The sequence below is a fragment of the Rhinatrema bivittatum genome, chromosome 4 (genome assembly GCF_901001135.1).
Source record: "Rhinatrema bivittatum chromosome 4, aRhiBiv1.1, whole genome shotgun sequence".
In the NCBI taxonomy this organism is placed as follows: Eukaryota; Metazoa; Chordata; class Amphibia; order Gymnophiona; family Rhinatrematidae; genus Rhinatrema; species Rhinatrema bivittatum.
Window position 1 is genome coordinate 154341359 of NC_042618.1, and position 1153433 is coordinate 155494791.

The window sequence follows — 1153433 nt, forward strand, 5'->3', positions numbered from 1 at the left end:
TGTATGTGAGTGTAACAGGGAGAGAGAACCTCTGTGTTTGCGCGTGTGTGAGGGATAAAGTGTGTGTGAGTTAGAGCCTGTGTGTATAAGAGGAAGGGAGAGAGAACCTATGTGTGAACATGTGTGCAAGAGCCTGTGCGAGAGGGAGAAAGGGACAGTGTGTGTGTGTGTATGAGAGAGAGAGAGAACCTGTGTGTGAGCATGTGTGTCTGAGAGAGAAAGAGATGGTGTGTTTGTGAGAGCATGTACATGCGAGGAGAGAGGGGTGTGTGAAAGCCTGTGTACATGTGTGTGTGTATGAGAGAGAAGGCATGTGAGTGTTTTTACGTGTGAGAGAGAAAGAGGATAAAGTTTGTGCAGCCTTTCCCTCCTCCAATTCACAATAATCTCAGGGTAGCTGGAAATCAAAAAATCCCAGATGGAGAATAGGAGATTTTTTAATCCTTATTAGTTTCAATATTGGATTTTACTTGATGTGTCTACTGTTATGAAATATTATATTGGTGTTTTGGGAAATGCATAAACATTTTTATGAAGTTTTAATTATTGGATGTTCTATTCATCACTTGTTTTTAAATAATTATTCTATTTATTAATATGGTTTTACTTTTATGATTGATGTTTTATATTTCTTAATTTTGTTGTTTGTTGGTCCCTTATTTTGTCTTTGGTATGGGTCTGTGTTTTGTTTATATGACTGAGGTGAGGGATTCCTCTAGTGTATAGTTTCTGTGTAGGAGGTCTATTGCTGTCCACCTTGTTCTGGTTTCAATAGGAAGTACATGGATCTTCTAGGGCCTGATGTAATATTTGCAGTGCTGCTCTTTTTCTGGGTAAAGGAGTTGCTGTTTGAGTCCTGGGAGTTAGTGTTGTTTTGATATAGCAGATTTGTCTCTTTGGATAAACTGTATTCTTTTCAGGATGTGATAAGCTTTTATTGAATCTATGTAATTGAAATTATTATCCAAAAATACTGTATATGAGCTTTTGAAACAATATAGGACCCATCTTTAGATGTGAAAGTCTTTGATCTGACATCTGAGGGTGGAATCTATGTAGTTTAAAAGCTTTTGTACAATATATTTAGGTGTATGTATCTTTTTTTTATTTTATAGGTATTTTTAGGTAGCTGGTTTGTTCTGTTGTCCAAACAGCTGTCTTGATGTTTTAGAGTCTAATGTAATACTTGCAGTGTTGCCTTTTCAAAGGTAGGGTTGTTACTATTTGAGTGCTGACAGTTAGTGCTGCTTTTATGTGGGAGGTTTACTATATTGTAATTGTTTATTTGTGGCTTTCTGAGGGCCAAGCCCATACCCAATATATGTTACAATAAGCCTAATGTCATGAGTTCCAAGTGTCTTTTGTGTCTTGGTGAGAGGGAGTTGAGGAAGCTAGACTGCTGGATACCTGGGTGGGGGAGAGGGGAAGGGAGAGGGAGAGGAAATTGAGGGAATGAGTCTACTGATGTCTTGGGGGGGAGGGGTGGTGTAATAAGAGTGGAGAGATGGTTGAAGAAGCAAGGCTGAATCCTGTACTATAAATGTCACTGCACACCACTGGTGGAAATGATGGCTCTTAAGGAGTGGGTGGCAATCTTAATCTGGGGTTTGGGAAAATGAAATGCCCCCTGCTGTCAACTGTTCCTTTTCACTTCAGGCCAGTTAGCATGGGGATTTCCCAGCAGCTACCATGGATGTTACACTTTTTTTGTGTTAACGGCTACATTAGGACTGAGCCCACCCTATTGAAAATTAGTTTTGGTGTGCCTTTAGTAAAATCTATCGCATAGCACATTAAATCCTGTTTTAGGAAGCACATTAATGGCCCATTTTTCAAAACTGCTTGTGGTACACCATTTGATTGCGTAAGTGAGTGCGTGGAGATTTATGCTAGCCTTTGTTATATACTGTTTGGCGGAAAGCACACCGTTCATAAAATATTGCATAAGTCTGCCCCAAAAGATCACATGTAAATTTTTAAAGCCCGGCGCACGCAAATACTGGGAGATACGTGCGTGGCGGGGCTGTGTGCGCACTGAGTGCATTTTTTAAATGGCCCGGCCACGCGCATATCTCCTGGTATGCGCAGAAGTGCCGGGGTCTGTGAAAGGGGCAGGCTAGGTGCGGGGTCGGGGGCGGACCCTGTCCCTGGGAAGTGTGCGCCGGCAGCTGGCCAGCACGCAGAACTTACTTCACCACCGAAGAGGATGTAAGTTTTAAAACAAAAAAAAATTAGAATAGTTAGGGAGGGTTTGGGGGAGGGGAGGAGAGGGGAGGGGAGGAAGAGTAGGTAGGGGAGAGGGATCTGGGAATGGCCCGATTGTGTCGCCACGGTATTTTTTTAAATCCCTCCCTTGCACATGCACAGCGATACGAGCATGTTATAAAATTGGGGCATCTTTGAAAATCTACTCTGTATATATTAGGTGTGAAATAATTGTAACAATGCGTGCATAATAACCAAGAATTAAATGCGGAGTTAGGTATTTTAGAAAATATGTGCATTCACTGATCTGAAAATACTTGAACATATTCTTGGCATCAAACTTTTGCCAGTACCTCCACTAGTTCATTCACCCACACCTTCCACCCATAAACTGCAGGCAAAAGACAAGTCCAATTCCAATTGCACGAATCAATTAGCAGATGTAAACATTTTCAGGCAAGTTTAGTAATGTATATTTGTAAACATCTTACAAAATAGCAACATCTGTGCATACTTCTGAGCCCCATCCTGCAATGCCCCTAGACTATCCCTTTTATTCCCTCTTAAAATTTACTGCAAGCGCATATGTATTCTCAAGGTTTATATAACAGCATATATGCACATATATATTACTTATGCATGCATAAGCTATTTTTACGTGTGCAACCCCCACATAACTCTTTGAAAATTCATCCATAAGAGGACAATTTTCAAAAGCTATTTATCTACCTAAGGAGGTCATTTTCTAAAGGGATCGCACGTGAAAAGGGACTTTTTGCTTGCGATACCTAGATCGGGGCGGGTTCTGGGCGGCATCCGCACTGGAAGGGGAGGAGTCGGGGTGGCACCAGGACGGACGCCGCAAAGACATCGCTGACGGCGAAAAGGTAAGGACCCTCATCGCCGTCAGTAACGCGCCCAATAGCACCACCTTTCACGGTGATGCTACTGGTTTGCGAAAGCTGGCAGCGATAGCAACTGCGGTGGTGCGATCGCTGCCGGCTTCGCCCCCCGGTACCGCGCGATTCACAGAGCCGCACAAACAATAGAAAATCTAGCCCTAAATGGCTGTTTACCTGGGAAAATAGGCTGTCTGAAATTGCCCACCCTATATATACTTAAAAGTATATGTGTTGTTCCACAACATGCATACGTTTAACCATATATTCTTGGAGACATTCCCAGGGTGGGACTAGGTGAGGGGAAGGAAGAATGTACATAGTTTTGCATTTTGAAAAAGTAGCCTGTAAAAAGTAGGGATGTGAATCGTTTTTCTGACGATTGAAAATATCATACGATATTTTCAAACTCACCAGAAATCGGGGGCTCCCCGAAACTGATAGGAAAACCCCACAAAATTGTTTGTGGGGGTTCTCTTATCATTTTGGGGGAGGGCGGGAAAAATGGCACACAAAACAACCCCTAAACCAACCCCGACTCTTTAAAACACATCCTTTAGCTTCTGCCACCCTCTCGACCCCCCCCAAAAAAAAAAAAACTTTTTTAAAGTACCTGGTGGTCTAGTGGGGGTCCCGGAAGCGATCTCCCGCTCTCGGGCCGTCGGCTGCCACTAATCAAAATGGCACCAATGGCCCTTTGCCCTTACCATGTGACAGGGTATCCGTGCCATTGGCTGGCCCCTGTCACATGGTAGGAGCACTGGATGGCCCACGCCATTTTTAAAGATGGCGCCGGCCGTCCATTACTCCTACCATGTGACAGGGGCCAGCCAATGGCACGGATACCCTGTCACATGATAAGGGCAAAGGGCCATTGGTGCCATTTTGATTAGTGGCAGCCGACGGCCCGAGAGTGGGAGATCGCTCCCGGGACCCCCTCTGGACCACCAGGTACTTTTAAAAAGTTTGGGGGGGGGGGGGGTCGTGAGGGTGGAGGAAGCTAAAGGATGTGTTTTAAAGGGTCAGGGTGGGTTTTTTGTTTATCGGCTCAGGCGCAGCCGATAAAAAAAAAAAAAAATGATCGGACTGCACGAAAAAAATTTCCCGATAGTCCCTGAACCCGGAATCAGAACCGATTCCGGTTCCGATTCACATCTCTAGTAAAAAGTACCCTCAGAAAAAAAGAGGTTCAAATCTCTGTGGGTACTTCTTCCTTTGGTAATTTTGAAAATGAAAGTAAGTGCATACCCCATGGGTAAAAAAAGCCATGAAATTTGAATCAAAATGAAAATTTATGAAAATTGCTTCTCATAATTTTATTTCTGTGCATGCCAAAACGTTTTTACCACAATTTGATTGCATAGATGCCAAGATCACAGTTTGTAGACTTACTGGGAGAAGTGAAGTCTTTCACTCCAAGTGCAGGGAAGAAAAGTTTAGATAACAGATTCCTCTTATCAATCTTCTCTATGCAATTCTTAGGGCCAAATGTTTCTTCTAGTCTAATTTTACAGTTTATAATTATTGGAGGATGTAATTACAGAAATTGCAAAAGGCTTGGTGTAAGTACTGTAGGTGTATGTTAGCTGCTCAATTTTTACTGTATCTGTTTCTTATTTATTTGTATTTATTTGTTGAATTTTCCATGCCTGACTAGATAATGCACCAAGCATGGTACAATATATTTTGTATGGATTTAATGTTATTGATTGTTTGTATTTGTAATCCTCTTTGTTCACATTTTCTTGGAAATTAAAGAAATAAAACATACACAATATTACATAGACTTCAGTTTCAATAATTTAGAATAAAATTAGATTTAAATATGAGTGCATGGATATCAAGAACTAATGAGGTCCATATTCAGCCACTGTGCAGCTTGAGAAGTTAGCTGGATAAACTTATCTGGCTAAACTATCCTATATATTCAGTGTAGTCTTGCTGCTGAATGTATCCAACTATTCTATAATTAGCCAGACTTAGCTGTATAACTCATCAAGCTAAATAAATATTGGAGTTAGCCAGATAAATTATTCAGCTCCTCCCAGTTAAGCCCCTGAATGCCCCTGACTTATTTGGCCAAATTTTAGTTGGATAAAAGATTATCTGGCTAGAATTACTTGGATAATTGCCCAAATATTAATTTAGCCAGATAACTGAATTATCCAGCTAAATGCTTCTGAATATGGACCTTATTAAGTTTATATAGGAATGAATCCTGTGTGCAAATTCAAAGTAGCACCTCTGAATGTGAAGGGAATGAATCACCAAATTGAAGGGAAGGTATGGGGGAAGGACATTTTTTAAAGCCATTTACACAGGAAAACAGAATTTTACCCATGGAAATCAGCTATTTGAAAATTGCCCTCTCTCAATGAAGCTATATAAAAGTGTGCACGTTTTCACAATACTTTTAGCCACATTTGGAAGAGGCATTCTCAGAGCCATATTTAAGTCAGGTGAGGAAAATAATACACTTAGGGATTTTCAAAAAGCGCGAATAGGCGTACTTTTGCTGGCGCGTCAGGCGCCAGCAAAAGTACGCTGGATTTTAGTAGATACGCGCGGAGCCGCGCGTATCTGCTAAAAACCTGGATCGGCGCGCGCAAGGCTATGGATTTTGTATAGCCGGCGCGTGCCGAGCCGCGTAGCCTACCCCCGTTCCCTCCAAGGCCGCTCCGAAATTGGAGCGGCCTCGGAGGGAATCCTCTAACGCCCTCCCTTCACCATCCCCTCCCTTCCTCTACCTAACCCACCCGCCCGGCCCTGTCTAAACCCCCCCCTTACCTTTGTCGGGGGATTTACGCCTCCCTCCGGGAGGCGTAAATCCCCGCGCGCGAGCGGGCCTCCTGCGCGCCGGGCCGCGACCTGGGGGCGGGTACGGAGGGCGCAGCCACACCCCCGGACCGCCCCGGGTCGTAGCCACGTCCCCGTACCCGCCCCCAAAACGCTGCCGAGACGCCCCCGAAACGCCGCGACGACCGGGCCCGCCCCCGACACGCCCCCCTCGAAGAACCCCGGGACGTACGCGAGTCCCGGGGCTCTGCGCGCGCCGGTAGGCCTATTTAAGATAGGCGCACCGGCGCGCAGGGCCCTGCTCGCGTAAATCCGGGCGGATTTACGCGAGCAGGGCTCTTAAAATCCGCCCCTTAGATTGCATTTTCAAATCTATAAGTATTATTTTCAGTGAGAAAGTACCCCACTAAAAGCAGGTACAAATGCCCATGGATACTTTATACCAGCGGCAAGTTTCAAACAAGAGTTCATGCAGTGTTGCACTTTGAAAATTAGTGCAAAGTCCGAGGGTATATAAAGTACCTGCAGACTTTGTCATAATGTGGACAATTTGAAAGCTGCCCCTAAATTAATGACTGTCCTGAAGTAATATTGTTACAAGACGTGCAGCTCTCTTTTGTTATAAGGAATCTCTAAAGCTAAAAGGGGAATGGGTCAAGGAATGTGCCTGTTTTCTAGCAGTGGGAAAAAATGGAATGGCTATCTTGTTTTAAAAAAAAACCCTCAAACCTTAAACTGATTTCTCAAACATCAGATACCGAAGGGAAGTCAGCTATTGGTGTCTCATCTCTGTTCACAGAAAAATGCATTTTGTAAGTGTGATGGGGGTCCAAGCCGTCACAAATATTTCCCTTGTAATTTGAATATTCAGCAGCTATAGGAGGAGCTTTGTATTATTTATTCCTCCCTATAAGATAACCCCACCTTTTTGGGGGTAAGGCATCTGGGGTATATATTGCCTAGGAGCTTGCCCAGAACTTCAGAGGGTTAGTGGATTGGGAAGCAGCTAGAGATTCACACAGGATCTCAGAGCAATAGAGTAGTTAGTGTTTTGATATTCCCCTCCAAGGATTTCAGATACTTTTGGGAGAGCTTTGGATCCTCCCAGGATTTATGAGAAGGAGAGAAAAGTTTTGGGTCTTTCCACAGGTTCTTAGAAGGGAGAGTGCTGAGTACTTTTTGGATGGGCCTTCTGCTCATCCACGTGAGCATTTTTGCTATTGAAAAACTTTGTATTAAAGGGTTTTTTGAACTTTGACTTGACCAGTTTGGAGGGAAGGATATGGGGGCAATAGTGAGGTGAGAATCTGGTTGCCTGAGTGATATGAAGAAGCAAGGATAAGAAGATTTTGATACTTTTTGATACAAGGACTCAAAGGCTTCACCCATTGAGATAGTGATACAGTTTTTCCAGTTTGAAGAAAAGTTAAAACTTGGACCAATTGCAGTTGGATGTTTTTGTATGTGGGGAGTGTAGCCTTGCAGTTTTTGTGCTTGGGGATTTTCTTCTATTTGCTGATTGACTTCAGGCTGGAACCCCATTCCAGTTTTCCTACATTGCAAGGGGAGCAGTTTTTCTCCATAGATAATGCTGCAAGAGAAGGTAAAATGGAGGTAACATCTAAGATGGACAATTTAACAATCATCTTCATTGCTATTATATTTTTCATTCTATTCTTTATTTTTGGCATTGCAGCTTGGATTATTTTAATTAAGTTCCAGTAAAGACTATTTTATTTGAACACCATTCTTGGACTCCTGAGAGTTTTTGCTGATTTTCCTACCCTTGTGGTTATTATTGCCTTCATTGCTCCTTCTCTGAACTGTTTGGCACCTGTTGGAGGTCCTCTACCTTTAGTGTGCACAATAAGAATAAGGAGTGGATAGACATTCCCAGCGGCGGATTCCCGATGAAGACCGGCCTGGGGATTTGCTACCCAGGCCGGCCCAGGAGATACCACGTGGTTTGCAAGCGCGGCTCTGTCATGACCGCGCTCGGCAGATCACGTGACTAGCGCGACCAGCCCACCGGGGGATGCCCGATCCCCCGATAGGCCAATCCGCCCCTGGACATTCCAGAGGCCCCAGAAGCTTATTCATCCTCCCCATCTGAACTGAACCCAAACCTGTACCACCCCAAAGTGACTGATAATGCACCCAACTTGGGGAATGGTTACATAAGCATGTAGATCCCAACAGTGGATTTTCCAGAATTCTTTCAGTTTTTCAAATTATATTTCCTCTTCAAGAGATATATCTATTATTATAGCAGGGGATGCCAGTTTATCATTAGACTTGACTGCCTATACACTTGGTTCTGAACCCAGTACTTGGGGCACACCTAGCTAGTCAGGTTTTCAGAATATCCACAATAAATATGCATGAGATAAATTTGCATGCTAAAGCACACTAAAAATAACATGCTATGCAGTATTGCCTTAACACTTGCTAAACTGGTCTAAAAAGACGTTAGTAGGGATATGGTAAAATTAGCATGCACTTGCATGTAAATTATGGAATGTCAGATACAAATTAGGCTTTATTGCGAGCAAAGGAAAGAGCATGGTACGCTCTCATCCATGAGCTAGTTAGCTTATGATAAGGCTTAAGATTGGAGTAAAATCCATACAAACATTTTATATTCAGTGTTTGCATCAATTTTCAAAGGGAAAGTAAGCAAGAACTTTTGAAACTGTTGCCAGTACAAAGTACCCATGGACACTTGCATCTGCTTTTGGGTGGGTAGAAATTAGCTAGAAAGTTTTATTTCATTTTATTTTTTAGGCACTTTAAAGCAGATTACATTCAAGCATTGTATATAAGTCCCTATTCCCAAAGGGTTTACACTCTAACTAGGTCATTTATCAATTTGCATTAGGGCCTTATCGCATGTGATAAATAGTGCAACACAAATGTGTATGCCAATTCAACACTGAATATTCCAGTGGGAGGAGTTTGGGCGAAGTTAATGGTAATGAGGGTTGGTAGCACCCAATGCAATACAGCAAAATATTTTTAGGAGAGAGAGAAAACCTCTGTATAGAGTCAGTTTCAGAAGGTTGGGTAGAGTTTAGGGGGGGAGGGTGACAGAAACGTTCTGAGGTATTCATTGTAAAATTTATATCACTAAAGATTTGTAGTCATTATAATGGACAGAAAGTATAACTAGATGAGTTGATTTGTACAATGCAAATCAACTCCTTGCAGAGCCCCCCCCCCCCCCCTTTTTTTTATTGTGAGTGCTATTTCCACTATATTTATAGCATTTTGATACATCTAGGCCTAAGATTTTAACTGAAGCAATAGAGAGTGAAGTGACTTGCCTAAGATCATAAGGAGAAGCAGCAGAACTTGAACCTTGTCTTCCCTTGATTCATGGCCCACTGCTCTAACCACTAGGCTTAGGCTATCATCTTCTATACACGTTTCCTCCCTCAACCTAAACCCGCTCCTGGGCATGCATCCTTGCAAAGTGGCTAAAAATACGTGCATGGAAGAAAACTTTTCAGACTGCCCATTAATGCAGGTAAAATGCCATCTTGCTCTTCACTGAGAAGTTAATCTGTGACAAATTAATATCATCCTGGTCATCCATTCATTTTAGTGGTGGCCATCTTAACTGAGGTTTCAGAAGTCAGAAATATGTGAAAACATGAAAAACATTCAAAAAATGCTCAGTTTTCCACTGGCCCCATGCTGGGTGCCAATGTATGTAACCCTTCTTCAGGGTAGTCATTCTTAACAGAGTGGAAGTTCTTTTTAAAAGTGGTTAAGCAGATGGTGTAGTGGACTGCTGTTAAAGCACACAAATGGAAGACTGACCAAATCCTCTGTGTGGCAGCTGATGTTAGTGTAGTCAAGACCTTGGAATAACTGCAGGCACTCCAAAAATGTGATTCCAACTGGTCTGACTTATTTACAGGAAAACATATTTACAAGTTGCTCCACAGAAACAACTGAGTGTACACAGTTCATATAAAGCTGTGTTGAAATTTTGGGCTCAAATTTACAGGTCCAACATGAAAAAATTCAGATTTCATTTTTCTCCCAGTTCCAGACCATATTCTCATATTAAAGTTAGGGACAGTAACTTTTAAACAGGTGCGAGGGTGCCCATGTACGCGTGTTCATCGGCCTGCACCCAGGGATGAGGCCATTTTAAAACATATTTTCATATATTTGACATTATAAAATAGCCTCACTGCATGCACGTGTGTGCAATTTCAAGTGGATGCACACCTATGCATGCAATGCCACTTTTACCAGTGGCAGACCAATGCCATTAGCAGTTTTCCTAGTTTGTTCCCAGTTCAGCCAAGTAAGGAATAGGACTTCCAAACCACCCCTAGTTTACTTGCCTCTTTTCCCCTGTTAGCCCCAACTCTTAAAACCCCTTTGATCTGCCTATTTATCTTTATTTGATTACTTACAAGTCTTCCATAGCAGAAGTAAAGTTATGCGGCAGGAGACCCTGGCACGGGCCTGTGTGCATATTTATGCGCAAATTTCTATGTGAAATCCAGGAACGCCTGTGCCCTGCCCAGACCACGCTCATGCCCATTTTTGGAACTTTTCATTTGTGCACACAGCAGGAAAAATGCACGTACATGGGTGGCTTTTAAAATCTACTCGGCGTGCGCCAGCCCGACTTGGCTCATATCTCCCAGTTTTAGTGCGCGCCAAGCTTTTAATATTCACCTTTAAGAATTTACATGCATTTTACTTCTCTGAAAATGTATAAGGTCACTAACTGCACCAATCCTTTCTCCTTTCAAAGATTATTCTATTCTTTGCTTGCTTTGGAGCATTAAGATCATGATTCTCAACTCAACAGAAAAAAACATTAATTATCTTCCCCTATCTTCAGATGAACTACTGAAAGAACTCTCCAGGGTTTTAAAACATGCTGATTCTCCCCAGTTTTCCCAACAAAATTGATTTTCTTGCTCAATTTCTCTGGAATGGCACCCTTCTCTCACAGAATACACCTCAGTGAAGTCCTTCTGTGCAGAGTTACATCAGAAAGGTCCTCCTTCCATACTCACAGTTCCAAACCTTAGGTACTGTTTCACTGGGATGGAAACACTCTACTGTTGAGATTCATAATCGTCCTGAGAATTACAGCTTTATCAGTAGCCGGGCATTTTTAATCTCTCCCTGGCCTCCTGTAAACATTCTTAGTTCCTGAAACATGCTGCTTCTCCACATATTCATAAACCAAGACTTTCCTCTTTCTAAAGACAAACTCAGCACTCCTTTCCTGCTCTGCCACCAACCGACAGAACCCAGGGGAGGAGCTGGGACTGAAGCTGCACGGCCAGGGGGGATTCCCAGGTCCCACCAACAGAAGAAGAGTGGAGGAGCTGGGCCCAGAGCTGGCAGCCGACAGGGGGAAAATGAGGCAGGTGGTTTGCTGGTTTGTGTGTGTGTGAAGGAGAAAATGTCTTGGTAGTAAAACTCCAAAAAGCAGCACTCTCAAACAAGAATAAATAAACAAAATAACTAGGATGGTGCCTCCTACAAATTGAAAATCAATATCATAACACAACCAAAATATAATCAAAGACAAACCTTTTTTCATAAAATAGTCTCGACTGATCCAGAGTGAGTTTTAGCAGAAATTGACTGGGCAAGAGTAATCAAGACCAACTAACATCTTATTTACACTGAATTATTAACATAAAAAAAAAGTAGCAATCAATTACGTGGAAGGGTTTCTAACTTTTGTCGATGCCATATTCACTGTTTTATTATTTTCAATCTGTTACAAACAGCAATGTTGCCGCAGCTACTCGGCCCTCATTTTCCCCTGAAGGACGCCGCCAGCCTCCCAGGCCCTTCCCCTATGTGTGCGTGAGTGGATAGGGCCGCGACTTAAAGGGCCAGCAGCGGGAATCACCTGCGGGCTCCGCCACATGACGTCATCTGTCCTGGCCTATTTAGGCCTGATTCCACAGCACCTCCTCGACTTGGCAACTAGTCTTCTCGTGCTGTATTCCTCGTGGGATCCTGCTTTATTCTGCCTTCCAGTACCTGCTCCTCTCTTCCAGTTTCCGCTCCTCCGTCCAGTACCTGCTCCAGCCTTCCTGTACCTGCACCTGCTCTCTGGAGCCCTTTCCAAATTCCTGTTCCTTCTCCCCTCGGACGGACCCCCCTGGCTTAGGACTCGGATCAGATTTCACGCTGCTTGCCTGCCGCCTGCCCAGGACTTCGGATTGGACTTCACGCTTCTTGCTTGCCGCTTCCCCAGGACTTAGGATCGATCCTCTCCCTGCCTTGCCACAGCCACTCCTTGGATCTCGCTTCTTTACTTCGTTGAAGCTTCTACACAGGGGCCTATCTAAGTCCAGCCGGCCCTGGCACCCAAGGGCTCATCCTGCTGGGAACGGGGTTGGTAGTGGTGAAGCTGCAGCTGGGCCCTGTCTTCCGCCAGCCTCGCCTCCTGACATTGGGAACCTGCGGTAGGCCTTCCTCACAGGTTGTGTCAATCCCAATTCAGGCCAGGGATCCACAATTCATGTCGAGGTCTCAACAAGCAATAGTAATTTTGGATTAAAAATTGCAGAAGGATGTTGTGTTTAACTTTGTATCATATAGAGGTCATGTCAACTTCTGTTTATTTGCAGGCCAATGCAATATTGTAACACTCAGGCTAATGCACAGGTCAACCCATGGTTGGACACACATTTTGGATGCGCGACCATAACCCCTGATACAATAAGGGGATCAGCACGCCCAAAACAACACGTAACTAATAGCACTCATCACATATAAATGCCATGTTGATGAGGCTATTAGCTAGTACCCCTGATGTAAAAAATAACTGTGCGCCCGACATACATATTTTAACCTTCAAAAATTAACGTCGGCCCCGGAGCTGACACTAAGCCTTGAGGAGCCCCAAAAGCTGAACAGAAAAGCAGAAAATACTGCTTTTCTGTGGTTCCTCTGACTTAATATTGTTGCGATATTAAGCTGGAGGAACCACAGAAAGCAGCAACATGGAAAAAAAGCATAATAAAAAAAAAGTCTTGATGGCGGTCAGGTTCAGAAAATGGATGCTCAATTTATGAGCATCCATTTTCCTAACCTGTGGCTGTTCACGGGTTAGGAAAATGGATGCTCGTAAAATTGAGTGGCCATTTGCCTGACTTGTGCACAGCCACTTTTCCTGGGTGCCCGATGCCAAGGAGGCAATAGGGATGCACGATTTCCCCTAGTGCCTCCTTTTTAATGTGGCAGCTCAATAGCAGCTGCATCACATGCCCAGGAGAGGTGGATGGGAAGGCGTTAGGTCGGCTCCCGGGTTTTCGCGCACCTATATTGCATCAGCCTGTTAGAGATTAATTAAAACTTACAACTTAACTAGGGGTGCCTAAACTTTTGATGTCAGAGTAGATTTGTGCAAATTATTTCATTGAATTAAAATTGTGCTCTTCAGAAATTAATCTTTAGTCATACATGACGCTTCTTAGAAAATCTAAAAGGATGCCCTCAAGCCCCCGCCCTCCCTCCTCCTCCCACCCTGGACCCTCATATAGCTGCCTTTGAATGTCTAGATCTTTCAAAAGTTGAAGAGACAGCAATATCTTCATTTAAAAATTTGACTATAAGAGAAAGGGCAGCCAGTAACACATTACATCAAGATTCAACAATTATCACCAAACCCACTGATAAAGGAGGCGGAATAATTATCGTGGATTATGAAAAATATACTGGGGAGGCATACTGCCCCAGTTGCTTGATGAGAGTTTTTCTAAGCCTTTCTCTGAAAATCCTACCTAAGGAAATCAACAGAGATATAACAAATCCTTCAGCAAGGCCTTTCCCCTAATATTATTCAGCAGAAGGAGTATGATTTTCTGAGGGAACACACTCCTATTACTCAAACCTTCTATTTATTCCCTAAAATACATAAATCATAGGAAGCTCCACCGGGCCAGCCAAGAGTGTACTGTATCGGTTCTCTCCTTCAACCTGTAATCAAAGTATGTTGACAAGTTTTTATAACTTTTAGTGACACAAGGTCTGTCTTAAGCCTGTGACTCTTTGCAGATTATTGCACAGTTACATAAGTATCAGGACTATAAACTGGATTTCTGGTTACAGCAGACATTATAGCATTGTATATGAATATTCCACAAACTTATCACTACTTTTTTAAAACTGTTTGAGAGCTTCCAGGATTTCTGATACTCATAGACAATTTATCTGTGAACTTCCCATGGTTGCACTCACTGACAAATATGTAATGTTTTCAGCTCAATATTATCAACAAATCAAAGTTGACAGCGATGGGGGTGACTATGGCTCCCCTCCATAGCATGTTTATATTTGATGATTTAGAAAACACTCTTATTTATACTTCATCACACTGGTTACATATTAAGTTCTAGAAATGTTACATTGTTTTTATTTATTTATATTTATGTTTTTTATTTGTAAGCTTTTATATACCGAAGTTTGGTACTGGCCTTCACTCCGGTTTACAGTTGTAACAACGTTTTACAGTATTAACAAGAACATTTGCTGTTTGCAACAATGAAAAATTGTAACAAAAACATTATAGGTTTGTACATTTACAGAGGTAACTTGCAGTATAACTATAATCAGTGGTAATGTTAAATGTAGATGACCTATGCCATCTGAGGGACTTTTAATTGGACAGACATGCATAATTCTGTTTCAGTTTTTACACAATGGATTAATACTATAGATTTAAAATTACAAGTTACTATACAGAGCAACATTCATTGTATTTCATTTTTGGGCATACTAATATGCAAAATAGATTGAGGGATTTTCACTATGACTTACAGAAAACCCACAGATAGAAATAATTTACTTTAATATCCCAGCCATCACCCACAGTGAGAGATAATATACCAACTGCACAGTTCTTTTAGTTGCCACAGCTGTGCACTACAGCTCAAGAATATAGATCTCAAGTTGTCAATATGGCGCAATGTTTTGTTCAGGGGGTTCATCCCACTCTGTATATTAAGAGAGCCTTTAACTGAGGCTCTTTATGCCAGTAGTGATAACCTTTTACAAGGATCTGAAAAAAAAAATCCCATTACAGCAGATGGTTTATGCTGTTTCCTTCTCAACAAAGACAAGATTCAATCAGTGAATTGTGTTGTGGCATTAAGAGGATATTGACTATATATGATTTGATCAAAGATTTGCAGTCTTTGCCTTGAGAAAAGAGCAAAATTTATGGGATCAGCTTTTGTTTCATCTGTGTTATTATCTACTAATCATACTGATAGCTCTCTTCCGCTGAGTCAGTTTCAATGTGGAACATATTCTATATGCTTCAATATTTTGGAGGTGCAAACCTTTTGTTGCATTTAGCGGTCTGTGGGCTGTTCCTGTGGACCAACACATGGCCCGGTCCCTTGTTGTCTTCACGGCTTGCCGCCACACACCCATATGGCAGGATGCCACCAATGGTTGATATGGGAGGCCACCGCTACTACTTCCTGGCCCCACTCCTCCTAAGATGCTCGCATCCAACCTCATCTAATTTAAAGGGCCCACGGTGGGAAAGTGCTGGAGGCGCCCTCTGATGACATCATTCCCTCAGGCCTATAAGAGGCTCCTGCTGACACTCCACTGATGCCTCGGCAACAAGTCTCCCTACTGTTCAGTAGTGCATGTTGCTCCAGTGTTTCTTGTTTTCAGTTCTTGTGGTCCTTGTCTTCATTCTTTAGTGCCAGAAGTCTTTGTCTTCATTCTTCTATTCCAGTGGTTCCTGTCTTCAGTTCTTTGGTTTATCTTTGTGCTTACCCATCTGCTCTGCTGCTTACCTTCCTACCCTGCCTATCTCTCTCGCCTTTTCTTCAGAAGGATACCTGATATTGACTTCAGCCCGACTTCCGTATACTCCTGAGTGCTGCCTGCCTCTGACCATAGCCTGACTCATGGATACTCTTGACCGCCATCTGCCACAAATCTTAGCCTGCCACCAGACACACCTCATCTACCTCATCTGACCCTCTGACCCAGATTCTTTGAAGGATCTTATCACACACCTCATCTGACCCTCTGACCCAGATTCTTCGAAGGATCTTATCACCACCAGCAGAGGTCCCCACCTAAGACCTGCCAGCTCAGGCACCCAAAGTCTCAACCTGAGGGAACCATGGTGTTATCAAACATATTTTTTTTCATGTAGGGGGGGCCAAGTTGTTTAGAGCTTAGCATGATGTAAACAGCAGTTGATTTTTCAATAGCATACTCTACAAAAGCAGAGTCTCACTCAGGAGATTGAATAGCAAGTATTTTGCAATTCACTATTCATTTTAATAGGAATGTTGTCATTACTCCTATTGTATTTTTGGCTTAGGAGTCTAAGTGGGCAGGTTCGAGCATATCGGCATCTGCTTATGAGGCTTGGTTCTCTGGCATTCATGAGTAAACCAAGAAGGGGCTCCATCGAAGGTAAATGTATTTATCTTCACTAGGAATGCTGAATTCACCTTCATATCAAAGACTTAATAAGACACAATGTACTTTTGTCTGTTGAAGTTTGTTGCTTTTACATTTTCTTGATTATATTTATATATTTTAAGATGAATTTTGATGGAAGAATGTTCTTGCAACACTGTAAAATTAATTAAATGGGGGGAAAAAAGGGGTAACAATTGTTGAGCAGGGAGCTCATGGATTAAAAACCAGAAAACAGTCAAGAAGACCCCAATGGTTTGTGCTATTTTGTCCAAAGAGAAAGCCCTTAGCAATCACATTTAAGACATGCTGACCCAGTGTAAAAGATGATGTGCTGATAACATATGAGAGACAAGTGAGAATTAAGCTAGTTTTGCGGTAAGTAGAATCTGTCAAAGCGTATTTTCAAAGATAAGTGCCATAATGTCCAATAGAGAAAACAGTACTGTCTCTTTAAAAGCACCAAAAACAAGCTGCAAAAATGGTACCTTCTAGCTTCCTGTCCTGATACTTCTTTTACATGACTGGAATATTAAAGAGTGAAAAACAGAAAATGGAATGGGCCAGCTCTCATAATTTTTCATGGGAGTTGCAGTGCAAAATACAGATTAAGACATTAAGATAGTTTCATATTTGGGGTCCTCTCTCTTTCCTGACCCTGAGGCTGAGGATTCAGTGGTGGCTTGTAATAAAATTGGTTCAAGCAGGAAGGAAATTACTACTTATAGAAACATAGAAATGACGGCAGAAGAAGACCAGATGGTCCATCCATTCTGTCCAGAAAGCTTTCACACTTATTTTCTTTATACTTATCTGTTACTCTTGTCCCTTGGAAGTAACTTTTTGGTTTTATTTCCCTTCCACCCCTACCATCGATCTATTTCCCTTCCACCCCCATCATCGATGTAGTTAGCAGTGCTGGAGCTGCATCTAACTGAAGTATCTAGCTAATTGGTTAGGGGTAGTAACTGACGTCATAGCAAGCTACTCCCACGCATGTTTATCCAGCCTGTGCAATTCAGTCCTTGTTGGTTGTTGTCCAAATATAAATCATCTTTTCATCATTGCCCCTGCCGTTGAAGCAGAGAACTATGTTGGATATGCATTGAAAGTGAAGTATCAGGCTTATTTGGTTTGGGGTAGTAACCGCCGTAACAAGCAAGCTACTCTGCTTTTTTGTGGATGCAAATCCTTTTTTTTCACATTTCCTCTTGCCATTGAAGCATAGAGCAATGTTGGAGTCGCATTAACCGTGTGTACGTTTTTTTAATAAGGATATTAATTTCCAGGTAATAGCCGTCACTCCCGGAAGCCGCCCCCATACCTCTTCACTTCATTCACATTCTCTAGACCAGTGGTTCTCAACCTTTTTTCTGTCGGGACACACCTGACAGATGGTTCTCACATGCGTGACACACTGACCCATGATCGTCACGGGGCTAGATGTAAAAGTACAGTTTGCATCCACAGGAACCCCCCTGACCCACAATAATGGATGTAAAGCAAAATTATGACATTCCCCATACAACTCACCCTACAAAAAAGATATTCTGATTCTGGTGTCATCGCAGTAACAGCAACTCAAACTCCTTCTACTTCCAGGCTCAATAGCCCTACTTATGAAAAGACAGCAGTTTACCACCAATGCATGTCCTCTTGAGAAAACACAACAAATAAGACTGATAAAACGCTTACATACTAGTAAAATATCTCATCTCAGTAACAGACATAGAACCGACCTAACATACTCCCAGGATCTGTAGTAATGCACATAAACTAATCCGCACACAGTTACACCTGTATTATGGAATACACTCAAACAGGAGCAACCCTATCTATGAAAAGGCAACACTACAAATATTAAATCAGGCCCTAAAAACCAATACACCTCTTATTAGGAAAACAGAACTAGCAAGCAGCTATAGATCCCCACACAGAAATAATTGTAAAACTATACTAATAAGCAGAATAAATGTTTCAAAACAGCTATGAACAGAATAACATCCAACAATTAAAAACTCATAAAAACTATTAAAAATTCTCCAAACACCAATAAAATATTTCAAAAAAAGCAGACACATCACATAATATTAAATAATTAAAATGGCAGTCAATCAAGAAAAATAAACTTAAAAAGCCACCTTTACTTACCCCCTCCAGCAGCTCTCCTACTCCTCTTCCATGCAGGCCGTAGCACACAGCAGAAGCAGCAGTAGAGGCTAAGCTCTATACTCATGGTCCTCTTCCTTAGTCCCATGTCTCTCACACACACACCATACCAGTCATGCCCCCATGACCAGTTTCTGTCTCTCACACACCAATCATCTCCCAAACAGTCTTTGACACACACACCAGTCACCTTCCTGAACAGTTTCTCTCATGCCATATACACACAGGCTTCCCACTCCTGTGTTCTACTTACATATATGGGCTTCTCACTCTCATAATCACTGTCTCACACACACACACACACACACACACACTCACCAGTCTCTCACTCCCATGCTTGTTCTCTCCACATGCACAGGCTTCTCATTCCCATAATCACTTTCTTTCTCTCACAGACACACACAAACACACACCAGTCACCTGATCTCTCTCATGCATACACACACACAGGCTTCCCACTCCCATGTTCTCTTTCAGATATACAGGCTTCTCACTCCCATGCTGTGTCTCACACACACACAGGTTTCTCACTCCCATGCTCACTCTTCACATGCACAGGCTTCTCATTCCCATAATCACTTTCTTTCTCTCTCTCTCTCTCTCTCACACACACACACACCAGTCACCTGATCTCTCTCATGCATACACACACACAGGCTTCCCATTTCCATGTTCTGTCTTGCATATACAGGCTTCTCCCTCCCATGCTGTGTCTCACACACACCCAGGTTTCTCACTCCCATGCTCACTCTCTTCACATGCACAGGCTTCTCATTCCCATAATCACTTTCTCTCTGTTACACACACATACACACACACACACCAGTCTCTCTCTCTCATTTCCATGCTCGCTCTCCACTGCACAGGCTTCTCATTCCCTGAATCACATTCTTTCTCTCACATTCACACACACCAGTCTCTTTCTCTCTCACACACAGTCACCTTACCAACCAGTCTCTCTCTCATGCATGCACACACACACAGGCTTCCCACTCCCATGCTCTCTCTCACATAATCAGGCTTCTCACTCCCATGCTTTTTCACACACCCCCACAACACCAGGCTTCTTACTCCCATGCTTCTCACATACCCAGATTTCTCACTTCCATGCTTTTTCTCTCACACACACACGTCAGTCACATCCCTGACTGTCTCACACTCTCACATACACATCAGTCATCTCCTTGAGCAGTCACTTTCATTGTCTCTCACATATACACACACACATCAGCTCTCTGACCAGTTTCTCTCAATCACACACATGCTCTCAAATACATTCTCTCACTTACACACTGGCTGGCTGGCTGCTTCTCTCTCTTTTCTCCCCCCCCCCCCCCCCCGAGCACAAATGGTAGTTGCAGCAGCCTCCTCCAGCCCCCGCAGGCCAAGAAAGAAGAATCCCATCGGCCGCGGGAGGCTCATGCTGCTGTCTCTTTTCCCAATTACCGGCTACTTCGATTGCTCGGGGGACGATGCTGCTGCTGCGCCGCTGCTACTTTATCATGCGGCATGGGCAGGCTCTCTCTCCTTCCCGCGCACTGCGTATCACTTCCTGTTCCGGGTCACGGGGGGCAGGTGCGGGAAGAAGTAAAGGCCAGCATAGGTGCCACTGCTTCTTCTACCATCGCTGCCGTTCCCACTGGGCTTGAACGTTCTGATAGCCCGGCGGCAATGGCAGCAGGGAAGAAAGAGCAGCGGGAGAGACTGGGAGCATGCGACACACCATCCGGTGCTTGGCGACACACTAGTGTGTCGCGACACACAACGGTTGAGAATCGCTGCTCTAGACTATATGGATCCACAGTGTTTATACCATGCCTCTTTGAAACCCTCCACAGTTTTGGACTTCACCACTTCCTCCGGAAGGGCGTTCCAGGGATCCACCACCCTCTCCATGAAGAAATACTTCCTGACATTGGTTCTGAGTCTTCCTCCCTCCTTTCCTCTAGTAAGGTCAGGTCAATCCCAACAAGTGGGTTATGCACCTCTGCCAGCACATGGAGGCGAAGCAAAAGCTGATGTCACAGCTATATAATCCCACCCCGACATCAGCCACTGGAAAAGCCAAACTTTGGACAAAACTGATTATACTTGAATATTATTAACAACAGCCAACCATTCATGTTTCTCAACCAACAGGAACACTGAGCTCACCCAAAAGAAGGAACATATCTAGCAAACTAAGTGCTAGAGAAGCCACTTACCTATTCCATGAAGCACAGGAATTATACTCTGCATAGCTCACCTGAAGAAGGCCAACCACAAATTTAAACATCGGCAGCTAAGGGCGGGTCTGGGATTGACCTGCCTTAACTAGTGGAAAGGCAATTATCAGGTAAATAGTAATTTCTCCTTCCTCAGCATTTGGGCAGGTCAGTCCCAATGAGTGGGATGTACCAAAGCTAATCTCGAAAAGGGCAAGAGGCTGTCAGTGGTCCAATCAATACCGCCCTCACAAATGGGCGTCCTCCCTAGCCCTAACATCCAAGCGTTAATGCTTGGAAAAGGTGTGCAACAATGATCATGTCGCCGATTGACAAATTTCAGCAGGTGACAACAAACAAAGTTCCACCCACAATAGCATCTGAGGCTTTCTGGTAAGCAGTCTAATCTGTTTTGGCATGGCAACCTCAACAGCCACATAGTCTGCCATATTGACCTCCTTAACCCAGTGGGCTATCGTTACTTGCATCGCCGGAACTCCCTATTTACCTCCACCATGGAGTATAAACAGGCGATCAGACTTCTAAACGGCTTTAGTCATCTCCAAGTCCCACAGTAAATGATGCTTGATGTCCAAGGAACACAAACGACAGTACTCAACTTCATCTCTGTCCCTGTCCATGGCAGCAGGGAAATGGACTGATTCAAATGAAACTCTAAATCCACTTTTGGCAATAAGGAGGGCACAGTCCAAAGCTGAACTGTACCCGGAGTCATATGGAGAAAAGGCTCACGGCCAGAAAGAGCCTGCAGCTCAGAGACCCGACATGCCAAATAGATTGCTACCAGAAAAACTGTCTTCAAGGTAAGTAGCTGCAAGGAAAGAGTATGCAGCAGTTGAAAAGTTGGACCCACCAAGAACTTGAGGACCAAGTTAAGGTCCCACAGAGGCACCGGAAGCTACAACGGGGGGCAAAGATGCTTAGCTCCCTGCAAGAACTGGGACACATCTGGATGGGAAGACAAAGGCACTCCATTGACTCTCCCCGTATAACAAGCCAGGGCTGCAACTTGAACCTTCAAAGTGTTGAGGGCCAAACCTTTAAGCAAGCCATCCTGTAAAAATTCCAAGATCAAAGGAATATCCACCTTGAGCAGTTGAGTACCAAGCTCAGAACACCATTTACATTTATTACAATTTGTGAATTGCCTAACACAAATGGCCTAGGTGATGAACAGAATAACATACATAGTAATAAGCAAATGCAAAAGCATACAGACTTAAAATGACTATTGAAAATAAAATTTGGCTCAAATCATTAAAAGTAAATAAAATTAAAGACAAATAAAAGTAACACATCACAGCATAAAATAATCAGTAACAGATAATAAAAATAGAGCATCTAAAGATAAGCTAAATTAAAAAGAAAAGTTTTAATTTGTTTTCTAAAACTCTTTACGGAATCACATTGACTAATATCAATAGAGAACAAATTCCAAAGAGTTGGTCCAGCAACTGAGGAAGCACATTCATGAGTAGTGTGTAGTCGTGTGACTCTAGGAGAGAGAATCTCCAAGAGTCCTCTTTGAGAGGAGCGCAAGGGTCTTGTTGGTTGATAAAATTTTAAAATTGCAATAGCCCAAAGACACCAGGCCTCAAAGACCCTCCAAACTCTAGGCTACAGAAGTAGAAAATTTCGAGGCCCAAAGCAGAGTGGAAATTACAGCAGGCGAATAACCCCGCTTCAAAGACCGAGCCCTTTCAATGGACAAACCATGAGAGAGAATTGAATGGGATCCTCATGTAGAATTGGTCCCTGACATAACAGATCCATCCAAGATGGTAGCCTGAGGGGACTGGCCACCAGAAGTCTCTGGAGAATGGCGTACCATGGCCTTCAAGCCCAATCCAGAGCCACCAAAAGGATGGTGTTGGTTTGACTTGCAATCTTCTGGACCAGACTGCCTATCAGAGGATAGGGCGGAAACGCAAACAGAAGGGCGCCGCATGGCCACTCCTGAACAAGAGTATCAATGCCCATTGCTTTTGGGTCCCGCCTGCGACTGAAGAAGAATGGAACCTTTGCATCGTTGTAGTTTGCCAACAGATCTAGATCAGGTAGGCTCCAGCTTGTCTGCCAACTCTCATTCTCCTGGTCCAAGTTTCTCCTGCTGATGAAATTGAGCAGAGTATTTCTGCGAGAATCTGATATTGCTTTTCCAGCAATGTGAGGGGCGGAGATGCTTAGGAGATGCTTCTCCATCCACACCATGAGCACATCTATCTCCTCTGACACCTATTGAGTCTTGGTTCCACCCTGATGATTGATGTAAGCAACTGTTGTTGCATTGTTGGACATTATCCGGACTGCCTGAGCCTCTAGCCGCTTGGTGAACCACAGGCTGAATTATTTGTACCTCCAGTCTGTTGATGTTTCATTCTCGCTGTGCTGCATTAAGAACATAAGAACATGCCATACTGGGTCAGACCAAGGGTCCATCAAGCCCAGCATCCTGTTTCCAACAGTGGCCAATCCAGGCCATAAGAACATGGCATGTACCCAAAAATTAAGTCTATTCCATGTTACCATTGCTAGTAATAGCAGTGGCTATTTTCTAAGTCAACTTAATTAATAGCAGGTAATGGATTTCTCCTCCAAGAACTTATCCAATCCTTTTTTAAACACAGCTATACTAACTGCACTAACCACATCCTCTGGCAACAAATTCCAGAGTTTGATTGTGTGTTGAGTAAAAAAGAACTTTCTCCGATTAGTTTTAAATGTGCCACGTGCTAACTTCATGGAGTGCCCCCTAGTCTTTCTATTATCCAAAAGAGTAAATAACCGATTCACATCTACCCATTCTAGACCTCTCATGATTTTAAACACCTCTATCATATCCCCCCTCAGCCATCTCTTCTCCAAGCTGAAAAGTCCTAACCTTTTTAGTCTTTCCTCATAGGGGAGCTGTTCCATTCCCCTTATCATTTTGGTAGCCCTTTTCTGTACCCTCTCCATCGCATTCCAGCACCCTTGCACCACCAACTCCTGAGGCTCACATCTGTCATTGAATACCATTCAATCTGGCATTGTCAGGGAAATTCCTTTCCTGAGATGATCTGTTTGTAACCACCATTCCAACTGGGATCTCACCTCTAACAGAAGAAGTAGCCTCACTGTGACTGCAGATTCCATCGGAAAAGTAATGCATGCTGAAGAGTGCACATATGTGCTCTTGCCCAGGGAACCACTTCTAATGCGGTAGCCATCAACTCTAGGACCTATAGATAAGACCACACGATTGGACAAACTGAGTTCCGCAGGGATTGAATTTGTAGCATCAATGTGTGCATCCGAGACTCTGACAGAAATACTTTGCCCTGACTTGTATCAAATCGAACCCCAAGATACTCTAGGGTCCAAGATGGCTGCAAATTGCTCTTGGCCAGATTCACCACCCAGCCTAGTTCTTGTAGCAAGGAAGCCATTCTGCTGGAAGTGCAAAGACTCTCTTCTTTTCTTCTTCTCTCTTTTTTTCTTTACTCGCAGGAAATCTCCAGAAAAGAAATGTATGTCCACCATTTGCTGGAGACAAGAGAATACTAGGCTATTTAACTCTAACCACTAGTGGTTAGAGCACTGGACTGTTAACCAGGAGACCAGGGTTTGAGTCCTGCTGTCGCTCCTTGTGACCTTGGGCAAGTCACTTTACCCTCCATTGCCTCAGGTACAAAAACTTAGATTGTAAGCCCTCTGGGGATAGAGAAATACAGTACCTGAATGTAAACCGGTGTGATATCTTAATTGAGATCAAATGTCAGTATATAAAAATAATACATAAATAATGTATTTATTTTATTTATTTATTTACCGATTTTTATATACCGGGGCACGTAGGTAACATCACCTTGGTTTACATTCAAACATTAATTCAGCAAAGCGCTTTACAATATAACATAATAACTGAAATAATACAATACCATGTATAACTTTGTATTAATAGAATAAGAATCAATATATGAATGTCTGTGGAAATAAACTAGGATGAATAGAAGAGGACTCAGTTCATTAATAGTAGGCTTTTTTGAATAACCAGGTTTTTAGGTTTTGTTTAAATTTTTTGTGGCAAAGTTCCTGGCGTAATTCAGAGGGCATGGAGTTCCATATTGTGGATCCAGCAATGATGAATGAACGTTTTTTCGTAGCAGAAAGATTGGTCAGATTAGGCACGGGGATCTTCAGTTTAGCTAAATGCTGGAATCTAGTTGGGCGGATTGATGTTTTGAATTGTAGATGATCGGTGAACCAGTGCATATCTCTGTTGTGAATGGCTTTATGTATAAGCGTCATGGATTTATATATTATCCTGGAAGCCACGGGTAGCCAGTGCAAAGACTGAAGTGCTGGAGTAATGTGCTCATGGCGGCTTGTGTCGGTGATGATGCGGGCAGCTGCATTTTGTAACATTTGCAAAGGTTGAATTGTAGTTTTAGGTAGACCTAGTAGCAGTGCATTGCAGTAATCAATCTTTGATAAAATAGTTGCTTGTAATACTGTGCGGAAGTCATGTTGGTATAAGAGAGGTTTAATACGCTTTAGTGTGTGTAGCTTAAAGAATCCATTTTTAACCGTATCCGCGATGAATTTTTTAAACGTGAGATTGCTGTCAATGATGATGCCAAGGCTGTGTACTTGCTGTGTCATAGTGGAGATGTCTTGTGTAAGACCAGTGTTGCTCAGTGTTGTATTTTTTGGAGGTGAAATTATGATAAGCTTAGTTTTATTGGTATTGATAGCCAATTGGTTGTCCGTGAGAATTGTTTTAATTTCTAATAAAGCTGCATTCCAAGTGTTCAGGGCATTTGTGATTGTGCTGGTAATAGGTATGAGTATCTGAACGTCATCTGCGTAGATGAAGTGTTGAAGACCCAGTTTTGAAAGTAGTCGGCATAATGGTGTAAGGTAAATATTAAATAATGTAGAGGAGAGTGAGGATCCTTGGGGGACTCCCTGAGAGAGATTTCTTGGCTTGGATTCACTTCGTCCACATTTAACACTGTAAGATCTGTTGCTCAGGCATGACTGAAACCATAGTAGTGCCGAGCCAGAAATACCTATTTCAGAGAGGCGGATAAAGGGCTCATGTCAGGGTGGGACTATATACCATGATGGCAGAGGTGCATAACCCACTTGTTGGGATTGACTTGTCCGAATGCTGAGAACATTTTCATATACACAATTCTTAAGCACGAACACTGCAGACAGGGCCAAAAACCCTGGGCACTTTGATTTCTCAGAGCTGCATTTCCCCACAATTCTGCAGATGCTCGCTTGGTTCAGCTGGTAGTGGCTACACTGATTCACTTATGACACTGCTCAAGCCTGGGCACAGCCGGCATAGGGTGGATACCACTAGCCCTTCCTGGGTACTGATACCTAATTCCTAATCTTGTTTCTGACTGGCCCTTCCAGTACTACGTTCCTCAATAGGTGCAGGGATCTTTCTTTAGCGTTCTAGCCACTGATCAGCAGAGCTTCAGGATCCCCTGCCTCTTACAATGATAGTTCCTAATTGTTTCTAAATATATAACACAACACAAAGTCAGCATACTTACAGTTCCAAGTCTGTCTTTCTTACTTTCTCCAGTTTCTCTGGTACTCTCTGAGTTCTACACTCACCTACTCTCTTCTTAAGTTCTCATTGGCTGTCTGTTCCTACTGTGGCTGTATATACATCCACCAGGGAGCTAGAAGGTGAGTTACAGGAGCTGGCAGCTTTGCTCTGTGCCTGCACCTTTCCCAGCAGCAGGGAGCAGGGGAGGAGCAGAGCAGCAGCAGTTCTGCTATGTGGAGGGGGTGAGGGGGGGGGGGGGAGGTGTACCCTCTCCTGTCCAGGTTTATAATATATTTGTTGTGAAGGCCTCTGAGAGGTGAATAAAACTTGTAGACGCATATGGCTGAATTACCATTCTTGGGTCAATTCAGGGATGGAGTGGGAGAATAAATGCCTGGTAACTCTGCTCCTGCTTGCTTCAAATATTTTTATGCAAGGGATTGTGAGTATTTTGTGTAAAATTGGTATTTTTAGGACAGTTACTATTTGGAAAAACCTAAAGTTGTGCTATTTGCCCAAGTGAAGATGAAAATTGTGGGGGTAAATATCCCCCAAACTAATACTGCACACATTGACATAGGTATAGTTTCGGAAGAGTACATGCTCCAGGCTAGTACTAAGTCGGTCCCTCACCCTGCCCCTACCAATATTACTTCCATAGCCTTTGCCTTACTCGCCCCTCCCTCAAACTATCTATGTACACTGATGGCTTTAAAGAGTTAATACTGTTTTGATGCTAGGATGTTCACAGAATGTGTTTGGTGATTATATGAATGTATACAGACTTATGGAAATGGAAAGTGCTAATCTAGGGTCACTTTATGATTTTCTGGCCCATTTTATTGCAGCTTAGATTCCCTGTATAATTTAAGTGAAGTCAAATATGTTGACTTTTTGACACTTTTTAGGATGTGACTTAGAATACATACAATGCCTGTATTCAATACTCCTGTAGGTTACAAGTTTCTAATGTATAGTTTATCATTGCCTTAGTACTGAAAAATCATTTAATTCCTTATAAAAAGTCAGAAAAATCTCAGAGATTGAGGTCCACCAGCTTCCTGAAAACATTTCTTGCTCAAATATTGAGCTATTGTTTAAGAGTAATAGACCCTTTAGGTTAGGGTGCTTGGTTATAATATGGGCATCCAGTACCTCACTCGTCCATCACCGCCCTTACATTCCAATTATTCACAGACACCATAATTTGGGTAAACAAGGCCGCAGCTTTATTAAATTGAAGGCCCGAGTCATACATACAAATTAACCCCCCCCCCCCCCCACCTTTTCATCAGCTTTCACCCCCCCCCCCTCTATCCGCCGCTCCCCCCGGCAGGATAGCCTTTCCAGCCAACCGGCTCGCTGTTCCAGCATCCCCCCCCCCCCCCGGATTAAGACTCCCGCCGCCTGCCTGCAAGGAGCCAATCCCGGGTGGACTCCCGCCGCCCACCTGCAAGGAGTCCTGCTGGATCGCTCCCGCCACCTCGAGCAAGGAGCCCTTCACCGACCTCAGCCCCCCGTTGTCAACCCCCCCTCCACCTTAGCTGAAACCCTCTTTAACCATAAACACAACTCCAAACAATTCTGACTCGGGCCAACCGCCAAACAACCCCTCCAGCTGCGACAACACCCCAACCGTAAACCCCTTACACAGCATGAGCACCAGGGCGGGTGGGAGGGAATCTCGCCGCGCTGCCTGCCCTGCGCCGCCCAGAGCCCGACTGCCTTTCCCCACGCCCTGCAGACCCCCTTCCCCCTCCCTGCGCCGTCCACCAGCCAATCCGGGCTGCCGTTGCCTAGCAACACGCCCTGCCCTGCCCTTCCTGTCTCCCCTTGTTTCCTCCACACTTCTCCCCCCCCCTCTCCTGCCCTTCCTATGAACTGCACGTGCCCCACGCTAACCCTCTCTCCACTTACTCCCCTCCCCCTCCCCCCTCCCCGAGCAGCCCGATTCCCGAGCGGGCCTGAAGCCCACATTACACTGCTCCGAGCGGACACTAGGTCCGCTCGGGCGCCATAATATGGGCATCCAGTACCTCACTCGTCCATCACCGCCCTTACATTCCAATTATTCACAGACACCATAATTTGGGTAAACAAGGCCGCAGCTTTATTAAATTGAAGGCCCGAGTCATACATACAAATTAACCCCCCCCACCTTTTCATCAGCTTTCACCCCCCCCCCCCCCTCTATCCGCCGCTCCCCCCCGGCAGGATAGCCTTTCCAGCCAACCGGCTTGCTGTTCCAGCATCCCCCCCCCCCCCCCGGATTAAGACTCCCACCGCCTGCCTGCAAGGAGCCAATCCCGGGTGGACTCCCGCCGCCCACCTGCAAGGAGTCCTGCTGGATCGCTCCCGCCACCTCGAGCAAGGAGCCCTTCACCGACCTCAGCCCCCCTTTGTCAACCCCCCCTCCACCTTAGCTGAAACCCTCTTTAACCATAAACACAACTCCAAACAATTCTGACTCGGGCCAACCGCCAAAGACACGGGCAGACCTGCCCCGTGCCCCCCAAAGATGCGGCCTCGCCTACTGAGGAATTAATTCCTCCAAAACCTCCTGAATAGTGATCAAAAAGAGGTCCATCCCCAAGAATGAGAGGTGGACCCCGTCCCTCCCGAACAACCCCGTTTGCTTCCCCCACGACCATTCATGCCGTATGTGCCGCCCCCCAAGCCGAACAAGCCTGGAACCAATCTGCTGATTGGCCTTGGACCGGCTCCGACGCCAAACTATGCGATCACATTCAGCAGGCCGAACGATAATATCCGACCAGCACAACACTGTGTTCGGTAGGAGCAGGGAGACAGTCATCAAATCCTTACGGACGATGCTGATGAACTGTTTCCCCGGCATCTTGCCCCACTCATTGCCCCCTAAATGCACCACCAGGACTCGCGGCGGAGCCCGCCTCCCACACTCCCACCGAACACAGGGAAGCAACTCATCCCACCCCATCCCCCGTCTACCCAACCAATGGACCCGAACCCCCCTGTCCGCCAAATCCAAATGTGGCCCATACGGCCGGCTGCAGGCATGCCGGTGAGCCCAGAAGGTGTATGAATGCCCGATGATCCAGACAGCCATTCCCCCGGCAGCTGCACCTGCAAAGAAACAAGCGTTAGCACCACTCACCAACGCCCCTGCCCCGGGCGAACGTAACCCTGGAACGCCCGAGACCTCCACCGGCCGATCCTCTGGATGATACCCTCCGCCAAGCCCGCCTGAGCTGCAGAGGTTGCCGCTCCAATTCGGAAGGAATGCGTGCCAAAATTCCGCACGTCGTACCCCGCGGCCACCAAGGCCCGCCGCAGCACCACTGCAAACTGGTATTTGGTCAGGGGCCGCCGATCCCTATGCACCAAAAACGCCTCTGCCCCCGCCGGCCACTCCTGACAATAGCGAGCTGCATTAGCCACCGGGCAGGATCGTAACCCTGACACTGCACGGAGAACCACGGACGTCCCCCTACCCAACTGATCGGTCTTAGATCGCGGGATCCAAATAACCACGGCACTACACGAGACCCGCACGTGCCTTGCTAAAAGCCCCGGGCAATCCACGCTCCCCGCCGACTTCGCCACCAGCTCCCCCACCCGAAAAGCCCCAAAGAAGGCAAACACGAATGCCACCCGAAACAGCCCCGTCTCGTACGGAGACGAGCATATACCCGGCAGCACGTCCCATAACCGCAGCAGCACGTCATGCGTGATGGGCAACCGCCAATCGGGCACCCGCCCCACCAACCGTGACCAGCCCGCCAAGATCTTCCGAACCACAAACCTCCCTGCCGGAAACCCCCACCCATGGGCCCGCATAAAAAAGGAGAAACCCGCAAACTGCCGTCCTACCGCAGCCCGCGAGAATCCCTCCGCCCGAGCCCATTCCATGTAGCGCACCAGCACCGCATCCGCCACCGAACCCACCGGCCAACCTAAGGACAACAGAAAGGAAGCCACTTTCCTGGCACCCCCCACGTAACCGGACCACGTGGAGGGGGCTAATGAAGCTTGCAGCAAACTCCAGGCCTCGGGACACCAAATTTCCAGAGGGAAGACGGCACCGGGGCACCGCACGGATCCGCTTCTGGGGCCAATGCACGGAACGTCTCCCACTTGAAACGAGAAAGAGAGTCCGCCACCCCATTAGCCACGCCCGGCACATGCCGCGCCCACACCGTCACGTTTCGCAGCATACATTGCAGAATCAGCTCCCGCAATAACTCCGCCACCACGAGACAACGAGCCGCCCGTTTGTTAATGACCTCCACCACCCCACGAATGTCACACCAAAAGACTACCCGCTTATCTCGCAACCTAGCCCCCCAGACGTGCAACGCCACCACGATAGGAAATAATTCCAGAAACGTGATATTTTTGGTCGTCCCTGCCGCCACCCAGTCCACCGGCCACCCCCCCCCGCACACCACGAGCCCTGAAAATACGCCCCGAAACCGGCCGAACCCGCCGCGTCCGTATACAGGTCCAAGTCGTGGTTCGACCTTGGGCTGGATTGCCAGAATGCGATCCCATTAAAATCTGCCAAAACGCATCCCAAATTTGCAAGTCCGCCCTCATCCGGACCGTTACCCTAATCCGGTGATGCCGCCGGCGCACGCCCGCCATGGAGTGCAAAAGCCTCCGCAAAAATACCCGCGCCATGGGGATCACCCTGCAGGCAAAATTCAGGCTGCCCACCAAGGACTGCATCTCCACAAGGGACAACTTCTGCCGCTGTAACGCGCCACGCACCAACTCCCGAAGGCGCTCCACCTTGTCAGCCGGAAGGCGCGATACCAACGCCACCGAATCCAGCTCAATCCCCAGAAACACTAGCCGCGTACCCGGCCCCTCCGTTTTGCCAGCCACCAGCGGAATCCCAAACTCCCCCGCCATCGCCTGGAACCCACCCAAGAGGCGCTGACAATCCCCCGACGCCACCCGACCCACAAACAGAAAATCGTCCAAGTAATGGATGATATCCCTAGAGCCGAACCGCCGGACCGCCACCCAGTGCAAAAAGGAACTAAAGGCCTCAAAATAGGCGCCCGAAATCGAACAACCCATCGGCATGCATTTATCGAAATAAAATTCCCCCTGGAAACAAAAGCCCAATAAGCGAAAGCTATCAGGATGGACTGGCAACAGCCTGAACGCCGACTCAATGTCTGCTTTCGCCATCAAGGCCCCCGGACCACAGCGCCGGACCACCCTCACCGCCGAATCGAAAGACGCATACCGGACCGAGCACAACCCCCGGGGGATGCCGTCATTAACCGACCGCCCTTCAGGGAAAGAAAGATTGTGGATCAACCGGAACTTTCCCACCTCCCGCTTAGGGATCACAGCCAGCGGGGAAATCACCAAGTCCGGAAACGGAGCCGCCGCAAACGGACCCGCAATACGCCCTAGCTCCAATTCCGCACGCAGCTTGTCCCGCACCACGGCAACCGACCGCTGGACCGACGGACAATTGCCCCCCCCCCCCCAACTGCCCCGTCCCCAGACACGGGATCCGGAAACCCCCCGTAAATCCCCCTAACAACAACCGCGCCACCCCCGCCCGGGGATACCCCCGCAACCATGGAAGCAAGGCCGCCACCCGGACCGGCGTACGCGCCAACCCCACCCCCTCACTTGCCGGGTCCTTTACCAGCCCCACCTGTCGGCGTTCCGTCTCCTGGCTTCTTAGGACAGCGCACCGCTGGATGCCCCGCCCCGCACGTGGAACAGGCGTGCCGAAATTTACAATCGGGGAACAGGCAGGTAGCCCGGTTAAAGCGCCAGCAGACGTCACTCCGGCCCACTCCTGGCTTAACTGGCCCCCCGCCCGAGGCCTCCCTCCGAAAGGGCCGCGCCGTCCCCCCACTCGCGGTCCCCCCTAACCCCGACGTCCCCGCCGACACCTTAGCCACCATCTGTGTCAGCCAAAGCCCCACGTCTTGCGTACCCCAGGACACAAATTTGTTCTCCTCCATTCTGTCCCGGAAACGCTCGTCGTAGTTCAACCACGACCACCCCTCGTACGTCTTGCTTGCCGCCAAGATCGCGTCCGCATAAGCCAACAGCGCACCGTACTGAGACGGATCCCTGTGGCCCACCACACTAGCCAAGCGCAAAAAGGCGCGCATCCAGTTGTGGATGTTCCTCGCCACCTTGGGCGTGCCCCCCGTCGCCCTCTCGCTCTTGCTCCGCTTCTTCCTACCCTTCCTTCTCCCCCGGCGCCCCTCCAGCAGCTGAAATATATCAATGAATTGCCGGCGCCGAATCCGCCTCCGGAGCGAACGCGGCACTTCCTCCCACAATTCAGTCAACGCCACCAGGGCCGGGGTACCCCGCGCCGGAACCGCCCCTCCCTTGTCCCCCTGCTTCGAGCCCCCCGCCTCCGATTCCGTGGAGGAGGACGTCTCCGACGAGGATGACGTAGAGGAATCCGAAGAAGTGCCCCTCGCACGCTTCCGCGACTTCCGAGCCCTACTCCGCTTCGCCCCCCCCACTCCCCCTCACCGGCTCTACCCCAGTCTCCCCACCCCCGTCGCCCCCCGTGCCCCCCACCTCGCTTCCCCCTTCCTTGGAAACAGGCCTCGGGAAGATCAGGAGCTCACCTGCTTGCGCCGGCGCCCCCCTCTCCCCGCTCCTCTCCGGTCTCCGCTCCGCCGAGCCCTGCCGCTGAGGCTCCGGCGCCACATTACGCCACGCCTCCCGTCTGGACGAACCCGGCTCCTCGCCGTCCAGCGCCGCTCCCTGCTCCTGCAATGCAACCACAGCAGCCGGAGAGGGTGCCACACCACTGGGCGGTCCCCGAACACCCCCGAACTCTGAGCCCTGCGCAACAGGCCCACCCCCCCTCAACCTCCCCCCCCTCCTCCCAAACCCCAAACCCCGGACCCCCAAGACCTCCACACCCCCCCGCACCCCACCCCCCCTCACCCAACCATCCCCCAACCCCCAACCCCCCACTCTCCACTATCCCAAAGCCCTTCCCCCCACCGCCCCCTGCCCCGCCCATACACCAGCTCCCTCCCCGCCCCCACACCCCTAGCCCCCCGCCCCCGCCCGCCCCCCGCCGCCCGCACGCTTCCAACTCCCGAGGAAGCCAGGGCTAGGCCCCCACGAGCCCCTCCACCCCTCCCCTTGTCTCTCCCAAGTCCCGCAAAACCATTTGCCGCCGGCCCAGAGGCTCCCACCGCACTCTCTCTGCGGCCTGCTCCGGCGCCACCACCCCGACTCCCGGCCCGCCCCCGGGTCTCACGGCGCACCGGCTCAGCCTCCCAAGACACAGCAACGCCCCCCGCCCCACGGCCCCGCCCGCGGGATCGAGATTGGGCCGCACGCACTCCCCTACCACGGGCCCCCCCCGCTCCGTACCCCTGTCCCCCAGCTCCCCCGACACCCCCCCGGACCCCAACTCGGCTCTCAAACCAGCCCCTCCGGACCCCGCCAACTCCCCAACCCCACCCCCGCCCCCAACCGAGGCGACACCCCCGCTCACCCGTGCCAAAATCGCCATGCCTCTCCTGTACACAGCCCGGCCGCTCCGATCAGCCTCCGAATCGCCGTCGTCCACCTCCGCGGCCCCCGGCACCCACGCCGCCTCCTCCGATTCCGGCCCACTCGGACAGGACCCCTCCGCTTCCCCGTCCGCCATTGCCACCGAACCGCCGCCGAATCGCCGCACCCGCACCGCAATCGCCGAGCAATCTCGCCGCGCTGCCTGCCCTGCGCCGCCCAGAGCCCGACTGCCTTTCCCCACGCCCTGCAGACCCCCTTCCCCCTCCCTGCGCCGTCCACCAGCCAATCCGGGCTGCCGTTGCCTAGCAACGTGCCCTGCCCTTCCTGTCTCCCCTTGTTTCCTCCACACTTCTCCCCCCCCCCTCTCCTGCCCTTCCTATGAACTGCACGTGCCCCACGCTAACCCTCTCTCCACTTACCCCCCTCCCCGAGCAGCCCGATTCCCGAGCGGGCCTGAAGCCCACATTACACTGCTCCGAGCGGACACTAGGTCCGCTCGGGCGCCATGAAATGAGGATATTTCTGATCCTGAAATCAGGGTTATATAATATCATATAAATATGTCCTTTTACATTAACTCTAATCCTCTTTCAATGCCTTCATAGACAAATTCTTGCTGAATAACAGTGATTTATCTTTGAAACACTACTTGCATAGTTAAAAAAGGAATCTCTCCCCCCCTCCCTCCAGATAAGTGACAATTACAGGTTGCAACAAACAAGGGAAGGCTTTTTTTTTTTTTTTACGTGTCACAGTGTGTCCTCTTTAGTCAAAGGCTGAGGAGTCTCTGCTCAGCCTCCTTCTTGTGGGAAATCTAGCAGAATGAAGACAGCCTTGAAGGTAAACGCACATGCTGGAGACCCACAGTGGGAGCCAAGGGGCGCCCTCGGTCACTCCAGTCAATTAAGTCTCCATTAGAGAAGTGGGAGGGGAGAAAGGAAAGAGAAAGAAGGGGAGGGGGGGTGTTGTCAGGGGCAAAGGCGAGAGAGGACCAGCCGGGAACTGGGAGGTGGGAAAAGGCGGGATTAAAGCGCCTCAGGGCTGCATCATTCTCAGCCTCCCGCCGCGCGCCCGCCGGGACTGAGCGTGAGCTCCGGGGAGCTCTGTAAACGTCTCGCGGCGCCGCTCTCCTAACTCTGCAGTAGCAGCAGCAGCCAGCTCCCTGTGCCTCCCCCCCCACCGCATCTCCCCGCAGCCGCCCCAGCCATTTCCACAAAGTTTGCTAAATTTTCAAGGCGCTTTTTTGCTTGGATTCTTTAATTTTTTTTTTAGGGGGAGGGGTTAGGTTGTGGCTTCGAAGTTTGTCATCATTGTTTTTTTTTGTTTTTTTTTTTTATTTCTCTCCACCCCCAATTGTTATTGTTGTTGCTCGGGCGCCGAAAGTTTTCCATGAGTGCCCCGCCGGTTATCCGTCCACCGAGCCCGGCTCCGTCGCCGGGGACCGGCGGCTCCGGCATCTCCATTCACATCCAAATTGGGCTGAGCCGGGAACCGGTACTGCTGGATGCCAGCGACTTCAGCTTGGCGCACGTCCGCGAGATGGCATGCTCCATCGTGGACCAGAAGGTAAGGACACGGGGAGCCGGCCGAGCTCGCTCAGCTCCTTTCAACCGGGGGCGCTTATTCTGTCTGGCCGGAGGGATTGAGGAAAGTGTGTCCAGTCTTACTTTTTCTGATGAGTTCTTTTCTCACTGGCAGTAATGTCCAGGAACAGGACTCCGACTCCTCCATGGCCAGTTGTAGAAGCCTAACCTGAATGGGTAGGGAGGGAAAGAAGCATCATGCAATTTCCAGTGGGCAGTTATTGTTATCTAGTGTAGAAAAAAAAAATTGGCGACCGTTATGGAAAGAAGGTTTTCTCTAGGGGCGGGGGAAGCAGTTCCTGAGCTGATAAAGAGGCCCACAGTTTGATGTAAGGGAGGCAGGTACCTGCCTTGCCCGACGGATATGGCCACTTTAAGTTAACGAACTTTTTTTGAGGAGGAGATATAGATGGCCAGTCCTATAATAGAAAACGTTGGGAGCTGTTGGACCAGGTACACATTTTTAGATTGGTTATGTGGACAGTAGTGAGGTAAGCCATAATATTTATGCCTCTTTCCCCTTAGGTTGCTTCTTTCAATGTACTGCCTGTTTTCTTCTCAAAGAAAAAAACGTGTATGTTGTCCGTAGGCATTATCCTAAATTAGGAAAAAAGTGTCTGCAGTTTCCTGTTAGATCTCTGCAAGCTTCCAAGTTCTCGCCCCCTGTTGATTGTAACTTTGACTTATTCCTGCTTTGGTTATCTTTCGTTTACGTGAATTTGTTACTCTAGTTTTTTTCCCTTTGTTAAACTGTAAACCGATCCGATATGGTAATCTACTATGAAGGTCGGTATATAAAATTGTTAAATAAATAAATAAATAAATCTCTGCTCGCCTTCCCTATTGTCCCTAAGAATAACAAAACCGAGATCCTCCCGGCGTGCTCAGGGCTCTTTGGTGTCTCTTCTGTGGCAGCTGAACATTGAACATTTTCCCAACTAAAGGAGGCTCTGCCTCTTGAGGCAAGGGCCGTATAACTGGGCAGCCGTGCTGTAGACAAGGGGAGGGGGTGGGGGGGCACGGCCCAAGGGTGTGCGGGGCTAGGTGGGGAAAGTTGTGGACAATAGGATTAGTGGGCCCAGTGCAAAACGGAGCAGGAGCCAATGAGACAAAGAAGGCGGCGTCTTGGAGCTCAGGTACTTGGAGGTAGTGCGGGGTGGGGGGAGCACATTTGCAGCCTGGAATCGAGAGCAACAGGCTGATCTCAGCACGGCTGTGCTACAACAGTTTTGCTTTTACTTTCACTTTGCCTCCAGCACGGCTGTGCTGTAAGAGGAGCAGATCAGCTAAAGGAGCAGGAACGATTTCTTTGATTACATCATTGGGTAAAGTACAAAGATTTTGTGGCTTATAGGCAAAATGTTGTGAATATTAATGGTAATTTTGTGCTGCTAAGGTCGGGAAGGTATGCTCACCCCCCTCCCCCCCCCCCTTTTGCATTGAACTGGCTCTGCATTACCAGTACTTTATTTAATGAAAAGGCTTTGAATGCATGGCTGCTTCTGCCTGGAATGTTATTTTATTTAAGGAAATGCCTTAGCACATGGCTGGTTATGTATATTTTAACTAATATATATTTAGTGAAATGCCATGGGCACATGGCCATACTTTACCCGTTACTATATATATATTTTATGAACTCATGGCTGGCTTTCAGCACAATGCTTGCTCTGCATGTTGCTGTATTTATTGAAAGGGCAGCGAGTGCAGGGCTGGTTATCATTCACTTGTAGCCTTTTAAGAAACGCCATGGAAGGGGTCTGCACATGGTGAATGCATAGGTGGTTAGAGCACATGGCTGGCAGTAGCAGGCTTGGTAGCTCAGTGGTTAGAGCACTGATCTTGTAGGCTTGCTTTACTTTAAAATCGACGTTTTCTATGTATTGCTTTACCCCTCGCTCTCTAAATTGCTAGGAAGTGGGCAGGCTTCATGTCTACCATGCTACCTCAACAACCTGTGGATGTGCTTTGTTATACCTAAGTAATCTAACAATTAAAAAGTAGCCAGCATCCCAGTTGGGAATTCTGATATGTCTATGGGACAGCGGTATGGCATTTGAGTGCTCAGCCAGGTTAACAGGATGTTTTTTATATTAATCCTAAAGGGGATATTTAGTATTCGGTTACCATGTAAAGGGACAGCTGTCCCATGTGCACGTTTATACTGAATTATAAGGGGTACAGGACCCTCAGCTTGATAGATATGACTTAGGCTGCGCTATGCAGCTCTATACAAAGTAAATTAAAATATTAATGAAAGGTCAGCTTACATCTTAGCATGGTATTGTGGTTCTTATTGTAAGGGCTTGCCAGCAGAGGTCAGCACATGGCAGCGGCCATTTTGGAGGTCAGCACATGGCAGCGGCAGTGGCCATTTTGGAGGTCAGCACATGGCAGCGGCCATTTTGGGAGGTCAGCACATGGACTTTCAGGATTTTCTTTTACTATTACTTTTCTTTTACTCCCCATGCCCCCCCCCATGTGCCGGCACTCCCGCCTCACCACGGAGTCCGGCCACCCCCATCCTATTCCCGTCCAGTTTGGGATCTAACCAATTTATATGTCTACACAGCATGTCTACCAATCAGTTTCCTATGGCTTCCGGCCCGTCCACACTTATGCCGGACCAGGCTCAGGCTCCAGCCAAGCGAGCACGGCGGAAGCCAAGAAAACTGCAAGAAAACTTCGCGGCAATGCCAGAGGTCGACAAAAAGAATAAGACACAGAGGAATAAGAAGAGAAAATTAACAAACAGACGACAACCACATAGCATCAGCCATTTGGGCTGCTATGTTCCGGAGCAGCCCCCTCCACGGGGCACCGACCCCTGCGGCACCGACCCCTGCAGCACCGACACAGGCAGCACCGCCACAAACGAGCTACAGCATGGGAACCGAAGGAGAGCTACGGCGGCTCATGGACCAAACCTTGGCAGCGGCTGCTGTCCATGGCACGGACAGGGTGAAGTCAATGCTGGCTGCGTTAACGCCTACCGACAGCCCGTCCCCCCTGCAGTATGGCTCAGTGCCCATCGGTCCACAGCAAGGTTCAGCGGGCAGCACCAACAGTTCAGCTGGCAGCGCCCATCCACCATCATGTGACCAGACAGCTGTCGGGCAACACGGGCACCCGCAAGAAGGACAGAACTGTGAGTATCCTGATCTAAACCTGGGCCAGGCTAATGCGCAGGTTCCCCCAACACAGCCCGGTTACCCACCGCTAACGAAGGGCAGCGAAGTGTGGCTGGGGCCACAAGGCGCTCCTAATGATATTTTCACTGCTATGAAAGCAATTTTTGATACCTGGCACGGGCAGGGTAATTCTAACACAAGACCACCACAAAACCCTGTTACTCAGGAAACAGGGCAGTCAGGACGACACATGGGGGAAACTTTACCTGTGCCACAAACCCCAGCCACAGCTACAGCCGTTGGAACAACGGTGTGTCAGGTAGGGACAAATGGGCATCATGCAGCCATGAACATCAATAACACTTCACAAAACACATGTACCGTTGGCTCACTAACTGCGCATGTGTCAGAAGCAATAAAAGAGAAAATATGGCGCAGTGAATATGTTGATATATTCGAGTTGCTCAGGAAAGAGGGGGAGGGTTCCGATCCCAAATGCCACGAAGCGTGCAAACTATCAGCTAGGGACAAACCCTTCATCGCTAGAACGCTAGCAAATTGGTCAGCAGGTTTCAGAATTCTGTCAACCATTATAGGCCAGAAATACCCTGAAAAGTGTTGTTATTTATTCGCTTACCAAGACGTTATTTGCGGTGCTTATCGCACTTATGGCGGTACGGCTTGGTTAGAGTATGATGAGCAGTTCAGAAGGAATATGGCTGTGAACCCCAGTTTAGACTGGGATCGCAAAGATATTGATCTCTGGCTCTCAAAAATCACACCTTACAGACCGGCGCAGGAGGTCATCCCTGGCTTCGCTGGTAATGCATTCCATCCGAATACATGGTTAATACCTCGCCAACACACTTTTCCTGGTAGATTCCCATTTCGCCAAGGTCAGCCCTTTCGTCAAGGGCAAAGGTTTGGTCAAGCCACTAGATTCAGGGGCGGGGGGGGGCTCCCATCTGTCGGCTGTTCAACTCTGGTTTTTGCAGATTCGCTGCTGCCTGCAAATTCAGGCACGCCTGTATGGGATGCGGTGCAGGCCACCCTCAGACAAAATGCACAAGGGGCGGTACCATCCCACATACAGAGCACCATTAAACTCATCAGAGCACCGACCCCCATTAACATACATAGCTTACAGGTCGGTTTAATGGGTTATCAGCCCCAGGAGGCAAGATGGCTATACGAAGGGTTTTCCCAAGGCTTCCGCATACCTTTCATGGGGCCAGAAACCGCCACAGAGGCTAAGAATCTGTTATCTGCAAGGAAAAATGAAGAGGTCATAGCACTAAAGATTAAAAAAGAAAGCGACATGGGTAGGGTGGAAGGCCCATTCAATGACAAACCGCTACCCCATTTTAGGATTTCCCCTCTTGGTGTGGTTCCCAAAAAAGAGCCAGGGGAATTCCGAATGATCCACCACTTATCCTTCCCAGAGGGGGGTTCAGTGAATGATTACTTGGACCCAGACGCATGCTTGGTTGCCTACACCTCATTCGATCAGGCATTAGACATGGTGAGGCATTGGGGACAAGGCGCATGGTTGGCAAAAGCCGACATTGAATCAGCCTTCCGCTTGCTTCCCATACATCCAAGCTGCTTCCATCTGTTAGGGTTTCAATTCCGAGGTAAATATTACTTTGATAAATGCCTTCCGATGGGCTGCTCTATATCTTGTGCCTACTTCGAGAGGTTTAGCACGTTTCTGCAATGGGCGGTAGAGCAGGACATCGGGAAAGGAAAAATCATACACTATTTGGATGATTTTTTGTTTACCGGCCATAGGGACACACAGGCCTGTGCGCAAGCCCTCGAAGCATTCACCCGGAAAGCGGACGAATTAGGTATTCCACTAGCCAAGCACAAATCAGAAGGACCGTCACAAAAATTGTCATTTCTCGGTATCGAAATTGATACTCTGCAAATGGTCACACGCCTACCACCCGCAAAGCTAGAAGCGTTACGCGCCAACATATCTATTACTGAACACTCACGCAAAATCACACTAAAACAAATGCAGTCACTCATTGGTCATCTTAACTTCGCTTGCAAGATCATGCCCATGGGTCGCCCCTTCATTAGAAGACTGTCCCAAGCCACAGCTGGTATTCACAAGAGCCATCATTTCATTAGAATCACCAAGGAGCTCAGGGAGGACCTCATAGTATGGAAAACATTCCTGGGGGAATATAATGGATGGACGGTTTGGAGGGACCCACTCATGACCAATAGGGAGTTGCAACACTACACCGACGCAGCGGGGAGTGTGGGATTTGGGGCCTATCTGGCCGGCAAATGGTGTGCGGAACGATGGCCAGTCCAGTGGGAAGCCAAGGGTGTGCTCGGAGACATCACTTTTCTTGAATTGTTCCCCATTGTTGCATCAATACACATGTGGAAATCATGTTTCCACAATAGAAGAGTGGTTTTTTGAGCAGACAACATGGCGGTTGTTCAGGCTATAAATTCGCTCACCGCTCACTCCCCCAGGGTCATTAGGCTATTGCGGGATTTAGTACTGCTCTGCCTGTGCATTAACCTGGTCTTTAAGGCTAAGTACGTACCGGGGGAGGTTAACTGCATCGCTGACGCATTGTCTCGTTGTCAGTGGTCTCGTTTCAGATTCCTGGCCCCGGAAGCAGAGCATCAGCCATATCGCATCCCTCCTTGGATTTGGGAATTAGGGTGCCCGGGATCGGCTCCATATTGAGATCGGCTCTGGCAGAGAGTACTTGGAGAGCATATTCACGCGGATGGAGCTTGTTCCAACAATTTTGCCAAACAAAAAACACAAGTTCAGGGAACAATGACAGAGAGAAATGTAGCAGAGTTCTTACTCCACCTCAAGAACTCAGGTGTATCCAGAGCACAGGCAGGGCAACACGTAGCTGCTATTGTTTTCGTCTCCAAACTATGGGGTATAGGCACCATTAGCAACTCTTTTCTCATTAAAAAGATATTAGAGGGTTGGCAGCGACAAGCACCAGTTAGAGGGGACACCAGAAAGCCTATCACACCGATGCTGCTTCAAGCACTGGTAAAAGAGCTCCCCAGCCTAGTTTGGGACAATTATGAGGTTAAGCTATGGACTGTGGCTTTTTCACTAATGTTCTTTGGGGCATTTAGAAACAGTGAGTTGATCCCGAGGGCAAAGGTTACCACCAGGGCATCGGATGGGGGTCTCCCGATAGAAAACATAAGGATGGTTAAGGAGGCAGTACAGATCTTTATTAGGCGAGCAAAGAATGACCAACGGGCAGTAGGTCGTTGTATTACGTTATACCCCGCTCATATGGGGGAGATATGCCCCGTAAGGGCCGCAAGAGAATACCTCAAAGTACGCCCGCCGGGGGGGGGGCCTTACTAAAATACAAAGATGGCAACGCGCTATCGCGTTACCAGTTCATCAGTATACTGCGCAAAGGATTGGAAAAAATAGGGGAAGACGCGGGCGATTATCACACACATTCATTCCGAATAGGTGCAGCATCCTTTGCCTGCAGCAGCGGTTTAAACGAAGATCACATTAAAGCGGTAGGGCGGTGGAAATCCGGTAAATTCAAATCATACATCCAGCCCAATAAACATACGGCCCAATGAACAGTTTCACTTGGAAATATAAACGGCATATATTTAACATCCTGTTCCCCATAACCGTTTTATTTTATCTATCATAGACTCGTCAGCTGGGAGCACGAAAGTGATATGGATCATGGGGCACTCCTACATTTATTGGGCGCACATTAGAAACAAGAAAAAGACCTCCAGCGATCAGATGGGCATACCGCGTAGCAAGGCCAGCATATTCTGGCTGGGCAACCGAGGGATGAGGTGGGTCCAACTAATGCCTTGCATCCTCCAATACGCCAGGCAATTACCACGGCCTGATATTATCATCTTTCATTTGGGAGGTAACGATTTGGTCGCAGTCAAGAACATTGACCTAATAATCTCTATCAAGAAGGACTTGACTGCAATTAAGGCTATATGGCCAGACGTGGGATTGGTGTGGTCCCATATTATCCCCCGATTGGTATGGCGGGACGCGAGGTCGCATAAAGCCATATAAAAAAAATTAAACAAAGAAGTGGGGACCTGGTTGAGGGCAATAGGGGGCTACGTCATTACACATGAGGATATTTCTCACACATGCCCAGGCATGTATAGAACAGACGGGGTGCACTTATCAGATGTGGGGGTAGATATCTTCATTCTCGCTCTGCAAACGGCCACAGCAGCTTTAGTTAATTAGTGGGGGTAGGAAACAAATAAGGTTTTACTGTTTCCTACTTTGGCAGGGGCCCTCACCGGAGCATAAGGACATGTGTCGCTGCATAGGGGGGAATTTTTTGGTGAAGGACTTTGCATAAGGGGAAAGCAGGGACATGGATACAACTAAGCATGGCGGAGACCAAGATAATGGCCGGTCTGGGGGTGGCCCAATGAAGGCCTGGCATAAGCAAGAACTGCGGCCCGCAAAGCCAGGGGTGGGAGGAGGCGGCAGAATACTGCACGGAGCGGCAGTAGCCACGGAGGCGTTCACGGAGCGGGATGCCAGTGGCGGGTGTTCCCCTTCACGGAGCGGAAAGCGGATTGGCATTCACGGAGCGGGGTGCCAATGGTTTACCACCTTCACGGAGCGGAAGGATGGAGGGCTGCCGTCTCCAAAAGCAGAGGGGTGGGGAAAAACAAGGAAGTTTACCGGTGAGGGCATTGGCTAGAGGTAATGCCAATTGTGTTTAAACTGCTGCAATATTAGTGGATATTAATATTGTAATAATGTTATAATGCTATTTTTGGCTGTGGCCGTTTCTTCCACTCAATAAAGGATATCATGGTTTACCTTACTCGGCTGTCATGTGGTCAAGGGTGGGAGGGGCGGTCATCCGTAAGCTACGGCGTGCCCAAGTTAAGAGTTCCGTTATCCCAGCCGGAGATTGAACGCATCCTTCCCTTTCCCTCAAATCTCAATTTAAAGCAGCAGAGCTGCCAAACTGACTGTTTCCTGGCGCTGTTGCTGCCTCTTTGGTCGTTTTTCTGGGTTCCTTAGGGTTTAGTTCTTAGATTCTTTTGTTTATATTTTCATTTTATTTTAGACTTGAAGATATGTAATTTTTTAAATATTTTTTATTGTTCTATATGCCCACTTTTCAGCTTTTTATATTTAGTTCAGCTGAGATTCGTAAATTGTGTCCTTAGGACCTATGTCCCAAGTCTGATTTTCAGGTGGTTCAGTAACCAAAATATGCATATTAACCCAGTTCTTAGCTCACAAGCATGCAGATAAAGCTCATGAAGATTAATTGTGGTTATTTCTTAAAGCAGACTCCTCCTAACGTTTTGTGGGCTGTGTATCAACCAAAGTTCTTGTGTACAAAGTAGTGTTCAAATTTTTGCAGTGTTATTTGAAACACTCCTCTATTTTCCTTTTCTTGAGTGTATGCGCACAGTTTACAGGGAACATTGCTCCAGACATGGTTCTGAGTTTGAAAAACCTGTATGATAGCTGCATGGGCTCTGATTGGGCACAGCAGAACAGCACCCCTGACTTAATCATTCTTACCTTCATGAACCTAAACATATAGGAGCTTTCACAAACTTTCAGCAGGAGTAAAATAACAATCAAGAGTAAAATAATGATCTAAAAAAAATTGAGATTATATTAATTTTGTTTTAGTCACTAATAGGATTTTCTAAAATACTTGTTGCTGGTGCTATTGCTTTAGGAGTTTTTAGATCATGATGGTCTTGTCTAGAAACTTTAAACCTAATACTGCAAGAATACACCTTTCCAAGCAGAGAAACTCAGTATTAGGGGCTTAGTTAGGCATCTACTTATCCAAAAATATTTGGTACATACGAATTATTTCTTCTGCTTATTTTCTTTTATTCCTTGCAGTGCAACAGTGGAAAGTGATTTCATGAATTTTTTTTTATTTGGTTGTTTCATCTGTAAGTTCTGTTCAATTTCTACACAGGATTTTTTTATATATAGTTTACTTATATGGGAATAATGCTGCATTAGTGTATATATTTTTTTTAAATATGCATATTTTAGTACTTGCATATTGGTGCATTTGTTGTTAAGGGCCTGCTTTACTAAGGCTTTTAACCCTTTCTGTGTCAGTAGGCCAAAGAGAGCCAAAATCACTAAGCTAAGTCTGAATTTGTGATGTATAGCCCTGTGCTTATGGCTGATTTTGTTTTAACTGGTTTGATACTCTGCTAGGACAGGTAATAGCATAAATAATGCATATGAATAATTTTGTGTCAGGTATTAAAAGAATAGACTGAGCTTGATTCTTTTTGAAATCCACAAATCATTTGTCATATGTTTGCATAAGCTGGATTTAACAACTGACCAGCTGTCACAACACAGCCACTCTCAGCCCTTCCAGAGACTAATAAAGTTTCCTGATGTTTCAGTGAGAAATCTGTTTGTGAATGGAAAACGAGGGATTTGAAGACATTTAGGTGTTTTAAGTTGTTAGCAGATGGGATTTTTATATAGATAGCTGCTTGCTGATGGTCAATTGAGATATTTGATATTGATTTTAGTACACTTCCTGTAGGTGTGCAGCTCTAAGAACTTTTCAATTGTTCATAGCTGATGTTCCTTGTCTCAGACAATCATGATAATTTAAGCAAATATTTTTTCCTCTGATCTGTTTTGTGTGTGAGTATATTTACTTTTTTTGCGGGGTTGGGGAGGAATCTAGATGCTAAACTTTGTCTGCTTCCTATCTCTTTCTGCACAGGGACAGGCAGGCATAGGCATGCTTGTGCAAGTGAGCACAAGCTCACGCTAACACGCAGAAGCAATACAAGCTCCCCAAAAGTGCACATTGGTCTCTCTCTGGTGCAAATATCTGGAGCTGTAGCTGTTGTCAGTATTTTTGCTCCAGTAAAATAAAGCAGGACTACCAACTGTCTGGATTTTCTCCAGACAGTACAGAATTTAAAGCCAATGACTGGAAGTCAAATGGAGTGCAAAAATGTCTAGAAATTGTCTGGATTTTAACCCTCCAGTCAAGCACAGCAACTATGTTGGCATCTGCATCTCTTCACCTAGCATGAAGGAGCTATGGTTTAACTCCATATTCAATGGTGGTGCTACACAACCACAAGAAAATTGTCTGCATATGCACATCTCCTCTTTCTGCTGCAATCTCTAATTATTTTTCAGCTGCTGGCACCTACCCTTTCACCCATATCCCACCAAGTAAAGACCCCACAGTACTGATGGCACCTTCCTTTCTGCCCATGGTGCAGCAAGCAAGGCCTCCAGCACCTCCCCTTCCACTCGCATTGCAACAGCAAGGGGTCCAGGGGGGCTGTGGGCATGCTGAAGTAGAGGCCCAGAGTGTGTGAAAGCCTGTGTTTGTATGTCTGCGAGGAAGAGAGAGCCAGTGAGTATGTGAGAGCCTATTTGTGTGAGGGGGAGAGATTGACAGGGACTGTATGAGAGTCTGTGTGTGAGGGCGAGAGAGCCTGTGTGTGTGTGAGAGAGAGAGAGAGCTAGTGTTTGAGTGTGTGAGACTTGGTGGAAGGAGGATAACCAATGGGACAGTGCTATATCAGGATACAAATTATATCGCAATGATAGGGAGGATCAACTTGGTGAGGGTGTGGCACTTTATGTCCAGGACGGTATAGAGTCCAACATGATAAAGATTTTACAAGAGACTGAATGCTCAGTAGAATCTATATTGGTAGAAATCCCATGTGTGTTGGGTAAGAGTATAGTGATAGGAGTATACTACCGTCCACTTGGACAAAATGGTCAGACAGATGATGAAATGCTAAGAGATATCAGGGAAGCTAACCAATTTGGCAGTGCAATAATAGTGGGAGATTTCAATTACCCCAATATTGGCTGGGTAAATGTAACATCAGGACTTGCTAGAGACACAAAGTTCCTGGATGTAATAAATGACTGCTTCATGGAGCAATCGGTTCAGGAACCAACAAGAGAGGGAGCTATTTTAGATGTAATTCTTAGTGGAACGCAGGATTTGGTGAGAGAGGTAATGGTGGTGGGGCCACTTGGCAACAGTGATCATAACATGATCATATTTAAACTAAACTAATAACTGGAAGGGGGACAATAAGTAAATCTGCAGCTCTAACACTAAACTTTCAAAAGGGAAACTTTGAAAAAATGAGGAAAATAGAAAAAAACTGAAAGGTGCAGCTGTAAAGGTTAAAAGTGTTCAACAGGCATGGACATTGTTTAAAAATACAATCCTAGAGGCACAGTCCATATGTATTCCACTCATTAAGAAAGGTGGAAGGAAGGCAAAACGATTACCGTCATGGTTAAAAGGTGAGGTGAAAGAGGCTATTTTAGCCAAAAAAATCCTTCAAAAATTGGAAGAAAGGTCCATCTGAAGAAAATAGGATAAAACATAAGCATTGTCAAATTAAGTGTAAAACATTGATAAGACAGGATAATTTGAAATGAAGTTGGCCATAGAGGCAAAAACTCATAAAAACTTTTAAATATATCCGAAGCAAGAAATCTGTGAGGAGAGTTGGTTGGACCATTAGATGACAGAGGGTTTAAAGGGGCTCTTAGGGAAGATAAGGCCATTGCAGAAAGACTAGATTAATTCTTTGCTTCCGTGTTTACTAATGAGGATGTTGGCGAGATACCAGTTCCGGAGATGGTTTTCAGGGGTTATGAGTTAGAAGAACTTACACCTGGGGGAATTCTGCGCAAAACAATTTAAAATTCTGCAAACTTTATATTGGTCAAAATAACACAATTTACATGACAGTCTCTAAGTAATTTCATTTCAATTTATTACAGAAAAAAGTTGTTACTTAAAGTTGCAGAGTTTTAAATATTTTGAGCAGAAATTCCCTAGAAATTCACTGTAAGAGTGTCCCTTCCACTCGCTCTCCCTACTCCCCTGGCCACTTTGCCCTCTCAGTCCCAACTCCTCCACCTGCCAGTATCTCTCCCCTCCACCTCTAGGCTCAACCCCTTCCACTCTATTGCCAGTCCCAGACTTTGACCCTTTTCTCAGTACTGCCCCTTACACAGGCACCCCCTGTCCCTCCCTCTCTCACACACATGCTCCCTTCTCTCTAATACACATACACAATCTCTCACACACATACACACTCCTTCACAATCTCCTCATATAGGCTCCCTCTCTCTGAAACCCACACTCAAGCATCCCCCCCAGCCCCCTCTCTTACCTCCCATGCTCGCTCTGTCAACCTCCCCAACTCCTCCTCTTACCAACCAAGCTGTCTCTCATCCTCCCCCACACCCCTTCGCCTCTCTCATACACACATTCTCTCTCACCGACATCCCCTTCCCCTCATATAGGCTCCCTCTCTCTGAAACCCACCCTCTCTTACCTCCCATGCTCTCTCTCTCACACCCTCCTGCTCTCTCACCCTCCCCACCCCCACTCTTACCAACCATGCTCTCTTCACTCTCCCCTCTCTCACACACACATTCTCTGTCACTGGCATGGCCCGGGCGCGCAGTTCACAGCACACGGATACATTACAGGAGGACCTTGCAAGACTGGAAGATTTGGCATCCAAATGACAGATGAAATTTAATGTGGATAAGTGCAAGGTGTTGCATATAGGGAAAAATAACCCATGCTGTAGTTACACACAGTTGGGTTTCATATTAGGAGCTACCACCCAGGAAAAAGATCTAGGCATCATAGTGGATAATACTTTAAAATTGTCGGCTCAGTGTGCTGCAGCAGTCAAAAAACAAACAGAATGTTAGGAATTATTAGGAAGGGAATGGTTAATAAAATGGAAAATGTCATAATGCCTCTGTATCGCTCCATGGTGAGATTGCACCTTGAATTCTGTGTGCAATTCTGTTCGCCGCATCTCAAAAAGGATATAGTTGCGATGGAGAAGGTACAGAGAAGAGCAACCAAAATGATAAAGGGGATGGAACAGCTCCCCTATGAGGAAAGGCTGAAGAGGTTAGGGCTGTTCAGCTTGGAGAAGAGAGGGGGAATATGATAGAGGTCTTTAAGATCAGGAGAGGTCTTGAACAAGTAGATGTGAATCAACATCAAAGTAGATGTGAATCAGCATTAAAATCACAGAACATATAGAAAGACATGGTTTAATGGAACAAAGTCAGCATGGCTTTACCCAGGGCAAGTCTTGCCTCACAAATCTGCTTCACTTTTTTGAAGGAGTTAATAAAGATGTGGATAAAGGTGAACTGGTATTTATTTATTTAGTGATTTTTTTTATTTACCGCGGCACGTTAAAAACATCACCTCGGTTTACAATAAACAATAACACAGCAATAAGCTTTACATTCAACAGGAAATACAGTGTACAAAATGGTTCAATTATTAACAAGATGTAGTATACTTGGATTTTCAGAAGGCGTTTGACAAAGTTCCTCATGAGAGGCTTCTAGGAAAAGTAAAAAGTCATGGGATAGGTGGTGATGTCCTTTAGTGGACTGCAAACTGGCTACAAGACAGGAAACAGAGAGTAGGATTAAATGGACAATTTTCTCAATGGAAGGGAGTGGACAGTGGAGTGCCTCAGGGATCTGTATTGGGGCCCTTACTTTTCAATATATTTATAAATGATCTGGAAAGAAATACGACGAGTGAGATAATCAAATTTGCAGATGACACAAAATTGTTCAGAGTAGTTAAATCACAAGCAGAATGTGATAAATTGCAGGAAGACCTTGTGAGACTGGAAAATTGGGCATCCAAATGACAGATGAAATTTAATGTGGATAAGTGCAAGGTGATGCATATAGGGAAAAATAACCCATGCTATAATTACACAATGTTGGGTTCCATATTAGGTGCTACAACCCAAGAAAGAGATCTAGGCGTCATAGTGGATAACACATTGAAATCGTCGGTTCAGTGTGCTGCGGCAGTCAAAAAAGCAAACAGAATGTTGGGAATTAGAAAGGGAATGATGAATAAAACAGAAAATGTCATAATGCCTCTGTATCGCTCCATGGTGAGACCGCACCTTGAATACTGTGTACAATTCTGGTCGCCGCATCTCAAAAAAGATATAATTGCGATGGAGAAGGTACAGAGAAGGGCTACCAAAATGATAAGGGGAATGGAACAGCTCCCCTATGAGGAAAGACTAAAGAGGTTAGGACTTTTCAGTTTGGAGAAGAGACGGCTGAGGGGGGATATGATAGAGATGTTTAAAATTATGAGAGGTCTAGAACGGGTAGATGTGAATCGGTTGTTTACTCTTTCAGATAGTAGAAAGACTAGGGGGCACTCCATGAAGTTAGCATTGGGCACATTTAAAACTAATCGGAGAAAGTTCTTTTTTTCTCAACGCACAATTAAACTCTGGAATTTGTTGCCACAGGATGTAGTTAGGGCAGTTAGTATAGCGGTGTTTAAAAAAGGATTGGATAAGTTCTTGGAGGAGAAGTCCATTATCTGCTATTAAGTTCACTTAGAGAATAGCCACTGCCATTAGCAATGGTAACATGGAATAGACTTAGTTTTTGGGTACTTGCCAGGTTCTTATGGCCTGGATTGGCCACTGTTGGAAACAGGATGCTGGGCTTGATGGACCCTTGGTCTGACCCAGTATGGCATTTTCTTATGTTCTTATGTCCCCCCCATAGCTATAAAAAGCAAGTTACTTTGGATCTGCAGAGATGATCAACTGTATGTTCGTACAATATTCAGTACAGATAGTCCATCCATTCCCAAAGTTGAGGGATAATCAATCACCTTGTCAAGAATTGAGTATCCAGCTTCGAGCACAGGGAGATAACGTATCAATATATTTGTGCCAAACATGCATGAAAAAATGTCATTTTGGGAAAGAGGACTGGTTGGGCACATTTTCTGTCTGCATTGTAGAATGCAGCTGATTGCACTAGTACCAATATGAGGGACTCTCATATTTTATCCATACTACCACCAAATTAACATTTTCCCCCAGTAGAAACACTAACATTCTCTCTCATTTCTAAAGAAGAAATATCAGACAGGGCAGCAGCAGCTGTGCAGGGGACAGGCTGATTCAGTATAAAACCAAGAAAGCGGGTTATCTTTTTCCAAAAAGTTTGGACTTGGGAACACTCCCAAAAAACTTGTGTAAAGGAACGAACCCGAGGCTGTATGACATTTCCTATATATGGCTGAATCTACTAACTCTGCTTTGTGGGCTCTCACTGGGAACATATAGAAGCTATGAAGAAATTTTAAAAGAAATCTCTTGCATTTCCTGAAAGTGTTTTTATCAGTTTAAAACATCCCAATAATTTTTCCACGCTTGGTGAAGAAGGTAGCTCCATACACCACAAATTGGCTAACTTTAATACAGGGATTACTAAAATCTGTTTTGTAAGGCTTTATGTAATTTTGAAATCAATAGAACTTCCATTTCTTTTATCAAAAAGAAAGTTTCTAATTTTGAGAGGAAAATATTGGTAAGAGAGTTCTTATTTAGTGACATGAAATGAGGTCTTATCTGTAAATAAACAGAAAAGCTTTTAAACTGTTAGAATAGCACAGTGCTGTCATCCTCTAATACATGCTGAACTTGCGTAATCCCCAATCCAGCACAAACAGATTTCTTATCTGAGTTCCTGGAATAAATTCAGGATTGCCTTGAATGGGGAGTAGGGGGGACACATCCAGAATACCTCCCAAGATTTTAGTAACTTTTCTCCTTGCACCAGAACACCACTCCGGGTACTATGATCTAGTGTCCTACTCTTTGCATGCAGTATATAATCGAGAGAGAGTGGGGCAAAATGGCTGATTCCATAGCTAAATTAACATATATATATATATATATATATATATATATATATATATATATATATATATATATATATATATATATGTAGAAGTAGAAAGCAGCTGATCCTGAAGGATTCGGAATAGATGAGCCTAGTTATAAAGTTTAAGGTCCAGAAGCGCCAGCTTGCCTCGCTCCTACTGTAATTTAACCCAGCGTAACTGTATTCTAGGCCTGGACGCTTTTCACAAGAACTTGATGAGGACAGCGCCCATAGCTTTCAGATCCTTATTTAATATTTGGATAGGAAGAGCCTGAAGAACGTAGAGCCACTGAGGAAACACCACCATCTTTGAATAAATGTATACGACCTATCATAGAGAGTTGCAGTTGTTACCGTTAGTGAAACTTAAGTTTTGAGTATTCCAAAAAGGTTAAACATGTAAGTTGTATAGATCTTTCATATTTGTTGGAATTTGTATCCCCAGATAAGTAAAGGAAGAGGCCCATACAAAAGGGAAATTTTGTCCCCATTGATTCTGCACATTTTCTGGGAACACTGTCACTTCAGACTTGCTTTTCTTTAACTTAAAGCCTGAAAAGTGCCAAAATTGCTCAAAAAGGTTCAGCCACTGATACAGAAAACTTTTGAGGATTAGAGACAAACACCAGCAAATCGTCAGCAAAGCTGGCAATTTTAAAATGCAAGAGACCCATTCTGATGCCCGAGATCCCATCCGCTCCCTGCACAACTCACAGGAGTGGTCGCAAAGTAGAAAAAGGGGCATCTGTATCTTGTTCCCCCTTCCCAAAACAAATTCACCAGATCGTTCACCATTAGCCAATATAGCCGCTTTGGGCTCTTTGTAGAGCAGTTTGGTAGCCTCAAGAAAATAGCCTTGCAAATTCTTTTTATCCAAGATAAAAAAAAAAAAAAAAAAAAAAATCATCCAGTTCCTCATGGTCAAATGCCTTCTCGGCAATAAAACTTATTAGCAAAGATTTGATTCATAAATCTAGTTACCTTTTCCATTGCTGCACATTAGTTGTTGCGTATCTACCCCTTATAAAGATCACTTGACTTTTGGAAATAAACTGTGGAAGGATAAGGGCCAATTTGTCTGCTAGTATCTTTGCTAAAAGTTTAATATCCCAGTGTAATAGTGAAATAGGACAATATGAGCCTGGGGTCTGTGCTTGGCTTGGGCCAAATTAGATGCTAAAGGGAATCGTTCTCCCCATCAGGTTCTCAAAATATGAGAGTATTGGCATTGCCACGCTATCAGACAGTATCTGGAAAAATTCTGTGCTGTACCCATCAGGTCCTGCGGTCTTACAGAATCTAGCCTTCTGGACCCCCACAAGAATCTCTTCTCTGGATAGGGGGCATTTAGTCATGTCCCCATTGTGATTTCTGACAAAGGAGCATTGGTTTTGCCGGGGGGGGGGGGGGGGGAGGTGAGGTGTCCCTCAGCCCTGCCGGCCTTCAGGCTTGACCCCTCCAAGATGCCGCTGAAGGAGCAGGATGAGGAACGCATCTCTGCTGATTCGCTTGTCGGGACTTTGGAAGGTTTGGTTCCTGCCTCTGTGTCATCGCATATACCAGATACCTCCTACCATATAGAGTACATCCTCCATTGGGTATTTGAGTGTCCTCTCCATATGGGTCAGTGTCTGTTGATGCGGTCTTGAATGCCTGATTGTAGGGGACCGACCAGCAGAAGAAACCCTGAGGTTGTAGGGTAAGCAGACGGCTATTACACTTGACTCTCTATGGGACTTACTATCTAATTTTGTTCTAGTTATGATTGCATTATCTCTCACTATTGCCCCCCCCCTTTTTTTTTTTTTTTTAGCAACTCATCATTCCACTATAAATAAAAATCCTGGGTTTAGGATGACAGATATGGAGAGCGGGAGATTTTTAAAATCCTTATTTTAATTATTGCCTGCTATTTAATGTCTGCTGTTTTGAAATATTTTATCTATGTTTAGGAAATTTTAAAATTATATATTGGGGGGGGGGGGGGGGGGTGACAAAGAAGTATCTGCTCTGGGTGCCAAATACTTTAGGTATGCCACTGCTACTGGGGTTGAGATTATTGAGAGATCCACTTTGATAGATTTTTTTTACATTTTTTTACTGAATTTGATTTGAGTAAAGTTATGTCTGCTTTCTTTACAAATATCAGTGTTACTTTTCATGGTCAAACTGTTTAGACTAAATCCTGATTTGTGTAGAATAAAGCAAGAAAAGAGAAGAGCTTTTCTTGCTTTGTGCCATGATGTTATTGCTTTGGGTGCAACTTTTTTACTATGTTATCCCTGTAAATGCTTGGTTAAATATTGCAATAATTCATATATTTTCTTTTCTCTTGACCAACTTAAAACCTTCTTAGATGCTAAGAAAGGTACTGTAACATCACCTATTTCCACTGTGGGTTAGTAATCCTGAGTTTAAGAGCTTTGAGACTTCAGGCCATTACTCTATTTTTCTTTTTTTTAAATAAATCTTCTTTTCCCTTTTCCTCCCCTCTTTACCTGCTAACGTAAACAAAATAACTTGATGTACTTACTCTAATTATGTTATTGAAATTATTACATATTAGATTTTTTTTTTTTAGCCCTCTGGAGTAGTAAAGAGAGTTTATTGCTTCCTAAATGGTGAGGATCTTTTTCTCTGTGCGCTACTGATCTTTTAAGTGTGATTTAACTGTTTTTCCAGTCTAATAAGAATGGCATCAGTATTAATCCTTCTTTGAATGGTGAATGCTATAATGTCACCCTGGATCACTGTTTTGGTAGTTTCCAGAACAAAACTGGATTAATATCCATCATGTGCCAAATATTCATTCCATTTGCTAAATAGAACGGGAACTTCCAGTTCCTCTGACTGGTTCTTCCTGTTCCCTATTGCAGAGAGATCCATACAGGTGTGTGGTCCAAAATTTCAATGGCTTCTATCCCTGCTGCCACCACCTCTTGAAAAAGCACTATTAGGAATCAATAAATAAAAGCCTAGAAAATGTGGCTTGGTCTCTCGAAAGATGGGTGTAGTCCCTCTCAAATGTGTGAAGCAGCCCCCATGCATTTACTGTTTGGAGGTGTTCATTTTAGAAGGGGATACCTTTTCTAGGATTAGATTTCTCATTAGACTGAGATATGGATTTGTCTAACCCTGTGTCATGTACACAATTAAAGTCTCCCCCAGAAGCAAACCTCAGAGTTGTAGCAAAGCTGCCTCCTCGTGAGACCAGAAAAAAGAGTGGCCGTAATTATTCGGGGAATACACACTGCTTAAAACAATTGAGCATCCATAAAGATCTGCTTCTGTGATCAAAAAGTGCCCTGCAGGGTCCTGGATAGTCTGGTTCACTGTCAGTGCACATGTTTTACATACCAAGATTGCCACACCCACTTTCTTTTTTTTTTTTAATTCTTTCTTTATTAATTTTTCAAATATTACAAATATTACTATAGTTTGCATAAGAAAATACATGGATTGGTTATGAAATATCACAAATAAGAAAATTCCTTATATCTCTCTTAAACACATATTTCCATTTCCATTATCATATCAATCAAATTGAGGGGATCATTAAGTATACCAAGATTTGGGAGAATATAAAAACTCAATACAATTTATAAGGAACAAAAACTAGTACAGATCCTATACAAAATTTATTTACTTTCAGTTGGACACTGGGAAAGAGATTGGTAATCTCATCTGTTCAACATATTCTTTAATTGGTCAGGTATGAAAAACACAAATATCCTCCTGCTTCTTAATTAGGCACTTATATAGAAAATAAAGGGTAAAGGAGTAGCCTAATGATATCACTTCTTGGCGATAAGTCAAAAAGGCTTTTCGTTTTGCCTGCATAGAAACTGCTAAATCTGGAAATATTTTTACTAATTTTTCTAGATAACAAATAGGATATTTATTAAAATAACTTTTCATTATTTGATTTATGTCATTTATAGAAAAAAAAGTTACTAATAAAGTTGCCCAATCAATCACATTAGCTGTGGAGTCTTCCAGAATATTTGAAAGATCTCCTTGAAACATCATATCAGCTCTAGAAATTGGATTTCTAGATTTGGGAAGGAAATAACAATGATTTATAATCGGAGAATCTCCTGATATAAAGCCAAGCTTTTCAGACAGAACTTTTTTAAGACTAATAATAGATACCTCCCCCACCAATCTGGGGAAGTTAAGAAATCTTAAATTGAAACGTTTGGCGTTATTCTCAAGGGATTCTGTTCTTCTTGACATTATTTCTTTATCTTTAACAACAGCTGCATTAAATTCCTGACCCTTTTTCTCCTTTATCTCAATTTTTAATTCCATCATTAGAATCCTTAATTTGCCTCTGTATTAAAAGAAAATCTTGTTGATTTTTAACATTAATCAAATCTACTTTCCCTTCCAGTTCTTTAATATTAATCATCATATCAGCCATCATTTCCCACAAAGTGTCCAAAGTTACCAGTGCAGGGCAAATCAACAATTCCATCGGCCTTTTACTAGGTGATTGATCTTTCTCCCCAACAAGGGAAACCACAGAAACAAGTTCTCCTACCTCCTTTTCTGCGATCAGGATAGTAGCTGCAACGGCTCCCTCTTTTTTCGGGCCTTTATTGCGGGATTGGATAATTCCCGCCTCCATCTCAGAATTTCTGATCTCATTTAAAGCTTGACCTGGAATGCTTTCGCTTAATCTCTGCACTGTTGGTAGCCCGATGTTAGGGCTTAAGGAAGCCTCCTCTAAAAGCTCAGGTTGTCCTCCCTGACTTCCTGGGACATCAGGATCTTCGGTTCCTACATTTTGTCGTATAGGCGAGATCATAAAACAGGTGATCTCTTGTTGTATGGGTGACGGCAATGGAAGGGAAGGAAAACCTCTTACTCTCCCTTTCCATTTGGGATGCATGCTGCTTAACTCTAGTGTCCCAATCCCAAGAGATCTCTCAGTTCTATCTCCAATAAACTAGAATATTTTAGTATACTTATGATGATTACAACGGGGTAGGTAGTTTGTGGCAGTCTTTACGTAAAAATAGTTAGTCACAGGAGGTATTGTACACGCCTTCGGGCGAAGCCTGGCAAAGTCCGCTATTGAGCGGCATGTCAGTGTCTGCTGCACGCTGCAAGCCGGCCGATGAAATAGGCTGCTTCCAGGTCCCGCCTCCTAGTCCCGCCCACCGGCGTCACAGTCCTCGGTCGCTGCCGGCACCGTCGGGGCAAGGGACTCCCCCCAGGATCAACAGCAGCAAGTAACAGCGACGACTGACTACAACTCCTTCCCTCTCCCCACGCCCGCTTTCTTGATTGACAATGAAGCAAATCACATTCCCCCCCCCCCCCCCCACCACCATCTTTTCAATTTACTGTGTTCAGCAATGGTGAGGTAAATCTCCTGTAAAAGCACAATATCATTTTTTTTTCCCTGTTCAGAGCTGCTAAAATCTTATGCCTTTTAATATGTGAATTTATCCCACAAACATTCCAGGAAAAGATTTTAAGGAAGAACTACCGATTTTTCCCTCAGATAAACTTTCATTTGGAAAAATAAGAAAATATTTGTACAGTGTAACATACAGGTAAGGGCTGCCCAACCTAGACTTCTACTCCCAGGCTGATTGATGATGCTAATAACCAAAAATAAATGCTTGAAGAAACAATAAATCAAAAACCAGTAAACTTTCTCTTCCGTTTTCACCAACCATGATTCCCTTGTACAGTTCTTGTTTAACCTCCCCACTCCAGTACCCTTTATTTCCTTATCTTATTCTCCTCCCTTATCCAGGAGAAAAAGGTCACCATTAACACTAAGGTGAATACCACTTCATACACACCCTTTTTCGTCAGCCAGTTCTCCCAGAAGAGGCTATACCTCTAAAATATACATCCAGGTCCTTGGAAGGGGGCCATAATTCCACTGGCTGTAAGGATGATTGAACCCAAACTATAAAAAGAATTACCTATGAGCCATGAGCTTTGTCAATTACAGAGTCTCTAAAAGTCCAAATATTTTAAGATAACAAAAAAAGGCAAAAAGAAAAAAAAAATAAGGTTTCTGTCTCGATGACTGTCCCAGCACTTGAATTTAATCTCCTCAAAAACCAAAAACTCAAGAAACTCAACCAGCACATTTAGGATCTTCCAGGTGTCACTAATAGCCAAATGTCCACCGCTGTATCTTTCATTTCCCAGTATGGAATCCACATAATCGGCACTTAAATAGCAAATAACATCCATAAAGTTGTCATAAAGGAAAACTCTAACCACTTCTGCCTTTGAGAGTGTCTCTCTCCAACCGCAAGCTCAACCTTGTGACTAAGGCTGCTAAGGTAGCTCACGTCTAGCCTGTTTCACTTCATGCACAAACATCCTTGCCTAACAGACTAATGAAAACCAGCGGATGTCTCCATTGTAGTTGACTCTTGAATAGAGATGTGCATTCGTTTATCATGAATTAGGCAATTTCAATGAAATTGCCTAATTCGTAGTGGTTCGGGGGACCTGAACCACGAAACGGATTTTCCATGAACTTCGGGGAAAATTTGTTTTTCGGGTTAGTGCAGGGGGGGGGGGGGGAGGGGCACATTTATTAAAAAAAAACCAAACCCACCCCAACCCTTCAATTTAACTTTCTTACAACCCCCCCCCCACATCCCGATCCCTCCCCAAGACTTACTAAAAGCCTTGGTAGTCCAGCAGGGTCCCGTGAGCGATCTCTCCCTCCCTGCCTTTGGGCTGTCGGGCCTATGAATCAAAATGGCGCCGATGGCCCTTTGCCCTTACGATGTCACAGGGGCTACCGGTGCCATTGGTCAGCCCCTGTCACATGGTAGGAGCAATGGACGGCTGGCGCCATCTTGTGCTCCTATCATGTGACAGGGGCCAACCAATGGCACTGGTAGCCCCTGTGACATAGTAAGGGCAAAGGCTATCGGCGCCATTTTGAATACTGGCAGCCGACGTCCCGAGTGCAGGAGATCACTCCTGGATCGCTGCTGGACCACCAGGGACTTTTGGCAAGTCTTGGGGGGGGGGGGGACACTTAAAATGGCACCGATAGCCTTTGCCCTTACTATGTCACAGGGGCTACCAGTGCCATTGGTCGGCCCCTGTCACATGATAGGAGCACAAGATGGCACCAGCCGTCCATTGCTCCTACCATGTGACAGGGGCTGACCAATGGCACCGGTAGCCCCTGTGACATCGTAAGGGCAAAGGGCCATTGGCGCCATTTTGATTTGTAGCAAGCCCGTCGACACGAGGGAGAGATCGCTCGTGGGACCCTGCTGGATCACCAGGGCCTTTAGTAAGTCTTGGGGAGGGATTGGGATGGTGGTGGGGGGGGGGGGGGGGTTGTAAGAAAGTTAAATTGAAGGGTTGGGGTGCTTTTTTCTTTTCCGATTCTGGGTTTTTTTTTTATTCGTTTTTCCGGGTTCGGGTCTGGTTCCAGCTTTGTTTTTGGTGAAAAACGATCTGTGGGAAAACGAGTTTTCCCACGACACGCCAGAAGAACGAAGCTCATTTCTACTCTTGAATGCGCTGGATAAATCAAAGCACAAAGAATTTGATGTACGTACAGATTGGAGCACAATGGGGAGAATTCTCTATGGAGGGCAAAGAGCTTTGGCAAATAATCCTGAAACATCAGGACTTTCTTATTTTCATAACTGAGGTTTTTACCCCTGCGCAGGGCCTGCAATATGTCTGTCTTGTGCCCAGCAATCAACATGCATGGACTTCTGCCAAGCGCTTTTGAGGCTTAAACAATGAGCGTGCACCACCTGAAAATGGCCATGATGTTCTCCTAGGCCCAATTCTCATGGCACCCACTGTTCTAAAAAGCCATGGACCCCATCCAGCATGCTTTCTGGGATGCTTATAAATCTGAGATTATTACAACAGGACCTGTTTCCAGATCCTCAATACGTTCCTCATAACTATGCAGGGTAGACTTTATCATCGATACCTCTCCAGACATTTCCTGTACCTTGTCTTAAACTGTGGAAATCCTCTGTTATCAGCAATTTTACAGGTGACTTCTTCCAGTTTTCAAAAAAACTTTATCCAATTTAGATAACAAGGCCTGAACGACAGATGCTGTTAATACAGCCATAGTTACCGCTGTGATCTGAGCCGGTTCTATGGGTGGGGAGAAAGAAGCAGTTACCATTTTAGTTTCCAGCAACTGATTTCCCCCCCCCCTTTTTTTGTTCTTGCCGCTCAAGTGCTCATAGTCGCTACAGAGTATCTCAGTTCAATGCAGATAGTGTTCAGAAGTGTCCTCCCATGAATCTGGAATGCTGTTAACCCAGATGGAGGTGGATTAAGCTAGGTATTACCCAGAGCTTCACAGGCTCACATCCTGTCATGTTCATAGCATCACATGACCCTGAACATTTTAAACCAGCCTATCCCAGCATGATTTCCTCTTAATCTGAAAATGAAAGAAACATTTAACTTTGAGAAGACACCATTTTGTTCTGTCATTTCTTTGTTAGATTTCAGATGGAGAATGACAGTGTTTTTAAATATTTATAGAGGAAGGAGATAGCAAGGAGGTTTTGTTGCCTCATAGTATTACTGTGTCAGAGGACACATTATAATCTTTGACACTTACAGGGTTACAGTATCATTTAACAGGGGTAAAAGTGCTGTAGAGTGTAATTCAAGAGAAATAGTAGGCAGTGAAGAGAGAAATGTTAAAATATCAAATCAATCCAAAATTTTAATCCTAATGCAATATTCAAAGAAAAGTGAAAAAGGAGGAAAAGATCTGATATAACTGTTAACTAAAGAGTCCCTGCTGAATAATGATATGCATCAGCAAGAAAAGCCTCCTTGTTTGCTTATATTTTAGTAGAAGTAATATATTTAATAAAGGAACTTGTATTTTCTTTCTTTTTACCCTATATGAATAAAATATTCCAGTAAAATTAATAAGTACTTATCTTTCTCAAAAAATTCCAAATCCTTATTGTGCAATACTGTCTTCAGCATATCAAAAATGAAATCTCAAATGTTGCTATCAACATATTACTAGGTAAAAAAAAGCCGTGGCCAACATGTCATTTTTATTAAGATATTGTAGGTTTGAATGCCACAGCAAATTCAGTTTCTATCCACAGATAATTGAATGCCCTGAAGCAGTCAAATGGTGAAATGTTGACCATGTCAACTTTTTTTCTTGATATTTTGAGACATTTTATCAGCATATGAGGTTTTCCCCAGTGATATGTTGATAGCAACTGTTTCAGATTTCATCCTTTAATACGCTAAAGGCAATAATTCAGCTGTAGTGGAGGTCTTTTCTTCCTTTTTTCACATGCTTTTCTCTGGGATGTTGCATTAGGACTGACTTTTTGGGTGGAGTTTATTCAATTTTTTGCAGAGTATAGTCAGAATGTATATATATCAAGTGTGTGGCATGCTTTGTTTCTAACAAGAGTGGCTGTGTCTGGTGTGATGAATGTGTGTAGCCACACTAATATAACATGAACATTGTAAAACTAAAAACCCTTAGTGATCCAACTGTTTTTTAAATTCCATCATGACACTGGCATCAAAGGGTAGATGTGGCAACAACAAGAGGAAAGGAAGGAAAGGCTTTTCCTCTGCAGGAACCTAGGACAGGAGTCCCTAAACTCTATCCTTGACAGCTACAAACCAGTTACGGTTTCAGGAGTTCCACAATGAATATGCTTGATCTATTTACATGCACTGCCTCCACTGTATGCAGATATATCTCATGCATATTCATTGTGTAAATCCTGACTACCTGACTGGGTTGCGATCCTCGAGGACCGAGTTTGGGGACCCCTGACCTAGGGCCAGCACAACTAACACTACTGATGATGATGATAGTGATAGGACCAGGAGTTTCTCGATTAAGATAAGGAAAGATTTTTTTTTTTTTTAGGATGCTACAGAAGGCACAAGAAAACTATAGAAAAGGGGAAGGCCATCTCCGAAGTTGATCCTGCCCATTCACTTTTCCCGTATCCATGGCAAGCCCCCATAGATCAGATGGGATAGTGTTTCACATCACTGTCTTTGGGTAAGGAGCAGGCAGCACTGAAGGCAATGACATGGTGCATTATAGAAATAATTGTCCTGGATGACAAATCTCTTCAGTGCTGAACATGGGATTTAAGTGGCTGCTGCACTTCTTATCCTCCAGTTACAATGTGCCCTATAACTCAACATTCATTAGGCAGGTGATCTCCCATCCTGTACACTCATTTTCATTCTTGGATGCAGGAGCAGGAGGCCAAGGTGGACAGGAATAACATCCATTTCATCAGTGATATCTGGACCAGCTAGAATGCTACACACATTTTTCTCTCCCTGACAGTACACTGCTAGCAGCTGGACAAGGCAAGGGCAGGCAACAGCATGAGTGAGGGGAGACTAGCAGAGTGTTACACGCCTGGGCCTACTCACCCCAGGAATCCAGCTGCCAGGTCAGGTTCACCTTCACTTGCGGCAGTGAGCAGCCGCCTCCGTCCCCGAGCACCTGCAGCCGCCTCTACCACTTCTGACTCCTCCACGGTTCCTCCCTGCGCGGGCCGCGGAGTGATGCTGCCGTCCTACTTCCTCTGGGCCCTGGCTTAGGCGCACGTGCACGCAACTCGCTCACTCTTAAAGGGGCCGCAGTGGGAAAGTAGTCTGCGGCCCCGGATGATGACATCACTGGGCCTCTGTATAAAAGGCAGGGCCCAGCCACTTGTTCCGTGCCTTGGCAACAAGTCTCCACAATTGTTCGTGTGCTCGTTGCTTGTTCCTGGTTTCTGCTCCTGTCCCTGTTGTAGTTCCTGGTTCTTGTTCCTTCGCCTCCTCCTTGGACTGCTTCTCTGGTATTGACCCCTGCTTCGTCTGGACTGCGCTTGGACTGCTTCTCTGGTATTGACCCCTGCTTTGTCTGGACTACGCTAGGACTGCTTCTCTGGTATTGACCCCTGCTTTGTCTGGACTACGCTTGGACTGATTCTCTGGTATTGACCCCTGCTTCATCTAGGACTATGCTTGATTTGATCTCCTGGCTCTGACCTCAGCTCTGCTTCCGGTACCTTGCCTCCCTGCCGCCTGCCCTGACTCCAGCTTGCCTTGGACTCTCCTTCAGTATTCTATGGACTTGGTCTCTCGGGTTTTGGCCTATCTTTACCTGGACGCCTGCTGCTTTACTCCGTTCCTGTTGGCGTCTGGGTCTCTGGAACCCTGCCTCGTCCAGACAGTCCTCGGCTCTCCAGTACTTCTACTGGTTCCTGGCGCACCCTTGTCTGCACCAACTGGGAGTTGTCACATGGAGGCCTGCCTAAGTCCAGTCGGCCCCGGCACCCAAGGGCTCAACCTGAGGGGAACGTGGGCTGGTATTGGCGAAGCTCCAGTTGGCCTCCGTCCCCTAGCCTGCTCCGCCTCCCAATGGTGGGGACCCATAGGGCTTGCCCTGCATGTAGCGTCAACCCCACCTCAGGGGAAGGGTCTACCATCAGTGCAACACAGAGTATATGTGTGCTGTGATGCACACTAGCAGGCCAATGCAATATCCTCACGTAAAAAATGTGCGTCCAAACTGGGCACATGTGCATGTTCAAAAAACATCTACCTCTCCTGGGCACTCGATGCAATAGGCAAATGAACTGCTCCACTAAAAGGGATGCGTAAAGGGTAATTTGTGCATTGCTAGCGCTGTGCATTGGGTGCCCAGGAGATGTGGTTGTGTGCCCACAACAGCCTGGCCAGAGCTCCTTCCCTACCCCCGGCAGGGCTGTTCCTGATTGATCCTTTTCACTGACACTTTTCAGGACAGCCTTGTGAAAGGGGTCCTTTCACTGACAAGTGACAGTGAATGGACCAATCAGTAATAAGTGAAGGAGTGAATATGTATTTATTTATTTATTTGTTTGTTTTTATATACCGAAGTTTGGTACAAGCCTTCACTCCGGTTTACAGATATAACAACTTCTTACATTAAAGATCATAACATCGATATAATATGTTGAGTGCCTGATATAATTATATTAAGTGCTTGACACTTAATATTCATTTATTCACTCCTTCACTTACTGCCAGCAGGGATTCCAGTTGGGCCAAACCTTGGGGATGCTGCTTTTTGTGGTTCTCCCTATGAGGAGCCACAGAAAGCAGGATTTTTGTTGTTGTTGTTGAGCCCTTGAGCGTGGTATGCTTTAATGCCAGCTCCCAGGCAGACTTTAAATTTGCTGCGTTAAAATGGGCGCCTTGGCCGCGTGGCAATTTTTGGCATCGCAGGGTAATAGCTAATAGCCTCATCTACATGGAATTTGCATGTGGTGAGTGCTATTAGCTATGCGCCCGTTTGGACGTGCGCTTTGGACACTCTAATCCCCATATTGCATTGGGGGTTATTTTAGCTCGTCCAAAACATGCATCCATTAGTGTACCTCTGTCCATATCTTAATGGAGAACTGGCAGCTATACCAGAAACATGACTGTTGCTGAGGTTTTTTTTTTGTTACAGATCGTGGTTGTAACATGAGAAGTGCTGTGGAAGATGGGGGGGGGGGGGGGCGGGCTCCAAGGGGATCTGATGCTTTGCACACTTACTGTAACAGACAAAAGGGTCACCCCTGGGCTTGGGGCCAAGAGATACAGCAGCTTAGGTCTGAAGAAACTGATAGAGATATGCAGGAAAAAAGGCATTATCAACAGAGCATGAATGATGGGCAGCAGAACTGTGAGAAGAAGAAGAAGCAGGGAGGATAGCTTTGCACTGTTTTATTCAGGATGTAGGCACCAGGTGGAAATCCTTCTAGCTGATACTGCAGAGATTAGTGAAGTAATGGACAGTCCTTCATGAGCATCTCTGAAAACTGATATTGGTGTGGATTTCCCCCCTGGGGCATCATGATTAATTACACATGATACAGATGGTGTGAGTCCTAAAGCCCTTCAAGGATGCCATGGAAAATTCAAGTTTAACAAGATCCACTCTGGCTGAGGTTCTGGAGGAGAAGTTAAAGGATTTCTGGCAGGAACAGGGACTGAAACCAGAAGTGTTGCTGCTTTTGGACTCCTTGCATCTGTAACTGGAACATAGGCTCAAATCCCTTACAGGTCGATCCAGTAAGGCCGCGGTAAAAAGTGAGGAAGTGTCAGGCGCACCCTTCCTCCCCGCACGCACAGTTCTCTTCACTAACTCCCCGATACTCTCCTCTAATCGCATGCAAATGCATGCCGCGGCTGTGAAGCGTTAGGGAAGGGTTATGCCCGCGCAACCCATTTTACTGTATAGGCGCTGTAACAGCGCCTATACAGTAACCTGGGTGCGCTGGTACCTGTCATTTCAAATGACATTTGAAATGACAGGCACCAGGAAGTGTAAAAAAGTGTAAAAAACAAAAAACCTGTGTGTTATATAAAAAAATAAAACAATTTTAAATACCTGTCGGAGGGCCGTGGGTCCAGGCAGCCGGCGGGCAGCCATCAGCGGCATCCGGTAGTCCCTTCTCCCTTCCTCCCTCCCTCCCCTGCCTGGATGAGCGCCAAAATCGCACGGGCGGGTCGGCAGCGGGGGGGCGGGAGCAGGATCCGGGAGCGGCGGGTAGGCAGCAGCGGGGTCCGGGGGGGCAGCGGCAGCGGGGTCCGGGGGTGGCAGCGAGATCCGGGGAGCCAGCAGCGGCAGCATGTTCGATCGGGCAGGCAGGTAGGTGGCAAAGTAAAGATGGCCGCCTGCACGGGAAAATCGTGCAATTGGCCGCTGAAGACGTGACGTCACACCCCGTGACGCCAAACGTCGTGACGTCACGTCTTCAGCGGCCAATTGCACGATTTTCCCGTGCAGGCGGCCATCTTTACTTTGCCACCTACCTGCCTGCCCGATCGAACATGCTGCCGCTGCTGGCTCCCCGGATCTCGCTGCCCCCCCCCCCCGGACCCCGCTGCCGCTGCCCCCCCGGACCCCGCTGCTGCCTACCCGCTGCTCCTGGATCCTGCTGCCACCCCCCCGCTGCCGCCCCCCCCCCCCGCTGCCGACCCGCCCGTGCGATTTTGGCGCTCATCCAGGCAGGGGAGGGAGGGAGGAAGGGAGAAGGGACTACCGGATGCCGCTGATGGCTGCCCGCCGCCCACCGGCCGCCTGGACCCACGGCCCTCCGACAGGTATTTAAAATTGTTTTATTTTTTTATATAACACACAGGTTTTTTGTTTTTTACACTTTTTACACTTACCATAGCAGGCCCGAGCCTTGCTACTTTTTCGTTTGTTTTTTTTTGCCCTGGTCCCGTCCGGTCTCCTGCAGCCCCGTCCGGTCTGGACGGGGCTGCAGGAGACCGGACGGGACCAGGGCGGGTAAGCAATGTTTTTACCCTACACTACACTACACTAACTCCTACTAGGGGGAGGCGGTAAACTAGCAGGTTAAGGCCGCGGCAGAACAGCGGGTTACGGAGGAGATAATATCAGCGCCCGTTACAGTATCGCAGGGGAATAGCTAATTCCTTCATTATACAGCTTTTTCGTTCATTTACATGCCGGGTGCGGAAAGGGTTATGCGTCTGTTTTCAGAAGCGATACGGACGCGTGAAACTGGAGACTGTATCGCCGAATTGCCTTGCGCGCCCGAATTGTGGTTGGCATCAGAGGAGATTATCCTTCCCCAGCACAAATATTAGTCTTGTGCTATCTCACAGAACCCATCAAGGACATGGCATATTGGGCTCAAAAGTCTGTGGTCTGGCCAAGGTGGCCAAGCATTTTTTTCTACCCAACAGCCAGTGTGCCTAGTGAACAGGTATTCTCAGTAGCAGAGAATGTTGTGAGTTTACATTATTCATAGCTGGCATCACTTGGCGACAAAGTTGGTCTTACATTGAAATAAAACTCCCTCTGCTGGACTTCCCCGAATTTTCATGCAAGTGGTGGGAGGAATGAGTGCACAGCTGTAGTGAACTAGTGTCCACATTTTTTGTCCCCTGTGCCTTCCTGTGACTGTGTTGTTGCCACTCTTGTTGCTGCTACCTTGACTGCTCCTTCCACTATGCCTTTCTCTTGATTTATACCGAAATGTTGTGATCTCACAACACAAACATTAAAAAGAAAAAAACTTCTCCTCCCTGCCCCATCCTGGAGCCTTATTACTGCTGCTGCCTGTTCCTTGTGCTCTTCATGTCTCCTGGTTCAGTGCCATGCTATGTTGTTGTACCACTGTTGCAGTTTGACCTGCTACTCCTACACTGTCTCTCTTGGGATATTTCGGCCCCAGAAAACAAGACAGAAAAGCCCTTTTCCTCCCACCTTGTCTTTCTCATTGTTCAGTGCTTTCCTATGTTCTGCTATTGTTACTAACCAGCCTAGTTCCTTGGGGAACTCCTGCCACTGTTGGTACTGTTTTGCCCCTCTCATACCGCATTGGAGTGCTCATGCATCTTTTGTTGGTGTCCTTTGCCCCTCTCTTGATTCCTTGGGGTGTTCATTTGCTATTTGTTTTTTGGTTGTGTTTTTTTGCCATTTTTTTAGTGCCTTGGAATCTTCATGACACTGTGCTTGTTTGCCCGTCTCTTAATTGCAGTGTTAATGCCACAGTTCATGCCCTTTTTCCTTCTTTTGATGCTTTGTGATTTTGATGGCCACTTTTCTGTCTTAGCCCTCACTCAGTGCCTGTGGTATTGATGCCACTTTTGATGTTTTACCCCTCATTTACAAATTGATTTTAAGTGTATGTTGGTCATGTGTGAGCAACACAGATTTTAATAAGGCACAAAATACATGTATATTTACCTGTGCACATGTGAGGAATAAGGGCGTAAAAAGGGTGAGGAATGGGTGTTCTAGGGTGGGGCCAACACTTATGTGCATAGCTCTGAATTTTAAAATTGAAAACCGCAGCGTCCATACGCAAGATATCCGCATAACTTTACTGCTACAGTAATCCCCGCACCTATGGGAAGATTACCTTAAATTCTGCGCTGATCACAAACATCAAGTTGCATATTTATAGAATTGGCCGCTATACAGCAGCTTGCTGCACTCCTGAAGAAGGAAAGGATTCCGAAATCCTGCAGAGTCGGACGTTCAGACAGCGAGCGGCAATGAGGACTTGAAAGGGAGCCATTCGCAGGACGTTTAATTCATAGCCCCGGCCGGGGAACACACTCGCGTACCTGAAGGGGACCTTGTCATCGAATTTACAGTACATCGCGGCACATGGCAATAACTTCAAAGTTAATTACTTGTTGCGGCACCTTGCAACTGTCTTTAAGTTAAGTATCTCACTAACTTAAATCCTTGAAGCAACCGATGACTATACAAAACTGCACACAGAAGCTTGCCCAGCTCTGACAGGTTACCCGATATATTTATCAGGAACCTAGTGCTATATGAAGGTTGCTTTAACTAACACAGTAATTGTTCTTCACAAAGTGGGAAATCAATATATATATTTGCTCCTGATGAAGAGCAAGCCTGTAGATTTTGAGTTATACAGCTTAGAGGACAAGGTGAGGGGTCCAGGACAACTGGGTGGTGTGCAGGATGACAAACCAGAGGTGTCTGATAGACTTTGTTATTAACTAGACTGGACTAATTGGGAAAACTGGGAATGAGCCTCGCGTGAGCATGTTTTAAAATTCGCTGACATATGCATGGAAAAGCCGACAAAGTCATGTGGAAGACACACGTGTGCCAGCTATGTACGAATACCCTCTTAAAATTAGGAGCATACTTATGTGTGGATGGTGCATTTTTTAAACGTACGTACACAATTAAAAATTAGATCATATCCTCACATGTGCACTGTATACATGCATGTGTGGGCACACGCATGTTCGTTTTAAAAGTAGCCTCTTGGTGTTTTGGGGTGTTGATGACACTGTGCTTGTGGCCATACTTCTCTCTGTGTAAGCCTTGGGGTTGCTGTGTGTGTTGCTTTGCTCTTCTTTCAGTGCCTTGGGCTATGTTGGTGCTGTGGGCCATTCATGCCACTTGCCAGTGTCACGGTGCCTTGGGCTATTCATGCCTCTCTTGGTGCTACCTTACCCCACCCACTCTTGGTATCTTGGAGTGCTGTTTTTTTCTGCTGCTGATGCCTGCTGCAAGTTTCATTAAATTTGGATAGGAATTCACAATTTCAGAGCCGAAACTAGAATGTGCTGCTTCTCCCATTGCCTTTAATAAAAAATAAATCACAGAATGAATGAAATAAATGATTGAACAAAACAAATCACTGAGCCAAACGAACCAAATGAATGAAATGAACCAAAAATATTTTCATGCACCTATAATCAGGGTACCAGCCACCACTCTATTTACTTATTTATATAGCGGATGCCTGATGCATTGCTCTTGGCAGCTTATAAGATAATACATACATAATAACATTTAACACCAAGCAATAAAACAAAAACAAATTGCTGAAAGACTCATTTAAGACAGAATTTCACAACTGACAGCCCTTTGCAAAACCCAGTTGAAACAAATGTGTTAACAGTCTCTTAAAGATTTTTGTGCCCCCGTATCTGCATTTCTGGAAACTTCAATTGAAGAGGAAGTAAAAACTACGACTTTAATTGTATCGCTTGCAATAGATTCAGATAGTTTGTTTTAAAAATGTTCTTTAGGCAAAGAGATGTATTTATTCTTTGGGAAAAAATTTTGTTTGTTCCCTGATGGGATGTTGCTAAAACACATGTGGAAAGAAAGCGTTTTCTTATGATGCATCCAGCTGTAACAGGCTTGGGCGCTTCCTTTTGGTTGTATTTTCCGTGCAAATGTGTTGTGAAGCATGCTGGAGTAAAATATGTGTTTTTTGATCCCATACAGTTAAACTCCTTTGTAAATAGCAAAGTAAATCCAGACCCTTCAACTGCTAGAACAAGTTCTGAGTAGTCTGTACCAACCATAGGAAAGTATATCACTGGCTCCTGACGGTCTATTCTTTTGAGTTTGATAGTGAATAATTTCCTTCAGAATTTCATTGGAATCCCTCTAAATTGTGGTCTGACAGGATATTACAGGGAATTTGTTTTATTATTATTATTCCTGTTAAATATTTTTTGAGAATTACTTATCTCTGTATATCATTTCTTGTCAAGTTTATGCTTGTTAACTAAATTTAAAAGCACATTTAAAAGATTAAAAAAAAAAAAAAAAAGAGTTTTGTGCATGTCATCAACTGAAGACTTTCAGGCAGGGAGTTCCACAGGACGGGAGCTGAAACAGAGTTTTTCAAGCTCGTGTTTCAGCTAGGTGTAACATACGGACAGCGAGAACATCCAAAAGCCCTTTCTGAAACTAACGTAACTCAGGAGATGGATTATATAGATGGGCAAATGCGATGCTCCATGGAAAAGAATCCAGGCCCATCTGTTAATGGACTAGCATTATGGTTTTATACTTGATTCGCTAAGACATGGGGAGCCAATGCAAATCAGTCAGTACAGGGGTAATATGATCCCTAATAGAACAATAATAAAAAAAAAATAAGCCAAGCAGCAGCATTCTGGAGTACCTGCACTGCCCTTTATCGCATTGACAGGAAATTCAAGATACACAACATTAGAGTACTCCAGAAAGGGGAAGAATGAACAGACCTGAAATCTAACAGGTTCAAAAGAGGTTTCAAACCCTTAACATCCAAAGTTTGAAGAAACCTCCTTTCACTATGTACTTGATTTGATGTTGAAAAGAAAGACTCCTAAATTTTTTTCATACAACACAACTGATAATAAAATATTATCAATAGGTAATGTTAAGGTGTGGTGGGAATAGATGCCGTATGTGAAAAGATAACTTCTGTCTTTATCGAATTTAAAGTTGCTTCAGATCCATTCTGTCTTTGCTGTTTGAAAAAATATTTCTAGAAAGAGAAGAAAAATAGCTGAATTGAAAGATAATCTCATAGGTTATAGTTTTTCAAATCACCCAAAAAAGGATTCAGAAACAAGCAAGAGGTTTTACTTAACCAAAATTCCTTTTTGAAGAAGAGCCAGTACAACTACATTTTTTTTTTCAATATTTTTCAAGATTAAGTTCAAGGGATTAGAAGCAGAAGAAACTTTGCAAAAGAAATGACCATCATCTAGCCTTAACAAGCTCATTTTGTCTAGTTTCAGGATATATAACTTGGAGCAAGATGCCTTTTTTATGCGTAGGAGGCAAAGAACTCAAGGTATCCCTAATTGTAAAGTGAAGTGAAAGCCAGAAGTCAGCTGGGTTTCTGGCATTGCACCAGGAATGAAATTGGGCAGATTTAGAGGGTCCTTATGATCTCCTTCTGCTATCATAAACTGTGTAAATATCAGTGGGTCACAGAGAATGTGGTGTAGCCTATGTTTGCCACTCTTTATAAATGATAAAGAATACTTGCCTAAATCTTACTTTTCAAAAATATTTAAAACAGCAGTTACAGGAATAGATGATGTGGCTGTGCATCTGTTTTCTTCTACATTATTCCTCTTGAACAGGAGCAATAAATTATAACTATAATGCTTTTCTGTAATATTTCAGGTCAAAGGGGAATATGGATAAAGCAACTTTGAAAAGGAAAGATTTCTTTTTCAGTTCCTAAATTCTTCATTTTATCCAATTCCCATAATTATAACTTTTGGCAGGATGTTTTCGTTCAGATATTATTTTTCCAAGAAATAGTGGAAAAGGATCTCAAGCTGCACCATGGCCACTTCCATTCTGGAAACTGTGTCAGAAGAATAAGAAAACCTTATATAAAGTATGGTTTCTGAAAGTAGACAAAATTATGGTTTTATTAATGTCTATCATGAAAAAGTAGTCCAAATAATGGCCTAGATTTATCAAAATGCGGTAAGTACCGCATGCGATAGCAAAAGGGGTGTGGTTTATGCATATATTCAGTTTATCACAATTTGTGCTACTTACCTATGTGAAGAGCTAAGTTAGTGCAAATTGTGATAACATTATCAGAGTTTGCAATAGGTGCCAGACCTGTTGTATTTCCTGCATACAACCACTGGGGGAGGGAGAGAGAGAGAAAGAGAGAGAGTGGCCATAATGTCATCTCCCTAGATAGGTATTTGTATCCCTATGGTAGGCCCACTTAGTAACTCGAGGTGAGGGTTAGGGGCCACTTTGACATTCCAAGTGAGACGTACGAACAGAACAGTGGTCTCTTGTGAAGATTTGATGACCTTGGGAATGAGGAAACTCACGCTAAGTTGAGAGAATGTTGCCCAAATCTCATCTTGGAGTGAGTTTCCTCACTCCGAAGGTCATCAAATCTTCACAAGAGACCACTGTTCTGTTCGTATGTCTCACTTGGAATGTCAAAGTGGCCCCTAACCCCCTACACTAATACCTAACCCTCACCTTGAGTTACTAGGTGGGCCTACCATAGGGATATAGATACCTATCTAGGGAGATGACATTATGGCCAGTCTCTCTCCCTCTCTCTCTCTCTCTCCTAAATAGGTTCTTGCAAAAGGCAATAAAACCATACCACCTTCACATGGCTTAACACCATTCAAAAAGTTATAGTTTAAATCAGCATTAAGTCTGTGCAATAGTTCTTCACAGACAGGCAAACCCAGCCCACTCCCAACTCCTCCTGTTTTCCAAATTTGCATCACACCATATAATATGGTGCTATCACATGCATTAACAGGGCTTTTCACATGCGATAAGCCCTTAACACATGCAAAAATGCCTTAGCGCATTTTGATAAATGACCCCCAATGTCTGACACAGCTTTTTCCTGCAAAGTATTGTTTTCCCCTTAAGCTTCTTGAACTGAAGCAATGATGTTATATATAAATAATACAAAGGGGATTATAGAAAAGTTTTCCATGAGAAGGGTGACTTTTCTTTGTCTGTATATCTTTTTGCTTAATTTCAGGAAATATAGCTAATGACAGGATTACTTATTGTCCAAACACTGTATTCTTATGGAAAAGGAGTGAAACCTAGGCTCATTCAAAAAATTCTGTTGTCTGAGGCCTCTCTTTATGCTGTAAAAACAGTATTTGGACAATAGGGCATCCTGCCAAGGTTTATTTTCTGAAACTAGAAGAAATGTATGGTATATGCAGGAACGTATGTCACAACTTAGTTGCACAAAGTTTCAATATCTTGAACTAGCATGAATGTATTGTACTGTAGCATGTCCCATGATAATGCTCCAATTGAAGGGAATTGTCAGTAACAAAGCTTTGTTTATGTTAAATATCCCTGAAAACAGCATTCTGCCTGGTTTTGAATAATGTAACTTAGTCTGGTTCTTTTTTTTTTTATTTTTGCATTGTTTGTCTTGCAGCCTGGTGCCCAGCAAGGGATATGCCCAGCAGTGTCAATGACATTGTGTGTATTGCTTCATGTAGTTTAAAAACAAAACTATAGGAAAAAACCCACAGAACTGTTACTTTTTATCATTTTTAGTGTGCACTATTTTCCAAAACCTAAAAAAAATGACCTCCCTCCTCTGAAAGAGACCAGAATTTGGACCCCAAATAAAACGACACAATATTTTTGGCCTGCACACCAGTAGTACTCAGTACCTGCTCTGAGTAATACATTTCTGGAAGTCTACTTCCCCTTCCCCCTCTTTTTAAGTGAGAAAATGTCTAAATATAGATGCTTTCTTAGGGAGCATATGGCATGAAACGAGCTTAACTTGATCAATTTTGATGAATCCTTCTCAAACATCTTGGGTTCTCTAGCTCTGCATTTGGTTTCTCCAGCATAAGCCATGTTTGTGCATGCGAATGAGTTTTGCAAAATGTTTTCATTGTTCTTCATCCCAGATACAGAAAAATTAAGCAAGGGGTGCCCATTGCCCAGGTAATCTTAAGGTAGTTGAATTGCTCCTTTGAGACTTCTAATAGGTTTGATAAGTTCATTAGTTGTCTGTTTCAGTCTGTCATTTTTAGGGAAGCATATTGGGTTTTCATGAGTCTCTCATGTCTCTTTTCTCTTAAGGTGTCTATCTTGCTAACCATGTTCATTTTCCCCCTCACACACCCCAAAGCAGTTACCCCATTCAATCAAGCAACCTCTCTGCAAACCTCACAGTGTTTGAACACACTACTGCAATGGAAATTGAATCCTTACTCAAAAAAGCTAGACCTTCATCCCACCCCTCTGATACCATCCCTACGAAATTCCTCCTCACCATACCTGATCTAATAGCCCCTCCTATATCGAATATTATCAATGCATCCATTGATTCTGGTTTTGTTCCAAACCCACTTAAACAAGCCATCCTTAAACCCACCCTAAAAAAACCTAAGCTTGACCCGGCTGATCTCACCAATTACTGCCCCATCTCCAATCTCCCATTTATTGCAAAAATCCTAGAGAAAACTATTAACCGCCAACTCAGTGACTACTTAGATGAACACCAGATCCTCTCTCCATCCCAATATGGCTTTCGTAATTTACATGGCACAGAAACCCTTCTGCTATCACTTTCTGATTACCTTATCAAAAGCTTAGATAAAGGGCTATCCCATCTGCTAGTGATACTAGATATTTCAGCTGCGTTTGATACTGTTAGCCATCAGATACTCCTCAAATGACTTTGCGAGATTGGAACAACTGGTCGTGCCCACAGTTGATTTAGCTCGTACCTTTGCAACAGGAATTATAAAGTCAGAATTGGCAACCACGAATCTTAAGGAAATTCCCCTTATGCAGGGAGTCCCCCAAGGCTCCTCACTTTCATCCACCCTATTTAACATTTACCTTCTACCCCTCTGCCATCTCCTCTCCAACCTTAAGTTACCACACTATCTGTACGCTGATGATGTACAAATCCTCATTCCTATTACTGATTATATACCGAAAGCCCTTGAAATCTGGAATGCCACTCTCGCCTCAATTAACAACCTCTTAAACTGTTTACAACTTGCCCTTAATACCACAAAAATGGAACTTATGGTCATTTCGCCTCCTACACCCCTACATACCATGCCCACATCATGTATAATCTTGCCACACATGCAATTCTCCCACCAAGTCCGGGATCTAGGAGTCATACTGGATGACCAAATGACACTCAAAAAAATGTATTAACGCATTACTCAAAGAATGTTTTCTCAAGATCCACACACTCAAAAAACTTAAACCGCTACTACACTTTTCTGCCTTCCGCACTGTTTTACAAGCCATGGTCTTTTCTAAAATTGACTACTGTAATGCACTTCTATTGGGCCTTCCCAAAAACTCCATCCACCCGTTACAAATCCTGCAGAATACTGCAGCTCGTATCCTCACCAACACTACCTCAAAAGAACACAATACCCCTATTCTAAAGGGATTACACTGGCTCCCCATTCACTCTCGCATACAATACAAGACACTATCACTCATCCACAAAGCCCTCCACAACCCAGAAATGAATTGGCTCACTAACTCTTTACAATTTCATACTTCTAACAGACCAACTAGAAATCCATACATAGCCACATTGCAGACCCCCTCACCAAAACTATATAAATATGCATCTACTAAAGCCCGTGCCCTCTCCCTAGCTGGCCCCATGTTATGGAATTCCATGCCTACCGAATTACGTCTTGAATTGTCCCCTAATATATTCAAACAAAAACTCAAGACATGGTTATTCACTCAAGTCTACACATGATCCCCACACACTCATCTAAAACCTTTTACTGCCCCTCCCCCCTCATAATAAATATTCTCCTTTAATGTGTCTCCTCTTTCACGCTCATCTTTTCTACCTCTGTACCCTAAATAATCCTTTATGTAATCGCTACTCGGCACTGTCTGTGCCTTTTTCCTCCACTCTTATGCTTTCTCTAAGATGCAGCACCTTTCATTGCCTTTCAGTTCCAAATTTTATATATTCTTTGTTCCTGTCCAGCCTCCTCATGTTTCCCAGTCAACGTAAGTTATAATTGTTACCTTATAAGTTTGCCTTAAGTTACATCACTGTTTCTGTTTTTAGTTGTTTTATGTATTAGTTTTCAACTATTATTATCTTGTTCAATGTATAACGCTACAGCATATGTTTTTCGTTCTCTGTACACTGACGCGATATCTCTGAGCGGCGGTATATAAAAACCAATAAATAAATTCTTTATTTTCTCCAGTCTTCTTCCTTTCCCATGTCTTTGGCCACATTATTTTTCCTTCTCTTTTATAATATTCTGCCTTATCCTTAATAACTTTGTTCCCCCTTATGTTCTAGAAATGAAACACTGATGGCTTATTTAATGCTTTTTTTTTTTAACATGGATGCAGAATATAGAAAAGTCTGTTTTGAATAAGGACTTAAATCCCTGTTGACACTAAAAGCTGTGCTAACATCAGAAGTAGAAGGAAAAGAATGATAGCCAGAGTTAAAAAAAAAAAAAAAAAAAAAAAGAAATAAAATCCCACCATGCCTGCTCTGCTCAGGCTCTGTGTACTGGAACAGAGGTGTTTGGGTGTCACCTCTCACCACATTTACTGAGAGGTCACTGACATCCACTTCAAAGGAAAAGATGAATTTCCTGGGAATTTATGGGTGGTAAATGAAATCAACAAATGCCAATTTTTACTTTTCTTAAGAATTCCTAATAAGCAAGAGCAGGCATAAAGATTTCATGTCAGTTAGTTTGGAAGGAAACTTCCATAGGCAAGTTGTGGCTCATCCCTAATTCATACAACTAAAAGCTTTATTCTGTTTAATCCGTGCTATAGATTCTTTTATGTCTCTAGTAGACCTTTTTCAGGGCACTCTGCTGTCAAGTAATGTGATAGGATGAGGGACACAAGGAAAGCAGACATGGCTTGTATCTAGTTAAATAGTATCGACTCCTAACAATTTGCTTTTCATTGTTTATAAGACAGATGCACTTTGTGTTTTCTCAGTAAGAGCATTTTTGGCAAGTTTTGGAAGAGTAAAAATGGAAGGTGGAGTGATAAGGGAAGTGTAATGCAGACAGAGCTGGGGGAATCATCAGCACAGGTAGCCTTTAATGAGCTGGTGCTGATTTTTGGCCTGGGAGCTGACAGGTAAGCTCAAGAGGTAATGAGGCTAATTGAATCACCCTCTATCAACAGCTTTAAAGCTCTGGAGGATACAGAAGAAAGCTGTTTCCCTGAGCAAAATGCAGGATCCTGGCATGGTGTGGTGTGGTTGTGCTGTATGTATCACAGAGGCGAGGGGTTTGGTTCCTGAGAGGGGGTGGAGGGTAATTGGCAGCTGTGTGGGGACAACACACGAATATATGAAAGAGATTAACTATGAAGGAGGATTCTGTTCCCACTCTGTCAGGAAAAACTATCATCATGGGCAAGGAGGAGGAAATGAGAGTATAACAAAAAAAAAAAAACAACAACTATTTTCCATAGGGAAGTAGGAAAATTAGAATTCTAGTGTGAAAGCTGGTTGCAAGCATGGGATGGAATTGCTGCCATGAAAAGATATGATTTAGAAACATAACTCCATGTGAATTGAATGTTAAATTAATTTTACCAAGCTAAAGCTAAAAAGTAATTACTGCTGTCTGGCACTGGAACCACACTTGGGCCTAATCCACTAAGGTGTTTCACCCCATTTTGTGTCTATGGGGAAGACAACTAAATAAATCTTGCCCTGAAAACCAGCATCATGTTTTTTGGTTGTTTTTTTTTTTGGACCTTTTAACCATTTATTAATATTTTCAGGTCTTGAATGTTGCTTGGCACCTCAGTTGTAAAAATCTATTAATTTGTGTAGGAGCAGTTTGCAGAACCGACATTCAGGAACTGCTGCTTCTGCATAGAACTGAGAGAAATTTGGCCACCAGGATTTTTGATTTTAGGATTTTTGAAGCTTTTTTTTTTTTTTGTCGGTAAAGAACAGGAATTACTATTTTGTTATGTATGGTATAGAAGACTGCCAAGTTTATCTTGTTCTGTTAGAAATTCTTTTATTTGTGAAATTGTTACCTGAGCAGGGGGAGTGCTTGGACCTCTCTGTATTTATTTAATCCAACAGATCAAAGCAATAAACACTTCAATTTACCTTCTTTTTGCGACTTGAAGCTGATAGTAGTAAACCTCTTTGAACAATAAGTTCAAGGGTATTGATTAGAATTTTACACATAGCACATACATATTCTGTTCATTAGATACTTTTTAACTAGCAAACACTAATTCATAGTTCCATAAATTTATTTTGGCTGTTATTAGTCCATTTGAATGCACAGAAAGAAAGGTTGACAAAAACCAATATATATATGTAAGGTGATACATTGTTATTGTTATTGACTAGCTTTGAGACCTAATTCCTTTCTCTTTAGATCAGAATTCAAATGGGAAAAAGGTGGCACTACCAGGAAATATAAAGTAGTGTGGTTGCAGTAAGTGAATCATAAAACGAACTTACTGCAACCACACTACTTTATATTTCCTGGTAATGCCATCTTTTGCTCATTTGAATTCTGACCTGAAGAAGAGGGAGTTTATTCTCGGAAGCTAGTCAAAAAATGTTCTAAGTTAGTCCAATAAAAAATTATCACCTTACATACAGTATATATAATTATATATATAATATATATTTTTTTCATTTGTTAACCTTTTATTTCTGTGCATTCATAGTTCCAGGAAGCCCTTGCAGAATGAGTCCCAGGCTGTGCTATGCAGTACTGGGGTAGAAGGAGTTCTGTCTCTGGTTTATTCAATTTACATATAGAAACATAGAACTGATGGCAGAAAAAGACCAATCGGCCCATCTAGTCTGCCCAGCAAGCTTCCACACTTATTTTCCCATACTTATCTGTTTCATCAACCACCAAGTTCAGGACCCTTGTTGGTAACTGTTTGATTCAAATTTCCTGCCGTCCCCTGACATTGATGCAGAGTAATGTTGGAGTTGCATCAAAGGTGAGCATAAGGCTTAATGGTTAAGGGTAGTAACCACCGCATCAAGCAAGTTACCCCGATGCTTGTTTACCCAGACTGCGCAGATCAATGCCTTGTTGGATGTTGTCTGAATGTATATCCTGTTTTCTACATTTCTCCCTGCCGTTGAAGCAGAGAGCAACGCTGTATATGCATTCAAAGTGATGTATCAGGCTTATTTGGTTTAGGGTAGTAACCGCCATAATAAGCAAGCTACCCCCACGTTTATTTGTTTACCCAGATTGTGAAGTTCAGTCCTTGGTTGTTGTCTGAATGTGCCCCTCTTCCAACAGGGCAAGGGGTTATATTCCCGTTACTTCTTCATCCCAAAAAGTCAGGTGGCATTCGTCCCATTTTGGACCTTTGCGCCCTAAACAAGTATCTACAAAGAGAAATTCAAGATGGTAACCTTGGGGTCTCTACTTCCTCTTCTGCAAAAGGGAGATTGGCTATGCTCTCTAGATCTCCAGGATGCATACACATACATCTCAATTATTCCATCTCATCGCAAATTCCTGTGATTCCTAGTCGGCCCTCATCACTTCCAGTACAGTGTACTACCATTCGGTCTGGTGTCTGCTCCACGGGTATTCACCAAGTGCCTCGTAGTAGTCTCAGCCTTCCTCCAAAGTCAGGGTGTCCATGTCTACTCTTATCAGCAAGTCGCATTGGCATCCTTGCATCTCACTCACCATACCCCGATGTCCTTAGGGTTTATAATCAACTATCCGAAATCCAAGATAGTTCCATCCCAAACCCTATCTTTTATAGGAGCTGGCCTAGATACTATACAGGCGAAAGCCTTCCTCTCTCAGGATCGAGCTTTCACCCTGGCCTCTCTGGCGCATCTTTTACAGACTCTAGTATCCTCAACTGCTCGTCACTTCCTCATACTGTTGGGTCATATGGTTCCGCGGTGCATGTCACTCCGATGGCCCACTTAGCCATGAGAATCATGCAGTGGACCCTAAAATCCCAGTGGGTTCAAGCTTGTCAGCCAATATCCAGCATTGTTCACGTTAACACACAGCTCCGACTATCGCTGGGCTGGTGGATACAACACTCCAGTCTGACTCAAGGCCTTCCATTTCAGGCTATAGAACCTCAAATTACCTTGACAACAGATGCCTCCAACCTAGGGTGGGGTGCTCATGTAGGCGACCTGCAGACTCAGGGATCCTGGTCTCCTAACACCAGATAAATTTCCTGGAGCTTCGGGCAATCAGATATGCCCTCAGAGTACTTCAGGATTGCCTTTCCAACAAAGCCATCCTGATTCAAACCGACAACCAGGTGGCAATGTGGTACATCAACAAGCAGGGTGGAGTGGGCTCCTTCCTCCTGTGCCAGGAAGCTGTACAGATATGGTCATGAGCCCTTGCCTACTCAATGTACCTCACAGCCACCTATTTGCCGGGCGTGGACAATGTATTGGCGGACAGGTTGAGCCGCACATTTCTTCCGCACAAGTGGTCTCTCAACCCCACAGTAGCGGTCTCAGTATTCCAATGTTGGGGTTACCCTTACATAGACCTCTTTGCGTCAGTCCACAACCGCAAAGTAGAAAACGTCTGCTTCCTCACTCGCAGCCACCACTCGCACCCGAGAGACGGTTTCGCCCTATCGTGGGCAAACTGTCTCCTCTATGCATACTTCCACTTCCACTCATATCAAAGACTCTCGTGGAGTTACGGAAGGACAAAGGCGTAATGATTCTGATAGCCCCTCACTGGCCACACCAGGTGTGGTTCCCAATCCTCCAGGATTTATCAGTATGTGACCACATTCCTCTGGGGAAGGATCCGCTTCTGATAATTCAAACAATGGATGCCTGCGTCACCTCAACCTCCAGGCCCTATCTCTGACTGCCTGGATGTTGAAAGGTTAATACTCCAACCTTTTAACCTTTCCGAGTCGGTGTCCCGAGACCTAGTAGCTTCATGAAAACTTTCCACGAGAAAGTCTTACCGCTCCAAATGGAAAAGGTTTACAGTATGGTGCACCTCTATGTCCTTAGACCCCTTCACTTGTTCCACAGTGAAGTTTCTGGACTATCTCTAGCACCTGTCAGAGGCAGGCCTGAAGACTTCCTCCATCAGGGTGCATATCAGTGCGGTAGCCGTGTTTCATAAAGGCGTAGGGGATGTTCCTATTTCGACACAACCCTTAGTAATGCGCTTTATGAGAGGCTTGCTCCACTTAAAACCTCCACTGCGCCCTCTGGCCCCTTCTTGGGATCTTAATGTAGTTTTGTGACAGCTCATGAAACCTCCGTTTGAGCCTCTCCACACCTGTGATCTCCGTTATCTCACGTGGAAAGTAGTTTTCCTTCTCACTATCACTTCCACTCGCAGAGTTAGTGAGTTGCAGGCTCTAGTTACCTACCCGCCTTACACTAAAATTCTGCATGACAGGGTAGTGCTCCGCACTTTACCTTCGGTAAAAACTTAGGGTGTGTCAGAATTTCATATTAACCAATCTATTATCCTACCTACCTTTTCTTCCCAGGCCCCATGCAAACCCAGGAGAACAGGCTCTGCATTCTTTGGACTGCAAACGTGCTCTAGCTTTCTATTTAGACCGCACGTCGGCCCACAGGAAATCCACTCAATTGTTTGTTTCTTTTGTTACCATCAAATTGGGAAATCCTGTGGGAAAGCAGACCCTCTCCTCCTGGTTGGCGGAATGCACTTCTTTTTGCTACCAGCAAGCAGGCATTCCGCTACAAGACCGTGTAAAAGCACACTTGGTCAGGGCCATGGCGACAACAGTAGCGCACCTCCATTCGGTGCCGCTTCCTGATATTTGTAAGGTTGCTACCTGGAGTTCTCTCCATACTTTCGCAGCCCATTATTGCTTAGATAAGGCTGGCACACAGGATTCCATCTTTGGCCAGTCTGTTCTACGCAATTTATTTTCTGTTTAACTTCCCAACATCCTTCCACCAACCCATTCAGGATTTCAGGATGCCCTCCTAACCAAATTTCCACCCCTGTTGTTGTGCCTGTTGCACGTCTTTGGAATCATTTGGTGCTTGCTCGGGCATCCTCAGCTCGGTACTCACCCATATGTGAGGACTACCATCCTGCTTGTCCTGTGAGAAAGCAGAGTTGCTTTCCTGTAACAGGTGTTCTCACAGGACAGCAGGCTGTTAGTCCTCACGAAACCCGCCTGCCACCCCGCGGAGTTGGGTTCGTTTACTTTTTCTTATTTTATTTTTCACATGTACTTTTTACTATAAGATGAGACTGAAGGGGGACCCCTGCTGGATGCAGGGTCAGTGCATTGCTGGGCATGCCAGGTAGGTGTCAGTCAAAATTCTAGAAACTTTGACAAAAGTGTTGCGTGATTGGGCTCCATCCTGATGATGTCACCCAACACAGTGGCCAGTGGTTGGTGTTCCACCTTCACGGAGCGGAAGGATGGAGGGCTGCTATCTCCCAATTAAAAAAAAGAAAGAAAACAAAAAAAAAAACCAAACAAAAAAACAGGGATGGGTTCATGGGCTATAGGTATTACCAATTATTAGGCTTATTCAATTACCAATTATTAGGCTTTTCAATATTTGATGATAGTTAATGTGACTTTCAAGGCATACTTCACTTTCAATGCATATCCAGCATGGCTCCCTGCTTCAACGGTAGAGAGCTATGCTGCCGCTTACCCAACTAATCAAACTTAATATTTGACTTGGAAGCAGCTCCATCACTGCTCTCTGCATTAATGGTGGGGGTGGAAGGGAAGTGGAACCTAAGGTTACTAAGAGCCAAGAGAAACAGATAAGTATGAGAAAAAAGGGGTGTGAGGCTTGCTGGGCAGACTGGATGGACCGATTGGTCTTCTTCTGCCGTCATTTCTATGTTTCTCTATGTGAGGACTAACATCCTGCTGTCCTGTGAGAACAGCTGTTACAGGTAAGCAACTCTGCTATCCCATTTATCATGCAGGCTTTAATGTGAGCTTTGTTGCTTTAAGTATAGATGGAATCGGAAGGCTTGGTAATATAGCTTTTTTTCATTTGCAACATTTTAGTTCTAATTCCTTTAAATTATATAGCTAGCACTTGTTTCTGGTTTAACACGATAGTTGATAAATAACCCATGACTGATTATTAAGAGAACAGTATATGTGGCTGGTAGGTCAGGGCATACAAAACTGGATTCTATTGTTGTCTGGTGTAAGCCCCGTCTTCTGAAAGAGAGGTGACTGGAGCTAATTAGAAGGGTTACAAGTTGTTAATTTTTTATCTTTATAAATGCTGGTGGTTTATGCAGCACTGCACATGGTGAATAGGGATAGGTCATTGCGAGTGCACCATACAAAACAAGTCATGCAGGTACATCAGGTAAGTGAATCCTTGGCTTAAAATACCGTAAAATCCAAGTGAGACAGTTCTTTTAAAACCACGTGCTAGTTGAGCTTCAGAATTTGTCTTTGCATAATCCATAGGAACTAGTATTTGGATAAGTGGATTCAGGAATATGGATGTATGCTACACAAGTACAAGAGTGAGTAAAGAAGCAAGAAAAATAGGATGCAGATTCCAGTTAAGTTGGACAAGATGTTGCAATATGACAGAAACTTTGAGAATAAAAACAGGACAAGATCGGAAACTTTTTATACAGTTGTCACATATCACTGTCTAGGCCAGTGGTTCTCAACCTTTTTTCTAGGCACATGCATTAATTTTTCACAATTCGTCATGGGTTTGGGGGACCCAAAAAACAAACTGAATTTTCCCAAAATTTTAGAAAAATTCATAGTTCATGTTAGTGCGTGCTAATGGGAGTTAGCACGTACTAATTCACATTAGTGCTCAGTAACACGAAAATTGGGACCCACGGAAAAAACCCCCCAAAACGTGGAAAAAACGAAATTTCCCGCGGGGGCCTAAAAATGAAGCCTGAAGCGATTTAAAAAAAAAAAAAATCACATCTCTACTTTTTTCTATTAGGACATACCTGAGAGATGATGCTCACATGTGTGACACACTGAACACACAACCATCATGGGACTAAATATAAGCATATACTCTGCATCCACAGAAATCTCCTGCTTCCTAAGAATGAGTTTAGAGCAGAACTAAGACATTTTTTCTGTATAACTCACTATCCAAAAAAAGATATTCTGATTCTGGTGTCATCTCAATAACAGCATCACAAACTCCCTCTACTACCAGGAGCGTTGTAAAATACAAAACCTGGAAAAAAACAAACCCCGCTCTGTACATGCTTATTAAACCTGCCATATTGCAGTAGCACTAACTCCAAGAAATGAAACAGCAATAGCCCTACCCAAGAAAAGGCAGCAGTTCACCACCAGTGCAATATCATATTGAGAAAATACAACAAATAAGACTGATACAAATCACTACTTGCTAGTAAAAGTACCTCATCTCAGACACACACGTACAGACCTACCTTCACCTAATATAGAATAAAATACCACAAATTAAAAATGTGGAAAAAAAACCTGGAATGGAAACGCCAAGAAGACCACCTGCATGCAGTGTAAAACTGGAGACTAGAAACAAAAATATATTTCCTCCTACACTAAGCAACGTTCAAAGAGATGTATATAGGCCTTAGGCCTAATCTGTATTTCCTGACTTTGCTGGCAACTTATTTCGCAACCATGTGCTTTGGCAAGCTCAGTACCGGAAGAAGCCAACACCCCAGAGACGTTACCTGATTGGACTATAAAGTAACGTTCATAATTGGATATTAGAAGAAGCTAATACACCCAGGATGCGCATCAATGTATTTCTATTGGACAATGCAAAAAGTTTATAAACTCCAGCCCGAGGGCTCCGCATTTGAGAAGCAAGCTGAATGCCAATTGCCACTGACCTGCGTCTCCAGAGAAACAACGACTTCCTCTTTTTCCTTGTTCCTCTTAACTGTATTGTCTTTGTATTGCTATCAATAAATTTGCCTTTTAGATCATAAAGCTGTCTGAAGGTGCTTTCCGAATACCCGCAGAAAAACAGAGAGAAGAAACGCATATTCTCAAAACTGACATAGTATGGCCCTTGTACCCCATCACCCCTCACTTTTCCCAAATAGTCATCCCTTCACATACTCATATCCCTGCCCAACATTTCCGACACACCCCACCCCTGCATCCTCTTCCCTGTGTTGCCTCTTTCCCATGCTCAACTCTCCCTGCCCTTCCCTACCCAACATACCTCTGACCACCTCTTTCCCACCCCTTCCTGCTCAGCAGGCCCCATACCTCTATTTCTCTCTCTCCTTCTTCCACCCCTTCCTACCCAGCAGACTCCTGACTCCCTAACTTCCCATATCTTCTTGCCCAGTACATTGCCCCCTCCTCCTGGCTCTCAGCCAGCATAAACCTTCAGTCCAATCCAGAGTCTCCCTCCCACTTTACCAGCAGTAGATGAGAACAAGAAGCATTGAGGAGAAGAAGAAGACGAGGCAACAGTAGCGGAAATCAGCAGTGGATCTATAGAGCACTCACCTCTCTTCCTCATGCTCCTGATTTCATGTCCAGGTCCTATGGTGTGAAGACAGCATCAGCAGCTTCACTGCCAGACCAGACAGAAGAAGATAAAATTAGTGTCCAGCTGGGCCCATATGAACAGGAGTTGGTGATATCTCGCTTTAATCTGGGTGAAAGAGAAGGGAATAACCTCCCACTGGGCCAGGAAGAGGAGAAGGAAGCAAGAGCATCTTCCTCTCATACCCAATAAAGGAGAAATCGGCCAACTCCTGTCCAGACTGATGAGGAAAGAGCAGCATTCTGCTGGGTCTGCGACACACCTTCTGTGATGTCACAACACACTAGTGTGTCCCGACACCTGTTGAGAACCACTGGTCTAGGCCATGCTGATAGTTTTCTGGAGCATACTGTTCAGGGTCAGCTAGTTGCAATAAAAACTTTATTCTATGCATCAGGGTTCACTTCACTTTCATAACTTTCAGTTCCTGTCCTGAGACACCAGGACCACTCCAGGAAGATGAATTGGTAATCCCCTGTAGGTCAGCCCAATTCTCCAGGGCTATGGATATCCTGCTTCTTAACCATACTCTTGCAGATGAAAAAATCCCTAACTGATGGCTGTGGATATCTCTGTATCAGAATACATTGATAGTTCCCCGCAGGTCAGCCCCAATTCCCGAGGGCTGTGTGGAGCCCACTTCCCAACTGTACTTTTGCAGATCCAAAAATCTTTAACTGATGGCTGCAGGCATCTCTGTTTTGGGGTCTAGGTAAACTTTCTCTCCCTGAAAGGCAGTGCTCATTTCCTTAAAAACATACTGATGCTCTGTTTGGCTGTAATTAGCCTCATCTGTGTCTCTCAATTAGTAACACACCTTTCTGTAGCTGCTACTTTCATCCTAATTGGTTCTCTGCCACAGATCTCCAAGCTACATTTCCCAGCAGCCCTCTACTTCCTGTTGCTTCTGGCTTAATCCCCTAGCCAGCTCTTATTCACTTTTCTTTGTGCCTTGGGGCAGTGTTCCCCTTGGAACTCCCTTTAGAGCCCCCTCTGTCTTCTGGAATCTCTAATTGTTTTGTCTCTTCAGTCTACTTCTGCCTGTGTGAAATCCTTGTTTTATCACAACAGTACATGTGATTCTTTGGGATTTCTATATTACTAATATCTAAATATTTTCTCTGGTTGAAGTACGGTCCTGCTATTTGATGGCTGTTGCATTGTTTAATTTTCCAGTTCATCAAGACTCTTGTGATCGAACATTCCTTTATAGGACAGCATATATGTTGTATTGTGTTACTTGGAAAGAAAATAGGATTTTTATTAAACTAGAAACATATTGCAGTTTCTAAAAATTGTTTTTATTATTAGCATCTATAACTTAATTCATTGTATTTCAATATGAAAATCTGATAACTTTGTATAAAATGTAAATATTGATTGTGAATCATGCTATTAATTTTACTAGCATGCTCACTCATCTTGAGTCACATTGATGTAAGAACGTATATGTCATACTGTGTCAGAATAAAGTTCCATCGAGCCCAGTGTCCTGTCCCTGACAGTGGCCAATCCACATCACATTTACCTCACAGGATCTCAAAAACAGATCCATTCCTTCTTGCTTATAGCCAGGTATAAACAGCGCCTTTCCAAAGTCTACATGGATAATAATAGTTTATGAATTTTTCTGCAAAGCACAGTAAAAATGTGGAGTAAACAGCACACACATATAGTTAAATCAAAGGGAAGAATGTGTGGCTCAAAAAATGAGACACTGTTCCGTATATAAGTCCCCAGTTTTTATTTAATTGCAGGCAACAAGAAAAACCTTTTCAAAAAGAAGTGTAATGTATAGCATTTCTTGTTGGTAAGAATGAGCTATTTCATCATACCACGTCGAATTGATTTTTGTATTGTACCGAGTTTATATCTCGGTATGTTTGTTTTGGTAAGTGCAGTTTTGAATGCTTTTTTTGAATTGATTTTTGTATTATATTTATATTTTGGCATGCTTATTTTTGTAGGTGTAGTTTTGAATGCTGTTGATAGCTTGCGATAATTACACTATCTTGGGCGATACTTGCACACATTTATGGTTGGCCTCGTGTGTGTATATGCTTAGCGGCAATATAAAGTTAATTTATTTCAGTGATGTACAATATGTTACATGGTTGTTTGAATTAAGTGTTACATCGCATGTCTCTTTTATTCTCACAGGACAAGCAGGATGGTAGTCCTCACATATGGGTGACATCATAGAATGGAGCCCAATCACGGAACACTTTTGTCAAAGTTTCTAGAACTTTGACTGGCCCCTAATGGGCATGCCCAGCATGGCACTAACCCTGCAGCCAGCAGGGGTCCCTCTTTAGTCTTCTTTTTTCCACGCAGCAGTAGCCACGCAATTAAGGAGCTCTGCAAGGATTCCTGACTGGAATTTTCCTCATGGAATTATTTAAAGTTAAATTGCCCCACAGGGGTCCCTCTGTTAACATTTTGCAGTCCGCGGTACTCCGGTAAGTTTTTACCCGTTTTCCGTCTATTACCGTAGAGTTTGGCCCTCGCGGCCTACTGGCCGTCGACCGTACCGCGGCTTGATTTTTCTATGGCCATGGCGTCTGGGTTCCGTCGGTGTCCAGACTGTACTCGCACCATGTCCATTACAGACCCACATAAAGTCTGTGTAATGTGTCTTGGACGAGAGCATGATGTCTTGACCTGCACCAAATGTGCCCTAATGACACCAAAAGGTCGCAAGGCCAGAATGGAGAAGATGGGACTTCTCTTTCGTGCTCAAACCCTGACTCCGTCCATTGCATCGATGTCATCTGAACCGTCAACCTCGCATCAGCATCGACCACCGACCAGTGACCGCCCGACATCGATCACTTCTCAGCCTTCGACACCTTCTTCTCCCCCTCAGGACTGAGGGGATCTTAAGGAGAAACATCGCCATTGGCACCGAAAGTCTCGGACCATCGAGGCATCAAAACCATCGACTTCGCCATCGTCCGAGGCACATCCCTAAAAATTGCTGCCCCTGCATGTGGGTAGATTTATACACATAGTCCCTCTAAAGGCATAGCTTTACCTGATGTGAGAAGAAGTGCTCCCAGGGGCAGGGCTGGGGAGTAGCTTACACTTGCATGTATATTTTAGAATTTGAAAAAATATGCTTTTTTTTCTCAGATTAAACTACCTGAACAAATTAGCAGGTGTAAACATGTTTGGGTATTTTTTGCTGTGATAATTTTCAAAGTGAAAGTATGCATATACCTTGAAAATTTGTGCAAAATCAGTGGATAAAAAGTACCCACAAACTTTGCATCAATATGTGCAATTAGAAAATTACCCCCTTCGAGGATAATTTTCAAAGCCATTTCTGCAAGTTAAAATAGTGCTTTACCTGTGGAAATGGGCTTTTAGAAATTTGCCTGCCCTATACGTGCATACTATTTACCCACAGTCTGGTGAAGCATTCCTGGGGAAAGGATTAGGGGAAGTTTGCACTTCTGTACTGTGATGAAGTGTGAGGGTATTCATGACAGATTTTTTTTTTTTTTAGTGAACAAAAAGGAAAACAAAAATCCTGCCTTAAATAGTGAGTGCCACTTTAAGGATACCCTTAAGTCACTACAACTACTGGTAAAAACTAATTCTCCCAGAAGGATTGCAGATGTAGGGCTTGATCATCTGACCTGAGGCAGACAGGAAAAGGGCAGGGTGCTAATACCATCAGGTATATTTTATGAGGCTAATGAACAACTGAAGAGGGAGGTGAGTTGGCCTTGGGAAGAGGCAGGAGAGGAACCAGGTGTTGGTGCAAACTGAAAAAGATCCAGAGAACGAGAAGAGAGCATAGAAATTTAAGCATGAGGGTTTATTCTGAGGTCAGTGTAGAGCAGTGTTTCTCAGTCAGTGTGCTAAAAAAACCCTCCCACCCCTGCTTGATGCTCGGATCCAGGCCAGCACCTAGGTTCTGCTCTCAGCACGTCACAGCAACAAGAGACACCAGCAAGTGGCTCTTAAACATGTAAGAGCTTCTTTCTGAGTACATGCATAATCATGCGTGCCTCTTCTTCCTAGCTACAGTATGTACCTTGGCGTATGGTAATTAATAGCCACTTGCGGGGCATGGGCCTGCTGGCATCTTTGTGCAACATACATATTGTACACAGCACCTCCTCCTCATCTACCTGTCTGAATCCTGTTTTATCCGCAGGCTGAATGAAACAGGGAGAGCATGTACTGAGCACTGGATGTGACTCACTTTGAGTATTGAGAGCAGCAGCAGTGAAGGAGCTCTGACAGTTGCATGTTGCAGCCAAGTTAACTAACTGAGCCAGCTGCCTGCATCACAGTAACTTCTTCCATTTCCTACACTTGCATATATAAAGGGAACTGGTCCATTGTGATCAGTTCTTATTTGCCTTCATCTTCTCTTTCCCTCTGTTTTAATATTTGGAAGAGAGACTGGTGGGACTTTCAGCAATTCTTTTGGACATAAGAGTCCTTTCCCTGACCACACCACCTGCTCCACTGAGGCTGGTGTGCCACATAACATTTTTGTTAATGTAGGTGTGCCTTGGGCATGAAAGGGTGGAGAAACATTGGCATACTTGATATAGAGTACATAGAGAGACTGGCATTCATACATTGACTGTTATTTACTATGTGTTTTTTGTAATAATAATTTTAAATTGTTTTCACCTTTTCTATAATCTCATACAAGTTAGCCCTGTTATTTGCCCTGTTATTTGTAACCTCTTGCTCGATGTAATTTCCAACTTTGGTTCTATGTAAACCGACGTGATATGTACCAGTACATGAACATCGGTATATAAAAGCCTTTAAATAAATAAATAAATATTAAAAAGAAGTGAACAGTTTGTTTTTTTTCATGCAACTAAATTAAGGTAACTCTATTTTTCAAACACCATGTGGGAGGTTAGTAGTCTACTGTGGGAGTAGGTACTCTAACAAGTTGCTATTTCAAAAGCCATTTGAAGAGCTGTAGAATAGTCATGAACTAACAGAACTGTTTAACATTATTGTTTTTCCTTTTCTTTGGATAAAGCACTGTTAGTGCAGAGGGTATACTTTCAGGCATTTGCTGTGAGGAAAAGAGTTTGGCTGAAGCTTTTGTTTGAACCCTGAAACCAAAGGTTGGGACACTTTTCCTTGCTACTGCCATTCCTAGTCAAGTGAGCCTGACTTCAGTGCCAGGAAAAATAGTGGAAACTATTCTCAAGATCAAAATCGTAGAGCATATAGAAAGACATGGTTTAATGGAACACAGTCAACATGGATTTACCCAAGGGAAGTCTTGCCTAACAAATCTGCTTCATTTTTTTGAAGGGGTTAATAAACATGTGGATAAAGGTGAACCGGTAGATGTAGTGTATTTGGCTTTTCAGAAGGCATTTGACAAAGTCCCTCATGAGAAGCTTCTAAGAAAACTAAAAAGTCATGGAATAGGAGGCGATATCCTTTCGTGGATTACAAACTGGTTAAAAGACAGGAAACAGAGAGTAGGATTAAATGGTCAATTTTCTCAGTGGAAAAGGGTAGTGCCCCAGGGATCTGTACTTGGACCAGTACTTTTCAATATATATATAAATGATCTGGAAAGGAATACGACGAGTGAGGTTATCAAATTTGCGGATGATACAAAATTATTCAGAGTAGTTAAATCACAAGCGGATTGTGATAAATTACAGGAGGACCCTGCAAGACTGGAAGATTGGGCATCCAAATGGCAGATGAAATTTAATGTGGACAAGTGCAAGGTGTTGCATATAGGGAAAAATAACCCTTGCTATAGTTACATGATGTTAGGTTCCATAATAGGAACTACCACCCAGGAAAAAGATCTAGGCATCATAGTGGATAATACTTTAAAATTGTCGGCTCAGTGTGCTGCAGCAGTCAAAAAAGCAAACAGAATGTTAGGAATTATTAGGAAGGGAATGGTTAATAAAACAGAAAATGTCATAATGCCTCTATATCGCTCCATGGTGAGACCGTACTTTGAATACTGTGCACAATTCTGGTCGCCGCATCTCAAAAAAGATATAGTTGCGATGGAGAAGGTACAGAGAAGGGCAACCAAAATGATAAAGGGGATGGAACAGCTCCCCTATGAGGAAAGGCTGAAGAGGTTAGAGCTGTTCAACTTGGAGAAGAGACGGCTGAGGGGGGGATATGATAGAGGTCTTCAAGATCATGAGAGGTCTTGAACGAGTAGATGTGAATTGGTTATTTACACTTTCGAATAATAGAAGGACTAGGGGGCATTCCATGAAGTTAGCAAGTAGCACATTTAAGACTAATCGGAGAAAATTTTTTTTCACTCAACGCACAATTAAGCTCTGGAATTTGTTGCCAGAGGATGTGGTTAGTGCAGTTAGTGTAGCTGGGTTCAACAAAGGTTTGGATAAGTTCTTGGAGGAGAAGTCCATTAACGGCTATTAATCAAGTTTACTTAGGGAATAGCCACTGCTATTATTTGCATCAGTAGCATGGGATCTTAGTGTTTGGGTAATTGCCAGGTTCTTGTGGCCAGGTTTGGCCTCTGTTGGAAACAGGATGCTGGGCTTGATGGACCCTTGGTCTGACCCAGCATGGCAATTTCTTATGTTCTTAAAATAAGAACTATTTCAAAACCCCTACCTGAACTCAGAGGTATTTAATAGAGATTTGCAATGCATGACTGTACATAATTTTGTGGATACTGCATAGTTAACTATGATAGTATAAGCTGTGTTGGACAGAATTTGAACATCCTGCAAGAAGCAGCCCAGGAAAGCCCCACCCTGAAAAGAACAGCTCTTGACAGTACATTTGTTGTATTTTCAAAATGTATGTGTGTGTGTATATATATATATATATAAACATTTTTTTTAAACTATCTGTATAAATTAGTTAGTGTTAATATCTGTGAGTAGCTTTTCTAGGATAAGTTTTCAAAGGCAAAGTATGTGCGTACTTATCTGCAGACTTTACACCAAAGAGAAATTGATTTCAAATTAATGTGGACAGTTACAACATTACTCTGTAAATATATACCTGTTGAGAAAATGTATTTATTACTCTTATTTTTCAAAGTAAAAAATTATTTTACAAGGTTCGATGCCAACTCCCCATTCCAAATTGCTGTGGTCCTGTTGTGAGTACTTTGTGCTGCGCAGGATTGGTACGGCCCTCTGAGGGATCCCAGAGGGTGCCTGCCGCCAGGAGGTGGAGCACACAAAGAGACAGAGGCTAACAGGAACTTCACCAGTGAGAGAGAGCCTCTTCCTCTTCTCGGGCCGCAGTGGCCCTGCTACTGGGCCTCTTCCTCTTCTCCGGCCGCTGAGATGATTTGCGGCGGCCCGCAAGTGCTGCTCCTCTTCTACACGCGCTGAAGCTTCTCCTCCTTCAGGCCCACGCGGCTCCGGCAACGTTTACTTCCGGGACCGCGCGGGCAGGAAGGAGGAGGAGCATCAGCGCGTTTAAACGCAATCTTTTTCTTCGGGTCGTGGTGACGTGAGCTCCACCATGGCCCTGCCGATCTGCCTGCTACAAGCGTGTCACTGGCGGCCGCATGAGCCTCCCTGCGCCCGGGGGCATTGGCTCCCCTCGGGATACCACTGCTCGCGGCGCCCCCTAATATTTTGGCTGGAAACTTTATAATTTAAAAAAAAAAAAAAAAATCACGTGACAGGAGTGACCGGCCCACCGGGGGAAGCCCTATCCCCCGATAGGTCAATCCGCCCCTGACTATTGCTGCTCCTAACATTGAGTGATTCATATCTGGTACCTAGTGCACACTGTCCCCTTCTCACTCAGTCTGGGCATAAGACAAAAGCTGGAAGGACAGAGATGGGAAAGAGGAGGGAGTGCTGTACAGGAATTCCCACTCAGGTGTTACCTCATCAGCTCTCTGTCTTTTTGTATTTGAGCACTGGCATGGATATATACATCTATCTCTGTTTTTTTTTTATGAAATATTTTCAAAACTTTTGTCTTTAAAGTAGCCTTGCTGCCTCAGTAGCCCCAAAACAGCACTTTTCAGTGCTATCTTTAAAAAAAAAACAAACAAACAACAAAAGAGAGACTGTATTTTGTGGCAGGAAAATATCCGTTATAGAGGGATGTGACCTCCGTTACAGTTGCCTGAGTCCAAACCACAACCAAGTTAATTGTTATAACTGTGGATGGATGTCCCCGCGAACACAAACGTCCAGGTCCTGGAAAATGGAGGAATTGTGTAAGTCTTGGTGAAGCCATAATCCATCCTTCTCTCAAAGTGCAGCCTTGTCTGCCTCACTGGAAGTAAAGTTGAACATTAGCTCCTTTAAAATATCTCCCCCATTGGTGGAACAGGCCAAATCCTCAGGATCCAGTAAACATAGCCACCATGTGTCAAAGAAAATTTCTCCCAAGAGTCATCTCTATTTTTCATATCAATCAATCCATCGTATTACCTACTTTTTTTTTCTAGGCTCCACGTACATGAGGGTGAATAAGCCCTACATACTCTGGACTGCAAAAGGCTTTAACATATTATAATAAATGAACTCAGCCACATTGGAAAACCTCCTAACTGTTCATCTCATATGATCCCCGTTGACCAGGCATAGCTAAATGTACCTTATCTAACTAGTTGGCTGAGTTCATTTATCACTGCTATACCTTAGCAGGACTGAAAATCACAAGCTCAGTGAAAGCTCATCAGGGAGGGCCATGGCTGCTTCTGTTGCACGTCTTCGAGAAGCACCTATTGAAGATATTTGTAAAATTGCAACTTGGTCTTCCATTCATACCTTTTACATTACACTGCTGTCTTGATGACATCTCAGATATTGATAGTACATTTGGACAAGTAGTTTTACAAAGTCTGCAGTAGTCCATTAACCACTGTGAGGGCCAGGTCGCTTACTAACGGCTCGATACTGTAAGGCCGCGGTAGAAACAGTGTGGCAGTGTCAGGCGCACTCTTCCTCCCCGCACGCACAGTTCTCTTGACCTAGCGCCTGATACTCTCTTCTAATTGCATGCAAATGCATGCCGCGGCTGTGAAGCGTTAGGGAAGGGTTATGCCCGCGCAACCCATTTTACTGTATAGGCGCTTAATACAGCGCCTATACAGTAACCTGGGTGCGCTGGTACCTGTCATTTCAAATGTCATTTCAAATGACATTTGAAATGACAGGCACCAGGAAGTGTAAAAAACAAAAATTTTTAAATACCTGTTGGAGGGCCGCGTGGGTCCAGGCGGGCGGCGGGATCCGGGGGGCGGGTGGTCGCGTGTTAAATCTAGGCCGCGGGCGGGTGGGCGCCTGTTCCAGGCGGCGGCGGGGGCGGGTGGACGCGCGTTAGTTTCAGACGGCCGGCGGCGGGAGCCGGGGGGCGGGTGGTCGCGTGTTAAATCTATGCCGGGTCGCACAGGCGCGCATTCATCCAGGCGGAGGAGCCGGCGACGAAAGCAGACGGCTCCTCCGCCTGGATGAATGCGCGCCTGTGCGACCCCTGCGATTCGGTGCTCAAGGCAGTCACATGCCGTGACGTCGGGCGTCCTGACGTCACGCCTTGAGCGCCGAATCGCAGGGGTCGCACAGGCGCGCATTCATTCAATGCCGGTGGGGGATGCCGGTGAATGAATTCATTCATCCAGGCGGAGGAGCCGTCTGCTTTCGTCGCCGGCTCCTCCGCCTGGATGAATGCGCGTCTGTGCGACCCGGCCTAGATTTAACACGCGACCACCCGCCCCCCGGCTCCCGCCGCCGGCCGTCTGAAACTAACGCGCGTCCACCCGCCCCCGCCGCCGCCTGGAACAGGCGCCCACCCGCCCGCGGCCTAGATTTAACAAGCGACCACCCGCCTCCCGGATCCCGCCGCCCGCCGGCCGCCTGGACCCACGCGGCCCTCCGACAGGTATTTAAAATTTTTTTTTTTTTTCTGACAGGTTTTATGTGTCCCACAGCATTACATTTTCTCGATCATCTCTGTATCGCTTTTTTTTTTTTTGTGTTTTATTGTTTTTGAGTATCTTAAGCGGTGTCGATGGATTTGTTACAGTCCTAACACCTACTAGGGGGAGGCGGTAAACTAACACGTTAAGGCTGCGGCAAAACAGCGGGTTACTAAGGAGATAATATCAGCGCCCGTTACAGTATCGGAGTGGAATAGCTAATTCCTTCATTATACAGCTAATTCATTTACACATCATATACATGCGTGCGGAAAGGGTTATGTGTCTATTTTACGAAGCGCTAAGGACGCGTGAAACTGGAGACTGTATCGCTGGATTGCCTTACTCGTCTGTATTGTGCGCTCCCAGCACGTTACAGACGGGGAATCTTTAACCGCACGTTACTGTATCGACCTGTAAGTAATTACTCCCCACATGTAATGACTAATTCAGCTTGCTTATTGACAGAAAAAGCAAGTTTGCTGATCATAAACAGTGTTTTCCATAAATAGCAGGATTAGATAGCCATTGAATACTCACCCACCTCCCTGGAAAGTAGACTACATAGCTAGATTAAATCTGTTATGGACTAGGAGACTCATGAGGCAACACTCATGTAGGGGAACTCCTGCACATTCTCAATAGCACTAAAAGCTCTACTAGCTTGGAGACATGAGTCTTTTCGATGCTGCCCTATGACATTGCCTACATGTAATGACTAATTCATCTTACTATCTACCGAAAACACTGTTTACGGTAACCAAACTTACTTTATTTATATTCATTGGTAGCTCAAAACAAATTGCACTCAGGTACAGTGTGTGTTTCCCTGTCCTCTGAGGGCTTACAATCTAAGGGACAATTTACTAAGCTGCAGTATTTTCCCCCAGTATTAAAATACCGTGAGGAAAAATTACCACAGGTTAGTTGGCCCACAGATGCTGTATGATGGCAATAGGGGCATAATTTGAAATGTAGCTGGCCAGTGCCTTTTCAACTCAGACAGTGCAGGGCCAGGAGCCTAGCGGGCACTAGGCTACCAGGAATAGTAAGATGCGACTAGGAGGTGTTAGGGGAGTCTAGAGACCTATGGAGAGGTCCTGAGGTCAGGTTAGCTAACTTTCATTAAAATAATGTGGCTTGTGATTTTTCAGGCAAGCTGTGTTATTTTATATACATGAGATTGCCTAGCAATGACCTGCTTTGTATGCATTTGCAAAGCAGCTCATTACTAGAACAGCATTATTGGGGGTAAAATAACACATGGTATTTAAAATAATGTGTGTTATCGCTGCCGTAAGGTGTTTACCATGTGGTAAGTGCTGTTTATCGCATGGTAAATGACCCTCTGTTTGTATCTGAGGCTAAAGCAGCTGAATAATGGACTTGTGAAAGGAAATGTTTACACTCTGCATATCTGCAGTAAAAGGTATTGTGAACCGCTTGAGGTCTGACTTTTGTTTGAAAGCAGCAGTATTTTATTTATTTTATAAAATTTCTATCCCACCGATAGAATACAGTCAAACAGCAATAAACAACTAAACATATCAGCAGACAGTACAAATGTAACAACATATTTTTAAAAAGTATAAACTATAAGAAATGAATGACCTAAAGTGAAAGTAAAGAGAAAAAGAGTAAACAGATGCTATTTGAAGATTCTGGCTAGCTCTGTAGTTTTGGAAAAATGAGTTGATATATTTTTTAGAAATACCTTCACTTTTGCATTGGAATGTATGATATGTATAGAGCAGGGCTTCCCAAACCTGTCCTGGGGACCCTACAGCAAGTCAGGTTATCAAGATATCCACAAAGAATATGCATGAGATAAATTTGCGTATACTGAGTCTCCATGATATGCATATTTATTTCATGCATATACATTGTGGATATCTTGAAAACTCAAATGGCTATGAGGGTCCCCAGGACAGGTTTGGGAAGCCCTGGTTGAGTGTGGTGGAAAATGTTGTAGATGTTTAAGGTGTTAAGATATATTTTCTGTAAGTTAATGTATTTTTCAGAAGAGGGCTGTACATTTTCAGTGGTTTTGATAGCAGTGGGGTACTGATGTAAATTTTCAGTGTGTAAGTAAAAGGAAAAGCAAGATTTTCCAGACAATTAACGTTAACAGATTGTCTGTTGCAGCAAAGCCTTGAATGATGTGCAAGAAAGGTGCTTATTACTTTTTAAAAAGTAGACGTCTCTTCATAATTCCATAGCATTGTGCATACCTTTCTCTGTCTTACTGTTGGGAAAGATTGTCACATGTATTATGTGCTTTGGTTTATTCAGCTATTTGGGGGATACATTGACAGAAAGTATTATAAAGTAGCATTTCTCCATAATTGAGGAAGGCTGAATATGTTAAAATGCTCAGCTTCGTTTGTATAGTGCTATCATATTTATTTGCTGTTATGCTGCAATTATTTGGAGGTAAAAGTAACTTAATTTCATTTTTAAGCTATTTCCATTGGGGCCAATGCAATAAATATGCACAGAAAGTGGACGCTGAACAGTCAGTGCCCGCTTTCTTAATGCGCCCCGAGGCACCACCCCTGGGGGTGCCATGCAATATTTAAATTAGGGGGTCGCGTTAGCAAGGAGGTGCTAGGGCCACTTGCGCACCCCTAGCACCTCCTATTTTTCTCCTCCTTGTTAACGAGAACCTGATCGTTGTTGGCCGTCTGCTGGTTAGGAAAACTGACACAAAGTTTATTGGCGTCTGTTTTCCTAAACACTGCACAGCCAGGGGGTTCAGGAAATGGACACTTGTCAGTTGAGCATCCATTTCCTGCACCCGACTGCCGGTGTTTTTTTTTTTTTAACTTTATTTACTTTAGTTTTTCCTCCTACTTAATATTGCAATGATATTAAGTACGAGGCAGTAAAGAAAAGCTTTTTTTCAGCTTTTCTGTACCGATTTAAGGAGTGCTCAGCTATTAACGCCTGCTCCAGGTAGGCTTCAATATCTGATTGCTAAATGTGCATCTTAGATGCACAATTTTTTTTTTTTTTTTTTTGCATTGGGAGTGAATACCTAATAGCCTCATACACATGCATTTTCCAACTGTGGATTATACAGTGCGCTCGGCTGAGCGCGCTGTATTGCATCGGTTCCATTGTGTGTTTGGCACAATTTATGAATCCTGTTTTCCTGGCTAACCTCTGGTTCCTGCTGTGGTCTGCCATATGGAAGTCCATGAAAAGTAGGCAATTTGGTAAGGAACCAAAGATAGCTGGAGGGAGGGGAAGAGACTTTCTAGGGCTTGCTATACTGATATGGAAGAAGCAACTTATTTAATTTTTTTGGTTACTTCATCTTCTGATAGGTGTGTTATGCATTTGTGAGCAATGTAATAAATGTATGCCATGAATACTGTTGTTGCTTTGTTAGGAGAAGTATAGTGTTGCAGCCTTTTTAGTGAGTGTTCCTGCTAGTTGTGTAAATATGATTGAACATCAGTGTTCTCAGTCTTTGTGCAAATACAAAGGTTGCCAAAAAAAAAGCCACATTTTCAATTGTTTCCGGATGCATTTAGAAATGCAGAGAGAACAATAGAGAAAGTTATCTGCAGAAAAGCTGCAGTGATTTCTGATTGCTGCTGTTCACAGTTATAGGAAAGTCAACAGAGGAAAGAATGCAAAAAACTCCATGTTCCATCAGAAAGCAGGCTGAATTAGCCATACTATCTTGGTGATGTCATTCGACATCGCACAATGCGGAGCCTTTTCTCTAAGTACACAGAGCTTTGACGCTCTGCACATGCGTGGAAGTTCCTGCATGATTGACTGATGCAGAGTTCTCTGTTCTTTTTTTCTTTCTGTGCCAAGGAATGGTTGTGCGTAGAACCTTCTCCTATTTTTCTCTTCAGCTAATTCACTTTTCACCATTCGCATTCCCCAAAACGCACTTTTCAGTGTTAGTCATGTCGACGAAGGTCCTGGCTTTTAAATATTGGCAATGTGGGCATATTATGTTTGTTACAGACTGACATAATTATTGTTTTATTTGTCTGGGCCCAGACCATGACCAGGCTGCATTCCAGGACTGTAGCTGCATGTCACCAAGGGGCTCAATGTTAGAGAGCGCAGAAGAATGCTCGGCTGCAAGAGGAGGTAGGGATCTCCTCTGGATCAGGAAATTATGCCTCCTCTCCATGACGGTCCATGCAGTCATCCCCAGCCCTGAAGATACACCATCAAGACAAACAGTGGCGTGTTGCATCCATAGGCCCATCAGAAAGGCCTACAGGGGCTTCAAAACATAAAACAAAGCATCCAAAACATCAGGAACCTCCAACTCTACCCCATCTAAGAGTAGAGCTTCTATTACCAAAAAGCCAGCGGTGCACAAAGAATCTGCAATGTTGTCTGTTGTGTCATCCATGGAAAAGGTGTCACGGGAAAAAGGTGCGTCAAAGGCTTCAGCGCATGATGTACTCTGATGCAAGGCATATACGGCGGCCCGCGATGCACAATTATGTTCCAAGCCAGCGTTGACACAGGAAAGATCCACAACTCATCTCAAGATGTGTCGATCGATGCACAGACATGGCAGGCATATAAGCCAAAGCATGCGGCTTATGTGCCTGTTAGATGCTGCTAGAAAGGCTACGGTGCATGCAACAATGCCTTATAAACCTTCAGAGCCTGAGGGTGAGAGTGACGAATGGTTTGCATCATCCAAAGCCCAGAAACATCCACCAGCTCTAGAAACACCCCTGAGCTCTGCTCATCAAAGAAAAAGAAACCTCAGGATAAAGTTTCACCTCAAACAGACGGCTTAGGAACCTATCTGTATGCTTTTTATAGTAAACCATAGTCGTCACCATCAAGTCCACAATCTGTGATCTCCTCTGGATCCTTTCAAAGTGACATGAGGGTATACGCCAACTTGTCCTTGGAGTCACTTTGCAAACAAAGAGAGTTGCATCTGCAAGAATAACTATACCAGAGGGACAAAACTCCATTGGAGGAACCCTTGGAATTCACACCACGTCATCCTATGATTTTGGATATTGAACTGGCAGCTATTCTGCCACCTAAGAGCAGTAGATGCCCAAAAGCTTCTCTGCCTCACCAAACAACTCCAGTGGACAAAAGACCTCTATCTTCAGGGTCTTGATCCACACAGGCAATGGAGCAGATTTCTTTTGTCATTAAAAATCAATTCCTTTCACTGCACCTGCAGGTACAACCACAGAAATTCCCAGTATGGGTTCCAGAACAGGAGATGGATGAGTCATAACCTGATCAAACTTCACCCAGATATGACAGTCTACCAAGCTCTTTGCTACGGCATCTTTGGGCTCCATCTATCCTGCTAGAAGAAGGCAGTCCATCTCCTTCTCCTCAGTCTGAACAACAGCAGGAACTTTCACCTTCTCGATCTCAAGCTTAGTTCCACATGACTTCCTTTGGATAGCCCGATGACCCTCCAGAGCATTCATTTCCACATAAGATCTTACTTATTCAAGATTTGTGGAGAAACTGGGGAATACCTTAACGGTGGAAGCCTGAAAGATACCTGATCCGCATTCGGAGGTATTTGGTATCCTAAAGATTCTAGACATCCCGTCAGAACCAATAGCTTTACCTTCACATGCCATCTTAAATTCAGTCTTAATGAATACATGGGAGTCCCCTTTTTCTGGCCTGCCAGTTGCTAGAAAACTGGACCTTTAAATTCCGCCTTAAAATTGTCTCTGGGATATGGAAAAGTCCATTTGCTTCATGCCTTGGTGGTGGTGGAGTCTGCAATGAGAAAAGCAAAGAAAATGAGATTCCGCTCCAACCCTTCACCAGGGAAGGATGATAAATCTTGGATGACTTTGGCCATAAAGTATTCCAAAGTTTCATGTTAACTTCTCGAAGTCAGCAGCACCTATTTTATATGGTGCAGTACTTGTATGAGAGCATAAGAACATAAGATATGCCATACTGGGTCAGACCAAGGGTCCATCAAGCCCAGTACCCTGTTTCCAACAGTGGCCAATCCAAGTCACAAGAATCTGGCAAGTACCCAAACATTAAATAAATCTCAAGCTACTACTGCTTATTACTAGAACTACCTATGGATTATCTAGGTAAACTCTTTGAACTAGTACAGAAGCTCTCTAAATCAGAATCCCAGGGGAATCACACAGAAGATAAAATCCAACTCTATGCTCCTCCTTTGACATTTCTCCCTCCACCCCCACTAACTTTATTACTCCTTCTTGTTTCCTGACAGGATCACCTCAGCTCCCTCAGACAGCACCTCACTGTCTGACTTCAGAACCATCACTCCCCCAAGAGATGGAGAAAATTCTCCAAAGAATCAGCCAGTCCATAAGCCAATCCTCCCCCCCCCCCCAAGATTCATCTGTAATCTAAAACAAGACCTAGCCCCATGGCTATCCACCATAATTAATATAATTTTATCTCAAGGCTCCCTACTAAGCTCACTTAAAAATGCAGTTATCAAACCTATCCTGAAGAAACCAGACTGTGATTCAACAACTGAAATCTTTGTTCAATCAGAAACCAGATAACACCTCAACCTCTCCATGATTTAGAGGAGGGGCTCAAGCACTTGCTGCGTTCAGTCTATGAATCTTTTGAGACTACATCCTGCACTTCTGCAGTGCCCATTGCTGCTCGTTGTATGGCATGGTTATGAGCTAGCGTGCTCAAAGAGGATGTTCATGAAAAGCTCACTGATCTACCATGACTGGTGTATAACCTCTTCAGAGACAAGCTCAGGGAGACAGTCTCCCAAATCAAAGAGCAAAATGTAGCAGTATAGTCTCTGACGTTGCTACTGAACACCAGGCCACATACAGAGGTTATTTCTCTTAATACAAAAAGAAAGAATCAGATCAATATGGGTTTCAATTCCCAATATTTCCTCATTCTAAAACACACAAGAGGTCTTTGGCCCATCTTGGACCTCAGATCTCACATCTCTCTGAAGGGAAAAATTCAAAATGACAATTTTCTCAAATCAATTTTACCCTTCATACAACCCAATGATTGGTTGTGCTCTCTTTATTTTAAAAGACACATATATGCACATTCCAATTCACCAATCTTGTTGGCAGTACCTTTGCTTCCAGATAGGATCCACTCATTACTAATACAAGGTACTCCCCTTTGAACTCTGCTCTGCCCCAAGAATCTTCACGAAGTGCTTAGAGGTGGCTGTGGCCCATCTCCATTGAGAAGGGATACAAATATTTTCCCTATCTAGATGACTGGCTCATAATTTCTCTAAACTCTGAATCCCTTCAGACAGAACTATGGCTTATACAATGTCTGAAAGCATTGTGTTTAATGATAAATTACAAGAAATCAGTATTCAGATTGACTCAGATTCTGCAGTTTATAAGAGCAAAAATAGATTCTACTCAGTCAAGAGTTTTTCTTCCAACAGATAGAGCAAAATGTCTACATTACCTTGGCTTACAACTGAGACTTCAATCCTTAACAGTATGCAAGCTTTTCTTGATCATGGACCACATGACAGCTACCAGTCACATAGTTTCCACTCTCGACTCCACATACACTGTTTACAATGGGGTCTAAAGGCTCAGTGTTCACAGATCTGACCACCTCTATCAATCAAGGTAATTCGCACAGCTTCCATGAAAAAATACATAAATTGGTATCTCAGAACAGATGTCTTAAATGAGGGCCACTTCCTCATCAGTTGATCCTCATGACTGCTGCATCGAGGGTTGGGGAGCTCATGTCTTTCAGTACCAAATGCAGGGTCAGTGGTCCCCACAAGAAGCAGCATGTCAAATCAGCTGGCTAGAACTCAGAGCCATCTGCAGCGCCCTGCTTGCTTTTGAGCACTTGCTGCAGGGCAAAGCTATTATGATACACACAGACAATCAGATGGCCATATTCTACATAAACAAGCAAGGGGGAGAAGTGGTTCAAATATGTAAATGGGCATTCAGTAGCTCAATCACCCTCCAAGCAACATACTTACCAGGCATAGTGAACATATAAGTGGACAGACTCAGCAGAGTGTTTCATCTGCATGAGTAGTCCCTCGACCAGGAGCTAGCCAACAATATCTTCTACCATTGGGGCATGCCATGGATAGATCTCTTTGTGACAGAACACAACAAAAAACTACACTAGTTTTATTTATTTATTTATTTTATTTAAAAGGTTTTGTATACCGTCATTCACACTATATCACAATGGTTTACATAAAGCAATCATAAAAGTGAATATACATCATGAGAAGTCTAAAACACATTTTACAATAGTTTTGTTCTCTTCTACCCAGTCCCAACAAAGATACACAGGACACATTCCATCTCTCGTGGTCAGTGGGTCTAGTATATATATTTCCTCCAATTCCTCTCATTGCTCGGACAGTACAGAAGTGCATTCAGGACGAGGCAGAGATGATTCTCATAGCTCCGGCATGGTCGAGACAACTATGATATGCCTATCTTGTACAATTATTAGTCCAGCCCCCGAGACATCTGGAGAATTAGTCAAATCTCTTAACTCAAGAGGAAGGAATACTCTATACCCACTTCATTCCTCACTCCACCTCACAGCATGGATGTTGAACGTGAAATCTTAGCACCTCTGAATTTGCCGTTACCGATATAGGACGAAGTCCTCTGCAAGAAAACCATCGACTCGTCACAATTACTCCTTCAAATAGAAACGCTATTCCAATTAATGTATCTCTCACTCTATCGACCCTTTCACTTATTCACTAGAGCAATTTCTCAATTACTTATAACAACTTTCCCAAATGGGAATCAAAACTTCGTTGGTCAAAGTTCATTTGAGTGCTATTGCAGCTTATCATTGCCAAGATAAGGGACTATCCATCTCGATTCATCCTCTCATTTCATACCTCATGAAGGGCCTGCTTCATTTACATCCTCCAATACAAAACACACCCATTCCTTGGGATATAAATATTGTTTTGATGGCTCTTGTGACAAGCCCGTTTGAACCACTGGATACTGCACCGTTGAAATATCTAACATGGAAAGTATTATTCCTAGTAGCTGTTACATCCACAGGATGAGTGAGTGAACTTCAGGCCTTGGTTCTGATATCACCCTATATGTAATTCCTCCATGACAAAGTGGTACTTCGACTACATCCAAAATTTCAGCCGAAAGTAGTGTCTATTTTTAATCTAAATGAAGCTATCCCACTACCAACTTTCTTTCCCAAACCACACGAACAAAAGAGAAAAAACATTGCACACCTTGGATTGCAGGCGAGCCTTAGCTTATTATAAACAACAAACACAAGGCCACAGGCATGCCCAACAACTATTTGTCTCCTGCAACCCTAAGAAACTAGGAGTAGTGGTAACAAAATGAACATTATCCAACTGGATCACAAATTTTGCTACCATTCTGCCTCTTTGCTGTTGTCCAGCACAGTCAAGGTGCATCAAGTTTGAGTCTTCAATATCACACTTACAAAATGTTCCAATTGTTGACATTTGCAAGGCCACAATGTGGTCATCTTGTACACACATTCGTATCCCACTACTGTTGTAACTTTCGGCGTCCAATAGTTCTGTGGATCATGCAGTTTTAAATACTGTAGGAGGCAAATAGAGACTGCCCATGCACATGGATGGGTTGCAAAAAAAAAAAAAAAAAGAAATGGAAAGAAAACCTTGCAAAAGAAAGAAAGATTAAACAGCATCCCTTAGCTTGGGATTCCCCAAGACAGCATAGCTAATTCAGCCTACTTATCAACAGAAAAGAGCAAGTTTGCTTATGGTAAATGGTGTTTTTCATAGATATACAGTCTCTATAGGCTTAATTATGAATTGAGACTCTATATCAGTCAATTGCATGGGAACTGCCGCACATGCGCAGAATGTTAAAGCTCTGTGTACTTAGAGAGAAGGCTCTGCATTGTGCACTGTCGGATGACATCACCCAAGACAGCGTGGCTAATTCATCCTGCTATGTATGGAGAACACAGTTTACTGTAAGCAAACTTGCTCTCTTGTTCTTTCTCAAATCTTATTTCTCAGGTGTAATAGTCAGTTAATTTGTACTATGTATTGACATGATGGAAACATAGGCACAATCTCAGGTGTGGTACTATAGACACAGATACATGTCCAGTTGACTTTCTACATTCAGTACCACTTAAGATGAATGTGAGTATTTCATGAAAGATAATCTTAACTTTGCCTAGCTGTCACAGTGTTAATCGATATTAGTACGGTATACAAGTGGAGCTAACTTTTAGAATGGTTTGATGTAAATAGGCTGTTCTTTTATTTAAAAGATGTGAACTTTGCACTCATGAATTTGTTATGGAAGTTCACAAGCTATCCCGACTTAGGGGCCAATGCAATACAGTGTGCTTAGCTCGGCGCACTGTATAACCCACAGTTGGACGGGGGTTGTATAGGCGCTAACTAATCCCCTTATGCAATAAGGGGACTAGCGCCTCTATATAGCATGTCCAACAAGGAGTGAAACTAATAGCATTCATCACATGCAAATGCATGTGAATGAGGCTATTAGCTATTCACTTCCTATGCAAAAAAAAAAAAGTGCGTCTAGGATGCACATTTTAGCAATCAGAAATTAACACCTGCCCAAAGCAGGCATTAATTGCTGAGCGCTACTAAATCTAGTACAGAAAAGCAGAAAAAGCTTTTCTGTACTGCCTCCTACGTAATATCATTGGGATATTAAGTAGGATATTAAAAAAAAAATTAAAAAAAAAAGTTTAAAAAAAAGTGCTAGCAGGGGTTAGGAAAATGGACACTGATAAATTCAGCGTCCATTTTCGGAACCTGTCTACTGGCACCAGAAGGAGTGTATAAATCAATATTAAAACGACAGGCACTTAATATTAATTTATTCACGCCTTCACTTATTGCCCATTGGTCCTTTTAACTGACATGTGACAGTAAAGGGACCAATCGGCAATAAGTGAAGGCGTGAATAAATTAATATTAAGTGCCGGACATTTAAATACTGATTTATTAATTTCTTCTGGTGTCCATAGTCCGGTTCAGAGAATGGATGCTGAATTTATCAGCGTCCATTTTCCTAATCCCTGCATGTGCGCTGGTTAGGAAAACGGGACGCTGATAAATTCAGCGTCTTGTTTCTTAACCGGTGGACAGCACGAGCCCTAATTTAAATATTGCATCATGCCCCCAAGAGAGGAGCCTGGGGGCTCATTATGAAAGCGGGCGCTGAACTGTTCAGCGCCTGCTTTCAGCGCAACGTTTTTGCATCGGCCCCTTACTGCATTATGTAGAACTGTGGTAAAGTATGGGTGGGCCACATTAGTAGCTCTTATCTGCACAAGAGCATGGAAAAGGGAGGAGAGGAGCTCACCCCACATCCTAATTTTATTTTATTTTTTTATTTTGCTTATATTGGCGACCAGGATTCTTTGACTGCCTCCTGTCTGCAAACACCAGTAGCCCATTTTACATTTTTTTTTTTTTGGCAGGCACTATTGAAGGGGCAGTCAAGGGGCAAGCTGAGCCCAATGTTTATTTTGAGATAATGACCCATCTGTTGATTCAAGCCATGGCCATGAAATCAAGCAGGAGGATGGGAGAGGGGCTGAGAATGCAGCAGCATGGTGTTTCCCTCCCTGCCCACCTCTTTTCTGCCTGCGGTATGATCAGCTGTTTGAAATGTGGTGTGGCTGAGGTAGGAGGAGGCATTGTAGGCCAAAGCCAAGGAGTCACCACAAGCCAGAAAAAAGATGTCCCCAGGTCTGGTTTTTAATTTACCCACCCCTGCAGAAAAGGCAGTTGTAGGGAACTTGAATTTCTTGCAACAGCCTGACTGACGACAGAGGTGGCAAAAAATCACTACTCATGGCTGCTGTGGTTAAAATTCATAGGTAGAGAAGTGGATATGTCTTATCTGAAAATACAGAGCATGCTGTATAGCATAATGCCCCTATGGATTTCCTCTGCTGCACCAATTAATGCATAAACAGATGCACCAGTTCGTCCCCTGCTTTCCATGAATGATAAGAAATCTTTTCTCGATTAATATTGTTGTCTTGAGGATCTCCAACATCCTCCAGCGATCTAAGGGTTATTGCCTTCACTATGAATCAAAACAGGCTGTCTCTGCCAATATGAAGACTGATGAAGGAGGATACTTGCTCTTCCCAGAAATTCTACTGACACCAAAATAATAAATGCAGCCCTATCAAATCCCTCTTTGTTGGCATGTTGACAGTGCAAAGTAGGAGGCATGGTAGTGGGTGTCTCTCTTAGAAGATCACATAATGACGTAGAGTAGTGTAGGTAGGAGCCTTGATTCACTCGCCCCCCACCTGTATTTGTATTCCCAAATGTATAGATACACTTTTTCAAATGTGTAATGTTAACATTGAAAAGGTTAGGGAGGACAAGTTGACATGTAGGGAGTGGGTTCTGGCCCTCTTTCATAGTGACTTTTTTTTTTTTTTTTTTTATTCTACTCAATCTACCTCTGTATAAGCATGCGCATTAACAAATGTTTCTTTTCTAGCATCTGCTTGAATTTCTTCCCTTGCTAGATGCTGAAGTGTAAGCATCATGGATGAACCTTTCCTGCCTCAGCCACCGAGATGTCCACCCCAATGGATACTTTTATTCACATGGAGAGAGGGGAACCAGTGACAGATTTGTCATCAAATGGCATCCAAGTAGTACTGGAGGCTGTGACATTGCTGGTGTTCTCAGCAAGTTATAAAGTTCTCTCTCTTCAGGAAGATGCTATACTCAAATCTGTCTTCCCTCATTGAGACAGAAATTTCTGAGGGGGTTAAGTGGTGGACAGCTGCAATCACAGCTTTGTTCTAAGCTCTCCTCAAGGCCCAGAAGTGTTGCGGTTCTGGCCGCGAGCACCGCGGCCAGGCCCTTACCTCCGGGCTCCCGGACCTGCTCCCGCTTCCAGAGGCCTGGCTTGCGGCCTGTTTGGCGGCGTCCCCGCTGGGGCTGCGCCGCTGTGAGGTCTCCCATGGACGCCCGGCTCCTAGGCGAGCGGCCGCCACTTGGGCACTTTTCTAGGCCGTTTCCTGCCAGTGGTGACTCCGCCCAACTCCTGACGTCAGACGCCGCGGCCTTGATAAGCCGGCCGCGGTCATCCAGGCTTTGCCTTGCAACGGGTTAGCCTCCCGGTTTCCTGTTGCGCTGTGCCCCGGAGTGACTCGCCTTGCTTTGTTACTCCGTTCCTGCTACAGTACCTGCCTGGTTCCTGCCTGCCTGCTACAGTACCTGCTTGGTTCCAGTACCCGAATCCTGCTACAGTTCCTGCCTGGTTCCTGTCTGCCTGCTACAGTACCTGCTTGGTTCCAGTACCCGAATCCTGCTACAGTACCTGCTTGGTTCCTGTCTGCCTGCTACAGTACCTGCTTGGTTCCAGTACCCGAATCCTGCTACAGTTCCTGCCTGGTTCCTGTCTGCCTGCTACAGTACCTGCTTGGTTCCAGTACCCGAATCCTGCTACAGTACCTGCTTGGTTCCTGTCTGCCTGCTACAGTACCTGCTTGGTTCCAGTACCCGAATCCTGCTACAGTACCTGCTTGGTTCCTGTCTGCCTGCTACAGTACCTGCTTGGTTCCAGTACCCGAATCCTGCTACAGTTCCTGCCTGGTTCCAGTACCCGAGTCTTGCTACAGTCCCTGCCTGGTTCCAGAACCCGAGCCCAGTTACAGTATTGCTACTGTCCTAGTCTGGTTCCAGTTACCTGTCCTGATCCACAACCCGCCTAAGTCCCGGCGGCCGGGCCCCTACGGGCTCCTCCCGGGGGGGCTTCGGCTTCCAAGGGTGAAGCCACCTAAGTCCCAGCGGTTGGGCTCCTACGGGCTCCTCCCGGGGGAGTACCAGCTTCCAGGGTGAAGAGCATCTACGTCCTGCCTGAACATCTGCCTCCCGGCCTGCTATTCATTAGAGACATTGACCACCTTTCCCAGTCTTCAGCAGGTCAGCCCAAGGGTCCACTAAACAGAGACTCCCATAACAAGAAGGGTCTCAAGTAGCTGCTGGTTGAGGGATTTCCAAAATCAGCAATCTAAGTGCTAGAGATCTTGCTTCTCATAAAAAGTTTGTGAATTTGGACATTGGTGGTGATCTCAAAGTCCCAGAGACTCCCTTTAATGCAACTTTGGATCTCTTATGGTTTTTCACTCTGGATAAAAAAAAAAAAAAAAAGACAAGTCTAGTGGTATCCATTAAAAAAAAAAAACCAGTTTTACATGCACTTAGAACTTAAATACTTTTTTTTTTTATAGTACTACTGGATGTATGCAGTGCTGTACAATAAGTACTATTTACTACTACTTAGCACTTCTATAACATTACTTGATGTATGCAGAACATAAGAGACTCTCTTCTCAGTAGAACTTATTTGGGCATTATAGGTCCCTCTCCCAAATGGCATATAATGTAGGTAGGTACCTGAACTGAATTTTATGTATTGAATTTTACATATAACTATTTATAATGAAAACCGCTTTCATTTTATATTGGAAAGGCAGTATAAGAATGAAATACAACTAAACTAATCTAAGGCAACAAGACATAATATGATTTGCACAAGGTCACAAGCAGTGTTAGTGGGAGAAGTGAGATTTGAACCTTGGTTTCCCTGGCTCCCAGCCCATTGCTGTAACCACAAGACCTCTACTTTTTAGCAGCCCAAGGTCAAATTTTGGTAAGAAAGTAGATGATTGCATGCCAAAAAGCAGATGCAGTTTCATCTGTAAATTTGGCTCTGATAAAAGACAACTGGGTTCTGAAGAGAAATATAGAAAACTTGGAAAATTCTTTGTCTGGTTCAACAACCTTAGAGCTATGTTTTAGTAACATAATAGGTGATGACATATAAAAAACAGGTGGTCCATCCAGTCTGCCCAAACTAGATTCTTCCTTTCTGGTTCTCTACTATTTTGGGAAGATGTGACTGTGTTTTATTGGACCTCTCAATCCTGTTTCTATCTTCCAGTTCTTTAACACTACTGGCTTTTACCACTTCTGTCTGTAGGTTCATTTCAGGCAGTGTTGTCATTCTTTTTCTTTTTGGGCCGATGCAATACAGTGCGCTCAGCTGAGTGTACTATATAACCCACAGTTGGACGTGGGTTGTATAGGTGCTGCTAATCCCCTTATGCAATAAGGGGATTAAAAGTTATTTATTTTGTATTCTGCTTTTTGGCACTTCAAAGTAGATTACATTCAGGTACTGGAGGTATTTCCCTATCCCTACAGGGTTTACAATCTAATTTTGTACCTGAGGCTACGGAGGATAAAGTGATTTGTGCAAGGTCAGGAGGAGTGACAGTGGGACTAACCACTAAGCTACTAACACACTATATAGTATGTCTGAACAAACATAATTTAAATATTTTAGATACAAATCCGCATGCACATGAAAATAATCATTTGCTAGCAAGTGTCTGTGAAAGAAAACATGACGGACATACCACAAAAAAAAGTGGTCTGAACAAGTTTGCCTTCAACAGTTTCCAGAAAGTTTACTTGTGGAATATTTTTTCTGGAACATAAGCTTTCCAGTAAAGTATTCCACAAAATGGGATCTAGTACTGAGAATGCTTTCTCACAAGTGTCTGATGAATGAGCAAGGTGTGGTGAAGGAACTTGGAGGAAACCACGACGACGTACTGATCAAAATGTATGAAAGGGGCTATAAATAAACAAGATGGCACAAATCAGGAGTGAATTGTTATATAATAGCTTTTGTATTTGTGTCATCCTTTTACATGTAATACTCCATTGGATAAGAAGCCAGTGGAGTCACTGCAGTATAGGTGTAATATGCTTTGTAATATTTGTGTTGGTTAAGACTTGTGCAGCCAAATTCTGTGCCATCTGGAGTGTTCTCAGAATGTTTGCTGGGGCTTCTTGGTAGACCAAATTACAATAGTCTAAAGATTTTGGCTTTTTGTCAAAATGTGACATCTCTGGGGGCTGAGTTAATATTGATATGCCCTGTCAAATACAGATTTTAAGTTTTACGGATAACCCTTTTTATTTCTTTTGAGATCTACATTTTTTTATTTAAGGATAATACAGACAGAACAGAAGCTTCTAGTGGTGCTTCCTTAGGTTTCATTTGAGTGGTTGGTAATTTGGATATTTTTTCTTTTTTCTTCTCTTTAGGGAATCCATAATTACTGTATTTCTGCTCTTGACATCCTAGCCCAGTTGTGCGCAAATATTTTTTTCTCCAAAGCTATATTAGAGGCTCCTACCTGTACCAGGGCCAGAGAAGGGGGGATTCCTTCCTTCCCCACTGAAAAAATACAGAAGTGTAGGTTAAGGTAGTTGGAGACTGGCTAGAAGTTGGGGGAGAAGGGGGGAAGGGTCTTGCCAATCGAAGAGAGAAAACGGGAAGAAAAGAGGAAAACAGATCATTGATTTGGATGTTCATAGGATGATACTTGTAAAATCAGATTCAGATGTGGCTGTTAGGCTGACATGATGTTTCCTCCATCTGAGGCAGCAACAGGGGAACAATTAGTCTTCATCCTTTTGATGCAACTGTAACATTTTTCTCTGCTTCAGCAGTGGGGGAAAAGAGGAATTGGATTCAGATGACAGCCAATGTTGGGTCCCAGTTTTTATGGTCTGGGTTACTGATACGCAGCATTAGGGGAAAAAGCACAGGATAGCATCTACAGCCAAGTCCAAAAGCAAAGCACGTTCAAGCAGCATTGTCTGAATTATCAAGAAGGCTGCTCGCCTTTTAAAAATATTGCTAGCAGTAATTTTGTTATGGGTTTCACAGTTGCTTGCTTTTCATTGTAAATATTACTATCATTAACATAAAACTTGGGGATATCTAGCATGGAGCGGCAGTTACTAACCCTATCAGAAACATGGGGGTAACCTGCACGGAGTGGGTGTTACTATCATAAGAAACTTGCTGGGCAGACTGGATGGACCATTTGGTCTTTTTCTGCTGTCGTTACTATGAGTATGCAGGCATGCCAAAGAAATTGATATCCTCAGGCTGGTAATACTAGATATGAGACTGGACCATTGGCAGGGCCTAATGAAAGGTTCTAGTGGGCTAGAAGAGACTCATGGATCATAGTTTTCCCACTTCTGTTTTACCCTGTCTCCTACTGGGCCCGATTTTATAACATGCGCGCGCTGCCGCACACATGTTATAAAATCCAGGGTCGGCACGCGCAGGGGGTGCACATTGTGCAACCTGTGCTCGCCAAGTCGAGCAGCCTGCCTCCGTTCCCTCCAAGGCCGCTCTGAAATCGGAGCGGCCTCAGAGGGAACTTTCCTTCTGCCCCCCGCCCCCAAGCCCTAACTAAAATCCCCCCTGACCTTTATTGAAGAAGTTACGCCTGCCTCCGTGCTGGCGTAACTTGCGCACGCCGGCTCTCCATTCCCCGGCTCGGTGGCTGTTCCGGAGGCCTCAGTCCCGCCCCCAGCCCTGCCCCCGAAACGCCCATTTTTTCAAGCCCCGGGAATTAATCGCGTCCCGGGGCTTGCGCGCGCCGCCAAGCCTATGCAAGATAGGCTCTGCGCGCGCAGGGGGAGGCAGGGGGAGGTTTTTGGGGGTTGCGTGCATATCTTACATGCGCAACCCTTTGAAAATCTACCCCATTAAGTTTACTTGCGGGGCTTAGCAGAGACTTTGAATCCAGGTCTCCTACTTAGCAATGGAACAAACTAATTTTTATTATCTTTGAATGGCTTGTGGCTTTACAGAGCATTGTATATTAACAGTATCCAGAGGTGGTACCTCATCCAGGGCAACCTGAATAAATTTAAACAGGCTGATTTTGCCTTGTTGCATGCATGGAGTTATAGTTCTCATTTCCCTAAGAAAAGCAGTATGGTTTCTGTGATAGTCCACTTGAATATGTAAATATAAGATTCAATAAACAAATTGTGATACCTTTTGTATTGGATGAAGTCAGCAATAATTTACTTCAATGAAAAAATATCACAAGTTGTTTGACTCTTATTTCTACTTAAGAAAAGTAGAACTACATCCCAGTGCATACACTGAGTCACATCCAGGGCTGGAAAAGCCTTTTCATATTGACCATGAGGTGGAAACCCCAGTAGTAACCCGGTAAACTCAGTAAACATACAGCAAAAGACATAGCTCATCAATGTTGATGAAAACTGAGTCAGCATATACAGCATGGAATCTGTAGACATTACCCCTCACTTGTAGGCATGAAGTTATGGGTGCAATATTTTGTTTCTTTCAATATTTTAAAATGAAGTTATGGAATTTTAAATGCCACAAACATTTTATATATTCCTGGATGATAATAATCTTAGATTTCCTATGGTACCTAGCTTTTATTGGTGAGACATCTAGTTTCAAACACAAGGGCTGATATAACAATCTGGACATAAAAAAACTATGCACTGGTTTCCAGTGCATATTTTTAGCAAAGGTTAAATTTTTTTTTTTAACTCCTGGTGCAGCAAGCTAATGATATGCTAACATATCTGGAGTTAAAAAATGCGCAAACACTTTAAAATGTGCATTTGGCACAGGCTGTATCCACATTTTAAGTCTGGAAGAGGGGGGATGCTGTTCGTGACAGCTGTAGCTGCCACTTGGCCGGATAAATACTGATTTATCTGGCTGTCTGGCAGCAGGAAACAGCTACCAGATGTACCGTATATAAGTCAGTACTTATCTATCAGGCATGGAAAAGTCTGTACTTATGCAGGTAAGTGTCAGCAGCCGCTACTTACCCGGATACGTCTGTACTTATCTGCACTTTTTAAAACTGTTTTTAAAACTTTTTTTTCTCTTTTTTTTTTTTTTTAAGAGGTTTTAAGTGCCAGCTCTGACCTGGAGTTAAATTTCCAGTGCTAAAAAATGTGCACTGGCCAGATGCAGTGTCTCTGCATCGGGGGTACTGCTAAATGCACTCATTTGCATGAGATTTTCATGCGAGGGTACTAAGCAGTACTCCTGCTCACATTTTCTGCGTTCAAAACTCTTTGCTGCATCAGGAGTAAGTTTTTTTTTTTGTGCATGGCAAATGTGCACCGAAGTGCAGGCAAAAAGATACATTCGCCCTGAATTGGCCTTGTTAGATTCTTTCATTTAGGGGTTTAACACATAATAGGTTAATGAAGAACTTATTTTTCTATGTTTCTCTGAACTGAGATTCTACTTACAAACTGATGGGCATGACAAACAGGAGGTCTTCACATTCTCCCAAAACTTCCTCAGGCATGGAAAGCTGCAGCCATAGATATTTAATCTTGAAGCAATCTTTTATGCAAGTGAAAAGTGCCAGGAGCAAACATACAGCGCCATGCAGCTCTATGCACAACAACAGGAAGGCAGGCTGGCATGATACCAGCATCCTGAACTGAAGAGACATAGACAACCGTAATAAAAACAATGCAGGAAAACCAAACCAGCTATTATACCCTATATTTGTAACAATGGACCACATCCAAGTCCGGATTCAATCCACATGGGGTTGATCTCCTCCATATACTCTCTCTGTTCCATAGCATCTTCTTTGCTATTTTCTTCTGTAGGTGACTTTGGATCAGGTTTAAGATTTGAACAAAAGTAGGGCAAGAACAATGCAGAATGCCTTTCAGAGTTAGAATATGGAATATCCTTGCCTAGGGATTTAGTTTCAGGCAACTTCTGAAGGGGAAAATAATCTGCCAAAAAATACAAACAAGATCTCCTGTACAACACACTGAAGGTTTTTTTGTCTGTTTCTTAAATTTAGCACCTTTGGCAAAACGTCTCTCAGTGCTTTTTTTTTTTAAGAATATTCTGATGACATAAGTTTTAGAAACCATGACCCGATTTACTGCATAATTCTTTGCCTGTGAAATAGGTTATTGGTGTGTATGCACAGCTTGGGCATTCCCAGGATCCCCCTTTTGCCAAGGATTTTGATACTGATTTTTCCCTGTTTATGATGCAGATCTGCTCTCTCAAGTGATTGCAGATCTTGAAATCACAACTTTTACATTTGGATCCTCGTTTACTGCTAGTCAGTACTTTTCAAAGTCAATTGAACACTTATGTGCAGGAACATCAAACAATACTTCACATAAAACTTCAAGATGCCTGCAGAGACGGCAAGTGCAGGAGAAGGGACTAGTCATTGTCTAGGACACTGCCAACCTGGTGATGTGTTTTTTTAAATCACTGGCCCAGTGAATTTCTAAAAACAAAACAAAAAAACCCAAACAAACCAACTTTATAGGTTGGACAGAATTTAAAGGGAGTGTTGTGGATGGCAGAGGTCAGCTGAGTGAGGCAGAATCAGTAGTAAAAGGTAAGATTCAGTTGGGTGCCGAAATGAAACAATTTGTGGAAGAAGTGAGCATTAAAGCTGAGAGGTGATGGAACCTGCTTAGGGTTGCCACCTGACCCATGTCAACCCTGACAGGGTAATCCAGAATGGGTTTACCCCATTGCATCTATGGACATGTAGTCCTGCCTTTTCTAGAGAAATTGAAACTACAAGTCCATAGATGCAGTGAAGCAAAACCAGAACTCAGGTGGCAATCCAAAGTCTGGCATTCACTGTTACACTCTTCTTTATCCTACATGAGCAGGTGCTCCTGTGACATGGAGCATGTTTGTCTGCCTTGGCATAACTTGCTAGGAATGCTAATTGAAAGGCTAAGCAGAAACATTGCTGTAAATCTCTGATGTTTCTTGGAAAAACAAAGATAGGGCTATAGACTGAAGAGTTAGGGGTCTGCCTGAGAGCCCAGCTGCTGAAAAGAGCTCTTTTCTTGCTGCTTTTTTAATGGGATGAAATGGATAGCTGGGGGCCAGGCAGAACACCCTCCACCCTGATGTTGACCATGCTGCTGTTCTGCAGACAGCCAGTTGTTTCTGTTCAAGAAAAAGACTTGAGTTAGCTTACCAGGAGCTGCTTTGCAGAGGGTGTAGCTTTTCCCTTCCTGTTAGAAGGTCCACCCTTCTCTTTTCCTTAAATAAATAACTCTGCTTATACCTTCTTATAAACAGAAGTTTTCCTAGTTGTAAAACTTACTTAAAATGCAGGTTTCATAGGTTGGCTCTGTGCCTCGCTGGCAAGTGCTATGTACTGCCATATGGAAGGCCTGAGTTTCGATTCCCAGGCTAGGACTGGGGATGCTACGTAGGCAACATTCACAGCCTTTTACAGTGACACCTATCAGCTGAAATCAGGGTCCATGTTGCCTGTTTTCAGAAAGAGTACTGGTGCTAGGTCTATTGCTACTCTGGCTGGGTTGATTTGGGAAGGGGATATGAAAATAGGTATAAAAACCCCAGCTAACTACGAATGAAGCCAGAAGCTCGGTGAGCAGGAGGAAAATACTGAGCCCAAAAGAAAAATGCAAGCATGCTTTCTGGGCTTTTATTTTCTCTTCTGCACCATTTAAAATGTATTTTTTTTGCTGTTTCCTCCTCCCATTTTATCTTGCATCTTTTGACTTACCTCCTAACACCCACTACTTTTATTTTTACTGTTGCTGGACTTGAGATTGGAAAGTTTTAACTTTAAAATATACTTCACATATAAATTGTTGATTTAATAATTTATTTATCACTTCTGCCTGGATTGTTTGTAAACCTTTGAAAGGGAAAAGGGGAAGAAATAAATAACACTATTACTATTTTTAACCAACTACAGCTGGGTAAACATCAGGCGAGAAAGTAACTTGCCCAGAGTCAGTGGGAGAGGAGAGTCTGCATGTCCTTCTTGGTATGCTTCCTTACTCTTATGCATGCCATCTTCCTGTTAAAAGAATTGTATCAGAAAAAGCCCAAAATGAACCATCTAGTTTGCTCAGAGCAGGAGACTTTAGAGGAATTTGTTTAGTCATTTGTAAATTTAGATACTGTTTCAAAAAGGCCAGTTATATTTCTTCCACTCAGAATTTAAAGTAAATTTATTATCATGGTTTAAGCCAGGGGGTCCTCAAACTATAGCCCATGGACTGTGTCTGGCAGTTTTGTTTGGTCCATCAAAAACTTCCCTGCCTGCAGCTAAATCGGCCTGTGGAACAAGATTTATATTTTTGTTTTAATCACGCATGGCGGTGACGGAAGTAGGAATTTCTGACAGGGTCCCTGACCCCCGCCAGTGAGTCATAGGGACTTGTGCAGAAATGAAAGGAGGAAGTACTGGCAAGGTCCCCACCCATGCCAACAGGTCTCATGCAGCAATGGAAGGAAGAAATGCTGGCAAGGCCTCCAAGCCTCGTGTGTCAATGGAAGCAGAATGTGCTGGCGGGGGTCCCCAATACCTGCCAGCAAGACAGCAAACCTTGCACAGCGGCATAAGGAGGAAATGCTGGCAGGATCCCCAACCCCTGTTAGCATAAGAGATGTCTTGTGAGGTGAGAGGGTCGCCTGTGAGTAAGGGGAGGAAAGTGGAGAGGGACAGTGAGTGGAAGAGGAGGGTGGCAAAGAAGAGGGGTGGGAGGAAAGGTTGTGAGAGGAGGGTAGAGTGAGTGTGTGAGAAGTGGAGAGCGGGTGAGGAGAGGGAATATGGGTGAGAGGAGGGAGAGGCAGTGGGGATGAAAAGAGGGTGAGAGGAAAGGCATGGAGTGGGGATGAGTAAAGTGGAGAGTGTGAAAAAGAAGTGGGGAGAAGAGAGGGAGTGTGAATCAGGAGTTGAGAGGAGGGGGATTGAATGTGAGTGGGGTGAGCAAGTGTGAGAGGCAGGCAAGGAACATGGGAAAAAGAGGAGTGGAGAGGGATGAGAGGAGGAAGGTGTGTAAGGTTTAGAGAGATGAGAGACGGGGAGAGAATATGAGTGAGAGGAGTGTTCAGGGGATGAGAGGAAGGGGAGGGTGTGAGGAGGAGGTGAGAAAGGGGAGGAGAGAAGACAACAAGATTGTGCGTGAGTGGAGTGAATATGCTACAAATGTATCTATCTGCCATTCATCCCTCTCCTCTCTTCCAGGGGAGAGTTGTAGATGGTGAAGAAGGGGGAGGCTTCCAACTTGTTAGGAATATTTTTACTGACACAATATCTGCCATACCTCTGTGGAAACCTGCCTACCTGCCTGTCTCTCTCCCCTCTTCTTCAGTATTTCAAATCACTGAAAGGGCCACACTCCAAGGGACACTCTGCCCGCCTTCGGTCCTCCTTGTAATTTGAGATGTTGCACGTGGCTCTTCATTTAAAAAGTTTAAGGATCCTTGATCTATGCCAATGGTTATTCAAGTCACTCAGCCCTGGGTACAATGATTGAGGAGATCAAAGAACTCCCTCCTTTGATGTGCTAAAATATTTTGTTTTTTCTTATGGAGATGTTACCTTGTAATTGCCTCCTAGATACTTGGTATGAAAAATTCAGAAGTGGATTTGCAAAGTTAACTCTGAGCAGTTGTGCAGTTCAGATGTTCTTTTGAAAGACAAAAAAGACTTCAGGCAATCGTCCTTGTTTATGGCTGGGTTGCCATAGCAACATGGACAAACTGAACTTCAAAAGGAAACCGAAAGACAAGAAGTTTCCTTTGTCTTTTTACTATAGGGGCCTATCAGATTGTATTTAAATTTAAATTGGTGAATGGTAAACTTTTGTCCTAGGACAAAAGACTAGTGATACATTAAGAGATATATTACTTACTCATCCCTGATAGCAAAGGGTTCTAATGAGTAGTAATGAGATTTATGAACCAGTCACAGCTATCTCTTTGACTTCTAGGGTAAAACAGAGATGGGCTTTATTTATTTGACCCAAAAATATAATTTTCACCACAAAGTCATTAAATAAATGTGCATTAATATGACCATCATAGCTTGGACTAAAGTTGCACACATTTCGTGTGATTAACAGTAAATAGGAGCATCAGTGCCTTTTAATCATTGCCATTAGTGTTCAAGACTACTTGCATAACATTTTTTTTGTTTCTTTTGTATTACAAATAAAAAAGCACTTATTTGAGAAACGATTCCACTGGTCTGGTATGTTGTAAAATGCACAAACAATTGTCTCTAATAAATCAAGGTAATTGCTTGATCATTGTGGGTTCTCTAAGCATCCCTCAACTGTATCATCTCTCGAGGACTGCAGAGAGATTCATCTAAAGCATATAGCAAATAGGGATGTGAATCGTTTATCTGACGATTGAAAATATCGGATGATATTTTCAATCTCATCAGATATCGGGGGAGGGGGTCCCCGATAGCGATATGAAACCCCATGATTAATTTCGTGGGTTCTCCTATTGTTATGGGGGGGGGGGGGGGGCGGGAAGAAAGGGCACTTACAAAAACACAGCCCGACCCTTTAAAATTAGTTCTTTAGTATTCCCCCACCATCCAACCCCTCCCCCCCCAAAATGGACAGCCGGCGCCATCTTTAAAAATGGTGCGGGCCATCTAGTGCTCCTACCATGTGACAGGGGCTGGCCAATGGCATGGATACCCCGTCAAATGCTAAGGGCAAAGGGCCATCGGCGCCATTTTGTTTACTGGCAGCTGACGGCCCGAGAGCGGGAGAACGCTCCCAGGTCCCCCACTGGACCACCAGGTACTTACAAATTTTTTTTTTGGGGGGGGGGGGGGGGTTGGAGGGGTCCAGAGGGTGGGGGGATACTAAAGAACTACTTTTAAAAGGTCGGGCTGTGTTTTTGGGTTATCAGCTCGGCGCAGCCGATTAAAAAAACCCCAAAACGATTGGACCGCGGGAAAAATAATTTCTCGATAGTCCACGAATCCGAAACTGGAATCTATTCTGGTTCCGATTCACATCTCTAATAGCAAACATGCTCAGATCGAACTGAGAACTCACATACTAATTTCTGACCAAACTTTCACTGGGGATTTAAGGGACACACTTTTTTCTCTGTTAACAGGCAGGCTTACATTAGCTATGACACATGTGTAACATCATCTGACTGCACCGAACGGACCCATCTCTCTGAGCTCAGTAAAAGGTTTAGCATGTTCAGTGAATCGCGTGTATGCTGCCTCATGAGCCCCTCAGTCTGATTGTTGTCCTTTCTCGGAAAAAGTTTTTTCTATATATTCTTTGCTGCTTCGTTGCAGTTTTTTTAAATTTCTTGCAATCTTCGCAGCCCCTCAACAGCATTTTTAAGTACTACCAAAAATAAAAAGTATTTTTTGCCTAGTCTCGATGTCCAGTTAGGGACCCAAAAAGAAGCCAATTATCAGCAGCTTCAATTCCTGTGCTGTGGGCACCGGATATCTATCACAGATGCCCATGAGGTCTGTTATAAACATTTGGGCCCCAACCATTAAATGACAAACTGCTATTAGCATAGTCTGTCTCCCAGACATGGGCCTGGAAAATGTAGGAGCTCTGAAGAGTGCTTAAAGAGAAGTATTCTCATGAGTCTAGTCATAGAAGCTGTTCATTGTCCTGGAATAGGTCTTCCTCAGTCGTGCGCTGTGCTGAGTCAAACAAGGTCTACTCATATTGCCATTCTGTGGAGAAAGCTCCCCCTCCTGTGGCATCAGGTCTTGGATACACTACAGGTGTGGGATCAAAAAAAGCACAGAAGCTTTTGGTGCCAGAAGAGGTACAGAAGTCTGTGCCTAAGTGGGGCTCGACTCTAAGGCAGAGCTCTTTGGAATGAAGAGAAAGAAACCACATGGCCCCATGTGTATGGGTCCTTCAGAAGTGCCAACATCATCGGGGGCCTACTGGCACAAGTCTCTTCATCTTTAATGGTGCAGAAAGTCCCCATGACACCACGTCAACTTTTCTTCCTGGATACCTGCACACCCAGAACCCTGTTGTGATAGTCTTGGCGAAGAGCATGTACTCTATGGCACTGTTGTTGGTTCCATCTTCAATCCCTGTGGTGTTGATGAAGATGCCAGACAAAATTTTGCCAGTGTGAATACCAGAGTCCAGGCAGTGGAGCCCATCCAGATGGGTATGGAGTGCTTCAGAGCCAAGTCTTTCATTGGAGCCAAGTATTTCAGCTCTACTCCATTAGGCAGAGGAGGAGTCTATTTGGGTTACTAAAGAGAGCACTACAGCCAGAGGACCAGCTTTGAGCTGGTGAAGAATTTCTTTGCTTTCTTAGCTCTTGAAGACAGGAAATGTGCCTTGGAGCCTCATCTATCTAAAATGGGTGAGATGTTCCCACAAGCAGGGGCTCCATCAACTCCAAAGCATAGCCCTATGTAAGTCTTGCTGACCATAGGTGTTAGCCCTCAATAGTCAGGTAAGCCTTCACCTATGGTTGGGAAGTCCCACCTAAATAGGAGGATGATCTGAGAGCTTTGGTTAGGTCAGTGTCTCTCCTGAGCATTCAACTCTGAGGAGTTGGTGGTCTTTGCCACTATCACCTTCTTCATCGGGGTCATGGATCAGATAAAGGTTCAATGGGAATTTTGTCAGACCCTTTTTTGGAACTACTACTATGCTTTTTCTCACCTGAGGACCTCGGATAGATTGGCAAAGGCATTGAACATCAATGTCAGGAAGCAGATCTGAGAAGGAAGGTTTTTGACCCCTTGTAGCCCCTGCTAGATGTGTTAGTGAGCCCTGTCCACTGATTGCTGGAGGATCTCCAGTCTAGGATGTGGCAGAATCCAACTGCTTGCCTGCTGGTAGCCAGGAAATGAAATCTGAAGTACAGGGTACAGTCAGCTCCTGGTTTTGGTGTGCTACAGCTCTTTCACTACTCTGTAGTGGTGGAGCCAGCTCTCAAGAGAGCCAAGAAAACTAGGGAGATTTCTAACACCCCTCTGGATAAGGAGACAAAGCTGCTAGACACTTTTTGGAAGAAGGTTTTTCAAAGCTCCATTTGAATTCTCATATAATGGCACATGAGCTTTACATGGTTCAATACATGCACAAATGTATTAGGAAAATGAAACTTATCGCAAATCTCCCTAGACCCTTAGCAGGCTGCAGTTCATAAGGTTGTAGAGGATGCTGAAGAGTGAGAACAACATTTGGTTTGCTCAGATTATAAAGCTTTCAACATTACGGCTAGAACTTCAGTGATTACCTTTGGAGTCTGTAGGCTGCCTTGGTGTTCACGATTGACATTCGGATATCCCTTGTATGGGAGATAATGTATTTGAGGATAAAAACAAACTCTAGTGAAGATTAAGAAGCATTGGACCATTGTTCAGCCTGTTGATGGGAAAAGGCGACCAGCTTGCTGCTATCAGGTGCAAATAATTTTTCTATAGATAAGCATCCTAGAGACACCCCTTCCAGTCTTACCAGCATCCTCGATCTGCACCTGCCATGCAGCAACAGCTTCCCACCAGACGACGGCAATAAGACAGGCATCAACCCAAAACCCTGCAGCAGCCAAAGGTGAGAACTGGGCTTCTGTTTTTTATATGCCTTAAGTCTAACTCTTCACTGCCTCTTGTTGAGGGAAGGGTCCAATCTTTTATCTCAGATGGAGAAAGATCACCAAGGAAAGTTGGCTCCTGAAAATTGTGGAATGCAGTTACCACTTGTTTTGCTCTCGCCTACTCTTTCAGTCTTCAATTCAGATCTGTCTGTCAGCCCATTTTGACTGAAGATGAAATAGCTCATTCAACAGAAAGCAATAGAGCTGGTTTCTCTACAGGAAATAGGTCAGGATTTTATTCCTATTCCTTCCTCATTCCCAAGAAAACTGGGAGACTGAGGCCTATTCTGGATTAAAAAAAAATGAATAAACTATTGATATGGGAGAAATTAAAGATGAACTCCCTTCATACGATCCTTCTGTTCATTCAGCCCATTAACTGGATATGCGCCCTGGATCTCAAGGACACTTATGTTCCTATTCCCATTCACCATTTGTACTAGAGATACCTCAGATTCTTAGTGGAGGGGGCTCATTACCAGTAAAAGATCCATCCTTTTGACTTGTCTGAAGATCCAGGGATGTTCACCAAGGGGTAGATTTTAAAAAGCATTTACTCGAGCAAAACTGGTTTTTGCTCGAGTAAATACACTTTATTCAAGTAAGTGGGCTTTTCAAAATTGCTACAATATATGCCATTGAATTGTCCATAGGATTTACTCAAGTAAGTGCACTTTACTCGAGTAAATAGCTTTTGAAAATTGCTACGATAGTATGTCACATTTACATGCGTAACTCCTTTGAAAATGACCCCCCAAGTGTTTAATGGTGGTAGTGATGTACCTATACTGGATGGGAGTCTGCATCTTCCCCTACCTAGACAATTGGTTGATGATGGGTTAATCCTAGTCAGATGTTCTGGAATGCCTGGAAAAAAGAATCCAACTTCATTAGTCTCTGGGATTCCTGATCAACTTTGCCAAATCAAGCCGTATCCCTGTCCAGAGGATTCAGTTCAGGATCAAGTAGTTCTCCCTTGCAAAATGGTCTTAGTCTTTACTGGTCCCCTTAGCACTATCATGCAGCAGAATCAGACCAGTAAGATCAGTCCTAATCATCCTAGGTCACATGGCAGCAATAGTTCATGTCATCCCATTGACTTGGTTGTATATGAGAAGCATACAGTGGGGCCTTTAAGGGTCCATATTCAGCTGCTAGGAAGCTGGTAAAGTTAGCCAGATAAACTTGGTCTGCAGTGTATGGGCAGGAGCAGAGGTCAGCCCCGTTGGGATTGTCTCATTTAGTGTGGAGCTTTTAAAGGCTCTTCAACAATGCCTTCTCACTAACTCAGTAACTAAAAGTATTCCTCTTAAATCTATAATTTTCCCTTTAATTGTCCTCCTGTTCATCTAACTTTCTTTTAACCTTTCTTTTGTTCATTATTTTAACCTAATACACCGTTGTGATCTAGTGATTCTCACCTGGAATGACAGTATATAAAATCCTAAATAAATAAATAAAATAAAGGGCCAGGCTACTTTTGGTGCCATTCGCACTGAGTGCTCTTCACCAGAAATTTCAGTTTATTCGCTGCATGTATTCATTGGAGTAGTTGAAATGGGGCCATAGGAGTGAGGTTTGCTAGCCATACAGCTCGTTGAAGGTGTGCCAGTGTGCGGCAAAGGGAGGCAGGTCAGTAATTCTGCACTGTGGAAGAAAGCAATGTTGACAATGCGGTGCAGGCAGTTGGTGCGGATGCGGCGGGAAGAGGTTTGGGCTCACGGTACACACTGTGTAAGAGGCCCTTAAACATCGACCACCTTGCCTGCAGATTGGCAGTTGGAGAGGGGGCAGAAACGTAACCTCACTGCGTGACATGCTCTGTATTGCAACCCGGGAGCTTAATTTTTCCTTCCTGGCAGAGGGAAGCTCCTTTCAGCACAAGAACTCCTTGTATTCTCTCATCTTTGCATTCTTTCCTATTCCCAGCATGTCTGACCTTGGCACAATCTGTGGGGCTGTGCTTTAATTGTTCTGATCCTTGCTGTCTGACCTTCCCCCAGTCTATTTATTAGGAAAGAACTATCTTCTGCTATTCTTGAACATTTAAGCCATTACAACAGCACATAATACTATGGCTAATGTATCTGCTAATGTACCTGTTAGGTATTAAAATTGATTGTAATCTGCTTTGAGACCATTCCAGGAAAAAAAGTGGAATATCAAATATTTGTAAATAAATAAATTATAGTTTTCTGGGCGGCATATCCTATTTTTTCCTTGGCTTTTGCTCACCTTTTATCTTTAGCATAGATTCCTTCCCTGGCCGTGGAAAATGATTTTGGGCATATATTCTTTTTTCTGTGGTTGTGATGATGGATCAGAAGGCCACCTTTTTTTTTTAACTTTTTATTTATAGTTTCAAAAAATAAATACAAGAATTACTTGTACAGAAAAGAGCATCTAGTATAAATTGAAAATAAATAATTTAAACACAACAATTACTCTATACAGTCCACGGCAATGAGAAAGACCCAAAAGAAATTTAGGGAGAAATAAATATAAAATATAAAAAGGAAAAGTCTAATCTGAGAAGCAATATGTGTCTAATTTATATATATAACAAATTAAACATTGGAAGTACTGTCCCGAGAACTTATGGAATCAATAAGATAACGAAGCTTCTCAGTAAAAAAGGAAATTAGAAATTTACATGGAAAATGAAATAAAAATCTAGCTTCTAAGGTAATAACCTCCTGCTTCATTGCCAAAAATTTCTTCCTACGTTCCTGTGTAGTCTTACAAAAGTCTAGAAATATTCGAACATTACAACCCATAAACAAGATATTAATTGAATGAAAGAATAATCGAAACAGCAGATCCTGATCCTGTGGTGAAGAAAAGCCACTAATAAAGGCCTGGATTTATCAAAATGTGATAAGTATCGCATGGGATAGCAAAAGGGGTGTGGTTTATGCTAATATACAGTTTATCGCAATTTGCACTAATTACCTATGCAAAGAGCTAAGTTAGCACAAATTGTGATAACCTTTTCAGACTTTGCAATACCTGATGTATTTCTTGCATTCAACCACTGGGGGGGGGGAAATAGAGAGAGAGAGCACACGCAAATAGTCATAATGTTGTGTCCCTAGATAGGTATTTGTATCCCTATGGGAGGCCCACCTAGTAACTCGAGGTGAGGTTTAGGTATTAGTGTAGGGGATTAGGGGCCACTTTGACATTCAACGTGAGACGTACGAACAGAACAGTGGTCTCTTGTGAAGATTTGATGACCTTCGGAGTGAGGAAACTCACCCAAAGATGAGATTTGTGCAATGTTCTCTCAACCTAGCTTGATGGACTCTCTAGCTGGGTAACATCAAGCTAGGTTGAGAGAACATTGCACAAATCTCATCTTTGGGTGAGTTTCCTCACTCCGAAGGTCATCAAATCTTCACAAGAGACCACTGTTCTGTTCGTACGTCTCACGTTGAATGTCAAAGTGGACCCTAACCCCTTACACTAATACCTAAACCTCACCTCGAGTTACTAGGTGGGCCTCCCATAAGGATACAAATACCTATCTAGAGAGAAGATATTATGACTATTTGCTCTCTCTCACACTCTCTCTCTCTCATAATACAAGCTATCATATATCATATATCATATATCATATAGCTTAATGCTAATGAAAAAGGTATAGTTAAACTCAACATTAAGTCTGTGCAGTACCACTTCACAGACTGGCTAACCAACCCCTAACTCCTCCTGTTTTTCAAATTTGCATCGCACCATACGATGTGGTGCTATCACATGCGTTAATAGGGCTTTTCGCATGCAAAAACACATTTTGATAAATGAGGGGGAAAGTGGCCCAATGAGCTTCATCCATAGCAGTGGATTTTAATAGTGCCAAAACATCCAGATCTTTCATTGCATGTTGTGATTTATCTTGATCTCTTTACAGACAGATAATAGGCTTTGCAAATTTTAGGCATAGCCTCATGTGAAATTCCAAGCACATCGTGCATTTATGAGTTAAACAGTTCAGCAGAAGAAATCATAGCCACCACAGGAAAATTTAGAATTAAAAAATTTAAACTTTTAACAGAATTCTTCAGATTTTCTATCCTGTGATGTATCACAGTCCTATCCTGAATCAGGGTGGATTGGACAGGTAGTATCTTCTCAGTAGGTTGTTTCAAATTAACAATTTGTTCAGTGTGAGCCACTAAAGATTCTTTCTGAGATTGGGTCTGGCCATTGTATATTACTAATAGCTCCAGTAAGAGTGGCTAGAGTAAGTTCAACAGAGGAAAGCACTGTCCAGATTACTCTCAAGGGTGATAGGAGAAGATCTCAGTGTACAGGGTCTAACTGCCAGCAAATCAGGCTTCACCCCTATGGTCAAAAAATCCAAGGGAGCCCCAAAAACTCAGAAATTTGAGGTAACTATGAAAATCAAAAAATCACACCACAATGTTCCTCAGTATAATATTTTTTACATTGAACTAGCTATTTGTGTAGGACCTTCATGGGAACAACCTTGAACAAACAGACAAGTTGCATGTTCTTCTGATCCAATTTTCTTATTCAATTTAATTCTATGTATTCATTTTTTGTCTTTTTCTTAAAACACAGACTCAACCCATGAAGATCCTTAAATCGGGTCACAAAGTAACATATCTCATTTCCCAACCACAACGAGAGCCGATTAAAACTTATCTTTTACTCAGAGTCCAATTTTACTCACAACCCTGACATGGCCATGTTTCGGTAGACAATCTGCTTCAGGGGGTTCCACATAAACTTTCAAAAACCGCTCTCCATTAACGCTTTTGTTGTGTGCCCCGAACTATCCAGCTTCTGTTAACGATTACTGTGCAGGACCTTTAAATATGGAGTCTATTTTTATACGTAAGCCAGCGTGTTCATGTCATCTATTAGGTCAGGTAATACCAGTTTATTATCTCATTTAGTCCATCTGGGTGGACTGATCTTAATTTAAAGATCCAAAACTGTTCTCGCTTGTTTAAAACATATTGAATGTCACCTCCTCGGGATGGCACCTGAATCGCCTCAAGAAAAGTCCACCGAAATTCTTTAAATTGATGTCCTTTATCGATACAATGATTAACCAAAGTGGCCGTCAATTTTAAAGTTTTAATACAACTCTTGTGTTCCAAAAGACGTGTCCGAATTTTCCTTTTGGTCCGGCCGACGTAGTTTAAATTGCAAGGACATTGTGAATTGCAATTTGTAAATTTATTCAAAAAACTTTATATCTCGAACTGGGATGCAGCCATATGGAGCCAAGCAATGCTTAAAGGTCTTATAGGAGCTTTATTACAGTCATTGAATGTTAAATATTTTATGTATGCTGATGATATCCAATTCTTCCTGCCATGTAATTTTAATGAAGATATCCTGAAGGATTGTAGGACATAATGATGTAGAATTGCAAGAGTGGCTGATGAGCCATTGATTGTTCCTAAACATGAAGAAGACTAAGATTTTCTGGGTAGGGAAATATTGTGGGAAAGGTTTGACAGTCCAGAGATTTAGCTGTTCCTATTCAATCTGAGGTAAACAGTTTGGGATTTTATATGGAATTACAATTATCAATGAAGCAACACATTTCTCATATTACAAAAGTTGCTTTCTATAAAGTTAAGTTAGTATGTCTGTTAAGAAGTTTATCTGCTACTTATTTTTGCTCAGTGGTACAAGCCTTGGTCCTAAGTCATCTGGACTATTGTGCTCCCGGATAGATAGATGATTGTATTGCAGTTGGCACAGAATGCAACTGCTAGAATCCTAACTGGGTTACCTAAAAGGGGACATGTTAGCCCAGATCTAAGGAAATTACATTGGCTTCCTGTTAAATGGAGAGTAAAATTCAGGTTGGTGACCATTGTATTCCAGCTTTTGAGGAATGCTTTCCCTTCTGCATTAAGAGATTCCATTGATTTTTATATCCCAGGGTGATTGTTAAGGTCAGATAATTCTTGTTCATTAGCCATCCTTCTGGTAAAAAAGTATAGATGGGTGCAAACTAGAACTAGAGCTTTCTCCTCGGTTGCTGCAAGTGAATGGAACAAACTTCCGGCTGTGCTTCGGTGGCAACAGAATTTAAAGATGTTCAGAAAGACCTTGAACACAGTTTTATTTAAAGGAGTGTTTGGGTGAGGCAGATTGACTCTATTTTGTATTTGTCCATAAGTATGTTAGTTTGACTGTTCATGTAATAATATAAAATGTTATGCTTATTTAAACTTCTAATTATTTTAATTTCATTATATTGTATTAATTTATGATTGTTTTGTTTTATTGTAATCCACATTGAACACATTTTTCAGAAGTGGTGGAATATAAGCAATTTTAAATAAAATAAATGAGAGGTTGCTATGGAAAAAGCTCTGGTTTATTTTGTTCAAGAAACACATTTCAAGAAGGCAAGGGAATTTTGCCATAGCAGCAAATATATAGCCGCCTCTTACTTTCTTCTGATGTTGTCAAGAAGGGGGAGTGAATATACTTTCAGGTAAGCATTTTTCTTTTACAATTAGTAAAATACATAAGGATCCAAGAGGACATTATATTTTTATTAAAGGAAGGGTGGCAGGTGCCCCAAAACTTGGCCTTTGCTTCTCTCTAAATGTTAACTAAATCTCTTATCTTGGTATGTCTTCACAAGCTTTTTGCTTTTTCTGAGGGGGGAGTGTTTGTTGGTGGGGGGGGGGTTGATTTAGTCCTTTCTCCTGGGTTAGATAACATTGGCCCAGTAGTGTAAGGTCCAGCTGTATGAGCGGTTATGATAAGGGTGTCCAACTCCAGTCCTCAAGAGCCACAAATAGGCCAGGTGTTTAGGATATCCACAACTAATATGCATGATGACAGATTGGCATACAGTAATGCATGTAAATCTATCTCATGCGTATTCATTGTGGATATCCTAAAAACCTGGCCTATTTGTGGCTTTTGAGGACTGGAGTTGGTCACCCCTGGGTTATGAGATGAGCATGGTTTGGTAGATTCATGGAGTTGCTTGCATCTCAGTATCTGAGAGTATTCCTTATTTTATAACCCTTATAATACATATTCGAGGATTGATTTTATATTTGTAAATAAGAGGGAATTGGGATTGCTTAGTTCTGCTGAAGTGGGTGTTATAGAGTGATCTGATCATGCCCTAGTTATATTACAATGGTTTTTTTTAGATATTGGGTCTTTTTTTCATGAGGATGGAAGCTGAATGATTGCTTGCTGAGCGATGAGAAAGAGTGCTCTTCAGTTAGGGATGCCAAAGCGGAATTCATTGATTTGATGGTGAGGTGTCTGGGACTTCCATGTGGGAGGCAGCTAAGGTGTCAGGGTTTGGTTCAAATGTCAGTCTTTTCAATAAGGTTTAAAGAAAGCAACACAATTTCAGAATATAACATGGGTTTCCTACTTATAAACTGCAGAAAACCAAACAAGATAGTCCAGTAATGTGGATTCTCCTACAGGATAGCAAAGGGGAAGATCCACTACAGCCCTGTGTAACCAGTGTGACTCAGCTCAGACCCTGTTCTCTACAAATAAATTACATTGTGCCAGCAGGGAATTCTCTACTGTCTATCACTTAAAAGCAGTTGTGCAGGCAAGGTGGGTTTACTTGCTAACCAGTGATAGCCTGCCTTGTCATAACTCGCATCAATGAATACCTAAAGACTAACAATACTAGTTGCTCTCTCCCTCTAATCTGATAGTGCTGTGTTAGAGCCCCAATCCCATTCCTCCAGGGCCAATGGTTCAAAACCCTCCATGGATCTTATATAAGGCAACTATTAGAAGGCAGCTGATAGCTCTGAATGTTGCTGGGAGGTACTCGTTTAGACTGGAAAAAAAAAACAAAGCTGAGGCTGCTAATAAGAGATATCATTCCTTGGCATTGCGAGATGTGGTTTTGAATAAAAAGAGCTATATTGGTCTATTGTTGTGCAGAAAGTTGGACAAATTCTCCTTTGAATTAAACAGATGTCGTATGATGTGGAAAATAAGACAGATAAGTTGGCTCAAAAATTGAAAGCCACAGCATGCGTTAACTTAATTAACATTTTGGCTGGTTGCAGAACAGGCTGCGATGGGCTGCATTCACCGTGAGCTTATCACATTGCCGAAGTGGCCAAAATGCCATCCTTCCATTTTTCTGGACTTCCTTAGGCATGCATGCGTGGCACAGCACCTCTTAAAGGCCCTTCAGCAACCCTGTTGATTAAACCCGAGTGCTCAACAAGCAAATGCCTCAGCAACAAGTGGTCCTGCCTTGCAGTGTGTGTTGCTTATTGTCTCTGTGCGTTACCTTGCCTTGTCTTGTCTCACTGTTACTGTGCCTTGTCTTGCCTTGCTGTTACCTTGCCTTGCCCTGCCTTGCCCTGCTTGTGTTTTCGTCCCCAATACATTGTCTTTGTCTTGTCTGTTCTCTGCTTGAGTCCTGGTTCTGACCCTTGGTAGGGCCATTGACTTCTGGACTGCTGCTTGCTCTGACCCCAGCGTGGATGTTGACCTGCCTGCCCTAACCTTCGCCTGGACCCAGATATCGTTTTCTCCTGCCTGCCCTGACCTTGCTTGAGACTTGACTGTGTGACCACTCCTTACAGGACACTTACCTAGGCCCTGTCAGGGGCCATAGGGCTTAACCTGTGGGGAATGGAGTGACACTCTTGATCCAGCCCTTGTAAGAGCGAGTTCACTAGCTGTCAGCATGGGCTTAGTAGGTTCAGCATGCCACAGCCCAAGGCTCATATCTGTGATAAGTGATCAGGACCCCTTCCAGTGAAGTTTCTTGCAGTGTTAGGAAAATATGTGATTTGTTTGGGGAATTTTATATTGCCTTGTAAATTTCTGAGTTTACTGTTGAAGAATATGAGATTTCTTCTTTTCTGAATAGCCAATCTCTTCCCATGCTGTCCTATAAGATTGCTAGGAGTCTGGAGACCTTAATTACTGTTCAGGAGGTCAAAAACATGATAGTTGCTTTGAAGAAAGGGATGAACCCAGGTGAAGATGGCTTCTTTCTTTTATTCTATAATACTTTTTTGTACTCTCTTGTTCCTAGGTTGGTGACCCTGTACAATAGGGTTTTGCAGTGGGATTCTTTTGGGGCTATCATCTTTGTTATCCTCTATCTACATTATACATAAAGCAGGTAAAGATCCTATGGAATGTAGCTCATATTGACAAATCTTGCCTTTAAAATTATAAGAGTTTGGCTAAGATTCTGGCAAGTAGGCTAGCGTGCTACCCCTGTTAGGCGATAAAGATCAAATAGGTTTTATTAAAGGACCACAAGAAATGGATAATGTTCGGAGGACTTTGGATCTAGTGTGTCATGCCAGGAGAAGGGGAGAGGCATCTTAGTTTCCCTAGATGCAGGGAAAGCATGCAATAGGGTGGAATGGCCTATTTGTATGCTTTGCTTATTAAGTTTGGTTTTAGGTGAATTTTCTTAAGTGGGTTCAGTCCCTTTATATTTATATTATTTATTTAGACATTTTATATACAGTCCTTCCAAATACAGATCACAACAATTGCTATTACTCAGCATACAGTCATTAATTGGCTACAGAAGTGGTATTCATAGACATGCGTTAATATTCATCAGGTGAAATTATCTAATTCATATTAATAATTGATCTAGTATGTAAGGTTAAGGGAATAGAAAGTTAAAAAAAAGATGATAGTTTTCACATCTTAGTCAGGGGCTGTATGGGAATCCTACATTCTCTTATTTGATTTATTCATCATGATTAGATTATAATCTTTTATTCTTCTTATCTTTGTGGTTCAGTGAATTCTGATGTTTTAAGTTATATGCGTATTTGAATAGCCATATTTTAAATCACATTTAAATCTCTTCTTATCAGCTAAAATATATAACATCTTGGGCAGAGAATTCCAGAGCTTTGGACTCGCTTAATTGTGATCTCTTAATTGTGTCAGATGTGTGCTCTGGATTGTGGGACTAGACAATAGACCTTTATTTTGAGATCTTAATGTTTGCTGTGGAATGTATGGTTGAAATGTCACTTCTAACAGACTGGTGTTATTGGAATGAATTATGTTGAATATTATCATTAATACTTTATAGTAGATTCTGGCTTGTACAGGTAATCAATGCAGTGACATAAGTGAGGGTGATTTCCTAAAATCTAATAGGATTCTGCATTTTGCTGCATTTTGTAGTAGTTGTAGTAGTTGTAATAGTTGTAGTGGTTTTAGGTGATATGCTGGAAAATCTAGTAGTAGGTGTTACTGTAGTCCAGGTTTGAGAAGATTAGAGTTTTCAGTACCATATGGAAGTCCTCAAAGGTTAATAATGGTTTCAACCAATGTAGAATATGCAGCTTGGCGTAACCTGTCTTGATTAATTTACTGATGTGCATTTTCATTGTAAGGTTCTCGTCTAGCTGTATACCTAAATCCCATACTTGATTTGAGGGATTAATTTGAAAGTCATCCAGGTTAAGCGCAGGTGGTTTAACTATCGATGAGTTTCTTCTCAGCCAGATGATTTCAGTCTTTTTAGGGTTTAAAGTGTTTAAGTTGTGAAAATTCTTGTTGTATTGCTTTCATATAATTAGATAGTATAGATGCTGTATTTTCATATGACCTGGAGAGTGGTATGTAAAACTAATTTGTCAGCATACAGGAAGAAAGTTATTCCTAGATTTGTCAGTAATTTACATAGTGGGAGCATGTAAAAATTGAAAGGTGTTGCTGCAAGGGCTGAGCCTTGAGGGACACCTGTTTCACACTGATGAGTAATAGAAGTATGGTTACCCAGTTTGACTTGGAATGTTCTGTTAGATAGAAATGAAGATAACCATTTGAGTACTGTGCTGTTGATCCCAATGTTTCACATCTGATCACATAACATGTTATGGTCCTCAGTCTCGAAGGTGGCAGTTAAGTCAATTAGCACAAGACAGTAAGATCAATTGATTTGGGGAGAGAATATTTTGATTTTCCAGGTGGTTTATGAGTTGGGATAACTCTGCATTCTCAATAACTTGCGAGAAAGGACAAGTTGGATATTGGATGATAGTTGTCCCAATCATCAGTTCTACCAGTCTTATTTTTTGGGATCAGTTTTATCACAGCTTGTTTTAACCCATTTGGAACTGTTCCCTCTGAGAGGAATAGGTTGGTTAACCCCGTGTACTTGTTTTAGGGAATAGGCTGGGTGAATGGCAAGTTTAATTTTAGTATGATTTGACTAATTTCCAGTTTTGATACTCTGTTGAACATGGACCACTTAACCATGCCATTCGTATCTTCAGGCACTTTTGTTGGAGAGCAGGTTGGGAATTGTGCTTTCAGCTTATTGATTTTATCTAAGAATGAGGTGGCATATTCATTGCAAGCGGTCTTTGTGAAGTTAGAGTTTCTCGAGATGGAAGAAGTTAGGTCTTTGATTAAATGTTTAACAACCTTGAAGAGCAGTTTAGAATTAAATATAACTCCATGAATCTGTTTGGCATAGTAATCCTTTTTTGCTTTATTGGTTAGTGTACGGTATTTGGTAAGGAAAGATTTATATTTCCCTAGGGATTCAGTGGACGGGTGTTTCCGCCACTGTTCCTATGGCCTAGATTAAGGTGAATACTATGTTTTCCTAGGTTTTCTCTCTTTTAGAGGGATTAGACAGTGATGCCCCCCTTGGCACTTCTGTTTGCTCTAGCTATAGAACCTTTTGCAGCACTGATCTATAGCATCCTGGATTTTGGGGGAGTTTATAGAGCTAACTGTATTACCCTGTTTGCGGATGATGTGATTCTTTATGTTTTGAACCCTACTCAGTCAGACTCAGTTTGTTGTACTAGGGTGTCAGTTTATAAGGTAAATTGAGCCAAGACAGAGATCCTTGAAATCTGGACCTGCCCAGAGACAACGAAACAATTGGAGGAGCTGTAATATTTTAAGTGGAGCAAAGATTTTATTAAATATCTGGGTTTTCTGAGTTCATATAAGTTGAAAAAGTTTTATGAACAGAACTATTTATTTCTGTTGAGGAAGGTGAGAACTGAATTAACTTTATGGGCTTGTAAAGACATAGGAGCAGCCCACAGCTTGGGGAATGTGCTGGAGGCCTGAGGACTCACATAAAACAACTTTTATGAATTCCAACACAAAATAAGCAGAAAGGTCTGCTTACCTTAGCAATCTTTGAAATAAGGATGCAGCAGTTAAACATGGGCAGTTTTCTCATAGTTCTTGCTTCCTTCTCCTCCCTGGGGGCCTTCCTGTACCCTCTTGGGCTTGCCTACTGATTCCTCTGCTAAGGGAAACACCTTGGTACTAGGATTCCTTTCCTGTTTGTGGCTTAAGGTGGACCAGGTCAGATACCTGGAGTTTGTCCCTTAAGGACTAGTAAGTGTTCCTCCAGTCCCTAGATTGAGGTGCATACATTTTTACTTGAGTTCAGTGTTTCTTGTTGGTTGAGTACAGCTATGGTTGATTGTTTTTAATCAAGTTTTTGCTAGTCTCAGTCTCTCCACAATGGCTTTTGAAGAGAATACTGGCAGGCTGGTGTCACTGCAGGGCTATATATACACTGTGATGTCAGCTTGCTCCGCCTCCATCTGCTGCCAAGGGAGCATAACCCCACTGGTCTTGAGTCCATCTGTCTACATTAAGGAAAACAATATTATCAGGTAAGTAGTAATTTTCCATTATTACTCACTCTCCCCATGATGTGGTTTGATTATTGGATTTTTCTTTGTTCTGTTTGAATATGTTTGAAATGTTTTTCTTTTGCTTTCTTAAATCCATATTTTCTTGATCAATGTAAAAACCTTAATAAAGAGCAAATAAAAAAAAAGATTATGAATGTGCTCCTCTCGTTTCTGTTCTCTTCGAGGTTTTGAACTGATCTCTGTCTTTGCCCTGCATTTAGAATCTATTATTGGGTGTCCCTGCTGAAGAGTGTAGTATTTTGTATGATTATTTCCCAGATAAAAATTGGATTCCTACGCAAAAAGAATTAGCTAAGGGCAAGAATTTTGCTATTGATCTCTGGGCCTCTACTTCCATGAGAGAGTGCATCAAGGTCTCTCATCCCTTCATCTCTGCAGTTCTGTCAGCATAGTATAAGATCTCTGCTTTTATGAAGTTCTCCCCTTGTCCAACTCCTCTACCTCCCCTTTGGAATAACCTGGATTTCTCCTGTCATTTTACTAGGATAAATTTTCCATTGTGGCTTGCAAGTGACCTTCAAAGGACGGGCCAGCTTTTTGATGGAAGTTCCTTTATTTCGATGGAGGGTCTTTTAGGAGAGGTTTCTCTTCTCTAGTACCCCTGGATTTCAATACTTGCAACTTAAGGAGTAGGCCCTTTGGGAGCTTTTCAAAACTTCATGTGGTAGAAGACTTATTGAATTTGAAAACTTAGTTTTGTACAGTCCTGGCAATAAAAATTTGATAACTATCATTAAAGGCTCTTAATGGATAGGCAGTTCTAGTCACTGGATACATTCACATATCGATCAGATTGATGGCAATTACCCTAGAGGTGGTGCCGTAGGCAAGGACGCATATGCGTTCTCTTCAGCACACTCTGCTGTCTCATTGGAGCCCACAGTCTCAAAACTATTTGATTTGGTTCCACCTGCTGATTGAGGTCTGCTCTCAACTACAGTGGTGGTTAAAAGTGGATCATCTAAGATAAGGGGTTTCCCTAAAATCACTGGACTGGCTAGTTCGCATGAAGGTGCATCTTCAGGAGATCTCAGCCTCATGCATTGCAGGAAAAGAGCAACTAGAGCCGATTTTCTCAGCAGACAGGGAGTCTGGACCCAGGAGAATGCGAATTGTGAAACAAGGTGTTTCAGCTAATAGTGGATCACTGGGGACTTCCGTTTCTGGAGCTGCTGGCGACTTCTTGCAATGCAAAGGTTACTAGATTCTTCAGTTGCAGAAGAGATCCAAAGTCCTTGGGCATTGATACTCTCATGCAAGAGTGGCTGAAGGGCAAGTCTCTGGACAGGGAAAGAGATGCGGAGGAATATCGCCTGTTATGGCCCTTGGATGTCAAGAGGCATATTTTGAGGTATTTAGAATTTTCTGAACCTATCAGGAAGAAGGAACAACTGTTTATTCTCCATGGTAGGAGTAAGCAGGGTGAGCTGGCGTGGCGGGCTACAATAGCCTGCTGGATTAAGGAGGTAGTCACGACTGTGTATGTGGATGCTGAGCAGCTGTTGCCTAGTCAGTTTAGGGCTCATTCCACTAGGGCTCAGACAATGTCATAGGTGGAGGTTAGATTGTCTCCCATTGACATTTGCTGAGCTGTGACGTGGTTCTCTTTACACACCTTTTCCAGGCATTACTGCTTGGATGTGCAAGCTCAGGAGGACCCAACCTTCACAAGTGTGGTTTTGACTGGACCGCGGGCAGCCTCCCTCCCTGTTTGGAAGTAGCTTTGGGACATCCCACTGGTTTTGGATTCACCTGTCTGTGTGCTAAGAAAGGAGAAATTGCTACTTACCTAATAATTTCCTTTTCCTTAGTACAGACAGGTGAATCCAACTTCCCATCCTTGGGTGCCGAACAGTTGTGTTTTGGTCCTCCTGTGTGTGTGTTCAATCCAGTCCCTAGATTAGTGTTGTTACACTCTTTGTCTGAGCTCAGTTTTTCCTGTTGGCTGAGTGCTGGAATGGTTATCTGTTAATAATCAAGTTTTGTTAGTTTGTCCACAGTTTGCTTTTGCAGAAAAACTGGCGGTCTGATGTCAGTGCAGGTGTATATGTACTGTGATATCCGCTTTGCTCCGTTTCCATCTCCTGGTAGAGGTGCATAACCCACTGGTTTTGGATTCATCTGTCTGTACTAAGGTAAAGGAAATTATCAGGTAATTTCTCCATTGTACAACAAGTTAAGAATTTAATGGTCATTATGGAATCTGATTTATCATTACAGGCTCAGGTGAAGGTTGTATTAAAAGCAGCACTCTATAAATTATGAATGTTACGACTGTCAAAACCATTGCTTAACACATTAATCATTTCATACAGTACTCCATGTCTTGATTTTGACAAGTCTGGATTACTCTAATTTACTGTGTACATTGGATTACCAGTGAATGTCTTAAGGGCATTACAACTTGTGCAAACTTCCACTCTAGAACCAAGTGCGGTGAACATATAGGGCCTGTTCTTGCCTCCCTACACTGGTTATCAATCCAGTGGCAGGTATGTATAAGATGCCTTACTGGTGCATAAACTGTTAAGTAGTAATCCGTCTGTCCCCCCCTGAATCTGTGCATTGTCAGGTATTTATATTCTATCTTGCTCACTTAGGTCAGCTCATCATGCCCGGTTGAGTGTTCCATCTTCACAATTAGCTCACCTTGTTGAGGCAAGGGAGAGAGCTTTTTTGATCATAGACCCCATAGTTTGGAATTTGCTGCCTAATCAATTCCGGTAAATAATCCGCACCTAAACATTTAAAAAGTTGTTGAAAACATTTATTTCAACAAGCCTTTGGGACTAAGATCTAGTTAGTGAGACGTTCATGTTTTTTTTTTTTTTTCAGCGAATTGAAATTTAATAACCATTTTGCAGCAGTTTTAGTATACTGTTTTCTGTTTTGCAGTTTGTCTTTTCGAATGATATAATTTAAATGATAACTTGTCTTGAATTTATCATTTTCTTTTGCTGTTTTGTATGTTTAGCTTTAATGTTTTTTTATGTATGCTTGGCAATAGTGATCATAATATGATCAAATTTGAATTAATGACTGGAAGAGGAAGAGTATGCAAATCCACAGCTCTCGTGCTAAACTTTCAAAAGGGAAACTTTGATAAAATGAGAAAAATTGTTAGAAAAAAACTGAAAGGAGCAGCTACAAAAGTAAAAAATGTGCAAGAGGCTTGGTCATTGTTAAAAAATACCATTCTAGAAGTACAGTCCAGATGTATTCCACACATTAAGAAAGGTGGAAAGAAGGCAAAACGATTACCGGCAGGGTTAAAAGGGGAGGTGAAAGATGCTATTTTAGCCAAAAGATCTTCATTCAAAAATTGGAAGAAGGATCCAACAGAAGAAAATAGGATAATGCATAAGCGTTGGCAAGTTAAATGTAAGACATTGAAAAGATAGGCTAAGAGAGAATTTGAAAAGAAGTTGGCCGTAGAGGCAAAAACTCACAGTAAAAACTTTAAAAAATATATCTGAAGCAGAAAGCCTGCGAGGGAGTCAGTCGGATCGTTAGATGATCGAGGGGTTAAAGGGGCACTTAGAGAAGATAAGGCCATCGCGGAAAGATTAAATGATTTCTTTGCTTTGGTGTTTACTGAAGAGGATGTTGGGGAGGCACCCGTACCGGAGAAGGTTTTCATGGGTAATGATTCAGATGGACTGAATCAAATCACTGTGAACCTAGAGGATGTGGTAGACCTGATTGACAAACTGAAGAGTAGTAAATCACCTGGACCGGATGGTATACACCCCAGAGTTCTGAAGGAACTAAAAAATGAAATTTCAGACCTATTAGTAAAAATTTGTAACCTATCATTAAAATCATCCATTGTACCTGAAGACTGGAGGATAGCTAATGTAACCCCAATATTTAAAAAGGGCTCCAGGGGCAGTCCGGGAAACTACAGACCGGTTAGCCTGACTTCAGTGCCAGGAAAAATAGTGGAAAGTGTTCTAAACATCAAAATCACAGAACATATAGAAAGACATGGTTTAATGGAACAAAGTCAGCATGGCTTTACACAAGGCAAGTCTTGCATCACAAATCTGCTTCACTTTTTTGAAGGAGTTAATAAACATGTGGATAAAGGTGAACCTGTAGATGTAGTGTACTTGGATTTTCAGAAGGCATTTGACAAAGTTCCTCATGAAGGAATGAAACAGCTCCCCTATGAGGAAAGACTAAAGAGGTTAGGACTTTTCAGCTTGGAGAAGAGACGGCTGAGGGGGGATATGATAGAAGTGTTTAAAATCATGAGAGGTCTAGAACAGGTAGATGTGAATCGGTTATTTACTCTTTCGGATAGGGGCACTCCATGAAGATAGCATGGGGCACATTTAAAACTAATTGGAGAAAGTTCTTTTTTACTCGGCGCACAATTAAACTCTGGAATTTGTTGCCAGAGGATGTGGTTAGTGCAGTTAGTATAGCTGTGTTTAAAAAAGGATTGGATAAGTTCTTGGAGGAGAAATCCATTATCTGCTATTAAGTTCACTTAGAGAATAGTCACTGCCATTAGCAATGGTAACATGGAATAGTCTTAGTTTTTAGGTACTTGCCAGGTTCTTATGGCCTGGATTTGCCACTGTTGGAAACAGAATGCTGGGCTTGATGGACCCTTGGTCTGACCCAGTATGGCATGTTCTTATGTTCTTATTATACCCCACGTTGTGTGAGGTAATACGTTTTCTTAAATAAAATAAACAAAACATAGTATGCTGTAGAAAATGACTGGAACTTGATGAGGTTAAGGTAATTTTCAACAGGGTAATTTTGAAGAGCATTAGAATATCCATGCAGATACAAGGTTTTCCCTTTGCTTGTTTTTTTTTTTGTTTTTTTTTTATGAGAAGGAAATCTATCCAGCATGACTGTCAGGCTTCTTATGTATTCCATTTTTATATGAATGGTTGAGGGGCAAGTACAATTGTAAGAGCGCGCAGGTGGTGTATGCCTTAATATGTCCTTGGGAGCTGGTATATATAGGGTACACTAAACCAATGGTGAGTGTTCGAATCCGAGAACATTTGAGTTGTATAAGAACTGGCAAACTACAAGCACCATTAGTAGAACATTGGCTCCATATGTCATATACAGAGAATGATTTAAGATTTGTTGTTTTGTATCAGATACTTGAAGCAAAAGTGGAGTTGGATACCTGTGAAAAAGACACGTGGGAAACGAAGGAGGAGTGTGTAGGTGATTATTTTAGTTGTAAAGATTAGTTATAATCAAAAGGATAAGAATTTGTTGTAAAGAAGAAATTTGTTAAAATATTTTATTTTGAGACAGAAAATACATCAGGTACAATATCCAAGAACTAGAAGTGGAAATAACAGCAAAGAAGTAAACTGTTGGTGAAACAGAATCAGGTGGTGGTAAAAAATCGAGCGTTTACAGAGAAGAATTCGAAAAGAATAAGGGGAGAGAGTAGTGAACCCATTGTGAAGGAAGTAAAAGAAAAGTTAGAAGTTGGCGTGAATAAGAACTAAGAAGAAGGGGAATTGACATCATAAATGGAGAATGTGTTTAGGAGAAACATATAAAGGTTTTTTGATGTAAAAATAATTGTTGGTATATTTCCTGAGGAAGCCTGATTCAGGCGAAACAGGATCCTAATTTGTTAAAGATAGGATCCTAATTTGTTGGAAATTGAATGAATGGCGTGAATGTATGTGTGTATGAAAAAATGGGGAATGTTTTTTTTTTAAATGTATTGTCTATATATTTTATATATATATATATATATATATATATATATATAAAATAATTTTTGTATTAATAAAACAAAGTATTTTGCACATAGTGAATTGTGTTTCCTTATGTGATGGTTGTAATAATTGATTAAGGAACCAAGAATTTTATCTTCTGTGATATATTACCTTTGAGAATAAAATAAAGCAGAAGATGAACTGCTGTTATGCACCTTGGAATAAAGTCTTCCTTTTGGCAATTGTTAATGGAATGGATTTGGGAAACACAATTGACTTGAAAGGGCTAGACATGAGCTCGCAAGAATTGCCAGCAAGTCTCCCCTGACACAAGAATCCACGTGCACAAACTTTTATTTTGATAGCTCAGTTCACTCCATAGCAACTGTCAAAGGGAACTGTTTTACCAGCAAGACAGCTCCTTCATGGGAGGGAAATGTTCTGGTGCATGAAAAAGCTGGTGACTGTGTTATTAATTAATACATTAATTGTGAGTAGAATCTTTTCAAATGCTAAAGTATGTGTGAATATTAGTATAACCCTTTCTCCGGTTTAAGGGCTAGGAGGGCAGGGGCATACAAGGGTCCCAGGGCCAATCTTTAACTTTGCCCCACTCCGATACAGTCTAAGGGACTCTGGACAGGGTTCTTTTCCCAAATGGGGGGTGGGGGGAGGGGTAACAGGTCTCTATCAGCTTTAAAGGATGTGAATGCCAACAAAAGACTCTGGAGGCTCAGATTGAAAGTCCAAATTAAATCTTTACTGTCAGAGCTCTTAAATGGTAGAAATGGCACTTTAACAGCAGTTCTTGTCTTAATCAGATGAAATTTACAGTTCTCTAATTTATCTGTGCAAGTGTCTCTCTGTATTGGGCAGGGAAACTCTACCCTCTGTGATTTAGACAAGCAAGGTTCCCAGTTGGGCTTGGTGTCCGTAACTGGGATGGAGAGCCCTTTCCAGATTTACTGATTGCAGAAAGAAATACAGTCTCTGCACATTCTCCCTTAAGTGTCTTTCTCCCAGGGTGAAGACCGTTGGGTGTCTTCCAAGTAGAAACTTAGGTCTTACTCACAGTTCTTTCTTCTAAGGTTGTCTCAATAGGATTTTTCTTAGGAAAAGTCCAGTAGCAGGGAACACAGCATCACTATATGGATGTGAACCTCTTCAGGCAGGAAGAGTGGCCAAAAACTTCCTTCTGGGAACTTAGAAAAAATCTTCACACAAATGTGAAAAATCCGGAATCCTCCTGCAGTGGGTCACCATTAGGAATCTTCCCTACCTCCTGATCTAACCTAGCTGGTGGAGACCCTGAATTCCTCCAGCCAGGGGAACCAGGGCTCTCACAGAAGAAAATGCCAAAAGGCAAAAACATCTAAAAATCTTCATCAAAAATAGAACCAGCACTAGGCAGGCACTGGTCCCCCTTCCCCCTAAGGTATTGGCCCAGGCTGTGTAGCTCAGTACCCAAGCAGGGGAACAATTCAGAAAAAGCACTTCTGCTTTCTCTCTAACTCTTATCTAAAATGCCACACCTAGAATTGCTGCAGGCTGCTGTTATAAGCAGCAGCAGAGGGCTGGCCAATCCAGCAACCTTCCTCTACTATCTTTCCTATCTTAGCTCACAGGCTTCAAGACTAAGGTCTTATCGTGATGATCCCAAAGGATCATCACATTTGCAAAAAACTGGACCACTGAGAAAATTGTGACTGGAAGAGAGAGGCTGAAGCATTTCAGAATAAAAGGTGAAGGAGTTGCACATGGCCCTGGAGAGGTTGAGGGGAAGGTCTGCATGGCAAGACCTTCATTGAAAGGTCTGACTGAAACACTTGAAGCAAAATGAGAAGGTTTTTCATTCTTCCAAACTGTCCTTAATGCATAGTGACATGTCTTCATTACAGTAGTTCAAACATAATATGAAGGTGCATATAGGTTCCCTACCATGTAATCACATAGTAACAAAAGGAAACCACATTATTTTATTCTTATTAATTACTTAACAATGTAGATGTATTGACTACATACACTATTATTATGCATTACATATCTTAAAAACTCAGTTACAAATGTATGTATTTTATGTTATATTTGTATCTCACTCACAGCCTCATACCACACACATCTATAACCCTTATACACATATCCACACTTACACAATGTCATAGCATCTCATTTAGGAGGAATACCCTAAACTAGGGTTCAAATCCCACTGTTATTCCTTGTGACCTTGGGCAAGTCACGTTACCCTTCCTTGCCTCAGGTACAAAATCAGATTGTAAACCCTGTGGGGATAGGGAAATACCTCTAGTATCTGAATGTAATCTGCTTTGATGTACACATTGAAGTGCCAAAAAGTGAAATATAAAAATCTAAAAAAAAAAATTAAAAATCTTATCCCACTGATTAACAATTCGTAATTCCTCATACCCCATATCTATTACCCTTAAGCACTTAGCCACATTATACTAGTACCAACTGGGGACAGATTGCAGCTTTCGCATCCCATAAGCACTGTTTGTACCTTGCTGCCTACCCCCACAGACCTCTAACTCCCCTCTCCCTCCAATTCCTATATGGACCTCCAGTTTTCCATGTATACCCTGGTGGACCTCTAATTTGTTTCCCTCCCACCTACCAACCATGGCCTGGGCCTGCAGTCCTTTCCCTCCTCTCACCCTTCCGCAGACTTCAGGGCTCCAGCTCTGCTACTATGAGAGAGTGAGTGCTTGGGCAGAGTCAGATTGAGCTGTGTGCTCACAGATCCCAGTACCTCCGGGCTTTTGTGTGGGGGAGGGGGTGGGGCCTTGAACCTGATTTCCCTGGATAAAGCACTGTTTTACCCATGGGACTGCCTTTGAAAATTGCCTTCCTAGTGATTTCCAGGCTGCAAGTTGAGAATATTCTATTCTGTGTGTGTAGGCAATCGATGGCTGTGCCTGATGATTGGAAAAATGACCATTTGTGGTAATGTGCTATGTGTTCTCACATGCCCCATTCATCCTTCAATTTATATATATATAAGAAATACTCTAGTGATGGGGTTTATGTAATAGAAATAACGAATGTCTCTTCCATAATCATTGCATAAAATCACCTATTAAATATTCTTTAAAAAAAAAACCCTCATGTCTAGTCCCTGGTTTCTCAAAACCATATATAGATTCTTGCTTTGCTCAGAAACTGGGACCTGGCTATGACTTTTAAATTTATACATAACTTCTTTATGAAATTCACTACAGACTCCTTTCCATTTTATGTCCCTGATCTTTCTAATGGGGTTTGGGGTGAGGGGGAGGAGAGACTATAATGTTTATTTTCATTTAGAAACTTGACAGCAGAAAAAGACTGTATGACGGATCCAGTCTGCCCTTCAGCCTAGAGTTCTTTAAATTAACCCTTTAAAATAGCCTTGTAACTTGGTTGTTGAAATGTGTATCATGTTGAAGTATTTATTCCCTGAGGATGTAAAGTGTTAAAGGAGAAATTAACTCTTTAAATTGGTTATTGGCTCTTGAACTATCAGAGCTTGTTTTTGGTCCTGTATTCATATCCTCTCTCTAGCTCCTCCTGGTTTTCATTAAGGGGAGTCACAGAGTGTGTGTGGACTCCAATATGCAGCTCAAATATGGGATGATAAATGCATCACTCACTACTATTGCTTTGTCATTATCTCAAAGCAGAATGTGCCCCAGTCCTCTGCATTTTCTGACAATTAAAATTTTTCTAGAATTTACTTGCAGTATGTATTATTTATTTAAAATTTTTATATACTGACATTCGTTTACACATCACATCGGTTTACAGGGAACAGTTGAAATATAAAGGGAAATTACAAATAAACAAATTTAGTAACTGTAACATAACAATTAGGACAGCTAAGTAGTTTGGAAGGTGAACAGGTGGCAGAATCAAAAGAGAGATAGAGCAACAAGGAACAAGTAACTATCATAATTGTAACTGTATGGATGTACAAGATGAATTCATTGGGGGGGGGGAGATTTGGGGGATTATTGGGAAGGAAGTGAGTTTGAGTGTCAGTGGTGGGTGTGGGAGGATTATTTATAGGCTTCCTTAAAGAGCCAGGTTTTTTTTTTTTATTTTATTATTTATTAATTTTTAATATAATTAACAAGATAACATCTTGTAAGGAAAATACAGAGAATAATCCCATATTATCATAAAAAGAAAAGAGCTAGGTTTTAAGTTGGGTTTTTTTTTTATTCTAGTGTATGGATTTTATAGGCTATATTCACAGGATGACACATTTTCCATCTTTCAGGTCGTGGATTAGTTGAAGAGGAGAAGCTGGAGTGTGTTCCTTTGCGTAGACCCGGTGGCCGAGCTTGAGCACAGAGAACCCCAGTTGCTGCTGGTGCCTTATCCTCCTTCCTTGTATTTCTTGTTTTCTCTGCTAAAATACCCTTGCTATGAGTTCTGTTTCTCAGTTTTTCTACCGTTCTTGGTACCTGCACGGGCTGCGTGACAGCATTACTCATTAGCAGTACGCATTCCTGCTTGCGCTTGGCCTTGCCTTGACCCTGTGTGCTTTTCTCTTTCATCTTCAGTTCTAGAGGCAGTCGTTTTTTTTTTTCTGAGGCTTAGCAATGGGCTGTTTGGTTCCATCAAACAAGTATGCGCATTTTCTTGGAATCAAAGGCACTGGCAAATCATTTTCTGATGCTGCTCGTGGATGCTGCCGTTATGAATGGTTATGTCAGAACCTCCTTGACAGAACACACATTGATTTTGTTTTTTTTTTGTTTCCGAAAGCTGCACTGCAACATAGCCAGTCAAACCAGCCTCGCTTGTGTAGTGCTGAATATAACACACTATACAATATTGGATGAACAAATAACCTTAGGAAATCATCCCTTGTGTTTAGGTTGTGTTTTGCTGTCCCTGCTCCTCAAAGATATCTGAACCACCCCCCCCACTGCTGGTTTTCATCATACTGCAGCTCATGGAACATCTATCTTCAACAGCAGTCATGTAGGAGCCATGAACTGAAAGGTTCTGGCAAGCAGTGATTACAAATTTTGGTAGATTCTGTCCCTAAATGCACAATTTTTTTCTGGAGATTAGGAATTTTGTTTCACTGTTAAAGGATTAACTACAGATGCATAATGTTTTTTTTTTTCATGTCACATGGACTACCCCATAGTGATAATTAGAATGTTTAATTCCCTAGACTTCTGGTTGTCTTTTATCCTAAATAGTTGTAATAATAGGATAATGGCACATTTTTAATTATTAAATTTATTGGAAACATATGTCATTGGAAACAAAGGCCCAAGAAACCACCCATGAATTTATTTTCATCATTGAAAAGCATGTAAACTGATTATGTTGCTAAAGAGCCTTTATCGCTGGTCCTTGGATCATGCTTATATCAGTTTTATAGTAAATCTTGAACTGTTCAGAATGTTCTAGCCGCTTGTCTTTGCATGGTCTGTTTTGGAAACATTTCCAGGATTTCCTGAAAGCCATTAGGATTTGCTATAAGAAGGCAGGTTTTGTGATAGAAGGGCATGTCGTCTGTTGCAAATGGGTCTTTATTTTTGCAGCCTGAAATATTTTCATTTCTAAACAATGATGCAAGTTTTCTTATGAGAGCCATTGAAAGTAGGTTACTGTTAATGAGAGCCGCTGCTCTGAACTGTTGTTTTAATTTAGACTTAAGCAAGAAAATGAGTGAATGGTGTCTCTCTGGAGAAGGTGTGACCTTGTGGTTAGAACAATTGGTTGGGAACCAGGGAACCCAAGTTTCAAATCCCACATTCCCCACTGATGTTCTTTGTGACCTTGGGCAAGTTACTTTTTCTCCCATTGCCGCAGGTACTCACAGGGACGGTGACTTTCAAAGCGGCATATAGGTGCATGTGCATCAGCGTTTGCCCAGAGATGTGGCAATTTTATAATTTGTGCACACATATGTGCATGTTATAAAATAGCCTGAGTGTGCGCACATCTACCTGTAGCTGTCTGCTTATCAGGACTATTTCCATATTTTTTAACTTATATTTAAAAAATTATAAACAGAGGAGCAGTTATTAAAAAATAAAACAAAAGAAAAAAAAACTTGATTAGGTGCCTAAGTTTTCAACTGAAAATTCACATACATTTCGGTCTCTAAAAGTTAGGCTCCTAGATTTGGCCTTTTTGAGGCCAATTTTCAAAGACTTTACACTCCTAACTTTTGAAGTTAGAATCTTACATTAGCCCTTTTGAAAATTTACTAGGGCTGAATCCTATATTTAGGATTCTGGTTTCATTAGACTCCTAAATTTAGGATCCTAAAAAGTGGATGGCTATGGGGTGGTTAGTGTGGGGAAACAAAGTTAGGAGCTTAGCACTGATTTTTAGACCTAGGCACCTAATTTTGGATTCTAACTGTAGGCAAATAAAAGGGAAGATACTAAAAAAAATAAAAATAAAGCTGAGCACCTAAATTTAGGATACTAAATTAGGTGCTTAAGTTAGGTACCTATTTTCAGCTCAACGTAGGTGCTTAGGGGCAGATTTTAAAAGCCGTACGTGCGCCGGTCCTATTTTCAAAAGGCCTGGCGGCGCGCGTAAAGCCCCGGGACACGTGTAAGTCCCGGGGCTTTTCTGAATGGGCAGGTAGGGAGCAGGATGGGGGCGGTCCAGGGGCGTGGTGGGGCAGTCTGGGGGCATGGCGGGAGGCGTGGCCGAGGACTCCTGTGCCGGGGGTTAGTGCGCTGGCAATTGGCCGGCGTAACTTGTGTGATAAAGGTATGGGGTTTTTTATTTTCGGCTGGGGGGAGGGACAGGTAGGGGAAGGCACGGGAAGGTGGGAGGGAGGAAAGGAAAGTTCCCTCCGAGGCCGCTCTGATTGCAGAGCGACCTCGGAGGGAACGGGGAAAGCCAGCTGGTCTCCCTGAGGGCTCAGTGTGCGCAAGGTGCACTAGTGTGCACCCCCTTGCGCCCGCCGACCCCGGATTTTATAACATGCGTGTGGTTGCACGCGCATGTTATTAAATCATATACATTTGTGCGCGCCAGGTAGCGTGCACAAATGATCCCTCGCAAGTAAGTTTTAAAATCTGCCCCTTACATTTTCAGCTGAAAATTCACACATTTAGGGGCCTCAAAGTAAGGATCCTAAAAGTAGGCCTGCTATTAATTTGCCTATATTTAGGCCCCTAAATTAGGTGCCTGCTTCTAAAAATCTGTGCTAAGATCCTCTTTGTTTTCCTGCCTTAACTCCGCCCCCATAGCTAGCTACTTCCTAATGAAACTAGGTGTAACATCCCTTACCTCCAGATCTTCCCAGAGTAGCTTCCTGCAGTATGCTGCATCCTAAGGCCTGGTTGAAACCACCTACATTTACTGTAGCTCTTTCGTAGACCAAAAACTGCGCTGATTGATGTCATCTCAACGATAGTATATAAAGGAGCTTAGTTCCATCACTCAGCGCCTCAGCAACAGTTCCTCCTGTCTGTCACGGTGTGTGGTTCTAGTTCCTGCTTGCCTCATCTCAGCCCTACTTGCCCAACCTCATCTAGCCCCATCCAGCCTGCCTTGCTCCCTTTGAGTTGTGCCTCATTCTAGTCCGTCTTCACCTTGCTCTGCCTTGCTCCAGTCTTCTCCTGCTATTCTTTGGACTTACTCCTTGTGCTCTGACTTTTTCCTGGACCTTGACTGTGCCTGTCTGTTGTCTGCCCCAACTGCTGCAGGTCCCTTGCCTAACTTCTGCCGGCCCTCGAAAACAAAAGCTCAACATGTGGAGGAAGGGGCTGGTATAGGTGAAGCATTGACTAGGTCCCAGCCTTACAAGTCTACCTACTGTCAATGGAGGCCTTGCTGGGTCACCAGTGGGACAGCACCAATCCCATCACAGTGCAAGAGATCAGACACCATGACACTAGGAGCCTAAACTGAGGCACTCAGAGCACTAGTACATTTTCAAAAGGGCTAATTTAGGAGCCTAACCCTGATAATTATGAGAGCTTGCTGGGCAGATTGGATGGGCTGTAAGGTCCTTTTCTGCCATCACTTTTTATGTTTCTAAGAAAATAGGCCCTAAATAGGGCTAAATTTAGAAGCCTACGTTATGTGAATTTTCAGCTGAAAACTTAGGCATGTAATCAGCTTTTTTAAATATCTGCTCCTCTGTTTGTTTATAATGTTTTAAATATAAGATAAAAAAAATGTGGAAACTGTTGGGAATCAGGAGGTGGATCCTTGGTCCGACCGGCGGAGAGGGACTGGCGTAGATCTCTGCTTGATGGCGTAGGTCGGTAGGCGATACCGCCACTGCAGGAGAGTAGCTCTTCACCCTGGAAGTCCATGACCCCTTCAGGAGAGTCCTGTGGAGGCCAGGACTGCTGGGACTTAGGTGGCTTCGCCCTGGAAGCCCACGGTCCCCCCAGGAGGAGCTCGTAGGGACTCGGATCGCTGGGACTTAGGAAAGCGGCAGGAGGCGTAGGCGAGAAGACAGACCAGGATCAGGGCAGGCGGCTGAAGGCGTAGACGAGTAGACAGATCAGGTTCAAGGCAGGCGGCGGAAGGCGTAGACGAGTAGTCAGACCAGGTTCAAGGCAGGCGGTTGAAGCAGGCGGGCAGGATCAGGCAGGCAGACGAGCAGGAACAGGCAACTTGCTACTCACAGGAGTCGACCACGTTGCAAGGCAAGGTTCCGGGTTTAGACGCCGGGGTTAAATCCCCCTCAGTGTCTGACGTCATCGCGGGGGGCTGGCAAGGCTTTCGCGCCAGAGGCCCTTTAAAAGGGTGCCCTCCGCGTGTGCGCGCCTAAGGGGTGGGGTCAGCAGTGCTCGGCGGCGTATCCCTCGTGGAGACGCCGCAATACAGGCCCAAACGGGCCCAGCGGATCCGGCGGCTCGGGTGGCGTCCTGCAGGGTAAAGAAGGTAAGGGTCCGGTCGTGAAGTGCGCGACCGGAACCGCAACAGTACCCCCCTTCTTACGCCCCCTCCGCAGGGGACCGGGTTTACCAGGGTTGTCTTGGTGAAACTGGAGCAACAAGGATTTATCCAAAATATTCCGAGCGGGCTCCCAGGTGTTGTCCTCTGGTCCACAGCCCTCCCAGGCTAGAAGGTACTCCCAGTGTCGACGATGAAAACGTACATCTAATACTTTACGCACTTGATAGGTTGCATTGTCTTGTATCATGGAAGCGACTGGATCAGGTTCAGGATGATGAAATTTGGAGAGCATTACTGGTTTCAACAAAGATACATGAAACACGTTGTGGACACGCATCGAGGAGGGTAGGCGAAGTCGGTAAGACACCAGCCCTATCCTCTCTGCTACCCGGAATGGTCCACAATATCTGGGCGCCAATCTCAGGGACAGACCAGGTAAGTGGAGATTCTTGGTGCTCAACCAGACTCTGTCCCCAGGCAAAAAGACCGGTGCTGGGTCGGCCACTTTTTGAGATCGTTTCGCTGCTTCTGAGAGCTCTTGTTGAACTGTTCTCCAGAGGTTATGTGCAAGATGGGCTGCAGATTGTGCTGCCGGCGATGGAACAGGTGTTGGTATAGGAACCGGAGGTCTGAGTTGCCGCCCAAACACAACCTGGAAAGGAGATTTCCCAGTAACAGAGTGCGAGTGATTATTATAAGAAAACTCAGCCCATGGGAGTAGCGCCGTCCAATTATCTTTTCTCTCGTTTGCAAAGCTACGAAGAAAGACTTTTAACGACCGGTTCATCCGCTCTGTTTGCCCATTGCTCTGGGAATGGAACGCAGTAGACAGGTTTAACTGTACCCCGAACTTCTTGCATAATGCTCGCCAATACCGGGCAGTGAACTGGGACCCACGGTCGGACACTATGCTTTGCGGGAGACCATGTACGCGAAAGATGTGCTGGGCAAATAGCATAGCCAATTCGGGTGCAGTCGGAAGTTTGGGCAGAGGAACCAGGTGGACCATTTTGGAAAACTGGTCCACCGTGACCCAAATGACCGTATTCCCCTCAGAGGGTGGCAGCTCCACCACAAAGTCGGTGGCTATATGGGTCCAAGGCTCGGCTGGTATCGGCAAGGGCTGTAGGAGTCCCCAGGGACGACCGTTTAAAGGCTTCTGCCTGGCACATGTGGGGCAAGAATCCACGTAGAGTTGAACATCCCGCTTTACGTTGGGCCACCAATAGTAGCAGTTAAGGAGGTCTAGAGTTCTCTCTCTGCCCGCATGTCCCCCCGTGAGGGAATCATGAGCCCAGCTTAAGACCTTTTTGCGGTCCCTGTGTGGAACGATCACCCTTTCCAGGGCAGTTACCATGGTGCTGGACAGGTTGACCTTAGCGGGGTCAATGATGTACTGTGGCACTTCTTCCTTTTCCTCCATGATGGAGTTGTGGGATAAAGCATCCGCTCTGATATTCTTTGAAGCTGGCCGATATCGGAGTGTGAAATTAAATCGATTAAAAAACAGAGACCAGCGGGCCTGCCTGGGATTCAGTCGTTGAGCTTGGCATAAGAACTCCAGGTTTTTATGATCCGTATACACTGTGGTGGAGTGGTTGGCTCCCTCCAGCCAGTGTCGCCACTCCTCAAATGCCAGTTTGATGGCCAAGAGTTCTTTGTCCCCGATACTGTAATTGCACTCAGCAGGGCTAAATTTCCTGGAGAAGTATGAACAGGGCATCGACTGACCTGCGCTAGAGTCTTGGCTCAGCATGGCTCCGACTGCTACGCTGTAGGCGTCTACCTCTACTATGAATGGACGAAGGGGGTCTGGGTGATGAAGACAAGTCTCCAGCAGGAAGGCCTCCTTGAGTTTCTCGAAGGCCTGACAAGCCTTGTCGGGCCACACTCGAGCGTCCACACCCTTTTTGGTCAGTGCCGTGAGGGGTGCTACTAAGCGTGAGTATTGAGGTATAAAGTGTCTATAGAAGTTTGCGAACCCCAGGAAGCGTTGCAGGGCCTTGAGGCCCGTGGGGCACGGTCATCCTTTAATGGCTGACACCTTCCCTGGGTCCATGTGAAACCCTGCTGTGGAGATGATGTATCCCAGAAATGGCAATGATTCTCTTTCAAATAAGCATTTCTCTAGTTTTGCATATAAATGATTGTCCCGGAGAATCTGCAACACTTGCTTCACGTGCTGACGTTGAGAGTTCAAATCCCTTGAGTAAATGAGAATGTCATTTAAATACACGATGACGGAGGAATTCAGCATTTCCCGCAATACTTCATTCATTAAGTGCTGGAAGACAGCTGGGGCATTGCATGGACCAAATGGCATTACTAAGTACTCGTAATGCCTGTCCCGGGTGTTAAAGGCAGTCTTCCATTCATCTCCGGGACGGATCCGGACCAGGTTGTATGCCCCTCTTAGGTCCAGCTTGGTAAAGACTCTGGCTCATTGAAGTTTGTCCAGGAGTTCGGGGATCAGCGGCAATGGATAGCGATCCTTCTTAGTGATGGCGTTCAGGCCCCGGTAATCGATACAAGGTCTCAGAGACCCATCATTCTTCCCTACGAAGAAAAACCCCACCCCAGCGGGGGATTTGGAGGGACAGATAAACTCCTTGGCGAGGTTCTCAGTGATATATTCCGTCATAGCTTGCGTCTCCGGGCGAGACAAGGGATACACCCTTCCCCGGTAGAAGCTCTATTGCACAGTCGAATGGACGATGTTGCGGTAAGATCTCTGCCTTTTCCTTAGAGAATACGTCTGCGAACTCCTTGTATGGAGCCGGTTGGCACAGACGGACTTGTCCCTAAGTTACTTGCCGGATCTGAGGAGCCTTGATACAGTTCCAAAGGCAATGAGAACTCTACTGAGCGATCTGCAAAGAGTCCCAATGGATTACCGGAGAGTGGTGTCGCAACCAGGGAAGTCCAAGAACCACTGGGTGCACAGCTTTTTCCAGGATCAGGAATTAGATTTTCTCTGTGTGCAGGATTCCGGTCTGCAAGGTAACGGGTGCAGTGACTGTCGAGATGCTGCCAGGACCCGGATGGAAGTCATCTGCAGCGGCAGTACATGGGGCCGCGTGGGGATCTGGAGTTGTTGTACTAGCTCTTGGAGAATAAAGTTCCCGCCCGCACCAGAGTCGATGAAGGCCAAGGTCTTGAACGAGCCTCCCGGGTACTTCAGGTTTATAGGTACTGTACATTGAGGAGCAGACGTGATACAGCCTAGAAGTAGCTCCCCGGATCCTCCTAGGCTTTGGAGCTTTCCGCCCTCTCCTTACACTGGTTCAGGAAATGGCTTCTCCCACCGCAGTATAGGCACAACCCCAGTGTTTGGCGTCATCGTTTCTCCTCAGGGGATAATGAAGTACGCCCCAATTGCATGGGTTCCTCCGTGGGGTGTTCCGGGGGGTGCAGAGGCGGCTTTGGTAGTCTGCATCAGAGGCCTAGCGAAGGCGGGAGCCAGGGGAACCATTTGACGCGACGGCCTTCCTTCCTTGGCCTCCTTGCTGGAGGCGCCGATCAATGCGCCCGGCGACATCAATTAGGGCGTTGAGGTCCTCGGGGAGGTCTCGAGCGGCTAGCTCATCTTTGATCCTTGCCGTGAGACCTTCTGGGAATATTCCGCATAAAGCGTCGTCACGCCACCCGACTTCCAGCGCCAAGGTGCGAAATTCGAGGGCGTACTCTGCCAGGGGGCGTGCACCCTGGCATAGCTGAAGCAACTCCGAGGTTGCGGAAGCCATGCGAGCAGGCTCATCGAAGGCCAACTTGAAATTCTCCACAAATAGCGGCAGATTGTAGAGCATGGAGTCATTTCGCTCCCACATGGGTAAAGCCCAATGCAACGCCCATCCGTCCAAGAGGGAGAAGATGTAGGCCACTTTAACAGAGTCCGTGGGGAACTTTGCGGGCATTAATGAGAACCGCACGAAGCACTGGTTCAGAAAACCCCAACATGCTTTCGAGTCTCCAGAAAAGCGAGACGGAGCTGGAAGCTGGGTGGGAGTGTGGATATTCACCATCAGAGGTGGTGCCGGTTCTCGGACTGGTTCCGGAACCTCGGCATCCAGCCGATTAGCCAAGCGTTCTACTGTGGCCGCCAAACACTGCTGTTGCTCCTGTATCCGCTGTGCTATCCCAGGTATAGCTTGAAGACCAGCGAGGTCCGCCGGATCCATGGCCTTGCAAACTGTTGGGAATCAGGAGGTGGATCCTTGGTCCGACCGGTGGAGAGGGACTGGCGTAGATCTCCGCTTGATGGCGTAGGTCGGTAGGCGATACCGCTGCTGCAGGAGAGTAGCTCTTCACCCTGGAAGTCCGTGACCCCTCCAGGAGAGTCCTGTGGAGGCCCGGACCACTGGGACATAGGTGACTTCACCCTGGAAGCCTGCGGTTCCCCCAGGAGGAGCCCGTAGGGACCCGGACGGCTGGGACTTAGGAGAGCGTCAGGAGGCGTAGGCGAGAAGACAGACCAGGATCAGGGCAGGTGGCTGAAGGTGTAGACGAGTAGACAGACCAGGTTCAAGGCAGGCGGTTGAAGCAGGCAGGCAGGGCGACAGGAACAGGCGGGCAGGATCAGGCAGGCAGACGAGCAGGAACAGGCAACTTGCTACTCACAGGAGTCGACCACGTTGCAAGGCAAGGTTCCGGGTTTAGACGCCGGGGTTAAATCCCCCTCTGCGTCTGACGTCATCGCGGGGGGGGGCGGCGGCAAGGCTTTCGCTCCAGAGGCCCTTTAAAAGGGTGCCCTCCGCGCATGCGCGCGAGCCTAAGGGGCAGGGTCAGCAGTGCTCGGCGGCGTCTCCCTCGTGGAGACGCCGCGATGCAGGCCCGAACGGGCCCAGCGGATCCGGCGACTCGGGTGGCATCCTGCGGGGTAAAGAAGGTAAGGGTCCGGTCGCGAGGTGCGCAACCGGAACCGCAACAGAAACATTAGTCCTGACAAGCAGACATCGTCAGGTACAAGCAAGGAGTGAGACAAAGGATGTAGCTTTGGCCCTACTTTCATCAATGGTCTTCCATCACTACTGGAGAGATCCTCTTCCTCATGACTCAAAGTAGCCTCAGAGATCAACTATGTGCTGTATGTACATGATTTGTCCATTTTATCTCATACCCCAGAAAGACTGAGAAAAATCTGAATTAACTAGAGACAGTTTCATGGACCCTACAGGTGGATCTCGAAAAGCCAGCATTTTTCAGAAAAGCCATAATATCTGTAATAAAAATTGACATTTTACCTAAATAATCAGTTCATAGAGCACAGACTAGACCAGGGGTCAGGAACCTATGGCTCGGGAGCCAAATATGGCTCTTTTGATGGCTGCATCTGGCTCGCAGACAAATCTTTAATAAAAAAGTAAAAATCTAACAAAATCCCCCACCCTCCTGACGCCCCCCCCAAGACCTGCCAAAAGTCCAGCGGGTGTCCAGGAGTGGTCCGGGAGCGATCTCCTGGACTTGGGCTGTCGGCTGCCAGTAGTCAAAATGGCGCCGACGGCCCTTTGCCCTCACTATGTCACTGGGGTCGACCAATGGCGGCGGTAGCCCCTGTGACATAGTAAGGGCAAAGGGCCGTCGGCTGCCAGTACATTTTAAAATATGTGGCGTTCATGGCTCTCTCAGCCAAAAAGGTTCCCGACCCCTGGACTAGACTCTGCATATCTTGGTCTGATATTTGATGCATTTGGGACTCTTATAGGAGTACTTTTCAAATTGCCCCACGTAGTTGCAAACTACATGGGCGCTGTTAACGTATAATTTGCATCTGTTACTTTTATGGGCAGTGGAAGGGGAATCTAAATAGTGTGCACACATTTGAAAATCATATTTATGCATGCTGATATCCTTTCTTGACCTAAATATGCCCAGAGGAAAACCCCCTTTTTTCCTGTAGCTAAAAGTCCATGAACCTCGGAAGTCACTTGTACTTTTAGGCTGCATTTGACGAGGGCAGTTTTTCATCGGGCCATTTTATCCAGATAAATGCCTTCTGAAAATGGTCTTGACTTGCCTATAAGACACTACAAAAAAAAAAAGATCTAAGGGCCTTCTGTGCAATAAGAAAAAACAAACCGCCATTTTCAACGCACCAGGTAAACTACTAAAATTATTCAATGTCGTTCAACTAATTCTTCTATGTGGAATTAAGAGCAGAGCAGTGGCTGTCAACCAGGAATACGTGTACCCAGACAGGGTACAAACAGGACTGTGGGGAGAGAGAATGAGTAGAAAGATGTGAAAGACAGGGAATGGAAGTTTGAGTAGCCAGATGAATGTTAGTATGTATATGGGGGGGGGGGAGAAAGTGGGAGAAGGAGCTGAGGTTTGGGAGGTGGGGAAGAGCTAGAGGCAGAGATGGAGAGCAGGAGTCAGGGAGGGCTGAGAGTAAGTGAAGAAAAAATGCAGGGATTTAAAGAGCTGAAGTGGAAGCGTGGGAAAGAGACGAAACGTTAGGAATGGACGAGAGCTAAAGTGTTTTTATGTGGGGAGAGAGTTCAAGAAAGAATCTGGAGAGGAACAGTTAACTAACACTTAGGGCACAGGAGTTAATCCTCCCCCTTTTTTCCCCAACGGAGGACTCTGCACCAGGGAAGAGAATTGAAAGACATTGTGGATTCAATCTGTGTATTTAAAGTATCCCCTGTGCCTTATTGAAGTCCCCTAGCACAGAGACTATAAAAGGATAGTTATTTGCTGTTTCAAATAAAACTAAAACAAGGGGACACTCCATGAAACTAAAAACCAGCTGATTTAAAACAAATTATAGAAAGTACATTTTTACTCTATGCATAATCAAGCTGTGGAATCTTTTGCCAGAGGATATGGTCAAGGGACTGACGTGACCAGGTTTAAAACAGGTTTGGACAACTTCCTGGAGAAAAAGTCGATAACACATTATTAGCCAGGTAGTCTAGAGAAAGCCATTGCTTCCCTGGGAGTGAGTGACAAGAAACTAATCTACTTTTTGAAATCAGCTGGGTACTTGTGACCCTGACCCTGACAGGCAACTGTCAGAGACAGGATGCTGGGATCAGTGGACCTTGGTTTGATCCAGAATGGCATTTATGTTCAGATGAGCATACGAGTTCTCATACTTATTCCAGCTCCCTGCCACCTCACCCGTGTCTTACCCACTATCTCTACAATGATTTAAAACATTTACTACTGAAACTTGTGAGGCTGAGTACTTATTGGACAGTACTTAACCACCATCAACATGCTGGCACTAATTTGGGGAATTGTAGCTTGCTGATACCAAGCTGGATACCTAATAGCCTGCAGTATCACCACTTCAGCACCAATTTGCCCATCATTTGAGCTACATCTGATATGATATGCCATAGACTCCAGCCAATTTCTGATGTTGCTTCTCAATTCCCTCTCCCCCCCCAACTCAGGGTCCCTGCTCCCTGGATCCTTATTGTGTGACCGTAATTCAAGTAATAGCATAGACTGTGAATCATACATTTTACGTTACATACTCAAAGAGAAATTTTTCTTACTTAAAAAGATTTGTTTCAGGGTGACATGACATCAGCATTCATTGTCCTTTGAAGAAAATGTGATCTCAGCTGTCTCCTAGGACAGGCAGGATGGTAGTCCTCACACATGGGTGAGGACTACCCATCATTGGATGGAGCCTGGCATGGAAAACATATGTCAAAGTTTCTGGAACGTGACTATGCATACTGAGCATGCCCTATACCACATGTCCACGTGGGCCCCTCTTCAGTCTCTTTTATTTATTTCCGCAGAGCTTTCGCCTCACGGTGAAGTGAGATTTATTTATTTATCTATCTATTTATTTATTTATTCAAAGGATTTTCTATACGGATATTAGTGGGGACATCATATGGGTTTAGAGCGAACTTATAGAGTGGAAATTACAATAAACAGGGATGGGGGAGGGGATACATAGCACCAGAGATAAGCGAGGAAGGAGCAATAAACGCAACGGGCGACTTGAGAACAGAAAAAAAAAACAAGAGAAGGAGCAAATATAAATATAATTATAATATAATTATAATATATCTTTTGGAAATTGCCTTGGAGCACTTTTCCACTGATAATTTTTAGGTTTTTTGCCCGTTTCTTCGGGTCTCTCTTCGGTTCCCTTTAGCCTCTGTCAGGTTTTTCGGCGATTCAGTAAGTCTATTTATTTATTTATTTAAAAACTTTTCTATGCCATCACTAAGTTATGTACCATCGCAACGGTTTACAAATAGGCACAAAAATAAGGTATGTATAGGTAGGATACCATACATTCTAACAGGTGCCAATTAAGTACGGTTACAAACCCATTAATAAAATCAATGTTTGAGTAGTGATGGTCTAGTCCAGGTGTATTATTGAGTTACTCTTTATTTTTAGTTTTACTTCTTAGTTGTAGTATCATGCACTCTTAGTATCGTTGTTGTGTTCATTCTCATCTGCGCTTCTCTGTACTTTCTCCCTACCCTCCCGTCTCTTTAGGAAAGGCTTGTTTAAAGAGCCATGTCTTTAATAAGGTTTTCTTAAAAGATTTGAGATCACTCTGTAATCTGATTTCTTTGGGCATTGTGTTCCATAGAATGGGCCCTGCCAGTGATAAGGCCCTTTCTCTTACTTGGGTTAGTTTTGCTGATTTTACTGAAGGAACTGTTAGTAGTGCTTTGTCAGCTGAGGGAAGGTTTCTTTGTGGGACATGGACTCATAGGGTTGTGTTTAGCCAGTCTGCTTCTTTATCATATATTAGTTTGTGTATGGTGCATAAGGCCTTGTATTTTATCCTGTATTCGATGGGCAACCAATGTAAGTCTGCTAAAGTTTATTTTTGCTTCCATTCCCCCCATGGTGGCAGTGCCTCTGTGCCTGCTGGCATTGGTCGCCCGCAGTCATTGCCTGTCATTTTTTTCCCTCTGTGTTCGTATTGGCATGGTTTCGTTCGGTTTCCAGCAGTGCCCCCAGTTCCTGAGGACTATGTCCATCACGGACCCAAAGATGTGTGTATCCTCTGCCTGGAGGCATCTCATGATGTCTAGGGTTGCTGCTTGTGTGATCAGATGACCCCGAAGGGGCATCGCACTCGACTTGACAAGATGGAGAAACTCTTTGGGTTGAGAAAATCCAAGCCATTGACATTGGCATTGATGGACCTTGGAGTCACACCAATGGACTCTGAGCCATCTATATCAGCAGTCCTGTCAATACTGCCGGTGGATAGGGGTGCCAGGTACTGGCCCATGTCAGACTCTTCCAGGTCGAGGATGTCTGGTTCATAGTCATTGACCTTGGCACCAGGGAAAGACTGGGCTGAGCACCGAGGAAGCATCGGCCCTGGTTACCTTCAATGCATGGGGTCAGGCTCGGGATGGTGCCGGAACATGCCGTGATGCCTCTGAAGCAACCCCGCGGCGAGGAGTGTCCATTCTCCATCGATGCTGGGGGTCTGCAACTGTCTCTACCAGTCCTGGTGTCAGTAGTCAATCCACCTCGGGAATCCAAGGAAGATCTGGCCACCCCTCCTGCCTCCCAGTCTGTTTTGTCATTGGCAAGTTTTGAGGAGGAGTTGGAGCGCAGAGTCCAGCTGGTGGTCGAGTTGGCCCTGTGGGGCATCGAGCCGGTAGCACTGTCGGTGCCAATACCCACACTTTCCCTGCTGGAACCGCTGCTGGAATGGTTGAGTGTGCTCATCTGTGTGTTACCGACCCAGTTGATGTCTGTTCCCAGGAAGCCATCAATGCCCAGTGGGGCACCGATGCTTCCCCTGACCGATCCGGTGCTCATTGCCAATTCTTCTGAAGAGGAAGCTCCATTGAGGCCGATGGGCACTGCAGCCCCTCGTCCAGCTTTGCCAGGGCTGGCTCCAATGCCACCAGTGCTGATGCCTCTGGATGAAGGCCAAGCACCTAGGGTCCCATCCCCTGTGGATTTCAGTGAGGATGAGGCCCTAAATGACCCCTGGCAGGATGATACTGCAGAATCCTCCTTCAAGGACTCGGAGGGTCTTCCCTCAGTACTGACTCCTCCAGAGGAACGAAGGAGGTCTCCACAGGAGGACCTGACCTTCACAGCTTTTGTGAGGGCAATGGCTGAGGCCATCCCTTTTCAGTTGAGGATGCAGTAGGATGCCAGGCACAAGATGCTGGAAATCCTTTACTTCGTGGAAGCTCCTAAAGAGATTGTAGCAGTTCCGGTTCACGAGATCTTTAAGGAGTTGCTGATGATGATCTGGGAGCACCCCCTCACAGTGCCTCCTGTAAGCAGGAAGGCAGATGGGGGTTTACCTTGTCCAACAGGCTACTGGATTTGAAAAGTATCAGCTGTTACACCTATCGGTAGTGGTTGGATCCGCTCTCAAGAGGGCCAAGTGCTCTTGAATCCACTCCTTGGTGCCACCAGGGAAGGATCTTAGAGTGATGGACTCTTTTGGGAGGAAGGTAGTCCAGGGGGCCATGCTCATTGTCTGCATCGCTTCCTACCAGCTCTGCTTGAGCCAATACTCGGGCAACCTCTGGAAGCAGTGCAGGAGGAGGCCGAGTGGCTACCTTAACAGCCGCAAGACACCTTCTTGTCACTAGTGTGTCAGGGCCTGGAATGAGGAAAATATGAGCTTCAGTCAACCTACATAAGAAATACCTTACTGGGTCAGACCAAAGGTTTATCAAGCCCAGTATCCTGTTTCCAACATGGCCAATCCAAGTCACAAGTACCTGGCACGTACCCAAACATTAGATAGATCACAAACTACTATTGCTTATTAATTACCGTAATAGCAGTTTATGGATTTAACCTCTAGGAACTTATGCAAACCTTTTTTAAATACAGTAACACTAACTGCTGAAACCACATCCCCTGGCAATGAATTCCAGAGTGTAACTATGAGCTGAGTGAAAACAAATGTTCTTTGATTTGTTTTGTTTTAAATGAGTAACTTGCTAACATCATGGAGTCTTCAATGTTTTCGAGACAGCAGTGAAAGTCTCTGCAGAGGGAGTTGGTGCCCGCAGAATGGCATGGCTGCAGGCCTCAGATCTCCAATCAGAGGTACAGGAAAGATCGCTGACCTGCCATGTACAGAAGAGAACCTCTTTGGAGATAAGGTGAGGGATGCAATGGCCCAGTTGTGGGATCACCATGAGACCCTCCAGCATCTCTCCACCAGCACTTCAGACTTGCCCTTCCCAACCAGGAGTTCTGCGAAGCAAGGTCAGAAGAGGTCTTTCTACCACCAGAGGAAGTAATATCCTCCGGCCCCCTTGCTCCCGTCCCCAGAGGATGAGCTCTTGTCCCGGGCAACAAGGAGCTCCCAAGCCCCAGCCGGCTTCCCAGCCAAATCCTGGGATGGGGTTTTGACTGGATTGTTGGGAGCATGAATCAGTCACCTGTACCCGAGAAGCTGGGCCCCCAGGTTGGGGGCAGACTATGGCTCTTTGCGGATTGGTGGTCCAGTATAACCTCAGACCAGTGGATTCTGTCCATCGTCCATCAAAGGTACCAATTGAACCTATTGGGTATCCTGCCAAATTGCCCTTTATATCTGTTTTGGGGGCCAATAGCATATCAGGAGGTACTGTTACAGGAACTGGGTCCAGGCTGATGCCCAGCTGTCGGGACTCGGCCTCCAAGTCACTGCATCAGGCCTGGGTCTGCGCTGAGGCCCTGGCATCCAGACCCAGCCTCTGGGCCAGGTTGCTGTGTTGGGCCTGGGTCCAGGTTGAGGCATCAGCCTTGAGTAGGCTGAAGTTGCAGCGACCTATCATGCTCTTGACCTACACAAGGCTGAGGCCTTGCCAGCTGAACCCCACCAGACTGGGTACGTGGGGACCGGGTGATCCTGCCCCAACATGTTTCCGGGTGGGTGGGAGGCCCTGAGAGGCCTCATTTCTGTTTTTGGCCTTTTTATTTTTTTTGTTTGATTTGTTTTTTTCTCGAGAATGAAATAAATCGAACAGTCCACGAACTGAAATTTCATGGGAAAAAAACCTCTCAAGCAAACTGTATATGATTTTTTCCCCTGCACATCCCTAAAGGCTGTTCCAGCTAAGGATGTAGACTACAGAGCATTCTGCTAATGGCTGAACAGCATGCCACTTTAGAGCTCAGAAAGGAGATTTTTGGTGTTTGCATGGAGTTTACACCAGTCTATATATAAAGTTCTTGCTGTAAATGACTGGATTGCAACGGTTCTGCAGAGAATAAACATTATGGTAACATTGAATTAACAGACAAAGCAATTGTAAGGCAAATTTTCTTGGCCTTGCAATTGCTTCAGGTGTTCCAGCAGAGATCCAGAGAAAGAACATAAGAACATGCCATACTGGGACAGACCAAGGGTGCATCAAGCCCAGCATCCTGTTTCCAAAGTGGCCAATCCAGGCCACAAGAACCTGGCAAGTACCCAAAAACTAAGTCTCTTCCATATTACCATTGCTAGTAATAGCAGTGGCTATTTTCTAAGTCAACCTAATTAATAGCAGGTAATGGACTTCTTCTCCAAGAACTTATCGAATCCTTTTTTAAACACAGCTATAAGCTTCAGAGGAGCTCTGAAGACTCTACAAGAATTTCTAACTGAAGTTTTTAAAGTTGAGAAGTATGATATTTAACTACGTAAAAACTATAAACAGAGAGAGAGAGTTTTCAGTTTTTAATATTATATTGTTTATACACAAAATGAAATGGAACGTATGGTAATAAATAAAATACCATATTTTATTTGAACTAACCACGTCCTCTGGCAACAAATTCCAGAGTTTAATTGTGCGTTGAGTGAAGAAGAACTTTCTCCGATTAGTTTTAAATGTGCCACATGCTATCTTCATGGAGTGCCCCCTAGTCTTTCTATTATGTGAAAGACTAAATAACCGATTCACATCTACTTGTTCTAGACCTCTCATGATTTTAAACACCTCTATCCTATCCCCCCTCAGCCGTCTCTTCTCCAACCTGAAGTCCTAACGTCTTTAGTCTTTCCTCTTAGGGGAGCTGTTCCATTCCCCTTATCATTTTGGTCGCCCTTCTCTGTACCTTCTCAATCGCAATTATATCTTTTTTGAGATGCGGCGACAAAGCCATGGGTGGTGGCATCTCACAATAGGAGAAAGATAAATATGGTATTTTATTTATTACCATACGTTCCATTTCATTGCTGTTTTTTTAATGCAAATTCATAGTTCCCAGAAAATTATTTTGTGTATAAACAATATAATGTTAAAAACTGAAAACTCTCTTTCTCTGTTTATAGTTTTTAAGTAGTTAAATATCATACTTCTCAACTTTAAAAACTTCAGTTAGAAATTCTTGTAGAGTCTTCAGAGTTCCTCTTAAATACTTCAGCATGGTTCATCTGTTGGCAGTGCCTGCATCGAAGTGGAGAATTGCAGTATAAAGTAAACAACAACAGGCTTATTCTGAGAGATTCTTCTATCTTCTTTCTTAGGTGAAATATTGCTGCAAGAATATTTGAAGGTCTTGCACATTCAGCACTGCTGCTCTAATCGGTAGTGAGAATGCCAACCCTTGACACTCCCATTAGCAAAACTCATTTACACACAATCATCTTTTTCATGATTGCTTGCAACCCCACGCATTGACATCCACAAAAAATTGGACACCTCAAACTTTATGCTCTGAAGAGTTCTTATAGTAGGACTTCTGCAGGAGTGCCATGTCAAAGCGAAATAAATACCAAGTACACCAGCTTATTGTAAAAAAAACAAAAACCAAAACAAACTATCGCATTGGGAGTTTAGCCAATGAATCCAGGATCCTAAAAGAGGGACACCATCTATTGTAGTATATTGTCATTTTTTGGGAACATGTTAAAAGCTACACTGCTAACACACACAATCTCATGTGCATGCGACCTAGTCAGGGTTTTGTACAATTGCAGCCAGAGAGGCAGAAGGTCCTGTGGTGGAAGATGCATAGCGGAAATGCAAGACTGAAAGGAAGTGAGACCACGCTAGTGAATGGCATGCTGGGAACTGGAATTCCAGTAAGTTCTGACAGGAAAGGGCAACAGCCAGCAGAAGCAAAGGATATTGATTCACAGAAACAAGTGGGTGATATCAGAGTCTTATGTAGAGATAATGGAAACTCTAAGACAGCGAGCCCACTCCGTCCCTCTTCCTCCCCCCCCCCCCCTGCAGCTGATGTAAGCCAGATCAATGCCACATAGCTGCCAGAAAGGCCAACATTTCAAAGCTGACAGAAAAGGCAGGCAGCCCGAGATGGGGAGGGGGTACAGGTCCCAGCGTGGGGACCTTAGCAGTCAGGAAGCAGAGGCTGGTTAGAGTGATACTGTAGTAAACTTAGCACTACTACTCTGACTGAGGAAGCAAGGTCTAGAGAGCCTAATGCAGTTGCAGCCCAGAAGAGAATTTTTGGTGGTGGCCTAAAATTTAGGACCAGCCTACTGTATATGTAAAATCCTGGTTTCACAAAAGGTTTGCTCTAGAGCCACAGGGAATGAACTGTACTGTAACTGAAAAGTAGTGTTGAAGGTTTTCTTGATTATGCAGCTTTTTCAGATGCTCTGGCAGAGGTCCAAGGTAGGTTGTGAGAGGTGGCCTATCAGTGCAAAATAATTCAAAAGAAACCTCGCTGATGTAAGAATGTCCCATTATAGCAAAACGCTTTCTGCTTTGCTACATGGATGAATCTACATTAATTATTGCTTCAGAAAAATAGCATGTTCTTTCAAATTGCTATATTAAATTATTACAAAAACAGAGACCAAAACTTTGTATAGTTATCCAGTGGGTATTAAGCCATATGATTATTCTCTAAAACCTATATTCTATGGATTTTCAAGTTTAATACTTAGTTTCATTGTTGAGATCAAAAGGAATCAAAGTGGTCTGTTTTTGTTCCATGTAAAATTCACAACTTGTATGATTATAGGTTCTGGAAATTTTGAAAAAAAAAAAAAAGAAAAGAGGTGAATGTTCAGCTGTATTATGTTAAAACTAGCTGATGCTTGGTGAAATTTCCAGGTGGCTCCTATTCACTCCCCTCCTTCCCAGCCCAGCCCCAGTGCAGCTGACTCCTTTCCCAAGTTTGAGCTCAGAACTCTTTCCCCTCCTCTTCTCAGCTCCACCCCAGTACACTCTCCTCCCCTCCCGTTATCTCTGTCCCAGCTGTTTGCCAATTCCCACTCCCAGCCTGAAACCAGCACTTTCATCCCTCAGCCCTCCCCCCCACCTCACCCCGGCTCCAACCTGACCTGCTCTGACAAATTTCCTTATTTCCCTTCCCCCCCCACGCAAATCCAACTTTCTGTTTTCTCTGGTTCTGCAGCCTCTCTTCCGGGTCACTGAGGCTCTATCAGGTCTTGTGGCTCTCTAGTTTCTGAAGGTCCTGCTGTCAGGCTCTGTGTCCGCTACATGCGTAGGTTCCTCAGTGTTGGGTGGCGTGCGAATGTATGCTAATGTGCACATGTGCAGTCCGCCCATCCTCGTGTTTGCTGGTCTCACAGCAGGGTATATATGCACATAACTCTAATTTATGAGTGAAGGCAGGTAATCTGGAATTTATGCACACACTTTTGTGTACGGTCTCAGCTGTACACCTAGCTCACTGAGTATATGCGCAAGTACCAAGCTATGCACAGGCTCCTCCGAGAACTGTGGAGTATGCTGATGAGCACATTTGCACCCCCATAGATTGCTGATAGACTCACACCATCAGTAAGGCTAAGTGTATGTATATGTATGTATATATAGTGTCATAAGGATAACTTTTTATTTATTTACTTACTTTTTTTTTCCCACCCTACAAGATTTCTGACATGACCCCTGATGTAAGGCTTAGTCACACCAGAGAAGGTCAAGGCAGTGTTTATATTCCAGCATTCCAAAATAAAAGTAGCTTTCATACAGCAGTAAAATATATCAACAAAAAGAGCTTTATTTCAGCAATAAAGGATAACGGTTTAAACCAGAGATGAGTTTATTAACTTAAGTAGAACTTAAGTGTAAGGCTGTCTGGCTTAAGCCACCAGCAACAATCCCTTTCTCTTTCCTGTAGGAGCAAGGAGGGCTTTTAGAATCCTGAAGCCTCTTCTTCATTAGGGAAATATTTGCACCTGGACTAAACCAGCTGGAAGTCCTGACCTGGATTCCACCAATTACAATATCTACTTCAGTGTTTTCCCAACCTTCTTATGCTCAAGGCACACCTATAGTAAAAAAACAAATGTGGCACACCAACCTCCAGGATCAGGTAATACAGGCATGCAGAGGATTTATATGGCCAAAAGAAAAGCTAGGAAATCACAGAAAGCCACACCATTCGCTCTTCAAATTTTAAAACAAAGGGAGAGAAGGGCAAAGAGGCACGTGAACCTGTCATGATGGGCCAGCTCTTTATATTTACAAGTGCAGAAGGGAGAAATTGGTGTGCTACGGGCAGCCTGCTCAGTTAGTTACTTTGGCTGCTGCTGCATGTGACTGCCAAATGCGCCTTCATTGCGGCTACTCCCAAAACTCAGAGTCAATCACATCCAGTGCTCAGTGCATGCTCTCCCTATCTCACTCAGCCTGGGGATAAGACAGAGGCTGAAAGAACTCAAAGATGGGGAAAATCAGGAGGAGCTGTGTGCAATGTATGTGCTGCACAAAGCAGGTCCCAGGTATCCATGCCAACATGCTGCCCATTAATTACCACACTACATTATGCTATAGCTCCTGTATGTTTAAGAGCCACCACTAGTGTCTCTTGTTGCTTTGAGGTGCTGAGAGAATACCCCAGGTGTTTGGCCTAGATCTGAGCATCAGATAATAGTGATTTTTGCATGGCACATGGATTGAGAAACACTGACCTACTTGTACCTTAATTGTAAATCACCTTAAGTATGGATTTGGAAAGGCAAGTAATTAACTCTAAAACTCCAAACTGAATCAAAATCCAATCCACAGACTGGAATTCCTGGCCTAAACTGAGGCATAGGTTGTGTCTGTAGGCTTGCATCAAAGACATTTCTGTCCTTTTATATTAGCACTGTTTTTGGATGGCTACTGATAATACAGCAGGTTTGTTTGTTTATTAAAATTTCTGAATCGCTTTGTGCAGAAGCTCTAAGCAATTTACATAAAAACGTGCATAATACCTACTGGAGCTTGCAACATTTTAGTTTAAGCCTGCATTCTGAACTGGTGCAAGAATATTTGGTGCCCTAGGCGAATCTCCTGTCAATCACCTCCCACCCCCAGCTTATCTATTGGTGGCAGCTCCAGCATAACAGTACCTTTTTTGGCAGTATTGGCTTCCCCCCTTTGGGTGTTGAGCTGGTGGGATTTTGCTGCCCTCAAAATCTTGGTGCTTTAAGACTGTCTGGTTTGCCTAATGGAAGTGCCAGCCCTGCCTGGATTTATAAGTTTAGTTGCAATATTTCAGTTTAATTTTATACAGAATGTTTTACACATTATCACAAAATGTGCTCTTTAAAATAATACCTAGGTATCAGGAAGAGTCAAAGGAAGGACAGGAAGGGAGACAAAATTGAGTTGATCAAGAGTTGAGGCAAAGCTTTATACAGTTTTTTTAGTCTGAATATTGCTTGATGACGTTCACTTCCTTTCAGGTCGATCCAGTAACGTGCAGTTAAAGATTGCCCGTCTGTAACGTGCTGGGAGCGCACAATACAGACGAGTAAGGCCATCCAGCCATACAGTCTCCAGTTTCATGCGTCCTTAGCGCTTCCTAAAATAAACACCTAACCCTTTCTGCACCCAGCATGTAAATGAACGAAAAAGCTGTATAATGAAGGAATTAGCTATTCCCCTCCGATACTGTAACGGGCGCTGATATTATCTCCTTAGGAACGCGCTGTTTTGCCGCGGCCTTAACCTGTTAGTTTACCGCCTCCCCCTAGTAGGAGTTAGGACTGTGTAACAAATCCATCGACACCGCTTAAGATACTCAAACACAATAAAACAATAAGCCTGGCACCTTCCTTGATGTAGTACGTCCCGGATGCCCCCCCCCCCCAGCGCGCCCGCCACTACCCCTTTCATCAGCTGCATCCACCCATTATGCCCCTCATGGGCATGTCCCGCTTCACAGAGCGCTCCCACTCAAATCCGTTCATGGGTATATACCCTTTCGCCCCCCTCACAGCGCCATGCTACCACTGCGACCCGGAGGAGGTGAGGCACAGCGGCGAAGACAGACGGGAGAGGAGAAAAAGCAGAGCCGAGCAAAGCAAAAGCGTGCAGCAAGCCGGCGAAATAGACCTGCGAGCAGAGGCAATAGCAGCGGTTCGGTAAGCCTGGCACCCTCCTTGATGTAGTACGTCCCGGATGCCCCCCCCCCACCAGCGCGCCCGCCACTACCCCTTTCATCAGCTGCATCAACTGCGACCCGGCAGTCCCGTGAGGCCTACAAAAAAAAATAATCCCCGCTCCCGCGCCCCCGCACTGGCCCGCCGACTCTACCCCCCCCCCCCCCCTCTCCTCCCAATCGGGCAGATAGGCGGCGGCGACGAAAACCAAAGCAAATTTTTTTTTTTTTCAAAAAGCGACATCACACATTGCATAAAATAATTTCTCCAGCCTTAAAGCGACTTACTTTTGGGATCTTGACAGATCCCAAAAGTAAGTCGCAAAAGTAACTTACTTTTCTGAAGCCATCAGGAACATGATCTTAGCTCCTCCGGACGAAGACGAAGATGGCCGCCTGCACGGGGAAAGCGTGCAATTGGCCGCTGAAGACGTGACCTCAAGTCTTCAGCGGCCAATTGCACGCTTTCCCCCGTGCAGGCGGCCATCTTCGTCTTGAGCTACGATCGTGATGGCTTCAGAAAAGTAAGTAACTTTTGCGACTTACTTGACAGATCCCAAAAGTAAGTCGCTTTAAGGCTGGAGAAATTATTTTATGCAATGTGTGATGTTGCTTTTTGAAAAAAAAAAATTGCTTTGGTTTTCGTCGCCGCCGCCTATCTGCCCGATCGGGAGGAGAGGGGGGGGGGGGGGGGGTAGAGTCGGCGGGCCAGTGCGGGGGCGCGGGAGCGGGGATTTTTTTTTTTTGTAGGCCTCACGGGACTGCCGGGTTGCAGTGGATGCAGCTGATGAAAGGGGTAGTGGCGGGCGCGCTGGGGAGGGGGGGGGCATCCGGGACGTACTACATCAAGGAGGGTGCCAGGCTTACCGAACCGCTGCTATTGCCTCTGCTCGCAGGTCTATTTCGCCGGCTTGCTGCACGCTTTCGCTTTGCTCGGCTGCTTTTTCTCCTCTCCCGTCTGTCTTCGCCGCTGTGCCTCACCTCCTCCCGGAGCAAGGCTGCTTTCGCACCCTGCTCCGGGAGGAGAGACACAGCGACGAAGCAACAAAGACTTTTCGTGTTTTTTTACACTTCCTGGTTCCTGTCATTCCAAATGCCATTTGAAATGACAGGTACCGTCGCACCCTGGTTACTGTATAGGCGCTGTATTAAGCGCCTATACAGTAAAATGGGTTATGCGGCCATAACCCTTCCCTACCGCTTTAAAGCCGCGGCATGCATTTGCATGCGATTAGAGGAGAGTATCGGGGAGTTAGTGAAGAGAACTGTGGGTGCGGGGAGGAAGGGTGCGCCTGACACTGCCGCACTGTTTCTACCGCGGCCTTACTGGATCGACCTGTATGTAAGTGCTAAGAGCCCCCAGGAGTTTAAAATTGTCTTATGCATACTGAGACTCATTGATGAAACATAAACAAGCATGACTGTTTTGCATTTTAATTGAATATAGTGTAACACTTTTCCTTTTTTTTTTTTTTTTTGAGTGTTATCTGCATGAGGGCCATTACCTGGCAATGGCCTGTGACTTTTAAGCTATTGGTCTGGGTTCTTAATGACTTCTGGGAAAGATTCCCCACCTTTGTCCTATCTACACACAAAACCCAATGTTTCTGGACTCAAAGTTGCCCTCCGCTCAGCAGTCAACAGCATGCATTGTTGTTTCACCAGCTACATGATTTTAGCTTTGGGGCAAACGGGATGGGGAGGTAAAGTATGCACAGGATTTCATTTTGAAATCTCAGGTGTGTTTTACTACATGTATTTTGCCCCAGCTGTGCAAAGTCCATGGGTATGTCTGTGCTCATGGTCCCTGCTTTCACTGAATTTTCAAAGGGAAATCTGTGGGGAGCAGCTGTATCCATGCTCACTGTGTTTTTTAAAAATTGTCTCCTAAATGCCCACATATTTCATTTTTCAAATAAAACAATGATCTGCAAATATTTTTAACATGATGACTTGTCCAGTGATGGTGTTGAAACTGGAGCCCAGTCAAATGCCTAGCCCTAGCTCCAGGCTTTCATCTTCTTGCCCTTCATAAATCTATGAATAAATTATAACATTTAACAACCATTGTATAAGTCTCTGCTGATGCTGCAGTGAATTTGATCTGTTTATATGCTAATTCTTATGTTTTTTTTCCACAGTTCCAGTGCAATCAATACTAGCTATCAGGTGGTCAGATATTATTTATTCAGATGATTCTATATTGACCTGGGAAACGGACATCATTAATGATTCCTACAGCAAATTAATTTTGTGGTGGAAGGATTTGTAAACATGGAATGGATCAGGTGCCTGGAGTTAGTAGTGAGAGCTCTGTGGAAGCTCAGGTTACTATGGATGCTGGAATCTTGGCAGACCTGTATGGTTTTTTTTTTAGGGAATTTTATGCTGGTTGATAGAAGATTGACAGCATTTCAATACAACCTGTTGTCCTTTCCTGTCATCATTTAGGAGGGGAGCATATGCCTTTTGATGTGTATCTTGTTTAAAATCAAAGATTAATTAAAAAAAAAAAAAAAAAAGAAGAAATATGTTACTTTAATTCTCCTGCAGATTTCCCAGATACTTTTTTCTCCCTCTATATCTCATATCTGCCACATTTTCTCTTTTGCTGCTATTGCACAACTCATTCATAAAATAGAACTTTGTTGTTTGGACCCCTTTTATCAACCTAGTGCTTTGACACTCCTAAATCTCATTACCTAGTGAAACTTCATTTGCAAAAAAAAAAAAAAAAATACTGTCATTCTTTTGATGTGCCTGACTCTCTGTATCCTTTACCTACTATCTGTCTTCAGATATTGGCCTTCTGCCATCCTTATGCTGCCTGGAGTGCCTGCTGCCTGACCTGTTTCCTTCTCGCCTCCAAACACTTGCATACCCCATGATGTTTCCAATTTTTCTGCCTGCTAAACTCTCCTACCTTGCACTCTTAAAAGTCCTCTCCCCCATGTGTCCTTTTCTGTTTTCTTTCTCCTGCTTGTCTCCATATTTGGTAGTACCAGCTTCCTTTGCCATCTAGTCATCAATTTTTCTTAACTTACTGAAATCTCTTGGAAGTTTCATCTCTATAGCTCATGATCTCAACAGATAGATTTTCTTGACTTAGCATTTTTTTCTTTCTTGGTGCATTCTCTACATGCACTGTATCATTTATTAAAACCCCTATATCTGGGGTCCCCAAACGCAGTCCTTGAGAAGCGCAACCCAGTCAGGTTTTCAGGATTGCCATGATGCATATGCAAGATATATATTTGCATGCCCCCATTGTTGCAAATATATCTCATGCATATTCATTGTGGAAATCCTGAAAACATGTCTGGGTAGCAGCCCTCATTGACTTGAGTTTTAGGACCCTTGCTCTATATAGTGCTTGGTAAATAAGAGCACAATTTCTAAAGTCTGAAAGGACACTTGCACCCATCTGTGTAGAGTTGTGGTTTAGTTTGCTTGTTTAAAATGGCATTAAAACCTTCCTCAGCTGAAATACAACCTGAGTGCTGCATAATATTTGTACAGATTACCCAATATTTGCCCTAAGGGTCAAAAACAATAAAGTGATTTCTTTTTTGATTTTCAGAACCTCCCTTTAGCCTTCCTTTCGTTGCTATTCAGGGTGAGTGTGCACTTCTGATTTGTTGTAGTCATTAGTGACATGAGTTCCTGCTGCAGTATGAGCCAGCTAAACAATCATACAGAAGGTAACTCAAGAAAATGTTTGTGTCTCAGGTTATATAGCACTATACACAGTAATTGTATATTATTGTGGACAGCTGTGCTGACATATTGGTTTATGAAACCTCCTCCAGGTGCTGATGTGGTGAGGTACTAGTGCTGTTGAGTTATTGGATAACCACTTCTTTTTAACACTATAATTGTTATGATGAAAATCCAATATAGCAGCAATAAAAAAAAACTGAATCAAATAGATGCTGGAGCTTGTTGCCATAGAGCTTCTGATTACAGGTACTTTACATATTTATTTTAATAGAGACTCTAGTTGATTGCAGTAAATAAGGTGGGGGGGGGGTGTAGGGCAAGGGGACAATGTAGCTGATACTTCAGACTTCTTTTTAAATAGGTGGTGATGGTGGTTGTTTTTACTGACTCTTCCAGTGGGCAATAAAGGAGCAGAAATTTCAGAATGATTAACATAATGAAGGGAACAGAAGAACAAATCATAGAAGAATGAGCAAAGCTATCAAACAGAATGGGGATCATTTTCAAAAGGATTTATATGCTTAAACCCCAGTTTATGCATGTAAATTGGCATTCGAAAATTATCCGGGGGAGGGGGTTGTATGGGGACAAGAATGTGAGTACTTTTCTGTACCCTTGCAGTAAGCATTCCAGGGGGCAAAAGTCAGGGGGCGGGGGAGGGAGGAGAAGCATTTATGTGCATGCTTTCTATTTGTGAAAGTACATTGTAGACTTGATATAATGCAGGTGATGGGGGTCCAACAATTTGATCTGCAATATAAATGAGCCTGCATTATATTGTTTATGTATTTTGCTGTAATAGATAAGAAAGGTGTGATAGTCTTATACTGTGCAAGTGTTTGGATGCTGGAAATAAAGACCATAGAAATAAAGGTTTTATTGCTAGAAGCAAAAAGACTAAGAATAAAATACTTGTACTGTATCATTATCAATTAACAAACTTCTTGAAATAACAAAATATGTATTTTAACATTGGAAAAAATTGACCGCATTATAAGTGATTTTTCCGTATATCGGAGCCGTGTTATATCATGTCTACAGTGTACATGCATAAATATACAGGCAGAAAGTTATATCTAGTCTCGAGCAGGCATAACTTCCTATGGGGTAGATTTTCAAAGGTTTACGCGCGTAAGATACACGCGTAACCCCCGAAAACCTACCCCTGTGCGCGCCGAGCGCAAGCCCCGGGACGCGCATATGTCTGGGGGCGGGTGCGGGGGTGTTCTTGAGTCCTCCGGCACAGTGGCCGTGCCGGAGGTTTGCGCGCAAATTACGCCTGCCTCGGGCAGGCGTAACGCGCCGAAATAAGGTAGGGGGGGATTTAGGTAGGGCTGGGGGGTGGGTTAGATAGGGGAAGGGAGGGAACGGGGAAAGCCATCGGGTCTCACCTAGGGCTCGGCACGCGCAAGGTGCACAAGTGTGCATCTCCTTGTGCGCGCCAACCCCGGATTTTATAACATGCGCGCATGTTATAAAATCGGGTGTACATTTATGCGCACCGGGTATCACACACAAATGTACCCCGCGCGTATAACTTTAAAAATCTGCTCCTATGTGTATGCACATACCATCACAACCTGGGAATTTTCAAAGCAGACTTAGGTACATAAATCCACTTTGAAAATGCAGACTGGCATCTGTTGGTGCAAAGGCTATGCAGGCTACTAAAAATTGCCCTCTGTATGCAGTGAGTTAAATACAGGAGAGGACACACATAAATATCCCTTTATGCTTGCATGTCATGCTCTGTATAGGCAGTAAAGTGCTTGGGGCTGACATATCAGAAAAGCTTGTTTGACAACCATCTTTTGTAAATACAAGAAGGCTGCGTTGGCATAAACCATGGTTCTAAGGTAATTAAGCCCATTTTTGTTGTTGTCAGACTGACCTCTCTGACTCACATGTCATTCTGACAAAGGACCCAGAGGCATTAAGAATTTTCACCATAGACATAAAATAGGGGAAAACCCTGACAGGTAGATTTTAAAAGCATTGCTCATTCAAAAATAGCCCCATACACGCATATGTGGGCTGCGCGCGAGCAACACAAATCTCAAGATGCCAGGAAGTATGCGCATACATACCTAATGCGTGAGTTAAGAATAAGGAGGCAGAAAAGGGGCAGATCGTAGGCATTACAGGCCGGGGCAAGACTTATGCGCGTAACACTGGTATTTTGCAAGGCTGACCATGGCAATGTGCGCCATGCTACCTGCTTAACTTTACTACTGGTCCTGATGAGGCGCAAGTCTGGAGATTTTGGGCCAGAGGGATACTGAACATCGGGGAGGGTGGGAGGGAGGCAGGGAGAGAGAACCTCTTTTACAGGATCATTTATCATTTCGCAACAGGAACTTAACTCTAGTGTTAAGGCCCTAACACACACAATAATGCCGTAACTTGTTACAACGAGGAGAGAGAGAGAGAGACAACGGTAGAGAACAATATGTCAGTCTACTATTTATACCATTGCAAGAGGGGGATCTTTTAACTCTGTGTGGGGTTTGGGGGTGGGGTAGGTTGGGGCATTTACATACTCAGATGGAGGTACGAACAGCAAAGTTGACATCACTGAAGATTTTCTGCTGTTTGAATCGATGAAAGTTACAAGAGGAGTTGATTTGTACATACATTTGCTTCCTAGCTTGTTGCACTCTCTACCTAGCGTGTTTGAAGCTAAGTAGAGAGTGCATTGTAGGGGGAGCAGTGTTACATTGATCTGCCTAGGGTGCAAGGGTCTGTAGACCTTATATAACTGCCCACCCCCCCCCAAAAAAAACCCCACCCTGAGTTGAAAGTGCCCCTTGTACAGTGGGAGATATATAGAGTGCCATATTGTCTGTCTAAAAGAGTCAGTCTCTCTCTCCAGTCACTTGTGAGCATATGCTTGCACACATGATATGAAACTGAGCATATTTTTGCTTGTGCTCTTTTTAAAATTTACTTGTTAGGAGGTAATTTTCAAAGGAGTAAATGTAACATACTATTATAACAATTTTCAAAATCCATTTATCCGTGTAAAGTGCACTTATGTAGGTAAATCCTATGGACAATTCAGTGGCATATATTGTAACAATTTTTAAAAGCCTACTTACTTGGCTAAAGTGTATTTAACATGTGTAAATCTGGCCACATGATGATTTTTTTTTTTTTACTTTCACATATAAATACCAGAATACATCTTGATTAGAAAATACAACAATAATAGTCATGAAAAGAAAAAAAAAACATTTAAAACAATTAAAACGGAGATCCAAAAAAATTAAGAGATCCAAAACATCACATCTCCAGAAGGAGGAAAATGAAAATAAAATACACTTGTAGAACAAGATACAGGCGATTTCACTACCTCGCATCTTTAGTATTCTTAAGAGCCCACTCTTAGTAACTTGGCACACAAAACATAGAAAGCTGAGAAGGCTCATAGAAGATAGACCTCGCATCTTGATAACTGATTAAGCATTTATAAGGACATTTCAAATAGAGGCACCAACCTGTAATAACTTTTGGCCTAAACAATAAGAATGGCCGCCTTCTCTTCTGGATTTCTTTATAAAAATCAGGAAACACCCTCATTTTAGAACTTATAAAATAGTGCATCTCTGTATCTAAAAAAAAAAAAAATTTGAACAACAACTCACAATTAGTATTGCAAAGGACGTCACTTGAGCTTCTGTTTTAATTAATGCAGATCTGTCGAAACTGATAAAGTCCAGAAAGGGTTGATCCTTTTGCTAAATCATTTTTCCAAAATGGATCAAAAATAGTGTATCCTGTAAATAGGTAGATGATGAAAAATAGTGGAGCCACAGAATTAACTCTAGGAAAATTGAAAATTGGTGTCCATTTTCCTAATTATAATTATCTTGTCCTTCAGAATGTCACTCCCGCATTTTGAGTTTTGCTCAACTCAATCTATTCGGATCCCTTGTTTAAAATCTCTTTAAAAGACCTTCTCCAAAACACAAATGGTACTTTGATGTATTCAGGGGTGTATCGCATAACAAATTATTCTTCATTTGTTAGAAAATTAAAATAATTATAATGCCCTTGCCTTTTTAAACCTAAAAGGGCAAATGTTTTGGGAATCTGCTCGGTATGGGATGTATTTAGTAGTGAAGGAAACTCCAAATTAAGTTGACCTGATGTACTGCATGTATCAAAAGTTTATGATGTGGTTTTCATGGTTTGTTTGCAATGCTTGAGAATCCTGATGGAATCAAGATCTCTTGTAATACTCCCCACTTCCCTAGAAGCATGAATGGTAGGTCATGTGTATTGCACATTGCATCCATTAGCAGGGATGGTTTGAGCTGGATTGTTAAATTGCTTGTGATTTTTTAGTACTAACCTGGGAACATTAGCTTCTCCATATATCAAAGTAAGCCTTAAATACAAAAAAATATTCTGGCATTGTGCTGCTGTAGAACTTGTTGATACCTACTTTTCATGCAAATATATATATATTAGCATTAGCCCATTGATTTGTGTGTGCAGTGGGGGGCTTGGGAGGAAAATAGAATATGTTGCCATCAATTGTATGAAAATTTGCCACTTTTTACACAATAAGGGGCCTATGCGATAAAACTTGCGCAAAATTAATTAAGTGTGGGTTTGCAAAAAGATTTTACAGGCATGTTGAAAAGCCATTTGACAAGTGATGCAAAAAGATTTAGTGTGCTTATGGTAAAAAAAAAAGAATATGTATCTATATATAAAAAAAATAGTGCGCTCATGCTATTATTGTGCATGGAAACACAAAAATGTGCTAGCTAAATAGCATGAGCTTGTTACTAAGGGCATGCTAAGCAGTATGAGTACATTAAACTGAACATGCTCAGTTCACTTTTCCTGTTCTTGCGTCCTGCTGGCTTTCAGTTGTTAGGCAACTAAGCCTGCCTCATAGGGGTTGCTGGTCAGTGCAGAAGGAAGAAATGGGTGAGCTAATGGTGGTGGTGGTGGTGTTTGTGGTGGAGTGGAAGGGCAAAGGAAAGCAAAGAATTCCAGAAGAGCAGAAAACTCACATGAATGCATGTTCTGTGTCAGGAAGGATCTTCAATGAGCGGTGTCAGATTGAGGTTGGGGACAGAAAGGAATATGCAAGATTGAGAACCTGGGAGAAATCTGGCTGCCTTGACTCAGAATGGCACTGGCATATGACCATTCTCCTTTCTAGGAAAACCCTGTAGTGCAGGCACTGCAGTGGCAGCCTCACGCGGTCTGCTACTGCATCAGAAATGATCAACTCCAAGTAAAAAAAAAAAAAAAAGAAATTGAGGCTCAGACTCAGTTTCAAGTCTTTGTACACTGGAACCGTAACTTTGAAACAGCTGCGCGGATGCACATGTATGTGCGTTTGCCAGCTCACGTCCAGAGGCACCTCCATACGCACATGTATGCGCATGGTATAAAATAGACTGAATGCGCGCACAATTATAAGCAAGTGCGCATGTCTGCGCAAATGTCGCTTCTACTGCGTAGGTGGGGGGAATTTAGTAGATGCACTGATACATTTACCAGTTTTCACAGTCAAAGGCTAGTACTTCCAAAACCCCAGGTTTAATAGCCTCTCTTCCTCCCTGTTGGCTCTGACCCTTAAACCCTTGCTGACATGCCTAGTTTTTTTTTAATTTTATGACTTGCACGCCATCCATAGCAGAAGTAAAGTTACGCGGCAGGGGACCTGGCGCGGACTTGTGCATGTAAGTATTTATGTGCCGGTTTCATTGAGAAATTCAGGAATGCCCATACCCCACCCACACTGCACTGATGCCCCACCCCCCTTTTTAAAAAAGTGTGCATAGCGGGAGATAGACATGTTCTCGGGCACTTTTTAAAAATCGCTCGGTGCGTGCTGGCCCAACTTGCGCGTGTATCTCCCAGTTTTGACTTTTAAAATTCACCTATTAGAGGCCATGAACATTGTTAATGACAAAAAAAATCCAAACAAACCTATATCCTCTAGGAGCCTGTTGCTTGGAAATACATTTTCCTTATGTAAAAAAAAGGTGGATTTATTTTTGAATTGCTCAAATGTAGGTCCATGTGTCTCCTCTGTCACCACGTCTTTCGTGTCATTCTCCCCTCTCTTTTATTCGGACAGTATTCAAGTTTGAATACTGTCAGAATAAAGGCTTTTTCTATTTACCGATCTCATTTTTTTTTGGTCGCTACACAGCCATCTTCTGGTTTGATTTTTGGATTCTCCCCTCTCCTGCATGTCTCTCTTGTTCTGCTGATGCACCTTGGAAGCTTTATTTATAATTGCGGGTGGGGGGAGGGAGGCTGGGCTTTCCCCCTGTTTAGTCACTTGCCTCTGATGGGGTTGCCCTCTATGGAAGAAGATTCCCTTTTTTTGACTAGCCAGGGGCTGAGTTTAGGCCCCCACAGAAAGTTTAAATGCCAACAGTGCTTATTGGCCAAACTAACCCCAGCATTGATAGCAGTGATCACGAGAATCATTTCCACACCAGTATGAAACAACATGAGGTGTGAGGAGTGCCTGAAAAGCCGCTGTGATATGTCACTATTTTGCTTGAGAAGACCCGTTTGTGTGGTATGGATAGGTGCATGTGTGCCAGAGTGTATGTTTTATACATACATATGTATTTGTGTGTGTATTGGGTGGCATGGGTGGATTTTTCTCTGCTTAGCTGAACTTTGTTTCTGTGTGCTGCATGGGGAGTAGGAAGAGTTGTTTTATTTAAATGTTTGTGATTTGAAATTGGTCCTGTGTTCAGGTTTTGTCCAAAGTGAAGGGCAGCATATTCTTTTATCCTGCCAGAAATGTATTTTTACAGGGTTAATTGCAGTCACCTGATCTGAAACAGATATGTTCAGTCCACAAACCTGCAAATAATCCAGTTCTTACTAATTCTGAAATTCATTTTTTAATGTACTGCAGTGCACAAGTAAAGTAGCTGATCAAAATACCATTGTCACCTGGACCTTGTTGTCTTCCTCCGCTCTGTAGCAGTTTGCCTTGCAATAAGCCTTGGCCCTTCTACACTCTTAGTTTTGTTCCTCCTTTGTTTCTAGGTCACTCACAAAATGTAATTTGATTGCTATGTGGATGTGCTTTCCAGTCTCTGTAATGTGTCTTGGAAAAATGGTGCCATGTAAAATGAAATACTGTTAATAATCTGTAGAACTAATACTTCCTGTGAAGTTTATACATGTTTACCCATAACTCATATCACTGGACTGAGATTTTTACTTTGTGTATTTTTATTTTGAGTTTAAATACAAAGGGCGAGAGCTCTGATTTTGAACAGCCAGCCTTTATTGGGCTGGATATTATTACGCATCTGCTGTTAAAGTTAAATATTAACTTCTGAAAGCACACAGAAAGGTCACTGGTAAGTGCACACGGCATAGAGTTTGAGGATATGCATAATTGGGAAGATAATGATCAGGTGGTATTGACAGCGAATAAGACTCTGCTTCTTTTGTTCTAATTATGGCCTAAGTAGCACTCCACACTGTTTTCTTCTCATCTGAGCCAAATGAGATGGCTGTCCTTCAGGAAAATTGCTTTTTCTCTTTTAAAGCTGCAGTGCCCCTGCAAAATGAATATGGAGCTGTTAATGAATAATTACACTTTTACAGAAAGCCTGGGAAATGACCTACTTTATCTTTTTTCACTCATTTGTTACAAAGAACTCCAATCATTAGATTGGTGTGAAAATTTATCAAGAAATCATGAAATAGCTACTAATAATGTGAGTGTGTGTGTGAGAGATTATCCACAGATAATTATGATGATTGAAGTAACAATGAAATATCCTAATGGACATCTTTTTTTTATACCACCTTTGCTTAGCAATTGTTAGTAGAGCTGTGGATCTTCATATCGAGCAACTGACTTTTTCATATAGACTTCTAAGGCATTTGTTATCCCACTGGTTGCTGATATCCTCAGCACAACTGTGGTATATGTGGGGTTAAGTCTGTTTCTCTTCTCAAAACAATATTAAAAACTTGGGTCATTGCTATCTCCATAATGTAGCAGTCATGCACTAATGGTAGGCTAGGTTGTGGCTTAAGAGGTGTTTTAACTTAGCCAATTAAAAACATAAAAGGCCAATGCAATAAGGTGCACACAGTTTACATCCTATTCTGTGTGCATTTTCTGCATGTAAAACAGGTGATGCAGCAAGGATTTTTACATGCAGAAAATGTGCAGGTAAAACACTGCATTAGTCTTAGTGCTCTCGGCATGGAAACGTGGAATTAGTGCAGAAAAGGCCCTTCTATTATGGTTTTCATTTAGGCCAGCTGAGCAGAGTGATACAGTGGAACATATATTACTAAGCACAGCTAGTTACTTGTTTTTTTGTATGTTGCTAAAGTCTGATGGTAAAATGTGTTGAAATTAAAGTACAAGATTATTTTAGATCTGCACCTGGAGCTTTAGTTGCAGTGAAAATTACAGTGCTTACTGTATGTGATGATGCAAAAGATCACGAGGTATTGTGTTAGTATTGCTTAAGATACCCACCATGAGGTATCTCTCTAAGATGGAGGTCTTACAAAAATGCTTCCTTAAGCATGAAATGGCAGAGAAGATCTAAGATGGAAGACAAAGGGGTGATGCTTTAACATTAGGGCATAGTTAGAAGGGGTAAAGTGACTGGGTGTAGTTTGCAGGTTGGATCTGTGATTGGACCAACTGTATGGTAACACATTTAAGGATATGATGAAAGGAAACTTGTAATCAAAGAATAAAGTGATGATTGATTGTGTATTCTTTTAATGAAAAATGAAATATATTAGGGTATGCCTTTGATTATAAAGGCAGAGCAAATTGCCATTGCATTATAGCTTTTTTTTTTTCTTTTAATAAAAACCACAATAGGGGAAGTTTTGGTTTCTTATCTGAATTTTTCATTGCCGCATTATTAATTACAACTGTTGCTCTGTAGAAATAAAACAGGGCCCTTGCCACTTGCTTTCCAGCTGCTGGGGTCTTTTTGGACTAGAAATCCTACAGAAATACTATTCAAATGAGGGCATTAGCTATTCTCTCCCAATGCAGAGAGAGAGGCTGACATAGCTTCCATTTTCTTAGTGCTGGAAATTTAAATCCTGGTTAGAGATAAATAAACATTCCAAATTTAGGAAAATATCTGAAGTTTCCCTACCTTAAGCTCTATCAGGCTGAGGGAAGGGATTGGGCTCCCAGGCTTCACTCTCCAGAGATATTGCCTCCCCTTGCACCTCCCATCCTCTCGTGCTCACGCTGCTGCTAAAACAGAGGGTCAGAAACCACATTTCCATCTTCCAGCTTGACAGCTATTCAAATGAATTTGCAAAAGGGAGGGAAAAATATCATGAGATAAATAAATGAGAATAAATTGTTTGCCTGTCATTTATCGCTGCTGCCACTTACCCGGATGAGTAGTGATTTATCTGGCAGTGGCAAGCTGCTGTGACCTAGCCGGATAAGTCCCTACTTATCTGGCTAACTAGTGGCGAACTGCTGCCAGATAGCTAGATAGATTGCTACTTATCAGTTCTGGGGGAGACCAGTATTTAGCCTGAAGATGATGAATTCTATGGCAAGTTATCTTTTTTTGTGTGTTATTTCTTAAACAGTTTGGTGAGACCCAGAAACAAAGCTTCAGTGTCCATTCCATTTACACTTTCGAATAATAGAAGGACCAGGGGGCATTCCATGAAGTTAGCAAGTAGCGCATTTAAGACTAATTGGAGAAAATTCTTTTTCACTCAACGCACAATAAAGCTCTGGAATTTGTTGCCAGAGGATGTGGTTAGTGCAATTAGTATAGCTGGGTTCAAAAAAGGTTTGGATAAGTTTTTGGAGGAGAAGTCCATTAACTGCTAATCAAGTTGACTTAGGGAATAGCCACTGCTATTAATTGCATCAGTAGCATGGGATCTTCTTAGTGTTTGGGTAATTGCCAGGTTCTTGTGGCCTGGTTTGGCCTCTGTTGGAAACAGGATGCTGGGCTTGATGGACCCTTGGTCTGACCCAGCATGGCAATTTCTTATGTTCTTATGTTCCTTGGACACATTTATAAAAAAAGATTATGAAATCCATATGTAAATGAGATCAGAGCAGAGCTAGTACTGTGACTTAAGAAGACTTAAGAACATGCCATACTGGGTCAGTCTTTCAAGCCCAGCATCCTGTTTGCAACAGTGGCCAATCCAGGCCATAAGAATCTGGCAACTACCCAAAAACTAAGTCTGTCCCATGCTACTGTTGCTAGTAATAGCAGTGGCTATTTTCTAGGTCAACTTAATTAATAGCAGGTAATGGACTTCTCCAAGAACTTATCCAATCCTTTTTTAAACACAGCTATACTAACTGCACTAACCACATCCCCTGGCAACAAATTCCAGAGTTTAATTGTGCGTTGAGTGAAAAGAACTTTCTCTGATTTAGTTTTACATGTGCCACATGCTAACTTCATGGAGTGCCCCCTAATCCTGAACTGAAAGTGGGGGGAGGCATCTCGATAGGGAGAGAAAAAAAAAGCCGAGCCCTCCCAATGACAATATGCAGCCACTCTGGAAGTAATAAGGCAATGGGTGAAAGGATTATCTGGGATGATGGTGGCAGCTGCCACTGTCACTTATCTAGAACATAAGAGCATAAGAAATGCCATACTGGGTCAGACCAAGGGTCCATCAAGCCCATTATCCTGTTTCCAACAGTGGCCAATCCAAGTCACATGTAACTGGCAAGTACCCAAACATTAGATAGATCGCAAGCTACTGTTGCATATTAATTAATGTAATAGTTTCTGGATTTAACCTCTAGGAACTTATCCAAAACCTTTTTTAACCCAGTAACGCTAACTGTTGAAACCACATCCCCTGGCAATGAATTCCAAAGTTTAACTATGTGCTGAGTGAAAAAGAATTTTCTTCGATTTGTTTAAAATGAGCTTCTTGCTAACGTCATTTATTATCTGAGAGTAAATAACCGATTTACTTTAACTTGTTCAAATCCATTCATGATTCTGTGGACTTCTATCATATCTCCTCTCAGTCGTCTCTTCTCCAAACTGAACAGCCCTAACTTCTTTATCCTTTCCTCATAGGGCAGCCATTCCATGCCCCATATCGTTTTGATCATTCTTCTCTGCACTTCTCCAGTGCAGCCATGTCCTTTTTGAGATGCGGTGACCAGAATTGCACACAGTATTCAAGGTGCGGTCTCACCATGGAGCGATAGAGAGGCATTATGACATCCTCTGTTTTATTTTCCATTCCTTTCCTAATAATTCCTAACATTTTGTTTGTTTTTTTGATTGCCACAGCACACTGGGCCGACGAGTTCAATGCATTATCCACTATGACGCCTAGATCTCTTTCCTGAGTGGTAACTCACAAGATATTTATTTATTTTTTACTTTATTTAGATTTTTTTATATTCCGCTTTTCACACTTTTTTCAGCATTTCAAAGCAGAATATTCAGGTACTGTAGGTATTTCCTAACATTGTATAACCTAACTGGGTAACTACAGCAAAGGTTATTTTTCCCTATGTGCATCATTTTTCAATTGTCCACATTAAACTTCATCTGCCTTTTAGAAGCCCAGTCTTCCAGTCTCAGAAGGTCCTCCCGCAATTCATCGCAATCCACTTGAGATTTAACTACTCTGCATAATTTTGTGTCATCTGCATATTTGATCACCTCACTTGCCGTACCCCTTTCAGATCATTTATAAATACATTAAAAAGCACCAGTCCAAGTACAGATCCCTGAGGCACTCCACTATTTACCTTTTTCCACTGTGAAAACTAACCATTTAATTCTACTCTCTGTTTCCTGTCTTTTAACCAACTTGCAATCCACAAAAGGACATTGCCAGGACACTTTAGTTTTCTTAGAAGCCTCTCATGTGGGACTTTGTCAAATGCCTTCTGGAAATCCAAATATACCACATCTACCGGTTCACCTTTGTCCACATGTTTATTTACCCCTTCAAAAAAATGAAGATTTGTGAGGCAAGTCTTCCCTTGAGTAAATCTATGTTGCTGTGTCCCATCAAACCATGTTTATCTAAATGTTTTGTGATTTTATTCTTTATAACAGTTTCCATGATTTTTCCCGGCACTGAAGTCAGGCTCACTGGTCTGTAGTTTCTCGGATCACCCCTGGATCCTTTTTTAAATATGGGTATTACATTGACCATCTTCCAATCTTCAGGTACATCGGTTGACGTTAATGATGGGTTACAAATTTTTACTAATAGTTCTGAAATTTCATTTTTTAGTTCTTTCAGAACCCTGGGTTATATACCATCAGGTCCAGGTGATTTATCACTCTTCAGTTTATCAATCAGGTCTACCACATCTACCAGGTTCACTGTGATTTGGTTCAGTTGATCAGAATCATCACCCATGAAAACCTTCTCAGGAATGGGTATCTCTCCAACAACCTATTCAGTAAATACTGAAGCAAAGAAATTGTTTAATCTTTCCGCGATGGCCTTAACTTCTCTAAATGTCCCTTTAACCACTTGATCATGCAGTGGTCCAACCGACTCCTTTGCAGGCTTTCTGCTTCAGATATATTTTTAAAAGTTTTTATTGTGAGTTTTTACCTCTATGGCCAACTTCTTTTTAAATTTTCTCTTAGCCTGTCTTATCAATGTCTTACATTTATCTTGCCAATGCTTATACTTTGTCATATTTTCTTCTGAAGTATCCTTCTTCCAATTTTTGAATGAAGATCTTTTGGCTAAAATAGCCTCTTTCACTTCACCTTTTAACCATGCCGGTAATCACTTTGCCTTTCTTGCACCTTTCTTAATGCATGGAATACATCTGGTCTGTGCTTCTAGGATGGTATTTTTTAACAATGTCCACACCTGTTGCACACTTTTTACCTTTGTAGCTGCACCTTTCAGTTTTTTTCTATTTTTCTCATTTTATCAAAGTTTTCCTTTTAAAGGTTTAGCGCTAGTGCCGTAGATTTACATACTGTCCCCCTTCCAGTTGTTAATTCAAATTTGATCATATTATAATCACTGTTGCCAATTGGCCTTACCTCCATTACCCCTCTCACCAAATCCTGTGCTCCACTGAGAATTAGATCTAAAATTGCTCCCTCTCTCATCGGTTCCTGAACCAATTGCTCCATAAAACTGTCATTTATTCCATCCAAGAACTTTATCTCTCTAGTATGCCCTGATGTTTCAGTTACCAATTATTACTGCACTACCAGTTTGGTTGGCTTCCCTAATTTCTCTTAGTGTTCACTGTCCGTCTCACCATTTTGGCCAGGTGGACGGTAGTATACTCCTATCACTATTTTCTTCCCCAACACAAAAGGGATTTCTAACCATAAAGATTCGATGGTACATTTAGTCTCATCCAGGATCTTTATCCTGTTGGACTCGATGCCATCCCAGACATAAAGCGCCACTCCACCACCAAGATGATCCTCTCTGTCATTGCGATAGTGCTATACCGGGGTACAAATTATATCTCATCGTTTATCCTCTTTCCACCATGTCTCTGATATGTCAATTAAGTCTATAATCATCATTCACTGCTATACACTCTAATTCTCCCATCTTACTTTTTAGACTTCTGGCATTAGCATACAAACATTTCAAAGTGTGTTTTTTGTTTGTATTAACTTTCTGATTTTCACTTGTCAGGGATAAATTGGAATCTTTTAACTCATGTAGGTTTTTAATTATAGGCACTTGTTATTAATGGATCCTCTCTGTTGGGATCCCCTAACTCTAATGCTTCATTAGTATCCTTTGAAGATACCTCCCTCTAAACCATGCGCTGCTGAGCAACTGTCAGCTTTCCCCTTTGTTCTATTTTAAAACATGCTTTATCTCCTTTTTAATGGTTAGTGCCAGCAGCCTAGTTCCACCCTGGTTAAGGTGGAGTCCATCCCTTCGGAAAAGACTCCCCCCACATCCCCAAAAGGTTCCCCAGTTCTTTAAAAAACTGAATGCCTCTTCCTTGCACCATTGTCTCATATATGCATTGAGACTCCGGAGCTCTGCCTGCCTCTGGGGACATGCGCGTGGAACAGGGAGCATTTCAGAGAAAGCTACCATAGAGGTTCTGGATTTCAGCTTTCTACCTAAGAGCATAAATTTGGCTTCCAGAACCTCCCTCCCACATTTTCCTATGTCATTGTTGCCCACATGTACCACGACAGCCGGCTCTTCCCCAGCACTGTCTAAAATACTATCTAGGTGATGCATGAGGTCCGCCACCTTCGCACCAGGTAGGCATGTTACCAGGCGATCCTCACGCCCACCAGCCACCCAGCTATCTACCTGGATAAGTAATGATATATCCGGCTACCTGGAAGAAGTGAGCTGCTGTCACTTAGCCAGATAAGTTGGTATTTATTCAGGTATTTGGCACAGTATGCTGCTAGATAGCTGGATAAGTATCCCCACTTTCCTGAGTTAAAATGTGTGTTTAACAAATTGAGTGCACATTTTACAATTTTTGTTCATTTTTTTAACTTCCGTTGTGGGAGTGAGAGCTTGTGTATGTGTGTGGACATGTGTGGAAGAGCATGTGAGGGCTTTTGTGTGTGGGAGAGCATGTAAGAGCTTGTATGTATGAATGTGTGGAAAACCATGTGAGTTTGGGTGTGTATGGGAGAGCATGTGAGTGAGAGTTGTATGTGTTTATGGGACAGCATGTGAGAGCTTGTTTGTGGGAGAGAATGTGAGCGTGTAGCTTGTGTGGGTGGGAGAGCATATGTGTGAGAGCTGGTGTGATTGTGGGAGAGCATGTGAGATTGAGAACTTTGTATGGAAGAGCATTTGAGTGAGAGCTTGCCTGTGTGTCTCTGTGACAGTGAGAGAGTGCATCTATGTGTAGGAGAGTATGTGGGTTTGTGAGTGTATGTGGAAGAGCATGTGAGAGCTGATATGTGGGTTTATGGGACAGCTTGTGAGAGCTTGTGTGTGTGTGGGAGAGCATGTGAGAATGCAGCTTTGTGTGAGGGAGCATGTGAGCTTTTTGTGTGTGGGAGAGCATGTGAGTGAGCTTGCATGTGTGTGGGAGAGAATATGAGTGAGAGCTTCTGTGTATGTGTGAGAGATTGTGAGTGCAAGCATGTGAGAGTGAGAGCTTGGGTGTGTATGGGAGAACATATGGAGAGAAAGCTAGAGTGTGTGGAAAAGAAGAAACAGATGAGAGACCCTGAAAAATGAATTAGGGAAAGAATGACAAAGGGAAAGTGGAAAAAAGTGGGGACCAACCGAATAGAAAAATAAGATCAGACAACAAAGGTAAATAAAAAATGTATATATTATTTTGAGATTTTAGTGATTATGATATGCGGGAAAGTGCATTTCTTTTGAGATTCATTTTCAAAAACATTTAGTCAGCTAACTCAGAAGTTAGCCAGTTAAATGAATATTTGGGCACATATCTAGGTAAATTCTAGCCACCTAATAAGTTAGAAGGCTAGAATTTAGCCGGATACGTTAGGAATGTTCTGGGGTATAACTGGGAGGAGTTGTTAGCTAGTTAAGTTAAACAGCTAGCTTCAATATTCAGATTTAATTGGGTAACTTAGCCGGCTAAGTCTGGTTGGGACAAAGAGCTGCCCTAAAGGTAGGTGGCTTTACTTAGGTGCCTAACTTTTCTATCTGGACTGTGTATGAATATGGACCTGTATATTTGTTGTATTTTGCTTTCTTTCGAGTTCCACTGATGTCTGGTTTCTTAGGCTTTTTATTTTGGTTTTGTCTGCATGTTTTTGTTTCTAATCTGTAGTCCCTTATTTGTGTATTATATAAGAGTTGGGTGTATGTTTTGCCTGTGTGTGTCTGATGTGTAGTTTCTCTGTAGAGATTTGAAGCATTCCAGGTGGTTCTGGTTGTCAAATAGGTGATGTATTAGTGTTACATGGCCTGCTGTAATATTTGTCGCTGCTGTTTGAGTCTTGAGAGTTATTGCTGTGATTGTATGGAATGGCAATGTTCAAGGTGTCTTTTTTTTTTTTCTTTCAGGGATTTGTATTACTTCACTTAGGGGTCGATTTTAAGACCTGTGCATGCGCATCCACATGCGTGTGGTTCCTGGCACGTGCACATGGGCGTGGCTATTTTATAACACGCAAGTCGGGAGTAGGGCTTCCCCAGTTCCCTATACCCCTACCTAACCTTTCTACCCTGTCCCCTCTCCTCTCTGTCCCCTAATTCCTTCCTAGCTACTTACTTTTTTTTGTTTGATTACTTCTACTCCCAAGGAGCAGTAAGTAAACTCTGCGTGTCAGCTGGCTGCCAGCATGCACTTCTCTGGGACAGCTTCGAATGGTGCTGTTCCGGCCCGCCCCGTTGGAGAGGCCCGACGCTTCAGTGCGTAACAGGTTTTACATATGTGGCTTGCCCTTTCTGAAAATGTGTGGTGCGCGCAAGACCCGGCTACGCGTGTAACCCCCCCGGTTTTACCCGTGCGGGCTTCTGAAAATTAGCCTGAAAATGTGCAGTGGAGGGAATTTCTTTTGCTGAGGTGACACTAGAATTTGAATATTTATTTATTTATTTATTTATTTTTAGATTTTTATATACCGGTGTTCCTGTATTAAAATACTGATCACATCGGTTTACAATGAAACATAACAATTACGCCAAGAGGCGGTACATATAACAAGGTTATAGAACTTGGAGAACAGGGAAAACAGATTCGAAAAATAACATTGAGAAAATTGTAAAGTCTCTTTGAGAAACCAATCATAAAATAAGGCGTAATTGTCTAAGTTAAATGTGATCTGCAGAAGGGATTGCGATGGTGAGAAAATCTTGATAGCTGGAGGTGAAAAAATAATCATAGTTCTGGAAAAGCTTGGCTAAAGAGCCAGGTTTTAATTTTCCAGAAATTAAATAAAATTTACCAGAAATTATATAAAACAATATAACAATAAAACAATATAAGGGCTCATTTCATGCTGTTGTATGGGGCAGTTTCTCTAAATCAGTTTATTTTGCAATGACCTCGACAGGAATCAACCTAATTCGTAGCCAGGTTAGGTTAGAAATGATCTGTATCTCAAATTTACGAATAATACCCTTGTTAGTACTAGCAATGTGCCAAAGAGAGCCTCCTTCTGAAGGTCATCATGTGTAATTTTCACAGGTAACATATCAGGAAGTGTTTGGAAATTGCTCTGAATCAAACTAATATGGATTCTTTTGTGCTTCTTAGAGCAGATATATGTCTGCAACATTGACCAAAAACAGAACATTTAAACCATTTCGCAATGGTTATGGACTCTTTTGTGTTTATTAAGGTTAAGTATTTGAGAGAAACAGATACCACAGTCAAAACATTTAAATGGTTTCTCACTTATTTGGATGGTTTTGTGGTACTTAAGATGGGATATTTGCGTGAAGCATCTCATTCAGAACATTTAATGGTTTCTCACCTGTATGGACGGTTTTGTGGTTTTTAAGAGTGGACAATTGAGTGAAACATTTATCACATTCAGAACATTTAAATGGTCTCTCACATGTATGGTGGGTTTTGTGGTATTTAAGACCACAGATTTGAGCAAAACATTTATCACATTCAGAACATTTAAATGGTTTCTCACCTGTATGAACTCTGATGTGGCGTTTAAGATTTGATAGTTTGGTGAAGCATTTATCACATTCAAAACATTTAAATGGTTTCTCACAAGTATGGACGGTTTTATGTCTTTTAAGAAGTAACATTTTTGAGAAACATCTATCACATTCCAAACATTTAAATGGTTTCTAACGAGTATGGACGGTTTTGTGGATTTTAAGAGTGGAGATATGAGCAAAACATTTATCACATTCAGAACATTTAAATGGTTTCTCACCAGTGTGCATATATATGTAGATTCTCACCAGTGTGCAATATATATGTAGATTTTTTTTTTTTTTTTTAAATGTTGGGTTGTAATGTGAACTGACCTAATTCTGCTCTGCATCTGTTCTTATGATTGTTATTATTGCTATTTTATTTTAGTTATGATCTCTCCCATAATGGAAAAAAGATTCATGAAAGAATACATGGATATTTGATTTATTACATGATTGATTGGATCTGATGTTTGCTTTTTGTTTGCTTTTTACATGTTATTCTTCTTGTTTATTCATAAACGGGTGGATTTTAAATGCCCTGCTCGCATAAATCCGGCCGGATTTACGCGAGCAGGGCCCTCACGCGCCGGCGCGCCTGTTTTGCATAGGCCGCCGGCATGCGCAGAGCCTCGGGCCGCGCGTAAGTCCCGGGGCTTTTTAAGAGGGCGTGTCGGGGGCGTCGCCAAATGACGTGGCATTTCGGGGCGTGACGCGGCATTTGGGGGGTGGGCCCGGGGGCGTGGTTTCGGCCCGGGAGCGTTCTGGGGGCGTGACCGCGCCCTCCGGAACAGCCCCGGGTCGGGTCTTGGCGCGCCAGCAGCCCGCTGGCACGCGCGGATTTACGTCTGCCTCCGGCAGGCATAAATCCATGGATAAAGGTAGGGGGGGGTTTAGATAGGGTCGGGGGGGTGGGTAAGGGAGGGGAAGGTGAGGGGAGGGTGAAAGAAAGTTCCCGCCAAGGCCGCTCCGAAATTGGAGGGAACGGAGGCAGGCTGTGCGGCTTGGCGCGCGCAGGCTGCCCAAAATCGGCAGCCTTGCGCGCGCCGATCCCGGATTTTATAAGATACACGCGGCTACGCGCGTATCTTATAAAATCCAGCGTACTTTTGTTTGCGCCTGGTGGGCGAACAAAAGTACGCAATCGCGCTATTTTTTAAAATCTACTCCAAACTGTAATAAATATAAAATAAATTAGTTAATAAGGAATTTTTAATATTGGTAAATGCTTGCAATAAGTGAGTTATAATGTTTTAAAGTTTCACTCGTAATGCATAGTGGGCCAAATTTTAGTACCTACGCACGGGCGTAGATTTGTGCGCACAACCCAGCGCGCACAAATCTACGCCCGATTTTATAACATGTGCATGCAGCCGTGCGCATGTTATAAAATCCGGGGTCAGCACGCGCAAGGTGCACACTTGTGCACCTTGCGCGTGCTGAGCCCTAGGGGAGCCCCGATGGCTTTCCCTGTTCCCTCCGAGGCCACTTCGAAATCGGAGTGGCCTCGGAGGGAACTTTCCTTCCGCCCTTCCCCTAACTAACCCTCCCCCCCAGTCCTACCTAAACCCCCCCATACCTTTGTTATGCAAGCTGCGCCTGCCTCTGGGCAGGTGTAGGTTGCATGCCCTGGCTAAGTGCCGGCGCGCGGTCCCCCGGCCTAGAGGCCCTACGGAGGCCTCTGGCCATGCCCCCGCCCCAGACCACCCCCTCCCCTTTTTTTAAGCCCTGGGACATATGCGCGTCGCCGGGCCTATGCAAAATAGGCTCGGCGCGCGTAACCACCCCTATGCGCGTAGGGCTTTTAAAATCTGCCCCAATGGTTGTTGCAGACCATTTTGAAATTCATTGCGAGGAGCACTTAAGACATTATTTATCAATAAGATTACAACTAGAGGTGTTTGTCTGCTTGCTACCCTTAGGCCTGCCCAAAAAATCATTTTTGGCTTCGCCACTGGTTTGAGAGAGAGAGTGCGAGCCTTTGTGTGTGTATGTCAGAGTCTGCGTGCATATGTGAGAGAGAGCCTTAAAGTTTAAGAGACAGAGCGAACCTTTGTGTGTTTAAGAGAGAGTGCAAGGTATGTGTGAAAGCTTGTATGTATATGAGAGAGAGGGAGCAAGCCTGCATGTGTGTGTGAAAGCCTGCATGCATATGAGAGAGTGAATAAGCTTGCATATGTGTGTGTATGAAGGAGAGAGAGGGAGTGTATGTGTGAACATGTGAGGAAGTGTATAAAAGAATGAACATGTGTAAGTGTTTGTGTGAGAGAGAATAAAGTTTGTGTGGCTCCATTCCCCTAACCCCCTCCCCTTACACACATGTTCACAACAATCTCAGGGTGACTGGAAATCAACAGATCTCAGGTATGGAGAGCGGGACATTTTTTAATCTTTATTAATTTTCATTTTTAGATGCTGTTTTGCAATATTGTATTGTGTTTGGGAAATAGAACAACTTTATGTGAGTTTTTAATTTCTGGATATTCTGTTCATCAGCTGTTTTGTCATTCTTGTTAGTATTTTTTTTAATATTATGAATGATGTTTTATATCTCTTGATTTTATTGCTTGATTTTTGTGAGGAATGACGTTTGTTTTTCCATTGCTACACATCATAATACAGTTGTGCTTGTTGTGGTTTCCAGTTCAATTTTTGTTGGCAAGTTTTGGGGTGCACCAAATTACTAGCCTGCTCTGGGAGCCAAAATGTCTCAGTCTGACCTTGCCTGCGGGCTGGGATTGTGAATCTGCAACAAGGAGCTTTTGGGAAGATAGGTTATATGTTGTCCTGAGGAATTAGCTGGCCAACAGTGAAGTACCTTACTGAGATGATGCTGTTGTCTCAAAGAAAGATTTGAAACTTGTGTCAAGTGAAAACTGATTGTCTGAAAGCTGCTTTACTGCAAGTGTCTATCTCGGAGTGGCGTTTTCCAGAGAATTGTCAGTGGGTTGTGCAAGGGCAAGGAGGAGACCTGGGAAACCAGGGAAGATTTTATGGTCACTGTTAACTCTTCCACTCTGTATATGTAAAAAGGCAGTACAAGATGTAGTCTGTAAAATTCACATCTCTTATTCTTTCACTAAACCTCCCTACAACAGCTACTGTACTTTGTAAATATCATTGACTTATAATTGCCATGAAGTTCTGTTTCTTCAGGATAGTTCAGACATGTGAGAATCACTGCAGTACCTTATACTCTATGGAACAATAGGGAGAAGGGAGGGAGAAATAGTCATCACTCAGAGAGCCAAGGGAATGCTGCAAAAGTTAAATCTCAAGTCAGATTAATCAGATTGCCAGGATTGGTGGGAAATGTCCTGCTATAGCTTAGTAGTAGTTTTTACAATTAAATTATTGTATTATCTGATGGTGGATGTGCCCCATGTGATCATGGGATGACATTGAAGAACCAGATGACTGATAACATCTGTTCCCCAACCATTGCTGCTGCTGCTTTCCTCTGCACCATTAGCAGATCTGTTCTTCTCTGGGCAGGCTTTCAGGTTCACACAAAATGATCTGGTCACGCTATGCACTTTGTATAAAATTCTTATCAGTGACGCATGTATTTGCTTTACAGTGTATGCTCCAGCATATATATATATATATTTTTTTTTTTTTACTTATGCTGTATTAGCAGTTTGTGATCCTCTGAGGTTGAATCACCTTTTATGAGGATCATAAAATTACTAGATTTATGTGATGCTGTGTGATGATATAATAGCATTTCAGCTTTATAAAATAGACTCCATACAAACCTTTTGTTGAACAGTTTTGCAAAATTGTACAGTTGTCTACATTACACAACTACTGTGAAACCACCTAAATCAGTGTTTAATGGGATGCATAAAAATCAACGATTTTTAAAATGTAAATCAAATTTTTTTGTTAAGATTCTATTAACAAATATAAAGCTATGTCTTAATAAAATTAAGCTACGTTAAAGATATCATAATGGAACAGGGACTATAACTTCTAATAGAGGCTGGGGAAGGGGATTTGCTGGAGATATTTTCCAGCTTACTGTTGAGGGACATTGACTGGGCTAGGCCTGCTGATTTTGATTAGTGTTCCTCTCTCTCTTTTCTAGGTATTTAGAGGGTGCCAATCACTGAAGGGCGCTGCCTGTTAGGCAGCTGCTGTTTGGCTTTCTTTAAGATGCCTCTGTAGATTAGCAAGCTGTTCTACTCTCTGGGACCCAGTGGTCTGTCATAGTGGTGCACAATCTTGGTCCTTAAGGCCTACAATCCAGTTGAGTTTTCAGGATTTCTACAGTGAATATGCATAAGACTGGATATATTGGGGGCAGTGCACAGAAATAAATCTTGTGTGTATTCATTGTGGAAATCCTGAACACCCAACTGGGTTGCAGCCTTCGAAGACTGAGTTTGTGCACCTTGTAACAGATCCCATTAAGCATCTTTCTGGTGGTGGTACTTTATTCTCATAGGGGCTGATGCAATACAGTGCTCTCAGCCGAGCGCACTGTATAGCCCGCACTCCGACGCGGGTTAAATAGGCGCTAATCCACTCCCTAATGCAATAGGGGGATTAGCGCCTATTTAATCCGTGTTGGATGTGGAGTGAATGTATTATCGCTCATCACATGTGAATGAGCCTATTACTCATTCACTCCGCATGCAAAAAAATAAATGTGCACCTCAGATGCACATTTATCGCTCAGCTATTAACGTCTGCCTGGAGCAGACGTTAATAGCTGAGTGCAGGTAAAAAAGTACAGAAAAGCAGAAAAAACTGCATTTCTGTACTTTTTTTAAGTAAAAAAAAAAAAAAAAGCTCGGCAGACCAACGCCGGTTATGAAAATCGATGCAGAGTTTACCGGCGTTGGTCTTCTTAACCGGCAGCCGCGGTGGGGTCGCTTTAGCAAGGAGGCGCTAAGGTTGCGCAAACGACCCTAGCGTCTCCTTGCTAGTGGATCCCTAATTTGGATATTGCATGGCGCCCCCCCCTTGCAGGTGCCATGTGCATGTTAGGAAAGCGGGTGCTGACTTTTCAGCACCCGCTTTCCTTGATTTATATTGCATCGGCCCCATATTGTGTCTCTAGACTCAGGATAATATCCTTGTTACTGTGTATGGAGGTAATGGGCTTGATGACCCTATTGTCTCCCTGCAAATTTGTCAACATGGAGTCAGATCTTTACATCACCTTAAAGTGAAAAATGTGTAGTAAAAAAAAAATATATATATATTTTACCTTTTTTCATTTTGTTACTTTTATTCTTTTTATTTTGTATTTGTATGATTTGTTTATTATGTTTTTTTATCAGTAATGCATTTTCATTATTATGTATGGCTTTTATGTAAACTGCTATGATATTGCTTTGAATACAGTATACAAAGATTTTAAAATAGATATCAGTGATTGAGCTGGGTCCTCTGATACCTATTTACGAAAGTGAATTGGAAATATGAAAATAAACTACTCATGATGTGTGAACCAAATTTCTGCATCATTTAGCTTTGGTAAATACAATAACCAAATCCTAATTCAGTTTTCTGAATGTGGTTGCAAATTCTCAAATAATATAACAGTAAATCACCACTTTAAAATAATTGCTTTGTGCTTTCTAAAAATGAAACCAAACATCAATCATTCTGGGTGATTCATCAAGCTGTGTTAGGGCTCTAACGTGTGTAACATTGCGTATATCGCGCAATATACACAATATTTTGCATCTCCCTGCCAAGATACCCTCCCCTATTACAATGACACTCTTTGCATGCAATTTACATGCATGAATAATGCAAATACATGCAAAGAAGTACACATCTAGTCAATTTTAGGAAAATATTTAATCGGGGCCGACCAAGAAGGTGTCAGCTGGGATAAAATATCTACACCTATTTGAAATATGTTAGATGTGCGGTGGGAGGCTCGGACCCTAATGCGGGTCCTGTGGCTCTCTCTACACATTTAAAGTGGCAAGAGAAAAAATACAAAAATAGTGGCAAAGGAGGAGATTGAGCAGGGGTCAGAACTGACCTCTGTCTGAACCTGGGGCTGCCACTCGAGGTGGCCCTAACTTCCCAAAAATGTAAAAAATGAAACACTTTAGATGTGCAGAGACAGCCCCCACCTCCTTCCCCCACATCCATCAGGAAGCTCCCTCCTTCCATTCATCAAGAAGCCCCCCCCCAATTCATTAAATTAAAGTGATGCTCCCCAAGATCAATATGAAGACCCCTCCCCTACCCCCTAGTGAACTGAATCCCCCTGTGTCCAGACTCCCTTCCCCCACCCTTTAAGACACCCAAGGACCCCAATGACCAGACCTCCTCCCCCGAAAACCTTAGTGTCACCAAAGTCCCAAGTTAAAAAAAAAAAAAATTGATCCCAGGTCTGCTCCCACCCAAAAGGAAAAAATAAAAACATTGAGTCCCTGTCCCTACCCTCTCTTCCCGCTCTGTCCCCACCTCCAACCCCACTCCCACACTTCCAGCACTTTAAATCAGATCCAGCGTCAGGGTCGTGTGCACCTTTGCACCGGGCCCAAGTAGTGCCATTTTCTAAAATGGCGCCCACCTGACCTTGCCCCAGCCATGAGACTAGGCTAAGGTCTGTGTATCAAAACCATGTGGCTGGGTGGGTGCTATTTTGGAAAATGGCATCCGGCATATCAGCACCAGTTTAGAAAAATGGCACCAACCAGGCCAGGTGCGAGGGTGCATTTGGCCCCAATGTGGGATCCAGTTTAAGGAGCAGGGGGTGTGGGAGGGGGTCGAGGCTGAGTCTCAGCAATTTTTGTATTTTTTCCTTTCGGATGGGAGGGGGATGAGGTGGGCCCAGCCCGGCCTTGGACCAGTTTTTCTTTTTATTGGGGGGGTTTGGTGTCACTAAGGGGGTGGTTGGGAGGGGGCTCTTGATGTTGGCCTCAGGGGCAGGAGATGGGAACGGGATGGATTCGAGCCTCAAGTTAATTTAATGGACTGGGGGACTTCTTGATGGACTTGGGGGAGGGGGTGCCATTTTTCTAAACTGGTGCTGATGGGCACCCTCGTCACTGCGTACCTAAAATGTTTTATTTTTTACTTTTTGGCAGGCGGCCCTGGGTTGAGATGGGTTCAGCACTGACCCCCACTCAACTCCCTGTTTGGTGGGACTTTGATTTCTTGGGCCAGCGGCCCTTTAAGGCGAGGGAAGTCCTGTGAGGCTTGCCGCATTCTTTTGTGCCACTGTGTTTGAACGTGACACAAAAGAACGCGCAATACAGTCGCAGTGCTTTTTCGAGGGAGGAGGCCCACTGTCGCGGAGCCTCCCCCCCTGTGATAGTGGGACCTACTTCTGCGATAAAACATTAGGTTTAGTGCATCCGGGAGTTAGTTATGAATGACTGGGTTCTATAAAAAAAAAAGAATGTTTTTGTACAGAAACCATGATTTAAATCTCTGCTTCCTGACTACAGCTTTAAATCATGATTTTGATTAATTTAATTAAAATTAAATCCACCTTCATATAAACTATCCCTCCCTTTTTTTTTCATAGCACCTCCTTCATCATTTTGCCATAAATATAGCAAAAATAGCACCCACGATATAAAAGGGGCTTGATTAGGGTAATTTTCCTTATACCGCATAGGTTTTTTACTGCAACAAGCCTTACATTTATCACAGCCGTATTACTGACCGGACAGGCTTTTATTGCAATTGGCATTTTGTGCTGCTGGCAAACGAGATGGAGAGAGAAAAAGAGAGCCTTTGTAAGAACATAAGAAATTGCCATGCTGGGTCAGACCAAGGGTCCATCAACCCCAGCATCCTGTTTCCAACAGAGGCCAAACCAGGCCACAAGAACCTGGCAATTACCCAAACACAAGAAGATCCCAGCTACTGATGCAATTAATAGCAGTGGCTATTACCTAAGTAAACTTGATTAATAGCAGTTAATGGACTTCTCCTCCATGTAGAGTATGGAGGCAAGGAAGACACTTGAGGCAGCTTTCATCGCAGGCAGCAAAAGGCTGGAGCACGCTTTGGCGCTCTCCTTTATTGTACATTCATACAAAGGCAGATGATGTGTCATTATATGACTGGCTACTTTCCCATAGCAACAGACGAGTCCCTACACTATTGGCTTTGGCTCAGGGGGTGTGCACGGATCATTTCATTGGCTGCTGAAATCTATACCTCCTGACTTTGTCCTGCCTCTGACTAGGGAACACCCAGCCCCTCTTTCAGGCTATCAGGATTAATTATAAGCCAGAGAAATACATGAAGTCAGGTATCCTCTCCTTGGCAGAGACTTAAGCACAAGTGATGCTTTTATTCAGGCAAATGTCAGGGAGAAGGGAAGTTAGTGTTTAACCCTGATGAAATGGCTTGCTGGCAAGCGCATATTTCCCACACCTCCATGAATTTATCCAAACCTTTTTTGAACCCAGCTACACTAACTGCACTAACCATATCCTTTGGCAACAAATTCCAGAGCTTAATTGTGCGTGGAGTGAAAAAGAATTTTCTCTGATTAGTCTTAAATGTGCTACTTGCTAACTTTATGGAGGGCCCCCTGGTCCTTCTATTATCCGAAAGTGTAAATAACAGATTCACATCTACTCGTTCAAGACCTCTCATGATCTTAAAGACCTCTATCATGTCCCCCCTCAGCCGTCTCTTCTCCAAGCTGAACAGCCCTAACTTCTTTAACCTTTCCTCATAGGGGAGCTGTTCCATTCCCTTTATCATTTTGGTTGCCCTTCTCCGTATCTCTCTGTAGAGGCTCAACAAAAAGTTAACTATTTATGCCACTGTCATGAGTGACTCCTTAATCTTCAGATCCTTAAGGATTTATGCTGGTAAACACTGGCAGCCACTGCCACTTACCTGGAATAAGTATCTATCTAACCAGCTATCTTGCAGCAGCAAGCTCCTATCACTTAGCCGGATTTGTCAATACTTTTCTGGGTTTCTGTTAGTTAACTGGATAAGTATCAGCCTGTAAAATTGACCTCTGCCCTTTTTCCTTGAAATTTTCCCAATTTAGTTGTATTTTTCAGCCTCTTATAAGATCATGTGTTCCATCTGTTCCTGGATCATGATTATTTGTCTCTTTTTGAAGCATTTACATTGTAGTCAACTGAATTTCATGTGACAATAAAATAATTCTGTTCCAGTCCTGGTTTTCTAACATGGATCTGGCACTAAAATCTTGGGTTCTGGTCCTGGCATATCCAGATAATTTTTTCAGCTTGCAAGGAGGATTTGTCATTTGTTTTTATTTTTTTAATATTTTTGAGGTTTTGTTTTCTATTTTAAATTGTGTATATCAAATTTTATGCCACCCAGAGCCTTTGGTTTAGGCGACTTATAAATAAGAATAAATACAAATACAACCCTCAAAAATGCCACTGACAATCTGTGTGGTGTGTTTTAATTGTGATAATCTCAGCCCCCTTTATTTGTTAGCTGATTAGCACTTCTTTTCTTATTTTTGCCTGCCATTTCCTTTTTTTTTCCAGCTCAGTTGGAACCGTGGTTGGGATCTGGCACCATGAGCCTCCATCCATTCACAATTACCCAGGGAAGTTTTTCCCTGTTTAATGTGCCTATCCTCTCGCTGGGGTAGATTTTATAATTTTGTGCGAGCGCTTACTTTTGTTCGCGCACCAGGCACGAACAAGAGTACGCGGGATTTCAATAGATACGCGCGTATCCATTAAAATCCGGGATCGGCGCGCGCAAGGCTGCCAATTTTGGGCAGCCTGCGCGTGCCGAGCCACGCAGCCTGCCTCCGTTCCCTCCGAGGCCGCTCCGAAATCAGAGCGGCCTCAGAGGGAACTTTCTTTCGCCCTCCCCTCACCTTCCCCTACCTAACCCACCCCCCCCTACCTTTATTGACGGATTTACACCTGCCAGCGGGCTGCTGGTGCGCCATCACCCGACCCGGTGGCTGTTCCAGAGGGCGCGGCCACGCCCCTGGAACGCCCCGGGCCGAAACCATGCCCGCGGCGCTGCCCCCGAAACGTCGCGTCACCCGCGCCACACCCCCGAAACGCCACGTCACGACCGCCACGCCCCCCGACATGCCCCCGGCACGCCTCTCCATGCAAGCCCCGGGACTTACGCGCGTCCCGGGGCTTGCGCGCGCCGCCGAGCCTATGCAAAATAGGCTCGGCGCGCGCAGGGGCGGTTTGGGGTAGGTTTTCGGGGGGTACGCGCGTATCCCTTTGAAAATGTACCCCACTGTTTTTAATCTGGTCATTACAGCAATGGTCCTGAGGCTGGGAGCTATGCATCAGAACTCCTCCTGAATCCCTGTTTCCTGGGCTTTAAATACGGCCACCAGGTGTCACATTTGACAATGACTATAACTGCAACTCCTCCCACCCTAAGAATCTGTGAATGCTCTTACACACTTCCCAAGCCCCTGCTGGCCTGGGAGGCAAAAGAACTGAGCCAGAAATTGAACTGACGACCCGCTTTCAGACCAACCTTGGCACTCCTTTTTGAGAAGGACTAGCATTGCTGCATGAATTGCAAATGCTTCCTGGCTTACCGTCCTGTGCTCAGTGGAATATTTCTTCCCAGAGCAGCAGCATTCCACACTCTGTCAGTCAGTAGAGCAAGGAGAACAATAAGTGGGAGGCGTGCAAGTCAGGATTTTCTTTAATACTCAAAACTTGCCATCCCAATTCATTTTGCATGAGTACAAGTACCATTGAGGTGCTTGAAAGCCAGGACTGTATTGATATCTTATGATGACATGGACTTTATTTGAGATAATTATGCACAACATAATGAATGATTTCCTTTTTCAGAAGGCAGCTATGGTCATCTATTTCCATGATATCAAATATTTCTATCGATTAGCATTAGAGGACCAGTGTATCTGCTTCTGCTGCCAGTCAGAAGGCAGGAAAGTAAAATATGTAAAGAATAGCTACTCCAATGTTATTTTGATTGACTGTGCTGGGTGGTATGCAGATTCTTTTGGCTCGATTCATGCGCCATTTGTGTGCCTCTATGACTGCAGATTACAAGTTTCTTACATTGTCCACTACATGTATGAACTTTTATGACTCAGATTTCCTTCTAAAAGGTTGGACTGCAATTCACAGCATGCAGTAGGATAAAACCAGGCATGCCTAGCCTTTCCCTTTAATCATGATAACTATTACTGAAGACCATTGGTTTATGTGCTAAATTAACTTGTCTACTAATGTTATAATATAGCTGATTGTGTTTTATGCAGCAGAAATGACATACTGGCTTTCAGAGGCTGACAAAATATTTGAGCATTTATTTGCTTTTGGCAAATGCTAGTGAAAAAAATGTAATGGGAATCAAGTTTCTTCCTTTTTCTTCAAAGCACAAATTACGAGCTATCCAATTTACTAAAATCACTAAATGAAGGACTTAGCAGTGATGTAGCAGGATTTAAATTTGTCACCAGAAAAAGTAGGATCAGAGCATTGTACAACTCAGGAAAAGTTCTAGTACAAAGGAGAAAGGGAAAATTATTCTGCAGTGTCATTGATGTGCATAGCTCTAGATTGAAAATATGTATATATGGGTAATTATTATCCAGACTCTGTACACAATATTTTACAATTATGCAAAATTGTATGTACTTTATATTTGTTAAACACTATAAATCACTTGGTAATTAATTCAAAATTCAATAATGTAAAAATTATTTAGATGCTGAATTTTTAATATTTGTATTAATTATTCCAGAAGTAATGGTGAGTACATAAGGCCATCCCTTCAAACTGCTTCCCCTAAGTTCACCTCTTTCTCCCACTCTTAACCAGGCCTGATTTCCCCCCCCCCCCCTCCCCACTGCTTTCTGTCTCTCTCGGAGACCTGATGCCTCCCTCCAAGTGCTCTAAGGCTACTTCCAATGGGTTTGTGTAGTAGTGAGATGTCCATCACTGACAGCCACGATATTTGTTACAGATGCCTCTGTCTTGATCATGATTCAGCTATTTGTTATAATTGCAGTCAGATGTCACCAAGATCCCAAAGGAACAGGGCCTGGAAAATGGAGGAACTTTGCAGGTCAGAGAAGAGTCAGAGCAGTTCCACTTTCCAGACTGGGTGTTGAGAACATGGACCCTTGGTCCGGCTAGAGTGTGGTGGTTTAGCCGCTGGAGGAAGGCCAGTAGCGGAGATGTAGCCAGTAGGCGGTGCTGAACCAGGAGACCGGACAGGACCTTCATCTATACCAGCCATCGTTCCCCTCAGGTTGAGCCCTTGGGTGCCGGGGCCAGCAGGACTTAGGTGAAGGTCTCCTGGCACAGAGAAGGTCAAGAAAGTCCAAGTCGAGGCAGGCAGCAATGTGGCAAAACAGGAGCAGTCCAGTGGTCGTGGCAGGCAGCAGGGGAACAAAACGGGGTACCAGGCCGGAGGTCAGGGCAGGCTGAAGACAAGCGGAACCGAGGAACAAACCAGAAATTGGGGCAGGCAGCAGACGTCGAAGAATCCAAGCAGAGGTCAAACCAGAGAAGCAAGCCAAGAAGGGAGCAGGACTGGAATTGGAACTGAAGAAGGCAGGAGCAGGATCATGAACTCAGGAGCAGAGCAGGACTGGAACTGGAACTGAAGAAGGCAGGAGCAGGATCAGGAATGCAGGAACAGCAACTAGCACTCCAACGGAGAGGGACCTGTTGCTAAAGGAAAGGAATGAAGTTCCTGGCAGGGTTTAAATACCCTGTAGCGTCTGACGTCAGTTTAGGGGCCGGGATGAAGTTTCCCGCCATGTGGGTGCCTATGGGGGGGGGGCGTTTTAGAGCAGGATGACAGTGGTGTTTCCCTTGTGAGGAAAGTGCCACGGATAGGCCCCGTTTGTGGCCCGGAACATCGCGGAGGACGCCGTGACTGAGAGAAGACAGGCAGCCGGTAAGGTAGACTCCCGCGGCCAGGATTCACAACACTGGGGCTGCCTCAGGCTTCCCTCATGTTGATTTGTGCAGGAGTTCCTCAGGCAAAGGACCCCAAAATGTGGCCCTGGGCTCTGGATCCACTGTAATTCGATATGTTCCATGTAAACCGCCTCCCCGGCGATAGTTATCTTTGTTAAATGTGAACCGGAGTGATATGTATTGTATACAGGAACTTCCGTTATATAAAAACCAAAATTAAATAAATAAATAAATAAATAATTCAGGAATCGAGCAAGATGGAAGCATTGATTGCAGGAACCTATGAGCTCCTTAGTGCACATGGGCGATTCCCCTTCTTTGCAGGGCTCATCAGCCCAGAAGAAAAAGAATTGCCATTTCTTGGTACTGGCAGTGCAATCAGTCCCACTGAAGCAGACATTGGTGCTAAAACAGACTTTGTTAATGCACCAGTCTTTGGTACCATTGGCGCTGTCTGCATCAGCCATTGGTGCTGTAAGTGCATTGAGCCTTGGCACCGTTGACACATTGGTCCTCGATGGAGTTGGTGCACTGTTCTCCGGTACTATCCATGCATTTGATACACTTGATGCATGAGCAAACATTGGGAGGATCAGAAGGAAACTTCTTACAGGTACCTTTCTCCATGTTGGTGCCCTTGTTTCCATCTTGCCTCCTTGGCCTGGAGCTGCTTCCCTTCCATTGACCTGTGAGCTTCATCTGGAGACTCTAGACCCAAGATGATCTCTTGTGCCTCTGGTCCCTGCGACTGCCAGTGCAGTTAACCCAGGAGGCAGCCCTTTCCTGAAGTCCAGTATGTATTTCTCATGAAGATGACCCTATACTGGTTTCAGAAGAGGATTCTCTTTTCTAACTCTTGGTCAAAAGACACAGCAACCCATATAACATCTGCCTGAATTGGTGAAGACTTTCTTTTCCGTGTTAGCGGCCAGTGACAAGGAGAGCACCCTTCAACTTCTCTTGTCCAGATTGTCAGATTTATTTTCCCGCAAGGGGAAGTCCCTCTCTCCCCCACACCTCGGGAACTCCCATCAGAGGTCCCAGTGGGGGGATCTAACCTTCACTAACCAACCCTCTGCAGAGGAATCAAGCCAGTCTGAGGATGGATGGGATACCAGCATCTGGAGTGTGCCTTGGGAGTATTCCTCCTCAAGATGACAGAGGACCTCACTCCGATAGCCATTGTCTTCATCGATATTTTGGACTAGTATCCCTCCATGTATGGATTCAGAGGAAGAGTCTATGGGGATCCCCTCAGACTCTTTACCTGACCTACTGAAGCATTCCTCTCATATTCTTCTTCCACTAGAAGAGCCAGTGAGTTACAAGCATTGGTTCATTACTCTCTGCCATACAGCTTTTCCAAAACAGGCTGGTGCTCTGCACTCACCTGAAGTTTCTACGAAAAGTAGTTTCAGCATTTTATTTGAATCAAGCTGTTTTGTCCATGTTCTTTCTAAGACCTCAAGTACATAAAATAGAGAAGGCCTTCTATTCACTGGATTGTAAAAGGGCCTTGGCCTATTATCTGAAGAGGACTCAACCACTTTGTCAGGCTTCTCGACTTTTCATCTCTTACAATCCCAACAGACTAGGAATAGCTGTTGCCAAGCTCATGTTGTCTAGCTAAGCTTTGTCTGGTCTCTCCAGATCCCAGACTGTCAATGCTTATCAAGTAAGAGTCATGGCTACTTCAGTTGCTCACCTAAGAGCCATCTCCATTGAAGACAGCTGCAAAGCTACAACTTGGTCATCAATTTACACCTTTGTAACCCACTACTGTTTGGACAATCTATCAGGAAGTGACAGAAGATTTGGTCAAACAGAATGTTGGGAATTTGGTCAAACAGAATGTTGGGAATGTTGGGAATTATTAGAAAGGGAATGATGAATAAAACGGAAAATGTCATAATGCCTCTGTATCGCTCCATGGTGAAACCGCACCTTGAATACTGTGTACAGTTCTGGTCGCCGCATCTCAAAAAAGATATAATTGCGATGGAGAAGGTACAGAGAAGGGCTACCAAAATGATAAGGGGAATGGAACAGCTCCCCTATGAGGAAAGACTAAAGAGGTTAGGACTTTTCAGCTTGGAGAAGAGACGGCTGAGGGGGGATATGATAGAGATGTTTAAAATTATGAGAGGTCTAGAACGGGTAGAAGTGAATCGGTTATTTACTCTTTCGGATAGTAGAAAGACTAGGGGGCACTCCATGAAGTTAGCATGGGGCACATTTAAAACTAATTGGAGAAAGTTCTTTTTTACTCAACGCACAATTAAACTCTGGAATTTGTTGCCAGAGGATGTGGTTAGTGCAGTTAGTATAGTGGTGTTTAAAAAAGGATTGCATAAGTTCTTGGAGGAGAAGTCCATTACCTGCTATTAAGTTCACTTAGAGAATAGCCACTGCCATTAGCAATGGTAACATGGAATAGATTTAGTTTTTTGGGTACTTGCCAGGTTCTTATGGCCTGGATTGGCCACTGTTGGAAACAGGATGCTGGGCTTGATGGACCCTTGGTCTGACCCAGTATGGCATTTTCTTATGTTCTTATGGTCAAGCAGTTTTGTGCAGCCTATTCACCCAGTAGTCCACTCTAGGGATGTGCAGACCAAAAGTTTATGTTCATAAGTCCATAAGTCGAAAGGGGGGGGGTCAATTTCGGTCAATATGGACATATGGAGAATTCCATAAGTTGAGTCTATGTCCATACGTGCACCGGTTCCCTAAATAAAAATTTAAACCCCTCACCCTCCTTAATCCCCCCCCAAGACTTACCAAAACTCCCTGGTGGTCCAGCGGGGAGTCAGGACGCCATTTCTGTACTCCTTTGCGAGGAGCACGTGACGTCGGCATCACGTCGGAGTGACGCGGACGTCACGTGATTCCCCGCGCGTTCGCTCCGGGACCCTCGTTGGACCCAAAAGGAGGCCCCCCCAAGCTGGCAAAAAGTTCCTTTTGGGTCCAACGAGGGTCCCGGAGCGAACGCTGATGTGACGCCGACGTCACGTACTCCTCGTAAAGGAGTACAGAAATGGCGTCCTGACTCCCCGCTGGACCACCAGGGAGTTTTGGTAAGTCTTGGGGGGGGGGGGATTAAGGAGGGTGAGGGGTTTAAATTTTTATTTAGGATCAACAATCGCGATTTTCAACGTATTCAACATAGCTATGTTGAATAAGTTGGAAATCCGATCGTTTTCGCCTCATCACTTTTTTAAGTTTAAAAAAAAAAAAGTTGCGTTTTACATATAAGTTCAAAACGAATGCACACCCCTAGTCCACTCTCCATGGGGGGTGAGTCTAGGGTTGTTTTTGCTTTAAGTGCTCCTCTGTAACCCTTAGCCTGGGATTCCATAGACAGCAGGATGAGTTAGCCAAGCATAATAGCCAACTGTCTTCCTGGAGAATCGAACACCTAGCTAAAGCTAAGTTCTACAATCGACTGAGGGGTTCATGAGGCAGCACGCACACTCAATAGTTAAAAAAATCTACTGAACTAAATAGCTAGGTCTGTTTGGAACTGTCAGATGACATCAGCCACGAGTCATTGCTAATTCATTCTTCTGTCAATGGAGAACCCCATTTATGGTAATTAGACTTGCTTTTTCTGCTCCCTATCTTGGTCTGTTTTTATGTTTGCATGTGAGTTACTTCTAGACTGAAGGTCAGTATTTTATTGAAACTTTTATTATTGCAGGTGGGAAACTGGAGGGGCTTAAAATGTTTAACATTTCATATAGAGAAATTACATTCATAATAATATAATAATAACAGCAGATAAGGAATAATTGGAGTGGAGGAGTAGCCTAGTGGTTAGAGCAGTGGGCTATGAACCAGGAGACCAGGTTTCAAGTCCCACTGTTGCTCCTTGAGACCTTGGCCAAGTCATGTTACCCTCCATTGCCTCAGGTACAAACTTAGATTGTAAGCCCTGTGGGGATAGGGAAATACCTCCAGTACCTGAATGTAATCTGCTTTGAAGCACTGAAAAAAATAATCTAAATAAAATCATCCTGGATGTCTTTAGGTAAATAAGCATATAAATTTCCATACCAACACCAGCTTCCCCCACCTCCATGCTTTTCCTATCACTGTCTTCAATATCTTAAGCATATTTAAATTCTGTTATACTGTCGGCCTCCATCACTTCTTCTGGTATGCTCTTCTGGTCGTGGTTTTTGGTTCTTACAACATTCATACTTAATCCAACACCCAGGCCCCTTCTCATGTCTTAAAACTAAATTTTGTAATCCAAACAGGCACCAAAACCAGTGAAGATGTTGTCTGAACTATCTAGCTAATTTGTTGGATTACAACCATGGCCACTTGGTGCAGATTACCCTTGGAAGCCTGAGGGAGCCATACTGCTATTCTCTGTCCATTGGTTTGTATTCTCATATTTTTGGCTCCCTAACTCATGTCATAAGAACATAAGATATGCTGTACTGGGTCAGACCAAGGGTCCATCAAACTCAGTATCCTGTATCTAACGGTGGTCAAGCCAAGTCACAAGTACCTTACAAGTATCCAAACATTAAATAGATCCCATGCTACTAATGCCAGCAACAAGTAGTGGCTATTCTCTGTTGATTGATAGCAGTTTATGGACTTCTCCTCTAGGCTTATCAAAACCTTTTTTAAACCCAGCTACACCAGCTGCTCTGTCAACAAATTCCAGAGCTTAATTGTGCATTGAGTGAAAAATAATTTTCTCTGATTTGTTACTTGCTGACTTCATGGAGTGCCCCCTATTCCTTGTATTATCCGAAAGAGTAAATAACTGTTTCACATTTAGCCATTCAAGCCTTTCATGATTTTGTAGACCTGTATCATATGCCCCTACAGTTATCTCTTCTCCAAGCTGAACAGCCCTAATCTCTTTAGCCTTTCCTAATAGGGGAAATGTTCCATGAGCTCTATCATTTTGGTCTTCCATCTCTGTATGTTCTGAATGCAACTATTTCTTTTTTGAGATGGGGCTACCGGAATTGCACACAGTATTCAAGGTGCGGTCTGACCATTGACCAATGCAGAGGTATTATGACATCCTGTGTTTTATTTGCCATTCCCTTCCCAATACTTTCTAAAATTCTGTTTGCTTTTTTGACTGCCACAGCGCACTGAGCCAATGATTTCAATTTAATATCAACTATGGCATCCAGATCTTTTTCCTGGGTGGTAACTCCTAAAATGGAACTTAACCGTGTGCTACAGCATGGGTTATTTTCCCCTGTATGAATCAGCTTGGACTTGCCCACATTATCTACCATATGGATGCCCAATCTTCCAGTCTTGCAAGGTCCTCCTGTAATTTATCACTATACACTTGTGATTTAACTACTCTGAATAATTGTGTCATCTGCAAATTTGAACACCTCACTCATCATACTTCTTCCCAGATCATTTATAAATATATTAAAAAGCATCAGCCCAAGTACATATCCCTGAGGCACTCCACTGTTTACCTTTTTTCCACTGTGAAAACAGACCATTTAATTCTGCTCTCTGTTTCCTGACTTTTAACCAGTTTGCAATGCACAAAAGGACATCTCCTCCTATCCCATGACTTTTTAGTTTTCTTAGAAGCATCTCATGTGGGGATTTGTCAAATACCTTCTGAAAATCCAAATACACCACATCTACTAGTTCACTTTTATCTACATGCTTATTCATCCCTTAAAAAAAATAGCAGATTTATGAGGCAAGACTTCCCTTGGGTAGATCCATACTGGTAGTGTCCCATTAAATCATGTCTATCTATATGTTCCCTGATTTTACTCTTTATAATAGTTTCCATGATTTTTCCTGGCACTGAAGTCAGGCTCACCGGTCTATAGTTTCCTGGATCACCTCTGGAGCCCTTTTTATATATTGGGGTTACATTGGCCACCTTCCAGTCTTCAGGTACAAAGGATGATTTTAATGATAGGTTACAAATTATTTATAATAAGTCTGAAATCTCATTTTTTAGTTCTTTCAGAACCCTGGGATTTATACCATTTGGTCCCGGTGATTTGCTACTCTTCAGTTTGTCAATCAGGCCTACTACATCTTCCAGGTTCACCGTGATTTGAGTCAGTTCATCTTAATAGTCACCCTCGAAAACAGTCGCTGAACGGTTATCTCCCCAACTTCCTCCTCAGTAAACACTGAAGCAAAGAATTAATTTAGTCTTTCCACAATGGCCTTATATACTCTAAGTGCCCATTTAACTCCATGATCATCAAATGGTCTAGCCAACTCCCTTGCAGACTTCCTGCTTCAGATACATTTAAAGATTTTATTATGAGTTTTTCCCTCAAAGGCCAACTTCTTTTCAAATTCTCTTTTAGTCTGTCTTATCAATGATTTACATTTAACTTGACAATAACTTATGTTTTATCCTATTTTCTTCACATGGATCCTTCTTCCAATTTTTCAAGGAAGATCTTTTGGCTAAAATAGCCTTTTTCACTTCAACTTTTAACCATACCAGTCATTTGTCCTTTCTTCCAACTTACTTAATGCAGGAATACATCTGGACTGCACTTCTAACTTTTTTAACAATGTCCACATTTGTTGAACACTCTTAACCTTTGCAGCTGCATCTTTCAGTTTTTTTCTAAGTATTTTTCTCATTTTATCAAAGTTTTCCTTTTGAAAGTTTAGTGTTAGAGCTGTGGATTTACTTATTGTCCCCCTTCCAGTCATTAATTCACATTTGATCATGTTATGATCACTATTGCCAAGTGGCCCCATCACTGTTACCTCTCTCACCAAATCCTGTGCTCCACTAAGAATTAGATCTAAAATAGCTTCTTCTGTTATCAGTTCCTGAACCAGTTGTTTCATAAAACTGTCATTTATTCCATCCAGGAATTTTATTTCACTAGCATGTCCTGATGTTACATTATTGGGGTAATTGAAATCTTCCATTATTACTGCACTACCAAGTTGGTTAGCTTCCCTAAATTGTCTTAGCATTTCATTTGTCTCATTATTTTACCTAAGTGGAAGGTAGTATACTCCTACACTATACTCTTCCTCAACACATATGGGATTTCTATGTCTAAAGATTCTGTGTATTTAGTCTGATGGACTCTATGCCATCCTGGATTCTATGCCATCCTGGACATAAAGCACCACTCCCCCAGTAAGTTGCTTATCCTTGTCATTATGATATAACACTGTTAACAAATTTCTGGGAACATTATGTTTCCTCCACAACCTTCGATGAAACAAGTAGAGTTTAAAAAGCTGAACACAAATATGCATTTATTATGTCTGTATCACGTACCATTTGCCAGAAAAGTGCGATATAGATTAAGCATTGTTACATGTCTGTAGCAGCATAAGCTATAATGGCAATGTTGGCACCAGAAAGCAAAACTAAAAATGTTTTGCCGCAGATTTTTGTTTGTAATCACTTTCCGACGCTTCATGGATGAGAGTCCAATAGTCACCCAGCATGGCGGGGTTCCCCTTGCCTTGATACTGTTTCTCCATTTTGACAATGACTTGATGAAACCTTTCACCATGTTCGTCACTCACAGCGCCAAGGTTGTCTGGGAAGAAGTCCAAGTGGGAATGAAGAAAATGTATCTTCAATGGCATGTTGCACTTCATCAATTTGTATGCCTGAAGCAGATTCTCAACCTGTTCGACATAGTCTGCTGCCTTATAGTTATCTAGAAAGCTACAAATGACATTCTTGAAGGCTGTCCATGCAACACTTTCTGTACCTTGCAAAAGACCATCAAAGTAGCTGTCCTTTATCACAGCTCGGATTTGTGGGCCAACGAAAACACCTTCTTTTATCTTGGCGTCACTTATGCGTGGAAACATTTGCCGCAAATAATCAAAGGCTTTACTTTGCTTGTTCATTGCTTAACGAAGTTTTTCATCAGTCCAAGTTTGATGTGCAAAGATGGAAGAAATATCTTACTTGGATCCACCAATGGGTCGTATGCAACATTCTTCTGCCCTGGAACCAACTTCTTGCGGAGAAGCCAGACTTTTCTGATGTAATGCAAATCTCTTGCTTGACTGTCCCACTTACAAAGGAAGCAACAATACTTGGTGTAACCAAGCTGCAGGCCAAATAGAATTGCAACTACCTTGAGATCACCACACAAATTCCAGTTGCCATATGCCATTCATATGAAAGAAACATATGAGAACATGCAGTTACTGCTGAACCACGTTGAGTACTCGAGGTACAAATTCCAGTTGTACCTCGAGTACTCAACGTGGTTCAGCAGTAACTGCATGTTCTCATACGTTTCTTTCATATGAATGGCATGTTCGACAGGTATTGATGGGTAGATATTGCCGATGTGCAGCAAAACAGCCTTCAAACTTAAGATTGATGAATCAATAGTCACCATTCTGTTGGGTCGTGGTCACATCTGAGAGCACAAAACAATCCATTGATGTCACAGCAAAAAGTCAGACTGTCTACTTGGTTGAAATATTTTGTCAAATCTTCATGACGGCTGTGAAATACTGAAATTTTCGTATCCGATGACAAAAGATTCCATCCTTGCAGCCTTGACCCAAGCAGCTCTGCCTGACTCGGCAATAAAGCCAAATCTTTGACCAGATCGATCAGCTCTGACTGATATATTAAATGAGGACAGCTGGATGTTGATGGCACAAAGTCAGGATCAGCTGCAGCATCCATCTGCGAAGGCTCACCTTCATCACCTACCTCCTCATTCTTGTCATCAAGTGTCCACACCTCTGGCGGTTTTGGAACAGGAAGACTGTCGTCATGCGGCACTGGTCTCATTGCCGATGCAAGGTTAGGGTACTGAATAAATTTCCTGTTCTTTGAGTATCTTGACACATTCGTCATGCAGAAGTAACAGTCAGTTATATGATCTTTCTGTTCCCTCCATATCATTGGGATGGCAAACAGCATGGATGGTCACACACCTTTCAGCCAAGCCCACAGACTACTGGCGCAAGATGCGCAACATATATGAGGACCCAATTTTGCAGCCAAAGTATAACTCGTATGCCCTCTTAATGAGTGCAGTCATACCCCTTTTCTGTGCTTTCAGAGTAAACTCACCACAGATGTAACAAAATTTGTCACGGCTATTACGCCATTAGTGCGACATTTCATAAAGTATATGAAATTAAATCCACAAGCTTTAAACTCAACAGTTGTAGCGATACAATTCGCTCATTCACACAGACTTGCATAGGAGACTACTCATTGCTGCTGCTTGTATAAGGCTGTGTAGTCATGGAAACAAGTTGGAATCTTGCAGCCGAGCTGAGGCTTGCCCAAGCAAGTTCTGGCATTTTCAGGCACAGTTTCTTGCTGTATTTTAAAAAAAACTTAGTCTCTGTTACATGTTACATTGCTTATGGCCATCAAAAATACGACATGAATTTTAAAAATCATAAAAATTACTGTCCAGCAAGAAAATATATGTATGTGAGATTGTTTTAAAATTTCACAATTATTGTAACACAAAATTGGCCGTTTCTCAAAAACCTTATGTGATGTACAAATTTCAAAGTAATATCTGTGATCAGCATCATAAAATCTAGTTGGAACACCAAAAAGCTTGAAGGAAACAAAAACTTTGTTTACCAGTGTAATTTGTACCTTGGTATGGCACTATCCCATTGGTAATCCTCCTGCCACCATGTCTCTGAGATGCTAATTGTCTATCTCATCATTCACTGCTATACACTCTAACTCTCCCATCTTACTTTTTAGACTTCTGTCTTTGGCATACAGACATTTCAAAGTGTGTTTTTTGTTTGTATTAACAGCCTGCTTTTAATTTGATAGGGATAATTTGGAATCTTTTAGCCTAGATGATTCTTAAAGGCACATGGACTTCTTTTGCTTTTATTGGAACCTCTCTGTTGGGTTGCCCTAACTCTCCTGCTTCATTAGTATCCTTCAAAGATTCCTCCCTCTGAACCTTGCGTTGCTAAACGACAGTTTGCTTTCCCCTTTGTTCTAGTTTAAAAGCTGCTCTATCTTGTTTTTAAAGGTTAGCACCAACAACCTGGTTTCACCCTGGTTGAGGTGTAGCCCGACCCTTCGGAAAAGATTCCCTCTTCCCCAAAAGTTTCTCCAGTTCCTTATAAAACTGAATCCCTTTTCCTTGCACCATTGTCTCATCCATGCATTAAGACTCCGGAGCTCTGCCTGCCTCTGGGGACCTACACGTGGCACAAGAGGCATTTAAGAGAATGTGCTGGAGGTTCTGGATTTCAGCTTTCTACCGAAGAGCCTAAATTTGACTTCCAGAACCTCCCTCCCACCTTTTCCTATGTTGTTGGTGCCCACATGTACCACGACAGCCGGCTCCTCCCCAGCACTGTCCAAAATCTTATCTAGGTGACACATGAGGTCCGCCACTTTCATACCAGTCAATTCTCATTCCCACCAGCAACTCAGCTATCTAAATTCCTAATAATTGAATCACCAACTATGGCGGTTCACCTAATCCTTCTGTCTCTGGGAGATACATCCTCAGTGTGAGAGGACAATGCATCACCTGGAGAGTAGGACCTTGATACAGGATCACTTCCTGTTGCATCAGGTTGATGCTTTCCGACCATGAGACCTTCTTTCTCCAAGGCAGCACCAGGGCTGTCAGACTGGAGTTGGGACTTCGCTACTATGTCCCTGAACATCTCATCTATAAACCTCTCTGTCTGCCTCAGCTCCTCCAGGTCTGCCACTCTAGCCTCCAGAGAATGGACTTGTTCTCTGAGAGCCAGGAACTCTTTACACCGAGTTCACACACAACCTCTCTCTGGCAGGTAAATAATCACACATATACATTTGATGCAGAAGGCTGGAAGGACCTCTCTTGCTGCTGGATTTCTGCCTTCATCTTAATTTTGTTGAGTTCTGAGCTAAGTTTTGGTTGCTAAGGGAGTAGCAATGTGTAAATAAGAGTCCCTTAAATGTATTGGTATATTCACTATTAATCTAGTAGTGACCTGCAACGGGATAATTAAACTCTTGATAAGGCCTATAAATCAAAGGATGAGATGGGGTGGGTGGAAAGGAAGGATGGAGGAAAAGACAAACATTCATGAACTCTAAGCTTTTTCCTACCTTTTGGCTAGCTTTTTATCTTTCAACTTCTTTATTAAACAAATAACTAACAAATATACAAACTCAAGCCTTTACCTACCTTTTGACTTGCCTTTTTCTCAACAAACACACATACTAAAGAATATGCCTCAATAGTTTAACTCTCCTCAAAACTTTTTAAGTTCTAACATTTCCCAAAGCAATATTTTCCTGTCTTCAGCACAAGCACGTCGATGATCCTCTCCTCTCAGTGCTCTCACTGTTACTTCCACATGCCCTTAGTGTATTCTGTCTGTTCCAACCACGCTTAAATTGTATCTTGGTTTTGGTTGCCACTCTCTCTGACAGTAAGCTATTCTAGTGGCAACCAAATCTGTTTCAGAATTGAAATAGGCTTTAGACAGACACAGAAATGTATGGTTGTAAAAAAAGATTACATATTAATGTTTGGATTGGGGATATGTATATAGTGATTACTTAAGCAATTCATAGCCCTTTGCATTTTCAGGGCTGACACATCATTCCTGCACCAGAGGAATTACACCTACAGTGCAAATTGTTATCCTTCCTAGGGCCAAATGCATTGCCAGGGAAGTCTACTTACAGGGATATATATATATTTTTTTTTATGACTTGCAATTAAGCCTTTGTTTATTTGCCATTAATGACTCACTATTAAGTTTATTACTTGCTGTGAGATCCCTGCTTGGTTGCACAATATCTTGTAATGCCAGCCAAGAAGCCAGTTTTTAGAGTCAGGAACTGACGGGAAAGGGTACGGAAGTGAAGTGACTAATTTTAGTACAAAGAGTAACTTTTTCATTCTTAGCACTTCATGGTGATTTCTGGCAAATAATTGTTTTCTCATTAGCTCTGCTGATTATCCTGCTGGTACTTATATCCTTTCAAAAATTGGGAACACCTTGCTTTCCTGTCAGAGAGCGTAAAGTTAATCGCCCTGCCTTCACTGTTCCTCTTTGTACACAAAATAATATTAATGAACCAGCCTCTCTTCATTTCAGTGACAATTTACTTTGCCTTTAGTTTGGTTAGATTTGTAATATTTTCCTTTCCCCTTGTACTATGTGTATGTGTTGGGGAAGGGGGTTCCTTGTTTTTCAGAAATATTGCTGCTGATAGTTTTAGTTGTTGGAAGAACTCTTGGCTTATGGTGCTAGTAGTGGTTTAGCATATTAAAAGCAGAGAACTTTGGTGAGTAATAAGGAGGCAGGCATGCATGCTGAGGGTTGATGAGATGGATTGGATATGCCATAGTAACTATTAGTTTTCAGCCTGCATTTTGTTCTGGTAATACATGTGAACTTTAAAGAGCATTTAAAAGCCATTCTAAGGCTGACCAGTGGGGACTGAAGAAAAAAAAATCACATCTTGTGTCTTCATACCTGCTAACTTTTTTTTACGGTCTCCACATGGTTGAGAATAGACATTGCTAATTGAAAGCAGTAATTTTTTTCTGTCCATATGGTAGCAAGATGCAGAAAGTAACAGCTCATAGCTATTGCAGAACTTATGATGCCAAAGCCTGTTTGCAAGTTTTCCCTCTGATAAATTTATGGGTAACATTAGAGACATCAACTCTCTCCCATTACATTTTGAAAGAGAAATAAGAGAGAATAGAAGTGTAACCATGGTGCTGCTTTTGAGTTCTGCTTTCACTTAACTCACAGCAGCGGGCCAATGCCAGCCAGAGCAAAGTACTTTATTTGACATGCATTTGTTAGGGGATGATTTTATGCTGTACTGGAGATCAGTCTCCTGTCCCATTGATCTGAAAGCTGAGGTATATTATTAGTGGGGATGTAGGTTGCGGTTGCAAGATATGAGTGTGTGACTAACGAGTATTTTGCTATTTTGGTTCGTATCAGGTTACAGATGGTGGTGTTTAGTTTATCCTCAAAAGACACGTTACTTATATCTCTCTCCAATGGGCAGTCTTGAAAAAGTTTTCTTGCTACTGGGCAGCTATTACTACTTCCTCTGCGTGTCATTCTTATAATTGTACTTGAATACATGTGGGTTTGAAAAACCCCAAAGACTCCATATAGAAAGTTTTCATGGCATTAGAAATAGAAAACAGTCCTACAGAGGCATCTAATATGGTGACAGAGTTAAGAGGAATCCCATTATAAATGGGAAATTGTATTCAAACAGCATCTGAGGGTCCTGACTTTACAGTCTAGTGACCTGGACAGTGCAGCAGATAATGGCATAAGCTTGCTGGGCAGACTGGGTGGATCATTTGGTCCTTTTCTGCTGTCATTTCTATGTTTCTATTTTTCTATAAAACCCCAATTGTGTAAACAAATAAAAAATCCTTCCCTCCCCCCCCCAAAATAAACAACTCAAAACATGAGGAAACATTCTCTGGCGGGTGATTTGATCATCAGAGGAGTTGATCTTGAGGCAGAATTGAAGAGAGATAAGAAGGTCAAATGCCTGTCAGGTTACTAATCACATTCTCAGCATTGCTAGAGTAAAAGGAGTGAAAGCAAAGTTAATGTTCTAGTCTGCTTCTGAACAAACAACTTGGCTACAAACCAACATCAGAGAAGTATAGTACAAGCTCAAGAAATTAGAGGAGCTTCATAGGCAACAAGTAAGCACACTGATGTTTTTGGAGGTATATTTGTGTATAGTAAGGAGAAAGACAGAGTAGGTTGCATCAAGATTTTCAATGCAAGATGAAAAAATTGGTGTAGAGAAGAGTTTTGCAAATATTGGATGCTTGGGTAGTACATGGAAGAATAAAACACTATACTGGAGACATGGTCTGCATCTGTCTGAAGAGTGGAGCCAGGATCCACTTTACACAACCCTATTCTCTCATTTTACATCTGCATATCATTATATTTGTATCACTATGCAAAAATGATAGAGGCAAGTAAAAACAAAACGAAAATCATCATAGCAAAAGGTGTGTGGTCCAAACTCAAAGTTTGCAAATTTATCACAAGTGCTTTATTTAGAGCTTACCATATAGTCACAACTTGCAAATTGCAACTATATGGGAAGCTCTAAATAAATCACTTATGATTGATTGCAAACTGTGAATTTATTTATTTATTTAGACATTTTATATAACATCGTTCCATGTAATGATCACAACGGTTTACAGTTATAACTCAACAAACAAACCAAGATTGGTTACGGAGGTGGTAATCATAGGCAGGCATTGATATCTATCAAGTTAAATTTCCTGATATACTATCTAGTACGTATGTATAATTAAAACAAAATGATAGTTTTCACATCTTAGTCAGTGGATTCTTTTGAGAATCTTGCTTTCTCTCATCTGCTTTTATTATCTTTTTCCTTCTTGTCTTAGTGATTCTGTATATTCTATTGTTTTTAAGTTAAATTATATATGTTCCTGAATAGCCATGTTTTTAATTCATGCTTAAGAACATAAGAGATTGCCATGCTGGGTCATACCAAGGGTCCATCAAGCCCAACAACCTGTTTCCAACAGAGCCCAAACCAGGCCACAAGAACCTGGCAAGTACCCAAACACTAAGAAGATCCCATGCTACTGATGCCAGTAATAACAGAGGCCATTCAAGTCAACTTGATTAATAGCAGTTAATGGACTTCTCCAAGAACTTACCCAAACCTTTTTTAAACCCAGCTTCACTAACTGCAGTAACCACATCCTCTGGCAACAAATTCCAGAGCTTAATTGTGTATTGAGTGAAAAAGCATTTTCTATGATTAGTCTTAAATGTGCTACTTGCTAACTTCATGGAGTGCCCCCTGGTCCTTCTGTTATCCGAAAGTGTAATTAACCGATTCACATCTACTCATTCAAGTCCTCTCATGATTTCAAAGACCTCTATTATATCCCCACTCAGCCGTCTCTTCTCCAAGCTGAACAGCCCTAACCTCTTCAGTCTTTCCTCATAGGGGAGCTGTTCCACCCCCTTTATCATTTTGGTCACCCTTCTTTGTATCTTCTCCATCGCAACAATATATTTTAAATCTCTTTCTATCTGGTACAATATATAAAAGCAATGAATTCCAGAGCTTTGGACCTGCTGTGGAATGCTGTCGATCTCTTATTTGCTTCAGATGTGTGCGCCGAACTGTAGGAACAATTAGTAGTCCTTTAATTTGAGATCCTAGTGTTCATTGCGGATTATAAGGTTGTAGTGTCATTCCTAATAGGCTAGTATTATTGGAATGAATGATGTATATTAGCATTAATACTTTAAAGTAAATTCTGTATTGTATTGGTAACCAGTGCAGTGACATCAGTGAGGGTGTAACGTGATCATATTTTCTGGTTCCTAATAATATTCATGCAGCAGCATTTTGTAATAGTTGTAGAGGGTTTAAGTTGCTTGCTGGAAGACCTAGTAGTAAGGAGTTACAGTAGTCAAGGTTTGAGAAGATTAGAGTTTGTAATACAGTACAGAAGTCCATGAAGGTTAATAGTGGTTTTAACCATTGTAGTATCCGCAACTTGGTGTGACCTGTCTTAATTTACTGATGTGCATTTCATTGTGAGGTTCTCATCTAGCTGTACACCTAAATCCCTTACTTGATTTGATGGATTAATTTGAAAGTTGCTCATGTCTAGGGCAGCTGATTTATCTATTGAGTTTTTGCTTAACCAAATGATTTCAGTCTTTTTGTGGTTTAAAATTAATTTAAGTTGCAAAACTTCTTGTTGCATTGCTTTCATATAAGTAGAGAGTAACAAAGCTGTATGTTCAAATGATCTGGTGAGTGGGATGTAAAATTGTATGTCATCTGCATACAAGAAGAAAGTTATTCCTAGATTCATCGGTAATTTACACAGTGGAAGCATGTAAATATTGAATAATATTGCTGCGAGGGCTACCTGTATCACATTGGATAGTATCAGATATATGGTTGCCTAGTTTGACTTGGAATGTTCTGTTAGAAAGAAATTAAATAAACCATCTGAGTACCTTGCTGCTTATCCCAGTATTTTTCATCTGATGGCATAACAGGTTATGGTCCATAGTGTTAAAGGTGGCCATTAGGTCAATTAATACAAGACAATAAGATTTATCAGTGTCAAGTCCTTGTAACACAGAGTCCATTAATGAGAGGAGTAATGTCTCAGCTGAGTGATGTTTCTTAAATCCAAATTGATCTGCAGAGAATATGTTTTTATCTTCTAGGTGACTTACTAGCTAGGTTAGCACTGCTTTCTCAAAGATTTTTGCGAGAAAAGACAAGTTGGATATTGGGCGATAGTTGTCCCAATTCTGTTCTACAATTCTTATTTTTTAAGATAGGTTTTATTACAGCTTTTTTTTAACCCGTTTGGAACAGTTCCTTCTGAGAGAGAGAGGTTAACTAATTTGTGATTGTCTGAGTGATAACCTTGCGTACTTGTTTCAATGAACTGGTCATGTGGGTGGATGGCAGGTTTAATTTTTGTAATGATTTGACTGATTTCCAGTTTCCATACTCTGTCGAACGTGGACCATTTAACCATGCTATTAGTGTCTTCAGATACTTTTGTTGGTGAGCAGTTAGGGAATTATGTTTTTAGTTTATTGATTTTGTCTAGGAATGCTTTGGCATATTCATTGCAAGCGGCCTTTTTGAAGTTGTAGTTTCTTGTGATGGAAGATGTCAGGTCTTTAATTATATTTTTTACAACCTCAAAGCGTAGTTTAGAATTAAACATAACCCAGTGAATCTGTTTAGCATAGTAATCTTTTTTTGTGTTATTGATTAGTGTATGGTATTTTGAAAGGGATGATTTACATTTTCTTAGGGATTCTGCCAATGGGCATTTCCGCTATTGTTGCTCTAATTTTCTAAGGTTCTTTTTGTTGCTTCTTGATTTGTCATTGTACCAGGGCTTATTATGTTTGGATTTATTCTTTTCTTTGTTAATAGGTTTTGTCTGGACAGGACTTAGTTTTTCAGCTATGTCATTGACAATTTTATCACATGAATTGAAAGCCGATGTGGAATTGGTTCAATTTAGTTCATAGAGTTTATTTTCTATTGCTTCTACAAATACTTCCATTTCTATCTTTTTCTTGAAGGTAAAGACAAGCTTATTTTCAATATTTTTATGTTTTTGGTTGGTGAAGGCTATTTCTGCCTTTATTAATTGGTGATCAGACCAGGGCAAAATTGTGTGTGACTTATAGCAATTACTGGTATTTGCAAATATTAGGTCTAGGATGTGACCGGCTTTGTGAGTGGCTTTCAAGACACATTTTCACCATCCCACTGTTTCTAAAAACATTTCACAGGCTAGTGTTCTTGGAGTTTTGTCTACCTGGAGGCTAAAATCTCCTACGATTAGTGCAGATTCTGGTGATAGAAACACCTTGGTAAATAATTCAATCAGTGGTGAGCTATCTTTTTGTAGAATACCTGGAGGACAGTAGACCAGTCCTATGTTTAGTTATGATGACTTTAAAATTGCTACCTCATAGGGAGGATTAATCTCTACTTTGTATGGTACAAGCTTGAGTTCTTTTTTGCTAATTATTAATAGGCCCCCACCTTTTTGTTTAGCTCTAGGGAAATGAAATATATCAGAGTTAGTGTTGTAAACTTGGTTTAGGAGTACATTATCATTGTCTTTCAGCCAGGTTTCAGAGATGCAACAGATGGTAGGCTTTAAATCTTCTAGCAGGTGATTAATCAGAGGGATTTTGTTTTTGACAGACACTAGGCATTTAGTAGGAATAGAGTAAACGTTAAGTAGGAAGAGAGAAAGTGAAAGTTTGTACCTACTGTAGGGAGGACCAATGTTGTGGTCTTTCTGTGCATACTTATATGGGCTCTCCCTAGATCTCCATATTGACCCCTTTCAAGTAAGGTTCTTGTGAAGGACAGTTCTACACTTTTGTACTGTTCACCTTTGTCATGATGATCTCTTGTAAGATACAAGCATTCAAGCTTTTCTCCATAAATGAAATGAAAATGGTCTCATTGATTGAATTGTACACATTTGTTTCAAATGAATGCACATCCTTATGAGAGAAAAAGAAATATCTGGAAGGCTATGAAAACAAATGTTCATAGTCTAGTTTATAAAATTCCACTTGCATTCCCTCTTGTCAGAGGCAGACCTAGATATTATTATGGTCACAGACATGCTTCAGACTGGAATACAAGCAAATTTGACTATAATCTGTTCAGGAAGGATCATGTAGACACAGAACAGGAGTACCACTTTCTGAAATGTGGCAGTTATCAGGAAGGGAGGAGCTGTGGGTCCTCTTACAAAAATGGACATAGCATTTTCATCTGCTCTAGATTGATCTATAGAACTTGGCATAGGGAGAAGATCAGGATAGAGATCTAATGTCAGGTTGATGACCTCTGTGCAATATTTGAGTCAACTCCAATTCAAAATAAGGAGTTTATTGGAAAGTATTTATGTAGAACAGAAATAGTAATCTGACATTTTTGCAGGTAAAATTATACAGCATAGGTGTAATGTAAATACAGTCCAAGATCCAGTCCAGGTCAGTTAATCCACTTATATTAATTTTCTATGTACTTGACACAGTTATACAAACTTCACAATACTTTTACAAGATTTCCAAAATATTCTTCTACTTACATGAACAGATACATAGTCTTGAGTTCTTGGGTCAATCGGCTCAACTCATCATGTGTTGTGTTCCCAGAAATTCATTTTGAATGCTGAAGACCAATTCTTTGCAGGCAGAATAACAGCTGTCTGAGCTTGCCTTTGTTAAAACAACTCTGTTTACAAAATACCAGATTCCGACTGGATAGACCCCAGTTTGAGGCTTGCCAGAGCTCTATTTTGTGCCCTAACATCTAACTGAATGAAAAAAATATGGCTGCAAGGAAGGGGGGAGGTGTTTCTAGTGTAAAATTATAAGCTGCTTGATATATACTGGAGCATCCCATCTGTGGAATTAGAAGTAGAGAAACCCTGGATTCGCTTCATGATGCTCTAGTCAGGCAAATGGAAACAGCAACCACAACAGAACAGGGTGACACTGGATCTGGTAATTGCAAATGGAGAAAGGGTTTCTAATGTTCAAGTAGGTGGTCACTTGTGGTCATCAGAGGGTATGGTTTAATATAAGAGCCAAGGCAGAAAGTGTCCCCAGAAAAGTCAGTCATGGACTTCAGGGGTACCAACAATTAAAACAGGGAGTACCTTAATGGAAAACTGGTAGGGTGAAACATTTTTAACAAATTTGTTAGAACATTCGTCTAAACTAAAAGGAGCTGTAGAAGGACAATAAATCCTCTAATAGAAAAGTAAATAAAAGTAAATGGAGAACAGTATGCTTTGCAAAAGATGTAGCTGTGAAAGTAAGCACAGAAGGATTCAAATTCAAAAAGTGCAAGGAATTTTGGGCAAGGTAGTGCAGGGAAGAATATCTTGAAAAGCTAAGGCAAAGCAGTAAGGGTAGTCAGGAGAGTGGAAGAAAGGAACTAAAGTCATAAAGTGAGGTAAGAAGATATCAGGTTTCTCAGTGAAAGGAGGAAGGCTAAAGGTGGGATTATGGAATGAAAAAGAATTGTGGAGGGTGATAAAAAAATAAGGTATTCACTGAAAAAGCGATTGGAGAAGGACAGCCAGTTATTGGCAGAGATGAATAGGCTGTAGTGGTGGGATAGACACCACACTGTTTAAAGAAGAAAAGGGTTTGTGTTGAACTAGCAAAAGTAAAAGTGGTTGAAAATATGGGGCCAGATGGGATACATCCTAAAATATTAAAGGTGGTCAGAGAGATTCTAGCAGATTTGTTGGAGATGAGAATAGTGCTGCAGGACTGGAGAAAGGGAGATATTAAAAGTGGTAATAGGGAAGAGACTGGAAACTACAAGCTGATTAGTCTGGCCTCTTTATTGGGGAAAATGAATGGAGACTCTGTTAAAGAAAAGAACCATTAGGATATTATGTCAAACCAATTTGATTAACACTTTGTTTCACCCAATCAAAGAAAGTAAATGAGGCATGAGCTGGATAATGGTATACTTGGATTTCAGCAATTTTTTAAATACAGTTTTGCGTATAAGACTCCTAAATAAACTGTGTAGCCTGTTCGTGGGCCCAAAGGTAGTCAACTGCATTAGAAACTCGTTGAGAAATAATACTACTGAACAATAGAAATAGTAGGTCTAGTGGTTAGAGTAGTGGGCTGGAAATCCAGGATTCAAATCCCACTTTTCCCACTGACACTTGGAAACTGTATTATCTCCCATTGCCCCAAGTATGCATAGTGGGCCAGATTTTAGTATCTACGCGCGGGCGTAGATTTTATAACATGCGCGTGCAGCATCCGGGGTCGGCACGCGCAAGGGGGTGCACACTTGTGCACTTTGCGTGCGCTGAGCCCTAGAGGAGCCCCGATGGCTTTCCCCGTTCCCTCCGAGGCTGCTCCGAAATCAGAGCGGCCTCAGAGGGAACTTTCCGTCCGCCCCCCCACCTTCCCCTCCCTTCCCCTATCTAACCCGCCCCCCAGCCCTACCTAAATCCCCCCCCCCCCCCTCTACCTTTGTTGTCTTATTTACGCCTGCCAGGCGTAACTTGCTCATGCTGGCTGGCTGCCGGTGCACGATCCCTTGGCATGGCCGCCATGCCGGAGGCCTCAGTCCCGCCCCCGGACCGGTGCCCCACCCATGCCCCCTTCCTGCCCCTTTTTCAAAGCCCCAGGACATATGCGCGTCCCGGGGCTTGCGCGTGTCACTAAGCCTATGCAAAATAGGCTCGGCATGCGTAACCCCCCTGCGCGCGTAAATCCAGCAGGATTTACGCGCGCAGGCCTTTTAAAATCTGCCCCTTAGATTGTAAGCTCTTTTGAGAAGAAATTTATCATACCTGAATACTTATCACAGTGTATGTCCAGTAGCGCTATAAATAGTAGTCCTGAGGGAATTCTGTGCTATTGCAGAGTGCGGAATTCCCACAGAATTCCCTTCCTGTGTAGCTGCACAGAATTTGGCAGGCCCTGGTGTGCCTCGAGCAGGATGGCCTCCACTCATGGAATGCCTGGCCCTGCTTCATCTTAGCCGCAAGCGGGATGGCCTCTGTTCGTGGCACGACTGGGTCTGCTTCATTTTCACTGCTGCTCAAAATATTTAAAACTCTGCATCTTTAAGTAATAACTTTTTTATGTATTACATTTTAAATTAATTACTTAAAGACTGTGATGTATATTGTGTTCTTTTGACCAATTAGTAGGCAGAATTTTGCAGAATTTTAATTTTTTGTGTGCAGAATTTAAAATTTTTTTGGAGAATTCCTTCAGGAGTAAAATAGGCCAGCACTTTGCCATTCATGCCAGCTTCTGCTAGCCGAGAAAGCATAATATGATCCATTATGTTACATTCTGATGCCTAATCTAGAAGTAACAGAATGGAAGCTAGGCCCCTATCATGGTTCCTGTGAAGATCATCTATCAGGGAGACCAAGGCTTTCTTTTTTCCGTATCCAGGTCTAAATCCAGATTAGCACAGCTGAAGCCATTTTTTCAGTCTTCAACTACATGTTGAACTGTATATAGACTGGAGGCCGTTTTTTATTAGAACCATGGCTCTTTTTAGAGAAGTTGGTAGCAGCTCTTCTGAGAAGGAAGGCTTGATCTTAAAGGTTTTCACGTGCTAGCTTCTTACTAGCTGTTGCATTCGTGCCTGTTTCTCATCCTCGCTGCACCCTCTTTACCGCTGTGGTGACTCCCTCCGGGCCTGATGGACAGCTTGCGGCTGCGGTATCCTCCGGCTGCTTCTCGGGTTCCCCAGGCTGGCCTGACACTACGGATCCGCCATGTTCCTGATGACGTAGGATGCACGCGTGCTCCAGACTTTGTACCAGCAAGGGCGCGAACCTCGGGGGTGTCCCCTTACTGACGTTATCCGTTTTCAATTTAAAAGGACTTTGCTAACTACAAACGAGTTAGCAAGGACTTGAATCTTCCCTCTGGGTATGATTCCCCAAGTTACTCTGCCTCCGTTTTACTTACTTGGAGTACCCACTCCTCAGGGGCTCCGTTCTCACTCTTCTTGATTTCAGCTTGCAGTACGGGATCTGGTACTTGCTCCTCGAGCGCCTATGTTCCCGAAGACTCAGAAAACTCGTATTGCCTGGAGGCGATTGCAGACGTGAACACAGTGAGTTCTATTTCAGATAGGAACTGGTACTCGCTCCACGAGGGCCCTTGTTCCTAATCCCTAAGACTCCTTATAGTCTAAGACGTTATTGCAGGTACTGAGGTCGTGAGTTACTATTGTAGATTGCAGATAGGAACTGGCACTCGCTCCACGAGGGCCTACGTTCCTAAATCTCTCCTAGCCTCTCTTCTATTCCAGAAGCCATCCCATACACAGTTATTGTGAGTTCTATTTCAGACTGCTTACAAGAACTAGTACTCGCCTGCAGCTCCTGTTCCTGTATACTGAAGACTCTCTGTTGCATATAGAAGACACTACAGTGATCTACATTGTGAGTGTATCATCTACCACTGGTTATGCCTAGCATACCCTGTCTACTCCCTACCTATAGTCTCTCCTTACAGCTCAGCAACTCAGAGATCGTAGTTCCAGTATCAGAAGGACTTCAGCCCTGCCGGGCACATCAGCTCACTACTGCCACCTCTGGTGGTTCTACTTCCAGTCTAATAAAGAACTATCTGTGTTTGTCTCAGTACTCCAGCCTAGCCGGTGGTCCCTCTCAGGATCTCCTCTTGAGGGCGCTGTCATCTGCCATCGGCCCAAGGATTCACCATAAATAGCTAGCCCCTCCCCTTGGGGGAGCAGCACAGAACACTAGCTAACGTGGACATCAGTCAAGGGAACAGAAAGTTGGCTATAAGCCTTCCAGAATTTTAACTAGAATTTCTTCTGTAATTAGGGTGAATGAATCCCAGGTATCTAGAGTTCTGGAAAAGTATGGAATTGTTACTCCATTGCTAGTGAAATGCTGGAGGGGTCATTTTGGAGATTCTGACAGACAGTCTTGTGGACAAAAAAGGAAGCAAAGTCATTGGTGGTCCATTTTGAGAGTGTAGATTGATTCTGTTGCAGAGGGAGGTTGAGAGAGGCTCCTTTCCATTTGAAGTAGCCTCTTTGTTGAGTTTGAGGCCTGTTCAATGCTTTAGGAGAAGTATGTTTTTTTTCTTGGCTGCTGTTATGATGTTATGATATAAAGCCATGTGTCACCTATATTTTAGTCTGTCCTCCTCAGAGGGAGAATTGTTCCATCTTAGTTCTAATTTTTGCCCTGGATGCTTTTGGGGGCTGAGTTAAGGGGTATATCATAGGAAGTGTTTGTGTGGGGCTTAGGACTTTGTTCTATGCAGCAATTTCCTTCCTAGGGTTTGCTAAATTAGTGTTCCATAGATCAGTCTAGTCTGCCACTGATGTCAGCGAAGGGTCTACATGAGTCTTTAAGAGGTTTTCAGTAGTTTTAATTTTCTTGTCTATGATCTCTTTCTAGTTTGTCTGAGAGCCTGCCTGTTTTAGGCAAATGTTGAGAAAGAACTTGATTATGAAATGATTAGTCCATGATATTGGGCATATCTCTGTGCTGCTAGCCTGATGGTCTGAGAAGTTGATACCCATGCAGAACACCAGATCTAACATGTGTCCCTTTGCATGCATTAGAGAGTTAATGACCTGCATAAATCCCAGTACTGGTACAATGTCTAGTATTGGAGACTGGGAATTCTTTATGAAGTCTTCCATGATCACTAGCATAGGGACATTCAGGAATACTTCCTTGATTAATTCAATGAGCTCTTGTACACGTCCCACAAAGAAACCTTCGCTCAACAAACAAAGCACTACTAACAGTTCCTTCAGTAAAGTCAGCAAAACTAACTCAAGTGAGAGAAAGGGCCTTATCATTAGCAGGGCCCATACTATGGAACACAATGCCCCCTGCAATCAGATTACCATCTCAAAACTTTTAAGAAAAACTTAAAAACATGGCTCTTTAAACAAGCGTTTTCTAAAGAGACTGGAGGATAGAGGAAGTACAGGGAAACACAGAAGAGAATGAACACAAACCACTACTATAAAATGCATGATATTAATTTATTCAATCTTACAACTAAAAAAAAAGTAAAACTACTAATGGAGAGTAACTTAATAGTACACCCAGACAAGACCAACATTACTCAAATACTGATTTTATTTATGAAAATTGTAACTGAACTTTTTTGGCACCTGTTAGAATGAACGATAACCTACATTTACATACCTTATTTTATGTGCCTATTTGTAAACCGTTGCGATGGTATATAACTTAGCGACGGTATAGAAAAGTTTTTAAATAAAATAAATAAATACATAAGTTGGGGTGTTGTGAGGAGCATGGTAGACCATGAGAACCTCTGTTGGGTTCTTGTCTATAGCCTGGACTAGCAGTCATTCTGAATCTGATATCTGGGGAAGAGAAATGCTATTAGTTTAACTGTGTCTTGGATTGGAATTTCTATCTCTTCACCATATCTTTCTGACCTGGGTTAGTTGGATTATGAAACCTGTTAGGTATAGTTAATTCAGTGGGACAACCCTGATTCATATAGTCAAGTCTAGGTTATCCCTGGGATGTCTGAGTATAGGGGATTTCTTGTTCACAATCTAGCATTCACCATGCTGATTGATTCAGTGTGATGACCAGTCACTGTTGGTATGGAGGTGGGTGGGCCAGTGGGGTGGAAAAATGTGTGTTGCCAGATACGTATTTGATCTCTTAATCTGTCTCACTCTCTGGGCTCAAGGGAAACCATAGTGCCCCATACCACTGGGATCCCAGCAGACTCTTGATCTATGGAGCTGTTGTTGCAGAAGAGGACCTATGGCCGACTGGGCCGAGACACATTTCAGACACTGAAGAAGATGCTAGAAGCAGGAGACTTGTAGGCAGTTTTCTTATATGATTGATGAGAGAAGATCACTAGGATTCTGGTAAGTAAGGGAATGTGTTAAGATGGCGCCCAGATCCAAATGAATGGTAAAATACATTGGGAGAGGCATAACCAGTAGAAAAAATGTGAAAATGGCTCTGATGAGACCTCACCTTGCCCAGCACGTCCCCAGCTGCTCCCATGTCTCTGCTCACCAGTTCCTCCAGCTGCTGGGCCATATGGTGGCGATGGTGCACGTTACCCCATTTGCTCAGCTATGCAAGCACCTGACACAATGGACACTGTGCTCTCAATGGTGTCAGGCTATGCAGGACCTGTGTGCTCACATTCTAGTCACGACACGGCTGAAGCAGTCCCTCCAGTGGTGGACACTCCCCTCGAACCTGGAACGGGGTTGCCCTTTTTGGACTCTCAGCCTCAGGCTATACTCACCACCGATGCTTCTCAGATGGGGAGGGGAACGCATGTTCTGGGCTTCTGCACCCAGGGTTTTTGGTCGGCTCAGGAGTCATGGCTCTTGGAGTTGCGAGTGGTCCACTATGCCCCGTGGGTGTTCCGGGAGCAGCTTGTAAACAAGTTGGTTTTGGTTCAGACCAACAATCAGGTGGCCATGTGGTTCCTGAACAAACCGGGGGGGGGGGGGGGGGGGGGGAAGGAAAGGGTCGTTCCCCCTCTGCCAGGAGGTGGTCCATGTTTGGTCATGGACCATCGAAATTAGCATCACTCTCTTAGCAGAATACTTCCCGGGGGTAGACAGCATTCTAGCCGATGCCTTGAGCCAGACGTTCCAGCCCCACAAATGCTCCCTCAGTCAGGAGGTAGCGAACCATATCTTCTGCTCCTGGGGGACCTGGGACATAGACCTTTTCGCCTCCATGAAGAACAGAAAGGTGTGCCGCTTCTGCTCCCTTGGCAAGAGGGGCAAGGGATCGATAGTGGATACCTTCTCAATCCACTGGGGCACAGGGTTGCTGTACATTTCCCCTCCCCTTCCTCTCATATCTAAGACACTCCAAAAGTTGCAGCAGGATCAGGGCTCCAAGATTCTGATTGCCCCCCTGCTGGCCCCGTCAGGTCTGGTTCCCGACCCTTCGGAACCTGACTTGGCACCCCCGATCCGATTGGGGACGACTCTGGACCTCATCACCCAGGACCAGGGTTGGCTCCACCACCCCAACTTGCAAGCCTTGGCTCTCATGGCTTTGATGTTGACCGGGTGATGGTACGGGCCTTCAGCCTGTCGGAAGGTGTATCTAGTGTCCTTCTGGAATCCAGAAAACCTTCCCCCAGAAAGTCCTATAATCTGAAGTGGAAGCAATTTTCATCCTGGTGTGCGAGGGTCGCAGTCTGGATCCCTTCTCTTGCTCCCCTCCTGCACTGTTGGCTACCTGTTGTCCCTCTTTGAGTCTGGTCTACAGACCCATCCATGAGAGTTCACCTCAGTGTCATTGGGGCATACCATCTGGGGACGGATGGTTCTTCAATTTCTTCCCATCCGCTAGGGGGCCGATTCATGAAGGGCTTGCTACTACTGAAGCCCCCTACTCACTCCCCCCAGCGGTTTCCTGGAATCTCAATGTAGTCCTTTCACAACTCCTTTTACTTGCTCTAAATGATTATTTATTTATTTTATTTATTTAAGTTCTTTTAATATACCGATGCTCAAGACTAGGTCTTATCGTACCGGTTTACAATGGAACTGGGGGGAAACCAATTAACAACTATATAGAAGATAAAGTTACATTAAACAGGGAGCATAAACATGGGCTTTGGAAGAAAGGAAAGATTTCAAACTAAAACAACTGGAGAGTACTGAAAATAGTCAGCAAAAAACAATTGATTAGCGAGACATATCAGGTTAACATAAAGTTGCTGAATTATGTACTAAGAGGATTCGATAGTGGTCAGTGCTATCTTTTAATCTTGCTCGACCTATTTGCTGCATGTGATACAGTTAATCATACTATACTCCTTGAAAGGCTGGCTGAAATTGGACTCTCAGACACCACTCCACTGGTTTTCCTTGAATCTATCCAACCAATTCTTTCAAGTAAAAATCAATAATCAATAATAATCCAAGAGGCGTGGTCATTGTTAAAAAATACCATTCTAGAAGCACAGTCCAGATGTATTCCACACATTAAGAAAGGTGGAAAGAAGGCAAAACGATTACTGGCATGGTTAAAAGGGGAGGTGAAAGAAGCTATTTTAGCCAGAAGATCTTCATTCAAAAATTGGAAGAAGGATCCAACAGAAGAAAATAGGATAAAGCATAAACATTGGCAAGTTAAATGTAAGACATTGATAAGACAGGCTAAGAGAGAATTTGAAAAGAAGTTGGCTGTAGAGGCAAAAACTCACAGTAAAAACCTTTTTAAATATATCCGAAGCAGAAAGCCTGTGAGGGAGTCAGTTGGACCGTTAGATGATCGAGGGGTTAAAGGGGCACTTAGAGAAGATAAGGCCATCGCGGAAAGATTAAATGATTTCTTTGCTTCGGTGTTTACTGAAGAGGATGTTGGGGAGGTACCCGTAATGGAGAAGGTTTTCATGGGTAATGATTCAGATGGACTGAATCAAATCACGGTGAACCTAGAAGATGTGGTAGGCCTGATTGACAAACTGAAGAGTAGTAAATCACCTGGACCGGATGGTATACACCCCAGAGTTCTGAAGGAACTAAAAAATGAAATTTCAGACCTATTAGTAAAAATTTGTAACTTATCATTAAAATCATCCATTGTACCTGAAGACTGGAGGATAGCAAATGTAACCCCAATATTTAAAAAGGGCTCCAGGGGCGATCCGGGAAACTACAGACCGGTTAGCCTGACTTCAGTGCCAGGAAAAATAGTGGAAAGTGTTCTAAACATCAAAATCACAGAACATATAGAAAGACATGGTTTAATGGAACAAAGTCAGCATGGCTTTACCCAGGGCAAGTCTTGCCTCACAAATCTGCTTCACTTTTTTGAAGGAGTTAATAAACATGTGGATAAAGGTGAACCGGTAGATATAGTATACTTGGATTTTCAGAAGGCGTTTGACAAAGTTCCTCATGAGAGGCTTCTAGGAAAAGTAAAAAGTCATGGGATAGGTGGCGATGTCCTTTCATGGAGTGCAAACTGGCTAAAAGACAGGAAACAGAGAGTAGGATTAAATGGGCAATTTTCTCAGTGGAAGGGAGTGGACAGTGGAGTGCCTCAGGGATCTGTATTGGGACCCTTACTGTTCAATATATTTATAAATGATCTGGAAAGAAATACGACGAGTGAGATAATCAAATTTGCAGATGACACAAAATTGTTCAGAGTAGTTAAATCACAAGCAGATTGTGATAAATTGCAGGAAGACCTTGTGAGACTGGAAAATTGGGCATCCAAATGGCAGATGAAATTTAATGTGGATAAGTGCAAGGTGATGCATATAGGGAAAAATAACCCATGCTATAATTACACGATGTTGGGTTCCATATTAGGTGCTACAACCCAAGAAAGAGATCTAGGTGTCATAGTGGATAACACATTGAAATCGTCGGTTCAGTGTGCTGCGGCAGTCAAAAAAGCAAACAGAATGTTGGGAATTATTAGAAAAGGAATGATGAATAAAACGGAAAATGTCATAATGCCTCTGTATCGCTCCATGGTGAGACCGCACCTTGAATACTGTGTACAATTCTGGTCGCCGCATCTCAAAAAAGATATAATTGCGATGGAGAAGGTACAGAGAAGGGCTACCAAAATGATAAGGGGAATGGAACAACTCCCCTATGAGGAAAGACTAAAGAGGTTAGGACTTTTCAGCTTGGAGAAGAGACGACTGAGGGGGGATATGATAGAGGTGTTTAAAATCATGAGAGGTCTAGAACGGGTAGATGTGAATCGGTTATTTTCTCTTTCGGATAGTAGAAAGACTAGGGGACACTCCATGAAGTTAGCATGGGGTACATTTAAAACTAATCGGAGAAAGTTCTTTTTTACTCAACGCACAATTAAACTCTGGAATTTGTTGCCAGAGAATGTGGTTCGTGCAGTTAGTATAGCTGTGTTTAAAAAAGGATTGGATAAGTTCTTGGAGGAGAAGTCCATTACCTGCTATTAAGTTCACTTAGAGAATAGCCACTGCCATTAGCAATGGTTACATGGAATAGACTTAGTTTTTGGGTACTTGCCAGGTTCTTATGGCCTGGATTGGCCACTGTTGGAAACAGGATGCTGGGCTTGATGGACCCTTGGTCTGACCCAGTATGGCATTTTCTTATGTTCTTATGTTCTTATGTTCTTATTTCAGAAAAAATTAATCTTGATACGGGCGTATCACAGGGCTCATCTCTCTCCGCAGCTTTATTTAACATATACATGCTCCCTCTTTGTCATCTACTTGCTGGCCTTGGTCTATCCCACTACATCTACATCGATGATTATTAGAGATGTGAATCGGAACCGGAATTGGTTCCGATTCATATCGTGAATTTTTTTTCGTGTGGCCCGATCGGTTTTTTTTTATCGGCTACACCCGAGCCAATAAACAAAAAACCCACCCGACCCTTTAAAACAGCTCCCTTAGCTTCCCCCACCCTCCTGACCCCCCCCCCCCAAAACATTTTGAAATTACCTGGTGGTCCAGTGGGGGTCCTGGGAGCGATCTCCCGCTCTCGGGGCGTCGGCTGCCACTAATAAAAATGGCGCCGATGGCCCTTTGCCCTTACCATGTGACAGGGTATCCGTGCCATTGGCCGGCCCCTGTCACATGGTGGGAGTAATGGACGGCCGGCACCATCTTTAAAAATGGTGCGGGCCATCCAGTGCTCCTACCATGTGACAGGGGCCGGCCAATGGCACGTATACCTGTCACATGGTAAGGGCAAAGGGCCATCGGCGCCATTTTTATTAGTGGCAGCCGACGGCCCGAGAGCAGGAGATCGCTCCAGGGACCCCCACTGGACCACCAGGTAATTTCAAAAGGTTTTGGGGGGGTCGGGAGGGTGGGGGAAGCTAAGGGAGCTGTTTTAAAGGGTCAGGGTGGGTTTAGGGGTTGTTTTTGTGTGCTGTTTTTCCCACCCTCCCCCAAAACGATAAGAGAACCCCACGAACGGTTTCGGGGAGCCCCTGATTTCTGATGACTTTGAAAATATCGTACGATATTTTCAATTGTCAGAAATACAATTCACATCCCTAATGATTATACAGATACTCATTCCAGTCAACAAATCTTTTGAAGACACTTACAAAACAGCTGCTATGTATTTATTAATCATTAAGCAACTTCTAACCCATATGAAACTTATTTTGAACGTCAATAAAACCGAAGTACTGATGTTAGATAGGAAATCTGGACTTATGATTCCTCCCCCACTTAAACTAGAAGATCAATTAACTGAAATGAACCTTGCTACATACATACATGATCAAGGTGTGATTATTGACACTGTGCTTAATTTTAAAAAACATATCTCCACTAAAATCAAAGATTGATATCACAAACTTTTAACTCTGAAACATCTAAAGCCATTTCTTAATTTCTCTGATTTTAGAACAGTATTACAACTTTTGATTTTTGCTAACATAGATTATTATACGCACTCTTACTTGGGCTTCCATCATCCACTTTACGACCATTATAGGTCCTACAGAACTCAGCAGCATGAATTCTAATAGGAACAAAGAAGCAGGACCATATAACCCCTATATTAATATCCTTACATTGGTTACCTATAAAATTTTGCATTGATTACAAAATACTATGCATCTTACATAAAATTATTCACTCGGAACAATCAGATTTGCTAAGTGCAGCCATTAGACTTCATGCCCCAGGGCGCAATTTGTGTTCTGCAAATAAAGGCTTACTGAGCATTCCATCTCTTCCATCTGCACCCTTGTGTCAAGTAAGAGAACGAGCAATTTCCTTGGCAGGTTCTAAAATATGGAATTTGCTCCCTGTTGAATTGCGACTACAAGCAAATCTAAACACATTCAGAAAGGAACTAAAAACCTGGCTTTCTTGTGTCAAGTAAGAGAACGAGCAATTTCCTTGGCAGGTTCTAAAATATGGAATTTGCTCCCTGTTGAATTGCGACTACAAGCAAATCTAAACACATTCAGAAAGGAACTAAAAACCTGGCTTTTTATGAAGGCATATCAAGACATTACATAATCAAAGCAGCTCCTTATGCATTGCACTTCCATTTTATTCTTATTCCTTTATGTGGTATCTTACTATTTATCTGACTTTATGTTTTATTATGTTCTTATAACCTTATTAACTATTGCTGAGTTAAAACAATGCATGTAACGTACATTTTTACTGTGTTTCATTTTAATGATGTATTTATTACCTCTTATGCCCTTTGTCTTTATGTAACAATTTTATTTATCTATTTTTATTTTTTATTCTCCTTACTTTACTTCTCATGGATACTCAGTTTTAATCTTTAACTATGTAAACTGTTGTGATGTTTTTTTTACCAAACGATGGTATATAAAATCAATAAACAATAAACAAACAACTCATGAAACCACCATTTGAACTGTTACATTCTTGTGATCTCAGTACCTCTCCTGGAAGGTGTCCTTCTTGGTTGCGGTCACATCGACTCACAGGGTTGGTGAACTGCAAGCTCTAGTGTTGTACCCGCCTTATATGAAGTTTTGTCACGACAAGGTGGTCCTACGGACACACCCGAAGTTCCTTCCCAAGGTGGTTTCTGAGTTCCATCTCAACCAGTCCATTGTGTTGCCTTCTTTTTTTTCCCGAGGCCCCATGCTCATCAGGGTGAATGTTCTCTACACACTGGATTGCAAGAGGGCACTTGCCTTTTACTTGGAATGGACAGCGCCCCACCACGACTCCACTCAGCTTTTCGTATCCTTCGACAAGAAGAGACTGGGAGTCACTATCTCCAAACAGACTCTATCCCACTGGATAGTGGATTGCATCGCTTTCTGTTATGCTCAGGCAGGTTTACAGCTTGAAGGCCATGTCAAAGCTCACTCTGTCCGGGCCATGTCGGTCTCTGTGGCTCACTTGCGTGCAGTTCCCATCCACGAGATCTGCAGAGTGGCGATCTGGAGTTCCCTTCACACTTTCTCCTCACATTATTGCCTGGACAAGGATGAACGGCAGGACAGTCGTTATGGACAGTCCGTCCTCCGTAACCTTTTCCAGCCATGAAAATCCAACTCTCCCTCCGTGGGCCCTATTCATTAGGGATGTGAATCGTTTTTTGACGATTTAAAATATCGTCCGATATATTTTAAATCGTCAAAAAATCGTTAGGGCCACGATACAATTCCAATTCCCCCGATTTATCATTAAAAAATCGTAAATCGGGGGAAGGGGGAGGGCAGGAAAACCGGCACACTAAAACCCCCTAAAACCCACCCCCGACCCTTTAAATTGAACCCCCCCCCAATGCTTTAAATTACCTGGGGATCCGGCGGTGGTCCAGAACGGCGGCGGTCCGGAACGGCCCCCTCAATAGAATCGTGTTGTCTTCAGCCGGCGCCATTTTTCAAAATGGCCGCCGCAAAATGGCGGCGGCCATAGACAAAAACGATTCGACGGAGGAGGTCGTTCCGGACCCCCGCTGGACTTTTGGCAAGTCTTGTGGGGGTCAGGAGGCCCCCCCAAGCTGGCCAAAAGTTTCCTGGGAGTTCAGCGGGGTTCCGGGAGCGATTTCTCGCCGCGAATCGTTTTCGTACGGAAAATGGCGCTGGCAGGAGATCGACTGCAGGAGGTCGTTCAGCGGGGGTTCCGGACCGCCGCTGAACGACCTTCTGCAGTCGATCTCCTGCCGGCGCCATTTTCCGTAAGAAAACGATTCGCGGCGAGAAATCGCTCCCGGAACCCCGCTGAACTCCCAGGAAACTTTTGGCCAGCTTGGGGGGGCCTCCTGACCCCCACAAGACTTGCCAAAAGTCCAGCGGGGGCCCGGAACGACCTCCTCCGTCGAATCGTTTTTGTCTATGGCCGCCGCCATTTTGCGGCGGCCATTTTGAAAAATGGCGCCGGCTGAAGACAACACGATTCTATTGAGGGGGCCGTTCCGGACCGCCGCCGTTCTGGACCACCGCCGGATCCCCAGGTAATTTAAAGCATTTGGGGGGGGGTTCGGGAGGGTGGGGGATTTAATTTAAAGGGTCGGGGTGGGTTTTAGGGGGGTTTAGTGTGCCGGCTCACGATTTTAACGATTTTTCACGATAGTTTACACACCCAAATGGCAACAATACGATTCCCTCCCCCTCCCAGCTGAAATCGATCGTTAAGACGATCGAGGACACGATTCACATCTCTACTATTCATGGGTGCAGGCCTACTCCTGTAGTTGCTGTAGCTCCAGTTGTTGTGCACGTTGGTACTTGTTCCCTGCTGCACATGTTCGGAGAGGCCTGGAGCTACTTAATCACCTATGTGAGAGGACTACCATCCTTCTTGTCCTTGGAGAAAGCAGAGTTGCTTACCTGTAACAGGTGTTCTCCAAGGAAAGCAGGATGATGTCACCCATGTTTGAGGACTAACATTTAATGGAGCCTGGCATGGAAAACTTTTGTCAAAGTTTCTAGAAACTTTGACAGGCACACTGAGCATGCCCAGTATGCTACTAACCACGCATCCACATGGAGTCCCTCTTCAGTCTTATAATATAGAGTTTGCGAAATAATGAAGTAAAAAACCGTGATAGAAACCAACTTAGAGGGGTGGTGGGCGGGTTTCGTGAGGACTCCCATCCTGCTTATCCTTGGAGAAAGCAGAGTTGCTTACCTGTAACAGGTATTCTTCAAAGACAGCAGGATGTTAGTCCGCTTGAAACCTGCCCACCACCCCTCTGAGTTGGGTTTTTCTTGTAGTTTTACTTTTATTTTTTTGCAAACGCTATATTATAAGACTGAAGAGGGACCCTGCGTGGACGCGTGGTTAGTGGCATTCTCAGTGTGCCTGTCCAAGTTTCTAGAAACTTTGACAAAAGTTTTCTGTGCTGGGCTCCATCCGATGATGTCACTTATGTGTGAGGACTAACATCCTGCTGTCCTGTTACAGGTAAGCAACTCTGCTATCTTGTAGCATTCAATTTTAAACAAGGGAGTATTAAATTTACGAACAGGTTTGTAACCTGGGGTTTTATTTTGATTCCAGGTTAGACTATACTTATCAATTGAAATCTGTACTGTCGAAAGGGTATTTTAAATTAAAATTGTTGCAGCATATTTGTCCATTTTTAGTATCCTGTTGATTTTTGTACATTAGTGCAGGTTGCTCCCTATATGCTAGGTTTCCTAAAACAAAATTACTTGCCTTTCAGCTCTTGCAAAACTCTGCCGCATGCTTAATTGTAAAGACCCCTATTAAAAAGCATATAACCCCTATACCAAAGCAATTGCACTGGTTGCCAATTATGTATGCAATAGCTTAAATTCAAAGTTCTGACATTAGTCTACAAAGCATTACAAAAGGATGCCCTAGGTATCTTTCAGAACTTTTTCATTGTTATACTCTCTCAAGAGCTTTGCTATCTTCTGATTCTCATCTTCTTGAAGTCCCTGATTTTAGAGTTGCGCATTTACAGACAACTCGTAGGCACACATTGTCTGGTTGGTACTTCATTTTGGAATCTGCTTCCTGAAGAATTAAGGCATATGCAGGATTTTAAGGCTTTTAGAAAAAAGATAAAAAGTGTTCTGTTCTGTGAGGCTTTTCCATCATAAGTTAATGGCCACTGTTTAATAATGATGAATTTATTAATATTATTTATTTTGTTTTAATTTGTTGTAATTCACCTAGTATGATTGTGTCACTATAGGGAAAACATAACTAATTTTTAAATAAATAGATAAAATAATTGTATTGAAAATGTTTGGCGGTTTTTATTATGATTAATACATTTTCAAAAGTACAAAAATTAACCAGTTAAAAATGCTGTCAAATAAATCAAAACTGTTGCGTACACAGATTCTGTCTCCACAAATCAACACCCAGCCCCCAGTTTCTCCCACTACGCTATGTCAATACAAAGTTGTGGTCCCTCTTTCCTACTGCAGTGGGGGATCCACGCTATGGGTAGAACAATGAAGCCACTCTTTGTTGCTCTCCCCTGGATTGCAACATCATAAGATTGGGCTAATTCCACCAGTATGCACCTACTTGCAGCCTCTCTCGGGACAGCCCTGCAACTACACCTGCCCCTCAGCAACAAATCAATGAGTACTTTGGAGTAGGGGGAGGTGTGGCTCTGCTCTAGAGACTCCAAGATCAGAGGAGAGAGCAAAGGCAGAACTATGAAAAGACATTATAAAACCTGACCAGGTTCTGCCTGTCTTATTTACTTAGAAAAGCACTGCAGGCACAAAGTTGTCCTGGCCCCCTCCAGGATAGAAGAAAGGGGCAGAGGCACCTTGTTCACAAGCACATGGTATGGGCAGAAGGTGGTGCAGTGTCTAGAGCGAAGACTGCTCATCCTGCCATTGAACGCTGCAGTCTCTGTCTCAGGCTGGGTGCTCCAGTAGCAGTCCTAGTCCCTTAGGTTGTGGAATTTCATGGCAGCTTCTCCCTTTTTCTCTCGGGCTACTACTATGTGAGATAGAGATCATGGCAGTTTCAGATTCAAGAACCTTTATTGGCACGATAATTTGTACATGTGTTGTTAATGTAACCCCCACGTCAGAGTTTTGGCTAAATTGTGTAGAGGACACATTAAGTCCCAGGGCTGTTCCCGTGTAAAGTCACAAGTCCATTCAGGCCAAGGTGTGGATCCTCTGAAAGGGGTGGGGAGTGGAGGCTATATCTCCAGGGTCCAAGTTGCAAGGATAGAAAACTGTTTGCTGGGTGTACTTTTTGATGCTTATGTGTGAATGCAGAAATTGACAGGCAGGAAACTGGCTGGAATTTCCAAATTAAAAGCCAATGTAATCAATTTGCAGCCACAAACATATATCCAGATACATCTATGTCCCAGACTGCTCTGTCTATGAATGTGTCCCTCAGCACTGGATTGTGAGATGATGTTACCGGGTTTGGAATAAGTGTCCAGATGGGGGGGAGGGGGGGGGGGTAGATATCCTAGATATAGAATTTCCCTCTTCAACAGTACCAGAGGTTCCTGGGATGTACTTCCAAATCTCCAAAGTCCAGTCCTTGTCCTTTCTCTCCAGGTGAAGACTCCAGTAGGGGATCTGCAAATGTCACAAAATTTCTTAGTCTTGATCTCCTTTCAACATAAGCAAAATTTTGTGTCTCAGACTGAGAGATCCATGCAGTAAAGAAAAGGTCAGTTCCTCTCCTTTCCCCAACTGCTGGGCAGAAGAGTGGCAACAAAACATCTTCCCTAACCAAAAGGGAAAATTTCTCAAAAAATACCAAACAGGTTGAGTTAAAACTGGAGACAGGGGACAACCAAAGGTAGAAGCTGTTTGTCCTCCAGGATCTAATATAAAACAAAAGCCACATCACTTTCTCTGTACTTGTTACAGGAGCTGGCCACAGAGATCTGCGACCAGCTTCCTGCACCTACCGGCGTCGCCATCCCTCCTTCACCGGACCCGGGAGCCTCGCGGCGGCAGGAAACCACCACTGGCACACCCCGCCCTGCTGCCTTGCCACAGGACCTCCCTCGCTGATGCCGCATCGCAGCATGGACACAGCCAGCTGATCCCTGGCCTCCTACGTGCGTGTGCCACGTGACTCTATTTAAAGGGATCACTGTGGGAGGTGCTGGGGCCCCTCCTTCCAGGCCTCAGACTATTTAAGGCACGGCCTGCTCCTCAGGCCTCGCCTTGGCTCCTGCATCCTGACTTGGAAGCCTGTTCCTACACTTGGTCCTGCTTTTGGATCCTGCCAAGACCCTTGCCTGCCTGACTATGAGATTCGCTGCCTGCCAAGACCCTTGCCTGCTCGACTACAAGATTCGCCACATGCCAAGACCCTTGCTGGTACCTGGCTGGTACCCTGTCTGTTCATCCTGCGCCAGCCCCTGGACACACGTCTACAGTATCCTCCAGCTCGACCCCTGAGACCCCACTTGAGGGGAATGAGGGCTGGTATTGGTGAAGCCCCAGCGGAGTCTCAGGCCTTCCCCAGCCTTGCCTGCCAATGGTGGGAACCCGTGGGGCTCCTCCCCACTGGTGGTACCAACTCTCCCTCGGCCCAGGGATCCACGTCCGTAACAGTACTCACCTACACGTATGCGGTCAAGAGCTCACCAATTCAGTAAGCCTTGGAAGAGGTGCTGTTAAGAATGGTACTCCACAAATTTGAAAAGACCTGGCAAGTTTATCAACTATGGAAAACTTCACAAACATCATCTACCCTCACACTATAGATAGCACTAAAAGGTCTTTAGCTTCCTCCAACTAGAGAAATTGGAACTTAATATGATCCTCAGCTTCAATGACTACTCCTATGACTATTGTGAATGATTTGATACATGTGATATACGAGAGGCAACGGGGGGGGGGGGGGGGTTGTTAAGGACATAAAAATGTTATTTGGTTGCACAACAAGAGTGTGAATCCAACACTGCCTACTGTTTTTGTTGATATGTGAATAAGCTTTTATTATTATTTAGACAGCTATCATTGTATTTCGATATTATGTTACATTTCTTTTGGTATGCTACTCTGTTTATCATGTTTGATTCACTGTTTACTTAATAAAAATCTTTAATTACAAAAAAAAAGAATGGTACTCCACGCTCCAATCTCCTAACTGAGAGCTTAGGCTAGGGTCATCTGGTGAAGAATCCAAGGGGGTCTCCCCATTAATAATAATATTTTATAGTGTCATAAATATTCAAGATAAGTCTCCGCCTAAAAATGCTTATAATCTACAGGGTGAATTTTCAATGCATTGCGCACATAAAATAAGGCATCTACGCACATAAGTAACCTCAACTTGTGTATTCCTATTTTATAAAAGTTGAAAATATGTGCATATGTTCACTTTCCCATGCACATATATGTGTGTAAAAAAGAGGCAAACTAGGTGTGTTCTGGGGCAGGGCCTACAGTTATGTGGGGAAGTTGCTATTTTAAAAGACATGTTACATGAACTTTTTCCAACTTGGTTGTGTATTTTTACATCTGCTGATTATCTGGTGTAAGTGATATTAAACCTGTTTGTGTACTATTGACAAGGTGGGAAATCTGGGTGGACTGGGGCAGAGTTCAGGCTGAAAAAGCAGGAGGATATAAATGATCTGGAGAAGGACTGGGCTGGTGGATTATTTGATAAACTGGTTAATTTCTCTGACATGCGCATGTTTTAAATTTGCATGACTTAGGTATTATAGCATGGTAAGCTAACTTAGCACTTTGTGTAGGTATTATCACATGGTGCAGTAAACTTAGTGCACCCTGCGATGAGAGAGAGAGAGAGACTATCTACAAGGCCCTCATAGTAGTTAAGTATAGAGATGTGGTTCGTTTTTCGCCCGAAATAGGAAATTACCTGAAATTTCCTACTTCGTTTTTGTTTCTGAGGCCCCGAAACCCGAAAATAATTTTCCCCGAATTTCGGGGAAATTTCGTTTTTCGGGTTTGCCTGGGGAGAGGGGCACAAATTTTTTTTTTTAAATTAAAAACCACCCCAAACATTTACATTAACTATTATACAACACCCCCCCCCCCGATCCCGATCCCTCCCCAAGACTTACGAAGTACATCCCTGGTGGTCCAGCGGGGTCCCGGGTTCCATTTGCCCTCCGTGCCCGTGCTACTGCAAGCCGTGCTCTTTAAAATGGTGCCGCATAGCCTCTGAACTACCATGTCACAGGGGCTACCGGCGCCATTGGTCAGCCCCTGTCACATGGCCATCGGCGCCATCTTGTGCTCCTGTCATGTGACTGGAGCTGACCAATGGCGCCGAAAGCCTCTGTGACATAGTATGGGCAAAGGCTATCGGCGCCATTTTGATTACTGGCAGCCGGCAACGAAATCGCTCCCGGACCCCCGCTGGACCCCCAGGGATTATTGGCAAGCCTTGGGGGGGGGTCAGGAGGGGGCTCTTGACCTCCCCAAGGCTTGCCAATAATCCCTGGGGGTCCAGCGGGGGTCCGAAAGCGATTTCGTTGTCGGCTGCCAGTAATCAAAATGGCACCGATAGCCTTTGCCCATACTATGTCACAGAGGCTTTCGGCACCATTGGTCAGCTCCAGTCACATGACAGGAGCACAAGATGGTGCCGATGGCCATGTGACAGGGGCTGACCAATGGCGCCGGTAGCCCCTGTGACATGGTAGTTCAGAGGCTATGCGGCACCATTTTAAAGAGCACGGCTTGCAGTAGCACGGGCACGGAGGGCAAATGGAACCCGGGACCCCGCTGGACCACCAGGGATGTACTTCGTAAGTCTTGGGGAGGGATCGGGATGGGGGGGGGGGTAGTGTATGTATGTAAAAAAATGATTTTAAATGCTTGGGGTGGGTTTTTTTTAAGCTTCCTTTGCCGTTTCGTTTTTTGGCCCGGTTTCGGGTTTCCTCGTTTCGTTTTTAAAAAAAACGAAACGAGGAAACCCGAAATTTACCATGAAGTATCTGAGTCAAAAAACGACCCGGCAGAAAAAAAAGAAACACATCTCTAGTTAAGTATTTATAATTCTAAAAGAGGTCCACCTGATAGGTTGCGTGGTGGTTTAGGGGCCAATTTCGCATGTAGAGTGATACATACGCATAGCACAGTACACCTTGGTGAAGATTTGGTGTCATTTGGAGTGAGGAAAGTCTCACAAAGTTGAAATTTCTATTATGTTCTCTCACCCTAGTTTGATGGACTCTATAAAGGGTACCAACAAGCTAGGATGAGAGAACATGGTACAAAATTTCAACTTTTTGAGACTTTCCTCACGCCAAATGATGCCAAATCTTCACCAAGGTCTACTGTGCTGTTTGTACGTATCACTCTACATGTGAAACTGGCCCCTAAACTACCACTAACATCTCACCTTGACCTATCAGATGGCCCTCCTATAGAGAGATAAATAGGTGCACACAGTGAGGCCCTCCCAGGAGATGCTCTCTCTCTATCTCTCCCCCCCCCCATTGATGTATGGTTTCAGTGCATTGTATGCATTTGCACGTATGTTGGAATCAGACACATGTTATTAAATGTATTGTATGAGCATATTATAAAATACTATAGCAAATATGCGTGAGACCACATACACATATATGGTGCTGTGAGTAGATGTTTGAAAGCTATCCTTACTGTGAGTACCTGAGACAATGAGAGCTAATATGATTTGCCAAAGTAATATATATGAGGTAATTTTCAAAGGCATCTCCATTGGTAAAACTGTCCTTTTCCTTATAGAAATGGCTTGTTATAAATGTGAGTAAAAAAAGTTTGCTTACCGTAAACGGTGTTTCCGTAGATAGCAAGATGAATTAGCTATGCTGTCACGGGAACTGTCCATCAGGCCCAGGAGGCGGAGCTTTTGAGTAGAATACAGAGCTTTGCTCTGTGCGGCTGCGCGTGCCTTCCCGCGCAGAAAAACAGTCTCTCAGTCTGTGATTTAGTAGTGTATACATGTAAGTCGTTGACTATCCAGGGAGGTGGGTGGGTCAGCATGGCTAATTCATCCTGCTATCTATGGAAACACCGTTTACGGTAAGCAAACTTGCTTTTTCCTGTTGATAGGGCTGAATTAGCCATGCTGACATGGGAGTCCTAAGCTCCTGATCACGCAAACCGGTATTTAGTAAGATATTATACGTGATATAAGTTTGTGGATAGTCAAATAAAGTTTCAGGTGGACATAGTTTGCAGAATAACTCATCCGAGTTTAGCATCGTCAGTTGTCTGTTGATCCAGACAGTAGTGAGATGTGAACATATGTACAGATGACCAGGTGGCTGCCTTGCAAATGTCTATGGCTACCATATGGGCCAGGGAGGCCGATACTGCCCTCACTTGATGTGCATTAGGTTGCGAAGGCAAGGTTAAGTTATGCTTTGTGTAACAGAATTGAATGCATTGGGTTATCCAGCTAGATATGGTCCGTTTTGCTACCGGTAGACCGGGAGCGTTCGGGTTGAAAGAGACAAATAATTGAGAGGCTCTTGACTCGGAATACATTCTTCGTTTATAATATGCTAGTGCTCTTTTGCAGTCCAATGTGTGCAGTAATCTTTCTCTATCATTTCGGTGAGGCTTGGGAAAGAAAGGGGGTAATTTGATAGATTGGTTCAAGTGGAACTGGCTGACCACTTTTGGAAGGAAAGAAGGATGTGTGCGAAGTACCACCTTGTTATGATGGAATTGCATATATGGGCTGTAGTGTACCAGAGCCTGCAGTTCACTGACTCTGTGTGCGGATGTTAAGGCAATGAGAAATACTACTTTCCACGTAAGATATTTAATGTGTGCCTCCTCCATTGGTTCAAAGGGGGCTACCATTAGTCATTCCAGTACGATATTAATATTCCATGGTACCGGCAGCTTGGAAATTGGAGGCCAGAGGTGAGTTAGGCCCTTTAGAAAATGGGAGATACAGAGTTGGACAGAGATGGATTGTCCTCTATACGGCCAGTGATAGGCCGCTATTGCACTGAGATGCACTCTGATCGAAGAAGTCGCCAGTCCTGTAGTGTATAATGAGTGAAGATAGTCCAACAGTATTTCTGGTGAACAGTCTAATGGAGGTATTCCCTTTGCAGAACACCAGGATGAATATCTCTTCCATTTGAAGCTATACTTCTTTCGTGTTGATTTTCTTGAGGCGAGAAGTATAGTTTGCGTGAAGACGGAAATTCTCTGTTCCATCAAGAGGAGCCGCTCAATCTCCATGCTGTCAAGTGCAGCGATTTGTGCATGGAATGGAGCAATGTTCCTTGTTCCTGCGTCAAGAGATCCCTGCGATCTGGTAGCGCTATTGCCTGCGTTATTGATAGGTGCAGGAGGTGGGTATACCACAGTTGGCATGGCCACACTGGCGCTATCAGAATTAACTGTGCTGCGTCACTTATGCACTTTTGCAATGTTCTTGTAATTAGGGGTATTGGAGGAAACGCATACATCAGAGGTTCTGTCCTTGGAAGGAGGAATGCATCTTGAGACGTTCGAGTTCTGGTCCAGACTGAACAAAAGCGAGGGATCGCATTGAGTTCTGTCACGAAGAGGTCGATCGTTGGTTGTCCCCATTGTTCGAACAGCGTTTCTGCTACTTGCTGATTGAGTGACCATTCGTGAGGGTAGAATATATGACTCAGTCGGCTTGAATGTTGATGGCTCCCAGTAGATACGTCGCTTGAAGGTGGATGGAGTGACGTGACCCATGTTCCAGAATCTGTAAAGTTTCCTTGCAGAGGGACCATGAACTGGACCCTCCTTGTTGATGGATTTATTTATTTAACATTTTTATATACTGAAATTCATGTAGCAAAGTTACATATCAATTCGGTTTACATTATAACATTAAACAGGCATGACCGAATGCAATTACATCGGACAGGTGGATAAACTTGGATCAAGTAAACTGGGGATTAAAGAATACAATAAAGAATGAGCTTCTTGGAAGGACCTGGCTAAAAATAAAAATAAAGGAGTCACGGTACAAGGTGCACATATTTGGAAAGCTTGAGCGGAAAATTATTGTTATGGATAGAAAGCTTGTTCAAATAGCCAAGTTTTGAGTCTCTTTTTAAAGGCGATAGGGCAAGGTTCTTTCCAGAGATATGGTGGTAGAGAGTTCCATAGCGCGGGGCCTGCTGTGGATAGAGTACGTTTATTTAAAGAGGTTTTGATGGTTGGGGCGAGGAGAGTATCCCTATAGGCTGTTCTCAGCGGTCTGGAGGGTATATGTGGCTGAAGAGGGATATTGAGTTCCAGTGGAATGAGCTTGTGTATAGATTTGTGTATGATTGTTAGTACTTTGTAAGAGATTCTAAACTTGATTGGGAGCCAGTGTAGGATTTTCAAAATGGGGGTAATATGATTTCTTTTGTTAGACTTAGTCAGAATCCTGGCTGCAGCGTTTTGAAGCATTTGTAATGGTTTTATGGTGTTGGTTGGAAGGCCGAGTAGGAGGGAGTTACAATAGTCAATTTTTGAAAAGATGATTGCTTGGAGAACTGCCCGGTAGTCTTGGAAATGGAGGAGCGGTCTGAGTCGTTTCAGGACTTGCAATTTATAGAAGCCGTCCTTAGTGGTATTATTAAATGAATCTCTTAAGGTTTAGTTGATTGTCCATGACGACTCCGAGGTTTCTAACTTGCGAGGAGAAGGATAGTTGACCAGTAGGGGGTATGTTAGCTGTTGCATAGTTACATTCCTGTGTGACGAGGAGTAGTTCAGTTTTGTTGGAATTAAGGATCAAGTTAAGGCACATGATTAGGTTGTTGATGGCTTGGAGGCAGATGTTCCAGAATTCTAGTGTTTTTTGTAGTGATTCCGTAACCGGGATGAATATTTGCACGTCGTCTGCGTAGATATAGTGGGTTAATTTTAGTTTGGAGAGAAGCTGGCAAAGCGGTAATAGATAAATGTTGAAGAGGGTGGAGGATAGGTAAGAGCCTTGAGGGACTCCCAAAGATGAGCGAACTGGGTGTGATTCATCATTGTTGATTCTGACCTTATAAAATCTGTTATGTAGAAAAGATTTGAACCAGCTGAGAGCAGTGCCTTTGATGCCTATGTCAGATAGCCAATCCAGGAGTGCTGCATGGTTTTCCGTGTCAAATGCAGCCGATAGGTCGAGGAGAATGAGTAGGCCGGGTTGTTTTTTATCTAGATTCAACAAAATTGTGTCCAATAGAGAGATTAGGAGAGTTTCTGTATTTCGGGCTTTTCGGAAGCCGAACTGAGAGGGGGCTAATATTTTGTTATCGTCTAAGTACTCCGAGAGTTGCTTATTAACTATTTTTTCTAAGATTTTGGAAATGAAGGGGTGTTTAGCGATCGGGCGAAAGTTGGCGGGGTCATCTGGAGACAGGTTGGGTTTTTTCAGGAGTGGTTTTAGGATTGCGAGTTTCAAAGGGTCAGGAACTGAACCTTGCATTAGTGAGCATTTAATTATGTCGGCAATTGGTTTGGTGACTGTTTTTGAGATGGCGATGAGTAAGTTGGCGGGTATCGTATCTGTGGGGTGCGAGGCAGGTTTGAGCTTCTTTAGGATTATTTCAATTTCTAAGGATGACGTTGGTTCGAAAGTTTCAAGACTAGTGTTCTGTTGATAATGAGAGTAGTGGGCTGGAGGCGGGAGAAGAGCGTTATTGGCATTTAAAGGTCTGATCAGTTCGGTGATTTTTTTCTTGAAAAATGTGGCTAACTCTGAGGCTTTGCTGGCCGCTTGATCGTCTGGGATGGTTGTGGGGGTAGGTTTGGTGAGAGATGATACGAGAGAGAATAAAGCTTTAGGGTCGAAGATGAAGTGGTGTATTTTCTGTGATAAAAAGTCCCTCTTTGTTTGGAGGATGGATATCCAGTAGCGGTGCATGAGAGATTTGTAAGCTTCCAGGTTTGATGGGGAGGGATTTTTTCGCCATGTATGTTCGAATCTCCTGAGTTCTTGTTTCAGGGTTTTTAGCTGAGGGGTGTACCAGGGTTTCCTGTTGTTCGCATTAGAGTGGAGAGCTTTGGTGGTTAAAGGGCATGTTAGGTCTGCTACGTCCTTTGTTATTTTGGTTTCCATTATATGATGTTCAGTACTAAGTGTTAATTGGTTACATCATATTAAGCAGTTTATCAATATTATCAGAGCCAAAATAGTGCCGCCTTAAGTCAGAATGGTTCCTCCTTAAGCAGGGGCCAGGGTGCAGAGTCAAAAGTTCCATGTTCCATAGTCTGGCACCACTGTTGGGAGTTGCCAACTTCTGCCCAATGAGATAAGACTTAAGGACCTAAATATGTTACTAGATGAGGAGATTGGAGTCTGTGGCAATGTAACAGGAAGTAAAGTTAGGCAGACTAGATGGGCCTTGCAGTCTGTGGTAACTCGAATATAGTGGCTTGGGCATAGCCAGAGTTAAAAGGAGGCAGACTCTGTCCCTTAAGTGCACTTTATTTACAGTCGAAAATAGAAACAAATAGGGTGGCATAACTTTTCAAGTCTCAAAACATTTAGCGCAGTTCACCTTTAAACATAGGTTCTGGTGTATAATATCTTTCTCTGCTTACCAGGGCCTGTCTAACCCTTCTAGGCCCTGAGGTTTTATACTCTGGTGATGGGCTCCTCCCTGCACCCAGAATTCCCTGCAGGTCTTAACCTTAAAGAGTACTGAGTGAGATTGCTGTGCCTGGCCCATTAAGGTAGTCTGAGGGAGTTTTCTGTACACTCCCTCACACAGTCCTTATTTGCCTTCAGATTCTGTGTTACATATACCAAAAAGTCAAATCAATTTCTCTACAGGTCGATCCAGTAAAGTGTGCTCCGTCGGAGCGCACTGTCACCCTGCTCTGGACGCGTGTTTTCCCTTACCCCTTATTCAGTAAGGGGAGGAAAACACGCGGCCCACCCGCGGCACCTAATAGCGCCCTCAACATGCAAATGCATGTTGATGGCCCTATTAGGTATTCCCGAGCGATCCTGTAAGTAAAATGTGCAGCCAAGCCGCACATTTTACTCTAAGAAATTAGCGCCGCCCAAAGGTCGGCGCTAATTTCTTCCGGCGCCAGGGAAGTGCACAGAAAAGCAGTAAAAACTGCTTTTCTGTGCACCCTCCGACTTAATATCATAGCGATATTAAGTCGGAGGTCCCCAAAAGTATAAAAAAGTAAAAACAAAAAAAAAAAAATTTTGAATTCGGCCCGCGGCTGTCGGGCCGAAAACCGGACGCTCAATTTTGCCGGCGTCCGGTTTCCGAGCCCGTGGCTGTCAGCGGGCTCGAGAACCGACGCCGGCAAAATTGAGCGTCGGCTGTCAAACCCGCTGACAGCCGCCGCTCCAGGCCAAAAGGAGGCGCTAGGGACGCGCTAGTGTCCCTAGCGCCTCCTTTTCCTCGTTTGCACCGCGTCGCCTAATTTAAATACTGGATCGCGCGCACCGGGAGAGCGGGCGTTAGTCCGCTCTCCCACGGACTTTACTGGATCGGGCTGCTAGTTTGGTTGTACAAGCCATAGCACATCTAATGGTTCTAGGCATAGGTAACACAACTCTGCAGCTTCTTCAGGATCTGTTAGTCTCTTGAAACCTGCAGTATATTTTTCAGTATTGAAGGTCTGTTCTGTGATTCCATTTGATTCTTTTTTTTTTTTTTTTTTTTAGTTCTTATATATTGATTGACAAAGAACTATGGACAAAAATCCAGTCCAAGTACTTAAAACCTGCCAAGGATAATAAAATGTTTTGGATTTTTCCAGTTTAATAATTACTGTGGCATTCACTGATTTGTAATCTCATTTGGCACCATATGTTCACCACAGATATAGCGCAGAAATAACTAAAACATTTTTGTACATTTAAAACACACACTGTATTAAACATTTTAAAGTCTAAACCTGCCAAATATTTTGATGACAACTCCCACAAAGCCTTAGAACATGTACACAAGTTATTTTTTGTATACATATACAGTATGTTCTCTCAGGTTTTAAGTTTTAAAGATGTCACAAGAGGACACATTAAGTCTTGTGAGAAAAGACATCATGATGTCGTACATAAAAGATTTGATTTAGTGAGAGGCTCAGTAGCCTTCGTTTGCTTTCGTGCAAGAGACTGGGCAGGAATCCCAGTCCTTTGTTAAAGGGAAAATACTGTAAAAGGGAAAATACTGTAAATTCTATCTGATATCTGAAGCTTGTTTTAAATGTTTGGTTTTGGTTTAAATATTTTTGCTTCAGTGTTGGTCAGTTTTTGTTTTTTTTATTGGAAAGTGCCTGCCTGGTGTGACTCATAGCCATTAGCATACTAGAGAGAGGCACCATTCAGGTGTCTGTGGCTCATTCCAAGCTACCCTTCATCCATCCACATGATTTCCAGATTTTCGTATATAGATTGTTTTAGGGGCACATATTTAACTTTTCGCAGATTTACCCAATTAGGTAACATAGTCCCTATGTGCAATTAAATTCCATTTATTAAACTACCTTCTAGACTTTAAAGCTTATCCCTTTCTTCTCCACTATATTTCTTCTTCCTTTTACTAATCCTCTTCAATCTTTTAGCTCATTAGCTCTAACAGGCCGATACAGTAAAGCACTGTTGATGAGGCTATTAGTCATTTGCCCCAGATACTGAAAAATAAAATGTGCACCTGATCCACATATTTTACACTCAGAAATTAACGCCTGCCCAAGAGCAGGGATTCATTTCTGAGTAGCTTGAAAAAGTGTACAGAAAAGCAGAAAAATACTGCTTTTCAGTATATCCTTCAACTTAATATCGTGGCAATATTAAGTCAGAGAAAACAAAAAGTTAAAAATTTAAAAAGTGTGCCAGCAGGTCAGGTTAGAAAAATCAATGCTCGTAAAATTGAGCATCCGTTTTTCCAAACCCGCTGACAGCCACCTCTCCTGGGCTTCCGCTGCTAAGGAAGCGCTAGGGGAGCGTTATCGTCCCTAGAGCCTCCTTTTTAGCTCGACCCCTCATTTAAATATGGTATCGCATGCCCAGGGGAGGTGGCTGGGTGCGCTTTAGGAAAGCAACCTGAAAGTCTCTTATTTTTAGTTGTCTCTTGTCTGTCTATCTTGACTAGATTAAAAATTCCAAGGAGTTAGGGACTGCCCATTGTGTGTCTATACAGCACTGCATACATCTGATATGCATTATGCAAATGGTTATTAATAATAATAATAATTTCAGTCAGCTGTTTGACATGGTAACACACAGGAAGTGTCATGGACCATGAAAAGCCCAATGACTTCCTGGGGTTCCTGCACAGGGGGAAAGTCTTTTCAAGGCCCTTAGGGTTTTCTTCCATTCTGGGCTCTTCTGTTCACTAGTCCAGTCTCACAAAAAACATACTGTACGTAAAAATTGTTGTTCAAAAATAATCTTTCCTGATCATGATGGTAGGAGAAACAGAATCCAAGATGGTACACTGCAGAAAAGTACAAAAAAGCACCAAAACAAACTCAGTCTTTTACTTTCTTATATACGTTCCCAAACATGTAAGCTCTTTATGGAAGAAAGGCACCCTTCCTTCCTCGGCCCTCCCAGTCTTTTTTATTTATTTATTTATTTATTTATTTAGAAACTTTTATATACCGGCATTAGTGGGTACATCATACCGGTTCACATAATAACTTAAAGCTTGGAAAATACATTTCAACAAGGAGAAAGTAACTGGGCGGGGGGTAAAATAAATAGGCAGTAGGAAGGATAGATAAAACAAGGGTGGCAGATCTTCTCTTCTGTTCTCAATCACCACGCAGGGAGCTCTTTGTCAGTCAGGTACTACTTTAGATCTTCCTCAGGCAAGCAACCTCTCTCTGATGCCCCCAATGAATAATCCTCTCATTTCTCTGCTTATGAATTGACCCCTTCTTTGGTGGACCTTCAGACTCTAACTCCTGGATACACTTCTCTTCTCTGGAAACCCTGGACTTCACTCTTCCTGACCTTCCAAATTTTACCCTCTATCCAGGCACCCCTTTGTTCAAAACATAAGAACATAAGAAATCGCCATGCTGGGTCAGACCAAGGGTCCATCAAGCCCAGCATCCTGTTTCCAACAGAGGCCAAACCAGGCCACAAGAACCTGGCAATTACCCAAACACTAAGAAGATCCCACGCTACTGATGCAATTAATAGCAGAGGCCATTCCCTAAGTAAACCTGATTAATAACAGTTAATGGACTTCTCCTCTAAGAATTTATCCAAACCTTTTTTGAACCCAGCTACACTAACTGCACTAATCACATCCTCTGGCAACAAATTCCAGAACTTTATTGTGCGTTGAGTGAAAAACAATTTTCTCCAATTTGTTTTGAATGTGCTACTTGCTAACTCAAGGAGTGTCCGTTAGTCTTTGTATTGTTTGAAAGCGTAAATAACTGATTCACATTTACCCGTTCTATTCCACTCATGATTTTATAGAACACTTTTCATATCCCAATTGCTCCAACCTGAACAGCCCTAACCTCTTTAGCCTTTCCTCATAGGGGTTCCATCTCTGTTATCATATTGGTCGCCCTTCTCCATAACTTTTCCAATCTTTCCTATATCTTTTTTGAGATGTGGTGATTAGAACTGCACACAGTTACCATTAAGTGATACAGAGGCATTATGACATTTTCCATTTTATTCTCCATTCCCTTCCTAATAATTCCCAACATCATTGTTTCTGGCCTATCCACGTGGAGGGACAGGCCTACCAAGTGTCCTCCGCAAGACAGAGAGGCACTTCTTCAGCTCTGTGCTAAAGTTGATTTTCCAGTTCTCCTGTCACATGGGCTCAGGAGTTTTGTTAACAGACCCCTTGCAGTGGGGAGTGGTACAGTTCACTAACAACCAGGCTTGAATTGGCACCTGTGTCCACCGTGATGCCCCCAAAGTGACCCCATGGAGAGGAGGCATCGACCTCTATTGACTCCGGGAGTCCTAGGCATTCTCCACCGATATCGGTGCCAGACACCGAGCTTCCTCGTGGCTCCAGGAAGCTCCAGTGATGCCTCTTGCTACTCCTCCTCTTCCATCCCTCCTAACTTTGGCAGACTTTCAGGAGGAGCTGGACCACAGATTGCAACAGGCGATGATCTGGGCCCTTTAGGGCATCAAACTGCTGAATCCACCAGTGCTTTCCACACTCTCAGAGTCTGCCCCTGTGATGCTAGCACTGCTCCTGGAGTGCCTTGATGTCCTCTTGGCCATCTTGCCCACGCAGCAACTACTGGTGCCTGAGGGTCTCTCGATACCCCAGCTGCTGCTGGTCCTCCTCCTTCCGGAGTCATTCTCACCATCAACCCAGCCATCTTCAGAGTGGATAGTACAGTTTGGAGTTGGCTCAAGTGTGTCCTCCAGTCTTTGCTGTATACCACTGTCGAACAGGTATGTGGCGGCATAGCCCTGATATAGATGGAGCATATGGTCAACCAAGCACTGGAACATTGTGGGGGGCACCATTAAGGCCAAATGGGAGGACCGTAAACTGGAAGACTCTGCTGGTTTCGAGAAGGCCATCTTTTCCTTCGCTGTTGGCATGAGGAGTACTTGCCAATATCCTTTGGTGACATCCAGGGTTGAGATGAACTGAGCCAATCTGAAGCGCTCAATCAACTCATCCACCCTAGGCATTGAGTATGCATCCAGTTTAGAGACTCTGACTTTTTTTTAAACATCTTTACAAAATCTTATGCTCCCATGCAGTTTCAGTACCAGGACTATGGATGAAAACTAGTGGCTATTAGATTTTTGTATGTCTCCAAGCTGGAGCATTTCCTTCACTTCTGTTTTAATAATGTAGTGCCTGGCTTCTAGAATCTGGTATGGTCATTGATGTACAGTCCCTTAGGTGGTGTAATGATATCATGTTGGACCAAGTGGGTATTTCCCAGTGGTGAACTGGAGAAGATTTCCCTATTTTGCTTGAACAGATGCTTTAAGTCTACTAACTGGGAAGTTGACAGCTCCTCCCCAAATGGCACCTAGGTCTGGTCTGCCTTAGATCCAAGCTCAGGACCGAATTCCCCTTTTACCACTCCACATTCCTGTGGAACCCATTTCTTTAGCAGGTTGACATGGTAAATCTGAGTTTTCTTACTTTTATCCAGCTGAGCTATATTATAATTGATTTTTTCCCAAGACCTTGTATAGTCCTTGCCAACGGGGGAGCATCTTACTTTTTGAAGAACGCAAGATAACGAGAACCCAGTCTCCAGGATGGAGATTCTCTGAACTGGGGGATAATTATATGCGCGGGTCTGAGTCTTCTCTAAGCATAAGGGGGCTGCATGCCTCACTTTCTTCAGGTGCTCTTGTATCTAACAGTACCTAATCCAGCATTTTGTTTGCAAAACCCAGACAAGCATTAAGTCCACATAAACATTTCATAGTTTAGAGGTAGGCCTTCTAAGCCTCTCCACACACTTATCGGGATTTAGTATTATTATCGTATGGTCCCCCTCTTCTTTTCCATTTCCCAGTTATATTCCCTTGTTTCATTGTAACTTTATACCTCCTCTAATTACGATCTTATGTTAAGTGTTATTGCTGTTATTATTGTTAAAATCTTAGTTCTCTGTAAACCGAGTTGATTTGATTCATATCAAGAAAGTCGGTATAAAAAAGCTCTAAATAAATAATAAATAAATAAATCTAAATGACATAGACCATAAGATTCTGTCTGGGATTTACTTCATCCTCCCATTTCTCTCGAGCCATGTCTTATATGCCCCTTGATCTTCTACTATATAATAACTCGAAAGGCGAAAAGCCCATCGAGCTCTGGGGCACTTCACAGATTACAAATAGCACATAGGGTAGTAGCAAGTTCCAATTTTTACCATCTTCATCTACAAACGTTTTCAACATTTGCTTAAGTGTCTGATTGAAGTGCTCCATGAGGTCATCAGACTGAGGATGGTACACCGTTGCACATAAAGTTTTCACCTTAATCAGCCTTCAGAGTTGCTTCATTACTTTGGAAATGAACAGAGTTCTTGATCTGTCAATCTCTATAGGGAGCCCCAGCCAAGAGAAAGCTTCCATTAGGGCAGTTGCCACCGTCAGGGTTTTCATATTTCTCAGGGATAGTGCCTTAGGGTATCAGGAGGCATAATCTAGGATCAAGAGAGTATACTTATTACCTCGAGTAGTTCTTTCTAACGGCCCAACAAGGTCCATGGCCACCCTCTCACAAGGGATTTCGATTATGAGAATGAGTTACCGCCCTAACACCGGCAGGCTTAGTGAGTTGGCAGGTAGGGCAGAACCAATGGATCTGTTTATATAATCCTGGCCAATAAAATTGGGCCAATATTTTCTCTTTAGTTTTCTCCTCTATAAAATGACCCCCTATTAAGTGACTGTGCGTTAGTTGCATAACTTTTTGGTGGTAGGTCTTGGGGACTAGGAGTTGCTCTATCAGCTCCCCACCACAGTCCCCTTGATGACTCGGTAAAGCAAGACTCTTTTCATTATGAAGTATGGGGGAGCAGGTGGGTTCGCTGCAGCCTCAAATACTGGCTTACAGTCCAGCCTCTGTAGGTGTTCCTGTGCCCACTTAAAGGACTCGTCCTCCCTCTGGGCATGTTTGATGCCCTCTGACTTACTCTCCCTTTCCCAGTTAAAGAGAACAAGAATAAGATCCGAGCTGGGGGGTAGTACTTCCTCTGACTTGGAGGTAGCCTCTCCCTCTGTCTCTTGATTAGCTGCAAAACTATACTTAATCCTGTCTCCGTTGTCGCCAGGATTTTGGTGTTTTTGAGACTTTATGGGGAAGAGTTTGAGGAATGATACCTCCTCATTATTGGTGCTTGGTGTCCCCATTTTGAGCAGGGGCCAGAGTTTGTTAAAGTTTGGACAGTCTCGCCCAGTTAGGATGGGGTAGAGGAACCATGGAAGAACCCCCACTTCAATTTTGTCTTGGCTGATGGGTGTCTCTAACTGCACTTGGCAATTTGGATATTGTCTTTCGTTGCTATGTATGCAGCTCAACATCACCACATTATCATAGTTGATTTGAACCCATTTCACCAATTCATATCAAATGAAGGTCTTCATGCTCCCTGAATCAACAAAGGCCTTTGTTCGAATGCCATCTTTTTCTACTGAAATTATGAAGGAGTCAGCCTCTTGCATGGGAATGTCTGCAAAATGACAACAATGCGGTGTCACAGCATTGATGTCTATAGCTGCTTCTTCACGTTGGGTATAGTCCTGAGCGAGCAAAGCATAGGGGCCTCCTCAAGTTGGACACTGAACTTACGAGCCACATTCGGTTCAGTTCTTCTGGCAGCCGGAGCCTCTGATTCTTAGGGCCTCGTCAGCATCTAAACCCATCCCATAACTTCTTCAGGGAGCATGGTGTCTGTGGTATAGAGTGAGTTTGGTAGTAGACCTTGGCCACTTCTAAGGCCTTCTCTAATGTTAGCTTCAGTTGTTGGTAAACCCACTGCCACATGGCTTTCTGAGGCTCTTGGAATTGCTCCAAGAGAATTGTCTTGTTGACCTCTTCAACAGTCTTCCCCTCTGGGCAGAGCCACTTCCAGGCGACATCACAAACCCTATGGTTTCTTGCATTCTCCTTCGGTTGCAGGAACCCATACCGGAAGCGTTGTTGATAGTTCTCTGGTGTGTGCACAGTTCTCTGAAGAATGGCAGTCTTCACTTCCTGGTATGTGGTGGTGCTATCGATGTTCACGGTCTGGAAAGCAGCTTGACAATCTCCAATTAGTAAATTACCTAGATAGGCTATTCAATTGTTCTCCGGCCAGCTGGTCAGTCTAGCAGTTCGCTTGAAATTCTTTAAGAATTGGTTGGGGTCCTCTTCTTGAGACATTTTTAATAAGCCTGTAGCCAAGGAGGTGGTTAGACACTGACATTTGTACTGCCTATGTCACTTGAGTCAGTGGTGTGTTCTGCTGAGCCACATGCTCCCGCAGTGCTGCTGCTAGTTGATCTGGACCTGCAAAGCATTTTGCAGCTATTGCTGCCCGCTAGCCAGAACCTGTATGATTTGATCCATATTTGCCTGCATTCTGGGGGAAGGGGAGTGCTAGGTAGGCGACTCTCTGGGGAAAGGAGAGAGGGAAGAAGAAATAAAATAAAATCCTGTTGGTCTGTCTGAGTGGTTTGCCTCACTTCCAGACCCCGCTTAGCCTGTTTGTAGTGCAGTTTGGTGAGAAACTAGGGAGGCCACAGGAAACTGAAAAATAACTGGGGTTTTTTTTTTTCTTCTACTGTAGTTAAGGGTCAGTGCCTGTGATTCCCTTTTAGGCCACGAAATCCACTGCTGCCATCACGTGTAGCATTTTGGGCCAGCCATGGCATCTGCAACAACCAAGGAATACAGCAGTACTTGGCTTTTCTGGTCAGTAACAAAGGCTTATTTACAGGAGTTTAAAGAAACAGCAAAACAACACAGTAGCTCACCTGGCTTTAAACATCCAAAGCAGTTATACATACTCCATAAGTGCATACCATGGGCTCGAAGAACCTTTCTGGGATGTTCCTAACCCTTCTGGGGCCTGATCCTTTATACTGTTATGAAAGGATCCTCCCATGACCCAGAATTCTTTGTGTGTCTGTGCCGTAATGTGGACCAGTGCAGATGGCTCCAGCCTGTATTTTAAAGTGGTTTGATGGAGCCTTTTGTATACTCCCTCAAAGGTGCTTTAACTTAACTCCTGCCTTGACCCAGGCACTAAAAATCCCACTTAAAAAAACCTGCACTAACCGATTACCCTGCTAACATGGCTCCTTGCATAGTCTGTGAATGGATAATTGCCTCCTTTACATGACAGTTGCATGCACTCATGCAAAACCTGCTGTGTGTTTTCAGCGCGGGGTTGTGTGTGCATTTTTCCCACGCTGAACATGTTATTACATACGTGCATAAGGTTAGCGTGGGAAGACAAGTCAATACATGCTCAAAAACATGTGGTAGGTTGGGTGCAGCTTATTACACTGGCTCCATATAATATTTATTGATTCTGAAAATTCCAATGTTTGGGTCTGTCCTAAGACCTTCACCCAGGTCTAACTTACCTGAATTGGAGCTTCATCCTGAGACATCTTACTGGAACATAAACACAGCACAGGGGGTGAGGCATTAAAGGATTATAAATGTGTGCTGAAATTATTTCAATAGAAATGATCTAAAGATAACATTTTGATATATTTTAATTACCACTCAGTACAGAGAAGATTCACATTTTCTTTTTTAAACAGGTAATAATGGATGTGAAACACTGACGAATTATGAAATCATGACATGTAGAATTCCAGGGTGTGCACCCTCAATGTACATTTTTTGCTAAAAAGTAAATTATAACGCAGGATACTGGCCAGTACTAAATTAGAAAAGAAAAATTATGAAATGTGAAAAACACAATTCTTTGCAAGATCTGAGAGTTGTCCTGCTTTTCATGCAGTAAGCTCATAAGTTAATTTGCATTTCCATGGCTAGAGTCTCTTGCCTTCTCTTGAAGGAGTTATCCCAAATACTGTTGGGACCATTGAGTGAGTGGGTGCTGGTATACAGTCAGGTCTTGTGGCTTGAGCAAGGAAACAAAGAATGCTACATTGTATACATAAACTGCATACCACTGTATTTTTCCTAATGTTGGTGGGGAACAGTTGCTTCTGTTGACTACTATTACATTGTTTATATGCATTCCAAAAGAATGCTTGAGAGTGTAGGACTATTGTCTTCAACCATTTATAACATGATCATAGAAATCTTTTAACTGTATTTGTGCTGAGTCAAGATTCATTAATGCAGTGCCCCTGTTTGTAACTTAACTTTGCTGCACTGTTCTTTAGATGATGTATTTTATCCTATAACACCACATGCAATATGCTGTATTTCAGCAGGTGCCCAAAAAGTAAACAATAGACATGTTTTATCCATCTGTCTGCTGTTTGTTGGCATTTCTAAAATATAAAGGCAGAAATTTATCAAACTACAGAGCAAAAAAACCCCACTCTCTTCCTTCTTACCTTTACATTTTTGGAGCATAAAATTCTGTGGAGGTAAAGCTCTTACAAAGTGGGATTCAGAGTATTGTGGTATTTGGTGGTGGTTATGGCATAGTTATGAATTGGGTCCCTAATAGAAAAAATCAGAGAAAAGTGCTCCTTTTTATACCTTGGTATGTAAGTTGCAAAATCTGATTGCTCAATTGAGATCACATTGTTGTAAAGGAAAATTTGCTATTGGTGTATAGGTCAGATATCTGCCATCTAATTATATTACATGTACATATAAATAAATAATGAAATTCCATTCCATTTCTATTAAACCAGGTTCTTCCTGCTCTTATGCCAAATATTTCCTGAGGTAGGTTCTGTCCAGGCTAATACTGGTGATTAGTTCAGGGCTGGGATAGTGGTTAAAGTTCAGTGAGAGGAGATAGCATGTTCCCGTTAATGGAGTGACACGTTTCCTGTTTCAGGAACCAGACACGATTTAACAGTTCAGTTTTTTCCTGTCGAATCCCTTTAGATCTCTTAATATAAATAAGTGTCAAACGAGTCAGTGTTGTAAAAGTTACTTATACAGTGAAAGTACCTATTTCCAGTTGCTTGTTACTGTCAAATATTTAACTAGATGCAGCTGCAAAGCAAAATAGTTTGTCATAGTTTAGATTACAAGTTTTTAAGTTACTTTTAAGTGAGGTTGTTAAAGCAAACATATTTCTCCCCCCCCCCCAAAAAAAAATTAAATTTAAATATATACCTCTCAATCACCCTAGCCCTCAAAAAATGTTTTTCAGATTTCTTTTCTCGCAATGTGTGGCAAAGTTCTTGAGAGTCCCTGAAAGGTTTATGGCAAATCTCAAAACAATCTAGCACTGTTTTGTTTTTTTTGTTTTGTTTTTTTTACGAAGGATAGCTTGTTTGCTTACTTGCCTTCCCAGGGTTATTTATTTCTAATATTGCGTCCCACATTGGCAGCCATAAGTGGCTCAACTGAACAATTTTCATTTTTTTGTAAACAGCAGGCACATCACTTTTGTGGAATCAAGTCTACCACATTGACATGCCTTTCAGTTCTGGACACTAGAACTAAAATACAGCACTCTACACATGCAAGACTTTTTTTTTGATAAAATGTTTCTTTTTCCCCATAGTTTAGAGCTTTCGTTTTGTGTTTCCAACCCCTAGCAGAGAGCTATAGTGAGAGCCCATAGCTCTGTGGGAGGCTCAGTGGGGTGTTGGAGCAATGAAGTGTGAACTCTGAGCTTTGTGAAAAATTTGGCTGGATGGTGGAGCCCTGCAGCTGGTGCATACAGCTGTGTGGGAAGTTCAGTGGGATATTGAATTGCTGTAAAGGAGAGAATGCACATTTCCTTGGTATGTGCCAAACCCTGAAATATGAAGAAAATCACTTTATGCATTTTTATTTTCTACTTTGACAATTGCACAGCTATTTCTGTGCAGGGCATTTAAACTTGGCCTACTTTTGAGGCTGTAGCACTTTTGTGTCTCTGAAGTCATCACCTGTGAACCAATGTGTACCTCCTTCATTTTGAGCTCCTAGCATGAATAGCTAACATTCAACTATAAATTCACCATGGAATCCTGACCATCAGTACCTCCCATTGACAAGTTACAGTATGTTATCATCACTAGAACTGCCAGAATGACGCCCTCTTATCTCCAGAGTTGGGTTGCCTGCTGTTCCATTACAGTTCAGTGTAAAATTGTTGGATGTATCGCAATTGACTGTCAAAAAGTTCCAGTCTATGTAGATATATCAGAGCAGAGGTACAGGTGGAATGTCGTCACCCCTTTAGCGCAGCTAAAGGACCTAATCTTTGTCACTTTATGAACCATTCTTGCACTTATATCATGTTACTTTCTTCTGATCTTAAAATATAAATTCTAGTTCCATTTCACTCTATATTGTTTTGCAACTCTTTTTTTTTTTTTTTTTAAATTCTTTATTTTCAAATTTTTTGAAATTACACCCAAGAATAACCTTGTACAGCAAAATTGATGTTTGTCATTTTCCATACACTATAACAAGAAAAAACAATAATTGAGTAATCCTCATCCCATAATTTTACAGACCACCACTTGGTTGTTAAATTAATTATAAATTTTATTTTTGCCTTAAATATGCGCTCATAGTTCCGCCTCTACATATTCTTATAATTTATGATGTTTGTTTTGCAACTCTTCAATGCACATAATATGGGTCCCAAGGAGGCAAACGTTTCACTCAAAACATGGATTGTACCTGAAGGATCGCTTCAGCAGCCCATAATTTCAATCAGAGTGATGAATAGGAGCATGAGGATTCTTCTGACTTTGGGGCCGATGCAATAAATGTGCATAGAAAGAGGGTGCTGAACAGTCAGCGCCCAATTTCTTAACGCACCCCAGGCGCCTCCAAGGAGGGCGCCATGCAATATTTAAATTAGGGGGTCACGTTAGAAAGGAGGCCTCCTTGCTAATGCGACCCCGATTGGTTTACCTAACTCGGCCGTCTGCCGGTTAGGAGAACTGATGCCGGGGGTTCAGGAAACGGACGCTTGTCAGTTGAGCGTCTGTTTCTTGCACCCAACTGTCAAGTTTTTTTTTTTAACTTGTTTAATTTAATTACAGTTTCTTTAATTCTTTAAAACAAGTACAGAAAAGCATTTTTTTTCTGCTTTTCTGTACTTGTTTTAAATGCGCTCAGCTATTTACGCCTGCTCCAGGCAGGCGTTAATAGCTGATCGCTAAATGTGCGTCCGAGATGCACATTCTTTTTTTTGCATCGGAGTGAATGCCTAATAGCCTCATTCACATGCATTTGCACATGATGAGCGCTATTACATTCATTTACCTTGGCACATGTATTATAGTTAATTTCTTATAAACTGTTCTAAATTATATTGTAAAAACTGTTCTAAGTTACATTGTAAAACAACCATTCCTAAGCCATGTTTTCCATATGTTAACCACCATCTTTACATTAGCACATGTATTATAGTTAGTATCTTGTTAACTGTTCTACTGTAAAAATAAGCAGCCCATGTCTTATTTACTGTTCAGTTGTTATATGAACCGATGTGATAACTTGATCGAATGTCGGTATACAAAAACAAACAAACAAATAAATTCTGCGTTGGACGCGCATTGAATAGGCGCTAATCCCTTTAGGGGCAGATTTTAAAAGCCCTACGCTGTAAATCCAGCTGGATTTACGCACGCAGGGGGGTTACATGCGCCGAGCCTATTTTGCATAGGCCTGGCAACGCGCGCATGTCAAAGGGCTTGAAAAAAGGGGTGGGGCGTGGGCGGTCCAGGGTGGGGGCATGGCCAGAGGCCTCCATTGGGCTTCTAGGCTGGGGGATCGCACGTTGGCACTCAGCCAGCACACACAACCTACGCCTGCCCACAGGCAGGCGCAACTTGAAAAATAAAGGTCAGGGGTTTTTTTTTAGGTAGGGCTGGGGGTCGGGTTAGGTAGGGGAAGGGAGGGGAAGGTGGGGGAGCGGAAGGAAAGTTCCTTTCGAGGTCGCTCTGATTTCAGAACGGCTTTGGAGGGAACAGGGAAAGCCATCGGGGCTCCCCTAGGGCTCGGCGCGCGCAAGGTGCACAAGTGTGCACCCCCTTGTGTGCACCGACCCCGGATTTTATAACATGCATGCAGCTGTGCGGCATATTATAAAATCGGGCGTAGATTTGTGCACACAGGGTTCCGCGTACAAATCTACCCCTGCGCGTAGGTATTAAAATCCGGCCCTTAATGCATTAGGGGATTGATTAGCGCCTATTCAACCCGTGTCCGACTACGGGTTATACAGTGCGCTTGGCTGAGCACACTGTATTGCATCAGCCCGTTTGCATTTAGGTATGGTTTTTATGACTCTGCAGAGCACACAATCTGAGGTAGATAATGTGCATTGTGCAACAACTGCAGGAGAGCAGTGAACACCCAACCTGAGTAATTGAAAAGCATTTTTGCTGGGGCTGAAGATGATTCTTAGTGTAACCTATCATTGTTTTATTTTGGACTTTTTCAGTTTGGTAGCCTATGGGAAAAATTCTTAACCTTCCATTTAGCTGCATTGTGAGGAAATATTCCCCAGATATGTGCTCCATGAGATCATTGTTTCTTCTCACTCGAGATACAGCACAGCAGTCTATAATGATTAGAAAGCCTCCTGTCAAATTTGTAATGATAATAGTTTATAGAGTGTTTTTCTCACATATTTTAAACTTTGTTCTTCCTACAGTCACCAACTTTATCATACTTGCAAACTCCATTTATTTTGTTCGGATCATGCAGGCTACACTCACCTTCAGAATCTTTTTCCTATTGCATTTAGACTGCCGCAGAGCTCTCCCCATCAGATTCCTCTCTCTGTTTTTTTCAAATCCTTCAAACTGCCCTTTTAATTTCACTGGGCAACAAATTTTCACAAAAGTCATGTTACGGAAATGAAATTAGTCAATTCTTATAAATTGCTAAACACGAATGTGACTGTGAAAATGCAAAATTGGCTCTAGTTTTTTTGTAATATGCAATAATATAATTACGTCTTGAACTGTATGCCAATAGTAGGAGACCTACGGTTAATACCGTTTGAAAAATGAAGTCATAGACTACGTCTTAGATTTCTTTGCTTGTCTCTTGTACAACTGTTCGGGAGCATCTCTGCGGAGGACTGCATCTCTCCACACCATGGGGACTGCAAATGGCATTGATGGTCTTGTGCCATTCAACCACTGTGAAAGCTGTGTTGCACATGTAGCACAGCATATATGTGGTGCCCAAGGCTTGTCTTGGTCGCCAATCTTGCATCCGAAATAAAGATGATATGCCTTCTTCACTTGAGAAGTTATACTTTTCTTCTGCTTCGCAAATGTCACTTCCCCACAAATATAACAGAAATTGTCCACGGTATTAACACACTTTCGAGGCATTAGTATTCTGTAATTAATTTACCTAAATGGATAAAATAGAAACAGTTTTATGCAACAGTAGTTTAAACTGTATCCACGAAGTCTGGAATATTTCAAATGCTCACCCTTTCTGACTGGGCTTCATCTAGTACACTGCTGACGTCAGCTTACTTAGCAGCAGCATGGCAGTAGAACTGCATTGCATCAGAAAATGATGTAATAAACTCTGGATGATGTGTGCATGATGGTATTATGCAATATGATGCAATATTACATCATTCTAGGCTTATTTAGGATGTTGTTACAGTCCTACTGGATAAATTTACACGACTAAACATGGAAAGTGAACTATATTAAATATCTTCAAAACGAGAGCCAATAAAAACTTTTCATGGTCATATTCGTGTTCAGCACATCAAGATACTACAGAGTAGGACCTTTTTAGGTCAGTAACACTTTTATTGTTGCCCAGTGTTTTCAGACACTATGATCGTACGCATGCTTCTTTCCCTGTTTTGGCTTCCTATAAAATTTCAATGCTTATTTGAAATTTTTACCCTTAACATTCATGTGTGGATGGGCTTGCCTCCCCCACCCTCATCCATCTTGCAGCATCCACTCTACAAACTGCAGATTGCTCATATTTCTACATATGCCCATTCTAGACCCCCTTATGAAATGTTTCACTCAATTCCCTACTTATGGAAAAACCTCCTCCATGATATCCAAGAGACCATGCAGCTAACATTTAAAACAAATATAAAAACTTTTTATAATCTGACTTTCATGTACATTTTTCTGCTCTGTAACAAAATATATAAGGAACACGTATCTTGTCCAAGTAGCAAAATCAAACAACCAAAATTGGATAGAGCATTAGCAAGGTGTAAACAGCGAAAAATTATGACAAACCAATGATATCAAGAAACATTGTTTGTATGGGTGTCAGCAAGCTGGTAAAACAGTGTAAGACTTCTCTGATAGGAGATGTCTTCGCTGTTTACACCTTGCTAATGCTCTGTCCAATTTTGGTTGTTTGATTTTCATTTTTCTGCTCTTAACATCTTTTTTTATTCCACTCATAATGTGTGAATTATTGTAAAATGCCCTGGATTAGGGTGCTATATAAACCTTGACTATATAAGTAAATACAAATCTTACTAATTTTAATGTCAGAAAAATACATGCAACAGCCTCTGGGTTGTATGGTCTAACAACATGTTTCTGGTACACACATTGCTTGACAGCTTTCAATGGAGGAAACACTTGTGAAGGACAATTGTGAGATTGGGCAGAGGATGGAAATGTGACTTATTTAAGTAGTGCACATAATCAGTGGTAGAGGTCTATGGAATTTGAGCCCCAGGGCTTCTGGTTTATGGCTCAAAATTGTATTCACCAGGAATATGCTAGCTCTTCCTTCATGTACTAGAGAAATATAAGAAAGACGCAACTAGTGTGGTTTTGGCCAACTCCAGTTCTCAAGAGTCACAAACGGGTATGGATTTCAGGATATACATAATGGGGCAGATTTTAAAACCTGCGCACGGGCGCAGATTTGTTCACGCAAACCGGCGCGAACAAATCTACGCCCGATTTTATAACATGCGCGTGCAGCCTTGCACATGTTATAAAATCCAGGGTCGGCGCACTCAAGGGCGTGCACAATTGTGCAACTTGCGCGTGCCGAGCCACGCAGGCTGCCTCCGTTCCCTCCGAGGCCACTCCGAAATCGGAGCGGCCTCGGAGGGAACTTTCCTTCCGCCCCCCCCCCGCACCTTCCCCTACCTAACCCGCCCCCCAGCCCTACCTGGAACCGCATGGAAACATGCGCGTAACATGGGCGTAGATTTGTTGCAAGCCCTTGGACATGCGCGCGTCGCCAGCCCTATGTAAAATAGGCTTGGTGCATGTAACCCCCCTGCGTGCGTAAATCCAGCTGGATTTACAGAGTAGGGCTTTTAAAATCTGCCCCTAAAGGGATTAGCGCCTATTCAATGCGCGTCCAATGCAGAATTTATTTATTTGTTGAAGAAGTTACGCGCGCTGGCCAACGGCTGGGCCGCGATCCCGGGCACAGCGGCAAATGGCCGCTGTGCCTGGAGGCTCAGGCCACGCCCTGCCCCACGCCCTCCCCGCCCCGGACTGCCCACTCCCCGCCCCTTTTTGCAAGCCCTGGAACATATGCGCGTCGCGGGGCTTGCATGCGCTGCTGAGCCTATGCAAGATAGGCTCGGCGTGCGCAGGGGCAGCTTTTCGGGGGTTACGCGCATATCCCTTTGAAAATCTGCCCCTATATGCATGAGATTAGTTTTGCATGCACTGCCTTCATTACATGCAAATCTATCTCATGCATATTCATTCAGGATATTCTGAAAATCAGGTTTGTTTATGGCTCTTGAGGACCGGAGTTGGCCATCCCTGCTTTTGAAGTGGGGAGCTACACTGTATATTTGTGTGTTGTTTGACGTTTTTGCTACTACTGTATTCTGTAATGAGTTGTGGTATTGCGATACTTCTGCCGACTATGTTGTCAAGTAGGAATTTATTAGGTCTGCATTATAAGATGGAGCTTCCCAGAAAGAAGGGTGTACAACTGACTGCCAGAATTCTTGTACTATTAATTTGGAGTTATATAGCTCCTTTCATCTAAACAGGATCACAGTATACTTCACAGTTCATATTTGTGAAACATATACATACCTACTTCTGGGGGAGATAGCCAAAAACTCCCAAAGAGAACCATGAGAGGAAACAATGCTGCTATTATGATTATTCAGCTATAATTGGATAATCTGAGGCAGAAGGAGATAAAGTAACCTGCATGGAGACATGTACAGAAAATCAGTGGGAAAGAAGACTTGAATACATGTTTCAAGATTTCTGCTGACTCTTAGTTCAAAGTTTTGCCCACTAGACTAGACCAAAGGTAATCAACTTTTGTCCTTGATTTCTACAAACAGGTCTGGCTTTCAGGATATCCACAATTTTTATTTTGTGTTAAAAGTATTTATTAATCACTTTCCGGATCTAATCTTCTAAAGCGATTTACAACAAAATAAAACAATCAAATAAATAATCACATAAAATACAACAATCATAAAATAAAATACAATCACCAACTACTGAATGCCATTGCCATGAGCCAAATTTTAGTTCCATATGGAACTTCAGAATTTGAGAAAAGAGAGAAAATTCCATACTGACTTAATATAGTCACTGATCACTGAAAGCCACTATAATGAGTCAGGTTTTTAAGTTCTTATGGAACTTCAAAATATTCTTTTCTTCCTTCAGATTCAAAGGGATGGAATTCCATAGGTAGGGATCCCTGCTGAAAAAGACCTGTTTTATAATCGCTTCTGGTGAAAAGCCTTGACATTTGGTAGCTCATGGAAGTGCTTTTTTGATGAGCACAATTTCCTACCTGTCTCGTACCATTTTAATTTTGTCACGAATATGTATGAGATACTTATACACACTACCCCTATTGTATGACAGTATGGAGGGAAATTTTCAAAGGGACTATTGTGGATAAAGTAATGCTTCACCTGCAGAAATGGCCCTTTAGAAAACTACATAACTAAGATGCATGCAAAATTACATGCATACACATTGTGGGGTAGATTTTCAAAGGGGTACGTGCGTATCCCCCGAAAACCTACCCCAAACCCCCCCCCCCCCCCGCGCGCGCTGGGCCTTATTTGCATAGGCTCGGCGGCGCGTACAAGCCCCGGGATGTGCGTAAGTCCCGGGGCTTGCATGGAGGGGCGTGTCGGGGGGCCTGCCGCGAGTGATGTGGCATTTCGGGGGCAGGCCCGGGGGGCGTGGCACCGGCCCAGGGGCGTGGTTGAGGCCTCTGGACCAGCCCCCGGGTCGGGTGATGGCGCGCGCAGATTTACGCCTGCTTTCCGCAGGCGTAAATCTGCCAACAAAGATAGAGGGGGGGGGGGTTTAGATAGGGCCGGGGGGGTGGGTGGGTTAGGGAGGGGAAGGTGAGGGGAGGCGGAAGGAAAGTTCCCTCCGAGGCTGCTCCGATTTTGGAGCGGCATCGGAGAGAACAGGCAGCTCACGCTGGGCTCGGCGCACGCAGGTTGCACAAATGTGCACCCCCTTGCGCGCGTCGACCCCGGATTTTATAAGATACACGTGGCTACGCGTGTATCTTATAAAATCCAGCGTACGTTTGTTCGCGCCTGGTGCACAAACAAAAGTATGCGTGCGCGGAAATTTATAAAATCTACCCCTGTATGCACTTATTTTTATGCATATAGGTGAGAAGCATTCCAGGAGGTGGATTCTGGGAGGGGTTGGGATTTACATGCATACTTTTTGGTTTAAAAACACATGCATGTATATTATCTCAACAAAACTGCACACCAAATAGCGGGTGTAACTGTGTGTGTAGTTCTGCCAGGATAATTTTCAAAGTGGACTTGTGAGCACAGTTTGTTTTGAAAACTGGAGTAACTTTTATGTGCATATTTGCTGGCTAATTTGTACATGATGTTACAAAAGTACCCATATATTGTGCACATTCATAGTGGGTATCCTTGAAAACCATATCTGTTTTTGGTACTTGAGAATCAGCATTGCCTACCATTCAACTAGAGCTTGCCTCCTTTTGAATTTGAAAAACAATCTGTGTCATAGCTTGGCAAGTTTGTGCCATTTATCTACCCATAATTTACCAGACTTCTAGAGCTTTGCTTATATTTAAGCAGAGGCATGAGGGAATGTAATTGTGCATGTTTATTATTTTATTGCTGCAACTGCAGAAATGTTTTACTACCTCACCATCTGCTCCCCTCCTTTCCTTCTTGCTTTGTAATCCTTTTTACTGAACTTGCATGCAGGACCTCCCAAGTAGAAATCAGGAGGCATTTGATGTAGTGAAAATGGTATAAAGCATTATTGGTTCAGTTCAACCAAGGTCAGGGCTTAGAAGAATTTCTGACAGAAAGATGTTAATTGAATTTGGTGAATAAAAATAATTGCATCCAGTGTTAAAAAGCACAAGAATTGCCAACTGTCCATATTGCCCAGAATCCTTTGTATTAGTGGAATGGAAGATGCAAATAAAGTATGGCTCTCCTGTGCAGCTCTCAATATCCTTTTCTTAGACTGTTGAATCTATTACCTAGCTTTTTGCATAAGAAATTAATGTCATGAATATCAGATTTTATATCCCCCCTTCCCCCCCAAATATTCATCTTCCAGAGGCCAAAAAGAATTTGGGTGAATTGAGCCATATGTATTTTCATCTCTGTTGATGCACGACTCTGTGTCCATGTAAACTTTGGCATATTGTAACTTTGTGCTACTATTTCCCTTCAAGGAAAACAGAATCTGGAATTCTAAAAATAATGTATTTATTATAGGAATTCAAGCTAGAAGGGCACTTATGCTAAATATACAGTTGCTGTTTCTGAGCGTTGTACTATGTGTAGGACAAATGTTTTAATTCTCCATCTTAAGCATCAGGAATTGAAATATGGTCTATAGCTTTTACAGTAAGTTTTTAAAAAATTGTCCATTTCTTTTCCTGTTTGTATCCTGGAATTAACATATGTACATGTTGAAGGAGGTGCAAAATGTTGGTAATATAGTAGACATATGATAAGGTGAAGTTCAGTATTTTACACTAGACTAACAATATTATATCGGTGATCTTTGAGGTTCATACCAAGTAAGCTGATATGCTAAATATTGCAACTTCCTCCTCCTCAGGCATTTAAAAACTAAACATAACACTAATAGAAAGTTATTAGCTGTTCTGTCAATCTTGGAGGCACATTTGTGTATTACTTGCCATACTGCTTTCAGCTGTTTTGGAAATCTCCTTTAGATATATGTGAACAATTGAACTTCCTTCATTTTAGGGAAAAAAAAAGTAAAGACATAATAAATTATTACAACTGATAAACAATTTTTTAAACAAAGAAAAGCTGAGTTTTGAAGGATTTACACATTTACACTTCAGTGCCAGGAAAAATAGTGGAAAGTGTTCTAAACATCAAAATCACAGAACATATAGAAAGACATGGTTTAATGGAACAAAGTCAGCATGGCTTTACCCAGGGCAAGTCTTGCCTCTCAAATCTGCTTCACTTTTTTGAAGGAGTTAATAAACATGTGGATAAAGGTGAACCGGTAGATATAGTATACTTGGATTTTCAGAAGGCGTTTGACAAAGTTCCTCATGAGAGGCTTCTAGGAAAAGTAAAAAGTCATGGGATAGGTTGCGATGTCCTTTCATGGATTGCAAACTGGCTAAAAGACAGGAAACAGAGAGTAGGATTAAATGGACAATTTTCTAGGTGGAAGGGAGTGGACAGTGGAGTGCCTCAGGGATCTGTATTGGGACCCTTACTTTTCAATATATTTATAAATGATCTGGAAAGAAATACGACGAGTGAGATAATCAAATTTGCAGATGACACAAAATTATTCAGAGTAGTTAAATCACAAACAGATTGTGATAAATTGCAGGAAGACCTTGTGAGACTGGAAAATTGGGCATCCAAATGGCAGATGAAATTTAATGTGGATAAGTGCAAGGTGATGCATATAGGGAAAAATAACCCATGCTATAATTACACAATGTTGGGTTCCATATTAGGTGCTACAACCCAAGAAAGAGATCTAGGTGTCATAGTGGATAACACATTGAAATCGTCGGTTCAGTGTGCTGCGGCAGTCAAAAAAGCAAACAGAATTTATTTATTTATTTATTTTAAGTTTTTCTATACCGGCATTCGCGATAAATATCGCATCATGTCGGTTCACAATTAACAAGTGGATAGGAACAAAATCAAAAAATAACATTTAGTAATAAATAATAATAATAATAATAGTAGTAAAAAACATAGATCAAGAGAAGGCTAAGGAATGCAGTTACAATAAAACCCCGGGACTTACGCGAGTCCCGGGGCTCTGCGCGCGCCGGTAGGCCTATGTAAAATAGGCTTCCCGGCGAGCAGGGCTCTTAAAATCCGCCCCTTAGAGAATAGCCACTGCCATTAGCAATGGTTACATGGAATAGACTTAGTTTTTGGGTACTTGCCAGGTTCTTATGGCCTGGATTGGCCACTGTTGGAAACAGGATGCTGGGCTCGATGGACCCTTGGTCTGACCCAGTATGGCATTTTTTTATGTTCTTATGTTCTTATGGCCTGGATTGGCCACTGTTGGAAACAGGATGCTGGGCTTGGTCTGACCCAGTATGGCATTTTCTTATGTTCTTATGTTAAAGGTAGAAGGAAGGCAAATGAATACCGGCATGGTTAAAAGGTGAAGTAAAAGAAGCTATTGTAGCTAAAAGATCTTGATTCAAAAACTGGAAGAAGGATTTATGAGAAGAAGGATTTATGAGAAGAAAACAGGATAAAGCATAAGTATTGACAAGTTAAGTATAAGACATTTTATAAGACAGGCTAAGAAAGAATTTGAAAAGAAGTTGACCATAGAGGCAAAAACTCACAATAAATACTTTAAAAAATATATCCAAAGCAGAAAGCCTGCGAGGGAGTCAGTTGGACTGTTTGCATGATCAAGGATTTAAAGGGGCACTTAGAGAAGATAAGGCCATCGCGGAAAGATTAAATGATTTCTTTGCTTTTGTGTTTACTGAAGAGGATGCTGGTAAGATACATGTTCTGGAGAAGGTTTTCATGGGTGATTATTCAGATCAACTGAACCAAATCACGGTGAACCTGGAAGATGTGGTAGGCCTGATTGACAAATTGAAGAGTAGTAAACCACCTGGACCAGATGGTATACACCCCAGGGTTCTAAAAGCACTAAAAATGAAATTTCAGATCTATTTCAATTAATTTGTAACCTATCATTAAAATCATCTGATGTATCTGAAGATGGCCAATGTAACACCTATATTTAAAAAGGGATCCAGGGGTGATCCAGAAAATTATAGACTGGTGATCCTAACTTCAGTGCTGGGAAAGATTAAGGAAACTGTAATAAAAAATACAATCAAAAAACATTTAGATAGGCATGATATGATGGAGCACAGCCAACATAGATTTATCCATGGGAAATCTTGCCTCACAAATCTCCTACAGTTTTTTGAAAGGGTGAATAAACAGTTGACAAAGGTGAACCGGTGGATGTGGAGTATTTGGATTTTCAGAAGCGTTTGAGAAAGTGCCCATGAGAGGCTTCTAAGAAAACTAAAAAGTAATGGGATAGGAGGAGATGTCCTTTTGTGGATTGCAAGCTGGTTAAAAGACAGGAAACAGAGAGTAGGATTAAATGGTCAATTTTCACAGTGGAAAAAAAGTAAACAGTGGAGTGCCTCAGGGATCTGTACTTGGACCGGTGCTTTTTAATATAGTATAAATGATCTGGAAAGAGGTACGATGAGTGAGGTGATCAAATTTGTGGATGACACAAAATTATGCAGAGTAGTTAAATCTCAAGCGGATTGTGATGAGTTGCAAGAGGGGATTGCGAGACTGGAAGATTGGGCATCCAAATGGCAGATGAAGTTTAACATGGACAAGTGCAAAGTGATGCATATAGGGAAAATAACCCTTGCTGTAGTTACACAATGTTAGGTTCTATCTTAGGAGTTACCACCCAGGAAAGAGATCTAGGTGTCATAGTGGACAATACATTGAAATTTTTAGCTCAGTGTCATGGGGCAATCAAAAAAGCAAACAGAATGTTAGGAATTATTAGGAAGGGAATGGCAAATAAAACGGAGGATGTCATAATGCCTCTGATTCGCTCCATAGTGAGACTGCACCTTGAATATTGTGTGCAATTCTGGTCACCGCAAGTCAAAAAGGATATAGCTACACTGGAGAAAGGGCAGAGAAGGGTGACGGAAATGATAAGGGGCATGGAATGGCTGCCCTATGAAAGGGCTAAAGAAGTTAGGGCTGTTCAATTTGGAGAAGAGACGACTGAGGGGGAATATGATAGAAGTCTACAGAATCATGAAAGGACTTGAACAAGTTAATGTAAATTGGTTATTTACTCTGTCAGATAATAGAAGGACCAGGGGCATTCCATGAAGTTAGCAAATAGCTCATTTAAAACAAATCGAAGAAAATTCTTTTTCACTCAGTGCATAGTTAAGCTGTGGAATTCATTGCCAGAGAAAATGGTTACAGCAGTTAGTGTAACTGGGTTTAAAAAAGGTTTGGATAAGTCCCTAGTGGAAAAATCCATAAACTGCTAGTACTGTAATTAATAGGCAATATAGTTTGTGATTTATCTAATATGTGAGTACTTGCCAGGCACTTGTGACTTGGATTGGCCACCGTTGGAAACAGGATACTGGGCTTGATGGACCCTTGCTCTGACTCAGTATGGCATATTTTGTGTTCTTGTGTGTGTGTGTATGTTTATTTGGAAAATAGATCATTTCCAGCCCTGGCCCTGTTCCTTTACACAGGTCACACTTCACCATGGTACGGTCACATTTCTCCCCACTTCCACTCTATAGTTCCACTTCCTTTTTGTTTACAGATTAAGCCCTGATCATGCTTTTAAGTATCGGAATTGCATCATTATATCTATAGAAAGTGACTGATGTTTTACCCAGTGATGACTAGCAGAGAGGTGTGATTCTATGACAGTTTAGGTTTCTTTTCATAGCAGTGGCAGTGAGTCATTTGTCTTGTGGCTCTGATTCTGACTCTATTCCACAGACCATATCTCAGTGGAAATGGAAGGTGTGGGGATCAGATTCTGAGGTAGCCCTGACATCTTTCCTAGAGCATTCCCAAAAAATTATTCAAAATCTTGAAAAGCTTACAAATGATGAAAACATGTAAGACATTTTTTTTAAAATATTACAAGCCAGAGATGATAAAGTGGTTGAGGCAGACAAGGTCACAAACTTAATACAATGAGGGTAAGAGTCTTAAAGTAATCAGGTGATTCTAGCTCAACAAGGTCAGGCTATGACAAGCGTGGTTATGCTCCTCCATTCCATCTTTGGTCTAGTAGTTCTGCTTTTCCTGAGAAACTGGCTCTCCAAATCTATATAGCAGTGTAGTAAAAATGCAACTGATGAAGCAGACTATTGTCCTTGAAACATATGCCTCAATAAATCTGTTAGGCTATAAGGTGCCACCAGATTCTATGTTGTAGGAAAAAGACAGTTTGGCTCAGCTTATCCTCAATAAAATGGAATAATCATGTCATCTTTCATGTACTTTAACATCCCTCTACCGTAATAGGCATCATTTAGAATCCTTATTATCTGGTAGTCCTCTGTAGATGGTACTGTACTTCTTTTTATCAGGTTACCTATGCAGGGGGCACAATAATATAGGTACTACCATATGCCTGAAACGTATTAGAATTTTCTGAATTCTTCCTTTTAAAACTTTGAGTATTTAAAAATTCTTTGCTTTGCAATTTGTTTCTGTCAGATTCTTAGATATTCTCTCTATTTCCCCCACCCCGTTATGCATTGTCTTTAATTCATTAAGTTAATGAACAAAACATGCAGCATTATTATGAAACACGGAGTGTCTACTGTGTGCCATAATGACAGTTTTATTCAGGGCGCGAGACAAATAGCGTGAAGTGTTTTTCATTTCAGCTGCAAATCCACACACCTAATTACTGTTGTGTGAATAATTTGAGGGTGCCTACGAAGACTCAGTAATGGCTTTTCCCGAACAGTAATCTGTCAAAGTATAATACAGCGTAATATGTTTTTACACAACAATGGCGAGGCGCTCATTAATTATTACCACCTATAATTGGCTTTTGTGAACATTTTATTTTAAGGCTTGCAGCCTGCATGTAACAAAACAACTTCTCTTCATAACTCAGAGGACAAGAGTTATGGAAACAGACCAGTACAGTATATGCCAGACTTCTAATTTCCATTATGGAAAGATTTGAAAAGGGAAGATGGATTTGATGATGATGATACATTCACCAGTTGGTCCAAGCTAATGTTTCCCCCATTTTTTTTTTTTTTTTTAGGAAGTAGATACACTCAGTGCGCAAATATCAGCCAGGCCCCCCTCTAAAATGCACTGCAGTGATTGGTGGACAATGTACATGCTGCTATTAATGAGTGAATCACTACTTGTAAGATAATGGGGGTGCTTTGTGGGTGCCCAGGGACTTCAGCAAGGATCTGCAGCTTTTTAGTTGATGCATTACAAGCAATAAACAGTGAGCCTTTGAGTCCATTATTATATAAAAGGCACCACCCTCTGGATGTATTTCTGCTTGGTTTGTGCAAAGGCAAAATTTTTGTTTAGGTTTGTTCATTGGTTTCTTAGGTCACTTCCGTTTGTTGCAATAGTTTCAAAAGAAACAAAGTTTTTATTTATTTGTTTCATTTGTTTCTCATGTAAAATCAATTGGTGAAGCAATGCAACCTATTTTGAGCTTCAAAATTGGGGTTTTCTAATCAACTCTAATGAAACTTGTGGGTAGACATCATCAGAAGGGGGAAGAGAACTCCAAGGCACCAAGACTGTACCAAACGTCATATGAATTGCCTAAGGTATTATAAATGGGTAAAAGGGTAATAGCAGTGGCAGGAGTTCTCCAACGCACCAACAGAGGACTAGAGCAGCAGTAAGAGTATCAAGAACACCCCAAGACTTCAAAAGAGGGCACCGATAACAATGGCATAAGACCCCAAATGTAGCACAAAATGGTAAAAGTAGCACCAAGAGTGGCATGAACATCCTAATGCATCACAAAGGGGGATCAAAATGGCAAAGGTGCAGAAAAAACCCCAGGTACTGACAGAGAGAGCAGCACAAAGAGATGCATGAAGACCCCAAAGCACTATGAGAGGTGCAATGCAGCCACCTATGGTGTGAAGAACACTCCATGGTATAGAGTGTGGGGTATTATAGCAAGATAAAGTGGCAGAAAGATCCTCAAGGTGTATGGCAGAAAACCAGAGTTGCAGAAAGACTTTCAAGGAGTTGCATAAGGGGTATAGCAGCGAGGAAGCGTGGCAGCAAGATTCCCAAGATGTATGCTGACATTGCCCCTCAAGTTGAAGTGTCAGGAGCAGGGCAGCAAGGTAGAATGGCATCATGGCTGAGGCAGTCCAGGACTTCCAAGGTGTGGCATAAGGGGTATATCAGCAAGCCAAGAGTGGCAGCATACCTCCAAATGAGTAGAATAAGGCAGCAATATCAGCAAGTCCCCCAAGTGTAGTGTAAGGTGCATGGCAACTAAGCAGAATGGCAACAAGACCTCTAAAGTGTAGCAAAAGTGGTATAGCAGCAAGGCAGAGTGGCATCAAGACTCTTACTGTGAAGAATCTGAGGTATTGCAGCAAGGTTGAGTTATAATAAGACCCCCAAGGTATATCATAACAAGCAGGGCAGCTTCACCTTGATTGGTTCTTCGTCCTACTTGCCCTCTTTTCCCATCTTGGCTTTGTCTTGGCTAGTATCTCATTCATTCAGGAATTTCATGGCTACTATGCTTACTGGGGTAGATTTTGAAAGCCTAGCTGACTAACGGGCCTATACAGTAAAAACGCGGGAGAGCGGGCAAGTGCCCGCTCTCCCGGTGCGCGCACAGGCCACACTCCTGTGCGCGCAATTCAGTATTTTAATTTATTAAAATTAGGCCCGGCAGTAATTTTTTGACAGAAGCGGCGGCTGTCAGCGGGTTTGACAGCCGAGGCTCAATTTTGCCAGCGTTGGTTCTCGAGCCCGCTGACAGCCACGGGTTCGGAAGCCAGCAAAATTGAGCGTCCGGTTTTTGACCCATCAGCCGCGGGCCCATTTTAAATTTTTATTTTTTTTATTTTTTACTTTTTCGGGACCTCCGACTTAATATCGCCATGATATTAAGTCGGAGGGTGCACAGAAAAGCAGTTTTTACTGCTTTTCTGTGCACTTTTCCGGTGCCCGGAGAAATTAGCGCCTACCTTTGGGTAGGCGCTAATTTCTGAAATAAAAATGTGCGGCTTGGCTGCACATTTTACTTACTGAATCGCGCGGGAATACCTAATAGGGCCATCAACATGCATTTGCATGTTGTGGGCGCTATTAGGTTTGGGGGGGTTGGACGCGTGTTTTGGAGCGCTATTACCCCTTACTGAATAAGGGGTAAAGCTAGTGCGTTCAAAATGCGCGTCCAAATGCCAGCTAACAGTGCGCTCCATCGGAGCGCACTGTACTGTATCGGCCTGTAAGTAACTTAGCAGGATATAGTTTATCCGACTAATAGGGTCACATCAAAATGCCATGTAGCCTTATCGCATGTGATAACACCCTACTGCATGAGATAATGGCCGCATTGCAGCAGTATTATTTAAATGCGGGGAAGGGGAGGAGTGTGGGTGAGGTTTGGGTGTGGTTATGGCCTGGCAACGCTGCGGGTGATAAAGTTTTCCACATTATCATTGGCAGCAGTGCGGGGGAATTGTGGCGGGCGAAAATGCACTGCTGCTATGAGGTCGGCTGCACAATTTCACCCCCCACTCCATTTTTTAGCGTGGCTCATCCTTCTGCTATAGCAGAATGATGAATCTAGCTATAAGTTAAAAGGATATTCAGTGGCACAACTATGGTGCTGAATATCCGTGTACAAGCACTACTTAGCCAAATAAATATTATCCGGCTAAGTTTAGATCTGCTCTTGAGCAGATCTATCTTTGCTGATTAATTTATCTGGCTAAGTCTGAATCTCTCTACTTAGCCGATTAAGGGGGTCATTTTCTATAGCTTTCACACGCGATAGCTAGATCGGGGCGGAGTCGGGGTGGAGTCGTCACCGGAAGGGGAGGAGGCGAGGCGAACGCATTGAAGACATCGCTGACGGCGAAAAGGTAAGGCCCCTTATCACCGCCAGTAACGCACCCAATAGCACCACCTTTCACGGTGGCACTATTAAAAACATAAGAACATGCCTTACTGGGTCAGACCAAGAGACCATCAAGCCCAGCATCCTGTTTTCAACAGTGGCGAAAGCCGGCAGCGATAACACCGTGGTGGTGCGATCGCTGCCAGCTTTCGCAGGCCTGCCTCCCACCCCCCGGTACCACGCGATTCACTAAGGCCTGAGATTTTAGAAAATCCAGGCCTAAATTATCTGGCTAAGTAACCCCACCCTGATCCGCCTAGTGCGTGGCCACTAAATGTAACCGGATATTTAGCGGTCGCTAGATAGCCAGATAAGTACTACTAATCTGACTACCTGGCGTTTGAATACAGGGCTCACTAGTTTCACTACAGCACTTTTCAATGGGCCATAGATTTGAATGGTAAACATAAAGGAATGAAACTGAAATTTTTGTTTAATTTGTGGGCACTATTCTTTTGTTTTGGGGGCCCAGAAAAGAAACAAATATAATCTCATTCATTGCATTTTTAACTGTTCATTTCAAAGAAATGCACATCCCTAGTTTCTGCTATCATTTTCTATTTCCTTTAAAATAGCAGTACTAGAGAAGAACTCTTTTAGAAGACTTTAAAAGCATTTTGGACTGCCTGCAAATATATCTCATGCATATTAATTATTGATATCCTGTAAAGCAGACCCATTGAATGAGGCTCATGGACTAGGTTGGAAACTACTGAGCTAAAATGAATATAATCATTATGATTTCTCTTTTTTTTTGTTGTTTTGATTTTTGCTTTCTTTCTGAGGGGAATGTAAGTCTTCCATAAATCATGGTGCTATTACTGTGTAGGCATCCTAGTAGATGCAAGGCATTTCTTTTGCTTCTCATTATTATGGAAAGGACAGAGCTGCAAAAGGTACCTTCACAGACTTCAAATACATTATAACTGACAGAAAGACTTCAGTAAACACTATTTTACTACCTTGATTTATCTGCCAATTTCTATATCATCAAGAGGCTTCCAGCAGTTTGCACGCATAAATAGATTACAAGGATTATATTTATTTTCTTTCAATTACTGAGTATCCAGGGATATACAGTATATCTGAGAGGTTATAGTGTTTGTTTAAAACTAAAGCAACTGTTTTGACACCAGACCACTTTGGTACTATTACCTTAATTTCCAGAGAAAAAACTGTTTGATATTCTTTATAAAAAAAAAATACATATATATAAGTATTATTTCATTCTATTGTCAACCCCTTTCCCGCTGTTGATTTTCTGCATTTTTTATTTTACATTTATTGATTTATTTTGTTGGTTTTTTTAGATTGCTTATTGGTAAAATTTACAAGTGTTTGCACTAGATGGTGATTACTATTCTATAGCCCTGTCAGTGAGGGGTAGGGAGAAGATGTTCATTGGATGCCTTGGGATGGGTCTTACATATGGAGGCTGTGCCATTCCTGAATGCCCATAGCCACTTCTTTGTCCACTAGGGACAACTGTGGGGTAGAGTGTTCTTTATTTTTTTTCTGTGGCTGTTTACTCCCCTCCAGTGGTGGGCAGTTCTACTGTTTCCTGAGGAGGACACTATCTTAGTATTAATGTTACCTTTTTGGCATGTTTCTCCCCAAACTCTCTTTTGGCCTGTCTTATTGCCAGTTCTTATGCTCTTTCCAGTTTTCCTCATTAGAGCTTACTTTACATTTTTTTTTATGGATACCTTTTTGACTTTAATAGCTTCTTTAACAGGACTGATATTCTTTATAATTAGTTATCAAAGAGACTGGGGAATATGTAGAAAAATGTAATATGGGGACTATGTAAGTTCCTTAAATGCAAAAACTATGGCCTGAGAGCAGGGCATCTCAAACCTGTCCTGGGGACCCCACAGCCAGTTGGATTTTCAGGATATCCACAATGAAATTGCATGTGATAAATTTGCACATCATGGAGACTCAGAATATGCAAACGTATCTCATGCATATTCATTGTGGATATCCTGAATATCCAACTGGCTGTGGGGTCCCCAGGACAGGTTTAAGAAGCCCTACCTTAGAGGATAAGTTAAGAATTGATTAATAGAAATTTAGCTCACTCGGCTACTGTCCCTCTCCCCTAAAGGCTAAGTCAATAAGTGAATTATCAGATTTCAGCCTTGTTAGGACTCAAATTGGTGTTCTAAGGTTAAGGTTTCCCTTTTTCAAGTACTTTACCGAAAGGCAAATTGATGGGTTACCTTCCATAAACTCTTTCATACAATATTTCTCCTTGGAGAAAAAGGATTAATCAGTCACACATGTAGGTGAAGTCATCCAACAGCATTGTGAACAGAATGTTTACTAGCTAGAGCTTAAAAGGGCTAGAAGTCCTTTCTGCTTATTCACAGCATGCTGTGTGCCATGAGGCCCCCTCAATTAGTCTGTTTGTATGAAACAAAATGAACACATTTACTAGATTAAAAATCTTCTACTTGCAACTTTGCTTGTGAGGCTCCCTCAGTTCTATTTTCCTTTTCCTTTTTTTGTTTTTACTTCCTTAGCTTTTTCTGAAAGGTGCGATTACCTTTTTGACCCCCCCTCAAAAAATGGTCACTTATAATTTGCAGACTCTACTTTTCCCTCAGTGGATAATGAAAAGGCCACAGGGTTTATGTGGTACCCTTCATGCAACCGAAAAATGTCTATAACTGACCATCAAATTAAATGTATGCACTAGGTCTTGAGCATGATTTCCAAATTGCTTAATTTGTTCTAAAATAACTTCTAGGACCATGAAACTGACTTCAGGATATCTTCCAAGCCATTCTGAACCTGCCATTACCATTGAAATCTAAAGCTTATAAAACTTTGAAGTTGAAAGCTTTGACTTTAACATATTCATCGAATGGTTCAGCGATACCAAAGGTAGCCTTCTCCGTCTCTGAGTTGAAGACTGAGTAAAGGGAATTTATTTGGATAATGTGCATACCCCATGCATTTTTATGTTTAATTTTAAATTAGATGCATTTACCTCCCCTATAAGTTGGTTTTTACATGCATGTCGGGAGATTTTCTAATGTGCATGGCAATGAAATTACTAGTTTTACCAATTAGTCTTCCAGTTTGCAGGTCATCAATACCCTCTTGGCTCTTCAGTCTGAAGTTCCCCCATTTTACCCAGACCCCCCCTATCCAGTCAGTATTTCACTTTTAATGGATGTATGGAGCAGGAGTCAGCATATATGAGTAAGCTGCCAAATTTACATGCATAAATTGCTTATAAAATATAATGTATATATAATGTAAATGTTGGTCCCATTCCAGAACACCGCTGGCCCACCCCTTTTTTTACATGTGCAAATTCTCGGGGACCCTGATTTATGCATTTATGTTGAGGTTTCCAGTAGCATATAATCATATGTTATTTTACAGAAATAACTGCTAATTTTTTATGTATTCAACTTTTGAAAATTCACCTTTACACTGCAACTTTGGATCCCCCATCAACTACCAGGAGGTTCCAAACTGCCTCCCAAAAGGAACAGTTTTTTCATCATAAGACACATCTTCCACAGTCATGCCCCTATCTTCCTCAAACTTTGAAGTCTTGGCCACATGACCAATGAGTAAAGAACCCTGTCTGAAACCTGGAGAAAAAATTAGGTGGTCTAAGGGTATTCCAAGGGTAGACTGAAATGGTATGCGCAGAAGTTGCTATTTTATAAGACATTTACATGAATACATTAGCCAATTTATTCATGTAATTTTACACCTACTAATAAATTTGGGCAAGTGAAATCGCCCTTGTCTGCTAATTTTGGGTGAGAGGTTTGGGTGAAATGGGGGGATTTCAAGGTGAAGTACTATATGATCTAGGTGAACTGGAGACAGATTGGTGATTTGGCAGAGGTATTGGCAAATTGATTTCAAGTACATCTGCATATGTTAAAATAATCCTGCTTCCATGAACACATTATTTTTTTTGCACTTAAAATATACATCCGTATGTTTAGAAAAGATGTAGAGAAACTAAGCCCTTTCAGTGCATGTCAAATATTCACATGTTCTGAAACATATACGTGTACTTTCAGAGCCGAACCACACTATATTTTTTAAATTGCAGAAACCCAGTGTAGAGTTTATAAAATATTAGGATAAATCTCCATGCATCCACTTACACACACAGTAACACAAATAGGATTGAAAGTTATCTCCCTGAAAGGAGTTTTATTCCAAATACTTCCTCATCCCCAAGAAAAATGGGCTCTCTATTTGGGTAACGTCAAGCTAGGTTGAGAGAACATTGTACAAATCTCATCTTTGTGTGAGTTTCCTCACTCCAAAGGACATCAAATCTTCACAAGAGTGTACTGTTCTATTCGTACGTCTCACTCTGCATGTCAAAGTGGCCTCTAACCCCTACACTTCTACCTAAACCTCACCTCGAGTTACTAGGTGTGCTTCCATAGTAGCATAAATAGCTTCTTACTATGGTGCCACCCCCAGAGGCACTCTCTCTCGCCTCCCCTTTCTCAGGTCCCCCCTCTAATCCTCCCCCCCCCCCATCTTAGGGCCCTCCTCCAATCCTCCCCCCCATCTCAGAGCCCTCCACCAGCCTAAAAATGACCAAAATGCAATTTGCGAAAAAAAATAAATCGCAATTTGCGTTATGGGCATTTCACACAGCTTAACACCAATGAAAAAGGTGTAGTTATTTTCGGCATTAAAACTATGTGATGTGGCTTTGCAAAGTGCGAAGCCAGTCCACGTTTCAAAAAATCCCGCCCCCCAACTCCTCCCTTTTTAAAAATTAGCATCGCACCATGCGTTATGGTGCTTTTCGCATGTGAAAATGCCTTAACGCATGTGAAAAGGCCATAATGCGAGTTGGAAAATAACATCCTAAACTTGAAAATAGCTCACATAATGATATACCCAGTTCACAGGCAAATCTTGAGGGTTTTTTTAATAGGAATTCAGCATCTGCAGAAGCAAATACTACATTTTGGCTCTTCATTAACCCCCATCATGTCTTTACAAGGCACCTAGCTATAGCTGCAGCACCCATACAAAAGAGGATGATACCCATATCCATACCTAGATGATTGCCTCACCAAGAAAAATTCATGTTCGGAAGCAATACTAGTGTTAAATTCATTACTTCAACTCCTGGAACATCTGGGATTTGTTATAATCCAATCTAAACCCATCATTCCATTTGGAATTCATTGGAGTCCTATGCGATTCACAGCATGCAAAACTATTTCTTCCCACCAACAAAATAAATAATTTGACATCTTTGGTGAGGGAAATATTCTGCAGACAAATAACCACAGCAAGAAGTATCCTCAGAATGTTGGGTTATATGTAGGGCTTCTGATTTTATATGTTTATAAATTGTAAATTTAGGTGTTTTTTTCTAGCTAATTTGGAGTTGTATGGGAGATACTAAAAATTGGTATTTATTGGTGTTTTTGCGGCACAGGTACTATTATTGGGTACCTATTATCCAGATGAATGAAGTACATATGGTTCTGTAGCTGTGGAATTATTAGTATAGAAAAGGTGCAAAAAAAACAGAGGATCCAGGTTAAACAAAGGACATTTGAAAGAGTACTAGGGAAAGTGATATTTTTATGATATTTATCTAATAAACACCTATTTTAAGTTTTTTGTATTGGGGTGCTCCACATGACAGTCCTAGTTGAACAGTCTTTCCAAGATTACCTATTTTGATGGCTTTCAAGGGATGAACTAATGACTGAATTGCTTTTCCAAATACCCCTCACACCATTATCCTAACTACTGTTACATCATTTCTAGGCCTGGGAGCATACAGCCATGGACAGTGAATTCAAGGCTCTTGAATACCTTAGAAGTTGAGATACCACATTAGTCTTCTAGAATTATGAGTATTTCAACATGCTTTCACAGCTTTTCAACACCTAATATCTTACAAAATTAACTTGTTACAAATGACAATGAGATGGCTATATCTTCCCTCACAAACAAGGGGGACCTGGTTCTTTTCCTCTGGAGACCATCAAAATTTGAAAATTGGCAGTAACTCATAAATCCATTCTCTGAGCCATTTCTTTATCAGAGAATGAAATAGTAGATATGTTAAACAGTCATGGACCCTCACAGTTGGTGTCTATGGGCCTCATTTTCTAAAGTATCGCAGGCCTGCGATACTTTAGGGAATGAGGGGTGGGGGGGGCCGAAATGGGGGGTGGGCCTGCGCTGCCGGTTTCGCACCCAATAGCGCAACCATAGAAGGTGTAGCTATTGGGTGCGAACTTGGACGCGAAAAGGGCCTTACCTTTTCGTCGTCCGCGGCGTCTTCGTGGAGTCAGCCCCAGTGACTCCCCAACTCCTCCTCTTCCAGGGCTGACTCCGCCCCCATTTTGGTATCGCGTGCGATCCGGATGAAAAATGAGGCCCTATATTAGCAATTTACAAATGAAAACTTTTCATTGGGGGACTGAAGACTAAGAACTTATGCTCCAGGAGAAACTCCTGACATAACCTAGCATCAGATGCCTCCTCTTTCCACTAGAGCTCAGGACTTCTGTACGCCTGCCCCCCAATGCCACTCATAACTGAGACCCTAGCAAAATTAAAGCAGGAACATTTATTTATATATTAAAATACTTACAGACATTTCCAGCCTTAAAAATACAACTGCAAAGTGTTAAGCAATATTAAAAATAAGAAAATAATACATATATTAATAAAATATAATCAGTAGTAACAAGCAAACATAAAAGTGAAGCCAGTGTATTATCACATAAGAACGTAAGAATGGCCAAGCTGGATAAGACCAATGGTCCATTGAGCCCAGCATCTATCTCCAGATTTTATAAGATACGCGCGTAGCTTATAAAATCCGGGGTCGGCGCGCGGAAGGGGGTGTATATTTGTGCAACTTGTTGCGGCAGGCCCCAACTCAGGCCGCTGTGTCGGGGCACTCGGCCACGCTCCCGGACCACCCACACACCCCCGAACACACCCCGATCTGAAACCACACCCCCTGGCCACGCCCCCAACCGCCCCTTTTTGCAAATCCCGGGACTTACGCGCGTCTCGGGGCTTGCGCGCGCTGCCGAGCTTATGCAAAATAGGCTCGGCGCATGCGGGGGGTTTTAAAAGGGTTACGTGTGTACCTTATGCGCATAACCCTTTTAAAATCCGGCCCTTTGTGTAGATCTATAAAAGCGTGAAGCCATTTGGCTTCCACCCAGTCTCTAATATGTATTTATGTTCTTATTTTGCAGGAATGCAGCCATATCCTTCTTGAATGTTACTGTGTTGCTTGCTGTATTTACATTTGGTGACAGCTGATTCCATTGTTTAGTTACATGTGTCACTTCAGAGCTAATAACACTGCCCTATTACAAAGGAATAACCTTGCACAGTCACTAAAAGTATAAGGATGGAAAAATCAGAGAGATAATTCTGCTTATACCTAACATCAGAGTGAAGACTATTCCATAATTAAGGGGCTATAATCAAAAATATCTAGCATGTATTTGAGCATTCTGAGCTTCCTTAAATAATGGCACAGCAGCAGGACCCTTTGGCTTGATCTTGATGTCTAGGTATATGACAGTTCTGTTTTTCAGATGCAAGAGGCCATTTTCCCTCATAACCCTGAGCACGAAAATCTTAAATTTTACTCAGATGTGGATTGGGAGCCAATTCAACATACACATTAGTGGAACTGCAGAGATTCTCCTTGGATCCTTAAATACTACCCTGGCAGCCACGTTCTGGACCACCTGAAGTCTGCTATTCGGTGAGGCCTATCTAAAAACTAACTGCGAGCCTACCAGAGCATGCATCATGGCCTTAAGAAACTGCAGATCTAAAAATGGGCAAAGTCTGCAAACTAATTTCATTCATTTTAAAAAGGGGATTCCGAGTGACCAAGATAATTTATTTATTTTATTTATCAAATTTTTAGACCGCATTTCCGGCCTTGAATTGGGTGCCCATAGCAGTGAACATATTAATATGAAAATACATCATATAAACAAAAGAACAGAAAAGCAATAAAATAAAATTAGGCATCTATAAATGCTACTAACCTGGTGATAATGCCCAATGCCAAACCCTTGTTCCAACCTTAACTAGCATGGCATGGCAATTAAAATACAGCATAAAAACAAATTCAGACTTAAATAAATATTGTGAATCTAGATTAAATCCTGTATCAAGCTTCAGCCCAAGGATAGACAACAGCACATTATTACCAACTCTTTTAAATCTTGTATCAAGCTTCAGCCCAAGGAGAGACAACCAGCACATTATTACCAACTCTTAGGATCTCAAATTTCTGACCTTTGAAGCATAACCTACTTCTGAGCTTTTTATTATGTATACGAAAAAAACCAAAAAATTGGATTTATTTTTTAATGATCATCTTTGGACTAATGATTGGATATAGGAACCCCTTTTTTGAAGCCTATTTGAAATGTGGTTCAAGATACGATGGTTCTGGCGTAGAAGTTAATAATATATTTGGGTTAGGACTTGTAGTTTGTTTTTATTATTTTTGTCCTTCCTATAATTTTATTTGGGACTGTTTAGTAAACTTGTCAATACTAAGAAACCTTTCTCATAATTAATGCAAAATTTTTGTCCAAATGCCCAGTTCTGTGGGTTACATTAAGAAAAGTACTCTAGGATAACCCTTAGTTTGGGAGTCCCACATGTGCAACTGATTCATCCTGCTTGTCAATGGAGAAAACAGTTGTTTACCTGTAACTGGTGTTCTCTGTTAATAGCGGGATAATCAATCATACATACTCTCCCATCTTGGAGGTCAAAGTGCTTTTTGTAAGTTCTTATATATGAGTGAAATGGCACTTCACTGAGGAGTAGATTTTAAAACCTACACGCGGGCGTACACGTGCCACCTACGCGCGTAGGCTTTTGAAAATCCGGCCCTGTGTGTAGCTGTGTGCTATTAGTTCATATGAGTAGAATGGTCTTCTAGTCCTCTCTAGCTTTAGTTAGTAAAAGTTCCATTCTTGGCACCATTTGATTATTTATTTATTTGTTTGTTTGTTTGTTTGTTTTTAGTTTTTTATATACTGCGGCACGTAATGCACATCACCTCGGTTTACAGCAAACAGTAATTCAGCCAAAGGCTTTACAATGAACATAAGTGGAATAAGTAAAGTGCTAATTTAACAGAAAAACTAGGAGTATACATATCAAATATATATGAGTAATAATATTAACAAAAGTCTGACTTGAAGGGAGTTATTTGTAAGGGAAAATGAGGGTAAGGGAAAGGGGGAATCATATAAGGGGGGGAAGGGAGTCATACCCGCACTATTAGTCTGACTCTCTTGTCTCCTCCCCACCCCCCCATATCAGGGAGGAATGGGAGTTGGTGGGGAAAGGGAAAGGCAAGGCAGTATACAGGAATCAGGAGTAAGTTGAGAAGTGAAGTATGTAATTGCATAATTTACATCTTTCAAAGGAAGGCCTTTCTAAACAGCCATGTTTTTAAGTTCTGCTTAAACTTTCGGTGGCAGGCTTCTTGGTGAAGATCCGTGGGCATACTGTTCCACATTTTGGTTCCTGATATGATGAGGGAACGTTTTTTAGTGGATGTAAGTTTGGTTAGTTTAGGAGAAGGGATCGGCAGTCCGGCCTGATGTTGAGATCTGATTGGACGGTTTGTTTTTTTGAAATACAGGTGCTCGGGAAACAATTGCATGTTTTGGTTGTAAATGGCCTTATGAATCAGAGTAATCGATTTGTAAATGATCCTGGATGCAACAGGTAGCCAGTGAAGTGATTGAAGCACAGGAGTGATGTGATCGTAGCGGTGCGTGTTGGTGATGATGCGCGCCGCTGCATTTTGAAGCATTTGTAATGGCTGCAATGTGTTTTTCGGTAGGCCTAATAGCAAAGCGTTGCAGTAGTCAAGTTTTGATAGAATTGTGGCTTGTAGAACCGTGCGGAAGTCGTATGGGTGTAGTAGAGGTCTGATACGCTTTAGTGTGTTAAGCTTAAAAAATCCGCTTTTAACAGTGTCAGCGATGAATTTTTTAAAGGTAAAATTGTTGTCTAAAATAACGCCAAGGCTGCGGACTTGTTGTGCCGCCGGCGGGTAGCCTTGGGGTAGGACTGTTGTGTTCAGTGTGGAGTTGTTTGCAGGTGATATGAAGAGAAGTTCAGTCTTGTTAGTATTGATAGCTAGAAAGTTGTCGGTGAGGATTTTTTTTATTTCAGTGAGGGCTGCATTCCAAGTGTTCAGAGCATTTGAAAGAGAGTTTTTTATAGGTATGAGAATCTGCACATCATCCGCGTAAATAAAGTGTTGGAAACCCAGTTTTGATAGAAGGCGGCATAATGGAGTGAGATAAATATTAAACATCATTGACAAAAGTGCAGATCCTTGGGGTACTCCTTGTGTGAGGCTTCTAGGTTTAGATTCACATTGTCCACTTTTAACACTGTAAGTCCTGTTGCTCAGGTATGATTGGAACCAGAGTAGTGCAGTGCCGGAAATACCCGTTTCAGAAAGGCGTGTGATAAGTGTGTTGTGATTAAGTGTCAAAGGCAGCAGATATATCCAGTAGGGCAAGTATGTATGTGTGGCCAGAGTCTAGGGCTTTTAGGAGTGATTCTGATAGTGATAGGAGGAGAGTTTCCGTGCTGTGGTGCTTTCTGAATCCATATTGTGATGGGAAGAGTAATTGATGTTCGTCAAGATATTCGGAGAGTTGTTTATTGACGATTCTTTCCATAATTTTGGAAAGGAAGGGGAGGTTCGAAACTGGCCGATAGTTCGCTGGGTCCGAGGTGTCTAGGTTTGATTTTTTAAGAGTCTGTTTTATGATGGCATGTTTAAGTTGAGAAGGTACTGTACCCAGTGTGATTGATTTGTTGAGTATCTTTGCTATGGGTTTCGCTATGATAGAGCGGAAAGATAGAAGTGTTTTTGTGGGCATAGTGTCTGAGGGATGTAGAGCTGGTTTAATTTTCTTTAGTATTGATTCTACTTCTATTTGAGATGTATTTTCAAGAATGTTAAGCCTTGCTTCAAAATTTCTTTCTCTATGTGTGGTTGGTGATGGTTGTATGGTGGAGGTAGACAGAGTAGCTGGAGATTGTTTGTTGTTGTGGGTGCAGTTGGTCATTGCTGATGAGTAGGGTAGACTTGGTGAATTAAAGCGAGACATAATAGATTGTATTTTGTTGCTGAAGTAAGCGGCAAGTTGCTCACATTTTGATTCGTCCTTGTTGTTGGGAGTTTGTATTGACTGGAGCAATAACGAGGCTTTTAACGTATTGGATTAGAGCGTGTGGATTAAATTGATATTGGTGGATTTTCGCTGCATAATAGTCCTTCTTTACTTTATCAGTGGTTTGGCGGTAGCGGTGGAGTAAAGCCTTGTATTTTTGAATGATGTCACCCATGCGCATGACTGATTATCCTGCTGTTCACCGAGAACACCAATTATAGGTAGTGCTAAGCTGACAAGTACAGACTCGCTGCATATCTATTAAAACATTTTACACTAGAGCCACATTTTATGCTGTACCTCATCAGGTCCACTGCCTTCTAGAGTTAAGCCATGTTTTCAGGAAGTGCTAGAAATGATTCCTGTCCGATCTGATGGTTATCAGCCTGTATAAAGTCTTTGTGACTGTGATGCCTATATAATCTGGACAAATCCAGTATGCTTGAAATTTGAAAAGTAAAAACTGTATGCTTTGTGTGCCATTCAATGTGTAAGAAAGGAGTCCAGAGGAAAAATACTTTCCTTGCGTCAAAATTAGTAAATTGATACATGCAGGAAGCGAGGAACATGATATGCCATGGGGGACTGTGTGTGTGGGAGGCAAGAGATAGGTTAAAAGAGGAAGAAAGATAAAGAGTCAAATGAAGCCAGTGCTTCTTAGTCTTTTTAAATTTGTGGCATGCTTTGAAGTTTGCTCACTCTTCATTCACATTGAACCAAATTTTGCAGGATCCCATCCTCTCACTGGCACGAGGAGAGCAGCACTTTTTTTTTTACCTGGGTGTGCCTCATTCTGTTAACTTCAATTTGATGTCTGAATGTGGAGCCAGCAGGTCCTGCAGGATTACAGGGTGCCACGCATTCAGATGTCAGAATGAAGGCAGCAGAGGAGGCGCACACAGGCAAAATGCACTGCTCTCACCCTGTTAGAGGGATGTAAGGATAAGGATACCTGATTTCTGGTGGGTGAATCTGGGATAGTTGTCCCTGCAGTGTTAGCAGTGGGGGAGGGGTGCTAGGAGGCTGGTTGACTGTCTCCATTATAGTAATCTATTCTCAAAATATTCCTAACAGTACATTCTTTTAAGTTTTGTTACACAAAATATTTTGCACTCAATACAAAGGCCTCAGTGTTGGCAGTTATGTCCTGCAGTCCAAAGAATTATACACTAGAAAAAGTTTAATTAGCCAAGAAAATCCAACTACTTCCAATAATAAATTCTGTGTAGGAGACATGTCTGGGTCAGTGTGTTTCAGCTGGATTTCAGGATTACACTGATGAGTGTGAAATATCTATCAGTTAATGAGTTTCCCACTTTTGGTGTCTCTAGCTTGCCTTTTTGGCTCAGTATGTCTTTTTTTTTCTCTTTCTCTGATCTTCTTTCTGTTCATTTGTATTTCTATTCCCTCTCTGGTGTTTTTCATCATTCTTTGTCTTTTTTCATATTTTATTAATTTCTCTTCCATCAGTCTTTCTGCTCTCTTGAATTTGAATTTATTAACATTTATAATCCGTACTTGTCACAAAAGAGTTCAAGGCAGAGTATACATCAAAACACAAATCAAGTAATTATAAACATACAAAATAAAACCAAATCAAAATTCAAAAATATAAATATAAGCTCAGTTCATATTCAATCCTCAGTTCAGATCCTAAGTAGATGGATCATGATTAAACACTTATCTTAAATACATATGTTTTTAAAGCCTTTCTAAAGGAGTTGCTACATTCAGTTGCCCGAATCTGTTCTGGCAATGAATTCCAGAGTAAAGGACCTGCAATTGAAAATGCTCTCTCCCTAGTCATTTCCAAATGTGCTAGTTTTGCAGATGGAACTTCAAGCAAATTTTTCCCTGCTGGTCTTAATAATTGTGATGGTTTATTTACTCGCCCAACTGTGTTTACCCAGGGGTCAGCGACCGCATGATTTGTTTTATGTATCAAAGAAGCTAGTTTAAATTGAATTCTGCATTTTATGGGCAGCCAATGCAACAATGACAATGTAGGCATTATGCAGTCATGCATTTGTGTCCCCATCAGGATGTGAGCCACGCACGACATTCTGTACCAGTAGTACTGGAAGCAGTACCTTTGCTGGAAGCTCAGAATACAATGCATTACAATTTATTTATATTCCTCCTTTCGGCAATTCAAAGTGGATTACATTAGGGTATTACTATAGGTATTTCCCACCTCCCAGAGGGCTCACAATCTAAAAGGTGAATTTTCCAAAGTTGTGCAAGTAAAACAAATAGTAGTTATTAGGGTAAAATAACATTTCCATGAGTATATGCTATTTTAGAAACCTCAAAATACATGTGGAAGTTAGGGTCCATGAGTAAATTTGCACGTGTATAAAAAAAAAAAAAAAAGGAGGGCAGGCTAGGGGCATCTCAGAGTTAAGCAGACATGCATGAAAGTTGCTATTTAATAAGCAATTTGCACATGTAAATTTGGCAGTTTAATTATGTATATTTACTCCTGCTCAATATTTGGAGTAAGGGATTGTAAACATCTTTAAAGTAAATACTGATTGCGTGGGAGAAGGGCCGGTGCAAGGGTATTAGGCACCCTAGGCAAACCTTACAGTCTGTTGCCCCCTCCCCATACACAATTTTAAATTATGCATTTATAACATATTTTACATGAAAAATGACATTCTGAGGTAAAATTAATATACAAGTTGTTGTGCTAATTTCATGCACTGTTGTGATGCCAACAAGAAAACTTTGCATCTTGGAATTCATATGGCATCATACTTATTATGATATATTTCGGCATGGTCCTCCCGTATCAACACAGTACTATCTGCCATCACTATAAACTTTATTTTCCTGAAGAGGGATGCTTAAAATTCAGTAATTTTATCTTTCATCCAACTTTTCAAAAGTTCAGGTATATGTGTTATATTTCATTATTTTAAACTGGCAGATTCCTTTCTCACATACACACACACTCACAGTAAGAAGATCGGCACCGAGACTTAGGTGGCACCGCGGCAGGCAGCCAGCTCCCGACTCGCCCTGCCTCCCCCCGAGTGCCACCCTCCCGACACCCCCCTAGTGGTCCAGTGGAGGTCCCGGGAGCGATCTGACGCTCCCGGGGCCTCGGCTGCCACTAAGCAAAATGGCGCCGTTACCTTCAGCCCCTACGATGTGACAGGGGTCAACCAATGGCACTGGTAGCCCCTGTCACATGGTAGGGGCTGAAGGCCATCGGCGCCATTTTGCTTAGTGGCAGCCGAGGCCCCGGGAGCGGCAGATCGCTCCCGGGACCTCCGCTGGACCACTAGGGGGGTGTCGGGAGCATGGCACTGGTGGGGAGGCAGGGCGAAGTGACCTGGCTGCCTGCCGTGGCGCCCCCTAAATTGGCGCCCTAGGCACAGGCCTAGCTCGCCTAGTGTTTTCTCTGGCCCTGCGTGGGAGGTCTGCCGAGCCGTGCAGCCTGCCTCCGTTCCCTCCAAGGCCGCTCTGATTTCGGAGCGGCCTCGGAGGGAACTTTCCTTCGCCCTCCCCGCACCTTCCCCTCCCTTCCCTTACCTAACCCCCCCCCCCGGCCCTATCTAAACCCCCCCCTTACCTTTGTCGGCAAAGTTTGCGCACGTCGGCTGGGTGCCCCGCTCCGTGGTCTGGTCCCGGGGGCTGTTCCGGAGGCCGCGGCCACGCCCCCGGGCCGAAACCACGCCCCACGTCGCTGCCCCTGAAACACCGCGCCCCGCCCCCTAAACGGTGCGTCATCTCGACACGCCCCCGACAGGAAGCCCCGGGACTTATGCGCATCCCGGGGCTTTACGCGTGCCGGTAGCCTATGCAAAATAGGCGCGCGAGGACCCTGCGCGCATAAATCCGGAAGGATTTACGCGCGCGGGCCTTTGAAAATCCGCCCCTTAGTGTTTTAAGACTTAATCTGGCTAAATAGTCGCTTTGCCTGTACAGATTTATCAAGTACTTTCCCGGATATCTACTGCTACTTAGCCGGATAACTCGGAATTTACCAGATACGTGCAAAAATGTTATTGTGCGTTTTTTACATACATTCATGTAAAATATTCCCGGTTACGTTTGTGTATTTTGTAGCCTGCGTACATCGTATATATGCAGATTATAAAATACCAGAGCAGTTGGCATGTGTACTTGTGTTTTAAATCTTCCTCTAAATTTGTACCTGAAGCAACGGACGGTTAGGTGAATTGCCCAAGGTCACAAAGAGCAGCAGTAAGACTTGAGCTCTGGTTTCCCTGGTTTGCAGCCTGCTGCTCTAAACATTAGGCTACTCCTTCACTCTAATAATAATCCGGCCCAACTAGAATCAGAGCCTGAAGGACGGTTCGATAATCCTGTGGCTCTAAAATAGGCCATAAACTCATCAAAATGGACAATTTATAAAAGGAATATCTAATAGTTGCCTTAATGTACGATACTAATGACAAATTAGGGTCAATAATGACACCCAAATTACGTACTTCTGGAGAAACCAGATTCAGTGATCATCAAACTAAAGAGATAATGGAGCATTTCATAGTGAAAATGTACTAAGAATAAGAATTTCAGCTTTTCTGATGTTAATAATTAATTTATTGTGAAATAACCAATGATTGATGCATTGCAAGCATGGTGATACCAGTTTAAATATCTTTGACCAAGATGATGAATATGGAACAAAAAACTGTTTTATACTTTACGCTGAGACATGCAAAAATCTTGCAAAGAGAGGGGCAAGATAAATATTCAAAAGGGCTGCCGGTAAGATGGATCCCTGTGGAACTTCAGTGGTCACAGCATTCTATGAGCCAATGCTTGCAATCCTAACTTATCTGTTAGACAGAAATTAAAACAAAAAAAAACCAACTAAAGATAATTTCAGATACGTTTAGAGATTTTAAATGTGCTAGAAGCATCTCATGATCAAGGGTGTCTAAAGTAATGGTGATATCTAAAATAATTTTCTCTTGATCCTTTCTTCTCTTCCTTTATCCCCTCTTCCTGCTCATCCTGTGTGTTCTCGTTTCCCCATTCCCATTCTCTTACTCTCCCTCCTCCTTTTTCTCCTCCATAGGTTTGGTAAAGCAGCCTTTAGTGATTAAATCAACTCCCAGGATTTCCCCCGCTTCCCTTCCCCATCTCTTTCTCTCTCTTCCTCACCCGCTCCTTACTCCATCCTGGGTCACTTTTCCCTCTCCATCACCCTGCCTCTTATCCAGGATCTTTTCTCCTCTTCCTCTCCTAAACTCAGGCCATCTCTACCTCAGTCCCCAGTTCTCCTCTTCTCTCTCCTCTTTTCTCCTGCATCATACCTTTTTCCTTCTCCCTAATTCATTTCCATTTCTCCCCCCCCCCTTCCTGCTCCCTATTTTCAGTTTCATCTCCTCTCTTTCCAGGCCTCCTCCCACTCCTCACCCCCTATGATCCCTGATATACTCTATTCCACCCTCCAGCCAATATGACCTGATTTGTCATCCTGCACCTCTTCCCATCCCTGGCCAGCAAGAGCAGTGGTGTCTTAATATCATATCAACATCCTGCCCCACACCCTTCCTCACATTCTCCAATGCTCACCACATTTTATACTATCCCCAGTCACTCACTCATTTCCTCTTTCACCACCAGCATTCACCCCTTCTCCCCTCATCCTTTTTTTTTTAATCCTTTATTTTTTAATCCTTTATTTATCCTTTTCCTGATATGTAGAAAATAACAAGAACTGCATGAGTGAATAATGCAAACATGAACAGATCATCCAAAAATATGCAGCTAACAATATGCAACTAACATCTCTCCCCCCCTTCCCACCCTGATCAGTGTGCCACCATGATTCAGGTTATAGACGAAAGACAGTCTATGTTGCGGATATGGCATCAGTGGGCAGTACCCCCATGGTCAACGTAACGCCAACAGGTTGTTCCTGGCTTTAGTGTTGACTGACATCAGATACGGCCGCCAGACAGTCATAAACTGGGCATAATTCTTGGAAGAGGTACGAGGAGCTGTTAAGATCTCGTATGTGGTCAATCTGTGAAAACGTATTATCCAGTACGTGATGGATGGGATTTCTACCGCAGTCCAATGTTCCAAGATGGATTTTATGGTCATCAGAAAGATTTTTTGTAGTAACAACCACTGAGCATCCGTGATATGGTGGGGGAGATCATCCCTCTCTGCAAATAATCATATCAAAGGGTCCAGCTGTACGACAATATTCATCCACTGATTGGCAATATGAAGGACATCGCCTCAAAAGCCTGATATCCTTGCACAGTTCCAAAATAAATGGTAGAGAGTACCAGGCACTGTATTACATTTGGTACATTTATCAGAAGGCAACAATTTAAGCTTAAAGGCCCAGGTTGTGGGTTTGTGCAACCTATGGTAAAATTTGAATAATGTCTCTCCACGCAACATATGTTCAGAGACCACCTTATAACTTTGGAAACACTGATGTAACAATTTAGATGTGATAGGCCGACCCAATTCTTGAGTCCAACGCTCTGCTAAGTGCGGGAATACTTGTAACTTCCGGCCATCCGCTAGAGCTTTGACAATTACAGCACATGAGATTGAATTCCCCGGTGGAGGGGTAAAACATTTTTTCAGACACTCAGATATTAAGGACATCCTTTGTGGTAGGACCTCCTTTTCTACAAAGTGCCGGATCTGGAGATAGGCATAAAAGGTCCTATGAGGGATATGAAATTTGCCATGGAGAACTTCAAATGACTTCATCGTATCCCCATTTTTTGTACTAATTGCGAATGTGACAAAGCCCAGTAGCAGCCCATTCTAAGAAAACTGAGCTATCCATCCCTGGGGTGAACCGTGGATGTCCCACTATGGATATATATGGGGAGATGACCCAGGAGATTTGTAACCTATGACACAACCATTTCCAGGCAGATGCACATGCGGTCACTATTGAATTGGTTTGGGTAAATCTGGGGAGTAGGTTCTGAGGCACGTGTAACAAGTTTCCCACCTGGAAGGGTGCACTCCAACCTTGCAGAAAAAGCACTGGTGAGAACTTTTCCATGCCCGTCAACCATTCATAGACATGTCGTAAAAGGCATCCCATTCCCCCTTGCCCCCAAGATAGTTGCAGTCTAGCTAAAGGTAATCTGGCTCATCTAATCTGCCACAAATAGCGACGCATGGCCTTCTCTAACTCAACCAAGTGGCCTTTGCAAAGCTGGGTGGGTAGCATTTGCAGTATATATAACTAGCGAGGTTTCAAAAAAAGCGTGGGAGTAAACATTTGGTGCGTAAATACTGCCAATGGTTACCATTTCTCCGTATAACCGACCAGTGATGAAAACAAAGCGACCTGCTTTGTCAGTATGTGTAGAGATATACTCAAAAGCCACCACTCTGCCTACTAATATGGCAACCCCCACTTTTCTGCCAGCTGCTGGTGAGTAGTAGACTTGGTCCACCCATTCCCTTGCTAACTTTTCATGTTCCTTTTCATTTAGGTGTGTTTCCTGTAAACATGCGATTTTAGTTTAGTGATGTCTAAGAGAGGCCAGTACTTTAGATCTCTTTACAGTTGAGCCCAAACCCGCCACATTTCATGATAGGACACGTGTCACCTCAGCCATACTTTACCCAGTAGCATCGATAATGCAATCTAATATCACTTAGCCATTGTGTTGTACACCGGATTTCCCCCCAGCCTAGGGATCCTGGGTGATTATCCCTACTGCAATCATGTAAATGTTCTCCATAGCGGTGTCCCACCCCCAGCAACACTGATCTCCAAACTATTCCAAGATGTGGAAACTTACCCTACCCCCACCCCCCCTCCTTGTACCCCCCTTCTTCCCACCTGGCATCTTGTGCCAGGTTGTACACCTTTGAACCCATATACCTCCATCAGCAATAGGAGGATGAGGAACCACATTGTGATCCGTTCCAGGGTTTCCCCTCTTTTTAGCATGATCCTTCGCAAAAAGGCTGCAGCAAGAGACACAGATTGGCATACGCCATTCAGAGAAAAGTAGCAGTCAGTCAAGTAGCCCAGAATCCGTACAGATCGGAATACTCACCATCCCTACAAGCTGTTCAGGAAATCTTGGGCCGCGGTCGCCGTATCGAATATCCGTCAGGATCCCTGATGCTCCACTCGTAGCCTGGCGGGGTATTGCAGATTAAACCGTACTTGGCACTTGTGAAGTTCTGCACAGATGGTCGAGTAGGCCTTCCTGTTTTGTGATACTTGCGTGGAATAGTCCTGGAAAACCATGATTCTTTTCCCATCGTAGATGAGTGAGGAGGCTTTCCTGTAAGCTTGTAGAATTGCAGCCTTGTGGGCAAAGTTGAGAAATTTAGCTATAGCCATTTGCGGTGTGGACATATTTATAGCTCGTGCCCCCAGGCGGTGTGCTCTTTCAACAAAACACTGTCCCAGTAACAAACCAAAACACTGTCCCAGTAACAAGCTGATACAGTACAGTGCGCTCCAGCGCACTGTACTGTATCAGCTTGTTACGGAGCGCACTGTTAACCCGCGTTTGGACGCATGTTTTCAACACGCTAGCTTTACCCCTTATTCAGTAAGGGGTAATAGCATGTTGAAAACACACGTCCAACCCCCCCGAAACTAATAGCGCCTGCAACATACAAATGCATGTTAATGGCCCTATTAGTTATTCCCACGCGATTCAGTAAGTAAAATGTGCAGCCAAGCCGCACATTTTACTTTCAGAAATTAGCGCCTACACAAGGGTAGGCGTTAATTTCTGCCGGCACCGGGAAAGTGCACAGAAAAGCAGTAAAAACTGCTTTTCTGTACACCCTCCGACTTAATATCATGGCGATATTAAGTCAGAGGTCCCAAAAGTTAAAAATAATTAAAAATAAAAAAAATAAAAATTTTAAATCGGCCACGGCTCGCAGGTTGAAAACCAGACGCTCAATTTTGCCGGTGTCTGGTTTCCAAACCCATGGCTGTCAGCGGGTTTGAGAACCAACGCCGGCAAAATTGAGCATCGGCTGTCAAATTTGCTGACAGCCGCTGCTCCTGTCAAAAAAAAGGCGCTAGATACGTGCTAGTGTCCCTAGCGCCTCTTTTAACCACGGGCCCTAATTTTAATTTTTTTTTTTTTTTTTTACTGAATCGTGCGCACAGGAGAGTGGCCTGTGCTCGCCCGCTCTCCCACGACTTTTACTGTATCGGCCCGTTAGTGATTTAAGTCCAGTTCTTTGTGTAGCCAGCCTTCCAAAAATTGTTTTAACTCATGGTCACTCACAGTTTCTGGGAAGCCTACAAAGTGTAGGTTGCTCCTCCTGGACCTGTTTTCCAGGTCATCAACTTTGGTTTCCAAGGCTTCTGCTAGCTTTGCCAGTAGTCCCTGCTGCTGATGCAGTGTCTGTGCTTCCGATTCGACTGCAGCAACTCTGTGCTGCGTTTCCTTCACCTGCTGCCTGATTGCGCTTAAGGTTTCGTTCCCAGCTGCAATTTGTTGAGAGAGCTCTGACAATTTCCCTTCCAGAGCTGCCGCCACTGCTCGGGACACTTCCTCTACCAGAGTGCCTTGATTCTCTGTTGCAGCGCGAGGGCTCGGAGGCCCGACCACCATTTTGGGATTGGCTGGCTTGCTCCCTGTCTTCTTTTCGCGCTGCATTTTGCTTGCCATGCCTTTCCCGCCTCAATCGAAGAAGTCCACAATGTGAGTTTGGGAAGCCACGGGTATATTTTCCTGGGCTAATTGCCGCGATTAGTGGGTTTTTTAAAAGACTTTTGGAGCGGGCCCCGGGAGTGAGTCTGATGTGCGTGTCACTCACTCATCAGTCATGTGGTTCTCCCCCCTCATCCTTTTTAATTCACTCCATCCCCTTTCCCTCCCCACAAATCATTCTTACCTGACTAGAGTGACTCCTCTTCTCCTCTGCTGTCAGCTGAGTCTCAAATCCCTGCAGCACAGACATGATTTACAGTTTATTATATTTGATATGCTACAGGTATGAACAAACCCCAGCAATTTACATAATAATACATCTAGGGCCTGCAACAGTGTCTGTTCCAGCCCCTTCCCTCACCTTTGGAGAGGAGGGGAGGGCATGAGGCTGGAACAGGTACCTCACACAGAAAAGAGGGGGATGGACAGGAGGGGAGGGGTGGCAGCAAGGAGCAGAAGTTCTTCTCTGTTCATCATTGCTACTGTGTGGGCTCTCTGCTCCTGCCCTTCCCCTCTTGACATCTGCAGTGTTACCCAGTTACCACCGGGACAGCAGGGAGGTTTAAAAAAGGTTTGGATAAGTTCCTGGGGGAGAAGTCCTTAAACTGCTATTAAGTTGATTTAAGAAATAGCCACTGCTATTATTGGCAATAGTAGCATGGGATCTTTTTAAATCTATCTTTATTTGTTTGTTTGTTTATTTATTTATTTAAAAAAGCTTGTATCCCACAACCTCCAAATACAGTTCAGTATGGGTAACATATAAACATTCATAAAATAGTTAGTTAATATTTGGGTACTTGCCAGATACATGTAACCTGGATTGGGCACTGTTGAAAATAGGATGTTGGGCTAGATGGACCCTCGGTCTGACCCAGTATGGAACTTGGTGCTGGAGGAGCAAGCAGGATATATGAGGCACTGTCCAATAGGGTCTGACAGGGCTCAGGGAGGAGGCTCATGCTGGGGCTGCACAGGAAGTAGCAGTGGGCTGTGCTGGGAGAAGAGAATATCAGAGAAAAGGAAGGAGCTGGAGATACAGGCCTGCAGATGTACATTAAGAGAGAAACTGTGCTACCGAGACAGGATAGGAAGGCAGGCAGGGAAAGATAATTTAAGCCGAAGAGGGAAGGTGGGAGATTGTGGAAGGTGAGAGGGAGAATTGCAGGCAGGCTACGCTAGGAGAGGAAAGAACAATGGAAAGAAGAGGGGAGGATGAAAAGGTGAGAGGAAAGAAATGGATAAACCAGAGGGAAGTAAAGGAAGATCAAAACAAAGGTAAAATGATTAACAGAGATAAAGGAGATAAGCAAAAACAGAAAAAGAAAGAAAGGATGATAGGGGAAAGTTTGAAAAGAATTGATATGGAAAAGATTAAGAAGAGGCAGAATGAACTTAAATTAAAAATAAATCAAACTAAAATGCTTAGAAAGTGAATTTTATTATTGGTCTGAGGGTGGGTTTGGTGGCTCAGCTTCTGTTTACCTCTTAGAGACAGGTCAGAGCTCTGTGGTCTGCTGGCATGTTGCACTTTCTGATTTGTGCCCCTGTAATGAGAATTGGCCTCTTAGGAGCCACACTCCTATTGCATAATGCATAATGCTTTGAATCAGATGGCAGCAAATATGGAGAGGGAAACAGTTTTTAACTGTCCAGAGCTAATTTATTGTGCTTCATTGCTGGAATTTGGAGCTGTTTTACTTAATCTTTTATCTCTGTACTGGCTTTCCTTGTTTCTATTTATGATCACCAGTTTATTATTTTATTTAAAGAATCATGTTCCTATGACAAAATGTGCAGGAATTGAGATTCTGTTAGCTTCTCCTTTCAGCAGTGCTGTGGTCTGTACCATGGTTTGGAGTAGAAGTCATATGGCACTGCATTGGCTAATTATACAACAAGGAGGATAGCATTTTACTAGTCTGTAAACAAATTCCCAGCTGGGTTGAGCTTCAGCTCTGAAAATGTGCTTGATCGGAAAATTTATATAATCCTTTCACTTTTGTTGATCGCAGACTTATTAATTTATTTTGTTTATCTCTGGTGTCTCAAGTGCAAGAGTAGTATATATGACTTCATTTAGATGTCTTTTATTGTTTTGTGAGTTTCATTTTTTTATGATTATTTGTACATCGCTTAGTATACATGTATAAGCAATTCATAAATTTTAATAAAGATAAAGATGTGCATACAGTTCTATTCAATCGATACATATGTAATCTGAGGGGTGAGAAGAATACGAGGGAAGAAAAAACCTTAGGTTCTTTTGCTGCCATGGCAACTACTCAGTGGTTGGAGTTCCTCTGTCGTGATGACCTTAGTATCCTGTTCTCTATCTCATTATGAAACCATTTCTGAAGAATCCATGGAGCTGAAGGAGGTTTGTTAATGAACCAGAGACCTTTCTTTGTAAAACAAGGCAGAGCTTCCAAGAAAGCAAACTGGGACTCACTCACAGTAGGGTTGATTGCCTTTTTTAAATTGGATATAAATCTGTATCTGTTGTTTGAATCACTAGTATAATGTTTTTTAAGAAAACAATATATATTGTTAAATTGTTTGGTCAAGTTTTGGAGGTTGCTGGATTTAGTCAGTCTCAACCCCAGTCCTGGTGTTACCTGGAAGTGTCATGTTATTCCTGTTTAAAATAGGAGCTTGTGTTTGCTAAAATATTTTTTCAATTGACATGGTGTAAGTCAATGGGGAAGCAATGCATCCTATTATTTATTTTATTTATTTATTTATTTAATTTTATATACCGGCAACCGTTTGCACATCGTGCCGGTTTACAAGTAACTTACAACAAAAGATATATAGGCGTAGCCTTTACAGAGAACGGTGTATAACATAAACGCAGTAACAGAATAAATAACTAAATAACTAATAAATAACTAAATAACTAAAGGGAGGGATGGAGGGGGGTAGTCGAGACAAATGGGGGGGCAGGGGGAGGGTGCAAACATGGTGCAAACATTATGGACTCAACATTCGGGTTTTCTATCTAAATTTAATGAAACTTAGAGGCAGGCATCAATAGCAGAGCTGAACAGCACTCGTAAGACTCCAAGAGTAGGGTAAAACTGGCATCATAGGTGACATGAGCAGCCTGATGTACCATGAGTGTAAAAAAAAATATCACAAACCATCGTGATAACACTGCAAAGCACAGTGAAAGGGGGAAAAGTGGTACCAACAGTGACGGGAACATCCCAAGACACCACAAGAGTAGCAAAGCAGTACCAAGGGTAGCATGAACACCCCAAGGTATTGTGAAAGAGAAAGCAGCATCAAGCATGGCAGGAACACTCCAAGACACTGTGAGAGGAGCAAGACATTACCAATAACAGCATGAACATCCCGAGGCACCAAAAGATGAGCAATGCAGCTCCAGGCGGTAATATCAAGGGCTTGATTTACTAAGGCTTTTATCCCAGTTTGTGCCTGAGCATGTAGGTTAACGAATCAGGCCCTTAGAGTGCTATAGTAGAACCTGTTGGTTCAGAATATCAGATTTTGAGCATATGCTCAGCATCCCATAAACATTACAGAGTAGGGAGATGGCCTTAGTAGCTTTTACGAACAAGAATGGAGTTAGGGTTGATGCTGGGAAGAGTGCACTAATTGTCTTTATTCATGAGTGCAGCCTTTGAGACCATCAACCATACACTGCTCATTTTTTGGCTGAAGGAAATAGGACAGGATGGGTCTGTTAGCTTTTTTTTGATTCTTATCTTACTGACCAAACATTTGGAGTTATATAGAGATCAAACTGCTCAAAATCAAAGCCATTTATGGTGCCCCCATAAGGCTTGATTCTTGCCTCATTTCCTTTCAATGTTTTCTTGGTGCCATTGGCTCCATTCAGGGCTATGAATACAGTTGCTTCATTTTTACTGATGAAATACAGGTAATAGCTTACATTGATCCTTTATGTCCTGAAGAAATGCTAATTGGTTGGCTACTTATAAACTGAAAGTTAACCCTAAAAAGTCTTAAATACTTTGGGTGAATAGATGAAAAGCGACCATATGAATGCACCTTGTATGGCAAATTCCAATAGTTTTATTTGAAGAGGTGGTGCCAATCTTAGGATACGACTCAAAATTGAGTTTCTTTTACTATATTTTTTTTTCAAATAATACAGATGTTTTTCTTTTTCCTAAGGTATATATGTCATCTGCAACATTTTTTTTTTTTTTTAGACTTACAGGCCCTTCAGACCGTGGTTCATGCTTTGGTCATTTCTTGGTTAGACTACTGTAATATTTTATTCCAAGGTCTTCCTTTTTTCAGTTGAAGCATTTGTAACTTGTTCAAAATACTGTTGCCAAACTGATTTACAGATTACAAAAATGTAAATGTGTTAGCTACTATTCCAGAGTCTTCCTTGGTTGTTGATATTATGTAGCTTTAAGTTAAAAATTCTATGTTTGGGTTTTCATGTGATTCATAGAGGTCAGCCACAATATCCTTCAAATCTGTTGATTCCCCTTCATCTAGTAAAAGCATTGTATTCCTTTGCAAAAAGAATTTATTATTTATTCCCCGCTGTCAGTGGTGAAATTAGAGGTGATGTGACAGACTGCTTTTAGTTAACAAGGCCAGCTATTATAGAATTCACTTCCATTGGACATTCTCAACAAACATTACATTACATTTTGAAAACAGGCAAAGGTCTGGCTTTTTAATCAAGCATTTCATTCTTGATTTTTTCCTTTATTAGGTATGTTTTACAGAATTTAGCAGCAATGTTTGGCTTGTGATTTGCTTGGGCATTAAGGGCTTTATTAATAGCTGATTTGATCATCTATGTTTTTATTGTATTATTGTTTATATTGTGTGTTACTATTTTAACTTTCCTATGTCATTATTATTTTAGGATGTTTGAAACTGATGATTAGTTTGATTTAATGTTCATTTTATGAAATTATGGATTTGATTTTGTTATAAACTGCTTGGTTGTTTTTTTCTAATAATAATAAAACAATAATTGCATTGGCCAGAGGAACAATTGTTAGAGGTTGAGGTATAGGATTTGTAGGAGGTTGAAGAGTAAGTGCAACCTTCAGGTATAGCAAATGCATCTCAGAGAATGGATTGAGAGTCAGTACTTCAGCTGAGTCCTAGAAAGAAGATGCCAAAAAGGTATCCTTTGCTGGTTTGGGTATGAGACTGAGTGCATATATGCGTGTCTTGTAGATATATAGGGGTAGATTTTTAAAGAAGCATGCGCGGGGTACATTTGTGCATGCTACCCGGCACATTCAAATGTACACCCGATTTTACAACATGTGCACGCAGCTGCGCGCATGTTATAAAATCCGGGGTCGGCGCGCACAAGGGGAGGCACATTTGTGCACCTTGCGCGCACCGAGCCCTAGGGGAGCCCCGATGGCTTTCCCCGTTCCCTCCGAGGAAAGCCATCGGAGCTCCCCTAGGTTGTTTGGTCAAGTTTTGAAGGTTGCTGGATTTCGTCAGTCTCAACCTCAGTCCTGGAGTTACCTGGACGTGTCATGTTCCTGTTTAAAATAGGAGCTTGTGTTTGCAAAAATATTTTTTCAGTTGACATGGTGTAAGTCAATGGGGAAGCAATGCATCCTATTATGGACTCAACATTCGGGTTTTCTATATAAATTTAATGAAATTTACAGGCAGGCATCAATAGCAGAGCTGGGGTTAGCGCACACAAGGGGAGTGGCCTCGGAGGAAACTTTTCTTCCGCATCCCCCCCCCCCAACCTTCGTTTCAGGAGTAACTTGCGCATGCCGGCCAGCTGCCGGCATGCGCCATCCCCCTGTACAGCCTCTGTGCCGGAGGCCTCGGTCGCGCCCCCGGACAGGTGCCATGCCCACAGCCCCGCCACTTTCCCACCCCTTTTTCAAAGCCCCGGGACATACGCATGTCCCGGGGCTTGCGTGTGCCACCGAGCCTATGCAAAATAGGCTCGGTGTGCGCAGGAGGGTTTTTAAAGGATTACGTGTGTATATTACGTGCATAACCCTTTGAAAATCTACCCCATAATTTGTCATTTATTTCTGAATTGCTATGTATCAGATCCTGGACTATTTGAAGTTGAGGGCTGTCTTGTATGAAGCATTTAAGCATAAGAACATGTCATACTGGGTCAGACCAAGGGTCCATCAAGCAGAGCATCCTGTTTCCAACAGTGGCCAATCCAGGCCATAAGAACCTGGCAAGTACCCAAAAACTAAGTCTATTCCATGTTACCATTGCTAGTAATGCCAGTGGCTATTTTCTAAGGGGTAGATATTATAAACTTACGCCGGATTTTATAAGATAGTGCGTAACCTTGCGTGCGCCGAGCCCTAGGTGCGCTGCCCGTTCCCACCGAGGCCGCTCTGAAATCAGAGTGGCCTCGGAGGGAACTTTCTCCCCACCCCCCTGCACCTTCCCCTACCTAACCCACCCCCTGGCCCTATCTAAACCCCCCTACCGTTTTCGGCAGAGTTACGCCTGCCCGAAGCAGGCGTAACTCTGCGTGCACCAGCGGGCTGCTGGCGAGCCATCACCTGACCCGGGGGCTGGTCCGGAAGCCTCGACCACGCCCCTGGGCCGGCACCACGCCCCGACACGCCTCCCACCCCGCCCCGAAATTCACGCCGCCCACCTGGCACGCCCATGACACGCCCCCTTGCGAAGCCCTGGGACTTACGCGCGTCCCGGGGCTTGCGTGCGCCGCCGAGCCTATGGAAAATAGGCTCGGCGCGCACAGGGGGCTTTCAAAAGGGTTAAGCGCATAACTTATGCACGTAACCCTTTTAAAATCCGGCACTAAATCAACTCAATTAATAGTAATAGAAATAGTAATGGACTTCTCCTCCAAGAACTTATCCAATCCTTTTTTAAACACAGCTAAACTAACTGCACTAACCACATCCTCTGGCAACAAATTCCAGAGTTTAATTGTGCATTGAGTGAAAAAGAACTTTCTCTGATTAGTTTGAAATGTGCCACATGCTAACTTCATGGAGTGCCCCCTAGTCTTTCTCTTATCCGAAAGAGTAAATAACCGATTCACATCTACCCGTTCTAGACCTCTCATGATTTTAAACACCTCTATCATATCCCCCCTCAGTTGCCTCTTCTCCAAGCTGAAAAGTCCTAACCTCTTTAGTCTTTCCTCATAGGGGAGCTATTCCATTCTCCTTTTCATTTTGGTAACCCTTCTCTGTATCTTCTCCATCGCAATTATATCTTTTTTGAGATTCGGCGACCAGAATTGTACACAGTATTCAAGATGCGGTCTCACCATGGAGCGATACAGAGGCATTATGACATTTTCTGTTTTATTCACCATTCCCTTTCTAATAATTCCTAACATTCTGTTTGCTTTTTTGACTGCCGCAGCACACTGAACCGACGATTTCAATGTGTTATCCACTATGACGCCTAGATCTCTTTCTTGGGTTGTAGCACCTAATATGGAACCTAACATTGTGTAACTATAGCATCACCTTGCACTTATCCACATTACATTTCATCTGCCATTTAGATGTCCAATTTTCCAGTCTCACAAGGTCTTCCTGCAATTTATCACAATCTGCTTGTGATTTAACTACTCTGAATAATTTTGTATCATCTGCAAATTTGATTATCTCACTCATATTTCTTTCCAGATCATTTATAAATATATTGAAAAGTAAGGTTCCCAATGCAGATCCCTGAGGCACTCCACTGCCCACTCCCTTCCACTGAGAAAATTGTACATTTAATCCTATTCTCTGTTTCCTGTCTTTTAGCCAGTTTGTAATCCACGAAAGGACATCGCCACCTATCGCATGACTTTTTACTTTTCCTAGAAGCCTCTCATGAGGAACTTTGTCAAACGCCTTCTGAAAATCCAAGTACACTACATCTACCGGTTCACCTTTATCGACATGTTTATTAACTCCTTCAAAAAAGTGAAGCAGATTTGGGGGGCAAGACTTGCCTTGGGTAAAGCCATGCTGACTTTGTTCCATTAAACTACGTCTTTCTCTATATTCTGTGATTTTGTTGTGTCGAACATTTTCCACTATTTTTCCTGGCACTGAAGTCAGGCTAACCAGTCTGAGTTTCCCGGATCCCCCTGGAGCCCTTTTTAAATATTGGGGTTACATTTGCTATCCTCAAATCTTCAGGTGCAATGGATGATTTTAATGATATGTTACAAATTTTTACTAATAGGTCTGAAATTTCATTTTTTAGTTCCTTCAGAACTCTGGAGTGTATACCATCCGGTCCAGGATATTTACTACTCTTAAGTTTGTCAATCAGGTCTACCACATCTTCTAGGTTCACCGTGATTTGGTTCAGTCCATCTGAATCATTACCCATGAAAACCTTCTCCAGTACTGGTACCTCCCCAACATCCTCTTCAGTAAACACAGAAGCAAAGAAATCATTTAATCTTTCTGCAATGGCCTTATCTTCTCTAAGTGCTCCTTTAACTCCTCGATTATCTAACGGTCCAACTGACTCCCTCACAGGTTTTCTGCTTCGGATATATTTAAAAAAGGTTTTTACTGTGAGTTTTTGCCTCTAAGGCCAACTTCTTTTCAAATTCTCTCTTAGCCTGTCTTATCAGTGTCTTACATTTAACTTGCCAACATTTATGCATTATCCTATTTTCTTCTGTTAGATCCTTCTTCCAATTTTTGAATGAAGATCTTTTGGCTAAAATAGCTTCTTTCACCTCCCCTTTTAACAATGCTGGTAATTGTTTGGCTTCTTTCCACCTTTCTTAATGTGTGGAATACATCTGGACTGTGCTGCTAGGATGGTATTTTTTAACAATGACCACGCCTCTTGCACACTTTTTACTTTTGTAGCTGCACTTTTCAGTTTTTTTCTAACAATTTTTCTCATTTTATCAAAGTTTCCCTTTTGAAAGTTTAGCACGAGAACCGTGGATTTGCTTACTGTCCCCCTTCCAGTCATTAATTCAAATTTGATCATATTATGATCACTATTGCCAAGCGGCCCCACCACCGTTACCTCTCTCACCAAATCCTGTGCAGCACTGAGAATTAGATCTAAGATTGCTCCCGCTCTCGTCGGTTCCTGAACCAATTGCTCCATAAAGCTAACATTGATTCCATCCAGGAACTTTATCTCTCTAGCATGTCCCGATAATACATTTACCCAGTCAGTATTGGGGTAATTGAAGTCTCCCATTATTACTGCACTACCAATTTGGTTAGCTTCCCTAATTTCTCTTAGCATTTCACTGTCAGTCTCATCATCTTGACCAGGTAGACGGTAGTATACTCCTATCACTATAATCTTCCCTGACACACATGGGATTTCTACCCATAAAGATTCAATTGTGCATTTAGTCTCATGCAGGATGTTTATCCTGTTGGACTCTATGCCATCCCGGACATAAAGCGCCACACCGCCTCCTGGGTAATCCTCTCTGTCATTGTGATATAATTGTACCTCGGTATAGCACTGTCCCATTAGTTGTCCTCCTTCCACCATGTCTCTGAGATGCCAATTAAGTCTATGTCATCATTCACTGCTATACATTCTAATTCTCCCATCTTACTTCTTAGACTTCTGGCATTAGCATACAAACATTTCAAAGTTTGTTTTTTGTTTGTATTTTCATTCTGCTTTTGAATTGATAGGGATAAGAGATGTGCTTCATTTTTTTCTACCGGGTCGTTTTTTGGCTCGGATACTTCGTGGTAAAATTCGGGTTTTCTTGTTTAGTGTTTTTGAAAAACGAAACGAGGAAACCCGAAACCGGCCCAAAAAACGAAGCGGGAAACGAAGCTAAAAAAACCCCACCCCAAGCATTTAAATTCATTTTATTACATTGCAAACAACCCCCCCCCCCCCCACCATCCCGATCCCTCCCCAAGACTTACTAACATTCCTGGGGGTCCAGCGGGGTCCCGGGTTCCATTTGTCCCTCCGTGCCCGGTGTGCCACTGCCAGCCGTGCTCAAAATGGTGCCGAATAGCCTCTGAACTACTATGTCACAGGGGCTACCGGCGCCATTGGTCAGCCCCTGTCACATGGCCATCGGCGCCATCTTGTGCTCATACCATGTGACAGGGGCTGACCAATGGCACCGGTAACCCCTGTGACATAGTATGAGCAAAGGCTATCGGCGCCATTTTCATTCCTCCTTGGGGGGGGGGTCAGGAGGCCCCCCCAAGCTGGCCAAAAGTCCCTGGGGGTCCAGCGGGGGTCCGGGAGCGATCTCCTTCACTCGTGCCGTCGGATGCCAGGAATCAAAATGGCGCCGATAGCCTTTGCCCATACTATGTCACAGAGGCTACCGGTGCCATTGGTCAGCCCCTGTCACATGGTATGAGCACAAGATGGCGCCGATGGCCATGTGACAGGGGCTGACCAATGGCGCCGGTAGCCCCTGTGACATAGTAGTTCAGAGGCTATTCGGCACCATTTTGAGCACGGCTTGCAGGAGCACACCGGGCACGGAGGGACAAATGGAACCCGGGACCCCGCTGGACCCCTAGGGATGTTAGTAAGTCTTGGGGAGGGATTGGGATGGGGGGAGGGTTTTTTGTTGCAATTGCCTAATTCATGATAAACGATTGCACATCGACTACATTTCTTATTATTGGAACCTCACTGTCAGGATGCTCTAATTCTAATGCATCATTAGTATCCTTTGAAGATACCACTTTCTAACCATGTGCTGCTGAGCGACTGTCGGCTTTCCCCTTTGTTCTAGTTTAAAAGCTGCTCTATCTCCTTTTTTAAAGGTTAGCGCCAGCAGTCTGGTTCCACCCTGGTTAAGGTGGAGCCCATCCCTTCGGAAGAGACTCCCCCCTTCCCCAAAAGGTTCCCCAGTTCCTAACAAAACTGAATCCCTCTTCCTTGCACCATCGTCTCATCCATGCATTGAGACTCTGGAGCTCTACCTGCCTCTGGTGACCTGCGCGTGGAACAGGGAGCATTTCAGAGAATGCTACCCTGGAGGGTCTGGATTTAATCTTTCTACCTAAGAGCCTAAATTTGGCTTCCAGAATCTCCCTCCCACATTTTCCTATGTCGTTGGTGCCTGCATGTACCACGACAGCCAGCTCCTCCCCAGCACTGACTAAAATCCTATCTAGGTGACGCATGAGGTCCGCCATCTTCGCACCAGGTAGGCATGTTACCAGGCGATCCTCACGCCCACAAGCCACCCAGCTGTCTACATTCCTAATAATCAAATCACCAGCTATGATGGCTGACCTAACCCTTCCCTCTTGGGCAGTAGGCCTTGGGGAGATATTCTCGGTGCGAAAGGACAATGCATCACCTGGAGAGCAGGTCCTTGCTACAGGATCCTTTCTGCTGCACCAGGTTGATGCTCTCCAATCATGAGACCTTCTTCCTCCAAGGCAGCACAGGGCTGCCTGAAGTTGGGACTTGGCTACTATGTCCCTGAAGGTCTCATCCATATACCTCTCTGTCTGCCTCAGCTCCTCCAGGTCTGCCACTCTAGCCTCCAGAGATCGGACTCGTTCTCTGAGAGCCAGGAGCTCTTTGCATCGCTTGCACATGTACAACTTTTCACCGGCGAGTAAAAAATCATACATGTGACACTCGATGCAAAAGACTGGGAAGCCCCCCTTTTGCTGCTGGGCTGCTGCCTTCATCTCAATTTTGTTTAGTTCCTAGTTAAGTTTTAGGTTGCTCTGGGAGTAGGAATGTATCTAATTAACGTCCTTTAAATGTATTAATGAATTCACTATATGTCTGGTAGTGTCCTACAAGGGACTGATCAAACTCTCACTAAAGGTTTTGTTGTTGTTGTTTTTTGTTTTTTTTTGTGAAAGTGGCACCTGCCTATAAATTAAAGGATGAGCTGGGGTAGGTGGGCAAGGGGGTGGGAGGGTTGGGAAATACAAACAGTCTAACTTCATTTAGTCAGCCAGAGTGACTCACTGCTCTCTTGATTAACAAATGTTGGTACGTAATCAAACCAAATCACACTACCTCAACACCTTTCCAAGGTGAGTAACTGAACTGAACTTTTCAACCTATTTACTTAGGTATACACTGCTCCTAGCTTATTTCTAGCTTTTCGCTACTTTTTTTTTTTAAATACAAACACTCAGTTCTGCTTACTAGCTGCCTTACAGACTTTTAAATAGTCAGCCTTACTGACTGACTATTTAAAAATACAAACAGTCTAACTTGTTTATTCGCTGCCTTACTGACTATTAAAAGGACAAACAGTCTAAATAATATTCCCAAATAGTTAACTTTGCCCCAATACTTTTAAAAAAGGCAATGTCCCAAGCAAAAATTTTCTGATTCCTTTCAGCCACCAGCAAGGTGATCCTCTCCTCTCAGTGCTCAGAACTTAAAAGCTATACTGGATCAGACCAGTGATCCATTGAGCCCAGCAATCCTGTCTTTGATAGTGGCCAGTATGACTTGCTTGGAAAACTTACACATCAGCTCCTAATGGGGAGATACATTCCTATCTCCCAGCTTAAGAGCACTGTATTCCTCAGGCCTACCTGGTTAATAGCTGTTAATAGACCTGTCCTCTAGAAATTTTCCCAAACTTTTTTTTATTTGAGCCAACAGTTTCCTTGTACTTCTTTTGGACTTACAGGACTGGATCTAATACCTTGATCCTTCCATCATAACTATTGGGCATTTTTCCTCTATTTTATATCTCCTCAGTGTGCTGCAGCAGTCAAAAAAGCAAACAGAATGTTAGGAATTATTAGGAAGGGAATTGTTAATAAAACAGAAAATGTCATAATGCCTCTTTATCGCTCCATGGTGAGACCGCACCTTGAATACTGTGTACAATTCTGGTCGCCACATCTCAAAAAAGATATAGTTGTGATGGAGAAGGTACAGAGAAGGGCGACCAACATGATAAAGTGGATGGATCAGTTCCCCTATGAGGAAAGGCTGAAGAGGTTAGGGCTGTTCAGCTTGGAGAAGAGACGGCTGAAGGGGGATATGATAGAGGTCTTTAAGATCAGGAGAGGTCTTGAACGAGTAGATTTGAATCGGTTATTTACACTTTCGGATAATAGAAGGACTAGGAGGCACTCCATGAAGTTAGCAAGTAGCACATTTAAGACTAATCGGAGAAAATTATTTTTCACTCAACGCACAATAAAGCTCTGGAATTTGTTGCCAGAGGATGTGGTTAGTGCAGTTAGTGTAGCTGGGTTCAAAAAAGATTTGGATAAGTCCTTGGAGGAGAAGTCCATTAACGGCTATTAATCAAGTTTACTTAGGGAATAGCCACTGCCAGTAATTGCATCAGTAGCATGGGATCTTCTTAGTGTTTGGGTAATTGCCAGGTTCTTGTGGCCTGGTTTGGCCTCTGTTGTAAACAGGATGCTGGGCTTGATGGACCCTTGGTCTGACCCAGCATGGCAATTTCTTATGTTTCTTATGTTCTTCCAACTTGCTTTACTCCAGTCATAGCAATAACAAACATGGGATCTTACTGTGGTTACTAGGTGTCACCATTGCATGATGACTATGGCTCCCCTCCCACCCAGGGGCTGTGAATGCTGTCTCTGCAGCGTGGTCATCTGTAGCTAGCCCAGGAGAGTAGAAGACAAGGTGAGTATCGAAAAGAAGTCCCTTAGTATGGCAGTGCACAACATTGCCTCTGGGCTAGCGCCATCCCAAACATTTTTTTAAACTTAGCTCTGGCAATAAATTCCACAACTTAAGCGTGCATTGACTAAAAAAAAAATGCTTCTTTAATATGTTTTAGATCTGTACCAGTTAATTTCATGAAGTGCCCTAATCCTAGTACTATTTTAAAAAGCAAACAATTCCATTTTTCTTGCTCCATGCAACTCATGATTTTATAAATGCCTATTATATCGCTTATGTCATCTAAACTTCAAGCTGAGAGCCCTAATCGGTCAAACCTTATAGGATCCATACTCTTTATAATTTAGGTTGCCCTTCTCTGTAGCTATTAAAATTATTTTTTTAGATGGGGTGACCAGAACTGCACACAGTACAGATGGGATTATAACCCCATCACCATCTTACTGCCCTTCTTGTGCTAAGTTGCTCTGTATAGTGCAGTTCTGAGATGTCAGTGCATTCTATCCTAGGAGGGGGTGGTGTGAAGTATGACGTTTTAGAGTAGCAGCATAAAGGCATATATTTTCTTAAAGGAATATTGGTACTATATGCAGTGGGACCTAGGACAATTTAAAGCATGTGAAGAAAGTGATACAATTAATTTCCTTTTTTACCTTCTACATATATGTAAAATTTTCCTAACTGCTTTATAGCATTATTTCTCACTTACGTATAAATATAAAATATTTGACATCCTAAGGATATATATATTTCTAATTCTTTGATTAATCCTTGTTTTTTCTCTTGATTCTTATGGAGTTATGATATGTTAAGTGCTCTTGATCATATTTAACCTCTTGGTGATGGATTTCCAAAACTGTTCTGGCAAAGCCACAATCAATCAGGTTTTCTAGGTATCCTTATGAATATGTATTTATTTATTTAGAAGATTTGTATGCCACCTCCCTGGTCCAAAAGGAAAGGAGTGCCTGAAGCAGTTCATAATAACATTAAACCTAGACAAAAGCAAACCAAGCACACAAGCCACAACAGCACCACTCCAAATAGGATCTCCTAACGTGCCCCATTAACCTGGCCCCTAGAGCTTGATACCCAGGACCATAAAACTGCCTCATCACTGGATTTGATCAGGGAAAGAAATAATTTGGCTCCTGACATATCTCCAAAGGCAAACTGTACCACAACTGAGGTGCTACAACTGAAAAAGCCTTAACTTCATTGTGTGCCATCTGCAGCTCTTGAAATGTTGGAATTCTTTCTAAATTCTCTTAGCTCGAGTAGAGCTCATGATTTGGCATATAACACTCTAGTCTGGTGGATAAAAATTAGAGAACCTCTTACCACTGAACACTCAAAACGAAAGGGTGAACAATTTAAATTTTGCTTGTGCTGTTACTAGGAGCCAGTGTAACTGTTAAGCAAAGGAACTGAACTAGTTCTTCTAGCACAGTTTGTTGCCATCATAGCCACCACATTTTGTAAATTTGTATTATGTGGGTCAATTTAGCCAGCAAATCAATGTATAAAGCATTGCAATAGGTTCCATCAATTTTTAATTTTGTATATGCAAATAAAATGTCACTTATCTTAAATCAGAAGTTTATATTCTTCCTTTTCCATGAAATGGCTCCTATGGACCAATGTTTATAGGATTGATGATTATATGAAAAGCAATGAAGGTATGAATATGCCGGTAGTGCTTAGTATGATGATCCTTTCATGATTTCATATCAGATTACATTATAAGGTGGTTGTTTAATTTAAAATAGCCCTTTCACAGGTTGATGTTGGGGCTCTAAAGGACATATTGACAGTTCTCTGAAAAACACATCTCAGAGCAAGCCACGTGTAGTAAAAAGCAACTTTATTCCATGCGTCCGTTTCACTTCATACTTAAAGCTTTCAATTCCTGTCCTGAGATACATTGGTAATCAGCTGTAGGGCAGCCCAGTTTCCCAGGACCATATAGAACCTACTTCCTAATTGTACCTTTTGCAGATTCAAAATCCCTAACTGAAGACTGTGTGCATATGGGTCTGGGTGAACCCTCTTTCCTGGCTCGCATATAATTCTCTCTCTCTTTCTTAAGAAGCTCACTGATCTTTTGCACAGCTGTAATTAGCCTCAGCTGTATTTCCCAATTAGTAACAGACTTGTCTGTGGCTGCTATCTTCATCCTAATTAATTCTCTGACAAGGATCTCCAAACTACATTTCCCAGCAGCCATGTGCTTCTTGCTCCTTCTGATATTACAGTCCCCAGCCAACACTTACTTTTTTCTTTCTGCCTTAAAGTAGTATTTCCCATGGAACTCCATTTAGAGCTCCCGCCATCTTTTGGACAAACTAACTGTCCTGTCTGTTCAGGCTGCTTCTGATTGGTATGAAACCCCTGTTTCATCACAAGCCCCCTCTGCATCCTCCCCCACCCCAAAACAACCAAAGAGATGTGAATTCCAAGGACATACTGAAATCGAGTTTAACTTTCAAATCTCTAATCTGTTTGATAGGAAACACGTTACTCGCACAATTGGGCAAATAGATTGAACATCAAGTTTACGGATACTCATGAATTCAATATTTGGCTATTCTATTTTTCAACTTATATGTCACTTATCTTCATAATAACTATTGTATTATACAAAATATAATACAATAAACAAGCAAATAAAATAACATACAAATAAATAAAATATCATAATCCATTAAAATCCTATCTCACTGCAAACTCCCACCTTCTTTCACAGATAAATTTACATATGGTGGATCTGCAATGTGTACAACTCTTCAAGCTTATTCATTGTGGATTTCCTGAAAACCTGAAGCTGTGGGATCACCAGGACAAGTTTGGGAAGCCCTGCTGTAGGCACAGTTAGGCAAGATAGCCTCAGATATTGATAGAGACTTATTTTTTTGGAAATGTTTGACTAAACTGATGGACTTTATTTAAAGGATTTTGGTTTGGAAATCTAGCGTGTAGGCTTTAATTCATCAGCTCTGCATATTGATTAAAGTTACACTTGACATCAGTTTTTTGCAAGACGTTGATAAATATCTGTTAGGAAGATAGAAATTAAACTCAAACTAGATTTATACCTTCCCTTGGCTCAGAACTGTGGTTAAGTTTTTTTTATTTTTTTTTTATTTTAATAAAGATACTCTTTGCAGAGAAACATGGTAAATTCTTTAGTTCTGGGATTTGTGTGATATGAAACCACTGAAGATTTGTGTGGTATGAAACTTTAATATAGCACATGTAAACTGCCAGTTGTAATTTATTCACCACGATTTCTTGGAGGGTTGCTAATATATTGCAGTACACCAAGACCTCAGTTTCAAAGGCATCCCTTCATTCTCATCAATGTATGGGTAGGTACTATGCGGGCCTCAGACAAATCTATGAATTCAGGGGGAAAGGGACTTCGTTTGGGCCATTGTACTATAACCCAGTTTATCTTGGTGCTGGCTCTGAGTATCTCCACAAACTGTAAATCTGAGTCTCCTGTTGTACTATGTTCTAATTCAGCCTACCCCAATGAGCATGCTGTGGCACACTGGTGTGCCTTCAGACCTGATCAGGTGTGCCACAGAAAAGTCACCACTGCCTGATGCTCAGATCCATGCCAGCACCTGGACTCTGCTCTTAGCACCTTGTGGCATCAGGAGACGTCAGCAGTGGCTCTTAAATATTTAGCAACTATTTTTTGAGGAAATGTGTAATCATGCATGCTTCTTCCTAGCTACAGCAGAGCTTTGAGTGCGGTAGTAAAAGAGCAGCTTGCAGGGCACAGATAGGTGGGCCCTGTTTGTTGCTGCACACACATTGCACAAGGCACCTTCTCTTCTTTCCCCTCCTGAGCCTTCCCCTTTGAGTTATTCCAGTCTCTGTCCTGAGATGGGTAAGTGAGATGGGGAGAGTGCATGTGACCTTTCTTGTTGGGGGGGCAGGAACAGTGAGGGAGCTCTGGCAGCCAAGGTAACTAAGTGAACAAGCTGCCCAAACCACAGCAACTTCTCCCTTATCCTGCACATGTATTATAGCGATAGCTGCTCCATCCGCATGGGTTCATGTGTGTCTTTGCAACCCCCCAGCCCCACTCCTCGCCCTATATTTTAAAATTTGGAAAAGAGACCTGTGGGGCTTTCAGTCCATCCCCAATTCTTTTTTTGTCTAAATGAGTCCTCTCCCAAGTCTGCACTGCCTGCTCCACGGAGAGTGATGTGCTACAAAACATTTTTGTTAAAATAGGTGCACCTTGGGCTTGAGAAGGTTGGGGAAACACTGTTATAATTCATGCTTCTTCAGAAGGTGGTGTTTGATGGAAAGAGAAATGGAAATCCCTCATGGCTCTCTTTACCAACTGTGTTTTCCATTCTGTGTCCACTTCAAAATTCAGTGGGTGGAAAGCAACTGAAAGAAGAATAAAAGAATCTCCAGCACTGTGCTGTTTACCTGTAAGGTGGACTTTGTAAATCAAGCAGTGTGACTGAGTGATAGTCACAGCCGTGTGCTATAATTGCACAACGGATCTGTTACATGCCAATTGTAAAAATGTTTGACTTGAGAATCATGATTGTCTGACTTCAGTGATATCTAATTCTCTTCTTTAGTCTGTGAAACACTTCCTTATTGCTTCATTTGTGAGACTCCCAAGTTTGCCAACTGTATGTCTGAGCATTTTGCTCTGTTGCCAGCTTAATGTAAGCAGGCAGATGTGATGTAATGGTTGGAAAAGGCAGTTAGTGTTGTTCTGGGATGAATTCAAGTGAAGTGTCTTAGTTTTTGTCTGAATGACCAGTGAGATTATGGAGTACAGAAACGGTGTCATTTGACCACAGTTTACCATGTAGACAAGTATTTTTCTGGTGATGAACTGGCAAATGCGTGATATCATTGTGTTGTATTATGTTTTGATTTCCCAATATCCAGTAAATAGCCTTTATAGATCGATCCAAGTATACCACCACAAGGCAGAAATGTATTTTTTTCACTCTTTCGTAATGTGGGCAATTATACATTTAGGGATCTGGGATCCTAAATTTAGGTACTCAGTTATAGTAAATTAATTTAGGAGCCTAACTCCAAAAGTTAGGAACCTACATTTTTGAAAATTGGACCCCTTGTTTTCAACTGGGTCACAGAGAGAACTGGCTTGCCCAAGATTACACAGACACAGTGACAAAGAGAAGTGAACCCCTTAGCCAGCCTGGTTTTCAGGATCTCTATAATGAATATTCATGAGAGAGATTTTCATACAATGGAGGCAATGCATGATAGTCTCTCATAGCATTAGTGTATAAAGGATTAGGCTCATTACAAGGAAACATTTCTTTGAGAGTAGTCATGCAACATCAGAGAGGATTCCTTGTATTTCAGTGTTTAGAGTTTGCTGTAGCACAGTTGAGCATAATGTTATGGTGCTGTTTCTGGCACATCCACCAGCTTTCAGAAGGATTGAAATTAAGTTTATGCATTGACTTTGCTAACTGAATGCATGAGAAATAACACTATAGATAATTGCTTTTCTTGAAATTGCATTTAGGGGAGAAAAGATTATCTAATGTGGTGCTTTTCAAGCTGTTTCTGAAGTATCCTATAGCCAGTTTGGTTTGCAGGATATCCACAAGGTATGTATGTGATAGGCTGGCATGCATTGCCTCCACTGTATGAAAATCTCTCTCATGAATATTCATTGTAGAAATCCTGAAAACCAGGCTGGCTAAGGGGTATCTTAGGAGCCATTTGACAAATACTGGTCCAGTGATTATGGTGTTGAACATTTTCTCTTAGAAGGGCTAGGATATGAGTTCACTTCTCTTTGTCACTGTGTCTGTGTAATCTTGGGCAAGTCAGTTCTCTCTTGACCCATTGAAAACAAGGGGTCCAATTTTAAAAAATGTAGGTTCCTAACTTTTGGGGTTAGGCTCCTAAATTTATTTACTAGGACTAAGTACCTAAATTTAGGATCCCAGTTTCATTAAGAACCTAAATTTAGGAGCCTAAGTAGTGGGTGTTCATGAGGGCGGAGTTAGGGCAGGGAAACAGGCTCTTAGCACTGATTTTCAGAACTAAGCACCTAATTTAGGATCCTAAATCTAGGCAAAAATAGCAGGCCTGAATTTAGGAGTCTACCAAACAGGGTCATTTATCATTTCACGTTAGGGCTCTAATGTATGCGATAACGCCGTAATGTATGCCTTAAATAGCGCAACACATGCTAGTATGCAAATGTGACATTTGCTATGCAAGTGGGAGGAGTTTGGGCAGAGTTAATGGTAATGAGTGGCTCCGAACGTCAAATGTGATAGAGTAACATACAGCAACTCAGGTTTTAAAGCCAGAAATAACTACACCTTTTTTCTGTGACTTGTGGCCGTGTTAGCTGTGCATTCCCAGGCGAATAGGTTTTTATCGCCCCTGCCGTCGGGGGAGAGAGAGCGCCTCTGTAGAGACCAATATGTCACTTTACTATTTATACCACTGTAAGAGAGGGCACCTTTAACTCTCATTGGGGGCGGAGTAGGTTTAGAGGGGGGACGGTTTTACATACACCGTAGGAGGTACGAACAGCAAAGTTGACATCACTGAAGATTTTCTGCTATTTGAATCGATGAAAGTTACAAGAGGGTTGATTTGTACAATGCACTCTACCTAGCCACGTCCCTTTTTTTATTGCAGGTGCTATTTCTGCTATAAATATAACATTTTGATAAATCTAGGGGTAAGTTAGGCTGAAAATAGGTCCCTCTTTAGGGACTCAGCTTTTTTTTAATATCTGCCCCCACATGTTTATTTTCAACTTTTTAAATTTTTATAGGCAAATGTAATAAATTTTTTTAATAACAAAATGTATAGTTAGGGCATCTTCAGTAAAATGTTCCCTGTATTTTTTGATGTGTGAGCATGCACTACTGTACTGCATAGTACATTGCAACTGGCTGGTTCACAACATGGACACAGAGAAGGAAGTGGCGTATTCCTTCTGGCCACAAAATCATATGATCCTGCCACTGTCAGGGGGCCTCATGTCTCTACTCTCTTATTTTCCCCCTTATCTCTTTTTTCTCTTCTCATCTTAATTTTGGGAGTATTCTGGGAGGGAAGGGAGGATGGGATGTGGGTGAGAAGGAACCAGAGCAAGTTTTTTAGTTTTAATATTTGGGGGTGGGCACCTTGAGCCACTATGGCCTGCAATTTTGTGTAATAATTTTGTGGATGGGGGGGGGGGTTTGAATGCTAGGTGTTAACATTTTTTTAGAATTATTCGGGGGGGGGGGGGGGTGGATAGGGGATCAGGCCAGCTTAGTTGATTTTGGTTTTGCTTTATTTTTTTTTTCCCCTTAACCAGCTATATTTGAAAATAGCCAGTTAGGTTTAATGTTATCTAGGTAAGCTCACCCTGATAATGTTAGCCATGCATATTCACTGACATGGATAAAGTTATCCAGGTAAAGTTACACAGATAATTTTAGGCAAGCATATTCAACAGGAGATTCAATGTGCTTATCAGTATGGACCTTCATAAGTAAAGCAGTCTAATTAGCCTGGAGACAACATAGGTGCATGGACTGGGTGGTGTGGTTTACAGGGCATACTGCAGTTGTAGGTGTGTGATGTATTCACACACCCTACAGGGAATTTGGCTTCATTGTCATCTTTCTACATTTTGCTAGCCCCTCTGGGCTGTATTCTCATTGGAATGGCACTGCAAAATATATTTGTCTTTTGACGGTATCAAATTGCTTAAGATATTGGCTTAAAGAGAGAAAAGTGAATCCCTATGTTTCTCAGGTTTAATTTTATTAAAGTTTCAATTCTGTTGATAATGAACTAGCTGAGTGGTAATCAAAAGATGGTTGAACTAATTAGACCTGGTTTTCTGGCAACCTAATTCTGTAACTGTACAAGACTAATTCATTTAGACATTAAGATACCATTGTTGGAGCAACAAAGTAAAAAAAGATTGTAAAGCACCATATTTTCTGTTTCTAGCACATTGTAATTTTACCATTAGAATGGTGAAGAAGAGTGACTGGGAGATCAATATATTTCTGTCTGTTTTGAGAAGGTAATATAAAAATTATTTCTCCAAACAGTGTGGTTTAATTAAAAGTAATCAGCAGAGGCTAAGTGATCTTACATGGTCACAGCTGTGGTTGTGTCTGTAACTTTTAGAGGTGTCTGTGAAAAGTCATAAGAAATGTGTAGTTGGATATAAAAGCAAACCAATCTGGTATGACAGAATGGTTGAGCAGGTGATTTTTTTTCCCCCAAACTTTGTTTTTATTATTTTTCCAATAATTATTAAACAGTAACAAAGAAAACTCATCTTGTACAAATACAGTGGTCTGTCAGAGTGAAAGAGGCATGAAGCCAAGATACAAACCTCAAATAAAGCATTTCTGTTTATACTAATGTATAGAATGGGCAACATAATTCTGGTATTTATTTAAAAAAAAGTTAACAAACAAAGTAAAAAAAATAGAAAGGGATACCTTTTTATTGGATTAACTTAATATTTTTCTTGACTAGATTTCAGTAGCTAATGCAACCTTCCGCAGGTCAGCCACACCACTTTGTACATAATTCTGATAGCATTGTCCTGAAATGAAGATCAGACCTCATTAAATGAAGAATGTTCATCCTTCATTAAAAAGGAAAGATGCTCCATCTCCATTATATGCAAAATCTTTACATATCACTCAGAAAGGAGAGGAGTCTGAGTAAGCAATTTTTATTAAGCTACTCAAAGGAAGAGGTACTCAAGATAGTGTTGTACCTTATGTCACAAACCAACACATGTCTATTCAGCTTAAGAGAGTAAAAAAAAAAATAACCAAAACCAAACCCTCTGCATCATATTTTTTTTTACAAGGAATGGATGATAGGTATTATTTTTGAAAAAGAAATCTAAACTGGTAATTCAGTTATTTGTTTTTTGGGGGGAAGGTAGCAAATGGGGTGGCCCCCTACCTCCGGTTGCAATTTATACAGAAGAGGTGAGTCACTTCATATTTTTGTTTTGAAAAGATTCTCAGTTTCCCCAGTATGAAAAACTTTGAAAAAGAGTTGAAAACCAGGACACTCTCTCCATTTCCTTATGATGACCTGAAGTCATGTGGTCATGCTAGATGTAGCCTATTTTTCCCACTTTGCGAGCAATTTATTACCAGCAAGGCAGAATTTTACCTCATTATCTTTTTGTACGTAAGACATTAAAAGAATAACAGAAAAATGGTTTTTTTTTAATAAGCCTGTGTTTTAACTGCCCATTAAAGTATTGTAAAAAAAAAACCAAAAAATAATTTTGCTACACTACTGCTTTAACTTTTTTTGTTGATGCTAAAGTAGTCTAAAAGTGATCCATAAGTAATCACTTACATTTTCTATTAAGTAATTGATAACTTAATAGGTTTTCAAAAGTGTTGCTAACAGCTCTTCCAGCAAACCGTTATGTAACATTTTTAATTCAACATGTAACTGTTGGATTTCCTTGATGTTTGCCTCCCTAAGAGGGTTCTTTGGCCAGCATATTTGCATTTTTGGTCAGCCCCATATGCTTCAGTAATGAATTAGCAAGCCAGGTTTCTTCTCTTTCCTATATCTATTGGGTTAAAATCATGTCACTGTGAGGTGACTGCAGGCATGACTGATCTAGAAACTGCAGAGAGAAAAGTAGTGAAATATACCGCAAGGGAAATAAACATTATCCAGGTAGAGTTCAGAGAGACTTGAAGTAGCTGTTAGTTGTCAGAAATGCTATGTGGACTATTTTTACGTATGTGTGGAATGTAAAAATGAAGTAGTCTAGGTGGGCAATGTTGCCCCTTGCTGTTTCACAGTTTCCACACAATGAGAAGATCTGAGGACACTTGTGCAGTTTGGATTGTGGTTGGTTGCATGGAATAACAACTGAACTGCTATTCGTTTTCCTCAGCATTAAGCACTGGAGATATTTAACCAAGTGCTTGAATGCCTTACCGTGGTTGTCCATAGCAACTAATGTTGTTCAGTGATGCAGCATATCTCCATGTTCACTGATAAACCCCAGATTCATCTCGTAAATTGTCCTTGGAAAGTATCCGGTGAAGTTGCTTATGTTTCATTTATCAGGCAGATCACTTTTACGAGTAAAATAGTTCTTAAAAATTAAAATTCCTCTTCTGTATCTTCAAATTTTGTTCTCTAATGTGGAAACATTTTGGGCCGGATTTTAAAAAGGTTACGTGTGCTGGGCCTATTTTAAAAAGGCCCGGCGATGCGCTTAAAGCCCCGGGACGTGTGTAAGTCCCAGGGCTTTACAAAAGGGGTGGTCTGGGGGCGGGGTCAGAGGCCTCCGTCAGAGCGGCCATTGCCGTTGTGTCGGAGGATCATGTGCCGGCAGGCTGCCGGCGCGCGCAACTTGCACCTGCCCGGAGGCAGGCGCAAAAGTTAAGACAAAGGACGGGTGGGGGGGTTTAGAGTAGGGTTAGGGGAGGGAAAGGTTAGGAGAAGGGGTGAGAAGGTCAGGCTAGGGGGAGGGAATGGGGGAAGGCAGCGTGGCTCAGCGCATGAAAGGTGCACAATTGTGCACCCCCTTGCGCGCGCCGACCCCTGATTTTATAACTTGCGCGCGCAAGTTATAAAATCGGATGTACATGTGCGTGCACCGGGTAGCGCGCGCTCATGTTCGTCCATGCACACCTTTTTAAAATCTACCCCTATATGTGAGCATCATGTTGCTTTTTCAGACTTTTAGCAAACTGTAATCGGATCATTTGTTGGCTCTCCTTTCTTTCCAAGATTAAAAGTCCTAGCTGCCCCCTAGCTCTTTTTTTGTATGGCAAATGTTCTATTTGAAATGTGCTGCTACCAAGATCAATTTATTTGACATTTCTGTAGATAAACTCTAGCAGGTGGAATCTTGAGGTGACAGGAAGCTTCAGCAAAGCAGGCTTCCAACTGCTACTATAAATAACCCACTTAGAAATCTGCTCATCAGTTTCTGAAATAAGTGTTCAAATGCATGTTACTTGAATGCTTGCGGCTTCTATCATTTTTTTTTTGTTATTGTTGTTGCTGTGCTGCAGTTCCCTGAATGTGGTTTCTATGGGATGTACGATAAAATCCTGCTCTTTCGACATGATCCCAGCTCAGAAAACATCCTTCAGCTGGTGAAGTCAGCCACGGAGATCCAGGAAGGGGACCTTGTTGAAGTTGTCTTGTCAGGTAAAGTATGCGTTTTCTGTCTGTCCTATATCATAATGTCACCAGAAAGCTGTGACAGAGAATGCTGAACAATTAATTACACATTTTTTAATGAGTGCTGAAACTAGGCTTGTTTTTATTTGTAAAGTGTCTTAAAAATTTGAAATACATATTGCAAGGATCTTTGGGGATTATATTTGAAAAAATGATTTTCTAAATTTGCATTTACTTCATATGTTGCCTAGATTAACTTCATGTTTTGCATGAAAAGTATTAAATTGCCTATGCTTTCCGTTTGGTGCTTCAGAGGTAGCACTGCAAACCGCTGTGCAGAGAACCTGGTCTCAGTTCCTGGGTCTTCACATTGCTTTACAGTCTGGCAAAGGCTTAGGGATGCTGCAGAACCAGATTTCACAGCCTCTGAGGCAAGAGAGTTCAGTCACGACATAACAGACACGCCCTACTGGCTTGACCTGAAGGTCCATATCATCTGGGTTTCCAAGGGAGCCCTGTTTTTTGGCCACCAGCCAAAGTGTGTTGGGGGCAAAGTTGGGGAGATGAAAAGTATAGGGGAAAACACCCCCTGAGTGAGTGAAAATAAAGGCTCATGGCGAAGCAGCCCAACAGAGGTTGGTTCCAACTGAACATAAAGCACAAAGGAGCAGGAAGAAATGTATGGGGCTAGAAAAAAGGGAATAGTCATCCTTTTTTTTTTATCTATAGAGAGATCAATACTCACTCAATAAGATGGCAAGGAGACAAGATGTGCAGTTAAAGTTAGCCAGATAACTTGTCCCAAATATTCAGCAGGATAAATGCCCCGCTGGATATCCACAATTAAGCTATCCAGATAACTTTAGCCAGATAATTTTTAAGCATAACCATCTAGCTTTGAATATTGCTGGTTAGATTTAAAATTATCTGGCTTCATGTGGCTAGGTAACTTTAGACTTAGCCTTCGATGTTTAGAAAGAATATAGTTAGTGAAGTGGCCTTATAGTTCAGGCAAAAAAAAAAAAAGGTCCATGGGCCTAAAGCATAGATTTCTATCCAATATGTCACACAAGGGCCCTGCCAGGCCGAGCATCCCCCCACCCCATCAAAGCCCTCTGACAGCATTTAAAAAATAATAGAGGCAGGGGTTTTGGGCCAGCCTCTTTCTCTCTCCCCCAGCCTGCTCCCTGGCATGGCATAAGCTTTAAGTAATAACCTTTCATCTGTCTTCCCCCCTCTCACCTTCCTTGTACCTTTGCGGTATGCTCCTACTGTAATCTTGACTGGCGCTTTCTACATTGCCATTGACAGCAGTGCTGGAACGTATGCTTCTTTTTGAACATAGCCAGTAAAGTCTAAGTTTATTTAACCGCATGAGACCAGGTAACTCTAGGACTGTTGAGAGGCTAACTTAACTGGATACCGCGGGAAAATTGGCTTTTGCAGGGACATTAAAAAATTTAGCACAATGTCTCTGATCCATTGTGCACATGCAAGACCTGCGGCAGCACCACTCCCTCTTCCCACATGAGCTTCCTTGTAACCAAGAGAACCCATGCAAAGGGTGGGCCCATAGCAGGGCCTGTGAGCACACACTGGCTCACCATCCCCATCTAAAGTTTGCTCATAATGTTCTTGTAGAATCAGCTGCTTGAGGATCGCCAGTAGCAGGTCCACAGGGCTCCTTGTTGCATGATTGAACCCCCCCCCCCCAATACAAACTTGGGGTAGGAGGCGCGAGCAAAGTAGTCCAGCCCTGCTACTGCTGGGAGGGTGAGATCTGGCTAGGTTCAGGACAGTGGCTGTGGAGAGATGGCACTCGGCTGGTAGGCATGTGCTTGTTCTGCTAAATGGCAAATCTGACCTTGTCAGTCAAAAGAAAGCCAATCAGGATGAGATCATTCCTTTTTAAGATAAACAGGTAAATATTTTGAGGCTATATAAGGTCTCTTCCTAAGGCAATGTGATTGCCTAGCCTTTGAATTCCTATTTCATTATTTAATCTCCCACTTTATTGATAGTATTTCACTGTCTTTCACTTTCTTTCCCCATTTTTAGATTTATATCAACCTGGCAGTATTGTCCTGAGGTATTTTTTTTTTTTTTTTTAATTTATATTTTATTCATTTTTACACAAATTTAACATTTGTACAAATAAAGAAAATTATTTTCAGTGTAAAAGAGATTAATACAAAAGAAAAAATTGTTTATCACATTTCTAATATACCCATAAAAGAATATAGTCCTCATAATTGGGAGGTAAACAAAAGAAAAATCTGTTGCGGTCTCCACTGCTTCCCCTTCTTTAGCTCTGAACAGGGCTCACCTCCGCTGCTGGAAACGCCGCGTTCCGCATGCCCGGGACGCCTACGGCTCTGCTGGTTCCTCGTGGCGGCCGCCATTGCTTGCCCGTCTCCCCGCTGCCTCGCGCGCGTGTGAGGACGCACACTATGTGCGCACAGCTCCCGGAAGTCTGGCCCCGCCTGTGCTAATGACGCCACGCCCGAAGCCTGATATAACCGGCATCCGGACGCCTTCTCTTTGCCTTGCAATGAGGTTCACTACTGCCTAGTAGTTCTGAGTTGTGCTTCGTCTGTTCCTCGTTCCTGACTTGACCTTTGGATTGCCTTTGACTTCGCTTCAGCCTGCCGCCTGCCTCCGACCTTGGTCCGTTCCTGACTTCGCTTCAGCCTGCCGCCTGCCTCCGACCTTGGTCCGTTCCTGACTTCGCTTCAGCCTGCTGCCTGCCTCCGACCTTGGTCCGTTCCTGATTCCGCTACAGCCTGCTTCAGTTCACAGCCAGCTACAGACTCCGTTCCAGTCTACAGTCTGCTCCAGTTCAACAGCCAGCTACAGACTCCATTCCAGTCTACAGCCTGCTCCGGTTCACAGCCAGCTACAGACTCCATTCCAGGCTACAGCCTGCTCCGGTTCACAGCCAGCTACAGACTCCGTTCCAGTCTACAGTCTGCTCCGGTTCAACAGCCAGCTACAGACTCCGTTCCAGTCTACAGCCTGCTCCGGTTCACAGCCAGCTACAGACTCCGTTCCAGTCTACAGTCTGCTCCAGTTCAACAGCCAGCTACAGACTCCGTTCCAGTCTACAGTCTGCTCCAGTTCAACAGCCAGCTACAGACTCCGTTCCAGTCTACAGCCTGCTCCAGTTCACAGCCAGCTACAGACTCCGTTCCAGTCTACAGCCTGCTTCAATCCACAGCCAGCTACAGACTCCATTCCAGGCTACAGCCTGCTCCAGTCCACAGTCTACTATCGATTCTACCTCAGCCTTCAGCCTGTTCCCGGTCCAGTATTCTACGAACCCTGCCTCACGGTCCGGCTTACTACAGGTATCGCCGCTGCCCGCTGTCCTGTCATCAGCTGGCCCTCGACCTGCACTGCTGGCCTAGAGACTATCCTTCACTCTTTGGACTTTTCTTACCACACTCCCTGCCCAGGCTTTATCTGCTATTTGACTCTGAGCTGATATCCCAAGTCCCAAGGTTCCAGGACCCTACGGGCTCCTCCTGGGGGGCTCCTGGTTCCCGGGTGAACACCGCCAGCCTGTGGCTCCTCCTCCCGGCCTACCCGGTCACCCTGGGTAGACCGGCCCAAGGGTCCACTATCCTGCCTGCAGCACCCAACTGCAACAAAATCATCCTAACTATGTGACAAACACAGTAATTGAGAGCATTATTCATTTCTTATGCAGACATTTACCTCAGCTACCTTCTTTATCTAATAAAAAGGTCTCTAAATGTGCAGGGTCTTGAAAGGTAAACTTGTTCTTCTGATATACCACAGAACTTTTACAGGGAAATCTGAGCAAAAAACTTGCTCCGATAGCCAATACCCTTGGTTTTAACATTAGAAATTGTTTCCTTCTAAGCTGAGTTATTCTCGAGACATCCAGAAAGATTTGAATTTTTTGGCCACAAAATGCAAAATCTTTATTTTTAAAGTATTTCTGTAGTGTCAGGTTTTTATCCTTTTCACTACAAAAGGATATCAAAAGAGTCGCTCTTTCCGGTATGTCATCTATTGAGGATTCTAAAAATGATGTCAAATTAGGAGACTCTCTTTGTATTTCATCCATCTCTTCATTTAAAACTCCAATCTTTGTTTTAGGAACATAGTATATTTTAGATATGTTCTTTTCCTCAATTGAGGTAATGGATAATATTTCCAATAGGTATTTTTTAAAGAGTTCTATAGGTGATAACAATCTAGTCACTGGAAAATTTAATAATCTAAGATTTTTCTTCCTATTCTCATTCTCTAAGTTTTCCAATTGTCGATGTATTATCAAGCTATCTTTAATAAATGCGGAATTCGATGCCTGAATTACAGAAATCTGCGTATTCATTGTCTTAATTGTTTCTTCTACTTGATTCAATCAAACTTCTTGATTATCCACATCTTTTCTAACTTCTACAATTACATTATTAAGTTTAGAAGTTGAGTTCATTAGAATTTTCTGCATAGTCAACAACATTTTCCAAACATCTCCTAAAGTTACGTTTTGAGGATCAATACTTTCCAAATTTAGATTATTTTCTTGAAGGGGTTCAGATATCAACTGAGCCCCGATTGCAATCTGTTCTCCTCCAATAGCAATATTAACAGGCAAAATGCCTTCAACACTTATGTCCTGGGGAACAACGTCTGATGATTCCATCTGTAGTTGAGGTGTCTGCCGTTGGCCTGGACTCTCGGGGGAACCAGATGAAAATGATATTTCAGGAATATTTCTAGGAAAGAAGCTTACCCTACGGTCGACATGAAGGTCCATGGGTCCTCTAACCAGAGAGGTCCCCGGCGAAGAAGCAAATGGTTTGGATTTCCTTTTCCTACCCATAAAGGGTATTTAGGGAAGCCTCCAAGAAATTTTTCAGCAGGGGCACGCCCCTTTGGCACGCGGCTTTGGCTGCGCGCCGCAGTCCTTCCGGATTTATCGGGCAGACCAGGCCCCAGTTGATGACATCACTGGGGTCTCGAAAAAGATGTTCCTGCGTCCTCCTGGGCGCAGAAGACGCCCCGATACGGTCCTGTAGCCTTTCCCCTTCTCAGGGGTAGCTCTCTCCAACTCCTCCGCTGTACTGCCGCAGTCCTTCCGGATTTATCGGGCAGACCAGGCCCCAGTTGATGACGTCACTGGGGTCTCGAAAAAGATGTTCCCGCGTCCTCCTGGACGCAGAAGATGCCCCGATATGGTCCTGTAGCCTTTCCCCTTCTCAGGGGTAGCTCTCTCCAACTCCTCCCGTCCTGAGGTATCTAAGAAATATAGCATATGATGACAAAGACAGTAAACACCCAACTAACCTGCCCAGTTTCCTTCACAATCAGGGGTCCTCTTTGCCAGGGCTTCCCAAACCTGTCCTGGGGACTTCATAACCAGTCGAGTTTTCAGGTTAGTCCACAATGAATATTCATGAGATAAATTTACATACCATGGAGACTCAGTATATGCAAATCTATCTCATGCATATTCATTGCGGATATCCTGAAACCTGACTGGCTGTGGGGCCCCAGGACAAGATTGGAAAGCCCTACTCTATGCTCTCTTGAGTTCTATTATTCTGTTTTTCTTCATAGACAAGCAGGATAAAATCAGTTACTTTAGGGTGATGTCATCCAATGGTGCTGAAGATGTAAAGTCTACTAGCTAGAACTTGAAATAACGAGTTCTTTTCGCTCAGATGCAGCTAACCACAGAGAGCCATATGCCACGAAGACCCCTCGGTCAGTCTTATTCCGCAGAACAAAATTAACACGTTTTTCACAAAATGAGAAAATTTCTCCTTAATTATTCTTGAGAGTTGTTCAGACCTCCAATTTTGTTTATCTTTCATTTTAATATTTTTGATACATCCTCAAAAAAGAGGTCCAAGGACTTTTTGTGGCATTCAAACCATTTTCACCTTTAGTTTAGCATGCTTCAGTTTTTTCTCAATGACTGATAAAAAGGACTTGGGAATTAAATAGTACCCAACATATAACAGAAAAATGTCCATCACTGACCATCATACTGAATGTGTGTGCTGTCTAGGACTTGAACACAATATTTACAGCAGTTTGACTAAATTTGGATTACAAACCACAGGATTTAAAAATCCCACTGGTTTGATTGCCCCTAATATAACTGGGTAGGTTTTTAGCTGTCTAAAATCTTATTTGGCTATGTTGGGGGTAGGATGGGACATTCTGAAGCAGAGTAGCATTATCTGGCTAACATAGAACTACTGGAGAACAGTCCTGAAGTTAGCCGGATAAACTTTTCTAGCTAATTTTTAGATAGCCAGGTATATTCAGTGGCACAGCCATGGCACTGAATATAGCAGACAAGTTAGCCAGATAAGTTTATCTAGCTAACTTTGCTGCCCAGCAATTGAAAATGGACTCTAATTTCCAAATTGCTTAATTTTTTTCTAACATGTCTTTTTGGGGCATAAAACTTAGCTTTGGCTCCAAGATATTTTTGGATCATGCTGAGCCTGACATCAGTACTGAAGACAAAATGATTTAACTGACATTCAAAACTTGACATTGAAACTTTTGACATCAAAAGCTTCCAGGTTGCCACCTTCTCTTCAGGCAAGATAAAAATGCCTCTAAAGACATCTACTCTTTACATATTCTCTCTCATACAAAGTTTCAGTGTTGAGTGCAAAAGAAAGAGCAATCAATGCTGAGCGATGGGCTTTGGAGGCAATTCTTTCACATTAGCTAAATCCTTTGGCAATGTCTTCTGTCGGTTCTAGGCAGGAGAAAGACCCCCTTCAAGCCTGTGTGCATCAACAGAGTCCTTAATTTCTCTGAATTTAATAGTATTGTCTCCTTAACATACAAAGGGTAATTTTCAATTGGACTTTTGTGGGTAAAACAGTTCTTTATCCACAGAAATATCACTTTTGAAAACTGTCTGAGTTGCATATAAAATTGTGTGCATACAATCCTATATGCATGCAATTTTAAGCGCATCAGGGAGAGGCGTTTCAGTGAATAAAGTCTGGAACAAAGCCACACATAATTTTCAGTTTAGATAAGTGCGTGCATAAATTTCCCTGAAAACTTTCCCCAGACAACCTGGCAGATATCATTTTGTGCTGATAATCTTTGTGGAATCATTTTCAAAGTGAACTTGCACATGTAATTTTGGTTTGAAAATTGGTGCAAACTAGGAATATGACAGCCTATAAATTTAGGGGGGCTATTTTAAACTTATTCCTGCAAGTTTATGCCCCATTTGTTACACAGTAACATGTGCTATTCTCACGTGCAGCTCCTGGGTGGTTGCCTAGATTTATATATGAAAAAGGCTTGGATAAAATAGTACAGGAACCTTTAATATGGCATTTAGCCAAGCCTCAGTTGCCAACTGATTCAGTATATTCCACCTTGATGACTAGAACTTCAGTGCAAATAGGCTGTCCAGAATCCTTCCATTTATATTCTTTGGAGCTAATGGGTAGGTATCAATTTTCCATCTTGGCACTGGCCATTCAACATAGATAACTTTCAGCCTCTGAAAGAGAGGCATCTCCTCCAGCTTGTTGCCAAGTTGCTTCTAGGAGCATGCTTCAAAGGAAATGAACATCTTATCATGCTCCACTGCCTTATGCTTCTCTTCCCTTACTTCACTCTGATTAGTCAGACCATTCATGGGATATTGATTACATTCCCATGGAATTCAAGTCTGATGTAGATGGCTCTGGGTCTATCATCTGACCAATTGCCTTCTCCAAAAAGAGGACCTGCCCTACCAGAAGATCATTCTGTAAGATTTTGGAAGCTGTTTTTTTTACCTTCAAGTAAAAAGAAATCTAGAGTGCCTATGTGGGGATTCTTAAAGAATCTTAATGTCCCTACAGATATGATAGCTGTTCTCGTCCATTAAATATTAAAAGATCTACAAATGAAGACCTGAGAAACCACATTTACTATTGCCCTAGCAGGTAAAATGCAGGACCCAAAATACAGGTTGCAAAAAGCTCCTGCATTAAAGAAGACTCAATTGCCCACTGTTCAGCAATGTAGCTTCAGCTTTAAAGAAATCTTAAAAAATCAAGAACTCATTCTTTGGTTTCTACAGTCAAAAAATTTCAAACATTGAACTACTTTGGCAGGAAACTATTCCAGAATAATATGCTATCTTTTGGCATATGATCTTTCCAGCTATTTATGGTACAATATATACACACTCTGTTATAGAAAAGCTACAAAAACTTTCTACAAAGAAGTCAGCTTGTTGTTTTGGCTTATTGTTTACTGCATTTTGTCACCTGCTGACACCTTGAATGATCAGCATACCATGGATCTGACACTGTAATTAGAAGCCCACCCTTATCCATAAGAGCCCATACGCTGGGTTGGCTTAAAATCTCTAATTTTGAGAGAGAATGAACATGACAGGTTAGCAAATACCTCATGCACAGATCATAGTCTATTTAGAAATAAATTTAGAGGCAATAGCCTCATAAAGAAATATTTCCCCATACTACAAGCACTCTCAACTGCAATCTTCAGAATTTTCTGCAACTATTAGAAAGTACAGCCACCTTACCAAAATAGTCTTTTCTTTTTCTATAAAAGAAGCTTCTCTCAACAGTCAGGATCTCTCCCTTCCCAAAAACAAAGGTTACGACCATGTAACTGCACAGGGAAGAATCTGACTTAACATCTCAAAATTAAGTTTTTGACTCCTTACAGAGACTGTTGCCAGTCTTCCAGTCTAAGGGCAAAAAGAAGACCCTATAGAAGGATGACTAACCTTTTTTTGTAGATCAGTGGCCTCAAATTACAACAGACTCTTGGGCGCTTTACATAATGATTTGGGCTACATTATCATAAGAATTCCTCCAAATTATCCCCCCCCAAAATCTTCCTTTCAGGAGTTAAGGAAAGTACTAGTTTTCCTGATCCAAACAAGAGCAGCCAAGTATATTCCTCCATGGGAAAGGGAAAAATATTTTATTACAAATATTTCCTAATTCCCTAGAGATCTTTGCCCATCCTGGACCTCAGAGCCCTAAATATGTACTGTAGCTGATTGTAACTCACCTTGAGCTACCAATGAAAGGTGTGAGCTAAATCTAAAATAAATACATAAAATAAAATGAAAGAAAAATACACTTTTTCTCAAAGGAAAGTTCAAGATGGTGATCTTGTCACTGATAAGTTAGGGACACCAGCTTTGGTCTTTAGACCTGAAGAACACATTTAATGATACATCCAGATCACAGATGATTCCTGAGATTAGTCCTAGGATCTCATCATCTTCCATACAGAGTTCTGCCTTATGGTCTGTCGTCAGCCTTTCATTTCTTTACAAAGTGCCAGTGGTAATTGTGGCAGTCCTCAGAAGACAGAAGTAGCACTTAGAGCCATAGGGGTAGGTTTTCAAAGGCTCGGCAGTGCGCACAAGCCCCGGGACACGCATATGACCCGGGGCTTTGAAAAAGGGGTGGGAAGGGGGCGGGGATGTGGGCATGGTGCAGGTCCGGGGGCGGGACCGAGGCCTCCAGCACAGCAGCTGTGCCAGGGGATGGCGTGTCGGCACTTGGCGTGTCGGCACTTGGCCGGCACGCCAAGTGCAGGCATAAATACGTGAAATAAATACGTGAAATACCAGAGGCAGGCATAAATACGTGAAATAAGTTGGGGGATTTAGGTAGGGCTGGGGGGTGGGTTAGAGAGGGGAAGGTGGGGGGAGGGGAAAGGAAGAAAAGTTCCCTCTGAGGCCACTCCGATTTCAGTTCGGCCTTGGAGGGAATGGGGAAAGCCATCGGGGCTCCCCTAGGGCTTGGCGCGCGCGGATTCTGGATTTTATAACATGCACGCGGCAGCGCGCGCATGTTATAAAATTGGGTGTATATTTGTGCGTGCTGGGTAGCGTGCACAATTGTACCCTGCGCACGCTGGTTTCAAAATCTGCCCCATAGTGTGACAGTGACCGATATGAGTTTGGCCATAGGCACCACTACCCAAAGGGTGCCATAGTGCTCCCAGCCAGCTATATATAGTCAGGAGCACTGCAGTCCCACAGGCTATATGTTGCCGCTTCCTGTGGGGCCTCAGGTGGAGAAGCAACATGGTTCTTTCAGAAAGGACAACATGGCAGGGGGAGGAACAGCATAGCCCCTCTGGAATTAGTAGCATGAGCGGAGTCTCTGCCTGAGTAGTGTGGCACCTCCAGAAAAGACAACATATCCAGCGGGGCTTGTGCTGCTTGAAGCAGCAGGAGGCCAGAGCAGGGTAGCCCCCCTGAGGTCTGAAGAAGTCATACTGTTGGCTGCAGGAGATGGAGGAGACTACTGCTGCTGCCACTTTTGCTTTGAGAGAGGGGAAATTGTGAGTAACTGAGAGCATATATGTGTGATAGAGCATGAGCGAGTGCATGTATATGAGAGAAAAAAGAGAGAGGTTCTGTGCAAAGGCTCCCCTTCCTCTTTCCCTGCTAATCCATGACAATTTCAGGGCATCTGAAAATCAAAAATTCCCTGATATGGAAAACAAGGAGTTTTTTTCTATCTTTATTAGTTTATTTGGTGTGTCTGTTTTTGAAATATTTTATTGTTGTTTGTAAAATGTTTATATGAGTTCTTAATAATTAGATGTCATTCTGTTCATTGACCGTTGTAAATTATTATTTCTTTTGGTATGGTTTTACTACTACTATTGATATTTATATTTCTTGATGTAAATGCTTTTGTTTTTCCATTGTTGCAATACATAGAGTATCTGACTTGATTTTACAGTTCAGTTTTTATCTGCACATTTCTATTTGTACATTATGGTCTCTTTACTCTGTATTTGAGGGTATATCTATGTTTTGCATATGTGACAGAGGTGAGGTATTTTGCTAGCATGTAGTTTGCTAGCATGTGAGGATCTATAGCAGCTTGGCTTGTTCTGTTTTCCTAATAGGAGACTTATTGGTGTTTTAGGGCAAGGGTGAGCAAAAGTTTTGAGCCATGGCCCTCACTTCCGTCCATGCAATTGGTTGGGGCCCCCTTGCAAAGTTAGATTACTTCATACATATTACATTTATGTGTGTGTGTGTGTGTGTGTGTGTGAGACATATACACACATGCACTAAATGATATCCTGGATTTCTGGCCTGGTATCAGTCACCAATCAGCTGTTGAACTTTTTGCCAAGTAGCAAGCAATCACACTGCCAGCCAACAGTTCAAAGCTCTAGTTTTAATTCTCTTCAGGTTGCTGAAAGGAGCAAACGGATACACATAAACACAAACAAAGAGAAACAGATACCACACCATATCTAAACAGGCACAGGAAGGAAGAGACACCAGAGAGAGATGGAGACACATACGGAGACAGGCATACTTAGACATACAGAGAAACACATGCATCTTAAACACAGACTCTGTGTGTCTATTTCTCTGACTGTGCACACCCAGAGTCAGAGAGAGAGAGAGAGACAGAAACACACCACACCTAGACACAGAGATATTTCACACCTACTCACACAGAGAAACAGATAAGTCACATTCATTCACACAGTCAGACTGAAAGACACAGACACTGAATAATTAAACACACACATACCACATCCAGACAGACCACACCAGACAGAGAGACACAGCAGACTAGTTCAAAGAGATACCCTCTATACCCAAAGGGACACAGACATAACCACCTTACACAGAGAAATAAACTCTGTAACAGACAGACCACAGGTCATGCCATAGACAGAGAGACTACAGGTCATACCACACACATCTAGCAGCAAATATACAAAACTATGCCCAGACACAGAGACTGACACACCACCACTATCAGAGAAAAGCAGACATGCCATAACCAGATATACCACATTCAGACACAGACACACACACAGGCAAACAGACCACACCAAACACAGACATCACACACCCAGACAGCCCCAAAGAGAGACACACCACACCACCATACACAGAAAATCAGATCACACCACACACGGGCATACCCATGCATGCAACTGGTACTTATACTAGAAATTTTTCAGCTCAACTCCACCCCACTCCAGGCGGCAGAGGAGGATGTAGCCTGACATGCCAAACAGTAGCATACTTATCTTAGGCTGAGAACTTTCAAGAAACACAGCAAGAAAACAAAAAAAATAAAAACGTTAAATCAAATGACTGACCCGTTTTCCAACTCCTGCCTCTCAGAGACTCTGGTCATCTCCCTACCGCACACTGATCCTCTCCCATCACCTTACCTGTCTTAGCAGAGTCTCAAATGAGACTCTGTCAGTGGACTGTGAAGAAAAGGTAGGGGGAGGAGTTTAGATAGGGCTGGGGGGGGGTAGATAGGGGAAGGTGCGGGGGGGGGGTGGTGGAGGGAACAGAGGCAGGCTGCGTGGCTCGGTGCGTGCAGGCTGCCGATTTTGGGCAGCCTTGCGTGCGCCGACCCTGGATTTTAAAGGATAGGCGCGGCTATGCGCGTATCTATTAAAATCCAGCATACTTTTGTTTGTGCCTGGTGCGCAAACAAAAGTACGCACGGGCATACTTTTATAAAATCTACCCCATATGGAGCCACACGGAGTTGTCTGAAGCCTGGTACAGCACCCAGAAATCAGGTTTCTCTATTCTCTAGTTTTCTCTCTTCTGCAACTCTACCCTACCTATACATCACCTTTCTTAATTTCTCTCTCTCTCCCTCTCTCTCTCCTGTGCCTTTCTCATATTCCTCCCTTTTCCAGTTACCAATTAACTCGCAAATTAAGCTAAACTATCTTTAATTACATGAACATATTACAGCCATCCATTTTTAGTACAGAATTCATTTTAAAACAGACATATACCAATTAAGCAATAAAGCTCCACAGGGTATTTGTTAGGGGATATTAAAACAGTACTTATCAGGTGTGTAGATATGAAGTGGGAGGCCAAATACTTTCAACAATCTTAGAAGGGCATGGCTCTATTACAGTGTTCACCCCAGAGTGCCCTATTACTCTAAATATTTTTTAAGTCATTCACTGCTTGGATATAATCCATTCTGCTGTACTGGGATATTGCTGTGGCTCAGAACCTGTTTTCCAACAAGGGCAGCATCTTTTAGATAGTGTTACTACAAATATATGAGTGACATTGGGAAAGGGTGATAAGGGAAAATGTGCTTGTTTACAGAATTTATGAAATAAGCAAGATGATAGACATGCCAAGAGGGATACATATATTTTATTTATTTCATTTAATAATTTTTATATACTGACTTTTCATGCAAGCATATCAAATCGGTTTACAGGTGAAAGGTGACTAAAAATTGGAAGAATGTTCAATGGTTTGACAACCGCACTTTAATCCAAAAAATTGCAAATTCATGTATGTTGGGTGCAGAAATCTAAAAGCCAGGTGCTATTTTGGAGAAGAAGAGCTAGCAGTCACCAAACAGGAAAGAGATCTGGGGACATTATTTGGAGATATTTTCTAAAGCTTAGTTGGGATCTGCGTGGGTAAAAGGAGGGGTTATACAGGTAGATTGACTGAATCTGTATAAGTGGATTTTCAACCATATAAAAGCAAGTGTGTGTATGCATAATGCATGTGCTTTTAGCCGCATTACAAAGAGGTGTTCTGGGGGGAGGAGGCGGGGGAGTGTTTTGGAGGCCTGGTTGAAAACTGCATGTATCATGTGTACTTTATGCTTTCATTTGAAAAAACTAAAAGTGCATGTATACTTTTCAACTATATATCTACTATGTTGGTAATTTGTTTAAATATAAGGTTAGCCTGTGTGGGCTGAAAAATGTGCATATATATATTTATTTATTTATTTATTTAAAATTTTTATATACCGGCATTCATGATACAATCACATCATGCCGGTTTACATAGAACAGGGGTGTACAAAGAACAAATGAGTAACCTATTAGTGAGGAGGAAGCAGTTACAAATAACAAGGTACTAGAACTGGGAGTAGAGAAGAAAGGGAGAGGATAACATTAGATAAAGATATTTACATTAAATTAACATTTTTACAATGGGAGGTAGTTCAACAGGCTGCAAGGGTTATTTATATATATATATATATATATATATATTTTTTTTTTATTTTTAATAACTTTTTATTTATGATATACAAAAGAAATAGAACCCATCTCCCCACCTTCCGTAACAACCTAAAACCTTTTGCACGAAAGAGAACATACGCAGAGTGAGATACAGCTTTGTATATCATAACAACGGCACAGATTATATATTGCCAGAAACATCAAACAGTCAGATATGTTCCATAATACATAGTTTAAGCAATTTGGCTACTCCGGTACTTCCAGTAGGGGGACCAAATTTTTTCATAAAGCAAAATATTTCTTTTACGCAAATGGGTAAGCTTTTCCACTAGCGCGATTTCATATATTTGTCGCTGCCAACCTCTTAATGTGGGAGCAGACTTCCATATTAATGCGATTGTAAACCTGCCAGCATGAGATGATCTGCCAAACATCTTTGCGAGGTGGTAAGGTTGTGTTCTCTCCAGAAGCCAAACAGGCATAATTCAGGTTCCATGTCCATCGCTTTCCCCAAAATTATACGGCACTCACTCTGAACTTGTTGCCAGAAAGAAGTAATATGTATGCAAGTCCACCAGAAGTATATAAGACCCTGGTTGACCACAACCCCACCAACAGAGCTCTGTAGAGATGGGAGAAAATTTAGAATAAAATAGAGGATATCTATAAGCCCTGTGGAGGAGCTTAACCATCATTTCGACGTGACACATACATATAGAGATTTTATGAGCCTTTTTTCCAGATACCTTCCCATTGCTGACTATTCCATTCTAGCTGGAGGTCCCTGTTCCAAAGCTGTATAATGCCCAGAGGTGGGTCTTGTTTAATTTGAGAGTGTTGCAGGGCTTTATAGAAAAGGAGATACCTCTTTGGGGTATATTTTCTTGTATTAATAGCTACTCAACTGGACCTGGCATTTGAGGTTGCCATCCCTTTCTCTCAGTGCAACCCAACTCGGCCACCAAACTCTGGTAAAAATCTTCAGATCCTATCTCAATGTCAAATTCTTCCTGGAGGGCTTGAAAGGATTTTAACATAGTACTGCCCTCTTCCCATAACTGGCCTAAACATTTGAGACCCACCTTGTTCTCCTGTCGACAGCATCCTGATACCACAGAGATGATGCTAATCTAAAAATACCTCATAAGGGGGTAATTGTAGAGAGACTCTGCATCGGCCACCTTAGTTTTTTACTTATGGCTTTCCAGATTTTCAAAGTGTGAATAATGTGAGGACTAGCCCACCCAACTTTCTTTACACCTGGTAGCAGTTCTTGCTGAAATAGCAGCATGGGCAGCTCCACTCCACCCACCAGCTTTGGTTCAAGCTGATATCAAGGCACTGTCTGTTCTCTATGGAGCCACACCATGGCACCTGTCAGACACAGGCCCAATAATAGCACTTTGGGTCTGGAAAAGCCATTCCCCCAGTCTCCTTGGGCCACCAGAGCGTGGGCAACTTTATACATGCCAGTTTACCCTTCCATATGAATTTATTCATAATCATATAAAGGACCGAGAAGAACCCCTCCAGTAGATAACAAAGAACATGTTGGAGCAAGAACATTAGTCAAGGCAATATATTCATTTTCAGGACATTAATCCTGCCGGCCCAAGAGAAGAAATGATCATCCCAACATATTAGATCTCTTTTAATCTTACTGAACACTGGCACATAGTTAAGGCGATATATCCGCCATCTTACGCGGTACCCATATCCTCAGGTATTTAAAGCCATCTCTTGCCTTCTTAAAGGCAGAAAAACAACTTGGGATCTCTTCCAGGACCAAAGGTCCTAATAGAAATACTTCAGATTTGGAATAATTAATTTTATAGCCAGACAGCCTACCATATTCTACAAGAATGGTCAGCAACCGGGGGCCAGAGAATCTGGAGTTGGTCAGGAAAAAAGGACATTGTCCGCATAGATGGATGTAACCTGGAACCTCATCACCTCTGGGTCCCCTCTAACCTTACATGCCAGGATTTCAAAGGCCAGGTTAACAAGTGGTGGGGAGAGGGAACACCCTTGACGCGTGCCCTTGCTATGGGAAAAGACTAAGAATAATAACCATTTGTGCATACCTGAGTATGGGGATGCGCATATAATACCCTGATTCATGTCCTAAATCCTTCTGGAAGCCCCACCCTCTCCAACATCTAATGTTACAATCATGCTTACCATGTGTGTCTGCTTTGCCAAGACAATGATGTTAAATAGTCTCACATTCGTAGTCGAGAGGCATCTTTTAATAAAACCTGTTTGATCATCATTAACAAGGATAGGCATTACTTGTTCCAGCCGCACCTGGAAAAGTTTTGCGAGAATCTTAATATCTGAATTCAAGAGGGAAATTGGACGATAAGAGCCTGGGTCTAGCCTGTCTCTGCCTGGTTTATGTAATAGCACCACCACCGCATTGGACATGGTATGCGTGACATCAGGACTACCCCGCATGTAATAATATGCCTCCTTCAATCTCATAGCTAATTCAAAAGGACATTTTTTGAAAAAATCTATGTGAAAACTATCTGGTCCCGGGCTTTTTCCTTTGGGAAAACTCATGATGGTGCTGTACACCTCTCCCTCCGTAATCGGGGCTTTTAATCTATCCACCTGTCGAACAGTAAGCGGTGATAGTTCGATTCCCTGCAGGTATTCATCTATTTCTCCTCCCCTGTCTTCCGCAGTATTACCATACGGTGTTTGATAAAAGCATTTAAATATGTCATTAATGGACTGGGAACTATAAGTAACGTCTCCGGCCGGGGTTCTAATGCTACCATCACATTCCGAGATTTTCTTTTCCTAAGAGCTCTGGCTAGCAGTGCTCCTGTTTTATTCCCATTTTCATACAGGCTCTGGCCAGAGAATTGAAACATTCTTTCGATCCGCTCAGCCTGTATGTGCCGGAGGTCATCCGTTGTCCCCTGTAGAGTACCAAATATTCTGGGAGAACAGGTAGCTTTATGCTGTGCCTCCAGGATTTTAATTCTCCTTTCTAGCGACTTTTCCCTCAGCAGCCAGAATTTGTTCTACCCCTCAGGACAGATTTTAGTGTTTCCCAAAGTATTACTGGCGACTGCTCAGCTGTACAAAGCACATCTGTAAATTCTTTGATCGCATCCCTGATCATAAGACAAAATTTCTCGTTGCCAAGTAGTGAGGGATTGAAATGCCATGTTTTACTAGGCGGGGGCTCCTGGAATATTCGTAATAGCATTAGAACAGGGTTGTGATCAGATATGTAACTGGTAAGAATATCTAACTGTCCCAGACTTGTGAGCACAGAAGCCGTGCATAGAAAAAAGTCTAACCGACTATATGAAAGGTGCCGTGGAGAGTAATAGGTGAAGTCTCTTCCCATCGGGTATTGAGTCCTCCAGGCATCTAGGACCCCTAACCTGACCATCAAATCCTTGAGGCTGGCAGCTGAATACAGTCTTGTGCCTTGCCCTTTTGACCTATCACTGACAGGATCATGGCAGACATTCCAATCTCCCCCATCAGAAAAGGAGACGATGAGAAGCTTTCCAATGACAATGCTAGGCCCTTTTAAAAACTTAGAAAATACACATGATTAAAAATAAGTATATTTAAGCTCAAGGATGGCTCAAGGCAATCTGCTGCCTGAGGCAAGGGATGAGATGGTGCATCCCCTCTCTCCCAAGCTATGGCACAGGTTGAATCACTGAGATTGCCAGGGGAGGCCCCATTGGAGTCTGGCCCTTTCAATGATTTGAATTGCTGGGGAAGGGGGGTGGGAGTAAGTTGACCAGGGTTTTCAGATGAGTGGGAGGTAGTGATAATATTTCTAGGAAACTGGCAATCTAGCCATACTCTTTGGAAACCTAACACCTGCATCTGCTCCTTGGGCAGGTGGGTGAATGGTGGGAATCTGTATATGGCATACTCAGAGCCATTGCAAGGATATTTGGTGCCCTAGGTGAACCTTACAGCTTTGTGTCTCCCCTCTCCTGGCCCTCTCCACCCACACTTAAAAATTATGCATTTGTTAGTTTTAAAATTTTTTAACTGCTCCCATGACCCAAAAAGAGACATTCAAAGTACACTCTTCTGAGATGAAAATATCACTTATAAAAACAAACTGCATTAACCACAACTCTGTCCTCTTATGACCCACCTCAGCCATCTTCCGTCATATTTGAACCAAGAAGAAATGAAAATGAGGCTCTCGAGACACATGCGACAAGAAATCTTTAAATCCTGAAATAGCTGACGAATGACAACCGATAGATGACATCTGTATGCAGTTAACTGTACCAAAAATGACTAACCAAAAAGCATATCCATGTAACTGTATAGCAATTAAAAAACTTAAACAGGAAACATGATACACCAATTTTTTAGAAAAATAAATTAAAGGAAAGCTTCCCATTCTATTGTAGAATTCAGTCCCTCTGGAGCCAGAGATTGCCACTTATAGATATGATGCCATTCCCGTCTCTAGAGAAATAATATATGGCCACCTCTTAGGAAAGTCAATTTCTGGATTACAAAGAAACTGAGATTGTACACTGACAACTGTTGTGGTTAATGCAGTTTGTTTTTACATTTTTTTTAAATATGGCATCTAGGTTCGAATCTGAATCTTATGAATTTTTCAAAAATGTTTTCTTCTGTAGTTTGGTTGACATTTGATAAAATTGCCTGTGAAGAAATACTTCAAACTAACAGGAGCAGATTAATTACTGAATACAAATATATGTTTCAACATAGTGTGATGGCAATTAAGCTTTTTCTCCTAGGACAAGCAGGATGGTGGTCCTCACACATGGGTGACGTCATTGGATGGAGCCTGGCACAGAAAAATTTATGTTAAAGTTTCTGGAACTTTGACTAGGCACACTGAGCATACCCAGCATGCCCTATACCACACGTCCCCGCGGGGTCCCTCTTCAGTCTCTCTTTTTCCGCTGAGCTTTCGCCTTGTGGTTTTGTGAGCTCGTGGCTTTTCCTCTGGAAATTGCCCTGGAAAAATTTCACGAACGGTGCAAAAACCTTAGTCCGGTTTTAGCACCGTTCTCCCCCCCTCCTCCCGGGCAGCGGTGCCTCAGTGCCCACCTGTAATCGCCTGCCATCACTGTTCTCGTTTCTCCTTTCTTTTCATTTGTCATGGCCTCATCTAGTTTATGTTGATGCTCCCCACTGTCCGAGGACCATGTCCATCATGGACCCTCATGAGGTATGTGTCCTCTGCCTGGGGCATCGCATGACATCCGGCGTTGCCGCTTATGCACTCAGATGACCCCTAAGGGATGTCGCGCTCGACAAGATGGAGAGGCTCTTTGTGTCGAGGAAGTCTGAGCCATCGATGTCGGCAATGGCGGCATTTGCACCGATGGACCTTGGAGCTGCACCAATGGACATCACCCTATTGACATTGGTGAGGCTGTCTGTTCCATCAATGACATTGGCAGATGGAGCGCCGGAACCAGCCCCTGTCGTCTTTTCCAATCGAGGATGTTGGGTTCATCATTATCGACCTCAGCATTGGGGAAAGACTGGGCCGAGCACCAAGGGAAGCCGTGGAAGCACATCAGCACCGACCACTTTTGATGCACGGGGTCAGGCTCGGGGAAGCGTTGGCTCATGCCGTGATGTCTCCGATGCAAACCCATGGTGAGGAGTGCCAATCTTCCATCAATGTCGGGGGTCTGCGACAGTCTCCACCGGTCCTGGTGCCAGTTGCTGATTCACCTTTGGATCTGAGGAAGATCTGGCCACCCCTCCTGCCTCCCAATAGGTGTTGGCATCGACAATGTTTGAGGAGGACCTGGAACAGAGAGTCCAGCTGACAGTGGAATGAGCGCTATAGGGCGTCGTGCCGGTGACACAGAGGTGCTGATGCTCATGCTCTCCATTCTGAAAATACTGCTGGAATGGCTCAATGTGCTCATCGATACGTTAATGACCCAGCTGTAATCGGTTCCCAGAAGGCCATTGATGCCCGGCGTGGCACTGACGCTTCCCCTGACCAATATGGTGCTCATTGCTGGTTCCAAGGAAGAGGAAGTTCCATCAAGGCCTGCAGGGACACAGAGGGCTGCAACCCCTCAATCAGTGCTGCCAGGGCCAGCACCAGTGCCACAGGTGCCCATACCTCTGGACGAAGGCTGTGCACCGAGGGCTTGATCCCCTGTGGACTACAGTGAGGATGAGGCTGTGTATGACCCCTGGGGGGATGACACTGCATATTCCTCCTCCGAGGATTCGGAGGGTCTCTCCTCAGAGCCTTCTCCTCAAGAGGAATGAAGGAAGTTTCTGCCCGAGGACTTAACCTTCACAGGTTTTGCATGGGTGATGGCTGAGGCCACTCCTTTTCGGTTGTTGACCGAGGAGAATGCCAGGCATAAGATGCTGGAAATCCTTCAGTTCAAGGAGTCTCTTAAGGAGATTGTGGCAGTCCCGGTGCACAAAATCCTTAAAGAGTTGCTGCTGAGGATCTGGGAAAACCCCTTAGAGGTCCTCCTGTGAACAGGAAGGCGGATAAGGTTTACTTCATCCAAAAGGCTACCAGATGCATTACGAAAGGTGGAAGGAAGGTCAAGCGATTGCCAGCATGGTTAAAAATTGATGTGAAAGAGGCTATTTTAGCCCAAAGATCTTCATTCAAAAATTGGGAGAAGGATCCATCAGAGGAAAATAGGATAAAGCATAAGCAATGGCAAGTTAAATGTAAGAAATTGATAAGACAGACTAAGAGAGAATTTGAAAAGAAGTTAGCCGTAGAGGCAAAAACTCATAAAAACTTATTAAAATATATCCAAAGCAGCAAGCCTTCAAGGGAGTTGGTTGGACCATTGGATAATTAAGGGGTTAAAGGGGCGCTTAAGGAACATAAAGCCATTGCGGAAGACTAAACAAATTCTTTGCTTTGGTGTTAACTGAAGAGGATGTTGGGAAGATACACAATTCAAGAGAAGGTTTTCAAGGGTATGTTTCAGATGAACTGAACGAAATTATGGTGAACCTGAAAAATGTAGAAGGCCAGATTGACAAACTGAACAGTAGTAAATTCCCTGAATCATTTGGTATACACCCCAGGGTTCTGAAAGAAATAAAAAATGAAATTTCAGACCTATTAGTAAAAATTTGTAACCTATCATTAAAATCATCCATTGTATTTGAAGACTGGAGGGTGGCCAGTGTAACACCAATATTTAAATAGGTCTCCAGGGGAGATCCGGGAAACTATAGACCGTGGAGCCTGACTTCAGTGCCAGGAAAATGTGTGGAAACTCTTATAAAGAATTTAATCACAGCACATTTAAATAGACATGGTTAAATAGACATGGTTTAATGGGACACAGCCAGCATGGATTTACCCAAGTGAAGTCTTGCCTCCAAATCTCCTAAATTTTTATGAAGGGGTAAATGATCATGTGGGCAAAGGTGAACTGATAGATGTGGTATATTTGGATTTTCAGAAGTCCCTCATGAGAGGCTTCTAAAAAACTAAATTGTCATGGGATAGGAGGCGATATCCTTTTGTGGATTGCAAACTGGTTAAAAAACAGGAAATGGAGAGAACATAAGAAATTGCCATGCCGGGTCAGACCAAGGGTCCATCAAGCCCAGCATCCTGTTTCCAACAGAGGCCAAACTAGGCCACAAGAACTTGCCAATTGCCCAAACACGAAGAAGACTCCATGCTACTGATGCAATTAATAGCAGTGGCTATTCCCTCAGTAAACTTGATTAATAGCAGTTAATGGACTTCTCCAAGAACTTATCCAAACCTTTTATGAACCCAGCTACACTTGTTTCGCGTGCTGCTCATGGCAGCCACGCAGCGCGGCCCTCTCACCTTTTCACATGGACTCCAGTTCCTGGCTCCTCTTCTCTGGCGGTGGTGGGCCACCAGCTCCGACCTCGGGTTCCCTCCGTTGCCTCCAGCCCTGCCATGCTACCCAGTGTTGCCAGCCAAGATGTCCCTGCTTGTTGGGCCTCTTCGCTTGGCCTGCAGAGAGACGCCGCCATCGGTGCCACGCACCTTCCTAGGCACGCTCGCATCATTAGTTCTTTTAAAAGGGCCCACAGCGGGAACCTGGCCGCGGACCCGGATGCTGATGTCAGACTCTTCAGCGTGTAAAAGCTCAGGCCTCCCTCCATAGCGTTGCCTTTGCAATAGGTCTCCGAGTAATCCGAGTACTCATTGCTGATCCTAGAATCGTTTTTTTGTTGTGTTCCTGATTCCTGTAGTTCCCGGTTCCTGTCTTCCTTGCTCCTGTTTCGTCTATGTGTTGGACTGACACTTTGGATTTGACCACTGCTATGCCTGACTACTCTTCAGCTTCTCTCCAGCCCTGGACCTCCGCTACGCCTAACTACTTTTCTGCTTCTCTCCAGCCCCAGACCTCTGCTACGCCTGACTACTCTTCTTCTCTCCAGCCCCGGACCTCCGCTATGCCTGACTACTCATCAGCTTTTCTCCAGCCCCGGACCTCCGCTCTGCCTGACCACTCTCCTACTTCTCCGCGTCCTGACCTCTGCTACGTACGACTATGCCTGCCTTCTTCATGTCCTAACCATTGCCTTGAAAGACTATGCTACAGACTGTTCTGTGTCCAGAGTTCTACATTACTTGCCATGACTTCCACTTGCCACCGGCTCTGATCCTAGCCTATCAGTGATGCCTCCTCTTGCCTATCCTCTGGACGTGGACTTACAAGGCTTAGGCCTTTCTTTGCTTGAGCGCCTCCAGTTACCCGTTGTTCCTTTGGTGCCTGAGTTCCAGTACCGAATCCAGTCTAGGGTAGGACTACGCCATTTACCGACTGCTGTCTCTGCGTTGAAGCACATCTCATCTCTAGCTAATCTCGAGGCCCACCTGGGTCCTGCTAGCCCCGGCACCCAAAGGCTCAACCAGAGGGAAATGAGGGCTGGTATAGGTGAACCTCCAGCAGTCTCTAGCTTCAGCCCATTCCACCTGCTGATGGTGGGGGCTCGTAGGTCCTTATCTATGGGTTGCGTCAACCCCATCTCAGCCCAAGGGTCCACCTCTGATGCAACAACACTAACTGCACTAACCACATCATCTGGCAACAAATTCCAGAGATTAATTGTGTGTTGAGTGAAAAATAATTTTCTCTGTAGTCTTAAATGTGCTACTTGCTAACTTCATGGAATTCCCCTTAGTCCTTCTATTATTTGAAAGTGTAAATAACCGATTCACATCTATTCATTCAAGACCTCTCATGATCTTACAGACCTCTATCATATCCCCCCTCAGCCATCTCTTCTCCAAGCTGAACAGCCCTAACCTCTTCAGCCTTTCCTCATAGGGGAGCTGCTCCATCCCTTTCATCATTTTGGTTGCCCTTCTCTGTACCTTCTCCATCGCAACTATATCTTGTTTGAGATGTCGCGACCAGAATTGTACACAGTATTCAAGGTGCGATCTCACCGAGGAGCGATACAGAGGCATTATGACATTTTCCATTTTATTAACCATTCCCTTCCTAATAATTCCTAACATTGTTTGCTTTTTTGACTGCTGCAGCACACTGAGCTGACGATTTTAAAGTATTATCCACTGTGATGCCTAGATCTTTTTCCTGGGTGATAGCTCCTAATATGGAACCTAACATCATGTAACTACAGCATGGGTTATTTTTCCCTATATGCAACACCTTGCAGTTGTCCACATTAAATTTCATCTGTCATTTGGATGCCCAATCTTCCAGTCTTGCAAGGTCCTCCTGTAATGTATCACTATCAGCTTGTGATTTTACTACTCTGAATAATTTTGCTAACCTCATTCGTTGTATTCCTTTCCAGATCATTTATATATATATAAATATATATATATATATAAAAGCACCGGTCCAAGTACAGATACCTGAGGCACTCCACTGTTTACCCTTTTCCACTGAGAAAATTGACCATTTAATCCTACTCTCTGTTTCCTGTCTTTTAATTGGTTTGTAATCCATGAAAGGACATCACCTCCTATCCCATAACTTTTTAGTTTTCTTAGAAGCCTTTCATGAGGGACTTTGTCAAACGCCTTCTGAAAATCCAAATACACTACATCTACCGGTTCACCTTTATCAACATTTTTCTTAACCCCTTCAAAAAAATGATACAGATTTGTTTGGCAAGACTTCCCTTGGGTAAATCCATGTTGACTGTGTTCCATTAAAGCATGTCTTTCTATATGCTCTACGATTTTGATTTTTAGAATGGTTTCCACTATTTTCACAGCTCTGAAGTCAGGCTCACTGGTCTATAGTTACCTGAATCGCCCCTGGAGCCCTTTTTAAATATTGGGGTTGCACTGGCCACCCTCCAGTCTTCAGGTACAATGGATGCTTTTATTGATAGGTAGGATTAAATGGTCTGTTTTCTTAGTGGAAAAAGGTAAACAGTGAAGTGTCTTAGGGATCTGAATTAGGACCAGTGCTTTTTAATGTATTTATAAATGATCTGGAAAGGGGCACGATGATCGAGGTGCTTAAATTCGCGGAAGACACAAAATTATATGAAATCTCAAGCGGATTGTGATAAATTGCAGGAGGACCTTCTGAGACTGGAAGATTGGGCATCCAAATGGCAGATGAAATTTAATGTGGACAAGTGCAAGATGATGCATATAGGAAAAAATAACCCATGATGTGGTTACACAACATTAGCTTCCACATTAGGACAGGATTTATCACCCAGGACTGTCGGCTTTCTCCTTTGTTCTAGTTTAAAAGCTGCTCTATCTCCTTTTTAAATATTAGCGCCAGCAGCCTGGTTCCACTCTGGTTAAGGTAGAGCCCATCCCTTTGGAAAAGATTTTCCCTTCCCCAAAAGGTTCCCCAGTTCCTAACAAAACTGAATCCCTCTTCCTTGCACCATCGTCTCATCCATGCATTGAGACTCTGGAGTTTTGCCTGCCTCTGGTGACCTGCGCGTGGAACAGGGAGCATTTCAGAGAATGCTACCCTGGAGGTTCTGGATTTCAGCTTTCTACCTAACAGCCTAAATTTGGCTTGTAGAACCTCCCTCCCACATTTTCCTATGTCATTGGTGTCCACATGTACCATGACATCCGGCTCTTCCCCAGCACTGTCTAAAATCCTAACTAGTTGATGCATGAGGTCCACCATCTTCGCACCAGGTACGTGTGTTACCAAGCAATCCTCACGCCCACCAGCCATCCAGCTGTCTAATTTCTTAATAATTGAATCACCAACTATGACAGCTGACCTAACCCTTCCCTCCTTGGCAGAAGCCTTGGGAGAGACATCCTTGGTGTATCCTCGAGAGGACAGGGCACTACCTGGAGAGCAGGTCCTTGTTACAGGATCATTTCCTGCTGTACCAGATTGATGCTTTCTGATCCTGAGACCTTCCTCCTCCAAGACAGTACCAGGGATGCCAGACTGGAGTTCGGACTTGGCTACTATGTCCCTGAAGGTCTCATTTATATACCTCTCTGTCTGCCTTAGCTCCTCCATGTCTGCCATTCTAACCTCCAGAGATCGGACTCATTCTCTGAGAGACAGGAGCACTTTGCATCAGATGCACATGTACAATTTCTCACTGATGGGTAAAACATCATACATGTGACACTCGATTGAAAAGACTGCTGGACTACAGCCTTCATCTTAAATTTGTTCAGTTCCTAGTTAAGTTTTAGGTTGCTATGGGAGTAGGAATGCATACAATTAGGGTCCTTTAAGTGTATTAGTGTATTCACTATATATATCTGGTAGTAACCTACAAATGATCAAACTCTTGATAAGGTGTGGGGAATTTCTGAATTTAAGTTAAAAGCTGATTATTCTTTTTCTTTTTTTAAGTGGGAAAGTGACACCTGCCAAGGATGAGCTAGGGGTGGGTGGGAGGGTTGGGAAACAAAACATAAACTTGTTTGTTGCCTGACTTTCTGACCAGCTATTCATAATAAAACACACAAGCTTCTGTTTGTTGCCTGACTTTCTGACCAGCTATTCATAATAAAACACCCAAGCTTCTGTTTGTTGCCTGACTTTCTGACTTACCTATTTAAAACAAAACACATAAGCACACCAAATAATGTACCCCAATATTTTACTTCTCTCCAGTACTTTTGTTTCAAAAATTTCTCCAAGCAGTACTTACTGATTTCCAGCCACCAGCAAGGTGATCCTCTCCTCTCAGTGCTCCCACTGGATTGTGGCAAGAAATAGAAGAAGAGCCATTTCTTGGAGCCAGTGGCATGGTTGCTGCCACCAAAACAATCTGCACCAAAACGTGCATGATCAATACACTGGGCCTTGGCTCCAATGAAACACCAAACCTAAGCACCATCAAAGTGCTGATTCTTGGCAGCTCTGTTAGCAAGTTTAGGGGTGCAGGGACCTGACTGCTAAAGGCCACTCCCAGTTCACCTACCATGTCACTTCACGATCCTAAACTCAGGAAAAAGACAACATGTTCTCCTCATAAATAAACTTTTATTTATCAGATTTGGCAGGATATAGCATTTAGAAAATAACAACAGTTCTTAACATCCTGGCCAACAAGCACCAGTTTTCCATAGAGATAGTTCTGTATCATGGGTGGTTACCAACATGCCATACTCTCATACTCTTCATACTCTCATAAACAATCAAGACACGATTTGACTGTGCAACTCCTTGCGTTTCTACAAACCAACAAAAAATCTCAGATCTATGAGTAAAAACCTGCTAGAAGTCCCAACAATACGATCTGCCAGACTGAACGTCACGAGAGTGAGGGCGTTTTCCTTAGCAAGGGCCCATATTATGGAACTCTCTTCCAAATGTTTTAAGGCAAAATACCAATGTCAAAGAATTTAAAAGACCTTTAAAAACACATCTTTTTAAAGAAGCATTCGCAGCTATAAACTAACATCAGTACAATACTTCAGAGAATGCTTATTTACTTGATAGCTACATTTAGTTTTTTCGGCTACTTTGTGTTTTCTGGCTGCTCCTTGTTTTTAGTAGTTTTAAGTATAGGGAATATAGTTCATAGCATACTAAGTTGTTAAATATAAGCTTAGGGCCTACCATATAATTGTATTTCTCTCCTACTTTTATGTATTTTATTTGGGTTTGCTTTATTTATATTTATTTTCTAGTTTAATATATTTTAACTCTATATTTTAGTTTCATTTTATGAAGTGATTTATTTTAATATTATTGTAAACCGTTTTGTTCAATTTCATATTGTTAAAGATGGTATAGAAATGTCTTAAATAAATAAATAAACCTTGGCCTGCTAAATTTGTTAATACTTATGGCTAACTTACCCCTGGTTCAAACTTCAGGTGATACCCCTCTATTCACATCTGAAGCAGACTCCGGCTGGAGAGCTTGAGAATGTGTGCAGGGAATGAGACTTGCTTCTGGGTTTGGAACTGGCAGAGCTGGTGGTGATCCAGGAAGGATACTTGCCAGGCTGATTGGGGCTTGCTCTCGCCCCTCACCGCCTCAGACTTCATGTCTGGAGAACAGACGACTGAGGGGGGATATGATAGAGGTGTTTAAAATCATGAGAGGTCTAGAATGGGTAGATGTGAATCGGTTATTTACTCTTTCGGATAGTAGAAAGACTAGGGGGCACTCCATGAAGTTAGCATGGGGCACATTTAAAACTAATCGGAGAAAGTTCTTTTTTACTCAACGCACAATTAAACTCTCGAATTTGTTGCCAGAGGATGTGGTTAGTGCAGTTAGTATAGCTGTGTTTAAAAAAGGATTGGATAAGTTCTTGGAGGAGAAGTCCATTACCTGCTATTAAGTTCACTTAAAGAATAGCCACTGCCATTAGCAATGGTAACATGGAATAGACTTAGTTTTTGGGTACTTGCCAGGTTCTTATGGCCTGGATTGGCCACTGTTGGAAACAGGATGCTGGGCTTGATGGACCCTTGGTCTGACCCAGTATGGCATTTTCTTATGTTCTTATGTTTCTTATGCACCTGAGAAGGGTGTCTCCTCTCTCCAGTCTCCTGGCCATGCCTAGTCTTCTTCCTCTGATAGCAGGGGATGCTGGTCTGCTTAGGGCTCCCCTTTCACTCTTCTGGTTCCTTTTCTTTCAGAGGGTCCCTTCTCAGGTTTCATGGTCACTCTCAGGGTTCGTTCTTTCAGGGTCGTTCTTCTCCTCCTCATGTGCCCCCCTATGATATTCTTTCCAGGTGATGTCTCAGGCCTAATCTCATGTTGGTTGGCGGGTCTTTGCCACATTGCAGGTCTTTTTCCTTCTCCTCGTTCTTCATGGGGAGTTCTGGCACATATGTATGCCAAGCTGTTATGCCAGAGTCAGTGTTTTTCTCTTTCACAGACTGCCCGCCCCCCTCCTTCTTGCAAGGATGGTGGTTTTTCTGACCTCTGGACTCTGTTGGCTGATCCATGACTCCTGCTTAGGGGCTAAGCTGCTGTATCGTCCTTCTGCCTTGGTCCTATTTACACATGAGCTTACAAACAGGCAGATCTAGATAAAGAATCCTTCAGTGTAAAGTTCTCATCAGGGCAAGGTCTCTTGTTTTTCCAGTGAGACAGTCTTTTGGAGGTCTGTCAGTATTTGACTGCATACTTCTTTGGCTATTATGATTCATATTTGGTGCTTTCAGTGGTAAAACATGGGATATCTCTCTACAGTCCTCAGTACCATGGATGCACTTGGTATTGGCACTGTTGATGCATCTGACCTCAGTGCCATCCATATACTTGGCAAAGGTACAAGCTTTGGGATCTGAAGGAAACTTCTTGCAGTTATCTCTCCCTGTGTTGGTACCGTTGTCTCCATCAACCCTTCTCTTTCCGGATCCCAAGCCTTCCAGGACCCCTTCACCTTCATTTATTCGTGGACTACCATTTTTTAAACTGCTACATTATGTATCTGATCTTTGTGTAGCCATCAGCATAGTTAGCCCAGAAGGGAACCATCTCCTGGATTCTAGTATGTACTTCTCAAGAGGAAGACCCTGTGCTGGTTTCAGAGGAGGATGTCTCATATCCAACTGCGGGCCAGAGAACACAACAGTCTATAGACCATGTAACTTACTTGGTGAAGACATTCGTTACCTCGATGGTGGCCAATGAAAAGAAGGGCACCATTCAGCATTTCCTGTCTAGGATGTCTGATTTTTTTCCCTCAAAGGGGAGACCCTCTCACCGCCACACCCCGGGGGGCTACCATCAGAGATCCCAGTAGTGGAAGCTAACCGCCCTTGGTTGGGTGGGCCTTCCTTTTTTGCAGCAGAATCTAGCCAGCAGTTCAGAGCTGGAGCAAGGGACATGTCATCTGGTAATATTGACCTCTGAGGAAACCGAGGTCCTTGCCCCAATTGCCGTTATATTTATTGGTGTTAATGGGTTAGTGACCATCCACCTCTCAGTTCTAAGGAAGGAGCTGGTGATCCTCTCAGACCCCTAATCTGATCTGCCGGAATATTCATCTCCAACAGAAGACCTCTTGTACTCTAAATTCCTGGTCAAGCTGCATAAGGTAATAAAGATCCCCATACCAAAGTCTTCAGACTACATTGGATTCTAGAAACATCTTAAGAACTGGCAGTGATCCTAGTTCATCAAATCCTGTGGGATTTAGAAACGATAATGTGAGATAATCTAGTGTCCTGATTTCCAGGAGGCAGGAAACAGGACTTTAAATATAGAGTTCAACAGATTCTTGGATTTGGGATAGTTTAACTCCCACACCACTCTGGTAATGGAGATGGCATTAAAACAATCTAAAAAGATCCAAATTTTTCCAACATGCTGCCTCCTGGACAACAATCACAGGTTGCTGAAACGTTTCAGTAAAAATGTCTTCCAGAGTTTGATGCTCAATTCCCGCATTGTGATTCATCAGCTGTATATGGTGCAATACTTAGATGACTGTATCGATAAGCTTGGACCTCTGATAGAATTTCTGGACAGGGAGCAGGAAAGCTATCTGCAAGCTCTTCCGGATGAAGAAGAGTGTGAATGCCTTCTCATCCAGTCAGTATGAGTCATTCGACTTGCAGCAAGATCCTCTGCAGAGGCCATTGGGGCACACTGGATGACCTGGTTGAGAGCCTGAGTCAAAAGCATACAGCACTGCAATCAACTAAATGATTTGTTTAAATATACAGCATTTATATATTTTCCTCTCTATCTTAATGGGCATTTTAGTTTATTTCTGTTTAATCCTTTTCTTCTGTATAGTTTTAAGATATTTTCCTCTCTTATAGATACATTTTAAAAGGAGCGCCCGTGTAGCCTTTATGCGCATATTTTAATAACATGCTCACACAAGTGACCATGAGGGGGGGGGTGGGGGGGGAAGAGAGAGGGGCACTTTCAACTCAGGGTGGGTTTTGGGGGATGCAGTGTTACAAGGGTCCACAGACCCTTGTGCCCTAGGCAGACCAATGTAACTCCAACCCCTCCCAACCAAAAAAAAAAACAAAAAACACCCTGTTGAAAGTGCCCCTCTTAGAATGGGAGACATAGAGTGTCATATTTTCACTCTTTCTCCCTCTCTCTCTCCCTCTCTCTCTCTCCTGCCCCAAAAATCAGTGTTAAATCTATGGATAAAAACCATCCATAGACTTTGAGTCAGTGTTGATAGTATTTTTGTCTGCAGTTTTTCAAAAGGAACAGACACACAGACTTTCTGTATGAAAACTGATGCAAGGACAAAATCTGTGTAGTTGCATTCACCTTTCTCTGCTGAAATGGTTTTTTCAGGAAATGTACATACAAACATTGAAAATGTTCTCTACGAGTGTAGTTTTCTTTGAACTTAAACACTTTTGGGAATGCTATTGCTGAATTCAACTAAAAGTCCGCGCTTAGCTGCATTAAGGGAAGGCAGTTTTCTGACAGCCAATTAATGCAGGTAAAATACATTTTACCCATGCAAATCGCTTAGAAAATTGTAACAGTTGTGGGAAGGACCCGTGATCATCCTCACTCACCTAGGCCTCCCTGAAGCCACAACCGCCTGTGCACAACCACGCTCACTGTAAAGTCTCCACGGGGCCCATGGGTGACTTCACCAGCCCTGCTTCTTAAGGCCTGCCTGCACTGTTCTCCCTTGCCTCCGCAAAAGGTCTTCCTGCTTTCAGCAGTGTATGTTGTGCCAGCATTCCTGATTCTGCCTTGTTTCAATGTTTCTGATCCTGCCTTGTCTTATCCAGTTTCCCCTATCTCTTCCAACCTGCCTTGCCTTGCCCAGCCTGCCTTGTTCCATCCAGTTTGTCCTGCCCTGTGCTGCCTCCAACTTGTATTGTCCCAGTCCCTCACCTGTCTGCCTGGTATTGACCCCTGATAAGGACTTGGACTACTCTCTCTCCTGCTGCCTGCCACAGACCTTGGCTATGGAGCTCGTTTATGCCTTGCTTGCTGCCTCCCCTGACCTTTGGCTTGTACCTGGTAATTGTCTAACCATTGCCTGTCCTGACCTTGGCCCAACCCTAGACTCTCTTATCCTGTTCTCCCTGTGGGACTCTCATCTAAGTCCTGCCTGCCCCTGGAATCCAAAGGCTCAACCACGAGGAATAGGGATGGTATAGATTAAGCTCCAATCTTGTCCCAGCACAGGGCGTGTTCACTAGCTATTGGTGTGGGCTTAGTAGGTTCGCCTACTAAGCTGCGTCAACCACATCACAGCTCAAGGGTTCACTATCCTTACAAAAATTGCTCTCCTAAGCTTTATCTAAAGAAAAATATAACTTAAAGTAGTCTATTATTATTATTCAAGCTTTTGTTATAAGACAATGTTTGTTCTGCTGGGGAGACCTTCATGGTCTGAAACAGAAGATGTACAAATTAATCATTTTTAAAAGGTGTGCTTTACAAAACAGTAAACCATCTTTTTAGATTGGTCTGCTAGTATTCTGGAGCTTTTAGGGCAAGCAGCATCTGCTATGCTGCTCACTATTTTATAAAGGAGGTTTGAAGTTGAGGCAATGTGTTATAGGGATGTGCAATCGAATTAGGCAATGTCAACGAAATTGCCTAATTCGGAATGGTTCGGGAGAACTGAAAAACGATTGATTTTTTTCAGAAATTTCGAGAAAAATTCATTTTTGAGTTAGTGCATGCTAACTCTTGATAGCGTGCACTAACTATGCCAGGTTAGTGCACACTATCGGGAGTTAGTGCGCACTAACCCGAAAATCGGGGCCCTTGGAAACAAACCCCCCCCCTGAAAAATGAAATTCCTGTGGGGGGGCCCCGAAACGAAGCCCGACACAAAAAATGTTTACCCGAAGCACATCACTATTGTGTAAGCCTTCCTCGGTGGCAGGCTTTAGTTTTCCTTATTTCCCCTTCCAGTAGCTTTGCCATTGCAATAAGGCTTCTTCATCATACTGCTGAACCAGTGTTCTCTGAAGCTGTACAACAGTTTTCCTTGTATAATGCTAATTGGAGCTCCTTCCCTCACAAGGACTATAAGCATTGTCCGTGTATACCAAAAATACTGATGGCATAGGCTGGTATTAGAAAGGGGGCAACCATGTCAGTGGCTTGGGATCCCAATGCCATAAGAGGACCTGTGGGGCCGAAACTGAAGGAGGTATAGCCCTCTCCCAGGGTCAGATTAAGGGGAGAGCAGCTGCCTAGGGCCGTACATCTTCAGGCATGGTGAGAGACAGAATCAGCTTGTGACCCATTAGCAGATATACCCATACCTACAGGCCTTGCAGCAGCTCTGCCCCCCACCTGGATTTTGTTGGGAACAAATATTGAACACAGAAACAGAGAAACATAATTGCAGAAAAAGTCTATATGGTCTATCTAGTCTGCCCATCCACCTAACTAATTTAGCTTTACAATTCCCATCACTCCCTCAGGGATCCCCTGTTTTTATCCCACACTTTCTTGAATTCAGTTTTTGTCTCTGCCACCTCCACTGGGAGGCTGTTTCATGCATCCACTACCCTCTCTGTAAAAATAAATATTTCCTAAGATTACTCCTGAGTCTACCCCCTGTCACCCTCATTGCATGACCTAATGAAGGAAACCATAGCTCTCTAAAGCTAGTTACAAATGTATTAAGTCAGTCCAATAAAAAGGTATTGCCTACAACTTATTCATTGACTCTTATTTCTACATATCTATGTGAGCCAAAGCAGCAACCACACAAGATAGAGAGTTGTGAAGAATGAGTCATTAAACAGTGTGATCTTGATGAGGTGTTAAATGTTGTCTGAAGAATGCACATGCAGAAGCAATCTCACATCTGGGTCTCCTACAGAGCACTGCAGACAGTCATGGCACTGCCAGTTCTTTTTTTATTTATTTGTAGCGTGTATTACTTTTTTTTTTTTAATTTTGATGTTCTGCAACACTGTGTCCTGTATCTTAAAGAAACCTCAACTATATGTCTAACACAAGAGGAAAGTGGATTGATATCACCTCCTGGACATTAGAATATAGCAGTATTACCCAAGCTGTTCACACCCAAGGCACAACTGCACTATAAGAAAGATGTTATTTACACTACCGAAAACCCCATCAGTCTGTCTTCAAAATGTTAAAACAAATGGAAGGAGAGAGCGAAGATACGCATGAACCCATCACAATGCACCAGCTCCCACAGGAGAAGGGACAAGTCAGTGTGGTGTGGGCAGCTGAATCAGTTAGTTACCTTGACTGCCGCAAATGGCTGTCAGAGCTTCTTTACCGCTGCTGTTCCCAACATGCAAACGGAGTCACATCCAGTGCTCAGTAAATACTCTCACCCCATCTTACTCACCCTGGGGATAGGTTAGTTAGCTTGAAGGACACAAAGATGGAGAAGATGAGGAGATGCTGTGTAGATTGTGTGTCTGCACAAAGTGGGTCCCAGTTATCTATGCTCTGCATGCTGTCCAGTTATCCATGCTCTGCATGCTGTTCATTAATTACCACACTGTTACGGTTCTGGCTGCGAGCGCCGCGACCAGACCCTTACCTCCGTGCTCCTGGACTTGTTCCCGCTTCTGGAGGCCTAGTTTGCGGCCTGTTCGGCGGCGTCCCCGCGAGGGCCGTGCCACCGGGAAGCCTCCCATGGATGCCCTGCTTCTAGGCGCGCACGCCACTTGGGCGCTTTTCTTGGCCGTTTCCCGCCAGTGGTGACTCCGCCCAGTTCCTAACGTCAGACGCCGCGGCCTTGATAAGCCGGCCGCGGACACTCAGTCTTTGACTTGCAACGGGTTTACCTTCTGGGTCCCTGATGCTTCGTGCCTCAGAGTGAGCTGCCTTGGTACTCGCTCCGTTCCTGCTTGCCTGCTACAGTTCCTGCCTGGTTCCAGTACCCGAGTCTTGCTACAGTTCCTGCCTGGTTCCAGTACCTGAGTCTTGCTACAGTTCCTGCCTGGTTCCAGTACCCAAGTCTTGCTACAGTTTCTGCCTGCCTAGTTCCAGTACCCGAATCCAGCTACAGTTCCTGCCTGGTTCTGGCCAAGGGGTTTATTCGCCCGTCCAAGTCGCCTGCAGGGGCAGGCTTCCTCTTTGTCAGCAAGAAGGACAGCTCGCTGAGACTGTGTATAGACTATCGAGGTCTAAATTCCATTACCAAGCGGGATCGTTACCCGCTCCCGCTAATCCCGGAGCTCCTCGATAGACTCCAGGGAGCGAAGATTTTCACAAAGTTGGACTTTCGAGGTGCTTACAACTTAGTCAGAATTCGTCCCGGAGACGAGTGGAAAACCGCTTTTAATACCAGAGACGGGCATTACGAGTATCTTGTGATGCCTTTTGGCTTATGTAATGCTCAGGCGGTGTTCCAGCACCTTATAAATGAGGTGTTACGGGACCTTCTGAACACCTGCGTAATCGTCTACCTCGACGATGTGCTAGTCTACTCCCAGGACCTGCCTTCACACCGTCAGCATGTCCGTCAAGTGCTCCAAATACTTAGGGAGCATAGTCTGTACGCAAAACTTGAAAAATGTAGTTTTGAGAAGATGTCCCTGCCGTTCCTGGGCTACATAATCTCTGCAACAGGCTTTCAAATGGATCCTGAGACAGTGGCGGCAATTAAGAATTGGCCCCGGCCGAGGGGTCTCAAAGCGTTGCAACGCTTCCTCGGCTTTTCCAATTTCTACCGTCACTTTATTCCTAACTATTCCCGTATTATTGCCCCGTTGACTGCCCTCACCCAAAAGGGGGCCAACGCGGTGGATTGGCCTGACCCCGCCTGCCAAGCCTTCGAGGCCCTCAAGGAAGCATTCTTGTTAGACACCTGCCTTCGTCATCCGGACCCCAGCTGGCCCTTTGTGGTGGAAGTCGATGCCTCCAATGTGGCCATGGGGGCTGTGCTGAGCCAGTACTCTGATTCTGGACAATTGTTACCGTGTTCATATTTCTCGAAGAAATTCTCGCCGGCAGAGAGCAACTACTGTGTTGGTGATAAAGAGTTGCTAGCCGAGAAACTTGCCCTGGAGGAATGGAGACAGTGGTTGGAGGGAGCCAACCATCCGGTTACGATTTACACCGACCACAAAAACTTAGCATTCTTGAAGCAAGCCCAACACCTAAACCCAAGGCAAGCCCGGTGGTCGCTGTTTTTTGATCGGTTTAACTTTACTCTACGCTACCGACCCGGCTCTAAGAATGTTCGAGCAGACGCGCTCTCGCGCTCCTCTGAGGTCAAAGAGACTCCTGACACTCCCCAGTACATCTTGGATCCCTTGAAAGTGAGCCTCGCAGCAACCTTGGTGTCCTCCCAAGGAAAGACTGTCGTTCCATGTCACTCCCGGAGAGCAGTTCTCACTTGGGCCCATGACTCCCTCACTGGGGGCCATGCTGGCTGTAAAGGGACCTTAGCCTTGAACCGATTCTACTGGTGGCCGATGATGAGATAGGACGTCCAAGCCTTTGTGGGCTCTTGCCCTACCTGCACCGTTCAGAAGCCGCTCATCGGGAGGCCCAGGGGCCTGTTACAACCATTACCCATCCCGGTGGAGCCTTGGACACACATCTCCACCGACTTTGTCGTGGACCTTCCCGTCTCAGGAGGTAATTCGGTCATTTGGGTGACCTTAGACCGATTCTCCAAGATGGCGCATTTTGTCCCCTTGCCAAAGTTGCCTTCTGCACCTGACTTAGCCAATCTCTTCGCTCAGCATATCTTTAGACTTCATGGTCTTCTGCAAGATATAGTCTCCGATCGAGGACCACAGTTTACTGTTCAATATTGGAAAGCACTTTTCAAACGCTTCAGTGTGCAACTTAGTCTTTCGTCTGCGTTCCATCCCCAGAGTAATGGGCAACGGAACGGACTAACCGAACCTTAAAGACTTTTCTCCGTTTGTTCGTGAAAGAACGACAAGATAATTGGGCCAAGTTACTCCCGTGGGCGGAGTTCTCGTATAATAATCATACGCATGCTGATACTGGAAGTTCACCTTTCCTTGTGGTCTCTGGGAAGCAACTTCGACCGCCCTTGCCTTCGCCTGAACCTAGTGCACTCCCGGCAGTGCAACTTTCAGCCCGCTAGCTTCTTTGCTTATGGACTTCTATCCAGGAAAAGCTCTGTAAAGCCGCCCAGTCCTCCAAGAAATGGGCGGATAGGCATCGTCAGCCAGCGCCTATCTTCCTTCCAGGAGACCGCGTCTGGCTTAGTACTAAAAATCCACAGCTACGAATCCCATCTCGAAGACTAGCTCCGAGATTCTGTGGGCCTTTCCAAGTCGCCGAACGAGTGGGAGCAGTCTCATACCGACTACGCCTACCCTCCTCCATGCGCATACATGACTTGTTCCATGTGTCATTGCTGAAGCCTCTTGTTTTGTCCAGATACCACTCCCGGGCTCCTGAACCATCGGATCCTTCAGTACCGGACGATGTTACATATCAAGTACGTGAGATCTTGGATGTCCGGTTCCATCAACGACGCTGGGAGTACTTGCTTGCCTGGGAGGGTTGCGGACCCGAGGATAATTCTTGGGAACCGGCCCGTAACATCCTCGACAAGGACTTATTACGGCAGTTCCATCTGGACTACCCAAGTAAACCCGAACCGGCTAAGAGGGGGCGTAAGAGGGGAGGTACTGCTACGGTTCCGGCTGTGAGCGCCGTGACCAGACCCTTACCTCCGTGCTCCTGGACCTGTTCCTGCTTCTGGAGGCCTAGTTTGCGGCCTGTTCGGTGGCGTCCCCGCGAGGGCCGCGCCGCCGGGAAGCCTCCCATGGACGCCCTGCTTCTAGGCTCGTGTGCGCGCGCCACTTGGGCACTTTTCTAGGCCGTTTTCCGCCAGTGGTGACTCCGCCCAGTTCCTGACGTCAGACGGCGTGGCCTTGATAAGCTGGCCTCGGACACTCAGTCTTTGCCTTGCAACGGGTTTACCTTCTGGGTCCCTGTTGCTTTGTGCCCCGGAGTGAGCTGCCTTGGTACTTGCTCCGTTCCTGCTTGCCTGCTACAGTACCTGCTTGGTTTCTGCTTGCCTGCTACAGTTCCTGCCTGGTTCCAGTACCCGAGTCTTGCTACAGTTCCTGCCAGGTCCAGTACCTGAGTCTTGCTACAGTTCCTGCCTGCCTGGTTCCAGTACCCGAGTCCAGCTACAGTTCCTGCCTTGTCCAGTACCCAAGTCTTGCTACAGTTCGTCTACTGTTCTAGTCTGGTTCCAGTTCTCAGTCCTGATCATCAACCCGCCTAAGTCCCAGCGGCTGGGCCCCTATGGGCTCCTCCTGGGGGGGCTTCGGCTTCTAAGGGTGAAGCCGCCTAAGTCCCAGCAGCTGGGCTCCTACGGGCTCCTCCCGGGGGAGCACCAGCTTCCAGGGTGAAGAGCACCTCTACGTCCTGCCTGAACATCTGTCTCCCGGCCTGCAGCGTACTAGAGACATTGAACACCTTTCCCAGTCTCCTGCAGGTCGGCCCAAGGGTCCACTAAATTGAGACTCCATAACACACTCTTCAGGGCTCATGCTGTAGCTAGGAAGCATACATGATTACACATGTTCTCAGAAAAGAGCTCCTACAGGTTTAAGAGCCACCGCTGATGTCTCTTGTTGCTGTAAGGTGCTGAGATCTGAGCCCAGGTACTGGCTTGAATTTGAGCAGACAGCAGTGGTGACTTCTGTGGCACATCTGATCAGTTCTGAAGGCACCCCAGTGTGCATTGACACACTGGTTGGGAAACACTAGTATATAGACATAATAAATACTATAGTCTCAAACAAGTAGAAATTGAAATAACTACTAAAGCCAATAAAACTCATGTCTCAAAAATTGTACCTGTTACTCAGGCTGGAGAAGCCTGGGATTTTTCAGGGAAAATTACCTAACAAGATTGCATTGGTAATGAGAGAAAAAAGTCTAAAATCTATAAAAGTCTTGTAAAGGTTTGAAATGTGTGTAAATTATCCAGTGCTTGAGGGATGAAACTCCAATACCTTGAGTTGTATGTAGGGGTCAATTGTTTTTAATATATTAGTTCTATAACCTCCTGTGTTTTTATAATTTGTCATAATACATTTCACTTTTATTTACTTGCATTTTACGGAATTGTGTTTTTCTTTCCTTACTAATGTATTCCATTTAGGATCTATTTTTCCTGTCTGCTCCAGGTTCTACCCTGCTTGAGCAACAAGTTCAGTTTTTGGAATGAGCCTTTTGTTTGAAGTGTGACAGCTTTTTTACGCTCTTATGAAACCTTTTTCATAAACATCAGAAGACACAAGAGCATTGATCAAAGTTTTTCAGCTGTTTTCTCAACCCACAGAATGAAAATGTTTCCTGCCACTTCATTAAAACTGACCCTTTTGTCTTTGTTTATCCTAGACTGCTTATAGTTATTTTTGAGAGAGTCAGATCAAATTCATTTTTGTCTGAATTTAGTGCGCATTTGCTGCAGTGTCAGTTTGATTTAATGGCTTATTTTTCATTGAAACTGACCACACACAGCCCTATAAGCTGCCTGTTTTCCTTATTTTGCAAGATTACACATGCTTCTTGATCTTTAGCTTTATCTTAATTTCCTCATTTCTAAGGATTCTCTGTCCAAAGCTTTCTTGAATGTTAACATTTTTGTCCAATTCACTTATACAGGCGGGGTCTTCCATGTAATGTATCTATCAAACTTTTTATGATTCAGGTGTAATCAACTGGTGCTCAAGAGTCAAAATGAATCTGGTTTTCAAGATAACTACCCTATTACCCCTATTCACACAATTAACAAAGATGTGTTAAATATTAATGTGTGAAAACACATGCTGTTAGTGAATAGGCCCCATTAGAAAAAAATGGGCTCTCTGGTAAATTACGCGCACCACACTTTTGTGAATAGGGGTATATGCAAATAACAAGGTTCTTAGATGAAACATATATGATATATCTATTGAATATTTATTGTGAATATCCTGAAATTCAGATCCATTTGTGGTTCTTCATTAGAGTTGGCTATCTCCACTGTTAAGGAATATTCCTTTTGTTACTTTTCCTGCATTACCCCCTTCTAGCTTCCTGTCTTGACCCCTTGTTCTTCTAGAGCTTCTTTTCAGACTTGAAGGAAGGGTGTTGGTCCTATGTATACTGTTAATAAACTCCTGGATATGCTGGGAGCTGAATAAAGGTGATGCCACAAGGACTTTATTTACTATTGGAAAATCGGGTTTCCCTTTTCACTTTCCATCTTTGAATCACATTCCTCATTCCCAAGATAAAATATCTGGATGAATCTGGTAACTTGTGGGGACAAGATGGCAGCGTAAGCTAGGTCCGAGGAATGCTCTCTCCTTCAAAATTTGTTTCCTGAAAGGATGCTGGTGAAAAGGAAGGGAAAAGTGCACTCCTACCCCACCAAAACTGCTCTCTCCTCCGGACAGCGATTAAGAACGTCCTTTGGACCAACCTCTGCCTCTGTGACTGGGGGTGAATTCCCCGCTGTGGAAATCACCGATGGAGCGGCGTATCTACCTGGAGAGGTTACTCTAAGCTCCCCGGATCTTCAACCGCCGCAGGCCCCGAGAGTCGCTGTTCCTTCTCTCTTACCTGTGACGCCGGGCGATGATGTCATTCGAGCAGCCATGGGGGCTCGAGAGAGGGTTTGTCTGGACAATCCCCTTCTTCCCCGCGAGTAGCGAAGTCTGCCGGTGCTGATGGTGGGGATTTGTTCTTCTCTTCGATGCCGAGCTGAGCCCTTGAACTGCATGGAGGAACGGTGTGTGAGTCCGGAGCAGCCGCGGAGGAGGAGGATTCTATCCCTCTGGAAGTTGAGGGTAAGTCCTTCCTAATTCCAGCGAAGCCTGTGGTGGTAACGCTTGATGTGTTATGGGACTTGGTGGCTGGGTTAGGCCACTCACTTAGGGATCAAGGGACAAATATGGGGCAATTAAAGGCAAAGATTGTATCTCTGAAAGAAAAAGTGGACAAGCAGGCTGCAGAATTTAAAGTCCAAGTTGAGAAGTTTGAATTGTCAACTACAAATATTACTGATTGTAATGTAAAGTAAATTAAAGACTTCAGTAATCTTATCAGAAGGTTGGAATATCTAGAAAATTATAATAGGTGTTTTAATTTACGCCTATTAAATTTTCCTAAGGTTCTGGGGGAGGATCCTTATATAACTTTTAAAAGATACCTAAAATAGATTTTGAAGTATGAGGATTCAAAGTTGCCTACTGTTTGTAAAATGATTTTCTTGTCTATACCAGCTAACATGCGAAATTCACAGAAACAATCTGAGGCTTTAGAAAACTTGACACAATGTCTGGAAAACTCATCTGAGGAAGTATATGTACTTGCCACTCTTTTGGTAACTTTTCTCAATGAGCAAGATGTTAGTCAAGTAATACAAAGATATTTAAAAAATATCGCTGCAAGTTTTTTCTCTCAAGAAATTCGAATCTATCCAGATTTCACTCGAGTTACCCAGGAGAGAAGACTAGAATTTCTCTCCTTAAAACCTCAGATAATATCCCTTGGTTATTCTTTTTCATTAAGATATCCATGCAAATGCCTGGTTCGTTCTCAGAATGATTCCTTTATATTTTTTCTCCCAGAACAGTTGAATTCATTTATTTACGCCAGGAATATTACTACCCAAACCCTAATAAACAACTAGTCAGTGAAGATATGATAAATAATGAGGCAGATATTACGTAAAGCTTGTTATGTTTATATTACATATTTCCTATATCTCCCGGTAATCTACCACCCCTCATTACCTTTATAGAGGGGAGTAAGAGGATTTGAAAATGTATTAAGTTGGATTATTTCTATGTTATACAAGCCGTTAAGCCCGTTAAAACGGGCTACATTAACATTTTTTTTGGATCATTTCCTTCCCCCTCATTCTCCCTCCCACCTCCCCCACTCTCTCCCCTCAGTCACTCCTCTCTCTCCCTCCCTCCCCCAGTCACTCCTATCTCCCCCTCCCCAGTCACTCCCCTCAGTCACTCCCCCCTCCCTCCTCCCCTGAGTCACTCCTCCCTCCCCCCAGTCACTCCTCCCTCCCCTCAGTCAGTCACTCCTCTCTCCCCCCTCCCCTCAGTCACTCCCCCCTCCTCCCCTCAGTCACTCCTCTCTCCCCCCTCCCCTGAGTCACTCCTCCCTCCTCCCCTCAGTCGATCTCCGCCGAAGACCCAGAGCGGCGGCGGCGGCATGCGCGCGAGGGAGGGACAGACTTCCTTCCGTCCGTCTGTCCCTCCCTCGCGCGCATGCCGCCGCCGCTCCGGGTCTTCGGGCCGCCGCTCCTGCCGCTCCGGGCCGCCGCTGCCGCCGCTCCTGCCCAGGTCTTTGGGCCGGTGCCGCCGCCGCCGCTCTTCGGGCCGCCGCTGCCGCTCCCGCCGCTCCGGGTCTTCGGGCCGCCGCCGCTCCGGGTCTCCGGGTCTTCGGGCCGCCGCTCCGGGTCTTCGGGCCGGTGCCGCCGCTCCCGCCGCTCCGGGTCTTCGGGCCGCCGCTCCTGCCGCTCCGGGTCTTCGGGCCGCCCCTGCCGCCGCTCCTACAGCGCCATTTTTATTTTTAAGAGGCACACTGTGACCGACGTGCTCGCATGCGCGGTAGAGCTGCTCTCTACTGCGCATTTGCGGCACGTCGGTCAGCCTTCGTTTATTAGGTTGATAATTCTGATGGGATTAACAATTGTAATGATCTTTATAATTTGTTGATAATGTTTCTCTTGCTTCTTTGTTTTTCTGGAAGAAAGGGTTTCTTACTTGTATAAATGTGTGAAAATGATTAAAATAAAATAAAAAAAAAATCTGGATAAATCTGGGGAACTCTCATTGACCCAAAGACTTGAAAGGTACCTCCTTGGAATTATAATCTCAATACCTCTTTTTGGCTGGTATTGGGTGCCAAGATAGCAGCTGCCATCTTCCCTTACTCCTTGGATCTGAGCACACCATCTCCATTGTGCACACAGCTTTGGCTGGCTCAGGCAAATGGAAGGTCCAAACTATGATTTTCCATGTTGCAGCACTACAGACTGAGCATTCGGACTAGTCTTTTAAATTCAGTTTTGTCAAATTATGTCACATTCTACATAATACAAATTTACAACTAATAGAGTATTACAGAAATTCCATGTGTGATAGGTCAGAGTATAGTAAAGGATGCATACTGCCAGCCACATAGCTAGCTGAAGTAAAAATAAAACAAATACATTTGACAACACAATAATGGGAGATTTCAGTTACCCCAGTATTGACTGGGGCATTGTCATAATCAGAACATGTTAGAGAGGTTAAGTTTCTAGATGCCATAAATAACTGCTTCATGGGCGTGGTTTCGGCTCGGGGGCGTTCCGGGGGCATGGCCACGGCCTCCGGATCAGCCCCCGGACCGGAACATGGCCGGGCCGGCGCATGCAAAGTTACGCCTGCCTCGAGCAGGCGTAACTTTAGCGACAGAGGTAGGGGGCATTTAGATAGGGCTGGGGGGGGGGGTGGGTTAGGAGGAGGAAGGGAGGGGAAGGTGGGGGGAGGCGGAAGGAAAGTTCCCTCCAAGGTCGCTCCGATTTCGGAGCGGCCTCGGAGGGAATGGAGGCAGGCTGCGCGCCTTGGTGCGCGCAGGCTGCCGATTTTGGGCAGCCTTGTCCGCGCCGACCCCAGATTTTAATGGATATGCGCAGCTACACGCGTATCTATTGAAATCCCACGTACTCTTGTTCGCGCGTGTGCAAGTTTATGAAATCTACCCCATAGTGCATTTGGATTTTTAGAAGGCATTTGACAAAGTCCCCCATGAGAGACTCCTCAGGAAATTGCAAAGTTATGGAATAGGAGGCATTGTTCTATTGTGATTGGTAACTGGTTAAAAGGCCCGAAATAGAAGGTAGGACTAAATTAGTTTTTCAAATGAAGAAAGGTCATTAGTGGACTACCACAGGGATCAATATTGGGGCCTATACTGTTTAATCTACTAGATAAATGAAGCTTGACCAACGTGCCGCAAATGCGCAGTAGAGAGCAACTCTACCGTGCATGCGCAGGCAACACGTCGGTCAGAGCTTGCCAGTAACCAAAATGGCGTGGTGAGGAGCACGAGCAGTAGTGGCGGCGGTGACGACGAACAGTAGCGGTGGCGGCGCGCGCGAGGGAGGGAGGGACCACCTCCGGAGTTCTTCCGTCTGCACCATCCGAAGGGGTTGTGAATGAGGGGGGGAGGAGAAAGTGACTGAGGGGAGGGAGGAGGGAGGAGAGAGTGACTGAGGGGAGGGGGAGGGAGGAGAGAGTGACTGAGGGGAGGGAGGAGAGAGTGACTGGGGGGGAGGGGGAGGGAGGAGAGAGTGACTGAGGGGAGGGGGAGGGGAGGGAGGAGAGAGTGGGGGAGGGGAGAGAGTGACTGAGGGGAGGGGGGAGAGAGTGACTGAGGGGAGGGGGAGGGGAGGAGAGTGAGGGGAGGGGGGAGGGAGAATGAGGGGAGGGAGGGGAGAATGAGGGATAAGGAAATGGACTGAAAAAAAAAGGTTAATGTAGCCCGTTGTTACGAGCTTAATGGCTAGTATATTCATAAACGATTTGCAAAAGGGTACAAGCGAGATGATCAAACTTGTAGATGACACAAAATTATTCAAAGTTGTTAAAACAGCAGTTGATTGTGAGGAACTGCAGAAGACCTTTTTGTGAGAACAGGAGGCTGGGCAATAGAATGGTAGATGAAATTTACTGTGGAAAAGTGCCCTGATGCACATAGAGAAAAATAATCCTAAATACACGTACATTATGCTGTTCTGTATTGGGAGTCACTATCCAGAAAAGGACCTTAGAGTCTGTGGACAATATGTTGAAATCCTTAGCTCAGTGTATGGCGGCAGTCATAAAAGCCAAAAGGTATGTTAGGAATGATATGAAAAGGAATGGAGAATAAAATGGAAAATATATTGCCTCTCTATTGAGCATTGGTGCATCTGCATCTTGAAGAGTAGATTTTAAAAAATTGCGCGATCGCGTACTTTTGTTTGCGCACCAGGCGCAAACAAAAGTACGCTGGATTTTATAAGATACGCGCGTAGCCGCGCGTATCTTATAAAATCCGGGGTCAGCGCGCGCAAGGGGATGCACATTTGTGCAACCTGCGCGCCCCGAGCCCAGCGTGCGCTGCCTGTTCCCTCCGAGGCCGCTCCGATTTCGGAGCGGCCTCGGAGGGAACTTTCCTTCGCCCTCCCCCCACCTTCCTCTCCCTTCCCCTACCTAACCCACCCCCCCGGCCCTATCTAAACCTCCCCTTACCTTTATTCCACGATTTACGCCTGCGAAAAGCAGACGTAAATCTGCATGCACCGGCTGGCTGCCCCGCTCCGTGTTCCGGTCCCGGGGGCTGGTCCGGAGGCCGTGGCCACGCCCCCGGAACGCCCCCGGGCCGAAACCACGCCCACGTCACCGTCCCCAAAACGCCGCGTCATGCCCCCGGAACGCCACATCATTCTGCCACGCCCCTGCCACGCCCCTTCCGCCCCTTTTAAAATACCCCGGGACTTATGCGCGTCCCGGGGCTCTGCGCGCGCAAATCCGGCCGGATTTCATGCCATGAAACTAACAACCAGCAAATTCAAAACAGATTGTAGAAAGTACTTTTGCACGCAGTGCACTATCAAGCTGTGGAATTTATTGTTGAGGATATGATCAAGGCGACTAGCATAGCGGGGTTTAAAAGAGATTTGGACAAGTTCCTGGAGGAAAAGTCCATAACACATTATTAGCCTAGTAGAATAAAGAAAGCTATTATTATTCCTGAGTGAGTATGAATTAGATCTACTTTATGGGATCTGCTAGGTACTTGTGACCTGGATTGGCCTCTGTTAGAAACAGATGCTGGGTGTCAATGGACCTTGGTCTGACTCAGCATGACAATTCCTATGCTCTACAGGCATTCGAGAAAAGTGGGATAAACACATTCAGATGACAATATTTCAGATTATTTTAATGTTTAACTTTTAAAAACTGTTAAATTATCACTTTAATTTAAAAAGCCTGTTTTATTGTGATACCAGTTAAGATAAAACAGACTTAGAAATTCAATGTGTTTCACAAACAGTAACATAGAACATAGTTACATATTTATGGCTAGTTTTAAGGGCCAAACAATTAAGATCCATGATGTTTTTGTATATAAATCTATGCTTGTTTAATTTTTTCTTTGCATTTCTCCCCTTCTAGAATCTTTAAGAAATTAAATTCTTGAGCAAAAGATATGCCATTTCAAAATAATGTAACAGCATGTTTGTAGGCTTTTTATCCTTTTTGCCTGATCTTTAAATTTGTCCTTTAATTACCATGTTTTAATTTCTTAATGTTTTGTGATTTTAGCATCAGTTTGCAAGTCAGCTTGCTAGCTATTTTGCATTTATTAAGGTAATTGAATTATGGATTTTTATGAAAGATGCATGAATGGGACAGTAGCTATGCCTAATGCTTAATGATAGGTGCTACAAGTTTTAAGCTTGTACTAATTCAACCCCTTTATGTTTCTGAATTCAGAAATGTAAAGGTGAACACTAGAGTTGTAGGTGGTAGCTTTGTATTTAACTGACTTAATATGTTCCTGACTAGCTTTCAAGAGCTATACTCCCTTCATCTGGTCAAAGCGAAATAAGCAGGCTGTGCAAAGAGTGATGTTGCCCGAATATACAGTGAAGTGCGACCTGAATTATAATGGGGAATGGTTAGAATGAAAGATGGGGTGTTAGCAGAGTTGTGAGAAGACTGATAGCAGGATTATAACTGGTACTGGGTGAGGAAACATCCATTTCTGTTAAGCTCTTTTATGTTTGTTTCTGAGTGTATGATCATTCTAATTTTGAATAACTTACGTTCCTGGATATTTCTGAAGTTACGTTTTAGTGTTGTGAGAATGAAGCCATTGATAAAGTGATCTAGCCCAGACTAATATTCCTGTACTGAGGTGTTATGTTGCTCTTCCTTTTCATGTGTTATCTGGTGCCTGTTTGGTTTTATTCTTGTCTTTAACTTCTGACATTTCACCACTGTGTTCAAATAGAAAAGTAATCAGTTATATTAGTTACTCACTTTATACAGCATATTATGCTCTAGTCCAGTATTTAACAAGCAGTATAAAGTAAGCTTTTGTTCTCGAGTCATTTGGAAGTAAGAACAGAGCGCATTTATACATTGATTAAAAGACTTAAATCCATTAAAGATGAGCAGAGGGGCACTAATGAGTACTTCAGCTCCTCATAGTGACAGTGGGGTGCTAGGATTGCTATTGACAAAATAAAATCATGGTTTTTGCCAGCCTAACTCCATGTGATCAAGACATGGTACAGTTTTGATTTTTTTCAATTCCCATCCCAATTCAAGTTTGCTGCTGTGTGAACTGTAGAATGATTTGGATGAAGCCAAGAAACCAGAACTGGATTGAAATTTTATAATCAAATAGACTGACAATGCTAACAAAAGTCTTTTAAAATCTTTTTCCATCAATAAGAAGGCTGAATTAGCCATTATATGTGGGTGATGTCTTCTGGTGGCACCGAACAGACTTATCTCTGCACGCTAGTAGAGCTACTACTGAGCATATATGGGAGTTCCTGGCAGGCGTTGTCTCGTGAGTCTCTTCAGTCATTTTTTTCCAAGCACAGCACAGATGTGAACTCTGTCTCTCCTCTAATTTTTCTATAAAATTCTTTAAAACCTTTTTCACCTTGATATTTTTTCTTCTTCTTAAGCTGCCTTGGCTGCCTTGCTGTCTCAGCAACTCCAACAACAACACTTTTCTGACTACCCAAAAAACCCCCAAACCTTCATGCCACCAAAGTGTGGCCTTCTCTTTCACCATGTCCAGCCAGATGAAAAAAATTAACTTCAGTGAATGGTTTCAAAGTTGTATCTGAGAAAATAATGTCTCTCACTGATCAGCATGAACTGTGTTACTGATGCCTCGGTCTGGAACACGACCGGAAGAACTGCTCTGCCTCTGGACGAATGTCCCCATGCTCACAGAGATCCAGGGTGCTTCTCATTGAGCAAATGTAAATCTCCCCGGAGTTGCAGTATGTGTTTGTCCCCTTGTCTGCCTCACTGGGAAAACAATTGAGCAGGAGCTGATCAAAAACTCCCCTGTCTGCTCAGGCCACAGGTGCAGGGTTGAGTTCCATCAGCTGCCCTGCATTGAAGTCGAAGTGGCATCAATGCTTGGAGCCATTGCAGACTGTGTTGAAGAACAGACATTCTAAGCAGGGTGCATTGGTGCTGGCACAGTCGACACACCCATCAACAGTGTGGTCATTGCCAACAGTATCGGCAATGCACGGTGCACCAACTCGCTCATTATGTCTTCCATGAGGCATTTGATGCAGGATGTGCTGAGGTGGTCAATGTATGATCGACCAGTGCACTTGACGCACGGAACTCTGATACACTTGACAAATGATGCAATGGTGCATTTAAAGCACGATGCACCAATGATCTGCCACAAAAGCATGTGAGCTCAATGCATTTTATGCATTGCCTCCGGATCCTATATCACATGATCCTGCGATGCACAGTGCAAGGACCCACAGTGTACCTCTGATGCAACCGATGAAATATCATTGACTTGCGCTGGATTCCTTGACACGCGTCTTAACCATTCTACCCCATCAAAGCTACCAATGCATCTACCTCAGACCAGTTTATCAAGCTATTTTGCCAACACAGCTCTTCATAGCCCATTCTGTGGGAGAAGGGGGTCAGGTTGCCCCTGTCACTGCCAATAATCAGGGCACATCTATCCATCTAGATTAGTAGTGGAATGACTTTGCCTGGAGACTGCAGAACAGTCATTTCCAAAGTGCCGCTTACTTCTAATAGGCTGTCCATTATCATGCAGGAGCCTATCCTGGTCTGAGAAGAGGATATCCTACCACCTATGCCAGGCCAGAGCACACACCAGTTGCTGAGCCAAATCACAGACTTGGTGAGGAGTTTCTTTCACTCTCTTACTAAAGAGATGGCAGGAATGTTCCAGTCCCTTTTTTTTTTTTTACTATCGCTACAGTGATACAACAGACCAGAGTCCTGATCTCACCTGTAGGGGTGAAATCCTCAACAGAACCCTTACTCAAGGGTTATTCATCGTCCATTGCAGTAGATTCTAGCAGGTCAGAGGTGTTAGACCAGGTTACTCTTTCTCCAAGTTAACCGGAAGCCTCTCCTGGTTTGCTCTGTTCATCACTGGAGTCCTGGGTAAGCAACCCAATACCATTAGGCTCGGATGAAGACTCTATCGGCATATCCTCCAACCATCTTTCAGATTCTTCGGATCATACCTTCCCACCAGAAGATCTTGCCTATTTGAAGTTTGTGGAAAAGATGGGTACAGTGTTGGATATCCATGCCTGCAAAGCTTCTTGAACTACTTTAAATACTGGATGCTTCTGCTGAACCAGGGACCCTTTCAGTTTACAACATCCTCAGTGTTCTACAGATGAGAATGTGGGAATCCCTCATTCGCTCCCTCCCACAGTTAGAGAGTTGGACTTCAAATTCAGAATTCAGCACTCGCCGGGCTTTGGTGTGATCCAGCTACCTCACCATTCTGGAGTGGTTGAATCTGCTATGAAAAAAAGCAAAGAAGATATGGATTCCCTTAAATTCTCCCTAGTAAACAAAGACAAATTTCTTGATAATTTTGGCAAGAACTTTTTCAAAGCACATTGGTATCTGCATGCATTATCTGCTGGGTGCAGTATATTCATGACAACATTCAAAAGTTGAAGCCTTTCTCATCTGCCACAGAGCAAGGTAATCACTATCCACAACCACTCCTGGATGTGAAAAAAAGCATCCACCATCTCCTTTTGATCAGTATATGAATCATTTGATTCCATTACTCATAAGTCCTCAGCCTCTGTTGGGACTAGATGTATGACGTGACTTTGAGCAAGTAGTATCAGAGATGATGTCCATGAAAAACTGGTGGACCTCCCTTGCTTGGGGGGAAATCTTTTTGGCAAAAAGCTCCAGGAGATGGTCGCTCAGATAAGGGACCAGAATGTGGCAGTACAGTCTCTCTCAAAAGCTCCTGAACAGTCCTCCATGATGCAACATCACTTCTACTCGTATGACCATACTTCCACATGAGGCCTTACTAGTCTTATCAACAGTACCATCTGCCACCCCTTCTAACTCAACATCATCAGCCACTTCTGGCCAGACCTTGGCAAAATGAACACTGTCAGCAGAAAACTATATAAAGGGCCTGACCCAAAACTGGGCCTAGTTTTTGATCCCGCCGAACTGTTTGTTTCCGACTCTACTAGTAGGAGGAAGAATCCAAATTTTGTGGAAGAGTGGTATGGAATCAACAAGGACCCCTGAGTTCTCCAAATTGTTCAGTCTAGGTACCAATTGCATTTCTTCTGACCTTGATCCCTCCCACATTGTTCGGTGATCCATTCAGATCCCTCTCATTTATCGCAGCTTCAACTGGAAGTTCAGTCACTTCACAACAAGCAATAGAACTAATCCCAGTGATTCAACATGCTCTGTGTTTCTATTTCCAATACTTCCCAAGAAAATGGGGGTGGGGGGGGGCTGCTGCTTATTGTCAACTTGAGGCACCTGAACAATCATACTCCAGAAGAAATTCAAAATGAATTCCCTCAGCACAATGCTGATCTATATATAGAAGGACAATGGATATGTAAATTGGAATTAAAGGATGCATATGTTCATATACCCATCCATCTTTTGCACTAGTTCTACTTCTACTTCCAGATGGATACTTCCCATTACCACCAGTATAGAATACTTCCGTTTGGCCTCTCGTCAGCCCCAAGGGTCTCTACGAAATGTCTCATGGTAGTGGCAACTCATCTCCATTGCCATGGAATAAAAGCCTTACCATACCTGGATGATTGCTTTATCACAACAAACTCAAGAAATGAAGTGCTTTGCTCCCTGAGCTTGACCATAACTCTTCTACATTGCTTTGATTTCCTGTTCAACTTTGAGAATTGGAGCCCACTCAGATGCTCTTAGTCATTGGGGCTTGTATAAACTCAATACATTTACGGCAGTTATATTAAAACTTGAATCACACTTATCTTTATTTCTTGTGCACAGATCTTCCATCCAGCATATTTTTCCATAATTAGAGAGCACCATCTTGCCCAGAACTTCAAAACTCTCTCTCTCATACAGCCCCCTACATAGGCTTCCTCTCTCTCTCTTGCACATACATTTGCTCTGTCCCTCACACATGCACGCCCAATCCCTCACACATATACACAATCCCTCACGTAGTCTCCCTCTCTCTCTGGCACTCACACTCGCCTTCAGCGCACATTAACACAATTCTCTCTCATACCGTTAAAACGGGTGATATTTTTGTCCCCTTTCCACCTAAGTCTTTGCTCTGCACTCGCAAGAGTTTGCAAAGTTCCCACGCCTGTTGTGTCTGGGAGAGTGAGGAAAACACTCCGTCCCCCCCCCCCTCTCGCAAAGGGCAGGCAGCAGGCACTGCAACAGATTTGGGACACATTGCCTAGCTTACTTTGCTCTTTCTGGGAGACCTGGGCCTTTAAGAAATCTGATCGGGGGCTTGAGAGGGAGGAGGGAGCAGGGCCCTGGCTTTCACTTTCTTGATGGTGCTTTGCTGGGAGTGGGAGTGGAGCAATGCCCATGTAAACTCTTCCCATGGTGGCTGAGACCCACGGGTGGCTTGACAGCACTGCCTTCTCCCCCCCCCCCCCCCGCAGTTGCGGGATATTAACTTGGCTTCTCCTTATCTGCGGGACTCAGGGGGTGGGGGAGGAGAGCGAGCTGTTCTCTGTTCAGCTCTTTGCGCTTTGGCTGCTGCAGGCTGAAGCTGCTTGTGATCTCTTCACAGCCGCTTTCTACTGCATTTGCTCTGCTCCGACCATCCCAACTCCCTCCCCCCCTTCCCCGGCGGTGGACGGACTGGCTCGGCGATTCTTCTACCCTTTCCTCCTCCTGTGTGTAACTGTCCGGCAGTCCCTACTCTGTCCCCCCTTCCCCAGCGGTGGAGGAACGGGCTGAGCCGTTTCTCGGAGCAGTGACTCATCTGCCCTTTCCTCCTCCCCTCTGTGACACCCAGCATGTAGCGCAGAGCTCTATGGTCCGCACATGCGTGGTAGAGCTGCTCTCTACTGCGCATTTGCGGTCCGTCGGTCAGAGCCCATTTATATTGTAGATAGAGTGTGTTGCTTTTACGTCCAACAGATGGCACTGTTTTTCCAAAAAAGCATGTTTTTACTTGTCACAGGTGTGACATCTATATGATATAGGTATATAAAAACACGCGCGTATTCGAATGCAATGTTGTGTCAAAATTTCAAAGCAATCGGTGAAGAACTTTTGGAGATTTAAGATTTTGAACAAACGAACATTTACATTTTTATTTATATATATATATACACACAGTGACAGTGTATGTGTGTATATATATACACCAGTTATAGAAACTAAAAATCCGGCAATGTATACACCTAACTAGTGCTTATTATAAATCACAAATAACCCCCAAAAAAGAGGGGGAAGGAAAAAAGCACCTCAATTGATTTTATTGTTTTGAAAACAGAACCTTTTTAGTTGCTTATATAAAATTGTTTATTCAAAATATCATACTACAAACTGTTAAGCCCGTAACAAGGGGCTATATTACTTTTATTACTGTGCTGTTGCAAAGTGAGGAAACTGTAGGTTGTTATAATAGGGGTTCATTGTTTCAGCTTGATTTATTGCTTGGCCCACAAAAGTTCTATAATGCTGAGATCTACTAGCAGTTTTGGTACTGGAGAAAACTGGATTACTTGTAGGTTGTGACCTTTTATTGAGCCAACATTTTATTTATTTATTTATTTATTTATTTACTCGCTCTTATATACCGCTCAGTCAGAGAAGCTTCTGGTTGGTGCAGTTTACAGCAAATAAATCCAGATATAAACAGCATAAAACAACTAAACTACAATAATCTTCTAATAAAAAGTAACAACCAAAGAAAATAAAATACATAAAATAAATAAATTCCTATCCTACAGAGGAGCATATAGCATATGACTAATGTATCTTTCCAGTGGTTAAGATAGAAAAAGCCAACACTTTACCTTTTTATGAAAGAACAGATAATTTGCCTCCAATCTCAATTCTCTTGATGCTAAATTCCAAGGTCCAGACCTATTAACGGAAAAAAATCTTTTCTGAATAGAGGTTTTCTTCACTTCCTTACCCATTGGCACTTGGAACAAACACTCTGAGGCTGACCAAAGACTTCTGTTTGGTCTATAAGGGCCTCATTTTCTAAAGTATCGCAGGCCTGCGATACTTTAGAAGATGAGGGGCGGGGGGCCGAAACGGGGGGGGGGGGGGGGGGGCCTGCACTAGCCGGCAGCGATCGCACCATAGTGGTGCGATTGCTGCCGGTTTCGGACCCAGTAGCGCCACCATAGTAGGTGTAGCTATTGGGAGCGAAATAGGCAGCGAAGTCGCGGAGTCGGCCCCGGTGTCGCTCTGACTCCTCCTCTTCCGGGGCTAACTCTGCCCCCATTTTGGTATCGCACGCGAAAAGGGACATTTCGCGTGCGAAACGTCCCTTACCGCGTGTGATATGTTTGGAAAATAAGGCCCTAAGTCTGGAATAAATGTTCTAAATACCTCACTCCCTCACCATGCACAACCTTAAACATTAAAGGAAAATTAGTTTCTTACGTGATAATTTTCGTTCCTGTAGTACCACGGATCAGTCCAGACTCCTGGGTTTTGCCCCCCCCTCTAGCAGATGGAGACAGAGAAGTTTTCAAAACAAAACTCCGCCTTATATAGGTTGGTGCCACCTACAGTCCGGCAGTATTTCTCTGTCTCCAGCAGATGGTGGAGGTGCAAGGCCTGCAGTCTGTGCTGATTGCTTATTGGAGTTAGTTAGAGTAGTGAGTTCTGTGAGTTTTATAGAGTTTTCGGTCTGTAAAACTTTTTTAGTTTGATTTAAAAAAAGGAAAAAAGAAGGAGCAGTTTCTGTCCTGAGCCTCCCAGGGGGTTTGTAAGGTCCTGAGGGGAACATCCCTCGCTGGTTGTTGAGGCAGCTGCATTACAGGGTCGAGGGCCCTCTTGTTCCAAGCTAGCAGCTCTGGGTGCAACACCAGGGAGCCCGGTTCACTCCACCCCGCCGGATCAGGATCGTGGACCACTGCTGAGCAAGTCTTTCATTTTCTGTCAGTGTCACCGGCGCTGCGGCTTTCTCTTCCCTCCTTGACTCAGCGCTTGGGCGGATCACAATAATTTTTTACAAAATTGAATTTTAGCTTTCTCAGGCTCGCTGCCCGATGCCGTGCTCGTCTGCATGCCGTGCATGTGGCTCGGCCCGCACGCATCTTTCTTGGGAGGGACTGTGCTTGGCGTGTCTTCTCAGGGGGGAGGGATCCTCCGGGGCCGTGAAAATGGTTAAAGCCCGAGCTCCTTCAGTGTTAGCTGCACCGAGATCAGTTAAGGCAGATCCGTTCCCGCTGAACGCGGGAACGGAGGCCATTTTGGAGTCTTTTAGATCAGCGATTCGTGCAGCTATGGGGGAGGGATTCTTAAACATTAAACACTATAGCTTAAACTGAGCTCTTAATTATACTGGGAGCCAATGTATTTGTCTTAATAGTGGAATTGCAGTAACTCTTCTCATGCATGAAAAATTAGCTTCTCTGCCATATTTTGCATAACTTGAAGCTGTTGGGTACTTTTAACTGGTAACCTGATCAGTTGGTAACCAGTGTGCAAATACCATAAATTCTCTGTTCAAATGTGGAGGGTCCTATGTGCTCTTGACAGCCAATCTATAGATCATCTTTGAATAATTAAAGTATTACAATCTGTATGGAATCCAGACAGATGTGTTAAGGAAATAATTCAGCACTGCTGTGCAGGCCAGGAATAATAGCACATTCATAGAGAAAAAACACTTTTTGCTTTGCCCTTTCTGTCGCAATGGTGGAATGATGCAAATTTTCTTTTTTAAGTTAAAAAAGATAATAGGTTCTTGAAGGAAAGTGTACCTTAAAACTTGTTGATACTGTTGATAATAGTACCTGGCCATGAACGTTTCCGAGCTGTGGGCTTTCGTCCTTGTTTAATTTTGTGTTGGATAGCTGCACCCGTATTCCCTACTTTCTATTAAAGATATCATAATTTCACGTTACCACTTGAATTATACAGCTGAAAATAACATTCTCTGTCAACAAGCAAGGCTGACTTAACCATGACACATGAGTGATGTAATCTGACAGCACCAAACAGACCCATTTCTCTAGCTCAGTAGAGTTTGTACTATGGAACTTGTGTAGGAGTTCCTACATGTACATTGCCTAAGCCCCTCAATCTTTCTTTTTTCCCAAGCATCTCCACAAACATGTACCCTTTCTTTACTAACTTATTTTAGAATTGCCTCGTGTTGCGTCCGCCGGTGCTGGACGGCTTCGCCCCGTTTGCCTCACCTTGTTCACGGCTCCTCCCGCTTACCTAGGAAAGATGGTTACTGCCGCGTCTACAAGCCGACCTCTCCTGTGTCCCCGGAACGGCTATGGTGCAGCCTCTTGCCATGCTTCTCCCAGGTACCTGCTAGCGTGCACGCGCGCGCGCCACCCATGTCTTTATTCCAACCTTGGCGCGAACCTTGGGGGGCGTTCCCCTTGCTGACATCACGCCATCCGGGTATATAACCTATTCTAATTTGCAAGCTCGTTGAGTTAGCAAGGACTCAAATCCGTTCCTGTCTACGCTACTCTGCCGCTTCCATGCTGCCGCTGGAAGCTCTCTCTCTGCCCTTCGGGGTAACTGCTAACCTTCTCCTGCTCCTCAGGGGCCTTCTGCTTTATTTCAGGTGCCTTACAGGGAACAGGTACTCTCTCCTCGAGGGCCTGCTCTCCCTGCCTCGGTGCCTGCATTATCTTCTACAACCTGGTGGAATCGCATACCTACAGCAAACACCTAGTGAGTACTCTAACTCTGTCTGTCTTATCCACAGTACTACCTTGCTGGGAAACCACCCGATACCAACGGAGTGAGAAGGGCTCCCTCTGCCGAGGTCTCTGAGACTGCTATTACCAGACTGCCCCACTACTGCCACCTCTGGTGGTACTCTTCAAGCTTACAATAAAGAACTAACTGTGTTTGTGCATTCTGAATCTAGCCTAGTACTGTGGCTCATCACAAGGCTCCTCCCCATGGGAGTGGTCATCTGCCACAGTACTCAAGGATCCACCCAAACATTGCTTAACCATAACACCTCGCTGCCTTGGCAGTCCTTCAACAGCAATTTTTAATGCTACTACAAAAGAAAAATGTAAAAGAATAAGGATGTCTGGCTCCCAGAATGCCATTTCCATAGACTTTATGGTTTGTATAGCTGAAAGATGTCCACCATCGATGGCCACATGTTATTTATGCTTCTGTCCTGACCATGATTCAGCTAACTGCTATGACTGTGGTCAAAAGTCACTGAGTTCCCAGAGGAGCAGGTCTTGGAAAATGGAGGAGCTTCGCAGGTTGGTCAAAATTCATTGCCATTTCTCCTTCTGGAGTGGAGCCTTCTTAGGCTGCTTCTATTCTGAGTTGAGTGTGAGCTCTTCAGGCAAAACATCCCCAACTGTTGCGCCATGCTACAGATCCACCGTAGTTCAGGGGTCAAGAAAGGCACAGAGCAGTTGAGTACAGGAGCCATCAAGCTCCTTGGCAGATAGGGGCATTTCCCCTTGCTCACGAGGCCTATTGGCAAAGAAGAAAAATTAGTGCTGCTTGCCTGACCTGGCATTGTAGTTGGTGCTGAACCAGACATCGAAGCATATCTGGCTCTCAGTGCTGTCAACACATTTGGCCTTGGCATCATTGACACATCAATTTTCAGAGCTGTAGACATCATTGGTGCACAGGTTCCCAGCACCATCAACTGATTTGATGCAATCAGTGCAGGAGCAAGTGTTAGGAGGATCTGGAGGAGACTCTTTACAGTTACAGTTACCTTCCTCCATATTGATATCCTTTTCTCCATCTCGACTCTTTGGTCCTGATCCTGGGCCTCCTGGAACTGCTTCACTTCCATCGGCCAGTGAGCTTCGTCTGAAGACACTATGTACCCTATTGCACTTCTGGTCTTCATGTGGCTATCAGCACAGTTGACCTGGGAAGGTGCTCCATCCTGGATTCCAGTAAATGTTTCTCAAGAAGATTATCTACACTAGTTACAGAAGAGGTTGTTTCTTCCCCCAGTTTGACACCAAATGGAACAGCAGTCCACGGATCGGGTAGCTGAATTGAAGACTTTCTTTACCTCTTTAGTGGCCAGTATCAAGCAGGGCACCCTTAAACCTCTCTTGTGCATATAGCATTTGTTCCTGCAAGGGGGTGCCCATTTTTCTCCATGCCTCAGGAACCCTCATTAAAAGTCTCATTGGTGGGATCTAGCCCTCACTCGCTCTCTACGGCAGAATTCAGCCAGGCTGAGGATGGAATTCAGAATACCACCATCTGGAGTAGGCCCCTCTGAGACACCTGAGGTCCCTTCCTCATTCACCCCTGTCTTCACTGGGGTCATGGGCTGGATAAAGTGTCTATGGTGATCCCCTCAAACCTGATCAGCCAGAGCATTCATCTCTACCAGAATACCTCTTGTATTCTAAATTCCTAGATAAATTGGGTAAGGCAATTGGAGTCCACAATGGTAGGGACAAATATCCCTTTGCAAAGGTCGTCTGGATATTGTGGATTTTGAAAGCTCCTGCTGAATCAACAGCAACACAGATTCATTTAATCCTGTGGGATCTGGAAATGAGGATGTGGGATAATCCAATCTTCTACTCCACAGAAAATTTAACCTCCAATAAAGAGTCCAAGTGTCGCACCAGTCTGTGATTGTGGAGTCAGTGTTGAAATGGGCTAAAAAGAACAGGATTTTATCCAAACACACCCCCACCCACTTCCTGTCAAGGACTCTAGGTTGTTGGACAACTTCAGAAAGAAATTGGAGCTCGATGCTTAACACCTGCATTGCTGCCCACCAACTTGGTGCAATACTTACATGGCAGCATCGATAAATTAAAGCCTCTCATAGAACATCCCTTGATGGGGACAGGAAGACTATCAGCAAGGCCTTCTGGATGCAGAGGAGTGTAAGCATCATCTCTTCCAGTCAGTGTATGAATCGTTTGATACCATGGCAATATCATCTGCTGTAGCAATTGGAGCATGCCAGATTGGCTGAGAGCTAGCAGCCTATGCAAGGACATTCAAGAAAAGTTGGCTGATGTTCCTTGTTCAGTGGACAGTCTCTTTGAGGATAAGGTGAGAAAAACCATTGCTCAGATCAAGGAGCAGCCTGTGGCCATCCAAACAGCCTTTTTCATCTAGATGTCCTTACTTCTTCTATAATGTCCCTTCTAGAGACTCTCCTTTTGCCAGTGCCAGCTGTATCATGCTTTACCTGTGCTTTCTCAGCAGCATCTTCTGGCGTATTAATGTCAGCGTGAGAGACATCAGCTTAAAGGGCCACAACAGGCCCAGCCCAACACTGGTCTGCGTTTTAGATGAGTTTCAATCTTCAGAACTTGATCCCCCTCTGGTAGGGGGATGAATTCTACTGTTCCTTGAAGAATGACAGAAGATCAGCAAGAAATCAGGGTACAGTTTGTGTTTTTCCCATCTCCTGGTAGGCTCAGCTACTCCAGACCTTGTTGCACTCTGTGAAGGTTACCAAAGAGAGAGGTGTTTCCCTTCAAACTCTGCCTCATCAGGTAATGTTGGTAATGGATGCATCCACTGGGGGGTGAAGAATGTACACAGGTACTTTCTCAACTCAATCTGGTCATCAATGAAACATCTTTTTTTCAATCAACCTCTTGGAGCTATTCGCCATGGGTTGAAAGTGTTCTTGCATCTCCTTCAGGGACAGAGAATTCTTATCAACACCGACAACCAAGTGGCAATGTTTTATGTAAAAAAACAAAATCCTGGACCTTCTGCCAGGAATCTCCAGGGATCTTTTTCCAAGCAATTTATGTTCCCAAAATCTCCAGTTTGCTGGCAGATCATTTCAGCAGAGTTTTTTTATCCCCACAGAGTTTTTTTTATCCCTGGATCGGAGTGTGGCTGTCAGACTATTCAACCTTTGGGGTTGTCTGTTAATCGATCTGTTCACATCAGAAGTCAACAAGAAAATTGACAAATTTTGCTCCATTCTTTAAAGCAAATTCTTATCTGCTCTGGACACTTTTCTGCTCACGTGGGATGCAGATCTGCTGTATATCTTTCCTCCACTTCCATTGGTAGTGAGTATGGTTCAGAAAGTACTCAAAGATCGGGCATATCTTATCTTCACCTCACCTTGGCTCAGTCAACTTTGGTTTTCTTACCTGATCAGATTGTCATTCTGTCCACTGATCCCTCTGGGATTTGATCTGCCTCTACTAACTCAGGAGAAGGGTTGTCTATATCATCTGAACCTCTCCTCCCTCAGCTTAATGGCATGAATGTTGAACACTCACTAATCTCGTTTTCATTATCTAAGGAAGTTGACATGAGATTTTGGCCGGGAAGCCAGTTTCAGACAGGATCTTTGAACCTGTTCACCTGTGCTCCGAAAAATCTGCTTAAGTACTTGTTCTCCCTCTCCTCTTTGGATCTCAGTATGTTGTTGGTGAAAGTGTATCTCAGTGCTATTTCTGTTTGCTACCTTAAAGTGGATGGAAAGCCTATTTCCATCCTCTGGTATCAAAGTTAATAAAGGGTTTGCGGCTTGCAAGTCCTCTAGTTATAAAGTGACCGGTGCCATGTGCTTTAAATGCCATCTGGCACAATTGATAAAAGCCTTCCTATGAGCCACTGGAATCAGCTTCCTTAAAATTTCTTATCTGGAAGGTGGTATTTGTAGTCGCCATCACTTCGGCTAGAAGTGTCAGTAAGCTAAAAGCATTGGTTCATTATTCTCCATATCCACTTCTTTTTCACAGCAGAGTGGTGCCCCACACTCACCCCAAGTTTCTACCAAAAATGTTTTTGGCATTGCCTTTGAATTAAGCCATTGTTTTGCCCATGTTCTTACCAAAATATCATGCACATGAAGGGGAGAAGGCCCTGGAGTGTAAAAGCACTTTGACGTATTATCTGACAAGAACTCAACCACACCATCAGACTTCTCAACATTTTGTCTTTTATGACTCTAACAGACTGGGAATAGCTGTTGCCAAATGCATGTTGTCCAACTGGCTAGCAGACTGTATTACACATTATTATGCTCTGGCTGACCTCCAGATCACGGACTCTGTCAAGGCTCATTAGGAAAGAGCCATGGTTACCTAAGTGGCTCACCTAAGAGTCATGTCCACAGAAGACATTTGAACAGCTGCAATCTGGTCGTCCATTCACACCTTCACTTCCCATTCCTGTGTGACAGATCCTATGGTCACGTCACCAGTAAGACCTGGGTAACCCTTTAGTTTAGTCAATAAAAGTTCAGGTTAGTGTGAGGGGGAGGTTACCATTCAAATGCAGCCCCTGCCTTTGAAGGTTATAGAGTGGCCACCCCCTTGAGAGTCTATATAGCATCTCTCCACAGAGAACTAGGGAAGCAGTCCCTTTAGGTTTTCAAAGACTTCAGAGGTGTAGAGGAGCTTTTGCATTTATATTTTCAGGCTCAGTCAATGGAAGCAGGCTAACCCAGCCTGGGGATACTGACCAGGGTCAGGAGGGTTTTCCTTCCAGTGTACTCCCTAGCCAGTTGGAATATCCCTCAGGGTTGTTTTCAGGCATTTCAGATTTTTGTGGTAGGAGCCTTGCAAGATATCTGGGCCTTCTTGGGCATAGGGATTGGAGAACCCTGTGTTTGGGATGCCCAGGTATAGAGAAGACCTGCTCCTGAAGTGGTCGTGTCCTGCTGCAAGGAACAACTCAGGTAATATCAGTTTTTGCCAAATAATCTCTTAACATTTTTATCAGATTGGAAGGGGGATTTTAACCAGTCTAAAGAAATCCTGCCCAACTGGAAGTTCCACTTTCCTAATCTAAGAGCATGGATGTTTTCCTGGCCCTGATATGTGAGTCCTGTACAGATAGAAGGAAGAGACGCTAAGAAAACAAGAGAATTCTGTGGTGCTGCAGTTTGAGTTATTCTGCCATTCATCACTGTTGTTTGAACAGTAAAGACTTTAATTTTGGACACTAACACAGTGACATCAGCATCTTTATCTGGGACACAGAAAGAGAAGTAACCCCTCTCCCAGGGATAACCAAGAGGAAGTTAGCCACCCCTGCACTGAGATCCAAAAGGACATCTTTTCCCCCTAGCCAAAAGGATTCACACATGGGGAAAGGGCATCAGAGAAGAGCTAATCAAGCTTTCTGCCCCAAAGAACTTACAAATTCTTTTATGGCCCCACCCATGCAGGATAAGCACACGGGGGTGTGATTACATCTGTCTGGATAATCTGTCAAGAAGTGACAGTAACTTTGGGCAAGCAGTCTCAGCTTCCAGTAGTTCACTCTCCATGGGGGGGGGGGGGGGGGTAGGTTGCTTTTCCAGTAAGTGCTCCACTGCAACATTCTGCTTGGGATTCTCCATGTGTCATGGCTAATTCAGCTCTGTTTGTCGACTGAGAAAGCAAGTTTATTTATTGTAAACAGGGTTCTCCAAAGACAGCAGGATGAGTTAGCCATGCTTAATACCTGCTTACCTCCCTGGAGAGTCAACTACCTAGCTTAAGCTTAGCTCTACAATCAGTTGAGGGGCTCATGAGACAGCGTGAGCATGGGAACTTCATGCATGCTCAGTAGCACCATATCTACTGAGCTAGAGAGATGAGTCTGTTCGGCACCATCAAATGATATAATCTATGTGTCATGACTAATTCATTCTACTGTCTATGGACAACCCTGTTTATGGTAAACAAACTTTCTGTAACTCCTTGTCACTAGTGACCATACATGTACTGGGGGAAAATCAGATTTTGAAGTGGCCTTTGAAGCAGGGGGAGGGACAGTGAGTGAGATAATCTAACTTTTGACTGGAGAGATATCATTGTTTCCTTCTTAATATATTTGTAGCTTCTGCCACATTTGAAGATTTCCAAATCCGACCACATGCTCTGTTTGTCCACTCATATCGAGCTCCAGCCTTCTGTGATCACTGTGGAGAGATGTTGTGGGGTCTGGTGCGCCAGGGGCTGAAATGTGAGGGTAAGTCCAGCTTTCAGTAGACTGGGGCACTGTCCTGGTTACTTGTTCTCTCTAAACTTTAGGAATATAGATATTTACAATTTAAAATTGTTTTTTCTATGTATATATTTTTACTTTTAAAGATTTTACCTCAGTTATATCAGGGTCAATGGGCATGACAAAGGCCAGAAAGCTACAGAGACACCATTGGAGATAGAGTCAGGAAACGGGCAAGGGATATTTACTTTCTGGTTGCTAGGTTAGTTAGACGTGCCCTCAGAAAGTTCCATTGGTTTAGTACAGGATCTGCCTTGATCTGTTATGATATTTAAAAAAAGCAACAACACATCTTTGCAGATACAACAGACTCCTGAGATATGTTACCTGAAACGTCTGCTCATCTGGCATTGGTCCTGCTCTGTAGCCATATTCTACAACCCTGGTCCAGTTTTTCTGCTCCATTCTTTTCTCAACAGTTCTCGATCCTGAGGCTGCTCCAGTGTTAGAGCTGCATGCCTTTTCTCAACCTTCATCTGGCCATCCAGATAAATTTTCTGCTAACATATCATTCGCCAGCAATCAGACATACCCTGACAGCTTGTACCAGCCCAAACCAGAGGATGAGCCGGGATGGAACAGGTGACTAGGATGCCTAACACTTTGAAAGATGTAATAAATGCCATTCGAGCAATGCAGGCCCAGCTACACATGCTGAAGCAGAAGGTCAGAAGATGACAGGAAACTTAGGAGGGCCCCAATCCCAGCAGTCGATCAGAAGCAATGTCAGGTCCTCTAGGTGGATGTAGACCCCAGCTTTGCTGATGCTAGAGTCTCCATTCCAAATCAGTCAGGCTCTAGTTCCTGATGCTAATCTTGTGCAGAATCCCACTAGTTTCTGACATTCCAGAGATGTTCCCTTTGGGGTTCTTGACTTCAGAAACATTCCCTCTGGTGAGGGTGCCCAGCTCCAGAGACTTTCATGCTGTGGTGTGTGGGGAGAGGGGGGGGGGGCTAAGCTCCAGAGATTTTTCATGTGGGGGATGGTGGGTCCAGCTCCATGGACTGCAAGAATTTAATTTCAAGCTGATTATGGACTTATGGTACATCTGAGGATGACTACATTATCTAGTTGATTAGAAGGGCTATAATTCAGAAGACTGTAGTTGGAAGCTAGTCCAGACCACTAATATGGATAACCTGCTCTGATGCTTGATAAAGAACATCCATCTGAACCAGGCCATAAGGCTCCAGAAGGGGCCCGCAGGAGTGGGAAGGTATACTGTTAGCGTCGATGGGGCAAGAACTAACAACCTTAGAAGACAGAAGCCAGAAAGATGCCAAGGTGCCACAAGAGATACAGAGTCAGAGAAAGGCCAGGGAATATTTACCTTCTGGATGTCATGTAGTAAGAGACACGCTCAGAAAGCCCATTTGTTCAGCACAGGGTATGCTGCAATTGGTGATAGTATATAAGACGAGCCACAGAGACACACCTTTGTTGGTAAAACAGACTACTGAGATATGTTTCCTGAAACCTCTGCTGGCTTTATTTGTGCTTTGCAACCAGCTCTACAGTCCTATTCCATTGTTCCTGCTGCGTGCTTTTCTTCTGAGACCCAGATCCTGAGCCTAGATGCCTCCCTAGTTAGGCATGTATTTTTGACCTTGGCTCAACTTTCATTTGAACATCCAGCCTTTTCTACTATTTGGAGTAACTGGATGTACCCTGACAAGCTAGTGCATATGCATTTCGGTATAGTCCTTTTTTTTTTTTTTTTTGGAAAGCTATGAAACAAAGCTCCCCACTGTTAATGACACTCACTCCTGCTCTCTCTCATTCTTCCTTTTGAAGTAGCATACAGTTGTTTCTTTGGCTCATCAATGATTCCTACAGAAGGAATAAGAGTCTGCTTAACTGATGGCATTCTGGCTTGTGTTTCTGCATTACTTTTACACAATAAAGCAAAGTCAAGTATCAGCAGGAGACTGTTCCTGTTTGAGGGTTCACTTTCTTTAGACTGTTCTAAGAAATATGTGGATTTTCATTAATAATCGATTTGTCAGACAAGCTTCCATGTCACACCTTAAGCAATACTCTAAAAATAACATTAGCATTCATGTTTTCAAAATACTTTCTGGAAGTTTAGTGATTTTTGTGTTATGGTTAATGAGTCCATGATGTTGACATGAAGTGAATAATTTAAGTGATGGACAATGGCATGTGAGTTATGCCATGATAAGCAGTTGCCAGTTTAGGTTTGCAAGAGTATATGGTGAAGACAATTAGGGATGTTTGTTTTGGTCATTTATTTGTTTTGCAGGTCACCTCCGTATGTTTGGTTCAAATGAAAAATACAATTTTGTTTATTTGTTTCATTTGTTTCCCATTAAAGTCAATAGGGAAAGCAATGCTGCCCATTTTGAGCTTCAAAATTGGGGTTTTAATGATCAGTTCTAATGACTTCATCTGAAAGGGGAATAGAACTCCAAAGCATCAAGACAAAGTAGTACCAAAAGTGGCATGAATAACTTAAAGCACTGTAAAGGGGAAAAAGGTAACAACAGTGGTAGGGATTCTCCAAGGCACTGTGAGAAGAGCAAAGCAGCAGGAAACATGGCAAAAACACCCAAAGGTTTTGAAAGAGGGCACCGATATCAATGGCATGAACCCCCAAAGTAACATGAAAAGGGTAAGATGGCACCACAAGTGGCATGAGCATCCTAAGGCACAATGAAGAGGGGAGCGATGCAGAAAAGGTGGCATAAAAAAATCCCAGACATTGATGGAGGGACAAAGGAGCACAAAGAATGGTATGAAGACTCCAAGACACCACGAGAGGTGCAAATCAGCCACCCACAGTGGCAAGAACCACCCCAAACTATAAAGTGTGATTATGGCAGCAAGACTGAGCGGCAGATAGACCTTCAAGGTGGTACATTAGGAGAGCAGAAGCAAGAACACCCCAAAATGGTACATTGGGATGGCAGCAAGGCAGAGCGGCAGCAACACTCCTCAAGGTGTAGCATCAGGGCATGTCTGGCATCAAGAGCCCCCCTTGTGCAGCGTCAGGAGCAGGGCAGAAAGGTGGAGTGGCAGCAAGATCCACAAGGTGGTACATCAGGGTGGCAGCAAGATCCACAAGGGGCATGGATGATGGTGGCAAGGCCTTCAAGGTGTAGCATAAGGGGTGTAGTGGCAGCTAGATCCCAAGATGTAGCACAGAGGGATAGCAGCAAGGAAGAGCAGCAGCAAGACCCTGGAGGCGCAGGGAATGGGTAAGTGAATACCTTGCTCCCAGATGGAGTTTCTAAGAGTCCAGGAAGTGTGGGAGTCCAAGGGGAGAGAGAGCCCAGGACATAGATGTTGTGGGTGGGTTAAGGGAGGGGGTGTGGGGGAGACGGCAGGAGAGAGCCTGATTTTAAAAGTAAAAAACAATGGGGAAGGGTGACCAGAGGACCCTGCTGCATACTTTGAACATTTAGGGGGGGGGGGGGGTAGGGGGTGTACAGCCTAGCAGGGCTATTTATGACATTCTGGGGGAAAGGCATGGGATGAAACCATTGGGCCCGCACAGCACTTTTTATTTTATGCTAGATACTTCACAAATTATCCAGCTAAATGGCAAGTTTTAAAAAAATATTTGTCACTTATCCAGCTAGATTTTAGCCGGCTAAGTTATTAACCAGTTACAGTTTTCCTAGTTAAGCAATTTCTTTGCTGAAAATGTAAAAAAAAGTACAATAAACAGATAAAAGAAAAAGAAAACCGATCATGGAAATAAAAGGGGCACAACTTAAATCATTTTACAAAGGGTGCATTACATCTTCACTTGGTGTCTAGTTGGAAAATTTTCATTTGCATTTTTCCTGTTTCTTTTTTCTTAGTGAATTGGTCCTGGAAGAATTCCTACTGTATACCCTTTCATTACCTTCTCAAGAATGTCTTGATAATTTGTTATAATTTAAATATAAAATAAAAATAATAAAATAACTACTAAGCTTTAGGATTGATTTTTGGCCCCATAAGAACAAGCTTATAAAATACATATCAGGCTTATACCTTCTTCCTTCGATTGTTGCTTTTTCTGCCTTCATTGGAAAATGTTTCCATGTATTATAAGTCTGCATATCATTCTGAGGTTTGTGCATTTTGGAGGGTGTTTTCAGCAAATTAACATTTTATTCCTCCACACTACACGGAGAACAATTTTCAAGCCATTTTACACATGAATTGACGGTCTACAAATTTCCTTCCCTCAGTACAGCTAACACGTACTTTTAGTTGCATGTAGGGAAGGTGTTCCCTGGGATGTGTTTTGGGTGCATAAGTTATATTTTCAAGCCTACATACATTATATTTCCTTATAAAATCTACCCATTTAACAAGGTGCAAAAAATGCGGGTACTTTATACTCAGCAAATTTCCCAAGAGAGAATGCATGTATACCTTCTCTTTGAAACTTGATTTAAAGTCATTGGGTAAAAAATACCTATGGACAGTTTGAAAATTGCCCCCATGATGACTAAGCATTGGTCTTTATTCAGTCTGTATACTATCTCGTGCTACCTGACCTTACTGGACTTTGCATGAGATGTAAGCCAGTTTTTTTGAAGTCTTGGTTGTTTTCAGTGAGTTTTTATGAGTCTTTTCCTTTCTCTTTTCTAGGATGTGGGCTAAACTACCATAAGAGATGTGCATTTAAAATCCCTAATAACTGCAGTGGGATACGAAAGAGACGACTGTCAAATGTTTCCTTAACAGGACTCACTAGTGTGCGAACTGTTTCGGCAGAACTGTCACCAAGCGTCCCGGACGACTCTCTTCTGGTATAGCGTTCTTTCTGAATTTTCCAATTATATTACAGAAAGAAAGATACTGTTTCACATTGCTGTTGGGTTATACCAAATAGTAAAAATGGAAAGGATGAAAGCTTAGCAAGGTTTTTTTTTCTTGCCTCAGGCTTTCCTAAGACTGGCTGGAGACTCTCATCATTTATTTATTTTTTTATTTATTTAAAATCTTTTCTATACCGTTGCTAAGTTAAATACCATCGCAACGGTTTACATGTAGGCACATATTTAATATAGGGTAAAAGTGTACTATAGTACATTCTAACAGGTGCCGTCAAAGGTTCAGTTACAATATATTATTAGACAAAATAATTTTTAGAGGAGTGGGTCATGACTGAGTGTACCGAAGGTATTTTCACGGGTAAATTTATCATACATGGTGTTATCAATATGCTTATTGTGATATGTAGTTCAGGGACTACTCTACTGTACCGTCCTAAGTACTGTGTTTCGGTGCTTATCTGCCTATTCCTGAATAATTTCTATTCTCCCGTCTCTTTGTAAAATGCTTGTTTAAAAAGCCATGTTTTTAAACTTTTCTTAAATGCCTTGAGATCACTTTGAGATCACTTTCTTAAATGCCTTGAGATCATTGGCTTTTTCCCGTGTCTTACCTCCTACATTGCTGTCTTCCTTTACTTGATGCTAATTGGTGCCCTTTCTCATGCTGTTTTATTATTACGAATCATATAGCAATTGTATTCTATGATTTTGTTTAGAAGAACTTATTTATTCCTATAGAACAGTTCTCTACCTAGTCCTTAGGACACACACAGTCAGAATTTTCAAGATATGCACAATGAATATGCATGAGATAGATAGGAATGCACTGCCTCCATTATTTGCAAATCTGTGTCATGCATTTTCATTGTGGATATCCTGAATGAACTGGCTAGATGTGTCTTGAGGACTAGGTTGTGAATCACTGCTTTAGAAGTTGCTAGTTATGGTGTTTTAGGGTGTTAAGAAATTGAATTTATAGACTTGTTTTAATTGGGTTATTTGTTTTTTGTCTGTTTTCTAGAAATGTATTCTCACTGAATGTACTGATATGTTTATTGAAATATGTTTGTGGAACTGTTTTTATATTTGTACCACTTCTTGAGCACCAGTACGGTAAGATATGTAAAAAGTGTTATGTTATGATGATCTTGCAATACGATCAGTACTACCAAGATAATAGTTTGAGTGTTGACTGGGGAAGAATCATGTGGGTGTTTGTCCCCTGTTGGGAGGTAGTACAAATTTGGCTGTCCAGTATTATCAAAATGTTGGGTGCTTCCATGGTGTGTTTGATTTATGCATTTTGCTTCTATGCTATGCCATGCTATAACATCATTGGGCAGAATATCCCTGTGAGGGAATCTATAAGAAACTCCCTTGGACTACCTTAACGGACCGGGCACAGCTCTCTCAGCCAGTCCTCCTTCAGATCCAAACCCACAAGGAATTCTGGATGAAGGGAGGAGCTCCTCACCAGAGTATAAGAACTCAGGGCCTAGAAGGGTTAGACAGGCCCTGGGGAACAGGCAGGAACTCAGCCTATGCAAAGACCTGCTATGTTTGATCTCTGTGTGCTACCTGAACTTAAGGTGAGCTGCATTCTTTGTTTGATTTTGCTTTTCACTGTAAATAAATTGCACATAAAGGAAACAGCTAGAGTCTGCCTCCTTATTGCTCCTGGCTTTTTCCCAAGCCGCCATCGCCCAAATTACCAGAATCTCAATTCTCCCTTTTTGCCAGACAGAAGACCCCCATCTGTATCATATACAGTAAATTTGTAATTCAGGTATTCTGACATTATTAATTTAATCTGAATTCTTATATATGATAACTTTAATAGTGGATTATTCTATTCGGGTAGATCTTAACCAGTTTCTCATAGTGCCTTTTGCTCTAAAATAGAATGATGGCTTTTTCTATTACAGTGCTAATCAGTGTGCATCCTATATTCTATTAGAATGACATTCAACACCTCCCATAATGTCTGAACTAGAGCAGAAATGTGAGTGATTGATTGTATCAGATCTGTCTGATAGGAAATTCTCTGGTTCATGAGCTCTGTGTTAAATTATTTGTTTATTTTCTATTTTAAACTTTAGAATTTTTGATTCAGTTAAAGTACAAGCACTATTAAAGACAGTTTTCAATAATTTAGTCAATAATTTAAAAAATATCAATACCTCTTCAATTTCTGATTTTTATTTCCGTATTAAAAATAAATATTTGTTCAGAGGTTTTGAAAATTTAGAATTCAAGACGACATAATACAAGTATATGAACATAAGATACGTTATTCTGAGTTAAACCAGTATCCTGTTCAAATGGTGAGTCAAACCAGTATCCTGTTTCAATGGTGGCTAATCCGTGTCACTTGTAACAAGTACCCAACAGCATCATAAGAATATAACAATATAAGATATTCCATACTGAGTCAGACTAACGGTCCAGCAAGCCCAGTATCCTGGAAAGGAATATGACGAGTAAGGTAATCAAATTGCAGATGATACAAAATTATTCAGAGTTGTTAAATCACAAGCGGATTGTGGTAAATTTCAGGAGGACCTTATGAGACTGGAAAATCGGGCATCCAAATGGCAGCTGAAATGTAATGTAGATAAGTGCAAGGTGATGCATATAGGGAAAAATAACCCATGCTATAGTGCTGTGTAACCACTGAGTGATACAGAGGCATTATGACATCCTCTGTTTTATTTGCCATTCCCTTCCTGATAATTCCTAACATTCTGGTTTTTTTGACAACCACAGCACACTGAGCCCAGCATATCCTGTTGTTTATTCACCGCTCCCAGAAGCACAGATGACCCTTATCAATTAGAAAATGGGGATATAGGATCTGCAGTATGAGGGGGATATGGGGAGATGAAATGGGTCTGGTGATCTCAGTCTTCCATGCCTTACATATTTAGCCAACTCCTCCACCTCCATCCCTACTTAGAATGTTGATCTGTTTAAAATGTTCATCTGTGTATCAAAACAGTCTTAATATTGCAAAGATATGACTCATAAATACATAAATGGTGGTCTTAAGAAGCCTAGGGTATGCTCTTAAAAATTACAAGTACAAAAATCTAAGCAAAAAAATCATCTGTTTTGGAAAAAATGGTTAAGAAATCTAGGAGTAAGACCAAAATTGAGAAGAAGAGAACTAATGAACTAAAAATTTAGGGATAGATTTTAAAAGAAGCGAGCGTGACCTTACATGTACACGCGCTACCTGGCGCGCGCACATGTACGCCCGATTTTATAACATGCGCGTGCATGTTATAAAATCGGGGGTCGGAGCACGCAAGGGGGTGCACAATTATGCACCTTGAGGCGCACCGAGCCACGCTGCCTTCCTCCGGTCCCTCCTAGGCTGCTCCGAAATCGGAGCAGCCTGGAAAGGAACTTCCCTTCCTCCTAACCTGACCTTCCCACCCCTTCCCCTAACCTTTCCTCTCTCTAGCCCTACTCTAACCCCCCCACCCCCCCCCCAACATTTTTAGTTTACCTTTTGTGCCTGCCGGCGGGCGATCCCAAGCACAGCGGCAAATGGCCGCTGTGCCTGGAGCCTCTGATCCCACCCCGTCCCCGCTCCTTTAGTAAAGCCCCGGGACTTACACGTGTCTTGGGGCTTTACGCGCGTCGCCAGGCCTTTTGAAAATAGGTCCGGCACGCGTAACCTTTTTAAAATCCAGCCCTTAATATTTTGAAGATGGAGGGTTATGCTGTTCCTGTCTGTTAATTCGTGTTTGACTCTAGGAAGTTGTAATCAACTCGTTTATGTCAAGATATTTACTCTCCCCTCATTATGTATGAATTTCCATCTCACTTTTTTTTTTTTTTTTTTAAATAGCTAGTCTGTAGAGATTTGCTGAAATTCATCCCATTTAAAATATATTTTTAAAAAGATGAACACTAAAAATTGCAAAGATGGAAGCCATCGGCAAGAACAAGTAATCATTGTCATGTTTGCTTCCTAATTAAAATGTTACACTGATTGAACTTGACAGAGATGAAATCGCTTTATTGCAAGTGGCATATTGACATAGCCTTGGTGTTACATGTAGTACTATGAACCCCAATTATGTACTGATGATGGTACTAATTATCTTTTCCCTTGAGCAGCTTAACAGCATTGGTGTAAACGTTTGCATATATTTTAAAAAAAAAATTATGAAAAGAAAAGCAGAAACCTAGTGAAATAGACGTGTGATAAAAAATTTTCATTTTTATTGAAGTGTTTTTGCTTCAGTGTTCCTTCAACATTATGCTAAATTGTTAAAAGAGAGGGATTTTACAGCAGGGTGAGCAAAGCCTTTGCAAGAGCATCGGCTGGAAAATTTGTGATTGCCAGTGCATGCAAATGCGAAACAGGTTCACATTGCTCCAAGTCATATTGCTAGCACAAAAGGCACATTGCTTTAAGAAGGGGTAAATTGGATCTCAAGGAAACTGGGATAGCAGCTTATGCAAGATCTGGAAACAATCTCACAGTTTGCCCTGGAGAACGTTTTCATTCTGCTAAAAAAAAAAAAAAAAAAAAAGTCTGTGTGTGAAAATGAGACGCTCTGGTCCTGTGTGTTTGACTTGTGGGCTGTCTGGATAGAATTCTCTGTTTACCCTGTTTCTTGCTTATCATTGAGAATAGGTTGCTACATCCAGGCAATGTTTCCTGCGGGTGACATCACCAGGCAGTGGATGATGTCATCATGAACAGGCCTGGAGGTGAACTGACTGAAAACTGGTCCTTTGCATTGACTATGGGGATTAGAATAAATACTCCTAATTAGGGAGTTGAGGAGATTTGTTTGCAGTCCAATGACTAAAAGCTATTTCAAAAGGAAATGGGGGTAATAGAAAGAGGTATGGTTAGATTAGGCTGTATTCAGTAGGTGAATTTTTAGCAGGGAGATGGTAGAATAATGGTATTATTTTTATCTGAAAAAGAGGAAGTTCCTCTTTTCTAATAGGGAAAATAAGCAGCTCAGGATCTGATCGAGAATATTTAGGTGAAAAGAAACACAAGGAACCCCAACACTGAATTTTACTGGATGATTTTGTGCATTTTTATTGTTTTCTTTGCTATCTTTGTTTTATTCTTTGCAAGCTGAAAGCCTAGCTATTCGAGCAGTAGCACAAACTGACATGTGACTGGTAGTTTAGCTTCTTGCATTGTTATACAGGTTTTCTGCAGATATGTAATATGCACAGGCATGCAGTAGGCTCTTTCCTGTTCATGAGATTGGTGTCGGATGCAATGTTATTTTCAAAATGAAAATATTTTTACACCAGTGGTAATAAGTTGTCCAGATTTTTCTCGGAATACAACATGAGAGATTTATTTTTTTAAGCAACTGTCTTAAATTGTTCATTTGGTAAAAAAAAAACGTCACTTTGGAAAAGTGAAACCTTTGTATTACCCATGTGTGGCTGCTCCTTCACTGATTGATAAGATCTGTTTAGCTGGGTTAGAAATGAAAAATGCATTTTAACACTTGGTTCCTATAAAAAAAAAAAAAAAAATTCTTTGATCCAAGGGTATTGTATTGTTGGATGACTGAGTGAGAGCATTATTTTATTTTAAAGTGTTTCTTAAGGATAGCCTATTTCTCAGGTCATTAGAACCTTAGAGCAGTGGTTCTCAACCTTTGTTTGGCTGGGATACACCTGACAGATGGTTCTCATATGCGTGACACACTGAACATGTGACCTTCATGGGGCTAAATGTAAACATGCACTCTGCATCCACAGGAATCCCCTCAACCCCCAGCAATGAGTGCAGAGCAGATCTAGGGCATTACCCTGTACAACTCACCATACAATAAAGATATTCTGGTTCTGATGACATCTCAGTAAAAGCAAAACAAACTCCCTTTACTACCAGGCACAATAGCCTTCCTTATGAAAAGACAGTAATTTACCACTAATGCATATCCTATTGAGAAAACACAACATAAGATTGATACAAATGCCTACATGCTAGTAAAATACCACACCTCGGTCACACACCCAGAAATGACCTTCACCAACTACAGAAAAACCACAAATTATAAATATGGAGTCAGAAACTGGAATGGAAAACCAAAAAAGCCACTCTGCATGCAGTGCGAGCCTAGAGAAATGGAAAGAGAAATATAGCACTTAACAGACTCTCAGGATTTGCAATAATGCACTCAAACTAACCCGCACAAAGTTACACCTGTATTATGGAACGCACTCAAACAATAACAACTATTAAACCAGGCCCTAAACACTAATACATTTCCTATTGACCCGATTGGAAGCCCCGCCCCGGGCAGCAACAACTGTTGAAAGGCGCCTTGCCACCGGCGCCCTCGAACTGAGTGCCCACCCACCATCCTCGGGGCCCCTGCAGCTCTTCACAATCACCATGAGAAAAAAAAGGAAAAAACACCCGAGAAGACCTCAAAATAAAGTTTGTATTTAGTCAATGGAATAAACCTCCTTAAGAATTAGAAATTGAAAAACGCAAAAGCAGAACAGCAAAAGACGTTATTATTTGGGGGTAGAGAAGGTACTTTCTGATTATTTCATTGTTTAGTTTTGTCTGTTTTAGTGCGCATTAAGATGGCGTAAATGAAAGAAATGTCATTGCTTCCCTGATATTTAAATCAAAACAAAACATAACAGCATGTCCCTAGTGAATGTGAGCTGAAGCGTCTGAAGAAAAGAGGTTCCCAATGCCGTTAGCAAAACCCCCTCGCTAACTGACTTGGTAGAGAGGGGTAGGGGAAGGAGATGGAGGAGGCATTCACTACCTGCTAGCGGAGCTGGTCTCACTGACTGCAAGGTGGTGATGAAAAAAAGCCTCATGTAGCGACCTGGAGCTTGCAAGAAGTACAGGGAAGACAGAAGGGGGATGTGTCTTTCTGGTCCATGAATCACTTTGGGGGTAATTTCAAGAGTGGCTGAATAAGGGCAGAGTCTGTGGGCACATCTTACTGGCAGACTCTGCACTATTTTCAAAGTGAACACATGCATGTAGACATGCCTGTCCATTCACTTTGACAATTACCCAAGGAAGAAAAAAAGTTCCCCATACATTTCCTGCCATTAAAGCCCTCCCAACCTCCCCAAGACTCACCCCAAGTCCCTAGTGGTCCAGCAGGGGGCCCAGGAGCAACCTCCCACTCCCGGGCCATCGGCTGCCAGTAATCAAAATGGTGCCGGCATTCTTTTGCCCTTACCATGTGACAGGGGCTACCAGTGCCATTGGCCGGCCCCTGTCACATGGTAAGGGCAAAGGGCTGCTGGCACCATTTTGATTACAGGCAGCCGACCGCCCGGGATCGGGAGATCACACCCAGGCCTCCCCGCTGGACTACCAAGGGCTTCCGGTACATCTTGGAGGGGTCCAGAAGGGAGGGAGGGATTGAACAGGGAAGGCAGCTATGGGGGGAGGGAAGGGGGAGGGATTGAACAGGGAAGGCAGCCATGGGGGGAGGGATTTACTGGCAGCTGGTGGCCCGGCAGTGGGAGATCGCTCCTAAGTCCTCCGCTGGACCACCACGGACTATCGGTGAGTTTTGGGGGGGTCGGGATGGTGGAGTGGTATCCACAAATACCGTAATATGCGTGTATAAGTTGAGCCAACATTTTTGTGTCTTTAGCATAAATTTGTCAACTTATACATGAGTATATACAGTAGATGGACATGATTTAATGGGACACAGCCAGCATGGATTTCCCCAAGGGAAGTTTTGCCTCACAAATCTTCTACTTTTTTTTGAAGAGGTGAATAAGCGTGTGGATAAATGTGAACCGGTAGATGTGGTGTATTTGGATTTTGAGAAGGCGTTTGACAAAAACCTTCATGAGAGGCTTCTCAGAAAACTAAAAAGTCATGGGATAGGAGGAGATGTTCTTTTGTGGACTGCAAACTGGTTAAAAGAAAGGAAACAGAGAATAGGATTAAATGGTCTGTTTTTACACTGGAAAAAGTAAACAGTGTGCCTCTGTACTCTGACCGATTATTTTTAATATATTTATAAATGATCTGGAAAGAGGTACAGCAAGTGAGGTGATCAAATTTGCAGATGACACAAAATTATTCAGAGTAGTTAAATCATAAGCTAATTGTGATAAATTGCAGGACCACCTTGCAAGACTGGAAGATTGGGCAGCCATATGGCAGATGTGTATAAGTGCAAGGTGATGCATATAGGGAAAAATAACCCATGCTGTTAGCTACACAATGTTAAGTTCCATTTTAGGAGTCACCGCCCAGGAAAAAGATGTGGGTGTCATAGTTGATATTACATTGAAATCGTCAGCTCAGTGTGCTGAGGCGGTCAAAAAAGAAAACAGAATGTTAGAAATTATTAGGAAGAAAATGTCAAATAAAATGGAGGATGCATTAATGCCTCTGTATTGCTCAATGGTTAGACTGCACCTTGAATACCATGTGCAATTTTGGTCACCACATTTCAAAAACGGTATATTTGCACTGTAGAAAATACAGAGAAGGGCAACCAAAATGATAAAGGGCATGTAACGGCTCCCTATAAGGAAAGGCTGAAGAAGTTAGGGCTGGTCAGCTTAGAGAAGAGACGGTTGAGGAGGGATATGATAAGAGGTCTGCAAAATCATGAAAGGACTTAAACAAATAAATGTGAAACAGTTATTTACTCTTTTGGATAATAAAGGACTAGAGGGCACTCCATGAAATTAGCAAGTAGCACATTTAAAACAGTTCTTTTTCACTCAACGCACAATTAAGCTCTAGAATTTGTGGCCAGAGGATGTGTTTAAGGCAGCTAGTGTTGCTTTGTTTTAAAAAGGGTTGAAGAAGTCCATAAACTGCTATTAATTTATAGAGAATAGCCACTGCTTTTTGCTGGCATTAGTAGACTGGCTTCTGTTTAATGTTTGGTACTTGCCAGATACTTGTGATTTGGATTGGCCACTGTTGGAAACAGGAACTGGGCTTGATGGAGCATTGGTTTGACCCAGTTGGCATATCTTATGTTCTTATTGTGTATAGCTGCTTCATACTCTTTCCAAGTGCATGCACCTTGCATCTTTCTTCTCCTTCCTCCGGCATGCTGCTCTAGGGACTTTTCTTTCTTTTTACTATTGGGAAGATTAGGGACCAGGTGCTGTCTAATCAGGGCCTTTTAGATGGGAAGAATGAATTTCTATGACAGTTGTTTTATACTGAAAATTTGTTGTCCTCCATCTTTGCTGCTTTATTTTGTATTTTACATAGCACTGTTATGGCTATAAACCCTGCAGCAGAATATTATCTAAGGCCTTTCAGAAGCTTTAGGCACATCACCTCTTGAATGCAACAGAATGAAAGAAGCAGAATATTATGTATGTTGATTTTTGTTTAGTCAAATTACTGGTTGAATGAAGTTCAAACAAGGAAAATGGAGCGGGCAGTATTGAGGGCTCATTTCATGTTTGTATTCCATTTTCTACCTCTTTTGCACTTGTTAATGTAGAAGTTATTGTGCTGACTACAAAGTAATATTTTTTTTCTTCTTCTTCTGTATCCTGCTTTTCTCTTCTTTCATGTCTTGCCTCAGTCTCCTGTCAACCCTGGCTATGAGGTATGTACTATGCTTTGTCTGCTAACTAGCAAGCTGTCTGTGAGAAGCTTGTCTTGCGTGCTGTATACTGGTAATACAGCCCTTGAAGATACTGATAACATATCTGATACAGTCCTTCAAGATACTGATAACATAAAGTATATAGCAAGTTCGCTTTCCGTAAACTGTGGTCTCCATAAACAGCAGAATGAATTAGCCATGACAATGCTGAACAAACTGTCCTCTCTTAGCTCATAGAGCCTTTGCTCTACTGAGCATGTGTGAAAGTTCTCACATGAGCTCTGCCTCGTGTACCCCTCAGTCGGTTTTCAATCTAAGTTTTAGTTTGGTAGTCAACTTTACAGGGAGGCGGGTAGATATTAAGCATGGCTAATTTATCCTACTATCTATGGAGAACACCGTTTATGGTAAGCATTACTTTTCTCCTTTAACAAGCAGGGTGAATTAGCCAGCACACGTGGAGAGTCCCATGCTGAGGATTGCAGAGTAGCACTTACTAAAAAAGCAACTCAGACTCTACCATGGAGACTGGACTACTTGGTGAAAAGGCTGCACAAAGCTGCTTCTTGATAGATTGTCCAGAGAGTAATGGGACATGAAGGTGTGAGCTGACTTGCAGCTTTGCAGATGTCCTCGTTAGGCACAGTTTGTAAATGAGCCACTGATGTAGCCATGGCTCTCACTTAATGAGCCTTACTAGTCTGATCTGGAGGCCAACGAGAGCATACCAGTGTGTGATAGTCTGCCAGCCAGATGGACAGAGTGTACTTGGCAACTGCTATGCTCAAATGGCTAACATCATAAGAGAAGAATTGCGAGACCTGATGATGTGGCTGAGTGCTCTTTCAATAGTTAGCCAAGGCTCTCTTACAGTCCAAGGAATGAAGGACTTTTCTCCTTCAGGTGTGGCCTTATTTTTATGAAAAGCTGACACCACTTTTGGCAGACATGGAATGAATGTGGAACATCACTCTGTTGTGGAGAAATTGCATACAAGAAGAGAAATGCACAACACCTGAAGCTCACTTATTCTCCTAGCCAGCGTGATCGGTAGGTTAGAGAGACCATATGAACTGCCACAGTCCCTGGCTGTCATCTGATTTGTCAGCACCAACTGATAAGCTAGGATTTTGAGGCAGCATGCTTGATCTGTTAGGAAAAATGTTTTTTCCTCTAACAAGTCTATCCATGCCCCAATAAACTAGATTTTCTTGGATAGAAATAGGTTCTTTTTTTTTTTTCCAAAATTTATGATGAAACACAATAACTGAATAAGTTGGATTGGCTTCTGCAGAAAGTTAAACACCCTCACTTAGGAAGTACTTGTGTTGTGTCCGTCGGTTCCCGACGCCCTCTCTCCACCCTCCTTACCTCTTTGGCGCCTCCCTCTTTGCCTGCGGGAAGATTGGCTGCCGTGGTGTCTTCTGCCGAAGTCCTCTGGCGTCCCCGGACCGGCTAGACGCTGCAACCCGCCATGTTTCCTGGAGGCCTAGCGGCCCCGACTGAAGTACCGGCGATGGCGCGAACCTCAGGGGCGTCCCCCTGAGATGATGTCACCCGCGACGGATATATAAGGTCTTAGAATTTGCTAACAGATCAAGTTAGCAAGGATCAGGTTACTTTACCTAAGCTACTCTGCCTCCTCGAACTTACCAGGGGTACCCGCTCCTCAGGGGCCTCGCTCTCTCCTTTGTTTTTCAGATGACAGTCTGGAATTGGTACTCGCTTCTCGAGGACCCTCGTTCCCAGACTTGCTCCGTATTCTCTTCTGCCTGAAAGTCATCACTGCCAACTACATCAGCGAGTTACCATTGCTCTCTCAGAGCTTTCCCTGGAACCAGGTACTCGCTCCTCGAGGGCCTATACATTCCAGCTCCTGGGCTTCTATGAGACATTGTGTGAGTGTTACCATCAGGTTCGGTACATGAATTCTGCATACCTTGCCTACTCACTACATTTCAGTTTCTCTACAGCTCAGCCTCCAGGGATCGCTGTTCCTATATCTGAGGGACTACAGCCCAGCCGGGCATTCCAGCTCACTACTGCCACCTCTGGTGGTTCAGTATACTGTCTAATAAAAGAACTAGTGTGTGTCTGTCTCCTAACTCTGAGCCTGACAGGTGGTCCCTCTCGGGATCTTCCCCTGGGGGCGTGGTCATCTGCCACTGGTCCAATGATCCACCCACAATTCTCCTAAATAACAACAGATTGCTAACTCCATGGATCCGGCACACCTTAATGCCTTGCAGGCCATACTGAGCCTGGCCCAGCGCATTGTGGAGCAGCAAAGACGCCTTGGAGAAACTTACTGCAGCATTTCATCAGCTACACACACAGAAGGCTCAAGGCACAGCCTCCAACCAAGAAGGTCAGTCACCAGAGGTAACTTTGAAGACTGCTGTACCACTGGCGGATCCAATCCGGTTTTCAGGAGAAATCCAGAAGATCCGGGGCTTTTTGAACCAGTGCTGCATGCACTTTGCCTTACAGCTGTCTCTATTTCCTACAGCTCTCTCCAAGACTACCTACATCCTTTCATACCTGGATGGTAGGGCCTTGTCTTGGGCATCTACCTTGTGGGAACGCAAGGACTCCATTTTGCAGGACATAGAAAGATTTATGGACTTATTTAAATCCGTTTTTGATTACCCTGCTCGAACTGCTGTAGCCGGTTCTGCTTTGGTGGAATTGAAGCAAGGCAGCAGATCATTGGCTGAATTTGCCATTGAGTTCAAAACTCTTGTGGCAGAACTTCGCTGGGACCCCAAATGTCTCAAGACACTCTTTTGCAGAGGCCTGGATACCTGTTTAAAGGATGAGCTGGCTGCTCACGAAACACCTGACTCGCTGGACAAATTAATAGCCTTGGCCACTCGGATTGATCACCGGCTCCGGGACAAGGTGAAGGAACTCCGGCCTAAGGTGTTACCTGGGTTGAAACAGGCTAGTGCTGTCTCTACACCTCAGATGGTTCCAGTAATCCCTGCTGCGGATACAGATGAACCTATGCAACTTGGTCATGGATGCTTGACTTCTAAGGAGAGAATTTTTCGGAAGAAGCGCAACCTTTGCATGTACTGTGGTCAACCCGGCCATGATGTATCTACATGCTCCATTCATCCGGGAAACAGACGGGCCTAAGTCCTGCAGGAGAACTGTTCTTAGGCCATACCGCGACATCTCCTCCACTCTCTCTCCCAGTCTCTTTGACCTACAGACTGATCACGGTTCAGACTCCTGCCCTGGTGGACTCAGGGGCAGGAGGCAACTTCATTCTCAGACGTCTAGTGGAAGACCTGAGGAGTCCCCTCATCAAATTAGAAGATCCACTACTGTGTTACAACTTGAAGTGGGCTTTGGACGTTCCCCAACTTCGTCACTTCCACTGAAAATCTCAGTGACGTCCCCAGCAGCTCATCCATCGCTGCTGATATCTATAACAACATACTCAGTGAATTTTCTTCCAAGACTCAAGATCTACCTGTCATCAATGCAGAAGACGACTTAGAATACAAAGTCGAAGAAGTCATGGACTTTCGTAAGAGAGGCAAGACTTTTGAATACCTTCTAAAATGGGAAGGTTTCGGCCCCGAAGAAAACTCTTGGGAGTCTCAGACCAATATCCTAGACAAAGAGATGCTTCGTCAGTTCCACCTCGCGCATCCTTCAAAACCTAAGCCTGGTACCCGAAGAGGAAATCGCCCTTTGAAGGGGGGAGTACTGTTGTGTCCATCGGTTCCCGAAGCCCTCTCTCTGCCTTCCTTACCTCTTTGGCGCCTCCCTCTTCGCTCGCGGGAAGATTGGCTGCCACGGTGTCCTTCTGCCGAAGTCCTCCGGCGTCCCCAGACAGGCTAGACACTGCAACCTACCATGTTTCCTGGAGGCCTAGGAGCGCGCGCGTGGCACAGCCCTCACTGAAGTACTGGCGATGGCGCGAACCTCAGGGGTGTTCCCCTGAGATGACGTCACCCGTGACGGATATATAAGGTCTTAGAATTTGCTAACAGATCGAGTTAGCAAGAATCGAGTTACTCTACCTAAGCTACTCTGCCTCCTTGGACTTACCAGGGGTACCCGCTCCTCGGGGGCCTCGCTCTCTCCTTTGTTTTTCAGGTGACAGTCTGGAACTGGTACTCACTCCTCGAGGGCCCTCGTTCCCAGACTTGCTCCGTTTTCTCTTCTGCCTGGAAGTCATCACTGCCAACTACATCAGTGAGTTACCATCGCTCTCTCAGAGCTTTCCCTGGAACCAGGTACTCGCTCCTGAAGGGCCTATACATTCCAGCTCCTGGGCTTCTATGAGACATTGTGTGAGTGTTGCCATCAGGTTCGGTACATGAACTCTACATACCCTGCCTACTCACTATATTTCAGTTTCTCTACAGCTCAGCCTCCAGGGATCGCTGTTCCTATATCTGAGGGACTACAGCCCAGCCGGGCATTCCAGCTCACTACTGCCACCTCTGGTGGTTCAGTATACTGTCTAATAAAAGAACTAGTGTGTGTCTGTCTCCTAACTCTGAGCCTGACCGGTGGTCCCTCTCAGGATCTTCCCCCGGGGGCATGGTCATCTACCACTGGTCCAAGGATCCACCCACAACTCTCCTAAATAACAACAACTTGTAACTTGCCAGTCATTTAGATAAGGAAAAACACAGATTTCCTGATGACAGAGATGTGCTGCAACTACTTCTAGACATTTGGTGAAGACCCTCTGTTCTGCTGACAGCCTGAAGGGGGAGCACCTTGTACTGATTGTGAGATGATTCCATCATACTATCGATAGTGCCAGTGTGAGGGCTGGATGGGTATGTGAGCATACAAGTCCTTCATATCCAGGACACACATCCAGACTCCTACCTGAATGAAGGGCAGAGTGGTGTGGAAAGAGTTCTTTTTGAATTTCCCCAATAATAGGCTCTTATTCAGACTTTGTAAGTCTAGGATGGGTCCCAAATCCTCTGGATTTCTTGGGGATGAGGAAATAGTGGGAATAGAATACCTGGCCATGTTGGTTGGACAGGACAGGTTGTATCGCTTGTGGTTTGAGAAGCAACTCTACCTTCAGGTGGAGCTGAGAGAAGAGATTCAGATCCAAACCGAAGGCTGAAGAATGAGGAAATGCCCAAAGCTGGGAGAAATGCAAGCAGTAACCAGATTCTACAATCTTGGGTACCCAAACACCACTCCTCCAAGTAGAGATTAATTCGACCCCCTACTGGAGGGGCTGAGTTCTTGATTTCAAAGTGGTTCAAAAACTGGTTTCAGGTTTAGATTGGGCTTGAGATATTGCTTTTAGCTGGTGCCTCTTATGCTGCCATCTTCAAGCCAGAAGATTTTGCTGTGGAAGCACAGGTGGCGCATGATAGAATTGGTAGAAAGGGCATCTCTGGAAATAAGAATGCTTAAAAGCAAAGTAGGGGCTTCTTGATGGTGACTGTTATTCAGAGCCCATTGAGAGAGACTGGACCACCACAAACTGCTCTTTGATTTGGGTGACTGTTTCCCTGAGTTTGTCTCTGAAGAGTGATCTCCAGTGCATGGAAAAGCTGCCAACTTGTCAAGGACATCATTGTGCAAACTGCTGACTCTTGGCCAAGCCATTTATACAGTTGTTATGAATGATGAATGGGCTGTAGTATCAAATGACTTATATACTGAGGTGGTGTATACATTGTTATGTGTACAGGAATACCTGCGGATATGCCTGTATCACATGGGTCTAATAGTGTTTTCAGTTTTTTAATGAAAACATGTAAGTACTGCACTATACAGAATTGGTGGGCAGCAATGCGTGCATGAAGGACTGAGCTCCGGAAAACCTTTTTCCAAAAGTTGTCCAGCAGCCTTTGATCTTTGCCTGGTGTAATATTGGAGAATATCATTGTTTTCTTTGCCTGCTTTTGAACTGACTCCACAACAACCAATTGATGGAGAAGCTACATAACTCCAATCCCTGGTAGTCTTTTGGACTCTATATTTTAGGTCTAGTTTTCTGGCTACTGGAGCACAGGAGATCAGATTTTCTCATATTCTTGTCTATAATCTTTTCAGGATTGAGTGTATTGGAATCACTGCATATTCTGTTTGACTAGGATTTATGTGAGGGTCCTTGTCTTTACGAACATTAACTCCCATGTACTTAACCAAATTACCTGAAATCTGTAACAGAAGAGGTTCTCAGGTGGTGACACGTGCTCTGGAGCTACAGACAGGGGTCTGAAGGAACTCCCATTGATCCTTCCTCTGATCCAAGGGGCATTGACTCTGGACCCCAATAATAGTATGGGTGACTGAGGTGGGGGTCCTCAGTTGTCTTGGAGTAGAGAATTCCTGGGAACATCCTGTGATTGACTGACTGTACTCCTCTGTGAGAGAATAGTGAGGGCTAGAATCTGTCCATGGTGGTTGTAATGCTACTTTCCTAGGTGCAGAGGCAAAAGGGACTTGTTCTTGAGGGAGCAAATCTGATACCCAGGAGATGAAAGGTTACAGAGTGCCCTCCTCGTCCTTAGCCACCAGAGTGGCAAAGAAATTCTTTTCCAACTCTGCCACTTGGTCTAAGGACTGTCATGCCCCTCTGGCCAGGTGTAGATATTCTTTGAAATCAGAATAGGTTCCTTTTGAAGGCCTTCTGAACTCTGTAGAAGCTGACTCATGGGTGCAGAGAGATCAAGGGCACCACCAAACAGATAGGATCCAGAGTCTCTAGATGAAGACCTTATTGTTAGAAATCTTGATGGAAACATCACCCTTGAGACAAGAGGTGATAAATGAAGCAAAACTCCTTCTGCACCTCCTACCCTCCCGGAAAGTGTAGAAGGGATCAATGATTTCAGAAATGTGTCAGTAGCACCAAGTCCTAGTGCATTGATGGCATATATCTGCATTCTGAGGTCAAGGCATTGAGGACTCCCAACTGATGTGTTGACAGCACCAAGGGGGAAATATTTCCTCTGCTGAGGCTCAATGAGTCAAACTCACTGGGGCTTGATGTGTCAATAGCTTTGGAGCTGAATGCATCGATGGTTCTGGGGCACAATGCCCTGGTGAATAGTGTGTCAACAGTGCTGAGACTTTGTGTGTCGATGGTGCCGCCAGTGCCGGTGTTTGGTGCTGTTCCTGGGCACTGACTGTGCCTCTGGTTGCAAGGAGTGGTGCTTTATCTTCTTGGCCAGCAGCAAACCTCTTAGTGCTTGAAAGGGCTTGCAGAACATTAAGAGCAGTGTTTTTGTGGCTTACTCGACCCTGATGAAGTTGAGGGGCCTAACAGCTGCTTCAAAGTGGGAGGAGCCCTGCTCAAGGAGCTCCTGCTCAATGAAGGTAGAAGTGGCTGAGCTCTGAGAAAAGGATTGGCTGCGGCCCTTTATTGACTTGCACAACACCTCCTCTTTCCAGGCTCTGGATCTCTGGGTCTGCGGTGACATCCAGTTGCAGGGTAAGAGATGCATCATAGTTAGGTCCAAGAAACTGGTAATAAATGTCCTGGCCATTGGTGATAGATATCTTTTTATCACACATGCAATCCTTGAAGTCGCTGAAGGCAGCCTTCCTGAAGCTGAACATTCCTCTGTACTTGTAAAAATTCTTTTTTTTTTTAATATATAGCACTGAAAAGTTCAGTTTGGGGACTGCCAAAACAGCGATACAAGACAAAGTGCTGAAAAAATTAAGAAAGTTTCAAAAGTACTTTACGAATGCAATAAGGAAAAACTGAAAGAGAGGCACACAACTGTGCTGTAGCTCGAATGAAAAAAGTCTGAGGGGTTCCGAGGCAGCACCCACTTTGAGGGATGGATTTAGGTTTTTGTCACTCCTAGGCACTGTTGGTGGTGATAGCCCTCCCCGCTGCAACCAATGAAATTAATTCTGATCATCTCAAAATAGAAATAAAGTAATAAATAAAAAATTAAGAAAATATACAACTTACAACTACAAATTATATTAAAAAATGTGCTTATCCTACTGGTAACCCATGTCTAAAGTTGCTTGCATCATGCTTTCTACTCAGCAATGCTGTTAATGACATCATCATGATAAGGATTTGTCAGATCAGATTCAATGCAAGCACAGCCAGGGTCTTTTGACATTCTAGTCAGGGCCGGGGATAGCTTTCTTGGTGCCCTGTGTGAAAGATTACTATGCTGCCACTGACCCCCCTTTCATTCATTGTCTTGTCTTGGACCCAGCAAAATAAAAGCTCAGCTCCCTCCAATGATACAAACTTTAAAAACTGACACCCCCACCACGAACCCCCACCCCAGAACCCATGGCTGGTGCAAGGGTATTTAGGTGCCCTAGCAAATCTTATAGTTTTGCACACACCTCCCAACCTCCTCTTCCCCATATCCTGCTTCACACACAGTTAAGAGTTATGTATTTATGTATTTATAATAACATTTTACATGAAAAATATCAAAGTATAGTATTCTGAGGTAAAAATATCACGCACATTATATTTACATGTACTGCTGTGATGCCAACCAGAAATTCTGCAAAAATACACTTGGAGCTCATATGGTATAAGGCCTATTGTAACGTGTGTTGTGTGTGGGCTTGGCCCTCTGATAGCCCTAAAACTCTTTCTATTAGGAGAATATCTCACCTCAGTCACACATGCTGAACATAAACAGACCCTCACCAATACAGAACAGAGCAACTATAAAGTAGAAATACAAACGTGACAAAACCTTAACTGGAAACCATAAGGAGCCAGACTCTTTATACAATGAAACAATAAAAACCCAGAACCATCATCGTTCCTCGAACATCAAACAATAAAATAAAGACTTATTAGAAATACATTATCATAATAGTAAAACCATACTACTACTAATAATAATAATAATAATAATAATTTAAAAAAGATGACAAATAAAAAATTGAACAATTAAAAACTCATATACAATTTTTTTTAAATGTCCCAAACACCAATAAAATAATTCAAAACATCAGACACATTAAATAATACCTGAAAAATTAAACTAAAAAGGATTTTAGAAATTCACGGTCTCCATATCTAGGAACGTTTGATTTCCAGTCACCCTGAGATTGTCGTGGATTAGTGGGAGTGGGGTGCATAAACTTTCTCATCTCTTTCTTGTACAAACTGGTTAAAAGACAGGAAACAGAGAGTAGGATTAAATGGTCAATTTTCTCAGTGGAAAAGGGTAAAGAGTGGAGTGCCTCAGGGATCTGTACTTGGACTGGTGCTTTTCAATATATTAATAAATGATCTGGAAAAGAATACGACGAGTGAGGTAATCAAATTTGCAGATTATACAAAATTATTCAGAGTAGTTAAATCACAAACAGACTGAGATAAATTGCAGGAGGACCTTGCAAGACTAGAAGATTGGGCATCCAAATGAGAGATGAAATTTAATGTGAACAAGTGTAAGGTGATGCACATCTGGAAAAATAGTCCATGCAGTAGTTACACAATGTTAGGTTCCATATTCGGAGCTACCACCCAGGAAAAATATCTAGGCAACATAGTAGATAATACATTGAAATCGTCATCTTAGTGAGCTGCAGCAGTCAAAAAAGCAAACAGAATGTTAGGAATTATTAGGAAGGGAATGGTGAATAAAACGGAAAATGCCATAATGCCTCTGTATCGCTCCATGGTGAGACCGCACCTTGAGTACTGTGTACAGTTCTGGTCGCCACATCTCAAAAAAGATATAGTTATGATGGAGAAGGTACAGAAAAGGGTGAACAAAAATGATAAAGGGGATGGAACAGCTCCCCTATGAGAAAAGGCTAAAGAGGTTAGGGCTGTTCAGCTTGGAAAAGAGATGGCTAAGGGGAGGGATATGATAGAGGTCTTTAAAATCATGAGAGGTTTAGAACGGGTAAATATGAATCAGTTATTTACTCTTTAGGATAATAGAAGGACTTGGGGGTACTCTTTGAAGTTAGCATGTAGCACATTTAGAACTAATTGGAGAAAATTATTTTTCACTCAGTGCACAATTAAGCTCTGGAATTTGTTGCCAGAAGATATGGTTAGTGCAGTTAATGTAGCTGGGTTTAAAAAAGGTTTGAATAAATTCTTGGAGAAGTCCATTAACTGCTGTTAATCAAGTTGTCTTAGGGAATAGCCACTGCTATTAGTGGCATCAGTAGCATGGGATCTACTTAGTGTTTGGGTACTTGCCAGGTACTTGTAGTCTGGATTGGCCACTGTTGGAAATAGAATGCTGGGCTTGATGGACCCTTGGTCTGACCCAATATGGCAATTTTTTTATGTTCTTAAACACAAGCAAGCTCATACACACACATGCTCTCTCTCAGGCAAATCCCAGGCATCTCCAGCTTTTCTTTGGTTGGGATCTGCCAGCACCCCCAGGCCGTCCTCTTCAATTCAGCTGCTGGCATACTGGGATCTACCTACATCCCCATTCTCTCTTTCTCTCTCTCTTGCACACAACCAGACAAGCTCCCTTTCATAGCCACACATTCCAGGCAGGCTGCCAGTCACTTTCACCCAAATCCCAGGCAGGCCCCCATTCATTCTCTCTCTCTCTCTCTCCATCCATCCATCCATCCATCCGTTTATCCATCGCAGGCAGGCTCTCATTCACACACTTCCCAACAATCTATCGTAGGCAGGCTCTCATTCGCGCACATACACACACACATATGCAGATCAAGCAGTCAGGGTCCACGGGTATTTCCTCCTTTGCTGCCACCTGCCTATACTTTCTTTGGGAAAGCAGCCGATTTATAGGCCCTCCTGCATGCTAGCACTGCAGTAATTCAACACTCGCAGTGCTAGCACTTCCTGTATTCGTATCTTGTGCATTGAGAGATGAGAGTACAGGAAGTGCTAGGACTGCAAAATGTTGAATTACCGTGGGCCAGCACATGAGGAGGAGCTGTAGAATGGGCTTCGTTTTCTTCTATGGCCTCCTACTTCTTCTGCTGCCATGGGATTGAGCCCTCTGATGGCTGCACGGGTCTTCCTCCACTGGTGGGATGGGGGTCTTCCTAAGGTTGCACAGGCTTCCTGCTTCTGCCGCCCATAGGATGGATTTGTGGCCACACAGGCTTCCTGCTTCTTCCACCGCAGGTAGGATGGAGTCCACCGGCAGCTGCACTGTTCTTCTGCTTCTTTCATCCTCGGTGGGATCGGATCCACTGGCGGTATCATGGGCCTCTTCCTGCTCCTGATGCAACCCTCCTGGGTTTGCTGCCCTGTGCAGAAGCACAGTTTGCACACTTGTTGCTGCCGAGCCTGATTCTAGACCTCTGTTATGTTTTTATGCATTTAAACACTGAGGAAGAGCCCTCTGCTCAAAAGTTTCTAGCTGGTGTTCAGAGGAACATTCTAATGGCAATATCTACATTAGGGTATACAGCGTGAAGGTTCTTGCATGTAGTTTGCTTGCATATCTGCTGCAATAACTCCATTCTTCACCTGTTGTCGTCTGGTAATCTCGAAAGTGAATGCAATCCTCATCAAAATACTCCTTTGTGTCATCTTTATAGCATTTGTGCAATTTTTGAGCAAGATTAACCACTACTGACTCATCCATTCATGCATTGTCCTTAAGGAGTAAAACTCTTCCATATAAGATTTCATATGCAGTATATCTCCTCTCTAGCTCAAATCTTAGGGTTCCAAGTAACACAAGGAATGTGTTCACCCTAAAGTTATCTTGTCCTGTAAGTTCTACTTCAACTTCTTGTATTTTTTATTACAATCAGTGAACCATACAGTACCAACATAAAATATCTAAACCGTAAATTTTTGCTCTGCAAAATGTAGCCCATACCGTCACCATGATTGCTGTCTCCAGTCATTCAGTTTGGCATAGTCGACTTTTTGCTTTGCTACGTGCTGTTTCTTTCTCTGTAATATCTGCTTCAATGGTTTTTAGTGCCTGGGTTTTGGTCCCAGTCTCAATTCAGACTACAGCAGGCTTCTACATGGGCTGATCAACAAATGTAAGTCACTTGGCTGCTAATGTATCATTCAGCAATGGCAGAAGAAATTGCAAGATTTCAGAAGGGTGGGTGAATACAGTGAAATAAACAGATTCTGGAGGAAATCAAAGAAAGAAGATACTTCTTTGCAGGACTCTGTAACACATGGCAAAGCTTGTTCTTCAATATAGATATGAGTGAAGACTGGAGTCTGTGCTTGAAAGGACAGAATCTCAATATAAAACCTGCACTTCAAGTTCTGTAACACGCTTCTCATCTATAGAAATTTTACCTACAATGGACTTTGGATGTTTTCCCTTACAACTCACCATACAAAATAAAATTTTCAAATTCTGGTATTACCTCAGTAACATCAACACAGACACCTTCTACTACAAGATACTTTGTGAATAAAAAAACCTACAAAAAAGACACAACTTGTGTAGCACCCCTGGCATACTATCCTAGCACCAACTTCTAGAATTTAAACAACAACCCTACCTAGGGAAAGACAGTACTGCAATATTATACTCAGTCCAGAAAAACAATACATCTCCTATGTGGAAAACACAATAATTTGTACTGCATTAGATCTTTACAGATGTTACACACTAGCAGATTTCCTCACTTTAGTTACACATGCAGAACACAGAGACACCCTCATCAAATTCAGAATAAAGACACCATAAAGTATAAATAGAAACATGCAAACTGAACAGACCCTATGTGCAGTGCAACAATGGAAAAACAGAAACATCACCATTTCCCATAAACAATAAAATCAAGATATATAAAATCATAATAGTAAAACCATACTCATAAAAAGAATAAATATTTCAAAACTTGATAAACCAGAATAACCAGAATTTCCCAATAAAATATCTCAAAACAGCAGACACATCTTAATAATTAAAACAAATAAGGATAAAAAATATTCCCTCTCTTGATATCTGGGAATGTTTGATTTCCAGATGCCCTGAGACTGTCGTGAATTAGTGGGGCAGGGGAGAGAAAGAGATGGAACAGCACCCCACCCTCAGACACACACACACATGTAGGCAGGTTTAGAGGTGCAGGGATCTGTCTGATACAAGACATTCCAAATGAAAAATAGTGTTGGACAGCAAGCAACAAAACTAGGGTGAGACCAATCGTTGTATAGAAAGGTCTTTATTAAGCACAAAATTGAATAAAATACTCTTGCCCAAATCTGGCCGAGTTTCGCCTTAATTAAAGGCTGCGTCAGGGGCTTGTGAAGGTTTGATCTGGAAAGTGGATAAAGTTTTCCAACGACAGCTATATAGAGTATCTTTGCAACCAGTCACCATGCAATCTAATCACTCTGTGGTAAGGGCGATTTTGTGCAACCAGCCATGCTTCAGTACGATATAAAACGATCCTTACGGTATTGCTCTTTCATAAATAAAATTAAAGTATTGTCGTCCTATATATAACACTTTTAAAAGATGAGTACTCTTGACCAAGCATGTCAGCGTCCCTCTCTTGATTTCCAGATGCCCTGAGACTGTCGTGGATTACTGGGGTAGGGGAGAGAAAGAGACAGAACAGCACCCCCCTCACACACACACACACACACACACACACACACACACACACACACACACACACACACATTCAGATTTGGCAGGACATAGCATTTAGAAAATAACAACTCTATCTCTAATATCCTGGTCACTAAGCACCAGTTTTCCCTAAAATAAAGTTCTGCATCATGGATGGTAACAAAACATGCCATAAACTTTACCTTGCTTAAGATATTAACACTTGTAGCTAACTTACTTACCCCGATTCCAAATTCAGGTGATACCTCTGTTGCCCTACGAAGCCAGTTCTGGCTGGAGAGCTGGGGAATGTGGGCAGGGGAGAGGCTTGCTTCCTGGGCTTGGTGCTGGCAGAGCGGGCAGGCGGTGCAGGAAGGAGGCTAGCTTCTGGTTCTTGTGCTTGCCGGCTGTCTGGGCTGATTCTCAGTCTTCCTCATCTATGACTCGGTGTCACTCTCCTCACCTGAGTCGGGGGATCTCCTCTCTCCAATCACCTGGCCTCACCTAGTTTTCTCCCTTCTCGATAGCAGGAAGGCCTGGTTTGCCTCTGGTCCCCCTTTCGCTTCCAGGGACATCTCAACACCGGTTCTCGCTCTCTGGGTTTTCTCCCCGGTTTTGTGCCTCCTCTTCCTCCGGGGGTCCGTTGCTTGCCTCCCTGCTCCCTTTTGGTTTCAGGGTCACTCTCCCAGGGGGTCCGTTCCTTTCTTTTCTTTGTTCTTTTTTTTCTCTTCCTTGCCGCCCGTCTTATTCTTCCCAGCTGATAAATATGCATAAGCTCATGCATAACCTCGTGGTGGGTGGAGGGTCTTTTGCCGCATTTCAGGTTTTTTCCCCCCTCCCATTTCTTTGGGGGAAAACTGCCACATTGGTATGCCAAGCTGTGTGTCAGAGTGTCAGCATTGTCTCAGGCTGCCCCCCTTTTTCTAAGGGTGAGGGTCTCTGCTTGCTTGCTTGAATGTCCATGACACTTGCTTAGGATCTTAAGTCGTTGCCTCTCTGTTTGCTTTATATTTGCACAAGACTGACAAACAGGCGCATCTGATAAGGTATCTTTCCGTGTATTAAGACAAGGGCTCTTGTTTCCACTGAAGCAATGCAGTTTAAAGTTCACCTGGGTAAAATTCCTTCTCTTGCTGTATCAGCGTCTGAGGCCTGTCAGAATTTGGCCATTATAATTCATATTGGTGCATCACTCTCACTCGCACACAAACACACACACACACACACACACACTCACACACGCTCCCCCCGTCCCCCTGGCACACACATAGGCTAACTCACACACACTCGTGGTCTTCCTTCTTTTCTGGATATCCTTTTCAGCTGCCAGCATGATGGGATCTGCTCTTAGCTGCTGGGTTGGATTCCCCTTTCTCTCTCTTCAGCCGTGCTACAGGATGAGCTCCATGGTGGCCTGCCAAACCTCTCTCAATATTCAGTCACCAGTGGGATGGTGCCTACTGGTGGTCACCAAGTTGTGGCATGGGAGGCAGCAGAATTCACATTTAAGGGACATCTCTTGCTATTTGTGGGGCCAGTTTCACGGTAACAGCTAAGAGATTGGTCCCCTGACAGTCAGAGATGATGTAGGCTTAAGCACGACACCTGCTGCTGGCTGGAGGTGAGGCAGGTGTAGAGGGAGGTTTTGCATCTAAGCACTGGATTGTGCAAGGTTTTGTTTTAGCCCTGCCCGATTTAGATGGTATAAAGTTAGGGTGGCAAAGGATAGCAAGCCATATGTTTGGGTTGGCACTTGCTAACCCTTGCCACCCCATTAGCAATGCCTATGGTGTGCCTGGAGGATAATTTTAAATAGAATGGCAAAGAAGAGCGCAAGCCATTTATGGAGGGGCCCTAATTTTATTTATTTATTTTTGAAAGCTGATATCCCACACATATCTGTGTGTTCATGGCGGCTTACAAAAGTATATATTCGTAAAATTTCATGATACATAAAACAAAAAACATAAAACAGTGTAACTCCACAGCGTAGGTTATTGTAAGGAGTAGGCCTGTTTGAATAAACATCTCTTTAACTATTTTCAAAATAGGATAGTACAGCTAATTAACCATATCTTCTCCTGGAGTGCGTTCCAAAAACTAGGCTCTACGATGGAGAAAGCTAGATCACGGGTTTAACCTAGTCATGCACCACAGAGTGACAGTACTTCTAGAAGGCCTTTGTCAGCAGATCGTATTATCTTTCCAGGGTGGTAAATATGCAACATAAAATTCAGGATGCCTCCCCCCCCCAGCTATGCCACTATCACAGCCCTAGCCCTCTCCCATCATCTTATCATGTTCTTTTCCCCACTTCCCTTTCATCACTCCTCATGCCATGTCCCTAATATACTACAGCTACAGAATGTATTCACTTCCTCAGATGAGTCCTCAAGTCTTAATTCCGTTGTCCTCTGACAAACTCCTCTGCTAGATGGTAGGGGAAGGTGACGAGTTGCCACTCCTGCTGCTCTGCAGGAATCAGTGGGAGGTTATAGCCGTGAAGCAAACCATCAGGAGGCGTGAGGAGAGTCTGGCCAGACAGCCAATGTATCAGAGAGGGGTTCACAAAGAGCAAGCCCTGTTTTTCATTCAGCAGGTATTTTTGGGACTGGTGGAACAGGAGGTCTTCTTGAGGAGGCGAGGCTGCAGGATAGCTACTAAAAGTTTTGCTGTTGATGACGGCAGCGTATGGGAGGGATTAAATCAGCAACTGCAAAAGGAAGGTTAGCCTAGCTGTGAGAGTGCTTTGGGGGGGGGGGGGGCCTGGGTTAGCTGCAACTAAATGGAGGGTGGCCCAGCTACAGCAATGCAATTGGAGGGCCGAGAAGAGGTATTTGCATAAAGGAGGGCAGCTCAGCCACCACTACAAAGTGGAATCTTATAGATTGGAACAAGCAGTTTTGTTTGGCAGATAGTTCAAGGGGGGAAGGGGGTGTACGGCAATAGTGTCACCAGTGATCTGTTTTCTCCTGCTGTATTCTACAGGATTGGACCAGGCCTATAGAGTGAGCGGTAGGTTGCAATAGTATCTGCTGGGATGGCATTGGGCGGCAGTTCTTGTGGTCACAGCACTGACAGTGGATATATCAGAGGGGTGGCAAAGGGTTCTATACCTGCCGTCACCCAGATATCTGCCGTCCTATGCATAGACCTAGTGTGCCTAGTGAGAAATCCAGGCCTGCCTGCACAGGAACGTCCGCATATGCGCAGTAGAGAAAAAGCACTATGAGCTAAGAGAGAAGGGTCTGTTTGGGGCCGTCAATGATGTCACACGTGAGTCTTGGCCAATTTATGTATTTCTTTCTGCTCTGCTTGTCGACGGACAACACCTTCTTCCTTAAACACAATTCATGTGATGATGCCATTAACAAGGAATCTACTTTGTTTACTTTCTATCGGCTTTTTGTTGGATGCTCTGGTTGTTATGCTATTTCTGCTTGAAACCTCTGCTTGAAAGTCACTGTAATTGGGTTTGTTATTTTAGGAACTATTCCATATTTAATGAGGTTTATCAGTGTGTTAAAAAGTGGATTAAGGATTTTCTACTAACGCTGTGTTTCCTAACCTTTTCATGCCCAAGATAACACCTACATTAACAAAAATATTGTTTGGCACACCTACTTCATCCAGGCAGGTTATGTGGACATGGTGAGGACTCCTATAGTGAAAAGAAAAGCTAGGGAAGCAGTGAAAGCCCTACCAGTCTCTCTTCCAAATTTTAAAACAAAGCAGGGGAGGGGAAAAAGATAAACATGAACCAGCTCAGTTAGTTACCTTGACTGCCACATGTGGCTGCCAGAGCTCCTTCACTGTTGCTGCTCCCCACATTCAAAGTGAGTTGCATCCAGTGCTCAGTACTCTCTCCCCATTTTACTCAGCCTGGGGATAAGACAGAGTCTTGATAGACTCAAAGAATGGGGAAGATGAGGAGCTGTGTGCATTGTGTGTACTGCACAAAGTGGGTTTCAGCTATCCATGCCCAACATGCGTGCGCAGGCGTGTGCATGTTATAAAATCCAGGGTCTGCGCGTTCAAGGGGGTGAACAATTGTGCACCTTGCGCGCACCAAGCCGTGCTGCCTTTCTCCGTTCCCTCCTCCCTAACCTGACCTTCCCACCCCTTCCCCTAACCTTTCCCCTCCAGCCCTACTCTAACCCCTCCAAAAGTTTTATCTTACCTTTTGCGCCTGCCTCTGGGCAATGGCCACTGTGTTGCAGGCCTCTGGCCCCGCCCACTCCCCGCCCTTTTTGTAAAGCCCCGGGGCTTACACGTGTCCCGGGGCTTTACGCACACTGCTAGGCCTTTTAAAAATAGGCCCGGTGTGCGTAACTTTTTGAAAATCTGGCCCATAATTTGCATTGTGAATGATGGATATGTAATGGGAAGCCGTAGTGCCATATTGGCCCACTCACTGTCCCCAGTAATAGGCTATTGAGACAAAGTTTAGGATAAACGGAAGACTGGCATCTGCTTTCCATTTTCTTTAAACATAGCTCATATTATTTGCATTGTGACTTCAAAAGCCGAGCAGCAAGAATCACACAACTTTAGGCTGCATTATCTATTTGTCAGCTAACGGACATTATCTTTATCTACAGATGGAAGTTTTGTGGTTATTTGAAGCAGTATTGTATCATCTACAGTCCTCTTAATATCAACCTGTCATATACTCAGTCTTGTTTTCTCCACTGGCCGGGCTTATTCCATTGGCAGAGATAGCAGGGATGGGGGGCAGCTGGTGCAATTGCACTGGGACCCAAGCAGTGAATGGGGTCCCGTAAGAAACAGGCTGCAAGTGTGCAGCCCCATCAATCTGAGCTATTTATGAACCTCAGGCTCAAATTGACTTAAATTGCTTGGACCCCATTCTCCCTTTGCTATCATCATCCAAGATAGGCGTGGGGAACACTCTGCTCCCTGGAATTCTCTTCAGTGGAGGTTAGGAGGGTTATTGCTAGGCTTATTCATAATCTTTGTCTGTCCTCCCCAAATGTTTCTAGTTGTTTGTTCTGCCTTTACACATTGAATGTAACAAGAGCTACTGTGATTTTCTGAATTAATTCACTAGTATTTCTCATAGTGTTGATTTGTTGAGTACTTTTTATTGCCAAATATAAATGTTATTTGCTAATATTGAAACTTATGCTCTTTTAAATTATGCCCTATCTAGTCTGTAAAACTGCAAATGGCTTTTGCAAGCAATCTATGGCTGTTCTACACTGCATCCTACTTTGCTTGCTCACTTCCCCCCCCAAGTTAGAGAAAAGAAAATTTGGAAGACTTCAAATATTTAGACCTCAGACTAAAATAGAAATCAGAAGTTAAAAACAACCAAATGTGTTTGTTCTGACTGCAGAATACATCTAAAAAAAATAAAATAGAGAAGTTGTAAAAAATAAAAAGTAAAAAAGTAATTTGCTTTCCTGATGTGGAGATACTCTCATCAAAGGAGAATAATGCTGCAGATTAGAGTGAGATTTCAGGGCACTGTATCTGCTTAGACAATTTTACAATCTTATTTGAATTTTGAAAATGATTTTTAAAATACCCCAGCAAAACACCAGGAATCCATCAAGAGACAAAATGACAGTTATTGATCAAATCCCTATGTACCGGTGTCTGAAAACAAATGCAGAAAAGTAATCTAAGATGTTATTTATTTATTTATAACTTTTTTTATACCGAAGTTCAGGTAACAGAATTACTTATCACTCCGGTTTACATTATAACAAGTAGAAAACTATGTTATCAACTATGTATGTGACTTGTTGTATTATAATAGCATATGAGAGTAGAAAGCTTTCGCCAGTAGACTTGACCAGTGCCTAGAGACAGAAAGAGCCCACTTTTCTTATCTTGATGTATATCACTGATCACACTAAAAAAAAATATCCACAATAAAACAGAATTGCATTCTCCCAGGACAAGCAGGATGGTAGTCCTCACATGTGGGTGATGTCATCAGACGGAGCTCTGGTACGGAAAACTTCTGTCAGAGTTTCTAGAACTTTTGACTGGCACACTGAGCATGCCCAGCATGCCATAATCCCTGTAGCCACAGGGGTCTCCCTTCAGTCTCTTTTTTTTTCCACGCTGCAGTTGCCTCACGGTTTAGGAGCTCTGTGAGATTCCCTAACTTCTTTTTTCCTCACGGAAAACTTTGAAGTTTACTTCTTAGAAATTGCCTATCAGGGGTCTCCCATCGCGCCCCATATACCTTGTTCGCTCAGTGAGTACTCTCTCACATCTCCAGCCGATTCCCGCCTGCCACAGTTCCTTCAGGCCACCGACCATTTTAGCACCCTTTCCAACGACATGGCGACCGGTTTTCAAAAATGCCCAGACTGTCTGTGGACAATGTCCATCATGGACCCCCACACTGTATGTATGCTATGTCTGGGCTCGTCTCAAAAAGTCCTTCAGTGTCCTGAATGTGCCCAAATGATGTCCAAGGGCAGAAGAGCACGTCTGGATAAAATGGAGACTTTTCCAACTAAAATCTGCTCCATCGATTTCTGCCCAGTCATCATCGGTGTCAAAAACCCCATCTACTGACAAACCTCGCCGGGAACAACATGGAGCCGGTGACCGTCCATCACCGACGCCATCCAGGACATCTATTGCATCATCCTCGGTGTTGGGGAAAGACCGCACCGAGCACCGGATAAAGCAACGGCACCGGCATCGACCTGATACCATGCCCGGTGCCAGCACTGACGTCACATTGGCATCGAAGGCCACCGAGCCACCATCGAAGAGGGCCCAGTCAGAGGAGCCTCCATCCTCCTCTGCACCCGATTCCTTAAGGTGTTCCCCACCGATACCGGTGCCGGGTACTGAGCCTTCTCAAACTATTGTGGAGAAGCTAAGTAACGCCTAGCCTGCCTCCCCCTGTAGCTCCTCTGCTGCACCAGCTTTCAGGGAGAAACTGAATGTCCTCATTCGCCAGGCAGTGCTCGATGCCATCCAAATAGATTGGCTCTGTTCTCTGGATCTTCAGGACGCGTACGCACATATAGCCATAAACCCCCATCATCGCAAATACTTGCGCTTCATAGTGGGTCACAGACATTTTCAATACAGAGTTTTACCAATTGGCCTTGCTTCAGCACCTCGGGTTTTTAAGAAATGCTTAGCAGTGGCGGCTGCCCACCTCTGCAAGAATACCGTTCACGTGTTCCCTTACCTCGATGACTGGCTAATCAAGAGCCACTCCAAACAAGGAGCTCTCAAAGTGCTTGACCTCACCATAACTCTGCTACACACTCCTTGGGATTCCTCATCAATTACTAAAAATCCCACCTGACTCCATCTCACCTCCTTACTTTCATCGGAGCAGATTTGGACCCCACAGTCGCAAAGGCCTTCTTACCCAACGACCGCGCAGACAAACTCTCCAAGCTAGCTACGTCTCTGCGCACAACAAGAACAGCCTCAGCCCTTCAAATCCTATCATTGATGGGCCACATGGCTTCCACGGTCCACATAACTCCTATAGCCAGGCTGACCATGAGAATAACTCAATGCACTTTGAATTCTCAGTGGCTCCAAGCCACTCAACCTCTTTCATCCCAGATTCATGTAACTCACCAGCTACGTCTATCACTTCTCTGGTGGACAAACAAAGCCAACTTGCTAACAGGTCTACCCTTCCAGCAAGCAATTCCACAAGTAACTTTAACCACAGAAGCATCCAACCTGGGTTGGGGAGCTCATGTGAACAATCTTCAGTCTCAAGGGACGTGGACACAACTTGAAGCGAAGTATCAAATCAACTTCCTAGAGCTTCGAGCCATACATTATGCTCTCTATGCGTTCAAGGACTGCCTCTCACACAAGACTGTGCTCATACAGATGGACAACACTGTTGCAATGTGGTACTTGAACAAACAAGGCGGCACAGGTTCTTATCGCCTCTGCCAAGAAGCTGTGCAGATCTGGTCCTGGGCCCTTGCACACTCCATGCATCTCCCGGCCACTTATCTGGCAGGCCTACAGAATGTGGTAGCAGATCGCCCCAGTCGACAGTTCCAACCCCACGAATGGTCACTAGATCCTGTCATAGCGACCAGAATATTCCAACGCTGGGGTCAACTGACCATCGACCTCTTTGCATCTGAACTAAATCACAAAGTGGACAGATTCTGCTGCCTGCACAAGCAGAAAAACACGTTGGCCATGGATGCCTTTGCTCGCCCCTGGAACAAAGGCCTTCGATACGCGTATCCCCCGATACCGCTGATAGCCAAAACTCTCGTGAAGCTACAGCAGGACAAAGGGTCAATGATACTCATAGCCCCGTACTGGCCTTGACAAGTATGGTTTCCCATACTTCTAGACCTCTCGATCAGAGAACCCATTCGCCTGGGCACAGTGCCCACTCTCATCACTCAGAACCAAGGCCTGTTATGCCATCTGAACCTTCAAACCCTATCCCTCACAGCCTGGATGTTGAAAGCTTGATCCTGCAACCGCTCAATCTTTCAACTGATGTTTCTCAAGTGCTTGTAGCTTCACGAAAGCCTTCCACATGAAAATCCTACTGTTCTAAGTGGAATAGATTAACCATATGGTGCACGCAAAAAGGTATAGACCCTTTTTCCTGCTCCACTCCATCTCTATTAGACTATCTCTGACACCTTTCAGACTCTTGTCTCCAGACTTCCTCAGTAAGGGTTCACCTCAGTGCCATCTTAGCGTACCACAAGGGAGTAGGGGATGCCCTGGTAACAGTGCAACCCCTTGTGAGTCGGTTCATGAGGGGTTTACTACAGCTTAAGCCCCCTCTATGGCCATCAGTCACTGAATGGGACCTAAATGTAGTACTTACAAGACTCATGCGCTCCCCTTTTGAGCCTTTGCACTCCTGCGATGTTAAGTTCCTTACATGGAAAGTTCTCTTCCTAGTAGCCATTACATCTGCTCGAAGGGTTAGTGAGTTACAAGCACTTGTCCACATACTCACCCTATACAAGGTTCCTACATGACCGGGTGGTCCTGCGTACTCACCCAAAATTCCTTCCCAAGGTGGTTACTGACTTCCACTTGAATCAGTCTAGAGTTTTGCCCACCTTTTTCCCAAAGCCTCACTCTCACCAGGATGAGAGAGTTTTACACACCTTGGACTGTAAACGCACACTTGCATTTTACCTAGACCGCACTGCAGTCCATAGGAAATCCACCCAACTCTTTATTTTTTTTGACAAGAACAAACCGGGAGTTGCAGTGGGAAAATAAACTCTCTCCAACTGGCTAGCAGACTGTATCGAATTCTATGAGAAAGCAGGTCTTCCTCTCCAGGGACGAGTGAAGGCGCACTCAGTAAGAGCAATGGCAACGTCAGTAGCTCACTATCGTTCAGTACTGATTGCTGAGATCTGTAAAGCTGCAACATGGAGCTCACTCCACACATTTGCAGCACATTACTGCCTAGAAAAGGAAGGACATCAAGACTCTGCCTTTGGCCAATCCGTCTTGAAGAACTTATTTCCAGTATAATCCCAACTCTTTCCACATCCACCTGCCGTGATTTTCAAGCTGCCTCGTATGCTGTTGGTCCATTTTAAATATGAGTCAGCCTGTAGCTTGCTAATCACAAACATGTGAGGACTACCATCCTGCTTGTCCTGGGAGAAAGCAGAGTTTCTTTACCTGTAACAGGTGTTCTCCCAGGACAGCAGGATGTAGTCCTCACAAAACGCACCCGCCACCCCGCGGAGTTGGGTCCAAAACATTTTATTATTTTATTTTTCGCTCGAACCTTTTGCTACAAATGAGACTGAAGGGAGACCCCTGTGGCTGCAGGGATTATGGCATACTGGGCATGCTCAGTGTGCCAGTCAAAAGTTCTAGAAACTTTGGCAGAAGTTTTCCGTACCAGAGCTCCGTCTGATGACATCACCTAAATGTGAGGACTACATCCTGCTGTCCTGGTAGAACATTCTGCTTTCTAAAACTGCTTTGGAGGTGGAATATAAAATATAAACATCTGTTATGATTCCATGAAAATGTCAGCAGGATCATAATCCAGACTCACATCATGCCCACATCATCTACAGTGCACATTTTTCTTCGTCTCCCTTTTAGGGGGAAGGAGGATATCCTAGCTGTTTCCTGAGGAAGGGACCTCTATGGTCTCAAAAACTGGTGGACCCAAAAAGCAAAGCGGAAGCCGATCCAGTTGGCTGTACAGCAGTAAAAACAAAGAGAATCGGTAGTTGAAAACGCCCTTTATTTAGTGATGCCCGACTCTGGCCGAGTTTCGCTCTTTCTCATAGAGCTGCCTGAGGGGCAATTAATAGGACCAGGGCTGATATCAGCAAGCAATTGCCACAATTGCTTGCTGATATCAGTTTCCCTGTGGCGAACATATATTATATTATGTTTGTAGCTGTCAATAGCAATCCAACGGAGGTCCGAAGTAAACACCGTCAAACCAACAACAACATACAAACATAATATAATTTATGTTCGCCACAGGGAAAGAAAGTACTACAGAAAAATTGTCTGCACATTTGGCAGATCTCAAAAAAGAAAATGTGCTCTTACAGGAAAGAATTGGGTACCAAGATAATAGCATGCGCCAGAATAATATCCGTGTCATTGGTCTTACTGAGTTAGTCAAAGAACCGGAGCTATTGCAGTTTATTCAGGTGTGGTTGCCTGAAGCTCTAGGTCTTTCCCTTGAAACTGAGCCTGTTTTGGTCAAATGGGCCCATCGTGTTGGGATATGCAGGGAAGGTGAATTGAAGCCTAGACCTGTCATCGCACTGATTTAGAATTATGCCGACAAGATAAAAATTATGGGAGCATACCATAAATGCAGTAATTTATTGGAGCGTGTGAAGGTGCTAAACTGCTACTTTTTGACAAAAATCTCAGAAGATCATTGAAAAATGACACCAATCTGCATAGTTTTGTATTGCAAAGGAGTGAAATGCAAAAATACAGGTGTTTGTTGATGACAAGCATATCATACTCCATGACAAATTACAAGCATAGATAGTATATACTATCTATGTGACTTTTGAGAGACCTTCATGGCACAGTAACTGACTGCAGCTACATCATAACGCCAGATTGATGGTGGTTGATTGTTGGTGGTCACTGAGCATTCCTGTTTTATATTTTTTTCTTCTTTTCCTTTTCATCAGCTTGGAATATGTAATTTTGCGATTTACAGCTATTTGCATCCACTTTCTTTGGGAGATTTATGACTTTTGTCTACATGCTATGTTTATATCAATGGTATGGCTGTCTATATTTCTGGTTTCTTGGAAGATTTCTTCCTTATTTTGATGGCTTCTTGAAGTTTTAACCACTGGTACAGCATTGATCGTTCATAAATTTGTAATGGAAAGAAGTCCTGTTGAGCACTGTTTTGCATTGCATGATCAGTGATGCACTTTTTTTTACTGAACTGTGACTGTGTGATAATGGCAATCTCTTTGTGTTTTATTTTTTATTACTATGCATATTCTGTTCTTAGTTATATTTAAGTTTTACTTTTTTAAACTTACCTGGATGTTCTATTGGAATTTGAGGGCCAATATAATAAGGTGGGGGAATAATTTTTAGGTTACAAGCTGATACATAATATTTTTTTTTGTATATAAGCTCCAGTTCATGCTATTGCTTTGCAGGCACAGATGAAGGTATATGCTATTTTTGTTTCTGTTTCTAAAATGGTGGACCCTCTAGGAAGCATCTTCAGTGCTGAAGTGAAGCAGGAGATGCGGTTCCTTGGAGTCATGGGATGTACAATTTTATTTGTCTATGTCTTGTGTTAGTGGTTTGCCTGGAATGTTTGTGAATTTATACAATGCTTATGTACGATATGTATTATTGAGGCCTTCAGTTTGGTGGGATTTGGGGATTTTTTCCTATTGTTTATTTATTTATTCAACCTTATATACCGGCTTTCAAATTCATTTCAAGGCGGTTTACATTGATTGAAATTGCAGTAGCAACCTTCAAGTACATATATACTAAAAACATATCATTAAGCATAATACAAGGCTATAATACATTAAAACCAAAGGCTAGCTAACTAAACAATACATTATAACTAATCTCTTTCAAATCGCAACAGTTCTGCCCCATCTATGCTGGGGGATGTCATGGCATTTGACATAGCAATATTTTGTCTTTTAGACTTTTGTTTCATTTCTAATGGGTTATGTTACTGTTTTTTTCTTTAAATGTGGATGGCATCCATTCTTCAGTTAAGAGGAAGAAATTATTGAACTTTTTCCATAAGGCTAAAACTCATATTGCTTTTTTGCAAGAGTCTCAATTACCTTTCTTGAGCATAACAAGCTAAAATCTCACTGGGTGGGAAAGGTTTTCTTTTTCTCATATAACAGACATTCTTATTCATAAAGGAGTCAATTTTAAAAGATGCACCAATTTTATAATGTGTGTGTCTGCCCTTTGCCCAATTCCCTCCCACTCAGCTCCAGTTAAGGAGCGGATTGGGAGGAAAATTTGCTATACCCTTACTTACCCTTCCTCCCTTTTCCCCTCTTCTCCTCGGCCCCTAAACTAACCCTATCTATCCCCAATTTTTTTGCTTACTTACTTCTGCACCAAAAGAGCAGTAAGTAACTTCCATGCACCAGACGGCTGCTGGTGAACCCTTCCTTAGGGATAGCATCTAATGGCGCTGTCCTGGCAGGCCCCTGCCCCACTCAGATCCTGCCCCGGCCTGCCCCTTTTGTGAACCCCAGCACTTCTGCACATATTGCTAGATACGCACGTGGCTGGGCTGTTTTAAAAATATGCTTGCACGTGTCCAGCACAGCCACGTGCATATCTACCAATTTTTAGGTGTGCGGGTTTTTGAAAATTTGGGTGAAAGATCTTCCATTTAGGATAGAAAAACAGATTGTGGACCCAGAAGGCAGGTTTATTTTGATTAGTGGTTGTTTCTACCACAAGAAGATGGTATTTTGCAATCTATATACCCCTAATGTTTATATACTCATGTCTTTCTCAGATCTGTTGGCTATGTTGAGCCAATTCTCTGAACATGAGGTTGTCTTAGGGGGAGATTTTAATGTGGTAGCTGATCCTCTTGTTGATGCCAAGCCTCCCTGATTGGCTAAGAAGCTTCCAAACATGGGTGGGATACCATTTTTGATTCAAGAATTAGTTATTGGACATATGGAGAGTCCTTCATTCTGATGAGCAGGACTTTTTATTTTTTTCAGATATTAATAATTAATATAGATTACTTACTGATATTTGACTTCCTATTTCCACTGGTAAATCATGCAGATATCGGATTATGTATTTTATCAGATCATGCTCCAATATCGTTTCAATTGAAATTAGGATCACCTCCATCTAGAACCTTTAAGTGTCTGGAGGGTGGCCAATGTAACCCCAATATTTAAAAAGGGCTCCAGGGGGCGATTTGGGTAATTATAGACCAGTGAGCCTGACTTCAGTCCCGGGAAAAATAGTGGAAACTATTCTAAAGATCAAAATCGAAGAGCATATAGAAAGATATGGTTTAATGGAACACAGTCAACATGGATTTACCCAAGGGAAGTCTTGCCTCACAAATCTTCATTTATTTGAAGGGGTTATTAAACATGTGGATAAAGGTGAACCGGTAGATGTAGTGTATTTGGATTTTCAGAAGGTGTTTGACTAAGTCCCTCATGAGAGACTTCTAAGAAAACTAAAAAGTCATGGGATAGGAGGCGATGTCCTTTCGTGGATTACAAACTGCTTAAAAGACAGGAAACAGAGTAGGATTAAATGGTCAATATGCTTAGTGGTAAAGGGTAAACAGCGGAGTGCCTCACGGATCTGTACTTGGACTTGTACTTTTCAATATATATGTAAATGATCTAGAAAGGAATACAATGAGTGAGGTTAGCAAATTTGCGGACTATACAAAATTATTCAGAGTAGTTAAATCACAGGCGGATTGTGATACATTACAGGAGGACCTTGCAAGACTGGATGATTGGGCATCCAAATGGACAATGAAATTTAATGTGGACAAGTGCAACATGTTGCATATAGGGAAAAATAACCCTTGCTGTAGTTATGTGATGTTAGGTTCCATATTAGGAACTACCTCCCAGGAAAAAGATCTAGGCATCATAGTGGATAATACTTTAAAATCGTCGGCTCAGTATACTGCAGCAGTCAAAAAAGCAAACAGAACATTAGGAATTATTAGGAAGGGAACGGAAAATGTCATAATGCCTCTGTATCGCTCCATGGTGAGACCGCACCTTGAATACTGTGTACAATTCTGGTCGCCGCATCTCAAAAAAGATATAGTTGCGATGGAGAAGGTACAGAGAAGGGCAACCAAATGATAAAGGGGATGGAACAGCTCCCCTATGAGGAAAGGCTGAAGAGGTTAGGGCTGTTCAGCTTGGAGAAGAGACGGCTTAGGGGGGATATGATAGAGGTCTTTAAGATCTTGAGAGGTCTTGAGCAAGTAGATGTGAATCGGTTATTTATACTTTCGGATAATAGAAGGACTGGGGGCATACCATGAATTTAGCAAGTAGCACATTTAAGACTAATCGGAGAAATTCTTTTTCACTCAATGCACAATTAAGCTCTGGAATTTGTTGCCAGAGGATGTGGTTAGTGCAGTTAGTGTAGCTGGGTTCAACAAAGGTTTGGATGAGTTCTTGGAAGAGAAGTCCATTAACTGCTATTAATCAAGTTTACTTATGGGCCTATTCAGTATGGTACGCTCAGCCGAGCGCACCTTTAGCCCCTGTTTGGCCGCATGTTTTTGATGCACTATTTTTACCCCTTATACAGTAATGGGTAATAGCGTGTGGAAAACGCGCGGCCAACCCCCCAGAAACTAATAGCGCCCGCTACATGCAAATGCATGTTGATGGGCCTATTAGTTATTCCCGCTCGATACAGAAAGTAAAATGTGCAGCGAAGTCGCACATTTTACTTTCAGAAATTAACGCCTGCCCAAAGGCAGAAGTTAATTTTTTCCAGCACAGGGAAAGTGTACAGAAAAGCAGAAAAAATTGCTTTTCTGTACACCCTCCGACTTAATATAGCGATATTAAGTCGGAGGCCCCAAAGATTAAAAAAAAAAAAAAATCGGCCTGCGGGTTGGAAATGGATGCTCAATTTTGCCGGCGTCCATTTTCCGAACCCGTGCCTGTCAGAGGGTTCGACAACCGACGCCAGTAAAATTAAGCATCGGCTGTCAAACACGCTGAAAGCTGCTGCTTCTGTCAAAAAGGAGGTGCTAGGGACGCGATAGTGTCCATAGCGCCTCCTTTTTACTGCAGGCCCTAATTTGCATACCTTGGCTTCCTGAATCGCATGCCCAGGAGAGTGGCCTGGGCGCTCGTCGGGAGAGCAGGCACTCTCCGGCTCTCCCGCAAGCTTTTCTGTATCGGCCCGTTAGGGAATAGCCACCTCTGTTAATTGCATCAGTAGCATGGGATCTTCTTGGTGTTTGGGCAATTGCCAGTTTCTTGTGGCTTGGTTTGGACTCTGTTGGAAACAGGATGCTGGGCTTGATGGACCCTTGGTCTGACCCAGCATGGCAATTTCTTTTTTTTTTTAATTATTATTTTCTATTTTTGCATTTTCAAAACTTAACAGACATCTAATACTTTTATAATTGTATACAGATAGGTATAACTCTCTTACATATTAGTAAATATTTTACTAAAATAGACATTTATCTGTATTTGTCACAAGAAATTCCAGATAGAGCTAATATAACTGAGCGATTACAAAGAAAATAATCACAAAAAAAAAAAGGCTAAAGGGAGAATTAATTATAATCCCTTTAGCCAACAATCAGAGTGTACAGCTGAATTATATCATTAGCTCTTAATCCACCTCTGTGTTTAAAGGGGGATGGGATTCCAAAAATTCCTGGAGCTGGGTGACCTCATAAAAAACATACTTATGTTCCAGGTAGCTCACTTCGCATCTGCGTGGGAATTTCAACAGGAATCTGGCTCCCCTAGCTATTACTTCCGTTCTCAATCTCAAAAACTTCTTTCTTCTAATTTGAGTATTTCTTGCTAGGTCAGGTTATATCCATATTTGTTGACCATGGAAGTTTTGTAACCTGTTTCTTAGAAATAATCTAAGGACAGTATCTCTCTCTGTTGGAAATAGAAAGGAAGCTATAAGAATTGCCCTAGATGAAATATCTGTGTCATTTGAGGTCTCTAACACCTCTGTCAAATTAACATTACTCTCAGACTGTAAATTTCCCTGCTGATTAACTACCCTCGATTTTATAGGTAAGTAATATACCTTTGCAAAGGCTGGCACAGACTCCTTTGGCATTTTTAACACATAATGCAAATATTCTTTGAACATGTCTATTGCAGAGGTTAATTTCTGAGCAGGAAAATTCAAAACCCCCAGGTTTACATATTTCAGCGAGTTCTCTATAAATTCAAGTTTGTTTTCATTTCCTATCTCAGATTTAACTAAACTCTTGCATAGCTTCCACCTTTCCAAACATTTCTCACATTTTTCTAAGTTATTTTTTCCCATTGATACAGAATTTTCCAAATGTAATGCTTTCTGTTGAAAACCCATAACATTTTGAGACATTTTTATAATTGCTACTTCTAAGGATTTAATTTCCGACCATAATAAATCCATATTAATTTCTGCAGATTTTTGAGGCAATATTATCTCCAGTTCCAATCTTGGTATCCATTCTCCCCCCACAGCCGGTTCTCCACTCTCTTTATTTTCTATAGGTATATTAATTATATCACCGTTACCCCTTTCCACTACAGGGGCATCTACGGGATTTATCTGACTTTTACATGGTGGAGAGGGAGTTTTAGGAGCTCCAGGGCTCAACGAGATTTCTTCAGCCAGCGGGGATGCTCCTCGCTCAGAAGCAGGCCCCGCAGCAGCTATGTCCTCCGGTATCATGTCAGCTGCAACTGCAAAGAAGGAGGATATCGGCGGCTGTGATGTCATCGACGAGGGGGATGATGTAAGCACCTCCCTCAACCGTGCCTTCCTCTTAGTATGAGGCATCAATATTTAAGTAAATAATTTAGGAAATCCGACAAAACTCCTTCTTAATGCTTGTCTCTGAGATTACTTTATTAGCTCTCCTGAATGGAGGCTAACAAGGAGACAATCCAAAATTGTAAAAATTTAAAGGGAGAGGAGACTTTGACAAAAGTTATTAACTCACGTACAGCCCAAATGTTCCTCGATGTATTTTCTTATAATTAAATTTTCCAAAAGAATCAGTCAAAGCCGTGCACCTCTTAGGCGCGTGCGGCTTGGGCAGTGCGCCGGCGGCAGCTGGGCGCCACAGGAGGGTCCGGTTTTAAACCCTACCGGTCCCTCCCAGATGACATCACCAGCCGGAAGTAGCAATTCTGCACTGTCGGGGCCAAGCTCCTCCTTACCCCTGGAACAGCAGAACAGCAATGCGAAGAGAGTCAGGTAAAAGGTTCTTATTTAATAGGAGGAAAGGTTTTTTGTCTCCTCCTCACCTCAAATTTTCACTGCAGGAGGGTCCGGTTTTATCCCCTACCGGTCCCCTCCCAGATGACGTCACCAGCTGGAAGCAGCAATTCTTCACCGTCTGAGCCAAGCTCCTCCTTACCCATGGAACAGCAGAACGGCAAGGCGAAGAGAGTCAGGTAAAAGGTTCTTATTTAGTAGTAGGAAAGGTTTTTCGTCTCCTCCTCACCTCTAATTTTCACTGCAGGAGGGTCCGGTTTTAAACCCTACCAGTCCCTCCCAGATGACGTCACCAGCCGGAAGCAGCAATTCTGCACCGTCCTTACCCCTGGATCCAGAGTTTAAAACATTTTTGACCAATAAATGGCAGGACTGTCTTGAGAATAATACTTCTCCTGATATTTCCCGTGGACTTCTATGGGAGACTGGTAAGGCAGTAATGAGGGAAGAAATGATTGCTTATGAAGCCTGTAAGCATAAAGCCTCTGATGCAGAAATTTGGCATTTAACAAAGAAACTTGCTTTACTTAAATCTATACATATGTCTTCTTTACATATGGGGGTGAAAACTCAAATGCTGGAGTTAAGGCACACTATAGAGCAGTTATTACATCAAAGGTTAGTTAGGACATATTGGTTTAGGAGTAAATTATTTAGTCATGGAAACAAACCTAGTAAATTGTTAGTGTGCTTTATACATGGCATTAAATCTAGCCAGTTTATTTGTTTCTTAAAGGATGCACATGGGGATAGAGTAACAACTATGACACAGCTGACAGAGACTTTAATGGTGTTTTATAAAAGTTTATATTCCGCAAACCCTGACTCGGAAGCAGTACGTTCAGCCTTTTTTGTTAGCCTTTCAATATCATCTCTCACTAAAGTATAGCTTCAGAGGTTGACTGGTTCTATTACTCTTTTGGAAATTGAAGATACTATTAAGTCTCTGAAACTAGCTAAGGCCACGGGCTTAGATGGTCTAGGCTCAGAATATTATAAATTGCTTTCTTCTTCTATTTCAAAACCTTTGCTAGGTATGTATATCTTTTGTTTGGAGAAGTCTTTAGGAGCTAATCACTCTCTTATTACTATTTTTTTTGAAACCTAGAAAGGATCCTATTTCTCCTGTTTCATATAGACCAATTTCTCTTGTTAATTAGAGATGTGCACCGTTTTTTGTGTTCGTGTCATTCTTCGTTTTTCAGCCGCCATGGAAAATGTCGTTATTTTCGGTTTGGGTCTTTTTTTTCGTGAAAAATCAATTTTTAGTTAGTGCACGCTAACTCCCTGTTAGCGCGCACTAACAAAAACCGTTCGATTTTATTACTTTTTGTTACTTTTTGTTAGTGCGCGCTAACGGGGAATTAGCGTGCACTGACTCCCATTAGTGCGCACTAATCGGAAAATCGAATTTTTGCGAAAAAACGGAAAAATCCCGATCTTTTTCGGGCTCCCTGAAACATGCCGAATTGGACAATTTCGTTGAAGTTTTCCAATTCGGCAAAAACGAATGCACATCTCTATTGTTAATGTTGACATAAAAATTTTAGTGGCTAAAGACTAAACTAGCTTTGTTAAGGGTAGTCATGGAGTGTGTAATATTTGTAAATTATTAGCGGCCCTTTATGAAATGCACCCTGAGAATCAAGAAGGGATGTTAGTAAGTCTTGATGCCAAGAAATCATTTGATAAGGTCCAATGGTGTTACATGCTTTGGGTAATGGAGAAATTTGGAACTGTATAATCCTTTCTTCACTGCATACGATTACTATATACTGTGCACCAAGCTAGATTATGAGTGAATGATACAATTTCACAACTTTTCCTTTGTTTATTGGTACCAGATAGGGCTGTCCCCTCTCCCCTTTATTATATTTGACAGTGGAGCCTCTTGCACTTAAAATTGACTTCCCCATTTATGAAAGGGCTGAAGCTGGGCCCTGCTGATTTCTGTATCTGTTTATTTACAGATAATAGGTTATTGTTTCTAGGTGGGCCTCAATTATCTCTAAACTATGTCCTTGAATTATTTAAGCTCTTCAGTGAATTTGCGGGCTTATGGATTAATTTTTCTGAGGCTATGTAGCCTTAATAGAATCATGAGATTCATGATTCTATTAAGGCTACATGTCAAGGAGATTTTCCCTTGAGTTGGGCTCCAGATCAAATCAAATATTTAGGGATTAGAGTTCCACGAGATCCAGCTTTACCTTACCAGCTTAATATTAAATCCTTACTTTCTGAAATACACTCACAACTGCAATCATGGATTGATTTACCTCTTTCATTGTTAGGTAGATGTGCATTGTATAAAATGGTTTTGTTTCCTAAATTGCTTTGTACACTACAAATGGTGTCCTGCTTGATATTGAATAAAGACCTTGCATCTTTGAAATCCATGATCTAATTTTTATGGAAAGGTAAGAGAGCTTGGGTTAGCTATGTAACACTACTACGTCCTAAGCATCTGGGGAGGGGGGGGGGGGTCTTAATCTTCCAGATGTATGATTTTATAATGCTGCCTGTCAGCTTTGAATTTTGTGGGAATGGATTACACTGAATACAATTTTTGTACGCCTGATTTGTATAAATCAATTGGCTTGAAGATATTTATGCAAATATTGAAGGGAACCAATTCTAATTTCAGGCTTTATACCATTGTTTGGGAATAATCAGTTCTCTCCAGGTATCACAGGAGGAATGTTTAAAGAATGGTATTTCTAAGGTCTACTCAATATATCTTCTCTTTATAGTTTTAAAGATCAATGCTTTTCTTCTTTTGAACAGCTTTGTGACAAATACCATCTGCCTCGTACACACTTTTATACATATTTAAAAGCAAGACATTATATACAGCAGTTACAAAAGGACTTCCCTGGACTGTTCTCATTAACTTCATTGGTTGAATCTCTGCGTTCTATGGGCAAAAGTGTGAGTAAATTGTCATGGTGGTACAAGCTTTGTCTGATCAAGATGACATGTTCATTGTTAGGTGATCTCTCATCTTGGTGGTCACAAGCAACTGGATTGACAGTATCGGATAAGGATGTGGAACAATGTTTTCAATATTGCACTAATATATCTCTGGGTGCTAAATATCAAGAGTTGTTTTTCAAATTGCTACATCATAGCTATAAAGACAATGTTAAGGTATTTAAATTTGGACTTTCTTCCTCAGATCTTTGTCCCCATTGTAAAATTGAGAGTGGTTCCCTACTTCATAAATTATTTTTATGCCATAAGGTATTTTTCTTTTGGAATGGTATTTTCTATATGCTTCATAAAATCACTGGGGCACAGCCTTCTTTTGATGGTCATTTTGTTTTTTTGGTTTTCCCTGAATTTAAATTGTCAGTCTTCAAGGGATTTATGAAATTTATCTCTGTGGCCTTGTTAGTGGATTTCTTTTTATTTTAAAATTTTGGATCCAACTGGAACCTCCTCGGATTTTCTAATGGATACACCTTATGGCTGATTGGATGCACTGTTTATGCATTGGTATTTGCCCAAGTTTATAAGCAGGCCTGCATATCTTTTTATAATATCTTATCTGATTCCATCAAATCACATTTACAGATGTTGGGATTTGTTACTCAGTGGATCTGAGATTCTTATATTTGCATTGCTGTGATCAGAATTTTTTTTTTTTGTCTGTTAGTTGGATTTGGTTTTTTTTTTTTTTTTTTGTTTAATGAAGGATGTGTGATGAAGGATAAATGGTTATTGTGTCTTTATGTAAATGTTCATGTTCCTATTGTTTATTGATTTAAAAAGCTGTGATTTGGAGATTCTGGTTTATGTATTGGAATTTATGATCATTGAATTTTGTATCTGTGTCACAACTGCAAAATAAAAATAAAAATCCATCTATTTTGTTTTAATTTGTATTGAATTTATAAGGGGAGAGTAATATTTAAAATTTTTGTAAGCTCCTACTTATCCAGTCCCTTATCTTTGCAATATAGTTCTGTTGTAGTGAATCATTATTATAACACTGTGCAGATATCACACCAATGCATGTTTTGTAGGAACCTAGCATGAAGAGAGTTTATTTATTTATTTATTTGTATGATTGGGAGGGGGGGTTAAGTCGGTGTGGAGATTAAAGTCTCCTAGGATGATTGTAGGTTTTTTGTTGTTGATCTTTGATATGAGGAATTCGATGAGAGGTGATATGTCTTTGTCGAGGAGTTTGGGTGGGCAGTAGATAAGACAGATTTGAAGGTTGTCTGAGTCGAAGAGAGCTAGTTCTAGTTGATGGGGGGGAGAGTGGGGGATTAGCTTCATGTTGAATTGTTTTTTTATGATTAGTAGAAGTCCTTCTCCTCGTCGGGATTTCCTCTGGATCGAGAATAGGTCATATGCGTTGTTGTTTAATTGGTTCGATAGTATGTGGTCAGTGGTTTTGAGCCATGTTTCAGTCACTGCGATGAAGTCTGGGTTTTCGTCATGGAGGATGTCTGATAGGAGTGTGATTTTCTTTGTGAGGGCTTGAGCGTTTATGAGAAGGAAGGTTAGGTAGAACAAACTTTTTATGGTTTCTGTGAGTGGGATGTTTATTAGGTGACGGTGTCTTTGTTTTGGCACATTTGATGAAGGGGAGTGCATCTTGTCTTGCTTAATGCGAAAGGTGGGAGGATACATGGATTGTTGGTAGTGTATCAGATAGGGGGTGCTTGCGTGCTTGAGGGTGTAGACAATTGGGAGCAAGGGGGTATTTAGAGGGAGAAATTATGGTCCTGGGTTGAGGTTGTGATTCTAGATTGGGGATGCTGGTTAGGAGGAGGTATGATGGGTTGCCGCACTTAGTGGTGATGAGATCTCATGCAGGTGTTCAGGGTGGCGGTGTGCTTGTGCGGTTAGTAGTTGGTATTATGGGTGTGATGTTCTCTCGGTCATACCGTGGCGGAGGGGGTTGTCGGTTGGATGAAGGAAGGTGGGATTAAGAATTTCAGTCTTCGTCTGGGAAGGAGTGAAGGGAGCACACTAAAGGGGCACAACAAGGGGCAGGCCCCTTTGTCGCACTCCTTTGGCGTGTGATGCTGGTGCACGGCGCCGGTTTTTATGGGCTTTAAAGGATGGCCAAATCAGGTCCCCCGTTGCCGCCTGGGGAGCATCGGTGGGCAGGGTCTCGTCGAATTGGCGTGGGAGAGAGCCTGGATCCGGAGCTTGGGCGGAGGGCCGTGGTCGGCTCACCTTGTAGGTGGGTCTCGGTGGCAAGGTGAGGCAGCTGGGTCAGATGTGGGCCGGAGGGCTTGGAGTCCAGGTCTTCCCAGGCTTGTAGTGAGGTTGGGGCTGGTTAGTGGCTGGGTGGCTCGGTCGCATTGTGCGGCCCCGTGTGACTGGGTGAAGGGCGTCCGTCTGGGGGTCAGCACCAATTGAGGGAGCCGCCGAAGAGGGTTTAGAATCGTGCGGTGGGGGAATTTAAATCCCCCGGTGCCGGTCTTTATGGGCTTTAAAGGATGGCCCAATCGGGAACCACGTCGCCGCATGGGGAGCGTCGGTGGGTGGGGTCTCGTCGAATTGGCGTGGGAGAGGGCCTGGATCTGGAGCTTGGGTGGAGGGCCGCGGTCGGCTCACCTTGCAGGTGGGTCTCGGTGGCGAGGTGATGCAGCTGGGTCAGATGTGGGCAGGAGGGCTTGGAGTCCAGGTCTTCCTGGGCTTATAGTGAGGTTGGGGCCGGTTAGCGGCCGGGTGGCTCGGTCGCATTGTGCGGCCCCATGTGACCCGGTGAAGGGTGTCCGTCTGGGGATCAGTGCCGATTGAGGGAGCCGCCGAAGAGGGTTTAGAATCACCTATATGAATCACCTTGCACTTCTCCACATTAAATTTCATCTGCCATATGGACCCCAACCTTCCAGCCTCGCAAGGTCTTCCTGCAATTTATCACAATCCGCTTGTGATTTAACTACTCACAGATTTACTCACAGATTTAACTACTCACAGTTCCCTCTCCAAAAATGGCTCATCTGAATTCAGTTAGGGATAGGACCTTATCCTTGGCTGGTCCCAAAATTTGGAACTCCCTTCCTGTTGATATTAGAACTGAAACATGTGTTCTGAAATTTAAGAAACTGATAAAAACATGGCTATTCGAACAGGCCTTTAAGGATACAAGTTGATCTATTTTAACATCTTAGATCCGCTCTACGGTAATACTCAGATCCGAAGCATTATTATATTAAGTTTTGAAATGTAATTTTTATTAGTTTTAATTTTTAGTAAGATTTTATGTTATTAAGATTTAGCTGTTGTATTTTATTATTTTATATATTAATAGTAATGTTAATACAGTTAGACAATAATTTTATAATCAGAGTATTGTTCCAGATTGCCAATTAGAAATGTGATTAGATAGGTAGACAGTATATGATACAATTTTATTGTTATGATTTGACTGTTATTTTGGTTATGGAATTATGTATGGAAATGTTCGCGTCATCATGGTCTCATAGATCTCTTGTTAACCATCTTGATTTCTTTTTTGAGGAAAGTCGGTATATAAAAACATATAAATAAATAAATAAATAAATAATTTTGTGTCATCTATAAATTTGATAACCTCATTCGTCGTACCTCTTTCCAGATCATTTATAAATATATTTAAAAGCCCCAGTCCAAGTACAGATCCCTGAGGCACTCCACTGTTTACCTTTTTCCATTATGAAAAAAGACCATTTAATCCTACTGTTTCCTATCTTCTAACCAGTTTGCAATCCACAAAAGAGCATCGCCTCCTATCCCATGACTTTTTAGTATTCTTAGAAGCCTCTCATGAGGGACTTTTTCAAATGCCTTCTGAAAATCCAAGTATACCACATCTACTGGTTCACCTTTATCCACATACTTATTCACCCCTTCAAAAAACATGTCGCAGATGTATTTATTTATTTATTTTTTCTATACCGATATTTGATTCGAAGTATCACACTGGTTTACATACAGCAGGATGTCTAAAGGCAAGCCTTTTGGTGACATGATACAGTATAACGGATTAACCGAGTAAATTTAAAGAAACTTGTTTTACATAATAACTTTACTAACAGTAAATATTAGGGATGTGAATCGTGCTTCTGACGATTGAAAATATCGTATGGTATTTTCAAAGTCGTCAGAAATCGGGGGCTCCCCGAAACCGATAGGAAAACCCCACAAAATTGTTTGTGGGGTTCTCTTATCGTTTTGGGGAGAGCGGGAAAAACGGCACACCAAAACAATCCCTAAAATGGACGGCCGGCGCCATCTTTAAAAATGGCACGGGCCATCCAGTGCTTCTACCATGTGACAGGGGCTGGCCAATGGCATGGATACCCTGTCACATGGTAAGGGCAAAGGGCCATCGGCGCCATTTTGATTAGTGGCAGCCGACGGCCCGAGAGCGGGAGATTGCTCCCGGGACTCCCACTGGACCACCAGGTACTTGTAAAAAGTTTTGGGGGGGTTCAGGAGGGTGGGGGTCGGGGTGGGTTTTTTGTTTATCGGCTCGGGCGCAGCTGATAAACAAAACTGCAATCGGACCGCACGAAAAAAAATTAACGATGTGAATCGGAACCGGAATCGCAACCGATTCCGGTTCCGATTCACATCTCTAGTAAATATGTTCGGAATTTAACTTACTATGTACAGTGGCGAGGTTGTTCCACATTTGTGACATAAGATTTCCCTTTGGTAAATCCATGCTAGCTGTGTCCCGTTAATAATGTCTCTTTACAAGGGAGGCGCAAACAGCACTGCTGTATGCAAACAAATAAATAAATAGTACTTCTTCAGAAGGGACATTTGGCATAATACACCTATCATGAATTAGCAGAAAGTGTGTATAAAGAATGAATGCTTCTGTAATATATTGCCAGGGAACAGCAGTAACTTTGTAAAGATGAATGCTCCGTAGTAACATTTTTGGCATGAGATTGCGGTAACTGTAGCACTGATAATTATTCATGAAACATTTTCCCATTAAACCATGTCTTCTTTAAAGTGGCATGTCACCAAAGAGGATATAGATAATGACTTCTCCGTTGTACTGTCCAAGCCATGATTTTAGTGCAGCCCAAAGAATAAGGATGCATGCCTTTTGGGTAAACGTCCAAGCATGTCTCCAAACTAGCAGTCTACAAGCTTGAGCAGCGCTTCAAATCTAATAAGACCTTTATTCACAAATCTTTAAAGTCTAACATAAAAATACTGATTTGAAAACCTTTTCAGCTGTGTAACTAAGTGAATAAGTGGGGGTAATATTCCCGGTGCATTTTTCCAGCCTCCTCATTCTTTTTTTTTTTTTTTTAATTCTTCCTCTTAGGCTGTGCAAATCATTTCATTGCATATGGCATGCTGGTTCTCCATAAAGACGCCATTCATGCCTCCAACTCTGCCCTCCAAAGTCAGTCAGTCAAAGTCAAAACTTAATTTACCCTTCTGCTCTCTGTGCCAAGTGCTTCCATCCCAAATAAATATACAGCTACTAAAGTCAGGAGTAATTGTCTGTTTTTGTGTGCATAAAAACAATACTACATAGGAATCAATGGGAAGTCCTCTCGCACACACCTGCTTTCTGCTATAATTCTGCTTTATTATCCTTCCCCCCCCCCCCTTCTTTTCTTCCTCTCGAGTTCACTCCCTTTTTATTTCTTTGTTTTTCTACATTTCCTTCCAGGATGCATTTGCACAGGGTATCTCAACATTGCTCTCTAGCCTCTTACCTCATTTTTCCCATCCTTCCTTGTCTCATACCCTTCCTTGCCTAATACACTTGGACCCTCTCCACCAGTTGCCATTATACATGCTCTTCTCCCCTCACTCCACCAGTTTACTCCAGATTCCTATCAATAACCATTTACCCAGAGCTAGGAGGTAGGGGGTGGGGAGGGTGTGAGGTGGGTGGCTACCATGGGTGTCAAGGCCAAGGAGGCATCACCAGCAAGGCTGCTTTTACCTATGGGCATAAGTACACAAGGTTCTGCCCTGATGACTATTTTGGCCAGTGCCCAAAATCTCAGGCAGCAGAGATCAGCCATTGGACTCCTACTCCAGCCCGTTCCTTCCCTGGCAACATACAAGGAACAAGATGGGGGTGGATGTGAGCCTTGGGTAGACAGAGCACAATACAAAGCAAAGAAGAACAAGCCTCTTCTCTCTTGTTCTCCCCTCGCCTCATAAGAACATAGAACATAAGATATGCTACACTGGGTCAGACCAGGGTCCATCAAACTCAGTATTCTGTATCCCAACAGTTGCTAGTCCAGGTCATAAGTACCTGGCAAATACCCAAATATTAAATTTATTTATTTTATTTATTTAAGGATTTTTATATACTGCGGTTCGTTAGCAAACATCACCTCGGTTTACAGAGAACATTAAATTAGCAACAAGCTTTACAATCAAAATTAAATTATAGCGAAACAAGTTTGTAAACAATAATAATGTAACTAATACATTAGGTTAATACACGATAAAACTCAACAATACTTCCAAGGAGGTGTAGGGTACTGGAGGATCAAAAATATCAGTATAGAAATAGCAGTTCAATTATGACAGAACGCGAAAAGGCCCTTTTCGCGTGCGATAACCCCCTAAGTTTGTACCTGAGGCAATGGAGGGTAAAGAGACTTGTCCAAGGTCACAAGGAGCGACATTGGGACTTGAATCCTGGTCACCTGGTTCATAGCCCACTGCTCTAACCACTAGGCTACTCCTCCATTTTAAGAATGTTGTATATTGCTTTTTGCTGGTTTACCTATTTAAGTAATTTAATTTCCTGTACATTCCCAGATCAGTCCACACCAGTGGGTTATGCACTCCTACCAGCAGATAGAGTCAGAGAGCAAAGCTTCGAGGCACTGGTATCCCAAGTGTTCTACCTGCAGCTCATCAGTATTTCCCTGACTCCAGCAGATGGTGGTCATGTATGCCTGAAGCTCTGTGCGAGATGGATTTTTCTTACTCCTTGAGGTGCTAGGTTCAGTGTCTGGACCATCCCTCATGTAGAGCCGGGCAAACAGGGGGGTTGGTTTCCCCTGGCGATGCTAGCCTGTGTGGTTCCGGGTCCCCTGATAGCCAGGGGACTGGGCTCCCTCAGCAACCTGAAGGCTCTCCCTCAGTGTCTGCGGTACATGGAAGTAGCCCCTTTGGGGATTTTTTTCTATTATTCTTAGCTTAGGCTTTATTTTTTTCTGTTACTAGAAGTTAAAGTTTTTGTGTAAAAAACAAAACAAAAAAAAAAAACAGCTCCAATTTCCCTGTTCACTGCGGCTCCCGGGGTAAATCAGTCTGCCCGGTGGTGCAGAGCCAGGCAGACCCCTGAAGAGGAGGGGAGAGTGTTTTAGCCCTGGTAAGAACTTCCAAGGATGTTTTTAGGATCCCTGCCTGATTTTTACCGCCGGCTCTGGAGCTGTTTTTACTGCAGTAGTCATTTTGTTTTTTGTTTTTTTTTTTTCTTTTTCAACCTCCCACGCGTTCCCCAGTGTTCCTGGGGCTGATTTTTGCATTTTGGTGGGGGTCACCAGGGCTGGGTGGTAGCACCTGTTTTCTTCCAGGGGGGAGTTATATGTCCCTTTTTGCAGGAGGAACATGGTAGAAACTCCTCTGGTTGGAACCCTGTAAGGCTTGCGGGGTATGGTCAGCTTATTTAGACCCCCTGTCACTGTGCACGGACTGTGCACTGGGTGAGGAAGGGGCCTCAGACAAGAGGACCAAATGTAAAAAGTCTGCACTCAGGTCAGGCTCGGCGGCTGGGTCTAACGGAAGGAGCTGAACCCCCACTATGCACCCTGTGGAAAAGGTCTCCCAGGATGACCCTCCCCCACTGCGCGGACTCCGAGACTGGAGGAATCGATAGTCATAGACACTGATTCTAGCAGTGACGAGACGGGACCGGGGGGATTTTCATTGGAATTTGAGCTGCTCATGCATGAAGCATTTCTGGCTTAGAAGCTCGCGAAACACAGAGCCCAGGATGGGAGCATGGGAGTTCCCAACCGTCCCCATCTGCAAAGTGACGGTCGTCTGTCCTGGGCAACTTTGGCTCGGGAGGATCTAGCGGGTGCAGTCAACCAGCAGGGGAACAACTCCACTCTGCCCCCGAGGGACACCGCTGCAGATCAGGGTGAGGTCCCTCCAGACATAGATACGGGCGACAATGATCAGGATCCAGTAGAACCTAGTGCGGATGGGGACAACCCCCACATAGTCCAGCTGTTTAAGAGGGAGGAATTGCGCCCCCTTATTCCCCGTGTCAACGCCAAGACAGACTGGTTCTTCAGCCGAAAGAAGGAAATTGGGGTTGTAGGAGTAGACTCCCTAGTCTGCAAGTGGCCAACCGGAATCCTCCTATATGTCTTTCCTCCATGCCCCTGATTGGGCGCCTTCTCCGGCGCATAGAGGACCATCCCGGTTCGTCAATTCTGGTGGCACCGGAGTGGCTGCGGCGGCCATGTTTTGCGGACCTGGTATGTTTGGCGACAGACGGCCCGCTAAGCCTAGCTCATCTGCCAAACCTCCTGCGACAAGGGCCCATTTTTTTGGATCGGGAGGATCACTTCTCTCTCGCAGCCTGGTGTGTGAGAGGTGGTGGTTACTGATGAAAGGTTATTCGGACCAGGTGATTTCCACTCTGCTTCAGTCCAGGTGGCCCTCGACGTCTATGGTATACGCTCGAGTGTGGAAGGTGTTTGAATTCTGGTGGGACCTCAGGGTGTACTGCCGTTGTGGGTGACCATTCCTCAAGTCTTGGGGTTTTTGCAGGAGGGATTATCTAAAGGTTTGCTTATAGTTCCCTGTGTGTTCAGGTTTCGGCCCTGGGATGTCTCCTAGGGCAGGTAGGTGGCAGGCCTCTAGCCAGCCACTCGGACATTGTCCATTTCCTGAAAGAGGTGAAGCACCTTCGTCCTCCTCTTTGTAAGTTATGCCTGGAGTGGAATCTCAATCTAGTATTGAGGGTGCTTCGTGATCCCCCTTTTGAGCCTCTGGAACATGCTTCCTTAAAGGACCTCACCTTGAAAACGGTGTTCTTGGTGGCCATCTGTTCAGCGAGGCATATTTCAGAATTGCAGGCTCTTTCCTGTAGGAATACCTTCCTTCGCATCTCGGCTGATAGGGTGTCCCTGCGCACGGTCCCTTCCTTGCCAAAAGTGGTGTCTGCCTTTCATGTTAATCAGTCCGTGGAGTTACCCGGATTCTCTGATTGGGCTCATGACCCCATTATGGGAAGAGATATTCATCTGTTAGATGTCCGCCGGGTTCTCCTTCAGTATTTGAAGGTCACTAACTCCTTTTGAAAATCAGATCATCTTTTTGTGCTCTTTGGAGGTCTGAAGAAGGATGAAAAGGCATCTAAGCATCCTTGGATCGCTGGCTGAAGGAAACAATTTGCTTGGCCTGCATCAGGAAGGGTCGCCCCGTCCTGACTGGTTTGAAAGCTCGCTCGACAAGAGCGCAAGCAGCTTCTTGGATGGAGTGTTAGTGGTTGTCGCCTGAGGAGATTTGTAGAGCCGCAGTCTGGTCTTCCCTGCATACCTTCACAAGGCATTATCGTCTGGATGTCAGACCAAGCGCTTTTTGGGGAGAGCATCTTGCGAGTGGGTCTTTCGGGTTCCCGTCCGGTATAATGAGGCTTTGGTACATCCCACTAGTCTGGACTGATCTGGGTATGTACAGGAAAGGAAAATTGGTTCCTGTAATACCACAGATCAGTCCAGGATCCTGCCCGGGTGCTACTGTCAAAAGACTGATTTACCTAACGGTTAGCTGCTGTACATAGGGAGTCTATCAGAATGATTCTATAATATTTTGGTTTTTGTTTCCGGAATTAGATGTTTTTTTTGTCAATTATACTTTGCTTGGGTATTGATAAATACTGATGAGCTGCAGATGACACACTTGGGATACCAGTGCCTCGAAGTTTTGTTCTCTGACTCCATCTGCTGGTGGGAGTGCATAACCCACTGGTCTGGACTGATCAGACCTCTCATGATTTTAAACACCTCTATCATATCCCCCCTCAGTCGTCTCTTCTCCAAGCTGAAAAGTCCTAACCTCTTTAGTCTTTCCTCATAGGGGAGCTGTTTCATTCCCCTTATCATTTTGGTAGCCCTTCTCTGTACCTTCTCCATCGTAATTATATCTTTTTTGAGATGTGGCGACCAGAATTGTACACAGTATTCAAGGTACGGTCTCACCATGGAGCGATACAGAGGCATTATGACACTTTCCGACTTATTCACCATTCCCTTTCTAATAATTCCCAACATTCTGTTTGCTTTTTTGACTGCCGTAGCACACTGAACCGACAATTTCAATGTGTTATCCACTATGACGCCTAGATCTCTTTCTTGGGTTGCAGCACCTAATATGGAACCTAACATTGTGTAACTATAGCATGGGTTATTTTTTCCTATATGCATCACCTTGCACTTATCCACATTAAATTTCATCTGCCATTTGGATGCCCAATTTTCCAGTTTCACAAGGTCTTCCTGAAATTTATCACAATCTGCTTGTGATTTAACTACTCTGAACAATTTTGTATCATCTGCAAATCTGATTATCTCACTCGTCGTATTTCTTTCCAGATCATTTATAAATATATTGAAAAGTAAGGGTCCCAAAACAGATCCCTGAGGCACTCCACTGCCCACTCACTTCCACTGAGAAAATTGTCCATTTAATCCTACTCTCTGTTTCCTGTCTTTCAGCCAGTTTGCAATCCACGAAAGGACATCTCCACCTATCCCATGACTTTTTACTTTTCCTTCTGAAAATCCAAGTATACTACATCTACCGGTTCACCTTTATCCACATGTTTATTAACTCCTTCAAAAAAAGTGAAGCAGATTTGTGAGGCAAGACTTGCCTTGGGTAAAGTCATGCTGACTTTGTTCCATTAAACCATGTCTTTCTATATGTTCTGTGATTTTGATGTTTAGAACACTTTCCACTATGTTTCCTGGCACTGAAGTCAGGCTAACCGGTCTGTGGTTTCCCGGATCGCCCCTGGAGCCCTTTTTAAATATTGGGGTTACATTTGCTATCCAGTCTTCAGGTACAATGGATGATTTTAATGATAGGTTACAAATTTTTACTAATAGGTCTGAAATTTCATTTTTTAGTTCCTTCAGAACTCTGGGCTGTATACCATCCTGTCCAGGTGATTTACTACTCTTCAGTTTGTCAATCAGGTCTACCACATCTTCTAGGTTCACCGTGATTTGATTCAGTCCATCTGAATCATTGGCCATGAAAGCCTTCTCCAGTACGGGTACCTCCCCAACATCCTCTTCAGTAAACACCGAAGCAAAGAAATCATTTAATCTTTCCGCGATGGCCTTATCTTCTCTAAGTACCCCTTTAACCCCTCAATCATCTAACAGTCCAACTGACTCCCTCACAGGCTTTCTGCTTCGGATATATTTTAAAAAGTTTTTACTGTGAGTTTTTGCCTCTACGGCCAACTTCTTTTCAAATTCTCTCTTAGCCTGTCTTATCAATGTCTTACATTTAACTTGGTGCTTGGTGGGCAAACCAATCCAATCTGCTACAAGGCCTTCCATTTCAGGTTCCAGATCCTCATATAACCTTGACAACAGATGCCTCCAACCTTGGCTGGGGTGCACATGTTGGAAACCTGCAAACTCAGGGCATTTGGTCTACAGAGGAAGCCAAACACCAAATAAATTTCCTGGAGCTTCGTGCAATGAGATATGCTCTCAGGTTTTTTCAGGATCACCTTTCCAACCAGGTCATCCTGATCCAAACCGACAACCAGGTGGCCATGTGGTAAATCAACAAGCAAGGCGGAACGGGTTCCTACCTCCTGTGTCAGGAAACTGCACAGATATGGGCGGAGGCCCTTTCCCACTCGATGTACCTCAGGGCCACCTACTTGCCAGGAGTGGACAATGTGTTGGCAGACAAACTGAGTCACACTTTTCAACCACACGAGTGGTCTCTCAACCCCACTGTAGTGGACTCACTATTCCAAAGTTGGGGTTACCCTCATATAGACCTCTTTGTGTTGATCCACAACCGCAAAGTAGGGAACTTCTGCTCCCTCACTTGCAGCCAACACCTTTAGCCAAGAGACGCTTTCTCCCTCTCGTGGGCCAGCGGTCTCCTTTATGCGTACCCTCCACTTCCACTCATTTCAAAGACTCTCGTGAAGTTGCGAAGGGACAAGGTACTAATGATTCTGATAGCCCCTCATTGGCCACACCAGGTCTTGTTTCCATTTCTCCAAGACCTATCTGCACCGGCACATTCCTCTGGGGAAGGACCCGCTTCTGATCACTCAGAACGATGGCTGCCTTCATCACCCCAACTTCCAGGCCCTCTCCCTGACTGCCAAATTTATTTATTTATTTATTTATAACTTTTTTTATACCGAAGTTCAGGTAACAGAATTACTTATCACTCCGGTTTACATTATAACAAGTAGAAAACAATGACAACATATGTCTTACAATGAACAAGGGAGTGAACAACTTGGATAATATAACATAACATAACTAGGAACAGTAGCAGTATGCACTATTAGAGCGAGACTAGCACATGGGGAGGGAGGTTTGCTAATGGGGGGGGAGGGGGAAGGAAGATTGTTCGTGGAGGGGGGAGGAGGGAGAAATTTCTTATTGATGAGTAAAAACATGAGTTATTTCTTATTTTTATTTTATTATTATTTTTATTTTTATTATTAATTATTATTAATTAATAATACAAATAATTAAAAAAATTATTATTAATTATTATTATTATTATTATTTTTATTATTAATTTCTTATTGATGAGTAAAAACATGAGTAAAAAAATGTAAAGCCTGTTGCTAAGTTCTGTTCCCTGTAAACCGATGAGATGTTCCCAACGTTCGTCGGTATATAAAAGATATTAAATAAATAAATAAATAAAATAAATAAATAAATGAGCATAGGTTCTGGACGTCAAAGGTATGAAAACAGTCTATGGGAGCTGTGGAAGACTAAGTAAGTTAAGGGATTGTTGAAAGGTTAATACGTCAACCTCTTTACCTTTCAGAGCCAGTTTCCCGTGTCCTAGCAGCTTCACAAAAGCCTTCCACAAGGCAGTCTTATCGTTAGAAATGGAACAGGTTTACGGTATGTTGTACTTCCATGTCCATTGATCCCTTCACTTGTTCCACACCGAAGTTTCTGGATTATCTCTGGCACCTGTCAGAGACAGGCCTCAATACTACTTCTATCAGGGTACACGTCAGTGCGGTAGCCGCCTTCCATAAAGGTGTCGGGGATATACCCATTTCAATACAACCCCTTGTAACACGCTTTTTGAAGGGCTTGCTCCACCTTAAACCTCCACTGCGCCCTCCGGCCCCTTCCTGGGACCTCAACATGGCTTTGGGGCGGCTCATGAAACCGCCGTTTGGGCCTCTCCAATCCTGTGATCTCCGCTATCTCACATAGAAAGTGATTTTTCTTTTGGTGATCACATCCGCTCACAGAGTTAGTGAGTTAAAGGCCTTAGTCATCTACCCGCCTTACACTAAACTTCTGCATGATAGGGTAGTACTCCACACTCACCCTAAGTTTCTGCCTAAGGTAGTGTCTTTAGTTAAGAGGAAGAAATTATTGAACTTTTTCCATAAGGCTAAAACTCATATTGCTTTTTTGCAAGAGACTCAATTACCTTTCTTGAGCATAACAAGCTAAAATCTCACTGGGTGGGAAAGGCTTTCTTTTTTTCATATAACATTGGAGTGCCTCAGGGATCTGTACTTGGATCGGTGCTTTTCAATATATATATAAATGATCTAGAAAGGAATACAACGAGTGAGGTTAGCAAATTTGCGGACGATACAAAATTGAGGGTTGTTGCAGGGAGATCTAGTAGTATGGTGTTGCAGTAGTCTATTTCAGGGAAGATTATAGCCTGGAGGATGGTACAGAAGTCATTCAGATGTAGGAGGGGTCTTAAATTTTTTTAGTACATGTAGGCTATAGTAGTAGTCTTTCATTGTTGTGTTTATGAATTGTTTTAGATTGAGTTCGCTGTCCAAGATAACACCTAGGATTCTTACATCTTGCGCGGTCAGGTGTTTAGGATGTTTTTGCACGTGAAACTTCTTTGAAAATTCACTTATTAGGTTTTAACTACTGATCAAGCATAATTTGTTGAAACATGGCCAAATTGGATTTTTAGATCTTTTTACTTTTTTGGTTCTATGATATATTTTTCATGTTTGATTTAATTTCTCTATGTATTAATATAATACTTCAATGTTTATCCTCTTTGAATTATTTTATTTATTGTTTTTTTCTTTGTGTTGCCACCAGTCGTCTCCAACAGTTAATTTTTCCTCTTGTTGTTGGCTTTTTGCCTCTCCTTTGTGCTGCTGAATATAAAGGGCCCTTCTCAAATATGGCTAAAAGTCCATGCGGTTTCATAGCATGTGTACTTTTAGCCATGTGAGAAAAAAGGCATTCCTATGAGAATTATTAGGAGAGGGAAGGAAATGATGCATGAACATTTTGAATATTTTCCCTCCACTACCCATTCAAATAGCAGGTATAAAATAGGTGGATGTTTTTAACATGTGTACTTGATGTGCTTAGTTTTGAAAGAGAAACACTGTGAATCATTTCTTTGTTAAAACTAGCCTAGAGTACAAGCATTAAAAGTGCCTATAAAGTTGGTAACTGAGTTATTTTAAAATTGCTCCCAGTAAGGAAGTGGTAAACCATGACAGATCTCTCTGTATACGTTTCTTCTGACCCATTGTGCACAGAGATATCATTCAGAATTGGCTCGATGTGCTTATAAAAAGGCCTGGTCTTCTTAACTGACCGTTAACACAAATGACTGGATAGGGAGATTCCCTAGATAACTTGTATAGAAAGACAAATCTTACTGCACCATTATGTAAGCTGCTGTGCCCGATAACAGTACTATTTACATACACTAAGGCACGTGGGGTGCATTATAAAAGTTAAAATTATACCAAAAGCTTAATTTTTCCTCTCAGGTTTAATAGAATTTGCTTTCATCCCACAGAAGCAGACTATGCCAGGACAGTTAAAAATAGAATAATAAATAAATAAATAAATAAATACACCCCATGCAAGACCTGACATACCAAAAAGTTAATTTTCAAAGGAATTATACATGTAAATATAACATACTATCATAATTTTCAAAAGCCATTTACCTGCGTTAAGTACATTTAATGCACATAAAACCTATTGACAATTCAATGGCATATATTGTAGCAATTTTCAAAAGCTCACTTAAACGAGGAAAGTGCATTTACACATGTAAAAACCCAGTTTTAAGCATGCAAATACTTTTGAAAATCAGGCCCTGAGGCTTTTCCCATTCTGTGGCTATGTGAAAAAAAACAAACTAATCACGCCCATAGTTTCAGTTCCAAATCCCCAGACAAAACTCTGCCAAAGCACTTCATCCCCACCCTGCAATATTCCATTTTCCAATATTGAGACCCCATATTACCTCACACCTGACCTACAACTTTTTGCCATCCCAGTACTAAACCACTCAACAAATCAATATACATGCAGCTCCCTTCTGTCCCGCAGGAATGAGAGCCTCACAGAATTTATAACAGCAGTTTGGGATTTTTAACCTGCTGATAGCAGCTTACAGCATTATTAATATTCAGGTACTATAGTTTAGCCCAGTGTTTCCCAACCTTTTCACACCTAAGGCACACCTACATTAACAAAAATGTTGTGTGACACACCAACTTCCACAGAACAGGCAGTGCAGATAAGGAGAGGCACTGGAAGCCCCTCCAGTCTCTCTCCCAAATTGTAGAGAAAGGGGCAGCAGAAGAGAGAAGTTATGGTGTGTGTGCAGCTGGCTCACAGGCCGATACAGTAAAGCGCGGCCGCGGTTACCCTGCTTCTAACCCGCTTTATACCCACAATTTGGCCACGTAAGTCCAACTCGCGATTCTTTATCCCTTTTAACCCATCCTTACCGTTTCTTTAAATCAACGGGTAACCCTTTCCGCCCGCGACACGTATATGATATGTAAATGATCGGATTAGCTATTCCCTCCCATACAGTAAAGTGCGCCCCGATTATCGCCTTTTTAACCTGCAGTTTTGCCACGTGTTTAACCTGCTAATTTACTGCCTACCCTTACCCCTGCATTAGTGTGGAGCGTCAGGTCAGAGAGACGAAATTTCACGGGCAAACGACCCCCTCACCCCCCGGGACAAGACCTTTAGCGGAGCCAGGATCGGCATGAACGCACACCGTGACCTGAGCGCCCGGCTGGACGTCCGAGGTCACGGCGTGTGCTCATGGCAGCGAAGGGGCATGAACGCACGCCGTGACCTGAGTGCTCGGCTGGATGTTCGAGGTCACGGCGTGTGCTCATTCACCATCCCCGGCGAGGGCTGCTGGAAGCCGCCTCACATGGGGAGTATCTGATCCTCCCTGGGCTGCTGAAGCCGCTCTCGCCGCCGGCTGCCCCCGGGAGGAGGGGAGAGAGGACTGGGGTTGCTCCAGAGACCGGCACCCATGGATGCGGCCAGGGCAGGTGAGCGGGGGCTGGGGGAAAGTTTGCCCGATCCTGTTGAGTGCAGGTTTTATCAAGCACAACAATGCTCCACCACCCTGGGTTTGAAAGTTATTTTTCAGAATACTGTTCGCATTGCAGTGGAAAGGAGAATGCATTGACATAGCGGAGAGAGGAACTGGGACGCTTAAAAAAATCTTTCATCCTTCCAGTGATGGGATTAGTCGCGATCTGAAGAGTGGCTTTTCCGGTGCATTGGATTTTAGGTTGGGCAGGCAAGAGTTTAGGTTATGCTTGGAAGCAACAGGTCCTTCCTAATACGTTTTTCTTTTGGTCTGATTTGATTGTATTTTTTTCCCCTAGGGGAATTGTCTTGCTAAATCATGACCCTTGCTGTTAATGGCCGGCTGATACTTCTCTGATCCTTTTCTTTTGCTTAAGGTTGGGATCCACTTCCTGGTACCTGTCATTTCAAATGTCATTTGAAATGACAGGAACCAGCGCACCCAGGATACTGTATAGGCGCTGTAAAGCGCTCTATACAGTAAAATGGATTGCGCTTCATGGACGCTTCTTGGATGCGCTTTGGACGTGGCTTGCATTTGCATGCCATTTAAATACTGTATCAAGCGGTATGTGATCCGAACTGTGCGCGCGGCAAACGAGCGGGCGCCCGGCACTGCCGCACTTTTTCTACCGTGTCCTTACTGTATCGGCCTGTCAGTTAGTTACCTTGGTTGCCACATGTAGCTGTTGGAATTCTTCCCTGCTGCTCAGTGTATACTATCTTCCGCTCATACTCATCCTGGAAATAAAGCAGTGGCTTGAAGGACTCAAAATTTAGGGAAGATAAGGGAGTACTATGTATGCTGTATAAAGCAGGTCCTAGCTATCCATGCCCTTCATGCTGCCCATTAATTACCATGTTCCAGAACTCATGGAAGAGGTGGCATGCATGACTACACATGTTCTCAGAAAGGAATTCCTATCCATTTAAAAACCACCTCTGGTGACTCTTGTTACTGTGAGGTGCTGAGAACAGAACCCAATTGCAGGCCTGGATCTGAGCATCAGGCATTGGTGACATTATGACACACTGGTAAGGAAATACTAGTTTAGCCAGTGCTGTCAATTTGACTATGGAGCACCCCCCATATTATTTGAATACTAAGACTTCCAAATCTTTTTCACTTCCATTATTTTCCCATCACTCATCACCTCTTCTGAGACATAGAATGTATATCCCCAATACCCTTGTGGTCACTCACACCAGACCGCAAAGGTTACTTGCACCACCATGACCTCAGGAAACGCTTTTCCTTCATCCCAGGCCACTCACTCGGGCAATGTGCAGGATTCCTCCACACTCCAGCTTATATTTTGCTCAGGGATCCCATCATCTCAGGACTCCCCTTATCTCATCCTCTGGGCACTCTCTTCTTCTGTTTCACACTAGCATTGTATTCCTCATGCAGGAAGTGTCTCTCCTTCTATTCCACTGTTCCATCCAGTTCCCCAGAGGGAGGGATTGCCACCACAATCCCACTCCATGGCCTCAGGCCTTTTCCCTTGAGAGGAAAGCCCCTGCAGGGTCCACTCCATACTGGAGGCCAGATCCCACCCGCCCATGGGCTAGCTATTCCAGGGAAACTATATCCTTGAGGTCTCTCTCAAACTCCAACCTAGAAAGGGTAACGCCTGATAATTTATACATCCCAGAAATAATTCCCAACCGATCAAAACCCTTGTGTCTCTTAAGGGGATATTACACAACCCAACACACAATCAGTCCATTTCCCTACACCAACTACCATTACCTAGCATTATACCAAGTGCCATCCAGTGGTCATTCTGAAGAACTGCAGCGTCAAACATGCAAACATTTTCAGAATATTTCAGATATTAACACTCCTGGTTCTCTCCCACCCAAAATATCTGGTGTTACTAGAAGTAAAAAGGGGCACAAATTTGGGGGTTTCCCCACATTTACATGAATCATTTTGGCCATTTAAAATGCACCTTCTTTGAGGTATGAAATGTTGATTGGTACGCAATATACAGTAATCAGCCAGTGAAACAGACGTAAAATTGCCCCACATTGTCACAGGACAACGCTATCACATGTCCACCAGAAGGATTAAAATGTCAGAGTGAGATAAAAACTCCTTTGAGGAGATCAGAATTCTACCTAGGCCCTCCATTTTTTTTCTTTTTTCATAAGGAGAACAGGGTTGCTTTGGACCAAAATTATTGCACTTTTAGGGAGTTTGAGTAATCTTCTTTAAAATGCTGCTGGTCTTCATCTTATAATGTTTGGGGAAAGGGAAGAGGTATAAATAACTAGTTTTAGCCTTGCATCTCCTACTGTGCCACAATATTTAATCAGTATTCCCACTTCATATTAAAACCTTTTTTATACATCATAACAAATACAATTCATATTCCCTTCCAGCTCCTGTGCCAAAAATTCTTGTACTGTATCTGTTATAGCAGTAAGGTAGTGTAATTGTTGTATTATTCTATTTGAATATGTAGAAGTAAAGGTAAGCAAATAGAGGGTAATTTTCAAACAACTCTACACTGCCCCTTATATGTGTGTATATTGCAACATGGAGATCTACTAAAGAATTTTATAACCTGCCCGTATCAAGTCCACGCAGATCATAAAATCTGCATATATCTAACCACCCAACATACACATGTATGTTTGGTTACACGTGAATTGAAATGCATACTGTTCCTACCTATTTTATAAACATACATGTGTATATTTTACACGCAAAAAAATATATGTCTTGATTTATATGCGAAAGGCAGTATATTTTAAAAGATGTGTGCATAAGTGAAATCACCAGTTTGCCGATAATCTTCCGGTTCATCTAGTCCTTCTCCAGGTCATTGAGACCTTCCTAGTTCTACACCTTGAACTCCCCCCCCCCCCCCCCCATTAACTCCACCTACCAACAGCAGACAACAGATGAGTCTGATAGGAATTGCACTAGATAATTAGCAGGCGTTAAATTGCACAGATAAGTTGCCTAATGTATTTGCGTAAGTCTCTTATAAAATAGCAATTTAAGTGCATTACTTTTGGCTCTGCCCTGGAGCACCTTCTTTACGGTAGATAAATGTGCTTGTGAAACCAAAAATACATATATATTTTTGATGATTATAAATTAGCATGTATGTGAATACAAACTACTTATGCATGCATATGCTAATTTTATGTGTGCAACTCCTTTAAATATTAAGTGATACGTTTCTAAAGAACTAATTTTATATATTTGTGTGCAGTATAAAAGATATCCACATTTTTGTTTATTGATCTTTATTTCTACTTCATAGCAGAAAAATTCTGTTGTAATAAAACCCTCTTTATAAGAGATCCGGTGGCTCCCACTGGGTGGTTTTTTTTTTGGGGGGGGGAGGGTGAATGGAACTGATGTCCACTTATTATTGCTTTGTAGACATGACTAGAGTAGTTGGATTTCAACTAAAAGTACCAGTTTAACTGATGTGTTATTGGCTTGTTCAGAGAAGCATATTATTGCATAATTTTTCATTCCCTGGTAGCCAGCCAGCTGACTGACTGACTTAGCATGTTTGGAAGCTTTCCAGGAAAGATTGTTTCACCGGATTACAGGATGGAAACTACAACAGCCAAATGTTGAACAGCATCCCCCATCTAACTATCCCTCAGTCAGACCTATGTGAATCAGCACTCATAAATACAAGAAAATTAACAAAGACAAAGGCTGGGTTAATGGAAAATGTAGAAAGGTAAAATCCAGATAATGAAATCCAGATAATTCTGCAGAAAGTTTAATTAGCCATGGTAAGATAAATCTGGCTGTAGCCCATTCTGTTTACTCACGTTTGGACTACTTGCAAACGTCTAACAAATGAATAGAGATAACTTTGAAAATATAAAAGGTAACAGCTTACTTGTGCTTTGTTTCTGGTACTGTCTGCTTGTAACATGACAAACTGTACTAAGCCATGTCCATCAACAGAAGAACTTCTAGAGACTTTCAGGCCAATACAGTACAGTGCGCTCCGACAGAGCTCACTGTTAGCCTGCTATTGGACGCGTGTTTTCCCTTACCCCTTATTCAGTAAGGGGAGGAAAACGCGCGTCCAACCCGCCGCACCTAATAGCGCCCTCAACATGCAAATGCATGTTGATGACCCTATTAGGTACGCGCGCGGGATACAGAAAGTAAAATGTACAGCCAAGCCGCACATTTTACTTTTAGAAATTATCGCCGACCCAAAGGTCGGCGCTAATTTCTTCCGGCACCGGGAAAGTGCACAGAAAAGCAGTAAAAACTGCTTTTCTGTGCACCCTCCAACTTAATATCATGACGATATTAAGTCAGAGGTCCTGAAGAGTAAAAAAAAAAAAAATAAATTTTGAATTCAGCCCGCGGCTGTCGGGCCGAAAACCGGACGCTCAATTTTGCCGGCGTCCGGTTTCTGAGCCTGTGGCTGTCAGCGGGCGAGGGGCCGGTGCGCACGCCGGGAGAGCGGGTGTTCATCCGCTCTCCCGCGGACTTTACTGAATCGGCCTGTTTGAAAGGATGTGTCTGCCACTCAATATTTATAGCAATACCAATATCGGAAACCCCTAAAACAGCTAACTTATTCAGCATATTCCTGCTGAATATTGGTGATTAAATTTATCCAGTTAACTTTTGCTGGATAATTTTTAAGCTAAGCTATCTGAGTTCCATCCTGAAATGCCCTACTTTATCTGTCTCCATTTTAGCTGGATAATGACTGATCCAGCTATAATTTAGCTGGCTAAGAACCTGAGAAATTGAAAAGTCAGTATTAGACCAGAAAACTCACAAAGTATCATGCTAAATGCCTTTGAGTATTGGCCTCTCTCTCTCTCTCTCTCTCTCTCTCTCTCTATATATATATATATATGTATTTATATATACACACACATGCACACATATACCCACTGTGATATATCTTAACATACATGCACAAACAGTATCTTAGAAATGATGTGCAAGGGTCAGATATGAGAGAATAATTGACTCCCCAACAAGTTAACTACATGATTCCTGGAGGAATAAAAGCATTAGTCTCTCTCCTGTGAAGCAGTCTCAGTGGATTTAGCTCTATTTCCCCTGTAGCTATTATTTTTCCATTGTTGATTTTTCCTTAGCTTTTCAGTTGAAGTGTGTAATTAAGCTCTTAGACACTATAGAGCAAACTACCAGGCCAATACTCAGATTTGTTGTAGTTTAGTTTGAAAGAAGACCAGGGATCCAGTGAGTCCTCCTTTCTCCACATGGTAATCCAGGGGGAAGATTTAAAAAACCTTCTGTATCTACAGTATAGCCAGTTCTAACAATGAAAATAATTCCTTCCTAACCTTGAATTAAGGGGTAGAGAAATCTTTTCCCATACAAAAATAGTTTAAACTATTAAACAGACTGCTTGATGAATATGAACCTTCATATTTAGAATCATAGACATGTAAGCCAATAGCTCATTCTGTGTCCATAAATTGCTGTTATCATTAGTCTGATAACTTCAGTAATTTTTTTTCTCAAAACAGTAACAGTGTCCAAAAATAATGTGCAAATTTCCAAACATAAACTTGTAACTTTTCTTACAGTCCTTGCTCAATAAATCAGTTTCACACAGGGATGATAACTTTAAAATGTGTTTGTGTGTGCCCATGTAAACATGTATATGGTCGCGTGGCAAGATGTGCTGAAATGTTATATCCTGCTCACCTTGTGATTGTGTGTGGAGGCAAAGAGGTCCACATCTGGTGTACCCCACGGATGAACAGCTCAGCCGCTACCTCTGGGTTGAGGGACCACTTGTGACTGGAAGGAGCAACTCAACCGGTCCCGCCAGCATGTTCAGAGCCCCAGGCAGGTAAATCGCTCATAGCAACATCCCCTGTGACATGGCCCAGGTCCACACCTGCACCCCCTCATGACAGAGGAGAAATAAGGCTGTGTCTCCCTGTTTGTTGATATACCACATCGCCGCCTGGTTGTCTATCTGGATCAGGACTGTCTTGCACAACAACCGGTCTCTGAACACCCATAAGGTGTAATGGATTGCCCGAAGCTCCAGAAAGTTTATTTGACAGCAGGCTTCGAGAATGGTCCAGATACCCTGAGTTGGATCTACAGCCCTGAGGAGAGGTGTTGGTGGTGAGGATCACTTGAGGCGGAGCAGTTTGGAAGGGAAGCCCCTGCTCCAAATTGGAGAGGTTTTACCACCAGGACAGGGACGCCCACAGAGGTTCCATGACAGCCACGTAAGTCTTAAAGTCCTGTCGCCACTGTGACCGCAAGGTCCATTGAGCCCTTTGCATGCACAAACGGACGAGCGGGGTAACATGGACAGAAGCCTCCATGTGGCCCAACAGATGGAGCAGAAGGCCGCTAGTGAGGCAAGGGCAAGAGCCCAATCGCAGAGCAGAAACACTTTTGCATGTGCCGTGTCTAGACTGGCTCCTATGAAGTCCAGCTGAGGAGGCTGGAGGTGAGACTTCGGGTAGTTGATCATGAACCCCCAAGCCTGTAGAGTCCACACTGTCAGGGCTAAAGCACTCAGCACCCCTGCGCAGGAATCGCTCTTCAATAACCAGCCGTCTAGGTACGGGAAGACATGCACCTCCCGATGCCTCAGATACGCAGCCACCACTGCCAGGTATTTGGTGAATACGTGAGGGGCTGAGGCCAACCCAAAAGGCAGCACCTTGTACTGATAGTCAGCTTTCCCCACCATGAAGTGGAGGTATTTTCTGTGGCTGGGGAAAATGGCTATGTGAGCGTAAGCTTCCTTGAGACTGAAGGAGTAGAGTCAGTCTCCTCTTTTGAGGAGGGGAATTGGCGTACCCAGAGAGACCATCTTGAATTTTTCTCTTGAGAGAAATCTGTTCAGTGCCCGGAGGTTGAGGATGGGGCACAAGCTGCTGTTCCTTTTTAGAATCAGGAAATACCTCAAATAGAACCCTCAGCCCTGCTGGGGGCAAGGGAACTGCTCTACCGCGCCCGCTGCTAGAGGGGCAGAGTGTTCAGTCTGAAGTATTACCTGCTGGGCGGATGAACCCCACAATGGACATGGGGGGAGAGGTCCCTGGGAGCTGGCTGAAGCTGTTAGTACCCCTGATGGATAATGGCGAAGCCAATGAGCCTGCCTCCCACTGAGGGATCTGGCATCAGGAGTGCGCTTGACTGATTCGTGCTCCCTCACCGCCAGTCCTTAGCTGGGGCGCTGGCTGGGGCCTAGGCGCCCGCTGCTGGCAGGGGTGACCCATGCAGCTAGTGCGTTGAGTGTGAGCCCGGGAGGCCGGAGGATAATACTTCCTCTACCTTTAGAAGGGCTTCTGGGATTATGGCCTGAAAGATTTCCTGGCCAAGGAAGGGGCATCGGAAGCACTAGCGGAAAGCTGCTAAAGGGTGGCTTGATGCTCTGAAGTGCCCTGAGCACCGCTGTCTGAACCCTGCGGTCCAGCTCCTCCTGAAAGTCTGGTGAGGCAGGACTGAGGGAGATGAGCCATCACTAGCGCTTCCTCAGGTCCCCGAGATGGCACGGTGCCTGGCACCGACATCGGTGGGGAAAACCTGGGACTCCCGGGGGCATCGGAGGATGGGGCCTCTGATGGCTGGTGTCGCTTCAGTGGTGGTATGGCTACCGCCAATACCTCACCAGAACCGGAAGCATGCACAGACGGTGACCGGTGGCGATGCTTGCGGGATCTCCCACAGAGCTCGGCCCAGTCTTTCCCCAGAGCCGAGGAGGTGGAAGACCCTGATGTCCAGGATACTGGTGAGATCATGGAGGATCTGTCACCGTCCCCGCGATCCTTAGAAGAGATGGAACAGTGAGAGGGAGTGTATCAAGGGGCTCCCCGTGACTTCTTGGTGTCAAGGGCTCCGACATGGGAATGGATGGAGCAGACTTGGATGAACCAAAAAGTTTCTCCATCTTATCAAGACGTGCCCCATGGCCTTTGGGAGTCATCTGGACACACAGATGACACCCGTGGATGTCATGCGAGGTCCCCAAGCAGAGGATGCAAACCTCATGCAGATCCGTGATGGACATGGACGGCGGGCATTGGGGGCACTGCCGAAAACCAAACAATGCCATAAAAGCTACCCAGCGTATGGTCCATGACCGGCGGTCACTGCGAGGCAAGTAGTTGGAAATCGACCGCAAAAGCAAAAAAAACCCAAAAAAAACAGTAATGTAAGCTACCACACCGAGGAGGCACTGAACGTGAAGGGGGACCTGATGATGAAAAAATGGGAAAACACGATACTTTCGTAGAAAAATAGAAAAAGAGTGGAGCTCCACAAACCGTGAGGCAACTGCACCACGGAAAAGAAGAGACTGAAGAGGGACCTCGTGTGGATGCTCAGATAGTAGCATACTGAGCATGCTCAGTGTGCTGGTCAAAGCTTCTAGAAACTTTGACATAGGTTTTCCGTGCCGGGCTCCAATGGATTATGTCACCTATATGTGAGGACTAACATCCTGCTGTCATAGGAGAACACCTCTTACAGGTAAGCAACTGCGCTATATGCCAATTTCTATGCATGTAACATTTTGAAAATTAATCTTTGAGTTTGGAACTGATTTATTAAGTGAGGATTGAATGAAAAATAGCACATTTATATGTGGGTCCCATTATCATATAGAATTTTGCAGAATGTTTCTTTGATTAAGCCTAAAAGTTGTAAATTTGACCCCTATCCATTTGTTACCTTAAAATCTATAATGCCTGCAATAAGAGACATACTAATAAACATTGTTAATCATTCCTTACAGTTGAGGGATGTGCCAGCAAATTTGAAAAAACAAAATAAAACTGTGATACACCCTGTATTAAAAAACAATAGTGAGTCTTGTACAGTCTTAACTAATTAATGTCCAGTATCAAATCTTTGCTCTTTGAGTAAGGTATTGGAAAATGGGTATTTATTACAGCTAGTAGTGTTTATAGATGGTAATCAGATTTTACCTAAAAATCGATTTAGTTTCTGTAAGGGTCATGGGATGGATACACTATTTTTTTCATTTTTTGTTGATATCTATAAAGATCTGGATCACAATGGAACTGGAATTCTGGTGCAGTTAGATGTGAGTTCTTCATTCGACACTATCCCTCATCGTAAATTGCTTAAAAAGATTACAAGTGTTAGGAATTGGAGATACATAAATTGATGGATTCAATTATATTTAGAAGGCCGACAACAGCAAGTTTATTTTAATAATATCACTTCAGCGTGGCATTCTGTTGATATGGGCCTCCCACAGGCTTCTTCCTTATCTTCTTTTTTATTTAGTATTTACATTTGCTCTCTGGCCCTCTGTTGGACTCTTGGATATTTAAATTTTATGCATATGATGTACAAATTTATCTTCCAACTCCTTCAGTTAAGGAATTTCCCTTAGCATCCTTTAATAGTGGTATGACTAATATAAGTGAATGGATGGATGTGTATGTTTTGGTTTTAAATCCTGGCAAGACTGTGATAATGTGGCTTGGCATTAGTGATCCTCTTTCATGTTCTATTGATTTTGATTTTCATGGTCATGTTTGGATATATGACAAGACAAGAGACTTAGGTATACTTTTAGACTCTAGTGGTTCTTTAAAATTCTAAGTAGCAAATGTAATGAGTATCTCTTGCAAAATTAAAAACGATTCGTCCTTTTAAATATATTTTATCTGTTGATGATTTTAGAATGTTAGTTCAGGCAATTGTTATGTTTTATCAGCTTGATTATTGTAATTCCCTTTATTTAGAATTATCAAAATATTTAATCAGAATCTTGGAGTTAGTACAGAACGCTGCTATACAAATGATTTTTTATTTACCTTGGGGAATCAATTTGACCACTATTAGAATGAAATTACACTGGTTACCAATGGCTGAGAATTCAGTTCAAGGTACTAGCTATGGTATATAAATCTCTTTACAAAGATGATTATTGTCTTCCTGGAAAGCTTAAAAAGTATATTCCTGCACATAATTTGCTGTCAATAGATCAGAACTTAATTACAATGCCATCATATACCTCTTTTACTTTATAACAGGGTACCATCAAGCTAGGGTGAGATAACATAGTACAGATTTTCATTTTTGTGAGACTTTCCTCACTCCAAATGAAGTCTAATCTTCACCAAGGTGTACTGTACTGTTCCACCAACACCTCATCTCGAGCTATTAAATGACCCTCCTATAGAATATAAATACTTGCATAATGTGAAGGCCTCCCCAAAGGCATTCTCTCTATCTCTCTCTCTCTCTCTCTCTCCCTCCCTCCTTCCCCAGCCAACCCCGAAATGGAATTCTAAAAATTTATCGCAAATTGCGTTACAGCCATTTTGGGCGTATCGCACAGCTTAACACCAGGAAAAAAAAGATGTAGTTATTTCTGGCATTAAAACCATGCAATAGTGCCCCTCATTTTAATAATTCCCATCCAAACTTCCCTAATTCTACCCCTTCCTGAAATTTGCATTCACGCCATGTGAAAGCATTATCGCTTGCATTATGGCATTAACGCATGCAATTAACGTGTTATCACGTGCGTTAACACCATAACGCATTTTGATGAATGATCCTGTTAGGTTGCAAGCTATTACGCCGCATGCTTTCACACTAGCTATTCCAAAATTATGGAAAACATTATCTCTAGATGTGAGAAAAAAAAGTGATTATTTAAGATTTAGGAAAATGGTAAAGGCTTTATTGTTTAAAAAGGCATCTGCAGATCTACTTGGATGATATTGAAAGGCAACTACTGTAATTGTGTGCTATTGTGTTATTGTATGGTATAAGGTGTGTTATAATCTGCTTTATGTATTTTGGTTTGTCTTTTATTTTATTTTATTTGTGTATGTAAAGTTGTATTCCACATTGAATTTCGAGAAATTGTGGATAAAAAGATGAAATAAATAAAATAAATACCACTATGTTGCACCTTCACTCCCCAACCTGTTCCTTCCCTCACTTATCCCTCTCATTCATGCCCTTTCCGGTCACTAATATCGCTCTGCTCTCACTCTACTTCCCTCCTTAGCCTCCCCTCTATCATACTTCTCATTCACTCCCTTCCCTCCCATCCTACTCTTCTCTCATACAGCCTCCTCTCCTCTCAACCTATTCCCTCCCTTCCCTTCTTTCACACTACTACATTTCCTCTCACTCACCCTTTCTCCTCTCAGCCCATCTGCTCTTGTCTTTCCACTCCCTTTCACACCTCTCATTTCCTCCTTCCTTTTGCTTCCTCACTCGCTTACCTCCTATACACTGGCCAGACTTGGCCTCCCTATCAGCGGTGTCCTCCATCGTGGCAAATCCTGGTACCTCATATCCCACTGGCTGGGCCCAGTCTCCCAGCTAGAAACATTTTCAGTGCAGGGGGTCCAGACGGCTTTTCTCCTGCTGGTGGGGACTGATCACCCTGCCAGCAGCATTATCCGGCAGCTCTTCTCCTGCTGATAGGGGACTGGTGCCCCCATCAGTGGTGTCTTCAATTGCAGTGAGTCTGGGCAGCACTTGTCCCATTTATGGGGTTTGAGAACACCTGCTAGTCTTTCTGCTGATCCTGCCATAATGGGATAAAAAAGAAATAAATTCCTCCATGGGCCAAGTGGGAGAGTTAGACAGATGAGCTCTGCAGGCCATAGTTTGGGGGATCCCTGATTTAAAATAAAAACAAAAGCAGAGATGGGTCATAGAAAAGGTCAGGGTTCAGGAGGGTCAACTCTGTTAAGATGGTGGAGTACTTTACAGAGGCACTTGTGAAGCAGAAGAAGAGCAGACTATTAAAGCTGAAAAGGCATCTTTTAAAAAATGGAAAGCAAATCTAAATTAGGAAGATAAGACACAGCACAAATATGGACAAGCACATGTAAAACATTATTGGTTATGGGGGAAAAAAAGTGTCCCTTTGCCCTTGTGCAAACTAACACATACTTTGTCTGAGGATCCTGTGTTGTCATCTGTAAGACAAATACAGGGAAAAGGATGAGAACATAGACAGTAAATTCTGCTGAGTTTTCCTTTTGCTTTCCCAGGGACCTTATAATACGGTATTACCTGCAGTATTACCTGCAGAATTTACTGTCTCTAAGTTATCATCCTTTCCCCTGCATTTGTCTTACAGATGACTCAGCACAGAATCCTCAGACTAAGTATGTATGTATGTAGACTTACAAATTATGTAACTGACAGCATAAAGAGTCAGGATGCATTTAAACTGCCACAAAATTATGTTTGATCCAATACATAAAGCTAACCTCTCTTCCTTACTAGTGGCTTTCTAGCAACTTGCTGTGGCCTAGATCCTAGAGTACCAAGGAGTTGTTCTGGGAACCATCTCCGACAGTGTTTAGCTCCCTGCTATGGACTCCCCAGAGTGTAAAATCTGAAACTACTGTTGAAAAGGTTTTTTTTTTCCTTTGAAGAATGTATAACGCTATTTCATATTATTATAAAATGGTGGAGCACTTGCAGCCTTGCTGATATTATAGTCTGTTAGGTTAAATTGTTGCTTAACATTCTAAGTTGTAATCTTTGCAGCTTCTTGTTTTCTTGAGTTGTACAATAGTTGTCTTATTTCAGCAATGAGCTTGGCTTAAAATAATTTTTAAAATACAGAAATTTGGATTTGAATGTGTTTGAGAAAACGGAGAGCACATATTTTAAATTGTATAAAAGGAGGAAGCTTAATTTACAGAAGAAGTATTTTACTGTTAAGGAATCTTTTTGTTTTTGGAGATCATATATGCAGCAACATTAGATATTTTAAAGAGAAAACAGATTAGTATGGTGATACAAAATATCATTAAATAGTATGCACTGCCATATAAACCATAAGGCTGCCGAATGTGATGGACAGAAGGGTTTTTTCGCAACTATGGAATTCTTTCTATAATTGGCCATTTATATTAATTTGCAGCAGAAATCCCCATCAGAATCCTACATGGGTCGAGAGAAGAGATCAAACTCACAGTCCTATATTGGCCGCCCCATTCAACTGGACAAGATCCTCCTCTCCAAGGTTAAAGTGCCTCACACATTTGTGATCCATTCTTACACACGACCCACAGTATGCCAATACTGTAAAAAACTTCTCAAGGGGCTTTTCAGACAGGGCTTGCAATGCAAAGGTGAGTGTGATTCAGCCGTAACAAGAGATGGGAATATTTGGGGTGTTTGAACATTCACACTAAAATGCTTACAGTCTGTAAAACAGCTATGAACAGCCCTAAAATGCATAATTCCTAGGTATGAAAATGTGCACATCTTAAAAATATGACTCTAGAAACAGAGGTCGATATTAAAAAGATTTGTTCAGGTAACTTTGGGAGTTACCCTAACAAATCTTTGTTTATAAAAATTCTTCTCTGCTTAGCTGGTAGATTTGTGCAGGCAAATCATATCCTGACAAAATTTGCCTGCATAAGAAAAGACGAGGGTGGAGGTGTTTCAGGGGGTGCAGCAAGACTTTAGCTGGAGTGTGCTAATGTTAGCACTCTCCAGCTAAAGAGGCCTGGACAAGTCTGGTCGGGGTGAAGGGCAGGCCTGGTTAACTTTATCCAGGTATATTGAGTGCCACTTATAACCAGATAAGGGCCACTGAATATATGGATAAAATGAACCAGCTAGAGTTATCTGGTTAACTTTGCCACTCGCTGTACTGCTGAATATTTATTTCATAATATAATACAATATTTCCCAACCCTTTCCTGGGGAGACACCTAACCAGTTAGGTTTTCAGGATGTCCATAATGAATATGTATGAAAAGAGATTTGCATACATTGGACACCCAGGGTTGAGGAAATTCTGATATAATATAAACAGAGGAAAAGTATGGCCAGGATCTTGTCTTGGATTCTTGGTTATAACTCACTCATAAAATTCACCATAAACTAAGTTAAATTTATTCTCACAGGACAAGCAGGATGGTAGTCCTCACATATGGGTGACATCATCAGGATGGAGCCCAATCATGGAACACTTTTGTCAAAGTTTCTAGAATTTTGACTGGCACCTATTGGGCATGCCCAGCAATGCACTGACCCTGCATCCAGGAGGGGTTCCCCTTCAGTCTTCTTTTTTCCTCGCAGCAATAGCCACGTGGGTTAAGGAGCTCTTGAGATTCCTGACAGGAATTTTCCTCACGGAACATCTTTCAAAAATTTCAAAAAATTCTACCCCGTAGGGGTCCCCCTATCAAAATCCATTCTCCATGGTCGAAAGGTAAGGTTTTACCGTTGCGGTCAATTCCCGTCGAGTTATCCCTTCGGGGCCTACCAGCCATCGACTGCACCGCGGCAACATTTTTGATGGAGTCATGGTGTCGGGTTTCTTCGGTGCCCCGACTGTACTCGAGCAATGTCCATCACTGACCTGCATGGGGTCTGTGTTATGTGTTTCGGGTCCCACCACGATGTCTTAACTTGCACCAAATGTGCCCAAATGACACCAAAGGGCCGTAAGGCTCGTTTAGACAAAATGCAGTTTCTCTTTCAGTCAAAAACCCCGACTCCATCGATAGCTTCGACTTCGTCCGAGCCGGTGCCATCGACCTTTTGCCAGCACTGGGACACTGCTGCTGCCCAACCGGCATTGACGATTCCAAAGGTGTCGATTCCCTCCTTGCCTCCCCAAGAAAAGGACTGAGGAGATCATCGTGAAAGATGTCGACACCGTCATCGCAAGGCTCAGTCTGCCGATCCAGGCAAGCCCTCGGCATCAATGTCAACGGAGCCACCGGCAAAGAAGCCCCATCCAGAAAAGGCCCCATCCTCTTCTGTGACCAGGTCACTGAGGCGTTCCCCACCTTCAGTGGTGCCGGGATCCGTGATTCCACCTTCACCGGTGGACCCTCTGGCTACGGCAGTGCTGCTTCCTACTCCGAAGCCGGAGTTCCATGCCCCAGGCTTCCGCGAGGAATTGGATCGGATGATCCAAGATGCCATCAGTAAAGCACTTCAGGGCTTCCAACCTTCATTGACGCTGGTACCGGTTCCCGAGTCGGTCACTGATCCGAGTCCCGTAGCGCTCACAACGGGACATATCTTGCATTGCCTCTTACCAGGCATGTCTTCCATGGCTCAATGCTCATATCTTGCATTGCCTCTTACCAGTTATACATGACCCAGTATAACAGAGACCTTTTTAAGAGGATCCAGGATTTCTCTGATTCTTTACCAGAGCAACTCCAGGCTCAACTTCATACTCTGGCTCAAAAAGGTCTGGATGCTGGAAAGCACGAGGTCCGCGCTGCGTATGATATCTTTGACACTGCTTCTAATGTGTCTGCAGCGGGGATTAGTGCAAGAAGATGGGCCTGGCTCAAATCTTCGGACTTAAGACCAGAACAAGACAGGTTAGCAGATCTATCCTGTGTGGGTGATAATCTCTTCGGGGAAAAGATCTGAGAGACCGAGGCGCAGTTGAAGGACCACCATGAAACTCTGCGCCAGCTTTCTTCTGTGCCATCTGAGTTTCCTTCCGCCCCTAAGAGAATTTTCAGGCGGGACTCTAAGCGGCTGGCCTACAAACCAAGGACATTTTATCCTCCGGCTTCTAGAGGACGCCCTTCCAGACCTTACCAAAAAGGTCAATCCAGGCAGACTCGGCCTCAAAACTCTCAGCCAGCTTTTCAGCCTGGACCAGTGTCAGGGTTTCGACTCCTTCCTAGAGAGTATAAGCCAACCTCCTCTTCTATCCATACCAGTCGGTGGTCGGCTCTGCCACTTCCAGTACCTTGTACTGCCATTCAGCCTAGCGTCCGCTCCACGAGTATTCACCAAGTGCCTGGTGGTGGTTGTAGCCTTCCTCAGGAACCAGGGTGTGCATGTCTACCTTTATCTCGACGACTGGTTGATAAGGGCTCCGACTCAGCAGGGCGCACTAGCCTCCCTGCATCTCACTATCCACACCCTGGTCTCCTTAGGGTTTCTTATCAACTATTCCAAATCCAAGATAGTTCCATCCCAAACCCTATCCTTTATAGGGGTCGACCTAACCACTATACAGGTGAAAGCCTTCCTCCCCCAGGATTGTGCTTTCACCATAGCATCTCTGGCACATCACCTACAGACTCGAGTATCTTCAACTGCTCGTCACTTCCTCATACTGCTGGGTCACATGGCGTCCTCTCTGCATGTCATTCCGATGGCTCGCCTAGCCATGAGAGTGATGCAGTGGACCTTAAAATACCAGTGGATTCAAGCTAGTCAGCCAATGTCCATCATTATACAGGTTATCAAATAGCTCCGTCTGTCACTAGCCTGGTGGATACACCACTCCAATCTCATTCAAGGCCTTCCATTTCAGGCTCCAGAACCTCAAATTACCTTAACAACAGTCACATCCAACCTCGGGTGGGGTGCACATGTCGGCGACCTGCAGACTCAGGGAACCTGGTCTCCAGAAGAAACCAAACACAAAATAAATGTCCTGGAGCTACGGGTGATCAGATATGCCCTCAAGGCTTTTCAGGATTGCCTATCAACCAAAGCCATCCTGATTCAAACCGACAATCAGGTTGTGATGTGGTACATCAACAAACAATGGGGAATGGGCTCCTACCTCCGGTGTAAGGAAGCTGCACAGATATGGGCATGGGCCCTTTCCCGCTCGATGTGCCTCAAAACAACCTATTTGCCGGGAGTGGACAGTCTTTTGGTGACAGGCTAAGTCACACTTTCCATCTGCACGAGTGGTCTCTCAACCCCACGATAGCGGACACGATATTCCAATGCTGGGGTTACCCTCGCATATACCTCTTTGCGTCTGTCCACAACCACAAAGTAGACAACTTCTGCTCTCTCATTCGCAGTCACCACTCACAACCAAGAGATGCCTTCGCCCTCTCCTGGGTCAGCAGTCTCCTTTATGTGTACCCTCCACTTCCTCTCATTTCAAAGACTCTCGTGAAGCTCCGGCAGGACAAGGGATTAATGATCCTGATAGTTCCCCACTGACCATGCCAGGTGTGGTTTCCAATCCTCCAGGACCTATCAGTATGCCGGCACATTCCTCTGGGGAAGGATCCCCTTCTAATAACTCAGAACGAAGGGTACCTGTGTCACCCCAACCTCCAGGCTCTATCTCTGACGGCCTGGATGTTGAAAGGTTAATACTCCAACCTCTTAACCTTTCGGAGTCGGTATCCCGAGTCGTGGTGGCTTCACGAAAGCCTTCAACGAGAAGGTCTTATCGCTCTAAATGGAAGAGGTTTACGGTCTGGTGTACTTCCATGTCCATAGACCCCTTCACTTGTTCCACTGCGAGGTTCCTAGACTATCTCTGGCACCTGTCAGAGTTAGGCCTAAAAACTTCCTCTATCAGAGTGCATGTTAGTGCAGTGTCTGCATATCATAAGGGTATAGGAGATGTCTCCATTTCAACACAACCCTTAGTATCACATTTCATGAGAGGTTTGCTCCATTTAAAACCTCCACTGCGCCCTCCTGCCCCTGCTTGGCACCTTAATGTGGTTTTGGGACGGCTCATGAAACCTCCGTTTCAGCCTCTCCACTCCTGTGATCTTCACTATCTCAACTGGAAGGTAGTTTTTCTTCTTGCGATCACGTCTGCTCACAGAGTTAGTGAATTACAGGCATTAGTTACCTACCCGCCTTACACTAAAATTCTGCATGACAGGGTAGTGCTCCACACTCACCCTAAAATTTTGCCGAAGGTAGTGTCAGAATTTCATATTAACCAATCTATTATCCTACCTACCTTTTTTCCCAGGCCCCATTCAAACCCAGGAGAACAGGCTCTGCATTCTCTGGACTGCAAACGTGCTCTAGCTTTCTATCTGGACTGCACGTCGGCCCACAGGAAATCCACTCAATTGTTTGTTTCTTTTGATACCATCAAATTGGGAAATCCTGTGGGAAAGCAGACCCTATCCTCCTGGTTGGCGGAATGCATTTCTTTTTGCTACCAGCAAGCAGGTATTCTGCTGCAAGACCATGTAAAAGCACACTCTGTCAGGGCCATGGCGACATCAGTAGCGCACCTCCATTCGGTACCACTTGCTGATGTATGTAAGGCTGCTATCTGGAGTTCTCTCCATACTTTCGCAGCCCATTATTGCTTAATAAGGCTGGCACACAGGATTCCATCTTTGGCCAGTCCATTCTATGCAACTTGCTTTCAGTTTAACTTCCCAACATCCTTCCATCGACCCTGTCAGGGTTCAGGATGCCCTCCTAACCAAATTTTCACCCCTGTTGTTGTGCCTGTTGCACGTCTTTTGGTGCATTTGTGCATTGCTCGGGCATCCTCAGCTCGGTACTCACCCATATGTGAGGACTACCATCCTACTGTCCTGTGAGAACACCTGTTACAGATAAGCAACTCTGCTTTACCCTGATGTAATATGTGGAATGTAGTTTTATAGCTCTTAAGTAAACAAATCTGTTACTGAATCTAATACTGTAATTATAGGGATTGGCACAAGGATAAAGTGTCTTTTAGCCATTAGCTAGAGATTCAAATCAAACTCAGATCAGTGTGATAGTTGAAAATCTTTAGCTTTCATAGCTGTTTTGTTCAGTTCTTAGTGAGAAAGTGTTGATGTGGTAATTTTCAAAAGGATTTACATACATAAAAGCATATATTGTAGCCATTTTCAGAAATCCACTTGCATGAGTAAAAGGGGTAATATTCAAAAGGATTTACATGTGCAAATGTAATTATTGTAGCAATTTTCAAAATCTGTTTACCTGCATAAAGCACACTTACATGGGTAAATCTTATGGACAATACGATGGCATACGTTGTAGCAATTTTCACAAACCCACTTACAAGGGTAAAGTGCATTTACTCATGTAAAACCCAGTTTTAAGCAAGTAAATCCTTTTAAAAATTACTCCCATTATGAAAATTACCACATCCTACTGCAGTTGGCAGTCTAACTTAAAAGGGCCTGAAGACCATGTCTAAAGCACAAAGCTGTGATAGCTAGTGACCCAAGTTCTAATCCCATTTCCACCACTCACTATTAGGGAATATTTTAAGATTACCATTATATAGCAATTGGAACCATGCCAGCATTTAGTATAAGCTTAGAGGATAACTTTCAAAACTGCTCATGCGTGGGGGGGGGGGCAAACCAGCCAATCGGGTGGCGCGCCCTCGCTCCCCGACAGCAGCACGTCACTTCCCCCCCCCCCCCACCGGATGCTGTTAGTGTAATCAGTAAAATTGCGCAGCTGAATAATCACATCACATGGGCGATTACCCTGCGCTGGTGTTAGAGCTCTATGAGGATGATCAATTTTAATAGGCTGCTTAGAAAGCCACTTAGAAAAATAAGCAACCAGATTGTTCCTCACCACGTCATTTCCCTCCCACCGGCCGCTGTTAATTTTGATTACCGGTGCATAGGACACACTCCATATTTTTCCTGTATTTTGAGGGGAAAAAGTGCGTCCTGTACGCCGGCAAATTCGGTATGTTTGTCACTTTGGCAGGTTTTAAAATAGCAACTTATTTGAGTAAACAGCCCCACCCCAGAACACTGCTGCCCACACCCTTTTCTTATACGTACAAAGTTACTTGCGGCCCCTGATCTATGCATGTAAGTTGCAGTTTTGAAAATAGCAAGTATTTGTGTGTATGCTATTTTATACGCGCAAGTGCTCACTTTTACATGCGCAATATTTGACAATTCACCCCTTAATTGGAACACCGGTAAAGGTAAAAATGCTAGAGCTACTTCTAGATTTTTAAACACCAGCTGCTTAGATATGTCTTGTTAAATTCACATTAACAGTTGAGATGACTCAGACTGCTATGCAATGGAATCCTTAAAATATCCTCATACAGTGTGACTTTATAAAGTCACTTATTCAACAAAGAATTGTGTTGCTTCCAGATTTCTTATACTGAGGAACCTCTGTACTACTGTATATTCAGTTTTAATCTGCAATTTTATCTGAATGGATTTAGAATTTGGCTGTTTATCTAATGTGGCCCTTTTGGTGCTGGGTTAAACTGAAATTTCTGCTCTCTCTCTCTCTTATTTTTGGTTAGATTGCAAGTTCAACTGTCACAAACGCTGTGCACTCAAAGTGCCAAATAATTGTCTTGGTGAAGTCGGCATTAATGGAGGTATGTATGAGTTTAAATTTAAAAATATTTCAAAAGTTTTTGAGATGGCAGAGGGCAAAAAAAAAATGTATGTATTAAATTGTAAACATTTTACAGACTTTTTTTTCTTGTCTATGTGGTACCTTGAGTGGTTGGCCAGAGAAGAAACTCAGGCTGGACTCTGTTTTCTCATAAGCTTTTTAATAATCACAGGCAAAATTAACAAAAACAGCTCTGCTTACCTTAGCAGTTTTCAAACAAATGACAGTAGTATTGACCTTCCCTATGCTCCTTCTCTTCCTTGGGGCTTCCCTATTTTCTCTAGGTTTAGCTTCTTATCCACTTCTAAGGAGAAAGCCTTCAGAGTTGAACTCCCTTCCTGTCTGTGGCTTAAGGTGGACCAGGCTCCTGGGCTTTATTTTAAAATTATTTCTTTATTGATTTTAAAAAACATTACATTCAAGAAAATCTTGATTTAAGAAACACCATGTTGAGGAAATACCCGCATAGGCAAATATCAACATAGAAAAAGTTTGATCACTTTTAAAGACTACATTATTGGGGAATAAATGCAAATAAAAATAATTTCAAGGAAATAATTTTTAAAAATGAATAATATATCCTCTTTAAAACCTTATCAAATCTCATGGTAAAAAATGCACATCTCTATGATTTTTCATCAAGTAAAGTTTCCTGCGAATTCCAATTTCTCTAACTCCATCAGGGAATAGTGAAATTTTTTGACCATAGAAATGTACATCTTTAACACAAAAGAAAATCTTTAAAGTCCATTGCTTATCAGTTTCTCCTAGGACAAGCAGGGTGGTAGTCCTCACACATGGGTGACATCATCAGATGGAACCCGGCATGGAAAAATTCTGTCACCAAGCACTGGCGGGTGGGTTGTGGAAACCGGTGTCCCCCTGCCCCAGTTGTGTTTCCCTTCTCCCCAGGGGCAGATTGGCCTATCAGGGGATCAATCAACCCCGGTGGGCCAATACAGTTGGTAGCAGAGTAACGCTGCATGCTGCTGCTGCAGGCCAGGCCGGCATCTGCTGAAGAACGGAGTGATGCAGTATGCCACCGCTGGAGGCCAGGTCGGCATTGGCTGAAGAGCAGAGTGAGGCCAGGCCGGTGGCGGCTGAAGAGCGGAGAGATGCGTGCCGCCGCCGCTGAAGAGCAGAGGCCAGGCTTATTGGGCCAAACAATGAGAAGAGGCTCCACGTGAAAGAGGAAACTTGCTTGTGTGTGTGTGGTAGAATGGGTGCCTAGGTGCATGAGTGGCAGCTTTGTGTGTGTGTGGTAGAATGGGTGTCTGGGTGTGGGAGTGAGAGCTCTTTTTTTTTTATTTATGAAATTTTACAACATTAGACAAATAATACAGTTTGTCAACTAAGGTCACCTTATATATCTTTAAAACTATTCATATCTAAGCCACAAGAGAAAAAGTAAAGGAAAAAGTATTTGATACTTATTAATTAACAATAATATTAATCAATAATATTACAAATTTCTTGTGGACTATATTTAAAAATATTCTTGACCTGGAAAAAGAAAAGATGGTGATCCAATATCAAACGGAGCTCGAATTAATGACAACAATTTTGCATTATAAGTATCAAGAAGATCGAATACAATTTTTTAATAATTATTCCTTATCAAACTAAGGCCTGGATTTATCAAAATGCAATAAGTATCACATGTGATAGTAAAAGGGGTGTGTTTTATGCTAATATCAGTTTATTGCAATTTGCACTAATTACCTATGTGAAGAGCTAAGTTAGCACAAATTGTGATAACATTTTCAGACTTTGTGTGAGAGAGAGAGAGAGAGAGAGAGAGAGAGAGACACTAGCCATAATGTCTGTTCCCTAGATAGGTATTTGTATCCCTATGGGTGGCCCACCTAGTAACTCGAGGTGAGGTTTAGGTATTAGTGAAGGGGGTTAGGGGCCACTTTGACATTCAACATGAGACGTACGAACCGAACAGTGGTCTCTTGTGAAGATTTGATGACCTACGGAGTGAGGAAACTCACTCCAAGATGATATTTGTGCAAGGTTCTCTCAACCTAGCTTGATGGACTCTCTACCTGGGTAACATCGCATGCAATAAGCCCTTAACGCATGCGAAAATGCCTTAGCGCATTTTGATAAATGACCCCCTAAGTGGTGCACTCTACTTCTTTCTGTGTGTTAGAATCAAAAAAATGCCCTAAGCTGGGCCGGTTCAAAAAAGACATATATATTGTTCTTAAATCTTACCTTAAAAAGGTTTTTAACAATTGTTGAGTAACTCTTGTTATATCCGGGTATATCCACACCTTCTCACCCAAATAGTTCTTTGATCTATTACGGAAGAATTGTCTCCGTACTCAGATGGAAAAATAAAGGATATTAATAGTGTATCCCTGAATTCAATCAGATCCTCTGAAGGTAATTCAATCAATTCTGTGATGTTACCTATTTCTCCCAATTGCACATTGGAATTAATCTGCGTTTTTTCTTTCCTTTTCTTATTTTAATTAAGGAAGTATATTTTAGCTATTGGGGGCATTCCTTCAAGAGGTATCATTAACACCTCATTCAAATATTTTTTGAATTGCTCTATCGGAAGGATTAATTTCACACTAGGAAAATTTACAACTCTTAAGTTCTTATATCTTAGCTCATTTTCTGTGTTCTATAGTTTTCTAGAATTTATCAATTCTCCTTGAAGAACTTTACCTTGAACACTCTGAAACTGAGTCATCTGTTTTTCTAACTCATTTATTTTACTTGTGTGAGTTTGGACTAAAGGGTCTATCTGTTGAGCCTGTTGCTGCATTTGAGACATTATAGTGGATACATTTCTGATTGAAGTTTCTAATGAAACTAATGCTTTCCAAATACTCTCAAGGGTAATCTCCTGTTTTCCTACAGTACCCAAATTTGAAGTATGTGCTCCTACTTTAGTTCCTTGGCAGTGTTCTTGCCCTTTCGGGGATAACACTGTCCAATCCTTTTGCCCCAAAGGTGTTGAAGTCTTTAATGTTGGCAACAGTTCTTCACATCTAGTGGCTTCAAGCTCTCGCTGATACTGCGGGAACAGTGTACCGCTGCCTCCACTAGACATACTATCAGTGGTACTATCCTTGGCAATCACCTCAACAGATATCAGTTCACTCACCGTCTTCCAATGTTCAATTGCATCTGATTGCAAAGGTTGTTTGCTGCAGGGGTGAGATGAGATCTCAGGAGCTCCAGGGATTAATGATGTTTGAATGAGTTTTTAAAGCCCTCCTGCATCTCAGCTGGATGACGTCAGTCGCAGGATTCAAGCGGGCAGTAATTTCAAGCAATCGGTAGGGCTAGGTAAACGCACCTTACCCCCAAGTAATAAGGCAGTCTTTTCTCACCGCTTGAGCCTCAAAGATGATCCATGAGAAGGGTGTTTTAAAGCCCTCCTGCGTCTCAGCTGGATGACGTCAGTCGCAGGATTCAAGCGGGCAGTAATTTCAAGGAATCGGTAGGGCTAGGTAAACGCACTTTACTCCCAAATAATAAGGCAGTCTTTTCTCACCGCTTGAGCCTCAAAGATGGTCCGTGAGAATGGCATTTTAAAGCCCTCCTGCGTCTCAGCTGGATGACATCAGTCGCAGGATTCAAGCGGGCAGTAATTTCAGGCAATTGGTAGGGCTAGGTAAACTCTCCTTACCCCCAAGTAATAAGGCTGTCTTTTCTCATCGTTTGAGCCATCTTAAAAAATGACGCGGGCCATACATTGCTCCTTCCATGTGACAGGGGCCGACCAATGGCATCAGTAGCCCCTGTCACATGGTAAGGGCAAAGGGCCACCGGCGCCATTTTGTTTACTGGCAGCCGACGGCCCGAGAACGGGAGATCGCTCCCGGGACCCTTGCTGGACCACCAGGGACTTCAGGCAAGTTTTTTGGTGGGGGTTGTAAATAACTAAATTTGAAGGGTTGGGGTGGGTAATTTTTTTTTTTTTAAATCAATTTTTTAAAATAAAATTGCCCCTCCCCCCCCCCCCCCCCCCCGTGCTAACCCGAACAACGAATTTTCCCTGAAGTTCGGGGGAAATCCGTCTCGGGATTCAGGTCCTCCGACCTAGGCCGAATTGGACTATTACTTTGAAATTTTCCAATTCGGCAAAAAACAATTGCACATCCCTAGTCAACTCTGAGAAGCAGTCCCCAGCCTTCAAAACAGAGCCAGGGTAGGTCACAAAAAAAGCCCTAGGGAGGAAAAGGGCGATGAGCCACACAGTTGTAAAGGCTTCAGAAAAATCACACAAAGATGACTTGTCCAAACAAGCCAAGCCGGACCTCTATTCAGAGATCCTGTGCCAGCTAGATGGAAGAAGACTGCTGGGCCTGTCCTGTCTACACAGTTCCTGTGCCAGCTTGCTGATGTGGATGGTCTAATGTCTGCCTATGTTGTCCTGCTGCTTACTTGTTATGCCATCCTCTATGCTCTGCCTGTAGTCCTACCTCCTTGAATGCAGTCTTCAGTCATGATCCTGATAGTGTCTCATCTCATCTTATTTTGCTGTTGCCTCCATGCTTGTGTCTAATCTCTTCTCATCCTGCTGCTGCCACCATGCTTCTGTCTAACCTCTTCTCATCTTGCTGCTGCTGCTTCCATGCTTGTGTCTCATCTCATCTTGCTGCTGCCTCCATGTTTGTGTCTCATCTCTTCTCATCTTTCTGCCGCCTCCATGCTTGTGTCTCATCTCTTCTCATCCTGCTGCTGCCTGCATGCTGGTGGAATCTTCTCTTTTCATCCTGCAGCTGTCTCCATGCTGCCTTCTCTAGTCCTGGTCCTGCTACCTGCTACTTAAATTTTGCTGCTGTGGCCCTTAGACTGCCCCATTTGAATGCAATCTTTCAACATGGACTGTCTGGGCCTTCGCTTGACATCACATTGTTGTGTTGGCATCAGCTCTAATATTAGAGTTGTACTGTAGCTATTGGGTTGCCACTTCTACTTTCTAGGTTCTTTGCTGTAATCACCATTTTGCTATAGGGTAAGATCATAATACTATACATGTCATGTTATCATTTGTAACAATGTATGTACATGTTTCCACAAAATGTGCTGGTAATTTCTCTTACAATGTCATGTGCTATTTGGTATCTTGTCTTATTAGAATGTGATTACCGAAGAAATTGAATTGTTTTGAATATTGAGACTACCAGTGTTGTTTAATAAAGCGGTCATATATTTTGAAACTTAACTTTCTGGTTGTGTTTTTTTATTGTGTGTTTTTTTTCTTAAGGTTTGACTAGGTTAGAGGTTTTGGACCCACATGACTTTGCATGCTAAACTGCCATTGGCCATTCCACCTTGGCACATTTTTCATATGCAAGACCATGTGGCCTAGGCCTTAAAAAGGAAAGCTCATTACATGCTCCTAAGGAAGACAACAAGAGCAAAACATGAAACTGCTTATTGTAGAGCTTCAGAAATGGTTCATTTTGCCTTTTCCAGAGAGCATACTCATAGCTAACTATTGGGTACATATGTATGTGAGATGGGCATTATCTAACTAATGTTCACCTTCATATGCTGTCCAGTGGAATAGATGTAGAAATGCTTGCCTAGAAGTGATGTAGCAAGGTGTTCACTCTGTTGGTGACCAATAGGTTGTATCAAGCATTGATATTATCAGGTTTAGACTATTGTAACTGTCTATACTTGGGTCTGCCTGAAACTGTTATCAAAAATTTGCAGTTGATTCAAAACTCTGCTGCCAGAGTTCTTACCAGTACTGCCATGAAACATCACATCTCTCCTATTTTGCAAAAATTACATTGGTTGCCAGTCAAATATAGAATCCGGTATAAAATTGCAATGATAATACATTCCTTATTAAATAACTCAAATTCTATTTGGCTATGCTCGACCTTATGGGTATATAAGCCTACAAGAGAACTCAGATCTGCTACAAAAAAATTATTAGAGTTACCATCTGTAAGAATGGCCGGGCTAAATGTTACTAGACAAAGAGCCTTCGCGGTGGCTGGCGCTATCTTGTGGAATTCCTTGCCTAACCCTTTAAGGCAAATAACAAATAGGGATGTTTTTAAGAAAGCATTAAAAACATATCTTTTTATAGAAGAATTTGGAAATAGCGGTCTCTCACAGTAGCTATCAATTTATAAGTGATGGCATCCCTAGTGCTGGTATTACCCCTGTAAGCCCTCCTTTTAGGATTTTATATCTTATTTTCTAGCTGTTCTAGTTTTGTTAAAATAATAATTATTATTTATAGTGTTCTTATTCCTGATATAGTTTTAAACTTTTATTTTATATTGATCATGAATTTGACTGTATTTTTTTTTCTAACTATGTTTATTTTTATTCTGCTATCGTTAGTTATTATCCGGAAAGGGTTTTGATATACTATGTTCTTTATTTTAATTTTGGTTTCTCAATATTGTAAACCGTTTTGGTCAACATTGTATTGGTAAGACGGTATATAAATACTTTAAATAAATAAATAAATAAATGAATGTCATTGTGCCACTACAACAAACCATTGGCCTCTTCCATTATGAAGACATGTCTCCTCTGACCAAATAATGGGCCTTCTCTCTGGGTTTAGCACCTAATGCTGTCATCACATAACTCTTCAGTCAGAAATGTGCTTGAAAAGTACATCAAGCTCTTTGACTTGTTTATTTCTAATGAACAGAAAATTGCAACTGCAGGAGCCAAGCCCAGAGAGTAGATAGTATACATGTAATTTATTTATTTATGTATTTATTTGCAAAATCTTTATATTCTGCTCTCATTACCAAACAAATTGTTTGAGACAGATTACAACAGCACATATATATACAATTTAACAAATAAAACTAACATTAAAACAAAATACAATATCACATAAAAGCTTCACTGAAAAGGTAGGTTTTCAACATCTTCCTGAATTTTTTGTAATCATTTATCAAACATAAATCTAATGGAATTGCATTGCATAATCTGGGCGCTATAAAAGAGAATGCCCATTTCAATGTCTGATAGGGATGTGCATCGTTTTTCTGAAGGATGAAAATATCATACGATATTTTCTAATCCATCAAGTATTGGGGGGTCCCCAAAAGCGATAGGAAAATCCCACAAAATTTTCGTGTGGTTTTCTTATTGTTTTGAGGGGGGGGGGAAGAAGGGCACACAGAAAAAAAAAACCCCAAACCCACTCCGACCCTTTAAATCTAATTATTTAGAATCCCCCACCCTCCCGAACCCCCCAAAACTTTCCTAAAGTACCTGGTGGTCCAGCGGGTGTCCCGGGAGTGATCTCCTGCTCTTGGGCCGTTGGCTGCCACTAATCAAAATGGCGCAAATGGCTCTTTGCCCTTACCATGTGATAAGGGCTATCGGTGCCATTGGCTGGCCCCTATCACATTGTAGGAGCAATGGATGGCCCGCGCCATTTTTTAAGATGGCGCCAGCCGTCCATTGCTCCTACCATGTGACAGGAGCCAGCCAATGGCACCAATAGCCCCTGAACACATGGTAAGGGCAAAGGGCCATCGGCGCCATTTTTTTTTACTGGCAGCCTACAGCCCGAGAGCAGGAGATTGCTCCCGGGACCCTCACTGGACCACCAGGTACTTTAGGAAAGTTTTGGGGGGTTCGGGAGGGTGGGGGATTCTAAATAATTAGATTTAAAGGGTTGGGGTGGGGGTTTTTTTTTCAGCTCGGGACAGCCGAAAAAAAAAGCAGTCAGAACCGTGGGAAACGAAGATTTCCCGTGGTTCTACGAACACGATACCGGAAACGATTCACATCTCTGTCTGACACCTGCATACCTGACTAATGCTTGGGAGTGTTAGTAACCACTGAGATTCAGAATGCAAGGATCTGGAAGGATGATATATACTAACAATTTGTTTCAAATAATCTGGACTCTCACCATAGATTACCCTATGGACTAAAGACAAAATCTTAAAACGGACCCGATACTCAATGGGAAGCCAATGTAGCTAATGCACAACAGGAGAAATATGAGCAGAGAGAGGACAACCTGAGATCACACGAAGAGCAAAGTTCATCAGTATTTGCAAAGTTTCTACATAGCAGTTGGGTAGCCCAATATATAGTGCATTACAGTAGTCCAAGCATGTTAATACAAAAGCCTGCATAACCATCCTAAAATCATCCCAATCTAGGATAAATTTTAGTCTGCATAGCTTCTGTAGCTTAAAAAAACCCTTTCTTACCACAGTAGGCAATTGAGGCTGTAAAGAAAATCTTGTATCTAACAGAAAACCAAGATCACGAACCATCTCCATTACCAAATTGATGTCTCCCTCAATCTGCTGGGCATCTCCATCCAAGTAACTGGTAAAAACTCAGTTTTCTTCACATTCACCCGTAAGCCATTATTCTTCATCCACAATCCTATCTCTTCAATATTCTTATTCATATGTGAAATAGTCTCTTGCATATCATTGCTTACTGAATAAAACAACTGCAGATCATCAGCATATAGATGAAAATTTATATTCATATGCTCTATCAATTTACATAATGATAACAAAAAAATATTAAATAATATGACTGATAGACAGGAACCCTGTAGAATTTCACGCTGTAAATTCATCCACTCAGTGTTATTTTCTTCCACTCATACTTGATATTTTCAGCCTGTCATATATGAATCAAACCATTTGCCCAATAGCCCACCTATCCCAAAATATGCCAATCTGGATGATAACAATGAGTGAGTTTAAGAGTTGAATGCGGATGAAATGTCCCAAAAAAATTATTACTACATCATGATTCCTATCTAACTCCCACAGAACATAGTCTGCTATGGAAACCAAAACAGTTTCAGTACTATGTACACTACAGAATCCGCTTTTATGCAGATAAAGCACATCATTATTTTTCAAATAAGATGTCAACTGATTCAGTACTAGTTTTTCAATAATTTTTCCAACAGACAGTAGTATAGAAATTGAGTGGTAGCTACCTGGGTCATATCTGCATAAAGTGACTCCTGATCTCTTCAAAACTGGATATACAATAGCCTTTTAATATATCTCAGGATAAAAGCCTTCTGTCAAGGATAAGTTTACCAACATAAGCAAAATTTCAGTAAATAAGTTTCTGTTCAAGAATAAAAACCAAAACGGTCACACACCTAATAGACTGTGAGACTTCCTTATGCAGCTACATAAGGCTGGGTAACTGTAGGCCTAACTGACCACTGTGTAAATGGCAGAGTAAGCATAAAGGGATCTGGCCTTGTGTGGCTGGCTCACTGTCTACTTACCAGCATATCTTGTACAGATATGTGGGTAAGTAGCACTCTGTTTAGAAAAACATAACATCAAATAGGGATCCTGGCATGCCTCCTGCCACTCCCTGTCCCCCATACATCATCAACCCACTGGCCCAGACCCCTCCCCAAATCCAGTTATCCTGTGATCATGAAAGTAAATGGCACCAAGCCAGTGCATCCCCAAAATAAGTAGACTTCATCTAATGCCCCGCCAAACACCCCTTTCTCCCCAGCAGCTGATGTTTTCTCAACCACCCTCACCCCCCCCCCAATACCATTACAAATAGGCCCATTAAAGGTACTGGGTGGGAGAGCATCAGGTGCTGGGGGGGGGGGGGGAGATGTACAGTACAGGCAGATAATGACTTATGTGGTTAGAATGTAGCTGGATAAGTGGTTGCATATGGCACAATAGTCATTTAGAGTGTTAACTTTACAGTTGGCCATCTAAATGGCTTTTGATGATAGACCTCAGAATATATAGTGTAGTAGTATAGAGAAGGTGGTATATTTATACCCATATAGCATGTACACAGCTGTCTCTGATGCAGGCAAGACTTGCATACTTCTAATGTGTTCCACAGCAGCAAGAAACCATACACAATAGTAGCTGTGACATGTGTTCAGTTCAACTACATTGCAACACACTGAAAGCTGTAGCTACAGGTGTGCAACTCCCACACTGTATGCACATTGCACAAGAGAAGCTAGGGCTATTTGGCCTTGGATGAATGATACTGGGAGCAAAGAGTGATTCACTTTGGTAGCACAGCTGTAAGGCTACTGCTAACCGCCCAGACCAATATATTTTCCACTCAGCTGCCATTTCGCCTCACCAGCATGTAAGTGTCTACCTATGTGGCACAGTGGCCAAGCTACATTGTGGGAGTTGTCAAGATGTGGCTACATTGTGCCAACTATAGACAGATATCAAACATCCAGTAAACTGTCACTGGATATCTGAGATCTTACACTGCCATTGTTCTCAACCCCTTTTTGGCTGAATGAATAAACAGTGTCAGGCCAAGGTGGAATGTTAGGTTACAATGCATGAGGCTATTTCCTCCCCTCCTATACATTACCATACCTGTAGTATCCATCCTAAAGAATGGAAGCACAGGATTGCTTGTGGCTAAAGACTGTGTGGGCAAATTAGATGCACACACAGTGCATGCTCTGGTGTATGCATTAGTGTGGTTAGGAAGAAAACTATGAGCCCCACATCACCCCAAACACAGATATAGACAGTGGCTAATACTGCACATTATTTACCCAGACACACATATCTAGTAGGACATTGTTGTTTCTAGACTACCTTTAGCATTTTGCTAACCTACCGAGGCCCTAATTTGCTGTTCCTGGCTTGTTCATCATCAACCATCAATGATGTCTGTAGCAAGCTTGTCCCTACCTGCTAATAAGGTCACCAGTCATTACAACTCACACAACATTGTCCACAAGGCAGCCTGACAAGACATCTGTTGGAAGCTTTTTTGCTCACTGAGAGGTAGATTTTAAAAGCGTTGTTCGTGCAAAAACGGCCACATACACATGTATGTGAGCCGCGCGTGAGCAACGTGAATTTTAAGAAGCCGGGAAGGAAGCACGTACATGCCTGTATGCGCACCCAGAATAAGGAGGCGGAAAAGGGGCAGGGCATGGGCATTCTAGGGGCGGGGCCAAGACTGACACTTGTAACCATGAATTTTGCAAAGGCAACGCGCATATGTTACTTGCGTAACTTTGCTACAGGTCCTTATGAGGTGCAAGAGTCATAAACGGGGGGGAGGATGAGGAGGGAGGGAGAAAGAGAGAGGATCTGCATAGGGTCAGTCTGACACTATATATATACGTACCACTGTAGAGGAGCACTTTGAAGGGAGGTGGGTTAGGGTAAGGGGGGTTGTGTTACAGACACATTCAGAGGTATTCATTGTAAAATTGACATCTCTAAAGAATTTTAGTCTTTATAAGCAATGAAAAGTCTAACAAGAGGAGTGATTTGTACACTGCAGACTCTGCTAACTGCATTGTACAAATCAACTCTTTTTCCTTGCAGAAGCGCTGCAGACAATGATCTGGGCACCATTAGCTGAGGGCTGACAGAGCACTAACAGGGCACACTTGACCTGGGAGTCCCTGCACTGTATGCCCAAAAAGGTCTGGGTAGACAAGTGAAATTTCAACAGCTCCAAGGGGGAGGATTTGAACTGTCGCTTGTTTTAAGCTGACAAGTTGAAAGTCTCTGTAGTGATCGGACACAAACTGACCTTAGAGGATAGTGCTTTGTATGGAGATATAGCATTAGTAGGCCTCTACAGCATGGAGAGAGAAATGTGGGCTCTGGCATGATGACTTGTTGACCGGACTGTGCAAGCCACTTTTCATGTAACTGATCAAGTCACATCCCTGACAGCCCCCATGTCACTGCCATTTGCTGTAAACACATAGCTGGAAAGGGATGATAGAAAGAAATACCACTCTTACCTATGAGCCAGTCTTCATCGTACAGGCCGTCTTCAACTTATGCAAACAGGCCAAATTGCCTAAATATAAAGGAATCGTGCACAGCTCCTGGGTACCTGACGACCACATCAAGAATGCACAGTTTTGTCACACCGACCTCTTGCACTTTGGAGAGGAAGAGCTTTCTGTTGCGGTGGATCGCCTCCCTGCACAGTATGCAGTCAATAGCTCCCAGAACATTTGGAAAGTTGGCAAATGGTATAAAAATCTCTCTTCAAGTCCAGCAAGTCCTGCCTTTCATGAGAGAATTTTATGTAGCGATTAATGTGGCCCCGTACAGCTGTTATGACCTGGAGCAGACAGTGGGGGAAAAGATGTTTGGAACATTCCCCCAATGACCCCGACTGTTGTTTGGAATGAGCCAGATGCCATAAAATGCAGGGCCCACAACAGTCTGGTGAGCAGGACCTTTCTGTGACCGGATCCTGAGAGCTGAGACGATGCCTTCTAACAAAGTGTTCCTCTGGCATCCCCAGCAATGTGGTTCATGGATGAAAGATATGCTCCCTGTACCATCTGCATGGCAAGCCCTGCTATGAATCAAACAATGATGGTATACCTGGTATCTCTTTTATATACCTTATTCAAGCTGTCATACTATATGAGGGTATATAATTTTGTAGGACCACTACTCATAGGGTCAAGGTATTATACCAGACTCTCTTTATGGTCTCAGGTCCGTTTTGCTTTATATATTTTTTTTTGTAATTTTTTTCATTTTATCATTCACTTTTCTTTCCAGCAAACTGATGAAAGCTCCAAATTTCAAATGGTATGAAACTGCAAATTAAAGTCAGATGGCAACAATGTCACTTTTTCAATCTAGATTCGAAACAATTCAGCAGCCCTGCTATGAGCCAGGATACTCCACCAGAGGCTCTGGCTCTGGTGTGGTTATTTATTTTATTTATAAAAATGTATTAATCGCCTTCCAATTTTTACGATAACAATTTCCAAAGCAATGGACATACATTAAAAACAATAAAATATAAAACACAGCAAAATATTACAAGTATCTCGCTACCTCCATGTAACTACTCATTTACTCCACAGTTCATACAGCATGTTCATCATTGCCACCTTATTACCACCCGCCTACTCCATGTTATTTACAGCACATATATCAGTACCCTGTATTTCCTCCCACCTATACCATATATCATACCATAAATGCATCACCCCCTTTCATAATACTACCCCCCACCTGCTCAGCTCCGAACCCCTTTAAACACAGAACTCAGTCACTGATCTGATCACCTCTCTTAATCAAATGATGTTTTTATTGGCCCACCAGAGCTATGTAGGTGTGTCCGAGAGAAGGCCTCTTTTTATTGTGCATGATATTATCCGCAATCTGCGTTAATGGCTGTTGTAGCACAATGATAATTTTTTTCTGACCTACCACGAATCAATAAGGTGGTGTTCTATCCCACGTTAAATCTGGAGTTTTTATGTGATATTTTTCCACAAAATGCAGTAGAAGTCCCTCAATTGCATAATTTTTCTGGTTTTGCATTCTCATTATTTTATTTAAATGCTAATGGGCAACACGATAATTATCGCGTGTCTGTTGAGCGTTGGACCCCATTTATTTAATAGGCCCTAATGCAGCTTGATGAATGACCCTATAGGTTAGGGGCCTAGCTACGAAAGCTTCTAACTTCCTTCTCCCTACCTGGCCCTGCCCACTATTTAGGAATACCCTTCCCAAGAAATGATTTAAAAAATGTTGCGGAAAATAAAAAAAATATTGCGGGCCTATTGACCTGAGGAGCCACCCTGCCCACCTCTCCCCCTAAATTCTGCAAATCTTTTGAGCCTCCAGGCCCCCTCATCATGCACACCCACTCCCTGCCCCCACAATCCCAACGTGAACCCTTTTTTCCCACATTGCCCTCCCAAAAAAAATTTCCCACGCTGCCAAGATCACAGTACAGTCATAGCACTCCAGTAGTTTTTAGCATGTTTTGACTATGTTTGGTAGCATAAGATAATATACTCTGAAAGCCATGCTGGATATCGCCAGGACGGCTGCAACATTTTTTAAATCTCTTTTTTGAAAGAGGGTGAGGTTTGATCACTTCTTCAGTTAGTTTCAGTTTGTTAGAGTTTGGGGAATTATCCAAGCAGTCCTGCTAGATTTTTTTTTCTGTCACTTAATTGGCTATATTTTTAATATAATAAATAAATAAATCTATTTATTTATTTACTTGGCTAAGGTCAGTTACAATAAAAATTTTCTGAGTACATATACCCAAACATCTTTAAATCTGCTGCGAGGCACATCTAAACTGTCTCTAAATATCGGAGTTAACTTAGTAGATGAATTACCCAACTAACTCTGCCCCTGGAATGCCTCCAATTTCTCATGATTCATTTTATCCAGATAATGATAACATTTATCTTTTTAAAGGGGCCAGATGTGGTATTTAAGCATTAGGGTTTGTACAGCTAACTCAAAAGTTAGCCGGAAAATCCCCTTTAAATATGGACCTCTTTGAAAAAGTAATGATTTCCGATTATTATAGTAAAACCCATCCACTGTCAGGGTACTGCCAGATAGGTTGGCGGAGGCAGGTAGAGTTTGTGATCATTGTCAGAAACTGCAATTTTATTTCCAAACTCTACCTTACAATAACGAATAGATATTAAATCAGTAAAATACAATTGTGCCATTTGAAAATAAATCATCATAGATCAGGCTAAAGTGCTACAGTACAGAAGATTTCAACTGTAAGTCTAGGGACAGGCATGCCATGGAGGTGACACATTAAATCCCAGGGAAGATGAATGCTGCTGCTGAGGTGACCCCTGCCAGTCGAAAAAGCAACATTCCGAGCAGAGTTCCCTTCATCTCTCCCAGCTGATGAAGGCAAATCTGTGTCCCAGGCATGCTGCCTGGTGTATATGTGTGTTTTGGGGAGAAGAGAGTATAAAGGGAAAATGGGAGATAAAAAAAATATATATATCAGTAAAGCACAGAAAAAAATCTGTTTTTTGTTTTGTTTTTTTTATACTACTTCTAATTCTGATAAAATTTCATGGGACAATGAAGGAAAGTGTGTCCTTTCAGTGCATTTCTCAGAGAAGCCTCATGCCACAGTCACTGACCTGGCAGGGCATTGAAGCACATAAAACTGGACAGCCTTCATCAGCTCAGACATTTCATTCAGAAAAGAGGATGCCAAAGTTGCCAAAATCCAGACACAGTGAGAGTTACCTGCCAACACTGGCAAACTGCAAGGACAGAGAATGAGTAGTAGCATGGGGATATTGAGCTGAGCGCTGCAGTACTTGCTGAGCAAGGCTGCTGGAGATGTGCCAGTTGAGCGTGCGTATACGCCCCTTTATTCCATGAACGGAAGGACTGATCAGTCAGCTTTCATTTAACAAATACAAACAAAAAAAAGTGAATGCTTTGCCAAACTTATATGCATGCTTTGCTGCTCTGCTTGTGACCTAGGATTGATGGTTATTACTGTAGCCCCTGATTAATGATTATAGATGCATGTAAAGCCACTTGCTCACTGTTCTCTGTGCCAAAGAGCTGTGTATTAACAGTAGTTAATGGGGCCCTTTTATCTCTTTGGTTAGGTTACATACTTAAATGCATCCAAACAAAAATCCCTCATGTATTGCCATTGAATGTCATTCGCTGTAAATGTCTTTCTTTGCCCATTCAGCTTGGTGGAAACAAACTCAGATAAAAATGAAAATCATGTTTTAAACTATTGCTGCAGGACGATCTTCAGTTCTCAGTTTGATTCGCTTTGCAATGATTATCATTTTTTGCATTTCAACAGAAAAGATTTGATGGTGACAGTTCTCAAGATTTGAAAGAGTGGCTTCACAGTCACTAAACACCAGATGGTTGCACTTGGTTAATGTCATATTTTTACATATTTTAATACTGATTAATGATGCGGACAACCCATATTGCAGATTTACTGAGCCCTGGTGCTGAGTCCGATGTTGTCATGGAGGAGGGGAGTGATGACAATGACAGCGAGAGGAACAGTGGGCTGATAGATGACATGGAGGAGGCTCTGACCCACGGCTCAGACACTTCAATGACAGGATGCCACAGTGACAAATGGGACATGCAGGACCAAGATGCAGACCATGACGATTCAAACAGAATGATAAGGTTAGCAGGATGTGAAGTGTGACAGCGTTCACTCAGCAGTAGTGGGGCTTATCCTAGGTCATTTGGGCAGACACTTCAACAAAGAGTCAAGTCTCAGAAGAACATTTATGATGATCTTTTTATGTTGCCTCAAATTTTGTATTCTAATTCTATTCTCTTCCCTCCTTTTGCAAAAGCTTCTGGCATGCAATACAGTAACATAGTAAATGATGGCAGATAAAGACCAAAATGGTTCATCTAGTCTACCCAGCAAGGTATTTAGGGTTGTAATTGCCACTCGATGTAGGTTACCCTTATTCCACGGACGTTCTTAAAAAGCCAGGATTTGCATTGGGTCTGTGACAATCTAAAGTTTATACAGAAATGAGAGGAGATATTTTGAGATGTTTGTGAGAACTTCTTCCTGATTACACAGATTATGGAGAAAATATGCAATACTTCTTGGCTCTTGTTCTGACATCTGAAGAAAGTTCCTACAGTATGTCATGTTGAAAGCTTATATACAACAATATCTTTGCAAATTTATATAATGTCCAATGTAAAGAAGAATCTGCAGGGAATCCAGGCCTTTTGCTTTTGGGATATATTATAGAGTAGTTGAAAGGAAAACTTTTTTTTTTAGATCTTCAGCTATACAGTTATACTGTAAAAAAAAACAAATACTATGATACCAAGTATAGTAATAAGTTACTTAAAAATTTGTGTGACATAATTTTACATTCGTACTTAGAGATGACAGCATAAAACTGAATGTATAATCTCATAAAACATTTTTTAGATAATTTAGTTGGTAATTTAACAAACAATCTCTTAAGACTTTTCTTTGTCATTATAATCTGTCTTTCATTTCTGAGGAGATATTAGTATTTGAAGCTGCTCCTGTTTGGCCAATCCTAAATCTAAATCGAGGTGCTGCTTTGGTTATCCACCAAATTCCCATGCAGGGATCACACTATAATACCTGTAAAAAACAAATATAACTTCACAGAGAAGAATTGAATCGGGGAAGGAGATTTTAAAGATTAAGAAGTGTATACTTAAAAGGTGCACATCTTGTATTGTCCCCACAAATATATGAAAACTCTTGGAACCAGAACAAGGAAATGTATTAATAAGACCAAAATAGGAAACATGTGTAGCGGAATAAGCACACTGATACTTCGAGTAATCCATCTGCCCTGCTGCTTTGATTTGTAAATGACATTTTTAAATACTAACTTTATTATTATTGTTATTTCAGTCCATCGGCAAGCAACAATATTCCTCTCATGAGAGTGGTGCAGTCTGTGAAGCACATAAAGAGGAAGAGCAGCAGTGTGATGAAAGAGAGTTGGATGGTCCACTATACAAGCAAAGATACGCTGGTAAGGGAAATGCTGGCCTGGCGCACATCACCTCTTGTACAACAGGCACAGCAATAATTCAGGAGAACAGAAGCCCTTCCAATGAAGCATACAGGCAAAAGGGCACAATTTTTTTTGAGAACAGCTAAACCAGAAACCCAGGAATTGCAATGAAAGAATGACTCGTCTAAGTAGATGATGTACCAAGTAACTTCCTAGATATATGTGGAGGTTTATTTCCTTGTACATTTATTTAGCCTTTAGTCTGAACGGGCAGGTTGGTAAATGTCCATAAAATTGTTACCTTTTTGATCTTTTGTTCAGTTGATCAAGTAGATACTGGAAGTTAGTTTATGATGAACAAACAGAGCCCATGCCCCACACATAACTGTCTTCAGAACACTTTGATAACTCCACAATGCTATATTGTGCTATGTTACATTTATATACTGCATTCCTTGAACAAAATTCCCCCCAAAGCTGTTTACAACAAAATATAAAAAGCATCATAAACACATAAATCATCAATAAAAAATATATATAACAATCAAAATATAAGTGTATCATCAGTAGCTTGAACCCATCCCACTCTCACTAGGAAAGCAAAGCTTCTAACAAAGAGGTCCCTAACCCCCATATAAAGCTTCCAGCACGCTCGGTGACCCCACACATTAACATCTAGCACTCCCTGTGATTTGCCCCTAAAACTTGACCTCCCAGCTCTCAAACTTTCATTCATTATTCGCTATGATTTATACCCAGGGTCCTCCCAGTCTCACATCCTGACCTTTTATGACTTTATCCCCACAATATTGGGGGGGGGGGGGGGACGGTAAACTATTCATTTAATTGTGGCAAGGTTTTGCTTTTCCCCATAGAGGCACACTGTAAAGTAGATCCCACAGTTCTTTGGGAAATTGCTGCATAATAAAGGAGGGGTCTTGACTGTAAAAATGCTGAAGTCCATATTCACAATCCAGCGAGCAAATTTACAGGGTCATTCATCAAAATGCATTATGACATTAACGCATGTGTTAACATAACACATGCGATAATAACTCTAGCGCAAGGTGCGAATGCAGATTTTGGGAAGAGGCGGGATTAGGAAGAAGTTTGGGTGGGATATATGAAAATGAGGGGCAATATCGCATGGTTTTAACACCAAGAATAACTACTCCTTTTTTCCTGGCGTTAAGCTGTGCGATATGGCCGTAATGCAATTCACAATGAATTTTTTAAATTGCATTTCGGCCATTTCTAGGCTGGGGAGAGAGAGAGAGAGCATCTGGGGAGGTCCTCACAGTGTGCAACTATTTATAGGCCTATAGGAGGGGCGTCTAATAGCTCGAGGCAAGGTGCTGGTGGTGGTTTAGTGTTTAGCGGCCAGTTTTTCATATAGAGTGAGACATACAAAAAGCACAGTACACCTCAGCGAAGATTTGACATCATTTGGAGTGAGGAAAGTCTCACAAAGATGAAAATTTTATACTGAGTTATCTGAGCCTAGCTTGATGGTACCCTGTGATAGAGTCCATCCCCAAACCCTAGCCCACCTCTCTGTCTCTCTCTCTCTCTCTCCTCCCCTCCCCTCCCCTCTCCCCCCCTCTCCCCCTCCCCTCCCCAAAACAGGATTTGGGGATTTGTGATAAGTATCACAAATCCCAGTTCAGACATATCGCACAGCATAACGCCAGGAAAAAAGGTGTCGTTATTTTCGGCATTAAAACGTGCGATAATATGTATTATGCTATTGCATACAACGTTAAACACCCCTCATTTTCATAAACTCCTCCCTTTTGACTAAAGTTTTAAAATTTGCATATGCATCTTGCGATGCGTGTTTTATTGTGGGCATTATTGCGTTTTTGCAGGCACTAGGGCCCTGATGCCCTAATGCGATTTGATGAATGACTCTGATAGCCAGCTAAATTCTAGCTAGTTATCTTATTAGCTGGCTAGAATTTATCCGGATAAGTGCCTAAATATTCATTTAGTTGGCTAACTTCTGAGTTAGCGGGCTAAATGCTTTTGAATATGGTCCTCATTATTATCATGAGAAGATAGCCAACTCTTAAAGGATTTCAGTAAAAAAAAAACAAAAAAAAAACATTAAAAAGGGAAAACATGGGATAAAATTCATAAACTCCAAAAGGTAGATTATATAACAAGAGTTCTATTTTATTATGAGCTCCTAATAGAAAATGTTGCACTGGAGGTGGACCCTTGGCCTGCTACAGGATTGGTACAGCCCTCTGGTCGGACCCAGAGAGCGCCTGCCACCAGGAGGCGGAGCACACAAGGAGACAGGCTAGCTGGAGCTTCACCTATAACAGGCTGGGTTTCCACAGGTTGAGCCCTTGGGTACCCGGAATGCCTGGACTTAGGTGGTGTGCCCACCACGAGCAAGGGTGCACGGCTGATGCAGAGTGGGTGAGCTAGACCTGAACCGGAAGCTTCGGAGACCTCGGGAAGGCAATAATTCAGAGAGGTTCTCCAGATGAGACAGGCAGCGCCTGCAGGTCTAGCTACATGTAGACTGCGGTTGTTATCCAAGTACGTTGGTCCAGTGGTCACCGGGGGCCAGAAGAGAGTGTCCAAGTGAAGCGCAAGGGTCAGAGCCAGAGTATCAGTCCAAGAGAGGTCAGCCAAAGCAGGGGTCAATAACAGAATCAGTCAGTGCATAGTCGAAACAAGCGAGGGTCGGTTCCAGGTGGCAGACAGTAGAGTGGTCAGGCAGGCAGTGGTCAGTTCCAGGCGGCAGGCAAGAGAATGGTCAGGCAGGCTGTGATCGGTTCCAGGTGGCAGGCAAGAGAATGGTCAGGCAGGCAGAGGTCAGTACCAAGAAGTCAGTCTAGATAGGTACTACTTGGGAAGGACAAGGCAGGCAGAGGTCAGTAACAAGAAGTCAGTCTGGATAGGTACTACTTGGGAAGGACACAGGAACAGGAGACGCTGGAACAGAGGCAAACTATCACACCAATGGTGTCAACCCGATTGCCAAGACAGGGATCAGGAGTTTGAGCCCTGCCTTATATATGGAGCCTCAGTGATGTCAGCGTGCGCCTCCTGGGGTTTTCCCACGCTGCTCCCTTTAAGAGTGGAGAGGTCGGCCACGCGTGCTCGAGTGCCTAGGGGCGGGGCCGAGCCGGCTGAAGATGCGGAGCCCTGACGGGAGCTCCGCTGTGAGGCCTGCAGGGATGGAAACGCCGAGGGTCACGATGAGTGATGGGGACACCGGGGGTTCGCAGCAGCAGGCAAACTGCACTTGTGGAAGGTAACGCCAGGTGAGCAGGCCCAGTCGCAGCACCCATGCGGCCAGGACACACAGCAGAAAACAGAATCCCAATTTCTATATAAGAGAGAGGATTCATTTTAGAGGTTAAGTCACAGGGTGGCAGTGGTTCTGTTTTTATTTTTAAATTTTTTATTTTTTTTTTAATTATAGGGACATGTAACATCTTGTAAAAGGTTAAAAAAAAATATTAATCCCATTTTTCCCATTCTTTCAAAGAAAAGAAAGGGCCCTACTATAGAGGTCAATGTACTAACCCACAAATTTTTCCATGGGTTATTGACTTATTTCTGCAGAAGTTTCCTAAGGATGCAAATAAGCTCTGAGCTCATTTGTATGCATAGCAAACTTTTGCGAGAAATGTTTAGTGTGTTGCCCTGGCCAGGAATTTTGCAAGTTCCCAGTTGTGACAACATGTGATGGTGGCCCAGGATTATTGGGACTGCTGTGATGTTAAAGTGGCATGTGACCTGTCTGAAACCCCTCTCCCAGCCCCCATTTTTCCAATACTCCCTGGTAGTCCAAGTGACCCCCCCCCATCTTTGACTCCGATCCCCTTTTAGACCATACATGTAAAAAAGTGTCATTTGCCCCCAAAATGAGTGAAAGCTACAATCTGCCTCCCCACTTTCCCTGCTCCCCCAACAATGATTATCTTATAGATGAAGTTATTTTCTGGGGGCAGAAGCCTTCCCCACCAACTCCCATTTTGGAAAATAGTGCCAACTGACCCTGTTCACGCATTTACTCCATACATTTTCCAGTATGGTGCCAGCATATCAGGAGCAAGTGGGACTTGCTCCTGTCCCCAGAAGGCTACCCCATCTATGGCAGGGGATGGGGTAGAGGGGTAGTAAGGCTCCAGATTGGACCTTTCACTCATTTTAAGGGTAAGGGGATGGAGATTTTAAAAAATACATCATTTTTTTCTACATTTACAGCCTGTGGAAGGAATTAGGGTTGGGCGGTGGTCGTCAGATGGCCATTTGGCCCCTTTAACATTGCATGATGGTGCACGCAAATCACAGCGACGCTGGGCCATCCGCAAACATGATGATATCTCATTGAGGTGTAGCTATCTCTTTTTTTTTGCGAAAAAAAGCTTTTTTGCATGCCATCGTTCACAAATTCACATCTTAATGAATTGTTTTGCATGATTTTGCATTGAAACATCTCATTAATGTGGGATTTAAATATACCTTCACATGTAGTAAGCTATGTACCAAAGTTTACTATTGCAAATCCAACTTTTGTGAAGTTTTTTTGCAAAGGGGGGAGCCTCATGCCAAAAGTAGCATAATATGCCAAAATGTTTAGTTTTGTGCATTTCTGGTCGTTTCATTTCTAATTATTTTGCATCCATTTGTTCCAGAGGAAAAGACATTACTGGAGGCTGGACAGTAAATGTATTACACTTTTTCAGAATGACACTGGAAGCAAGTATTACAAGGTAATGGGGCCCAGCTCCCTTCCCCCATTTCTTCCTAACCTTTCCCAGCTTGCCTACATGTGAATGGAGTGTCAAGTGTGACCAAAGCAATCGGCTTATGGAGGCAGACATGTTTTCAGGCCCTCAATGCTACTAATGTCTAATGCACCACTAGTGTCTTCTGTAGCAAGAATTGAGTAGAAGGGATATAATGCAAACATTTAAGCATCTGCAGGCATTCTAATTTTCTAAATCTCATTTAAGAAGAAAATAAGATAATGTAAAAACTTTAATGATTATACAAATATAACTAGAAATGCAAAAGTAGATTACTTTTATTATGCTGCAAATTAACTTGTTACATTAAAACATGGGTGGGGTATCTTTTGTAGATGAAGGGCCAAATTAGCAGTCATTAGCCACTTAGGGGCCGATGCAATAAATTAGCGTAGAAAGCGGGCACTGAACAGTCAGCGTCTGCTTTCTTAACGCGCCCCAGGCACCCCCAAGGGGTGCCTGGGGCGCGTTAATATTTTAATATAAATTAGGGGTCATGTTAGCAAGGAGGCTTCCTTGCTAACGAGAACCCAATTGGTTTTCGTGACTCGGCCGTCCGCCGGCAAGGAAAACCCGGCGTCAGTTTTCCTGACTGGCGGATGGCCGAGTCACGAAAACCGACACCGATAGACCCAGCATCTGTTTTCCTTACCAGTGGACGGCCGAGTCACAAAAACCCATGCCGAGTTTATTGGCGTCGATTTTCCTGACCGGCGGATGGCCGAGTCTTGAAAACTGACGCCGATAGACCCAGGGGGGATTGATTAGCGCCTATTCAACCCGTGTCCGAGTGCGAGTTATACAGTGCGCTCAGCTGAGTGCACTGTATGGCACCGGCCCTTTAATGGGTTGCATTTGCAGGAGTGTGGATGGGGTTTGAAAGTGAAGGCAGTAAAAACACAAGTATTAGGAGGTGTGAGATTGTCCCATCCTCTCCATCCCCATTCTTAGCACTTTCTGCAGTCCATCCTCACAGTTCTATGCCCTCCAAACGATCCTTAGTTGCTCTCTTCCTCTCCCTTCCATCACCATTATCTCTTCCCCATAGACTATCCTCATCTCTGTTTTTTTTGCAAACCAGTAAAAAAAAAAAAAGAGGGATTTTTAACATACTTGTTGGGAGGTTGTTTCCCTTTTAAGAGCAGGAGCCCCATGGTTCAGGGCATTATTCAGGTAAATGTTTATTTTTAGCCCAGGACAGTTTAAAAAACAAAAACACCTTGCAAACACACCTGCTCCTGATCAGCTGTTCTGTGAGGAGCAAAAACAGCTGTTCGCCACTGGTGAAGGGTTGGAGGCAGAAGAGGTGCTGCAGTCACAAAGACCCACAGGAGTACTGGTACAGGCAAAGCATGTGAGGTAGAACAGTGGTAATGAAAAGTAAATGTTCTTGCTCTGACCAGGGGTGCCAGAGAGAGCATGGTGGAAGCAGCTGTTTGAGGGAGTGTTAGAGCAGTGGTGGGAGCAGAGCAGGAGTTCCTGTCATGATTAGCTGGTTCCAGTGGTTCCAGGGGTCTTGCTACGGGCCAGATGAAATTAAGCAAAGGGCTAGACGCAGCTCACAGACCGGAGGATCCCTATCACCAGTGGTCAGGTTCCAGGTTGGTGACAAGAGTTTCCTGGTCATTGTGTAAGAGTGCTTCAAGGGTTCTCTGTGGAGACAGTCCAGTTGGTGACCATGAAGAAGCAGAAAGATAATAGCAGCATAATAAGATTGAACTAATCAGATTTGTAGAAATAGCCAAGACTGTAGGAATGCCGAAGTATGTCAAAGCTCAGCATTAAGTTTCGCTTCTGCCTTCTGGGCTCAACCTACAAGAAATCTTGAGGTCCACATTCAGACACAGTCCGAATAGCAAAGTTAGCCATATAAACTTATCCGGCTAACTTTGGAGGTACATTCAATAGTGTAGCCGCACTATTGAATATAGCCGTCTATTTTAAAGTTAGCTGGCTAACTTTAGGGCAGTTCTTTGGCCCAACCAGACTTAGCCAGCTAATTCATCCGGCTAACTCTGAATACTGGAGTTAGCTGGCTAACTCAACTCCTCCCAGGTATGCTTCTGGAACACCCCCAGTTTATCCAGCTAAATTCTAGTCACCTAACTTATTAATCAGCAAGGATTTAGCTGGATGTGTTCCCAAATATTTATTTAGCTGGCTAACTTGTGTGTTAGTCGGCTAAATGCTTTTGAATATGGACCTCCTTATGACTTTCAAGAATGCAATATTGTTAGCATATATGAGATAAAATAATAGTACTAACCAATTGAAAAATGTCATGCTTACAAAGAAACTAACTCATGGATGTGCAGGTTTGTCAACCGAAGAGCTTTTGAGTTTTGCATTTATCTTACTCAGCATTGCTCCATAAGATATCTTACTAATAAAATAGAATTTTTGTTATCTGTCAGTATTCAATGTTTATTCTTACAGTGAGAAGTGTCCACAAATGACCTAGCTTGACCTGGCCGAAAATCACCACTGCTTATCCCTTGTCTTAAAACACAGACTGCCCTATTACAATGAGGATGGACATTTTTTTGTCCTGAAGGTTTATCCCATTTCCTTTGGCCTACCAGCTAATTCACAACTGACTCTTTCTAGGACTGTGTGCCATAGCTATGTTTTTCCTTCATTTTGAAACCCCTCTAGTTTTAGCTCAGCTATAGAAGCAATAATCCTCATCCATGGACTCATGATGGGACCATCCACTGGCAGCAACAATGTTTGGCATGTGGAAACATAGATGAGCGTCCACCAAAAGTTCCCTTTCACTCTAGGTTGACTGAAAAGAATTAAATATTGCTGTCCTCAGTCTTAATGATCACACCAGAGTAAGAAAACAATTACCTCAGTGTTCTTGAACAACTATGGAACTCTTCAGTAATAATTCAGTCGTCTTAGCAGAACATTAGTTCAATTTAACCCCATAGCAAAATATGGGGCAGTAGCTTGATAATTGAAAGTGAGGAATTAAGCTAACTTGTCAATAAACTCTTCCATGCCACTATATAAGATATGTTCTTGAGCTGTCTCAGTGTTGATACTTTTAAAACACTGTGGGTGAATGAAACAAGGTCAGATAAATGTAGCACAGCTGATCCCAGTCTCAAAAAAATTCCCTATAATCACAGACTATTTGATATTAAACCAAACTTCATGGCAATTACAGAGTCCTGGATAAAAAAAATCTGATACAGTCATAAAAAAACAAATATCAAACAAAAATTACGATATATTTTCAATTCCCAGAATAAACAGAAGAGGTGGTAGATTACTACTAATTATACAAAAAAATTCAAATGTAAAAGGCAATCCATCACACCTCCGACAAATCGCGAAATCGCCATTTTTGAAACTAGTAATATTCAAATCTGCCTCTTATACTGCCCACCCAGCTTATTAGAATTAAACATCTCCCTATTAATAGAATTTCTCACAGCTCACCTAAATACATCAAAACCCACCATCGTACTAGGGGATTTCAATCTTCACATGGACTCAATGCCCTTATCCAATACCTGCCAGACACTAATAGACATTGGGCCTCATTTTCTAAAGTATCGCAGGCCTGCGATACTTTAGGTAATGAGGGGCGGAGGCCCGAAACGGGGGGTGGTCCTGCGCTAGCCGTCAGCGATCACACCGCCGCAGTGCGATCGCTGCCGGTTTCGCACCCAATAGTGCCACCATAGAAGGTGTAGCTATTGGGCGTGAAATAGGACGCGAAAAGGCCCTTACCTTTTCGTCGTCCACGGTGTCTTCGCAGAGTGGCCCCGGTGAAGCCCCGACTCCTCCTCTTCCGGGGCAGACTCCGCCCCCATCTTGGTATCGCATGCGATCCGTCTGGTAAATTACCCCCTTTATGAATTCACTAGGATTTAAACTCATAACAGATAAACCCTCACACAGAGCCGGACACTCTCTTGATCTAACTTTCATAAACATCAGCTTCCTTCAAGATACAAACACAAGCTATACACAAATCCCATGGTCAGATCACTTCCTTATTCAATCTACATTAATATTCTCAAAAACAACAGAAATACTAAAAAAGGAACCTATGGTCATTACATACCGCCCCCCATTTAATACTGAAAAACAAGATACAAGATGAACTTAAATCATTTAATTACCCTGACAGCAATACAGCAACAACAGCCTGGATCAACTTGACAAATAAATTAGTGGATAACATAAACCTCCAAAAAACCATATGCACAAAGGAATCGAAACAAAAAAAACCCTGGTATACCGAACACATAAAGGAAATGAAACAAAAACTTAGGAAAAAAGAAAAAGATTGGAAAAACAATAAAACAGCTGAATCCCTGACTCAATACAGAAAAAAATTAGCATACTACAAAAAATCAATTCTCGAAGCTAAAAAGAGTTACTTTAGCACAAAGATAGAAAAATACATGAATATCTGAAGAACCCTATTCAAAATAGTCAATAATCTAACCAAGGATACTACGAATTCCTCAGATAACTTACCTGAAAATAGAAGCAATGAAATAACTCGATTTTTTAGTGACAAAATTGAGAACCTACGAACCAAAATACCAAGGACACCCAAACAAGAGATTAAAATGTGTAAAAGAGATATGACGCAATGGTCCAAATTTGATGAGATATCAAACCTTGAGGTCAAGAACATGCTTAGACAACTAAACCCCGCCCCACATAAAATAGATGCATTACCCATATTGGAACTAAAAAGGTTTCCCGACACCGCCCCTACTCTTGCGAATATTATAAACTCTTCTCTAGAAGAAGGTTACATGCCCGATATACTAAAAGGAGCAATCATCAAACCAATATTAAAGAAAAAAAACATGGACCCCCTAACACTAGCGAACACTATAGGCCAGTCTCCAACCTACCACTAATTGCAAAATTAATTGAAAAAACAGTTCAAAAACAACTATCTGAACACTTAGAAAATAACAATATCCTATACCCATCACAACATGGCTTCCATAAGCACTACAGCACTGAAACTGTTTTACTTGCACTAACAGATAATATACTAAGAGGATTTGACAGTGGAAAACATTACATTTATCAGCAGCATTTGACACAGTGAATCATGAAAAACTAATCAAAAGACTTGAAGAAATATGAATACACGGTATCACAATCACATGGTTCAGGTCATTTCTAACCAACAGAATATTTCAAGTACAAGTTAATAACACTCTAACTGGAAAAATAACCCTAAAAACAGGCGTTCCACAGGGATCGGCACTTTCAGCGACACTCTTTAACATATATCTACTTCCACTATGTAATGTAACATATATGTACTTCCACTATGTAATGTGTGATTCCTAGCCCTTGCAGGGCTAGGAATCACACATTACATTTACGCCGATGACATTCAATTAATCCTACCAATAGAGGACACCATTGAAAAAACAATAAGTTTAGCCATTATGTATCTTGACATAATAAAACAACTACTAAACCAAATGGAACTGGTAATTAACATTGATAAAACTGAATTCTTACACCTAGAAAGAAAGAACATAAACATTACGCAAACTCCAATAATACTCGACAGCAACCAAAAAATTGATTTAGCCGAGAAGGTACGCAACCTCGGTGTCATAATTGATACAGAGTTAAACCTCAAACAGCACATATCACTAAAGGTTAAAGAAGGGTATGCTAAACTTATGGTACTCAGAAAGCTAAAACCATTACTGTCTCTGCCAAACTTTCGCAATGTGCTTCAATCACTAATATTTGCAAGCACTGACTACTGTAACGCACTACTGCTTGGTTTACCTTACACTACGATAAGACCACTGCAAATATTATAAAACTCCGCAGCGAGAATTCTTACTGGAAAAAGCAAAAAAGATCACATCACAGATACATTAGCCAAACTGCATTGGCTACCAATCGAACAAAGAGTTCAGTTCAAAACACTTTGCACAATACACAAATTGATTTACGATGAAAAAGCAGAATGGCTGAACACAGCACTTCGAGTTAGGTCTAGAGGAAGTGTATAAAGAGGAGGCAACAAAACCCTGCACGGAGCGGCAGTAGCCACAGAGGCATTCACGGAGCGGGATGCCAGTGGTTGGTGTTCCACCTTCACGGAGCGGAAGGATGGAGGTCTGCCATCTCCATATTTAAAAAAAACCCAAAAAAACAGGGGTGGGCAAGAGTATGTAAAATTAACGAAGAGTTCATAAGCTATAGGTATTACCAATTATTAGGCTTATTCAATATTTGTTGATAGATAATGTGACTTTCAATGCATACTTCACTTTCAATACATATCCAACATAGCTCTCTGCTTCAACAGCAGAGGAGAAGAAAAACTAATACTTCACGCATATCCAGCATAGCTCTCTGCTTCAACGGCAGGGGAGAAGTAAAACTAATATTTCACGCATATCCAGCATAGCTCTCCGCTTCAACGGCAGGGGAGAAGTAAAACTAATAGTTCACGCATATCCAGCATAGCTCTCTGCTACAACGGCAGGGGAGAAGAAAAACAACCAATAAGGGCTGAATAACATAGTCTGGGTAAATAAATAAGTATGTGTGTAGCTTGCTTATTGCTAATCAAGCTTGATATTGCTAATCAAGCTTGATATTTCACTTGGATGCAGCTCCATCACTGCTCTCTGCATTAATGGTGGGGGTGAAAGGGAAATAGAACCAAAGGTTACTAAGAGCCAAGAGAAACAGATAAGTATGAGAAAAAAAGAAGTGTGAGGCTTGCTGGGCAGACTGGATGGGCCGATTGGTCTTCTGCCGTCATTTCTCTGTTTCTATGTTTCTATATGTTTCTATACCACATAGAAATTTAAGATCAGCAAACAAAGCTCTCTTAACCATTCCATCTGTAAAAACAGCAAGACTAACCCAGGTTAGGGAACGTGCACTATCTCTGGCTGGTCCCATATTATGGAACACTATGTCCCTCGATCTAAAACTCCAGAGAAATTATAAACTTTTCAAAACAAACCTCAAAACCTGGCTTTTCAAACAAGCCTTTTACAAAGAGAACGGCTTAAGCAAATAAATAAGGAAGGGCAGGCATAGAGCACCCAGCACATAATCTCCAGATATCTACCTGGAAATTATTTTTATCCCACAGGTAATCATAGTCAATAATCCGAAATGATGAAAATCAACCACATGTACTCTCCCATGTGAATTTCATTAATGAAATTCCATGTCATAAACCAAATAGGACTTAATGTTTATTTGTTACTGGATACTATTGGCACCCTCCTTGTTAAGTACGATATTTTTCTTTGCTATATGTGCCCTATTGTAAACCGTTATGATGGTAAATAATTTTCTCACAGGACAAGCAAGATGGTAGTCCTCACATATGGGTGACATCATCAGTATGGAGCCCAATCACGGAAAACTTCTGTCAAAGTTTCCAGAACTTTGACTGGCCCCTACAGGGCATGCCCAGCATGGCACCAACCCTGCAGCCAGCAGGGGTCCCCCTTCATTCTTCTTTTTTCCGCGCAGCAGTGGCCTCGCGGTTTAGGAGCTCTGAAGAGATTCCTGACAGGAATTTTCCTCACGGACTTAATTAAAATTACTTCACCCCACAGGGGTCCCTCCTCTAACTTTTCTCAAGCCGCGGTACTTCGGTAAGTTTTTCACTGTTTTTCGTCGATTACCGTCGAGTTTGGCCCTCGCGGCCTACTGGCCATCAACCATACCCCAGCTCAATTTTTCTATGGCCATGGCGTCGGGTTTTCGTCGGTGCCCGGACTGTACTCGTACCATATCTATTACAGACCCTCATGGAGTCTGTGTAATGTGTTTAGGCCATGAGCATGATGTTCTGACTTGCACCAAATGTGCCCTTATGACACCGAAAGGTCGCAAGGCCAGAATGGAGAAGATGGGACTTCTTTTCCGTGCTCACACCCTGACGCCGTCCATCGCATCGACGTCATCGGAACCGGCACCGTCGAAGTCGCACCAGCATCGACAACCGTCCGGTGACCGCCCGCCATCGACGTCTTCACAGCCATCGACTCCCGTTTCTCCCCCTCAGGATCGAGGGGATCGTAGGGAGAAGCATCGCCATCGGCATCGTAAGTCTCGGACCGTCGAGGGAGCGAAATCATCGACCTCGCCACCGTCCGAGCCACCATAGAAGAAGCCCCATCCAGGAGCAGCACCGACCACTCCTGTGACCGGGACATCGAGGCCACCCTCACCCGATCGGGGTTTGGGAGTCGTGATTCCGCCTGTAAAGGTGGTCCCTCCAACTGTGCCTCAGCCTCCCTCTTCCATCACAGAGCCGGAGTTGATTGCCCCAGGTCTCCGGGAAGAACTGGACCAGCTGGTCCAGGAGGCCATCGACAAGGCAATGCAACGACTCCAGGTCCCTCTGGCACAGACACCGACACCGAGAGTGGAACCGGTCATCGACCCGATTCAAGCAGCGCTGGCACCGCTGCTATCCCGGATGGAGGCGCTCATGACAGCCCTTCCACCGGTAATTCCCGGGTCTCCGATGGCTCCGGTGCGCTCTCCGATGACTTCTTCATCGGGAGGAGAAACACCGTTCCGCATTCTTCCTTCGGGGGTATTGCCTCAGCCATCGATGCCATGTTGTCCCTTGCCACCCATTCATTCATCGGGGGCACCGTTTGCGCGAACAAAAGTATGCGCGCGCTGTTTTTTAAAATGTACCCCAGAATGCGCATATTGCTTTTGAAAATTCACTACATATCGGGATCTATGCAATAAAACTCATGCCAAAATAATTTCAGCATTTAAAGTAGATAAAAATTTAACATGCATATTAAAAAGGCCACTTAGTGGACTATGTAATAAGTTTTAGCTGTTAGTGAGTCCATACTGTTATTATGCATGTTAACCTGAAAATGCTTTGGCTAAATAACATGATCATGTTTTTAAGTAGTATGAAAGTTAAATAGCCTGTGCATGCTAAACTGTTTTGAACTACTACTGGGAGAGTGGTCTAAAATGTAAATAATTAAATTAACAGGGTATGTGTGGTTCTCTTTTTCTTAAAGCTCTGTGTCTCTTGATGCAAAACTCTTTATAATTAGGCCTGAAACATGGGGCTGTGTGCTATTGTTGAGGGCAAAAAAGGAAGAGTAACTAGGCCCCAGAAAAATATGTGAAAGAGCAGAAAAAACTTCCAAGAAAGGAAAGTACAAACCAAAAGCATGTATCTCAGAAGTTTGCCAAGGTGCTAGAGGAAGAGGTGGAAGAAAGTGAAGCCTGCCAGAGAGCTGCCAAGTCACTTGTTTGCAACTAAGGATTGCCTATGCTTATCCCATGCTCTTTTGTAGTCTGTTACTGCAATGATCACAACCATGTCTTTTTACTTTATGGTAATTTGTGGAACAGCCTTTTATTAGAGACAGTAAAAGCATTGTACCATTTACATTGTGGAGTGTACAAAGTTTGTACCCTTTCAATAGCATGCATGCTAAAAAACTAACACTCAAACTATAAAAATGGTTTTCAAAAATGTCCCCTGATTATACAGCACACTATTGTTAGCATGTACAAAATGGTTTTAACATGTACATTAAATTGAATGCATTGTCCCTTTTATCTTTCAAGTATTGATAAAGAGCATTCTATAATGGGATAGTCTTAGTCCATTACAATGGGGGCTAAATTTGGAGGTATATTCAATAGTGCAGCTGCACTATTGAATGTAGCCAGCTATCAAAGTTAGCAAGACTACTTTATCCAGCTATATTTGGGATAGCTCTTTGGCACGACCAGATTTAGCTGGATAAGATATCTAGCTAACTGAATAAGTTATTTGGTTAACATAACTCCTCCCTGAATTGCTCCTAAGTTATCTGGCTAGATAACTAGTGAGTTATCTGGCTGAATATCTCTGAATATGGACCTCCATGCCACTGCACGGTATAATTTGCTGATAACCATTAGTACTTTCAGTTCATATTTGCTACACTTCCCCCTTTTTTAAATTGATTTTAAAATGATTTTGCTAAATTTGTACAAAACATTTTTTCTTTGTGTTTTATTTTCATTGTTGGATTTTTTTTTTTTTCCCCAGGAAATTCCACTCTCTGAAATTTTATGCCTGGAGCCAGCAAAACTGTTTACTTTACTGCCCCCTGGGGCCAACCCCCACTGCTTTGAAATCACCACAACAAATGCAATCTATTACGTAGGGGAAAACCCGGTGAGCCCCTCTAACAGCCCTCCTGGTAACAACGTTCTCACCAGTGGTGTGGGCCTGGATGTGGCGCGGATGTGGGAGATGGCCATACAGCACGCCCTTATGCCTGTCAATCCCAAAGGAGCCTCCACTGGAGCAGGCCACAGTCAGCACAGTAAGTCTGCCCTCCTGCGTCCTCTGCAGTCTAAGTCATAGTAACCACCGAGAAAACAAAAACAGTTAAATGGAAAGGTCTATCCTCTGCATACTTCAGAGTATTTCAAATCTTTATTTTAAACTAGCGGTACCCGGCCACACGTTGCAGTGGCAGAGTCAGGTTCTTTACCCTCCCTCCCCCTTCCCCTTGCTCATTTACCTCAGTCACTCATCCTCCTCCCCCTTGGTCACTCACCCCTCCCCCCTTCCCTCCCCTGTCCCCACTCCAACTCTCTCTTCTCACACTCACCTCTCCCCTCATTCTCCCACCACTGACACTCACCTCACTGTCACCTCCCCCCCTCCCACCTCCCACTCCCCTCACTGTCACCTCCCCCCGCCTACTGCCTACCGTTCAGATCAGAAAGCCTTTGTCTTTCTATTTCTATTGGTGTCCCCGAGTGGCATAGTAAGGGAAAGGGCCGTCGGCGCCATGTTGATTGCTAGCAGCCGACGGCCGTAGTGCAGGAGATGTGTCCCGGGCGGGTCCTGGCCCCCCGCTGGAGCCTCCCAGACTTCTGTCAGGTTTTGTGTGTGTTGTGAGGGCCTGGGAAGTAAATAAATTTGGCATGTGTGTGGGGGGTGTGAGGAGGGTGGTTTTGTGTGTGTTGGGAGGCTGTGGGAAGTAAATCAATTTGGCATGTGTGTGGGGGGGCGTGAGGAGGGTGGTGGGTGTATTTTCTCTGTAAAGTTAATAGTTATCTTCCGGCGAAAAAAGTGCGCGAATGTGTTAAAATGGAAGTGAAATGTGGACCTGGACTGGCGAAATGATTAGTGTAGCATATGTTAGTGTAAGGTGTAACAGATGGTGCTTACATCCAGCAGATGTCGCTGTTTTCTGGAAAAAAATTTTAAACCTATTTTACCTGTCACAGGTGTGACATATCTGTAATGTAAGTACAGAAGAACCTTCCTGTATGCGAAATGAAGGTTGTGTCCAAATTTGAAAGCAATCGGTTCAGTGGTTTCTGAGACTAGCGATTTTGTCCAAACTATTTAACATTTTTATTTATATAGATTATTTTAAGACGCTCCATTGCTATTCCTTGACACTATCCATAGGAGTCACCCGTGCTAGCCGGAATGATAGATGAACTCTTGCGCACTGAACCAAATTAGACTGTATTGAGGATGTCACAAATGACCTTCTGTGTTGCATAAACTAATCAGATACCACTGTTTAGGAGACTATTTGTGACTTTCCTCCAAATGAGTCTGCTCCTTTGAGTTAAAGGGGGATAACATCTTAAACAATTTCAAAAATAGTGATTTAACAATATTTTATAACAGCTTGCATAGTGGTAAAATCTGTGTGTATACAATACAGACAGACTTTGCTGAGTCTTTTCAAAGGACTGTAATTGCCACCTTCTATCTCGTCTGGTAAGCTTACACAGTTCTTCTGCTACAAATCCTTCTAGAGGGATCCTTTACTGTCCATCCGAGAACTCTGTCTTCCCTTTATTTGGGATTCAACATTGTTGCCCATGGATCCATCGAGAGCTGTTGCTGCCATCTTCTTCTTGGGCTGTGCTTCCCCTGTACTTCTGGAAGTTGTCTATCAATCTTAAATCCCAGAGATCCATTTCAGGAGAAGAGGACTGCCCTTCAAGAAGAACCAAACACTTGCCAGCCTCTCAAGTTGTTTTACCATTTGAAAAGCTGTCCCTGCAAGGATCTTTTGCCATCAGCTGCACTTACAATCCATCTATGATAGTGAAGAGCGTTTCAATAGGCATCAGTTGGAATCCTCCGCTGTCTCCAAGCTTTGCCTCCCTGAGCCTTACACCAACCTTGAAGCTGCTCTTCTGATTTAAGTTTGAGGAACGTTACATCAACCAAGTATTTCTTGGAGATCTTCCACAGAGAAACAATATCCTGTGTAGATTTGAGCAACTATATCCATCAATTACCAAGGTCCTTTAAATTTACTGCAGTATAGGAACCTGCTGTTGATAACCCTGAATTTCACGCTGCCTGTTAACCGTAAGCTCACACAATATCTACTATCAAGTGGTATAACACCGCTTCTCCTAGATCAGCTTGTCTTCACCTGAGTACTATCCATTGCAGTTTCTAGTTCCACCATTTACTTGCAGTACCAATGCCCACTTAAGAGCAAGGGGTAATCTGTAGGTGTGGCTATGCATTTTTCTGGTATACCACCTTCACCTCTAAGAATCCAGCAATGATGCCCTAATCTACTATCTTCACCATTGCTAATAGCAGGAAGACGACGTTAATGTGTTCCTCACTTCTGTCTCGATTAAATAAGAACTAAAAACCGGACTAATACTTCAAGATGCTACTATTACATCTGTGCCTTCAGTTCAATCATGGGTCATGCCTTCTGAGTTTTATTGTGTCTGTGTACAGTCTTCAGTATATTTCAACGCTTCTTCATTTCAGCTCCTTCCAAGCATCTTGAGATCCTGTGTTTGACCCCCAAATTCCCCAGCTGGTATAGAAGATATGCCTTCTTGCCTTCAGCCAAAGAAAAGAGGCTAAAGAGGGGGGATTTGAGGAGGGGGTGCTGTTGCACTCGCTGCCACAGGACAGGTCCACAAGCAGCTCCCTCACCTTCCCCGACACCACTCTGGCCCGACATTGCCAGCCCCTGCTCCCGAAGTGGCTCAGATTCCGCCGCCACTGCTGCTCCTGCTGTCAGCCACTCCTATGGGGCCTGGATGCCGCCAACACCTCTGGGCCCTCTCCTGCAGCCTGATGCTGCTGCTGCCAGTTGGCTCGGGTTTTCTGTGTGGCAGGAGTGCCACTGCCGATCTTCACGGCAGGGAGGGCCACCGCTGATTCATCTCCCTTGCAGCAAGGAGCCGCTCCTGATGTCTCCTCTTTGCGGTTTGCACTGCCTCCGCTGATGCTGCCTTCTCTCCCCTGCATTGGGTTTCTCTAGGCATGCGCGTGCGCACCTCTGCACTTCATTTAAAGGGCCAGTGGCGGGAAAAGCCCCGCAGCCCCAACGGATGATGTCATCTTCCTGTGCCTTGTCCAGCCCTATAAAAGGGCTCAGCTTGTTCTCCTCACTGCCTTCTCATGGATCCTCACAGTTGTCTGTGCTTCCTTCACCATGCAAGGTTCTCTGTGGTCTCCACCTGTCTTGATGGTCTTCATGTTTGATGTTCCTGGTCTCCTGTGAAGTTTCCTGGTCCTGTTCTTCGTTGGAGCTCCTTCGTCGTCTCTTTGGTGTCCTGATGTTCCAGTCCTGGTCCTGATGTTCCTGTCTTCGGCTCTTCGTCCTGCTTCCAGGTTTCCTGCTCATCCACCTTTCCTGGCGTGCCACTGTCATGGTCCGTGACCAACCCATGGGGGTCTGTGTAGGGTGCTTCATGGCACAAGGCCTGTCTTCACATCTGCAGCGCAAGTCTCCGGAAGGCCTTTGCTTTTAATGCCGAGGTCTGAATCCTTGAATCTTGAGTCTTCAATCTTGTTCCCGGTCTTCGGAGTTCCTTGTTCCTGCTTCTGTCCATGCCCTAGACTCAAACCAGAACCTGCTCTGCTTCAGCAAAGTCCACGACCAGCCACAGGCGGCTGTGTAGGGTATGCCTCAGTGCAGGCCTCTCCTGAATCTTCATCATATTTCCAGTTGCAAGTCTTCACCTTCTCGTCTGGAGTCTGCTTTGCTTTCGGCGTGGTCCGCGATCAACCATGGGCGGCTGTGTAGGGTGCGTTGCAGTGCAGTACTCACCCTGTACTAGTGCCTGAATCCTCGTATGAGTCTTCCAAGTTCCTTGAGTCTTCGTCTGAGTCTTCCAAGCTCCTGAGTTTCATGTCTCATCTTGTTACTGCCCTCAGCCTCCGTCTGGCCTCATGCACTTGTCGTTCTAAACCTGCAGGTCCGGAAGGGCTACCGAGTGGCCGGAGTGCTACGCTTGAAACCAGCATTGCATTGCTGGGTCTTACCTGTGCGTGCAGGTCCAGTGGAGGTCTGAGCTGCCTAGTTCCAGTCCTCGATGTTCCACGTCTCGGTCCTGGTCCAGCCTTGTTTCAGCTCCAGCCCGTGCTTGAACACTCTTACATCCCACGGTGTGTGTCTTGGGGTTCGGCTCCTCACTGAGCCGCGCCATGGTCCAAAGGCTCACAATCCCTCTAGAGCAAGCGACCGCACCTCCGCGCTCACAACACATACATGTATGGAATGTATGTAAATAAACCCTTCTACACTTACCGAGTATATGAGCAGCAGAGAATCCTGGTCATAGAGTGGCATCATACAATTCAGAAAAGAGCTATACAGCACTTTAATTATGCTATGTAACCTTAATTTTAAAATATTATGTTCATTTTAGGAAAATGTAAGAGAGGAATTAAAACGCAACAAACTCCAGAACAGGATATTTTACAAGACTGCCTTTCTAGATGATGTTTTTCCACAGTGGATTTTGGTCCTTTTAATTTGGATGGTTTCCAAAAGGTTAATGGTGTTATAGGGTTTTCAGGTATATTAAGATTTTAATTGACAGTAATCCTGGATTTTCTGATTAATAGATTTATTGAGGCATATGCTTTTGAGGATTCTTGTCTTTGAAAATTCATGCTTCAATAAATGTGTAAGTTGTGGAATTTCAATTCAGCGCTTGTTCTAGCTCGCTCAGTCTATATGGATTAGGGCGCCAACTAACCAGTCTTTAGCCAGCCTGGATGGTTTTAATGAAGGAAGTCTGTCAATTGGCAAGATCCTTAAACCGTCAGTATTCTACGCCCCCCCCCCCCCCCCCACTCAGGCCAGCTTCTCCTCTAAAACCTGCTACACCGCTGTACTCCCACTTTACCTCTCTACTCTTATTGTTCAAGGGCCATTATAGGTACAACCATAGAAGCGACAGCAGCAGCAACAACAAACTCTGTAGGCACGTGGGCCAGGGGATAGAGCCACTGAACGCTGTGCTCAGAGGCCTCATTTTTCCCCATCTTCTGATGGCTTCGGTACAGGTTTAAGGGCCTGGGAACAGAGAGAGTCTCATAGATCTTGCTGCTAGCGCTGCTGTCACCTCTATGGTCAGGCTGAGGATGGCTCCTGCAAAATTCAAAAAGATCCGGGGTGGGAATTGTATAGGGATGAAGTGGGGGTGAGGCTGGCCTGCCAGTGGTTTTTATTGGCAAATTGTCAACCCTAGCATGGAGGCTATAAAATGAAAAGATTAAGTACTAAATGAAGCAGGCATTTCCTGAAAATCATAGATCAGGCACATCAGCAGCACATCACTTAAAGATTGTTTAATAAAAGACAGTGGTCTGACTGCTTAAGATTAGTACTTAGCTTTTAGCAGTGTGTTCAAAAATCACCTTTATGGCTAAAACTGTGCTCTTGACCTTCTTTCCTTTCTTCTTACAGGAGATGTATCCATCAGTATTTCTGTATCCAACTGCCAGATTCAGGAGAATGTGGTAAGTGTTTAATGGGTGGCAGTGATTCTGCAGGACCTTCAGCAATGAGCATTTACTTCCAAACCTCTCATTGGGCTGCGACTTTAATTTGCCAAATTTCACCATTTTATATAAAATAAAATACCAAATGCCATAGTGGTGTCAGAAATTATGAATTTATCTTGGTAAAAAGCTGAATTTAGCATACAGGCATGTCCTCACTAAAAGACCATGTGACTGTCAGTGGTTCAGAACCAAACAGAACCGGAGAGATAAGGGAAAAGGAAATGGGCTGTGTACTCACCAGCATGGAATAAAAACAGGCAGGGTCTCCCAGGATTAGGCAACCTCCAGTCCTCTTGGTCATCAATCTGCTCAAATTGTCAGGATATCCTTAATGAATATACTGTACATGAGAGAGGTGTTGCGGTCCTGGCTGCGAGCACCGCGACCAGGCCCTTACCTCCTTGTTCCCGGACCTGCTCCCGTCTCCGGAGCCCTGGCTTGCGGCCTGTTTGGCGGCATCCCCGCTGGGGCTGCGCCGCCGCGAAGGTGCCTGAGGATGCCCTGCTTCTAGGCGTGTGCGTGCGTCACTTGGGCGCCTTTCTATACCGTTTCCTGCCAGTGGTGACGCCGCCCAATTCCTGATGTCAGATGGCCGGCGCCATCTTTAAAAATGGTGTGCTCCTACCATGTGACAGGGGCTGGCCAATAGCACGGATACCCTGTCACATGGTAAGGGCAAAGGGCCATCGGCGCCATTTTTATTAGTGGCAGCCGACGGCCCGAGAGTGGGCAATCGGTCCCGGGGCTTCCACTGGACCACCAGGTGATTTTGAAACGTTTTTGGGGGGTTTGGGAGGTGGGGGAAGGTAAGGGATTATTTTAAAGGGTCGGGGTGGGTTTAGGAGTTGTTTTGGGGTGCCGGTTTTCCCGCCCTCCCCGCAAATAACTCCCGTTAGTGGACACAAACCCGATTAGCGATTTTTCACGAAAAAATCGGGGGAATTTCTATTGTATCACACTCTTTAACGATTTTTGACAATTTAAAAAATATCGGACAATATTTTAAATTGTCAAAAAATGATTCAAATCCCTAGAATTCACTAATACATTTAAAGGACATTAATTAGACATAATCCTACTCCCATAGCAACCTAAAATTTAAGTTGGAACTTAACAAATTTGAGATGAAGGCAGCAGTCCAGCAGCAAGAGGGGGGCTTCCCAGTCTTTTGCATCAAATGTCACATGTATGATTTTTTACCCGCCGGTGAGAAATTGTACATGTGCATGCGATGCAAAGAGCTCCTGGCTCTGAGAGAACGAGTCTGATCTCTGGAGGCTAGAGTGGCAGACCTGGAGGAGCTGAAGCAGACAGAGAGGTATATAGATGAGGCCTTCAGGGACATAGTTGCCAAGTTCCAGCTTCAGACTGTCAGCCCTGGTGCTGCCTTGGAGGAAGAAGGTCTCATGATTGGAGAGCATCAACCTGGTGCAGCAGGAAAGGATCCTGTAGTAAGGACCTGCTCTCCAGGTGATGCATTGTCCTTTCGCACCGAGGATATCTCCCCAAGGCCTACTGCCCAGGAGGGAAGGGTTAGGTCGGCCGTCATAGTTGGTGATTCAATTATTAGGAATGTAGACAGCTGGGTGGCTGGTGGGCATGAGGATTGCCTGGTATCATGCCTACCTGGTGCGAAGGTGGCGGATCTCACGCATCACCTAGATAGGATTTTAGACAGTGCTGGGGAGGAGCTGTCTGTCGTGGTACATGTGGGCACCAACGACATAGGAAAATTTGGGAGGGAGGTTCTGGAAGCCAAATTTAGTCTCTAAGGTAGAAAGCTTAAATCCAGAACCTCCAGGGTAGCATTCTCTGAAATGCTCCCTGTTCCACGCGCAGGTCACCAGAGGCAGGCAGAGCTCCGGAGTCTCAATGCATGGATGAGACGATGGTGCAAGGAAGAGGGATTCAGTTTTGTTAGGAACTGGGGAACCTTTTGGGGAAGGGGGAGTCTCTTCCGAAGGGATGGGCTCCACCTTAACCTGGGTGGAACCCTACTGCTGGCACTAACATTTAAAAAGGAGATAGAGCAGCTTTTAAACTAGAACAAAGGAGAAAGCCGACAGTCGCTCAGCAGTGCATGGTTCAGGGAGAGGTATCTTCAAAGGATACTAATGATGCATTAGAATTAGGGCATCCCGACAGTGAGGTTCCAATAATAAGAAAAGTAGTCCAAGTGCCTGTAACTAAAAACTCACCTGAGCTAAAAAATTCTAACATATCCCTATCAATTAAAAAGCAGAATGAAAATACAAACAAAAAACAAACTTTGAAATGTTTGTATGCTAATGCCAGAAGTCTAAGAAGTAAGATGGGAGAATTAGACTGTATAGCAGTGAATGATGACATAGACTTAATTGGCATCTCAGAGACATGGTGGAAGAAGGACAACCAATATGACATTGCTATACCAGGGTATAAATTATATCGCAATGACAGAGAGGAGCACCCGGGAGGCAATGTAGGGCTTTATGTCCAGGATGGCATAGAGTCCAACAGGATAAACATCTTGCATGAAACTAAATGCACAATCAAATCTTTATGGGTAGAAATCCCTTGTGTGTTGGGGAAGAGTATAGCGATAGGAGTATACTACCGTCCACCTCGTCAAGATGGTGAGACTGACAGTGAAATGTTAAGAGAAATTAAGGAAGCTAACCAAACTGGTAGTGCAGTAATAATGGGAGACTTCAATTACCCCAATATTGACTGGTTAAATGTATTATCGGTACATGCCAGAGATATAAAGTTCCTGGATGGAATAAATGACATTTTTATGTTTTTTTCCATTTCTAATACATGTTGAAGCAGACTTTGAATATATACAGTGTGTTTTCACCACGGCTGCGTAGTGATCACACAGAACCGGCTTTCAGAAAGATGCTTTAACAGCATCTGACTCATCTTTTTGTTTTAATACATGTTGAAGATCACAACACCAAGTTGCTCTGTCTGGATTGAATAACAGTGATGATTGCTTATTGTATCTTTCACAATTGAAGATACTCACCAACGATAGCCCCTGAGGCAGCTCCTGTGGGAGTGAAACCCGGCCAGAGTTGGGCTTTTTCCAATGAAGGTTACTTTTACACTGATCTCCTTTGTTTCTTCGCTCATCAGCAATTTGGATCGGCTTCCGCTTTGTTTCTTGGATGGAATAAATGACATTTTTATGGAGCAATTGGTTCAGGAACTGACAAGAGAGGGAGCAATTTTAGATCTAATTCTCATTGGACCACAGGATTTGGTGAGAGAGGCAATGGTGGTGGGGCTGCTTGGCAATAGTGATCATAATATAATCACATTTGAATTAATGACTGGAAGGGGGACAGTAAGCAAATCCATGGTTCTCGTGCTAATCTTTCAAAAGGAAACTTTGATAAAATGAGAAAAATTGTTAGAAAAAAACTGAAAGGAGCGGGTAAAAAGTGTGCAAGAGGCGTGGTCATTGTTAAAAAATACCATTCTAGAAGCACAGTCCAGATGTATTCCACATATTAAAAAAGGTGGAAAGAAGGCAAAACGATTACCGCATGGTTGAAAAGGGAAGATGAAAGAAACTATTTTAGCCAAAAGATCCTCATGCAAAAATTCCTACAGCTGAAAGCCACCTATAAAAAGCAGAATGTTACTTTTTTGTTTTAATCATAATTAAATTTTAAATTAAAACAGTTATCACATATGATTACCACAGTATCATATAAACAGTATCTCAAACACACTTCTCATTTAGAGTATATTATGAACTATGTAACCGTAAAATATTGGCACCCCATGGATAACTTAGAAAGCAAACCAAACCTATTTTGTGCCTAAATGTAAACCATTGTGATGGTGCATCACTAAACGACGGTATAGAAAAGTTTTTAAATAAATAAATAAATATATTTAAATAAATAAAATAAATTGGAAGAAGGATCCAACAGAAGAAAATAGGATAATGCATAAGCGTTGGCAAGTTAAATGTAAGACATTGATAAGACAGGCTAAGAAAGAATTTGAAAAGAAGTTGGCCATTGAGGCAAAAACTCACAGTAAAAACTTTTTAAAATATTTCTGAAGCAGAAAGCCTGTGAGGGAGTCAGTTGAACCGTTAGATGATCGAGGGGTTAAAGGGGCATTTAGAGAAGATAAGGCCATCGTGGAACGATTAAATGATTTCTTTGCTTTGGTGTTTACTGAACAGGATATTGGGGAGGTACCCGTACTGGAGAAGGTTTTCATGGGTAATGATTCAGATGGACTGAACCAAATCACGGTGAACCTAGAAGATGTGGTAGGCCTGATTGACAAACTGAACAAACTCAACGCACAATAAAGCTCTGGAATTTGTTGCCAGAGGATGTGGTTAGTGCAATTAGTGTAGCTGGGTTCAAAAAAGGTTTGGATAAGTTCTTGGAGGAGAAGTCCATTAACGGCTATTAATCAAGTTTAATTAGGGAATAGCCACTGCTATTAATTGCATCAGTAGCATGGGACCTTCTTAGTGTTTGGGTAATTACCAGGTTCTTGTGACCTGGTTTGGCCTCTGATGGAAACAGGATGCTGGGCTTGATGGACCCTTGGTCTGACCCAGCATGGCAATTTCTTATGTTCTTATGTTCTTAAATCACCTGGACCAGATGATATACACCCCAGAGTTCTGAAGGAACTAAAAAATGAAATTTCAGACCAATTAGTAAATATTTGTAACCTATCGTTAAAATCATCCATTGTACCTGAAGACTGGAGGGTGGCTAATGTAACCCCAATATTTAAAAAGGGCTCCAGGGGCGATCCGGGAAACTACAGACCGGTTAGCCTGACTTTAGTGCCAGGAAAAATAGTGGAATGTGTTCTAAACATCAAAATCACAGAACATATAGAAAGACATGGTTTAATGGAACAAAGTCAGCAAGGTTTTACCCAAGGCAAGTCTTGCCTCACAAATCTGCTTCACTTTTTTGAAGGAGTTAATAAACATGTGGATAAAGGTGAACCGGTAGATGTAGTGTACTTGGATTTTCAGAAGGCGTTTGACAAAGTTCCTCATGAGAGGCTTCTACGAAAAGTAAAAAGTCATGGGATAGATAGGTGGTGATGTCCTTTTGTGGATTATAAACTGGCTAAAAGACAGGAAACAGAGAGTAGGATTAAATGGACAATTTTCTCAGTGGAAGGGAGTGGGCAGTGGAATGCCTCAGGGATCTGTATTGGGACCCATACTTTTCAATATATTTATAAATGATCTGGAAAGAAATACGACGAGTGAGGTAATCAAATTTGCAGATACAAAATTGTTCAGAGTAGTTAACTCACAAGCAGATTGTGATAAATTGCAGGAAGACCTTGTGAGACTGGAAAATTAGGTATCGAAATGGCAGATGAAATTTAATGTGCATAAGTGCAAGGTGATGTATATAGGGAAAAATAACCCATGCTATAGTTACACAATGTTAGGTTCCATATTAGGTGCTACCACCCAAGAAAGAGATCTAGGCGTCATAGTGGATAACACATTGAAATCATCGGTTCAGTGTGCTGCAGCAGTCAAAAAAGCAAACAGAATGTTGGGAATTATTAGGAAGGGAATGGTGAATAAAACGGAAAATGTCATAATGCCTCTGTATCACTCCATGGTGAGACCCCACCTTGAATACTGTGTACAATTCTGGTCGCTGCATCTCATAAAAGATATAATTGTGATGGAGAAGGTACAAAGAAGGGCGACCAAAATGATAAGGGGAATGGAAAAGCTCCCCTATGAGGAAAGACTAAAGAGGTTAGGACTTTTCAGCTTGGAGAAGAGACGGCTGAGGGGGGATATGATAGAGGTGTTTAAAATCATGAGAGGTCTAGAACGGGTAGATGTGAATCGGTTATTTACTCTTTCAGATAATAGAAAGGCTAAGGGGCACTCCATGAAGTTAGCATGTAGCACATTTAAAACTAATCAGAGAAAGTTCTTTTTCACTCAACGCACAAACTCTGGAATTTGATGCCAGAGGATGTGGTTAGTGCAGTTAGTATAGCTGTGTTTAAAAAAGGATTGGATAAGTTCTTGGAGGAGAAGTCCATTTCCTGCTATTAATTAAGTTGACTTAGAAAATAGCCACTGCTATTACTAGCAACAGTAACATGGAATAGACTTAGTTTTTGGGTACTTGCCAGGTTCTTATAGCCTGGATTGGCCACTGTTGGAAACAGGATGCCGGGCTTGATGGACCCTTGGTCTGACCCAGTTTGGCATGTTCTTATGTTCTTATGAGTAACGCCTACTCACGTATGTGACTGCAAACAGGAGGAAAGAGGAGGTGTACAGACCATGGAGCATGTCCAAGGGCAACACTACTGCTGTTGTTGATTTCATATACTGGCGGGGGGGGGGGGGGGGGGGGGGGGGGGGAGAGAGCATTAATGTTTGTGTGTGTATGTGGGGGGGAGAGAGGAGAAATGTGTCCCCACCCCTTACTAATTCAAAACAATTTCAGGCTGACTTGAAATAAAAAATTCTCAAGTATAGAAAACAGGGGGAATTTTTAATCCTTATTAGTTTTATTTATTGTTTTTTGTTTATTATGACTGCTGTTTTGAAATATTGCATTGGTGTTATGGAAATTTGTCTATGAGTTTTTAATTGGGCTGTTATTCTATTCATTAACTTTGGAAATAGTATTTTTTTTTTATTAGTGTGACTTTACAATTATGATTTTTTATATTTCTATATTTTATTGTTCTATTTTCCATTGTTGCACTGTATGCAAAGTCTGCAGTTTTCATTTCAGTTTTTGTCTACTAGGGATGTGCAGAGAGATGCCATATGTTGCATTCGGGATTCGTATTTGTCGGGGGCAGATACGTTGCATTCGGCAAAGGGGCCCCTCGATACGTTTATACATTAATTCCTATTTGTTTCCCCCTAAAATTAAATTAACTACAACCCCCCACCCTCCTGACCCCCCAAGACTTACCAAAAGTCGTTGGTGGTCCAGCGGGGGGTCCGGGAGCCATCTCCTGCACTCTTGTGGGGGTCAGGAGGGTCCCCCAAGACTTGCCAAAAGTCCCTGGTGGTCCAGCGGGTATCCGGGAGCGATCGCCTGCACTCGAGCCGTCGGCTGCCAGTAGTCAAAATGGCGCCGATAGCCTTTGCCCTTATTATGTCACAGGGGCTACCGGTGCCATTGGTCAGCCCCTCACATGGTAGGAGCACAAGATGGCACCGATGGCCATGTGACAGGGGCTGACCAAAGGCACCGGTAGCCCCTGTGACATAGTAGGTCAAAGGCTATCGGCGCCATTTTGAATACCGGCAGCCGAGGCTGTGAGTGCAGGAGATGGCTCCCGGACCCCCCGCTGGACCACCAGGGAGTTTTGGTAAGTCTTGGGGGGGTCAGGAGGGTGGGGGGTTTGTTTAAATTGGCTCCTTTAGGTGGCCGAATAATTCGGCGAAGATTCGTTGTATTTGTGGGGAATCACGATACGTTTCGCTTCCCCACGAATACAATGAATATGGCCCTATACGTTGCATATTCCCAATTCGTAGGGATCGAATGCACACCCCTATTGTCTACAATGGAAGGGGTAAGCCACCATTTCAAAATGATAAACCATTGTCTCTTTGGGTTAAATCAGGCTACCAAGTGGGAATTGTTGTGTTAATAGACTATTAAAGTTGTTAGATTCCAGAGCTTTTGCATATAAATAATGCCATTTCCTGTTGGCGTTTAGGTAGGGAATGGCTGCCATTAAGCAGCAGTTTATCAGACTGATGAGTTGGTTATTTCACTAGTTAAGGTAAGATGGGGGTAATATAAAGTGTTTTGCATTATGAATTTTAGGAAGAAAGATTAGGAAAATTTAAATTCTTCTGATGTAAATAGACAAATAAGTACTTGAGGTATCATTTAGAGGTCCCTTATTTTAAAGGTTCACTAAATGCTATTTTTTATATGATCTTGTTTAGGATAGATTTGAGATATGTTTTATGTTGTGGGACAACAGGAGGGATAAGTTTTCAATTGAGTTCTTTATTGATTTTCTAGTGGCAATGCACGTCCTAATTAATAAAAGGTTGAAAATGCCTGGTTTGTGATGCAGTTAGAAACTGGACTCAGTATGGTTGAAGCCCAGTTGAGAATAATATTCTGATCAATCATATTAAATTTAGGCTGATTACTGTTTCCCCCGAGGAAGCCCATAGTAGGGTGAAACTAAGGTCTTTGTAAGGGTCCATAATATCTGGCAACAGCTGGAAGTACAGTGAGGGTTCATTTTATGTGTGCTAATCTCTGGAAAAGAAATAGATTTCAGACTTTAAAACGAGTTTGAAAATACAGCTACAGCTTATCGGCATGGAATTACCCACTCTGTTTAAAAAAAAAAGGATTATGAGAAACTACACTGGAAAATTGGACCATATATAAGAGAGTTTTTTGGAAAAAAAATTGTTTTTAACATTTCAATATACTCTGTTGCTTGTAACTGTGGTTGTTGTAATAGTAATACATAGATATTTATTCTTGTATATATATATATATATTTTTAATGATGTGAGTATGAATGATTGGATAACTACTTTTTGTTTTGTGTTATTTGCTTTGGTATAATCTATTTTTGGGTACATTTGGTTAACAGAACCAGTGTCAGTAAAATATTTTTAAATAATTGATGTGCAATAACAATTGTTTACAATTGTAATTATACTTTTAAGCTGTTCAATATTTGTTGTGAGAGGAGGACCATTGTGTGTTTTGTATTTTTATTAGACTCCTCCTGACTACATTTATATTTTTCTCATGCCATTAGATTTTTACTATATATATATACATATATATATACCCAAAGCAAACTGACACATTGCACATTGATCTGGGCAGATCATAAACCAGCATGTTGCCATGAGCAGCATATGAGTAGGTGCACCTATTCCAGGTACATGCACTGTATGTTGGTAAATTCTATGTTGGTTCATAACCCCCAGTGATGTGCTGTTATTAGTGTTGTGTACTTTCATGAACAGCATACTTCATCTTTCCCTTTCAAGACAATGATACATGATTCAAAATATTGTTTTCTTTTATCCACAGGATATAAGCACAGTATATCAGATCTTTCCAGATGAAGTGTTGGGATCAGGACAGTTTGGAATTGTTTATGGCGGTGAGCCCATCTAAAAATGATATTTTTTTACCCACAGGACCCGGGCGGAGCGTGCAGTAGCAGTGCAGGTTTCTTTCATCATTCTGCCCAGATTCCTCAACCCTCTTGTACAGGGACTACACCTAGAAAGATAATGGACTAATTCAGTTTCTGCGCTTGCTCAGCCTCTCTTCTGAGACTGTTAAATTGAGCACTACTCATAAAGGTGGTTTTAGTGATGAGTACAGCTGAGCAATGGGAATTGAACTAAGACTACAGTTCATTTCACATAGGCCACCAGTCACTTATCATTATAGACCTGACCTGGTTACTGGCTGGTTTTCCACTTATCAGATGGAGTCCATTTTGGACACACCTTAGTACTTACATTTCCATCTTAAATATAACTACTACAGCTGATGCTATCCTATGTGAATCCCAGTGTGTTTTTGTGGCTTACAAAAAGGCATCTCACACACCACCTCAGCATTTTGGATTATGGTGATTCACGTATCCCTTCTTTGTGGTCCATATCTGAAAGTAAGATTGCCTATCAAATCCTTTTATCTAGTTAATAAAAATATAATGGTTAATGCATTCATTTTAAACATGTCTCTCAAGAGCTGTGTTTTGCATCGGTGCACAGACCATTAAAAAGGTTGCATACTTCCGTGTAAATCTGTATGTACCTCCATATGAAAGTGGCATTCTCTGTGGATGCTTATTGATTGCCCTCCAAAGGCCTGGAAATGCATTGCCTATGCTGTGCTTATTAAGCATTGATTGCCAGTGGATAGGATGTTTGCTTAAACAGCCAAAGCAGAACTGGTTATAGAAGATTTTTCTCCATGAAAAAAAAAACCCAGGATGAGTCAACATGTAGGTGATGTCATCTGATTTTGCCAAGAATGGAACATTTTAATAGCTAGAACTTGAAAGACCTAAAAAGCCTTTCTGCTCATGCACAGTTGGCACCACACAACTGCATGCTTCCAGTTCCCCTCAGTCAGTCTTTTTCTGTAGACTAAGACAAATGCATTTTCCCTTGCTGACGAGTGGTCAAGAGGATTTAAATGGTTTCCCTCATGTAAAGAAAAATGTCCATAACTGACCACCATGCTAAATGTATGCCCTGTCTAGGACTTGAACATAATGCTTCAAATTGCTTATTTTGCTTTGAACTGTCCCTTAGGGCTATAAAATCTAGACTACAACCTCAGGATATCAACAACACTGAAATCAAAATATTCTCATCCTTCAGTATCACAAACCTCTACTTCATCTCATTCATCAACAAACAATCAGGATTTGGTTCTCTTCCCCTCTGTTTAGAGACCATCAGGATTTGGAAATGGGCAATAGTTCACATATCAATTCTTTCATCCAGTTACTTACCTAGAAAGAAGACTGTAATAGTGGCCAGATGAGTAACTCTTGTTAGTTAAACATTCCATTCTCAGCAGTGTCAGATGGTGTTACCCAAATGTATGACTGATCTATCCAGCACCATTTTTGTGTGGCAAAATTTCAAAAGTCCAGCATCATTATGAGAAACAGCACCGGTGGTACAGGAATGAGTGGGGATTGCTCCTGCCCCCAGGAGTCATGGACCCAGCTTTAATGTAAGTAAAGAGAGGGGACTGCAGGGGAAGGGAGAAAATATAGGGGGGGGGGGGGGGGGGAGAGGGAAAGCTGTTTTAAAATGGCAGACCTTTTGTTTAATGGTGATAGTGGCACAAAATAAAAAGAAAACTATGTTTTGTTTGATTTTCTTTTGTTTCGAAAATGAAACCAAATATGATGTTGGCATGTCCTGATTCATTTCCAACGGCATATCCCTATGAGAGAGATGTGTTAATTGTTATCTTGTACCCCCTAAAATGCATTAACATTATTGAAAGTAATTTCAAAGGAGTTACATATGTAAATGTAACATACTATTGTAACAATTTTTGAAAGTCATTTACGCGCTTAGAAGTCTATTTTAAAAGCATTTCTCACGCAAAAATGCCTACAAATGCGCGTATGTGGGCTGCGTGCAAGCAATGCAGATTTTAAAAGCCATGATCTACACACATATATACCTGTGCGTGTGCCAAAAATAAGGGGGCGGAAAAGAGACGGGACATGGTCGTTCCAGTGCGGGGCAAACACGCACCTAATTCTGTGGTTTAAAACTAGAGGCTACTGCGCACATCGGCTTGTTAGCTGCGTAAGTTTACTGCTGCTCCTGATAAGGAGCAAGTCTATAGATCTCGCGTTTTAGGGCTTATAGGACAGGGTGGGGGGTCAGGGTCAGCTGGGGAGTGCAGGATGAAGAACAAGAGGGGTCAGGAAGACCTTGATATTAACTGGGCAAACTGGTGGACTAACTGAAAAAACTGGGAATGTCCCTTGTGCGAGCATGTTTTAAAATCTGCTTGCATAACCATTTTAAAGCCAGTAAAGTCCTACGGAAGATGTGCAAAGTAGGTTTGCTCAAGTAACCTCTTAAAATTAGGAACATACGCACGATAGGTGTATTTGAAATCTTATGCACACATGATTTAAAATTCCAGCATATCCGCTTGTGCACAGATACGTGCATGTATGGGCGCATGCACACTCATTTTAAAATTGTCCTGTTAAAGTGCACTTACGCGGATAAATCCTAAGGACAATTCAATGACATATATTATAGCAATTTTCAAAAATCACCTTACAAACATAAAGTGCATTTATAAATGTAAAATCCAGTTGTAAGCATGTAAATCCTTTTGAGTGGTACTCACCGGGAGTGTAGGTTATTTTGGCAGTGCAAGAGCAGAGATGTAGTGGCAGGAATCAGAGCAATTGTTAGAGCATCCCAGTGATATCCCAGTGATATTGTGAGCGTAACAGATGTCAGCACTGACTGTCCTGCCCAGTCAGGGCTGTGCAACATCTGTGGGGTGTTATGATTGTAGTTAGAAAATGAAAAAGCATCAGCCAAACTGAAGCGAAATTAAGGAGGCATTAACTTGCTGATGTGATAGATTGAAGAACAGGTACCTAAAGTTTCAAACTTTTTCAAAATGCAAATTCCATTTTCTGATAGCATTTGGGTTCTTCACAGATAATTGCTTTCACCCTCCCTTGGATACCTGTCTGCAAGGGTGACTGCCTCCTGATAATCCCTGCTGCAGTGGACATGCTTGCATAAACAGTACATTAATTTAAGCATTGAAAGGCCTGAAGTAACCCACTCAGAAGGGGATATTAGTGGTATTCCAAGGCAGTGTTTCCCAACCCTCTCCTGGAAGCTGATCTAAATGGTATGGTTTTCAGGATATCTCTAATGAATATGCATGAAATAGGTTTGCATACACTGGGTCTTCAGTGTATGCATATCTATCTCATGCATATTCATTGTGGTGGTCCTGAAAACTCGACTAGCTAGGTGTGCCTTCAGGAGAGGGTTTGGAAACACTGTGCTAAAGTACCATTGAGTATTAGGGATGTGAATCGTTTTTCTGACGGATGAAAATAACATACAATATTTTCTAATCCATCAAGTATCGGGGAGTCCTTGAAAGCAATAGAAAAACCCCACAAAATTTTCATGTGATTTTCTTATCGTTTTGGGTGAGGGGGGGAAGAACGGGCACAGAAAAAAAAACCCCAAACCCACCTGACCCTTTAAATCTAATTTAGAATCCCCCACCCTCCTGACCCCCCAAAAACTTTCCTAAAGTACCTGGTGGTCTGGTGGGAGTCCCGGGAGCGATCTCCTGCTCTTGGACCATCAGCTGCCACTAATCAAAATGGCACCGATGGCCCTTTGCCTTTACCATGTGACAGGGGCTATCGGTGCCATTGGCAGGCCCCTATCACATGGTAGGAGCAATGGATGGCCCACACCATTTTTTTAAGATGGCACCGGCCACCCATTGCTCCTACCATGTGACAGGGGCCGGCCAATGTCACTGATATCCCCTGTCACATGGTAAGGGCAAAGGGCCTTTGGCGCCATTTTGTTTACTGGCAGCCGACGGCCCAAGAGCGGGAGATCGCTCCCGGGACCCCCGCTGGACCACCAGGTACTTTAGGAAAGTTTTGGGGGGGGTCGGGGGTGGGGGATTCTAAATAATTAGATTTAAAGGGTTGGGGTGGGGGTTTTTTTTCGACTCGGGTCAGCCGAAAAAAAAAAAACGGTCAGAGTCGTGGGAAATGAAGATTTCCCGTGGTTCTACGAACACGATACCGGAAGATTCCAGTACCGATTCACATCTCTATTGACTATTGTAGAGTTTTTTCATGGTAACCTTCACAAAGGAGTAGGAAGGAAAAGAAGTTCTGTTTGTGTTACAGCCAATCAAACATTCTTTCACTGAATGCCCCTCTGCGTGTTGACCATCATCTGCTCTTTCTTTCAGGGAAACATCGGAAAACAGGAAGAGATGTAGCAATTAAAATAATTGACAAATTGAGATTTCCAACCAAGCAGGAAAGTCAGCTTCGTAATGAAGTGGCAATCCTTCAGGTACCGGGAGTGGCAATCCTTCAGTTTCATTGTAAAGCCCTGTTGGCTACTTTTTGTTCCATGGAAACCGATGTGATGTTTTCTTAACGAATGTCGGTATACCAAAAACTTTAAATAAATAAATAAATAAATAAATAAATACTTAGCTTGCCGCATTTATTTAAAGGCTTTTATATACCGGAGTTCATGCACTTGTGCATACCACTTCGGTTTACACAGAACAAGGAACAGAAAATTACATCAAACAGATTGAACAATTAAACAAATATATACAATTACATCCAACAATTGGGTATAAATAACATGGCTAACTTAGTAGGAACTTAGAGTTTGAGGTAAAGGAGAGAAATAGTACCAAGTGGTAACAGAACAATGTTAATAGCATTTATTTATTTATTTATTTATTTATTTAAGTTTTTTATATACCAACATTCAAGACAGTGGTCCCATCATGCTGGTTCACAAGAAACAGGGGTGAAACTTTACCATTTAACAAAAGTGCAAAAAAGCAGTTACATATAAGGACAACAATAACTTGGAATGAGAAGGGAAAAGAAGATTAGATATTGAAATATAAGTATAAATAACATTTTGAAAGGTGGCTATTAACGCTAATACTAGCGGAGCTTGTTGCGTGAAGGGAGATTAGATGGGGTTGGAGTTAGGAAAGGCCTGTGTGAACAGCCACGTTTTGAGTCTTATCTTGAATATTGAGATGTTGGGTTCCATTCTAAGATCCGGGGGAATGGAGTTCCATAATGTTGGACCGGCTGTGGAGAATGCCCGATCTCTAAGCGTGATGTGTCTGGTAGTCTTGGCTGGAGGTACTTGAAGTGATCCTTTGTAAGCATCTCTTGTCGGTCTTATGGAATGGTGTAATCGGAGGGGAATATGGAGATCGATTGGGGCTAATTGATGGATATTTTTGAAGATGGTGAGAATGGCCTTGTAGATTATTCTGAAGTGTATGGGCAGCCAATGGAGGTCCATCAAGATCGGTGTTATGTGTTCTCTTCTCCTGGTGTTGGTGAGTATACGGGCGGAGGCATTTTGTACCATTTGTAATGGTTTGGTGTGTGATGAAGGGAGACCAAGCATGATGGTATTGCAATAGTCCAGCTTTGCGAAAATGATTGATTGTAGGATCGTTCTGAAGTCATGTGTGTGGAAGAGAGGTCGTATTCTTTTCAGCACTTGGAGCTTGTAAAAGCAGTCTCTGGTGGTTTTGTTGATGTTAGCTTTCATATTTAGGTGATTGTCAATTTGAACTCCTAGATCTCTCACTTGTGTAGTGCTTAGTACGGTAGGATGAGTGTATGTGATGGAGCTGTTTTCTGGAGTGATGAGTAGAAGTTCCGTTTTTGATGAGTTTAGTATCAGGTTGAGGCTTGTAAAAAGTTGTTTGATGTTTTGGAGGCAGGATTCCCAGTGCGACATTGTTTTTGCGAGCGATTCTTCGATGGGGATCAGGACCTGAATATCGTCAGCGTAGAGAAAATGTTTGAGATTGAGGTCAGTGAGAAGTTTACATAAGGGTAACAGATAAATGTTAAACAGGGTAGGAGACAGGGATGAGCCCTGAGGGACTCCTACGGCTGCGGGGTGTAGAGAGGATTCTTTATTATGAATCTTGACCTTATAACCTCTGTTGCTGAGGAAGGTTTTGAACCATGATAGGGCAGTGCCTGAAATACCTATGGCTGATAATTGGTTGATGAGAAGGGAGTGATTGACCGTATCAAATGCAGATGAGAGGTCGAGTAGTATCAGAAGGAAGGCTTGTCCTTTGTCTAATCCTAGGATGATGTGGTCAGTCATAGAGATGAGGAGGGCTTCCGTGCTTAAGGTTTTACGGAATCCGTATTGTGATGGAAATAGAAGGTTGTTGTCTTCAATGTGGTTTGAAAGTTGAGAGTTTACCAATTTTTCCATTATCTTGGCTATGAATGGGAGGTTGGCTATCGGTCTGAAATTGTTAGGATCGTTTGGGTCTAGATTTGGTTTTTTGAGAAGGGGTTTGAGTGAGGCAAGTTTGAGGTTGTCCGGGTAGAGTCCTTGTGTGAGGGAGCAATTTATGATGTCTGCCAGGGATTTGGAGATAGATTCTGGAATTGCTAGTAGTAGTTTGGTTGGGATGTGATCCGAGGGATGAGAGGATGGTTTCATTTTCCTAAGAATTCTTTGGATCTCAGCGGATGAAGTTGTGTCAAGTTCTTCTAACCGAGTGTAGTTGATTGAGGGTTGAGGAGTAGTTAATGGAACAGTGGGGTTCTTGGGGAGCTGCGATAGGAGAGTGTTGATTTTGTTGTTGAAGAAAAGAGCTAGTTCTTCTGCTTTTGATTGAGCTTGGTCATGTGTAATCTCAGGTTGGTTTACTTGTGTGAGGTTGGCTACATAGCTGAAGAGGGCTTTGGCATCGAAAATAAGGTCGTGTATCTTCGAGGCGTAGTAGTCCCTCTTGGATCTTAGGGTGCTTGATTTGTATTGATGCAGGGATGATTTGTAGATTGAAAGGGTGATGGTTCCTGGGTTTTTGCGCCATTTAGCCTCATTTTGTCTTAGTTGGAGTTTGAGCTTTCTTAATTCTGCTGAGAACCATGGCTGTCTTTTGGAGGAATTCTGGTGTGGTTTTTTTGTAATAAGCGGGCATAGCTTGTTGGCTATCGTTTCGGTAATTGTGTTCCATGATCGAAGTGCTGCGTTCGGATCAGTAAGGTCCAGTTGGTGGAGTAGTGGAGATAGGTGATTATTAAGGTCTTCAGGGGAGCAAGTTTTCCTGTATTTGAAGGAGGGCAAAGGAATGCAAGCCGGGTTGGTATCTTTTATAGAGAATGAAGTAGTTATGAGATAGTGATCTGACCACGGGACCTTTGTGCAATTAGGTGTAGAAACTGACTTGATTGCAGCGTTAACGAAGATCAGGTCTAACGTGTGGCCGGCTTTGTGGGTGGGTTTATTAACTATTTGAGTGAAGCCTAGCGCTGTGAGAGCAGTGAGGAGAGTTTCACAGTTAGGTGATGGAGTAGGGTTATCAACGTGCATGTTGAAATCCCCTAGAATGATGGCTGGCGAGTCAAAGTTGATGAGGGAAGAGGTTAATTCAACCAGTGGTGAGGCATCTGATTCCAAGAGTCCTGGGGGGGCATATACGAGAAGGATTTGTAGCTTGTCTGAGGTGAAGAAGCCGAATTCAAGTTTTGAGTTGGGATTGGATTGCTGTAGCGAGAATCTGAGGTCCTTTTTAGTTGCTAAAAGAATGCCTCCTCCCTTTGTATGACTGAGCCCTGTAGTCCATGCTTAGGGGGTAATTTGATAGCAGCCTGCCTAAATTACATGACAAATATACACATACGTTACATCAGTTTTCAAAGCAGTCTTGTGCTGATAACTTTGCTTTGAAAAACACTCTACCAAATTTTAGGGATGTGCATTCATTTTGAATGAATGCGCAATCCGCAACGTACAGGTCCCTATTCGTTGCATTCGTGGGTCCACGAAATGTATGGCGAACCCCCACGAATGCAACATATCATTAACAAATAAAACCCTCGCCCTCCTGACCCCCCCAAGACTTGCCAAAAGTCCCTGGTAGTCCAGCGGGGGTCCTGGAGCGATCTCCTGCACTCGTGCCGTTGGCTGCCGGTATTCAAAATGGCGCCGATAGTCTTTGCCCTTACTATGTCACAGGGGCTACCGGTGCCATTGGTTGGCCCCTGTCACATGGTAGGAGCAATGGATGGCCGGGGACTTTTGGCAAGTCTTTGGGGGGGGGGTCAGGAGGGTGGGGGGTTGTAGTTAATTACATTTAAAAGGTTGGGATGGGTTTTTTTTTGTTTTTCCAACTTTAATGGAAAATGAATACTGAATGCAACTAATGGACAAATCGGGTTTCCCCCTATGAAAACAGATGCAACGGATTTGGGTCCCAGCGCAACGAATACCGAATAGCAATGTATCTTTTCCCTCTGCACATCCCTACCAAATTTACAGGCTATTATGTGTATGGAAACCTTTCAAGAAAATTTACATGCATGTTTTTGAAAATGCACAAGTTATGTGTGTAAGTCCAAACCCCAACTCAACTCTGCCCCCAGAAATCCCTCCACTCAGTCCAGGGAAACCTATGCGCAAACATACAGGATGTCTTTGAAAATTACCCTCTTTGTGACAAAGACTAAATGCCTTTAAACCCACAGTATCACAAAGTTCATCCAGTCTCCTGGAATCATTTATATTTGGATTGTTCGACCCCTCTGTACAGACTATGCTTTTTACTAATCAGTTTTTATTTATCTTTGACTTATCATGTTATAAATTTTAGCATCTTTATTATATAGACCACAAACTAAGAGCCAGATTTATTAAGGCTCTTCTCCCATTTTATGTCTATGGGAAAAACACTAGTGGCCCGATTTTAAAAGGGGTGGGCCGGGACAGCACCAATAGCCGCTGTCCCCAAGGAAGCACATGCCGGCAGCCGGCCAGCACACAGAAGATACTGCTCCTCCAGAGCAGAAGTATATTAAAAAAAAAAAAGGGGGGGGTGTTAGGTAGGGATAGTTTAGGGGTCAGGGAGGAGATGGGAAGAAGGAGGAAGGTTAGGGTTAGGGAAGTTCCCTCCCAGTCTGCTCCTTGATTGGAGCAGACTGGGAGGGAACTGGGAAAGGCCTTCCTGCATCGCCGCAGGAAGGCCTTTCCCGGCACGCGCACACTGTCTGTGTGCGCGTGCCGGGAACCTTGCGCACATGGACACCCCGCACTTTAAAAAAAAAAAAAATAGACCCCTTAGTGATTAGGTATTAAGGGGTCAATTTTCAGTAGCTCACTGTGAAGGGATATGCAGGAGAAAACCTCAGAATGTCTTAAAGGAGCAGCTCCAAACATTTGACCCAGTCCACCTTAAGCCTTATAGCAGCAGGGAATCTTGGTCCGGGCAGTTCCCTAGGGAGAGTGAATAACTAGTGAGGCCCTAGGAGGGGAGAGGAGGCCCCAGGGAAGAGAAGGAATCAAAGGGAAGGCCAATACTTCTGAACTGTGTATTATACTGTTGTCTTTGTTTTGAGAACTGCTAAACTAAGCAGAGCTGCTTTTGTTTTGATTTCTTGTCATTAATAAAAAGGTTATGAGAGAACAGCCAGACTCCAACCTGAGACTGTTCTTTGGCTGCCCAAGACTACTCATGGTATCACACCCACCTATTTTCAAAGTCCATGGGTAGTTTTGAACCCATGTAACTGGTAGCAATTTTCAAAGAAAACTACACATCGTTTTTTTTTTTTGTTTTTTTTTAAAGAAATGTTTCTTATGAAGATACATGAGTTCAAAAGTCCCCAATTGACTTTGTATCTCCTTTTTCTGCAGGTAACATAAAAGGGGGGGGGGGAGGGGTACACACACAGTCTTGCAAGGCCTTTCTGTATGTGCACTTTACTTCCTGACTAAACACATGCTCAGGAATGCCCCAGTATTTACTGCAGTTCAAAGTTCATGAGTTATGAACCCTGTATTTGCTTCTTGCTTTTCCTGAGGAGGGAAATTTTCAGGCAGGATAATTTACCCAGGTAAATAGCTCTAAAAATTGTCCACTCCATGTCCAAAGTAATTTCACCCAATTCTTGATAAATCAACAAGTGGGGACACTCTGAAGATGGGAGGCAGCTCTCCAAGATCACAGACCTGCTTCCCTCTGAGAGTAAAGGTGATTTATAGCTCCCTGAAGGTTTTGGACTTCTTATGATATGTAATTTCTCTGGCCATAGTGCTTACATAGTGCTGCTACTGCTTTGGTGGCAGTGTTGCACTGAGATTTTAAGATTCTGCAACTGAAAACCTTACTGCTGATGTTTGAGAGAGTTTATAGCAGGCTTTGAAGTCCCTCATGGTAGACATTTATTGGCTGCATGTGTGTGGCTGCTGTATGACTTTTAGCTCATTCGCGCCCGATGTACTGGAAAAAATATACAGTACCTGTTTAAGGACACACAATACAAAGTTCAGCATGTGTTACTTCTGAAGGTGATGCCAATTAGAGAGCAGGACTTGAGTTGTAGGCTGCATTTTTCTTTGCGACCTGATGTGTGTAAAAAGATTGCATACAGCAATCTGAACAGATAGGAGCCAAAGGTTGCAGCACAGTCCCATACAGGCTACAGTTTCACAAAGTGACTTTTATCATGAAAGGAATACTAAATTCTGCTAATTTCAAAGATTTATATTTCTCTTTATAATTCATGATCCCGTTGGATGAAGCAATTTTCCCTGGGGTTATAATGCTGAGGTGTCATCTTCATAAGGAAAAATCTCTTGTAGAGAAGCAGAAGATGTGGCCCCATCACTGAATAGCTGCATTTGCATTGGTTTTGTTCCCTCAAGCAGAATCTCCATCACCGTGGTGTTGTGAATCTTGAGTGCATGTTTGAGACTGCCGAGCGGGTGTTCGTTGTTATGGAGAAGCTCCATGGAGACATGCTGGAGATGATCCTGTCGAGTGAAAAGGGCAGACTGCCAGAGCGGCTAACAAAGTTTTTAATTACCCAGGTAAGAGATAAGTGATCAGAATATAATGTTTACCCTTTTTATTTCTTTATTGGATTTGCAGAGTGCCTTACTGCACATCCAGTCTCAGATGTGCAGAACTATTGTGCTCATGTATAGTCTATTAGAGCATTTTTACAGTGCATTTACAGTGTTTTCATGCAATGCCTTTTTCAAAAATAACAAACTGCAGAACCTATCATCGAGGCAAATGTGAAAGTCAGGAAGAACAGAGAAAATTGATTATAGCTCCATGTTTTGTTTTTGTCGTACCAGGTTGATCCAGTTGTGATTTTACGCCATTATATGCATGGATTTGTGGTCCTGTATTTCAGAGCTACAAGCACATGCATACACGTCACGTAGTATGCTAAAATCTGGCCTAGCTCAGCCAATTGAGGGGAAGAAGAGGTAGCTTGAGTACACAGGAAAACTTTATCAGAAAGACAGAGATACACAATGAGAAGGTGGTACAAAAAAGCTGATTTCAGTGTAGAAGAATGCAGAGAAGAGGAGTGGAGTTATAAGAAAGCACATAATGAAGGTGAAGAAGTAAGAGTGCAGGAGAAGGACTGAAAAGTGTTCAATGAGAGCTGTTTGTTTATTTTTTATTTATTTACTAGCGGTACCCAGCCACGCGTTGCAGTGGCAGAGTCAGGTTCTTTTCCCTCCCTCCCCCTTCCCCTTGCTCATTTACCTCAGTCACTCATCCTCCTCCCCCTTGGTCACTCACTCCCCCTTCCCTCCCCTGTCCCCACTCCAACTCTATCTTCTCACACTCACCTCTCCCCTCATTCTCCCACCACTGACACTCACCTCCCCCCTCATTCTCCCTCCCCTCACTGTCACCTCCCCCCGCCTACTGCCTACCCTTCAGATCAGAAAACCTTTGTCTTTCTATTTCTGTGGGAACCCCCCACCCCCCAACCCTTTAAATCAAATAATAACCCCCCCCCACCCGCCTGCCCCCTCCCAGGACCTGGGAAATTAAAATTGTTGGTGCTACATGTGGTCTGTCCCTGGGCGTCTGTGCGCGTTATGTAGCCAAATAGGGGAGTGCCTAACCAAATGTGCACTTCTAAATTTGTTTTGTGGTCTGGGGAGGGCCATTTTGGTGCGTTCCCGAGATCGTGCAAGTTTAGTGTATGTATTAGTGTGTGAACCTCCCCCTTCCCCCAAAAAACAACCCTATGAGAAAAGTTCTCTTAAACTAGCCACCCCACACTCTCCTGCCCCCCTCCCCCAGCCCTGCGAAAACCAGTAGCCCACCCCCTGCCCCCCCCAGAGTTGCTGAATGAATGAAACCTGCCCCCCCGTGACCCCTCCCCAAGATGTTCGTAATAAATTCATTACCACCCCCCACCCTCCAGACCCCCCGAGACCTGATAAAAATGTCAGTCAGTGGAGCGGGTGTTCAGGAGCGGTCCGGGAGCGATGTATTGGCATTGGTCCGTCGGCTGCGAGCACTGAAATGGGTTCCGACAGCCCTTTGCCCTTACTATGTCAGTGGGGTGGAGCAATAGCAGCGGTAGGTCCTCTGACATAGTAAGGGCAAAGGTCCGCCGGCTGCCAGTCCTGAAAATGGCGCCGAGGGGCCCTCGCCCTTACTATGTCACATGGGCTACTGCCGCCAATGGTGTCCCCGAGTGGCATAGTAAGGGAAAGGGCCGTCGGCGCCATGTTGATTGCTGGCAGCTGACAGCCGTAGTGTAGGAGATGTGTCCCGGACCGGTCCTGGCCCCCCGCTGGAGCCTCATGGACTTCTGTCAGGTTTTGTGTGTGTTGTGAGGGCCTGGGAAGTAAATAAATTTGGCATGTGTGTGGGGTGTGTGAGGAGGGTGGTTTTGTGTGTGTTGGGAGGCTGTGGGAAGTAAATCAATTTGGCATGTGTGTGGGGGGTGTGAGGAGGGTGGTGGGTTTATTTTATCTGTAAAGGAAATAGTTATCTTCCGGCAAAAAAAGTGCGCGAATGTGTTACAATGGAAGTGAAACGTGAAACTTGGACCTGGACTGGCGAAATGATTAGTGTAGTGAGTGTTAGTGTAAGGTGTAACAGATGGCGCTTATGTCCAGCAGATGTCGCTGTTTTCTGGAAAAAAATTTTAAACCTATTTTACCTGTCACAGGTGTGACATATTTGTAATGTAAGTACAGAAGAACCTTCCTGTATGCAAAGTGAAGGTTGTGTCCAAATTTGAAAGCAATTGGTTCAGTGGTTTCTTAGATTAGCGATTTTGGCCAAACTATTTAACATTTTTATTTATATAGATTTATTTAAAATCATTTATCAACCATTACTCCAGCAATCGCAGTGGCTCACAAATAAAAACATACATATTAATGTAGACATACAATCAGCAAACCATACAAAAATACAAAAAATACCCTGGAAGAAATCCAATTCAAAAAATATTCCTCAGTCTTGCTAGGTGGTTTCCTTGAATGCTTGGTTAAAATTCCACTTTTTTAGCTCTTTCTTGAAGGCTTTTGTATCTGATTGTATGCGCAAGTATTCTGGCATTTTATTCCACATAATTGGTCCTGCCACTGATATTGTGTGGTTTCTCACTTCCCCTAAATGTGCTTGCGGAATACTCTGTATCACCAAAAGGCCTTTATTTGATGATCTCCATGTATGGTGCGGGGTGTACACATATAAGGCTGCTCCTAGTCATAACGTGTCCTCATTATTTATTAGGGGTGTGCATTCGTTTTCGCCGTATTGGCGATCCGCAACGTATACTGCACTATTCGTAGTATTCGTGGGGAAGCGAAACGTATAGCGATTCCCCACGAATACACAAATATTCGCCAAATTATACGGCCACCTAAATAAAAATTTAAACAACCCCCCCACCCTCCTGAACCCCCCAAGACTTACCAAAACTCCCTGGTGGTCCAGCGGGGGGTCCGGCAGCCATCCCCCTGCACTCACACCCTCGGTGCCGGGTTCATCATGGCGCCGATAGCCTTTGTCACAGGGGCTACCGGTGCCATTGGTCAGCCCCTGTCACATGGCCATCGGTGCCATCTTGTGCTCCTACCATGTGACAGGCGCTGACCAATGGCACCGGTAGCCCCTGTGACATAGTATGGGCAAAGGCTATCGGCGCCATTTTGAGTCCTGGCATCGGACGGCCGGAGTGTAGGAGATCGCTCCGGGACCCCCGTTGGACCCATATGGACTTTTGGCCAGCTTGGGAGGGCCTCCTGACCCCCTCAAGACTTGCCAAAAGTCCAGCGGGGGTCCGGGAGCGACCTCCTGCACGCCGGCCGTCCGGTGGCAGGACTCAAAATGGCGCCGATCGCCTTTGCCCTCATTATGTCACAGGTACCGACGGTCGTCCCCTGTGACATAGTGAGGGCAAAGGCGATCTGCTGCCAATATTCAAAATGGCGCCGATCGCCTTTGCCCTCACTATGTCACAGGGGCCGTCCGATGCCAGGACTCAAAATGGCGCCGATAGCCTTTGCCCATACTATGTCACAGGGGCTACCGGTGCCATTGGTCAGCCCCTGTCACATGGTAGGAGCACAAGATGGCGCCGGTGACCATGTGACAGGGGCTGACCAATGGCACCGGTAGCCCCTGTGACACAGGCTATCGGCGCCATGATGAAACCGGCACCGAGGGTGTGAGAGTGCAGGGGATGGCTTCTGGACTCCCCGCTGGACCACCAGGGAGTTTTGGTAAGTCTTGGGGGGGTCAGGAGGGTGGGGGTTGTAGTTAATTTTAATTTTAGCTGGGACACGAATATAAATCGCCGTATTAACGCATCGGGGTGCCATACGGCCGAATGCAACGCATTTGCTCCCCGACGAATCCGAATCACGAATGCAACGTATGGCGTCCCTCTGCACATCCCTATTATTTATTATCTTGTGTACTAAAGTCAAAATCTTACATTGTATCCAATATTGAATCTGCAACCAGTGGAGCATTGCTGGGATAGGAGTTATATGATCATACTTGAATGTATCAGTTAATACTTTTGCTGCAGAATTCTGCAAAAGTTGCAATGCTTTTTTGTTTGTAATCATTTTTATTGATTTTCTGGAGAATAAACAGTACATATAAACTATACCAAACATCAGTGCATGACAGAGCCTTGCACATTAATAAGAACAAAAATCTCTTAACAAACATCAAATAACCTAGGTAGTGCATACCATATAGCAACATCAGTAATAGTGCAGTACAGATTGGTATATCCCAGCAAAGACATCAAGTCCCAGAATCATCCGGTGACTTGGTAGTGGTTGTGGTCGTTGTTTACACCCTTAACTTCCCTTGTTTTATTATTCCCTTCCCAACTTCCCCTTTCCCCCGTTTCCCACCCCATCCCCTTTGGCTTGGATAGGATCAAATCAAGTGAAAAGGAAAGTGAGAGTTATAACAATAATATGACATTAGGATTTGGCAGTAATATAGAGTATTGTACACACGGTAAGGTGACAGACAACAGCATTGACAAGTTTTATCAATTTGTGAAGCCAGGTAGTATATGAAATACCAGGTACCTTTGGTTAGGGAACATGCACTGCTCCCTAAGTGATCTTGGAAGGTATATCTGGAGTTGCAATACCTTTAATGAATTAGCAGGTATTCCAAGCAGAAGGGAGTTACAGTTATCTAGACCCAAAAATATGAGGGACTGGGGGACCAATCTAAAGTTATCTGCCTCAAATAGCAGCTTTAAATGTATCAGCAGCCTAAATTTATAGTACCCTGTTTTCACTAAGTGAGAAATGTATGATTTCATATCAAGGTAAAATATGCAAATGCAGAGGTTTAAATACCTAGGTCTAATAGGTCATATAATTAAATTAAATAAAGAGATCTGGTTGTATATTATACAGGAAAAATTATTTTTTAATAAATAAAAGCATAATCAAACACAAATATATAAAAATACACACATATTTACCTCATCATGGTGCATACAGTTAGCCAGATAACGCCTGGATTTTAGAAGGCTTGCGCATATAGAATCCAGGGTTTATGAGCGTGGCCGGAACTTGCATGCGCCGAGCGAATTTTCGAAGGGGCCGGGCCACGCACGTAAACCCCGATACATACACAAGAGCCGGGCCTCCTTGAAGGGGCGGGCTGGGGGGGGGGGGGCGTGTTCTGACCAGGGGTTGGGCCAGGTCATCACCATTGAACGCTGTCCCAAAGACTTGCGCACCACCAGCCAGCCGGCGCACGCAATTTACTTCAGGTCAGGCCCTGCGTAAGTATGAAAACAAATATAACAAGGGTAGATAGGTAGGGTTTAGGGGGTGGGGAGGTGAGAGGAAGAGGGGGGTGGAGTTTAGGTAGCGGGGTAGGGAAGTTCCCTCCCAGTCCACTTCTTAATTGGAGTGGACTGAGAGGGAACTGGGGAAGGCCCGATTGGGTCCCCCAGTGGAAATTGCAAAAGTCTCCCTACCCCCTTGCGCGTGCCGCCCACATATGCGCACCCGGCCACCCGATTTTATAACGTGCGCGCACGTTTTAAAATCAGCGCGTCCATGTGTGCACACCGGGAAGCGTGCATGCACATTATAAAATCTACCCCTTGGTCTATATCCAGCTGAATAAGAAAGGTGCTTGTTAGAATTTAGCCAGGTAAGTTTTCTTCCTAAATGTAGTGGAGATTTGATTAAAAAAATTAATTATAGGCTCCAGGGCCCCCCGATATTCCCCCCACCCTTATCTTCATTCTTCACCCGGATCGCAGTAGTGGCCTACCCTGACCTGGGCCCAGTGCATCAGGGGTTGCTATGAAACTAAGCCAAGGTAAGTTCATAGCAACCCCTGATGCACCGGGCCCAGGTCAGGGTAAGCTACTGCTGTGATCACCAAGGTACCAGGAGGCCTAGGAGGGTATTAGTTTGGGTGGGGAAATGGTGGGGGCCCTGGAGCTTATAATTTGAAATTTTGCCGGGAGGAGGGGGAGTCATACTAGGACCGGTTGCGGGGAATCTCTTTTCCTGTAAAATGAAAGGGGTATGGGGGATGCTGCAGGCTTGTCCAGCATTTGGATTTTGTATTGGAGGGAAGAGGAGGAAAATATTAGAGCCAGTAGGCCCACAAGTATTTTTTTAAATCGCTATTTAACCTGCTATATTCTTTTGAATATAGTTATCCAAGTAATTGTAGCTGGATAACTTTATAACAGGTTATATTCAAAAGTTTTCCAGCTAACTTTAGCTGGATAACTTATCTGCTCAACATCTTGCTGAATATGTCCCCCATTAAGTGTGACCAGCTCTGTGAATACCCCTTTGATTATCTGGTCCCACCCTAGGGCATTCATAAGAAGTTAGGAATACTTCACATGCTGGTGACAGTGGAAGGACATCTATATGGAGGTTGAAGTCACCAAAAACTATAGTAGAGGTAGCATCAAGCACCAAATCAGTCAAAAAAACTCAATCAGTGGAGACATTTATTTATTTATTTATTTATTTATTTATAGCTTTTCTATACCGACTTTCCAATAACAGAATTACTGATCAATTCGGTTTACATTTTAAACTTTAACAGTGACAAGTAATTGTCTTACAATGAACAGGAAGAAATAACTTGGAAATAAATATATGGGGATTATAACATAGATACAATATATAGCCTAATGTAGGCAAAGGCATAAAAACATAGGCACAAGGACTGCCAAAGATTTGAATTGAATTGATGAGTTCTTTGGGGTATTATTTGTGTTGTTCATTGGGGTATTCTTTGGGGTTCGAGGAATGTTTAGAGTTGAACTTGTTTCTTTCTTATATAGATCTCTTGTCGGTTGTTTGAAAACCTGAGTTTTTAAGTAGTTCTCTTATAGATTGATTGAAAAAGACCTAAAGGGGACCTTGGCAGAGATGAATTCAGCCAGCTGAAATTATGGAAAAACTTGGTGGAAGAGCCAAGTCTTAAGTCTTTTTTTGAAGACTTAAGAAAAAGACCTAAAGGGGACCTTGGCAGAGATGAATTCAGCCAGCTGAAATTATGGAAAAGCTTGGTGGAAGAGCCAAGTCTTAAGTCTTTTTTTGAAGACAATGGGGCATTGCACTGATTTGAGTTCAGGTGGGAGAGTATTCCAGAGTTTGGGGCCAGCTGTGGAGAATGCTCTTTTGCTTAACGCTGATTTCATTGGATGGGTTTGGAGGTTGTTTCTGTAGGCTTGTCTCACTGGTCTAGTAGAGGTGTGCAGTTGTAAAGGGATTTTGAGCTCGAGTGGGGCCAGGTTGTGTAGTGCTTTGTGTATTGATGAAAGCACTTTGAAGAGTATTCTGAAATTGACTGGTAACCAGTGCAGGTCCTTTAAAACGGGTGAGATGTGGTCTCTTTTGTTGGTCTTGGTTAGAATCCTTGCCGATGCGTTTTGCAACATCTGTAGTGGTTTTAAGGCGTTTGCGGGGAGTCCCATTAGCAGAGAGTTGCAGTAATCAATTTTCGTGAGTATGATTGCTTGCAGAACCAGTCTGAAATCTTGAAAATGGAGGAGTGGTCTAAGTCTTTTTAAGACTTGTAATTTGAAGAATCCATCCTTTACTATATTATTGATGAGAGCTCTATAATTCATTTGGGTATCAAGTATAACTCCAAGATTTCTGACTTGTGGTGACAATGTTATTTGCGTGGAGAGGTTGGTACTGGGGAGTGAGTAGGTTCCATCTTGAGAAATGAATAGGTATTCTGTTTTGTTTTGATTAAGGATGAGATTTAGGCTTGTGAGTAAGTTGTTGATGGCTTGTTGGCATGTATTCCAGAAATCCAGTGTTTTTTGGAGAGATTCAGTGATTGGGATTAGAATCTGTACATCGTCTGCGTATAAGTAGTGGATGAGATTTAGGTTAAGAAGGAGTTGGCAAAGTGGGAGGAGGTAAATATTGAATAATGTTGGTGATAGAGATGATCCCTGTGGGACTCCCAAGTTGCAGGAGATTGGTTGAGATTCTTCCCTGTTGACCTTGACTTTATATTGTCTGTTCTTAAGGAACGATTTGAACCAGTTGAGGGCTGTATCTTTAATTCCAATATCTGAAAGACGATCTATTAATGTGTTATGATTGACCGTATCAAATGCTGCTGATAGGTCTAGGAGGATGAGAAGACATGGACATCTTTTTTCCAGATTCATTAATATGGAATCCGTTAAGGAGATTAGGAGGGTTTCTGTGCTTCTGGATTGGCGGAAACCAAATTGGGCTGGAGATAGGATATTGTTGTCGTTTAGGTATTCTGTTAGTTGTTTGTTTGCTATTCGTTCTAAGATTTTAGCGATGAAAGGTAGATTGGCTATTGGGCGAAAGTTGGCTGGGATGTCTGGTGAGAGATTAGGTTTTTTTAGGAGCGGCTTTATGATTGACATTTTGAGAGATTCGGGGACTAGCCCTTGGGATAGGGAGCAATTGATGATTTGTGCAATAGGTTTGGATATGGTTTTAGCGCATGAGATGAGATTGGTGGGAATGGAATCCTGAGGATGTGATGAGGGTTTGATTTTTTTTAGGATGTTTTCGATCTCTAAGGAGGCAGTCAATTCGAAATCTCTCAGGCATGTCTTTTGTGATGGGAAGGTAATATGTGGTGTTGTTGGCGTATAATTGTTGTTGTTCCTGGACTGCGTTAGTAGGTTTAGGATCTTGTTCTTGAAGTAAATTGCAAGTTCTTCTGCTTTGCTTGCCGCTTTATCATCTGGTATGGCTGTCAATGAAGGTTTCGTGAGGGAAGAGATCAGTGAGAAAAGCGCTCTGGGGTCAAAGATGAAGTGGTGTATTTTTTGTGAGTAAAAATCTTTTTTTGCTTGAAGGATGGATGTTCTGTATAGGTGCATCGTGGACTTGAATGTTGAGAGGTTAGAAGGTGTTGGATTTTTACGCCAAAGTAGTTCTTTTTTTCTGAGATCCTGTTTTATGGATTTTAATTTTGGTGTGTACCAGGGTTTTCTGTTGTCTTTATTTACTAGGGCAGCTTTGGTGACAATTGGGCATGAGGAATCGGCCACTTTTTTGGTGATGTTGTTCCAGGATGAAATGGCTGAGTCCGCGTTAGTGAGGTCCAGCTTGTTAAGTTCAGTAGTTAGGCTTTTGTTGATAGTCTCCTGGCTGCATATTTTCCTGAATTGGATAGTGTTATTTTGCTTTTTTGAGGGAGTAGGTAGGTTAATTTCTAGTACGGTGTTGATCAGCTTATGGTCTGACCAGGGAACTGTGAGGCAAGTGGGTTGGGAGGAGGGAGAAAGATCCTGGTTTATGAAAATGAGGTCCAGCGTATGACCTGCTCTATGGGTAGGTTCTTTAATTAGTTGTTTAAAACCCATGAATGATAGTGCATTTAGGAATGTTTCGCAGTTTGGAGAGTGAGGTGATGCATCCACGTGAAGATTAAAGTCCCCCAGGAGTATCGCTGGTTTGTCGGTATTGATGTGTTTAGTTATATTTTCAATCAGTGGTGAAGGATCAGCTTCTAGGTATCCTGGTGTAGCATATATGAGACCAATTTGTAGGTGGGCGGATTTAAATATTGCGAATTCCAAGGAGTGTGAGGATATTGTAGTTTTTAGCTCCATTCCAAGTGTTTTTCTTGCTGCGAGGAGGAGACCGCCTCCTCGTTTTTTGAGTCTAGGAATAGAGAATATGTTGTACGAGTGCGTGGGGAGTTGGTTGATAGTAGCGATGTCTTCTGGTTTTAACCATGTTTCAGTGACTGCGAAAAGGTCAGTGTTTGTTTCCAGAAGGTAGTCATGTAGGAGGTGTGTTTTCTTTGTCAAAGACTGTGCGTTCAAGAGTGATAAAGTGAAGAGTGAGAGGCCGAGTAGTTGGTTTAAGGGTGAGATGATGATAGGAATTAGTCTTTTTTGTAAAGAGTGTGGTGAAGCTTGTTTTTTAGTTGTGACTCTCTTGAAATGGTGGATGATGGGGATGGTTGATACAGTCATGTTTGGTTATGTGAATTTGTTTGATTGAGTGGCTTAGTTTAGGTTATCTGGGCTTGCTATAGACTTGGTCTTTTGATGTGGTGAAAGAATACTATAGAGTTGATCCTGGGGTGAAACTGTCTATTAGCGGTGATGGAGATAGCATTTGGTTGTGGAGGGTATGCCGTAGTGAGGGTTGAGGGTGAGAGTTGTTCTGTCCTTACTGCAATTGTCCAACCGTTATGTTAGTAGGGTCTTGCGTTAGTAGGATAGTGATGCTTCAGTTGTGTGCGGTGGTCTGCACTCTGGTCTGCACGAAGGGGCTCACAAAGGGGCCAGCCCCTTTGACGCGCTCCTTCGACGCGTGGCGTCTGGGTGGTTTCTGATTTAAAAGGGCGGCTAGGCCTCAGCCGATTGGCTGCCTTGTAGCCGTCTATAGATTGGCTATCTGGTTTTAGGGGGCGGGTTTTCAGGGACTAGACTAAAGTAAACTTGCCTTGCTTCACGGTCGGCGTTGGTCCTCTGTTGCTGACGTGTGTCGCGATCCGGGCCCTGGTAGGTAGTTTAGTTTTTCAGTAGGCGGAGCTGATGGACGATCGGGTGAGCCGCGTGGCCGCTGCTGGAGCCCCGGTGGTGAGTGCTTTGTAATTCTGGGCCTTGCCCCGACGGGCTTCAGCACCGGCTGCACAGGCCTGGCCTGGAGCTGCAGTCGATCTTGGCGGTGTCCCGATCTCGGCGGTCGCGGTCGTGTTCGCGGAGTAAGAGGACGCCGGGAGGAGCGGCAGGGATTTAAATCCCCCGCTTACCTCTGCTGCTGACGTGTGTCGCGATCCGGGCCCTGGTAGGTAGTTTAGTTTTTCAGTGGGCGGAGCTGATGGACGATCGGGTGAGCCGCGTGGCCGCTGCTGGAGCCCCGGTGGTGAGTGCTTTGTAACTCTGGGCCTTGCCCCGACGGGCTTCAGCGCCGGCTGCGCAGGCCTGGCCTGGAGCTGCAGTCGATCTTGGCGGTGTCCCGATCTCGGCGGTCGCGGTCGTGTTCGCGGAGTAAGAGGACGCCGGGAGGAGCGGCAGGGATTTAAATCCCCCGCTTACCTCTGCTGCTGACGTGTGTCGCGATCCGGGCCCTGGTAGGTAGTTTAGTTTTTCAGTGGGCGGAGCTGATGGACGATCGGGTGAGCCGCGTGGCCACTGCTGGAGCCCCGGTGGTGAGTGCTTTGTAACTCTGGGCCTTGCCCCGACGGGCTTCAGCGCCGGCTGCGCAGGCCTGGCCTGGAGCTGCAGTCGATCTTGGCGGTGTCCCGATCTCGGCGGTCGCGGTCGTGTTCGCGGAGTAAGAGGACGCCGGGAGGAGCGGCAGGGATTTAAATCCCCCGCTTACCTCTGCTGCTGACGTGTGTCGCGATCCGGGCCCTGGTAGGTAGTTTAGTTTTTCAGTGGGCGGAGCTGATGGACGATCGGGTGAGCCGCGTGGCCGCTGCTGGAGCCCCGGTGGTGAGTGCTTTGTAACTCTGGGCCTTGCCCCGACGGGCTTCAGCGCCGGCTGCGCAGGCCTGGCCTGGAGCTGCAGTCGATCTTGGCGGTGTCCCGATCTCGGCGGTCGCGGTCGTGTTCTAGTGGATAATAAACTATACAAAGATTAAACAGTTTTGATTTAACCAGTAACTCCCCAAACGGAGAAGAGATTAAAACAAGAATAGAATGAAACTCAAGTTCTTTTTTAGAAATAACCATTAAACCTCCGCCCCCCCCCATGTAGTCCTCAGAAGGAATCTGGTTGATTAAAAGATTATCTGTATGTCAAAGCCAGGTTTCAGTTAGGCAAAGCTAGGAGGTTTCTGATGTTGAAGTAGATCGGCAATAATCAACATTTTTTTGTAATAAACTGAGCACTAAGCAGCATAATCAAAAGAGTAACTCAAGCAGAAAAAATAACCAGATAGCCTGGCAGTGAGCTGGATTCCCAAGACATTTGTATGACAAAGGGCCATATCTTCTTCCATGACCATAATAAATGGGGATGGACTCATCTACCTTGTTGAAATTTGAAGGCAGATCCCTCTTCATAAATGGAGCCTGTAACAGCTGGTGCACAAAGGTGGCACAAAAAAGGGCAATCTCCATTTGTGTGCTTCTTCGGTACACTACAAAGGAGCACAGCACCTATGACATTGCTCTCCTCCTTTAACCCGGCACCCAGGTGATGACCAAATGAAGTGGGCAGGTCCATCAGTCCATCAGTGTTGCAACAAAAGCAGAAAGCAACACTCACAGAGCAAGATAAACTGGCTCCCAAGATGGAAAGAGGGAGCTGGAATGAGGTGTTAGTCCAGGTAAGATACCGGCTGGGAAAAGTAGGAAGGAAAACTGCCATGGAAAACTGTACATACCATGCCAAGAAATTTATGCTGAGCTTAATATGGAAAAAGATGGGTAGCAAGGAAAAAATGGAAGCATAAGTGGACAGAATCAGCAAGCGAGCTGAGTTTGATTTGGAGTTGTGTGGTTTCCTGTACAAGGGTCATTATTATCTAAGCCATAATCAACCTGAACTGCAGAGTTAACTGGAGAAAGATGTTTTTCATAGTTAAAAAACGTAAAAGTTCTATAAACAGGGAGAACTATAAATAATGAGGTCCATATTCAAAAGCCATTTAGACAGTTAACATAATAGTTCTCCATCTAAATGGCTTACCTGGCTCAGCCAGATAAGATGGGGCATTCCGAGGGCAGGCAGGAGGATTTCTGGAGATGAGTGGAGTTAGCCACATAAGTTAACCGACTAATTCCCATATTCAGACCTTCTGCGGCTAACTCTGGTCAGGCTGTAGGGCTGTCGTAAAGTTAGCCAAGTATACATAACTGGTTAGCTTTAAGATAGCTGGGTATATTCAGCTAGTCCAATTTGAAGTCCTAATAAATTATGACTCCAAGTAGGAGAAAGGGCTAGGTACTGAAAAAACACATCCTTTCTAATATCTACAACTTTTAGGTCTATCAGAGTTCATTGGTTGCACCCTGTGTGAAATATGACATAGCTTTGCCCAGGGGGAAGAATGGCATATACCTCATTTACTACTCTGTGACTGGAATAGCTCCTGCATTCTCCTGCCAACCCACCTCTAGAGAAGAGGTGCAAGACATAAGTATTGCCATCTTACATTTCTAGTGCTAGAGTATCAGTAGCAGCAATTGTCTTCATTCCATTCATGCTCATCAATCCTCTGAGTCAATGGGCATCTAAATCTGTCTGCAACATCATGACCCTACTGTTCCCAACTACTATGTTAACTCCATTTGATTGTAAGATAATTGCATATGTTGGATGATAATTGCAGATTTGTAAACCATTATGATGGCTCTACCGAATAACGGTATATAAAACCCTACAAATAAATAAATAAATATTGTACTCTCTGTGGTGCTAAGCGCTGGTATATAAGCTATGAGCCAAACACAGCAAAGTACACAAAATGAATGAAAGAGGCAGAGAGCGGAAAGCTTGCATTTTGTTATACATTGATAATTATGCATTGACACACAACATTGCCTTGCAGACAATGTCAGCCACAGAAAGGAGAAGCAGGTGTATATAACAGGGTTATTAGCATTTTGTTGAAATCTAGAAGTCAAGCTAAATTCTTAAGAGCCAGCTAGATGCCTGGCCTTTTGGCTCAGGTGGTAAGTACTGCCATGTGGAATGTCCCTGGTTCAACCTCCAGGTCAGATCTTCTGCTTCCCTGGTCAGACATAACTGGTGATGCTGCGGAAGCAGCATTCACAGCACCCAAGGAAGTCATGGTCAATGCTTAAGGGTGAAACATAGTGACCAGATTTAGGAACTGTGATTGCAGGGTTCTGGAAAGAGTCCTGGTGCAAGGCCCTCAGCCCAGGATAGTCATTGCAGTGACTGAACTGAATGTCAGTTTGGAGGGGATATAAATTTGGTGAAAATCCCCAGGTAGTTGCACAAAAAGGCTCATGCTGCCAGATCCCAGCCCTGGTTCCAATTGAGCTAGATATACAAGGGAATGGAAGGAAACTGCCAAATAATAATAAAAAAAAACCCAGCTAGACAAACTTGGCCCTATATGAGCCACTCAATATCTTCAGCCACTTGCAGACCACTGGACAGTGGTATAAGGGAGAATTAGAGAAAAAAAGATCCTCCTCCTAGTCACTATTTGCTCCCTTTTTCCCTTCCCATCACTGAGTCTTCTCCCACTATCTTTTCTCTCTCTTTAGGCATCTCATTCCCTCTATCCCAATCATACTTCTCTACCTTCTCTGTCCCATTGCCCTGCCTCCCCTATAATCTTATCCACCCATTTCCAAATTCGTATGCTCCTCTTTCACCCACTTCTCTAGTCTGCGCATCTTACAAGTTGCCAGCTCTCTTCACTTTGCCTCACAAAATATAAAAAATATAATTGGAGAATTTGTACTTGCAAATAGGAACAGAAGTTAAAGCTGAGCAGAGAAGAGCCACTAAAGTAGCTTAGTGTTACTAGCTTGATGTTACTCAGATAGAGAGTCCATCAAGCTAGGTTGAGAGAACATTGTACAAATCTCATCTTTGGGTGAGTTTCCTCACTCCGAAGGACCTCAAATCTTCACAAGAGTGCACTGTTCTGTTCGTACATCTCACTCTGAATGTCAAAGTGGTCCCTAACCCTACACTAATACCTAAACCTCACCTCGAGTAACTAGGAGGGCCTTCCATATATTCCTGTAAATAGTCCGTTGCAGTTTTTATTTATTGCTTTAATTCCTCCACCTCCTGCTCTTTGTATACTCCTCCTTGTTCGCCCTCCCTGTTCATTGTAATTTCTACCTTTAAAGTTACATTGTAAACCGGTATGATGTATGCATACTAATATCGGTATATAAAAGTTTTTAAATAAATAAATTAAATAAATAGAGATATAAATACCTATCTAGCGTGAGGGCATTACAGTTAGTCTCTCTCTCTCTCTCTCTCTCTCTCTCTCTCTTTCTCTCTCTCTCTCTCTTACTGAGAAGACATGTTATAGATATGCAACTTTGCTTTCATGCCTTTTTACTCTTACAACCTCCCCTCTGCTCTCCTTTGATATCTTCTGCCTCCTATACCCATCCTCCACCCCTTTCTTCTTCTTCTTCCTCCTCTGGAATCTGGGTCATGCTGCTAACTGCAAAGCAGTGATGAGGTGGGAATGCAGCATGGAATGAGACAGACAAGGACTTCACTGGGGGCAGTAGCAGTGGCTGCTGTGCATAGCCATAGGGATTAAATAGCATGTTGTGTTTGGTCCATTATGGACCAGACTCTGAGGCAATAGTTAGATTTTGTGACCCTCACTGAAGCAGTAGAATCGCAAGATACTGGAACCAGCGCAGAGTGGGGAAACTTACCTTGTCACATCAGGTGCTGTACTTCTTTTGTGGATAAATGTAGGATTTTAGCATCTTTCACAAGTACTAAATAAAAAAAAATAAATAAATGTAATAAAAAGTTTGCTTTGTGTTAGCACTTTTTCTTTTTTTTTTTTTGGCATTGTATATATCTGTAGTTTGGATAACATTTCTCAGAAAGGGCTACAGTTATTTCTGAATGCACAGTCTTCGAAATGTGTTATTAGTTCTGGATGATTTGTGTAATTTTAGAAATGTTTACGTTTTGTTTGTTTTACAGGTTCTTGTTGCATTGAGACACCTTCACTTTAAAAACATAGTTCACTGTGACCTGAAACCAGAAAATGTCTTACTGGCATCAGCTGATCCATTTCCCCAGGTAAGCAGAAACCTTAGAATACTGTGTGCAGTTCTGGTCACCACATCTCAAAAAAGATATAGCAGAACTAGAAAATATATGAAGAAGGGTGCCCAAAATGATAAAGGGGATGGAACATCTCCCCTATGAGGAAAGGCTAAAGAGGTTAGGGCTTCTAAGATTGTAGAATAGATAGCAGAGGGAGATATGATAGAGGTGTTTAAAATCATGAGAGGTCTAGAACGGGTAGATGTCAATCGGTTATTTACTCTTTAAAAAAAAAAAAAAAAAAAAAAGACTAGGGGACACTCCATGAAATTACTATGAAGCAAATTTAAAACAAATTTGAGAAAATATTTTTTTCACTCAATGTACAATTAAGCTCTAAAACTCATTGCTGGAGGATGTGGTAAAGGCATTTAGTGTTCCTGAAGGAAAAGCCCATAAATAATTAATAACCAGGTAGACTTGGGGAAAGCCACTGCTTATTCTTAAATGTCAATACAAAAATTGATGAATCCACAAGTACCAGGAAATAAATGATATCAACAATTAATGAACCATTCCTGAAATGAATAGGGGGTGGGAAGCTCACAGAAACCTCATATGTTAAATGCCCAATGGCTAGGCTAATAAAAGCTTATGGTAGCGCAAGCTTTTCTTTGTTTATAATCACTGGTCTCAATGAGCTGTTTATGAAGGGCATTATATAATGTATAGCTGTCCCATGCACTTGGAGTCTCAAATTGTACTGAAAAGTTGTACTTAACTTGCAACTTTAATGTCCGGCATCAAGATCAGAGTGCTGATGATAAGGATGGTAAAGTGGTGAAATCCAACTTTGTTCCGACACGACGTGTTTCGGAGGAAACCTCCTTCCTCAGGGGGTCGGGTACCGCTGTTACCTGCTTCTATCGCTGTCCGGAGATGCTTGACATTGTGTGTACAAAGTGCTGACTTAAATTACTGCGCCCAAAGGCGTCTCTGTGTGACTCTTGTCACGATGCTGAAGCGTAGTCAATCGCTGGCTGCCGATAGTTTACTCACGGCCCAGCGATTGACTACGCTTCAGCATCGTGACATGGATACATTTTCAAAAGCCAGTGAGCAGCTAAGATGCTCGGTTATTTTTAGGACCATTTTCAGCAGTTCTGACTGAAAGTTATTTTAAGCTACCCAGTTAAAATGTAGCTGGCTATCAGCTCCAGAGGCGCTCCAGAGATCACTTTAAAGATTCAAAGTGTCATATGGTCCCTCCCGATGCAGCCACCGCGAAACACGGGACCGTGTCGGGGGACTTTAAGAAATCTCTGCTATCACTGATGGAGTTGCCATATTGAATAATTGCTATTGAATTTTCTATAATAAAGTTAACTGAGTCAAGTGGAACTGAAAACTTTCTCCTGCACCATTGTTCTTGAGTCTCTGTGAGCTTCCCACCCCCTATTCATTTCAGGAATGGTTCATTAATTATTCTTAAATGTCAGCAGCATGGGATCTATCTACTATTTGGGATCCTGCTAGATAATTGTGGCCCAGATTGACTGCTGTTAGAAAAAGGATGCTTTATTTGATGGTCTCTTGGTCTGACCCAATATGGCAGTTTTTATGTTTTTCTTCAGTTATTCATCTTTTCTTCCCTGAGGATTAAATATTTCAACATGCAGCATCTTCTATTTAGTGCATGACAGAAAGAGCTCATTTTATCAAGTAAATGATTTCTGATGAAAACTTTTACAAATATTGTAAAAATTATAAAGAGATTATTTTAGCCCATATTACCCCGGCGTAGAAAAACACAATGCCAATGCATAGGGTCAGGGGCAATGTGAATACTCCCAGCATGTTTTCCCATAGTCTCAAAGGGGCTGATTTATTCAGGATAGAGGCACTTTGCTTCTCTTTCCAATGGAGAACCTCAAACTGCTCTAGTTATGTGGGTAGTAGAAGGTAGCATAATGATGCAGGCAAATGAAAAATATTCTTACTTTTCAAGTTTGTATGTAACACTTCAGTGTGCAATCCATGTAATGAAAAGAGAGCCATTTTGTTTACTATTGATATAATTAATCCTAAACATGAGGTTTAACTTCACTAAAAGCTCTTTGTAATCATATTTTTAATTTTCTTTTATGCTTTTCCATCAATAAGTAGGCTGAATTAGCCATTACATGTGGGTGAAGTTATCCTGCAGCACTGAACAGTCTCAACTGTCCAAGCTAGTAGAGCTTTGAACTCTGCTGAGCATGTGTGGGAGATACCATGCAGGCATTGCCTCGTGAGCCTCCTTAGTCATTTTTTGTCTGAGCACATACTCAGTCTTTAATTACAAATTTTTTCTTAAAACTTCTTAAATTCGACCTTTTTCTTCATTATTTTCATTAATAGTTGCCTTACTGCCCCTGCAACAACGACAGCATTTTTCAGTGCTACAAAAAAAATTTTCTTAGGGCCCTGTCTCCTCAATATGTCGGGCCAGAAGAAGAAGGGGATGGTGGAAAGGTGATGTCCCTCATTGATGGAAACCGTCTACGGCACATACAACAGAGAGTCTATATTACAACCCCCACTATGAGTAATAACTCATAAATCCTTACATGGGGGTGGTAATAATATTATTATTAGATTTTACACCAAATTATAAATACATTAATCCATTCAAATATGCATATAATAATTAAAATTTATTATATGTATTCTTACAAATTGGAATAGTCTTCAAGTATACATACATATCTCCATATAACATAAAATCACTATTTTCATAATAGCTGTTTGTACCGTATTTTTCGCTCCATAAGACGCACCTGACCATAAGACGCACCTAGGATTCAGAGGGGTAAAATTAAAAAAAAAAAAAATTGTGCTAAACCGGCTCTGCGTCTGGGCGTCTTATGGAGCAAATTAGGGGAGTGCATAGCTTTTTTTTTCCTCCCCATTTTGTTTTCGGGTCTGGGGAGGGCCATTTCGGTCCACTCCCCAGATCAGAAAACTTTTCTTTCTCTGGGAACCCCTCCCCCCCCCAAAAAAACCCCATCCCAACCCTTTAAATTAACAACCCCCTACCCTACTGACCCCCCCCCAAGACCTGCCGACTTAATTTACCGCAACCCCCCACCCTCCTGACCCCCCCAAGACCTGCCGACTTAATTTACCGCAACCCCCCACCCTCCTGACCCCCCCAAGACCTGCCGACTTAATTTACCGCAAACCCCCACCCTCCTGACCCCCCCAAGACCTGCCAAACGTCCCTGGTGGTCCAGCGGGGGTCCAGGAGCGGTCCGGGAACGATCTCCAGGGCGTGGGCCATTGGCTGCCAGTAATCAAAATGGCGCCGACGGCCCTTTGCCCTCACTATGTCACTGGGACCGACCGCGGTCCCAGTGACATAGTGAGGGCAAAGGGCCGCTCCTGGACCCCCGCTGGACCACCAGGGACGTTTGGCAGGTCTTGGGGGGGTCAGGAGGGTGGGGGGTTGTGGTAAATTAAGTCGGCAGGTCTTGGGGGGGGGTCAGGAGGGTGGGGGGTTGTTAATTTAAAGGGTTGGGATGGGGTTTTTTTTTGGGGGGGGGAGGGGTTCCCAGAGAAAGAAAAGTTTTCTGATCTGGGGAGTGGACCGAAATGGCCCTCCCCAGACCCGAAAACAAAATGGGGAGGAAAAAAAAAGCTATGCACTCCCCTAATTTGCTCCATAAGACGCCCAGACGCAGAGCCGGTTTAGCACAATTTTTTTTTTTTTTAAATTTTACCCCTCTGAATCCTAGGTGCGTCTTATGGTCAGGTGCGTCTTATGGAGCGAAAAATACGGTACAAACAGCTATTATGAAAATAGTGATTTTATGTTATATGGAGATATGTATGTATACTTGAAGACTATTCTAATTTGTAAGAATACATATAATAAATTTTAATTATTATATGCATATTTGAATGGATTAATGTATTTATAATTTGGTGTAAAATCTAATAATAATATTATTACCACCCCCATGTAAGGATTTATGAGTTATTACTCATAGTGGGGGTTGTAATATAGACTCTCTGTTGTATGTGCCGTAGACGGTTTCCATCAATGAGGGACATCACCTTTCTGATATTCCGACCGATGCTTGCTTGTTCCAGATTATATGTCGTTCAAACATCCTTCTCAGGGATTCTATAGCAAAATATTACATAAAAAATAAAACATCAAAAAGTCATCAAACAAGAGTACGCCGGATTTTAATAGATACACGCATAGCCGCGCGTATCTTTTAAAATCCGAGGTTGGCGTGCGAAAGGCTGCGCAAAATCGGCAGCCTGCACGCGCCAAGCCACGCAGCCTGCCTCCGTTCCCTCCGAGGCCGCTCCGAAATCGGAGCGGCCTTGGAGGGAACTTTCTTTCCAGCACCCCCCACCTTCCCTTTCCTTCCTCTAACTAACCCGCCCCCAGGCCCTAACTAATTCCCCCCCCCCCACCTTTATTTCAAAAGTTACACCTGCCCAAGGCAGGCGTAACTTGCGCGTGCGGGCCAGCTGCCGGCGTGCCATGTTCTGGTCCGGGGCCTGGTCCGGAGGCCGCGGCCATGTCCCCCGGAATGCCCCCTATGATGCGCTGGCCGCGACACGCCCCCCGACACACACCCCCTTCCCCCCCCTCAAGGAAAGCCCCGGGACTTACACATGTCCCGGGGCTTGCGTGCGCCGCCGAGCCTATGCAACATAGGCTCGGCGCGCGCAGGGGGTGGAAGTTGCAGCTTTTCAGGGGTTACATGCGTATCTTATGCGCATACCCCTTTGAAAATCTGCCCCCATGAGCGCAACCTATAATACATACTTCACACAATTCAATACATTATTCAAACCAAGCTCCATCCATCACATCCTTTATCTATAAATACACCAAACACTTAATATACCAATATCCCTTTACTCAAGTCTCAACTATCCAATGATATATGGGATAACCCCTACCTCATCTCACCTGAATACCTTATAATATCGCACACCTTCAGTTTGCATCGCAGATCTATACAACACTAACTCTCCCTGATGAGACCTACAACAAAAAAGTATATCGTCAATACATCAGTTTAATCAATAAACCTACAAACCTTAAACTAAAATTCAGGGCCCACCTTCTACGCTGTTGAAATTTAATGCTTTCAATACAAGCTATCACAAGCCGGAGCCACACAGGATGTGGACATCACCATGCATATGAGCCGACACCCAACAACCTAACATTTAAATATCGGAGTCCACCAATCAAATTGAGCCATGGACCTTAACTATCCAATCACAATACAGGTACCCTAAGCAATACCCTCTACAGAATTAGTAAAATGCCTCCCATCCACATTACTGTTCAAACCCAGTGGAGACGTAGTCTTCCACCAGTAAATAAATTTTTGTTCAATTCACCGTATTAACAAGGAGGGGGCACAGTTAGTGGCCCATTGGGATTTATGTGGACACCGGGTTGATGATCTTAGATTTTTTGTTATTCAACAGATTCGGAAGGATTTTCGAATTGAGATTACTCGTGCCCTGTGGCAAATTGAACAAAAATGTATTTATTGGTGGAAGACTATGTCTCCACTGGGTTTGTTACTAATCTGCTACATTTTTTTGAAGGCATGGATAAACTTGAATAAAGGTAAGTTAATATAATGTATCTGAATTTTCTGAAAGCATTTGACAAAGTACCTCATGAGATACTCTTGAGGAAATGTAAAAGTCATGGATAGGAGGCAATGTTCTATTGTGGTTTGAGAACTGCTTAAAAGATAGAAAATAGAGAGTAAAGCTAAACGATCAATTTTCTCAATGGAGAAGTGCCCCAGGAACATGTACTGGGACCACTGCTTTTTAGCATATTTATAAATGATCTAGAGATGAGAACAACAAGTGAGATGGTCAAATTTGCCAATAATACAAAATTATTTAAAGTTAAATCACAAGACAATTGTGAGAAATTGCAAGACTTGGAAGACTGGGCATCCAAATGGCTGATGACAATTAATGTGGGCAAGTGTATTTATTTATTTATTTTAACAATTTATAGCCCAAATTATAGCTACACAATGCAAGGTTCCATATTGGGAGTCACCACTTAAGAAAAGTATCTAGGTGTTATCATGGATATGTTTAAATCCTCTGCTCAGTGTGAAGCAGTGGTCAAGAAAGTAAATAGAATGCTAGGAATTATTAGGAAAAGAATGGAGGATAAATCAGAGAATATCATAATACCTCTGTATCACTCCATGTGCTTCTGCATCTTGAGAATTGTGTGCAATTCTTGTCACCATATCTCAAAAAAGATATAGCAGAATTAAAAAAGGTACAGAGAAGAGCAACCCAGTATAATAAAAGGGACAGAATAATTCCCATATGAAGAAAGGCTAAAAAGGTTAAGGGCTTTTCAACTTGGAGAAGAGATGGCTGAAGGGACATATGATGAAGGTCTATAAAATAATGAGTAGAGTGGAACAGATAAATGTGAATCTGTTGTTTATTCTTTCAAAACGTACAAAGAGTAGAGGACATGTAATGAAGTTACTTGGTAATAAATTTAAAACAAATTACTGAAAATATTGTTTTACTCAATGCTCCGCATTCACCCAAGTTTCTATCAAAGATTGTGTCTGCTTTCCTTATTAATCAAGTCATCGTGCTACTTATGTTCTTCTCGAAACCTTACTCACATGGAGATGAGGAAGCCCTTCATATCTTAACTGACCTTAGCTTACTACAAGAGAAGAACTCCGCCTCATCATCAGTCTTCTCAACTATTTGTCTCTTATGATCCCAATAGATTGGGCATAGCAGTGTCCAAACATACATTGTCCAACTGGCTAGCAGACTGCACTATGCACTGCTGTAGGCTAGTGCGCCTACAAATTACAGACACTATCCAGTTAGAGCCATGGCTGCATCAGTGGCTCTTTTGCGAGCTGTGCCTCTCAAAGACATCTGCAAAGCTGCAATATGATTTCCATTGAACATCTACACATCCCATTACTATCTGGACAATCTCTCAAAGAGTGATAGTAAATTTGGACAAACAGGTGTGCGTTGCCTGTTCATCCAGTAGTCTACCCTCTATAGTAGAGTTCAGATTGCTTAATCAGTAAACGCTCTGCTGCAACCCTCAGCTTAGGACTCCTGACGTGTTATAGCTAATTTAGCCCCACTTATCAGCAAAAACGCAAGTTTGTTTACCAAAAAATGTTCTCTGTAGACAGCAGGATAAATTAGCCATACTCAATAACCTACTTGCCTCCCTAGAGAGTGGATTACCTAGCTAGACTTAGCTCTAAAATCAACCAATGGTGCTCAGGAGGCAATGTCTGAGCAGGAATTCCCACATATTCTCAATAGAGTAAAAGCTCTACTAGCTATAAGAGAGAGGTCTGTTTGGTGCTTCTGGGTGACGTTACCTGCGTTTTGTGGATAATTCATCCTGCTATCTACGTAAAACACCATTTATGGTAAGCAATTTGTTTTCCCCTTCCTCTTTCTCTGTTGCTTTTTGATAGCCATCAGAAAATTTCTATGTGTATTCCCATGTGCATATGTCTGTATTGGTAAAGGGATCCATGTGAAATATAAATAAGCAACCCATCACACACACAAAATATCAGCACAACAAACAAAAAAAACTTACCCATAGGCGCAATGAGGCATCCCAGATCAAATATGAGGGCATCTCCCAGTAGTAGTCAAGCCCAGATACCAAAAGGGGCAATCTTTTTTTTTTTTTTAAGTTTTGAATTTGTGATGATGATGGTGGTGATATGGAGAGGTGGTGGTTTCTGCAATTTTTAAATTCTATATTCAAGAAAATATCCTAAAATGGAAATAACCTGAGAGTTAAGGTATCTATCATGGATAATGCCAAGAATCAAATAGTTAACAATACTGGCATCAAGTCTACAGCATGAAGTGGTCCATGTCTCTAGCTGAAAGTCAAGAACTTAAACAACAAGAAGAAAAAAAGCCAAAAATGAAGCAATACATGTAAGAACAAGCATTAAATTAAGAACAGTACCTAATTGCACTAACTAACTAAAACATCAGCCAATAATGTCTGGAATGTTTAAGCTTATCTCTCAAAAAATTAGTGAACTGAATCAGATCAAAGACAGTGTAGACCACATCTTTATTGACAATTAATTTACATGGAAATTTAAGAAAAGAGCAACCACCCAGTTATATCATCCTATCTCACATATCATGAAAAAGCTTCTTCTTTTCTGAGTAGTATGATTTTTTTTTTTATTATTATTTTAGAAAATATCTACAATGAGATGTCTGTTGAATATTTCTTTGATTCACTGTTAAAATATTCTGTTTTCTTTAAAAAAAAAAAAAAAAAAGATAATACCAGAAGGTTATTTAAACTGCACCTGAAGTAGTTTTTTAATAGAAAGAATTAAGATATCTGGTTCTAAAACACAAAGGCACAAGAAGTAAAATCAATCTAAATAGGTATAGATATGTTTACATTTATAGCTCATGTCTGTTTTCCAAGCCTATTAGTGTATTTAAATAGACAATAAGGAGAAAAGAAATCTCTGTTCATGAGCTTACAGCCAGGTGTCATGTGCTGATGCTGGAGCTCTTTGTTCCGCACAGGTGAAGCTGTGTGACTTTGGATTTGCCCGGATTATTGGCGAGAAGTCCTTCCGGCGGTCTGTGGTGGGGACACCAGCATACCTGGCTCCAGAGGTGCTGCGGAACAAAGGCTATAACCGATCACTAGACATGTGGTCTGTGGGTGTTATCATCTACGTGAGCCTCAGTGGCACTTTCCCCTTCAATGAGGATGAAGATATCCATGATCAGATCCAGAATGCTGCATTCATGTATCCACCCAACCCCTGGAAGGAGACCTCCCATGAGGGTAACAGCTTTTCCTCGGGGGCTGCTTTTGGGTTGTTTCATAATATTCCTAATCCAGTTTTCATTCTATGCTATAGAACGTGCATCCTCGAAAGTGTAAGCTATTTGCTTTGGGATTGGTCTCAGAAAACAAGTGGCTCCACCCTCACCATATTCTGCACCTTCTGTATCCAGTGAGACCTTGTACAAAAATAACAGTAATCCAGAATTTAAAAATGAGTTGCAAGGGGTAGCCCTGCTTGTGGCACAGAACACTTAAGTTTGAGTCTTTTGACTATTGAAGCTCAGGTACTTCATGGAGGTAAATTACTCAGATTACAAGAGGGAGGAAAGAAAACTGTGTTTTGGTGGAACGGTGCTGAGTGATTCATTCTTCGAAAAGATTACCCTTCAGTTTTCTGTCAGTGAGAGAAACTGAAACCACACAAGTATACTGGTTAGGATGGGAGGACTAAAGAGTGTGAAAATTAAAGGAAAGAAGGGGAGGAATGACTTGCAAGCTATGGGGCGTAGCAAAGGATGAGTTCTTTATTAACAAGGTATTTGACACTCGTTAAAATGCAGTAGCTGCAATAACATTTTTAAATTGGACTGTACATGCATGCGTCCTAGAAAGTAGGTTCATTTAGGTCTGTGGAACTCCTTGTTTCTTTATGATTACTTCAACAAATCATACACCACATTTTTCAGCACAACAAGGGATTTCTGTTTATATGCAAACTTTGTGTGGATAATTGTTGATATTTAACCAGACTACCATATGATCTGGAACAAATAGAATGAAACCGAAATATGGAAGATTATAAATAATGAATCAGGCCAATGTTTTGCTAAGGCTTTTCTTCCATTCTGTGTCTGTGGGGGGAAAAAAGCTTAAAATTATTTATAACCAAAGTAATATCGCAAACAGTAAAGAGAAATAAAATACACTTCTACAAATAGGTCACAGGCTATGACAATATATTGTCATAAATGTTAAACACACGGAAAGCCATATATACGACATGGTTGAAGCTGATTCTGAAACACATAAATGGATACATTTTCAAAAGCCAGTGAGCAGCTAAGATGCTCGGTTATTTTTAGGACCATTTTCAGCAGTTCTGACTGAAAGTTATTTTAAGTTACCCAGTTAAAATGTAGCTGGCTATCAGTTCTCTGCAAGACTGCTAAGAATTTACCCCAGATATAACGACTATAATAAGTTAGGTAGTAGATTCTGTTAGACCCCCACACCCTCCTACCCTAACACCCAATGGTGCAGATTTTAAAAAAGTACGCGCGCACGTACTTTTGCTCGTGCATCCGGCGCAAACAAGAGTATGCCGGATTTTAATAGATACACGTTTAGCCGTACGTATCTTTTAAAATCCAAGGTCAGCGTGCACAAGGCTGCACAAAATCGGCAGCCTGCGTGTGCCGAGCCGCACAGCCTGTCTCCGTTCCCTCTGAGGCCGCTCCAAAATCGGAGCAGCCTCGGAGAGAACTTTCTTTCCGGCACCCCCCCACCTTCCCTTTCCTTCCCCTAACTAACCCATGCCCCGGCCCTAACTAATTCCCCCCCTCACCTTTATTTCAAAAGTTACGCGTGCCCAAGGCAGGCATAACTTGCGCACATGGGCCGGCTGCCGTCGCGCCATGTTCCGGTCCAGGGTCTGGTCTGGAGGCTGCGGCCACGCTCCCCAGAACGCCCCCCCCCCGATGACGTGCTGGCCACGACACACCCCCCAGGAAAGCCCCGGGACTTACGCACGTCCCGGGGCTTGCGCGCGCTGCCGAGCCTATGCAACATAGGCTTGGCACGTGCAGGGGTGGAAGGGGCAGCTTTTTGGGGGTTACGCGCGTATCTTACGTGCGTACCCCTTTGAAAATCTGCCCCAATGAGCACAAGAACACCAGCACTCGCCTCCCCCCCCCCCAACCACCAATCCTCTCTCCTGCCTGATCTAAAACCAAGGGTAGCGCCCTTCCCCCAACTGCTCCCACCATCACTTCTCCCACCTGCCTGATCAAAAAAAGTGCAAATCCCTTTGACAACCCCATGATCCACCTCCCACTGGCCTGAACTCCAAAAAGTGTAAGTTCCCTCTCTACTCCTAGATAGCCCTACAATACCCCCACCCACTGGCCTAGTCAAGAAAATATACAAAGCCATTCCACAGCCTCCCTACCCACTCAGACCTCCTCCCCACAAAACAATTTCTAATGCTGAGCTGACAGTGGAATGCTTCCTTATCTCCAACCAGTCATGTGTCCTCCTTTGCTCTATCAATTGCTACTGCCAGAGTAAAGCTAGATGCCAGCCTGAAAAGATTTAAAGGCTGTGTTCTCCTACTGGCTTGGCATTAGGAACTTTTTTTCTTGGGGAGGGTGGGATGGCTCTCTGAGGAGTAGGGTGTCTGTGGGGCAGGCTTGTACTTTTTCTTGATCAGAACAGTGAGGGTGCATTTGTCATTTTTGGTGATCAGGCCAAATGGGATATGGATTGCAGAGCTGTCAGGGGGAGACATGCAGTTTCAAGAGATAAAACTGGAAGGATGGAGGATTTGGGGCTGGGGTAGTTCTGTTAATAGACAGGGTGAGACAGCAAAAGGTGCCTCTCAAAATGTCAAAAATGTCTTGTTGTGGCCTTCTCACCCTGCCTTCAGACTCATGAGCAGCACAACTCTGATGACGTCCCCGTATCCCACGGGCAGGAAAAAAAGTAACCACGGCCATGCGGTTTTGATGATGTGTTTGTGGGGTCCCCACCCCCTGTAGGCTGAAATAGAGTTCCTGCAGCCTCGAAGAGAGGAGAGAAGGGAGAAGGAGCTGACATGAGTGAATGGAAGGGAGGGGAGAAGGGAATGGAATGGAATGGAGGGTGAGTGACTGAGAGGGAAGGAGGGGGGATTGTGAATGAGAGGGAGCTGTGAGAGGAAAGAAAGGAAGTTGTGTCAGAAGAAAAGAAGAGAGGAGAAAGATGGAAAAGTGTAAGGGGAGGGCTGAGTGAGAGGGAAGAGGCTGTGTGAAGGGAAGAGGAGGGAAGGGTTGAGTGGGTAAGAGGGGAGGGGTGTGTGGGTGGGATGGAAAGGGTGAGAGAAGGGATTGAGTAAGAGAGGAAAAAGGTGAGTGAGAAAGGGAAGGGGGTAAAGGGGATAGAAGGGGTGAGTGAGAGAGAAGGGATGGGAAGGAGGGGTGAATGAGTGATGGAGAATGGAATGAATATAAGTCCTGTGTGTTTGTCTTATTAGATTCTAAGCTCTATTTAGCGGATGTCGTGTAGCACTGTACAAAAGCTAAGTAGTACTATTGAGAAGGAGTAAGAATATATTAAAAGAACTGTCAATGGGAGAGAGTGCAGAGCCAGTAGAAGAAGTAGGTGGTTGCCTAGAGAGCCACAGTTTTTGGGGGCAGGACCGTGATTATTGTGGCTCTTTGTTTATCCCACCCATGTGGGCTCAGCATAGGAAGTTGTACTGCATGGGTGGGAAGAAGGAGGCACAATCACTGCTGTAAGAAGAGTCAAGAGCAGAGTTGGCCCAATTGGCCAAACGAAAAGAGCAGGAGCATAGACTGTCCACGTCCCAAGAGAAAAACGTAGTCCCATCTGCTGCATGGGTTGAAGACAGAGGCAGCTGCAGCTTGTGTATTCAATCTCAGAGTAACTAAAAATCAAAAGTCCCCGGGTATGGAGAGTGGGGAATTTCTTTTATTATTATTATTTTTAATTATTGAGTGCTTAATGTGTCTGCTCTTTTTAAATATTTTGTTGATTTTTTGGGAACTTTTTAAAAATTTATATGAGTTTATTGCATGTTCTATTTGTCAGCTGTTTGGAAATATTAATTTTCATTTAAATTATGATTAATGTTTTATATTTCTTGATTGTATTATTTGTTTTGTGGGCTATGGTGATGTTTCTGTTTTTCCATTTTTGTACTGCATATAGTTCATGTTTTTGCCTGTACATCTTTATTTGTAATTTATGGTCTCTTTATTTTGTTTTTGGTAAGAGTCTGTCTGTGTTCTGCATGTGTGACTGAGATGAGGTATTCTGCTACCATGTAATTTCTGTGAGGGGTCTAAAGCAGCCTGGCTTGTTTTGTTTTCCTAATAGGAGCTGTATTGGTGTTTTAGGGCCTGGTGTAATATTTGCAGTGTTGCTTTTCATGGGTAAGGTTGTTACTATTTGACTGCTAGCAGCTAGTGCTGTTTTGGTATGGGAAATGTACTATATTATAATTTGTAATTCAGTTAATTCATGGCTTTCTGAGGGCCAAGCTCATACCTAATACACTTTACAATAGATCTCATACCATGTGGATTCTAAGTGTCTTGCTTTTTTGCAGGGTTTTCTGGTTGACACCACAACAGTGCATGTAAATATAATATATTTGTTGTAAGTGATATTTTTACCTCAAAAGACTACTTTTTTCATTTAAATCTGTTATTTTAAATGCATAATTTGTAATTTTGTGTGGGGGTGGGCACAAGACTATAAGATTCACCTAGGTACCCAATACCCTTGCACCGGTCCAGAAAGAATGCTTCACACACCATTCACCCATCTCCCAATTCCCCAGAGGACAAATGTTGGCGAAGGGTGGGAGGCAGGTTGGTATGGCTCTTGGGAGTGTGACCAGGTTACCAACTTCCTATAAATATCAATAGCACTCTATCTGCCTCTCCTCTTCCCCAGCATTTCAGCGAAAGGGCTAGACTCCAAGGAAACCCCCTTCCCCCACACGTTCTCTCACTGATTTAACCTGCGCTGCACTTGGGGGTAGGGGTCGCCATCTTTTTCCTTTCCTCAGGCAGCAGATTTTCTTGAGCTGCCCCTGTGAGTGGTTATTAGGGTGGAGGAATAATTCTACTGTTTTTGTTTGGAAGGGAGAAGATATTATTGGTACTAGATTGCAAAGATAACCAGCTAAATTTAATTCAGCCATCCATGCAGTGGTGGATATAACCCTTCAAATGTCCCCCTCTAGCCAGATACAGCTCAGTATAGGGCTAAACGTTGACTGGATAAGTGCCCAAATATTCAAAAGATAACATTTAGCTGGATACTTTGAGTTATCCGACTAAATGCCTTTGAATATGGATCTCACAATGTGCACTGATAAGTAAATTTTCAAAAGGGTTCCATGCGTAAGCAACCTGTATTTGCATACATGCTATTTTATAAACATCGAAAGTATGTGCATAGTTTCCATTTTGCATGTACATTTTACTGACGCATTGCTAGGTAGGGTCAAGAAGTATGTGCAGTAGTTGCTATTTTATAAGAAATGTTCACATATACATTATCCAACTTCTTCATACAATTTTACACCTGATTGACTATCACAAGTGAAATCAGACTTGTTTGTTGTCTGCAGTTTTTGGGTGGGAGGCCTGGGTGAACTGGGAAAAGTTTATGGTGAAGTGCTAGAGAATCTTGATGGACTGGGTGAACTGGTGGTAGTGTCAAGAAACATGATTCAAGAACACGCAAGTAACTATTTTTCAAAATGGTATAAGTGCATTTTTTATTAAATGTCTGCCTCCACTTATAAATCTGAATTTTATGCATAAATGTTATATACGTGTGTATTTTTATAAAATAGGTAAAGAAAGTAAACACTTTCTTCCATTTAAATTATTCACGCATACTGAAACATATGTGCATACTTTCAGAACAGAACTACACAGTATTTTATAAACTGTGAAGCAATCCAATAGAGGAATGTGTCAGAGTTATATAATAAAGGGTGCTTCTTGAGGATTAGCTGCTGATCACTGAGGAAGGAGTCTCAAGGTAGGAGGCTCTGGAGGGGCTTGAGCCAAGGAGAAGGAACAGGTGCTACACCCAGTACTGCTAAGGAGTTCCAGAAAGAGTTAAGGAGTGAAAAGTTGAAAGGAGAATTGGGGTTTCCACAGAGCCCTACAGGAGTTGAGAGTTAGAAGAAGCAGAGAAAGTGTGTCAGAGGAGACCAAGGCCAAGAAGATTGGAGTAAATTGAGAAACTTGTGTTGGAATTCTGCAGAACCCATGGGAGAGTGGTGCCTGTGAAAAATTCTAGTTGTGGTTGAGGAGCTGCATCTGCCTGCTGAACCAGACAACCCAAGCAATGCCAGATACTTTTGGCTAGTGGTTGGATAACTATCTGTGCATTCACTTAAACATGCCAATTAATCTATTTTTTCTCTATTTTTTTTATATGGGGCTGCGTTGACAGGCCATGAGCAAACAAAATTACAATTGTAGTATAGTAATGCTCCAATACTAAAACTGTACTAACTGTCATCACTAAAACAGGAATAATCCAACTACTGAAAGGCAATAGGGATGTGCAGAAGGACACCATACATTGCATTCGGGATTCGTATTCGTCGGGGGGCAGATACGTTGCATTCGGCAAGGGGGGCCCCTTATACGTACATGCGTTAATTCTTATTCGTTTCCCGGCTAAAATTGAATTAAGTACAACCCCCCACCCTCCTGACCCCCCCAAGACTTACCAAAACTCCCTGGTGGTCCAGCGGGGGGGGGGGGGGGGGCCGGGAGCCATCTCCTGCACTCATATCCTCGGCTGCCGGTATTCAAAATGGCGCCGATAGCCTTTGACTTTCTATGTCATAGGGGCTACCGGTGCCATTGGTCAGCCCCTGTCACATGGTAGGAGCAATGGATGGCCGGCGCCATCTTATGGCCTGGATTGGCCACTGTTGGAGACAGGATGCTGAGCTTGATGGACCCTTGGTCTCACCCAGTAATGCATGTTCTTATGTTCTTACACGCTAGCAAAATACCTCAACTCAGTCACACATGCAGAACACAGACAGATCCTCAACAAGTACAGAATAAAGAAACCCTAAAGTAAACATAAAAATCTGCAGACAAAAACTGAATTGGATACCGCAACAAGCTAGACTCTATATAGCACAACAATGGAAAACAGAAACATTGCCATTTCTTATTAAATAGCAAACAATAAAATCAAGAAATGTATATCAATAATATTAAAACCAATATATTGAAAAATAATATTTCAAAATAGCTAACTATTGGGGTAATTTTCAAAAGGTTTTATGTAACTACTACTGTAGTAATTTTCAAAAGCCATTTATCCACGTAAAGTGAATTTATATGGGTAAATCTTATGGACAATTCAATGGCATATATTATAGCAATTATTTAAGGTCCACTTACATGAGTAAAGTGCATTTACATGAGTAAAATCCAGTTTTATGCACATAAATACTTTTAAAATCAGGCCCAAATAGAATAACATCCAATAATTAAAATATATTTAAAAGAAATATTCTAAATGCCAAAAAAAAATTGCAAAACTACAGACACATCAAATAACACAAAATGATTAAAATTAACACGAATCTAAATCTACCAGTTCTCCATATCTAATTTCCAGATGTCCTGAGATTGTTGTGAAATAACTGGTAGGGATGGGGACGCGGAATGCTTTGTGTAAACTTTATCCTCTTTTTTTTTTTTCTCATACACACATACATGTTCTCTTCATACACAAAGGGTCTCTAACTCTCAAATACACACATTCTCCAGCTCTCTCACACATGTAGTCACTCCATCATACAGGCTTCCTCTTTTTCTCTCACGCATACATACTCCCTCACACTGGCTCCTTCTCTCTCACACACACACTCACTCCCTCATACAAGCTCCCTCTCTCTCATGCACACACTTCTTCACACAGTCTCCCTCTCCTTCTCACATACTCCCTCACACAGGTTCCTTCTCTCTGTCTCACATACACCCTCACTCACTCCTACAAGCTCTTTCTGTCTCTCACACACACAAGCTTAGTTTCTTCCTCTCACTCATACACCCTCACACTTGATCCCTCTCTCCTTCACATATATCCTCACTCGGTCCCACATGCTCTCTCTCTCTCACGCACACCTATGCTCAGATTCCTCCACTCATTCACACACACTCTTACCGTTCAAATGTGCCCTCTTTTTCACACATTCAGCCTCCCTCTCTCTTACTCATATACAAATACAGTCTCTCTTTCTCTTGCACTCCATCCTCTCTCCTCTGTGTCTTCAGCTGTGGATAGGATGGGCTCCGCTCACGGCTCTCCTGGGCCTCTCTCTTCTTTGGTCCCTGGGCCTCTCTCCTCTTCTTTGGTTGCAGGTGGAATGGGGCCTGCTCACAGCCCCTCTGCCTGGACTCGTGTCCCCTGCTTCTTTGGCCCGGGAGGGATGGCTTCCACCCGCGCCTCTCCCAGGCCTTGCTCCTTTTCTTCTCTGGTTGCGGGCGGGATGAGCTCCACCCATGGCCTGGGCCCTGTCTCCCAGCAATGGATGGGATAGGTTAGGACCATAGCCCTGCTGTCTGTGCCTTTCTCTCCATCTTCAGCCACAGACCAGGAGCTTCCCTGTTACTTTGGCCACCAGGCCAAGAGCTTGTGCTGGCAATTTTAACGCCCCTGAGGGTTGGCGTTCTAGGCGACACAAATTATACTGTACGAATTCTAGAAGGAAGCTATTTCATCTAATGGATGCACTGGCTCTGTTGTTTGTCCAGCTAAGTCTCCATTTTAACAAGCACTTTGATTATAGACCTCCAAATTCCCACTTTATATAGAAAAGGTACAATATATCTTAAGTACTTTTAAAGAAAAACATCAAAAGAGTTTAAAGTTTTTGTTAGTTATTCTATTTTTAACTGACAAAAATTATACAGATTCTGTAAGTGAAATGATTTATAGTATGTACGAAGGGAGATATTGTACAAGTATATGATTTTTTACTGTTTAAATATGTCATCAATAAAAAATATACATTAAAATATATTAAAATGACTGATTTTTAAAACACTGAGGTCAGTATTCAAAGCCATTTAGATGGATAACTCACAAGTTATCCATCTAAATAGCAAGTTATCCAACTGACTCACAAGTTAGCCATCTAACTCCAAGTTATCTGTTTGAATGTTTAGTTTTGAATATTGACCTCACAGTTTCTGAAATCATTCTCCTATGGTGAGTGTTTTCAGAGTCCATTTGATTATGGTTTGTCAGTGTGAAAGTTCCATGCTTGCTGTGCATTATGCAGTGCCACAGCCTATTTCTCTAGCTGAACTATTAGCAGAATCTATCTGCTTCAGCATGGTTGCTCATTTCCATCCCTTGTTTACTCCACTATCACTGTTAGGTTAAAAAAAGAATAGAGACATATCAAATTCATCTGATGACTCCCTAACAGATTATTCTGCATGATAATCCAGGAAAAGTTTGATGTAATACTGTGCATCTGATAGCCAGTTCTGCAGCAGTGAAAGATATTCCTTCCTTACTCTGCAAGAGGCAGAATTGCTGGGTTACATAAACTATTAATCATACCCACTAATTTACTTTTCCTCTAAAAGCTTGTTCAGCTGACTTTTGAATTGATTTAGTATTGCAGCCAACATTACTTCTGTTGGCCAAATGTTCCATAATTTTACCACTGAGTAAAAAATCCCTTCCTCTGAAGGTGGTAAAATCAATTACCCTTTAATCTTATAGACAGTCTCATTTCTACAAACAAACAACTTTGGTAAAAGATCACAGGATAATGTCTCCAAATGGGTTAATTTTGCACATAGCTTGTCATTAATGAACTTCTCTCATAAACCACGGTGTGTGAGTCTGATCTCATTCTCCAAAATTTACTACTAATGCCCTTCTTAAAACTTGCAATGTGCCAGTGAGAGCTTCCTTCTAGAATTCGTACAGTATAATTTGTTCACTTCATAAGAATTTAATATATATCATACTTGTGCGATCTCTGTAGAGTCCTTTAATATATTTGTATAGTTTAAATAGCAAAAATATGTTTCAGAGAAGATGTAATGCAAACAATCCCAATTTGGACATATTTAAGCCCTTGGCCTTGTCTTATGAACTTACTGGCCCTTTTTGTTACCTTTTCTAACACTGGGATATTTTTTTGAAGATGGGTGCCCAGAATTGAACAAATACTCCAAATGAGGTAAAAATACTTTTATCTTTATTTATTTATTTATCTGATTTTTATTCCATCTTTACTAATAGTGCTCAACTGGGTCATTAAACATGTAGAAACAAATAAAAAACATATAACATGAAACATTTATTAAACAATAGAATCAATACAACATAACATAAAACAAGTACAGTTTATAACACAAAACCAATGCATTTCCAACAATCCAGTAAAGTTATAACAATACTATTTATCATCATTCTTTGCTTCTACCCCCCCATGTAATATATGCCAGTTTTGGCTGCTGTTGCTTACTAGCTTTTATTAAGTGCCATCTGTATGTCAATGGATGCTGGTGGGCTGGTGGATCTGTGTGCCGGTAGGATCCTGCTCCTCCAGCTCACCTTTAATCAAAACCTGCTCCCTTTTCTATCCAGGGTAGATAACCATCTGCTTCCTCCACTCCAGCAGTAAAACTGATGTCTACAGAGTGGCGGTGCTGGGACCATGTGAGCAACTTGCAAGCTTATATTCATGCTCCCACACCTTCTCATCCTTTCCCTTCACTGTTCCCATTTAGAAAAGAAGCACACAGAAAAGGAAGAAGGATGACCAGATGCCAGACCATGATGTTCCTGCTTTTGGTCTCAGCACTATCACTTTACCTCATAATCCTGATTTCACTGTTGTAGGACTGAGAGGAACTTGAAAGGTAGGGAAAGGAAGAGAAATCTAGAGGGAGGAGGAAGAAAGGAAAGAAATTTGAGAGGGAGGTAGAAGGAAAGATCTGAATGGGATAGAGAGGAGGAAAGGAAGGGAAGGCAGGGACAAGAAGAGGAATCTAACAAGGGGTGAGGTGGAAGAGGGGAAGAACATAAAATGGATGGAGAGGACAAAAATCTGCAAAGAAGGGAGTAAGGCTAAGGTGAGAGGAGCCTAGAGATCAGGGAGGGACAGGAACTTAAAAGGCAAAAGGTTTCAATACTTGGCAATCCTAACCATACCTGTGGTCCAACTGGGTGTATATTGAATTTAGAAAAGTGAGGGAAAATAGGGGGTGAGATGGATTTGGATATAAGGTGAAGTGGAAAAAGAAACAACATGCTAGAAGGGCTGAGAAATGGGTACAGTTGGGAGATTAGGGGCAGGATAATTGGCAGCTAGAGGGGTTAAGAGACATGGAGGGCGATATTCAGCGTTATTTATCTGGATAAACAGCGACTTATCTGAATAAGTGGCAGCTACTGAATATCCAACTATGTTCAGTGGCTGCCATGGACTTATCCGGCTAAGAAGATAGCAGATATCCAGTGGGAGTATTGGGGAGGCACTGCTTATTTGGCTAATTTAGCCAGATAATTAACTATATTTATGCTTTGCCAGTTACGTTAATCAGGAAAGTTAGACCTGCCATAGAGCAGGTCATAAGGCCATAGCAGAAAAAAACTAAATGAATTATTTGCTTCAGTCTTCACTGCAAAGGAATTTAGGGAGATATCCACATGGGAACTGTTCTTTGTAGATGATGAGTCAGAAGAAATGAAGCAAGTTACTGTGAATCTGCAAGAAGCGCTAAAGAATATTGACAAATAAAATAATAGTTAAAGTAACAAATCATTAGAACATAATAGTTCACCACAAAGTTCTCAAAGAGCTCAAAACTAAAATTTCATATCAGCTACTATTAAACTTTAATTTTTCATTAAAATCTGTCACTATACTTGAGGACTGGAGGGTAGCTAATATAATAACCAAATTTAAAGAGCTGCGGGGTGAACCAGGAAAGTATAGTCCAGTGAGCCTGACATCAATGCCAGATAACATGGAAGATAATTGCTGGATAAACATGGCTTAATAGGGAAGAGCCAGTATGCATTTAGTATAGAAAGTCATGTCTTACTAATCTATTAAAATTCTTTGAAGGTGTAAATAAGCATGTGGTTAAAAATAAGCCAGTCAATAGAGTATATCTGTGGATTTTCAAAAGGTATTTGATAAAGCCTATCATGAGAGACTCTAAAGGAAATTGAAATCATGGAATAGGAAGCAATGTCCTAGTGTGGATTTGAGGAAACAGATTAGGACTAAATGGTCAGCTTTCCCAGTAGAGGGTGGTGAATCATGGATCTCGCTAGGACATGTGTTCCTTAACTTGTATATTTAAAGGTGAATTTTAAAAGCCTGGTGTATGCATCAATTAGTGGATTCGTGAAGAAGTCAAGCTCACTGACGCTGACCATAAATCCAGCTGCACACACATCTTAAAAGTTTCCAAAAGAGGCAGGGTGTGGGCAGGGAATGGACATCTCAGGGCCTGGCCAAGAGATGTGTGTGTAAATACTTATGTGCCCCGGAGCACGCTGAGGTCCCCTGCTGCGTAACTCTACTTTTGCTATGGATGATGTATAAGTTATAAAACAAAAGGATCAAGCCATTTCTGAGAGGTTTAACTCTGGGAAACTGGGATGAATGTAGGCTATCAAACCAGGGGGATTTGGAGGCCCTAGTTGTTAACTGGGCGAACTGGTGGATAAACTGGCAATGGCATGGACACGCCCCTTTTAAAATGCCCCAACTTACACGGTAGAAAAGGGATTTGCATACCCTCTTAAAATTTGGCACACATGTGGGTGAGGCCAGGTTATGAAAAGTCTAAAATGTTATAAAATGGCTGCATCCTTGGGCATGGGCTGAAGGACATATGACAATGTGAGCCCGTTCGCTGGTTTGAAAGTTACCGTCTAATGATAAGGAAAAGGGAGCAATTAGGTGTTCACATTTGCAGATGACTCAAAATTATTCAAAATCGTTAAAACATGAGCATACTGTGAGAAACACTAAGGACTTTGTGAGACTGTGGAAATGGGCATCTAAATGGTAGCTGAAGTTTTATGTGAGCAATTGCAAAAGTGATGTACAAAGGGAAAACTAGTCCTAATTTAAGGGCCTGAAGTATTAAAGGCTGTTGCTAATATTGTGTCGATTTTGAAAAATGTTTAGTATATAGGCCCTATATATTCCACATTAAGCCTTACCAATCTGGAAAAGGACCTTGTGGACAGTATATTGAAATCCTTAGCTGGAAATTCATTGAAATCTTCACTATCCTAGAGGGCAGAAGCAATGTCAGTTATTAACTTGGTTCATTTGAGGATTGCAAAGTCTTTCGGGTGTGAGCAACATGAAATAGATTTTCCCATTAGGATCTTCTGATACTTCCAATTCCCCCGGATTGGCCACTTTTAAAGATGGATGCTAGGCTCAGTGGACCATTGGTCTGACCCAGCATGGCACTTCTTATGTTCTCTCTTTCACACTCCCTTCTCCACACTGATGCCTTTTTCTTTCTCTCTCTAACCCCCAACTAGTATTTTTCTCTCTCCTTTCACCCACTCATCACTGTTATGTCTCTTTCTTGTCCCATAGCACTGCTCCCCTTACTGGTTTCTTTCTCTCATTTCCCTTTTTCTTATCCCCTCTCACTGGTGCCTTTCTCTTTCTCTAATCTACCTCTCTCCCCATTAGTGCCTTTTTATCCCTATCTCCCCTCCCACTGGTATATTTCTCTTTCACCTCTTCTTCTCCATTAGTGCTTTCTCTCTCTCACACATCCCCCCATTGATGTTTTTTTTCTCTCTCTCTCTCTCTTCCGTCTTCCCAGTGGTACCTTTTTCAATCCCTCCTCCCCACACTGGTATTTCTCTCTCACCCCCCCCCCCCCCTCCCCACTGGGGTCTTTTTTTCTCTCTCCCCACTCCCACTGGTGCCATTCTCTATCTCTATACCCCTCAATGATGCACTTCTCTCCCCTATCACCTATTGATGTCTTTATCTATATTCCCTCCCTTTGCCACTGGTGCTTTTCTTTCGTACTCTCTCTCATATCCCAAATGGTTCCTTTTTTCTCTTTCCCCTACCCCCACTGATGCCTTTCTCCGTTTCTTCACCCATAGCCACTGGTTTCTTTCTCTCTCTCCTCCCCTCTCTATTGCCTTTCTCTCTCCCTCCCCATGTTTGTGCCTTCCCCTTCCTCCCCCCACCAGTGCCTTTTTGTGTAGACTATCAGTATTCTAAAACCATTGCAGCTCTTTAACTGAACCCCATTAAATCAGTCAGAAGCATAATGTACCTCTTTCTCCAGAGATTTTGTGCATGGTTTAGTGCCATACTACATTAACTGTAAGTCCTGGCTTCTGCTGGCAAAACAAACTCATTTGTGTTAAATCAGACAGCAAAACTACTGTGAAAGATGGACAATGAAATTTGTTTAATTCCAGACATTCTCTGCCCTTATGGTGATGAAAGATGATGGCAGATAAAGCCCAAATTTGCATACAGATTTTTTCATTTTGGCTATAAATTTCCTTATGCAACCCCGCACCAACTCCGGCCCTCCATCTTATATTTTACCCGACCTCTCAACACTTTTTCTTACAACTGCCCTCTACCTCCTTTCCAAAAATGCCCAAGATTCACTTAAATTCTGTCCTCCACAACCTCCATTGGTAGACCATATCAGGCCTTCTGTATTCAACTGTGATTCTTATAAGACTGCTGCTTAATCCAACACTCAGGCCCCTTCCATGAATTAAGAAAGGTGGAAGGAAGGCCGAACAATTGACGGCATGGTTAAAAAGTGAGGTGAAAGAGGCTATTTAGCCAAAAGATCTTCATTCAAAAAGTGGAAGGAAGGCTCCATCAAAGGAAAATAGAATAAAGCATAAGCACTGGCAAGTTAAATGTATGACATTGATAACATGTGCTAAGAGAGAATTTGAACAGAAGTTAACTGTAGAGGCAAAAACTCATAATAAAAATTTTGTAAAATATATCCGAAGTAAGGGAGTCAGTTGGACCGGTAAATGAATGAGGGGTTAAAGGGGCACTTAAGGAAGATAAGGCCACTGCAGAAAGACTAAAAAATTCAAGGGTGATATTTCAGATGAACTGAACAAAATTATGGTGAACCTGGAAGATGAAGTAGGCCAGATTGACAAACTGAAGAGTAGTAAATCGCCTGGACCGGATAATGCTCTTTCACGGACAGTGTTCATATGAGCAGATTTCAGTGTTGGAATTGGTAGAAGACCAGTATTAGCTGATCTCATTATTTGAGCTGGTATATGAAAATATAAGGCTGCATTGAGCCATTCAACCTTCTCATTATAGAGGGCTTTGTGTATTAGAGAAAGTGCTTTGTGCTGAGATCTGTAAACAATAGGGAGCCAATGAAGATCTTGTAATATGGGCGTAATGTGATCAAACTTCACAATCTAATATAATCCTTAAATCTCTAACATCGAATGCAATGGGATAGTTCTTTGCAGCTTCCAAAATTTCAAGTTCTTTCAGTGGACTTAATTTTGGGCAGATGTATAAGATTTCAGGTTTTTTTTTGTCATTGAGAGACTCGTTTGAATTTATACTTTTTAAATGGCTACTAAGTAAATGTCCCAGAGCTTTAAAGTTGAGTCTATAGAATTTTCAATTGGTATTAAAATCTGCACATCGTCCGCATAGATAAAATAAGTAAGGTTAAGACCAGATAAAAGCTTGCATAGTGGAAACAAATAAATATTCAAAAGGGTAGCAGAGAATGAAGATCCTTGAGGTACACCATGAGGAAGGTTAAGTTGATCAGATTCAACATAACTTTGTATGACCTATTTTCCAAATAGGATTTGAACCAAAGTAACGTGATATCTTGTAGGCCTATTTCTATCAGTCTATCTAATAGGGTTGAATGGTTCACCGTGTCGAACGCTGAGGAAATGTCCAACATCACCAAGAAATAGGTTTGTCCATTATCCGTTCCTCTCAGAATGGTGTCATGTAGGGCAACTAATAAGGTTTCTGTACTATAGTATCTTCTAAATCCATGTTGAGAGGAAAAAAGAAAGTTGTACATTTCTAAATGTTCTGAAAATTGATTGTTAACAACTTTTTCTAGGATTTTAGCTAAACACAGTAAATTCGATATAGAATACACACTGCTCTCTGATAAGTTTTAGCGGGGTCCTGAATAAGGATGTCTAGAAGATTTAAAGTTGAATACAAGTCAAGTATTGGATGTCTCTCTTTTTGTTTAATATGCCTCCTGTTATACCCTTTGCTCAATTGTTAAAAGTATTTCAATTTGAACTTTTGTAAACCAATATGATGGCTTTACCGAATGACGGTATATAAAACTCAACAAATAAATAAATAAGTAAATTTAAGCCTGGTTTGAGTAAAATTTCCTAGGGAAATTTGTTGATTTGCAGGAATTCAAAATACAGGAAGGGCGATCAAAATGGTAATGGGGATGAAACAGCTCCCCTATGAGGAAGGCTAAAGAGATTAGGGCTGTTCAACTTGGAGAAGAGATGGCTGAGGGGATATGATTGAGGTCTACAGAATCATGTAAGGACTTGAAAGAGTAAATGTGAACTGGTTATTTACTCTTTCAGATAATACAAGGACTAGGGGGCACTCCATGAAGTTAGCAAGCAGCTAATTTAAAACAAATCGGAGAAAATTCTTTTTCACTCAACGCATAATTAAGCTTTGGAATTCATTGCCAGAGGATGTGGTTATGGCACTTAATATAACTGGGTTTAAAAAAGGTTTGGGTTAGTTCCTAGAGCAAAAGTCCACAAATTGCTATTAATCAATAAGGATTAGTATCTTGGGATCTATTAATTTAATGTTTGGGTATTATAAATTTATGTTTTGATGTTTTTATTGACTGTGTATGTATTATATTTGTAAACTGCTTAGGTCTGCTACAGCTTGTATAGGCGTATAGAAAAAGCTTTTAAATAAATAAAAATAAATTGCCTGGTATTGTGACTTGGTTGGCCACTGTTGGCCACATGATATTTGGCTTGATGGATCCTTGGTCTGACCCAGTATGGCATATTTTATGTTCTTATGTTCATATCAAACCTGCCCTCTGGGGACCCTGCAAATCATGAGGATTTGAATGGATTTTCTCCAGACTCACAGATTAACATGATATGCATTGAATTATAATTTTAAGAAATATTTTAAAACTCTTTCAAACTAATTTGACAAATTTATGAAATTAATGTAGATTCCATTAACTAGTGTGCAAACTTTTTTTTAATTCATATGTTCCTAATCCTGGAGCTTCACTAGGGGAGAAACAAGAATTCAAAAGAATCCTACAACCTCTAATACTGACTACAGCAATTTTTGTCCTATTTCTTCCCTTCCATTTTTTATCTAAAATCATAGAATCTTGTCATGTTAAAACAATTCAGTAGTTATTTAGATGAATATTCTCTATTTACTCAGTATCAATTTGGATTTAGATGCCAACACAGTAGAGAAACTCTTTTATTGTCCAGCACTGACATTATTCACCGAGGATTTGATTCTGGTACCTCATATGTTTCTATTTTCCTAGATCTCTCTGCCACCTTTGATACTATCAACACGAAATATTACTCTCTTACCTCACCAACATTGGCCTATCTGGAACTGTTTTTTCCTGGCTCAGTTCTTACCTACTAAACCAAACTCAACAGATACAAACAAATTCTGCTACCTCTTCATGGGTTTGTTTAAATACTGGAGACCCAGAAGGCTTATCTCTTTCTGCTGCACTATTTAATATATATATATGTCTCCCCCATCTTTCAGCTACTGATGACTTTAGGCGTCTCCTCCCTTCTTTATGCTGACGATATCCAGTTCTATTTTCCAACATGGCATGACTGCAGTCTTCTTCTCAATTTATCTCTCTATGTCTATCCTCTGTCAAAACCTGGTTGTTTCATAACAAATTCAGTTTAAACCTATCAAAAATGGAAATAATGATCCTCGGAACCCTCTCTATTGATAACATTTCTAGAACTATTTCATTTGATAATACAACCATTAATATTTTGAAATATGTCCATAATCTTGCTGTTATTCGTGATACCAAACTAGACATGCAAATTTATATCAAATCTGTTGTCAAATCGTCGTTTTACAAATTGTGCCTTCTTAAACATACTAAGGGGCAGATTTTTAATCCTACGCGGCGTGCACAAATGTACACCCGATTTTATAACATGCGCGTGCTGCTGGCAGCCGGCGTGCCATGTTCCGTTCCTGGGGCTGGTCCGAAGGCCGCAGCCATGCCCCCAGAACGCCCCTTGGCCGGAGCCACGCCCACGGCCTTGCCCCCGGAACGCCCCCGATGACACGCCAGCCACGACACCCCCCCCCGACACCCCCCCCCAGGAATGCCCTGGGACTTACGTGCGTCCCGGAGCTTGTGCGCGCCGCCGAGCCTATGCAAGATAGGCTCGGTGCGCGCAGGGGGTGGAAGGGGCAGCTTTTCGGGGGTTATACGCGTATCCCTTTGAAAATCTGCCCCTATCTGTTCTGAGTATACTTTCACTTTAAATCAAAGAGAAACCATCTAAATTATTTATGTTCTGAATATATTACTTCTAATGCATTAAAATACCCAAGAATAATAAACACACATAAGAATATGGGAAAAACATCTTACCAACTTATTAGAAATACCCTCAACATCATCCATCAAAAAAGCTGTTACTGCAAAACTCCTAGATATCAAATCATATAGGTTCAGCCCAAACACTATCTAAAAGAACCCTCTCTAACCATCAAGGCCTCCCACTTCTATACCAACCACTAATTCAAAATGTACTTAGGCCCTCAAAACCAGGTAACCTCTGAGATCCCAGTGATATGGGGGAGAGGAAACAGTTGCCATTTCAGACTATAGAAAAAGCAAAAGACAAATACACATCTAGTATGGACACATAAGCCTAGTAAATGCCAATTCAGTCAACAAAAAATTCCCAATGATCCATGATATTATAAACAAACTAAGATTAGACATTTTGGGGCGGATTTTAAAAGGGTTATGCGCGTAATATACACGTGTAACCCTTTTAAACCCCTCCTGTGCGCGCAAGCCCCAGGATGCACGTATGTCTCGGGCTTGAAAAAAGGGGCGGGCATGGGTGATCCGGGGCGGGACGGGGGCATGGCCAGAGGCCTCCGAAGGCCCGCTAGGCCGGGGGATCGCGCCGGCACTCAGCCGGCATGCACAACCTATGCCTGCCCGAAGGCAGGTGCAACTTAAATAATAAAGGTGGGGGGGGGGGATTTAGTTAGGGCTGGGGGGTGGGTTAGATAGGGGAAGGGAGGGGAAGGTGGGGGAAGGTGGGGGGGTGAAAGGAAAGCCATCAAGGCTCCCCTAGGGCTCGGCGCGTGCAAGGTGCACAAGTGTGCACCCCCTTGCGCGCGCCAACCCCAGATTTTATAACATGCGAGCGGCTGCGGGCACATGTTATAAAATCGGGTGTAGATTCTAAAATCTGGCCCTTTATGAATAATTAAAACTTGGTAAATGAGGCGGGGGTGGGAGGGTGTCTCTGAGCAAACTTTGTCCAGACAGCTTCTCCATAATACAACAACCCAGATCAGGAAGATATAGAAGGGGAAAGGCAAGCCTATTCTGAAACAGATTCAAGCTGCAAAAATCTTTCTCCCTCATTTTTCAGAATCAGAATTCCTACTTGCCCAACTAGGAGGTGAAAACCCACTAGGGCTCCTGAACATCTAAGAACTCTCTCAAAATAACATCATCTATTCAAGAGCTATTAAAGCGTATCACATATCTGACACCAGGATTCACCAATCTTGTGATTATGTGTAACTTTAATCTACATAGAAAATTCCAAACAGCTGATTTCCTCACTACTATGATGATACTAGGACTCACTCAGACTGTTAAATCCCGAGCACAAGAGAAAAGAAACATATTAGACTTTATCTTCCACATGGGGGTAAAAAAAACCGAAAACATCAGAAAGATGGTATTAAGATAATGTCACTTTCTTGGTTTGACCACTTACTAATTAAGGTCTGCCTATGAAGTGACTTTATAAAGGCAGATACAACAAAATTCTTGAAAATAATTGGAACAAGAAATGCCAGACCCCAGAAAACCTGCTAAATGCCCTAATTTTCCCCCTAATGAAGGAGAAGCTATCACCTATAACAGACCAAGTAAAGGTGTAGAATGCAAACCTAGCAAAACCCCTGAACAAAACTGCCCCACAGCTAGGTAGAGAGTGCATCAAGCTAGGGTGAGAGTACTTTGTACAAATCTCATCTTTGTGTACCTTTTATCATTCCAAATCACATCAAATCTTCACTGATGTGTACTGTGCTGTTCGTACCTCTGAGAGTGCATGTAAAACGCCCCCCCCCCCCCCCAAACCCTAGACCACCACCAAAACCTCACCTCGAGTTACTAGTTGACCCTCCTACAGTGGTATAAATAGCTGACTAATATGCATCCTATCTCAGAGGCTCTCTCTCTCCCATGATAAGGCCCTAATGCAATTTGATAAATAACCCTATTTGGTTGTGAGTCCTCTGGGACAGAGAAATACCTACAGTACATGCCTGAAAACGTGAAATCAAATCAATAAATAAACCATCAGCATAGACATAAAAATGAAGGCTGACACATACAATTAAATCTGTCAGGGGTTTCACATAAATGTTAAACTAAAGGGAAGGCAATATAGAGCCCTCTGATGATCTACAGCTCATTAGTTGTGGTAAAGAACAATAATTGTCTAAAACCACATGCTGGCATCTATAAAAATTATTATAGAAACATGACAGCAGAAAAAGACCGGTTGGCCCATCTTGCCTGCCCATCTGGCAACCTAATTTAGCTTTACAATTCCCATCACTCCCTCAGAGATCCCCTAGTGTTTATCCCATGCTCTCTTGAATTTAGATACTGTTTTTCTCTCTATCATCTCCACTGGGATGCTGTTCCATGCATCCACTACCCTCTCTCAAAGAAATATTTCCAGAGTCTATCTCCTTTCACCCTCATCCCATGACCCTTCATTCTAGAGCCTCCTTTCCATTGAAAGAGGCATGGAAAACTTGGAGTAGTTCAAATGTCTCTATCATATCTCTTCTATCTCACCTTTCCTCTAGTTTATACATGTTTAAATTTTTATGCCTGTCCCTATATGCTTTAGAATGAAGACCACTGATCATTTTAGTATCGACCCTCTGGATTGACTCCCAACTGGTTTATATCCTTTTGAAGGTACAGTCTCCAGAATGAGTATTCCAATGAGATCTCACCATGGTCCTATACAGAGGTAGTATTACCACTCTATTTCTGATAACTATTTCTCTTCCTATACAATCAAGCATCATTGAGGCTTTTGTTGTCACTTTATCCACCTGTTTGGCCACCTTAAGATCCCACTCTTCTTTCATGCTTAGAAGAATTTCACCCTCAATACTGAACTTATCCCTTGGGTTTTTGCTGCCAGACCTAGACAATTTCTTGAGCTTTGCTAGATCCCTCCTCATTTTTTTCCACACTTTGCAAATTTTGGTTTCATTGGCAAAAAGACAAACCTTTCCCAACAATCCTTCCACTATGTCACTCATGAAAATAGTGAAAAGAACTGGTCCAAGGACCAATCTCTGAGGCACAAGGCTAGTAATGCCTTTTTCCTAGGACAAGCATGATGGTAGTCCTCACATGTGGGTGACATCAGATGCAGCCCAGCACGGAAAACTTTTGTCAAAGTTTCTAGAAACTTTGACTGGCAGGCTGAGCATGCCCAGCCTGCCACTATCTGCGCATCCACGCAAGGTCCCCTTCAGTCTTTTCTTTTCTGCGGTGCAGTAGCCTCGCAGTTGTGGAGCTCCAAATCCTTGAAAACATTTTTGCAGATTTTTTCGGGGTTTTTTTCTGCATCGGGTTCCCCTTCACATTCGGTTCCTCCTATAGGTACCTGTGGCTTTTGCTGTTGGTTTTTCGTGGTCGATTCCCGACTCCTGCCTTGGGTTCCCATCAGTCATTGACCGCACGCCAGCCTTTTTTTTTTTCAATGATGTCGTCAGGTTTTTGATGGTGCCCCCAGTGCCCGCGGACCATGTCCATCACGGACCCGCATGAGGTGAGAATCCTCTGCCTGAAGGCCTCGCACGATGTTTGAGGGTGTCGTTTATGCGACCAAATGACCCCCAAAGGGCATCTTGTGCACCTAGATAAAATGGAGAAGCTTTTTGGCTCTCCAAAACCCTCCACTTTTGCGTCTATGTCCTCCACACCTAAGAACCATGGGGAACCATCTCCATTGCTTCCCCTGGGGGTCCCTCTCTCCAGTACCCTTAAGGATCGAGGAGAGGGAGATCGATACTCGTGGTTTTTCCCCTCCCCCTAACCTTGGGGTCATCGTCGTCCTCAGCGCCAGGGAATGACCGGGCCGAGAACCGGAAGCCCAGGAAGCATAGACACCGGTCACCGTCCCGACACGGTTCCAGAGCAACATCAGCAGCTGCCGAAATGCCATCGCAGCAGCACCAGCCACCGGAGGCCCATTCCTCCGGTGCCCCTGGTACCTCGAGGCATTTCCCACAGGCAATGGTGCTGGGCACCATGCTCCTCGTGATCCGAGGATGTGCCTGCGACACCTTGTCCCCCTCAATCAGTCCTTACTACCCAGGACTTTCAGGAGGAGTTGAACCGCAGGGTGCAATCGGCAGTGCTCAAAGTGATTCAGAGCATCGAGCTGCCGATGCCACCGGCCCCCATACCGGTGCCTGAGCCTCTGCCTTTGTTGTTCACACCTCTGCTGGAGCGTCTGGACATCCTTCTGGGCACCCTACCGATGCAACCGGTGCCCAAGAGGCCTCCGATGTCACCTCGGCCACCAACGTCCTCCACGGAGCAATCCCAATTCCCAGGTCCTCTGAGGATGATGGGGATCAGGCGCCCATGCCCGCGGTTCACCTTGCTGCCACCGTTTCCTCCTGGCGTACTGCGGCCAATTCTCCCCTCTATGCCTGAGGGTCCATCGACGCTGCCGGTAACCCCATGGCCTTCGGTGCCCATGGGGCCTAGGCCTACTGACCCTCCCAGTCCCTGCTCTCAAAGTCCGGACCCATGCAAGGAGGGTCTCTATGACCCATGGGGCAATGACTCTTCGTTCGCATCCTCCGAGTTGTCTGACGACACCCTCTCAGAGCCTTTCCCTCCGGAGGAGCGGCGTCGCTCCCCACCCGAGGACCTGTCTTTCGACAGCTTTGTGAGGGCCATGGCAGAGGCCATTCCCTTCCAGTGTCCTGTCTGAGGAGGATATCCGTCATAAGATGCTGGAGGTCCTCTAGTTCATCGATGCTCCAAAAAAGGTCGTGGTGGTGCTGGTCCACAACACCTTTAAAGAGCTCCTCCTCCACACGTGGGAACACGTGTATTGGTTGCCCCAATGAACAGGAAAGCTGATGCGACTCATCTGGTTCAACAGGCCATGGGCTTTGAACGACAGTCTGTGGTGGTGAAATCCGCGCTTAAGAAAAGCCAGTCGTTCCTGGACAGTGGGCCCATGGCTTCTACTCGAGGTATTTCCTCATTCCTCTTCCGAATGGCAGCTTGCGCTCCATTTTTTACCTCAGGGCATTAAAACGTTTTCTCGCAAGAGAAAAATTCAAGATGGTCTCTCTGGGCACACTGATCCCGCTCCTCCAAAGAGGAGACTGGCTCTGCTATCTTGACTTAAAGCAGGCTTACGCCCATATTGCAATCGTCCCCAACCACAGGAAGTACCTCCACTTTCTGGTGGGGACTGCATATTTTCAGTACAAAGTGCTGCCCTTTGGGCTAGCTTCAGCCCCACACATCTTCAGGAAATACTTGGCGGTGGTGGCTGCCTAGCTCAGGCATTGCTGGGTCCACATCTTTCCATGCCTGGATGATTGACTGATCCGGAGCGAATCTCACTCCGGGGCCATGAATGCTCTAACCTCAATGGTTCAGACTTTACAGACACTGGGATTCATTATCAATTTCCCCAAGTCACATCTCAATCTGTCTCCATGTCTTGACTTTATTGGTGCCAGGTTGGATATGGCACAAGTGAAAGCTTTTCTGCCCAGGGATCGAGCGGTTGCCCTCTCCTCCCTGGCTACCTTCGTTCACAACAGAAAAAAGGTACTGGCCCATCTGCTGTTCCGCCTGCTGAGCCACATGGCGGCCTTGGTCCACGTGACCGCCCTTGGCCCGCCACCGCATGAGGAACCCGCAGTGGGCCTTGTGGTGTCAGTGGCAACTTCCATCCCAGGATCTGGAAGCACCAGTGACGGTCACAGACCCCCTCCATCTCTCCCTAACCTGGTGGGAGGCCCTGTCCAAACTGGAACTAGGACTCCCATTTCAGCCTGTACCACCCCAGGTGACCTTCACCACCGATACCTCACCTCAGGGGTGGGGGCCCACACAGACGGCCTGCATACTTAGGACCTTTGGATTACAGCTGAGTCCCGCTGCCAGATAAATTTTCTGGAGCTGCAGGTGATCTGGTATGCCTTGTGGGCCTTCCAGGACAGGCTGTCTTCCAAGGTCATCTTCATCAGAATGGACAACCAGGTGGCAATGTGGTACATCCACAAGCAGGGAGGTATGGGCTCCTTTCCCCTCTGCCAGGAAGCAATATTTATTTATTTATTTATTTATTTATTTAGGTGTTTTTATATACCGGGATACGTTGGGAACATCATCTCGGTTCACAAATAACTAAAACTGCAACAGGCTTTACAGAGAACAAATTAAACAGTGGAAGTAAATAATGTAAACCATGAACGACATTTGAACAGTTAACACGATATGCTATATAGTTAACAGATTATAATGGGAAAGATAATTCAATGTAAGCATGATTATATAGAATAGATGGCAGGGAGGAATTATACAGGGGTTGGGTTGAGGCGGTTAGGTTAAATGGGGGTTACAAGGCATACTCGTAACAAAAGAATGAGGTAATCGGGCTTGAGATAGGGGAGAGGGGGTAAACTGAGTAGGGTGAGGGAGTAAGGTGAGATGAGAGGGGAGTAGGTGAAGGCCTGCTTAAAGAGCCAGGTCTTGAGGTTCTGTTTGAATCTTTTTTGACAAGATTCTAAGCGCAGGTTTGGGGGCATTCTGTTCCAGAGGGTGGGTCCAGCTAAGGAGAGGGCACGTGATTTGGTGGATTTGAGTTTAGACAGCTTTGGAGAGGGAGTGTGCATCATGGCAAGGTGCTGTCCCCTGGTGGGTCTGTTGTATGGGCGGAGTCGGAGGTGATCTTTGAACCAAGTCATGTCTTGGTTGGGCTCTCTCCAAGGGGATGTATCTACGGGCCACGTACCTGCCAGGCCACCTTATCACGCTGATGGACTACCTCAGCTGGTCCTTCCAGCCACATGAATGGTCCCTGAACCCAGCAGTAGCAGACGCTGGGGCACGTCGGACGTGGACCTGTTCGCCTCTCCCCACAATCACAAGGTGAGCATCTTTTGCTCTCTGATTCCGGGAAAGGACTCTGGTCTGCGACATGTTCTCCACTGGGGTCAAGGCCTTGTGTACGCATACCCCCCCATATTCTGCTTCTCTCGAGGACTCTTGACGAACCTGCAAGAGGACGGGGGAATCATGATCCTGGTGGCACCCTCCTGACCAAGAGAGGTGTGGTTCCCTCTGCTCAAAGCCCTGCCCATGAGCGCACCGGTTCCACTGAGGATGGCTCCCGACCTCCTATCGCAGTACCAGTGCACCCTGCACCATCTGAACCTCCGGGCCCTGGCCCTCATGGCGTGGATGTTAAGCGCATGATCCTCCAGCCCTTCAGCTCTCATATGGTGTTTCCAGGGTCTTGAATGAATCCCGGAAACCTTCCAATTGAAGATCTTACAGCTCAAAGTAGAAGCATTTCTCCACCTGGTGCTAGGGCCACGGGCTGGACCCTTTCTCTTGCCCGCTCCCCCGCCTGCTGGATTATCTGTGGCACCTGTCCGAGTCTGGCCTCCAGACGAGCTTGGTCTGAGAACACCTCCGCACCCTCAGCGCCTACCACCAGGGTGTCAGTGGGGCACCCATTTCAGTCCAGCCACTGGTCGGGCATTTCATGTGGGGTCTGGTTCAACTCAAGCCCCCACTTTGCCCACCAGCAACCCTGTGGGATCTCAACATCGTCCTGGCGAGGCTCAATCAGCATCCGTTCGAGTCTCTCAAATCCTGTGACCTGAATTTCCTCACCTGGAAAGTTATGTTCCTGGTGGCGATCACTTGTGCTCACAGGGTCAGTGAGATCCAGGTCCTGGTTACATACACTCCCTACACAAAATTCTTCCATGATCGTGTGGTGCTGTGTACGCATCCAAAATTTCTGCCAAAGGTGGTGACTGCTTTCCACATCAACCATTCAATCATTCTTCCCACGGCCTCATTCACACCTGTGGGAGCGTGCTCTTCACTCCCTGGACTGCAAGCAGGCACTCGCTTTCTACTTGGACCATACAGTGAGTCATAGAAAGTCTACCTAGCTCTTTGTGTCCTTCGACACCAATAGACTTGGAGAGCAGTGGGGAAGCAGACTCTATCCAACTGGCTAGCGGATTGCATTGCCTTCTGCTACAAGCAGGCAGGCCTCCAGCTGGCTGGCAGGGTGAAGGCTCACTCTGTGTGGGCTATGGCGGCATCAGTGGCCCATCTGCGTGCGGTCCCTGTCGCCGAAATCTGTAGTGCTGCGACCTGGAGTTCTCTCCACACATTTGCGGCTCACTACTGTCTCAACAGGGATAGTCGCCAGGATAGCACTTTTGGCCAGTCTGACCTCCGCAATCTATTCCAGTCCTGAACCCAACTGTTCTCATCGTGCTCTCTGTGGGGCCAGACTGTCCCTGTTTCCCACAACGCTGTAGTTGTGTTGTGCCCGTTGGCACCTTGTTCGGCTACTGTGGGTACCTCTGATCACAGGAGGCAGTCTGAAGCTTTGTAATCACCCACATGTGAGGACTAACATCCTGCTCGTCCTAGGAGAAAGCGCAGTTGCTTACCTGTAACAAGTGTTCTCCTAGGCCAGCAGGATATTAGTCCTCAGGCATCCTTCCCGCCTCCCCACGATGTTGGGTTCACCTTCGGTTTATTGTGTTACTAGCCGTTAAGCCCGTAACAACGGGCTACATTAAAAAAAAATTTTCGGTCCATTTCCTTCCCCTCCCCCTCCCCCTCATTCTCCCCTCCCCCTCTATTCTTCCTCCCACCTCCCCGTGCTAGTCTCCCTCCCTCTCTCCTCCCCCTCCCCTCCTTCTCTCCTCCCCCTCCCCTCAGTCACTCCCTCCCCCCTCCTCCCCTCAGTCACTCCCCCCCCTCTCCCCCCTCCCCTCAGTCACCCCCTCCTCCCTCCTCTCTCCCCCCTCCCCTCAGTCACTCCCTCCTCCTTCCCCTCAGTCACTCCACCCTCCGTCACTCCCCCCCACCCTCCCCCTTCCCCTCAGTCACTCCCCCTCTCTCAGCTCATTCACAGCCCCTTCGGATGGCACAAACGGAAGATCTCCAGGGGAGGTCCCTCCCTCGCGCTCGCTCCTGCCGCCGCTCCTCGCCACCGCCGCTCCTCGCCGCCACCGCCCCTTGCCGCCACCGCCACTGCTCCTCGCCGCCACCGCCCCTTGCCGCCGCTACCACTCCTCGCCGCCACCGCTACTGCTCCTCGCCGCTGCTCCCTGCCGCCGCCGCCATGTTTTCAAAGAGCTGACGCTCTGCTCTGACCGACGTGTTTGCCCGCACATGCGCAGTAGAGCTGCTCTCTACTGCGCATTTGCGGCACGTCGGTCAAGCCTCATTTATCTAATAGATTTTTCACGCTCATGTTTTTGCTATGTTACGAGACTGAACAGGGACCTCGTGTGGACACGTCGATAGTGGCAGGCTGGGCATGCTCAGTCTGCCAGCCAAAGTTTCTAGAAACTTTGACAAATGTTTTCCGTGCCGGGCTCCATCTTATGATGTCACCCACATGTGAGGACTAACATCCTACTGTCCCAGAGAACACCTGTTATAGGTAAGCAACTGCACTTTCCTTTTCAGAGTGAAACCCATTTACCACTACTCTTTGTCACCTCCCACATAACCAGTTTCTAATCCAGTCAGTCACTCTACGATCCATACCAAGGGTGCTCAATTTATTTATAAGTCGACTATGAAAATTTTGTCAAAGGCCTTACAGAAAGCCAAGTACACTATATCAAGCTCTTTCCCTAGATCCAACTCTCTGGTCTCCCTATCAAAGAAATCGATCAGATTAATATGAAAAGAACTTACCTCTGGTAAAACCATGCTGCCTCGGTTCTTGTAATCCATTGGATTCCAGAAATTGTGCTATCCTCTATTTTTGCAACAATTCCATTCATTTACTCACCTAATTGGCTTGTAGTTTCCAAACTCCTTACTTCCACTTATAGGAATAGGAGCCATATCTGCCCATCTTCAGTCCTCTGGAATACTCCCAACTCTAAAGAAATATTAAAAAGGAGAGCCAGCAGAGCTGCCAGGATTTCTCTGTTCCCGTAGTAACCTTGAATGTATCCCTCTCGCACCATTGCCTTATCTACTTTAAGTTTAGTTAGCTAATCACGAACACACTTTTCTGAAAATCAGTTAATGTTTACTTCATTTCTAATCTTATTTGTGATTATTTTATGTTGTCCTGCTCCTGGCCCTTCCACAGTGAACATCCCCTCTGAGTTTCCAGATATTATTGCTTCCTCTTTCTGTGATCTCTTGTAGTTTATGAATGCTAAACATTTCTCCCTTACCTTTTCAGCTCCTTTAGAAAACCATAATGGCTTCTTTTTCCTCTTTCCTTTCTTTACTTTCTAACAAAATACTTAGTTGCCCTTATATCATCTCCTATTAGTTTTGTCCACTGTTCTTCTACTTCCCCTAGATTTTTCCATAGTTAAAAATCCTTGATGTACTCTCACATTTTAACATAATTAGCTTTTTTGAAGTCTAGGACCTTTGCCTTCATTTCCTGTGCTAGAATACTGAACTATACCATCTGGCGATCACTGGATCTCAGAGGACCTCCTACTACATATCTGTCCCCTCTCATGTGGGTTCTGTTGACAAAATATTTCTCCTTGCAGAGAATCCAGGATCTCCCTGCTTCTAGAAGACATCACAACTAGGATGTCCCAATCAACATCTGGAAGATTGAAAGCCCCTAGCAATAGCACCTCCACTTTCATAACAGTTTTGTAAATTTCCTCCATTAAATTTCTATCCATTTCTTCTCTCTGTGATGGAGGTCTATATATTACATTGATATAAATAGATGTTCTTTTCCCTCTATATTGATTATTTATTTATGAACATTTTATATTCTGCCTTTTCCTAAAGTTAGTCTCAAGGAGAATTATAATAAATGTAAATAAACAGAAGCATTAGATCGGCTTACAATTGAATCAGAATTTACAATTATGTAACATTGGGATCCATCATTGGAAAAACCATTTGTGAATAGATTCAAGACCCCCAGTTGTGTCCCTGCTGGGTATAACACAATCTCACATCAGGAGTTCAGGAAGTTGGGCTTAAAATTTGGGTCTTAGGGAAAGGCCTATCTGAAAAACCATGACGTTCCAGATTAACCCACAGTCAGGTGAATTTTAAAAGCCTGGTACATGCCAAAACCATGAGATATGCAAGTATGTTTGGTCAGTGCATGCTGAGTGGATTTTTAAAAGCCTCCCATGTACACACATATCTCCCGTGACGTGCATAAGTAAGTTGCAAAAAAGGGGCATGGCGTGGTCTGGGCAGGACATGGGCATTCCGGGGATGTAGCATGAAATGTGCATGTAAGTATTTACGTGCACAGGCACGCACTAAGTCTCCTGCCACATAACTTTACTAATGCTACAAATGGCATATAAGTATGAATACAAAAAAATCTAGGCTAGTCAGCAGGGTTTTAAGGGTTGGTGCTACAGGGTAAAAAAGAGGCTATTTAACTGGGAGGGTTAGGAATTCCTGTCCCTTGCCTAGGTGAACTTGGAGGAGAAGTCCATTAACTGCTATTAATCAAGTTGACTTAGAGAATAGCCACTGCTATTAGTGGCATCAGTAACATGGGATCTACGTAGTGTTTGGGTGCTTGCCAGGTACTTGTAGCCTAGATTGGCCACTGTTGAAAACAGGATACTGGGCTTGATGGACCTTTGTTCTGACCCAGTATGGCAATTTCTTATGTTCTTATGCTCTATGGGCGGGATCCTGTGGGGTAAGTGGGGCCAGAGGGCATAACTAGAGTCTGAGGATTACGAGCTGGGATGGGGATAATCAGACCAGGCCAGGGTCTCCAGGAGGAAGGCAGCTCCTATAACATTACACTGTCCAAACACTAAGCTAAGACGAAGCTGAACTGTGAGTACTGAGGGAAGCAGTACTGAACTGGAAGTAAAGAGGGTACACTGTTCTGAAGGGAAGACAGTCTACTAGTGTGCATGTAATAAAGATATACTGTAATAGATATGCTTTTTTAAGCAAGGCTGGAATCAGACTGGTTTGTCTCCAGGTTTGTGGGAATCACTGCTCGTTCCCACATATGGTGTCATGCATGGGGCCTGTTGCTCTAAAGCAAATTACAGAACCCAGTTGTGCACAGAGCACAGTAACTTGTGAAAGGGTGTGGCTCAGCAGCTTCACTGAAGGAAAAAAAAAAGTTTAAAAGTTTCAGGTAGAGAAGAAATTGTGAGTAGGCCTGGTTGCAGGAACAGCCAGGAAGTGGTAGGTTTGTACTGGCTAAGGGGAGAAGACCGGCTGAAGGTAGATAGGAGATTAAAGAGTGATTTAGTTATTGCTAGTTATGCAGGCTTTCTTTTTTTTTCCCTTGAAAAAAGAAAAGAGTAAGAAACACTGGTGCAGCAGGGCTGTGCTGAACAGGGTGTGACCCTGGAAAATCTGCCAGTGTGGCCTGTGAGAGCGGTGAAGGGGAAATAGGGTGTGGCCCTCTTCCAGCAAACAAGCCATTCTGCAGGGTAGGTGCATAGCCACAGGAAAACCTGGAGTGGAGCAGTCAAGGTACTGCAGCAACTGGTGAAGCAAAAGCAGCCAGAGAACTGGAAGGAAGAACAGCATGTATTGCTGTGTAGTGGGAGTTCCCCAGTCCCAGGAGCCAGGTCAGAGGGAGGATCTGAAGCTCAAGGTTTAGCAACTGGAGAGGCCAGCCAGGATAACTGAGCAAGGGAACACACTCCCAAGAATCCAGGCCAGGCAAGAGAGTGAATTCCTAGACTGGCTGAGCAACGAGTACCAACAGCTCATGGAGGAACTGGATGAGTGGCTGGCAGAGGGATCTGGTTAGCAGACTGAGTTGTGGCAACAGTCTGAGATTGGCGCTACAGCTGATCTTGAGGAAGACCCTGTAGGCTGTCCAAACACGTCTGGGAATACAGAGACTACTTCTGTGAGTAGCCCAGAGAAGGGGGCAGTGAAGAACCCCGAGAGAAGGGTCACAGCCCTGGAGAAGGCAACAAAGACTGCCCAGGAGGAGGCAGTAGTGAGAAGCCGGAAGTCAGCACTACAAGAGGTCCCAAGGAAGATCCTGGTGGGTGCCCAAACACACCCGGGAGTCCAGAGACAGCTCCCGTGAGAAGCCCAAAGAGAGAGGGTATGGAAAGGCAAGCGAGAGATGCCATGGTGAGCCCAGAGGGTGCAGAGACCCCAGTGAGTGAGTCTGTGGAGGAGCCAGAAACCGGTGTGGGAGAGTGGCCTGAATGTACAGAGGTGGAGACTGAGGAGAGTCCAGAGGGAGGCATTGCAGGTTTTACAGACGAGGAAGCCGCAGAGAGCCCAGAGGGAGGCGCTGCAGAGAATCTGAAGGAAGAGTCCATGGAGAGCCCAGAGGATATCGCTGTGGAGGCTCCAAGCAACTGAGGATACAGAGGAGCCAAGGGAGGGGCTCTACATCAGATGCCAGGAAGCAGGCGCAGCTGGCTAGGGAGGAACCAGCACTGGTGGTTCCCCAGTCGGTCTATAAAACTCCAAGAGATGGATTTTGAACCTGGAGCCAGCAAAGGATTTAGCTAAAGGACTGGGTTTGTGCACTGCACGAACACCACACTGGGTGGTGGTCGTGATGCTGTCGAGGGTAACCCTAAAAGATGGAGGTGAGCATGTCATGAGGTCCCCATTCCCAGTTGTAGTTGGTGAGAAACCAAAGGAAGAGGACAGGGATGTCTTGGAGTATCCTGGATGGGATTCAGGAGGGGAGTAGATACGTTTGACCTGATGGGTCCAAGCTGAGGGGAGGCATATGTGAGGCAGTGCCCCTAGTGTTCCCCTAATTACCTGAGCAGGTCCAGGCTAGACACCTGGTCCACCTTAATTCCTTAAGTAGAGTATGCTCTATGGGCAGGATCCTGTGGGGCCAGAGGGCATAACTATAGAGACTGGGGAATAAGAGATGGGATCCAGGTGGGGATAACCAGTCCAGGCCCATGTTTTCAGGAGGAAAGCAGCTCCTGAAACATAACACTGTCCAAACAATCAGCTGAGACAAAGCTGAACTGTGAGTACTGAAGGAAGCAGTACTGAACTGTAAGTAAAGAGAATACACTGTTTTGCAGGGAAGACAGTCTACTGTTGTGCATGTGTGAAGCTATAATAAAGTTATACTATTTAAAGCAAGGCTGGAATCAGACTAGCTTGTCTCCAGGCCTGTAGGAATCACTGCTCGTTCCCACAATGCCCTTTCTGCTTGTATTTGTGCCAAAGAGTCCCGCCTCCTGCTGTTAATAGGGTGTAATCTGTATAGGCCAAATATCAAGGTATGCTTGGGAATTCTTCTTAATCAGGCCGGTGGCACCCAGTATACTTGGGACTATTCCATGGTCTTTGCATCTCTTGGTACTTAAGGATCTTTGTTTTCTCTATTTAACCCACAGAATAGTCACTGGGTACGAGATACCTCTATCAATAGTGCTGTTCTTATGTTTTTCTCCTTCAGTATAGTATCTCGTTTTCTAACCTCGATCTTCCTGTTGATTGTAATGGGAGTGTCCCAAGTGATCACAACTTCCTCATGCTCTTCTATTCTTCTAGGTTTGTGCTCCCAATTCTTTTTTTTGGTATATTGATTTTATATTTACACAGTTTCCAATGAATAAGCCATGCCTTTCTGTATACAAATCTTCTGAAATAGCCCATTACATCCACAATGTGATGTTTAACCATTTCCAATTCTGTTTTGCAGAATCTGTATTTGTCCATTTTACCCTTTTTTCTATTCTAGCAGTGAACCATCTTGTCTGTAGTGCACTATCCTGTGCTGCAATAAAAAACCTCTCACCTTCTAGGTTTAAGTTCACCTCTCCTTAGCCACTGCTGTTTACAATTTTGATCTATGTGGGTTTGTTACAGTAACTTTGTAAGTCCCTCTATATTTGTGCTTCTGCCAGTTAGCTCTGCTTGTTTGCTGGTCCGATTCTTTAAAGAAGTTTTCTCTTGTTTTGCATATTTTGTTGCTGCTTTCCCCTTGTGCATGGATTCTCAATCATTCCTTCTGTTTGCTAGTATGATTGTCCAAGCTTAAGGACTGAGACTGATGCTGCTTGTTCACTTTCATACTTAAGCACTTTTTAGGCATTTAGATCAAATACCTTTAGGTCTATGATGGTAGTTCTATAAGTGTAGTCTATTTCTCTAAGATCCATACTCTAGGGGTATATGACCTTCGCATACACTGGCTCTTATAGAATACTTCATAGACATGAAGAAGCTTTCTTGTTTTCACATCCAATTTTTTCACATTCTCTATGGGGCCAGTCTGTTATTCTAAAGTATGAGAGTGCAGGGATTGCAAACTGGGTAATAGGTTATATTTTAATCCATGCAGATAAAGCACTTTTCAATGTTAATTTCAGTCTCCTGAAGTATTCTTTTCTTTCAGTATTTTATGCCAAATTTGTCCGCTTTCCTCTGCTCCTATGTATTTGTATACACATCCTGTTCCAATTCCTTTATATTACAAGCCTCAGGGAGATGTTTTCAATTTTGCTTAATTTTCCTATAAGGAAGGTCGCCTTTGTAGATTTGTCCAAACTGAAGGTTATCCTGATGTCATCTAAGAAACTTCACTGCTCAGAATTGTTCTACTAAATAACCACCAGAGGGGCTATAAAGTTTTCAGGTCATTAGTTGGGTGAGATGTCATTATCTTAGTGTTGGTAGTTCCAGGATTAAGGTTAATTCCATTGCCCAAGAAGTTGGCGTACTCAGTGGATTTAATGCCTAACAAAACAAGAACCGTGACAGAGAATCTCTCTGAAATATTCCTTATTGGATTTTAATGTTAGGAATGACATATTGTCCATTCTCATAATTCAGATGGAGTGTAGTCTGTCATATTTTCATGATGAATTTGATATACGTGATTAATGCAGGGTTCACTTTAAACATTTCAAGGCAGTCTATATATGAGAGTGGAATGCCATCAAAAGCTTTCTTATAGTCAATCCATGCAATACTTAGGTTTTGAATATTCATACAAGGGTCCATAATAGCTTTATTCAGCAACAACTGATCTTTGGTTTCATATGTTCTTCTTTTGTAACCTTTCTGTTATGTTGCCAAGATGCTATTAGAGTTGATGTGATTATATGTTCTATCTGCATCTATTGCAGTGAACAGTTTATAGACTGTAGGCAGGCATGTTATCGGTTTATAATTTTTGGAGACATTTTTTGGATATCCCTTCAGAAGGAGGAGTATTCAGTGTTTTTCCTGTTATTAGCCATGTTTTGGTGGAGAGAGGTTAAGTATTGTAGCCAGAAGTTGAGCACTCCATCAGGGCCAGGGCACTTCTAATTTGGGGCTTTTTTCAATCTGGCTTCCAGCTCCATTGTTGTGATGTTTGCCTTTTCTATATTCTCCTGTATGCTGGGTAGCCATTCTGCTTCTCTGTTGTGCTCTAAAGTATCTTCATTTAGATTTCTCCAAAACTGTTAAGTTTCCTCTTTTGATGGTGGTATTTTAAGAACCTTAAAGGTGAATTTTAAAAGCCCAGCATGTGCATCAATCAGGGGATGCACAAATAAGTTGGGTTCACATGCACCAACCATATTTTATTTATTTATTTATTTATTTATTTATTTATTTATTTATTTAATAGTTTATTAAATTTCTATTAACATTTTACAATGAAAGAGAAAATAAGTAACTTTGGATTACATACCATTACATTAAGGAAAATCCACAAAAAGAAATTTAAACTTACTAATTCAACTATTACATCCACATTATCCGGGAAGCCTCAAAGAAAGAAAAAAATTAGGGAGATTTCATACTAACATGAATATACGGAGATAAATTACTTATATGACCAGCTTCATATATCCATTTATAAGCCAGTTACAAACCCCTCATCCACCTTTATCAAAAAGAAATAACTCCAAATGTTCAGGTTGAAGAAAAGCAAACTTATTCTTTTGCTATGTAATAAGACACGTACAAGGGAATTTGAAGAGGAAAATTATATGGATGATGATGAAGAAAAAGCGAAATTACTTAAATATTTCTGTTTGGTGTTCACTGTGGAAGGGCCAGGAACAAAGAAGACTGGAAATGAAGTAAAACCTCAATCGATTTCAGAAAAGTGTGTTCAGAAGGAGCTAATTAAACAAAGTAGATAAGGTGATGGGGCTAGATGGTATACATCCAAAAGGACTATGGGAAGTTAGAGAAGTTATGGCAGCTCCTCTGGCTGACCTTTTCAATGCTTCTTTAGAGTTAGGAGTAATTCCAAGCACTGAAGATGGATGGATACGGTTCCTATTCCAAAAGTGAAAGTGAGGAGGAGGCTGGGAACTCTAGGCCAGTTAGTCTGTGGTGAGAAAATTAACTGACGCTGTTAAAAGAGAGGATAGTGCAGTTTCTGGAATCCAATGGTTTTCAAGATCCGAGGCAGCATGGTTTTACCAAAGGTAGATCCTGTCAGATGAGTCTGACCAATTTCTTTGATTGAGTGACTAGAGAGTTGGATCAAGGAAGAGTGCTAGATGGATTTCAGTAAGGCCTTTGACATGATTCTGTATAGGCAACATATAAATAAATTGACCACCCTTGGTATGGGACCTAGAGTGACTGACTGGGTTAGAAACTGGCTGAGTAGGAGGCAACAGAGAACTTAAGAAGTTGCCATACTGGATCAGACCAAGGGTTCCCCAAGCCCAGCATCCTGCTTCCAACAGTGGCCAATCTAGGATACAGCTACCTGGTAAATATCCAAATATTAAATGGATCCCATGCTACTAATGCCGGTAATAAGCAGTGGCTATTCCCTAAGTCAAATTGATTAATAGAAATGTATGGACTTCTCTTCCAGGGACTTGTTCAAACCTTTTTTACATCCAGCTAAACTAACTGCCATAATCACATCTTCTGGCAACAAATTCCAGAGCTTAATTGTGAATTGAGTGAAAAAGGATTTTCTGATTTGTTTTAAATGTGCTTCTTGTTAACTTCATGGAGTGCCCCCTAGTCCTTCTATTTTCTAAAAGAGTAAACAACTGATTTACCAGTTCTAGTCCTCTCATGATTTTGTAGAACTCCATCATATCCCCCCCTCAGCCGTTTGTTCTCCAGGCTGAACAGCCCTAACCTCTTTAGCCTTTTCTCATAGCCGTTCTATCATTTTGGTTGCCATTCTCTATACCTTCTCCAGTGCATCTATATCTTTTTTGAGACGTGGCGACCAGAATTGATCACAGTATCAAGGTGCAGTTTCACCATGGTGTGATACAGAGGCATTATGACATTCTCCATTTTATTCACCATTGCCTTCCTAATAATTCCCAACATTCTGTTTGCTATTTTGACCACCGCAGCACACTGAGTTGACAATTTTAATGTATTGTCCAATATGACCACCCAGATCTTTTTCCTAGGTGGTTAACTCTTAACATGAAACCTAACATCGTGTAACTACAGCATGGGTGATTTTTTCCTATATGCTTCACCTTGCACTTGTTCACATTAAATTTCTTTTTCCATTTGGATGCCCAATCTTCAAGTCTCTCCAGGTCCTCCTGCAGTTTATCACTATCCACTTGTGATTTAACTACTCTGAATTAGTTTGTGTCTGCAGATTTGATCACCTTCACTCATCATTCCCCTTTCCATATAATTTATAAATATATTAAAAAGCACCGGTCCAAGAACAGATCCCTGAGACACTCCACTGTTTACCTGTCTCTACTGAGAGACCATTTAATCCTATTGTTTCCTGTCTTTTAACCAGTTTGCAATCCCCAAAAGTACATTGCTTCTTATCACATGACTTTTTAATTTTCTTAGAAGCCTCTCATAGGAGACTTTGTCAAACGCCTTCTGAAAATCCAAATACATCTACTGACTCACTTTTATCCACATTTTTATTACTCCCTTCAAAAAATGTAGCGGATTTGTGAGGCAAACGTTAACATAAGTTTTTTGTGCCAGATGATGTCATCCATGTGTGAGAACTGACATCCTGCTTTCCTCAGAGAACACCTATCACAGGTAAGCAACTCTGCTTTCCTATCTTCATCAGATAGATCCTTCTTTCAATTTTTGAAGGAAGTTTTTTTGGATAAAATAGCCTCTCTCACTTCACCTTTTAACCAAGCTGGCAGTTGTTTAGTCTTCCTTCCACATTTCTTGATGCATGGAATACATCTGGACTATGCCTCTACAATGGTACTTTTAAACAATGGCCATACCTGTTGTACAATCTTAACCTTTGTAGCTACACCTTTATTATTTTCTTTCTTCCTCATTTTATCAGTCTCCCTTTTGAAAGTTTAGTGTTAGAGCTATAGATTTACTTATTATCCCCTTATCAGTTATTAATTCAAATGTGATCATTATGATGACTATTGCCAACTGGCCCCACCACCATTACCTCTCTCATCAAATCCTGCATTCCACTAAGAATTAGATCTAAAATAGCTTCCAAGCTCAGTGGTTCCTGAATCAGTTACTCCATGAAGCAGTCATTTATTCCTTCCAGGAATTTTACCTCTCTAGCATGTCTTGATGTTTATCCAGTCAATATTTGGGTAATTGAAATATCCCATTATTACTGCATTGCCAAATTGGTTAGCTTCCCTTATTACTCTTAGCATTTCACCGTCCGTCTTATCATTTTGGCCAGGTGGATGGTAGTATACCCCTATCACTATACTCTTCCTCAACACACATGGGATTTCTATCTATAAAGATTCCACTTTGCATTTAAGGCCCAATATTCAAAGATATGTGGTTATCTAAGTTATCTGAATATTACTTATCCAGATAACTTTGAAGGGTTATGCTGCTGAATATAGCCAGGTAAGCTCTAGTTATTTGGATAATTTATGTCCGGTTAACTTTGCACCTGCTATTGAGCAGGTATAACTTATTCAGTTAACTTCTGGATAAGGCTGAATAGAGGCACTTATCTGGTCAAGATAACCAGATGGGTAGCCCTATCTTGATCTGCTCTTTCTTCGCCCATTAACTATCCAGTTATCAATTTAACTGGATAACTGATTTATCCAGCTAAGTGGTTCCTGCTGAACATAGCCAGATATTCAGCGGCTGCTGCTTAGCTGGATAAATTCTACTTATCTGGCTAAGTAGTGTTTCAATTTTCGATCCAACATCTCTTGCAGGATCTTTATCCTTTTGGACCATGTGCCATCCTGAACATAATGCGCTACTCCGACCCAAGTTGATTCACCCTATCATTGCAGTATAATTTGTACCCTGGTATGGCACTCTTCCACCAGGTCTCTGAGATGCCAATTATGTCTACCTCTTTATTCAGTGTTATACACTCTAATTCTCCCATCTTACTTCTTATACTCTGGCATTGAGAACAACCTGCTTTTCAGTTGGCAGGGAATTTTTGTAACTCAGGTGATTCTTTACAAATAGGCATGTGGACTGTTTTGCTTTTATTGGAACTCTCCTGTTTCATTAGTACTCTTCAAAGATACTTCTCTGTGAACCATATGCTGCTCAGCGACTATCAACTTTTCCCCCTTGTTCTAGTTTAAAAGCTGCAGTATCACCTTTTTAAAGGTTAGTGCATCCTGGTCAAGATGGAGCCCATCCTTCCCCAAAAGGTTGGCCAGTTCCTTACAAAATTGAATCTTTCTTCCCTGCATCATCGTCTCATCCACGCATTGAGACTCCAGAGCTCTGCCTGCCTCTGGGGACCTGCGCATGGAAAAGGGAGCATTTCAGAGACCTGTAGGTCCTGAATTTCCACTTTCTACCTAAAAGCCTAAATTTAGTTTCCAGAATTTCCCTTCCTATGTTGTTGCTGCCCACATGTACCACAACAGCCGGCTTCTCTTCAGCATTGTCTGAAATCCTATCTAGGTGACATGTAAGGACTGCAACTTTCACAGCAGGCAGGCAAGTTACCAGATGATTCTCACATCCACCAGGCACCCAACTATCTTCATTCCTAATAATTGAATCACCAACTATAACGGCGACCTAACCCTTCCCTTCTGGACAATATCCCTGGGTGATTCATCCTCAGTGCAAGAGGACAATGCATCAATTGGAGAACAGGCCCATGCTACAGGATCACTTCCTACTATGCCAGGGTGATGCTCTCTGACCAGGTGATCTTCTTCCTCCAAGGCAGTACCAGGGCTGCCAGACTGAAGTTGGGACTTGGCTACTTGGGTAGTGGTAAATGGATTTCACGCTGAGCAGGAGGAGGCATTACTAGCAGTTTGCCTGAGGGATCAGTCCTTAGACCATTTGTTTTCAGCATTTTTGTTAGTGACATAGCAGAAGGATTGTTGGGGAAAGATTTGTCTTTTTGCCGATGAAGGTGTGGAAAATATGAGGGATCTACTGAAGCTAGAGGAATGGTATAGGGTCTGGCAGCTAAGATTTGATGCTAAAAATGCAGTCTCATGCATTTAGGATTCCAAAACCCAAGGGAGAGGTACAATATTGGGGTGAAATTCTTGTAAGCACAAAAGAAGAATAGCAGGATCTGGAAGTAATTGTATCAGATGGATTTAAGGTGGACAAACAAGTTGATAAAGCAACAACAAAAGGCAGAAAAATGCTTGGCTGCAATAGAAAGAGGAATGGTCAGCAGAAAAAGGGAGGTAATATTGCCCCTGTGTATGTCCCTGGGGAGACCTTATTTGGAATGTTGTGTACAATTTTGGAGTCTACACCTGCAAAAGGATATAAACCAGTTGAAGTCAGTCCAGAGGATAGCTACTAAAAATGTCAGTGGTCTCCATTGTAAAGCATATGGGGATAGACAAAGATCTGAACATGTATACCCTAGTGGAAAGTTGAGATAGGGGAGATATGATAGAGACATTTAATATCTCAAATATATCTCAATATATCATTTTCCATGCACAGGAAGCATGCCTTTTTCAACAGAAAGGAGTTTCTAAAATGAGGGGTCATGAGATGAGAGTAAAAGGGGAGAGAATCAGGAATAATCCTAGGAAACATTTCTATATAGAGAGGGTAGTGAATGCATGGAATGGCCTCCAGGTGAAGATGGTGGAAATAAAGACATTATCTAAATTCAAGAAAGCATGGGATTAATACTGCGGATCTTTGAAGGAGTGATAAGAATTGTAAAGTTAAATTAGATTGACAGACTAAATAGGCCAGATGGTCTTTTTCTTCCATTATATTTCCATGTTTCTATGTTACTGCTGCAGAGGGTCCATGGACAAGTTCACCATGACCTTTAACTGCACCAGGGCTCTTATGTCCACCTGAAAATTCAGCATGATCACTACCACCATCATTAGCCTTAGTGCTTATGCCAAAGGTGGGCACCTTTATATCCTGGGCAACATGCAACCAGTATGGAATTTTTTTTTCTTACATCCATATTTCAATAGTAAAGGTGTCTGGCTGATATTTAGGCTAGATATTATGCAATGGGGTCACCATGTGAAGGTACTCAGGAAGACCTGGAGAGAGACATATACTGCCTCTCTCCCCTTAGCCAAAGAAGTTGGACCTGGTTATAGGGAGGGCAGTATTTAGTGCTACTTAGGACTTACCCAGCTAAGTAGCGGTAAATTAATATCCAGGCCCCGCTGAATGGCTGCCACTCAGCTGGATAACTAGTTATTTGGCTAAATAGTTAGCCAGCAATTTGGTGTGTGAGTGATGGCGTTCTGGGGAAGAGCCAAATGTAGATAGTTAAGTTATCCGACTAACCGGGATAATGAGCTAGATAAGTTATCCGGCTAAGTCTGGTTGGCCTATAGAGCTGTCCTAAAGTTAGCAAGATCAACTTATCCAGCTAACTTTAAGATAGCCGGATATATTTAGCATGCTGCTGAGTATATATGCTAAGTTAATTCAACTCAATGGCCACTGTTGGAAACAGGATGCTGGGCTTGATGGACCCTTGGTCTGACCCAGTATGGCATTTTCTTATATTCTAATTATCTACCTCCTAGTGTTTATTTATTTAGATCATAAATTAATGAAATCTCATTCATTACTGATCTAATGTTTAATGGATAATAGGTGTTAAGATGACAACAGGAAATAGAATGTATTGATGAAGAGACTAAAACCAACTCAGTACATTTATATCTGGTATGACAGAAGACTCTTCCATAACAATCATTCCCCTATATCCCATGAAGGGGCTCCTCATCAATATCTGGATCCCTCCTCATTCCACTATGCTTGAGCTACCCAAACACATTTTCAATTATCAGAAAATATACTAAATTGAGTTAAATCGATACAGTTCAATGGAGGGCCCTGTAACAAATAATAATTACTCATAGCTTCTAGGTAAACTTCAGTGACCCAAAGAGGACGAGCCCCTTTGGTTCATCCTTTCAGTGGCAATTCGCCAGTGGCAACCCATTAACAACCTCTCTAAAAGTGTCCAGTGCAATAATATTGTCAGGAGAGTATGGTTTCATGTCAGCTCGCTTCCACTGCTATGTCCTGGTCAGGATGGATGTGACAAGATGGCCCAGTCTTTCAGCTGGCTGCTATTAGATTTCAGTTGGCATTAGTGTCACTAAAAAGTGTCCAGGGCAGCAGGGACTCCAGGAGGCTTTGTGCATATAGACCAAACTGGTCATTGAAAGTTTCACTATATTTCACTATATATCTCTTTTGCTTTTCAGCTATCGATCTTATAAATAATTTACTTCAGGTGAAAATGAGAAAGCGCTATAGCGTGGACAAGACGCTAAGCCATCCATGGCTACAGGTAATGCTTCTTGAGCATCAGATTATGCTGGGGGGTTTTCTAGGCTTATAAAAAGGGAAAATCTTCAACATTTTATCACTGGAAAAAAAAAACAAACAAAGATACCAAATGCTCATTGGTCACAGCACAAGAGGGCAGATACTATGGAAATCAAAGCAAGATTATTTGCAACAGTTGGAGCATCTAGAATAAAAAGGAAAAGAACTGTACTATTTAGTGGTTGATGAATTCAGAGGGGAATTTGTAGACTGCTCAACCACCAGGGATAATTGTTCAAGGCAAACTCTTCTAAAGGGGCATGGTCAGAATTCTGGGATGGCATTTTCATTGTGTGGATATTTCAGAAAGCAGAGTGTAAATGATCAGGTCATGATTCTTGGTCCAAGTACATGAGAGTTCCCCGGAAGAAAAACAGAAGGCGCTGTCACTGCTTTTAACAATCTTACACGTCAAGGTCAGCAAAACCTGTAGATGATACTTTTGCATTGAGAAAATTTAATATATTGTTTCCAGCTTTGGAGAATTAAACTCGCTTCATTGGGTTCATGCAAAATGGACTAAGGATGATGATTGAATGTACAACCAACAATTGACTTTTTCTTCCAATAAAAATGGATCACCTGAACTGGTTTGCTGACCTTTATTTTTGACTTTTATTTAATTGCAGTAACATGGAAATCAAATTGCTATATTCAACAATATTTTTACAATGAACAGTTTATAATAGTGTTAATGACCTCTGGGTTAGACATTTTATGCTCATCTGCACTCTTTCAGGTTAAAGGCCTGTGACATACCTACCAGTCCCATTACTTCATTATAAACCTCAGATGATATGATATTGGGAGCAAAATATCGCCTCCTGATTAGTTTGCCAATAGTCCTTTTCTCACTACCAAGCCACCAGTGGAAACAAAACTTTGAGCTATAGAGAAATACACCTCTATATCTCAATACACTGCCTACATGAGGCTGCTTTGCAATTAACAGTTCATATCTGTTCAGTGTACTGATTAAAATCACCTTTCTACACCTTCTGTTACTGCACAATAAGAATAGACTGAAGAAGATTCTGTCCAGAGCTCAGAATAATAGACAATACTGTTCTATTTTCTGATGATGTCACAGCCCCAAATAGAATCACTGTGAGTTCTGTGTGTTGTTGCAGTGACACACGGTAATTATTAGCTTAACTTTATTTTGTTTTAAAGTGTTCTTCTTTATAAGGGTTCACCATTGTTTTGAGATGGCACAATTTTTACTATATTATCTGTTTTCTAAAAATAATTATAAAAACAGCTTCTGGAAGAAGCACCCATCCCCCAGCATATCACAGGTTATTTTCTTTGCAGATATGCAAATAAAGGTGATTAAAGAACTAGTGGTTGTGTTGCAGATCTGATTGAACAAAATGCAGGATCAGGCAATGTGATCTGACCATAACATTTAGTTTGTACACTGGTTATAATGTGTTTGTTTAATTTGTTTTTAGACATCTTTATTCAGAGACCTTTTTCTTTACCCAGGACTACCAGACATGGCTAGACCTTCGAGAGCTTGAACATAAACTTAGCGAGCGGTACATCACACATGAGAGTGATGACTCTCGATGGGAGCAGTATGCAGGAAACCACAGTTTGCAGTATCCATTGCACCTTGTTGATCCGCCCGTGATTTGCCAGGAAGCCAGTGAGCCTGAGGAAGCAGAGATGAAAGTCCTTGGTGAGCGCATCAGCATCCTCTAAGCCATGCTTTCCATACCATGAAGGACACAAAACACTTTTGGCGTGCATGGGATGCATACCAAACTCCTGCCAGATTTCTGATACTGCACAGGGGTAGAAATTTATCAGTCACACAGAACGGGATGTTCTGGTCTGCCAAGTGTGCCTGTACATCAGCCAGCTCCTTGACCATGTGGGAACTGAAACCCATGAGAGAAGTGTAACCTCAGCTACTGGGAATAAACAATCTAAACAGGCTTCGAATTGTCCCAAAGCTCCACAGTGAAGCTTATAAGGGAAAACATTCAACATCTTAATAGAAATTATATATATATATATATATATATATATATATATATGTGTGTGTGTGAAAATGTATACACACATACATACTCTGCACAGTATTGGTTTCCATCTTGATCTTGAAATAACTGGCCCTTCAAAAGAGTAATCTGCTGAATAGCACTCTTTTGTTCTGAAAATTGTCACTTGCTGGGCTGTGGAAGATCTCAAAACCGTAAAAGCCATGGCAATTACAAAGCACTATTTTTCCAACATTACTGCTAGAACCACGGGAATACTGCAGAAGACATTAATATAAGTTATAGGGACCTCTTTGTGCTCACATTATGCAGAATGTCTCTGGTATTTCTGTGTATTACTGCTGTACTTACTGCACCGTGTCTCCTCCTCTACTACCCTTGGTCACCAGTTGTCTGCTGCAGGGAGAATAGACAGACACTGGTTTGCTCCAGTATTCAAAGCTGCATTAAATAAAAAATAACAAAATAATTTTTTAAAAATGTGAAAAAGTTGGGAAAATGAAAACTTTCCAATTTTATTGCATATACGATGTTTATATGGCTTTACCTATTAGAATGCTGCTTTTTCTGAATATATTTCAAACTACCTACCCCATAAGTCATTTCTGAAATCTATTTTATTTTTAAAAAGTACTATATTTTCCCACTTGGGGTAATTTTCAAAAGGATTTACACCTATTTACTACTGTTGTAGCAATTTTCAAAAGCTATTTACCCGTGTAATTGCACTTCTTCAGGTAAATACTATGGACAATTCAATGGCATATATTATAGCAATTTTCTAAAGCCCACTTACACAAGTAAAAGTGCATTTACATGTGTAAATCCCATTTTTAAGCATGTATAAGCTTTTGAAAATCTGGCCCTTAGTCCCCACACCCAAAGCATATAATTATTTACTTAATGGCTTCAGTGTATGTACATATCAATGTACAAAATAATTCAGATAATTACAGACATCATTTCCCTAAAAGGAAGCGTTTAAAAATCTGTGTCTGAGCACTGGGAGGATGTGAGATATCAAAGGTCACAGTGAGTGGAGAAGTGATCTCCAGGTATCAATCTAACTCCATGGTTCTTAGGCTAATTCTGGAGGCCTATCCAATAAGTCCAGTTCATAAGACATTCACAGTGAATGTGGGTGAGTTATATTTACAAACACTGGATAATCTGGAAACCAGAGCTATTGGTTGGTTTTTAGGATTGAGCTGGGAGCCATTATTCTACCCATCATGCTATCATATACTGATGGCCTTAATAAAAGAAGCAAATGCTTGTTATGGAAATAAGAGTTTTGGTTGAATGTAAATGTTTGGTTCTATTTGTGGGGATTAGCTTAGCACTTGCTGCTCTTAATTGGGAAAAAAAAACTGGGAAGCCACAGCATATCCATGAGAACAAACAGATACAAATATTTACATAGAGGAAAAGAAATTGTTAATTTAGCTTTAAAAATGACACTGGATAATTTACAGAATATTCATAAACTGAAAGAAAGGCACACGGTTTCCAACAACCATAGGCCCACTTTCTGCACAGGATGGAAGCCAGCTCACTTGAATTGCCTGTGTACAGTACTGATAAGCTGTTATCCTACTGGACAAGACAAATCAACAGCAGCTTTTACACCTTTGTATTATCATTTTACTTTTTATAAATATAAATTTCTAGAGAAGATTAATACCAACTAGAAATGAGAACAAACCATTTATTTGGTAAATTTTTTAAAGTGATTATTTTTCTTATATTTAAATATAGTTGCCTGTCAGGCACACAGTATTGCTAGAACTGAAAGCACAGCTTATTCCCAAATGTTTTGAAAAGGAAGTTGATGCCTGGAATTGCCTACAAACAGATGTGGTAGTAACCAAAACAGTATCCAGTCAAAGAGAACCAGAAAACATCCACAAGAACATTGTAAATACAATACATGTGGAATGCAAATGAATCTAATACCAAAGTACAAATTGATATTAAAAAAAAAAGGATAGCTTGCTATCATTATAACCATCGTCTGCAAAGTGTCTATTTTTTAAGCTTTTGAAATATGAAATTAAAACTCTATACTGTTTTAGTCTCTGCTTCACAGAGCTATTACAGAAAATAAGGCATCTGATGATTTTTATATTTTGGTTCAAAGCGTACTTAACATTTCTAACAGAAGGACCCCAGGGGGATCCAGGAAACTACTGACCAGTGATTCTTATGACTCTGCCAGGCAAAATGGTAGAAACTATCGAAAAGAACAAAATTGCTGAACATATAGCCAGGCATAGTTTAATGGGACAAAGCCAACATCTATTTAGCCAAGGAAAGTCTTGACTTACAAATTTGTAACTTTTTTTTGATGGTGTAAATAAACATGTGGATAAAGGTGAGCCAGCTGAAATAGTGTATCTGGATTTCTAGAAAGCATTTGACAAAGTCTCTCATGAGAGACTTTTTAGGAAATTAAAAAGTATTGGGATGGGGCAGTGTCCTATTGTAGATTGCCAACAGGTTAAAAGATAGAAAATAGAGTAGCGCTAAATGGTAAATTTTCCCAAGGGTGAAAGGTGAATAGTGGAGTGCCCCTGGGATCTGTTCTGGGACCACTGCTTTTTAATATATTTATAAATGACCTGGATAAGGGAACAACAAGTGAGGTGATCAAATTTGACGATGACACATAGGGGCAGATTTTAAAAGCCCTATGTGCATAAATCCAGGAGGATTTATGCACGTAGGAGGGTTACGCGCGCCGGGCCTATTTTCAAAAGGCTCGGCGGCGCGCATAATGCCCCAGGACGCATGTAAGTCCCAGGGCTTGAAAAAATGGGTGGTCTGGGGGAGGAGGGCGTGGCCAGAGGCCTCTGCAAGGCGTAACTTGTCAGATAAAGGTACGGAGGGTTTTGTTTTTTGGGCTGGGGGTAGGGGAAGTGGGGGAGGGAGCAGGGAAAGCCAGCTGGTCTCCCCGAGGGCTTGGCGCGCGCAAGTTGCACTAGTGTGCACCCCCTTGCGCGCACCGACCCCTGATTTTATAACATGCGCACGCATGTTATAAAATCGGGCGTACATTTGTGCATGCCGAGTAGCGCATACAAATGTACGCCGTACATGTACCTTTTAAAATCTGCCCCATAATTTTCAAAGTTGTTAAAACACAAGAGAATTTTGAGCAATTGCAAGAGGACGTTGCTAAACTAGGACACTAGGCATGCAAATGGCAAATGAAATTTAATGTGGGCAAGTTTCAAAGTGATGCACTTAGGGAAGATTAACCCAAATTACAAAATGCAAGGTTCCATATTAGGAGTCATCATTCAGGAAAAGGATCTAGGTGTCGTCACTGAAAACTCATTGAAATCTTTTGCTCACTGTGCAGCAGCAGCCAAGAAAGCAAATAGAATGCTAGGAATTATTAGGAAAGGAATGGAGAATAAAACAGAGAACATCATAATGCCTCTGTATCATTCCATGGTGCAACCTCATTTTCAATATTGTGTGCAGTTCTTGTTGCCACATTTCAAAAAAGATATAGCAGAATTAGAAAAGCTACAGAGAAGAACGACCAAAATGTTAAAGGGGATGGAATAAATCCCCTATGAAGAAAGGCTAAAGAGGTTAGGGCTCTTCAGCTTGGGGAAGAAACAGCTGAGGAGAGGTATGATAGAGGTCTATAAAATAATGTGGGATGGGCTATGGGGCAACCAATGAAGTTACTAGGTAATACATTTAAAACTAAGAAGAGAAAATATTTTTTTACTCAATGCATAATTAAGCTCTGGAATTTGTTGACAGAGGATGTGGAAAAAGCTGTTGGTGTAACTGCGTTTTAAGAAGGTTTGGACAAGTTCCTGAAGGAAAAGTCCATTAACCATTATTAAGGTAGAGTTGCAGTAATCCACTGCTTATTCTTGGGATAAGCAGCTTAGAATCTATCTAACACTTGTGAACTGGATTGGCCACTGTTGGAAACAGGGCTTAATGGACCTTTGGTCTGACCCAGTATGGCAAATCTTATGTTCTTAACTGTAGAATGTTCACAAGGAGCCTAACTTTCAAACCTATTCATGGACGTGTGAAGATTTATCCTAGTATTTTCTAAACTGTACAGTAGGTTGCTGCACAGTTTAAAAAATATAGTGTAGTTCTGCTCTGAAACTACTCAGGTATATTTCATTACATGCTAATATTTGTAATACAATAAAAGCACTTATTTTCTCTACCTATTTTATAAATATACATATGTATACATAAAACACAGATTTATATGCAGAAACAGGTATATTTTAAAGTATGCACATATACCATTTTGAAAATAGTTATTCACATTCTTGAAATCAATTTGCTAATACCGCCACCAGTTCACCCAATTAGTCTCAGTTCACCTAGACACTCTAGTACTTCACCCTGAACTCACCCCAATTCATCTAGTCCTCCCATCCAAAAATTGCAGACAACAGACAAATCTGATTTCACTTGTGCTAATCAATTATCAAGTGTAAAATTATATGTAAATGTCTTATAAAATATCAATTTCAGTGCATACCTCGTTATTCTGCCCAGGAACTCCCATAGACCACCCTTTTTTGTGCTGGTAAATGTGCTCACAAAAGCGAAAATAAGCACGCACTTTCAATGTTTATAAAATAGCATGTTCATGATTACATGCAATTTATGTGCATATGTGCTGTTTTCCTGCGTGTAACCCCTTTGAAAATTTACTCAGCAGAGTAGAAGAATCTGTGGTAGAAAATCAAAACCGGCACATGAAAAAATGGAGTCCTACTGAATCAGCAGTGCTCAATCTCCTCCACTCCTGCATCGGAAGCACCCACTGATGATGTCTGGTTCGCTCTGTGATAAAGACCCTCACTCTTTCCATTTTTCCTATTGTATAAATCAGGACTGATTAAGCCAAATATCATCAGGTTCTCTTGATGTGGCAGTGGAGGAGCTTGAGCATACTGCTGATTCAGTGGGGCTCCATGTGCTGTCTTTTTATTTTTCACTGCAGATTGTTTCTACTCTGTGTGAGCAATTTATTTTATTTGGATGTATGAATCGCCCATCTAAAGCTCCGGGACGGTAACTTTAAAACAAGCGAGTACACTCCCATATACACACACATGAGGGCACAAGCACACATGCGCATGAATTCTATATATTCTGTGCAATTGCGCTTACATTATATAATATATGCCTATTCACGCGTATGTGTGCTGCTAATTTTAAGCATTTGCATGTGGAAATGTTGTTCGTGTATTTTCCTTAGAATTTGTCGGCTTTTACATGCGCAAGTCAGCACATTTTATGATATGCGCATGTGAAAGAAATGACCAGTTTTACCAATTAGTCTTAGTCTACCAGTCTATATCTATGTCATCAAGACCCTTCTGGTTATTCAGCCTGCACGTCCCCTAATTTACCCTGACCCTTCACTCGGTCACTATTTGGCTATAAGGAGTTTTATTCTGACTTACACCTGATAAATAGCAGAAGTAAATATGTACAGGTAACAGCCATATGCGCACTGCGTTCGCAGGTTATAAAATCGCAATTTCTGCAGGTAAATGTTGACCCTGCCCCAGAATGCCCCTCACACACCCCTAACTTGCCCCTTTTTTACACTACTAAATTTATTCGCGCATCAGTACTTGTGCATGTATGTATGAGGTTTATTAAATAGCACTTAAGCAAATATGCACTATTTGATGGTAATTGTCAAAGGGTGCGCACATTGATGCACATATGTTATAAAATATCCTGGGCACGGAGGCGCAAGTTGATGCACATATGTTATAAAATAGTCTGGCTGCGCATATGTGCGTGCTCTATTTTGCAACTGGAAGCGCACAGCCATGCACATCCGGATATGAGCCGCACAAGTGGGAGCATTTTATAACTGGCACGTGTCCATGCCATGACCAGTGTCACCAGTTTGTCCACTAGTTCACCCAGTGTAGAGCTAGGTCCTCCAACCCCACCCCCCCACCCCCTCTGGTTTAATAGCCTGCACTCCCCCATACCCTTTAAACACCTCAGGGATGGCTGTTTTGTTTGTTTTTTAACTTAAACCTCCTCCATACCAGAAGTAAAGGTATACAGCACTGGACCTGGGTGCGCCCCAGGTGCATAAGTATTTGTGCGCATATCTCTTGGATTTCCCATGCCCCGCCCAAACCATGCCCACACCATGGCCCTTTTTGAATCGGGATGAGATATTCTTGCATCAGCAGATGCGCGCTCATGTAGGCAGCTTGTAAATCCTGCTGGGCGCACACATGTCCTTCATGTGCGCAGATCTCCAATTCCGGCGCAGGCCGGACTTTTAAAATTCACCTCTTAGCGTGCGCATCTGCTACTTTGTGTGCGTGCATCTCTTTTAAAATTCATCTTTAAGTGATGTGTACAATAATTATACAAGAAATATCAAAGAATACATTAAAAGATTAATTTTGAAAGCCAGATGCATGCCAAAATCTAGCACATGTACTTTTCTACACGATTTTATAAGCCACCCACATGCATGTACAAGGACCAATGCACAAATATCTTAAATCGGGGGGGGGAAAAAGGTGGAATGTGGGCGGGGCAGGGCCAAGAGACATACATGCAAGTAGCTATATGCCTGGGCATGCGCTCAAGTATATTTTAGTGCAAGATTGCGACTGCTATGGATGAAATGTAAGTGTTAATAAAACTAATTCTAAGCATCTATGAAGTGTTTAAGGGGTCTGGGTTAACTGGAGAAAATGCAGACTAAAAATCAGGGTGGTTTGGCGGACCTAGCTGTAGACTAGTCAAACTGGTGGACGAACTGGTGAAAATGGTCATGGCCTGGACGCACGTCTGTTATAAAATTCCTTCACTTGCCTCTCCCAAAGCCGACTTACGCTGCTGTGCATGTACAAGCTTAAAATAGGAGCACACATACAAGCACCAGGGCTGTTTTATAACATGTGCGCACAGGATATAAAATTGCTGTGTATCTGTGCGCCCACATGCCCATTTTAATGTTACCGTCTAAATATCATACAATATGATAAATATTACAAACAAAATTAATTAAAAGCAAATTCATAGTAAAAAAATTATACAAAATTATACAAATTATACAAAAATAACTATTAAAGCAAACGTATTAAAGCAAATAGCACAATTCTCTCAAACAGAAATATTAAAAACCTTCTTAACTTTTTAAAGTTCTTTAAAATTTACCTAAAACAGATAATTGCCTTCCAATCTCACTTCCTTAGGAAGGGAGTTCCAAAAAGATGAAGCTATACAGCTAAAAGCAGATCTTTGTGTTTCATTAATCTGCATTGCATGAAAATCTGTGTTTAACATACATGCGTATTATAAAATGCTTGGTCTGTCCCACATCATATATGTGCATGTATCCCTATGCACAAATACATGCAATGCATTAAAAATGAGTGCTTCATTGCAATGAATATGCACACTTTTCCTACTAATTTTAAAAATATACACACATATATTTTGCACACAAAAATAAAGCAAGACTTGCTCACATAAAACCTGATTTACACACACAAGTCAGTGTATTTTCAAACACAGGCGTACAATTGAAATTACCAGTTTTACGATTCCTCTACAAGTTCACCCATTCCCTCTCCGGGTCATCGAGACCTTCCTGGTTCTTGAACCTGCATGCACTACAGTTCACCCACCCAGCCAATACTACACGATAACAAATTTAGAACGTAAGTTTGATATCAATTATGCAAAATAATTAGCAGATATAAAATTACACAAGTAAGTTGCCAAATGTCCATGTGTAAGTCTTTTTTAAACTAGCACACTCAAAACTGTTGACCCCACCTCAGATCGCCCCAGACCACCCCTTTTTTTACACACATCTATGTTGTTATGAAACCTAAACTATGCACATACTTTCGAAGTTTATAAAACAGTGATTGTGTGAGTACAGGCTACTAATATGCATATACAACAGCTTGCAAAAGTAGTTGACCCCCTAAAACGTCAGGAGGTTTGTGTGGAATACAAATGACACTTACACAGATTGTTCCAGACAGTATCGGGTAAATTTTAAAAGGAATGCACATGCGTATTGCAGCACTAGCAAAAATATACCGCGTTTTATAAAGTACGTGCGTAGCATTTAAAATACTGTTGCTGCAGGTACGTCTATAGCCTTTACACATGTATCTTGCACGCTGAGAGAGAGAGACTCTGTATAGAGTCAGTCTGACACTCTCTCTCTCTTTCTCTCTCTCTATATATATATGTGCCACTGTAGAGGGCCACTTTCAATAAGGGTGGGTTTTCGGGAGGTGAGTTGGGGTTAGGGGGAGTGTTACAGACACATTTAGAGGTATTCATAGTAAAATTGATATCAGTAAATAATTATAGCCCTTCTAAGTAATGAAAAGTCAAACGAGGAGTTGATTTGTACACTGCAGAGTCTGCAAGCTGTATTGTACAAATCTATTCCTTTTCATCACTTAGAAGGACTACAATTCTTTACTGATGTCAGTTTTACTATGAATACCTCTGAATGTCTGTAACAACATCTCCCCTAACCCCAATCCACCTCCCGAAAACCCACTCTGATTCAACTTGACCCTCTACAGTGGTACATATATAGACATATATAGAGAGGGTTTTTCTCTCTCTTCCCCCCCCCCCCCCCCAATGAGGAGCAGTAGCAACGTTATGCAGGCAATATACATGCAAAATTTGTGATTACGCACGTCAGTCTTGGACCCGCCCCTGGAATGTCCCATGACCTGCCCTTTTCCTCCTCTTTTTTCTGGGCGCACTGCGCGAGCAACAATTTTAAAATCTACCTTTGTTTATTGCAAACCAGTATGCTCTTAAAGTAAATGTTCAAAGTCACAATTCTATTATTTCTCTGCATTTTTTATAAAATAAAATTAAAAAACTGAAAAATGCTGCTTGGAAAAGTATTCAACCCCCTCAGACTAGTATTTGGTAGAACTGTTTTTGCTTCAATAACAGCTTTAATTCTGTTAGGGTAAGTTTCTATCAGCTTTGCACACTGTTTGGGAGAGATTTTTGAACATTCTTCCTGGCAGATTTGCTTCAGGTTGTTCAGGTTGATTGGATGGTGCTTATGGAATGCAGTTTTCAAATAGTGCTACAGATTCTCGATTGGATTGAGATCTGGACTTTGACTTGACCATTGTAGAACATTCACCTTCTTCTTGTTAATAACTCTTATGTTGCTTTGGCATTGTGCTTGGGATCATTGTCCTGCTGAAAGGTGAGCTTTCTCCCAAGTTTTATTTTTTAGCAGACTGAAGCAGGTTGTCTTGCAGTATCCCCACAACATTTATTTATTTTATTTATTTAAAAGCTTTTCTATACCATCGTTTAGTGATATACCATCACAACGGTTTACAAATAGGCACATAAAGAAGTTCGAAATGGATTTTACTTTAACCAGAGGGTGCCATAGTTTTTCAGATACATGATTCGATATTTTAAGCTATATGTAAAGTGTATTAAAATTCTCTTTATGAGCTCACCGTAGATGCGGTATACTGTAATTTTTAACTTAATACTTAAGTGTGATAAAATAAAAATAAAAACACACATGTTCTCAGGTGACTTTTGCCTGTGTGTATAAGTCCTTTTCTTGTTTCTTAGTACCACCTATTTCCCATTCTCAGTTTGAAAAGCCTTTTTGAAAAGCCATGTTTTTAAGCTTTTTTTGAAAAGTTTTTGATCCCTCATTAGTCTTATTTCGGGTGGCTTTGAGTTCCATAATGTAGGGCCGGCTAATGGCAGTGCTCTCTCCCTTACTTGTGTCAGTTTAGCTGTCTTTACAGAGGGTATGGTTAGTAAGGCTTTATTTGCTGATCTGAGATTTCTTTGGGGAACATGTAGTCTTAATGCAGTGTTTAACCAATCAGTATTTTCTTCATTAATTAACTTGTGGATTGTGCAAAGTGTTTTAAATTGTAGGCTTTGTTCGATTGGCAGCCAATGTAATTCGGCAAGAGTTTGCCACTCCCTTACTTTACTGTTGGGATGGTGTTTGCTGAGGAATGGGCAGTGTTAGGTTTGCGCCACACACATAGGGGCAGATTTTCAAAGGCTATGCGTGTAGCCCAAGAAAATCTGTCCCTGCGTGCGCCGAGCCTATTTTGCATAGGCTCGGCGGCGCGGGCAAGGCCCGGGACGCGCGTATGTCCCGGGGCTTGCAAAAAGGGATGGTCCGGGGGTGAGGCAGGGGGCGTGGCTGAGGTCCAGGGGTGGTCCGGGGGCAGGGTCGAGTGCTCCAGCACAGCGCACCGGCAGCCCGCCGGTGTGTGCAAGTTATGCCTGCCTCGGGCTGGCGTAACTTTTAGAGTAAAGGTGGGGGGGGGGGGGGGGATTTAGTTAGGGATGGGGAGGGGAGGGGAAGGTGGGAGGGGGCCAGAAAAAAAGTTCCCTCCAAGGCCGCTTCAATTTCGGAGCGGCCTTTGAGGGAACGGGGAAAGCCATCAGGGCTCCCCTCGGGCTCGGCACGCACAAGGTGCACATGTGTGCACCCCCTTGCGCACCGAGCCTGGATTCTATAACACGCGCGTGGCAGCACACGCATGTTATAAAATCGGGCGTAGATTTGTTCGTGCCGGGTTGCGCGAACAAATCTACGCTCGCGTGTAGATTTTAAGATCTGGCCCATAGCGTTTTGAATTTTGGCCTAAAAGCTTCATTTTTGTCTCATCTGACCACAAAACCTTATCCCACATTTTAGCTGGGTCACTCTGATGCTTTCTGGCAAACTCCAGACATGCTTTGATGTGTTTTTTCTTCAGTATTGGCTTCTTTCTAGCCACCTTCCCATGCAGGCCAATTGTATGCAGAGCTCTTGATATGGCTGACTGGTGCATCTCCACTCCAGTCTCAGCCACTGAACTTTGTAGCTCCTTCAAAGTGATTGTTGGCTCTCTGTGATTTCCTTCACAAGTTTCCTTTTTGCTCTGATGCTGTTTTGAGGGACAGATTTGTCTAGGGCTAGGCAGTGTCTGTGTGGTGTGATGCAGTTTCCATTTCCTCACAATTGATCCAACAGTGCTCACTGGGATATCCAAGTACTTGTATATTATTTTGTAGCCTTTTCCTATCTTGTGCATGACTATAACTTTATCTTTAATTTCCTTAGAATGCTCTTTGGTCTTCATTTTCACAGCTTTACTTCTACTTCAGTCTGACCAATGGTACTGGAATTAGGGGGTCTTTTATCCAGAGAAGTTGACCTTTTTTAATGATTCACAGGTAGAGGCCAGTTGTTAAAGTAATATCTTTCATCGGTGTAAACCTCGAGCTTTCACAGCACAGGTGTTGAATACTTATGCAAACAGCATTTTTTTTTCGGTTTTTAATTTTATTTTACAAAAACTGCAGAGCAATAATGAATTGTGAATTTGAAAACTTTCTGGAACATTCTGTGTAAGTGTCATTTGTAATCCACATAAATCTGATATTTTAGGGGGTCGAATACTTTTCCATGCCACTATATGTTAATTTATAGATATGTAAATATTTGAAAATTCACCCCATAGAGTATAAACCCTGCGTAGGGATCTGCTAAGTCTCTCAGTTAACTAGTCTGGAACATGGCCATGTACAGCTTTAAAAGTGAGGCAAATAACATTAAACTGGCATCTTTATGAAATCGGCAACCAGTGAGAAGATGGTAAAACTGGAGTAATATGATCTCGAAAGCAGGTACCCATGACTACATATACCGCAGCATTCTGTAACATCTGCAAACTATGCAACACCTCCTGTGGTAAACCCACAAAAAGTGAACAGTAGTAATCAAGAGGTGATAGAACCAATGATTGCATAAGAATCCTAAATTGATTGACTGACAAAAAAATTTTGACTAAATGAACAAAGTTGCAGTTTAAAACCACCCCCTTTGGCAACGTGACAAAATATGTGCCTCTAAAGTAAGCGGCAAATCAAAAATCACACCCAAGGTCATAACTTGTTTCTTTAAGGGAAGAGGAGGCCCATCTTATTGTAACCCGCCCTGAACTATGGAGGGTTATAAATACTTTAACTATGGAGGGTTATAAATACTTTAAAATAAATAAATAAAATAAATCTAGATGGATATCATTATCCATCAGAATTAATGGTACAGACAATTTCCATTTTCAATGCATTCAATAATTGTCTACTCATTTTCATCCAGTCAGATTTGTGGCAAACACTTAGTCATAGACTTAATTCAGCTAGCGAAGGGAAGTCTCAATATGAGCAAGGGTAAGACCTTTGCTTTTTCCTCCCGCCTCTTCCCTACCTCCTCTTGCCCCCTCCCCCACCAACCCCCTTTTCCCAGAAATAATATGACCACTCCAGCTGGGATTCGAATGACATTTAATGGACAGATTAAGACCCCGCATCATCAAGGCAATTACATCAAACAATATTACAGATTACAATCATTGAACTAATAAATAAACAGAACTAATATAAACGACATCCTTCCTTGACATAAAAATGTATCAAGAACATTCTTTCCCCAGGCGCCCCATGTACTAAGCCAACAAGCCATTAGCAGCTTTATAACAACCCTGGCCGATGAAGTCAAAAGCATTGAGGGGTCACTGGCAGGCAGAAGTCTTTATTTATTTTATTTATTTCAGAGCTTTTATATACCGAGGTTTAGCAATTAGCCTTCACCCCGGTTTACAGTAGAACAACTTGTTACATAGAACAGTACATGGAATATAGAATGGAATAGGTTCCATCAAACTGTTAGGAGACTGTCCTAGAACTAATTTTAAACGCATGAACCAGGTCGCGTCAAGTTTAATTAAAAAACTTTAACAGTAGTAAAGGAACTCAGAAACGAGTTAGTAATAACCAGACAAAATGGCAAAGAGGTATGCAAGAGGTTGAGGTATCGAATTAGGTACGGTGCCTGGTCTTACTCGCACTCCACTATTACACTCTTAAAGATATGAAAAGCCCCAACACAATTGTGAATATTCTTCAAAATTTTAGGTTTCCTCTCCTTTGCATTTCTTCCCTCCTCCCTGTCCTTTGCTTTCCCCTCTCCACTGTCATGGTCTCTGATCAATAAGGAAAATATATATCTAAATTCCCATCATCAGATTTTCTTCCTGATTTTTCTTAGGACACTACAACCTAGAGAGTTAACTCCACACAAAACTTCTTCCTTGTGGAGCGGTATCGGGGCTGCCTGTGCAGGGATATTGCGTGGAGTCACTAAAGTCCCAGTATCTGCACCCCACACTGTTGCCGCTGTACTGACTTTCCCAGCCGCCCTCATTTTCTTAAAGGACTTCAACCCCCTCAGACTAGTATTTGGTAGAACTGTTTTTGCTTCAATAACAGCTTTAATTCTGTTAGGGTAAGTTTCTATCAGCTTTGCACACTGTTTGGGAGAGATTTTTGAACATTCTTCCTGGCAGATTTGCTTCAGGTTGTTCAGGTTGATTGGATGGTGCTTATGGAATGCAGTTTTCAAATAGTGCTACAGATTCTCGATTGGATTGAGATCTGGACTTTGACTTGACCATTGTAGAACATTCACCTTCTTCTTGTTAATAACTCTTATGTTGCTTTGGCATTGTGCTTGGGATCATTGTCCTGCTGAAAGGTGAGCTTTCTCCCAAGTTTTATTTTTTAGCAGACTGAAGCAGGTTGTCTTGCAGTATCCCCACAACATTTATTTATTTTATTTATTTAAAAGCTTTTCTATACCATCGTTTAGTGATATACCATCACAACGGTTTACAAATAGGCACATAAAGAAGTTCGAAATGGATTTTACTTTAACCAGAGGGTGCCATAGTTTTTCAGATACATGATTCGATATTTTAAGCTATATGTAAAGTGTATTAAAATTCTCTTTATGAGCTCACCGTAGATGCGGTATACTGTAATTTTTAACTTAATACTTAAGTGTGATAAAATAAAAATAAAAACACACATGTTCTCAGGTGACTTTTGCCTGTGTGTATAAGTCCTTTTCTTGTTTCTTAGTACCACCTATTTCCCATTCTCAGTTTGAAAAGCCTTTTTGAAAAGCCATGTTTTTAAGCTTTTTTTGAAAAGTTTTTGATCCCTCATTAGTCTTATTTCGGGTGGCTTTGAGTTCCATAATGTAGGGCCGGCTAATGGCAGTGCTCTCTCCCTTACTTGTGTCAGTTTAGCTGTCTTTACAGAGGGTATGGTTAGTAAGGCTTTATTTGCTGATCTGAGATTTCTTTGGGGAACATGTAGTCTTAATGCAGTGTTTAACCAATCAGTATTTTCTTCATTAATTAACTTGTGGATTGTGCAAAGTGTTTTAAATTGTAGGCTTTGTTCGATTGGCAGCCAATGTAATTCGGCAAGAGTTTGCCACTCCCTTACTTTACTGTTGGGATGGTGTTTGCTGAGGAATGGGCAGTGTTAGGTTTGCGCCACACACATAGGGGCAGATTTTCAAAGGCTATGCGTGTAGCCCAAGAAAATCTGTCCCTGCGTGCGCCGAGCCTATTTTGCATAGGCTCGGCGGCGCGGGCAAGGCCCGGGACGCGCGTATGTCCCGGGGCTTGCAAAAAGGGATGGTCCGGGGGTGAGGCAGGGGGCGTGGCTGAGGTCCAGGGGTGGTCCGGGGGCAGGGTCGAGTGCTCCAGCACAGCGCACCGGCAGCCCGCCGGTGTGTGCAAGTTATGCCTGCCTCGGGCTGGCGTAACTTTTAGAGTAAAGGTGGGGGGGGGGGGGGGGGATTTAGTTAGGGATGGGGAGGGGAGGGGAAGGTGGGAGGGGGCCAGAAAAAAAGTTCCCTCCAAGGCCGCTTCAATTTCGGAGCGGCCTTTGAGGGAACGGGGAAAGCCATCAGGGCTCCCCTCGGGCTCGGCACGCACAAGGTGCACATGTGTGCACCCCCTTGCGCACCGAGCCTGGATTCTATAACACGCGCGTGGCAGCACACGCATGTTATAAAATCGGGCGTAGATTTGTTCGTGCCGGGTTGCGCGAACAAATCTACGCTCGCGTGTAGATTTTAAGATCTGGCCCATAGCGTTTTGAATTTTGGCCTAAAAGCTTCATTTTTGTCTCATCTGACCACAAAACCTTATCCCACATTTTAGCTGGGTCACTCTGATGCTTTCTGGCAAACTCCAGACATGCTTTGATGTGTTTTTTCTTCAGTATTGGCTTCTTTCTAGCCACCTTCCCATGCAGGCCAATTGTATGCAGAGCTCTTGATATGGCTGACTGGTGCATCTCCACTCCAGTCTCAGCCACTGAACTTTGTAGCTCCTTCAAAGTGATTGTTGGCTCTCTGTGATTTCCTTCACAAGTTTCCTTTTTGCTCTGATGCTGTTTTGAGGGACAGATTTGTCTAGGGCTAGGCAGTGTCTGTGTGGTGTGATGCAGTTTCCATTTCCTCACAATTGATCCAACAGTGCTCACTGGGATATCCAAGTACTTGTATATTATTTTGTAGCCTTTTCCTATCTTGTGCATGACTATAACTTTATCTTTAATTTCCTTAGAATGCTCTTTGGTCTTCATTTTCACAGCTTTACTTCTACTTCAGTCTGACCAATGGTACTGGAATTAGGGGGTCTTTTATCCAGAGAAGTTGACCTTTTTTAATGATTCACAGGTAGAGGCCAGTTGTTAAAGTAATATCTTTCATCTGTGTAAACCTCGAGCTTTCACAGCACAGGTGTTGAATACTTATGCAAACAGCATTTTTTTTTCGGTTTTTAATTTTATTTTACAAAAACTGCAGAGCAATAATGAATTGTGAATTTGAAAACTTTCTGGAACATTCTGTGTAAGTGTCATTTGTAATCCACATAAATCTGATATTTTAGGGGGTCGAATACTTTTCCATGCCACTATATGTTAATTTATAGATATGTAAATATTTGAAAATTCACCCCATAGAGTATAAACCCTGCGTAGGGATCTGCTAAGTCTCTCAGTTAACTAGTCTGGAACATGGCCATGTACAGCTTTAAAAGTGAGGCAAATAACATTAAACTGGCATCTTTATGAAATCGGCAACCAGTGAGAAGATGGTAAAACTGGAGTAATATGATCTCGAAAGCAGGTACCCATGACTACATATACCGCAGCATTCTGTAACATCTGCAAACTATGCAACACCTCCTGTGGTAAACCCACAAAAAGTGAACAGTAGTAATCAAGAGGTGATAGAACCAATGATTGCATAAGAATCCTAAATTGATTGACTGACAAAAAAAATTTTGACTAAATGAACAAAGTTGCAGTTTAAACCACCCCCTTTGGCAACGTGACAAAATATGTGCCTCTAAAGTAAGCGGCAAATCAAAAATCACACCCAAGGTCATAACTTGTTTCTTTAAGGGAAGAGGAGGCCCATCTTATTGTAACCCGCCCTGAACTATGGAGGGTTATAAATACTTTAACTATGGAGGGTTATAAATACTTTAAAATAAATAAATAAAATAAATCTAGATGGATATCATTATCCATCAGAATTAATGGTACAGACAATTTCCATTTTCAATGCATTCAATAATTGTCTACTCATTTTCATCCAGTCAGATTTGTGGCAAACACTTAGTCATAGACTTAATTCAGCTAGCGAAGGGAAGTCTCAATATGAGCAAGGGTAAGACCTTTGCTTTTTCCTCCCGCCTCTTCCCTACCTCCTCTTGCCCCCTCCCCCACCAACCCCCTTTTCCCAGAAATAATATGACCACTCCAGCTGGGATTCGAATGACATTTAATGGACAGATTAAGACCCCGCATCATCAAGGCAATTACATCAAACAATATTACAGATTACAATCATTGAACTAATAAATAAACAGAACTAATATAAACGACATCCTTCCTTGACATAAAAATGTATCAAGAACATTCTTTCCCCAGGCGCCCCATGTACTAAGCCAACAAGCCATTAGCAGCTTTATAACAACCCTGGCCGATGAAGTCAAAAGCATTGAGGGGTCACTGGCAGGCAGAAGTCTTTATTTATTTTATTTATTTCAGAGCTTTTATATACCGAGGTTTAGCAATTAGCCTTCACCCCGGTTTACAGTAGAACAACTTGTTACATAGAACAGTACATGGAATATAGAATGGAATAGGTTCCATCAAACTGTTAGGAGACTGTCCTAGAACTAATTTTAAACGCATGAACCAGGTCGCGTCAAGTTTAATTAAAAAACTTTAACAGTAGTAAAGGAACTCAGAAACGAGTTAGTAATAACCAGACAAAATGGCAAAGAGGTATGCAAGAGGTTGAGGTATCGAATTAGGTACGGTGCCTGGTCTTACTCGCACTCCACTATTACACTCTTAAAGATATGAAAAGCCCCAACACAATTGTGAATATTCTTCAAAATTTTAGGTTTCCTCTCCTTTGCATTTCTTCCCTCCTCCCTGTCCTTTGCTTTCCCCTCTCCACTGTCATGGTCTCTGATCAATAAGGAAAATATATATCTAAATTCCCATCATCAGATTTTCTTCCTGATTTTTCTTAGGACACTACAACCTAGAGAGTTAACTCCACACAAAACTTCTTCCTTGTGGAGCGGTATCGGGGCTGCCTGTGCAGGGATATTGCGTGGAGTCACTAAAGTCCCAGTATCTGCACCCCACACTGTTGCCGCTGTACTGACTTTCCCAGCCGCCCTCATTTTCTTAAAGGACTTCAGAGCATTTTGCATAGCAGTGGCCAGAGCCAATTCTTCATTAGTGCTGTCGGGGGGGAGAGCCAAAGTGAATGAGAGCTAACGCTATCTTATCTTGGTCCGCTGTATGTGAACCTGTGCTGCCCCTTGGGGCTGGAAAAGTGTTATGAATTCTCACGATGCCACTACCATCACTGGCTTGCCGATCATTATCAGACCGTGCCATGCGTCTCTGCTTGCTGACAAAGCTCTGACATAAAGTCCTCGAGAACCTGCTGGCCCTTGCCGGAGGCCTTCCCTGCTCCTGCACAGCTCTGGTGCATATTTGGAATCCCGGTTTGATGGTCTCCTGCCCCTCCCAAGGTGCCAGTTTGAGGGATGGGTTAGCCTTATGCACTCTCTCTGCACCGGTAGCCCCCATGCTTAGTGTTACTCCCCGAGCCTTCCTGCCCTGAGCCCGAGGTTTAGCACCTTAGGGAGTGACGGACCTGCTACGCCTTTTAGGTGCCATCGGGATCTGTTGCCATCTAACTTGTGTGACACAACTGTAGATGGACATCATGCAATTAAATATTGACCACAGATCAAAATCTTTACTACAGTTCTGATTGTCCTCAAGCTTATGCTAACAACATCTTGAAACATCCAATTTATGAGTGCTAGATAAACTGCTTAAGAATGACCTCAAAGGGGGGGGGGTGTTTTGGTTTTTTTTAATTAAAATTAGGGTGCTATATAAAAACTGAAATCAGTATGCAGTATGCACTTTTAATTCCAAACAAATATACATTTTTTGGAACTAAAGGTGCAAACATTTCTATATATTTAGAAAAATTGAAATATTTTGTTAAAAAAAAAAACCAGAAGAAAGACTGCCCAAGAATAAGATCAGAAAACATTCAAGATTTTACAACTGGCATATACAAGAAGCTGCTGCAGGGCTATGGTACCCAAGAATAAATCGCAAAAACTGAGCTGTGAAAAGCTGCCATGTCATATGCTATAGAGCACAATGGTAAGCAGAGTAGGGTAGGATTTACTGACCCCCATCTGTCAGTCCTGAGTTGCGTATTGAACATCTCTTACTTGTGTAGAAATGATGATGGCAGTTAGATTCCAGAAGTACATTTCATTTAAATGTTGAATATACAGTCTTCTTTGTCTGTATTCTAGTGGCCTGTGGATTACTGCCCTCAATGACTTTGCAAACTGATTTTCTCTTTTATTATAATTTTAAAACAAACATCCAGAGGCTCCTAAGAAATCTGGTTGATGGACACAATTCTGATGGCATGTGTGTGTTAGACGTATGCATGGTAAACGTTTTGTTTTGTTTCATTTTTCTTGTTTTATTTTTTGTTGCATTTTTTAAATTATATTTCATTACACATGTAAAATGCATTTGTTATGCATGTATGCATTCACATTTGTGCATAAAATTGATTTAATATGCATAAATATAATTTTTCTTGTAAAGTAAAACAAAGTTAATGCACATCCCTAATGTGTGCATGATCCATATTTGTTAAAAATGTTACTACTGTGCCCTTGCAAAATTAGTTTTTATTTTATAGACAAATAAATTAGAACAAACAAATCCTCCCACTGACTTCCTATATATATACATGCCATTAGTATTTGTAATTTGTAAGCAAACAGTTGAACAGTAGATAATTAACTGCTGTTCTGTGACCAACTTTGAACTCACTTGGGAGCCAACAGACACTGAAAGTCAATGTGAATATATTAGAAAAGGATTAATCATTATTTCATGTTTCCCAGTTTGAGGTCTAGTGCTACATATGTATTTATAGATATGTGCAAGGAATCATTTCAGGACTCCCAATGCATAGCAGTTTGAGCCATTCCAACACTGAGCTTAATTAGATGCACCCACGAACTACAAATGGCAAAGGTAAAGAGTAGTGCCTCTTACCTGTTCAGGTGTAGCTCATTTAAAAAAAGCTGGAATGCCTCAAACTGGTAGGCAATGGTAGTCTTATTCTCTGGATTTGCGTGTGTGCATATATTCACATACGTTTATGTACGCAGCTATGGGACAACCTGCTCTTAAGCCTCAATGCCTTAGCAATGTAAATGTGAGTCCTTTGTTTTCAGGTTTTGCTTTGTCTTCATGTCCTCTCATGTGTAAAAGAGTTTGTCAGTATAAAGTAACTGTTAACCTGCTGCAATTTTGCAGCAAGGCTAGATGGAGTATATTGGTATCGTTCAGTTACAGCACCAGTTTCATTTCCAAAATGGCTGTAGACAATTCATTTTGTAATTCTAAACCTAGCATGCAATTTGAAAACTGTTTCAGATGAATTTTGAGTGAAGTTAAATGATGCCTTTTGTTCAGGTGTACCATGAGGCTGAAAGCCAGACACCTCAGCTTCTGGTAAGACAGCGATATACATCCTGTAGGATTTTAATGCTGTTTTAAAATCCAACTACAATTTAGCAGTATTTTGTAACATTACTTTTTGCTTGTGTTCTTCAGTTCTGTGATAGTACTATCCACTCTTAAAGGCCTGTATTCTGGAAAATGCAAATCTGTGCACTGGAATAAATCTACAGGATAGAACCAAATAATCCCCAAGATGACACAAATGTCATTTTGGGGTAATGTTGCCAACTGGCTCCAGATTTCAGGACAGATTGATCCAGGCCTAGTGTTATACTGCTACCTGCCTGGACTTTTAGTTCTGGTATCCTTACTGATTTCCCTTAGAAAAGCAAGACTAAAAGTCCATGCAGGAAGCAGGCTAAAGCCTGTCCTGAAAATCTGGAACCAGTTGGCAACCTTATTTTGGCGTTGGGAGAGGGATTTTTTTTTTTTTTAATGAAAACAGTTTACCGAATTATCTGCAAATAGTTATTGCTGCAGCTCAGGAATTTTGCATAACTGAGGCCAAAGTGGTCCTATGTTGATGATGAGTCACCATACATCAGTGGTCACAGTCACTCTCTAATTAACCCTAGAACTCATTCATACGCCAGTGAGACACACTTATGAGAGATGATACTGTGTGTATAATTGTGGGATTGCAATTACAAGGTTAGAACTTGAACAAGAAGGCAAATTGCTATCACAGTTTGGTTTTATAATAAATTATAAACACAATGCTCCTGATGGCACCAACAAGAAATATTTCTTCTTTTCTTACTCTCAGTTCCTCTTGTATGCACTTTGAATGTGTACAAACATTTTCAGTGCCTTTGATTAATTTTTCTGCTGCATTAAGTGCATTTTATTTAGATGGCTGGGGCAGGTGCTTTTGAATCTACTCACAGAATCTGTCTCACATTCTTCCCTAGTATCAAATTAATACCACTTAACAGATGTGAAGCAGTGAAATCTCCATCTGCTGTTCTCAGGTAGCATCAGTTTGAAGTATAAAGTCATTACACTCATTTTTATTCCCTGTAGGCTCCAACTTATCTCCTGGCACATGCTGCTTCTAATGAACTGCACAGTGCAATGGAGAAATTGGCTTGAAATAAGGTACTGCAAAGGGCCTATGCAATAAGCCTTGAAATAAAGTTTTACCATGTAACTTTGTACATTTTTATGTGCACATTAAAATAGGAATAATGGGGTGAATTTTCAAACGGTTATATATGTAAAAATTAACATATACACGTGTAAGTAGCCTGTAGTCACATAATTGCAATTTGCTTAATTTATAAAGGTTGAAAGTATGCGTGTACTTTTTGTGTGTACATATAGGTGTGTAAAATATGGGCAGTCTAGGGGCGTTCCAGGGTGGGGCCAACAGTTATGCGCATAAGTTACTATTTTAAATAGACACTCGTACATTTGGCAACTTAACTTGCATAATTTTACACCTAATTATCTTGCATAATTATTATCAGCCTGGTTTATTTTATATTATTGGTTGCGTAGAAAATCTGGGTGAACTAAGGGGAATTCAGACTATAAAACCAGAAGGGTCTCGATGACCTGGAAGAGGACTGGTTGAGTAATTGGTAAACTGGTAATATCAATTTTGTGTGCATGTTTTAAAATATACCAACTTATGGGCCTGATTTTCAAAAGCATTTACACGCTTAAAACTGTGTTTTTTTACATGTGTAAATTCATTTTACCCATGTAAATGGGCTTTTGAAAATTGCAATGATAGTATGTTACATTTTTATGTAACTCCTTTGAAAATTCACATGTATGTGCATAAATCAGGCTTTATGCGAGTAAGCCCTACTTTATTTTTGTGTGTAAAATATACATGCGTATATTTTTAAAATAGGTAGGAAAAGAATGCACATTCAATGCATTGAAATACTCGTTTTCAATTAATTAAATGTATTTACGTTTAAGCACACATATACGCATATGTTGCAGCATAGAGATATGTATATAATATTTTATAATCTGTGTATGTGATACACACGGATTATAAAATTTTATCGTAGATCTACATGCAGACATATACATGTGTATATTCTGCTGCACGGACTTGTTATTCTCAATATGCTATGCAATAATTTTACCAACAGCACACAAAAATGTTCTCTCAGTAGTGTGGCCTGGGTACTAACATGGATGTTAACACAGATCATAGTAATGTCCACTCTAGCTGCTGGGCTTTGTCTGTCTTGAAGTGAAATGGCCAATTAGCCGGAGGAATTCATCTCTCCCAATCCCCTCCCATAAAAATGTGAAACTCCCCACACATACGTGCCAACGTCCACTCCTGAGCATTGCGCCCTTTCCCTTCGCTTCACTGCCCACAGCCATAGTATAGACACCTCCTGTGGCTAACCCTGACCACACCCCTCCGGAATGGGCACCAACTATTCCCAAGGTACCACCTATCTTCACCAAATGGACTGCAGTGTTCTTCTGCCAGCACAGTTGCCGAACTACAACTTTTTATTTTTATTTAAAAATTCTTGTTGACCGCATCCCCGATACAAAGATCACCCAAATTGATAAACAGAATAAAACATGTATAATCCATAACTTCAGATAACATGCTAAGACATAATTCACAGCGATAAAAACAACCATTCAATATTAAAACAAATTAAATCAAAATATTAAAAACGTATGCCACCTAGGAGAATGGCATCACTAGAAGACAAGAGTTCAGGGGCTGGGCCAGCAGGAGGCTCTGAAGTCCCTCATGCCTGTGAAGATAAGGGGCATCTCTGGAGTACTAAGTGCCCATTTGGGAGGGATGGACTTAAGTTGCTCTCAAAGGGGGCTACATCATTGCTGTCGAGTGGGGGGGGGGATTGGGATGGGTTTGCCCTGGAGAGGCTATGTGATGCTGGATGTGAATGGGGAGAGATGTTCCCTCCTGCAATGAACCCTTTGGGGTAGATTTTTAAAAACTGCGCGATCGCGTACTTTTGTTTGCGCAGCAGGCGCAAACAAAAGTACGCTGGATTTTATAAGATACGCGCGTAGGTGCGCGTATCCTCTAAAATCCTGGATCGGCGCGCGCAAGGCTGCCGATTTTGGGCAGCCGGCGTGCGTCGAGCCGCGCAGCCTGCCTCCATTCCCTCCGAGGCCGCTCCAAAATCGGAGCAGCCTCGGAGGGAACTCTCTTTCGCCCTCCCCTCACCTTCCCCTCCCTTCCTCTACCTAACCCACCCCCCCCCCGGCCCTATCTAACCCCCCCCTACCTTTATCCATGGATTTACGCCTCCCGGAGGGAGACATAAATCCACGCTCGCCAGCGGGCTGCTGGTGCGCCGAGACTCGACCCAGGGGCGGTTCCAGAGGGCGTGGCCACGCCCCCGAAACGCCCTGGGCCAAAACCACGCCCCCGAAACGCCGCGTCATTGGGTCCCACCCCCCTCGACACGCCCCCTTCCAAAAACCCCGGGACCTACGCGCATCCCGGGGCTCTGCGGCCTATGGAAAATAGGCATGCAAGGCCCTGCTCGCGTAAATCCGGGCGGATTTATGCGAGCAGGGCTTTTAAAATCCGCCCGTTTCTGTTTAGGACGATTTACCCAGGGGATTTTGACAAGCACACAATTTTTACAGACACAAAATTTAGCACCCGGTCTGATATAGGAGTTCCATTTTTGGTATTAATAGGCCATGGTAAATAGAATGTTGGGAAAGCCTCATTTGCATATGACATTCTATCATTTATATTTGGGTACACGTTAATTTTAGCATTTGCACATTAATGTATTGGGGGACTGCCTTAACATGCACAAAGAAATATTGCATAGCATGTTATTTTTAGCATGTAAAAAAGGCTCTTACAATGCATATAAAGCTTGATTGCATAGGCCCCTAAGTCTGTAACACATCATTTTATGGCAAATGTGATAGCTTGAGCTTACATCCCTCAAATACAGCTTGTTACATGAAAGTGTTAAGTACTCAGATTTGGACATATAAAAATGTTTTCAGATGTCAAAGTAATAATAACTTAGAGGTCCATATTCAGTAATCCAGGGAGAATGCAAGTTATCTGGCTAAAGTTAGCCAAATAAGTTGCCATGAATATTCAGCAGAACAAATCTCCTGCTTAATATACTCAATTTAACATTGTTCAAATAACTTTACCCAGATAAGTATGGCCATAGCACTGAATATATATGGCTTAAATTGTCCGGGTAAGTTTACCCAGCTAACTTAGTACCTGATTCACTAAAGGTTTTCCCCATCGACACAAAATGGGAGAAAAGCCTTAATGAATCTGGTCCTTAGAACTTAACTAGCTATATTAACTATATAGCTGTTTAAGACAAAATCAACCCCTTGACTAGCAGACCCAGTCCCCCATTACCTCTCCACTACCCAAAAAACATTAAAAAAAATATGGGGGAATAGTGCCCAATCCTACATTGCCCACACCTCCACAAAAGAATGTAAAAATGTTGCAGGCCATAGCAGCCCAATGCTCCTTTCTCTCTCCCCCCCCCCCCCCCCTTATATTTAAAATAATGGCCCCAGGCACCTTCTGCCCCACTGGTAGACCAAGCCCCTAGGCTGTAGTGTCTTTAGTTAATTTCTGGTGGCATCCTCTTACTGAAACAACAATGCTTGTAATATACGTTACTAACGTTGCTTTCAGAGTGTTTACCTGGAGCGATTCTTAACATTAATTTTTTTTTTAGGGGAAATTGGGTTGCAATGGCCTGTGATGTTTTTAAAATTCTTTTCAGGAGGCCACTGTGACTCCAGGTGTTTTTAATTCTTTTGGTGGGTGTAGGAGTGATGGGCTGCTGCTATTGGTTGGAGTTGTCTGGGCCTTAACTGACTAAATATGTAATATAACTGGTTAAGTTCTAAGTTATCCAGGTAAATGCCTACCCAGATAACTTAGGACTTCTTTCCATCATGACCAGACATTCTGGATGGATGGATGAATGTACCTTCTTCTTCAAGATCCCAGCTATGCATACAAGAGGAATCCAGTGTGTGTTTTACAGAGCTCTCTGCAAACAGAGCCTATTCTGCAATTGGTGCCTTCAGTGACTTTCTTCATTCATGTACATTTTTTTCAGTGTGGCCTTATCAATGAGTCAATAGTCCGAGTAACAAAAAAAGCTATACATGACTATAGCCATTATTAAATATATTTTCATGGGAAAACAAATCTGCATTATTTTGTACTTGGATTATCAATTTGAAAATATTCATGTAGCATCTTGGTGTATTTTATCATATGTAATAAATGAAGGGTCTTGTGTAAATGGCAGTAGTGTGGGTCAGATATAGTTCTCTTTCCTTGAAAACCCTTTCATTACTGTAAAGATGAATTTAGCAAGGGAACAACATTGGCTTTTTGTGTATGTTTTGAATAAAAATATTCTTTTATAAACACGTCTTTTGGAATTTAAGTCCATTTTTTTAATTTCAAAAATTACCTGATTCTTTTCTATTCTTGCGTGTTTATTTGCCCACACACATACATATGAAGCCTCCAATGAGGGTCTGTCATAGGCATAGGATGCTGCATCAATATCACTGTCCAGAGGCAATTAAAAATCACGATGCTGCCAACCGAATGTCATATTGCAAGATTTTAGTGTACAACTCGTTTTATTTGCAGACTTGTATTTTATAAAGGCACTGAAATTTAGAAACATAGAACATGATGGCATATAATGACCTTATGGCCCACTCAGTCTACTGCATAGATGCATGCTCATAGGTTCATGTTCAGGAAATGTTACTAGCATTATAGTTTGTACATGTGATGCCAAATAAATACATACGGAGGGTAATTCTATAACAATCTGTAAGTTATGCATTGCTTAAACATATAGGGGTAGATTTTAAAAGAAGCGCGCGCGGCCTACATGTGCGCACGCTATCCGGCGCGTGCACATGTACACCTGATTTTATAACTTGCAGGTGCGTGCAAATTATAAAATCAGGGGTCAGCGCGTGCAAGGGGGTGCACAATTGTGCTCCTTGAGTGCGCTGAGCCGCGCTGCCTTCCCCCGTTCCCTCCCCCCTAACCTGACCTTCCTACCCCTTCCCCTAACCTTTCCTCCCCCTAGCCCTACTCTAATCCCCCCCAAAACTTTTAATTTACCTTTTGCGCCTGCCAACCAACTGCCGGCACGCAATCCCAAGCACAGCGGCAAACGGCCGCTGTGCCTGGAGCCTCTAACCCCACCCCTTGCCCCGGGACTTAAACGCATCCCGGGGCTTTATGCGCGTCACCAAGCCTTTTGAAAATAGGCCCGGTGCACGTATCTCTTTTAAAATCCGGCCCATAAGTTGTACTAATTTTCAGAGCAAACTTATGATCATAAACCACAGGAAATTTTATATTAATCCATTTACATGCACAAACCTGTGCTTTATATGCATAAATAGCTTTGAAAATTACCCCAAAGTGGTTAACATAAAAGGAAAAGGAGAGAAAAAAAATTATATAATAGAGCCATATCTACTGCCAGCTAGCAATGTGCATTCATTTGAAACAGAATAAAAAACATGACGAATGAGCCCATTTTAGTTTCATTTCAAAAGAACCGAAGGTTTTATTTTCCCAAAATCGAAAAATTCACACATTTTTCATTTTCAGAAAATAATGTGCCCTGTTAACAAGTCAGGGACTGATACCAAAACGGGCCTCCAGTGGAACCAGGCTTTGGCTGGGTCCCATCGCTGGGGCCTAGGCTCAGGCCTGACACAGGGGCTCAATCCAAAATTGGTTCCCTCACTCAGGCCTAGCCTTCAAATGCCAGGCTCGGCTGAGGCCCAGGCCTAGGTCTGGGTCTGACACCGGGACCATGCCAAGGCCGAGTCCCATCACTGAGCCCTGGACTTGGGCTGACTCGTCACCAAGACCTAGACCAGGGTCTGATGCCAGGGCCCAGCCGAGGCCTGGTCACATCACCAAGACTTGGCCTAGGCCCAGGCCCGAGAGCTGGTCCCCTTACCCAGTACCAGGCCTAGACACCGCTCTGATGCTAGAGTCTGACCAAGGCCTAAGCTGAAGCCCAGGCCTTGGCCTAGAGGTCCAGGGCTAGGCCTTCTGCCATTATCTTTCTTCTTCCGAAGACTAAAAATGACATTATCTGCCCAAAGGGCATGACACTGTCGTGCCTTCCTTTAGCGTAGATTGTGCCTAGGCCTGGCTTGGTTATGGGACCTGAGCTCTGGCATCAGTGTCAGGCCAACTAGACCTGGCCTCGGCTGGGCCACAGTATTAGAATGGGCCTAGAGCCTAGTTCTGGACCTCAGTGATGAGACCCGGCCTGAGCCCTGCCCCTTTTTTCTTTTATGGTGAAGTCAGTGGCCTTTTCCCATTACCTCAATGTAACCCAAAGTAAATTAAATGAAGGAACAAATGCTATGTTTTTCTTTTTTTGAACAAACCTGACAAATGAATGAACAAATCAAACCCCATTTTTTGAACCTGCACATCCCTAGTGCCAGCTGTAAACGATGTAGACTCAAGATGCCCTCTGCCATTGAGAATACCCATTCAGTAAGCATGCAATTTAGTGGGTAGAATAGGAAAAGCTGGGCTATCTTGCTCAGATTTGGCCAGACTGCAGCCTGTGTGCCCAGTATTCCAATTGATCTATGGCCATATCTTTAACGGTAGCTGCGATATAAATTGTGAGTGAAATTTGTGCTGTGTTCTCCTTTGCTGGGGGAGGGGGGGGATTTCCTCTTCAACCAATTACTGTAGCATTTAGGCTATGCCAAGAGCGCTCATTCTGCAGTGGCCACAGAGGGGTGGCAAATAAAGGTGGGAGGGGGGAGGAAATGGTAGCTGTCATGCTCATGCTGACAATACTGTATGGGGGTGGCAATTCTTTCCTGTACCTCATCCCTGCTTCTCCTCTGCCTGTAACACTCCCATTCCTGCATCCTAGTCCCAGGGTTTCCATCCAGTGAATTGGACTGTGGGACCGGAGGGCAATACTCCCCTTTACCCATCAGTCACACAGTGTGGCTAGGAGGCAAGTATTCTTTTGGGTGAGGGGCTTTTCAAAATTTGTTGTATGATGTTACATAAGGTGCTGACTTTAGGGGCTGATTTCTTTCTTAAATGTCCTGTGAAATGCATAGTTAAGTATCAGGGTGTTTGTTCTGTTTTTTTTATGATCCAACCCAATTGGAGAGGTTTCTAAATGTGTGTCTTTCTTTAGTAGCTGCATTATGAAATGAATTGGTGATGAGAGAGATTGTATTTGCCCACCATCTATTTTTCTTTAATTCTATATGTTTATTTCCTTTACATTTTTCTTTTCCTGGTTCTCCTCCCAGTTATTCCAGCAGCCTAGTTACACAGCACGTAGTAATGTCGATTTCTTGTTTTAATTTTTAATTTTCTATTTTGTTTTTATTGATATTTATTGCATTTATTTTTGCCCTGTTAAGTTATTGCTTTACAGTAATTTTTTTAATTTGAATAGAAATTTTTTAAAAAGTTGTGTAATGTATTTCATAGTATATTAAAGATAATTTTGATTACAGAAAATTAGAATATACATATGCTGGTAGCGTCCTCAACAGTGGAAGGTGCACTGTATGAAGACAATATGCTCTGTCTCCAAAAGCCATATCCCTCAGGCATGCACATGCTCTTCTTTTGCCTCTAGGTGCATCAAGCTGCTATGTTTTCATGGGAGGGATCCCACTATCACAGGGAGATATGACTGCGATAGTGGGGCCCCCTTCCCTGAAAAAGCTTTGCGGCTATATGGCGCTTTCTTTTCTCTTGCAGACAAACACTGCGAGGCCTAGCAGCCCTTTAATGCAATGGAGGCCCCAATCTCAAGGGACTGTCATGGACTTAAAGGGCCACTTTTCCCCAAAAAATGTGCAATCAAATTGGGAAAGTTGAGCGATGGTCATTGGTAACCCCCGACTCAACCCAGGGCTGTGACTCGAGGCGGCCCCAACTCCCCCAAAATAAAAATGTTTTTTTTAAAATTGAGACGTTGCCGAATGGTGACTGCCTGGGCCCAAGCATTCAACATAAAGATCGACCCCCTGGGCCCCCAAAATCCAAAATGAATAAGGGTCCCGGACTCCAAGTCCCCCCACCTCTCCAAAGTCCAAAATGAATGAAGGTCCAGGCCTGTGCTCCACCCCCACTCCCCCCAAAAGGTTCCAAAGCAATAAAGAGGATCCCAGGCCCCAGTCCCCCCTTCCACACCTCTGAACCTTAAAATTAAGTGCTGGGTCCCGTTTCGGGGCCAGGCACACTCTCGCAACTAGCCCAGTCAGCTCCATTTTGAATCATGGCGCCAACCTGACCTTACCGCAGTGATGTGACTGGGGGCAAGGTCCGGAGATCAAACTCCAGCCCACATGGTTTTGTACCTTTCGGGGGGGGGGGGAGGGTCGGGCCTGGACCCTTCTTCATTTTGGACTTTGGGAGGTGAAGGCCTGGGGGCTCAGGACCCTCATTTATTTTAGGAGGCTACTACTTTATTTTGGACTTTGGTGTGGGGGGAGGGTCCATTGCTGCGCAAGCAACCATTTTTGTCATTTCCAGGCAGTCAGGGCAACCTCAAGCGGCAGCCCCAGGTGAGCCGGGGTCAGCACTGACCCCCGCTCAACCTTTTCTCAAGCCGTGGGATTTGCTTTTTTTTATTTTTGTCGGCAATGTAAATGTTTGGCGGGAGCCTCACGACCCATGTTTAGACCACAAGTAAAAGGGGATGAGGGAGGGGGGGAGCAAACCAGAGGCAGGGGAATGCAAATAATGATAAAAGGACAATTTCAACAAGCGCAAAGGATAGCACTTAGATAAATATCCAGATAATTGTTACTGTGGCAGAAGGATTAAGGAAAAGTTATAACTGCCTGGGTTGAAAAAGCACATACCATACATTCTCATATTTAACAAGACATTTATTAGGAAAACAAACACATTTCTGCATCGATAGCCAATGCTTTGCTGCGCAGAGAAAGACATTGTGTCCTTCTATCCTATGTTACTTTATACCCAGATCCATCTGACCCAAAAGTAGAACATTTTTATTATGAAATTACAAATGAAGAACCATCTCTTTATTTTGCAGAAAGATACCAGTTGATCTAATTGTTTGATTGTCAGATTATTCCAGTAAAGCAGTTAAGTCTAAACTATCATTGGATATGCCAGGATCATCCTGTCCTCTGCCTTCTCCTCATTGCTCCAAATGCTTAGAAAGCAATAAATAAACTTTAATAAGAGGTGACATAGCCTCTTCAGAAATTTTTAAAACATCAGCAAGATATTTTTGAAAAATAACAAGGGGGACCTCTCAAGTGATCTTAGGAAAATTCAAAATCCTGAAGATGCCTTTGCTTTGCATTATTCTCCATATTTTCCAGTTTCCACTTTATCCTGGGATCGTATATCACCAGCAAACTATTCCAAATTCTCTATTTTCTCACTCATCTCACAAATAACTACTTCATTTGCTTAGAGCTGACCCTCAACAAAACTGGAAAGTGAACTTATGTCCAAAAAAGCATTGAATCACCAAATTGATGAGCTTCTCCACTGTTGATCAGACAGAATATAAACTCACTACATCAGGTTTCTTGGGCAGCAATTCTCCCAAGGCTGGGATGGATAGATTGAAGTGCTTACTCACAAAGCCTCTCCAGAGCCCTCCTGCAATCCATCAGTCTGCTTCTCTGGCTGTTTGATACCTTACTGCTGTTGTAGACTCCCTCGGAAAAACCTCATAGGCTACAACCCCTACTGCATGGTACTGCCAAGCTGAGCTCCTCCTTACAGCTCCTCCATCACAGCAGATCTCATTCCATCCCCAGGAGTCGCAGTGAGAACAGGTCCTGGACTTGGAGGCGTATATGGCACATCAGAGCTGAGGGATACCCCTGACTCTAACCAAGCCACTGCTTCCTTGGCACTGCCAGCAGAGCATACACACTATTCTGATGCAGGAGTCCAGACCACAAAAGAGTTAATATGAAAATGTTGAAAACATGAAAAAACACATCAACTCATTAATTAAAGATGGATTCTTCAAACTTCAGATCCTAAAAAAAGTTAAACCGCTTCTCTACACCCACGACTACCGAACAGTCCTCCAAGCACCATTTCCAGAGATGGTTTTCAGGGGTGATGAGTCAGACGAACTGAACGAAATCTCTGTGAACCTGGAAAATGTAGTAGGCCAGATTGAAAAACTAAAGAGTAGCAAATCACCTGGACCGGATGGTATGCATCCTAGGGTACTGAAGGAACTCAAAAATGAAATTTCTGATCTATTAGTTAAAATGTGTAACCTATCTTTAAAATCATCCATTGTACTTGAAGACCGTCGGCCCCCTGTGACATAATGAGGGCAAAGGCTATCGGTGCCATTTTGAATACTGGCAGCCGACGGCCCGAGTGCAGGAGGTCGCTACCGGACCCCCACTGGACTTTTGCCAAATGTCCCTGGTGGTCCAGCGGGGATCCGGGAGCGATCTCCTGCACTCGGGCCGTCGGCTGCCAGTAATCAAAATGGCACAGATAGCCTTTGCCCATACAATGTCGCAGGGGCTACCGGTGCCATTGGTCAGCCCCTGTCACATGGTAGGAGCACAAGATAGCACCGATGGCCATGTGACAGGGGCTGACCAATGGCACCGGTAGCCCCTGTGACAAAGGCTATCGGCGCCATGATGAAACCGGCACCGAGGGTGTGAGTGCAGGGGATGGCTTCTGGACCCCCCGCTGGACCACCAGGGAGTTTTGGTAAGTCTTGGGGGGGTTCAGGAGGGTGGGGGGTTTGTTTAAATTTTTATTTAGGTGGCCGTATAATTCGGCGAAGATTCATGTATTCGTGGGGAATCGCGATACGTGTCGCTTCCCCACGAATAATACGACTAGTGCAATATATGTTGCGGATCGCCAATACGGCGAAAACGAATGCACACCCCTACAAAATGGTACAGGCGGCCCTTTGGCCTTACCATGTGACAGAGGCTACCTTTATTGCTATGGTTTGTTAATGATTGTGTTGTTCTGTGACTTGGATTGGCCACTGTTGGAAACAGGATGGTGGGCTTGATGGACCCTTAGTCTGACCCAGTATGGGATATCTTATGTTCTTTGTTTAATTTGACATATATTAAAAATAACATGTATTTTGTCTGTTCTGTCATGTTTTCTTATAAATGCTGCACTTCTGGGGGTGCTATACCAATGTCTACCAAGATGGATGCTTAAGTGATGAGCTCCTTACCCCTGTGTTATGGTTAATGGTGTTTGGGTGGATCCTTGGACACTGTGGCTGCTGGCCATGCCCACGGGGGGGCAGTCCCATGAGGGACCACGGTGTCAGGCTAGACTCCGGACAGACAAACACAGATTTGAATCTTTTATTAGACAGTTTAAGTGACCACTAGAGGTGGCAGTAGTGAGTAGTGGTTGTAGAGCCCGGCTGGGCGCGTCTCACACAGAACGCTGGAACAGCGGATCCTTAGCAGGGCAGTGCTGTAGTGGAAAGAGACTGAGAGTTATGAGCACACAATAAGATTAACATTCAGAGTCCCAATGTAGAAATAGGAGAAGCCTCGAGACAGGGAGAGCAGGCCCTCGAGGAGCGAGTACCTTATCCCTTAGAGCAGAGAGACTCAATAGCGTTGTGCTCACTTAGCAGTAACAGAGATTCCACTAGATGAGAGGTCTGGCACCGGAGCAGAGAGCAGGCCCTCGAGGAGCGAGTACCTGATTCCAGTGAAGCAGTACTGTGGAGAGAGATGGTATCTGTACTCACTGATGGTAACTGTAAGTTAGTTCATCCAAGTAGAAGGGTAGAGGTTGCAGGCAGCGACACAGGGAACATGGGCCCTCGAGGAGAGAGGAGCGAGTACCAGTTTCCTGATAGCACCTGAAAGAAGCAGAGAGGCCCCCGAGGAGCAGGTACCCCGTTAGAGACCCCGAAGGGTAGTAAGAGTTCCAGATAGCGCTGGAGTGGCAGAATAGCTTAGGAACGGAGAATGAATCCCATCCATACGAATCCTGATGCTAACTCAACGAGCTAGCAAATTCTATAGGCAGATATACCCGGAAGACATGACGTCAGAACAGGGGGACGCCCCTGAGGTTTGTGCCAATGTAGAGTTAAAGATGAGGGTGGCGTGTGCATGCGCGCCCTAGAGGTATCTTGAAGGAGAATGGCGGGAGGCAGCACCAAAGCCGGTCCGGGGACACTGGAGAGAATGGCAAGCAGATGCCGCGGTGACCATCAGTCTAAGGTGAGCGGGAGGAGCCGAGAGTAAAGAGAGGTAGGCGGGGAGAAGCCGTGGAAGACTGACAGATGCAACAGTACCCCCCTTCAAAGGGTGGCCTCCGACCCTTTTACCAGGTTTAGTTTTGTGTGGATGCATCTGATGAAACTGAAGAAGCATCTCCTTATCCAGGATATTTGCCATCGGCTCCCAAGAATTTTCCTCGGGGCCGTAACCTTCCCAAGACAGAAGGTATTCCCAAGTTTTGCCACATCTTCTTACATCCAGAATAGCTTCAACCTTATATTCAAGGTCTTCTTCTGTGGTAATAGAAGTTGGTTCTGGAAGCTTGGATGAGAACTCACTGAGAATGAGTGGTTTCAAAAGTGAAACATGGAATGCGTTGTGGATTTTCAATCCAGGTGGTAGCTTCAGACTGTATGTAATGTTGCCAAGATGTCAGAGAATTGGAAATGGTCCAACGTAGCGCGGAGCAAGTCGAGTAGAAGGTAACTTTAGTCTCAAGTGCTTAGTTAAGAGCCAGACTTTTGTCACCAGGTTGAAATACAGGTGCTTTAGAATGATGAGCGTCGTATGATTTCTATGCTTGTTCACTCGCTTTGATTAGCATGTCTTTAGTCTGAGTCCATAATTGATGGATATCATCAGCAGTGGATTGAGCTGCTGGGGACGACACTGAGAGAGTCAGTGGAAGTGGCGGTGAAGGTAGTCGTCCATAAACCACTTCGAATGGTATTGATCCAGTGGATGATGCTGGATGTGAGTTAATGGCGAATTCTGCCCATGGCAACAGTTTGGTCCAGTTATACTGAAGGCAACTCACAAAGGCACGAAAGAACTGTTTTAGGGTCCTATTCATCCTCTCAGTTTGGCCATTAGATTGAGGATGGTAGGCAGATGTATAATCCAGAGAGCTGTCAAATAGCTTGCACAAAGCCTTCCAGAATTTTGCCGTGAATTGAGATCCTCTATCTGAGACAATGTGCTTCGGTAGGCCATGTAGGTGAAAGATGTGTACAATGAAGAGCTTAGCAAGCTCCAAGTCTGAGGGCAAGCCAGGCAGTGCCATGAAATGGGCCATCTTACTGAAACGGTCAACCGTCACCCAGATAGTATTCATACCTCCAGAAAGAAGCAGATCAACTACAAAGTCTGTAGTGATGTGAGTCCACGGCTCCTCCAGGACTGGCAGCAGTTGCAGCAATCCCCAAGGCTGACCAGAAGTAGGCTTATGTTTAGCACAGTTGGAGCATGACGCTACATAGGAGGATTTGTCTTCCTTGATTGTAGGCCACCAATAGTACTTATGTAATTTCAGCAGGGTACAGCATTGACCAGGATGGCCAGCCAACTTGGAGTTGTGAGCCCAGTGTAGTAGTTTCTTTCTGAGGTTCTTCGGTACAATTGTTTTACCGGCAGGCACAGAATGGGTAGCTGCCAAGATAACTTTCTTCGGGTCGATGATATGCTGAGGTTCTTCAGGAACATCCTCAGAGAGGAAAGAGTGAGAGACAGGGCATCTGCTCTGGTATTCTTGTCTCCAATACGGTATTTGAGCACGAAGTCAAAGCGATTTAAAAATAAGGACCATCAGGCTTGTCTGTGGTTAAGACGTTGCACATGATGGAGATACAGAAATGTATAGCAGGTCCTGGAAGATCTTGTTCATCATGTTTTGAAACACTGCGGGGGAATTTCTCCGCCCAAAGAGCATTACCAGATATTTGTAGTGACCGTCTCACATTTTAATAGCTGTTTTCCATTCATCACATGGCTTGATGCGAAAGAGGTTACACGTTCCATGTAAGTCCGACTTGGTAAATACTCTGGCACCCTGAAGCCAGTTAAGAAGTTTTGGGTTGAGAGGCAAGGGGTACCGATCCTTTTTTGTTATAGCGTTGATCCCACGGTATACAATGCAGGGATGTAGTATTCTGTCTTTTTTAGACACAAAAAAGAATCCCTTTCCTGCTGGCGAGGTAGAAGGTCTGATGACTCCTTTGTCAAGATTCTCTTGAATGTACCGAGACATGGCCTTAGTCTCTGGAAGGGACAAGGGCTATACCCTACCATGTGGCACAGTTGAAAGGCCAATGTTCCGGAACATCTCCGCCTTGCTCTTAGAGAACACATCTGCAAAGTCTGCATACTGCGGAGGTGGACCTACTGAGGTCATGGCCACAGGAACCACTCCTGGGGGTCTAACTTAAGGAAAGCATGAGCCATGACAGTGGGGGCCCCAATGGCTAAGCTGCAATGTCTCCCAGTCAAATCAGGGCGAGTGACATTGTAACTGTGGTAGTCCCCAAACTATGGGGTGCACTGCCTTGTCGATGATAAAAATAAAAAAAAGTTATTTGTTGCCCATGCAGGAGACCGGAACAGAGGCACAATGGGACCGTCATTGTGGTAATCTGACCAGGAAGTGGTTCTCCATAGATGGAGGAGATAAGAGGCATCTCCCAAGAGACCGTTGGTAGCTTCAGATTGTTTGCCAAAGCTTTCTTGAGGAAGTTTCCTCCTGCTCCGGAATCCACCAGTGCCAGAGTGGCAAATTCATGGTCCTCTATGGAGATCGTTACCAGAAGGGTGAGTGGAGTAGCTGAATTAGTACAGCCTTGGATCATCTCCCCACTGGCTCCTAGGCTTGATTGTTTCCCGACCTCAGAGGACAACGGTCCAGGAGGTGCCCCTTCCTGTCACAATGGTAACATAAGCCCAGCCTCCGGCTCCAGAGCCTCTCTTCCATGATGAGAAGAGTCTGTCTGAATTGCATGGGTTACGGGGCTGAGGATGATGTGGCTGGCAGAACAAGGGGATGGGAAAATGCCAGGGCCAACAATTCTTGCCTGTGGAGACCCTGTAATTCCCGAGCTCGCTACTGAAGATGGCAGTCAGTCCTTCCAGCGAGGTCAATAAGGGGATCAAGGGACTTAGGGATTTCCCTTGCCACAAGTTCACCTTTTATCTGTGAGGACAGTCCTTCAAGAAAAATACTGTGCAGGCTGTCCTCCCACCAATTCAACTCCGAGGCCATGGTATGAATTTCAATAGCATAATCAGTCAATGGCCATGAGCACTGCTGAAGGTGCAGCAGAAGGGAACCAAGGGTGGCCACCCAGCTGGGTTCATCAAATACTTGCTTAAAAGCCTGGATGAACCACTGTACATCTTGGAGCAGCACATCTCCACATTCCCAAAGAGGGGTAACCCAATTCAGGGCTTTGCCATCCAATAAGGAGATGATGAACATGGTCTTAATGGCACTAGACAGGAATTGTGCGAGCTGAAGCGAGAAATGCATCAAGCACTAGTTCACAAATCCGCAGCAGCTTTTAGGGTCCCCCGCATACCGAGGGAGTACCGGAAGGTGTGCTATGGGAGCGGCTGCCGCGGGAATGGAACAACAGGTGTTGGGTTGCTAGTCATAGTGGTGAAGGCGTTGAGACGGGTGCTAAGACAATCCATGGTGCCCGCTACTACTTCCAAACATTGCTGTTGCTGCTGAATCTTCTGGGCTAGGCCAGGTATAGCCTGAAGACCAGAGAGATCCACCGGGTCTCAGCAAACTGTTACATTAGTGGACCTTTGGGTTGAGGCAAGGTTGGCACCACCTGCAGGGAGAAGCCCTGCAGGCCCTCACCATGGACAGGCAGACCTGGCTGGAGCAGAGACCCAATGGGACCTTCACCAATACCAGCCCTTGTTCCTCACAGGTTGAGCCCTTGGTTGCCGGGGCCAGTTGGACTTAACTGCGGGTCTCTGGATGGTGAAGAATCCGATGAAGGCTGGTGATCCACTGAAGAGCAGTCGGTGCAGGCTAAAGGTCGGATAGACAGCAAGCGGAGTCAAGAACTACCAAAGGTTGGGGCAGGGGGCAGGCAGCAAGATCGAAGACAGGCCAGAGGTCAGGGCAGGCAGAAGATAGGTGAAGTCCTGAGGAGGTCCAAGGTCAGCCAAGCATCTATCCAAGAATAAAGTGAAGTATCTGGATCCAAATAGTCAGGAGCCAAGAATCAGGAGCTATGAGAGGACCTGTTGCTGAGGTGTCTGGTGTTGGGCAGATCCAGTTTTAAAGACCCATGCCCCGCTGACATCATCGGTGGTGGCCGCAGAGGTTTTCCCACCGCAGGCTCTTTAAATTGGGCCACCACACACATTTGCCTGAGACTGCCCCTGCTCAGGGTGGAGTCTCCAGTGCGGCAGCCGCCACATCTTTGTCATGGCATTGGGAATCCTGGCAAGCCTGCAGCCTGCAGCCAGCAGAACACAGCATGTATGGCTAAAACCAAAGACCTTTACTCAGTCCTTATCCTCTGTGACCTATCTGCTGCTTTTTTACACTTTTGATCACCATCTATTCCTTGATTCTCTGTCCTCACTTGGATTTTGGGACTCCATCCTGTCTTTGTCCTTTTCTTTCCTCTCCCCTCACACTTTTAGTGTGACTTCTGGTGGATCTTCCTATACTGCCATCCATCTACCAATTGGTGTGCTTCACACTTTTGTCCTAGGACCTCTTTTTTTCTGTTTACTCTGATCTCCTGTCATGACTTTCAATACCATTTTTATGCTGATGATTCCCAGATTTACCCCTCTATCCCTGAAATGTTATCAGGAATCCAGTCAGTCCCAAATCTCAACTTGTGTGTCTTACATTACTGCTGGGATGTCCCACCGCCACCTTAAACTTGACATGGTTTAGATTGAGCTCATTATCTCCCATCCTATTTCCCCTCTTTTTCTTTTCTTTATTTCTGTGGACAACACTGTTATCCTCCCAGTCCTCTCAGCTTGTAAACTCAAAGTCATCTTTGGCTACTCTTCTTCACTAAGCATATCAAAAACACCTACTAAAATGTGTTGCTTCTTATTCTATAACATCACCAAAATCTATCCCTCCCTTTTTGAAAACACTACAAGAACCCTTATCTAGCCTCTCATCACCTCCCGCTTAGACTTCTGCAACCTGCTCCTCACAGGACTTCCTGTGAACTCTCTCCACTATATTCTATCCAAAATTCAGCTGTGCAACTTATGTTTTGACACCCATGTAATTCTCTTTTCAAATCACTCCACAACTATTAGATTTTTGTTTACTTACCTGGTGAGGTGGAGGGGGTGAACATCGAGAGGCTTTTGCTTCTGTCTCCAAATACCTGGCACATGCTGGGTGTGACTCACTCCAGGAACAGTGCCAGGTGGCGAGTTTGCATGGGGCGATATACCTGTCAAACCATAACGCAGGTGTCCTAAGGAGAGCTCAGGGGGGATCTGCAGTGTGTGAGCTCTTTGTTAAGAATGTATCGCCCACAAAGAACTCTTCATTTATGGATTTGTGTGTCTGTTAGAAGTTCAGACTTTTCATCTGGTACGGCTCCTGACTCTCGTGAAAGACTGCTGTTGCAGGCCCTTCTTTATGGAACACGTCACCAGCTGCTTTGAGAAAGCTGTCTTGTGTTAAATCTTTGAAGAAAGAATTAAAGACCTCTTTTTTTCAAAAGGTCTATTTTTTCAATATTTGCCATGATAAATAATTTTTATTTATCTGTATGACTTGTCTTAAGTGAAGTGTATATATTTAATGAATGTATGTGTTGTGAAGCGCTTTTAATTTTAGATAACAGCATAAAAATATTTTAATAAATAAAATAAATAATTGGTCCATATCCATTTCCATATATTGTTCAAGCTTCTCTTACTCACCTACAAAATCCTTCACTCTGCTCTTCATCAATACCTCTGTTATATCTCTTCGTCTGCTTCATTCTTCAGACAAGTCACTCCTATCTATGCCCTTCTCAACTGTCAATTCCCAACTCCAAGCTTTCTACTTGGCTGCATTGTATGCTTGGACTAGGCTTCCTGAGTTGGTGCATCATGCTCCCTCTCTTGACTTATTTAAATCCAGTCTAAAATCTTTGAGCAGTGCTATAGAAGTGATTAGTAGTAGTAGTAGGACTAAAATCTAATCAGAAAATTAAATTCACATTAATGAGCTGCCAAGTACTTTTTTAATCTATTAGAAGAGAAAATCAAACAGCCTGTGCAAGAAAAACATGCCTTCACACCATTTCTGAATTTTAAATAACTAATTTCACCCAGAATATCAACAAGTACGACATTCCACAGTAAGGAAGCCTGGGAGGGACGAGAGGAATGAGGGGGGGGGGGGGGGTGGAACCAGGGGAGGTGATAATTATGGGAAGGGAAGGGGGATTGCGCTATTATTTTTTATATATTTTTTAGCTTTTTGACCCTCTAGGTCGCCTCTAGAGACAATGGAGGTGGGCATGGTCTTCCAAGACCCCAGGGGGAGTTTTTCACTTGGGGAAGTTATGGGCACCGTTGTCCTTTTATTTTGCCATGGAAGGATCGGGATGTGCGCTAGCTCCCCGATGCTCCCGCAGCAAAATATCTACACCTCCTCAATTTTTATTAAAGTAATGGTTTCTCTTTCTTATGGCAAACCGCGTTATTTTATTAGCCTATTATTATTTTATTATCTATGCATTAGCTGCTTTACATGCATTTGAACAATTTCAATAGTGACAGATTTTGGAACAAAATATTGTGACATATCGCCATGATATGGATGTATCACATGATAAACAACTGTTTTTAGCATGTTAAAGCCTTATTGCGGCTTCATAAATGTACTCCTATATTTCATTTACAGCAAGTTATAAGGAATCATATACCACAACTTACAGAAGACTCGAAGAACTTTTAGACACTATAAAGAAGTTTTATTAAGTAATAAAGCAGCCACGTGCAATTTATTACAAGTACAAATTAGGTGGGGAAAAAAATGGAAAAATGCTTGCTAAACTTGTTAGGAATAGTCAAGAAAAACAATTATGCAAATTAAACATTCTCAAGGAAGGCTCTGCATGTCTTTAAAGGACAAAGCAGAGATATTTTTTAACTATTACAAAAGACTGTATTCCATGGGTTTCTTCAGCATTACAGAAAAGGATACATTCTTCAAAGACCTTCATGTCCCACAGGCACAATAAAATTATCAAGAAAAAATCTGTCATGAAATAAATTCAAAAACAAAAAATACGAGCAATGTTGTGATATATTAAAATAAATTTCTAACCAATATTTACTGGGGGACATCATATAAGACAAAATTTCTGGAATAACTCTTCAGAAAAAATTGTCTTCAAATTGTAATCATCATCACAAAAATCAAAACACGAAATGCTCTTAAAAACAAGTTTTAAATATAAATGAAAACTTCATATCTCTTCAAGGTGACTGTCATCATGGCTCTGTGTTTTGGGTTCCTGCTTCAGGAGTGCAGATCTTTTTCCATGAAAGATACCAACAAATCTGCTTTACTGTGTGGACAAAGTGATGAATGTCAGAAATGCAAAGTAGGTAGGGGCACTCTGCTGCATTAATTTCTGGGATATCAGGAACTATTTACTTATCGTAACTCAATTATTAAGTTAGGTTTTTTGATATTCCACCTTCCAATGTACAGTCAATGTAGTTAAAAATAAAAACAAACAATTCATAATGTATTAGCAGTGTACAATTAAAAAAAACTCCCATCCATACTCTGATCACAGGCAGAATGGTCATATAGGGGCAGATTTTCAAAGGGGTATGCACGTAAGATCCGCGCGTACCCCCCGAAAACCTGCCCCAAGTTCCCCCTGCATGCGCCGAGCCTTTGTTGAATAGGCTCGGCGGCACGCACAAGCCCCGGGACGCACGTAAGTTCCGGGGCTTTCCTGGGGGGCATGTCGGGGACGTGCCAGGGGGGCGTGTCGCGACGGCGCATCATCCGGGGGCTTGGCCGTGGGCGTGGTTCTGGCCCAGGGGCATTTCAGGGGCATGGCTGAGGCCTCCGAAATTGCTCCTGGGCCGGGGGATTGCGCTGCTGGCTCGTGCAAGTTACGCCTGCCTCGGGCAGGCGTAACTTTTCAAACAAAGGTGGGGGGGTTTAGATAGGGCTGGGGGTGGGTTAGGTAGGGAAAGGGAGGGGAAGGTGCGGGGGGGTGGAAGGAAAGTTCCCTCCGAGGCCGCTCCGATTTCGGAGCGGCCTCGGAGGGAACGGAGGCAGGCTGCGCGGCTCGGCACGCACAGGCTGCCGACCCCAGATTTTAAAGGATACGCGTGGCTACAAATGTATCTATTAAAATCCGGCATACTCTTGTTTGTGTGAACAAAAGTACGCGCTGGCGTACTTTTTAAAAATCTACCCCATAGATTCTTTTAATAAGAAACAAAATGTATCTAAATTGAATGTCTAACGGAAAGGCACATTTTTTGGTCTTGCTATATTATTAGCAAAATAAGGGGGTCATTTTCAAAAGGGATTGCACGCGAAAAGGGACTTTTCATGTGCAATACCTAGCTCGGGGCGGGTTCTGGGCGGAGTCCGCACCGGAAGGGAAAGAGTCATGGCGGCACCAGGATGGACACCATGAAGACGTCGCTGACGGTGAAAAGGTAAGGGCCCTTTTTGCCGCCAGTTTCGCGCCCAATAGCACCACCTTTTACGATGGCGCTATTGGGTGTGAAAACGGGCAGCGATTGCACCGCGGAGGTGCGATCACTGCTGGCTTTCGCAGGCCCGCCCTCCACTTCACCACCCCGCCTCCCGTTATCGCCGGATTTTCTAAGATCTGCAACCTTAGAAAATCTATGCCAAAGTGATTCGTAGATATTGGATTGATGAATAGGCACTCATTCGTATGAAGCACTGGTATTAAAGTATGAGGCAGATGGCTTCATTTGTAGGATTAGTATGAAAACTGGGACTTAAAAAGAAAACCTCTGAATATAAAGTAATATGAGATAAACTAATGCAATACTACACGGAAGAATGAAAATATCACACTGTGTGAATGAGGAAATGTGATTGAGTATTTTTGATTGACAGGATGGGTTAAAAGAAAAAGCACTTGACCATGCCTTATATCTGTTTGAGTAGAAATAAGCCGTGAGGAGTTGGCGGCATCTCGCCATGTGGAGCATTGGCAGCAAATCGGGAGCATTGGCCAGAGAGGAGAGTATGATGGTCCACAGGAGCAGCCCATGGACTGCCAGATGAAACAGTAAATTTGACAGATTGAGATCATTCCTAATATACTGTGGCCTATGAATGAGGTTCATTCCTGTCTAGATATATGCAAAACAAACCCATTTGGAGAAACTGTCCCAAAAGTAAAAAAATAACTTCAACGTTTAAGAAAATGCAACGATGAATAAATGTCAGTATACACACACACACACACACACAATCCTGGGCTAAAATATTCAGTTACTAAACAGAAAATAAAAACAAATGAACACTATTGATACAAAATTGCTATTAGTGTAAAACTATAAATTTCAGAATGTTAGAAATAGACATACTTTTACATAAACTTCATTCCAATGAAAAATATCCAAAATTAACTTGAAATAGCATAAAAACAATAATGATATCAGTAAACACCTAGACCATTCTAATGTCCTAATAACATGGTAGATAATATTTCCTAAAAATAGTAGCACTGCCAAAATTGTCCTTATAAATGTCTTTATGGGCTGGCAAAATACCAAACCATAGGTAAAAAATGAAAGCTTGAAGGCTCCAACTTGTAAGTTCCAACTATAAGGTCTAATTCATCATTACAATGTTTTGTGAAGTCTTTTTCATCGCGCTGCTACGTACGCGCTTGTTTCATTTATCACAGGTGGACTTTACACAAAAGCCTTGTTTCAGTTTCCCTGCTACAAGCTATAGTGGAAAGCAGGTTCAGCTAATTTCTGAATGAGAATTTTTTCTATGTTTGATGCAAGACATTTATTTATGTTCCACTGCTTGATTTGTCAATCGATGAGGTCGTGGTTTATACAGACACTGTTGTGTTTGAATGGTCTTTCCTTATGTAAACATCTCTACCTCCTGAAGAAGCCTGGAAAAGGCAAAACGAAGGTCCTTTGTCGAGGGGAGATTTACTTTGTGTAAAACCCACATGTGATTATTGAAACAACCCTGTTCTTAACAGCATGATTTTAAAAAAAAAAAAGACTATTCACAAAACATTGTAAAGTAATGATGGATTAGACCTTATAGTTGGAGCTCACAAGTTGGAGCCTTCAAGCTTTCATTTCTTACTTATGGTTTGGAATTTTGGCAGCGCTACTATCTTTAGTATAGATTATCTACCATGTTATTAGGACATTAGAATGGTCTAGGTGTTTACCAATATCAATATGGCTTTTGTGCTGTTTCAAGTTATTTTTGGATTATTTTTCATTGGAATGACGTTTATGTAAAAGTATGTTTATAATAAAGTTTTCTAACATTCAGAAATGTATAGTTTTTGCACCAATAGCAATTTAGTATTAATAGTGTTCATTTGTTTTTCTTAATCTCTCTCTCTCTCTCTATATATATATATGTATATACAGTATATATGTGTGTAGCATGCTGATGCACAAATAATCTAGAGCATGAAAACCCCAGGAATTAGTCTCCCAGTTATTAATGTCCCAGAGAGTTACTCTAAAGAAAACAGTCCCAGATAAGGGAAAAAATATACAAGACAGAGAAAAAGATCCCTTCCCCAAAACCACTTTCAAGTGCAAAAGGTAAAACTTGATGAGTTGTAGTGTACAAAAGAGAAAAAAGACACAGTCTTTGAAGAAAAAAAGAGAAGAACTCAAATCTCTTGCTGACAATCTCTTTGCTGCAGGTCTGTACTTAGCTGGTAATGTAGAATGTAACATAAGAAGCGCTATCGAGTCTAGCATCCTGTCTCCAACAGTGGCCACTCCAGGTCACACGTACCCTGCAGATCCCCGTAAGTTGATAAATTTCTCTTTCTTTCGCTCTTATTCTCAATGGTAGTGAAATTTCAGTTCTGCCTCACTAAATTAAAGCAATGCAGTCAGATAGGTGTATCCTTCCATGACATGAACAAACCCACTTGGTTTTCACAACTCGGCTCCAGCACAGTTAGGTGTTCGGAGAAGTCTCTTTCCACATCTTACTGGAGCTGGGATTTTTCAGCACTGGTGTCCAGCACCTCTTTCATCCTTGCAAGCTTTACTGACACTCTCTGTACACTGGGTTTCACTCTTTCCAGTTTCCCAACACCTCTTTCTCCTCTAAGCAAAATCCACATTGAAATTATTGTCTCTTTCCCCCAGAGCTGAATGTAGGCTAATTGGCATGCACTCCCCACCCACAAACAAAAATAAAAACACAAGTGTACACCGGATCAGCTCTAGGGTAAATGGCACCCTGGGTTAAAATTGTTGTTGGCGCCTCCCTCCCCCCCCCCCCCCAACTGATCCCTGCTGCTCAGAGGAAAAGGGTAAGGAAGTCAGACTGGGGGTGGGTGGGAAGGAGAAGGACAAACACCTCCATCAAAGTGACAATTAGCAGCATAGGCATATTTCTCTCTCTTCCTGACCTCAGCACACTCCCCAATCCCCACCCAGCATTCCAATATTGGCCTTAGAAATATAGAATACATATTGTGCATGTGTGTGTGTGACATTGCGAGCCTCTGTGCATGAGTATGTGAAAGCCTGTGTGTGACACACACACACACATGTATGCATACAGGTTTTTCTCTCTCACACACACACTCACCGAGGCTCTCATGCTCTCTCTCTCTCACACACACATTTATTCTCTCACACAATCCCTTTCTCATGCAGTGATAAGAGGAGGAAGAAGAAAATGGAAAATGTGGTAGGAGAAAGAAGTAGGTGGCTTGCTGAAATGGAGATGGCTATTACCTGGTGATTGCTACCCTTACTCCAACATTGCCCTCTGTATCAACGGCAAGGGGAAATGTGGAAAAGAGGATTTGCATTCAGACAACAGCCAACAAGGACTGAACTACACAGTCTGGGTAAACAAATAAGCATGAGGGTAGCTTGCTTATTGCTGTGGTTACTACCCTAAACCAATTAAGCCTGATACTTCACTTTGAATGCATATACAGCGTTGCTCTCTGCTTCAACAGCAGGGGGAAATGTGGAAAAGATTTACATTCAGACAACATCCAACAAGGCATTGATCTGTCTGGGTAAACAAGCATCGGGGTAACTTGCTTGATGCGGCGATTACTACCCTTAACCATTAAGCCTTATGATTTACCTTTGATGTAACTCCAACATTACTCTCTGCATCAATGGCAGGGGGTGGCAGGAAATTTGAATCAAACAGTTACCAACAAGGGCCCTGAACTTGGGAATATAAGTGTGGGAGCTTGCTGGGCAGATTGGATGGGCTGTTTGGTCTTTTTCTGCTGTCATTTCTATGTTTAAGTACAAGGTCTGCAACAGCAGAGAAAAAAGAGAAAATCTGTAGTGGTGGGAGGAAGAAGATAAGAGAGAATGTTGTGGGAGGAAGAAAGAAGGCCTGCAATGGCAGGAGGAAGTGAGAAGGTCTACAGCAAGAGAGGAAGAAAGAGGAACTAGCAGGTCTGTGGCAAGAGGAGGAGGAAGAAAAAAGAGAAGAAAGGTCTGCGGTGAGAGGGAGAAGAAGAGAAGAGAGGAGGGACAGGATGGCAGATAAGACAATGTCTGTGGTGAGGAGAAAAACAGGAGAGAGAAGGTCAAGGCGGTCATGTCTGGGGTTCACGTACTGGCTGCACATTTCCAGTGCCTGGTTAGCATAGTATTTTGTAGAGCTATGGCTATGGTTTCTCACCGCACTGACAAACATTGAGCGCTCTGATTTTCCAGCAAGGGATTTTGTGGAACTCATAGTTCATGCTTTGAGTGACCTGGTTAATTATGATTCTGACCAGATGTTAAAAAGAAAACACAGCTGCTCCTCAAGAATGGCTATTCTGATGAATATCCTGTTCTTGAAAGGTTGCGCAAGGGAAGTGACTTTATATTTTATTCAGTTTGCTGGACAGATATTTCCATTAAGCACAAGGCTCTTGGTGATTGTAAAGGTCACAAAGAAAGCACTTCACATAAGCAAAGAGTAACTGTGCTGGATGATAAATCACAGACAAATTTTCCAAGTTTAAAAAGTGATCTCTCTCAGAAAACAATTGAAACCAATGCACTTGTTACTGGGTTTTAATTGAGTACAACCTGCCATAAACAGCAGCAGATTACGCAGGCCCATTGTTTAAAATGATGATCAGCAATTCTAACATTGTCAAGCAATATGCAGGTGGACATTGCAAGACTACAACTGCACCACACTGTACGAATGCTATACTAGACTTTGTCTTGATGGAAGCAATGCTCTATATGGAGATAAACTGTATTATTATTGATTCAGTTTCTTGACCCAACCTTGGGACGGATTACACTGGGCATGCTCAAGATGGTGAACTGCACTAATGATTCTACTGCAAATGGAATATTTAATCTAATGAAAGAATTATTTTTGAAGAATGGAAATCTTTGGGAAATTGTGATGGATTATGCATCTTTGGCAAGTCTTGTGGGGGTTAGGACCCACCTGACCGCCACAAGATTTGCCAAAAGTCCCTGGTGGTCCAGCGGGGGTCCGGGAGCGACCTCCTGCACTTGGGCCGTCGGCTACCAGTATTCAAAATGGCGCTGATAGCCTTTGCCCTTACTATGTCACAGGGGCTACCGGTACCATTGGTCAGCCCCTGTCACATGGTAGGAGCACAAGATGACGCCGGACCCCCCGCTGGACCACCAGGGAGTTTTGGTAAGTCTTGGGGGGGTCAGGAGGGTGGGGGGTTGTAGTTAATTCAATTTTAGCTGGAAAACGAATAAGAATGAAAACATTAATGTATCGGGGGCCCCCCTTGCTGAATGCAACGTATCTGCTCCCCGACAAATACAAATTCCAAATGCAACATATGGCATCCCTCTGCACATCCCTAATATAGGCAGCAAAGGAAGGTGCAGTCAGCTACGCCTCACAAGAAGCCTTTAGACCCCCTGACCCTCCTCACCCTTGCCTTCCTCGGCAGGATCCTGACTGGTCTAGTATTATTCCAAGAAAGTAAATTGCCAGGTAAGTATAATGTTACCTTCCTTATCCTGCTAGACCAGTCATTACCTTCGAGATTATCTTCAGGGGTAATACGGGGTTGTCTTTGCCAATCCTTGCCTCGAAAGCAGCGACTGTCTTGGACTGTGATCAAACTATAGTATTTGGGAAGGTGCCCGAATGATCATGCTGCTGCCTTGCTAGTTTCTTCTGGCAAGGCTGAGATGCCTCTGCCCAGGATGAGATTTGTGCTCTTGTAGAATGAACTCAGGACATTACCAGGACCTGCTATCCTGATAACAGGTAGGCCAATGCTATTGCCTCATCGATCCATCTGGTATGGAGACCTCAGAAGCTGCCTATCCCTTTTTGACCACTAAGTATCATGAACAGCTCATCTGTTCTTCTATAATGTTAGGAATGACAAGAATGACAGGAGTTGAGCGGTACCTTGCAGACTAACCATTTTATTTGTTTGAGGATACTGGAAAATAGGGATGTGAATCGTTTTCCATATCGTCTTAACGATAGAAATCGTGTGGCAGGAGAAGAAAATCGTGCTTGGCACGATTACTTCATTGAAAAATCGTTAAAAATCGTTTTTTCCGATTAGTGCGCACTAACTCCCCGTTAGTGCGCACTAACTCGAGTTAGTGCGCACTAACTCGAGTTAGTGCGCACTAACTCAAAATGATACAAATAGACACTTTCCAGGTCACTGAAGGTCAGTTAGGAATGAATATGTGTTCCTATTGGCTGGCAGCCCTCTTATCTATTGATGTTACCAAGGTTTCCACTGAGGTGATGGTTGGGGGGATGGGAAATGGAACTGGAAACTCATGAACACCAACAGAAAATGAAACAAAGTGTTCACACTTCCCAGGACAGTAAAGGTCACTTAGGAATGAATATGTATTCCTATTGGCTGGCTGTGCTCTTATCTATTGATGTTACCAAGGTTACCACTGAGGTAATGGTTGGGGGGATGTGAAATGGAAACAGTTGGAAGCTTGACATGTGATGATCAGCACTCACGTGACTAGAACTTCTTTGTTATTATTTTTGTTAGCAGGCACCTGAAATGCTAGTGCATGTTGAATTTGCCAATCACTGTGCATTTTAGAAAGGTGGTCCTGGCTGGAACTGTACACAGTTCAAATATATGTAATTGATTGTTGGTAAGTGTATTTTTTAAGTAGCCACACTGGCACAAGTATGTTTACTTTTCCTCCTACTTAACTCACTAGCTCAGCTTTGTAAGAAGGGCTTCTCTGCTTGAGTGAGGGTCAGGCAGCTCCCCCCTGTCTGTGAAGCCAGCCTCTCACTAGTAATGCAGGGAGGGAGCTGTCTCAGACTTCACCATCCTCCCCCCCCCCCCCTCACCCACACACCATTCACTAGCTGGGACATGGGGGAAGTCAGGAGTGAGGGTCAGGCAGCTCCCCCCTGTCTGTGAAGCCAGCCTCTCACTAGTAATGCAGGGAGGGAGCTGTCTCAGACTTCACCATCCTCCCCCCCCCCTCACCCACACACCATTCACTAGCTGGGACATGGGGGAAGTCAGGAGTGAGGGTCAGGCAGCTCCCCCCTGTCTGTGAAGCCAGCCTCTCACTAGTAATGCAGGGAGGGAGCTGTCTCAGACTTCACCATCCTCCCCCCCCCCCCCCCCACCCACACACCATTCACTAGCTGGGACATGGGGGAAGTCAGGAGTGAGGGTCAGGCAGCTCCCCTCTGTCTGTGAAGCCAGCCTCTCACTAGTAATGCAGGGAGGGAGCTGTCTCAGACTTCACCATCCTCCCCCCCCCCTCACCCACACACCATTCACTAGCTGGGACATGGGGGAAGTCAGGAGTGAGGGTCAGGCAGCTCCCCCCTGTCTGTGAAGCCAGCCTCTCACTAGTAATGCAGGGAGGGAGCTGTCTCAGACTTCACCATCCTCCCCCCCCCCCCTCACCCACACACCATTCACTAGCTGGGACATGGGGGAAGTCAGGAGTGAGGGTCAGGCAGCTCCCCCTGTCTGTGAAGCCAGCCTCTCACTAGTAATGCAGGGAGGGAGCTGTCTCAGACTTCACCATCCTCCTCCCCCCCCCCCTCACCCACACACCATTCCCTAGCTGGGACATGGGGGAAGTCAGGAGTGAGGGTCAGGCAGCTCCCCCCTGTCTGTGAAGCCAGCCTCTCACTAGTAATGCAGGGAGGGAGCTGTCTCAGACTGGTATCAGGGTTAGGGCACTGTGTGCAGGAAGATCACAACACTCCTGGTATTAATAGGGATAGGGCACTGTAAGAGATGACTGTAGTAGATTGAATAAAGATCTGATGTTTCTGCTCTCCTCACACCAAACAAAAACAACACACAAGCAGAGAAGCCCTTCTTACAAAGCTGAGCTAGTGAGTTAAGTAGGAGGAAAAGTAAACATACTTGTGCCAGTGTGGCTACTTAAAAAATACACTTACCAACAATCAATTACATATATTTGAACTGTGTACAGTTCCAGCCAGGACCACCTTTCTAAAATGCACAGTGATTGGCAAATTCAACATGCACTAGCATTTCAGGTGCCTGCTAACAAAAATAATAAACAAACAAGTTCTAGTCACGTGAGTGCTGATCATTACATTACTTTTTTGTCAAGCTTCCAACTGTTTCCATTTCACATCCCTCCAACCATTACCTCAGTGTTAGCCTTGGTAACATCAATAGATAAGAGCACAGCCAGCCAATAGGAATACATACATACATATTCATTCCTAAGTGACCTTTACTGACCTGGGAAGTGTGAACACTTTGTTTCATTTTCTGTTGGTGTTCGTTAGTTTCCAGTTCCATTTCCCATCCCCCCAACCATCACCTCAGTGGTAACCTTGGTAACATCAATAGATAAGAGGGCAGCCAGCCAATAGGAACACATATTCATTCCTAACTGACCTTCAGTGACCTGGAAAGTGTTTATTTGTATCATTTTCAGTTAGTGCGCACTAAATCGAGTTAGTGCGCACTAACGGGGAGTTAGTGCGCACTAACTCGATTTAGTGCGCACTAACACGATTTAACGATTTTTAACGATAAATCGTTAGAATTTCTATTGTATCGTGTTCTATAACAATTTAAGACGATATAAACATTATCGGACGATAATTTTAATCGTTGAAAAACGATTCACATCCCTACTGGAAAATCTCCTGGCCTCACCAGCATATTCCTGACTGCAGCCTCTCCAAAAGTGGGATACATGTAGGTAACTTTTGACCCCCTTTCACGAGGTACTAAGACTTTTTCTTCTTGGGGCTTCTGAGGTCAGAGTCCTTGAGGATATCCTCTCCAGGTTGTATCTATTCCTTGCCCAGAATGTTATGGCTTTTTTCCCTCTGGAATCTATTGAACCCCATCTGACTGGCTCAGGCCCCATTGCTCTGCAATGTAGCTAGTAGAACTGCCTAAAAGGGCCTATTTCTGCAATGCCTTTAAGCTCATTCAGTTCATGAAGCTCAAGTAGCAAGTCATTCCATCAGATAGGGCTTAACAAGCATCAGGCATAGCCCTGCCTTGAACCTACATCCCATGAGTTTTAAGGCACTGTGTTTCCAGGAAGAGCTATGGGCTTCTCCTCCAAGATTCTGACCTTTAGATCCCTCCCCCCTCCCTTTTAACCTCGATACCGGTCTTGAGCAAGCCTGCCAAGACCAAGCACCTACTCGGGAGATTGTGAGTAGGCTATTCCTCTCCTCCTGTGGCAGAGAATAACTTTGCCTAATGCTCTTCCCTCAAAAGAGCTTAGTAAATTGGGTCCTCAGCTTGCATCTGAGGCAATAAAGGGTAAAGTGACCTAACCCAGTCACCCCTCTTTTTTTGATATTCGCTTCAGTAATATCCTACTCCTAAGGGAGACATCTTTGGTGGCTTCTCATCCTGGAAATGAGGGCTGCCAGCACCATTTTTCTGGGATAGACATTTTCTTCCTTCAGGGTCGCCCAGAGGCCTGGGGCTTGAAAGTCCCCTTAAAGGGGACTCAGGATGTACCTTGGTTGCTGCCCTTGGGGGGATGAATGTTAATCCTTAGGGGCTAGAGAACATTATAGCCCTCCTGGGCATTTTTTGGGGAAGGAAAGGTATGCTTTCCCCAGATATTATCCTGGGGCTAGCCCCTAGCATGCCCCTGAAGGAAATGGGAGATTCCCCTCCCTTGATGGTCCTGCACTGTTCAGATTCTGCTGTGTCTGCCCTGAATCAGACAACAGCTCAGCTCCCGATTGCTATTACCTAGCTTGAGGGACTGAATGTTGGTTTTTTTCACCTTAGAGATATTTTGCCAGGCTTTCCTTGAGGCAGAAGGCATCTTAGGGATGGGCGCTTGGCTTGACTCATTTATTTATTACATTTATTTATAACATTTCTATTCCACTAATCCTTCTTGGCTCCAATCTGTATTCCAGGATCATTTAAACTCACAAGAACTGAGCCTGTAATACTGCAGGACTGCAAATTACACCCTCTCTCTTTAAAGGGCTGCTAGGGCTGAGATTGCCAGACACCACCAGAGTGGCCAGCAGCCCAGCTGCCATATTCTCCAAGGCAAACCAGCCCTTAGCCCTGCTTTGCAGCTGGGGGATAAGTAAGTCTTAAAACCTGAGGGAGACTAGCTTCTTTATGATTTGTTTATATGTTCTTTTTTTTTCTTAATCTCCACGTCAGCATAGTTCTAAATAATTTGAGATGTGTAACAGCATACCTGCTGTTATATCCTAAATGTTTCAGCGAGCTCCGAATATACAACTTGCCTTAATTAACTAAGCCTCGGCTGCCAGTTAGACCCAATGTGGCAAGGTGAAACCATCTGGGCCATTCTCTAGGGCAGGGATGGCCAACTTCGGTCCTCGAGAGCCACAACCAGGCCAGGTTTTCAGGATATCTACAATGAATATGCATGAGAGATTTGCATGCACTGCCTCCATTGTATACAAATCTCTCTCACCACTTGCCCTCTAATAGTCACACCCTAGGCCCAGGCCTAGCTCACCTAGTGCTTCCACAGGCCCTGGTTAGCCCTTGAACTGCAGAATCTTCAGTTCCTCCTTGCATAGCCTGAACTTGGTGAATCTCATAGTGGTATTATACTACAGGGCACTTTGTGCACATTATGCAAGGTTACACCTATGATTGTAGTACCTCAGAGACAACCAGAAACCAATACCACCACAGGGAGTTGGGCTTCCCTTCTCCTGCAGTAAATAAGCACCCACAGCAGTAGCTCTCTCTCTGCTGTGGGCACATCACAGCAGACAAAAATCAATATTAGATAGCTCAGCTTTGAACTATTTTCTCCCACAGATAAAAGAAATGGTTCAACATTACTTACCATCTCCTGATAGTCCCTGCCTGCTGATAAACAGTCATGGCTTCAACTACTTCTATTCCTTCACCAAGGAGAGGGTCAGTAGGGGGTGGGGGGTGGAGAGGAGGCAGAGAGATAGAGAGCATAATTGCAGCCTCCTCCCCCCCCCCGCCACAAAGGGCTGCCAGGTTCCAGAGCATCCAGGAATCACTCTCCAGAGGCTCCACAGACTTACCCAGTGACTTGGGATAACTATTACTCGCTGAAGACTCCATAGATCACATAGGGTACTGGGATTATCTTCCAGGGACTCAACCACAGTAGGTCCTGGGAAAATGCTCCTGCTGGAAAACTCAACCCATAGTGGCATTTGACCTAGGAGCATCATGGCCTCACCCTCTTGCTTTCAGGGCTACCGCTTAACAGCCAGTGTATTATCATTAAAGGGGAGCATGTAGGGTTGACCCAGCCTGCTTCCTAGCCAGAGCATTATCAATCAAGAGTAGCACACAGAGCTACATTTTCTTGCTCCATATCCAAAGCAGCATACAGAACTAAGTCTACTTACTTTATAACCATGACATTATCATTCATATGGAGTCTGCAGGACTGAACCTACTTGCTCTATAGGGTGAGCGTTACTTATAGGGAATCGATTGGGGCTACAATCTGCTTGCTCCCTAAGCATTTTAAGAGGGGCCTGCAGAACTCATATCTCTACTGGCTCTAGTACCAAGGTTTTACCATTGCTATGTGCTAACTGTAGAGCTGCAGACTCTGCATACTTGACTTAGGGGCCCAATTTACCCCTATTTAGTAGGTAAGTTCTCCCCAAACCAGCCACAGCCAATATTTAGTAAAGGGTGTGGTCAGGCAGCTTTGCCTGGAGTCTTGTCCTACAGCTGATTTAAATTAAGTTTTTGAATTACTGCTTTCTTCATATTTATCTTGGGTAAGCCCTGAACACCATTAAGCTACCATTTTGCTGAAGAGCACTGCAGCTCAGCAACATTTGAGTGACAGGAATACCTAGAGCAGTGCTACTGCCAATAAAGGACACACCAGCTCTAAGCTAGCTGAGCCTACTATCCTGGCTTACTCTGTTAGGTACTAGATAACCCATGTGCCTGCAGATTGTCATACAACTGCTGAATAAAGTTTAGCCTTGTGGTATTCTTGCAGGCCTTATCCAGCCTGCTTGGAATGCTCATAGGTGTATCACAAAAATGTAGCATTCAATGCTAAAGAGACAATCAGGGCAATAGTTTAACAGTAGGAATTCATACACCTGTGATAAGAGCTGCTGCTGCTGCTGCCCTCTCTCCAGCATTTGTATATCTACAAAGAAACCAGCTCAACAGCTACTTATCTTCTCCAGGCAAGGCCCTTGCCTGCTGGTAGCTGACCTGGCTTTTACTTACTTCTGTTTCTCCTTCACTTGTGAGAGAGGGAGGCAGGGGTGGAGAGAGTGAGAGTACCTTGTGAGCCTCCCAGGAACCACTTTCTGCAGGTAAGCGACCACTGTTGTGCTCTTGAAACACTACAGACCCTACAAGGTACAGGGGCAGGCACAGTCTTCGGGATGTTTCACAGGCCCGAAGGCAACTGGGATGGACCTCTGGGACCTGAGGCAAGGCCTGCAAGACTGCTACCACTGGAAAACCCAGGAGCTCAACCAAGGCAAGCCTGGGAGACTGCTCCCACTGGAAAAAGTAAACCCGAGGGAAAGCTGTCCCAGGAGCAACAAGGACTCAACCAGGCCAGGGTACACCCTGATTCTGGGAGCTACATTCTCTTCATGTGTCCACTGTTGCTGGAGACGGAGAACTACTGGTTTCTGGCTGGGGCCATACCCCCTCGTAGCCCTGAGTGAGTTCATGAAAGAGGTGTGCCCTCTGTCTCCATCAGCTGTGGAGGAGAGAAATCCCAAAGGTAATGACTCGTCTAGCAGGATGATAAGGAAATAATTTTTGTCAATTTTGTGAAATTGATAGTAGAAAGATGTTAAAATATGACTACACTGGCTATCTCAGGACAAGGTTGTATGGCAAATTTTAGGTCAGCTGCCAGATCTCAAATTATATACATTGTCTCAAGGAAGGATCCACAGTTGCAAAGCACATGGATGACACTCTGTGATCAAAAGACAAAGTTGAATATACAGTTCACAAACTCCACTTTACCTCTCTTTTTGTGCAACTGAACACATTCTTGCAGAAAAACAGAACATTATGCAAAAAGTGATTCCATCTTTTACAGAATTTTTTAAGAAACTGCTCAGCGGGTTCATAAAACCCAATGTTAATGCAGAGTCTATTGTGTTTGATATAGATGTAGAAGAGAATCTTTCAAACTACTTAGAAAACCAGATCTCTTCATTGATTTCACAACCAAGCAGTACATTAATTTATCTACACTGGCACCAGGAGATGGAAACAGGTTTTATACAAATGTAATGAGTTCCTATGTGGCAGTTGCTTTTTAGTTTCAAAAGAAAGATGCCAAGTGATGACCCCATTTTGAAAGAAGCAGCTCAGATATTTGATGTCCCTAAAAGAATGAAAAGTTCTTAGAAACTTTCATGGCAACTTTGACATCAGGGATAGCTGCTGAATAAGTAGGCCGCTTACTGGAAGCATTCAATGATTAGCAGGGCCGGTGCAAGCTTTTTTGCTGCCCTGTGCAAACAATTATTTTATTGAGCTGGCAGGACCCCCCCCCCCCCCCACCATTCATTCATTGTCTGTCCCAGGCCCACCAAATAAAATCCCAGCTCCCATCAGTGATACAAACTTCGAAAACTGATACCATTGTTCCCCCCCCCCCCCTCGGGTATTAGGTGCCTTAGGCGAACCTTATAGCTTGCACAATGCCCCCCCCCCCCAATCCTCCCCCCTTGGCTGCTCCACACATACAGTTAAGAGTTATGCATCTATAATAACATTTTACATGAAAAATATCAAAGTTCCATATTCTGAGGTAAACATATCACTTACATTATATTTACATGCACTGCTGTGATGCCAACCAGAAATCCAGTAAAAACATACTTGAAACCCATATGGTATTTGTTGTAGATTTGCTCCCCAGAGGGGAGGAGTTAGCAATCTGTTGTAGATTTGCTCCTCCAGAGGGGAGGAGTTGGCAATCTGTTATACTTCTGCTGCTTGGAGTTAGCAATCTGTTATTGAGCTCCTCCTGTAGGGGGAGGAGTAGCAGTCTGTTATGGATCTCCTCCTGGAGAGGGAGGAGTAACAATCTGTTATCAAACCCTGCTGCTAGGAGTGGCAATCTGCTATAAGTCCGCCAGAGGGTTAGCAATCTGTTATGGATCACCCTGCCAAGGGGAAGAGATTACAATTGAAATACTCCCTAGGCGGAGTTAATGATCTGTGGTGGACTGGCCTCCCACAGAGTGGCAGTCGTATAATACCGCTCTAGTAGTGTAAGGGATGATACTTGAGGAAAATTGGTGAATCCCTGGGCCGATGGCAGATGACAACGCCCTCAGGAGGATATCATGAGAGGGACCACTGGCTAGGCTGGAGTATGGAGACAAACACAGACAGTTCTTTATTATACAGGAAGTAGAACCACCAGAGATGGCAGTAGTGAGCTGATGTGCCCACGAGGGCTGAAGTCCCTCAGATACTGGAATTGCAGTCTCTGGGTTGCTGAGCTGTAGAGAGAGACTACAGGTAGTGAGTAGACAGGGTATGCTGGATACATAACCAGTAGTAGATGATACACTCACAATTGTAGATATCTGTAATGGCTTCTATGCACCAGAGTCTTCAGTATATTCAGGAACAGGAGCCATAAGCGAGTGCTGGTTCCTATATGCAGTCTGGAATGAGAACTCACAATCTCTGTGTATGAGATGGCTTCTGGAATAGAAGGGAGTCTTTGGAGAGTTTTAGGAACATAGGCCCTCACAGAGCGAGTACCGGTTCCTATCTGCAATCTATAATAGTAATGCACCAGATAGAGATAAATAATAGCTTCTGATATAGAAGAGAGTTGAGAAGGGATTTAGGAACATGGACCCTCATGGAGCGAGTACCGATTCCTATCTGCAATCTACAATAATGACTCACGATCTCCGTACCTGCAATAACGTCTTAGACAGAAGGGAGTCTTGGAGATTAGGAACATAGGCCCTCGTGGAGTGAGTACCGGTTCCTATCTGTAATAGAACTCACTGTGTTCACATCTGTGATCGCTTCCAGGTAGTAAGGAGTCTTCTGAGCATTCAGGGACATAGGCCCTCGTGGAACGAGTACAGGATCCTGTCTTAGCAATCTGAAATCAAGAAGAGAATGCGGGGCCCCCGAGGAGCGGGTACCCCTGGGTTAGGTTGTGAAGGCAGAGCAGGGGAGAAAGAATTCCCCTTGCTAACTCGATTTGAAGTAGCAAGCAAAGACCTTTTAAAGTGGAAGCGGATGACGTCACTACGGGGGGACGCCCCTGAGGTTCGCGCCCTTGTCGGTACAAACTCTGGAGCACGCGCACACCTTTTACGTCATCAGGAACATGGCGGATCTACAGCATCAGGCCAGCCCGGGGATTCCAGGAAGTATGGCGAGGAGAAGCCACGGCAGCATCTGTCCGTCAGACCTGAAGGGAGTCGCCACTAAGGTAGAGAGGATGGAGCGAGGGCGAGAACAGGCACAAATGCAACAGTATTAGGCCTGTTGTAACATGTGTTGTGTGTGAGCTTGACCCTCCAAAAGCCCTAAAATACTAATACACTTCCTATTAGGAGAATACCTCACCTCAGTCACACATGCAGAACATAAACAGACCCTCACCAAATACAGAATAGAGCAACCATAAATATAAATGTGACAAAACCTGAAATGGAAACCACAAGAAGCCAGACTCTAGTCTATGCAGTAAAACAATAAAAACCAGAAACATCACCATTCCTCTACTATCAAACAAAATCAAGAAATAAAATAAATACATAATCATAATAGTAAAGACATGCTAATAATAATATTCCAAAAACAGATGACTAATAAAAGATTGAATAATTAAAAACTCACAATTTCACTAATAAAATATTTCAACATCGGTATATAAAAATTTAAAATAAATAAATAAAACAGCAGACATATCAAATAACACTCTAAAAATAAAACTAAAAATGATTTTAAACCTTCATGCTCTCCATACCTGGGAACTTTTGATTTTCAGTCACCCTGAGATTGTCGTGGATTAGTGGGAGTGGAATGCACAGACTTTCTCTTCTCTTATATACACGCACACCCACATGCATGCTCATATACACATATGCTTCCTCTCAGACAAACCCACAGGCATCTCCAACTCTTCTTTGGTTGGGATTTGCCAGCAGCCCTGGGCCCTCCTCTTCATTTCAACTGCTAGCAGGTTAGGACCCTCCTGCAGCCCCATTCTCTCTCTCTCTCAGGCATACACACACCACCCAGGCAGCTCCCATTCTTTTTTCACACACACAACAAGACAAGCTCCCATTCACACCCACACACCCCAGGCAAGCTCCCATTCACACACACACCCCCATCTCAGGTAGATTTCCAGTCACTCACACACACATGCAGACAAGGTGGGCAGGATCCACAAGCCATTCCTCTTCCGCTGCTGCCAGCCTGAACCTTCTTTGTTGGGGAGTGCAGCTGTTCTGCTCCTCCTTTTGCATGCCAGTCCTGCAGTAATTCAACACCCATGATGCTAGCACTTCCTGTATTCTCTGGCAGCAAATTCCAGAGCTTAATTGTACGTTGAGTGAAAAAGAATTTTCTCCGATTAGTTTTAAATGTGCTACTTGCTAACTTCATGGAGTGCCTCCTAGTCCTTCTGTTATCCGAAAGAGTAAATAAACGATTCACATTTACTCATTCTAGACCTCTCATGATTTTAAAGACCTCTATCATATCCCCCCTCAGCCGTCTCCTCTCCAAGCTGAACAGCCCTAACCTCTTTAGTCTTTCCTCATAGGGGAGCTGGACAACAGCACTTCTTACCTGTCTCTGCCACCTTCTCTGCTGGCTTCACCCAAGTCTATCCCAGGCAGAGCGAGTGAGTCCTGTGAGACTATGGGGCTCTGCATGTTTACTGACTTCAGGTTCAAGTCATTAGAGAAGAAGGCAGTTGCAGGTAAGCAGCTCTTCTCTCTGACCCCTCCTGCCTGTGAGGCAGGCTTTAGGGAGATGATCCTCTAAGTTGCTGATCCTTGGATGCACGGGGTCCCCCAAAGTGTGAGGCCCAGGGTGATCACCCCTATTCATACCTCTGCCCACCCCCTCTGCATCTATTGCACCCTCTATATCCTGGGGTCAGAAATGCACTGTTGCTCTGAAAGCATAAAAAAGCATGGGGTGGCATCCTTATGTATCACATTAATACAAAGAGCTTATAAAGTTAAAAAAGAAAAACAAACTGCAAAGAGTATTTAATCATGTTAAATCTGTGGCCCTACTCCCCCACTCCCTCTCTCTCACGCACACAGTTTCAGCAACAGAAAGTGATAATAAGCAACACATGGAATTTTTACCATTCCAAAACTTGACTTTGAATGTGAGAGTGAAAAGCCAGTCCCTGCTGTGATACGAGGAAAAATAAACTCTGGAAAATAATGCCTTCTAGACAGATGCAGGTCCTCATATTTATAGACTCTATCTATATATGTGTTACAGGCCGGCAAGACCACTAAAATACTAAGTTCTTTATTGTATATCAAACTCTGCTTCCTGGCATACAGCATAAGTCTGTCTTGCCACCTAGTGGCAGATTGGTCAAATACCTGGAATGGCTGACTGGCATATGCAGACCTGTGCTGTAAGCCTGTGCCTTGTGGGTGCAGTCAGCCATCTAGCAACAAAGATTTTTCCCGGGACTGGAGCCCAATTTGTGGCCTGAATCTCTGCCTTCTTCTCAATATCCGAGATCTCAGATAAGAGTCTGGCAGGAGTATGCAGGGAGTGTGCAGGGATATTTTTTATCATTTCATTGGTAGGGGTTTGAGTTTCATTTTGTTTACATTGTATTTATTTATGCCAGTGAGTCCCCCCACTGATTACACTGTATACAAACTTTTAGAAACACTACCCCTTTATCCCTCTCACCCCCTTGGGCCTCCCCCTCCCTTAATCTTACCCAAGCCACAGGGTCCAAAGGAGGCAGCAGTGATCCCCAGTTGATCATGACCCGCTGGTTCCATTCTCCAAAATGGGCCTGGCTGAGTAGGACACTGGGGAGCCAGGAGCGACTGGAAATTGCCACTGCCCCATTTGAACCTGATAAGGTAAGATTAAAGGGGGAGAGCGAGGAGGAGGGGGGAACGAAGGGGAAGTCTGGGCGAGTTGGTTTATACAAATTTGCATGCGCTTCAATCAGCAGCAAGGTGAGAGGGCAGAGCAGCTGTAAATAAAAGAAAAACAAAATGTTGTTCCTTTTTCTTTTTTTTTTTTTACTGAAAGCACATCCTTAGTGCCCGGTTGATGGCACAGGACAGGTCACTGGTATGGAAGACAGACGTTACAGTGCTTGCTGCTGCAGGTAACTATACTGCTGCTTGCAGGACATAATTCCACACTCGGTGCTTCAAAAGCTGCAAGTGCTCTGGTTTTCAGGGGAACCTGACCTTTAAACTAAATGTATTCAAACACAGCTAATGACTTGCATTGCTTTACGGTTACATTTGAAGTAGGGAATTCAGTAAAAGCACGATATCCCCTTCCCTCTATCTCCACCCCTGGCATCCTCGCGTTCCCTTCCCACACTCCTGGCACAATTACCTTCCCTCTCCTTCCGCACCCCTGAAATAATCACCTTCGCCTCCCTCTTCCCCATCCCCCAGGCATATTCATCTCCCATTCCCTCTGCCACCTGCCCTTCTTTCCTTCCCTTCGCCCTCCCTCTACATCTCTTAGCATATTCTCCTTCTCTTCTCTTCCCTCTCCTACCCCCACTACCTGGCATAATCATGTTCTCTTTCACGTCCCTCTTCCCACCCCACCCCACTCTCCTGGCATAATCACCATCCATTCCCTCTCCTCACACCCACTGGTACAGTCCCCCCCCCCCCCCCCACAACTCCCCCTGGCACAATCACCGTCCATTTCTGCTTCCCCCAAACCCTTCTGACATAATGCGCTTCTTCTCCTCCCTTCTGTCTCTCCCCCTTACCTTCCTGGCATAATCACCTTTCTTTTTCCTTCAACCCCCCCCCCCCCCCCACCAAACACACTGATCCCCATGGCATAATCACTACCTTTCCTTCTCCCTGCCTCATCCCCTGCCCTTTCCTTTCTTCTGCCTCCTACCACCCTTGTGCCCATTACCAAGAAGAGGCGTTCCTGGGTACAAGACCAACCTGACAGGAGCCCCCCCTCAGACAAACCCCATCGGGTCTTGTGTGCTTGACATCACTTACCTCCATCAGGGGAAGAAGGAGTTGGTGGGATTTCTCTCCCTTCACCCCAGGAATACCCAAAAAAATCAGATGTGGTGGCAGTATTTACAAATATGTACATGTTTGAATAGACTATATATATATACATTTCTACAAGATATCAAGCAGTGTATTTATCTACTTGTGGGTATTAGTCTCGGACTACACAACTATACACATTTTTTTCAATTATTGCTTTATTAGATTTAAATCATATTTACAAAGAAGCATGATATAAAACAGGAAAAGCAAAACATACCATTGCAAAGCTGGAACAAGTCAATTCAAAAAAGAGAAGTAAGGAACCACATCAGACTTAACACAGTTCATCTCACTTCGGAGCCGCCACTAGTATAAGAAAATCATCAATCAAATCTATTCCCTTATATCTGGTACCTGGCTTAATCAGGAGGATTTATTTGACAGAAAAGTCTCCAAGTGCATAGGATCCACAAAATCAAACTTATTTTTCTGATAGGTAGCAATACACTTGCATGGAAATGTTAAATAAAACAGAGCTCCTAAACACAAAACAGGAGGTTTAAGCTGAATAAATTGCTTCCTCTTTATCCGTGTCTCCCTAGATATATCCAGGAAAACTTGTCCACTTTGACCCACAAATTAAGGAATCTTTATATTTAAAATATTGCCTACAAAAGATCTCTTTATTGGATGTCAGCACAAAGGAATCAACAAAAGTTGGTCTTGTGAGAATATTGTCATCAGAGGTTTGATTAGATATTTTATTTATTGATTGATTTTTATGTTTTATATGCCGTCATTCCATGTGAAAATCACCAGTTCATAACGGTGTACAGGTTAGACACTCATAAATAAATAATGAAAACAGAGGTAGACCTAAGTACAGATAGTGAGCTAGGGAAACATTTAGATACAATGTGTGCATTCAAAGACAGATGCATTTAGGAAAACATAACTGGGTTAAGAGAGGTTAGAGGTGGGGGTAAGTTTAGGTTTTCTGACTCATGGCAAATTGGGGGCATCTGCCAATCTGTACGCATTTTTGAATAGCCAGGTCTTCAAGTCGCTCTTGAATTTTTTATTGTCTGTTATAGTTCACAGGTTCTCTGGCATGGAGTTCTATAGTTTTGGCCCAGCAACTGAAATTGCTCTTTCTCTAGTTTGCATTAGGTGACAGATTTTTATGGTTGCAATTTCTATCAGTTCTTTGTTTTGTAATCTGAATGTTTGTAGTGGAATATGTGATTTAAATGTTATTCCCAACAGATTGTTATTCGGATTAATGTTATTGAAAATTATGGTGAGTACTTTGTAGATTATTCTTGATTGAACAGGGAGACAATGTAGAGTGATCAGCATTGGGGTGATGTGGTCATATTTCTGTTTTCCAGACAATAGTCTAGCTGCAGCATTTTGCAGTAGTTGTAGAGGTTTTAGGTGACTGGATGGGATTCCTAGAATAGGGAATTACAATAATCAAGGTTAGAGAATATTAGAGATTGTAAAACCATTCTGAAATCTGCTGTGTTTAGAAGAGGTTTCAATCTGCTCAGGATTCTTAACGTTTAGAAACCAGATTTGATCAGTTTGCTAATATGGGTTTTCATCGTATTTTCATCAATTTGAACTCCTAGATCTCTCACTTGAGTTGGTGGAGTTAATTGACACTTTCCAAGATCAGTCCCTGATGGTATAGATTTAGGTGAGTTTTGGCTCAGCCAGATGAATTCAGTTTTGTTGGGTTCATCAATAGTTCATTTGTGCAAGCTTTTCTTTTATTGTGACCATATATAGAGATCTGGACTTGAAGAAGGAAGCAAAACATCTGCTCCTTCTCCTCCTCAATACTAGATGCCCTTTTTTTTTTCTATCAGGTATATAATAACAACTAGATAACAGGAATTTTTTATCAGGCAAATATTGAAGAGTTTCAACCACATATTTCTTGAGGAATTCTTCACATGAAATCAGGTGAGGATAAGGAAAATTCAACAAGCGAAGGTTATTAAACCTAAGTTTGTTTTCAAGTTACTCACATTTAGATAATAACAACTTATCCTTAATTTCTACATTTGACCCAGACTGCAGGTTAGAGATAAGAGTAATTTAGGCAAGCACATTAGATTCTAAGAAAATAAGGGCCAGATTTTAATAGCTACGCGCGGGTGTAGATTTTATAATATGCGCACGCAGCCACACGCATGTTATAAAATCCATGGCTGGTGTGCGCAAGGGGGTGCACACTAGTGCACCTTGCAAGCGCCAAGCCCTAGGGGAGCCCCAATGGCTTTCCCCGTTCCCTCTGAGGCCGCTCTGAAATCGGAGCGGCCTTGGAGGGAACTTTCCTTTAGCCCCCCCCCCCCCCCACCTTCCCCTCCCTTCCCCTATTTAACCTGCCCCCCCCTCAGCCCTACCTAAATCCCCTCCTACCTTTATTTTATAAGTTGTGCCTGCCTCCAGGCAGGCATAGGTTGCGTGCACCAGCCCCGCCCGCCCCCCACCCTTTTTCGAGTCCTGGGACGTACGCGTGTCCTGGTGCTTTACGCGCACCACCGGGCCTTTTGAAAATAGGCCCGGTGCGCGTAACCTCCCCTACATGTGTAAATCCGCCCCTAAGCCTAGCATGCACTTCCTGCAATTTATTAACTGTATCCATAGAAAATTGACATAAATGAGTAACAGTATTCGACAATTTGGAATCTATACCCACAACAACTTTCTATATGTCTTTACGGGATATCTCTCCAGATGTAGTTGAATGATTGACCCTCCTATCTCAGTTCCAACCAATAATTGTACTGGGGTTGGGATTGGGATAACTTCCTACCTGTTATTTATCTGTCCCATGCTTATTTCCACTGAATAGTCAGTACCTTCAAGTTGAGAAGGGGTAAAAGTAATAGAGTTCTGAAAAGGAATAACCTCTTGCTGTGTTTTGGTTAGGAACCGGATTGGGAGGAGGAGATGTGACCTCAAGACTCAAGCTATCCTCTAGTTCTGTACTCACATTCTCATGCAATGATGAACTGAGTAGATAACATGATGATCCATTGACCCACAAATGGGAGTGGAGCTCGAGGCTTGACAGGGAAAAAAAACCTTTCCCCTTCCTCTTTTTCCCCATCCTTAGTTGATTAAAAGAGAAACTGGCATAAGGGGTGCCTCCTTTAGTAGGCCCTCGACACTGTGGTGACATTTGTGTCGGGCATCCAAGATATTGCCAAACAGCATTTCTCTCCACGGGTCCTGATAGCAGTACGACAAGCGGCACATTTCTATATGATATCAACATGAACAGTTAGCTACTTTGGTGTGTTAGCCTTCACAAAATACCACCATATAGAAAAAGAATGAAGATCTGGCATTCCTTTTGATTAAATACAATTATCCTCTCATTTTTCCTTCTCACTGTACCCCAAGTCACCCTCATGTGAAGAAATACAACTGGGTCAGTGGATATTGCTGGTCAAAAGAGGGGGATCTGTTGGGTCCACACTGCTCTGTCATTTCCTTTGCTCCACGTCCACTCTATTAGTGGGTCCACATCCTCATGGGAGACTAAACTCTGCATTCCAATCTGCTGCTGGGGTCCGTGCCCTTCTAGGGGATTTGCTGCTGGGATCCCCATTCTCTTAGAGAATCTGACTCTGGCCTCCTGATCAGCTGTTGGGGTTCATACCATCATGGGGGACCTAACTCCGCTTTTCAATCCACCACTGGCATCCATACTTTCTTGGGGAACCCAACTCTACCTCCCAATTAGCCATTGGGGTCTGCATCATTCTGGGGGACCTAACTTTGCTTCTGCCCTGCCAATGTCCAATGGCTTTCTTTCTCAGTGAGAAGAGCTCCTTTTGCTTGGATTTATAACTCTTAGTGACTCCAGCTAAGCTAAACCTATAGGGGTAGATTTTATAACATGCGTGCGTGCGCTACCTGGTGCGCGCATGTTTTAAAATCTGGGATTGGCGCAGGCAAGGGGGTGCACAATTGTGCACCTTGCACACGCCGAGCCACGCTGCCTTCCTCCACTCCCTTCCCCCTAGCCTGACCTTCCCACCCCTCCCCCAACCTTTCGCCCCCCCCCAGCCCTACTCTAACCCCCCAAAAGTTATATCCTACTTTTTGCGCCTGCCGGCAGGCTGCCATCACACAATCCCTCAACACAGTGCTCCCTTGTGAAGATTTAATGACTTTCAGACGGAGGAAACTCACCCAAAGATGAGATTTGTGCAATGTTCTCTCAGCCTAGCTTAATGTTAGAGTGTATAGAGTCCATCAAGCTAGGCTGAGAGAACATTGCACAAATCTCATCTTTGGGTGAGTTTCCTCACTCCGAAGGTCATCAAATCTTCACAAGAGAGCACTGTTCTGTTCGTACATCTCATTTTGAATGTCAAAGTGGCCCCTAACCCCTACACTAATACCTAAACCGCACCTCAAGTTACTAGGTGGACCTCCTATAGAGATAAAAATACCTACCTAGGATGAGGACATTATGGTTAGTCAGTCTCTCTCTCTCTCTCCCTCCCTCCCCTGTGGTTGTAGAAGCCCTGACAGCTATGCTGGCTCTCCAGGAGCTTAAATCCTGGCCTGAGTTATACCAAAGGTCCATCAAGTATAGCATCCTGACCCCTGTCAGTGGGCATTGGCAATTCAGGTCACAAGCATGATTCCAAAGAACAGATGCAATCTTTCTTGCTTATAACCAGGGATATCATAAATAGTAGCTGTTGGATATGGAGTATGATACCTCATATAAGTTATCAGAGCCTCTATGTAGTTGTCAAGGAGTGCTCGCTTCAAAGGTGTCAGTTGTACACCGGCGTTAACCATAAATGCTTGAACTTGGTTTAACGCAAAAATACCTCTTTCCTATAATCATTGGTATCAACATCCAATATTTTTTACTTTGCGATTTTTTACTTGATTTTTTTCTTATTTTTGTTTTTGTATATAATATATATTAAGACAGATCACTTATCATTTTTTATGCATAGCGTGTAGAGATGACAGCTTATCCCAAATCACCGGCGTTCGACCCGACACGATCCGTGTTTCGTGAATCTTCTTCAGGGGTACAATCTTGCAATGGTGTCTACGGCTAAAACCAAACTTGAGTTAGTTACAATACTATATGGAAAGAGTAATACTGACCGTCAGTCACTCAACGCTGTAGGCATACATTTTTTAGAGTCTGTCATATCGCATAGACCCTATAGTATGATCACAGCTTTAAGAGAAGCAGGATCCGCCATTAACTAACCGCGCTTCATTTAAAGAGAAAGTTCAATCTTCAGGCAGACCAATCAGGACAGAGCAGGAAGTTGCGTGAACCAATTATTGGTTAGAACAATGATGACCACTCAATGCTGTCATTGAGACCTGCTGGAGCTTCTGATGCAAGGGTAAAAATCCACCATTGTTCACGGTAATTGAGGTAACTCATGACGTCACCCCCTCTTACACTTGTTTGTACTTGTTCTAATATTGTCCATCGTAATTGATCAAATGAATGCGATTGTTGGAAACAATGTTTGACAATAGGGGCTTCGATATTGGCGGTATTAATACAACTCCTGTGTTCACGTAGTCTGATCTTGATTTGTCTTTAGTACGGCCCACATAAAGTAGTGGGCATGGACACTGAAGAAGATATATCACTTGTGTCAATTCACAGGTGGTGTTGGCATTTTTTGTGTATGTTTTGTTAGTAGCAGGGTGTTGCCATTCATGCCCTTCTATTGCACATATCGCATTTGCCACATTTCAAATGTGTCCCATCATTGACTTTGGATCCACTGGTTGATGTAGATGCATGCACCACATAGTCTTTAATATTTTTACTTCTTTGATAAGAAATAAGAGGAAATTCTAAAAAAGATGGGTGAAGTTGTAAAATATGCCAGTGTTTTTTATACTTTGGACTATGAGATATGATTTTTCAGTATGAGGTAAAACACAAATATTCGCTGTGACAGGTGGGCGTGCACGGTATTGGAGTAATGAATCTCGGGGGGGAATAATAGGCTCGTTTGTAGGCTTTGCGTACTACTGAATAGGGGTATCCCTGCTCAAAAAATCTTGTCACCAAGATTTGCGCTTGTGATTTAAAATCTTGATCTCATGAACATAAGCGCCTTATCCTAAAAAATTGACTGACCGGGAGGCCATTTTTAAAAGCCCGGGGGTGAAAACTGTTGTAACGCAAGAGATTATTCCTTTCAATTTCTTTACGATACACTGTAGTGCTGAGAGTGATGGATTGTTTGTTAATCAATATATCCAAAAATGGAAGATGGGTTTTACTGGATTGAATGGTGAATTTCAAGTCAGGGTCCAAATTGTTAATCCATGCCAAAAAAGATTGTAAACTGGTTTCTTCAGCTGACCAGAAAAATAATAAATCGTCAATGTAACGAATCCAGTTGAAGAATAAATAAATTGTCGTTCAAAACGATCCATGACTAGGTTGGCTATAGAGGGGGCAACTGAGGACCCCATTGCTATGCCATGGATCTGCAGGTAAAAATCACCATTAAACTGAAAGTAATTATGTTGGAGTACTAGTTGGGCTATGTCAAAAATAAATTTAAAAGGAATCCGACCACCCTGCATTTTTTCTTTAAGACATTCTTCTACAACTGATAACGCTGTTGATTGTGATACATTCGTATATAGAGATATAACATCCATCGTAACTAACAGTGTCGAAGGTGATGGTAACACTGCTTCTTGAAGTTTTCTCAAGATGTGAGTTGAAACTTTCACATATGAATGCATTTGTTTTACAAAGGGCTGTAAGAAGGTGTCCAAGAAAATAGCTAACGGTTCTAGAGCTGATCCAATAATTAGAAAAGTAGTCCAAGTGCCTGTAACTAAAAATTCACCTGAGCTAAAAAATTCTAACTTATCCCTATCAATTAAAAAGCAAAATGAAAATACAAACAAAAAACAAACTTTGAAATGTTTGTATGCTAATGCCAGAAGTTTAAGAAGTAAGATGGGAGAATTAGAATGTATAGCAGTGAATGATGACATAGACTTAATTGGCATCTCAGAGACATGGTGGAAAGAGGATAACCAATGGGACAGTGCTATACCGGGGTAGAAATTATATCGCAATGACAGAGAGGAGCACTCGGGAGGAGGTGTGGCGCTTTATGTTCGGGATGGCATAGAGTCCAACAGGATAAACATCTTGCATGAGACTAAATACAAAATTGAATCTTTATGGGTAGAAATCCCTTGTGTGTCGGGGAAGACTATAGTGATAGGGGTATACTACCTAGGGATGTGCAGAGCAAAAGTTTATGTCCATATGTCAATATGTCCAAAGGGGGTCCCATTTGCGGTCAATATGGACATAAAAAAAATTAAATGAGTTGGGTATATGTCCATATGTGCAAAAAAAAAAATTTAAACCTCCTCACCCTCCTTAATCCCCCCCCCCAGACTTACCACAACTCCCTGGTGATCGAGCGAGGAGTGAGGACGCCATTTCTGCAATCCTTGGCTAGAAGCATGTGATGTCGGCGCCACGTCGAGTGACGCGGCGTCACGTGATTCCCGGCGAGTTCGCGCCGGAAGGCTCGTTCGGCCCAAAAAGAACTTTTGGCCAGCTTGGGGGGGTCAGGCAGGCCCCCCCAAGCTGGCCAAAAGTTCTTTTTGGGCTGAACGAGCCTTCCGGTGCAACAACGCCGGGAATCACGTGATGCCGCGTCACTCGACGTGGCGCCGACGTCACATGCTTCTCGCCAAGGATTGCAGAAATGGCGTCCTCACTCCTCGCTCGATCACCAGGGAGTTGTGGTAAGTCTGGGGGGGGGATTAAGGAGGGTGAGGGAGTTTAAATTTTTATTTTGGCTCAACAATCGCGATTTCCAACATATCCAACATAGCTATGTTGGATATGTGGGAAATCCGATCGTTTATGTCACATCACTTTTTTAAGTTAAAAACAAAATATGCGTAGCGTTTTACATATGCGGTCAATACGAATGCACACCCCTAATACTACCGTCCACCTGGTCAAGATGGTGAGACGGACAGTGAAATGCTAAGAGCAATTAGGGAAGCTAACCAAATTGGTAGTGCAGTAATAATGGGAGACTTCAATTACCCCAATATTGACTGGGTAAATGTATCATCGGGTCACGCTAGACAGATAACATTCCTGGATGGAATAAATGATAGCTTTATGGAGCAATTGGTTCAGGAACCGACAAGAGAGGGAGCAATTTTAGATCTAATTCTCAGTGGAGCACAGGACTTGGTGAGAGAGGTAACGGTGGTGGGGCCGCTTGGCAATAGTGATCATAATATGATCAAATTTGATTTAATGACTGGAAGAGGAACAGTGTGCAAATCCAAGGGTCTCGTGCAAAACTTTCAAAAGGGAAACTTTGAGAAAATGAGAAAAATTGTTAGAAAAAAACTGAAAGGAGCAGCTACAAAAGTAAAAAATGTCCAAGAGGTGTGGTCATTGTTAAAAAATACCATTCTAGAAGCACAATCCAGATGTATTCCACACATTAAGAAAGGTGGAAAGAAGGCAAAACAATTACTGGCATGGTTAAAAGGGGATGTGAAAGAAGCTATTTTAGCCAAAAGATCTTCATTCAAAAATTGGAAGAAGGATCCAACAGAAGAAAATAGGATAAAGCATAAACATTGGCAAGTTAAATGTAAGACATTGATAAGACAGGCTAAGAGAGAATTTGAAAAGAAGTTGGCTGTAGAGGCAAAAACTCACAGTGAAAACTTTTTAAAATATATCCAAAGCAGAAAGCCTGTGAGGGAGTCAGTTGGACCGTTAGATGATCGAGCGGTTAAAGGGGCACTTAGAGAAGATAAGGCCATCACGGAAAGATTAAATGATTTCTTTGCTTCAGTGTTTACTGAAGAGGATGTTGGTGAGGTACCCGTAATGGAGAAGGTTTTCATGGGTAATGATTCAGATGGACTGAATCAAATCACGGTGAACCTAGAAGATGTTTTAGGCCTGATTGACAAACTGAAGAGTAGCAAATCACCCGGACCGGATGGTATACACCCCAGAGTTCTGAAGCAACTAAAAAATGAAATTTCAGACCTATTAGTAAAAATTTGTAACTTATCATTAAAATCATCCATTGTACCTGAAGACTGGAGGATAGCAAATGTAACCCCAATATTTAAAAAGGGCTCCAGGGGCGATCTGGGAAACTACAGAACGGTTAGCCTGACTTCAGTGCCAGGAAAAATAGTGGAAAGTATTCTAAACATCAAAATCACAGAACATATAGAAAGACATGGTTTAATAGAACAAAGTCAGCATGGCTTTACCCAGGGCAAGTCTTGCCTCACAAATCTGCTTCACTTTTTTGAAGGAGTTAATAAACATGTGGATAAAGGTGAACCAGTAGATATAGTATACTTGGATTTTCAGAAGGCGTTTGACAAAGTTCCTCATGAGAGGCTTCTAGGAAAAGTAAAAAGTCATGGGATAGGTGGCGATGTCCTTTTGTGGATTGCAAACTGGCTAAAAGACAGGAAACAGAGTTGGATTAAATGGACAATTTTCTCAGTGGAAGGGAGTGGACAGTGGAGTGCCTCAGGGGATCTGTATTGGGACCCTTACTTTTCAATATATTTATAAATGATCTGGAAAGAAATACGACGAGTGAGATAATCAAATTTGCAATTGACACAAAATTGTTCAGGGTAGTTAAATCCCAAGCAGATTGTGATAAATTGCAGGAAGACCTTGTGAGACTGGAAAATTGGGCATCCAAATGGCAGATGAAATTTAATGTGGATAAGTGCAAGGTGATGCATATAGGGAAAAATAACCCATGCTATAATTACACAATGTTGGGTTCCATATTAGGTGCTACAACCCAAGAAAGAGATCTAGGTGTCATAGTGGATAACACATTGAAATCGTCAGTTCAGTGTGCTGCGGCAGTCAAAAAAGCAAACAGAATGTTGGGAATTATTAAAAAGGGAATGGTGAATAACATGGAAAATGTCATAATGCCTCTATATCGCTCCATGGTGAGACCGCACCTTGAATACTGTGTACAATTCTGGTCGCCGCATCTCAAAAAAGATATAATTGCGATGGAGAAGGTACAGAGAAGGGCTACCAAAATGATAAGGGGAATGGAACAACTCCCCTATGAGGAAAGACTAAAGAGGTTAGGACTTTTCAGCTTGGAGAAGAGACGACTGAGGGGGGATATGATAGAGGTGTTTAAAATCATGAGAGGTCTAGAACGGGTAGATGTGAATCGGACTTTTACTCTTTTGAATAATAGAAAGACTAGGGGGCACTCCATGAAGTTAGCATGGGGCACATTTAAAACTAATCGGAGAAAGTTCTTTTTTACTCAACGCACAATTAAACTCTGGAATTTATTGCCAGAGGACGTGGTTAGTGCAGTTAGTATAGCTGTGTTTAAAAAAGGATTGGATAAGTTCTTGGAGAAGAAGTCCATTACCTGCTATTAAGTTCACTTAGGGGCGGATTTTAAAAGGCATGCGAATAGCCTACTTTTGTTTGCGCTCCAGGCGCAAACAAAAGTACGCTGGATTTTAGTAGATACGCGCGGAGCCACACGTATCTGCTAAAAACCTGGATCGGCGCGCGCAAGGCTATGGATTTTGTATAGCCGGCGCACGCCGAGCTATACAAAATCCTACCCCCGTTCCCTCCAAGGCCGCTCCGAAATCGGAGCGGCCTCGGAGGGAACTTTCCTTTGCCCTCCCCTCACCTTCCCCTCCCTTCCCCTACATAACCCACCCACCCGGCCCTGTCTAAAACCCCCCCTTACCTTTCTCCGGGGATTTACCCCTCCCGGAGGGAGGGGTAAATCCCCGCGCGCGAGCGGGCCTCCTGCGCGCCGGGCCGCGACCTGGGGGCAGGTACGGAGGGCGCGGCCACGCCCCCGGACCGCCCCGGGCCGTAGCCACGCCCCCGTACCCGCCCCCAAAACGCTGCCGACACGCCCCCGAAACGCCACGACGACCGGGCCCGCCCCTGACACGCCCCCGACACGCCCCCCTCGGAGAACCCCGGGACTTACGCGAGTCCCGGGGCTCTGCGCGCGCCGTGAGGCCTATGTAAAATAGGCTTCCCGGCGCGCAGGGCCCTGCACGCGTAAATCCGCCCGGTTTTGGGCGGATTTACGCGAGCAGGGCTCTGAAAATCCGCCCCTTAGAGAATAGCCACTGCCATTAGCAATGGTAACATGGAATAGACTTAGTTTTTGGGTACTTGCCAGGTTCTTATGGCCTGGATTTGCCACTGTTGGAAACAGGATGCTGGGCTTGATGGACCCTTGGTCTGACCCAGTATGGCATTTTCTTATATTCTTATGTCTCCTCAGGTTCTGCAGAGACTTGAGGTGGAGCCCTACGAGATGGCCAGGATAGTACGAGTGGCTTCAGCAAGGATACATGAAAGGTATTGTGGATACCCATCGACTTCGGTAACTGGAGTTGGTACGTTATTGCTCCGACACGGCAGAGGATTGGGAATGGCCCGATGAACTTTGGCGCCAGTTGTTGAGGGGGCAGCCTTAACCTAATGTGGTTTGTGCTTAACCAGACCTTTTGGCCTGATCGGAACAAGGGTGCGAAGCTACAATGAGGTCAATAGAGCACTTAGCTCGCTCGGCGGCCTGGCCCAGTCTTTCTTTGACTTGGTTCCATAACCATTTTATCATCTGAGCTGTCAACTGGGCCGCAGGTGAAGGTACTGAGAGTGGGACTGGTAGAGGCAGACGTGGTTGGCGGCCAAATACCACAGAGAAGGGTGATACATCAGTGGCAGAGGCGACATGAGTATTGTGGGATAACTCAGCCCAGGGTAATGGATCAGACCAGTCGCCTGCTGGTCATTAACGTAAGAATATAAGAAGGTTTTTAAGGACCTGTTTGTTCTTTCTGCTTGGCCGTTCACCTGGGGATGATAAGCGGAAGTCAGACTCAGAGTAATCTCGAATTTCTTGCACAAGGATTTCCAATATTTGGCGACAAACTGCAGACCTCGGTCCGAGACGATCTCTTTGGGTAGCCCGTGTAGGCGGAAGATGTTTTTGAGGAAGAGTTTAGGGAGATGCAGAAGATTTAATAAGTCCCTGTAGCTTCAAATAAATTTAATGAAAAGAAATCTTTTTATTTTTCAACGGCAACTCCACATTAAATTGTCTGTCCCTCCCGACGCAGCCGGGTTTGGCAAAACACGGGTCCGTGTCGGGGGACCCTGTTTCAAATAACTGTGCTGTTTCAAGCAACAGAGTTGCCGTTGAAAAATAAAAAGATTTCTTTTCATTAAATTTATTTGAAGCTATGGGGACTTATTAAATCTTCTGCATCTCCCTGGATGTTGGTACTGATTATATTGGAGTGCAGTTCTTTGCTCCTGCATTGTGTTGAGGAGGAGTTTAGCCAGTTCAGGAGCTGAAGTAATCTTCTGGAGTGGGATGAAGTGACCCATCTTCAAGAATCGATCAATGATGACCCAGATGACTGTGTGGCCCTTGGATGGAGGGAAGTCCATGATGAAGTCGGTGGAGATGCTTGACCAGAGTTCTGTTGGTGCCGGGAAAGGTTGGAGGAGTCCCCATGGACGGCTAGTTGGAGGCTTCTGTTGCACACATATGGGACAGGAGTCCATATAGTTGAGGGAGTCCTTGATCATGTTAGGCCACAAATAGTATCTCCTTAGCATTTCAAGGGTCCGAGCCCGGCTGGGATGGCCGGCCAACTTTGAGTCATGGGCCCATCGAAGGACGCATTCGCGGAGGTGGAGTGGAAACACTGTCTTCGCTGCTGGCACAATTTTGGTGACTGCGAGGGTTACACAAGCTGGGTTGATGATATGCCTGGGGGTGTCAGGCATTTCCTCTGGTTCCAGAGAGTGGGAGAGGGCATCCACTCATGTGTTCTTGGCTGCAGGATGGTAACAAAGTTCAAAATGAAAATGTTCAAAGAACAACGCCCAGCGAGCTTGTTTGGGGTTCAACAATTGGGCTTCCTTGAGGTGTTCAAGATTTTTGTGATCTGTAAAGATCGTAAATTTGTGCTGTGCTCCTTCTAGCCAAGGATGCCATTCTTGGAGTGCTGACTTTACTGCTAGGAGCTCATGATCCCTGATTGTATAATTTTGCTCCCCAGGGGAAAATTTGTGTGAATAGAAGGACCAGGGCACTAGGACTCCTTTGGAGGAATACTGGCTCAGAACTGCCCCTGCCCCAATGGTGGAAGTGTCGACTTCGGCAATGAAGGGGTGGTTAGGATCCGAGTGACGTAGAGAAGGTCCAGTGCAGAAGGCCTCTTTCAAGGCATGGAAGGCAGATTGAGCCTTGGGCTCCATTCCTTGTGGTTACTGCCCTTCCTAGTCATGGCAGTAAGTGGAGCAGCTAATGTGGAGTAATTGGTGATGATGTTCCTGTAATAGTTTGTGAATCCAAGAAACCTTTGTAGGGCGCAGAGACCTACAGGTTAAGGCCAGTCTCAGATTCCTTGGAGCTTTTCAGGGTTCATGGTAAAACCCCGATTGGAAATAATATACCTCATAAACGGAAGACTAGTCTGTTCGAAGATACACTTCTCTAGTTTTGCACAGATACGATTGTCCCTGAGATGTTGAAGGACTGTCTGAACATGAGAACAATGGGATTTTAGATCCTTGGAAAAGATCAGTATATCTTCTAGATATACAATGACAAATGAGTATAGTAAGTCCTGGAAGATCTCATTCATCAAGCGTTGAAAGACCGCAGGGGCATTACAAAGTCCGAAGGGCATCACTACGCACTCGTAGTGGCTATCCCTGATATTGAAAGTGGTCTTCCAAATGTCCTCTGGTTGGATACTGACGAGATTGTATGCCCCTCATAGATCTAACTTTGTAAAGATCTGGGCTCCCTGGAGGCGATCAAAGAGTTTACTGATGAGTGGTAGAGGATAACAATCCTTGCGGGTTACAGCATTTAGCCCATGGTAGTCGATGCAAGGGCGGAGACTGCCATCTTTCTTCTTCACGAAGAAGAAACCGGCTCCTGCCAGAGATTCAGAGGGTCTTATGAATTCCTTGTCCAGATTGTCTTTAATGTACTCAGATATTGCCTTAGTCGCGGGTAACAAGAGAGGGTAGGTCCTGCCTTTGGGAGGCATGATACCTGGTTGGAGCTCAATGGGGCAATTAAACCTCAGGAGTGGAGGTAGGATGTCAGCATTTTGTTTAGAGAATACATCTTGGAAATCTGTATACAGAGCAGGCAACCCAGTTAGGGTTGTAGAGTTCAACATGGTGACTGCTGGAGACACTTGATGTAGGCAGCAGTGTTGGCACTGGGCTCCCCACTGGATTAGCTGTTGGGATTGCCAGTCAAATTGCGGACCATGCACCTGGAGTCATGGAAGTCCGAGAATTACTGGGTGTGTGGAACACTTCAGGATGTATAGTGAGATCTCTTCTTTTTGGAGGGTTCCCACGGAGAGGCGGAAGGCTATGGTGCGATGAGTGATGCATCCAGGAAGGTGCTCTCCCTGGATGGACGCAATCCTGAGGGACATGTCCAAAGGCTGGAGTGGGATTTAGAGGAGTGTGAAGATATCGTCCAATATGAAATGCCACTCGCCCCGGTGTCCACAAGGGCAGTGGTGGCAAAGGCTCGTGACTCTCAGGAGAGAGACACAGGGAGTAGTAACTGGGGGACAACAACAGTGGCGCCCAAGCTCGGGACCCCTGCCGGGCTCAGGCTCAGGCTCTGCAGTTTCCCAGATGAATTAGACAGGCTTGTAAGAGATATCTGGACCTGCCGCAGTACAGGCAAAGTCCTTCTCTCTTTTGTCGAAGGCGCTCTTCAGGGAACAAGCACCCGAGGTTGATCTGTATCGGCTCCTCTGTCGATGAAGGAGGTGCCAGTAAGGCCTTGAGCGGAGGACTGATAGCATGAACTGGGCGTACGGCAGAAGGCCGAGAGGCTTTTACCTCCTGATGTCACTGACGTAGGCGGTGATCGATCTTGCCAACCAAGGAGATGATATCATCTAGAGATGTGGGAATCTCGTGAGTGGCCAGCTCATCCTTGAGGGCAGGAGATAAGCCATCCAGATAGATTGCCCATAGGCAGTCCTCTTGCCATCCCAGTTCTGTGGCTAATGTCCTGAATTCTACCGTGAACTCAGTGAGCGAATGTGAGCCTTGATGGAGATGAAGGAGCTGGTAACCCGCAACCGCCTGTCGGCCGGGGTCCTGGAAGGTTTGCTTGAACACGGAGATGAAATGGGAGAGATGATGGAGGATATCATCTGGATGTTCCCAAAGTGGGGAAGCCCATGCCAGGGCCTTCCCCTCAAGGCGTGAGAAGATGAAGTGATCTTGGTATTTTCACTTGGAAACAGTTCATGCTGTAATGAGAATTGCATAAAACATTGGTTGAGGAAACCTTGACAGAGGCGCAGATCTCCATTGAAATGGGGTGGAGCAGGAAGGGCCAGAGATGCCTGTGAGGGCAATGGTTGAACCCAGTCCATCAAGTTGGCCTTAAAAGACTCCTCAAGTTGAGAACGTAGTCTCACCACAGACGAGGTTAATGCTTCTATGGTTCGCTGTTGTTCTCGGATGTGAGCCGCTAGGCCAGGGATGGCCTGCAAGGCGGGAGACTCCGTCGAGTCCATGGCCTTGGCAACCTGTTGCACTGGGAGTGGACCCTTAGCCTGGTGCAGGATTGGTACGGCATTCTGGTCGGACCCAGAGAGCGCCTGCCACCAGGAGGCGGAGCACAGGAAGAGACAGAAGCTAGCTGGAACTTCACCAATAGCAACCCGGGGTTCCCTCAGGTTGAGCCCTTGGTTACCCTGGCTGCCTGGTCTTAGGTGGGCCTTGCAGGCCCACTAGAGAGAAAGTTCAAGGGAGTGCCCACCACGAACAAGGGTGCACAGTCGGTGTTCAGATATGGAAGTCCAGAGACCGCAGGAGGCCAGAATAGAGTGTCCGAGTGTATACCGAGAATCAATGCCTGAGTCTTGGTGCAGAATGGTCAGCCAGGCAGGGTTGGTAACAGAGGTCTGTCCGGCATAGTCAGGTCAAGAAGGAGGTCAGGTTCCAGATGGCAGACAAGAGTAGTCAGTGTTCCAGGCGGAGGTCAGGTCAGGCAGCAATCAGAGAGTAGTTGGTGTTCCAGGCAGAGGTCAGGGTAGACAGCAATCAAGGAGTAGTCAAGAACAGGCAAAGGTCAGTACCATGAAATCAGTCCAAAGGGTACTACCAGGGATGGAGAGACGAAGAAGCAGGAGACGCTGGAACTGGAAACACAGGAGACACTGGAACGCAGGAAGGCAAACTTGTTATCACTAGGTGATCGACCCGAACAAGGGACTTGTCTGACCTGGGCCCCAGCCACCACAGAAACGGACATCGGATGGAACGGTGGTCCCAGGATTCGGTCGACCAGGAGGGGGTCCCGATGAGCCACTGAACTGGCAGGAGTGGAGCGACTCAAGACATCAGGCGAAGACCCGATGCCAAGGCAAGGAAGTGATGTGAGGCACTTCCTTTTGTATAGGGATCAATCTGGGTGTGCTGCGGAGCTGGGACCCGCCCTTGGCCCTTTAAGAGGCTGGTCAGTCCGCGCACATGCACCTCTGGCCATGCCCCCGCCCCGTCCCGAACTGCCCTCACCCCACCCCTTTTTTCAAGCCCCGGGACATACGCGCGTCCCGGGGCTTGCACGCATCACCGAGCCTATGCAAAATAGGCTCGGCGCGCGCAGGAGTGGATTTCCGGGGTTATGTGCATAATATACGTGCGTAACCCTTTGAAAATCCACCCCATAGTATACCTAGCTAGGAAAGATACAAATAAGTGCAACAAAAAATGATCAGGGTTATGGAACAACTTTGAAATGAAAAATTCTTTAAAAATATAACACTAACTAAGAAAAGACAACTGAAGGAAGATTTAATAGAAGTATATAAAAGATGTAGAAAAAGTATTCACTGTGTCTCATAAGAACTAGAGGGTACCCAATTAAACTATAACATGACAAGTTTAAAGTTCCTTATAGAACATAAAACTTGTTGAAATCATTGCTGTTGTATAGTTGTGTCTGGTTATTGTTAGTTCTTTTAAGTTCTAAAAGTGCTAACCAATAGAAGAACATTGGTATCCACAGAATGGCCTTGATATCAGCAGTCTGTATTGTATTTAATGGGCATTTTCAATATCTGCAGCCTAAGGTCAGTGTCTATAAAGAATATGGTGACAAATAAAGAGTGTCAGGTCCATCCAGTCAGTCCTTTCCTCTACCTACTATAAACCCCACTTGACTTATGGCTTTATTTTCACTTTCCTAATGTTCCTCTGTGCCTGCCCTAAATTTTCTTGAATTTGGCAGTCTGAAGTCAATATCCATAGGTTATTCTTCATGACTGTACCCAAAAGCAGTACCTGTAGGTCTTCCTCGGTGACTATAATGCAAGGCTAGTATCTCTGCAGAACGTTCTTGGTGATAGAGCCATTAGCTCTTATCTGTAAGGCATCCTTTTCATCCACAACCTATAACTGGTATATTAAGTCTCTAGATCGGGGCACTCAAACTGGTCTTAGCCCCTCCCCCCCCAAGCCAGTCAGGTTTTCAGGATATTCCTAATAAATATGCATAAGAAATATGTGCATGCATAATAAATCTCATGCATATTCATTAGAGATATCCTGGCTGGGAGGGCCCCAAGGACTGGTTTGAGCAGCCCTGCTCTAGAGGCTGCTCATTTATCAAAATGCACTAAGGTGTTTTTGCATGCGTTAAGGGCTTATCACATGCGAAAAGCCCCGTTAACGCATGTGATAAGCCCTTAACGCATGTGAAAACGCCTTTAATGCATGCGATAGCACCATATTGTATGGTGTGATGCAAATCTGAAAAAGAGGAGGAGTTAGGGGTGGGTTTGCCAGTCTGTGAAGTGCTATCTCACAGATTTAATGCTGATTTTAACTACACCTTTTTCAGTAGTGTTAAGCTGTGTGATAGCTTGTGTTACAGGGTGGTAAGATGTTAGTTTTTTTTGTGATGTCTCCTTAAAGACCTGTTTTTGTAGGTTTGAAGCTCCCAGAGCACCAGCCTAAGAGAGAAAGAGCCAGAGAGAGCCTAGCCATAATGTTTGCTCCCTAGATAGGTATTTGTATCCCTATGGGAGGCCCACCTAGTAACTCGAGGTGAGGTTTAGGTATTAGTGTAAGGGGTTAGGGGCCACTTTGACATTCAACATGAGACATACGAACAGAACAGTGGTCTCTTATGAAGATTTGATTCCCTACGGAGAGAGTAACTCACCCAAAGATGAGATCTGTGCAATGTTCTCTCCACCTAGCTTGATGTTACCCTGGTAGAGAGTCCATCAAGCTAGGTTGGGAGAACATTGCACAAATCTCATCTTTGGGTAAGTTTCCTCACTCAGAAGGTCATCAAATCTTCACAAGAAACCACTGTTCTGTTCATATGTCTCACTTTGAATATCAAAGTGGCCCCTAACCCCCTGCACTAATATCTAAACCTCACCTCGAGTTATAGGTGGGCCACCCATAGGGATACAAATACCTATCTAGGGAGAGGCCATTATGGCTAGGTTCTCTCTCTCTCTCTCTCTCTCTCTCATATATATATTAAACATGGTCCTCCAGTGGTTGTATGCAGGAAATACAACAGGTCTGGCACTTATCACAAAGTCTGAAAATGTTATCACAATTTGTGCTAACTCAACTCTTCACATAGGTAATTAGCACAAATTGCAATAAACTGTCTATTAGCATAAACCATGCCCCTTTTGCTATCACATTTTGATAAATCCAGGCCTGAGTTTGTTAGCTGGTATTCATGATCATCCCTAATAACCTCGGTCCTTGGGGGGAAGCTGCAAATTAATCTTTAGTAGCAACTGCCTGTACCTAAAATCCATGGTGATTCTTAGTAACTTTCAGCATCTTTTAAAAGCCTATTTATTTAAATTGGCCTTTAATTTGAATATCTGATAGGATTTGTCTGATAGTAATTTTATTTGAAGATATTTTTTCTAATAATATAGGGTTATGTTTGATTTCATGTGAATTGAGTATATTAGTATTTATAACATAGGATGTTATTTTCTTTTTTATGTTTTGGAAGATCTTATATTTGTTATGTTAGATATTATGGTCTGTCTAATTAAGTTTAAAAAAAAATTTTGGTACATTGCCTAGAGTCTCTGAATGGGTGATCAATGAACCTAAATAAATAACTACACCTTAGTATACAGAAGGCTGAGTTCAATACGCAGAGCACCGTGTGAAACAGTTGAGACCTGTAGAAAGTGAACCACAGGGACGATTCTTTCTCTGTGGTACTCATTCGCCAGCTGCAGCATGTGTGCTGGCTCTGCTGCACAGCTCACTTCTCACTAATTACCTGCTTCCATCTGATTCTGTACTGTACAGCGCTCTCAGGGGACCTCGTAACTGCAACTTAGTTACTGTGGCTGCTATTCCCCATGCCGGAGTCTCTGTTGGTGCAGTTAGGCTCCTCAAGGCTTTTGTACATCAACTGGGTAAATTACCATTTTAACTACCATTTTACAATCTATATAATTAAAAGCACTTGATTTAAGACACAGTTTTATTTGTTCATATTTCCTTATGGAGATAACACCAGATATACTGTATCAGGTCAAAATGCAATTCATACAATCCAAACTAGCTAATTTTACAAATGACGTTGAGGTTTTGACTAGTGTAAGACCACGATAAAGGAGAAGGGAACAAGATCACAATAATATAGCCGAAAACCACTAATACTAATATTCTAGGAGTAGATGCTGACAGGGATTAAAAAACAAAAAAAAAATAAATCAGGAGCCCACGCATCAGATTCCATTACAAATTTAAGTTTTCTTTTGTCCCTGAACTAATGCAGGGTTCCAAAACTACATAAACCTCACAGATTTTGACTACATTTTCAAGTCTAATTTAAAACATATTCAGCCCCCAACAACAAAGCTTCCTGCTTCAAACAAACATGTTATTATTCTTAACTTTGAGACATCCTAATAGAGAGATCTTAAGACCAAGAAACAGAGAATTCAGTATCTTAAAGAAACGTTTCTCTCTCCAACCCCTGAGTCTAAACGAAATATAACCAATAAAGTTCCTTTAGAAACTTCAGCAAAAAAAACAAAACCCATTACCAGCATGCATGGGGAATAGTCCATGTCGGTTATCTGAGAGTTTTTCACTCAAGTACTTTTCATGAAAGAAAAACAAAGTCCACATTTTACGGTATTTATTTATTGAAATCCAATAATTAATGGTGTAAGAACTCCCAGACCACTCAGTGAGCAACCCTGTATGATATTAATTCACACGCTCTCACCTGTCCCCACCTGCTCTGCACTACTGCCCCCTATTCTCCCTCCTACACTGCACATGCCCCCTCCCCACACTCGGACTACCTCCACTCCCACCAGCATACACTGCTCGCACACCTGCAACCTTGCAGCATGAAGATTATACATTGGAATCTAAATAATATCTGATGTTGATAGTGTTGAAATGTCTTGATACTTGCCACAAGCTTGAGAAGCTCTTTGAAGTAACTGGTGCACGTTTGCTTGCCTGCAAATCAGTTGCCTTTCATCAGGAAATTGCTGTGAATGACCTGAAGTTTTATCACCACCTGAGCAGAATAATTTGCTCAGCAAATTTCAAGAATGCTTCAAAGCATTGGTGCAGTAGCCCAAGCCACTTTAGTCTTCTTCCTCGGAGTCTTCTTTGGGGGTGCAGTGGATCTCTGAGGATGCACAATCTTTTCTATATTTTTAACATCAGTAAGGGTTGGTTTAACATCAAGGTTTTGATCAGTTAATTCTAAATCAGGAGGGTAAGCTTGACAATTATCTAAAGTCTGAATAACTTTTGTGTCTTCTGGCTTTCTGAAGTTCTTCTAACCGTGCTTTCACCGCGGTTACAAAGTCATGGTGAAACCAGTACAAAAATATTTCCTGGTCCATCCATTAATTAGGTTGTACCTTATATTCAGTAGGGCAGAGCTTTCCAAAGTGTGTGTCGCGACACTTTGGTGTGTCGCCTGAGGTGTGCCGGTGTGTCGCGCAAGCCCGGTGCACGTGACACACCGGCAAGTGGGAGCCAATGCAGCCGCCGGTGGAGCTCATCCCACTGGCGGCTGAGCAGTAAAATATCGCTGTGCTGTGTGCCGCAGACACAGGCACACAGCAGGAAGATCGGTAAAACCACGGCCCGAAGAAGAAAAAGGTCACGTCGAGACGTGCAGGTGCTCCTCCTCCTTCCTGCCCATGCGGCCCCGGAAGAAAAATGTTGCCGGAGCCGCATGGGCAGAAAGGGGGAGGAGCGTCAGCCGCGTCCAGAAGAGGAGCCGCGTTGTTGCAGCGAGCTAAGAAGAGGAGGAGGCCCGGTAGCAGGGTCGTTGCCGCGATCGCCCAAGAAGATCAGGGCCGCTGCAGAGCCCATCCTGCAGCGACCCGTGAAGAGGAGGCCCAGAGGTAAGAGAGCGGCTGAGGGCCCGTAGAGTGCGTCTGTGAGCTGAGTTTAGCGATTGTGTGCGTGTGTGAGCTGAGTTGAGCGATTGTGTGCGTGTGTGAGCTGAGTTGAGCGATTGTGTGTGTCTGTGAGCTGAGTTGAGAGATTGTGTGCGTGAATGAGGTGAGTTGAGCGATTGTGTGCGTCTGTGAGCTGAGTTGAGAGATTGTGTGCGTGTATGACGTGAGTTGAGCGATTGTGTGCGTCTGTGAGCTGAGTTGAGCGATTGTGTGCGTGTGTGAGCTGAGTTGAGCGATTGTGTGCGTCTGTGAGCTGAGTTGAGAGATTGTGTGCGTGAATGAGGTGAGTTGAGCGATTGTGTGTGTCTGTGAGCTGAGTTGAGAGATTGTGTGCGTGAATGAGGTGAGTTGAGCGATTGTGTGCGTCTGTGAGCTGAGTTGAGAGATTGTGTGCGTCTGTGAGCTGAGTTGAGAGATTGTGTGCGTGTATGACGTGAGTTGAGCGATTGTGTGCTGTCTGTGAGCTGAGTTGAGCGATTGTGTGCGTGTGTGAGCTGAGTTGAGCGATTGTGTGCGTCTGTGAGCTGAGTTGAGAGATTGTGTGCGTGAATGAGGTGAGTTGAGCGATTGTGTGCGTCTGTGAGCTGAGTTGAGAGATTGTGTGCGTGTATGACGTGAGTTGAGCGATTATGTGCGTGTATGACGTGAGTTGAGCGATTGTGTGCGTCTGTGAGCTGAGTTGAGAGATTGTGTGTGTGTATGAGGTGAGTTGAGAGATTGTGTGTGGGAGTGAGGACCTGCATGTTTGCAGAGACAGCATGTGAGAGAGCTTGTGTGTGTGTGTGTGTGTGTGTGTGAGAGAGAGACAGCATGTGACAGTGAGAGCCTGAGTGTATGAATGATTGTATGAGAGAGGGCATGTGACAGTGAGAGTCTGTGCTTGAGCAAGACAGCATGTGGGAGTGAGAGAGAGCCTGGGTGTGTGAGAATCAGGCAGCATGTGCAAGAAAGAGACTGTGTATGAATGATTGTATGAGAGAGAGCATGTGACAGTGAGAGCCTGTGCTTGAGCAAGACAACATGTGGGTGTGAGAGAGAGCCTGGGTGTGTGAGAGTCAGACAGCATGTGCAAGAGAGAGAGTGTATGAATGATTGTATGAGAGAGAGCCTGTGAGTGTGTGAGAGAGAGAAAGTATGTGAGAATGAGAACCTGACTGAATGTTTGAGGGAAGAAGATAGATGGAGAGAAAAGAAATAGAAAAAAAGACAATATGAAAGGAATTGGCAAAAAAATAAGAAAGGGGAGGTGGAACAAAAAAGCCTGTGACCAACCAATTAGAAAACTAAGATCAGACAGCAAAGGTAAAAAAAAAGAAATAAATTACTTTTTACTGATTGGCACATGTAATCTTTGGTAATGTGCAAGAGTAGCACTTTCTCTATGCTGATTTCACAATGTACGAGATCAACATGGAGGAAGTGGAAACCCACGGGTCCTGCACAGAGGAGGCAGCAGAATGGGCTTCAGTGCCAATAGCAGCAATCAGCGCCTCCCCAATAGCCATGCGGCAGCAGTGACAGTGGCAGCAGAGGAATGAGAGAGGCTCCGAGGTTGCTGGCAAAAGAAAGAGAGGGGGTTTGCCTTTAGTGTGTGCCTGCCTGAGGGTGTGTCTGTGTATGAGAATGTATGGGTGTCTTCCTGGGGTTTGTATGTGTGAGAATAGGTGCCGGCCTGTGTGTGGTGTATGTGTGTGTGAGAATGAATTGGTGCCTGCCTGGGGGTCTGTGTGTGTGAGAATGAATGTGTGCATGCCTGAGGGAGTGGTGTGAGAATGAATGGGAGCTTGCCTGGGGGTCAGTTTCAGTGTGTGAGAATGACTGGGAGCTTGCCTGGGTGTGTGTGTTTGTGTGTATGTGAGGGAGCCAGACAGAGTATGTATGAGAAAATCCAGGGGAGTAAGAGTTTGTGTGGGTGTGTGTGTGTGGAGGGAGAGAGAGTGTCTTAGAGCTTGAGAGTGTGTCAGTGTCTGTGAGAGCGAGAGGTTATGGTGGGTATAAGAGCATGAATGTGTATGTATGTGACAGTATATGTGTGAGAGAGAATGGAAATGTGAGTATGTGTGAGAGAGAGAGGATAACCTCCTAATCCTTGACAATATCAGGGTGACTGGAAATCAAGAGCTCCCACGTATGGACAGCAGGGGCTTTTTAAAATACTTATTAGTTTTAATTATTGGGTGTTATTTGATATATGTGCTGTTTTGAAATATTTTATTGGTGTTTAGGAAATTGTAAAAAATGTATATGATTTTAATGAATAGAAATTCTATTTATCAGTAGTTTTAAAATATTCTTTTATTAGTATGGTTTTACTATTATAACTGATGCTTTATGTTTCTTGATTTTATTTGTTTTATGAGGAATGATGGCTCTGTTTTTCCATTATTAATACACAGAGTCTGGCTTCTTGGGATTTCCATTTCAGTTTTTGTCTAATTTGTGCTCCTTTATTTTGTATTCTGTATTTGTTGAGGGTCTGTCTCTGCTCTGTGTGTGTGACCATGATGAGAAATTCGCTAGCATAGGGATCTATAGCAATCGGGTTTGTTTTGTTTCCTCAGTAGGTGGTGTATTGGTATTCTAGGACCCAGTATAATATTTACCCTTGCTTTTTCACAGGTAGGGTTATTGTTGTTAGAGTCCTTGGTGTTATTACTGTTATGTTATGATGGGATTGCAGTATAGATTTTGAGTGTCTTTTTTTTTTTTGCGAGGTTTTATTTTCGTTCACAATGTGCCTGGCAGTGGAAGTTGTTTGTGCTGCTGTTACTGTGAGGTGACACCAGAATTTGAAAACATCTTTTAGTATGATGAGCTGTAAAGGAAACATTCAAGCTCCATTGTTTGGGGGAATTTCAGTGGATGCACAGAGTTACAGAACTGGAGGTGCAGGATTTATATTGACATTCTGTCCCTTCCTATAAATTCCAGTCTTCACTCTCATAGCCATATAGAATTAGTTGAATGAGGCTATCAAATAATTTTATAGTGTGAAACTGGCCAGCTTTTTAAAATTACGCAGAAGACCCTTTGGACTTTCTTATTAACACCAAATATTCAAATCTGTGTTCATCCCATCAAGCTCATATATCTCATTAAAGAGGTAAATTGAATAACACAATAACTTTGTTTTATTATTGTTACTCATAAATTATAACAATAACATTAATCTTGGAATATTATATATTTTTAATATAAATGAAAGATTTTCACAAGATAGGGTGTGTCGTGAAACATTTTATTATGTATATATTTAAGGAAACATACATAAATTGTCGAAATACATTTTGTTCGTTTAACCTTTAACCTCTGGTTTGCTAGTAGACTGAATTACTGTGTCCCGAAATTATGTTTGTCTAAAAAGTGTGTCACCAACATGAAAAGTTTGGAAAGCTCTGCAGTAGGGAAATGGACAATACCCTTGAATGCTCTTGGATGCCTGAATTTTCCCACCAGTAACAGCTTGACTCTGTTACGAGCTACCAATTTATTTATTACATGCTTTTCTTACAAGTCCAAAACATGGTGCAATAAAATGTTAAAAATACATTAAATGGCAAATTACAATATATAGTAATATATGGCGGCAAATAAAAATACCAAAATGGCCCATCCTGTGTGCTCAGCAAGGTTTTTAGGGTTGTAACTGCCACTCTGTGCAAGTTACCCCCAAGTCTTCTCTTTAGGGTTGTAACCGCCGCGCTGCACAGATTACCCCCATGCCTTTTTTTTAGGGTGGTACCTGCTGCTCCGTACAGATTACCCCCATGTCATCTGTCTGGGATGGTAATCGCTGCTCCACATATGTTACTCCCATGCAGAAATGTTACTTCAACAGTTACAATAGTTTACCTTGTTTCTTTATTTCCATCTTCTGGCCATTTGGAAGTTTATCCCATGCCCTTTTGAATTTTGTTACCATTTTCTTCACCTTCTTTGTACATGTAACCTTGTTCTGCTTTAAATCAGCCTCACCAATCTCCCCTGTACTCGCTTGGCAAACAACAGCATTATGGATCTGTTCTGGGGTTAAACCATTCTCCTGAACAAACTTCATGAAAAATGCACCAAATTTTTCAGCAGCCTTATAATCAGTAGACTTTTTTCACCTGACACATCAAGTCTTCTGATACCATGGCAAATTTTAAAGCAAACTGATCATCCATCTGAAAAATTGCAGGCCTCAGTAATTTCCATTTGTTAAAGAAGCCTTTTGTCTTTTTGATCAGCATTGGGTCACAAATTGGAGCTCCCTCTGGATGTTTTAAGGCAGACCATTCATACAATATTTTGTCTAACTGCTCTAATTTTGGCTTTTACAGTGTAGAATATTGATAACTTACTTTGCTTGTCTCAGAATTTGTCATAAACTGTAGTAACTCTGCCTTCTGAACCTTGATGATGTGAATTGTAGATTCGCCCCAACACTGAATTCCTGCATCAGTCTTGTTTACTCTTTTCTCTGGCTAATTTATGTTCAATTCTCTGCATACAACATGCTTTTGTTGCTGTCCTCTGTTGATGAAGTACAAGCAGCCATAGTTGCAGATAGGCAAGACTGGCATTTCTTTTTTTAGGAAATAAAGTGCCAGTAATGAGACTTGATGTGGAATCCTCTTCACCACCCTACCAAGCATCAGTAGCCCCCAATCTCCCTTCTCCAGTGCTCTTTCTCTCACTCCCACATGCTCTCTCTCCCCCAATTTTCTCTGTTCGCCCAGTTCTTTCTCCCGCTCCCCATGCTCTTTTTTTCCTCAGTGTGCTCCCTCCACCCAATGTTTGTCCTCCCCCATACCCTCTATCCTACCAGCACGTTACCTATCTCAGTTCTTCCTCCCTCTCTGCTGTGCTCTCCCTTCCTAGTACCCCTCTTCCTTTACCTTTAAATGCTGATTAGTATTCCTTCACCCAGCTCAGTATGCCACATGTGCATGCGTTCTTCCATCCCATAGAAGTCTCTATCTCCATGCAATCATAGAGCAGGAGAAAATAAATGCTGTACTGCTAGATGCCAGTTAATTGAGTTTTCTGGTTGGTTGACTGCTGGATAATGGGGCTTTTACTGTACTGGAAATTCCAGTGAATTTAATTATTGAGACAAATTTGACACAACATCTGTGAATTCAATGTTGACTGCACCTGCTTTGTTGGAATTTTTTAGCTTGGGAATCTGTAAACACTCTGTTGTGGGCCTGCCCACGACAGCTGTGAGCAGTCACCCACCTACCTGCTGCCTCGAACGTGGCAGACTACCGCTGCCACCATCCTCCGCGGCCGTCTTCTGCCCTGTGCAGGCAGGCCGAGCCCCAAAGTGCTCCGTCTTGGCGGCTGGAGCCGCTGCCGGGGTCCTCACATGGCAGGGAAGCCGTCCTTGCTGGTGCCTGCTTCTTTCTCCATCTTCATGGCAGGTAGCTGCTCCTCCTTGACCTCTCCATGCGGCAGGGCCGCCGCAGCCGCTGATCTCTGCTGCTTCCTGGATTCCCCATAGGCGCGGGTGCGCGCCTCAGCTTGACTTTTAAAGGGCCAGTGGTCTCGTCCCTCGTCGGAGCTCCCTCGTCGCTTGTCTTCTGTTCCTGATGTTCCAGATGTTCCTTGTCCAGATGTCCTGATGTCCCAAGTCCTGAGGTGCCATGTTCCATGTTCCTGATGTCCGATGTTCCTGTCTTGACTTTGTCCGTCTCATCTTCATGTCTTTGTCCAGTTACCAGGTCCCTCATCTGTCCACCTCTCTTGCCGTGCTATGTCGTGGTCTGTGACCAGCCCATGGGATGGCTGTGTAGGGTGCCTCGTGTTACAAGGCCTTTTTCTCATCTGCAGCACAAGCCTCCGGGAGACTTCTGTTTTTAAAGCTTTGTTCCTAAGTATCTTGTTCCCGGTCTACGGAGTTCCCTTGTGCCTGCTTCCGTCCATGCCTAAGACTTCCAGGACCTGCTCTGCTCCTGCATAGTCTGCGACCAGCCACAGGCGGATATGTAGGGCGCATCCCGTGCAGGCCTCTACTGAATCTTCATCATGTTCCAGTCTCAAGTTCCATGTCTTCACCTGGAGTCTGCTTCGCGTTCAGCATGGTCTGCGACTAGTCATGGGCGGCTGTGTAGGGTGCGCTGCGATATAGTTCTTACCCAGTACTTTCGCCTGACTCTTGAATCCTTGTCCGAGTCTTCTGAGTATCTTGAATCCTTGTCTGAGTCTCCTGAGTATCCTGAATCCTTGTCTGAGTATCCAAGTCTTCATCCGAGTCTCCTGAGTATCCTAGTCTACATCTGAATCCTCTATCCTGAGTCTTCGTCCTAGTCTTCATGTTCCTGCCCTCAGCCTCCGTCTGGCCTCACGCACTAGTTGTTCCCCAACGATGGGTCCGGAAGGGCTATCGAGTGGCCAGAGGGCTACTCTCGAGATCAGCATTGCGTTGCTGGATCTCTTTGGTGTGTGTAGGTCCAGTGGAGGCCTGAGCCTGCCTAGTTCTTGTTCCGGATAATCCTCGCCTTGTCTTCGCTCCAGCCTTGCTCCTGCTCCACCTGTGCTCATACCAGCTCATCTCTCGCAGTGTGTCTTGGGGCTCCTCCCTGAGCCGTGCCGTGACCCAAGGGCTCACATCCTTCTTAGATGGGACCGCGCCTTCAAGCTCCTAACTGGGCCTGAGGGCGTGCTCTGCAACACACTCATCCACATATTTTTTAAATAATTCAATTAGTGAAACATTTCAAACAATCAGATAGTTAATTTCTCTAATATTAACATATATCGATAAATTCTAATATTTTCCAACCTCCTTCTCATTTCATTATCATCTTGAACTAACTTAACATTAATCTTAGATACTGATTTGTTTCAAATAAAGTATATTCCTGGGGCATTCAGCCAATCAGATTCTTTGCTTGACTGATTGTTCCAAAACCTGTTTTCTAGAAAAATGTCTAATTTTGTAGTATACAGTGTGTTTCTTGATAAGGACACAATCCATTTAAATATAGTTGCTCTGTATTCTGAATCATCTGATAACAGGGTCTCCTTTGCTGCATTTAGAGATTTCCAGCTTGTGATGGCATGGTTGACTGGGACTCTTAATTTTCAGCAATTATAATATGATCTTTATGTCAGCTGGAGAGTTACAATTAAATTGGCTAATTCAGTTTCTTTGCAATATCATCCTATGGAATAATGGTCATCTAAGAAGTATATTCTATGTGTTATTGTTACATTATTGTATTATAAGACATCCTAATAGGTATGTGAAGGAGTGTACAGAAAACTCCCTCAGAAAACATTAGAGGACTGGGCACGGCTGTCTCGCCCGGTCCTCTTTAAGGGTGAGACCCGCAGGGAATCATGGGTGAAGGGAAGAGCCCTTCACCAGAGTATAAGAACTCAGGGCCTAGAAGGGTTAGATGGACCCCTGGGAGCTGACAGAGTCCCAGCCTACGCAATGGTTAGAGAACTGTATGAAGTTTAAGACCTGCTATGTTGATGAAGGTTAAGACTTATGTTTAAAGACTGTGCTTTGCCTGATGTCAAGGTGAACTGCCTAAACTGCCTTTTTGTGAAATACCTGAAGTGAAGGTGTGCTGCCATATTTGTTTTGAATTTGTTTTCACTGTAAATAAAGTATACTTAAGGAATAACCGGAATCTGTCTCCTATCTGTTATCAAGCCGCCTACTGCTTGAGCTACCACAAGCTACATGAAAAGTCTCCATATTGAAATAATGTATGAACATGAATACTATAAAAGAACAGCTCATGAAACAGTTCACCAACTGATTGGTTCATGTCCTTAAATGGGATATATGATTTGATTCATTAAAATTTAGGGGCCGGATTTTAAAAGGGTTATGCGCATAAGTTATGTGTGTAACCCTCTTAAAAGGCCCCTGCGCACGCCGAGCCTATTTTGCATAGGCTCGGCGGCACGCGCAAGCCCCGGGATGTGCGTAAGTCCTGGGGCTTCGCAAAGGGGGCATGTCGGGGGCATGTCGGGTGGGCGGCGCGAATTTCGGGGCAGGGTGTGAGGCATATCGGGGGCGTGGCGCAAGCCTGGGGGCATGTTCGAGGCCTCCGGACCAGCCCCCGGGTTGGGTGATGGCGCACCAGCAGCCTGCTGGCGCGCGCAAAGTTACGTCTGCCTCCAGCCGGCGTAACTTTGCCAACAAAGGTAGGGGGAAGGGTTAGATAGGGCCGGGGGGGGGGGGGGGGGGGTGGGTTAGGTAGGGGAAGGGAGGGGAAGGTGCGGGGGGGTAGAAGGAAAGTTCCCTACGAGGCCGCTCCGATTTCGGAGCGGCCTCGGAGGGAATGGGCAGCGCGTGCAGGGCTCGGCGTGCGCAAGTTGCACAAATGTGCACCCCCTTGCACAAAGGACATATTCAGTGTGCAAGTAGATAATATGATCTTTTTGCTAGAGCACCCATTTGGGAGGTTACCAAAGTGGATCATGCTTATAATCATGCAGAGAGAGCGTGTTCTGGAAAGTAAGAAATTAGTGTTAGAATTTAGAAGGAGAAGACGTAATTTTCTTCCTCTCTCTCTTACTCGCGACTTGCAGGAGGGACGCTGCCGGTGTGCGATCCTCAAAGAATCTGCCTGCTTAAAATCTGCTGCCTGCCCAAAGAAAAGCATAGGTGAATTGACTTTCTTTTGAATATTAGTGAAGATATTAGTGAAACTTTCTGTCCCCTCATTGTTTTTCATAGTCTTAAACACAAAGGACCACTAATGATACAAGAGGGCCCATAATCAGATGACAGCTCTTACCCTCAGGATTTCTATTCCTGCCAGAAGACACTCCTGTTTCAGAGCTCAAGAGAGTTCTGTGTTTGCTGTAGTTTGCCAGTAGCACATCTGGAAAGCAGTTGCCTGCTTATATCTTTGTTTAATCATCATCCCTAAATGCAACCCAGGCATTATACTAAGAGAGGAAAGGGGAGAGTGCTCATCTGGTACAACAGAGGAGGAGAGGGCCCCCACGCATGGTGCATACAAAGAGAGGAGGCTGTCTTGCAGTGTAGCAGAACAGAATATTGGATATCAAGTACCCAGGGGTATCCCCCCCCACCAATATTTATTTATTTAGAATAATTTTTATTCTGCACATGTCGCAATAAAGTTTGAAGAAGATAGTGGCATGTACATACATACAATTGTGAACATGGAGAGGAAAAATAGAAAAGATAAACGTAAGTAAAATATGGACAATAAAACCACAGATATTAAAAAAAAAATGTAAGGAATTAAACCAAAAAAACTTAAAAACCTACTATAAGTGCCATCCTGTTACTGTAGAGTTAAATAGGGTCTATCATGGAGCCATCTCTTCAAAAGCCTGAGTAAACAAAATAAAGGAACCCGTAGAGACTACCAACTAGGAGTTTCTGTGTCACAGCACTAAAGGGGGTTCAGAGAGAGTGTGGCTGTGAATGTGTAGAGTGAAGAGAGGTATCCTTCTCCTGTGTGTGTCAAAGTGTTACTCCAGAAGAAGCCTGAGTAAAAATTAGTTTACCGAAACCCCATTCCCTGGTGTGAGGACTAGCATTTCATTTCAGTCCAGGAGTGATGAATGACAGTCCTAGGCCCAAGGTCCTTGCAGCACAGCTTCCCCTCTTGCTCAGGAACAGACCTGCTTCCATCTCCCAGCAAAGGCCCCCTTTTTGCACTGAGGACACATAAGAGGGGCTACAGAGAGAATATGGTGCCTGACTTTGATTTGTTTTATTTGATAGTACTCAAAATTACTTGGAAAGCTTTTTCCAAAGGGTATATTGTACAGATAGGAAAAGAGGGCCCGAAGCTGGTGTGGGTGCTGGATAAGAAAAATTTGTTGCTAGTGTTACCAAAAGTAAAATGTTTGTACTCGCATCGGATCCCGTATGCAATGTTATCAAATGCTGTTGCGCTCACAGTGGTGTAAATGAACAAAACCTGAGATTGCCTGGTTTGTAAGTTAATGAGTACCTACTAACAAAACAGACTCACCAGGTTAGGTAACAAGAACAAGTGATGTGATTTAGTAAACTGTAGGTTACAAGAGACCCATTTAGTCTCTTTGAGGTTGATATAAAAATAAGCCGAGCTCCTAAATTTAGGAACTTAAATTAGGTGCCTATTTTCAGCAAAAAATAGGAACCTAAATGTTGGTTTGTTATTCCTTTTCATAGAATTGGGATCCTTAAATAAGGTGCCTAGTGCTAAGCCCCTAACTTTCTCTCCCCACTCTAACTCTGCCCCTGTAGTCACTCATTTTTAGGCTCCTAGTAAAACCAGGACCCTTAAATTAGGGGCTCAGGCATAGTAAATAATAATAATTTAGGAGTCTGGTCCCCCAAAGGAGGTAGCTAAACCCTTTGATAATCAACCTCTCCTTTATTGGCTTTATAGTTTACACCTGTACCCGACTCAAATCAGACCTGGGCTCTACTGGGCTATATCTGCATGAGCCTGCATTGGCAGCTACCCAGGGTTTTCTCCTCTGTCCCATTACCCCCACTTAGCCTGGTCATGACAACACCAATTCGTGGCCAAGGGCCACAGACCGTAGGCGTGTGCATGGAACCAAAAGTTCCTTTTGTTTTCCATTTCAGTTTTTGGGTTTCATTTGTATTTTATTTCATTTGATGTTTAGTGCGCCTTAAAACAATAGAAACAAAACAAAATAGCATTTTGTTGTTTGTGTCAATTTGGATGTGAAATGACAGAAAATGAAACGAAGGTTGTTATTTTAAAATGATGCTTAGAAATGAAACTTAGGAAACCAGTACTGGCTCCCTGATGAATTCAGGTTAGTTGAGCAGTATGGTCAGAACCTCTGAAGATTTGAATATTCATGCCCTGCCTATTCTGTTTTCCAGAATCTCCGTTTTAATGGAGAAAGGAGGCCTAGAAAAAGCAGAGTAGCTTGTCATGGGAGTCTAAAGAACAGGATCTGATGAAGCTAGCTAAGTGACAGTGTTGTTAACTCCTCTTATTTGGAAAGAAAATAGCATCAGTTTAATGGAATAAATAAATAAAAGTAACAGACGTGCTTTTTTGAAAAATAACACCTTCCTGCTAAAATATCTTTATATTTCAATGGGGCCACTCCATTCCTGCTTCTTCCCAAATAAATCCCCCTTTTAAAATCCTTCACAAGTTGGCAGGTACAGTATGTGGCATACCAAGAATAATTTGATCACTTCTTCACAGTACAGCATGCACCTCTCTGCAGAAATAGTGCCAATCGCCATTAAGCTGGCTGACTTTCTATTTTCCTTGACTGATTACAACTTAGAGAACACATAAGCATTGTTTAGACCTGCTCAGTGCTGTTCTGAGTTGGCAATACAATTTAGTGACCATGATTCTTGGAGACACCCATTTCAGCAGCTGCCGATCCATTATTTATTGGTGTTCTAAGTATTACAGTCAGGGATTAGAAAAGATGACCAAACAACAATTGGCAGTGGTAATGCAGATCAGTTTAAATTACTTCTTTTCATTTTTGCCGTCAAGCTTCTTTTTATTGATGTTAAATAGCTCCCTATCCCTCCCTGCAGACAGTAGGAATTCAGGTAGGATTCTCTCTTCATCAGGATCACATTAAACAGACTGATTCAGTTCTGGTTTTGTCCCATTGTATGCATGGAGTTGAACCTCTGATTTCCCTAAGGACTACATTTCCATGCATGCAACGGGACAAAACTAGGATTGGATCAGCCTGTTTGGGTTGACCTAGGTAAAGTGGCAACCCTAACCTCAGGTGGTTTACTGGGTCAGACCAAGGGTCCATCAAGCCCAGCATCCTGTTTCCAACAGTGGCCAATCCAGGCCATAAGAACCTGGCAACTACCCAAAAACTAAGTCTATTCCATGTTACCATTGCTAATGGCAGTGGCTATTCTCTAAGGGGCAGATTTAAAAAAGTTGCGCGAGCGCGTACTTTTGTTCGCGCAGCCGGCGTGAACAAAAGTACGCCTGATTTTATAAGATACGCGCGTAGCTGTGCGTATCTTATAAAATCTGGGGTTGGCGCGTGCAAGGCTGCACAAAATCGGCAGCCTGCGCGCGCCGAGCCGCGCAGCCTGCCTCCGTTCCCTCCAAGGCCGCTCCGATTTCAGAGCGGCCTCGGAAGGAACTTTCCTTCGCCCTCCCCGCACCTTCCCCTCCCTTCCCCTACCTAACCCACCCCCCCGGCCCTATCTAACCCCCCCCCCCCTTACCTTTGTCGGCCGGCAGCCCCGCTCCGTCCTCCGGTCCCGGGGGCTGGTCCGGAGGCCTCGACCACGCCCCCAGGCCAGCGCCACGCCCCTGGGCCCGCCCCCGAAACGCCGCATCAGTAGGCCTCGCCCCCGACACGCCCCCTTACAAAAGTCCTGGGACTTATGCGCGTCCCGGGGCTTTACGCGCGCCGGCGGCCTATGCAAAATAGGTGCGCCGGCGCGCGTGGGCCTTTCAAAATCCGCCCCTAAGTGAACTTAATAGCAGGTAATGGACTTCTCCTCCAAGAACTTATCCAATCCTTTTTTAAACACAGCTAGACTAACTGCACTAACCACATCCTCTGGCAACAAATTCCAGAGTTTAATTGTGCGTTGAGTAAAAAAGAACTTTCTCCGATTAGTTTTAAATGTGCCCCATGCTAACTTCATGGAGTGCCCCCTAGTCTTTCTACTATCCGAAAGAGTAAATAACCGATTCACATCTACCTGTTCTAGACCTCTCATGATTTTAATCATCTCTATCATATCCCCCCTTAGTCGTCTCTTCTCCAAGCTGAAAAGTCCTAACCTCTTTAGTCTTTCCTCATAGGGGAGCTGTTCCATTCCCCTTATCATTTTGGTAGCCCTTCTCTGTACCTTCTCCATTGCAATTATATCTTTTTTGAGATGTGGCAACCAGAATTGTACACAGTATTCAAGGTGCGGTCTCACCACGGAGCAATACAGAGGCATTATGACATTTTCCGTTTTATTCGCTATTCCCTTTCTAATAATTCCCAACATTCTGTTTGCTTTTTTGACTGCCGCAGCACACTGAACCGATGATTTCAATGTGTTATCCACTATGACGCCTAGATCTCGTTCTTGGGTTGTAGCACCTAATATGGAACCCCACATTGTGTAATTATAGCATGGGTTATTTTTCCTTATATGCATCACCTTGCACTTATCCACTTTAAATTTCATCTGCCATTTGGATGCCCAATTTTCCAGTCTCACAAGGTCTTTCTGCAGTTTATCACAATCTGCTTGTGATTTAACTACTCTGAACAATTTTGTGTCACTTGTCTATTGACAGCTCTGACTCTTTTGTGGCTCTGGAATGAAGAGAAACCAACCCATAATTCATAAAATGGACTGGGTGAACTGGTGGACTAATTGGTAAAATTGCTAATTTCATTGTCATGCACATGTTTTAAAATATACCGACTTAACGCACATAAATCCCGATATATTCAAATGTCCTAATGTAATCACATGTAAAATGTACGCATGTACATTTTTAAAATTGGTAGGCATACACATTCAATGCATTGATATACGTTCTTTCAATGCATCGCATGTTTTCATGCATAAGCCTATATACTCGCATATGTTGTAAGGTAGAGACGCATAGTTTATAAAATATGCATTTATCACATGTGCGATTATAAGATATTGTGGTAAAATCACGCTCTGCCATGTACGCGTAAATATGCCACCGCATGCAGTTGTTTGAACATTATCCTCCCTATGTCCAGCAGAACCATGTGCAAAGTAAACTTATTTTAGAGCAATCGACAATTCTCACGGTTACAACTGATATCCATTTTCTTTGGACCTAATAGTTTTCCTTTTACTCTTTTTTTACATTCAGTTCACTCAGAACTAGAGTTGGAATCTGGTGCTATGAGCCTTTATTTGCAACTCCCTGAGAATGTCTATTCTATATTTCTTCCCAACTTAATTTAGTCTAGTGCCAGTCTCCAGGGGGAGGGCGTGCCCACAAACAAGGACTGTTTTCTGAAACCCTGCAATAATAGGCCTTAAATCCTATTGTTACTGTTGCAGGTTGACTAGGACTCCCTATCCCTCACCTCTGCCAGTGGCTGTGAGCACTGCTTCTACAACATCCCTAGCCCTGACCAAGCCAAGGAGCCAGGAATCGAATCCAGCTCCCTCTGCCTGGCAGTATGCAACACAGACAGTGAGTCACAAGGGCCAGTGCAAAATAACTTTAAATGTTGATTATGTTGTGTTCGTTCTATTTATTTATTTGTTTTTTTATTCATTCATCCATTCATTCGACCTTAGGATGTAATAAAAACCTTTTAGCATGGATTCCAGTATAACACTCAAGACTAAGTTAATGAATACCAGCAAGGCTGGCACAAAAGTTCTGTTTCAGGTGAGGATTCTTCTAAGAATTCCTATGTCGACAGAAATGTTACAAGCGGAAATAGTTATCATCTGAATTATCCAGCAGAATTTTTTAATGACCCTCAAACATTATAAAAATACTATGCAAGATAGCAAGAAGTGATTATACTGTATGACATTATACTGTCAACAAAAATGGATTCAGGTATATGAAAATATTTTTTAAATACTAGAAGCTTAACATAATCTGCTTTTTCTTTTTATCCTGCACAGAAAAATGCATAGTGTAACCTGAACACCTGGTTACTGAATTAGCATATCATCTACAGAAATTAGGCCTTCAAACATTTTCACATCTGCTTGCCAGAAGATGGCACCATTAACAAGGCAATTTGAGAGCCCCATACAGTCTTCTCTGCAACTATCTATGGGCCAGTTGTACTATGCTATCTTTCACAAAATAGGGAAACTCCATATGTCTCCGGATGCCAAGAGAGACCCAGACAGGTTGCATAAGAGATAAAGGGTGAACATGCTAGGGCCTGTTTTTAAGGAAATCCACAGACTGACATTTTGAAAGCTTTAGAACTAAGAATAGTTCTATGTGCCCAATATATCACTGTATTTCAGTGATATATTGAGCACATCTGCAGATGAAGAATGTTGTGATATGTGTTTACAGTTAAACCATGTTTTACGGGACTTTTATTATAAATCTGCTGATATGGAGAACTTTTCCTGAATATCTATTCCCTTCTAATGTATTTTTGTACATCAAAACTCCTGTTATGATGAAACTGTTAGGCAGCCTATTTACAATTATAATTATATAGTTGAATACATAGGGATTAAATCACCTCAAATATTTATGTTCTCTGGAGGACAAAAGCTAGGAAAACGTCATAAATACCTGTTTATAAAAGAAAGTATTTGAGAGATATTTTGGAAAAAATATGTATCACTACTTGTAAATTGATATTTGGAATACATAGGAGGAAAATCCAACATTAACACCCACTGCTTTGTCCACAATCACCTGTTCACCCGAGTACCTTTTAGTTGCCACCAGCATGCCTCAGACCCAAATATATTTACTGCTGATTAAGAGTGGTATAAGTCCAGGATGAAGTGATGTCACTGGCATGCAGCTCCTGAAACATCCTTTTGAAGTTATTTCCACACTTATGCAATTATTTTACATGGAGAAAAACAAAAAAAGATAACTGTAGAACACCGTACAAATACATTTTAACAAATGTCCACTATTTTTTTAAACACTGGTTAAAAGTCTGCCAAGTAAAAATCACTTTAAAGAGCCAGTGCTACTTTCCCTAGCTGCAATTGCATCACTTACATTTTAATAACTACTTTGACCTGTCCTGATATTTAGAATCTCATTTACAACATGTACACTGCAATGCCCATGTATGAAAGTTAAATGCTGGTGTGGAGGACTTTTTTGGATATGTACCGACAGAGGCACAGTTGGCCCCCAGATTCTCTTAAATAAACATTTGCCTTGGAAGTGCTTGCCCTGCTTGTACTATATGCAAGAAGAGGGAGCAATCACTTAAAATATGCAAACTAGGATCAAAAAGTTCCACCCAGAGCTTATGGAGTCTACTGTCCAGGATGGATGCAGGTGTAGTCCACAGATATTTGTTAATGATTTTTTTTAACCCACTTATCAATAATTCCTAGGCAAGGAACCACTCTACATACGATTATGAGGATCTGTAAAAAAACCTATCCCGGTCAGAATCTTCGTGATCTGTCTGGAAAATCTGATGAACAAAGGAAACTGAACAAAAAGTTATTAGGGTGGAAGTTACACACACACACATGCGCCCGCACACACACACACACGCGTGCACACTCACACACCCCAATTCTATCAGCCTACTTTTCCTTCGGCAAATAGGATAAGCTGGGTATTTCAGGCACAATTCATTGCCCTAATGGCATAAATGAATACAATTTTGCTGAAAGAGACACTGAAAATGTACTACAGTTTTATCATTTAAAACCTGGGGTAAATTTTGGTGTCCTCTCTTAAACAGATATTTTGATGTTTCATTATATTTTTTAATATTGGTAAGAATTTAGTTATTAATTAAAGACAAAAAGCAAAGCAACTTTGGGCCAGAGTACCCATATTACTATAACCTTTGTACAGCAGTGGTAAATCACCAACATATTGGCCTCAACACTTATGTCTGTATGAAAAACAGTGAAGAAAGAAAGAAATTTAGCATTTCTCCATATTTATGACATGACTAAATAATAAGTTATGATCAATTCATGATCCCCTTTTAAAGAGAGAGTAGATTAGCCATCATACACTATTACTATTATATATGCATAAAATTAACAGAGAGATACTCATTCTGGGTTGTGATAGTTTCCTGACTAGACAAGCTGGCGGAGTTTGAAAAGGTTGTAGCGTTGATGATGGACTATGGAAACAACTATCTGATGATTATGTTTTCATAGTGCAGTAGCTCACCCCAAGAATGGGTGAAATGATCAATGAATGTGACTACACAACTTACACACCTATCCACACTTGGGTCGTCAGATAGGGATGTGCAGAGCAAAGGTTTAAGTTCATATGTCCATATGTCCAAAGGGGGTCCCATTTGCGGTCAATATGGACATAAACAGAATTCAATGAGTTGAGTATATGTCCATATGTGCAAATAAAAATTTAAACCCCTCACCCTCCTTAATCCCCCCCCCAAGACTTACCACAACTCCCTGGTGGTCCAGCGGGGTCAGGACGCCATTTCTGACCAACTTTGCAAGGAGCACGTGACATCGGCGTCACGTCGGAGTGACGCAGCGTCACGTGATTCCCCGCGGGTTCACGCCGGAACGCTCGTTCGGCCCAAAAGGAACTTTTGGCCAGCTTGGGGGGGGCCTCCTGACACCCCCAAGCTGGCCAAAAGTTCCTTTTGGTCCGAACGAGGGTGCCGGAGGGAACTCGCGGGGAATCACGTGACACCACGTCACTGCGACGTGGCGCCGACGTCACGTGATTCCCCGCGGGGTCGCTTCCGGGATCCTCGTTCGGCCCAAAAGGAACTTTTGGCCAGCTTGGGGGTGTCAAGAGGTCCCCCCAAGCTGGCCAAAAGTTCCTTTTGGGCCGAACGAGGATCCTGGAAGCGACCCCGCGGGGAATCACGTGACGTCGGCGTGACGCGGCGTCACGTGATTCCCCGCGAGTTCCCTCCGGCACCCTCGTTCGGCCCAAAAGGAACTTTTGGCCAGCTTGGGGGGGCCTCTTGACCCCCCCAAGCTGGCCAAAAGTTCCTTTTGGGCCAAAGGAGCGTTCCGGCGCGAACCCGCGGGGAATCACGTGACGCCGCGTCACTCCGACGTGGCGCCGACGTCACTTGCTCCTCGGAAAGGCTTTCAGAAATGGCGTCCTGACCCCGCTGGACCACCAGGGGGTTGTGGTAAGTCTTTGGGGGGGGATTAAGGAAGGTGAGGGGTTTAAATTTTTAGTTTGGATCAACAATCGCGATTTCCAACTTATTCAACATAGCTATGTTGAATAAGTTGGAAATCTGATCGTTTATGTCTTATCACTTTTTTAAGTTAAAAAAAAAAAAAAAGTAGCGTTTTACATTTATGTTCAATACGAATGCACACCCCTATCGTCAGATAATACTGATGAAGGGACTGTCAATGATAGGGATAAGCTGGTGGTTGATGTACCACACTAGTCTCTGCTAGCACCATGAGTTACTCATCTTGGCTTAATTATTTATTGGGATGTGCTGCTTTTACTATATCTAAATTGAAGGCGAAGGCTCATTTGCAGCCTATGGGGCCTGTTCCTATAAAGGACCTAATAGACAGTTTTGCACATTCAGGACAGCTGGTGGCATCTGCTTCAAAACTGATAGAGTCTGTGAGTTCCACTGTGTATGCATCGCCACCAGCACCATCGGCTCTTTCATAATTCCCTATTGAAAACTAAATGTGTGGGGGCAAATGTGAAAGGAACAGTTGCCGCTGCAGTCTGTGGCCCAATGTAGATTCTGCGAGTCAGTTGGAAACCGACTTGGCTGAGGGGAAAGTTTGACTTCTCCTTCCCTGAAAATATTGATTATTCAGGCAGATGGGCCTCTCGCTGGGACTTCAGTCTGGCAAAAAAAGATGAACTGCAGCCTGGAGCCTCTCTCCTATAAAAAGAGGTTAGTGAAATGCCACTAGCATTACAATGGAAACACTCTGGACTGTATTAATGGATATTAGAAAGGAATTGATTCCAGAGGTAAGAGTGTTTGGAGAGAAGGCAGGAACCGGAAGTTCAACTCCATTAGCACCAGCAGGCTACTGAAACTGCTTCTGGTACAGTGACATCTCTGAGACGGGCAGGGCGATGTCTAAAGGGAGGGCGGGACAAGGTGGGAAGAGGGAATGCCTGCAGGGAGGGAGAGAAGGTAAGGGGAGAATGCCTGGAGGAGAGAGGTGGGCCGTATGCCTTAGAGCTAGCCCTGTATGCAGCGAAGGGATTTGAATCTTTAGTAGTGGTGTCCAGGCCAGGCATTTACTGGGAATCAGACTGTAGTATGGGAGATACTCCTGGGGGAATTCTGCAAAAAATATTACAAATTCTGCACACAATATTTTATTTGCTCAGATAACACAATATAATCACTGAATTATTTATAATACAATACAGAAAAACAAGTTATTACTCAAAACTGCATAATTTTTATTTTTTGTGCAGACTTTTCCCATCATAAGGCCCCATTCCTGCAGATTGCTCTCCCTTCCTCCAGGCTCAACAACCCTCCCCAGCTCTCTCTGCCACTTATGACTTGAACCCTTTCCCCATGTTTGATCTCTCCTTCTAATTGGGTCAGTACCCCAGTTTGCTCCCTACTTCTCCCTTCTCCCAGGGTTGACTCCTCTCCCATCCATTTCCCTCCACCACCCGTCTTAAATTGCCCCCCCCATTCTCACTCTCTCTCCTTCCCCAGGAAGCCCCCACAAGGCTTGAACCCCTTCCTAGTTCATTCTCTCTCTGTTCCATCCCAGTTCTCTCCCCTCCGCCCACAAGACACCATAGCTTTCTCCCCCCACCCCCCACACCATCTGTCCCCCCTTTAGCAAGACTCCCAGCTATCTCTCTGGCTGCCCTGACCCAGGCTTCTAAGAACATAAGAAAATGCCATACTGGGTCAGACCAAGGGTCCATCAAGCCCAGCATCCTGCTTCCAACAGTGGCCAATCCAGGCCATAAGAACCTGGCAAGTACCCAAAAACTAAGTCTATTCCATGTTACCATTGCTAATGGCAGTGGCTATTCTCTAAGGGGTAGATTTTAAGAAAGTGCGCCTTCGCGTACTTTTGTTGGCGCACCAGGCGCAAACAAAAGTACGCTTGATTTTAGTAGATACGCGCGTAGCCGCGCGTATCAGCTAAAATCCAGGATCGGCGCGCGCAAGGCTGCCGATGTCGTGTAGCCGGCGCGCGCCGAGCCGCGCAGCCTGCCGCCGTTCCCTCCGAGGCCGCTCCGAAATCGGAGCGGCCTCAGAGGGAACTCGCTTTCGCCCTCTCCTCACCTTCCCCTCCCTTCCTCTATCTACCCCACCCCCCCGGCCCTATCTAGACCCCCCCCCCTACCTTTGTCGGGGGATTTACGCCTCCCGGAGGGAGAAGTAAATCCCTGCGTGCCAGCGGGCCGCTAGCGCGCCGAGATGCGACCTGGGGGCGGTTCCGGAGGGCGCGGCCACGCCCCCGGACTGCCCCGGGCCAAAACCATGCCCCCGGGCCCGCCCCCAAAACACCACGTCCCGCCCCCAAAATGCCGCGCCGATCCGACACGCCCCCGATACGCCCCCCTCGAAAAACCCCGGGACTTACGCGAGTCCCGGGGCTCTGCGCGCGCCGGTAGGCCTATGGAACATAGGCGCACCGGCGCGCAAGGCCCTGCTCTTAAAATCCGCCCCTAAGTGAACTTAATAGCAGGTAATGGACTTCTCCTCCAAGAACTTATCCAATCCTTTTTATAAACACAGCTATACTAACTGCACTAACCACATCCTCTGTCAACATCCTCTGACAACAGAGGACAGACAGACAGACAGAGGAGGACAGACAGAGAGAAAACTCCTCTCACCTCAGAAAAGACCCCCTAGCTTTCTGAATGCCCCCAGCTTTCCAGCTCTCTCTACTTTTCCCCAAGCTCACTGTGTACATCACTTGTTTGGTTTCCACTGTACTCCCACTGTTCCTTCCTTTGTTTGGGCAGGCCAAGGTTGATACTGCAAGCTGCATGGCCCAACACTGACTCTCCCAACTCTCTTCTGGTTTGTGTAATTCAGTCTGCCGCTTCTCCTTTCAGCTGATATCAACTCTAGGCCTTCCTCTCTTCCAGCTCGCACAGGCCTGCACTGCCATTCCTGCTTCCTAGCCACACCAGCGGGACAAATGCACAATTCTGCACAGGGAGGGAATTCTGTGGAAATTCTGCACTGCTGCGCAATGCAGAATTCCCCAGGTCACAGAGTGAGAATTGGACCAATAATAATAATAATAATAATAATAATAATACATATCCTTCCTGGAACTAGGTAATTTGGCATCTTTGTATTTAGAAAAAAAATCAGATTTTTGATCTATAACTAAAAGAGAAATTCCAAAATACTGTAGAGCTTTCTCACTAAGTCCTATAATTTAATGTGGACAAGTGATGCACACAGGGACAAATAATCCTAACTGTAAGTACCCAATGCTAGGTTCTATATCAGGAGTCACCCCCCAGGAAAAGGATCTTAGAATCATCGCAGACATTACATTGAAAACCTCAGTTCAGTGTGCGTTGGCAGTCAAAAAAATAAATAGATTGTTAGGAATTAATCAGAAAGGAATGGAGAATATCACCTCTGTATAGACCTATGGTATGACTGCATTGTGTGCAGTTCTGGTCACTCCAACTCAAAAAAGACGTAGCAGAACTAGAAAATGTGGAGGGCAACAAGAATGATAAATGGGATGAGCAACCCCCTTATGAAGAAAAAGCTGAACTGTTTAGGGTTCTTCAGCCTAGAGAAGAGATGGCTGAGAAGAGACATGATAAAGGTTTATAAAATCATGAGTGATGTGGAACAAGTAAATAAGGAGCAGTTATTTATTTACTCTTTCAAGTAGTACTAGGATAAGGGAACACTCTTTGAAGCTAACAGGTAGCAGATTTAAAATAAATTTAAAACATATTTTCTCAGAGAACACACAATTACGCTGTGGAATTTCTTGCTGGAGGATGTGATAAAAACTAAAGGCATAGGTGGACTTTCCAGGAAGGTGAACTGGATTGGCTAAGATGCTGGGCTTGCTGGACCATTGGTCTAGCCCAGGATGGCATTTCGTATGTTTTAATAAAGTATGTTGTACCTTAGAGGAGAGCTGAAGAAAGGACTTGTTATAAGGAGTGTAGATAAAGATCTTTGGAGAAAAAACAATGATTGGTAACTAAGGGCCTCATTTTCCAAAAGTATCGCATGCGGTAAGGGATGTTTCGCACGCGAAATGTCCCTTTTCGTGTGCGATACCAAAATGGGGGCGGAGTTGGGGTGGAGTCGGCCCCGGAAGAGGAGGAGTCGGGGTGTCACCGGGGCCGACTCTGTTCTGACGCCGTGGACAGCGAAAAGGTAAGTGCCTTTTCGCGGCAGCTTTCGCTCCCAATAGCTACACCTCCTATGGTGGCGCTATTGGGTACAAAACCGGCAGCGATCGCACCACGACGGTGCGATCGCTGCTGGCTAGCGCAGACCCTCCCCCCATTTCGGCCCCCCGCCCCTCAATGAGGCCCTAAGTGACTGAATTATTTCTCCTATCCTACAATGTTTTAAATTGTTTCTTACTTGTTTTATGTATAATTAGATTTTATAAACTGTAAAAGGTTTTATGGATATAAAGGGAGACTCGCCCTCCACTCCCAGCATCTCACATTGATGAAGGAGATGCTGGTAGCTAAGGTGTCTGAACAGGAGTGTCAGAGGCAGAGGCACAGTGGAGATGTAGCACAGGAAAGAATGGCCACCTCAAAGAGTAGTGCAGCACCCTGTCAGCTACTGCTTCCTCTCCCACTTCAACATGCCAAAGCCACATTGCCTGCAAAGAATCATCTGACACAGGCCATAGGTAAAGTAGCTGGCAAAACACACCCTCGCCCCACTCCAGCAAAGGAGACCCCCAGTGGAAATTTCTATGACATGCTATTACAGATCCCATTGAGGACATAGACAAAAATGCACTGACATATTGGGCACCCAAGTCCTCAGTCTGGCCAGACCTAGCCAAGCTGGCTCAGCACTATCTTTCTTGCTCACCAACCAGCATGCCAAGTGAAGATTTATTATTTTATTAAAGTTTTAAATTGTTTATATTTGAATTATTACTATTACTGTTTGTTTTAATGTATTCTTTTATACATTTTAGAATTTTAGTTATGAATGTATTGCATGTAATCCTCTCTGAAAAAGTATTTGGAAGTAGAAGAATACGAAACCTTTTAAATAAATAAACAGATAAATAAACATGTATTTTGAATCACAGAGCACATCATGAGCCCTCATCGCTCAATGCTAGAGCCAGAGTTGATTGGAAAAACTGGTCTTTTTGAAAATTAATCTGCCTTTGCTTGGGTTTCCAGAATTTCCATGTGCATGGAAAAATGACAGAAAGCACTTTGAAAGCTTGTTGCCGCTCTGCCTAGCTGCTACTCTGCCTACCTACCATGCCCCAGATATACCAACTTAGGGGTCTTGCTCCCACATGCCTACCTACCATACCCCTATTATATCAACTTAGGGATCTTGCTGCTAGTGCTCTGCCTACTTGCTATTGTCTAAATATACCACCTTAGGGATCTTTCTACACATGCCTACATGCCATATCCCAGATGTACCATCTTAGGTGTACTGCTGCTACTGCTCTGTCTATCTGCCTTGCCCCTGATATATCAGCTTTGGAGACATGCTGTTAATATGCCTACCTGCCATGTTTATTATGTTCCAGCATGAGAGGTTTGGTGCCTTCGTACTGTTTGCTGTATGGATTTCAGCCTAGTTCTCCCACCGTGTTGTTTTGTTTGTTGGTTATACTATGCTGTTTTGTCCCCAGATAAAAATTTTAAAAAGAAGAAAATACATGACTCCTCCCACTCTACCTCTTTTCTTTGTTTTGTTGTACACTTCTACAATCCCAGCCTAGTTTTCCCACTCTGTTTCTTTGTTGGTTATACTGGGGTGCTTTGTTTCCAGAAAAAAAAATTTAAGAATAAGAAACACAAGTTTCTTCTCCCACTCTTTTCAAGAGGTTGAGTGGGATTTTGTTATACATCTCAAAGATTTCAGCCTAGGTCTCCTATCTTTCTTCTTTCTTGGTTATCATAGGGTGTGTTGTTTCTAAAAACCCTCAATCAGAAAGAAGAACTGCAGCCACAAAAGAAAAGATGCACAAGAGATTTTTTTCATGTTTTTGAATGTGATAAGGTTTTCAGTAGGTAGAGATAATTAATGCAAAAGCAGAAAACAAAGGGAAGACACTGTATTCAGCTACAGAATATAAGAAAAGAGTTCTTAATAAAGCAAACCTCACACATTTCTAGGAAAGCAATACTTTTGAGAGACCATTAACATGTTCTGATTGTGACAAAAGTTTCAATTGCAAAGCAAATGTCACAAGAAACCCAAAATTCTACCCAGTGGCAAGATCAATTTCAGGTAAGGAATGTAATAAAAGCTTATGTCACAAAAGTAATACTAATGACAGATCATTCTCCTGTACTAAATCTGACAAGTGCTTCAACAGGAAGTCAGAATGCCCCATTCCATTTTGCCTTGCTGCTAAATACCTTACCCTACACCTTAAGAGCCTTTCTTCCACTCAGTAATGCTGCCATATCCAGACTTCAGACCTTTTGAGTTTCTTGCCACTGTATGTGATTGCTTTGCGTCTCTCATGGTGCCTTGGGTTGTTAATGACATTTGTTATGCTATTTTGTCCCTTTATCAGTGGTTTGGGATTTTCCTTGCAAACTATTTTGTTTAATTCACCCTTCATGGTGCCTTAGGATATTGGTGTCACACTGTGGGCTAGATTTTAAAAGCCTTGCGCGTGTAAATCCTGCCAGATTTACGCGCACAGTGCACTCATGCGCCGGCGCGCCTATTTTGCATAGGCTGCCGGCGCACGCAAAGCCCCAGGATACGCGTAAGTCCCGGGGCTTCGTAAAAGGGGTGGGAGGGGGCGTGTCCAGGGCATGTCCGGGGGCATGGTGACGGTTTGGGGGTGGGCAGGGAGGGCGGTCCCGAGTCCCCTGGCACAGGCCGCAGTGCCGGGGGATGCCGAGGCGGCGTGGGCAAGTTACGCCTGCTTCAAGCAGGCGTAACTTGCCCAACAAAGGTAGGAGGGGGGATTTAGGTAGGGCTGGGGGGTGGGATAGATAGGGGAAGGGAGGGGAAGGTGGGGGGACGTGGAAGGAAAGTTCCCTCTGAGGCCGCTCCGATTTCGGAGCGGCCTCGGAGGGAACGGAGGCAGGCTGCGCAGCTCGGCGCGCGCAGACTGCTGATTTTGTGCAGCCTTGCGTGCGCCGACCCTGGATTTTATAAGATATGCGCGGCTATGCGCGTATCTAATAAAATCCGATGCACTTTTGTTTGCGCCAGTGGCGCGAACAAAAGTACACGCACACATATGTTTTTAAGATCTACCTCTGTGCGTGTTAAGTCAGGAAAGGGAACAGAACACATAGTTTTGAATTTTAAAACCTACACATGGAGCTACAGCAGATAGAGAACTAGTCCTAATCAGAGAGTTTCAGATGTGTGCTGCTATCTGACAACCTTTCCAATAAAATAGAACCACAGTATACTAGCAGTGTAAACTTAGTAAATAACAACAAAAAAGACCAAAGTGGCCCATCCAGTCAACCTAGTTGCAATTCTGCTTTAAGTAGATAAGCATATAAATTTCCATAGTCAAACTAATACCAGCTCCCCATGTTTTTTTTAGCTGAACTTTCAAACATCATCTCCATTGGTAGGACAAATCCGGCCTTGTCACTGTTGTCTATGAATCTTTAAAGACTAATATTAAATCCAACATCCAAGTCCCCATCCATGTCTTATTACCAGGTTTTCGAATAATCCACACAGCTACCAAAACTAGTGAAGCCATAGCCCAAAACCTCCAGCCTCTCCATGCTCATTGAAGTTAGAGGGTTGCCAGTACTTTCTACTCAGTTAAGACCACTTTGCTGTTAGTTTCTTTAGGTTCAAACACAACAGTTCTCTAATCACATGGTCCTCCTCAGACGAGAGCTTCTGGAAGGTTTTTTTTTTTCTGCATTTGATGGGGCTCTCAGACTGCAGCAGAGTGGAAGAAGTTTTACCACTTCACAGCTTTTCTTTGGACTCATCTGTCATAGTGATGAGACCCAGGGAGGTAAATGTCTCCCAGCTCTCCACTGCCTTCCTTCCTGGCACTAGGGAGCTAAGCACCTTACTTCCTCTCTCTGCAAAGGCAAGCTTAGAACTGGAACTTTTCTACAGAGATTTATTCACTGCCACTTATGGGCAGAACACAAATTATACCATCATCTCTACTGGAGCATTCTCTATATTACAGAGCTGCTGCTATCCTTGATGCATAAAAGTTGCACTAAGCATCTAAACTATTCATTACAGTGTCCTTTTACCTTTCTTACTTCAATCAAGTAGGGTTAATCAGAGCTAATTCTCACTGAGTGTGCACCCTTCTCTTTGGAATTAGAGCACAGAGCTAGGTTTGTCCTGGAGAAACCTATAATCTTGGGAGATTGTGCTACCTTGTATCAGACCAAAAAAAATAAAAGTGATGGGATAGCACGATTCTTTGTACTGTACAATAGTTTCAAACATGTATGTGATTCTGTGAATTACAAAATTAAGCCATTTTTGACATGTGTGATGCTACTCCCCTGGCAAGACCCTGGAGGCTCTGAAGCGGTCATATTAACAAAAGTATCATATATGAGACCCAGCTTTGCCTGTCACCAAGCTGTGCTCTATTTTCTAGCATAGTAAGGGGTGGGTAATTTTTGGGGATCCTCCCTTTTGACTTATCCCCACTTTTTCATAGGGGGCTGAAGGGGCCTTAAAAATCACCCAAGCATGTGATTTGGGTCTTTGCTACCCCCCAGATAGTCTGACCAGGAGGAGAGAGGGCTTCTGTGCCTTGTAGCAGAGGAGACCAAGGGGGTAGATTTTGGAGTTTTCAGGACTTTTGCTGCTGAGTGGAACCAGTACCTACGGAAGGGATTCCCCCATTATTTGGATTTGATTCTTTTTGCCTTTGCTAAAGGAATGAAGCAAGGGATAAGGAGAGTTGAGATTTCTAGGCATTCCATTAGAAGTTGCAGGATCTGTTTTGACTTTAAAAGACTAGGTTGTTTGTTTGTTTGTTTGGTTTTTTTTTGGACTGAGGGGATTTTCCACCTTTTCCCAGCTTTTTAGATTTACAATGGGGATATCCTACTCTTAGAGGGGAATGTTTGCTGGATATAGAGGCTGGGGCAGGGGAGCAAAAGCTGCATGGAGGAGAGGCATGGATGCAGGGTCTATTGCTTCTCTTCCATTGCTTTTTCTTATGTTGTTTTTGATACCATTCTTTCTTGGATTTTGATTTACAAATAAAGTACAATTTTGTTTGAACACCATGTGGACTCAGAGAGTTGTTCTTAAGTTGGACATAGGTTCATTGGGAGAGACAGAGAGTGTTGGTGGTATTTTATTTTTTATTTTTCTGTGTCTTTTTGGCCCCCTCCAGCAGCACCCCTGGCACAGAAAAGAAGAGCAGGGGTTTGGGACTGGCTTGTATTGACCACTGATAATGTCCATGTCAAGGACCCAGGAAGTCAAACTTCCCCAGCAATGTAGCACCCCAAGTGCAGCCAAGCGGGGGTCCTGCTAAACACATTACCTCACATTTACCGAATCTGATCAGCAGTCATCGGCTATGATATCACAGTGATATCACACACTGCATGAATCAATTGGCTGTTATTTCACAAGGGGCATCTTGTCACACTGTTCTTCATGTGGGTGGGGAAGGAGACTGAAGAATCTCAAAACCTTAATTTAAAAGAACCATTTTAATGGCTTTAGATTGAGTATTGCTGCATTACTCGTGCACATCTGACATGCTGCAGTTCAGAGAGTATAGCCTTCGTTAAACAATTTGAGAGATCACAATTATAACAAGGGCAAGTGATGCAGGTACTCATCTAAACATAATAGGGATCTCTATTATAGAGGACATTTTTCTAACTATGGAACACTTGGTGTTCTTTCCCTTTGAAAATTGCCATTGGTACTTTTGCCCCTGTTTATTGTATGGGTGGCAGACCCACTGGTCAGCCACTAGATGGCCTTAGATCCCTGCTCATTCATTTTCCAGCTTAGTGGGAGACCTCGGTCCTTTACATCCTCTCCCCTCGAGATTGGTTGTGATTGATGGTCCCAGTATACTTGAGAGGGCTAGGAGCTTTGAACATGTGGTTAGTGAGGGGTCACTCACAGGAGTTCCCTGCAAGACTGGGATGAGCTTACATACTCAGCACAGGAGTGTGTCTAGTGAAATCCCAGAGTTTGAGGTAAAGGGAGGGAGAGAGTGTGCAGTCCAAGTGTAAAGTCCCCAGCTAAAGCACTGATTGTACAAAGGACAGCATACAACTTGATTGGACATTTCTTTGAGTTATATATCGGTAAAGTTATTTTGAACATTCAATCTGTGTCTCACCTGTTTGTGCCAGTCATATCATATCATCACAGCTTCTGAGTCACAGCAGTGCTTATACTTAAAGAAAATACACAGCACCGCCCAGGCCTAGACGGTCTGCCTTCCCCCCACAGAGATGAGTCCACCCTTGGAGACTAGAAAGATTGGGAAATAACAGAGGAGCTAGCTCACTTAAATACATTCTTTATGGACCCTTAGGAAACATGTGGATTATTATACATTACATGCACATAGTCAATATGTAAAGTGAATATGTAGCCAAACATCAAGCTGTTCAAGGGTTCAAATAAAAAAAAATTGTTTGCTTTCATTCAAAGAGAAGCTTCAACAAAGACTGCACACATTTTGAACTTCTGTCCTTGAAGGAGCTTCTCTTTGAATAAAACAATTTGTTTTGTTATTTGAACCCTTAAATTAGCTTGACTTTGGGGTCGAGTTTTAGAAAAGCGCGTGGACGTCCAAGTGCACGCGGTTCCCGGCGCGCGCACATGTACGCGATGGTTTTATAATATGCGCACGTCACCGTGCACATGTTATAAAATATGGTTCCCGCATACACGTGCACACCGGATTTTAATATCCGCGTGTGGGTGGGTGGCCTCTCATGCGTGCAACGGGGAGTAGGCCTACCCCAGTTCCCTCCCAGTCCGCACCAAATAAGGAGTGGACTGGAAGGGAACTTTCCTATCCCTGTACCTAACCTTCCTCCCTTTTCCTCCTCTCCTTCCTAAACTTACCCTAACTTCTCTACATTTTTTTGTTTTAATACCTATGTGCTATGTGTTGTGCGCGCCGGCCGGCTCCTGGCGCGCGCTTTCCTGAAACACCCCATACCGCCTTTTTTTTGCATGCATAACTGTGTGCACAAGACCAAAAATACATGTGTACTTTGGTGCTTATAAAATAGCATGTACATGAGCAAAAGCTACTTAGTGCATACAGTATTTTTTTAAGTTCTGCCTAGTCCCTCTTATAGAAGTAAAAGTATGTGGACTGCTGGACAGAAATTCATTCCAATTGCCTATAAAAGACACATTTACTGTAGTCCATCTTTATAAAAAAAGGAACTGGAAACCAAAATATTTGTTGATTGTAAAGCAAATTAGTTATGCCAGGATGTGACTGCCATAAACAATGCTCTACAGGACTTTAGCTTTTGATAACCAATGTTTGATACAGCAATGTGGTGAAAAGTCAACCTTCTTTCTCACCAGCTTGGCCAGTTTAACGTCTCTCTCTTGGGAGGGAAATCCATGTGAGTTAAAAACGCATGGGCAAAATAAAAAAAAGCCTCTAATATTGTGGTGAGTAAGTGGTCAAGGGGAGCATTCTTGTGGCCAGAGGAAGTTAATAAGCAGAAAGAGGAAAAAGATAATGGGGCAGTGAACAGTTTGTGCAAGTAAGTCAACACTAATTAAAATCCAGGCATGCCTGAGGTTACGAAACACCTGCATGAGAGGAGCTGGAGGCTGGGGCTCTAATTGTCTTGCTGACAGCACCATATAGATCCTAGATCTGAGGTAAAGGAGACTTCCCCTAATAGGGTTTGTAAGGTAGAAGGCAGGGCACGCTTATATAAAAGGGCATCTGAGAACCAGATTTAGTTTTCAGGATAACCAAAATTTGATTTCCTAGATTCTTAGACCCAACTGAGTAAATTTTCAAAGAGGTTACACGTGTGACAATTGCATTTCCGTGTATATGTAGCATGTAATCATCACATACATGCTTTTATAAACCTTGAAAGTACGTGCATATTTTTGATTTTGTGCGGATATTTACTGGCAGAAAAAGGGGCAGTCTAGGGGCGATCCAGGGTGGGGTGAAGAGAAATGTGTGGAAGTTTCTATTTTGTAAGACATTTATGCATGTAAAGTATCAAATTTATTTGTACTATTTTACACCTGCTAATTGACCCATGCAAGTGAAATCAGACTTGTCTGTTGTCTTCAATTTTGGGTGGGAGGCCTGGATGTACTGGTGGGGGTTCAGGGTGAACTGCTGGAAGGTATAGGTTAACTGGAGATGAACTGGGTGAACTGGCAGAGGTCTAGGCAAACCAGTGATTTCAAGTAGATGCACAAGTAAGCATTCTCAAAACGAAGGTTGAATTTTCCAAGAGTTACACATGTAAATGCAACATAATATCATAGCAATTTTCAAAAACCATTTACTCGTGTTAAATCTACTTAATGCAAGTAAATCCTATGGACAATTCAATGGCATATATTGAAGTAATTTTCAAAAACCATTGAACACAGGTAAAGTGCATTTACACATGTAAATACTTTCAAAAATCAGACCCTTTTATGTGCATACTTTATAAAATACCCATCTCTAATGTAAGCAAAATTGGGGCTATTTTGCTTACATTTTATATTTTGTTCATGCATAAAATAGACACATGTATGTTTATAAAATAGGTAATTTAAGCATTTTCATTGCTCTGCAAATATTAGTGCATACTGAAACATACACATACTTTGAGGAGAGATAAGTTGTATTTTTTTAAACTGTGCAATAACCCGTTGAACAGTTTATAAAATACTAAGGCAATCTCTTTGTAACCACTTAGGTGCACAAATCCAAAACTAAGGATAGATTTGAAAGTTAGACTCATATAGCTGATGAATATTCATTGTGGATTTCCTTAAATTAGACCTTTTTGCAGATTTCAAGTTGCCTGTCATTGCCTCAGGTACAAAAACTTAGATTGTAAGCCCTCCGGGGATAGAGAAATACCTACAGTACCTTAATGTAAACTGGTGTGATATCTCGATTGAGATCGAATGTCGGTATATAAAAATAATAAATAAATAAAATAAAATAAATAGTCTAGTATTCACCCTGAAATCTTAGCAGAATGTGCACAGATCCAGAACACATCTTCATTGAAAGTGGTTAAAGTTCAGTTCTTTGATTGCTGTTTTTCTTCTCCCCAGCCCCAGCCTATAGAGGTAACTATCAGAAAACTCTGCGCAGCCCCAGATATGAGTGTATATGGCCATGCGGAGATCTACTATAGTATTTTATAACCTATGTGGATCAGGTACTTGCAAATTATAAAATATTCATATGTTTCCTTATGTGTGAATATCTGCAATGCATTGAAAGTTTGTACTTTTCCTACCTATTTAAAAACATATGCACATATATTATATGCACCAAAAAATTGTGACATGCTCATGTAAGAACATAATCACATAAGAACCTCAGAAATTGCCATGCTGGGTCAGACCAAGGGTCCATCAAGCCCAGCATCCTGTTTCCAACAGAGGCCAAACCAGGCCACAAAAACCTGGCAATTACCCAAACACTAAGAAGATCCCATGCTACTGATGCAATTAATAGTAGTGGCTATTCCCTAAGTAAACTTGATTTATAGCCGTTAATGGACTTCTCCTCCAAGAACTTTAGGGATGTGCAGAGGGACCGCATACGTTGCATTCAGTATTCGTATTCGTCGGGGGGCAGATAAGTTGCATTCGGCAAGGGGGGCCCCCGATATGTTCATGCATTTATTCTTATTCGTTTCCCGGCTAAAATTTAATTAACTACAACCCCCCACCCTCCTGACCCCCCAAAGACTTACCAAAACTCCCTGGTGGTCCAGCGGGGGGTCCAGGAGCCATCTCCTGCACTCACGCTGTCGGCTGCCAGTATTCAAAATGGCACCGATAGACTTTGACCTTACTATGTCACAGGGGCTACCAATGCCATTGGTCGGCCCCTGTCACATGGTAGGAGCAGTGGATGGCCGGCACCATCTTGTGCTCCTACCATGTGACGGGGCTGACTAATGGCACCGGTAGCCCCTGTGACATAGTGAGGGCAAAGGCTATCGGCACCATTTTGAATACCGGCAGCCTACGGCGTGAGTGCAGTAGATGGCTCCGGGACCCCCGCTGGACAACCAGGGAGTTTTGGTAAGCCTTGGGGGGTCGGGAGGGTGGGGGGGGGGGTTTGTTTAAATTTGCTCCTTTAGATGGCCGAATAATTCGGTGAAGATTCGTTGTATTCGTGGGGAATCGCGATACATTTTGCTTCTCCACGAATACAACGAATATGGCCCTATACGTTGCGGATTACCAATACGTTGCAAATGAATGCACACCCCTAAAGAACTTATCCAAACCTTTTTTGAACACAGCTACACTAACTGCACTAACCACATCCTCTGGCAACAAATTCCACGCATGGAAATCACACATAATGCACACATGATTGAAATTACCATTTTGCCGAAACCTCCACAAATTCACCCAGTTCTCCTCCAGGTCATTGAAACTCTCCTCATCTGGGCGTCCCACCCAACCAATAGTAGACAATAGATGAGTCTGATATCAATTGCTCCAAGATAAGCAGGTGTAAAATTACATGAAGAAGTTGTCAAATGTATGTGCATAAGTCTCTTGCTCCAAATGTACGTGCGTAGCTCTTGGGCCCAAACCAGAATGCTTTTAGTCTGTACCTTTTTTGCACACATACTGAAAATACACACATACTTTTGATGCTTTTAAAATAGCAGATACATGAGTATGGGCTACCTACACACATAAATGTTTTGAAAATTTACCCTTCAGTGTGATTCTAAACAATCGTTTAATCTTCTTGTTAGAGTCACCTATTCCATTAGGTAGACTAGGTAATTACCTAGAAGTCAGCAATTTTGCGGGTGGCACTGGGGCTTCACTATGCATGAGCATACAGGGCTCTTCCAGTGACCCTATTGGCCAATGCCTCAAACTCAGGAGTCTTCTGCTCCCTACTCCAGACCCTTTCCTCCCAGGCAGTGTGCAGGGAAGAGTGGAGGAGAGGGGTCTCATAATATGGTCTTTGAGGGTTGCAACCAAGATGAGTTTTCAGGATTTCCACAATGAATGTGTATGTGATTTATTTTCATACAATGGAAGCAATGCAGGCAAATAAATTTCATGCATATTCATTGTGGACATCCTGAAAACCTGTCTGGGTTTGTGGCCCTGAAGGACCAAGTCTAGAAACGTTTTGACTATAGTGTGACAGAGCAGAGCAAACTCTAATCCCTAATCGAACCCCTCTTCTGCTGCTGTTTCTACCCATCATTCCTGTGGTGCAGGAAACAGGTAGGGAGGGGGGTCAGGTTAGAGTGGAGATTACCGAGCAGAGCAGATTCAGATAACTTTATTGGCATGCAGTGCTCCTGACTGCAAAGTTTATAAAATACTAGCAAAAATCATTGTGGACTCACTTATGCATGTGAATTATGTACTGCAGACAGTTTTGAAAATTGGGCTCCTTAACAACTGGCTTATCTTTATCTGCTTATATATTTGCTCTTTCAAAACATCTAATTGATCTGTAAGGCAAGAATTCCCTTTGCTAAAATCATGTTTTCTCTTTCCCCATTAAGCCATGTCTATCTATATTGCTACTAATTTTGTTTTCAAGGATAGCTTCTACCATGTAGCCCAGCACCATCTTCATACTCACTTTCTGGTCTATAGTTTCTTAGATCACCTTTGGAATTCTTTTTTTAAAATTAGTGTTCTTTTAGCTACCATATCTTCCAGTCTATATGAACCGTGGCTATTTTAAATAATAGGTTGCAGATTACTAGAAACAGTTCTGTAATTTCATGTGTAAATTCTTTCAGAATTCTGGGATTATTACCATCTTGTCCCGGTGATTTGCTACACTTTAGTATGTCAGTTTAATCTATTACATCTTCCATTATCACACACATATTTGCTCTAATTTCTCAGAATCATCATCATCGTCAAAGAATGTTTCAGGTGTGGATATGTCCCCAACATCCTTCTTAGTGAAAATCAATGCAAAGTATTCATTAAGTTTTTTTGCTATTCCCCTGTCCTCCATGAGCACACCCTTTATTTATTGGTTATGTAATGGCCCACCTGACTCCCTTAAAGATGCTTTGCTTTGAAAATTCTTGAAAATGTATTTATTTTTATTTTTTGCCTCTATATAAGCTTCTTCTCATATTCTTTGTTAGCTTGTCTCATTACAGTTTTACATCTAATATGCCAATACTTTTGCTCTTGTATATTATCCTCATTAGGATGTGTTTTTTATTTTTTGAAAGATGATCTTTTAGCTTTCATGACCTTGTTTATTTCACCTTTAAACAATTCTGGCACTCGTTTAGTCTTCCTTCAACCTTTTGAAATGCATGGAATACATTTTATTTCAGCTTTCAAGATGGTATTTTTAAACAATGTCCACACCTCGTGCTAATTTTAACCTTGGCAAATCCTTCTTTTTCTTTCTTTCTAATTAATTTTCTCATTCTGTCATAGTATCCATTTTTAAAGTTATATGTTATTGCAGTTTTTTTACTTAATGCTCTTCCTTCAATATTATATCAAATTTGATTGTATGATGATCACTATTGCTAAGCAGCCCCAACATAGTAACCTTTGCATCAAGTGCTGCATTCCACTGAGGACTACATATAAAGTAGATGCTTCTTAGAACCAGCTGCTCCATGAAGCAGCTATTCATGGCATCTAAATATTTATCCTCACTAGCATGCCCTGATGAGACACTGACTCAATCAATACGGAGGTAATTGAAAACTCTCATTATTGTGTTGCCAAATTTATTTGCTTTCTAATTTCAGCTACCATTTCACAATCTGTTTCTTGATTTTGCCAGGCAGATGGTAGTATACACCTACTGCTATACTTTTAACCATCACACATGGAATTTCTATCCATAAATATTCCACAGTGCCTTTCGCTTCTTACATATACAGAGTTATTTTATAACTGTGCATGTAGAGGTAAAATCTACGAATAGGGCAGACTTACACACTTACAGTTACCTTTGCTCTGGAGCAGATGTAAATATGTGCATGCACATTTATAAACACTAAAAATCAAAAGTACACAAATAAATGATTTCTCTGCCCCAGCTATGCCCCTGGAATGCCTCTTTTTTGAGTATGTAAAAATATATGTGTGCGTTATGCACATAAATTTACATGTACATTGATCCAGGCAATTTTTGAAAGCCCATTTATGTGCATAAAACCTTTTGAAAAGCAGGATATTAATGCTAAACCTTCTAGCCTGGATCCCCCAATAGGCACACTAGGCCTATACCTAGGGTGGCAAAAAATGGGGAGGCGGGGGCAATAGAATTGCTGCCTCCCAGTTGTTCTGAATGTCAATTAGGAGCGAACGTCACTCTGCATTCTGCTATATCCCCTTCCATCCCAGGCAGTGTTCAGAGAATGGGGGTTGGGGGTGCGGGCTGAGGCTGAGACAAGAGGAGACAGAACATAACAAAGAAAAGCTGTTCTGCTTCCTAATCCAGTCCTTCCCCTTTCAGGCAGTGTACAGAGACCAGGAGGGGTTTGGTGATACTTGAGGGGACAGAGCGGAGCATGGAACAGGGGTGTATCCACGGGTGGGCCTGGGTGGGCTGTGTCTCATCCATAGGGAGGTTCTATAATGAGGCAGGGTGAGGCAGCCGCTTCAGGCAGCAGAATTTTGAGGCAGCAAAATATTTGCCTTTCAGAACGCCTCTGTGGTGTCTGCCTCACACTACCTGTCCCTGCCACGGCTGCCTCACACTCATATCTTTGGAACTCTCTGGATCTGGTCCGGAGACTCCAGATTTCTGAATGAATTACTGGGTCTCCGGGCCAACACCCAAAAACTCTGGGTGCTCTGCTGCAGAAGTACAGAAGAGAAAGGACCTGGAGAAGCGTGCCCTCAAAGAAGGAGGAGCATCAGCCCCCGAAAGAAAAAATGAAGCACAGTGCTTTGCGGCAAGCAAGACGAACAGGAACATTGCCCTCCTCTGCGGGAAACTGAAGATGCAGGAAGAGGAGCAACAGTGTTGGGCTGTGCTCTGAAAATAAAACAAGAGCAGAGTGGGCCAACACTACTGGAGGAAGTGGAGCACATGTCCCACGGGCCTGAGGAAAGAGGAGGCTTGTGTGGCTAATGAGAATCGAGATGAGAATAGACAATGAGAGTGCATATGTGTATGGAAGAGGGAAAGAAGAGAATAAGGGCCGGATTTTTAAAAGGTTACGTGTGTAAATGGTCTTACATGCGCCGGGCCTATTTTAAAAAGACCCGGCAATGCACGTAAAGCCTCGGGACTTGTGTAAGACCCGGGGCTTGCAAAAAGGGGAGGGGCGGGGCCAGAGGCTCCAGGCACAGCGGCTATTTACCACTGTGCTTGGGATCACGCACCGGCAGTTGGCCGGCGCGCAACTTATTTCAGCCCCAAAGCTGAAGTAAGTTTTGAAACAGAAAAAAGTAGGGGGGAAAGGGCGGGAGAGGTACGGGAAGGGAAGGGAAGGTGGGGTGAGGTTAGGGAACGGGGGAAGGCAGCATGGCTCAACGCACGCAAGGTGCACAATTGTGCACCCCCTTGCGCGCGCCGACCCGTGATTTTCTAACTTGCACGCGCAAGTTATAAAATAGGCTGTGCATGTGCACACGCCGGGTAGCGTGCACACTCCTTTTAAAGTCTACCCCTGAGTGTATATGTGTGTATGCATGTAAGGGTGTGTGTGGAAAAGGGAGGGAGCAGAGAAGGGCGGGGTCAGCAGGGGCAGTGCTATCTCATCCCTCGCCTCAGGCAGCAGATTGCCCTGAGCCGCCCCTGCTCACCCACTATAGAATCAGTCCCACCCAAGTGTCCATGACGAGCAGAAGATAAAAGCCAGTAATTTGAACTCTACCTCTGCTAAAACCAGGTGGGAGACTCATGGCTACCACCCGTGTAGATACTCAACTGAGCCAAGCCAAGCCCAGTCAAGCCTGACAAAAAGCCAATCCAGCATGGGGCCCAGAGTCGGCCTGCATACCATAACAGGCCTTCCAGTAGCCTTTACCCTCTTGTATGGGTTTTCTTGGTTACAGGAAGCCCATGAAATAGGGCCTGCCAGAGCATGCAAGCCAGCTCTGAGCCTCACGCTGGATTTGTATCTTCTTCCTTTTCCTATAACTGGCCTTGAAAGAGCCATAGAAGGTAAAGAAAGGGTAAAAGCTGGGAAGAGGCTGATTCTGCAGGGAAAAGAAGCCATTGGAGAAGTGGGGAAGAGAGAAGCCAGTAAGAGATCAGGAGAGAGAGAGAAATCAAGAAGGGCTGGGAAAGGGCCATGGGGTGGGCACAAGAGGGAGAAGGGAAATGAAGGGGTACTAGAGAAAAAGGTCCATATTGGGGAGAGGGGCAATAGAGAGAAAGAGTCCAATATGTGGGGAGGGGGGGGGGAAGGGTACTGAAGGAGTCCATATGAGAGACACAGGAGGGAGAGAGGCCATGGTGGGAGGAGTAGGAGGGAAAGGGGTCATGGGATGTCCAGCAGCCATTGGGGTGAAGAGGAAGAGGACTCTGGAAAGGGCCATGAGGAAATGAGGGAGAGGACCTAATGGGAGGGGACTGAGGATTAGGGCTCCAATCTTTCTTTCTTCAGTGTTCTTTCCCTGCCTTCTGCTTCCCAGAGGCAGTCCCAGTCATCACAGACAGTAGCGCGCACACAGCCAGTCACAGTCAGGCAATGCTCCTAACTATGACGGATCTGCTCTGCTCATGGGGATCTTGGAGACTGGGAAAAAGGGGAGAAGTGGGGTCTAGGGGACAATGGGACACAAGGATTGGGGGAAAAGTGAGGACTCAGGCATTGGAGGGGAGTGGGTCTCCAGAAGACAATGGGGACTCAAGATTGGTGGGGGGGGGGGGGAAGGGGGGAAACTCAATAAGAGGGTGGGACTTGGGGATTAGTGGCTGAGTGGGTATCTGGATTGGATGATGTTTGGGGCAGGGGGAAGAGTGCGGACTCAGAGATTGAGAGGGAGAGTAGAGACTCAGGAATTGGGAATGGATTCAGGGGCAGGGATGAGGATGTTTGTTCTTATTTAAGATATTCCACGGTGAGTCAGATTGAAGATCCAGTGACCCAGCCATCTTCTGGTGATGGGGAGAGAGCAGGGACCCAGATTGGGTAGGATTTGATGGAGACAGTGAGGACTTGGTGGTGAGTGGGTGGATGATGTGTTACATAGTTCCAACTAAGCGTGCGCATGTGAGCGCTCTCACAGGTCATGAACCCTGCACACACAGCAAAATGCAGCACACAGGAGAAATCACAGTATTATTTGCAATATACTGGCTCATAGTGCACATATTTGAACTTGGCTTATAAAAAATTGCACAAAAGGAAACTTTCTGTGCTCACAGACTTCCAAACATTTGAGAGAACATTAGATGGTTTGGGAGGGTATGAGTGGAATTTTTGTGACCTACAAAATAGTAGGTTTTGAATTTACTCTTTCACCAAGTTTGCATTATTGGGGTACTGGGATACTCTTCCAGTTGTAAGCAAGATGAAAAAGATTCTCTCAAATGCAATTAGCAGCAAGATTCATTATTGCTCAATTTTGGGAAACAAACACCCACTTTGGATAACTGGAGATCTCAATTATTTAAAATTGTGAGAAATGAAAGATTGACCTTCTCTTAAAGGATTTATTAAACATTATGATAATATTTGGGGTTAATTCAGAGATTTTATGCCTTATCACAGTAATATGAAACTTTAAATGTCAGTAGATGTCTCATAATTACTTCTTATAATGAGGAATACATTTGCTGATTTAAGCATATTGTACCATTCTTTACTAATTATTGCATGTTTATTATGCTAGGCAGTTATCTAGCTATGCAATATGATGTCTGGTTAAGAAATAAAGTTTAAAAAGATATTGTGTCTCCTGCACAAAATTTACATGTTGGTAACAGTGGGATTTTGTTGGCTGATTTGACTTTTTCTGGTGCATCATTATTTCTATTGTATTCAAAACATACCCTCTAGTTCTGAAGCATATGTACCTGGGGTCTAAATATTTAGTGGTTAAAAAAAAAGACTTTTAGAATATGCTTTTAGGAATATTTTCAGGGTAGATTACTACAATTTTTCTGGGGGAAAGTCTACTGGACAACCATTTTCTCTACTCTCTCTTCCACCTAGGTTTGCCAGCTGGCTCCAGGACAGATTGATGCAGTCCTGGCTTTACCCCATTGCATGCATTGACTTGTAGTTCTGACTTCCCTATTGTAGTCCCTAAGAAAAACAAGACTACAAGTCCTTGCATGCAGTAGGGTAAAAGCAGGACTGAAATGGGTTGTCCTGAAAATCTGGAGTCAGTTGGTAACCCTACTTCTACCATGACCCCAAATGAACTGCTTGCTTGCTCACTGCTGGCTCTATAGGAAACAAATGTCCCAGGTTCGTCTATCAAATATCTGATAGCCTTATTCTAAACCCAGGCTGCAGTAAGCAATGACCAAACACTCAAAAGCCTCAAAGAAGGGGGTATGGGCGTAAGGGACAACCTAGTAATAGTTGCACAGGGCAGCAAAGGAAGTAGAAGTGGCCCTGGGCTTTTGCTGTGTGAGTTCTGGGAGTTAGTGCGCTTATGGTATGGTAGGTTCTGAGCAATGGCTTTGTATTGTTTCACAATGTGCCTGGTAGTAAGGAACGTTTGTGTTGTTGTTACTGAAGTGACACCAGAATTTGAATATTCATTTAAAATGTTATATTTAAATGTATGGTGTCCAATTACGGGATCATTCTTAGAGGGAAGGGAGGAGGATCAAAATTTGGTTCCTTTGTTAATAAAATTTTAGCAGGAGCCCTGTTGATCCAAGCCTGGAGGCTGCTAAATAACAAGTAATAACTCTGGGAGGAGTCAGCAGTATGCTCAGGTAAGAGAGAAGTTGGATGGGAAGGGGGTTTGAGAGATACTGCTGGGAGCGGGGTAGATCCCTGGAAAAGGGGGAGGGAGGTTGAGAAGTGAGAGAGACTGCTGGAGTGCGGGGAGGGGGAAGTTATACTTGAGAGAATCTACTGGGGACAAAGAGGCTTGAGGGAGAAAAATTACTGGGGATAGGGTGAGAAGTGAGGGCATGGAAGCCATCTTATTGCCCCACCAAGTCCCCAGAAGTCTCTTTTTCAATTTCTCATCCCCAGCAGTCAGTGTCTCTCTCATATTATAAGGAGAAGGGGGCATTGAGACAAAGACTGCTGGGTGGAGAGAAGAGTTTGTAGCTAACAGTATAACTAGCATGCTCACACCTCTAAGCCTAGTTGCCAATCATGTTAATCTTGGGCCCTGCTAAAATATCAGTTCTGGCTATGCCATTGGCATGGAAAAACTGCTCTACTCCCTAATCCTGCCCCTCTTTTCCTGTCCTGTTGCTGTCATCGGTCTCCTTCTCCTGCTGCCCAGTATCAGCTGCAGTGACAGAGGTACGAGCTGGGCATGAGAGATGGCGAGGAGGGAGTAAGAAGGGTATTATTTTGGTGGGGGTAGAGGAGGGTCAGATAAATCATTGAAATCAGCTGAGGATAAGGGGAGGCTGAAGGAGTATAGGGGGATCATTTTAGGGATGTTAGGAAGGGATGAGATGGAGATCATTGGTGGGGTGAGGAGGATTGACTGGGGACATGAGCCTTTGTGTGTGTGAGTGAGAACAGGAGGGGGACAATGGTTGTATGTGTGTGAGAGAGATGGGATCTGTGCTGGATAAATACTGTATTAGTCTGTGTGTGCCAGATTGAAAGAAAGGTTTGTGAGGATATGGGGGAACAGGACTGGAGCAGGGTAAGGTCAACTCCTTCACCTCCACCTCCACCTCAACCTCCACCTCCTCCTGCTCCTCCCCATCGCCATTGAAATTTGAATCTTTCCACCCTTCATCTTGGATTCTAACCCCCAGATCCTACACTCTCCATTCCCATTTCTCCCTTCTTGCCAGATCTGGAACCCACCCCTAAACGTTTATCCAAAATCCCCACTCCTCTGATCCCTTCCTACTCCCTCCTCTTCCTCAATTCCCCAAATCTCCCTTCTCTTCCTCCTCATCCCCCATCCTGAAGTTGTGGTTCCATCTTCCCCTTTCTTCCTTGGTCTTTCCCATTCATGGTCAAATTCCTGTTTTCTCCCATCCCCAGTCCTTTCTCCTTCTCAATTTCCTCCCTCCATCCCCAGTTCTCTCACCTTCTCACTCCATTCCTGGTCCTCCTCATCCTCTCCCCCTGTTATGCCTGTCAGTCGCAGACGGCTGCAACCGCAAGTACTCATTGCTTGTTCACACATCTTTTACCCTCCCTGGGTCTGCTCACTGCATGGACCTGCCTTCATTGCCGCGTTTCTCGGGCCTCCTCACAGAGGCATGGACGCCATTACTTCCTGCTCCGATGTCAGGCCCTCCTAGGCGTGCGCATGTCAAAAGCCACGCTTTTGAAGCTGTTTCGGTGGGAACCTCGGGGGCGTCCCCACTTGACATCATCAGACTCTTGTATTTAAGCTCCTGCTTTGCCCCCAGCAAGCCGACTTGGCAACAAGTTCTGTACAAGTCCTTGCCTGCCTCTTGTTCCTGAGACGCCGTTCCTGCTCGCTCCTCGGGGGTCAGTGTGCTCTTTGGGGACTTGCTCCCTGGCCTACCCCGCTCCTTGAGCGGGGTAGGCCAGGGAGCAAGGATTCATTTTATCTGGCTAAATACTTACAGTATCTGCATAAATTGGAACTGGTCAGTGTGGTGGGATTTTTAAATCTCATGGTCTATCCAGCTCAGTCCCAGACTTTGCTGGACAAACCATTTTAATATCGAACTCTCTATGCCTGTAGATGCCTTTCCCCGCGATCAGTTTCATGGGCTGTTGATTCCACTGCTTGCTATCATACCACTCACTCTAAGCTTTGGGGTGTTAATGTTACTCTTCTTTCTGCCTTATCCCTCAATCAGTGTCTGGGTATGTTGATGCCTCACTCTACTCTGTGCCTCGGGGTGTGGATGCCACACATTTTGATGCCTTACCCCTCACTTGGCACCACAGTGTTGGCTTCCATAACTCTCACTCTATGCTTTGGGGTCTTCGTACTAGTGTTATTGGTGCCCTTTGGTACTCTGCCATGGATGGTTCATGATTCTATTGGTGATACTCTGTCCCTCTCTCAATACCTTGAGGTTTTCATGCCACTGTTAGTGCTGCTTTGCTCCTCTCATGATGCCTTGAGTTGTTCTTTCCTTTCTCAGTGTTGCTTTTGCCCTCTCATGGTGCTATGGGGTGTTCTAGATACTATGGTGCTGCTTTACTCTTCTCATGGTGCTATGGGGCATTCATTCCTCTTTTTGGGCTACTTTGCCCTTGTAATGATGCTTTGGGCTATTCATGCCATTTTTTGTGTGTCTTGAAGTATTCTCCCATTTGATGCTGATGCTTGCCTGTAAGTTTCATTAAACTTGAAAAGAAAACCCCTGATTTTTAGAACCCAAAATAGGATGTATTGCTCCCCCCTTTGACTACATTGTAAAACAAATAAATAAACAAAATAAATGAATGAAATTTTGGGACTTAAGCCAAACAAACTGCATGAATGAATGAACCAAACTTAACATTTATTCCACCCACATCCCTAGAACATATACATCAAATGCAAATATCATGACAGATACAGCTAACAGCAGATGTATCAAAAACAATAGCATAAGTATCAATTACAGTAATGAATATGACAGGCAATGACTATCATTTCCCCTACCCGTTCTCTCACAAGGGGTCAGGAGAACTATTATCTAATACCATTCCAACCTAACCAATACATCTGACTTTCCTCTCTCTCCCGGTTGCTCCTGAAGGAGCTCCCAAGCAAGTGACTCCTTTGGAAGTAACCTGTCTGGAGGCCACCCACCCTCTGTAGTGGGCAGGCTTTTTTGGTTGGCCTATGATCATATTGGATGGAAGAGGCATGGCCAAAAATTGAGCAGAAGCAGGAACAACAGCAAAGGTTTCAACAGAGCGTGATTTTAATTTGCGTATTTCATATTCAGACTATCACAGGGGCTGTGACTCAAATCCCAGCACTGAATTTTCCTGTAATCAGGAAATGCTAAATTTTGAAAACTGCATATTTTTTTGCTACTTCTAAGAAGTAGCAGAAGTTTTCATGCTCCCTTCCTCTCAGCATAATTTGTTTATATCACTTGGTCCTAAGAATGAAAAGTGAACGTTGTTACTCAAACTTCTGTTTATAATGAGTTTTATTAATTGCTCATCAGCATACCTAGCATTGTTCTTTCTTCTCCTCTTTTGTGAAATAGTACTGTGGATGCAAGGTGGATGTTTAAAGAAGAACACCTGTCAAAACAAAAGCAGGGAGGTTCACACCTTGCAATTCAAAGCCTCTGGGTAAGAAACTCAGCCTGGTGGATCAGCAAAGAGAGGATGAAAATGCAAGGTGAAACCAGGAGGCTCAGAGGATAAGCGATCCCTCTGGGTCCCAGCAGCCTTTTGTTCAACATGGATTAAACTCTCTTTGTTTCATTACATAGACCAGTGTAAAAACAAACACTGAGATCAAGATAAAGAATGAGATAAAGATCAAGATAAAGGCAGCAACTCTGTGCTTCCCCCTCTTTACAATCATCACCTCTTAGTAACTCATTGGGGCTCAGGTAAAATTGATGAGACCAGCAACACAGGTGTACCAGGGAGCTTTCAGCGACAAAAATAAGTGTGAAGCACTTATGTCAATGACTTGATGCAATGATGATCATGCTTGACTTCTGCTGCCTAATTAATTTTCTTTCTCTGTTCAAGCACTTAACTTGTGAGTGCACAGAGTCTGCATCAAGAACTAAGTGATAGGATTACCAGAAGATGTAGCTAGTCAGCTTTGACATCTTTCAGAGACGTAGTGGAGAAGGGAAGAGGTAAGGCTTGTTTGCATACCAACACTGGTAAGCTCCTAACAGGGAGATAACGCTGCCAACTGAAATAAGGGTCACATTGAACTATATTGCAGAGTTCTAATAACCACATTGGTCCTGGAGCAAACCGGAAACATTGTAGGTTTTGATTGCCTTTTGATATCCTGGTCACATTTGAAGAAAGGACTAATGTAGCTCATGCACAACAGAAGTTTTTAGGTATTTTGCTGCAAATTGTTACTGGAACTGATTACATTCACTCACTGGACACAATTTTGGAAGTGAAATAAATAAACATGAAACCTCTACTTAATAGACTGACTGTAATTTATATGCACATGCAGAAGGCAGTAATGTCATATGTAAAACAGAAAATATCAATCTTTGTATTTTTTAACTATTTATTTTTTCCCAAACCTACTTCCTGAGGATAGTTACTTTTCCTGACAGAGGGCTGGAAGGGAAACCCTTCCATGATGCTAATGGGTTCAGCCTTGCCAATCAGCCTTCCCTGAAAGGATGCATGTTTTCAGTGGTGACCTAGACCCCAACAAACTAACCCCCTCATTTATCAAAATGCGTTAAGGCGTTTTCGCATGCGTTAAGGGCTTATCACATGCGAAAAGCCCCGTTAACGCATGCGAAAACGCCTTTAACGCATGTGATAGCACCATATCGTATGGTGCGTGTTATGATTGAATGGTGTTTGGGTGGATCCTTGGGTACTGTGGCAGATGAACACGCCCATGGGGAGGAGCCCTGTGAGGAGCCACAGTACTAGGCTAAACTCAGAATGCACAAACACAGTTAGTTCTTTATTATACAGCTTGAAGAGTACCACCAGAGGTGGCAGCAGTGAGGCAGTCTGATAGTTGCAGTCTCAGGGACCTCGGCAGAGGGAGCCCTTCTCACCCTGTTGGTCTCCGCAGCAGGTTTCCCAGCAAGGTCGTACTGTGGATGAGAGTTAGAGTACTCATTAGGTGTTTGCTGTAAGTATGCGATTCCACCAGGTTGTAGAAGAAGATACAGGCACCGAGGCAGGGAGAACAGGCCCTCGAGGAGCGAATACCTGTTCCCTGTAAGGCACCTGAAATAAAGCAGAGGGCCCCCAAGGAGCCGCTACCCAGGTTAGCAGTTACCCCGTAGGGCAAGGAGAGAGCTTACAGTGGCAGCACGGAAGCAGCAGAGTAGCATAGACAGGAATGGATTTGAGACCTTGCTAACTCAACGAGTTAGCAAATTAGAATAGGTTATATACCTGGATAGTGTGACGTCAGCAAGGGGGAAAGACCCCGAGGTTCGCGCCAAGGTTGGAATAAAGACATGGGTGGCGTGCTCGTGCACCCTAGTAGGTACCTGGGGGGAGCTTGGCGGGAGGCTGCACCATAGCCGTTCCGGGGACGCCGGAGAGGTCAGCTTGTAGATATGGAGATAGCCATCTTTCCTAGGTAAGCAGGAGGAGCCGTGAATAAGGTGAGGCAAACAGGGCGAAGCTGTCTAGCACCGACTAATGCAACAATATGATGCAAATCTGAAAAAGAGAAGGAGTGGGCTGGGTTTACTGTTCTGTGAATCCCTATTGCACAGCTTTAATGCTGATTTTAGCTACAACATTTTCAGGAGTGTTAAGCTGTGTTATAGCTGTATAATCTGTTGTGATGTTTTTGGTGGATGCTGGTTTTGGTTGTTGGAAGCTCGGGAGGGGGGGGGGAGAGAGAGAGCCATAATGTCCTGACCCCTAGATAGGTATTTATATCTGTATGGGAGGCCCACCTAGTAACTCGAGGTGAGGTTTAGGTATTAGTGTAGGGGGTTAGGGGCCACTTTGACATTCAATGAGAGATGTACGAACAGAACAGTGCTCTCTTGTTATCATTTGATTACCCTCGGAGTGAGGAAACACCCAAAGATGAGATTTGTGCAGTGTTCTCTCAACCTAGCTTGATGTTTCCCAGGTAGAGAGTCCATCAAGCTATCTAGGGTCAGGGTATTATGGCTAGGTGTTCCTTCTCTCTCTTTCTCTCTCACAAACATGATCCCCCCAGTAGTTGTATGTAGGAAATACCACATCCTGGCACTTATCTCAAAGTGTGAAAAAGTTATCACAATTTGCAGTAACTTAGCTCTTCACATAGGTATTAATGCAAATTGCAATAAACTCCCTATTACCTGTATTTTTCTTTCTCCCTCCCCCCCCCCGAGGCAAACGGGAGTCCACTGCTCTGCCTGCCTGATTGAAACATCAAGGCACCACAAACCTGCATTTTTCTCTCTCCCTCCCTCTCTCTCTCTCAACAGACACTGACGCTGGTCCTATCTTTTTTTTTCCTCAACAGACGCTGACGCTGGTTCTTTCTCTCTTCTCTCTCTCTCTCCTTTCTCCACAGGTGCCGATGCCCATGGACCCCGGAAGTGCGCCCTGTGCCCCGCCCCCTTAGCTGCCGCTGATGTCACCGATGTCAGGGGTAGCACGACAGGAGGAGGGGATTTAAAACGGAGCCAGACCCTGAGGCGCCGCATACCGGCATCGCACACCGAAGGGGTGCAACAAAGGGGCAGGCCCCTTCGTACACCCCTGAGAAACCCCCATAACAATGAACAAACCAACAACAAAGCCAGAGCAAACAACACTGATCATGGACAATGACAGAATGGTACCAGGAATACAATCTATCAAAACCTGCCTAAGCAAAGGTAAATATGGAAACTACCACTGACACAAACACAGAAACAGACACATAGCAAGCGAAACTAAGAAAACTCAATCCACTAACCTCATACAAATAAAAAAGACCAAAATAACAAACAACGGCATCACTATTAACTTATTATTGATAACCTTCCTGCTAGTAAATGCACAATCAATCACCAAAAAATTCCCTATAATTACAGACCTATTATATGACACAAAACCATCATGGTTAAAAAAATCAGACACAGTCTTAAAAAATCAAATAGCACATAAAAATTATGATGTCTTTTCAATACCCAGAATAAATAAAAGAGGCGAGGGACTACTCCTAATAATAGAAAAAAGATTTAAATGTAAACTAATACAGACAACACCACCAAGAAACCATGAAATTGCTCTTTTTGAAACTAACACCATACAAATTTGCCTCATATACTGCCCTCCTACCCTATTAGAATTAAATATATCCCCTCTAATTGAATTCCTAACAACACACTTATACACCTCTAAACCCACAATTGTACTAGGTGACTTCAACCTTCACATGGATACGCACCCCTATCCAACACCTGTCAAACACTGATAGATTTCATGACTGCACTAGGATTCACCCTTACTACTGACAAGCCCACACACAAAGCAGGACACTCTCTTGATTTATCATTTATCAAACACAGCCACCTAGAACACATTAAAACAGAATATACACCAATACCATGGTCAGACCACTTCCTAATAGAATCCTCTATTAAACATACCGAACAACAAGTGACTCAAAAAAAAGAACCCATTGAATTTGAATATCACCCACCTTATAACATAGACACCCTGAAAGACAAATTAGAAGAAAAACTATCTGAAATAAATTGCACCGACTGCGAATCTGCAACAACAGCATGGATGCAAACAACCAAAATCTTAGCAGATGAGATAAACCCAATTAAATATATGAGCATCAGGGAACCCAAAGAAACAAACTCCTGGCATAACGAAAAGATAAAGGTAATCAAAAGAATGGAAAAAAATAAAACAACTGAAAACTTGACTAAATACAGGAAAAAACTAGCCTACTATAAACAAATAATACTCAATGCAAAGAAACAATGCATGAAAATAGAGAAATTCACAAACAACCCTAGAGCCTTGTTTACCATAGTAAAAAATCTCATAACCGATACATCTGACTCTTCACAAAACCTTCCTGTAAATAGATGTGATGAAATAGCTACATTTTTAATGACAAAATTACGAACCTAAAGACAAAGATTTAAAAAAAAAAAAAAAATTAACAAAACATCAAAATGCAAAAAAGAGATGTTAAACAATGGGAGACATTCAATGAAATATCCGAAATAGAAGTTGAATCAATACTTAAAAAACTAAACCCTGCCCCACATGCTTATGACACAATACCAACCACAATATAAAAAAACTAGCCACCACAACCTCTCAGACTTTAACAAAAATCATTAATCTATCCTTAAATGAAGGAAACATGACAGATTCACTAAAAGGAGCAATAGTAAAACCATTGTTGAAGAAAAAGAACAGTGATCCACTCATCTTGAGCAATTATAGACCAGTATCAAACCTACCGCTAATTGCAAAATTAATAGAAAAAAAACATACAAAATCAATTAGTAGAGCACTTAGAGGACAATAATATCCTGTACCCATCACAACATGGTTTTTGCAAAAACTATAGCACTGAAACACTACTACTTGCACTAACTGATAACATCATGAGAGGTTTCGACAGCGGTAAACATTACATTTTAGTGATGCTGGACCTATCAGCAGCATGCGATACAGTAAATCACGACATCCTATTAAATAGATTAGAAGAAATAGGATTATGCAACACAACAATCAAATGGTTCAAATCATACCTAAATAACAGATATTTCCAAGTGCAAATCAAAAACGTAATCTCAAAAAAAAAACAAACCTCCAAACAGGAGTTCCGCAGGGATCAGCCCTATCTGCCACACTATTCAACATATACATGCTGCCGCTATGCCATCTGCTAGCTGGTTTGGGCATCTCACATTACATATACGCTGGTGATAGTCAATTAATACTTCCAATTAATGACTCAATTGAGAAAACATTAACCTTAGCCAACATGTATCTAGATATAATAAAACAGCTCCTTAACCAAATGGAATTAGTTATTAACATCGAGAAAACAGAATTCTTACATCTAGAACGAAAAAACATCACAATCATTCAAAACCCAATCACAATCAATAACAACCAAAAATACAACTAGCTGAGAATAATTCCTTGGGGTAATTATTGATACGGAACTAAGTATGAAACAACATTTATCTCTAAAGTAAGGGAAGGATACCATTACAACATGAAGACACCGAACACGAAGCCATCAAAGCAAAGGAAGACCACGGAGGACCTGGACTGGTCTGAAGACACAGACAACTGTGGAACCTAATCCAAAGGCAAACAGGAACTGAAGTGAAAGTCCTTTTATACTGCTGTATGCAGGCAACTCCCTGGGAGGAGTTCACCTGGACCGCTCCTCACCGGCCCTATAACTGAGGTGGAGTGCCGCGGGCCGGCCCCTAGGGAGAAGGGCGTGGCCGAACCAGGAAGTCCAAGCAGAGCCAAGCAAGCCACAGGCAGGCCTCAGGAACAGCTAGGCCTCCCAGGCCCTGGAGCAAGTCCTGGATAGTTCACAGGCAAGGCCCTGGCTTCGGAGCGGCCTCCAGAAGAGAAGGTAAGATGCCTCCTGTGGCGCAGCTACAGGACGGATTGCAACAGGTATAAACAGTGAAATTGTGTATACACTTTAACTCGATAGGAGTGTGTTGCAAGCATAGTCACATACTGAGGTACTTTTATGTATGGGTGTGAATGAGATGTAGTAAATGTGTGAACAGTGGGTTGTTGATTATTGATTTTAGAGATTGGATGTTATGAATTTTTTGTATACGTATGCAATATTTTGTGTATTTTGCACTTTGGAATTAAATATTATCTTTGTAAAATTATATTTAAAATAATTATTCCATTATGTGGTTATATTCATTATTGCGGTTAGGAATTACATGAAAACTCTGATTTATGATTGGGTTTGGATCTTAAGGCAGACCGGATGAGACAGCTGTAACTGGTCGCTTAAGGTACTCTGAGGGTTTCCTATAGACTCCTTCACAGCCAGTTACATGTAACCAGCTAACTTTAAGATAGCTGGATATATTTAGCAGTGTGGCTGTGCCACTGAATGTAGAGCATTAATTAGCCGGTTATAACTGGCTAATTTTCAAAGCTGCACGATAGCTGAATAAGGACCTCCAGGATACAATTTTACATTAACATTTATTTATTTATTTATCGAGTTTTATATACTGTCATTCGGTTTTGCCATCATAACGGTTTACAAAAATATGAAGGATTACAAGGTTAAGGAGGATAACAAGGTTTTCAAAAAGGTTCAAAAGATTGTTAACATAAGGAAATCATATACAAGGTAGTTGCTGTTCAGTTTTTTCACGTTTCAAATTCTTTGTTATAATACATACTTGTGTTGAGTTTCAATTTTCTTCAGGTTAGACTGGAAGGGGTTGGCATTGTTTGTTCATTAGGTGAGTTGGTATGCTTTGGTGAACATCCATGTTTTTAGATCTTTTTGGAAAGTTTTTAGGTTTTCTTGAGTTCTGAGTTCGGTTGGGAGGGAGTTCCAGAGTTTTGGGCTTCCTAGTGAGATTGCTCTCTTTTGGGTTGAGGTGAGTTGTTTGGAACGAGTAGTTGGTGTCTTTAGAAGTCCTTTATTTGCTGATCTGAGGTTTCTATTTGGGGTATGTAGTTTTATGGAGGAACTTATCCAGTTTTCTTGTTTTTCATATATAATTTTATGCAGAATGGATAGTATTTTGTATTCAATCCTGAATTTTATTGGTAGCCAGTGTAGTGAGATAAGTGTTGGAGTGATGTGGTCATGTTTTTTGGATCCAGTGAGGATTCTTGCGGCTGCGTTTTGTAGGATTTGGAGTGGGCGGATAGTGTTTAGAGGTAACTTGAAAAGGAGTGAGTTACAGTAATCTAGGTTAGAGAAAATGAGTAATTGAAGGACTGATCTGAAGTCGTTGGTGGAAAAGAAAGGTTTTAAATGATGGAGTGTTAGTAGTTTATGATATCAGGAACATGCGTAACTCCTTTGAAAATTCACTTGAAAGATTTTATTATAAGATTACAAATTATGTCAATCAGATTATAATGTATTTCTTTATGGAAATTTATTTAAGTGCATTTGCAAGGGATAGCAAAAGGTTATATATAAACAGAAAGACATATTTACTGATTATTCCTACAGATAATGTTCAGGTTACCTTAAGTCACTCTGCTAGGCCAGAGAGTGCAGAAGATGATAAGGGTGGGAAGATGTAGACCAATCTTATGCCAGATAATTCTTGCAGATTGTAGTCTTCTCTGTAGTCTTTTAGTCTGGAATCATTATTCTATTCTATATTTTGCAGTTGTATGCCTGTCAATCACAGGTAATGTATATTCAGAAAAGTGCACTTCAGAAATTTCTCTCCAGTTGATATATAGATGAGTGGAGGGAGCATACGCTGGGCTTCATTCTGAAACTTTTCCACTTGAACTTGTGGTTACAAGAGTTGTGCCTTTGTGTCTCCAACTATGGTCTTTGTTTCCAGTTATTGTTGTTGATCAGTGAATAATAGGCAAAGGTCTTTGTGAGTTCTTCAGGGTCTGCACATCTTGCAAAGCCTGAAGTATAGACATTGTTGACAATTGCTATTTTATTAGTGTCAGCACACAGTTGTCCAGCTTCCATCTTTATTGGTACAGTAGTTAGCATCAGCCTGTCACATGAGTCTAGCTACAGCCAACAGTTATGCCCGAAGGCCTTATCTAATCATTAGGTTCAGAATATAATCTAACAAATCTGACCAACTGTCACACAATCAGATCAGTGACTTTCTAATTAAACAGGATATATTTCAAAATATTGTACAACATATTGCATTTAATTGGCAATGAATCTATCTTAATGGTAAGGGCCATACACATGTAATACAACCACTAAGAAATTTGCATAATGTCTGCTGAGTATGGTACCATAAAGATTACAGATAGGTTAGGTATCATAAAGAGTACAGATAGTAATGAGCTAAAAATATTGCTCAAGCAAAAGGTGAGACCCAGTTATGACTCATTATGTACTAGTTTTAATCACGTACAAAGTCAACATATCTTTCTTATATCATATTTTTCTTTGCAATTAAATCTTTTCTTCAAAATGAAAAACATCCAGAGTGGCCAAGTGAAGATGTCAAATGCAACAACATAAAGCTGAAGAATTGGACTTAGCTCTCAAAAAATATGATGTTGTTATAATGCTAGTTAACAATGCAGAGAACAGCTTCATATAATGGGGAACAGCCCACCATTGGCATTGTTTCAGTTTTTCCTGTGAATAGACTGTAATAGAATAACAGCTTATTAAAATGTGTGACATTTCAATTAATGTAAATTGTTAATAATGCAACAAAGGCTTTCATAGTCACAATGAGCCACAGACCCAAACCTCTTTAGAAGGACTGAGAAAGGCAACATCACCTACCTATTGGGCCCATACAGTACAGTGTGCTCCGACGGAGCACACTGTTAACCCTCTATTGGACGCGTGTTTTCGACGCGCTAGCATTACCCCTTATTCAGTAAGGGGCCGAAAACGTGCGTCCAACCCCCCAAACCTAATAGCACCCGCAACATGCAAATGCATGTTGATGGCGCTATTAGGTATTCCCACGCGATTCAGAAAACAAAATGTGCAGCCAAGCCGCACATTTTGCTTTCAGAAATTAGCGCCTACCCAAAGGTAGGTGCTAATTTCTTCGGGCACCGGGAAAGTGCATGGAAAAGCATAAAAACTGCTTTTCTGTGCATCCTCCGACTTAATATCATGGCGATATTAAGTCGGAGGTCCCGAAAGTTACCAAAAGTAAAAAAAAATAAAAAAATTTGAAGTTGGCCCGCGGCTCGCGGGTCCAAAACCGGATGCTCAATTTTGCCGACGTCCGGTTTCCGAACCTGTGGCTGTCAGTGGGCTTGAGAACCGACGCCGGCAAAATTGAGCATCGGTTGTCAAACCTGCTGACAGCCGCCGCTCCGGTCTAAAATGAGGCGCTAGGGACGCGCTAGGGTCCCTAGCGCCTCCTTTTGCCTGCTTTTACTGCAGGGCCTAATTTGCATAGTGAATCGTGCGCACAGGAGAGCGGGCATTTGCCTGCTCTTCCGCGGACTTTACTGTATTGGCCCGTACGTTAACATGTAGTCCAATGTTCAACCAAAGGTACTTTCATTCTACCACAATAACTGCAACTTAGATGTTCCTGAATTTGGGTTTGTACAGCTTGCATCCATCCTGGTAGACAGGAAGTGCTCTTGATTGAACATTGGATTATGTATAAACATAGTTTAAATGACTTCATTTTTGCGGTTTGGGATAAACTGCTGGTAAGTCCTCATGGGAGCAACTATGATATGAAACTTCTCTGTTGCGAACAATGAATTTACAGACTCAATTCTGGATCACCCACAGGATTAAACAAAGAAATAGATTGGGCTTCTTTCTATTAAAATCATGTCATCTTGTATCAGTGCTGTGGTGTTTTACATTGATAGCAGCTTTGTTTTTAAGAAAGACTGCCATTTTTTATATCAGACTTGTAGCGGTGTTCTGATTGGCAGTTCATCCTCCAATTATATTTGAAGTTGAAATGCTAGAGACATGTGATTAGTGATACTGTCTCTCTTATGTCTTTATAAAATCCTTTTAAAGATGTTTGAAACTGTGGTCCATTGTTCTATTCTAAGAGTTGGTGCCTCTGTTTGTGGCCTCCAATCTATGTGGAATGAATCTATCTTGGTACTTTGAGTATATATATTTAAATGCATTACAAGAATAAAAAATATCTGCTTAAGTTACTACTGAACTTATTGTCTTGAATCTGGTTCCAAATGACACTGACTTTTGATGTTGCTGGCTTTCCAAAGCTATTTCTCGCATATCAATGTCTTCAAAACAAGTAATACACATTTTCAAAATCTTGTAATCATAACAAGGGCAATCATGATCGCATATAAAATACAAAATGCCAGAGACACATTGAAAGATTATTTTTTACTATATACTAATAAAAGCATGAAAGGGGGGTCACAAACTGTGATCCACAAATAAGACACCAGCTATCAGAGAGATCTACACAGTTTTCATCTCAGCTATACTAAGAAATTAGTGATCTACTATAGCCAGACTATCTGATATCACTGAATCTGTTTGGATGCAGACACCAGAGATAGACACTTCATTTCTCTGAAATGCTTTCAACTTGTATGACAAGTACCCAGAGTAAATCTGCTGCAACGCATAGAAAAAAAAAGATAGATTAGGTATTTTTTGTTACAACCACATAATATCTCCACTTAAAGGCATAATCAAAGATTTTCAGCTTATGTTGATTGTGGATGAAACACACAGAAGCAAATGGGTGCCACAGGGCTTTCCTTGCTGCAGGCCCTTTAAATAAAGAGAGGTTGGCTGCACAGGCGTGCTTAAGGAGGAGCATGGCAGGATGGAGCTGCTGGTGTCCTGCTGCATGACATGCTGGCAGCGTCTTGCTGCGTTAGAGCATGGCTTCAGGGCCCTGCCGCGTTGGGAGCCTAGGGTGATAGCACAACCAGTGAGGTGAGTGTGGTGGTTTGCGGGGGTAGCCCGTGAATTGTCAAACATAACAATATCCCCCTTCTTAAGTTCCCTCCCAGATGCTCTGGGCTTTCTGGGGTACTGCTGGTGGAAGTCCTTTAGGAGAGTAGTGTAACTTTTCTTTTTAATTAATTAATTAATTAATTAATTATTGACATTTTCATAAACAAACAATAATCTTGTAGGAAATTACATGAGGCAAAGCCTATAACCATATATGATAATAAACTAAGTTTCACATACAAATAATACAAAAATAGGGAGACTCAAAAAGAAAGGAGAAGTGATACACTAGTGCATTACAATGTAGCTTTGGACTGTAGCCTGGTGTGGTGAACACCACCTGCAGGAGTGACACAGGACAGGAGGATGGGAGCAATAGCAGATGATCTGGTGAGGCTGGTGTGGTTCCGGCCTGGGGGCGTTCCAGGGGCATGCCCGCGGCCTCCGGACCAGTCCCCAGACTGGAACTTGATGCGCCGGCAGCCGGCCAGCGCACGCGAGTTATGCCTGCCTCAAGGAGGCGTAACTTTGGGAATAAAGGTGTGTGTGGGGGGGGGGGGGGTGGGTTAGGTAGGGGAAGAGAGGGGAAGGTGGGGAGAGGCAGAAGGAAAGTTCCCTCCGAGGCTACGCGCGTATCTTATAAAATCCGGTGTACTTTTGTTTGCACCTGGTGCGCGAACAAAAGTACGCACTCTTTTATAAAATGTGCCCCTATGTGAAGTGCTAAGTTATTGCAAATAGCGATAACTTTTTTGCACTTTGTGATAAGTGCCAGAATTAGTAGGTCTAAGCTCCTGAAGAGCCAGCCTAGCTGTCAGGGCCCTTCTACAACCATGGGGAGGGAGAGAGAGAGAGAGAGCCTAGCCCTAATGCCCTCATCCTAGGTAGATATTTGTATCTCTATATGAGGCCCACCTAGTAACTCGAGGTGAGGTTTAGGTATTAGTGTAGGGGTTAGGGGTCACTTTGACATTCAAAAATGAGACATACGAATAGAACAGTGCTCTCTTGTGAAGATTTGATGACCTTTGGAGTGAGGAAACTCACCCAAAGATGAGATCTGTGCAATGTTCTCTCAACCTAGCTTGATGGACTCTCTACCTGGGTATGGTTATGGTGTTTCCGCAGACGTTAAAGGCGTTTTCGCATGTGTTAAAGGGACTTAACGCATGCAAAAACGCCTTATAGCAATTTGATAAATGACCCTGTAAGTCAGGAATTTCTTAGTTGTTATACTTACTAGTCTCACTGCAATACTTTTCATTGATCCATCGACTTGAATGGGAAATATAAACAAATTAAATTAACATTTTTGTTTCATTTGTAGGTGCCATTCGTTTCACTGATCCATGAATGAAATGAAAATGGTCTCATTGATTGCATTTTACCCATTTGTTTCAAAAGAATGTACATCCCTACTATCAAAACACTATATCTGACATTAACACCAGTGGACCAAAGAGGAAACACTTCTCCCAACCAAGACACTCAGTATCTGCCTTATCTTTGTTAATCCTTAAAAGAAACTTTAGAAACACATAGGACAAGAAGGACATGGGAACTAAAATATATTCAGCTATTTGATTAAAAAATAATGAACTGAACTAAGACATTGGTTTCATGGTGCATTATGGGAGCTTCTAACACCATGTTTTCTCAGTCCTGATTAGGTGTTACCTTAACACCTTATTCACAATTCTAACACCACGAGTGACTAAACTTCTGCTAATTATCTCTAATTGATGTTAATTCAATCTCTACTGTACACCTTCTGATGACATTTATTGTTGGAATTCCCACCTCACAACATTCTCCCCATATAAAACTTTTTTCTTGCAACCTGACATTCAGATCCGAAGAAGGGACCTGTGTGGTCTTGAAAGCCCATGTACCACATCATAATTTATGTTCGTTCTTTAAAAGGTATCACAACCTACTAAGACTCCAGTTTATTATAGACAGACACAAACACACCAAGAAATAATTACAAGTCTTGTTATTATGTTTTCATAAATCATGAGAGAGAAAGAGAGAGAGAAGGCATATAAGAGTTCGTGTGTGTGCTTGATAGACTCTGCAGTTCATAGATCATAGATCCTTTTCAATGCTGGTTTTCTAATTAGTTGTACAGAGAAACTGAGCAATTTCAGCTAACAGAAAATGAGCTAAAGTAGCTACAATAACTGATATTGGCAAGTGCCAACCAGCTCACATTCACAGATTTTAATAACCCGTATATCTGTATTTGGACTAAATGTTAACTGGTAAATGACTATTTTCTTGTATGACTTATAGAAACATAAAAATAGAAACACTGAACATGACAGCCCATCCAGTCTGCCCATCTATCTCTCCTGCTCAACATTTTAGTTTCTACCACTCAATGATCCTCTGTGCTTGTACCATGTTTTCCCAAATTCCAATACTATCCTCATCTGCATCACCTCCACAGGAAGGCTGTTCCATGCACCTTCCACCCTACCAAAATATTTCCTTAGACAAGTCCTGAGTCAACTCCTTTCCACCCTCATCCCATGACCCCTCATTCTAGAGCATCCTTTCCATTGAAAGAGGCCTGTCTCCTGTGCATTTATTTATTGAAGGTAGTTACATGTTTCTATATATCTCCCCTTTCCCTCCTTTCCTCCAGGACATACATGTTTAGATATGTATGTCCCCAGATGCTCTATGATGAACCGGACTGTTGACCATTTTAGTAGCTACTTTCTGAACGGACTGTATTTGGTTTATATTCTTTTAAAAGAGTGGTCTCCAGAATTATTCACAGTACTGCAAATGAGTTCTTACCTGAGACTTATACAGAGTCAATAGCTCCTCCTTTTTCCTGCTGGCTATTCCTCTCTCTATTTACTACCTTTTTCTGTTACATTGTCTACCTGTTTGGCACCTTAAAATCATCATAGATGATCATCTCCAGCTCCTATTGTTGTTCTGTTTAAAGAAGAACTTATGTATTGCTTCCTTGATGTTTGCAACCCAAATGTATAGTCCTATATTTTTTACCATTAAATTTTAGCAGACAAACTCTAGACCATTCCCCAAGCTTTACTAGATCCCTCATTATGTTTTCCACACCTTCCAGAGTATCAACTCAATGCAGATTTTGGATTCATGCACAAAAAAGGAAAACCTTTCCCTGATAGTCCGTCCACAATACTGCTAATGAAAATGCTGAAAAAACAAACTGAGGGGTGATCTCTGCAGCACACCACTGATAACCCCCTTTCCCGGTGTGAACCTGTCTAACACTATGTTCGGACCATCGGTCTGCGACGGCTTCGCCTAGCCTACCTTACTCTTCTTGCAGCTCCTCCCACTCACCTCAGACTACTGGCTGCCGCGGCGTCTGTCTGACTGACCTCTCCGGCGTCCCCGGACCGGCTTTGGTGCTGCTTCCTGCCATGCTCCTCCAAAATACTATAGGGCGTGCGCGTGCACGCCGCCCTCATCTTTATTTCCTCGTTGGCGCAAACCTCAGGGGCGTCCCCCTGAGATGACGTCACGCTGCCCGGATATTTAAGCCTACAACTTTTGCTAGCTCATTGAGTTAGGGTATCCATGCCATTGGCCGGCCTCTGTCACATGGTAGGAGCACTGGCTGGCCGGCGCCATCTTTAAAGATGGCCGCCACCATCTTTAAAGATGGCACCGGCCATCCAGTGCTCCTACCATGTGTCAGGAGCCGGCCAATGGCACGGATACCCTGTCACATGGTAAGGGCAAAGGGCCATCGGCGCCATCTTTATGAGTGGCAGCCGACAGCCCGAGAACGAGAGATTGCTCCTGGGACCACCACTAGACCACCAGGTAATTTTAAAATGTTTTGGGGGGCTTGGGAGGGTGGGGGAAACTAAGGGGTCGTTTTTAAAGGGTCGGGTGGGTTTTTGTTTTATCGGGCCATCGGCGCCATTTTTGAGTGGCAGCCAAAATGGCGCCGATGGCCCGAGAGCGGGAGATCGGTCCCCGCGCCCCCACTGGACCACCAGGAAATCGTAAAAAGTTTTGGGGGGGTTCGGGAGGGTGGGGGAAGGTAAAGGGTCAATTTTAAAGGGTCGGGCCTTACTAAAAAAAAAATAACGATGTGAATCAGAACCTATTCGAATTCACATCACCACCGATCAGATTTTTTCCCCCCTCTAGCCGAACCCGATCGTTAAGACGATCGGGCACATGATTCACATCCTTACCTTCTTTTACAACTTGGTGGAATCACATACTTACAGCAAACACCTAGTGAGTACTCTAACTCTCAGTCTATCTCATCCACAGTATTACCTTGCTGGGAAACCTGCTGCGGAGACCAACAGGGCGAGAAGGGCTCCCTCTGCCGAGGTTCCCGAGACTGCAACTACCAGACTGCCTCACTACTGCCACCTCTGGTGGGGCTCTTCAAGCTGTATAATAAAGAACTAACTGTGTTTGTGCATTCTGAGTCTAGCCTAGTAATGTGGCTCCTCCCCATGGGCGTGGTCATCTGCCACAGTTCCCAAGGATCCACCCAAACACCGGTCAACCATAACAATTTAGTTCTAGTTTTGTTAGTTCAATGCACACACAGTCTTCTGGGAACTGTTTTTGTTCTACCTACCTTAAATTCCTATTTATGGCAATTATCTGTATTCTTATTCAAAGCTGCTCTTCCTCAGTGAACATTGAACAGAAATATTTGTTAAGCAATTTTGCCTTCTCTTTGTCAGCCTCTACATATTCCCCCATTCATCTTTGAAGCCTAAAGTCCTGATTTTGCAGTTCCTCCCTTTGCACTTCCTCTTGTCACTAATACATCTAAAAAATAAAATGTCTCATTGCCCTCTTTTACTGTATTAGCTATTTTTTGTTCTATTTGCACCTTTGGCTTCCTGACTACTTTCCAAGCTTTTCTTAGCTTCTCCAGATAATTTTTCCTGCCTTCCTCTTTCTGCTTTCTCCTGTAGTTAATGAATGGAAACCTTTATTCACTTACCTTTTCAGCCACTTGTTTAGAAAATCACAGTGGCCACATTTTGCTCTTACCTTTGTGTATCTTCCTAACAAAAAAGTTTATAGCTCTCACAATATCTCCATTCAGTTTTGCCCACTGCTCTTCTACATCTCCTAGCTTATCCCATCCAGTTATGGACTCCTTAAAAAACAACTTATGCACGGAAAGGTAAAATTGGGGGTTGGCGCGCGCAAGGGGGTGCACAATTGTGCACCTTGCGCGCATTGATCCCGCGCCGAGCCGCCGCACTGCCTTCCCCCGTTCCCTCCCAGGCTGCTCCAAAAATTGGAGCGGCCTCAGAAGGAACTTCCCTACTCCCCAACCCCCACCTTCCCTTCCCTTCCCCTACCTCCCCCGCCCTTTCCCCCCTACCTTTTTTGTTTTCTTTTTCTTGCTTTAAAACTTACTTCAGCCCTGAGGCTGAAGTAAGTTGCGCGCATCTGCCAACTGCCGGCGCGCAATCCCCGGCACAGTGGCCATGCGGAGGCCTTTAGCCACGCCCCCTCCCTGCCCCTTTTTGCAAGCCCCAGGTCTTACACACGTCCCGGGGCTTTATGCACGTCGCTGGCCCTTTTGAAATAGGCCCGGCCTGTGCATGACCGGTTACGTGTGTAAATCCTCCGAAAATCCAGCCCTATGTGTGTAAGTGGGCTGTTGAAAACTTCTACAATATATGCCATTGAATCATCAATAGTGCCAGAGCCATTTTAAGCCTCTATGAGGCCCTGGGCAAACTTCACTAGGATGGGCCCCTCCCCACTCCTCATCTTATACAATTTTTGTGCAATTTACAAAGCATTGATTCAGCTGATCCTTGTTAAGAGCTAAAGAAAATAATATGGAATGTTAGCTATCTTACCTTCTCTTCTTTTTTATTTGTTTACTATTTTCTTTCTTTCTTTTTTTTTTTTTTTGGGGGGGGATCAAGCTGGGGCCCTCTAAAGCTCTGGGCCCTGGGCAAGTGCCCCATTTGCCTGAAGAATGAAACGACCCTGGTAAGTGCACTCAGCGCATATAAATGGGATTTTGAAAATTGCTACGATAGTATGTTGCATTTAAATGCATAACTCCTTTGAAAATTACCTCCATTAAACTGGGTTTTATGCGCATAAATGCACTTTAGCACATAAATGGGCTTTTGAAAATTGTTACAATATATGCCATTAAGTTGTCAAAAGGTTTTACTTACGTTAGATGCACAACACTCAATGCAGGTAAAAGACTTTTGAAAATTGCTATGATAGTATGTTACATTTACATTTTCCTTTGAAAATTATCCTGATATTGTAGCAATTTTCAAAAGTTCACTTACACACACAAAGTTCATTTTCATGTGTAATACCCAGATTAAGGAGGTAATTTTAAAAGGTATTACCCACATAAATGTAACATATTATCATAGCAATTTTAAAAAGCAATTAACATGCATAAAGTGCACTTACACATCAATATCTTATAGACAATTAAATGGCATATATTTTCAAAAGTTCACTTACACAGGTAAAGTGCATTTATACGAGTAAAACCCATTTTTAAGCATGTCAATTCTTTTGAAAATCAGGCCCATAGAGGGCACAGTACATCTCGGTGAAGATTAGACTTCATTTGGAGTGAGGAAAGTCTCACAAAGATGAGATTTCTGCTATGTTCTCTCACCCTAGCTTGATGGAATCTATAACAGGGTAACATTAAGCTAGGGCAAGATAACATATTTTCATCTTTGTGAGACTGTCCTCACTCCAAATGAAGTCTAATCTTCACTGAGGTGTACTGTGCTGTCGTACATCTCACTCTGCATAATAAACTGCCTCCTAAACCCTAACTCACCACCTCACCTCGAGCTAATAAATGACCCTACTGTAGGCATATAAATACTTGCATACTGTGAAGGCCTCCCAAAATTTGCTCTCTCTTTCTCTCCCTTCCTGAATTAGCCATATTGCACAGCTTAATGCCAGCTATCGCATGGTGCGATAGTGCCCCTCATTTTAATAATTCCCGCCCAAACTCCTCCCTAACCCCGCCTCTCCCTGAAATTTTCATTCGTGCCATGCAATAGCATGATTATCACATGCGTTTAACACATTTTGATGAATGATCCTGTTAGCCGGCTAAGGGCCTCATTTTCCAATATCGCATTGGTAACGCATTAGGGGGCGTTACCAATGCAAATGAGGCTTCTTTCGTGCAGTGGGGAAACATCGCGTGCGGCGATGTTTTCGCCATTCGCGAAAACATTAGTGCCGCACACAATGTTTTCCCAGTGTGCGATGATTCTTTCAGTCTTTTATCGCGGTGCACGATATTTGCCGGTTTTGGACTTCAATCATCGCGGGCCACGATAGTCCCAGACAGCCTGTTTCAGGCTCCCGGGGGGGGGGGGGGGAGAGAAAGAGAGTAAGGCTCTCTCTCTCTCTCTCTCTCTCTCCCGGGAGCCTGAAACAGGCTGTCCGGAACTATCGTGGATGGCGATAATCCTTTTCTGGCCCGTAGCGCAGTCCATAACGCAAATTTGGAGTTGTAGTTATTAGCCGCGATAGCAGCCGCGCTAACACTGCGGCTGTTTCGCCGCACACGATAAACAGGTTCCCGCTTTACATATGCTCCACCCCCTGAATACCAAATTACTAATTTGCATTCGCAAATCGCGTTAACAGCTGTTAACGTGATTTGCGAATTTATCGCACGCGGTAAAGTGCTTGGAAAATGAGGCCCTAAGTCTCAAAAACTGCTAAGTAATATGGCCGGATAAATATTAGCACACTACTTAGCCGACTATATTGAAAATAGGGTAGATTTAAATTCATTTTATAGATTATGTGCACATTTGTGCACACTATATAGAATACATGAGCATGACCTTGCATACTCCAATACATGCGTATAGAGGCATGTGCACATGTTTTAAAGTTATCCTCTAATGTGCATAAATGGACTTTGAAAATTGCTGATAGTATGGTACATTTATGCACTTAATTCCTTTGAAAATCACCTCCATAATTTTGCTTTGATTATTGGTGCAAACTCTGAGGGTAAAAAGTACCTGTCACATTTTTACCAATGCAGATAATTTCATTATTTCCTCCATCATGATCAATAATGTTGAAATTCCTCAGTATTTAGTGCAGGTGAAGAGGACCTGCTTAGCAGTTGACATCTTGAATCTCTTGAGATTATGATATTTTTGACTGGACCAACAAAAAATTATACAGAGATGTCACTGTAATTTTTTTTTTCACAGAGAACCTCTTGAGGTCTTTATGGGGCCTTCCCCAAATACATTTAGAATAATATATCTGCAGAATTTGTTTTCATTGGTCCACTAAAAGATATCACAATCTCCAAAAGTATCTTATCACTCCTGGGGCCCCTGCAGCAAGAAACATTTTAATCTCCTGCATCAGTTTGCCATTATTTCCTTTGGCTGAAGTGTGTGGTTATCACTTTTAAACCCTCCTCCTTCTGTCATACACCCACCGTTCGATATCTCAGGCACTAAGGATGTACCAAAGCTGCTTTACCCTCGCAAAGGCAAAAGTACCGCACCAGAACAAGCAGCAGAAGGGAGGTCCCAGGGGAACACCTACAATTAAAAGTTTACACCTTCTACTGAAAACAAATTAGAATATAAAGCTAGAACAAAGTTTTGAGCAGAAAAAAGATTTAGTGAGAAGACGAGAGTCAAGCAAAGGGCAATGACATAAGTTGGGGAAAATAAGCAGTATCAGAAATAATTCAATCGTTTAGTCTTTTCTTGCAGATAATTTGTTGAAAAACTGTGCATATACGCACCCATATCCACAGAGATCCATAAATGCCCATAAAATTTAGCTGTAAACGTATTGCCTCCTGTTTACAGAGCTGGGCGTGAAAGACAGAACAGTGTGGGGAGGAAGCACAGGTAGTGTGCAACACACTACTACCACTAACAATTTACCTAATTAGCATTCCCTCTGCTGGTTTTGTTTGTTTTCTCTTATTTGTAGAGATTTGTTTTCCTTTTTTAGCAAATTTCTTAACGACCAGCATCTCAATTCACACGTTTAACAAGTACTGGAAAAGAAACAACAAAAAAAAAACCAAATATCTCAGCTGCCTGTAGTCAGCAATTTCTGCAACCGCCTATATTCTGTGCAGTATTCTCCACGAGGCTGAACGCTTCATATATGTTACTCCCGGGATACAGCACATTTTCAGAAATGAGACGACATTTATTTTTCCTCATTTCAAAAATAAAAAGCTCCTTATAAATGACATAGCTATTTGGTCACAAATAAAAACAGATTTTATTGATTCCTATTTGGGAAATATACGTTTAAACACGATCATGAAATAACACATCCGTGGATTCTAAATTAGTTAAAGCTCAGGACTAGGTGTCAAGGTTGCCTGGATTTGAATCTTGGCTCTGTATGTGTTCTCGACTAACTTAGTTTGGTGGCCACATTAGTTCAATTGAATGCATGGATGTTTGTTTTATTATTACCGTTATGTATGTATTTACTGTTATGTATGTATTTGTTTCTTTGTATATCGCTTTGAGCTTCTGCGTAAGCGATAAATCAAATCCTTAATAAAGATAAAGATAAACGTAAGGTGATAACCTTTTATTGGACTAACGTAATACATTTTGGGGGTAATTTTGTAACATTGTGCATAAGTTAGCCGACAAATACATGCATAAGTTACATGAATTATCAAAGCGGACATATGTGCAGTGGTCAGCTTTGAATATTGTCCCACTAAAGCTTACTTGCACATAATTATGCCTGCTATTTAGTGCACAGCTCACAGAAGTTTCCCTCCTTAAATCTGCCTCTGAGAATGTCTCTGCTCAGTCTGGGTAAACTTATGTGTGAACAGTCTGTAAGGTGAATTTTAAAACAAACGCACGGGCGTCCATGTGTGCGCGGTTACTGGTGCACGCATAAGGAAGCGCCAATTTTATAACATGCACCGACACGTGCATGTTATAAAATTGGCTCCCCGCACGCACATGTCAGTGCATGCGTAAGGGGTGGGAATTTTACAACATCTGTGCGACGAAAGGACCGGTCCTTTCCCTCGTTCCCTCCCAGTCTGCTCCAATAAAGGAACTTCCTAACCCCCTAGCTAACCTGCCTCCCTTTTCCCCTATCCTCCCCGACCCCTAGAACCTTCCTAACTACCCTTCTTTTTTTTGTTTTTTAAATCACCTGCTCTCCCAAGCAGTAGTAAGTTGTGCGGGCCTGCCGGCTGCCAGTGCGCGCTTCAGCGGGACAGCGCCTAGTGGCGCTGTCCTGTCCCGCCCACACCCCGCCCCTGGTCCTCCCCGTCCCGCCCCTTTTTATTTTGCCGGCTCTTCTGCGTGTACCGAGAGTTACGTGCATGGCCACAGCACTTTGAACATGCCTGAGGTGCGTGTGCAGCCCGGCCATGTTCGTATCTCCCTGTATTGGCATGCGCCGGCTCTGAAAATTCACCCTTATGTGGTGAATTATATGTCGACCCGCATATTGGGTGGGGAAAGTTCTAGAAAGGCCTTTTCTGTGAGTAAAGCACTGTTTTACCCGTGAAAAGGCTTTTAAAGTTGACCCTCTACTTGGCTAGCTTTCGAGCGTTAACATACGGTTTGAACCTGAGGAAAGGAACTCCCGGAAGCCAGTGAAGAAATATATTAATTTAGTCCAATAAGAAGACAGCACCTTGTTTTTTTTCTCCTTTATTCCTGTGTGATTTGGAGTAAGCCACTTTGTCTTTATGTGCCTCACTTCTAACCCCAGCTCCATCACTTTCTTTGAGTGAGTTTGGGCAAATCGCTTTACCTCCCAGGGCCTCGGATCTAATCCTACTCTGACACGGACACCCATAAGCAAATCATAATCTCCCTGTGCCCTAGTTTACCCACTTTACATTGGAAAACAGTAATGATGCTAAAATCATTACATCCTTTGAAGGGTTATTTATATAGATCACAAATTTTTACTTAGAATATATTTAAAATATACAATCAAGAAAAATAACAGCAGGAAAACTCCTGTGCTTGGAATTAATAGTGCATTTGATTGCCTTTCTTTAACAAAAGATGGCACTGTACACAGAATAAGAGTGGTAGCAATCAGGCTTAATTTGGTGATGTTCAGCATGCCTTATAGAGAAGCAGGACCTTGAAATGCTTTATATACACATTAGCTTTACTTATTTATTCTATTACTTATTGAGGTGTGTTGCCTGGGAAAGCCAGTTTAAGACACAAACCTTTTATTTAACTGGGTCCTGTGGGGGTAGTAGAGTACCAGGAACATATTAAAGGTGAAACAGCAGAAGGACGGAGAGCTAATCGGAGCATGATTAGGTCTCTGATCTGAGGCCACTAAGAGTTGAAAGATTTTGCCGTTTGTGTGGCAGTGGCTTCCAAGAAGTTGGACCAGAACAAAGGCTTGGTGCAATTATTCATTAGAGATGGGTAGCCAGGAACCAGTCCTTCCACGAGGGAAAGAAACCTAGATGCTCTCTGATGGTGGCTGACCAGGCCTTTGCACGGCACCCAAAGCAGAGTTTTTCAGGCGCACCATTGCAGTCTGCGGCAGACATGGGCGCCCCTAAGTGCAGTGGAGGCAGGACGGACCCAACCGTACCAGCTCTCCCACTCCTCAAGACCAGTCAGAGACCTGTCTTTGCCTGATCTACAGAAGTGTCGAGCACTGTTCGTTTCAACAGAAGGAAGCAGAATCTTAGCGCATTAATATTTATGCTTATCGGCAGAAACCAAGTTTTCGGAGAAAGAAGGTGCTGAAAAGACCGGTATATCAGCCATCTTCTGCCTAGCCGAGGCAAGGGAGAGGGAGGGGGGTGGCTCATTTAGAAGTTTTTCCCTATTCCACTGTTGTGCTGGTTTATAAGTTCTGACATTGCTACTGGTATGTTAATGAGAAGCCGGCGTATCATTAAGAGCAAACCATATGCTCCGCAGCATACTGTGAAAGAGAAAGCATAGAATCTGACTGTTGCCATAGCAACACATTAATTCATTTTGTCAGTGTTGGCACAGATCATTTCATTTATAAGAAAACAAGTATAATAGTTTACCACATCTATAATATTTACAGTGTTTCTGTTACTAAACAGTGACAAAATGAGTATAAAAAAATAGGAGGTAGCTATTTGGTGGGATTAAAACCTTTGAGATTTCTGGACCAGGTCTCCCATTCTCCTGGTATTGGGAATAAGAAGATTCGTTAGACGAAGAGGAGCACTGCTAGATAATCATGCAACGGAGCCTCCACTTGGAGATTTTAGCCCGAAATAACATTTTAAAAGCATTTTTTTTTTTTTTTTGGTATTACACTAAATTTGCGTGCCTGGTGATGGGGAAAGAATCCCAAATCCATAGTTAATGTAAAGTACCTTCACAGTTTTTCTAGTCAACATTAAACAAAACATTTCATACAGCTGTTTTGTTCAGTCACAAAAGCTGGGAATCTAATCATGCCCCACCACATTACCATCAATAAGGCTCGCTTTTCCAGATGTTCATTACATTTTTAACACACGCGCACACTCTCAGTGTTTCAGTCCAGCCTTTCCATTTTCTCAGCTGAGTGGCTTTAGCGTTTTGCTCAGAGATGATAATATCAGATAGAAACCTCAAAAAGTGTAAGCTTATGGTATGTGTTTTATCCACCAGGGATAACCTTACTGGTAGTAGGAACGATTTTAAATTCTCTCCTCTTTTCCTCGGCTAGTATTATGCTGCCTGTGAAGCGCTTTGACGTTTGCTAATTAATCTGTAATTATCCATCTCTTTCTTCTGCTTTTTTTTCTGCATGCTCTTTTCCTCTTTTTTTTTCTTACTCTTCCTTTTCATATTGCAGGTGACAAGGTTACGCCATGCAATTGCCATAGTCTCTCTCTCTCTCTCTTTCACACACACACACACATACACACACACACATCATACAAAACATCCCAACAGGATGGAACTGGGGTGTAGGAGCAGTCAAAGGGAAGGGGGTGGAGGAGAAGCAGAGGTAATTTGACTAGCTAGAAGAAAAACAGATTGTAACAGAAGCAACAATACTACCAGGAAGTAAAAACAAAACCACAATATAGCATTTAAAAGTATATTTTAACCTGCCCTCCCCCTCCCCCGGCAAACAAAAAAAAAATCCCCTGTAGCTTCTTTTTCTGTTGAATGTGAATGGAGAGAATGCACAGGGTGTTGGGAAGCAAAGCAGATTCCTGTTCTTGCAGCCTGCACCTGCAGTGCAATATCTGGGCTTGTGTCCTGAGGGCATTCCACACCATCTCCCTCCTCACAACAAACAGCTTAGAGCTCCCATCACTGTACACCTCACTGACCTTATGTTTGTCCCATTCTAAGGGCCTTACATTCCAGAGATGCTTTTATCATTAAATATCATCAGAATCAGTGACCCTTTCCCCTCCCATAATGGGCTGATGTTTGTGGTTCTGGATGCTAACATACATTACATAGGGGTGTGCAGCAATAGGCACAATGGACCATGGCACAGTATAGAAACAAACCAGGAAAGCCTTTGGAAGCACACAGGCATACACTGCTAAATCCTCTGTCAGCTAGGCAGTAATCATAGAAAGGGAGTGCACTTCCTGCTTCTCATTTCCTGCCTATTAGTGACCAGCTGGTATTGTTGAGGGTCCGGAGCTGCCATGGCTGACTCAACTGGTCACTAATGAATAATTAACACCCAACCCAGACATCATTATATATACACCATAAACCTTTCCAGTTCCTGTCTAAACAAAACTGAAAATGTAAACCTGGGCAGGAAAGACGCATTTCCATGGTAACTATGCTTTGGTTACAATCTTGGTCCATTTCTGGAAGTTCAGGCCCAGGAAACAGCATCGGGTCCATGGAAAAACACTGAAACTGGTTGCTGTAGAAGGTGATTGTCAAAATATAATCAGGAATTGCATTATTCATCAGAAAGAGAACAGAATAAAAGCAGAGACAGTAAATGGATAGAAAGAAGCAAAAGTCAAGGAAGAGCAGCATATTTATTTATTTTATTTAAATTATATACAGGCCACATTATCCTATAAATCAAAAGCCTGTTTCTGAAAATCATTTCTATTTTTTCTTTTGGTATTCCTTTGTCTCTCTTAATTATCTGCACATAGGATTCTTTGCAGATTGTAATGCCTTATAGCCTTTTATCGCTCAGTATAAGAATCATCCATAGATAAAGACATTCTGGCTTATGCTATACTTGCGCTGGCTGCAGCGCAAGGTTAACCCGTGATTGGACGCACTTTTTGGAATCGCGTCCATATCCCCTGATGCAAAACGGGGGTTAGCGTATCCAAAACGCACATCCTATCGTGCACATAGGTAATAATGCTCATCACATGCAAATGCATGCTGATGAGGCTATTATCGATTCTCCCTCACATTTTTACTCTCAAAACTTAATGCTAGCTCTGGAGCTGGCGTTAAGTCTTGAGGAGCCCAAAAAGTGTACAGAAAAGCAGAAAATACTGCTTTTCTGACTTCCTCCGACTTAATATTGCCACAATATTAAGTCGGAGGAGACCCCCCGCCAAAAAAAAAAAAAAAAAAAGCATGCTGGCAGTCAGGTTAGGAAAAGGGACACTTAATTAATGAGCGTCCATTTTCCTAACCTGTGGCGACAGCTACCTCTCCTGGGCACCCACTGCTGAGGAGGAGCTAGGGGCACGCAATTTCCCCTAGCACCTTCTTTTTGCCGCGGCAGCCCATTTGCATGTAGCATTGGGGCCCCCCCCCCCCCCCCGGAGAGATGGATTAGTGCACATTAAGGGAGTGGGCGCTCAAACCTGAGTGCCCCTTTAACGCGTGCTGAAATTGCATCAGCCCAATTCAGCTTTCAAGATCACAGGTATCTAAATGGTCTCAAATGCTCACATGTAATGTGATCTTTGGTTTATTTTTATGTTGCTCCAATAATAAGCCATCACAACCTAAAAAGTCCAGTTTTGTTCCAAATGAAATACGCATGTGGAATTCGGCAACACACAGAAACAAATGATAAAACAGCCTCTTTAAAATCCCAGTGCTGGATTAGTGATGTAATCCTGGAAATTCAAAAGTTGTCCACCATCTTCTTTTGGAAGAAGTCAAGCCTTGATATTAGGCAAACTTTCTCCCCTTACTCCACCTTCTAAAAATACCCATCTAAATATTATTTAAAAAAGAAACTTGCAAACATGTAATTTACTCCTATGTATTTTAATAGGAGTTATGACAGGACCCTCTTCCATCAAATATGTCATTAACAGTGTTCATTTGCTAATGTGGAAATCCAATAACTGAAGACTGTGTAAGTGTTAAGCAATGAGTGGCAACAGCGAGGATAATTTATAACAGTCCATGTAATGTATGCATTGCCAAAGTCAGACATTACACCAATTTTCAAAGCGAGCTTATCCACATAATTTTGCATTGAGAATTATCCATTAGAACGTGCACAAGCTAACCTATAAAAAGTTATATCTGCTCTTTGCAGGGCATAACGTCTGTGGGCTAATATATGCTCATACTTTTAAAAATCAACTTCATAGGTGTAAATCCCAACTCCACCCCTGGAATGCCTATTTTTTTTTTTGTGTGTTTGTGCATAAAAGCCTGTGCAAAATTAGATTATGTGTATACATTTATGCAATTTTATAAGAACCCATTTACATGTGTTTTCTGTGTGTAAATATTTTGAAAATTATCCCCACAGTCTATATTTTTTTATTGAAAACATTTTCTTATTGTGAAGCTGAACAGAATCGCACCCATGGAAGCCTCTCCGAGCACAATCCAAGATATTCTTATACAGGGATATTTGACATGTGAGGCTTCATTAACCGGACAACATCCGTGTACCCAGGGACTGTAAAATTTAGAAGGAATTTAGTGGTTTCTGTTTGTGAATTAATAAAACAAGGCATAAAGAATGACAACCTTTACAAATGCCTTTTATTCTTGGGAAAAGACAGCTTCAAATAAAAATGAATATTAGAGCTAAAACAATCCTGGATGTAGCCGAACAATGCTGTTAGTATGTGTCATTAGTGCTATCACATATCGCTCATATTATGGCCATGTATACTAAGCAATCTCCATCCAGACCCAAAATAGGGAAAAACTCTTTTGTTCATCTGGTTCACAAAGATCTCTTGATTTGCTACACAAAAAGTTCCCTCTGTCTGGAAATTTGCTTAAGCATACAACAACAGCAATTCTCTAGTATACTGTGCATCATACACTAGGTAAACACTAAACAGTACACAGATTAGAGCTGCATGTGATCAGGACTCTGCAGAGGCATTTCTGTCACTGCTAGTTTGCACTGCTTCACTGCAGTTATGTAGGGGGATAATCTTCGCCAATAGGAAGTGGAGATGATGAGCGGTATACACGATTGGTATAAACCGCAATAACAAATGGTATAGCGCTAAAAGGTTCACGGATCCTTATACAGGATTACTCAAAAAATGAAGCGTGAAAAGAAGTTGGATTCAGCATTTCCACCTTTCTCATGAATAGTTGAAAAAAGGTTACGGTTCCCCGACACGGACCGTGTTTCGCCACATGGGCTGCGTCGGGAGGGACAGAGGCCCAAGAAATCAACTTATAGTGATGGTAATGAGTATCCAGTGCATGAAACGGGAATAAAATCCATATGCAGTCAGAAGAGCCGCCTTTGTATTATGTGAGGCGTCCTGCGGAGGGTAATCCAAATTGGAGTAGACTTCCAGGCGTGAAACAAAACAGCAAGTTTTAAACTAGGGTCTACATCGAAGCTTCCTTGCCTTTCTGTTCTTTGTACACCCGAGTTTGCTTGACACAGTTTAAAACTTGCTGTTTTGTTTCTTGTTGATTTCTTGGGCCTCTGTCCCTCCCGACGCAGCCCATGTGGCGATACACGGTCCATTTCGAGGGACCGAAACCTTTTTTCAACTATTCATGAATAAAGGTGGAAATGTTGAATCCAACTTCTTTTCACGCTTCAGTTTTTGAGTAATCCAGTATAAGGATCCGTGAACTTTTTAGTGCGACTCCATTTGCTATTGGGGATAATCTTTGTACATATAGGGCCAGATGCACAGCTCACAGTGCTTTGTGGCAGCTGAGGGGTAGATTCTGCATCAATAGAAAATTCTACTACAAAATTTCAGATGTTTAGTGATGATTTTTTGGCAATCATGCATACACTTTCATATTTCAAATGTTTATTTTACTTTGTTTTATTATCGAAAATAAACCTGTTATCCAACCTTTTTATGTGACTGGATAAGTTATTGGGGGGGGACGACTTAGTATTTTGGGTAGGGTGCAGGGAAGAGAAAAAGGGTTTGAGAGTAAGGGTAGGGGAAGGGCGTTCGGGGATGGGAGGAAAAAATAAGACAGGATCTTGAGGATGAGGGCAGAGAGGGATTCTAGGAAAGATCAGAGAAGATTCTGAGATAGGGGAGAAGAAGAGAAGATTGGGGATGGAAGATCAAGGAGGAGAGGAGGGGAAGATCAGAGAAGGGGAATGGGGGTCTGGGGCTTGGATGGGGAGGAAGGAGGAAGGAGGAAGGTAGTCTAGAGGGGCTCCAGTACCAGAATGAGGGACAGATAATTCCTTCTTTTAGCACTCTTCCTGCGATGCAGATCCCTTCTCTCTCTCTAACACACATACGCTCCCCCCATCCACACTTCCACCACTAACTCCCTATCTCCTCTTTCACACAAACACCCATCTTGCCCATCCCTGTTCCCCTATGCCAAGCCCCTCTCACCTCCCTGTCCCAGTCAATCACCCCTTCTCACTTCTCCACCCTCTTACTTAATTCCTTCTGGCCCTGAGCTGGCTGGCAGGAGGAGGAGAACAGCAGTGCCTTGAGCCACAACCTCCTCCTCCTCTACTACCCGGGACCAGACGTGGCTTGAATCTCAAGACACACAGTTCACCCTTGCTAGCCTGCTGGGGAAGAATGGGAGAGGCTTGGAGCAGAGGGGGATTCAACCTGGTATGGGGGGTGGGGTGGGGGTTATGTTTGTTTCAACTGGAAGGAGGAAAGAAAAAGTTTGGGCTCATCCTTGGCTTCCTACAATTTCACGGAGACTGGTTAATTCCACAGAAAGAGCCTAATTTCCCACAGCATCACGGGAAACTGGGGCCTCTGGCCACATGACTAAACATTTTTTCCAGAGACTCAAAATTGTAAACATTTTTAGTATATCTGGCTGAAAACTGGGCTGCAGAACAGATGCCAAAGTTAAGTGTTGTGAGCATTAAAGTAAACCGTACTGCCCAGGGATCATACACTAAAATAGGAAATGCTGCCCGCCCTCCGGCTAAAAACGTTTCAATTCCGAAGGATGTGCAAGCATAAGTAGTTTTTGATTTGGTTTGTTTCATTTATTTTCAGCCTGTTTTTTAGGCTGGGCTTTTTTTTTTTTCAAATTTTTCATTTCGGCAAAGAGCATGCATGCACTCTTCAAATACTGCATGCTATTTGCTGAAATGAAAAATCAAAACAAATTGGGGGGGTTTCGGAGACATGTTTGATTTGTTTCGGATTTTATAAAGTAAAACAGAAATGGCCTCATTCATTTTGGAAGGCATATTCATTTTAAACAACAAATTCCTCTATTAATTCCCCCTGAAATATATTTAAGAACACTCCAAGGGACTGGGAAATCATCACTATGGAGCAGACGTTCTAAGCAATTTTCCCATAGTCACAAAATGAGAAAAAAAAAACCCTTTAGTACATCTGGCCATATATCTTGAAATGCAGTAGGAGTAGCCATAATTCATATCTACTTACCTGCTCATCATTCATGCGGTGTAAAGGTACCAAATATGCAAATAGTAAGTTATTTAAGTAATTTTTCTTCTTGATTAGTCTACATTACCTAAAGAATTAAACTGACAGTGAATAATTATGGTGATTAGTGAAATAATGGTCCTAAGGAGATAAGAAGTAACTCTGATGGCAGTTTGTTGTGAAGTATTTTTTAAACTTTTAAACAAATTCTTCAATGGCTCGAGGGAAATTTAAAATAGGTCAACTTAACCAGGAAATTCTAGGCCACTTTTCCTACAACGTAAACACTAATTTAATAGCAAAATAACGTATGCCCTTATACCTCACCAACTCTCGGCTGTTGAATAGAACAAGGAAATATGTTTTTCTATTTGATTCTTCAGGAAAATGTCACATTTCTAAGTATTTTGCAGTATGTTCCTTTTACAGTAGCAGACACCTGTTGGAAATTCATTGGAAGGTAAATCAGGTTGAAAGTGCTCAGTACCCTTTCTTCCCGTCTCCCCAGCCCAACTGCAGCATACTCCAACCTTAGCAGTATCTTCCCCACTCCAGCCAGACCCCAGGCCGAGACCAGTATGCTCTTCCCTGCCCCAGTCTGACTCCAGCACACTTGTCTCCTTCTCCTTTCCCCAGCCCAACCCAAGCATACTCTGACCCCTTCCCATATGCGTGTGACCCCACAGAAGATATGCTCTCAGGCATCTCAACTGGACATACATCCTAACCAGACATTTTGAGGTCTATATTCAAATGCATTTAGCTAGATACCTTGTGAGCTATCAGGCTAAATGCAGATTTGTTAGTTTTTGGGATACTTATCAGGCTGACTGAGTCATTTATCATTTTGCAATAGAGCCCGAACACACGTTAAATGGCTCTAACGCACGTGATAAATATCGCAAGGCACCTTAGAATGCAATTTTTTATTTTTATATGCAAGGGGAGGAGTTAATGCAAATGTGGGCTTGCAACTGCAATTTGAGTTAAAGTAATAAACAGTAACATGGGATTTAATGTCAGAAAAAACTACACCATTTTTTTTTTTTTTTTGCAGTAGAGGGGGAAAAAAGTTATCACACGTCTGCAGCTGTTATCGCATGACGAGGCTACTATCGCGTGTGATAAAATGAGGTGTTCTATCAGACACTCTCTATCACGCTCTCCTGGGCCAATAATAACACGTTCCTACCTGGCCTGTCTTCTGAAACCCATTGGGCCTGATTTTAAAAAGGTTATGCGCACTGGGCCTATTTTCAAAAGACCCGGCATTGTGCGTAAAGACCCGGGATGCGTGTAAGTCACGGGGCTTTACTAAAGGGGTGTGGGCGGGGCAGGGTGGGGCAGTTCAGGGGCGGGGCAAGCTCCAGGCACAGCGGCTATATTTGCCGCTGTGCCGGGGATCATGCGCTGGCAGTTGGCTGGCATGGGCAATTTGTGCCTGCCCAGAGGCAGGCGCAAAAGATAAAATAAAGGTCGAGGGGGTTAGAGTAGGGCTGTGGGGGGGAAAGGTTAGGGGAAGGGGTGGGAAGGTCAGGCTAGGGGGGAGGGAACAGGGGAAGACAGTGCGGCTCGGCGCGCGCAATGTGCACAATTGTGACCCCCCTTGCGCGCGCCGACCCAGGATTTTATAACATGTGTGTGCCCGCGCGCGCATGTTATAAAATCGGGTGTACATGTGCGCGCGCTGGGTAGTGCGCACACACGTACACCTGCACGCAACTTTTTAAAATCTACCCCATTATGTTTCTGGCAAGTCTACTTGTTGGGGGATACTGGATGCTTCGGGAAGCTCACCGCAGCAACAATAGGAAGAAGAAGAAGAAGAAGAAGAAGAACACGCTAAGGAAGTTCCAAGCCTTCCTAGTGGAAGTTCCTGCACCAGAGCCTGAGGCACTGTCCCTACAGGGAGAGGTTCGGGGCCCACGTCAGTGCTTGGCACACAGGAGGGCACAGCGGAGGATATACAAGGAGCACATCTTTCCTCCAATAGCATCATTGTTGGGCATTCCAGAGGATTTTGCAGTTAGCAAGTATCGCCTCAGCTCTCAGGCTATCCTGGAATTATATGAAGAGATCAAAGGGGATCTGGATCTGGTCTTGGAAAGGTCCCATGCCCTACTGGGGCTCACCAAACTATTGGCCGCCCTGCATTTCATGGCAACCCGGCTCATTTCAAACGACAGTAGGGGCTGTCGGGGGAATGTCCCAAAGCACTTTTTCCCGCTGTCTGGGCCAGGTCATAACAGCTGTATCTGACCACCTGAATCGCTACATAATATTTCCTCAGGACAGGCAGAACTTGATGGATATCAAGAAAGACTTTTATGCCATCGCTAACTTACCTAATGTTGTGGGAGCTATTGACTGTACTCTCGTAGCCATCATCCCACCCAGTAACAGGGAGATCTTCCGCAACAGAAAGCTGTTCCACTCCCTCAATGTGCAAGTGGTCTGTGACACTCACATGCATATCCTTATCATGGTGGCAAGATACCTTTATGCTTAGGCAATCGGGCCTCTTTGAGAATTTTGAAGACAGCCTCTACGGTGACGGTTGGCTTGTAGGTAAGACAAATGCTTCTTTCTTTATTCCCGCTATGTGCTTGCATCAAACTGCACTGGGGGGAGGGGTTGTGGGGGCTGTAACTACACACCTTTGCGCCAGGGTCTGGCTTTCTCTACCCATGCTGGACAGGCCAGCTAATGTTGTGCGCACAAACAATGCACTTGCCACAAAGCGTGGTGTGTGACCAGCCACTACAAAATTTCTACGGGTTCACTTTAAACATTTGCCTTTTTCTATCCTCCCATTAGGAGCATTTGTAATCTCACTGGTTCCTCACAACCTTTTAGTGTCTGCACTCCTGGCACTTCCAATTCAGGTATGCCCTGATATTGATAGCTCAGCCAAGATATTACACACAGTTTGTCTTGCCTGTCACATAGATAAACCTGAAACTGCGGCCTGTGCATGTTTATACCTAGCATATTAATTGTATCAGGTCAGACACATTTGTATCTCTGGAGGACATACTGCAGAGCAGCCTTTTAACTTAAACAGGATTGCCCCAGGTCTTATCAAGAGTTTAATCATCCCTTTGTAGGCCACTACCAGATAAATAGTGAATACACTAATACATTTAAAGGACTCAAATTGTACACATACCTACTGCCATAGCAACCTAAACTTAACTAGGAACTGAACAAAATTAAGATGAAGGTAGCAGTCCAGCAGCAAGAGGGGGCCTTCCAGTCTTTTGCATCGAGTGTCAAATGTATGATTTTTTTTACCCGCTGGTGAGAGGTTGTAAGTGTGCACCCAGTGCAAAGAGCTCCTGTCTCTTAGAGAACAACTCTGATCTCTGGAGGCTAGAGTGGCAGACCTGGAGGAACTGAGAGAGGCAGAGAGGTATATAGATGAGACCTTCAGGGACATAGTAGCCAAGTCCCACCTCCAATCTGGCAGCCCTGGTGCTGCCTTGAAGGAGGAAGGTCTCCTGGTAAGAGACCATCAACCTGGTGCAGCAGGAAATGATCCTGTGGCAAGGACCTGCTCTTCAGGTGATGCATTGTCCTCTCTCACCGAGGATGTGTCTCTTGGGCTACTGACCAGGATGGAAGGGTTAGGTCAGCCATCATAGTTATTAGCCATCAATTATTAGCAATCTAGATAGTTGGGTGGCTGGTGTGCATGAGGACCTCATGTGTCACCTAGATAGGATTTTAGACAGTGTTGGGGAGGAACCAGCTGTCACGGTACATGTGGGCACCAACAACATAGGGAAATGTGGGAGGGAGGTTCTGGATGCCAAATTTAGGCTCTTAGGTAGAAAACTTAAATCCAGAACCTCCAGGGTAGCATTCTCTGAAATGCTCTCTGTTCCACGTGCAGGTCCCCAGAGGTAGGCAGAGCTCGAGTCTCAATGCGTGGATGTGACGATGGTTCAAGGAAGAGGGATTCAGTATTGTAAGGAACTGGGGAACCTTTTGGGGAGGGAGAGTCTTTTCCAAAGGGATGGGCTCCACCTTAACCAAGGTGGAACCGAATTGCTGGTGCAAACCTTTAAAAAGAAGATAGAGCACTTTTGAGCGAGAAGAAAGGAGGAAGCTAACAGTAGCTCAGCAGTGCATGGTTCAGAGGGAGGTATCTTCAAAGGATACTAATGAAGCATGAGAGTTAGGACATCCCAACAGAGAAGTTCCAATAATAAAAAAGTACTCCATGTGCCTAAAGTAAAGAATCACCTGAGCTAAAAGATTCCAAATTATCCCTGACAACTGAAAAGCAGAATGTTAATTCAAACAAAAAACACACTTTGAAATGTTTGTATGCTAATACCAAAAGGCTAAGAAGTAAGGTGGGAGTGTTGGAGTGTATAGTAGTGAATGATGACATAGACTTAATTGGCATCTCAGAGACATGGTGGAAGGAGGATAACCAGTGGGATAGTGCTATACCGGGGTACAAATGATATCGCAATGATAGAGAGGAGCAACTTGGTGGCAGGGTGGCGCTTTATGTCTAGGATGGCATAGAGTCCAACAGGATAAAGATCCTGCAAGAGACTAAATGCACAATTGAATCTTTATGGGTAAAAATCTCTTGAGTGCTGAGGAAGAGTATAGCTATAGGAGTTTACTACTATCCATCTGGCCAGTGAAATGCTAAGAGAAATTAAGGAAGCTAACCAAATTGATAGTGCTGAAATAATGGGAGATTTCAATTACCCAAATATTGACTGGGTAAATGTTACATCAGGACATGCCAGAGAAATAAAGTTACTGGATGGAATAAATTATAGTTTTATGGAGCAATTGGTTCAGGAACTGACAAGAGAGGGAGCAATTTTAGATCTAATTCTCAGTAGAGACCAGAAACTGATGAGAAAGGTAACAGTGGTGAGGCCGCTTGGCAATAGTGATCATAAGATGATGAACTTTGAATTAATGACAGGAAGGGGACAGTAAGTAAATCCAAGGCTCTAGCACTAAACTTTCAAAAGGGAAACTTTGACAAAATGAGGAAAGTAGTTAAAAAAAAAACCTGAAAGATACAGCTACAAAGGTAAAGAGTGTGCAACAGGCAAAGACGTTGTTTAAACATTCCATCATAGAAGCATAGTTCAGATGTGTTCCATGCATTAAGGTAGAAGGAAGGCCAAATGATTACCGGCATGGTTAAAAAATGAGGTGAAAGAGGCTATTTTAGCCAAAAGATCTTCATTCAAAAATTGGAATAAGGATCCATCAGAGGAAAATAAGATAAAGCATAAGCATTGGCAAGTTAAATATAAGACATTGATAAGACAAGCGAAGAGAACATTTTAAAAGAAGATGGCCATAGAGGCAAAAAATCATAATAAAACCTTTTTAAAATATATCCGAAGCAAAAAACCTGCGAAGGAGTCGGTTGGACCATTAGATGATCAAGGAGTTAAAGGGGCACTTAGGAAAGATAAGGTCATTGCGGAAAGACTAAATGAATTCTTTGCTTAGGTGTTTACTGAAGAGGACATTGGGGAAATACCCATTCCAGAGACAGTTTTCAAGGGTGATGATTCAGATGAACCTAATCAAATTATAGTGAACCTGGACGATGTAGTAGGCCAGATTGACAAACTGAAGAGTAGTAAATCACCTTGACTGGATGATATACTCCCTAGGGTTCTGAAAGAACTCAAAAAATGAAATTTCAGACCTATTAGTAAAAATGTGTAACCTATCATTAAAATCATCCATTGTACCTGAAGACTGGAGGGTGGCCAATGTAACCCCAATATTTAAAAGGGGCTCCAGGGGTGATCCGGGAAACTACAGACCGGTGAGCCTGACTTCAGTGCTGGGAAAAATCATGGAAACTGTTATAAAGAATAAAATCACAGAACATTTAGATAGATATGGTTTAATGGGACACAGCCAGCATGGATTTACCCAGGGGAAGTCTTGCATCACAAATCTCCTACATTTTTATGAAGGAGTGAATAAACATGTGGACAAAGGTGAACCGGTAGATTTATTTATTTATTTAAAAAGTATTTATATACCGTTTTTTAAAAAAGAAATTTTATCAAAAACGGTTCACAGATTTAAAACCAAAAATAAAATAATCAAAATAAAATGGAATTTTTAAACTTTACATAAAAATTGGTAATAACTAGACAGAATGCTACTATATAAGGTTATTAAAAATATAAAAAGTTTGGAACCATGGGCTTATTGTTTTGGGGGAAAAGGGGAAAAAGGGGGGGAAGGGGAACGGGAGGAGGAAGGGGAAGTGTGTATTTGGATTTTCAAAAGGCATTAGCCTGATGGGTAAACTAATCAGTGCTGTCAAGGATGTAGCCAGTGCCTTGAGGTCGGGGAGCCACCCATGATTTTCTTCTCTTTGCCAAATAAAAGATTTTTGTTGTTTGTAAGCAATAAGTTCCAACTCTTATTTATGGGCTCAGGTTTAGACAAAGGGAAGACACCTGCCTGCGCTGGCTGAGGGCGAGGTCATGGTGAAGTACCATGCCCTGGGCCTGGATCAAAGCCTCATCGGTGGATACCCACTGGACCAGGTAAGCTGGGCGCAAGGGTTGCCTGGGCCCAGAGGAAAAATAAATACACTGCAGCACAGGTTCACCTAACATTTTTTGTTTCATAGCACACCTGCAACAGGGCCCACTTCAGCATGGCACAACACCTACTTCCCCATCAACATTTTTCTGTTCTCTTCACTCTCCTCCCGCCATGTGGCATCATAACCATCTCCCTTCCCTCTTCCCCCAGCATCATAATCATGTCTCTCTCCTGGAATCATCATCTTCTTCCCTTCCCTATTCCCCCCCACACTGGCAACAACATCATCACCTTCCCTCTCTCAATATCTTTACACTTAACAGGCTATATTGAAAAGAATATATCCAGTTAAGTGGCACAGAGATGTAAAACAAAAGTGAAGCGTGGGCCTGCTAGCCCGACTCCTTGATCTGTACTCAATATAGGAGGACCCTACCAGGCCGAATCCCCCACCCGCTTCAATCCCCTCCTTTTAAACTTCAGCATTTGAATTTCTTGTCTGTTGCAGCCTCCCTCTTCCACCAGCTGCCAAAAATTTCACTGCAAAGCACTGTCCTCTTTCACCTACCTATCGGTACCTCTAAAAACCTCTTCTTGCTGCCAAGATGCAGTACGCTACAACTGCTCTCATCTATATTCAGTGTTGCTCTGACAGAGTAATGCTGGAGGCAGCTGGGAGCAGTTCTAGCATACAGTGATCCTGGTGACAGGAAGGGGTTTCAGAGGTACTGTCTGGATAAGTAGGATAGGATTGGGTGGTGGGGTGTAGAAGAAGGTAGAGGATGGAGCTTTCCTAGTAATTTTTTGGCACCTGGGAAGGGGGAGTAGGTGAGGTTGCAACCGGACTGAAATATTCAAATGTTGAGATTTAAAAGGATGGGATGAGGGAGGTGGGAAACTCAGCTCAGCAGGGCCCCTTTTCTCCATTATATGGGGTGGCCAGCTCCGACCCTCGCGATCCACAAACAGATTAGGTTTTCAGGATATTAACATTGAATATGCACGAGATAGATTTGCATACATTGCCTCCATTACATGCAAATCTATCTCGTGCATATTCACTGTAGATATCCTGAAAACCTGGTATCTACAGTAGGTGTTGTGCCATGTTGAAGTGGGCCCTGTTGCAGGTGTGCTATGAAACAAAAAATGTTAGGTGAACCTGTGCTGCAGTGTATTTATTTTTCCTCTGGGCCCAGGCGACCCTCGCGCCCAGCTTACCTGGTCCAGTGGGTATCCACCGATGAGGCTTTGATCCAGGCCCAGTGCATGCTTTTTCGCCATGACCTCGCCCTCAGCCAGCGCAGGCAGGTGTCTTCCCTTTGTCTAAACCTGAGCCCATAAATAAGAGTTGGAACTCATTGCTTACAAACATGTGGCTCTCATACACTGGAGTTGGCCATCCCTGCCCTATATTAAGTAGGGAGTCAAGGAATCGGGTTATTAGGCCCATGCTGCACTTTTATCTTTTGCATCTCTATGCCACTTAATCAGGCTATATTCTTTTGAAGATAGCTGGTAAAGTCTAAAGTTATCTGACCACATGTGACCAAATAACGTTAAACTTAACTGGTGATATTCAAAGATAGCCGGTTAGGTTTAAAGTTATCCAGATAACTTTATTCGGGGATATTCAGTAGGATGTTAGCCAGATAAGTTAACCACTTTAGGGTTTTCTTTTAAATTACACCCTTTGTGGTTGGCTGGCCTGCATTGGCTGGGGTGGAGGTGGAGTGGGGTTGTGCGTGTGTGCATGTGAGTAGGTAGGAAAGGTCTGTATCTGCTGGTGTGTGATGAGTATGAGAGTGGATGAATGTAGCAGTCTGTATGAATCAGTTGGTATATGGGTGTGCATGCATGCACGTGAGTGGTTGTGCAAGTATGTGTGTACTAGTGAATGAGTGTGTATGTGACATAGTCTGCAAGTGTGTGTGAGAGTGTGTTTGTGTATTTGAGTGGATTGAGTGTGGGCTTTCTGTTTGTTGGGTGTTAGTGAATAGGATGTGGGATGACAGCTCCGTGTATATCACTCAGTGGATAGGATGAGAGTGAATGAATGAATAAATGAACGGGATGGAAATGGTCCATTTCTCCATGGTCTCTGGGCCTCCATGCCTCCCAGTCTATCCTGCCTCCCCACTCCATACCTTCATCCAAACCTTTCCTATCCCCTCCTCTTCCTATCCCCACATCCAAACCTAGCTGCTCTTCTGCTATGGCTGCGGAATCGTGCTCTTCTCATGCTCACTGTCTTCTGCGCTGCCTTCTGTTCGGCTCAAGGGGCCTGGCCAAACACATCCACCTTGGTTGCTTCTACCTGGGCCTGCGCTGCTGACTGCTGCTGTATCTCAGTCCCGCTGAATACTCCTGCTGCCCACTTGTCTGTGTCTGATGACGGGGCCTAGCCTCCCCTCCACCCATCACTAATGCTCACTTGTACGTTCAGTTGGCAAAGTGCGGTCTTTCCACCTGCCACACCGCTGAATGTTGCGGGAGGGAATATGCGGATACGTAAATTCCAGCCTACATGCATAGTTCATTGCTGACACGTGAATGTTCCTAAGCACCCCACCATATGCTGATTTTATGTGCAGAGTCTCTGAACTATGGGTGTAAGTTTTCAGATAAGCACCTAGCTTGGCACTTATGCAAGAAACTCAGAGAGTACATGCCTACACTCCTCAGTGGATGCTAATGTGCACCCCACAAATTGCCAACAGACAGACACTATCAAGAGGAATAAGCATATTATATATACATACACACATACATGATATGATAGCAGTCCGCTATACCTCTATCTATCTATCTATCTATCTATCTATCTATATATCTATATATAGGACAGCCCTGGATTTGTCAATAGGTACCCATTATGCCTATGCCTAGGGCAGCAAATATTTAGGGGCAGCAGGCTTGCTAAGATTTGCTGCCTTCCAGCTCTGCTGAATCTCATTCAGCAGAAAACAGACCTTGGCTACCCTGTAACACACCTCACAGGAGGTGGGGAGGAGGCAGTGAAAGCACCACAAGAGCCTAGGGGTAGCAAAATCCTAAATTCATTCCTGTATACAGAGAAAGAAAGAAAGAAAGAAAGGAAAAGAGAGAACCATACATTCACAGTAGCCCAACATATGTTTTAATGAATATGCCTGCATATATACAACTCTTTCATGCTACCTGAGACCCATTGTTAACCACAAGGATAGACCAGATCAATACAGACCATAATATTAGAGACAACGGAGAGATGAAGATGACAAGGTATTTTGGTACCGTGTGAGCCTGGATAGAAAGGGGGGGGGGGGGGGGGAGAAGGGTAGAAGAGATAGAAAAAATAAGTAACGGGTTTTCAAATACGTTTAAATGTTATAAACAGTGTACATGCGTTTAACAAGGAAACAAACTGAATATATCATTGTTCTGATGCACTAAAAATCAAAAACCTTTCAATTACAATAATACACTCACACTCAAGGAAGTAATTTGGGCAGAGTAGATGGTTCTTATTTGTTGATCTGATGTCATTTTATATATACATATATATATACAGTAACTGAACTTGTATATGTATGTGTCTGTATATATATATATATATATAGAGAGAGAGAGAGAGAGAGAGAGAGAGAGAGAGACAGTATATACAAGTTCAGCTCTATTTTAATTCTGAATGGCAAAAACATTCATTCCACATAGCCATACGTTTCCAGGTCGAGGTAACTCAATATGACACTACTAATGCCAGAGTTTTTGAAACTCCTTTATTTCTAGGCAAAGCAAATAACTCTTCTTAGTAATGAGATGGACAAAAGCCCCCTCTAAAGTGACCCCTGAGAGAAGACTCTGCTTCTCCTTTCTGCCAGGGGATTAAACCTCCATTTCCAGGAATTCTAACACACAAAAATGCATTTCCATTAAAGAAGACCCATGGTTTATGTGAAGGATCTTAAATTAGATTCTTGGAGGGGGGGAAGAGGGGAAAGGAAATGGGAAGATAAAGAACAAGTCTCCTATGAGGGCTATTGAAATTTGGAGCTCGACTTTTGTTGGCTGAAAGTGGAGCTTTTGCTTTGTTAGTGTATGGAAGATGAAATCACACGTCGGCAGCCTGGTAAGGTATCACACTGAGTAAGAGCACGCAGCCCATTCCGAAGACGGATCTCTAAAAGCCGGTTTCAAATGCAATTAATACTTAGGAGAAAACAAAACAACTAAGTAAGGGTAAAGGCTGGTGAAAAAAACAGGCATGCGAGAAGATCTCAAGGCTTCTTATTCCACATTAGGCCCCTGTCAGGAGGTACATGAGTAACGGCAGCCAGAGTTTGAGATGAAATTACTTGATCGGAGGATTTATCATGGCCAGAGTGACTAGCTTGTTAGCATACAGCAGGAAAGATGCCTATCGCTTTATCTGTGAACACGCATGCGAAGATTTGCACGTGGGACTGCATATGCTTGTGGATTTCGGAAGATTAGCATGTAAATAGCATGGATACTGGAGAAGTGGTGCTATGGTAACATCTCAATATTTCTTGAATGCAATATTACCAGGCAAGGTAATAAATAGCTCCTAAGAACCTCTTCAAGCTGGAAAGGTGAGGATGGAGGGAGAAGGCAACATTTTTAGCAGTTTGGACAAACCGTTTTAACACACTTCAGAGACTTTAAAGGGCATTTGCTGGTTTTGGGATGGTTTCATGAACAGACAGAACTTCTGTTACTTTGGTTTTCTTTAGGATCGAGCACACCTGAGATATGTGGAGAAGCAAGGTCTCTCAATTATTAAAATAATCCCATTATCTCAGTATCCCTTGACTGAGCAGAGCTGCAGGGACCGTTCCAAACCACAACTGAAAAATAAATACAGCTCTTCCATAATCTGTAGATCTGTCCAATTGTTTACTCTCCTGGGCTTCTTTTTTTTAACATTATTGCTATATTTTCAGAAAATTATAAACAATAATTCAGTTTATCAAAGAAAGATTCAACGACACACATACAGAAATATCTCAGTGTTATGTATAATATCCATAGTTTACTTTTGCTTTATCCTTTTTATTAATGGGACAAGCTTTTATTATATGGCCAAAAAGTATTATTTTTAACTCTCTTCCCCTGAAGTTACATTTAAGCTGGACATGCAGTAATGAATTTTGGGTGTCCCAGACAGCTGCCATCTCCCCCTGAGGTTCCTGTTTAGCTTGGCATGCTGTATTGGATATATATTCAGCCTAGCATGTAAATGGTACCTTTAATTGCTAGGTGCCAGCCAAGTGCATTAAAGCCAAGAGCAGCACATTGTTATCTGTCTGCACACACAGCATATACAGTAATTTACTAAATGTCAGCAGATAAATTGAAGACCAAAATGGTCCATCCAATCTGCACAGCAAGGTGTTGCAAGGTTGTACTGCACAGGTTACCCCAAGGGTAGGGAGGCCCCCTCCAAGCTGTAAAAGTAGGTGATGATGATTAAATCGCCCCTTCTCCATTTTTTATTCATTCCTTCTTGAGGTGCACAGAAGGCCTGGCCTGGCCATACAAGCACAAGAGTGGACTGGCCCTGTCCTACCGCTATCATGTGTGAAATTAATCAAACTTTGCTGAAGTAATGTAATCAGCCAGATTGCTTAACTGTAAGATAATGCCCAGACGAATTCTTTGAATGCATCATGCCTGGGTGTAACTGCTGCTCTGTCTAGGTCACCTTCGGGCAGAAAAGTTTCATCAAGTTACCATAGGTTTTTCTGGTTCTTCTTTTCCATCCTCTGCCACTAGGGAACTTTCTGTGTTTATCCCATGCCCTTTTCAATTCCTTTATTTTCTTGTCTTCTCTTTTGGAAGGGCATTCCAGGCATCCACCTCTCTTTCTGTGAAAAGTATTTCCTGACATTGTTCCTGAGCCTACCCCATTGGAGCTTTATAGTATGACCCTTATTTCTACAGCTTCTTTTCCTTTGGAAACGGTTTGATTCTTTGCATCATTAATACTATTTAGGTTTCTAAAAGTCTGTATCATATTCCCCCCGCCTTTCTTCTCCTCTAGGGTATATACATTTAGGTCTTTCAGTTTTATCTCACGTAGCTTTTGAGGCAGAACCTACACCATTTTGGTTGCCTTTCTCTGGACCACTTCTAACCTATCTCTATCCAGAACTGAACTCAGTATTCCAGGTGAGGAAGCACCACTGACCTGTAGAGGCCTTAGTGAAATGTTCGGAGGAAATCCTGGCCTGAATCCTATTCAGGTCTTCTGTTAATGGGACAACTAGAGTAATCCATTCCTTATTTTTGGGAGGATTGAAAGGCTGAGTGGTGGGAGAGGCAGGCATGAGGTAGTTGGCTGCTAGAAGCTTTTCGTAATGAAACATACAAGAAGAATAAAGTGCTGTGCTTGCAGTCAACGGAAGCTGCTGCCTATGTGTGAAATCTGCATAATGCATAATCAGAACAGGGACACAGCACTTAGCACCTGAATAAACCTTCTGTTCCTTCTCCCTCGCTGAGTAACAGGACAAAAATTTGTCAAAGTTGATGGGATCTATCCTTTCAGCCTATATGTGAGCAGCAGTGGGAGGAGGAAGAACTGAGCATGTAATCTCCTGAAGATAAGTGGTCCATTATCTGTGAAACACCTTAACCTCATCAAAATCACTGTACAATGTTTTCTTTTTTTAAAACTAAATAATATTTCTGTATTCCTTCAGTCTTTAGGAGTGTGCATGGGAAAAAGATTTTGGTTCAGTTTATTATTTTGGTTCAGCTGCCATTTTTTATTCTCTTTGTTTTGGTTTTCAAGTTCATTTATTATGCTGTTCCAGTTGCTTCCATTAAAGTCAATCGGGATAGCAATCTTATTTTGGACTCCTAACATTGAGGTTTTCTATGCATTTAATGAAACTTGCAGGTAGGCATCAGCAGCAGAGAGAACAGCACTCCGTGACACCACGAAAGGGGAAAAGTGGCACTGACAGTGAGAGGGGTAGGCATGAGCATTTATTTTGTTTTGTTGAAAATGAAATGAATGGACAGAGCCCTTAAAAATAACAATTTTCATTTTCATTGGTTTTTGGATCCCATTTAAGTCTATAGGGCAAGAAAAACTGCATGCTTGGGTTTTTTTTTTGTTTTTTTTTCTGCTCAAGGTAAGCCAGTGAAGCTGCTGAAGCTAGACTGAACTAGTGCTATCTCTAATTTTGATCCAGGGCCAGGAGAAAGGGGAAAAATCTTCCTTTTCTGGACTCCCTGTATATTAGGATGCCTCTGTAGGGTTTCTTTTTACTTTGTGGTTTCTTAATAAAGGCTCTGGGCTGAAGATCACCTGTATACCTGCCTTAATGTCAAAAGAGACCAGTCTCTGCTTTCTTGTGCACTGGGCAGTAGTGAGTGACTCCATTGATGTACTTACCACTGAGGACAGGCTAACAGGTCTACATTTACTAGCCTCCTCTCTAATCCTTCTTTTGTGAAGAGAGATCACAGTCTTCAGTCCTCTGAATCTACTCTCTTCTCTCCAAATATTGATTGAACAGAACTGTAAATGTAGGTGGCCGGTGCTCTTTCATGCAGTGATGTACTAAGGGGAGGGGTGAAGGGGGCGGTCCGCCCCGGGTGATAACAGGGGGAGGGGTGTCATTGCCGGCAGCATATAGAAAGGTCCCGCGGCAGTGCGGAGAAATGACATGCTGGCAGGGTTCTTATTCCCTGCACACAAAAGCGAGGACCTGTGAAAGAAAAGGTTGGTGGCAGCAGAAGAAAAGGCCCTGCTGTGCAGCCAGTGGCTGAAGAAGAGGTCCAAAATGTGTGTGAGAGAGTGAGTGCCAGTGTGTGTGTGTATATATGAGAGAGTGTGTTTGTGGGTGTGTATGTGTGTGTTTGTGAGGGTGCCTGTGTGTGTGAGACAGAGGGTGCATATTTTGTTTGTGTCTGTGTATGTGTATACCCTTAGTCCACGACAATCTCAGGGTGATAGATATGGAGAGCTGCAGATGTTTAAAATCCTTATTAGTTTTAATTACTGGGTGTTACTTGATGTCTGCTGTTTTGAAATATTTTTATCAATGTTTAGGAAATTTTTAATAATTTGTACAGGAGCTCCTAATTATTGAATATTATTCTATTCATCAGCTGTTTTGAAATGTATATTTTTTAGTATGGTTTTACTATTCTGATTTATATTTCTTGATTGTATTGTTTGAGGAATAGTGATTTTTTGCTTTTCCATTGTTGCACTACATACACTCTCTGTCACCCTATTCAACATCTACCTACTTCCCCTCTGTCATCTTCTAGCCGGTCTAGGTGTAGACTTCAAAATCTATGCCAATGATGTTCAGTCATTGGCATAGATATAGCATGTCTTGATCTAATACCTTGTCCATTGTCAGTTTGTATATCAAATCCATCAATACTTGGCTATCCCACAACCGTCTACAATTTGACCCCTCTAAAACAGAAAATCTACACCATTCCACATTCCTCTTGCTGGCCTCCATCTCACCTAACATTTGACAATTTTTCTATTCTCATAACAACTTGAGCCTATAACTTGGGAGTCACCCTAGACTCAGATCTGTCCAGGTCCTCTAGTATGAATATACTAGTATGAATATACTAGTATATTCTATACTATACTAGTATATTCTATATACTATACTAGTATATTCTATATATACTAGTATATTCACTAGTATGAATATACTAGTGGTACCCCGCCACGCGTTGCAGTGGCAGAGTCAGGTTCTTTTCCCTCCCTCCCTCTTCCCCTTGCTCATTTACCTCAGTCACTCATCCTCCTCCCCCTTGGTCACTCACCCCCCTTTCCTCCCCTGTCCCCACTCCAACTCTCTCCCCTCACACTCACCTCTCCCCTCATTCTCCCTCCCCTGACTCTCACCTCCCCCCTCATTCTTCCTCCCCTCACTGTCACCTCCCCCCACCTACTGCCTACCCTTCAGATAAGAAAACTTTTGTCTTTCTATTTCTATGGGAACCCCCTCCCCCCAAAAAAACAAACCCAATCCCAACCCTTTAAATCAAATAATAACCCCCCACCCTCCTGCCCCTCCCAAGACCTGGGAAATTAAAATTGTTGGTGCTACATGTGGTCTGTCCCTGGGCGTCTGTGTGCGTTTTGTAGCCAAATAGGGGAGTGCCTAACCAAATTTGCACTCCCAAATTTGTTTTGTGGTCTGGGGAGGGCTATTTTGATGCATTCCCGAGATCGTGCAAGTTTAGTGTATGTATTTGTGTGTGAACCTCCCCCTTCCCCCAAAAAACAACCCTATGAGAAACGTTCTCTTAAACTAACCACCCCACAATCTCCTGCCCCCCCTCCCCAGCCCTGTGAAAAACAGTAGCCCACCCCCCTGCCCCCCCAGAGTTGCCGAATGAATGAAACCTGCCCCCCCCCCCTCGTGACCCCTCCCCAAGATGTTCGCAATAAATTCATTACCACCCCCCACCCTCCAGACCCCCCGAGACCTGATAAAAATGTCAGTCGGTGGAGCGGGCGTTCAGGAGCGGTCTGGGAGCGATGTATTGGCGTTGGTTTGTCGGCTGCGAGCACTGAAATGGGTTCCGTCGGTACCTTTGCCCTTACTATGTCAGTGGGGTGGAGCAATGGCAGCGGTAGGTCCTCTGACATAGTAAGGGCAAAGGGCCGCCGGCTGCCAGTCCTGAAAATGGCACCGAGGGGCCCTTGCCCTTACTATGTCACATGGGCTACTGCCGCCATTGGTGTCCCCGAGAGGCATAGTAAGGGAAAGGGCCGTCGGCGCCATGTAGATTGCTGGCAGCCAACGGCCGTAGTGCAGGAAATGTGTCCCGGACCGGTCCTGGCCCCCCGCTGGAGTCTCCTAGACTTCTGTCTGGTTTTGTGTGTGTTGTGAGGGCCTGGGAAGTAAATAAAATTGGCATGTGTGTGGGGGGTGTGAGGAGGGTGGTTTTGTGTGTGTTGGGAGGCTGTGGGAAGTAAATCAATTTGGCATGTGTGTGGGGGGTGTGAGGAGGGTGGTGGGTGTATTTTATCTGTAAAGGAAATAGTTATCTTCCGGCGAAAAAAGTGCATGAATGTGTTAAAATGGAAGTGAAACATGGACCTGGACTGGCAAAATGATTAGTGTAGCATGTGTTAGTGTAAGGTGTAACAGATGGCGCTTACGTCCAGCAGATGTCGCTGTTTTCTGGAAAAAAATCTTTAAATCTATTTTACCTGTCACAGGTGTGACATATCTGTAATGTAAGTGCAGAAGAACCTTCCTGTATGCGAAATGAAGGTTGTGTCCAAATTTGAAAGCAATCGGTTCAGTGGTTTCTGAGATTAGCAATTTTGTCCAAACTATTTAACATTTTTATTTATATAGACAAGCCGACAGGCCATCTTCGTTCCATAAACATTTTACAATTAAAACGGCAAGGCTGGATCTCACTAGAAGGCGCTTTTTCAGTCACAGGCCCAGTATTCTGGAATCGATTCCGGATTCCCTCAGGCTTTTATCTAATCCAAAAGAGTTCAGAATAAAATTAAAAACATATTTATGTTCAGTTGCTCTTGGCAAGTTGCAAGTAGCTTCACTCCATTCATTCTCTCTCCCCCTTTACGAGGCTTACAACTTATTGACCTTTTTATGTCTGTTCGACTTGAATTGTTTTTATGCTTGTTTTGATTTGTTTGATTTATGTTTTAATTATGAATGTTTTATTTTGTAAACTGCTTAGATCCATTACCATTGTATAAGTGGTATAAAAGATTTAAAATAAATAAATAAATACAGCATCCGGCTTGTTGTGGTTTCCAGTTCAGTTTTTGTCTGCATGTGTGTGTGTGTGTGTTAGCGTGTGAGAAAGAGAGATGGAGGAAGTGTGCACGTGTGTGTGTGTGTGTGAGAGAGAGAGAGAGAGAGGCACGGAGAAAGTGTGTGTGTGTGTGTCTCTCATATGCACACATGCTCCCTCTGTCTCTCATCAAGTGTGTATGTGTGTGTGTGACAGAGAGGGTGCATATTGTATGTGTGTATGTGTGTGTGTGTGTGTGTGTGTGTGCATGTGTGCCCCCAATCTACAACAATCTTAGGATGACAGATATGGAGAACGAGATATTTTTAAAATCTCTCCTTGGACAGTGCTACTAAGCTGACTACTGACCATGCTACTGGCTCCCTGTCTCAATAGAGTGAACTCTATTGCTTCCCTCTTACTGAGCAATTATGTAATGTCCTGTTCCTCCTGTTCTGTTGTTTGTGTATGTTGATATCGTACCCTACTCTGAACTTAGGTAGGCTGGGCAATAAATGCCTCTAAATAAAAAAATAAAAATCAAATGGGTGTCATTTGATGTATCTGCTGTTTTGCAATATTTTATCGATGTTTAGGAAATTTTAAAATAATATATTGGGTGGAGGAATGCCAAAGGAAGTATATATCCCAGGTGCCAACTACTTTAGGTACGCCACTGCTTTCATTACCCTGTGATGCAGCCTATTATTCAGTTTTGCTTGTTCCATCTGATCCACCTTTTCTGTAGATGGAACAGGATTTACTTTTCTAACATTTGTACTCTTGACATCTGAGACAAAAGAGAAAGTTAATATAGTACAAAAGAGTTTCAAATGGATACAAAGCAAAAATACATTTCTACCTTATTGTACCAGTTAACTTCAGATGCCTTTGAAACTCAAAAACAAATGCATTACAATCTCATTTGAAAGAACTTAAATGAGAATGATAAAATGTATATAACTCTGAAGAAGTCATGTATCTATTCTTCAGTCTTTAATCTGTTCTTTTTAGGTTTCTTCGGGAGCCAACCTTTCGATGCATAATGTGTCTGAGATCTGGTAGTCCTTCTGAAATAGATATTTTTTATATTGATGCTATGCTTAAAATAGACTGTTATAGCGGAATCACTGCCTTAAAGCTGATTATGTTTTGAGACATATTTCTGTCAAAGTTACCCAGAGTTTTTTTTTTGAGAATTTTTAAAATTCTGTTCATATGGGAAAGATTAATACGTGTTCAATTGTGATTATATATTCTTTTATTTTAGAGCTTATTATGTCACATAAATTACACAAGCTGTGCTTATAGAAGCCTTGCTAAAAATTGGGATCAGGCCTCCCCTCCCGCAAGGTTTCTCACTTTTTAAAGATATAGGAATCATAAAAGAGGGAGAGGAGTGGCAGTTATGTGCTTTGATTTGATAAAGGTTGAGAAATTAGCTATTAGGTTTTCTAGTTTTATAGAGGTTTATTATTGTCTTGATGTATGCTATTTGTTTAATTTATTGTTGATTTTCAGTCCTCCAGATTTTTCTAATTACTCTCTGACAGAGATTATCAGAACTGATCAGTCAGTGTGTAGTATTTTGGGGATTTTAATATTCATGTAAATGGCCCTTTTAAAATTATGGAGAGGAGCTTTCTTGCCAATTTGACTGATGTAGGGTTTGTGCAGTGGGTCAAAGGCCCTATAAACACCAAAGGATACACTTTGGATTTTGTTTTTACTACTGCAAGAACCAAGTTAGTGGATAACTTTCTCTACTTTCATGGACTGACCACTTTTTGGTAATTTTCTCAGTTGTCTCTCATATAGAGAATTCTTTGAAACTCAAGGACAATATTAGAGTGAGAAACCTTTGGAACCTTGATATAGATTTGTTGTGCATGAACATCACCAATTTCTGATGAATTTTTTAAATAGTATTTTAGAAGAGCAGGTATCTAAATGATCCCATTATTAAGGAAGGCATTAGACAGAGTAGCCCCCAGAAGATAATAATTTGATGTATTGGGGGAAGAGTCAACCTTGGTTTCACTTGGGATTGAGATTCTTGAAGAAACAATCTAGACTTTATGAAAGGATGTGGAAGAAAGATAAAAGATTAGGAAATAAACAATTATGTACTATGAGTTTTGATCACTATCAAACTGAGATCAAAAGAGCTAAAAGAACATATTTAGAGAAGCAATTAAATTTGGCAGATAATCACCCTAAACAACTGTTTCATATGATTAGACAGTTTTCAGATAAGCCTTCAAAGTCATTACCAATCTAATTCATACACCAGATGCTTTTTCTTCTTTTTTTGAGGCTAAAATTAAGAAGATTCTGTTGCGCTCATGGGTGGACCCTTGTCCTGGAGCTGTGGAGAATGGCTCCCTGGTAGGGACCAGGAAGCACCTGACCCCAGGGGGTGGAGCACTGGAGGAGACAGAGGCTAGGATGAGCTTCACCACTGGAAGCCCAAGGTCCCCCCGGGAAGAGCCCGTAGGGACATAGGCCACTTGGACCTAGGTGGGCCTCACAGGGTCTCCTGGAGAGGTGGTAGACAGGCGTGCCTACAGACAGCAGGGGAGCACGGTCAGACTTGAGGTTGTAGGTCTGATGGAGCAAGGAAGACCAGAACAGCGTAGGCGATGACAAGTCAAGGGACAGAGCCAGAATCAGGAGGCATAATCAATCAGGCAGGTTAGAATCCGGGGGTCAGTATGAGAAGTAGTCAACAAGGCAGAGGTCAGATTACGGAGGTCAGACGAGGTCACAAGGCAGACAGAGGTCAGGAGGCAGGCAGCAGACAGAGAGGTCAAGGAACAGTACCAGAGAGACAGTCCGAGGGTACTACCTGGGGGACGGACGGACAGAAGCAGGAACAGAGGGACGCTGGAACAGTAGGATGCAGGAACAAGGCTGGAACAGTAGGATCCTGGAACAAGGCTGGAACAAGACTGGAACAAGAATACATCTAGACTGTGCTTTTTTCGGCAGCCTTGCGCTTTTTTCGGCAGCCTTGCGCGTGCTGACTCCGGATTTTAATGGATACGCACGGCTACGCGCGTATCTATTAAAATCTCGCCTGGTGCGCGAACAAAGTACGCTTGTGCACAGATTTATAAAATCTGCCCCTTTGTGTATCTTCCTTAGGACTGAGGAGGGACATGACAGAGGTCTACAAGAACATGAATAGAAAAGAATAAGCAGTTGTTTACACTGCCCAAAATGCTAGGATAAGGGGACATCCAATGCTAGAAATTTCAAAATGAATACAAGAAAATATGTATTTAATCAGTGGATAGCTAAACTATAGAATCTAGTACTGTTTGATTGTTGTATTGGCCTATTTTATATTTTTTTAAATGTTTTTTTAAATTTAAAATAATATATAAACCTCACTCTTAGCAGAGAAGTTTGAGGCAGTGTTCAATAAGAAAAACGTACATAAAATAATAAAGAAAATATATCAAAATGACATTTTCTGTACTGCAGCATTCTGTACTAATTGCAAAAGGTAGGGCATATTTGCAGGTGTCCAATATAAAAGGCATTGCGATAGTCAAAGCCTACCAGCACAAGGACCTAGAAAACAGTTCGGAAATCACAGGATTCAAGAATTGGTCTAAGGTTCCTAAACATTCTTGATTTACAGAACACAGCTTTCACAACTCCTTTAATATGCGGAACCAGAGATAAACTAGAATCAATCATTAATCCTAAACTGTGAGTTTGCTGGGTGCTTGGAACCACCAAACTGAAAAAAGAAGGGATATTATTTAAGGAAAATTTACTGAGAATAATAACTTTGGTTTTTGCAATATTCAATAGCATTTATTGTGGAAAGGTCAGTGGTTAACAGAATGTAAACACAGAGAAACAAACTTGAAAGTGAACCAAGTTGTTAGGCAGGAATAGAGATTACAGTCTAATTTTGAAATGAGCATGCGGGCACCCATAAATGCACATATAGGCACACAAGTGGACATACGCTGGAATTTTAAATCATGACTGTACTTGCGTGCATATGATTTAAAATATGCCTGTCACATGTAAGTAAGCTCCTAATTTTAAAGAAACATACTTTGCATATCTTCCTTAGGAATTTGTTGGCTTTAACATGCATGGGTAAGCGGATTTTAAAACATGCTCGTGTGAAGGACAGTGCTACTTTTTCCAATTATTCCACCAGTTTGCCCAATCTCAAGTTCATCCAGATCCCTTTGGTTCTTCATTCTGCACTCCTTCGAGTTTACCTGGACCCTTCACCCTGTCATGTTAGACCTAAAATGCAATTTCTTCAGACTTACTCCTTATCAGGAGCAGCAGCAAATATATGCGGCTAACAAGTCGCCATGCGCTGAAACCTCTTTGTTTTCAAATTCGAATTTATACTCGTAACTGTTAGCTCTGCCCTGGAACACTCATGCCATGCCCATGCTCTGTCCTTTTCCATGCTCCTTTGTCCTTTTTTCTAGCTCACATATAATTAGAGGCTTTTAAAATCCAAAATTTGCATGCACAGCCCACATACTCATATATATGGGCCCTTTAGCGTGAGCAACACTTTTAAAATTTGGCCTTTAGTTAATAGAGGTCAAGATCTGAGCTCCCCCCATGTGGGAGAAAGAGATGGTTTGAGAATTATGTTTATTTGATGCAAAAATTGGTTGTAACTATTCCTACATATTTTTGTAACTTTAGGTATAACATTTCTGCATGGGGTAATCTGCAGGGAGCAGCAGTTACAATTCTAACCTTGCTGGAAAGACTGGTGGGGAACAATTACAAAGGCAACAAATCTCTATGTTAGAAAAGTAAAAATAAAAAGTAAAAGGAACAATAAACCAATCTGGTTCTTAAAGGAAGTGGCTGACAAATAGGCAAAAAGAACAGCGTTCAAGAAGTATAAAGGATCCCAAAAAGAGGAACACAGAGAAGAACACCTGGTGAAACTGAGAGAAATGTAGAAAGAAATCAAGAAAGCAAAAGGTCAGCAGAAGAAAGGAATGCCAAAGAGGTCTGACAAAACATTTTTCAAAAATATCAGAAAAAGAAGGAAGGCCCAAAGTGGTATAGTGAAATTGAAAAGTGTCAAGGAGCAATTTGAGGAGAGTGATGAAGAAATGGTGGAAATATTAAACAAATACTTCAGTTCGATGTTCACTAAAGAAGACCCTGGAGAAGAACCATCACAGGTTGACCAGACTGTAGATGGTGATGGGGTAGACAAAACTCTATAGAAGAGAATGTATGGGAAGAGCTAGGAAAAGTGAACAAGGCCATGGAGCCAGATGACGTACATCACAGGATACTGAGGGAGCTCAGAAATGTGCTGGTAGGTCCGCTGAAAGACCTGTTCAATCGATTCCTGGAAACAGGAGTGGTGTTCTGAGACTGGAGAAGAGTGGTCTTGGTCCCGTTTCATAAGAGTGGGAGCAGAAAGGAGGCTGGAAACCACAGGCTGGTTAGCCTTACTTTGGTGGTGGGAAAATTAATGGAGACTCTGCTGAAGGAAAGATAATTAACTATCTACAATCCAGTGGGTTGCTTGACCCAAGGCAGCATGGATTCACCAGGGAAAGGTCCTGTCAGAGAAATCTGATTGATTTTCTATGATAGGGTGACTACAGAATTGGATCAGGGAAGAGAGCTCAATGTGATTTACTTGGATTTTAGTAAAGCACTGGATACAGACCTGCATAGGAGACTCGTGAACAAAATGAGAAGCTTGGGAGTGGGTGCCAAGGTAGTGGTGTGGATTGTAAACTGGTTGACTATTAGGAGACATCATGTAACGGTAAATGGAACCTACTCTGAAGAAAGAATGGTGATAAGTGGAGTGCCACAAGGATCGGTTTTGTGACCAGTTCTGTTCAATATCTTTGTGATCAATATTGCGAAAGGGATAGAAGGTAAAGAGTGGACATGCCTGATGGAGTAGAGAAAATGAAAAGTGATATAAGAAAACTTGAAGACTGGTTGAGGATTTGGCAACTGGGATTCAATGCCAAGAAGTGCTGTGTCATGTATCTGTAGTAATCCAAAAGAGCTGTATATGATGGGTGGTGAAAGACTTGTGTGCGCAGACTGGGAGAGGGACCTTGTGGTGATAGTGTCTGGTGATCTGAAGGTGGTGAAGCAATGTGACAAGGCGATAACTAAAGCTAGAAGAATGCTGGGCTGCATAGAGAGAGGAATAACCAGTAAGAAAAAGGAGGTGGTGATGCTCATGTACAGGTCCTTGGTGAGGCTGCACCTGGAGTACTGCATTCAGTATTGGTGCCCATATGTCAAAAAGGATATAGACAGGATGGAGGTGGTCTAAAGAAGAGTGACCAAATAGTGTGGGGTCAGCATCTGAAGACTTATGAAGGAGTCTGAAGGATCTGAATATGTACAACCTGGAAGAGAGGAGGTGCAGAGGAGATATACCAGGTGCAGATACCTGAAAGGTTTTAATGATGCACAATCAGCAAACCTTTTCCATTGGAAAGAAATCAGTAGGACTAGGGGGGTCACAAAATGAAACTCCAGGGAGGATGACTCAGAACCAGCATGAAAAAAAATTTTCTTCACGGAGAGGGTGGTTAATGCCTGGAATGCTCTTCCAGAGGAGGTGATGAAGATGAAAACAGTGAAAGAATCCAAAGGAGCATGGGATAAATATTGTAGATCCTTAAAGGCTAGTGCACAGAAATGAAAAAAATAAGTACATGGGGGTAACTTGCTGGTGTGGCAGTTACTACCTTTAACCAATAAGCCTTGATACTGTTGATGCAACTCCATCATTTCTCTCTACTTCAATGGTAGCGGGAGAAGAGGAATTGGATTCAAACAGCAATCAACGAGGGCCACAACTTTTACTGTCTGGGGAACAAATAAGCATGGAGGTAACTTGCTAATGTGCTTTTTCTTTTCTTAACCAATAAGCCTCATTCTTTTGATACAACTCCAACATTGTTCTCTGCTTCCATGGCAAGGGGTAAAGGAAAATTGGATTCGAACAGCAACCAATGAGGCCCTGAATTTTACAGTCTGGGAAACTGTTAAGCATGAGGGTAACCTACCCGGTGCAGTAGATACCACCATAAGCTCGCTGGGCAGACTGGATGGATCATTTGGTCGTTGTCTGCCATCATTTCTATGTTTCTATGTTATCTGCCATTATTTACTAGGGGTGTGCATTCAGTCCCTATGTATTGGCAATCTGCAACGGATGTGGCCATATTCGTTGTATTCATGGGGAAGCGAAACGTATCGCGATTCCCGACGAATACACAAATCTTTCCCGAATTATTCGGCCACCTAAAGAAGCCAATTTAAACAAACCCCCCACCCTCCTGACCCCCCCCAAGACTTACCAAAACTCCCTGGTGGTCCAGCAGGGGGTCTGGGAGCCATCTCCTGCACTCACACCCTAGGCTGCCGGTTTCAAAATGGCGCTGATAGCCTTTGACCTACCATGTCACAGGGGCTACCGGTGCCATTGGTCAACCCCTGTCGCATGGTAGGAGCACAAGATGGTGTTGGCCATCCATTGGTCAAACTCTGTCACATGGAAGGAGCACAAGATGGCGCCAGCCATCCATGTGACAGGGGCTGACCAATGGCACCGGTAGCCCCTGTGACATAGTAAGGGCAAAGACTATCAGCGCCATTTTGATTACTGGCAGCCGACGGCCCAAGAGCAGGAGATCGCTCCCAGATCCCCACTGGACCACCAGGGACTTTTGGCAAGTCTTGGGGGACCCTGCTGGCCCCCAAAAGACTTGCCAAAAGTCCAGCGGGGGTCCCAGAGTGACCTCCTGCACTCGGGCTGTCGCCTGCCATTATTCAAAATGGCGCCGATAGCCTTTGCCCACACTATGTCACGGGGCCGACCGTCGGCCCCGTGACATAGTGAGGGCAAAGGCTATCGACTGCCAGTATTCAAAATGGCACCATAGCCGAGCATATCCATTAAAATCCGGGGTCGGCATGCGCAAGGCTGCCCAAAATCGGCAGCCTGCGCGCGCTGAGCCGCGCAGCCTGCCTCCGTTCCCTCCGAGGCCGCTCCGAAATCGGAGTGGCCTCGGAAGGAACTTTGCTTCGCCCCTCCCCTCACCTTCCCCTCCCTTCCCCTACCTAACCCACCCCCCTGGCCCTATCTAAACCTCCCCCCTACCTCTATCCCGAAAGTTACGCCTGCTGGAAGCAGGCGTAACTTTACACGCGTCGGGCCGGCTGCCTCGCTCCATGTTCCGGTCCGGGGGCTGGTCCAGGGGCCGCTGTCACGCCCCCGGAACGCCCCTGGGCCGGAACCACGCCCCGGACACGCCCCCGAAACGCCGTGTCACTCCCGGCACATCCACGAAACGCCGCGTCACTCCCGGCATGCCCCCCGACACGTCCCCCAACACGCCCCTCCATGCAAGCCCTGGGACTTATGGGCGTCCCGGGGCTTGCGCGCGCCGCCAAGCCTATGCAAAATAGGCTCGGCGCACGCGGGGGGTTTTGGGGTAGGTTTTCGGGGGGTACGCACGTACGTACCCCTTTGAAAATCTACCCCATGGTATATTCATCGTGGATAGGCCATTCATTTTAAATGAATGCACATCCCTAGGAAAGACTGTGAGATGTAGGAAGTGCATAATTGTGATGTATGGTAGTAGAATCCCATTCCATCCCCTCTTTTCCTTATCCCACCTTCCAAATTACTTTTGATCCCCTTACTCTCCCTCTTTCATATCCTCCCCCCCCACCACCTGATTCCCCTCAATCACCCTGTTCCCCTCCACCTAGTTTTCCCCTCCCCCCATAAACCCCTTAGTCACCCTGGTTCCCCAATTAACCCCCAATTAACCCCCTACTCACCCTGATTTACTCCACTTGCCAAATCCCTCACTTACCCTGGTTCACTACCCCCATAAACCCCCTCATTCATCCCACCCACGAACCCTCACATACCCAGGTTCACTCCTCTCATCCCTAGTTCATTCACTCACTTCCCCACTTCCCCTGGTTCAGTCACTTCCACTCCCCTGATCCCCAGTTCACTCTCTCCTTTCCCTTCCCCCTCCCCGGCCCCACCCACTCACCAGCTCCTACCGTGTTTCTCCGGAAATAAGACATCCCCCGAAAATAAGACCTAGTAGAGGTTTTGCCAAATTGCTAAATATAAGACCTCCCCCGAAAGTAAGACCTTCACATAGGACATGTAAACGATCGAATTAGCTACGGTATTCCCTCCCATACAGTAACACGCACCCCTGCCGTTTTGCCACACGTTTAACCTGCTAACTTACCGCCTACCCTTACCCCTGCGATAGAGGCAGGGGTAAGAGTAGTCGGCAAACATTCCCCCAGCCCCCGCTCACCTGCACTGGCCGCGTCCATTGGTGCTGGTCTCCGGGGCAGCCCCAGGGAGGAGGGGAGAGGACTGGCAGTGTACAGCAACGAAGTGACTTACTTTTTTCACAGCCCTCCTCCGGAGACGGACATCGACGGACACAGATCGCGGCTCCCTTGCCTCCCGGAGGCGAAGATGGATGCCTGCACGGGCGAAAGCGGCCCCTGTACGTGCGATTGGGCCGCTCAATACATGACGTTTGGCATCACCCTGGAGGGTGGGGGAAGCTAAGGGGTCGGTTTTTAAGGGTCTGGGTGGGTTTTTTGTTTATTGGCTCGAGCGCAGCCGATAAACAAAAACCCAATCGGGCCGGACGATAAAAATTTTAAGATTTGAATCGGAAAGTTAAGAATTCTTAAGTTAGTTTTTCTCAGTTCATTTTCAAAGAGATCTATTTTCTTTACCATATTCATATCCGATTTAATCAGATTACTCTGAACTTCTTTAATCTCTTTTACTTCAGATTCAATCACATTTACTTTAACTTCTATCTCAGCAATAGCTTTTCCTTGAGATTGAGCTTTGCTTAAATTTTCTTTCACAAGCACAGTCAGATCAGTAACAGCTTTATTTAAGGTAATTAAGACCTTCCATACTTCCTCTAGTGTGATTTTTACCGGCATTTCCAACGAAGGGGGCAACTGGATTTGTATTTCAGGCTCTTTCTCTCCTTCCTCTGAAGGGCTGCTCACACAATCCGACCTTGAAACCTCCACATACCGGCCCTTGGAGCCCAGATGTAATTGGCTCACCGAAGCTATCGGCTCCATGCCTTTGCTTCTCAGGGCTATCGGCGTCCTCAGTGGTAGATATTTCCTCGACGGTCTCACCCGGGTTTCCTCCTCTCCCTCTGGGGGGCCCTTGTGGTGGAGTCGGCAGCATTGGAGCTCCGGGGCTCAGGGATGTTTCCTCTGCCTTGGCTCCTAGTGGCTGCTCCCCGCTGGTCTCGCCCGCGACACCTGCTTCCGGTTCAGATTGCATGGTTTTCCCGAAGGCTTCTTCGATCCTCGGCTGCCTCGAAGGTACAGGAGTAGAAGTGGCATTTTCCCGCACTTTAGCTTTGCGTTTTGTGTGCAGCATTATACCGCTATTTTCTCACCAACGTTCACAGGAAATAATCACAAGAAAACGCAAAAGTTTCAGAGGCTTCCTCGGAGCTCGGTTGCCTACATGCTCCTATGCAGCGGCCATCTTGACCCTGCTGCTGCCTTCTTTGTGACTGTGGAGTCGCTAATATGATCTATCGGCTGGATGCTGGCTCCGCACTTCCTTCATGGTTGAAGCTGGTGCCATGCTTCTGCTCCCATATGGTCCTGACGCCGCCATGCCTCCCTCGTTGTGGCCTGAGTGCCGCTGCTGCTGCTGCCTGCCGCCACCAGCACTTCTCCTTCATGGCTGGGAGCCGCTGATCCTGCCTGCCGGCTGGACACCAGCCCTGCCTTCTCTTCATGGCTGGAGACACTGACATTGTCATTCCTGCCTGTCTCTGGCTCCCGCATAGGCGCACGCGTGCCTCTTTTGAATATTTAAAGGGCCCACGGTGGTAAAAGCCCCGCAGCCCCATCTGATGACATCAGCACCTCGTCCTGTGTCCAGCCTTATAAAAGGGCTCTTCTCCAGTTCCTCGTGGCCTCCGCAATGGCTCCTCATGGTTTTTCATGGTTGTCCATGGTCTCTTCATCCTGCAAGGTCCTTCATGGTCTACTTCTGTCAAGATGGTTCCATGTTCTTTGTTGAGTGTTCCTGATCCGTAGGTTCCAGTTTCCAAGTTCCTGTTCCATGTTCCGGGTCTCCTTGTTCCTCGTTGGAGCTCTTTTGTACGGTCTCTATGTTCCTGGTTTCTTGTCAGTCTTCGGATTCACCATCTCATCTGAACCTTTTACCAAGTCCTGGATGTCCCTGTCTTCAGTCTTCGGTCAGCATTCAAGATCCTTCCTCATCTTTCCTCCAGGCATGCCAGTGTAATGGTCCATGATGTTGCATCCGTCGCTGCTCAACACCCTCACTTCGCCCTCTTTACTTTCGTGTTGACTCCCTCTGGGTCTGATGGACGATTAGCTGCCATGATGTCTTCTTGTCGTCTCTCTCCAGAGTCCCCGGACCGGCACGACGCTGTGGATCCGCCATGTTCCTGATGATGTAGGGAGTGCGCGCTCCGATTGATGTACCAGCAAGGGCGCGAACCTCGGGGGCGTCCCCCTGAGATGATGTCATACACTTCCAATATAAAAGGGCTCAGTATTCGCTAATGAATCGAGTTAGCAAGGGGGATTGCTTCGGCTTTACTCCCAAGCTACTCTGCCTCCTCGGACTTACCAGGGGTACCCGCTCCTCGGGGGCCTCGCTCTCTTTTCTTTATTTCAGATTGCAGATAGGAACCGGTACTCGCTCCTCGAGGGCCCATGTTCCTGAACACTCTGAAGATTCTCTACTGTCTGGAAGCTATCACAGATACAGACTTTTGTGAGTTACCATCGCTCTCTTAGAGCTTTCCCTGGAACAAGGTACGCGCTCCTCGAGGGCCTAACCCTTTCCAGCTACTGAGCTTCCTAAAGACCTTATGTGAGTTTTGTCATCCTGTTCTGGCTATGAACACAGCATACCCTGTCTACTCACTATCTATAGTTTCTCTACAGCTCAGGAACCCTGGGATCGCTGTTCCAGTACCTAAGGGACTTCAGCCCTGCCGGGCATGTCAGCTCACTACTGCCACCTCTGGTGGTTCTACTAACCTGTCTAATAAAAGAATAATCTGTGTCTGTCTCCGTACTCAAACCTAGCCGTGGTCCCTCTCAGGATATCCTCCTGGGGGCGCAGTCATCTGCCACCGACCCAAGGATCCACCTATCTACATTCCTCTACAGCCGAGTGCCCTCTCCAAGCACTCCGCTGATAACAGATTGCTACCCCTTCTCCATCAGGAGTCTTCAGCAACAGATTCATAACAGATTGCTACTCCGCAGTCTAAACCCTAACACATTGTTTACTACTCCCTCTACAGGAGCTGAGCATATCAGATTTCTTTCTTTTTTTTTTTAATTTTATTTTTATTAAGCATTTCAATTTTTCAAAAGGATTTTACACAGTATTGAACAAGATATTATTATACAAACATTAATATATGACAAATCATTGCCCATATAACTGTGATAATATCAGATTTCTAACTCTTCCTTCCACAGGAGCAGATTCATTACAGATTGCTAACTCCTCCCTTCTTGAGGAGTAGATCATAACAGATTGCTAACACCTCCCTTCCTCAGGAGTCGAAGCATAACAGATTGCTAACTCCTCCCTCCTTAAAAGTCAAAGCATAACCAGCCCATGGGGGCCTTTGTAGGGTGCTTCCTGGCACAGGCCCTGTCTCCAAGTTCGTCTTCACTGGAGCAAGTCCTCGGAGACCATCCTTAGTCCGATACTCCAGTTTCCTAGTCCCGGTCATGTGGATGGTTCAGCCAGAAGAGTTTCAAGCTTCGCTCCTTGCTCCAATAGATGTCCTGACTCCTGTCCTTGTCCTTTCCTCAGTCCTGAGCCTGTCCCATTCCCCGCATGGTCCGCGGCCAACCTGTGGCAGGTTGTGTAGGGCATGCAGTGAGACAGCATGGTTCATGACCAGCCCATGGGGAGCTGTGTAGGGCCCACTGAGGTGCAGTGCCCTTGGTCTTGAATTCCATCACGAATCTGAGTCTTCCAAGTTCCTTGAGCCTCATCTGACTCTTCCAAGTTCTTCGAGTCCTCGTCTGTGTTCCTTTTCCGTCCTGCCCTCAGCCTTCGACTGACCTGACGCACTCATTGCTCCCAAGCGGCGGGTCCAAAAGGGCTATCGAGTGGCTGGAGGACTATCCTTGAGACCAGCATTCTGGTGCGTGCAGGTTCAGCATAAGCTTGAGTGTTCCAAGATACGCTCCACACTCCAAGCTACACTCCATTTTTCAAGCTACACTCCACATACCGCCCATGCATGGATATGTTTGCCTCCCATGGTACATGCCTTGGGGCTCATCTCTGGGGTCGTGCCATGGGTCAAAAGCTCACATTCTCCCTCAAGCAAGCGACTGCACCCCTTGTGCTCGCAACATGTTCACTGCCACCAATATGTCTCTTCTGGGGCAGGCAAAATTCACCATCCACTGCCACCAATGTTCTTCTTCTGGGCAGGTGAGAGTAAATGTGCAGTTCCGCTGCCACCAATGCTTGTATTCTTGGAGGGTCCCTGGTTGCCCATGGCAGTTTGCCTAGGACTGGACTATTTTGTGGCAAGGGCTGAATTTTGTGGCCCTTGCTGCAGCTGCACAATGATGGTAGATGGTAGAGATGTGAACCTTGTGATCGATCGTCTTAACGATCGATTTCGGCTGGGGGGGGGGAGGGAATCGGATCGTCGCAGTTTGTTTTTTTAAATATCGTGTAAATCGTAAATCAATTTACGATTTACACCCCGACCCTTTAAAATAAATCCCCCACCCTCACGAACCCCCCCAAAATGTCTTAAATTACCTGGGGTCCAGTGGGGGGGTCCCGGTGTGATCTTCCACTCTCGGGCACACTAAAACAACCCTAAAACCCACCCTGACCCTTTAAAATAAATCCCCCACCCTCCCGAACCCCCCCAAAATGTCTTAAATTACCTGGGGTCCAGTGGGGGGGTCCCGGTGTGATGTTCCACTCTCGGGCCACGGGTGCATTTGATAGAAATGGCGCCGGCGCTACCTTTGCCCTGTCATATGACAGGGCAAAGGTAGCGCCGGCGCCATTTTGGTTCCTGTCCCCCGACGTCGCGAGCATAGGAGATCGCTCCCGGACCTCCGCTGGACCCCCAGGGACTTTTGGCCAGCTTGGAGGGGGCCTCCTGACCCCCACAAGACTGGCCAAAAGTCCAGTGGGGGTCCGGGAACGACCTCCTGCACTCGAATCGTGTTGCCGTAATGCAAAATGGCGCCGGCCGTACGGCCATATTGCCGTACTGAAAAATGGCGCCGGCCATATGGCTGTATGGCCGGCGCCATTTTGCATGACGGCAACACGATTCGAGTGCAGGAGGTCGTTCCCGGACCCCCGCTGGACTTTTGGCAAGTCTTGTGGGGGTCAGGAGGCCCCCCCAAGCTGGCCAAAAGTCCCTGGGGGTCCAGCGGGGGCCTGGGAGCGATCTCCTATGTTCGCGACGTCGGGGGACAGGAACCAAAATGGCGCCGGCACTACCTTTGCCCTGACAGGGCAAAGGTAGCGCCGGCGCCATTTCTATCAAATGCACCCGTGGCCCGAGAGTGGAACATCACACCGGGACCCCCCCACTGGACCCCAGGTAATTTAAGACATTTTGGGGGGGTTCGGGAGGGTGGGGGATTTATTTTAAAGGGTCGGGGTGGGTTTTAGGGTTGTTTTAGTGTGCCGGTTTTCCCGCCCTCCCCCTTCCCCTCCCCCTTCCCCCGATTTACAATTTTTGACGATAAATCAGGGGCATTCCTATTATATATCGCCTCTAACGATTTTTGACGATTTAAAATATATCGGACGATATTTTAAATCGTCAAAAAATGATTCACATCCCTAGTAGATGGGGGACCCTGGTAGAGAATGGATTCGACAAATCAGAGAGAGAGGGGTGATATGGAGGGAACAGCAAGAGAGAAGGATGGAGCTCAAGTTCCATACAGCAGGGAGGTCATCAAACTTTTCATGAAAAGGGCCACATAGAATTTTTTAAATCACTGAGAAGGCTGGCGGGGCAGGGGAAGGCTTCTCCTTGGAGTTTGCTGAGGAGTGGGTGGGAATTGGAGAAATCATTTTCTGACTCTCTTTGTGATTTAACATAGGAAAGGGGAAAGGCAGGGATCCCAAAGGTGTAGCAGATAGTCAGGATGCACAACCTTGCTCCCTCAACATATTCTCTTCTTTTCCCCTTTCTCCCAAATATAATCTCCCATTCAACTTCTTCCAGCAGGTCTTTCTCTTTCCTTCTCATCCTTCTCCCTTTCCCCTGAAATCTACCCTTTCCTCTTTTCCTCTCTCCCTCCTCAGTATCTCTTCCTTTCTTTCCTGCTCTGCTCCTCTACCGCATCTCTTCTTCCTTTCTCCCCCATAACATCTCCCTTACACTCTTCCTCACTATGCTTTAGTCTGTGTATACTGCAACAGCAATGTGCAGGCAGGGCCAGTGGAAGCACTAGGCGAACTAGGCCTGGGCCTAGGACGCTGAGCATTACGGGGTGCCAAGCAGGGGGAGCCAATGCCCCCGAGTGCAGGGAGGCTCATGTGGCTGCCGGTGGACCTCATCCCACTGGCGGCTGAGCAGTGAACTACCGCTGTGCTGTGCTGTGTGCTGGACACATAGCAATAAGATCGGCAGGGCCGTGGTGGAGCTCATGTCACCACAGCCCAAAGAAAAAGGTGGTGTCTAAGCCTGCAGGTGCTCCTTCTCCTTCCTGCCTGCGCAGCCCCGGAAGAAAACGTTGCCAGAGCCGCACGGGCAGGAAGGAGGAGGAGCATCAGCCGCATGCAGAAGAGGAGCAGCGCTTATGGGCCACTGCGAATCCCAAGTCACAGCGGCCTGAGAAGAGGAGGAGGCCCGGTAGCAGGGCCGCCACGGCGGATCCCACATTGCGGGTGACCCTAGAAGATCAGGGCCGCTGCAGAGCCCATCCTGCGGCGACCCGTGAAGAGGAGGTCCAGTGGTGAGAGAGAGGCTGAGGGCCTGTAGAGTGTGTATGTGTGCGTGTATGAGATGAGTTGAGAGATTGTGTGTGTGTGAAAGTGAGTTGAGAGACTGTGTGTGGGAGTGAGGACTTGAATGTTTGCAGAGACAGCATGTGAGAGCCTCTGTGTATGTGAGAGAGACAGCATGTGACAGTGAGAGCCTGTGCTTGAGCAAGACAGCATGTGGGAATGAGAGAGAGCCTGTGTGCGTTGAGAATCAGACAGCATGTGCCAGTGAGAGACAGTGTGTATGAATGATTGTATGAGACAGAGCATGTGAGAGTGAGAGCCTGTGTGTGTGTGTGTTTGAGGGAAGAAGATGGAGAGAAAAGAAATAGAAAAAAAAAGACAATATAAAAGGAATTGGTAAAAAAATAAGAAAGGGAAGGTGGCAAAAAAAAAAAAAGCCTGTGACCAACCGATTAGAAAACTAAGATCAGACAGCAAAGGTAAAAAAAAATTAGTTACTTTTTAGTGATTGGTACATGTAATCTTTGGGAATGTGCAAGAGTAGCACTTTCTCTATGCGGATCTCACAATGTACGAGATCAGCATGGAGGAAGTGGAAGCCCATGGGGCCTGCACAGAGGAGGCAGCAGAATGGGCTTCAGTGCCAGTAGCAGCAATCAGCGCCTCCCCAATAGCCATGTGGCAGCAGTGACAGTGGTAGCAGAGGAATGAGAGAGGTTCCGAGGTTGCTGGCAAAAGAAAGAGAGGGGGTCTGCCTTTAGTGTGTGCATGTGTATGAATGGGAGTCTGCCTGGGGGTGTATTTGTGAGAATAGGTGCCTGCCTGTGTGTGGTGTGTGTGTGTGTGAGAATGAATTGGTGCCTGTCTGGGGGTCAGTGTGTGTGAGAATGACTGGGAGCTTGCCTGGGTGTGTGTGTTTGTGTGTATGTGAGGGAGCCAGTGAGAGTGAGAGCATGAGTGTGTATGAGAAAATCCAGGGGAGTAAGAGTTTGTGTGTGTGAGGGGGTGTGTGGAGGGGGAGAAAGTGTCTTAGAGCCTGAGAGTGTGTCAGTGTCTGTGAGAGCGAGAGGTTATGGTGGATATAAGAGCATGAATGTGTATGTATGTGACAGTGTATGTGTGAGAGAGAATGGACATGTGAGAGTATGTGTGAGAGAGAGAGGATAATCTCTTAATCCTCGACAATATCAGGGTGACTGGAAATCAAGAGCTCCCACGTATAGATAGCAGGGGCTTTTTAAAATCCTTATTAGTTTTAATTATTGGGTGTTATTTGATATATGTGCTGTTTTGAAATATTTTATTGGTGTTTGGGAAATTGTAAAAAATGTATATGATTTTAATTAATAGAAATTCTATTTATCAGTAGTTTTAAAATATTATTTTATTAGTATGGTTTTACTATTATAACTGATGCTTTATGTTTCTAGATTTTATTTGTTTTATGAGGAATGGTGGTTCTGTTTTTCCATTGTTAATACAGAGTCTGGCTTCTTGGGGTTTCCATTTCAGTTTTTGTCTAATTTGTGCTCCTTTATTTTGTATTCTGTATTCTGTATTTGGTGAGGGTCTGTCTCTGCTCTGTGTGTGTGACCATGATGAGAGATTCTGCTAGTATGTAGTGACTGTATAGGGATCTATAGCAATCAGGTTTGTTTTGTTTCCTCAGTAGGTGGTATATTGGTATTCTAGGACCCAGTGTAATATTTACCCTTGCTTTTTCACAGGTAGGGTTATTGTTGTTTGAGTCCTTGATGTTATTACTGTTATGTTATGATGGGATTGCAGTATAGATTTTGAGTATCTTATTTGCAGGGTTTTGTGTTAGTTCACAATGTGCCTGGCAGTAGAAGGTGTTTGTGCTACTTTTACTGTGAGGTGACACCAGAATTTAAAAATATCTTTTACTATGATGAGTTGTAAGGGAACATCCAAGCTCCATTGTTTGGGGGAATTTCAGTGGATGCACAGTTAGAGAACTGGAGGGGCAGGATTTATATTGACATTCTGTCCCTTCCTATATATTGAGAAAGCAACAAGGAAGGCTATCTAATAAAGCCGTGGAGGCAACAAAATGAGGATTAGAAGCCAAGATGTCAAATTTTAATCCTTTATTGAAGACTTGGAATTTTCAAAAGCGCCCTTCCTATATTTTCCAGACTTCACTCTCATAGCCATATAGAATTAGTTGAATGAGATTATCAAATGATTTTATAGTGTGAAACTGGCCAGCTTTTTGAAATTACTCAGAAGACCCTTTGGACATTTTTATTAATAGGGATGTGAATCGTGTCCTCGATCGTCTTAACGATCGATTTCGGCTGGGAGGGGGAGGGAATCGTATTGTTGCCGTTTGGGGGGGTAAAATATCGTGAAAAATCGTGAAAAAATCGTTAAAAAATCGAAAAAATCGAAAAACCGGCACATTAAAACCCCCTAAAACCCACCCCCGACCCTTTAAATTAAATCCCCCACCCCCAAATAACTTAAATAACCTGCGGGTCCAGCGGCGGTCCGGAACGGCAGCGGTCCGGAACGGGCTCCTGCTCCTGCATCTTGTCGTCTTCGGCCGGCGCCATTTTCCAAAATGGCGCCGAAAAATGGCGGCGGCCATAGACGAAAAAGATTGGACGGCAGGAGGTCCTTCCGGACCCCCGCTGGACTTTTGGCAAGTCTCGTGGGGGTCAGGAGGCCCCCCACAAGCTGGCCAAAAGTTCCTGGAGGTCCAGCGGGGGTCAGGGAGCGATTTCCCGCCGCGAATCGTTTTCGTACGGAAAATGGCGCCGGCCATACGCGTATGGCCGGCGCCAGTTTCCGTACGGAAAATGGCGCCGGCAGGAGATCGACTGCAGGAGGTCGTTCAGCGAGGCGCCGGAACCCTCGCTGAACGACCTCCTGCAGTCGATCTCCTGCCGGCGCCATTTTCCGTACGGAAAATGGCGCCGGCCATACGCGTATGGCCGGCGCCATTTTCCGTACGAAAACGATTCGCGGCGGGAAATCGCTCCCTGACCCCCGCTGGACCTCCAGGAACTTTTGGCCAGCTTGTGGGGGGCCTCCTGACCCCCACGAGACTTGCCAAAAGTCCAGCGGGGGTCCGGAAGGACCTCCTGCCGTCCAATCTTTTTCGTCTATGGCCGCCGCCATTTTTCGGCGCCATTTTGGAAAATGGCGCCGGCCGAAGACGACAAGATGCAGGAGCAGGAGCCCGTTCCGGACCGCTGCCGTTCCGGACCGCCGCTGGACCCGCAGGTTATTTAAGTTATTTGGGGGGGGTTCGGGAGGGTGGGGGATTTAATTTAAAGGGTCGGGGGTGGGTTTTTGGGGGGTTTTAGTGTGCCGGCTCACGATTCTAACGATTTATAACGATAAATCGTTAGAATCTGTATTGTATTGTGTTCCATAACGGTTTAAGACGATATTAAAATTATCGGACGATAATTTTAATCGTCCTAAAACGATTCACATCCCTATTTATTAACACTTTTTTCTTATAACCAATTTTAAAGCAGGATCCATGCTATAGAGGTGGGTGTGATGAATAAATGTCATTTTGGCTCCCCCCCCCCAAAAAAAAATATTCTGTCTAGAGATGCCACTGATTTTCTGTGACCTTAAGCATTAGTACAAGAAGGATTAAGGGGGGGGGGATGCTGGAGAGGCACACAAATGCATTGGCCCCAGGGCGCCGGAGACTCTTGGTACGCCACTGGGTGCGAACCATATGGGGCCGCAAGCGGTGGCAAAGAGTAGTGGAGATTTGGCGGGCCGCGAGCAGTGCCCAACCTGCTTGTGACCCAGAAAACCACACAGTCGACGGGCGTGATCGAGAAAGATGTAGGAGTCGGGGCTGAGAAGGGGGGGGGGGGAAGGGGGCACAAGGGAGAAGGTTTGCCTAGGGCGCCTAATCCCCTTGCACTGGCCCTGCGCGCAGGCCTCATTCTACATCTGGCAGACCCCCTCTAATGATGTGTGGGTCCTAATATCTCCATCTGATGACCTTAACTACTCAGTCCCGTCATGTGGGCTGCAGGAGCTTCTTTCAGTGGTAACAACAGTGGCAGAAGATTAACTTTTTATGTGTCAGTTTGCTGGATGTTTTTTTTTTTTTTTTGGTTGAAGCTAGGCTTGCCTTGGTAGGCTGGATTTTGCCCGTGGGCTGCAGTTTGGGGAGCTTGGCCAAACCGAAAGAGGGGTGGAGCTGGAGAGTACAGGGAGGGGAGCAGAGCTCAATTTGCATTCTGGCGATGCAGGCGTAAGGCAACTTTCCTCTTTATTGTAGTTAGATTGGGATCTCTTAATTATTTGCATTCTCATGTCTCTGCTGCTTAGTATCCAGTTTCTAAAGCTGGTGTTGCTTGTTAGTTCAAGACTCAGGATTTCTGATCCATTATGAGAGAATATTTGGTAAACTATATTGCACTGGAATTCTGAACAGGTTTTTGTGGTATATAATAAGCATGTGGAAAATCAGAGAAATATTTTTCTTTTTTAAGGGATAGATGATGAATAATGGAGTAAGTCTCCCAGTAAGGCAAGAATGATCTGGTACCCTCATAGAGTAATTGAGTATGAGTCATTGAGTTGGTCTTTCTTTGACACTAGCATTAACCCTTCTTTTTTTAGGGCATTCCAATAAAAGGTATTACAGTCTACAGAGATTCCAAGCTTCCTTGATGGAAGCACTTGGAATGTTACAGTTAAAGGTTCACCAGTTGGGGAGGAACTAGTCAATGCTGTAGTCACCAAATATGCCAACATCTTTGCAGTCAAATTTGTGACTTACCAAGGACTAAAACCCTTGCTGCAGTTGGACACATTGGTGGCACTAATCAAAAGTAAAGTAGGCAATGTTCCAATTGTGCTATAGAACATTGCGAAGGCCCCGAGGAACTTGATGCATAGACTAAACACAATTATTGATGAGATGTTTTAGAACTTATCATGTTCTCAAAGTAGGTAACATCCATCATTATAGGGGAGAAAACTAAGGAAGAGACATGTCTGTGGCACTACAAGGTTACACTACATTAAGCCCCTGTGTATTTTCTACCATCAGTAAAACAGCTGTTTGGCAAGGTGGATTTAGCCTAGGCCCATCTATAGCTGGAATTTGATGAGGAACCTACAGATGCCCAGTTATACATTGAGGTGTGGTCCATATTAAATGCCCATAGTTCAAAACAACAACTGGACAAGGACATTTTCTACAACCCATAAAAACACTTCTTGCTGGCTCAAAGGCAGTATCTTGATCATACTTAGCATTAGATAAGGCCTGAGCCATTTATGAAGCTCCTTTGTCTCATTTCATGCAAGCTTTCTGTGGATTCCTCAACTATCATAATTTCTTGAAAGACAAGGCCATTTCTGCTGAGCCTTCTCATTGCCTTCTAATCAAGAAAACACTATGAAAATAGATACACAATCACAAATGTGTCATCTGTGAAGATAAACAACTAGAGGCCAATATTCAGTAAAGCTGTTTAGTGGACAAGTTAAGCAGCTGTTATCCAGCTAAAGTTAGCCAGATAACTTGTCCAGTATATTCAGTGGCATAAACATCCCACTGAATATATTGTTGAAAGTTATCCAGCTACAATTAGATGAACAGCTTTAATCCTAACCTGGCATTGATTGAATATGCTGGTTAGCCTAAAGTTATCCGGCCTCATCCGGCCAGAAGCAGTACTCATGCACTATGATGAGAAGAAGTCTCTGATTCTCAGGTAACTTTCACCATATGTTATGGGTGGTATACTGAGCCACAAAATAGCAGGAAGAACTGAGGGACCAGTTGCCCACTACTCATGACCGTGAAAGGGATGTGAACAGATCTTAAGCCACTATTAGAATTGTTGCTGAGAACAAGCCTATACGGCAGGTGATGACTACCCACAATGCCTTGTTGAAGCTTTTTGTCAAAGGCATATGACTATTAACCTAGTATAATGCCCTGGAAATTGATCCCAAATGCCAGTGTACAATACAAACCATGAATGAAGTATTAAGAATTCAGTATTCAACTAATGCCTCAAATTTTAATGCGAGAATTATTGACAGAAATTCCAATGCAAAGTTTCACAAGGATGACATCAAAGGACTAGGTTTGTTAATATCCTCAGCTTGACTGGGCCGGGACAAGGGTATTAGACACTCTAGGTCAGAGTTTCCCAAACCTGTCCTGGGGACCTCACATTCAGTTGGGTTTTCAGGATATCCACAACTAATATACATGAGATAGATTTCCATATACTGAGTCTCCATGATATGCAAATTTATCTCATGCATAAAAACTGAACCACCTCAAACTTATAGTCCTGTTTCAATGATGAGTAAGTATCCAACACAAACAATAACCATGCTTCATCAAATTCTAGGACCAGAAATCCTACATTTAAAGGACTTTCCTATAAACTAGGCTTATGTGTTCTTTGATCCTTAATGCACAATATCAACATCTGCCCTCGGTGTAATCATTCATCCTTATATCACATATCCATTGATTTTTGCTAGGTTTTTTTTTGTGTGCACTTAAAAGAATCTTGAAATTTCAAGTCTAAAATAATGACTTATCTTGATAAGAATTCATTGAGAGCTTCCCCAGCTTCTCCTGTCAGTAAATTAAACTTCCTACATCAGGGGCACATCTCAAAATGGCAGTGTTTCTGTAACAAGTGGACATGTGCATTTGCATGTTCCAATCACTTGTCACGTAAAGACTCCCGATAGGGCCTTATAATCTCTGCCTTGTTTGTACTGATTACATCACTATTACAAATATCTTCTTTTAATATTTAATTTAAGCATGCTGTGTTATAATGACATCACAATAATGTGTACCATTCCACTTTCTTGCTCAAGTCCATAGGTTGCATGGTGTTCAGAGTAAAAATTCAAAATTATTCCTATTAGTTCAAAAATACCTCCCTGTTAGCTCCTCAGTTTGATACCTGTATTTGTTCAATGACTAACCATTGCAGGTCTATAAAATTATGGCCATAATCTTTGCAGTGTTGTACAATCGAGTCATTTGACTTGCCCATTGTTAAATAATTTCAGTGTTCATTAAGGATTGCTCTAATCGCTCATTTAGTATGCCCTATGTAAATTAATGAGCACAGGCACATTATTGCATAAACTAGCCAGGAGGACTTGCAGTCTGTATGAACTTTTAGTGCGATAATACATTCTTTATAAGGAACTCTCCACTATACCTGTGATTGCTTGCACATAGTGGGCCAGATTTTAAAACCTATGCGCGGGTGTAGATTTGTGCGCACAACCCGGAGCGCACAAATATACGCCCGATTTTATAACATGTGCGCCTCGGAGGGAACTTTCCTTCGCCCCCCCCCCACCACCTTCCCCTCCCTTCCCATATCTAACTCGCCCCGCAGCCCTACTTAAATCCCTCTCCTACCTTTATTTTATGTTGCACCTGCTTCCAGGCAGGCGTAGGTTGCGCGCGCCGTCCGATGGCCATCCCGCTACCCCGGGCACAGCGGCAAATGGCTGCTGTGCCTGGAGGCTCCAGCCATGCTCCCGCTCTGCCCCCAGAGCTTCCGGCCCCACCCACCCCGCCCCTTTTTTCAAGCCCTAGGACATACGCATGTCCCAGGGCTTGCACGCGTCACTGGGCCTATGCAAAATAGGCTTGGCACGTGCAGGAGCGGGTACTTACGCCCATAATATATGAGCGTAACCCTTTTAAAATCCGCCCCAGTGTGTACATGTCCCACATGCAAAGTGACCCAAGACTGTTCTTGAATTGGGGAACTTCCTGACAACACCACTTTTGTGGGCTGTAGGCATGCAGGTCTGAGACCTACTAATTATATTCTTATTGATAAATAATGCAATATACTGTACCCTACAATGGCTTTCTAAGTAGTTTGCAACAGTCATTATGCATCATGCATGAAACTTTAAAATATTTTACCTCAATTATTTCAAGCACTTATCAGCATTAAAAATTACTTATTAATCTGTATTAATTTATTTTATATTTATTTCAGTTTATAATTGCACAAGTATAACATGTAAAAAGCAAAGAAAACAAACAATCAGATCCAATCAAGCATGTAATAAAACAAAAATTTATGTATTCTTTCATGAATCCTCATTGCAGAAATCCAGAAATCACAATAACTACAATAAAATATCATTAATCATCAGAACAGGTGCAGAACAGAGCTAGGACAATTCACATTACAACTAACATAAAAAAATATTCAAATTCTGGTGTCACCTTAGCAAAAATATCCTTCCACTGCTATTTTGTGAAGTAACACAAATTCCTGTAAAGAAAGAGACATCTAGAACCTTGCCATACCATACAGTCACAGCACTGACTCTCAGGATTCAAAAAACAGTAACCTTATGAAAAAGCAGCAATGCAAATAATACACCAGGCCCTAGAACATTAATACATCACCTAATGGAATAACAGAATAGGCTGGACTACTACAGACAAACTACATGCTATTAGAAACATTGCACTTTAACCACACACACAGAGTAAAACAGAGACTGACCTGTACCTAATATAGAAATAAGAGACTACAAATTAGAAACAGAAGCATGCAGATAAAACCAAAGTAGAAAGCCTGAGAAACTAGACTCTGCACAGTTGAATATTAAAGAAAGAGCAAAATACTAATATAAGAAATGCAAATTTCCAAAGATGGCATATTCAAATTGCTATAATCTCACTATAATTGTTTATTTTACCTTTGTTGACTGATCTTTGTATTTTTCTAATTAGTTGGTCCTGGTCTCTTTTTCCCATTTTTGCTCATTTCCTAATTCCTTTTCAAGGTCTTTCTTCTTTTTCTGTCTTCTTCCCTTCCTCCCTCACACTCATACACACGCTTTCTCTCACAGACTACATAGAACATAAGAACATGCATACTGGGTCAGACCAAGGGTCCACCAAGCCCTGCATCCTGTTTCCAACAGTGGCCAATCCAGGCCATAAGAACCTGGTAAGTACCCAAAAGCTAAGTCTATCCCATGCTACTGATGCTAGTAATAGCAGTGGCTATTTTCTAAGTCAACTTCATTAATAGCAGGTAATGGACTTCTCCAAGAACTTATCCATCCTTTTTTAACCCAGCTACACTAACTGGCATTAACCACATCCCCTGGCAACAAATTCCAGAGTTAATTGTGTGTTGAGTGAAAAAGAAAATTCTCCAATGAGTTTTAAAATGTGCCACATGCTAACTTCATGAAGTGGCCCCTAGTCCCTTCTATTATCCGAAAGAGTAAATAACCGATTCACATTTACCCATTGTTGCGAACGTCGCTGCTCGACGTCCTCACTCCATCAGACTCCTTCTGGGTCTGATGGATGTCCGGCTCCCGCGGCGTCTCCATGCCGTCTCCCTCTGGCGTCCCTGGACCGGCTCGATGTTGCAGATTCGCCATGTTGCCTGAAGACCTAGGGCACGCGCGTGCGTGCGCTCTGATTGAAGTACCAGCAAGAGCGCGAACCTGGGGGCGTCCCTCTGAGATGATGTCATCTGCTTCCAATATTTAAAGGTCTCTATTTTCACTATCATACTGAGGCCTGGATTTATCAAAATGCGATAAGTATCGCATGCGATAGCAAAAGGGGCATGTTTTATGCTAATATACAGTTTATTGCAATTTGTGCTAATTACCTATGTGAAGAGCTAAGTTAGTGCAAATTGTGATAGCATTTTCAGACTTTGTGGTAAGTGCCAGACCTGTTGTATTTCCTGCATTCAACCACTGAGGGACCATTTTAAATGGTGTGTGTGTGTGAGAGAGAGAGAGAGAGGACTTTCCATAATGCCCTCATGCTAGATAGGTATTTAAATCTCTATGGGAGGCCAACCTAGTAACTCAAGGTGAGGTTTAGGTATTAGTGTAGGAGGTTAGGGGCCACTTTGATATTCAACGTGAAACGTACGAACAGAACAGTGGTCTCTTGTGAAGAATTGATGGCCGGGAGTGAGGAAACTCACCCAAAGAGGAGATTTGTGCAATGTTCTCTCCACCTAGCTTGATGGACTCTCTACCTGGGTAAACTCAAGCTAGGTGGAGAGAACATTGCACAAATCTCACCTGAGCTTCCTTGAAGCCTTATGTGAGTTTTGTTATCTAGTTCTGTTCATGAACTCTGCCTACTCACTTTCTACAGTTTCTCAACAGCTCAGCCATCCTGGATCGCTGTTCCAGTACCTGAGGGACTACAGCCCTGCCAGGCATATCAGCTCACTACTGCCACCTCTAGTGGTTTCAAAAACCTGTTTAATAAAAGAACTAATGTGTGTCTGTCTCCATACTCAAGCCTAGCCAGTGGTCCCTCTCGGGATATCCTCCCAGGGGAGTGGTCATCTGCCACCGGCCCAGGGATCCACCCACAACTACATCAGATTGCTAACTCCTCACAGAGATTCATTACAGATTGCTACTCCCAGCTCTAACACAGAGCTTTCCTAACAGATTGCTATTCCTATCTGATTGCTCCTCCCATCAGATAGCAGATTCCTAACAGATTGCTAACTCACTAGCAAATCCAGAACACCCATTCTAGACCTCTCATGATTTTAAAGACCTCTATAATATCCCCCGTTAGCCGTTTCTCTTTCTTCTCCAAGCTGAACAGTCCTAACCTCTTTAGTCTTTCCTCATAGGGGAGCTGTTCCATCCCCTTTATCATTTTGGTCGCCCTTCTCTGTAGCTTCTCCATTGCAACCATGTTTTTTGAGATGCGGCGACCAGAATTTACACAGTATTCAAGATGCGGTCTCATCATGGAGCGATACAGAGACATTATGACATTTTCCGTTTTATTCACCATTCCCTTTCTAATAATTCCCAACATTTTGTTTGCTTTTTTGACTGCTGCAGCACACTGAACCGACGATTTCAATGTGTTATCCACTATGACGCCTAGATCTCTTTCTTGGGTGGTAGCACCTAATATGGAACCTAACATCGTGTAACTATAGCATGGGTTATTTTTCCCTATATGCATCAACTTGCACTTATTCACATTAAATTTCATCTGCCATTTGGATGCCCAATTTTCCAGTCTCAAAAGGTCTTCCTGCAATTTATCACAATCCGCTTGTGATTTAAATACTCTGAATAATTTTGTATCATCTGCAAATCTGATTACCTCACTTGTCATATTCCTTTCTAGATCATTTATAAATATATTGAAAAGCACAGGTCCCAGTACAGATCCCTGAGGCACTCCACTGCCCACTCCCCTCCACTGAGAAAATTGTCCATTTAATCCTACTCTGTGTTTCTTGTCTTTTAGCCAGTTTGTAATCCACGAAAGGAGATCACCATCTATCCCATGACTTTTTACTTTTCCTAGAAGTCTCTCATGAGGAACTTTGTCAAATGCCTTCTGAAAATCCAAATACACTACATCTACTGGTTCACCATTATCTACATGTTTATTAACCCCTTCAAAAAAGTGAAGCAGATTTGTGAGGCAAGACTTGCCTTGGGTAAAGCCATGCTGACTTTGTTCCATTAAACCATGTCTTTAAGAACATAAGAAATTGCCATGCTGGGTCAGACCAAGGGTCCATCAAGCCCAGCTTCCTGTTTCCAACAGAGGCCAAACCAGGCCACAAGAACCTGGCAATTACCCAAACAACAAGAAGATCCCATGCTACTGATGCAATTAATAGCAGTGGCTATTCCCTAAGTAAACTTGATTAATAGCAGTTAATGGACTTCTCCTCCAATAACTTATCCAAAACTTTTTTTGAACCCAGCTACACTAACTGCACTAACCACATCCTCTGGCAACAAATTCCAGAGCTTAATTGTGCGTTGAGTGAAAAATAATTTTCTCCAATTAGTCTTAAATGTGCTACTTGCTAACTTCATGGAATGCCCCCTACTCTTTCTATATGACTCCCTCACACCTACAAGCTCTCACTCTTATATGCTCTCTCCCTACATAAGTTCACATTCTCTACACACACACACAAGCTCTCATTCTACATGCTCTACATTCACACACACAAGCTCTCACTCTCTCACTCCCCCCCCCCCCCACCCCAGGCTCCCTTTCTTATACACACAGAGACGCACACCCAGGCACCCATATTCACCCACGCATGCACACATTCAAGCTCCCATTCTCACCCACCCACACACACAGGCTCTTGCACAGGCACACACACATGCACACACATATGATCTCACACAGACACACACACACATACACACACAAACAGACTCTCACTCATTCCCACATAAATACAAATTCACACACATCATGGTCTCCTGTTATCATCGGGACGTGGTGAGATGAGCTCTACCAAAGTCCTGAGGGCCTCCTGCTGTCTTTGGGCCACATGGCCCACTGATCTTCCTGCTTGGGGAGGGGGACTAAGAGCAATTGCGCGGTGTCAGCTCCTTCCCTTCCCCACCATCCCCTTATAGGAGAAATAAAGGCCCCTTAGTGTAAAGATATTCCCCCCCCGGCCCATCCCTCCCAACCAGCCAAATAAAATGCAATCCCTGGTGTCTTGGGTACCCACCCCCAACTCACAAAAATGATCCTGGTAGTCTGGGGAGACAGGTGGTGATAGAAAGAGAGAAAGGGTGAATGTGTGTGTGTGTGTGTGTATGTGTGTGTGTGTGTGTGTGCAAGAGAGGAAAAAGGGAGTATGTATGTGTAAGAGAGAGAAAGAGAAAGGGAGAGAGATCCTGTGTGTGTGTGAGAGGGTATATGTGTATGTATGTGTGTGTACGTGTGAGAGAGAGAGCCTGCATGTTTGTCTGTGAGAAAGGGTATATGCCTGTGAGAGCCTGTGTGTGTGTGAGAGAGAATAGATGTCTCTGTGTTTGTGTGTGAGGGAAAGGGCTCATGTGTGTGTGTTTTTAAGAGAGTAAGAGAGAGAAAATGGTTGTGTGAGAGAGCCTTTGTATGTATGTGTGAGAGAGAAAGGGTGTTGTGTGTATGGGAGAGCCTGTGTATATGTGTGTGTGTGTGTGTGTGTGTGTGCGTGTGTGAGTGTGTGAGAGAGAGAATTTCCCAGATATGGAGAGAGGGAGTTTTAAAAATTCTTATTTGCTTTAATAATCACTTGGTGTTTGCTGTTTTCAAATATTTTATTTGTGTTTGGGAAATTTTGGATATTCTATTCATCATGGGCCGGATTTTAATACCTACGCACAGGCGTACATTTGTGCGCACAACCCGGCCCGCACAAATGTACGCCCGATTTTATAACATGCACGCGCAACTGTGAGCATGTTATAAAATACGGGGTTGGCGCGCGCAAGGGGGAGCACAGTAGTGCACCTTGCGCGTGCCGAGCCCTTGGGGAGCCCTGCTAGCTTTCCCCGTTCCCTCCGAGGTCACTCCTTGGAGGAAACTTTCCTTCTGCCCCCCACCTTCCCCTCCCTTCCCCTCCCTAACCCGCCCCCAGCCCTACCTAAACCCCCCAGCCCTTTATTTTATAAGTTGCGCCTGCCTTCGGGCAGGCGTAGGTTACGCGCGCCAGCCAATGGCCGGCCCGTGATCCCAGCCACAGCACCAAATGGCCACTGTGCCTGGAGGCTCCGACCCTGCCCACGCCCCGCTCCCCGACCGCCCCACCCTGCCCACGCCCCACCCATGCCCCGCCCCTTTTTCAAGCCCTGAGACTTACACACGTCTTGGGGCTTTACGCGCGTCACTGGGCCTTTTGAAAATAGGCCCAGTGCGCGTAACCTCAGATTTACAAGCATAGGGCTTTGAAAATCTGCCCCCATTTGTTTTGAAGGCTTTTTTTATGAGTTTGGTTTTACTGTTATGATTGATGTTTTATATTTCTTGATTTTATTGTTTGATGTTTTATGAGGAATGGTGATATTTCTTTTTTTTCCATGGGGCGGGCATTTATGAGAAGATTGGCAGCGGCAACAGCAGGGATAAGACGTCCACACCACTTCCTGAGAATATTGAAAGAAATAAGAGAAGATCTAACGATATGGAAAGAATTCCTTAAGAACTTCAACAGAGTTTCCGTGATACAGGAGACACCACTTTCCAACAGAGACCTGAACATCCACGCAGATGCATTGGGAGGCTGGGGTTTCGGTGCCATTTGTCAACAAGCATGGTGTACGGAGCCATGGCCAGTGGAGTGGATCGAAAGTGGACTCACAAAGAACATAACCTTCTTGGAACTCTTTCCCATACTTGTTACCCTGGTATTATGGAGCGATAGGCTTAGGAATAAGCAGGTCATTTTCTGGTGTGACAATAAGGCGTGGTGCAAGTGTTGAACTCCCAATCAGCTAAGTGCCCAAAAGTGGTCAATCTCCTCAGGGAGGTCGTGTTGTCGGCATTGCGTAAAAACATAATGCTGCGAGCTAGGCATGTACCGGGGTCAAGCAATAGCGCAGCGGATGCTCTGTCTCGGGCTAAATGGCATTTGTTTTTCAAACAGGTACCAACAGCGGAGAAAACTGGGACAGTCATGCCGACGCACTTATGAAGAATTGGTCCGAGACCACCATGGACCTAGTGCGAAGATCCGTTGCACCATCCACATGGAAGGCTTATTGCAGAGGATACAATTACGTTACCACATTCCTTAGACAGAATGGCTGGAGACAAGGACCGGTCAGTGAAGACATGATTATCAAATAAGTTGCCACATCTTGTTAAATTTTATCTCATATTATTATTATTATTGTTTGTAATTTTCTTTTATTGTATTTTATTATTATGTTATTATTATGTTAACCGCTGTGAAGGCTACGCCGAGACAACGGTATACAAGTACAAATAAACCTTAAACCTTATATCAAGGAATGCGGTAATTACGCACCTGGCCGGACTGGCATTCTTCCTTAAGGCGAGGGGCTGGGGAGACCCAACCAAGTCCTTCATGGTGAAGAAAATGATGACAGGATGGGCAAGGACTGTCGATCATATTAGTGACAGAAGGCATCCCATCACACACGAAATGTTGCGATCGCTCTGGACAATCCTAGCATCCATATGTTCATCGCACTATGAATGGGAACTATTTCGTATGGCATTTTCACTGGCATTCTTCGGAGCAATGAGGGTGAGCGAACTGACCGCCTCCAACAAGGATGACTCCGGTCAGACGGGGTTACTACATAAGAATGTGACATTGACAACAGACACATTAACCATCACAATTCACAAATCAAAAACGGATCAGGAAGGAAGAGGAGCCACGCTACTCTTAAAACGGATAGCAGAATGCGAAACTTGTCCAATAAACAACGCAACGCGTTATCTGCAGTTGAGGCCGACAAAAGGAGTACATTTTCTGATTCACAAAGAGGGTACTCCACTCACCAGATACCAATTTGCAGCAGTATTAAAAGCGTCAATTCATAAAATGAATATGGACACTAAAAACTTCTCAACACATTCATTCAGAATCGGGGCGGCAACAAGTGCAGCGCAAGCCGGGCTACAAACATCCACAATAAAAAGAATAGGATGGTGGCGCTCCAACGCAGTTAACACATATGTCCGCTTGGACAAGGTAAACACAGGTAACCATAAGTCTTGATTGTTTGTTACAGATCGGCGAGTTACATAGCACTCCGCATGGATCATGGGACACTCTTATGTGCATTGGGCAGTGAGACGAGCAAAGGAAAGAACTTACGGGCAGCATTTAGGGCTGGCATCACGAGGATGGTACCTTTCATGGATGGGAAAACCAGGTATGCGCTGGGAGCAGTTAGTGCCCCTATTACGGAACTTGAGAGATTTGAGGGCGGCCCCAGAGGTAATAGTAATACATCTGGGGGGCAACGATCTATGCTCTTCGACATGTAAACAACTAATAAGAACAGCAAAACACGACCTGGCTCAGATCATAGAACTATACCCACAAACTGCAATCTTCTGGTCGGAAATCATCCCACGTCCTAAATGGAAAGGGACTAAGTTATGGAATCGGGGCAGAAAGAAAATCAATAGGCAGATTGGAAGATGGCTACAGGAGAGAGGTGGCAAACAGATCAATCACCTATGGGCCGATGTCGAATGCACAGGCCTCTTCAGGCAGGACGGGGTGCACCTATCAGACATAGGTTTTGACATTTTTAATAATGCAATACAGGAGGCCATCGAAACATGGTACGACAGAAGTAGAATACAGAGGCTGCAGCTTATTAATTAAGTGGGGGGACACGAGGCAAGGGTCCTCCCTACCTCGTGCTTTGGCGGTGACCTGGACCGGTTGGTGTCTATGGCAAGTGGTGCTGGGTAGCCGATTAGCGCTGGGGGGAGCGCAAAAGGTGACGGCGTGGAAGGCCGAGAGGCGGGGCCCCCCTTGCTAGAGGACAAGGCGGGGGGGGGGGGTCAGGGATTAATGCTGCCTTACTGGTCCCCACGGCGGGCAGTGATGGACACAGATGACTGGCCCGGGTACCCATTACAGTTTTAAGATATTATGTGCCAAATAAAAGCTGCGGCCTTATTCTACCAACTTCAGTGTCAGTGTCGTTTACTGAGACAAAGAATATATGGGACGTAAGGTTGGGATAACGTATAGAAGTATCTCGACGGACAAAGCAAGTCAGAGTGGCGACTGCTAATGTTAATAGGTGGGTCTGAGCCCACCCTTAACCACGGCGTAGCCCCCCTCCTCATGCGATGGACGGAGCGGGAGAAGGGGGGAGCGCCAGCACGCACTCCCTCGCGGGTGCAGGCGCCCCCGCAGGATCCTTCCTAAAACGAAGGCAGGGCGCTCTCCCATCATAGGCCCACCCAGGGCTGTGACACGGGAGCGGAGGGACGCCGGCGCAAGGTAATGACGTTGCAAGCCCCTTAAAGGGCCGCGACGCACGGGAGGCGATCCCTTTTGGACCCCTCCCAACGAAACCCACCCACCCACCCTGCAATGCAACCAGATGATGAAATACAGGAGCACTCAAGTTGTAGACTTGATAATACCCCTCAGGTCATCTTTGTTTAACATGCGTATGTACGTAGCAGGTAGAAAACTTATGTTAGTTATGACGTTACCATTGTTTAATATTGTGGGACATTGTCGCAGCTTGAAGGCTGGGCGGTGAACCGGGCCGGTTGGGGTCTATGGCAAGTGGTGCCAGGTATAACAAGACGGCTGGGTAGCCGATTAGCGCTGGGGGGAGCGCAAAAGGTGACGGCGTGGAAGGCCGAGAGGCGGGACCCCCCTTGCTCGAGGACAAGGTGGGGGGGGTCAGGGATTAATGCTGCCTTGCTGGTCCCCATGGCGAGCAGTGATGGACACAGATGACTGGCCCGGGTACCCATTACAGTTTTAAGATATTATGTGCAAATAAAAGCTGCGGCCTTATTCTACCAACTTCAGTGTCAGTGTCATTTACTGAGACAAAGAATATATGGGACGTAAGGTTGGGATAAAGTATAGAAGTATCTCGACGGACAAAGCAAGTCAGAGTGGCGACTGCTAGTGTTAAGCTTTTGTCTGCATGCTTCTATGTACACTGTATGGTCTCTTTATTCTGTAGTGTATTTGGTGAGGGTCTATATGTGTTCTGTGTGTGTGAACAAGGTACATGTGTGACCTAGTATGTAGCTTCTGTAAGGATCTGTTGCTGTACAGCTTGTGTTTTCCCCATAGGAGATGTATTGTTGTTCTAGACCCAGTGCTGTCTTTTCTTAGATAGGATTGTTGATGTTTTAATTCTGGGAGTTAATGTTTTATAGTATGGCAGGGTTGTTACATAGGTTCTCAAGAGTTGCAGGGATTTATGTTACTCCACAAAGTATCTTATAGTGAAAGGTGTTTATGTTGCTTTTACTGAGCTGACACCAGGATTTGAAAATTGTGTTTTGCATGGTGAGTTGTAAAGGGAAGCATCCAAGGTCCATTATAAGGGAAATTTCTATGGATGTGAAGTGTTACAGGACTGGACGTGCAGGGTTCATATTGAGATTCTGTCCCTTCTTGCAAGGACTCTAGACTTCATGCTCTTATCTATATAGAAGAACTAGCTGAATGAGGATATCAAATAATTTTAAGTATAGTTTAATTGAGAAGATAAAATACTGCGAAGAACAAACTGACTGATTTTTTGAAATTGTGCAGAAGGCATTTTGGACTTTTCTTATTGTGACTTTTATAGACAATTTAAAGGCAGGAGACTGAGCCATGGGGTTGACTGTGATATGTGGAAATGCCACTTTGGCTTGCCCTTTCATTTCATCTAGAGATGCCACTGCTAATGCTGTGATGTTGCCACTGCTGCTTATGGTCATTGTGCATGGCCATGTACCGAAACACACTGTAAGATCTCACAGTATTCGAGTTTAACATAGGAAAGATGATGTCATTTGGGAGCGAGGTGGGTTAGATATTCAGTCAAGCATGTAAATGTTAAATTCCAAATTGCTAGGTGGCAACGACGTGTATTTTAGATGGGAGTACACTGTTAGCTGTCTGCTGTGCTGCAGTACCTCTGCCTCTCTTTGTCTATATAAGTTGTTCTGCCTTCATCTCTTCAGCTTGTCTTTTCATACCCCTTGCCTCTCTTCACGCATGCTGGGTGATATCTCAGTACTTTTCATACTTTGGGTATATCATGGTAGCACCTTGCATTCTCCCCTGAGGTTTCTGGGCCCTACCAACAGCGGAGATGGGAGTAGGAGTGCAGTCAAAAAAATGTTATTTTTCCATTTCATTTTTTTTTCCGTTTTAGTGGGCACTAAACTTTTTAAATGAACACTAAATTCGATTTTTGCACACTAAAACATTAGTGTGTGTCAGGTGGCTGATGTCTCTCTCCTTTGGCTCCCATTCAGTTGTTCATGCTGTATTAACTGTTGACACATCAGGTCAGGGCTAGCTTATAATTCTGATGCTGAACTGACCAGCAGTCCTCCTTCAATTTATATAACAGAATGCCAGATTAGGGGAAGGACTTTCAAAACTCCTTGTTTAACCTCCAGACTGAGACAGAAATCACATAAAAGGAGCATATTAAAGTCTTTGAGTTAACATGATAAATACACGATTTAATAACAAATTTGGTATAACCTTTGCTTCAAAGTAAATGCTGAAAACATATGCATTACTATAGATTGACACTAGAGGGCATGTATGGATCAATTCAGCACAGCTTTTCAATACAGTAGAACTAGCTGAGAAGTATCTCCCAATGTGTGCCAATAGTGAATAGCAAAAATGTGAAAATATCTGTTTTGTAAACAAGAAGGAAAAACACTATGGCAGATTGTGCCTTTAATTAATACTATTATTTAAATAAAGTCACAAAAAAGACAAATGACTTTACTGGCAAAATTGTAACAAAATCTTGGAAAGGGGCAATTGTCTACCATAAGGAATGAGATATCTTTTTTTTCCCAAACTCAGTTCTTCACTATATATATATATATATATATATATATATATATATATATATATAGATATATATATATAGATATAGATAGATAGATAGATAGAGAAATAGACATATCTATCTATATTTATATCATCAGCTTCTTTGGAGTTATAAACTGAATGGAAGATTTACCAACAGTTCCTATAGATAGATAGATAGATAGATGGATAGATATCTATGTACTTATCTATCTATCTATCTATCTATCTATCTATCTATCTATCTATATGTCTAAAATGGTATATACAAGGTTTATATAATATGTAATCCAATATATTTGGGCTCAATAATCATTATATTTATATCATCAGCTTCTTTGGCATTATAAACTGAATGGAAGATTTACCAACAGTTCCTATAGATAGATAAGGTCATGGAGATCTATCTATCCCCTGTTCCCTACCCCTCACCCCACCTTCCCTTCCCCTACCTCCCCTGCCCTTTCCCCACTACCTTTTCTTCTTTCTTTCTTTTATTTCACAATTTAGTTCAGCCCTTGGGCTGAAGTAAGTTGTACGCGCTGGCTGAGTGCTCCCATGATCCCAAGCACAGTGGCAAATATGGCCGCAGTGCCGGGAGCCTGACCCCACCCCAGACCACCCCACCCCTGCCCCGCCCACTCCCCACCCCTCCACGCCCCTTTAGTAAAGCCCCAGGACTTACACGCGTCGCCGGGCCTTTTGAAAATAAGCCCGGCGCGCGTAACCTTTTGAAAATCTGGCCCATACTGACTTGGATTTTGCAATCCATTGGATTCTAGAAACTGCACTATCCTCGTTTTAGAAGTGATTTCAGTAATGTGTTTACTACAGAGGTCAGACTAACCATCCTGTAGTCTCAGCCTCATCCTTCTAACTTTATGAATAGGAACTACATCTGTCCATCTCCAGTCCTCCAGTAATACTCCCAACTCTAAAGAAGCTTTGAAAAGGCCAACAGCTGCAAGAACGTCTCTAAGTTCCCTTAATACTCTTGGATGAATCCCATCTAGCCCCGTTGCTTTATCTATTTTAAGTTTAATTAGCTCCTCACGAGCACACTTTTCTGTTCCAATGGTACGTTCATTCCAATGTTATGTTCATTTTATATGGTCCTGCTCCTGGTCCTTCTATAGTGAACGCTGAACCAAAATATTTGTTAAGCAATGTTTCTTTTTCTGCATCAGCCTCTATATATTTCTCCCTTTCATCTCTAAGTCTCACAATGCCACCTTTGCACTTTCTATCACTAATATATCTTTAAAAAACTCTAGACACTCAATTTGATCATAGTTGCAATTTTTTTCTTCCATGTAAAATGTTGCATTCCTGTCTACTTTCCCAGCTTTTCCAGAGAGTGTTGTATTTTTTCCTATTTCTGTGATCACTTGGAGTTTATGAATGCTAACCTTTTCAGCTACTTCTTTAGAAAACCATAGCAGACTCCTTTTCCTTTATCTACTTTCCTAACAAAAAGGTTATTGCCCTTATATCTACTTTTAATTTTGCCCTCTGCTCTTCTACTTCCTTTAGATTTTCCCATCCATTTAATGACTCCTTGGGATAAAGTTAGTTTTCCTGAAGTCTAGGACCTTCACCTTTAAATAAATCTTCATCTCCTGCACTCTAATATTGAACCACACCATCCAGTGATCATTGGATCTCAGATGATCATCCATTATAACATCATAAACACTGAGCATGTTGGCAGGCACTAGGTCAAATATCATTCCCTCTTGTGTGAGTTCCTTTGCCAGTTGACAAAACTGTTCTCCCTGCAGAGAATCCCTAATAAAAGATACTGCAGTTGGGATGTTCCAATAAACATCTGGCAGATTTAAATTCCATAGCTATAGCACTTCTCCTTTCAGAGCAATTTTGTGAATACCCTCTATTAAATCTATATCCATTTATTCTCTCTGTGATGGAGGTCTGTATATTACACCAATATAAATAGATGTTTCATTGACTCTTTCTAGGTTAACCCACAGTGCCCTCCTCCTTACCATATAAAACATGCAATTTTGTTGCTTTAATATTATATTTTATATGTGAGGAGCTAATTAAACTTCCTTGTTCCTGAATAGATTGTAGTCTATTCCAGTCATGGTTTTCTATGTACCATGTCTCTGTGACAACCACTACATCCAAGTCAGCTTCTTCCATGACTCTCTTTAGATCTGGGACTTTATTTCCCATTCTATAAGCATTAGTCTACATAGCTTTCCAGATGGTGCCCTTTTTTTCTCATTTTTATACAGGTATTTATTATTTTACTTAGCTTAGAGTTTTTTCATCCGTCCCTGATAATCCAAGTTTAAAGAACTCCCCAGTAGGTTTGCCAGTCTGTATTGGTAATAGAGTACCCCTTTTCTAGCTAGTTATAGCTTTGTTTGAGAGAGAGAGAGAGAGAAAGAGAGAATCCTAACGCACCTAAACCAAGATATTCAGAACCAAATCAGGAAAGACTGCAAAAACAACTTGCTTAACAAATATTTCGGTTCAACGTTCACTATAGATGGGCCAGGAGCAGGACCATATAAAATGAACATAACATTGGAATGAACGTACCGTTGGAACAGAAAAGTGTGCTCATGAGGAGCTAATTAAACTTAAAATAAAAAAAAGCAATGGGGCTAGATGGGATACATCCAAGAGTATTAAGGGAACTTAGAGACGTTCTGGCAGCTGTTGGCCTTTTCAAAGCTTCTTTAGAGTTGGGAGTATTACTGGAGGACTGGAGATGGACAGATGTAGTTCCTATTCATAAAGTTAGAAGGATGAGGCTGAGACTACAGGATGGTTAGTCTGACCTCTGTAGTAAGCACATTACTGAAATCACTTCTCAAACAGAGGATAGTGCAGTTTCTGGAATCCAATGGATTGCAAAATCCAAGTCAGTATGGGTTTACCACAGGTAGATCTTGTGGTAACTGCTGCTCTGTGGAAGTTACTCCCATGCCTTTCTTGGGATCTGGTTAACTTAAACCAAATTCCATGCAGCTGCATATTGGTTTCAATATGTAAACACTTTCTATAATCTGCCATACACAACAGTCGTACAATTAGATTTTCCTTAACTGCAATGTATCTAATCCTATGATATTAAATGCTAAGAACTGCTTAAGGTTTTATTTCAACTATTTCAGTTTGTAAAATGCCTTACATAATCTGCCAAAAGCAAAACAAAACAAAGGAAAGCATAGTTTTAAAGGGTGACATATTGTACACCTTTGTCACTGTGTGAATGACTATCATTCACACATCATAAAATACATGCTGTATATTCATCTGGAGTGTATGAATTAATCTGCTATACAATAGGCTGTTTTCAAATGAATTGAAGTACCATATGACAGCATATTTTGGGTTAGATGTATGGTTGGTGAGGCATTATTTGAATAGCCAATGAAGTATTAACCAATAGGAGCAGAACACTTCTTACAGTGACTGATGACATTGCAAACTTGAAATACACCATCACTTGTCAGTAACAGTTGACCTAAAACAATTACAACAGACTGAATTTAATTTCAACTCATATGTCCTAGTTTTATTAGACATTACTTCAGTGTTTGATACATTAAATCATAAAATCCTCCTTTTATGTCTCGCTGAGGCCGGTATTAGTGGCACTATTCATGAATGGATCAATTCATATCTCTTAGACAGAAGTCAACAAATCCAAATTGTTTAACCTCACTTTCAAGGATCCTAGCAATCACTCCCCGCTTCCTTCCCATGGCATTTACTTCCCATGTAAGTCTGACATCTCTCTCAGGCTGAATCTCGCGCCAAAGAGATATAATTTTACTGTTTCTCTTACTTATGTAGGCACATGCATATTTCTAAGAAGTCTTTATTTAACCTATGTTATAGTTTTTATATGTGTTTTTATGTACCCCACCCTAAATTTGGGAGCTTATTTTCCATTGCTTGTTCTAAGGTGAAACAATTCAGGATAGAGAGGACAATTAATAGCCTATTATTAGCCTTAACACATCCTGCATGTCAGTATCCTTACCCTTTCTCTTTAAGAGCTAACGGGAAGTTAGTGCACTCACCAGAATGTTTTTCAAAAGCTGTGCCACTTATGAACATGTTTATAAAAATGGTTAAACAAGTCTTTTCTCATCTGTGAAAAAAGGTTTTTTAGTTCTTTCCCCTAAATTCTTCACTTTTAGTTTTAGTTTATTTTCTTGGTTCAGTCTCACTAGGAACTGAGGCTAGCATGCTTCTTTCCCATTCTTTGCCCAGTGTATCTGCAATAGGACAAGACTTCTCACCTCATTGTTGCTGTCTAGCTTCTAGAAATTCACAAACATGATTCTCAAAAGAATTGTTCTACTAATTCTGGAGATCTGACAAACTATGTGGTCTCAAAAGTCATACACAACCAACATCTGTTTTTGTTTTTGTATTTTTTTTTGTTTCTATAAAAGGAATCACGACATACAAACATAAAATTCCAGGTTTCTTCAGGACCAATGCCACTAACAGAACTTTTCAGTGCAAATTCTGATAAACTCTGCTTTACAAAATATGTCAAAACATAAACCCACTGACTACATTAGATTACAAATACTAAGATGTCACTCTCTCCTAAACATTCCCCAATGTGGAAAACTACCTTTTACTATCATGATGTTGATAGGTATAGGGGTATATTTTAAAAAAGTGCGCCTTCGCATACTTTTGTTGGCGCACCAGGCGCAAACAAAAGTACGCTGGATTTTAGTAGATACGCGCGTAGCCGCGCGTATCTGCTAAAATCCAGGATCGGCGCGCGCAAGGCTGCCGATTTTGTGCAGCCGGCGCGCGCCGAGCCGCGCAGCCTGCCTCTGTTCCCTCCAAGGCCGCTCCAAAATCGGAGCGGCCTCGGAGGAAACTCGCTTTCGCCCTCCCCTCACCTTCCCCTCCCTTCCTCTATCTAACCCACCCCCCCGGCCCTATCTAAACCCCCCCTACCTTTGTCGGGGGATTTATGCCTCCCGGAGGGAGACGTAAATTCCCGCGTGCCAGCGGGCCACTAGCGCGCCGAGACGCGACCTGGGGGCGGTTCCGGAGGGCGCGGCCATGCCCCCGGACCACCTGGGCCGAAACCACGCCCCCCGGCCCGCCCCCGAAACGCCACGTCCCGCCCCCAAAACGCCGCGCCGATCGGCCCTGCCCCCGACACGCCCCCCTCGAAAAACCCCGGGACTTACGCGAGTCCCGGGGCTCTGCACGCGCCGGCAGGCCTATGGAAAATAGGCGCGCCGGCGCGCAAGGCCCTGCTCACGTAAATCTGGGCGGATTTACGTGAGCAGGGCTTTTAAAATCCGCCCCATAGTGTGTGACTTTGAACGGTGTGTAAACAGACCACTGACCAAACCAGGGCCCCACAGAGAATGCACATATTTTCTTTTTAAAAGCATTAAAAAATATATCACTTGTGTACAAATGCATTTATGTGCATGTGCTTTTGTGTTTGTATATATGTGTTTGTGTGTGTGTGTGTGTGTGTTTGTGTGTGTGTGCGTTTATATATGTATGTGTTATTTGGAGAGAGATGTGCTTGGAAGGGGCTTGTGAGGGAGAAATGTGTGTATATAAATAGAGAGGTGTGGTTGATGGAGGTGTGTGCTTTGGGATGTGAGGGTGTCTATATGGGAGGGGGTGTATGTGGGAGGTTTAGGGCTCTATGTAGGGGGTATGTGGGGTATCTGAGAGATGGATGTGTGAGATATATGTGTTTTGGGTGGGTAAGGGGTTGTGTAGGTGGAAGGAGTTTGTGGAGGGGTTGTGTGCATTTGGGGGATTGTGGGTATGCATTTAAGAGGTAAGGTGTGTTTGTGGCAGTATAACAGTCCAGAGTTCCATAGGCATCAGCAGCTGTAATTGACAAGGTTAATCAGAGAGTCAGAAAAAGATGCTGATGTCACTTTACTGCTAAGATTCTGTTATAGAGACAGAAATAAAGAGATCCATTTCATCGGGGCTATACTGTTGAGGGTTGACAACAAACTGTTACTTAAAATCCTCAGATTTGACTGAGAAAGATTCAGCATTTCATTCTGAAACAAACTGATTTAAGTATAGCACCTAGTTTTACTGTGAAAATTCCTTTTCTTTTTTGCTCTTTGCTGTTTGCAGTTTTTGTCTTTTTTTTTTTAGTTCACTGTAAATCTTTTTTAAAAATAAACTTATTAGTTTATTAGCACTGTTTTTGTGACTGATTAGTGACCCAGGTAAATGAGTTGCTATAGGATCCCAGTATTTTTAGTAAATAGTCTATGAATGCCTTTCTGAAAGCCCTGTGAGATTGCAGTGTCTCCAGAAACCCTCAGGGAGTAGTTTGTGAGCAGAGTGTTTGCCCATAGTTGAGTGGAAGCCCAGTTGGTGAGTGGGAGGTTGCCAGAAGAGAGTCATATATATTGTGCACAAGTGTAGGTGAGACATATGCAGGGCTGTATGGGACCCTCAAATGCCAATGGTTTAACTCCTGGTGATTGGTAGGGATAGCACAAGGGCGTTATGTGACAAAAAAACATATAGGTACGCTTTGAAAATTGAGGCTGAAGCCCACATGTACTTTCTACATGCAGATTTCAGCCCTACCCATACTGTTATAAAATTATTCTTGAAATGCTTCAATTTGAGTTGCTGGGGAGAAAAGGATCATAGTACATTACAAGAACATTCCCTTTGGAAGTAGGGGTGTGTACAATTTTTTAAAATGTCATTCATTTTCATTTTGTTGGTGGGGGAAGGGGATTGTTTTGTTTTATTTATATTTTTTCAATATGGTGCACTAAGAACTGGACACCAGCTCTATCCCACCAACTAAATGTGCCAAAATAGAAAACTAAAAAAGAAAAAAAGAATTACCCCAAGCTTGAAAAATCTCCGCCCATCCCCTGGATTACCCCATTTGAGAAAAATCTCCCACCCAACTGATAACTTACACCATTTGAAGAAAATAGGGCAGAAGTGATCCCCTGCTGCTGTACTTGAAAATGGTGCCAGCCAACTTGGGGTTCACTTTTACCCCATTTCCCTCAGATGGGGTAATTAAAGGAATTAGGGTGGGTGCTTTGAGGAGTCTAGCAAGGATGTTTTTCCCAAGACTGGAGGCTTCTTGATTTATTTTATTTTTTTTTTTTTTGCAATTTCAGCATGTTCAGTATGTTCATTTCTTTCATTTTTCTTGTTTAGTTTACAAAATAATAGGAAAGGAAGACAATGATCCTCCCTAGTTGACAATAAAGAAATTTGATACAATGGTGTCCAATTGTGGTCCCCAAGAGTCACCACTAGATCTGTTTGGTTTTTGTTTTTTTTTTAATAAACAGATATGCAAATTAATCTTTTCATAGGTCAAAATATTCAAAGTAACCATGAATATTTATTGTAGATAACCTGAAAATCAGATATTTTGGTGGCTCAACTGTTCTAAAGGGTTTAGCTCAGAAGAGGCTTCCCCTTTAATCCTTGGTCACTCAAATTTCACCTTCTGAGGCTGTTGGAAAATAAGTGAGATAGATAATTGGGGCAGATTTTGAGAGGCCAGCCAGCTAAGTAACTTTGCCGAATAACACTTATCCAGCGTTTACAAGGATATACAGTAGCTTGTCTATGCCAGTATGCCGCTGAATATTCGCATACAAATGGGACTTAGCCAAGTAAGTGTTATGCGGCTAAGGGGGTCATTTTCTAAAGCTAGCGCACCGAAAAGGGACGTTTCGCACGCGAAAAGTCCCTTTTTGCGTTTGATAGCTAAAAAGGGGCGGAGTCGGGGCGGCGTCTGCCCCAGAAGAAGAGGAGTCGGGGCAGACGCCGTGAAGACAGCGTGGACGGCGAAAAGGTAAGGAGCCTTTTCGCTTCGAATTTCGCACCCAATAGCACCACCTTTTACGATGGCGCTACTGGGTGCGAAAGCGGCAGCGATCGCACCGTGGAGGTGCGATCACTGCCGGCTATCGCAGGCCCGCCCCCTGCTTCGCCCCCCACCCCCCCTGTACCGTGCGATTCACGACACCATGGTACGTTAGAAAATCTAGGCCTAAGTCTAGACGTGCTGAATAGCAAGTCTAGATTTAGTCACATAACTTATGTGGCTAAGTATCTACTGCTACTTAGCCGGATAACTTATCCGGCTAAGTAGCATGGCCCCAATCTGCCCACCTTATATCCAGCTAACTAGATAGCCAGATAAATCACTTATCCGCATATAAATCAGTCACTGAACTTGAGTGGAAATTCAGCAGTTGCTAGATAGCTGGATAAGTCCTATTTATCCAACTGTCTGCCTGTTGAATATTGGCCCCCTATGTGTGTTAGATGGTGGAGGTGGGAGCAAGAAGGGGAAGAATAGCAGACAACCATTCAGAGAAAAATGCCATAATGTGGTCCATATTCAGAAGCATTTAGCCAGAAAATGTATACGGTTAAATGAAGATTTGGGCACTTCTCTGGCTAAATTCTAACTGGATAATAAGTTATCCAGTTAGAATTTAGTAGGATAAGTTAGGGGTGTTCCTAACGGGCTAGTCAGCCCATAGCCATAAAATCTTATTGACTAACTTTAAGATAGCTGGATATATTGTGTTATGAACTGCGCTGCCCGCGGGTTTCCCCGCGAGCAGGCTCACTCACCATGCTGCCTTCTTCACCCGACACGGCAGGGACACTGCCGTCGGGCCTCTTCACGCGGCCGGAGCCGCGGACTTGTTTCCACCACGTGGCCCGGAGGCCGCCCCGGATGAGTCCTCTTCACAGCGGCCGGAGCCGCAGACTTCCTGCCTCTCTTCACGGGGCTGGGACCGCCCCTGACGCTACTGCCATCTTCGCGGCGCTAGACCACAAGCCCCAGTTTCATCCGGCGGCTGGAGCCGCCCCCGGGGTTCCCCGCAGCGGCTGGAGCCACTGCCGACATCAGGGCCTGCTCCTCAGGCCCAGCCTGCATCTGTATGCACAGACGCTGTGCAGGCTGCTCTCCACGGTCCTGCACAGCCCCGCTTCCTGTTCCTTAGGTGCCGGCGCGTGCCTCTCTGCCAGATTTAAAGGGCCAGACACAGGAAGTGTGCTGGCCCCACCTAGGGAGTGGACTTCCTGCTTGAGCCCTATAAAAGGACTGTCTTCTCAGTCTGTTGTTGCCTTGCATCGGAGTGTCACCCCTCTGGAGGCTCCTGCCTGCCAGAGCCTTGTAAGGTCTTCTGTTCTTCGTGGAGCTCCTCGTCTCGTCTGCCTTCGTACCATGTCTTCATGTCTTGGTGTCTTGCCTGAGGTCCCGGTCCATGTCCTGATGTCTCATCATGTTCTTCCACCTCCTGATGTGTCTGCCTTCCAGGATGTTCTTCCCTGCGTCTTCATCTGGTGCTCCTGAGCCTTCTGTTCCTGTAGAGCTGTGGTTCTCAGATGATGTGTGCCCGAGAATGGAGTGGCCTGCAGGTGGGATTGTCCCTGTGCTCCTGAGCCTCTGTTACCGCCAGCCATAGATGGAGCTTCGGGTGACATCGATTCTGTCATTGGAGTTCCTCCTTGCCTGGGTCTTCCCTGCGCTTGTCCCGCTCTCCTCATGGTCCGTGAACAGCCTCTTGGGGCTGTGTAGGGCGTGCAGTGGGACAGGGTGGTCCGTGACTCAGTCCCGCGGGTGGGGTGAGTAGGGCGCCTTGAGAGACAGTGCCAATGTCCTCCTACCTTACATCTTGTCTTGTTTGGATCAAGTTCCTCGTCATGCTTGTGATGCCGTCGCATCAACCCAGTCTTGTCCGTGATGCCGTCGTATCAACCCAGTCTTGTCCGAGATGCCGTCGCATCAATCATAGTCCTGTCTACGTGTCAAGGCCTCCGTCTGCCCTCATCCTCAGGCTGGCCTGCTGCTGCTTGCCGATTCAAGCGGCAGGTCCGAAAGGGCTCGGAACAGTCGGAGGACCGTTCCCCTACCAACATCTCTGTTGTTGGCTCTGGAAGCTTGCAGGCCCGGCAAAGGATAAGACCATGTGTAGCCATGCTGGGACACACCTTCAACCCTTGGCTCAGCCCTGGATTTGTCTGGGGCCGGGTTGAGGCCCAAGGGCACACTCAATCACCCGTTGCTAACATATTGAGGGGCATGGCTGCACCACTGAATATATGGGCTAAGTTAGACAGCTAAGTTTATCTGGCTAACTAGCCAAGTCACATAGCAGCTGAATATGGACCTTAATGCTTTTAGGAAAATGTCGCAGGACCTAAAATAGGTTTCCACAAAATATTCCAGAGTATAGAGTTCTAGAAGCTACATTGGTCCTGATGAAACCCAGACTCTTTACAAGTAGTAATACCTTTCAGTGAACCATTGTAAAAGTAATGTAAAATGTTCTAGTACATGGGCTGAGACCACAAAGGCAACTAGATGTCTGAGGGCCCAGAGCAGTTTTGTATGTTGCTGACTGCTTGTAACTGCTTTCTCATATGTATTAAACATAGAACTATGATTTTTTTTTCAATGTAATTCCAATTGAAATGTTAGTACAAAAAATGATGGAAATTTCTTAGCACATTTACACCCCCACGCTAGGTTAAGACTATCAGAACTCATCATCTGTGAATGCAGGTTCTATAATTGCAGCAGGCAGAAAGCAAATAGCCCTCTATTATAAGAAGTTCTGGATCTCCTGGGATATTAATCAGCTAATAAAAAGGTATGGAGGAAAAAAAGCTTTTGCACTAATCAGAAAAGTTGAAGTCTACTGAATCTCAGTTCCTGGCTTCATCAGGTAATGCTACCTCATTTGCATTCAAATATATCTCTTTTAGTTAACATGCCAGGCCTAATATTGAACAATTTTAATTATATAAGAAATAATAATTGCAAAAGTATGTTGTAGTAAAGAATTATTTTATTACCAATCAACTTAATGATTAGGCTGTAAGAAAAGTGCCCATCATACATGGGTCAGTGTGCCAGCAGGTTATGAGGAGACAGATGTTTTTCTCAGCTAGATGGATTGATTATAAATATATTTTGAATATTTGCTTTATGGGAGCTCTGTTGACTCCCCTGTTCACCCATCTCCATTTGCATTTATGGAAATTGATCTAAAAGTTATTTCAGAATCAATGAAATCCTATTTCACAGCATTCTCATCTCCTTACATTTTAGTGGTTGATTTTAAAAGTGTATTTTGCATTTTATGGACATAAATTGAGCTTTGAAAATCAGCCCGTGGGTTCTTTGGTTAAAAATATGTGCAGTAGGAAGAGACATTCTGGGGGAACATACTTTCGATTTTCAAAAGTAAATCTACTCGCACAAAGTTATATTAGCTTGGGAGTAGATGTAACCTTATGTGTATGTCTTTGTGTGTGCCGGGAACACCTGCAAATTTTCAGACTACAGTATTTAACCTTTCACCTTAGAATATGTCATACAGATCTTGACATAAATCTTTGTAGGAGTAGATCTAGCTAAAGACTTCTGGCAAGTTAACTCTGATTAGGAATAGTAGAGTATGGTGTAATCCTTTTCTTACTAGAGATAGGTATACTTGATTAGATTTGAATATACACCCCCACCTCTGGACTGACTCAGTAAGATCATATATAAATGTTTTGGAATCATAGAAAACCTGGGTTAGAAGAGACCTCGACTGGTCATCTAGTTTATCATTCTCCTACCTCCAGGCAGGATCTATTGTACTTATATTATCTCAGGCTAATGTTTGTCTAACCTGCTCTTAAAAACCACCTATGGTAGAAATTCCAACAAGCTTCTGGGTAACTTGATCCGGTACTAGACCACCCTTATGATTTATGAAGTTATTCTTAGTGGGCACTTTTCAAAACCATTTACTTGGGTAAAGAATAATTCACTTGTGTAAATTGGACTGGTTGGAAATGACCCTTTTCTGCTTGGCTCAAAGCATGCAGGGTCTCCATAGTGCATACACTTTTCATGGGGTTAAAAAAGAAGCATCTTTAAAGCTGTTTAGATTGGGTGGAAAAAAACTGCATGCGTGAAGTCCATTTTCAAACGTAGATGTGCAATTTTACCCTCACTCAATCGCCCCCACCAATAGCAGAAGCAAACGTACACGTACCCTTTACATGTCTATATTTCACGTTAGCAAAATTTTCAATGATAAACTACCCAGTGGTTTCTCTTCAAAACAAACTACAAAATAAGCATGTTAAAAGTATGTGTTCACATTGAGGATAACTTTCAAACAAATGCATGTGATGGTATATAAATGTGTATATGGAAATGAGCAGATATATGCAAGTATTTTATAACCTAAACATATGATAATATTTCATAAAATATGCGTATCTCTTCCCCACAACATATGTACGTATATAGGCTCATGTTCGAATATATGCAATGCATTCGAACCATGTATATTAATGCATTGAACATGCATACGTTTGATACCTATTTTAAAAATATATGCATGCGTATTTTACATGCAAAAGTAAAGTAGAACATACTTGTATAAGTCAGATAATTTAAAAACATGCTACCATACATGAAATTAACCAGTTTAGTAATCAGTCCACCAGTTCACCCAGTCCTTGTCCAGGTCATTAAGAGCTTCCTAGTTCTTTAGCCTGAATTCTCCCCAATTCCCCCAGACCCCTCACCCAGTTTGTAGTACTATACTATATGTAAGTTGGCAAATGTACATGCATAAGTGTCTTTTTTAAAATAGCAACATGTGTTAGCCCAGCCCCGGAATGCCCCAGACTGCCCCTTTTATATGTATATGTTCACAAAAAAGTGAAAATATGTGCGTATTTTTTACTTTTATAATATATGGAATACACGAGTAGAGTTTACTTACATGCATCTATGCTAATTTTTACACGTGGAAAGTTTTGAAAATTCACTCTTATATTATTAAGTGGACTACTGAAACTGTTTCCCACTATAAGGCTTGATTTTAAAAGGTATTTACATGTTTAAAATTGGGTTTTATATGTGTAAATGCACTTTACCCTTGTATGTGGGCTTTTGAAAATTGCTGCAATATATGTCATTGAATCGTCCATAGGATTTACCCATGTAAGTGCATGTGAATGGCTTTTTTTAATTTATTATTTATTTGTTTTCTCAAATTATTACAAAGTCATATACTTTGCACAGAAACAAAGAAAAATAATTAACAAAAATACATTAATTTTCATAGAAATAATCATTTTTTCCCTAGTCCACTATTTACTGGGAGTAGGAAATAGGAGGCAAAAATAATATAAAAGTGCTATAGAAGAAAACTAAACAAAGAAGTAGCATTAACATGCACCAACCCAAATTACCTCTTATACCTGGTTAATGGGACTTACTTGAGGAGAGGAGGAAGAGAGCATCCTTTTGCGAGAATCTATGAACATTTTTAATTGTTCGGGGAAAAAGTATACATAAAATTCGTTATTTAGTTTCAAAATGCACTTACATGGAAACTTCAATTGGAATGTTACTCCCAATGCTTGGGCTTCCTGTCGAAAAGACAGGAAGTCTTTCCTCCTCTCCTGCGTGGGTTTGGCTAGGTCAGGAAATATCTGTATAAATTGACCATGAAAATTTACCCCTAAATTCTGAAAATAGCTACGCATTACAGAACTGAGGTCTGGTTCATACACAAATGATACTAATAGGGTGGTTCTCTCCACAATTTCAATTGTGGAGGATTCCTGAAACTGTGTTAAATTTTGTAAATCCAATTGATGATGTTGAACATCTCCTCTCACATTTCGAAAAGGGAGAAAGTAAACCCTATTGAATGATGGTAATTTATCTAGTGGTATTTTCAAGACCTCAGTTAAGTATCTCCTTAATGTCACCCTAGGCTGTTCACTAATAATTTTAGGAAAATTGAGACGTCTGAGATTAAGACATCAGACGATTTTCCATGAACTCAATTTTTTTATGTAATACCGTACTAGTTGTTCCTGTATTATTGTGGATTGTACTTCCAGCCCTTTTTTTTTGCTCCATCATCAAGCCCTTGAATATGCCTTTGTTGCTCTTCTAATTTGGTATTACAATCTTGAGTAAGAATGTCCACTTTTTGTACACTAGCAGCAATTTGAAGGGAACACTTTTGTACTTCTGATCCTAGCTGTGCCACAAGCTCCCATATGGAGTGTAAAGTCACTACAGATGGTTTAATATAAAGATTCTCCATTACAGGTGGTTGAGGTAAAAGTTCTTGTATTGTAGGAGCCATATCCTCCAAATTCGTCGCTGAATTTAAAATCCCAGGCTCCCCAGTTCTTCCCTCTAAATTACTAACAGAGCTCGTAGGCTCGTTAGTTAGGAAAACAACTTCTGGGGATTCCTGCAAGTTTGCTGACAAATGTTTCCGCAGGACTGGGAGGCTCAAGGTGACATCCCCAGATGAGACAGAGGCTCCTTCTCCAGCCACATCAATTGGGATATTTGCCCCCCCTCCATTTGTGAGTGGGATGCTGTATACTGTGGGATTGTCCACTCCCCTGGAAGGATCGTTGGGGTGGAGGGATAAACTCTAACTTTCCCTTTCCTTTTCAAGGGCATATCTTATAAGAAATAATTAAGAGGTGCGTCCCCAGGACAGGGCAGTCACAGCTTGCACGCTGCTTCTTAAATCTCCCTATTCATCTGAGAGTGAAGGAGCTTGCTTAGGGAGGTATCAAACCTATATCGTTGCCTGTGTATATGATTATTGAAGATCTTCTTTCAGTTTTTCCAGACAAAGCCGTGCGCCCCTTTGGCATGCGCGGCTTAGGCGACACGCCGGCGGCATCTAGTGTGCCACAGTAGAGCTGTTTTTAAAGCCCCTCTGTTAGTCCCCGGCTGATGACTTCACAGGGTGGGCTCAGGAATCGGCGTTTGGGGCTCCATTGGAACCAATTTCAAAGTTGGACCCGGTATAGAGGGAGTACCTCCTTCAACCGTTCTTTCTCTCTCTCCTCCCGAGCTGTTTTTCGCCACAGTAGAGCTGTTTTTAAAGCCCCTCTGTTAGTCCCCGGCTGATGATGTCACAGGGCAGGGTCAGGAATTGGCATTCGGGGCTACGTTGGAAACAATTTCAAAATTGGACCCAGTATAGAGTGAGTACCTCCTTCAGCCACTCTTTCTCTCTCTCCTCCCGAGATTGTGAATGGCTTTTTTAAATTGCTATGACAGTATGTTACATTTATATTTGTACTTTTAAATGTCTACCCTAAAAATTCCCTGCTATATTTCAAGCACATTATTTCTTGTTCATTCCCCACTGGAAAGGAAGAACAATCAACCACTATCCTCACTGCACTCCCCCCTTTGCCATCAGTTTTCTAGGTTAAATTAATCAAACTGTTTTAAACCTCTCCTCCTCATTGGTCATATTATCCAGGCCTCTAATCATTTTTATTTCCTCAGAACTTTTTTCAGTTTTTCCACACCCTTCCTGATGTGTGTGGGCACAGTACTTCAGTAATGGACATATCAATGTTGATTAAAATGTGAGAAGGAATTAACATGTCTTACATGTCACACTCCTGTTCAGATAGACCAGCATGGTGTTAGCTCTCTTTGTAACAGTAGTTTGTTGCTGACTCATATTCCATTTATGGTTTACTATAAAGAACTTTGTACTTATCAATCTCAGTTTTATTTCCTTGATTTTTCCCTCTTTGCTTCCTAATCAATGGAACAAATTGCTCCATGATATCTAAGAGACTTTGCAGTTGACTATAAAAATGCAACTTTTTAAACTAACTTTCATGTTATTCTCAATTCTTCCAGTTATTTGTACCATCTGGGAATTATTATAAGACCCCCTGGTTTAAAGTGCCATATATACATCTTAAAATAAAACCCTTCCAATCGTTCCCTGCAGTTCTGCTTCTTTACATATATTTCCCTACTTTATGCATTCAATTCTTGTCTCCTAAATATAGAACCTTGCGTTTGTGTTGCACGCCCCATCCATGCCCGGCCTGCTCATGGGCCTGCTCACCTCGCTAGCTCCTCTGCAGGTCACGGGTTGGCCTCCCCAGTGGCAGCTGCGAGCTCCTTCAGGCCTCGGCGTCCTGCGGCGGCGGTCGCTGAGCCTTCCACTGCGCACCAGGCCTCACGCCGGAGTTCGGCATCCTCAGTGGCATTGGCCACGCCCCTACGTGCGCGCAGACCGCCCAGCCTCTTGTAGGGCCAGGGATGTGTCCTAGCTCCGCGGCGCACCCTGATTGAACGTATGAAATAAGGAAGTTGCTGCCTGCACTTCCTAGTCTTGGCAATCGGGTCGGCACTGTAAGTGTTCTAGTTTGCCTCCACATTCACAGTCTTGTTCCAATCTTGTTCCAGCGTCCTACTGTTCCAGCATCCTTCTGTTCCAGCATCTGTCTGTCCTGTCTCCCCAGGTAGTACCCTCAGACTGGTACTGACCTCGGCCTGCTCCTTGACCATTCTGCTCGCTGCCTGGATCTTCACCTCTGCCTGCCCTGTGACCTCATCTGATCTCTGGAACCTGACCCCTGTTTCGTTGACTACTCCTCGGACTGATCCTCAGATTCTGACCCCGGCTGCCATTGACCACGTCTCCTGATTCTGGTTTTGTCCTTTGCCTTGTCATCGCCTATGCTGTACTGGCCTTCCTTGGTTCTCCAGACCTACAGCCTAGTGACTGACTGCGCTCCCTTGCTGCTCGTGGGCACGCCTCTCTACTACCTCTCCGGGAGACCCTGCGAGGCCCACCTGTCCAAGCGGCCCGGGTCCCTACGGGCTCCACCTGGGGAGACCGCAGGCTTCTAGTGGTGAAGCTCATCCTAGCCTCTGTCTCCTCCTGTGCTCCGCCCCCTGGAGGCAGGTGCTTCCTGGTTCCTACCAGGGAGCCGTTCTACACTGTTCCAGGACAAGGGTCCACCTCCAAGCACAACAATTTGTCCTTGTTGAAATGCATTCTATTCATTGCTCCATATTGGCAAGATCATTTTAAATTTAAATTCTGTTCTCCAAAGTACTTGTAATTTTTCCAAATCTAATATCAAACAAGAAACTATTCAGTCATCCATATTATTAATAAAAATACGTGATAGGACTGAACCCTGGACTGACCCTTGTGGAAATGCACTTGAGATGTTCTCCCATTAAAAGGCCATCCTGTGCCTACCCTGAAAACTATTGCCCAATGTCCAACATTCCATTCCTGGGCAAACTCAACTAATCAATTGACTGACTTGAGAGAAACTAATTCGACCCTTGCCAATAGGTTCAAAAAAGTGACAAAAAAACAAAAGAAAAAGTGGAAACACACCCACCGTAAAAAATATGAAAAAATTATAAAGAATGTTTCCTAAATTTAGACAATATATTAATTATTAACCTTACCACAAAATTTTTATGTTGTAAATGTAAATAGAACAAAGAGTGAAAATGGTGTGCTCATATGATAGAGGTCTTTAAAATCATGAGAGGTCTAGAGAACAGGTAAATGTGAATCAGTTATTTATTCTTTTGGATAACAGAAGCACTAGGGGGCACTCCATGAAGTTAGCAAGTAGCACATTTAAAACTAATCAGAGAAAGTTCTTTTTCACTCAATGCACAATTAAGCTCTGGAATTTGTTGCCAGAGGATATGATTAATGCAATTAGTGTAGATGGGTTTAAAAAAGGTTTGGATAAGTTCTTGGAGGAGAAGTCCATTAACTGCTATTAATGAAGTTGACTTAGGGAATAGCCTCTGCTATTACTGGCATCAGTACATTGGGATCTACTTAGTGTTTGGATACTTGCCAGGTATTTGTAGCCTGGCTTGACCTCTGTTGGAAACAGGATGCTAAGCTTGATGGACCCTTGGTCTGACCCAGTATGACAATTTCTTATGTTCTTAAAGCAAAATGCAGGGTATTGACAATATATTATTTATTTATTTATTTATTTATTTACAAAATTTATAGTCCACTGATCTGCAAATCTCAGCAGATTACAAGCAATATTCACAATAGATCAGAGTAAGATGTACAGTTCAGAACAACTTTCACAATACAACGTAAATGACAGTCACAATAAATCATAAAAGTCTTCATGTCGGATAAATTAAAACAAACTGAATAATCAATCAGTCATCCTCAATAACGAAGCGCAAAACAGTGTTAAAATAAAGCAAACATCATTCTGAAAATGCAAGGAAAAAAAGTGCACTTGAGAAGCTTAAAAAAACGGAGTAGGTCACATTCTGCACTAATTTCATCTGGTAAGGTGCTCCAAAGCACAGGCACTGCTATGTGAAACATCCGCTCCTTAGATTCCACCAAGCGTGCATGCCTGTGTGATGGAACCTCTAATAGACACTCATTTGAAGAGCATAGCCATCGTGCAGGCTGCTATCTATGAATTGTGCAAAATTGTGCAGTGCAAAACCGTGCAGTGCCTTAAAGACAAGCAAGGTGATTTTAAATGCTTAAATTTTTTTAATTGATTTTAAATGATTTTAAATGCTTATAGTCGTTCTACAATTCTTCTCCTTTCATATCCAAGTTATTTTTCCATGTTTTTTGTAACTTTCTCACATCCAAAATATTGTTATAATATTTGTTAAGTTTCATACTATATTTGTTCTTGTATTGGGAAATGTTCTTTACTTTGTTACTCTCTGCCTTTACTCACATTGTTAATTGTAAACCGGGTTGATGTGATTCCTATCATGAAACTCGGTATAATAAAAATAACAAATAAAATAAATAAATAAATAAATAAATAAATGTAATCTGCCACACGATCGTTAGCCAGTGTAAATTAGTCAAAACAGGAGAGATGTGGTCTCATGAAAGTGCTGCAAAAACACTATAAATATATATCCAGATTCAGACAAGGCCATGGAACAGACACAGTTCTTGTCTCCCTGTTGGATGTTTTCTGCAGATACCTTAATAGAAGCAAGGCCATGGTTCTAATGCTGTTGCATCACGACATCATGCTATCATGGCAAGCAGAGGCCAGCCTAGGTGGCAAGGTCCTAACCTGCTTTAACTCCTTTCTGTCAGACAGGCAACAATACGAACATTTCACTGACCCCCCATTGGCACCCTGGGCCCTGACCTGTGGGATCCCCCATGGGATATCTATCATCGTTACATTTTAACATGCAATGTTTATCTCAGGACACTTGCACAGCTGATCCAAACTTTTGATATAAAATCCTACATCTGTGTAGATGATGTCCAGTTTGTATTACCCATCAACAGCAATTTAAAAAAAACAAAAACCACTTTGTCAAGATGATTGAATTAATCAAGGTGTGAACTCCTTTCCACCAATAGTGCCAGTTGGCAGCTCACTGGTTTCCAGATGGCAAACTACAGGAAAGAAAAAACATTATTTCCTAAAATAGGACTATCTTACATCAAAAAAATAATCCTAGTGGCAAGAAGCTGAGCTATCATTCAAAAGATGGTGAACGCTTAACTCTTCACTAGTCCTTTCCCTTGGGATCAAAAAGCACAACTGGGCGACAGAAAGTTTTATTACTTTTTTCTTTCAGTTGTCTCTCAAAAATTCAAAAAAGAGAAAACTCATCTGCCTCTTCTTGCAGGACAAGCTACAGATCACATACTGTCTGTGTCCCTCCTGCAGCTCATATGAAAGGGAGAGAAGATAAAAACTGCTCATCCTCCTGAAATCTAATGCTAACTCCCTACCTTCCTGATAACTCTAGGTGTCTCTCTGTATCACTACAGGAATGATCTAAGTTGACCACCTCCCAATGTCGTGCTCTAGTTAAAAAGATCACACCATCTACCTAAACTATTATAAATAAAAAATCAGGGGCCCATTATTAAAAGCACGCTCAGCGCTATTTAACCGGATTAGTGTCACTTATGTGGCTAAGTAGTGGCCACTGAATATGCCCCTAAACTCAGTGGCCGCCACTTAGCCATAATGTGGCTAAAAATTCCTCGCACAAAAAGTAAGAGTACTGGGCGGATTTGGGGGTGGAACGAGTTGGCCGTATAACTTAAACTGCTAACTGCCGATATTCGGAGTTAGCCATCTAAGTATCCATATAAGTTTAGTCTAAACTTATCCAGGAGCGCACTCTTAGCCGGCATTTGGACACGCGTTTTGGACGTGCTAGCTTTACCCCTTATTCAGTAAGGGGTAATATCGCGTCCAAAACGTGCATCCAACCACCCCGAACCTAATAGTGCCCGCAACATGCAAATGCATGTTGATGGCCCTATTAGGTATTCCCACGCGATACAGTAAGTAAAATGCCAGCCAAGCCACACATTTTACTTTAAGAAATTAGCGCCTACCAAAAGGTAGGCGTTAATTTCTGCCGGGGAAGTGCACAGAAAAGCAGTAAAAAGTTAAAACTGCTTTTCTGTGCACCATCTGAATTAATATCATGGCGATATTAAGTTGGAAGCCCTAAAAGTTACAAAAAGTAAAAAGTAAAAATTTAAAATGGGCCCGCAGCTCACGGGCCAAAAACCGGATGCTCAATTTTGCCGGCGTCCGGTTTCCGAACCCGTGGCTGTCAGCGGGCTCGAGAACCGATGCCGGCAAAATTGAGCGTCGGCTGTCAAACCGCTGACAGCTGCCACTCCTGTCAAAAAAGAGGCGCTAGGGTCGCGTTAGTGTCCCTAGCACCTCTTTTTACCGCCGGCCCTAATTAAAATAAATTATAATATTGAATCGTGCACACAGGAGAGTGGGCGTTCGCCCGCTCTCCCGCATTTTTACTGTATCGGCCCGTAAGTGCGTATATTCACAGCAGCTTCGCTGTACCATTGAATATATATCGTAACTTAGCTGGATAAATTCTAAATGGCTAAGTACCTGATTAATAGTCAAATTTTAAAAGGAGCATGCGTGTGCCCATTGGGCATTACAAGCAAAGATATGCTTAATTTTATGTCGTGCGTGCAAGCATATCATTTAAAATATCTCTGCTGCCTTTATTGGGGGGGGGGGGGGTGAGAGAGAGAGAGACGCTGTTAGAGAGACAATCTGACACTCTATATATTGCTCTCTGTAAGAACTTTCAACTCAGGGTGGGTTTTGGGAGGGGCAATGTTACAAGGGTCTACAGATCTTAAGTTGCACCCTAGGCAGACCAATGTAACACCACCCTCCCCAAATCCCACCCTGAGTTGAAAGCGCCCCTCTTACAATGGGAAATATATAGAGTGTCAAATTGTTTCTCTCTCTCTCTTACTCTCTTCACCCCCGTGTTCAGGACCCTCCTGGCTCAAACTCTCCAGACTTGCGCCTCATCGGGACCAGTGTAAATTTACGGGTAACATGTTGCCATGTTCAGCCTATTCAGGGTTACGTATGTAAGTCTTGGGAGCACCCATGCCCTGCCCCTTTTCTGCTTCCTTATTCTTGGCATGTACACAGGTATGTGCGCGTGAACTTCCCATCTTCAATTCGCACTGCTTGCACATGGCCCACATACGTGTGTATGGGGATGTTTTTGCCGTGAGCAACACTTTTAAAATCTACCTGTAAGGGTTTCCCCCATTGATACAAAATGGGAGAAAAGCTTTAATGAATCTGGCTCTAAGTTACTTACATGGCCAGCTTTGAATATCTACCCTCGGGTATCTTCCACAGCAATTAATAAAATGAGACCCATCATCACACGATGTTTCAGCCAAACGGCTGCTTTGGGGGTATTTTCCAGATTCCATCTGACATCTCATGACCTCAGATTCATTATCTCGTTTACACACTGGAAATACCTTAACAGTAAACATTACCACTTGATCTAAAACAGCTAACCAGTTGGCAATGCACGCTAAAATATCACTGGTGACTGCCAAAAGAGCACAGCCAATTAAGGAAAAGTTCTCATTCCACATTCATTGAAACAGAAACAAATATGCAAAAAGGGACACATTGTTTAGTAAGTAAGTTTAGTGATTGTGGGTCCTTATAATTGTTTGATAATTCATTATAGCATTTATACAGCCACTGAAGTTAAGCTGATTAGCCTGTAATTCCCTTGATCCTCCCACCTCCCTGCACCAATCCCAGAATGTACTATGTTTGTCTTTTTCCTATCCTTTCCTCTGGGACCTCAAACCTCCTCCACAAATTCACAAAGATAATTGCTAATACCATTGCAAAACCTTATGGCAATGCATGTTATCAGGGCTAGTCACTTGCTGAAATGCAGGACAGGGACCAGAATGCTGGAATACAATTAGAAATCAAGGACTGGACCATCATTTCATGGTGGCATGAACATGGGACAGTGATACTACCTAAGATAAAACAGACAAGGACCAGAATGCACTGGGGTGGGAGTTAGAAAGCCCAACTGGTGTAAAATGTCATAGCGTCACAGATTCAGGATGGTGGCTCTTTGTTACTGACAAAGAGCTATCAGTATTCCATACCTAAAACTTAGCATATTATGTTTCCAAGTCATAAAGCATGATGCAGAGATGGATTTGTTTTTAGCATTAGCTTGAGTAAGTGGAGAGGAAGGACATCTTTTCTGCATAGCCCCATGAACAGGCTGTCATTAAAGCCCACCCCTTCTTCTTGTTAAATATAAAGAGTGAGACAGTTTAATCCTGGATGCTAAGGTTGAACCAAAGGATGGTCACACAAGCAATCACTCTGTGTCTTGGGGAATGATCTGGAAGCGAGATTGTGTTGCATGCTTTCTTGGCAGATGTTCCTGTAGAAAGCTGCGGTTTCTTTAAACTCTCAGAGCAGGCTTGTGCGATTGAGCTGTTATGTAGAGTCTGACGTTGATGACAGACTGATTTAATGGGCCATTTTTTTTCTTGTGAACCAAAATCTTGATGAGATTAAAGGTTGTCAGAAAGATATCCAGGGAGGTTTTGGGGATTAATTTCCAAAGTCGTTTTAAATGAACAACTAATGGGTTGCTTTCTTTAAAAAAAACAAACTCTTTATAGCTAAATGCAGCTGGATGGAAATCAACTGCAAAAGATTTTATTTTAAAGCATTAATTTGGAAAGATTTTTTAACTGATTATTTCTGAGTGCTAGAGTAGTCTTCTAATTTATATCTATAACCTGTGAAGTGGATGTTCTTGATTAATGAATTGATTTAAATTCCTTTTTCTAATTTTGCCTTCTTTCTGGCAAATGGAGGTGGATCCTTAGAGGAATATGGCATGAACAGAGCTCATTTTGCCATTTTTGAGAATGGTAGGCTTAGCTAGGTGGATATACTGTATGTTGTGGTGCACAAGTTAATGTGGATTGGATCTGAACTGATGCCATATTTGGCAGCATGACCTGAGAAAATGAATTCCCTACTGATGTTTGCTTGGATCCAACTAGACCCTTTAGAAGACAACTTAGCTTGATTTCTATGACAATTTTCATGCCGCTTGCATAAAAAAATGCCTTCACTGCAACAGGACTCTGGTAACTGATTGAGCAAGCTTCCACTATATAAACTGAGGCAGAAAAGATGATAACAATCACATATATTCTATGAATATAAAAAGAATCTATAATTATACAGTATAAACAAGGACATGGCAGTATAATCAGAAGTAGGGATGGGCCGATATTTGGATTATAGCAATCATGAGCCAAAAAAGGCAGGACCCCATTTAGGTATGTCCTTTGGATGTGGATTTTTTTTTTTTTAAATCAGAATCCACTTTTAGATTTCAGATCTTCAGATGTATTGCCATGTTAGTCTGGCTTAGCAAAAATGATGAGGCGAGTGGTACCTCATGCCCCTGACAAAGTGGACTCTGCCCTCGATACCTCATGCCTCGATAAATTGGTTAGTCTATAAGGTGCCACCTGTCTCTTGTCATTTTTTCAGATTTTAGTGTTCCAGTAATATAGGAGGAGGTCCCCTAGTTGGATCAGATCACAGATTTGGTTGTTTTTATTTCGGTTTTATGGATTGCTAATCCAAGGGTAGATTGCAATTTAAAAAGCTGGTCCTCGGCAGCATCAAAGGTCTAGCGTATTTCTACTCTTATATTACCATGTAATTGTTTAGGAACTGGTGGCATTTTTATCTATTTTCAATCTATAGGAAAGCGTAAGGGTAAAGCAAAACTTGCTTTTTGGGAGGCTTTATCATGGGTCTGATAGATTCCTCATGTTTACCACAGGGAGATGCTGGAAAAAGTGCTGAATCAGAGCTGATCTAGCACGCCACAGAGGCACCAGCCTGAAGCAACTCACTAAAGTACAAAGAACATCCACTGGGGATCTCAGCACTGAGATCTCTGTTTTGCTCATTGTGTTGACTTTGTCAGACTTTCCTGAGAATCTGGAGAAGTCAGATGTGGAGTCTGAGCAGGTCAGCTCAGCAATGACAGTTTATGGTTCTGGATGATAATATGAGTTGTGGGGAAAAAGAGACAGCATGATTCTCACCTCTGAAAAACAACTGTTCTCCCCAGGGAAACAACTAATTCAGCCTTCCCTGTGTGACGGGGATCCAAGCCGTCACTAATATTTCCCTTGTAATTTGGATAATTTTCTAGCTGTAGGAGGGATTTTGATATTTTTGATTCTTCCCTGTGTGATAACCCCACCTTTTGGGGGGTATGGCACTTGGGGTATATATTTTCCAGGAGCATGCTCAGAACTTCAGTGGGAAGGAGGAGCTGAGAGAAGGTAGAAGGCTGGACAAAGAGATTTCCCCAGAATCTCAAGGAAGCAGTGGATTGAAGGTAGTAGTGGAAAGGAGAGTAAGTGATCCCTTCAAGATTTCCACTATGTTGCAGAGCTTTAGATCCCCTAGGATCTATAAGGAGGAGAGAGAGAAGATTGAGGTTTTCTACAGGGTCTCAAAGGACAAAAGTTGAATACCTTTTGGATGGGCCTTTGCTCATCACTTTTGCATTTTGATATTGAAGGACTTGGATAAAAGATATTTTGGACTTTGATTGACCAGTTTGAAGGGAAGGGCGTATCCCCGGTATCCTAGGTGACTGGGGCAAGGATCTGGTTGCCTGAAGAAGCAAGGGTAAGAAGATTTTGATACTTTTTGATAAAGGACTCAAAGGGCTAAACCCTATTGAGACAGTGTGATACAGTTTTTCTAGTTTGAAGAAAAGTTAATTAAAGTTGGATGATTTTGTACGCAGAGCCAGTTGTCCTGGAGTTTTTATTCTTGAGGATTTTCTTCTATTTGATGGTTGACTTTATGCTGGAACTCCATTCCAGTTTTCCTATATTGAAGGGGAGCAGTTTTTCTCCATGGAGTAACTACGGCGCAACCCTAGTAGATGGCCTTAGTTGAAGAAGAAAACAAGAAAGAAAAGGATGTCTTTGCAGTTGTTCCACGGCCCAGACTCCAGGCCTGGGCCTGACCCTAAGCTGAGGCCCAGGCATTGGTACCTGGCATCCAGGCAGGGTCCCGGCATTGGACCTGGGTCAGGGTCGAGGCCTCAGCATTGGGACCTGGCCTGACCACTTCTGCAGATACACAATGGATCAGGTAAGTGATTGTTTATGGGGGTCTTGGGTCACAGCCAAGGTCCCAGCATCGGCCTGGGCCTAGGCTGAGATCCTGGTGTTGCCCTTAGGCCTAGGCCATGGCCCCTGCTTTGGGCCTTGGCCTTTGCCCTAGGTGAGGCTCTGGCCTTCGGTCTAGGCCTAAGCCTGATGCATTCATTTAAAATGAATGCAACAAATAAGGTTTGTTTGATTTGGGGAAGGTGGCCCTTGATTCATTTTGGGGCTCCCCAAATAGAAAAATGACTCATTTGTCACATTTTGCACATTAGTTTTCAATGAATGCACATCCCTAATGAAGATTCATTCATAGCTGAGGGCCTTAGACTTCAGGAAAATTTAATGTAAACATAAGGACTTCAGGGAGTTGTTGGATGGGGAAATCTGGGGAAAGTAAAAGAGCAGTGGGCAATACTAAAATGAAATATTATAAGGGCAGCTAACCTTTTTGTTAGGAAACTAAATAAAGGTACGAGGAAAAAGAGACTGCTATGGCTTTTTTAAAGAAGTAACTGAAAAGTTAAGGAAAAAGTAGTTCATAAACTATAAGAGATTGCAGAACGTGGAATACAAGCAACAATATTTGGAAAGCTAAGAGAAGCTAGGAAAATAGGAGAGAGAAGATGAAAATGGAAAAAAAAATTGCTAATATGGCCAAACAGGGTGATAAGACTTTTTTGGATTTGTTAGTGACTGAAAGGAGGATGTTATGAGATTCAGAGGTGAAGGAGAGGAATATGTAGAGGCTAACGAGAAAAAGGCAGAATTGCTTAAAAATATTCTGTTCAATGTTCACTGAGGAAGTGCTAGGAGAAGAATCATATAAAATAGACATAAATATGTATACCCCACCATAGGGCATATAAAATGATGGTAGGGTTTTCTCTACTGGAGTAAGGGTCCATCTCCCAAATTTATTTGGTAGATTCAAATTTATGGGTTATGCAGAGGCTTTGTGGACCCAAATAGAGACAGCAGGGGTATCTTATAATCTCTGGACTGGTCAGGAAGAACCCCCACTATTTTCCTCTCCATGAACCCTGGCATCTATAACTATTCCTCAGTGCTGAAACCAATAAAGCATTAGGCTGAGTCACACCACTTTTAGATAAATACAACTCTTCCTTATTTCTGGTTTAAATTATTTATTTTATTTATTTATCAATTCTTTTAACCCACTAAAGCAAAACAAGTCTGGTCAGAGTGGCTTACAAAAATGTTAAGAGCATATTAAAGAACAACAACACATGAGATGCATAAAAACATAAAAGCAGTCATAAAACATCATACCAGGCTCATTAAAATTCACCAGCTCCAGGCTAATATTACAGCCACTATGTACAGGAAGAGAATAGGGTAGAAATATATTTATTTATTTATTTATTTAACATTTCTTTTATACCGATATCCGTTCGCACATCGTATCGGTTCACAGTGAACAAAAAACCATTGGGCAGTGCCCGTACATATAACATATAACAGATAACATAATATAATATGATGAACTAGGCAACATATAAATAAATTTTTGGGAGGAGCCCTTACATATAACAGGCATCAATGGGTAGATGCTATGGAATATAACTATAACTATATACATGAAAGTGCAAAGTACAAAATCATCAGACATAAAGGCGTTCATACCAAGATATCAGTATAACATTCATAGGGGGGTTTTATGTAATAGGGGGTGAGATGGAGTAGGCTTGCTGAAAGAGCCATGTTTTAAGTTTCTTTTTGAAAGTGGGGGTATAGGTCTCTATGCGGATATCATGGGGCAGTGAGTTTCATATGGTGGGGCCGGCAAGAGAAAAGGCTCTGTTAATAGTGGAGGAGAGTTTAAAAGATTTAATAGATTGGGCACGGAGTGTTCCTTGGAGAGCTGGGCGTGTAGGTCTCTTGGAGGTACGAGGTAAGGGGGGGGGGTGTTAAGCCAGTTGAGGTTGGAATTTACTAGACTCTTATGTATGATCGAGAGTGTTTTATAAAGAATTCGTGACTGTATAGGGAGCCAGTGTAGTTCAATAAGTGTGGGGGTGATGTGATCTCTTTTCTTTGTGTTTGACAATATCCGAGCGGCGGCATTTTGTAGGAGTTGAAGTGGCTTAGTGTGTGTTGCAGGAATGCCAAGTAAGAGCGCATTACAATAGTCAATCTTCGATAAAATAATAGCTTGGAGGACTGTACGGAAATCATTGACGTGTAGTAGGGGTCTGAGTTTCTTTATTGTTTGGAGTTTAAAATAGCAGTCTTTTATGATGGATTTGATGAATGGTTTAAATGAGAGGTGATTATCAATAATAACTCCTAAGTTGCGAGTGTGCGATGGGAAGTTGGTAGCTGAGTAAGCAGGAGGGATGTCTGGAATCGGTTGCCTATTAGATATGATTAATAGCTCAGTCTTGTTGGAATTAAGAGCTAGGTGCATGTCCTTTAGGAGTTGGTTGATAGAGGAAAGACAGGATTCCCAGCTGTGTAAAGCAGTTTGGATGGTGTCAGAGAAAGGGAAGATGATTTGCACATCGTCAGCATAAATAAAATGCTTGATGTGCAGGTTAGTGAGAAGCGTGGTAAGGGGAAGCATGTATATATTAAATAGCGTGGATGAGAGTGAGGAACCTTGGGGTACACCTTGGGGAAGACTGATGGGATCAGATTCATTGTTGTCCATTGTGACAGTGAAAGTGCGATTTTGGAGATAAGATTGAATCCAGTCAATGGCCTTGCCAGTGATCCCAATATTTCTGAGTATGTTGAGTAGGACATCGTGATTGACTGTGTCAAACGCAGCCGAGATGTCAAGTAATGCAATAAGGTAGGAGGATCCGGAGTCGGTTCCTTTGATAAGGGTATCGTGCAGGGAGAGGAGCAATGTTTCAGTACTTAAGTGCTTCCTGAAACCATATTGGGTAGGAGGGAGGATGTTGTTCTGTTCAAGGTGATCGGACAGGCGTGAGTTCACCAGCTTCTCAAGAACTTTAGCTAGGAGAGGTAGGTTGGACACCGGTCTGTAATTAGAAAGGGTGGTGGGGTCAAGGTTGGATTTTTTGAGTAGCGGTTTAACTATAGCTTGTTTCAGAAAATTCGGGACAAAGCCATGCTCTAGGGAACAGTTGAGAATATTTGAAATGGGTTTGGCGATTACATTGTGTATAGATAGTAGGAGTTTAGAGGGAATAGTTTCAGAGGGATGTGTTGATGGTTTCATTTTCTTAAGTATGTTCTCTACTTCTAGGGAAGATGAGGACTCAAACGAGGAAAGGGAGACTGGAGAGTTGATATTGGGAAGACAGATGTTGAGGTTGTTGTGCGAGAACTGTGCCGTGATGGATGATACCTTGTTATTAAAAAATTGAGCTAATTCGTTGCAACGATTTGTCGAGGAGTTAGCTAGTTGTTGCGTGTGTATGGGAGAAGTCAGGTCAGCGACCTGACTTCTCCCATATAAATATAAATATTGAATACTCAGAATTCATGGAACAAAACAGTCAGAGTAAATCTTTCCCTACAATATAAAATCTGGTACCCAACAGGATTAGAGAAATAATCTCTTATCTTTTACTTGAAATCAATTAGTTCTCCCAACTCACCTTACAAACAATTTACAGGAATACAAGCTGTTACACTTCTCCCATTCTTACCCCATAAGGTATTTTTCCTTTCCCATTGCAACTCTCCCCAAATTCATGGGACAGGTACTGTTTCCTTTCAAATACTAAACTCATATCCATGGGGGACATGAATATTTCAGTCTTAGAATCTACTCACGACTTTCAGATCACCTAGCTTTCCACCCAGGTTTCTCCACTTCTCTCATCCAGCAACGTGCAGGTTTTCCTACTGTCCTCCACGTCATGGACCTTCATAGGGCATGCCTCATGTCAGAACAACCCCTTTCTCCTGGCCATTTCCTTTAAGGGTGGATATACCCATTCTCTACCCTTAACTGCTGGACATTTCATCGTGGGGAGGGGGGGGGGGAGGAGAAACTCATCTTCCACTCCATGATGGGAAAAACTCCTTCAGGGCTCCACTCCATACTGATGTGAACCCTGGGCCCACCAGCCCTTAGGTTGGCCATTCCAGGCCATTGCATCCTGGAAATCTCTCTCACTCAGATTTCAACCTAGGAAAGGACAGTTTTGTATCTCCTGTGGACAGTTTCCAGCAATCACCTAACCCCGCACTCTTAAGGGGACCAACATACCACCCCTTAGTCACAACGTTAAGTCATAATATAGGCATTCCCAACAACAAATGCCATCCTGGGGTCATTCAGTGGTATTACACATTCAACAGTTAATACATATTAAATTAATTTCAACCAATGAGAATCCTGGGGTCTCCCTTACCCACAATATCTTGTGTGACTAGAATGGAAATGTAATCACAAATTTTGGGGTTCCCCACATAGCATTGGAAGTGAGGTAAACCTCAAACAATTTTCAGAAGATTGCATTCATGAGGAGGTTGCTAAACTAAAAGTTGATAAAGCTATGGGGCTGGATGGGATACATCTGAGGGTATTAAGGAAAATCAGAGACATTCTGGTAGCTCCACTGGCTGACTTTTTCAAGCTTCTTTACAGTCGGGTGTAGTTCCGGAGGACTGGAAATGGGTGGATGTGGTTCATCTTCATAAAGGTGGAAGTAAGGATGAGACTGGGAACTACAAGTGATTAGTCTGACCTCTGTGGTGAGTAAATTAATGGTATAACTGGTAAAAAAAATGGATAGTGCAGTTTCTAGAATCCGATTGATTAGAAAATCCTAGGAAGCAAGGAAGAGATAGGTCTTCTCAGATGAATATGATCAATTTCTTAACTGGATGACCAGAGAGTTGGATCAGGAGAGATTGCTAGATGTAGTATACTTGGAATTTAGTATGGCCACATAAGTGACTTATAAACTAACTGAGCACCCCAGATGTGGACCCTAAGATTGGGTTAGAAACTGGTTGAGTGGGAAGCAACAAAGAGTAGTAGTAAATAGAGTGCAGTCTGACGAGAGGGGCGTTATTAGTGGTGTGCCACAGGGATCAGTTCTTGAACTGGTTCTTTTCAACATTTTCATAAGTGATATTGAGAATAGACTATCTGGAAAGGTTTGTCTTTTTGCAGATGATACCAAAATCAACAACACGGTAGACAGTCAAGAAGGTGTGTAAAAATAGGAGGGATCTAGAGAAGCTTGAGGAATGATCTAGAGCCTGGCACCTAAGATTTAATGTTAAAAATACAGAGACATGCATTTATTTAATGCTTTTGTATACCGTCATTCTGTGACCAATTATAACGGTTTACAAGAAATAAAATAATAAAATCAATAAAATCATAAACTTAAATTAAAATTACAATAAATATCATGACAAGGTAAAAACAAATACATTTCAAAACATTAAGAAAATAAAATAAAATAAAATAATATAAAACTAATGGTTATGGGCTGCAAAACTCCAAGAGAGCAGTACAGTATGAGGGGTGAAATTCTTCTAAGCATGACACAAGCAGGATGCGAGGCTTATTGTATCTGATGAACTCAAAGTGACCAAACCACTGGATAGAGTGATGGCAAAAGCTGGAGGGATGCTTCGGTGCATAGAGAGAGGAATGGTCTGCAGAAAAATAGAGGTGATATTTCCCCTGTATAAGTCCCTAGTGAGATTCCATTTGGAATACTGTATACAATTCTGGAGACTACATCTTCAAAAGGATATAAACCGGATGGATTCGATCATGAGAGTAGCATATGGGGGCAGACTTAAATATCTAAACATGCGTACCCTAGAAGAAAGGTGGGATGAAGAGATATTATTATACAGATATTTAAACACCTCTGAGGTATCAATGCATAGGAACTGGGCCTCTTTCAATGGAAAGGAGCTCTGGAATGAGGGGGTCGTGGAATAAGGGTAAAGAGGGTAGACTCAGGAATAATCTAAGGAAACATTTCTTTCCAGAGAGGGTGCAGATACATTGAATAGCCTTGCAGTAGAGGTGTTAGAGACAAGGACAGTATTTGAATTCAAGAAAACATGGGATAAGCAGAAAGGATTTGAGAGGGAGTGGTAAGGATTATAGAGCTGCATAGTTGGTGTGGATAGGCAGGCGAGATAGTCTGTGTGGTCTTTTTCTTTTGTCACATGTTTTTTTCTATTTTAACTTTACGGCAACTTTATTGGGTTTTTTTGTTCTTGAACCTGATCACATTAACATATTTAGATTTTTTTTTTAATGGATGTTCCTTGGCTTTAAATAAAGATTTTTGCAGATGTGGCTCATATAAGAGACCAAGTGAAGACAAATTTTACATTTAAGACAGGAGGTTTTGGATAGTGGTGCAAGTTTTGTGTTATGGTATCTTGCTAAATGTAAAGATACACTTGTTGATAATTATGCATTCTTTTAATCATGACCAGCTGGTGGGTCGTTGAAAAGATAGGTAAGTATTATAATTGAAACTGAGGAATTCATCTCAGACTAGGACCCATTTCTTTCCATCTATAGATTCTTTGCTGTTGCAAGAATAAGATTCTTATTTATAGCACCAGCAGCAGCAGCAGTCATTGTGCATTATTATTTAAATTATAACAGATTATTTTAAAATGCTTCTGCTTGACCTCTTGTCTTTGCTAATATAATTGTCTCACTTTTTGAATTGCATTTTGAGCTTACTCTATTTTATATATTGGTGATCCTAGTTTGGTTTGTGATTATTTTTATCTCGGAAACCTATATCTTGCAAAGAGCTTTGTATATTCTTTGTTACTATTTAAAATATTACAAAAAATGATAGTCCTTACTCCTTAGTTACTTTGGGACTGTTTGGAATACAAGGTCATTTTGCTTTATTTGATTGTTTGTTATTTTTGATTTGACAGAAACAACAGATTAATGCTTTCTCTGCACACAACATGTGTAAATACTGCACCCTGATACTCACAGCATATGGCAAATAAAAGAACACATACAGAAAAGAGAAAACAAAAACACTTAACAAATAAATAAATAGTCCCTTTCTCTGTGGGGTGAATTGGTGTACTTGTGTGCTCTCCAATCAGATGATCATCAATTGGCAGAGTATCTTTGGACATCTGGAGCAGTGGTTCCCTTCTTGAGCCTCATTCTAACACCATCTCTAGCTTCATTTTACCCCATCACCACCTCTGGGTTTCCTTCACACAGACCCTCCCCCTCTCTGATTCTCTCTCATACCCCACTCCATTTCCATTAGCTTTTTGTACTCCTTCCCAGGTCCTGTGCTCCTGCACACCCCCCTACATACACTTTTTCACACATAACCCCTTCTCCACTACCACCACATGGTTCTCGTACACCCCTTACTCCAGTTCTTTTCTCCCGAATCTCTCTTCCCCCTCCCTAACTGTGGTCATCTCAGACCTCCTGCAGATCACTTGGCAGCACTGACCTTGGAGAGGCAAAAGTGTTTGAGCCTTCCTCATATCCTCACCAAAATTGAACCTTTCTCTTGCTTTCCAACATTCAACCTGCTTACCTGCCCAGCATTTACCTCTTTTCCCATCAACTCTCCAAGTATTCTCTTCCACATTACTTCCTTTGGCATGACCCTCCTTTAAGCACATACTTCATCTTGTACCACCAGCATTTACCCCTTCACCTCAACCCTCTTTCAACATTTACCTCCTCTCCCTCCACATACAACTCTCACAATCTCCTGGTTCGAATTCCTGAGTGTCTATGTTTAATGTTTATTTATTTATATCCTGCTTATGCCCAAGTCCTAGGTGGCATACACTGAAAACATACATAAAGTCAGATGAGTCCTGGGATCATAAAGATCTATGGATCTAGCTGCTCCAGCCCCTCCTCTCTAGTTCCTTGTACACTGCCTGTCAGGGAAAGGTCTGAGGCAGGGAGAATAAGGTTTAATCTTTCCTTTGCTCTTACTGCTCCAACCTCACTCCTTTCTCTCATGTCCCTGAATGACGGAGGGGATGGGGGGAGCAGAGCAATTTCCTGACTCAACCCCTCTCCTCCTGTTCCCTGCAGGCTACCTGGAGGGAGGGGCTGGAGCAGGAAACAGAGGACTTTTCTTTGATGTCTGAGTTTGGGGACACTGACCAATAGATTCTGGGCATGATCCTACTGTGCCTATGCCTAGCAATGCCTCTGATAGCAACGTGCTATACAAATACACAGCTAGCTCAGAAATAGCTGGCCAGGCAAAATCCAAAGATATCACACAAAGAAAAAGGACTTGCCAATGGTTGCACAGAGCCAGGGCTCAAACTCATCCTCTGACCCATAGCTGTGTGCTCTTGCCATAAAATCATATATTCCCCTTTAAGAGCTTGTAAGAGACAATGAGCCAATTCAAACATTACATTTTCTCATACAATATATAGAATCCCCAGACAATGACATTATGCATACTACCTGCACAGTAAAGATGGAAAGATTTCAAGCATTGTATTTTCATAAATATTCCGCCCACCAGCCTGCTGGGGCTGCTCATACATTAGCGTGCTAATGCTTTGGAAAAAGGAGCTGTACACATACAATTAAAGTAAATAAAGTAATTAGACCCTGCAGCAGGTTAGAAGCAACTCCAGGTGAGATTGTTGAAGGCAAGACCTAAGGATTTTCAGGTAGGATATAAGTAATGTGTCCATAGTACTATGCTCCACTATATATACTAAATACTAAGTCCAAGGCAGGGTGAAAATCACAGAATAATGTGAACAGCTGCTGAAATAGGTGCATATTGAAAAATGTGTACATAGAAAACTGCTAAACACACAGAATACATTCAAGTACTGGGAAATTAATAAGCAGGCAACTTAAAATTCCTCCCCATCTATTGGCATGCCCTTACCCAGGGTCACTTTAACCACTTAAGGGGCTCTGAGCAAACTTTTGTGGATAGGCCCCCTTTTATTTTTTCCATATTGTTCCCTCTTCACCCTAACCCCAGCACTCTTCTCCAGCTTCCCCGCCCCATTAACCTAATGCTGCTGGCCCACTGCTGTGGCTTTCCTCCTCAGTGCCAGCTGATGGGCAGGAAGCTGCATGCTGCCTTCTCCTCCTGGCTCATGCTGGCCAATGTAAACATACTTCTACCTTCTTCCAGCCCACGTAGGTCTACACAAGTACATCTCTGCCTTTCTCATTGTAACATAGTAAATAATGGCAGACAAAGACCCTAATTGTCCATCCAGCCCACATCGGACCATGCAAGTGCAGCATGAGGCATCTTCCACCTTCCGACCCATGCAGGCTGGGTGAGCATTGTGTTGAAGGTCTTGTGCTAAGGGTAGGGATTGTGCAAGGATATTAGGTACCCTACGAGAACCTTCAACCCTACACCCCTCTTCCTCCAAAATAACTTTCAGGGCTATATGCCCCACTCTGAGATCTTGATAGTGGAACCCAACTATTATGTCCCCAACACCACCCTTCCAAGAACAATCCTGTAAAATCAAGGATTTTAAATAATAAACTTTATTTTGTCTTTAGATATACAGATATATAAATCTCACTCTATATATACAGGTCATGTATAATATAAATATGTTTCAGAAATCATCTGATGAATGTGTCTTCTGTGATAGACTAGAGTTGCAACTTTCTCACCCTTATTTGCATAAATTTACATATATTTGTCCCTTCGACCCCCTGAACCTGCCTCCTTTCTCTCTTCCATCTGTTCCTTGTACCACCATTGTCTCTCTTTCATGCCCTTTGCTCCTTTTATTTCTTTCCCTTCTCTATTCCCATGCCCTTCAGTCTCCTTTCCTTTTATGTCCCCTGCGCCCTCCTCTGTGTTTCTCCCTCCTCCGGCCCCTGTACTCCCCCCTCTCTCTCCCCCTCCATTCCCTGACTCTGTCTCTCTGTCTCCCCCTTCCCCCCACTCTTTTTTCCCTTCTCTGCTTCTCTCTCTCCGCCCTGTGGTTTAAGTAGCTCTCTGCTGTCACCTTCCAGCAAACAGTGGGGCCGACAGAGAGGATACTTGCCACTGGGCTTCCTGAGATGCAGATGTTAGAGCAGCTGCGAGGTTCTGCTAGAGAGGAGAAGACTAAGCTACGGCCCTGCCCCTTTCCCAGTCATGGCATGTGGGGGTGGGGGTGAGGCAGCAGGGGAGCTGCTACGGAGAGCTGTGCTGAGTCCTGCCCCCTCTCTTCAAAGCTTCTAATCACTGGGCAGGGGAGGTGTCTCAGCTCCATTCTTATGCTGTTGACCTGCTGCTAGTTCTGCCTTCTCATCCCCATTTGTAAACAAGAAGAGTTGTGGGAGCAGGACTTTTAGTCTGCTTAGTATTTCTGACCAGACACTATACAGATCAACTGGGCAGTTGGGTACCCTAGGGAAGACAGCATACAGAACAGGTGAAAGACCAAGCCAATTACTGAGAATCAAAAACCACAATAAAGGATGGTAGACATTATAGAAAGTCCACTGAAATTTTAGAGGATTATTGCAAATTTTATTGACAGCTTCAAAGTAACCATAGTATGTTTGTAATCCATTTTACATGGGGGACCGTATAAAATGGATTACAAACATACTATGGTTACTTTGAAGCTATCAATAAAATTTGCAATAATCCTCTAAGATTTCAGTGGACTTTCAATAATGTCTACCATCTTTTACTGTGTTTTTGAACCCTAGGGTTGACTACAACATAAAAAGAAAATCAAGAAATACAAATATTTATAAATTAAAAGAAATCCATGCTGAAGTGGTTGAAGATAATCTATAAAATGGCTGGCTGGCCAGGCTGAACTAGCATGTTTCTCCTTACTAATCACCATAGAAAAAAAATTCAGATTCTAAATGCCATCTCAATAAAAATGACACAAACTCCCTCTATTACAAGATACTTTGTGAAGTCACACAAAACGCTTAAAAAATGGCACTCAGAACTCATATAGCAAACTTGCTATACCAAAACAGTACTAACACCAAAAGCTCAAACAGCAACAACTCCTATCTATGAAAAGATAACACTTCAAATATTCTACCGGGCCCTACAACACCAATATACCTCCTATTGGGAAAACAGAAGAAGTTAGACTACTACCGATCTCTACTCAGAAACTGCATGCAAGGTTACAAGCAAAAGAGTACAAATTAAGTTAAAAAAAGAGGAAAAGAAAGCCAAAACCTTGCTTGGAGCTCCAAGAGGGTGAGAGACCAATGATCCACCCTCTTCTGGTCCCCTGAAAAGAACTATAAGATGCAGAGGGGAAGATGAAAAGAGGCATACCAAAAAATGGAAGCATAAACCTGGAAATCATGCTGAGGTGGAAGGAGGCCAGAAGTTGTAACTAGAGCTGGGAAGAAATGAGAAGCCCAGGGAAAGATCTTTCAGAAGGCCAGAGTTGGCAATTCCAGAGAGTCTGCCTAAAATAGGTAGCCAGAGAGTCAGCTCAAGAAATTGGTCACCATAGTTGCTCTTATTTGTGCCATCTTTCTCCACCGTCAATGCTAGGGTGTCCAACTTTTCCATAGACCTGGACTGGATACTTGAGGATCGAAAAGTGTGGTGGGTAGTGTACCCTTCCCCCATCACTCCCCATTATTTGCATATTTTTGCTCCCATTGCCCCTGAACCTGCATCCACTTCCTGCCATTCACATTCTCTCACTCACACACACCTAGGCACTCTTTTTCTCACACATACACACAGGCTTTCTCTCTCCTTCACATGCTCTCTGTCTCACAGACACACACACATAACTCTTTCTCCCACTCTCTCATACACATCTATGCTCTCTCTTTTCCACTCACATATGTACTCTCTCTCATGTGTACACAATGCTCTCTTTCACATGCACACACATCACTCTCACTCACAAACATACACTTTCTCCCACACACATGCTCTCTTTCTCTCGCTCCCATTCACATACATGCTCTCTCTCTCTTTCTCTCTCACACACATAAACCTCTCACTCAGGCTGGGTCTCTCCCCATGAAATTCACCTGCAACCAGGCACAAATGAAGATCAAGTCTGATGAGGCATCGCCCAGGGTCTCCACAGCCTGCCCTAGTATTTCTTCCCCTTTCCACCATGCAGGTGTTTTCGTCCTCGGTAAATAACCAAACACAAATTCCTAGTCCCAGCCTGCATTTCCAGCCATTGGCTGCATTGCAGTGCACCTGATTGGCCAAAGCGTCTGCCCCTCATGATCAGGAGTGGAATTATTTGTGAGAACACTGACTGATAGGTGCTTTCCTTTTTTATGGCCACTACAATGGAGTGGGTTGTTGTCTGCCGATCATTCCCACTGGGCCTCTCTTCTTCTGGCTATCAGGTTGGAAATGGGTCCATATTGTTGACAGGACATTCAGTGTTTGGTTACCTTTGTAATTGGTCTCTGTACAACTAGTTTGAAAACTGGTCTGTCTGGTCCAAACCCTGGCAGGTGGTCACCCTTGGCACCCCCGACTCTGCGTTTTTCATCTTGCAGTGCCATAATATGCCTTGAATAGATTTTCTGAGTTGGTATGTCATGCTCCCTTTCTGGCTATATTCAAATCCAGTTTAAAAACTCTCCTGTTTGAAACTGCTTTAAATTCAAAGCACTTATCTATAATAAATATACTTCTTATAGTCTTATTTGTCATGTATGTTTGTCTTGACTAGATTGTTCACTCTATGGAGCAGGGACTGTTTCTTATGGGTATCTATATTATGTTGCATATTTCTAGTAGTGCTTTAAAAATGATAAATAGTAGTAGTTAAAGTACAGTGGTGGGGTTAGTGTTATCACTCAGCCCAATTTTCAAAGAGCCTGATATAGCTGCCTAATTCCAGGAGTTAGATAGCTAACTCCTCTGAAAACAGACCTTGCATCATTATCTTAGCCTATATTTCCAGGGACATTTTAAATTTTAAGCAAGAAAAATCTGTAAATTTCTGCCATTTTCACATTTGAACTTATAGGAGATAATTTTCAAAGACTTATGCAGGGGTTATGTGCATAAAACTGGCATATATGCACATAAGTAGCCTCGGTGTGGGAAGTGAATCTTCTGAAGAGCAGGAGTACGCACATACTATCACTACTATGTGGATAAATATGTGCAAATAGAAAGTGTTTCAAGGGCACACACATTTAAGTATTTTATAATTGGAGTATGGACATATATCACCGAACTGTACACATCCTTTTACACTAGCTATTTAAGCCACAAAATTTAAGCCTCACTTGTGTTTTAGGACCTAATGTTAGTACCGGAGACTGGAAATTGGTAGGAGTTGCTTATGAATGTTTGCTGTTGCTTTAGTTGGAATACTTGTGCCTGTTAAGAATTATCTGTGTGTTGTTTTGGTGCTTTATTTATAATTTCTTGTGTGTATGGCTTTTCTGTTTGTCCCTCATGATGCCTCAGGGTATGTCTGCTTTCTTTGTGTGATGGGGCTATGCCAGTCACTAACATTATCCCTATGTGATTTTTCTATTATCTAGGGGCAGTAGGAGGGGTTTTAATCATTTTGATTTCTCCCACTGTTATAACCCTACATTTTGGGGGGATAGGCTTTTTAGGGTATAAAGATCTATAGAGCATGCCCAGTGCTTCGGTGGGTTAGAGGGTGATGAGCAAGGTTGTTGATAGGAGGAATGAGGAGTTGAAACCCTTCCTAGATTTCAAGAGAGAGAGAATTGGAGAGCTAGAGATTTCCATAAAATCCCAAGGCAAGGTGATTGGAGAGCTGGAGATTCTCATGGATCTTACAGAAGGCGATTCAAGCATTTAACAAAGAGGTTTTGAAGAAAAGATTTTTTGAGAAGACTTTTTGGATTTTGATTGACTAGTGCCTGAGGGAAAGGCATACCTCCGGTATCCCAAAGGGCTGAGACAAAGATCTTTTGATACATTCAACCAGTTAACAGAATGGATGAAGAGAAGGATGTAGAACTTTGAGCCAATACCTCAAGAAACTTGAATTTTTGATAGTTGAATTACAATTGAAGAGTTTGACTTTTTTAAAACCTTGCTGAATATTTTGATTGGGGATGGGTTTTTCCGGCCCAGTTCATGCGAAAATTGGAACTACACTCTAGCTATCCCACTCTCACTATTGAGGATGTTTTCAATCAGGATGAAGATGCAAGAACAAGAAAAGAAGTGTTTAGAATAAGTATGGACAGAAAAACCAAATTTTTTTTTATTGATTATTGGATGCATGCTGATTCTTATTTTTGCAATTCTGACTTGGATCCTCTTCCTTAAGTTACAGTAAAGACTTTTATTTGAATACCAACTACGGACTCCAGTGTTTTCTTTGAGTGTTTCCCATGTAGACTTAATAGGGGATGAATGGACCCTTTTGTGATTCTTTGTTTCTCCCTTTTGTGCTAATTTTGGCTTCTCTGCTTTTATTCTTTACTATTTGGCGTCTCTTGGAACTATTTGACCTAGAGTGTGAAGGATTACCCTTCTTTTCAGGGGGAAGGCATTTTGAAACTGGATACTGGATTCGGCTGGGAAAACAACTTGGGGATTTATCATGAATATTGATTTTTTGATCATGATTTTTTTTTATGTTTAAATATTTGTATTATTAATATCAACAAAATGAGAATAACATCAACAAGAATCCACTAGCACATTATAAAGAAACAAAGTTGCAACCTGTTGGATTGGACTCTGATCCCAACAGGAGCACATTATACTCGTGATTTTTTTTAAATATTATTTTTCATTTTTTTCCATAATGACTTGGATCTTAATTTTCAAACTTTAAGTACATTTTATTTGAACACCATTCTAGGTCTCCAGTGGTTTACTGCTATCTGTATCCCAAGGGAAAGACTTCTCACCTGAGAGTACCACTGACCAGTGACAGAGTGGGGAGAATGTGAATTCTGATGACTGCATCCACAACTGTACCGGAGGCCCAGGAGGTAAAACCTCCCTCACACCGGATAAATCCCAGTATCTCCAGGAGCTCTTGTGAGGAATGTGCAAGTAAAGAAGTCTGGGACATAGAAGAGCTGCCTGGGGAAATTTGTGACCCCCCTAAATTTGCTGCACCCCACGAAAGGAGGGGTTATATCCATAAGGACAGAGTTTAGTAAGAGGCGAGTGTGGAGAAAGCCATGAAACCCCTGCCAGGTTCAAACTAAGTGGATAGTTTCCCTGTCACAGTTTATATATGATGCCTCCCTGATAACAGCTGCATGGGAATATAAAACATAGATCATTTAAAATTTAATATTTAAAAGTGCAATATCCCGTTACATGTTTTTAAAGGATTGTTCTGGGGAGGGAGAAAGCTTTTGATTGTGGTGTTACCAAAATCTCAAGGGAGGGAAGGGGAAGGCTTACGGACCTATGCCCCAAATCTTTTAGGTTCTTAGCAATGCCCTATTGTAGTCTACTCGCAAATTTGGGAGTAAAATACAGAATATATGCTGATGATATTCATTTTTTGGACTAGTATTGACGCCTTTGGGGGAAGCCTTAATGTTGGTCTCTAGGAACCCAATATTCAAAATGACACTTAGCCGGCTAAGTGGTGGTACTGACTATCTGGCTATGATTAGCGGGCACCACATAGCTGGATAAGTGGCTTAGCTGGCTAAGTTTTTAGCTGGCTAAGAAGAGGCGGGGAATGGGTAGATCAGGGAGGAGTCCAGCGGGGGGTCCAGAAGCCATCCCCTGCACTCATACCCTCGGTGCCGGTTTCATCATGGCGCCGATAGCCTTTGTCACAGGGGCTACCGGTGCCATTGGGCAGCCCCTGTCACATGGCCATCGCCACCATCTTGTGCTCCTACCATGTGACAGGGGCTGACCAATGGCACCGGTAGCCCCTGTGACATAATATGGGCAAAGGTTATCGGCGCCATTTTGAGTACTGGCTTTGGACGGCCGGAGTGCAGGAGGTCACTCCAGGACCCCCGTTGGACCCTCAGGGACTTTTGGCCAGCTTGGGGGGGCCTCCTGATCCCCACAAGACTTGCCAAAAGTCCAGCGGGGGTCCGGGAGCGACCTCCTGCACACCGGCCATCTGATGCCAGTACTCAAAATGGCGCCGATCGCCTTTGCCCTCACTATGTCACAGGTACCGACGGTCAGCCCCTGTGACATAGTGAGGGCAAAGGAGATCGGCGCCATTTTTAATACTGGCAGCAGATCGCCTTTGCCCTCACTATGTCACAGGGGCCGACCGTTGGTACCTGTGACATAGTGAGGGCAAAGGCGATCGGTGCCATTCTGAGTACTGGCATCGGACTGCCGGCATGCAGGAGGTCACTCCCTGACCCCCGCTGGACTTTTGGCAAGTCTTGTGGGAGTCAGGAGGCCCCCCCAAGCTGGCCAAAAGTCCCTGGGGGTCCAACGGGGGTCCCGGAGCGACCTCCTGCACTCCGGCCGTCCGATGCCAGTACTCAAAATGGCACCGATAGCCTTTGCCCATACTAGGTCACAGGGGCTACCGGTGCCATTGGTCAGCCTCTGTCACATGGTAGGAGCACAAGATGGTGCCGATGACCATGTGACAGGGGCTGACCAATGGCACCGGTAGCCCCTGTGACAAAGGCTATCGGTGCCACGATGAAACCGGCACCGAGGGTGGGAGAGTGCAGGGGATGGTTCTCGGACTCCCCGCTGGACCACCAGGGAGTTTTGGTAAGTCTTGGGGGGGTCAGGAGGGTGGGGGTTTGTAGTTAATTTTAATTTTAGCTGGGACACGAATAGAAATCGCTGTATTAATGCATCGGGGCGCCATACGGCCGAATGCAACATATCTGCTGCCCAACAAATCTGAATCACGAATGCAACTTATGGCGTCCCTCTGCACATCCCTAATAGCAGATTGCTAACTCCTCCCCTCTGGGGAGCAGATCTATAACAGATTGCTAACTCCTCCCCTCTGGTGGAGCAGGTCTATAACAGGGAGATACTGATCAGAGACAGGTGGGGAGAGAGAGAGGGGGATGCTGGTCAGAGACTGGTGGGGACAGAGTGGGGAGGATTGAGAGAGAGAGAGGAGAGAGACTGGTGGGGACAGGATGGGATTGAAAGAGAGAAAGATAGTGTTGGGGAAGGAGGATCTTTTGTACTGCACATTCTAATTCTTTGGCTCTTGGCATGTAAAAGTTGACCACTTAGGCACTAAGCGATGAAGTAGCAGTATGTGTGACTGCTTTGCTTTGTTGAACATTTATCAGCCACTAAGAGTGTCGAAGTCTGTAAGGCGTAAGCTGCTACATGTACAATCCCCCTGGCAAATAGAGATGTGCATTCAAAATGAAGGGGCTGCAGCATACACCTGAGCATGACGCTGGAGTCTCAGCAAAGTCCCAAGCAAAAGCCCAGACCTCTTCTTGGGATCCCTCCAGACCAGGTAAGAGGGGGCCAGGGAGAATCCTGACCCCAACATTTTGTCCGGGTGATATGGAAGGGTGGTAGGGAGACTTTGGCATGTCCTGTTTCTTTTTTTTCTTTTTTAAATTTTTTGGGATGTTTTATTTTTAATGTTTATTTCATTTTTTAAATTAAACAAAAACATTAAATGAAATGAAATTTGTGAAAAAAACCCACCCCCAAAACAAAATTAAACTAAACAAAGTGTTTTACTCCTGTGTACCCCTACTGGCAAATACATCTTATAGAGACATTTGCCTGTTGATCTGAGGACAAAGTATGTATTATAACTTTTAGAAAAAAAGTTACAGCCCCTACATTTAAGCAATCATTTGGGGGAGAAGTTTCAGTATTTTCTGAATTTTTTTTTTCATTTAATAGGTTGTATTTTCTGAATTAATATGTATTTAGGTAGCAGCATCAGTGCAGGCTTAGTGACTGTAATCCTTAGGTGTGGTAGCAGGATGTGGTGAATGACTGTAAAACCCAGGGTTGAAGAAGGCAGCATATGAATTTAGGTCAGGGATAAGCAACTCTGGTCCTCCGGTGCTGCAAACAGATCTGTTTTTCATGAAATCCACAATGAGTATGCATGAGATAAACTTGTATACAGTGGAGACGGTGCATGCAAACATATCTCATGCATACTCATTGTGGATATCCTGAAAACCATTACTGCCTGTGGCATATGAGGAGCAGAGTTACCTACCCCTGGGTTAGGTAGATATGTTGAGAACTGAGGGACCAGGCATGTATGTTATTGTTTACTGCTTTTGTAGAGTATGTTCAGTTTAATATGAATGTATGTTTTTGTAAGTCAACTAGGACTGTTTGGCATAAAACATTTTTAAATAAATAAAAGGGGAGGGCTTAAAGAAATTGCCATGATGGACAAAGTTTCTTGAACACCTGTAGCATGAGAGTGAAGGAAAGGAGGTGAGAGGAGAGACATAAGTGAGCCTAGAATCCATCCTCTGCAGGATGTTCTCCTCCATACAATGGAGCTCTCCCTGCATGCCCTCTAGTAGTTTGGCTAGCTTCTCATTTTATACCATCATCTTCTTCTCACAGACATTTAGTGGCACCTTTGGTCTGGCCATGGTAGGCTATATTGCCTCTTCAGCTCTCCTTGGCATGGTGGCATCTTACCTCCTTGGAGAAAAACTGTTGTGACCATGGACCTTCAGTGGACGACAGGGACTCATCCTCTGGCTGCTGCATTTCCTCCTTCTCTACCGTCCTATCATCCGCTGGCTCTCCTTTGCCATTAGCCTCTATATTGCCATCTTCTTCCATGCATGTTGCTTGCCCTGCTGATGACAGGCCCAGACCTTCCACATGCTCTGCACGCCTGTGTGACTGCAGCATGGACTTTCTGGAAGCAATGTCATCGTCTTCTCCTTACAACTAGGCAAATAATAATAATACTTGGTATAACAACTTAATTTTTAGGGAAACAGCTAAGTATATATTTGTTGATGGATGTTTTTAAACTGCTTGTGTAAGGGCAGTGCCATTCACTGTAAGAAGAACAAAACTAGAAGTTGGAAGCATATGCAGGTCCTAAGCATGTGGCCAGCAGCATGGCTGGATGTGTGCTATTCATGCATATCTATAGAAACTCATTGTTGATTGGATTGTGCTTTGACTGCCTCCTTGTCCACAGAGGATTCTTGACACTATTCCACAAATTCTGCATAGCAGTCGCTAAACCAGTTTCCCAACACTCTCCTGGAGGCACACCAAACTAGAGATAGATGTACAAACATTGAAGACCCAGGGGATGCACATCTATCTCATGCATATTCATTGTGGCAATCCTGAAAACCTGACTGGAGGGGGTTGGGAAACCCTGGGCTAAACTACTTTGCCTATACTGCATAAAGCTTGCAGAGAGAAACTCTTGATGCCGACACTGACAAACTAACAGCAATGCTTAGCTGTGGCCAGAATCATTATGGCAAACCATGCAGGCCTGCCAATTGTCTGTCTGCTAGCAGGCAAAAGCAAACCGGCAATTAACTAGTTGCAGGAGGCTGACCTTTTGAAAAGTAGGGGTTTAGCACTGAAATACTAATACAAGCAGGGCTTTGAAATCCCAGTCAGGCCATTTAAAAGATTACTTCAGGAACTGTATTGCCTCAGGATGCAGTCACAAAACCTTCACTGGCTTTTATTCTCGCCTCTGCAGGAGCTGGCTACCTTGCCCACTCTATTATAGGCTATAGCAAACAAGCCTCAGATAACCCTGGACCTTCCCCCAACTCAGCTCCTTCCTTTTTTATAGTGCTTTAAAATCCAAACGGTGCAGGAGCCATCCCCAGCCTCCGGCCCTGCCAGGTCCCAGATACTGACCAGCCCTGAGACCGGGGCCATTCTGTTACACAGGTGTGCAGCATACGGCTGTACACCAGAACGGCGTGGCCTCAGGGCTGGCCGGCACCCTTCAGAAACCAGGGGGCAGGAGAGACTGGCGATTAATCCTGCCCTATTTGGACAGCTATGACCTCACAGGTAGGCTAAGCTACAACCTATGGAGAGGGTGGGGGGATGGGAAGGTTGAGGAGGATTTTTTTTTTTTATTGCGGTGGCACTGGGAATAGTGGGTTGGCAGGAAGCATTTATTTTTGTTTGTTTTTTTCCCTTTAGTTTGTGTTTCTTTTTCTTTTGCTTATTTTATTTCAATGAAATGAAATGAAATAAACATAAAGCAAAGAATAAAACAAAGGAAAAATTCCAGACAATGGAATGAAACAACATTTTCGATGTGCACATCCCTCTTCCATCTACCTTTGCTAGGTGTACTGTGTCCTCTTCTGTATATGGGAACAGCCTGAGCGGGGGCAGGGCTGAGCCACTCCAATCCTATGTGGCCCAGGTCCTAAATTCCAGTCCTACGTCACTAGTAATGTGTCCATTTTACTTTGTCCTGTAACTCTACTTTTGGTTAGTTTGGGATTTTGCATTTACAGAAGAGTATGGCATTGTTTCTGGCTCTTTCTTTAAGAAGGTGTGTGGAGAGATAACTTCTAGGGGGGGAGCTGCCCTGTGATTCATAAAACTAAACTCTTATGGGGAGTTGTGACTGAAATGGGATTTCAAGAAAACAGACTGAAGCAGGTCTGGAGAGTCCCCATGGGTCTGCTGATTCTTCTAGTCCAGCAGGACCCTTCATCACCGTGAATGCTAGTATTGTCAAATAAATGCTCCCAGGCATTTGCCCAGATCCAAAGGCGCCTAGGTGGAGGCATGGACCCTAACCACAATATGGGAGATCCCGTGACCTTGTCTGAGAAGAATTCAGTGATGGGTTGTGAGTACTGATGAGATTAAGGAAAAAAAATGACCAATGTATAGGGTTGTTTGCAGTAGGAGATTAAGATCTAAATGCTCTGCTAGAGGAAGAGAAAGTGTAAGGTGGGTTTATTTTGTTGTCCCTGTTTATCTCTTCTGTGAATACTCTGATTCCTAGAACTCATCCTTTTTGGTGACTGTGAATTGACTGCTGGTACCCAGAAGAATACAGCTTTTATAAATGTTGTTTGAACCAAACACCCTTATGTGAGACTTTAATTTAGAAATTCCAGGTTGAATTGAAGGTTGGGTCAGCATAAGTTAGGAAAAGAACGAAGACAGAAGATTTTAGAGATGGTACTTGGGGGAAGTCAGATAGTCACAGAAGGGGAAAAGAGGATTTTGATATTTGTTTCTCTGTCCAGCATGAGAAAATACAGCCCTTAGCCTCTGAATCAGATCTAGTCAAGCACCTACCCAACATGTGAATTATTTTTAAGCCTTCAGGGGTGGTGCCAGGAGGACCATAAAAACCCAGCATTAGACCTATTTTATTTTATGTGCTCCAGTTTGGGGTTTTTATCTATAATAAAGAAATTTCAAAGAACTTTTGCAAGACACGAGTCTAAATATCTGCAGTTCTCAAGAAAATGTTCCAGTGCCCTTGCTGATTAATCTTGATCATCTGGCCCTCCAAGATATTGCAACAGCTACTTCATCAGCCTCCAACGCCTTTAGACTTGGTCATGCCATGGTGCAGGAGCCAGAGGGAAGAGTCAATCTAAGTACTCCCCCACATGGCAGCACAGAGCACTTGACACAGGTCATGGGGGGTTGGCCCCTCTAAATTCTCTCAGGTCTCCCATTATCATGCTCAGATCAACCCATTGCATTTCTTTCCTTATTCTCCACTTTGATTTATGAACAGAGATTCCACCCATCTCCCTCTGCCCAACAAAACTTTGCCCCACGTATTAAAAATCACAGTTACTGAGTGACGATGAGCCATTAGTATAACGCTAATGATGAATGGAGTGATTAGCTACCTGAAACCATTCAGGTTGATTTATTAAAGATTAATGGCACCCAGCTTAAATCAAACCATCCTTAGGCAGCTAAACCCCCCTCCCCCTCTTCATGTAACACTGTTTTCTCTGCAGAGATGGAAGGCTTCACCTGGGATTTAGTAGATAAGACAATGATCTGTTCTCATACTTTCCCCCATTTCCCTCAACACAGGCATTTTGCTCCTTCCACAAGTTTGTTTGGAAATGAAACTAAATTCAGCGTTTCCTCCACAGATGGTTGACCTCTTTCAGTTAGTGACTGCATTACTCACTTTAAACAATTATACAGGTCAAAACTCTGTAATCTAAATTATTTAGTCTCTGGGTGTTTTTTCGGACAGCCCTGACAGCCCGAGAGGGTCCAGCTGGCAGCTGTCCCTGGATTTGAACTCCTGGAGGTAGAGGGACAGATAAGCGCAGGCTGCACTCTGCTGTAACTGACTGTGCCTGTGCCAACCTGTCTGCCTATGCTGCAGCTGCACTCACCTTTACCATAAGCCAAGACCTACTGATGTAAGGAAATCCAGCTCCGTTCTTCAGCCTGCATCCAGGCCTGGCTTTCAGAATAGCCACCAGGATTATTTAGGCCATTCATTTAAGATCTAGGCCAATGTGCGTATTTTGGTTATTGTGGAAACCCAGACTGATATTTGGCCCTAAGGTACTGGAATTGCCTGTTCTGAAATCAGATGGAAACATAAAGAAGCCAAACACAACAGTTTAAAGGACCTGTAGTCTGAAGGAAAAAAAAATCTGGCTTTGAAGTGTCTTCCTTCTTGGAGCTTAATTAACTTAAAAAAACTATCTTTTTTTTTTTTTTTCCTATTCATCCCCCCCCCACAGGGAGCAATTCATATCAACCAAATAGACTAGCAAAATATTATGATAACCTTTTCCATCCTAATTTGTACTGGAGGCTGAGTATGTGCTGGGATCCACATTAATTACTGTATAGCATTTCAGCTGTGTAGTTCAGGGAAATGTCAGGGCATTTGCTGAAGGGCGGGAGTTGTCCACTAAGAACAGCAGCCTTTGTGGTGCATGGAAGAAACGAAAATCCACCAAAACCAAATCCACATCAAAGGCGCAGCTAAAGCATGCTGCATGCAGATAGGTCACACTGCTCCAAGGAGCTTTTTGTATGCGTGCATTGGGGATGTGCAGGGAAATCTTTTTCATTTTGGTTTGTTTTTGGATCATTTTTTGTTTTTTCCATTTCCTTGGCTTTTTTTTTTATTGCGTTTTCCTTGTTTCATTTTTATTCGTTCTGCAAAACATAGTACTCTCTATTTCCCAAGATGAATGAGCCAAAAGATTTCTGGATTTTTTTTTTAGGGGATTGTGCTTTCATTGTGAGGGAAGATGAACCAAAAGGAAAATGCCCGGTTTGGATTACCATTTGTTTTAAAAGGAAAGCAGATCCGTAGAGTGCATTGACTGACTCCCAAGGTTAGTGCAAAAGTCGCTTTATAAAAGAAACTAGTTTCAGTTGCAGAAATGCAACTAGTTAGCACTTGCTGCAATAATTGCTAATTCCTCAAAAAGAAGAAATTAACCTTAGTTCATTTTAGCCACTTTAGATCCCCCCTTCAAACCAAGGTACAAAAAGATTATTCCTCATACAAACGTACCAGTATAAATTAAGGAAAATACCGGCCAGGGCTGGAGATGTCATGGAGGCAGCATTCAGAGTCATCAGAGTAGGATGGGAGTCCAAGTCATTGCTCAACAGTGACAGCTAGTGATCATTTTTCACAGTACACATCTACTGGGATTGTTACTGCCAGACATGGTGGAGGTTAAAAAATGGAGAAAGGCCCTGGATAGCTGGGAATGAAGTCTCATGGTGCAGTATTCCCTGTAGAGGGCAGTTCCGGTTAAGCTGGAGGCACAAAGAAACAGGAGGAAACTGGGAGACAAAATATCAAATCAAATTACCTTCCTCCCTTATACTGTCTCCATCAATCTATCTTTCTGTCTGTCTATATACTGCATAGAGAGAGAAAGAGACCGATATATATATATATATATATATAGAGAGAGAGAGAGAGAGAGAGAGAGAGAGAGAGAGAGAGAGAGAGAGACAGTATAAGGGAGTAAGGTAACTTTAAGCTGTACTGATACTATACTTAATTCACTTTGGGGGTAATATTCAGCCACTGGCTGACTTGCAAAGTTAGCCAGATAAACGTACCTGGTTAATTTGGGTGGGATATTTAGTGCAACCACACTATTGAGTGTACCTGACTATCTTAAAGTTAGCCAGATAAGTTTGTCTAGATAACTTTAGGACTACTCTATGGCACAATCAGACTTAGCCAGATAAATTTATCTGGCTAAAATTTAGCAGATAAGTGTCAGAAGTTTCAAAAGTTGGTATTTAGTCAGATAACTCCAAGCTATTTAGCTAAATGTTGCTGAATATTAACCCCCCCCCCCCCTTATCCTAGATATCAAGCTGTCCCAGATAATTTAAAACTATTCAGTCATCCAACTATTTCTTGACTAAATTTTGTATTATTTTTTTATTGCAGTGATATTTTCTAGGGATGTGCTATCATCAAGGACGAATTAGGCAATTTGAAATTGCCTAATTCACCCGAATGGATTTTTTTCAGAAATTTCGGAAAACATTTGGTTTCAGGTTAGTGCGCACTAACTCCCATTAGTGCGCACTAACCGAAGTTCGGGTCCCCCCCTCCCGAATCACAAAGGCCCGAACCGCAGGAAATACAATATTTCCCGCAGCAGTCCGAAAACGAAGCCCGAACCAAAAGGTTTGGGCTTTGCACATCCCTATTATTTTCTTTTCCTTGTCAGTTTCACATGGCTGTAGGGTGGATTTTTTCTGTTTGCAACTATTTTCTCCATACTGTCCCAGAATAGTCTCCCTGTCATCTCTGCTTAAAAGTAGGAAATTATTTCTCTCAATGCGGGGATTAAAGCATGGCTGCAAACTGAAAAAGTCACTATCTGCACTGAAAACCATACTTATTGCTGATCTTCCAAAGTTAATTTCCTAAATAATATGTTTGTAATAATTCCAAGAGGCAGAGAAGTGAAAAAGCCAGGTGGCAGTAAAAATAATAGATTATATGGGCAAACGTATCCTGGGTGAGATCTAAGAATAAGAAGCTCACACTCAGTAATGAGTCTGAGTCCTTCCAATTCCCCAGGGTGCGGAAAGGATTTACCTTCAGGGCCCAAGACACTGACTGATTCCTTAACCTTTGTGTGCCAATAAATAGTCAAGACTTCATGATGGTGCTCAAGTATAAAACTTTACTGTAGCAATTCTTCAACAGAAATTATTTGATGCATTATTTGATGCATTGTACAGTTTTTTTTCTTGATACATCCATAAAACTGAAGCATTCAATAAATAAACCAGTGTTCTCTTGATCTCTCCCTGATTCCCCTCTGTTCCCTCAGAACCTTTAGAGATGCCCCTGGGCAAAACTGGTAAGGTTTCTCTAATCAAACATGAATTCCCTTATGTACATAGGATCTGACGCTTGATCGCTGCTGGTCTTCCTCACTCTTCTAACGCCTCAAAAATATTGACTGAGCAACACCTTTTATCTCTGTTAAGTGAGCATCAGATGGGTTCATCGGTCTTCCTCTTCTCTCTGAGTGATGCCAACTTTCCCAAAAACCACACTGCAACAAAACAAAACTCCCTACTGCCAAAACTACTACCAGACTCGTTCCCTCAAGGGCCAAGAATTCAGAGGAACTGAAGCTTTCGTTCGGGTCTTCAGTAACCTTTTCCTCTTTCCTTGGAAGGAATGGGTGGAACAAATAATTCCTTTCAAAAAAAATACAAAGGGAGATCTTGCTCACTAACCCGCTCTTGTTGGCTAACAGCTATTTTCTTAAAGAACACCAAGGATCAAAAACCAAGGTATTCAGCCTGCAGATCACACCTGCAGGGGAGAAGGAGATAAAAGTGCTCCTATTCTCTCAAACTCCAACTCAAAACAACAAAGCCACAAAGGTTCACTGATTGATATGAAAGATGGCATGGACCACTGCAGTAATCTCTAGTGGATGTGCTATAGTCAGATGGTACAATCCTCTGTCCTACACTGCACAGTATGCGCCTTCCACAGGGACTCTATTCGGTAAGGTTCTTAATTGGTTCTTACAGGTGCAACTGCTGCCTAAGAGAAGACTTGAAAATACACTCTTTGGAAGTAATTTTCAAAAGGATTTACATACTTAAAATTGGGTTTCATGTGCGTCTATGCACTTTATGCAAGTGGGCTTTTGAAAATTGCTACAATATATGCCATTGAATTGTCAATAGGTTTTATGTGTAAAAGTGCACTTTATGTGCTTAAATGGGCTTTTGAAAATTGCTCTGATATAAGTTACTTTTATGCACACAAATCCTTTATTACCCTAGTTGTGCTAGGTACTTTGTAAAACCATGCCTTCACTGTACAGTTTAGTTTAAAAGGAAATTTAATTAGTCATGGTGGAGGTCCTGATTTATATGTAGCAATCGCCTGTTGCCTGAGAGCTGCTGCCTAGAAAAAGTTAATGAGATCTCAGCAGCCATGCAGCTCCAGAGCTCCCAGCTTCAGGCATTCCACTGCTTCCACTGAGAGTCTAATGCTGGCTTTACATGAATCCATATAGCCAGGCAACATTTTTCACTTGCTTTAATATAAATCATGGACTTTTTTTTTTTTAATTATTTGTAAGACAGCAAAACGAATAAAAATAAAAAGCACAACGATTTCAGAAAAAATAAATAACAAACCCTATAAAACTGACCTATCTGTAAAACCTAAACTTGCCGCTTCTGCAAAAAACACAGTGCCTGACCCAGATCTATCCCGTACTTGTAAGGGAATTATTATTCTTTTAAATTTATATTCTACCTTTCGTTCCATTTCATATTGGATTATATACAGGGATTGTAGGTATTTCCCTGTCCCTAGAGGGATTACAATCATAAGATCCTAACTTTCAAAAGTTGGACACGTAAGATAGCATGTACGTGAGTATATGCTGTTTTAAAAACCGCAACGTATACGCGTAAATCAGGAGACGTGAGTAAATTTGTGCATGTAAAAAATGGGGCGGGCCGGGGGTGTGAGTAAGTTGTTATTTTCTAAGCCATTAATGCATATAAATTTAGCACCTTACGAGGGTAACTTTCAAACGGGCGTGCCAGCACACATGTACACGAGTGTGTCAGTGCGTGCCCAGAGAAGCGGCTATTTTATAACCTGCACACACATGCGCATTTATGTTATAAAATAGCCTAGGCGCACATATGTGTGTGTGCCCAGTTTTGTAAGTGGCTGTGCACAGCTGCGTAAATTTGGGTTTGAGCCGTGCAAGTGGGGGGATTTTATAAGAGGCGCGTGTCCATGCCCTGACCAGTTTCACCAGTTCGTCCACCAGTTTGCCCAGTCTAGATCTAGATCCTCTAAAACCTCGGTGGTTCTTTAGCCTGCAACCCCCCCGTTACCCCAGATCCCTTAAACCCCCTCAGGGATGCCTGTACCTTTTGTTTTAACTTACACCCTCTCCAGGGCAGAAGTAAACTTACCCTGGCACTGGACCTGGGCATTGCCCAGGCACATAGTTACTTGCATGCAATTTCTTGGCCCTGCCCCAGAATGACCACACCACACACCTTTCCCCTCCAATGCGACATGTGCACGTATTGGCACAGACCCGTGCATCCCCCCTTTTATAAAATCGGGTGGACATGCATATGTATTAGATGCATGCCAATCTCTCAATTTTGGTGAGCCATCTCTTTTAAAATGTACCTTTACTTTCATATATTTCGTATGTTAGAAAACCCCCTGGCTTACATGTGTAAAAGTCGACTTATGAGGGGTAAATCATCTAAATAACAAAAGTAAAATCTACTCGTGTATCCTTTTCAAATTTGAAATACAGATACCTGGTTATATCATTGGCACACACTTACCCACTAAGGATATAATGAAGCATAATTAAGACTGCATCGGGATCTTTGGATGACCTATATCTGTTAGCAATCCTAAAAATATGATGAGTGACTTGAGTCTGGCTTAGTGTATGTAGAGAATGCCATTGGGCCTCTAATAGTAGAAATGTTCCATCTGAGTAAGTAGAAGGCAGGTATTTTTAGTTAGTGGATAGCTCGCCCAAATGGGCTGCTGTAATGGTAATGTCCTGACTTTATAAAAATCAGGGACACCATTTTGCAGTGTGAATTTTTTGAGTTGGCCTTTGGGGAGACAGGATGGAGTTTTGCCTGCTTCTGGTTTTGTTCCTTTTATTTGGAAGAGAGTACCCTTGGATCTGCTGGAATAAGGTCTGGGTCAGATGGAAGAAAGGGTAACTCATTGTCCCTTTTAAGGAAGTTTCTTTTATTTCTTTCTGGATTTTGCTTTGGAGGAAGTTTTTCCACTCTTCTTTCATTTTTGTTATTCATTGAAGCTTAGGATTTTTTTTTTTAATTATTTTTATTTTTGTCAACTACCTGAATTCAACAGGGCCTAGGGAATTTAGGTAGCATCACGAGGAAAATAATTTTTCAGGAGTCTCTCATCGAAGGAGATCCAGGGACCCTTCATAATTCAAACTGAGGAGTGGATTCATATTCATTCTTGGGAGGGGGCAAGAAATGTGAAAATGGGAGAACTGTGGCATCTATCCATCCAGTATAAGCTAGTGAAGTGTCAACAGGATATACTGGAAGAGGTGAGATAAGAAGTAGTCTTCTGGATTAAGATATGACAAATGGGACTGTTTTGTATGCCATCTAAATTTAGTGAAGTATCCTATTCCACCAATTCTGGGAGGGAAGTGAAACTAAAGATCAGAGTAAAACATCAGTAAAGAGTTATAGATTTATTAGAATGGATATATGTAATGGATTTTATTGAATAAGGACTTGTATATTATCATTTACTTATATTTAAAATCAATTATCAGTAGAGTTATGTTGGAACTACTATTCTTATTCAGAGAGATTATTACTGCAGCATCTAAACACTATTAAAGCAATGCTAAGGGCCTTGGAGAATATTAATATTCCTCAAAACAGGGTATAGGAAGTTTGGATATCTTAAGCACTTGGAATTGAGGACCTCAGTCCAGTGGTTACATGTAGACTAAGGTTAACACCTGGCTCCATGTCAGAAGGAGCAGACAAATCTAGTCTTGTTTAGTCCTATGTAATGGACTTGAAGCTGTAGTTTCTGTAAGAAAAGCAGGACTAGAATAGAATGGGTTAATGTAAATTGATTATTTACTCTTTCAATAAATAGAAAGGCTAGGGGATACTCCATTAAGTTTGTAAGTAGCATATTTAAAACAAATCAGAGAAAATGCTTGTTCATTCATTGCACAATAAGTTCTGGAATTCATTGCTAGAGGATAAAAAGTCAATTAGCGAATTTGGGTTTAAAAAAGTTTTGGACAAATTCCTGGAGGAGAAATCCATAAACTTTTATTAACCAAGTAGACTTGTGGTTGGGAAAAGCTACTACTCATCCCTGGATGTCAGTAGCATAGGATCTAACTACTGTTTGGAATCTTGCCAGCTACTTGTGACCTGGGTTGGTCTCTGTTGGAAACAGGATACTGGGCTTAATGGAGTCTCTGTCTGACCCTCTGTCTGGTAATGCCATCCTAATTGGTCATACTCACCATCTTGGATCAAAAGCCATCAGAGAACAGCCTGACCAGAAATGTTAAAGACAGAAATAGCATAAAATTTCATTACCTACACTATATGTACTGAGCACCAAAATTTAGGCACCTGAAAAGTCTGTGGGATGTGGTGCAAGTCAGAAGAGTGAAATATGTTCTGGGTGCCTAACTTTGGTCTGGATTCTCTAAGGTCTGCGACCTTAGAGAATCCGGCTGTAAAGGGAGGCGGGGGAGGGGGTGTGTGAAGCGGGGGCAGTCCTGCGATAGCCGGCAGCGATTGCACCTCCGCAGTGCGATCGCTGCCAACTTTTGCGCCAAATAACTACACCATAAAAGGTGTAGTTATTCGGCGCAAAACTGGCGGCGATAAGGAATCTTACTTTTCGTCGCCAGCGATGTGTCCACAGCGTCGGCCCCGGTGCCACCCCGACTCCTCCTCTTCCGGGGCCGACTCTGCCTCTAGCTAGCTATCGCATGCAAAAAGGGAATTTTCACGAGCGAAAAGTCCCTCTTCGCGTGTGATAGCGTTAGAGAATGACCCCCTTTGGTTCCTAAAATTAGCTGATAAAATGGCAAGCTTAAATTTCAGCACTTCAGTTTAGGTACCTATAGTTTCATTCAGGCACCTATATTCAGCCCAAAGTTAAGGCACCTACAGTTGACTAAATATAGGCTCCTAAACTAGGCACCTACCTTAGGCCTGGATTCTCTAAGGTCTGCGACCTTAGAGAATCCGGCAGTAATGGTGGGCGGGGGGCGAAGCGGGGGGGCGGTCCTGGGATAGCCGGCAGCGATTGCACCTCCATGGTGCGATCGCTGCTGGCTTTTGCGCCAAATAACTACACCATAAAGGTGTAGTTATTTGGCACAAAACTGGCAGCGATAAGGAATTTTACCTTTTGCCGCCAGCGATGTGTCCGCAGCGTCGGCCCCGGTGCCACCCCGACTCCTCCTCCTCCATGGTGCGATCGCTGCTGGCTTTTGCGCCGAATAACTACACCATAAAGGTGTAGTTATTCGGCACAAAACTGGCAGCGATAAGGAATCTTACCTTTTGCTGCCAGCGATGTGTCTGCAGCGTCGGCCCCGGTGCCACCCCGACTCCTCCTCTTCTGGAACTGACTCCGCCCAGAGCTAGCTATCGCACGCGAAAAGGGACTTTTCGCGTGCGATAGTGTTAGAGAATGACCCCCTTAGGCACCTAGAGGTTCATATTCAACCACAGGCAAAGTACTGGATATTCAGTAGCAAAGCCACGCTGCTCAATATACCTATCAAAATCTAAAGTTAGCTGGGTAAGTTTAGCCAGCCAATTTTAGGACAGCCCTTTGGAATTGCTAAAGTTATCCAGGTAACTTAGCTGGATACTCCTGAATATCGCCATTATCTGGCTAAGTTTTGCGGATAACTTATCCCCACCCCAGAATATGCCTGGAATGCCTATTCTTTATCTGGATAAATTTTATCTGTCTTAACACGTAACTGGATAAATCAGAGGCAGTCAATGCAGTGGGATTTTTAAATGTTGCGGTTTGTCCGACTAAGTCCCAACTTAGCCAGACAAAACTATTGAATATGGATTTTTTAATTTTGGCACTGAGCGTCCTCTAAATATTGGGCTCATAAGATAAAGGCCTGTGAATACATTGTGTCTGCTGATTTAAATTACGTTATTTCCAAAGATTAACATAAATGCATCTAACACTATATACATATTTACCGACAAGTCCCAGGTCATAAGGCGCAAGCTGAGTCAATTCTAGTTTGATCCCATTGTATCTGTGGAATTGTAGTTTCAGGTTCTCTAAGAAAGGCAGGATGATGAATCCATAGATGAATCCATAGATGGCTGCAGCAGAGTAAAACACATTAACATAGTAACAGTAGAAAAAGATCAAATTGCCCCATTTAGTCTTCCCAGTTATTCTTGTCCACACTGCTAAGGATGTAACACAACTGCCAGATGTAGAGGTTTGTCAGCTTGTAAGATATAACTTCTTTTCCAAACCAGTTTTTTGCATTCTTCCTCATTGGTCCTCTCTCATCCTGGCTACAGTACATTATAAATGTCTCAAGTCAGCCTATTTCTTATGACATTGGCCTTGTTGTTATGTTATGCTATGTTAAATTTATATATCCCAAAGCAGTTTATAGCAACAATAATAAAATAGATAATTGCATCATAATAAAAGAGTGCAGTAATAAAAATACATCTACATTAGCAAAACACAAGATACATTGATGAAACATAATTCAAATCTCACCCTACCTCCACTGGGCAGGCAAAACTACTAATCCAGCTGCTTAAACAGTTAATACAAAAAAATAATGATTAATAATAAATAGCCCACCCAACCCCCTAAAACTATCAATTTCCCAGCTCCCCAGTCACTCAGGAAAGAACTTCCAAAGGGCTGACCCACATAGGATCACTCCATTGGGATCAACCTGCTCCTGCATCGAGGTTGCTTGTTTGGCTCCCCCAGATGATATAATTGCAAAAGGGGGGTGGTATAATAGCAGTCCAGCAATTGGAACAAATGGAAACAAACAGTCTCAGCAAGCTAGAACAGGGCTCAGTCCCAGGGCAGTGAAATCCCTATTGTACAGGATCTAGAACTGGTATATACCTTATGTAGTGTGCTCAGGTCTATATAAGTATACTGTGTTGAGGATTATGTATACATAGGGTCCCATCAAGACCACTATGAAGGAATATGGCCTAGAGGAATGTTCCATCTTTTGTTAGAGCACCCCCCTTGGAGGCTGCCGCAATGGATTATTCCTGCTTGCATATATGCGAGTGAACCCTAGTGTCTGTGTGGAATTTTTAGTTTGGATTTGTGCGAGTAGGAGCTTTTGTTTTTTGTTTTATTTTGTAGTTCACCTATTTTGCATAATAAAGGCCAAAGCCTTGGCTCAGGAGTTTTAAGAAGTAAAGAGATTAATTTCCAGTTTTGTGATTGGTAACTTCACTCATTGTGTGTTGTTTTTTTTTGTTCGGAGGAAGTTTGTATTCACTCTGTCTACCCCAGATGGAGGAGTGAAGAGAAGAAGAATTTTGTGTAACAGATCCCTGTTTGAGTGGTTTGGCCATATCCTGGGGTGCTACGGGTCTAGGTCCAACTCTGGATGGGGAGAAAGAAAAGCTTTCAGGGCCCTGGTGCAGTCAATCACTGTCTCAGACACAACTCACACTCTAGGTATAAGATCTCCAGAAGGTGCCAAATTGTCCAGAAAAAGAGCAAAGAAGGCAGAACCAATAAAAGGGGTAGAAACCGAACTTCAAACCAGTGTCCATCCATTCAGTTTGTATACTGGGGTTATAGGAAAAAGTTTCAAGGATTCCAGAAGTGATCAAAATAAAGTCTTTACTGCAACTTAAAGAAAAGTACCCAAGCCAAAATCACAAGCAGCATTCAGCAGATCTCCAAAATAAAACAAATGGTTTACTTGTCCATTCTTTTCCCTCTTACTTCTCTTCTTGCTCTTGTATATATTCATAGAAAACATATCCTCACCAGTGAGGGTGGGATAACTAGAGTGTAACTCCAGCATAATATGGGTCAGATGGGAAAAAAAGTATTCTTAAGCACAGAAAATATTGATCTGGGTTCCAAAAAGGTAAAAAACAAAATTATAATCTCAAATTTGGGTGGAAATTAGTAAACTGTAGTCCAGTTGCAAAATATTCAAGGTTCCTAGGTTCTGGGCTCAAAAGTTTCAGTCCTTCCCTTTACCATGCTGTTATTTGGTTGCCTGGGATACCGGGGGTATGCCCTTCTCTCTGGCATTTGTCAATCAAATCCAAAATCTTTTTAAAAATGTTTTCCAAAAAATCTGTTGATTGAATGCTTGAATTGCCTCTTTGAGATCCTGGAGAGATCTCCAGCTCTCCAACCACTTGACTTTGAGATATTGGGGAAATTTCTAGCTCTCCAATCCAATTGCTTGAGATCCTGGAGGAATCTCTAGCTCTTTACCCAATCACCTACTCTTCAGTCTCCTTCCCACTCTTTAACTTGCTTGAGATCCCTCTGAAGACTGAGCGTGCTCCTGGGGACATTTATATCTGACACAAGCCTTTTCCCCAAAGAGGTGGAGTTATAGCAATGGGAGGAATCTCAATTACCAAAACTCCTCCTACTGCCCCTAACTGGAAAAATCAATAGGCAAAGCCCTGTCACATTTGTTTTACTCATTGAGTTATCTGATGTCCTTCCAATCAAGAGATTTCATTGCCTGTCTGGCTATAAATTATATATTGGAGAAGGAGGTGTTAAAAAAACAGAGTGAATGGAGAGGAAAACATTGGTGAATTGGAGAAGAATCCGAAGAACCCAGGTATTTTAAGGCAGAGGTGAGCAAACTACGGCCTATGGGCCAAACCTTTGATCTAGACCCTTTGATTTGGCCCGCTCACCTTTAATAATGTAATGCAATAAATAGATTGACTGGGCCACCATCCTGCAGCTTCATGGCTGACCCTGACATTGCCAGCCTTTAATGATAACATATACGAGCTCTGCCGCGGAACTACTTGTTTTTCTGCTCTCAGTGCTTCAGACAGAAGAGGGTGGAGGAAGGTAGCTGCGCAGATAAAATAATTAGTTATTAGATGTACGCGAGTCGTACAAAAGAAAAGGCAGCCAGCAAGGTGGGAGGAGAAGGGGGAGCCACAGAAGCTTGTACAGAAGGGAAGAATTCTCGGAGATAAGAGGGGTGATCTGGAGTCTGATGGGGGGGAAATGCTGGGATCTGGGAGGAGAGGCGGATCCTGGGGGGTCTGACTGGGAAGAGTGCTGGGGTCAGGGAGGAGGGAAGATTCTTCTGATTGAAGAGGATGCTGGGATCAGGGAGGGGAGGGGGATTCCCAGGGTCTGACCAGGGAGAGCACTGGAGTCAGGGAGGGGAGGGGAAGGGAAGGAGAGGAGAGGGATACTGGGGTCTGACTGAGGAGAGTGCTCATGTCAGGGAGGGGGATCCTGGGGTTTGACTGGGGAGAGTGTTGGGTCAGAGAGGGGAGGGGATGCTGGGATAAGGGAGCAGAGAGTGCTAGCTTCAGTATTTTTTCTATTATAATCACAAGCTACATTAACACGACTGCTACAAATCTGCTGTTTTCTTTTTTTATTAAACAACTTGGGTGTATCGATCGTGCTGGAGCTCCCCCACTGTTTGGAGCTAGTGCTGAGGGAACCCCTTCTGGCACCTGGAATTCCAAGGGGTTCCCACCCATTACCCCCCCCCCCCCCCCCCCGATAGATGTGAGAGCTGTGAAAGTGGCCTTGTGTAAATAAAAAAGTATACCCACCCCTGTTTTTAGGGGATTAGTGAACCCTGTTGAGTTTGCCCAAGGCAACTTCAAAAATCCATCCAAGAATAAGGAAGAGATCCTGAGGGAGAGACTAAGGGAGAACAGACTCACGGATTTACAGATTTACTATCTTCAGTTGTATGATGGATATTATCAGACTTAGTGCCACACAATGTTGCCTGTAAGCTGTTTGCGTGTGCCCATGCACACAAGCATTGAAACAAATGCACACAGGAAAACAGCATGCACAAGAACAGCAAAATAGAATGGTGTTTCAAAGAATACTGCGCCCAAATGTGAACACTATATTGCACACGAGAACATTTTTGTGCACACACACAGCCCACAATGGTGGCATTTTTTTTTTAAATGTTGAAACATATTCACTTTAGTACAATTTTATGCTGGGATACAACTGTAGAGCCCACCTGTTTCTGGCACTGAGAAGAGGATTATATACCTAACGCCCAGGGTCTTGAAAGTTTATCCTCCTTACTATGGATAATCCACCATTTGGAGCAACAAAAAATTGAACAGTATTAGTTTAGTTTAATTACTTACTTAATCATCTTTCTAACAAAGAAAGAATCAAAGCCATTTACAAAACAAAACTAATGCAAAAAAAGTACAAACAACAAATTAGTCCTGGTTTTGAGTGTGAGCTGTATGACTGATATATACCAGAGATGAGGTATATATATATATATATATATATATATATATATATATATATATATATATATATTGTATCAACTATGCTGCCTATTCCCTATATTTAGGACTGTGCCTTCACTTCAGCTTTTGCTCATTTGGCACTTCATATGCCAACAAATTGTCCCAAATTTAGGGTGAGTTTCCCAGTACAGAAAAGTTTGCATCTATAGCTCTCTTTCTTCCGTCCACCAAGTTTCATGAATTATTCAAGAACACTAGAGGGCATCAGATGGGGGGAAAAGACTTCAGAAATAGCAGCAACTTTCAGTGACAAGCTGCTGCAGCGTGCCAGCAAGATTCCTGTGGCTCTGAATGGGAAAGCATTCATGAACTGTTTTGTAAATTTGTGTATTTCAAATTTTATGTTATGTGTTTTGTAAACCTGCCTAGAGCTTTTTTTTGAATGGGCGGTATATAAGTGGAAGAAAGGAATACATAAAATGAATCGGAGGCTGTGTGCACACAGAGCAAAAAGACTGTTTAACCCAGTTCTCCTGTTCTTTCTCTTCCAGAAAGACAGCACAAACCATGCATAACAATAAACAGGACAACAAGGCATATACCAGTCAAGCATGACAGAAATCCAAGAAAGGACCAAAAAAGATAAGACAAGATGGAAAAGGGGATTAATTTGTCTTTTTTTTTTTTTTTTTTAAAGATAATGCAATTGGCTATTAAGCAACAGAGCCACAGAATGGATCAATTTGGGCCAAATCTAAGTGTGTCATATAGTGAACCACTTCATACAGTCCAGTCTCTCAAGGTTATCAGAAAAATACTTTTAAGAATATTCAGGCCGATGCAATAAAAGGTGCGGGAGAGCTGGTGCTCCGAGTCGAGCGCCCGCTCTCCTGACACTCGCCCAGGCACGTGATTTTGTATTCAAATTAGGCCGCGCGCTAATAAGGACGCGCAAGGGACACTAGCGCATCCCTAGCTCCTCCTTATTAGCGGAAGAGGCGGCTGTCAGCGTGTCCAAGAACTGACGCTTAATTTTACTGGCATGTGATGAGCGCTATTAGTTTCGGGGGGGGGGGGGGGGGTTGGCTGCGCATTTTCCACGAGCTATTATTACCCCTTACAGTATAAATGGTAATAATAGCACGTCTAAAATGCGCGCCCAAACGGGGGCTAAACGGTGCGCTCGACTGAGCACACTGTTCTGTATCGGCCTGTTTGTTTGAGGACCCAATTTAAATGTGGCCCACAGCGCATGCTGAAGAATTTCTAATTTTTTGCATTTTCACACATTTTGTAATTAAAAACGTGATCTTTTATGGCTGCGCCCAGGAATGGTTACTTTTAAACAGGCATGCGGATGCACATGTGCGTGCATTTGTTGGCCCGCGTCCAGAGACATGGTCATTTTATAACATTCGCACGTATATGTATGCAAGTTATAAAATAGCCTGGATGCGCGTATATGTGTATTCAATTTTAAATGACACACGCATGTGCTCTCAAATCCCGTATCCACCGTGTAAGTGGGGACATTTTACAAGGGAATTACACTGATGCCATTCACTGTTTTCCCAGTTTGTTCCCAGTTCACCCAGTTAAGGGATAGGACTTCCAAACCCCCCCCTATTTTAATAGTCTCCCTTCCCCCCATTAGCCGGGCTTTTAAAATTCAGCTAAATGTTTTTAAAATCCTCCTTCCCTGAGGCCCTTCATCGTTCCTTATGTCATGTGTGCCCGTTGTGATGGTTCCATCACGCTCCCTTAATTTAATGTGAAAAGTTTTCAAGCTAAACTTTAAAACTCTAATATCTCCTCAGGAGTTAAAAAAAAGGACAAAAAATATATTTTAATGATGTAAAAGCTAAATTATTTCACAAATGTAAACATTGTAATCTGCCCTAGAATACCAATACATCTCCTTTTGTAAGGTGAAGATTGGAAAACAGATTCCTATAGAGGAACTACAAGCTAGCAGAATCCCTTACTTTGATCACATTTGCAGAACATGAACAGTCCTTAACCTAATACAGAATAAGGGACAATGAAATAGAACCGGAAACATGCTGACAAAATTGAAATAGAAACCCTAAGAAGCCAGATATTGTATGCAGTGTAATACTGGAGAAAGAGAAACAGAAATGCATTTCCTCATACACTTTGCATTGTAAAAAACTAAAAGAGAAGTTCATTTCCCAAAGCTGACACATTATAATCTCTAAAAATTGAAAATAAAATCTTTTCTGCCTTTGTTGTCAGGGGATTTTTTTCCTGATTGGATTGGTCCTGGTTTCTATTTTACACTTTCCTGCTGTTGGACTTCTCTTAAGTTCTTTTCCAGGATTTCCTATCTATTTTCTATTTCATCTCTCTCCTTCTGTCTTCTTATCTTCCTTCTCTATCTGTCTCTGACAGCTTTCCCTTTCATTTTTTCTTCATTTCTATCCTCTATACCTCTCTATCCACTCATACCTAGAATTTGCCCCTTATTCCTCCTTTTTTTCACCCGCCAGTCTGCAGTCTCCCTCTTTTCACCTCTTACCTGCCAGCTTTCCATCTCCTACTGTCTCCTCTATCTCTCCTTTCCCAACCTCCTATTCCCCCTCTGTTTTTCACCAACTCTCTAGTCCCCCATCCTCTTTACTTATCCCCTCCCCAGCACTCATCTACCTTCTTCTGTGTTCCATTTCCTCATCAGCCCCATTTTATTTACGGTCACTTATCCCCTCCTGTATTCAACCCCCTTTCTTCTTTCTCTTTCTCCTTATCTAGCTTCCTATTCCTTCTCCTCCAACTCCTCCCCTGTTCTTTTCCCACAACTTCTCACTTCTTTCACAGACCTGTCTTTACTTGCCTCTCAACCCCTTCCCAGCCCTTCAGATCCTTCACACAATCTATGTCTCCTTCCCTTTTTCATGCATTCCCTCCCTCTATCTAGATGTTGTCTTCTCCTTCTCTCCATCTCTTCAAAGACTCTATTAGCTTTTCACTCACTCCCTCTTGAGCTGCTTCTACCCATCTCACTTCCTTCCCCTAGATGTTCTCACCCCATCACTTCTTCAGAGGCTCCTTCCCCTTTCTCATTCACTTTCCTCCCTCCCTCCCTCCAGATGCCTTCATCTCCTTCCTTCCCACTCTTCAAAGTCTCTACCTCTTCTCACTTTTTCTCACCTAAACCTCTTCTACCTTTCTCACTTCCTTCCCCAGATGCTTTCACTCCTTCACTCCCTTCAGAGGATCCTTCCCCCTTTTTCACCCACTTTTCTCCCTCCCTCCTTTCTTCAGCTCTTCCTCCCTTCTCCCTCCCCTCTCTAGAGGCTGTTCCTTCCAATTTTCACCCTCTCCCTCCCTCCCCTTGCTCTTCTTTCTTCTTCCACCTCCCTCTAGAGATTCCACTCTTCCCACTCACTCTCATAAGGTTCTTCCTCTCCTACTCACCCACTCATCCCTCTAGAGGATCTTCCCTTCTTCTCAACCTCTATGCTTTTCTCCAGTTTCTCACACCTCCTCCCTTGGCTTTTTCTCGTAGTATCCCCCCTCCCTCCAGGTGCTCTTCTCACTCTGTCCCAGCCTTTCCCCTTCTTCACCCCCTCCTCTCTTTCCTCTTCTGACTCCCCATCCCTAAACTATTTCCCCTCCCACTCTCAGCACTTGATCTGACTTGTGCTCAGTTACTTGCCCTCTGGATTGCTCTTCCCACCTGTGTGAGCTGGCAACAGAAGCAACATTTAAATGAACTTCATCTTCTGATGCCATGGATCCCCGTCTCATGGTAGGAGCTGTGAGATTATACTATTTCTACCACAAGACTTGCCCTGTGGCAGCAGCCATGATGTTCACTCAAACACTGCTCCTGCTGTTGGTTCATGAGGGAGGGTTGGCATGTCACTGTATTGCCCACATTGGATGTCTGAAACTGGGGTGGCAAAACGGTGGCAAGTCTCTGTTTTGGGTGGCCCTTACCACCCCTTGCTACCCTGTAGTAACATCTATGCTGGAAGAAAGATGGACAGCTGGGAGAAGAGTAGCTTTCTGGTCTCACCACCATGCCAGAGGAATTAGAAAATTGTGAAGCATTTTATTTCCCCTCTGCTGCTGCTGTTGCGAAAAAGGACTCTTTAGTCTGGAATCCTTATCATCCACAGGAGGAAATTCTGGCAACCATGGCCATGGTGAGGCCATGTGAGTAGAGTCATATTTGTGCTTTGGCCTAAAGAAATTACCAATACAGTGATACTGGGAAAAGTAATAAAATCCCGAGAGAATAAATTGGCAGTCAGAAGCGTGCATCTAGAACCTCTGATTGAGTGGCGAGTCCCAGTGTAGACTTTGCTCGCTCTAACCCCAGGAGAGTATCTTGTAAGCTGAAAGGCTTGTAAAAGCAATAGCTGTAAAAATGTTTGTTCCTTAATCGTAGGGAAAAAATACAGGTCGGCTAGATTATATACCCAGAGGGTGTACAGATGAAATCAGAGTTCTTTCGCTCATGGGACTTTGGTGGAAAAGCTTGCAGTGTCCTCATTTTGTCCAGGTCGACTGTATGCCTTGTGCTATATGGCCGGCCACTGGCTCCACAGCTCCGGATGCCAGCACTCGGTTCCCCTGGCATAGTGCCCTCTAGTGGCTGATATCCCCTGGTAGACAGATGTGAGTGTCCAATTGCCAGCTCCACAGTTCTGGATATTAGCCGGTTGATATCTCTGGACTGTCCGATGCATGTTTTCAACTGTCAGCTCCATAACCTCAGGTGGTGACACTCACTGTCCCCCACCACAGCACCCCCATGCATCTGATGCTAGAATACTGCAACATAAAGGCTCAAAGACAAACAGGACAGACAGACAGATGGGAGGACCAGAATAGAAGGCATTTTCTTGCAGAAAGAATGTCTATAAAAGGGAGAGAGAAGAGTGTAAATAATTGTACAACCTGCTGGAGCAATACTTTTTCTATAATGAACTGTAATGATGCATCTATCTCATTGGATGAAATGTAAATAGACTGTACATAGCTTTTCTTTTGCCACTTAATGTAAGAAAAGGAACCTTTCTTTGGGAACCACAAATCCGGTGTGCATTGTCTTGTTTGTGAAAACATCTGGAGGGAATGTTTGCATAAGTGTTTTTATCCATGGGGAATAGAATCCTCCACTCCAGACAAGGACCCTGTTTCTATTTTATGTAACATAGAAGCTGGAGGTTACATAATATTTTAGGTTTGAATCATCTTATTTGATTATTTGCTTGAATGACTGGCCCAAAAAACTGTTCTTCTATTTTTGTTTTACCCTCTGATTACAGAACTGTGTTTCGAAACAAACGTCTACTGTGAAAGTAACCCCCAGTTTAAGGGCAGGTTTAATAACAGGTGATAGTGAAAAATATGCAAACAAAATGGCAGTCATGAATGGCTTCATTTAAGACTTAATTGCTTCCTATCAACTTAAGAAGTCATGCAGAAACTAGTCCCTGCTTCCCGTGGCCAGGGAAGGAGCTGAAGAACCACTCAGGCACACAGTGTTCACTGGAAGGACCACTTCTGGGCCTCAGCCTAACAACTGCTCCACACACTGAGCCCAAAGACAAGACAATGGGCCTTAGACTCACAGTTCATCATAACACATAATTATATAGCAAGGGAGACAATGAGGATATCTGGCTCCTGGACACGGAGAGTAATTGTAGGCTGTGGAGCTCTGCCTGGGGGGCATCCAGCACACCTTTTCAGAAGTTCTTTTTTGTTGTGATGGATAGTCTGTAATTTTGGTGAGAAGAGATTTAAGTTACATAAGATTCTGATTTTTTTGCATGTGTGTAGCCCTTGGCTTTCAACCAGCAAGTTGAACCCGGTGTGCGGCACCCGACTGCGCACACAGCAACAGTTTTACTTTGGTTTGGGAGATATCTGTGTTTAAAAAATATACCTTGTGCTTTAACACACACACACACACACACACACACACACATGTATGCATATATCTCAGAGACATAGGAAAGAAACTGCCAGATTCAACTGTTACTCATATTAGAATCACGGAGATTCCGAAGCCTGAAAAAAAAATGGTTTCAGATCTGTAATTGGAAAGTTTATTGAAGACTTTGTTAAAGCTAACACATCATCTTCTCATTCAGCTCTTTCCTGTTATTTCTCTTTATTCATTGCCAGGGGGACTGATGTGCCTGGCAATGTTCTAAATGTCAGAGCCTGGGGGCAACTTTTGGCATACGTTTTCAGTCTTTTCTCCATGCCACTGCGTGCCTTTTGCTCCAATAATCTCAACAAAGCACTGACTTTGATTGTAAGCTCCTGATTACTAGCTATTTAATGCCCAATGTTCTAAGCAGTTAAAAAATTGTCAACCTTAGGTTTGTTCAAATAGCGGACGATTTTAGCAGGGGTTTAACAGAGAGTAGAAACTGGCTGAACCTGGCAGCCAATTCATCAGTTAAAAAAAGCAAAAAGTAATTAAAAAATTCAAACACCAAAGGAGGCAATTTTCAAAGGAGTTACATATGTTAAATGTAACATACTATCATACTAATTTTCAAAAGCCATTTACTTAAGTAAAGTGCCCTTAACGAGAGTATATCCGATGGACAATTCAATAGCATATATTGTAGCAATTTTAAAAAGCCCACTTACTCAGGTAAGGTACAGTTACACGTGCAAAACCCAATTTTTAAGCCCTTAGATATTTTTAAATTTTTTTGTTTTCTAATGCCCTGCCTATCTGGGTTCCAGTAAACCCAGACAGGTTCCAGTAAACCCAGACAGGTTTACTGGATGAGTTAGATATGTCTGAAATTCAGAATGTATCTGTTAAGAATGTAATCTTGCTTCTGTGACTCCTAGATTCTCCCCTAGAGCTTCATTTTTCATGCTTTGTGACCGTGCAAAAAGATGGAAGTCACAGGGGGAGACAGGATATTCAGACTATCAAAATCATTAGGTATTAATGCCAAATGTACCATTCTGCATTAATATCTATGAGGATTAGCGCAGCCCTCCTAATGTGGGACTTTACCCCTCAAAAGGTGCACAGGCTCATGTTAGGTCACCAGCTAGTCAGGTCTCCCAGCCTGAATCCACCCCCTCAACAACTGAAATACAGGCCTCTGGGACGTCATAGCCTCACATGTCTCCTAAAATGCTTCATAAATTTCCACTGGCAGAAGGAAGCTCTTTTCCTTCCTTCTGGCAGCAGCACTAAATCCAAAAAGGAGCTGCTAATACACTGTCCCACTGGTGATTGGGATCTATGGGTGGATGGGGGTGTGGGGGTGTATAAAAGCCCAGAGATATGTATTTGACATTTGGAAGTGGGTAGTGGTTGAGTGAGGGGGGGCTTCCCACGCACACGAAAATTAATCTGCCAAATGCGGCAGAATTATCATGGTTGTGCTGTCTTTAAATGTGTTGCCATGTTAATGCTGCAACATTGTGCATCTTATTACTTTAGTTCATTGTCCATTAAAGCCTGACTGGAAGCCCAGTTAAAATGAATTCCATGCATTTAGAAAGGCTGAAAGAAGACCAAAGAACTTCCAGCATGGTTGAATGGTGAGGTAAAGGAAGCAGTTAAAGCTAAAAGGGCATCTTTCAAGAAATGGAAAGCAGACCCAAAGGAAGAAAATAGGCACTGGCAAGTTAGAGGTTAAACAGTTAGAGGTTAAAAGTCAAGAGAGAATTTGAGAAGAAGCTTGCCAGAGAGGCAACAACTAATAATAAAAAAATTTTCAGGGACATGCGAAACAAAAAGACTGAAGGGATTAGTTGGATTGTTAGATGACTATGAGACAAAAGAGGTGCTCAGGGAGGATAAGGAAATAGCAGAAAACTGAATGCATTCTTTGCCTGTGTCCATAATGAGGAGGATGTTGGGAATATACCCACACCTCAAACAGGCTTTAATGGTGAAGATTCTGAGCTCTAAAACATGTATCTATGTTAATGGAGGATGTCATAAATCAGATTGACAAACTAAAGAGTAACAATTCACTGGAACTGGATGGCATGTTCCAGAAGAACTATAACATGAAATTGCAAACCTGTTACTAGTATTCTGTAACCTATCATTTAAAATAGCCATGATACTCGAAGATTGGAAGGTGGCCAATGTGACACTGATTTTTTTTTAAAGGACTTCAGGAGAAATCTGGGAAACTATAAATTGGTGAGCCTGATGTTGATGCCAGGCAAAATGGTAGAAGTCATTCTTAGAAACAAAATTACTGGCCACATTGATAGCCATGGCTTACTGCGGAAGAATCAACATGGTTATAGCAAAGGTAAATCTTGCCTTACCGGTCTTTTATATTAGTTTGAAGGTGTAAATAAATGCACAAATAAAGGCGATCCTGTTGAATTTTCAGAAAGCATTTGACAAAGTCCCCCATGAGAGACTCTTCAGTAAATTACAAAGTGATGGGATAGGAGGCAACGTACTATTATGGATTGGGAACTGGTTAAAAGACAGGAAACAGAGGATAGGAGTAAATGGTCAGTTTTTTCAAATAGAGAAAGTTTATTAGTGGAGTACCACAGGGATCGGTACCAGGACATGTGATATTTAACATACTCAGAAATAATGTGGAAAAAGGAATGATGATAAAATTATTCAAAGTTGTTAAATTGGTAGTGGATTGTGAGGAACTGTAGAAGGACCTGGGAAACTAGGAGACAGGGCAACTGAATGGCTGATGAAATTTAAAGTAGAAAAGTATAAAGTGATGCATGTAGGGAAAAATAATCCCAGCTACAGATACACAATACTGGGTTCTATATCGAGAGTCATGACTCAAAAAAAGACTTTGCACTTTTTATGGCCAATAAATACATTGAAATCCTCAGTTCAATGTGCAGCAGTGGTCAAAAAAATCAATTAGGAGGCCCATATTCATAAGCCATTTAGACAGATAACTTCTAAGGTATCCATCTAAATGGCAAAAATGGTATATTCAGTGATTTATCCAGCTAAAATCTAGCAGGATAACTAGTGTTAGTTGGATAAGTCAGGGCGTTCTGGAGACAGGTGGGAGGCGTTTCAGGAAGGAGTGGAGTTAATCGGATAAGTTGTCCGGCTAACAATGGTCATGCCATTAATCTGTCCTAAAATTAGCTGGATAAACTTATACGGCTAACTTAGGACCTTATTTTCCAAGGCTATTGCTAGCGAAGGTAGCACACGCCTGCACTACCTACATTGGGGTGGAGTCGGCCCCAGAAGAGGAGTCAGGGCGTCACCGGGCCCGACTCTGTGACGACGGCGTGGACAGCGAAAAGGTAAGGGCCTTTTCGCTGCCTATTTCACGCCCAATAACTACACTTTCTATGGTGGAGTTATTGGACGCGATGCCGGCAGCGCAGGACCTCCCCCCCATTTCGGCCTCCCGCCCCTCATTACCGCATTTTTCTAAAGTATCGCAGGCCCGCGATACTTTAGAAAATGAGGCCCTTAGTTGGATATATTTAGTGGCGCAACCATGCCACTGAATATACCCTGCTAGTTAACCAGATAAGTTTATCTAACTAGCCAAGCTGCACGACAGCTCAAAATGGACCTCTAGAAAGTTAAGAATGATCCAAAAAAGAATGGAGAATAAAACGGAAAATATCATATTACTGCTGCATCGATCAATGATGTGACTACACCTTGAGTATTGTGTGTGAAGTTCCGGTTGCCCCATTTCAAAAAAGGCGAGTATAAAAATTTGCACTTCGCGCATAAAATAGCATATGAGCAAGTGCATGCTATTTTAAAAACAACAACATACACGAGTAAATTAGGGTCTGTGAGCAAATTTGTGTGTGTGAAGAAGGGGTGGGCCAGGGACTTTCCAGGAAGGTGCCAACATTTATGTGAGTGAGTTTCTACATTACAACCTGCCAAAAGTGTCGTGCTGCTCAATATCAGGAGTAAGTGATCATAAACATCTTAACAGTGAAAACATAATTGGGTAGGGGGTCTGGGTGAAATGGGGGACTTTAGGCTGAAGAGCCAGGAGGGTCTTCACAAGTTGCAGATGGACAGGGCTCACTGGTAGACTATTTGGTAAAAATGGTAATTTCATTGCTGCATGCAAATTATAAAATTCCCTGACTTGCGTGTGTAAAAGCTGACTTACTGGGGGGGGGGGGGGGGGGGTGTTTAAAATCATCTAATTAACGCAAGTAAAATCTACTCATATCCTTTTAAAATTTGGAGTATATCATTTGCGCAACTTATCTGGCTATATTCCAACCTATCTGGCTAAGTAGCGCCTTTACCGCTAGCTTGGCTATCAGCTGGTGTTTCTTAGCTGGCTAAGTCTAAAAAGCACTATTTGTCCATCTAAGTAGTGCTTTTTGGACTTATCTGGCTAAGTACCACTACTTAGCTGGATAAATTGGCGTTTATCCGGGTAAGTCTGAACTTTTGCTGCTCGTGGTTTTTACATGCCTGAGCATTTGTGCGTGCATACGCACTCACATGTTATAACCTGCACATATCATTTCCATACAGGTTATAAAATACAGTGGCAATTTTGTGTGTGCCCATATACATGCAGAAATGGGCACACAGCAAATTAGAAAAGGTGCAGAAGAGGGTGACAAAAATGATAAAGGGAATGGAAGAGCTGCCTTATCATGAGAAGTTACACAGCTTAGGTTTCTTCAGCTTGGACGAAAAGAAAGTTGAGAGGGGACATGACAGAAGCTTTTAAAATCATGAGTGGGGTGGAATGGGTAAATAAAGGATGGTTATTTACCCTTTCAAATAATGTAAAACAAGGGGGTACTCCATGAAACTAACAACTAGAAAATTTAAAACTAATTGTAGGGCATACTTTTTTACTCAGCACATAATCAAACTGTGGAATCTGATGCCAGAGGATGTGGCCAAAGTGACTAGCATAGCAGAGTTTAAATGACGTTTGGACAAGTTCCAGCAGGAAGAGTCCATAAAACATTACTAGCCAGGTAGGCTAAAGAAAGTTATTGCTATTCCAGGAAGCAAATATTTATTTATTTAAAATATTTATATTCTGCCTATAGTAGGAAATAGGTCTGCTTCCTGGGATCTTTCAGGTGCGTGTGACCCAGAGTGGCCATTGTGGAAGAGAGGATTTGGGTTTGATAGACCTTGTTCTGACTCAGCATGGAATGTCTTATGTTTTTATGACTTTTGACTCTCTTAATATTGGCAGGTAATGCACATTAACCTGCTGGCCTTAATGTAGGTTAGTACATTGACCCCTGAAATATTTAACTGGCTTCAATAAAGCACAAGAACGAAGCACTTTTCATCCATAAAAAAATTCATTGACAAGGGGGTCATAATATTTGAAGGGAGAGAGGGAAGTTCAGAGGAAATATTTCTTTACTGAGCAGGTGGAAGATGTCGGAATAGCCTCCCTGTGGAGGTAGTAGTAACCAAAGTGTGATAGAATTTAAGCATGCCTATGACAGATACAGCTGACAGTGGTAAGAGCAGGTGGTGAAATGGTAAAGCCCAAGAAAAGGAGGGGTCTTGAATGTTGGTCTGGGCATGGAAATGTAGTTCCTTTTCTACCCAGAATAGCAGGACAAAAAAGGTCTATGGCTGACTTGCATCAATCGCCCAAGAAAAGATGGCAAGGTCAATCACCATACAATAGTAGCAGTGCTTATTCTCAGATACAAACTGAGAGCAGGTGGCAAGTTTCCAGCATGAGCAGCAGGCTGACTTGACCACACTTCCCAGCTAAGCACAATACATAAGGATCTTGTTTCCCGTAAAATCCTGCTTAAACAATCTCTTCTCTGTGGATGCTGTTTTTCTGAATCGTATTCTCTGGATTCTTTTGTCACTGCCTCCTAGCTCTTTCCAGTTCCTTCTCCATACTATGAACTGTTATCTCTCCTGCACCCTCACAAGTCTTCTCCTCTGTTCAGGGTCCCAGAATCACTTCACTTCCAGCACTACCAGCTTTTTTTTTTGATAAGCCATACTGGGTCAGACGAAGGGTTCATAAAGCCCAGTATCCTGTGTCCAGGCATGTTGGAAAATATCTCAGGATCTTAAAAACCATTCCTCCTTTAACTACCTGTACACTTCTTATATTTCTGCCTTTTCTTCAGCAGCGCCTCTCTACGAATAATCCCTGCTGCCTTTTAAATAATTTTAACCTTCCCTTTCATCCACCTCCAGTTCCAATCCCACTTATATTTTCTACCAACAACTTTCATTGATTCTTTACTTACAAGATGAAAACCATTTGCTGTTTTTCACACCCAGCTTTCTAATTCCATGCACCCTTGTACTTCTATTTGAGATATAGCTTCTTCCTTATCATTTAGCATAATTTCAATTGATTAACTATGTGAACTGATCCTAATTTACAAGAAAACCATTACTTTTCCTGATGATCTTCCATCTTTATGTTTTCCTTTTTTAGCTCCCATATGTTCTTGCTATTTTCAGTTTCTCTCTCCCTGCTATAAACATTCCATCATTCACTCTATTATAATAAAACCTTTGGTCGCTCAGTCTTTCAGAAATCATTGCCCTCTCTGTTTTACTTCCAATGCAACATACTCTCAGCTCGAGTGAATTCATCTTGCATTACCTGCACTCTACTTAAATAATGCTAGTTCATTTGGTCGACCATCTTTTAACTTCTTGCTCAATGGGTGCTCCTTTTTTTTTTATCCTACTCTTTCTTTTGTTTGCATTTGTTACCATCTTGATGAAGGGGATGGAAGGGTTTCCCTATAAGGAAAGGTCAAAATGGTTAGAGCACCTCAGCTTAGAGAAGAGAAGGCTGATAGAAATCATGAGTGGGGTAGAACGGGTAAACAGAGAAGAGTTCTTTAACCTTTCAAATAATACTAGGGGACAGTCCATGAAGTTAATGGATAGCACATTTAAAACAGATAAAGTATTTATTCACTCAGCTCACAATTAAACTGTGGAATTTGTTGCTAGATGATGTAGTGAAAGCAGTTTGTATACCTGTGTTTATAAAGGGTTTAGACAAGTTTTTGGAGGAATGGTCCATAAACCATTATTAGCCATGTAGACTTTCGAAAGTTACTGCATATCCCTGGTTATTAGCAAGAATGGCTGGATCTATTCTTTTGGATCCTGCTGGCTACTTGTGACCCGGATTGGCCACTGTCAGAGACAGGATGCTGGACTTAATGAACCTTTGGTCTGACCCAGTATAGCATTTCTTATGTTCCTATTTTTCTAAGCTACCTTCAGTTTATGCCATGTGACGAGCACACCAGTGCTTCTCATCTTCCACCCTCATCATTCCTACTATGTTATTGTGAAAAATATGAAATGATTCCTTTTTCTTATTTGTTGGTATCCTTCAAAGTTTCATACTCTGTTTTATGCTTTTTAAAAATCTTACTAGTCTTGAATCATCTACTGTATGTCTAGTCATGTGTCCCTATCATTGCTTTGCTGATGACATGTAGATTTCTCTCTCCTTTCCCATTATCTCTCTTTCTCTCCTCCTGTCTCGTATCTGTGGTCACTTGGTTGCACTCCTAGCTTCTTTTCATGAATGCCTCCAGAATGGAGGTTCAGTCCTCCCATACTAAGACTTTTATATCCTGCTCTTCCCCCCCCCCGACCCCAGCTTTTTCTCCATTACATTCCATACCACTTCCCTTCTTCGAATCTGCCAGGAAGGTTGGCTTTGTTTTCAATTCATTTTTATCCTTTGCTCTACATATCTTAAAATTCTGCTCTTCATTAACATCAGTTTTTTTTCTCTCCAAGTCTCAAATAATGCATGCTGCTCCTTCCTTCAGACTCTTTTTACATCCCATACAGACTACACTAAATGCTGTCATGCCATAGCTCCCGCTTCAGGTTCTCCAAAACTCATATCGTACCCCTCTTACCAACCAGTGCATTAGGGCCCAAATGTGCATTAAATGGGTGTAATGCACATGATAAATATCACAATGCAAGCAGCATGTGAGAGAGAGAGAGAGCGCGAGCACTGTCATAGGGAGAATAGAACTCTCTATAAATCTAGCACAGTAGATGGGCACATTCAACACAGGGTGGGTTTGGGAGGTGGTGTTACAGTCAGAGGAATTAATTGCAAATTTGAAATCACTGAAGAAAATTGATTCAAATGATAGAAATCCTTGTGATTTCAAATTTGCAGTTAATTCCTCTGACTGTGTATGTAAGATCACCCCCAAACCCACCCTGAGTTGAATGTCATCTACAGTGCTAGATATATACAAAGTCCTATTCTCCCCCCCTTTCTCTCTCCCTCCAAAGAGGCAGCTGGTCTACACATAAACCAAATTGCATGCCACACATAAATCAACATGTGCTGTATAAAATGACGTGTGCTGTGATACCGTATCGCACTTTGTGTAAGATAGGAAATTAGCCTAAACACGCCCATTTTTTTTATCGCAGGCCCTATTTCTGCTATATTTATAGCATTTTGATGAATCTAGTGGCAAATTTGGGTGTCAATTTAACATCCTCACTCTTACTTTTAAAATCTTTGCATGGCCTTATTGCACCTTACTTCTTCTCTCTGAGTAGCGATTACACTTCTCTGTGCAGCCTCCACTCCTCTAACCACATTTTACTTACAACCCCACAAACCTATCATTTATTTATTTATGTGCGCTCTTTTCTGAGCACCACTTCGCTTTGATTAATATCCTAAGATATCCAGGAGACATCACAACCGACCACCCTCAAATGAAGTCTCAAAACCTGTCTTTATAAACTGGCCTTCACTTAATTGCTCCTTATTCTCACCTTATGGGGCCGATGCAATATTGTGCTCTCAGGCTAGTGCACGGGTTATCCCTTTATTGGACTTGTATTATGGGTGCGCTAGCCTAAACACCCAATGCAAAAAGGGGATTAGCACATCCAAAACGCGCATCCAAACACGCTCGTAGCTAATAGCGCTTTTCACAAGTAAATGCCATGTAGATGAGGCTATTAGCTATTGCCCCAATGCAAAAAGTCACCGTGCACCCGAAGTGCAAGGTTTTACATGCAAGAATTAACGCCATCCCCGGAGCTGGTGTTAATCCTTGATGTATGTCAAGGGCTCAGGAAAAAGCAGAAATGACTGCTTTTCTGTGATTCCTCCACCTTAGGGTTGTCCCACTGCTAAGTAGGAGGATCCACAGGAGGCAGCATGAAAAAAAATTCTTGACAGCAGTCATGCTAAGAAAATGGATGCTCAATTTATGAGTGTTCATTTTCCTAACCCGCACACAGCCACATCTCCTGGGCACCCAATGCCATGGGCATGATAGGGGCACACTATTTATCTCTCGTGTGTCCCTTCCAGTGCGGCACCTCATTTGCTTATTGCATCAGGCGCCCAGGAGAGGAGAATGTATGTGCATTGAAAAATAAGCGCCCGGTTTGGACGCCCGTTTTTTCGCACTTGATACTGCATCGGCCCCTGTGTTTGCATTCAATTTGTGAATTGTTGTGAGGTGCTCCTAGCTAGGGTACTATATACTGTAGATGCAGAAAGAACAAATGAAAACAATCAATTAATAAAGAAATAAAAAGAAAAAGGCATGATTTCAAATGTATACTACTCCTTATTTCTGTATATGGCTGACAGCTCAGTGTAGGTGGTGGTAAGAACAAAGACGGTGATGACAGAGGTATAGTAATGTTGGCATTCAAGCTTGTATTGCTGACAGCTAGTGGGATTTCTTTAGAGCAGTATAAGCAGGGGTAACTGGGTAGAATGGTAGGCTAATTGGTCCTTATTTGCTGACATAAACTATGTTATAAATAATGTCTTTTTCTCAAAGTTTGGAATGGAAAATGCCAATATCAATAAAAATTCAAATGCCAAACATATGAAAGCAGTATTTTGTATGTAACCTGAACTCCAGGCAATGGAATTAGGTGGATAGCCGCACCCATTACTTCTTACTGGGGGCAAAGCAATGCTAGACTGGGCACAAGTACTACTTCCATCAATAAAATAATCACTTAGAAGGTCTGCTGGAAATGGAGTGCATCCATGATAGAGATTTGTGCTTTTCAGAAATAAATTGTGCTGTAATGTAAACTAACACTTTTATACTTATACCGAAAAAAGATCCTATTTGTGTCTGTTTTACATAGATTGTCTGAAGACTAGCCTTAAAGTTACTTTTGTACTTTCATATTTGCTAAAATTAAAACAAGTTTTCACACTTTTGTTCTATTTTGGGCTATTGTTTATTCTCTATTCTCATCTGCCAACTCTTTTTTTTGCTTCAGTGCCCTCTCACTTTTTCATTCTTTTCTGTCTTTTTTTCCCCTCTCATTTTCCTTTGTTTCTCATGTTCTTTTTATATTTCTATTTATTCCATTATATTTTTAAAAGAACTCTAATCTTCCCCTGACTCCTGCTCAACCATTGATGCGTCGTCACACTGCCACGTTTTCTGCCATAGACTGTCCTGCCCTTGGACATGGATTGGTAGGTTCTGCCACTCACTAGCACTCAATCATTTTCAACCACTACTACTCACCCTACCAGACCACTTAAGATTAGAAATGACGGACTGCATGCTTAAGACATCATAGTTTGAGCTTCCACTATAAAAAAAAAAAAAAAATTAAAGGCAGAAAAACAAACTGCAATGTCATTCTTTGTGTATTAATCAGTTCCATTACACTAGCACAAGAGTTCAGCTTGAAATACGAGGGAAGAGTGAACATCATTTGGAGGATGACTGATTGGGCTGACAGTGTCAGTTTATCAAAACAAAACTTGACCTAACGAATCATCACTCATCCCTTAGTGGATTAAAGGCACTGCCTGTGTTTTCAGTTTCTTTCTACAAATTTTGGATGACACATTCACACTACCCAATAATATTATGGATTTAATTTTAAAGCAGAAAATATCAAAATAACCAGATCCAGAAGAGGTTAAATTGCCAACACTTAATCAATACTTCCATTTCATTGAAAAATCTTCATCAGAGATGACATATCTGCTAGGATTATGGAATTAAACTTAAAGTAGGAAGATATTTTTTCAAAATTCACGTTATGATTTTTATTACAATTTTTATTTTTTAAATATTTTCTTCTGCACAGTCTCTGAAAGATCTGAAGCTGCTTTTGCTTTCATCCTCACTTCTGCCCTGCTCATCAGGAAATACTTTAAAGCATACAGCCCAAATTTTCTTGACTCTTTAGGCTGTTTGCTGCACCTCCTGCCTATCGAATAACCTGTGGGGTTTTCCTGCAAAAACCGTTGTCCCTGTTCAGTACAATTAACAACAGACAGCCCTGCCTTCAAGTAGTATGAGATCACTGTTTCTTCAGGGAACAGAGATCCTTCTCCTCTCTCTGCCCCAGGGAGGAACTACCAGCAATCTTCAGTTCCACCTGGGAGAAACATTCCTGTTGTATTCCCTGTGAGGACTTGGCTAACAAGTTTTGGCCTAGCTATTACCTGGATGGGCAAAAACCAGGGAATATCAAGTGGCCAACTAGCCGGAAAAACCAATGATCCGTATCCAAACAGTATAAACTGCATACACAAAAAGAAGGGTGAAATAAGGCATGTATGTGATCAATCATCTCTGCTCTCCCTACCCAAGAAGAAATGTTGCCATCTCTCATAAGAATGAGGGAGTGACCCTTCTCCCTAAAGAAATGTTGCTGGCGGAAAGAATGGTCAATCTCCTTCTTTTCCTTCCTTGCAACGGCGGCCAGCAGATCCTCTTCCTGCCTCTTCCTGAAAAGCTTGAGCCACAGAAGAGGAAGGAACGGCAGACTCTCTTCCTTCACTTCCTCCACAGCCAATGGTACTGTGAGAGAGGGAGGAGCAGCAGCAGATGCTCATCTTCACTGTCCCTGCTGGTGCCTTCCAAGCAGAAGGAACAGTGGACTCTTCCCAACCACATGACACCACATGCTGCTTCTACCACGGCTGCATATGGAATGTGAAGAGCATGATGATCATTTGCCTTTCCCACAGGCCATTCCACTGGAGCTGGCAGTGATTGTGTGCGCCACAGTAGGATATTCCCCAATAGATTCTATTGAGAGGTGTGTGTGTGCGTGTGTGTGAGTTGGGGGGGGGGGGGATTATTCAGAAGGAATGCCAAAGCAGGAGGGAGGAAGGAGCCAAGAAGGAGAAAGAAAGATGAGACACAGTGCTGGAGATAGAGGGAGAGGAGAGAGGGCATCCAGAAGGGAGGGGAAAAGCGAGCTTAAGGAGCAGTAGGTAAAAGGGAGAGAGAGGCACCACTGAAGGTAAGAGTGAGGCAAACGTGTGTGTTGGAGGTAGAGGTAGAGGGAGAGACTTGCCATGAAAAAGAGGAAAAAGGGAGAGAATGTGAGGAGAGGGGAAAGACAAGACAGTGGCAAAAGTGGAGACAGGGAGATGAGAAGGAATGATAAAAGGATAGCGTGCAGATAGGTGGAAGAAGTGAAGAGAGAAAGGAGAAAGGAGACAGAGAAGAAGGAAAGGAAAAATTAACTGCTGAAGAAAAGAGATAACATAAAGTAATAGAGATGAAATCAGAGGAAAAAGAGAGTACTGCAGAACTGGAAAATGAAACCAAATAAAGTACCTGATTCACCAAGGGTTTTCCCCATAGACACAAAATGGATGAAAAGCCTTAATGAATTGGGCCCTTTTGGAAACTATTTTATTGTCTAAAAAAGAATATTAATTAATGTTTTGTGTAACGTAGCCTGGGACCTGATTCAATATATCCCACACATAATGTTTTAGAAGCTGCTGAATCTGGTTGTTTTATTCTTTTCCCACTGCTTGCAGGCTTTTTTTTTGGCAATCCTGATAATCTGCATTGGCTCCCTAAAATTATATGATAACAAAACCTAAAGAATATGCTTTAACATATCAGGAAAGGCTTATTTCGAAAGTAGAATATTAACATTTTCCACCGGACCTCCCTAGAAACAGTTTGTACCTTAGAAAGGAGTGTCCTAGATTTTCCCGCCTTACGGATAAGGAGCAATCCATGAGCATCCCTCCTCCTCGCTTGCACAGACCCAGAGAAACAGCAGCAATAGGAGGCTTCCCCACCTCATAGGAAGGGAAAATGATTTTCAATTGAAATATCAAATCGTAACTTTTCAAAAGCTTTAAGTTACTTAGAAAATTATTTACTTTACAAATATTACATTTAAATTGTGTATTTTATTATAGGTACATTTTTTTTTATTTCAAAGTGTATATGACTTTCAGCTAGCATGTATCACTGCTCTTCTCGCAAGCTCTGTCTGTTAAAGCCTTCAACTCATCCTTCCAGCCTCAAAAATGGTTCTTGGCAGTGTTTTTCTACTAATTTATTAGTCAGGGAAAGAGAGGTGTGTCAGCTTATGCTGGGCTATTTAGTTTATAGGGGTAGATCACTGTGGAGGAGTCCCTCATGCGTGGGTTTCCTGGGCCAAAGGAGGGAAGCTAAGTAGGGCCACGCATCCCTGAAAAGCCCTCTTTCCTGCCGGGCTCTGTGTTTCTACCTATAACCCTAACCCACCCAGTCTCCTGAGGGGAGGGAGGGAGGGCAGGGATCAATTTAGGGAAATGTCCTGAGCGAGGATGTTAAGTGTAGAAAAATCTTGGCAAACAGAAATGATGCCATGCTGAAAGACTTTGGAACTGGCTTTCAACAAGCACATAGCAAGTAAACAATAGCTCAGGAAAGGCTTTAGAATACTTATATATTTAGACAACAATTTGACATTTTAAACACATTCAGATTTTTTCTGGGAAACACTATTAATAATTACATTTCTTTTCTCACAGGACCTTATGCTGCTGAATACCACTATGAGTCAGATATACCTCTTTTCTTTACTCTGACTGCTTTTATACTTCACATTTTTATTTTAAGGAATGGACTCTTTGTGTTGTTTTCTCTTTTAGGCTTTTCTGAAACAGAGACCCCTTGAGGTAGGTATTCTTTTCTTTTCTGTGTATGTATTTGATGTTTTACTCTCAGTCTCTTCTTTACTATTGAGCTCAATAAAGTGTAGCCAGTCTGGCCAGACCTAGCATGTGGTGCCTTGTATGTGAGTATGCACACTTATCTCTGGTCCTGGGTCTTGGTCCACGCTCTGGTCCGACGGTCTCCGTTGCAGCAGATGTCTCCTGGGTGAAAGTTCCAGATGCAATGAGCATCCTCGGGGTGATGAGTCCAGATGCACAGGGCATTGCTTCTTCTTTCATCAGCAACCTCGTTTCCAGGGGGACCTACTTTAACTGTACCAAATCAATAATAAAGCCTACTTTCCTGGCACTGAGAATCTTCCTCCAGCTAGGTGTCTTGCTAGTAGGGGTGTGCATTCGTTTCCAAGGTATTGGTAATCCGCAACGTATATGACCAATGGCACCGGTAGCCCCTGTGACATAGTAAGGGCAAAGGCTATCGGCACCATTTTGATTACTGGCAGCCGACGGCCCAAGTGCAGAGGTGGCTCCCGGACCCCCCACTGGACCTCCAGGGAGTTTTGGTAAGTCTTGGGGGGTCAGGAGTGTGGGGGTTGTAGTTAATTCAATTTTAGTCAGGAAATAAATAAGAATTAATGCATGAATGTATCGGGGGGCCCCCCTTGCCGAATGCAACGTATCTGCCCCCCCCCCCCCGACGAATACGCATACTGAATGCAACGTATGGCGTCCCTCTGCACATCCCTACTTGCTAGTGAGATGTCCTGTCCAGTGGTTAATTGAACTGATCAGCTAACTATAAAAAATAAATGATAAGGAAGAATTTCCTGTCTTAAATTTGTCAGGGGAACAGCACTCACTCTTTCACAATCTTCCCACTCCCCTCTTATAAGAACAGGTAAAATTAAATTGCATTCCTGTTCACTTCTTTTACAATTATCTAGCCTGCCCCCTTACCTTGGCACAGGGCACAGGAGTCACTTTGAATTAAACTCACTTTTTCTTCTTCAAATCTTCTCAGGCACACAGTAATACAGGTGTTACAAGTCCCTGTGACTGCCCCCCTTTGCTGCAGGCTAGCTCCACCAAACTTTCTCTGGAGTCTGGTGGAGCTGGTGAATAGTGCTTCCTCCTTCATCCAGCACCTCCTCTCTTAATCCACGTGAAAACCTTTTTTTTTTTTCCAGAGCAGATTTCAACTCTAGTGCCATCATTACAAAATAGTGCATTTTCAAAGCACCTTCCTCCCCTGGCACTGCCAGTCTCAGCCTTCTTGATACCCTTGCACAGGTCCATTATTTTTCAAAGTGGCTGCACTCTCCCAAAACTCCCCAGGGGGCTGGTTACTTTATACTCCTGGTGTCCTTACACTGGGCATCTCACTGGCCAAAGCCAAAGGCTAGTCCTTGTGCTTTTGGGATTTGCTGCAGAAGACAGACAGTGAGCTATAGGAAAAACCTGGCAGAGATTCCGTGCACACTGGAGCTCTAGCACAGGGGCTTTCCCAGGTCACATTAAAGTGCCCAACCACTCTGGTACAGGTGATGAGGGCTAGCACATGGCACCCCATCACCAATTTGCCCAGTTAGTTAATTTTCAATATATTTTCCTGGAGTGGCACTGATGCTGCCTCCTGGGGTTTACCTTTCTCCTAAGCACACAGTAGCGGCCTACCCAGGGCTCCTTGCTGCTGTGCATGCACCCTCTGTGTGCCCTGGGGCTTGCTGGGTACCTCCTGAATGGCGGGGATTTTTATCACCATGGCGGGGCTTGACTAGGGCCCCCTGCTGCTTATTGGGGGCCCCCATGCATGTTTTTATTTAATTTGTTGTTTTCTCCTTTCTTTTTTTTTCCTTTTACTTATTTTTACTTCTTCTCTATTTTTTTTTCTTCTCTGTATCCTTACCTGCGGTGCCACTGCAACCTGGCTGCAGCAGTGAGGTCATCACTTCCGGCCCTGCAGCCTGGCTGCATCCTTTCCCAATGGCGAGAGCTTTCTCAAAGCTCCCCACCATGTTTCCTGCCATCACGCTCCGGCTCTGCCCTTGCTAAGGGGCAGCAGCGGGGAGCCCTTCTCTTCTGCCGTGACCGCGGTGGACCCACAGCAGCCGCAGCACTTACCTTCAGTGCCCTCCCAGACACCGAGGGTCAGGGGAGGCAGAGGAAAGGCCTCCCTGCGGCTGCTGGCCCTCATCTTTGTGCCGCCTGAGCCAGAGGAGGACCTTCTTGTGGCTGCCAAATGAGGCCTTCTCTCCTACAGTGTCAGTAATGGCCTCTTTGTAACCAGGGCATTGGCTAGAAAAATTTTTTTTTTATCTTAAGAAAAAACAAAAAAAACCCCATCAGGCTCCTTCCATGGGGGCCTGGCCAGCTATCACTGCCAGATCTATGCCCACATGTACCAGCCAACTGGGGCGGGGGAGGGGCAACTGTACCAGGGGGGAATCTTCCAGGGAGCATGCGTGCCCCTCCCTCCAGAAAACTGTTTTTCTCTCTTCTGTCCACATTTGCATAACTCACACAAATTTAATCAACATTTAATGATTAGGAAGCAAAACTGATTTACCTGTCAAGAGTTTCTGATGAAATCCCCAGACTGGGCTCCTGGATAGGGGTCCTCAGCCCTGACCTTACAGGATTCTCCATGGTGTGGGAGGCTAACCTCCAGAGCCCTGGGTGTAATTTGTCTGTTGAATTAATAGGTGTCAGGACTCAGTAATCGAACTGGAGGGAAATAGGTGTTCCATCACAAATTTACTGGCAATGTAACATAATGGCACTCTGCACAAAAAGTCTTTCAGATGCTATTGTTTATTTATTTGTAATATGTATTTCCCACCTACAGCGGTCCTGCTATGCTCAAAAAGGAGGTCAACCATGTAATTAAGTGAATCTGTGGTTCTTAGATTCCTCAAAATGGTCCTGAGGGCTAGAACTGCAAAGCCCCCCTGGATTTGTTTAACTGATATATTGGGAACTCCTTCCAGTTAACTCCCCTGTCAAATACCTTTGATCTGTTGATTGCCCGGTAAGTTCTCCACTTCTCTTCTCCATTCCTTTCTTTGTTGTACCATTGGGCACAAGTAAGGATGTGTACACCAGATGGGTGCCACTGATTCTCCTATCTCACTCCTCAGCCACTTTTGGTGGATGTTGGCTAAGTCATCTCACCTCCTTGTACTGATTCTGTTGAATTGGCCATGACCCACTTTTGCTGAGAGAACCACCTGAAGGGAACCCCCCTCTCTCTCCTTCCCTCACAGGGTTCCAAGCCAAGGGGAAAGGAAGAGTAGAACAAACTTCCATTCTAAAGAAAGTCCAAAACAGGGAACAATCTTCTCACTTCTCAGGGGAGGAACAGCCTAGTGGTTGGAGCAACAGGCTGCAAACCAGGCTTCAAATTCCACTGCAGCTCCTTGTAACCTGGAGCAAGTCACTTTACCCTCCATTGCCTTGGGTAAAAACTTAGGGCCTGATTCACCAAGGCTTTTTTTCCCTTTTTGTGTCTATGGGAAAACAACTTAATAACCCCTTTAGGGAGTTATTTACTAAACGTTTTCTCCCATTTTGTGTCTATGGAGAAAATGCTTAGTAAATAGGCCCCCTTAGATTGTAAGCCCTCACTGGATGTAATCCACTTTGAAGTGCCGAGAAAATGGAATATAAATAAACAAACATAAAGAATCCAAAGGCTCTTCTCCCTCTGGCTTACAATAAAAATATTCACAAATCCTTTACGTCAGTGGTAGGCGACTCCAGTCCTGGAGTGCCACAAACAGCTTTGACTTTCAGGATATCCACAATGAATATACATGAAGTATGTTTGCATGCAAGGCCTCCATTGTAGGAAAATATATCTCATGCATATTCATGATGGGTATCCTGAAAACCAGACCTATTTGAGGCACCAGTACTAGAATTGCCTATCCCTGCTCTAGGGTTCTATGTCCGATCTAGAGACAGGAAGCCACCATTGGAGTAGCCTCTCGTGGCGGCTACAGTGGCATAGATGGTATTCTCCTCTCTCTGTATGACTAGCCTTTCTACAAGGCCACATCTTACTAGGCATTTTAATGGAACCTAACAATGAAAAGTGCCCACAAGAGCCTAGTCAGCATATTTAATGAAATAAAGTGCTAATGTTTTCACTTTGTCCATCTGTCCAGCTATCCATATGTGGCACTGTCACAGATGGCGAGTGGTGGCAGGCAAGTGGGCAAACAGAAAACATAAGTGTTTGTGGAGGAGGAGTTGTGACCAGAGCAGCAGAACAGATGAAGTCCCCCAGGCCTTAATAGCCAAAGAAAAAATGGAACCTTTTGCTGGCAGAAATAGTGGGGCTAATGGCATTTCCTAAAAAATAGTGGGGCTAATGGCATTTTCCTAAAAAAAAAGAGGAGGCAAGGTTGCCCAGACCCTACCAGCCAAATGAGTGGAGGAGCTGAAAGCAGAATAAACAACTGGGTGGTTGGGAATCCCCATGCCCCCACCAGCTGAAGAAAATGAGGATCCAGCAGGGGTGGAAGCAGAGGGGGTAGCAGGATTCCCAGGATCCATCAGCCAAAGAAGAAGAGATGTCAACTCAACCACATACTCACTAACCCACCTCCCCCCCCCCCCACACTACAACCCCCTATACACACCCCTTCACCCATGCTCCCATACTTATACCACAATACCACCCCCATGCACTCTGCCTCCTCCTCCCCCAAAGTAAGGTCAAGATGTGGTAATCCTTCCAAAGAATTAAGAGGGTTAACTGCTGTTATAATTAAAAATTAAGTGAAAAGCAGAGGTAGAATTCCAGGGTAAATTTATATGCTAAGGGACAAAAAACCTTCAGCAAAGCCAAAACTGGTCAGTATGATATATTCATCCTAGTCCTTGAGCATGAGATTAATCTTTAACTTGTATGTTCAATAATCACAGTGTTTTATATCTGCGAGCTTACTTCATAAGGTAGCCACTATTTTGTTATTGAGCATATATAAAACCTGAGCAGTAATTTAGGTAACATGTTCACTCATTCGAGTTTATGGGAAGTTTGGTTAATAGCAAAGCAAGCTATGCAGCTAATTAAGGGGGTTATTTTCCAAAGGCTTATCGCACACGATACGGCTGTATCGCGTGCGATAGCATGCAAATTAGATTGGGGCGGAGTCGGCAGTGGCTTCGCTGCTGGCGATAATGTTACAAATGTTATCATCAGCAGTAGCGCGCCAAATAGCACCACCTTTCATGGTGGCGCTATTCGGTGTGAAAGCCGGCAGCCGGCACACCGCGGCCGCCGAAATCGCACCGCCGAGGTGCGAAGGCTGCGGGCTTTCGTAGGCCTGCCCCCCACCGCCCTCCCCTTTTCGCAGGATTCATCATTCTGCGAAGAATGATGACTCCAGATCTAAGTTATGTAGCAGCCATCTTTGGATACCATGGAAGACTATGCAAGATGGGCAAACTGAAACCATACGAGATTTATTTATTTATTTATTTATTTATTTAACAGTTTTCTATACCGACCTTCATAGTAAATTACCATATCGGATCGGTTTACAATTTAACAAAGGGAAAAAAAGGGAAAAAAACTAGAGTAACAAATTCACGTAAACGAAAGATAACAATAAGTAGGAATAAGTCAAAGTTACAATCAACAGGGGGAGAGAACTTGGAAGCTTGCAACAAGCTGGAAAGAAGATAGGCCGGTAAAAGAAATTTTACCATAGAGTGTACAAGTTAAAAACTTAAGGACGGTGCTTTAATCTGAATGACTCAGAGTCCATTTATTTATTTATTTATTTTTTTCTTTGAGAAACGGAGTGCCAGACCGGGTAGGAATGAAGGCCAACTAGTGATTGTCTGGTGGTTCAGGGAAGGCTTGTTGAAAGAGCCAGGTTTTAATTCTTTTTCTGAAAGTTAAAAGGCATGGCTCCAGTCTGAGGTTTGATGGGATACTATTCCAGATTGATGGGCCTGCTATCGAAAAGGCTCTGTCTTTGGTCGTAGCGAGGCGTGTGGCTTTAGTGGGGGGAACATTAAGAGTGCCTTTGTAAATGTCTCTAGTTGGTCTGATAGAGGAGTAGAGTTTGAAAGGTATTTCCAGGTCAAGTTGAAGTTGATGATGGATGGTTTTATGGATTAAGGTGATTGATTTGTATAGAATTCTGTAATTTACTGGTAACCAGTGTAGGTTCCTGAGAATTGGTGATATGTGATCGTAGCGTCTGGTACTGGTTAACAATCTTGCTGCCGCATTTTGAATCATCTGCAGAGGTTTAGTAGTGGATTTGGGAAGTCCTAGTAGAAGGGCGCTGCAGTAGTCTATTTTGGCGAACAGTAGCGCTTGGAGGACTGTCCTGAAGTCGTGGAAGAATAAGAGAGGTTTAAGGACCTGTAATCTGTAAAAGCAATCTTTCGTTGTTGTATTGACCATTTTCCTTAGGTTTAGACGGTTGTCTAGAATCACCCCAAGATCTCTAACCTGCTTACATGTGATGTGAGAGTTGAGTGGTGTTGGTTGGTGGATATTGTTATCATTTGAGGAGATGAGGAGAAGCTCTGTCTTAGAAGCGTTGAGGACCAAGTTTAAGCTGTTGAGTAGATTGGTGATGGATAGTAGGCAGTTATTCCAATGGGTGAGCGCTTTTGAGATTGATTCTGTTATGGGGCTTAGAATCTGTACGTCGTCTGCGTACAGATAATGAATTAGGTTGAGATCTGTTAACATTTGGCTGAGGGGGAGGAGGTATATGTTGAAGAGGGTTGGGGATAAAGAAGATCCTTGTGGTACGCCAAGATTAGATTTTGTTAGGGGTGACTCTTTATTATTGATTTTGACTTTGTAAGTCCTATTGCTGAGGAAGGACTTGAACCAGTTGTACGCAGATCCAGAGATGCCGATATCTGCTAGGCGATCCAACAGGATGGTGTGATTGATGGTGTCGAAAGCCGCCGAAATGTCTAACAAGACTAGTAAGAAGGAGTGTCCTTTATCTAACCCCATAATAATATGGTCTGTTAGTGAGATGAGGAGGGTTTCAGTGTTTCGTGATTTACGGAAACCATATTGCGAAGGGTGTAAGATCTTGTGGTCTTCCAGATAGTCAGAAAGCTGTGAGTTTACCAGTTTCTCCGTTAGTTTAGCGACGAAAGGGAGGTTAGAGATGGGTCTGAAATTTGCTGGTACATTTGGGTCTAAATTGTGTTTCTTGAGGAAATGGATGGAAACGAGATGGAGATGTTTCTTGATGAAACGAGATGGAGATGTGGGAATGGAGGAAGAGAAGAAGGAAAGGAGAAACTCTTACCGGTGAGAAAATATAACTTGTGCAGTAAAAAAAACACTTGTATTACATGAAACGATTGTGAGCAAATTCTCTGTCTGTACTTGTATCTTATCTACTGCAATGATGCTGTATCCTGGACAGACCATCATGCAAATACCTATGTTCTAAACATAGCAGAGTGCCTAATAGTACTGCTTCCCTGCTTGGAATGGTCCGAGATGATTCTGGTTCCACAGGACTCTGAGATGTCATCTATTCCTTTGTTAGGTTATGCTAACAGCTGTCATAAGATCTGAGGCTGCACTTTAGGCCCATGAAAGATGGCAGTAACAGCTAAAGAAAGGCAAGAGAACTGAAAATGATGTAGCTACAGCTTGCTAAGTTTAATAAATAAATAATCCTTAGAAGCTAAAATATTACCATTTATAGCGATACTTAAAGTTCTTTACTTTTTAAAGTTAACCGGTTAACTTTAAAACATGCAACATGCAAACTTATGCATAGGTATTAGTTACACAAATTAAGTATAAGTTCTTGGAATTCAATCAGTATTGAAATAGAGTATGAAATACTGACTGCTGATTTGTTTATGACTGATTATCAATATCTCAAGATCATTTACAAGGTGTGAATTTCTACTGTGCCACTCCGAGCTCTCAGGGTTTGGGTTGCTGATGGTGACATATTTCATCAGTTTGTATACCATCTGATAAGGTTCAATAAATTGAGGAAGTTGCTAATTGCATTCTGTCTTAAGAATTCTTACAGATTTTTCTTTAAGCTTTTCAACTGAATAAGACAGAAGTATGCAAAGCCAGACTAGGGGCCTTCCAGGGAAATCCCACAAGGTTTTCCCTTAAGGGATTTTCCACAGAGGTGGTATCACGTATATACACTCACAATGGCAATAAACCTTCTTAGCCACCAAGATGTGCTACTGTGTAGAACCTGAGGTGCTACTACAGATAGGAAGAGTTCTGCCAAAAGGAAAACAGTGCAGACCCTGTACAGGCCCAGCACCTTTGGTTGTGCAAACTGTGCAATTGCACAGGGCAGCACACCCGGGTGGGTAGCATCAGGAGCAGGAAGAGACCCATGCTACCGCCAGTGGACCCGATCCCACCGGCGGTAAAAGAAGCAGGAAGCCCATGTGGCCACCAATAGATCCCATCCCACTGGTGGCAGAAGAAACAGAAGGTCACCTGGAGCAGAAGAAGAAGACCATCCTTCAGCTCTTCTTCAAGTGCTTGCCCCACGGTATTCAACACTCTTGGTGCTAGCACTTCCTGTATTCTCATCTTGTGATGCATGAGATGAGAATACAGGAAGTGCTAGCATCACGAGTGTTGAATTACTGCAGTGCCAGCATGCAAGAGGAGCTGCAGAACGGCTGCTTTCCTCGAAGTACAGACTGGCAGTAGCAGCAGTGGAGGAGGAATGACCCGTGGACCCTGACTGCCTGGGTTTCATGTGTATGTGAGTGAATGGGAGGCTGCCTGTGATAGGTGTGAGTGCATGAATGGGAAGCTACCTGGTATGAGTGGATATGATTGGGAGCCTGACTGTGATGGATGTGTATGAGAATGGGAGCCTGCCTGGGTTGCAGATGTGTGAATGGGAGCCTGGCTGCCTTGGATGCATGCAAGTGTGTGAATGGGAGCCTACCTGGGTTGGGTTTGTGTGTCTTTTTATGTGAATTGGTAGCCTGCCTTGAAAGGATGGGTGGATATGTGTGAATGAGAGTCTGCCTGGGATGTGTGTGTGTGTGTGTGTGTGTGTGTGTACATGTGTGTGCACATGCATGCATGCATGGGTGCCTTCTTGGGATGGGAAGGGTGTGTGTGTGTGTGTGAGAATGGGAGCCTGCCTGGGGTGTGTGGGTGTGAATGGGAGCCTGATTGGATTGTGTGTGTGTGAAAGAGAGAGACAGAGAGAGAGAGAGAGAGAGAGAGAATGGGTGCTGTCTGGGTTGTGTGTGTGTGTGTGTGTGTGTGTGTGAGATAGAATGAGGCTGCAGGTGGATCCAAACCTGCCAGCAGCTGAAATGAAGAAGAGGACCTGGGGTTGCTGGCAGATCTCAACCAAAGAAGAGCTGGAAACACCTGGGGGGTTGTCTGAGAGGGAACATATGTGTGTGTGTAAGCTTGTGTGTGTGTGTATACCGTATAAGAAAGAGAGAAGAAAGTTTGTGCATCCCACTCCCACTAATTCACGACAATCTCAGGGTGACTGGAAATCTAAAGTTCCCAGGTATGGAGAGTGTGCATTTTTTAAATCCTTTTTAGTTTTATTTTTTGGGTGTCTGCTGTTTTAAAATATTTTATTGGTATTTGGGAATTTAATAAAACTTAATGGGCGGATTTTAAAAGCCCTGCTCGCGTAAATCCGCCCGGATTTACGCGAGCAGGGCCTTGCTCGCCGGCGCGCCTATTTTCCATAGGCCGCCGGCATGCGCAGAGCCCCGGGACGCGCGTAGGTCCGGGGGTTTTTGGAAGGGGGCGTGTCGAAGGGGCGGGGCCTGACGACATGGCATTTTGGGGGCGGGGCGTTTCGGGGGTGGGACCGGGGCATGGTTTCGGCCCAGGGCGTTTCGGGGGCGTGGCCGCGCCCTCCGGAACCGCCCCCGGGTCGAGTCTCGGCGCGCCAGCAGCCCGCTGGCACGCATGGATTTACGTCTCCCTCCAGGAGGCGTAAATCCGTGGATAAAGGTAGGGGGGGGTTTAGATAGGGCCGGGGGGGTGGGTTAGGTAGGGGAAGGGGAGGGGAGGGGAGGGCGAAAGAAAGTTCCTTCGGAGGCCGCTCCGATTTCGGAGCGGCCTCAGAGGGAACGGTGACAGGCTGCGCGGCTCGGCGCGCGCCGGCTGCCCAAAATCGGCAGCCTTGCGCGTGCCGATCCAGGATTTTAGAAGATACGCGCGGCTACGCGTGTATCTTATAAAATCCAGCGTTCTTTTGTTTGAGCCTGGTGCGCAAACAAAAGTACGCGAACGTGCTTTTTTAAAAAATCTACCCCTAAGTTTTTAATTATTTGATCTTTTATTCATCAGCTGTGTTTGAAATAATGTTAGTATATTTTTACTGTTGCTCCTTGTGGCCTTGAGCAAGTCACTTTCCCTCCATTGCCTCAGGTACAAACTTGCCACTAGATTCAGCAAGGACATTTTTGGTATTGCTACACCATGTGGTGGTCCCTATTTTGAGAGAAAGAGAGAGAGAGAGACTATCTACAAGGCCCTCATAGGAGGGAAGTATTTATATCTCTATAGGAGGGACACCTAATAGGTCGAGGACTCTATAACAGGGTACCATTAAGCTAGGGTGAAATAACATAGCACAAAATTTTATCTTTGTGAGACTTTCCTCACTCCAAATGACGTTGAATCTTCACCAAGATATACTGTGCTGTTCGTACGTCTCACTCTACATGAGAAACTGGCCCCTAAACCCTAAGCCACCACCAACACCTCACCTCAACCTATTAGGTGGCCCTCCTATAGAGATATAAACAGGTGCACACAGTGAAGCCCTCCCCAAAGGTTCTCTCTCTCTCTCTCTCTCTCTCTCTCAGAAATGGCCAAAATGCAATTTCAAAAATTTATCGTGAATTGTGTTATGGCCATTTCGGGCATTTTGCAGAGCCTAACACCAGGAAAAAAGGTAGTTATTTCCAGCATTGATAGTATGTGTTATTGCCCCTAATTTAACTAAATCCCACCCAAACTCCTCCCCTGATCCCACCCCCAAAAAATTTGCATTCACGCAATGCATTACCATACTTTTTGTGTGCAATAATGCACACGTTAATGTCATAACACATTTTGATGAATGATGAAGTTGGATTCTAAACCCTCTGGGGATAGGGAAATACTATAGTACCTGAACGTAATCCACTTTTAAGTGCTGAAAAGCAGAAGGCAGAATAATGATTATGTATTTATTGTATTTCTTGATTTTATTGTTTGATCCTTGAGGAATGGTGATGGTTCTTTTTTTTTCATTGTTGCACTGCATAGAAAGTGTAGCTTCTTGGGGTTTCCAGTTCAGGTTTTGTCTGCACATTTGTATTTCTACTTTATGGTTGCTCTATTCTGCATTTGGTCTGTTTAAGTTCTGCATGTGTGACTGACTGAGGTGAGGTATTCTCCTAATAGGAAGTGTATTAGTGTTTTAGGGCTTTTGGAGAGTCAAGCCTACACACAACACATGTTACAATAGGCCTAATACCATATGGGTTCCAAGTGTGTTTTTTTGCAGGGATTTCTGGCTGGCATCACAGAAGTGTCTGTAAATATAATGTAAGTGATATTTTGAACTCAGAATAATGTACTTTGATATTTTTCATGTAAAATGTTATTATAGATGCATAACTCTTGTGTGTAGATCAGGTTGGAGGGAGGGTCATTGTGCAAGGCTATGATGTTCGCCTAGGGCACCTAATACCCTTGCACCAACCATGTGTTCTTGTGTGTGTGTGAGTGTGTGTGTGTGTGTGGGGGGGGGGGGGGGGTCAGCTTTTAAAGTTTGTATCACTGGAGGGAGCTGAGCTTTTTTTTTTTTTTCCGTGGGCCCAGGACAGAGAATGAATGAAGTGGGGGCGGAGCAGCACAGTAATTGTTCACACAGGGCAGCAAAAAAGCTTGCATTGGCCCTGCTCCTGTATCACACACACTCACTAACACAAATATGCAGGCCATGGAGTCATAACATGTGCCTTATTAAGTGGCCATGCAATTCTAGACTTATTTTTATTGATTGCATGGATGCCACCTTATGTATTTCCAAGATGACTTATCTCAAAATCAGAACCTAAATATTTCTCTTTTTCATTCATTTTCTTGGGATTCTTCAGAACTGGAAACAGTATTACTGTGTGGCAACCCCCATTTACTCGCCACGGTTTATAAACAGAATAATTATTAATCTAATTACTATTATTATGGATTCTCCACAAGCTCAAAATTGTAGGGTCGCTGTTATTGAAGCCACAGGCTGCTGATTCCAGTTCTGTCATGGCTGCAATGTAAGATGTCCCAGTTGAGGGCTAGGATTGCTGACCTCCAGATCCAAAAGAAGTTAGCTCTACCAGTTTAGCAAAAGGACCTCACCCACACCCACTTACTTTGAGAGCCAAAGATCCATCTGGGTATTGACTGATATTCCTTCCATCCCTTTTGCATCTGTGATTAGATTTTAATGATCCTTAAATTGGTGGTGGACTTTTAACCTGATTATTGGGATCCTTAAAATCCAGTTGGATGGAGGATAGATACCAGGGATGTGCAATCGTTTCTGCCGAATTGGAAAATTTCAAAGAAATAATCCAATTTGTCATGGGTCGGAGGATCCAAATCCCGAGACGGATTTTCCCCAAACTTCAGGGAAAATTCATTGTTCGGGTTAGCATGGGGGGGGGACATTTATTAAAAAAACAACAACACCCCAGTCCTTCAAATTTAGTTAATTACAACCCCCCCAAAACTTTCCTAAAGTCCCTGGTGATCCAGTGAGGGTCCCAGGAGTGATCTCCCGTCTCGGGCCATTACCTGCCAGTAAACAAAATGGTGCCGTGGCCCTTTGCCCTTACCATGTGACAGAGGCTACTGGTGCCATTGGTCGGCCCGTGTCACATGGTAGAAGCAATGGACTGCCTTTGCCATTTTAGAAAATGGCATGGGCATGGCGATATTAAGTCGGAGGTCCCAAAGGGTAAAAAAAGTAAAAAAAAAAAAATTTGAAGTCGGTCCGCGGCTGTCGGATCGAAAACCGGATGCTCAATTTTGCCAGTGTCCGGTTTCTGAGCCCATGGCTGTCAGCGGGCTCGAGAACCGACACCGGAAAATTGAGTGTCGGCTGTCAAACCCACTGACAGCCGCCGCTCCGGGCTAAAAGGAGGCGCTAGGAACAGGCTAGTGTCCCTAGCGCCTCCTTTTGCCCATTTCTACCGCACCACCTAATTTGAATACTGAATCGCGCGTGCCGGGAGAGCGGGCGTTCATTCGCTCTCCCACTTTTTTACTGAATCGGCCTGTTAGTGTGCTGTAAGTTCTATTAGGGTGCACTAACTAACCTGTTAGTGCACACTAATGGGCCTTAATGTGCATTAATGTGCATTAATGTGCATTAACATCTAGCTAGCACGTACTATCTCGTTCGGTATACTGCGCACTCATGCTGAGATAGTGCGCACTAACTGGTTGTTAGTGCGCAGTAAGGCCCATTAGTGTGCACTAACGCACTTCCTTGAAAATTGCCGTTAAAAAACCAAACCATAGGAAAATGAAAATTTCCGCAAAGTGCCCAAACTGATATCTTTAAACGAAGCACATCTCTATAATAAGCAGCAATGCTTTCAGAGACCTACTGTACCAAGAAGACTGCCATTGTGCTGCATTGTCACCGATAACTGGTTTTCAGCATTCCAGTACCATGTAATCCACTTTGAAGTGCCTGGAATAGAAATCAAAATTAAATAAATAAATACCAAGAATGGGCACTGCCAAGCGACAGTTACAATAGAGAAAGAGCCAGTGCTGCGGCACTAAGGCAACAATCTTAGAAAGAGCTACACAGGCTAACAAAAAAAAAATAAAAAAAAATTCTGTTTTCCTGTTATTAGTGTCAGTCTGGAGAAGCAGCCCAGGATAAATAATATGGACGACTAAAGTGCTCTCAGACTGACACTAGACTTGTGTTTCTTCTGAATACAGTTCTTGAGCTGGTTTGCAGTGGTGTGCTGACCATTAACGAGAGACGATCCCGGCTGTAGCGAAGCTATCGCACGAGAGCCGCTTCCCCTGCCCTAAATTCTGCCTTGCGAGCTCAAAGCCGGCAGGAGGCTTGTGTTTCTTCTTGGGAAGAAAATTGTAAGTTTTACTTTCCAGCTAATTAAAAGTTTGTAAAGATGACTTTATTTTGGGAGGGGGTTTACTGCCAGACATTAAAATTAATTAGAATTATTAAGGAGGGGGAGGGAGTGGAGGGGAGAGAAAAAAAAAAAAGGAGAAATGCTGAGAAAAAAAAGAAATGATTTCACCCCTAATGGAATTCAGTGAAACCCTCAGGTCTGCAGAAGGCCCCTGATTTGCCAGGATCACGGCAGGGAATCTAACATTAATAAGCACTCTGGTAATTAAATCATTTGTTACTTTGTCGGCAGCGCTGCAATGTTTCACTGATACTCTGTCAGGGCGCTTTGTGAGGATCCTGGCTAATCAAAGGTAATCAATTGTCAGCATTTGAGGAATCTGTAAATGATTAGACAATCATTGGATCATTTAGTGGAGTGCAAGGAACGTGCAAGGCAATTAATCTTCCGACACGAGGAGGAATTACCGCCACTGAATTCCACGGTTTATAATTAATTTCACCGTCTTGCTGTGAATTTTGAGTACTTTTCCTTGGACTGTATGATACAAGTGATGATTCATTGCAAAGTATTTGCAAAGCAAACACACCAGTGTGCTATGTAAATGAAAGCAGGTTTCAAAACTTCTTATTTACTCAGGGTTGTAGAGCATTAATTTGCCAAATAATAATTGCTCGTTATCTTTTCATGCTCTTTCCTCAGATTGCTAGATTAGGAAACCAGACGACAAAAACACCCCACTGGCTAGTTTTTAAAATAACCTTTTATGCCTTCTGAAATAACAGTTGTTAATGCTTAATACGTGCAGCTGCAGATATATGAAACCACCTATGCTATATACAAATATTTCTATCAATGTCTGGCCTGCACCGATTGTTTTTCAGTATGCGGACGGCTAAGTGTCTAAACCTTAGAGCGCACACAAGAAAGCTATTACATGTTCAACGGCTTTTATTATTTCACTAATTAAGATGTTTTTTTTTTTCATTGTGCCAACAAATACAGTTTGCTTTTCTATTGGAAAAATGTAACGACTTAGTAATTATTTTTCAGCAGATATTTTTTTTTTTACCTCCTAATACATTGTAAGTTACTTAGATAACATATGGCGAATTTTAATCATTGAATCCAAACCTTACTGTACCAATAGTTTGTGGGGAAAGTAGCATTGGTGGGGGGGGGGGGGGGGGGTCACATATTAAGGTTCCAGTGAGGAATCACAAGCAAAGAGATTTAAAACAGCCAAATAAAATAATAAAATAATTAATTTTACATTGTTCATTGGAAAAATAAAGCATTTTTAGTGCTGCCTGGTATGTTCTTTGATTTTTGTTCTCCCCGTGTTTTAAAATTATTTTTATTTCTTTTTTAAATTTCCTGTTTATTCAATTTCATAGTAGGTCATGTTGTACACAGTGCTTTACACAAATAACAGTGTGAAAGATAAAATAACCAAAAAATATTGGAATCAAATCTAGAAAGAAAAACACTCATAGAATGAGCTCCCCCAAAAAGAAACCGGGAGGGAGAAGAGAAAGAGAAAAGGAAAACCAAAGACAAATATATTATAAATAATCAACCTCCGAATAACTGTCAAATCTTACAAGCCATTTCAAAAGCAGGCAAAAGAAATGAATAGAAGAAAGATTCCTCTTTCTGTTTCTATTGCAGTTTGGGATCATGCCTTTTTACAGCACAGCCTGACTGCAACCCATGTTACAATTATATACACATGAGGGGAGGGGGGGATCTATTCTTATGTCATGTAAGGGGAATCTAGGGTGGGGTGGGTGAAGGTTAATATGTTCTATGGTATTGCTATGTAGATAGGAGGGGCTGGGGGTTTATTGATATTTTGTTAGAATGTTTCATTATTTGTTTTCTTGCAACCTATTTTAGTGTTTTCAAAATAAAAAGTGGGTAATCATAAAAAATAAAAATAAATAAATAAACAATAAAATCTATATCTAGAAATAGCATGTTAAAACAGCAATGCAATAAAACTAAAATAAATAAATAAATTACCCATCAATCCCCAAACACTCACCCCAACAAACTAAAATCATCTGGTTGCTTCCAAAGGAGCCACTCCCTTCCCCACCATATTCTTTACTTTATATTATTCAAAATATCTATTCTTCTGGAAACAGGACAAAATGTATTAGTGGAAGTCCTCTGATGAGAAAGTGTGTGTTTGAGTCTTGCTCTGCTACACTGCAATGGCTGCCACTTATACACAACCTTAGAACATTAGTAAAGCTTAGTAGCAGGATGGGCCAATCCCATTCCAGTTTGTACCTTTGTGGCTGCACTATATAGGAAGATGAATTCAAAATCCTTAACAAACTTATGCCAGTGACTGAAAGCTTTACATTAAAAATTACACATATTTATTTTTCCATGTAAATTAGATTCAGTATCTATGCATGGACTACAGAACAGGACCGTATTTTATTATTCTATGCCTCTGCAGTATTTCCACCTTCAGTTTTACTGGGGAAAGCACTTTTGACCAGAAAACCCTTACTTTTTACCCTATGATGATGGGTGGAAGAGTTTTAAAACTTACATAACACATTCAGGGGGCAAGAGCAGGAGGGGGATCAAAAAACTGAAAGATGGGTGTGTGAGTATGGAGATATGCTATAACCTGAGAAAACCCTTACTCTTTTTCCCAATGTATATATTTCTTTGCACAGATTTTAGAAAGATATTAAATGGCAAAGCACCACATATTTGCCTTTTAGGAGAAAGGATATTGGGCCCCTAACTGTCCCCACTCCTTGCACTGATATGATCCACACCCCTGTGTGTCTGAAGTAATGATAAAGCTTGGAACCCACAGGATGCGAAGGGTTAACTAAGCTCTGTGTACTATTTCTGGCATTGGAAACTTAAGGCTAGCATCCTGTCCTTGTCTACAGCGCCTAAGCTTTTGATCTTTCCTGTACTTAATTAACAGAAACAAAAATAAACCCAATACATAAATGTTCACTACTCCACAACAATGAAACAATCGAGGTTTATCTATTAAGCAAATAATTTCTCAATGTAAGAAATCAAAATCCATTTCCTAATACAAATGAGCACCATCCTAAATGAATTCCAATTAAAGGAAAAGATGAGGCTATCTTGCAGAGAGTGTCTGGAGTAATATAAATCCTAATTATTGTTAATGTTTTATTTCAAATGCCTGGCAACCCACTGGCATATCAGCAAGACAGTAAATGTATCCTTTACTGTAGTTTATTAAGGAACATGCAAATGAGTGGTGTTGAGCAATAAGGAATAATTTTTAATGATGATCTAGTTTTCATGGAAAAGTGGGTTACAAATAAATTTGTTTGATTGATTGAATTCAGAGATAACACTAGACCCCCATCTCCCTAGCCCTGAAGTACTCGTGAAATTTTAGATGACCCCCAAAGAAACCTTTGGTTCTCCCCCTAATCCGAATCCCCATTTCAAAACCCATTCTGAGGTTCACATTCCTCTGTGTTTCACAGCAAAGCTGGTCAGAACTGAAGTCAAACCACTCCAGTATGTGTCAGCACAACTGTATCTAATTCTATAGTAACAATAGTAAATACTGGCAGATAAAAAAACAAAATAGCCCATCCAGTCTGCCCAGCAGGATGTTTAGAGTTGTAACTGCAAGTCCATGCAGCTTAACCCCTTGCCTTCTTTATTGAGTTGTAATTGTTGCTCTGTGCATGTTAACCCCTTGCTGTCTGTTTATTGTTGTAATGACTGCTTTATGCTGGTTACTTCCTTGCCTTCCTTTTTCATTGGTAACTGTCCATTTAGTGTTCTTATTGCCACTCTGTGGAGGTTACTCCCCCATGTAGAAAAGTTACCACATGTTACCTCATTGCTTCATTTCTATGCTTTTTACCACTAGGATCTTCTGTGTTTGTTTCATGCTAGGGCGCTGTTAGCTCTGGTCACATGGGGCCCATGGCAGCTCTGAGTTTCCAGTGGCTGTCTGGCAGCGATAAAATGAAGATGCACTTCAGGGCCGCAGCTGGATCCAATGTAGCCTGCAGCCAAAGAAGAGGCCTGGTGGGGCAGCCACTGCCAAAGAAGAGGCAGGGCCATTGCAGACACCATCCTGTAGAGGCCCAAGAAAATTCCCAGCAGGGCCACAGCAGGATCCAGTGCAGTCCATGGACAAAAAAGAGGCCCAGCCACCACAGACCACATTCTGTGGCAGCGCTTGAAAAAACTGATGGGACTGCAATGGACTCCATCTTGCGGCAGCCCAAGAAGAGGCCCAGCAGGGTTGAAGAAGAGGCCCACAAGAGAGGGCGAGGCCTGGAATGAGATCGTGAGATAGAGGGAATGTGTGTGTGAGAAAGAGAGAGAGTATATATGGGACCATATGTGTGTGTGTGTGTGTGTGTGAGTATGCGAGAAAGAGAGAGAGGGACTGTGTGTGAAATAGACCATTTTTGTGTGTGTAAGAGAAAGAAATCAAGTACGTGTGAGAGCATACATGTGTGTGTATTTGTGTGTGAGAGAGAGAAAGTGTATGTGTGAGATCATATGTGTATGTGAGAGAGAGAGGGAGAAAGTGTGAGAACATATGGTTGTGTGTGTGTGTGTGTGAAAATAAGAGGGAGTATTTTTGTGTGAGAGCATATGTGTATGTATGCGAGAGAGAGGGAGTGTGTGTGTGTGACAGCATGTGTTTCTGTGTGTGTGTGTGTGAGAAAAAGGGAGTATGTATGAAACTATATGTGTATGTGTGAGAGAGGAGAATATGAGAACATATATATATTAGAGATGTGAATCGTGTGATCGATCGTCTTAACGATCGATTTCGGCTGGGAGGGGGAGGGAATCGGATCGTCGCAGTTTGGGTTTTTTAAATATCGTGTAAATCGTGTAAATCGAAAACCGGCACACTAAAACATCCCTAAAACCCACCCGGACCCTTTAAAATAAAACCCCCACCCTCCCGAACCCCCCCAAAATGCCTTAAATTACCTGGGGTCCAGTGGGGGGGGGGGGGAGGGGAAGGGGGAGGGCAGGAAAACCGGCACACTAAAACAACCCTAAAACCCACCCCGACCCTTTAAAATAAATTCCCCACCCTCCCGAACCCTCCCAAAATGCCTTAAATTACCTGGGGTCCAGAGGAAGGGTCCCGGTGTGATCTTTTACTCTCGGACCTCCGTGCGTTGTAGAAATGGCGCCGGCGCTACCTTTGACCTGTCATATGACAGGTCAAAGGTAGCGCTGGCGCCATTTTGTTTTTTTGTCCCCCGACGTCAGGAGCGTAGGAGATCACTCCCGGACCCCCGCTGGACCCCCAGGGACTTTTGGCCAGCTTGGGGGGGCCTCCTGACCCCCACAAGACTTGCCAAAAGTCCAGCGGGGGTCCGGAACGATCTCCTACCGCGAATCGTTTTTCCGTACGGAAAATGGCGCCGGCCATACGGCATACGCACGGCCATACGGCATACGCACGGAGGTCCGAGAGTAAAAGATCACACCGGGTCCCTTCCTCTGGACCCCAGGTAATTTAAGGCATTTTGGGGGGGTTCGGGAGGGTGGGGGATTTATTTTAAAGGGTTCGGGGTGGGTTTTAGGGTTGTTTTAGTGTGCCGGCTCTAATGATTTTTGACGATTTAAAATATATCGGACGATATTTTAAATCGTCAAAAAACGATTCACATCCCTAATATATATATATATGTGTGTGTGTGTGTGTGTGTGTGTGTGTGTGAGATCATTTATGTCTGTGTGTGTGTTTGAGGGAGTGTGTGTGAGAACATATGTGTATGTATATGATGACAAAAGATAAAATTTGTGTAGCTCTCTTCCTCCCCACTAATCCACAGCAATCTCAAGGTGACTAGAAATCAAAAGTTCCCAGGTATGAAGAGCAAAGGATTTGTTTATTCTGATTAGTTTTATTTACTAGGTGTTATTTGATGTGTCTTCTGTTTTGAAATATTTTATTGGTGTTTGACAAATTTTTAAACATTTTTATGAGCTATTCTATTTGTCACCGGTTTTTAAATATTTATTCATTTTTTAGTATGTTTTTACTGTTATGATTGATATTTTATATTTCTTGATTTTGTTTGCTGTTTTATGAGGAATGGTAATGTTTCAGTTTTACTATTGTTGCACTGCCTACAGAGTCTGACTTATTGTGGTTTCCAATTCAGTTTGGGGCGGATTTTAAAACGAGCGCGAATAGCCTACTTTTGTTTGCGCTCCAGGCGCAAACAAAAGTACGCTGGATTTTAGTAGATACGCGCGGAGCCGCGCGTATCCGCTAAAATCCTGGATCGGCGCGCGCAAGGCTATCGATTTCGTATAGCCGGCGCGCGCCGAGCCGCGCAGCCTACCCCCGTTCCCTCCAAGGCCGCTCCGAAATCGGAGTGGCCTTGGAGGGAATCCTCTAACGCCCTCCCCTCACCTTCCCCTCCCTTCCTCTACCTAACCCACCCCCCCGGCCCTGTCTACACCCCCCCCTTACCTTTCTCCGGGGATTTACGTCTCCCGGAGGGAGAAGTAAATCCCCGCGCGCGAGCGGGCCTCCTGCGCGCCGGGCCGCGACCTGGGGGCGGGTACGGAGGGCGTGGCCACGCCCCCGGACCGCCCCAGGCCATAGCCACGCCCCCGTACCCGCCCCCAAAACGCTGCCGACACGCCCCCCGAAACGCCGCAACGACCGGGCCCGCCCCCGACACGCCCCCGACACGCCCCCCTCGGAGAACCCCGGGACTTACGCGAGTCCCGGGGCTCTGCGCGCGCTGGGAGGCCTATGTAAAATAGGCTTCCCGGCGCGCAGGGCCCTGCTCGCGTAAATCCGCCCGGTTTTGGGCGGATTTACGCGAGCAGGGCTCTGAAAATCCGCCCCTTTATGTCTGCACATTTGTATTTCTACTTTATGGTTCCTTTATTCTGCATTTGATAAGGGTCTGCCTGTGTCTGCATATGTGACCGAGGTAAGGTATTCTACTAGCTTATAGTTTCTGTGTGGGGATCTATAGCAGCTTGATTTGTTTTGCTTTACTGACAGGAAGTGTATTAGTGTTTTAGGGACTGATGAAATATTGCAGTGTTGGCTTTTCATAGATAGGGTTGTTACTGTTGGAGTCTAGCAGTTAGTGTGTTATGGTAAGGCAGGTTTGCTATAGCTTGTGTAAACATTTTTTGAAGGGTTTTGTATTATTACACAATGTTCCTGGTAGCGGAGGGAGTTTATGTTGCTGTTACAGTGTTCTGCTCTGCACCCTTTGTTAAGGGAGTTTCTGTGAACAGAAGGTATTGTAGAACCTGAGATACAGGGTTTATATTTGGAATCTCGTCTATCTTGTGTAAACCTAGACTTCATTCTCTGATAGAATTTTTAATGATTGATGCTTCAAAATTTTAGTGGTAGATTTACTAGCTAGTTGAAACTGGCCAGAGGTTTCTTTGTTGCTTAGAAGTTCCTTTTCTCCAGTGATGCCATTGACATGCATGCCCAGCACCTTGCAACAATGGTGTAAAATGTTAGAAGTGGTACCTCCAGCTTTCTGAGCGGGGATGTTGTGTCTTGCATGGACAGAATTTGGTAAGAGGCGTGTATGGAAAGAGCCATTGGACCCCACCAGGATCAAACCCAGTCACAAGTTATATAAGATTACTCCCTAATGACAGTTGCATGGGAATGTAGAACAGAGAGGATTTGAGTGTCTAATTATGTGTTTTTATAGGATTCATCTTGGGGAGAGGTGGGAGGGGGCAGGCAGGGAAGCTGCTGATCATTATTGAGTTAATTATCAAACTCTCAAGGGGTGGGGGAAGAGGAGGGCCTATGGACCAGTGCCCCAGATCTTTTAGGTACCTACAGTAGTAGTAGTAACACCTCTCTCCCATGCTCATTGTAATTCCATCACAACTTTTGATTTCATTGCTCCATCTGGAAGCCATTCTAGGCATCTAGACTGGGATTTGTTTGTTTGTTTTGTATACTTTTCTTTTTATTGGAAGAACAAAGATTACAAGTAAATATAACATTGAGTAATATGCAAAGGCAGGTCTCTGAAAACTACTGCTACACATTGCTATAATAGCCAAAAAGGGAGATTTTAACATAATAACAAAAAACACTCAGAAAAATGCTTCTAAAATGAGTACTCACACACACCTTCCCATTCAGGAAGTCTTACAGAGTCAACACTAACACAACAGTAGTCCCTTGATTTATTCATTTATAGACATTTGATATTCCTGCTGCATCCAAACAGTTGAGCCACATGGAACTAGCAAAAGAATAGATAATAGGGGTGTGAATCGTGTGATCGATCGTCTTAACGATCAATTTTGGCTGGGGGGGGAGGGAAATCTGATCGTCGTGTTTTTTTTTTTTTTTTTAAATCGTTAAAAATCGTAAATCGGGGGAGGGCGGGAAAACGGCACACCAAAACAACCCTAAAACCCACCCCGAACCTTTAAAAAAAATCCCCCACCCTCCCGAACCCCCCCAAAATGTTTTAAATTACCTGGGGTCCAGTGGGGGGGTCCCGGCGCGATCTCCAGCTCTCTGGCCACGGCTGCGTTGAGAAATGGCGCCGGTGGCCCTTTGCCCTTATCATGTGACAGGGCAAAGGTAGCGCCGGTGCCATTTTGGTTCCTGGCTGCCGACATCACGCGTGCAGGAGATCGCCCCCGGACCCCCGCTGGACCCCCAGGGACTTTTGGCCAGCTTGGGGGGGGGCCTCCTGACCCCCACAAGACTTGCCAAAAGTCCAGTGGGGGTCCGGGAGCGACCTCCTGCACGCGGGCCGTATTGCCAATCTTCAAAATGGCGCCGGCGCTACCTTTGCCCTGTCATATGATAAGGGCAAAGGGCCACCGGTGCCATTTCTCAACGCAGCCATGGCCAGAGAGCTGGAGATCGCGCCGGGACCCCCCCACTGGACCCCAGGTAATTTAAAACATTTTGGGGGGGTTCGGGAGGGTGGGGGATTTGTTTTAAAGATTCGGGGTGGGTTTTAGGGTTGTTTTGGTGTGCCGGTTTTCCTACGCCCTATTTAACGATACAATACAAATGCCCCTGATAAATCGGGGGCATTTGTATTGTATCGTGCACTCTAACGATTTTGGACGATTTTAAAATTATCTGACGATAATTTTAATCATTCAAAAACGATTCACATCCCTAATAGATGTTATAATATTTTTGATCTCATAGGGCAGATGATCAATTAAAGGTGAATTTTAAAAGTCTGACGCACGCCAAAATCGGGAGTTTTGTGTCTATGTTGGGCTGGAGCCTTCACAGACACATATCTCCTTTGGCAAGCACACCTCACTTGATCTCAAAAGGGGCAGGACGTAGGCATGGTCTGGGTGGGGTGTGGGTGCTCCAGGGTGGGCCGAGAGATGAGCACATATCTTTTTATATGCTTGGATGCGCGCCATGGGCCGGCCTCTGTCATAGGAGCAATGAATGGCTGGCGCCATCTTAAAAAATGGCACAGGCCATCCATTGTTCCTACCATGTGACAGGGGCCGACCAATGGCACTGATAGCCCGTCACACGGTAAGGGCAAAGGGCCATCGGCACCATTTTGATTAGTGGCAGCCGATGGCCCGAGAGGGGGAGATCACTCCCGGGACCCTGCTGGATCACCAGGGACTTTCGGTAAGTCTTGGGGGGGGGGGGGGGTGTCGGGCAAGTCTTTGGGGGTCGGGAGGGTGGGGGGTGCAATTAATTAAATTTGAAGGGTTGGGGTGGGTTTAGGTTGGTTTTTTTTAATGTGCCCTTTCTCCCCCCCCTCCCGAAATACGATAAGAAAACCACATGAAATTTTGTGGGTTTTCTTATCATTTCGTTGCCCTCCCGAAATGCGACGAAATAGGAAATATTGTCTCTATTTCCTATTTCGACGCAAACGAATGCACATCCCTAGTAGGATCAGGATTTGCGTGCCCACTTAAAATTGGGTGCACACGGGTACATGGTCAGCCTATTTTATAACATACGCACACAATGGGCATGTACCAATGTACACATGGCAATGTGTGCCTGTACGCCTGTGTTAAAGTCACCTCCATAACTTGTCCCCTATTACATAAACTTAGCCAACTCTTTCACATCCTTCTCTAGGGAAGCTATTTTTTTTCATATCCAGAGGAGTAGTCATGAGAATGATCATTTGTTCAGTATAAAACATAACAGTTACAATATGTAGACACAGGACCTTTAGGGCTAGTTAAAAGTCAGATAAATGCAATATTATACAAAAAATCACTGAAATATGATCTCAAACTCAGAAAGTTATAATTTACAAACAGGTCCAAAACAACAATCACTCCCATTGGGTACCCTTTAGTATCAAGTTTCCAAGAAAAATGAATAAAATATAATGATGCAAGTTGGAAATAGGTTGACTGAGTGTAAAAGGACAAGCATATAAAGCAGTTACTGTTTACTTTGCTTCTGATACTCTAATTCTTTCAATGAATTGTTCTTTAAACAAATCTATGTACTGTATACTTATGTACTTGGGCGAAAGAGACAGAGATAACTTAATGGATCCCTTATTTAAAAATCAAAAAAGTTTATCATGTTAATAATAAAGAAGAATTCTAACTTCCTAAAGCTTTCTCCTGTCTGACTTCATCCCCATTCATTTGTTGTCAAAACAGGATTCCATATTTAACCTCTGTTTTATTCTTCCTCTGCTTCTCTTTTCTTGCATTGAATGATATGTTATTATCTCTGAAGTGTAGATTTCTGCCAAGCTCTCGGCACTTCACTGGTAGGAGTGTTGCCCACAACTCCAGAAATCTTTGTTAGAGCTGTAGAAATATAATGAATAGTAGGAAAGCTTGATGGCATCTGTGGATAGGAAGCTCATTAAGGACCCCAGCCCCTTGTTTTATTCCTAACCACACTTGCCCTGTGGGACTTCAGTGTCTTGCTGGATAAAGCCAGAAGGACTCATTACGTATAAAGCTGTGTTTAGAGAGCCCTGTTGGTCCTGGAATGCCTCTGCAAGTCAGGTAAAGAGCCTGGGCCTTTATCCATGTCAGGACAATACCAGCCACCTCGGAAATGTCATGGCTTTGAATGTAACTGCAGGTGTTGCTTCCCAAAAGACCCCCTGTACTCCCTCCTATGCAGCCCACAATGGACGAATAGAAAACTCACTCTGGTATTTCAACAAAGACTTAAAGAGAAATTGAAATAATAGGAACACAATTTTGGTACTTCCTTATTTTTTTTTCCCATGAATCACGGACCATGACTAATACCTTAAGAGTAAGAAAGCATCCTAACTCCTACAAGGCATGTGTAGAAAGAACTAAGTGTCACAAAAAGAGGCTTCCTGTCCTCACCTTGTCTAAAGGCCTCAGTTCATTGACTAGCAAAGCTTAACCACAGCAAAGTAAAGCCCAGCACATTAGAAATCTTAGCCCTGGCCCACTGCTGAGGGACAACCATTTGCTGTGACAATATTTATAGTCAGTGGACAGGAGGCCGTTTTGCCCCATTAATAAATTCCAATACACTTTGTATTGTATTATGTGCTATGGTAATATGGGACGCACAGGTGAATGTGAAAAATATCTCCTATGCTAATATTATTATATAGTCAATGGTATTCATTGGAATGGCATGATTCTCATCTGTTTAGGGCCAAAATCGTCTGGAGGTCAGTTTGTGCTAGAGGTGTAAACAGATATTTTTTCATTTTGCTTGTTTTTCATTTAGGTTTTCATTTTTGTAAAACATTTTTTTGTCATTTGTTTAGTTTCTTTTTGTTTATTTAAAACAAAAGAAATGAAACAAAAAGAAAAATTGAAAAAAACAAAGGAAAAAAAACAAAATAAAATTTCAGCTTCGCAGTCAAAACGCCTCACTCCCAGACCCTCCTCCATCTTCCCTACCCCTACCTCAGACCTTCTTGTTGAGAGTTTCTTCATGGGGCAGGCGTGATTCTAGTCCCTCCTTCTCTGCAGCTGCTGCTATTACAAATGATGCTGGCAGACTGAGGCCAGCGCAGTTGTACATTTTTACCATACAGAATGGCTCCGGCCTGTGCCTGTGCCTGTGCCTGAGACTGAACCTGGTCAGCACCATTTTGTAAGGCAAAAATGTACAAGAGTAGTGACCTCGGTCTGTATTAGCAGCAGCTACAGGGCAGGAATAATTGGGGACGTTCAGGAGAATGTCTGTGAGTGAAGGATTTTTATTAGGTGGCCTTATATTATTTTTTTTAAAACAAAATTTGGTTAGTTATTTTTTTGTTTCATGTTAAAAATGAAACAAAATGAAACAGGAAATTCAGTTAAAATGTTCCATTTCCAGTGTGTGTGATTAAGTTTAATACATTACATCTTATGCTTAAGGCTTTAAGGTGGTAGCTTTCAATAGGACTACAGTGCTTTATCTGCAAATGGCCCTTTAGAAATCTGCATGACCAATGCACACGTGAGCTATGCGTGTGCACACTGTATGCATGTACATTCATGGGCATAGGTGAAAGGTGTTCCATGAGGAGGGGCTGGGTGGAGTTGGGACTTTCCCCCATACGTTTTGATTTTTAAAATATGCGCTTAAATTCACTCCATAAAAACTACATGTAGTTTTGCCAGGATCATTTTCAAAGCGGCCTTATATGCATAAGCCCACTTTGAATATCGGAGTAATTTCTGTACATATTTGCTGACTAACTTATGTAGGAAGCTACAAAATTACTGCCACAAGAGGCTAATGAAAAAAAAAAAATCTTTCTGTGGACAAAACACAGAAATGGTCTTTTTTAAAAAAAAAAAATTGCACCCCCCCCCCCCCCCCACACTGATTGCTAGTAAACTTATGCGCATATGTCATGTTTGCATGTAAGTTTACGTGGACTGAGCAGAGGTGCGCCTAGAGGTGGAGCCGGGGTGGGGTTTGGACTTGTGTGTACACTTTTGGATTTTAAAAGGTATGCATGGAAATTTTCATGAAAAATTTGTGCAGACCATTTGCTAGGTGTAACTGGAGCAGGTAGTTTTGCTGAGATCATTTTCAAAACAGACTTAAGTGCAGCAGGCCATTCTGAAAATTGGTGTATGTATTCAGAAAATTGAAACGTGAAGCCAGAAAAAGGCCATATAGCCTTTCTAGTCTGCCCATCCGCCCAACTAATTTAGCTTTACAATTCCCATCACTCCCTCAAAGATCCCCTGTATTTACCCCATGTTTTCTTGAATTCAGACACTGTTTTTGTCTCCACCACCTCTCCTGGGAGGCCATTCCATGCATCCACCACCCTCTCTGAAAAGAAATGTTTCCTAAGATTACTCCTGAGTCTACCCCCTTTCACCTTCATCCCATGACCCCTCGCTCTAGAGCAGGGGTGGGCAATTCCAGTCCTCGAGGGCCACAAACCTGTCGAGGTTTTAGGATATACTAATGAATATGCATGACATAGATTTGCATACAACTGAGGCAGAGTGCATGCAAATCTCTCTCATGCATATTCATTAGGGATATTTATTTATTTATTTATTTATTTAAATTTCTTATATACCGGCATTCGCGATGGGAGTCGCATCATGCCGGTTTACAAATAACAAGGTGTGACAAAAGAATAAATACTTAATAACTTAAAACATTAACATGTGATAGAAGAATAAGGTAGCAGTTACAATAAAACAGGGATAAAATGCAACTTGGAATGTAGAGAAGGCAAAAGAGAGATTAACAATGAGATAACAAAAGAATAACCAAGGTAAATAAAACCAATAACCAATAACAACCAACAATAACCAAAAAAATAACCAAGGTAAATAAGGATATCCTGAAAACCAGACTGGTTTGTGGCCCTCAAGGACCGGAACTGCCCACCCCTGCTCTAGAGCCTCCTATCTATTGAAAGAAGCTTGTCTCCTGTGCATGGAAATCTTGGGGGTATTTAAATATATTTTATCATATCTCCCTTATCCCGCCTTTCCTCTAGGGCAGGGGTTTCCATCCTTTTTGGGAGCGTGGACCCCTTTTCAATCTCTAACATTTTCATGGACCCCCACATGCTTCTCTTTCACTTTTACTGCAGTTATGTGCCATATATAGAAAAGTGATTAATGTAATAACAAAGAAATAATTATATATACACAAGGCTCATTCATAATATATCAAACTTATTAAATAATGCTTACTGATAGAAATGGAATACATAGAATTGCAAAGCACAGCAGCAAATGTGCTTCAATAACGTGTAGTGAAACTACAGGCAGCCACACAGCTGGATCTAGAGCAACTGGGGGGGGAGGGGAATGGACTGGAGGAGGGAGAAAGACAGACTGGTAGAGCTGGACTAGTGGAGGGAGAGAGAGTGGCAATAAAGAGATTGGTGGAGGGAAAGAGAGTGAGAGACTGGTGGGGATGGACTCATAGAAGGAGAGAGACTGGTGGAGGGAGAGACAGATTGGTAGAAATGTACTGAGAGAGAGAGAGAGACAGACTTGGTGGAAATGGACTGGTGGAGGGAGAAAGAGAGACAAACTGGTTGAGATGGACTAGTGGGGGGGAGATAAACTGGTGGAAGGAGATGGAGAGAGGGACTGGTGGAGGGAAGAGAGAGAAAGATTGGTGGGGATGGACTGTAGAGAGGGAAAGAGACTGATGGGTGTGGACTAGTGGAGTGGAAGAGAGAGAGAGAGAGATTGGTGGAAATGGACTGTGAAGGGGGGAGTGAGAGAGACTTGCAGAATGGACTGGTGGAGGGAGTAAGGACTGGTTGGGATGAACCATGAAGCAGAGACAGAGACTGGTGGGGAAGGGGAAGGAGGGATGTTTGAGACGTGCCCACATCGCTAAAAGTGAGTTGTGGAGAGAAGTTTGGTGCACATATGTCTCCCAACCCTCCTCAACAATATGGTATTTATTATAATTATTATTTAAAGAAAATCATCTCTGAGAGGGAAACCACTGTATTAGTTTGATGTTGGAAAGGTTTTAATGGCTCTCTCCACACCTGCCTGCTACCAAATTCCATACATGCAGAGATAGGACACCCCCACTTTTAAAGCAAGAGGCATGGCTACAAACATTTTGCACCTTTGTCACAAAGTGCTGGGCTATGTCAGTGGTATATCTGAACAGAAAGTAACAAATAAACCCCTGGCCAGTTTCAACCATCTAAGAAAACTACCACCAAAATTATTCAAGTGAGTTAATCAATAAAACCTCTTCTATATAGGAGTGGGACAGAATCCCAATATAAAACCTACACTTAAGTCCTGTATTCATAGAAACTCCCACAACAAAGGGTGCAGAGCAGAACAAGAGCCCTTTCTCTTACCACTCAGAGCTGTAGCTAGGAAATTTGGCACTTATGGCAAAGTGAAAAAATGTGCCCTTGCCCTGTATGCAACATGAGTTCAGCGTAGAACTCAGGCTGACCCTTACCTAATGCAGAATAAAGGGACCATAAATTAGATTCAGAACCATGCCAACAAAAATGAAAATGGAAACCCAAGAAGCCAGAATTTAGGAGTAGTGCAACACAGGAGAAAGAAAACCAGAAATAGAAATGCATTTCCACTTCTACTGAACAAAATACAAAGATAGCAAAACTGACATATTCCTCTTTCTAAAAGTATAAATAAAGTGGGGTTCTTTTTCTACATTTTGTTATGTGGGCATTTTATTTGGTTCTAGTCTCTCTTTTTGGTCTTCTACGTTCATTTCCAGGATCTCTTTTCCATTTTCTATTTCTTCTCTTTCCTCCTGTCTTCTTGTCTTCCTTTCCTACATCTGTCTCAGACATTGATCGTTTCCTTTCATCTTTTTTCTCCATTTCTCATTTCTCTACCTTTCTATCCACTCATAGCTAAATTTCACCTCATCTTCACCTCTCTAATCCGCCAGTCTTCAGTTTCCCTCTTTGCAGCTCTCTCCTACTTACCAGCTTTCTGTCTCCCATCCTCACCCCATCCCATTTCCCTTTATGTCTCATACTTTCCTCAGCCTCCTATTCTCCATTTTTCACTCACTCCCTAGTCCTCTATTTCCATCCTCTTTACTTGCACCCTCCCCAACCCTCATCTACCTTCCTCAGCCTCTAATCCCTTCACTAGCCCAAGCTCTTTCCATGTCACTCTGTCTCTCCCTGTCCCTTTCTTGCTGTAACTTACTCCTTACTGAGCCTCCTATTATCCTTCTTTCACTGCCTTCCAAACCTCATTCCCACTCTCTCCTACCTTCACAGCACCCAACTCCATTTCTAGTACTCCAGGTCATTCACAACCTTACTCATTCCTTCCCCAGGCCATCTAATACACCCACCACTCAACACCCAATTGCAGATTCTGTACTGTCTGCTCCTGCTTAGTCTCCAAGTCCCTGATGTCTATGTTGTGCCTGTTGGTCGCAGACATCTGCGCCCTCTATTGCACACCTTTTTTCTGCCTGATTCAGTTCCTTTCGGGAAGATGGCTGCCTCTGCTTCTCCATGCTGACCACTCCGGCATCCCCGGTCCGGCATGGGTGATTGCATTCGCCATCTTTCTCCCGGAGTCACTTAGGGCACGCGCGTGCACGCAGCCCTGTCCTTTACGTGCTTCATGATGGGAACCTTGGTGGCGTCTCCATAAAATGATGCCACAAGCTCTGGTATTTAATCTCCATTCACGATTCCGTATACGAGTTAGCAAGGAATCCTCCATGCTGATCCCTCTGCAGTACCAGTTGCTCCCGCTCTGTGTACTCTCGCTCTAAGATGACTTAGATACCCACTCCATGGGGGCCTTGCCTCTCTCCTCTATACCCTTTGAGGTTATCTACTACCAACAAGGATGCCTAAGGTACCTGCTCCTCGGGGGCCTTTTTTCATCCCGGACCTCCTCTCCTCGGGATTTCTCTTCTACTACAACTGCCAGCATCAGAGTGAGTACTACTGCTCCAGTTCTGCTCTGCAAAATGATTACCAGCATGGTTAAAAGGGGAGGTGAAAGAAGCTATTTTAGCCAAAAGATCTTCATTCAAAAATTGGAAGAAGGATCCAACAGAAGAAAATAGGATAAAGCATAAATGTTGGCAAGTTAAATGTAAGACATTGATAAGACAGGCTAAGAGAGAATTTGAAAAGAAGTTGGCTGTAGAGGCAAAAACTCACAGTAAAAACTTTTTAAAATATATCCAAAGCAGAAAGCCTGTGAGGGAGTCAGTTGGATCGTTAGATGATCGAGGGGTTAAAGGGGCACTTAGAGAAGATAAGGCCATCGTGGAAAGATTAAATGATTTCTTTACTTCGGTGTTTACTGAAGAGGATGTTGGGGAGGTACTCGTAATGGAGAAGGTTTTCATGGGTAATGATTCAGATGGACTGAATCAAATCACGGTGAACCTAGAAGATGTGGTAGGCCTGATTGACAAACTGAAGAGTAGTAAATCACCTGGACCGGATGGTATACACCCCAGAGTTCTGAAGGAACTAAAAAATGAAATTTCAGACCAATTAGTAAAAATTTGTAACCTATCATTAAAATCATTCATTGTACCTGAAGACTGGAGGATAGCAAATGTAACCCCAATATTTAAAAAGGGCTCCAGGGGCGATCCGGGAAACTACAGACCGGTTAGCCTGACTTCAGTGCCAGGAAAAATAGTGGAAAGTGTTCTAAACATCAAAATCACAGAACATATAGAAAGACATGGTTTAATGGAACAAAGTCAGCATGGGTTTACCCAGGGCAAGTCTTGCCTCACAAATCTGCTTCACTTTTTTGAAGGGATGTGGTGGCCACAGCCCCATGGTATTTTTCAGTCTTCAGACGCTGTTGAGATGGGTGCACCAGCAGCCTGTCGGGCCATCTTTGATCTTCAGCCTCTGGCGGAATAGTTGCACCATTGACACTGCTGCCTCCTTCAGTCTTCTCTGGCTGGAGTGTGCTGGTGTCCTATTGGTCCTTTTCTTTCACAGTGCAGGATTTCTTCGCTCTGTGGTCACTTCCCGCAGATCTCCTATTATGGTCTGGCAGCCCCCTAGAGGTCCTCGGACCACAGGTTGAGAACCACTGCTCTAGGGTGTACATGTTTAGATCTTTAAGTCGGTTCCTATATATTGACTTTTCTTTAAGCGGAATATTAAATTCTCATAAATAAATTATTGTCCTATAGCTTCTGAAAGGGAAATACAATGTCAAGAAATAATTTTGCATGTAAAACACTCAAGGAAAAGAATTCTGTGGAGCTTTACCCAAAGAAAACGCCCAACATTTTATTTAGTTTAGTGCCTATATTTTCTTGATTGATTCATTTTTTTCTGAGTGGAATGTTTTCCTTTCCCAAGGATGTAGGAATTTAAATCCTTGGGCAAAGATGCGCAAATGAAAAATTCTGCCAACACACTGAGCTAACTGACTTGTAGGCTTTCAGCACTCTTTTGCCAATTTCAAAACTGTGCTTTTTTATGTTTTGTAGGGATGTGCAGGGAAAAAAATGTGTTTTCATTTTTCGTTTCGTTTTCGGGAATTTCAGTTCATGGATTGCTTGATTTATTTCATTTGTGTGAAAAAAATAAATTGAACAATTAACCCCCCCCCCCCCAAATAGCCTCCTACCCTCCTGGAAAAACACTGTGGCCAGGATCCCCCCAGACCTCACTTCTGGTCCAGTGGGGAACCGCCATCTCGGATTAGGCTGAAGCCTTGGACTTGCATAGGCCAGGGCATTGGCCTAGTGCTAGGTCTGACATCTTGGGCTTGCATATGCCAAGGCTTCAGACTAACCCTAGGCCCAAAGCCTAGACCTCGGCCTAGGCCAGTCCACAGATCCAGGCCGGACACCGTGGCATGGCCCGAAGCCAGGTCCTGATGCCTAGGCCAGTGCCTAGACCCAGGCCCAATATCATGGCCTGGCCCGGAGGACAGGTTCTGATACCTAGGCTGGGGCCCAGACCTAGGCCAGGTCCCAATGCCTAGACTAGTGCCCGGACCCAGGACCAACACCATGGCCTAGCCCGGAGGCCAGGTTCTGACACCTAGGCCAGGGCCTGGACCTAGGCCCTGGACCCAGGCTTGATGCCATGACCTGACCAGAAGAAGGGGGCCTCACACTGGTGCCTCAGCCCAAACCCAGGCCCGACCAGGAAGCCGGGTCCTGACACTGCGGCCTTGACCCAGATCCAGGCCCGACACTGCAGCTGAACCCGGAGGCTGGGTCCCAATGCCTGGCCCTTGGCCCAGGATCAGGTCCAGACCTCGGAGACCAAGCCTGGGAGCTCCTCTTCAGGCATTCTCTTCTTTCTTTGGCCCATAGCACAATGATGGTGTCTGCTGGGGTGACTGCCTCAGAGTTAATTAACTCTGGTATGACCCCAGTGGATGGTGTCATTTGGCTTGCAAGTGCCAAAGAAAGAAGAGGCAACCCAGGCCTGGGTTCTGAGGCCTGGGCCTGAATATGGGCTGAAGCCCAGGTGTCAGAGCCTGACCTCCTGGCTGAGGCCCCGGGTCAGGCCTGGGTCCAGGCCTAGGTCCTGGTATCAGGACCCGGTCTCTGGATTGAGTTTTGGCATTGGACCTGGTTCAAGGCCCTGGCTGAGTCCCCAGTGTCAGGACCCAGCCACCGGGCCAGGTCACAGGGGCCCCTGTCGAGGACCCAGTATTGGGACTTGGCCTCCAGGTTGGGTTGCACCATCATACCTGGGTCCAAGCCGAGGCTATGACTTTGAGATCCAGCCTCGGGTCTAGGCCCAGGCCGAGGCTCTGGCATTGGGTCCTGGCCTCCGGACCGGGTCACAGTATCAGGCCTGGTTCTGGGTCCTGGCTGAAGCCCCAGCATCATTCTCCAGCTCCCTCTGGGCCAGGACATGTGGTCGGGCCTGATTCCGAGCCCCAGCTGTCATGACTCGGCTTCCAGGTCAGGTCGCAGTGTCAGTCTATTGCCCTGGCATCGGGAACCGGCCTTTAGGTTGAATTGCAGTGTTGGGCATGAGATCTGGGCCCCCCACCTATGCTAGTGCCCTGGTGTCAGGATCCGGCATTCAGGTCGGGTCACAGCGTTGGGCCTGGGTTTGGATTTAGGTCCTGGCATCAGGACCGAGCCTTCGTCGGATACCTGACGGATCAGGTAAGTTTTTGTTTTTTTAAGCTTAATTTTCGGGGGTCTCGGCTGAGGCCCTGGCATTGGCCTGTGCCTCTGCAAAGACCTGGCATTCTGCTCAGGTCTCGGCTGCGGCCCCTGCTTTAGGCCTTGTCCCATTCTCTAGGTGTGACCCCAGCTTCGGTTCTACATCTAGACCCAAATTATTAGTTGAAAACAAAATGAAAGAATAAAATTCATTTCATTCGTGGGGGCCTCCCGATTCTTTTCATGGTCCCCAAATGAAACAATTTAGCCTTATTTGTCACATTTTTCATTTTCATTTTAAATGAATGCACATCCCTATGTTTTGTCCAATTCTGCATGACTTTTCATAAGCTACCTTAGTGTTTGACAGAATCTGTGGCATGTTCCCTCCATACATCCTATGAATTTGGACATTGTCCCCTCAGTGTCTGCTCTCTTTCCTTGTGGTCCTTGAGCAGGTTGGTGAGCCAAATGTAAAAGACAACAACTCAGCACAAGGCTTAAAGTGAATGAACCATTTCAGAGAGTAGGCACGAAGAAGAAGCTTCAGGGAAGCAGCTTCCAGAACCACATCTAAGCAAATCTGAGACAGGGACAATAGCACTGCTGGTATGAGCTCTTTACTGCATAGTCTGTCAATATGCTTCATTTTGGATGCATTTTAGTGAAAAACAGCTCCTTCCTGACAGATAATTTTTTTTCCCTATAAAATTCATGTCTAGACTATAAGTAGGGCATTGCCTTGAGCTTTCTGGAATGGTGATTAAAATCTGTAAATAAATCAATCAATCCTGTTCATGTCTTGATTCGTAAGGGGACGACAATGTAATCAAAGTCTTTCCAGGATATTTCTCACTCAGATCTCCTTGTTAGAGAGAGAGTTTAGGGTAGGATTAGAGAGAACTATATAACTTGACTGTTCAGTCTGGAAATCCGGCTGCTGCAAGGGGTTTGCTCTTTAGAATGCAAGAAAATAAATAAATAAGTAAATAAATAAATTAATAAAAGAGAAACAGAAGCCAAGGGTCCATTAAACACTTTGCGATGGCAGATTCAGGATGCTTCAGTCACTTCAGAGGCGTTGCCATCGCCTTGTCAAGTAGAATTGCTTGAGCAGAAGCTGCCAAATGACGGATCATAATGGCTGTAAATTTAGCCCTTTTGCTAAAACATGCAGGAAAGAGAGCTTAGTGTTGTTCCTGTGAGCAGCATCTGTATCAGCATGTTTTAGACGGGTCCGCGGAAGAGAATTTCAGTCCTCTGCTGTACCCATTATTGCCTCTCAGTGCAGGAGGCTTGAGGCATCACTCCCTGTCAGAAAAGCAGACGTTTTGGAAAATTTGCTCTGAATTTCCTACATAACCCTTGTTTTTCTGGCAGGGGAATGGATTCCAGAGGACAAAGTAATCAGCCTTAGAGATCACGTTAGGGGTTCAGGGTGTGGCAGAAGGGCACTCACTCTGAGCCATGGCTAGAGGAAGCAGGACATGGAAATAAGGAGGATGAGGAGGTTTTGAGCCGGTAAGCTGAGGCCCACTGTTGCATAGACTGAGGAGCTGTGCATATAGGGAGAAAAAAATAGCTGGCATATGGTGCTCTGAGCTCCAGGCTTCTTGCAAAGGGGGTGTCCAAACAAAGCCTGCCATCACCACAGATATGGTTTTGAAGGAAGTGGGAGGTCAGAGAAGGTTCTGTTTGAAGTCATTTGGAGAACAGCAAGATGAGTGATGCAGCCATATGCAGGCAGAAAGCTAAATAGTGAAAATATCTATTCCTCCCTCTCCCCAATGAAACATTAATTTCAATGAAATTCCATTCCAGCACCAGATGAGGCAAAACACCTGGATTGCTTAAGTTACAAACTGTTAACAGATTTTCAAAGTTTTTAAACAACTCTGTACTCATCAGTGACAAGGTTAGAGTAGCTTTTACACTAAATCATGGGGGAAAGCTGACAGTTCCTCAGGAGTCATGGTTTGGAGTGAGGTTTCTTTAACAGATACTTTCAAAAGTCGGAAATTAGATTATCCCAGTAGAGAGTGTGATAGAGGCAGTAGTAGTCCAGGGGCATTTCAATAAAGAGCAGACAGAGATAAATGATTCCAAACTATCCATATGAACTGCTAGAAAAGCTGCAAATAAAATGTTAAGAAAACATACCTTGAATTGTTTGTCTATAAATGCCAGAAGTCTAAAAACTAAAATTGAAGAGTTGGAATGTATGGTACTGAACGAAGATATAGATATAACACACATTTCAAAGACTTGGAGGAAGGAGGTCAAACTTCTAGAGGAAAGATGCTGTATGGATGGAATAGAATCAAGCAGGATAAAAGTCATACAGGAGACAAAATGCACTGTGGAATCTATAGCTAGAAATTCCATGTATGATGGGGATGAGTAAAAGAAATCTAAAAAGCTAACAAATTAGGCAACAGAATAATAATGTGAGATTTCATTACCCCAATATTTATTTGGTAAAGGTCTTATTCTAAATGCCATAAATGATTACTTCATGGACAGCTGTTCCTTGAACTGATAAAGGGGGGACTATTCTAGATCTAATCCTCACTATGACACAGGAGCTGATGTAAGAGATAATGATGGTGGGGCTGCTTAGCAACAGAGATCATAACATAACCAAATTTAACATAATCATTTACGGGAGGACATTAAGGAAAACTGCTGCAGTAGCATTTAACTTTAAAAAGAGAGACTATATAAAATGAGGAAATTAGAAAAAAAAACCTAAAAGAGCAGTTGCAAAGGTTAAAAGTTTGCATCCAGTTTCAAAACACCATCTTGGAAGCCCAGACCAAATGTTTTCTATGCATTAAATAAGATAGAAGATCAAATGACTGTTAGCATATTAAAATGGTGAGATGAAAAAGGCTATTAAAGCCCAAAATATATACTTCAAAAACTAGAAGGTGGATCCAATTGAAGAAAATAGGAAAAACCATAAGTACTGACAAGTTAGATGCAAAGCATTTATAAGGCAAGCAAAAAAAATAATTTGAAAAGAACCTTTCTTGAGAGGCAAAATTCAAAGTAAACAGTTTTTAAAGTATATTTGCAGTAAGAAGCCTGTGAGTCAGTTGGACGTCTAGATGACTGAGGAATGAAAGGGGCATTCAGGGAAGACAAGGACATAGCAGACAAACTAAAAGATGCTGGGTTTCATATTAGGAAACATTGGAATATTTTATTCCCTTTAAAAATTTTTGATGAGGGTCCGATTTTTGCAATCAAAAAACGGAGAAGTCTGTGGGACAATTTGAATCAACGGGGCATAAAAGGTGATGTGCCATCCATATATGGCCAACAAATGTGTGGGTCTTGTTCAATTTGCTGCCATGCATTGATTATACAAAGGTTTCAACATTCTAATTTGAAGCGTCCTTATATACTTCCTGATTTATTTACGTGTAACACTGCAGGAGTAATATACGCAATTTTATGTATGTGTTCACTGATTTACATTGGACAAACTACAAGGTCGGTGAGATTGCGTATCATTGAACATAAAAGCAGGACTAGAATGTGTAAAGAGGAAGCACCTTTAGTTAAACATTGGATGGATCAAAACCATGCGGTGGAGCAATTGAAGTTTTTTGTGGTGAGGAAAATAGTTTTAGAGCAGGGAGGTGATTTATCTTCAATTTTGAGACACGTGGAACAAAGGTTCATTTATGAGTGGAACACGAGTTCTCCCCATGGACTTAATGGCCCGATTGAATGGGCGGCCTTTCTTTGATTAAGTTGGTTTATAGGGATTTGGAGGTTTCCTTAGTGATGGTTGTTTGCATAAGTGATAGATTGATGTTATTAATGGTTTAATGAGATACCCGTGAGCTATATAAGTGTAGAGATAGATGCCTGTATTGTGTCACTACCTGTGGGAGGATTTCGTCAGTTCTGGTTGTTGACGTGAGTATGCGATCGGTTGGATGTTTGCTCAGGTAAGCGTGTTTAATCTCCTCGGTTATTTCAAATTGTTGTTGTTGTTTTGGTTGCAGTATATGCGACTGGAAGAAATGATTTAAAGTATTACCTTTTGAAGGAGTCGTTAATATATTTAAATGGTATTTGAAGATAAGAAAGTTATTTAGAGACCTGGGAATTGAAAGGTTTCAGAAGCGTATATGTATGGTCGCCATGGTAGGTATGATATAAGGTTTGAATGGTTTTTATTGTGTGAATGAGGGTTTTGAGCTGATATTTTAACTATAGTATTTTTTCTGCTTTAAGTGGATTCATTGGTGAGCATAGATTGGGCGAAAACTATCCCTGAAGAAGCCCGTTGTCTACGGGTGAAACAAGGATCTCTTGTCAGATGAGTCCATTGGACAGTGCTGAGTCTACATTTGGACACTGGACATTGGAAGTGACCATTGAATGTGTTTATTTTTAAGAGATGGTATACCCAGTGATCCATAATATTTATAGTATTTTTGGGATGATGTGATTTTTTGTATAAATTGTTTAAGCTGTTTTGCATATGTTATAGCTTCACTATTCAGCGACTGTTACTGTATTTTTGAATGGTATGTTTATGCACATTTTTGATTAATGGGGGAATATGTAATCAAACATTTGTGGGCATTATACATTGTATGATGTGTTATTTTAATGGTTGTGATTGAATGGTGTGTATGTGGTGAGTGTGTGAGCTAGATAGTATTTATTGTCTAGTTAGTATTTTTACTGTATAGTCTCATGAATAAAAATGTTTGCACAGATTTATGTTTGACGTGTTATAAGATTTGTGTGTTCTCTTATATGGTTGTTATTGTATGGGTTTCATATTAGGCATCACCACCCAGAAAAAAGATCATGGAATCATTGTAACATCACTTTGATATCCTTGGCCCAGTGTAAGGATGCTTCAGCCCACAACACCAGTGTATTTTGGTGGTCATAAAAACAAATTGAATGCTATCAATGGTAACAACCACATCTTGAGTATTGTGTGCAGTTCTGGTCAACCTATCTTAAAAACGATAGAACTGAACTAGAAAAGGTACAGAGAAGGGTGACCAAAATGATAAAAGGGATGGAATTGCTCCCCTATGAGAAAAGCTAGAGGTTAGGGCTCTTCAGCCTGTAGAAGGGCTGGACAAGCAGAGGTATGATAGAGGCCTATAAAATCCTGAGTAAGATGGAATGGGCAAGCAGGGAATGATTATTTACCCTTTTTAATATTGATAGGAGTAGGGAACACTCCATGAAGCTAATAGGTAGCAGATTTACAACAAATCTAAGAGGGAGGCACTAGAGGGCCAAATACAAGAAGGCCATGTATGAGCTCTTTTCTCCTACCTCCTGTGGTTTAATTTTTGTTTTTTATCCCTTGGTTTGGTGGCTGATGTGCGTCCCAGCATGCATTCCCTGTATGGCCTCCGACAGTGCTTGTTTTGAATAGAATCACTGAGTAAAGTGCTGAGACAGGGCAGCTGTGTGCAACTGTCTTTGTCCTACTGGGGATAGAGAGGTTGTTAATGATATTCCCTGCTTCCTCTACTTCAACTACAGATGTGCTGTTTGGAGACCAAGGTGATTTTGGGCAGCTGACTGCGTTATATTTTTCTTTGACTCTGAATATTGTTTGCCGGGTGTGGGAATTTTTGGTTCTATTTTGTTCTTAAGGTGTGTCTTCTTTGGGGAAACTGGGTTGCATTGATCTCCTAGCCATGTGATTTTGATACCTGTTTTGGCCTTTTGTCTTTTTTGAGCTTTGATTTTTTTTTTTTTGTCTTTTTTCTCTTGTCTTGTGCTCCCGTATCTTTCCCCTTGTGTTTTATTATAGTCAAAGCCTTCTTATGTAGCCATCTTAGCCATGTTTAACAGATCCACGAAGGGATCCTAGGAGCCTGTTGAACTGCCTGCTGAGATGTCAAGTTCTAGATCATCGATGGATCCTAAATAGGGCTCAGACATTAAGGTGGCAGAATCTATGATCTCTGAATTGGTCAAGGAAATTAGATTACTTTGGTCTGATATTAGCAGCACAATCACCAATCTTAAAGAAGAGACTAAATGTCTGAAAGAGAAGGTTTCATTGAATGATGTACATATTGGAGAGAAGATTGACTCCACTGCTGTTGGCTATAAAAGGACAAAGATTGTTGAGAGAGTCACAAGAGAGCTTAAGGAGCACCGGGATGCTGGAAGGGGTAATGCAGAGGTCAGGATTCCCAGAGAATTGGCAGATAGAGTGCCAGTGATAATATTCCTAGGAAGTTGATAATCTTGTCACACTCCTAGGAACCCTACCACCTGCCTCCTACCCTTCCCTGGCATCTGCCCCCTGAGGATGTGGGAGATGGGTGAATGGTGAGGGTCTGTGTATGGTGTATTCTTTCAGGCCATAGCAAGGATATTAGGTGCCCTAGTCAAAACTTGCAATCATGAGCCAACCTTACCCCTCCCCTCAGCCCTCCCAACACACAGTTAAAAATTATGCATTTATTTTTAAATTTCTCATAAACCATTTTCTTGAGCCAGCAAGAGAGATTTTACATGAAAAAGGACATTCCAATTATGGTCTTCTAAGATAGAAATACCACTTACAATAACATGTATATTGTATTTACATGCACTGCTTGGTGTCAACCAAAAAACTCTGAAAAACCATCACTTGGAACTCATATTGTATTAGGCCTATTGTAATGCATGTTCGGTGTGCAGTAAACCAAGAGTAAACTGAATTACAATTATAATATAGTAAACGCCCATATCAAAACATCACTAACTGCCAGAACTCAAACAGTAACAACCTTATTTATGAAAAGACAATGCCTGAAATATTACCCCAGGTCCTAAAATACGAACACAGCACCTGTTAGGAAAACAAAACAAGCCAAACTACACACCAGCAGAATACCTTACCTTACCTTGGTTATAAATGCAGAACACAGATAGAAACCTCACCAAATATAGAATAAAGAGAACATGATAATAAGCATAAATGTGCAGACAAAAACTGAACTGGCACCACAAACCAGACTCTGTATGCAATGCAACAATGGAAAAACAGAAACAAATATTTCTCATAAAATAAATCAAGAAATATAAAACATCAGTCATAATAATAAACCATACTAATAAAAAGAAATGTCAAAACAGCTTACAAATAGAAAAATACCTGATAATTAAACTCATATAAACTGTTAAAACATTTCTCAAAAAACAATTAAATATTTCAAAATAGCAGACACATCAAGTAATACCCAATAGTCAAACTAATAAGGATAAAACATTTTTCTCATTCTCTATACCTGGGAACTTTTGATTTCCAGTCACCCTGAGATGAGTCTTGGATTAACTGGGGGAGCAGGTGATACACAAACTTTGTTCGCTTACACACATGCTCACTTTCTCACGCTCATATGCTTGCTTTTTCACACACATATGCTCACACTCATGCTCTCTCTCTCTTACACACTCAATTCTCTCACTCACCCCTTCCCCTTCTCACTCCCTCAGATCTTTTCTCCCTTTACTTCCCTTTTGACATACCCCTTCCCTTCCCTCCACTCTCATTACACCTCTTCTGTTTTTGTACTCATCCCATTCCATTCTCCTTACTTCACATTCAAGTCATTCCCACTCATTCAGTTCCCTTTCCTCACATCTTTCTTTTCCTCTCAATCACTCACCACCTTCTCTTTCCTCCTCATCACACCCCCTGCCTTTTCTTACCTTTTGACTCACTCCCACCTCCCCTCACTTCTTTTTTAACTCACCTCTCCCCTTTCCTTCCCTCCACTCACTCACATCCCTTCTGTTCCCTCTCACTCTCTCCCTTTCCTATACCTCCTTTTTGACTCACCCCTTCACTCAGCCTTACTTTCCCATTCATTCCCTGTTCCTCCCAGTAACTCACCTCCTATCTCATACCCCCTGCTTTTCCTTCCCTTTTGACATCTCCCTGTTTTTCTTTCTCCTACCTGCAGTCACAATATGGAGCTGCCATACTGGTCATGTGCCGGCATCGTGTAGAGCCTTCTTGCAGGTAGGGATTGGGAATCTTGCCAGCATCTCATACTGACCTACTGGCATGACTCAGGGCCTTCTTCTTGCTGGTGGGGAGCTCTGCCAGATTATCGTTTAAATGCGCTGGCGTTGCTTGGGGCTTCTTCTTCCTGGCAGGGTGTGGGAACCCCTCCAGCACTTTATTATGTGTGTCACTACTTCTTCCTTTATTCTTTAAGAAATTTAAAGTGAGGAGGCCACTGCAGGGGTGTTTTGGGGAGCACATTCTGATGCCTCAAATTTTGCCACTTGAGGCAACTGCCTCACTCTGTCTCATTACAGAACCTCCCTTGTGTGTGCTTATGAAAAGTTGTGTGTGCCTATATGTATGTTTCTATGTCTGCCTGTCTCTGTATGTGGGAGCATGAGAGACAAGGCTTTACAGATAGAGCATATTAGTGAACAGTACCCAGAATTGCACAGGTTATCTGGTCAATCACAGCCTAAGTGTGTGTGCTTGTGTGTATGCTCCTGTATGTTCTCCTATGTGTGTGCTCCTCTGTGTGTGTGCCTGTTCCTATGTGTGTGTGCATGGGTGCTGTGAGTCTGGAGGCATGTGCCTGTGTGAGGTTTTTATGCTGGTAATGTGTGTGTGTGTGTGTGTGTATCTGCCTGTGCCTGTGGCACATTTAAAATTAATCGGAGAAAGTTCTTTTTCACTCAACGCACAATTAAACTCTGGAATTTGTTGCCAGAGGATGTGGTTAGTGCAGTTAGTATAGCTGTGCTTAAAAAAGGATTGGATAAGTTCTTGGAGGAGAAGTCCATTACCTGCTATTAATTAAGTTGACTTAGAAAATAGCCACTGCTATTACTTGCAATGGTAACGTGGAATAGACTTAGTTTTTGGGTACTTGCCAGGTTCTTATGGCCTGGATTGGCCACTGTTGGAAACAGGATGCTGGGCTTGATGGACCCTTGGTCTGACCCAGTATGGCATGTTCTTCTTTTCTTCTTATGTATATATATAAGCCTATTTGTGTGAGTGCCTTTGCCTGTGCCCATGTGTGTGCCTGTGTGCCTATGTGTATGTGCGACAGGGCTTTGCAAACAGAGCATATTGTCTTTGTACAGTGTATCACCTGTTGGCCACAGACAGACACAGCAGTGTTACTGACTGACTAACACAAACCTTTTATATAGAGAGTTGTATATATATTTGGAGGGGTGGGTACTTATGTGATGGAGTGACCCTATTTTCCCCTGTAACCTGTGTGGGACCAGGCATTTAGCTTGGTCCACCTTAAATCCTACAGAGGGAAAGAGTTATGTGGGTGGCACACTGCTGGGAAGGGAATAAGAATGTGAGCCCAGCTGAGATCAGGAGGCCCCTGCGTTTCCAGGAGCAAGGAGCTTCTGATCCTCTCTGAAGTAGTGTTGTGAGTACACAAAGGTGGGTAGTCTACTGGTAGTATGCTGATTTTCTGTTCATGTTAGTAAAAGTTAAGATTGTATTAGAAAAGGTTGGAGTCAGTGTAGTTTTCTGCTCCAGCCCAGAAGATTTGCTCAGTCATCCACACATATGGTGTCAGGTTGGACATTTTTTTCTTTAGCTTGGCACAGAAAAAAAAAGTCTCCAAGGGGAGAACAGAGAGAAAAAAAAAGTGTGTATATCCCTGCCCAAGGAAGGGGGCTGGGACAGAAGAAAAGTGCTGCAGAGCACTGAAATGTTAAAGCTTGCTGGCTTAAAGAAAAGAACAGAAGAAGAAAAAAAAAAGTAGAATTGCCTTTAAAATTGAGAGTGATTTGTGAGGTCTGGAGGGAATTCAGGTTTAGGTTTTCAGCAGGCAAAGGAGGCAAGCTCCATTTGGAGTTAGAGCTTGTAACTCTGTGAAGTTAGTGCTGGAAAGACAGGTTTGTTTTTTTTACTTTTTTTTATCTTTGTAGAAAAAAAAAAAACTAAAGAGAGAAAAAAGCAGTTGTGTAATGTGGCTAGAACAGGGCATGGCCCTGGCAGAAAGTAAAACTGCTAGTAAGTGTACAGGATGTAGCCTCCAGCAGTAAGCTCAGGCTCTGCACTAGGTACTAGAAGTCAATAAGTGGAAGCATGATTGAGAGATGACCACAGAGAACCCAGAGATAGCACAGCAGCTGAGTGAGTCACTGGACTGCAGCTCAGCCCTTTAGTGGGACTCCATTCCAGAGAGAGTTGAAAGCAGCAGTGGGGCTGAAGCCAAAACAGACCCTGAGTGGCAAGAACCCACAGAGAGGAAGGTCACTTAAGAAAAGGAGTGCCAAGGGATTGATCCTGCATTGATTGAGTTGGGGAAACCAGAAAGCTCATGGTGGAGCTTATAACATGGCCTGGAGAAGGCAAAACAGTCTACCCAGAAAGGGGCAATACAGAATGGGCTGCTGGATGCAGCACTGATGAGCCTAAGGGAGGTAATGCAGAGGAACTAGTAGATGCAGGCACTGCAAAGAGATTGGATGGAGGCACAGGAAAGTGATAAGACTGAGGTGCAGCCATGCAGCTGGATGCAGGTGCTGCAGCAAGGTCTGAGAGATGCAATGCCAAGAGGCCAGATGGAAGTGCCACAGAAAAACTGGATGGAGGCACTGCGAGCCCAGAGAGAGGTGCTGCAGAGAGCCCAGAGGGAGGAGTTGCAGAGAACCCAGAGAGAGAGATGCCGTGGAGAACCTATCAAGAGGGGCTGCAGAGGAGCCAATGCATGGCACTACAGAGGGACTGGCACTGAAAAGTGGCCAGAGAACGCTGAGAAGAATGCCACAGAGGAGGCCCCAGATGCCAGAGAGCACCCATAACTGGTACCAAAAGAACCACCATATGATGTTCCACAGCCAGTCTAAAGAGTCCAACCAAGGCAAGATTGTAACCTAGAGCAGCAAGGAACTCAATTAAAAGACTGGGGGTGCACATTGGGTGAAGGACACAATAGGTGGTGGTCATAGAATTATCTGGGGTAACCCTAACAGGTGGGGGTGAATGTGACTCTAGAACCCTGACATCAGTCCTATACCATGGGAGGCCAGATGAAGGGGGTGGGGGGGGGGGGGATGTGAGGCACTTCCCTGGATGGGATGCAGGTGGAGTGAAAATACTCATACCAAAGGGTCCAAGCTGGGGGGGGGGGGGGAATGTGATGGAGTGACTCTATTTTCCCCCTTTAACCTGTGTATGTAGGACTAGGCATTTAGTCTGGTCCACCTTAAATCCTACAGAGGAAGAGAGCTCTGTGGGTAGGACCCTTCTGGTAGAAGAATAAGAATGTGAGCCTAGCTGGGATCAGGAGGCTCCCTTGTCTCCAAGAGCAAGGAGCTCCTGGCTCTCTCTGAAGTTGTGTTGTGAGTACACTGCAAAGGTATATTGATTTTCTGCTTATGGTAATAAAAGTTAAGATTACATTAAACAAGCCTGGAGTCAATGTGGTTTTCTGCTCCAGCCCAGAAGATTTGCTTGGTCATTCTCACAACTTATAAGTAGTTAGGTATTTACTGATCTTGATATGCTCCTTTTTCCTTTCCCACTGTCTCATGGGAGTGATTGTTATGAGTCACTCATTCTCATTTTGGGGTTTCCTCTTTTTTTCATTTGGTTCCTGTAATTGTTCTCTGATAAATGACCAGAGGGGGTAGCAGAATGAGTTGTTTTCTTTATTCCAGTTCTTTCCTTTTTTCTTTTTTAGCTTGTTCCCTTTTGTTTCCTCTAATCTCTCTCCTTGGAGGGGATGGCTGACGTTTTGGTATTTTTGTTAGGTGAGGGTTGGTATGGGTCGAGGAAGATCTTTGTCTCTAGCTTTGGGTCTCAGTCTAGTATATGCCAGACTTCTTTCCTTGAGATCTGAGTTTGGTGGGTGGTAGTGTTTTGGATTTTTTGGTTTTGGTTTCTTTTTCTTTTTTTCCCCTCTATTTTGGATTCTTTTCTGCCTTCAGATTGCTTTTAGGACTGTACCTGTGATTGAAATTGGCATTACATTGCAATCATGTCTAATTGTAAAGAGCTTTCATGGTGTTCATTGAATATGAAGGGGCTGAATTTGCCAGTTAAGACACATGCTCCTAAGAAAAACTATATGTCATAAGGTTTTGAGGTACTTTATAGGAGACACATCATAAAAGTGATAGAAAGTTTTCAGTTCAAAGTTAATATATTGCTTCTTCCTATTCCGCTTGAGTTCAGGTTAAAAAAGGGGAGTAGGAATTTTGCTGGCAAAGAATTTCCCATTTGCTTTGAGTAAGATTAGAAAAGATCTGGACGTATGTTATATTTTTGTTAAGGATAAGCAAGCTGAATGTGTGGTCACTTTGGCAATCTATTCCCCAAATGTCATTGAGTTTATTTCTATCTGTTTCCCTGATCTTATGTCTTTTGTGGAAGGTTGAGTATTTGTTGGTAGGAATTTTAATATGGTTCTTTCTCCTATGCTGGATAAAACTGGTCTGGTTCCCAAAGGTTTGAGATGAAATGCTCTGCTGTTCAGTTATTAGATAATGCTGGGTTAGTAATCCCTGGAGATTCTTATTTCTAAATAAAAGAGATGAACAGTTGTCACATTTTATTATCCCCCACACAACTTCTAATTGAGAATTGACTATATTTTTATTGCTAAAGTAGAATTGGGGGATCATGTGTTCTGCTGAGATGGGTCTTATTGAATGGTCTGACCATGCCCCTGTGGTCAGACCATTCAATATATATAGATATTCGAGATCAAATTGCTAAAGGGTGGAAACTGGAAGATTGCTTTCTTGAAGGATAAGAGAGTATGCTTTGTTATAGTTGATTTCTTTGAGTATAATGATAATGGTGAAGTATCTGGCACTGTACTGTGGGATGCCACTTTTAGTGGGAAACTGATACCTTTAAGTGTTTCCAGAGCCCATGCTTTAGAGATCTCAAGGATAGGACAAAAGCTGAGTTATACAGAGCTGAGTTGATAAACAAGAGATATGGTTCCTCCCATTACAAGGAGATTGTATAACATAAGATGGCAAAATCCATTATTATACAGAAAGTGGGTAAGACTCTTAGAAGGGTTAAACAAGTATATTATGATAAGGGAAATAAGGCAGATAAATTGTTGGCCCATAAACTGAAAGCTTCTATTAATTCCAATTTGGTAACAGCTATTAGGATGTCATCTGGTGTAATCTCCTGTGATGCTAGGGAAATCTGCAAAGCTTTTAGGAAATATTATATGTCCCTGAACTCATCTGAACTTGTAGTTACTGAAGATGAAATTAATGCTTTCTTGGACAGTCTTGGCTTACCTAAGAAACTGGAAGAGATTGTTAAGGGTCTGGAGGTCCTAATTTCCATTATGAAAGTCCAGAATGCAATTCTAACTTTGCGTTCTGATAAGTGTTCTAGTGAGGATGGTTTCTTCTTGTTCTGCAAGACCTTCTCAGATTCCTGTGCTCCCAAATTAAGAGCGGTTTGTAATTGTGTTTTGAATGGGGGTTCCTTTGCTTACTTCTCACTGTTGGCTTCTATTTCTGTTATTCATAAGGGGAAAGTGTCAAGAAGGAGGTGTTTAGTGTGCCCTTGGGCCTCAGCCCTACCCCAGATGGATCCAGGACTGAACCAAGGGTTGACGGCGTGTTCCAGCATGGCTGACAGGCTTACCCCCTGCCAGGCCTGCAAGCTCCCAAGGCCAACAACATGATGATGTTGGAATATGAATGGTCCTCCGACCATTCCGAGCCCTTTCGGACCTGCCGCTTGGATCGGCATGGAGCAGCAGGCCTGGCCTGAGGATGAGGGCAGACGGGCCTTGACATGAAGACATTACACCAAGGTCGATGCTACGGCATTGCAGACGAAGACATGACACCAAGGCTGATGTGGACAGCATCAGAGACGAGAGCTGGCACAGGACATGACACCAAGGTAGTTGAAGACATGACACCAAGGCTGATGCAAAGATATCATGGACCTGTGGTCGATGCGACAGCATCCCGGACCAGGGTCGATTCGACGGCATCAGGAACAAGACGTTGACATGATACCAAGACTGATGCAACGGCATCCAGGACGAGACGAGGAACTTGACGAAGTCCAGACGAGACAAGAGATTGGGCAGAAGGACATTGGCACTGTCTCTCAGGGCACCCTACACAGTCCACCCGCGTGACTAGTCGAGGACAACCCTGTCCCTCTGCGCGCCCTACACAGCCTGAGGAGGCTAGTCACGGACATCGCTGAGAACGGGACGAGCGCAGGGAAGAATCCAGTCAAAGTGGGACTCCAACGATGGAGCCAGATGTCACCCGAAGCACCACAAAGGCTGGCAGGACATGACAGCTCAGGAGCACAGGAACTAATTCCACCTGTAGGCAACTCTATGCTCGGGAAAGACGTCATCCGAGAGAGCACGGCTTGACAGGATCAGAAGGCTCAGGAGCACTGAAGACACAGGAGCAGGACACCAAGGAACTTGGGACATCAGGAAGCAGAAGATCAAGATGAGACACCAGGACACCAGGACGGGGACCTCAGGCACGAACGTGACTTGACATGACAAGAAGACGAAATGAAGAGGAGCTCCACGAAGAAGACCTGACGGAGCTCTGGCAGGCAGGAGCCTCCAGAGTGAAGTAACTCCAATGCAAGGTGAAGACTGAAGTGACAGAGCAGCCCTTTATAGGACTGGAGCAGGAAGTCCCATCAAAGGTAAGGCCAGCACACTTCCTGTGTCTGGCCCTTTAAATCCTAGAGAGAGGCGTGGCTGTGCACCTAGGAGGAAGCAAAAACTTGTGCAGGACCGCGGACAGCGGCCTGCACAGCGTTGGCGTCAGAGGTAGCAGGGCAGGGCCTGAAGGCAGGCCACGATGACAGCAGTGGCTCCAGCTGCTGCAGGGAGCCCCAGGGGCAGCTCCAGCCGCTACTCCGGGCCGGGGCTTGCGGCCTCCGTGCCGCAAAGATGAAAGGATGTCGGGGGAGGCTCTGGCCGCGATGGACGGTGGAGAAGTCTGTGGCTCCGGCCACGGTGAAGAGGAGGCTTGATGGGCGGCCTCCGTGCCATGAGAGAAATCCAGTCCACGGCTCCAGCTGCACGGGAAGGCCCGACGTCGGCGGCGTCCATGCTGCGTCGGGTGAACAAGCAGAAAAGTAAGTGCCTACTCATGGGGGTTAACTCCGCGGGCAGGGTCCATGACAGAAAGACTTTGGTTCTTATAGAGACCAATTTCCCTTTTAATTTATGATAATAAGATCCTTGCTAAAGTTCTGGTAAGCAGGGCAATGGGTATAGCCTTCCCTAGTGCACAGAGATCAGACAGGCTTCAGAAGCAGCAGATAAGGGGTAGATAATGTAAGAGATAAATGGGATTTAATGTATCATGTCAGAAGTTTGGAAATGGATGCATTATTAATCTCTCTGGATACTGAGAAAGAATTTGACAGAGTTGAGTGCCTATATTTATATTTATCTCTTCATAAATTTGGTTTTGGGATGAATTTTTTGCAGTGTTTTTTTATTTTTACCTGGAAAGACAGATAAAAGTGAAAATTGTATAGTATTCCAGAAGTTCCCATTTCATAGCTGAATGAGACAGGGCTGCCCTCTTTTGCCTCTATTGTTTAACCTTGCAATGGAGCCTTTGACAGTTTGGATTTGACAGTATCCTAGGTACTCGGGTATTGAGGGGCTGATGGTAGTGAAAACAGGATAGCACTGTTTGTCGATGATATTCTTCTTTATGTGAAAATCCCCTCCAAACTTTACAAATAATAACTGATGCTATTAAATAATTTGATAGAGTATTAGATTAAAAGGTGAATGAATGTAAAACTGAGATTTAGCAAATCAAGGTATCTACATTTGTTCATAGAGAAGTTGAGGCTGCTTATCCTTTAAGTGGAGTAGTAACTCACTGAAATATTTAGGGTTAATTATTCCAAATTGCTTGCAGAATTTTTTTGAGATGAACTATTTACCCTTGTTTAATAGTCAGGAATGATCTTAAATTCTGGTCCCCCTCCAAATGGTGCTGGCAGACAGGGACAGCTCAAGACAATCTGCTGCATGAGGTGAAGGATGAGATGGTATCCCCTCCAAGGTACCCAAAAGAGATATACTCTTCAACTCACCATAAAAAAAAAAAAATCAAATTCAGATGTAACTTCAGAAACAGCCATGCAAACATCTTCCAGTGCCAGAAATTTAATGAAGTAACACAAAACTCTGCAAATGATCTGGAAAGGAGAATAATGAGAAAGGTGATCAAATTTGCAGATGACACAAAATTATTCAGAGTAGTTAAATCACAAGTGGATTGTAATAAATTGCAGGAGGACCTTGTGATATTGGAAAATTGGGCATCCAAAAGGCAGATGAAATTTAATGTGGACAAGTGCAAGGGAAACATAACCCATGCTATCCATTTTCAGGCGCTAAGTGGCTCGGCTAGTTAACCAGATAAACATATCCGGCTAACTAGCAGGGTATATAAAATGCACGGTCATGCTGCTGAATATACCCAGCTATCTTAAAGTTAGTTATGTCTAACTGGCTAACTTTAGGACAGCCCTAAAGGCCAACAAGAGTTAGGCACATAGGTTAAGCAGCTAACTCCAATATTTGAATAACTTATGCGGCTAACTCTGCTCCACCTGGAAATGTCTACCGCCCACTTGGAATACCTCCAATTTATGTGGCTAAATTCTAGCCGCTTAAGTCATCATGCAGCTAGAATTTACCACATATGGCTTTCAATATAGACAGGTAGCCATTTGGACAGATAACGTTTCAGTTATCTGTATAAATGGCTATTGCTGATTGGTAAGAGATATGCAGCCTACTATGTGTAGGGGTGACTGGTGAGAGAGGGAATGACTGGGGTGACTGTATGGGGTAATAGGTAGGAGAGAGACTGTTCGGGGTGGTGATTGGTGAGAGAAAGCCAGGAAAAAGATCTAGGCATCATAGTGGACAATACATTGGTTCAATGTGCTGGCTCATTGTGCTGTAGTAGATAAAAAGTAAACAGAAGGTTAGGAGTTATTAGGAAGGGATGGTAAATAAAATGGAGGGTGTCATAATTAGAGATGTGCAGTTGTTTTTAACAAATTAGAATATGGCAACAAAATCATCTATTTCGTGCTGTTGTTAAGGCTGCAAAACAAAAAAAATGAGGACATTTTGTAAAAACTGGTATTTTGTGTTAGTGCACACTAATGGGCCTTAGTACGTGCTAACTGGATGTTCGTGCGCATAACTATAGTTAATGCGCACTAAGGGGCGGATTTTCAGAGCCCTGCTCGCGTAAATCTGCCCAAAACCGGGCGGATTTACGCGAGCAGGGCCCTGCGCACCGGGAAGCCTATTTTACATAGGCCTCCCGGCACGCGCAGAGCCCCGGGACTCGCGTAAGTCCCGGGGTTTTCGGAGTGGGCGTGTCGGGAGGCGTGTCGGGGGGCGGGGCTGGAGCGCGCGGTGTTGCGGGGGCGTGTCGGCAGCGTTTTGGGGGCGGGTATGGGGGCGTGGCTACGGCCCGGGGCGGTCCGGGGGCGTGGCCGCACCCTCCGTACCCGCCCCCAGGTCGCGGCCCGGCGCGCAGGAGTCCCGCTCGCGCGCGGGGATTTACGCCTCCCTCTGGGAGGCGTAAATCCCCCGACAAAGGTAGGATGGGGGTTTAGACAGGGCCGGGCGGGTGGGTTAGGTAGGGGAAGGTGAGGGGAGGGCAAAGGAAAGTTCCCTTCTAGGCCGCTCCGATTTCGGAGCGGCCTAGGAGGGAACGGGGGTAGGCTGCGCGGCTCGGCGCGCGCAGGCTATACGAAATCGATAGCCTTGCGCGCGCCGATCCAGGATTTTAGCCGATACGCGCGACTACGCGCGTATCTACTAAAATCCAGCGTACTTTTGTTTGCGCCTGGAGCGCAAACAAAAGTAGGCTATTCGCGCTCGTCTGAAAATCTACCCCTAACTGAAAAAGTGTCAATTGGGGGAACAGTTCGTTAGCTAGAGGTATGACTCTGAATTCCCATTGGCTGTCTCCTTAGTTATTTGTATGTGCTGCCAAGATTGCAAGGTGGTTTTTGTGGGGGCATGGCCAGTGTCTGGTTACAAATGTAAACAAACAAGTGATATAATAACTAATACCATCAAGTTCTAGTCAGCAAAAGCATGTAATGAAAATGCAACCCCTTTCAAGCGCCGACCCCCGATTTTATAACATGTGCGCGCCTGTTATAAAATCGGGCAGCCATGTGTGCGCGTCGAGAAGCACGTGTACATGCACGCCCGCACGTTTCTTTGAAAATCTACTCCTTACTGTATTGATTCCAATAGGTATCCCATGATAATTATTCATTTGTTAGTGGCGGTTAGGCATCTTATTGTATTGCATTGGAATTCACCATCCAAATCTTCCTTATCCTTGTGGTTTCAAAATGTATGATATATTTATGCTATGGAACAGTCAGGTTAGAGATTCATATTCTGATGCCTCTAAAGTTTGGAAGCCCTTTCTGGATGCAGTTATAAGAGACTACTGGATTTGGTTTGGGGGGGAATGGGGAATCTTTATTTGGTATTACTTTTTAATCTTCTCTTTCTTTTTCCTATTTGTTTTATAACGCTTGTCTTCTTATTGTAAATATGGTTTTGGATTTATTATGGTCTATTCTTGAGGTACTGTCTATCGGGTAGGGAAGGAGAAGACTTTGTTTATTTTGCTTTGGCAGAGGGCTGTATATGGAATTGTTGGTTTGGGGATTTTTTCACCACTGTTCTTTTGTAATTGTGGTGCTTTTTCTGTATTTCTTTATTACTGTTCTTTGTTAGTTTTACTTGCATTATGAGTTAATTAACTTGAAAACTGAAAAAAACAAAAGCTAATTAGAAAAACAAATTGAAGAAAGTACTTTTTTACTCAGCACACAATTAAACTATTTTATTGCCAGAGGATGTGGTGAACTGAATAGTGTAGCTGGGTTTAAAAAGGACTTAGACATGTTCCTGGAGAGAAAGTCATTATTAGCCATGCAGAGTTGGGACAGCCATTGCTTATACCTGCTTATGAGCAAGAAGGATTGGATCTATTCTTTGGGATCCTCTGGGTACTTGTGACCTAGATGGCTACTGTTGGAAACAGGATGCCGGGACTGATGGACCTATAGTCTGACCTAGTATGATATTTCTTATGTTCAGAAGGTTGCCTTGCTGAAAAATGACTCTCTTGAAAAGAGGTTATCCTGTTTTTCAATAGAAGTGGAAGAAAATAAGGATTGCCATGCTTGGTCAAATCAAGGTCCTATCTCAGTGGCCAATTCAGGTCTAAGTACTTGGCAGATCCAATAAAGTAGATCTAATTCCTGTTACTCATTCCCACGGATAGCAATAGCTATTAACTTACCTGGCTAATAATGCATTATGGACATTTTCCTCCAGGAACTTGTACAAATTTCTTTTAAACCCTGCTAGACTAGTCACTTTAATCAATCATATCCTCTGGGAACAGATAGTAAGCTTAGTGAAAAAGTACTTTCTATGATTTGTTTTGAATCTGCTGTTTGTTAGTTTTATGGAGTATCCCCTTGTGGTAGTAATGTTAGAAAGGGTAAATAGCCATCCTTTATTTACCAGTTCCATTACACTCCTGATTTTATAAACTTCTATCATGACCCCTCTCAGCTGTCTCTCTTCCAAGCTGAAGAACCCTAGATTGAGTAGTCTTTCATCATAGGAGTGATGCTCCAGCCCCTTTATCATTTTTGTCACCATTCTCTGCACTTTTCTAGTTCTACTATGTATTTCTTGAGGTAGGGGGGACCAGAATTGCACACAATATGTAAGATACAGTCACACCATGGCTGAATACAAAGGCAATATTAGATTTTCCATTTTATTCTCCATTCCTTTTTAGATTATTCCTAACATTGTTTGATTTTTTTTTTACCACTGCCATGCACAGAGGCAAGGATTTTAACATATTGTCCACGAGGACTCCAAAGTCCTTTTTCTGGGTAATGACTCCTAATACAGAACTCAGCATTGTGTATCTGTAGTTGGGATTATTTTTCCCTATGTGCATCACTTTGCACTTTTCTACATTAAATTTCATCTGCCATTCAGTTGCCCAGTCTCCTAGTCATACAAGATCCTTCTGAAGTTCCTCGCAACCCACTATTGTCTTAATAAATTTGAACAATTTTGTATCATTTACAAATTTGATCACCTCACTTGTTCCCTTTTCCAGATCACTTATGAATATGTTAAACAGCACAGGTCCCAGTATTGATCCCTGTGGTATGCCACTAATGATCATTTCAAAAAATGACCATTTAGTCCTAACCAGTTACCAATCCACTATAGTGTTGCACAGGAGGTGGACCCTTGGGCTGAGGTGGGGTTGACGCTACCCGCAGGGCAAGCCCTACAGGTCCCCACCATTGGCAGGCGGAGCTGGCTGACTGACGGAGGCCGGCTGGAGCTTCACCAATACCAGTCCTCGTTCCCCCGCAGGTTGAGCCCTTGGGTACCGGGGACGGCTGGGCTTAGGTGGGCCTCTGTCCGAGGTCTTCTCAGGGATGATGAGGAGGTCAGCCAGGGGCTAGCAGCGGTAGTTGAAATAGGTGGCCCTATCTGGACAAGGCGGAGTCCCGGAGATCCGGGTGCCAATGAGAACAGGAGGCAGATAGAGGGCGCCCGAGTAAGAACAGGCCGAAGCCTGAAAGGCCAAGTCCAGAATGAAGGCAAGTGGAGCATCATAGAACAGGCTGAAGTCAGGGCAGGCGGTAGGCAAGGAAGAGTGGCAAGGCAAGCGTGGGTCAATACCAGAAGTCAGCAGGAGAATGGTCAGGCAAGGCAATGGCCAAATCAGGAGACGGGCAGAATCTTAGTCAGACGAAGCAGAGGTCAGTACCAGGAGAAGCAGTAGCGTGGTCAGGCGAAGCAGTGGTCAAAGCCAGGAAGTCAGTCAGTAGGAACAAGCAAGATAGACACGGAACACAGGAGCAAGAACGGGTACCAGGATCAGGAACAGGAACACAGACGAGTCAGGAACCAGGAAATCGGAGGAATCATAGGAACTAGCAACTAAGGACACGACCAGCATGAAGACGCATTGCCAAGGCAAGGAAGCACTGGCTGGGCCCAGCCTTATATGCCAGGACCCAGTGACGTCATCATCTGGGGCTGTGGGTAAGTTTCTCGTCACGGCCCCTTTAAAAGAACAGCAGAGGCACGCGTGCGTGCGCCGAGGGAGGGGCACGGGGCGAGATGGCGGCATCTCCCTGCGGACCATGCAGGGAGGCCCGCTGCAGAGCAGAGACATCTGCTGCGGAGCTGGGAGCAAGAGGAAAGGCCTGGGGTCAGAGGTGGCGGCCACCGGCTGCAACAGCAGCAGAACCAGGCGCTGGAGCAGGTAAGAGGGCCTGGCCACGGGCCTGCTGCAGCTGGCACACGCAACAAATAGAACACTGCTTATTTCTCATGTCTTTCTAATTTCCTGAGAAGTCTGTCTTGGAGGACTTTGTCAAATACTTTCTTTAAATTCAAATATACTATACAACTGACTCACTTTTATCTACATGTTTGTTTACACCTTCAAATAAATTCTAAAAGTTTCATTCCCTTTGCTAAAATCATGTTGACTCTTCCCCTTTAAGCCATTTCTACTTATAAGGCCAATGATTTGTTTCTAAGAATGGTTTTTATCATTTTGTCTGACACCAAAGTTAGACTCACATATCTATAGTTTTTGGGATCATCCCTGAAACTCGTTTTAAAAATCAGCATCACTTTGGCCACTTTCCAGTCTTAGGAATCATGGCTGTTTCATGGGATTTCATGTTTTAGTTCTTTTAGAACTCTGGGATGGATACCATCCTGGTGATTTCTGGTGATGGTGGATACCATCTGGTGATTTCTTACTCTTTAGTTTGTCAGTCTGATCTATTACATTCTCCATTTTTATAGATATTTGTTTTAGTTGCTCAGAAACTCCACCCTTTAAAGAATGTTTCAGGTGTGGGTATGTTCCCAACATCCTCCTCTGTAAAGATGGAGGCAAAGAATGTATTCAGTTTGTTTGCTATTTCTTTGTTCTTCCTGAGCACCCTTTTTGCCACTTGGTCATCTAAGAGCTCCATTTGATTCCCTCACAGGATATTTGCTTCAAGTGTACTTGAAAAAGTCATTATTAGTTTTTATTATTTATTTATTTTATTTATTTAAAAGTATTTATATACCGTTTTTCAAAACAGGGTTTTTTGTCAAAACGGTTTACAGAGTAAAAATAAAAATAATAGGCAATAGTTTTTGCCTGCTAGAAAGCGTTTTCTCAAAGTATCTCTTGGCCTGTCTAACTACTATTTTACATCCAACTTGCCAGTGCTTATGCTATTGCCTATTTTCATTATTTGGATCTGCTATGAATTTTCTTGAACGATGCCCTTTTAGCTTTAACTGCCTCCTCTACCTCACCATTAAACCACACCGGCAGTCATTTGGTCTTCCTTTGATATTTTTTAATGGAATACATTTTATCTGTACTTCCAATTGGCATTTTTAAACAATGTCCATGTCTTCTGTGAATTTTTAATCTTTGCAACCACTCCTTTTAGTTGTGAACTCTGCCCGCGGGCTTCCCCGCGAGCAGGCTCCGCTGACTCACCTATGCTGTGTCTTCAGCCGACGTGGCAGGACGCCGCCGTCGGCCTTCCCATGCGGCCGGAGCCACGGTTTGAAGTTCCTCTTGCGGCCCGGAGGCCACCTGTGCTTCTTCCAGTCTCCGCGGTCGGACCCGCGGCCTTCTTCGGGGCTGGAACCACCCCCGACACTGTTCACGTCTTCACGACTGGAGGCTGCAAAAGCCCCGGGCTGGAGTAGTGGCTGGAGTTGCCCCCGGGGCCCCCTGCAGCAGCTGGAGCTGCTGCCGACGTTGGAGCCTGCGCCCAGACTCAGTCCTGCTTCTTCACACGCTGTGCATCAGTGCAGGCCGCTGTCCGCGGTCCTGCACAGCTTCCTGCTCTGTCCTAGGCGCGCGGCCGTGTCTTCTTGCTGCATTTAAAGGGCCAGGCACAAGAAGTGTCCTGGCCCCACCTTTGTGACTGTTTCCTGCCTCAGCCCTATAAAGGGCTGCTCCGTCAGTTGTTCCAGGCCTTGCATCGTGGTGACTTCGCTCTGGAGGCTCCTGCCTGCCAGAGCCTGTGTAAGGTCTTCTATTCTTCAAGGAGCTCCTCGTCTCGTCCATTGTATCATGTCAAGTCTTCGTGCCTGAGGTCCATGTCCAGGTGTCCTGGTGTCTTGATCTTCGTCGTCCTGGTGTTCCAGCCTTCCTCGATGTTTGTTCCTGCATCTTGTCTTCGCTCTCAAGCCTTCTGGTCCGGTAGGCCGGGGGTCCCTCGGATGATGTGTGCCTGAGTGGACTAGCCTGCTGATGTGCCGGTTGTCCTGTGCTCCTGAGCCATCATGTCCTGGATCTTTCCTGCGCTGTCCCGTTCTCCTCGTGGTCCATGACCAGTCTGCAAGGGCTGTGTAGGGCGCGTAGTGGACAGGGTGGTCTGCGACTCAGTCCCGCGGGTGGCCTGAGTAGGGCGCCCTGAGAGATGTCCACCTTCCTTGCTTCTCGTCTCATCTGGATTCCAAGTTCCTCGTTGTTTCTGCACTACAGCATCATGTCCCTGATGTCGTTGCATTGACCACTAGTCCATGATGTCTTCACATCAGCCTTGGTGTCAAGTCTCATCTGTGATGCCGTTGCATTGATCCTGGTGTCATGCCTTCATAGTCCTGGTGTCATGTCATCAACCCAAGTCTTCGTGCCATGTGATGCCGTCGCATCAACCCAAGTCTTCGTGCCATGTGATACCGTTGCATCAATCTCCTTGTCTTCGTGTCAAGGCCCATCTGCCCTCAACCTCAGGCCAGGCCTGCTGCTCCATGCTGCTCGCAGCAGGTCCAAAAGGGCCCAGAATGGTCAGAGGACCATTTAACTTCCAACATCCTCGGATGTTGTCCTTGGGAGCTTGCCGGCCTGGCAGAAGGTAGACCGTCAGCCATGCGGAGCCACCGTCAACCCTTGGCTCGGCCCTGAAGGTATGGGTCGGGCTGAGGCCCATGGGCACACGAAAAATACCGTTCTCAACACTTTAAGCTCTTTTCTGATTCCTCATATTATCATGGTTTCCCATTTTAGAGTTATATACTATTGCAGTTGTTTTATTTAATGTCCTCTCTCCAGTGATGATGTCAAATTTGATTGCATTATGATTGCTATTGCTTAGCAGCCCCAGAACAGTAAGAGAGGAAGGAGGTAAAATGTGGACACATATTGTTTCATTTCTTCCGAGGAAGGCGGGAGCAGTAGCCATTTAAAGCAGATAGAACTCTTATGCTAGCTCAAATGATAAGGTTATTTCTTTAGCTCAGTAATAAAGTCTATGATTTTGAGTTTTGAATTTAATTTACAAGCCCCATTGTGACAAAAAAAAAAAAAATTCACAGTGCTGGAGAATTGTCAGTATGGAGACAGTGAGCATGAGATCCATAAGGCTGTCCTACTGGGGACAGCTCATTCTGAAAGCAGTGTCAGATTCTGGCTGATGCTGCCCCTAGGCGAGGTCACTGCTGATGCCATGCTGCCACCCTCCTCTCCCCAGCCTTCTGAGCCCTTCCTGGTTGTTGCTTATCCCCTAGACTTCCACTTCAATGATACAATCCTCGGATTGCTCACAGGGCCTGCCTCCCCTGCCTTCCATGTGCAGGAAAGATGAAACGTTTATGCTCTATAGACAAGGACAGGATGCTCCAGAATTTAGTCCTAGACCTGAATTTCTATCTCTGGACACAGTACATAGAGCTTATTTAACCCCTCACTTTCCACAGGTTTTGCAAGCTGAAAAGTGTGTCATTGGAGTGGAAGTTCAGGGGTGGGGAGAAAAGAGAATGGTCACAGTGGCAGGATGTGAGGTTTCAGAGCTCCAGTTTGTGGCACCTTTTGGGGGAAGTGGAGGCAAAAAATCTGCATCCCCCAAAGTTTTGTAAATATTGGCCTGTCTTGAAGCAATGAGTGTGAAAGTCATAAGGTTGTACTGCTGTAAAGAACTCAGGTTACAGGTACAGCCTAGAGTGTGAGACTCATGAGGCTGTAGTTCTGAGGGATGCTTAGTCTGGTAGTCAGTGGAAAACCCACAAGGGTTGTAGTAGTGAAAAGCACTCAGCTTCATTTGGTCTTCCAAACCAGCTCACATGATGAGGTACAGGAGTAATTAGCTCAGTGGCAGCAAGAATGGAATCCATAAGACTGCTGTACTAGGAAGGAAGTGAACTGGGTGTGATGTCTTGAAATGGGTTAATTTTGCACAAGCCATGACAGAAATAATCCTTACGTGTAAGCCACGGTATGTTGAGTATGATCTCAATCTCTCAAATTTACTACTAATGCCATTTTGTATAATTGCATTGTGCTAATGAGACCTTATTTCTGGAATTCATAATGTGTAATATATTCAAGCAATATACCTAGATATGCCTGAAAATTCTTCTTAATCAGGCCAGTGGTGCTCAATACAATTGGGAAAATTTCTGTATCTTTCTGCCACATTTTCTTGGTCTCTGATTACATCAGTGGTACATGTGGAGCTTCTCTCTCTCCATATGGTCCATAGAATAATCACTAGGTACTGACACTTCTATCAGCAGCAATGCTATTCTTGTTCTTTTCTATTTTACCACAATATCCAGTTTTCTTGCATCAAGCTTTTTATCTCTTGGGATGAAGATGTCCCAAGTGATCATAACTTTTTCATTCTCTACAATTCTTTCAGGGTCGTGATCCCAGTGCTTTCTGGTACAGTGATGTTATAGTGTTTACACAGTTTCTAGTGAGCTGCTTCGTGGTGACTGTGGAACATATGAAATGGGAATACTGATGAAAACTCAGGTTAGAAACAACATGAATCCATTGTACAATAAGATGCATAGGTTGGCAGTGAAGTATGATGATGAAGCTGTAATATTGACAAATGCTTAGTTTAGTATCTGTGAGCATGGTGCCCCTGAAACTTATGCAGAGCTCAGCTTAGAAATCAGCAAATCAGCCATGAATAGACAAGAAAGAGAAATGGGGGCATTGAGACACTATGGTGCTTCCTTTATTTCTTGCTTCTGTGGGACTCAAGCTTTGCACCCAGATCCATTTGTTCCTGATAGCTATGAAGAAATTCTGAAGTCCTTCCAGAACTTCACTGAGCAAAGGCACTGGCTGAAACAGGCCTACTGCTACTGCAAGACTTGGATTCTGCACATGTCTGTGCGAGGCAGCTGGCTACTAGCCACAGGCTGTATTTGAAATAGAAAATGTAATGTGTCTCCGTATATCCGCTCCTACTCTAGTGAGACCCATCTGCTTGTTTTCTTGTTCAAAAATAATCTTTTTCTGGTTAAATGAAAAAGGGTGAAATGAAAAATGCTGTGGATTTGACTCATTAAAACTCCTCTTGGAAGAATTACCGTTCTTACTCATAATGACAGCTTTACACAGACTGCATACATGTAAGAACATTTTTCTTATAGGAACATCTTTTCAACAAACTCATCATGTTCCTTCCTTTCTTATGTGCAGTTTAGAATGTAAAGGTTAACTCCAGTCACTAGGTGGCAGTCAAGTATATTCTAGAGGGGCATGATATTATCCTTCATTTTGCTGCAGCTCTTTCTGCTCTGTTTTTATGTAACTGGTATGTGAAGATTTTAGTTCCTTAATAAATCTGTTTTATTTCTCACTCATAGATGCAATTCTTGCTCTGGGAATATGCTGCTTATAGAAACAATAATTTTAATTCTTACTAAATACATTCCTATGTAAACAATACTGGTTTAATGAAAACTATATTTACTTCCTTTCAAAGTTCCATGGACATTCTTATTCCATACCAGAGTTATTTTTCAAAGATTCAAGGGATTACATTAATTGGGCAAATTTTAGTATGGCAGGCATCCCCTGACTTAGCCAGGGATGTTCTAGCTGGCAAGATAGTGACTGAAAATTAGCTAAAACCTAGTCACCTAGCACATTGTCATCTAAGATTTTGCTGGCTAGCCCCACCATTCCTAGGGTTGCCAACTGTCTGGATTTTTTCCAGATTGTCCATATTTATGCTTATTGCTTTTGTTTCTGGAAGCCAGAGGCAGTGCTGAAAAACTGGAAATTGTCCAGATTTTCATCTTCTCTGTCCTGCTGTGCCTGCAAAGTACAGTGTGCATCTTACTCAATACCCATGAGCAAGGGTGGGCATTCACCTGGGGCACCAGTCAGTAGGGTGCTGGTTGACACCCTCCAAATCAGATAATGAAAGAGGGAGCAGGCTGCAGGGCCACCCGGGGGAGCCCAAACTGCTGGTGGCTGAAGACGACAGGAGACCATAGAGCTGCCAGTGGGGTCCAAATCATCGGTGACTGAGGATGATAGGAGGGTGCAAAGTGACCAACAGTGGAGAAAAACCGCCGTTGCCTGAAGATGACAGGAAGCCGCAGGATAAATGCTGACTGAGTCCAAATCGCTGGTGGTGGAAGAGCCCAGAAGGCCATGGGCTACTGCTCATGGTACAGCCGAAGTAAATTAAATCAAAGATCATCTGGAGAGGCCAGGAGGTGTGTGTGAAAGAGAGAGGGAGGGTATATGGTAGAGGATATGAGAGCTTGTGTGTATGTGTGTGTGGGGGAGAGCATGTGAGAATGAGAGTGTGTGTGTGTGTGTGCATGGGAGAACATATGAATGACAACTTGCATGAGTGTGGGAGAATATGTGATAGTACAAGCTTATGTGTGTAGGAGAGCATGAGAGAATGAGAGCTTGTATGTGTGCATATGGGAAAGCATGTGAGAGTGTGAGCTTGCATGTTTGTATGGTAGAGCATGTGAGAGTGAGAACTTGTATGTGTGTGTGTGTGTAGGAGAGCATGTGAGCTTTTGTGTGTGTGCGGGAGAGCAAGTGAGAACTTGTGTAAGAATGTGAGTGAGAACTTGCATGTGTGTATGAGAGAACTTGTGAGAATGCAAGCTTATGTGTGTGGGAAAGCATGAAAGAGTGAGCTTGTGTGTGTGTGTGTTGTGTGTGTGTGTGTGTATGGGAGAGAGGAAGAGAAGAAGATGGGAGGAGAATGAACAAACAGAAAGAGAAGAGAGACCGTGATAAAGGAATTAAAAGACCAACAAAGGGAAAGTGGAAAACAAGAGATCAGGACCAACTGATTGGAAAAATAAGATCAGGCAACAAAAGTAAAAAAAATATTTGAGTTTTTAGCACATTTATTTATTTTGACATTTTATATACCATTGTTCCATGTATAGATCACAACAATTTACAAAGTGACATTCATAATTATAACTCAACAAACAAACAAACAAACAAAGATTGGTTACAGAGGCAGTATTCATGAACGGACATTAGTTTCTATCAAGTGAAATTTTCTAGTACATATTAATAATTGATCTAGTACACAAGGCAAAGAGTACAGGTAATTAAAATGAATTGATAGTTTTTATATTTTAGTTAGTGGGTTGTTTGAGAATCTTGCATTCTCTCACTTGATTTATTCTTCATGGAGGGTGGCTAATGTAACCCCGATATTTAAAAAGGGCTCCAGGGGCGATCCGGGAAACTACAGACCAGTTAGCCTGACTTCAGTGCCAGGAAAAATAGTGGAAAGTGTTCTAAATATCAAAATCACAGAACATATAGAAAGACATGGTTTAATGGAACAGAGTCAGCATGGCTTTACCCAAGGCAAGCCTTGCCTCACAAATCTGCTTCACTTTTTAGAAGGAGTTAATAAACATGTAGATAAAAGTGAAGCGGTAGATGTAGTGTATTTGGATTTTCAGAAGGCATTCGACAAAGTTCCTCATGAGAGGCTTCTAGGAAAAGTAAAAAGTCATGGGATAGGTGGCAATGTCCTTTCGTGGATTACAAACTGGCTAAAGGACAGGAAACAGAGAGTAGGATTAAATGGACAATTTTCTCAGTGGAGGAGAGTGGGCAGTGGAGTGCCTCTGGGATCTGTACTGGGACCCGTGCTTTTCAATATATTTATAAATGTATTATATTGTATATATTTTTATTTTATTTTATTTTATTGTATATAAGTTCTACATTATGTATTATTTTATAGAGTGCTCTATATGTGATCCATGGCACTTCCAGTACTTTTCTTGTTAAGCTTATAGTGTTAAACAATAAACATCTGTCATCTGCTCTCTCAGTTTCCCAAGTTCCCATAACACCTTGTTTTTTGTAACGTTTTCTTCTTTGTTATTGTTAATGTTATAATACCCCTGTTCCATATAAACCGATATGATATGATATGTTTCATGAATGTTGGTATATAAAAGAGTTAAATACATAAATAAATAAATAAATAAATGATCTGGAAAGGAATACGACGAGTGAGGTAATCAAATTGGCAGATGATACAAAATTATTCAGAGTAGTTAAATCACAAGCGGAGAGAAAACCTGCAGGTGTTTTTGGCAGTCTCTGCGATCCTTACCAGGACGGCTCTCCTTCACTCCCTTCTCTCCGTGAGCGGGGAGAGAACGGATCTGGGCTTAATTGGAGCCAGCTGATCCTGTGCTCCTGACGTCATCATCCAGGGACCGGGCCTACAAAACCCGAGGAGCGTCGGAGATCAGAGGGGGCCATGAGAGAGAACTGAAGGGAGTGAAGGAGAGCCGTCCTGGTAAGGATCGCAGAGACTGCCAAAACACCTGCAGGTTTTCTCTCCGTGAGCGGGGAGAGAATGGAGCTGGGCTTAATTGGAGCCAGCTGATCCTGTGCTCCTGACGTCATCATCCAGGGACCGGGCCTACAAAACCCGAGGAGCGTCGGAGATCAGAGGGGGCCCTGAGAGAGAACTGAAGGGAGTGAAGGAGAGCCGTCCTGGTAAGGATCGCAGAGACTGCCAAAAACACCTGCAGGTTTTCTCTCCGTGAGCGGGGAGAGAACGGAGCTGGGCTTAATTGGAGCCAGCTGATCCTGTGCTCCTGACGTCATCATCCAGGGACCGGGCCTACAAAACCCGAGGAGCGTCGGAGATCAGAGGGGGCCCTGAGAGAGAACTGAAGGGAGTGAAGGAGAGCCGTCCTGGTAAGGATCGCAGAGACTGCCAAAAACACCTGCAGGTTTTCTCTCCGTGAGCGGGGAGAGAACGGAGCTGGGCTTAATTGGAGCCAGCTGATCCTGTGCTCCTGACGTCATCATCCAGGGACCGGGCCTACAAAACCCGAGGAACGTCGGCGCGTAGTGCCGGTCGGCGCGCTGCCTAAGCCGCGTGCGCCAAAGGGGCGCGCGCGGCTTAGACCGGCTTTGACCGCGAGGACCGCGGTCGGCTGGATAACCCTTGGAACTTTGCACCCAGTGGTACTAACTTATGGGTCGAAAAAGGAAGGCGCGTTTTGCAACATCATCGCCAACAGCTGTGAGAATTGGTCCCATGGACGCACATATTAATCGGCAGGGAACGCCATGTATGGACTCTACACGAGGCAATTTTGAAGCCTCTTTAAGTCCAGGCAATCAACCGACCCCTCCTCAACCCCCAGGAATCACAGGAAAAGATCAGCAAGCCGAGAAGACTTCAGGAAATGTGAGTGCACAAGAAATGCAATCTCCATTGACTGTAGTCGATTCGATTGCCTGCCCTGTATCACAATCTACGGAGGCAGATGAAGGTAATATAGTAATTACCTTAGACCGGGCACAGATTGATTCTGTGGACCCGGCTAATGTGACTATGGGGGATTTGTGGAGGGTTTTGACAAAGTTGGTCTCTAACCTAGTCCAAGTTAATAACTCATTATCTTCATTAGTAAATGTTAACAGGTTGTCTATTGTGGAACAAGGAAAAAGACTAAATCAAGTAGAGTCAACTTTGAAAATGGTAGAAGGGAAAATACAGAATGTTCAAGAGAGAGAATGTTTGAATATCACTGATTGTAATTCCTTACATGCTGAAATAGAAAATGTGGAGAACCTAATGAGAAATAAAAACCTAAGGTTTGTTAATTTCCCATTTACTAGATTATTATCACCTATAGAAATGTTTTTGAAATATTTAAAAGAAAATCTAGCGTTTGAAGATAAGGATATACCGGTGATATCAAAAATTTATTATTTCCCAGTGCGTCCTAGTGATAATAATGGTCAGTTAGAGGATAAAAGTATAGGAGTATCTACTTTTTTAGAAGAGTCTACTGATATTATAAACAAAAGGGCAACATTATTTGTTTCTTTTTCATTGGAGAAAGATAAAGATATAGTATTGGGGAAGTTCTTTAAGAATAAGGATTTGTCATTCTGTGGCCAAAAAATTTTTGTTTTTCCGGATGTGTCTAGATCTACGCAATTGCGTAGAAGACATTTCCTTATGTTAAAGAGTAAAACCCTGGAAATTGGTGCTACTTTTTATTTGAAATTTCCATCGAAATGTTTTGTCAATTACCAGGGTAAGAAATTTTCCTTTAATGAGCCATCCCACTTGGAGAATTTCTTAAGGGATAAAACTAGTCTAGGAATGAGTGCCAATCAGTCAGAAATATCGGTTGCTCAAACATAAATAGAAATCACTCCCTTATAGTTTGATTAATGTAAAATTTATGGTTAGTCAGGACCCCCCACATTATAGTTCACATGAGAGATATATTGAGATGTTTGTCTTAGTTGGTTTGTTTGAGATTTATGAATGTCTCATAATGTGATTACCTTTATTATATGAAAATACAATGTTGTATTATGTTTTAATTTGAAAATTTGAATAAAGAGATAATAATAAAAAAAAAATAAATCACAAGCGGATTGTGATAAATTGCAGAAAGACCTTGTGAGACTGGAAAATTGGGCATCCAAATGGCAGATGAAATTTAATGTGGCTAGGTGCAAGGTGATGTATATACAGAAAAATAATCCATGCTAATGTTAGACAATGTTAGGTTCCATATTAGGTTAGGTTCCATATGTTGGGTTCCATATGATGCCTAGTTCTCTTTCCCAAGAAAGAGAACTAGGCATCACAGTGGATAACACATTGAAATTGTCGGTTCAGTGTGCTGCGGCAGTCAAAAAAGCAAACACAATGTTGGGAATTATTAGAATGGGAATGGTGAATGAAATGGAAAATGTCATAATGCCTCTGTATCGCTCCATGGTAAGACCTCACCTTGAATACTGTGTACAATTCTGGTCGCTGCATCTCAAAAATGATATAGTTGCAATGGAGAAGGTACAGTGAAGGGCGACCAAAATGACAAAGGGGATAGAACAGTTCCCTTATGAGGAAAGATTAAAGAGGTTAGGACTTTTCAGCTTGGAGAAGAAATGGCTGAGGGGGGATATGATAGAAGTGTTTAAAATCATGAGAGGCCTAGAATGGGTAAATGTGAATCAGTTATTTACTCTTTCGGATAATAGAAGGACTAAGGGCCACTCCATGAAGTTAGCATGCGGCACATTTAAAACTAATCGGAGAAAGTTCTTTTTCACTCAACGCACAATTAAACTCTGGAATTTGTTGCGAGGGGATGTGGTTAGTACAGTTAGTGTAGCTGGGTTTAAAAAAGGATTGGATAAGTTCTTGGAGGAGAAGTCCATTACCTGCTATTAATTAAGTTGACTTAGAAAATAGCCACTGCTATTACTAGCAACTGTAGCATAGGATAGACTTAGTTTCTGGATACTTGCCAGGTTCTTATGGCCTGGATTGGCTACTGTTGGAGACAGGATGCTGGGCTTGATGGACACTTGGTCTGACCCAGTATGACATGTTCTTATGTTCTTATCTTTTGACCTTCTTCACTTTGTGGCTTTGTATATTCTGATATTTTTAAGTTAAGTTATATACGTTTTTGAATAGCCATGTTTTTAATTTGCATTTAAATCTCTGTCTATCTGGTAAAATACAAAACATCTCAGGCAAAGAATTCCAGAGCTTTGAACTTGCTATGGATCTCTTATTTACATCAGATGTGTGGGAATAGTCAATAGTCCTTTTATTTTGAGATTTTAGTGTTGACTGTGGATTGTAAGGTTGTAGTATCACTCCTAACAAGCCGGTGTTATTGGAATGAATGATGTTGAATATTATTGTTAGTACTTTATAGTACATTCTGGATTGTACTGGTAACCAGTGCAGTGACAAGAGTGAGGGTGTAATGTGATCATATTTCCTAGATCCTATTAAAAGTCTTACTGCAGCATTTTGTAATAGATGAAGTGGTTTTAAGTGACTTGCTGGAAGACCTAGTAGTAAAGAGTTACAGTAGTCAAGGTTTGAGAAAATTAGAGTTTGCAATACAGAACAACTTTTATTAATTGGTGATCAGACCATTGCAATATTGTATGCAAAGTATTGATTATGAGTGATTTTGAGATGATTTGTGACCGTCCCAGGGCTTCCATTGCTTCCAAGAACATTTCACAGGCGCTGAGGTAGATCTTAAAAACATACGCGCGTGCGAACAAAAGTACACCGGATTTTATAAGATACGCGTGTAGCCGCGCTTATCTTATAAAATCCAGGGTCGGCGCACAAGGCTGCGCAAAATCGGCAGCCTGCGCGTGCCGAGCCGTGCAGCCTGCCTCTGTTCCCTCTGAGACCACTCTGAAATCGGAGCGGCCTCGGAGGGAACTTTCCTTCCGCGTCCCCCCACCTTCCCCTCCCTTCCCCTATCTAACCCACCCCCCAGCCCTACCTAAATCCCCCCCTACCTTTGTTGGGCAAGTTATGCCTGCTTGAAGCAGGCGTAACTTGCGCGCGCTGCCTCGGCATCCCCAGGCACAGGCCGCAGTGCCGGGGGACTCGGGACCGCCCTCCCGGCCCGCCCCTGAACTATCACCACGCCCCTGGACCCGCCCCGGACTGCCCCCTGACCCCAGACACACCCCCGGACATGCCCCCTCCCTGCCCCTTTTATGAAGCCCTGAGACTTACGCACGTCCCGGGGCTTTGCGCGCGCTGGCGGCCTATGCAAAATAGGTGCGCCGGCGCGCGAGTGCCCTGCGCGCGTAAATCCAGCAGGATTTATGTGCGCAGGGCTTTTAAAATCTAGCCCTAAGGTTCTTGGAGTTTTGTCTACTTGGAGGTTAAAGTCTCCTACAATTAATGTTGATTCTGGTGATGGAAGCAATTTACAGAATAATTCAATCAGTAGTGAGCAATCTTTTTGTAGTAAACCTGGGGGACAGTAGACCAGTCCTATCTTTACTTGAGGAGATTTTAGAATTGCCACTTCATAGGGAGAGCTAATCTCTACTTTGCAAGGTTCTAGTTTATGTTCTTTTTTACAATTAGTAAGCCCCCACCTTTTCATTAAGGTTTAGGAAAGTGAAATACCACATAGTTAGGGTGGAAAATTTGGTTTAGGAGTACATTATCTTAGCCAGGTTTCAGAGATGCAAAAAAATAGTGGGCTGTAAATCTTCTAGCAGGTCATTAATCAAAGGTATTTTTTTTATTGTCAGAGACTGCACATTTAATAGCAGCAGTGTAAACTTTAAGCAGGAAGAGATAGCAGAAGAGTTAATAATTATCGTTGGGAAGACCAAGTTTGTGATCCTCATCAGGTTTTGAAACTGAACAATTGAAGAATTTGGATTAAAGGATTTTTTGGATTTTCACTTGACAAGTTTGAAGGGAAGGGTGTACCCCATTTCCCAGAGGACTGGGGCAAGAATCTGATTGCTGAGTGACTCAAAGGGCTAAAGCCATTGAGATATTGATACAGTTTTTTTCTAGTCTGAAGAAATGTTAAAACTTGGATCAATTGCAGTTGGATGTTTTTTGTATGCATTTGGCCTGCAGTTTTTGTACTTGGGGATTTTCTTCTATTTGCTGATTGACTTTATACTGGAACTCCATTCCAGTTTTTCCACATTGCAAGGGGAACCATTTTTCTCCATGGATAATGGTGCAAGAGAAGTTAGAAGGGAGGTAACACCTAAAATGGACAAACTAGCACTCATCTTCATTGCTATTTATTTATTTATTTTTAGATTTTTATATACCGGTGTTCCTGTATTAAAATACAGATCACATCGGTTTACATTGAAACATAAAAATTATGCCAAGAGGCGGTACATATAACAAGGTTATAGAACTTGGAAAACAGATTCGAATAATAACACTGATAAAGTTGTAAAGTCTCTGAGAAATCAAATCATAAAATAAGGCGTAATTGTCTAAGATAACTGTGATCTGCAAAAGGGATTGAGATGGTGAGAAAATCTTGATAGCTGGAGGTAAAAAATAATCAAAGTTCTGGAAAAGCTTGGCTAAAGAGCCAGGTTTTAATTTTCTTTTTGAAGGAAGCAAAGCAGATCTCAAGGCGAATGTCTGGTGGGAGCATGTTCCATTGGACAGGTCCTGCTAAAGAAATGGAACGTTTCCGATGTAAGGATATTGTTGAAGGAACATAGAGTGTACCTTTATAAGCTCCTCTGATAGGTCTAGTTGAAGAATGAAAACGTAGTTGGGTGCTTAAGTGGAGTGGGGATATGTTGTAAATAGATTTATGAATTGCTGTGTATACTTTATAGAGAATCCTTTGCTTAATAGGCAGCCAGTGGAGGAGTTTTAGTATGGGGGTTATGTGGTCTCTTTTATTCGTATTGGTAAGGATTCTAGCTGCAGAGTTTTGAATCATCTGGAGGGGTTTGATGGATGAGGTTGGTAGGCCAAAAAGGAGCGAGTTGCAATAGTCAATTTTTGTTAGTATAATGGCTTGCAGAACCATCCGAAAATCATAGAAGTGGAGAAGTGGTTTCAATTTTCTCAGGACAAGAAGTTTATAGAAACAGTCTTTAGTGGTGGTGCTTATAAATTTTTTGAAGTTAAGCTGATTATCTATCATAACGCCTAAATCACGTACATATGGTGAATGATTAATTGTAGGAGTGGTAGAATTGAGTGGGACAGCTGGGTATATTAGATTGTTATTAACGTCATGATTGATAATTAAGATCTCTGTTTTGTTGTTGTTGTTCAGAATGAGGCTGAGACTGGATAGAAGATGATTGATTAGTTGCAAGCAATTATTCCAGTGAATCAAGGTTTTGTGAAGGGATTCTGAGATTGGGATGATTATTTGGATGTCATCCGCGTAAATGTAGTGTGTTAGGTTTAGATTTTTAAGAAGTCGACAGAGAGGGAGAAGGTAAATGTTGAAAAGGGTTGGAGAGAGGGAGGAACCTTGAGGGACTCCTTGATTTGCTGGGACCGGGTGTGATTCTTTGTTGTTTATCTTTACCTTGAATTGTCTATTAACCAGGAAGGACTTGAACCAGCTGAGTACTGTTCCCTTAATGCCTATGTCTATCAGACCTTGTAATAAAGATGAATGGTTGACAGTGTCAAAGGTCGCAGAGAGATCTAAAAGAATAAGGAGGTGAGGTTGTTTTTTATCCATATTAGTTAGAATATTGTCGGTGAGAGAGATAAGTAGGGATTCAGTGCTTAACGTTTTACGAAAACCGTACTGGGAAGGTGCAAGAATGTAGTTTTCTTCAAGGTACTCTGATAGTTGTCTATTGACTATCTTTTCCATAATTTTGGCGATCATTGGCAAATTGGCTATTGGGCGGAAGTTAGCTGGATCTGTGGCCGGAAGATTAGGTTTTTTAAGAAGAGGTTTAAGAATTGCTAGTTTAAGTTGGTCAGGAACTAGACCTTGGGAAAGAGAGCAATTAATGATATTGGCAATTGGCTTTGAAATGGTATTCCTTATAGTGATGAGGAGGTTGTTTGGAATTGTGTCTAAGGGATGAGAGGATGGTTTCATTTTCTTGAGAATATTTTCAATCTCAAGAGCTGATGTGGTTTCGAAAGTTTCTAGAGTCGTATTTAGTTTGGGTGGAGTATTGGGTGGAGATGGAGGAGAAGAACTAGATGAAGAGAAAGAGACAGTCAATTTATCAATTTTTTCCTTGAAGTAATCAGCTAGTTCGGAGGCTTTGTTGAGAGCTTGATCATCTGGAATGGTAGGAGGGGATGGTTTAGTGAGGGCAGAAACGTAGGAGAAGAGTGCTTTCGAATCAAAGATGAAATGATGTATTTTTTTAGAGAAAAAATCTCTCTTTGTTTTAAGAATGTTGATCCTGTAGGCATTGAGAGTGGTTTTGTATACAGCTAATGTTGTGGGGGATGGGTTTTTTCTCCATGTGTGTTCTTTATTTCTTAGTTCTTGTTTAAGCAGCTTCAGTTCAGTGGTGAACCAGGGTTTCCTGTTGTCAAGCGAAGGTTGTACTACTTTGGTGATTGAAGGACAGGTTAGATCAGCGATTTTATTGGTGATGTTGCACCATGAAGATATGGCTGTAGAAGCATTGGAGAGATCAAGTTGAGATAATTCATTAGAGAGATGGTTGCTGAGAAGGTCTGTGGAACAGGGTTTCCTGAATTGAATAGTGGTTTTTGGGAATGAAGTGGGAGGATGTCCTGAGAGTTTGAGTGTCGTGTTAATAATTTGATGGTCCGTCCAAGGGACAGGAAAACAAGAGGGTGAATCCGGGGGCAAGATACACTGATTAATGAAAATAAGGTCCAACGTGTGGCCTGCTTTGTGGGTTGGGCTTTTTATTATTTGTGTGAAACCCATATAGCTGAGTGATGAGAGTAGGGTAACACAGTTTGTTGTTTGTGGTGAAGCGTCGACATGTATGTTGAAGTCTCCCAATAAAATGGCAGGTTTATCTGGGTTGAAATATTTGGTGGTAAGTTCAATGACCGGGGAGGGGTCGGAGTCTATAGTTCCAGGAGGAGCGTAGAATAGTCCAATTTGTAGATGCTCGGATTTAAAAACTGCAAACTCTATGTTCGATGTGATATTTGAATATTGTAAAGTTAAACCTAGCTCTTTCTTGGATGCTAGGAAAAGACTTCCTCCCTTTCTTTTGAGTCTAGGGATGGAGAAAAAATTGTAAAGTTGAGTAGGTAGTTGGTTTAATAGAGCTATATCTGTGGGTTTAAGCCATGTTTCTGTGATTGCACAGATATCAGGGTTTACTTCTGTAAGGTAATCATTTAAGATGTGTGTTTTTTTCGAAAGCGATTGTGCGTTGAAAAGTGTTAGGGATAGAAGAGAAAGGCCCAGGAATTGTGTGATTGGTGAAATCATTATTGGAATTAGCCTTTGTTGCCGGTTGTAATGTTGTGGTAGAGGTTTAGTTTGATGATTGCGTAATTTCCTGATGATTGGAATGGAGTATGAACCATGGCAAAAATGGTGATGTAAGGGGATTGGGAAACCAGTTAGCATGTTGATTGTTGATGTTAACTCAGCTGTCTTGAATCTTGTTGCCTATGTAAACCTAAAATTTTGAGGGTGAAATGCTGAGTTCTTTTCAAGATATGAAAAGAGAAAGACGTGGCCAATGAAGCAGGTTCTGTTCTCAGAGGCTGCACAAAGGGGGGGTCCGAGTGATGGATGCTGGAGGTTGAGGTTGAGAGAGGACCAAGTGAAGTAAGCTGGATATTGAGTGTAGTCCGAGTGATGTATGGTAGAGATTGAGTGTAGTCCGAGTGAAGGGAGCTGGAGGTTGAGTGTAGTCCGAGTGAAGGGAGCTGGAGGTTGAGTGAAGTCCGAGTGATGGATGGTAGAGATTGAGTGTAGTCCGAGTGAAGGGAGCTGGAGGTTGAGTGTAGTCCGAGTGAAGGGAGCTGGAGGTTGAGTGAAGTCCGAGTGATGGATGGTAGAGATTGAGTGTAGTCCGAGTGAAGGGAGCTGGAGGTTGAGTGTAGTCCGAGTGAAGGGAGCTGGAGGTTGAGTGAAGTCCGAGAGATGGATGGTAGAGATAGAGTGTAGTCCGAGTGAAGGGAGCTGGAGGTTGAGTGTAGTCCGATTGCTGGATGCTGGAGGTTTGATTATGGGTTTCAGAAAGAGGATTGTGATTCAGAGAGGGTCTCTGGTCAAAAGGAGGGCGGGTACTTTCCCTTTGTAGTCGGGAGATTCTCAGCCGAAGGAGGGGGTGATGACTAAGGGTAAGGTCAGGATATGAATATCCTTCTTACTTTTACTTTTTTTTTTTTTTTTTTCTATTATCTACTTTTTCTTGAGACTCAGAGGCTGCACGAAGGGGCGCACAAAGGGGCAAGCCCCTTTGTTGCGCTACTTCGGCGCGCGACGCCTGCAGGTATTAAAATTTAAACCTCCCTCTCCGCTGCTGATTGGATGTCCCCTGGGTGGTGGGCGGGTCCCAGAGCCGCGAGGATGGGCGGCGCGGCTGGCTGGAGGAGCGATCGGTGTCTGGGCTCGCCGGGGGAGGGGAGACAAGGAGGCCTTACCCCGACGGGTCTGGGGTAAGGCTATTATTTGTGCTATTATATTTTTTATGTTCCTTATTTTTGGCATTGCTGCTTGGATTATTTTCTTTAAGTGACAGTAAAGACTATTTTATTTGAACACCACATTTTGATTCCTGAGTGTTTTTCCTGATCTTTCTGTCTTTGTTGTTGCTATTGCCTTCATTGTTCCTTCTCTGAATTGTATGGTACCTGTTAGATCTCCTCTACCTTTAGTGTGAGTATTAAAAGTAAAGAGTAGATAGACATGCCAGAGCATCCTTGAAGATTCTTCTTCCTTCCCATGCGAACTGAACCCAGACCCATAACACTCCAAAGTGATGGATAATCCACCTAACCTGGGGACCAGTTACACAAAATGGTGCCTCAACAGGGCCCCACTGACATCAAACTTTTGGACAGTGTGAAAGAAGAAATCCCAAGTTTTCAATGAAAGTCAGGTGAATTTACAGTATTTTTTTACTTCTTGGGACATTGGACCAAGATGGCATTTTTCCCATCATTACAGCAGGAAGATGGAGGTTTGGCACCAAGAAGCAATGAAGAAGGACATGGTGTTTAAGAACGGCAGGAGGAGTAACACATCATCATTCAGCAAACACTCAGTGCAAACCAAGCTTCGCAGGCAGAGGGAGAGTCCGCCCGACCACGAGGATCAGGCGCTAACTAGCCTGCTTGCTGCATCCTGAAACATAGGAACATGGCAAAGGAGCACAAGCCAGAGCCTGATCCAGACCTCTCAGAGACACCACAATGTGGATTAGCAATGGCCGACCTGGTTAATCGCCAAGAAGAGGAGGAAAACAAGCTGGCTCGATTGGAGGATTGGAGAGGTCGGCTGACTAATGACAGTTCTCAGGACCTGGTTAGATACAATGATTTGAAGCCTGGGGAGCTGTTGTGCCCACACTGGAGAAATAGACCCGGAGATATTTCTATCATCAAGGGAAACTGCAGTTATTCTTCAGAGGAGGTACCATGATGGTGTCCACAGAATGCACTGAATGCCATACTTTTCAGAGACACCAACCCGTGGCCCTGAAGTGTTGTCATTGCATGATGGCAATGTTTATGGAAGCAGACACCAGTGCAGCAGGATCCCGAGGGATGCCTTGGTGGGTGTTCTGACTCAGGGGGCTGCCAGGTGCCGGGCTGGGCCATTAATAATTAAGGAACCCAAGCATATATCCAGAGACGCTGGGACCAGAGTTGAGGAGAGAACCTTAGTAACCCCTGATATCAAAACTCAGTGTGGAGAGTTGGCGACCATGGAGGCCCAAGGATACCCTTGGAAAGAGACTGGTTGCTTCAGTGGCTGTTGAGGCCACGCCAGATCCAATGTAGTCATGGAGGAGATCATCAAAAAGAGTACTGTGTCGAGTGGGAGCACAATGGATAAGCCCTTGTGGTGAGAAGCTTATGAGGAGGTGGTACAACTAACTCAGGCAGTGGAGATGCTCATTATTGGCCTAGCTTTAAAGTGACTAGCGGCTCTTGATGGTGAGTGTGGCCAATTGCAGGGTCATCTCATGACCAGCAAAATGTTACAGGCATAGCATGCATTGCATGACAAATAGCATGCAGGCTTCTAAACACCCAAGGTATAGAATGTGAGGTATCATAAACAGCATGGATGCATCAAAATCCCAAAGATGTAGTGTGTATTGTATTGCAAACAACACAGAGGAAACAAAACCACAAGGCATCATGATAGGGGCAAAAATAGCCAACAATAGTAGTATGAACAGTCTAAGGTAGTGAAGGTACCAAAAGAGCAGCAAAGACAACACCAACAGTGGCATGAATACCCTAAGTTAATGTAAAGTGGCAAAACAGTTCGCATAGTGGCAGGTGTTCACCACATACCATGATAAACCAGGGAACAGGTCAGGTAGTAACAGTGGCAAGTTTATACAGAAAGGCATAGAGCTAGGAAAGAGGTAGGGTGAGAGGAGAAATTTGTATTTTTTTTTCTTTTTTTAACAATATTTCTTTTTGGGGTGAAAACACTGAAAACACCCCACTATAAACAAGACAGAATCCGAGTAGGAGAAATAGTCTGGGATCCTATGTTGATAAAACAACACAATAAGGTGGAGAACCAGAAAATGATGCAGTGGAGGAGAAATTTTGTAGTTTTTTAAATTACTTTTTTCATTTTTTTACATTTTATTTTGGGGACAAAACACCCAGTATAAACAAGAAAGAAGAAGGGTTGGAGAACTAGGCCAGGATCTTAGAGAGGTACAACAGAACAGTTAAGTGTAGAACCAGAAAAGTGGTAGTGTGGGAGGAAAAACTAGGTTTTTGTTTTACATTTTATTTTGGGGACAAAGCACCCCAGCGTAATCAAGAAAGAAAAAGTGTGGGAGAACCAGGCTAGGATCCAAGTAGCAAAACGCAAGGAAGTAGAAACCCCCAAGGTGACGCATCAAGGACATGTCAACAAGGTAGAGTGGCAGCAAAGACCTCCAAGGTGTACTGTCAGGTTTAAGGCAGCAAGACAAAGTGGCAGCACCACCATCAAGGGGCAGCATCAAGAGCAAGGCAAAGCAGCAACAAGACCCCCAAGGTATAGTATCAGGGCAATGGCAGCAAGTCAGAGTGGCAGCAAGACTCCTAATGTGTAGTGTCAGGGACATGGTAGCTAGGGATAGTGGTAGCAAAACCACCATGATGTTTTCAGTCATTTTGCCATTCACATGGAAATTCTGGGAAACCCAGCAAAAGCAGTTTGATTTCCAAAAAGACTAACTTTTCCTTCAGCTCTGATACCATTCTTTAATAAACAGAGCTTACAATATCCCTTCCCATTGAGAAAACACTTTCATTGAGCCTACTAATTGGTCGTCAGAAAAGATAATGCTGACCCAACTTGGTCAGGTCTGGAAAGACAGTGGACTTAGGTGCCCAATATGCCAGAGGATCTCTGGCAACATCCACAATGGACTCTGGCTCTGTGTCACAGAAATTTCTGCTGGGATCTCCTATGCAGGTGTGGGGCAAGAGTCTCTGCTGCCAGCTTCTCTAGCAACCATCTCAAGAGAGATGGTTCTGTGAGGGCAATGTGACTAGGGAATATTGAGGTGGGGGGAGGAAATGGTAGCTGATAGGGTGATGCTCGTGCCCGCAGTACTTTTTGAGGTAGGTACTTTTTCTTGTGTTATATCCCCACTGCACCTCTGCCTCTGGTGCTCTTGTTCACGCATCTTAGCTGCCAGTATCTCCTTTACGCAAGTGAGACACTGGGACCAGAGGGCAAGACTCCCTTTCACCTGTGGATCACAAATTATGGCAAGCATGTAAGTAATTATTTTCTGTGAGAGGCTTCAGTTTCTCTTGCATCTCCTGCAGTACTTTTGATTTAATTTCTTCTTGCTCATGGAAACCCTCTAACTTCTAACTATGAGATTGACTCCGCCCAGGGTGGCGCTTCTGGAACTCGGATTCTCCGTGGCATTCTAAAAGAGCTTCGAGACTTGTATTAGCAGCCTTGTCACTATCCAATCCTGATGCCCTAGGGGGGAGATCCATACTTATCTCAATTTCCAGAGACAGGTCATGAAGGGATGTCTACTGCTCCACTAATCTCTGCAGTATCAGATAGATAGGATTTCAACAGATGCTAACATTTTGAATCAGCTGTTTATACTTCTTTCCAAATTATTCCTTCTTCTCATGGAGAAGCTGCCCACCCTTCATGCTATGATGAAAATGAACCATTATTTTCCTGCTCCTCTCTATCAGGTCCTTCAGGACTGGAATCCCAGGACTGGAGCCCCAGCCCCAGGGTACCCCTCACTGCCAAGTGCACAAGTGTACAAAATGACATATTCCCTGTAGGGGTGTGCATTCGTTTTGACCTTATATGTAAAACGCTACTTATTATTTTTTTTAACTTAAAAAAGTGATGAGGCGAAAACGATCGGATTTCCAACTTATTCAACATAGCTATGTTGAATATGTTGGAAATCGCAATCGTTGATCCTAAATAAAAATTTAAACCCCTCACCCTCCTTAATCCCCCCCCAAGACTTACCAAAATTCCCTGGTGGTCCAGCGGGGAGTCAGGAAGCCATTCCTCTATTCCTTTACGAGGAGCACGTGACGTCCGCGTCACGTCGGAGTGACGCGGCCGTCACGTGGTCCACCGCGGTTCCGCTACCGGACCCCTCGTTGGACACAAACGGAACTTTTGGCCAGCTTGGGGGGGCCTCCTGACCCTGACGCCGATGTGACGCGGACGTCACGTGCTCCTCACAAAGGAATAGAGGAATGGCTTCCTGACTCCCCGCTGGACCACCAGGAAATTTTGGTAAGTCTTGGGGGGGGGGGGGGGATTAAGGAGGGTGAGGGGTTTAAATTTTTATTTAGGGAACCGATGCACGTATGGACATAGACTCAACTTATGGAATTCTCCATATGTCCATATTGACCGAAATTGACCCCCCTTTTCGACTTATGGACTTATGAACATAAACTTTTTGTCTGCACATCCCTAATTCCCTGACAGCCCCTATCTTCTGCTGCCCTTATGATATCTTTATCATTGTCTGTCACAAAAAAATAAGCATGAATACACCTGCCTCCAGAGTCTAGCTGTCAGCTCTCCAGCATCTTTCTTACGGCTGTTAGGATACTGCGTGAAGTATGGTGGTATCCATTATCTGGGTATGCAGCACAGCCCACCTGCACCATGATGCTTGGTCCATGCTGGAGCTGCTGCTTGCTCCTACCTCTGCCAGTTCCCACCAGTGGGCCGTCAGGGAGAGGTAGTCATGCATAGCATTTGCGCTGGTCCAGATGTCGCTGGTGAAATGCATGCTACGCCCTTCTGCCTTGGCCAGCTATGCCTGCGTGCGATTACAGCACTGATTGTACAGGGTGGAGAAAACCTGCCTACCAAATGTAGTCCTGGAAGGCTCTTTTTTATTGGGGGTAAAGAGGTGCAGCAGAGTCTTAAAGTCCAGTTTCTTCACTATCTACAGGAATTGGTCATTCAGAGTAATCATTTCCCCAATGCACTTTATCACTGCTTTGAACACTGCCTGTCTCTTGCTCTGGGACAGTGATATAGAACACTATCTTAGATGGTTTGCTGCTGACATGTAGGAGCTGGCTACTGGCCTGCCACCTGACTGATTGAAGGGGCTTAAGGGTCAGTTTGGGAAAAAGTCTTCTTTTCATCTCTTTTTCGGCTGCTTCTGATTTGAGTGGCAGAGGGGTTCCCCAGATTAATAGTGATAACCTCCCCTGAATCCAGTGCTTGTGTAGATGCTGCTGCATACCAGCATTTTTCAGATGCCCCAGTACCTTCCCTTGAGTGATGGCCTTATTTCAGTGAAAGCATTGAGGAAAACATGAGTTCTCCCTCACTTTAATGTGCCTTCATATGACGGATGTCTTATGTGATCTCTTTTCTTCATCCTTGGGGATTATTATTGCTGTCATTGGGGATAAAGTTGAGGTTGGACCAGAAGGGAAAAGACAAGAGGCATTGTTCACTCTCTCTAACTGCACTGCCTGCTCTTCCTGGGGATTGCTCTCAACACCATCAATATTATCTACCTCCTCTAACTTCTCACTGGAGGGAGGCTACTAACAGAGCTCCCAAATTCTCTTTGGCTCTTTGATATCCTACCTATGATTCACAGAATCCAAAGCATGATTCTTCCTCAGAAACAGTTTTCAAAAGTACTGTCTCCATTACTTTATAAACATTAATCACGGAGAAGCGTGCTGTGGCTTTTGGCATTGACATCTTCTTCCCCTATTCTTGCCCCTGCCCTGTTAATGTCAGCTTTGGATGGCTCTCCCATCTTTTGCCCTTGCTCCAAAGCAAGAAGGAGATTAACAGGTGGTGGTGGCACATACTCTCCCAATTTTTATTTCTCATTGCTTGAGCCAGCTTCCACTTCTGGCTTTCTGTGGCTAAAAAAGCTTTTTATAAACTTACAGGGCAGCATTCCATTTAATCCCCTCTGCTAGCATTCAGGCAGATACAGTAAAAATCGCAGGAGAACAGGCAAGCACCTGCTCTCCCGGCGCGCGCACAGGACACTCTCCTGTGTGCGCGATACAGTAAATTAATTTATTTAAATTAGGGTTCGTGGCAAAAAGAGGCGCTAGGGACACTAGTGTGTCCCTAGCGCCTCTTTTTGGACAGGAGCGGCGGCTGTCAGTGGATTTGACAGCCGACGCTCAATTTTGCCGGCGTTGGTTCTTGAGCCCGCTGACAGCCACGGGTTCGGAAACCGGACACCGGCAAAATTGAGCATCCGGTTTTCAACCCGCGGGCCTTGGGCCCATTTTAAATTTTCTTTTTTTTCTTTTTTACTTTTTTTTTAACTTTTGGGGCCTCTGACTTAATATCGCCATGATATTAAGTCGGAGGGTGCACAGAAAAGCAGTTTTTACTGCTTTTCTATGCACTTCCCCGACACTGGCAGAAATTAATGCCTACCTTTCAAAAGATCCAGGAATCTTTTGAACAGATGGCAAATTTGCTTACTTCTACCCCAGAAGGTCCGGGTGATCTATCCTCTGGAGCCCTCAAACCAGTCAGTCCACGATCCGATGGGGATACATCAAAAACCCAGAGCGGTAAGATTAAGATTACAAACCTATGAATATTACCTTGGATACCCTATGGAGTGCGATAGTGAGGTTTGAGGCAGCGGTAACAATGCTGACCGGTGTAGTAATGGAAACAAATAAAACTCTTAAGAAGAATTCTGATTTGATAGAACATAAAAAACAAAAAATATCAGAAGTTGAAATAAGATTGAACAAAATAGAGAAAATACAAACCAACTTAATACAGTCTGAATCAATATATAGTAAAAAATTGAAATATTTGGAGAACAACATGCGGTTATTGAACCTGCATATTCTAAATTTTCCTGTTATAACACAGATGGCACCGATTGATTTGTTTAAGGAATATGTTCGTCAGTCACTTAAAATGCCGTATACCTGCATGCCTACGGTGAGCAAAGCTTTGTATTTGCCTTTGGGAAATAGAAGGACTCAAAATCAAGCTCATGAAAGAAGGAACTTTAGCAAAGGAAATCGATTTGAACTTGAATTTGTTTGAAATTTTGCAAAATTCAGAAGATATGGAAATAACGCGAAGAGGAACCTTATTAGTTACTTTTACATTTCAATCGGACAGAGACAATGTATTAAAATTCTTCTTTAGAACAAGAACTTCACTATTCTATGGGCAGAAGATTTGGGTGTTCCCAGACCTCACAAGGGCTACACAGAGCCAGAGGAAGACGTTTCTGGCGTTAAGATCTGATGTATTGGCAAAAAGGAAGACAATTCTTCCTGCGATATCTGTGTAGATGTCTTGTGCACTATAGGAATGCCAAATATGTATTTCAAGACCCAGAACAGTTAAGGGTGTTGATAGAGTCCACCTAGTAACCGGCTGTGGAATAATAATGGGGAATATGCTCAATGGCTTACTTGTTTTGTTTCTTGTTAAATCGCTCTAATGTTTGGCTTCTCCCCTCTTTTCCTTTGTAATATGTGGATATATGTGATTATTTATTTCTGATAATTTAGATTTTTCTTATATTTTACATGTAAATGTAATATTACCCATATTTCATGCAAGATGGTTTCTTATAATTATGTTAAACTGCCTTAAAAAAAAGATCTCAAGTTTTAGGACTTACAGGACAGGGTGAGGGTTCTGGATCAACTGGGGAGTGTATAAAATGAAGAACCATAGGGGTCTTGAAGATTGCAATATTAACTTGGCAAACTGGTGGAATAATTGGAAAAAGTGGGATGACTCTTGTGTGAGCATGTTTCAAAATCTGTTTATTTATTTTATTTATTTATTTTAATTTTTTATATACCGACATTCCTGTAGAGATACAAATCATACCGGTTTACATTTAACTTCAATTTCGCCTTAAGGCGGTACAGATAACTACGTTATCTGTTTATATATATATATATATATCTTTATATATGCACATAAAAGTTGGCAATGTCTTATGGAAGATATGTGAAGTACCTCTTAAATTTAGCGCATACTTACATGCAGGGGATGTATTTTAAAACATGCACACAAGTGTGCACATGATTTAAATTTGTATTGTATCTCCGCTCATGCACCGATACATGCATTTATGGGTGCAAAATGTGTGTGTGTCTCTCTCACACTCACACACACATATACAGTATATGTGTGTTCACTGCTGACTGACTCCTTTTGCACACACACAAAACAACTGTCAGAGAATAAACTAAGAAGGCTGGCAAGGATATACTTCTCTTCATTGCAATCTCTATCTCTCTGTAGATAAGTAGTATAATCCAGTCTGCAGAGTCAGACACAAACAATTCACTGCTGTTCATTACTTCTGAATCCTCAGTCCACTGCCCTGCCCCAGTGAACAGAAAGAAAGTAGTGCCTCTGTCTATCTCTCACAGTGAGAGCACTGTGACTGCAGCAGTAAAGATAAGAAAAAGCCCTTTGCCAATGCCAAATTCTTTTTCTCTCTTTTTTAATCCTTTTCTTTCATACTAAGAGAGCTTCTGAAAAGACAACCTTTCCCTGTGAATTCAAATTGATAAAATGCTCTTTCTTTGTAAATGCTCAGCCCTTTCAGTGGGAGGATATCAGTGTCACTTGATCCATATGCCAGCTATAGACTATTTAAAAAAATGCTTCACCATGATTGGTCTTCCATCCTAACTACTTGCCTACTTCTCTCGCCTTGGTTTTGGCCTGGCTGCTACCTCACATAGGCATTGGTTGGTTGCTATAGTTACCATTCTCACTGCAGTACTTCTGCATGGGCCATAGAACTGAATGTGAAATGTAAACAAACAAAATGAAATTTTTCATTTAAATTCATGGGTTCCCTCCATGTCTTTCAGAGGTCCATGAATGGAATGAAAATCATCTCATTCTGTGCATTTCACCCATTTGTTTCTAATGAATTCACATCCTTATAAACTCTTAGTTATCCAAGCACACATTCCCGGATAATTAACTCTGTGCCTTGGGGTATCTACAATTAGCTGAATAACTTATTCAGCTAACTCCAAATATTGGAGTTAGCCAGATAAGTTACATGTTTAATTTAACCTCACCCTGCAACACCCCCAAGAAGCCCCCAAGTTATATGGCTAAATTTTACTCAGATAATGACCTATCTGGATAAAATTTAGCCTCATAACTGTCCCCAGTATTAATCCCATGGGGGTTTATCCAGATAACATACAAGCTATCTGGATAAACCTCTTTGAATATTAACCTCAAATTAGATTATTTCCCTTATCCATATGCTTATTTATATCTTCAGAGACTTCTATCAGACTAGTAAGCAATGTTACCTCTATTTTGTTCCGGGGGAAACTATTAGAAAATCAGGAGTGGGTCCCAATAATAAAATAAGCAAGATTGTTTCCACTACCTGTGGAGAGTAATATGAAAGAAGTGTCAGAGAGTTGAAGCTTGGGAAGACCAGAGATACATTTTTCTTGCTATTTGAATATTGCAATGGCCTGTTAGAAGGAGCTAATAATTGTTGGGTGGTAAGAAATTTTGGTAAGAAATTTTGTATGGTTTCTGCAAGATTGGTAACCATGTAACCAGGTTAGAGGGAAAAACTTTTGAGAGGACATATTTATAGAAGGGACAAGGAGGAAAGTTATTTGCATATTTTTTTCCCCAGTAACTGACATGATTTGGATGAGAGCCAATTTGTTGATATTTAGCTATTGCAAATGTTGCTATAGCCCTGCTGTGATGAAATCTGTGAATCGTGATTTAATCAGTGCCTTTGAAGATATTTTTTGTAAACTCTGACTTCTGGAGCCTCCCCCCCCCACCCCAAGAATTTAGAATAAAAGTTGTGTTGTTTGAAGATACCATCCTGGTATGAGAGTCTCCTTAATTTCAAGTTGTGGGTTCAAGGGAATGCATCTGTAAAGTACATGTGGGAAATCTGGGGTGCAATCAGAGGGGTCATAAAGGGGAAATCGGTGTTCATGAAGATTTCCCTATCAAGCAGGGCTCGATACAACCCCTGTCTCTGACCTGGTCCAGCATTCCATAAGCTTGACTACAGTAGACGACTCTGAACCTAGAGAAACATGCTTAGCTCACAAACTGTCATCAGATTGTCTAACATTTTATGTGCCAAAAAATGGGGTTACATGTAAACCGGACAATGCAATAGATAAACATTAGCCTTTTATAAGCAAAGATTCTGTGTTGGGTTTATAGGTTGCCAGGAAAAGGGAGGGGAATAGAAGAAAGATATAGCAAGGAGGCATTTTTATAGCTAGAAATAAATTATTCCTCTACGTTTTCCATACTCCGCTAGAGATCTAGGTATATTTTGTCCTAAAAGAACACAATTGTAAAGCTTTTTTTTTAAAGTATGCAAAGCTGCTACAAAAAGGTATTTTTGCTGATGTATTGTGAAAACAACTGTATTTGAACTTGCACAGTTTGCCTTGACAATTGCTTTCCTCAGTTAAAGTGACTAAGCTCCAGCAGCATATGAAGCAGAGTACAGAAGGTTGGCATTGAGGAGACAGCATGTGTGGGTTGTCTGTTGCTGTTACTGCTCCCTTTCTCAGAAGTTAGAAGATGAGTTTCCATTGGTTATCTTGGCGGATGACATCAATGCTGTTTTCAGAGATGATGACTCGTTTGTTGGCTCTGCACATAGCAAGTGAATCCAGAGGAAACATTTAAAGCATCTTGAAGTAAAAGGTAAAACAAACTTTACAATTAATTTCAGACATTTAAGGGAAAGTTGCAGAAGTACTTTTAGTCTTAAACCAGTAATGTTCATGCAAGCTGAAATATCCTAGAACATGAAGCAATCATGATTGGTTATTGGAAAGTGATTTCATCATGGTTGATACCTTATATAGTTTGGGACTCGGGTTTTCCAATGAGTCAACAAGAGAAGGACAAGGAGTGAAGGTATGAAATTCTTGTCTTAAATTTCAAGCTAAAACGTCTTGCTTGCATCATAAGATGCACTAGCTTTGTTAGTATTATCAATTGTGCTCCTTCAAAAGGAAAAGCAAATCACTTCTTGTTGTTTTGAAAGTAAATGTAATACAAAATGGAAAACCTTTGTAGACCTGCAGCAAAGGGATGGCAGATTTCAGAACAAACGAAGTTCCATGCTGGGTCAGACCAAAGGTCCATCAATCCCAGCATCTTGTCTCTGATAGTGGCCAATCCAGGTCATTAGGAAGAACCTGGCTGATGATAAGGAATAGATCAAATTCTTGTTGTTCACTCCCAAAGATAAGTGGCTTTTCCCAAGTCTGCCTGGATTATCGTTGTTTATGGACTTATTAGCCAGGAACATGTCGAGATTAATTGACTGACCACATTTGTTTCCTTGACAACATCCTCAGGCAACAAATTCCACAGCCTAATTGTGTGTTGCGTGAAAAAAGACTTTCTCCGATTAGTTTTAAATCTGATACCTGCTAGATTCATGCAGTGTCCTCTATTCTTCTGCTCCCAATAAGAAGTCCTCTGTTTCATCAGAAAGGAATCCAAGCCCCATCTTGGACTTAAATTCAATGTTGTGGAAAATCATGGCAAATGTAGAAATACTATAGGATAGAAAAAGCTGTCTGTTGCTGCCAATTGCATTTTGAAGGTGTGGTATCATAAATGGCCACTAGATAATTTCTTATCTGGAATATTACCTGAGGCATTTGCATTGTGTCAATATGAAAGAGTGATTAATAGTCTAGGTGGGAAGGGTTCTTTTTAAGAGGAATCAGGAGACAGGTCCTACAGAAGGAGTGTTTCACCCTGTATAAAAGAGGTGGTTTAGTATTTTTGCAGGAAGTGGGTTCACCTGGCGTGCCCTCTCAATTAAGAAGGTCCTGCAGGGACTTTCCCTCTGAAGTAGAAAGGCCCTAGGCATTGATATGTTTCTCCTCTAGTGGAAGCAACCAAGGGCACTGGTTCAGAATCCCAAGCAGTGTAGAAGAACCCAGAGGTCCCACAGATAGTGAGTTTGACTTTGATTGGTGAGCCTCAGAAATTGAGAGTTGGGAGTACCAGGGTATGTGCCTAGCTATTTGCTTGGATGGGAGCTGTGGTGACAGGGAATCTGGAAGAGAGTCCCCTGTTCTGCATGTAAGGAACCTCTGTTTTCCTTAACAGAAGGAATGCACTAATAAGCATGGGGAGGTTCAAAGAGTGTGTTAATGAAAAGAGGTTTGGTGCGTTCTAGCTGTTTATCATCCTCAAACCCCATCAAGCCTCATGGATTTTAGTTTGGAATTTCTGAAAGCAGGAGCTCTCTCTGTCTCATTGATTTTTTTCTAACTGATCCCAGAAATAAAAACAGTCTATTTTTCCCTGTGTATTTTTTTCCTGTGGATTTGCCTGAAGCCTAACCTGCTTCTGATTGCTTTTTGCTCTTTCAATCCAATTTTGGAGACTACCATTGTGATACCCTTGTGTGAACCCTGCCCAGTGGATTGGGGAATCCCTGTGTTAGGTTAAATCAAGGGTAGGGGACTCTGCAGCATGCTACTCCTCCTCAAGGGTATAGACCTGACAGTGACCTGACACAGAGGAGTTTCAACTTTAACTTATTTGTCTTTAGTAACTATCTCCTCAGTTGGGAGAACAGGAAGATTTTCCACCATTTGTGTCTCGTTATGATTTTTTTCCCCTTTTGGAGTTAAAGACTATTTTTTTGTTCTCTGGAATTGAGTACCCTTGGTACCAGGGCATCAGTTCCCATTCTATTGGAGAGAGGTATCTTTCACACTGGAAGAACCTAAAGAGTGGAGAGTTAGGTGCAAGAACTGGATTCCAGCCAATGGCAAGAAAGGGAGAAAATTGAAGGCATTGTAGGAGAACTGTGTATGCTGCTGACTCAAACGAGGGAGGCTTGAGGTGGAAGTTCCCACTTGGTACTTTTCGGAAGAAATTAAGAAGACTTCAGTGAAGGTATGAGGATTGGGACTTTAGTTGTGATAGACTAATTGTGATTAATTTCTAACCATCTCAAAATGGATAAAATTGGGACTGAAAAGGAAGATTGAATTATCTTCAATTTGAATAATCTGAATAATCTGGGAAGTGAAAGAGATCTAATGTAATGAAGTATACTTCCAGAGGAATTTAGATACTTTACTAGAAGAGTAAAGTCACAGTTTATTAATCTTACTGTTGTCCTATTATTTATTGACTTTATTTAAATGCTAACTTAAATGCTATACATATTCTTCAGTTATCAAATCAACTATCAGCAAATAAGTTGAAAACCACCCTGCTTCTCTATGTACTTTCTGGACAGAAAAGACTGTGATTATTTTTAGTGCTGTTTACAAAGACAGAAAGGGGTTTGTAGTGGGACTACTGTAAAAGGGCCTTAGAACTCCTCCACAAGGAGCCCTGGAACTCAGAATCTAATTGCAATCTGTGGAGAAGCTGAGAAATCTATGCACAGAAAGGATTCATCTCCTTTTCTATGTGCCCTTGGGGGCAAGTTTAGGATCTATCCCTCCCAGGGGTTACAGAAAGATGGCTACCATGTGTCCGAGAGTGAGTACCAAGAGTTTATGAGTGACATCTGTTGTACTAAGACTGTAATAACTAGAATCTTTAAAAGAAAAAGAGATCCAAAGGAGTAAATTATTGTAAAATGTATTCAGGAGAGTGCCTTAATGATTCATTGTAGTGACGCGGGAAAAGTATTTTGTAACCTAATTCTCCTAATCTGGGGAAAAAGCATATATAAGTATTACAGACTTAGCATGTTTAATCCTTTCTATTATTCTGTAGCCACCTCAGTCTAACTGTGGAAGCCTAGGTACCCTAATATAATCAGTCATTTTCACTCTATGTTATTTACTCTGACTGCTGGTATAACCAGTAATAACAGTTTTGTTATGAGCATAAAAACATAAGATTTGCCATACTGGGTCAGACCAAAGGTCAATCAAGCCCAGGATCCTATTTCTAACAGTGGCCAATCCAGATCACAAGTATCTGGCATGATCCCAAAAGGTGTATAAATTCCATGCTGCTTATAATAAGGATACACAGTGGATTTCCACAAATCCACCTGAATAATGATTTATGGACTTTTCCTACAGGAACTTCTCCAAACCTTTTTTAAACCCAAATACACTAAGGGCCAGATTTTCAAAAGCATTTACTCGAGCAAAACTGGTTTTTGCTCGAGTAAATACACTTTACTCAAGTAAGTGGGCTTTTCAAAATTGCTACAATATATGCCATTGAATTGTCCATAGGATTTACTCAAGTAAGTGCACTTTACTCGAGTAAATAGCTTTTGAAAATTGCTACGATAGTATGTCACATTTACATGCTTAACTCCTTTGAAAATTACCCCCTAAGAGCTTTTAACACATCCTCAGGCAATAAATTCCAGAGCTCAATTATGCATTGAGTAAAAACATATTTTCGCCTATAGTTTTAAATGTACTACCTAATAACTTCATTGCATGTCACCTAGTCTTTGTGCTTTTGAAAGTGTAAACAACAATCGATTCACATTTACTCATTCTGCTCCACTCATTATTTTATAGATTTCTATCATATCTCCCCTCATTCATCTCCTCTCTACTCTGAAGATCCCTACTCTCTTTAGCCTTTCCTCATAGGGAAATTGTTTCTTCCCTTTTATCATTTTGGTTGCCGTACTCTATCTTTTCTAATTTTTCTATATCTTTTTTGAGATGTGGGGACCAGAATTACTCACAATACTCAAGGTGCAGTTGCATCTTGGAGCGATACAGATATGATATTCTCTATTTTATTCTTCATTAATTTCCTAATAATTCCTAGCATTCTATTTTTTCTTGACTGCCACCACACGCTGAGCAAAAGACTTCAACATACTATCCACAATGATGCCTAGATTCTTTTCCTGGGTGGTGACTCCTAATGTGAAACCTTGCATTCTGTAGCTATAATTGGGATTGCTCTTCCTTATGAGGTCGATCTTCAAAACATACACGCGCGCGAACAAAAGTACACCAGATTTTATAAGATACGCGCGTAGCCATGCTTATCTTATAAAATCCGGGGTCGGCGCGCACAAGGCTGCGCAAAATTGGCAGCCTGCGCACGCCGAGCCGCGCAGCCTGCCTCCATTCCCTCCGAGGCCGCTCCGAAATCGGAGCGGCCTTGGAGGGAACTTTCCTTCCACATCCCCCACCTTCCCCTCCCTTCCCCTACCTAACCTGCCCCCCAGCCCTACCTAAATCCCCCCCCTACTTTTGTTGGGCAAGTTACGCCTACTTGAAGCAGGCGTAACTTGCGTAACAGGCCGCAGTGCTGGGGGACTCGGGACCGCCCTCCCGGCCCTCCCCCGAACCGTCGCCACGCCCCCGGACACGCCCCCTGGACATGCCCCCTCCCGTTCCTTTTACGAAGCCCCGGGACTTACGCGCTTCCTGGGGCTATGCACGCACCAGCGGCCTATGCAAAATAGGCATGCTGGCACGCGAGTGCCCTGCGCGCGTAAATCCAGGAGGATTTACACGCGCAGGGGTTTTAAAATCTACCCCTATGTGTATCATTTTGTACTTGTCCATAGTAAATTTCATTTGCCATTTAGATGTCCAGTTTTCCAGCCTCACAAGGTCCTCTTGCAATTTCTCACAATCCTCTTGCAATTTAACAACTTTGAATAATTTTGTATCATCTGCAAATTTGATTACCTTACTTGTTTTTCCCATTTCCAGTTCATTTATACGTATCTTAAAAAGAAGTGGTCCTTGTACAGACTCCTTGGGCACTCTGTTTTCTATATTTTAACCAGTTCACAATGCACAGTAGGTTTTTGCCTCTTATCCATGACTTTTTAATATTCTCAGGAGTCAAGTATTTTGTCAAATGCTTTCTGAAAATCCAGATACACTATATCAACTGGCTCACTTTTATCCATATAATGATGTATGCCTTTAAAAAATTTAGTAGATTGTTGAGGCATGACTTCCTTTGGCTAAATCCATGTTGGCTTTGTTGTCCTACTATGAATATCTATATATTCAGTAATTTTGTTTTTTATAATAGTTTCTACCATTTTATCCAATACTGATGGTAGGCTCACCCATCTATAGTTTCCTGGATCACCCCTGGAACCTTTATTAAAAATTAATGTTACATTGGCAACCCTTCAATCTTCAGGTCCCGTAGCTGATTTTAATGATAGTTTACAAATTGCTAATACTAGGTCTGCAATTTCATTTTCAGTTCTTTCAACACTCTGGGATGTATACCATCTGGTCCAGGTGATTTGCTACTCTTTAGTTTGTCAATTTGCCCTATTACATCTTCCAGGTTCACTGAGATTTGTTTCAGTTCCTCTGAATCATCACCTTTAAATATAATTTCTGACATGGACATCTCTTTTACATCTTTCTCAGTAAAGACCAAAGCAAAGAATTAATTTAGTATCTCCACTATGGCCTTGTCCTCCCTTTGTGCTCTTTTTACCCATTGTTCATATAATGGTCCAACTGACCCCCTCACATGCTTTTTGCTTTGAAAGTACCTTGAAAAGGTTTTAGAATGAGTTTTTATTTCCATGGTAAGCTTCTTTTCTAATTCTCCCTTTGCCTTATCAATACTTTGTATCTAACTTGGCAATGCTTATGCTCATGCTGTTCCTTATTATATTTATTTGAATCCCTTTTCCATTTATTGAAAGATATTCTTTTGGCTATAGTAGCATCTCTTGCCTCACCTTTTAATCATGTTGGCAGTCTTTTTGGCTTCCTTCCACCTTTTTTAATGCATGGAATATATCTGGTCTGTTCTAAGATGGCATTTTTAACCAGCATCAAGGCCTGATGTAAACTGAACCTTTGCAGCTGCTTCTTTGAGTTTTTACCTAACCATTTTCTTTATTTTATCATAGTATCCCTTTTAAGTTAAATGCTGTTATAGTACATTTCCTTGGTGTCCTCCCTCCAGTTATTAAGTCATAATTGATCATGTTATGATTACTATTACCAAGTAGCCCAAACACCATTACTTCTTACTGTGAAATTGCTGTTTCAGTTTGTAAAGTAGCTTCCTATTTAACTGTGGAGAATTTGTTTTGGTTTCTACCCAGACTATTCTGTTCTAAATCAGAATCATTTCTGCCCGGTTCTGCGTTGTTTTTTTTTATTATGCATCATGTTTCTTCACACATTTTTTCCTTAAATTTTTCCTTGTAATCCCCATTTATTTTGTTACTGGTCCCTACATTACACACATACTGTCAATCATGGTCACATGGCCCCTTTTATTTGGGGGGGGGCACATTTTTGTCCCTCCCCCGCCCATTTAAGCACGCACATCATAGGACTTGGTATGTCTGTGTCTCTGTAGGTATTTGGGTATGGGGTATCTTTGTCTCTCTGTGTCTGTCTGGTATGGGATATCTGTGTCTATGTCTGTCTGGTGTCTGTTTTGCTCTGTGTCTGTTGATGCCCATATGTGTATATGTGAACTTTCTCCTTTCAGCAACTTGAAGAGAAACAAAATGTTGGCTTTGAACCACTGGCTGGCAGTGTGCGGCTATCTGGTGGATACCCATCATATATATGTGTATGTATGTATGTGTGTATATATCTGAAGTAACCCATCTTGGGGGCCCCAACCAATTGCATGAATGGAAGAGGGGCCGTGGCTTAAAATGTTTTCTCACCCCTGCCCTATCTTACTGACAGAAAGCAACAGGTAAGGTAGGGACTGGATCTTCTACTTCATCTTGATACAAATCATTAATAGGTATTCCTCAGGGATCTGCCTTATCAGCAAGTCTATTTAACATTTATTTGTCACCTATTTGTAAACTGCTGGAGATTTTACATGTCATGAAGACTAACATCCTGCTGTCTTCAGAGAATACCTGTTACAAGTAAGAAACTCTTCTTTCTCCAAGAACAAGCAGGATGGCAGTCCTCACACATGGATGAACCTCTAGCTACAGGCTATCCCCAGACTTAAAAGGGGACTAACCAAACACTAAAATAAGTACTAATGGGCACAACTACTTTTGTTGGTGCCGGGGAAGGGGGACAGTCCTCACATATGGGTGAATCCCTAGCTACAGGATGTCCCCCAACATAAAAGGGGGACAGCCTTCCCAGGATATGTTCAATAGATTTGGGGATGAAAGGAGTCCTCTCAGTTCCCAGTGCGGGGTGGCTAATTCTCTCTTCCTGACTTCCTTTGGTGACATAACAATTAATGTTGCTGTGTGTTCTAGGATGCCCAATAAAGACTGGAGTCACTGTGTTAGTGTCCAAAAAAATTCTTTACTGATAACAATGTATGAAAATGACTCAACTCTTGATGTTTCTGTAGAATTCTGATATCTGGATACTGTAATTTTGAACTTCAGCCTAAGAGTAAGGAAAGCATAGTAGGAGTTTTATATATTATATGTCATTTAATATTGTTTCAATAAATAAGACATTGCTTACTAAATATAGTTTTAAAATAAACATGGTTGAGGGGGTCATGTCACGCAAAGTGAAGAGGCAGATGTATGTTTGGCTCGCTCTGGGGCCTCACCTCCTTGTTTTGTTTTTTTTTTATTACATTGAGTTTAAACAATGGTAATTTCTTGTAATGTTGTCTTGGGGACTATTCAACGTTCTGTACAAGCTGTCGGCTAGAATATCGATTGATCGAACTTCATGTCTACGAGGATTCAATGCACTCACCGCGGGAAACTCAAGGGCTCAGAAGGGAAGATGGTGCATGTTCCTAGCAGTCCGCCATCACCTGAAGCCCCAGACTCTATGGTTAAGGAAGTCATGGTGGTGCTAGCCTTGGAATTAAACATGAAGTCTGAGAAAATTTACACCAAATTTGTTGAAGTGCGTTCTTTATTGTCGACTATGACTGGTCAGGTGCGAGAGGTAGAGTCGCATGTCACGGCAGTAGATGACCGGGTGGTGGCTTTGGAATCAGAGATATCCATTTTAAAAGTGGCCTGAGATCGACAGATGGCAAAATTAGAAGATCTGGAAAACCAGGCAAGGTGGAGCAACCTATGGTTTATTGGATTGCAGGAAAAGCTCCAAGATGTGGATCTAGCAGTTTTCCTTGAAGAATGGCTTCCATGTGCACTCTTTTACTTCTCTGCACAGTGTCATTAAGATTGAAAGAGTGCACAGAATGGGGCCTATACAAATGCAGCGCAACAAATCCAGGCCTGTAATTGCGAAGTTTTTAATTTTCATTCAAAAGTCCGAAGTGTTGCAGGCCTATCGCAAGTGCCACACCTTGCTATATGAGGATTTACCTATTTTGATATTCCAGGACTTCTCTGCCAATGTGTCAGCACAACAGAAATTATTTTTGGCAGTGTACATGCAGTTAGTTCAACGAAACATCCCATTTATGTTGTAATATCCAGCAAAACTTAAAATCATGCAAGCTAACCAAGTTACCTGGTGCAATTCGGCTGAGAAAGCGAAGGAGTTCCTGAGCACCCTTGATGATGTCTGCCAAGGTGGCAGTGAGATTACTTCTCCACCTTGATGTCATGGACTTCTTTGAGGTGTATCTGGATAGTTTTTGTGCACTGCTTGTGAACAGTTTGGCATTCAGAGCCTGACTGCAACTAGCCCTGATATGATGCCTTCTATCTGGTCTTCGCATATATGGCTACGGAATTAATATGCTAGATGGTTCACAGGACTATTGTTATGTTTTGTCCCCCTTTTTTTTTTTAAACATTCTTGGATGGATGGAAGGCACTGGTGTGACTGAGTTATGTACTGGGGGAAATGCACTTCCAGATTTTAAACTTACAATTTTTCTGATGTTTTATTGAAAGACTGAACGTACATATCTGGTGACAATTTCTTTTTTTTTTTTTTGTTTGTTCGTTTGTGTTATCTAGTATGCCTGAAGGCATAGAAGTATCAGTTACAGTACTTGCTTATATAGTAGGGTGTGTTGGATTGGAACACATTTCTTGAAGTTTACCTTAAAATTAAGTGGGTACTTTATTTGATATGTTAAATATATGGGAGAACCAGGGCCGCTTGGTCATCAGTTCTGGACGCGTCCATTGGTACAGGGATTTTAGAAATGAGTATAACAATATTTGACACAGGTCACAACGGTTGTGCTGTCATTGGATGTTTTCGCCTTTTTATCTGAGGACTTGTAGAATATTTCTTTTCCTGAGAAATATACTAAATTATGAATCCGGAAGATGTTACTATTGGCAAAGAAAGTTAATCTGCAAAATTGGTTGTTAAGGATCCGCCGACCTTGACACAACTTAGGAATTGTATTTACCACGTTTGTTGTATGGAAAAGTGCATTGACAATGTGGACGTATCTAAAAAACCAAAATTTCTCTTAAAAACCTGGAAACATTATTTGGATTTCCTACCACACAGGTCATGTAGTTGTCTGTGATTATTATTATAAAGATTTACCGCCTCGTCGCTTTGGCTTGGTATGGTTAGGGGGAGTTTGCCCAAGCTATGGCTTGGTATAGGGGTTAGGGGGAGTTTGCAGCACTGGATGTTCTGTTATGATCTGTTGTATTTACTGGATGATGTGCAGAAACAATGCATCGTCCAATGAGTGTTTATATTGTTTTGTGAAATTAATAAAAAAAACCAGATTTAAACCAAAATAAACATGGTTACATTTTGAAAAATACCTCTTAAGGGATTCATTCCTTAACTTTATCCTTGCCTCCCCTCTCAACCTGGGAGAGTTTGTTAGGTGGGGTTTGGACTCCAATCTCACTCCCCTCTGGGAGACCTAACTTGGAGGAAGGTTTTGGAATTGGAACTGTACACCTGCGTGCTGCATCTGAAGATTCTAACTCCTGGCATAGCGACTGCACTAATATAGCGGGAAGGAAGCTTTGCGCCAGTAAACACCTGCGTCTGTGCCTGCTCCAGCAGGAATTTCTAGGGTGCATCTTCAGGGGGCATGGCTTCCCCTCCCCCTCCCCCACCACCACAAATAAAACAAAACATTTAATTTTTCTGTCTTTTGCCCACACTAACACTCCCTTTACAGAACCTCGCTCTCTCCCTTCACAAAGTAGAACCTATCCCAATAAAGCCTATTAACCTCACTTTTGTCTCCAGACAAATGTATCGTGCAATTTTTTCACATACAAACAGCAGCAACAGACAACTTCTACTGTCCTACAGTATTTCCTATGGATGTGAATCGTTTTTTGACGATTTAAAATATCGTCCGATATATTTTAAATCGTCAAAAATCGTTAGAGCCGCGATACAATAACAATTCCCCCGATTTATCGTCAAAAAATCGTAAATCGGGGGAAGGGGGGAGGGCGGGAAAACCAGCACACTAAAACAACCCTAAAACCCACCCCAACCCTTTAAAATAAATCCCCCACCCTCCCAAACCCCCCCAAAATGCCTTAAATTACCTGGGGTCCAGAGGAAGGGTCCCGGTGTGATCTTTTACTCTCGGACCTCCGTGCGTTGTAGAAATGGCGCCAGCGCTACCTTTGACCTGTCATATGACAGGTCAAAGGTAGTGCCGGCGCCATTTTGTTTTTTTGTCCCCCGACGTCAGGAGCATAGGAGATCGCTCCCGGACCCCCGCTGGACCCCCAGGGACTTTTGGCCAGCTTGGGGGGGCCTCCTGACCCCCACAAGACTTGCCAAAAGTCCAGCGGGGGCCCGGAACGATCTCCTACCGTGAATCGTTTTTCCGTACGGAAAAACGATTCGCGGTAGGAGATCGCTCCCGGACCCCCGCTGGACTTTTGGCAAGTCTTGTGGGGATCCGGAACGATCTCCTACCGTGAATCGTTTTTCCGTACGGAAAAATGATTTGCGGTAGGAGATCGCTCCCGGACCCCCGCTGGACTTTTGGCAAGTCTTGTGGGGGTCAGGAGGCCCCCCCAAGCTGGCCAAAAGTCCCTGGGGGTCCAGCGGGGGTCCGGGAGCGATCTCCTACGCTCCTGACATCGGGGGACAAAAAAACAAAATGGCGCCGGCGCTACCTTTGACCTGACAGGTCAAAGGTAGCGCCGGCGCCATTTGTACAATGCACGGAGGTCCGAGAGTAAAAGATCACACCGGGACCCTTCCTCTGGACCCCAGGTAATTTAAAGCATTTTGGGGGGATTCGGGAGGGTGGGGGATTTATTTTAAAGGGTCGGGGTGGGTTTTAGGGTTGTTTTAGTGTGCCGGTTTTCCTGCCCTCCCCCTTCCCCTCCCCCCCCCCACTGGACCCCAGGTAATTTAAGGCATTTTGTGGGGGTGGGGGATTTATTTTAAAGGGTCGGGGTGGGTTTTAGGGATGTTTTAGTGTGCCGGTTTTCGATTTACACGATTTACACGATATTTAAAAAACCCAAACTGCGACGATCCGATTCCCTCCCCCTCCCAGCCGAAATCGATCGTTAAGACGATCGATCACACGATTCACATCTCTAGTATTTCCACACTTCCCATCAAAATGTGACTTTGAAACTGGGGGGGGGGGGGGGGGGCAGGAATCTTTCCTTCATTGATGGAAAAGGACTTTGAGCTGAGAGATGTGTCACACTTATTTGTATCTCTGCACTTGTTCATATTAAATTTCATCTTCCCTTTAGATGCTCACTTCCCTAATCTGGCAAGGTCCTTACAGCCTGTCTTTTAACTACTTTGAGTATTTTTGTGTCATCTGTAAATCTGGGCACCTCACTCATTGCGCCCTTTTCAAGATCATTAATGAACAAATGAAACATCACCGGTCCCAGTATAGAACATTTCAAAATCATTAATGAATACATTTTACACCACTGCTCCCAGTGTAGACATTCTCGGAACACGCAGCTAAAGTTTCCCAGATAAAACTATTTGGGTAACCTTGTTTACTAAATATTTGGAAAATAAATGTTGTGGCCAAGTTCCCACCCCCCTCCCACCCCCAGTTTAAAAAATAAATGTGGCAGCAGAGCAACCCAATCCCCTCCTCTCCGCTCTCCCCACAAACTCTACAAATTAAATGTGGTGGTAGAGCAGCCAGTTCTCCCCTTCCTCTTCTTAAAACAGTGGAGCACTACCCTTGCCCGCCTACCCGCTCCCAATCCCCGAAAAGCATCCCTGTACCCCAGCAGGAGGAAGAAAGGCTCCCACGTCCTCCTGCAGGATGAATATACACAGACACCCTGACCTTCACTCACATTCATTCTTGAGCAAGTACTCCTCCTGCACTGCTGGCCCCTGTGGTGCTGCGGATATTGGCGGCAGAGGGCCAGGATGGCGCCGCAGTGCCCTTTGGGCAGCGGTGCTTATGGCTGAGTCCATCTTCACCATAGGGTCACCATGGCTCTGGCCTGCAGATCCGAACTATGAGGGTGGGTCTCTGTATCAGCATTGCAGGGTGGTGCTGTAGGACAAGATCAAAGTGCACCGACAGAGCGGTACATGTGGATTTCAGCTCTGGCAAAACAGGATTGCTGCAGGGCTAGACTGAGGTACACTTGTAGAACTGTGTGTGGAGGTCGGTTGCCTGCTCACATCATGCTTGGCACTAGGAAATGCTTTCATGAATGTCAAAAAGCTGCCAAATCCTAAATAAAAAGGGTTAGCAAACAAATCTCCAGTGACACATACTGTAACAAACAGTATTTCCCTGCCTACACATTTTGCAGTGGTAACACCTCATTCCAAACCCTTATCAAACTGAAATAGAAGGTATGTATTAAAATTCTGGTTTTCATACTCTGGTTAGGGTTCATGCCTTCCGGCACATGCCCATCTGTATCATCATCATCACCACCTGCTTGTAGTGTGCCCGTTGTAATGAAGATAGCATCAGGGCTATAGTGGTACACAGATCCTGCATCAGTAACCTGTGGGTGGAACATTTACATCACTGACAAAAGCTGTTTTCTGACATGGGTATATTAACTTCCTTCTTCTATTTGCATATTGCTCATAACTCTGCCTACATGCTACTGATTTGCATGAAAAAAAGTCAAGTCTTATGAATAAGATAGGGCTATGAATAAGGGGCAGAGTAAAAGAACTCCTACACAGAAAAGTGCACAATTTTTCAGATTTGCATATCATCTAATATCTTTTTTTCTGGTGCACTATAAATGAATGCCAAATTCCCATAGGTGTGAGATTGAGAGTTGTAAGGGGGTTACAGTTAACAGAGTGAGAAAAAATAGAAAAGGCCAGAAATGCATTTTTTTTTTACCTATGATATCCAATAAAATAAGAGACAGAGTACTGTACAGGCTTCAAGCTTTGCTGCCTGTCCTCCAAAAATCTTTGGTGTGTATTAAGGAGTGGTACATCTCACACTATTAGCAGGATGAGGGGTTGGATTTTTCAAATCAAATTTATTGGACAATACATTGCTGGGACAAGAGTGTTACACAAAACAACTTTTGGTCCTCTGTTTATCATCCTTTGCAAAAGCCCTCTCATTTAACCCCTTCCTGCCTAGCTCACATTAGGGAGTCGTCATATGCAATCTTCAATAGGGTTGTACTTTCATTTGAAATGAAATAGGAAATTTCATTGAAGTTTCCTATTTTGTTTTACAATTTTTTTTTCTGTTTCATTCTGTTCATTTTCAAATTGCAGGCTGCCATTCCTGGCCCTCTACTTGCCTGCTGAAAAAGCCTATACCAGGAAAATAACTGTTGTGAATGTCGGTCTCAGACGGCTTCGACCTCTGTGCCTCACCTTTATTCACTCTCTCTCCTCAAGCCTTGGGAAGATGGCTGCTGCCGCATCTTCATGCTGCCCTCTCTGGCGTCCCCGGAACGGCAACGGCGACGGTGTTCACCATGGATTTCCTGAGGGCCTCCTAGGATGCGCGCACGCATGCCACCCATGTCTTTATCCACGTCATGGTGGGAACCTCGGGGGTGTCCCCTCTGAGTGACGTCGCACCATCCGGGTATTTAGCCTTCCCTTCATTGCTTACTAATCGAGTTAGCAAGGACTCGGACTCTGACTCTGATTCAGACTAGTACTGCACCGGTCTAAGCTGCTCTGCCGTTCCCAGCTGCCGCTGGAAGCTCTCTACCCTTCGGGGTCTACTCTAACCTGGGTACCTGCTCCTCAGGGGCCCTTGTGCTTTCTTTACCTAACTGGGATACCGGGTACTCACTCCTCGAGGGACTGCTCTCCCTACTTGGTGCCTACAGCTCTACTACTTCTGCCTGCCGGGATATCATCTATACAGCTATCTACTTCATTGAGTAGCCTAACCTCTCAGCTTATATCATCTACAGCTTCAGTGCTGGGAGTCTACAATCCAGGCTCCCTCTTCCACACTGCGCTGCCATACGAACGTGGGACTGGTCTCCTCTCCCGAGGACCCCTGGACTACCTACTGGGTTATCTCACTACTGCCACCCCTAGGCAGTACCACGAAGCTGTATAATAAAGACAAATTCACTGTGTTTCCATGTATTTGTTGCAACCGTCACTGCTCAACGTCTCCACTTCACCCTCCTCACCTCTTTGTGACTCCCTCTTGCTCAAGTGGAAGGTTGGCTGCTGTGGCGTCCTTCAGCCGTCTTCTTCCGGCGTCCCCGGAGCGGCTCGACGCTGCATTCCGCCATGATTCACAGGAGCCTAGGGGCGCGCGTGCGGCGCGGCTCTGACTGATGTACCAGCAGTGGCGCGAACCTCAGAGGCGTCCCCCTGAGATGACATCATCCGTTCCAGATATAAAAGGTCTCTGAAATTGCTAACTGATCGAGTTAGCAAGGAGTTGAATAGGAGATGGACAAGGACCAGTTTCGCACTCTCCTAGCTACTCTGCCTCCTCGGACTTACCAGGAGTACCCGCTCCTCGGGGGCCTCACTCTCTTTGTTTTTCAGGTCAGTCAGGAACTGCTACTCACTCCTCGAGGGCCCATGTTCCCCGACTGGTTACTAAATACCTCTTCTGCCTGGACGTCATCGCTGCCTACAACACCAGTGAGTCACCATCTCTCTCTCTCAGAGCTTTCCCTGGAACCAGGTACTCACTTCTCGAGGGCCTACCTCATTCCAGCTCCTGGGCTGCTTCATGAGACTACTGTGTGAGAGTTACCATCAAGGTTCTGTTCCTGCATACCCTGCCTACTCAATATATTCAGTTTTTCTACAGCTCAGTATCCAGGATCACGGTTCCAGTATCTGAGGGACTACTGCCCAGCCGGGCACTTCCAGCTCACTACTGCAATGTCTGGTGGTTCAATATACTGTTTAATAAAAGAACTAGTATGTGTCTGTCTCCATACCCTGATCCTAACTGGTGGTCCCTCTCGGGATCTTCCCTCGGGGGCGTGATCATTTGCCACCGGCCCAAGGATCCACCCACAACTACCTCAAACACCTACAGAGTGCTAACACCCACCACAGATACTACAGTATTGAGTCTAGCCCAGTACTGCGGCTCCTCACGGGGCTCCTCCCTGTGGTCGTGGTCATCACCGCAGTACCCAAGAATCCACTCCAACACCTCAAAACCCTAACAAATAACTACCCCCTCCAGGGTTTGCTGCAATCCCCTTGGCCTCCCCCCTCATATCTTACCCCTTCTGTGGGTGAAAAGGGGACAGGAGCGATAACCATCATTCACTCCTGCCATGTGAGTGCCATATTTCAAAATGCTGCTGGCCGCCTGTGACCAGTGCCATTTTGGAATTGGGCCATATTCCAAAATGGCACCAATCTTGGGTCAGCCAGACCGTCTTGAAATACAGCACCGACTGGGCAGAAGTGACTGGGGATCACTCTTGCTCCCTTTTCACTCGCGGATGTGGTAAGATATGAGAAGGAGACTGCTGAGGTCTGGTGGGAGCCTTGGGGGGAGAGAAATCTTATTTTTTTTTAATTCGTTGACCTGGGGAGGGGGAAGCGCACAGATCAGACTTTTTAAAATTTAATTTTGTTTTTTTCTTTGTTTTTCATTTTAAATGTAAGGGGGTGCCAAAAGTTGCCTCTTAGTAGCAGTGTTGTCCTTTATCTTTATGGCAGCAGTGGCCTCAACTGGTTTGCTGTGCCATCAGTGTGATTCAAAAGGTCCCAACAGAGCCTGCCCAATGTATGATGTCAGTGCAATATGGAGGTGCAGCACTCCCCATTGAACGAGGTTGTGAAACTGTATAAAAGCACTGCACCCATGCAATGCAGTAGGCATGGGGAGAACAAAGATGAGAAACAGAGGATTCCAAGTTCTGGAGTTTTGCAGAGTATCCATCTCTTCACAGTGCTGTACTTCTGGGCCTGTTTCCCCCTAGGGAAGGTTGGAGTAGAAGAGGTATGCTTGCTCAGAGAAAGTGGGACCTGGGAAGAGGATGGCCAGGCTTTGGGAGAAGAAATAGTCTAGAAGGGAGATATCCCAGGATTCCAGAGAGATGAGTGAATGAGAACATAAAAACATAAGAAATTGCCATGCTGGGTCAGACCAGACCAGGAAACAGGATGCTGGGCTTGATGGACCCTTGGTCTGACCCAGTATGGCATTTTCTTATGTTCTTATGGAGTTGCATCAAAGGTGAGCATAAGGCTTAATGGTTAAGGGTAGTAACTGCCGCATCAAGCAAGTTACCCCAATGCTTGGTTACTCAGACTGCACAGATTAATGCCTTGTTGGATGTTGTCTGAATGTAAAACCTGTTTTCCACATTTCTCCCTACCGTTGAAGCAAAGAGCACAATGCATGGAAAGAGGAGTGGCATCAACATGTAAATTGAAATCACCTAACATTACCATGTTGTTTAAATTAAACTTAGATGACAGTAGTTGTTCAAAAAAAGGAGCTATGGAGGACAATAGACTAAACACAATGAGAAACAATGAGTAGAAACTGCAAGCATTTCATAAGGGGAATCATCATTAAGATGCTCAATTTTGAGTTTCCAAATATCTTTGTAGATAATAAGTAAGCCACCACCTCACCCTAGTCTGTGTAGTTGAGAAACACAAGGAAAGCCTGCTGAGCAAATCTGATTTAAGAAAATAAAATCAGAGTCTAAAAGCCAAGATTCCGTAAAACAACAAAAGTCTAATTGTTTTTCAAGAATTAAGACATGAATCAACTGATATTTACTCCTAATAGACTGAACGTTGATAAGAATAAATGAAACAAAGGGAGGTGATGAGTCAGAAAGATTTGTTTGGAAAGGAATTTGTGTAAGCTAAGATGGCCGATGAAACACTGAGGAGGACTCTATTGAAAAAGGGTCATCATACCTTCCTTGTCTGGTAATTGTTAAAATTGGTAACAACGAATGATTTGAAATGTTTCAATCATCATTTTCTGCCTTGAAGGCCTTTGGCATGCATGAAGAAGTAATTAAAGGAGCCCTTCTGTCGTGCTCCTTCATGCACGCGACGAAGCATGTGCAACACCGGCATGTGGCGCCTACAAAGTCATAAGCCTGCTCTTCGCCCCCCCCGTACTGATGACATCATTTGAGGGCAGGGCCACATGCTGAATGTGACAGGTGAGCCAGCAGCAGCGGCGGGAACATCCAGGGCTCAGTGACAACTCTCCTGGAGGAGCCAAAGTGTGTAGCAAGTCTCATTGTGCTGGAGAGAGTGCAAGAAGCAGTAGCACACAGTCCTTCTCTGGTGTCGCACACCTGCTCTTCACCCTTCCATACTCATGACATCATCGGGAGCAGGACCACAGGCCGAAGATGACAGATGAGCCAGTGGCAACGGCAGGAATATCCAGGGCTCAGCAACAAATCTTCTGGAGGAGCCAAAGGGTGTAGTATGGCTCGTTGTGCCCAGGAGAGTGCAGGAAACAGTAGCACACATTCCTTCTCCGGCATCGCACACCTGCTCTTCACCCCCTTACTGATGACATCATCAGGGGTGGGGCACAGGCTGAAGATGACAGGTGAGCCAGCGGCAGCGGCTGGAAAATCCAGGGCTCAGCGACAACTCTCCTGGAGGAGCCAAAGGATGTAGCAAGGCTTGTTGTGCCAGGGACAGTGCAGGAAGCAGTAGCACACAGTCCTTCACTGGCATCGCACCCCCCCATACCAATGACATCGTTGGGGGTGGGGCCACAAGCCAAAGATGATAGGTGAGCCAGCGGCAGCATTGGGAACATCCAGGGTTCAATGACAACTGACCTGGAAGAGCCAAAGGTGTGGCAAGGCTCGCTGTGCAGTGGAGAGTGCAGGAAGCAGTAGCATACTACAATGCATGACCTAGTTACTAGGCCACACTCCTTAGGAGAGGTCCCACTGGGGCCTTACATTTAATCTCTCTTCTTTCATGAGGACCACTCAGGGCCGGTGCAAGGGTATTAGACACCCTAGGCAAACCTTACAGTCTGGCGCCCACTCCCCATATTTATAACATATTTTACATGAAAAATGACATTCTGAGGTAAAATTAATATACAAGTTGTGATAATTTCATGTACTGTTGTGATGCCAACAAGAAAACTTTGCATCTTGGAATTCATATGGCATCATACCTATTGTGATATATTTCAGCATGGTCCTCCCATATCAACACAGTACTATTTGCCAACACTCAAAGAATAACAACCCCACCTATGAAAAAGAATACTACAAATATTACACCAGAATCTAAAATATCAATACACCTCCTATCAGGAAAACAGAATAGGCCAAGCTACTACAGATCCCTACAGAGAAACTACATGCTAAAAGAATGCTTCATCTCAGACTTTGCATGCAGAACACAAACTCTCACCAAATACAGAATAAAGCCACATAAAGTATAAATAGAAATGTGCAGACAAAAACTGAACTGTAAAACACATCACACCAGACTCTATATGGTGTAACAAATAACAATGGGAAAACAAAAACTTCACCATTCCTCATGAAACAAATCAATAAAATCAAAATATATAAATCATTAATCATAATTATAAAATCATACAAATAAAATAATTTTAAAACAGCTGATGAATAGAATATCCAATAATTAAAGATTCATGCAAATTTTGAAAGCTTTACCAAACACCAATAAAATATTTCAAACAGCAGACACATCACATACTACCCAATAATTAAAATGGTAGTTAATCAAGAAAAATGAACTTAAACAGCAACCTTTACTTACCCTCTCCAGCAGTTCTCCTAATCCTTTCCCTTGCAGGCCACACGAGAAGCAGCAGTAGCTGCTGAAACTGTCCTCACAGTCCTCTTCCAAAGCACACACATACCAGTCATCTCCCTGATCAGTTTCTCTCACACATACACACGTCACCTCTCTGGCCAGTCTCTCTCAATCACACAATGCTCTCGCTCTCGCTTACTTACACACAGGCTTTCAATCACACACACATGCTCTCTCTATTTCACTTACACATAAGCTCTCAATCACACACATGTTCTATCTCACTTACAAACAGGCTCAATCACACACATGCCCTCTCTCACAGCCACAACCCAGCCAAAAACATGCTCCATCTCTCTCGTACACACACATTGACACACACAAGCACCCTCCCTAATTCACATATACACCACACACACATACAGAAGCACCCTCCCTCTCCCTCTCACATACACATTACACTCTCACAGAGACACCTTGCTTTCAGACTTGCAGCATTTTTCACTTTTACTAAAAGTGAAAGTGATGCTCCCAACCGTTAAATAAGAAAACCACATTCCTATCAGAAGGCGAAATGACACCCTTCATTCCTCCCAAGGGACAGCCACCCACACCGTTCAGCTTCTCTTGTTTTACACTTTCAGGCAATAAAGCAAGTGTCTTTCTTCAAATTATCAGTCGTATGATATCATGTGGGAGATATGGAACAGAAAGACATCCTTAGTCAGCTTCCCTTTTAAATGGAAAGATTCCAGTCTTAGTCATTTAAAAATATACATTTTTCTAAAGGCTTAAAAAAAAACCAAACAAAAAAAAACCATTTCAAATTAGAACTATTCTAGTCTTCATGCTTAAATTATGCTTAAAGAAAACCCCAAACCCCACCTGACATTAGTATCTTAAATTTGTGATTTTGCTGAGATGAACATTTTAAATACTTTAATTTTTATTTGCTTTAGTATTTGTCTCTACCCACTTTGTTAAATTTTATTTTTCAGAAGAGGGATGTTAAAAATTCAGTAACTTCATCTTTCATCCAACTTTTCAAAAGTTGCGCTACCAGCACAAAAGTTGAGGTATATGTAATATCACATTTCATTTTTTTAAACTGGCAGATTCCTTTCTCACATACATACTGCATACACACACATACAGAAGCACCATTCCTTTCTCACATACACATCACATACACACACACCCCCACACAAAAGCTCCATTCCTGTCTCACATACACATCACATACACACAAACACCCACACAAAAGCTCCATTCCTGTCTCACATACACATCACATACACACAAACACCCTAACACAAAAGCTCCATTCCTGTCTCACATACACATCACATACACACAAACACCCTAACACAAAAGCTCCATTCCTGTCTCACATACACATCACATACACACAAACACCCACACAAAAGCTCCATTCCTGTCTCACATACACATCACATACACACCCACACACACCCACACAGAAGCTCCATTCCTGTCTCACATACACATCACATACACACCCACACACACCCACACAGAAGCACCATTCCTTTCTCACATACACATCACATACACACCCACACACACCCACCCACACAGAAGCTCCATTCCTTTCTCACATACACATCACATACACACCCACACACACCCACCCACACAGAAGCACCATTCCTTTCTCACATACACATCACATACACACCCACACACACCCACACAGAAGCACCATTCCTTTCTCACATACACATCACATACACACCCACACACACCCACACAGAAGCACCATTCCTTTCTCACATATACATCACATACACACCCACACACACCCACACAGAAGCACCATTCCTTTCTCACATACACATCACATACACACCCACACACACCCACACAGAAGCACCATTCCTTTCTCACATATACATCACATACACACCCACACACACCCACCCACACAGAAGCACCATTCCTTTCTCACATATACATCACATACACACCCACACACACCCACACAGAAGCACCATTCCTTTCTCACATATACATCACATATACACACACAGAAAGCAGATCGGCACAGCCGGTCTAGCTGATCACGTGGCTGAAGAAAGGAAGATCGGTGTAGCCGGAGACCAGGCGCCGAGACTTAGGGGGCACTGCGGCAGGCAGCCAGCCCCTGACTCGCCCTGCCTCCCCCCTGGAGGTCCAGCAGAGGGCCCAGGAGCGATCTGCCGCTCCCGTGGCCTCGGCTGTCACTAATCAAAATGGTGCCGGTGGCCTTCAACCCCTACCATGTGACAGGCTACCGGTGCCATTGGATGGCCCCTGTCACATGGCAGGTGCTAAAGGTCACCGGTGCCATTTTGCTTAGTGGCAGCCGATGACCCGGGAGTGGAAGATCGCTCCTGGGCCCTCCGTTGGACCACCAGGGGGGCATCGGGAGAGTGGCACTGGGGGGAGGCAGGGCAAGTTGGGGGCTGGCAGAATTTTGAAAGGGCCCTTTCAAAATTCTGCTGCCTGCCACGGTGTCCCTAAGTCTAGGTGCCCTAGGCACAGGCCTAGCTTGCCTAGTGATTCCTCTGGCCCTGGGACCACTAAATTAGTGAGGACACTCTGAAGCTTTTATTTGTGGGTATGTACTAGGGCAAAATATCACAACAATGTGGAACTAATCTGCAGAAATGAATCACAATACAGTTATGCTATCTAGAATGTGTGCTTTGCAGGATTTATCCCAGGGTGTCCAGCTCTGGTCCTTGAGGTTTTCACGTGCCTTGCAAGTACACAAACATTACATAGATCCCATTCTACTAAAGCAGTGGCTATTCTCCAAGGGGCGGATTTTAAGAGCCCTGCTCGCGTAAATCCGCCCGGATTTATGCGAGCAGGGCCTTGCGCGCCGGCGCGCCTATTTTCCATAGGCCTGCCGGCTTTTTCATGGGGGCTTTTTGATGGGGGCGTGTCGGGGGCGGGGCCGATCGACGCAGAGTTTTGGGGGCGGGACACAGCGTTTCTGGGGCGGGCCCAGGGGCGTGGTTTCGGCCAGGGGCGGTCCGGGGGCGTGGCCGTGCCCTCCGGAACCGCCCCCGGGTCGCGTCTCGGCGCGCCAGCAGCCCGCTGGCGCGCGTGGATTTACGCCTCCCTCTGGGAGAAAGGTAGGGGGGGGGTTTAGATAGGGCCGGGGGGATGGGTTAAATAGAGGAAGGAAGGGGAAGGTGAGGGGAGGGCGAAAGCGAGTTCCCTCCGGGGCCGCTCCGATTTCGGAGCGGCCTCAGAGGGAACGGAGGCAGGCTGCGTGGCTCGGCGCACGCCGGCTGCCCAAAATCGTCAGCCTTGCGCGCGCCGATCCTGGATTTTAGCAGATACGCACGGCTACGCGCGTATCTACTAAAATCCAGCGTACTTTTGTTTGCGACTGGTGCGCCAACAAAAGTACGCGAACGCGCATTTTTTGAAAATCTACCCCTAAGTGAACTTGATTAATAGAAGTTTACAGACTTCTTCAGGAATGTGTCCAAACCTTTTTTTAAACCCACCTATGCTAACTACCTTAACCACATCCTCTGGCAATGAATTCCGGAGCTTAATTGTATGGTAAATGAAAAAGAATTTTCTCTGATTTGATTTAAATATGCTACTTGCTAACTTCATGGAGTGCCCCTAGTCCTTGTATTATCTGAAAGAGTAAATAACCAATTCACATTTACCTGTTTTAGTTCTCTCATGATTTTATAGACTGCTATCATATCCCTCCTCAGCAATTCTTCAAGCTAAACAGCCCTAATCTCTTTAGCCTTCCCTCATAGGGGAACCATTCCATCCCCTTCATCATTTTGGTTGCCCTTCTCTGTACCTTCTCCAGTGCAACTATATCTTTTTTAAGTTGTGGCAACCAGAATTGCACACAGTACTCAAAGTGCATTTTCACCATGTAGTGCGAAAATGCCTTACCGCATTTTGGTAAATGACCCCCTTAATTCTGCCCAGGAATGCGATCTGGCTAAGTTTTATCTGGCTAACTGCTTAGCTGGATAACTTGGATTCAGGCAGCCAGTGGGTTATTCAAACCCTGCTATTTGTCTGGCTAAAGCTGAACTTAGCTGGACAAACAGTGATGAATATTGACCTCATAGTATTTACAGTAAAAAGTGTTAGCTAAATAACATGAAAGTTGTCACCTTACATGGAATGAATTACTGTAAATGGAAACTTTTCAGTATGTCCATTAAATAATTACAAGGAATGATACAAGTAAATGGGTTGGACTTTGCTATTTTTATGGAGGTCCCAATCAGAGTCAGTGAGCGGGTAAATTATCTGGATAAAGTTACTGTCTGGGGGCCCTATAAGTGGGAGTTATCTAGATAAATCTGCCGCTGAATATATTTGGATAACTTTATCCAGATACGTTTCTGAAGCTTTTCTTCCCTAGCAGTCCTATCTGCGTAACTTTACCCGGACAACTCTGAATATCAGTGCTGACTGGTTAAAGTTTTATCACACCTCAGTAAAAAAAGAGCCCTGCCTCTTTTTATGTGTGTAAATTTTATGCAGGTAATGATTTTCCTGGATAATATTTACCCATTCAGGCAGGGGTGGGTAATTTAAATCCTGAAGATTTGTCTGGCTAACTCCCAAAGTTAGCTGGATGTATCTTTTGAATGTTGACCTAATTCTATTTTTGGCCTGGCAGTTTGCTATTAGGCAACTACCCAGGGATTTTTACTCTGTTTTTATAACTCTCACCACTGCAGTAACAGCACTTGGTAAGGGACCACAAAGTTTGATTACTTATAAAACACTGTGCATGTGCATCACAGATCCAGCCAGCAGGTGTCATCATTGATCAATGACTATGACTTCCTCTTCTCAGTGGCTATGAATGCTGCCTCCAAGGTATCCCCTACCCCTGGGCCAGCCTGGGGAGTGAAAGCCAGGCTCAGGAATTGAACTTGGGTCTGCTGCATGGCACTGTTTAGCGCTATGAGAGAGCCACTGACTGAGCCAGCCTGGAACTTAGATATTTTTCTGACAGAATAAGGGAGTCCCATAGGTATGATGAATCAATTCTGACATCAATGAGGATAATACTTTTAAAGTACATAGAAGGAGATGACATGATGACGGAAACAAATAAAAAAACAAAACTCTCTTCCAACAGGCTTTTAATGGGTTTTATTTATTTAATTATATTTTCGTGTTTGATATTCTGGCTTCTCCATGTTCTGTGCAAAGCAGATTGCAAAATAAATTATATCAAGTATTATAGCACAATATGCAAATAAATAAAATATTCATTATATACAATATCTTAGTAATAAAGACAGATAAAATACAATTACTATCAGTAACTTAAGTGTTTCGATTGAAAATCCATGTTTTGATTTTCTTCCTAAATAAAAGATAACCCATTTCTAACAGATCTCTTAAGGGATCACATTCTAAATAATAGAGGCATAGAAAAGAAAGGCTTTTCATTTTAGTGTCAATTTACTTTAGGGACAGAAGGGACAGCCAATCGAGCCTGCTGAGAAGATCTCAAATTTCTTGACAGCTGGAGCTATACCAGCAAATCTACAAGATAGTTTGGTGCCATTTGATTTCAGCATTTGAAAATTAAGGGCAGAACCTTGATTCTCGCCCAAAGAAAGAATTTACAGACACAAAATTTAAATTTAAATTTTTTTTGTTTATTTAGGGATTTTTTTTGGATTGATTTAATTTAATGTTGATTTTAGTTCTGTTTGCCAAACTGAAATGAACATAAAATACTAACAAAACAAAACAAAAAAAAAAACACCTCCCGGGTCCCCCATGGCCCTGGCAATCTGCTACCACCCCTGCCACCCCTTCTGTAGTGCTGATGAAAGGGGCTGGAGCAATCCCCATTCTTCCTGCCTTTCCAGGTCCTCTTTAAAAATGGCACCAGTCAGTGACATGTTGTTTTATGGCTAACAGGCACCATTTTTAAAGAGAATCCAATAGGGCAGGAGTAACTGGTCCTGCCCCTTTCAAGTGACAGGGACATTAAGTAGTTAAGCAGGATAGCACCATTTTTCTTTTCAGATGGCATGCTACCCGAAGCCCAGGGGGCATGCTGGGCCTACTAGCCACCAGCTGGACATCTCCCATGATGTCATTTTGAGTTAAATTTCTTTGGTGCCAGAATAGGCATAAACACCAGTCTGAAATAGTGAGTAAGATGGTTTAGGCATTTTTAAATGTTTTTGATGCATTATCTCTAAAAAAGTCATTATGGATGGTTTTATTCTAGAAGAAATGGCATAATATAAAAAGATCACCCTGATGCAGATTATTTATCGAAACACAGAACCTGATCATGGTTTCTAAAGTGCACATCATGAATATATGAATATCACAGCCATCAAAAGATAAAGTAACTGTTTTATCTGCAAACACAAAAAGTATATATAAAAATATACATTTGACAATGATTATTTGTAAGGCTATGAAGGCAGAACATCACTGGTAGAGCCTAGTATGAGGTCTGTGGTCTCGCTGTCGTAAGTACTGGAGATAATGCGGTGAGTTTAAATATCTAAATCTGTGATCTGTAAGGTCAATTTACTGAGGATTTATTTTCTTGATATCGTTTATTCCTCATTTTCCAGACATATATTCATCTTGAATTTTCTCATGCATTATTTTGTTGACATGAATAACCCAAAAGATCTTGGAGTTTTTTTCGGATCAGTTAGGGAAACTAAACAAAAACTGGCCATTTTGGGGTTGCATATTTGTTTCAAATGAATGCACATCTTTACTCTATTCTCTACTAGAAACCAATGCAGCTCCTTCAGAATAGCAGTAATATGAGCACTATATTTGTTTCCCTGTTAACAGCCATGCAGCTGTGTTCTGAAGGAGTTGCAGATGTTTAAAGGATTTTTGTTGAAGACTCTGATACAAGAATTGCAGCAATCAATCCTGCTTGTCTGCACTGAGTAGATTATTGTAGCCAGTGTCTTGCCATCTAAATTGGTTAGCATATCATGCACAAGAACAAAAAATAAAGGATTTGACTTCTGTTGATACCTGAGGCTTAAATGATAGTGAATTTTCCAAAATAACCCCCTTATATTTTATTGTGTGAAGCATTCTTTGTTTAATTGTATCTTTATTATGTAGGATTTTATTTATATAATGTTGTTTTTTTTATTTTAATGTTTTTAGTGTTTGTTTGTTAATTCTCTATTTTAATTCTGTTTTATATTCTTACTAGCAAAATGTGCCTGGCATTGCTCGAGTTATCTGGTCCATAAAAGATATAAATTTTAATAGTGATTACAATATATATTGTTGCATTTTATTAAGTAATTAACAGAGAGCATATAAAAACTTAGAGAAACTCTCTATAAACTATTTTGACAGTACATTAGAATTCTCCAATTTCCGGCTGCCATGGAATTCCATCTTGCAGCAGCTGAAGAGGCCAGCAGGATGGCCACCACAGATCCTATCCCACAGTAGCCAATGAAGGAGAGGGTTGCCACAGACTCCATCTCGCATTGGATGAAGAAGGTTTCTGGTAGTGGCTGAAGAAGATGCCCTGTGTGTCACTGTGGCATGTCCTCCAGGCGAAGGACATCATGTTGTGTCAACAGATCAAACAAGAAGAGGACTGAGACCTGGGCCTAGGCCTTGGATCTAGGTGACTGGGCCATGGCCGTGGGCCAGGCCTGGGACTCGTGACCAAGACCCAGCTACTACAGGGACTGAGAGCAGAGAAGATACTGACTCAGTCTTACACCAGGTTGCTAAACTTCAGCTGCAGTTGCTCCCATCCCAAAGGGTAGACCTCAGGACCGACTCCAAATGGAAAAAATGCTCATGGAGCTGGTATTAATTGTAGTACTGTTGCTGACAGGCAGGAGTAAGAAAGAGAGGAGAAGGGATTTCTTATGTTATTTTTATTCTGACGAGCTGGTGGATGACGGGTTGAATGAACGAGGGAAGAAAACTGAGAAGAGATTTTTTTTCAATGATCAATTGGTGGCTGGCTGGGAGGCAGAGGGAGATATTGTTTTTCTTTTTGAAGCACAATATCGTTGACTGACTGGGAGAGGGAAGGGAGATTGAGCGCTTTTTAAAATAGAAATTTGTTTTTTTTTTTTTTTTTAGAAAAAACATTTCTTAAACTGGTTAGTTACCTTACTCAAATGACACAAACCAGCAACAGGGCTGATTAATTCAAGATTAAAGACTGGGTGGGGAGAGGGTATAACCCCCCACCCCCTATTCTTTAATTTTCTGGGGGTTCTCTTCTCCCTCCCTCATCAGCACTGCAACTGGTCTATGTAAGTAAGGTAGCTAGGTGGTCCCTGGCATACCAAAGGTTGAGAAACACTACTATAGAGCAAACCTGCTGTACCAGAACATCACTAACCGCCAGACTCAAACATCTACATTCTACCCATGAAAAAGCAGCACTGGAAATACTACACTAGGTCTTAGAACACCAGTACTTCTCGCAGTGATAAAGCATGCTGGACTGATATAGATTCATACATAGAAGCTGCAGACTAGCAGAATTTCTCACCGTGGTCACACATGCAGAACACAGACAGATTCTCACCAAACACAGAATGCCTAACTACAAATTAGAAATTAGAAATGTGCAAACAAAACTTGAAATGGAAGTCAGACTCTACATGTAGTGCAACATTGCACTTCGTCCTATCCTGGGCAAAATATGAGAGGTGCACAATACAATACAGTACAAGAGATGCACATTCCCCAGCTAACATATTTCAATAATTAAAGTGAAAATAAAATGCTTTTTTTCTACTTTGGTTGTTTGGGCATTTTATTTTTGTAATCACTTTGCTCTCAGTCTCTTTTACCCCATCCTCTTGTCTGTAACCCTTTTTTAGATTTATGGTAGTCCAAGGGCACACAAAAAAAATTTCTATTGGGCTATCTCCTTTTGCCACTTCCCCCATTTTTACAAGTCCCAAGGCGTGGATTCTTTCTGTGAGGGAAAGGCATAACCTTTTTGGCCCAGGCAGTGAATGGGAATCTTCCCTGAGGTGCGTTACTACATAGAAACATAGAAACATAGAAATGACGGCAGAAGAAGACCAAATGGCCCATCCAGTCTGCCCAGCAAGCTTCCCTCATTTTTTCTCTCATACTTATCTGTTTCTCTTAGCTCTTGGTTCTAATTCCCTTCCACCCCCGCCATTAATGTAGAGAGCGGTGATGGAGCTGCATCCAAGTGAAATATCTAGCTTGATTAGTTAGAGGTAGTAGGGGTAGTAACCGCCGCAATAAGCAAGCTACACCCATGCTTATTTGTTTTTACCCAGATTATGTTATACAGCCCTTATTGGTTGTTTATCTTCTCCCCTGCCGTTGAAGCAGGGAGCTATGCTGGATATGCGTGAGGTATCAGTTTTTTTCTTCTCCCCTGCCGTTGAAGCAGAGAGCTATGCTGGATATGCATCGAAAGTGAAGTATCAGGCACATTTGGTTTGGGGTAGTAACCGCCGTAACAAGCCAGCTACTCCCCGCTTTGTGAGTGTGAATCCTTTTTTCTTCTCCCCTGCCGTTGAAGTTATGCTGGATATGCGTGAAGTATCAGTTTTTCTTTTCCCCTGCCGTTGAAGCAGAGAGCTATGCTGGAAATTCGTGATGTATCAGTCTTTCTCCCATGCCGTTGAAGCAGAGAGCTATGCTGGATATGCATCGAAAGTGAAGTATCAGGCACATTTGGTTTGGGGTAGTAACCGCCGTAACAAGCCAGCTACTCTCCGCTTTGTGAGTGCGAACCCTTTTTTCTTCTCCCCTGCCGTTTAAGCAGAGAGCTCTGCTGGATGTGTGAAGTAACAGTTTTTCTTCTCCCCTGCTGTTGAAGCAGAGAACTATGCTGGATATGCATTGAAAGTGAAGTATAAGAATGGAGTGATCAAGCTAGTTGAAAGGCATCAGGAATAGAGGAAGGTGGAGGTAGTAATTTGGATATTTGGTTTGGGGTAGTAACCGCCGTAACAAGCCAGCTACTCCCGTCTTTGTGAGTGCAAATCCTTTTTTCCACATTTCCTCTTGCTGTTGAAGCTTAGAGTGATGTTGGAGTCACAGTAACCATGTGTATGTTTATTGAATAAGGGTATTGTCTCCAGGCAGTAGCCATCATTCTGGCGAGTCACCTACTCTTCATTGGCGGCCTCTTGACTTTATGGATCCACAGTGTTTATCCCACGCCCCTTTGAAGTCCTTCACAGTTCTGGTCTTGTCCCCTTTGATCATGTTAGTACTGAATAAACAGGCAGGACACTTTGACTTGCAGAAATTAAATAAATGTCCAATCGATGGGTTATCTATCTTACTTCACATTTGTGTTTAATCTGGGACATACATAAGGAACTCTCTCTTCTTCACTCTGTGCAGGTGTCCTTAGCACTGCTCTCTGGGACCAGCTCACCCCCTTTTCTTGTCTGTGGGGCAAGGATCCCAGCCGGGAAGGGAAACCTATTGAGGGGAATCCCGAAAACAAAGTCTCATACCTGCAGTCCAGCAGAGTCCCAGATGTCCCCAGCTTGTGTTCTGCAGGGTGGCGATCTGGTCGGGGTCTCCAGTTTCATCTTGAAACTCTTCTCCTCTGGATTCTTTCCTCTTAGGGGAAAAAGGTCTTTTTCTGGATACCAGCAAGGATTTTACAGTCCAGCCACACAGTGAGGAGGGATGGTCAAAAAACCTCTCAGGAAGGGATAGCCCCTACCAGGCAAGGGCTGCACTGGAATTGGGCAGTCTCCCAACAAAAAACAGCTCAGGCACTAAAACCAGATCCTCTCTCAACAAAACCCAACCAAACTGACCACACTCACTAACCGGGTTGCCAGGTTATCATGAAAGAACAAATGCTATTTTCCAAAAAAGCAAGCCCAAAACACGTGAGATTGAAACTTTTATTAGAATGTATTTATACACAGAAACCACTTAAAATATTTTTGTAAGCCACACAAAACAGCTGACCTTATTGTAATAAATTGTAGCTCTCACAGTTAACTAAAAAAGGGTCTGACAATCAATGACAACAGAAATGAAAAAAAAAAAATTAAATGAAATCAAAAGTAGTGTAGAACAAATAAAAAAACACCAGTCCCTCATACTCATTCCCCCTCCCCACCCCATCCAAGCATTTCTCAGGCCCCCTCCCCCTCATTCCCCCCTCCCCACTCCCTCAAGCACATCTCTGGCCCTCTCACACTCATTCCCACCTCCTCAACCCCTCCAAGCACATCTCTGGCCCCCTCACACTCATTCCCACCTCCTCACCCCCTCCAAGCACATCTCTGGCCCCCTCACACTCATTCCCACCTCCTCAACCCCTCCAAGCACATCTCTGGCCCTCTCACACTCATTCCCACCTCCTCACCCCCTCCAAGCACATCTCTGGCCCCCTCACACTCATTCCCACCTCCTCTCTCCCTCCAAGCACATCTCTGGCCCTCTCACACTCATTCCCACCTCCTCACCCCCTCCAAGCACATCTCTGGCCCTCTCACACTCATTTCCCCCTTCCCACTGCCTCCAAGCACATCTCTGGTACCCTCTCACTCATTCCCACCTCCCCACCCCTCCAAGCACGTCTCTGGTACTCTCACACTTATTCTCCCCTCCCAGCACACTCATTAATTCCTTCCTGAGACCTCTTCTCTTTGCTGTAGCCAGCTGAGTGCTATACTCCCTTCAGCGCTGAGATCTGCTGTGCTGCTTAAAAGGCTTCCTTGGTCACCTGTCGCTGTTGCTTGCCATATGGGGTCTGCCCACATGCCCCTGTGAGCTTTGCAGCTCTGGCTGGCAATGCTGCTGCATTAATTTTGGGTGGGCCTGCTATGGACAGGCCTCATTGGCAGCAGCAGCCAATCATAACAACAGCAGGGCACAAGTCCCTCCCACCAAGCCCAAAAAAATCACGATTGACAGAAAAAAATGCCCACGAAGAAGCAATCTGCGAAATGAAAAACTAAAAAGTGAATCACTCGAAAAGAAAAAAGCCCAAACTTATGGGAAATAAGCGAGGTTGGCAACACTGCAAACTAAGGATCTGACCCCTCCCCTCCCCCCCCCCCCTTCTGGACAAGGACTGAACCATTAGAGATGTGAATCGTGTGATCGATCGTCTTAACGATTGATTTCGGCTGGGGGGGGGAGGGAATCGGATCGTCGCGGTTTTGTTTTTGTAAATATCGTGTAAATCGCAAATCGGGGGAGGGCGGGAAAACCGGCACACTAAAACATCCCTAAAACCCACCCCGACCCTTTAAAATAAATCCCCCACCCTCCCGAACCCCCCCAATATGCCTTAAATTACCTGGGATCCAGAGCGGGGGTCCCGGTGTGATCTTTTACTCTCGGGCCTGCGGTGCGTTGTAGAAATGGCGCCGGCGCTACCTTTGCCTGACAGGGCAAAGGTAGCGCCGGCGCCATTTTGTTTTTTGTCCCCCGACATCAGGAGCGTAGGAGATCGCTCCCGGACCTCCGCTGGACCCCCAGGGACTTTTGGCCAGCTTGGGGGGGCCTCCTGACCCCCACAAGACTTGCCAAAAGTCCAGCGGGGGTCCGGGAATGACCTCCTGCAGTCGAATTGTTTTGCCGTACGGCCGGTGCCATTTTGCGCAAAATGGCGCCGGCCGTACGGCAACACGATTCGACTGCAGGAGGTTGTTCCTGGACCCCTGCTGGACCCCCAGGGACTTTTGGCCAGCTTGGGGGGGCCTCCTGACCCCCCACAAGACTTGCCAAAAGTCCAGCGGGTGTCCGGAACGACCTCCTGCAGTCGAATTGTGTTGCCGTACGCCGGCGCCATTTTGCACAAAATGGTGCCGGCCGTACGGCAAAACAATTCGACTGCAGGAGGTCATTCCCGGACCCCCGCTGGACTTTTGGCAAGTCTTGTGGGGGTCAGGAGGCCCCCCCAAGCTGGCCAAAAGTCCCTGGGTGTCCAGCGGGGGTCCGGGAGCGATCTCCTACGCTCCTGACGTCGTTTTGCCGTACAAAATGATTTGAGTGCAGGAGGTCACTCCCGGACCCCCGCTGGACTTTTGGCAAGTCTTGTGGGGGTCAGGAGGCCCCTCCAAGCTGGCCAAAAGTCCCTGGGGGTCCAGCGGGGGTCCGGGAGCGATCTCCTACGCTCCTGACGTCGGGGGACAAAAAACAAAATGGCGCCGGCGCTATCTTTGCCCTGTCATATGACAGGGCAAAGGTAGCGCCGGCGCCATTTCTACAACGCACCGCAGGCCCGAGAGTAAAAGATCACACCGGGACCCCCGCTCTGGACCCCAGGTAATTTAAGGCATTTTGGGGGGGTTCAGGAGGGTGGGGGATTTATTTTAAGGGGTCAGGGTGGGTTTTAGGGTTGTTTTAGTGTGCCAGTTTTTCCGCCCTCCCCCTTTCCCTCCCCCTTCCCCCTTCCCCCGATTTACGATTTTTGGCAATAAATCGCGGGAATTCCTATTGTTTCGCGCTTCTAACGATTTTTGACGATTTAAAATATATCGGACGATATTTTAAATCGTCAAAAAACGATTCACATCCCTATGAACCATTGCAGGCATCCTCAGGGGAAGATGCTGCAAGAAATGGTCTGTCTCTGATAGCTGTTACCTACCAGGCAGGGATCTAGAGCCAGCTAGTGGGGGACTAAAGGTTCCCCACATGTCTATCTTCTAATTTCCAGGATTTTCTTTCCATTTACAATTTCTTCTCCTGTCTTCTTTTCTCTCCCCTTCCTGTTTTACATTGATCTTTCCCTTTCTTCTCTCCACTCCAAGCTAGACATCCCACCTTCTCCAGTCCTCAATCGACTAAACCTGCTGGATAAACTCCAACAATGTCTTGACCAGGGGAAGTGAGCCTTATTCATCCTCCTAGACCGCTTTACAGCTTTGACATGGTAGATCACAATCTCCTCCTTTCCTGACTTTATGACATTGGGATAGCCGGGTTCACATTCCTTCCAGGATTGCACCCAAACTGTCTCCATGGGAATGGCTCTCTCCGAACCCCACTCACTTTCCTGTGGCAAATTCTGTCACTTACATTGTTCAATATATATAAAACCACTGTCTGTGAACTCATCAGGAACTGCAACATTACCCATTATTCCTATGTGGATGACATCCAGCTCCTAATTGCTTTGGACGCAAACCATGATCATATAATCACTCACTTCAATGAATCCTTGAAGGAAATTGCAAACAGATAACACTGAAATAAACAAAAAATCTCAACCCCCAAAAGACAGATTTGCTTTGGATTGGAAGAAAAAGATCCTGACCGCTCTACCCCAAAATTAATCCTTGAAGGAACTCTTCAAGGATTCTTTGGAGGATCTTTACTTTTAGCTCACAAGTTTGGAGTCTTGGCTTCATACTAGACTCCCAACTCTCTGTCAAAGGCAATGTCCAGGCAGTAACTAAAACAGCTTTCTTCCACCTCCGTCACCCCCTTCTTCCACTGCTGCCTTCATAACTGCTATCTGCACCATTGTCATCTCTTGCTTGAATTCCAGTAATGCACTGTATGTAGGAATCCCCAACACTTTGAACCACTGCCTGAATATGAGGGGACATAAATTTGACCACATCACTCCATTTCTGGAAAGCTTACACTGGCTACTTACACACCAATTTCAGGACCCTGACCTAGGCAGGGATCTAGGGCCAACTAATGGGGAACCAAAGGTTCCCCAGATGTCTATCTTCTAATTTACAAGATTTTCTTTCCCTCAAAGAATTTAATCTATCCTACCTCATTAATACCATCACCCCCTATTAGTCTCCCTGCCCACTGCTGCCTGATAGCCTCACTCCTGAGAACTATGCCCCTCACCAGCACCAGAAACTGAACTCTTGCAGTCTCCGCCCCTACCTATTGAAATGCTTTGCCACCCTACATCAGGCTGACTCCCAACCTACTATCCTTCGGAAAACTAATAAAACTTGGCTATTTGAAGCAGCTTTTAGTGCCAATCATTAACATTAAAATGATGAAATGGGTTTCACTATTGTGTAAAGGTTATCTCTTCCAAATTTATTTTGTGGGTTTAAACTTAGGTCAGGCAGATGATGAAGTGGGTCTTGATGGTAACAGCATAATGAAAGACAATACTCCATTTCCCTTTACTCTCAGGATAATACTCCATTTCCTTTTACTCCATGAGCTCTGACCCCATCTTCACACATAAGCTGGACAAATAATTTGAGCAGACAACTTGTCTTGAAATTCCAAAAATAGTAAACTTTATTATCTGGAAAATCCAGCCAGACAAAACTATTTACAGGATGAGAATGATTCACAAAGTTGTTGTTGAATAATGTCATGGAGTCATGAACTTTCAAACAGTTGAGATCGTACGAACATGATTGTAAATTGGGGACATGGGGATACAACCCAAATCAGCACTGCTACTGACCAATGGAGTCTCCATAACCTCTCACACTAACCCTATGGAAGGTTAGGGATTCACAATAGTATAACCATAACAAAACTCTCATCCAATGAGGATTAAATGCAATTCTGCAAACTCAAATTTACTCTCATCCCACTGGTCATTGATCCCTCTATGTAGTCCATTGACTCCATTTCCATCCTCTCGGTGCAGGTTTCCTAGACCTCTGCACATCAACAGATACCATAGGGCATTATACTTAAGAATTCACCCCAATCTTATTTTTAACTTTATTTTTTACTGACATTTCACATTTTTAACACAAGAAGACTTGTTACAGAAATAAGGCATACCAAAAAACTTCAAATAAATTCAATAGAAGAAAATAAAAAAATGAAGAAAAACTATATTCTTGGTAGACCCCTCCTTATAAAGAAAAAGAGGGGCAGCCAAGGTACAAGCTAAGTGAGAAAACCAAGAAATGTAGAAAAAAAAAGAAAGACCAACATCATATATCACATTATATGGCAACCTAATTAGTTAGTACTAGCCACCAGTGTTCTATGAGAATCCAGAAAGACCTTTAACTGAGAAGCTTAAAAAAAAACCATGTATCTAACATTATTCAGTTTCACAATACATTTACATGGATAGTGGACAATAAACTGTGCATCAAGGTCCAGAACTTCCATATGCATTGCTAGAAAATGTTTTCTCCAATCTTAGTAATATCAGGATAAATTCTTCATACTTTCTGTCCATAAAATAAGATATGCCTGTGGGAATGAGCGAAGATTCTCACAGGCCCCGAGGCAGAAACTCAGTCTGACTCCAGCCTTTCTTAAAACATAATCCTTATTCACAGCTTTAATCATATACACAACAATAGACTGTCTTCACCTTCAGACAGTGCACTCTCTCTGCTCATGGTTTTTCCTAGCTCAGTGTTTGGACATTTTTGTTACAGGAGCTGCCTTTCTCCCAGAGACCTGGGCCTGGTCTGGTTATCCCCATCTGGATCCCAGCTATTATTCCCCAGTCTCTGGTTATGCTCTCTGAGCCCCACCTGCCTCACAGGATCCCACCCATAGAGCATATTTATTTATTTATTTTATTATACCAACATTTGATCTCAATCAAGATATCACACTGGTTTACATTCAGGTACTGTAGGTATTTCTCTAGCCCCAGAGAGCTTACAATCTAAGTTTTTTGTACCTGAGGCAATGGAGGGTAAAATGACTTGCCCAAGGTCACAAGGAGCAACAGCAGGACTTAAACCCTGGTCGCCTGGTTCATAGTCCACTGCTCTAACCACTGGGCTATTCTTCCTCATAGTCAACTGCTTAACCACTGGGCTATTCCTCAATTTAAGTTGGAACAAGCATCTAGCATGGTCCTGAACAGGTAAATAGGGGTACATTAGGGGAAGTGCCTCACATACCCCTTCCCTCAGCTTGGGCCCATAGGGCCAAGCATCCCTACTTCCTCCTGGATGCCATCCAGGAGAGTCCAAAACATCCCATTCCCCTTCATCTGGCTTTCCACCAATTACTCTTGGGAATGGGAACCTAGTGACATGCTCACCCCATTTCAGGGTTACCCTCGACAGCATCATGACCACTCCCCAAGGTGCTGCTCAGATAGTGCTTAACTCCAATCATTTAACTGGGTTTTTTGCTGGCTCCAGGTTCAAATTGTACCCCGATGGAGCTTTATGGACTGACTGGGAAACCACAAGTCTGGTTTCTCTATAAATAGCTGCACCCACTTCTTGGCAACTGGTATCTCCGATGTAGAGCCCCTCCTTGGATCTTCTGTATCCTCAGTTGCTGGAGCCTCCATAGCACCATACTCTGGACTCTTCATGAACTTTTCCTCCAGGTTCTCTGCCACATGTCTCTGTGGGCTGTCGTGTATGCGACAGCATGTGAGGAGCTTCTGTGTGTATGAGAGAGACAGCATGTAACAGTGAGAGCCTGTGCTTGAGTAAGACAGCATGTGGGAGTGAGAGAGAGCCTGTGTGTGTGAGACTCAGACAGCATGTGCCAGTGAAAGACTGTGTGTATGAATGATTGTATGAGAGAGAGCATGTGACAATGAAAGCCTGTGCTTGAGCAATCAGCATGTGGAAGTGAGAGAGAGCCTGGGTGTGTGAGAGTCAGACAGCATGTGCAAGAGAGAGACTGTGTATGAATGATTGTATGAGAGAGAGAGCATATGACAGTGAGAGCCTCTTTGTGTGTGTGTGTGTGTGTGTGTGTGTGTGTGTGTGAAGGAGAAAGCATGTGAGAATGAGAACCTGACTGTGTGATTGAGGGAAGAAGATGGAGAGAAAAGAAATAGAAAAAAAGACAATATAAAAGGAATTGGTAAAAAAATAAGAAAGGGAAGGTGGAAAAAAAAAGCCTGTGACCAACCGATTAGAAAACTAAGATCAGACAGCAAAGGTAAAAAAAACCAAAAAACTTTATAGTGATTGGCACATGTAATCTTTGGGAATGTGCAAGAGTAGCACTTTCTCTATGCGGATCTCACAATGTACGAGATCAACATGGAGGAAGTGGAAGCCCACGGGGGCCTGCACATAGGAGGCAGCAGAATGGGCTTCAGTGCCAGTAGCAGCAATTGGTGCCTCCCCAATAGCCACATGGCAGCAGTGACAGTGGCAGCAGAGGAATGAGAGAGGTTCCGAGGTTGCTGGCAAAAGAGAGGGGGATCTGCCTTTAGTGTGTGCATGTGTATGAATGGGACTCTGCCTGGTGGTGTATGTGTGTGAATGCATGGGTGCCTGCCTGGGGGTCTGTGTGTGTGAGAATGAATGTGTGCATGCCTGGGGGATGAGGAGGGAGTGGTGTGAAAATGAATGGGAGCCTGCCTGGGGTGTGTGTGTGTGTGTATGTGTGAATGACTGGGAGCTTGCCTGGGTGTGTGTTTGTGTGTATGTGAGGGAGCCAGTGAGTGTGAGAGCATGAGTGTGTATGAGAAAATCCAGGGGAGTAAGAGCTTGTATGTGTGTGTGTGGGGGGGGGGGGATGGAAGGGGAAAGAGTGTCTTAGAGTCTGAAAGTGTATCAGTGTCTGTGAGAGCAAGAGGTTATGGTGGATATAAAACATGAATGTGTATGTATGTGACAGTGTATGTGTGAGAGAGAATGGACATGTGAGAGTATGTGTGAGAGAGAGAGGATAATCTCCTAATCCTCAACAATATCATAGTGACTGGAAATCAAGAGCTCCAACAGAAGGGGACAGCAGGGGCTTTTTAAAATCCTTATTAGTTTTAATTATTGGATGTTATTTGATATATGTGCTGTTTTGAAATATTTCATTAGTGTTTGGGAAATTGTAAAAAATGTATATGATTTTATTTAATAGAAATTCTATTTATCAGTAGTTTTAAAATATTCTTTTATTATGGTTTTACTATTATAACTGATACTTTATGTTTCTTGATTTTATTTGTTTTATGAGGAATGATGGTTCTGTTTTTCCATTGTTAATACACAGTCTGGCTTCTTGGAGTTTCCATTTGAGTTTTTGTCTAATTTGTGCTCCTTTATTTTGTATTCTGTATTTGGTGAGGGTCTGTCTCTGCTCTGTGTGTGTGACCATGATGAAAGATTCTGCTAGCATGTAGTGTCTGTATAGGGTTCTATAGCAATCGGGTTTGTTTTGTTTCCTCAGTAGGTGGTATATTGCTTTTTCACAGGTAGGGTTATTGTTGTTTGAGGTTATTACTGTTATGTTACGATGGGATTGCAGTATAGATTTTGAGTGTCTTTTTTGCGGGGTTTTGTGTTAGTTCACAATGTGCCTGGCAGTGGAAGGTGTTTGTGCTGCTGTTACTGTGAGGTGACACCAGAATTTGAAAATATCTTTTAGTATGATGAGCTGTAAGGGAAACATCCAAGCTCCATTGTTTGGGGTAATTTCAGTGGATGCACCGAGTTAGAGAGGTGCAGGATTTATATTGACATTCTGTCCCTTCCTATATATATTCCAGACTTCACTCTCATAGCCATACAGAATTAGTTGAATGAGACTATAAAATAATTTTATAGTAGTTTTACTAGGAGGGGGAAACTGGCCAGCTTTTTAAAATTACGGAGAAGACCCTTTGGACTTTTTTATTAACACTTTTTTTTGTAACCGATTTTAAAGCAGGATCCATGCTATAGAGGTGGGTGTGATGAAGAAATATCATTTTGGCTCCCCCCCCCAAAAAAAAAAAATTCTTCTGTCTAGAGATGCCACTGATTTTCTGTGAGCTTAAGCATTAGTACAAGAAGAATTAAGGGGGGGATGCTGGAGAGGCGCACACATGCATTGGCCCCCGGGCGCCGGAGACCCTTGGTGCGCCACTGGGTGCGAACCATATGGGGCCGCAAGCGGCGGCAAAGAGGAGTGGAGATTTGGTGGGCTGCGAGCAGTGTCCAACCTGCTCGCGACCCAGAAAACCACACAGTCGGTGGGCATGATCGAGAACGATGTAGGAGTCGGGGCCAAGACCAGGGAGGGGGAGAGGGAGCGCAAGGGAGAACGCTCGCCTAGGGTGCCTAATCCCCTTGCACTAGCCCTGCCCTGAGCTATAGGCAGAAGCAGGTATTTTATAAAGAATATATGTTATCTGCTTATGAAAATGCTTACCTGAGCATGAAAAAAATCCAGTGTACTCAGTTATCCCTGCCCACCAAGGGCATAGTCAGCTATAGGTATTAAGGGCCCATGCCTTGAGTCTTCTTTGAGGTGTCCTAAATCCCGGCTTTCCCCTCCAGGTAGGATCCTGCCATTAGCCAACCTTTCTCCCCCTCACCTCCCCGGTGCTATAAAATTTGCACTTCTTCCTGCAGCTGCTAACTCCTCTCCACTTCTTATTAGGGCCCATGTGGCTCATACAAATGTGCAATTTGAAATGCACAGGATTCTGTAGAGCAGTGGTTCTCAACCTTTTTTTCGGCCAGGACACCTGACAGATGGTTCTCATATGCATGACACATTGAACATGTGACCGTCACGGGGCTATATGTAAACATACACTCTGCATCCACGGGAACCCCCTTGACCCCCAAGAATGGATGCAGAGCAGAACTAGGGCATTACCCATAGATCTCACCATACAAAAAAAAGATATTCTGGTTCTGATGACATCTCAGTAAAAGCAAAACAAACTCCATTTACTACCAGGCACAATAGCCCTCCTTATGAAAAGGCAATAATTTACCACTGAAGCATATCCTATTGAGAAAACACAACAAATAAGATTGATACAATTGCCTACATGCTAGTAAAATACCTCACCTCGGTCATACACCCAGAACTGACCTTCACCAAGTACAGAAAGACCACACATTATAAATATGGAGACAAACTGGAATGGAAAACCAAAAAAAGCCACTCTGCATGCAGTGCAAACCTGGAGAAATGGAAAGAGAAATGTAGCACCTAACACAGTCCCAGGATCTGCAATAATGCACAGAAACTAATCTGCACAAAGTTACATCTGTATTAACTTAAGACTTGGCTGTTCAAACAAGCTTTCCCCTAGAGCCAAGAACATGAAGAAAAGTCTTTTCAAGCCCACAACGATTTATTCAGATCTATTATTTTCTTCCTTTTTTCAATCAGAAATTTACACATGCTGACTTCATACATACTACATACATATACTCATATTGACTTCATATTTTCCATGTTATTCATTGATTTATTAACTGCATGTTTATTAACGGTTAAATATCATACACTATTTGCTTACTTCGATTAATTTGTTCAATGTAAAAACTTGCTTACTTAGTTTTGTTCAATGTAAAAACTTCTTTTTTTATTCTGTTCTATGTAAACCGCTATATGTAGTGATAGTTACTGTTCTTTGTGAACCGGGGTGATATGTATATTATACAGGAACCTCCGGTATATAAATTATTTAAATAAATAAATAAATAAAATTATGGAACATATAACAGCCCTATCTATGAAAAGGCAGCACTAATATTAAATCAGGTCCTAAACACTAATACACCTCCTATTAGGAAAACAGAACAAGCCAAGCTGCTATAGATCCCCACACAGAAATAATTGTAAAACTATATTAATAAATGTTTCAAAACAGCTGATGAACAGAATAATGTCAAACAATTAAAACTCATAAAACTTATTAAAAATTGTCAAAATATCAATAAAATATTTCAAAACAGCAGACACATCACATAATACTCAATAATTAAAATGGTAGTCAATCAAGAAAAAATAAACTTAAAATGCCACCTTTACTTATCCTCTCCAGCAACTCTCCTACTCCTTTCCCTTGAAAGTACATACCAGGAGCAGCAGCGGCTGCTGAAGCTCTGTCCTCACAGTCCTCTCAGCATGGCTAAGTGCCACTTTTACTTTAATTGCAGCTCTGCCGCGCTCACTGTTGCATCGGGGGGGGGGGGGGAGGGAATCCCTGGAGCAACTGACCTCTTCGTGCTTGCGACTCACTGCCGCTTTGGGGAATCCCTACTCTATCGCGGTTCCCTGCCACTTTGGAAGCGGGAAATCCTGGTGCGGCTGGCCTCTTTTCTTTGTGACTTGCCGCTGTGTTTAAGTTCAGCACTTCCAGCCTGTGGCGGCCACAGGGTCCTGGACACTGCCACTCCTCCCAGCCCCCCTCAAAACCACCCCACCCCTGGGCTATGAGATGCCCTTCTTCCTGCCCCACTGGCCAATTAGAGTCTTCCTCCTCCCACTGGCAGGAAGAAAGGAGGAGGCTTCCGATTGGCCCTTGGGGGCAGGAAGAACGGAGGAGGTTTCTAATTGACCCGTGGAGGCAAGAAGAAGGGAGGAGGTTTCCCATTGGCCCACAGGGGAAGGAAAAAGGTAAAGGGAAGTATAACTGGGGCTGTGGGACACCAGGAGCTGCGACACACCAGCTGGTGCTTGGCGACACATTGATGGGTCATGACACACCGGTTGAGAATCGTTGCTATAGAGAGCACTGCATGGTTCATACAGCAACTGTATGACCTTGCACACCATGACATGAAGTGAAAAGGAGTCAGCACCTGCAGGAAGAAGTACAAGTTTTACAGCCTTGGGCCGGGATATGCATGGAAGAAGGCAAGGAGGAAAAAAGCAGAACAGGAGAGGAAGCAGAAGCTAGTTTCAAGCTGTGGGATTAGCGAGTTGGAGCTCTATTGCAATAGTAACTTGGAGATGGGATGGGATGAGATATTGGGGGGGGTGAATAATGGAGACTCCCAGATGGGGAGAGTGAATAAAAACAGGCCCTCAGCCCTCCTAGACTGGGTTCAGAGAGCAGGGACTCCCAGATTGAATGGGGAACTCAGAGATTTTGTGGGAGAGTGGGAACTTGGGTATTAAGGGGACAGCAGGGACTCAGCAATTGGATGGGAGTTATGAGCTTGGATGCATTAGCTGGGCTGGGAGGTATGAGATGAAGATGTGAATGAGATGGGGGAAGGGATGGAAAGGGATCAAGAAATGGTATGAAGGACTTGGAGGGTAGAGGAGTGGGTGAGAGGCAATGAAAAATAATGGGGTGGGGTTAGAGGGAAGGGATGAATTTGTGATAGTTTGAAAGGATGTAAACGAAGTACTCAAGTGAAATGGAGTAATGGGAGACTAGATGGGGGATAAGAGACAGAAGAAAGGGGCTAAAGGTAGAGTGAGAGGATGAGTGAAACAGAAAGCTGGGGCTAATAAGGGGTTGAGAGGCAGAGGATAGTAGTTGAGGACTAAGGAGGGGTGAATTATAGAGGGAAGAAATAGGGGAATAGGGAGTAGTTGAAAGACAGAAACAGGCTGATGAAGAAGTAAGAACAGATGAGGGATGGGAGGACTGTGGAGTGGGTGAGAAAGCAGAGAAAAAGAGTTGGGATGAGGAAGAAAAGATGGTAAGTAGATGTAGGGAGATGTCCAGGTATGGTGCACTCTTTTTGAGCTTGTTATCTGTACAACTGCCCTTGGTGGGCAGGGATAACTGAGTGAGTACACTGGAGTTTTTTCATGCTCAGGTAAGCATTTTCATAAGCGAAGTTTGTGCATTCTTTATAAAATACCTGCTTCTGCATATAGCCCAGGGTTATTACATACACATTTTATTTTTATTAAATCTTTAAAATACATGCATGTACTTTTAGAAAATGGGTAGAGAAAGTATGCGTTTCCTGCATTACAAATTCTCTATACTCACATACGTTTGGGCCAGAAATATGTAGAGTTTTATAAACTGTGAAACTCCCACCACATAGTTTATAAAATAATGCTGTAATTTTAGATACACCGACATTGCGTGTATGTACTAACGTATGCACACTATTGAAAATTTACCTTCATTAAGCAAATGTTTAACTAATATAAGGCCAGACTCACTAAGGCTGTTCTCCCATTTTGTGTGTATAGGAAAAATCGTTAGTGAATCAGGTACATAATTTGCTAAACAACAATTAATAACCATAAGGTACAGGCCTAAGATTTTTCACACTTTTACACAATTTGTTGGCTGACTTGTATCTATTGCATTTCATTATCTTCTGATTATCTCTAACAACCTAATCAGCTCAATAATTGTAATGCATTACCATATCCATAACATATCTCTTCAAAATAACCATATGAAAACTTAGAGTATTAAATTAAATCTTGTTTCATAGTACGATGATGGCCTTCTGCTAATAGAATAGGGCCTTTAACAGACTTACTGGTTTGCACTGAACATAGCTCTCCTAAATAATATTCAACCTGATTTTTCCTTGACTTCTCTTTGGAAGCTCATTCTGCAAGCTCCTGAAGGAATGTTTGCTGCTGCTAGCCTAGCCTACCTGCAAAGCGTGGCCATGAATAGATTTCTTTCTAAGCTGGAACAGCTGTGCAACAGACTGCCTGAACAGTTCCTGTTCCAGAAAGTAAGAAGGGATCACTGACACTGACTGCACCACACCAGCTGGCACCTTATTGTGTCTCCCTGTGCGGTTATTTCTGGATGATTCACCTGTTCTCAATCCTGTCACCTTACAGTTTCCACCGTCCAATTAAAAAATGAAAAAAAAAAAAGTACACTACTCAAATCCCTCTGCAGTAAACCTAAAAGGTGAGCTATGCTGCTTGGGAAAATGAATAATAGTTGTGAGAATATATGATTTATACACAGCTTTCTATGCTAGCAAGAATTCAAAGTATTTTCTAGTAATAGCAATCACAATATTATTATTGTTATTACAGTCTGAGACAAATCTCAAATTATATTTACGTCCATCAGAGGGACTAATAAACATAGAGGTCTGTAGCATAATCAGAAAAAACCTACATTGTCCACAGCTCCAATGGATTCCAGACTCAACACTCTCATTCACGTCATCAGTAATAAACACAGAAGAAACCAAGTGTTCCTGGAGACTGCAACTTCTAGTATGCACAAAGCAATACATGTATTGTCCAATTATGCCTCATACCTCTATATTTATTAATCCCACTGATGGACGTAAATATAATTTGAGATTTATCTCAAATTCTTCTTTCGTGGTATGTATGCTGCTTTGTCCGTGCAACCTTATCTTTATTGGTTAGATCATTGGAAAACTGAAAGAACGATTAGTGGAACACAAAAGCTCACAAAATACTCACCGACATATTGAAGCACTACCAATCCAGAATTGCATTACTCAGGGGCATTCTTTCAATGAACTGAAATGCTGCATACTTGATTTATCCCTATGCACCCTCGGGGTGAAGATCGTGGGCTGTTGTTGATATGCTAAGAACAACAATGGATTTTTTTAATTTAAGTCCATACACCCATCAGGACTCAATAGTATTGTTGAATAGGGTCAATATTTGTAAGATACATTTGACTGTTCACATTACAAGTTTTTAATAATGATAAAGTCTTCAGATAAACTCAGAACAACAATGTATAAATCAACATTTAAAGGGGAATATTAAAAGTTAGCTGCGCCAAAATTAGGGGTTGTGTGAATATGCTGGGCCGGAGTTGCTGAGGGGATTTTAAAAGTCAATCAGATACGGGTGTTCTTGTTGCGCGCATAAATGTAAAAAAGTTCAAAAAAAGGGACGGGGCATGTTCTGGGCATTCCTGGATTCAAACTTGAAATTCATACATAAATACTTACGTGCACTGGCACGCGCCAGAGTCCCCTGCCACAGTACTTTACTTCTTCTACGGATGACATGTAAATGGTAAAACAAAAAAATATAGGCAGATCATCAGGGTTCTTAAAGTTGGTGTTAGCAGGGGAGAAGGGAGGCTATTAAACTAGTGGGGTTTGGAAGTCCTATCCCTTAATTGGATGAAATGGGAATAAACTGGGAATACTGGCAATGGCGTCGGCACACATGCCCTTTAAAATCCTCCCACTTAGGTGATATGAGTGGCATTTGTGTACATAGGCACGGGTCCACTTAAAAATGTGCGCACACGTATGCACGGTCAGGCTATTTTATAACACGTGCGCATATATGCGCTTATGTTTTAAAATGATTCATCCCTGGGTGTGGGCCGACGAACGCTGGCACAAGTGTGCTCGCGTGTCGGTTTAAAAGTTACTCTCCCACTTAAGAATTAGATCATAGATTCAGCACTGACGAGTAATGCAAAGGTGATTTTTTGATTGGCTGTTTTTGAATGATGCTGCCCTGTGATTGGTTGATGAGGATGCCGCTGAAGATTTTTATTCTTACACCTTTTTGTCAGAAACAAAATGGTAGAAAGATGTGCAAATGAAAGTTGATGAGTGAAACCCTGCAAACTCTTTGCTCTGAAGCAACTAGATAAGAGTGAAACACGGACATGTCTGCAGGATATTGTATAAGCTAAGTTAAACAATGAATTATTATATAATTACTTTTTTTTAGGTATATTAATTATAAATAATTTATTTGATGGTTCCCAAAGAAAAATGAACAATTTAAAAGAATTGAACTGAATTGAGAGATACTGAAAGATATTTTTTTTTTTCCGTGATGGCAGCAAGGCGCTGAACATTTGGAGAGGTCAAAGACTTCTTTGCTGTATGAGGTTTTTTCACCTTCATAAAATGAAAATTGTTTTACCCAAAAGTTTTGCATACAAATTTGTTGATGTCAAGACACACAGAATGATGGTGTGTCTTATCTATTATGCGTGGAGTACTTAAGGCATTTTCTATATAAATTATTGTTGAAATACATTTAAATCTAAATAAAAATTGGCACCCAGTGGTGGTTGTTAGAGTTTGTAAAGAAGCACACCACAGCCAGATGCTGACCTAGTCACTGCTTTGCTCTTTGGAAGCAGTCACCTCTTTCACCTTTCATCTGCTTTGGCGGATATTTCAACTACTGCCTTCTCCTCCCCTACCAAATTCTGAGCGGTAAGTAGAAAAGTCTGCATGAGTGGGGAATTCATCACAAATTCTGCCTTGCGCCGCTGCGCAGAATTCCCCCAGGAGAAAAACTCTCTCCTGGAATGTTCACACGGAGATTGGGAAATGACATTTCTGCATCTACTTTCACTTCCCTCATCCTTTCTCCGCCACTTTTTTTTTTTACGTGAACAGCAAGTATAATTTAACCTGCACTGAGGGGGAGGGGTGACAATAATCACAGTATATGTTTACACAGATAAACATGTTTACCCATGTAAAGAGCTTTAATTATTGACTCTGTAATGTACACTTCAAGAACTCAGGCAGCCACTTTCCTTGTTCTGCCTGCTCCTTCTCCTGTGCATCTCTTCTCCAGCCTCCCGGTAGTCCTCAATGGTAAAAAAAATGTGCACTAGCACTTATACCCTCCGCCTGGTGCAGAAACATTGAAGTATTTTCCATCCTGTTGTCTAAGAAAAGAACAGTTTACCTCTTTTTTTTTTTTTTAACTACATACATATAAAATTAATTGTCCTAATATACAAACACCAAGTATTTGATTCACCCAGTTAACCATTTCAGTGGCTGATGTTCCAAGGTCAGCAAGACCCTAAAAGGTGAATTTTAAAAGCCCGGCACGTGCATCAATTAGGGGATGCGTGCCCAAGTCGGGCTTGCATGCGCCCACCGTATTTTAATAGCCGCCCAGATACGCTCGTATCTCCTGCTGCGTGCACATCTCACGCTGATTCAAAAAGGGGCATGGTCTAGAGATGTGCGAGCAAATACTCTCGTGTGCGTGTGCGTCCAGGTCTAGCGCTGCGTAAGTTTACTTCTGCTATAGAGGTGTAAGTGTAGAAATAAAAGAAAACTAGCCATATCTGAGGGGGTTTTAAGGGTCTGGGCTAACTGGGGGGGGGGGAGTGAAGGCTATTAAATTAGGGGGGGGGGGGTTTGAAACACCTAGCTCTTAACTGGGTGAACTGGTGGGAAAACTGGTGAAACTGGCAATGGCACAGGCATATGCTCTTTTTAAAATCCCATGGCTTATGTGGTAGAAGTGGGATTTGGTCAAATCTCTTGAAATCATTTGACCTCCTTAACTCCTCTGTTACTATTGTTCCAGTTTTTTTTGTAACTGTTTTTTTCCAGTTAACACTGTTACATGTAAACCGGCATGATGTACCTACGAATTTCGGTAGATAAAAAACCTTAAATAAAATAAATAAATAAAATAAATACATTTGCCCACCCACTTAAAATTAGGCGCACATGTGTACACGGCCAGGCTGTTTTATAACATGAGCGCATATAGGCATGCAAGTTATAAAATGGTCATGTAAATGAGCATGCACCGATGCACCTGTGACAAAGTGCCCCCACACAATGGTTTGATAGTTATCATCCTTGGTGGTATATCTTGAGCATGACAGGTAGGCAAATTGGAGGCAGTAAGACCTTAAGGTGGTACACCTAGGGCATGGCAGGTAGGCAGAGTGGTAGCAGCAAGACTCCTAAGGTAGTACATAAGGGGTATGGCAGGTAGGTGGAGCGGAAGCAGGAAGACCCCTAAGGTGGTACATCTGGAGAATGGCAGGTAGGCATGTGGCAGTAAGATTCCTAAGGTGGTATATCAAGGGCATGACAGGTAGGCAGAGCAGTAGCAGCAAGACTCTTAAGGTGATATATAAGAGGTATGGCAGGTAGGCATTCGGCAGCAACACCCCTAAGATGGTACATCTGGGATATGGCATGTAGGCAGAGTGGCAACAAGGCTTTTAAGGTGCATTCAGTCATCTTGCCACTTGCATGGAAATTCTGGAAATTCAAGCAAAGGCAGATTGATTTTCAAGCAGATTAGCTTTTTCATCAACTCTGGTGCCAACCTTGGGTGATGAAGGTTCAAATGTCCCCTGTTATTGAGAAGACATGTTCACAGGGCATGCTGTTGTGGGGAGGAAAGATAGTGCTGAGCCACCTTGGCTTTGTCTGGCCAGACTACTCACTTATGTACCCAATATGTCAGTGCATCTGTGTCTGTGTCTATGTCTATATCCTCGATGGACTCTGAGATAGCATGTCATAGACATTTGTGCTGGGGTCTCTTTTGCTGAGGAGGAGCTAGGGTCTCTCTTGCATGCTTTAGCTATGGCCCATGTCAGGAGATATAGTTCTTTGCGGACAATGTGGCTTTGGCATATTGAGGTGGGGGAGGAAGTGTTAGATAACAGGGTGCTGCTTATGCTTGCACTACTCTCTGAGGTAGCCACTCTTTCCTGTGCTACATCCCCACTGTGCCTCTGTCTCTGGCAATCCTCTTCACTCGTCTTAGCTACCAACATCTCCTTCATGAATATGAGACAATGGGATTGGAGGGTGAGACTTCCTTTCACCCATGGATCACATATTGTAGCAAGCTTGGATGTATTTTTTTGAGAAGTTTCAGTCTCTCTTGTACCTGCTGCTACAAGGAGTCCAGAAACTGTAACACCTCTGCTTCCATTCCATTTTGCTCAAGAAACCCCTCTAACTTTTTCTCCATAATATTACTCAATAATACTCAAAGACAACCAGAGAATTGAACTAGCGGGGAAAGTACGTAACCTGGGAATAATAATAGACCCTGAAATCAATCTGAAACAACACATATCACTAAAAGTAAAGGAAGGTTATGCAAAACTCATGGTACTCAGAAAACTTAAACCACTACTAACTCAAAATGACTTCCTAACAATACTACAGGCACTAATTTTCTCCAGCATGGATTACTGCAATGCCCTTATGTTAGAACTACCTAATACAAATTAAGACCACTGCAAATACTTCAGAAAACAGCAGCTAGAATACTAACAGGAAAAAGAAGGAGGGACCACATAACTGAAACCCTAGCAGTTACATTGGCTACCAATTGAACACAGAATTAAATACAAAACCCTATGTATCATTCACAAACTAATGTATGATGAGAAATCAGACTGGTTGAACACAGCATTACGGGTACACGTCCCACACAGAAACCTCCGATCAGCAAATAAAGCACTCCTAACCATTCCTTCAGTAAAAACAGCAAGACTGACCCAAGTGAGAGAAAGAGCCCTATCACTAGCAGGACCCATAATCTGGAACACAATGCCTCCAGAGATCAGACTACAAAGTGATCTCAAGACATTTAAGAAAAGTTTAAAAACATGGCTTTTTAAACAAGCATTTTACAAAGAGGAGAATAGAGAGAAATTATTCAGGAAAAGACAGAAAGGCACCGACACACAGTCCTTAGGACTGTACAGTAGATTAGTCTATGAACTCTACACCACAATAAAGCATAACTATAATACTATGTGTGATAAAACTACCGGTGTAAGTACTTTGGTACAATTGGTCATGAACTACTTCGCTAAATGACCATGTCTAATGATATATTGTAACTGAACCTTTGACAGCTACCTGTTAGAATGTACTATAGTACACTTTTACCTACATTAAATATGTGCCTACATGTAAACCGTTGCGATGGTATTTAACTTAGCGATGGTATAGAAAAGTTTTTAAATAAATAAATACATTTACTATAGGGATGACTCCGCCCAGGATGATGCTTCTGGAACTCAGATACTCCGTGGTATCCTTGAAGAGCTTCAGGATTTGTATCAGCTGCCTCATCACTACTCAATCACAATGCACCAGGGAGCAATGCACATCTCTCTCTGTTTCTAGAGACAGATAATAAAGGGGTGTCTGTGGCGTCATATAGTTGGAATTTCAGAGGGTGCCAAAATCTTGAATCAAATACTGATTCTTTCTGTTTCCCATAGAGAAGCTGCCCCATCTTCACACTTCTATGGATATGCTCTGCTATTTTCTTGCACCTCTCTATCAAGTTCTTCACCAAAGGATTCCCATCATCCTTGGGCCTCAGCCCCAGGGCATATCTCACTGCCTGGTCAGCAAGTATGCAAAGCAATGGATATCTTGAAAGGCCCCATTGTCTATTACCTTTACCATATTGTCACAAGAAAACCTGCCTGAAGACTCCTGCCTCTATGGGGCTCTGCATCACCTGGGTGTGCAGCAAAGCCCATTTGCACCATGATGCTCCATCCCCACTAGATCTGCTGCCAGCCCCTATCTCAACTAGGTCCTACCAGTGTGCCGTCAAGGAGAGGTAAGAAAGCATAGCATTTGTGCTGGCCCAGATATACTGTCCTCTGCTTCAGCCAGCTGCACCTGCATGCATCTATGGCACTGGTTTTACAAGGTGAGGATGACCTTCCTACTAAATGTAATCCTGGAGGGCACTTTGTAATTTGGGGCTAACATATGCAGTAGATGCTTAAAGCCTACATTCTCCATTACTGCAGGGGCTGCTCATCAAAGGTGATCATTTCCCCAATATTTCTTGTCATTTTTTTAGATGCTGCCTGCTTCTTGCCCTATGACAGTCCTGTAGAACACCACCCCATTTCCTCTTTGGTGTCTTGATGATTCAGATGCATAGCTGGAGACTGCTGGTCTGCCACCTGACTGGTAGAAAGGGCTGAAGGTATCAGCTTGGCAAAACGTCTTTTCCTTTTCAACCCTTTTCTTCTGGCTTTTAATTGGAGTGGCAGAAGGGTTTCCCAGGCTAGTAATGCCACCCTCCCTCATGCCAATGCTAGTGGGTGCTGCTTCTGCAGGTGATACTGCATACCAGCATTTGTGAGATCCCCCCACTTACTTCCCTCAACTAATATCCTTCTTGCAGTGAATATACTCAGTAAAATGCAAGTCTTCCCTCACGTTAAAATGCCTCCAGATCAGGGATTTTTTCTGTGATCCCTTCTCTACATTGTTGGGAGGCTGATACTGGCACTGGAATTGAGGTAGAGGGTTGACCCTGAGGAAAAATGCCAGGGGCATCATCACACTCTCTATCTGTGCTGCCCGCTCTTGCTCGGGATTGCTCTCATCACCATCAGAATCATCTCTCTTTCCCATCACTGAACTGGAGGCAAAGATACCACTGACTAATCTTCCCAAATTTTTTTCAGCTACAAGCACTTCAAGTTCTGATTCAGATAATCCTTGACAAGATTCTTCCTTAGAATCAGTTGTTGAAAACACTGTCTCCATCGGCTCAGAAACAGCTACCAATGTAGAGGTGAAAGTAGATGATTTTGGCTTATTTTATTTATGTATTTATTTATTTATTTATTTGTTTAAGTACGTCGGGGTGGACTTTCAAAGGTGTGTGTGTGCGTCCGTGTGTATTGGCTTCCTGGTGTGCACACATGAATGCGCTGATTTATAACATATGCACGCGGATTTCATAATCCACGCACATGTGTGGGCGGCACGCACAAGGGGAGACTTCTGCAATTTTTGCATGGCAAACACATCCAGCTTTCCCCAGTTCCCTCCCAGTCCACTTCAATTAAGGAACAGACTGAGAGGGAACTCCCTAAACCCCAAACCCTTTCTCCTACCTTTTCTTTTTTTTTTATTTTGTTGCTTACTGCTCCGTTGGAGCAGAAGCAACTTGTGCGCCTCGGCCGACTGCCGGTGCACACTTCCTTGTGGCCAGAAACCCCCACTGGCGCTACCTCTTTCATTGCGGCCCTGAGCCACTGCCAGGACTTCTTCATCATGCGGCAGGAAGCCGCCTAGGGGTCCGCCTCTCTTCACGGCCTAGTGCCACTGTCCATGGTCCTACTCCTCCCTAGGCCCTCCTCTAGGCGCCAGCATACACCTCTTCAAGATATTTAAAGGGCTAGCAGTGGGAAAAGCCCGCGGCCCCACTGGAAGTCCTCTTCAGTCCACTTCCTGCTTCAGCCCTATAGAAGGGCTCAGTTCCTGTTCCTCAGGGTCTTCGGACCAGATGTCATGGTTGTCCATATTCTTCCTTACCGGTCCTGGTCCTCCGTGCTCTTCATGTGTCCAAGATGGTTCTTTGTTCCGTGTCCTCATGTTCCTGGTCTCGTTCCTCATCGGAGCTCCTTCGCTGCCTAGTCCTGATGTTCCAGATGTCCTTCGTAGCCTAATCCTGATGTTCCAGATGTCCTGTCATTCTGAAGTCCTGATGATCCTGTGTTCCAAGTGTTCCAAGTTCCATGTCTTCCAAGTTCCAAGTTCTGAGTGCTCCAAGTTCCAAGTGTTCGAAGTTCCGACTCTTCCAAATTCCGAGTGTTCTGAGTCTTCCAAGTTCCGAGTCTGCCAGCTCTTCGAGTCCTTCAGATGGCCAACCTGAGGGTAATTCCATATGGATCCAATTCCAGTTTCCAGTCATTGGAGACTAGTTTGGTCGGATCCCCTTCTGGTGCTTGTCTCGCTCCCGCTTGGTCCATGACCAGCCTTCTAGGTTGTGTAGGGTGTGCAAGCAGACAGGGTGGTCCACGACCAGTCCACAGTGGGCTGTGTACGGCTCTCTGAGGGACAGTGCCCACCTGTACCTTCCAAGTTCCAAGTCCTCATCTGAGTCCTTCCAAGTTCCAAGTCTTCGTCTTGTTCCTGCCCTCAGCCTCCGTCTGGCCTCACACACTCATCGTTCCCAAGCGGTGGGTTTGAAAGGGATTTCGAGTAGCTGGAGGGCTACTCCTGAGACCAGCATTGTGTTGCTGGGTCTTACTGGTGCATGTAGGTCCATGCTTGCATGCTCTCGCCTCCCACGGTGTGCCTTGGGGCTCCTCCTTGAGTCATACCATGGTTCAGGGGCTCATGCTCTCCCATGAGCTAGCGACCATGCCTCCATGTCCTCACCACCAGCAGTAGGCCACGCCTGCATCAGGATCCGAAGCCCGCGGTCGCAACAGGATCTGAAGGCCATGCGCTCGGTGAGCGTGTGCCTGTGATGGGCCAAAGTTTTCTGGATATTTTTTGAATTCTGTTCCTAGTTTAGAAAAGTTTTTGCTCCTAGTTCCCTGAACATTTTTGCTTGATTAAAAACATTTTTTTGTTTTGCTGTTTGCTTTGATTTTTGAGTACTTCCGGATTTTCATGACCCACAGGAGGCGCCTGCATCCAGATTTTTTCAAACCAGTCCAGTCCTGGAACTCCTTTCGACCAGCAGGAGGCGCCTGCACTTGGTCCAGAGACAATCTCTGCTCATCCTGCAGAGATGTGGTGTTCCATCTTGGGTTCCACATGACCTGCAGGAGGCACCTGCACCCAGGTTTCTACATCACAGTTACCAAGTTCCGCTTCTTTGCTGTGCATCATCAAGCTTCAAGGAGTCTATGCTTGCTTGAATTAAATTACAGCAACTCCAGGTCTTTGTGTTTGATCGAGCGGCAGGAGGCACCTGCACCCTAGACCTGGCTTTGTTCTTCCAATTTCAATTCAGTACACTCTTCTCTAATCTTGGTGCTTGTCATGGGACTAATTACAACTTCAATCCTGACTCTGCTCTGCACAAGTCAGAGTTCCAGCTTCTAATTCCCTCCAGTTTTCAGAGGTGTCACCTTGTGTCTCTTCTCTTTAATTCCAGCATGGTGAGTTGCTTTGCACATACAGCTTACAGACCACCATCCAACCTTCTGGTGTCCGTCAAACATCTTCTGAGGTGCTAGAGTCCGGATTGGGAAATCCGACTTGTTCGTCATCCGCCTATTTGAGGCTATCTCCATTACCAGACAAGGTCCTGATCGCCACCTTCAGGCTTGTCTGGAAAGCCTGCATTGTCCTTCAGTTCAAGTTTCCATCAGGAAGGACCACTTGCTCCATCTAGGACTGCTCTTCATGGATGACCAAGACTGGCCAGCTTTCAAATTGATTTCTACCAGTAAAAGTTGCCGTTGTAAGGATTGCTGCTATCAACTGCCCTTATCAATCATCCCAAGGATTGAAGAGCATTGCCTTAAACATGGCTGAAATTCTCCACTATTTCCAAGCCTTGCCTTCTGGAGCTTATCAAGCAATTCTGGAGATCCTCTTCAAGAAAGGGCTTCTTTTATAAAGCTGGACATGTAATTCTATTGACCATCTAACGCCTTATGGAGTATAAATTGCCCCAAGACCAGCTTTCCATCTTTTGAGCAATGTTTGTTGGACTGTTTAGCTCCACCTGGTGCTCCTCGTACCAATGATCATCTAACAAGTGGTATCTGCAAGTTTGCATTCTCCTGACACACAATCTTTCATCGAAGATTCCAACAGTGATGCCTTAAACCTCTATTGGCTATTGCTCTCTAGAAGAAGATGCAGTGGAGCTGTTCATCACTCTCATTTTGATGTAATAGAAACCGGAACTGGACCATTTCTTAAGATGCCATTACTACTTCTGTGCCTCCACTTCAACCTGGGTCATGTCATCTTTTGAGTTTCATGTGTCTACGTTGTCTTCAGTATATTGCTTCACTTCATCACTTCAGCTCCTTCCAAGCCTTGAACATCTTGTGTTTGGACCCCCAAGTTCCCCAGCTGGTATAGAAGATATGCCTTCTCACCTTCAGCCATTGAGAAGAGGCTGAAGGGAGGGGCTTTGAGGAGGGGGTACTGTTACAATCCTGCTCGCGGAGCCCATCCCGCGAGCAGGCCTTCACTTACCCCAGGCCGCTGCTGCTGTCCATCTTCGCGGCCTAGTGCCACCACCAAGTTGCTGCTCCTTTATGGCATGGAGCCACTGCCGTCAACCTTTCTTCTCGCGGCCCTGTATCGCCACCGGAGCCCTGCCTCCACAGCGGGGAAATCCCCGCTTGGATTCCCCTAGTGGCTGAAAACCTCTGCCGGTGCTACCTCTTTCACTGCGGCCCTCAGCCGCCACCGGGACTTCTTCATCATGTGGCAGGAAGCCGCCTCCGGGTTCGCCTCTCTTCATGGCCTAGTGCCTCCATCGGGGCCTGTTCCTCTGTCTGCGCAGCAGGAACGCCACTTTCCGTGGTCCTGCTCCTCCCTGGGCCCTCCTCTAGGCACCAGCGCACGCCTCTTCAAGATATTTAAAGGGCCAGCAGCGGGAAAAGCCCGCAGCCCCACTGGAAGTCGTCTTCAGTCCACTTCCTGCTTCAGCCCTATAAAAGGGCTCAGTTCCTGTTCCTCAGAGCCTTCGGACTGGATGTCATGGTTATCCAGGTTCTTCCTTGCTGGTCCGGGTCCTCCGTGGTCTTCATGTGTCCCAGATGGTTCTTTGTTCCGTGTCTTCATGTTCTTGGTTTTGTTCTTCTTCGGAGCTCCTTCGTTGCCTAGTCCTGATATCCTGATATTATGTTATTCTGATATCCTGATATCCTGTTGTTCTGAAGTCCTGATGATCCTGTGTTCCAAGTGTTTCAAGTTCTGTGTCTTCCAAGTTCCAAGTTCCGAGTTTTCCAAGATCTGAGTGTTCCAAGTCTTCCAAGTTCTGAGTCTGCCAGCTCTTCGAGTCCTCCAGATGGCCACCCTGAAGGTAAATCCGTATGGATCCAGTTCCTTTTTCTGGTCATTGGAGCCTCATTTGGTTGGATGCCCTTCTGGCACTTGTCTCGCTCCCGCGTTGTCGCAACCAGCCTTCTAGGTTGTGTAGGGCAAGCAAACAGACAGGATGGTCCGCGACCAGTCCACAGCAGGCTGTGTAGGGCGCCCTGAGGGACAGTGCCCACCTGTACCTTCCAAGTTCAAAGTCCTCATCTTAGTCATTCCAAGTCCTCGTCTGAGTCCTTCCAAGTCCTCGCCTGAGTCCTTCCAAGTTCCAAGTCTTCGTCTTGTTCCTGCCCTCAGCCTCCATCTGGCCGCACGCACTTGTCATTCCAAAACGGCAGGTCTGAAAGGGCTTTCGAGTGGCCGGAGGGCTACTCCTGAGACCAGCATTGCATTGCTGGGTCTCACTGGTGCGTGTACATCCAGTGGAGGGCTGATCCTGCTTGGTTCCTGTTCTGAGTTCCTTGTCTCAGTTTCAGTCCTGCTTGTTCCAGCTCCGCCCATGCTTGTATGTTCTCGCCTCAAACGGTATGACTTGGGGCTCCTCCTTGAGTTGTACCATGGTTCAGGGGATCACGCTCTCCCATGAGCTACCAACCACGCCTCCATGTCCTCACCACCAGCGGTAGGCGCACCTGCATCAGGATCCGAAGCCAGCGATTGCAACAGGATCCGAAGGCCTCGAGGCTGCGGTAGCAACAGGAAATTAATCATAAATTTGATTGCAATCTGCCTTAAGACCAGCTTGGTAAAAGGAAATATCAAATGTTTATATACAAATAAATAATATTCAGTTGCAGAGTGGCTAGTTAACTTATTCGGATATAGCTAGCTGGCTAATTTAACAGGGATATTCAACCACACCGCTAAATATCCCCTGCTATCTTAAAATTAGCTGGATAAGTATATCCAGCCAACTTTAGGAGATCCCTATGGGTGCAAACAGAATGAGACACATAAGTTAAGTGGCTGCCTCTGAATATCAGAATTAGCCGCATAACTTATGTGGCTAACTCTGCTCCACCCGGAAACACCTCCCATCCTCCCCTGGAATACCCCCAATTTATGCAGCTAGAATTTAGCCACAAACGGCTTTGAATACAGACAGGTAGCCATTTAGATGGATAACGTTTTCAGTTATCTGTCTAAATGATTTTTTAATATCGTCCTCTATATTTATAAATTAGACATGTAACACCTATCTGCTATTAGACAATTGCAAATATATTGACTAATTTTAAAAAGAATGCCAAGCGTCCATAAACACACATGCAGAGATATACATCAATTTTATATCTTGTGCACATTAGGGATGTGAATCGTGTGCCCGATCGTCTTAACGATCGGGTTCGGCTAGAGGGAGAAAAAAATCTGATCGGTGGTGATGTGAATCGGAATCGGTTCCGATTCACATTGTTAATTTTTTTTTAGTGAGGCCCGACCCTTTAAAATTGACCCCTTACCTTCCCCCACCCTCCCGAACCCCCCAAAACTTTTTACGAGTACCTGGTGGTCCAATGGGGGCGCGGGGACCGATCTCCTGCTCTCGGGCCATCGGCGCCATTTTGGCTGCCATTCAAAAATGGCGCTGATGGCCCAATAAAAAAAAAAAACCACCCGACCCTTTAAAAATGACCCCTTAGCTTCCCCCACCCTCCTGAGCCCCCCAAAACATTTTAAAATTACCTGGTGGTCTAGTGGTGATCCCGGGAGCGATCTCCCATTCTCGGGCAGTCGGCTGCCACTCAAAGATGGCGCCGATGGCCCTTTGCCCTTACCATGTGACAGGGTATCCGTGCCATTGGCCGGCCCCTGTCACATGGTAGGAGCACTGGATGGCCGGTGCCATCTTTACGATGGCGGCGCCCATCTTTACGATGAGGCGCCTGTGCCCAGGTTCTTCTCTCACCACTAATTGTTCTGATGTCCTTTAATTTCCAGAACTGAACCTTGAATGTCTTCCAGCATCCAGGTTCTGGGTCTAATGACCAGCAGGAGGTGCCTGCACCCCAGACCTGGTTCTGTCCTCTAGCATCTCTCCTGAGGATCTTTGAGTAAAGAAATCAACTGGTCCAACTGAGGGTTGTGACCTTGGCTTGTTACATCATTGACTTTTATGTCCTAAGGACTTTTCCATCTAAGATTACACTTTTCACCACTTTGATCCAGTGAACCTGTAGATACTCCAGCTGTCCTTGGCTCAGTCTATCGTCAATGTTTCCAATATGCCTTGCTGTTCTGGGTACTATTCTCCAAAAAAGACGCAGTGAATTGCCCTCTTGCACTTCTAAGATTAATTAGAACTGAACTGGACTTTCACTAATATCTTGATGTACCTATGATATGCTGATGGCAAGCTATTTCTTCTTATAATTTCAGCTTTCCAGTCTGGGAAGTGTGAAACTCCGAGTTCCAACACACCAATTGCCTTCGTCCCTTAGCCAGCAAAAAAGAGCCGAAGAGGGGGCCTTTGAGGGGGGGGGAGGGTACTGTTGCGCCCCTGCCTGCGGTGCCACGGACAGGGCCTTACCTTTGCCGTCCCGTGGCCCGACCGCCATCTTGCCAGCATGGCAGGAGCCATGCCAGGTCTTCACCTCGTGACCTGGAGGCCACCATCATGCCAATGCCACTGCTCCGTGACTGGGCCTGGAGGCCGCCGCAGCCTGGTCCTTTCCTGCAGCTGGGAGGCCGTCCTGGAGCCTTCTCCTTTGGCGGCAGTGCACTGCCATCCATCAGGGCCCGCCATGAGGCCTAGCTTTCCCCTGCTCGTCTGCAGCGGGGATGCCGCTGTCCAGGGTCCTGGACTTCCTGTTTCCTGCCCCTCCTAGGGGGCAGGCCTGTGGCTCTCTTCCCTTCTTTAAGGGACAGAGAGGTGTGGTTCTTTAGGCAGCTCCTTCCAGGGAGTTGCCCTCTCAACACTATAAGAAGGCTTTGCTTCATTCCTTCATTGTTTTTGCATCTATCCTGATGCTCCTGAAGATGTCTTTTCAGTCTGATGCCTGTTCCAAGTCCTGAGGTCCATGTTTCCAGATCCTGATATCTGTCCCATGTCTTGATCTTTGTTCCATGTGCTGAAGTCCGTGACTCTGAAACCTGATGTCTGTTCCATGTCCAGATGTCTATGCTCCGTGAGTCCTTTCCAAGATGTCCGTGACTCCATTCCAAGATGTCTGTGAGTCCATTCAAAGATTCTGTGACTCTACTCCAGAGAGATGACCGTGACTGCATTCTAGAGCCATGTCCATGACTCCATTCCAGAGAGACGTCCGTGACTCCATTCTAGAGAGATGTCCATGACTCCATTCCAGAGCAACATCTGTGACTCCATTCCAGTTATGTCAGCTCTCCTTGATGTCCCAAGTCTCCTTGATGTCCCTAGTCTCCTTGATGTCCCTAGTCATAAGAACATAAGAACATAAGAAGTTGCCTACTGGGTCAGACCAAGGGTCCATCAAGCCCAGCATCCTGTTTCCAACAGTGGCCAATCCAGTACCCCCTAGTCTCTTTGATGTTCCAAGTCTCCTTGTGTTCCAAGTTCCGTCATGTTTCTGATCCTAATGCTCCAGGTCCTGTAGGACCCGTGCCTCTGGAGATTCCCTGTTTTTAATCCAAGTTGTCATGCTCCAAGGTTTTAGCTTGTCTTCCTTGTCCCAACTCTGGATGATCTGAGGGGTCACTGCAATCCTGCGCTAAGAGACTTTCTGAACCTGTCCCGTTCTCCTCATGGTCCACGACCAGCCATCCCGCTGTGTAGGGCGTGATGGAGACAGTGTGGTCCGCGACCAGCCCCACGCACTGTGTAGGGCATCTGAGGATCTTGCTCATCCCTCCTTGTCTCCTGTTTTCATCTCTTCTGTTCCAAGTCCTCGTCTCCACAGTTTGAAGTCTTCATCTCCTCGTCTCCTCACATCCAAGTCTCCACATCTCCAAGCCTACATCCAAGTCTCCATCCAAGTCTATGTCCAAGTCTATGTTTCCATGTCTACTCCCAAGTTTCCAAGTCTACATCCAAGTACATGTCCAAGTCTCCAAGTCTACGTCCAAGTCTACATTTCCAAGTCTACTCCCAAGTCTCCATGTCTACGTACAGCTTCCAAGTTCCATCCAGCTCTGCTCCTGTGTCACCCATTCCTGCACACATACCTCACCACAGGTGCGACTCATGTCCCGACCTGAGCCGCTCCGTGGCCCAAGGGCTCCGCTCTCCTATGAGCCAATTGATGCACGCCGAGCCCACACCATTGGCTCCCGAAGGCTGTGCTCGCAACAACAAGTGGATCTTTAGGAAACTTAATAAAGCATAGATTTCTTCCTCTCACTTTATTTTCCATATATTCTAGCCTTGCTGCAAGCCATTTATTCTCTTTCATAATATTATGTTGCAAATTCACATTTGTATCAAAATCTTTCCTCAAAGACTGAACATTCTTTTTATTTGATGAAATCTCAGTTTCCAATATTCTCATTCGACCATCTAGGTCAGCCATATAACTGAAAACTGGTTTTATCTGATTGGAAATGTTAAAATTCAAAGCTTGTATCACATCCCATATGGCTTCCAAAGTAAATTCTGCTGGTCTTCCCAGCTCCGATGTGCAGGCCTCAGGTAGCCGATCCCTCTCAACTTCCTCATATCCAGCAGCAGCACCATCCTCGAAGCTCCCTGCATTCAGCATAGGGGCTAGACTTGATGTTTCCACCATCCCTTCGTGGGCTCCAACATTCCCCGCCTCCGCCGTCAATGTTCCAGCCTGAGCCAGTTCCAGTGCTCGGGTCTCCACTGGATTAATAGGAGGAAGTCCTTCCTTGGGGATAATGAGATCGAAAGCTCATGGATGGGGCTGGGTACTATCTCTTCCCATCCTTCCTCCAGCTACCATAGCCCCGATGTTGAGCCTCCTCGACGAACATAAGCATCCATCGGGCCAAGAATTGTATTAGCAGAGAGGGCAGGGAGAGTTGCTCACGCTCTCTAGCCCTTCTCTTCCTAGATGATTGAGGCATAACTGAAAATAAGGAAAAAGCTCGTGGAGCAACTTCAGGCAAGTTTCGCTAGGTCAGCCATCTTGGAACCTCTGACTCTACTTGAATTCTGACTTCAGATTCACTTCCCAACAATTAAGGCTCATCTGTATCTTTCCCATGATCTCTTTAAATTTTGACTATGTTTTTGCCTCCACTTCTTCCACAGGAAAACTGCTGTGAAGAAACATTTTCTTATGCTATTCTTGAATCTACCCCCTTAAAGTCTCATATCATGACCCCTTGTAGTGCGCACATATGTACGCCCACGCGTACGTTTGAAAATCTACCCCATCGTGTGCAGTTTTGAAACTCCGAAGACATGAAAGCTAATATTTAAAGGGAAACCTCATGGAGTTTCCCTTTAAAATTTAAGGGTTGGTAGGGACTGTAGGTATAAATGTACCTGCACATCTGCACTTTACAGCGGGTGCATGTTAAGCACATATGGGGGGTTACAAAATGAAATCACCATGTGCAATTCCTTTTTCCCACTCTAACCTTATCTTCGGCCCACCACTTTCAGCCATGGGTAAAAGTATGTGTGCTACAAAGCAGTACGTGTATTTTCAGCTGCTGAGGGGAGGACAATCTTCAACTTGCGGAATTTACCCAGATAACTCCTCTATTTCCTGGGAAAACTGTCCTCCCCAAGAAAGAAGGAAATGTAACAAAACATCAAGAGATGTGTACAAATGTGGCTTTTATGATACAGAAAAAAATATAATGACTTGCACTGGAAATCAGATGCAGCCTCAACTAAAAATATATTGAAAAGGGCAAAGAGAAATGAACCTTCTCAATGTGCTGGGAAAAAGCTTTCTACAAGACAAAGAATAGAGAAAAATTATTCACAAAAAACTAGTCACCACTCATAGAATATGCTGGAATCAAGTTCTGAGTCAGTGCTAAAGCAGAGATAATTTGTGCGGAAGTCACTTGTATGTAATGATTAATCACACTGGAAGCTGGCTGCTCTGTTGCTTCAGTATTACCTTATGATTGTAATTGAGGGTTATGCTTTTATGTAATCTATTTAAAATCAATAAGAAGACTGGACAGGTGCACTCATGGACTACACAAAATTTCCAAAGGCGTTCTTTGCCTCCAGCATTGCATCCCCCTCCTTTCTCCACCCAATTAACCCCCATCAACCCTCATTTTCTCTGCTTCTTCTTGGGCTATTATTTGTTGGGATCCCCCACCAACCCCTTTGATTCATTCCTCCTGCTGAACGTATCATTTTAAACTCATCTTAGGGTTTACCTCTCACGTCTCATATTTCATCAAAATCCATCCACTAGTTTCACTAGTACTGCTGGATCACAGACAGACAGATGGACGGACATGACCTACCTATAAAGCATTCTTTTATTTTCCTTCAGTAAAGATCACCTAAAGAACAATAGAGAAAACAGATGAGCTTGCTATCATAACAGTTAAATGGATATTGGGAATTAAAGTCTAATGATAGCTAATGAATCAATAGAATATATTTTTGTCATGTGATCAAAAATACCAAAGTAACAATTCAAAAATACAACTAAACTTACAAAACTATGAAAATTAGTCAAATCTAACCAAGTAACACCATCAAATGACTTGAAGAGTACAATCAACATAATTAACCATAAAACATAACCTATACAAACCAAGTTAATGCAAATAAGATAAACACCACAGATGAAAAACTGATATAACAAAACGCAGCCAAGGAAACATTTGCAAGCAACCTTAATTTAACCTTGTCAATTGAAACATAAATAGTCAAACTATGATCATGAAAATTGGGGAAACTGAAATCCCCAATACAATCCATTATTTCCCTGATTTTATTGGAGCAGATTAATCCTGGCTTTGCCACAGTTTTGGATTGCAATTTTTCAATCGAATTTATTGCCATGAAGGTATGCTATTTTTTTAGTAAGTGCTATATAAACAGGATGAGAGCTTTTTACCATACTGGTACAATGCTGACTACTTTTGTAAAACATATTTACTTTTTATGCAAATGAGATAAAGTAATGGCTTAACTTTCTTATATCAGTTCTCATAGGAGGCTCAACTTGGCTACTACATTACCGAGTGCAAGGGCTATAGTTCTTATATTGAAAAGGACAGAAATGACTGGTACATGCAGCGTAAAAATGCTGTACAGACTTCCAGGGGTCACAAGTATCAAGAGATGATTGTTGCTTCAGGTTAGTTCATTTAGAAAAAAAGTTCTCCCATCCAGTACCCAATGACACAAGCCTTATGAGTGTTCTTCCGGTCTGCAATTACACCCTGATATTTTTAGAAGTTTCAGGCCAGGGATATGTGGTCAGTATTGCACTAAATTAAAGAGTTGAAGAACACTTCTCTTTTTTGCTGCTCAGTTATCAAATCAATAATCTGATGTATGACTACAGATAGCAGCACAGCAGGTAATCAACCTGAAACTACTTCATAAGTTAAGCTGTGATGCTTCACCTCATGCACAAAGCATCCTCCAGGCTTAAAGTTTCTCTTCAGGCAGAGCTCCCGGTTTCCTGTGGCAAATTTTTCAAGATTCTGCAGCAAGAATTGGAACATTATGTGGAAAACTTGTATAATTTTACATTTATTTACATATTTAAAATGTCAATTATTTAAACGATAAAAATAAAGTCATTTTCTGACAATTCTGTGTCCAGTTAATATATATGGTTCTTTATTAGAGTCTCAATGTATTATTGAGACTATGGTGCAGGGAAGAGGATTCCGTTTTGTAAGGAACCGGACAACTTTTGGAGAAGGAGGGGACTTTTCCAAAAAGATGGAGTTCACCTTAACCGGAGTGGAACCAAGCTGCTGGCGCTAACTTTTAAAAAGGATATAGAGTAGCTTATAAACTAGAACAAGGGGGAAAGCCGACAGTCACTCAGCAGTGCATGATTTGGAGGAATGTGTCTTTGAAAGGTACTAATAAAACAGTACCAACAGAGAGGTTCCAATAAAAGCAAAAGGAGTCCATGTGCCTAGAAGTAAAGAATCACCTGGAGTCAGGGAAGCAAAGAAAGAGGTGAGCAAGAGTGGTTGCAGCTGTTTGCGACCGATGGGCGTAACAAGTGCAAAGTGATGCATATAGGGAAAAATAACCCATGCTGTAGTTACACGGTGTTAGGTTCCATATTAGGAGCTGCCACCCAGCAAAAAGATCTAGGCGTCATAGTGGATAATACATTGAATTCATTAGCTCAGTGTGCTGCGGCAGTCAAAAAAGCAAACAGAATGTTAGGAATTATTAGGAAAGGAATGGTGAATAAAATGGAAAATGTCATAATGTCTCTGTATCGCTCCATGGTGAGACCACACCTTGAGTACTCTACAATTCTGGTCACCGCATCTCAAAAAAGATAAGGTTACAGTGGAGAAGGTACAGAGAAGGGTGACCAAAATGATAAAGGGGATAGAACAGCTCCCTTATGAAGAGGTTAGGGCTGTTCAACTTGGAGAAGAGACAGCTGAGGGCGGATATGATAGAGGTCTTTAAAATCAAGAGAGGTCTAGAACAGGTCAATGTGAATCGGTTATTTACTCTTTCGGATAATAGAAGGACTAGGGGGCACTCCATGAAGTTAGCAAGAAGTACATTTACAACTAATCGGAGAAAATTCTTTTTCACTCAACGCACAGTTAAGTTCTAGAATTTGTTGTCAGAGGATGTAGTAAGAGCATTAGTGTAGCTGAGTTAAAAAAAATGTTTGGATACGTTCTTGGAGAAGTCCATTAACTGCTGTTAATCAAGTTGACTTAGGGAATAGCCACTGCTATTATTGGCATCTGTAGCATGGGATCTATTTAGTGTTTGGGTACTTGCCATGCGGCCTGAATTGGCCACAGGATGCTGGGCTTGATGGACCCTTGGTCTGACCCAGTATGGCAATTTCTTATGTTCTTATGAAAAAGAATCTTAGAGATTGGGATGGGGGAAAAAGCAGAGGAAAGGATTTGGAAATTAGGAGAGAGGAGTTGAAGGGATCTCTGTGGGGGGAAATGAATAAGAGATTTTCAGCAGGAAGGGTAGAGGGGTTAAGGATGGAGTAGGATACAGGCACAGAAGGAGGAGAGGATGGGAATTATCGGGAAGGATAAAAGTTATGAGAAGGGAGAAAGGGAAGAGGGATCAGGAATGGGGAGGAGAAAGGAGGATAGGGGATGGAAAAGTGGGAAAAAAGTATTGGGGTGCAAAAGAAGGAGGGAGGAGTGGAATGAGGAAGAGTGGGAAAGAGAGGGAGGGATGGGTATAGGGATGAGGAGGAGGAGGAGAAGGAGAGAAGATCGGGTTGAGGGTTGTGAAGAAAGTAAGAAAGATTGAGAATGGGGGATGGAGGATAGTCTAGTGTTTTTGGGAGTAAGGGGAAGAGATTCAAAGAGGGAAATGTCCTCCTGCTCCCCTCACATCACAATCCCCAGTCCCTACTTTCTCACTCTCTATCACCTTTCTCATCCTGTTCTCTTTCTCTCTCTTCTTTTCACTCTCCACCCTCAGTTCTTTTATTTTCCTCATTCTACCTCCCCCCCACACACACACACCCATCCACCCTTCACCAGTAGCTCTTTCACACACCCCTCAACTCCCCAGTTTGTCACATAACTTCCTTCTCTCCTCTAGTCGTACACATTCCCACAGGCCCTCCAATACATACCCCATCTCCTTCCCCCTTTCCCATAATCCTTCCAGACTCTATCAAAACCCCATCCACTGTTTCACACAGAAGCTCCATTTCCCTTACTCCCCTCCAAAGGCCCTCCAAAGCGCCTCTGATCCCCTCATACCTCTCATACCCCACACCCCTACTCTCATCTTACAATCCCTCCAGTCTCGTCTCTCCATTTGTACCCATCACAATCTCCTCTTCACTCTCACTCCAATCTCCTCACTCTATCCCCTATTCCCTCACTTACTTTCTCAATAGAACTCTCTCCCATCCTCCCACAATCCCTCAGCCACTTTCTTCTCACTCACTCTAAACCCCAACCCCTATGATCCCCTATTTCCCTCAACCACCACTCCCCAAGATTCTCTCACTCTCATTTACTTTTCCAGGCACACTCTCTCATCTCTCCACATTCCCTCCCTTCACTTACTCTTCCACCAACCTTCACAATCCTTTCACACTCCTTCATTCATTTCCCTTCTCCCAATTCCCTCACTCTTCTCCTCTTTCCTTCTCCTAATCTCTCCATTTTTTCTCTTCTCTTCTCGTCTTGCCTCTTGTCTTCTCTTCCCCCAATCCCCTCACTCTCCCTCATTCTCTTCCCTCCCCCCCCCCCCACCCAATCCTCTCTCTATCTCTCCCATGTCAGCTCAGAGATAGGAGTAGGATAGCAAGCAGTATGATTGAAAGCATGACATTCAGACCCAGGCAGCAAAGGAGGAGGAGGACATGGCCTGAGGTGCTGCAATGTCACTGTCCTCCTCCTGTATGAGAGGAGGAGGGTGAGATAATTCATCAGAGGAGGGGGAAGAGGCCATCACTTCCACTGTCACCAATCCTGCTTCTGTTGATAGATCCCGGTCCCTGGTATCCCCCATGCCGACCAGAATTGCAGGAGAAGGGGAGGTAAGGTCATACAAGTCTGCTTTGATTCTCTCAGCAGATAAAAGGGGATGGCTTTGTGATATGTGAACAATCAGTAAAATTACCCTCGCAGAGAGGATAATTTTCAAAGCTATTTTCAAATTGCCTTCCCCGGCTATAATTACTCAGGGTCTCTTCCACAACATGCATACATCTAGCCAGGGGCGTTTAGGTCAGGGAATTAAAATACCCCATGCAATAGACATTTTTAAATGTCATGTGCTATTCTATCCCTTCTGGGCCACCTGCATAAAGAGCAAGTGCAAATCGTGCGGATGGTTTTCATGTGGTTACCTGCTAATTTTCAAAGGCAAACAATGTTTATTGATTCTCTTTGAAAACCGACTACGCTGCCTGTGAGCTAAAAGTGCCTGCACACTGCAAAAAGTCCAGGGTACTGAAAAACTGCTTCCAGAAAGATACAAAGGGGGTGGTAGTAGCAAAACCCCCAAAAGTCTGAATTCAAGCAGGCCACTATAAATGAGTAATGGGAATCACTTAACAGGGAAAAATTGTGCTTAATGAAGTGTGCTCATGTGATCCAATCTCACAAACTAAATTCAGATACCCGACAGGTATTTTCCTGCAAACTGAGTAAAAGTCTAAAAAGAGCCCTACTGGGTTTACTTAATATGTTCCTGGAGTAGTGGTGGCCAAAGTGACATTTCCACAAATTATGCCAACCCCACCAGCCCCCTGCCTTTAAACTGATTCTAAAAGACTGAGTCCTAAGGGCCCTCTATGTAATAACCCCTGCCCTTGCCCCCGTGCCAGTTTCAGTCACTTAGTGTAAGCACAATTCTGCTACATGGAAGTGAAATCTGGAGTCCATACAGGAAGAAACAAGATCTCAGTATAAACCCTGCACCTCCTGTTCTGTAACACATGCCGCATCCACAGAAACTCTGGTGCAGAGCAGAACTAGAACATTTCACATTATAGCTCAGTATACATTAAAAAAAAAAATAAATAAATACTATATATATATTATATATATATGTTTAAATTCTGATGTCACCTCAGTAACAATGACAAACTTCTTCCACTGCCAGACACTTTTTGTCAAGTAACATAAAACCGCGCAGCCTTCCTCCATTCCCTCCGAGGCCGCTCAAAATCAGAGCGGCCTTGGAGGAAGCTTTTCTTCCACCCCCCCTTCTCCTCCCTTACCCTACCTAACCCGCCCTGCAGCCCTACCTAAACCCCCCCTTACCTTTATCTTATAAGTTGTGCCTCCTTCCAGACAGCAAATGGCTGCTGTGCCTGGAGGCTCCGGCTCCGTCCTGCCCCCGGACCGCCCTGCCCCACCCATGCCCCACCCCTTTTTTCAAGCCCCGGGACATACGCACGTCCTGGGGCTTGCACACGTCGCCGGACCTATGCAAAATAGGCTCGGCGCGCGCAGGAGCGTGTTTTCACAGTTACATGCGTAATATACACGCGTAACCCTTTTAAAATCCACCCCAGTGTGCACAAGGCCCAGGCACACACATAATCCCCGAAGTTTACACACACTGGCCTTTAAAAAGTCGGGCTTAAGGGAATTGCCATGCTGGGTCAGAACAAGATCTATCTCCAATAGTGGCCAATCCAGATCGCAAGTACCTTGCAGATCTCATAAAGAAGGTTTGGTTCAAGTTATTCACTCCCTGGAATATCAATAGTTTTCTTCAGTCTACCTGGCTAATAATGTGATATGGATTTTTCCTCCAGAAACTTGTCCAAATCTCTTTTAAACCTTGATCATGTCCTCTGACAACAGATTCTATAGCTGGATTCTGTGCTGAGTGAAAAAAATACTTTCAATGATTTGTTCTGAATCTGGTTGTTAAGTTTCAAGGTGTCTTCTTGTATTAATACTATTTGAAAGGGTAAATAATCATCCTTTATTTATCTATTCCATCCCACTAATGATTTTATAAACTTCTATCATGTCCCCTCTCAGCTGTCTCTTTTCCAGGCTGAAGAGAACTAGCCTGTGAGGACTGACCTCATAGGAGAGATGTTTCATAGCCTTCATCATTTTTGTCACTCTTCTCTGCACCTTTTCTAGTTCTGCTATGCCTTTCTTGAGATAGGGTGACCAGAACTGCACACAATGCTGAAGGCATGGTTGCACCATGGCCTGACACAGAGGAGACATGATGCCCTCTGTTTTATTGTCCATTAATATTTGTATCATTCCTTACATTCTATTTGCTTTCTTGACCATCGCCGTACACTGAGCCGAGTCAACGTATTGTCCAAAAGGACTCCAAGGTCATTTTCCTGAGAGGCGACTCCCAATAGAGAATCCAGACTTGTGCACCTGTAGTTGGGATTATTTTCCCTTTGTGCATCACTTTCACTTTACTCTATTAAATTTCATCTGCCAATCAGTTGCCCAGTCGCCTAGCCTCACAAAGACCTTCTGCAGTCCCTTGCAATCTGCTGCTCTTTTAACAAAATTGAATAATTTTGTGTCATTTGCAGATTTGAACACCTCACTCGTCATTACCTTTTTCAGATTATTTATTAATATTTTAAACAGCACAGGTCCTAGTACTGATCTCTGTGAAACTCCACTAATGCCCCTCCTTCATTTGGAAAAACCACCATTCAGTCTTACTCTGTGTTTCCGGCTTTTTATCCAGTTACTAATCCACAACAGAATATTGCCTCCTACCCCATGACTTTGTAATTTCCTGAGAAGTTACTGGGTTTACTGAGGGTTACTGGGTATCTGTCTTACTATACATAATAGCATAGTTATTTATTTTATTTATTTAGCATTTTTATATACCGATTTTCCAGTAACAGAATTACTAATCAAGTTGGTTTACATTCAAAACAATAACCATGACAAGGAGTTGTCTTACAAAAAACAGGATGATTCGAACTTGGATACAAATAACTGGGAATAACAACATAGAATAAAATAATTAAGGAGCATAATGTAGGCTGTAGTTATACTAGTTAAGACAGATGTTAAGAGTAGGACAAGGTTTATAAGATTTGACTGCATAGAGATAAATAGATAGCACGTTCTCTTGGAGGGGTTACCAATGAAAGGGTTCATTGGTTAGAGTTCTAATAAGCTACTGAAGTTAGTCGGTGATGTGGACAGTGGCTGATAGAGGTTGGACGGACTGAGTCCATTGTGACCTTAGAGTCCACTGCATGACTCTCATGGCCAAGCGGGCCATTAGGGTAACCTGTACTGAGGACGCTATGTGTCCCAGTAGGATGAGGAAGTGGCGTGCAGTCGTGTGGCGCTGAGTCTGTAGCTGGTGTGCGAGGGAGATGAGAGTGAGAGCTCGCTGTTGAGGCAGAAATGCCTCAACAGCATACTGGTAACGTTGTTTGCTAAGAACTGCAGTGTGCACAGTCTGTTAAGTATTAGAATGGTAATATAGTAACATTGTAAATGATGGCAGAAAAAGACCCAATGGTCCATCCAGTCTGCCCAGGTCATAGCTGTTGCTCCATGTAGGTTACTCTCCCTCCCTGGTACCTTCTGTTTAGGGTAGTAACTGACTTTCCATGCATATTACCCTCGTGTCTTCTGTTAACGTTAGTAACTGCCACTCCGTGTAGGTTACCCTAGTGAACACAAGTGACCCCTTTTCTTCATTTCCAATCTTTAGTCATTAGGGATCCTCTGGGTTTATCCCAGGCCCTTTTTTGTTCCATGATCATTCTTGCCTTCACTATCTTTTCCATGAGGGCATCAGAATGGGATCCAGTTTTGCCATTAGAGGTGTATTTCCCCACAACCACCACCATCTCTTCAGAGGGGACTGCACCTTTAAATGGTCACTTGACTGGAGGGGAATCCAGCCTCCCAAGCCCCATCAATTGTCTGCCCCGGGATGCTATTTCCCTACTGACAGGCTTAGTTTTTCATCTTGATTTGATCAAAGGTGCTAAATTATCTAAATATGGGTGGCATCTGCTGGGACTTCCTAGAGCAGATAATTTATGGTAACTGTATACAATTTATTACAATATATTACATGTAAAATAACTATTCATTGAAAAGATTTTTGCACTGAGCAAATTCTGCTTTATGTCACATTTTTATTATGAGTTGATGCTATGATAAAAAGAATAAAAATATTTAGAGCTTTTTTCCTTTATGTAACAGTGCATAGTATTTGCAATTTAGTACAGTCATGTGAGTTATTTTTCCTAATAGGTTGAGATGTAGAATTGGATCTCCAGTGAGGCGGGGGATGTGAGTATACTTATAGGTGAATTTTAAAAGCCCGATGCGTGCATCAATTAGGGGATGTGCAAATATATTGGGCTGGCACACACAGAGCGGATTTTACAAGCCGCCCGAATACGTGCGTACTTGCCACTGTGCGCACAAACAAAAAGTACAAAAAAGGGGCATGGCGAGGGGCGTAGTCTGGGCGGGGAATTGGTTTTCCTGAATTTAAACTTGCTCAGAGATTAGTGAGAAGGAGACAGTGAGTGAAGAGTGTGAAGTTGAGAGGAGTTGTTGGAAGGAGTAGGAGTTTTGCTGAAGGTCATAGCCTCATTCCTGGAGGTTGGTGATCAGGAGGAAGGAGTTTGTTGTGGATTTTGCTACAGAGTTTTGCTGGATTTTTGACCAGTCTGGAAGGAAAGGCGTCTCTCTCCCCCCCACCCCCCCCATATCCAAAGGGCTGGGTCAATGATCATTTTGCCCAAGCTGTAAGTCAAGGCAAGGGTGATGAGATGATTGGGATTTTGACCATTCCAGTAGGATTTGCCGGGTATGGTTGGAAGTCTGAAGGGTGTGATTTTGGATCTTCAGGACAATTTTTAATCATGGCGATTTTTCCATCCTTTTGCCTAGTGAATGCTGGAGTTGCATTCCAGCTATCCTACCCTTCAAGCGGAGAAGTTGTTAAGTATGGAGTAGGGTGCAGAAGGAAGAAGACCAACTAGGAGGAACAAAATGGGCAAGGAAACTATGGCATTTTTGACCCTTATATTTTTATGCTGTTTCAGATTTTCACAATATTTGCTTGGATTCTTATTTATAAACTAAAATAAATACTTTTTCTTTTGAACACCATTTGGACTTTGGCTATTTTAGTTTTTCCTCCTGCTATTCAATGGTGAATGGACAATGATTGGAGTGACTGCTATTGGCCAGTGTTTATTTTCTTTTTCTGGATCTCTTTGTGGTTCCTCCTGCACCTTCTGGGGAATACCCACCTCCATCCAGAGGTATTTAGAATTGGACTTATTGACCATGCCAGTGAGCCCAGGAAGTTAAGCCTCCTCCTACCAGATCTGAAACCCAGCATGATAGCATTCAGGATGAAGCCAAACAGCTAAACGTGACCCACTACACCCAAATGAATTCTACTCACAGATTCCATGGAAGTGCAGTCCAAGATACTGTTAAGTCTTGTCCACTGGATTACAGAAAGCCTCTCCTTGTGCCAACCCTGCTACTTATGTAGATGGCGAGAGGATTCTGCTCACAAGAGAAAAGTTACAAGTTTGTGCTGAATATCCACAGTACCTTCCAATTTTTCTAGCATTTTCCTCGAGCCACTAGCAATAGCTTTTGCTCCCACTTTCCTGAATAAGTCTCTAGATTTTTTTCATGTATACTGGTAAACCCCCTACTGGATAAGGTCACCTTTCCTGTCATGGCAGGGGTGACTGGCTCATACCATTGAATGGTTTAGGAGAATTAATTTAATAAACTACAAGGGAAAGGGGACTTTCAGCAACATAGTGTAAATTAAATATCTTACATTCTGCAATATCCAGAGGGCAAAAAACAAAGGAATGCAATAGAAAAAAACAGAGATGCATATATTCCCACTGCCTCAAAGGCTAGCCTCTACGAATTGGGAATACCCCTCCCTTAAAAATAATAATTTTAAAACTGCACTCTGGGTGCTTGAGATGCTCTGGATGTTGAGTGACTTAAAGCAATAACTTCTAGTCCATTCCAGAGGGGTTTTCAGGACTAATTTTAAAGTTGGTAAGCATATGATGGTCAATTAGAAACACTTTGCATGTTTTGATATCCCTACTGAGGCTAAATTGGAGTTCAAAACAGGGAAAGCACAATTCAATGTTATATCTCATTCACTACATATTAAAGAATCACTGAAATAACACTGGATTAGTGTTCTATGTAGCCTGAGGAGGTTTGTATCGATACCGGAAATAAGTAGAGCACTACAGTGCATAAATAGCATTAAAAAGTAGCTGATTTATTAAAGAAGCATACACTGCACCAATACTACTGAAAAAGGCTGCTTTATCAAAATGTTCATACACTGCCCTATTTAAAAAATAATAGTTCTAGAAAGCCTGCAGGATTTTGCAGATGGGTACTTGGAATTGAAAGTAGGGTATGGGGAAATGAAATTACAAGAACTACATTAAAATGTGATGCGCGTCAGGCAGAAATTGCAGCACTTAGACTGGAACAATTGCTTCAATTCCCTGATTGACAGATGGATGTCACATTAGAAGAAAATGATAACAGATTTAGTGGACTGAAGGATAACTTCTTCTTGACAGTGCCCTGCCCCTTGACCTCTCTCCTGACTCCTTTTTGCATGGCTAACACAAGAGGATTGTCACAGGTGCAGGGCAAAGGAAGCGTCTTACAGCCATGGGTATGCATGGGGAGAACGAGTCTTTTGATGGTCATAAATTCACTGTTAAATCAAGGCAAGAAGCTGAGAAGCTCTGACCTCTTTTGACCCTTCCCAGGACATTACCTACAGGAAAAGAAAACCAACACTATGCCAGAGAGAAATTAAACCTCTCTCTCCAGGCTGAAAATGTGTTGTCCCTCTGCCCCTATTCTTATATTGATTGTACATCCCTCCAATTATAGCTACTTTTAATTTTGGCTATTTGGGGAAAGGACTTCCCTTACCTATTGTACCTGTGTGAAATGCTACTCATTCACTAGAGGTGTGCACAGACACTGTTTTATTTTATTTTTAATTTCTTCTTGTTCCCTTCTCTGTCTCTGTTGTTATCTCTCTCCTCAATCTCTCCACTGTCTTCAGCTCCACATCTCAGATTTTTACTGCCTGGACAATGAGATTGTTTCTGAGCTCTAGAATTCTGCTGGTCTCACTGCAGAGCTTTCAGACCCTTCTGGTCGTGGTTCTTACTGCAATTACAGCCTAAGCCTGGGCTCTAAATGCAGTCATATCTCATCTTCCCCCTGCCCTGGCAGTCTCAACCAGTACTTACCATGGCAAACCGAGCTTCCATCTCCAATATCTTGGCATTGCTGCCCACGGCCCCACTGGAGCAAAGGCTAGGAGGATGGTGGGATGCAACTGCCCTCTGGAGTCAGGGCAGGACATTTCCCTCCCTGGTGTCAACTGGATGGATATACCCAGGCTGGAATACATTGGGGATTACAGATAAAGAAGATATCGCTAGTACTGCAACAAAAGAAATTATGGGAGATGTGGCACTGAGGATAGGGGAGAGAGTGAGAACAGAGACAGAACAAGTGACAGAGGAGAAACACCAACAACATGCTTGATCATTTAAAATATAAATATGCATTTCTTTAGAATGCCCAAAGTATTTTCAAACAAAAGATTACTGGAGGGAAAATTTTTTTCTAATATTGTTGTACACTGCAAACTGTGTAAGGCCAAATGGTATCACTATTTAAAATAAAAAGCCAATCACAAGTTTACATCCATTGTTACGATTGTGCAGAAATGTTTCAATGCATGTGTTCCATTTCCTGCATGGTATCAGCTTGTTCAAGCAGTATGCAGGATAAGTATCACTGTGGAGACAAGGCAGCAACAGGTGAGTGATAAGTCCCTTGCAGAAGGCATCAAGGAGGAACTATGAGGAATGGTCAGAAGGCAGCCTCTTCCCACCAAATTTTGGGATGTTCTTCAGCAGCTTTTTCACCTCAGATCTGGGACCCTTTGAGGTGGCTGCTTCTGTACAGCATTAATGGAGTGGAGAACATGGAAAGTGATAGTGATACCATTTGGAATAACTTCAGTGGATGAGGCATACAGTGCTGTTTTCAGTCACTCGAAATCTCTTGGTTGGCATACAGCTATAAATATTGCTGTTATTACTGTGGTTAATCTGTCCAATTACAACAGAAAGCATTGCGGGACTTCTGTATGAAGAGTCTTCTGGGTATCTATGACTTATTTCAGTTCTTTTGCTTTGCATGTACAGCAATTTCAATAATACCTTGAGGCCCTTGCAGATTGTGTCATCATTCCTTTGCTGCCCCAACTCTACAGGGCGCTGATAAAGGGAGGATGCTCTGATGACATCAGTCAGGGATGTCAGATACCTCACTGGCCTTAAAGGAATGATTCTGATGGGGATGGCTGATGCAATATCTGATATCATTCTTTCTAGTCCTTCCAGACTCTCCTGACTGGATGTCTTGTGAGAGTATGGGTCATGTATTAGCAATATATGTGGCATAGCCTCTTAATCTAGTTAATTCCCGTCTGTCAGTGGCAGTTGTGTTATCCTCCAGCATTTAGTAGGTCCTGTGTATCTGGGAGCTCAGAGTGTTTTCTGCAAAGCCTTTGGATATAGTAAATAAGCAAGGATAAGTAAATAGTATTATTTAAGTACAAACATCCCTTTCGTTTCATCTGAAAAGTAAGGCTCCCCCACAGATTGGCCCTTACCCTGCAACCCTTTAGTGACCCATCAAGTGCCCATCCTTCATAAAAGATGCATCCCCAGGCTTGCCTTCACCCCTCTCTAATGGTTTTGCAGATGCTAGGCCTCCTACTGGCTTGATAACCAGACCTGAAAAACAACTTTGCAAAGGAATGCTAGTGGACGCTTGCATTGTGTTCCCAATTAGTGTTCTTGTAATGCAGGTAACTCATCAGTTCATCCCTGGCATATTGCTAATGCCATATTCACAGGCTGTGGGAAGCTAATGATGATTTCTGGATTCATTTCCGCAAAGCTTTTTCTCCAGTTGTGTGGGGTGGAAGGTACAGAAATGGTCACCTTCCATCTTCTGATGGATAACCATCTTGGTGGTCAGTTCTAGGATGCCCTTTTTAATGTCCTTATAGTGATTATTGTGTATCACTGATCTAGGGGTGACATTGAGGTTGCTGATTCCAAGGCTGTGTCCGAGCATGCTCCTTTCCTGCCAGGAATTTCTTTGTGGAATCTCTCCCAAAGAGTATAATGTAGATCTTTGGGACCAGCTCCAGCATAAAATTATTTTTTTCAGTAACAAAATTGTCCAATGAGCCTCACACATGGGTGTGTTTTTGCCTCCTGCCAGCAGAGGACCAATGTGGGTCCCTTGGACTATCTGTTAAGTCTTTCAAGCTTTATGGCCTAAACTTCCTGCATGTGGCCATCTTGTTTCTGCCTGGATATATATATTATATATCTATATATAAAAGGGTTGTATCATGTCGGTCAGTCAGTAACACTGTCATGTCTGTGTTTTGTCACCAGGTGGCACCCAGAACAGTGAAAACTGTACTGTGCAAACACAATCTGCTCCATCTGCAAAGCGCTGTCTGTGAGGCACACACACACACACACACACACACACACACGCAGGCACACATGCACAAATGTGCGGGGCGGACACACACACACACACAAACCAAATACAGACACAGACACAGGCACACACACACACATAGGCAGACACACACAAGCAAACTTACATAGGTACAGCAAACACACAAGCACAGGCAAAGGCAATTACACTTACACACACAGGCACTGGCAACAAGACACTCATAAGCATACACACACACACATACAGGCACATGCAAAGGCAGACACATGCACACGGGCAGGCACAGGCACACACACAGGCAGACACATACACTCACATGCACATTCAGATGGCCATCCACACAGGCACAGGCACAGACAAGCTCCCCCAAATACACAAGCAAACACACAGGCCCAGGCACTCACACACACACATAGAGAGACCACATACCCATTTACACATAGGAATAGGCTCCTCCACACATAGGCATAGGCTCCCATACCCACAGGCACAGGCACACACACATAGGCACATAAACAAACATGTTGTTATAGACCAGACTACCGAAGTAACAATGGATACTTTTCGTTAGTGTATTTATCTATATCTGTATCTATAGATATAGATATGTATTTAACTTAATTTTGATTTTTAGTGTAATCTAATTTTTAATTTATATTCCATTTTTCATGATTAGTCAACCATTTCAAAGCAGATTACATTCAGGTAGGAGCGGTATTTCCCTAGCCCCAGAGGGCTTACAATTCCAGGCTTCCAGTCTGTACTTTGCCAAAGCTTAGTCTTATTTTTCATAGTCCTGTGTTTGGTCCTAGATTGCTTTGTGTTTCCAGGGTTCTTGTTTGGTATGAGCTTGCTTCATGTATCCAGTTTTTCTGTAGTGGTCCTATTCTGCCTCTGTGGGTGCCTTTGTGTCTCCAGGATTTCCTGTAGTGGACCTGCCCTGCTTCTCTGGGCACCTTCATGTCTCCGTTTGGGTTCTACATTGCCTTAGTGTATGCCTTATGTTTCCTGTTCACGTCCTGCCAGCTGCCAACATCGAAGGGTTCAACCCAAAGGGAAGGTGGCTAAGCTAGGCAGAAAATGCTTGACTCTGCTCTTGTTAGAACCCACCAGATTCACCCTGTCTGAACAATGCCCACTCCTGGCTTTGTGTGTGTGTGTGTGTGTGGTGGGGCGGGGGGAGTCACACCTCCTGCCATCTACAGTGTCACACCATGCACACATCCAGTTGCTGGTCCTCTTCCAAGCTCAATTTTCTCACCAACTATATCTTCTCATTTTGATCTTTTGAGATCCTTACTGACATGAAGACTAATAGACAAACATACACTCACTCAATCACCCTGCCAGTCACAGAAAAATTAACAAACAAAAGCATTTTTTTTTGTCTAGAACTGTATTCCTGATGTAGCAAGGAGTTTAACATGCAAAGCTCGTGGCCATAACCCTGAGTAAAAATGTGTGCACAGATTAATGCTTTTCCATGCAAATACTATATTACTGCAGGCATTAGCTATTATTCCCCAATGCAGAGATGTATTTAGACTTAACTTATGTGAAAGATCTATTCCTTCAATCTTTTTCTTCTGCCAAGAAGGAGGGGGATGGGATTGGGATAAAGTGAAGAGTAGGCCACTCCTGGGAAGGCTGTAGGCTCAGTGTCCCAGTGGAACACAGGCCGAGTCTTGGGGGTGTTCCGAGCTACAGTCCTTGGGACAAATTCTCCCTTTTCCCCATGGGAACTGACTCAGTTGGGGGCCTTAGTCCCTGCACTGATAGGTCAATCACTGGGTGGTCCTGGGTGCCTTGTTCCCTTGGTGGGTCTAGTAGCAGGAAATATTGATCAGAAAAAGGCTTGCAGACAGAAAAATGTGGCCACACCACCCTAAATGAGCCTGATCTCATTTGATTTGGAAGTTAAGCAGGGCCATCTCTGTACAGCATTTGGTTGTCTGATTCATGTGGAGCCTGCTTTATTTGAAGCCTCTTATCATGATTCCTGCTGTGTCTTTGGACCTCTGTGTGGTACTGATCCAGCTGATGAATGCTCCCTTGAAGCCACTGCTTCCCTGCAACATGAAGTACCTGACTGGAAGTTCATATTTTTGGAGGCAGTGAGCTACCTTATACTAAATGTAATCATGATAAGTTGGGTAGGGTGAACATCCTAGGTTTCTGCCTAAGGTAGTGTCAGAATTCCATGGTCAGTCCTTAGAAACCCACCTGCCTTCCCTTAGAGTTGGCTTCTCCTTATTTAGCTAAGAACTTGGACTGAAGGGACCCCCATGTGGCCGAATAACATAATGGCATGCTGCACATACTCAGTGAAGCAAAGCAGTCAAAGTTCTAGAAACTTTGACATAAACTTTTCAGGCCAAGCGCCTCAAAATGATGTCATGAGGTAAGCATGGAGGCTACTATATTTGGGTTCGTGTGTGTGCTAACAACAGATGCATGAAGAAATTCAATGATTTGCACATTAGGGAGATATTTTCCAAGTATCTACATTGTAACAAAGTCCTTGGGCATTTTTCAACTTTTTACTCACAGACTTTGCCTCAGTTTTGAAAGTGAGAGTATGCATGTACTTTCACTTTGAAAATTATCCCAGGTAAAGTACTGTACCTGCACATATGTTCTCTTGTTAATTTGAGGGGGGAGAGTCTCCCCAGAAAAAAAAATGCTCATATTTTTGAAAATTCAAAAGTATGCACAGAAGTTCAAGCCCTTCCCCAACCCTGTCCCTGAAAACACCTCCTCCCACTGTGAGTAAAATTATATGTGGAGTGGCGCTATGCACATAAATTCACTTATACACAGAGAGGTCAATTTTATAAAACCCTTTTCTGCAAGTAAAGCAATCTTTACCTGCCAAAATGTCTTTGAAAAGTGCCCTCTCAGTGGCATTTTTATGTACATGCTAATATTTTTTAATGGGCAGGAGTTAAAATTTTTTAATATAATTTTTAGTGCATAGACCCTTATATCTTTGCAGATTTATCCCTGTATGTCTGGACATATAGGGTAGAGTGTTCCCTGTATGTCTGGACATATAGGGTAGAGTGTTCCTATTAGCAAACTGCAATGTATAAAACAAACAAAAAGACATTCTGAAAGTTAAGTAGCTCCCCAAAGAATCTGCCTTTCTCCCTACCGAGAAGCTGCTAGCGGAGAACTTTCTTCTCTCCTAAGTGCCGGAGCATTCTTCATCCGGAATTACCTGCTGTAAGGAGCCTCTGCTATTAAGAACAACTTTACAATGTCCTACTGTTTTCTTCCCTTAGAAATAATTCTTCTTTGAAGAATGCTTAACTAATAAAAAACATTTTTATGGTAATATATCAGTTTATTCCTTTCTATAGAAATAACAACTCATGGAAGAATATATTAGGGATGAATTTTCAGAAAACATTTATGTTCATAGGGAAGGTGATTTAATGATAGCTGGCTTAATGCTGAAGTCTGCATGTAGAAAGTACACATGGACCTCAGCCCTATTTTTCAAAGTGGACGTTCACGCATAAGTATGCTTTGAAACTTTGCGGACACACATTTGCACCAGCTTGGGAGTAAGGGTTAATGTGTCCTTATACATTTACATGCATACTTTCAAAAACTTGCGAGTAAGCTTCCCTGCCCAGCTGGCTGGACGTAGGTAGCTCCTCCCACCTAGCCTGACATCATTTGCTCCAGGCAGGCTGGCACATTAAAGCCTGCACCCAGGTAGCCTAACAAGTTGTGTTTCTTGCCCAAGAGAAACAGTTTAGCCTATCTCTGCATAGTGCATTTGCACTTTGTTCAGGGAGCTGGCTGCAGCAGGTGTGCCTTCTGACTTGGACAACTTTGCTCCTTGCCTACCTGTTTCCCGCTCTTCCATCCTCAGTCCTGACCAAAGCCTCAGTACTGTGCCTTGGCCATTTTTCCTTGTATTTCATTATCGTTCAACAGCTGAGAACTGTTTATACGAACTGGTGGATACATTATGACAATATTGGATGTTTTTGGTGAACACATTTTTTGAGTGCACTTTGTTTTCGAAGCACAGTAATATTTTTTAAACCAGATATGTGACCAGTGATTATACTGAAAACAGCAACACTGGCTGCAGTTGATGTTAAGTGCCAGATTGCGCTCATGGGTATGAAGTCACTTGGTTTCTAAATGTATTATTGATTTTTTCATATTTTGGGGGATTGAATTGAAAAGTGAATTTATAATTATGCATCTCTCCCAATTGGATTCTTGTTGTTCTATATTTAAAAGCGCAAACCACAGATGTGTAGTAGTGTGGGTCATACACATGCACTTGTACAGAGCAGATAATTATGTTTGATAGAAATAAAAGCACATAATAGTACTATCAAGACCCCTAAACATGGAACGAAGGCTAAGGCAGGAAGAAGAGTGGCATCAAAACCCCAATGCACCAAAATAATAGCAAAGAAGCATTAATAGCAGAATGAACACTACTCCAAAGGACCGTGACAGATGCAGCAAATGTGTAAAGCATTGGACTGGCATGGCAAAACCAATAATCAGTAAGTAGTGTAAGGAATTTTGAAAAAACTATGAGGACAGCTGAAGCAGAGGCAGAAATACCCATAACCCAAAGGCATTAAGAGAGGCTTCGAGCAGCAGGAATACTGGTGATTACAACCATAAACCATAGGTGCAGAACAAGGCAACAAGAAGAGTGGCATGAATGTATCAAAGCTCTATGAGGGAGAACAACATACTCCAAATAAAGGCATGAACACCACAAGGCATCTAAAGAGATGCAAAGGGCATCAACAGTGATATGAATATTGCAAGGCATCTACAGAGGGGCAAAGGGCACCAACAATAGTGGCATGAACACTGCAAGCTATTTGGCTTAGATAAATGTGCAAAGGTAACTTTCCATAAAAGAAAATTAAGTAAAATGAAAAACATTTCTCTGACTGAGGACTGGAGTACTATAAAAGAACTTTATCAGGAGGGTGTATATAAAAATCTAGGGGTGGATGAATGTGCATACAAATTCAGCACAAGTTATTGAGAGAAAAGAGCATTGAAAAAAACTATTGGAAACTGAAATTGGTTTTTGAAAAGAATTACAACAACACAAAATAAGATACAAACTATCAATCACTTTTCAAATCCTGAACTCTCCTTTAGTTTTGGAATAGTAGATTGACCTGAAAAAGACCTTAAACTGTTGGATGAAAGAAAAAAAAATGTCTTTATGCATATCAGGTAATCTGTAAGAATCAATGTATGTCGAGATTTATATTTCAAGAGCTGAAGGTGGTATGGGTCTTTTAGAAATAGATTATACATATAGAACTGCTAGTATAGGCCTTCTAGCATACCTGACAGCATCAAAAGATCCTAATACTCAAAAAGTGCTGAAGTGTGAAGGTAAATGGCCAAAATAAGTCTCCATCCTTAAGCTCAAATGATTGTTTCAGTGAATGGAAAGAATGAATGAGAATTTATCACACATGTTAGGAAAGAAGCAATGAAATATGCAAAACAAAAGAAAAAAACTCTAAAGAATTTGATCAGCAGACAAAGAAAATCAATTGGCAAAAGCACAAATAAAAAGAGTTGTTTCAGAAAACCTATGTGGATGAAGATCGCATTCAGGAACCATTAAGGAGAGGTGATCTTAGACTTGATAATTGCAGCACAGGATAGTGGATTATGGACAAGATGGTTTAGAGCCAGCTTAGAAAAAAAATGGTAAAATAGATCAATGCAGATTCTGTAAAGCAGAGCTAGAAACAATTACATATCTCATTGCTGGATATCAAGTTCTGATGTCAGAAGACCTGTATACAGAAAAACATAATAAGGTGGTATGTCTCACCCACTGGAAATTGTGTAATCATTAGATAATCGTCTAAGTAAGTTAACAGGATAAAACATATCTGGCTAAATCACAAGGAATATTCAGCAGCATGGTTATGCTGCTGAATGTCCTCATGACAATCTCTAGATAGCCAGGTAAGTCTTACCCAGCTAACCTTAGATAGCTATTGAGCATGTCTAACTTATATGGTTAACTGGATAAGTTTAAATATCACTTCTTATCCGGCTATGTTAACTGGATAAGTTGCTCCTCCCCAAAACACCCATTTCCCACCCACCACTTAACCAGATATTTATCCGGTTAAGTACTTATCTGGCTAAGTGCTGACTGTTGATTGGAGCCAGATATTCAGCCTCCACCAATTAGCTGGATAAATGATGACTTATCCAGCTAAGTGGCATTGAATATTGGCCTCCCTAACATCGCTGTACCAGAAAATCACAGGGATCGTGACCCTGAGAGAATTGTAGAGAATAAAGAAGTTGTGATCACCCGGGATATCGCCATCCTAACAGATAAAAAGGTTGATGCAAGAAAACCGGATATAATGGTAAAGAAGAAAAGCAAAAGAACAGCACTGCAGATTAGGGATGTGAATCGTTTTAGGACGATTAAAATTATCGTCCGATAATTTTAATATCGTCTTAAACCGTTATGGAACACAATACAATAGAGATTCTAACGATTTATCGTTATAAATCGTTAGAATCGTGAGCCGGCACACTAAAACCCCCTAAAACCCACCCCCGACCCTTTAAATTAAATCCCCCACCCTCCCGAACCCCCCCCAAATGACTTAAATAACCTGCGGGTCCAGCGGCGGTCCGGAACGGCCGCGGTCCGGAACGGGCTCCTGCTCCTGAATCTTGTTGTCTTCAGCCGGCGCCATTTTCCAAAATGGCGCCGAAAAATGGCGGCGGCCATAGACGAACACGAATGGATGGCAGGAGGTCCTTCCGGACCCCCGCTGGACTTTTGGCAAGTCTCGTGGGGGTCAGGAGGCCCCCCACAAGCTGGCCAAAAGTTCCTGGAGGTCCAGCGGGGGTCAGGGAGCGATTTCCCGCCGCGAATCGTTTTCGTACGGAAAATGGCGCCGGCAGGAGATCGACTGCAGGAGGTTGTTCAGCGAGGCGCCGGAACCCTCGCTGAACGACCTCCTGCAGTCGATCTCCTGCCGGCGCCATTTTCCGTACGAAAACGATTCGCGGCGGGAAATCGCTCCCTGACACCCGCTGGACCTCCAGGAACTTTTGGCCAGCTTGTGGGGGGCCTCCTGACCCCCACGAGACTTGCCAAAAGTCCAGCGGGGGTCCGGAAGGACCTCCTGCCGTCCAATCGTGTTCGTCTATGGCCGCCGCCATTTTTCGGCGCCATTTTGGAAAATGGCGCCGGCTGAAGACAACAAGATTCAGGAGCAGGAGCCCGTTCCGGACCGCTGCCGTTCCGGACCGCCGCTGGACCCGCAGGTTATTTAAGTCATTTGGGGGGGGTTCGGGAGGGTGGGGGATTTAATTTAAAGGGTCGGGGGTGGGTTTTAGGGGGTTTTAATGTGCCAGTTTTGCGATTTTTCGATTTTTCGATTTTTCACGATTTTTCACGATATTTTACCCCCCCAAACGGCAACAATACGATTCCCTCCCCCTCCCAGCCGAAATCGATCGTTAAGACGATCGAGGACACGATTCACATCCCTACTGCAGATAGAAATGTCAGAATCAAGCAACTATTCCTTGGATCATATGGCGAGACAGAAGATGCTCAAGTATCCAATGATGCAATCAGACCACGAATATTTGTCAGAAAGACACAGAAATAATCTTCTTTATTGTATATGGTGCCACTGGCCTGATTTAAATGAATTTCCAGGGGCATCTAGTCATGTTGCCTATGCATATAACATGTTATGAACTTCAGAAGGAAGCCGTCTTTAGCACAACGTAAGTATTAAGAAGGGCATTAGCAGTGAATTTGAGAGAATGAGATCATATTGAGAATATCTTAGCTGATGAATGAGATTCACTCCTATCAAGGTATGCACAAAATTATCCTATTTGGAGACAATACCACAGTGGCAAACAATACCAATAATTGTGGGATGAACACCAAAGGCATTTAAAGATGGACAAAGGACACCCACAACCATAGTGTGAAGATCCCAAGGCAGCAAAAGAGGAACAAAGCAGTGCCAACAGTGGCTTAAACACTCCAAGGCATAATCAATAGTTAAGAAAACAGTAACAGTAGCAAGAATATCCCAAAGAAAGTGAGGGGTAAGGGAAAAGCAGAGTGGAATCAAAATCTCAAGGCATAGGGTGAAGGGAAAGGCAACAAGCACAGTGACATCAAAGACCCAGGACATAAAGTGAGGGGAATGGCAAACAGATTAGTGGCATACAAACCACAGGATACAGACGATGGACAAGGCAGCATGCACAGTGGCATCAAAACCTCCAAGGCATAGAGTGAGCAGTATAGCTATAAGCATAGTGGCTGGCATCAAAATCCTAAGTAATAGACTCATGGATATAGCAGTAAACAGTTGCATCAATATCTCAAGGTATAGTGAGAAGAGCAAAGGGTACCATCAACCTTGGCATGAATGTCACAAGGCACCGTGAAAGCAACAAAATGGTACCAGCAGTAGCAGGACTTCTCAAAGGCACTATGAGAAGGCCAGGAGCAGGTTAGGCAGTACAGTGGAAGAATAAAATAGCAAGGCACTGAACCAGGAAAGAGGCAAGAGGTAAGAGGAGAAACTAAATGTTTTTTTCCTTTTTAAATGCATTAATTTGGGGGTCAAAACACCCCAGTATATCCAAGAGACAAGCAGGATGAGAGGACCAGGCTGGGACCCAAGAATGGTACAAGAAATCAACAAGGCTCTGAACTAAAAGAGAGGCAGGGTACAAGGATTGGGCCAATCTGCACAGAAGCAACAACAATAAAGTCACCTGGCAACAACACAGCAAGGTGCTGAGGGCCAATACTGTTGGCATTGGTTCTCCATAGCTGTGCATTCAGTCCTCCTGTCACTTGCATGGAAATTCTGGGATACCCAACAGAGGGAGATTTATTTTAAGAAAGTTAATAAATCAAAATACAAAAAATATATTGGCCCAGTGAGAAAATCACAGCAATCAAAAACGCCACTGAAAAATATTTAACAGTTCCTATGATGCAAAGATTCTTTAAATAAAAAAAATTGCAAGGAAGGAAATATCTCAGAAACTCTAAGAGGCTCAGTTGGAATATAGCCTGATGAATTTCAATCAATTATCGGTTAAAAAAAAATCCCTTTCAAAATAATACAATATTTCAAATATTTTTTAAGTTCAAAAAGAGCAACTATAGCATAATTCATCAAAAAGTATCCAATAAAAATGTTTATCATTATCTCAAAGTTAGTTGCAAGTAGAAGACATAAAGCTCATGACCAACTGGATTTACTACTTGAGGTCCTACAGAGGTAATGGAATCTTCACACATCATACTCCTCTACTAACAGTGTAAATGTTGTGCCGGAGGTGGACCCTTGGGCCGAGGTGGGGTTGACGCAACCCGTAGGAGGGATCCTATGGGTCCCCACCATCGGCAGGTGAAGAGGGCTGATGGACGGAGGCCGACTGGCGCTTCACCCATACCAGCCCTCGTTCCCCGTGGGTTGAGCCTTTGGGTGCTGGGGCCAGCTGGACTTAGGTGGGCCTCCGTCAGTCTACATCGATGGAAGGATCGAAGTCAGCCCAGAGGCAACAACAGGAGAGAGAGACAGTCTGTACTGGACGAGGCGGAGTCCCGGAGACCCGGGCACAATAGAACCAAAGTCAGACAGGGGATGCCTGAGCAAGTACAGGCCGAAGCCTGAATAGGCCAGGTCCAGGATGTAGACTAAAGAAGTGTCGTAGGGCAAGCTGGAGTCAGGGCTGGTGGCAATCAGGAAGTGGTAGCAAGCAAAGCTGTGGTCTAGACTAGGAAAGAGTCAAGAGCGAAGTCAGGCAATGCAAGGTCTGGGTCTGGAGAGAGGCAATGGAGTAGTCAGGCAATGTAGAGGTCTGGGACTGGAGAGAGGCAACGGAGTAGATAGGCAATGCAGAGGTCTGGGTCTGGAGAGAGGTAACAGAGTAGTCAAGCAATGTAGAGTTCCGGGCTTGGAGAGAATCAACGGCGTGGTCAGGCAAAGCAGAGTCAAAGTCCGTGAAGGCAATCCGAGGAAGGGTGAAGATCAGGAATGCAGGAACGAGGAAATCAGGAACAGGAGTCAACGAGGATCAGGAATCAGGAATCAGGAAAGAGGAGAATCACAAGGAGGCAACGAGTACTCAACCAGCGAGGAGACCTGTTGCAAAAGCAATCTTAGGAAGCAGAGTCCAGGCTTAAATTCCGGAGCTCTGCTGATGTCATCATCCAGGGCCACGGTTCGGTTTCCGCCCCAGGCCCTACTTAAGCCTTAGAGATGCATGTGCACCTAGGAGGGGTGCAGTACTGAGAGGTGGCGTCTCTCTGTGGGCCACGCGGAGAGGCCTGACACAGAGCACCAGGATCCATAGCTGAGCCGGAGGCACCAGGGGAGGCCTGAGGATGGAACTGGTGGCTTACCACTGCCAGGGACGAGGGACCAGGCACTGGATTCACTTGAGAGAGGTAAGGGGGCCGAGCCGCGGGTCTGCCAAGGCCGGCACGTGTAACAGTGAAATGCATGTCTGCAGACTTCATATAAAACTCAAATGCTGATGTAGCCCATGTTTTGCATAGGCTGACTTGAGGTGAAAAAATGTTTTTAGGTAACGTCAACAAAACAGCACTTTACATGGCGAAACAAGTCAGCCCAGACATAGTATGTGTTTCACATACACAGAAAAATGTATAAGAATGGAAAAAAATGTTTTAAGTAATGTCACAAAACAACACTTTACATGGTGAAACAAGAATACCCAGGGAAGTAAAACATCACCAGCAGACTCATCCTTCATAAAGAGATCCATGAATGTTCTACCAAGTTATGCAGGCAATCATTGATCATCAGAGTGCTATCTGATAGGTTACAATGCTTACAGTAAAAACCAAAGAGTGCTTGGATATTCCAAACGTCATACACATTCATCACCACTGTAAAAAAATGTGATTTATCCTCCATTATAAAATTTTACTCCATTCAGTACTCAAATTAAGATCTGTAAGGTTGTGTTCTTTGTAACTGATGGATCCACTTGATCATGCAGATCATCAATGAGTCATTCAATCTCCAAACAGTGAAGATCTGCCAAAGAGTAGGGATGTGCATTCGTTTTGAACGAATGCGCAATCCGCAATGTATAGGTCCCTATTTGTTGCATTCGTGGGTCTGCGAAACGCATGGTGAACCCCCATGAATGCAACATATCATACGTTTCCATTCTTTTGGTTCATGCTGCAGTGTTTTAGAAATAGAAGGCCATGTGAGAGTAGGGCGGATTGGCCTATCGGGGGTTCGGGCTTCCCCCAGTGGGCTGGACTGCTCCGGGCTATAGATGGCACTGGGCCAAAGAAATGAAGAGACCAGGACGGCGAGGCCGAAGAAAACAAGATCGGAGCAGCTCAAGACTAGGCCGAAGAAAAGAAGATGGCCACTGCCAGCCGACACCACTGGAGAAATGAAGACCAGCGCAGCCAGCCGGCGATGGAGATGAGCTGTTCAGCTGGGGGCCTTTGGGTGTATAATATTTGAGTTCAGAAGGGTGCTTCTGTGTATGTGTATGTGAAAGAGATCTAGGCGTCATAATGGATAACACATTGAAATCGTCAGTTCAGTGTACTGTGGCAGTCAAAAAAGCAAACAGAATGTTGGGAATTATTAGAAAGGGAAAGGTGAATAAATCGGAAAATGTCATAATGCCTCTGTATCGCTCCATGGTGAGACCACACCTTGAATACTGTGTACAATTCTGGTCGCTGCATCTCAAAAAAGATATAATTGCGATGGAGAAGTACAGAGAAAGGCTACCAAAATGATAAGGGGAATGGAACAGTTCCCCTATGAGGAAAGACTAAAGAGGTTAGGACTTTTCAGCTTGGAGAAGAGACGGCTGAGGAGGGATATGATAGAGGTGTTTAAAATCATGAGAGGTCTAGAATGGGTAGATGTGAATCGGTTATTTACTCTTTCGGATAATAGAAAGACTAGGGGGCACTCCATGAAGTTAGCGTGTGGCACATTTAAAACTAATCGGAGAAAGTTCTTTTTTACTCAACGCACAATTAAACTCTGGAATTTGTTGCCAGAGGATGTGGTTAGTGCAGTTAGTATAGCTGTGTTTAAAAAAGGATTGGAAAGGTTCTTGGAGGAGAAGTCCATTACCTGCTATTAATTAAGTTGACTTAGAAAATAGCCACTGCTATTACTAGCAACGGTACCATGGAATAGACTTAGTTTTTGGGTATTTGCCAGGTTCTTATGGCCTGGATTGGCAACTGTTGGAAACAGGGTGCTGGGCTTGATCGACCTTTGGTCTGAAATACCGCTTCTCTGAGGAAGAAAAGGAGTGGCATTGTCAAGAGGTTTTGCTTCTCTATTGCAGGTTCTCAGGACATTTTCAAAATTCCAGCTGCAGTAGACCCCAGATTCAGGGTCATTCCAAGCAGTGGAAATTACCTCCTGAACCTATGGAAGTGGAAGCAGGTGAACAGACCGAAATGGAGATTAAAGCTATTCTGATTGAAATGTGGGTTTAGATTTTGCTGAACTTTGCTGTGAAACTGTGATTCTTAAAGGTTTTACAAGTACTGGGGGAGGGAAGAGCACAGAGAGAGAAGCCCAAACATTACAAACATTTGCTTGCTGAACTGTGCTGTAAGAGGGAGGGCTGTTTAACTACAAAAAACTGTTTGGGGAATGAACTGTGTATATTACAAATATACAGGAACTAACAGAGATAGCGGCAGAGTATTTTGCTGGGTGTTGTGGTGGGGGAGGGGGTAATTTAACTGCAGGGACCACTTACAGAGTGCACATGTGAGTGTGAAGCTCGCCCTGAATATATTGAGGGGGATGCGTATTGATAAGGAGTTGGGGGCTGGTACTTTCCTGGGGTGCTGGTGATTATGCTCTGTTGTAAACATGCTCAGAATAGACCAACCATTAGAGGAAGAGAATAGACTGCCTGCAGGGCAAACCTGTCGGCGAAGCTATATCAGAGATCCCAACAAGGGTGGACCTCCACACCACCCTTCATGCTCTGGTGAAAATGCCCCACTATTTTCCTGCATCTCATTATCAGTTCTTTCAAGACTAAGTTTCTGTGTTGCTCCTTGGCCCCCAGGGTGCCCTTTACTGCCAGGTGCAGCAAGAGTGCAAAGCAGGGAGACCCCCTCAAAGCCCCTATCTTCCACTGCCTTTTTCAAGTTTGTGCCGCTATCGTGAAAAAAAAACAGTCCTATCCCTTCACTGTAGCTGCTAGCACTCCATCATCTTCATTATTGCTCCTAAGATATTCACTGAGGTGTGGCTGATATCCAGCACTTGGGTGTACAGCACAGCAAACCTGTACCCTGCTGCTTCACTCCCATCAGAGCTACTACCTGCCCCTGCCTCAGACGGCTGACACCACTGTGCCGTGAAGGAAAGACAGACAAATGTATTGTTCTGGTTGGTCCAGGCTTAGGAGAAATAGATGCTTCCTGTCTCTACCTTGGCAGCTGTGTCTGCATGCAAGGATGGAACTGAGTACAGGAGGGGATAACCTGTTTATAGAAGGTTGCCCAGGAAGGCATTTTGTGACTGGGGGCTAATAGGGGTAGTAGCATCCAATTGAATCTCACATTTTCCATGATTTGTAAGGGCTGAGCATGCACGGTAATCATTTCCTCAGTGCAGCATGTCACCAACTTTGATGCTGCCTTCCTCCTACTATGGGGCAGTGTTGTGGTAAAACAGCCCACCTGATCCTGCCACCTCATCGGAGAAAGAGCCAGGGTGTTGGCTTGTGAGACTGACTTTCTCTTTTTTATGGCTTTCCTGTTGTTGTTGCTGCTTTGAGTAGTAGACCAGAGTTTCCAGGCTAGTATTTATTTATTTATATTCCACTTTTCAGCACTTCAAAGTGGATTACAAAGCAGAATACTGGTGGCCTTCCCTGAAACCACTATTAATGGTGTTATTTTTTTAAAATGATTTTGAATGCCACTGTTTGAAAGATGGCACATTATCTTTCCTCTACTGATGGCCTTGCAACAGTAAATATATTCAGCATGACACTGGTCCTTCCTAAGTGATTCCACATCGCAGATGTCTTGAGAGGTTCTTCTTTCCCCTTCTGCAGGCCTGGGTGCAGCTGCTGAGGCTAGCGTTGAGGATGGACAGAGAGAAAAAAGGCCGGGGTATTTCTCTCGCTCTCTGCTACCTCTTCTACCTGGGTGAGGGTGGGGGCCAGGTTTGCTTTCTGCCACCTGTGGCTATTCACTAGAGGATAATATGCTCAGGTCCTGATTAAGACATATGGAAACTAGGCAACTTCCTTCAGTAGCAAAATTTATAGGTGTTGGAGGTTCACCACTGCCTTGTTCCCATGCAGTGCCAGCCTGCAGCAGCGGCTAGTTAAAAAAAGATTTCAGCATGGTGACTGACGACTTCCATACTAAGAGGTCAAGTGGTTCCCTGCCCCTCACATGGGTTTACATGATAACAAGAAATATGTGCAGGAGAAGGGGCAGGACAACATTGGGCTTGTCAGTGCAGAAGGCTTTTGAGGCCCTGTGCTGAATTTTGTTTTTCAAATAACTCCTGCTACAAGCCTGTGCCAGGACTCTGAGGTGAGGGAAGGAAGGGTTCCTGTTCCTCTGATGACCTGGGGGGAATGGGGATATCCCCCTGCATCCCAGGAATATTTATGAGGGGCATCCCCCTCTATTGTCTAAGGGTGATAGCTTATAAAATCCAGCCTTGATTAAGTAAGTAACTAGACTCCCCAAGTACCCCTCAATTACTAGCAGTTCAATGTCCTCTGATTCTGAGAATCTATGACATGATTCCTCGGAATCACTACTTTATCCATGTATCTGCTGAGGACACTGCTGCTCATGCGGAATCAGGCAGGAGCGCTGTTCAACCTTTGGTTGCTGTACTGCTATTGCACTTTCCTATGTACTGCCAATGTCACTCGTGCCTCTCTCCACTGACTCTGGCTTCCATTGTTTCTGTGCAATAGGAACGCAGTTAACCAAACACAGTTAACTATGGGAGCAGGTAATGCATGGTCTTTCAGCTTCAGCTTCTTCTTGTCAATGGTTTCCCCCTGCTAAAAAAAATCTCTCTTTAGTTTGGCAAGAGGAGTTCTGATCTTCTCTGCACTAATGTTAATAGAAGTATTTGAGCTTTCCTGAAGGAGGCAAACGTTTTTCTGTCTTTACTATTGGTGATGGTGGTACTAGTGTTGACCTCTTAAACCCTGGGGTACGATGGAACTCAATTTTATGCATTCAATAGGAGTGCCCAGGGAGAAGGGTTTTTACTTTTACAGTATGTAGTATATTCTTTCTCTCAATACACTACTCATAAACGCACACCAGTGTGGAGAATGAAAAAAAGGTCACACACATAGTCAATCAGGGAGCACACAAATAGAAAAAGTGTTGTTAAAAAGCATGCCACAATACCTAGTGCACTCCCCTTTTCTCTACTCCGTTCAGGGTTCCCCACATGGGGTGAGAGGCTGTAATAACTAGACAGGTCCGGGTCTGGGTGTTAAATGAAAGTTTACTGATTGGTAATCATAAATTAAAGTCCATCTATCCATAATAGTGAAATTACATCTGAATGTTGGCACATGTGTGGTTCTAGATAGGTAGGTGTCCTTTTTTCAGTCATTTGGGTAGCCCCATGATGATTTTTAATGCGTGAAACATACCCAGTGGCTGTGAGGGAATCCTTGTGAAGGGGGTCCCCAACTTTACTACAGAAATCCTACCTTTGATCATCTTCTTTTTGGACACCCAGCCCATCTTGGTCCCTCCGTGTTTCTGCGTGTGGCAATCCAGTTGGGGCCCCCTGCTCTTATTCTTTCTTCCTTAGGAATTCTTTCATCCTTTATTCACTGATGTTCTGGGGGACTTCTCTTGGGGAAAAGTCAGTGGGAACAGGCAAGTTCTCAGCTCTGCAATCCCCGTAGGGAAGGGGGATCCGAAAATCTCCCCACTCTGCTGAAGTCCAAAAAATACTTTAAAGGTGAAACTGGATACATCTTCTGCGTTCACTGTCTCTGGCAGCAGGATCCATCCCTGGTGCTTGCCCACCTAAGGTTTAGAGTAGGCTCACAGATCTTTGGACCCCTGGTGAGAGACCTTTTTCCTCTAAAGTGTATCAGGTTTAAAATCGATCTCTCTGTAAATTAGAAGAAAGACTTTCTGGCAGGGAGTGCATGGTGAGGTGTCACTTCTAAAAGAAACTCCGTCTGGGTAAAGTTGGGAGGCCTCACCAGAGTGTAAAACCGAGACATCCTTACTCTTCCCTTCCTTTCTCAAACTGAACCCAAAGAGTCTTAAAATGCCAGGGCTAAATAGTGTTCAGGCATCCAATCCAGATTCTCCAGGTGGGAGGAACTGAGGGGTGTGGATGGCTCCTTACTAGAGTGTTATACTGCAGGCACATGAGACACATGATACAGTTTACGGAAAAAGAGCTCATAGCATTGTGTTCGGCACGACGCTACAGTGATGTCTTTTCCAATCAAAGAAAGTCACAGAGAATAAAAAAAAAAGCCAGGCTTGGGCAGGGTGGTCACTGAGTGTTCACACTGTAGCTCTTAAAATAAATCTCTGCACTACTATTCACTCTGTGCTGCCCAGAGACAGCCACATGCTCTCTTCTTTCTTTCTGTTCAATGATATCCCACAGCTGTAAAAGTATAATTCTTTAGCCCTGGACAGACAGATGATTTACACAGTTACACTCACTGTGTGACAAGAGAAAAGAGTAGCAGAGCCCACCTCATTTCTAAATGATCCTAGTTTCCTTTTCTATGGTACAAATTTTTTCTTTAACTGAGAGAGCTTAGAAAGGCACAAGCTCCATCTGTACTTTCTAGCACAGAAGTGAACTAATATGGTGCCTGCCAAAGTTTCTTTCAGCTTCAAGTTGAAAAAAAAAATGAGGAAGTCACTGTCAATCCAAGAAAATGACATCTAAAAGAGGCTGGTTAAAAAAAAACTGCTTCATCATGATTGGTCCTGTTTCTTCTTTCCTTCCTTATCCCTTTTTAAATGGGCTAATTAAAAAAGTTAATAAAAATACAAATTACCTGGGTCCTGATTATGTGTCCCTGAGAAAGAGAAGCCAGCACAGGGCCTTTCTGGGGTCTGAAGTGAGCTAGAGGCTGTCGTGGGTCCCTGTGGCTATAGAAGGAACAGTGATGAAATGGGCTGTTCCAGAAAGAGTCTTACTTAAGGGCCAATGCAATACAGTGTGCTCAGCCGAGTGCACTGTATAACCCACTCTCCAACGCAGGTTAAATAGGCGCTAATCCACCCTTAATGCAATAGGGGGATTAGCACTTATTTAACCCGCGTCGGACGTGGAGCGAATGTAATAGCACTCATCAAATGCATGTGAATGAGGCTATTACTCATTCATTCCGCATGCAAAAAAATAAATGTGCGTCTCAGACGCACATTTATTTATATTAATAACTAAGTGCAGGCAAAAGAAGTACAGAAAAGCAGAAAAAACTAGGGATGTGAATCGGGTCCGGAATCGTAGCCGAAATCGGAATCGTACACGAATCGTGGGAAATTTTCGTTTCCGCGATTCGTAGCGTTTTAAACGGCTGTGCCCAAGCCAAAAAACGAAAAACTCACCCTGACCCTTAAAATTGAATTCTTTAGAATCCCCTACCCTCCCGACCCCCCCCCCCAAAAAAAAAAACTTGGTGGTCCAGTGGCCCTCCTGACCCCCCCAAAACTTTCTTAAAATACCTGGTGGTCCAGCGGGGTTCCCGGGAGCGATCTCCCACTCTCGGGCCATCAGTTGCCAGTAAACAAAATGGCACCAATGGCCCTTTGCCCTTACCATGTGACAGGGGCTATCGGTGCCATTGGTCGGCCCAAGTCACATGGTAGGAGCAATGGCTGGCCAGCGCCATGTTTAAAGATGGTGCCGACCGTCCATTGCTCCTACCATGTGACGGGGCCAACCAATGGCACCGGTAGCCCCTGTCACATGGTAAGGGCAAAGGGCCATTGGCGCCATTTTGTTTACTGGCAACCCATGGCCCAAGAGTGGGAGATCTCCATTGGGACCCCCGCTAGACCACCAGGTACTTTAATAAAGTTTTTTTGGGGGGGGGTCGGCAGGGTGGGGATTCTAAAGAATTATATTTAAAGGGTTGGGGTGAGTTTGGGGGGGTTTGGGGGGGTTTGGATGTGTTCCCTTTCTCCCCTACCCCAAAAACGATAAGAAAACCACACGAACCGAAATCTGACGAATTTTGAAATATCGTACAATATTTCAAATCGTCAGAAAAATGATTCACATCCCTAGAAAAAACTGCTTTTCTGTACTTCTTTTCTTAAGTAAAAATAAATAAATAAATAAATAAATCGGCAGACCGCCGAGTTATGAAGACCGACGCTGAGTTTACCGGCGTCGGTCTTCATAATCAGCAGCCGCGGCGGGGTCGCGTTAGCAAGGAGAAGCTAAGGTTGGGCAAGCGACCCTAGCGCCTCCTTACTAGCGTGACCCCCTAATTTGGATATTGCATGGCACCCCCCTTGCGGGCGCCATGCATACATTAGGAAAGCAGGCGCTGACTTTTCAGCTCCCACTTTCCGCACTTTATATTGCATCGGCCCCTTAGAGAGCCCCAAAGCACCTAGAAATCCAGTGCAAGTATAATTCTGAAGCCATTTGCTAGGGAACATAAGGCCTGTGAGTGAACAACCTGGTGATGAGACAGACAGAAAAATCCAGTGACTGCTTAGAATTACAGAATGAAGGCTGAACTCTTAGAGAGCAGAAGCACTGTCTTGGTGCTCAGTCCCAAAAGGCCTTAAATAAGAAATAAACACCATATAATAGAGAAAGAACAGTGGGAAACATTATAGAGTGTGAATGTTTAGTGTGAATGTGTATGTTAGAAACACTGGTTCCCGTCCAGGTAAGGTAAGGGATAAGACAGTAATATTAAAAGAACTGCTGCTCCATGGTGAATTTAAGCGGCATTATTTACAGATGTGAGATTGGAAAAAATGTACGACTAAGGTCTCACATGCAATAAGAGGAAGACATTTATTAAAGAAAGTAAGTAGCAAAGTACTTGAAGCTTGCCACCTCAGTCAGCCTTACTATGAGGCCCATGACACTAACTGGTTGGCTATTGTCAAGAGTTTAAAGGAAAAAGAAGCTTACTAATGACAAGGTTACAGACAAGATCAGTAGTAAATTCAATGACCACAGCGGAATAGGTATTCCTGAATAAAAACATTGCAACAACTTAAGTAAAGCTATATATGTCACAAAAGCAACAAGTTTTAGGGAACAGTGCTGGAGTGTGTGAAAGGGAAGAAACCCCATTCTTTCATATAGTGTAGAAGTATTTAAACTATCATTTTTTAAATTTAGTTATTTAAACACAGTTTTCACTAAGTCATCGAGGACAATAACACTGCGGGAACTCATCACATTTAAGCTGCAGAAGAAGCTTGGTGCAGGGAGAAAGCCTCTCTTTTTATTTTATTTATTTAGGCATTTTAATACCGTCGTTCCAAAAGAAGATCACAACGGTTTACAATTCAGCTTTAAAATTCTTGGTTGACATTCACAAACTTTCAGGGTCATTCTTCAAACCGCAATGAGGCATTATCGCATGTGTAGGGCCTTATCAGATGTGATAACACCCTACCGCCATGATACCGGCTGCATCGCAGCGGTACAATTCAAATTAGGAGAAGGAGAGGTGTGTGGGAGGGGTTTGGGCAGAGTTATGTCCTGCCAGTGCTGCGGGTGATAATGTTTTCTACATTATCGCTGGCAGTACTGCGGGAAACAACTACACCTTTTCCTGTAGCTCTATGGGTGCGAAAGTGTGTGGCCCGGCTGCAACTGCATCGGGTGAAAACGCACTGGCGCAATGCGGCTGGCTGCACAGTTTTGCCCCTCTGCCCCTTTCTTGGCGTAGCTCATCATTCTGCTATAAATATAGCATACATATTCTAGGCCAACACATCGACAAATATATAATCTAGTACATATTCATACACTTCCTAGATTGATACAACAGTAAATACAGATTCTGATTCTAATAACAATACACTTTATGTCTTTTGGTCCTTATTGCTCGCTCTGCTAACATTGTCTCTAGTACTGACTTTAGTATTTTGAGATTTTACATTAAATCATATGCATTTCTAAAGAGCCATGTTTTTATCTTACGCTTGAAACTCTTTGTTTCTGTTATTTGACGTCATGACCCTGGAAGACAGTGCCATAACTTGGGGCTCACTATGGAAAACATTCGTTCTTTTATCTGCGTTTGATGTGTGTTTTGAATAGACAACACCTCTAGAAGTCCTTTGTTTTATGATCTTAATGTTCTCTGTGGTGTGTAATGTCGAAGTGAGACTCCCAATAAGCATGGGTTATTATTGATGATACTGAAAATTAGAGTTAATACTTTATAATGAATTCTGGATTGTACGGGAAGCCAATGCAGTGCTATCAGTGAGGGGGTAATGTGGTCAAATTTCCTTGTCCCTAGTAAGAGTCTAGCAGAGGTATTTTGAAGTAACTGTAATGGTTTTAGTAGTCCTGAGGGTAGGCTAGTAATAGGGAGTTGTAGTAGTCTTAGTTAGAAAATATTAGAGTTTGTAATGTTTGTATGTTTAGGCTTTGTTAAGTTTAGGACAGTTTTTGTTAAGTTTAGGATAATTTTTGTTAAGTTTAGGATAGTAGGCTGAAGAACTGGGGAAGAAGAACCAAAGAAGGATGGCCAAACCTGCAAGAACCTTCGTTGCTACCGAAAGAAAACTCCGGTTAAGGGTATACATCTCCATGATATAGCCAGGCCTGAGCTGATAAACACACAAAAGACAAACTAGTAAATAGAAAAAAGAAAGAAAGAGAGAGATGGAGAGAGCGAGAAGAAAGAAAAGAACAGAGGAAAAGAGAGAACACACACAGAAAACATAGAAAGGAAGCAAACAAACAAAATTATATACTTACCTGAATGAGAACTCCAAGAAGAAAACTTCTCTTTTACCTTTAAAACATTAAAGAGCTCACAAAGATTCAATTCTTGATATGAACTATTAATGTCGAACTGAAAGATTCACTTTAAATGAATGGTTGAAATAACTGTGCAAAATTTGCTCATAATATCCTTATGACCATCATATAGATATGACCAACCCTTTGGTTTGTCACTAGATGGCCCTAGGTCCCTTACCATCTGGATTAGTAACAGCATGGGATTTTCCATTCTCTTTCAGTGTCTCCACTGAGCTGACTGTGATTGGATATTCCAGGGGCATAAGTCAGAGTTAGAGGTAGCTTGGGGTGTGGTTTTCAGTTTGAGTACATTTTGAGGCATAAGGAGCTGTTTTTTCTTTTCTCCCTGCTGAGTTGGGCCCACTAATCCAGCTTGGTGCTTTTCTTGTGTTCAGAGGAGATCCCTTTTCAGTAAACTCCCTGTCTGAGAGGGTCTTCCTCCTTTTTGTAGAGAGTTAAGGTTTTTGTAGATTTTGGTACAGTTTTTTTATGTTTCTTATTCTGGGGTGCGCGTAGACGCACGCCGTGACATCACGCGCGCCAGTCTATGTGCTTTCATTGGCCGGAGCACCCAAATTGATGGGCGCTCCAGCCAATGAAAGCACATAGAGGGGCATGCTTTCATTGGCCGGAGCGCCCGTCTATTTGGGCGCTCCGGCCAATGAAAGCGCATAGACGGGCGCTCGTGACGCACGCTGTGACGTCACGCGCGCCCGTCTATGTGCTTTCATTGGCCGGAGCGCCCGTCAATTTGGGCACTCCAGCCAATGAAAGCGCATAGATGGGCGCGCGTGATGCACGCCGTGACATCACGCGCGCCCATCTATGTGCTTTCATTGGCTGGTGCGCCCAAATTGACGGGCGCTCCGGCCAATGAAAGCACGCCCGTCTATGTGCGTTTGGAGGGTATGTGTAGGGGAGGAAATGAACTGCGGGTCTGAAGTACGTTTGGATGATGGAGGTTGAATCGCAGGTGATGGTAGTATTCGGCATACTTTGGATAATGGGGACAGTGAGAATTGTTAGATTGGGGTACACTGGGCAGATTTCTAGGTGCTATGTAGGGGGGGAGGGCTAGTAAGGTGGGTTTCCAGACTCGTGCTAGATAAATTTTATGGCCGCTGTAAGGGGAGGGGAGGCAAGTTGGGTGCCATCTTTTGGCAAAGTCTGGGAGCTGTGCAGAGGTTAGGCTGGAGCGCCCAAATCGACGGGCCGATGGAGCCCTAGCTGTTGCCGAGCCAGGAGAACCGGGACCTGCGTGGGGGGGACCGCTGCGAGCCGCTTTCGCCACCAGCTGCCCCCTCCGGAGGGCGGCAGAGAAGGGAAGGGGCTGAAAAGCAACAAAAGGTAAGTTATCACATTTCGAGCCGCTTCGGGAGGAGGGGATTTTCGGTTTTTAGGTTTTCATGGGTTAAAGTTGGGATCCACTTCCTGGTGCCTGTCATTTCAAATGTCATTTGAAATGACATTTGAAATGACAGGTACCAGCGCACCCAGGATACTGTATAGGCACTGTATTAAGCGCCTATACAGTAAAATGGGTTGCGCGGGCCTAACTCTTCGCCTAACGCTTCGCAGACGCGGCTTGCATTTGCAAGCAATTTAAATAGAGTATCGAGCGGTATGTGATCAGAACAGTGCGTGGGGCAAATGAGGGTGCGCCGGGCACTGCCGCACTCTTTGTAACGCAGCCTTACTGTATCGATCTGACAGTCTGAGTCCAGCCTGTCTTTCCTTGAAGAGAACATCTCACCAGAAAGATAGGCACACCATAGTAGGGACTCTCTATCACCCAGGCCAAAGAGGTTTTCCTCTTCCCCCACAGAAAGAACTCACACCCTAGGAAGTGCAGGAAGAAGGGGAAGGATGGCAAGATCAGCCCTGACTAATAAATACTTTTATGGCCCTAGGGGAACCAGCACATCCCAGACAAAAAGTTACCCAGAGATGCCAATACTACTCAGTTACAGAGTTTGTAAAGTCTACCAAAAGACTGTAAATATCACCAATAGCAACCTGGTAGCAGATCTAAGTACAGAATTTCATAACTTTAACCTAACCCAGGGAATTTGGACAAATTTGAATTGTCTAAGGATGGGCCAGGGGAGATACAACTTTTTGGTTCATCAATGGAATATGAAGTAAGCTCAAATTATGACTGTGGACATCTTAATAAGATTATTGCTCACTTGTTCAATACCTGTCCTAAGTGACCCATTCCTAGTTGGATTTTAACCATCCATATGGCGTCATCTAAAGCCCGAAAATGGATTAACAATTTTGAGATGACACCTTTATGGACAGGAAAGAAATTTATCAATTAAGGAAAAGATAAGGCATAGACATGGAAAAAGGCTAAAAATTGGATACACTTGTTTTTCAAAATTACAGTTCATCATGTTTTCCACCTTGTGAAGATAGTGCATTTTTTTTCTTCTCTCAAATAAGACCCTTTCCATATGTGTCATGCTCAGTTTTTTTCCTCATTTTTTTCTATGGAGTCAGGCCATGTAAGTATTTGAGAACTGAGTAGTGAATGAAGTGTGGGTAGACATTTGTCGTCTTGCTTATAGTTTGTGTTGACATCACAAAATTAGCATGTTTCGTGCATTTGCTCCACCCAATAAAATGCTTCATTGTCACATCAGAAGAGTGCCTTTCCATATCCAAATAGAGATAATAGGCCTTATGTATATTGTAATGAGCACTGATGAGCTGGGAAGGCCTTAAAACCCTACATGAAAATGATGAGTCAGAGTTGATGAAAGCATGACTCCTCTTGCCAGCATTTTTCAAACTTAGGATATTTGCCCATCTATGTAAGTCCCAAACAGGGATGAATCAATGCCTCCGAACAGATATAATAAAGTGGCAAGACATGTCACTGACAAGGAGACAGGGACTCTACCCCTTACCCCCAATAATGGTCTTTTTAAGGATGTGGAATTATCAGTGGATATTATTTTCTCGGCCATACTCAGAGTTTTTCTAATGTTAGGAAATTAGTCATAAATGGTTATATAACAATGGCTTCTTCAACATGGATTGGACATGTTGTTTTTAATTTATATTTAAATTTAAGATAGGTACGAGCAGAAACTGCCCTACAGAAATGCTTTAAAAGTGGGCAGTCTGCATGCAACATGTATTCATTCTGTTTTATATATGTATGGGTAGCATCTTCAATAAAATCATCACCTGCTTGGTCTAGAAAAAAATGATTTTTGGTTTCTTTTTCTTAGCAAAAGGTCCATAGAATTCACACTAGTACTACTACTCAGTTCTCAAAGAACCAGGGCAGGGGGTTAGAACCTTTCTCACTTCTAGAACTGGATGCTTAAAATGATGGGTTCAGGGATATTTATTTATTTATTTATTTAAGAGGTTTTATATACCGATGCTCATGAAAATCATATCGCCTCGGTTTACATATAACGTTAGTTGGAATTACAATAGAGAGTCTCTTACCTTTTGGATCAGTGGTTCAGATAATAGGTACAGGTCATCCATCTCTAGGACTGGAATACTCGGGGATACAGTCTCTCTCACCTCTAGAACTGGATGGCAGGATTGGCAAAATACGCAAAAGGCTTTTACTTCTAAATCTAAATGGCACAGGAATACAGATCCCTTGAAGGCACTCGGGTTAGTAGAGGTTAAAGGTTTTAACCATGTAAGAGTTCCTCAGAGGCCTAATATATGAAATGAGTTGCTAGTCTCAGATCACTTCCTACAGGACAGAAACTCACAAGCCCTACAACTACCATTTTACACCTTTGCTGGCAATCTCAGCAAAGAGGCAGAGGACTGTGTGTAACTGTGTCACATAATAAAAATGGAGTTAATCTTCCATCAGCTGGGGCTGGTGCAGTATAGGGAAAATTAATCATCCTCTGTCTTTTCACTAATTTCATGGCATACTTTGGTATAGAATCACAGAGCTACATTTCTTAGAGAAAACGACCAAAAAGAGACAGGAGCACGGCCTCCACCCTCCTTCAGTATAAATGGATGAAAGGTTTGTGAAACGGAAGTGAAAGAAAACTGCTCTCACAAGTCAGCCTGGAATAACTGCACAACCCAGTCTGCTGCATGCAGGCACAAAAAACCTGACAAGGCTTCCAAAAATGATTCAGGGAAAAAAATAGAAATGATAAATATGAAAAGGCAGAGGCAAGCTTCAGAACACCTGCCACGATGAATCAGTGTGCTGGGTTATTGTGTTTACAGCCTGCATAACAGGATCAGTCAAATATTTGCTCACTAAATATGAAGGAACAAAAACACAGCTCTAAGCACATGGAGGCTTTTCTGGGATCAAATTCCCCATTGAGAAAGTACAGCGCTCTGAGAGGCCGCCAAGTAAGTGGCACAAATGACTCTAACATTCCTTGAGAGTTCTTATTGAGGTCAGAGGTCCTGCCCTACAGTTATTATTCCTCCGCATAATGCTTTGATGAGTAATATGACACTAAGTTTTGTATCTACAAGGCTTGGGATAATTGTCTAAGGAAAAAGCTAGAGATTGGGTTACTCTTAAAGGGACTGTTCGATAGGTAGGGCCTGTTCAGTCTTCGGTGAAAGACGTAGAAGAACCCATCTGCTTCTTCTCTGTCATGCTTGCTCTGTTATTAAATCATGGAAAAAAAAAAAAAAGACCGGGGGATTATTTTCACGTAACTTATGGTCTTGCACACTTGCTCCATACCCTTCCTTCCAGACCCGGTGGTGAGATCACCAGGTAAGAGTGGGGTGATATGAAGTGCTGTAGCACACAGCATCATTAGCACATTAAAAAAAAATATTTTACTTTTTTCTTTTTCTGAGATAATTAACAAGTACGTATTTGTCTACTGGATGCATTCATTCTTGACTGCAGAAACAAGGAGAAGGCTCTGAAATCAGTGCGGCAAAATTGGTTCTTTGTTCAGGAATTTCCCCCTCAGATTTTGGGGAACATTCCGGCTTGCTGTGTCCTTTTGTAAGGGGTGACAAACCGTTGACATGCCTCATAGTCTAAATGTAGTGGGGCAAGCAGGGGGTGATGCAATGATTAAAAAAAAAAAAAAAAAGAGTGAAAGAAGAGAAATCTGCCAGTCATTCATGTGCTAAAGCAAAGGTGTTTCCTAGTATATCCCCCCCAACCCATCCTAAAGCGTAGAGTCGGGGTCTCCGAGGTCAAAGGTTGAATCTGAAGGGTCAAAGCTATTTCTTGTCAATCCTCGTTCACTAATGACACATGAATTGGAAATTAGAACAAAGTAAGTAAAACGAATAGCCAGAAGGCGAGTGTCTGTTTTGTTGCTGGGAAAGCTGGCCAGTTGTTGCTCTGGGTGGCTTTGAATGACAGTACAGTTGTTAAGCTGAGAAAAGGGACAGTGTGATGGGAATGCCACTTTAAATCTCAATTGCCTTCTCCACTCCAATCAGCTTGGTGGAGCTTTAATGAAGTGCAATTCTCTGTCCTTTTCCTCATACTTCTATCTCCAAAATAAGCCTCACATTCAAGTTTGACAGCAGTACAATCAGTTGCCCATTCATCACTGGCCCTGTTTTAACCCTGCTGAAAAAGGGCCTAATGTACACGGCAGCAATGGCAATTAGGCAGAGAAGTAATATTAGAAACAGACAAGAGCTTAAGTCTTTCACCATTACTAGTGTGGGTTTTTTTTTTTTAGCCCTTTCTAGACATAAAGGAACAGCGAGTGTTGTTAAGTTTCCTTCTTCACTTTAAAAAAATACGACTCCAAGATTCAATTAATTAGAGCTGCAGAGAACCAAAGATGAGGTGGTGGTGGTGTGGGGCTCTATCCCTTCCAGAGGCTGAAGACGTGGCCCATAATTGGTCTCTTATTAAGACGGCTATCTTCTGAGGTGTACATTTCATGAACTGTTCTTGTTTTCTCGTTAAAGTGCATCCACAAAACAGTACTTTACATGGCCATTTTCAAAGCAAAAAACCCCCCCTAAAATCAAATAAAGGGGCTCGGGTAAAATGCAAAAGGAGAAAGTATGAAATTGTTGGCTCTGGAAGTTTCTGATATCATTGGCTATGTGCAATTTAAAATTAGTTTTGTGTGTGTATAAATGTGAACATCTATCTCAAAGAGAGCAAGATCAGATTAATGAATATTGGCTCATGCATATGCTTTGGTATCCATTAGGATTCAACAGTAACTACATTTTGTATAATTTATTCATTTGATCTCTATCTCACTCTGTCTCTCTTTCTCTCTCTCTCTCTGTATATTTATATTTATATATATATATAGATAGATAGATATAGAAATAGATAGATATTTTATGGGTATATAATATGCAGCTTACCCATTGCATTTTTCAGTTGCTTAATCCAACACCTCACTTTAGCCATAACACACATACATATTGCTAGTGAGCTACGGGCCCTGGTCTCATTGAGAAGTAGTGAGAATAAAGCCTACGTGTCATCTGCATCTCCACAAACAGAGTGTGTGTGTGTGTGTGTGTGTATATACGGTTCGGTGCGTGCATCTTGGCTCACACGGATACATCCACACCGTCAGACTCCATGAAACATGGCAGCGACCCGTGTTACACAAGACTTCCTCGCCGTTATTTTCATGCAAACATCACCAACTTTTCCTTTTATCTTCTTTCCTTACAGTAGATTCCGTAGGAACGTCCAGCATTTGCCAAAATGAACCAATGCATAGAAGAAAAAGAAGAAGAAGAAGAAGAAGAAGAAAACAACAGAGATGCAGCAATTAAGTGGCTATTGCTGCTGACTGGGGATATGACACCAGTAGATGATAGTGGCTTTCACTTCTTACGCACCCTTCTATCCTCCAGGATTCCATGAACAATTCCTGTCAGAAACCCCCCTTTGAGGGAAAGTAGAAGGGGAGGGAAAAAAAAGGCTGCCTCAGACAATGGCTCTTCACCCTTGACGCCTTAAGTAGCGGTGCCGAATGCTGTGAGGGTCTGAAAACATGGCGTAATCCGAGAAAGCCGGGCAGCCATTGTGATCACTGAGAAAACTCAGCAGAAGCCCTTTCAGGGACAGGACTGAAAGTGCAGCAAGGACCTTTCGTCCTTTGGGCTCTCCCAATCACCAATTAGACAAACATTAACATCAATTAAGCTGTTATACAGCACAGGTTCCATATAATTACCTTAATGGATTGGCGCTTTCTTTAGCAGCAATTTCTTAAACAAACTTAATCCTTTGTGCAACAGGCTAAGAAAATTTTCAGCAGGGAGTATTTCCCCTTTGTCAGGTTTTCTAAAGAGACAGCTGAATTGTTCTATTTAACAACAAACACCCTCACTAAGGACCCTCGTCCTGTCCCTGTTCCCACCACATTTGACTACTAGGCTCACAGCTTATTAAGCGGGAGAAACAAAAACCTGGACAAGCCAGGGGAGCTGAGCACATGTGGGGAAGGGCAGGACACAAAGGGCCCGCTAGTCTGGCACTGGGTTGCAGGCAGATCCAGGAGAAAGCATCAATTGAATTAGCTGTCTATTGAGCATCCAAAACAGCCAGATCCGTCCCCACCAAAAGCACAAAGGGAACGACAGAGGGCGGAGGAGGGGGGAAAAAACAGGATCTTGCTCATAAAAACAAGACAAAAATCTGTCTAATTTATTTTGGACTGGTAAAGTGCTAATTAAATGTGAACTCCTCGGCTTTATCCAGTTCCTGCATTGCCTAATTCTCTTACAAGGTGCACAAAGGCGCCCTGATTTTTCCCCCCTGTTTAACAAATATGTTCCTGAAATGTACTCAAATACAGCCTCAAAAATATAACCTTTATGTCATCTCTGAGATTTTTTAAATTATATATATATATATATATATATATATATATATATATATATATATATATAAGATGTCCTTCAAGTTTCTCCGCTCAGAAAAAATATAGAAAAGAAACAGCTTACATACCAGGCAAACTATACAGGAGAAACAAATTAAACAGCAATCTTGTATGCTGCAAAGAAACAGCTTGTAAAATAAATCTTACAAGAAACGGATCGTCATTGTTGGGTTCTGGTTTGGGCGACTGCTGAGTGATGTCAGTTAAGGGGGCTGAATAAATGTTTAAAGAAATTATTTGAATGGCGTCCCCCAAGCTAAAATAAATAACGTAGTAAAAAGAAATTGGAACAGTCCAGTAGCTGAAAGGAGCGTGTTATAAATATACTAGTGAACACGAAAAGGTTGTGCTCGGGCCTGGAGTTCATTATTGCCCTCAAGTATTACTTGATCATATGACACGGTTATTAGCACACACATAATTCGTTTTACATACTGGAGGTCAGGGTCTGGGCTCAGAGGGCAAATGTAAGTCCATTTACTTAATCTCAATCCCACTGAATTCGAGGAAGTTCCGTTCATGTCAGAGGCTCAATCAAGGCCAGCAAATTAAAAGGTGACAGTGAACTCATGGGCAGTCTTTGACCTTAGGCCAGACTCGCTGATGGCCAAAGTCACAGAGGAATAAACACTTGTATGCAATGGGAGGAAGATACAGACGTGCACAGACGTAGTTAGAATAAATTGGAGTGCATGAAGGCACCAGGCAGCTCTAACTAATGCGACCTAATCAGAAAATAAATGTTAGTGGGTTCACAGCATGTTCCTCATCACTAAAAACTGCTAACATCTCAGGAAATGTTTGAGTCCAGAGTGGTGTGCAGAAGCAGCATTTGTTGTTGCTAAAATATGTCAAAAATGACACTTGCTAAAGATTAAGACCATTTCATGAAGTAAAAATAGAATATTATGTTTCTTGACTGAGACTCAGTTTTGGAATATTTGGACACGTAATTTACCTTATGTGCTATCCAGAACGTCATCGTTTCATGTTTCTGGACTTACAGCGTGAGACTACATTTTATTCTTCAATATTGCATTTTGCTAACATAAGCTATGCTAAAAATCTATATAAATGGCAATAGTGCTGTATCATTGCCTGAATGTCTGTCCTGTGAAAGACCTTGGCATCTCCTGATCTTGGCAGAAAGGGGACAGAAAATGGAAGCAGTCATACCATAGCTGTGAGTATGGCGGAGGTCTCTCATTGCCTTCTCTAGAATTAAGGTTGCATGAATGCCATGCAGAGTGATTATGGGGCAAAAAGAGGCTGAGAAGGAATATGTGCTTCTGGCAGACCTCAAATGACCTCCTGCTGCAATTCAGCATTATACTTCTCAAACCATGCCAGGGGAAATCTAAAGTGCAAATGTGTTTATGTATATTAATTATAACTCACTTAACTGTGATCACACCATAGGTGAGAAACAGCCAATATAAAATATATAATACAGAAACACAAAAAATATGAATAAATACATATAAACTATAAAATACCAAATGAATACAACTGGTTCTGAGTCCAAAATTACTAGAACTAAACAATAAAATAGCATAAAATAAACATAACAGCAGCTCAAAAATTATGTGAAATATCTAACTCATTTCAATTAAAACATTCACTGGTGTAAAATCCCACAGGGCCCTTGATTTCCTGCCCCATACTCAAACAGAAATGGGAACTGTAATCATTCGTTTAGAAAAATCATGTAAAATGTGTTGCTTTCTGAAGATTGGGAAGGTAGCTATTATTAAATTTAACTACCTTGAAGCTTACCAGTCCTTTTTCAATCTCTGGCAATAATTTTCTTGTCTTGCTTCCTTCTGTCTGGTCTCCTTTCTTTGCCTGTCCACTCTCTTATAATATTTAATCAACATCCTTCTGTGCTCTTCCTCCCTCTCTCTAGGTCTCTCTCCCATATTATACTCTCTTTCCATTTCGGACAGTTCCTGATTTTGGCTGAGTTGGGGATGGGGTGTGGGAGGATATAAAAATTGCATAAACAACTCTGAATAGTTGCAAATGAAGGCTAATGGTGCTGTAGCCCAATAAAGGCCAGTTCCCAAAGGAGCAGAAGGAAGCTGCCAGGTCAAGTAAAAATGACTGATCTTTCACTCGTCTGGAAAAATTCCCCACATTAATTTCTAACTATGATGACACCATGCAATAAAACTTGAGCTAAAGAAAAATTTAACATGGGCTCTTGTAAAAATGAAATGTGCATGTTACAAAGCCACTTGACAGGTGAGGTAAAAATATTTTTCATGGGTACGGTAAAAAATAGTTTGCCCATGCTATTTTCATGCATGGAATCCAAAAAAATGCATGAGCATGTTACTTACCAAGGGCAAGCTAAATAGTATGAGCAGGCTAAATGAGCAAACACAAGTCTCTTCTCTTGTTGGCTTCCACGGGATAAACAAGTAAGCTTGGCACATTGGGGTTACTTGAAAGAGCAGATGAAGAAGTGGAAGTCCTAAACTCCATGTGAGGAGGTGAAAGAAGAGCAGAGAGTTCTGGGAGAGCAGAAAACTGATATAAGTGTACGTTCAGAGCCACCTGTCTTCTGTGTCTGCAAGGGTTTTCAAAGAGGAGTGTGAGAGGATAAAGCTAAGAACAGGAGGGAGCAAGCAAGTGGGAGACCCATGAAGGAATCTGGTGCCACGAATCAGAAGGGCACTGACATCCGATTATTCCACCCTGTATGTTCAGCCTGTAGTGTAGGCATCACAATGGCTGCACCACACAATCTGCTATTGCCTCAAAGCTCACAGACATTTGAGCTCTGCATGCAAACCAAAATAACTGGTGAGCCCAAAAAAGCTTTTGAGACTAGGACTACTCTTCAGCCTCAAGCTTCTAAATATCTACAGTGGACTTTCGTCACAATAACAACACCAATGACTGCAAAGACCATAGTCCTCTAGTAAACTATTACTTAGAAATACATTTAGCTTGTGTAAAGAAAGGCATATTTGTTTCTGAGGTGCTTGAGTGCATCTCCTCTGTCATATACTTCTCTTCTTCTTTCTCTCCCTCCCCTTCATTTCTCACATTTTGCTATCCTGTGAAAACTTTCTTTTCACATTAGAATGTAGGGTTTAGGAAGGACTAGAGGGGGGCCCACTGGTTGGTCACTTGCCCATGGGAGAATCTCCTTGCATGGGAGACCCCCTCCTTTTTGTGACTAGCCAAGTCTTTTACATAAAAGATTGTTTGTGACAGATATTCATAAAAAGCTGAGCTCCTAAATTTAGGCACCAAAATTAGGTGCCTATTTTCAGTCAACTTTAGGCTTCTAAATTTTCAGCTGAAAATTAACTTGCATTTAGGCTTCTAAAACGTAAGGCCTTAACTTTAAGACTGCTATTCATTTGCCTAGATTTAGGCCTCTAAGCTAGGTGTATAAGGCTGAAAATCAAAGCTATGCACCCAACTTTTTTTCCCACTTTAATTCTACCTATGAAGTCACTTATTTTCTAGAAGCCTAGTGAAACTAAGAGCCTAATTTTAGGCACTCAGCCCTAGTAAATTTTCAAAAGGGTCAATTTAGGAGCCTACTCCAAAAGTTAGAATTCTAAACCCTTTGAAAAATGGATCTTCATGGACAGATATTTCAATGCCAGCAATACTCAATGGCCAGTGCAACCATAGCCTAGAAAGCAATGATCCTGAAAATCATGTCAATATCTTGGAACCTGTCAATTTACTCACCATTATGAAACCTTTATGCCTTGTACATTGTAAGGTAAGGAAGAATGCTAGAAGAGTTTTGGTGATGTGTAATTGTTTTGTTTAAGAATGCATATTTCTGATGTGAATGTGTGCATCTATAAGAATTCCCTCAAAAAGAATATATTTTAGCAAAGAACAGTGTGGTCAAATGTATTTATCTTCAAGGGTCTATGGTACAATTATATAGTGTCATCTGCTATATAAGGCCTTCATTTTCAGGCCCTCTCTCTCCAGCTAACTAAGCTCTCTCAAAAGCATGCTCAGTTTAGCATGATCATGCTATTTAGATTCCCATTGGTAAGGAATAGGCTCAAATTAGTATATTAATACCAGTCTGAGCTAAGTATTAAATAGCATTCAGTTAATGAGCACTCGGTAAATAGTGTGCAAAATGAGCATACCAGATTATTTCCCAAGCATATGCTAAAGATTCATTTGAATCTGATATTCCTCCATTTTAATGTGCAGACATACGCATTTAAGCATGTTCACGGTAATATATTTCAGACTCTTGTGCATAGTTTATTTATTTATTTATTTAGCATTTTTCTATACCGATATTCATGAATAGACATATCACATCGGTTTACATCGAACCAAGATTAAACAAATTATTACATCGAACAAGGGATACATCGAACATGGATAACATCAACAAGAAATATGCAGGAACACTAGAGTATGAGGTTAGCAACAATCAGTAAAATCATAATTGTGAGATTAAGGTTAGCAACACTAGAGCACGAGGTTACCTTCCAACACTGTGGGGCGGATTTTCAGAGCCCTGCTCGCCTAAATCCGCCTAAATCCGGGCGGATTTAGGCGAGCAGGGCCCTGCGCGCTGGTGTGCCTATGTTCAATATGCCTACCGGCGCGCGCAGACCCCGGGACTTGCATAAGTCCCGGGGTTTGGCGAGGGGGGCGTGTCGGGGGCGTGCCGGGGGCGGGCCCGGTCGACGCGGCATGTCGGCAGCGTTTTGGGGGCGGGCCCGGGGGCGTGGTTACGGCCCAGGGCGGTCCGGGGGCGTGGCCGCGCCCTCCGTACCCGCCCCCAGGTCGCGTCCCTCCAGGAGGCGTAAATCCCCCGACAAAGGTAAGGGGGGGTTTAGACAGGGCCGGGCGGGTGGGTTAGGTAGGGGAAGGGAGGGGAAGGTGAGGGGAGGGCAAAAGAAAGTTCCCTCCGAGGCCGCTTCAATTTCAGAGCGGCCTCGGAGGGAACGGGGGTAGGCTGCGCAGCTCGGCGCATGCCAGCTATACAGAATCGATAGCCTTGTGTGTGCCGATGCAGGATTTTAGCGGATACGCGCGGCTACGCACGTATCTACTAAAATCCCGCGTACTTTTGCTTGCGCCTGATGCGCCAGCAAAAGTACGCCAATTCGCGCGGTTTGAAAATCTACCCCTAAATGCATAACTGTGAGAAACAATGACGGCTGATAGCAAGGAAACAAAGTATGCAGGTCAGTTCGGTTACCCGGTCAGTAAATATATACCGACCAGAGAAAGTAAGGGCTTACTGCATTGATTGCTCTTTTAGCATGCACACAAGGGCTTTAATGTACACACTAAGACTTATTGCATAGGCCCCTATATCTCCCAATATGTCCCTGAAAATTGATTCACCCTCCGTCCTCTACCCTCCATTCCCTTTCTCCTCCCTCTACCTCTCTCTGTCCTTCTTCCCCTCACTTACATGCCACTCAGGCCATATATATTTTTCTTAGGAGGTGGAACAATGAAGAAGTTTTGGATGCCCTGTCTTCGGTCAAGCCTTCTGAGGCTACAAATCATTTTGATTTAGGAATAGGTTAATCGGGAGCATCATCCCTGTTCCCATCAGTAGCAATGTCTGCTGTGCAGCCTAGGCTGTGCAGTAAAAATACAACTTTTGCCAGTGAACAGGTGACACTTAAATGTCCATATTACCCACCATATGCAAAAAGTGGGAAGGTATGCAACAATGAAGTTATTTTATTTTTCTTGTTTTACTAGGAGACGGAGCATAGGTCTATAAGAATGGCAAGGCAGCAGTTGTGTAGGTCTGGACAGTGAGTTGCAGCTGTGTCAAGAGGGTGAGGGTGCAGAGGGAGAAAAAGGTATTCCCATAGGCAGTTCTATGGACTGAGGAAGGTAGCAATTTAGAAATAGAAACTTCTTGGGTGTAGGGATGTGTACACATGTAACATTGTATTTGTTATATTTCATTTTTTTTATATGGGAGGGTTTGTTGCATTTTTTTAATTTTTTAGTTTTTTCATGCATATGAATTTGCATAAGCACACAAAATTATTCAGTTTCATGCACATAAAAGATTATGCACGTAAAGTAACAAAATGAATGCACACCCCTATTTAGGTGCTAAAGACAATATAACCAAAGCATGTGAACTGTGTAAATATCTCCACAACCTCTCATCTTGCCATATGGTATTCCATATTTATATAATTCCACTTAGGGCATAAAAGCTCAGTTTGGAATTTTCTTTTCTATTAAAAGAAAATCTGTTGCCTACTACAGTATGTAGTAGGCAACAGATTTCTCGCTGCCCATTTATGTACTACAGATTTCCATTGGCATGTATATTGAGTTCCTGTTCCTTTTCTAGGTAACCCAAGAAAATAGAGTCAGATATTGAATGCACCCAATATAAATAATAAAGGTAAAGCATTCATAAAAATGTTGACATTGCTTCTTAATATACCTATGCAGTGTAAGGAACTGTAGTGTTTTGGGCCACCCATGGCTAGGGATGTGCAGAAGGCAAACATTCATTTCGATTTAGTTTTCATTTCGCGGGATCCAAATTTGTTGCATTCGTTTCATAGGGGGGAAAACCAATTCGTTGATTAGTTTTATTCGTTTTCCAATTTCCCATTAAAGTCAATGGGGAAGGATTTGCAACCTATTTTTGGCTGCAGAATTGGAGTTTTCTTATCAATTCTGATGAAACTTCTGGGGAGCAATCATCAGAATGAGAAAAGACCTCCAAGGTACTTAGACTGTGGCAAAGTGGCATCAAAGTGGCATGAATAGTCTAAAGCACTTTAAAGGGGTAAAGGGGAGCCAGGAGTGGCAAGAGTGCTTTAACATAGGTGCAAAGCAGCAGTGGGAGTGTCAAAAACATACCACAGCTTCAAAATAGAGCACCGATAACAGATGCATGAACCCTCGAAGGCAGCATGACAGGCAAAGTGGCAAGACAAGTGGCATCAACATCCTACAGCACAATGAAGGGGGAACACAGTAGGGATGTGAATTGTGTCCTCGATCGTCTTAACGATCGATTTCGGCTGGGAGGGGGAGGGAATCGTATTGTTGCCGTTTGGGGGGGTAAAATATCGTGAAAAATCGTGAAAAATCAAAAAAACGTAAAATCGCAAAACCGGCACATTAAAACCCCCTAAACCCCCCCCCCCCCAAATGACTTAAATAACCTGCGGGTCCAGCGGCGGTCCGGAACGGCAGTGGTCCGGAATGGGCTCCTGCTACTGAATCTTGTTGTCTTCAGCCGGCGCCATTTTCCAAAATGGCGCCGAAAAATGGCGGCGGCCATAGACGAACACGATTGGACGGCAGGAGGTCCTTCCGGACCCCCGCTGGACTTTTGGCAAGTCTTGTGGGGGTCAGGAGGCCCCCCCCAAGTTGGCCAAAAGTTCCTGGAGGTCCAGCGGGGGTCAGGGAGCGATTTCCCGCCGCGAATCGTTTTCGTACGGAAAATGGCGCCGGCAGGAGATCGACTGCAGGAGGTCGTTCAGCGAGGCGCCGGAACCCTCGCTGAACGACCTCCTGCAGTCGATCTCCTGCCGGCGCCATTTTCCGTACGAAAACGATTCGCGGTGGGAAATCGCTCCCTGACCCCCGCTGGACCTCCAGGAACTTTTGGCCAGCTTGGGGGGGGCCTCCTGACCCCCACAAGACTTGCCAAAAGTCCAGCGGGGGTCCGGAAGGACCTCCTGCCGTCCAATCGTGTTCGTCTATGGCCGCCGCCATTTTTCGGCGCCATTTTGGAAAATGGCGCCGGCTGAAGACAACAAGATTCAGTAGCAGGAGCCCGTTCCGGACCGCTGCCGTTCCGGACCGCCGCTGGACCCGCAGGTTATTTAAGTCATTGGGGGGGGGGTTCGGGAGGGTGGGGGATTTAATTTAAAGGGTCGGGGGTGGGTTTTAGGGGGTTTTAGTGTGCCGGCTCACGATTCTAACGATTTATAACGATAAATCGTTAGAATCTCTATTGTATTGTGTTCCATAACGGTTTAAGACGATATTAAAATTATCGGACGATAATTTTAATCGTCCTAAAACGATTCACATCCCTAGAACACAGCAAGCAGAAAGACTAGCACCAACACACTGAGGAACCATGATAGTGGCAAGAACACCACAAGGAGATGAGTGAGTCATCTGGTGTATGGCAGCAAGGCAGAGTGGCAGAAAGCTGATAGGGGCAAGACAGGCTGGCAGAGCAGAGGTAGTCTGGTCCCTGTGGTTTTGATAGGGGCAAGACAGGCTGGCAGCGCTGAGGTAGTCAGGTCACTGTGGTTTTGGTAGGGGCAAGACAGGCTGGCCCCTAGAGTGGAGACAAGCCTTCAAAGCATGGCGATGTGGAGAGGGGTGCCATGTGAACAGCGTTTCAACGTGGGTCACCAGGTACTAAGAGATAGGTCGGCTACCCCGGGGAGAGTTCCCTTTCCTTTGAGTAGGAAAGGGCTCCCCAAAATGGGTTGGCCCCTAGAGTGGAGCACGAGCCTTCAAAGCGTGGTTATGTGGAGCAGGGTGCAATGTGAACAGCGGTTCAACATGGGTCAACAGGTACTAAGAGTTAGGCCGGCTACCCCGGGGAGAGTTCCCTTTCCTTTGAGCAGGAAAGGGCTCCTCAGAATGGGTTTGCCCCTAGAGTGGAGCACGAGCCTTCAAAGTGTGGCGATGTGGAGCAGGATGCCATGTGAACAATGGGCAACAGGTACTAAGAGATAGGTCAGCTACCCTGGGGAGAGTTCCCTTTCCTTTGAGCATGAAAGGGCTCCCCGGAATGGGTTGGCCCCTAGCGTGGAGCACGAGCCTTCAAAGCTTGGCGATGTGGAGGAGGGTGCCATGTGAACAGCGGTTCAACATGGGTCAACAGGTACTAAGAGATAGGCCGGCTACACCCAGGGAGAGTTCCCTTTCCTTTGAGCAGGAAAAGGCTCCTGGATGCTCAGGCACAGCATTAGAGGTCGCCCTTGTAGGGACATAAATCCTGGATGGACAGGCAGGCACAGCATTAGAGGATAGAGGTCAAGCCCTTGTAGGGACGTAAGGCCTGGATGGACAGGCACAGCATTCGAGGATAGAGGTCAAGCTCTTGTAGGGACATAAAACCTTGATGGACAGGCAGGCACAGCATTAGAGGATACAGGTGAAGCCCTTGTAGGGATGTAAGGCCTGGACGGACAGGCACAGCCTGTCCCAATATATGTGAGTCTGCAAAAGTGCCCTCAGGCCCACGGGACTGTACCTGGATGTACACTAAAACTGGGACCGCTGTATGTGTGCACACATCAAGCTTGTCACTACAAAAGAGGCCCACTGGGGATTTGGCTTCAGAGAGCACCCCTATCCCAATATACTGGAGTCTGCAAAAGTGCCCCATGGCCCACGAGGCTGTGCCTGGATGTACACTAAAACTGGGACCGCTGTCTGCTTTTAACTACGAAAGCCCTCTGACTTACCCTCCCTTTTCCAGTTAAAGGGGTGAAGTGTAAGATTCAAGCTGGGGGTTGCTCTTCTGCTAACTCAGAGGTAGCCTCCCCCTCTGTCTCTTGGCCAGCTGCAAAATTATACTTGTCCAGTGTCTGTTGTCTCCTGGATTTGAGTGTTTTTGAGACTTTAGAAAACAAGTCCATGTCCTCTATGGGGAAGATTTCAGGGAATGGCACTTCATTATTGGTGCTAGGTGACCCCATCATGAGCAAGGACCAAAGATTGTTAAAGGTTGGACAGTCTTGCCCAATTAGGACTCAGTCGGGGAGCCATGGAAGACTCCCCACTTCTATTTTGTCTTGGCTGATGGGTGTCTTTAGCTGCACTTGGCAAGTTGGATATTGTCTGTGGTTGCCATGTATTCAGTTCATCATCACCACATTCTCATAGTCAATTTGAACCCATTTCACCAACATGTCAAATGAGGGTCTTCACACTCCCTGAATCTACCAGGTCCTGTGCTGGAACGCCATCTATTTCTACTGAAATTTCAAAGGAGCCAGCCTCTTGCATGGATATGTCTGCAAAATTACAACAATGCAGTGTCACAGCATTGATGTTTATAGCTTCTTCTTCATAGTGGGGACAGTCCTGGGTAAAATGGCTGCTTTCTGCACAAGTGAAGCATGTGGGACCTCCCCAAGTTAGGCACTGGGGTTACGAGCCACCTTTGGGCTGGTTTTTCCAAGAGTCAGAGCGTCTGATTCTTAGGGCCTCATTGGCCTCTAATTTTATCCCATAACTTCTCCAGGGATCACAATGTCTGTGGTATAGAGTGAGCCTGTTAGTAGGCCTCAGCCATTTCTTTTTGTAAATGATAGTTTATTAACCATTTATAATACAATTGAACAATAAAATGTACAAATTCTAAGGCATTTTCTAGTGTTTGCTTCAGTTGTTGGTAGATCCATTGCCACATAGGCTCTCCGAGGCTATCTAGGAATTGCTCCAAGATAATTGTCTTGGCGCCCTCCTCGCCAGTTTTCCCCTCTGGGTGGAGCCACTCCCAGGTGACTTTATGAAACCTATGGACAAGATTTCTTGGATTCTCCCCCGGCTTGCAGGAACCCACACCAGAAGCACTGTTGCTAGGTCTATGGTGTGGGCCCAGCTCTCTGAAGAATGGGGGTCTTCACTTCCTGGTATGTGGTGGTGCCATCTGCATTTGTGGGCTGGAAAGCAGCTTGACAGTCTCTAATTAGTAATTTATCCAGCTAGGCCATCCACCTGTCCTCCAGCCAGCCAGTCAGTCTAGCAGTTTGCTCAAAATTCTTTAAGAAGCTGTGGGGGTCCTCTCCATGAGTCATCTTCAATAAGCCTGTGGCCAAGGGAGGTGGTTTAGTAACCGCCTTTTGCACTGCTTGGGCCACTCGAGTCAGTGGTGTGTTCTGCTGAGCCACTTGCTCCCGCAGCGCTTGCTGCTAGTAATTGATCTGGATCTGCAAAGCATTTTGCAGCTGTTGCTGCCCGCTAGCCAGTACCTGTATGATTTGCTCCATATTTGCCTGCATTCTGGGGGGAGGGGAGTGCTCCGGGGAAAGGAAAGAAGAATGAGGAAAAAAAATAAAATCCTGCTGGTTTGTCCAGCCCTGTCTCACTTCCTGAACCTATCCACCCCAGGCGGGCTACCCTCTTATCCTGTTTGTAGCACCGTTAGGCGAGAAACTAGGGAGGCCTCAGGAAACAGTAAAAAAAAAAAACAAAACTATGTGGGTTTTTCTTTTTTTTTCTTCTACTGTAGCTATGGGTCAGTACCTGTGGTTCCTTCTTTAGGCCTCTGACCCCACTTCTCCCACCACGTGTACCATTTTGGGCCAGCCACGGTGTCTGGAACAGCCAAGGAAGACAGCAAAACTTGGCTGTTCTGGTCAAGAACAAAGGTTTATTTACAGGAGTTCAAAGAAAACAGCAAAACAAAACAGGAGCTCACTTCATTTTAAGAATCCAAAGCAATTTATATATACACCATACGTGCATACCATGGGCTCGAAGAAGCTCCCAGGGCCCTTCCTAACCCTTCTGGCCCTGATCCTTTATACTGTTAGGAAAGGATCCTCCTGGGACCCAGAATCCTTTGTGGATCTGTGCTTTAAGGAGGTATGGGGTAGATGGCTCTAGCCTGGGTTCTAAGGTGGTTTGAGGGAGTCTTTTGTATACTCGCTCACATGGATCGTTATAACATCCGTGTTCAGGAAAGGTCAATATGCTTCCTTACAACTATTTCAGGTTATGGGTAATCATTGGACTGTGTTATTTAGATGGTTTGTGCAAATTTTTTTATAGAAAATGTTTTTGCAAGTAAAATCATTCACTTTCAGCACATTAGCAAAAATGATTACTTCTAGCTGCAACGTGTATGAGTTTTTGGGGATTTCTTCTCATTTCATATCTACCTAGTGATATGTCTTATCATGCAGACAGACATGATTCTTGGTGTTGTGTCATCAGTCCAATCTGACATCTTGGCATGGCAAACGGCAGTAGGCTCCCCTCTCTCACCTGGCCAGCAGGCTGGCCTGTGACATTTCCATAGAAAACTAAGAAACAGCGGGAGAAGAGAAACTCAAATGGGGAGGTGGGAGGCCAAAAAGAAAACAACAGGGGACATGGATGGACAAAGAGAAAAGAAGAAGGGGAAGAAAGAAAAGACGATAGCGGATAGAATCACAAAGATAGCAGCGAAGGAAACATTACAGCAAATGTGGGTGAAGTCAGAAAGTTACACACCATGGAAGAATAAGAGGAGATGCACAAATCTGAGATGAAGAGAGACGACAAGGGGGAGCACAGATAAAACTGGGGTTAACAAGAGACAAATAGCAAATTAGAGGGAAGCAACACCGCATGAAGTAAGAGACAAATATTAAATGGCAAAAGAGATTACACTTAGGGGTAGATTTTCAAAGGGTTACGCTCGTAAGATACACGCGTAACCCCCGAAAACCTACCCCTGCGCTCGCCGAGCCTATTTTGCATAGGGCAAGCGTAACTCCTGAAAAAAAGATAGGGGGGGGGGGGGATTTAGTTAGGGCTGGGGGGTGGGTTAGATAGGGGAATGGAGGGGAAGGTGGGGGAATCAAAAAAAAGTTCCCTCTAAGTCTGCTCTGATTTCGGAGTGGCCTTGGATGGAACGGGGAAAGCCATCGGGGCTCCCCTTGGGCTCGGCGCGTGCAAGGTGCACAAGTGTGCACCCCCTTGCGCGCGCTGACCCTGGATTTTATAAGATGCGCGCGGCAGCAGGCGCATGTTATAAAATCAGGTGTACATTTGTGCGCGCCGGGTAGCATGCACTAATGTACCCCGTGTGCATAACATTTAAAATCTGTCCCTATGTTCTGCAAATTTTGCAATTTTTCCTCAATATTGTGCAGGCATCAATTCACTATAGAGCTCAATGACTTCTTGCTACGTTTGCAAACAAAAGAGAGAGCCACACATACTCGTAAATGCTGAGTATCCCTGTCTACAGCTCTCTCGCTCTCCCTTTATAAATATCTCACCTATATTTTGCTAGGTATTGTGAGGACGTTCTCAGCTTTAGGCTGTCACAGACATATGGTGAGACAACTGTCTCCAACCCACAACCAGACAGTGTGGCTTAGTATGGGGATTGATTTGAGGGGCGGAGGGGGATGGGTAGTGGTTAGGAGGTCATAGGGTTTTCCCACACACCTTCATTGTGGACCAATATCATTTTTACCTTGTTTTTTTTTTTTTTTTCTTTTTTGGTTCCCATGCTCTCGCTCCATATGGCAGCAGCAGCAGCTATATCTCACTTCATGCCCTGCAGCTGCAAGCTGACAGCTCTCTAGCACAGCAAGACAGATTCAGGAAAATAAGTTACACAGGCATTTATATATATTACACATAGCAGTCTGTCTAGGGCTATCTAGTAGATCATCAGAGTAGAAGAAAACTCAGAGCTAGCAGTTACTCAAATTCTACTAGACAAGCTCACCAATTGATTTATATCTAGGTGAGAGAGGACCTCAAAACGGATTCTTCTGAATGGGTTTTGGCTTAATAAAAAAAACTTGAGGGGTGGGAAGGGTCAATAAGGACAAAGGGAGGTTATGGAATTATTTTTTTACTCTACAAAGGTTAGCCACAATGAATGCTGACCTCTCCTTGTTATGATTTGATACAATAAGGCTTGAAACCTCTATGGGAGGACAGATGTGCAAAGAATTTCCAGTCCATCTGAAAATGGAAGGATCTGAATATTTAGACTTCACTCAGATCGGTGCTAGAGGACCCTAGCGGGTCTGGGTGAGATTCTAAGGAAATCCAAAATTCTCAAAGTGAATCTGAAAATTCCACCTTGTGATTTTCAGAAAATTCCTAAGTAGACCTAACAACATTCACTTTTTAATTTTTCAAAAAATAAACGGGATTTTCAGACTTGTTTACCCAGAGTGGAGGAATTTAGCTAAATTTAATTAGGTAAAAATAGTTCTCACAAAGTAATACTCTTTAATCAGCATTTGATTTCAGTTACTTTAGATATACCTCAGATATCTGGTCAGCAGGGACATTGTGGCCAGTGACACCATTATTTAATAGGCCATTGTCCTCTTTCCAGACACCAGGAAACTAAACTGTGTTGGTGAGCTCATAGTACAGGCTCCTATGTAATAAGGTGCGCTGGACTGTGTGCACAGTTTTACCCAGGAATGTGCATACATTTTTTGTGTACAGACTTTAATCTTGATGCACCAAGGAGTTTTGCCCACAAAAAAATATGCGCAAATCCAGCGTAAAACTGTCTGCACAAATTAGTGCTCCTCCATTTAAATTCCATGTTAATGAAGCATTTGCTATTGTAGAGATGTGTAACTCATGGTTTTTTTTAATGCTGGAAATTTAACTCCAGAGCTGGAGTAAAGTTTTTAGAGCTATTGCTAGTTTACTGGAATGTGGGGGACTCTCTACTAGGAATTTATGTTCATAAAACACAGTTTGTACACAAATCAAGGTGTCTGCACCCAAAGCATATTCTATGTGCAGAGAATATGCTTTGTAAACAATTTTTTTTTTTTTTTATGCACACAAACTGTTTTATGAGCATCCACTCCTATTTTATGCACAGAAGACAGAGGTAAATTTTAAAAGCTATGCTCGCACGAAAATGGTCACATAGGCACATATGTGGGCCGCGCACGAGCAACGCAAATTTTAAGAATCCGTGAAGTACGCTTATACATACCCATGCGCGGTGGGAAAGGGGTGGGGCACGGGGGTTCCAGGGCAGGGCTAAGACTTATGAGCATAACTCCAAAATTTAAAAAAGCTGAGCATGGCGGGCATCTGTGTGTTATTCATGTAACTTTGCTGCAGGTCCTGATGAAGAGCAAGTCTAGAGATCTTCAGTTTTAGGGCTTTCAGTATAGAGCAGGGGCGGAATGTGGGAAAACAGTGGCCCGGGGGATTTTTCTCCATACTGGCCCATGGGTACCCAATTACACATACAATTTGGTGAGAAATGCACAGACAATGCACACAGAAATGCACAGAGAAATGCACAGAGAAATGCACACAGAAATGCACAGACAAACTGAACTGGAAATCACAACAAGTTAGACTGTATGTAATATAGCAATGGAAAACAGAAAATACCATCATTCCTCATAAAACATCAAACAATAAAATCAAGAACTATAAAACATCATAGGAACAACATAGGAAAATCATACTAAAAATATATATTTCAAAACTGCTGATGAATAGAACCTCCAGTAAATTAAATCAAGGAAATTTAAAAAAAATTGTATATAACACCAATAAAATATTTCAGAAAGAGCAGACATCAAATAATATTCAATAATTAAAACTAATAAGGATTTTAAAAAGCCCCTTTTGTCCCCTTCTGTGGGAGCTCTTGATTTCCAGTCACCCTGATATTGTCGAGGATTAGGAGGTTATTCTCTCTCTCTCACACATACTCACATGTACATTTTCACTCACACATACACTGTCACATACATACACATTCAGTCTCTTATATCCACCATAACCTCTCACTCTCACTGATACTGACACACTCTCAGGCTCTGAGACACTCTCTCCCCCTCCACATACCCCCCACACAAACTCTTACTCCCCTGGATTTTCTCATAAACACTCATGCTCTCACACTCACTGGCTCCCCCACATACACACAAACACACACACCCAGGCAAGCTCCCAATCATTCTCACACACACACTGACCTCCAGGCAGACTCCCATTCATTTTCACACCACTCCCTCCCCATCCCCCAGGCATGCACACATTCATTCTCACACACACAGACCCCCAGGCAGGCACCCATGCATTCACACACATACACCCCCAGGCAGAGTCACATGTGACATGTGACATGTGACAGGGGCCAGCCAATGGCACTGATAGCTCCTGTCACATAGTAAGGGCAAAGGGCCGTTGGTACCATTTTGTTTACTGGCAGCCGATGGCCTAAGAGTGGGAGATCGCTCCCTGGACCCCCGCTGGATCACCAGGTACTTTAGAAAGTTTTTTTTTGGGGGGGAGGGGGTCGGGAGGGTGGGGGATTCTAAATAATGAGATTTAAAAGGTTGGGGTGGGTTTTTGTTTTTCGGCTCGGGACAGCCGAAAAAAAAGTGGTCCCACTGGAAACGAAGATTTCCCACGGTTTTAGTACGAACACAATTCCGGAAACAATTTCGGAACCGATTCACATCCCTAGAAAGCAACAATTTAAACCACAACAAATTCTGCATTTTAAGTCCTCAAAGGATGGTTAAAACACATTCTGAGGTAATATTTATCTTAAAGAAGAAAATGGATCTGAATACAGGAAGCCCTAATTATATGATCGGATCTAACTGCAGACATTATTGCACTTAATACCTGAGAGAGAAGAAATAGCAGTTGTTGGCATTCTCTCTTTCAAAAAACCAACTAACTGATCTGGGGTAAAGAAAATATATGTATTAATATGAAATTTGATTATACCCAACAGTAATACTTGAGACCTTAGCTGAAGAAACTGCTTCCTTCTCAGTTGAGTGGGCCTTGCCAGATCAGGAAAAGCACCAACATTTAAGCCCAAAAACTTCTCACAGCGATGGCGAAAAAACTTTTGAAGTATCCACTCTCTATCCAAATCCAATAAGAATGAGGCAACCGACATAGCGGGAGTAACTTGATCTTTTTGCGTTGACTCTAGTATACTCGTAATATCTAATTCAGGTGTAGTTGGCATTAGAATCTGAACATCCTTATTAGTATCAGGATTCTTCTTTAAAGGCGGTATATAGTATACCCTAGACATCGGAGGGAGAGTTGGTTCAGAAATTTTTAACACTTGAGTCAAATATTTCGTCCACATGTCACGAGGAGTTACCAACGGATCTTTCGGGAAATTTATAATCCTAAGATCCTTCCCTCTATTTTGATTCTCTAAATGTTCCATCCGATTCAACTTTCAGTGATTCTTTTAGTTCTCCTTCCAATGATAGAGACAAATTTCTATTTTCTTATACAGTTTTTTCAGCATTTTTAAATGAGAATCCATTTTATTAATATAGAAAACCAGAGGATTTAACTGTTAAACAAATTATCATTTACATTCTGCATTGCATCCCAGATTATATCTAAAGAAACTATTTCAGGCTTCACCATTTCTGCTCAAGGTACAGGAAGAACTGAGGAGGCATTCCCCCGTATACACGAAAGAGCCGTGGGACAAGGCTTCCAGGATTCGATGGGATCATTGATGGAACTACCACTGCCTCCAGGTATAGGGAATGGAGCTGGTATATCTATGGGATTAGGAGGAGCAAATCCAGAAAATTTAAATTTCGAGATTAATCTTCAGCCTCCTCCTGAAATGACTCTTGCCACAATATGGTCTGCATTGAAATCTCTGGAAGCTTCAATCCTCTCTTTATCTAAAATTACTTTGGAAACCAAAAATCAAGTAGTAATGAATGCAAACACACTTTCTTCTCAAACAAATAAAATAGAAGCTATGGAGCAGCATCTAACCGTATCTGAAAAGATTTTAAATTATATATTTCTCAGGTGTTGAAGCTCCTGGACACTGTTTTGCCAGTGATCACCAAGGCATATTATTTACTACAAGTTACAACTGCTAGTGAGGAAGCTCAAGGGCAATCAATATTGTTGGACATTTCTGGGATCTTAGAGGTTTCCCAAGAAACAACAGTTATTAGGAGAAGACCCCTCTTAATTTCATTTGCATTTCTAATGGACCAGAACAACATTTTTAGATTGTTTTTTCGTAATAGACAAGCCTTATTTTATGGCCAAAAGGTCTGGATCTTTCCAGATCTTACTAAATCCACTCAGTCTAGGAGGAACAATTTTTTAGATATGCGTCCAGAAGTTTTACAAAAAGGGGCTTTTTTTGGCCTTAGATACCCATGTAAATGTTGCATTAGGTATAATAATGAGAAATATATTTTCTAGGGATGTGAATTGGGTGATCGATCGTCACAAGACTTGCCAAAAGTCCAGCGGGGGTCTGGGAGCGACCTCCTGCACGCGGGCCATATTGCCAATATTCAAAATCGCGCCGGCGCTACTTTTGCCCTCACTATGTCGACATAGTGAGGGCAAAAGTCAAAATGGCGCCGGTGCTACTTTTGCCCTCACTTTGTCAGTGAGGGCAAAAGTAGCGCCGGCGCCATTTTGAATATTGGCAATACGGCCCGCGTGCAGGAGGTCGCTCCCGGACCCCCGCTGGACTTTTGGCAAGTCTTGTGGGGGTCAGGAGGCCCCCCCAAGCTGGCCAAAAGTCCCTGGGGGTCCAGCGGGGGTCCAGGAGCGATCTCCTGCACTCGTGACGTCGGGTGACAGGAACCAAAATGGCGCCGACGCTACCTTTGCCCTGTCATATGGTAAGGGCAAAGGGCCACCGGCGCCATTTCTTTTAACGCAGCCGTGGCCCGAGAGCGGGAGATCGCACCGGGACTCCCCTACTGGACCCCAGGTAATTTAAAACATTTTGGGGGGCTTCGGGAGGGTGGGGGATTTATTTTAAAGGGTCGGGGTGGGTTTTAGGGTGCTGGTTTTCCCCCCCCTCCCCCGATTTATGATTTTTTGAAGATAAATCGGGGGACTTGTTATTGTATCGCGGCTCTAATGATTTTTGATGATTTAAAATATATCTGACGATTGTTTTAAATCGTCAAAAAACAATTCACATCCCTAATATTTTCTTCAATCCGTCTCAATTGAGAGTACTTCTGGATACACAGTCCCGGGTATGATTGGCATTAAGGAAATGTTGAGAGTCTCATCAAGCCACCATTATTACTGTTTATTTTCTTTTCCTAACATAGCGCTCTGATTTCGAGACCCCCTATTTTTCTTTTATTCATTCAGTGCTTTAATAATCTGCTTAATATTATTGTATTTACCTTTTTTATTACTATGTAGCACTGTTATTTCTCAGCAAGATTTACTTGTGTATATTAAAATGCAGATAAATAAAATATTAAAAAAATAGAAGTCATTCAACTTCAACTCCAACTCCTCTAAACTCCAACCAAGAATCCACCTCCTCTCCTCTCTTCCACTCCTGACACATCCTTGAAGAGGCAGCTACAGGAAACCAGTATACATAAAGAAAATAATGCACCAGACGTAAAATGACCCATGATGCATAAAATGATACGCTAATGCGATAAATTATTGTGAGCTGCTCAACTTACCTATGTGATGTGGTATATCATAAATTTCCTTAACCACACCCATTTATTTTATCATGGATGCTAATGTGCCATATTTATAGCACCTTGATGATCCTAGGTCAAACAGGATGATGCATCAAAATGCGAAAAGTATGGTATCACGTGATGTGAATGCAAATTTTTGAGGTGGGCGGGATCAGGGGAGGAGTTTGGGCAGGTTTTAGTTAAATTAGGGGCTATATCGCACCATGCAATAGCATAATACATGCTATCACACAGTTTTAACTACAGATTTTTCCCTGGTGTTAAGCTGTGCGATATGTCTGAAATGGCCATAATGCAATTTGTGATACATTTTTGGAATTGCATTTTGGCCATTTCAGAGCGAGAGAGAGAGAGAGAGATGAATGATGGGGTAAGAAGACTTGCCCAATATCACAAGGAGCAGCAACGAGATTTCAGTGCTGGTTTCCCTAGTTCATAGCCCATTGCTGTAACCACTAGGCTACTCCTCCCTAGGATATTTAAGCAATTAGTTTACCTTGCAGGTATTGTGAGAAAAACATTTCTATGGTGCTGTGTGTTGATGAATATCAGGGCTGTTAACTAGGCAGTTTCTATCTTATGTAGGACACAAGAATCCAGGAAGAAAAAAATACAACCTTCCAGGGAGAAACTCAAAATGGAATCAGTCCATACACAAAAAGACATCAATTTACTTTTCTATTTTGATATGTGGTGTATTTTGTAAATATGTGTGAATACTTCTCAATATTTTTTACTTTTTTGTGGGGATATATGTACAAGTGACCCAAGAGTGTCTCTTACTATTGGCAGCAGTATTTTCACAGACTGTGGAGCGATGAAGTAGTGAAGTAGTAGTGATTTCCAGACATTCCCCAAAAGGAGAAGTCTAGTAAGAAGTGTGTTTCCATAAAGGTTTTGCACACTTTGGGCCTCATTTTCTAAAGTATTGCAGGCCTGTGATACTTTAGGTAATGAGGGACGGGGGCCGAAATGGGGGGCGGTCCTGCGCTGCCGGTTTCGCACCTAATAGCGCCACCATAGAAGGTGTAGCTATTGGGCGCGAACTAGGACACGAAAAGAGCCTTACCTTTTCGTCGTCCGTGGCTTCTTCGCGGAGTCGGCCCCAGTGACGCCCCGACTCCTCCTCTTCCGGGGCCGACTCCGCCCCCATCTTGGTATCGCGTGCGATCCATCTGGAAAATAAGGCCCTTTGGCTCACATTTTTCATGTCCATTTTCTGTCCAGGGAGAGTGCTGAGGCTCAAGAGAGGAATGCTCGGTTGCCCAAGACCCGGGAGTCTCTTAGAGTACCAAAGGATCCTGAGTCTGAGAAGATCCAAATGTGCAGAGTATTGAATGGGAAGTTAGTCCTATATCCTAGTGTTTCACTGAAGAGTTACTTTAAGGGGTACATTTTAAGAAACAGCGCGCATGCGTACTTTTGTTCGCGTACCAGGTGCGAACAAAAGTATGCTGGATTTTATAAGATAAGCGCATAGCCGCGCGCAGGGGGGTGCACATTTGTGCAACTTGCGCGCGCTGAGCCCTGCGTGCGCTGCCTGTTCTCTCCGAGGCCGCTCCGAAATCGGAGCGGCCTCGGAGGGAACTTTCCTTCCACCTCCCCCCACCTTCCCCTCCCTTCCCCTACCTAACCCACCCCCCCTACCTCTGTCGCAGAAGTTACGCCTACTCAAAGCAGGCATAACTTTGCACGCGACAGGCCGGCTGCCGCGCACCATGTTTGGGTCCGGGGGCTGGTCCGGAGGCCGCGGCCATGCCCCCGGAACGCCCCGGGCCAAAACCACGCCTGCGGCACCGCCCCCGGATGATGCGCCGACCACGTCATGCCCCCCGACACGCACCCCGATGACACGCCGTCTGTGTCACGCCCACCCCAAGAAAGCCCCAGTACTTACGCGCGTCCCGGGGTTTTGTGTGCGCTGGAAGCCTATGCAATATAGGCTCGATGCACACAGGGGGGTTTTAAAAGGGTTACGTGCATACCTTATGCGCGTAACCCTTTTAAAATCTGGCCCTAAGTGTATTACCAATTGATTTTTTTTGTTGGAGTCAAATGAAAGACTGCCAGACTTGGAAATCTACTTCTGAATGTATTTATTTATTTAATTTATTTAAAATTGTTTATATACTGCTTTTTCAATAAAATATTGGTCAAAACGGTTTACATAAAATAGGTTGAATTTTAACAGATAAAATAAACTTAAAAGACTAAAAATATACAAAAGACTGCATAGGAAGTATCAGCAGGACCTCAGCTATATCTGTTCAGGATTTGCCCAGTTCAGCTACTGGATTACAGAATTCTGAACACCCTAAAGCAGATGCCAAAATGGGGGACATTCCAGAGTGGAAGTAAAGAGTATACTGTGAGGGAGTTGAGAAAAGGATTTCCTAGTGTAAAATATTTCTGCTCCTGTTTATCTATTGACTGTGAACTGTGTTTGGATTTTTTGATTTCTGTATAGATTGCACCAGACACAAGTATACAAGTTGTCAAATCATTCTTCTCAATCATCTGCATCAAATATCCCAGTAAAAGAATACATTTTTATTCATTTATTTTTTATATATTTAAAAGAATTTGTAGCTGACCCATGTTCAAAAAATGTTAGAAGTGGGGAACACAGTAACACACACACAGAGTAATAAAAACACACCATAGAAGACAAACACTATCAAGCTAAAAGAACAAAATTTACATCTGCCAGTTAGGTGCTGCCAGTGTATATCCCAGGGAATCCAGCTCAAAGTCCTGCCTGTTTTTAGTGCTTTTTTAAATGGTTTGGTGAAAGTCAAAGTCTGTAACTGATCAGACAATGAGTTCCAAAATAATGAGCCTGCCATGGAGAAAGCTTGATTGTGGGTTTCGATAAGATACACCAACCGAGGAGAAGGTACTTCCAATAAGCCACAACTGGAAGATCTTAAAAAGCGTACGGGTTTATAGATGTTCAGCATTGAGTTAATCATGGAACAGAGCAACTGTTAGCATATATATTAACATGGCAACCAAGGAGTGAAAACAGCACAGGCATAATATGATCGTATTCAATAAACATACACATCGTATTCAATAAACATACACATGGTTAATGCGACTCCAACATTGCTCTATTTTTATTTATTTTTATTTAAAGCTTTTATATACCGGCATTCGTAGGACACATCATGTCGGTTTACAGGTAACTAAGAAAGGAAAATTACAATGAACGATGCATAAAAGGATAGCTAGATAACACACGAAAGTACATTTTATATAGGACAACGAGCATAGTAGAAACTTGGTTAAATAAAATAAAGTTATAATCAATAATAATTAGGCATGTGAACTTATGTACAATTGAATGGCGAAGGCAAAGGGGGTTAGGGGGGAGGGGGCGGGGAGGGGACTAGAGCGGAGGTGGGTGGGGAGGTGGAGTGGGGTGGATGAAGAGGTAGGGAGAACTAGGGTATTTTAAAGGGGGGGGGTTAGGGCAGGGTAAGTGGGGAAGGCAGTGTGGCATTGGAGGTGGGGCAGGGGGAGTTGGGGAGGTTAGGCTGAGGACACTGACTAGGTTTGGGAGGAGTTGGGGTAGGCCTGTTTAAACAGCCAGGTCTTGATTCCTTTTTTGAAATGGCTTAGGGATGGTTCTAATCGGAGCTCTGCGGGAAGGGAGTTCCAGAGAGTGGGGCCAGCAATGGAGAAGGCTCTTTCTCTGGTGGTTGTGAGGTGAGCAATTTTGAGTGAGGGGGTGTGAAGGGTGCCTGCAAGGAAGTTTCTGGTGGGGCGGTTGGTTTGACGGAAGTGTGGCAAGTCTTCGATCCAGGGGGAGTTGTTTTTGTATAACGTGTTATGAATGATGGTGAGTGTTTTGTATTGGGAGCGGAAGGCAATTGGGAGCCAGTGGAGATCTTGCAATACAGGAGTGATGTGATCAGTTTTTCTTGTGTTTGTTAAAATTCTAGCCATCGCATTTTGTAGGATTTGAAGGGGTTTGATGGTGGAGGCCGGGAGGCCTATGAGGAGAGAGTTGCAATAGTCGAGTTTTGATAGTATGGTGGTCTGCATAACAGTGCGGAAGTCATGGGCGTGGAGGAGAGGCTTCAGTTTTTTGAGGGTTTGGAGTTTATAGAAACCCCCTTTTAGAAGCGATTTGATGTGGGATTTGAAACTTAATTGATTGTCTAGGGAGACTCCTAGGTCTCTAACAGTGGGCGGAAGCGTGTGTGTTTGTGAGGCGTTTTGAGATATTTGGGAGATGGAATCGTTCGGTTGATTTGTTAGTATAAGGATTTCAGTTTTAGAGGCGTTGAGTGCAAGGTGGAGATTGGAAAGGCTATGCTTCAATGGCAAGAAGAAATGTGGAAAAAAGAATTTGCATCCACATAAAAGCAGGGGAGTAGCTTGCTTGTTACGGCAGTTACTACCCCAAACCAAAAATGCCTGATACTTCACTTTCAATGCATATCCAGCATAGCTCTCTGCTTCAACGGCAGGGGGAATGAAGAAAAGACGTTTTATATTCAGACATATACCAACAAGGACTGAATTACATAGTCTGGGTAAAACAAATAAGCATGGGTGTAGCTTGCTTTGTTATGGTGGTTACTACCCCAAATCAAGCCTGATACTTCACTTAGAATACATATCCAGCGCAGCCCACTGCTTCAACGGCAGAGGGAATGAAAGGAGGATTTATATTCAAACAACCAACAAAGACTGAATTCACAGGCTGGATAAACAAGCGTGGGAGAAGCTGGCTTATTACAGCGGTTACTATCCCAAACCAATTAGCTGGATACTTCACTCAGATGCAGCTCCAGCACTGCTATCTACGATGGTGGGGGTGGAAGGGAAATAAAACCAAAAAAGTTATTTATAGGGACAAGAGTAACAGAAAAGTATGAAAGCTTGCTGGGCAGACTGGATGGACCATTTGGTCTTCTTCTGCCGTCATTTCTATGTTTCTATGTATATCAACGTGCCAGTCAAAATACTGGCTGAGGCATTTTGTACAATTTGCAAAGCTCTGAAGGTGGCAGCTGGAAGGCCATGTATGATGAATTACAGTCATCAATACCTGCTAACACAAGGTTCTGGACCACAGTGCAGAAATCCTGGGGATCTAATAGTGGTTTTTGTCTCTGCAGCATGCGAAGCATAAAGAAACCTGTTTAAATGACTGATTTGATTTGGGGGCACATGGATAAATTACTATCAAGAATGATACTAAGCTTCCACACCTGTTGAGATATAGGAAGGTTGTGACCATCAAATTGAAATACAGAAGGGGAGCATTACAAGACTGGACAAAACTAGACTGCATGGAAGTGTGTTTAGTCCTACTGGGAGGTGCTAGAATAGAATCTACACATCTAAAGGCCCTGAAACACTTTACCTTCTCTCTCCTGTCAGACAATAACCCTGGGAACACGGATCACAACTCGGTCCCAGAACTCTCCAAAGAACCCCTCCATCCGACTAGAGGGTGAAGCAAGGGATACAGATGTATATTCTCTCTCTCTTTATTTTTTGACATAAATAATCACCTCTTCTTTTTCCAGCTTCTCCCACTGACTGCCATTGTAAAGATCTCAGCATTAACACATATACAGACTAGAGATGTGAATCGTGTGCCCGATCATCTTAACGATCAGGTTCGGATGGTGGGAGGGAAAATCGGATCGTTAGAGATTGTGAATTGGAATCGTTCCGATTCCAATTCACATTGTTAAATTTTTAGTGAGGCCTGAGCAGATAAACAAAACCCCACTGACCCCCCCCCCCCAAAAAAAAATGTTAAATTACCTGGTGGTCCAGTGGGGGGGGGGGTCCCCGGCGCGATCTCCCGCTCTCGGGCCATTGGCGCCATTTTGGCTACCACTGATAAAAAGGCGCCGATGGCCCGAAAAAAAAACCCCCACCCCGACCCTTTTCAAATTACCCCTTTGCTTCTCCCACCCTCCCGACCCCCCAAAAAACCTTTTAGATGTACCTGGTGGTCTAGCGGGGGGTCCAGGAGCCATCCCTTCAATCGTGCCGGTGCCGGTGTTGGAGGTTTCAAAATGGCGCCGATCGCCTTTGCCCTTAACTTGTCACAGGGAGCGACGGTCGCTCCCTGTGACAAGTTAAGGGCAAAGGCGATCGGCGCCATTTTGAAACCTCCAGCACCGGCACCGGCACGATTGAAGGGATGGCTCCTGGACCCCCCGCTAGACCACCAGGTACATCTAAAAGGTTTTTGGGGGGGTCGGGAGGGTGGGAGAAGCAAAGGGGTAATTTGAAAAGGGTCGGGGTGGGTTTTTTTTTTTCGGGCCATCGGCGCCTTTTTATCAGTGGTAGCCAAAATGGCGCCGATGGCCCGAGAGTGGGAGATCGCGCCGGGGACCCCCCCCCCACTGGACCACCAAGTAATTTAACATTTTGGGGGGGTTCGGGAGGGTGGGGGAGTGTAAGGAATTTGTTTTAAAAGGTCGGGGTGGGTTTAGAGGTTGTGTTGGTGTGCCGGTTTTCCCACCCTCCCCCAAATAATTCCCGTGCCCTATTTAACGATACAATATAAATGCTCCTGACGATAAATCGTGGGCATTTGTATTGTATCGTGTACTCTAATGGTTTAGAACGATTTTAAAATTATCGGACGATAATTTTAATCGTTCAAAAACGATTCACATCCCTAGTACAGACCTCACTGGTTATAGACGACTTTCAGAAGTTGGGAGTCATTTCAGCAGATATTTCAGCAATTTATATGTGCGACACACATTTTTAAAATGTATTTTTCATATAAGCACAGTGTACAGCCTCTGTACATGCATTTTTATTTATTGTAAGCGCTAAATCTAACCAATTCTGTGCCATGTTTTATAGAGATTAGGGATATATGAAACTATTCAAGATGGATTTTAGCCTGGTTTGGATAAATGCAAAGATTTTTCCAAGTTCTGCAGAAAAATGTTATAGGATTACAATTTTGACCATGGATCAAGGGTGAATCCACAGTGACTACATGAAAATCCATGGCATATTTTGTGTGGCTCTTCCTGCATATCTTCACAGATCTATCAGATTACCATTACTGTCCTGTTTCCTCAGAAAAGATCTGTCCATTAGATGAACAGTGATATGGATTTTCCAGCAATCTGAGGCATTTGTTTCCAAATTTCCTATCAAGATGTTTGCACATACTGAGTCAAGAGCCTTAGTTAAAGTTCCAACTTTTGATAAAATAAAAATAAAGTATGCTATTTTTAGAAAACAGTATGTATGTAAGATAACAATATCAATGGAAAATCAAATGGAATCAATTCAAAGTATAAATCACGTAACCCCTTAACACACTAGTTCACTTGAAATTGACCAATGATTACAAATAAGGCTGAGTTATAAAGTGACACCACTCCACGATGAAGGCTATTATGAAGGTCAATCACACAGTAAGCGTCTTTCACTAGTGTGTTTAGTTGGTACTTTTGGCAATCTGTTTGACATATCAATTCAAAGTATACATACTGTCAAAATGAAACTTTGCATCTTGGCTTTAATCATCAGTCACATTTCTGCCATGTAACTAACCCTAGTAAATTGGCCCCATCAGGACCAGATTTCCCATTAGGTAGAATAGAGCAAGCATCTACCTATGGGCGCCTTCTGCCTGATGGATACTGTGCATCTTGTAGGGGGGCAGACCTGAGGGGAGAGACAGCTGTCTGGATGTAGGAGGAGGAAGCGTCTATTGGTTACCAGGGAGAACCCTCCTGGTTCCATGGCTACAGCAGGAGACACCCCCCTCACTGGAACTAAAGGGAATGGGTGAGAATAAATCCATCCTTAGTCCCCACGTAATTGGTTTCCCAGTACACAGTAGGGATGTGAATCGTTTTAGGACGATTAAAATTATCGTCCGATAATTTTAATATCGTCTTAAACCGTTATGGAACACAATACAATAGAGATTCTAACGATTTATCGTTATAAATCGTTAGAATCGTGAGCCGGCACACTAAAACCCCCTAAAACCCACCCCCGACCCTTTAATTTAAATCCCCCACCCTCCCGAACCCCCCCCAAATGACTTAAATAACCTGCGGGTCCAGCGGCGGTCCGGAACGGCAGCGGTCCGGAACGGGCTCCTGCTCCTGAATCTTGTTGTCTTCAGCCGGCGCCATTTTCCAAAATGGCGCCGAAAAATGGCGGCGGCCATAGACGAACACGATTGGACGGCAGGAGGTCCTTCCGGACCCCCGCTGGACTTTTGGCAAGTCTCGTGGGGGTCAGGAGGCCCCCCACAAGCTGGCCAAAAGTTCCTGGAGGTCCAGCGGGAGTCAGGGAGCGATTTCCCGCCGCGAATCGTTTTCGTACGGAAAATGGCGCCGGCAGGAGATCGACTGCAGGAGGTTGTTCAGCGAGGCGCCGGAACCCTCGCTGAACGACCTCCTGCAGTCGATCTCCTGCCGGCGCCATTTTCCGTACGAAAACGATTCGCGGCGGGAAATCGCTCCCTGATCCCCGCTGGACCTCCAGGAACTTTTGGCCAGCTTGTGGGGGGCCTCCTGACCCCCACGAGACTTGCCAAAAGTCCAGCGGGGGTCCGGAAGGACCTCCTGCCGTCCAATCGTGTTCGTCTATGGCCGCCGCCATTTTTCGGCGCCATTTTGGAAAATGGCGCCGGCTGAAGACAACAAGATTCAGGAGCAGGAGCCCGTTCCGGACCGCTGCCGTTCCGGACCGCCGCTGGACCCGCAGGTTATTTAAGTCATTTGGGGGGGGTTCGGGAGGGTGGGGGATTTAATTTAAAGGGTCGGGGGTGGGTTTTAGGGGGTTTTAATGTGCCGGTTTTGCGATTTTTCGATTTTTCACGATTTTTCACGATTTTTCACGATATTTTACCCCCCCAAACGGCAACAATACGATTCCCTCCCCCTCCCAGCCGAAATCGATCGTTAAGACGATCGAGGACACGATTCACATCCCTAGTACACAGTACAGCTCTAGCAACTGTAGTGACTCATCACTCAAAGTTCCTGTTATCAGTTGGGGAGCAGCATTCTGGAATAAGAGAATTATAATAATCTAAAAGAGAAATAACAAAGGATTACACAACTGTGCAAAAATCGTTAATGGAAAAAAAGAGGGAGGATAACTTTGAAACATGCACACGTGTGCCCATATACACGTGCATATGGGTGTACAATTTTACTAGTATTTTATAACATACATGTTTCACATACACACATATTATAAAATACGCATATATTTGCTACACAACATGCGTGTGTATGTAGGCCTATGTGCGAATACATTCGATGCATTGAAACCACGTATTTCAAAGCATGAACTGCGTGCACTTTAACCACCTATTTTAAATATATACATACATATAATTAATTTACTCATGAAAGTAAATGAGGACTTACTCGCATAAGTATTGATTTGCATGTGAAACTTGGCCAATTTTATAACATGCACACATTGAATAAATTACCAGTTTTACCAATTAGTCTACCAGTTTGTTCCACCCTTCTATAGGCCATTGAGACCCTCCTGAGTCTGCAGCCTGAACTCTCCCCAGTTTATCCAGACCTACATTCCAGGCAATACTACACAAAAAAAACATGTTTATTATCACTTATGCCAGATAATTAGCAAGTGTAAAAATACACGAGTAAGTTGGAAAATGTACGCGCATACGAGTCTTTAAAATAGCAACTTATGTGCGCATGTGTTGGCCCGTCCATATATATATATATATATATATATATATATACATATATATATTTGAGTATGAAATGTATTTATTTATGTATGTATTTATTTATTTATAGACTTTTCTTTGCCGACATTCGTGAGGCACATCATACCGGCTTACATTGAACTGAAAGGAGGAAAATACAATGAACAGAATAACATGTCATAGTTAAACGCAAATGGTGTAAGATTTAAGCATCGTAAAAACATTCTGAGATTATATATAATAACATAAAAGAACTAAATAGCTATGGAGGAAAAAGGTAGAAAGAAAGAAAGAGAAACTTTGTACAAACTAAGAAAACTTTATCTTTAACAATGAGAAAGTGGTATAGGGTTTATGAAGTGCAGCAAAGTTCCAGGGGGGGAGGTTAGGGGCACAGATGGAAAAGGAGAAGAGCAAGGGGGGAGGGGCACGGGAGTGGGGGGGGGGGGAGGGCAGATAGTGGAGATTCTTAGAAAGGTCCATTTAGAAAGGTCCATTTAGGAGAAGTCTACGTATTGGTTGAGTCGGGGTATGCCTGCTTGAAGAGCCATGTTTTGACTCCTTTTTTGAATTTGTTAAGTGATGGTTCTATTAGGAGGGAAGGGGGGAGGGAGTTCCAGAGGTAGGTGCTAGCTATGGAGAAAGCCCTTTCTCTGGTGAGGGACAGATGTGCAGCCTTCAGGGAAGGAATGTGTAGGGTACCTGCATGAGCACTTCTTGTGGGGCGGTTGGAAGTGCCCCACAAGAATACGCAGCATGCGTATTGGCGGTTGGAAGTGCCCCACAAGAAGTGCTCATGCAGGTACCCTACACATTCCTTCCCTGAAGGCTGCGCATCTGTCCCTCACCAGAGAAAGGGCTTTCTCCATAGCTAGCACCTACCTCTGGAACTCCCTCCCCCCTTCCCTCCGAATAGAACCATCACTTAACAAATTCAAAAAAGGAGTCAAAACATGTGAATACGCATGCATTCTTGCGGCTTTAAAAAAAAATACACAATACGCACAATGCGGCTACTGAGGCATGTGTTTGCTGTTTTATGTATGAAACACTTTTAAAACATTTGTCTTAAAGGTTTTGCCCACCACACCAACTTTAGTTTAGAAAAGGCAATCTTAGCTACCGCTTTTATTTGCAATTTCATGGTTAATTGCAAATTGAGAAAGATTGCCTAAATATAACAGTTCAGAAAGGATGGAAATGGTAACAGCTCCCAATTTAAAACTTGCCAAACTAGAAGGAACTAGTAGTTGACTAATCCATAATGCTTCTGTCTTGCTAAGATGAAGAGCCAATTTAATCTTTGACATCCAAGATATAACTGCTTCTAAGCATTCAGTCCTAGATATGTGAATTGTGTGCCAGATCGTCTTAACGATCAGATTCGGCTGGGGGAAAAATCTGATCGTTAAGATATGTGAATTGGAATAGTTTCCGATTACAATTCACATCGCTAATTTTTTTTTAGGGAGGCCCGCGCCATCTTAGATGGCCGGCGCCATCTTTAAAGATGGCGCCGGCCATCCAGTGCTCCTATCATGTGACAGGGGCCGGCCAATGGCACGGATACCCTGTCACATGGTAAGGACAAAGGGGCATCGGCGCCATTTTTTTTTAGAACTGATGATGCCTGGGAACGGGAAATCTCTCCCCGAGGCCCCCCTGGATCTCTCCTGGCCCCCCTGGACCACCAGGTAATTTTAAAAGGTTTTGGGGGGGTGGGGAGGATGGGGTCGATTTAAAGGGTCGGGTGGGTTTTTTTTTAATCAAGCCATCGGCGCCATTTTAATTAGTATGGCGCCGATGGCCCGAGAGCGGGAGATCACGCCGGGACCCCCCCCCCACTGGACCACCAGGTAATTTAACATTTTGGGGGGGTTCGGGAGGTGGGGGAGGGTAAGGAATTGATTTTAAAGGGTCGGGGTGGGTTTAGGGATTGTTTTGGTGTGCTGGTTTTCCCGCCCTCCCCCAAATAATTCCCGTGCCCTATTTAACGATACAATACAAATGCCCCTGACGATAAATCGGGGGCATTTGTATTGTATCGTGCACTCTAACGATTTAGGACGATTTTAAAATTATCTGACGATAATTTTAATCGTTTAAAAACGATTCACATCCCTATTCAGTCCTAAAAGATGGGATAACCATATTAGCAGAATCGATAGAAAAAATAATCTGGATATCATCGGCATATAATTGATACTGTTTTTAAAAAGTTGCAAGCAGTTTTGCTACAGCAAAAATCTTTTTGTCCTCCTCTAATACCTCCTGGCCTGCGGGATGGCCTTCCGTCAGTAGGGGAGGATTGGTTTGCGGTGCTAGTTTCCTCCTCTGCTGGCTTTCCTCTGCATTCAAAACCACATGGCGCCCCATAGTCTCACGAGACCCGCTGGCCCCTTGCGGTTGTAACTGCAGAGGAAAGCCAGCGGCGGAAAAGGAAGCAGCTAACATTTGCCAGTTGCAGGATATAGGGGGGGGGGGGGGGTGGGGGTGGAGGAGGAAGGGATAGATGAATGTGCCACGGGGTGTGAGAAGGAGGAAAAGATGGATGAACGCCTCAGAGGTGGGAGAAGGTAAGCTGCCAGCAGACTGGGATGTGATAATGCAGGTGTCTGGGAGACAGGGAAGGAAAAGGAAGGTTGATGATGTCAGGGAAGCACGAGGAGGGAGAGAGAATAGAAGGTAATGATGCCAGGGGAGTGGGGGGAGAAGGAAGGAAAGGTGAAGATGCCAGAGGGGTAGGGGAGGGGGAAAGAAGATTATGATGCTGGATGGTGGGGAGGGAGGCGACGTGAGAGTGTGCCATGATAACGTGAACCCTGTGCTGGGTGTGGTATGTCACAAAAAAAAAAAAAAAGGTTAGGAACTTCCGTTTTATACCACAAATTTTATTTCTTGTGGAATTAGATGCTATTGAAAACTGAAAAATTCTACCCATGTCTGTAAAGCCAGGACTGAGAGCTTCTACCAAGTGCTAGACACACACAATGAGCAATCCAACATGATGAAAAGCCAGGAAGAGACTTTTTTTTTTTTTTTTTTAATTATTTTTAAATGACTTAAAACAAACCTCTAAAGATTGGGAGAAAATCTTGGCTTCCCAGATGTGCCAGTTTAGCTCAAAGTTTTAATTATGGGAAGAGAAGCAGAACCAGAGTAGGGGGTAAAACCAAGGCTTGCTTCCCTTGAGCCCAATCTTATGATAATCCTACTTTGAAGGATGATTTTTCTGCATCCCCTTGGGGGCTGTGAAGTGCAGCCAAACACCAACGTATAATTTTGTTCACTATTCCAACATTCAAATTCCAAATCATGTTCTGGATGAATGAGTCTTCTTCCAGTACCATTTCCTTCCTTGCTGAGAATTCTTGCATGTTCTTTTTTTCTCCCATCAAGTAGATCTCAGTGTTTGTCTGACACAGAGGCAAATATTCTTGCATAAAAATACTTTCTGGCTAAAAGATGTCTTCACTCACTTTATTTATATAACCATCTCTCAAGCTAAGAACTCTAGGGAGATGACAAGACATGCAACATAAGATATAATCCCAAAAAAGAGCATACAATATCATTACACAAATAATGTGAAAATATTCACAAATACTGCACCTAAAGTTCATTTTGCTTTACAATAAAACTCTTACCCAGCCCATAAAGTTTTGGGGATTGACTATTGGATTTGGTAGATTGTGACATGATCCTTATAAACCTCAACACTTCCACACAACTAAAGCCACGGAAATGGAGAAGCATCTAGAGATCTTTAGTCCGTGGCATTGTTTTTGTTACTGCAGAAAAACAATTGACTCACTGGAGGAATAGATATCTCTGGTCCTGGGAGATTTCTTTTGTGCCTAATTTTTTATTTTTTTTTACACCTCTGAAGTTCATAGACAAGAAGCCTAAAAAGCCTAAATTTACTTCAAATTAAATTATCTACTTTGATTGCTATATTTCAATTATGTGTCATGGAGATTTGAATTGTAAAATATGACCCGCAAAAAAAACAAATCTTATTTTGTTTTTGCAAACTTGAAATATGTATGTACAATTAATGTCTCCTAGAGATCCTGAATGATTTTTCAATTGAATAACTAAGGGTTAATTTTGTAAGCTACTTCCTTGTGCATCTGTACTTACTCCCAGATGTACCCTAGTCTGGGGGAGGGGGGGGAGGAGGGAGTTAAGGGATGGGGCTTGGCAGTTTATAATTGTACATGTTTACATTGTTTTCTCTGATATTCTCTTGGTGGCGGATACGTGTTCCCTGCTGCCCGGACTTCTGTTATTGATAAAATGAAATAAAATGATTTAAACGTAAATTATCTACTTTTCTTCAAAAACTAGTTCTCAGGCTTTAAAAGTCAGCTACAGCTTTGTGAGGGGTGAAGGGGAAGGGAAGCTCCAAAGGCTAATCCATTAAGAGCCATTCAGAGGGAAAAACAAACAAACAAAGCTTAAAGCACTTCAGAAACAACAAAGCAGAACAAATACAGGCCCTGGGCTGAGAGATCCCAGCCAGTTTAGGATCAATAGCCACACTTATGTGATGAAAGGTAAAAAGAAAAAAATAGTCCTACTCTTTAGGTTTTGTGCATGTTTTAAAATGTAGATTTGCTGGTAAAAAAATATAATTTTTAATCAACAAAGTTTAGTTTGTTTAATTCCTACGTTAGTATTTAAAGAGAGCCTTTTAGACTATCATGGGTTCCTAAGAAAACAAACAGATTCAAACATCACTTTAATATTAAAACCACCTATCAACAGCAGTATTACAACAGCTTTCAGCACAGAGCGGGCAATGGTGTAAGGCTCCCATCAGTGGCACAGTGCCATATATTTATAAATGGGGTTCTTTCTCGCCATGCATGCACAATGAGAAGACCTCTCAAACAATCTCTCATTATATATTTGGGTATTTATATACTACAGCACTGATAGCCAAAGGGCCTTACAGAGAGAGACTGCAAAATTATTACGGCCTGCGATCTATGGATACATCTCACTTTCCTGTTCACAGTCCACCTCCCTGGCTCTCTGAGTTTGACAACTGCCGCCCAGTGACAAACTACATTCTAACTTGTAAGAAGTTAAATGCTCACTTTTTTTGAGCCAGCATTTTATTGAATGTGGTTTTATGTATTTTATTGTTTCATATTGTGGTTTGTACTTGTCTTGTTTATGTTATGCTGTTCCACGTTTGGAATGATTTGCAGCCACTACAAGCATGTTATATGATGCTTAAAATAAATAATAAATATATAAATCCCTTCCCTACTACTCTCTTCTTTACAATTTTGTAACCATATTCTCCCTCCTCAACCTGTGACAATCTTTCACAAAGTTCTATTCAGGCTCTGACTCTCCAGACTCCATTTATTACTTCCTGTATATCCATATTTCTTTCTATCACCTGCTACCTCTGAAATGCCATCCCACCCTCCAGCAAATTCCTCTCTGTTCATGCACCATTCTTCTTCTGAACTACATCTTCTTATTTTTAGAGACCTTAGGAGGCCTCTGTAAAATATTGATAGAACACTAGATGGTGCTAGACCAGCCTCAGTGTTTGTGTTCATTTACTAGAACTACTGTTTGTGTTCCTAGAATGTGATTCATTCCTTATACTAATATTTTTAAACTAGTATTTAAATAGTTGGCTTAAGAACATCTCCACTGTCTGTCCTTATTCCAAAATAACCATAGACCATAAAGAGCACCATGAGAACATAATATGGTGTCAGAAATAAAATAAATTGGTACAAATGATAGAGTAAATGCATTGGTAGCAGAAGGAATTGTCAGCTGTATTTATAACAGCCACAAAGCAGTACAAAATTCATTGGGCCCAATATTCAAAGCATGTTCAGTACTATTTAGCTGGATAAGCAGGACTTATGCAGCTGAATAAGTGCCTGCGATCAGTGGCTGCTGCTTAGCCTTATAAGCCCCTATATTTGAATATAACTGGTTAGGTCTGAAAGTTATCTGACCACATGTGTGTTACTTAATAGGCTACATTCAAAATATGGGGGCCGATGCAATATTTGTGTGTAGAAAATGGGCGCTCAATGTTGAGTGTCCGTTTTCCTAACACGTGCCCAGCCACATCTCCCGGGCGCGTGATGCAATATTTAAATGAGGAGTCATGCTAAAAAGGAGATGCTAGGGAAAATTGTGCGTCCCTAGTGCCTCCTCGCCATCGGGTACACAGGAGAGGTGGCTGTCAGTGTGGGTTGGGAAAACGGATGGACGGTGTATCTTGTGCGTTTATATTGGGTGTCTAAAACTATTTTTTTTAGCCAAGATTTTTTTTTTTTACCAGAATCTGCTTCATGTGGTTCCTCCTACTTAGTATTGTGACGATACTAATAGGAGGAATTACAGAAAGCAAGATTTTTTTGTTTTAAACAATGAACCCTTGAGCGTGGCATAGCTTTACGCCAGCCCGGGCTGGTGTAAAATTTGCCACATTGCATTGGGCACATTGGCATGCAGGAAACTTTTTGCATCACAGGTATTAGCCTTATCTACATGGAATTTACACGTGATGAGTGCTATTAGCTAAGTGGTGGTTTGGACTCGCGTTTTGGATGTGTTAATCCCTGTATGGCATCGGGGGATATGGATGCAGGTTCAAAACGCAACAGACAGTATTGCAGCGGCCCCATGGTTGGTTAAGTGGCTGCAAATAAAACTTAAATTAAAAAAAAACGTCAGAGAGTTGAGGCACAAACCCCTAGCTCCTCTCCCCTCAACAGAAAGCACTTTAAAATAAGTGGAATACAATATTTTTTAAAACAGTCAACAAGTTTTAACTGACTACACAAACACTACAATAGATGTTCAACAAGAAAAAAAATGTTATTGAAATTTGAGAAAATTCTAGTAAAATAAACTGGACACGAGTAAACATAGTTAGGCAAATATTAAAAAATGAGGAAAATGGATATCCTATCTGGCTAAAGTTAGCAGGATAAGTTTTCTGCAATATTCAGTGAGATAAAGGCCCCTCTGAATATTCCTGATTAAAATTATCTAGCTAACCATATCCGGATAACTGTAAACATAACTGGATATTTCTTTGAATATCGCTAATTTGGTATAAATGATCAGTCTGTGGTTATCTGGATAACTTTAGGATTAATTAGCTACATTCAGTGGTTAAATGGCAACGTGCTCAGGAGGAAAAAAAAAAGATTGTGGGCTTCCAGGCCCTAACCAGCACCCCTTCTCCCTTTCCCCCCGAACTCCAAAGGCTCAGCCTTGCCAGACCAAGCCTATCACCTCCTCCCCATAGAGCCCGCTATCTCAAAAATAAAAAAAGTATAAGGCCTGTGGATTGTGGTAGACCACCCCCCCCCCCCCAACCCCTGCTCCAGGATCCCGTCTATTTTTTCAAATGTATTTCTTCTCAAATGCCCTCCATCCTTCCCCTCACCTTCCCTATAGCTTAATTTTAGTTTTGTCTTCAGCCTGGATCGCAGCAGCATCCTACCATAACCCAGGCCCTGTGCTTCCGGTGTCACTAAGCAGGGTTTCATTCTCTGCACATCTCCCACTTGTATTTTTCCTTTCCAGAATGAAGACTCCAGATGGGGGCCCTCCAAGTATAACTTAAAGATCTTACTTACAGTTCTCTCTTTCCAGATGTCATACAGGATCTTTCAGATGAAAGGTCCAGAAAGCAGGGGTCAGAAAGCTCCTGCTTAGGGCAGGAAGAGTGGCAACAAAAATTGTCCTCCCAGATTCTCAAAACAAATTCTTCACTCAAAAATTCAAAACTAAAATGACTTTGCATCAGCTCACATGTGGCTACCAATCTCAGATTGGGGCTGGAGCGGGCAGTCTTTCCTATCTTGGCCACTCCAGAAAAGGCCTTCCCTATAATCCCTTCCCAGGCCAAGAACCAGAGCTCTTGCAAAAATCTCCAAAAACAAGTCCAAAACTCCCTTAACCAAGACTGTGAAACCCTTACTGGGCAAGTTTTGTGCCAGCAAAGAAATTGCCCCATTCCTATTCAGTGCAGGTTCGAAGCCAAGGACTTAGTACGCTAACACAGGAAGAAAATAAACTCAGGGAAACCAGTTCCTTCCTTCTCTAAATGCCATACCTAGTTATGATGCACGCTGCTTATATAGCAGCAGGGGGCGAGCCATTCCAGCAACCTCTGTGCTCTGAGAACGGTACACCCTTCCTCCACTGCCTATCTCTTACTCCTATCTTAAAAAAGGTTTAGAACTAGGACCATAGAGTGGTGATCCCAAAGAGTCGCCACATTTCAAACACATGTACCTCCCTAATGCTCATGCTTTAAAAAACAATGGGGATGGTGTGGGATTTTACTTATTACCCCACTATTATTTCCAGTCTTTCATCTCATCCTTCCCATACTATTTTTTTTTGTTTGTAGCCCAACTCCTTCTTCGAGTTGCCATCATCTACAACCAACTAACTAAACATTTGTTTCTCTTTAATACTTTGGTGCTCACCTATCCTGCTTTCAGTCTTCTGAACAATCTCCTTTCATTCTGAAGAACTTACATTGCCATTGTGATGATCCCTCTATTACTTCTGCCTCTTTTCTTCATTTTCTCTTTTAGGTTTCAGCACAGAATTGTACCAGCCAGTTCTTTTTTTTTTTTTGTCCACTTACTTTGATGACAGTTTTGAAAGCAAAGATGACAACATTCTGCAAACAATGTTTCTGTACTCCCTGCATTCCTTTCACCTCCTAAGATTTCAGACCTTTCACAAAAGCTGAAGTCTTCATCCTCTGCTATTATTAACTTTCCATTATTTATCTACCTAATCCTGTGCCCCTACCATTACATCTATATGCTTTTACACATGATCATGATTATTTTCACCCATCTTTTTAAATGCCCTTCTATGCATTCTCATTCATATATCTTCTTTATCACAACCCTGAAAATGTTTCTTTCCTATTTGTCTCCAAACCATTTGAATTTCTTATCTAGAAACATATGTTTGATATCAAGTTTTTCCAAACTAGTTTCCATTCCATACATTCCAAGAAAACATTCTTTGTTCATAATGCCTTTCTGACCAAATCTGAAGCCCATGTCTCTCTGCTCATCCTATTTGACCAGGCTACTAGTCACCTTTAACAATATAGACCAGTGGTTCCCAACCCTGTCCTGGCGACCCACCCAGCCAGTTGGGTTTTCAAAATATCCACAATGAATATGCAAATTTTCTCTCATGCATATTCATTGTGGATATCCTGAAAACCCAACTGGCTGGGGGGGTCCCCAGGACAGGGTTGGAAACACTGATATAGACCATTCTGCATTCCTCTGAATTTTACATTATTTTAGTCTTCACAACTCCATCCTTTCTTTCTTCTTCTTCTTCTCCTCTCTTTCCAACCATTCCTTCAGTGTCTCCACTGCTTGATTCCCATCCACACTACCCCTGTATGTTACATTCACCAGAATTCTGTCATAGATCTCATCTTCTTTTCTCTTGACGTATTCTCCCTGAAAGGACTCACCCAGTCTTTTGGCTTCATATAGCACCTCAGTATTGACAACTTCTTGACCTTACTCTCTATTCTGACCACTCTCTTCTATCCAGTCCCATATTTCAGATTTTTCTTTGTTGTCTCCTCCTGAATGTTAGACTGCCACATTAAATTTCTGCCTGAAGAAACATTTCTTTTCGACTAGTCTCTGATACTCTTCTCATTCGAACTGGTGGAGTGGCTCCCCTTCTTCATGGAGGTCCCACTGGCACTACTCTTACAACTTGGTGGGATTGATTCAAAAGCAGCTGTTCCCCTCCACTGGACATCACTCCTGCAATGACGTCTCCTCTGATGACCTTCTGAACTGGTATTTCCAAAGAGAATATATCTACCCACATAAAATGGATAATAATAATGCCTCTATGGTTTGTACACTTAATTTCTTACACTGACCAATGCCGCTGAAACCAATTTGTCACTCATACCAGGTCAAAACAATAAACAGATTTTGAATTATGAAAGTAGAAAGAATAAACAGATGTTTTCTTCAGAGATTAAAGCTTATTAATTTTCCACTGTTTATTATTCTTAGGGAATCAGCATTAGCTTCACAAATGGCATCTTCTTCACTCATAGGATTTATTGCAGAATGTGTTTTTAAACCCAGCTGTCATTCTGTTTAGTTAAAATGCCTCTTTTGTCTTTGTTTTCAGCTATTAAACTTTCTAGCTTTATTTTTTTTTTTGCTTCACACTACTGTAGAAAGCCACCAGTTTTAGACTTATTTTTTTCACATTTTATATTTAAGTTTACAGTTAATTATCAACCCAGGAGAGAAATAGGAGGTTATTTATTATGACAAGAAAGCCAGTTTGTATTTTACCCCTAAATTATATGAAGGTATTAAATTATATCCCTTCAAAAGTAGTCATCAGACACTATAGGATTGCCTGCAGTATGTCAACAAGCTACTTTTTTCTCCTTCCTGTGGATATGTTTGCCCTAATAAATGTTATTTTCATTTGACATGTTCTACTGAAGAAATGTATTGCAAAGAATGCGTGAATGCTGTATATAAAACAAGATATGGGGCAAATATTTGAATATTATCAGAGTACTCCCCTCCCCCCAAGACATTGGTGCTGACTGAGCTGGAAGAATTCAAATCCAAACCCTTACCAAACCAATCATATTGGACAGCTTTCTCCTAGGTTAGAGATCACTTGAGTAAAATGTAAAATCTGCATACATAACAAATTAATAAAAGTTTCAAAGTGCTGAAACTGCTGAATTCTCCTGTTAGATGAAGAAGAATGTTCTGCTTTTACCAACTGCATGGCTTTGCCGGGATTTTTTTTTTTTTTTTACCCAATATCTTCACATTTTCATGAAAGGTCATACTTTATGTTCAAATGGTGTAGTTTCTGATCAACTGGATTTAAATGTAGATCAAGAAAAGTCAACTGGATTATAGAATGAGAACTGGATGATAAACATTTTAAGCAATATTGCAGAAGGGTTATTTTTACAGATGATACCAAAATCTGCAACAGCGTTGACACATTGGAAGGAGTAGAAAATATAAGGAAGGATTGAGCTTGAGGAATCATCTAGAATTTTGCAGCTAAGATTTCAAGTTAAAAAATGCAAGGTGATGCATTTCAGTTGTAAAAACCAAAGGGAGTGATAGAGAAAGTGAAGTTCTGTGCACAGAACAAGAGCAGGATCTGGGGGTGATCATACCTGGGCTTAAGGCATTCAAACTAGTAGAAAAAACAATGGCAAAAGGTAGAAGGCTAATTGGGTATATAATGAGAGGACTAGCTCTTAAGAAAAAGGAGGTGATATTGCCTTTGTATAAGTTTTCGGTGAGACCTTATTTGAAGCACATTGTATAATTCTAGAGACCGTATCTTCAAAAGGATATAAACCAGATGAGTTGGTCCAAATTATCAGTATTTTTCTTCATAAAGCATATGGGGACAGGCTAACCCTAAACATATATACACTGGAGGAAACGAGAAAAAGGATAGAGACATTTAAATACCTCCAAGGATTAAATGCACAGGAAACAGGTCTCTTTCAATGGATATGAGGCTTTAAAATGAGGGTTCATGGGGTGAGAGTTAAAGAGGTAAAAACAGGAGTAATCTAAGGAAATATTTATTTGTGGAAACAATGGTTGATCCATGAAATGTCCTCCCAATGGAGGTAGTGGACACAGAGACAATGTCAATATCAAGAAAGAATGAGACAAGCACACAAGGTCTCTGAGAGAGAGGAAGGAATTGTAAGGATAAGTGGGAGGTGAGAATGGGCAGACTCGATGGGCCATATGGTCTTTATCTGCTGTCATATTCTCTGTTTCTAATTTGTATTAAAATATCTAGGAGAAGAGCAATGAAGTGGGCCATAGGTATTAACATTATAACAGCCAGTGCCCCACTGTTGTGGGCATAGACCCTTGGGACGAGGTGGAGTTGATGCAACCTGTAGAGAGGAGCCCTGAAGGTCCCTACCATTGGCTGGTGGAGCTGGCTGTGGCAGAGGCCCAACTGGAGCTTCACCTATATCGTTCCTCTTAGGTTGAGCCCTTGGGTGCTGGGGCTAGCAGAATGTAGGCATGGTCATCTGTAGTAGAGGTGAAGATCGATCAAAGTCATCGGGTCGCAGGACAGAGTCCGGGGCAGACTGAATCAGTGGAGTCAGAGACAAGCAGCGGTCACGGCAGGCGGTGTTCAATCTGAGATGAGATCCAGACAGTGGTAATTGGCAGGTGGAGTTCGGTCAGAGTCGAGGACCAGGTGGTGGTCAGTGGCAGGTAGAGTTTATTCAGAGTCAAAGTTCCAAGCTGAAATAAAACCAGAGATCCAGCTGAGGGAGACAAGGGTCAGAGAGTAGGCAGAGAGGCAAGGAAGAGCACAGGCGGGCAGAGAAAACACAGAAGACTGAAGATGAAGAGCTGAAGACTGACCACAGAGAAAACAATGACAAGGACCTCAGGAACACAGACCAAGACTGCCCCAACAGGAAACACAGAGATGAGAACAGGACACTAGGAACTCAGGAACAATGATCAGGAACTCAGGAGCAGCAATCAGGAACACGCAGAGGCAAAGCACTTCTACTGGAGTAGTTGACCTATTGCCAAGGCAAGAAGCTACTGCAGTGGTGGCCTTTTATGGTTCCTAGGTGGTGATGTCATCAGTTGATCTCACTGGTCTATTCCCACCAAGGGCCCTTTAAGAAGGGCAAGGTTAGTCATGCGTGTGCCTAGGAAGGGCCTGGGACAGCTACAGCACTGGAGGCAGGTGGAGCACGACAGGGCCAGCGTTGGCAGTCATGGGAGTGGCAGGTGGAACATGTCGATCAGCTGCTTCTCTCTTCAGGGGCCTTCCTCAGGGTCTGGCAGCATCACAACAGGCCCAGGGCCAGAGGCAAGAGCAATTTTCCACAGGCCTGCTCTGTGGACTGCTGAACACAACAGTATCCTCCTCTTAAACCCTCTCTCTCTGAGAGTCTTGGTTTCTTGGGGTGCAGGACATGGAGCTCCTTTAATAGATTAGTATCCAGAATATTGGAAGCGGGTTACCAAGTATTTTCTTTGGGCCATATTCCTTCCAGGAGATAAGATACTCCAATTTCTTGCTCCGACGCCTGGAATCTAGAATCTCTTTTACTTCATAAATCGTGCTATCTAAGTATCTATAGAAGTAAGCTCCTGAGGATTCATGGTGCTCTTGAGGGCCAGGATAGAATTAAGGATTTTAATAGAAGCACATGGAATATGTTTGTATGCCCAAAGTGGGAAGAAGCTTCAATTGACTACAGGTCCAATAGACTACAGGACTTCAATAGACTACAGGTCCAACCTGGTGGAGGATACTAAATGGACCTTTGAAATCAGGACTAGGCCTCCAGTGAGCATCAATGGTCTTCTTGATTCTTTGGGCGACTCTTTGAAGGAGGCTATTCACATGGGCCCTAAGATTGTGGAGTTCTTGGGCAGCTAACTGGGCAGCAGGTGAGGGTACTGCCACAGGGAGAGGCAGAGGAGGCAAGGGTTGTTTCCCATAAACCACTTGGAATGGTGAGAAGCCAGTGGAGCTGCAAATGTGTGAGTTTTGGGAAAACTCTGCCCTGGGCAGAAGGGAAGCTCAATTATCCTGGAGTTCATTGGGGTAGGCCTGGAGGAAGTAATTGACTGGTTTGTCTGCTTGGACTGACCATTCCTCTGTGGATGATAGGGAGTTGTAAAATCCAGGTTGACATTGAACTTTTTGCACAATTAACACAATATTTTGATGTGAATTGTACTCCTTGGTCTGATGCAATGTGCTTGGGAAGTCCATGTAAAAAGAAAATGTGGAGTGTAAAGAGACGTGCCAGTTCTGGTGCAGAAGGAAGGCCCAGAAGTGTGATAAAATGAGCCATCTTTGAGAAGCAGTCAACAACCACCCAAATTATGGTTGCACCATCTGAGAGTGGAAGATCTACTATAAAATCAATGGATAAATGAATCCAGGGTTCCCTCAGGGCTGGCAATGGCTATAACAACCCCCACAGTTGTCCTAACAGAGCTTTTTGCCTCACGCAGTTGGGACAAAAGTCCACATAGGCCCGAACATCCTGACTAATTTGAGGCCACCAGTAATATTGTTGGAGAAGTGTGAGGGTTTAGGCCCACCCAGGGTAGCTTGCAACATGGGTGTCATGGGACCATCTCAATACCTTTTCTCTGAGTTTACGGGGAATGACCATATTCCCTGGTGGGGATGATCATGGAGGTGGCTAGGAGGATCCTGGCCAGGTCAATGATGGGCCTGGGAGGTTCTGGGATATCTTCTACCTGAAAGGGGTGCAAGAGGGCATCTACCCAGATGTTCTTGAGGGCCGGATGATATCTCAGCTCAAAATTAAAAAATGCAAAATATAGGAACCAGTGGGCCTGTCATGCATTTAAACATTGTGCATGATGGAGATGTTCCAGATTCTTGTGATCTGTGTAGATAGTAATACAGTGCTGAGCACTATCAAGCCAGTAGCGTTACTCCTCAAGAGCTAGCTTGATCACCAGGAGCTCTCTATCTCCAATGCCATAGTTGTATTCAGCTGATGAAAACTTCATTGAAAAGAATGAGCAAGGATGGAGAACCCCTTAGGGGAATAGTGGCTTAGAACTGCCCCTACCCCCACCTCTACAATGAAGGGGCATGTAGGGTCTGGATGGTAAAGACAGGATTTCTGTAGAAAGGCATCCTTTAACTCTTGGAAGGCTGCTTTGGCTTCAAGAGGCCAGAGCTTAGTGTTATCCCCCTTATGGGTGAGAGCGATGAGAGGAGCAGAGATCTTGGAGTAATTTGTGATGAAGTACCAGTAATAGATGGCGAAGCCCAAGAATATTTGCAGAGCTCGTAGCCCTATCGGTTGGGGCCAATTCTGGATAATTTTGACCATGACTGGATCCATGTGGAACACTTTTCTGGATAAAATGTACTCTAGAAAGGGAAGACTCTCTTTTTCAAATAGGCATTTCTCTAATTTTGTATACAACTTGTTGTCCTATAGCCACTGAAACACCTGGCGAACATCACAGCAATGGAAATGGAGGTCTCTGGAGAAGATGAAGATATCGTCGAGGTATAGGACAACACAGAAATAGAGAAGATCCCTGAAGATTTAATTTATCATCTTTTGGAAGACTGCCAGAGTATTGCATAGCCCGAAGGGCATCATCACATACTCATAATGCCCATCTCCAGTTTTGAATGCTGTCTTCCATTCATCCCCAGACTGAATTTGAATCAGGTTGTAGGCTCTTTGGAGATCTAATTTTGTGAAGATCCTCACCCCTTGAAGTTGGTCAAAAAGTTTAGAGATCACAGGTAAAGGATACTGGTCCTTTTTGGGAATTGCATTCAACCCATGGCAGTCAATGCAGGCCTTGAGCAACTTGTCCTTTTTTAAGACATAGAAGAAGCCATCACAGGCCATGGATGAGGATCACTGGATGAAACCCAGTCTAAGTTTTCATGGATATATTCCGACATTATCTTAGTTTTGGGAAAAGACAAAGGATAGATCCTGTCCCAAGGAGGCTGGGTATCAGGCAGCAATTCAACCCCACAGTCGTATTCCCTATGGGGTGGCAATGCCTTGACCTAATTTAAAAAACACATCTCAAAATCGCTGTACTGTGGGGAGAGATGCAGTAGGGAGGTAACCAGGGTTAGGCGAAGCAGAGGTTCCACCCACTCTAGACAGAAACCATGGAAGTGAGGGCCCCAGCTGGTGAGATGTAATGAGGCCTAGCCAAATTGGGGAGAGAGCAGTTGTATCCAAGGAAGCCCCAAGACAATAGGATTGTTCGCTCTGTCAATAACGTGGAAAATGATGTGTTCCACATGGAGAAGCCCAGTATGTATAGTCAAGGGTGCGGTGGCGAGGATGATCTAACTGGGCAAAGGATCCAGTGACTAGAAGAAATAATTAAGGGGTTTTTCCATGGGAAGCTGTAGCTGGTCCACCAGGGCTTTCATCACAAAATTTCCCCAGGAGCCAGAGTCAACCAGAGCTTAGGTGGTAAATTCTCTGTTACCCACCAAGATTGTCACTGGAAGTGTCAGTTGAGGAGCCAGAATTGTGAAACCTTGGACCACCTCCCCACCAGAACCTAGGCTCTGAGTTTTCCCAGCTTAACCAGGCATAGTGCGAGCCGGTGCCCCATGTTGGCACAATAAAGGTACAGGCTTAGCAGGCGTTGATAAAGCCTCTCTTAAGGAGCGAAGTGACTCTGCCCTAGCTGCATAGGTTCCTCAGGGCGCATCATTGCTGATGGTGCTGCTGTTGGTGGAGAGAGCTGGAGCTGAAAGTGGGGGGGGGGGGGGGGGGAGCTCACTAGTTCTTTGCTGGATTCAGCGGTTGATCCTCCCTGCCAGGTCAATGACCCTATCCAAGGACTAAGGAATCTCGTGGGCAGCCAGCTCGTCCTTAATTCATGAGGACAAGCCCTCCAAGAAGATGCTTTGGACTGTCTTCTCTTCAGTTAAGCTCCGTGGCCAGGGTCCAGAATTTAATAGCATAATTCATCAAGGTTCAGGTGCCCTGGTGCAAATAGAGGAGGTCAGAACCTGCTGTGGCCAGCCGGCTGGGCTTGTCGAAGTGATCTTAAAGGCCCTCACAAACTGCTGCAGATCTTGAAAGAGTAGGTCTGCACACTCCCATAATGGGGAGGCCCAGGCCAGAGCCTTTCCATCGAGGAGGGAAAGAATGAATATCTTCTTGACTGCATCATTAGGAAATAGCACTGCCTGAAGGGAAAAATACATACAGCATTATCTGAGGAATCCTCGGTAGTGTTTTGGGTCCCCAGCATACTGGGATAGAGCCCGTAAATGCAGGATGGGGCGACTCGCTGCAGATGTAGCCAGTGAGGCAGCTGTAGGTAGGACAGGGGCAGCCAAAGCTGCTGTCACATCTAGGCGGGCATTGAGTCGCTCCTTGGAATTCACCAAGAGCTATAGGAAGCACTGCTGATCCTGAAGTTTCTATGCCAATCCTGGAGGGCAGTGGTGTCCACTGAGACCATGGCCTTGGCAATTTGTTGTGGGCATGGACCCTGGAACAATTAGATGAAAAGTTTCAGTAAGATCTTCTTTCCTCTTGCTCTGCCATTTTTTCAGCAGGCTAATCTTGGATTTGACTGTTCCTACTGGAAACCTTATCTCAGGATCTTCATTTTAGTGTTTACTGTATTTTATTTTTTAATTTCAGACTTTCATTGTTTGACCATGAAAGCAAGATGTAAAAATACAGCTGATATAAAGAATACTGAGATCTGAGGGGACGAGATAGTTACTGATGAGAAATCAGTGATTGGAGGTAGGGAGGGCTGGTACCATACATATAATGCCTTTTACGTCATCACCTGTACTTTTTATGGAATGCAGAGTAATGTATTAATGAAAGGTGTGATGTGAGATGAAGGCAACTCCTAGCAGATTAGTCAGAGATGCACATTCTGAATTAAGTGCAAAAGATGGAGGAAAGAAACTGGATGGATGCCCAGTGAGAAAGAAATCAGTTCTGGACAAGGCATGGGCAAACATTTTAGTGAATCTATTGAAAAGAAAATGGTGGATTGCAGAAACAAGTCCCCCTAGTTTCCTGCAATAGATCAGACACAGATTCTTCTCTATGGCAAGAGATATAAAATTATGTGACAGTTCTGTGGCACATTTGCCTAGATTTGAACTGTGTATATGTGCCTTACTTTAAAGTGCACAAAAGTCAGTTGTTTTACTATGGGGACAATTTTCAAAGTTCTTAATGCAGGTAAACCCATGTTTTCCCTTGTAAAAATGCCTTTCGAAAATTGCAAGTAAACAGCGTGCAGCATTTTCCCCAGATGGAAAGGGGTAGGGATGGGGCAGGGCTGGTGAAGAGAAAGCAAAAAATACTCCTGGTTTTAATTTTGAAATCCCAGAGCATACTTTATTACATATACTTTGCACCTATGGGCGTGAACTAGGCATTTGCAGAAGTACTCAGTAGGGATGTGAATCGTTTTTCAACGATTAAAATTATCGTCCGATAATGTTAATATCGTCTTAAATCGTTATAGAACACTATACAATAGAAATTCTAACGATTTATCGTTAAAAATCGTTAAATCGTGTTAGTGCGCACTAAATCGAGTTAGTGCGCACTAACTCCCCGTTAGTGCGCACTAACTCGATTTAGTGCCCACTAACTGAAAATGATACAAATAAACACTTTCCAGGTCACTGAAGGTCAGTTAGGAATGAATATGTGTTCCTATTGGCTGGCTGCCCTCTTATCTATTGAAGTTACCAAGGTTACCACTGAGGTGATGGTTGGGGGGATGGGAAATGGAACTGGAAACTAACGAACACCAACAGAAAATGAAACAAAGTGTTCACACTTCCCAGGTCAGTAAAGGTCACTTAGGAATGAATATGTATGTATGTATTCCTATTGGCTGGCTGTGCTCTTATCTATTGATGTTACCAAGGCTAACACTGAGGTAATGGTTGGGGGGATGTGAAATGGAAATAGTTGGAAGCTTGACAAAAAAAGTAATGTAATGATCAGCACTCACGTGAATAGAACTTGTTTGTTTATTATTTTTGTTAGCAGGCACCTGAAATGCTAGTGCATGTTGAATTTGCCAATCACTGTGCATTTTAGAAAGGTGGTCCTGGCTGGAACTGTACACAGTTCAAATATATGTAATTGATTGTTGGTAAGTGTATTTTTTAAGTAGCCACACTGGCACAAGTATGTTTACTTTTCCTCCTACTTAACTCACTAGCTCAGCTTTGTAAGAAGGGCTTCTCTGCTTGTGTGTTGTTTTTGTTTGGTGTGAGGAGAGCAGAAACATCAGATCTTTATTCAATCTACTACAGTCATCTCTTACAGTGCCCTATCCCTATTAATACCAGGAGTGTTGTGATCTTCCTGCACACAGTGCCCTAACCCTGATACCAGTCTGAGACAGCTCCCTCCCTGCATTACTAGTGAGAGGCTGGCTTCACAGACAGGGGGGAGCTGCCTGACCCTCACTCCTGACTTCCCCCATGTCCCAGCTAGTGAATGGTGTGTGGGTGAGGGGGGGGGGGGAGGAGGATGGTGAAGTCTGAGACAGCTCCCTCCCTGCATTACTAGTGAGAGGCTGGCTTCACAGACAGGGGGGAGCTGCCTGACCCTCACTCCTGACTTCCCCCATGTCCCAGCTAGTGAATGGTGTGTGGGTGAGGGGGGGGGGGAGGATGGTGAAGTCTGAGACAGCTCCCTCCCTGCATTACTAGTGAGAGGCTGGCTTCACAGACAGGGGGGAGCTGCCTGACCCTCACTCCTGACTTCCCCCATGTCCCAGCTAGTGAATGGTGTGTGGGTGAGGGGGGGGGGGGAGGATGGTGAAGTCTGAGACAGCTCCCTCCCTGCATTACTAGTGAGAGGCTGGCTTCACAGACAGGGGGGAGCTGCCTGACCCTCACTCCTGACTTCCCCCATGTCCCAGCTAGTGAATGGTGTGTGGGTGAGGGGGGGGGGGGAGGAGGATGGTGAAGTCTGAGACAGCTCCCTCCCTGCATTACTAGTGAGAGGCTGGCTTCACAGACAGGGGGGAGCTGCCTGACCCTCACTCCTGACTTCCCCCATGTCCCAGCTAGTGAATGGTGTGTGGGTGAGGGGGGGGGGGGGAGGATGGTGAAGTCTGAGACAGCTCCCTCCCTGCATTACTAGTGAGAGGCTGGCTTCACAGACAGGGGGGAGCTGCCTGACCCTCACTCCTGACTTCCCCCATGTCCCAGCTAGTGAATGGTGTGTGGGTGAGGGGGGGGGGGGGAGGATGGTGAAGTCTGAGACAGCTCCCTCCCTGCATTACTAGTGAGAGGCTGGCTTCACAGACAGGGGGGAGCTGCCTGACCCTCACTCCTGACTTCCCCCATGTCCCAGCTAGTGAATGGTGTGTGGGTGAGGGGGGGGGGGGGAGGATGGTGAAGTCTGAGACAGCTCCCTCCCTGCATTACTAGTGAGAGGCTGGCTTCACAGACAGGGGGGAGCTGCCTGACCCTCACTCAAGCAGAGAAGCCCTTCTTACAAAGCTGAGCTAGTGAGTTAAGTAGGAGGAAAAGTAAACATACTTGTGCCAGTGTGGCTACTTAAAAAATACACTTACCAACAATCAATTACATATATTTGAACTGTGTACAGTTCCAGCCAGGACCACCTTTCTAAAATGCACAGTGATTGGCAAATTCAACATGCACGTGTCTGCTAACAAAAATAATAAACAAAGAAGTTCTAGTCACGTGAGTGCTGATCATCACATGTCAAGCTTCCAACTGTTTCCATTTCACATCCCCCCAACCATTACCTCAGTGGTAACCTTGGTAACATCAATAGATAAGAGCACAGCCAGCCAATAGGAATACATATTCATTCCTAAGTGACCTTTACTGACCTGGGAAGTGTGAACACTTTGTTTCATTTTCTGTTGGTGTTCATGAGTTTCCAGTTCCATTTCCCATCCCCCCAACCATCACCTCAGTGGTAACCTTGGTAACATCAATAGATAAGAGGGCTGCCAGCCAATAGGAAACCATATTCATTCCTAACTGACCTTCAGTGACCTGGAAAGTGTCTATTTGTATCATTTTGAGTTAGTGCGCACTAAATCGAGTTAGTGCGCACTAACGGGGAGTTAGTGCGCTCTAACTTGAGTTAGGGCGCACTAATCGGAAAAAACAATTTTTCAACGAAATAATCGTGCCAAACACGATTTTCTTCTCCTGCCACACGATTTCTATCGTTAAGAGGATATGGAAAACGATTCACATCTCTAGTACTCAGGGCCTTGTTGGCCAGAAAATTTCAAAGGGAAAACTCTGCAGAGAGTTTCCTTTTGACAATGAGCTTGCAGGTCAGTAGGTATCCACAAACCTGCAAGTTCACTGCAATGTTTAAAAATTGCCTCCTAAAATTGTAAAAATTTTAAATGTTTTCATCAGAAGAATAAAATAAAATTGTTGTCCAACCTTTGATGTATCACTAGATAGTTTTCCTTCTCGTTTTCTTCCTTCTTGGGAGGAGGAATAGCCTAGTGGTTAGAGCAGTGGACTATGACTATGACTATGAACCAGGAGACCAAGGTTCAAGTCCTGCTGTTACTCCTTGTGACCTTGGGCAAGTCACTTTACCCTACATTGCCTCAGGTACAAAAACTTAGATTGTAAGCTCCTCTGGGGATAAAGAAATATCTACAGTACCTGAATGTAAACCAGTGTGATATCTCAATTGAGATGAATGTCGGTATATAAAAATAATAAATAAATAAAATAAATTCTTCTCCTATATTTCTTTCACTTTTCATTGCATTTGCTTTCATACATTTTCTGTCTTTCCTCGTATCCTGCGACTCTCAAAAGCCAATGTCATGCAGTAGAAGAGTAGCCTAGTGGTTAGAGTAATAGGCGGTGACCTGCAAAAGCTAACGTTCAAATCCTGCTGCTCTTGCTCTTTGTGAGTCACTTCACTCTCCACTACCATAAACATGAACTTTAGGATCTGCTTTCTAAGAAGTGGTATTTTTCCTGGCACACAAAATACCATGGATTCACAAAACTGTAGTAACCCGTTTCACAGCGTTCTCAATCCTGTAGAATTCCCCCTAGCAGAAAAATACTGCAGCTTAGCTGACCCCCAGAATTAGTATGTAATGGCAGCCCAACATTCTGGGGCCACCATATTTTAAAGGGCCTGAGCTATGCAAACAGTAACCCCCTCCTCCATCGTGTACAACCATCTGGTGACTTGAGACAGCTACTGTCCCGAACCTACCTGGCAGCCAAAAAAAAATAAAGTTTTCAAAGTTGCCTGTCTCCAGGTGCAGACGTCTCCTCTAAATCCCTTCCCATTTTTTAAACCTCCCCCCCCCTCCATCTCAAGAGCTCAAACTCCTCCACATCATAGTCTAACCTCTTGACCTCCCCGCCGGCCCTTACCTAGGTAGCACTGGTGGTACAATGGTTCCCAGAGTGTTTCCTATGGCTCTAAGCCTGGTGCCATCATTTACAATGATGTCATATCTTGTCATATCTTCACCCCCATCACGTGATGGGGGTGAAGATATGACATTGGCCATCTGGTGCTAATTTGAATATTGACCATTATGTTGATAGGTGTGGTAATTAATAAAGGGAATGAGTTTTTTTAGGCTTGTTTCACAAGAGCAAGAACACCTGTACTGGAATGTTTGTCTGTCTGTCCATCTGTCCATCCATCTGTATGCATCTCAATGTGATCTCTGACGTGTGTGCGGTCATACAGCTTTAGTCATGTGGCCAAGCACACTGCATGTGAGGCAGGGGAGGAGAGTGGGAGGAGCAGCAGGAGTTCATGGCATCGCCTGTTCCTATATTTATTAGCCTCGTGGCAGTGCAGGAGCCAGGAAGGTCAGTGGCAGTCCACACTTTCATTGCCTCTAGTGCTTCTCATATCTGCTGGTCCCATGGCAGTGCAAGACCTCAGAGGAGCAGCAGGATTCCGACTTTCCACCACCGCAACCAGTTTCCCCATGTATGCTGGATCTGCAGCATTTTTAAGAGTTTACTGGGAGAGGTAAGTGGATTTTACTTGGGTTGAGCAAGAGAAATGCACCCCTGTTCAATCTTCTAGCATGTATTTAGAATTTGTTAACTATATATATAGGGGTGAATTTCCAAAGGGGTTCAGCCTCAAAAAATAGCATATACAGATGTAAGTAGCATGCATGCATGTATGTGCAATTTTATAAACAGCGAGAATGCACACATATTTTCAGTTTTGTGTACATATTTTACAGAGGGAAGCAAGGGGCAGTCTGGGGCGTTCCAGGATGAAGTTCAAAAGTACGTGTAGTAGTTATACATATACATTACCAAATGCGTATACATTACATAACTAATTCATACACTTTTACACCTGCTAATTGACTCACGCAAGTGAAATCGGACGTATCAATTGTCTGCACGTTTTGGGTGGAAGGTCTTGGTAAACTGGTGGAGGTCCAGGGTGAAGTTTCAGCAGGTTTAGGTAAACTGGTGAAAGACTGGGTGAACTGGTGGAAGTATCGGTGAACTGGTGATTTCAAGTACACAGGCAAATATTTTCAAAACCGTATAGGTTCATACTTTATAAAATCCCTGCCTTCATGTTTAATTCTGGGTGTTTGTTCATGCAGTGTCTCTTATGTATGTTTACAATTTTTTAGTGAAAGATTAATTTAACCAGAACAGCATAGTACATATTTGTTTCTTCTACAGACCATGCCTCATACAGATCTTGGAATCATAATTATTGCATTTTTTCTTTTCTCCCATAACAGAACCAATAACTCCCCTTGCCCGTCCTCCCACCCTCACCCTCATTCAGAATACTTTCAAAAACAATCATTTTCAAGTTTGTATTTCAAGAAATACTTAAGAGGAATATGAAGTTATGAACAAGAAAAATGCAAGCAAAAACCATCCAAGAAATTAGAGGACTTCTAATACATTTTGTTCACAATAAATAGGGGAACAGCTCAATCGAAAGAAATTACACCAAAATGATGAAAAGCAAGAAAAAGAGGAGAGGTTAGTGATGTATTCTAAGAGGATTCAAGGTAGAAAGGAGCCCAGTAAACTCTGGCAAACAACAGAGGTCTGATCCTTAGAGAAGCTGAGGCCAATATTCAAAGGAACCAAAAATGGGTAACTTATCCAGCTAAATTTAGCTGGATAAATTTAGCTGGATAAGTTATCCCAGATATTCAGAGGATAAGCATCCCACTGAATATATCTGATTAAACTCATCCTGCTGCCTTTAGCCAGATAATATTAAACCTTGCTGGCTCTCTTGAATATCACTGGTTAGGTTTAAAATTATCTGGCCTCTTGTGGCTGAATAACTTTAGCCTTAACTGCCTATATTTGAAAGGATATAACCAGTTAACTAGGGACAGCCTGTAAAGAAAAAAGAGGTGATCTGGGGGCCCAGTGGCCTGAAATCCTGCCCCTCACTCAGGTTGGAATAAAGTGGCCTGCCGGGCCAGGCCTTTTCCACTCCCCCATACCTCTCCAGATACGATTTAAAAATAAAGGTAGTAGTAGTTGGCACTATACCTGGAAACTTTTGATTTCCACTCAATCCTGAGATTGTCATAGGATTGGGGGGAGGGGGGTGTTAGGGTCGGTAGCAGCATGTGCACCAACTTTCTTTCTCACACATACCCTAACACATTCACATGTTCCCTCACATGCTCTCACTCACACTCCTCATTCACCCATACACATACACTCACACACATGCTTTGACACATTCATTCCTTTCCCTTTTTCACACACACACATGCCCAGTCACTCCTCTTTTTCCTCCACACACACACACACACACATGCACACTCACTCCTTTTTCTCCTCCTCCACGTACACACATGCACATTCACTCCTCTGCTTCTTCCAGACACACACATACACTCTCAAACATACATTTACTCTCACACATACATGCACACACGCTCACTAATTCTCCTCTCTCTTCTACACACAGACATGTGCATTTACATATTCCTCTCTCTTTTAGACACACATGCACACTCACTCCTTTTCTCCTCCTCCACACACACACACACATGCACACTCACTCCTTTTCTCCTCCTCCACACACATGCACACACATGCACATTCACTTCTCTGATTCTTCCAGACACACACATACACTCTCAAACATACATTCACTCTCACACATACATGCACACACGCTCACTAATTCCCCTCTCTTTTCTACACACAGACATGCACATTTACATATTCCTCTCTCTTTTAGATAGACACACATGCACACTCACTCCTTTTCTCCTCCTCCACACACACACACACACACACACATGCACACTCACTCCTTTTCTCCTCCTCCACACACATGCACACACATGCACATTCACTCCTCTGCTTCTTCCAGACACACACATACACTCTCAAACATACATTCACTCTCACACATACATGCACACAAGCTCACTAATTCCTCTCTCTCTTCTACACACAGACATGCGCATTTACATATTCCTCTCTCTTTTAGATAGACACACATGCACACTCACTCCTCTTCGTTTTCCACAAACACACATGTACTCTCTCACTCACATATGCATACTACACTCCTCTTCTCCATCCACCACAACCTTCTCTTTTCTCAAGCCTATAGGACCAATGCTCCTCTTCTTCCTCCTTCAGCAGCGTGGGCCTTTGCTGCCCTGTTTCATTTTCCCTGCATGAGCCTGGCTGATACTACTGTTCTTCCTGCATCTACTCAGAGGGGCCAGTGGTGCTGTTGTTCCTCAGCAGGGGGCTATTTCTGCTGTTTTTCCTCCTCCTGCAGCACTGGGGCCAACTCACCTGCTCCTCCTTCAGGCCTGGGCTGCTCCAGCCACTCTTTATTCTGGGCCTTCTTCTGTAAGCTTGGCACTTGGAGTTTTGTGGTGTTGGCCCAGAGACCCAACACTTCATTCAGAATTCCAGAGCCTCTGGGCCAAATCTGGAGAGCTCCCAGGCATAGTCATCGCCAACTTCCCCCTGCCCCCACCATCTCCTTGTTTAAGACGCCTTTCAAAAGAAAGCTCACATCTTCTCCCATCCCCACCAAAACCTAGCAGAGCCCCTCCTCAGTGCCAGAGAACCGGGAGGGAGTGGGAAGAGGCAGAGGAAGGGGGAAGAGAGAAGAAGGGGAAGGTGGCACCGTAAACTATCTGGTTAGATTGGGGGGGGGGGGGGGGGTGGAGGCCACAGCCTGACAGACCACTTTTTTCCAACTGGTGTGGGGGCCAGGTATTCAAGCCACAGCCCTGCAGACCATTTTTTTTTTTTTGCAGGCTGCCCCTGCTTAACTACATAACTTTAGACCTGCTTTCTGCCATGCCTGAAGATAGGTGAATAACCTATTTGTATAGCTCTAAATATCAGAGTTAACTGGAACAATTATTTGGCTAACTTGTCCTTGCCCCAGAGTCCTCCAACACCTTACCTTATTTATTTGGCTAAATCTTTGCCAGATAATGACTTATTTGGCTGAAAGATAGCCAGAAAAGTATAGAGAATATTCTATTCTTGCTATTTAGTTGGATAACTAAGGCCTGGATTTATCAAAATGGGCATGTTTTATGGTAATAGGCAGTTTATTGCAATTTGCGCTAATACCTTTGGGGTACATTTTTTAAAAAAGCGTGAGCGCGTACATTTGTTCACTCACCAGGTGCAAAGGATTTCAATAGATACGCGCGTAGCCGTGCGTATGTTTTAAAATCCGGGGTCGGCGCGCGCAAGGGGGTGCACATTTGTGCACCGTGCGTGCGCCGAGCCCTGCGCGCGCTGCCCGTTCCCTCCAAGGCCGCTCCAAAATCGGAGTGGCCTCGGAGGGAACTTTCCTTCTACCTCCCCCTACCTAACCCACCCTCCAGCCCTATCTAAACCCCCCTACCTTTATCGCAAAAGTTATGCCTGCTCGAGCTAGGCGTAACTTGCGCATGCCATCACCCGACCCGGAGGCCTCGGCCACACTCCCCAGAATGCCTCCCTAGCAAAGCCGTGGGACTTACACGCGTCCCGGGGCTTGCGCATGCTGCCGAACCTATACAAAATAGGCTTGGCACGCGCAGGGTTTTTTATTTTAAGGGTTATGTGCATAACCCTTTTAAAATCCACCCCAATGTGAAGAGCTAAGTTACTGTAAATTGTGATAACTTTTTTGCACTTTGAGATAAGTACCAGAATATGGTATTTCCTACATACAATCATTGGGGGGAACCATGTTTACTATATATATATGAGAGTGAGAGAGTGTGTGTGTGAGAGAGAGAGAGAGAGAGAGAACCTAGCCATGATGCCCTAACACTAGATAAATATTTATATCTGTATGGGAGGCCTACCTAGGAACTCGAGGTGAGGTTTAGGTATTAGTATAGGGGTTAAGGGCCACTTTGACATTCAAAGTGAGACGTATGAACAGAACAGTGTTCTCTTGTGAAGATTTGATGACCCTCGGAGTGAGGAAATTCACTCGAAGATGATTATTTGTGCAATGTTCTCTCAACCTAGCTTGATGTTACCCAGGTAGAGAGTCCATCAAGCTAGGTTGAGAGAACATTGCACAAATATCATCTTCGAGTGAGTTTTCTCACTCCGAGGGTCATTAAATCTTCACATGAGAGCACTGTTCTGTTCGTACATCTCACTTTGAATGTCAAAATGGCCCCTAACCCCTACACTAATACCTAAACCTCACCTCGAGGAGTAAGGTGGGCCTCCCATATAGAAATACCTATCTAGTGGTAGGGTATTATGGCTACACTCTCTCTCTCGCTCGCTCGCTCGCTCGCTCGCTCTCTCTCTCTCTCTCTCTCTGAGCTCAATGCAATAAAGCCGTAACACAACCTATCACACTACTAAAAAAGGTGCAGCTAAAATCAGGATTAAAGCCATGTGATAGGACTTTGCAAAACAGTAAACCCAGTCCACCCCCTTTTTCAGATTTGCATCACACCATACATTATGGTGCTATCGCAGGCGTTAAGGCCTTACAGCATTTTGATAAATGACCCCCTATGTGGTTTGAATACTGGCCTTAGTCTTATTGCTTAAAATCAGATAAAGCTGCCCAGGATCAGAAGAAATATATAGCATAAAGAGACCATAAGTAGAAATACAAACATACAGACAAAAACTGAACTGGAAACTGTGACAATCCTGACTCTGTATATAGTGCAACAATAGAAAAACAGTAATATCGCCATTCTTCATAAAAGAATATAATCAAGAAATATAAAACATCAATCATAATAGCAAAAACATACTAAAATAAAGAATATTTCAAAACAGCAGACAGTACATTCAATAATTAAATTCATACACATTTTTTAACATTTCTCAAAACTCAATAAAAGATTTAAAAAGAGGAGACACATCAAATAACACACAGTAAGGGAAATGAATGACTGCGATGCGATGCGATCTCCCTTTCTTCATTTCATTTGTGAGACCCCCTCCATTTGTTTCAGGGACCTCACAAATGAAACAAATAGGAACCCATTTGTTTCAGATTGCACATTTGTATTAAACAGCATTTCCCTAACCTCTAGTTTTCTGGTGCCATGACTGTTTAAATGATTTATTTATTTATTTATTTTTAATTTTTATATACCGACCTTCTTGCATAAAATGCAAATCAGGCCGGTTTACACTGAAAACTGAACAAGCAGGAAATATAATTCCTTAGTCGAATACATAGAACATCTAGAATTAAAAATGTAAAAGCAAAATTATTAAACAGCTTAATAGAGGTTATTTAAATAACAAACATAACTGAACTTATTTTACACACAGCACGAAAGTTAGCACGAAGGGGAGCACAAAGGGGAAAGCCCCTTTGTTGCGCCCCTTCGGCGCGCGACGCCCGATGTAACGGCGTCTTTTATTTATTTATTTATTTATTTATTTATTTATTTTTAGATTTTTATATACCGGTGTTCCTGTATTAAAATACAGATCACATCGGTTTACATTGAAACATAAAAATTACGCCAAGAGGCGGTACATATAACAAGGTTATAGAACTTGGAAAACAGGGAAAACAGGGAAAACAGGGAAAACTGGCTCTGCCTTTAGCATGATGATGTCATTTTGTGGGTGGGTCTCATTCTCTCTGAGGACTCCCTCCGTTCTCATTTTCAGTTTCATGGCGATTTTTTCATTTTTTTTATGTTTTCTTCAGCCCGGGATTGTCTCTCATGGTACCTGATGTTATAGTAAAATGATAGGTTTCAAATCACAAGAAACAGGTCTACAATTTCATTTTTCAGTTCCTTCAGATAGGGTACTTCAAAGATCTGGGGCATGAGTCCATAAGCCCTTTCCACTACCTCAAACTTCCCCAATTGATGCCAACTTTTCCACAGACTGGACACTTGAGGACTGGGTTGTATGTGTGTGTATGTTTGCATACATTTGCCACCACTGCCCCTGAACCTGCCTCCTCTTTTTCATCCCTCTGTTCCTTCTGTTCTAGCATCCCCAGGACATGGGTAATTTACCAATGGATCAACAGAAACAAAAGGACCATCAATGATGAGTGATGCCCTTATGAATGAACTTGAAATGCTATAAGAATGATGGAACATACTCAACATAGATACATATAATCCATTAATTGTGTGCGTGCATTGCTCATTTTTCCAAATGTTATGGAAATATTATGAGTGCATCAATCATCAATCATCTACCCCTTCACTGATCTCTTCTTAATGTGCTTTTACAGGTGGCTGAAGGACCCAGATATTTAAAAATTATGTTTAAAAATTATGTCTGGAAAAAGTATATTATAATTACAATATAAAAAACCTCTCTACCAAAACAGCATTAATTGCCAAAAAGTAACAACCCTACCTATAAAAAGGCACTCTGCAAATATTACACCAGGCTCTAAAACATTAGTGTACCTTCTACTAGGAAAACAAAACAAATGAGTTTTTATAGATCTTGACACAGAAACTAGACGTTAGTAAAATACCTCACTTTGGTCACACATGCAGAAAACAAACAAACCCTCACAAAACACGGAATAAAGAAACCATAAAGAAGAAACAGAAATGTGCAATAATGGAGAAAATAAAACATCTCTATTCCACAGAAAACATCAAATAATCATATCAAGAAATATAAAACATCATAATAGTAAAATCACCAAAAAATAACTATTGCAAAAGATCTGCTGAAAACAATATCCAATAATAAAATTTTCAAATATAAATTTTTAATAGTTTCCCCAAACACCAATAAAAGCAGAATTTGAATAAATAAATAAATAAATAAATTGAATATTTCAAAACAGAAGACACATCAAATAATACCCAATAATTAAAACTAATAAGGAGAAAATAAATCCCCTGCTCTTCATGCCTAGGAACTTTGAGGCACTCCACTCCACTCCATTGTTTACTTTTTTCCACCGTGAAAACAGACCATTTAATCCTACTCTCTGTTTCCTGCCTTTTAACCAGTTAACAATACACAAAAGGACACCTCCTCCTATCCCATGACTTTTTAGTTTTCTTAGAAATCTCTCATGAGGGACTTTGTCAAATGCCTTCTGAAAATTCAAATACACCAAATCTACCAGTTCACCTTTATCCACATGCTTATTTACCCCTTCAAAAACATTTAGCATGTTTTTGAGTAAGATTTCCCTTGGGAAAATCCATGCTGTCTGTGTCCCATTAAATCATGTCTATCTATATGTTCTGTGATTTTATTCTTTTTTCCCAACACTGAAGTCAGGTTCACCTGTCTGAAGTTTTGCGGATCACTTCTGGGGCCCTTTTTATATATTGGGGTTCCATTGGCCACCTTCCAGTCTTCAGGTACAATGGATGATTTTAATGATTGGTTACAAATTACTTGTAATAGGTCTGAAATTTCATTTTTTAGTTCTTTCAGAATCTGGAATGTATACCATCCAGTCCAGATGATTTGCTACTCTTCAGTTTGTCAATCTAGCCTACTACATCTCCCAGGTTCATCATGATTTTGGTCAGTTCATCTGAATCATCACCCTTGAAAACCGTCTCCAGAATGGCTATCTCCCCAACAACCTCCTCAGTAAACATCGAAGCAAGGAATTTAGTCTTTCCACTATGGCCTTATCGTGCCTTAGTGCCCCTTTAACCCTTCAATCATCTAACAGTTCAATTGACTCCTTCACAGGATTCTTGTTTTGGATATATTTAAAAACATTTTTAATATGAATTTTTGCCTCTACGGTCAACTTCTTTTCAAATTCTCTCTTAGCCTGTCATATCAATGTTTTATGCTTTTCCCTATTTTCTTCTTTTGGATCCTTCTTCCAATTTTTGAAGGAAGATCTTTTGGCTAAAATAGCCTCTTTACTTGTGGCAGATTGGGTAGGAGGTAGGAGAAGGAATGTATGGGGTAGCAGGAATGGAGCACAGTAGAAGTACCTGCCACTTCCTCTCCTTCTCTCCCTCTTCCTCTCTCCTGCAATTCAGATCTTCTCCCATGATCTTGGATTCTACTCCCTAAATCCTGGAACTTATTTTCCTTCCTACCTTTCTCTTCTCTTCAGATACTAGAACAGACTCCCTAACCACTCATACTCTTCTTCCCATTCCTCAGTCCCAGAAAGAACCTCTCTTCTTCTTCCTCTTCTTCCCAATCCCAAATTTCTGATCTCCCACTGACCCCATCCTCACTTTCCATGATATTCCCCATTTCCTATCCTCCACACCCTTGGTTCTCGCTTTCTCCTCCCTCCATCCCCAGTCCTCTTTCCTTCTTATACTCCCCCATGCCTTGTTTACCTACCTTCTCTTTCCCCTATTCCTAGTATTCCTCTCTTCCTCTCCCTATCCCTGGTCTTCTCACCCTCTCCATCTCCTCTCTCCATCTGTTATATCTCTTCCTTATACTGATATGTGTGATCCCTTTTCCTCACCCAGTAAAAAGAAAGATTATACAGATACAGGGAAGGTTGGATAACTATTTTATTTTATAACATAATATAAAAAATAGAAATATTTGTTAATGTGCTTTAGAATTTCCTAAGTTTTGTCATAGATCATTCCCCTGAGCTGCTGCAGGAAACTGTGAGGCAGTGTCTTTGACATTCTGTTCCTTATTGTTCAATCTCTAGATGGATGTGACAGCTTCAACAGTACCTAGGTATGGCAAACCTTAAATCTGTCACTGCTGGAATGGGGGTACATGGGATGAGGGTGACTCATGAGAAGTTCAGTGGTGGAGACAAGGACATATTCTGATTTCAAGAAAGCATAGAATAAACACAGAGGATCTCTGAGGGAGTGGTAGAGATTTTAGAGCCAAGAAGTTGTGTGGATGGGCAGACTAGATAGACCATATGGTGGTCTTTTTAAACCATCATGCTTCTATGTTTCTGTATTCAGAATGTATCTGGTTAGGTTTACAGTTGTCATGGTAAGCTTACCTGGGTAATTTTAGGAAAATCTATTCAGTGGGAGACTTGTGCTACTGAATATTCATCATAAACTATTTGGCTAACTTTAGCCAGATAACTTGTCCACTCGCCACATTTCTGAATATTGATCTCAAAGTTTTTAAAATTGAAGGTATTCTCATATATCAAAACTCCCCCCTACCTCCTCCTCCGGAACACCACTCTATGTGTACATAGTAGTATATGGGTTATTTGCCTACTTTTATGTGCACAAACCCAGGGCAATTTAATAACAAATCAATTAAGCATATAAATTTGCACTATAAAATATAGCAAAGACTTAACTAGATACATAAAACCCTGCGTTCTTAAGTTTCTGCATTTGGTAATTATTATCTGACTGAGTACTGGAAATGTGTTGTGTGCTTGCAAAGGTGAAAGCTAAACTAAACATAATAAAGTATCTTCCAACCTGGATGAACACTGGTGAGCTTTGTCATTGCCTTACCTAAGCAGTATTTTGCAGCCCCCTGCTTCCAGAGTTAAGGGAACTCCGCCTCATCAGCTCATATTACTGCTTAGATTTCCTTGTGAAAAACATGAGCTAATGCTAAACATCTGCTGCTGTTAAAAATAGATGAGTGTATTATTAATGGCCAATATATAAAGCTGAAAATTCAGCCATTAAAATTGGATAAATTAGGGGAAAGAAAGCACAGCTGGTCCACCCTGCTTCTTGCATTCCAAGCTGTCCACTGCTTGTGCCAGATCATGTGTCCTTAACAAAATAGATGTTGAAAGATTTTTGTACACAAACTAAATCTGTATTGAACCTGACACAAAGCTCTTTATTTAACCTTAGATTTTTCAACCTTTCAGCATACCTGACCCATTGCAACAGCTAATTGTGCTTTATTTAAAAGGCAATAACGTCGTGCTGAAATTGAAACAAATGGAAATGGCAGATACTTTGCTCACACATGCCAGTCTTTGAAAGCTTCTAAGAAGGAGATTTTGGGGAAGGAGGATGGGGTGAACAAGCTAATGTGTTGATCTCCAATTTAACTACCTCAGAGTCTGGGGACTTTTAGGATGGAAAAATTGGGAATCCAATTGGCTATCTGACCAAAGAAAGAGGAGGATATTCCTCTCCTAAACAGGGAGGTTTGGCTAAGGTTTTTTCTCTGTTGACTGATAGGAAAAGTCTAGGATCATAGAGATTCTGACACCATTAAGTGTGCTTGATAAAACATTTTTCCAATACTGCACTGGATACAATAGATTTTGCTTCTGAGTTTTCGGTTGTCTTTTCTTTCACAACACTAATGTTTCCAGATGCCACCTTCTTTTAACCTAGGAAAATGAGTACTCCGATTCCCTTTTGGATTCTTTGGTGCACAGATATTCTTTCTTAGACTGGGCATAGAGGCATCTGAAAACAGAACTTTGACATACTAGACCAGAACTACCAGTGACATTTTCCCATTTGGGTTCAACTGACTCAGTGTTTGGGGCACAGAACTGCACAGCCCCACCTCCACTGCTCACTGTGTAATCTTCAACAAGTCACTTATTCTGTCTGTGCTGACAATGTAAATTATAAATTCTTTGTGGCAGAGACATTGTGATCATGTAAGCTAGTCTATACCCTACAGTGCTGAGTGCCTAGTACAATGTAAAGAATGTATTAAAGGGGAGGCAAGATGGTATCCAGGATATAGTCATGAGCTTAGTGTTCAGCATTACCTGTGGAAGTGATGGCAATTACCTTGTTTTCTATAGATTTTTAGTATGGTTTCACTGGTGAAGAGAAAGGGGGGAAGCTGTTCTCTTCAGAAGATCTCTCAACAAACCCATCAACAGGGCTGATGTATACTTTCCTAGTTGGTCAGAATGGGAGGGAAGGAAAAGGGGAAAATGGAGGGTGAGTTGGGAAAGCAGGACCTGAGCAGTAAGCTGCCTGATACTCTTGTTATTAATCGACTGATTAGGTTTTAAGTCCTGAGCTCCTTCTGCAACCAAAGGCTTGGAGGGTTGATGTATAGGAGTCCTCTGATGGAGGGTCTCTGCTATAATTAGATCCATATAGGGCCACAGAGTTACTGACTAATATCAGCAGTGTCATAGTGGAGTTGCAAATATCAAAAAGCACCCAAAACAATTTTTGGGGGAATCACACTATGTAATCTAATTCACATTCAAAAACCCCCTTTTTTGATTATTTTTCATGAGATATTTGAACATTTAATGGGTCACGGTCTGTGAATCTTGTCAATAAACCAACATTGTTCAAGCAGGAGGTCAGCGGATCTATTGTCTGACCCAAACCAACCTCACTGCTAAAAACATATCTTTGAGAGGTGGTGATCGTGAAAGGTTATTAAATAAGCGTGAAGCTTTTTGGATCTTCACGCTTAAAACTCAGGCACCCCTTGGCTTGAATGAAGAGTTAGAATGGCTCTCATTAATCTAAATTCATCTCGATGATGCGTCTTTTTGCATTTCGGAAGTTTAGAATGCAATATTGCATGGGGTTTTAAATTCAATATAGCATTTCAATGGCCAGTGAAATGCATGCATTAATTGACGTCATCACGCCCACAGCAACGTGTGTTGTAATTGGTAGCTCATCCATCTGTGCACCTGGTTTAAAAACAGAGGGGGTTAGTTGACAGCGTCTCCACACCGCTGAACGCATTCATGGCGTCTGTTTGAAGAAATGATTGATTTTCCACAGAAGACTTTTGATTCACCGGCTACTATGTATACAGGATAACATCCCCTGAAGAAAGGTCTGTTCAGACCAGAAACGTGGCTACGTCGGGCTTTTCATTATCAGATAAGTCGGGACTTTTTTAATACATTTCGCCAAGTCATCTGTGTTTTGATAATTTTCAAAAAAAGTAGAATATACATAAAAAAAATTTTTCACATTTGGACACGAAGATTCAATTTGAATTGGTTGCACAGAGCGTTCTAAAAAAATTGGACGGTGGTGGCCTTGGTTTATGATTATATGTACAAGATTGAGCACACCCTGGCTGGGGTTTGAAACTCATATATATGAAACCTGCCCTCCGTCTCTTTAAAAAATATTTTCAGTTTTTAGCAGTGAGGTTGGTTTGGGTCAGACAATAGATCCGCTGACCTCCTGCTTGAACAATGTTGGTTTATTGACAAGATTCACAGACCGTGACCCATTAAATGTTCAAATATCTTATGATAGTGGAGTTGCATGCATCGGCTGGAGCACTGTTGAGCCTTGAGATGGCTGAAGGACATTCTCTGGAAGGAGCTGGGTCTTTAGATGTAGCTTTAGTAGGCTCAGATGAAAAAACTTGAACTTTAGTTTGAAAAGTGATATGAGAAATAAAACAGACCATAGTCTCCAAAGTTAACTAGTTGGAAAAATCAGTTGTGGATCTTAACGAACAGGTCATAGCTCAAGACATATCCATGGCTAAAATGCAATTGAATCATTTGGAATTAATAAAAAGTAGATTTAGGGAAGGAGATTAATTCTAAATGTGTGCAAGGCACTTTGAGGATTCACAGAAGGCTGGAAAATCTGATGAAATATAGAACTATTAGAACTATAAATTTAATTTTCCTGTTGTCAGAAATTTTTCAGCAGAATAAGTGTTCATGAAACATATGCCTGAGTGTTTGCTTATTCCTAAGGAATCATTTCCATCAATATTATGTAATCCTTTCTCTTCCTTCCCCCCCCCCCCCCCACCTAGACTGGACAAGAAGGCACATCTGAAAGATGCTATACCATCATGCAACACATAGGGCTCCCTGGGGTTCCTCTGACAGGGAGAAGACTTGTTTCAGGGCTCTTTGAGCTATGGAGACTCTCTGGTAGCTTCACAATAAAGACATTTCAGAGTCATAAGAACATAATAAAATGAGAAATGTCATACTGGGACAGACCAAAGATGCATCAGGTCAAGCATCCTGTCTGGCAGTGGTCAATTTACATCACAAATTCCTGGTAGGATCCCAAAGAATAGGTCCAATCCTTCTTGCTCATAACAAGAATAAGCAGTGACTTTCACAAATCTATATGGCTAATAATAGTTTTTGGACTTTTCTTCCAGGAACTTGACCAAACCCTATTTAAGCTCAACTCCGCTAACTGCTTTCATCATATTCTCTGACAACAAATTCCATAATTTAATTGTGCACTGAGTGAAAAAATACTTTCTTTAATTTGTTTTAAAAGTGCCACCTCTTAGCTTCCTGAAGTGTCCTCTAATCCTAGGACTATTGGAAAGGGTAAATAACTGCTCCTTATTTACTCTTTTCAAGCCACTCATGATTTTATAGACCTTTACAATATCTCCTCTCATCTATTTCTTCTCCAGGCTTAAGAGCCCTAACTTCCTCTCATCTGAAATAGATGAGAGGAGATAGGGCTTAAGAGACCTATCTCCTCTCATCTATTTCTTCTCCAGGCTTAAGAGCCCTAACTTTCCTCATTGAAAAGCTGTTCCATCCCCTTTATCATTTTGGTGCCCTTCTCTGCACTTTTTCTAGTTCTGCTGAATCATTTTTTAGATGGGATGACCAGAACTGCACACAGTGCACAAGTTCTGGGTGCAACTTGAATTGATACAGAGGTATTATCATATCTTCTGTTTTCCATTTTTCCTTATAATATTTAATAGTGATGTGCATTTGTTTTTACCGAATTAGGCAATTTCAACGAAATTGCCTAATTCGGTATGGTTTGGGGGGAAAAAACTAAAGAAATTTTTCTGAAATTTCAGAAAAATTCATTTTTTGTGTTAGTGCGCACTAACTTTGCCCCGTTAATGCGCACTATCGGGAGTTAGCACGCACTATTGTGAGTTAGCGCTCACTAACTCCTGATAGTGCGCACTAACATGAAAATTGGGGCCTCCCGAAAAAAGCAACCCCGAACCGTGGGAAATACAAAATTTCCCGTGGGGGGGTGGGGGGCCCCAAAATGAAGCCCAAGACAATAGGGCTTAACAAAGCACATCTCTCTATTTGCTTTTTTGATCACCACTTCATACTGAGCCAAGAATTTCAAAGTATTGTCCACAGTGACTCCAAGATCCTTTTTCTGAGTGGTGATGCCTAATATAATGTAACTATAGTTTGGATTATTCTTGCTTAGATGCATCACTTTGCATTCAATTTTATCTGCCATTTAGATTCACAACACCAGTCTTGCAAAGTCCTCTTGCAATTCCTCACAATCAGTTTGTGATTTAACTTCTTTGAATAATTTTGTGTTATCTGCAAATCTAATAACCTTATCACTCCCTTTTCCAGATCATTTAGAAATATAATAATAACAACTAGTCCTACTACAGATCTCTGGGGCACATCACTTTTTCCAAAGCGAGAAATTACTATTCAGTCATACTTTCTGTTTCTCATTTTTTAACCAATTATCAATTCACAATGGACATTGCCTCCTATCCCATGACTCCTTAATTTCCTGATGAGCCTCTCATGAGGGTCTATGCCAAATGCCTTTTGAAAATCCAAATACATTATATCACCCAACTCACCCCTGCCCACATGCTTATTAACCCCATCAAAATATCTAACATATTTGTAAGATAAGGCTTCCCTTTGCTAAATCTATGTGTAGGACCCCATTGGAATGCCTACTAAGGAGTATGGCCTAGTAGTTAGGTCAAGGCAGTGTACAGTAGTAGAATATCCATTATTCCTATAGCACCTTCAGTAGAGGCTGCTGCAATGGTTTTTTCCTGCTTGCATATTGGCAAGTGACCCTACTGTCTGTGTGAATTTTGAAAGAGTAGGAGCTGTTCTTTTCAGTTTGCTTAATTTTGTAAGTAAGGGCCCGAAGCCCTGGATGAGGAGACTAGGAAGATAAATTTCCAGCTCACATCCAATGGTTGACAGTGTATCTCTAGTGATTTTTGCAGTTATTTAGTCTGTGTGATTTTTGTTAAGAGGAAGATTTTATCTACCCTTCCCATCCAGAGAGAGGAGTAAGAGAAGACGTTTTTTTGATCAGCATGGTGTGGGGATCCCCTTGCTAATCCAGCAGTTAGTGGAGAAGCAGTGAATATCCAGAAGGTATCATAATCAAGAAAAGAAACTGAGCTACTTGGATGCTCACAAATGCCAAAGAAATGGAGATGCCATCAGGATATACTGGAAATGGAGAGGAGAAAATGAGAAAGTTCAGCATAAAGCAGTGGAGAGCCCAAACTGGAAGAGAAGGACCCCATATTTACAATTTTAATGATGGAGGCTTCACATTTTATCCAAGGGTAAAGAAGAAACCCTAAGCGAGAGATTACGGGATCACAGACTCAAAGATATACAGTGGAAGCACTGAGAGGAGAGGATCACCTTGCTGGTGGCTGAAAGGAATCAGTAAGTTTTTGCTTGGGACATTGCTTGGGACATTGGGACATTGCTTGGGACACACATGTGTTTGTGTGTTTTTGCTTTTAATAGTCAGTAAGGCAGCGAATAAACAAGTTAGACTGTATTTTTAAATAGTCAGTCAGTAAGGCAGCTAGTAAGCAGTAGTTAGTGTGTTTATTTTTAAAAATCTGTAAGGCAGCTAGTAAGCAGAACTGAGTGTATTAAAAAAAAAAGAGGCCAGAAGCTAGAAATAAGCTAGGAGAAGTGTATACCTAAGTAAAAAGGTTGAAAAGTTCAGTTCAGTTACTCACCTTGGAAAGGTGTTGAGGTAGTGTGATTTGGTTTGATTAGGTACCAACATTTGTTAATCAAGAGAGCAGTGAGTCACTCTGGCTGACTAACTAATCATCCATTGTACCTGAAGACTGGAGGATAGCTAATGTAACCCCAATATTTAAAAAGGGTTCTAGGGGCAATCCGGGAAACTACAGACCGGTTAACCTGACTTCAGTGCCAGGAAAAATAGTGGAAAGTGTTCTAAACATCAAAATCACAGAACATATAGAAAGACATGGTTTAATGGAACAAAGTCAGCATGGCTTTACCCAAGGCAAGTCTTGCCTCACAAATCTGCTTCACTTTTTTGAAGGAGTTAATAAACATGTGGATAAAGGTGAACTAGAAGATGTATTGTACTTGGATTTTCAGAAGGCTTTTGACAAAGTTCCTCATGAGAGGCTTCTAGGAAAAGTAAAAAGTCATGGGATAGGTGGCGATGTCCTTTCGTGGATTACAAAATGGCTAAAAGACAGGAAACAGAGAGTAGGATTAAATGGACAATTTTCTCAGTAGAAGGGAATGGGAAGTGGAGTGCCTCAGGGATCTGTATTGGGACCCTTACTTTACAATATATTTATAAATGATCTGGAAAGAAATACGATGAGTGAGATAATCAAATTTGCAGATGATACAAAATTGTTCAGAGTAGTTAAATCACAAGCAGATTGTGATAAATTGCAGGAAGACCTTGTGAGATTGGAAAATTGGGCATCAAAATGGCAGATGAAATTTAATGTGGATAAGTGCAAGGTGATGCATATAGGGAAAAATAACCCATGCTATAATTCACAATGTTGGGTTCCATATTAGGTGCAACAACCCAAGAAAGAGATTTAGGCGCATAGTGGATAACACATTGAAATCATTGCTTCGGTGTGCTGCGGCAGTCAAAAAAGCAAACAGAATGTTGAGAATTATTAGAAAGGGAATGGTGAATAAAACGGAAAATGTCATAATGCCTCTGTATCGCTCCATGCTGAGACCGCACCTTGAATACTGTGTACAATTCTGGTCGCCGAATCTCAAAAGGGCTACCAAAATGATAAGGGAAATGGAACAGCTCCCCTATGAGGAAAGACTAAAGAGGTTAGGACTTTTCAGCTTGGAGAAGAGACGGCTGAGGGGGGATATGATAGAGGTGTTTAAAATCATGAGAGGTCTAGAATGGGTAGATATGAATCAGTTATTTACTCTTTCGGATAATAGAAAGACTAGGGGGCACTCCATGAAGTTAGCATGGGGCACATTTAAAACTAATCGGAGAAAGTTCTTTTTCACTCAACGCACAATTAAACTCTGGAATTTGTTGCCAGAGGATGTGGTTAGTGCAGTTAGTATAGCTGTGTTTAAAAAAGGATTGGATAAGTTCTTGGAGGAGAAGTCCATTACCTGCTATTAATTGAGTTGACTTAGAAAATAGCTACTGCTATTACTAGCAACAGTAACATGGAATAGACTTCATTTTTGGGTACTACTACTTGCCAGGTTCTTATGGCCTGGATTGGCCACTGTTGGAAACAAGATGCAGGGCTTGATGGACCCTTGGTCTGACCCAGTATGGCATGTTCTTATGTTCTTATGCTTTTGAGTTGCCATAAGGAGTTTACGAAAGAGACTTGTATCAGGTTCAGTGCTGTTCATGTTAAGAAACTACCTTGTTAAAATGTATGTTAGAATACCTGCAGAGAGTCCATGCTTGCTTATTTGCAGTTAGAAGATAAAGAGAACAGAAAGCCTGAGATCTTGGAGGTTTATCCTCCCTCCCCCCTTTGAAGAATCCAACAAAGACATGAAAGGAAGTGACGGAGACTGATCCATGGTATTGAGTGTGCTGGGGTTACAGCAGACTGGGTTGTTCCGAAAATAAAAGTTTAGTGAGAAACTATTTGAATTGTAATGAGATGAAAAAACACACTTTCCTTTGGTTAATATTCTTAAAATAAATACAGACAATCACATAAGCAGTTCACAAACATGGAAGGGTTCCTCTGTTTCCATAAACCCCTTCAAGCTGCTTCAAAACATTCCTAGACTTTGAGAATCCCCTCATCTTATGACTCTCCTCCTCATTCCTTTTTATTCATGTGGCCCTCCTCTGAATTTCCTTGCTGGTAGAGCAAGAGTGAAGGGGACAGTCCTTTTCCTAGAAGACACCCCCCCCCCCCCGCAGATATGTGGTAAGTTTTGGGAAGTTGAGGGGGACAAAAGGGGATGCAATTGTCACTTTGAGAATGTCTCAGGAAAAATGAGACAGGCCTTGAAGGGGAAAGGCCTACCAAGCAACTTTGTTTATATATTAATACCCCACTGGGGATTTGAGGGCCAGGGTGGGAGATCACTAAGACCAGCAGGGATTTGGTTTTGGTACTAGCAGGGAAGGGGCAGGGAGATGTCAAGTTGTACAGCTCTTTTAAAGCATGCTAGTGAAATGTTCCGCATGTTGCCACAACTAGGAATGTGTGGAATTTGTGACATGAAATTTTGCTTTGGATGCACATAAGCTCATTTGCATCCGTTAAAAAATGTTGCTGAATGGCCATTAACCCACAGACAATGCCACGAGTTCTTACGTTGGCGTCTAAATCCTTAAAAATAAAAAACTTCCTTCGTAGCAAATGTAAAAATAAAGGAGGTCATTTTCAAAGGAGTTACTATTATAGCAATTTTCAAAAGCCATTTATGCACATAAAGTGCATTTACTCGCCTAAAACCCAGTTCTATGCATGTAAATTATTTTGAAAATTACCGCCAACATTTGTAGTTTGAACTTACGATCTGAAGAAACATAATTAAAAAATAATAAGGTTTCTAACACTAAGTAGGTCTTCTTCAGGGTTAGTAACTATTGTACAGATGTGACTAACGACAAGCCATATGGCTGTATGTATATCTATATCTATATATGTGTGTGTTGAAAAGTGCATACTTCTTATGAAAACTCTTTAATCACCTTTATTATTCTGATCCCTTCTCAGGGATAGTTTGTTGTTTTTAAAGTTGTTGAGCTGCCACCAAAATATAACGTTTTGGTTTTCTCCTATTAACCTGCACATTTAAAAAAATATATTTTTCACAAAACAGCTGCAGTCATATTATTCAATAAAACATACATCAATGCATTGTGAAATAAACAGACAATGCAGAGTTTGCAAGCAGCATTTATAGGTCTATTGTAAGATAAATGCTTCCCACAATGTACTTGTTATTAAAGAGGGAGTTTGCAATTGGATTTCAAGAAGTTGTTTGGCAGGTAAAAATTTGCAGGTAGCAGATCAAAGTGTTCCACTACTTTAAAAGAAAATAGGTTAAATCACAGAATTTTAGATTAATTGTCATTAGACCACCACTGCTGCCAGTGATCTTTGGCAAGTTTGAAGATGTTTCTGAGGGTATGAGGTTAAAATGTGACCTTTTACCCTCTAAATGTTGTTAAACTATGGAAAAAAAACTCATACAAGACAAACTCAGAACTTCTTTCAACATGGCTTGCATGGGTCAGATGAGGTCGAGGATTATTCATTCATATTTCTGTTTTGTGCAGCGAGACTGTGGCATGACAGCATTATGAGTGGTGAGAAGCATTTTGTCACAATCTGTAACACGGTGATTATTTATTCCTGAAGGGGAATCTGCTGCCTTTATATTCTAGGCTGGTGACAACTTGCTCTGCCATCTTGCAGGCCTCAGAGAAAGCCTGATCTGAGGCGAAGAAAAACAAGCCATGTGAGATTGATTGACCTGGTGTAAAAGGTCACCACACACTCTGAATAGCTCCTTGGAAGGGAAATGCTACAGGGCAGCGGGATGGAAACACAAGGATGCTACAACATGCAAAACATGCTGGGGGAAAACAGAAAACCCAAAAGCAACTGGGAGAAATCAACAAAGAAGAAGAAAGAAAGAGTAAACTTTTGATTTCCAGTCACTCTGAGATTGTTGTGGGGTTTTGGGGGGCAGGGGGGTGGAGCGGAGCCAGTAGCAGCATGTGCACAAACACTCTCAAACACATACTAACACACACATGCCCACTCACATTTTTTCACACATGCTCATTCTCACACAGTTGCTTACTCACACTCCTCATTCACCCACACACATGCACTCTCACACATACATGCTCATTCCTCTCCCTCTTCTACACAAACACATGCATTCTCACACACACCTGCTCACTCACTCACTCCTCTCCCTTTTATACACAAATGCACACGCATTCTCACACACACGTTTAAACTCACGCCTCTTCATCTACACATTTACACATGTACACTCACTCATTCCTCTCCCTTTTACACACACACACACACACACACACACACACATTCTCATATGCACATGAACACTCAGACTTTTACATACATGGACTTCCTCACTGACATGCACACGCTCAGTCACTCACTTCTCACCTCAATCCTGATTAAGTACAGCAAACTCTTCTTTCCCTAGACCTGAAGGGTCAATACAGATCTTCTTCATCCTTCAGTAGTGCAGGCCTACACTTTCATTTTCCATTTTTCATGTGCATGCCTGATGATACTGCTCTTTCTGCATCTGCTCAGAGCGGCTGATACGGCCGTTTCGTGTTCCTAGTCAGGGGGGCTGATGCTGATGCTCTTCCTCCCCCTTCATGCAGGGACCAACATTGCTGCTTGTCCTTCTTTGTGTGGCTCTGATACTCCTCCTCCTGCAGGCCCATGCTGCTCTAGCTGCTCTTTATTATGGGCCTTCTTCTGCAAGCTGGGCATCTGGAGTTTTTGGGTGTTGGCCCGGAGACTCGGCAATTCATTCAGGATTCTGGAGTACCTGGGCAAAATCCGGAGAATTCCCAGGTATGCAAATTTGCTAAAGTTAACACAACAGCTCCCCTTTGTCACTCTCTTAGGAAAAAGAAATTAATTCTCTACAGTGATCCCCTTTTATAACAATTTTTGATTACTACAAACTGAAGCCTTGCCTGCAACAGTTCTTATTGTTCTGCACTCTGTATTGGCAATCTGTAGAAAGCACATTACAATGACTCACAGAAGTTTAGTAACTGTAAGTTAGCTTTGAAACATTGATTGGTCTGACGCAGAATCTCACCCACTCCACTGAGTGTTTCTCTTATTTAGACTTTTAGGGGGTATTTTTCAAATGCATTTCCAAATGTAAAACACTGTTTGAAGTGCAAAAATAGGTTTTTATAAAATTGCCCGCCAGATGTGCATATGTCATGTTCACACATATGTTTAGCCAGACTGTGCAGAGGTGTTCCTGGGAGCAGGGTTAGAGGTGGAGTCTTCATTTATGCACATACCTTTTGATTTTAAAAAGTATGCGTGTACGTTTACACAGATAAAAAGTGTAACATATGTGGGTACTTTCAACAGGATAATTTTCAGTGAATGCACACAAGTATTTTTCCCTTTGAAAATTATTGTAACTTATGCAAGGATTTTCCTCATAAGTTACCCACAGTGTTACAAAATGTACCTTTTAGAGGACAGAGAATTAAATATATTGTTCTCTGCTGAATTCTGGGAGATTACAAGGGACATAAATCACTGTAAGTCAACACAGTTTCTTTTCTTTGCTTTCTAATGCCTACACTTCACTGAAATCACTTATTTGTCTTGTTTGTGAGTCTTGACTAGACTGTAAATTCCACATCGTGGGGACTATCTCTTATGTGATGGGATCACCAGTTGTGACCGCATTCACTATTTAATATTTCACGGCATATTGAGTGGGAGAGACTCTGGGATATCATTGATCTAAAGTTTTATGGTAAAAACTGTTAATGTAGCTGGGCATAAATAAGGTTTGGACAAGTTATTGGAAGAAAAGTCCATAAACCATTATTACGGTGGACTTGGGGAAATCCACTGCTTTTCCCTGGGTTAAGCACCATGGAGTCTATTGACCTATTGGGATCCTGCCAAGTATTTGTGACCTGGATTGGCCACTGTTGGAAACAGGATACTTGGCTTAAATGACCTTTGGTCTGACCCAGTATGGCAAATCTTATGTTCTTAGAAATGTTGACAGGGCCTGAAGTATTGCTGGATGGCCACTGAATGGTATTGAGAATAGTACTGAGCTGTGGATTGTATTGTGTTTATTGCAATATTTTATCCTGAATAGGGATGTGAATCGTTTTAGGACGATTAAAATTATCGTCCGATAATTTTAATATCGTCTTAAACCGTTATGGAACACAATACAATACAGATTCTAACGATTTATCGTTATAAATCGTTAGAATCGTGAGCCGGCACACTAAAACCCCCTAAAACCCACCCCCGACCCTTTAAATTAAATCCCCCACCCTCCCGAACCCCCCCCCAATAACTTAAATAACCTGCGGGTCCAGCGGCGGTCCGGAACGGCAGCGGTCCGGAACGGGCTCCTGCTCCTGAATCTTGTCGTCTTCAGCCGGCGCCATTTTCCAAAATGGCGGCGGCCATAGACGAAAAAGATTGGACGGCAGGAGGTCCTTCCGGACCCCCGCTGGACTTTTGGCAAGTCTCGTGGGGGTCAGGAGGCCCCCCACAAGCTGGCCAAAAGTTCCTGGAGGTCCAGCGGGGGTCAGGGAGCGATTTCCCGCCGCGAATCGTTTTCGTACGGAAAATGGCGCCGGCCATACGCGTATGGCCGGCGGCATTTTCCGTACGGAAAATGGCGCCGGCAGGAGATCGACTGCAGGAGGTCGTTCAGCGAGGGTTCCGGCGCCTCGCTGAACGACCTCCTGCAGTCGATCTCCTGCCGGCGCCATTTTCCGTACGAAAACGATTCGCGGCGGGAAATCGCTCCCTGACCCCCGCTGGACCTCCAGGAACTTTTGGCCAGCTTGTGGGGGGCCTCCTGACCCCCACGAGACTTGTCAAAAGTCCAGCGGGGGTCCGGAAGGACCTCCTGCCGTCCAATCTTTTTCGTCTATGGCCGCCGCCATTTTTCGGCGCCATTTTGGAAAATGGCGCCGGCTGAAGACGACAAGATTCAGGAGCAGGAGCCCGTTCCGGACCGCTGCCGTTCCGGACCGCCGCTGGACCCGCAGGTTATTTAAGTTATTTGGGGGGGGGTTCGGGAGGGTGGGGGATTTAATTTAAAGGGTCGGGGGTGGGTTTTAGGGGGTTTTAATGTGCCGGTTTTTCGATTTTTCGATTTTTCGATTTTTAACGATTTTTAACGATTTTTCACGATATTTTACCCCCCCAAACGGCAACAATACGATTCCCTCCCCCTCCCAGCCGAAATCGATCGTTAAGACGATCGAGGACACGATTCACATCCCTAATCCTGAATATTATTAAAGGTTCTGATTGATGGGAGAGTGGCTTAGGAGGGTAAAAAACCTGGGTCAATTTGGTGGGAGTTGCCCTTTCTTAGTATGGAATGAAGAAGAGAGGGACTTCTAGGATATAGAGAGCCTGAAGTTAGCAGTCCAAGGGCTGGGGGGCCCAGAGACCCTCTGAATGATGCCCACAGTCCCCCAGGGACTTTTGGCAAGTCTTGGGGGACCCTCCTGACCCCCACAAGAATTAAGTACAACCCTCCACCCTCCTGACCCCCACAAGACTTGCCAAAAGTCCCTGGTGGTCCAGCGGGGGTCCGGGAGCAATCTCCTGCACTCGGGCAGTCGGCTACCAGTAATCAAAATGGTGCCGATAGCCTTTGCCCTCACTATGTCACAGGGGCTACCTCTTTGCTGGGAGATTACACCTCCTTGCACCTCCTTGCACGCGCCGACCCTGGATTTTATAACATGCATTCGGCTGCGCGCCTTTGTTATAAATTCAGGCATACATTTGTGCGCGCCGGGTTGTGTGCACATATGTACACCCGCGTGTACATCTTAAAATCTGGCCCTTAGTTTTCAAGCAATCAATCACTCCGTGCCGGATTTTAAAAAGGTTACGTGCGTAGATCTGGAGGATTTATGCATGTAACCATCCTTACACGCGCCGGGCCTATTTTCAAAAGGCCTGGCGACGCGCGTAAAGCCCCAGGACGCGTGTAAGTCCTGGGCCTTTACTAAAAGGCGGGGCGTGGGCGGGGCTGCTGGGGCAGAGTGGGGGCGGGGTCAGATTCCCGGCACAGCAGCCATATTTGCTGCCGGAGGCAGGCGCAAAAGATAAAATAAAGGTCATGGAGGTTAGAGTAGGGCTATGGGGGGAAAGGTTAGAGGAAGGGGTGGGAAGGTAAGGCTAGGGGGGAGGGAACGGGGGAAGGTAGCGCAGCTCGGCGCGCGCAAGGTGCACAATTGTGCACCCCCTTGCGCGTGCGACCCAAGATTTTATAACATGCGCACATCTGCGCGCTCATGTTATAAAATTGGGCGTACATGTGCTCGTGCTGGGTAGTGTGTGCACAAGTACGCCCGCGCTCAACCTTTTAAAATCTACCCCTCCTTGAGCCGTCCCAGGCATGCCCACTGTAACAGAACTTAGGGATCATCTGCAAAAATACAAACTTTTTTCCTAACTCTTCCTCAATATTGCCCACCAAAATATTGAATAGAACCAGCTCCGGGACCAGATCCTAAGGCATTACACACATCACCTTGCTTTCTTCAGAGTGAACTCCATTTACCACCATGCTCTGTTGTCTGTCCCTCAACCAGTTTCTAATGCAATCCCCCACCTTATTGTTTTTTCATACTATGCTGTATACTTCAAGTAGTTCTATAGCACTGATACGAAGTAGTAGTAGCAGCAGTATTTTAGGTCTGACCACTGGACTGCTCTACTGCTCTGTTTATTTATGAACCTCCTATGAGGGGAAATATTACAAATGAAAAAAGGTGCACCTCTTTTTGCTGGGTGTCAAACTGAGGGTCTATTATTTGTTAGGTGAATGTGATGATGACTACATTACTGAAACCTAGAGAGTTTCTTCTGTGAGAAGCAGTTGTAGCACTGAATGACTTGTTTTGGAAATACAGTTAATAACGTTGCACTACTATGAGCCCAACTTTCAATAATCTGTGTAAGTTTTGAGTGGGCCCGCAGAGATTTATGCCAGTATTTTATAAATTATATGGTGGGATCAAGATACCACATGTTTTTGCTCCAGAAATACGTTTATCTTTTGGTACACACAGATATTAGTAATGCTGGAAAATGCTAACTTTCTCTACTCATTCCATAAAAATGCACACATATAGTTTACATGCTTACTAACAACAATAACGTATTCATAATAACCCCGAGTTATACGAGGAGACATGGATTTTATAAGGAATGTGCATAGTCCTCTGCTACATCAGTTTGCAGACACCTCCACCAGTTCACCCAAACCCTCCAGCAATTAACCCTGAATCCCCACTACTTAACCAAGTCCTCTTAACCAACAACTGCAGAAAACAGACAAGTGCAGTTTCACTTCCTTAACATGATTAGCAGGTATCAAGGTGTACGAGCAAGTTCAGTGATGTATATGTATCACCTACAAAATAGCAATTTGTGCATGCACTTCCAAACACTATCCCGCAACACCCCTAAACTGCCCCTTTTTCTCCCTGTTAACATTTAGAAGCGATATCACAATTACGTACGTACTCGTGATGTTTCCAAAATAGTATTTGATGCATGAACACACTACTTACACACATCTATGCTGATTCTGCACGTGTAATCACTGTGCAACCATTTGAAAAAAATTACCCCTGATATATTTAGTTGCATAAAAGAAGATATCAGTTCATCAAATTTAACTCTCTTTGAATTGCCCATGCTTTAGCAATTTTTGTTTGTGATCTAAAATAAGGAAAAACTGTGAGGACCTGAAGCATTGGTTCACATAGGTCAAAAGAGTGGCCCCAAAAAGGCAATTAGAGAAAAGGTTGTCCCTACACTTACCCATCACTAAAATTGCAACAAATCTGAAGATACACTGACTACAGTAACACTGTTAATGAATTAATTTATTTAAAATATTTTTTAATCCACCTATAATGAAAAAGCAAGCTAAGCGGATCACACCTTAACATATAATAATAAAATCACAGACAAAAAAAACCAATACATAACTTTTATTTTTTTTTTATTTTATTTTTATATGAGTTTACAATTTACTGAAAATATACACTAGTTATATGCATTTAAGCTTTATATAAACACATAAAGAGAAAGTATATAATTAATGCATAGTCATTAGTGATATCCAAGAACAAAGTCTATATCAGTAATTACAGAACCTGAGCGTAAAGAAAAAAAAAAAAGGAGCATTACATTTATAGTAAATATACATAATTTTTGTGTCTCAACCATATCAAACAATTTAATTCTCCCAAAGGATGGTTATTTAGGGTTCAAGGTAAGCACACAATTGTTCTGGGTAATTAAACACATATTTTGTATTCTGGTTTATAATAACACATTTGCATGGAAAACGCAGTAAAAACCTAGCACCACTCTGAGTGACCTTTTCCTTCATCGTTAGAAATTCCTTTCTTCTTATCTGAGTATTTAAAGAAACATCAGGGAAAATCCTTATTGTAAAACCATGAAATTTTTCATTCTGATTTTTAAAATATAATTTGAGAATAGTATCTCTCTGAGAGAGATCTGCAAATTGTACTACTAATGTGGCTCGCAATTTGATTTCCATATCGGATGACTTTTCAAGAAGTTCTGATAGATCTGTGTCATCCTTTTGTTCACCAGGCTCCTGTGTCAATAAATCATTATTAGGAACTTTTTGGGAAAGATAATAAATCCTAGTTATTATTGGTAACATTTCTTTTGAGAATTTCAATATTTTCAGAAGATAACTCTTGAAAAGTTCTCTGGGTGACAATAAATGTGTTCTAGGAAAGTTTAGAATACGTAGATTAGACCTTCTAATTTGGTTCTCTAATAATTCAATTTTATTAGCTTGCATCTTTTCAGATTTAATCAGATTTAACTGAATACTCTCTATTTCCACAACTCTCTGACCTAAATTCACTACAGTCTCTTCTAATTTTTCTGTCTTAGTCTGTAAAATCTTAGTGTTATTTAAACTTTCCTGAACCATTACTGACAAATCATTAATAGATTTTTGCATTAAATATACCTTCTTACCAATCCCTTCTAGTGTAAAATTGGAGGGAACTATAACAGGATCCCCAGACAGTGCATTCCCTTGCACACCTTCCATCACTTTTTCTTTAGGATCAGACTTAATATTATTAACAAATAAATCAGTATCCGTAAATAAGAAATGTCCTCCTCCTATCCCCATAGGTGGATCTGGGGTTAAGGGAGCCCCAGGGCTAAGAGATGTTTCACAAGTCTGGGAAATGTGGCCCTGCTCCTGGGCCTCACTTCCAACGACTTCTAGTCCTGGTATAAGGGGTACGGCTTTACCAAAGATGTCTTGAATTTTTGGCTGGTTATTATTCACAACCGGTGTTGAGGTTGTTACTCTCCCTTTCCTCTTAGTGTGGGGCATACCCACGAGGAAAGGTACCCAGCTTTAAAGAAAAAGTACCTGATAGATGAGTAGACTCTTTGGAAACACAATCACAACGCTCCGGTTCCGCAGGTGGCTGCAATCTTGAACTCTCGGCACAATTTAGCAATCCATTAATGATGATTCTTTTCAACTCCTGCGATCTCCTACGAGCTCCGACGAAGCCCGACAAAGCCCCGCGCCCCTTAGGCGCGCGGCTTTGGCGACGCGCCGATGGCGGGGCGCCGTCCAAACGCCGATTTTATGGGCGTTTGTCTGGGCACCTCCCGATGACGTCAGACCCGGAAGGGAATCTCCGAATTAATTTCAGCTGCTCAACCCGCCAGCAAAAAATGCAGTAATAGTCCCAATAGGAAGAAAAACAAACCTCAGGGGTCCAAGGCTCAAATATAAGTGCTGGGAGGGAGCAAGTCGCAGCAGATTTCTCTGGACCCACGCCGATTTTATGGGCGTTTGTCTGGGCACCTCCCGATGACGTCAGACCCGGAAGGGAATCTCCAAATTAATTTCAGCTGCTCAACCCGCCAGCAAAAAGTGCAGTAATAGTCCCAATAGGAAGAAAAACAAACCTCAGGGGTCCAAGGCTCAAATATAAGTGCTGGGAGGGAGCAAGTCGCAGCAGATTTCTCTGGACCCACGCCGATTTTATGGGCGTTTGTCTGGGGACCTCCCGATGACGTCAGACCCGGAAGGGAATCTCCGAATTAATTTCAGCTGCTCAACCCGCCAGCAAAAAGTGCAGTAATAGTCCCAATAGGAAGAAAAACAAACCTCAGGGGTCCAAGGCTCAAATATAAGTGCTGGGAGGGAGCAAGTCGCAGCCAATACATAACTTTTAAAACATCAATAATCAATTAAATTCTTCAGTAAACATTAGTGCTTTAAGCTGTTTCCTAAAAGGTTTAATGTCGATCAACAATCACAATTCAATGGGCAGATCATTCCACAGCTTAGGTCCAATTATTGTCAAGGCTCGATTCCTGGTCACTTGCAGTCAGGCTTCCCCTGTATAAGGAATCATTAGCCATTGCTGACTGGAGGAGCATAATGAATGAGAGGACTGATAGGGCATAAACAGTTTTGCAAAATAGGATAAATGTACATTTTTTAATGATATAAAATCCATAATCAAAACTTTAAATTTCACATAAAATGAAACAGGCAGCCAATGTGGTTGTCGCAGTTTGACGGGGAAGTGCTCCTACAGTGGCCTTTTTGTCATTAAGTGTGCCGCTGAGTTCTGCAACAATTGTAGAACTCATAGGCGATTTTGACGTAGTCCCAAATATAAGGAATTACAGTAATCAACTATAGACAAAATAAATGCTTGGACTACAGTTCTAAAATCTGCCACATCCAAAATTAGCCTTAAATGTTGAAGACGTTTTAGTTTAAAATAGCCTGAGGAAAGAATAGAACACAATTTACTGTCAAAACTAATCCCAAGATTTTTGACCTGATCAACAAAGGGGATACCATCTCCATTGATTGAAATGGATGATAAACTTTGTGGTCTTAACATTCTTGAAATC

General features: G+C 43.2%; 1 protein-coding gene across 2 annotated transcripts; it reads left to right on the forward strand.

The window, feature by feature from the left end:
• Positions 1-36547: 36547 nt before the first annotated feature.
• Positions 36548-594755, forward strand: PRKD1 (protein kinase D1). 2 transcript variants are annotated; one of them, XM_029599009.1, is made up of 18 exons: positions 36548-36720; positions 321364-321502; positions 382917-383048; positions 387694-387854; positions 460895-461105; positions 468002-468079; positions 483824-484028; positions 485269-485392; positions 490036-490113; positions 500222-500501; positions 505893-505945; positions 515056-515128; positions 519502-519608; positions 525981-526145; positions 541716-541814; positions 550413-550680; positions 592652-592737; positions 594264-594755. In XM_029599009.1, the coding sequence occupies exons 2-18, from the start codon at positions 321388-321390 to the stop codon at positions 594480-594482; spliced, it is 2454 nt and encodes an 817-aa protein (XP_029454869.1). In that variant the 5' UTR covers positions 36548-36720; positions 321364-321387; the 3' UTR covers positions 594483-594755. The 2 variants fall into 2 exon arrangements, with proteins under 2 accessions (XP_029454869.1, XP_029454870.1); XM_029599010.1 differs by having other exon boundaries at positions 525984-526145; positions 594264-594482.
• The last annotated feature ends 558678 nt before the right edge of the window (positions 594756-1153433 follow it).

Bases quoted from the DNA above. Each gene is read 5' to 3' on its own strand.
- PRKD1 (XM_029599009.1), top strand. From the start codon at position 321,388: ATGTACGATAAAATCCTGCTCTTTCGACATGATCCCAGCTCAGAAAAC. The intron at 383,049-387,693 runs GTAAGTCCAGCT...TCTCTTTTCTAG, and splicing joins CCAGGGGCTGAAATGTGAGG to GATGTGGGCTAAACTACCAT. The intron at 519,609-525,980 runs GTACCGGGAGTG...TGTTCCCTCAAG, and splicing joins ATGAAGTGGCAATCCTTCAG to CAGAATCTCCATCACCGTGG.